This window comes from Canis lupus, chromosome 10 (assembly GCF_048164855.1).
Source record: "Canis lupus baileyi chromosome 10, mCanLup2.hap1, whole genome shotgun sequence".
Taxonomy (NCBI): domain Eukaryota; kingdom Metazoa; phylum Chordata; class Mammalia; order Carnivora; family Canidae; genus Canis; species Canis lupus.
The window spans coordinates 25,532,396-26,583,096 of record NC_132847.1 but is presented as its reverse complement, the minus strand read 5'-3'; the positions used below and the strand labels follow the sequence as shown (position 1 = coordinate 26,583,096).

The 1,050,701-nt window shown below is 43.1% G+C and overlaps 1 protein-coding gene, 3 long non-coding RNA genes and 2 pseudogenes across 6 annotated transcripts; 3 read left to right on the top strand and 3 right to left on the bottom strand.

Annotated features, from left to right (window-relative positions):
• Nucleotides 1-97,999: 97,999 nt before the first annotated feature.
• Nucleotides 98,000-597,878, top strand: SPOCK1 (SPARC (osteonectin), cwcv and kazal like domains proteoglycan 1). 2 transcript variants are annotated; one of them, XM_072841120.1, is made up of 11 exons: nucleotides 98,000-98,151; nucleotides 98,745-98,930; nucleotides 322,847-322,892; nucleotides 438,444-438,558; nucleotides 458,820-458,946; nucleotides 506,549-506,663; nucleotides 577,713-577,829; nucleotides 581,331-581,552; nucleotides 586,451-586,513; nucleotides 593,713-593,850; nucleotides 594,348-597,878. In XM_072841120.1, the coding sequence occupies exons 2-11, from the start codon at nucleotides 98,745-98,747 to the stop codon at nucleotides 594,536-594,538; spliced, it is 1,320 nt and encodes a 439-aa protein (XP_072697221.1). In that variant the 5' UTR covers nucleotides 98,000-98,151; the 3' UTR covers nucleotides 594,539-597,878. The 2 variants fall into 2 exon arrangements, with proteins under 2 accessions (XP_072697221.1, XP_072697222.1); XM_072841121.1 differs by lacking the exons at nucleotides 98,000-98,151; nucleotides 98,745-98,930; nucleotides 322,847-322,892 and adding an exon at nucleotides 419,073-419,103.
• On the bottom strand, nucleotides 102,906-109,158 carry LOC140640896 (uncharacterized). The gene is made up of 5 exons (XR_012037502.1): nucleotides 109,002-109,158; nucleotides 104,846-104,878; nucleotides 104,234-104,370; nucleotides 103,893-104,062; nucleotides 102,906-103,486 (listed from the first exon to the last, which is right to left on the bottom strand). It is a non-coding gene; the product is annotated as an uncharacterized lncRNA (long non-coding RNA).
• On the bottom strand, nucleotides 470,614-471,115 carry LOC140641386 (small ribosomal subunit protein eS24 pseudogene; annotated as a pseudogene).
• A 161,474-nt stretch (nucleotides 597,879-759,352) lies between the features above and the next one.
• LOC140640895 (G2/mitotic-specific cyclin-B1 pseudogene) lies at nucleotides 759,353-761,420 on the bottom strand (annotated as a pseudogene).
• Nucleotides 761,421-952,270: 190,850 nt separating this feature from the next.
• LOC140641384 (uncharacterized) lies at nucleotides 952,271-961,181 on the top strand. Of its 2 annotated transcripts, XR_012037907.1 has the most exons (4): nucleotides 952,277-952,405; nucleotides 956,815-956,985; nucleotides 960,308-960,468; nucleotides 960,825-961,181. It is a non-coding gene; the product is annotated as an uncharacterized lncRNA (long non-coding RNA). The 2 variants fall into 2 exon arrangements; XR_012037906.1 differs by lacking the exon at nucleotides 956,815-956,985 and having other exon boundaries at nucleotides 952,271-952,405.
• Nucleotides 961,182-967,483: 6,302 nt separating this feature from the next.
• LOC140640894 (uncharacterized) lies at nucleotides 967,484-1,006,218 on the top strand. The gene is made up of 5 exons (XR_012037501.1): nucleotides 967,484-967,589; nucleotides 981,451-981,597; nucleotides 984,830-984,960; nucleotides 1,004,820-1,004,922; nucleotides 1,005,193-1,006,218. It is a non-coding gene; the product is annotated as an uncharacterized lncRNA (long non-coding RNA).
• Nucleotides 1,006,219-1,050,701: the final 44,483 nt, after the last annotated feature.

The following is a 1,050,701-nucleotide window of genomic DNA, read 5'->3' as shown; positions in this document are numbered from 1 at the left end:
ATGCAGAGGGGTTAAATAACTTGCATAAGGTAGCAGTGCTGAAGGAGGCTGCTAAATGCAGTGATGCAGAAGGGCCTAGTTTTACCTCACATCCACTGACTTGGCTTCTTTCTCTCTGGCACAACTCTGTTTAAGTCCCTTTTGTTTCCTCCCTCCCTCTGGGTGGGGATGGGGACAGGTCTCCTGAGTTTACAATCTGCTTTAGGAGTAGAGAATCTTCCTAGCTTTGGCTCCACTGACTCCAGAGAACAGGGGATTTAGTAGCATGTGTATAACTGTTTATATTACAAAGGAGTTTCAAGGGATTTTTTTGGTTTGTTTGTTTCTCAGAAAAGTCTAGTGAGGTAGCCAAGGCAGGTGTATTTTGTGCAGTATGTCTCTACCTAGTGTGTACCATGGGCACTTCCTCAGTGGAGGGACTGGTACGTGTGGAACACGCAGAGCAGGTGATTTATTAGAAGTAGTGATTCTTTCTCTCATCATTCCCATTACACAGATGGGGCAATAGACTAGGAGGAGGTGAAGCAACTTGCTCAGAGTCCCAAAATCAGAGCTTGGACTCTATCACCCAAAGTCAGTTGGCTCTATACAACAGAGTGACAGCAGTGGCTTAACCAAAGAGTGGGTTTTTGCTCACATAAACGTGAGTCCAGAGTTAAGCACTCCAGGGCTGACACAGCAGTTCCGTGTTGTTGTTGGGATCCTGGGTCCATCTGTTTTTTTTTTTTTTTTTTTTTTAAATCTTCCATCCTTTCCATGTTACAGGATAGATGCTCCACAGCTATTGCCATATCTGCAAAAAGGGAGGGAAAAAAAGGCAAGGGGCAGTACAAGAAAGAGGGCAGTGCCTGTACAGGAGAGAAAAACCTTTCCAGAAATCCTTAGTAGAATACTAAGCGATTTCTGCTTAGATTTCTCTCAGGGCCCTAGGCTGTGGGGGAGTCAGAGGAGGTGAAGGCTTTCAACTGGGTGCATTGCTGCTCCAGACGAACTCAAGAGTTGCACTGGGGAGAAGGAAGATGAGAATGTACGTTGAGTAGACAAGAGCTGTGTTGGCTACAAAGCTCCTCTTAGCTTCCTGTCTCCAAAAGCCATGCGGTTCCCTCTTTACCAGTCATTTGATCCATCCTTTCACATCTGGCCCTGGAATTACCTTGGCAAAGCACTAACCATATGCAGGGCTCCTTGTCGTTGAGGGCTAATGGTGCTCCCTCTGCCCTTGGCCCCTGCTGAGGGGATTAAATGGGGGCCCTGGTGTAGTTCTCCTGTCAGATCATCACTAGCTGTCTCCCTTGCTATATCGGCATCAGGGTGGATGGCTCTCCTGCAGGATGAATGAGAAATCCCAAGCAAAGTGCACCTTTAGGAGCCTGTCATTGAGGCTTTAGAGGCAGCTCATTTATCAGCTGTGCAAGTTTTCCTGAAGCACTGATTGAGGAGGCCCGTCAGCTGCAAGATCTATGACCTTTATCTCAAGAGTGACCCATGTATGCAGCACCATCAATCTTTCTGAGCCACAAACTGGGAGGCAGAGGTGGGTGAGATTTGGTGTTGGTCTCTTAGAGGCAATTTTCCCAACTCCTTTGTCCTCTTGTCCTCCAGGATGTCCTCACTTTTAATGGTGGCCCACTGGGTGGTGTCCAGGGCTGTGCTGAGCCCAAGGAGGTCAGGAAAATGATGCGCACAGTCTGGCTGCCAAGCAGCTATCCTAGGTCTGTTCTTGCTGGGTAAGGCTGCCGCCCAAGCCCTGGCCACAGAGCAAGAAGGGGGAGTATCTGAGCTCCAGAGGCCCAGGGCTAGGAGGATATGTGGCACCTGGCTAGGAGGATATGTGGCAGCATAGAAGGCGTGGCTAGGAGGATATATGGCAGCATAGGGCTAGGAGGATATGTGGCTAGGAGGATATGCACCTGGCTAGGAGGATATGTGGCAGCATAGAGGGCGTGGAGGGAGAGCCTGGAGACCTGGTCTCAAAGTATCATTCAACAACATAGCATGATGGTTAAGAGCTTTGAGTCTGAGTTAGTGTGCATTTAAATCCCTGTTCACCCATTACCAGGCCCCCTTCCAGACTCTGTGAGGACAGACAGGTCAGTACAGACATCACACAGTAGCCACAAGGGAGCCCACACTGTTGGGGAGGTAGCAGCTCCCTCGAGGGTCTTCCTCTGAATCCAGACCTCACCTCTACGTTTAGACTGAAGCCTGGATCTGAGGTGAGAGGATCAAGGAGGGGAAAGGCTGGGGCTACACAGGGCATCCAAATGTATTTTTTCAGCCTCAGATCCATCATTTTAATGTAACCTGGCCTCCTATTTCAATGATTAACTAAGGAACTGTCTGTCTCGGCGCCTGCGATTTCTGCACAACCCTGATAAGGAAGCCCATAAAAATCATCTTCAGGCACCCAGAGGAGATTTTATGTGTGTCCCAGAAAGGCTGGTTTAATGTCTAGCAGCTTCTAGGAGAAACTTCCTGCCTGGATTTGGGAGGCTGTTAGATGCCAGGATCCTGGGAATGCAGGAGGACCACCCCCAGGTTGACCCAGGAAGGCCCAGGTAGACAGACATGGGTGGGATGAGTATCAGAGCTGGGCTTTGCTATGGTGCTATGTGACCCAGAGGTGCCGAAGTGGGCTCCACACCCTAGAACTGTGTCAATGGAGCAACTCCCACTGTTGGCCTGGGGGGCTCACTGCCTGCTCTTGCTGATTCTGTACTTTGTGTGTATTCAGTATATCTTAACTCATGCAATACATATTTATCCAGCTCTTGAATGTCAGGCTCAGAGCCAGCTCTATAGATATGATACACATGAGAGGGTCCCTCCCCTGGCAGGATTCCTGTAGAGTTGTGCAAAGTAATAAAGAGGGAATCACCATACACTATGGTAAGGGTAAGTGTAAGTAAAGGGGACTGTGGACACATACAGAAAGGTTAGGAAAAGCATTCTGGTGGAAGTGGTGGTAAGCTAAGATCTTACTATAGATAGATGATGGGTGTTGGCCTGGTAAAGGGATAGGTGGAGGTGCTGGGGAGAGAGGAAGAAGGAATAGCTGTGCAGAGGCCCAGAGGCCATAAATGTGGCCTTTTGGAGAAAGCACCAGTACTTCAGAATAGCTGAACCCTGGAGTGTAAGGGGAGAATGGAGAGGAATGAGGCTGGAGTGTTGGGCAGGAGCCATGTCACAAAAGGGCTTGAAACCATGGAGTGGTTCAATTCTCTTTCTGGAGATCACTGGAAAACATCAGAAGTGCCATCAAAGTTGGTCTCCCCAAGGAGCAGACTCTGGGGCTCTGGGACATTCACACCGAATGTTATTGGTGGGGACTCCTAGCAGTGACACTTGGGAGCAGAATGAAGCAGGGGGAGAAGTTATAATGTGCTTGTAACAGAGGCCTCAGCCAGTCCCCTGGGAGCTCTGGAGCTGGGATGGCCTTTCACTGTCGTCCTGAGTTAACACAAGGGGGACAGACTTTTGCATCTCTGCAAAAATCAGTCATTGACCAAAGAAATAAGTAAATTGGACTTCATCAGGATTAACAGCTTCTGTATTTCAAATGATGCTATCAAGAAAGTGAAAAGATGGGAGAGAATACTTGTAATCCACAGATGGGAGAGAATACTTGTAAACCATGAATCTGATGAGTATTTAGTATCCAGAATATATAAAGAATATATATAAGAATATAATTTAATAAGAATATAAGAATATAAGAATATATATATATATATATATATATATATATATATAACTCAGCAATAGGAAGATAACCCAATTTAAAAATGGGCAAAGGATTTGCATAGACAGTTCTTCCAAAAGATATACAAATGGCCAGTAAACACATGAAAAGATGCTTGACATCATTAGCCATCAGGGAAAAGTCAATCAAAACCACAATGAGATACCCTTTCATGCTCATTAGGATGGATACAATAAAAAAACTCATACTCATTGTGGTACATATACATATACATACATATATACTCAATATATATAAACTCAATAACAAGTATGCCAAAGTTGTGGAGAAATTGGAACTCCCATACCTTGCTGGGGGGATCATAAAATGGTACAGCCTCTTTTTGGAAAACAGTCTGGCAATTTCTCAAAAAGTTAAACACGGGTTTACCATATGACCTGGCTAACTCCACTCCTTGGTACACACCCAAGAGGAACGAAAACATACATCTACACAAGAACTTGTACATGAATGTTCATAGTAGCATTATTCCTAGTAGCCAAAGGTGGAACCCAAATAGTCATCAGCTAATGGATGGATAAACATACAAAGAATGAAGTACTGATGCTCCAATACGGATAAACCTCGAAGGTATGTAGTTTTCTTTGGCCTAAGTGGTTTGACACTTCTACTTTGGAATGTCCATGTACATTTATGTTCAATAAAAATTGGAGCTGTAAAAAACAACAACAACAACAACAACAACAAAACACCAAATCTTGAAGGTATTATGCTCAGTGAAAGAAGCCAGAGACTTAAGGCTGCCCGTTGTATGGTTCCATTTATATGAAATATGCAGAATAGGCAGGTCGATAGAGAGGGAAAGTGGATTAACGCTTGCAAGGGCTTGAGGGGAAAGGGAAAAGGAAGTGACTGCTAATAGCACTTTGTGGGGGTGATGAAATGTTCTGGTATTAGTGGTAGTGGTTTTATAATTTTGTGAATATATGAAACTCCCCTGAATTGTACAAGGATGAGTTTTTATGGTGTGTGAATTATAACTCCATAAAAAGGGTCATTTTGTTTGCAGACCCTGAGCCCCCACAGGTCATATAACTTTGAGTGGGGCAGCTCCCTCAGGCCGAGAGCATTGCCTGGGGTAGGGCTCAGCTGTGAGCATTTAGCCCTCCACACTCCACAAGGAGATAGTGCCTCTGGGTTTGAGTCACATCCCACAGTATCCACTACAGAAGGCTTCCAGGGTGGAAGTGACAAAGTTAAAGTTTTCCTTTAGCGTGTAGCCTTCACGACAACTCTAAGAGGCAGGAATTATTCTCTCCCTTTTGAGATGAGCTCAGAAAGGTTAAGCAAGACATGTAGGGTCTCCATAGCTAGTGGAAATTTGAACTGGAGTGTGAATTCATGTCTACCTGGGGCCGAAAGTCAGGTTCTTCACTATGATTCTCTGCTCTTTTGTGTTCAACCATCCACAGATTTGTTGCCACTGAAGAATTAATTCATTTGAAAGCGGGGACTGTGTCTGAATATATCTTCAGTGCCCAGCACAGAGCATAAAAATGTGTGCTAAGCTGAAGTAAGGAGTTCCCTTCCCAACTACTACAGTATCTTGCCACTGCTAATATTCAGCAAAGGTAGTTTTCTCTAAGTCACAGGAAAAAAATAATGGAATGGGCAAATTTTCCTCAGTTTTAATCCTTTCTTGGGGGGATGCAAATGTTTGCTTATACTTAGACAACTTGTTTATACTAAAATCTAGTATCAGAAGGCATCTTATTTATCAAAAAATGTGTAGACTTATCTTCATCAATATTTCAGTTTCCTGTCAGATGCTCCTACACCTAAACACATTTCCTTGAAGATATGAGGAGAGTTATGGATTTCAATAGATTGAAGTCAGGGCTGACTTGAGGTGCAACTTGACTGTTTTCCCCTAGGCTTTCCTGTGTGGCTGCTTCCTTGTGGCTGATGGAGGATCAGGGACATTATCCTCAATGTATATGCCACCAACTCCCCCTGCCAGACCTGTTATTTCCAAGGCCCAAGCTGCTGCCTCTTGGGTACACCCAGGCTAGGGGTGAGGTGGGCATTCATAGGTGCCTCTGGGGGATCCCTGGGTGGCTCAGTGGTTGAGTGTCTGCCTTCAGCTCAGGGCATGATCCTGGAGTCCCGGAATCGAGTCCCACATCGAGCTCCTTACATGGAGGCTGCTTCTCCCTCTGCCTGTGTTTGTGCCTCTCTCTCTGTGTGTGTCTCACATGAATAAATAAATAAAATATTTTTAAAAAAAACCACATAGGTGCATCTGGGTTACCTTTGGTCCGTTTTTCTCCCTATGGGGGGGGGGAGGGTTGGGAGGAGGCATGTGTGTAGGGGTTACTTAGCTGGGAGACAGTACCTGGAAAGGTACTTTTCAGACTGGGTGACTGGGTGGTTCTTGGAACCCAGGGAGGACCACACATGTTTGCTGTCTTTAGATGAAGTTTCAGCCTTAGAACTCAGTCAAAGAGGACCTTGATGCTATTAGAGTGATAACATCCCAGTAGGGATGTTATCAAAGTTGACAGCCTCAGCAGTTGTTCCTATCTGAACGTGAATGCCTAAGCAAATTTGCAAGGAGAGGGTGCAAAGGGCTCAGGGGCCCCGAGGGGGCCAAGAGGAAAAACTGGGGACAGAATAGCATAGTGGTGAAAAATGAGGCTCCCAGGACATGCTGTGTCACTTGACCTCCTGACTCTACTGTTATACACCCTTTCCAGGTTGTTACCTCATTTTTGAAATGGGATAATAATAGTCCTCAATGAGTAGGGCCGTTGGAGGAATAAAATTAGGTAGGACATATATGGCAGACATAAATGGACTTATAGTCACATGAACAGAGAGAAAGCACTATCATTTTCTCTTATAGTCCTCTGGTTTTCCTCATGAGTCTTCCATAAGCTGGCTAGTGTGGAGGGAAAATCCATTTTAATCTACTCTGGTAAACTGAATCTTATTAAAAAATGTGAACAATCCCCATAGGTACTTCTCAGCATCTCATGTGTTTCTGGTTTCCTTTTCTCTTACCCCAGTTGGTGTCCATGAATGCGGAAGGTTAGGTCCTTGTGGCAGTGGAGGAGAACTGGTTCTCATCAGGGTTAGGTTGCAAGAGAGGGGCATACAGCAGGATATTTCATGGCTTGTGAAATTGTTGGGAGAGGTAAAGAAACAGAGTCGAGATTACTGTGGCTCTCCACGTGTGCTGCAGAGCAAGACTGCCAGGGTGGTGCTGCCTCCCTGCTACAGATAGGAAGCTGCAGAATCAGAGACAGTAGATTAAAATGGATTTTTTTTTTTCAGGTAGGCTCCACGCCTGAAATGGGGCTTGAATTCATGACCCTGGGATCAAGAGTCACATGCTCTACTGACTGAGCCAGTCAGGCACCCCCACACACTGTTCCTTTATAACCTAATACAACTTTTCTCTGCAAAAAATTAAAATGTTTTTACCCTTTTCCCCCTAAAAGGGATGACCCAAATTTCATCAGTCCCTGTATCTCTGGGTGACATTATTCCTCTTCTAGTTGAGGGATGATTCTGTCTTTATATCATATAACCTGAAGGCTGTGTACTTAACAACCACAGTGTATGCTAAAGCCTATAAAAATAGAAAAAAAGAGAGGAAAGGGATGACTGGGGCCTGTGTGCTCACGTGCATGTGTATGTGTATGTAATGTGCATGCATCAGTTTTTGCTGCGTAACAAAACTCAGTGGCTTACAACAACCACTATTTATTATTTGTAGCCATTCTGTGGATGGGCTGAGAAGTTCTGACCTGATACGGTTTGGCTGATCTTTGCTGGGGCGACAGGTCATCTAGTGGCTGGAGGATCTAGAACAACCTCACTCAAGTATCTGGTGGTTGGTAGGTTGTTGGAGGGGGTCTCATTTTCCAGCAGGCTGGCTCATGTTTGTTCATGGTGTAGTTCCAGGGTTTCACACGTAGCAAGAGATGGAACTACAAGGGGCAAAACTTCTCCAGTCTTTGCTTATGTCACATCTATTAATGTCTTATTGGCCAAAATAAGCCACACGGCCAACCCCGCATCAAGGGATGGAGACATAGACTCTACCTTTTGTTCATAGGTGAAGAATCTTATGGTCATCTTTGCTATCGCAATATATATGTACACCAAGACAGACCACATGTGGGCCCTGAAACAAGTGTCAGTACATTTAAAAGGATTTAAATTAAACTGGAAACCAGTAACAATAGGGTTTTGGGGGAACCCCCACCCCCAAAATACATAGAAATTAAACCACAGTCCTTATCAGGCTTGGAAGAGGCGGACAGGAATCTGCCTTTGCTTTCCTTCATCCCTTTCTAGACCTAATGTTTCTGCAAGGATAGCAAACATTTGGGAAGTTTGTCCTCTAATGGTTCTTTATGCTCTTGGGCAAAACCTGTTGCCACATTTGCTCATTTTCCCCCCCAGATTTTCTAAGGATCACTACTGTAGTCAAGTGACAATTTGTTAAAATGTGTATTAGGATTCTCCAGAGAAACAGAACCAAAAGAATATATATCATATATATAATATGTGTATAATTTCATAGGAATTGGCTCATGTGTTTATGGAGGCCACATGGTCCCATAATTTGCCATCTGCAAACTGGAGAGCCAGAAAAATGATGGTTTTCAGCTTTCGTCTGAAGGTGTGAGCACAGGGGGCCAATGGTATAAGCCCAGGTCTGAACCTGAAAGTCCACGCAAGTCCAATGGCAGAAGATGGGTGTCTCAGTTCAAGGAAAGAGAGCGGAGTCTGCCTTTCTGTTCTATTCAGGCCTCCAGAGAATTGGAGGACACCTACCCACATCTGTGAATGTCATCTTCTCTCCTCATTCCACCAATTCAAATGCTAATTGCTTCCAGAGACACCCTCACAGACACAGCCAGAAATAATGTTTTACCAGCTATCTGGGCATCCTTTAGCCCAGTCAAGTTGGCGCATAAAATTAACCATCACAGATGCCTCTCATCATGTCCCACTCACCCAAGTTAGTTTCCTCCATTTCTTCCAAAATGGTGCATTTTCATCAAACACTAAGCCTTGGACCATTACTTCTGGCCAGCCATGCCTCTCCTCAGGCTGTCCCTCCCTGCTTTAGCAACTGGTGAACGACATCTGGTTGTTCTAATTGGTCTTCCTAAGTAGCTGGATAATTAGCATAGAATCTGTTGATATCAAAACCCTATTCTGAGAGCCCTAGGTACCCTATTCTGAGCCCAAGCCAGGCATCACTAATCTGTTATGACACAGTCTCACTGGCCTCTGGAAGACCAGACACAGGCAGCCCCTGCCAGTCAACTGAAATTGGCATCAGACATGAACCTGATTTGTTATGGTCAATTTTTAAGTACTTGCCCTTGTGTTCCTTTGCCCCCCATAACCCTAAAATACTGTTCTGATGTTCTGGGTATGGGTGAGAAGGGGCTGAGAGTCACATATCTTAGAAAAATGCTATAATTGTCAGAAGTTAAAATGAAAATTGGCTACACAAAATAGTGAATTAAGTCATGGCTTCCCCCTTGCCCTCTGTAATAGTGTAAAATTTACAGTGTTTTTTAAGTTGTGGAGTTTTTTTAAAAATACCATAAGTTGTGCCATGTGGGAAGTCTTAACATCAAGTTATCTGTGTTCTTCCCCAAGCATTTTTCTCGTGAAGAGCTGTCTTCTGCTCTTATTGCCAGAGATCTTAGAAGCTTTTCCTCTTGTGTATGAAGAGGGTCGATAGATTTTAAAAGTCAGCATGGTCCTATAACTTAAGAAAATACCTTATTTGCACACCAGAGGCCCCTCTTTGATTTAGAAATACAAATAGTGGACCAGCTACCAGCTCTTGAATTTCTTCTGTGTGCCAGGCACTCCCCTCAGTGATCTAGCTCCCTCAGCTCCTTTATTCCTCCCCAATAGTCCTGGGAGCCTAGTACTGGTGTCCTCTTTCTCCTGATGATGAAATAGCCCCGAATTATCAAGTAATTCATCGAAAATTGTACAGCTAGAAAGTGGCAGGGTTAGAATTTGAATCCAGATCTGTGTGGATAACTAATACTCTTCCTCTCTTCTATCTTAGGAGTCATAATACTCTTGCTTTTTGGGGTCTTATAGACTTCTCTGCTTTTTTTTCCTTGCTTTCCCTTTATTTTCTTTAGCTTGCCCTAAGTCAAACTCTTTTATTCTTTTTAAGATTTTATTTATTTATTCATGAGAGACACACAGAGAGAGAGGCAGAGACACAGGCAGAGGGAGAAGCAGGCTCCATGCAGGGAGCCCGATGCTAGACTCAATCCTAGGACCCTGGGATCACTACCTGAGCTGAAGGCAGACGCTCAACCCCTGAGCCTGCCAGGTGCCCAAACACTTTTCAATCTCTCTCTCTCTCCTCTTCCTACCCTCCTTCCCTCCGGTTAGTCTGTGGAGGCTTTGCCTCCAAGATAGGAGCACCTTTCATCCCAGGGACGCTGCTTAAAATGCAGGAATCCCAGGGCTGAGAAAATGGCCTGAGACCTAAGGAAATGCTGGCATTGGGTCCTTTTGGGAGGGCAGGATTTGAGAGAGGCAGGAGGAGGCTCAGTAGGGGAGGGAATGAAGGGGAATGTAGGAGGTGGAACAGCTAAGTCATGTTGCCTTTTTTTTTTTTTTTGTATACTTTTTATTGGAGTTCGATTTGCTAACATATAGCATAACACCCAGTGCTCATCCTATCAAGTTGCTTTTAACCTCACAGACCTTAGGCCTTAGACCACGAGAGTTACTCATTGTTTAACCACTTGCCAAACCCTCCCTTGAGTGCCCATTGTATGGTGAGCTCTGTGCTGTGCTCTGGCCATCCTCAGAAAACTAAGTCCTACCCCAGGAAGTCGGAGGAGGGAGAAGGACAGGTGTGCCTGGAAGCCTGCTGCCATCCCACCGGAGAGGTGCTCTCAGGGTAGGGAGGGTGCGTTGGGGGTGCAGGAAGAAAGAGCCTCTCTTTGGAACTGGATACTTTGGGCACCTGGTCGTACTGCAGCTTCAGGCCACACTCTGCATTTCTCCTCTCTGCTCTCCGGCTAGTTGTGAAGACCAATAAACCTCTCGGAGCCCAGGTCAGTCATTAAATATCATGAAATCGGTATTTTTCTGGAGCTACTCTCACTACCTGGGAAGGAGGTGCTCTATCGCAAACCTGGATCTGCAGGCCAGGCGTCTATGTTGGGGCCTCAGCTTTAGGATCCACTAAACACTCCCATGTGTTTTCTCTGCCTGTAGTATCTATCTACTTTTTTACCTGAGAGGCTGGTCCTTGGATGTCAGTCATTGCATTTCATTTCCAGCTGCTCAGTGCTTCCAAAATGCCTAGTGTGTGTCCCGTGTTTTAAGTCCAGCTGTCTCAAACATACTCTTAAATATTAGAAGGAAAGATGCCCCCAGGCTTTTGGGTGTGCTGTGCTACAACAGGAACTCAACCTTCTTTATGTAGATACATAAAGACATTCTCTGCCCGATGCCTTTCACGCTAGCCGCGGGAGGGGACTTGGGTGGTTTGCTCGATTCCCTGGTCCTGGCAGATCTCGACCCTGGAGGCGCCCTGTGGGCTGCCCCTCCCCTTCCCCTGCGCACCCCAACTCTTGCCTTTCTCTGCTCTCAGCCCGTTGGGGTTCAATCGCACATAGATTTGGCTCTGAGCCCACTCCCAGTTTAGACCCGAAACAAAATGAAAAGCCTCAGCCCTCCAGACTGGACCCAACTGGAGAGACAAAAGCAGTGGCTGCCCTTCTGCCACTGGTGGTTCTGGTTTCCCTGAGACCTGACACACCTTGCTTTTGACATCCCTGGCGTTAGCCATGCTCTCTCTGTTTTCCTGTTTTATGCTCAATAGCTTGGTACTTAATATTAGATCCGGTTCTGTTGCCCCTTGGAGAAAACTGACGGTGTGGCCAGACCAGGTGAGCATCTGCGTTTTCTCAGCCTTGGCCGCTGGTATGAGGCCTGTGGTGACAATTCCAGCACCGGTTTTTGCAGGAGCGCTGTCTTAAAACGGCAGGAGAGAGAGGCAGAGCGCTCCCTGGGTTTCAGCATAATTTGGTTTTATTACAAGGGTTTTCATTTTGATGGCAGCATTATTCTTTTCATGGAAGAAATTATCTTCAAATTATTTAATCTTACTCTTCTATCTCTGGGGATACTCTGGGGTATATTGCTGCAGTCTTTACAGATTGCCAGAAAATAGCGGGCCTCTCATTTTAATCATTTGCACAGATCCACGTTTGGAGGGAGAGAAAGGATCTTGTTATCACAGAGACATTTTGTCCCTGAAATAATTCTAAAATATCTGTGCTTTCCGGAGTAGAAGCACTCAGGGTCTTTCATCACTCCCAAGGAAAGATATTGTATCAGCCTACAAAGAGCTGAAGTTTCCTGTCAAGGAAGGTTCTGGAGGAGATAGACTCAAGGATCTTTCTGGGGTAGCATGTGTTACCATGAATAGCAGATCCTGGGCAAAATATTCATTTTAATTAAAAAAATTTTTTTGGTCTGGAATATCATAAGCATTAAAAAAATTAGTAGTTTTGGATAATAAGAAAGCAGCTGAATGAGCAGGCTCTGGGAAGCCTGGGGAGGACCTTGGAGCTGGGAGCCGAAGGGGCTCCTGGGCGGTGAGTGCTGTGACTCAGCACAGGTGGCGCTGTGGTCCCCAGCTCCTGGCCCAGAAACAACCCCAGAGGAAGGTATGAGTGAGGGTTTCAAGTGCATCTGGGCCTGAGGCTGCCTGGGTCTGGTTGGCTCCTTCTTGCAGTGTCAGCAGCCAAGGATGCCCAGCGTACTGTGGCCTCCTAGATGATGGCACTTGTGGCATATTGTGCCCCTAGGCTGGGGCCTGAGGACAGAGTGGGGGCAGCCACTGGGAACCAACTGGGGGAGTCCTAAGAGAGTGGCCTGAAGCATCACGCACACAGGAAGAGACAGGAACACAGGTGTGGGTGGCCGCCCTGGCCGCAGGCCGTTGAAGCACCTCTCAAATGCCTGGGTCCTGTCACCTTCCCCAGCCCTTCCTGTCTACCTGGCTGGGCTCTGTCCTCCAGGCACACTTTGCTTTTCCACCCTCTGCTCTCCAGCTGGGTTGATTACTCCCTCTTCTGTGTCCCTGAGGGAACTTGGCAGACACTTGAGGCACCCTCCCCTGGAGCTGCAATAATCTGTTTACACCACATTCATGTTTGAGGGCAGAGCCTAGCAGTTTCTGGCCCAGAATATAGCCTCAATAAATAAATGGTAAAACACGTATTGGTATGCTTTAGACAGGAAGGCACAAAGGGAGGGTGTGAAGTAATGCAGCATGCACTTGATCAGGGTTCATTTCTTCCCAGGCCAGTCCTCTCTGGCCGTGTAGCCTTGGCTAAGTCACTTTGCCCCTCTGCCCTCTATTTCCACATCAGTTGGGCAGAGAAGGTGATTGCGAAGGTATCTGGTTCCTGATTGTGAAGGCTGGTGCTCAGCCCTGTTCTCTTGCATGTGGACACGAGCGCACCCACATCCAGAAATTCTCAGCAGGGCTCATAAGGTCAGTGTTGTCCTCGCCAGATGGACAGACCCTCCCTTAGGGTAGAGGGCATGGTGACAGCCGACACAGCCTGTCCCGTGCTACCTTTACCTGCGTCGTCTCATCCAGTTCCTGCAGCAACCCCAGGAGGTGAGTGTTACTACTGTCATTCCCATCTTGCAGATGGGGAAATTCTGGTTCAGGAAGCAGAATTGATTTTTCAAAGTTCCCAAGGTTGGAATCCTTGTGGTCTGACCTCAGGGCTTACTCTCAACCACCACACTTGACTGCTTCTGGGTGCCTGCAGGCACTAGGACAGTCAAGTTGGATCTCCCTACCCAAGGCTCCAGGGGATAATGGAGACAGGTGTGGGGGTGGGCATCATCTTCAGCCTTGGATTTGGGGTTTCAGGTCATCCCTTTCTGAGAGCTGCACTCTAGCAGCCTCAATACCGAGGCCTATTTTGCTCTGAGGTCCCTCTCCTTGTTTCAGCGCAGTAGGCAACAGGGCCTTGCTGTTGGGCTGGGTGCTGAGTAAGGACTGTCATTCTCATTCTCCCTGCAGAACAGGGTGCTGCCAAGCTTTCCTCCACTTCCCTGGCCATAGCTGATTTAGGCAAAGCATTTCAAGGAATGGCCACAGGGGAGGGTTTAGCAAAGTGGTTAAGGGTGGCTCAGATGTCAGGTCTGGGGTTTGGTCCTAGTTAAGTTGCTTACAAGCTGCTTAATCTTTCAGAGTCTCCGATTCATCATCTGTATAACCTGGATGACACTACTTATCTGAATTGCTGTTCTGGCTCCCAGTAGATGCTTCGTAAATTGTAGCTATTGTCATCATTAGCAGGGTTATTACGATGGAACCAGCAGCCCTGGGGTGGGTGTGTGTATGGGGTGAGGGCACAGGGAGTTGTGTGAAATGTTAGTGGGTGGGCTTGTGGAGGGCTCAGGGCTGCCACAAAGGGCTGGTCTGAAAGGCAAGAGCATCCTGGCCCCTGGCTGTTGGCTTCGCCAGGCATGCTGCCTCCCTGGGTGGAGTTGCCATCTCCTCTACATTTTCTGGATTCAGCCATTTGATGAGAGGCAATGTGTCTACTGAAACTCCCTAGAAAAGTTAGTTTGAGGTGAGATAAAGGATAGCATTTAGAAATGATGGTATATATTTCTGATGGTATTGGGATTTTAATTAGAAAGCATTTATTTGGAGTTTGAGTCTCCCTGCCTCTTTTTTTTTTTTTCTTGAGAGAGAACAAGTGGGGGGAAGAGCAGAGGGAGAGGTACAAGCAGACTCTGTCTCGAGATGTGAGGCTCAATCCCACAACCCTGAGATCATGACCTTAGCCAAAACCAAAGATCAGACTCTTAACCAACTGAGCCACCCAGGTGCCCCTCCCTGCCTCTTGATATCTTGTTTCTCCCTCTTGTGGGGCATACTGGCCACAGACTTCCACTCTGTAAAAGGAAGAACTGTACTTTTCAACTGTTTTATTCTCAGGAGTCCTACCTCTCCCTCCACCCCAGGGAGCACTGGTTGGGCATGGCCACATAGCTTTCAGTGGGGAGGGGTCCCACATGAAAGAGAAAGCTAGGGGAGCAGGTACCCAGATCTGCCCTTGGCTTTCTCCAAATGGGGAGAGAGATGTTTAGGAAGATTGAGACATCAGGTAATCCCATTTCTGGTACTCATCCTAGTACCCATAGCTCCTGGAGCTGCTGCAAAGTCTGGGTAGAAGATATTGATGGGGAGCCAGCTCTTCTCAGTCTTTATATTAATGCCCCTATCCTAATCCCTGTCACAAATGCCACCTGACTCAGTGTACATCTCACCACCTCCATCTGCCCGGCCTTCCCCAGGCCACCCTTTGTGCTTACCTGAGTAAAAGCATTAGCCTTATAACTGCTCTCTCTGCTTCCAGCTTCCCTAAGCCCCCACTGATTCTCTGCACAACAGCCAGTGTGATCTTTCCAAAAACAGGAAACTATTCTTGTCTCTTGCCAGCTTAGTAACTTGCCATGGTGCTTGCAACATAATGGGACATCCTAACCACAGCCTGTAGCTCTCTAGGCCCATCTATCTACCACACCAGTGTTTTCTCAGTACCCAGACTGTAAGACTTTGCATATGCTGTTCCCTTATCCTATAATGCTTTTCCTCCTGCTACCCTCCTTTGCCTCAATGAACACCTATTCATCTTTTATGCTTCTGCTTAAATGTCTTCTCTTAGGCCTGCTATGACCTCATCAAACTAAATCAAATTGCCATAAAAAATACCCTCATAATTCACTTTTACTTTTTGAATCTGTGACAGTGGTTAGTGCCATATCTTTTCACATTGCTTTATTCAGGTCTCTCCCCTGGGGTCTCTGTGAGGATAGAGACTGGTGCACAGAATGTTTGCTGAGTGAATTAATGGAAGTATGTTGGGTCTACTGCATCCCTTTCTCCATCAAGACCTTCTCTGGAGATGATTCTACTTTATTTTTTATGAAACTTGTGAATTTTGACTGTGCAGTGAATCAACCCTCAATAAAAAAGTTCATGTAAGTGTAAACACCAGGTACCACTCACCCTACAACTGTATTCACTTCCGGCCTTTGGTGAGGGCTATGGCTCATTTCCCTGGAGTTGTGTGCAAAGGCGTCCCTGCTGTTTTGAGCACTGCTTTTTTGGTAGCATGTTTGTAGGCATGTGTGAGTTTCCTCCCAGAGCTCAGGCACTCTTCCCTTGAAGGGCTCCCTGTCCTTTTACCATATGGACATGCTTGCTTTTCAACATGCACTTGGTGAGCACCAGGCATGGTGCCAGGCCCTGGGGGAGGCTGCAAAGAGTGCAAGCTGTCAGGTCAGAAGACCTACATTTGACTCCCAAACCCGTCCCTTCCTTGTGGTGTCACCGTGGGCTAATTATTTAACCTCTGACCCTCAGTTTCCTCACCTATGAAACAGGGGTAAGCCCAGTGCTCATGTACAGAGTTGTCAAAAGGACTGAATGCTGCGGGCTGTGGAAAGAACTTGGGGCCATGCTTGGCACATGGTAAGGGTGCACAGATGGCAGCAGATGCTGCTGTTATTAATACCAGGAAAGGGAACTCAACCTTGGTTGGGCCAGACACTTGCATTAATCCTCTCCCCAGTGTGGCTTGGTCTCTGGGCTGTGGGTTCTTGCTCCAAGGATGGAGGGCCAAGGCAGGTAGGCTGTGGAGTGGTACACAGAAGGCTGGAGGCTCCATGAGGCTTTCAGGATGTTTGTTCTAGTTGTGTGTATGGGGGCCTCCTGTGTGTATCTGAGCCTGCCTGGCCAGAGCTGCATTTCCTGGCAAAGCCTCAGGCTAGTGCATCTGGGCTGTGTCCTGAGAACCACAGGCATCTTTTACCTGAAGAGAGACAAAAGAAAATTCCACTGGGTTTCTTGCTTCTCAGAGGACAGCTCTTCCTCTTTGGCCTGGGATGTTTTCAAGAGATTGGCCCCTGTACACCAGGGAAAGAGCTAGTGAGTAAGGAAGAAAGACCCACGTGTTCCTCTCCACTGAATGGTAGAACAGCTTCTTTGCTTTTCTTGGAATTACAGATTCTTAGGGATTGGAAGAGACACTTAGAGATCATCAAGTTCAATCTTACAATTTCATAGATGAGAAAACTGAAGCCCCAGCCAGTCATTTTACTTTCCTGTGACCCAGTTTCTTCATTTGTAAAATGAGGACAGTAGCACCTCTTTTGCAGAGCTAAAACGAATGGCTCAGCAGAGTGGTTAGCTTGTATTAGGTATGTAGCAAATTTAACATCCTTCCTGTGTGCATGCTACTCCTATGTTCTGCTAAATTTCTCTTACCGAATTGAGGTTATAGGGGATTTTCTGGCAGTATTTTGAATAGTGTGTGTGTGTGTGTGTGTGTGTGTGTGTGTGATGAAGAGCATTATTACTGGAACCACTAAAACCTGAATTTGAATCCTTGCTTGGTAACTACTGTGGAAAAAAAGAAAACCCTTGACCCAAACTTTGGAAAAGTCATAGAACTTCTTAGAAACCCAATGTTCTCATCTGTAACATGGAAATGTCTGCCTGCTGACCTCACAGAGCTGGTACAAATCTTGAGTAGAATCATGCACACAAATGGGCTTCAAAATGTACATATTGTGCAGGAAGTGGCAGGCACCATCTCTCCCTCTTATCTGTGTAGTAGACTTTTCTCTTAGAAGAATGAGTTTTTAAGGAATGACCGATGAATAGAAATATGAGTTGGAGTTTGATCTGGTCCTTTGAGTGAGTTTTAAGATTATGCAAAGGCCATGAGCTGGTATAATTGAAACCTGCAGGTTTTCTCCCCCTTTCTCTTTCCTCTCCCCTGATTTGTGTGAAAGCTGGGCCTTCTTTCTTATATTTTAGTTCTGGTAATGCTCTATATAACCAGAGTGAGCAGCTTCTGAATTGGCTAGAAATAATTCTAGTCTTATCAGGCAAGAATGTTACAATCTGATTCTGATTCATAAGAGCCAAGGATTGAATTCCATTAAAGAGGAGACAAGTCTCTCGTTTATTTGCAGGAAAAAGGGGCAATTTAATCTGATGTATGTGATGAGGTTCTTTCTGAAAACAGCAATGCTAATTGCATTGTTCTCATGTACACTTAATCACATCTTTTAATATTTTCCCTCTAATGGCTTTCATTCTTTTATCTTCCAGGCATCCTTGGTAAATTCCCCTCTTCTTTCTTATTAACACGTTCATTAATCCTCAAACATTTATTGTGCTTCATTAATCAGGTTAGAGGATTAACAAAAATTGGAATTTTAAGCAATTAAAGATATAAGCATGTCAGAATTCAAAATATAGAATTTCAGTCTGCCAATGGCTTCATTGACCAGCCTGGGTTTTGTGAATAAGGAAGCTGAAAACGAAGGGCAATTTGAGTTCGGTTTTTTTCCCGGGCACTGGGGCTCTCAGCTGAGCCCTTGAGGCATATAGGTACGCAAGGTGCAATTTTGCTGGTTCAGAACATGTTTGTCCTAAGAGACATGTTGCTGAAAGTAATCATTTCAGGGTCCATAACACATTAGGATTTGCAGTTGAAAAGCACTTATTTTAAAATATTTTTCTCATATGCGTGTTGGCCATGTCTGTGTCTTCCTCTGTGAGATTTCTGTTCATGTCTTTTGCCCATTTCATGATTGTATTGTTTGTTTCTTTGGTGTTGAGTTTAATAAGTTCTTTATAGATCTTGGAAACTAGCCCTTTATCTGATATGTCATTTGCAAATATCTTCTCCCATTCTGTAGGTTGTCTTTTAGTTTTGTTGACTGGGTGGTAGAAAAGGAGGAGGGCGGGGGGTGGGGGTGAATGGGTGACGGGCACTGAGGGGGGCACTTGACGGGATGAGCACTGGGTGTTATTCTGTATGTTGGCAAATTGAACACCAATAAAAAATAAATTTATTATTAAAAAAATAAAATAAAATATTTTTCTTTTGTCCAGGCTTTTTGTAGCTCTTGTACTTAGTTTCTTCATATTAAGATGGAAATGTTAATGACACTACTGATAATAATGAGAGTCATCATTTATTAAATACTTACTATGAACCAGACACTATGCTAGGCACTTCACTTGAATTATCTCATTCGATCTTCATATGAACCCAAAAAGAAAGGTTCATATTATGTCCCCTTTCAACAGATAAAAAAATTAGAACACAGAGAAGGTGATTAGCTTACTCATGGACACATAGATAGTGAGTGGTAAAGCCAGAATGACCATAGTGTAATAGAATAGGCACTGAGTTGGAGTCAGAGCCTTGGATTCTAGCCTTGATTATCTCACAAATTCTGTGACCTTGGAAGTCACCCAACGTCTTTGGGTTTCAGAGTTTTATTGTCTGCTTGTAAATGAAAATGATGAAAAATGTGGACTTTATCTAGCCCATTCTATCTCTGACATTCTGGAATACTGAGAAATTATATAGAGTATAAAAAGGGCCACCAAAGTGGACTGATTAGAATTATCTGCCATGCAGAACACTCCAGCTGGCCTTGATTTCTAACTCTGACCCCTCTGTGCTGGTGCCCATGATTACTCTGCAGAGTCCTTACCAGGCTCTGAGCTGTTCTCAGCCATCTCACACTCAAAGCCCCTTGAACATTGCCCTCAATTTTGCAGTTTCTTCTCATGTGCCCCAAAGCCCAGATGACATGTAAACATCCAGACCAAGAACAATAATTCTGCTTCTTGGTATTGAGGAGTGTATCAATTTTCTGTAATTCCTTGTAGCAGAGTGAGCATACATTATAGAGTTCAAGTGCTTTGAAAATAAGCTATGAAGAATTGCTATCTGCTGAAAGAACTGGCAATTTGTCAACTTTCAGTGGCTGAGCAGTTGAGTTGTACTCTATGTGATGTGTCCTATTAATGCTGGTCTCAAAGAGGTATGGGCAACGGAGGAAGAGGATGGAGAGGGGAATGCCCCTCAACCTCTCAGGGAGAAAAGTAATTTAGCTGTTGGAGATGTGATAGGATTTTTACAAAAACTTGAAAGAATCTATGTAAGTTATAACACACGGGTCTCAGTTTACATCAAGATATAAAGGAAAAACAAGGAAAAAATCATAGAAACTTTGGTATAGCTCAATCATATCATCTTTACTACCTGCTCTTCTCATCCAGCCCCAAGAACGCACCAGCAAATGTCAGAATCACTTGGCACCCTTGAAATGTTTTGTACTTTCCCTCAGTAACTTTGTAATTCATATTTCAGTTATTATTGGTTACGGCTTCTTGGTAACTACAATTGTTTGAAAGATAGAATAACAGTCTTCTTTTTCCCTTTGCTAATTAATCTTTCAGGGATATCTGCCTTTGCAATTGTCTTTTGCTCTCCCTCCATTTTGTCCCTCCCCATTTTCTGTCCTTCCTTTCTCCCACACCACTGCTTTCCCTATATTTTTAAAGATTCTTGGAAGAGGTTGCTCAAAGATCTTACGGATCCCAGGTTGGGAAAAGCTGTATCCTTAGCAAGCAAGATCAGAACCATGGACAGCACCACCATAATGTGCATCTGTCTCCAAATTCATTATTCTTTTTAATTAAAATGATCTAACAGTATCATCTTGGGGCACGATTAAAATTTGTAGAAAAAATTACATATTTGTTTAGAAGCTACAGAGCTGAAAGTGGAATACTATGTCTCCTATTGTTCTAGGAAAGAAAATGTTTTATTCCTGACAGCCCCAGCCAAAATCTGTGGCAGCTAGCTTTGAGTAGGGAGGGAGATACGACACCTGGTAAGACTGAAAACGAAGAAAAAAGCCAGAGTTGATTGACCAGAGGTGGTGGGGCTGGAGTTGGGCTGTGTATTCCTTAGTGGGGAGCAGTGCAAGCTTTGTCTAGAGGTCCTGGTCACATGGGCATTGATAGGAGTCATGGGTGAGAAACTGGTGTACATTTTATTCTCATAGGAACAGAGCATCAAATGACATGCAAATTGGCTGCCGCTATTTTGCCGCCATTAGCTCACATAGTTTACAGAATGTCCCAGAGCTAGGAGAGTCATAATGCAAATATAAAAAAAAATATTACCCAGAAGTAAGGGAGAATCTGTTAGGGTAGACAACCTTTTCTAATAGTCCTGATTAGGGGAGGCCCTCTGTTGAAGAGGCAAATACTGAGGTGCCTAGTGGAACTGGTCCTGGGATGGATGGTAAGATAGAGAGAGATGGGAATGTTATGAGGACCATGTGATACCAGAGATTCAAAAACACTTAAATAGGGTCGCCTGGGTGGCTCATTGGTTGAGCATCTGCTTTTGGCTCAGGGGGTGATCCTGGAGTCTGGGGATCGAGTCCCACATCGGGCTCCCTGCATGGAGCCTGCTTCTCCCTCTGCCTTTGTCTCTGCTTCTCTTTCTGTGTCTGTCATGAATTAATAAATAAAATCTTAAAAAATTTAACTATTCATTATATTATATATTTTTTGAATAGATAGTCCATACAGAAGCTGTGATGTTTTCATTGTCTTGCAGGATTATTTAAATTTTGGATATTTGAATTTGTCAGTCTATTCTTTTATGGCATCTGGATTTTGTGTCATATTTTAAAAAGCCTTTGACTTTAAGATCATAAAAATATATACTGCTATATATTTTGTGAAACACTTTAATAGTTCTTTTTTAATGTTATTTTGAACATTTTCAAGCAGGCCTCTGTTTTTCCTGTCTCCCAGCCAACCACTTCTACCCAGAGGCAGTTTACTGCTATCAATTTCTTATGAATCTTTCATAAGATATTCTATGCATATAAAAGTATATACCTAACATTCTCTTTCTTTAAACAGAAGTTAGCTTACTGTACACACTATAATGTACCTTGCTTTTTTTTGGTTAATGAAATGTCTTAGAAGTAGTTCCATATCAGTACCGATCAAGTTGCCTCATTCTTTATAGATTTCATGGGTCTTTAGGAGATGTGATTGTACTTAAGTTTCATATCAGCTCTGTGAGGTTCATGGGCAGACATTCCTGTGATACAGTTGAGGAAATTGAGTTATCAAGAAGTTCTGCGACTTGGGCAAGTTCTGTTTTCCCTAGCAGTAGCAGAACTTTGAATCACATTTAGGTCTTGTGGTTTTAGTCCTAAAGCTCTTCTGTTACGCACAAAAATTATACCAGATATTCCCTAGAAAGTTTTCTCTCTCTTCTTGCAAGATACATCCGCGAAGGCAAAAGAAACAAAAGCAAAAATGAACTATTGGGACTTCATCAAGATAAGAAGCTTTTGCACAGCAAAGGATACAGTCAACAAAACTCAAAGACAACCTACAGAATGGGAGAAGATATTTGCAAATGACATATCAGATAAAGGGCTAGTTTCCAAGATCTATAAAGAACTTATTAAACTCAACACCAAAGAAACAAACAATCCAATCATGAAATGGGCAAAAGACATGAACAGAAATCTCACAGAGGAAGACATAGACATGGCCAACATGCACATGAGAAAATGTTCTGCATCACTTGCCATCAGGGAAATACAAATCAAAACTACAATGAGATACCACCTCACACCAGTGAGAATGGGGAAAATTAACAAGGCAGGAAACAACAAATGTTGGAGAGGATGCGGAGAAAAGGGAACCCTCTTACACTGTTGGTGGGAATGTGAACTGGTGCAGCCACTCTGGAAAACTGTGTGGAGGTTCCTCAAACAGTTAAAAATAGACCTGCCCTACGACCCAGCAATTGCACTGTTGGGGATTTACCCCAAAGATACAAATGCAATGAAACGCCGGGACACCTGCACCCCGATGTTTCTAGCAGCAATGGCCACGATAGCCAAACTGTGGAAGGAGCCTCGATGTCCAACGAAAGATGAATGGATAAAGAAGATGTGGTTTATGTATACAATGGAATATTACTCAGCTATTAGAAATGACAAATACCCACCATTTGCTTCAACGTGGATGGAACTGGAGGGTATTATGCTGAGTGAAGTAAGTCAGTCGGAGAAGGACAAACATTATATGTTCTCATTCATTTGGGGAATATAAATAATAGTGAAAGGGAAAATAAGGGAAGGGAGAAGAAATGTGTGGGAAATATCAGAAAGGGAGACAGAACGCAAAGACTGCTAACTCTGGGAAACGAACTAGGGGTGGTAGAAGGGGAGGAGGGCGGGGGGTGGGAGTGAATGGGTGACGGGCACTGGGTGTTATTCTGTATGTTAGTAAATTGAACACCAATAAAAAATAAATTAAAAAAAAAAGAAAGTTTTCTCTCAGATTATTCTTTTAGAGTTGAATTCTCTCAGTTTTTGTCTTTATATTATACAATTCTAGATTGGTAGTAATTTTATTTTGGTACATTTTACATATAATTCCTCCATCTTCACACTTCCATTATTACTATTGATAAGTCAGCTGTCAGTCTAACTCATTTGTCTTTGTTATTTTCCTCTGAGGACCTTTAGAGGTTTTTTTCCCTTTTTGGTGTTCTGTGGTTTCATGATACTCCATATCAGGTAACTTCTTTCCTTCTTTCTTTCCTTCCTGTCTGTCTGTCTTCTTTTTTCTTTTTACTTATCCTTTTTTTGATTTTTGCATTTCTTGAATCTGTGGATTGGCATCTTTTATATGTTCTGGAAAATCCTCTCCAAATTTTCCCTCTGACCCACTTTCTCTTCTCTCCTGCTTTTGGGACTCTGATTAAATTTGTTAGATCCTTTCATTCTCTCCTCCTTGCCTCTTTGTTTTTACAACTCCTTTGTTGGAATGTAGTTCACATTTTGTAAAATTTACTGACTTAAAGTATATAATTCAATGGTTTCTTAATAGATTTACAGAATTGTGAAACTATCATTCAATACATTTTAGAATTTTTAATCACTGAAAGAAAAAGTCCATGCCCTTTAGCTGTTATCTCCCAATTCCTTACCTCATTAGTTATGGGCTGAATGTTTGTGTCTCCCCCAAATTCATATGTTGAAATCTAATCCTCAGTGTTATGGCTTTTGAAGCAAAATGGTTTTTAATTTTGAGAAAGTTCAGTTTATGTATTTTTTCTTTTTTTGCTTGTGCTTTTTGTGTCATACCTAAGAATCCATTGCTCAATCCAAGGTCATGAAGATTTATTCCTATATTTTCATCTAAGTGTTTTATAGCTTTTACCCTTCCATTTAGGTCTTTACTCCATTCTGTGTTCATTTTTGTATGTGGTCTAAGGTAGGAGTCCAACTCCATTCTTTTGCTTTGGCTATCCAGTTATCCCAGCAGCATTTGTGGAAAGAGTATTCTTAGATCCTTATTGAAAATCAGTTGACCATAATGTACAGATTTACTTTTGGACTCTCAATTCTAATCCATTAATCTATATGTCTATACTTATGCAAGTACTACATGGACTTGATTACTGTACCTTTGTAGTAAGTTTTGTTACTCTTATTCCTAAGTATTTTACTCTTTTTGATGTTGTTATAAATGGAATTGTGTTCATTTCATTTTCAGATTACTCTTTTTGATGTTGTTATAAATGGAATTGTGTTCATTTCATTTTCAGATTGTTTATTCTTAGTGTATAAAAATATACTTGATTTTTTGTATATTGATCTTGAATTCTGCAATATTGCTCAACTTATTTATTAGTTCTAGTAGTTTTTTAGGGGATTCCTTAGGATTTTCTGTATACAGCATAATGTCATCTGTGAATATAGTTTTACTTCTTCTTCCTTTCCAACCTTGATGTCTTTATTTATTTCATCTTCTTGCCTAATTGCCATGGCTAGAATATTTGGTACAATGTTCAGTAAAAGTAGTAGAGTGGACATCCTTATGTTGATTCTGATATTAGGTAGAAAATATCTATTTTTTATCATTTATTATGATGTTAACTATGTTTTTTTTGTAAATATCCTTTTTCTTATTGAATAAATTTCCTTCTATTTCTAGTTTATTGAGGTTTTTACCATGAAATGGTGTTGGATTTTATCAAATGCTTTTTCTGCATCTATTGAGATACTCATGTGGCTTTAGTTATTTATTCTATTGATATAGAATAACATTGATTTTTAGATATGAAGTATCTTCTTTGTCTCTTTTCCACCTTATTATGGCACTTACACTTTATTACAGTCTGTGACTCCCCACTAGAATATGAGCCTGATGAAGGTTGAGACTGCATTGTAAAATAGATTCTTGACTTCATGAGGGAAATCTTTGTGGATCCTAAAGTATGTGAATCCCCTCCCTTCACAATGCCCCTGAAGAAAAAGGAGAGAAAAACTAAGTTGAAGTGTATATTCTGAATAGTAATTGGGGCTCAGGAAGTGTCTTTTTCTTATATACCAGTCTTCAAACAAAAGATTCAGTTTTTAGCCTCAGCAAAACAACAAACCATGGACTTCCAGAATCACTCTTAGATTCAAGGATTTCTCTTGAATAACATAACCATCCAATTCCCTAGAGCCAAAGATCAATAGTGTTCATCCCTATAGTACCTGCCATGTAGTAGGAGGAAAAATAATGTTCATTTTATTAGGATAGTACCCTGAACTAGGTGTTAGATTAGGTGCTAAAATTATAGAAATACATGAAATATGGTCCTTTACCTCAAGGAATTCAGTGTTAATGGAGGTAGAAATTATTAAAATACAGAGCGAAAGTGCTATAGTGGTATAAGAACAGGGGAGGAGAGAGGATGAGGTTTCCTGTAGAAGGTGAGGTCTGAGCTTTGTCACCATTTCCATTGCTGTCTCCTGGTCCACATCATCATCCCTTGTCTCCTAAAATAATGTAGGATCCACCTCTAACTGACCTCTCTGTTTCTAACTTCCTGCACATGCAGTCCATTCTCTAGAGCACCCAGAGGGATCCTTTAAAAGCCTAAGTGTACTTATGTCTCTCTTCTATTCAGAGACCATACTGACTGCCAGTCTTTCCAGAGTTAAAGCCCATGTTGCTGCCATAGTACACAAGTTTCTAACTGATCTGGCCCTCCACTATCTCTCTGATCTCTTCTCCTCCTTTCACTCTTGATAACACAATTGTACACACTCTGATCTCCCTTCAGGTCTTCTAATATATCAAACTCATGATGCTCCCACCTTAAGTCTTTGTATTTGTGGTTTCCTCTTCCTGGAATGCTCTTCCCAGGTATCACTGCCTTATTTTCTTCAGGCTCTGCTCAAAGCCCTTGGTAGCAAGTCTTTCTCTGACTACTGTACTTAAACTGGGAGACTCCATCTTTCCCATTCTCTTTCCACCTGAATCTGCTTTGTTTTTCTCTATATCAGTCATTCATTTATTTGTGTATTGTCTGTCTTCCCCAACTAGAACAGAGCTTCCATTGAGTCATGTATTTTGCCCATTTTGTTTATTGTTGTTACCTCCATTGCCTGACATGCTTCCTGGAATACAATAGATACTCATTAAATAATTGCTAACCCAATTAATGAAGGGTGACTAGGAGTGAATTGGAAGAAGAAATGATCTAGGATATGAGATATATAGAGGGTTTATTGAACTGAATGATTGAATTTCCCCATGTGTGGGGTTTTGGTTTTGGACTAGATGGTTGTTCATGCTCATTTTTATTCAGCCATCTCTGAAGTAGCATAACAAAATGGAAATTTTGAAGCCCAAAGTGGACCATGGTCTGGAGTGAATGATACTGACAGGTGTTTTTGTTGTTGTTGTGTGGTTTTTTTTTTTTTTTTTTTTTTTTTTTTTTTTTTTAGCAATCTGAAGATGGAGGGATGCCTGGGGTTGGTGGCACCAAAGCACATTGCCAGCAATGAATATGGTTCCTGAGATCACAGCTGAATCATGGTGGTTGGAACCCAGCATAGTTTTGGAAGACACCTGGTTCTCTCATCCCAAGAACAGCCTTTGCACCAAACCTCAAAGCTCAAAGTTAATAAGAGGCATCCCTAGCATAATGTATTATTAATAACTAATGTTTATTGAGCACTTTTCTTGTGCCATGCTCAGTGCTGGGAACTTTATAATGTTCTTTCTTATTATCCCCTAAAGTAAGTACTGTTGTCATCTCCACTTTACATATAAAAAACCAGGTGCTCAAAAAAGTTGATAACTTGCCTAAGGCCATGTGTCTGTTAAGTGGCTGAGCCAGTGAATTTTAATGCCAGTCTACTAGAGTCTAAAACCCATGTTCTTGGCCACATTGTATTTCCCTCAGATCAGCCACCTGCAACAAATATTTTACCTCTTAGGGCAAGAACACATCTCTCCAGTTTCTCTACTTTCTGCCGTTGGAAATGAGATTTGAGATGTTTCAAAAGCAGGTGTTTACCCACAGCTCTGACAGGGGTATGCAGGCCCAGACATTGTTTTAACTGTATTAGTTGTGATTTAACATACAATAGTATCATAACTCAATTAGGGAAGTTATTAGCAGTGCAAAGGACAGAGAAGATTAAGAAGATTGCTTCTAAGAATAAACATATTCTTGCTTAGGAAATATATTTTCTATAATAATTTTGGGACTCCAGTTTCCATACACTTTATTGAAAGGTGCCTGATACATATTGGGAAGAGAGTTTGGAGTAGCTCAAGTTCCTTTCAGAAAGGAGCAGGCAGGTGTGTAACGAAGTGTTATGGTGAATTTCTTGTAATCTTCTTGTAAAGAAGTAGGGGGCTAGATAGGAGGGTGTGAGCTTCATAAGAAGAAAAGCAGGTCACAGGTAGTTGTAGCGTTTTCAGAGAATTTTCAGACATTGCTTGCAGTTCAGATAATAATGAATTCTTTCTTTTGGGGACTGATATTTCATTTTATGGGCAGTTGGGGATGGGGGCTCAGACCACAGAGACTGTTCTTGGGATTAAGAAACCAGCTCTTTTCAGAGGAAAATACTGGTGCTGCTTCTGGCTGGATTGTATTATGGGCAATGTTGCAACATCCCCAGATCACATCAAGAGATAGTGTTGTGACACCTCTAGATAATGTCATGGGTGGCACCTCTAGATAATGTCATGGGTGGCACTGTCATTGGTGTGCAGCACAGTAGGAAGCCTTGTGGGGAGTCATGGCATTTGAAGTTAAAGAACTGACAAGAGAGGACCTTACCTTTTAGGCCTGGTGTAAATCCCTCCATATGTGTTATCCCATGATAACATCTGCTTCATGGGGTGGTCCTCAGGGTCTTGGCTGAGACTAGAGGGAAACCCTGGGAATATTGGGAAATCTATAACATTGCTTAGCCTTCTTGGAGTTGCCTATAAGCCTCTTTAAGGCAAGGAAAGTGCTCAGAATTATCATGAGGCAAAAATGAGTTTATGTAGTCTATTAAGTCAGTTGTCAATAAGTTTAACAAGGTGGGGGTTTGTGAAAAGAGGCATGATATTTTGGTTTCTGATTCAGGTTCTTACTCTTCTATCTTGTGTTGGGGCTCTGCTCTGCTGGTTGTGCAAGTTCCAAGGTGAATCTGGCCAGTGCAGGCTCATTAATGTTATTAGGGAATGTGGATGTGCATGCTTATTTAGAAGGCACTTGGAGGGAATCAAGGGCCTTGAGATTCTCTGAGACTGCTGTACTTCCCCTACATGGCATAGGCCCCCAAATAAAGGGAAATCTGTCTTAGTTATGAGATACTCACCCTCACAACCTCCCACCCCATACCCTAGACCTTGCTGTCCACTCTTCAGGTTCATCTCTACCTTTCCCGAAATTTGGGCTTCAAGTTTGGTTCCTCCATTCAATGTCTTAATTGAGTTCCCCCTATGAATGAGTTCCCTAGTCCATTGGAATTTGTTAAGTTAAAAAAATCTATTCATTTGCTTTTATTTATTTTATTTATTTTAATTTTTAATTCCCCCCCCAAATCAATGCACAGCTTTTATTACAACTTTAAAATGTCACAGATAAATTTGAAAAATCATCCAGCATCTTGCTTTTTCTGAAGCTGGCCAACTTAGATCTTCATTAGCCTGCTTAAGTGTTCCTTTTTCAGAAACTTACATACCATCCCAAATTTTCTGATAGATCCTTATTTTTAACCGTTGTGGCTTTACTGAGTCAAAGCAGCTGAGTTTGATACAAGTTAATTGTCATTTTCTTCAAGAATTAACTCATCTTGGGGCACCTGGGTGATGCACTCACTTAAATGTCCAACTCCTGGTTTCAGTTCAGGTAGTGATCTCAGGGTCCTGAGATCAAGTACATGCTGGGCTCTGTGTTCAGCACAGAGTCTGCTTCAAACTTTCCCTCTCCCTCTGCCATTCCCCTCCACTCACTCTCTCTCAAATAAGTAAATAAATCTTTAAAAAAAGAGAATTAACTCATCTTTCTGGGCTTAAGATACTGAAAAAGTGACTCCTGGCCTCATCTGAACTCTGCAAATGTATTTTTCACCCAAGAAATTTCACATTTCATCAATAGAACCATTTGCCTAAATAATGACATTGCTGGGGAAGTGTGCATACACAGATCTCATCTTGTAAGGGAAGCCCTTGTAACGCTCTTGATCATATTCTATATGCAATTACAGATGGTGCAAACAGTTACCAGTTCTTTCCATTTCCCAACTGTTTGTCCAGTTAGTGCCTCTTCTCTCTCTCTCTCTTTTTTTTTTCCATGAAACTGGGTTCTACATTGACATGATTGAAGGCCCTCTGCAGGTTTCTTTGGGGCCCTTCACAACAACAATGCATCCCTTCTGAGGGATGTCAACATTTTCTGGAATGTTGACAGTTTGATTGCTGAGATTAGTCTTCATTCTTGTAGTAGATGCAGCAAAGAGTATTTTTAAAACTTTAATGGAAGTATAGTTGACATAATATTTAATTAGCTTTAGATGTGCAACATCATGATTCAACAATTATGCATACTATGAAATGCTCACTGTGATAAGTGTATTACAATATTATTGACTATGTTCTCTGTGCTGTACTTTTCTTGAAGTAAGATTATCTGACAAACCGTTAATACTGCATAGTGGCTGCTTAATGCACATGTTTGGATAGGGGCTTTCTGGAGACAATGTCTCACTCCATGGAATTACTCTAAAAATGGCTACTATAGTCACTTGGCAGGACAGTGGTCCAGGTCCATGGTCTCCCAAATGTGGACAGAAAGATCTGGTTGGAGGGGCTATGGGAACAGCAGGGAAGAAAGATGGATGTGGGAAGGAGGAAAAACTCCATTCTATTGGGGGAGTCATGGAGATAATGGAGAGAATACTATTGTGCAGGAGTTGTTGGACTCTGTGTATTTATCACAAGTTAATTAGGAGAACAGATTAAACTGTTTTGGTGTCAAAATAGCTGTGGGGAAAACAACCTTAATAGCAGGTTGCAGATGAAAGAAAATGAAATGGGAAAGAAATGAGGAGCATTTAAAAGAAGATAATCAGACTGGAGGGAATGGAGAGAGGAGGGTAGAACAGAGCATCTAAAAAATGAAAGAAGTTGTCATGGGTTAGGATATGCAATTCTGATAAGCAGGACGGGAAGAGAGCCTAATCTCATGTGTCTTCAGTCTCAGTGTTTGTCATGTTCAAGCCCCCAACTTTGGTAGGGAGCAGAAGAGAGGAGACAAGAGGAGAAGGGGGATGGTAAGCAGCTTTTTTAGGGGAGTTACCCAGGAATAACAACTGCAGGTGGCCAGGCTGTGCTCCATCTTTGCTCGGTCTCAGCCATGCTAATCCTGGTGGTTCGGCCCACTCTTCCACTCTTCATTTCTTGAGGTGAGATACCTGGTCCTTCAATTGCTCTCAGGACTTCATTGCCACCCTATAGTGGACGGCTCTCATGCCTGACCCTAGCACACACAGATCTCCTGAATTCTCTAGCTACTTCCTACCCCATCCTGCACTATCTCAGTTGTGTCACATCTCAAAGAGACTTACTCCTCTCCCCTTGCTTCCCTGACATGCTTCTCTTCAGATCTTCCCCATCTCAGCACATGGTGCCACCATCCACCTAGTCACCTGAACCAGAAAAGTAAGTCTCTTTTTGATCCTCTCTCCTGCCAGACATTGCATTCTGTTGCTTCTCCCTTCTACATACAACTCAGATCAGTGTGGCATTTCTCTTCACCTCCCTGCCACTGTCCTGGATGCCACCGACCTGTACAAATGCAGTAAGCCCAATGGTTATTCTCTTCCATTTTCTCCACCTATCAATTCATTCCCTCGTAGAACAACCTGAGTGCTCCTTCCAGAGCAAACCTAATCATGTTACTCTCCTTCCTAAAATCTCTCAATATTTCTTTGCTGTCTGGTTATTTACTGCTGCATAAAAATGCTTCTCCAAAATGTAGTGGCTTAAAACAACAACCATTTTATTATATCTCATGAATTTTCAGTCAGGAATTCCGGCAGGGCTCAGCTGAGGGATTCTTCTGTTCCATGGGACATCATCAGAGGTCACTCAGTGATATTCAGCTAGTAGTAGGTTGGTCTAAAGTCCAAGATGGCTTCATTCACATATGTGGCACTTTGGTTGGGAGGGCCAGAAGGCTGGGCTTAGAGGAGGCTATTGGGAAGCGCACCTACATGGAGCCCTTCCAGCATGGTGGTGGCTCATGGCTCCAAGAGCGAGAATTCCAACGAACAAGGTGGAAGCTGCATATTGTTTCATGGCTTAGCTTCAGAAGTCATATGGCATTATTTCCATGGTACTACAATAGTGGTTACAAGTCTTCCAACTTTCAAGGATGGGGGACAAAGACCCTACTTTTCAGTGGGAGGAATGCAGCCTGTCTTCTGAGGGCAGCTTCTGTAGCATGGCGTGCGTGGTTCTTTATGGGCTGGGTGCCGCTGGCCTCTTCTCTGTTCATCATTTCTTAACTCATTGCATTTTGTGCTCCAAGGCTTCGGCTATCCTTAGAAACTTAGAACTCTTTGAGTAGGCTGGGCTTTCTTCCACTGTTAGATTCTTCCCTATTTAGAATGGCCTTATTCCCCTTCTTCATTTGACAAACTGTTATTTCTCTTCAAGTTTTAGTGTAAGTGCTGTTTCCTGCAGGAGGCCTTCCATGAATCTGTTAGTCTAGGTTAGGTGGCTTCTCACGTGGTCAAATAATGCTCATTACACACTATTATAACTCCTTGTTTAACAGCTGAGTCGTTAGAACACAAGACTACGTCCTGTTCATCTTTTTATCTTTGGGATCTAACACAAGTCCTGTGACATATTTATTGCTCAACAGATGTTTATTGAATCCCTTACTCTCTCTGGGCTTCAGTTTCTGCATTTGTAAGCTGGAACAGTTGGTTAACATCAGAATGGCAAATAGGTTTATCTAATGTGCTGTTGTCTCACTCAATTGCCTCCTTAGCATAGAGTTGAAAAGGATTCTGAATCTACAACTGGGGTCAGTGAGAAAGATGGTAATCCATTGGTAATGTCTGCTCTGGGCACAGTATGGTAGCTTGTATGCAGTGCATTTGACATACCTGGATTAAATCAAATCCAGGGCTTCTCCAACTTTAAAGGACTATCCATAGTACCATCTATATCTTACCTATTTAGAATCCCAGACTGTAGGAGCTAGAATTTTCCCTTGGAATGACTCAGTCCAATATTCTGATTGCACAGATGAGAAAACTAGGACTCAGAGGGAAAATGATTCACTTGGAGTCAGAACCTCAGAGTCAGAGTCCAGGTTCAGATCTAAAATAATGAATTAATTTGCATTCATGGAAGCAGAGCAGGAGTGGAATTCAGTATGTAAGATAGTAAATGCTAACCCCAACTCAATGTTAATATACCCCCTCGTCTACTCTGAGATTTCAAGCAACTTGGCCAAAGAACAATCTGAGTTTGAATCCTGGGCATACTTACTAGCTATGTATTCTTGAAGAAATTATTTGGCTTTTCTGAACTTCAGTTTCCCCTTCTGTACAATGTGGGTAATTGTAATAGCTATCACCTAAATGAAATAATATAGGGAGAACACTTTCAATTGTTTCTGGAACATAGTGAGGGCTCACATGTTAACTATTCATAGTAGTTTTGTTAGTATTCTGACCATCTCTACTATTGTCACAAGGCTTTTACCTGGCTTCTTCCTTGGAACTAGTGCAAAGGCCTGGGCAGTATGGGGTGCAAGGTATGGGACACAGGTTATCTGAATATCTGAATTGTAGGGTTGACTTGAGACTTTGTTAAGGAATATCTGAAGAGTCCCATTTTCCCAAACCAGAAGGCTTTGAAAGTGAACTCAGTGACAAATTGTGGCTTGTGCCAGGGAAATGTCTCCAGACTACTATTGGAGCAGAAACCTTTTGTTTTTTTCTTTTTTTTTTTTTTTGTGGGACTCCACCTTATGACCCTGAGATCAAGAGCCACATGCTCTACTGACTGTACAGCCAGGCACCCCCATTTATTTATATTTTTTAAATTTTAATTCAACTAATTAACATATAATGTATTATTGGTTTCAGAGGCAGAAGTCAGTGATTCACCAGTTTTATATGACACCCAGTGCTCATTACATCATGTACCCTCCTTAATGTTCATCACCCAGTGACCCTCAGTTTGTTTCTATGATTAAGAGTCTCTTATGGTTTGTCTCCCTGATTTTGCTTGTTTATTTTTTCCTTTCTTCCCCTATGATCCTGTTTTGTTTCTTAAATTCCATATATGAGATCATATGATAATTGTCTTTCTCTGATTGATTTGTTTTGCTTAACATAATATCCTCTAGTTCCATCCACTTAATTTTAAATGGAAAGATTTCCATTTTTTGATGGCTGAATAGTATTCCTATATATATATATATATATATATATATATATATATATATATATTCCTATATATATGTATAAACTCTTCTTTATATATAAATAATTATATATATATGTAAATATAAAATCTCCTTTCCCCATTCTTCTGTTGATGGACATGTGGGTTTTTCCATAGTTTGGCTGTTGTGTATGTTGGGAAACAGCAATGTTTTCTTTTCTTTCTAAGATTTTATTTATTCATGAGAGAGAGAGAGAAGAAGAGACACAGGCAGAGGGAGAACCAGGCTCCATGCAAGGAGCCCAATGCAGGACTCAATCCTGGATCCTGGGATCAAGCCCTGAGCCGAAGGCAGATGCTCAACCGCTAAGCTACCCAGGCGTCTCAACAGCAATGTTTTCATTCAGGATTTCTGTAAGGGAGAAAAGGAAGCTCATATAATAGGCCAGATGCTTTATCAGATCTAAATAGTTTTGTCTTTTGAGAAGAAAGGGAAGAAATAGTAAAAGTCCATAGAAAGCACCTGACTTCAGATTTTATACGCACACAAACACACACACATACATATATATACACATATAAACATACACACACACACATATATATTTATGTATTTATACAATTTTTTTAACCTATTAGGACCAGAGTCCTCTAGGTTTGGGAGTTTGTCCCTAAATGTTGAATAATAACGAATTAAGGTAAGCTGATTGTGAAATTTAAAAAATAAATAATTTGGGGAAAAAAATCAATAGAAGGTGGTTATTATGGCACTGTGGTGAGGACCTGGGGAGTGGCAGGGATGGTTAGGTGTTGATTTAATTTCTGGAGGGCTAATGCATGAGGATCTCCAGGCAACGATGACAAATGCACTTCTAATCATCTCCATATTAAATTTATTATCAAGGAGAGGGGCCCTTCTCTCTCTCCAATTTCATAGGAATATGATTAACATAGATATGAAAAAAAGTTGAAGGAAACAGAATTTGATTTGAACTTCAGAGTCTCATTCAGAGTGAAAATTAAGCTGTTTTTGTAAGGTTTTTTCAGGGATAAGTTTTGAGGGACTGTAAATTGCTATTGAACCAATTCCATCTTGTTCTTTGCTTTCCTCCTTTTCCCCTTTCCTGGGGGTTTACATCTGTTGAGAATGGAGCAAAAGGAGGAAAGAGATAAACTAGCAGAGTGCAAGGAGGATGCTATGCTGGGATGGGGAGGAAAACTGCTTTGCCAGCATTGCAGTGTGAAGGATTACAGGATCAGGTAGATAAAAAATGAACCCCTTCGTCGGCAATGAACCCTTTATCAGCCTGAGATTGGGGCTCTTTGAATTTGGGACAAGAGAATTGGACTCAATAAAGCAGGAGGATCTCTAAAAAAATTACAAAGCTGGTGGTCAGCAGTTGGCTTTGGTGCTAACATGTAATCGACCACAATTCCCCAACATTTATCCAGGCTGGGACAACTCTGAATCCTCTTCTTCCTCTGATCCCTCTCCTTCATCTTCCGATTAAAACTCTTAAAAAGACTGAGAACTTGGAGAGCCCTCTATGGACACCTGCATCTAGGACCATCTCCTCTCTCCTAAGATTGTCACCTTCAATTTAATGATACTGGGGAATAGTGAAGAAAAAAGGGGAAGAGAAACGGGGGTCTCTTCTGACTTTGAGAGTGAAGGCACTTAAGGCTTTTCTGTCTTACATCTTAAAAACAGACTGTTCTTTGTAACTCTCATCCAATAGTGTTACAGATTTATTTTTTATAACAGAGGTGATTTAATTGAGTACACTTACAAATTTATCTTCTTCTTTAGGGAAGGGCTTTTTTTGAATATGTTCTACCTTTAGTACGTCATGTAAGAAACAGACCTTTGATTTGGCCATAAACATTAGAAAACAGTGTAATTAAAAGGGTATGTTTAATTGGGAAATTGACCCTAAGCCCAATTTAGCATTATCATCTAGACCAGACAAGGCCAGGCTGACAAAAGCAGCAGTCTGGCTGCTTCAGGAGTTGGGGACAGAGCTTGCTTGATTAAGATGTTTCCCAGGAAATGGAATTACACCTAATGATTTTCAATGGAAGGGACTGCTAATTGGGGAGGCAATACTGCTTAATTGGGACACCTGCAGGTAATTAAAAACTCCTTCCCAATGGCCTTCTCTGTACTTATGACTCTAGGAGGTTAGGACAATGTGGAGAATACAGGTGTTCTCAGCTCCTATGCTGTGTTTCTTCCTTGACTCTCTGCTGGAGGTCATGCAACTAGGTCACCTTTCTACTCCTTGGCAAACAGTGCTTGGAGTGAGGTCTTCCAGGAACCTCAGGAGCTTGAATGAGTATGAGCCAGAGCTGGTGGTAATTGCAGCTTTCACTGTGACCGCGGTCCCATGTTCTCTTCTTTCATACCTAGCAGTTCGGGTAATGGGCATGGTATTCAGGCCTCAATGGATAAGGCCGGGGCCCCTTTCCAATTTTTCTGAAAAGCTCTTCCCAAGGGTTGGGTCACCTTACAGGCTCAGTACGGGCTGTTGGCGCCAATGCAGACGCTCAAGACTAAAGCTATTACCTTCTCTGCCCCATCAAAAAGCATCTTCAGTGTTAAAGTTTTTTGAAGTGTTCAGCTCTGATTCTCTGAAAAGTGCTTCTGTGAAGAGCCTGTGCAGAGTGTGAGTTAATGGGAGTGAGGTAAGCTAGATGGGGGATTTTCTTGCTTTTCTGTGTGAAAAAGCAGATAGATGCTCCCTCCTTCTCTTCACCCTGACAGCTCTAACTCCTGGATCACTCCCTTAGCAGGGAATCCCTTCGAAGGAGATCAAAATATGGGAAAGATATTGCATGGTACATTTTCATGATTCTCATTCCAATGTGAAGTTCACCTCCTTTCAAGTAAGTTGTTTCCTTCTGAAATCCCGAGTCGATCCGAACAGGAGTCTGATAGGAGCTTTTCCTGTTTGGGGACCCACAGGCAGGGTTGACCTGCCTTTTCTCTCCAGCCTCCTGAAGGTGGGGTCTATGTGTTTCCCTTTGGCCTTCATATCCCCAGGGCAGATGGAAGCCCCCAGCAGCTCTTTAGGAAAAGCTTTACCTTTGATCATGTGAGACTGATCTCACTTCTGTTGTAGGAGAGTTAGTTTTATTCCTGTGGTATATACTTGATGGATGAATGAATAAACCTGTTTTACTCTAGGGAAATGTCCCTCCAGAGCAAAAATTAGGGACTGTTCTGTAAAGTGTATGCCCAGGCATCTTCCTCAAAGCAGAGAAGGAGGTATCCTGCATTAGTAACTTCTCACTGTGCTCCAGGTGAAATCCAGCCCTCTCTCTGCAGCCCACCTGGCCTGGCGTAGTCCAGCCTCTGTGGTTCTGTGGCCTCATCTTGTTCTGTGGTCCGTCTTGGTGGCTCTGCCTTAGCTGGCCTAACCACTTCTCCCAGTCTCACCTCAGGGACCCAGCACAGACTGTTCCTCTGGCTGGATTGCTCTTTTCCCCCACATCTACCTAATTTTCACTCATCCTTCACTTGGTGCTAGGGAGGCCTTGTCTGACCTTTTATCTAAATTAGGATCCCTTTCTCCACTTTGTCCTCTGTCCTACTCTCACTTCACAGCCCTTATTAAAACTTTTGGGCCATGTCTACATATGACATTACTGGCTCCATCAGTCTCTCTGTCAAGACTCTAAACTCCTAAGGGCAGGGATCTTATATTTTTTATATTTCACTAAATTCTAGTGCCCATATTTAGGCTTCACTAAATTCCATGTGCCCTGGCACAGAGGAGGTGCTTAATAGTTAACTTTTAAGGAAATAAATGACTGATGTTTCCTTTTAGTCCACTGTCAGCAGCCCATGTGGGCAGAGCTGGGAAGCATTAGCCACAGTGCAGACAGCATAATAATGATGGTCACAAACAGTGTTTCTAGAATTTTCCTATATCTACTCTTATAGGTGCTATCAGAGAGGGGCAAAGAGGCTTATGCCAGGGCTTTGATACTTCTGACTTAGTAGTAGTTCTGCTTCTGCTTTTCCCATCTTCTTTGGGTCCTGAAAGTGACCTTGGTATTTTCTTTTGTTCCTGTAGGGTTGGGTGGTCTGATGGGCTGGGAGTCATGGTAGGGAGGGAGGAAGATGGAAACTGGCCAGAATGGAAGCCTGCAGAGCAGTTTTCATAGCAGGATATCTGTTGATGAAACACCTAGAGCCAGTTGTGAGAGGTTATTAATCTCAATTAAACCTGATTGGGACATGATTGGATTTGGGCTGAGACTGTCCAAGTCAAGCTGGTCCACTTGATAGTCTACTCAGTGGCATGCTTGTATTATATCAGCTGGCAACCACATCAGCACAGAAGGAGAGCCTCTGGTGTCTCTGGGAAGGAGGGCCCAGGTGCCATGAATATTCAGATCCCTAGTCCTAGGGGGCTTCACAGATGGTAGGGACCTAACTGCTACTGGCTTCTCAGAGAGATGTGGCATTCACTACGGGGAGATGATTGTTGTATGTGTGGGATTATTACCTTGAAAAAAGCCACTCTTAACATCTTCCTAATGAGGATGTACTGAAGGAGAACCTGGTGTTCAGTGTTGAGCCAGGGAAGCAAGATGGCACCAGTAGCTCCCTGTCTCCTGCTGAGGAGGCAGGTGGATTCTGAAACAGACAGAAGTAGTAGCTTGGCCGGATGGGATGCTAGGGCTTCCACTATTGAAAATCATGGCTCAGCCCATTATTATTATCACAGCTAACAATGAATGAAGTTGTTAGGGTGTGGCATGGACAGGATGGGCCAACCATGAAATTGTTAGTGAAAGCCTGGACTCAGAACTGCAGATGGAGATCCATTAGCTACTGAGTGGTAGAAGAATGGTAACTGTCAAAACCTTGCTCTTCCACATAATATATGCCTTAAAGTATGGATGAAAATCAGAATCAAATAGGTAGAAATTGTTTTTTTTCTTTTTTAAAAAAATTTTTATTGGAGTTCAATTTGCCAACATAGAGTATAACACCCAGTGCTCATCCCATCAAGTGCCCCCCTCAGTGCCCGTCACCCAGTCACCCCATCCTCCTGCCCACCTCCCTTTCCACTACCCCTTGTTCGTTTCCCAGAGTTAGGAGTCTCTTATGTTCTGTCTCCCTCTGATATTTCCCACTCATTTTCTCTCCTTTCCCCTTAATCCCTTTCATTAATTTTTATATTCCCCGAATGAATGAGACCATATAATGTTTGTCCTTCTCTGATTGACTTATGTCACTCAGCATAATACCCTCCAGTTCCATCCACATTGAAGCAAATGGTGGGTATTTGTTGTTTCTTTTTTTTTTTAATTTATTTTTTATTGGTGTTCAATTTACTAACATACAGAATAACCCCCAGTGCCGTCACCCATTCACTCCCACCCCCCGCCCTCCTCCCCTTCTACCACCCCTAGTTCGTTTCCCAGAGTTAGCAGTCTTTACGTTCTGTCTCCCTTTCTGATATTTCCCACACATTTCTTCTCCCTTCCCTTATATTCCCTTTCACTATTATTTATATTCCCCAAATGAATGAGAACATATAATGTTTGTCCTTCTCCGACTGGCTTACTTCACTCAGCATAATACCCTCCAGTTCCATCCACGTTGAAGCAAATGGTGGGTATTTGTCATTTCTAATAGCTGAGTAATATTCCATTGTATACATAAACCACATCTTCTTTATCCATTCATCTTTCGTTGGACACCGAGGCTCCTTCCACAGTTTGGCTATCGTGGCCATTGCTGCTAGAAACATCGGGGTGCAGGTGTCCCGGCGTTTCATTGCATTTGTATCTTTGGGGTAAATCCCCAACAGTGCAATTGCTGGGTCGTAGGGCAGGTCTATTTTTAACTGTTTGAGGAACCTCCACACAGTTTTCCAGAGTGGCTGCACCAGTTCACATTCCCACCAACAGTGTATGAGGGTTCCCTTTTCTCCGCATCCTCTCCAACATTTGTGGTTTCCTGCCTTGTTAATTTTCCCCATTCTCACTGGTGTGAGGTGGTATCTCATTGTGGTTTTGATTTGTATTTCCCTGATGGCAAGTGATGCAGAGCATTTTCTCATATGCATGTTGGCCATGTCTATGTCTTCCTCTGTGAGATTTCTGTTCATGTCTTTTGCCCATTTCATGATTGGATTGTTTGTTTCTTTGGTGTTGAGTTTAATAAGTTCTTTATAGATCTTGGAAACTAGCCCTTTATCTGATATGTCATTTGCAAATATCTTCTCCCATTCTGTAGGTTGTCTTTGAGTTTTGTTGACTGTATCCTTTGCTGTGCAAAAGCTTCTTATCTTGATGAAGTCCCATAGTTCATTTTTGCTTTTGTTTCTTTTGCCTTCGTGGATGTATCTTGCAAGAAGTTACTGTGGCCGAGTTCAAAAAGGGTGTTGCCTGTGTTCTTCTCTAGTATTTGTCGTTTCTAATGGCTGAGTAATATTCCATTGTACACATATCAAATAGGTAGAAATTGAATGTTAGATTTATGAGTTATAAAGGTGTCTTTGCTTAGAGAACTGAAGTAATAACAAAATCTTTAAAAGCTCTCACCAGGGACCCCTGGATGGTGCAGCAGTTTGGCGCCTGCCTTTGGCCCAGGGCGCGATCTTGGAGACCCGGGATCGAATCCCACATTGGGCTCTCAGTGCATGGAGCCTGCTTCTCCCTCTGCCTATGTCTCTGCCTCTCTCTCTCTCTCTCTCTCTGTGACTATCATAAATAAATAAAAATTTAAAAAAATCATTTAAAAGCTCTCACCATTCAAATATAATCTTAAATAACATGTTAATATTTCATGTGTATTTAAAAAAATAAAATTTATTTTTATCTAAGTGATACATGCTGTCATTAGAAAGCTTACAATAAAAAATAGCAATTAGTTGTCCTTCCCCCAATCCCTTTCCTTTCTGTTCCCCAGAATTAAGTACCTGCAACACCCTTAACAGTTTAATATTTCTTTGGGAATTTACCTCCAAATTTATAAATAATAAACAAATACCACTATTTCTTGATTTACCTGATTTGAACATTATTGAATTCTTTTTTTTAATTTTAATTTATGATAGTCACACAGAGAGAGAGAGAGGGGCAGAGACACAGGCAGAGGGAGAAGCAGGCTCCATGCACCAGGAGCCCGACGTGGGATTCGATCCCGGGTCTCCAGGATCGCGCCCTGGGCCAAAGGCAGGCACTAAACCTCTGTGCCACCCAGGGATCCCACATTATTGAGTTCTTATTACAGTATGGGTAGGTTTAGAATGCTCACACACATCCTCCTACTCACTCTCCATTCCTCACCTCATACCCATTTCTCCATTCATCTTGTATAATTGCAAATTTTATTTTGGTTGAATTAGAAGTCTATGGTTACATTATTATAATTATGTAAGTGTAGTTCAGTGACAAGCCGAGTAGAGTGTTATGGTTGTTTTCTTTCTTTGGAATTTCTACTTTATTTCTCCTAGAGTAAATGCCTTTTTTCTCTCTATTTTTTCCTTGTGGAGTTTTATTTTTTTTATTTTTTTTTAAGATTTTACTTATCCATTCATAAGAGACACACAGAGAGAGGCAGAGACATAGGCAGAGGGAGAAGCAGGCTCCCTGTGGGGAGCCCAATGTGGGACTTGATCTCTGGACCCCACGATCAGGACCTGAGCCAAAGGCAGACACTCAACCAGTGAGCCACCCTGGTGTCCCATTTTTCTGCTTCTGTTTTAGACTGTTTTCTAGACCTGTGGCACAGCATTACCCAGGAATACAACTGCTATTCTACTTCAGATTGCCTGCTTAAGTTTTGAGTTCAAGTCTGAAGATGAATCTGATCATTCTCATATGAATGATAATTTAGCTGGTTATAAAATTTCAGGTTAAAAACTCGCTTGAAAGCATTGCTCCATTATCTTCTGTATCCCATATTTAATTTATCCTTTCTTTGGCCTTTCTTTCTAGGCAAGTGGAAATTTGGGGGTAAATTCTTTGCCTTTCAAATCTTCCATTGGTTTTTAAATTTGGGCTATTTTATTTTTAATTGTGAATTTCTCTCTGGAACTCTGTTCCCTTTAGAAAGATAGACTCTTTGTTTCTTAGATGTAGTATCTTACTTTTAATTAAAAATTTGGCATTCATTTCTCTTTATTAGCTCAGTTTTCCTGGTTCTTTCCTTTTTCTGTTTTATTTTGTCTGCATATCAGGAATTCCTCATATGTTAAATGATCCTTGGTTGACTCTTAATATTTAATAATAGGATTCCAAAATGCTATTTGATGTGTGTGTGTGCATGCACGCGCACGTGCACGTGTGTGTGTGTGTGTGTATGATTGGTTAATCAGTATGCTTTACTGTATTCTGTAGTGATATCAGACAAATTCAGTATCTGGACATCTTCTCCCTCTGTATGAATTCTCTGGTCTCCAATCTCAGAGAAGAATGCCTGGTTTCCAGCTTTCTGGGAATGGGGTGGAAGAATGGGAACTGAAGACTAAATTAATCTACCTTTATTTCTAATATGCATGATGTTTCTGAGTCCAGAGCCTATCTAGATTTATTTTCTCCAGAAAATAAATCTTTGATTTCCTTGGGCTAGGGTGGGTAAAGTTAGTCAACTGGTTTTTGGGGTTGTGGAAGCAATCTTGGAGCACAATACTTCAGTATTCTAACTTTCAATAAATCTCCCATTTTCAGCTTTGTGCCTTCATTCTCTCCACTTTCTGCTTTTCGTGGTACTTAGAATCTTGAGTCCTAAAGCTGTTCTGGGGTTCTGTGTTGGAATGAGAGAGAAGGGATTAGTTTAAATATCATAGATATTTTGTGAGCACATCAATGGCTGCTTTTTTGGCCCTGTTGTGCAAGTTACCATTCCTCCAACCATTTTCTGTTTTCCCAAAATCTGTGGAAATTTTTCATTCACTGATCATTCCTTTGTCATTCTTTTTTCCTTTGGATATTTATCTTTTTAAAAAATGACTATTATTTTAGTGAGTTTTCAGAGGGAGAAAACATAAATGCTTGTACCATTTGGTCATACTTAACTGAAAGTCTTATATACTTTTTTTTTTTTTTCAAAATTAAACACATAGTTGTTGGCTTACATCCACTGAGTACTGTTGGGAATAAAGAAATACTGCTTTGGTTCACCAAATAATTCTCATCTTTTTTCTAATTATACAAAATTTATTTGTATTTTTTCTCTAGCAATAGGCTTCTGGTTTCCCATCTATAATCTAATATTTAAGTATTTTTAAAAATAAGGACCCACATACAAATATAGGAAAGCTTACAAAACCTAATTGTTTGGGGAGCAAGATCATCCAGCAATATCTTGAAGTATTTGCCCAACAATTAGAACAGTCCAAATTGCAAATACAAGGACAGTTTAGAGGTACAGACCTGGACATTGAGGACATGACAGATACAGGAGTTCAAAAACAAGGTTGACATTGTGCTTCTTTCTCACCACCTGTTTTCACTTCCAGCGTGTCTGTGTGATTCCAGCAACCCCACCACCTGAATCTGTTTTCATCTTTTAGCACTCATTGGGAAACCTCCCTTCTCTATCCTGGGCAGGGCCAATCGCTCCTTACATACTTTGCCCTTGCCTTCTATCTTAAGCCTCTTGTGGTGGTTTCCAAATGCTTTTCTGTGAACTTGTGTTGAGCTGTGACAAAATTTCTCCAGTCTAGAAAAATAAGAAAACTAAAGATATGTAACCGTGTGTGTGTGTGTGTGTTTTGTGAGTATACACATGGTATGAAATTCCAACTCTTTTCTTGGTAAGGATAATAATACTCTGTATTCTTATTAAATAGCAATGAAATGATTTTTAAAAAATGGTTATGGTAGTAGATGATGGTCAAACAAATGTGTACTTGGCAAAGTGACAGGTTGGAAACACCAGAAGCTGAGGTCTGAATTAGGAGGCTGTTATGATACACAGGAGCAGTTGTTCCAACAAACTATCAATGGATTTAGCCATATCTTCTCCATTTAGCTTTTGCCTTTCCTAAAGCACATGGCTCTGTCATGAGTTTCTATTCCTGGACTGCTTGTGTAGGGTCCTTAGAAGACAGTATATCCCTGATAATTAATGAATGCCCTGGTCACATTCCATGGCCACTGAGTCAGGCTCAAGGGCTTGCACTCATGAGGTTGATGTTCCTAGTCTGGGACTTAGGTCTTCACATTGATGCCATTGTTGCATGTTCTGTGCTGAGACACTTCTCTGCCCTCCCATTCCACCTGCAGCTTTCATAGGGCAATAAGGTCAAAGGTTGGCAGCCTCACAGGAATCAAAATTCTTCCAACACTTCCTCCTCCTTCCTTCTCAGTATAGTGAGTGTCCTCCCCATGCATCTCCCCCTGAGTTCCTTCAGGTATCCTGTTTGATTCATCACTACATCATTCCTGTCTTCTGGTAACTAGCCCAGTGCCTGGTACATAGTAAGCGCTCAGTGTTTTGTAGAATGGATTGTAAATAAATAACCATGCCTAAAAATTTCATAATGCATATAATTTGCAAGTACCTCGATGCCTTTTCCATGTACTAAAAACAAACAAATGAAGTATCTTGAAAATCGTAAATCTTAAGGAATTCATGGGTGTGTGAATCCATTCACACCTTACGAATGTGTGAATCACTTAAAATTGTATGTAAAATCTTGTGCATGTTTTGTATATATGCATTTTTCTGGATAAGAGTTTTCTTTCTTTTTTTCTTTTTTTTTTTTTACTATTTATTTATTTATTTATTTATTTATTTATTTATTTATTTAGAAAGAGAGCACATGAGCAGGGGGTGGGCGCAGAGAGAGAGGGAGAGAAGCTGAATCCATGCTGAGCTCAGAACCTGAGAAGCTGAATCCATGCTGAGCTCAGAACCTGATGCAGGGGTTGATCTCAAGACCCTCAGATCATGACCTGAGCTGAAATCAAGAGTCAGATGCTTAACCCACTGAGCTACCCAGGTACCCCTCTGGGGAAGAGTTTTCAATGCTATACCTTTAGAAGATTAAGAACCACAAAGAAAATGAGGCTTGGAGTTATGTACAAATACATCTGAATGTACGTTCTAAGATGGGAAATGCTTTATCAGTGCAATTATTATGGTCTATAGGAATATTTTCCTTTGGAATACCCATCCTTCAGGCCTGACCACACTTTTTGTTGCCATCTTTCCGGAAAACTCCATAGGTTTTAAGGTTTTGAACTGAAAATAACTTATGTCTGTGGTTACTTGAAACCAACCTTGGAATTTTATTTTATTTTATTTTATTTTCCCTGGAATTTTAGATCAGAGTCACAGAGCTTGGTGCATGAGTCTGAAGCTCCAGGTGATTCAAAGAGATTTCCAGGTAATAACTAACTGGATTGGATACAGCATTTTGTTTCACAAACATGGTCATAATTGGTTCTTATTTACTTTTAAATTATAAATGATTATTCAGTAGGTTTTTTTCCTCCTTTTTAAACAGGCTCTTGAAAACATTGCTTTAATGAAAAATAAAACTTAAAAGCAGCTGTGGTGTTGGTATGTAATGATTGAGGTATAATTAAGAGTTGTAATTATTCCCAATTAGGCAGTTGGAATGCCAAAGTAGGGACCCCCATCAACTTAACTCAGGCAGGGAGCATGGGGCCTGAGACAGGGTGCAGAGTAGGGGGAATTGACCTGGGGACTCCTGAGCATCCAATTGAAGAGGTGTGGTCATGGAATGGGCACCTAGAAATTGATTCCTTATGTGTGGAAGGTTCCAACCTTTCCTGGATCTGGGAGTAAATAAAGCTCTGTGCAGGGGAAGATATTTCTCAATAATATTTCCCTGAAGACTTCTGAATCTTACCTACTCTAAAACAGATGGACATCCTGGAAAAGCTTCCTTCCCTTATGAAAATATATCTCATTTGAGGGTATAGCAGGGGCCAGTATTCCAATCCCCTGTTAGCTTACTGAAGTCTCATGACCTGGTATGATTTCTAACAACCATCCTCAGTGCCATAATTTTGTGCTGCCTCACCTATACCTATCTTCCCCATGGCTCTGCTAGAAACCTTTACCATCCCCACCTTTTTTCACAGTTATTATTAGCACACCATGGTCCTACTATTTGCTCATAAATGAACCTGAACTGTGACTTGTTGGCGTGGTCCTAGCATGGAGAGCAGTGAGTAATGTCTGGAACATTTGGCTTATTGGGCTGGTCCTCCTGATGGTGTTATTTCCTCTTGAGCCCTCCTTCTGTGATTGAGTGATACTGATGCCTGGGTCAGGGTGGGAGTAGGAGGCATATCTGAGAAATGGCCTGCCTAGCATCTGTTATTTGGGGATGGAGGCACATGTGGTAGAGCCATGGTGAAATGTGGCTGGAAGGGTCCCTTCCTACCAGCTTACAGCAGTGGACACTGACATTTGTTTTATGTACCAGTGTGGGCTAGTATGGACTCATTGGAGGATTCTAGGTAAAGAAGATACCTGGCCACAGTTGGGCTTTGGTCAGGCATCCTATTTGTGGGGGTCGATAGGTGGGGAGAACATGGAAACACAGATGTATGGAGACCACTCCTACAGTCCAGGAGAAAGTGGCAATGAACTGGCAACAAGCTGGCAGCAAGCCAAGGAAGCGGTGGGGTCTTAAGGTGGGGTATGGGGAGTAGCAATACAGGAGACTGGGTGCCCAGTAGGATGGCTTGGAGGAATGAGGAGGGAAGGACCAGTCTCAGAGATGTTGAGGTTGGAGTGTCTTGAATTTAGAAATTAGAAGCATGAAGTGGGGGTGGTGGTGATGCTGGGGGTGAGAGGAAGGAGAGAATGAGTCTGGGGTGAGTCCTATTATTTGAGAGGATGTCCCTTTGGAAGTGTCCAGATGGCATAGGGAATATGAGAGCTGGGTGAGAGAGCAGAGTGGCAATACAAGAAGACCAGGGTCCAAGTGATTTGGGGGGGATGCTGTGTGAACCCAGGGCCAGAAAGGAGCCAGGAGAAAAGTGGTCCTGCTGGGATACCTAGTGGTTTTTCTGGATCCTCATCCTTAGGCCTGGCAACAGCTGTGAGTTGCATCTCCTATCTCTTGGGCTATAAGAGGAGGTTCCTGTGCTGGTTAGGAGGCTCTGACTCTGAAACTGGGCAGATCTGAGTCCTAACCCCACCTCTTGTACTTCTAGCTGTACAACATTGGCTAGTTGACCCAGCCTTCTGAACATCAGTTTCCTTATCTGTGAAATGAACCTTCCTCATAAATTCATACAGCGAATATTTACTTCTGGGTGCTAAGCACTGTGGGTAGGACTCCACCCTGACCAATTAAATCAGAATCTGGGGCAGACCGGTGTGAGAGGGTGCCTAGACATTGGTATATCTTTAAGGCATTCTGTATGATTCTACTGTGTGCTCAAGTTTGAAAACAACTGAATTAGCAGAAGAAAAGGGGAATAGGGAAGAGAAAGAAAAATCCCACCAGAAAGAGATGCGTGTTGGAATCTCAGAGGGACGGGAGGGGAAAGGGATTTGGAAAAACTATAGAAATAGGTTTAGTATATTGTTACACAAACTGTAGTTCATGATTTGCTGGTGGGTCACAAAACCAATTCACTGTGTCATGACCAGCTTTAAAAACAAATAGAATAAGGCAAAATTGGAACCATCAGGGCTCATGGTACGTAATAAGGATCACGGTTTCTTGAAACCTGTTTTCAGAAGCCTGTGTGGGTGTGTGTGCTGGGGCTCCTGCAAGACGCACTTGTTGTGATGAGCACAGGGATAGGTTTCTGAGAAGCACTGGTTCCGCTGCACTGGGTGTAGGGAGTGGGCTGAGGATGGTGGGACTGTAACGGCAGTTGGGCTTTGTCTCTAGGGCAGTGTGGAGTGTGGGAAGGGTTTTCAGCAGAGAGGGCATCTGGGTGACCCCTCCCTGGCAGCGTGGGCCATATGTCCGAGGTGCTGAGGCTGTCCCTATGGGGTCCTTGTGAGAGGCAGTTTGTGGCCCAGGGGAGCAGAGGGGCTGGGAGACATATGGGGGACACCAGGCTGCACTGCTGAGCCTTGACCTCTGACCTCACCATTTCCACTTGCCCCTTCTGGGGCAGGTCCCTGGGTCTCTCGTCAAGGTGCAGACTGTCCCCTCAGGCCCAGTCACAAAGGCCTGATTCAGGACCTCGGTAGTGGTTTCCTCCTGTTTCCATCTAGGAAGCTCAGCATCACTTCAGTGATCCAAGCAGAAGGGAGAGAGGCCTTGCCTTCTTTAAACTGACTCATTGTTTGGGGTCCTGCTCCTCTACCTGCAAAGATATCAGGATGCACGTAACTGATGCTTTGGGAGAAAAATCTCCTTTGAGCTGGTCTCAAACACAAATGTTGGACCTGAAGGGGAAGTTCAGAAAGCTGTGGTTTGGAAAATACTCCATCTTACCTCAGTGAGACTGACTACTTCATGAGCTTCCTCTTCGGGTTTAACCGGGTCTTACTGGTGCTCAAGGCTCAGCTTAGGGGTGGGGGCAGCTCAGGCGAATCTTCCTCCCACGTGTCCCTCTGTGTGAATGGGAGGGGGAGGAAGATGAGTGACAGGCAGCTCTGCTGCCACGGGCCCCTGTGGATAACAGGTGCCAATGCAGGGGAGCCCCTTCTAGTGTGCTCTCCCTTTTTACTTCAGCCACACCAGCCCCTTGCTTTACCTGGGCATCCTCCCTCCCACCCTAGACCTTCCCTGCCTGCTCTTCGCCTGCTGGAAACACTCCCCCTCCGTTCTTCACCAACGTCTCTGCTCAAATGTCACCCTTCCTGCAGGCAACCATTAGAGAGTTTTCCTTCCAACCCTTGTTCATCCTCTACTCCTCTTGCTTTACTCATCAAGCCCCACCTGAAATGATTCATCGGTCAGAGCATGGTGGTCTTCTTCCCCAGCTGGAGTGCAAGCTTGTCGGAGTCCTCTTGGTTCCCTCTGTATCTCCTCTGCCAGAACAGCTGCAGGCCGCTGGGGTATGGTGGCAGCTGGTGCCAAGTGAGCACTTCTTTAGTGAACGAATGGTAGAGGTGGCCCTCGGTGAGATGGATTGACTTCTTCGTTCTTCATCCAACCATGTCCCAGGCTTGCTTCTTGCTGCTGAAGGGGGTTTTGATTCAAGTCCTGAGGCTTTGGTCGGGGACAGCCACCTGCCATGTGACACAGCATGGTTTTTGCATCCCCGCTTCTTCTTCCCCTGGGACCAGAACTCTGCTCAGAGGATGCCCTGCTTCTTTGTGGGCTTCTAGGTGGCCTTTAGTGGGGGACTGACAGCCAGGGTCCACGTATCTACTGAGACCAGTAGGGAAATCATATCCAAATAGCTGCTGTGGTTCCATTAGCAAACCTATTTTACCAGTCTCAGATCTGGGACACATTCCCATTCCGTTCTCTGCTCCTAGAGCCTGTTTTGCAACCTCCTCCCACATGTTCTCAATGCCTCCCTCCTCTGCACGGAGACTGAGAACCTACACTCTGTTCCTTTTTCCCCTGTGTCACTTACTGAGCTAGATTTGAGGCCAATGGAAAAATTTCCCCACAAACTCAGACGTGTAACATGGCTGCGGATTGGAGCCTCTATCCTACCAGGCTGGTGGAAACTGTGTCACAGTCATTGCTGGGCGCTGCCTCTATTCCGGGAAGTATTGGGGTGCCAGGACTCAGGCAAGTGCCAAAGGTGTGGAAACGCCTTGCCCACTGGCCCATCCCTCAGCTACATGGTCCCCAAGGTCCATGTTCCTGCTGCTTCTTTGCTGTGCTTGGAGCTCGAATCTTGTGTCCAGAATGCCTACCGCATAAGGGTGGCTGTTTCTGCAGAGCACCTACTGCATGTGCACTTAGGAAGAGAAATGGGAAACCCAGTCCCACCTGAGGGACCAGCTTGCTTAGCTTCCAGGCCAAGGGTCCACATGTAACAAAGATGAAGCAATAATTGGAGGCAGCAGAGTAAGTGTCACATTGACCAAGAACTCTGGCGGTTGGGAGGAAAGCGTGGGAGGGCTGGAGAGATGGTGGAGGGCTTCCTGGAGGAGACAGTGGTTCACCTGTATCGGGAAGGTGGGCTGCTTTGAGAGTTGGCTTTGGGGAGAGGTTCACCCCCACACCGGTACAGTGCCCAGCTGGCCAGCTCCACGGCCTGTAGAGGGGGAATGTGCTGGAAGAAATAGCCACGGTGAACTCTGGGACTCTTGAGGGTCTTGAGAAAGTTTACTATTTCTGCAGTGGTGTTGTCCCCGTTGCTGCCATCCAGGCCTGACAACGTTGAGTTTGGGATGCAGCAGCCCCTGCATGGAATCGCCTCTTTATCTAACGATGTGTGGCTTCCAAATGTAATATAACAGATTCACTTGTCACAGGCCTGAGCAGCTCCCCAACTGTCACCCCCAGCTCTACGCCTGCTGCCAAGGGGCCACATTAGAGTCCCACTCCGGAACAAGTGAATCTGGAGTCCATTGAGATGGCAGGTGCTTTTTATAGCTTTCAATGGGTTTTGAGTTGTGTACAGAGCTGACAAAAAAAAAAAAAAAAAAAAAAAACCCTCTCAAGGCAACAGCTACACTGGACACTGTTTTGAAAGGAATTCAGTTCCATTTAAATGATGGTATTTTTGAGTATTTTCCACATTCTGTACCCCCTGTCTTCCTTTTTATTTTCTATAGCAAAAGTGCAAATGTGAATTAAAATTGCCTTGGAAAATCCAGGCATAAATATTAAAGTGTTTGGCTGCTGGCTAAAGGGAATTTATGTCTGCATTTTCTCTTTGTTGCAGAAGCCTGTTTTTATTTTTGGTGGAAGTGGTCGTTCCAGTCCTCAGAAAATGTGTTTCCCGGTGCTTTCCCCCTGTTCTCTTAGCGGTCCCTGTGTCTGGCCGCTGTGTGCCTCCCTCCCTGGCTGTGGGTTCGGAAACAAGACCATCATCTGCAAAGTGCAGGGAGGGGAGGGCGGTCACACCCCAGTGCCCACAGGGCCCAGCAGGTAAACCAGTGAGGGGTGTAGGCAGGGGGGATGTGCCTGTTTGGAGAGACAGACTACGGGGCCAGCTCATGGTTGCCACAGACGCAGACCCAAGGTGGCCAGGTCTCCTGAGTTTTCAAGAGAAGCCAGAATCCAGATTGTATTTATTTATTTATTATTATTTTTAACGACTTTTTAACTTTATTTATGAGAGACACAAATGGAGAAGCAGGTTCTCTGCAGGGAGCCCGGTAGGGGACTCGATCCCAGGACCCCGGTATCATGCCCTGAGCCAAAGGCAGACACTCAACCACTGACCCACCCAGGCGCCCCAGATTTTAAAGTGAATTTTCTTGCCTCTTGAGTGTAGACAGCTAAAAACCAACCTGGTCGTGTGGATTGAGTAAAACCCAGGTGTCAGATTCAGCGCGTAGGCTAGCAGTGTACAGCGTCTGCTCTGGATGTCGGGCCCTCCTGGCCCAGGAGAGGCTGGGCTTGCCTCCCCGCTGTGTGAGGGTGCTCTCTCTGCTCGCACACCTGCTTGGGCCTTCAGCTCTCTCTCTCAGAGACAACTTTAGCCTTAAAAGAGGGACCTGATCCAGAAGAGGGAAGAGCCTGGGCTGGAGATGCACAGGACCAGTACTTCTCCCAATCTGCAGTTCTCAGGCTGGGTGACCTTGAGAGCCCATGGGTCTCAGTTTCTCTATTCTTTGAAATAAGAAAAATTGTACCAGGATTACCTGCGAGGTTTCCTGAGAGACAGAAAGGATAACATCGGTGATCACGTGAACAGTGTGAATGCCGACGGCTGCTCCTATTCCGTGTGGCCAGCCTGTGGTGTGAAAAATCATGAACCCGAGGAGGACCTCGTGCTCCGTGCCGGCCCAGGTGACAGCCTGGTTTCTCGTCTGGCATAAGCCCAAGGGCAGCGAGCCTTGGGGGCTTTCTGTGCACATCTATCAGCGAGGTTTCCCGAGCCTGTTAGGGCACAGACCACGGAGGAAGGGCAGGGCGGCGGCAGGCAGGAAGCAGCCTGGGCGCAGCAGACCTCTTCACACACCACCATGCTGCTGTGGCTCTGAACAGTCTTGAAAAGTTGGGGCCTCACTGGTTTGTTTAAAGAGAATGTTTAAAAACAAGAAATATCCAGATAGTGTTGCCAAAACTGATGTCCCAAGACACCCCACCCTCTCTAGGATGTTGAAAGGAAAGAGAAGAGGATCTTAGGCCCACCTGGGTGGCTCAGCATCTGCCTTCAGCTTGGGTCATGATCTCAGGGTCCTGGGATGGAGCCCCGTGTCGGGCTCCCCAGGTCTGTGGGGAGCCTGCTTATTCCTCTTCCTCTGCCTGCCTCTCCCCCTGCTTGTGCTCTGTCAAATAAATAAATAAATAAATAAATAAATAAATAAATAAATAAAATCTTAAAAAGAAAGAAATTCAAATAAATGAATGCTTATATAAAAAAAAAAGGTTGACCTCATATTCAGGGAAACTAGGAAATGTTGGATCACAGATGAGTTTCTTTCTTTGTGGGACTCCTGGGAGCTAAAAAAAAATAATTTGCCAGTGTGTATTGTGAGGTGAGAGTGCACAGTGTTTCTCAGACATTTGTTTATTGAGCGCACGTTAGCAGTTTCTTAAGACACAACTTGGGTAATGCTAACTTGGGTGATGCTGACCTCGGTCAGCTGTTCCTTCTTTACGCCCCTGTAGTTCTTTGCACATCACCTGTGCAGAACGGTGCGCAAGAGCAGACCTAGTCTTGGCCCTGCCTTCGTGATATTGAGTCTCCTGGGGGGACCCTGGCATGAATCAAGTAAGCACAGGCTTGGTATAAACCTGTTGCTAAAGACCGTGTGCACAGGAGAGAAGTGTGCTCCAGGGACGTGCCCCTCTCTGGGGTGACCCAGCAGGAGGGAGGAAGGCTTGAGAGGCGTTAGCCAGCCAGAGAGGCTCTCTGCCAGGGTGTTGGGTGCTTCCTACAAGTGGAGAGCCGAGGTCTGGGGGTGAGGGCTCATGGCATCTGTCGCAGCTGGTAGGGGAAGCCCAAAGCCTCCTTTACAGGAATGCGGCGTAGTCACTGCCTGCCGTGACTTGCGAGCATGCGTGCGTAAGGCCAGCTCGCCCTGCCCTGCCCTGCCCTGCCCTGCCCTGGGCTGCAGGAGGCCTGCAGGGAGGGGCTGCGCCCACGGAATAGGGGGGCTGCCGCCGCCTGGGGTAGTGCTTGGTCTCTTGCGGCTGAGTCCCGTCCTTGACCTGGGGCTGCACCTAGCTTTCCACGCAGACGTGCAAGTCCCCGGGAAGGGTGCCGCTGCCTGCTGGGAAGCTCCAGCGGGGACCCCAGCGGGTGGCTCCGTTCACAGTCGGGGTCTCCTTTTTCCTGTTTGCTCTGGAATCAAGAATTTGTTGATTGTGCCTCCTGGTGGCTAATACTCTCCCAAATTTCCCGCCATGGGGAGTGTCTACGCAGCCGGCGGCATCAACGCCTACCGCGGGGTCAGGATTCACGCAGTAAACGCCTGGGGAGTGTTAGGCTGGGCGTGCAGGTCGGGGGAGGCGGGGGCGGTCCAGTGCGGACGCTGATCTCCAGCCCGGTGCTGATCCAGCGGTGCTCATCACCCCCCAGGCAGGGCGGGGTGGTGCCTGGCGGCAGAGTGGCGGCCCGGCGCAGGACCCGGAGCCAGGGGGGCCGCTCCCCCTCGGCCGCAGGTGCCCTACGCTCCGCCCTCTCCTCGCCTTTCCACAGGAACCCGCAATGCGATTGGCTGACCAGCCTGTCTCTCTCTTTCCAGCCCCTGGAGCTGCAGGGGAGGCCCAGGGCGCCAGTTCCGCAAAACCCGGTGTGGAGAAGGTCAGCGTGGTGGGGCTCCCGCTAGGGATTTTCCCAGAAGGGAGGTATGAACATTCGGCCCCTGCCTTCCTGCCAGCGCTGCCCCACTGGAACCACGAGGTGGGAGATTGCATCAGGGCTGTGGCTCCCCGAGGGCCAAGATTTTATTTTATTTTTATTATTTTTTTTAAAAAAGACTTTATTTATTTATTCATGAAAGACATAGAGAGAGAGGCACAGACCCAGGCAGAGGGAGAAGCAGGCTCCATGCACCGGGAGCCCGACGTGCGATTCGATCCCGGGTCTCCAGGATGACACCCTGGGCCAAAGGCAGGCGCTAAACCGCTGGGCCACCCAGGGTTCCCCCATGATTTTAATTAGAGTAAGGGGGCCAAGTGCCATCACAGTTTCCCTTCCTCCTCTTAGACCTGTTATCTGGAAGGCCGGCAGTGACCCTGGGGGCGTGCTCAGTACTTTCCCTGCTGTGAGCATTGCTTGGGTCTTTTACTGCGACTCACTGCGAGTGTAAATGTTTACGACAATATTAACTAATCTTTGGGGCCACCGTGTGCCAGACCCTGTGCCAGACATTCCGCAGGCATCATCTCATCCGATCCCCTAACAACCTATTGAGGTTTATCATGCCCCTTTCACACAAAGGGAAGCTGATACCCAGAAAGGTCAACCAACACAGCCAGGGCACTCAGCTAGTCCATGCAATGCCAGGACTGGAACTCAGGGACTGTGACTCCAGAGCCATCTTTCTTGCTGCTCCCTTTTCCACTAGAACCTGAGTTCCACACAGGTGGAGACAGCACCTGTCTTGTTCACCTGTCCACCTTAGTTGTTAAAGGAAGCTAAGCACTGGGGGTGGGGCTGGGGTGGGGGGTGGCTCAGTAAATGTTTAAGTAAATAAATGATCTTAAACCCCAAATCTTGCCTGAGTGTGACAGCAGAAAAGGTGGGTCTGAGGCTGAGGGTCAGGGCTGAATGTATTTGCTATGTGTTTTGTAGACATAGTCTGGAGGGTTGGAGTGTAGGAGGGTTTTTTATTTAAATTTTTAATTTAAATTCAATTTAGTTAACATGTATATTATTTTTATTTAAATTCAATTTATTTTTTTGAAGATTTTATTTATTTATTCATCAGAGACACAGAGAGAAAGAGATACAGAGACACAAGCAGACAGAGAAGCAGGTGCCATGCAGGGAGCCCGACGTGGGACTCGATCCCGGGTCTCCAGGATCTCGCCCTGAGCTGATGGCAGGGCTAAACCACTGAGCCACCTGGGCTGCCCTTTAAATTCAATTAGTTAACATGTAGTATATTATTAGAACTTAACAAAACTTAGAGTCACCAGTTGCGGATGACACCAAGTGCTCATAACATCAAGTGCCCTCCATAGTGTCCATCACCCAATTACCCCCCCTCCCCTTCTCCACCAAGAGGATTCATCACTCCTGCAGGATGAAAAGGAAACAGCTGCTCTCACTCAAGGGAAGCTCACTTTTGCAGAACGGAGACATTACTGCCATGGAAGGTAGCGAATGTTGTGGGTCATTTGGTATTGTTTTCTTATTTTCCCAAATCTTTAAACAGTCTAGTCCATAATAGGTAGCTAACCAAAATAGAAGAAAACTTTAGACATAGCCAAAAAAAAGACATAGCCATTCACCTTTCAGGAATCCTTAGAGAACCTTTGCTCGCAGTGAGTGGGGTGTGAGTGTGTGTGTCTGTCGGTCGGTGCGGGCAGTATCTTCATTACTGAACTTTACATGTTGAATTTTCTGCGGTGAGTGCCTTTCATTTTCACCAAAGAAAGTTGTTTCCTCTTGAAAAAATTAAACTGTACAAACAAAACAGAAAAGCATGAGGGATAAAGTAAATCACTTGAGAATGTACCTCCTAGAGCTAACTGGTGTATAATTTGCTGAACAGGATTTCAACATTAGTGTGCGTGTAAAATACAATTTTACAGAGTAAAGTGATGTAAATACTATTTTGCAATCTTCTATTTTCCTTCTATTTACTATACTGTGGAGATCTTTCCATGTCAATGAATATGGTGCTACATTATTCTTTTTAATGGCTATATAGCACTCTATGGTATGGCTGCTTCATGATTAATTTAACCTGTCCCTTATGATGTACATTTATCCACATTCAGATGGCACTGTAATTATCCATGTAATCTGTAATCATCTCTCTCTCCCTGTAGGCTGTGGGCTCATTGAAAACAGGGACATTTCTGAATCCACGTGCATCCAATAGGTGTCCAATAAATTTTGGATGGATGGATGAGTGAGTGAGGAAAGGAAGAGGTTTTGTTTTGTCATTGCTGTGGCTTTTTTTCTGGCTCAACCCATGTTCTGAATGACAGCCTATTAACCTAGGGCTGGTGAGGGCATTTTAGTGATTATAGAGCTCGACGTTGACTGTTCTTTTGGTGTCATGAGTTTAAATCCTGGTGCCGAAAGGAAGTATTTCTGACACCAATCAGATTAAATTCTGATCTTTTTGAAGGATAGTCCTTGGTTTCTTAACCCTGTGGATTACTTTCCATGAAGTTACAGGCTCTTTTCTGCTCTTCCCTTCCAGAGCTACACTGGGTGCCCAGGGAGGCATCTCTTATACATACACAGAAACAGCATTTGGCTTTTCAAGGAGGCTGGGGGAGGGGGGGCAGTGTCAGGTATAATGGTTCTCCCCCATTCCTCTTGTCTTTCCTTACAGTTATGAGCTGGATGCCTTTGCCCCATTCTAGGGGGATAAAATGTGTTGAAAAATAAGGATTAAAAAAAAAACCTCTTCAGGGCCATTAACTAAAAAAAAAAATGTTAAAATTCTAGATGCCTACCTCTGGGGAGAGTGAAAATTTTTGTTAAGGTGGGATTTTTAACCTGGGGTGCACCAACAGGGGACATAAGGATTCCTTCCCTGCGTCTGCTAATCCTTTGGAATAGTGTGCAGGACTTTTCATTATATGCATACATGTAATACATATTATATGTATGCATATATATTATAATTCCATTATAATTTTTAAGCATGTGTCAGATTCTCACAGGGTTTTGATACCTCAAGGAGGTTTGGAACCTCTATTCATGTAAGTACATGAACCTTGTTTTCCTCATCTGTAAAAGGGAGCAATAGCTCCTACCTCAGAGTTGTGTAAAGATTGGCAAAGTGTATGGTATTTAAAGTACCTGGCTCAGGTGTATAGCAAATGGCTGTTCTTACTGATCCTTCCAGGGTAATTTCTCTGATCATGGGTGACTGTCCATCCCAGTCTTGCTCTGTGCATATGGAACGGATTGTGACCAGTGGTGTGTTTTAGCGCCCTTGCTCTTATAAAGTGTGGTCCAATAGACCAGAGAGAGGGGGAGGAGGGCTTACAGGCCATTTAGGGGCTGTCTCACTGTCTGGGTGTGAGGCAGGAAGTGATGGGGCTGGAAGAAGAGAGAAGCAAGCAGGAAAGGGTCATTAGGGCTTGGTGACTGGAAGTGGAGTTGACAGGAGTCAGGAGGACTCTGAGGGTCTGGTTCACTCTGAGGAGAATGACAATTTTGCTAATAGAAAAGGGGTCCAACTGGGGGGTTGGAAGCTGGGTTTGCAGGAAGAGTCAGTTTACCCACTACTGAGTCTGAGGAGACATGGGCCATTTGAGTGGCAATAAGATAGCTGGAAAAATAGGTCTTGGAGATATAATCACTTTGGACCCTCTTAGCTCTTTATTTGCATGAATTGCAATTTATGTGACTTCTGGGATTTTGGCTAAAACAAAGGAACTGACTTCTTGTGGACAGAGCTCCAGGAGCAGTGTGAGAAGGGAAAGACAAGGAGGGTTTAATGCTTTAATGTCTGATCCCAGCCCAGTCTCTAAATTTGTTGGTGACTTTAGGGATGGAAGCTCAAGTTGCTATTTTCACAAAGGATGCCATGAACCAAGGCAGTGCTGAAGGATGCTCTGGTGCCCATGTGACAGGGTGGCATAGGGTCAGGGAGAGGACATTTTCCACATGAGTATGGAAGACAGTGGCTCTGAAAACACTGAGGGCATCAGGAGGGAGTCCTTTGGGCATGAATGTTGGCATGGATCCGTGTGTTTGTGATGGTGCTGTCAGAAGCAACAGGGCTGAAGCTTTCTTATTGCAAGATGAAGGGGAGGAAATTGATAAAGCAGAGGAGAGATGTAGTGGGTCCTGCACACTAGCCACAGATGACAGTCTCAGGGTCTGCTGTTGAACCCCTCTGGTGTATTTTTCTGTTCAGCTATTGTATTCTACAGTTCTGTGCCTTTTGTTTGGTACTTTTCAAAGTTTTCCATCTCTGTTGAAGCTCTCACTGTGTTCATCCATTCTTCTCCCAAGTTCAGTAAGCATCTTTATGACTATTACTTTGAACTCTTTACAGGTACATTACTTATCTCCACTTCATTCAGTTTTATTTCTGGGGTTTGATCTTGTCCTTTCCTTTGGAACATATCCCTCTATTATTTCATCTTACTTTTCTCTGTCTGTCTCTCTCTCTTATTTGGTGATGCAACGATCTCAATTTAGAAAGAGTGGCTTTGTATGGGCAGTGAACTTTATCTTTCAGCCTTGCCCTCATTCTTGTTGGTCTTTTACTCTTGTGATTATCTAAGCAGCCTGACTTATCCCTGATAGGTCTGAGTTGTTGAAGTTGTGCTAAGTCTTGTCTGTTTTGAAGGGAAGTATCTCACTCAGCACGTACTTTCAGGCTGATTTGAAGCCAGACCCTCAGGCAGCAGCTTTTAAAGTATGTAAATTTATATAGTCTTGTGGGACCACAGTTATAAGCCCTGCTGGCCTCTAGACCAGGTGATTTGGAGGTGTCTCCTTGGTGAAAGATGCAAAAATGGGGCTCCAGTCAAGTGTATGAGCTCCCTCTGGGAGGTACTGGTGAGCTGTAGTGAGGCCAAGGCAGGGTGCAAAGCTGGTATTCTCCTGGCCTACATTCCCTGAGAATGCCTGCATAGCCTCTGGATGTGTGGCAAATCTGAAGCCTGTCCCTCAGGCTAAAGCTCTAGGACAAGTAAATAGGCATTTTTCACAGGAAGATGAGTACGTTTCAGTCAGCCTTTTGTTCTGTGGCCTGGGGTTGGTAGCCTACCATGAAATAGCTCTCTGATCGTTTCAGTCCCAGGAGGCCCAGTAATACAGGCCCCATGGCCACAGAGCTAGGCATTCACAGGGTATCGCCTCTGTGGACTGTGTATACCTTCTGCTTTTAGTAGAGCCATGTGGGAGCCTGGGGTTGGGGTGGGCTTGCTGGCTGCTGTGGAACCACCCGAGCATGTGTGGGTAGGGCAAGCCTGCCTTTTCCAGGAGGGCTGTGGAGGAGCCTGGGGGTGGGGAGGGGGCAAGTCACTAGCACTAACAAGGTAGAGGGAAAAATGGCGCACATGGTGACTCCTTCCACAGAGAAAATCCTACCAGGCTCCGGCATCCCTGATAGATGCTTGAAGATTTGCAAACAAGTATCTCTCACATATGGTGTAGGCACTTTTCAAACTGTTGCATTTGTGCTGGATCCTGGTCCATGTACGTGTCCTTTCAGAGTGGACTTTCAGTTCTCCACAGCCTTTTGGGTCTCCTGGATGTAAGTCCTGTTGGTTCCCAGAGCCAGATGTTTTGAGGGCTCTTCTCTCCAGTGTAGGTCCCAAGGATTGGGGTCCTAGTGTGGGGTATGAGCCCCTCACTCCTTGAAGAGAAACCCCATGTTTGTCTACCTTCCAATTATGAGTTGCTGCTCCAAGGTTGGGGTTTTTGGCAAGACTCCATCTCTGCCTCTCTACCCATCTTGATGTGGCTCTTTTATCCTTTGTGGTTGTATAGCTCTTTAGCTAGTGTTCAGGTCTTTTTCAGAAGGCATCATCCCATGTGTAGTTATTGATTTGGCACATCTGTGGGAAGAGATGAGTTCGGGATCTTCCTACATTGCCATCTTGAACCACTCTGTAATGTTTATAGGGCATTTTTGACACATGGGAAGTTTTAAAAGTTTTATGGTGAAATCAATCAGGTATTTCTTTCATGTTTTCCTGCCTTCCCAACATGCCACTTTTAATTCTGGAAAAAATTGATAATCAAGCTTCTTGTGATTTTTTATTAAGCAAGAATCTATGAGCCCATAGGGTGTGTCTGCGAGATTTTTCTGCACAGCACCGTGTGAGTTTGGTGACAACTGTTCCAGCCTTTTAAGGTCATTGCTTTCCAAGCTATTGAAGAACTCTCTTTAAGGTAAAAATCACTGTGAACCTCCACATGATAGTGATTATATTTTTAAGGGTTGTTGAAGGAGAACATAGGACCTAGACCAAAAACTATAAATTCAGTTACTTTTTAATATGAATTTATATTGTATTCATCAGCATAGCACTTACATTAGAGAAATAGTGCACCTGTGTGTGAAGCATGTGTTCTGTCTGCAAGTTTGGTGTGCTGGTGGATGCTCAATTCTCTGTAATAATTTTAAGGTCTCCCAGATTTGGGAATCACCAGTGGGATCCACATCTTAGTAGGTCTCTTGCCTGAGTTGAAACCAGCTCTTCTCTCTGTACTCTCTTTAGCAGGGAATGTGAGGACATGGCTTGGGGCTTCTGGGAAGCCTGCATTTGGGGTAAGTGGAAATATTGCTAGGTTTTACTTATTTTTTAAATTTTTATTTAAAGATTTTATTTATTTATTCATGAGACACACACACACACACACACACACACACACACACACACAGAGGCAGAGACACAGGTAGATGGTGAAGCTGGCTCCATGTGGGGAGCCCGATGTGGGACTCGATCCTAGGTCTCCAGGATCACACCCTGGGCTGAAGGTGGTGCCAAACCGCTGAGCCACATGGGCTGCCCTATTACTAGGCTTTTAAAATATTTTGTCTTCAACCCACCTTTTTTGATTTTGGAGGGGTATCTTATTCAAGTAGGAATGGGTGAAAAAGACATTCATGGTACTCTCTCAGCCAGTTTCTTTCCTTTCCACATGGAAGTGCCTGTGCCCAGAATAACCAACCAATGGCTTTTTCCCAGTCCCTTTGTCATTTTCTCTCCGGGAACTCAGAGCATGCCTGCTTAAGTGAGATAACGCACATGAAGCACCTAGCACAGCGCCTGGCCTACAGTTCATGCTCATCAAATCTTTGTTCTCCTCCTGCCTCCTCTGATAGTAGGTTCCAAGCTCACTTGCAGATGTAGCATTGATCCCATAGCAAATATGTTTTGGCTTAGCAACGAGTCCACTCAAAAGAAGGGAGAGAATTATTTAAATTATTGAAACACCTTAATCCATAAGCTCACGTAAATATTGTTTTGAACTAATAGTTTTATGCTCTTTGGCTTCTGTGCTCCATCTTATTGGTGGTTAATGTCTTTTGCTGTCGCATACTTAAAAATATTCAGGCTTTTGAAATTTTCTTTTGTGTTAAACTTGCAATGGAGTATTGGATTCCTTGGTTCATTTTTTAAAAAGCCTTTTATCAAAATGTTAAGCTTGGTTAATTTGCATAAAATATTTCCTCCGCAATTTACTCTCTATTACTTTTGAAACGCAAATTGCCTCTGCTGCAGTGTGGGGCTGTTGTAATGGCACAGCTAGCTATCAGAGCTTTTGATTCCAGGGATGAACAAGTCTCAGGTTTGAAGCTCAAGGAAATAAATTGGGGATCTTGCCTCCTCCCACTCCCATGGGTGATCTGAGCTCATTCGAAGAAGAAAAGAGAGCAGGGGTTGTGAAGAAAGGGTTCAAAGGCCTGGGTTAGGAAAGTGCAAGTGTGTAGTTGGAAGCTGGCTTGTGGCTGTGTGCTCCGGTGTGCTCATCAAGTGGAGGGAGCAAGGAAAGCCTTGGGGCGTCTCCAGGAAGAGGCTCAGTGACCCCAAATCTAATGGGCATACACAGCCAGGTTCTTCTGCCTGAAACATAGCTCCCATCCTAGCATTTCTACTCCACAGCATTTACTGCCTCCCCACCAACCCAGAATCAACTCCACATTCAAATAGGAAGCTGGCAGACATTGGTGCTGAAGGAAATAAACAGACTTCAGTGCACCGAGCAGGCTTTTGGAAAACCAGAGACCAAAAGACTTTGCTGGCAACAGGGGCCATGAAGGTCCTGTCTTTGCCCAGACTCACCTACCTCCATCCTGGGTGTTGACACCTCCCATGCAGGGCAGCAGTGTGGAGGCTTCTTGCCCTTAGTAACAACCTCCCAGTAAGGTAAAGCTGCTCAGATGGGCAGGCCAGGCTGATGGCAGGCAGCTGCTGGCTCCTTGCACTACCTTTTCTTAGAAAGGGGGAGACTCACAGGAAAGAAGGAGGGCTTCCTTGTTGGGAAGGGGGTCTTCCCTTTGCACATAAGAAGCTCCTTCCCTGACTCTCCCTAGTCTTAGCTCAGTAGGAGCTAATGTTAGTAGGAGCAAATGAATGTATTTGCAATTGAAAGGTGGGATTCGTGTGCAGGGAGATGGGGTTATATTTAGACCCATGTAATTAAAGATCCATTTATGTCTGAGCATCCTTAAACAGACAAATATAAAACTCATGAATACCAAATTCTATTTGGGTAACTGGCTGGAAGCACACACACACTCACACATACATCCTCTGAGCCCTGCCTCTGTCTATGCACGGTAGAAGAGAAAGTCACTGCAGTCTCAACATGGGTCACCACTTAGGGCTGCGATAAAAAACTTTGTATTTTTGTCTCTTTCTGCTCTCTCTAATTTAGAAAGTCTCTTCCCCTGTTGTAGAATGAAACTCTAGATGATTCTAGTTTGGTACTGACCAATATTTCTTCTGAATTGCTTTTCCCTTGGGACCCAAATTGCTCTTCCTTTTCCCTTGTGCTGTTTGAAACTTAAAAAAAGGTCAATGATTTGTACCTGTGATACAATAAAAAATATATTTGATCTTTGTCACTGGTTCTGACACAGAGCTTTGAAAACGCTTGGAATTTCCTGAGTGACAGAAGTATATTTTGTTATTCATAATGAGCTCCTTTCAACCACAGTGTGTTTGTACTAGTCAGGTGACTTCTGGGACTTAGATAGCTTCAGGATGGGGACTGGTAGTCAGAGGAACCAACCATGTGGTTAGAGTGTTGGAACTTTGAGCAAACTCCCTGATCCTTGGGTAGAGAAGAGGGCCTGAAGATTCAGTTCAGTCACCAATGGCCAGTGATTTAATCAATCATGCCTGCTTAATGGAACCTCCATAAATCTCCTGAACAAAAGGATTCAGAGATCTTCTGGGTTGGGGAATGCATCAGGGTGCTGGGAGGATGGTGCACCCAAAGAAGGCATAGAAGCTCTGTGCCCTTCCCTCCATACCTTGCCCTATGCATCTCTTCCATTTGGCTGTTCTGGTGTTGTATTCTTCATAATACACTAGTAATAATAAGTAAAAAGCTTTCCTGAGTTCTGTGAATTGTTGTCGTGAATTATTGAGCCTGAGCAGGAGGTGGTGGGAATCTCCAGTTCATAGCTGGTTGGTTGGAAGTGTGAGGGGTCTGGGACTTGTGATCTGAAGCAGAGGCAGTCTTGTGGGATTGAGCCCTTTAATTTGCAGGATCTGATGCTAAATCCTGGTAGTAAGTGTCAGAATTGAATTGAATTATAGGATGCCCATTTGGTGTTTGGAGAGTGGGAGAATTGGTTGGTGTGAGAAAAACCCTCTACCATTTTGGTGTCAGAAGCACAGCAAGTAAAAACAGCTCAGCACTTATTGAAAAACAATTTGTTTTTCACTTGAAAATACTTCAAAAGGAAGAAAAAAACCCCCAAATTCCCAATCAAAATCCCTGCTAGCTTAGAAACTAGAAAAAGTTTCCATTTTCAATGACTTGGTGGTTGTGAGAGAAAAGCCAATGATAGCCGACTTTCTCTATCCAATATCACATCAGAGATAATCATGTGAAATTACTACAGTCATGTTGTTTCCCAAAAGAGTGGGCGCAAGCACATCTTTGGATTTTAAATGCACTGGAGTTGAACTCCTATGTCCTTTGCTATAGAATCCAGGAGAGGTCCCTTTCTCCTTCTCCCTCCCTCCACTGAGTGCCAGTAACATGGGAAATGTTGCACTCAATTCTCTGCTACCCTGTCTGGTGTTCATACTCCCTGTGATGCAGCATCTGAAGGAGAGAGAAAGCATTCGGGAAATCATGACTCTGGCTGTCATTCTGTACCACAGAGGGGCTGCATGGAAGAGTAGACATGGTGGGGGACAAGTGGCCAAGTCATCCTAGAGATTTCTTGGCAAGAACTTGGATGAAGATAGGATGGGTTTGCTCATCAACTAGGAGGTGACAGCTCATCAACTAGGAGGTGACAGAGATAGGAAGAATGGCCAATATGCTGAGTGGCAGTTTTAGAAATCAGAGAGATCTTGACTGTTTGAAGGGGAAATCTGAAATCCAATGAGGCAATAGCTTAGGGAGTAAAGGTAAGGTCTAAGTTATTAAGGGCACAGACACAGCATGGGGAGGAAGGGCTTGGTCTATGTGGATATAATCTGGTGTTTCAGCCAAGTACGAATGCATTCTCAGTCAGTAATGGGATGTGGGATGCAGGGAAGCATGTGATCCTGGGCAGTGTTCACAGAGGCATGATGGCTACATTGAGGGAGTTGATAGGCTTTCTCTGTTGTGGCCTGGTCACCCCGGAGCCTTCTACTCAGGTTAGGACCTCCACGGACAACTTTACAGACAGATGGAGGGTGTGAGAAGAGGGCCCCCATGGAGGAACTAGTTAGAGGTCATACCAGTGAGAAGGGAAGAAATGAGACTTTTTTTGATCCAGAAAATAGAAAGGTTATTGTATTTATCTTAAAGGATTTGTGGGACTGACCTGTGAAAGAGAATTTGACTAGTTCTGGATCGTCTAATGCAGCTGTTGGCAAACTAGGGTCTGCTGCCTGCTTTTGTAAATAAAACTGTTTCGGACACAGGCATACCCATTCCTTATATATTATCTATGGCTCCTTTTGTGCTCCTTAGCTCCTATAGCAAGGTTAAGTGGTTCCCAAAGAAACTGTGTGTTCTATAGAGCCTACTTACTAGCTGGTCCTTTAAAAAAAATTGTGCTGACCTCTGTCTATATGGGAATAAGTCCTAGTTTGGAGGATTTGATGGTGAACGCTGTAAGAGGCTATTTTTATACAATGGAAGGAAGAAAACTTAAATTTAAGTTATTAATTGAAGGTAAGAATTGAGTTACCTTCTTGGTGGTGTTGATTTGCAGGTGATTCAGCATTAGTGGGTGTTTGGACTTGAGTGGCTCTTGACCCCTTTCCAGTTTTGGAAGTGTTTGATTTACTGCCTTGTGACATAACTTAAAGTACTCTGGGTTTATTTTCTGACATATTTCAAATATGTCTCACCTCTACCCTTTCCCACACCACCTCACCCCCCTTGTGCACAGGACCCACATCTCACTCTGTTCTCCAGCTCCTGGTATGGCTACGGTATGCCCTAAACTCTCCGCAAGTGTTTTTAATGGAAGGGGGCCAAGAGGTCTTCCTCTTAGGAGAGTTTCACTTACAAGGATGTCCAAAGGCAGGCATTTCAAGGGCAGTAGTATAACAAAAATCTAGGGGTGTTGCATGGATTAGAAATAGTAAAGGCCTTGGAGCCAGATACTCTTGGGTTTGAATATCCTTTCTACTATAGTCTTAGAAAAGTTTATTTCCTTCCTTCCTTCCTTCCTTCCTTCCTTCCTTCCTTCCTCCCTCCCTCCCTCCCTCCCTCCCTCCCGAATACCTGATTTGTGCCAGGCCCTACTTAAGGCACTCTCAATATATCAGCTGAACAAAGGAGTAAAAATTTCTGCCACTTTGGCATTTTGTCTTTTGGAGGAAACAGATAATAAACAGTAAACAAGATAAATATGGAAATAATACCATATGTTAGAAGATGATAAGTGGTCGGCCAGAATAAAAAGTAGAGAAGTGTAAGGTGTTGGGAGCTGGAGCTTGCAGTCTTGGTCAGGACAGGCCTCATTAGAAAGTGAAATTTAATTCAACTAGAAGGAGGTGAAGGAATGACCATCCAGGCCTCCAGAGAGGGACAATATCTTATGATGGGAGTGTCCCTGGTGTGCTAGGGAGGGGTGAGGAGGCCAAAGGGCTGGAGAGGAAGGGCAGGAGGGAGAGTGGCGTGGAGGAGATCAGAGAAGTAAAGGGGTGGGGAGGAGGTAGGGGGCAGATTATTTAGGGCCTTTGGAGAGACTTTGGCTTTACTTGGACATGGGAAGCCATTGCAGGAACTTCTCTATTGAACAAAGGGGTGTCTGGAATTGACTTGATTTAAAAGGATCCTCTGGCTGCCAGTTGAGATTAGACTATAGTCATGGATCAGCCTTCTGTGGCTGACCAAGCACATTGCCACACGCTGGGTGCCTTAAAACAAGAATGTATTCTCTGACCGTTCTGGAGGGTAGAAGTCTGAAATCAAGTCTGGAGGGTAGAAGTCTGTTGGTGGGGTTACATTTTCTCCTGGGTTCCAGGAGAATATCTCTTTGCTGCTTCCAGCTCCTGGTGGTTCCAGGCATTCCTTGACTTGTGGCTGCATAACTCTAATCTCTGTGTCTTCACATAGCCTTCTCTCTCCCCCCATCAAATCTCCCTTTCCCTTAATCCTGGAAAAACACCTGCAATTGGATTTACAGCCTACCTAGATAAATCCAGGATGACCCCACGTAGAGATCCTTAACTCATCTGCAAAGACACCTTTTCTCTGGAAGTGTCCATTCACAGGTTCTGGGGATTAGGACATGGATTTTGTGGGAACATCCAATCCACTGCAGGGGCCAAGGACAGAAGCAAGGAGACTGGGTGGGAGACTAGTGTAGTGCTCCATGCAGGGGATGCTAATGGCTTAGGCCAGAGCAGTACCAGGGGAAATGGTGAAAAGCCAGAAAGATTTGATGACAGATTGGATGTTGGTGTGGGAGAGAAGAGTCAGGATGATTTCAGGTTTTTCACATTTGCAAATTTGAAAGAATGGAGTCAGTTTCCACTGGGCTGGGAAAGTCTGGTGGTAGAACAGGTGTTTTTTGTTTTGTTTTGGTTGATTGGTTGATTAGCTGTTTTAATTTTATGGGGGTGCAGATCCAGAGTTGGAGTTTTTGACATATAAGTTTTAAGTGTGTTGGACTTTCATGTGGAGATATTAAGCAGACTGTAGTATTTATAGGTCTGGAACTGAGGGGAGACACCCAGCCTGGGGATATGAATTTGGGAATTGGTATGTGGAAGACATCTAAAACAAAGTGGTGAAGTTTCTTAACCTCAAAGAATAAGGATCCTACTCTGTGAAAAATTGTGTGGAATCAGATTTGTCTGTGAAGGATGATTTCATAGTCCGTGCTATGAGACACTCAAGTCCTATTACTGTTGGACCAGCAGCATCGGCATCACCTAGGAGCATATTAGAAATGTAAACTCTCAAACCTTGACCCCACTGAATCAGAACCTGCATTTTAAAAGATTCCAGGGGATTTGAATGCATGTGAAATCTGAGAAGTGCTGGTCTCATCAGTGTAATAACTGACCTCACTTGGAGTGTTTCTGGCATGGGCTTAATTTAGATTTTCTGGGAACACTCAGCATATGTGCTGGAGTGAAACAAAAAAATCAGGAAATTCTAAAGCAAAGGGCCAACCTTTTGTTCTAGGGGCTTTCGAGCACCTTCATTTTGGAAAGGATCCCCTCCTCCCCACCATGGTCCAGCAAATTGCATCAACTTCAGAAGAAAGCAGGTATGTGGGGACAGACCTGGGAGGTGAGGAGTGATCCTGCTTGTTCACCTACCTCCTTGGTATCAGTGTGTTCAGAGCAAGGATTCCTTATACTAGGGCTTCACTTCTCCACTTCCCCATGCAACAGTTGGAACTTTCTTAGCCCTTAAGGATCTGGGGATCCCTAAGGTAAGCAGAGTAATTTTCTTTTCTTTCTTTTTTTTAAAAAGAATTTTATTTATTTATTTGAGAGAGAGAAAGAGAGCATGAACAACAAGCGGGGAGAGGAGCTGAGGCAGAGGGAGGAGCAAACTCCCTACTGAACAGGGAGCCTGGGATTATGACTTGAGCAGGAGGCAGACGCTCAACCGACTGAGCCACTCAGCTATCCCAAGAGTACTTTTCTTAACAGATAAAATATGATTTCTCTAAAACTCTTAAAACACATATTTTAGAAAGCAAATTTACCTTCCCCCTTCCCCCCTCCCCAGATCAATGAAGTATATGCCAGAATAATCTTTAAATGCTTGTGTGTGTAAATGGACTTGTTTCAAATCCTCTCTTTTGAGAGGCTGGCTCACAGCCTGAGGACAGAGGCACTGAAATAACTCATTTGAACCCATGATTTAAGAAACCCATTTTCAAATATTTGATTTATAGGGATTTTAAAATAGGTATGTCTTCCTTTATGTAGTAGATGCTTTTCAGAAGACTTGTCTTTAGCTTGTAGAAATCAGCCTGTGTTTCCCCCATTAAGCTTTGTGATTATTTCAGAGAAACCTTGCCCTCTTTGCTGAGTAAGGGACAAACAGAACTCATCCTAGCTTGGGAGTAGGGTGACCACCTGTCCCTATTTGCCCGTGACTGAGGGATTTCTTAAGATGAAGGCCCTTTATTATTTTTTTAAATAGATTTTACTTTTTTTAGAGCAGCTTTAATTTCACAGACAGCATAATTCAGTAGAAAGTACAGAGAGTTCCAATATACTTCCTGCCCCCACACCTCCACGGCCTCCCGCACTTTCAACATCCCTCCCCAGAATGGTGCCTTCAATACAACTGACGAACCTCCTCTGACAAATTGTTACTGTCACCGAAGATGGTGAGTTGTGTTAGGGCTCACTCTGGTCTTGTATGTTCTATGGGTTTTGCCGAGTATGACACATACCAAAATTACACTATAACACGGAATAGCTTCAGTGCCCTAAGAAAGTCCTCTTTGCTCCATCTAGTCATCCCTCCTTCCCCTCAACCCTGGCAACACTGATATTTTTACTATCTTCCTAGTGTTGCTTTTTCCAAAATGTCTTAGAGTTGGAATCACACACTGCATAGCCTTTTCATATTGGCTTCTTTCGCTTGGTAATGTGCACTTAAGGTTCCTCTGTGTCTTTTCACGGGCTGATAGCTCAGTTCCTCTTAGTGCTGGATAATACTCTGTGGTCTGGTTGTAACATGGCTTATTTCTCCATTCACCTACTGAAGGACATCTTGGTTGCTTCCATGTTTTGGAAATTATGAATAGAGCTTCCAGCAATGTCCCTATGCCGGCTTCACGTGGATGAAATTTTCAGCTCACTTGAGTAAATCCCTACGAGTGCAATTGCTGGATCATATGCAAAGGGTATGTTTATTCTGTAAGAAACTGCCATCCTGTCTTTCAGAGCAACTCTACCATTTCACGTTCCCACCAGCAACGAATGGGAGTTGTTGTTGCTTCACATCCTCACCAGCATTTGGTGTTGACGGTGCTCCAGACTTTGGACATTCTAGTAGGGGTGTGGTGGTATCTCACTGCATTAACATACAGTTTCCTAACTGGGGAGGGAGCATCTTTTCTTATGTTCAGTTGCTATCTAGATCCCTTCTTCGGTGAGGTATTTGTTCAGGTCTTTGCCTGAACTATTTGTTTGTTCTCTTATTGTTGAGTTTTAAGAGTTCTTTTTATATTTTGGATGGCAGTCCTTTATCATATGTATCTATCACAAACATTTTCTATTTGCCATTGTTGTGTAAAGTGATTATTGATCTAGTTGGGTTAATATCTACCATATTTGTCACTGTTTTCTATTTGTTGCTTTTGTTCTTTATTCCTGTTCCTGCCTACCACTATTTTTTTTCTGCCTGTGGTTTTAATTGAGCATTTATATGATTCCATTTTCTCTCCTTTTTAGCCTGTCAATTATACTTCTCTTTTTTACTATTTTTAGTGGTTATCCTAGCATTTGTAATATATGTGTGTAACTAATCTAAGTCCATTTTCCCATAATACTATGCTACTTGGTAAGTAGTAGTAGTACTCTGTAGTGACTTCTATGTCTTCCTTTCTGTCCCTTGTATTACTGCTGTCACTAATTTCACCTATATATAAAGTTAGAATCATTGAATAATACTCAATATAACTCAGTACTCAATATAACTCAATATAATTCAATAGTTATACTGAATATTATTTTGAATAAGTTATTATCTGTTAGATCTATAAAGAATAAGAAAAATAAAAGTTTTCAATTTTACTTTTGCTTATTTCTTCTCTAATGCTCTTCCTTTCTTTAAGTAGACCCAAATTTTAGGGTGCCTGGCTGGCTTAGTGGTTAAGCATCTACCTTTGGCTCAGAGTCCTGGGATTGAGTCCTGCATTGGGCTCCCTGCTCAGCAGGGAGTCTACTTCTCCCTCTCCCTCTGCCCAACTCCCTCATGCTCTCTCTTTCATAAATAAACTCTTTTTTAAAAAGGAAGTAGATCTACATTTCTGGCCTATATCATCTTCCCTCTTTCTGAAGAGCTTTTAAAATTTCTTGCAAGGATGGTCTGCTAGCGGTAAATTCTCTCGGTTTTTGTTTTGCAGAGCAACTTTTAATTTTTCCTTTACTTTTGAAGGATAGTTTTTGTAGGAAATAGAATTCTAGGTTGGATTTTTTTTTCTCTCAACAGTAATATTTTACCCCATCCTCTTCTTGTTTAAATAGTTTCTGAGGAACAGTCAGATTTAGTTTTTACCTTGGTTCCTCTATTGGTAAGGCATTTTATTTCTTCTGGGTTCTTTCAAGATTTTTTCTTTATCCTTTATATTGTTCAGTTTGAAGATGGTATACCTAGGTATAGTTTTTTGGGCATTTTTCATGCCTGGTGGTCTCTGAGCTTTTTGAATTTGAGGCAAATTCTCAGTCATTGCTTCACATACTCCATCTGTTCCATTCTCTCTTTTCCTTTTGGTATTCCCCATTACATGTATGTTCCACTTTTTGTAGTTGTCCTACAGTTCTTGGCTATTCTGTTCTATTTTTTTTTTCAGTCTTTTTTTTTTTTTTTTTTGCCTTTTCTTTTTTAGTTTTGAAAGTTTCCATTGACATATCCCCAAGCTCAGAGATTCTCTCCTTAGCCATATCCAGTCTAGTAACAAGTCCTTAAAAGGGATTCTTTATTTTTGGTACAGTGTTTTTGATCTCTAGCATTTCGTTTTGATTCTTTCTTAGAATTTCCATTTCTCTGCTTACATTACCCATCTGTTCTTGCATGTCTTTTTCCATTAGAGCCCTTAGCATATAATCATAGTTTAAAAAATTCCCTGATGCGATAATTCCAACATTCCTGCTTGACTCTGGTTCTAATATTTGCTCCATCTCTTCAAACTGTTTTCTGCATTTTATTTATTTATTATTTTTTAAAGATTTCATTTTTATTTATTTATGAGAGACACACAAAGAGAGGCAGAGACACAGGCAGAGGTTGGGAAGCAGGCTCCCTGTGGGGATCCCAATGCAGGACTCCATCCCTGGATCCTGGGATCATGCCCTGAGCCAAAGGCAGACACTCACCCACTGAGCCACCCAGGTGTCCCTGTTTTCTGCATTTTAGTACGCCTTATAATTTTTTTTCTTGACAGCCAGACATGACGCACTAGGTCAAAGAAACTGTGATAAATACCGGTTTAGTGGTTTAGTTGTTAAGTGTAAGAGGAGTCTTACAGTCCTATCTATGATTAGGTCACAATCTTTAATGAGTGTATCCTTGGACTGAACTTTACAGTATTCCTTAGGACTTCCCCCCCATTTCTGTGGGGCAGACTGGCTAGAGATGACTGAGTTGTGTATTTTCCTTCCTCCATGTGGAAGTCTGGAGTAGATTGTTGCTAGATATTTCCCTCCCCCAGTCCAGCTGGGATCCAATAAAACCCCAATAGTTTATGTTCTAGTGAACTAGTTTCTCTTGTGGGCAGGACTTGTTGAAAAGAACAGAGTGCTCTGATGTTTTTCAAACTTTTTTCTTACTTCCTAGCTAGAAGCATGGGAGCATTTTTCTTCCATCTTCGCTGTGAGAACCTGGTCAATCTCCAGGAAATAAAACTCACAAGCATGTGAAGACCTCCTATGATGGGCTCCCTGGAGTTTTTAACTCGCATATGTCCAAGGTGAACCTTCAGTAATGCTTCAGTTACAGTTCAGGTTTTCCTATTCCTGCACTGGTTCCTACAGAGCTTTCTATGTGTAGGCTTCTACCTCAGTAGGTTGTGATTTTCTGTTTTGCCTGGCTGTGTCTCCAATTTGGAGGGTAGTGGTTTGCTCTGTGACCTCACTTCTCTGATGGTTCTAAGAAAAGCTGATGATTTTTTAGCTCGTTCAGCTTTTACTTGTTGTTAGGACAAGTAAAAACTCCTTACATGACAGAACAGCAGGTGGAAGTCGGATGAGGGCCTTATATTAAAATGAGTATGGTTCTGGGCAAACCAGGATGATTGGTCAGCCTAGTTGGAAGTAAAAAGATTTGGGATCTTGTTCCGGCTGTGGTGAATCCCCTTGGGTATGACATTCAATGTTTTGCAGCCTCAGTTTCCTTTCATGTGGAATGAGAGAGGTTGCAGTGTAGGCTTCCTTCCAATTACTTTTTCATTTCACACAATCTGATTTCTTTATGCTGGGTGTTCTTAAGGCAAGGCATTTCTGAACTTAAACTAATGTAGTCTCCTTGCTGGGAGATGAAACCAAAATTCTCTTGTTAACCATCTTTTTTTTTTTTTTTTTTTTGACTCAGGCTAATCTTAGTTTGGAAGACACAGTAACACGTCAGTTTTAAAAAAAGGCCTTCCCTGCTGCTTTCACCCATTATGTTTGTCACACAGCAGGGAATCTTCTCCCTTCAACACCATCTCTTTGAAAAGAGAACATTCAGTCCTTGTTTAGGATGGACTTCGGATCTTCTCTCTCTGTTGGCTGAATTTGCCTGAAAGGGTCCAGAGTAAAAGTAGGAGTGAGGTGGAGGCATGGTGTGAGGGCCTGGCACAGTCTGTGAGCCTAAGATACCATTCTTATAGGATGGCCACTGGCCTCTTTCTTTGCAACACTTTCAGTCCTTGCTTCTTTAGTTATTCCGTGGTCCTTGATTTGCCCAGCGACATAATCAGGAATATTAAGCACATCATCATCTTCCAGAGTCCTCAGCAGAGAAATAACTAAGACAGTTTTTATGAAATTGTAATGTGCCCACTTGAACACAAACCCTAATTTCCTGAAGTCTAGCTCTAGTTTGAAGAATTGCCTGATTTATTTTAAAATTGAATTTTGCTGTCAGAGAAGCTGCCAATACTTGCTGCCAGCGTTGTTATTTTTCTTTACATATTTTAGTCTTAGCTCTTGAGTATAAAAAGCTCTCTCCCTCCTTCCATTCCAAGAGTTGAGTTTCAACTGCGTGACCAGATTGTACAATTTTACATGGGTTTAAGGCTTCATAGGGAAGTGGAAGGTGCTGCTAACTCATTATTTCTTCTTGCAAATGACAGATTTTCTAGTGGCAAATAGACATAGGGAGAGGTTAAACAATTCTAAAAAGTAGAAAGAGCCTTTAAAAGTTCTTTCTCCAACTCTCTACCCATTGGCAAGACTGTATTCAAGCCATTCCAGCAGAAAAGAGGGTGTCACAATGTCCTTTGGGAGCCATTTCATTCTCAAGAGGGTCTTGTAGAAGGTCATTAATTTCAAGGCAATCCAGTCAATGACCATGGAGGACAATATTTATGTAATAGGTATGGTTTCAAGTATTTGGGATACAGCGGTGCAAATGAACAAGCAGGTGAACAGATAAAATCAGGCCACTGAGGAGGGCATGTGATAGGATGAATGCTGGGTGTTATACTATGTTGGCAAATCGAACTTCAATAAAAATAAAGAAAATCAGGGTTATGTACCATAAAGAAGATGAAAGAGGGACATGTGTAGAGTTGGTTAGGGGCTGATACCACTTGAGAAATAATGGGCAAGGAAGGGTTGGTTAGCTAAGTGGTAATAATTTAAGATGAGTTCTTGGTGATGATTATTTAGATTCTATCCTGTAGACACCTGGGGACCAGAAAAACTTCTTCAATTGGGTGACCACAGTACAGTGTGTCAACCACACCTAGATAAGTGTACGTGTGTTATTTTCTTGAAAGAAATTTTGTGAAGTAATTGTCATTTCCATTTTACACATAAGAACACTGAGATTCTGAAGGCCTTATTGTCCTTATGCTTCAGGAGACCTATAGTTTCTTATTCATTTTGATTTCAAACATTGAGATCCTTTTCCCTTTGTTTATTCCTTTCCTGTGTTGAGTGTCATACAGACACTTAAAGGAACTGGCTTTTTCCTACATGTTGGCTGTTTGACCTTGGGTCAGCCATCTTTGGGACCAGTTTCCCATCTGTAGATGGATAAGGTACCATTCAGAGACCTCATAGACTTCAAATATTTTGAGTTTGAAATTTGTGTTTCTGTGCTCCTTTTAGGCTCACCAGAAGCAGGATGTCTAAACGGGGCCTTCTGTCTCAATTTGTGAGTTGTCTTCTCTAGTTGGGTGATGGTAAAATGGGAGGCCATTTCTTCTCCTGTGGGCCTGAAGGGAGAATTGCAGAATGCTCTGAAGTCCTTGCTGAGGTCCTGCTAGCCTAATTTGAAGTGTTTGTCTTTTTGGCAACCACACATTCTATCTGGTCCTTGTAATAAATAGGTACCTACACTTTATGTCTCCCTTTGCTGCCATCATCATTATAGTGGGTTTAACACTGACCTATTAGGTTGTTTATCAAAGGTGATGAGTAAAAAATTCTTTGTTCATTTCTCAAAAAGTAGGTCAAACAGAGAAGAATCTGCTATCGTGTTATTTAATCTTCAGATATTAACTCCCATCTATTTTGCAACCTCCCCTGGGGAGTCTGCAATGAGAAGGGATGTTTTATAGCTTGCAATGTGTGTTTGATGATCTCTGCTTCATTAAATTGGAATAGAATCCATCATTTGTTCTTCTAATAGATGCTTGAACAACACACCTTCTATTAGCACTTTTTGTTACAGTTTCCCTTTGAGATACTTGAGTAGTCAGAGAGAGGCCAAGGCTTCCAAACTCCGTTTTACTCTTTCCCCACTCAAATACCCTGCCGATTTCTGGGCCTGTTTATAATAGGTATGAGAAGACTCACCCTTGTAACAAGGAACAGTGGCTCTGCCTCAAGAGACTAGTAATTTCTCTGCTCCTTTCCTTTTTTGGGGGGTGGTGGTGGTTTGGTGATGACTTAATTTTTTTTATTGTGATAAAATGTGTGTAACATATTTAGCGCGTAACCATTTTTGAGTGTACAGTTTATTGGTATTAAGTACATTCGCATTGTTGTGCAGCCACCATGACCATCCATCTCCAGAATTCTTTTCATCTTGTATATGTGAAACCATACCCATTACACAGTAACTCCCCATTCCCCTTCCCTCCGGCCCCTGGCGGTCATCATTCTACTTTTTGTCTCTACCGAAACTGAACCAAACAAGAATTCATTCACCTGATGCACAGCAAGCCAATAAAAAAATGATACTAAGCTTTTGCAGTGAAGAAAGTTGGGCTATTTATTGTTGTGGGGCCACACAGAAGAATGAAGAACTAATGCTCCAAAGTCCCAAATTCCCCTATGGTTCGCAAGCTAGGGTTTTTAGGGGCAAAATTTGTGGCAGGGGTCTCCTGAGAAGGTGGATATCATTGACTGGAGGCCCAGAGGTCATGTTAGCAGATGTTACTTGATCCTTCCTGGTGCTTCTTTGTATGCTCCCCTGGAGGTCTGTTCCATCTCAAGATACTTGGAATCCAAAAAATATTTTTATTCTTGATGTTAGAGATTTCATTAGTTATATCTGGTGGTTATATCTTTAGGGTAATGTTGATTTACTACTTGTCCTGCAGGTTCCCTTGAGTGATAAGCTAACATTCATATCCCTTGAGCCTAGTCTTACATGGTATTTGGTTGGTCTGGTTAAGTCTGGGGGTGATATGACTTGTAGTGTTTATTATGTCATCTGAACTACAAGGTAGATGCCAGCTTCACTATAATTTTGACTATTCTTGGTACCTCATATACATGAAATCATACAGTATTTGTCTCTTAATGACTGGCTCATTTCACTTAACACAATGTCTTCAAGTTTCATCCATGATGTAGCATATCTCAGAATTTCCTTCCTTCTTAAGGCTAAATAATATTGCATTGTATGTATATACCCCATTTTGTTTATCCATCCATCTACCAATGGACACTTGGTTTGTTTCCACTTTTGGCTTTTGTGAATACTGTCACTCTGAATATGGGTGTATAGGTGTCTGTTTGAGTTCCTGCTTTCAATTTTTCATTTATCCAGAACTGGATCTGCTAGGTCAAATGATACTTGTATTTTTAATTTTGGGGGGAGCCACCATACTGTTTTTCATAGTGGCTGGACTACTTTGCTCAATTTGTATATAATTATTTTTATCATTTCAATTTTAGGGATATGTAATTCATTATATATTCAAACATTTTATAGAAAAGTTTCCTTTACCTTACAATATTCTTTGTAACTTCCCTTTTCATCCTTTTCAGATCTTCCTTTGGATTCATTCCTGACTTGTCTTTTGTTTCCATATCCAACATCCAAATCGTGAAGAAATGGCGTCAATTCTGTCTTCAAAATATTTTCAGAATCCTAATGTACTTCTTACCACTTGTACTCACTTGCTTTGCCAGTCTGTTCTCCCCACAGCAGCCAGAGCAGTCCTTCTAAAATCTAATCAGATCATGTCACTTCTCACTTGAAACTCTTCTAAGGTTTTTCCTATATCATAAAATCTATATGCCTTGCAATGGCCTGCAAAGTCCTCAGGATCCTGCCCATCACATCCTGTCCCTCCCCTAGCTCCTCCTGCAGGCACACTGGGTTTACTGCTATTCTTTGAACATGGTGCACCATTCTTGCATTCCTTAGCATTAAATGGATCTTCTCCTTGGAACAACCCCACTTCGAACACCCACTCGACAGCAGCTGGACAATTTTTTCTTCCTTCTCTGGAGGAACCTTCTCAAAAAGGACTTTCTGGATGACCCTCTTTAAAGATTTAAACTGGCACCCTCCTATTCTCTCCCTGTTCTCTTACTTTGCTTTATTTTCTTCACAGTCTTTATTTCCACTGCACATTTGTCTGTCTTCTACTTCCACCAGAATGTAGGCTCCGTGAGTAATATAACCTTGTCTGTTTTGTTGATTCTGTATCACAGAACCCCACAAAGGGCCTGGCATATATAAGCATTCCTATAGTTGTTTGTAAATGCAGGCTTGTAGCTGCATTTTCACAGTTGTGATAAATGCTTGAAAGATAAGGCTATGAAGTAAAATTTTGCTTTTTCTAAAGCGGGTTCTATTTTAATTACTTTGGGCATTTGACTTAACCAGAGCCTCAGTTTCCTCATTTGAAAAATGAGGATGAATAATATCTACTTTATAGAATTACAGTTGAGTATACAATGAGATAATTCATGTAATATGCTATTCATAGTAAATGATCAAATGAAGTTATTTTGTTATAATTGATGTTATTCTTTTGGTTTCCCCTCCCCCCTTTTTTGCTTGATCTTGTTTTATGTAGAAAATAGTGAATATCATTTTTTAGTGCTACACAATCTCCCTCCTAGTGATCAGTGGCACTTGGCCATTCCCCAGGTGGATTGTTCTAGATTTTTTTCTTCATTATAAATAGTGTTGTGATGAATCCCCTTAATATATGTTGGAAATTCATACTTTTTATTTATCATTATTGCTTGGGATATAGTCTTTTTTTTTTTCTCACTGGGTGAAAGGTTTAGAGGTGGTTGTTGGGTCTTTCCTACATTGCAGACATACCACTCACTGCCAGTGCCTCTCCAGTAATACTAGATCAACACAGGTGTTTCTGCTTGTGGCTCTTCTGGTTAAGCTGGAAGGTAATAAAGGACAAGAGTTTCTGTGGAGGAACATGACACAGAGGAAAGGGAGGGACTTTTTGCCTAGCAGATCTGGGTTCGAATAATGTATCAACATTCCTAGCTGCGGGATCTCAGTCCAGTAGTTGAACCCCTTGGTTTCCTTGTTTCACCAAGGAGACTAAAATAACAGACCTCAAAGCATTTCTGTGGGGATTGGACATACAGAGAGAAGCGCGTCCAGTCATGGCACATAGTAGCTCCACGGAAAGTGTTGGCTGCCAATCTTGCTCTTCCTTGTTTGCAGGTGGGTGGTCTCTGTCCTACAGGTGAATAGAGGAAGGTGAGTAAAATGTTGAGTTTGAGAACATTGTAACTTGACTTGATTAAAACACTATGGCAGAAAAAGCTCCCTTGCTCTTTCAACATAACCCTTCCTTCCGGGCTGAAGTGCTGAAGCCTGTGTCTTTAGGTACCTCTCTCAAGATTGCTGGGCTTGTTGGTGGCTAGCTGCCTCTCCTGCTAGAATAAACTTCCAGAATGATCATGCAAATCTTTCTATTCCCAGCTTCCCCACACACCCCCCTTTCCATTTATTTTAGAGCTGAGAGAAGATTCCAAGTCTGAGTTAAAGAGGTTTTTAAGTGTGTGACACTTGGGGAAGGGGGTAGTTGGGATACTTCATTGCTCTGGGAAGAGGTGAGATTTTGTATGTGCTGTTGAGGTGTGAGATAAGAGGGAACGCCAGGAAAGTGAGAGAGAAGGTAATTAGAAGAATTACAAAGATCGAATTATTTATAGTGGTATAATAACAAATAAATTTAGAGACAGATCTGGGTGTTGAGATTTCAAATAAAATATTTTTTTGGCTTGAGAATCTTTATTTTAAATTGTTTATTACATTAGTAAGTATTATAAGACCAACTAAAATTGGCTTTAGGAAAGAAGGAAGGAAGGAAGGAAAGAAGGAAAGAAAGAAAGAAGGAAGGAAGGAAGGTGTTGTTGACAAATGTACTTGGTTGCTTAGTCTCTATCTCTTAGCTCTGCCCTTCCACCTTTTATTCTCATTAAGGATCTCTTCTGAGATAACAGGAACATGGGCACCCCTGACTCTGAGCTTACCTCATATCATCTATAGTATCATCTATGAAAGACTGAGCCTTTCTCTTTCATAGTAGTTCAAACAAAAGCCCTAGAATGGAGTCTTGTTGGCCAGGCTGGGATCATTTGTCCTCCCTGAACCTTCCTGAACTGTGGCCAGGAGAATTATATGCCATTTGGGCAGGCTGAGATCATGTGACCACCAGGCTGTGGCACCTGCCCTCCTGGATCACATGGGCTGAGAAAAGGGAGGAGGTGGTGTCTCAAGGAAATCAGAGCATATTTACAAAGGAAAGAGAAAAGAATCCTAGGAAAAGCCATAGGCTTCTGCTCCATTTGTTATGTGTTGATGTTTACTCACTTGAACATTTCCTCTGTGCAAATGAAAGGGTGCTCTATGAATGGCTTGTGTCAGGTGAAACACCCAACCTTCATAGGAATATAATTATAATGTATCACCTTTTATAATTTTCCTACAGCCTTTGTGCACACCACAAATAGTGGAATTGTACATGACTATTGAATTTGAGTTCAATAAAGGATTTGTACCACCTGAATTACACCTCTATACACAAGATAGGATACATTAACTTAATTACTGTTGGACTCAATAACATAGGCCGTTGCCCTGGGAATTTATCTTGTGTTGTCCTCAGAGAGAGAAACTGGGCATCATTTCTAAAGGCAGTCAATTTCCAATTATCCATGTTAATGGAAGAACACAGCATGTGGAAACTCTAAATACAGTTTCTGTTTGGTTTAAGGAGTAGACATGATTTTTAATTTTTCTACCTGAGTTACTTGTTTTGCTTGGACTTAGGTAACGCTAGAAAGAGTTTGTATTATATAGGTCTGTACTTCTTTTTTTCTTGGTTTATAAAATGTGAAGTGTATTTTATTTTTTGGATGTTTATTTTTTACCTTTTAATTTTCTTTTTTTTTTAATTTTTATTTATTTATGATAGTCACACAGAGAGAGAGAGAGAGAGGCAGAGACACAGGCAGAGGGAGAAGTAGGCTCCATGCACCAGGAGCCTGACGTGGGTGGGATTCGATCCCGGGTCTCCAGGATCGCGCCCTGGGCCAAAGGCAGGCGCCAAACCGCTGCGCCACCCAGGGATCCCTACCTTTTAATTTTCAACTAATTTTAGACTTACAGGAGAGTTGCAAAAAATAATATGGAGAGATTTCTTATATCTTTTACCTAGCTTACCTTAATGATAACATCAACTAGAACCATGGTATAAAACTGGGATACTAATGTCGGTACAATATTGTGAATCAACTAAAAACTTGTATTTCACCAGTTTTCTACCATTGTCCCTTTTCTACCCTAGAATCCCACATTTGGTTGTTATTTGTCTATAGTCTCCTATAATTTTGAACAGTTCTTGTTCTTCAGTTTTTCTTATTTTTCATGATCTTGTACTTCTGAAGAATACTGATCAATTATTTTGTTGGATATCCTCAGTTTGGGCTTGTCTGGTGTTTTCTCATGTTCAAAATGAGGTTACACATTTTTTTTTTTTTGGCAAGGATACTAAAGGAATTAGTTATGTTCTTCTTGTGCATCATATCATGGTGTTAATATAGTGTCATTACTGGGGCAGCCCTGGTGGCGCAGCGGTTTAGCACCGCCTGCAGCCCAGGGTGTGATCCTGGAGACCCGGAATCGAGTCCCACATCGGGCTCCCTGTGTGGAGCCTGCTTCTCCCTCTGCCTGTGTCTCTTCCTCTCTCTCTCTGCGTGTCTCTCATGAATAAATAAAGTCTTTAAAAGAAATATATTGTCATTACTAGTGATATTGACTTTCATCACTTGCTTAAAGTCGTTTCTGCTGGGTTTCTCCACTGTAGAGTTACTACATTCCTTTTGTAATAAATATCATGAGAGATACTTGGAGACTAATCATGTCCTGTTTCTCTTCCAATTTCAGCCTATTACTTTTACCACCCATTGGTGGATCTTGTCTGCAACAATGATTATTGTGGTGTTTGACTAATAGTGATTTTCTACTTTCCTTTTTCCTTCTACATTTATTAACTGGAATTCTACTGTAAGGAAGAATGGTCTTTTCTCACCATTAATTCATTCATTCTACCAGTATGGACTCCTGGACATCTATATTATTATTCTATGGTTTAAATCCAATACAGCAATGATTTATTCTGGTTCCAAAATTTTTCCAGCTTTGGCCATTATTAGGAGCTTCTCCAGGTTGGATTCTGTTCTTTTGACAAGCTCACATCTTTTTTGAGTACTTTCTTATTTTTTGGCACTACAAAATGTGCCAAGCTCATCTTTTATTTTCCCTGCTGTAGCCAAGCAATCAACCAGTTCTCAAGGAGCCCTGGTTTCTTTTATTAAAGAATAGTATTTAGAAACCAAGATCTGGGTAGTAAGTATGCTCATTGCTACTGGGATGTGGTGGTTCTAGGCTCTTGGAGTAGCTAGGGCTAGAAAACATGTTGTATGTGTACTAATGCATGCACATACATACATCTATATTTCCTGCACAACAGGCTGATGAATAGGTGGTCTTTGTGGCAGAAATGAAGGCTGTTCATAGTTTGAACAACATGGGTTCCCTTTCCCTAAGGGAAAATTAGCTGCTGCTAAGTCAGCTTAGCTACTGCTACAGCTGAATGTTGACCTACCAAAAGCAGAAACTATTGCTGAATCCTTGGATTTCAGATCTCTTCCAACTTGGAATGGGCAATGTTTCATTCTGACTAGGACCGACCGATATTCTGGGTTCAGATTTGCCTTTCCAGCATGTCTTGCCTTAGCCAGCACCACTAGCAGATATAAGGATCAAATCAGTGTTTGATGTACTGACACGTATCATTGCTTTGGATCAGGAAACTATTTTATAGCAAAGGCGGTATGGCAGTGAGCACATAACCATGGTACCCACTGATCCTTTTGTGCATTGCACCATCCTGAAGCTGCTGGCCTGATTAAGGATTGGAACAACCTCTTAAAGCTGTAGCTAAAGTATTAATTTATGGCTGATATCCTGCAAGGATGAGGCAACATTCTTTAGGTTGAGTATACATCTTAAACCAAATGCCATTCTATGGTGCTGTGTCCTCAGCAAACAGGATACATGGGTCTGAGAATCAAGGATGGTAAGAAGGAGCATCCGTGTTCATCATCATCCTCAATGACCCATCTGGAGAACTGGCACACTTCCTGTTTGCAACTAGAGATCCAATGTCCCAGATGGGGGATACTTCCACTATGGTACACAGTAGGTGTTCCACTCAACTTAAACTATGGCTGCTGCCTTGTCAGTGTGGGCTCCCCATCTCACACCAGAAGACCAAGCACAAAATGGACTAATTGATCTTTGTTTATCATGAGGAGGTGGGACTTTGTTATGTGGTGGTGGTAAGGAGAACTACATCTTGTATCAAGTGATCCCTTGAGGTCCCTTGGCACTTCCATGGCTGAGCGTAGCTATAAATGGGCAAGAAAGCAATTACAGCCCAGTAAAGGCATGGTGATCTGGGGCTCAGACTATTGGTGTATGAGGGTCTGCACTGCCCTCCAGGCAAGTCACCTGGGTTAGCAGAAGGGATAGCCAAAGGGAGGGGAAGAACAGTCGCCAGTCATAACTTCAAGACCAAGTGCAGCAGCAACTAAGTAACCTTCCTCTTGTGTGATTTCTCAGAGAGTATAACCTATCAGAATCCTGGAGAAGTTGTGCGTGAATGGGGTGAATTTAACACGAGGAGCGGAAGACTTACTCTTTTTTCTTCTTTTTTCGGTCACTTTTAAAAAAATTTAAATTGAAGTTAGTTAACATACAGTGTAGTATTGGTTTCAGGAGTGGAATTTAGTGATTCATTGGTTAAACATAACACCCAGTGCTCGTTCCAACAAGTGCCCTCCTTAATGCCCATCACTTATTCAATCCACCCTCCCACCCACCTCCCCTTCAGCAACCCTCAGTTTGTTCTCTATATTTAAGAGTCTCTTATGGTTTGCCTACCTCCTTGTTTTTATCTTTTTTTTTTTTTTTTTTTTTTTTTAGAGAGAAATGGAGAGAATCTTAAGCACCACTGATTGGAGGCTTGATCTCATGACCCTGAGATTGTGACCTGAGCTGAAATCAAGAGTCAGATGCTTAACTGACAGAGCCATAAATATACTGTATATAAATATATATATATATATTTAATGTATATATTGTATATATACCATATCTTCTGTATCCATTCATTAGTTGAGGGACATTTGGGCTCTTTCCATAATTTGGATATTGTTGGTCATGCTGCTATAAACATTGGGGTGCAGGTACCCCTTCTAATCATCATTTCATATCCTTTGGATCAATACCTAGTACTGCAATTGGTGGGTCATAGGGTAGTTATAGGGTAGTTAAATTTTTAAGTTTTTGAGGAACTTCCATACTGTTTTCCAGAGTGGCTGTACTAATTTGCATTCCCTCCAAAGTGTAAAAGGGTTCCCTTTTTTTCTGCATCCTTGCCAACATGTGTTGTTTCCTAAGTTGTAATTTTTAGCCATTCTGTCTAGTGTGAGGTGGTATCTCATTGTGGTTTTGATTTGTGTCTCTCTGATGAGTGATGCAGAGCATCTTCTCATGTGTCTGTTAGCTATCTGGATGTCTTCTTGGAAAAGTACCTATTCATGTCTTCTGCCCATTTCTTTTTATTTTTTAATTTTTTAAAGATTTTATTTATTCATTTCTGAGAGACACAGAGAGAGAGAGAGAGACAGAGACAGAGAGAGACACACAGAGAGAGAGAGAGAGACAGACAGAGACAGAGACAGAGAGAGAGAGGCAGAGACACAGGCAGAGGGAGAAGCAGACTCCATGCAGGGAGCCCGACCTGGGACTCAATCCCGGGACTCCAGGATCATGCCCTGGCTGAAGGCAGGCGCCAAACCGCGGAGCCACCCAGGGATCCCCTTCTTCCCATTTCTTAACTGGATTATTTGTTTTTTGGGGGTGTTGAATTTGATAAGTTCTTTATAGGTTTTTATTTGATATGTCATTTGCGAATATCTTCTTTCATTCTATCAGTTGCCTTTCAGTTTTGTTGTTTCCTTTGCTGTGCAGAAGCTTCTTATCTTGATGAGGTCTCAGTAGTTCATTTTTGCTTTTGTTTCCCTTGCTTCTGGAGACCTGTGTCTATTAAGAAGTTGTTATGGTCAAGGTCAAAGAGATTGCTGCCTGCTTTCTCCTCTTGGATTTTGGTTTCCTGTCTTACATTAGGTCTTTCATCCATTCCAAATTTATTTTTGTGTCTCGTGTAAGGGAGTGATCCACTCTTCTGAATGTCAGGAGACTTAACCTTAGCAGAGATGTCTGGAGAGGTTATAAACCCTCAGATCTCACATCTCTGCTAGTCAGCAGTCAATCCCATGGGTAAATGAGAGACCATACTTTCATGGGATACCAACATGGGTGTACAACTCTGTTCCAAAGCTCCCATGGGTCCAGGCTAAAACTCTTCTAAGTAGGGACCACACCTTGCTGGGCTTTCTTCCCCTGCACTCTCCTATTCTGTTTGCTCCCCTCTTTCCCATAGCACCTTCTCGATAAATCACTTTCTCAGGAATCCTTCCCTCAGACTGCTTCTATGGAACCAATCTCAGATAATACTGAGTATTTGTATTGTATTAACGTCCTATGTTTCTGGCTGTTAGATATTCTCAAATAACATAACTTAATGGCTACATATTATTCTTAAAAATTTTTTTAAATTTAAATTCAATTTAGTTAACATATATTATTAGTTTTAGGGGAAGAAGTTAGTGATTCATCAGTTGCATATGACACCCAGTGCTCATTACCTCATTTGCCCTCCTTAGTGTCCATCACCCAGTTACCACATCCCTCTCCCCTTTCCATCAACCCTTAGTTCGTTTCCTTTAGTTAAGAGTCTCTTATGGTTTGCCTCCCTCTCTGTTTTTATCTTATTTTTCCTTCCTTTCCCCTAATGTTCATCTGTTTTGTTTCTTAACTTCCACATATGAATAAAATAATATGGTTTTTGTCTTTCTCTGACTTACTTTGCTTAGCATAATATGCTGTAGTTCCATTTGCTTCATTGCAAATGATAAGATTTCATTTTTAATGGCTGAGTAATATTCCATTGTGTGTGTGTGTACACACATCTTTTTATTTTTATTTTTATTTTTTTAATTTTTTATTGGTGTTCAATTTGCCAACATATAGAATAACACCCAGTGCTCATCCCATCAACTGCCCCCCTCAGTACCCATCACCCAGTCACCCCCACCCCCCACCCACCTCCCTTTCTACTACTACCCCTTGTTCTTTTCCCAGAGTTAGGAGTCTCTCATGTTCTGTCTCCCTTTCTGATATTTCCCACTCATTTTTTCTCCTTTCTCCTTTGTTCCCTTTCACTATTTTTTATATTCCCTAAATGAATGAGACCATATAATGTTTGTCCTTCTCCGATTGACTTCGTTCACTCAGCATAATACCCTCCAGGTCCATCCACGTTGAAGCAAATGGTGGGTATTTGTCGTTTCTAATGGCTGAGTAATATTCCATTGTATACATAGACCACATCTTCTTTATCCATTCATCTTTTGATGGACACCGAGGCTCCTTCCACAGTTTGGCTACTGTGGACATTGCTGCTAGAAACATCGGGGTGCAGGTGTCCCAGCATTTCACTGCATCTGTATCTTTGGGGTAAATCCCCAGCAGTGCAATTGCTGGGTCATAGGGCAGATCTATTTTTAACTCTTGGAGGAACCTCCACACAGTTTTCCAGAGTGGCTGTACCAGTTCACCTTCCCACCAAGAGTGCAAGAGGGTTCCCCTTTCTCCACATCCTCTCCAACATTGGTTGTTTCCTGCCTTGTTAATTTTCCCCATTCTCAGTCACACCACATTTTCCATTCATTTGCCAATGGACATCTGGGCTCTTTCCATAGTTTGGCTATTGTGGACATCACTGCTATAAATATTGGTGTGCAGATGCCCCTTTGAATCACTATTTGTATCCTTTGGATAAAACCTAGTAGTGCAGTTGCTGAGTTATATATAGGGTATTTCTATTAATAAGTTTTTGAGGAACTTCTATACTGTTTTCCAGAGTGGCTACACCAGCTTGCATTCCCACCAACAGTGCAAGAAGTTTCCCCTTTCTGCATCCTTGCCAACATCTGTCATTTCCTGAGTTGTTAATTTTAGCCATTCAGATCGGTGTGAGGTAGTGTCTCATTATGGTTTTGATTTGTAGTTCCCTGATGCCAAATGATGTCAAGCACGAAAACCAGAGCCAGAGGCATCACGGTTCCGGACTTCAAGCTGTACTGCAAAGCTGTAATCATTAAGATAGTATGGTATTGGAACAAAAACAGACACATAGATCAATAGAATGGAATAGAAAAGCCAGAAATGGACCTTCAACTCTATGGTCAGCTGATCTTTGACAAAGCAGGAGAGACTATCCAATGGAAAAAAGATAGTCTCTCTAACAAATGGTGTTGGGAAAATTGGGCATCCACACGCAGAAGAATGAAACTGGATCATTTTCTTATACCATAAACAAAAATAAATTCCAAATGGATGGAAGACCTAAATGTGACACAGAATTCATCAAAATCCTAGAGGAGAATACAGGCAGCAACATCTTTGACCTTGGCCACAGCAACATCTTGCTAGACACTTAGTGTTCTTTCATATAAATGTATTTTATTTAACTAGTCCCATTTCTAGACATTTAGATTGTTTCCAAGTTTTCAGTATTATAAATAATGCCAAGAAGAACATCAGTGTTGATAAATCTAAATTATCTTACTAGGCTAAATTCCTATGGGTGAAGTTGTAAAGTGAAAGGTCACAAATCTTTTTTTGGCTCTTAAAATAAATACCATGAACTTGGCCTCCAGGAGCCTTTTGCTAGTTTCTAAGCCCACAGACAGTGTAGGAAGGAGACTTTTCCCCATATCTGCCAACCAGAAAATAGTGAGTAAAGAAATCTTTGCAATTTTGATAGGTAGTTATTATTTTAACATGCTTTTGTTTTAGTTACTAGGCAGTTGGCTCATAATTTGCCATTTGTATTTCTTTGGTGAATTGTCTGTTCAAAGCCTTTGCCCATTTTCTTATTGCTTCATTCTTTACTGATTTGTTTGAATTTTCTTTGTAATGGATTCAAAGTATACGGACACTTCAACTGTTAATGTCAAAGGCACACCTTATACCTCCTCGGAGTTAAATGCTGGGGTAGAGGTGCTATAGCCCATTTTAGGGGAGGAGAAACAGATTCCTAGGAACATCCAGGAAAATATAGCATTAATTGGGCCTCACAGAGCACCTGGGTGGCTCAGTCAGTTAACCGTCCAACTCTTGGTTTCGGCTCATGTCATGATCTCAGGCTCCTGAGACTGAGCCCCACATTACACTCTGTGCTCAGCATGGAGTCTGCATGAGGTTCTTTCTTCTTCTACTCCCTCCTCTTTGTTCCTCCCTCTACTTGTGCCTTCCCCCTCAAATAACCAAATTCTTTAATTCTTTTCTTTTCTTTTCTTTTCTTTTCTTTCTTTCTTTCTTTCTTTCTTTCTTTCTTTCTTTCTTTCTTTCTTTCTTTCTTTCTTTCTTCTCTCTCTCTCTCTCTCTTTCTCTTTCTCTTTCAAAAAAATTGGGCCTCATAACTCCCAAACTAATTTTCTCTCCACTGCCTTCATTAGCAATGAGGAATGACAAGAATCAGCAGAAAAGCAGCCACTATTGACCAATCTCCAATGATAAAGAGGATTGAAGAGTGAGATTCTCCTTTTTCTTATGAATACTCATTTAAAATTAATTGAGCAGATATGGTTCAAAGTCTTGCATGCATATGCTATTATCTTCCCCAAATCCTGATAGGTATGGGTTGTCATTACTTACATACTACAAATAAGTAAATGGAAGCATGTAGGGAGTGAAAAACTTGTGGAAATCGCAGAGGCGTCAAGTGACAGAGCTGAGATCCAAACCCAGGTCTCTAACTCTAGGGTATATGCTCCTAATATAGGATATACTATTTCTGTTCTACTTCCACATTGAGATATCTTTGGAAGAAGGGAAAGAACACTGCCCACAGTTCTGCCTTAACATAGCCACCGCTAGTCTGGTGTGTTTACTTTTTTTTTTTTTTTTTTTTTTAACCTTGTTTCCTGCTGAAATCCTTCTGGACATCCAGTTCTACAACTAGATTTTTTCTTTTATTACCCTATGTGACTCCATATTGCTTCATGGGTTTTATAGCCATCATTTAAATAACCTGAATGATATGCCTTTGTTGGGCACATGCTAACTTTCCAAATCTAGTGTTATCCCACTGAAGATCTTGGGAGAGCTGGGGACCTCTGCTGTCTCCCCTACAGTTCTCCCTGGTTTGATAACTCCATTGTTACTCCATGCCTTGAGTGAAATGATACAAATTTAACTTGCAAATTCCTTGACGATGTCTTTCATAGTTGTAGGCATCTGTAAATTATAGGCAAATCTGTGTGTAGCCAGGCAAAGTCTTCCCAATACTTTGACTTTTAAGACAAATCTAGTGGAGAGGAGTATGTGATTACAATTTTTTTTTAAAGATTTTATTCATTTATTCATGAGAGACAGGCAGGGACACAAGCAGCGGGAGAAGCAGGCTCCATGCCGGGAGCCCGACGTGGGACTCGATCCCGGGACCCCAGCATCACGCCCTGGGCCAAAGGCAGGCGTCAAATCGCTGAGCCACCGAGGGATCCCCTGATTACAATTTTTTAAAAAGATTTTATTTATTTATTCATGACAGAGACAGACAGGGGAGGGGGTGGCAGAGACACAGGCAGAAGGAGAAGCAGGCGCTATGCAGGGAGCCTGACGTGGGACTCAATCCCAGGTCTCCAGGATCACATCCCGGGCCGAAGGCTGCGCTAAACCACTGAGCCACCGGGGCTGCCCAGTGATTACAATTTTTACTCTGAGCCTATGTTTTTCAGTTTCTAAGGGGGTGAATGTGTCTGTCTGTGTGAGCCTCATATGTGAGATTTTCATAAGAAATCACATGGTAAGTTGCCTCCTCACAGCCCTATAAAGAAGGTACACCATTATTTTCTTCATTTTACAGGCAAACAAAGGAGTCTGGAGGGATTAATCAACTAATCTGAAAGTCCTTAGCTAGTAGGAGGAGGCTGAAGTGGTATTTGAACCAAGGTTCACCAGAACCCCCAGGCTCTGTGTAGTTAGTGCAGTGATGAAGGTTTGTGTCTTCCCACTGATCCATCAAGGCCTTCTGGAACTGTCTTGCCTTGAGATGATGCCTTCGTAGCATTGTTCATTCCTGGGGGCCTAAGCTGGTTCAATTGAGTGTGTAGGTCATTCCTGACTCATCTATATTCCATTTGAGGAATTGGGGTAGGAAATATTTACAGAAAATTTGGTTTTAGTTCAAGCTAGTTGCTAAATAGTCTTAGAAATCCTTTCCTGTTAGTTCATGTTCCAGTAAGATAGTTAACACTTGGGCTCCTCTGAGGGCTCAGCAGACTAGTCTGATTTATTTTATTGTGTTTCTGAGGTCCACTTGGCTCTGTGTGGCTTCTCCAGCTCAAAATTTGCTCTGTCATCTCCATCTCAGCTTGAAAGATTCTTGGAGAGCTTCCTTCATGAGGAACTGAATTTTTGTGCTCAATCTTGGGATCCTTGCTGAGTTGGGACCTCTTTGACCAGGCCTTGCTCTCTGGCGACACCACCAAGCTCTCTGTGGACAAGGCAATCCCTAGCCTCCACCTTGTGAAGCTGCATGATCCCCAAACCAAAACACGTCTGAATGCAGAATTCTAGCATTGTTCCTGAGAGGGAAGAAGGTCCCTGGCAGCCCCCTGTGAATCTTTGTACTCTGTACAAAGGTTGATGCCAACACATGGGTGTTTTTCTCATCTTTAAATGAACACCAAGTTAGTGGAAAAAAGGAGCTTAGATGGCTTTTGTGGGAGGGGAAAAGAAAATTGTCTTCAAGTCTCCAAGGGCTTATTGTTCACTCAACATAGATGAGGTTCTTCCTATTTCCCATCTCAGAGTATAGTATAAGGGGAATGGAGTGAGGCCACTTTACTCCATCTCCACCTCAAGGTGTAGGAGATGGACTTGGGATCCATCTCTGGATGCCTGGGATCAGATCCCTTATAATCCTGAGCAAGTTAATTAAGCTCTCCAGATCCTCTTGATAGTAATATGAGGTAAGCATTACATTGTTTTGTTGATGTATGCTGTTTTAACTTCTCCGAAATGGGATGCATCTGACAACTGACAGTGTCTTACAAACTCCAGGGATTGTTTTAGGCACTGGAGAACTGGGAAAATGTTCTAGGCAGAGGGGTGTCAGATTTTTGGGGACCTACCTGCAAAAACATAGAGGAATCACACAGAGATGATTTTTCTCCAGCTGGCCAAACAAGCTTGCCTCCAGTGCTGCAAATCACCAGTGAGGTCTTCCCTATTAGAATAAGTAAGCCCCTTGAGGGCAGGGGCTCTATCTGTCCCATTCAACTGTTGTGTCCCAAGGGTCATCTAGCCTGGCATAAAGGATCTGTTCCATAGCTGATTGTTGAATGATTAAATGAAGATTCTGAGGTTGCCTTCCCATCCCCAGGGACTTTTCACAGATGCATTTGTCCCTGGAAGTGTCTGTTCCACAATCCTTAGGCACCTGATTAGATTTTCCCCGCAGAGCCACAGAGTTGGGTTAAGATAGTACCTCACCCCATTTCACCAGGTGTCCCGTAAACAGCCATTGCTCTGAGGTGGAGAGGGCCTTAGAGTTCCTGGATGAGGACCAAGCATGTGGCCCTTGGCACTCAAATACTATTTTACACTCCATGCTGATGACGTTACATCCTCATCATGGATCCCTAGTTTTGTTAAGCCCTTCGGTACCATGTTCAAGGAGTCACAGCTGTCACTGCCTTTTTTTCTTAATTAAATTTAATTAATTAACATAATGTATTATTGGTTTCAGAGGTATAAGTCAGTGATTCACCAATTATATATAATACCCAGGGCTCATTACATCATGTGTCCTCCTTAATGCCTGTCATCTAGTTACCTGTGTCCCTACCCACCTCTCCTCCAGCAACCCTGTTTCTTTCCTATGATTAAGAGTCTCTTATGGTTTATCTCCTTCTCTGATTTCGTCTTGTTTTATTTTCCCCCCTTCCCCTATGATCCTCTTTTGTTTCTTAAATTCCACATGAGTGAGATCTTATGGTAATTGTCTTTCTCTCATTGACTTATTTCACTTAGCATAATATCCTCTAGTTCCAACCACGTCATTGAAAATGGCAAGATTTCATTTTTTTGATGACTGAGTAGTAGTCCATCATATATATATCCCACATCTTCTTTAGCCATTCATCTATGGATGGATGTCTGGGCTCTTTCCATAGTTTGGCTATAATGGACAACGCTGGTACAAACATTGGGGTGCAGATGCCCCTTTGGGTCACTACATTTGTATCTTTGGGGTAAATAGTAGTGCAATTGCTGGATCGTAGGGTAGCTCTATTTTCAACTTTCTGAGGAACCTCCATACTATTTTTCAGAGCAGCTGTATCAACTTGCATTCCCACTAACAATGCAAGAGGGTTCCCCTTACTCCACATCCTTGCCAACATCTGTCATTTCCTGACTTGTTAATTTTAGCCATTCAGATTGGTGTGAGGTGGTATCTCATTGCGGTTTTGATTTATATTTCCCTGATGCCTAGTGATGTTGAGCATTTTTCATGTTCTCTGTTGGCCACTTGTATGTCTTTGGAGAAATGTGTGTTCATGTCTTCTGCCCATTTCTTTATTGGATTATTTGTTTTTTGGGTGTTGAGTTTGATAAGTTCTTTATAGATTTTGGATACTATTCTTTATCTGATGTGTCATTTGCAAATATCTCCTCCCATTCTGTAGGTTGCCTTTTGTTTTTGTAGACTATTTCCTTTGGCATGCAAATGCTTTTAATCTTGACAAAGTCCCATTTTTCCCCTTTATTTCTCTTGTCTTTGGAGATGCATTTAGCAAGAAGTTGCTGTGGCTGAGGTCAAAGAGATTGCTGCCTGTGTTCTCCTCCAGGATTTTGATGGATTCCATGTCACATTTAGGTCTTCCGTCCATTTTGAATTTATTTTTGTTTATAATGTGAGGAAATGGTCCAGTTTCAGTCTTCTGCATGTGGCTGTCCAATTTTCCCAATACCATTTGTTGAAGAGACTGTCTTTTTTTCCATTGGATATTCTTTTCTGCTTTGTTGAAGAGTATTAGTTGACTGTAGATTTGAGGGTCCATTTCTGAGTTCTCTATTCTGTTCCATTGATCTGTGTGTCTGTTTCTGTGCCAGTATCACACTGCCTTGGTGATTACAGCTTTGTAATAGAGCTTGAAGTCCAGAATTGTGGTGCCATCAGCTTTGGTTTTCTTTTTCAACATTCCTTTGGCTAATTGGGGTCTTTTCTGGTTCTGTACAAATCTGAGGATTCTTTGTCCCAGCTCTGTGAAAAATGTTGATGGATTTTGATAGGGATGGCATTGAATGTATAGATTGCTCTAGGTAACATAGGGATTTTAACAATATTTGTTCTTCCATTCCATGAGCATGGAATGTTTTTCCATTTCTTTGTATCTTCCTCAATTTCTTTCATGAGTGTTCTATAGTTTTCTGAGTGTCAGTGCCTTCTGAAGTACAGACAGTTAGGATTGTAAATAATTAGCATGATTTCCCATTTTAACGTCTTGCTGACTAGTCTATACATTTCATGGGAATGGGCACTAAACTTCATGAAAACAACAGATATTGTGTATAAATGAATTAGGAACAGCCCATTTACATGAAAAGGTGACTTCACTAGTGTGAGAATTAGTGTGGGAGGTGAGGGAAACGCAGAGGGCAGGGAGGGAGATGGCAGTGGTGGGGTTGAGTGCTCTGTTGGATCATAGGGAACCTTTGACATCAGGTAGTGCCTAGTTCGAATCCTGACTCTTCTATTTATTCTCTGAGGGATCCTGGATGAGTGGTAACACAACTCTGAGACTCAGTGTCTCCATCTGTGAAATGCGGCTTATTTTGGTGCCTATTTCATAGGGGGTTGTTGTGAACAATATATTAGATGACACATAGGATTGCAGGATCTGTAACATGTCCAGTGCATGTCAGCAAGTGGTCCTGATATTGTCACTCTCTCTTTTTTTCTCTCCCTGTGGTCAGAACTTTGGCTCCCTCTTCTTTGTCCCTAGGTAGTTGCTTGGTCATTAGTCTTTACTGATGGTTATTTTCATTTATTTGTAAGGTATTCATTTGCTTAAAATCAATTTCTCCCAAGCTGGGTTAGCCATATACCATGGCTCTGCATGGGGGGAAGAAAGCAAGACGGTATGTGTGTGGGGTGGGAATGGCCATGGGGGATGTAGGAAGATGGAGTGAGCCTGGATTGGTTGTATACATATAATCGATAGTTGAAATCGGCATCTTCATAAAAGTTATAGGCTCTGCTAGGTGACCTCTTTTCAGTGGTGCCAAGAAATGCACCTATTTCATTTTTCCTCTTCTTGGGGCCAGCATGTGTTCAGCCTCAAACCAGCAGAACAGCCTGGGAATGGAGTGGTCATGTCATCCCTTTTTGCTGTCAGCTTCCATCTATGGAGTGTTTAGGGGTTAAGATATCGACATAAATCTGGGAGCTTCTTTGCTTTCAAGAAGGGAAGGAAATAAAGACATTGAACTATAAGCATTCACTGATTCACTCAATATTTACTGTGTACCTACTAGGTACCAGATGCTTTTTTAAGCATTGTATTAGGGTCAACAGCAAACAAGACAGACATGCCCAGACCCCTGTGCCCTGAATGTCTGGTAGGAGATTGACATTATGCAGCTCCGATGAGTGTGGTGAGGATGCTGGGGCCAGGAGAGGCTTTTCTGAGGACTTGGTGTGAAGCTGTAACCTGAAAGGTGAGCAGGGGCTGGCCAGAAGGGCAGCGAGTGAGGAGAGTATCCAGGCTGTAGGGAGCCCCCACAAATAGGCCCTGAGGTCGAGGGGGCAGGGCGCAGGTGATGAGAGGGAACGGAGGAAAGGGATATGTGGGACAAGAGGCCTGGTGGCACCCAGGCTCAGCAGAGTGTAGAGGGAATCATGATTAGGTGCTTGATCTTCATCCTGCCAGCACAGGCAGGTCAGTAAGGAGAGAGAAGGGGTCACGTTTATACTGAGAGAGGACTACTTGCTCTGGTGCCTGCTTGGGGAGTAAATGACATATGTCTACCAGAGAGGCAGAGACCCTTGTAAGAGGCTCCATGCAGTGCAGATGAAAGGTGGTGGGGGCGTGGACTCTAGAGGTGCAGCAGTGGGCAGTGTGGCTGGAGCTGGAAATACTGCAGAGGTAGACTTGACATATTGGTGATTCATAGAAAGTGGGGGCTGAGGAGGAGGTCAGAATGACACTGGCATTTGGGGTGGTGCTGGTTTTCCCGAGATGGGGTCACAGGTGGGGGAGCAGGTTTAGTTAGGAGTCATGGCTCAGGCACTCGGTTTTGGACATCCTGAATTCAAAGTGGCAGTGAAATGGCCAAATGGAGATGCCATGTAGGAGGTATCTAGGAGTCTGTGGCTGAAAATAAATCTGGGTTGATGACAAGGTGAGTTTCTCAGGCACCTCTCTTATCCCATGGAGCCCCATGGGTGGTCATCATTCTAGTCATCATTGCATCGTGGAGTGGGGGCTACCCTTAGAACTTCCCACTACGAGATCCATCTACCTCCTTCTGTGACCTTCAGCAGTGCATCTAACCTTTCTCTGCTCCCCTATCCTCAGCATAAAATGGTGATAGTTATGTCTGCTTTCAGACTCCCCGGGAGCACGTGTATGAGGATCCATTAAACTGAAAATAAAACATGTGGAGCACTTTGGAAATAAGAACTATGTTAAAACAAGGAGTTATTATAGTTGTGCGTAAGCCAATGAAAAGCAGAAATACAGCCCCAAGGCTCAGTATTGATTTTGGTCGCGGGTACTTCCCACAGCCGAATAAATCTGACATTTCTGCCCTCAAGTGCTGGCTGCGCTGATGGCAGGTCTCCAGCTTCCAGCCTCCTTGCCCCTGTTTCAAGGTTATGTCCTTTCACGGCTCTGGCCAGATCCAGCACCCCCACACCTGCCCGTGGTGCTCTGGCTGCCCTTCCCACCCTAGTGGGTGGTTCCAGGGAAGGTTCCAGTTGTGAAGTTGGAGACTGGCCAAGAGCAGATGCCCTCTGATTAAACTGGGGACAGGCCCTGCCAGAAAAACGGAGCTTGGATCTGCAGGACAAGGGATCCAAGGCCTACCAGAAGAAATGCCTCTAGACAGTTTTCAAACTTTTGAATGCATGAAGGGCTATGGGATTTGCATTCATTCATTCATTCATTCATGGATACATGTTTATTGAGATAAAGCCTGGGGATACAGGAGTAAGAAAGATGCTATGTATGTCCTTCTGGAATGAATAATTGGATTGGGAAAGAGAGTGATGGAGGAACCAAATACTCTAATGGGACTGCCAGGTACAAGAATGGAGAGTGGTGATGCAGCTGGGCTAGGGTGGGCCTGTCTTAGATGTGGTGATCAGGGAGGCCTTCCATGAGGTGGTGACACCAAGCTGCAATCTGACTGCCAAGGAAGAGCTCACCTGTGAAGTGCACTTGAGGCAAAGGACCTGGCCAGTGCCAAGTACCTGGGGTGAGAACATGCTTGGCATGTGTGCAAAACCGTGACAAGGAGTGTGGCTAGAATCCAGAGAGTAGGAGGGGGGAAGGGAGGGAGGGGCGGGGGCCAGATGGTGCAGGGCTGGATCAGTCCCAGGAAGGAGTCTGGATTCTTGTTTCAGTGTCACTGTGAGCCATTGAGCGGTTTTTTCAAGGGAGTGATTTCTGTTTGACAGTGATTATCCTGAATGATCATGGATTGGAGGGGAAAGGAAGGAATTAGGGAAACTAACCAAGGAGCCCCAGTCCTCCAGGTGACAGGCAGTGGCTGTGGGGACCTGGGGGCACCATGCTGGAGAACTCAAGTGGATGGGCTGCAGGGGTGCTGGGCTGCAGGGGTGCTGGGCAGTGGGATGGGTCAGCTGGCTGACAGACAGGAGGCAAGGCACCAGGGAGGCCAAGAGACTGAAGGTGCCTCCTAGGGGTCTGGTCTTCGCAGCTGTGAACACAGGGATACACTTACTGCAACAGTATTTCAGAGCACAGGTGCATGGAGGAAAATCTAGACACCTGCTTTCACCTGGAAGTCTGACATCCCATGGGATGGGTGGTGGCAATGGCAAGTACGAAGTTGGACATGTAGCTGGAAGTCATTATACACTTCTGGGCTGGAAATGTACCTGCAGAATCTCGGCGCAGGACTGGATGTCAATACCCAGGGACACGGTGTAGACAGAGCCGAGGGCCCAGACCTGCACCCTGAAACTGACTGGTGGGAGGGACCAGCAGGGAGTGGGAAAGGCAGCAGGGCTGGTGCCACAGGAGCCTCCTGGAACCTCTCAGAGGCCAAGAAGGGGAGGACTGAGGTCTCCCACTCAGTGTGATGACTTGGAGGAGGTTGCTGATGGTGACAAGTCACTTCAGTTAGTCACTGAGGATGAGAAGCACATTCGAGTGGGTGGAAGAAAGAACGAACTGGAGCTGAGGAGGCTGAATGACATTTGGGGACAACTCTTGGGAGAAGTTTTGCTGTCAAATTGGGCAGAGAAATGGGGAAGTGGTGGCTTGGTTGGGTTTCTTTGAAAACTAAGAAACGCTCTCTCCATCATTTCTAAACCTCTCTCACTTGGATGTAGCCAGGACACGAAAAACCTAACCTATTTCCACGATGAAATAAACTGTGGATGACATGCAGTCCCCAATACATAGCGGTGCCTCCACGCCTTTTTCTCCCTTTCAAGAATGCTTCTAGGAATGTAAATCAGTCAGAATAATGTTCGGATAAGCATCTGCTACTTTTTAGGAAAAAATCACAATCCAATTTCTACACATGATACTATATGCGACCAAAATCTTTTGTGGCACACCTTATAACTGACCTTGTCACACAGGTTGGGGAATGTTGGCTAAGTGTGGCTGGGTACCATTCATTCATTCATTCATTCATTCATTCATTCATTCATTCATTCATTCATCAAATATCTTCTGAGCATTCACCCTGTGTCAGGAGTATGGCTCTGGGCAGTGGGAGCAGAGGTGAGCAAGCCAAGCATGGCCTCTGTCTTCCTATCAATGCAGCCCAGTTGGGAGCACGCACACAGAATAAGGGATTTCAGGTGCTGAGAGCTGACAGCTGGAAAAGTGTGTTCTCAAGGAGAGCCTCATTAGGGTGTTGGCCTGGTGCACAGGTCTGGCAAGAGCTACTCTGAAGAGGTCAGGATGTGTAAACTACAAGGGTGAATCAGTGAGGCCCGTGTTGGGGTGGGTGTGGACCGTGGCCAGGCAGGGTGAGCCTCCAGTGCTGGGGGAAGCCTATCCCCACCAGGGTCTGTACCAAGACCCACTTGTCCAAGGAACCAGGGAAGGAGGAAGGCACCGCGGGAGAGGCAGCTGGAGTGGAGACAGATGTGCAGGGTCTTGGGGCATCACTGATCTGGTTTTTATCAGGAAAGCCACATGAAGGGTTTTTCCACGTGTGTGTTGAAGAAAGCGAGGTGAGTGCATCAGACTTGTTTTAAAAGAGCGCTGGGGTGTCTGGGGAATGGGGTGTGGTCGTACAGGGAGAAGGGTGGCAAGTGAGGGTCACCCGTATGCAGATAGAGCACTGCACCAATTCCTCTCCAGCCCATTTTGACCAGGTACTGGAAACCAGAGGGTGAGGGTGGGGGAGGGGGAGGTTAAGTCCAGCCCCCCCCCCCAACCCGCCCATCACCCCTTACTTCCCTCCCCCGATGTGTCCTGTTCCTGAAGCCTGGTCAAGTTTTCCTCTTCCTGCCCTTGAGGAAAATCCAACAGGCTGGTGCCAGGGGCCAGTCCTCAAGGTTGGGGAACAGAAGCAGACTTGGGCTTCTCTGCAGAGGGATGCCGAGGGGATATGCGGATGTGGAAACTGGAGACAAGGAGGCCAGATGGACTGTTTAGAGGGATTGACAGCCATGGGCATGGTGTGGGGCACGGGAGTGCAGGGGCGCAGGTGGCACACGACCAGGACCGGCCAGGGGCGCAGACAGACACACGCCTCGGGGAGTGGGGGGCCCTGAGGAATGCTGCTGCAGCCAGTCTGGGGCCTGAGGCAGGAATGGCATTTTAAGCCCTTTCCTGCCCTCTCCTGCCCCAGGGGGGCCCCGGTGATTCTGAGCGGGGTGGCCCGCCGGCCGGCCTTTCGGGGATGTCTAAACGGGGCGCGTCCTGCCGTTGCGCCCGCAGTGCCCCCGAGGGCCGTGGCGGCTTGAGCTGAAGGCTCCTTTGAGCCCCGCGTGGCGCTGCGTGGATCGCGGCTTCGCGGGCTGCTGGGCCAGGGGCGGGCGGCGGGGCCAGGGCCGGCGGCGGGCGGCGGGCGGCGGGCGGCGGGCGGCGGGCGGCGGGCGGCGGGCGGCCGCCAGGGGTCGCCAGAGGCCTCGGCTCGTGCGCTCGGGCTCCTCCGCCCGCGGTCGCCGCGCCCGAGCCAGCGGAGAGCGAGCGCAGCCAGAGCGCTGCGGGCTCACAAAGCGGCCGGACGCGCGGCGGCGGGCGGAGGAGCCCGGGGATCAGCCGGGCAGCAGCGGGGAGCCAGCCGGGCAGCAGCCGGCGGGCAGCCTCCTCCGCGACCGCGCCGCGCGAGCGCCAGGAACTCGGACGCGGGGACCCGGCCGGCCCCCACGGTACGTGCCCCGCGGAAGCCGGCGCCCCAACTTGGCGTAGTTGGGACCTCCCGCGGCCCCCGGGAGGCTGGCAGGGCCGGAGCCCCGGGGGTGTCTCCGCGCGCCCCCCTCGCCGAGGCGGCAGGGCCGGAGAAGGGGGCCCCCTCGGGTCCTCCTCCCCGCACCCCGCTCGCCCGGAGCCTCGGCTGCGGCCCGGAGCCCTGCCCTCCTGCTCCGCGCCCGGAGCTCCAGGCGCCTCTCTGGGAGTGCGGCTTGCCCATCCAGGGCCCCCGGTTTCTTGGGGGGGTGCTGGGAGCCCTGGTCTCAGAGTGGCGGTCTGCGGGGCGCCCCGAGAATCGGCGACAGGGGTCCTCTGTAGTTTGGTGGCAGCCCCTGATCTGTGACGCAGCCTCTTCGTGGGTAACAGCCCCCTCCCATCGTGAGAGGGGTCCCGGGGCCTCGGCATCCGCGGCAGGCGCCCCAGGGGTGCGGGGTGAGATTCCCGGCCCCCACGGCCGCGCGGGAGGCGGAGGCGCCGAGACCCCGGGGCACCGCGGGGAGGGGACCCCCGGCCCTGCCCTCCCGCCTCACCGCCCCCCGCCCCCTGCCCACAGATGCCCGCGATCGCGGTGCTGGCGGCGGCGGCCGCGGCGTGGTGCTTCCTGCAGGCGGAGAGCCGGCACCTGGACGCGCCGGCGGGGGGCGCGGGCCCCAACAACGGCAATTTCCTAGACAATGACCAGTGGCTGAGCACCGTCTCCCAGTACGACCGGGACAAGTACTGGAACCGCTTTCGAGACGTGAGTACCGCTGCGGCCGGGCCCGGCGGGGGGCGGGGGGGGGCGGGGGCAGGGGCGCGGACCTCCCCCTCCCGCCGCAGCTTGTTGCTGCCTCGCGCCAGGCAGGAACTTTGAAGACAACTTGGAAGCGTGGCGCTCTCCGCCGTGACCCGGGTCCGGGGTGTTCTGGCAGCGCCGGGGTGCCGGGGTGGGGCCGCCGGGACGCTCGCCTGGCGGGGACCCCAGCGTTACCTTCCCCCTTCCCGGGGCCGCCGAGGTTGGGCCGCGTCTAGGCTGCGCCGAGAACCCGCGCTGCGGACCCTAGGTGTGGTGTGGGGCCAAGTCCCGCCGACTGTCAGAGAGACGCGGGCCGCTGCAGCCTGCACGGCGTGGATGGGGGCTGCTGGCCTGGACCTGGCGCTTGGGAGAGGGAGCAGCCACTCAGGGACTTGGCCCCTGTGCTGATGAGCGCCTGGGCGGCCGGGCCCGCTCCCCCGGGGCACGTCCGCTGCCTGTGCCTGCCCCAAGGCTGGCCGCTGCTCCCCAGGTTGGTCCCGGAGGAGGCAGGGCGAGGAGCACCTGGCGCCGCGTTTCCAGCAGATGGCAACCCCTCGGGTGCTCCGGGAGCTGCTGACAGCTCTTTCAAAGGCCCTCCCGGGTGGGGGTGGGGGTGGCGGGGCCCTGCGCGTGGGCGGGGGGGGGGGCACTGGGAGAGAAACTGGTCTGATGCTTAGAGTTAGGAATTCCTGCCCTTGGATCCCTGTACCTGTCATAGGGCTCTTTAGGTGAGAGGCGTGTGGGAGGCACCCAGCCTTTCCTGGATTGGTCTTAGCCCCCATTTCGGGTCTCTCCAAACCCTTGTGGGGGTAGTTTGAGGAGGCCCAGTGAACCCAGTTATTTTCTTGTACTTTGTAAAGAGCACCTCTCCAGGTCCCATCCTGGGCGGCAGGCATGCCTGCAGCCTCAAGTGAGGGCTTATCCCTCTTCTCTCTCTCCCTCTTCCTCCTCTCTCAAGTTGAGTGTGGGCGGCTTCTCCTAGAAAGGTGCTTTCAAACACTTTCAATGAACTTTCAGTTATTTTGAGCTTTACTTAGGCAGCAGACTTCCTCTTTGAGTCCCCCAGCCATGAGATCCCTGGCACACCTCCACACCCCCTCTCTCCCTGACCTGCTCCGTTAACCGGCTTGCATCCTCTTTCTGTTCAGTTTGGAGGAATCCTGTGATGACCTTATTTGCCTGAGGCTGAGAGAGATGACAAACTGCCCCAAAGGTGCCCCCAAAGAAGCATCCATTCATGGACTCAGTAGGGTAGAAATCATTTTGCTTTTTAAAATTTATTACATTTCTGATGGAATGGAGGGACAAAGAAGATGCTTAACCCTGCTAGAAGGTTTGAGCCAGGTAGAGAGAAGGGACACCTTTGTGGATGCCTGGGTTAGAGTGGCAGCTAGGTCGGAGTGAAGTAGTCATGCTGGTTGGCCACCGGGGCGTGGAAAGGTTTCCTGTGCTTTTGTATCTGCTCGAGGGTTTCTAGTCTTGGTATATCACAAGCAAGACATTATTCTTATTTTTTATTAAGCTTTAAATTTTTTAAAGTTGAGCTTTTCTCTTTCATCTTGCTTGCAAATGGTGACTTTTTTTTTTTTTTTTTTTTAAATCCTTGGGTCAGTGTTGTCCTGACACTAACCATGTTGGCCTCACTGATCATGAAGCTTACCTGGGGTGTTTGTTAAATTTTAGCACCCAGACTCCTCTTCTGGAGAGCCTGATTCCATATTTCTGGAGTGACTGCTGGAAAACTATATTTTAAATAAACGTTCTTGGTCATTCTTATTATGTTTAGGGAATACTGCCTTAAATGTTGTAAAAATATCTGAAGCTTAATAAAAAGAGAAATGCTTCTATATTCAGACACACTACTTTTTCGTTTCTGGAGAATTTTAGGTGTTAAATTAGTATTTTTACCAGCATATATGCTTTTAAAAATGATAATTTAGGGGCACCTGGGTGGCTCAGTGGTTGAGCATCTGCCTTTGGCTCCGGTCATGATCCTGGGATCCAGGCTTGAGTCCTGCATCAAGCTCCCTGCAGGGAACCTGCTTCTCCCTCTGCCTATGTCTCTGCCTCTCTCTCTGTGTCTCATGAATAAATAAAATCTTTTTAAAAAATGATAATTTAATCCAGCATACCATTAAAAACATCTAAAAATGTTAAAAATCTCAGTGTTTTATCATGAACCATTTTATATGCTTTATGGGGTCTTGTGATACCAGCCGCGGCCCAGACAGAAGGCTATTAACCTCTTCAAAGTTGTGAAACTCAAACTAAATGCTCTTTTACTCCAGCATCAGGCATCTTCGTTGGGTCATTTATTTGGAGTAACGGCAAAACCTCTGTCCCCTGGGACTAGGCAATAAAAGGTTGCTTGCTCTAAAAACCAGACGTTCAGTTGACAGTGGACACAGCTCCAGCTAATGGGGCAGTTGCTCAGTCAGCCTGATTGTTTGCACTGAGTCAAGTCTTGCTTAAGGTTGACAAAGTTTAGCTTCTCTGCTAGTGTTTTAGTTGTTTTGTTGAAGAGACACAAACTCTTTTTGTGTTTTTGTTGAAGAGACTCTTCAACTCTTTATCTTGGTGACCAGTGGCTGAGCACCGTCTCCCAGTACGACCGGGACAAGTACTGGAACCGCTTGCTCAACTCTTTGTTGAAGAGTCTCATGGACACACTGAGACTGTGTCCTGAGATTACTGTTATGATGCTTGTCAATATTTGAAAGTCATTGTGGAGAAATCTTGCTGCCTTTCTCCTGGCTTGTTACTTTATTGCACTCAGGGAGGAGAGATTTTTTAATTTGTATTTTTTTTAAGATTTATTTATTTTAACAAGTAATAGAGAGAGTGGTAGGGTAGTCAGGGAGGAGAGGGAGAAGGGAGAGAGAGAGAATCCCAAGCAGAGTCTCGTTGAGCACAGAGCCTGAGGGGGGGCTTGATCTCCAACCCCAGGATCATGATCTGAGCTGAAACCAAGAGTTGATCGCTTAACCAACTGAGCCACTTAGGCACTTGGGGGAGAAAGATTTACAAGTGATTTTTGATCTTGTGAAACTAAAAACTAAAGGCTCCTTTTAGAAAGTTGATGATACCCTTTGGTTGTTGTTATTGGGATCACTTTGAAATGGAAATGATGGCTGGCTGTGTGCTCCATGCTCCCCTGCACTGAGTGAGCTGTGACATTGCCAGTGGTGACCTGAGAGCCACTACTTATCACTTTGAGGCAGTCCTATCGCTCTAGGTACACATATAATAACGATCTCCTTTACAGAAACAAAATTTTCAGAACTGCTCCATGGTTTGTTCCCTGGAGTGATGCATCCATGAGAAACAGAACAATGTTGAGATGTTAGGAGATGTTTGCATCTAACTGTATTGGTGGTCTGTTAGTTTGGCCATCATCCTTTTACAAAGATGAGCATTTTTGGTCAGATGGAGATCAAGATTTTTGCACAAATACAGTACTGAGAAGGAGAAGATGAAGAAGGTAGATGTTTGTATTGAGTTGTACAATAATTTCTGGCTTTCTCTTGTCACACATTCAACTTCTCTGTGGTTTGAGATAGAAGGATCCTACAGTCATTCTCTGGATTTTTCCTCAGTGTGACTTTGCTTTCCATAGTCATTCCTCTAATGACATGTTCCTCTGTTCATTCTTACATTCATTTGCACATTCATTCCAACACCTTACTGTCTAGTGTGTGCGAGGCAGTGGGCTATAAGGGTGCACAAGATAAATAATCTCTCTTCTCTCAGTAATCTCTTGTCTACTGGAGGAAATCCTTTAACTTAGGCTTTCGTGCATTTCTTTTTTTTTAATAAGTTTTTTCTTATAATGTTCATACATTCTGGTTATAATTAAAAAATTAAAACATTGCAGAAATAGATAATACCTAAAATTAACCAAGCACATTGTTTAAGGCACTTTACATGTATTATCTCATTTAATGTTCATAACCATCTCAGGAGAGAAGTACTGTTATTATCAACTACATACTGGGAGGTTAAGGCTCTTGCCCCAGGTTACAGAGTTGGGCTGTGGAGGAGACCCAGGCAGTCTGATTCCAGATTCTTGCTGTGCACTGCAGTCAATCAAGAGTGGAGTGGATTTAGGGTATGAGGCTCCTTCGATATGACACTGTTAAGTCTTTCCTACTTGATGTCTGAGGGCAATCAGTGAAGAATCTTAGTTTGAGACAAAGTGGAATGAAAGCCAGGTAGATACAGCTTACTGTAGGGGTCACACCAGGGCTTATCTTCTGCTAATAATGAGCTTCTGATTTGATTAAAATAATATTGTTGCTTACACCAAACATGACATTTTCTTTCTTTTGCACACATGAAACTAGACTTGACATTTAGCTCTGGGATAATTACCTTGAGCAGGCCTGAAGAATCAGAAATGTTGCCTTGGCTGGCATTTATCTTACTCCAGAGTGACCTGAGTTTGTAATTCTAATGAGACCACAAGGACCAGCTTGCATTCTTTTTCCTTTTGGTGTTCACTCTGTGGGATTTGGTGGTCTCTGTAGCAGAACCAGGGTGCCAGTGAGCATCTCATCTGCTTATTTGATCTTAACATCTCAACTGTAATGAGTTTCAAGGGCAAATGGAGCTTATTGATGGAATAGTGGCTGGCTCAGTCGGTAGAGTTGGTGACAAGAGAGGTGGTATGGCTTAGTGGATCAGTCATTAATCTGTCACCACAGAAACTAGGCTTGTAATAAAGAGTAGCAGAAAATCATTTTGATTAAACAAGTTCAAGGAGACTTAAATGAGTTTGTGATCCTGACTCTCTCTAATGAACCCACTATCTTAAATCCCCTGTACTAAATGACCACTGATAGAAATAATTATTTCACAGGAATCATTGTAAAGAGACAGTTGGGGAGTCAGTAGGCCTGAGACAATTCTTGTGTTTTCTGTCCTTACCTCCAATTTATCCTTGCCAGAAAAACCCTAGTTCCTGCTGGCAAGGATAGTAGAGCTTCTTGCCCCAGGTGACCTTCCTAGGCTGAGTTCCCCTTCCTCTCCTGGTCCTCCACCAGTTCTGCCTTCGAGAATGTCTTTTGAGCTGGATTGCTGAGAGGATAAGTTCTGTCCTATATGATGATGATATTATTTTCAAAAGCAAGAAGAGGTTCCCAATGGATCATGGGGCCTGTACTACTCCCCTAGAGGAGTGGGACCTAATCATTGCTCAACTATTTTATCTTTCTTGGAGAAAGAAAGTAATATTAGTAATTAAATATAATAAATCATATCTGGTTTACCTAATATGTGTTTCAGACCAAGCACACCCAGTGTCTGAACTTGAACACCTTTCTTCTGTTGAGGTGATCATAAATGTTCCTCAGGAAATTCCTCAGGCCTAGGATCACAGTGGATCTCACCTCCCCAGAAGAGATAACTACAAACAAAATAATTTCCTGTGAGGGATTAAATAATTTGTCCAAGGTTACAAGTGTTTTCTTACCCTATTTCATCTAATAGAAGATGCCTTTACTTTTAAGATGCACCATTTTTGTGTACTTCTAAGAAAGAAGAGAGTGCCCAGAATGGAGAATTTAACAGACCCTTGGGTAAAGCTGGGACCCCAGAGGACCACCTGTTCACTGTAAAGGTAAACAAGAAATGAACCCACCATGCAGAAAAATGACCATAGTAAGGTGACTTGCATGTGTCTACCTTGGCCTTGGTGGATGGAGGGAAAAAATATGCCCCTGGCATTTGAGCAGGCTGACTCTTGCAGGTTTCTGGTCTGAATGCTTACTACCAGGTGACCTCCCAAAGCCTTAGTTAATTAAAGTTAAGATAATCAGATTGTTTGTCCTCTCTGAATCCCTGATGTTTCATTTGTTAAGTGGGGATAGTAACACACTTACTGGTGAGGACTCCGGAAATCCAGTTCAAACTGGCTGAAATGAGAAAGAAAATTTACTTACTTTGTAACTGAAGATTCTACTGGTGAGCTATAACGTTAGGTAAGGTTGGATCCAGACACTCAGGTTACATCATAGGACTTGGATGTGTATGCTCGTCACTCTTCTCCCCCTGCCTCCCCATCTTTGGGCTTTCTTTCCCCTATGTTGGTTTTGCTCTCAGGCTCATTAATTCCATGTGGTGGGCTCATGGCAAGCACAGATTTATATCATCATAAAGTTTTTATATCTCAGTAGTACCAACAAAATTCCCAGAATTGAGACTTGTCAGATTTACCCATTTTATATACCCATCCCCAGTAAATCACTCTGGACAATTGGGTAGAATATGCTGATTGTCCAGGCCTGGGACCTGGGGCTAAAGTGGTGGTGGGGGCGCCATTGAATCACATGGTGGAAGGGAGGGCTGAGGGGTGGCTCCTTAAGGGGACATGGATTTCCATGGTAACCAGCCTTACAGGGTTGGCATGAGGAGTAAACTGGCTAATGCCTGTGAAGCTCTTAGCAAATGTCTGATGTAATAAATGCTCAACAGGTAGAGGCTATTTTTTAAAATATTAACTATGATACTTTATATATTATTCCTCAATTTATAGTTGTATATATTTATATTTTAGCTTTTTAAATCATTGGATGCTTCCTGAAGTAAGTGCTCGAGTCTTATCATACTTGACACAGAGTAGGTGGTGTGTATTGACTTGAATTTTTTCCTAAGCACACCTCTTGATGTAACCCTGGGAAAGAAAGCCTATAGGAGAATTACAGACATGTGTGCTTTTACAGTTTTTGGTAGGTGGAAATTCTACATCATACGCATACTGCAAAACATTTTTGGTGTGTGTGGGGGTGTCTAATCTCTGTCTCTAAGCTGGAACCTTACAACCTTGTAACCCTTTTCAGGATACACTGTGGTATAGATCCTGGTGTTCCCAGGCCTTTACCATTAAACCCAGCACAGTGATGAATGAATGAATGAATGAATGAATGAATGAATGAATGAATGAGTAAGACAGACATGGTTTTTACCCTCCTGGAGTTTACCATCTAGTATGGCAAACAGATAAACAATAACAAAATAATCATTTAGCTACAGTAGACAAAAGTGCTAGAAGGTAGAGGTACAGAAGCCTTGAGACTGTAAAGGTGAGGGGAAGGGGCTAAATGACTCTTGTGGTCAGGAAATGCCTTCCTGAGAAAGTCATCAGAGCTGATAGATACTGAATGATGGGAGTGAGCTAGGCGAGGAGAAGGAGGTGGTTATGTTCCAGCTAGCAAAGAGCAAGTCTAAAGGTCTTGAAGTGGAAAGGACCCTGAGGTGTGTCCATAACATGTTTGCCCTAAGATTTGGTTAAGCAGCAAGCTCTTTCCTAGTTCATTTAAAAAGCATACTTTGCTCATTTGCAGTTTAACACATATTTGGGGGGCAGGGAAATGAGTCACCTGTGACAAGTGAGGTACGCAGATGGGCCAGATATGTGGAAAGATGGCCTGTTCTTTTGTACCCCCTCCCCTGCTGGTATCAGCAGGTGTCTCTGTTGTGAAATATCATTCCTGGCTTTGTCTCTCCCTTCCAGAAAGTCCTTCCTCCTCCAGAGTCTGTGGCCCATGAGCTCCTTCCCTCTGTAGTCCAGTGTCCTGGGCTGTAGAGCTCCTGCAATTCCCACTGCTCTTTAGAAAGAAAGGTACCATAGAGTTTGTGGATGGAGTGATGACTGGTGAAGTATTTATTTCAAAAATGAGAGTAGTTTAAATGGTCTGCTTCTTGCTCTCCTCCCCATTCCCTTCCCCTGCCATCACTGCTGAGAACCACCTGGGTGCTAGGCTTAGAGACTAAAGATGAGAACCAAGATTACCACCCTCAAGGGGGAGAGATGGATATGCATGCACTTCCTTCAGTGCCATGTTGGAGTGATGAGTAGTGTGGGGCATTTCATAGCCCCTGCGTCTGGGTCCTCCCAGTGTCCCTATCACAGACATGAGGATAACAGTTTCTTTTTCAGAAGGAGGAAAGGTGGATTGAAAAATGAGTGATGTGAGTTACTGGAGATTGTTCTGGAAGGGTTCTGCTAAAGTCCACGGTAACTTGATTGCGCTGCTTTTCTTAGGGTGCTATGTAAGTATGTCCCTCAGGAGACTCTCTCCCTTGATCTTTTGAAATGAAATTTTTTAAAAGTTTGGCATACTGGGGAGAGGAGGAAGGAAGGACGTATTATACAACTATTTGTAATAATTTGCAAACTCTTCTTGTGTGATCTGCAACGTGTTGCACTAAGGAGGGCACCATCAATGTTCCCCTGCATAATTCTGTGCTGGGTGAGCAGGCATTTATGCAAAGTCCGTCAGTGCCCATGATTGGAGCAGGGAAGCAGAACTCAGCACAGGTGTTCCAAGCAGGCTACACACAGATAAAACAGAAAGCAAATATGCAGTGAGTATAAGCCTGCCAGGCCAAGGCAAAAAGAGAAAATGCCCAGAGTGAAGTGCTAGAGCAGTGGTTTTCATACTCATGGCTTCCACATCTTGAAACATCACTAGGGGGCTTGTTTAAACTGTAGATCTCAGAGTCCGGAGTCCAGAATCCTGAGGCTTCAGTAGGTCAAAGGTGACACCCAGGAAGCTGCATTTTAAATAAGCAGTCTTGAAAATCATGATGCAGGTAATTTTCAGACTGTATTTCCAGAAAAATCCTGGAGAATTATTATTCATCCTAAATAGCCAACACAATACGATCCAATGAATAGTAACATTTTAGACAAAATGAGCATTTTATGTAGTAGAAAATTATTATGGGTGCAGTGTCTTCCCCTTTGAGCGGTAGGGCTACCATTGATACCAGTAGAAAGAAAGATCTTGGGATGCGTGGGGGGCTCAGCGGTTGAGCATCTGCCTTTGGCTCAGGGCGTGATCCTGGAGACCCAGGATCAAGTCCCACGTCAGGTTCCCTGCGTGGAGCCTGCTCCTCCCTCTGCCTGTGTCTCTGCCTCTATGTCTTTCGTGAATAAATAAATACAATCTTTAAAAAAAATTAAGAAAGATCTTGATTTCCACTGTGTGTTTCTGCCTAGCCTTAGTGGCAGCCAGTATTTCAAAGTGCTCCTGAGGCAGAATAACATATGACTCTTGACTGGCTTCTAGGGACACTTGTGCACATGAGTGCAGTGAAATTGATGTGGAGCCTTCTATGTGATAAAGTCCTAGGGGGTCATCTCAACACATCTTCATGTCTCTGCAGGGGCCTGAACCCAGCCCACTCTGGGTGACCTTTGCATCTTCTCCAGCAGAATTGATATGTTCTCTGCACAAATGAACTGAAGGAAGTTGACTCTGACATTGGCTTTAGTTTACAGAGAAATGGGTGTTGAAGTGGTGCTAAGAGTGTGTAATAAGGAATTTTTAAGGATCATCGAGACATGGTGGCAGTCCTTGTTCTGAAGCCATTCCCTTTGCCCACTGAACGAAGTCTTAAACTTCGCTTTACCCCATGTTGCTGAATTTCTTCTAATTAATGGTACCTTAAGTTGATAAAACCATTGCCAAGAGGGAGATTATAGTTAATAGATAATAACTGAACATATTTGTGTGGCTGTTTGGAGTCTTTCCATAGCCCAGTTGTTAAGGGATGGTTGGGTAGTTTCCATGTCTTTTTATGCTCATTGGATATGCTAATTGCTTTGTGACTTTGGTGGGCTTGGTAGGCTGGGTGGTGTCCAGAACTTTCATTAGGCTAAGGCATTGTTTCCCATCTGAAACAGCTAGTCTTGCTTTGACTCTGGATCTGGTCTTCAACCTTTGACCAGACTAGTTGAATAAGTGAAGGAGAGCATAAAAGTGTTATCTATAGTAAAGATAATATACTGCCATTTTTGGTAGTGTGAGATAAATTTTGTGATTTTTCTTTATATGATAAGGTAGATGGTTTAAAAATTTCTTTCTACCTCAGAAAGACCTTTGCATATGTTTTTAAAAGTAACTCTGTTTTTGTTTCTTTCCATTTTCATCCTTGGCCTACATCTCACCTTTCTAGTAATCACATCCGGGTACACAGATTCAGTAGTTCCATTTGTTCACATATTCATACATTCCCACCACAGATACTTACTGGCCAGGCTGCTGTGTACCAGGCACAGTGCTGACCATTTAGAGTGTAGCAGGAAGCAAAACAGAGCTGATTCCTGTCCTCTGGAGTCTGTGGACTGCTTGTCTGAGATAAAGTGAAGAAGAAGCGGTGCTCATCAGTTGGGAACCTTTTGAGGGAAGAGCCCTGGTCTACAAAGGACCCAGAGCAGTCCTGACAAACTGGACGTCCAGAGACATTGTGACCTCAGTCATGTCTCTATGGGGAGGAAGCGTAAGCCTTCATCTCTTAATCTGTCTGGGAGTCAGGTCGCTTGAGATTACCTCAACTCTTACAAATATCTGCACATGGGGTGCTTCTGATGTTCTGCATAAGTTTAGGGACCCAGGTGCTACCAACAGAGAGGTGTTGGTCTGTGCAGTCGAGATGGAGCATTTAGATGAGACAGGGCCCGGTGTGTATGAATGCTGAAGCTTGGTATTTAGCTTCGTCTGTCCTTTAGATCAAGGTCTGGATTGGTAAGGAATATGTGTCATTGGAGTATAACATATATAGAGCAAAGGGTGCCAATCATAAATATATTGCCTCTTGGTGTACTTCCCTAAAGTGCACACACCTGTACAACCATCAACTGGATCAAGAGACAGAATCTTATTAGCATCTGAGAAGTCGCTTGCTGTCCCTGCCTGTCCCCATCCCAAGCAAGAACCCTCCTGACTTCTAAGACTGTAGATTAGTTTTGTCTGCTTTTATACTTTTATAACAGAATTGTAAGGATGTCTTTTTTTACCTGGCTTCTTTTGCTGAACATCAAATTTATGATAGATTGTTGTGTGTTGCTGTTCTTTGTTCTTTCTCATTGCTGTGTGAATATTCCACAATTTATTTACCAGTTCTATATTTTGTCTTTATTTTTTTTTAATTCTAATTCCAATATAGTTAACACAGAGTGTCATACTAGCTTTAGGTATACAATATAGTGATTCAACACCTGTATACATTTTACTTGGTACTCCTCAAGGTAAATGTACTCTTCATCCCCATCTCCCCCTCCCACATCCCCTCTAGTCACCATCTTTGTTCTCCTAATTAAGAGTCTGTTTTTGGCCAGCCTGGGGGCTCAGCAGTTTAGCGCCGCCTTCAGCCCAGTGTGTGATCCTGGAGACCTGGGATCGAGTCCCACGTCAGGCTCCCTGCATAGAGCCTGCTTCTCCCTCTGCCTGTGTCTCTGCCTCTCTCTCTGTGTCTCTCATGAATAAATAAATAAAATCTTAAAAAAAGAGTCTGTTTTTGTTTTGTCTCTTTCTTGCTTGTTTGTTTCTTAAATTCCATATATGAATGAAAATCATATTGCGTTTGTCTTTCTCTGGCTGATTTATGTCACTTAGCCTTATACCCTATTGATCCATCCTTGTTGCCGTTGGCAAGATATTTTTCTTTTTTATGCCTGAGTAATATTCCATTGACTTTATGTGCATGTGTGTGTGTATACACTGCATCCTCTTTATTCATTCATCTGCTAATGGACACTTGGTTTTCCTCCATAATTTGGCTATTGTCAATCCTGCAATAAATGTGGATGTGCATATATCTTTTTGAATTAGAGTTTTTGCATTCTTTGGGTAAATAGTAGTGGAATTACTGAATCATATGGTAATTCTATTTTTAATTTTTTGAGGGACATCATACTGTTTCCTACAGTGGCTGCCGGTGTGCATTGCCACTAATTGTGCATGAGGGTTCCTTTTGTCCCCGGATCATCACAACCATTTGTTTCTTGTGTTTCTGATTTTTGCACTTCTGTCCCGTGTGAGGTGATATCTCATTGTGGTTTTGATTTGCATTTCCCTGATGATGAGTGCTGTTGACCATCTTTTCATATGTCTGTTGACCATATATATGACTTCGTTGGAGAGGCGTCAGTTTGTGTCTGCTCATTTTTAAAAATTGGATTATTTGTGTTGAGTTGTTAAAATTCTTTATATTAGATATTGTGTATTTGATATGTCATTTGCAAATATCTTCTCCATTCAGTTGTTTGACTTTTAGTTTTGTTTATTGTTTCTTTGCTGTGTAGAAGCTTTTTATTTTGATGAAATCCCAATAGTTTATTTTTGCTTTTATTTTCCTTGCCTCAGGAGACATATTTAGAAGAATGTTGCTATAGCCAATGTCAGAGAAATTACTGCCTATGTTCTTTTGTAGAATTTTTATGGTTTTAAGTCTCATATTTAGGTTCTTAATCTATTTTGAGTTTATTTTGTGTATGGTGTAAGAAAGTGGTCCAGTGTCATTCTTTTGCATGTAGCTGTCCAGTTTCCCCAGCACCATTTATCGAAGAGCCTTTTCCTCATTGCATATTCTTGCCTCCTTTGTTGAAGATTAATTGGCTATATAATCATGGGTTTATTTCTGGGCTCTTTATTTTGTTTTGTTGATCTCTGTATTTGTTTTTGTGCCAGTACTGTACTGTTTTGATGAGTATAGTTTTGTAGTATGTTTTGAAATCTAGGATTATACTTCTGGCTTTGTTTTTCAAGTTTGCTTTGGCTCTGTGGGGTCTTGTGGTCTTGTATAAATTTTAGATTGTTTTAGTTCTGTTCAAAATGCTATCAGTAGGGACAACTGGGTGGCTCAGCAGTTGAGCATCTGCCTTCCGCTTAGGGCGTGATCCTGGGGTCCTGGGATTGAGTCCCACATCAGGCTCCCTGCGTGGAGCCTGCTTCTCCCTCTGCCTGTGTCTCTGCCTCTCTTTCTGTGTCTCTCATGAATAAATAAATAAAATCTTAAAAAAAGAAAATGCTATCAGTATTTTGATAGGGATTGCATTAAATCTGTAGATTGCTTTTGGTAGTATGGACGTTTTAACAGCATTTGTTCTCCCAAAACAGGATCATGGAATATCTTTCTATTTGTTTGTGTCATCTTCAATTTCTTTCATCAGTGTCCTATAATTTTCAGAGTACAGGTCTTTTACCTCCATGGTTAAGTTTATTTTTAGATATTATTTTTGGTATAGTTGTAAATGGGATTGTTTTCTTAATTTCTCTTTCTGCTACTTTATTGTTAGTGTATAGAAATGCATTGAATTTCTGTATGTTGATTTTGTATCATCTGACCTTAAAGAATTCATTTATCATCTAGTAGCTTTTTGATGGAGCCTCTAGTAGCTTTTGGATGGAGTCTCTAAGTATCCTGTCCTCTGCAAATTGTGGAAGTTTTACTTTTCCCATACCAGTTTGGATGTATTTTATTTTCCTTATCTGATGGTTGTGGCCAGGACTTCCAGTACTGTGTTGAATAAATGTGGTGAGAGTGGATATCTTTATCTTATTCCTGACCTTAGGGGAAAGCTCTCAGTTTTTCCCCCATAGAGTATGACGTTCGCTGTGGGTTTTTCATATGTGGCTGTTATTATGTTGTGTTATGTTCTTTTTAGGCTTACTTTGTTGAGGGATTTTATCATGAGTGGGTTCTATACTTTGTCACATGCTTTTTCTGCATATGCTGAAATGATCATATGGTTTTTTTTATCCTTTCAAGAGAAAGGATCACATTGATGTGATGTATCGTATTGATTGATTTGAGAATATTGAGCCATCCTTGCAACCCAGGAATAAATCCCATGTGATTATGGTAAATGATTTTTTAAAATATATTGTTGAATTCAGTTTTCTAATATTTTGTTGAGGATTTCTATATCTATATTCGTCAGGGATATTGTCCTATAGTTTTCTTCTTTTATAGTTTTTTAACCTCCCTTCCCTTCCCTTCCCTTCCCTTCCCTTCCCTTCCCTTCCCTTCCCTTCCCTTCCCTTCCCTTCCCTTCCCTTCCCTTCCCTTCCCTTCCCTTCCCTTCCCTTCCCTTCCCTTCCCTTCCCTTCCCTTCCTTCAGCTTCATGTGCAATGTGGGGTTAGAACTCATGACCCTAATATTAAGAGTTGCATGCTCTACTGATTGAGCCTGCCAGGCACCCCATTGTGCTGTCTCTTTTCAGGCAGGGACTCAGTCTCCTATCATCCTCCCAGCTCTTCCAGAGCAATCCTGATTTTTAAAGTTCTATGTATTAAGCACAACTTACTGTAAAAGCCTGTGGAATTCAGCCCCTCTGGTTTTCAAAGCCAAATGTTATGGGGATTCCTCCTGCGTGGAGGGGCTGGAGTGTCTATTTCTCTCTCCTCTCCACACTCTCAGTGATCCTCCCTCCCCAGGCAGTCCTGCATGTCCATCAGCTGTGTCTCTGCCCTTCCTACCCTCTTGTATGTGGGCTCTTGTTTACATTCAGCTGTGGGGAGTTTGTTCTGTCAGTCTTTGGGTTGTTTTTGGGGTTATGTCCATTGATGTGTGTATTATCTAGATATGTTTGTAGGACGAGGTGAGCTTAGGGTCCTCCTACTCCACCATCTTCTGCAGAAGTCTCTCCCTATTCTGTTATTGAAGGACCTTTAGGTAGTTTCCAAGTTTTGGCTCTTATGTAATAGCACCTTCTTGGGACTGTCTTTCAGTGAATCTATATATACATTTCTTACAGGTACATATTGAAGTAGAGAATCCGTTAGTAAAAAAATAGGTGAACATTCAACTCTCACATTTTCCCCAGTGGTTATTCCAATTATTCTCTCACCATTACAGTGTGCTTGCTTTACTGGAAGAGGAATTAAAAAAAAAAACAAACTCTACAATCTAACTTGTATGTTTAATTCAACAAAATATATTCAGCATCTGTTATATATTAGGTACTTGTCTACCCTTATGGAGCCTGTATTCCAGGTGGGGATAAAAATAATGCTAAGAATAAGACACAACAATGGGTTGTGAGTGCTACAGACAAAATAATAGAGTTGTTGGCCAAAGGGTACAGATTTCCAGTTATAAGAGGAGTAAGTTCTGGGGATTTAAGGAACAGCATGGTGACTATAGTTTACAGTATTGTATATCTGAAAGTTGCTAAGAAAGTAAATCTTAAATGTCTCACTGTAACAATAACATGGTAATTATGTGAAATGAAGGATATGTTAATCTTATGGTAATCATTTTGCGGTATATACATGTATTAAATCATCAAATCATACACCTTAAACTTAGGCAATGTTACATGTCAATAACATCTCAATAAAACTGGAAAAAAAAGCTAGGGTAAAGGTAATACAGAGAGGATGTATTTGTGTTCTAGGTGTGGGTTTGCCATTATTCTTTTGACTTATTTTATTACTGTTTTTTAAAAGATTTTATTTGGGAAAGAGAGAGTGAGCATGAGCAGATGGAAGGAGCAGAGGCAGAGGGAGAAGCAGACTCCCCACTGAGCAGGGAGCCTGATACAGGGCTGGGTCCCAGGAGCCTGAGATCATGACCTGAACTGAAAGCAGATGCTTAACTGAGCCACCCAGAGACCCTGGTTTACCATTATTCTTTTGACTTTAAGTTGTTTTTTTCCCATTGTAAAGAAATAGATGATTTAAAATTTTTAAAATTTTTATTATTTATTTGACAGAGAGCACAAGCAGGGGGAGCAGCAGAGGGAGAAGGAGAAGCAGGCTCTCCATTAAGCAAGAATCCCTATATGGGGCTCAATCCCGGACTCTGAGGTTATGACCTGAGCTGAAGGCAGACACTTAACTTACTGAGCCACCCAGGTGCCCTGAAATAGATAATTTAAAAAGAGAATTTAGAAGATGCAGAGAGAGAGAGAGAGAGAGAGAGAGAGAGAGAGAGAGAAATAGCTTCCCTCCCATATGCAGTCACTGTTAACACTTTTTTGGGGGGCATGGAGGGTGGTCTGTTTGCTTTCAGAAGAGTTTTTAATGCTAGAATGTTTATTTTCATGGTTGATGTCATGCTGTTGATATGATTTGGTATTCTCTATGTTTTCATTTAATGACACAGCATAAACATTTTAGTATCATATGATGGCATTCTTTGTAAATGACATTTTAATGGTGTATATTAGTCCACTGAATACTGCAATATAACAAACTACAATACCTAACAGCAGACGATTGGTAGTTTCCATTTTTCCTTATTCTCTATGATTATATGATGAATATTTTGGGCCTGTGAGCTTTTTTCCAGTTATAATTCTTTCCTTATGATATATTCCCAGAAGTAGAAATATTTGGTATTACTGGTGTGTGCATTTTAAAGGCCACTGATGTATGTTACTACATTATAGTGGTTATACCCCCAGAATAGAATAGAATGTATTTTTGCTGTACCCTTGCTAGCATTGGCTATTAGTGATTTTTTGGGTAAAGAAGAAGAGTTTGAAAAAAAAAAAAAAAAAGGAAGAAGAGTTTGATAGAAACCTGGCATGCCAAGATACGTGCCTTTACTGAACCAGCATAGGTAAGATGATATATGCAAGAGTCCTGACTGGGAGGACTATTTCTCTGATCCCTCTTGATTTTGTCAGGGGTACAGATGTGAGAGACCAGCAGCCCACCCAGGATTGGGGAGCATAAAGCTGTTGCCATTTCTCACATTTGTACCTGGCATTGTAAATGCTGTGTAGAGCCTATTCTCTGAAGAGCCCCTTGAACTCATTGTGGAGATACTAATGAATCCTAGCCTCATTCATAATTAGGAGCAGGAGCAGGTGCTCCAAGCCAGATTTCAAGTCAAATTGCTGCTTACGGATCCCTTGCTACTGGTACAACGTATAGATGCTTTAATGCCCTTGTGGTGGAGGAGGGTGAGAAGAGATCATTAAAAACCAAGTCCATCCCCACCATGGCAGTAAAGTGGTTTCTCCTGTCGAATACAGACAAGGCCTGAGCCCACATCTCCATCTTCATTTGTGTTCAAGACACCTGCCTGATTTTCATTACCCAGTATTTCCTCCCACTGCTCTCACCGCAGACCTGTGTGGTGCACTCAGCTAGAGCAGGCAGGGAGAGGGTTTCCCCTGGCTGCCTTCTCAGCATCATGAATAAGACAAAAACAAAACAGTTCTCTGGATCTGTCAGCAACTGGGGGGCTCTCTATAGGCCTAGAGGAGTGATTCCTAAGCAGGGAAGATTTTGCCCCCTGGGGACACTTGACAAGGTCTAGAACCATTTCTGGTTGCCACAACTAGGGAGCGTGGGAGAGATGCTATTGGCATCCTGTGAATAGAGGCCAGGGATGCTTCTAAATATCCTACCATGTACAGGACAGCCTCCTCCCTGGAAATGTCTACAGTGCCAAGTGAGAAATGCTGACCTAGAGATGCAGTGGTTCCTTTTTTTTTTTTTTTTTTTTTTTTAAAGATTTATTTATTTGAAAGAGAGAAGGAGCAGGGCAGAGGGGAAGAGGGAAAGAAACTTAAGCAAACTCTATGCTGAACGCAGAGCCTGATAGGGGGGCTTGTTCTCACAACCCTGAGATCATGACCTGAGCCAAAACCAAGAGTTGGATGCTCAACTAGCTGTGCCACCCAGACACCCCACAATTGCTCCTTTATAATGATGTTTTCCCAGTTTTGTCAAGAAACAATCGACATACCATGTTACTATGTGAGATTAAGATATAGTGTGATGGTTTGATTTATATATCTTGTGAAGTGATGACTGCAGTAGATGCGGCTAATACCTATCTTTTCATACAGATACAATGAAAAGAAGAAAGGAAAAAAGGAAAAAAATTCTTGTTATGATGAGAGCTCTTAGGATTTACTCCCTTAACGACTTTTCTATATACCATACAGCCCTGTTAAGTATAGTCACCATGTCATACATTATATCTCTAGTACTTATTTATCTTATAGCTGGACATTTGTACCTTTTGACCACCTTCCTCCATTACTGCCTCCCACCGCAAGCAGTCCCTGCAAGTTTTTTTTTTCCCCCTTTGGATTGGGCTTGTTTTGTTTTGTTCTGGATTCCAAAATAAGCAAGGTCATACTTTCTCTGCCTGACATATCACTTAGCATAATGCCTTCAAAGTCTATCCCTTTTGCCTCAAGTGGTAACATTTATCATTTTTTTCCTGGCCAAATAATATTACATTGTATAGGTAACACAGATTCTTTTTTTTAATAATAAATTTATTTTTTATTGGTGTTCAATTTGCCAACATACAGAATAACACCCGGTGCTCATCCCGTCAAGTGCCCACCTCAGTGCCCGCCACCCATTCACCCCCACCCCCCACCCTCCTACCCTTCCACCACCCCTAGTTCGTTTCCCAGAGTTAGGAGTCTTCCATGTTCTGTCTCCCTTTCTGATATTTCCCACTTATTTTTTCTCCTTTCCTGTTTATTTATTCTCTTTCACTATTATTTATATTCCCCAAATGAATGAGACCATATAATGTTTTTTCCATTAGTGGATACATGGGTTGTTTCCATGTCTTGGCTATTATAAATAATGCTGCAGTGAACATGGGGTACAGATATCTTTTCAAGTTAGTGATTTTGTTTCCTTTGTATTCCCAGAAGTGGAATTGCTGGATCATATGGTAGTTCTATTTTTAATTTTTTGAGGATCACCTTAGTGTTTTCCATAGTGGCCGCACCAATTTGCAGTCCAATCAGTAGTCTAGACAGTTCTCTTTTCTTACATTCATGCTACCATTTATCTCTTGCCTTTTTGATTATGGCCATTCCTAAAGGCATGAGGTGATAATCTTTGCAGTTTTAATGTGAATTTCCCTAATGACTAGTGATGCTAGTGTCTTTTCCATGTACCTGTTGGCCTGTCATGTATCTTTTATGGAGAAATGTCTAGTTAGGTCCTTTGACCAATTTTTAATTGGGGTTTTGTTTTTTTTTTTTTGGCTTTCAGAATGTTTGAGTTCTTTTAGATATTATCCCCTTATCAGATATATGGTTTGTAAATTTTTTTTTCCATTCCATAGGTTGTCTTTTCATTTTGTTGATGGTTTCTTTCACTGTGCAGAAGCTTTTTAGTGTGATGGAGTCCTACTTTCTGTTTTAGATTTTTTTTTTCTGTTTTAGATTTTATTGCTTTAGGTGTCCTTTAGGTGTCCTATCCAACAACAACAACAACAACAGCATAAACAACAAAAAACTCCACAACATTGCCAAGACTGATGTAAATATGTTTTATTTCTTCAAGTTTTATGGTTTCTGGTCTTACATTTAAGTCTAGTCAATTTAAAGTTAATTCTTGTGAGAGGTATAAGATATAGATCCAGTTTCATTCTTTTTCATATTAATATCCAGTTTTCCTAAATTGAAGAAACTTTTATACAATGAGCATTATTGGCTCCCTTGTCAAATATTAGTTGGCTAAAAATGCTCGGGTTCATTTATGGGCTTTCAATTCTGTTCCATTGTTCCTTTTTTTTTTATGCCAGTACTGTACTATTTAATGACTATAGCTTTATAGTGCAACTTGGAATCTGAAAGTGTGGTGCTTTCTGCTTTGTTCTTCTTTCTTAGGAATTCCTTGGTTTAGTCAGGGTCTTTTGCGGTTCTATATAAATTTTAGGAGTGTTTTTTTCCACTTTTTGAAAAATTCCATTGAAATCTTGATAGGGATTACATTGAGCCCTATAGATGGTTTTTGGTAGTATTGGCATTTTAACAATATCAGTTATTCCAATCCATGAACACAGGATATTTTTCTATTTATTTGTGTGTTCTTCAGTTTCTTTTATTAATGTTTTAAGAGTTTTCAGAAGAGAGATTTTTCACTTCCTTAGTTAAGTTTAATCCTAAATATTTTATTGTTTTTGATGCTATTGTAAATGGGATCAATTTTTAAATCAAATTTTAAATTTTACCAGAAAATTCATTTTTAGTATATAAAAGCAGTACTTATTTTTGTATGTTAATTTTGTTTTCTGCAGCTCATTGACTAGGTCTAACAGTTTGTTGGTTGAGACTTTGGGATTTGTATATATAAAATCATGTGATCTGCAAATCAAGACAATTTTAGTTCTTCTTTTCCAATTCTGATGAATTTTATTTCTTTTACTTGCCTGATTGCTTTGCTAGACTTTTGGTACTACTAGGAGTGTCTTGTTCCTGATTTTAGAGGACAAGTTTCCAGCTGTTCACCATGAAGTAGATGTTACTTGTGGGCTTGTCATATATAACTTTTATTATGTTGAGACATGTTCTTTCCCTGCTTAATTTGTTAAGAATTTTTATCATGAATAGATGTTGAATCTTGTCACTTTTCTTTGATATATTGAAACAATTGTATATTGTATGTTGTATATTGTCATATTAATTGATTTGTTTATGTTGAACCATCCTTGCAACCTAGGGATAGGTCTCATTTGATCTTGATGGATGATCCTTTTATTCTGCTGAATTTTGTTTGCTAGCATTTTATTGAGAATTTTCGCATCTTTATTCACCCGAGATATTGGCTTGTAGTTTCGTGTTCTAGTACCATCCTTTTCTTGTTTTGGTGTTAGGGTCATGTTGGCCTTGTAAAATGCATTTGAGGGTGTTCACTCTTTTTAAATTTTTTGGAGTTTGAGAAGGATTAGCATTAATTCTATTTAAATATTTAATTAAATTCACAATTGAAGTATCTGGTCCCGGGCTTTTCTTTGTTGGGAGATTTTGCTTATTGATTCAATCTTCTTACTAGTAATTGGTCTATTCAGATTTTCTGTTGCAAATTATATGTTTCCAATAATTTTTCCATTTTTTGTAGGTTGTCTAGTTTGTTGGCATGTAGTTTTTCATAGTAGCCTGTTATAGTTCTTTAAGTTTCTGTGATATCAGTTGTAATGTCTTATTTTTCATTGATAATTTTGTTGGTTTGGGTCCTTTTTCTTTTTTCCTTGCTGAGTCTAGCTAAGAGTTTATCAATCGTGTTTATCTTTTCAATCTAACAACTTTTCATTTCTTTAATCTTTTGATTTATCTTTTTATTCATTTCTGTTCTGATTATATTCTCTCCTAATTTTGGGCTTAGTTTGTTCTTTTTCTACTTAAAGTATAGAATTAGTTTTATTAGGGTGGGGGAGAGTCTTGTATCTTAATGTAGGCATGTTTGCTATGAACTTCTTATAACTGTTGTTGCTGCATTCCTTAAGTTCTGGTATGTTGTGTTTACATTTTTGTTTTTCTCAAAATTTTATTTCTCCTTTAATTAATTTTTTTGGTCCATTGATTGTTCACAGGAGTATTGTTTAATTTCCATGTGTTCATGAATTTCCCAGTTTTCCTCTTGTTGAATTCTAGTTTAATGCCATTGTGATCAAAGAAGATACTTTGTATGATTTCAGTCTTCTTGAATTTGCTGAGACTTGTTTTGTGACTTAACATATAGACAATCCTAGAAAATGTTCAATGTACATTTGAGAAGAATATGTATCTTGCCATTGTTGGATAAGATGTTCTGTATATGTCTGTTAGGTCCATTTGGTCTGTAGTGTTGTTCACATCTGCTATTCCCCTATTGATTTTCTGTCTAGATGGTCTATCCATTGTTGAGAGTAGGATATTAAAGTTCCTCACTATTATTGTGTTGTTTATTTCTCATTTTAGCTCCATTAGTTTTTGGTTGATATATTTAGGTTCTTTGATGGGCTAAACAATATTTATAGTTGTTATATCTTCTTGATGTATTGACTCCTTTATCACATAATGACCGTCTTTGTCTCTTTTCACCATTTTTAGCTTACATTCTACTTTGCCTAATAAAAGTAAAGCTAACCTTGTGTTTTTTGGTTACCATTTGCTTGAAATGTCTTTTTTTCATCCTTTTGCTCTCAATCTGTATATGTCTTTAAAGTGAATTTCTTGTAGGCATCATATCGTTGGCTGTGTGTGTGTGTGTGTGTGTGTGTGTGCTCGTGTGCGCGCATGCATGTGTTTAATCCATGCTGCCATTCTATTGAGAGAATTTTGTTTGGAGAAACAGCCATTCTATTGGAGAATTATGTTTACATTTAAAGTAGTTATTTATAGGTAAAGAGCTATTGCCATTCTGTTGTTTTGTTTTGTTTTTAAAGATTTTATTTATTCATGAGAGACACAGAGAGAGAGGCAGAGACACAGGCAGAGGGAGAAGCAGGCTCCATGCAGGGAGCCTGATGTGGGACTCAATCCCAGAACTCCAAGATCACGCCCTGAGCCGAAGGCAGACTCTTAACTGCTGAGCCACACAGGTGTCCCTGTTTTCTTTTTATATAAAAAAAAATATTTTATTTATATATTTGAGAGAGATAGAGTTGGTGAGAAAGAAAGAGAGAGCAAGAGTAGTGGGGAGAGAAAGAGCAGGGACCCTGATGAGGGGCTCAATCCTAGGACCCTGGGATCATGACATGAACTGAAGGCAGATTCCCAACTGGCTGAGCCACCCAAGTGCCACCCCTGTTCTTTGTTTTCTGATTGTTACATACATTGATTGTTCATTGTTTCTTATCTTAGTATCTTGTGGTTTGATGTGTTTTGGTATCATTATGCTTTGACTTCTTTTTTTTTTTTCAATTCTTTTGTGTATTTACTGCAATATATTCCTTTGTGGTTACCATGGGGCTTATCTAAAATACCTGAAACATACCACACCCTATTTTATTTTTAAAGATTTTATTTATTTATTAGAGAGCAAGAGCGTATGAGTGGGGACAAGGCATGGTGGGAGAGGGAGAAATAGACTCTACTGAGCAGGAAGCCTGATGTGGGGCTCCATCCCAGGACCCTAGGATCATGACCTGAGCCGAAGGCAGATACTTAACCGACTGAGCCACCCAGATGCTCCAAACCCTATTTTAAAATGATAACAACTTACCTTTAATAATACTTTTATTTCTCCTCCCCCTCATCTTTTAGGTTATTGCTGTCATAATTTACATGTTTTTTAATATTATAAACTAATAACAGATTATTCTAGTTAAGGTTATTTTGCTACTTCTAAGAAAATGTTTAAACTAGAATTGTCAGTGAAGTATGCACCACTATTACCAAACAGCAGAATGTAACTAAGACTATCTACATGCCATTATCAGTGAGATTTATATCATATTTTAGGGTTTTTATGTTAGTGTTCTTTGACTTTCCCTCAAAGAACTCCCTATATATTTCATGTAAGGCAAGTTTAGTGGTAATGAATTCCCTCAGCTTTTATTTCTTCTGGAAGTCTTTTCTTTCTTTCATTTCTAAAGGACAGTTTCACTGGGTATGGAATTCTTGGTTTAGAGTGACTTTCTTTTAATATTTTGAATATGTCACTCCATTGTCTCCTAGCCTGTACAGTTTCTGTTGAGAAATCCATTGATAGTCTTATGGGGATTCCTTTGTGTGTAACTTCTCTGTTTCATCTTAAAAGTCTTTCTTTTGTTTTGACTTTTGACAATTTAATTATCATGTGCCATGGTGTTGGCTTAATCAGATTCATTGTGATTGGGATCCTTTAGGCCTCATGGTTCCTTTTTTTTTTTTTTTTTAAGACTTCATTTAGTTATTCGAGAGAGAGAGAGAGAGAGAGAGAGAGAGGCAGAGGGAGAAGCAGAATCCATGCAGGGATCCCAATGTGGGATCACACCCTGGGCTGAAGGCGGTGCTAAACTGCTGAGCCATCCGGGCTGCCCAGGCCTCATAGTTCTTGATGTCCACTTTTCTCCCCAAGTTTGGAAAGTTTTCAGCCTTTCTTGCTTTAAATATACTTTCTGTACTGTTCTCCTTTACTTTTCTGAAATTCCCATAGTATGAATATTGTTTCTTTTCATTATGTCTCATAATTGCTATAGGCATTCTTGACTCTCTGTCATCATTTTAAAATTTTTCTCCTTTGGGCTGTTTCTAATATTTTTATTTTTCATGTCACTAATTCTCTCTTCTGCATGTTTGATTCTACTTTTGAAGGTCTGTGTTGCATTCTTTGGTTCTTTATTTTTGAACTTTAGGATTTCTATTTGATCTCTATTGTGATTTGCTATTTCCTTGTTGAACTCACTTTGGTCATATGTCGTTTTCATAATTTTGTTTAGTTGTGTGTGTTTTCTTGTAGTTGCCAAACTTCCTTAAGAAGATTATTCTGGATTCTTTGACAGTTAATATGTCTGCATTTCTTTAGAATCAGTTATTGGAGCTTTATTAGTTTCCTTAGGCGGGTCGTGATCCTTGATTCCTTGTATTGGTATCTGTGCATTTGAGTGAGTTCCTTTTCCAGATTTTATAGATTCCTCTTCACCAATCAGCTCAGTTTGGGTTTGCAAGTGTCTGTGCTGGTAATGTCCTTTGGCAGATGGGACCTGATATTATAATCTAGTTTTGGGCAAGGCAACTGTTTGAGCTCTGAGGACAGGGATGGGAGAGGATGCCTCTAAGAACAATTGGATAGGACTGCTGGCTTGATTTCCTGTCTACTGTGAGGCTGTGGTATGGCTCTGTGGTTGCCTGGGTCTCTGGTCAGGCTTATCTGATGATTGCCTGATGATGATGTCTAGGTACAGGTCAGCAGGATGGGGCCCAGGCCTATGTAGCTTGTTGTTTGGGGACCCAAATCAAATTAGAGTGTGCACTGAATGTCCTGGTCAGGTGAGGCCATTAGTTTTGCTCTGCAGATGGGGAAAGCTACAGGCTGTGGTTTCTGTTCAAATGCCATGTAGGGCTGTTAAATGGACTACACAGCTTCTTGTGTGCTCTGGCTTAGGTTCTCTGGTGGGACAGGCTGAAGTCTATATTCATTAATAATCAGGGTTATCAATTAGATTCCCTGCTTGGGTGCAACAGGAGAAGGTGCTCTAAAACCAATACAACTTTTTGTTGTCTTAACTTAAGCTGACCCACACTCCAAGTTTGATAGCTGAACAGGGCCACTGCCTGCCTCTCTCTAGGTTTGAGCACTGCTGGTCCTCACAGCTTGCAGGAGTTATTACTAGCCCTTATAGTCAGATGGGGCTAAAAGACACCCTCTATAGTGGTTGGGGTTTGTATTAGCATCCGTGCCTAGGAAGGGGCACAGGCCACTCCAGGCTACTCTCAGTTTCCCAAATGGGCTCCCTGGTTAGGAGGGCCTGGGAGCTACCTTCAGCCTTAGCTGTGAACTAATCTCCCTACTGGTGCATAGTACAGGAATCTTCTATGCCTTGCACTGGCTTTGCTCTGAAGGCCATCAGCTCTGCCTACCCTCCTCTTGGCTCAAGTGCTGCTGGGCCACGCAGCTTCCTGGAGTCATCTCCAGTCCTTCTGGTCAGATGTAGCTGGAAAATGCTCTCCATGGTAGATGGGGCCATAACTCCACTCCTTGCCTGAGTGTGGGAAAACTGGGCTCTAGGGCTGGCAAAATTCCTCATTTGAGGATCTGATTCAGATATATCTGCACTCTACCATGTTTTCTGGTCAGAGTGTACCCCTAGGATGGTTGTGCAGATGAGTATAACTGCTGGTTGGGATTACTACTTGGATACTGCAAGTGTGAACTTGGTCTTCCAGGATCATTGTACTGGTTTTTGCAAGTCTCTCCCTCCTCCATTATAGTCAGATTCCCAGTCATTGAGCCTTGCAGATTCCCTTGCAACATATACACGGGGAGATCAGAATAGGGGCTCTCACAAAGTGACCCCAGTGCTGCAAGTGCATCCTGAGGTCCCCTATGGGTTCCCTTTTCCCACTGGAGGAACTGGAGGCTCAGAGCAGACTCCTTGCTCGGTGGTGCCCTGGCCTGGGAAAGAGGCAATGTGTTCAGTGTGTTGCCACTTCTCCTACCTTCTAATGTGGTTTGTCTTGGTCTCTGTGGTATAGGTGATTCTTCAGTTTCATCCTCATGCTCTGGGATTCTCTTGGTGGTGTCTCATTCTTGTGTAGTTGTTAGTTGTTTTCATAAGTGGGAGCAAAGTCCGGAATGATTTGTTTTGCCATCTTGGTGACATCACTGCCTAATTATTACTTTTTAATGTTAGGTGTAGTGTAGCTGGACAAAATTGAGTGTGGGGGGCATATGATGAGCCTTTCTTTCATTGTTTTTTTTTTGTTTGTTTGTTTTAAAATTTTCATTTATTTATTCATGATAGACACAGAGAGAGAGGCAGACACAGGCAGAGGGAGAAGCGGGCTCTGTGCAGGGAGCCTGACGCGGGACTCAAGAAATAAATGTACCAGGGACTGTCCTAGGTCTGGGGTATAGCCATAAACAGAATATACAAAATTGTTTGTCCTTGTAGGTTATACATTTTAAGGCATAGACTCCTGTTGTTACAATTATTTGACTTTTTTAGAGCCAAGAGAAGAGGGGATCAATCAAATAAATACATTATAGTTTATATCCTCAGGAAATCTGATGCATCATTGTAGCCAATCAGGTGTAATAAAGATCATATAATTTTTATTATTTTTGCCAGGATAAACAGCCATGGGGAATTTTTGTGTGACATGTATTTACCTGTGAGTCACAGTAAATTGGCTGCACTGTGAATCAGAGAGGCTATTTGATTTTGTTTCCCTGAGGAGTGGGAAAATTCAGTTTAAAAATATTTCTCTTCCCTAAAAGAAGTGGCAATCTCCAGATGGATGGCCTGGTTACTCTCCCTTGGATCTTGTTTCACCACGCATCCCGAGTAGTAGCCATTATTTCCAACAAAATGATCTCTGTTCACAACTCTTTTCTTTTTTGTATACTGTTCAGCAAATTTTAATGATCTGCTCCTCTGAATTCTGTAGCACTGACAGCCAGAGCCACTCCATGGCTCTATACTGGGTTACGCATTCCTCAGGTTGAGTTCTTATTTTGTCTATTAGAGGTGCATCTGGATTGTGAGTTCCTGCCTTCCAGGACCTTAGGCTGATGGATTCTGGTCTTTCCGAGGCTGCCGAATGTGCAGTACATATTTAAGGTTGTACTGGGAGCCTTTTCTCTTACTCTGTGTCATTGTAGCACTCTTACTTGCAAATGGAAAGGGGCACAGCCCAGAAGAAAGTGGTTCAGTCCACTCAGCTTCCTAATGGATATCCTTTGAAGCCTTTGCTTCTGATTTGAGTAGATATGAGTCCACACTGAGTTCATATGTTAGTGGAGATGGGAAGAGTAATGTATCATGACTGTTTGGGTATTTCTCTATCTTCTGTTCATGGATATGAACACTTAGCTCAGGAGTATGGGGTGTACAATGTACCCTATTCCGTGGAAATGTCCTTGGACATTTTTACTGTGTCCCTCTCCCCTGTAAAAACCACTCTTCTTCCCCCCCCCCCCTTTACACTGCATCTATCCTCAAGCCTCACCAATTACTGTCCCTTACATCCAGCATGGGTTGCTGTCTCTGCCCTGTTTGGTCTCATTCCTGGGAAGGTTGGATGTTAGGCATGTGTGGAGGTATGGAGAAAAGGTCTTCTTTTTTGTAGGGTCTGAAAGACCTTTATTACCTGGAGGATTAACTTGCTGCCAACATAACTCCTATGCAATGCTAAGCCAAGCTGCTAAGCTAAGCTAAGACCTTTCTAGCCTTGAGTTAATGTCAAAAGGTCCACTGAGTTCTTGGGCATACTTGAGGAGGCAGGGAGGAAAGAAAAGAAAACCTCTGTGATTACACCTCTGCTCTCCTTTCCATAATTCTGGAAGACCTCTTCCTTTGTGAAGTTTATATAAACCTGTAGCTGACTTTGCTGCTCTGTTTGTATTTGTCTACTACTATTACCCAAACATACCTTCTACAGTGGTTTTTTTCAGGTACTTTTTTCTTCCCTACAGAGTTAGTATTTATTTATTTTTTAAAAAATATTTTATTTATTCATGAGAGACAGAGAGAGACAGAGAGGCAGAGACATAGGCATAGGGAGAAGCAGGCTCCACACAGGGAGCCTGATATGGGACTCAATTCCAAGACCCCAGGACCACGCCCTGAGCCAAAGGCAGATGCCCAACAGCTGAGCCACCCAGGCGTCCCCAGGGTTAGTATTTATGTGAGGTGTTTTCAGAACACATAGAACTGACCTGCAGGGTAGCTGAGCCTCTGCAGAGATAACAGATGTTGGTACATAGGCAAGAAAGTCAGTTGTTATAGGGATAAGGCGAGCAGGTTAAGAATCACTTTTTTCGTGTTATTTTGGTCACGTAAAGTTTGGAGTTTGAGAGAGACTAGATCATCTTAATTATTGAATACTTTTGTGCTAGGCATGGTGCCAGACTAAGGAATGTGGAAATTCAAAACTAAATCTTGGCCCTAAGGAGCTGGTGCTCTACTTGATAAACAGTTAAATAGGAGTTTCTGCAGAATTATTGGTTGCTCAAATAAATCCCAGGGTCCCACACAACCAAAGCTTTGTTTGCATTTCCATTCAGGATGCACAGTCTAGTCCAACATCCAAAGTGTTTCAAAAGGAATTCCAGTTTTCCCTTCTATCTTTCAATGTATGTTAAAGAAGACCTGATTCATAATGCACAACTACAGTTCTCAAAAACGATGGTCTCCTCTTCCTCATTCTTTTGGTCCCTTTGTTACTCAGGAGTCTTTTATATGACAATCCCATAAAACTCTCCTTTTTCTTCCTCTTCTCCCAGCAGTTTATTTTATAGTTTGACCAAGTCTTTCCTGGCTAAAACTTCTGCGGTGTCCTCTGCCTTCTCAGGTACTTTGCTACCCTCCTGACTCCTGGGCTGAGAAAAGACACAATTGTTCTTTAGAGGGTAGGGGGTAGGTAAAACGGAGTGGGAAGTTGGAGAACCTTTACATGTTAACGAATCACCTCCCTGTTGTGCCCATGGTCCACATTTTGGCACTTCACTGTACACCCCTCTCATGGTAATAGTTGAGTCCTAATCTACTTCTCTGAGACACATTATTTTCAGATATCCTAATCTTTTCACTTTCGCTGTAGGGTGTACCTTCTTTGTGCAGAGAAAAACAACTTCATCTCTGCAAGAAGCAGGAAGCCCACATAATAGGATTAACGTACTGTGGTTGATAGGGCTGATGAGGACTGATTGTCTTGGGGCAGTATTGATTGTCTTTTATGAATTATTTCAGTAATATGTGTGTGTGTACACGTGCGCATGTGCCTGTGTGTTTTTTAAGGAGAGCAAATGTGAACAGCTGCAGTTTTCTGAGACCAGTCATAAACACATGTCCTTGTTTATCAAACATGTATGAGCAACCAGCTTATTGAGGAATTTCAGTTTGGGAAATAAACATGAGACAATTTTGTTTATTTTTAATTGCTGCTTTCCCTTACTACCATCTCAGGGGGATTCTATAGTTTGCCATCATTTTTGGTTTTAAAACCAAGTCCAGTGGATGTTGAAACTTCCATCTCATATCCAATTTGGAAAATCTTTTTCTCTTTACTTGCATAGTATAGACTTGTGGCTTAAGGAGCCAGTGTTGTGCTGAATATATAATTGATGACTTAGCCCTCTTCCTCCCAAGGTCAGTGTCAAGGTGGCCTCTTCTGGAGGGCTAGGCAAGGACCTGCCTATTACATGACTCCCTGATGTGATAGTTTGACTCTAGATCCCTCCCTTTTGTTCCTCTCCCCTTTTTATCAGTCAGGATGAGTTAGTTCATGCTGTGGTAACAAATAGTCATGCTTTTTGTCTTAAAATAGTGAATGCTTATTTTTCCCTCATGCTGCACATCTCTCATGGGTTGGTAGTAGCTCTGATCTTGTCCTTAGGACAGCAGGCTGATGAAGACTCCATTTCCATGCTTTCATAACTGTTATGCTGCAGAGCCTGCATTAGCAACTCAAGGCATCTTAGATGAGACACTCTTGTTTTTTTTTTCTTTTTCTTTTTTTTTTTTTTTTTAGCAAGAAAGTCACATGGCCAGACTCCACTTACATGGGAGCATTTTTTAAAATAAATTTATTTTTTATTGGTGTTCAATTTGTCAACATATAGAATAACACCCAGTGCTCATCCCATCAAGTACCCACCTCAGTGCCTATCATCCAGTCAACCCCACCCCCCGCCCACCTCTCCTTCCACCACCCCTAGTTCGTTTCCCAGAGTTAGGAGTCTTTCATGTTCTGTTTCCCTTTCTGATATTTCCCACTTATTTTTTCTCCTTTCCCCTTTATTCCCTTTCACTATTCTTTATATTCCCCAAATGAATGAGACCATATAATGTTTGTCCTTCTCCAATTGACTTATTTCACTCTGCATAATACCCTCCAGTTCCATCCATGTAGCATTTAAGGGTAATCCCGTCATGTACTTGGAAGCAGAAGTCATATATTTGGCCAGTGGCATTGATAACATCCCAAGAGCATGTTCTCATAGACATTTGTATCACACAGCCTTATGCTAATAAAGGTCCTTTTACTTTGTAGGTGGTCCCCATGGATAGATACATACAAATGGTCCTAGAGCTGCTTTCTGTGTTCTTTTGTTCCTTAAACTCTTGTCTCCTTGCTCTATTAAACAGTGGGGACAGATACTTTCATAATGCTACCACTTCTCGATGTTTGGCCAATCCTCTTGAGTTTTCTTTTCCATGTTAACTTAGTCATAAGACAGACTAGCAAACCCTCTGCCTGGGAAGATTTCCATTTGAGGAAACAAATGTTCCTCTCTTGTATTTGCCCCAGTTTTTAAGCTATTTTCCTATAATACCCCCTAAAATTTGCACCAGAGAGTGGAAGTACACCTCGCTGGGGGAACCTGCTGAACATTGTATGTTCCAGAAGGAAAATATACTCCCCACTCTGGTCTTCTCATATGTCCTAGGGAGCAGGTGAGGGCCTGCATTGAGATCAGTTCTGCTGCTTTCTACACTGTCCTAGGTGGAAGTCATTTTTGAACACCTGGAAGCTTATTGCCACCTTCTTTTTCCCCCCAGAATATATAGGAATTTGATACCTAGATCAGTTTAGTCAAATTTTGTGGGGAGCAATGTAAGTCCTGTTGAAACAATACACTCCTGGTACAAGAGGCCTCTGCTTGATGGCTTAGTGGTTCACTGATAAATAGGAGATTTAACTAATATATACTAATTTAAAAATCCTCTAGACTTGCAACTTATCTTCTGTTGATTAACCCTGGGACCTTAGCTGAATGCAAATTTCTTTTCGTCGTTGTTCAAATTAGAAGCTTGAGATAGAGTTTGATTTCCTAAAAAAAAAAAAAAAAAAAAAAAAAGTTATTCAGTTCATGTCCTATTTAAAGTGGAAGTAGTGATTATTTCAAATATAAATGCTCTTGATATATATGGGATTTGGATGTGATTTTTTTTTTAATACAGTAACTTCTTCTCTTTTTGGGATACAAATGCCAATCCCTGCAGACTTTGAGTATAGCCACATGGGGTTGGGTTTCAGGCTGTCATGTTTGGTTTATCTGCTCTGTTGATGGATGACTCTAGCTCAGTAACCTTTGCTCTAGCAATAATAATAGCTAATATCTTTTGAGACTTAGTATGTGCCAGGCACTATCCTACAACAGTTTTGTCATCATTTTGCTGCATCAGCCCTCCTTCTGTGTATGTGTATACCCACATATCTACTAAAACTGCTGTACCAAGCCCTCTACACATAGCTCATTTCCTCTTTAGAGCTCTCCTAGAGATCCCTGGGAGCCTAGGACTTGAAGTGGGCAAGAGACTCGCCAAGTAGAAGCACTAATGGAAAGAGTAAGAGCTTCAAATCTGAGTTGGACTCCAAACCTCCATTCTTAAGCATGCTGGGAGGCTGTTGGAAGTCAGCCTCATCCTGTGTGCTGGCTTGGCAGCTGGCAAGTTGACAGAGACTGGGATTTTCAACGTTGTTGCTTGAAGTCCATGTCCTTCTTTCCAGAGTCACAAGGACGTGCTGACACGTGTGTGTTGCTTCTGTCAGCTTCTTCAGCAGTCATTAGCTTCAGGTACTGCCTGAGCTGACATGTGGAGCGGAGCCAGGGGTGCTCTTTTGAGATGAGGCTGTATTTCCCCCCTCAAGTGTGATCATTCCCTGGGGAGTGAGTGGGGAAGCATCGTCACGGTCCAGTGGATGTTGACCTACTCTTGTGTAGAGCAGCTCTTAGGGGTGGCTGGCAGGCTGACAGGTTTGTTTTGAAATCCTAGCCAGTGAGCTGGTTCCCTGCCCCCTTCCTCCACAAGTTATACTGAGAAATGTTCTAAGAGCTCCCCAAACTCAGAGTAGCCTGCAAGTCTCTTCCTAGCCTTGAGGTTGGTAGAAGAGGTGTCTAGATTGTACCTCTCCAGAAGCTTTCTGCATAGAGCTTTTCCACCTATTTACAAAATAAATTTACTACTTAAAAAAATTACATAGAGCTTTTCCACCTATTTACAAAATAAATTTACTACTTAAAAAAATTACAGCTATAAAATCTCATTTTTTGAAGAAATTAAATAAATAGAAGGAAGACAAAAATAAAGCACATGTAATTTCATAGATAGCGTGTTGGTTTATGCCTTTATCTGTCTCATGTATATAATTTTAAATGATATCATGTAATGGTTGTGCCCTTTTCGTTTTAAAATGCTGAATAAACATCTTTCTTTTTCATGGCATATACTTTGACTGTATCTTCCTAATCTCCTTTGGGTGGATATTCCATAATTTATTTAAATAAGCCTGTATCTGTTTGTTTGCTTTTACATTTGGGCTGTTTTCAGTTTTCCCTAGTGTAACAATGTTGTGATGAACATTTTTGGTGACTAAATATTTGTTTATCTTTACAATTGTTTCCTTCAGATAAATTTTAGAAAAGAATTGCCAAATTGCTAGGAAACAAGAATGTGCAAAATTTTAAGACTTTTGACATGTCCTCTTGAACTATACATGACTCTCCCCACTCTGCATGGGAAGACCATGTTTTGTCATACCCAGGATGTCATTGACACTTCTAGGAAAAGATGAGGGCCTCTCTCAGACAGTCTCTTCATTGACTTGAGACCTTCATAGGTCTCTTCATTGACCTATTCTTTCTACTTTTTAGGTCTTTAGGTTTCTTTTCTAAAGACAATATTCACTTTTTTGTGTGTAGCTAATAGTCATGGTTCCAATATTTTTAAAAAATATTTATTTTAGAGAGAGAGTGAGCGAGCACATGTGCGTGTATGTGTACAAAAGTGGGGGGAGGGGCAGAGGCAGGGAACCTCAAGCAAACTCTCTGCTGAGTACAGAGCTGAGGTGTGACTCAATCCCTGGACTCATGAGATGATGACCTGACCTGAAACCAAGAGTTGAACACTTAACCCACTGAGTCCCCCAGGAGCCCCCCAATATTTAAAAGATACCCATTGAATATGCTTGCTCCCAATTCTGTCCCTCCTGTGCCATTTTGCTCCCTGCTCCTCTTTGCTACCTGCCACAGGTAACTGCTATTAATAATTTCTTGTATATTCTTCCCCAAATTCCATTTGTGTATACAAGCTAATACAACTGTATTGTTTATTCTTTCTCCTACACTCTTTAAACCAAGGTAGGATTCTATCTACATTGTTCTGTATCTTGCCTTCTTTGATGTAAAATATTCTGGAGAGTCTTTAAAAAAATATTAGAACATACTTTTTTTTTTTTTTTTTTAAGGAGAGGGAGGGAGGAAAAAAAAAGGGAGGGAGGGTGGGAGGAAGGGAGGAAGGGCAAAGGGAGAGCAAGAGATAATCCTAAGTAGGCTCCATGCCCACTATGGGACCCAGTGTGGGACTCGATCTCACAACCCTGAGATTATGACTTGGGCTGAAATCAAGAGTCGGACATTTAACCCACTGAACCACACAGGTGCCCCCTTCCTTCTTCACTTTTAAGACACTTTAGCTTTTGTATTTCCTACATTTGAAATAACAAAATTAATTGCCATTAATTAAAAAATGTTATCTAGTCTACATAAAAATGTCTTCTAGAAATATCATGTCACTTTTTAAAAAAATTCCAGGATCTAATCAGTTATTGAATATTAATTTTGGTTGTAATGTCCCTTTTGTCTAGAAAAGAGTACCTCCACCTTTTTTCAAAGGGGAGTAGTCTTTCAGGACATTGATAGATTTGAAGAATTGAGGCTACTTGTTCAATTTAAGGTCCCACAATCTGTTTTTGTCTAATTACTTCTTCATGATCACATTCATATTAGATATTTTGGCACTAAGATCTCATGGGTGATGTTATGGACTTCCTGTTGTATCACATAAGGCACCCAGTGCCAGTCTGTCTCACCCTTGGGGATGGTTAGTTTGATGGCTTAAGATGGTGTTTTTCAGATTGCTAATAATCTCTAATAATTCGCAATAGCAAAAGTACCCTCTACCCTTTGTATTTAATAATCTGTGAGATTAATTTTGAGACCCTGTGAGTATCCTATTCTTAAAAACCTTTTACCCAGTGGTTTTAGCATCCACTAATGGTTCTTGCCAGTATCAGTTACTACACTGGGGATAGCAAAGTAATCATTTTCATTAAATATTCTAAAAAGAATACATTTTTTAGTTAATATTTTTCAGGAAAAAGGAGCTTCATCATTCCCTTGCATTTTTAGTACAGTGGCACTGTGGACATGTGGATTTTTAACAAAATCAGTGTAATACCATTCAGTGTGTTATCATCATTATTCCTCTAGATTCTCAAATTGTCCCAGGTTTGACTGTGAAATACTAAAAGCCTAATTTTATGTCCTTTTGCTTTCTGGCATAATAAATGTTCCAAGGTTATCTCATATTTCTCCCTCCCCAGTCCTGGAATTAGACATTTATTCAAAGAGTTCTGGTTCCTTTTAATGAGAACTGGTATTTAGAAACCCAGATTTGGATGTTGGGTGTGCTTATCAGTACTGGGTCTTGTTACTTTTATACTCTTTAAGTGCATGAAGTTTAGGAATTAAATACATTATGAGCTATTACTGATACTTTCACTGTAAATCTAACAACATATTGCTAGATGACATAAATTTCTATTATTCCCAGAATAAGATCCCTGGTTCCTAATAATCAATACAACTACTTATCTATTTTAACTTTATCCTCCTGTATACACAAAAGAATCTAGGAATTGTAGCACCAGTGCTACTACTCACAACAAACCTATTAAATAAGGTTGAGTATTTCTTTGCAGTTTTTCTTTTGTCCTCAGACTATGTTCCACCACGAGTTTATAGTTAGAGTCATGTGTTCAAAATTACTTGAACAAATGTTTATTTTCTAAATGATTTTGTTACCATTTTAATATGCACTTAGGTTTATTACTGTTCATACTGAACTTCAGGTTTTGGTCTTGTGTCATTTTAAAGTTTATTTGTTGAAAATATAAAATATTTACATGTTTAAAATCAAAACTATATAAGAAGATCTACTTAGGAATCTTGCTTCCTTTTGCCATCCTTCTCTGTGTCATGTACCTTCTATATGTAACTTTTTTCATTAGCTTCAAGTTAATTGTTTCTCTATACAAAAATAAGTGTCTGCTTTTATTTCCTCTTTTCATGTGTGTATATGTGTATATATATCAAACACACTTTTGCACTTTGCTTTTAGCATTTAATAATACAGACTAGAAGGAGTCCATAGTGGTTCATCAAAATCTTTCTTATTCTTTAATAAGGGTGCAGATTTTTTCCCCATTGTATGGATTTATAGTAGTTTGTTCAGCTAGCTTCCTGTGGGTGGCCATTTATATTGTTTCATCATTTTTCTAGCATATTCGTGATGCAAGTGAATAACTTTATGTGTCCATTGTTTCATGTTGGTGGAGTTACATCATTGGGGCAGATTCCTAGAAGTGAGATTGCTGAGTCAGAGTAGAAAAATATGCGTCTGTGTTCGATATTGCCAAATCCCCCTCCATGGGGTTGGAACATTTTGTTCTCCATCCAGTGCCATGGGACAGGTCTGGTTTCCTCATAACCTCACTGACAGACTATGGGGTGAAGCTTTTGAATTTTTGCAACCATGACAGGTAAGAAATGGTATTACACTGTAGTATTCATTTGCATTTTTCTTATAACAAGTGAAGCATTTTTTGTATATTTTGTGTGTCTCTTTCTGTGGACTGTTTATGAATTTTGCCCATTTTTCTCTTGGGTCCTCATTATTTTTTAAGTTGTGTAGTATTTCACTGATTGCATATACTTTATCTACCTGGCCTCCTGTTGGTAGAAAGTAGAAATTGGAGTGTTTTTTTTTTTTTTTTTTTTGGTTTTTTTTTTTTTTTTTTTTTTATGTTTTGCTGTGACAGTGCTACAACGAAAGCTGCTTTGGACACTTCACTCTCCTGCAGCTCTGTGTGCTAAATTTCAGAAGTGGATTTGCTTGGGCAAAGGGTTTATGTGTTAGTAATGTGAATAGGTATTGCCACATTCCATGTCCCTCTTGTGGGTTGCCCCACTTAACACCACCACCAGCAGTGTATGTGAATGCTTCTTTCCTCCCAGCTAGTGAGCAGACTGGGTTGCTTTTTGGATTTTTGTCCTGCTAGTGACACATGCCATCTCAGTGAAGTGTTGATTTGCACTGAGCATTTCTCCTATACTTGAGATATTTGTTTTTCTACATTATGGTCTCCTACAATATTCTTTTAAGGTTTGGGCCCCCCTTTTTTTCCTGGCAGATCTCCCTTCTTCCTGGCCAGGTAATATCATAGGGATGTTCAAAGGGAAGACTGCATGACAGGGCCCCACTGCCTGTCTGACCAGGAATTCTGCTTCTGGGAGTTGGCACACTAAGCCATTCCCAAGGTGGCCCCATTCCTAAGGTCCACTCCAAACGTGCACATGGTCTCCTGGCAGTGCTTGCGCTTAGCCCCCGGATGTCATGTCCTCCCGTGAATTCATGGCACTGGGTCCTTCATCTGCTGCTCTCCAGCTGAATTCCTCAGGGCTGCAGCTAGCAAGTGGAGGGATGTTTTCATCTCTCCTCTGTGCTCATCCCCATCAGTTACTGGCTCCCCCTGTCCTGCCCAATCTACCTGGGCTGACTCACTCTGCCCCATTACTTTCCATGCCCTCAGGGCCTATGGACGTGTGATTACGTGCTGATTGCTCTGCTGCAGAGTTTCCAGCCTGTTGTGTGTCCACTCAGAGGTGGGGAGACTACTGAGGCCCCTCCCTCTCTAAGGAGGTGCCCCTTTACATGCTGCTGCCAACCCTGCCTCAACTCCCTTCCTCTCACGGTTTGCCCTGCCATCAGATCTACTGATCTCCAGCTTTTCAGTGATGGAACAAAGTAGGTGCTATGAACATCTGCATCTTTATAGATGAGGAAGTGGCCCATGCCCTCACAGCTATTAGGTAATGAAGCAAGAAAGTACACATGTGATTTGACTTGGGGGAATATTCTAGTTTGGTGTAGAACACAGCAAAATCTCCAATTCTGATTATGCAAAACATACTTCTCATTTCTTGAGCTTATATTATGTCAATAGATTGGCGTAGGATCACCCTATGTGGCTGTGTGGACCTCAACCTGCGCTGGAGATTTGGGCAGAACTAAGCCTTGCACAAAGCTGAGTGTGGCTAGGGGAGGTAGGGCTTTAGTAACCACAGCAAGTGTTCAGTGAGCATTTACTTTGTACCCAATGTTGGGGTGACCCCTGTGTGCGCTCATCGCATACACTCTCACAGCATTCTAATGGAAAAGGTACTATTTCACTCCAATTTACACACATGAAGAGACTGAAGCTCAGAATATCAACCGAGTTGCCCAAGGAGAGATGGCTCCTCACCATGATGCCATTTTTCAGGCCTGGGTTGTCTGTCTGCAGACACCTGTGCCCTTAGCTATCATGCAGCACCACCTCCCATGAGGCTGGAGAAACTCCACCAGGCATCTGGGTACTTCCTCCAGGCAGATCCTCTCTTTGGTTATTGGTGGGAAAGAAGGCAGGATGTGTTGCTGTTCATGTTGCTGATTGACCAGACCAGTGGCTTTTATAAGGCAGATTTCCTTTCTGCCTCCGGTGAGCCTCATGACCAGGGTGGTCTCCAGATGGTGCAGATGGCATGGCTCTTGGGCAGCGGGAGCTCCCAGACTGGATTTGGGGATGGCTGATTCCCTGTCAGGGCCTGCTGGGGTCTTGTGGGCTCCATACTCAGAAGCTGTACTTCAGAAGGTTTTCCAGATATGCTTGTGGCTTCTTCTGTCTCTTTGGAGTCTGGCCTTCCTACTGACAGCACTGTCACAGCCGGGGGACACCCTCTCTCCCATACTGTGCCCGTAAATAAGACAGACAGCCTAGCCCTTATCTCAGGTAGGCCAGTGTGGGGCTGGCTGACCAAGTTTGGTTGACCTCTTTTGAGAACAATACCTTGCATTTTTCTCTAAATTTTCTTTGGTCAATCAGCAAAAGTTTAAAAGCCCATATCCTTGGTGCCCCAGGGAGATACAGCCTTTGTGGAATGCATTGTTTAGTTGAAGATGTGCCCACAAATCCACAAAGAAATGCCCAAACAGGACAATAGTCATAAAGGGAACCACGAGGAGTGTTGGAAGGCAGTGCCCAGGTAGGTGCCAAGAACATCTTGCAGGCTGTTTGTGCTCAGAGTGGATCAGGGAAAGGTCAGGGTGGTCTGGAATCTTCTTAAAGGAAGTGGGATTTTCAAGAGTGCGGATAACTTGCAGTGAAGCAGCATATGGAGGTGGAGCATTCTAGGTCCTCCCAGCCAGCCTCTGGGTGTCAGGTTGATTGTTATAGTTGTGCTCCTGTGAAAGCCCCCGGCAGTGGCACAGTCAGGTGTGCTGTGTGATTGGGGTGTTCAGTGCTGCCACCATGACATAGCTCGTTGTGCCAAGGGTGGCCCTTGGGGGGCAGGCATTTTCAGCGCAGTAGTTTTCCTCATCAGCGGCCCATGGCAGTGACTCAGCCCCGTGATAAGACAATTCTGAGCCAGTGAGACCATTTACTTGAGGAGAACAGGAAGTGTATAGCATAGTCTTTCCAAAGTACATGGCACAGAACCTTAATCAAGGAGAAAAATGATTTCATGGGGAAGTATATCATATCCTCCCTTTAGATGCTTACAATTCACAAATTTTTCAACCCATTGTTTCCCAAACTTATTGACCTTGAGACCCTCCAACATTTTTCTCTTTGGGCATAATTCTTTTTTAAAAAATGTTATTTACTTGAGAGAGGGAGAGAGAGAGAGAGAGAGAACAAGCAGGGAAGGGGAGTAGGCAGAGAGAGAAGCAGACTCCCCACTGAGCAGGGAGGGCTGACTCAGGGCTCCATCCCAGGACCCCAGGATCATGACCTGAGCAGAAGGCAGACGCTTAAGCAGCTGAGCCACCCAGGTGCCCCTGGCATAATCTTATTAATATCCAGCAGAACCAGAGTTTGTGGGGTTTTTTAAAAAAAATCTTTGGAAATGCTAAGATCATATAATTATGAAAGATTTCCATCTTAAAAGCACTTAGCTATGAAGAGCTCTTGTGCTTAAAATTTTAGCTTCCAGCTCTGCAAGGACTTGGTAACAAGGAGTTTTTCCCAGCAGGTTCTGAAAAACTGAAGTTTTAGTACATACTTGTTTCTAGTCTCGAGTTAAAATGTTAAGCTCCTTGAGGGCAGCATTGGAACTTTAATCTCCTGTGTGTCAACTCCACAGCTAGCTGAACACTGACCACATAGTAGCCACTCAATAATTACTTGCTAATTACTTGATTGAAGATGTTTGCTAAATGCCAAAGAGTTAATTAGTTGAAGCTAGAATACAATACTTTAAATTTCCAGCTAAAGACTTGTTTTGCCAGCCAACAAACTCAAATGTAGGGTCCTCCAGTCTCCTGCTGTTTATGAAAGCTACCTTAAACCTTACTCAACTCTTTCATTACCTTATTTTCTCCTGGTCCATCCTTCTTGACTCTCTTTCTCCACATTATCACAGATGAAGCTGTGATGACATGGGTGACCAGATAACCAGCTGGAGATTGTGTGTGTGTGTGTGTGTGTGTGTGTGTGTATGCGCGCACACACGCGCAACCCTACACTTCATTGCTCCAGGAGAACATGTGATTTTGATCACCTCTACTTTGTTCTATGCCTCTGGACTTTGGGAATTCCATCCAGGTGTTAAGTCTGTGGGGAGTGGGGCTGGAAGCATGCTGTTACCAGGGCTGGCTAACAGTTGGCATTCAACTTTTGAGTGCAATAAACATGTGTCACCTACTCCCAAACCTTAATTACGTTATTATGTATAGATTGACTATGGCAGTGAACGAGGGGTTTTCACAGCATCGATAGGAAAGATGGCCTTTTGTCAATAGGATTACAATGTAGGCTATTTATCATAAGTATCTCAGCCCAGGTTAACATACATACAATGAAGATCTACTAAAGTAATTAGTTTCCTATACAAATGTGTTAGATTTCAGACTTATTGAAATGTGTCCTTTTGTGGCTGTTTGACACTTGAACTTGCAGCTTGCTAATAAGCAAGAGAGGGCATCGAGCAGAATTTGAATGCCTTGGAGGAAAGTCCTTTACTTAAACCCCCACTGGGCTGCATCTGTTTCTGGGTCTGTTCTCTAACCTTGGGAAATCAAGAGAAAAGTATATTTATTTTGAGTGTTTCAGTCCATCTCCTACATGGATCAGCATTTCTGTGTTCTCTTTAACTCCAGGAGTCATTTAGCAGCATTATTTATGGAAAAATTGATTAATGAAATGGAATGAGGAGTCTTCATTGTCCTGAGTGCTTTTTGGTTAGCAAATATTTCATCGGAATGAGATCTGATTTTGGTTAGGGATAGTGTGTCTTACTATGGAAGCCTGTCTTCATGGACAAATTATTAAAATAACCCCAAGCCCCCAGTAACTGCAGGTTTGGAGGTCTGGAGGATTGAGACCTACTTGGGTTTTATTAACTGTTTATGCGATAGGTTGTGGATCTAACTCAAACTAATATATCTGAATTGTGTTTTGTGAATTTAATTTAGTTGAGAATAGGGGTCAGTTAGAGACTTACCTGTTTAATGCTACTTGGACACCATTCTGCCTCCACCACTCCCATTTATTGAAACCCAGCATGTGCAAGATAGATCTGACCTTGCAACCTTCCTATGGTCCATTCCTTTGTGTCTGGACATCTGTTCTCTTGCCTGGCCCTGTCTTTTGCCTGGTTATGTCTTGGCCATCCTTTTTGTCTCAGCCTGGCTCTCTTCCTCGGGGAAGCTCTACATTAGTGGATCACATTCTTCCTGCAATTTTACACAGTGTACTTTCTCTTCGTGGCACTTGTCACAACTTTAATTCAATCATAATTTATTTCTTTAATGTCTGTTTGCCCTGCTAGATTATCAGCTTCATGAGAGCAAAGGCATGTCTCTGTTTTTTAACATATTCTTAGGGCCTTTGTGCAGTGCTTAACATAGAATAAATACTGAAATATTTGTTGAAAGAAGTAAAAAAAAAAAAAGAGTTGCCATCTCATTGTGAAGATTTTGCCTTTTCAGATTGTATTAGATCCTAAAATGGCCTTTAATAATCCCACCTCTTGGTTTTCATGCCCATGTATAATTCCCTACCCTTGAGTGTACGCTAGACCTAGAGACTCATTTTGGACAAATAGAATATTGCAAAGGTATAGGCTGCCACTTCTGAAATAAGGTTGCAAAGAGAATGTAGCTTCTGTCATGTGTGCCCTCTCTTGTTCTGTTTGCTTGCTCTGGTGGAACCCAGCTGCCATGTTAAAAGCTGCCTACTGAGAGGCACAGGCCATGTGGTGAGCAACTGAGGGAGGTTTCTCGTTGCCAGCTGGTGAGGAACAGAGTCCCTCAGTCCAGTTGCCTGTGAGGAACTGGTTCCTGACAACCAACATCTGAGTGATTTGGAAAGGGGATCATTTCTCAGTTGAGCCTTCAGATGAGACACCAGCCAATAACTTGTCTGCAGCCTGTGAGACATCTTGAGGCAGATGTACTGAACTGAACCATGCTTGGATTCCTGACTTACAGAAGCTGTGAGCTCATACATGCTTCTTTTTTTTTTTTTTTTTAGGCACTAAGTTTTGGGGTAATTTGTTATACAGTCATAGATAATGAATGTGTGAATTTTTCTCTATTAGCTTATTAGATAATATTAGTGATAATAATGGGAACTTAATACATGTCAGATCTTGTGCTAAATACTTAACATGTGCACTCTTATCTGCTTCTCACATTAAGTCTGTGGTGTAGGTTCTGTTATTATCTCCAGTTTCCAGATGAGACAAGTGAGGCTAAGAGAGGTTGAGTAACTTGGCAGAAGGTCTTGGCAGAATACAGTGGTACTGTGTAATCCTGGAGCCTGTGCTATAGGTAGAGTACAGCCTGGAGTGGCTTTGGGCTCCTTCCTCACCTAAAGGCCAGGAGTGCGGGCTGTGTGGGTTTCCAGGACTCAGTGCAGTGGGGTATGAGACTGTTTAGTATAAGGACTTGGGCAATGCTTCATCTTGGACCCTGTCTCTTTAAGGAACTGGAATCAAGCCCCTTTAAGAGGGATCCAGCTGTCGCTTTATTTAGGCATGCCCTCTTAATGCCCTGTGAATTAGCATCCTTAGTGTGGAAGCCCACTCCTCTTGTGTCCAAGAATAAAATCCAATCAAGAACATAAAAGATGGTGGCTTTGGAATAAAATGAACAGCGTCCACTGTGATTACAGCTTGTTTTTCAACTTCTGCGAGATGAAATTAAATTGAGTAATTGTTTGCACATTTAACCACATGACTCTGTCTGTGGCAGATTGTGGCATTGTGAATATTTTAACCAGTAATAAAGTCTTTTAAATTATGCTCCATTTTATTTATCTATAGATCTAAAAATACAACAGAACAGAATGCAAGTTGTCTAAAAGAAAAGGCTACTGTTGTATAAGGTAACTATGGATGCAGGCTCTAAAGTTCCAAGGCCTTGTGTTGGGAGCTAATTTTTGAGGGCAGAATGACTCTAAGCCCTGAATTCTGGAGTTTATGTTCTTCCAGAGAAATTTGAAGATTGGGAGTCCATTGTTGTGTGTTTTTTTGGTTCTCTGGTGTGCTTGTGTATCTCCTGCCTCAGGATAGATCTTTGCCAACTTCTTGAGTACTGTGAAGTTGCGTCATAATTACTAAGTCAAAGAGATTCTCTTTGAATGATGCACAAATAACCAGGCATGCACATACTTCAGGTAAGTGTTGGGTATAACACGTAGACTAGGTATGTTACTATTTGAAGTGTTGCTTTGAATAAGACCTTAAATTCTGGAAACATACCTGTTTGTCTTTAAGTAAAAACCTCTGAGAGGTCACAGAACTTTTCCAGATAAACAAGAATCAAGTTTGGGTTTTTATGAAAAGATCATTTTACAATTTGTCAAAAGTATAAACTAGTATGTCCGTCTTCATGTTGTTATGAAAAAGAATTTGGATGGAACTTGGATTTTATATTCCAAGGCTCTGCTTTGCCCGCAGTATTCAGCTGTCATGATTTGAATCTCTTTTCAGCTGTCATGATTTTGGCAGCCTTTTGACGTTGGGATTGCTTTTTGTTCTCAGTGAGATCACAAGTGAATTAAGTAAGTGTATTTAATTGGGTAGTCTCTTCAACTATATAAATTTGGAGAACATGTTTATTTATATTTGTAACTTACATTTTCCTCATGGTAGTATTTTATGAATGTAATCAAATTGATGGTCTGGGTGCTTATTAGTTAAACCTCCTCATTCAGGCATGAATCTTAGATTTTGGTGTTACCTGGTATCTCCCTTTTTCCTCTTTATCTCCCTTTTTCTCTGGAAGCCAAAGCACTGTTCTCTCATGGTTTTCTGACACAGCCTCCCTGATTATCTCTGGCTTTATTTTTTGTCTAGGTCCTGCTCTTCCTCCCAGCTTTTTAATATTGATGATTCCTCAGATTTGTCCTCGGGCTTGTTCTCCATTTGCTGATCTCTTCTGGAAAATTTCATTCACCAGGGAAGGCTTCACAACCACATATACTTCACACTCTGACTATCTGTCTCCAGCCCAGGTCAGAGGTTCAAGACACTGATGATCTCGTTGTATAGTGATGTCTCCACTGGGATAGTCTCTCTCTGATGCAGTTTATTCTCTGTCGGTGTAAAATGGAGCTCCTTTTCCTTCTGCTTCTTGTCATTGTGAGTGGTATTGCTATTCATTCAGCAGCCTATGGGCTGGTTGTATTATTCCTCACCCCATACCTGAGCCTTCCTGTCATTACCTCTTATGCTCTCAAGACATCTTTTCTTCCCTAGTTGACTGTCAGTATCTTAATTTAGCCCCCTATTCCCTAATTTCTTTCCATAAGATCTTTGAACTACCTTCTGTCTTGCTTCTAGCTCCATATTTCTGAAACCTAAATCTGGGTCTTGTCACGTCCCTCCTTAAAATGCTTCAGTGGCTCCATATTGTCCTCAAGATCAAGCCAAGATTCTTGCTGTGGGCCATGAGGCTTCTCCGTGATTTGGGTCTTGCTCACCCCTTTAACGTCATCCTTTGTCATTCCCTGAATCGTATTGCACATCAGAGTTTCCTAGACCTGATGTGCCATTCCTTGCCAGAGTGCCTTGAACTTGCTTTCCCTAGTGAAGTTTAACCTAGTGGTTTTCAGCTTCTTCCCTCCAGGAGACATTTGTTGGTGTCTGAAGTCATTTTTGGTTATCACAACAGGAGGCAGTTGCTACTGGCATCTAGTGGGTGGACACCAGGGATACTGCTAAACTTCCCGCAAAGCATAGACAAGCCCCATAGTGAATTATCTGGCCCCGAATGTCAAGAATGCTGAAGTTGAGAAACATGACCAAACCACTTGATAAACTCTTTCTACTTTGTTCCAGGTCAAGCACAGTCAACCTCTTAAGGCTTTGACTAGCTCTATGACCTTGGGCAAGTGACCTAACTTCTTTCTCACTTTCCTCATCTGTAAAATGCAAGTAATAGTATTTATACCTCATATCTATGTTGTGAGGATTAAGTGGGTGAAGTGTATGTTAGAACAGTGTATGGGACATGATAATTGCTCAATAAATGTTACTTGCTGATATCATCATCATTATTATGTGATCTTTTAAAATTTTTTTATTGTTTTTTACCCACCCAAGCAAAGTTGATCATTTCTTCCTCTGTCACACCTAGAACTATGAGCACCTTGAGGAAATGATCTGTGACTTGTTCATTACTACATCTCAGGGCCTGGCACAAATTAGGATGTGGATGAATGTTTGGTTGAATGAATGAATGATTCCATTTGCATATAATTTTATGTTATAAATTCAGTTCTCCACTGATGCAAGAATCAACAAAATGCTAGCTCTATTAAGCAGAAGCTTCATAAATGTTAGCTATTGCCATTAATATATAATCTTTAATGTAATTTATAATTATATATAACAAAATTATCTGCTGATATTATTTTTAATTTTCAAATGTATTTTTTCCCATTGCAATGTTTTATGTCACCACTTCAATCATATTTGAATATCCTCCCATGAGTCTTTCCATCTCACATGACAGATTTCCCCTGGAGGCTGGAGAGCCCCTGTCCCCTGCTTTGATGAGACTATCAGGTAAGAGAGTTGTTAGTTGCCTGGCTGAACTACTGGAATGCTCGGCTCTAGAAAGATTGAGTGGAGATTCAGAGTTTAAGTAGGGTTTTTACCACACTGTGGAGCTCATATCATGGGAAATCATCTAACTTCAGGCCAGACACACATTTGCCTTCATGGGAAAATCTTTTCTCAACCTGGATAATTCCCACCTATTCTTCATGGCTCAGTTCAGTGTCCAGTTATAGAATCAGCCAATTTTTTATGCATCTGCTCTGTGTTAGGCCCTGTTTTAGGCTCTGGGGAAGCAGTAGTGAACAAAACAGGCCATGCTTTTGGCTACATATAGCTAATATTCTGGCAGAGGAGTAGGCAGTAAGCAAGTAGACACGTCAGATCCTTTCAGAGAATGATGACTACTGACAGGAGAGGGGGGAGGAAGTCTCATTAGGTGGGTGGTCAGGGAAGCCCTTTGAGAAAAGGACATTGGAGCCAGCCATGGGGGGATGTGGGTACAGACCTTGCCAAGCCAAAGGAATAGTGTACACATAGGCCTTGAAGCAGGAACAGACTTTGTGTTCTTAGTGAGGTTTTCTCTCCTTCTTTGGTGAGTTTCTGGCTTCACATTTGGCTCTCAGTCAGCTTGGTTCATCTCTCTGAAATATTATGAAGCACACTGCCTTGTCACTTACACACGGGCATGTTTCCTCCCATCCTCCTCCTTTGCAGACTCTCTTAACTTTCAAGAATCCTGTGTCTGAAGTGAGACCAGTTAATGGCAGCTGCTACCATGTATTAAGCACCTGCTTTACAGTGGTAGACACTGTTGTAAGTACTCTGCAGCATTTGCTCATTTAATACATTAGCCCCATGAGGTCAACACCATGGGAATCCTTATTTTTCAGAGGAGGAAACTGAGTCTCAGCCTAAGTGACTTGCCCTGGGTCATACAGCTGGGAAGTGGCTGAGCTGGGGTTCTGAGCCAGATGTTTGGACCACGGATCTGCCCCTTGACCCTGCAGCATCCCAGTGCTGATGGCTCACAGGAAAGGGTCCGACCTGAGGAGGCCTCTGTCCCCTGAGTGTGAGAGCTACAGGTTTGTCTGCATCCAGCCACAGAGGCCCTGACAGCCTCCCTGGCTGGAGATGCCAGCGTCTGACTGCTACTGGAGCAAGAGGAGGCCCAGTGGATGTAGCTGCTGTCTTCTGGGCCTTTCTGCATCCTGGTTGTTGAGGAGAAGTGAGCCATTGGAAGAAACAACCCCTGGAGGAAGTTTTAAAACAACAAAGTCCACCAGCTAAAAGTAAGGGAAACTAAAGGTGTCTCTGTGAGTGCTCAGGGCTAGTGTAGGTGAGAGGCTCACAGTGCCTCAGGATGGGGGCCAGGGAGGTTGGTACATGCTGAGCATGGGGCCCTATAGGACCTTCCCACATCCTGTCCTCTCATAGCTGCCCCAAGTGAGGAAGAGCTCACCCTGGCAGGGTTTCCTTGTCTCAGTGGGCCAAGGTCTTGCTTCCCATTCTGCCCCCATTTTTCTGAGGCTCAGTTCCTTAGTCCGCAAAATGCTGATGATGCCAACACCGGCCTCATGGGTAGTGTGAGAATCCTGGGAGACAGTAGGATATGAAAGTGCTTTGTGTATGATCAAGTGCCATAGAAATGGTAGTGATTGTTATTATTAGATCACAGACAGGTTTGCCGGAAGATGTTTCTGAATTATCTGAAGGTTTCATTTATTGTCTCTCCACCTTGTTAGTCCCAGTAAGTGAGCCTTGGCTCCATTTTGCTCTTTCCAGGTTAGGATGAAATTTTCTTAAAAGGCAGTTCTGCTTTTCCTAAAGCCTCATTAGAGCCCAGACACCGGGGCAGAACAAAGACGCAGGCCCGCGAGCTTGCTGTGACTTGCATGACTTCAGCCTGGCTTTCTAGGCTCTCTTAACTTCTGTTGCAAGGGTTTGCCTGAGATCTTATCCCTCTCTCGCTTGGCTTTAACTCCACAGTGAGGGGAGTTGTATTACCAGAGAGGTGGTATTTCAAGGGGCTGTCCCCAAAAAGTCACTTTGTTAATGAAGGCATTTCTGGAAGTTTCATTTCTCACTGACTGTGTATTTAGCAAGTTCCCTACTGCTTTTCCCTGTTTGACGTGAATACATACAATGCCCAGCTGCCAACATTTTAGATGCAGATGGTTTAAAAGAAACTAGAAACTGTATGGCTCTAGTCTCTTTAAGATCTGCATCACAGTCTTAAACAGGTTTTCTACTCAGGGAGGTAGAAATTCATGGATCCTCAAGGCATGGATTAATTGGTTATTTATTTTACTTACTTGACAAATATTTATTGTGCACTGTCATGTGCCAGACACTTTTATAGACACGGGAGAGACAGAAATGAGCAAGCCTTGAGAAAGTCCCTGCTTCTCTGTATTTTATTTTATTTTATTTTTTATTTTTTTTTAAGATTTTATTTATTTGTTCATGATAGTCACAGAGAGAGAGAGAGAGGCAGAGACACAGGCAGAGGGAGAAGCAGGCTCCATGCAGGGAGCCCGACGTGGGATTCGATCCCGAGTCTCCAGGATCGCGCCCTGGGCCAAAGGCAGGCGCCAAACCACTGCGCCACCCAGGGATCCCTTCTCTGTATTTTACATCGTCATAGGGACAGAGCACAAAGCAAACACTTAGCTAACTTACGTTTCTGATAGGGCTAAGTGTGAATAAGAAGATGGGGGGCAGTGGAGTGGCAGAGGAGTGACATACGTGAAGTGGATTAAGAGGTGCAAACTCCAGTTATAGGGTAAATAAGTTATGGGAATGAGAAGTACAGCACAGGGAATGTAGTCAATAATATTGTAATAATGACGCATGGGTGACAGATGGCAACTACACTTCCCGTGGCAAGCGTTTCAGGATGTATATTAATGTCAAATCACTGTGTTGTGCACCTGAAACTAATAGAATGTTGGCAACTGCACTTCCATAATAAAAGATGGCATGACAGGGTGATGTGGTAGGTGCGCAGGTGACATGTGCATCTTTTGTGGGCGTAAAACTTTGGTCAGGAAGGTCTTAGTAATAGGGATGAAAGCCGAGTGGAGGCAGCTGAGTTAAAATGTGGGGAAAGGCATGCTTAGGTGGAGGGAGTGGCAAGTGTGGAGGCCCAGAGATGGGAATAAATGTGGCACAGTGGAAGAATGAAAAGACGTATGTCTGGAGTATATTAAGGGGGCAGAAGTGTGGTGAAATTGCCACGCAAGGCTTTGCAGATTGTGTAGGACCTCTTAGCCAGTGTCGGAAATTCATTTTTTAAAAAGATGTTATTTATTTATTCATGAGAGACACAGAGAGAGAGGCAGAGACACAGGCAGAAGGAGAAGCAGGCTCCCCGCAGGGAGCTTGATGCAGGACTCGATCCCGGATCCCGGGATCACACTCTGAGCTGAAGGCGGATGCTCAACACTTCAGGCGTCCCAGGAACTGAATTTTATTAGAACTTAGAGATGACTCTTGCCTCAAGTTCAAGTGGAACAGGTAGAAACCCAGAGTGAATTTGCCTAGAGAGTCTTTATGACCTTGTATTGCCTGCCTCTGTGTTGGACACCATCATTATTGTCCTCCCCACATGTGCAGGATCTGCCTGGACCTTTAGTCAGCTGGCTGAATGGACAAAGTGCCTTTGTTTTCTGTAGTACTGGGGCACTTGGGGGAGGGGCTGGGAGTAGCTTCAGAGATCTATTTTTTTCTGCTCCTCTCTGTCTGCTAAGTGTAGTGGACGGGTTGATCCTTGACTTGTCCTTGACCTGGAAGAGTCTCTCTAGGGGCTTTGTCTCCTAGGGGCTGGCTCCCCTTATAGGAACATCATTAAGCAGATAAGGCAGGAGGTTCATAAGAATCCTAGTCTATAACCTTCTCAGCCTTGCAGATGTAGGAGCCAGGCATCTCGGACTTCAGGAGCCTTCCTCGCCCATTCTCCAGTGTAGGCTTCCTCTACTCCAGACCATCTGGCAGACTCTCCATATTTATCTTCTATATTGTCTTTAAGTGTACCCACTTGGGTGCTTTCAAAGATTGCCCATTGCTGATGAACTAAACCCACACTTCTTAGCTTGACCTTCAAGACCCTTTACAATTTAATCCTACTGACTCATCCTTCTCATGCTCCTATGCAGATTCTCTTCCTTACCAGACTTACTTACGTGCAGTCTCTAAATACTTGTACTTCCTGCCCTCCTGCATTCATGCTTGCCAAGCCCCTCTTGTAGCACACTTTTCTGTTGTCCTAACATCCCAGGTGCACCTTGAACTTCTACTTTCAAACCCACTCCTCCAGGAAGTCTTTCTTGATGGCTTTAATTCCCCAAGGTATTTTGCATACTTATGAATGGTGCAAGTGCTTACAGTTTTACCTTGTAATAACTCTCCAGGTGGTGGTTATTTTTCCTTTGTGTCTTTCCCAGTGTACCATCAGCTCTTGAAGGAAGCAGGTGTTTTATTGTTGATGTTGATAAAACCTTCAGGGATGATAAGAATCTGAATAAGCTGGAAACCACACACTTCAGGTCAGAGTGGAAGTATATTCTAGATGGAATAGTCCAGAAAGAGGGGGCAGCATCATTTAAATTTACAGGCAGTCTTGGTCAGCTCTGTAGAGAGTTTCTAAAAGGAATCCCTTGCTGACATGTCTCCTCAGAACTCTAGCTGTGAGGAATGATGGTTTATTTTACCTATTGCCTTGTATTAGCTTCTATCTCTGTGTTGAGTACAAGGATGTCTTGTCCTTGGGACCACCTCTTCACCAATGAGACCTCCCCTGCCCCCTGCCCAGGGCTTTGGAGTTGGAAGTGCCCCTTTTTTTTTTTTTTTTTAATCTGAGAAGGGAAGTCAGGTCTAGGGATGGTTGGGCCTGGTCACAGGGACAGTCTTGTTGCTTCGGGCATTTATTTGAAAAATGTTGTCTCGGACCTCAAGGAGATTCCCTTGCCCTTGAATTCAGTAATGAGTTTTGTTTAAGCTCCTAGGAAACTGTATGACTCATACATCCACACCCACTACCCTTGAGTAAGAGGTGGGTTGTGCTTGTTCGAAAGGTGGTGGCCAAGAGGCTCATTCAACACAGGGCTTTTGTACACAGAGCTGCTTGCCCACTCTTAACTGTGTGCAACTTCACTGAGAAAACCATGAGGGGATATATACTCTTTCCACTTGTGTGTTTTATGTTTCCCTATGGGTAAATGTCATTTCACATAAGCACAACCAAGATGGTGGTCTACCTTTAGGGTGTCAAAAGATGGTAAAGCCATCCAAATCAGCTTCCTCTCCTACTCATTTTGGCATGTGTTCCTATAGCAGGGGGCTAATTGGTGTATTTTGTTTGGTGGTCAAGTGCTTCCCTTGTATCCACAGGTCACATGTGTTTTCTCCAAGGGACAATATGATGTATTCAAGAATGCTTGATGTTTTCTTGTTTTTATTGATAAAAGCTAAGAATCAAGAAAGGAGATTCTCCTCTCACCCCAGGAGAAATTTAGATGGAAAAAAATAAGATATTTGAAGAACAGAAATGTTTCCTGAATTTCACAACACAAATTCTTACCATAAAAACTTGACTGAAGGCCAAATTCACTGACTTTTTCAAGAATGGCTTATTTTGCAAAGCTAGGGCTTTGAGGGCCAAAGATGTTGCCCCAGGCAATACATAATGTTTTCTGTTTTTTTTTAATGATTTCTCTTGTTACAAAGTAATATATATTTGTTTGGGGAAATTTAGGAAGTACAGACAAATCCCCGCCCCCCCCCCCCGCCCCCCCCACCAAGTCTCTTCCAGACTGATCAGGAGAATGTGATTTGGGAGCCATTTTTGGAAATGGCGACTAAAGATATGGCTTCTTGAGGAATGTTTTGCTGGCCCAGTGCATATGCCTCAAACCTACAGTAAAATATGCCTGTATATATAAGGACTTTGCCAGATATGAGTCACCCATGGCTTGTTCCTTCTGAAATGTACTGCCCTGACCAACAGTGAGCCCTGTCTATCATTGGAATGATGATGTTTGGTCCCCAAAGAAACAATCTCTCCTTAGAAGCCATGTCAGCATTTCTCTGAGTACCTGCCTATATTTCTTAGCAATGTATAGATTGCCACTGTTTTCTTTATTTTCAGTAACCACTGAACAGAAGTGAGTCATTTCTGTGGATTTTCTCATCCTGTGTCTTTTGCTTTAGCCCCCACATGGAGCTCCCACTTGGTTTAGAACTGAAGGAGATTTATGTTGTTTGAGGAACAAATTCCTCCTTTTGTTTCTCCAAGATAATTAGAAAAGCCAACACATTTCTGGTTATTTCTGTTGAAATAAAAGGGATGTGGTAATTCTGAGTGTGTGCTTTTAATTTGCATCTCAGGTTCTTCCACACTATTTAGCACATAGTAGGTACTCACACTCAAAACTTGGCTCATTAAATTTCTGAATTAAATGCTCACACAAAGTTACTGGTTAATTTCCTTGAAATAGGGCTTTCATCACTGCGTAATTCCGGAGACACTTTTCACATGCACCATCCCACTAGAGTGGCTATGGCAACTTTGTCTAGAAGGAATAGTCATTCCAGGATATGAGATTTGAGTAGCATTTTGATTCTTGGTATTTTTTAACAGTCTCTTAATGGTGTTGAGTTGAATGCTGGGAGCTGCTCATACTCTCCCAGCGTCCCGCACTGACATGACTCATTTGTCTCCTTAGAGATGTTGTATTCTGCTTAAGCTCATCCTGCATGGATAGACTTTATCTAAATTCCAATCCATACCAGCACTGTTTCCACTTCATATCATTCTGCTCCAACCCATTCATGTCTATTTTCTCTTTGATCTTCCTCTGAAAAATTCATGAGGACCTCTGCAGGTATCTGCTCATATGTAGGTTTTTGTTCAGAATCAGCCATATGTGAAACTCCTCCTTGATAGTGAAGCCTCATCTTACCTAGTGATTTCCCCGTCGATGAGTTGCTCTCCAATTTCAATTTCCTCTCTCCTGGATATCAAGCTAAACTGAGAAGCCCTAGACCATTAAGTGGGATGAGTACTGGAAGACACTGTGACCAAACTACTTGCAGACTTGTTTCATATTTATTGAATAGTCTCTTGAAACACAGGTTAATATACACTAGAAGATGTGCAGTAGTTGGTAGTGTGTGTTAACGATCAGTTTCTTCTGTAGATGTTAAGCTGTATTATATTGAAGTAACATGTTTGGTATCATTATTATAGTCTCCGTTAAAATTTATATAAATTTCCCATTGTATTTAAATGGCCAGTTATTGTTTGGATCTACCATGGTATCCATTACAGACTTCTGTTTCAGCTCCTATGGATCATCATCTTACTGGTTACAGATTTTTGCTGCCATCATTTATTATTAGCTCCTTGAGGACAAAACAGTCTCTTCATATCACTCCCAGTGGTGATAATTATGCCAGAACATAATTTCTCTTCAGTGAGTGTTTGTTGATTGCATAAGTTTATCAAAAGTCTTAAGCTGATCAGAACATGGGTGGACTGGATATGAAGTTGCTATCTGGGGTCAGGGGTTATTGAGGTTCTTTAGCATTTCATATAGCTGGAGAATCATAGGGAAGGTATAAGGGACACATTGCATCTCAATTTACCAAAAGGGGAGAAGAAATCATTGTTAGTAAATATTGAAAGGTGTGTAAGCAGCTACATAAATTGTGATGCATGAATTATTTGATTATGTTAGTTTTATGCCAGTCCTGTCTCCTGATAAGCGGTAAGAGCATCTGAAGATTAGGGGAAGCAGCTGAGTACCGGGGAGCAGTGATGATCAAGGACCATGCATAGCTACCAAGATATCTCAGGCTCAGCCTCTGATCTCTTGTGTGACCGGTATGGTGTATTAAATCACACTGGAAAAATACATTAGTATCTGAATTCTAAGCTGTGAAGAAAGTTGGCTTTCTGGCTGGCAAAACAATTTTATTATTTATTTATTTACTTATTTATTTTAGAGGGGGGTAGGGAGGGGCAGAAGGAGAGGGAGAGAGAGAAAATCCTAAGCAGGTTTCATGCCAAATATGAAGCCTGAAGTGGGGCTTGTTCTCATGACCATGAGCCTAAATCCAGAGGCACAGGCCTAACTGACTGAGCTACCTGGGATCAGGAATGATCCCATTTTAAGTAAAGATCCTGAAGCTTCTCAGATTTTGAGTCTGCAGGTCCAAGAGACAAGGAGCAACCTGTTGTGGACCACATCAACATACACACCCATGGAAAAATGGTTTCTACCATTCAGAACATCTCAGGACTATGACTTTGGCTGCCATATTTTTAGTACTATCTTTAGGTTCCATAAAGCATCTCTACTTCCCATACACCCCATTAGGTCAGCATGGCCCCTGTCTCCTAGGAGACATGCTGGATATTCTGAGAGCAGCTAGCTTGACTTGATTCAGGCTGCCTCATGTTTGTGGTGCTGCCCTGGAAACAAAACCATCTGTGAAGAAGGATCTTTCCTTCTTGATGAATTACTTTGGGACTCTGGGCAAGTCTCTTCACCTCTTTTAGTATTATAGCCCTCTCATTTGAAGAAAATAACTTCTTCATTGTCCTTAAAGTGATATCTGTCAGTAGACTCAGATCTTTCAAGGAAAGATGCTCTGGAAGATGAAAATGAAGCAGTGTTATGATGTTGAAAAATGGGTACATTCTCTTGTGTAAGATGCAGAGTCCATTGTTAATGCTTCAAGACTTGCCTTCATTGATTCTCAGTTCCTAGTTGAATGAACTCACTGTACAAGGATTTGAGAGTTGAACGTGCATTCAAAGAAGCCCCTTAAGACAATGTATGTCTGGTTTGGTGTTAAATTTAATTTGGAAAAAGGAGTCATTTTCTCATATATTATTTTCTCTGAGTTAAAAAAGAGGAACAGATAGATATCTGCTTTATCTTCAAATGTTCCAAATTATGTGTGACAGCTTTTCAAAAAGCTCGTATCTAAAGGCAAAAAAATACACTCTGCCTATATATGATTTGACAGCATTCTTGGCCTGGGGTTGAGAAGATCTGTCATTTATTGCTATAATTCAGCAACTGTGATTAATTGTCCAAGGGCCTTCATTGTACTTTGCCAAAACAAAATTAAGGGGAAACAGCATTCTCATCATGCAAATCATGTAACTTTCATGTTTATTAATGCTTTCATGGAGGAATCAATATCCACTTTTCATTGAGAGTACTAATCACTGTGAACCCCTCTCAAACATTGCTGGGAGAAATCATTTTGAATTTTTCTAGTGGACTCACTTCATTACCCCAGAAAGTTAAATCTCTCTCCCACTCCCACATCAGCAGGCTTTTGAGGTGCTTGTGTGGATTTATGGGGTTCTGAAATTTTCTTCAGAGTCTGTTGGTCATTCAAAAGAGATGAATTTTTTTTTAACTAAGCTCCATGCCCAATCTGGGGCTTGAACTCATGACCTTGAGATTAAGAGTCATATGCTCTACTGACTGAGCCAGTGAGGCATTCCAGTCATATTAAAGAGATTTTCAACACTCCTTCATGTGATTAGTATTGAACTACATCTAAGCAGCGGCTCAATGATCCTCTGAGTATGTTTTTCCACTCTCTTGGATATTTTGGAGGGTCTTTTCTAATTGACTCAGAATCTATTCTACTGGTGCCAGAGCTAGGCTAGGAACAACTGCCCTCTTAAACCTGGCTTTTTGTCTATTGCTAAATTGTCATCAACACTCATTTAGCCCAAAGTTATGCTTGTCAGATAAGCCCGTCTTAAGTTGTGCAGACTGGACCACACTGATAGAGACAAAATGATCCTATTTTTGTTCTGTGAAGATTTATCTCACCTACTCTTTCCTTGAGTATGGTGGATGGATGCAGAGATTTTTGTTTCTTACATTTTCTGCCCTTTATCCCGGTTAATGTTTTTCTTCTCTTCATGCTTTTGACATCTTCATGCATTATAATATTTATCATTGGGGAGCATGGTATATGTTTGTGTTAATCCATGCACTGACAGCTAAATTTAGTTTGGAAAAGTGAAATCCAGAGGGTAAGAGATGTCACCACAGTCATAATAGATTTCTAAGACCTTGATTTTTTTGTTAACTTTCTGTGGTCTCTCCACCCTTCATCCCACATTGTCTCCCAACACAACAGGGCAAAATAAAACACACAATGACATCTCGATTCCCTCTCTACTCCCCAATTACATCATTGTTGTGATGTAGAGGTTTCTGGTTCAGTAGCAACATTCCTCTGTAAAGCTGCTCTGAACTGTCCATGGTGCTGCTGATAAATGTACTATAATCTTGAGCAAGAACACAGCTTCAAATGGAATGAAACTTTTTGCTTCCTAAGCTTAAAGCTTTAGATTTTGGTGGCTAGGCTTTGTCATACTGAATGAAGTAGAGAATTGAAGATAATTACTTTACTGGTTTGAGTCAAAATAATGGTTTTAGCTTTCAGTACATTGATATTTTGGGCCCAAGTTCTCTTGGTCTTAGATATTGGGAGAGTTTCTCACTTGTGGGCTGTTTTTGGTATATACAGTTCATGTTTTCATTTTTCCTTTCTTGTAGCTACCCCAGAGGATCACAGAGAGCACACAGGGAATTGACAATTATTTTTAATGAGAGGTGTATGTGAAGCAGCCTCTCATTCTGAATTCCCTGCACTGCTTTTTAGTGGAATCAGGGGGCTTGGGGATGTATTTCTGGAGCTGTTTGCATTGACAGTGAATTCTATAATCACTTTCTGGTAGAACCAAACGGGCTCTGGTTTTGAGTTTTATTTCAGAAGCATGCCTTATTTTGCTAAGCAAAACAGCTACTTGTGACATTTGAGGCAAAAAGGGGCCCTTTAATATTTGTCTTTGGTTTGAAAGAAGGTGAAGAACACAGTAAGGTGGAAAGGGACTTAAAAAGTCAAATAACCTCCATCTTCTCTTTTTCTAAAACTCAAATTCATGGGCTTGAAAGTGTCCTGGATTCATAGGCTACTAGTGCCCTAGAAGATTGTCAGAAAACAAGGGAAAGCTTCTTTTTCACTCACATACCGGTAGCACTTTGATAGCAGCACTAGGATAAAAAGTGGTATAAATAATTGAGTATATACCTATATATAATAATTATATATATGACTTATGGCTGGGCCTTCATAGAGCTAACAGCAGTGGAAAAACAGACATAGGATAAATAATTGCCCATGTAGTAAGGATACCATGTAAGCAGAGAGTGATGCTTTGTATTTGCATCTGAAATGCTAGTCATAACAATACAAATGCCACTGCCAGAAGTATATCCAGGGAATTTGTTGTTATTTTTCCACAATGAATTATTATATGAGTATTGAATGGGGCATGCTAGCTATACACATTACAGTAGCAGTTATTAGGATATCTGCTAGATACCAATTAAAAGAGGGGAATTCTTCCAAAATTATTGTTAAAAACCTTGACTCAAATCCATGTTTATTATGTTTTCCAAATGGCAGTACACAATAGCCAACTCTAATGGGAGAAAGGATTACTAAATCACTTGGGATTCAATGAGAACCACCCTTTCAAAATGATGGTTTCATAATAACTTAGCAAAACACACTATTTTTATTTATTTCACTGTGTAACAGTAAGCCTTCAGAATTGATACAAAAATATTTTTTTCTTGGTGAAAAGCTCTTTTAATCAATCACAGTACTATTGTTGTGATAAAAACACAGCACATGATGGTAAGATATGTACTACAAATATAGATTATTAGATCTTGATTTATTTTATAAAACACATTTTTAAGTTCTCTGTTGGTTCATGGTCTAAAATAGACAATTATTACTGTATTTGAAATTATCCTAATCTGTAGAGGTAGAAAACATACATGTGTATTTACTGAGCTAAAACATTACAAGGCTCACTGAAGGAAACTAATATAAATGGATGAAGCAAAAGACTGGATTCTGCTGGCACCATTTCATACAAACCAGAATTAATGTGCTGCGATAGGATTAAGACATCGAATGGAGGCATAAAATGTATGTGCAAGACCAAACACAGTCTGAATGGGCTAAATCCATTTTTTTATTTCTACATAGATCAAGGGAAAGAGGTTTACCAAGATGATGCTTGTTAAATATTCAAATGAGAACCAGATCTCAGCGGGTGTTGGAGGGAAAGCACATTAGCTGGATTAGTAAAGATTTTTCATATTATGCCAAGGTAGATTTCAAGAGTCTGTTTATGCTTAATGAAATTCCTCTGTGTTTATTGTCACTAAAAAAGGAAGGAGAAAAGGAGGTGACAGATGTCCTGCAAAATTGAATATGTTGTAAAAAGTACCATGATAGTGTTGAGTTCGCCCCCATGAAGGCTGTAACATGAGCTTGGGGCAACACTGAAAATGCGCATTATGAGAAGTCACTTAAAAAAATTCCTCCTTGTGCTGGAGTGCTTGGGGTGAGCAGAGCTGGAATGGATCAAGCATGGATTCTGACTGCAGGGAACATGCAGTATAATAAGGATAATACGTAAATCAGGAAGAGGTTGGTGTTTTGTTGTAGAATAAGAGTGAAGGAGGGAGAGGCCCCTGGCCCCTGGCCTGTGGTTTTCCTATAAGATTTAACAGTCCTGGGCAGAGTGAGTCTCTTCCTACACTGGTCCAAGGTGGAGACTTATCAGCAGCTTCAGAGCAACAGAGCTGCTGCATTGGGAGAGAGTGAGGTACTTTGAGGGGCTCCGATTATCCTTGCCTTGGTGGGATTAATTTGGCATGGGCAGGCAGGGTAGATGACTGATAGAAGGGCCTGAAGAAGGGAAGACTAGCTTGCGGGGTGGGGTATTTTATTAGCCCAGGTGTGAGAGAGAGAGGTAGTACAGCCACAGTGGGGATGGAGAGGGAGATATGGATGTAAGATCTAAATAGAACTGAAAGTGCCTGGCACGTTTCAGTTTGAGGGGCTCATGAGCAAGAGGGTCTTTGATTCCAGGCTCAGGTAATAGGGAAGATACTGAGGCCATTATCAGGAACAGGACGAACTGGTTTGGGAGAAAAGCAGGAAGTCAGGAAATGTGGAACTCAGGACTGCATATGTGATTTGCAGTGCCTGGTGAAAAATTAAAACTCCAGGCCTGTTCAAAAATTAAGAAGAATTTAAAGATGGTGACAACAGAGTACGATCCTTCTAAGCCTGGTGCCCTGTATGAATGTACCGGTCACTAACCATGAGGTCTGCCTTGATTGAATCAGAGGTGCGAAAGGGTGTATGCCCCCCACACCCTTCCTGAGTATCTGCCTCCATGCCCGGAAAAGCTTGAAAAAAGGAACAGTGCAGGCCAGCATGCAGTGGTGCAGAATGCCACAGGGTCAGGGCCAAGGCTGAGGGACAAGAACCACAGTAATCTGAGTAGAAATGAATCCTTTCTGTCCCATTGTTAGTGATAATCTCATTTTCAAATGTGATTAATTCCTCAGAATAGGGGAGGAATCTGTGGCCCTCCCATAAGTTTGCCTCAGTTGAAAGAAAGATTTTTAAAGATGTTATTTATTTATTCATGAGAGACACAGAAAGAGAGGGGCAGAGACACAGGCAGAGGGAGAGGCAGGTTTCCTGTGGGTAGCCCTGATATGGGACTCAATCCCAGGACCCCAGGATCATACCCTGGGCCAAAGGCAGATGTTCAACCCCAGAGCTACCCCCTGCCTTAGTTGAAATTTGAATGAAAACTATTGAAGTGGATTTTAGAAGATGCCTAGTGTCTTTGCTCTCATTCCCCCATGAACCTCTTGCTTCCCAGGTGGATGATTGATGATTCCCTGGGCATTCTGACCTGGGAAGCAGATACTAACATTTTTTTTTTTTTTTTTTTGAGAGTCTACTATGCTTCTGTTAGACTCACTGCTTTTAGAGTGTGTACATGAATGCTACCGTATTGGATCCTTTGATATGAGCATTATTACTTCATTTTGCAGGGAGGAAGACTGAGGCATAGAGAGGCAATCCATTAAAACCCCATAGCCAGTGGTCAGCAGAGCCCATTTCTCTGTGTGTTGCTGCCCTTTGTTCTTGGCCATCGAAAAACACAAACTGCTCAAGATTTGTTTAGAAGTTGTGGTGGAACTCAAGTAAAAGCTATCTTCTGAGGGAACTGACTAGTTTTTGGACACAGGGTCAAGAGGAGAGGCTGAGAACTTTCCAAGGTTGAAAAACATGGTCAGGTGTTACCCATCTCTGATGAACTGGCCCAGGGGGGCCTGTGGTCTACTGGAGGAGACAGGCTCTTTTTTTTTTTTTTTTGTCTGACTGGGCACAAGGTTTGAGCCTTTGGGTTGGTTAAGGAGAAATCATCTTTCCACTGTGTGGTTTGTGATCAGTCAGCAGACCGGGGGGGGGGGGGGGGGGGGGGGGTGCGCCTGGTTATCCAGATGTCCTGGGGACCAAAGCCAAGCTTCTCCCTGGCTTCCTGGGTGTGCCGGTGCCCTGGAGCAGGGCCTGAGGGAGGGAGATGATTGGGAGGTTATGGAAGGGAAGTTGGCCCCTGAGGGGAAAGGGCTGTCTCCTCTCCCCGGGCACCCAGCTGCCAAGTCAGTGGAAACAAAGTCTCAGGCCAAGCTCCAGCTGCACATCACACCTCCCTGCCCAGCCCTGCCCAGCCCCTCCAGGCCGCTGCTTTTCTGAATCAGAGCTCTGCTCCATCTGAAGGAGGACCATGAGGTGGGGCTGGCAAGGCAAGCCCCTGCCAAATGCAGGCTGTGTTTCTACAAGGTGTCTGCTAAGCCCATGATGTCAGAACAACAGAGAATCTGCTTGTTTTGGAATCTGAAATCTATCATTGAATTAATTCTAAATTAGTGGTTCACATTGACTGATGGGAAAAATATGCCCTTCAGGATATTGCTGTTTAAACACTGGAAATTCAAACTCTTAGTTGTCAAATTTCAAAACAGGTCTGATTTTTTTTCACTCCCACATGAACTTAGCTCTATTCAAACAACACTTAGTGGCTCTGGCTTATAGGAAGGGGTCTTCTGGTCCTGGCTTCCTGGCCAAGGGCCAAGAGTGGCTCAGTTGATCCCTGTAGGTGTTGGGGAGCTCACGGTTTGCATTTCACAGTAGGATTCTTTTGTCTACTTTTCCTCACCCTGGGGGCATCTGCTGAAACTACCTGGTTTCTAATCACATGATGCTAGGAAAAAGGGGTGAATGCTGCCTGCTTTCAGAGCAACCGCCTCTCTGTAACACTCATGTGAGGTCAAGGGTGGTTCTTTTTCAGGTACTTGTAAACTTGTGCTTGTTTTTTTAAATACCTACGCTTAACGTCTACTTGATATTAGAGACTCAATGTGAATAGTAGGAAAAACCAGGCATCAAGCCCCTGGGCTTTGAGCCTATCCAAATTGTGTCACATACCTTGGAGTTCTTAATGTTGCCGTCGGCTTTACAGAGGTGTGTTAAGTTTATTTAGGACTTTTCTTGCAGGCATAGATAAAATTTTTGTCATTTCTCCCAATTTTTGTCTTGTCATCCAGGTATGGGTGATAGGCCTGAACAGGCGAGTAGGGTTGGCATAGGGAGCCATTCCCACCTCTGGATCTTAGAGCCCTGCATGAGGTGGTGGCTGGGGTGGAGGTGGTATGTGTCATCTATGGGGTGATTTCTGCAATGGTATATACCTGTCAGGCTTTGCTTGTATTATTTATATATATTAGTGGATAGAGTTGATGTAATGAAACACCAATTTATTTTATTTTTATTTATTTTTAAAAATTTTATTTATTTATTCATGAAAGACACGGAGAGAGAGAGAGGCAGAGACACAGGCAGAGGGAGAGGCAGGCTCCCTTCTGGGAACCTGATGCAGGACTACATCCCAGGACCCCAGGATCATGATCTGAGCCAAAGACAGATGCTCAACCACTGAGCCACCCAGGCATCCCAACACCAATTTATTTTAAAACAACTCTGCATTACTAGTAGCTTTTTTGTCACTCTATTCTTTTGTAGATTTTGTTGTTGTTCTTGTTTAAAGAAGTCTCCTTATACAAACAGATACCAGGTGGGGGACTGCTGGTTTAGGGAGGAGCCGTTGCCCCTGCCACTGGGTTGTGGCTGGCCCATGGATGGTAAGTTTCTGGTAGCACCATGACATCCCCTCAGTTCAGACTGTCTTCTTCTTGCTGATGAAGGGTTTTCTCAGATCCTGCCCTCATTTTCTCCACTGTAGATGAGAAGGAGTGATAGTTTATATTAGAAAATAGTAAATGAGTTTTTAAACTGACTTTTTGGTTCAGAACAGTTGATGAGACTCTTACGAGAATCATCACCACACTTAAACACCCATGTTAATGGCAGCATTATTCACAGTTATCAAGAGGTGGAAGTGACCCTGGTGTTTACTGATAAGTGAATGGATTTAAAAAATGTGGCATATACACACAATGGAATATTATTCAGCCTTAGAAAGGAAGGAAATTCTGGTATAGGCTGCAACATGGATGGATGGTGAGGACATTTTGCTAAGAAAAAAAAAAAAATGCCAGTCACAGAAAAGACAAGTACAGTATGATTGTGCTTAAGTGAAGTGTCTCCAAGAGGAGACAAACGCATGGAGACAGGAAGTAGAATAGCAGTTGCCAGGATCTGGGGGTATGAGAAATGGGGACCAGTTGTTTAATAGGTGTAGTTTCAGTTTTGCATTGAAAAGTTTCCAGAAAAAAAAAAAAAAAAAAAAAAAGAAAAGTTTCCAGAGATTGTTGCACAAAAAATTAATGGACTTCATACTAGGGAACTATACGCTTAAAAATGGTGAAGATGGTGATTGTATGTTCTCTCTCTCTCTTTTTTTTTTTTTTTTTTTTACCACAATTATTAAAAAATAACATTTTCAAGTCTCTAAGCCACGTTGACTTGTGTGGATCTTTCATCTTGCCCCTGGTGTGGGCACGGTCCCAATTTTCTCTTCTGTGTGTACCTTGTACCTCCCATACCTTCCTCCTTTGGGGATTCCTCAGAATCCAGGTTAGACTTACTTTGGGATCACTTACCCGTGCATCCTACAGAGGCCAAAGCAGATGCTACCTTCCCTTCTGGGCTCTCCTGAGCTGGTTGCTGCTCTTCCTCGCTGGGTGATCTGTGATCTGTTTCCTTCCCAGCCCAGCTGCCCTCTGGAGATCCAAACATTGTGTTGTTCTCTGCAGCTGCATTGATGAGTTGTATCATTGTTTTGGTTTAATTGCAGTCACTCTGCTGTTAACAAATTTATACAAAGTACAGCAGGAAGAAGGTCTTTGAGTACTTCCGTGTCCCCAACAGATAAAATGTTTTTTTTCCCTGCATCATTTGAATTTTTTTACTGCTAATAAATGCCTGGACTGCTTTTTAGTGTGATATTTAAGTCCAAAGGGATATTGTGAAGCCTGTGTATACATAATTTAATGTAGAACATAGAATTTTAGTGCTGGCAGGGATCTCTGAGAGTTTTTATTTCAGTTTTCTCATTTGATAAAGGAGGAATGTGGGGTCCTTATTAGGGAAACAGTAATGGTGGAGCCAGAACAAGATCTCAGTCCCAGTTTGTATCATCAGCTACTTTTCTTCCTTGGGGCACCCTCTTGGAATTTATAAAACTGTATTTAGGGCCAGGTATCTAAAAGCCACTCATTTCACAGCATATTTCTATTAGCTCGGCATGATTGCGTGCTGAGTCTGTCCGTGATGAGAAATGGTCATTACCATGTCTCATGTCCTGTGTGGGCTGCCCTTCCTCTACCCAAGACAGGTACTTCACATGCCAGGTGCAAAAGTCAGCATTTGAACTTGATCCCCCTAATGGACCAGCTCTTAGACGATGGCTGCATTAAATCATTTTGAAAATAGGAAACTTGCATAACCTGAAAAAATTTGCCCTTGAATTAACCTTTCTCAGGAGATAATGATTGCATTCACCTTTGACCCCTTCTTACCTTTACTTTATACTCCAACATGTATAATGTTGTTCAGGGACCTCGTCAGTCTCTTCTTAGGAGTCGATAAGCTTCCTGAGACTGGGTTGAGGCCTTTAGCTCATGCCCAGCACACAGGAGGGGCCCTTAATGTTTAGTCATAGTAAATTTTAGTAGTTCACAGGGTTGAGGAAAAGTTATGATGATGGATAAAACATAGCTTCCTTAAGCATTGTGAATAGTGTTTTGTAACTAGATAGAATTAACCCTAAAGGGCTTCCTGGATGAGGTGAAGTTTGGTCTGAGTTCTGAAAAATTGGCAGAAAATTGATGAAGATGAATCTAGCACAGGAAAAATGGCATACATAGGGGGATGGGAATATAGAGAAAGGAGGGAAAGGCAAATTAGCCAGGATGGAGATAGGTGGTTGAGTTTCCTTTTGGGATGTTTGTAGAGTTCACAGTGACGCTCTCCCCTCCCCATCACTTACCACTACTTATAGGAGTGGGACTGTCAGGGACTGTTGTCTGGAAGCCTGCTATGTGGTATTTGTAGTTAACTGAGCTAGAGATGAGCCCTGCCTGGACCCAAGCGGTGCCACTCGAGTCACTTTTTTGGGATTTGGACTAGGAACTGGGAAAGGAATTTGTGTCATGGTAGCTGGACAGCTGGTACCTGCCCAGTGGTCAGAGAAAGTGGACGAGAATCATTAGCAGAGGGAGAGAAGAGCCTTGAGAATAAGTAGGATGACTTTCCACTTGCTGGGACCCAGCCCTGTCCTCGGGCCTGGCCACAGCCCTTTGGGCACAGCCCCTTCAGCATTCCTATGCTTGCATTGTAGATAATCCTTTTCTCTTTAGCTCACCTCTGAGCTGGAGTGAGGCTGGCTCTGTTATTTCTAAAAACGGTGTTTAGGAATAGAGCCTCCAGGAGAAGAGCTAGAGTTTTGGGTCTATATCATAAGCTTGTTGGGGAGGTCTGGATTTGATCTCCTTGGAGGCCAGCTCAGTGGCTTGGTCCTTGTGTGCCTGGGTCAGTTCATCATCTCTGCTGTGACTCAGTGCCCTCATCTCATCTGGACTCAGAACCGAGGTAGGAGATCATTGGTTGCATATTTGTTGGGTAGATCTACATGTATCTGCACCAGACATTGCTGTCACACATAGCTAGAGTCTGACAGGAACATGCAGGTAGAGCCCGTGTGATGAGGGCTCAGATAGAGATGTGTGTCAGGCACTGGAGAGGGGATGGGAAGGCCCCAGTGTGCTAGGGGAGCAGGGAGGACATCACAGAGGAGATACCATGGGAGGGGCAGTGCAGGACCTTGTGTAATGGACGGGGGACAGAGGTAACAGGGCATGCCAGGTCAGCGAAAGAATGACTCTTGGGAAGAGATGAGGCAAGTGTATAAAGCCAGAGCAGTGGTGTTTGAGAGAAAATGGGAGGCAAGGTTGTTATCACAGGCAGGAGCTAGATCATGAAGGGCCTTGCAAGCCTAGCCAAGGGTGACTGTCCTCAATTTCCTGGGATAGTCCCAGTTTATGCCTATTAACTTGGTACAATTATGAGCAGTGTCCCCTTTTCACCCCTACAAAGGGTTAGGTTTGTTAATAAGTGACGTGTTGATACATTTATCTTGCTCATAGGTATTGGAACCCACTGTAGGATTCTAAACATCATAGCGACAGGGTGAAATTTTGAGTTGGGTAGATGATTCAGGAGGTGGTAGAGAGGTTGGAAGGCAGGAGTAGTGGTGATAGCCTGCAGTGAGCAGTGGTCATGGAGTCGGGGAAGAGAGCACTAATGGCAAAAGCATCCCCAATGTACAGACCATGGCATTTGGTGAACCAATGGCTTTCTATCGAGGGGGCTAGGGGTAACTGAGTAGAGCAGGCTTAGTGGGGTGTGTTTAGACTTATGGTTTAGGGGCCATGGGGAAGCCAGAAAAGAAGTCAAGTATGGAGCTGGAAATGCTGGGTTGAGGTCCAGAAGAGAAGACTGAGCTGCAGATAGCCATTCGGGAGTCATTAGGCTGTGGGTGATCATCGCCACCATCAGCATGGATGTGACTGTCCAGGAAGAGAGTATGTTGAAGAGGGGAAAAATAAAAAGAAGAGGAAATCAAAGACTACACTTTAGGGCTGCCTGTGTTTAGGGGGAAGGCAAGAAAAAAAAAAAAAAGAAACCCCCCCCAAAACAAAAAACCTCGAGTCTACAAAGAACCAAAGAGCACTAAGAAGGACACACAGGAGAGGTAGGAGGGAATCCAAGGGCATGGCCAGAGCAGCTGTTACCTTTAATTGAAGGTCTAGTATGATTCAGACACCATTCTGGAAGCTTCTCGCATCTCTTTAAACCTGCAACAACAGACCTCTTGGCAGACTTGTCATTTTTCAAAGCCAGTGTTCTTTCCCGCCCCAGAAAAGAACTGGTGGTTGCAGCAGGGATGGAGGCGCCAGAGTCCATAAAACCCTCCTCCTTCAGGTGACCTCAGCAACCCGAGCAGACATCCGGTGTGGGGAACTTGACCATTGCAGGTGCACAGCTAAGGGGGGCTGTTGCCTTTTTCCTAACCTGGCCCCAGAAAGCAGGCCCCTTCAAGGAGACCTGGACAAGGAGGCTGTTTAAAATGGAACATGGGAAACAATGCCAGTGCTTTAATTGCATCATGAATTGTGGCCAGAAAAGGAGCCTAGCAACAAACTCATTTTCTGTTGGGCACAAGACACAGAGGACCTACTATAATTAGTTCTGTTTTTTTTCTCTTGTTGGCAAGTGCCTCTTTATTTATTTTTTATTCCTTGAGTGCACATGATGGATCAGCTTTCATCTAAGGTCCTGGTGTTAGAATTATCTTGCGGCGTTATGAAGTGCGTGTGTGGGTCCGCAGTTTGTATGACTGCGCACACGGCCGCGTCTGACATTCAGTGAGCACATATGGAGTACAAGGTAATGTACTTGAGTGTTGTACATGTATTCTTTTATTTACCTCTTGGCACAGCCCCGTGAGTTAGGTAATTATTACCATCTTCGTTTTTCTGGTGGAAAAGCTATATTGAGGAAAGTGAACAGGTTGCCCAGGATCCCACGGATAGGAAGTGGCAGACTGGGGATTTGAACCCGCCTCACACTGACCTTCTCCAGTTATTCTGTACATCTTTTCCCATTTGTTGTGATCTGGCTACTCATTCATGGGTACTGATTTATGCAGGGAGCCTACTCTCTGGCTCTGCTGGGAGTTCTGCCCCTGCCCAGTGGTGAATAGGTAACTGCTCGTCCCCAGAGATCTGGAGAGAGTGTCCTACTAATAGCCAACGTCTTAACCCTTGGAAACATTTTCTTTGTTTGTGAAGTCCTGTTTATGGATTTTCCTTTGTCACTGGGTGGTTCTGTGCTCTCTTGCTAATGAATTATCCAGGAGTCAATGATCCATGCACAGTGGATTGGTATTTGCCATCGATGCAGCATAAGACACAGCTGCCCATCCTGTGTGACCAGAGCCTGAGGTCAGAGCCTCAGAGGTGATTACAAACTGTACCATTAGCCATTTCCCCATTTCCTTCCTGTACGCGGGTAGTCCTGCAAATACGCATTTGCTCACTGGCCTGTGGTGAGCAGTGGTTTAAGCTCGGCAGGCGGCTAAGATTGCTGATTGGATTTATCTTACTAAGTAGTGTGATTTGATGAAAGTTGGAATTGTAGCCATTGGGAGCTGAAAAGAACCTTGGTCCAATCCCCTTAACTAGCAAGGAGAACACAAAGGCTAGAGAAAGGAGGTTATTTCCTTGGCTGTGTCTTGATATGGAATGCCAAGACAGCCCTCCACCTTGTACCTCTGATTTTTGGGGCTAAGCACTTCAAATATCTCACTGGAAGATGCTTCTAAGGCTGGTCTTGTTGCCTGATAAAATTGGAAAAGAAGAGGATGAAGAGATTGGCGAAACCTCTTGAGTCTTCCTGTGGACGTTGGGTGGGCTCCTTCTTAGATGCTGATGTTGAACATTTGATTTTCTCTCTTACTTCTTTCCAGAACCACATAGATAGTTTGATGACTGCTCGGTCATTTACAGCCCAATGCATGAAGATGAGTTGTCATGTTAGGAAACTCCCTTGCTCTTCAGGTTATTAAAGAACTATTAGTACCTCTGACAGGCATATAATAAATTAAGCCTCCTGAGGCTTGAATAGCAGTAATAAGTGCCTCATTTACACCCAAGGATTCTCCCGCTTGCTCAGCGGGATCTGGGTCAATAGACGTCATTTTCATAAGTCGTTTATCTTTCTTTTTCCATATTAGAGAGTCTTTTTTTTTTTCCTGGAATTTGCTTTTGGGGCAATAGGCTTTTGGAAAAAAATAAAACTGGAAGATTTTAAGAATAAAGCTGGAATCAAATTTAGGTACCAAAAGTAAAATGTAACTTCCAGGAAACCAAAGTGCTGTACCATTTCCATTTATATCAGCACTTTACTGTGATGAGGTTTAGATTCACGATTCAATTCTGAGTTTTGTAAGATGATTGCTCATAAGGAAAGGTGCAGTTAGGCCTTATGGATGGTACTCAGGGAGGGTGGAGTGGGCATTTGAGAAAGATGGTGAACAGCAAGTGGTAGAGGTTAATGTCTGCCATAATCAGAAGATTCTATGTTTCCAAGCCCCCCTTACCTGACCATTCCTATTGATCCTTATTTTGCTTTTTGATGAATATGATTCCAAAGCTGGGTGTACATATTATACCCTATGGTTACATCCTCAGGCCATGTAAACTCATTCCCTTTTTTTCTACACAAACTGAATTGTGTCTCCCCGAAATTTAGATGTTGAGGTATTTAGAGAAAGGCTTTTAGAAGGTGATGAAAGTTATATGAGGCCATAAGGATAGAATACTAATTTAGTAGCATTGATGGTCTTAGAAAAAGAGGAAGACAAATCCCTCTCTTTCTCTTTGCCCCATTAGTGCATAGCAAGAAGGCAGCTATCTGCAAGACAAGAAAAGGGTCTCACCCAAACCTGCCCATACTGGCACCCTAAACTCAGACTTCCAAGCCTTCAGAACCATGAGAAAATAAATTTATATTTCTTTTTTTTCTTTTATAAATTTATTTTTTATTGGTGTTCAATTTGCCAACATATAGAATAACACCCAGTGCTCATCCCGTCAAGTGCCCACCTCAGTGCCCGTCACCCAGTTCGTTTCCCACAGTTAGGAGTCTTTCATGTTCTGTCTGCCTTTCTGATATTTCCCACTCATTTTTTCTCCTTTCCCCTTTATTCCCTTTCACTATTATTTATATTCCCCAAATGAATGAGACCACACATAATGTTTGTCCTTCTCTGATAAATTTATATTTCTTAAGCCATCTAGGCTATTAAAATGTTTTTTAGTATTTTTAAAATATTAAAAAATATTTTTTAAAGTAGGCTCCACACCCAGTGTGGAGCTCAACGTGTGGCTCAGACCTACAACCCTGACATCAAGACCCCAGTTGAAATCAAGAGTTGGATGCTCAAATGACTGAGCCACTCAGGTGCCCCTAAATGTTTTTTTTAAAAAAGTAATCTCTGCTACCAGTGTGGGGCTCAGGCTCATAACACCAAGCTTAAGAGTTGCAGGCTGTACCAGCTGAGCAGCGAGGTGCCTCCAGACTGTTGTACTATGCTGTGACAGCCCAAGCTGACTAATCCTTTTTTCTTCCATTTCTTTTTCCTTATTTCCTTCCTTCTTTCCCTCTTATTTCATGCTGGCAGCTTGAACTTATGTGTATAAGTTTTGTTGTTTGTTTATAGTTGAATGGTTACACAGGCTTGGAGGCATTTGTCCTGGAATTAATGCTTGAAGGCATGGCTGCCTTATAGGTGGCTTACAAAAATCTGTGGAAGCCATAATGCAGCTAAATCACAGGCTATGAGGTGTCACGTGGTAATTCGGCACCATTAAAAAAATGGATAATACATTCACATTGTTGAAAAAGGTCTAAATGAACAGTTTTCTTTTTACCCCATCCCCTATCCATCATTTCCACTGTTGACTTCCCAGGTAACCACTTCTATTAGCTTGTGAATTTACGTATGTGTTTCCATCTTCCCAGAGTTCCCAAGTTGAAGAATGAAAAGCAAAACTTGCTTTGTATCTTTACTGACCCCACTTAAAAAAAAAAAAAGGTTATTATACTGTTTAGTCTGGCTTTTTTTCCACTTCTCAGTGTATCTTGGATTTCCATTTGAACAGATGGAGAACATCATCATTCTTTTTTGTGGTTGCATAGTATCCCATTTTAGGAATACACTATAATTTAACCATGTAGCAAACTGTTTTCCCTTTTCTTTTCTCCATAGTTATTTTTCTCTGTACTAATGATTTATCGCCTTTTGGATTTGCTTGGTTTTATATATGTTTATTACTAATTGAACTTTCTTTGCTTTTCAAGTTACTTTCTCTGGTATTTTTTATTTTTATTTTTTTTTACTTTCTCTGGTATTAATGATTGTATTGCCTTTTGGATTTGCTTGGTTTTATGTATATTTATCACTAATTTAACCTCTGAACTGTTGCAAGTTGCAAATGACCTCTGAAGATATTCATAGGTGCATCTTGATTTCTGTCAGTTCCATTTTCTAGAGCCCTTGGCCTGTTGCCACTCTGGGCTGCTCTCCTTTTGGGCCTGGTGCAGAGCTGTCATCATGACCTCTGGCACCCTCACCTGGGGATTCACTTCACTTGTCTCCTGCTCTGGCTTTCTTGGTTCCTGCAATACATCTTTTTTTCATTTGCCTCTTCTTGTTGGTGGAGAACATCTTCTAGTAGTTGCTTGAGAAAGGGGGTGCACTGAGATCTTGAATGAGTGTAAGCATACCCTTATACTTTATTGGTAGCTTGGTTAGATACACAGTTCTAAGTTGGAAATACCTTTCTTTCAGAATTTTGAAGACAAGTCTCCACTGTCTTCTAGAGTCCACTGTTGCTCCTGAGAAGTCAAGGCCTGATTCCTGCTTTCTATGTTGCTCATTTCCTTTTCCCTTTTTCTATATTTGTAGGATGTTACTTACCCCTAAGTATTTTAAAATTTTGGGCTGCTGTGCTTTAATTTGTGCTAATTTTTATTTATTTATTTTTTTGGGGGGAGTACTTGGAGAGCCCTTTAAATCTGAAAATTCCTATATTTCTCCTCTGGGAAATGTTTTGAGTTTTTTTCTGGAATTGTTTTGGATTATTTTCATTTTCCACTTATTTTATGCAACTCTTAATATAAAATAACTTATATTTCTAATTATGTTATCTTTTATCTTCTGTTTTCTGTCTTTTTGCTCTATTTTCCAGGAGATGTTCTCGAGTTCTTCTTCCAATTATCTGTTTGGTTTTCTTTTTTGTGAGTGCACACACATACAGAAACTTAACTTTCTAACACCTTTGGCTTTTGATTTTTGTTTGTTTTTTTGTTTTTTGTTTTTTGTTTTTGTTTTTTGTTTTTCAGATAGTCTTTTGTTGTACTATACTATTTTTATTTCAGGGTGAGAGTATCCTTACCTATATTTCTGAGGATATTAATGGTAATTATTTTTAAGTTGTTTACCCCACCCTGTAGTCTTTTTTCCTTCAAGTTCATCACTTTTCTTTCCCCTTTTGTTTTGGTCTTTGTCTCTTATATTTATGGTTTTCCTCCAGTGTTTGATGATACTCAGTTGTTGGTTCATCTGTAATAGCGACTACAAAGCTGGAGGCTTTGGGGTGTAGGTGTGGCTCATTGACACTGAGTCTGTGGGGTGATCTGCGTGGCTCTTTGATTAAGTAAACAGGACAAAATCAGAGAGGGAGACAAACCATAAGGGACTCTTAATCATAATAAACAAACTGAGGGTTGCTAGAGGGGAGGGGAGGTAGGGGGATGGGGTAACTGGGTGATGGACATTAAGGAGGGATGTGATGTAATGGGCACTGGGTGTTATATAAGACTGATGAATCACTGAAACCAACAACACATTATATGTTAATTAAATTTAAATAAAATTAAAAATTAATTTTAAAAAAAAGAATTAGTATCAGTATCTTCAGGTGTTCCCTCTTGGGTTGCTCATGCTGTCCAGAGAAGACTCATAGCCTTCTCTGCCTAGAAAGTGAAGATGGGGCCGCGAGTGCTACTAGGAGCCAGTGGGGATGAGAGGGCTGGGTGTCTGTTGGGGTGTTGTCTTGGTATCCCCCTTTGTTTGCTTATCGCCCTTATTTTATGTGAGGCATGCTAGCCTTGGACCTATGCCTGGGGTCCTTCAGTGAAGAAACCCTCTCATTTCCCCCTCCTATGAATAAATCTCCGGTGTTTTGCCATGGTAGAGAAGGTGCGGTATAGAGTGGCAGATAGCATCTGGAGGCCTGATTGCTTCTTGATCAGAATTTCAGCTAATCCTTCTTACTTTAGCCCCCGAGCCCATGTCTCTAGAGGAACCTAATAACAAGTTTTTAAGTATATTTTATTAATCCAAAATATGTCTTGAATTTGTCTACTATTCTCCCCATCACTGCTCTAGGGCAGGCCATCGTCATCTCCTGCTGGGACCAGTGCAAAAGCTTCCCTGCTGCTTGTGTTTGTCCTTCTTGGCTCTTTCTCTCTTTACCTCTCCCTCCCTCCTTCTCTTTCTCTTAAAAGAGCTTATAATGTATTTAGCCTCATAAAGGAAGTACTCCATCTCTTTCTATCTTTCCAAACAGCTTTAGGAGAATAGGTATGATTTCTTCTTTAAACGTTTGATAAAATTCTCCTGGGAAGCCATCTGGCCCTGGACTCTTGTGTCTTGGGAGGTTTTTGATGACTGCTTCAATTTCCTCCCTGGTTATTGGCCTGTTCAGGTTTTCTATTTCTTCCTGTTCCAGTTTTGGTAGTTTGTGGCTTTCCAGGAATGCGTCCATTTCTTCTAGATTGCCTAATTTATTGGCGTATAGCTGTTCATAATATGTTTTTAAAATCGTTTGTATTTCCTTGGTGTTGGTAGTGATCTCTCCTTTCTCATTCATGATTTTATTAATTTGAGTCTTCTCCCTCTTCTTTTTAATAAGGCTGGCTAATGGTTTATCTATCTTATTAATTCTTTCAAAGAACCAACTCCTGGTTCTGTTGATCTGTTCCACAGTTCTTCTGGTCTCGATTTCGTTGAGTTCTGCTCGAATCTTTATTAGCTCCCTTCTTCTCTTGGGTGTAGGATCTATTTGCTGTTTTTTCTCTAGCTCCTTTATGTGTAAGGTTAGCTTTTGTATTTGAGTTCTTTCCAGTTTTTGAATGGATGCTTGTATTGCGATGTATTTCCCCCTTAGGACTGCTTTTGCTGCATCCCAAAGATTTTGAACGGTTGTATCTTCATTCTCATTAGTTTCCATGAATCTTTTTAATTCTTCCTTAATTTCCTGGTTGACCCTTTTATCTTTTAGCAGGATGGTCCTTAACCTCCACGTGTTTGAGGTCCTTCCAAACTTCTTGTTGTGATTTAGTTCTAATTTCAAGGCATTATGGTCCGAGAATATGCAGGGGACAATCCCAATCTTTTGGTATCGGTTCAGACCCGATTTGTGACCCAATATGTGGTCTATTCTGGAGAAAGTTCCATGTGCGCTTGAGAAGAATGTGTATTCAGTTGAGTTTGGATGTAAAGTTCTGTAGATATCTGTGAAATCCATCTGGTCCAGTGTATCATTTAAAGCTCTCGTTTCTTTGGAGATGTTTTGCTTAGAAGACCTATCGAGTATAGAAAGAGCTAGATTGAAGTCACCAAGTATAAGTGTATTATTATCTAAGTATTTCTTCACTTTGGTTAATAATTGATTTATATATTTGGCAGCTCCCACATTCGGAGCATATATATTGAGGATTGTTAAGTCCTCTTGTTGAATAGATCCTTTAAGTATGAGATAGTGTCCCTCTTCATCTCTCACTACAGTCTTTGGGGTAAATTTTAGTTTATCTGATATAAGGATGGCTACCCCTGCTTTCTTTTGAGGACCATTCGAATGGTAAATGGTTCTCCAACCTTTTATTTTCAGGCTGTAGGTGTCCTTCTGTCTAAAATGAGTCTCTTGTAGACAGCAAATAGATGGGTCCTGCTTTTTTATCCAGTCTGAAACCCTGCGCCTTTTGATGGGGTCATTAAGCCCGTTCACATTCAGAGTTACTATTGAGAGATATGAGTTTAGTGTCATCATGATATCTATTCAGTCTTTGTTTTTGTGGACTGTTCCACTGAACTTCTTCTTAAAGGGGAATTTTAAGAGACCCCCTTAAAATTTCTTGCAGAGCTGGTTTGGAGGTCACATATTCTTTTAGTTGCTGCCTGTCTTGGAAGCTCTTTATCTCTCCTTCCATTTTGAATGAGAGCCTTGCTGGATAAAGTATTCTTGGTTGCATGTTCTTCTCATTTAGGACCCTGAATATATCCTGCCAGCCCTTTCTGGCCTGCCAGGTCTCTGTGGAGAGGTCTGCTGTTACCCTAATACTCCTCCCCATAAAAGTCAGGGATTTCTTGTCTCTTGCTGCTTTAAGGATCTTCTCTTTATCTTTGGAATTTGCAAGCTTCACAATTAAATGTCGAGGTGTTGAACGTTTTTTATTGATTTTAGGGGGGGATCTCTCTATTTCCTGGATCTGAATGCCTGTTTCCCTTCCCAGATTAGGAAAGTTTTCAGCTAGAATTTGTTCAAATACATATTCTGGCCCTCTGTCCCTTTCGGCGCCTTCGGGAACCCCAATTAAACGTAGGTTTTTCTTCCTCAGGCTGTCGTTTATTTCCCTTAATCTATCTTCATGGTCTTTTAATTGTCTGTCTCTTTTTTCCTCAGTTTCCCTCTTTGCTATCAACTTGTCTTCTAGGTCACTCACTCGTTCTTCCACCTCGTTAACCCTCGTCGTTAGGACTTCTAGTTTGGATTGCATCTCATTCAATTGATTTTTAATTTCTGCCTGATTAGCTCTAAATTCTGCAGTCATGAAGTCTCTTGAGTCCTTTATACTTTTTTCTAGAGCCACCAGTAGCTGTATAATTGTGCTTCTGAATTGGCTTTCTGACATTGAATTGTAATCCAGATTTTGTAACTCTGTGGGAGAGAGGACTGTTTCTGATTCTTTCTTTTGAGGTGAGGTTTTCCTTCTAGTCATTTTGCTCAGTGCAGAGTGGCCAAAAGCAAGTTGTATTGGGAAAAAGAGAAAAAGAGAGGAGAGAAAGAAGGAAAGAAAAGAGAAAGAGAAAAAAAAGGGAAGAAAAAGAAAAAAAAACGAAAAAAAAAAAAAAAGAAGAAAAAGAGAAAGAAAAAGAAAGGAGAAAAAAAAGGGGGTGGGGGAAGGAAACAAATCAAAAAGCAAAACAAAACAAAAACAAAAACAAACAAACAAAAAAAGAACCACCGGGGAGTATCTTCTGATTCTGTGTACTTTAAGTCCCTTGGCTTCTCCTGGAAGTTGTCAGTCTAGCTGGTGTTCTGGGGGAGGGGCCTGTTGTGCTGATTTTCAGGTGTTAGCACTTGGGGGAGCTGCTGTGCCCCTGCCTGGTGCAGGGCTCAGTGGGGGTTGTTTACCCCGTGAGGCCGCAGGAGGAACAGCCCCAGTGGCGGGGCAGCTCTGGAAACCTGGATTCAGCTCCGGCAGGAACTCCGTCTGCAGGGCCTGGAGGCTCCGGGGCGGGGCCGCTGATCTGCTCAGCTGGGGCAGGAGCGTCCTCGCTGTCCTGGGCCCTCCCGGCCTCTGCCTGTCCCGGGGGAGGCGGGATCCTGGGCTGTGTCCCGGCGCCCTGTGCTCCGGAGCCTGCGCTGGTGGATTCGCGCTCCCGGGCCGCGCAGCCCCCTCCGCGGAGCCGCCGCCCGAGCCCCTCCGACCTGCTCCTGGAACCGCGCAGCCCCCTCCGCACGGAGCCTCCTCCTCTGCCCGAGCCCCTCCGAGCTGCTCCCGGGGCCGCGCAGCCCCCTCCGCGGAGCCGCCGCCCGAGCCCCTCCGAGCTGCTCCGGGTCCCGCCGGGTCCCGCCGTGCGCGCTGCAGCCCTTAGGGAGCTCGGCGCACTCTCCTGGGCGCGCAGTTGCTCTGTTACTGTCCCAGGGAGCCCGAGGGCATCCCCGCCCTCCTGGTTCCTGCTCCAACTCCCCGCGAGCCCCTTTCCCCCGGGAAGGTCGGTGCAGCTCCTGCGTCTCCGGGACGGGGCTCTCCTGTCCTGGGGACACTCGCCCCGGCCTCAGCCCGGCTCCTCGCGGGGCCCCTCCCCCTTGGAGGCCTTTGTTCCTTTATTTCTTTTTCCCCGTCTTCCTACCTTGATAGATGCGCGAACTCTTCTCACTGTAGCATTCCAGCTGGTCTCTCTTTAATTCTCAGGCCGAATTCATAGATTTTCAGGATAATTTGAAGGTTTTCTAGGTAGTTTGGTGGAGACAGGTGATTTGGGGACCCTACTCTTCCGCCATCTTGCTCCTCGCCCCCTAGCCTCATAAAGGAAGGAAATCCTGACACATGCTACAACATGGATAAACCTTGAGGACATTTTGCTAAGTGAAATAAGCCAGTCCCCAAAATGCAAACACTGCGTGATTCCACTTACATGAGATATCTAGGGTAGTCAAATTCATAGAAACAGAAAGTAGAATGGTGGCTTCCAGGGGGTTAAAAAGGGGGTGGGGAATAGGGTGGTGGTGTTCAATGGATACAGAGTTTCAGTTTTGCAAGATGAAAAAGTTCTAGATAGTAGTTGCAGAACAGTGTGAATAAAAGTAGCACTATGAAAATAGTTAAGATGATAAATTTTATGTTAGGTATATTTTACCACAATTTTTAAAAAGCCTAAAATGACTAAAGGATTTTTTTTTTGGGGGGGGGGATGGTGATGGTTACACACCTCTTGATACTACAAACCATAGAATTGTACACTTTAAATGAATCAACTGCACGGTGTATGGATGATATCACAGTAAAATTGTTCTCTCTTTTACTTCAGATCACCTTTTTAATATCCACCAAGGTTAACAACATCCTGACTGAGTTCCAAAGATGGTGACATTCTGTTCAAAACTCAAGTTCCCAAGAAAGACCTTGGCGTGGTTGTGCCCACCCCTTGGGATGGAGTGCAAGATCAGGAATCATGGGAGAATGTACTAGAAGGAACAGAACTGCCAGGGGTAGTTGTATAAATATTTTAAGATGATTTATTTTTCTTTGGAACTCTCAAGTGAGCATCGAGCATGGGAGACCATGACGAGTCTGCTACATAGTGTATGTAGCTCACCCAGTTCTTCTCTGACACCAGGGCTTTTGGATCTGTTTGTCATCCATCCATTCATCCACCCATTCATTCGTTTGTTTGTTCATTCTGTTCGTTTCTTCCTGAAATGCTGAGCCTCTCTGTCAGGCCCTGGAGAGACAAGCATATCTTTCACATTGTGGTGTTGAAATTTAGGCATATCATTTCAGACTCCGCTTGGTGCAGTTTACGGAGTAGAAATATATAAGACATGTAGGAATAACATAACAAGAAATGCTGCAGAATCCATATGAAGAGAATCACAAAAATTTATTGACTGACATAAAAGAAGACTCAAATAAATGGAGGTGCGTGCTGCCAGTTTCTCTCAGTGTGATAAAGATGTCAGTTCTTTCCAAAATAATGTGTCATTTCACCCTATTCCAATCACCGTCTCAGCTGGGGTTTTCTTTCTTCTTTTTTTGGAATGTGTCAAATTATTCTCAAATTCTTAAAGGATAAGCTGGCTGGAATTGCCAGAAAATTTTGAAAATGATGTATAGTCAGAGGAGATTTGCATTTACAGATATAAAATGTACCCAAATATGCTAATGAAGACCATGTACTTAATTAGTGCAGGAACATACTGTTGACTGGAACAGAGTAGTCTAGACACAGAGTCTATTAGGAAAGAGGGTTTAGTGTATGATGAAGTAAAGGATGAATTATTTAACAAATTCTAAATTAACCACTTGGGAAAAAAATAGAATTATAGCCTTTCCTCACACAATATACTAACACAAACTTTAGTTCTGTTAAAGGATTAACTACAAAAGTTGCCATCATAAAAAAATAACACTAGGAAAAATTGTAGTTGACTCTTTTAATACTGGGGGAGTCAGCAAAAGTAAGGTTTCAAAGGAGGCAAATGACTGATAACTATACATAAAATGAACATTTCTAGAAGTCAAAAACCTTGCCCAAGAGAAAAAAATCCTGATAAAATAGCTTGGAAAAACATGCAACAAAGGATTTGGTTAATATATAAATATATAGGAACACTACTAAATCCCTCATAGAAAAATTGACAAAGGATATAAGCTGGCAGTTAACAGAAGAGGAAATGCCAGTTGCTGGTAAACATGAAAAACTTGTGAGCCATTCAATACCTCTCTCTTAAAAGAAATACATTTGAAGGGCACCTGGGTAGTGCAGTAGGTTGAGCATCTGCCTTTGATTCATGATCTTGGGTCCTGGGATCAAGCCCCACATTGGGTTCCCTGTTCAGTGGGGAGTCTGCTTTTCCCTCTGCCCCACCTCTGTTTGTGCTCTCTTGGGCATGCACTCTCTCTCAAGTAAGTAAGTAAGTAAGTAAGTAAATAAATAAATAAGCAAGTAAGTAAATAAAACCTATAAAAGTATATAAAGAAATACATTTGATATGATGGTCTACATGTGCTCATTAAGAGAATCATATTTTAAAAAGAAGCTTAAAGACCCTAATGATAATTGTAATGTTAATGGAAAATGGGACAAATTAGGGATGGGCAAAACAGCATGACTTGTAAAACAAAGAGAAACATATGAAAGAAACTGGCAAGGCATACACTGAAAGTTGAACAACGCATTTGCAAAGAAAAAAAATAGTTCTCAATTTGGGCTATTCATTGACTCCATTGGTGGAAATGTAGATTGGTATAACTTTTAGTTTAAAGCAATTTGGCTGCTCTTATTAGGAACCTTAAAAAGTCAGTGAACAGGGTCCCAAGAGTGAGTTTTGGAGAATCCCTCTTCAGAAATTAGAGATGCAGATGCAGGTTTGCATATGTGGATGTGAGTCAGTTTATTGATAAAAATGTAAAACATGGGAAGAAGCTGTAAATCCAGAAATAACGGATTGTTTAAAGAAATCACATTAAATGTGCCCGAGAGAATGTTTCACAATAAAATGAGATGTAAAGATGATAAAGACAATGTGGCCATGTTGTGATAAAAAATAGATATGCTTAGAAAATACATTGGAAAGAAAGCGACTGAAATGGTTATATGTGGTTGGGATTGTTGGCAGTTTAAATTTTTTTCATACATTTGGGTGTTTTCTCTGTTTTCTTCTTTGAGCGTTTGTCAGTTTTTATAAATCAGAGTCTTCTCTGCAAGGAATACTTAGTATTTAAACAGGCAGTTCATTGATATTTCAGGAGTTGTAGAACTTCTCAATGCTGCTAATATTTGTTAACATTCTTAAAAAATGGAGGAAGGACATCTTTTTCTCAGTCACTTGAGGATTTGTACTTGTTTCCTTGAGACCTGATAGACTTTGGATATAAGACCTGAAAGGTAAGTAGTGGGGGAGTTTCCATTTATCCTGGAGATCTATTGAAGATCATTGGAATGAGGGATGTGTTTTAGGAGTTGAAGTAAATTCTATTGTGAAGGACTGAAGATCAATATAGAAATGTCTCTTTTTTTTTCAAATGACAGTTGAGGGAGAAAGATAGATCATTAGTCACTGCCTATTTGGAGGCTGTTCACGAACTGCTTTTAAAAACCAATGCATGGTTCAGCAACTTTGCCATTTCTTCAGCTGGCCAGTTTCGGTGGATCTATTTAATTAGATTTCAACACGGCATCTGTAGCCCCAGTAAATTCAAATAATTAAGCTTCATGATTTCTTGTGTGTTATAAATGTCACTAAAATTGCTGTTGCAGAACAGATCATTTCTTTCGTAATTGCAATTTCTGTCATGAATTGTTTCATCACTTATAGCGATTAGAACTTTGAAATAATTTCTTAAAATTGGACTCAATTGAATAATTTTTTTTTTACATTGGATCTCCTTATCCATTTTTTCTGCTTTTATTCTTCATTATTTGGGCTAGTTTACTTGCCTTGAATATAGAGAAGGACATGGGCAGATGTACTCAGGAAGCCAGATGCCCAGATTTGGAGTTGAGCTGGGAGGAGGGTGGGCCAGTGTTCCTTCAAGGAGATAGCCCTATTCTATCTGGTGCGGTCCCATCTGAGAGCATGCGTAAGGGATCCTGGGGTGCCAGGAGTGGCCTGCAGTGGCCATCCAGTAACCAAACTCCTTTTGAAGTGTTCGTTGTGGTTCCTCATTGTCTTTGGACGTAGTCCAGGCAATAGTGGTCTACAGGCAGGGGTTGTGGCAGCTGAGTGGGACCTCAGTAAACCATCACTAGTCATTTGGCAGGTTTCTGGAGATGCTGCTGGCCCCTGAATAAGTTAACAATTATTGAGAACTCGGGGTATGCTTAGAATGGTCTTCAGTGGTGTGGGTACAGACACACATCTTTATCACCTGTCCTCCTCTGTGAAACAAAGTTATGACTTTCTTGCTTGGCACTTCAGGCTTCATCTGGCTTTCATTTTTCCTGCTCATCCTCCAACCACATAGGATGCTCTGCCATCTTGGTTCACGTTGCTGTTGCTGCTAGCTGGGAGCATCTTTAAAACCCCTGTTTCTGTGGTAAATGTGCTCATTCCTGAAGTCTAGCTCCCATGCTATCTCTCCTTTGAAACATTCCTCAGATTCCAAAGCCATGAGCAATGACTCTAATCTTGAAGATACTGCATTTTTTTTTTCTTTCACTCTCTGGAACAGGTGTTACATTCTTTCCTTGAGTGTGGTTATTTGTGGAAATCTTTTTCCCTTTCTCAGGGCAGGAAACCATGGACTTCCAATAGAGATAAGAGATTGTGCCTATTGGCTGTGTGGATGAAGTATTTTGTTGATCTGGGACAAATCCACACTGGGCAACTACTACAGGACTTGACCTGGGGATGGTGGTCAGCCCAACAAGCTATGGTGGTCATGTAGTCTAACAAGCTATGAATTCACTAACAATTTTTTTTTCATTTTATTAACTTTCTAAAACTATTTTTATTTTTTTATCTTTTTATTAATTAAAACATTATTTTTAAAAATTATGGTAAAATATATCTAACATAAAAGTACTCTTTTAACTGTTTGTAAGTATGCAGTTCAGTGACACTAACTATGCACATTAAGAGAGACCGTCCACCATCCACCTCTCGAGCTTTTATTCATCCTGCAAAATGGAAGCACTGTTTCTCTCTCCCCTGGCCCCTGACCATTACCATTCGACCTTCTGTCTTGATGAGTTTGACAATGTACCTTGTATGGAAAGAGTCGTATAGTATTTGTCCTTTTGTGATGGTCTCATTTCACTTAGTGTAATGTCTTCAGGTGTGATCCATGTTGTAGCGTGTCGCAGAATTTCTTTACTTTTTTAGGGCTGAGTAATATACCATTGTACATACATCACATTTTGTTTATCCAGTTATCTTTTGGTGGACACTTGGATGGTTCCACGTCTGGCTTTTGTGAGTAATGCTGCCATCAGCACAGATGTACAAGTATTTTCATGAGTCCCTGCTTTAGTTTCTTCTGGTTGTATACCCAAAAGTGATTGCTGTGTCATAAGGTGACCTTGTGTTTAATTTTTTGAGGCACTGCCCCATTGTTTTCCATAGTGCTTCCCCCTTCTGCATTCTTGCCAGCAGGTGTAGTATTTTTTTTTTTTACCAGAAGGTGGAAAATACTGAACTCTGAGGGGTTAAATAATTTCTCCTTAATGGGTAGTAAGCCCAAGTGTGTCTAGTTCCAAGGCATGACTTGGCACATGTCTGAGCTATGTATTCCAGGACTGTGTGGCTGCTGGTAATAGAAAGTCTCTCCTACAATGGTTTAAACACCCAGACCTTGGTTTTTCTTAACGAATGGTCTGAAAGGATATAGCTGCCCATCATGGTTTCAGTGGCTCAGCACTATCAACAAAAGTGACTCTGGTTCTTTCCCTTTAGACTTCTTCAGTTGCCTCCTCTTTGCAAGATGGCTCTCACAGCTGCAAGCATTACATCTCTGTGATGTGAAAACAGTGAGAAGGAATAAGAGCCAAGGCAGCTGGAAATGTCTTTCTTTAAAATCAGAGCAAAGGTTATCCTTCTAAGCCCTGGAACAGATTCCTAGAGACATTGTGTGTTGGGCTGGGCACTAGGTTGTATGGTGACCCCTCACAAGAAGAGAGGCTGGTGCATGTCTTTGTGAGAGGCAGAAAGGAAAAAGGGGCTTTGCAGTGGCTTTTGGGCAGCTACTCAGCAGTCTGCCACATTGTTTGCTAGAGAAATTCAGGATTTGTTCCTCCCACTTAGAATCATCCTAAAGCCAAAATGTAGGTAATTAAGCAATTTGGCCTAATTTTAACTAGAAACAAATTTCGTTAAATTTTTCTCAGACTAAGGAAGGCATATACAATGATAATAAAAATACCAGGAAAGATAGACTAAAGGTTTCAGTAGAAATCACCTAGTAGGTTGTAAAGTGCTTTACAAGTGTAGTTCACTAGACTGTGAGCTTCCTGGAGCAGAGGCTGTGTCTCATCATTGCTGAGTCCCCAGGGCCTCACAAAGGGCCTAACACATCATGGGCAAAAAAATAGGTGATTACAGAATTGGCTGAAACATCATTGCAGTATGCCAATGATGAAAAGCTTCCAGGACATGGACTTTCCTGCATGAGGCCGAAGCTTCTGGGCATTGACTAAGTCTGAGTGAGGCTGATGGTTTGGCTCTTTTGCCCACATTAGAATGGAGCCGTTGGTATATTCAATAATAATGCTTTCAGTACATTTAAATCAAAATTTAAATTCCTCATAAATACATGGCTGGCAGAAATCAGGTAGCTAGCAATGCCATCTTTTTAAGATGGATCACCTGCCACTTGGCTCCATGTGTCTGATGTTGAACACATGTCTGTGTGGTAAGATTGGTGTCCCGTGTTTATCGTCTTCATCAAACACTGTTTGTTGCTGCCTGGAGTGAGGGGACAGTAACTGCTCATCATGAAATGCTTTCCTGCCTTCCTAAGGATATGACCATTGTGGCCTGATCAAGGCTGACGCATGGGAATTGAACAGACTTCCCAAGTTGTCCTCTGAACAGCTATGTCCCTGGAGAGATTATATGTGGCTGAGCCTGTGCCCATCACAGTATCACAGCGCCTTGTTTAATTTCTGCCACGACCTTCTAAGCTTTAAGTGGCATATCCAGGATTTGAACATGAATCTTTGAGTTTTACAGTCTCCCTTGGATAACGGTATGGATTTATCTCTAGGGGGCCAAAGGGATTTAGGTGTCAGTGTGGGCCAGGGATTGAACTGTGAATTAAAAGTCCAGGGTTTATTTTTTTTTTTTATTATTTTTTTCCCTAGGATTCTTTTTATTTATTTTTTATTTTTTAATAATTTATTTTTTATTGGTGTTCAATTTACCAACATACAGAATAACACCCAGTGCTCATCCCGTCAAGTGCCCCCCTCAGTGCCCGTCACCCATTCACCCCCACCCCCTGCCCTCCTCCCCTTCCGTCACCCCTAGTTGAAAGTCCAGGGTTTAAACTGAGGCTCTGACAAAGATGGCAAGACCTTGAGAAGATCCCCTTCCCACCTCTTATGTCGGAAGACTGGATTTATGACACCGCATCCGACTTCCTAAATGCCTGCCGTGTGCTGGGGGTGTTATGGGTACTGAAGATGTGGCACTGAACAAGTGGAGCCCATTCCTGCCTTTCTGGAGTTTACATTCCACAGGAGGACACAGCTGTTAAACAGCTAACTCAAGTACATGTTTAATTATAGTTGTGATGAATGCTACAAAGGAAAAGTACTATGTAATAGGATTATATGTATTTCACATACATATAGTTACATATAGGTACTTCACGTACATATAGTATATTTCACATACATGTGGTTACTTACATTATATACTCTAGTTATGGACATTATATTCAAAGCACAATATAATGTATATTGTATGTAATGAGAAATCTGATATAATGGCATGAAGATTGGGTTAGGCTCAAAGGGCTTAAGTGAGCAAGCTGTGCCTGAAACAAAGATGATGTATACGTAGGAGTGAGGATAGGAAATGAAGTGACATCATTGCAGATGTACTCCCAGAGACAGAGCACCCTGAGAGAGTTAGAATCCTATGGCATTTCAGGAAATGAAAGAAGGAGGCCTATCTGTGGAAACATCAAGGAGAAGAAAAGCAAAAAAGACTCCGAGAAAGGGGGATCCCTGGGTGGCGCAGCGGTTTGGCGCCTGCCTTTGGCCCTGGGCGTGATCCTGGAGACCCGGGATCGAATCCCATATCAGGCTCCCGATGCATGGAGCCTGCTTCTCCCTCTGCCTGTGTCTCTGCCTCTCTCTCTCTCTCTCTCTGACTATCATAAGTAAATAAATAAAAATTAAAAAAAAGAAAAAAAAAAAAAAAAAGACTCCGAGAAAGGTAGGCAGAGAACCAAGATCATTACTGTGTTGTGAATACCCCATGGAGCTTTGTCTTTATTTTAAAAATAAAGGCAGACCACTCAAAGCTTTCCATGATCATATCTAAGTGTTCAAAAGATAATTTTGGTTGCAGTATGGAAACTAGGTTGGAGGGAACAAGAACAGATATGGCACCTCCAGGATTGGGGGGGGGTATTTAGTCCTTCTGAGAAGGTTGCTACTGGCTTGGATTAGGTGGCATCAGTGTAGAAGAATGACAGTTGAAGACCTTGAGACATATTCAGGAAATAGAATCAGTAGGATTTGGGGTTTTAGCCCAAGGTGGAGGGAATTGGGGAGAAAGGTTGTTGACGGCTCTGACAATTCTGATTGGTCATTAATTGGGGATGGATGGTGGTGGGCAAGGGACCACTCAGGAGAACCAGAAGGGGAATCAGAAGGCTGGTAGCAGGACAGTGAAGAGGTGACTTTATCTAACAGGAAGGGATTACTCCTCTGTTAAAGTGCGTTTGAAGAAGGACACAAAACTCCCATTTAGTGAGTGGACAGAGCCTACATATTTTTCATGGAAGGATGCAGAATGAGGACAGATGATGCAGTCAGAGTAAAGGGATCTTAGATCCCATACATCCCAGCAAACCATAAGTATATGCAGGAGTTGCTGAGGCAGTTGCGAGTAAGGACAGTTTGGGGACTGGATGCCACGTGGTCATCTCTCCTGATTGGCTGTGATAGAGTCCCTGCCTTTACATTTTCCCCACATGACTTTCTCCTGAATCACAGATATGATTGTGTCTTAGAATCCTCTTGCTTAACTTCTCTGATGACTCTTTGTTATCTCAAGTTTCACTTATGTCACTACCTCTCCACTTTCTCTCTCATCTGCAGATGCTAACCCATTTGTAAGGTGAATCTGGCCAAGGTAATAAAGAGGTCAGTATGTGTTGCTGTGGTCCTAGGGGGGCAGATTGTGGCAGGTCATGGCATGGCATTTCCATCTCACTGACAGAAATGGAAAACTTCTGGGCTCTGTAGTTAGACACAAGTAGGGGGAGATGGCTCCTGGCACAGCAGTGATTTAGAGCATGGAACCTGAACTTTGCCCAGGATGATATGACTTGCTTAATAGTCCAAGTTTTGCCTTTTATGGTGGTTTAAGTTCCTGGATTCTAAGGTTGTTGGAGGTAGTAGTGAGACCATAGTCCAGAGACCCCTTGTTCTGGTGGATGTCTTACTTCATAGGGGAGTCCATGACCATGAAATTCTGGCCAGACCTTTGTGAGAAAACAAGGGACACAAAGGAGGGCTTGGCTCTCATCTGTATCCTTTGGCTTGTTCCCAACACTGGCACTGCCTATTTGTTTCTTTTAGAGTAAACCAAAGAAGCCACCTGTTTTCATGGGGTCTTTGGCAAGACTTGTGAGCACAGTCCATATTGCTTTGGGGCCCCAGCATCACAGGGTCTTCTACACTGCAGTGGTGAACATAGTATCATAGTTAAGGTGTTGGTGGCTGCTGTAAGAGACAAATCCCCAAATCTCTGCTTCCCAGAGTCATTCAGGGACTCAGAGAGTTTGCTAGTTTTAACATGTATCCACTGGCAAATAGAGAAAGAAACAGCATGGAGAATGCATACCCACTTCTTTTAGCCATTCAAACTGGAAAGGGCGTACATTACTTTTACTTCACTAGTTAGGATTAGTCACATGGTCCTACCTAGATGCAAATGGGGATAGAGAATGAAGTCCATGTTTTGACAACTGCTTAGCAACACTTCTTGTCTAAGAAAGGAGAATATGAATCTGATGGACCACTAACTCTATCACACACAGCAATATTATAGTACACCTTCTGTGTCGTTGGTCTTAAGGGCTCTTAGAGACTGTGCCCTTTGCAGGGATAGCAGTGCTCTCGAGGTATTGCTCAGGTAAAACACATCAAAAAGGAGGAACTATACTGGGAAGGATTATTTATCAACTTATGTATTTTATTTCCGGGAATTCCAAGAAGTAACTGGATGAGAAATCTGGAAGCTTGAGGTCTTATGTCATGTTGGGGTAAGGCTCTGGGGAAAGAAGTATTGATGAGGCTTGAGGAAATTTAGGTGACATGTAATAAGAATTCTCCAGTGTTTTGTCAGGGAAGATTCCCCAAATTATTTAAGTAGAAATATCCCTGGAATATAGGAGAATAACTCATCAGTTTGACATTGTTAGAAACATCCCTTGAAAACATGCTACTGTCTTGGCTGTCATTCTGTCATTGCAAGGCAAACTTCTGATCAGTGGTGGCCTTCTGGGAGTTCCTACTCAGGATGATGGGACCTCCTTGTGTCGATGGCAGGCTCTTAGTCATAGATATTCCTGTTGTGTATGAATATATACCTGGACACTTGCAGGTACAAATTGATCTTCTGTTTGTTAAGAAGGACTGAGTTACTTCTTAAACACATCTGTACTGCATAACCGAAGACCAGAGCTTGCTTTGGGTCACTTTTTGAAGCTCAGCCAGAAAAAGCCCTTATTTCTTTCGTAGATGTCACTTGATACCCAGGGAGTATACCAGTCTCAATAAGGATTCTTGAAAGGCTGAGCATTCAGATTACATGTCCAGAATTCTCATTACTTCCCTCTGCATTTGGGAGTGAATAGTCAATAATCTATTACTGAATGGATTGCTGTAAATTTTAAGATGTTATGCTATGCTATATAGAGATTAAAACAATAATAAAACAACAGCAATGATGATAGGCAGCCAGCATTTACTTATCACTCATTTTGGCCAGGTGATTTAAGTACACAGTACTTTATAAACTATGTATTGTTGTCATCTCTATTTTATAGATGTAAAAACTATGGCAGTTCTTCTGAAGTGGTATCATAGATATATGGTTAAATCAGGGCTAAATCTGTGGTTGTTGGGTCTAGCATGTGACTTCTGCAGAACCCCTGGGTTAGAACCAGTTGGTGGGAGACTGGGAACATGCCAAAATGTGGGTTTTCTGATTCTCATCAGTTTAATGGTTTCAATAATAATTCTGTTTTTTTTTTTTTTGGCAGCCTTTTGTTTTTCTGGAATGTACCCTTAACATAGAAAAGGGATTATGTACCCTAGAGGGTTTGAAGATTTTTGGGGTTTAATCTGAAGCAGCTATAGCAGGTAGGAAATGTCTTCGAAGTGTCTTTTTAAAATCTTAACCAGTCATATGAATATTGCTTTCTCTTCCATAATCAGAATGACTATTTTTAACATAAAAACATTTTATCCTTGCTAAACATCCATATAAAATTGATGCTCCAGAAAATATAGACCATGTTATTTTGTGGCTTAATGTGCTCCCTGGTAAGATGCAGGACACTGCTAGAGGTATGTAGTTTCCAGCTTGAGAAGCTTCAATACATGGTTTGGTAAACTAGAAGTTATAGATGTATCAGCTTTCAGGGACTGGGGTGGGAACATGGCTGCCTGGGCAAGCTTCAGGACCCTGCTGGGCTGTGTTGTATTGTGATTCATCAGCATTAGGAGAATTACTGTTTGCTTCCAAAAATGCAACCCATATTTCTGTTTTTGGAGATGAATTTGGCAGCAGAATACCAGGTCATTCCTCTTTGCAGAGCAGGTTGAAAAGGTTGTTTGCATGGTGACACAGATGGGAAGATACACAGGGGAACAGGAGATTTTAGGCAGTGGAATATATTTGTGTTGAATATTTCTGCCGTGTCTTCAGCAACATAGTCTTTTGCCATACCAATGGTTTTATGGGACTCTGGAAAATAAACAACCAGGAGAGATCAATAAGTACATTAGTAATAAATGTGTCTTTACTTGGTAAGGCCATCCATTGTGCTAAGCCCAATCTTAAGTGTTGGTTTAAAATATTAGCCTTGTGAAAGCATTCTAGAAATAGTCAATAGAAATAAGGGGCAGCCAGCATCTTTATATCTGTTAGTGTGATCTTTCATACTTATGAATGTAAACAGACCCTTCCATAAACTTTTAGAAAAAGAAAGTCCCCACTGATAACAGGGAAGACTGCCTTTTAAAAGTCAATTTTATTGAAGAATAGTTTTCATGCAATACAATTTGCCAATTTAAATTGTACAGTTTCACTTTTAACAAATATATGTACCTATGTAAATACCACCACAGTTAAGACTTAGAACATTTCCATTGCTGGAAGTTTTCTCTGGCATCTTTGCAATCAATTCTCCAGCCCAAGGAGACCTGATCTACTTTCTTGTCACTGTACATGAGTTTCACCATATACATGAAATCATATAGTATTAATCTTTTATGTCTGGCTTCTTAGTATCATCTTTTTAAGATTTCTGTTATTGAGTATATCAGTAATTCATTATTTTTTTATTGCTGATTAGTATTCCATTGTGGGGTATAACATAATCTGTTCATCCATTCACCTGTTGATGGACATTTGGTTTGTTTCCAGCTGAGAACTTGCACTTTTTGAAACAGCTCATTAGGAAGATGTAAAAACAAGTCAGAGGCTGGGAAAATAGATATATCTCTATGTGTGTGCATATGTGTGTGTGCATGTGCATATGTATATATATGACAAAAGACTTGAATATGGAATATATAAAGAAATATTACAACTTTATAATGAGAAGACAACCCAGTTAGGAAATAACCAAAAGATCAGAACAAAACTTCATAAAAGGAGATCTACAGATAGGCAATGAGCATATGGAAAGATCAAAACCATTAGTCATCATGGAAATGCAAATTAAAGCCATAATAATACACTGTTTCACATCCATTATACTGGATAACATTTAAAAGACTGACAGTGTCTGATGTTAGTAAGGATGTGGAATACCTGAAACTCTGATGGCTTGCTGTCAATGGTGTAAAATGGTACAGTGATTTTGGAAAATGTTTGGCAGTTTCTTACTCATGTTATTTTTGATGGCCTTCTGATTTTTTTCAGTGAGTTATGGGTTGCTTCCTCCACTGTATATATTATCTCATTTCCCCCAGTTTTATAGCTCTTTCAGGAGAATAATAGATTTTCTGGAGTCCTGGGTTTTGTTATCTTTGAATAGTGTTATATAAAGCTATTACTTTGCACTTCTACTTAACTCAAGATAGTATCAAAGAAAGCAATACTATACAGGCAAGAGCTAAAAGGTTAAAACATATTTCCAGCAAGATAATTACTGTAAGGAAAGCAATTAATATATATAACAATGTGGATTCTGACAGTGCATGCAGTTACCATTTGCAGAGCTCTTTGTATCTTTGTGTGGATCCATATTTCCATTTGGTGTAGCTTTCCTTTTGCCCAAAGTATCATTTTTAACATTTCTTGTACTTCTTGTCTGCTGCTGAGGAATTTGTATAGCTTTTGTTTTTCCGAAAAATTCTTTATTTCAACTTCATTTTTGAAAGACATTTTTGCCAAGTATAGAATTGTAGGTTGACAGTTTTTCTTTCAGTACTTTAAAGATGTTGCTCCTTTGTGTTTTTGTGTTGTTTCCCTGATGAAATTTATTCTTTTGCTTTTCTCTTGTTCCTCTGTATGTGACATCTTTTTATCCTTTGGTTACTTTTGGGATTTTCTGTTTACCACTGGTTTTGTGCAGTTGGTTATGATATGCCTTCAGTTTTCTTCCTGTTACTTGTGCTTGATGTTCATTCAGGTTCTTGGATCTGTGGATTTATAGTTTTTACCTGCGTAGGTTTTTAAGAGTGAACAAGATGACCTGAGATTTTATAGTATTTAAGAGTATGTGATTTATCAGGGTTGCCAGGTAACACTGAAGTGTGCTAGTTAATGAGCTTTTCATTCATTCAAATTAACAAAGTAAGTGGATGTGGTTCAGCAGAAGTTTTTCTTTTCACAAGGTGAACTTGCTTCCAGACTCTGCATTATAAAAATAAGTGCCTTTACTTTAATTTTTATTCATTTGGGCACTTGACCAGTTAGAGCTTTCCCAATTGTGGCTTTCTGGCTCCATGCTTATTGGGATAGAGCTTCTAGGATATGATGAATGGCTTGTTTGGACCAGGGAATTGTCTCTTTACCCTATTATGGGAATTCAGATAGTACCCACTATTCTTTACAGTGGTGACCCAGCTTCCACCTCAGTTGCATTGAAGGGGCCCTTTCTAATTTTGGTGCATGTCATTCCACCCTGGATCTATGGAGTTCACAACTGTTCCTTCTGCTAGTAGCCTTTAGTAGCCATGTAAACACATAAGTTGGATTTCTCCTACTCTCTCCAAAATCCTATTTTAAAAGCCAGCCTGGGGAGTTATCAGTAGCACTGATTCAGCTTGGAACCATCTGTGTGCTAATAGGAAGGAACTGTCTTTTATCATAGGAATCTCAAATACTGGGGACCTTCTCTGTGACACCTTCTTTCTTAGTCCAGAAATTATTCATAAATCTCTATTTACATGCTAATCCTGAAGTACCTTTTTTCTGTATCTACTTGGAATTTAACTCCCTCCCCCGAAATGGCTCAGATCCTCTAATTAGGACTTAAACATGTCATCCTGTATCTCTTCTTCTGGTTTACTTATAACTGTGCTAGCCCAAATCTGAATGCTTCTCTGGTCCTAATTGAATGCTCATTTGTGGATTCAGGCCAAATTCAGAATCAAGGAGGTCTGTGGTAGAACAGGCTTTGATCAGCAAAGCTACAGCACATGGGGGATAGGATATAAAATCCTCCAGTTGGTGCAAGGGGAAGAAAGACTAGGATCATCTATGACTCTCTTTAGCACCAGAATATGCAGAATTTGAAGCTCTGGACCTTGGAGGGTTAAAATATGAAGTCTTGGAAAATATTTTCTAACACCTCCAGGAACACAGAGTGCTTATTTCAGGAATTACTGAAAATGTAAATCTCTGTTGTTTTCTTTTCCCAGTGATGTAATTGATAGCTAGACACATGGTCACATCCCAATTTAATAAAATTCCTCCAGCAATAAATCATGACCAGAAGGGTATTTTCAATGTTTTGCCACCAGCAAGAGAATGTCTTGCATTTAATATAGGGAAATGTAAACAGAGCAGGCATTGCCGTTTCTTCAGGTTTTAAAATCATTAATAAAGATGTCTTTACTCTCGAAGGAAAGGGTGGTGAGCAGTCACATTTTTATTATTCTACTGAATAAGTGAATTTACCCAGCACATAAATTAGCAAATACATTTTCTCCCTGCAGCACATGTTGACATTTTCTTGCAGATGGCTCAGCAGAAGGGGAAACAAGAAAGGTGGTTAGTGACAAAGGACAGGCATGTTTGGTCACTGTCTCTTGCCACTCAGAGGCACCGGCCTGCTTACCTCTCTCACCTAGCCAATGGGCTTGCTGGGAGCAGGAGGGTCCGAGAGATTGCAGACACTGTTGGGAAGGATGGAGGAGGGATAGGAAAGAAGTCAAATCTACCTGACCCCTTAGAATGGATATTTTCCATTTCTATATTAAATTTGTTTATGTGATTATGAGTTGGAGAAAGGATTTTCTCTATTTTCTTTCCATTTGGAATCACTTCAGGTAGTTTGTGTACTGATGATGTTTTCTAGATCCATTAGTTGGGGATGGGCTGTTTGACCTGCAGGCACTCTCATTTTGGTTTAAGGCAAATTGGAGGCAGGATTTAGGAAGAATAGATGAGTGGAGCAGGGATGATCTCTCTCTCTCAAAAAAAAAAAAAAAAAAAAGACAAGTGAGGGCTGCATTGATTAAATATAGCCTCTCGTCATCCACCCACTTGTTGGACCTTGGTGATTGGCAAGTTGGTTGCTGATGGGAACAGGTAGGGGCTCAGTATGAGCTGTTTGGTATTTCATGATTGTGAAGGGTAAAGGTTTATTTACATGTTTGGGACTCAAGTCTGTTTAGTGTCAGAAGATTTCCATATAGAACCATAGGATCTGGGTATGGTACAACTCCCTCCAAAAGTGGTAGTTTCAGAGAAGCCACAGTGTAGCTCAGGTCCTGGTGGAGGGGCTGTGATTTGTGCTCAGATGGGATGAAGCTTATCCCGGAGCTGGGAATGAATAGTTGTGGTGAAGAAGAGCCTTTAGGAAGGCAGCTAGAGCTCCCAGGTAAGGGAATTAAAATCCCCTCCATCTATCCACTTACCCATTAATTATCAACTTCTTAATATGCTCAGTATCAAAATCACTTTTGAAATAAGAGTAGTGAAATCATGGATTATAGTGTACATGTGTTTGGTTTTTCCCTTATGATTTTTTTTTCACTTGTCACAGTGAAAGAAAATTCCTTTTTGCCTATGCATTTTTTTTTTTTTACAGTTCATGTTCAGATGAAGTGGAATCCTGAGGAAAAAGCTCAGTTTGCAGTAGGAGCACTTACACTGGTTCCTGAGAAGCAGTGTAGTCTGTATTCAGCAGGATTAGCTGAGAAGAGCTTTGAGTTAATGTCCTCAATTCAATTATGAGACAGGTAGACACCTGTCTATCAAAGGGTTCATTGAGATGATTACTGTAATTTCTTGGTAAGCATCCCCCATCCCCCGCAAAAGTGAACTTTAAGATTTCTTAAAAATAGAATCCCACGATGCATGTTGTATTCAAAAGTAACTTCTTACCACTTACCACTAGATTTTAGACAGCTTTGTATGTTAGAACATATGGACTGAGATAGATGATCAGAGGACACTTGGACTCTTTTCCAAATTTTTTGTTGAATGAAATTGAGTTCTCTTGCCCCGGCCTCCCCTCACAGGATGCTGGAGGACATTCTTGCTCATGTATGTTGGTATACCCGCCACACTCTCTTGTAGGGTGACCTCTTCATTTCTTGTACTTGTGGCATGTCAGAAGGCAGCATGCTCTCCCTTACTTGGGCCACAGACTCCGGTGGACACCCTACTGATGTTCCCAGGCTTCCTCTGAGGACCTGGAGCCATTCTGTCCTCTTTTCTGTGTTCAGGGGCTCTCCATGAGTCAGGTTTCTTTCTGTTCACCTGGAAATTCTTCTTTTAGGCAGAGACCTAGTTTCTTCTGTGTTCCTGCTTAAAACAAAATAGACAGCCATGTAGTTGTATGCTAATTCCTTAATGTCAACAGTGGCAATTTTGGTTCAGAAGCCTCTCCCCCACACATACCTGCCTCCCATGAGTCACCGTTTTCAGGCTTGTCGGCTAGAAGTCCAGCTAATTTTCCACTCTGGCTCAACTTCTCTGTGGCTGCTGGATGTTCACTTTGGAGCCAGGCACCTGGCAGGCCAAAATTGGGTGACAGCTTCATCTCTACCCCAGCCACTTCTTAGTGGGGTCATGAGGCACCATGGGCCTTCAGGGTGCACACCTGTGCTCAGATGAATTAGCAGTATTTTCTGAGCTGAGTGGGGCTTGTGGTCCTGGAAAATGAGGTAACTGTTGCATTGGGCTCACACACTTTATCTTCATGACATGTGGTTATTTCCCTCAGCCCTTTGTTGTTGGAGCTAACTGTTTATTTTGGGTCACCTGGAGTCTGAGGGCTCTGCATCACAGCATCCTAGAGTGCCTCTCCTTCACATTCCTCTTTCCTGTGGTGGCTGTATCAGTCACTCAGCCCCTTCTTTATTGTGTGGGTGAGGACTGGAGAGACCAGGGGAAACTCATATTCCAACTTGTTTTCCTTTTTTAGATCTAAATAGATTTTTTTTTTTTAAATCATCCTAGAGGGGATTAAAGCCATGGGATGAAGTGAGACTTTCGTGTTCTGGGGAATTGTCACTATCTGTTGCATTTGTTTAACCTACTGCAGTTCAGGGTGCCCTCATTTATATGGCTAAAGCCATGCCTGTGCGAGGCCCACGGGGCCTGGTACCTGGTAATCGTGACCCACCCTGCAGGCCTCCTGCTCACAGGCCCCAATCTTGGCTAAATCTCTATCTGGGTTAAGTAGCTATTTCAGCTGCTCTTGTGCCACCTGTTTCCATTGGCCTGTGTCCCCCACTGGACTTTGAGGACATGGAACACACTGGATCTTAGTCGGGCCCAGAACCATGCCTGGTCCCTAGGAACATGCTGGGTGAAGGCCTTCCTGCTGGAATCCATGTGGCCCCTGGTCCTGAGGAGCATGGGAATTTGTGACTTGACCTGAGGTTTTATATAAAGCAAGATGCTAGGAAACCTCCTTTCCTGTGATCTCCAAACTTGGGAGTGCTCCTCAGTGAAGCTTATTCTTCCCAAGGTGGCATTTCTGCCTTTCCCTCTACCTGTACCCATCCTTCCCACCTCCAGTGGTATAGCAGCTTCCCTCTCCATCCAGACTTCTAAGGAGAGAAGGCCACTGTCCCGTGTGCATGGGATATCTCTGACTGTTCCCTGGCTGGTGCTGGTCGGAGAGCTGGAGTGGCACCCTCGCCTCCTACCTCAAGCTCTGCCCAGGGCTGTGAACACCGGAGTCAGAAACCGTTCCCATCCTACTTGTCTGCTCTTTGTGTTGTGGCCTAGGCTGCGTGGGACTTAGTCTCTATTTAATACTTGTTGGCACCATTAAAATGCAGTGATGTCTTCTTGGCCAATTATCCAGTGAGCACAAAATGGAACTTGTTGGGAATAATGAAACTAATAACAGATTTTGACAGCAATGATCCATGCAGCCACCAAGATGGTTATCAAAAGGCGGACTTTTCCCTGCTTCCGGCAGCCAGCCTGCTTGTAACATCTTACAAAGGCCCTGTTGTCATGATAAACCTCCCTGGCCATGAGTTTCCAAAGTCTGGGTCTCCTGAACATCTTGATCAGTTCTTAAAATTAATTATCATCATGAACAAGTGAAATGATACCTCAGGAAGAATCTTTTCAAACACCAGCGGGTGCTGTGGTGGAGTTCCCAGATAAGGGGAAATATATCAGCTGGAAGGTATTGTAATAACCTAGCTGAACACCTAGATTAAGTGTCTGTGAACACACAATATCAGGAGCATGATAATAAGGGTATAAAATGGGAAGACTTGAAAGGTAATAAGGTCTTGGTGGAATGATGGGAGATGTGGTGAACCCGAGAAAAGAAATGAAGTTCTCAGTGCTCGGGAGGGCTGGTTGTGTGACGGCCTGAGCAGGTTGTTCATAGTGGTCCATTGCCACACCATTCACAACTGCTTCGTTTTAGCATCCCTTCCAACATGATCCCCCCACCCCACCCCAGTGCTCAACCCTGGTTGTTCCCTGGGCCACAGGCTCCCTAAGGGCCAGACATTTAATGGATGCTAAAGGACGGAGTCTTTGGTATATTTGCATGTATATCCTTTCAACCTAATAGAGGAACCTCAGAAAAGCAAAACAAAACTAACTTTGCCAACCCAGTGACTGCTAATACCACAGCTAGTCTTCCATGAGCACCTGCTGTGTACCTCTTACCCATGTCCTATTTATTGTGTGCTGAGTAGGTATGTGCATTATCTCAACCTTCAAGAACCCTATAAGGTGATTACTATTATTAGGACATTTTACAGAAAGGGACTTGGAGGCTTATACACACAGGACATGGCAGATTGGAGATTTGACTGGCCATGCACTGAATCACCAGGCTACACTGCCTTTTCCTCTGCCTGCAACCCAATCCCATATTGGTTTGGGGAGCCTCAGGGCAGTGAATGAGGTGCAGCTTCCCTCTCCATCTGTGCACTGCTCATGGATTTAGAATTTCCCTAAATCCTAAATAGATTTTGTTCTGTCCTTCTCCCTTGGATTCAAGGCATGTATCACCTGTGAAGGGGTTAAACATACCCATTTGGTACATCAAAAGTACTGTCTCATTCTCTTGAATGAAGAGAGGGAAAATCCTTTTGGACGATGGAGGAAATTGGGGACCATGTCTGGCATTTCTTGGGTGGAGTTGGGCGTGGGTTGTCACAACACTTTGGTGATTGTATGATTACTTGGGGTTCCCTTAGACTTAGAAGTTCCTGCGCCAGAGCCTGGTGAGCTGTGTTCACAGGTGTGTATTTTAGGGAAGGGGTTGGGAAGAAGATGGGACTGGCCTCACACAATGTAAGTTGTGCATCAGCATCAGGTACAGTGTGAGGGCCTGTGCTCCCCTCCACCCAGGGAGGAAGGCACAATTATTCTCCCATTTTTACACTGGAGGAAGCTGAGCCTCAGAGGGGCTCAGAACCATGCTCAAGGCTGCATAGCCAGTAAGTGGTGGGGCTGAGATGTGCCCCTATCTGTCTCATACTGGAATGCATGTTCTTTCCTTGCCATACTGTTTCACTTTCTCAGGGAATCAGCCTGGGAGGCTTGGGGGAGGCTTGTGTCCTCTTCTACAACATCATGCTGTTTTAAAAAATAGTGAGTGGGAGTCCAGAGAGGAGGTCTTCTTTACATGGTAGCCACATCTGATAGCTTAAGGTGTTTCTCTTTCTTTCTTGTACTTTACTTCAAGGATGGATTAGAATTGAAGACAAGCTCCTTATCCCTGAGGAGGAGGGAGAGCACCAATGGGCTGCAAGGTCAGGAATCCTTAGGAGGTATCGTATTCCAGAGCTGGAGCTTATGTGGTGATAATGTCATGGCAAAGGCATGTAGTTTTTCTTGTCTTTTTTTTGTCTTTGCTGTCAGTGGCCTGAGGATCCCAGTGGAGCCATGTGAGAGCAAGACCAGACAGTCATACCTGAGTCTCGGTCTATGTCCCTCTCGTCTTTGCTCATCTCCACTTTCTTCTATCTTGTTGCCAAAGCATTCCATCCTGGTAGACTTGGGGAGGCCTGCACCTTCTGCCTCCTGCAATATATGCTGAGTGCTGGGGACACAGCAGTGAATGACAAAGACAGGCCTCTGTCCTTGTGGGACCTATGGTCTAGGAGGGCAAACAGACAATAAGCCAGGAAACAAATAAATCATGTTTTCAGATGATAGTAAGTGCCAGGAAGGAAATAAATTGGGATTCAGTGAAAATAGCCTTTCAGGGAGATGAAATAGCATTTGCAAAGACTCCAAGGTGGTGAGAGGTTGGCCTGTGGAGGGGTGTGGCAAGGGGCAGAGTGAGTGAGTGAGGGGTGAGGGGCGAGGGGCAAAGTGTGGGAGAAGAGGCAAGCAGGCACAGACCCTACAGAGCCTTGTGGCTTGGCAGCGAGCCTTGGATGTCATTCTCTGCATGGGGGAAGCCACTAATGGGTGTTCAGTTAGGGAGTGATGTGACCTGATGTATGTTCCAAATATTGTTATATTTTTGCTCCATTTTATTCAATGGCGGTGGGTGTACAATGGACTGTTTTTTCTCAGAGCAGAGGGACTTGTGATCCAGTTTTGTGTTGGGAGAATGAGGATCTTTGTCTTAGCCCGAGTGATAGGAATTCTGTGTGTGGTCTAGCCAGGATTTTATTTTGGGGTTTAGACTCATGAAAATAGTGCTCTGTGCTTTCTCTGGTTATCTATTTTCCTCAAGGACCTTGAGGAGAAGAAGATGGGCCCAGGTGGGATTTAAGCACCCCTAGGGCTGAGGCACATGGGTGGCTCAGTCAGTTAAACATCTGACTCTTGGTTTTCAACTCAGGTAATGCACTCAGAGTCATGAGATAGAGCCCCTTGTCAGGCTCCATGCTCAGTGCACAGTCTGCTTGTCCCTTTTCCTCTGCTCCTCTCCCTGCTCTCACTCTCTAAAATAATAATAATAATAATAATAATAATAATAATAATAATAATAATGGCATCCCTAGGTCACCATCTAATGGGTTCATTGAATACTTCCCTAACATTAACAGCACTTGCCTTTCCAGGCGCACCCAGCCAGTTAGACTGCAAGAATCTGGGGTCCTGGGTTCCAGGTGGGTATAATTTGTATGATCACATCATGCTCTTGGGTTCAGCCTGTCATTGCTGCCCTTTCACTGTCTCCTGTCTCTTCCCAGGTTTCTCACCAGTTGTGAAGGATAGCTTAAAGTAAAGCACAGTGTTGTCACCTTTCCCTAGAGGAAAAAAAAAAAAAAAGATCGATTCCCTTAAAATTGAGCATTCTCCTTGGGCAGCAGTTGGTTTACAATGACAGCTATGGGCTTGAATAGATCTTATATCTCTTTTTCCAGACCATGAAATTATGTCCTGTTCCAGTACATATTTCACCGATATAATTAAGCTGTTAATTCTTTCTGAGTTTGTTTCAGCCATTTTAGGTGATATCTCAGGATGCTGTTGATGTTTCAGTGTGGAAGGATGAGACCTTAGCTCAAGACCCAGCTCAGCTACTTACTAGCCCTTTGGCAAATTACTTTATTCTACGAGCTTCCTTGTTCTCAGTGTAAAATTGCTAAGCTAGCAGAAGTTAATGGTACCTAACATGCACACTTAGGCTTTTGAAGCACTGACTTAATTCATTTAATCCTCTTAACAGCCCTACTGGGCCATTACTGTGTTATTTCCATCTTACAGATGCAGACACTGAGGTACAGTTCAGTCGAGGCCATAGTCACTGTGCTGGAAGGTAGGCGAGCTGGGATAGAAAGCCAGGGTCTGTGCTCTGAGCACCTCGCTGAAGCTTCCTGTGGATCCTCCCTTAGAGACTGCAGTGGGAAACGCATGCCTCGTCCTTATCCCAGTGCCACACATGTAGTCTGAGCCCTGCCCGTCTGTCTGCCTATAGTTCTGAAGAGTTGTCCTCTTGGAGGCCTTCTCAGTAGAAAGATAGAAGCTTTGGATCCAAATGGGCTTCCTGCTGATGGCGACAGTTCCTCGGCTCCTTGAGCCCACGACGGATTGTGCACTGAGCGGGTGGGGTTGACAAGGAGGGACTGTCAGGAGCCTGGGGTTCAGCCGTGCCCCTGGGCACACTGGCTGCCTTCAGGATTGTGGTTGAGCGTGCACACTTCCCTGGCCTTCCTGTTCTTGTGGGAGTCTCTGCTCACCGGTGTGCACCTCACCCTCAGGATCAGTGCCTGCCTCCAGATGCCCTCAGCACCCACGGGGTCTGGCGCAGGCATGCGATGCCAGGGCTTTGCACCTTTTTTGGGTGTGGCTGTCTAGTGAGCCTCTGCCTTTGTAGATGCCTGGCTCCTGGGCTGTGGGGTTGTGTCAGCATCTCCTGTGGAGGATGCTGGGCTCCCTGAGTGGGGAGACCACATCTTCTTATTTTAGCCCCTGGAACAATGGGCTTCCTCTCAGTGGGATCAGGACAGGACCCTGCACAGCAGCAGCTTCCTGGGGGTGCCGAACTCAGGATTATGGAGTCTGGCTATCACCTGGCTACAAAGCTTTTGTTTTTCCTCTCTCTGCTCAGTGGCTGGGCCAGATGGGTGAACAGAGCAGAGTCCAGGGCTAGGCCGTTGCAGGAAGCCCATGGGGTGACCCTGTGAGGCTGCACGGTTGATCCACAACACAGCTGTGGGTTCCTTGCTCGCTTTTTCAAGCACGAGTAAAGACAGATCCTGTCAAATTAGGAACTAAAATGTATTTGGCTTACCCGGGAAGGAAATTAGCCAAACTTTCCCCTTGTTTTGGGCTCTGCGATCCGTGTCTTGTCAGCAGGCTTGTTCCTCTTGGTCCTTCTGGCTGGGTAGTGGGGGCGGGGGTGGGCGCTGTGCGGAGCCTCAGAGAAAGAGGGGCATCCCTCTTTGGGCCAGTGGGGGCAGGGCAGCCCCTAGGCTTGTTCATGGCAACAACAGTGGGACTGGGGCAGGCTGTCTGATGGTACTTGTCCCTGTGTGGCTTGGAGAGGACCTTGATCTCTGCCTGGGGGTGGGGGCAGCAGCTTCCATTTTTGCCTTCTGCCTCTTGCCTTGGGCTTCTCGCCCACAAATCACACCTAAAGCTTCTCTCCCTTTTCAGACACTTAATAACTTGTGGTTCAGCTGATTTATGGGGCCAAGATAAGCTCATTATGCGAGATGTCAGTAATTATATGAATTGATGAGGAGATTTCCCTATTTCTTCCCTCGGATGCTTGCAAAATCATTTCAGGTGGATTTTGCATTCTTGACCTAAACGGTGATGAATTTAGACATTAGCTTCCTTCAGCTCAGGATAACTTCTGCGCTGCATCCGCTGCAGGGTGGGGTTTCTGATGAAGTTTGCCTGCACAGTGAGTGACAAAGGCTCCCTGCATCTTTGATGAGTGTGTGTTGTCTCTATTTTCCTAATTATTAATTATTTATTAAGAGCATTACCTGGAGGAGTTCAGCCTGCTGGCTCCTGCTGTAAATGCTCGCTGCATTCACAGATGGGTTCGGAATGAGCAGCGGTGTGTTCTTGAGGATAAGAAATCACAAGGCTCTGCAAACAAACTTTGTGGGTAGCCCCGATGTCATATAACGCATGATAGGTTAGTTGGCTGGCTTTTCAAAGATTAAGCTGCTAGCACGGGTGCATTAGCAGTGATGAACCCAGGGGTTAAATCCAGCTTGCAGATGTGTTTTGTTGGGTCTGAACAGTGTGTTAAAAAAAATCTTTTTTTTGTTAACATTAAGACATTACAAGATGTCCCCCGAAACCCCATATATTTGGATTTCCTCTTCGGTGTGGAAGATGCTCAGGCTCGGCCAGCTGGCTCAGTGCACTCCTTGGAGACGGTTGGCTGGCGTGGGCCGCTTTGCCCCATGTGAACCGGGTGCACCTTGTTCATTCAGCTCATCAGTTTGACTGTGTGTGGCATTTGAGCCTGTGGCTCCCGGAGCCGAGGAGCGGGCGCGGGCCTGCTGGCTTGGTGGACTGTCGCCCGCGGGGCCGCCTCCGGGCTGCAGCACCCTGTGTCCCACAGGCCAGCCCGGCCTGGCTTCCTGCTGCTGAGCCGCTCGGCCTCCTGCTGTCCCCTGGCCCGCCAGCTGTTCCCCGGGCTCGCCTGCCTGGTGGCCGCGTGGCTCGCCCCTCCCTTCCTGCGGTCCCACCGCGGCCCACGCCCGCTCGTTTCCCGGGGCGTCCGTCCACCTGCCGGGCTCCACATTTCCCTTTGGGCGTAGCTCGTACTCCCCTGAGCGCGTTAAATGTGTCTCTGACGGCTGCACCCTTTGCCTCTGCTCGGCTACTGCGCGAAGCCGACAACGACAAGCATCTTTGGTTTGTTCGCCGGTTTATCCCGGGCATCTGGAACAAGGCCTGGCGCTCGGGGACGGTAATAAGTGGTCTGTGGTGGGGTGTAGTGGAGATCACAGAGTGTTTTTTGAAAACCGTCAAGGTGATTGAAATTTAGCAGGCTGGGAGCGGGAGCTGTTTGGCACCTCAGGGCCCAGCACCCAGAGGGGCCGGGCGGCGGGGTGCTGAGCGGCCTGAGGGGCGCCCGGGGGCCCAGGCCCCTGCCCGGAACCCACGCCCCACGCGGCCTCCTGCTGCTTCATCCCTTCGCGGCCGCTGAGGGTTAAGGGGCGGCCTGTGTTTCATGTCAACCGGAGCCCCGAGGCCCGGAGGCGAGCCGGAGAGGGGCGGCGCGGTGGCCAGGCTGCGGAGGGCCTGTTGTTCCAGCCCAGCTGTGGGGGCAGCGCGGCCCCCAGGCCGTCACCACACCGGGCCGCCGCCGCAGCCCATGCTCAGGAGCACCTCTGGGTGAACTTACATGCGCCTTTCACCCTGCACTCCAAGGTTCCGAATGGTTTCCAAAATCTGTTTCAGTGCTGTTAAAAATAGACTTTTCCTTTGTAAACATTTATTTATTTATTAGAGAGTGAGTGAGCACACAAAGCGGGGAGAAGGCCGGAGGGAGAGGGAGAAGCGGACTCCCCGCTGAGAAGGGAGCTCGACATGGGGTTCCATCCCAGGACCCCAGATCATGACCTGAGCTGAAGGCAGACACCTAACTGACCGAGCCACCCAGGTACCCCCAAAATAGATTTTTTCTGATTTTTTTGTATTTCTGTTAGAAATTGCTTTTTGGGCTCAGACTTTTTCCCCTTCACTTAGTGAAGGAGGACAGGATTTCAGAGCGCCTCCTTAGCAGCCACAGCTTTAATGTTGTTGCTGGGGGGACTGGCTGAGATCTGACTTCCTGGGACTGCTTCTAGGAGCCCCCATATTCACACTGTGGGGTCTCATGTAGTTGTTCACATTTTCACCTCCATCCCTACTCACTAATAGAAAATTAATTACAATGAAAGATGAAGTAGTACAGGCCAAACATCACCTCGGCCAAGTGGCATAAAACACACCTCATCCCCACTCCAGATGGTTGTCAATAAAAAGTGACATTTAAAAACGCTGACTAAATTCAAACCTGTGAAATGCTTCCTTCCATAATTTAAATTCATTTTAGGGGAGATGTGCAAGTCTGTTTTGTTATAATGTCTGTAAGCATATTAATCTCACGAGAACTAGCATATCTGCAACGGTCATACATTTTCCTAAAAGCTTTTCGGAGAGAAACCTAACAGCTTTTACGGAAACGAATGAAAACCCCCTCTGACTCAGGGGAACTGGAATAAATGGGCCTATTTTCTCCCGGACACGGCAGGGTTGCACTTGTAACCTGTCTTCCCTGACTTTTCAGTGTTGACTTTGAGGTGAGATCTTCATGGACAGGCGGGACTCCTCGTAGCTTCTTGGGAAGGACAGAGAAATTCCTCTAACATAACAGTCAAAAAGGTGTACACTCCTTCCTGGGGAAACCTGAGGCTCAAGCCTTGAGATATCAGATGGAATGCAAGCCTTTCTGGAGGAAAGGTCCCTTTAGTTTTGTTCTAGAAGAAAGAGGAGCTCAGATCCTGGGATTCATGTGGTGGCAGGAGGCAGGGCCTGCTGTGAGTGTGGAGAGGGGTGTGGGGCATGCGCACACCCATCCATATTTACAGGGGCTCCAGCAAGCAGGCTTTTCCTGGAGGTAGCTCTGTGACCGTGGGCAAGTTACACATCTTCTGTAAGCCCCCATTTCCCAACTCTTGGGTGAGAATGTGAGAAGTACCAGCTGCGAAGCATCATTGTAAGAATCAGATCTGACGATATGGGTAAAGCCAGCACATGGCTGGCACTCAATAAATCTTAGTCTTTATTGGTTATCATCTTTTTTTATTAGCTATCATTTTGCCAAGCTTCCCCAAACCCCTTGCATGCATCTGTTCCTTATGCTTGTTGGAACAATGCAAAGATAGGAACTCTGAGCATTACTGCTTTTTCCTCCAGCTACACTGTTTCTGTGAGTGGGACATGGTCCACACTTCCCCTGAGGTTCTAGTCCACTGGAACCATCAGGGTTAGTCCCTGCTTCCTGGCCCCTGGTTGTGGTATTTGGTGCAAGGATGCCCTGCAGCCTGCATCAGGAGACAGGCCCGCTCTTTGCTCTGCGCCAATACCCATCTGTTGACTCTGGCTCTAGCAAAGCAGGACATTCAGGGGGAGGTTGGGGAGGGATTTCTGGTGGGTGCTCTGCTGCTAAGTGTGTGAGTGTTAGTGGGAACCACCCCTGGTTTGTCTGGAGCTAGACTTTCTTCTCTTTGATCCATCCTTTTCTTTCCTCCTTGCCAGCTGTTCTTAGCACCATCGGGGTTTGGGTGTGTGCCATGTAGCACCCAGCTCCTTGGCTAGGAGCAGGGCTTGTCTTCTTGAGAGCTGTCTGAAGTCCCAAGGGCTGTACGAGGGCCTTACAAGGAGCCCTTGGATGACCACCATGGCGTCACCCTGCCATGCTCTCTGCATGACTCCAGAGACCAGTTATGTTAAAAGCTCTTCCTCTTGACTCCTCAAAATAGGAGTAATGTATTCTAATTCCAAGGACCTTCCCTTGCTAGGAGATGCAGTGTATCTTGCAGATTTGTTCTTCTGGTTAGACAAGGTAGATGAGGAGAAAACAGGCATCTCTTGGGCGCCGGCAAGGTTCAGGAGGACTCTGTGTGGCCTTCTTGCAGGACTCAGTGGTCTCCTTGTCCATCTGTTAATCTTCCTGTCCCGAGCTGGCTTGAGCCTCTTCCCAGTGGAGGCTCTAGCCATAATGAGAGTCTCTCCCGGAGTCATTCATATGTGTCACAGGGAACTGCAAGGTCTGCGTGTGCAGGAGGAGGTTATGGCAGGCTAGCTAGGAGCAGCCTGTGGCTGTGGGGACAGGCAGGGCCCTTACTGGAGCTGCATTTAGCATACTGTTGTCTTTTACCCCATGGCCTGGCAATTATGGCCCTGGCCAGAGGCTGTAGGGTCCTTGGCTGAAGCTTTGGGATGCATGGCTGCCCTCATGGTGATGGCAGGAAGACCATGGTCATCTTAAAGAATGTGAGAGGCAACCAGGCCTCTGAGGATGAGCCAAATTATTTAAGTTCAGTGGTTGAGACTCAGTTCAGGACAGTTTTGAGAGGCTGAAGACTTATGTTATTTTCGGGGAATATTGACCTCCGAGATAGTGAGTCCAGGGCAGAAGTTAAACTCTCCCAGAGTAAGCAAGCCTTGTGGTTTCTTTCGTCTTTATGAACAAAAAATTTTGTCTTGAAAATAAAAATAAAATACATTAATTTTTAAAATAAACTTTGCAAAGACTGACTTTTAGTCCCTATATGAGCCTGTCTTCTTCCTCTTGGTGAGGATGCGGTACAGATGATCTGGTCTGTGCCTGAGGCTCCGTTTGGTTGTGAGCTGTCAAGGTGGGGGACATCTGCGGGGAATAGGTATTTTTTAGTGATGGAGACGGAGTCACAGATTTTTTTTTTTTTTAAATCACAGGGAATTATAACCCAACATTGAAGAACCTGGGCTCTGAATTCTCCCTGGTAGGTATTTTAGAATTAAATGAGCTCTTGTTTGCAAAAATTTGCTCCACACATTGCCTAGCCCTCAAAAAGTATTAGCTATCATGGTTGCTTGATGTCCTGACTCCTGATGGACATCCTATGTGGGCTTCTGCTACTTAGAAAAATAGAACTTTCGGGAAAAATAAAAAGGTTACCAAAATATAAATGGTAAGTGCACATCTCCCAGGGGACATAAATATTCTTGCCTTCCATTGTGCATCATTCAGGATCATGTCATTGGGACAGAGATGGCGCTACTCTACCCAGTTCCTTTGGCTAAAACCCCTGGCCCTCTTTGGGGCTCCCAGCTGCCTACCTTGTCAGGTTGTTGGGAAATCAACTGTCTTGCTGTACAATATAGCTCCTGAGTAGGTCTCTCTGCCCTGTCTGTGAATGCCAGGTCATGGCAGGCTGGTGCATTTGGTATATGTGCTACCGAAGTGAGCACAGGCTGGTGCATTTGGAATCCTTTTTGAAGTCTTTTACTTGCTGGATATTCATTTTCAGGAATAAACAGGTGATATAGTGTTAGATTTTGTCGATCACTTAACTAGGAAGAAATTATGGGAATATTATCCATAAAATTGCAGTAAACCCTTGTTAATCTGCCAAATTCCCAAATTAGTGAATCAATTAGATTTGTTGAGTATTTGTTTAGCTGTGGTTTCCTGGTGACTCCTGCTTTATTTACTCTCATAATTTCCCTAAAGATTTGTTTCTGTCTTCCTGAGAGAAGAATGTGTTCTGCATATCCTATCAGAAGCTGCTAGAAGGGCTAGGGGCAAAGAGATAAATTAAGCAAATATTTCAGATTTGTTACTGTATTTTCGTCAGCGATATAAGTTAATGATCCAAAGCCAGATACATTGCTTAATGCCAGGCACAGCCATGTTAAGTCCTGCTTCTCCTGGGGGTGGAAGGGAGGCAAGGATAGATTGCAGTTCAGGTTTTCTCCGGCCTGGGTCCCGGGGTGTTGGGGATCCGCCTCATGACACTTTATCTTGGACCGAATACAGTCTCTGGGCACCAATTATTTCAAAGGCACGAGTTATTGTCATCCTTCCACCTTGTCCCAACCCATCAGCTAACAAGGCTGCCTTGCTGAGGTATACATGTACCTGGGAATTGCTGGCAGGCAGGCAGGCCTCATTGTAAGTCTTGTCAGCCTGCAGAATAGTCCCATGTGTGGATGATAGAAGCAGTCATCAATACAGTGTGTAATGGTTGGGGGACTCTTTGCTGTCCTGTGCAGGCTCCCTGGGCTCCTGGAGATTGGCCCTACTATTACCATTCCAATAATTCATATTTCTTCTTTTGAGCTTTGAGGATTTTCCTTCATTTGGCAAATTCTTCTTAAACATGCACTTGATAAATATTTATTGAATATTTGCTGGGTAGTGGATGTAGAACTAGGCACCAAGGGTGGGAGGGTAGGTGTGTCCAGGAAGGCTTCCTGGAGGAGATGATGTCTGAACTGAGTCTTGAAGAGTATAGTATATAAGAGATCTATGTGAAATGATTCACACAGATTAACTCAGGTGGGCCTCTCATACCCTGAGTAGTGGGCATTCATGTCATTCCTCTTAGATGGAGGAGGAACTGAATCTCAGAGAGGGTAAGTAAGTTGCCGAAGGTCCAGAATTGGTATGTGAACTTACGAAGTCTGTCTCCAGAGCCCACACTCTCTGTCACTGTAACTTAGTGGTAGACAGGCAGGCAAAACCCCATTCTGAACCAGTGTGAACAAGGAAATTAAAGAAGGCATTTGTGATGACTGAGAAGACAGTGAATAAATCTAACCTCCTTCAGGGCTGGTGTTATGGAGGGAGGGGAGTTGGGGGTGAAGAGAGAAGCTCGATCCCTTTCCTGAAGCAGTATATGATTTAACTAGAAAAGGCCGAGAAAGCTCTAGTTGATAGAAATAGCAACTATGGCTATGCGTACAGCCAGATGTCAATCTCCAGGGGATGACAGTAGGAGTTCATAACTACTGGCATCAACACACTCGCCATGTGAGGGCACCATCCGCTGATAGGGAGAAGGGATGGGCATTCCTCTCCTCAACTCTTGGACCAGCTCTTGCTGAGTGGGATGCCCCTGTAATTCTAGGGGTCATAAGACATCCATGGAGCTCCCTCCATCCCATGCCCTGAAGGAGTTCTTTGGGAGAGCTTTGGTTCTCTGACCTGGCATCCTGAAAGGAGCATGGAGCAGGATTTTGAGCTTCTGGTTTAGCAGTCTAAAAACCTCAGTTCTGATCCTGCCTCTATTGCTCACTTACTGGGTGACCTTGGGCAATTTGCTGAACATCTCTGGACCTGTTTCCTTCATCTGTCAACTGAAAGCAATACTTACCTTAAGGTAAGTAGCTGTTGATGGTTGTGAAAGCATTTAAACATTTCAAAGCATGAAAGTTTAATGTTCTTTGCAGAGAATGCTCTTAATGTTATATTTTCTCATTCTGTTGGGTGGAAGGGAGGTAACTCACCACTGAGATGCCTTCTCTTGGATGGCAGTGAATCCACACAGCCACCTTTGGAGGCCAGATAAGCCACTTCATATGCATGGGATTAGTAAGTGTGACTTTGCATGACTGCTTAACCTCTCTCTTTCTCCCTCCTCAATAAAGTAAGGAGCTCGAGCTCTCCTTTGCAGGATCATTATGGAAAATGTGATGATGCATGAAACACTCCGGAAGCAGTGCTGTTGCTTAGAGAGTGTCAGTAGCACCCCCCTCTCCCCCCATGACCCACCAGGCCCTCCCCCATCACAACCTCGTTGTGCACATGCTCACAGGTAGCTGCAGGTGCAGTGGGAATGGATCTCTCATCTAAGTTCCAATCCCGTGTCTCCCAGACTTTAGGGTGCCCTGTCCTGGTTTTGGCCACATTCCTGAACACCTGAATTTATAAAAAAATTTTTCTTTAAATCACTCTCCCTTTCTGCAATTTCCTTTTAAATAATAGTAGATATGAGACTACAGGTTTAATACATATAACATAAATTACTTAAAACATTTTGTGTACTTCCCCAAATCTCCAGTGGTGTATGAGAAACGCTGTGCTAATTGGATGTATTTGAGATAACTTCATGCCCGCTGGAAGTGTTTTCTCTGATATTTCTCAAGAAATACTGGAGGCATTTTGGAGGTTGGTTGGTGAAGGGAACATTTTTATATGAGGAAGTTTGAGGAATAGAATGAACTGAATTGCAGGTAATATTTTTATCCGAGTGCAATTTGAGGAATAGAGCTGGCTGAATTGAAATTCATTTTGGTATTTATTTGGGTCCTCAGGTTTGGAAGCTCCATCTCTCTCTCTTGATAGTAGAACCCAAAAGCTCGATCCAGGGTAGTCCTTGACAAAGCCACAAAAACTGAGGAGTATTACAGGCTACAAAGAAATGTAACGCCTTTTGGAGAGACTTTGAAAGCTCTGATGGGGCACCACTGGCCTGAAATCACAGCCTTCATGTTGGTGTTGGGGGCCTTAGATCCTTCTGGGAGCAAACTAAGTGAGTAACCTGAGTTTGACATTCTGATTCAGGCTTTTCAGGGGCCACTGCACACCCAGGATAGAATTGCACCCAGGCCAGCAGCATGCTTTGAATTGGCCTCCTCGGCTTACATACTCACCTCTCGGGAGTGTGGCCCCAAGGCTCTGCAGGCTCTTCCAAGCTGCATTGCGGGAATGTGATTTCTGCTCCATTAACCACCTCACCTCATCATGGCCACAGCATCTCCTGCTTTCACTTTGTGCACACAGTGTAACAGCTGCCTGTAATTTGGCTGTAGGTGGGTGATTATAGTAGTTATTAAGTGCCATCAGTTGGGAAGGTGTCACCAGGCATTGATCCCATGTTGGTGGGATGGAGAGAGAGGCGCAGGCCTGGACAGAGTGTCCTGGTGTTCACCACTTTACTTACTGACTGCGACCCGCTCATCCCAGACCAATGAAAATGCATCCTGTTTGTCATGACTGCACTTTCATTCTCTTGTGAAGAGAAATGTGGTTTTAATTCCAGAGATCAGACGGGATGACTTGTGTTCATATGGCTGGTAAATCATTTCAAAGAAAATTACTTTGGCATGCCTGACATTTGTATGGATTGCTTATGAATTAAAGGAATGAATCCTGGTCACGTCAAAAATATTTTACCATTACAAAAAATTGTGGTCTGCGGAAAACAAAATTCAATAAAGCTATAAAGCTGTCTGACCATCTTTCTGAGTGGCAGAAATGCAGCATTCTGGGACCTTGTCATTGACATAAACGTGCCAAAGGGTGAGCATTCTATAAGAAGAGAGGACTCAGGATAGAAATGAGGAGGTCTTGGCTCTGGCCCCAGCTCTGCCCACTGACCACCATTTGCCTTTGGGCAGGAGTCATGTCATCTTACTGGACCTCAGCTTAGCTGGGTTATTGACTCCACTTGAATATCTGATAAAAGCTTTGCCCTTTCCTTAGAAAACATGAACAAACCCAGAGAGTATTTCTCACAGAATTCCCAGGCTTGGTGTTTCTCTTGAAGCTCAGCCACGAGCATCAGTTTAAGGATTTCCATACCCAGTGGGCCGAGCAGTCTCTCCCTGTCCTAAAGACCATCTTAAAACTTACTCGACTTTTTAACACTCTTCTCTAGAGGAGGAAGAGACCAGGAGAACTGGCTTTCGGAGCTAAACTCCTCATTTCTCATGGGCTCTGTTTCCTGGTTCAGTGCAGGGGACATTTATTGAGGCTATTTTGGATGTGAGGCAGTGGGACAGATGAGGTGCAGAGATGAGTGAGGTATAAAGCCAGTCTCTGAAGGGAGGCTGTTCACATGGGCATGTGCGTTGGTGGTGGTGATGGCTGGAATTAGTACTGGCACTGGAGAAAGAATTGGGATTTGAGTCTGATTCTCACCTTGTGGTGAGTTCTCGTTCAGCCTTTTGTGATCCCGGGTGGTCCACCGGGCCTCAGTTTCTTCATATGTATGATAAAGTCAAAGACTCTAGGACTTTCTTTTTTTATTCTTGCATGGTGACATGCAATATTATGTTAGTTTTAAGTGATTTGACATTTGTATATACAGTGAAATGATCTCCGTAATAAGTCTGGTTACCATCTGTCTTCATACAAAGTTAGAAAAAAATTTTCTTGTGATGGAAGCTTTTAAGATTTACTTCCTTAGTGCCTTTCACATTTGCAATACATGTTATTAACTGTAGTCACCATGCTGCACGTTACTTCCCCGTGACTAAGTTATTTCATAACTGAAGGTTTGTACCTCTCTACCCTAAGACTTTCTACTTTTCAGAATTATGAGTGAATATGCTCCTGTATTCATTTTTTAAAAAGATCTTATTTATTAGAGAGAGAGAGAGAGAGAGAGAGCGCACAAGCAAGCAGAGAGGCAGAGGGAGGAGACTCCCAACTGAGTGGGGACCCTAATGTGGGGCTCGATCCCAGGACCCTGAGATCATGACCTGAGCTGAAGGCAGATGCTTAATGGACTGAGCCACCCAGGTGCCCCTCCTGTGTTCATTTGTAAGAGTTTAGCAATCTATTCATGGAAACAAGATCCCTGCCAACAAATAAGCGATACAAATGTAAGAATGGCTGAGAGCACATACTGAGACTGTAGAGAAGGAAAGTATTACTCAAAGTTCTGCTGATGGGGAAAGCCTGTGCCCTGAATCCAGGGACCTTCATTCACCTTGAAGAATTTATTTTAAGCCTTATTATCCTCATGTTAATCATGGAAAAATAGACTATACTCTTTATAAAAACTCCAAAACCTAAAACATATACCATTTATCATCTAAGCAGCTGGAGATGATTTCCTCTGATCATTTTGTATAAAACCTCTAGACCTTTGGATGTGTGCACATCCATGGAAATCCACTCATTTATTAATTTAACAGTACTTATTCAGAGTCTACAAATGTTCCTGGCTTTGAGTTAGGCGCTTAAGTCTATAATGGTAAAGCAGATGTGGTTCCCCAAGGATGTAATCCTTCAGGCTGGAAGGCAATAATATCAATATATATTTCCACCAATATATTTGTGTGTAAGCATGCACACAAATGCACGTATGCACACATACACTCACTTTCAGCTGGTGCTATGCTCTGTTATTGCTTTACTTTTGATCCCCCTGTCATACACTGTAAGCTTTTCTCTGTTGCCCATCAGACAACCACAGAGATCACTGACATACAATAGTAAGTATTCATGTCTGGAGGTAGCAGGGGTAGACTTTTCTTGACTGGTCTTGATAGCATGTCTGTGGGTCCTCTTGGGGTCAGCTGATATAGGATGGCCTCGGTTAGGAGAAGTCAGCATGTAGTGAATAATCCAAGTATGGGCATAGAGGTAGAAGAAAGTGGGAGCAGCTGGACTGAGACAACGGAATTAATCATTTTGGCTTTCATTAGTTATATTCTTACTGTGTGCCACCAGGTACTGGGTCAAATGCTTCATAGACTGGCAAATTGAGGCAGAACAACTAAACTGCTGGTCTAGCCAAGGTCCCACAGCTGCTTTGTGGAAGTACCAGGATGTGAACACATGCAGTCTGTCCCTAGAAACCATACCTTCCATTCTCACTTCTGGGTTCACTCTTGGTAGTAGAGGATCCTGTTGAGAGACATTTGACGAGACTTGGTAACAGTTTATGGAAGAAAAGAGGAAGAGGTTGTGGATGTGAGCTTTCTAGCTATAGGAGGGGGACTCTTGACACAACAGAAAGACTACATGCAAGTCTGTGCATTGGCATTGGGGTTTTAAAATTGCTGAGCTTGAGAGGGAGTCACATGTCTTTGGATGGTGAATGGGAACAGTGGTCAAGGGTGGACTCGTGGCATCCGCCCAACGAAAGGAAAATAGGAAGAGCTGAGAGCCCTAAGAGTAGAGTTTTGAGCAGGTCCCGGAATTGGAAAGAGAAAGAAGAACCTGTGAAGGAGTGAGCTGAAAGAGCTGAGAGCCCTAAGAGTAGAGTTTTGAGCAGGTCCCGGAATTGGAAAGAGAAAGAAGAACTTGTGAAGGAGTGAGCTGAAAGGTGGGTAAAAACTGTGCAGAGAATTTAGTTGTTGGTTGAGACTGAAGGAGGGGGGTTCTCCAGTGGAGGGATGGCCTATGGTCAGGGGTGGGAATCACCACCAGAGGAGGAAAACAGAAGAGGTAAAGGATTTGGCAGTGGGGAGGCCAGGGGCACTGCCAGCAGAGTTATTTTGGAGAAGCAGTGGACATAGAAGGTGGGTGGCTTCCTGAGCAGAGTGACCGAGAAGGACAGGATTGAGGGTCAGCTTTCGAAGTTGTGCTTTGGGCACTTGGTAGCCAAGGCCAGGGCCACTGTGAGTGCAGGACAGGGGCTGTCTGAGGGTGACAGGGTGGCAGGTCACAAGGAGGTGACTGGGGGTGACTGGGGATGCCTGAGAGAGCAGGGCTCATCCAAGGAGCCCACCCCAGGAGGGACACAGGAAGGTGGGGGTCAGGGACAGGCATGGAGGAGGGAGGGCGGAGAAGCCATTGGGGAAGGCACTGAGCACATGTGAGGTTAGGTAGGGCTGGGAGGAAAGGGTGTCCAGTGGCAGGGCAGCATCATTATTGCTGCATCTTCACTTGGCTTCAATTTGCTCACAGTTACCTACTCCCTACACGGCAGCCAGAGGATCTTTTGAAAAGAAAACCATTGACATTCTCTTTTGCCCTCAGCATAAAGCCTGCTCTCCTTAAGGTGGCTTTCATGCTGGTTGCGTTTTGTGTTGGGGCTCCTGCTGGCTCTTCAGCCCCATCCAGCCCCACCCCCTGTACTTCCAGCTCCTCTGTTCCTTTTGCCTGGAGTGCTTGACCCCCCATACCTGTACCCGCTCCTTTGTAAGTCTGGGCCTCGGTCGATGGTTGATCTCTGGCTTCTCCTCTGCATCTCTTCTCTGGAAAGCACCTTGATCTCTGCTGAGTCCCCAGCATCCAACACCATGGCTGGCGCACATTAGGGGCTCAGCAGAACCTTCCTGAAGGAAGTTGACATGGGCGGTGTTGACACATGAGGAGTCCGTGCTGTTTCTCGTGGCTGAGAACATCTCTGCAGGTAGGGGTTTCCCTGGTGCTTCTAAGCCCCTTTGTCATGCTTGCCACAACTCCTGTGTGTTTTTCAAGCCTGACCAACTGCCCTCTGCCCTGCAGTCCTCTTTTTCTTTTTTAAAAATGGAAATAGAACAGGCAAAGCAGACCTCACAAGGACCTTTCTCCTTTAGACAAATAGCTGGCATTCCATTAAAATGGTAATTTCCTTTGTTTAAAAAGGCAGATGTGGTCAAATTAAGCTAATCTAATTTGCAATTTTTCATTAAAAATATATATGAGTTAGGCCGGGAGGCTATTTGGGTCCCTGGGGTCATTGCGTTAGCAGTCACGGGAACAAATGGCCTTTATTTGCTTATAGATATGTAGAGCTTCCAGGCAAGCATCATTTCCTCACATTGACTCCTCCGTGACCTTGTCTCAGGCCACAGGGGATTTCTGTCTGCCAACTTGTCTTGTATTTTGCCCTTTTTTATTAAATAGAAAATCCCTAAGTACCCCCAGGTTGCAGAGTCCCTTGTCGAGAGAACAGGAGAAAGGTTCTCCTCTAACTTAATAGAGAACACAGGACAAAGATGTGGGATTGTGTACAAGAGTAAGGAAGAATGTAAAGTCCTGTGTGGAATTGAGGGGACATGGAGATATGCCCTGGCCCATGTGCATGCCTCTGGGTGGGTGGGATGCCAGAGAGTGGAGGAGGATGAGGCAGTGGTTCCCTGACATTCTCACATTCCAGAATTTGTTGGTACCATTTATAGCTTAAGATTTCTCCCATAAATGCATCATTCATGCTTGGAACCTGTCTGTCCCTATGTGAACCTTAATGAGAGTTCATCTGCTCTTGGCTGTTAGCACAGCACTGCTAAGCTGTGTTGGAACCTGGATGATGTGGTCAACCAAGATGATCTGGTCTTTATTCTATAGCCCAACCCGCAGGGACTTGCATCCAGTCCATTCCTTAGCAGCACTTTTGGCATCTAAGAGGCCTGGATTGGAGCACCAGCCCTGCCTCTTGCAGCATTGTGGCTCCACATGTGAGAAGTGGGGATGCTGCTGTGTGGTGCTCCATACATCCTTGGCTCATAGTAATGGTCATAAGTGGGGCCTCTTTCCATTGCCCCCAGCTTTAGGATTGCTTGTCCAGTGTTGGAACCATGCATGTGACATTAGCAAAGCCAGAGTTTTCTCCAGCTTCTGTTTCATCTCAGCATTGACACCTGGAACCCTGATGAAAGGTGGTTCAGTCGTTCACTGTGCCATCAGAGCTTAAAGCAAGTCCAAGCAGTGTTAGAGAACAGGGATGAAAATGCAGGAACCACGGAGGGAGACAGTGCCTACCAGAGGAGAAGGCCGTAAGCTTCCCAGGGGCAGACAGGACCTGGGCAAAGTGTCCTGGTACTCTGGAAAGCTCTTGGTCCTTCTAGTCCTGGGTGACTGTCGAGCATGTGACAGTTGGAGGTGCTTCTATACTATTTTAAAGATGGCCGAGATCCTTGGATTATCATTTTTAAGACTATGATAAAACCCATCTCTCAGGAAGTGTGCGGCAGTGCGCTTTATTTGTCCCTTTTACATCCTGTCTTGATTGGTCTTTGGAATGAGCCTTAGGTGTTTTGCTGTAGTTGGCCTATTTTCTTGCCTACCTAAATTATGCCAATTTGTGCAGAGATGGTATGTGATGACAAGTGAATGGTCTGCAGCGAGTTCTGTCTTCTGCCGCCCTTTTCTTGTCACTGTCACAGCTGTGAGCATTGGCAAGTCCTCCAGATAGATTTTCCTTTTCTCTTAAATGTTTGTCTAAAATTAATTCTGACTGTTTTGAAGAGGTAGCTGAGCACTCAAGAGGGTTTTGCAGAGCAGCATCACCAGCCCTGGCAGAGGCTCCAGAGGTGTCACGTTTGGTGTTGTGTGTGAGTGTCTCCCAGACATGGAAACCAAGTCCATGTCCGCACAGAGCTGGAAGGGGTGAGTGGCTGACATGCCACTGGGCAGACCTGGAGGGAAATCCATGGGCTTGGAGCCTTAAATGCCATTATACCGTGTGGTCTCCAAGGGTACAAGATGGCCTGAGTCATCATGGGCCTTCAAACCCTGGACAGTTGAAAAAAACAGTCATTTTTAAAAAAGTCATTGAATGACTTTGCCTTTGCTCTTCAGTATCTTATGACATCAACCGCAGCTCCCTCTTTGCCCACAGAGATCAACGAACATAGGAAGAACCTGGCTCAACGTTGGAAGGGATGCCGGTGTTTCATGGGTTTCTGTGTATTTCATGGGTTTGGATGGTTTGTGGTCTTTTCAGTTAGCAGCTAGAACCATGCTTTCACCCAGCAGCTGAAACTCTTGTCTATTAGGTGTGGGCCTGTGAGGGAGCGGGTCTGCTGTGCTTGTGTCATGTGGTTGTGAACAGACTCTTCCTATATGCTGATTGGAATTGATATTATAAATATTTCCTCTATGCTACAGAAAGAGAGTCTTGGCTTAACTGTTCCTGTTTGTCCTCGGTTTTAGGTGCAGTTTTAATTGGTCCTGGGTGGACAAGGTAGGACCTAGTTCAGCCTGAGGGGGGAATGAGAGACTTCTGTTCTTAGCTTGTCCTGTCTTCTCTGTGGGAGTTTTGTCCATCATCACGTGACTACTGAGTCTTACTCATTTGTATATCCTCAGAAGCTGGGGTCTCAGACTATTGCCCAACACCTGGTTTTATAAATCAAGTGGTGCTGGAACATGGCCATGCTGTAATGCAGAGTTGAGTGGTGGCAGTGGGATCCATATGGTCCAGAAAGCCCAAGTTGTTTACTCTCTGGCCCTTTATGGAAAAATGTTTGCTGACCCCTGTTCAAGACCACCAGGAGGTGCTTGGCACATGGTAGATTCATAGCAAGGCATGTGTTCAGTGAATGCCTGAAAAATGGTTGAGTGGAGTAGTTTGTCATTCTGCAGGTGGGGTGTCCATTCCTAGAGGCTGTGGACGAGGGGAGGTTGTGGGTTCAATCTCAGGAATGAGGGCTGGGTGTCATAACTTAGTGTGACCTGGTGCCTCTGTTGGGAGAGGAGTGGCTGGTGCTATCCATTTATCTAGTTATCAGATATTTATTGAGCCAAACAGTTGCTGAGCACCAATAACGTGACAGTAGTTATGGAACACATACTACTTGCTGGCCACACTGGGCTACCTATGTGTTGTCTGAGGTGTTCATAACTTTCCTGCAATACCTCTGCTCCTCAGATGATAACGTGAGACCTAGACATTGCTTCACTTTCCAGCATTATACCCTGAGAAAGTGGCAGAACCATGTTCTAAGCTTGGGTCTGTCTGACATCGGAACCTGTGGTCTCCCTGCTGAGACTGTTCCCCTACACTCAATGGGGGCACTTAGCAAGTGGATGCCAATGAGCCTGGTCCCTGATCTTAAGGGGTTTGTAGTCTAGAGGGGGTCTGAATTGTCTCAAGTCCTTTTTGGAAAAAGGTACCAGGAAGACGATAAGACTTCCTAGACAAGAGAAAGATGGCAGACCAGAGAAAGATAGGAACATGGACTGTTACTGTTGACCACAGGAGTAATACCATTCAGAGCATGCCCCAGGCATTGTTTCTTTCAATCTGAAGAACCCCGTGTGATGGGCACTGCAGACTTGAATTAGGTCCCCCCCAAAAGGTGACTCCAAGTCCTGTATCCTGGTACCTGAGAAAGTGACCCCTGTTGGAAGTTGAGTAGGGGTGCCTGCAGGTGCAGAGTTGGGCAGAGCAGCATGGGTTCTGGGCTGCAAGGGCTTTAAGTTTCAGGTGTGCCTCTGACTCCGTGCTGACCCAATGTCACAATGTGCCCTTCTGAGAAGAGCCTGTGGTGCTGCCCTCTTCGGTTTTAGGCTGTGTTCCGCAGCAGGCAGAGGGGAAGTCGCCCTGACGAGATCACCGTGGGAAGCCAGCCTTCCCCATAGGCTGGCTGACGCTGGCCTGCATCCACCTGGGGGACAGGCTGCCAGGGCTCTCACCCCACCTCCACCATCCAATTTCCCTTTCCAGCCTCTCTCTTCTCTGGGGGAGGCAGGTAGCTAAAGATCAGCCAGCCAAGTAGCTGCTGGTTTTGTCAGATCAATTCATCAGATTAACCTTGGAAACTAAGGGCCTAGTGGCCCACAGGGTGAAAGGAAGAGACACTTTTGGAGTCTACCATGATTTTTTTGCTTGTTTTTATTTTGTGAAAAATCACAGCAGCTTTTGGAGATGGTCTCATATCCCTATTTTATGCCCAGGGAAAGGAGGTTTAAGGCCTTACTTGATGGAGCCGAGGAGTCGCAGAAAGTGGTCATGCTGTGATTTGAACCCAGAGTCTTTCTGACTTCCAAGGTCTTGCTCTCAACAGTTGGTTCTGGAGCAGGAGGTGCTCTCCGGGAGGGGAACGTGAGGTGGGGCCTCCCAGTAGGTGGTCTGCGTGGGGACTGTGGGAGAGGGGTAAAAAGCCAAGGGACTGTCTTGACATGTTTCGCAGTTTGACTTAGTCCTGGCTCAGCAGCTACTCAGACTTCTGAGCCGTATGTCACGCGCCTTCATTTTAAGGTGAGCACGAATAGGCTACTTTCTCCCACTGGGCAATGCTGCCCAGTCTTCCCCCCTGGGGTTCCTCTTCCTAAGCCACAGTGTCTTTAAGGAGCTCACAGTCACATACTAGACACACACGGGCTGTTTCATTACCTGCTTAGGAAGATGTACCCAGAAGCTATTGTCATGATTTCACTGGTATAGCAAATACATTAATGTGTTTTCTGTTGTTACATCCATTTTTTGCTTTGGGTATTGTCTAACCTGCCCCATTACCTCCTCCATGTCCCCCCTTCCCCAGCCCCCACCATCTCTGCCCTCATCATGTCCTTACAGTGGAGGGTAGATATATTATAGTCTAGATGGAGCGTGATTCACGTGCACGACATTTGCTCCACCAAGCTGTCGGTCTGGTGAGTTTATTTGGTGTGGGTCTTAGGGAGTTGTTATATGAATATCTTAGAGGAAGCAAAGGAGAATGATGAATGCTTGGAAAGCTCTTCCCTGACATTCTAATTCTTACTCACTAAGTGTTAAAGTGGCAATATTTAGTCTGATGACTCAGTCTGTGCAGGGGAATTGGTTTTAGTGTTATCACCACTGGGGCTCACGAATTGATCCACCACTAAGGTCTGAATTACCCGAGAGATGAGTTTACTTGGACTCTGGGAAGAGGACAGTCTTCAGCCCCACTCGCCCCACAGCCTCTGTTGTCATGTCAAGTCCTGGTGAGTGACTTGCCTGATAGGGCCACCAGACATGTCTTGGCATATTGAAGGAAAATTTCACATTCAAATCAGATGCTGATTTAATGTATGATTTATGGCTATTAAGCCAAAGAAATGAGTGAAAACTTTAAAATCATTGGCTCATCTTATGTGATTTTTTTAAGCAGCACTGGTAGCCTCCAGTGGGTGAGAGATGCTGCTCAGAAGTATTTGCAGTGTGTTTGGGGAACAGAAAAAGTATTAAGAGACCTTGTCACTTGAACAGTGTCTTTTTGAACATGAAACCCTCCTTTTTTGTTATTTAAAGCCACAGGATGGCACAGAAGGAACACATTCGCATATTACCCAGGATCTCTTTTTCTTTGCAGTGAAGATAAATCTGTATATGTTTGATCTCTCATGTTTGAAGGAAATTAAAATAAATTTATTACGATGAAACTCTTTTCAGATGGTTCATCTGTCTTTGTTGTGAAAGAAAGCCAGAATGAGTTTTCATTCTAGTGGCTCGAAAACATGATCCTGACATTATCAGTACCGGGAGGCGGGTGGTGGGCTGGCACTTCTTACCCAACGCCGCCGCACCTCTGTAGCACTCTGAGCCCGGGGGCCTGCCGTTGAGGTTAGGTGGCCATGGGAGAGTGTTCTGATTGCTTTTAGGCTTTCTCTGCTTCCTGTGGGAGAGCAGGGTGCAGGCCAGAGTGGGGCAGGGAGGGGAGGAGGCTCGGGAAGCAGTCCCAGCTGTGCAAAAGCCAAGCCTGTGGAGAACTGTGAGGTGCCTCGGGGTGCACCAGCCATCTTGCAGATGAGTCTTGGACACCTCAGGATGTAATAAGTGCCTTTCCCTGCCTCTGCTGCTTTTCTTTCCTGCTGATGACTTGCCTCGGGTCTCACATCCTTGCTCCCCAGGAGGGAACTGAGTTAGTAGTGGTGATCATGGGGTGCTGGCTAGACTGTGCAAAACAGCCTTTGCTTTGGGCACTGGGCCCTGGTCTGGGCTGCTGAAGCCAGGGGGAAGGGCTCCTGCTACAGAACATGCTCGCCTATGGTCATGAAACCCCATCTGGCCACTTTGCTCAGAAAGGGGGCCATCAGCTTGTGGTGGTTGGTAGCATCTTCATCTCCTCTCTGGCTCAGGTAGGGACTCTGACCTCATTTGCATGAGGGGCCTTTGGCCACCCGTTTCCAGCTCAGAAACCGTAGCCCTCTGTGCCAGAGACAAACGGCTGCTCTTTAGCTCAACCTTCAGCTTTGGCTTTGATGGTCAGCTAGCTTATCCTCATCTTACGGAGCTGGAGGAGCTGTCCTCTCGCACCTGTACTCCCGGTACCACCTCTTTCTCACTGCTGCCATCCTTACCTCCTCACATCTTCCTGAAGCCTCACGGCCCCAGCCATCCGCCCTGGCTGTCCCTCGGGCGGCAGTTCCCATGCAGGGTTGGAGCTAAGACGTGCAAGGGGCCAGGTGATTGTGTTGCGTTTCTTCCGAGTCTGTCTCCTGATTTTCATTTAGTCTCCTCTGATTTCTTTTAGGCCGGTCTCATTTCTCTGTAGGCCAAAGACTTACTTTCAGGGCTAATATGATTAATTTGTTGACTAGAATCTGTCCTTTGTAGAAAAACATCGAGGAGTTTGCTCTCAACCCATTGGAGGAGAATGCTGAATTCTGCAGCTGGTGGTCATGTGGAAGCAGAAAAAGTAGCCCTCCTCTCACGATTGATCTGTCAGCTTATTTAATTGCTTGTGTCTTGCTTTGTGCCAAAAACTTAATTTATTATTCCACGAGTAATACATGTTCCTTGTAGAAAATAAAAAAAAAAGAGAGAAAAGAAAAAGTAACAGGAACAAATTGTTCCTTGATATTTGGAGAGCGAGACATCACACGTGACATTTTTTACCCTGAAGTTAAATCAACGTAAAGCATAATTTGCTGAGATAGCCTGGGCGGGGCGCCGGGTGTCAAGCCTTCCCCAAGGCCCCTTCCGGAGGCAAAGACTGGGGGGCGGTGGGGGTGGGGGTTGTGGAGCCTTCCCCAAGGCCCCTTCCCGAGGCAAGACTGGGGAGCTCCAGGGGTGGGGGTCGTGGAGCCTTCCCCAAGTCCCCTTCCCGAGGCAAGACTGTGGGGCTCCAGGGGTGGGGGTCGTCGAGACTTCCCCAAAGCCCCTTCCCGAGGCAAGACTGTGGGGCTCCAGGGGTGGGGGTCGTGGAGCCTTCCCCAAGGCCCCTCCCCGAGGCAAGACTGGGGGGCTCCAGGGTTGGGGGTCGTGGAGCCTTCCCCAAGGCCCCTCCCCGAGGCAAGACTGGGGGGCTCCAGGTTTGGGGGTCGTGGAGCCTTCCCCAAGGCCCCTCCCCGAGGCAAGACCGGGGGGCTGCGGGGGCGGCGTGGCCCTGAGCGAGCTCCGCGCGGACACCGCCCTGCCCAGCGCCCGCACTCAGGCCCCGCTTGCAGGGCTCCGCGGGCTCCTCCCTGCCGGGCCGAGTCCCTGTGCGCGCCCATCCTCGGTTCAGGGCTTGAAGCACCAGCTTCCATCTCTTCCTGTTGGGAGACGGGCCCAGCTCTCCTGCGGGGCAGGGCGAGCGGGCTCTGCAGGCTCTGCAGGCCCTGCCGCTCCTCTCCTCCAAGCATCAGCGAAGCCTGCCGCGGCGGGACAAACGCGAACCGAAAGGCCGCAGAGAGCTTCTGAACCGCCGACCGTTTTTGATGGACACGTGCACGAAAACAAGAAAGCGCAGGTTGCGGGTTCCTGTTAGCGGTGCTGTTACCCGGGCTGCCGACACGACACCTTGCAGCGGACCTCCGCCCTCCGCGGCGTCTTTCTGCGGTGTGCAGAGGGCCCGAGGGCTGGGGCGCAGGGCGGCGGGGCGCAGGGCAGGGCGAGGCGGGGGGCAGGGAAGGAAAACAGGGGCCTGGGGATCCCTGGGTGGCGCAGCGGTTTGGCGCCTGCCTTTGGCCCAGGGCGCGATCCTGGAGACCCGGAATCGAATCCCACATCAGGCTCCCGGTGCATGGAGCCTGCTTCTCCCTCTGCCTGTGTCTCTGCCTCTCTCTCTCTCTGTGACTATCATAAATAAATAAAAATTAAAAAAAAAAAAAAAAAAAGAAAAGAAAACAGGGGCCTGGCTGTAGAGTGAATCCAGGGGCTCCGTTGCCCGGAAGGCTTATTTGCTTCTCCCTGGTGCCGGACGCCGGTTTCCGTGAAACAGACTTCTTGCCAAGATGCTTGGGGAAGAGAAGCGAGAGGGTCTGATTTCTTTTTGAAAAGCCCACCCCTTCCCACTTGCCAGGGGAGGTCTGCAGGCAGAGGACCTCGTGCCTGCCGATGTGCAACTCAGACCCGAGTGTGACTGTGGTCAGACCCGGTGACTCTCACTCCCTGGCTTCTTGCGTCAAAACCACTCCCAGTGGTGGCCGCGAAGCCAGCTCTGCACCTGTGGTTACCAGCAGGCCCGCTTCACTTTTGGTAAGCGAGGGTGGGCCGGGGCGACAGGTACTCGCTGGCCTCCAGAGGAGCCGGTGGCTGTGCCGCTCCCTTCCTGGGACCGGAATACCTGGGGCCTGGGTTTCCTGCTGGGGCCATAACTGGGCCGGTCCTGGCTTTTATTCTAAGCTCTGCTTGTTTCCAGACCTGGAAATAATTGGAGGCGAGTGTGCCTGGAGTGGTCTTCTCTGTGTGAGTGCCTGGTGGCTGCTGGTTCCCTTTTGTCACGTGTGCCCATTTTACTCCATGTACTTGGTTGCTGAGATGGCCAGCAACAGTTTTATTGCATTCAGTGCTTTTGAGGTGGCTTTTGAGTTTCTTGTGGTGCCTTCTGAAAAGGCCTGATGCTCCTGAGCGCAGAGGAAAGGAATATTCTTCTAAGCTCCTTTGAAGTGGCCTGGCGGCTTGGGCTTTGTTCTCTGCAGACACGTCTTTGGAGACTCAAACTGTGGATCTCCAAAGTAGGGAGGGCTGGGGGTAGTGGGAGGTCACAGGCAACTGAGCAGACCTGGAGCATGGGCTCCCTGCCCCACTCATCCCACTGCATCGGAGTTTTGGTGGTGTTGTGGCTTAATTTTTTGGTTTTTTTTTTTTTAATCCTTATTTTAGTTTTTGTTTTAACAAGCAAGATAGGCAATTGCCTTCCTTCTTAAAGGAATCTGGGTTCATTTTTACCTAAGTCAGGATCTTGGATTAAGTAATTTATGGAGATATTTCTGAGTTTTTAAATGTTTTTTTTTTTGAGGTATAATATGAGAAAACACACAGATCTTAAGTATACAGCTCAATGATGTTAACCCCTAAACATTCCTTTGTAATCTTATCCCATTAAGATCTAAGAAGCTTTCCAGAACCCCCAAATGCTCCTCATGCCCTTCCCAGCCACTGCTTCCTTAGCAAGGGTAACCACCATTCTTTTATCACCGTTGCTTCATTTTTCCCATTTTCAAACTTGCTATAAAATGAATTCACCCAGGATATATTTTCCTATAACTGTCTTCTTTCACTCATCATGTCTGTGAGATTACCATGTTGCATCTATAAGTAGTTCTGTATCGTTCTGTTGTATTCCATTATAGGAACGTGTTACCGCAATTTATCTATCTGTTCTACTGTTGATGGGCATTTGGTTGTGACATTTTCAAAAGCTTCACATATAAGCCATCTTTTAGTATCGGCCGTCATTCATGTAGGGATTTAAAAAAAAATTAGCAGTGATGTTTTCTTTTTTTCCAAAGGAAATGTCTGGGTTCTGTTCGTAAGAAATAGACGGAACGTGAACTGCTATAATGTCATTGGGGGTTGGTGGCTTTGAGCTCCTGGCCTCTTTGCCTTCCTTTTTCCCTGGGGTGGCCCTGGGGTGAGGCACTCTAGCTCACTGGTTCAGAACCTGGCTGCAGGAGTTGGACCATCTGCCTGCTTTCCCCTTGCTTGTGCATCTTTGGACAGATTACTCAACCCCTGTTTCCTTATCTACAAAATGGATGTAAAAAAAGGAGTGCTTATGTCATAGGGTTATTGGAAACAATAAGAAAGACCGTTCAGGGCAATCATCACAGTGTGGCCATTTCGAGTGTGCTCTGTGAGTGGTGTGGGAGCCCTGCTGTCTTTCTGGGGCATTGTCATCATCATTCCCATCTTGTGGGAGCCTAGGATTCCCTGGGGCACCATCGCAAAATCACAGATTCATGCCAGTGGCAGGATCGCAGTTCTTGCTCTCCCTCCAGCCCTGGGAAGACGTGATAAGCCATAGTTTGTTGGCTGGAGTGTCTCTGAGGCGCTTCTCCCTGCTGGGCAGTGAGTGTTTTTGGAGAAACGCATGGCACTCCTTGTTGGCTCTGGTAGAAAGCTGGTGCTCCACGGGCCAGCGGAACAGTGTGCCCAAGAGCCCTGTTTCCCATACCCACCTTCTGCAGCACACCCGGGCTTGATGGGATGATGAAGTCTGCTAAATGAAGGCTGCATGGGGCTCCATTCTTGTGGCATAAGTCCAGAAAGACCTTAGGGTGGGAAGAATGGAGCGCCTTTCTGGCTTTTATCCTATGCTGGCTTCCAGCCAAATTGGACCTCTGGAGCCAGGCCCAGGCCCAGGTGGAGCTGGAAGGATTAGATATCACTACTATTACTATTCCTAATAACAATAGCTAACATTTATTTAGTGCATGCCATCTGCATTGGATGTGCTAGTTAATTGAATCCTCATAACACCCCGGTGAAGTCGGTACTGTTATTATATGTGTTTATACATGTTGATCTGCCCACTGGGCACCTCCTCTTCGAACTAGAATTAAGTTTCATAGGGAGGGATTTTTTTTTTTCTTTTCTTCACTATTGTATCCCCAGAAGCTAGAATAGTACGTGCTTAAGAGTTATTTGTTAAATGAATGAATGTTTCTGTTATAGAAAAAGAAATTGAGGCCTAGAGCAGTTAACTCAGCCATAGTCACACAGCTAGTAAGAGGCAGAGTCAGATCTGTTTGACGATGAGCTCCTGCTGGTTTCCATCCTCCTGTACAGGACTTGGAGACCCTTCACAAAAGAATGGAGGTTTGGGTTTGGAGTGCGATGGAGAGATGATACCTTGAGCTGAGCCCGGTGTTGGCTTATACCAGTGGCGGTGTACCCAGCATGCTTCAGCAAGGACATGCCACCTGCCCCTCAGGTCATTCAGAGCTCTCACTTGTGCAGGTCCAGGCTTCGGCCGCCTCCAGATGGCCGGGCAGGATGGAGGACTGGTGGTGGGCTTCAGGCTGGCAGGCGCTGGGCATGCATTTCTGTCTGGGACCTTGGACGGTAGGGCTGGAGGGGGTGGTCAGGAGAGAAAACCCATACTTGTCTTATGGGCACAGGGGGATGGTCCTGTGGTTAGTTCAAGACCAAGCAGTTCACATTGGGGGTTTTCACCCCCTTTCTCTTTAAGCTTGGGGTGTTCCCAGTGGCCATCTCTGGGCTGGAAAGTCTGGTGGTCATGCCAGTTTCATGGGAGGCCTTCCAAGCTGTCTTGGTTCTTGGATGCACTTTTCAGTCACAGTACAGTTGGCGGCAAGTAATTACCATTATGCCATTATACCACAAATTATAGCCACAGAGAGCCTCTGTCCTGAATAATTTCCATGTCTTTGAGGCGACAACTCTGAGATGAGATGCAGGTAGTTTGGGGCGGCTCACCGGTAGGTGCCTTCCCCAGCTGTGTAGCCCTGCCCTACTCTGTCTCAGGTTAAATATGCTTTTGCCTGTTTCCTAATCAAGCATGTGCTACCTTCTCTTACTCCATATATTTTGTCTTCGGTATTGTCATTTTCTGGTATTTTACTTTGGAATCCTTACCAAATTGTAGTTAATCTCTGCAACACTCTTTCTTCCCTTTATGGGATTTTCTGACATAAGGTTGGACTTCTTTTTCTTTATCTTCTTCTTTTTTTTTTTTTTTTTTTTTTTTTTGACAGCTTCAAACCAACTTCTGACATCAGCTGGGTGTTGTTTTTAAAGAAGTGCTTGTCTTCTCTTTAGCTGTTCCTCAGCCTGGGGTCATTTTTAGCGGTTTCAGTGATGGTGCCTTCTCAGGATCTTATCTTTAAACATGTATTTGCAGATGTCTCTTGCATTTTCCCTCAGTATGCAGGGAGGGATTTGCTTCCAGGCCTTAGCACGAAGCCAGTTTCTTGGGGCCAGTGGTGGGCTGCAGAATGTGGGGCTTAATGGGCTCAGGAGATGACGGGCGGTTCAATGTACTAGCTAAGAGCATAGCTTGTGTGGGACCCTCTTCGAGCTTCTTTGTATTTTGCTTATTCCTGAGACCTACACGGTCCAGTATGGTGAGCACCAGTCACATGCGGCTGCCAAGCACTTGAAATAAGGCTAGTCTGAATTGAGATAAGCTGTGAGTGTAAGACCCATGCCAGACATTAAAGCCTTAGTGGAGGGGGGACAAAAAGTAAAATAGATCATTTATGTTTTAAAATACTGATGCTAGGTCAGTGTGATAATATTTTGGATGCATGGGGTTAAATAAGGTATGAACATTAATTTCACCCTTTTTAAAATTTTTTCTGCGTCAGCTGGAAAATGAAAGCACCATACATGGCTCACAATTGCATTCTATGTAACATTTCTCTGGAACGGTAGGACTGAGGAGGTGTCATGAGGATGGGCGCATAGATGAGGCTAGTTTGGCACTTGGCATGTGATAAGCGCTCACGGCACTGTAGGCACTGTCATGTCTGTGTCATGTCATCATCAAGGATGGAAATCTAAGCTAGGAGAACATTTGGGGTTGGAGATGTTTAGTTTCCTAGTTCCACATTAAGCTCAAATCCTTCTAAGAGGTTCTATATGGTTTAGGGTTCTCAAGTGTTCTGAGAGTCCCACTGATCTTGACTTCCCGTTTCTACAGTGGAAGGTGGTTTGTACAATTCATAATAAACCTGTTACCTAGAGGGATGACTGCTCATTGTGACCCGCTTTATAGAATCCCCTGAGGCTTCTTTATTTACCTGGCTTCTTTGACTGTTGTATTGGAGTAAAAAATCCATTTTTTAATGAAACCTCTTATATAATAGCTAACCTTTATGAAGCACTTCCCATATGCCTAGCTCTATGCTAAGTGCTTTTCATGGTATTGACCTCCCCAGTTTGTGGTGGAGTAGAACCAGGATTTAGCCCAAGGATGAACCCCAAGTTTCATAGCACATGAGTGAGCTGGGCCTTGAACCCAGGTCTGTCTAATGCTGAAATTATTCTGCCTCCTTAGCACTCAAAGCAAGTTTCTCTTAATCAGGAAACTCAGGGCTGCAGCATATTGGGTATTTCAGGGTATCTGAGGAAGTGGAGAGAGACTGTATGTCTGAAGGCAGAGGAAGCCCAGAAAGTGGTTGAGAATCCTCTGGCCACGGCTGATTCTGGAAGCAGAGTGAAGAGTAAGGTGGCCAGCAACAGGCTGTGGCCCAGTGGTGGGGTGGGGGTGGGGGGCAATACGGCCCTGGCCCTGGGCTGTCCCTTTGTCTCAGTGAGGACGGTTTCACAGGGTTCTTCCATGGTCCTGAAGTCCATTCACCAGAAGCACCTGGAGAGGTAGAGAAAAAAGCTGTCCCAGACACTTGACAAATGCATTAACTTTGGCTGTGCTGCTTCAAGGAGGCATTTGATAGAATGTTTCCAAGGCCACCGTGTTTTCTTGGAGAAATTTCATGACAGCTAAAAGTCTAATGACTGTGTGTGTCAGGAAAGGACCTCATCTTTCACTTAGGCCTGATGTAAATTTGCCGGGACTTGACCACGTTAGCTAAATGCCAGGAAAGCGATGTGTCGCCGAGCTGGGCGTTTCTGTTGCTGCAGGACACTGAACAGCACATTCTTTAACGAACGAGCTTAAAGAGCATTAAAGGCACTGATTGGAGCAGCTGCCTTTCAGGGAAGCCGTTCCTTGTGAATAAAAGATTTCTATGTAATATCCCGATTATTTCCTCTCTGACCCCCTTTCAGTCAAAATATGCAAGGCTTATTCCTCACCTCTTGACATCCAATGCCTGTTAGAACCTTATTAGCATTTGTTCTCATTGATGTTCATTGCATTTTTCTATCCGGCAGGGACTTGATTAAGAGGTGGAAAATCACCGGACTTGGTCCACGTGTGACTGTCAGCTTGTGGCAGGATGACCAGCTCAGCATTTAATCACATCTCTTGTGTTTTCAGTTTCGTTTCATAGCCCTGGAGGGAAAAAGTTCAATTCCAAGTCACGCTCTGGCTTGGAAAGGGGAGGTAGGGGCCAGAAGTGTGCATGTGTGTGTGTGTGTGTGTGTGTGTGTGTTTGTGTGTGTGTGTGTGTGTGTGTGTGTAGAGTATGCAGAAACCTGAGTGCCGTGAACGGTAGGCTGGGGCCTGGATGACAGATTCCACCTGCCTTTTGCATAAGGCAAGTGTCAGTTGCCACAGGGACAGGCAAGCTAGCAGTGACCCACCAGCATAAGGTGTTTCCAAGGACGAGGCTCTGTGTTAACATTGGGTCTTAGTCCCTATACCTGTCCTATGAGGTTGGTAGTTGCTATGGAATGAGTAGTCTCTCTCCAAAATTTCTAACTGCCAATGTGATGATAGTTGTAGGTGGGACCTTGGGGAAGTAATTAGGTTTAGATGAGGTCATCAGGGGGAGGCCCTCATGATGGTGTCAGTGATCTCTAAGCAAAACCACCAGGAGGCTTGCTGCTTCTCCCTCCCTGCTGAGTGGGCACACAGTGCGGAGGTGGCCATCTATTAGCTAGGAAGCAGGACCCCCCAGAAAAATGAATCACATGGCGTCTTGTCCTTGGGCTTCCAGCCTCCAAGACTGTCAGAAATCCCTCCCTGTTCCTTAAGCCACCCAGTCTGTGGTATTTTGTTGCTCAGCTCACCCAGAGCTGAGCAAGACAGTGGTCCTTGTTGGGTCCTTGGGTCCTTGTTGAGTTTTACCAGTGAAAGATGCTTACCCAAGTTCTCTGGGCCGTCTGCCACCCACAGGGCAGTGTGAGGCAGCCGTGTGTGGCCTAGTCTCCCTGGCTCCTCTCTGCCTCTCTGGGGGGAGGAGGTTATGTATTTGTATTCTCCCTGGGCACAGCTCTTCTGGGCCTGCCTTTTGTCTCTGGGTCTGTCGTGGGGCCTGCGTAGAAGAGCAGGTGAGTAGGTATGGGCAGCATGAGTGAGAGCAAGGGAGGAATGAGGGTGGCGCCAGCCTGGGAGGAGAACCACCTAAGGAAAGAGGCAGCTGGAGGGAGCAGCAGGTCACTCACCTTCTCCCTTCACTCATGACCTTTGTCCAAGTCCCCACGAACATAGGTCCCCAGTGACATCTCTGCTGCAGCTGGCTTCCCCAGAGACCCACTCCCATTCAGGGGGCACTGTCATGGCCATCTGGAACAATCTTCAGGCGCTCTGTCCGCTTGGCAGCTCAGCTGACTCCACTCTGTCTGTCCACACCTTTGCTCCTACCTGCACACTGGGCCGGATGGGGAAGGAGGGGTTAATGCCTGCAAGCGGGAGTCTGTTGTACAGAGCAGCATCTAGGTCATTCCTCCAACACACACACAAAAAGAAATATAGCTCACCCAGCTGCCACTTGCTGCATAAACCCCGCTGCTCTGTGCAGAACACCAGGCAGGCACCAGGCCATTTTAATAAGATACAGCAAGATTAATAAAGGACCAGACCACATGCTTTGTGCTTCTCCAGAACATGCCGTCCTGTGCACCATTGTTGTGGGGGGAAGGGGGTGCCCAGGGGGAGAAGCAGAAGCACGCAGGGACAGAGGGTTTTGAGGGAGGCACTGAGGGAGAGAGGAGGCACTGAGGGCACCAGCCCCCAGTGAGGCCAGCCCAATTAGCTTCTTGGGGGGAACCATTGGTTGCATATGGTAGGGATCCCAAACCTGGGTCCAGTCTGGGTTTGTAGCAGTGTGGGGCCACCCTGGAGCTGTGTGGGGTGCTCTCTGGCCTGGCCAGCTTTGTATGGGTTGCTCGGGCCTTTGCATATGTTGTTCTCCCAGCCTGGACCATCCTCTCTTGTCTCTGTCCAGATAGCTTCCACTCCTCCTTCAGGGCACGTCTTCCCAGACCCCCAGGCTAGCTCACAGGGGCCATGCTCCACCCTCAGGGCCCCAAGCTCGCCTCCTTTATGGCACCTTCCATGCCAAGTGTAATGTATCCACCTTCCTCACCCTGCTTTGGCTTGCCTGGTTTATTCTGCTTCACTAGGTAGTAGTTCACAGAAGCTGGATTCGTTTGCCTATTTATTAGCACGTTTGTGCTTGAAGACGGTTCTCCCAGCTGAGTTCAATAGCACCCGCTGAGTTGAAAGCCCCTCATTAGCTGACCCTGGTCCTGTGACTATTAGGTGCAGACAGGTGTCTGAGGGGGAGTTTGGCCCGGTTGTTTTGAGCTCCTGAGTGTGTCTTCTAGGATCAGGCACGTGCTCCAGTTTGAGGAGAGGGCCACGAGGTTGTGAAGTTGCCCTTTGGGGTTGGCGGGGTAGGTAGGTTAGGCAGGGCAGGGAAGCCTGCGGAGGTGGGCATCCGGGCTGATACTCCCACTGGGGGCTCCTATGCTTGCTCATGGCACTTCTGCTGCAGACATAGCAATAGCTTCTCTGCCTCCTGCCCAGACTTTGAGGGCAGGGATATGCTGTCTGTTGGAGCATCCTAAGATCTTGGCACAGTCACCAGCAGGGAGTTGGTACCTAATAGGTGTAGGTTTAAACAATTTAAGAAAGAGAAGATGTACAGGAGATTTCCAGACTTTCTGTGCTGAGAAACTTTGTTGGGATATGTGGTTTGTGCAGGTCAGCATGAGGTACTGTGGGCAGATAAAAAAGCGGAGGCAGGAGCTTGGAGTGGGACAGTGATGATGCTCTTAGATCCCGTGTATTAGCACCTCCTGCAGTCCCCTCGCTGTCTGCCTTTTGTCTATCTATGCTTGTAGATGTCTGTCTAGTGGAGTTACTCATATTTCCTCCATTAAGCTCTACTTAAGCAGAAGTGTCTGCCATGTATCCAGTCAGGGCCACAATCCCTTGGGGCTACTCTAGATGTACCCAGAGACTTGCTTATGTTTGGACTTCTGCTTTATGGAAGATGTGGTATATGTATACAGTGGAATATTACTCAGCCATACAAAGAATGACATCTTGCCATTTGCAATGATATGGATGGAGCCGGAGAGTGTAAAGTTAAGCAAAGTCAGTCAGAGAAAGACACCTACCATATCATTTCACTCACATGTGGAATTAAAGACACAAACAAATAAAGGGGGAAAAAGAGGCAAACCAAGAGGCAGACTCAGCTATAGAGAACAAACAGGTGGTTACTTGAGGGGAGAGGGGTGGGAGATGGGTGAGATAGGTGATAGGGATTACAGAGGGCACTTGTGATGCACACTTGGGCTGTATAGAAGTGTTAGGTTACTATATTGAATACCTGAAACTAATATTAAGCTGTATGTTAACTGGAATTTAAAGAAAAACTTAAAACCCAAACCTACTTTATGCTCCTCCCCACACAGTGCTCACTGGCAGTGCTGCTTCCTGCTGACGGCTGACTGCAGTGGTGGGTCTGACTGAACAGGGATGTTGAGGGCTTCACGGGACTCAGGAGAGGCCAGGGCTCCCTCTCTGCATCGTCCGTGTCCCAGAAGTGGTGGCTATGTGGTACGGGTGCGGGACTCTCTGGAACACAATGAGGGGCGTCGGCTAGAGCAGGCAAAGCCGCAAGTGCAAGCAGAGCCCTCTCCTGTGGAGCAGGGTGGTACCAAGTAAGTGGAACCCAAGGTGTTTCACTTCATCTACTTGAAAAGGTATGAGTAGATGAACAAATGAAACCAACGAGAGCACTCGAAGCACAGAAGCCCATTTGACTCATTTGTCACAGTGTCCCCTCTCTGTCTCTCTCCTCGTCTCTTTGTCTCTGTTGTCTCTGCCTCAGCAGTGGTAGCAGTTTAAGGTCTGGTGTTCAAAATTTGCACCCAGTCATTTAATATTCTCATTTAGTTGGTCTGAAAAAAAAATATTTTTTTAAAGTAGGCTCCACACCCAGCATGGATCTTGAACCCTGAGATAAAGAAGGGTGGCATGCTCTGCCACCTGAGCCAGGTGCGCTAATTGGTTTGATTTCTTGTTTTGCAAAGTTCATCCACATTCAGCTGGAGCATCCTTTTTCCCCCCACTTTTCCTTAGATCATGCTCTCCCCCCTCTGGCTCTTCTTTGGACTTTCCGCATGAAAGCAGTAATGGACTTCTTGCTCAGCTGCTTCCAGTTAAATTCCTACTTAATCACTGATGCCTCTGTATTCCTCAGCAACCTGCCCATTTGAAGAGCTGAACTATCCTGACAGTTGGCTGGTGGTAAATGGCAGTAACCCCTGCATCCTAAGGTGGGGGTGGGAGGGGATTGTAGCCTTGACCTTCTAGGCCAGCTTGGTATTAAGTATTCAGGATGTGGGTGTTGGAAACCAAAAGGTCCCAGCTCCCAGCTTGGCTCTGCTGCTTTTGCTTGGTGGAGTGGCCACGGGCAAGTTTGTTAACATCTGTGTCTTTCTTTTCTTATCTGAAAAACGAAGATGATAGTACTTATCTCACAAGATTGTCCTGAGGATGAAGATCTTAAATCTCCACAGTATTTAGCACAGTACCTGGTAGTGAATGTTCAATAAATGGGGGCTTTTTGTGGCATTATTATCTAGCTTATAGATTTTGATGAGACAGTCTCAAGTTTTCTATTTTGAAAACATCGTTATCATCCCGTTACCCATGTGACATCCTGAATTTTAGTAGGATTGAGAGATGCTATCTTGTCCTTGGAGCACGTGAAGAGTATTCTCAGACCATTCAGTAGTGTTCTTGGTTAAAGTGCAGAGAACCCAAGTCTTTGTTCGCCCACCTACTGAACTTCTGTGCAAAGAGCTCTGTTGTCTTTGCCTCTCGTAGCATCGGTTGGCAGTCTCTGCCATCCTCAGAACCTTTGCTGCTCCGTCTGGGACATTTCACGAGGATTCCCTTTTTCCAAGTGCTGCCAAAAGTTTTAGACTGTACTTTTATATGTCGTTGTGTGTGAGTGGAATTATGGAATATTTAATAAGGTCAACTGTATTACATGTTTGAAAACTGTATAAGTTGAATTAGGGAAACAGCTTTGATTGCATGAGTAATATTTAAAGTGCTTGCTAAAAATACAGTAACTTTTCTGTCAATAATAGAAAACCTTCTGAGCTCTGGAGAGATTTTTAAAGCAAGATCCAGTGGCTGTTGCCCATCCTGGTGAAAGTTTCCATTAAACAGATGACTCACGCTATGAGAGTAGAATGATTAACATGAATTATGGGAAAATTATTCTAAGACTTGAATGGCTGAGTTATGAATGGATTAGCAGGCAGATTGCTCAGCAATTGGCATTTTTAAAGGAAGATTGTAGCTCACCACGTAAGACCCTCAAAAAGAAGGTTTGTCCTAATATTGGTGTTCCTTTTTTAAAGAGATGTCTCACAATCCCTTAAAGAGGGAAAACTTGCTTTCACGGAAGATGGGTTACCCACTTCTGTCCATCCATGAATAGATAGAATTCCTCTCAAACTTGACTCTGTAAGTAAGGTTTGAGAAGGTCAGAACTCAGCCTTGAGGGGTGAGCCTTGAATCCAGGCTTTGAGTAGATGGCTGGGAGGAAACCGAAATCACTTCCGATTGGTCAGAGACCCCTGTGTTGATAAAGAAAAATGCCGAGGCTTCCTAACCCTGCTCCCAGCCCCAGCACTGTCCTCAGGAGGGTCTTAGCGGAGATCCCTGTGCTGAGAACCTCAGCCCGAGGAGAGGTGGCAACTGAGCAGCAGTGGCCATTGCGAGCTGGATATGTATGGATGCTGCCTATAAGCTGGGATGAGTGTCCTCCTCGAAAGCACGACCTGAGCTCCTACTGTGTGCCACGACCTGTGCTGGGTGCTTAAACACAAAGTGCACCCTCACCTGATTCCTGCCTATGAGCAGCTCCCATTCCATGGGGGGAGAGGATGGGGTGTCAGCTGTCATGCTGCAAGCTTGAATGAGTAGGTTGCCTGCAGTCAAGCCACCTCAGCCCACAGCACCTCTTAGAGGGGAGCGCTGGTATTAGTCCTGTTTTACAGACAAGGAGGCATAAGGCCACACAGATGGTGGTAAGCAGTGGAGCCCCTTACTGAACCTAGCTTTGCCTAACTCCAGCTCCAAGCCTTGATTCTCAAATCCTGCCTGGTCCTGTAGGTATAAAGGTGATGGGCACAGTCCCAACTGTACGGGCCCTATTCAGGGAGGGTCCACATTTTGCCCTTATTATGAAATTTCCCTGAGTAAGAGGGTGAATTTACCCCCTTGTCTGACAGTCAGGTATGGCCAGCGCTGTGGGGCTTTGTGTAAAAGCTTCTTATATTCTGCAGCCCTGCGCATATCCACCTCTCACCCAGTACTTTATAAAATCAGTCCATTTTTCCTGATTTTGTGTAGTTTCTTTCATCAGGTCACTTGCATGGAAATGGGGGAAAAAAGTGGCAGCCGCATCTAGAAAGGACATGCACAAGGTTTGGTATGGAAATTGCAGGGTAGGGTTGTGGTTCTGCTATAATCTGAGAAGAGTGATGGATGATTTGTAATCTTGGTTTTTCAGTGTGTGCGTGTATCATTAATGCTTATACTAAACTCAACGATGATGCTGGGACCTCCCAAAATGTGCAGGGAATGTATATGGGTGGTCCTTCGTTCATTCATCAGCTCATCCATCCATTCATTCCTTCATCAGAGTTGAACACCTGTGTGCCAAGCACTGTGGGAAGTACTTGGGTTTAGTAGTGTAAAGTGCAGACATAATGACTGCCTTGCCCGAAGCCCACTGTCCTGGTTGGGAAATAAGCCATAAACCATATCATCCACCTTGCTGTTGGATTACAGTTGTTAGGAGGGAAGAGACTCAGGGTCACAGCAGAGGTGACAGTGATGAGGGTGGAGGGTTAACCTAGGCTCTTGTCATGGATGGTGCCCAGGGTGATGGGGGTGGGGATCTTGCTGAGCAGTGACAACTGAGCTGAGAGCCACAGGCTGAATAGTCAGGTAAAGAGAAGGGGTGTGAACATTCCAGAAAGGGGGCCAGTAGGTTCTTGGAACAGAAAAGAGGCCACGGTGGCTGTGCGTAGTGGGCAACAGGGAAGTGGGGCAAGTGGGCTTGGTAGGTGGGGGGCAGGACCACCCAATGCCTTGGCTGTTGGGTAAAAGTGAGTTGGGGAGCCCTTGGACTCCTGTCTGCGCTCTTGTAAAATGTGAATGCTAACACCCACCTCTCGGGATCTCCATCAAGATAAAATGGCACCATTTGTGTAACTTCCTGGGCTGTGGAACACCATAGGTGCAAAAATATCACTATTTCCCCCCTTCCCTAGCTTCTAGCCTTACGGTTGATGAAGGAGCCCCAAGTGTGCAGATGGTGGTTCTGCATTAGGGATGGCCACTTGCAAAGTTTCACATTTAACCCTTAACCTCCTCAAATTAGGTGGCCCTCCCAGAGAGGCCTGTGGAAGAGGGGTGGGGTGGGGTGCAGCCTGGCTGTTCTCCTCCCTGTTTGCTGGAGGTTAATAAGGTCAGAGTGTATTCTAGGGTCAGAAGCAGGAGATGGGCAGCTTAGGGAGATGCAGGAGCCACAAGGGCCATGCTGGAGGTGGAGCCAAGGTCTGGGAATCTCAGGGTGTTGGTGTTGAGAGGGGATAAACAGAAGCTGTGCTGTACCCTGCCTGCTCACTTTAACTGCCATCCACACCTGCCTCCTGGCAGGGAAGGGCCTCCCTGGCTCCCTGGGAAGGTGGGTTCGTGCATCTCAGGGCTGTTCTCTGGTGCCTGGCCTGCCCAACACTCCCTGAGACAGCTGTCCGTGCTTCCAGTGCTGGATGTCTTTCCTGGGAAGTTGTTCACAAGGTAAATCCTATTTTCCTGCTGACTTAAAATGGAGGTTTTCAGAAATAATTGATCTTTCTACCTTGGTTTTGAACCTACTGTGTGTGCCTGGTATGGCAGATATGACGATGAGCAAAACAAATGCAGCTTCTGCTCCACCCTTGCCCCATGTTGTCTCCTAACAGCTCCAAGACAGTGAGGGATTCCAGACTTTGGTTTACAGGGGAGCTAGCTGATGCTTAGGTTGTTTGCCCAGGATCACACAGAGCTGGGATTCCCATTTCAGGTCTGTCTGACCTCAGTTTGTATACTTTTTTTCTTTTTTTTAAAAGTATTAATTTGAGAGAGAGGGGGAGGGGGAGGAGCAGAGAGAGAAGAAGCAGGCTCCCCACTGAACAGGGAGCCAGATGCGGGGCTCAACCCTGGGACCCTGAGATCATGACCTGAGCCAAAGGCAGATACTTAATTGACTGAGCCACCCAGGTGCCCCTCAGGTCGTATAATCTTAACCATGAAGCTAAACTGTGACTCAGTACAGTGACTTTCTGGTCAGGGCTCCTCATGCTGTGTCTTGTCTGTTGGCTTCTGCACTCAGGACTCAGAGATGTATAAACCAATAATTAAAAGCCCAGTTAAGTTCACTTTCTAGCAATGTCCTTGTGTAGAGGGTGAAAGCCCTTTGTAAGGGAATTAGGTAAACCTGTAGTATGTCTGTGCCCCGGGTGGTGGTGGTCTTAACACCTCTTATTCTGCTGGGCGGGAGTTCTCCATAGGTACCTGTTGGAGCAGATCCCCATCCTCAGTTATAAATTTTGGAAGGCAAGGTTTGGATCTTACTCATCCCTGGATCCCCATCCTCAACATGATGCTGGCAATAAGGATGTTAAAGGGGGTGGGCTCTTTGGAGTCAATTGGACGTGGGGTTGAGTCAAGTCATGCCACTTTTTGACGGCATAACCTGAGCAAGTGATGTCATCTCTTTGAACCCTAGTCTCCCTATTTGAGGGTTGTAGGAATTAAATTAGAGATTTCACAGTGCCTGCTGCGTGAGGTCAGTTGTCAGCAACCTACAGCGCTTGGGCCCACTCTGGCTGCTGTTTCTCAGGTCGGGTTTTATTCCAACACAGTAGTGTTGCACAGCAGCAGCCGAACTGAGTGACAGAGACAACATGGCCTGCAGAGCTAAAAGTGTCCCCTGGCCCTTTAGAGGCAAAGTCTGCCCACTCAGGCTTAGGCCCCGCAGACGGTCGCTTCTGTTGTTAGAGTTGGCGTCATTACCTATGATGTGAGCCCCTCTCCTTCTCAAACAAGTGCCTGTAGAATAATGACCTTCTTCTGTTCTTCGTGCTGTGGGAGCAACTCAGTTGTTTGGCAAACACCTTTGTGATTCCCTTCGTTTTGGTCTTTATGGCTTTCAAGATTTGAGTCAAGTTTTGTTCCTAGCCTTCTTCTCCTGGCCTGATGAGTCCTCATCATTTTTGGGCTGTCCCCAGACCATCTGCACCTCTGCACAGTCCTTGCTTCTAAATGGCTGGGGCCAGAGCGACACCTCGCAGAGATGCCCACTGTGAAAGCATCTGAGCAAGAGGAGAGGTTGTGTGTCGGGATCCTGTGAGCTGTGGGAAACCCAGAGACATGTAAGCTCCCAATCTCTGGGCTCCGAATCTACCCAAGTGTTGACTTTGCCACCCTGAGTCTCTCTGCCCTGATTTTAGAGGAGAAAAATCTCCTAAAACACAGAGGGTTTTTTTTTCCCCCTTCTTGGTAATTTCCTTTTTAAAAATGTAATCTTATTTTGGATCATAAATGTAATACACGCAATTTATGGAAACATGGGGCATGAAAACTGCAACAATCAATCCTAATCTTACCACCCAGAGATAACCATTATTAGCATTTTTAGCATATTTCCTTCCAGATTCCTAATCATGTGTAAATGTTTACATAATTGAAATCACATTGTTTATGTAATTTTACTTCTTGCATTTTTACTTATTATATCATAACCATTTCCTCCAGCAATGAATGTTTTTCAAAACCATAATTTTCATCTCTGCATGTATACGTGCATCCCCTTACCTATCCACCCATTTGTGCAGGCATGCATCCATCCACCTGACACCTATATCCTTCAGTGCCTCTCACATCCCAACCTGTGTGCTAGGTGCCAGGGGTGAACCCCAGGGATGTGCTGGTGTCAGAGAAGAGCACCAAGGATGTGCTAGGTACAGTGGTAAGCACCAAAAGATCCTCTCCTTCCCTTTATGGAGATTGCGCTCTAACAGAGAGGAGAGAGATAATTAATCATCATCACATTGTCTTCATCTAGACTGCAGCAACAAAACCCCATCACCGGGGAGGGGGGGCTTAAATAATAGATGTTTGTTTCTCACAGCTCTGGAGGCTGGAAGTCTGAGACCAGGATGCAGCATGGTAGGGTTCTGGTGAGGGTTCTCTTCCTGACTTACATATGGTCACCTTTCCTCTATGTCCTCAAATGGTGGAGTGAAGGAGGTCTCTTGTCTCTTCCTTTTCTTAGAAGGGTGCTCACCTAGGGGCCCCAGGGTGGCTGAGTCAGTTAACCGTTGGACTCTTGGTTCCGGCTCAGGTCATGATCTCAGAGTCTGGAGATCCAGCCCTGCCTCAAGCTCCGTACTCTCCTTGTCCCTCTCCCACCTTCTTTGGTCCCCCTCAACTCGTGCTCACACTTTCTCTCTCTCTCTCTCTCTCTCATAGATGGATAGATAGATAGATAGATAGATAGATAGATAGATAGATAGATTCTTTAAAAAAGGGCAGTAATCTCATCATGGACACTCCACCCTCATTGCTTCATCTAAACCTGTTTACCTCCCAAAGGTCCTGTCTCCTAACACCATCACGTTGGAGGTTAGGGCTTCAACATAGGAAGTTTGAGGCCACACACCATAGCAAAAATCACATGATAGCCCTTTAATGTGGGGTGAAGGGATAGGTAGGAACACAGGTGGAAGGGTATCATTCCTGAAATGGTGTCAAAAGCCTTTCCAGACCAAGCTAATCCCAGTCTCTGTGGCCATCGGTTTGGAGGAAGCTCAAGGAACCCTGACCTGCAAGTTCTCTTTGGAATCGTTGACAGTCTTCTGAGAAATGCTCACTCGAATGGGATGGGAGGAAAGGAAATTAGTAGTTACAATGAGTGACATAACGGCAAATATTACTGTACTCTGTTATTACCAAGATTGTCTTAAAAAAAAAAAAAAAAGACTGTCTCCCTAGCATGGAGCGCTTCAGAAATCACGGGAGGTACTGCAGAGATAAAAGCTGGCAGATTGCTCTGGAAATGTTGAACTTATTCCTGAAATAGGAGGCAGTGTTCTGCACAGAATCCCTTCCCAGGACTTAAGGACCTGTCCTAGGATGGGTGGTATTTGGAGATGCTCTTGGATTTGAAGGTTCAGCAGCACTAATGAGAAATCATGACTCCTCTCTGGGTGACTTTGAAGATGATTGAGACCCATGTGGGTGCAGGTGGCTGTTGGATGACTAGAGGCAAGGCTGCTTGCCTCATAAGAGGTGGCGTGACACATTGGCAGCCAGGGCAAACGTCAGGCCTGGGCCTGTTCTGAAGTTCTGCGCTCACAAATGCCCACCTCCTGCCTTTTGTCTTGCATGTTGTGTGTGTATGTTTGTTTTTACATGTTTCCCCTGAGGAGTGACAGTGGGCGTGATGCCTGTTGTGACAAACTGATTGCAGTGTGAGTCTGGCACATTGATGATTGGCAGCTGAGCCGGGCCCGAGAGCAGGGTGCGTGCAGCAGGGAGGCGTGGTGCTGATGCTGGTTTTCTTCCATCGTCTCTGAGTGAGGGAAACACAGGTAGCTCACTTTATTCCTTGGACATCCAGGGACCACCTTGTGGGTACTTCCTGGTGTGTTTGACCCCACCAGGGTCTCTGCGGTTGTTGCAGGGTGGGTCTGTGGTTCATAGGTGCCTCCCAGCAGGGACAGGGCAGCCCTATAGGTGTGTGTGTGGCGTGGGGAGAGGGCGCTGCTATGTTACATCCATCAGAGAAGAAGAGAGAGTCCAACTCAGGAACTGAATCTATTTCTTTTTGGTTTTTTATCTTTGTTGGGCAAGCATGTAAAAATGCTGACCATATTTGCTCCTGAGTGTGGAATACAGTGTTTTATTAAAGAAAAAAAAAGAATTTTCATTAATGAAGGCCTGCAAGCAAGGCAGAAAGCAGCAAAATTTGCATTTCCTCACCTTCCCATGTACAGCGTGGGGGTTGCCACTACTCTGTAGGGTTTATTGTTAGGATTCCATTCAAGAGAACATGTCCTTGACCTATTGCCCAGTGTACAGTAGATACTCAGTAAATGGAAGTTGTAATTTCTGTTGATAGAACAGCTAATTTTGAATCATGGTCCAAAATTCTGTATATTCACTCTCTTTGTCGGTTTTATATGCTCTAGGTCACCTGTCTTGGTCTTTAATCAGAGACAGAGGTGTCTGTGAAAATGCACGTCCGTTCGTCGTTCACCTTCCTGGGGGCAGCTTTTGTCCTGATAATGAAATGTCAGAGAAGTATTTTATAATTAAATGAGAGTATTATCCAAATGTGAATTTCTAGTTCAATCCCCAGGTTGCTTCCTGAGATACAGTGATATTACTGTACAGTAACCCTAAGTTTTATTCTTGCCAGGGCATGTGTCCCAGTGAGAGAGAGAGAGTTTGTATTTCCTAAGAACGGAAGACTTACAAGATCTTTCTCATGTAGGTCTTAGGCACTGGCTCTCGAGTGGGCTTGGTTTACTTAGGCTTATTGGAGGCTGGCTGGCTGTGATCGACAATTTTAGCCTTCATCCCAGAAATGATGCCTTAACATGCTGTCTTCCATTCTCCTATGCCGTGGGCTTTGTGATGAGCTCATACTTCAAATACCCTCTGAAAGCACCTATTAAATTGGAGTTCAGGGTATCTGGATTCTTGATTTGATCGTGTAAGTCTTGAAATTTTGTCCAGGAGGCAAAGGAAAACCCTTCACAGTTTTGAGTGTTTAATCTGTTTGAACACGGTCTCAGAAAAGGGTTTAGCCAAAGAATATCAAACTCTTATATACACAGTTTATCAAAAACCAACAGACTATGTGTCTTAAATACACAACCACCACCTGGAGCACCGAAGTTTTGGAGGAAACCACTGAAGAACTGCTGGGCAGATTCCATTTTGTATCATGGCTGATGGAAACTCAAGGCTGCCTAGGGAGATATTATTGGCAGAGAAAGCAGTTTATCCACCCACTTACCTATCTGTCTACCCATCTCTGCATGTGTGTATCTAATTTGTTACATGAAAGTGAGCAGAGCTAAATGTGTCACACAGATGAAGGCAGAAGAGTGATGCCCTAGGTGGGCACGGTGTCCCTTCTGTCTTTTGGACAGTGGTAATGGTCACCTGGGCACAGCTGCATGAGCCAGCATTCTTGGTAGGTTGAAGGAAGGTAAGGAGACATTTGCCTTGGGAACACGACCAGTCTTTATCAGTCATTGCCCTGTGATGTCTCTTATGGACGCACGGCCACAGCCACACCCCCACCCTCCCTTTTCCTGTAAGCAGGCCTCCTTTGGTCCCTCCTTGCTCTCTGACTTGCACATTGAAAAACCTTCAGGATCTGCAGTGACTGCTACAGTCACTGGTACAGGGCTCCGGAAGCCCTTGGCAGAAGGTGAGGTTTCTGTTCTTTTTCTTTTTTCTTTTTTTTTTCCTTTTTTGCATTTTGTATTTCAGGATGAGGTGGATCTGGCAATGATTTCTTGGCTCCCAGGAAGAATCTTGGAAACAGAATGGTACCTTACAGTCCTGATAGTTTCCTCTGTTGGAGGTATTATTAACAGTTAACTATTAATAGAGGGTGAGGAGAGGGGATTACAAGTCTTCTAATTATTCTATTTTGAAAGATTGAAGCAAATCCCACTTCCTTCCAACTTCACAAAGACCCTCTGAGGATTGTGAGTCTCAATGAGGTGGGATAACGCATCGCTAGCCTGTCCGAGCAGCGCACTCAGGGCGCATCATGCCCCTTCCAGCATTTATGAGTGCTAATCCCTTGCAGTCCCTTCATGGGTTCCTGCAGGCACATGACTGGGAGCTTTTGCATGTGTCAGCCCTTCTTCTGAGAATGTTCTTTCCCCTTGTCTCCCTGGAGAGCTCCTACTCATCCCTCAAGACCCAGCTCATGCATCGCTTTCTCTGTGTAGCCTTCCTTGATCCTCTTCCTCCACAGACAGGACTGATGACAGACTCTTCTGCATCCCTGCTGACCTTGGACGTGAAGTTTATGTTACAGTTCTCATCTCCTCAGACTGTACCTAGAGCAAAGTGGGCGTCAGGGCTAATTTGTCGTGTAGTGGTTTGCTTGTATGGGTACTTGGTGTCTCTGGTCAGTGAACTTCCTAATAGCAGAGAATAGCAGAGGATGTCTTCTTTCCACCTCAGTGGAACAGTGCAGTACAGTGTGCCCTCAGTGAACAGTGCAGTACTTGGGTGAAGCCATAGATGTTCAATTCTGATTCATTGGATGGATGGCCTCAGCTCAGGGGCCTCAGCGAGGGACACGTGGACTAGCCTCAGATGCCAGAGTTGATGAATGGCTTGCAGTGTAAGCTCTTACTGCCTTGGGGTGGGGGTGGGGGCACTTCCATCAGCAAGACTGAGCTATGGGTGAGCAGAAAGTTGGTTCTTTGTATCAGCTTGAGGAGAAGAGAGGAAAGAGTCCGCTAATCACCTGGTCAGAAGTAAGGAGCTGTTCTCCTTTGTATCCTTGAGATATACAAAGCTCGCTCCTGGGATAAGTGGGGGCCGTGCAGCTGTCATAAAAGCGTGACATCATGCGGGGCCCCAGAGCAGGGGGAGGCCAGGGACGGGTAGCCCTCCACCCCTGCCCGGCTGCCCCCCCACTCTGGGCTGGTCACCTCACAGCTCTCTGGTGGTTTTAGCAGGAAAGGACTGGAGTCCATCTGCTCAGGTTCCTGGCGACGAAGACAGCAGTGACCACCTAGCCAGCACTCTCTGCTTTCTGACACAGTGCTGGGCAGATGCCTACTTCTCTTGCAAATGTCCCCCCAAGTTCTCACAATGTCCAGATGGCAATTTGTGGGTGAATAATTTATAACAAGATACCTTATGCATTATGCAGGGCTGATCTAAATTATACATTGACCTCGCCTGGTGGTTTACCTTAGTTAATAGGTGGACTTTGTGGTGGGAGGGCTTGAGAAGCTACATGGGGGCCGAGCTGGGATCAGGAAACCGGCAGCTTGGTACCTGGGTGTCCATGAGGTAGAGCAGGTGGGAGGAGGTCCCTAGGAGGGGAGCTTGGGACGCGGGACTTGGCTGAGATGAGACCCGCCGGCCAGGCCCCCTAGTCGAGGTCTCAGCAAGGCACGGCTTCCCTGTCTTCCCCCTGAAGAATGCTGGCAGGAGTCACTGGGGAGGAACTGAACCTCTCTCCAGGCTCAGGGCTTCCCTGGGAGGATGGAAACGCCCCTGCAGGATGCATCTAGTGAAGGGAAGTCCCGGAGCCCAGCCTGTGCTCCTTTTAGCCCGATGTGCTTTGGACTCTCCAAGAGCAAGTGTACAGGACCCCCTCCGGGGCTGGATGAGACCTGAGCTGAGGAGAGAGAGGGAACATGGGCACCGGAGATGCTTCCAGGGAGGAGTGTGCAGGGTGCTGGGGGCACAGTTCCAAGCCTTGGTAGGCATACCGAACAGACTAGATTTTTAAAGCAAACTGAAGGATGAAAAAAGTGTGGTGAGGACATTGGCGGCTCCAGCCCATTCCGATGGTCTTGGCCCGATGATCTCCGCAGACACGCACTGTGCCCAGCTGCACACATCGTGCCCTTGTTCTGAGTTGCTTCGCTGACGCCCTGTGGCAGCTTTCTGAGATGACACTGTGCTGTTCCCCCATTTCACAGAGGAGAGGACGAGGTTGCAGAGTGAGTCACTGAGCCAAGTGACACAGCTAATAGGTGGCAGAGCTGAGACTTGAGAGCAGATCACTCGATTAACAAAATAGTCCCTAAGGGTGTCCTAAGGGCCAGGTCCTGGTCTACATGTTGGGGCACGATGGGGACCAGGCAGATGGGACTCTGTTCTCAGGAAGGCTGGCTTCTGGTGGTGGAGACTCAAAATACAGCTGTCAGCCCAGCATCTGCAGCTGCTGCCCAGGCCCTCGCTCTAGACATTATGCCATATTGATTGATTAGACAGTATGTTCAGCAAATACTGACTGAAAGCCCGTGGTGTGTGAAACTGTGCCATGAGAGGCATGTGCAGAAGGGAGAAGGAGGTGTAGCCCTCCCTCCCTGGAGCTCAGAGTTGGGGGTGGCAGGGGGAAGCAGAGCACACAGCGAGGTGGCACAAGGGAGGCCCCTCCTCCAGGTAGCCCTTGGGGAGTGGAGAGGGGGGCACTCGTGGGGGCAGAGTCCATGTTGGGATTTGGGGTGCTTTGGCTAGAGTGGAGAGTATAAGGAAGCAAGTGTAGGACCAGACAGGTGGAGGTCAGGACCAGGGATTGGTGCTCAGTGTGGTGACAAGTAGGGGACCAATCCCTGGGTTTCCTGTGACAGGAAAGAGGCCCAACTCAGCCTAAGTGTGGGGAGACGTGGGTAAGTGGAGGGTGCTGGAGGCAAGGACATCTGATTTTAGGGCTCTCAGGGGTCCAAACTTGGGCGAAGATGGTGGGAGGGCAAAGAAGGTGGATACAGAAGCTTTTTGTAGGTAGCATCCTTGAGGCTTTTTAAAGAGTGTAGGTGGTTTCAGGGACCCTGACATAGGCCCCTAAAGGCACCTCCATAGATGCTGAGAGGTTAAGCTGGCCATAAGGGTTGGCAGGGAGGACTTGGTGCAGGAGAGGCCAGCAGGTGTCTGCAGAGGCGGGGGGGGGGGGGGGACATCAGCGCCCTGGAAGCAGGTGGGCCTGCCGTGGGGCAGACAGCACAGGAAGGGCTTTGCTGCTGCTCTGCGTCGGGCTCCCCGTGTGGGGCTCCCCGTGTAGGAAGGGGTTTTAGCCTATGAACTCGTGCGTGCTGAGTGTGCTGTGTTCTGGGGACCTTTGATTTGTGCGTTGCTCCTGTCTCTCTCTCGGTGGATCATCAGGTACGTCCTGGGAAGGACCTGGCAGTAGTTGAAGAATCCTAGGGGATTCCGTAACTGGTGTCTGTGAAAGGGGCCACCTTATGTGTTCAGAGATACCCATTTCTCGGGTGTAGAAGGAGCCCCCCGCTGAGGGTGTGTGGTGGCAGATGTGAGGCCAGTGGAAGGCCTGGTGATCCGGCCGCCTTCTGGCTTGCTGGGGAGAAGTGGGTTTGCTTCTCCTGTGCCACTTTTGGGAGAGCATTCTATGTTTCCTGCTTGTGTCCCATCAGCCCGTCTCCTCCTGACTCGACCAGACCTGTAGCGGTGCTCCGTCGCTCCAGAACTGCAAAGCTGTCTGCTGTGCACATGCTGGAAAACACCTCTCAAGGGGGCTTTGTAGGTTTTTCTCAAACACAGAAAGTAACAGGTGTGTGTGGATGAGAGGAGCCAACAGCATACAGAGGCACAGCCTGTGATGGCCCCTATGGCACCCCACACATGAAAAATCATCTGGTCTCCTTTCTCTGTTTTGAACTAGAGAAACAACCTTACTAGGCTTTTCAAGCACTGAGCAGCCGTCCTTGGCCACACCTGTCAGTGTCTCTCAGCATATGACACGGCTCCTTCCTCCAGGGATTTCTGCCTTGCACGTCTTGCCCAACCCCTTCCCCATCCCCGGCCCTTCCCTGCCCCTTCCTTCTTGCTGAGCTCCTGTGCGTGCTGTCCTGGCACTGTCCTAGCTCTGTGCCGATGTAGTCTGGTCCTTCCAGTGGCTTTCCCTTCATGGAAGCCATAGTCCTAGATGTAAAAAGATGAATTACAACTTGATGAAACATTTAGAAAATTCTTTCCATCCCTTGTGTCCAAGAATGGAGTAGTTGTAGCACTCATGACATCATAGCTACCTGGAGGTGAGATGCCACACCTCTGTGGTGTCTTTCTCTTCCACAGTATTTGACTACGTCAGAGGCTCCTTGTGTATTTAACGAGTGATTAATGGAGATGTCTTAGATGGAATTGAGTTCTGTGCCTTGGAGAAAACACCTAGTCTGTTAAAATGCTGGCATGATAATAACTCTAACAGTAGTTGCCACTCGTTGGGGGTCTTCAGTGTATCAGCTCTTCTTACAAATACTCCTGTCACATTCTCTCAAACCTTCTCAGCAACCTGGCAAGGCTGGACTTGACTCATGAGGAAGAGAGAAGGCACAGAGAAGTTAAGAGACTTCAGGTCACACAGCCAATAAGTTCTTCAGATTCCAGAGCCTGAGCCCATCATGTTTCTCTACATGGCCTTGCTGTTAATTGGTCTCCAGCTCTCCTCAGAGCCTCAAACAAGGTTCTCAGATTCTCAGCTGTGCCTTTGAAAGGAAGGTTGTTGAGAGGCTGAGTTAGGGTTAATGTTTCTCTGTGGCTGGCTGTCATATAATTTTGGTTTAAGTTAATTTTGGTTTAGTGGGTCCTACTTATATCAGGGTTATGTGGCTGTTCTGAACCACAGTGTGTGTCCTCTTAGTGTGTTCAGACAAGCTACCTTTTTTTTTTTAAGATTTTATTTATTTATTCATGAGAGACACACACATACAGAGGCAGAGACACAGGCAGAGGGAGAAGCAGGCTCCATGCAGGGAGCCTGACGTGGGACTCGATCCCGGGACTCCAGGATCATGCCCTGGGCCGAAGGCAGACATAAACCACTGAACCATGCAGGGATCCCCAGACCTGCTACTTTAAAGGGTACATGAAGGGGCACCTGGGTCACTCAGTTGGTTGTGCATCCAACTCTTGGTTTCAGCTCAGGTCATGATCTCAGGGTCATGAGATCGAGCCCCCATTGGGCTCTGTGCTCAGCATGGAGTCTGCTTCAGATTTTGTCTTTCCCTCTCCTGCTTTCTCTCCCTCTCTTTCTCTCAGAATAAATAAGTCTATTAAGGAAATGATTATAGGACGGGTGCTGACATTTAGCATGTTGGGACGCATTGTATTTCCATAGGATCATGGTGGTGTATGTAAACTGACTGCTATGCAATGTGATCAGCACTTGAAACTGGCCCTGCATTCACATCCCTGGATGTCAGGCCTTTTTGCAAGAGGCTGGTAGTGGTAAATCAGAACTGGGAGGGCATTGAGGGCAAGATGCAGGAATTTCTTCCTCTCACAGGATGGAGCACATGATAGGTCTCAAAATGGATTCTGGCCCAGCTTATATTCTCCTGTCAGGTGGACAAGGACATCATGGTTTTAAGGAAGACCACTGGAATCAGACACAATGCCTGAGGCGATGACAATACCTTTCATAGAGGATACCGTCCAGAGCCCAGTCTACTGGTGCAACCTCTTTCAGGAGAAGGACGCATCATGTTTGATCAGTGAGGAGACTGAGTGCCTGAGCACCTTGCTCTGGATCCTGGCCCATGAGTGACAGTGTCAGTGGTTAGACTGAGCTCTTTCTGTGGCCTGTCTGCTCTGCTGGGAGGGTGAAACTCCATCCCAGATCTTCTCCCTTTCTTGGCCATCCTGCTGTGTCCCAGCATCCTGTTGCTCTGCTGCTCTCATCTTCACCCAGATGCTTTGGACTCTGGGGTCATCTCAAATGCTGTGGTCTTTAAGGGGTCAGGGTTGTGCTTATACCTGTTTCCTGGGCCACATAGTGGCCACCTGCTGACCCTGCTGCTGAGTCCCAGTTGGAAGTTTGACCACCTGTGCTTAATTGGATCCTGATGGAATCGGCTGTCCTGACCACAGTTGAAATCAGTTCTTCATGGGCAAGTCATGGGGGGTGTGCTCATGTCCCAGCCAAATGGCCTGACAGCCGATCACACTTAACAGTTCTGGGGCAGCGGTACTTTCATGCCCACTTGGATGCCAAGTTTTATGTATTTTTACTCCTGATTTTTAAAAATATTTGACATTTAACAATGTAAAATAGGGTCAACTATATTTAAAGATGAAACATGCAAGTGAGTTGTTTGAATAACATTTTAAACCAATATGTTTAAGTAACATGGATGCTATGAATAACAGTCATGCCCAAGTAACTTAAATGTCTATGTCCAATACACCAGTAGCTCTGTTATTTCTCAGTAAAACCATTTTCATTTTCAGGGAGTATACCATCCTCTTGTTAACTTGGAATTGCAGATTTTCTTTAAGGGTTATCTATCAAATCTTAACCACTCTTTTTTTTTAAGATTTTATTTATTTATTTGAGAGAGAGGGCATAAATGGGGGGTTAGGGTGGGGGACAGAGGGAGAGGGAGAAGCAGACTGGCCGCTTGAGCAGGAACCCAATGTGAGGCTTGATCCCAGGACCTTGGGATCATGACCTGAGCCAAAGGCAGACGCTTAACTGACTGAGCCCCCCAGGTGCTCCAAGTCTTAACCACTTTTAAAACTTTATCATTTTTGAATTTAATCAGACTTACTCTCTTTATGCGTGACCCATTCCTGACGTAAGAATGCTAGTTTATAAAAATAGCTGCCAACGCACCTCTGGGAAGAGGGAAATGGATGTTTATATTGCTTTTCATAATAAGCCTTGTAGAACTGATTAAGTCATAGCTCCCATACGATGGATGATTAGCACTTGCCAGACTCTGGGCTGAGAGTTTTACTTGGATTATTTCATTAAATTTTGTTGCTGTTGTTATTATTGTGGTAAGAACACTTCCTTTTCTATATCTGGTGACACTTGGGCCTGCTTTGTGTGCAAAAAGTCCTACATTATCATTTTGCAGCTGAAGTTGCTTCTGCTGAGACCAGGAGGATAAAAGAATATGAGTCAGAGAAAGCCTGCCCTGCTGCTCTGCCTCTGACACCACGTGCCTGAGTGGGCGCCCCGTCTGACAACTGTAGCTGTGTCTGGTCATCTCCCCTGCCCCACCCTCCAGGTGCCAGACATAGGAAGGAAGCAGTATTGGAATCCCTCTGCACCATCCATCCCCCAGATGAATGCCACCAGGTGACCGTGGTTGATGCCATGTGGTGTAGGAGCATTGCTTGGCTAAGCCCCTCCTGTATTCCTGACCCACGGAACTGTGAGAGATGACAAACGGCAGGTGTTTTTTTTTTTTTTTTTTTTTTTTTTTGGCAGGTGTTTTAAGCTACTAAATTTGGAGTAGTTTGTAATGGAGTGACAGATACTGGGGTCCCTTCATAGAAGCAGTGACCCATCCCTTCCGACTGCTTCCCTTGCATCAGCAATGTTGCCCTCCTCAGTCTTCTCCCACCTGTTTGGCAGCCCTCATGGGATTGCTCTATGAGCCCCCCCTTTCCCTTTTCTGCCTCTGCAGTACTGATGTTCTGAGGTTCTTTTTTCAGTACCCCTTCTCTACAAAGCACTAGACCTTCTCTTGGGGCACTCTCATTCATATCTGTGGCTTCAGCTATGCCCTCCTCACCCAGAAGCTGGGCCTTCAAATATCTCTTCCTGTTTTAGCAGATAAATGTGTTACAGACGTAGAAGCATACATCTCGCAACTCTGGATCTCTTGTGCAAATTTGTCTTCTGATCTCAGGATCCCTGCACGCACAGCTAGCTCCCTCTCATCATGCTGAGACCTGAATTTGACATCTTCCCTTACTTCCCTGTGAGAGGATGCATCATGTCCCTCCCAAAAGATGTGTTGAAGTCCTAACTATTCTACTGAGGAACGGAAGCTTATTTGCAAATAGGATCTTTTTAGAGGTAATTAAGTTAAGTAAGTTAAACTGAGATCCTTGAGGTGGGCCCTTAATCCAATATGACCGGCATCCTTAGGAAAAGGGTAAATTTGGCCAGAGAAATGGACATGCAGAGAGGGGGTATTCTATGAGGACACAGGGAGAATATCATGAAAATTTCCCGATGAGGGTGGGATTGGGGCCATCTGTCTCCAAGCCAAGGAATGCCAAGATTGTGGGCAAATCACAGGAGGCTAGGAGAGAGGCCAGGAGCAGATTTTGCCTCACAGCCGTGGGAAGGACGCGACACTGTCTATACCTTCATCTGGGATTTCTAGCTTCAGAACCATGAGGCGATCTGTTTCTGTGGTTTGGGGTAGTGGGCTACAGCAGCCCTAGGATGCTAACACACTCCCTGACACTGTCCTCTCCACCAACTTGCTCTTCCTCCTAGAGTCCTGGTCCCCGTAAATGGCTCCCCCATCTCTCCACTTGCGCAAGCCAGAAGCCTGAGTTCTTGGCTCCCAAAACTGGGCCAGCTAGAATCAGGCACTCAATACTATAGACTCTCTAAAGAGAGGTTCAGCGATTGTGGAGATAACCCCGAGAATGTGCAGAATTGAAATTAAAAAGAGATACAAACCCCTGAACATCTTTTATCTCTGTCCTGTCCCTGTGTACTGCAGGTTTCCTGAGAGAAACTATTGATGTCTTCTTTGAGCCAAGGGGCAGGCCTATATTGAGAGCCACATGTATGTAAATCAGATCTCAGCAGCATGCCTGCCTCCCTATTCTTCAGTGAAATATTGATTTTTGACTTGGGAGAGTTACCTAAAAGTTCTCTTTTCACCGGTTTCTTCTTCATGGTACACAGCTCGCATCAGTGTGTTGACTCGTACAATATGATCTTTGTAAGGAATCTTGCGAGTTGGACCGAGCTCTTTGGAAGGCTTAGGACGAAGAAGGCTGTTTTAGAGCATTGAATTGATTTGCAGCCGGTTATTGAAGTTGTTGCAAATACTTTGCCTCCATTTTTCCCATTCAGTGATACTGAAATCACTGGTCTGCAGAATTAAGAGTCAGGCTTCCAAAGAGATGTTGTGCTACTTTTCTCATGACGGTGATTTAAACAAGTCCCCGTGCTCCATCCTTTCAGAGCATCCACATTACCCTTGGCAACAGAGGAGCAATATAATTGTTGCAATTTCATTTTATATTGAAACCACTTCAACACATTTCCTATACTTGGCCTATGCAAATTGTTTCTTTCTTTCTTTTTTTTTTCCCTTGGTAAAGAAATTATGGTTGTGTGTGGAAGCCCTAAGCAGGGCACAAAGACATCAAAGTCGGCCATAATCATAAAAAGCACATGCAAATCTTTCACATTAATAATTCACAGTTAAGCACGGGCGCTACGGCCCCCTGTCTGAGATTGCAGCAAGTGGCAATTTGTTTAGCTTTGGTAAAGGGCACAAAATCACCCAAGTTCAGATGTTCTATTTTGGTCTTGCACTTGCTCTGTGGATTGAATTCAGACAAATACCAGCCTTATGAATAGACACTTACCCGTTTATCAGGAAGGTCAAACACTGTAGCGGACAGTGTTAATTTTATGTATCTCCTGAGACCCTAATAGAACTATTATCTGAACCCTGAATTCCTGAGTGTCTACCTTCATCCCTTCTACCCTCCTCATTTATTCATTCTGTAGAAGTTTATTGAACACCCACATAGGCTAGGTTTGGGCTTGGTACCAGTGATATATGGTGACCACAATGAGCATGGCCCAGTGTGGACCCATCATGGTCCACAGCCTGGCAGCATCAGTGTCAGTTGGGAGCCAGTTAGAAAGATGGCACCATGGGCCCCACTCCAGACTGAGTCGGTTTTAACAAGATCACCAGGTAATGCCTATTCCTGTCAAGAAATATCAGTGCAACAAGTAATTTCAATAGGGTGTGAAAATGCTTACTTAGAGGACATTCTAAGGGGGTGGAGCAGGTCATGCCGCTGCTAGAATGAGAGGTGCTCTGGGGAAGGAATTGCTGGTTTCAGCTGAACTCAGAAAGATAAAGAAGCAGAGCACACAGCATGTAGAGAGGGGTGAATGCCTGCATTTTCAGGATCTAGATAGCCACATGTGCTTAACCCCTGAGGGAGGTGATTATAGCCTGCTGGAGGAAGCACAGCCTTTGTGGCTGGAGCTCAGAGCTCTCTGGGAGGCCCAAAGATCAGCTGTCAACTGAAGGAGGGCCCACAAACAAGAACTTTGACCTTTCCTGAGAGATTTACAAGGAGCCATCAAGATATTTAAATAGGATTTGATTTAGAAACATGGTGGATTCTTGCAAAATCACTTTCATACAGTGTGGGGGATGGACTGGTGCAAGGTAGAGCGGAGTGCTATCTAGGCAACAGTTGACACGCTGGCACTGAGGTTGGGCAACGTGGCGGGTATGAGTGGAAGCCTTTGCGACAGGTTGGGAGGCAGAACTGGAAGGATCTGAATGTGGGGAGGGAAGAGCCAGGAGAGCAGCCAGTAGGAGGTGTCACGTGCTGGGGCCCAGCAGAAGGTCTGTATACTGCTTTTGACTCTCCAGTCCTATAGACTGTCCCATTAGGCACATGTCATGCGGCGTTGGGGCATTTCTCTTTTCCCCTTTCTTCCAGATCATCAGCTTTTTGAACACAGGGCCCTGCCTTGCACGTTTTTGCTTTTATTAGAGTGCCTAGCACAGAGCCTGGCACTAAGTGCCACCTGAAGTCCTCTTACTGAGCTGGTATCCAGTTTTTGTAAGAGCTTGCCCTTCTTCAGCTGCAGAAGGTGAGTCTTGGAGGAGAATTGGCTGGAAAAAGCTGTGTTTCTCTGTTTATTTGTCTTTAATGTGAACGATAACTCCTGTCTGTATGGTGCTTTACGGTGCAGGTGGTGCACTCATAACCACTGTCTCATCTGCATTCCTCCCGACAGCCCTCAGCCCTCAGTGCAGCGTTAGAAAGGCTGGTGCGTTCGTGGCTCAGTGTTAATCAAGGGCTGATTATCTCAGTCTCTCTCTCCTCCCTGTTCTGACTTCCTGCCTTTTGACTTGGGAGTTGAAGCTGGAAGCAGGTTGGGGTCAAACAATGCAGAGTTGAATCCTATAAATTCTGTCCATTCATATTAGCCATTTGGGATAAGGACTGTGGAGGGAGAGGCTGGGGGAGGGGGGCAGGGGGTTTCTTCTCCCTCTGTGGCTCATACTCCCAGGAAACTGCATCTGAGGGCAGGAGAAGACCGTGGGGGAAATGCAAGCTCCCAGCCTTCCTGCACCTCTCACTCTTTGGGGTCTCTTGCTATGCTCCTGAGAGAGGAAGCCTAAAAGAATTTCATGGATGAAGGAAAATCCAGGCCTTGATGAAATTGCCCCTTGCCTGTCTAAATGAAGAAAGGGCTTTGCATGGAACAAACTTGAGTTTGAATCCTGGCTCTTCCAACTCTCCAGCCCCATGGCTTTGGGCAGCTCCTTAGCTTCTCCAAGTCTGTTTTCCAAAATAAGTGATAAAATGGCGGTGACAATCCCTTTCACACAGGTTTGTGAGAACCAGATGAGGCAGAGATGAATGCTAACAAGCAAGATGCCCCCAGCGTCTGGTGGAGTGCTTGCAATAATGCTGATACGTTTGTATTTATTCAGCAAACCCCTCACCCTTGTTAAAAATGATGCTCCCATAAGACAGGGAATAGCATCGTGCTCTAAGTTGTTTTCGTATGGAGTCCAAGGGTTCTCAACAATAACATGCAAAAGAATCGTTCATGACGTTGTTAAAACATACATTCCCACCCCAGTAGACATCTAAAATGATCCAGTCTGGAATGACGCCCACTTGATTCTCATGGGGATCCCATTTTGGAAGAGTTTGGAATGGAATTGCAGCTAAAGAACCACCTTGCCTGGTGTCTACTCAAATAGATTCTCAGTTCTGTTCCGCCCTACTATAAAGGGTTCTCCTAGTGTAGGACCTGTGTTTCTGCGTAGGACCAAGTGATTCTCAGGACAAAGCCAAGTGTGTGTAATCCTGGGCTCTAGGATCCAGGTCATGCCCACCTCTGTGGGGCTATTTATTGCAAGAGGCTCAGGTGGCTGGGGATGTGCTTTCGAGGCAGACAGGTTCAGACCTTAAGTGAGAAGAGCTCACCAGGGAAAGAGCTCTGTTCCCTGAAGTGCTGACAGCTAGAGCTGTCAGTGGGCACCACCTGGAAGTAACAAACTCTAGAAACCAGCTCTGTGTCCTTATTGGTTAAAACAGGGCTCGAGGACTGGATGCTTTTAGTCCTAGCTCTGAAGTCACTTGTTTCTGAAAGATTGAGTAGAAGTTAAATTAGGCAGAGGTGATTGTATGTTAGCAGTGTGTCCCCAGTGTATGGTATTTGCATTCCTTTAAAATGTTGCACTATATTATGTGGATTTATTCAGTTTCTGTATTCAGCCCGTGTTGGCACTTAACTGTGGTTATGTTTTTGTGGGGAAATAGAGCACGTGTGGTTGCCTGAGAACTTGGTAGATTTGTTACCCAAGCTAACAGCAGTGCTACCTGCTGGCAGCTCCTGGAATTGCAAGGCTGTGGTTTTGAGGAAATAACATCAAAACCAGCTGGGTAGGCGGAGACGTCTTTGTGTAAAAACAAAACAAAACAAAACAACAAAAACAAAAAGAAAGGAAAGAAAAGAAAAAAAAAAGCAAATTCCTATTCCAGCTGAAACAGTCTCTGGGGTTGGGATGTAGAAACCTATATTCATAGTAAATCCTTCATGTAAACCTTATGCTCAGTGTTTGAAAACCACTGTTCTGCATCAGGGTTTCTTAGCCTTGGGCACGATAGAATGTTTGCACTATGTGGGCAAATGCCTTGTGTGAGGAACCCTCCTGCGCAAGGGAGGATGTTTAGCAGCATCCCTGGCCTCTACCCACTAAATGGCAGTAGCACCTCCCCTCCCACTGTGATGATCAAAATTGTCTCCAGGAAAAAAAAAATGTCTCCAGATATTGCCAGTGTCCCTTGGTAGGCAAAACTGCTCCCACTTCAGCACCTCTGATCTGAAGCATGTCGTGAACATCCAGCCCATTTCAGTGACAAGCGCAGACCACAGGGTCACTAAAAGCTGAGATCGGTCAACCGTCATTACAGGAGGTTACTAATGCAAACGTGCAGTGACTTCTGCCTTGTAGTGGGATAGACATCTGGCCTTGTGACCCTTGTTTGGATTTTCAAATAGTCCTAAAGGAGAATTGTGAAGGGTGGACTGGCGTTAATGACTCCCCACGCTTGAATGGGGGCGTCTGACTGCCCACACGGTGGCCACTTTGTGTGCTGTCTGCAGGTTCCCATGTCAGCTTCATGCTACTGGTGCGTGGGAGACGCAGAGGCGGGGTTGGGGGAAAGCATCATTTCTTTTAGGTTCTTGAAAATAATTACCTTCTGTCAGCTTTTCCAGTTGGGTAAAAGGGCTGTTTATTGTGTGAGATATAATTCTGCGTAGCAAACACATATTCCGAAAGCAAGATGGAGTATGGGGAGGAGAATGTGGTGGGGTACAGTTTGGTTAAATGACTGTTGCTAAGCTTGTTCTGTGAGGTGGAGCTGAATTAATCTCTGGTGTGCACCTGTGAGGTCTGGAGGGGAACACGTGGACTTAATACCTCTGGTGTGAACATGTTAACTGGGGGGAGTACCTCCCTGGTCCTGATAGCTGGGCCTTCTGGTCTCCTTGCCCTGGGACAGAGGGTCTTTGTAGCAAGACAGGAAACCTGTCACAGGATGAATGTGAGAATATTGTAGAAGGCATTGACTTACTCTTCTCTTAAAACAGAGAGTTGGGTTGGGATTGGCCCTTAGGGGGCCCTGTGTGACTATGCTTCCCATGCCACTCACCAGGGCTGAGGGCCTGGAGTCCTCCAGGTGGTGGTGATGGGGACCTGGAGCATAGCAGGTGTGTGGGATGGAAGCAACAAGGTATTTCTGTAAGTCTTTCTCACCAGTCCTCTGAGGGACCCCAGGGGAAGCCCCTGCCCCTTGGACCTCATCTCTCCCCCTGTGAGTGGCAGTGCTGAGCTCAGACTTCTCCAAGGCACTTACAGCTTTCCCGTTGTATGGCTCTTGTGAAGAGAGGGGCTGTGGCCTCAGCATCTCTTCTATTGTGGGCGAGCCTGGACACGAGGGTCCCCAGCAGTGGGAGGGGAGAAGGAGATGCTGTGGAATTTCTGATCCCATTCTGCTCCCCTGCCCCACAACCCCTGTCAATTCCTCCTCTCCTCCTGAAGGACTATGGATGCAGCTAGTCTGTGTCAGCCTGACACCTGAAGTTGGACGTAGGTGAGTTGACATGGATGAGTCCCAGCCTTCCTGCAGCCTCTTCCTCTGGCCCTGTGGGGGTGGGATGGCTTCACGGGAGATGGGGACTTAGCCAGAGGCCCTTGCGTTTAAACATACTCACCCAGCAGCTCTGAGATGGCTAAAAGCCTGTTTCAGGAGTGTGGTTCTTTTGGTTTCCCGCCTGATCTGGCATCAAATCATACATCTAGTGCTAGTTGTTGTGTTTTGGTGTGAGTGCATCTGAGCTCATTTCCAGAGATGAGATTTTGCTGGGAAAGGGGAATATGGATACTGCACTCCCAAGAGGCTCGGGTAAGAATGAAGAATGGAACAAAAACCCAGGAGGGATGAAAACGGCACCTAACTTGGAGACGAGAGCTGATGAAAGAGACTTCTACTGCCCAGTGTTGCCAAGGGGGAGGTCGTCTGGTGGCTTCCTCAGCACAGGTCCTTCTGTGAATAGCTCAGCAACTTCCATTTCATTCTGCTCTTTCTAGTCTGAAACAAGCAGATTTTTTATAAGATTTTATTTATTCATGAGAGACACAGAGAGAAAGGCAGAGACACAGGCAGAAGGAGAAGCAGGCTCCCTGTGGAGAGCCCAATGTGGGACTCAATCCCAGGGCCCCGTGGTCACGACCTGAGCCGAAGGCAGACATTCAACCACTGAGCCACCCGGGTGCACCTGAAATAAGCAGATTTCTTTATTGAAAATAATGTGTGAGGACCCATATTCCCTCCCAGGGGCCTGCCATCTCTGTTTGACACTGTTGTTCCACCCCTCTGCCAGCCCATCTTCACTGGGAATTCACTTTATCTGATCCTGGATGGGTGGGAAGGAGGTCTTGAAAAGGCCTCTTAGATGACAGTTATGACCTCCCTCAGTATGCATGATAGAGATTGGCTGGATCCCTCAAAGAATTTTTTACTCACACTTATATTTATTCATGGTGCCCAACACAAGACACTTCCTAGTGATGTAAGGAACAAAATGGCTTTCAGATTCTAAATTTTCTTTTCTTCTGTGGAAAGAAATGGTTGGTGTGAGAGAAATACAGGAATAAATACAGGCATATCAGGGACATGGGGTATGAGGTGAGAAGGGGACATGGTAATCCTGGCTTTTCCTGTCATCCTAGATCTTTCTCAGCCACCTTCCTTGATGGCAGTGGTTCTGCAGTGCTTTCGGTAGAACATTGGTCCCTCAAATCTTCTACAGAGAAGAGTTGATCACGGGCATATGTACAAACTTGTGCTCACCTTTTAGAACCGACCAAGCACTGTGTACCCTCATGCTGTAGCCTGGTCTCTCTTGGGGTATCTTGCCAATCGCATTTGCAAAGTGAAGGGTGGGAGAAGGCCTGTGATAGAGAATCTGGGGCTCCGGCTTTAAAAACAGTCATTCTCAACTAATTTGGCCACAAACGCTTTTTGTTTTCTTCCCTTGACACCTTATTAGAAGGAACAGGTTTTTAGAGATGTTGCTCCATGCAATGATTTTTTTTCCCAAGATTAGTTGTTACCCATCGTTATAAAAATGTGTTGGTAAACCTGTTTTGAGCCCTTGAAAAGTGCTGGCTTCACTACCAGTGGGAGGGCTGGGCCTGCCTATTCGGGGTTGGGGGGGTGGTTTGTGATCTGAGGGTCTGCCACAGTGCCTGGTGCATAGGAGCTCAATGAGAATTTATGGAACAGATGAATAAAGAAGGCTCATTTAAAAAAATTGATAGCCTTGTAAACCTCTTGTGGTTTGCATAAACGTCCTCTGTGCTAGTGATACAGCCTCAAAATCCAGAGAGTTCTCCATTCCATTTTTCTTTTTTTGGATGATATTTTCTTTTCCCCCAACCCGAGACATGATGATCACATCCCTCAGGCCTAAGCCATCTTCCTTGGCAGCATCCTAATTTCCTTTGTATGGTGATACACTTGTGCAATTGTTGGGACATCTTGACGCTTATGAAGAGTAAAGGCTCTGGGAACAGGTTTGTTTATTCTGAACAGACCTTAAAATGCAACTACATTTATAATGTGCCTGCAGGGCTCCCCAAGCAAACACACATATCTGGAGAAGATAGGACTGTCTTCTCCTCTCTGAGACCTTGTCTCCTGGAACATGGAATTTTTGCAAAGTATGTGTAGAATGTGTCACTTGAAGTTGTTTCCCTTGAGGAGAATGGAGACTTACTGCTGTGGCAATTGCATGAGTAGAGATAGTTCAAGGGGCATTGCAGGTGTGGCTGTGTCCCTGACTGTTAGGCATGGGGTGCCAGAGGGCCAGCTGTGTAGTTATGAAGAAGGGTGACCAGGGCAGGGGCTCTGATGGCAGGCCCGGATGCAAGCCCCCAGTCCCACAGCTATGATGAACTCTGGGACCATGGACAAGTCACTCAACCACCCTGGGCTTGGTTTACACATAGAACAAAGCTAGAACCTCCTACCCACCTACCCACTAAGTTCCTTATCATTCCAGCCTCACAACAGCCTTGTGAGAATGTAGTAGTAATTCACCTTAGTTTATGAATACCACACCCGAAATCTCAGAGAGGTAGAATGACGTGCCATAGGTTATGGTTAGGAGTGCCCTGGGCTACTTTGCCTCCGCAGTGTGGCACTAGCCATTCTCCTGCATTGCCTCTCGGTAAGGATCCTGCTATGGATTTGGGGAGGCTGTGGGCAGCAGCCAGGAGGGATCATCAAGCCTTCATGTGGATGCAATGTCTGAATAATGACCTATTTCAGGTGTGTGGCGGAGGAGAGCATATCATCCCAGTTGTTCCCAAATGCCTTTTTCTTGTGACAATTCAGGACCAAGATCTCCTTCAGCGAAGATGGCTGGAGACTGAGATTCCCTTCACTGTCCAACTTATCCTATGTGTGTTTTAACCAAGAGGTTTTGTTTGTTTTGTTTTCTTAAAGTAGTCAGTAAAGTAGAATTTATGAAGAGCTTCCACACTATGTGCTCCAGAGAACGTGACATTTGTAAATGTCATGGTTCCTCCCACCCGGAAGGATGGCACAGATAGGAGGTCACATGCTGTGCTGGGCCCGGGAACTCTGCATGTCAAACCCAGGCTGGACCCCACGGGCAGACCTCAGGTATGCAGGTGAGAGTGCCATTTTCAGGTTAGGGGCACACATCCCATGGCTTTTGGATTTGCTGTTTGTCAGGTGTGGCCAGTTCTTTAGAGCATCTGTTCTACACACCAAAGTGAATCTGAGCTCAGAAAGCATAATCTGGGCACCTCTGCTCCCTCCCCACCTCTAAGCAGCCCCAAATACTCTTACTCTGCATTAGTTACAACCGACTCAGTGTCATGGGACACAGTTCTGATTTCACATTGATTGAAGGAAAAAAAATAACAAAACTTTAGGACAAAACCAAGAAGAATTCAAGAGTTAGTTCTGGCTTGAGATTTAGCTTGATGTAGAGGATTGTAGAGGTCATTACAGCCTGGATTCCCACTTTCCATTTCTGAGCCGTATTGTCTATGCACTGGGTCTGCTCTCCGGCAGGCAGTATTCTCTGTGGCAGGGAGTGGAGGAGGTGGTGGCAGCAGCAGCCTCACACATTTACATTTAGTAGAAAATGTCTTCCAGCCATCCTGACAAATACTTCATTGCATTGCATTGGCTCTGCATTATGTGTCCATCCACGAACCAGTCATCATGGCCAAGAAGATGTGATGCATTGGTGGGCTTAGGTCTGGGTCACATGCTCCATCCTGGAGCTGGGGTGGAGTCTAGTCTAAAGCAAAGAAGTAAATGTGGGAGAAGAGCTCTTTCCTCAAAGGAACCCCTAGGAAGGGAGATGGATGCTGGTGGTCATGATATAAAGACTATTCACTTCCTGTTATGCTAGGTCTGGTTGCTGGCTCTCTCTGGCAATATGTATGAGGCCAGAGGAGGGTGTGCACCTCTGATCATATTCCAGAAGTAGGTATGTAGCTGTGACCTGGCCACGTGTTTACATGGACCTAACCACATTCACTTAATAAAACCAGAAGTAAAAGTCGTAACTCCTATTTGTGGAGTTCTTAACCATATGGCAGCCACTGCTAGAGACTTTGATGAGTATTCTCTGGCCTAATTTTTCAAATTACACTATAAAGGAGAATTATTAGTCCCAATTTACAGATGGAGAAACAGACTCTGGGAGATGGAATGTCTTGCAGGGTCACATAGTTACTTTAGGTGCAGGTGGAGGAGACACTACAGTGAGAAATTGTTCTAGTCTCTTGGCCACTCCTCCATCACCAAATCTCTTACTCTCTCCTGTAGACATATATGTTTGAAAGCTAATTGGATGTTTGTGAATGTTTCTTGCTAGACAGAAGAAGCAGAAGTGTCTTCATTCAGGAGGGCCAGAATCCAGTGCACTTTTCCTTTCTTTTTCTTTTTCTTTTTCTTTTTCTTTTCTTTTCTTTTCTTTTCTTTTCTTTTCTTTTCTTTTCTTTTCTTTTCTTTTCTTTTTTCTTTTCTTTTCTCTTTTCTTTTCTTTTCTTTTCTTTCTTTTCTTTTTTCTTAAAGATTTTATTTATTTATGAGAGAGAGAGAGAGAGAGAGAGAGAGAGGCAGAGACACAGGCAGAGGGAGAAACAGGCTACATGTAAGGAGCCTGACATGGGACTCGATCCTGGGTCTCCAGGATCAGGCCCTGGGCCCAAGGCAGCACTAAACTGCTGAGCCACCCGGGCTGCTCCCCAGTGCACTTGTCAACTGAGTTCTGGGTGTGTGCATGCACGAGCATATAAGTGCATTTGCATGTGTGTGTGTATCAGCATGCTGTTGTAGAAACGGAGAGGATTGAGTCCTTGGTTTTAGTGTGAACTGATCCTTGTTCTTTGCCTTCAGTTGGATGTTTGTTGGAGCTACTGTGGTATGTCTTGCTTGCTCTGTAACTTGGCGCTGGTGGTCAGAATGTCCAGAGCTGGAGGAGGCTAGGGAGTCTGAGAAGGCAGGGTTAGCATATTTAGGATTTTCACAGTACTGGTACAGAAAGGGACGGTACGACAAAATCTGTGGGTGAGTAGAAATACTTAGAAGGTAAAGTGACACAACAGAGTAGCAAATGGGGGATTAAGAAAGTGCACGGGGAGTGTGGTTTGGTCTACAGATAGGACGTCTGTAGGACTATTTTTTTAGCTTGATACTCAAGAGTTTCTCCCTTGTGCTTGTAATTTATAGCTCTGCAAATATACTTGGTGTTTCCACCAAATGGGGCTTTTTCCAAAGGCTCCTTGGGCAGACCCTGTACTTTTTTACTTCCATGTTGGTATATGGAACTTCTTAAACTTGTGCTTGAAATGGGCTTTTGCAAAAAGTTGATGATAAATATTTAGGTATCCATTAATCTGGTGGGTGCTAGTTGAGCCTTAAGCACTAGACAGTGTCCTAGGTGTATGGGATACAGCAGTGAGCAAGGCAGGCACTGGCCCTGGTCCCTGTCTGTGGGGAGTTCTCCCTTTGAGTGGATCCCTCTGGAGGCTCCATTGGGCTTCCAGCCTAGATACCTGCCACGGGAGCCCCTTTCTTAGGACCTTGGGCTTGAAGTCTCTTGGCCTCTTTTCTGGGAAGGAGAGCATTGTATTCCTCTGCCAACCATTTGCTAATGCCTCTGAGTGCGGAGTCCAGAGAAGTATGCCCTGTTTTTAGAATGGCATGTGTTTTGTAACTTTTTAATCTAAGGCTCCTCTGGATGCGACTCATGAAATCTCAGGCTCAGTTCAAGCCACTAGAAGGAGTAATCAGAAGGTGCAAGGGGTGGTTTATACAACCTGGGAGCTACCCTCACAGGGACTAGTGAACAATTAGGGATCCAGAAGACCACTGTCCATCTCTTCCATCTGTGTTCTCTGTATTATTCTCTGTATTACCCTGCTCTCTCCTGACTTTACCTGGGGAAGTAGCTGTCCCAGAGCTCTGGGACACAGATCTGAATTTCCAAGGACCAGTAGAGAGCAATAGTATGCCTAATTGCAGTTCTCATGTCAGGAGAACGGATACTTGGATCAGTGGTCTGCCCAAAGCTCCAGCAGCTGTGATCCAAGAGGGAGTAGTAGGTTCTGTAGTGCAAACAAGCTGCAGGTCCCATCCCTATGACAGGCAGAGGGCTAGTTCTTGGAAAAATGCTGGCAAGCTAAGGATTCCACCACCAAGATTTCCTGCTGGGCCATATCAAGGAAACATACTGTTAGCCTCATTTCAGTATAATTCAGACTGGCACATTGTAGGACTGGCATCCGCTGACCTTGCCCTCCAGATTACCACCTGTGGTAGAGAAACTCTTGTGTTAGCATGGTACAAAGTATTTATTGTTTTAGAAAATTCTGTATCAGCAAAGTACCTAGAGATTCAGTGCGTGATATTAATTCTGAAGGATGGGAAATCATTAGTTGGGGCTAGTAAATCACTGTTACAGTAAGACTGTGTATTCCAAGAAAATAAAGAGCCTTTCTCATGGGGGAAGAAAGGCATTTGTACAAATAGGCTCTGTTCTGGGTTGGGGATGGGCACCTCAGGGCTTATGCTTGCTAATGTCATTCCAGCTCCTCTCGTCCATGTTTAATTGAATTGAACACATTGAAATTTGTTCCAGTGTATTAACAGGGAGCTGATGAATGCATGTTCAGTGCGTGACAATTAATGTTTGCGTTCCCCGTGCTGACCCCCTTCTGGGAACACCCATGGAGGACCCACCAAGGAGGGCTCACTCCAAATGAGAGGCCTTAACTCTTTGAGGTCTTTGAATTTCAGCAACAGCCAGGGAATTAAGAATCTGCTCAGTCTCTGCAACTGGAAGTGGAATGTTCTCAAATGTTGCTCTGACCTTGTGATGTTATATATAGTTACTTCACAAATGGATTACTGAGTAACAATTTATTTTGTTTTATTTCATTTATTTTATTTTATTTTATTCTAATTTTATTTTATTTTATTCTAATTTTATTTTATTTTAGAGAGAGATCATGGGGAGGGGCAAAGGGAGAGGAAGAGAATCCACACTGAACGTGGAGCCCATTGCAGGGCTCTAGATCATGACCCTGAGACCATGCCCTGAGCTGAAACCAAGAGTCAGCTGTCCAATTGACCGAGCCAGCTAGGTGCCCCAACAGTTTTGTTTCTTAATCTTGAAAGCAGTGCACACTGATGATCGAAATTTGGAAAATACAGTATAAAAAGTATGAAAAAACAATATCACCCACAATATCATTATGTAGAAAATAATGACTATAAATTGGTATGTTTCTTTCTTTTATTGCTCTTAAAGCTGTGTGTGCCCATGAGTATATTTAAAGTAGATTAGGAGCCTATGATTTCATACCTGGTATTCTCTCTTTCTCTCTTTTAACTTGTTTCTCATATCATTAATGAATGAATGTGCTTTTTATAGTTGTACTGAGCTATACTTTAATATCATATCATTAGCCCATTTTAAGTGAGCAGTTCAGGAAGTTGTAGTAAAATTTTGAAGCTGTGCAACCATTGCCTCACTCCAGTTTGGGAATATTTCTGTTTTCCCCTCCCAGGTAACCACTTCCACCCCTGGTCTTTCTCTATGAATGTGCCTTTTAGGAACAGGGCACATAAATAGAATCCCACTGCATGTGGTTGTCTGCTGCAGACTTCTTTGCCCCATTGTCATGATGGTGGGCTCCACCCCTTAGGGGTCTCCATTGGAGGTCCCGCTGACATGCTTGCCTCTTACCAGGGCTGGGGTTAAGTGGGCTCCACTGGGCTGAGTGTGTCAGGCACCCTGCTCTCCTGAGAGCGGCAAGACTGCATCCATGTCTGTCTTCAGCATTGGGTTGGATTCTTGCCTAAGTGCTGAGAGGGCAGCGATTACAAATGTTAACATGATTGTGAAGAGAAAATGAGGTTTCTGTGTCAGCGTCCTGTTGACCTCAACAGGGGACCTCATCTTAGGGCCAGGGCTGTTGCTTTGTTCTGAACCAAGGACTGAGTTATAGCTATTGATTTTTTTCACCATGAAGGTTATCTTTGAAACCAGAAGGGCCGGGAAAGCATTGTCTGCTTTGGAGAGAATGTGGGGTGACAGGGCAAGTGGCGCAGGGACCTGTTTCTGAGACAAAATTCTCCCATGAGCTTGGAATTTAAACATTTTTGCTCTCTCTTTGCAGTCAGCTAATTGGAGAGACCTTTCTCAAACAATTTATTTTCTTACAGAGAGCTTAAAGGACGCCCCCCAAAATCTTCCTGGAATGTGTACAGCCTATCTGCTTCCAGACAAGGAGAGATGATGTAGTTTCTTTGGGCTGGAGCCTTCTTTGTGCATTTCAAAGAGGGAAGCTTTTTAAAAGTCACTTATATTCTATTTATCTCAGCAGAAAAGAAAGTTGTTTGGATGCTTTATATACTTTATCATTCTTGAGTCCAAGGTGTGCACCTACATTGTTCTAAGACAAGTCTATCAGAATCTGTAGATTCTAACAAAGACTGTAAATTTTGCATAACTAAAAATGGGAGAGCCACGTAGACATGGGATGGTGCGGGGGCAAGATGGCTCCCTTGGCAGAGACCCTTGGAGGGTGGGGCTCTGCTGGGCTCCAGCAGGGCTTCTTTTAATCTCCCCAATCAGGAGAGAAACTACTCACTGTGTTTTTAATAATGATGGTTTGGATGCGATGTTTATATATCCTCCCACTCCTGGTTTCTTTCTTTGTTTCTTGAATCATTGGGGCCATTGAGATTCATCTCGCAACAAACAGACATGACTTGTTTAGAAAATATCACACTTACATTTAGCATTCACAGAAATCTCCATGTATTTATAGATGCCATGTGCATGTGCCAGCTTTTCCCCAAAAAAGCAGGTTCTCGGCTTTGACCGGATTACAGTTACTATTTATTTGTTTCCAGGAACTTGGGCGCCTGGCATACCGCGCATCCCTGCCAATACCAGTGTTTGAGCACTTGAATTCTGAAGGATCTCTTACTCTCTTGGCCCACAAATAAGATTTTCTCACTCAGGCCTTGAGATCCTGTGTGTTTCCTTTGTCAGAGCATCCTCAGGCCTGGACTTAGCAGGATGGATAGAGCGTGTGCCTGTGAAGGAGGCAACAGTGTCTTCTCCTTGATGTCTCTGCGTGGTCCTAGCAGTGGCCACCAGGAGAAAGGGGAGGGCTCTGCTGGCCCCATGTCTGCTGGAGGCTTCTTTGGCTTCCTGAGTCTCCCTCTGCTCTCACTTGGAGGTTTTCTTCATCCCTCCTGAGCTGTTTGCCTCAATTTCTGGAATATTGTGCATTTACCAGGGCATCCCTTTACTCCAAAATCTTGTACCTGTAGAATCTGGACCTAGCTCTTGAACCAGACATTCAGAACACCCCCCTCACTCTCCAGCCCTAATGTGTATTTCTGCCTTTTTATCACCTTTATTTTAGAAACTCCCACATTACAGCCCTACAATCACAGTGGGTGCCATCAGGCCTTCTTGGGTGGTGGCCTTATGTTTCACTGGGTGATTACTGAGGATGTGATGAAATGCATAGTTAGCCAGAGCTTAAGCAAGTGGGTTGGGGTGAGGCCCAGGGATCTGTGCTTTTAGCTGGCGTATCAGGTGATCACTGATGCTAGTGAGTAGGGGCTACCCTTGAGCTTCTCTGGCTGTTGGCATCTCTAAGCATGTGCGGCTTGTAGGCCCTGGCTTCCCTGAGATGGCACGCCTGCTTCTCACTGTGCTCATTCTCTCTTGTTTTGGTAGCGTTTGTTCTTCATGATACTGACTTTGTACTTAGCACATTCTGCCTTGGACCATGATTTGACTGTGTCATAGATGTATTTTCACGCCAGCTATATATACCTAAATAAAACCACCTTATATTTGCATGGTGCTTCCTAGTTTGGAAACACTTTTGCACGTGGCAGTGGGCTCCTGTGGAGCAGAGACCTTGCTTTCTACAATGATCCAGTGCCATATCACTCCCTCGTGCGTCCAGCCTGCATTGGCTGAGCAAGACCCATGATGTTGGCTTATCGAGACAGGCAGTACTGTTTTCAGATGTTCAGCAAGTCTTCACTGAGTACTGGCTTGGTACAGGACACTCTGCTGCGTACAGATGGTGGCTGAAGCAAAGCCTCCATTGGGGAGATGATCCATAAACCAAAGTAGACAAATGATGAATTGTGATACCTGACCTGAGGGACCAGATAGGCTGAAATAGTGACTGGCCAGTGGGAAGGCCTCTCAGAGGAGGAGACTCACAGACCAGGTCTGAAGGGCAGGGGAACTTGCCCGTGAGGAGGGAGGGGAGAGGGTTGCACACTGGGAAGAACAAGGACTGAGCACCTTGATTCTGAGGTGCTCAGTCCTAGGCAAGGCCAGGGAGGGAGCATAGGCTCTACTGAGACATTTATGTAGCCAGCCACATTGGTAATGGTACATTACCATTAATGCAGAGGAGTGATGTGCTCAGAGCTGTGTAAGACTCGAACATGTGACGTACACTGTTGTATCAGCAAGGGACTTGAGACAGGGGAGACTTATAAAGAGCACTGAGGGGATTTCTGGGGGCTTATGCCTGACTGCACCCGGGCTAAGGCAGTTGAGTTGGAGCTAGCTCCTCTCTGTTGGGCTGTTTGTCAAGGCCTGGTTGTGGTACCGCGTGCCCTGGGAATGAGCTAGAACCTTGTGTCCACCCTTGGACAGGCCCTCCAGTTGCAGAGATTTGGAAGACCTGGAGGTTAGAAGACGTCCTTTAGATCACTTTATTGACCTTGCACACTTGATAGATGACAAGGCAGATTCCAGAGAGGGGGGAAGCAGCTAGCCTGGGGAGCACAGCTGCAGCCCTGCTGCTCATGTAGCTGCTCCTTCATCTCTGAGGGGTGAACCATCCCCTCACTCAGAGACAAGTGGTAGAAGGTGTTGTAATGGCCGACTAAGGAGCAGGCCTTTTTGGAACCCCTTGAGAATCATATGGGTGCCCGGGGAGATCAGAGCTTTGCCATCACATAGATGGGGAATTTGAATCCTGGCTCTACCACCATTTGCTCCTTATAGACTTTGGGCCAGTTGTGTAATCTCTCTGGCCCTCAGCTGTAAAGTCATCACACTAACACCTGCCTTGTGGAGATGTCGGGTGGATTAAATAATGTGCACAGTACTTATCACAGCGCCTGAAGTAGGTGCTTATGAAATGAATGGCTGGCAAGGCATGTGGCTGGGTAATGCCTGGCACATGGCTCCCTTTGGCGAAATCTGTAATTAGCAGAGTGAATACTTGGTGGAGCAGATCTCTGCAGAGATAAACAGAACCATTTTTGGCACTTGTATAGGCTTTGGTGGAGTCATTTGGTGGATAGTGAGCTTTCCCAGGCCTTACCTCTGTGACTCCGTGGCCCGTGCCTAGTACATGGTGGTTCCTCCACACGTATTTGTTGAAATGTTACATAGGTGAATATTTTCGCTCTCAAGAACTTATAACAAGTGCCATAACCAAATATCAGTCCTGCATTGACGTTCATTTTTATTTGAATGTCTAGCTTTTCATGTGAACATTCACAGTGCATCTGATGATAGATTTGGAGCGAGTTCATGTCTTGAGATCTAAGAGATATGTGGCTTTAAAATAAGTGCTGATGTGTTTAAGGAGTGAATTCAACTGGCTTTCTCCTAATCTAACCACAGAGGCAACGTCAGCTTGTATCTTGGTTGAAGCTGGTGGAGGGAGCTGGGAAGTGGAGGAACATTGTAGAGGTGCAGCCCTCATCTTAAAAGTCACCTATTACTGGGAATTGCATTTATAATTTCCATCCCTACAATATCTGGGGATCTTGGATTCAGCCGGCCAAAGGTACCAAGTAGAGATAGAAGGCAGGGCAGTGGCCGGAACGTTATTATGAATTGCGCCCATAGGTCATCTCTTAGCTCCTGCGCTTTGGGCAGCTCGGCATGATGAAAGAGCTAATTCTCCGGAGCTGTGGCCTAGAGGGAGGTCTAGCAGAGCAGAGGTGAGGTCCCAGCTGTACTGTTGCGTGCAACATAATGGCTGATCTGGCTCCAGCTCAGTGACAGACTAAACCCCACGGAGCCTGGTGTGAGGGCCAGAGGACTCTGTCTCTTCAAGAGGGGAAAGAGACAGGAGCTGCAAAGAGGGTTTTGATTTGAAAATGTCTTGTACTTTCTACCACTGATTCAGATGCTTCCAGATCCAGCTGTAGATTCTGTGAGATTTGGACATGAGGGATAGGCTGAGTGGGCCATGGGGAGGGCTTCTCAGACTTGCATATGAATAGTGTCTGTGCTCAAAGGGATGCGCTCTGTTAGAGGAGCCAACAAAGCAGCAGCGATGTGGAAAGGCACAGCAGGGACACAGGAGCCCACTGTGCTCCGTATCCTCCCTTCTTTTCCCCTCAATCCCTATTTCAAATCCCTACCTGTTTTTTTTTTTTTAATTTTTGTTAAGATTTTATTTATTTATTCATGAGAAAGAGAGAGAGAGAGAGAGAGAGGCAGAGGCAGAGAGAGAAGCAGGCTCCATGCAGGGAGCCTGATATGGGACTTGATCCGGGGTCTCCAGGATCATGCCCTGGGCTGAAGGCAGCGCTAAACCGCTGAGCCACCCAGGCTGCCATACCTGTTTTATGTTTAAGCAGCATTTCTTTGGGTCAGACATTTATCTAGAGTTTAGTTGTAAAAACTGGCTGTTGGATGCTTAATATCTAAACAACCTATAAAAAACTGCTTTGTTAATTAAAGCTTTAGGGACTTCTCTAAGGCATCTGTGTTGGTCAGAATTCTCCAGAGAAACAGGACCAATAGGACAGAGATAAATGTACACAAAATAAGACACTTTCTCCTGCGATTACACAGGCTGGGATGTCCCAGTATCTGCAGTTGGCAAGCTGGAAACCCAGGAGAGCTGATGGTGTAATTCCAGTCTGAGTCTGAAGACCTGAGAACTAATATTGTAACTTGTGGACCAAAATCCAATGGGCTTGTGATCCAAGAAAAGCCAATTTTTGCATTTAAGTACACTAATGAGAAAAGACCGCTGGCTCAGCCCAATTAGGCAGAAGGAATTCCTTCTTATTTAGCTTTTTGTTTTACTTAGATCATCATTTGATTGGATGGAGCCCACCCACATTGTGGGGGCAGGGGGCAATCTGCTTTACTGAATCTGCCTTTCAGTGTTAATCTCATCCAGAAATACCCCCACAGGCACACCCAGAATAATGTTTGTCCATATGTCTGGGCCCTTCATAGCCCAGTCCATTTGGCCTATATGATTAACCATCACCGCATCCAAAAGCTGGCATGGGGGATGTCTACCTGCTTAGGGGCCATTTATGCCTTTGCATGTCATTTCCAATTCCCAAATGACTTAAAAGAAAAACCCCTGTTATGTGGACGTGATACAGTTTGGAGGTAGTGATGTGAAAGGCTCTGACTGGTGTTATATAGCCTTTCCACATACTAATTGTGTGATCCTGGCAGGTCTCCGAGGCTAAACTTCAGTTTTCTCAGCCAGAAAGTGCAAATGATAATAGCACCTGCTCCTTAGCATTGTTATGAGGAGTAAATAAAATAACACATGTAAGATACTTAGCAAAGCTCCTCGGACTGTGGCATGCTGGCTGTTGTTAGAGCTACGTTCTGTGGTGAGTGGGAGGTTAATGCCTAGAGTCAAGATACATGATGTGAAAGTTCTCTGCCCAGTACAGAGTTAGATGCTTTCTCTGCAGGGACTCCCTGGTGGCCTGTCTGCCCCAGAAGTAGATTCACATCTGTTGTCTCCCCTGCAGACCACATGGATTATGTTTGCTTTTCTGGATTTTTTCCTTTATCATTAAATGAGAGGAGACCTAATTCTTTGGAGGAGGAGATATAACATCCTTGGGATGGCCTTGGTCAACTGTCCCCCTTTCCTAGGCCCATCCTCATGCTATTGTCCCTATTCCCAGACTGCACAGGAAGATGAGGAGCTTTGGCAGCAAAGCCTCGATGTTCACATGGCTAGGGATTGAGGACCTGACCTAAGGACTTCAGCATATTTTGCCTTCCAGCTGGGCCCAATTTATAGATTATGTAAAATCACAAGGTTGTCTTTCCAGTGGGTTCCTGGCACATGTTTGTTGGTCGGGCCAATCATGCATGTTTCACGGGTGGTTCTCCAATTACTAGCAAAGAGGAACTCAGCTATCAGTTGGATGTCAGGCAGCAGAAGGGACTGTGATGAACTCCTGTTGTTTACATTTTAAGTGGCATCGCAGGTAGCCATGGACAATGGGTGGTTAATTCCAAGGTCTTAATATCTGAGGGGTCTCTGCAGGAATGATATGTTCATATTCTTTTTTCTTGCCAAGACATTTTCCTTCTGTTCATTCAGCTTGAGAATCTGGACTATTTCCCAAATTATTAAGCCTAGAAAAGGCAGGTGGATGCACATTCCCAGCAGCTCATGTTGGCAAATGCTATGTATGTGTAGCAGGGCGTACCTGACACACTAGTCATTTTATGCATAGCAACTCTAGGAGAGGTGTGTTTCTAATGTACAGATTAGTTATTTGCTTTGCCCCACAGTTTCACAGCTTATATGTAGAGTTACGGCTTATATTTAAAGAATGGACTAGACTTTTTTGGGGGGGAGGAAAGCCCCCAGGCACCATTTGGAGAGCTGTGGCAAGCTGTGCATGTTTCTCTGTCTTTCATTCCTCTTTTCTGGGAGGTTGAGGACAAGTTTCTCAACCATGGATGTCTTAATTTTCCTGATGGCAAATGGGGATCACTGTGTGGGCTTTTGTCAGTGTCACAAGGATATTTAAGACTTAATTATGTTAGAGGTACCTGAGTGGCTGCCTTTGGCTCAGGTCCTGATCTTGGGGCCCTGGGATTGATTAAGCATTGGGGTTCTTGCTCAGTGGGGAGTCTGCTTATCCTTCTGCCCCTCTCCCTGCTTCTGCTCTGTCTCTCAAATAAATAAATACAATCTTTAAAAAAAGACTTCATTATATTTAAGATTTATTTTCTCATTTGTTATTGTGGATTTTTAATTAGATTATGAAAATACACCCATATTATTTTTACTTCAGAAAAATGAAAGATTTTACAATCTTTTAGTAGTATGTTTCAGCTACTATCAGTTTGCATTATTGGGATACACCGAGCAATAAGCATTGCAAATGACACTTACAAATGACACTTATGACGGAGCAGGCAGGTGGTATAAGAGGAGATTAATAGCCAGGGAATCCTTCCCTGTGTGGTAAACATTCCTTTGGTTCCCATTGTACAGCTGGGAAGAAGCTGGAGCTAAGACAGGAAATCAGTCTGATTAAGGATTTTCTGCTCATAAGCAAAGTTCTCTATCATTCTCCACAACAGGAAGCATTACACTTGCGCTTTTTGAAAAGTTCCATTTAAATCAATGATGAATGCAAATAATTATTTTTTAGAGTTTTGGTAAATTATATTCAGGGTGAGCCTTTTTTGGACAATAATTCATCCAAAATAATGAGGTTTAATGCCATATGTATTAAAATGCACCCTATTTGAGAATATCCGGGGGGAAATTACCTGGTTGATTTTTACAGTGGGCACAAACACAATGGAATGATAGACGAGACAAATTCAGGTAATCTTCGGATTAAAATTCTGGACAAAGAGCATCTTTTGGTAAGGATTGGATCTCCAGATAAGCTCCAAATTATATTCCCACCTTATTTAAGAATTTGTGTTGGCAGGTTTAACAAGATCTTGGCACATTCTAATTTGAGATTTATTACAAGATGTGTGCAAGTTTAATAGGGGCTTAATTATTCATATCCACATCTTCCTGACAGTAACTTACTTAAGCTGTAGATAAATTCCTGGTGCATTGGGAAATACTGGCTTCTACTGTTGAAAAAATACAGTGAAAGGAAAATTAAATGCATATGCAAGAGATTACCCAGGACAACCAGCTCCACTCAAGCAGGAACCTGGAGTGAATAGGCCTCCACACTGTTTGAATGGGACTGCAGAGAGGGAGCTGTTCTGTGCCCCTGCACTGGGAGGCAGCCCATGGCTGTGGAAAGAGCCCAGGCTCTGGAGTGAGGCCCATCTGAAATCAATTCCAGTTATAGCTTATGGATTGAGTGCCTGTCTTCAAGTCTTTCCTTAGGTCTGTAGGCTTTAGCTTTTTTAAAGGAAAGGAGGGTAATTAATGTCTCTCTCATAAGGTTGATGTGAGGATGAATGGAAACATCTATAAAGCAAGGAGCATTGTACATGGTATAGGAAGTACAGAATGGATGCTGCCTTCTTTCATTTCCTCTCCTTCCATCCTTTAAATCTATCTATTCAAAGCCCTTGGAGAAAATAGAGTAAATAGGTATAAATGAGCTGCTGATGAAAACGTAGGGCGATAGGTACTCCCAGATGCTGCTGGTGAATGTGAATTGGTGCAGTCCTTTTAGAGTTCAACTTGTTGTTATCTATTCAGAAAAAAAAAAAGACCTCAGGACCTTTGCACTTGCTTTTTCCTTTTGCTGGGCTGCTTTACACACTATTGTTTGTGTAGCTGGCTCACTCTTTATTTCACCTCTTAGCTTAAATGTGACTTTATTATTTTTTTAATAAATTTATTTTTTATTGGTGTTCAATTTGCCAACATATAGAATAACACCCAGTGCTCATCAAATGTGACTTTCTGAGAGAGGTTGTATCTGACTGTTCCATTTAAACTATCACCACTCTTTACTCTCTGTATTATTTTGCCCTACTTTTTTTTCCCATAGCCTCTAACACTCTCTGACATTTTTATTTATCCATGTTTGAATTCGTATGTCTGTATCTCCAACAAGTGTGAGTTCTGGGAAGGCAGAGTCTTTGTTCCATGTTGTGTGTCTAGTGGTGAGAGCAGCACCATGTCTGGCAGAGTGGGTACTTAATTAATGATGGTGGAATCATCTAATTACAAGTTACTGCTTTAAAGTTCTGTTTGGATAAACACTTTACAGAGTTGGGCTATTAGCTCCCGGGAACCACATTGTGCTCTTAGTTTGAGCAAAGATTTGGGTGCTCTAAAAAATATGTACATGCGATCTAGCTCCCTTGATGGCAAGGGTCTAGGGTCATTTGTCCTGGTCTCAGAGAACAAGGGACAATGAACTGAGTGGCCAGAAAACTGAATGGGTTGTCTAGAACAGAAGGATAAAATATCTCAGACCCGAGAAGGAGTACCATGCAAGGGAGGGCTTGTGTCTTTTTACAGATCAGTAAAATATATCGAGAAAAAGAATACCAGAGCCAATTGATAGATACAGTTGACCCTTGAACAACATGAGAGTCAGGGACATCAGCCCCCTGTGCAGCTGAAAATCCATGTATGACTTTTGTCTCCCTCCAAACTCAACTGTTTATAGCCTGCTATTGAAGAGAAGCCTTACTGACACCACAAACAGTGGATTAATACGTATTTTGAATCTTATATGTATTACATACTATATTCTTACACTAAAGTAAGCTAGAGAAAATAAAATGTTAAAATTATAAGGGACAGAGAGTTTATAGTAGTGTACTGTATTTATAAAAAATTCACAAATAACCTATGCAGTTCAGATCTTTGATGTTCAAGGGTCACCTGTAGCTTTTTAACCAAGAAATTTTATTTTCTTGATTTTCAATTTCACAACTAAATCATCAACATTTTCTTTTAAAAGATTCTAATATGACTCATAAGGCTAAAGCGTCTTGACCACTTCTTAGCCATTGGCCTTTGTGTTCTCCCTCTCCCCCCAAGAACGTCAGTGCTGTTAATAGTTGGCCATATATATTTACATACATACTTGTGACCATTCCCACTTGCAGATATCAGACTTAAGGGCTGAGATGGGTTGAAGAGAGTTCAGCTTCCTGATGAGTGCTAACCTCTCATGTTGTTTTCAGGACTGAGTCATGAAATGTGTCTGTATGGTTAATGATGGTGGTAGTTCTCTTTCTCTTGGAAGCTAAATTTTGGGAATGGTGGAAAACTACTTTTGAAATGGTTTGCATCTAGATTTTTCTGAAATTTCCAACCTGGACAAAAAGTATTGTTTCTGTTTTGTTTTTTTAATTTTAATTTTTTTTTGTTTTTGTTTTTTTTTTACTGTGCTAATATATATATATATATAACATGAAAGCTACCTTAAATTTTTAAGTGTACAGTACAGTATCAACTATATGTACATTGCTGTCACAGAGGATCCCTAAAATTTTTTCACTTGCATAATGGACACTATATATCCATTGAACTGCAACTCCTCATTTCCCACCACCACCTGGACACCTTGCCTCATCCTGTCCCTTGGTGACCACTGCTCTTCATGCTTCTAAAATTTGACTATTTTAGATATCTCATACAAGTGGAATCATGCGATATTTGTCCTTCTGTAACTGACTTCACTTAGTGTAATATCCTTACACTTTATCCATGTTGTGGCATATAACACAATTTCTTTCCTGTTAAAGGCTGAATAATAATCCATTGTGTATATTTGTGTATATGCACACATACACATACATATATATACACACCTCATCTTCCTCATAGGAAGAGAGAGGTTGATGAGATAGGTTGTTCTAACTCTGGCCTGTTGTAAGTAAAGCTGCAATGAACATGGGAGTGCAAATATTTCTTATTTGTACCCTCAATTTCTTTGAACACAATTTGTAGTTTTTATTGTGGAAGTCTTTAACCGTCTCAGTTTATTCCTAAATACTATATTCTCTTGAATGATATTGTGAAGGGGATTATTTTGTTTTTGTTGTGCTTTTTCTTTTTTTTTTTTTTTTGTAGTGACATGCTTTGATTCCTAATTCCAGTTTTGTGTATCTTCTCTAGGTATCTCCTTTGTGATTACTATGGAGATTAAATATCACAATCTAAGCGAATAATAACTTAGCTTCAATCACATACATATGCTCTACTCTTTGACTTCTCCCTATTGCATGTTATTGATGCTATAAACAAAATTTTTAAAAATTGTGTATCAATTTATTTTTGATTGTTATTTTTATAATTTTGTTTTCTAAGTCCTATTTGAGAATTCAAAGTTATTTACATAGCACCATTATGATATGTGTGCATGTATTTTTACCAGTGAGCTTTATACTTACAAATGCTTTCCTGTTGCTCTCTACGCATTGTCATTTCAGCTTTCCTGTTGCTCTCTACGCATTGTCATTTCAACTAGAAGTATTCTCTTTAGCATTTCTTGCAAGGCAGCTCTGGTAGTTTTAAACTCCTCCAGCTTTTGTTTGTCTGGGAAAGTCTTTATTTTCTTTCATTTTTGAAGGACAGACAGTTTTGCTGGATATAGTATTCTTGGTTGTTTCCTTTTTTTTTCCTAAGAGCATTTGAATGTATCATCCCACTGCTTTCTGGACTACAAGCTTTCTACTGGTTACCCACTTAAAGTTTCATGGGGATTTATTGTGTATGTGATGAATTACTTTTCTCTTTCTGCTTTCAAAATTCATTCTTTGACTTTTGAGAATTTGATTGTAGTGTATCTTGACGTGTATTTCTTTGGATTCATCTTAGCTGAAATCTGTTTGGCTTCTTGGATCTGGGGCTTCCTCCCCCAGTTGTGGGAAGTTTTCACTCATTAATTTTTTTTTTAGAACAAGCTATGCCCTTTTCTCTCTTTTCTTTTTCTAGGAATCCTATAGTGTGTATATTGATCTTATTAATGGACTACCCTAAGTCCTTTAGGCTTTCTTCACTCTGTCATTCTTTTTTATTCTTGCTCTTCTGACTGGATAGTTTCAAATTACTTGTCTTTGAGGTCTCTGATTCTTTCTTCTGTTTGATCAAGTCTGTTGTTGAACCCTTCTACTGAATATTTCAGTGCAGTTAGGGGATTCTTTAGCTCCAGAATTTGTTTCTTCTTAAACATAGTCTTTCTCTTTGTTGATATTTTAATTTTCCTCATGCATCATTTTCTTGTTTGTTGAGTATCTTCATGATGATTATACTGAATTCTTTGTCAGGTAATTCATATACCTCCCATTTTTGGAGGGCTGGTTTCTGGAGATTTGTTTTGTTCCTTTGATTGGACCCTGTTTGTAACCTTCATGTACTTTGTAACTTTGTGTTGAGATATGCACATTTAAAACAAATAGCCATTTCTCTCAGTGCTTACAGGTTTGGATCAAATGGAAAAACTTCACCAATCAGCTGGGCTAAGATTCTGAGAGCCTCTCAGATCTTTCTGGGGATGTGTAATCTCTGGACATCTGTATGTAATTTCCCAGTTAGAGAGATTTGACACTTTTTTTTTTCAGGAGCTTGTTGTCTCTTAATCTCTCTGGTGTCTGTGGTACTCAAGGTTTTTTGGTCTTGCCACAAGCCACTGAGCTCTCTTTTGTTCCCTGTGGCCTGAAAGTATCTGGTATATCCTGGTTCCATCAGTGTTCTGAGTCATGTGAGACAAATCAGTCCCCCAGGCAGCCTTCTGAAAAGCTGGGTTGTTTGATGCATGTTTCACTCTTCTCTTTTCTAATAAGGGAGAAGCCACAAGCTGCGCTTTTTTCCCCAATTGCGGTGAGCTGTGTCAGTTGCCTTTTGCAGTATTACAAGTTCTCTGGTGTTGCCATAAACTTCTGGGCCCTATTTTTTTTTCCAGCCCCCAGGCATCCAAGGTCTGCTGTTTCCTCATCAGTGCTCTGAATCAGATGAGATAGAAACCACAGCCTTGGGCAGCCCCATGAAAAGCCTGAGCATTGATGCATATTTCATTTTTTCCCTTCCAAGGTTGAAGCCACAAGTTAGGCCTTTCTTTCTGATTGTTAGCAGTGTCAGGTTGAGGGAGGGATGAACATGATTGACAGGAAATTGGTTTTGTTACCTGTCTTAGTGCAGTTATTCTTGGCCTTGAACTTGCCTAGAGTACTGCGACTTCTTAATTGATTTCTGGAGTTCTTACAAAGGATTTTTGGATTGTAGATTGTTGTTGGTGTTTCTGAGGGGAAATGAAATCCAGGGCTGCTTCTTTTTGCAACTTGCTGATATCACTTGAATACAAAGTGTAGTTTTATAGCATTTCCTAAAATTGTAACTCAGTATTACTCTGGTAACAGAGCTAGTTTGATAATTGATGCCTTTCAAGAAATCATTTTACAAGTATTAAGATTTTCTCTTCAATGGTTGTCAATCTATTACTTATAAGGAGCAATAAGCATATTGGGAAAATGTATTGGGTGAAAGAAAGGGATAATGAATTGCTTTATATTAATAGGTATTTCATCCAATGCTAGCCACAGAGTGTTGCTTGCAAATCAATTAAAGGCCAAAGGAAAGGTCAATCATTGAACTCACTATGGGTTTTTACTTTCAGAGAATTTTTCCTCCAGATGCACTTTCTCTGCGAATCCATGAATCCTCAATTCTCTGGGGAGAGGCAGCTTAAAATTCAGCTGGGTAGTTTTCATGATGTTTCAAACAGGCTCCATAATCTTTGTGATATATGGCCTTGGAATTTGCGCGCAACTCCTCTTTTCTCTGAGGCAAAGGTTGGACAAACTTGAGCTGCTGAGTGGAGGAAGTGACTTACTATGCTTTTTAGCTTACAGCAGTATTAGTTTGCAAATTTTAGGGGCTCAAATGTGAATTGTATGTCCTGAGCAGAGTGGTGTCCGCACAACCTCATCTGTGACTGAGCAAGTCTGTAAATGAATGAAGTTTTATTTCCTTCAGTGAAGGAGATGAATTGGTCAACAAATCCACAATATTGAGCCTCTCTGCCCTCAGCTGTATATCTTGGGGTTAGGGAAAATTTTCTTTCTATCAGGTAAAATGTCCCAAATGGGGTCTATTCTGTGCTTTCTTAGGCATACTGTGGTTTTGAGAGTCCCAGCCTCTAAGCACCTTACTTGTAACAGAGGACAAATTCAGAAATAGGCAGTGCTTGTTTCACCTCTGAATTCCATTTTTATAAGAGGGTTTTTTCTTAGTGGCATCCTCGATCTGTTTCTGTTCCCACTGAGGATCCACTTGGCCATCTAAACAATTGTCTGGCTCTACACTCACTAGAAACTTAGTTATAGAAAGAACCACCTTGAGTACTCTTACCTCTTTTTAAGGTATCTGTGATGAGCAAGTGGTCCCTCACTGTTGCTGCCTGGAAATTGGAATTCTGCTTGATATTCTAGACAATAGGACCACATTTTATTATTTAAAGACAGTCTTTTTTTTTTTTTCTTCTCAAGCAGTCGACAGCTAGCAATTTAAATGAGCTGGGTTTATGGATGCCTGCAGAAATCCTCCTCACTCAAACCCAGTATCTATCCATCAGGCATCGTGCAGCACTTTACCGTGGAGGCAGCAGGGGGACAGCTCATCAGAATCACCCCAGTGGAATGTTATGATAGAAAAAGAGAGGAATAGATTACATATTTATGTGGTCTTTGAAAATGCAGTGGGACAGGAAGATTGCTTGTACCATATGCAGTTACATTAAATGACTATTAACCTTCACAGGTTACAGTGAATGTCTGGTGAATATGTTTGTGCCTCTGTATGTTGTGTGGCTTGAAAAATTAATGAAACTTAAAATAATCAAATTAAAAGAATTTGTTACCCTAGGTTTTGGTGAGCTATCAGAACAAAACTTAGTATAACTTACAAAAATAAAATGTCTGCCAAGAAAAAGAAAAATATGCATGGGGTGGTGGTGGTAGAGAATAATAGTTCTGTAGATCTTGGAACCTAGCTTCATCTGATGAAGAAAATGTGTCTATTACAACTTGGCTTCATTTGTAGATGGTTGGTGAATGGTTAGTGAATTATCTCTTTTATTATAAATGTATCACACTCTGGTGGAAGAAGGTGGGCTTTGCAGTAATGTGTATTAATGTGGGTGTCAGATTTTCTTCAATCTGATGACTTTGGAGGGTTAGTTTGCTAGCCGTGGTAAGGAATGGTACCTGCTGAGCTGAGCTTTTACTTGCTGAAATGGTATGTTTTGAAGACACACTTTTGACAAAGATAGTTTGACTGTCTGTAGATTCAACCACACTATGAAACTTCTTCTTTAACACCCCTACCTGACCTTCTTGGGACCACCTTTCATCATTTTTGAAATTCATGCCTTCCTGATACGCCGGAGCCCACATTCTCCCCAGTATCGTGCACTGCACCGAAGCAGCAGCAATGTAGGTAGGTCAGGAACAAAGTTTTGGAGCCCCTGAAGGTCAGGGATGATGAGTTCTCTCTGTCCTCATTCCATGGCCATGAGTTGGGAGGGACCAGGAGGTAAGGGGTTCCAGCAGTTTCACTTTAGGGACTAAGAACAAAGGCCCTTTCTGTTTCCCACTTTAACGCTCCCCGCCCCGCCCCCCCGCCCCCCCAAAGCCCTTTGTGTTTATGTGACTGTAGTAGAATCTGGGGAAGAAGAGCAAGGGTTGGAGATTGGGGACTTGGGACTCTGTCTATAGAACATGAACACTCCGTTCCACCAATAGAGATCCCTCTGATTCAGCCAGACAGTACAGTGAAGAAACAGTTGATACCCAGGGCCCTCTGAAAAAGGCAGGGTGTTTGTTCTTCCTGGCCCAGGGACCATTCCAAGCCCTTATCAGTTTGGAAAAAAGAATAATCCTTAGAAGGATCAAAGTGTCACCCCTTTTAGATGACACAGCACAGTGGGGGCTCTGGCTCTTCAATGGATCTTCTCTAAAGGCAGGTAGACTTGTTCTCTAGGTGCACGCAGCAGGCTTATGCTGAACAGAGAAACCATGTTACTCTAATTGTTAAATGAGTAAAATGACACATTATTCGCTTAGGCTAATTGATCAGCAGAATTTGAGTTTCCTGCAATTTAAGACTCTGTCCTGGGCCTGAATGAAATATTCAGAGAATAGAGAAGCTAGAAATGAAAATTGCAGGGGAAAAATGTAGTGAGAATGAGGTTTGGAATGTACAGTTCTGAATTCCAGGGATTTAAAAGCAGAGGCATCTGCTAACGCGCCTGTGGTGTGGCCGGGTTTTTAGTGAAGAACTGTGAGTCCCGGGCCTGGTGGTTGGCCTGGGAGCCAGCAGAGAGGAGATTAGGCCTCAGCTCTTCAGGACTGAAGCTCTGGTCTGAAGTTTGGGAATCATGAGACCAAGCACCAGGAAGGAGGTCTCATGACATGGCTGAAAGAAAGGACAACACCAGGTGCCCAGGAATGAAAAATGAAAGTTGTTTATTTTGAAAAGAGAATTAGCTCTGGCTATAGGAGCCTCCAGCTACTTGCCTCATCTCTTAAAACGTGACCCCTTTTCCAGCAGCCTTGACATCATCTGGGACCTTACTAGAAATATTGACTCACTCTTCACCCTGGCCCTACTGAACCAGAGGCTGCTTTTTGACCAGATGCCCCGGGGATTGGGAGGAACAGTGAAGTATGGGAGGCTCTGTGGGACAGGTGAGCTCTCTGCCTGCTTGCCCTGGATCTTTATGGGAACCTACCATAGATGCCCTGTTAGTGCTGGACACAGTGAGAGGGGACAGATGCAGTGTCAGGCCTTAGGGACCTCGCCATCTAGAAGAAAGGGCAGTGAATAATCATAGAATGAGATAAACTGATCTCATAGATGTGTCCTTGAGAGCCTCACGTCGTCAATGTGGCCAGAGGCTGCCTGATGTGTCCTGGTGGCATCTCCCTTTGGTGGAATAGTTATCAGATGGGGATGATGAAAGAAAGATGAGAGTAGGATTTTGGAGCAAAGAAACCATTTCTTCTCAGATCCTCAAGACTTTGAACCCCGGTGTCCTGGTATGGAGGCCCCCTTTGCTCCTGGGGGAAAGCGGAGGGGATCCCAGGTAGGAGGGCTCAGCCTCTCTCAGCTTCTGTTGTCTCAGGAAAGGAGGGATACAGAGCGGTGTCTATTGCACAGGGCTAAAATAACTCAGGAAATGTTTGCAGACTGTCTCTACCCTAAACTGTACTTGTGTTTGTGTAGCATGGACCACCACGCACAGCCTCCTCGGGATGACAGAGGGGATGGACAGGATTCAGCCCTGTGGAATACGAACTGGGGAACTGGCCCTGATGATTAGCGTCACGTTCTGTCTGGGGGAATCCAGGAGGGCTTCCTAGTGGACAGAGATGAATTCATAGGAGGGATGATGTAACTTTGCCCCAGCATAGCTCTGGCTCAAGCCGGTGTGATGGTTTGATCCTCTCAGAGCTGCCTTTGGTCCCTTGATAAACCCCCAAGGACACGAGGGACTTGATGAGATTGGCAGGGGTAAGCACACGGACAGGGGCTCTGATTTGAGACGTGACACACTTTCACAAGTTGCCGGGTCTGGTGCATGCTGCGATGTGCCTGCACCAGCCTGAACACGCCTCTTTGCCGGATGCAGAGGCCCAGCCAGTGGGCGGGGTGGGCAGACCGCGTCAGCGCCGCAGACCTCAGCAAAGCTGACTGGAGACGTGAAAGTGTCCCATGGACCTCATGTGTGGGGTGCCCGTGTGGCACTGAGCTGGGGGGGGAGAGAAGGAAATGCGGTCCCTGAACGATGCACGTCGACAGCAGCCGATCACACACGTCCTTTAAATCGAGCTGTGCTGTGACTCAGTGGCCGCAGAGAACCGCAGGCCCGTGACAGATGTTAATACCCCCTTCAGGGAGAGCAGCGTGTGTTTGAGGCATTGGGCTTAGTACTTCATACATGGCAGTTCTCATTTTTTAAAAATCCACAAGGCAGTTATTTATTTATTTAATTTTTTTTAATCATCTCTGCTGTTCAGGTGGGGAAAGTGGGGCTCAGAAAGTTTGGGAAGTGCAGAGCAGAGATCTGAACACGGATTTCTCCTGTGGCAAGTCCTGTCTTCTTTCTCTGGGACCCTCCGTTCATTCTCCACCAAGCTGGAGAAGCTGGTGCAGTTACGGGCATGCCAAGGTGGGGGGTCTTGGGGAGGCGGGGTTTGGAGCTCTCGGAACCGGATCAGGGGAGTTGGGATTATCCCAGTATCCTCTGCGGGCGCAATGCTTCCTTGCTTCTCTTCGGCCCTGAGCAGTGACAGGCCTGGGGCCTCATTTTGTGGGTCTGGCTCAGTGGGCATGACGCGGTCGCCCCTCGTCTGCAGAGGCCCGTGTAGACCCCTCTGCCAGGCTTTGTAGGAGAAAAGCACAAATAGGATGAAAATAATCATGCCCAAGGGCAGGTAAGCCTGAGGGGTGGGGCTCAGAGCCTGGGGCGACGCTGAGTTGAGGTGGTGCGGGGGCCGGACCACCCCTGGGCGGGGGGAGCCACCTGGGCAGGCCAGAAGGGGCCCCACGGCTCCCTGTGGGGCATCGGCCAGCTGTGCTGCTCCCTCCCAGGGGACGCCTTCATGAGGGGGCTCCTTCCCCGGGGAGTGGGGGGGGTTGTGCCCATGGGCCCTGCAGCAAATGGTGGAAACAGCCAGGAAAACTGCTCCTTTTCTTGTCCCCCCAGGGACACAGGCCCTGGTCCAAGCAACTGTGGGAGAGGAGCAGGGTGGGCTCCTGGCCACTGGGGGACCTGTAGCGGCCTGAGGCAGCTTTCGTCCACATCCTGGATGTTCTGGGAGCTCAGGGGGATGGGTCAGGTTCGATCTGAAGGGATGGAAGGGAAGCTGGAGCTGTGGTTCTTCTGAGGTTTTGATGCCTGTTCCGTGGGGTGGGTGAGCCACGTTCCCCATCCTTGCCCTGGTTATTTCCCGGGGCCACCACCTGAGGCAGTCTCCATGGCCGGGGCCCCCTCCCGCCTCATCGTGCTGGCAGAGCCGGCCTCTCTGCTGTGGCCCTACCTCATGCCTGCTTCCAGCTGCACTGCTGTAATGCCTGCAGCGGGCTGACTGAAGGCAGCAGTCTAGCAGGGCCTAGTGTACATGTCACCCTTTCAGTTCTCCAAAAGCATGACGCCTTGTGCTTACTACAACCCCTGCATCCCCACCGAGTTCCTAGGAGAGACTCCCTGTGAGAATTCAGTGCCTGCTGGGAATGGAGAGTGGGGACATGTTTAGGTCCAGGACAGTTAGGCTCCACCCCCTGTCACCTCATGGAGTTGAACTGTGTTCCCCTGCTGGTCCAGCCTTGCTGTTGATCTGGGGTGCTACCAGGGGAGGATGGTAACCCGTGTGCTCTGGGCTGGGCTCTACATCTAACTGATGGTGGAAAACTAGGCCCAGTCCGGTTCACTGTGGTCTGCTGGTAGCCCTGGCTTTCAGATCCACTCAAGAGTGGACATTTCTCTTCCAGGAGTATTTACTCTTCAAAGAAGGCCTCCTAGCACAGATGTATTTTCCTTTGGTGGGATATTTATCAGATGGGGATGATGAAAGAGAGATGGGAGTGGGATTTTGGAGCAAAGAAATCATTTCTTTCCAGATCCTTGAGACTTTGAACCCCAGTGGTCTCTTTGGCTATTCCCTGTACCACATTCCCTGGCTGCCAGAAGCATGGGGCATGTTGCTTCTCAAAGAGCACAGCATCCAGAACCACTCTAGACTCCCGGCAGCTGTGGGTTCCTGCGTTGGCACTTGTTGGTATAGTCTATTTTATAATGTAGTTTCTGAATTTGGATTATGAAAAAGAAAGCAAAAAATTTGGCACCTTCCTCATCAGTGTGGTGATGGAGGGCCTTGAATGTTTACGGCAGGGTTTTCTGGAGGGATTCAGCAATTTTCTGCTTTATTCTCAAATGTTCCTGCAGGAGAGATTCATTGGCCAAAAAGTGACACTCTCCTTTCAGCATTGCCAGGGGTGAAACCAAGTGGACCGTGACTCTCTGAGGTCGTGAGCCTGGGCCAGAGCCTAGTCTCTGTGGTCTGCAAGGCAACCTTTGACCCCACCTCACATCTTGCAAAGGAAGCTGCCCTGATGTAGGTGCTGGGAACTCTTTGAGCACAGTGCTGCTGCTGGAGATTTAAGGGAGCTGAGTTTGAATATGGAGCCATATCCTACAGCCGTTCCAGACATTTTTTTTTTTTTTGAAATGAGAAGTGTCTAGAATCCCTTTGAAAAAGAAGTACCCTAAAGAATTGGCATATTAATGCCAACTACATGCCAAGCCATGAAAGGGTCTCCACATTTTCAGATACCTCAGTACGTGCTTTTTCTGGTTTGGGTATAGAAATGGAAGAGCAACTTCTGTGAGACAGTAACACCTAATTAATGCAGACAAGCTAAGTAAATTAGGGCACAGGCATACACTGCCATAGTAGGCAGCCACTAAAATGATGCTGTAGAATATTTAATAACATGGGGAAAAAGTTCATGCTTTATCAAGTGTAAAAAGCAGGTTACAAAAGAGAGGGTGCAGAACGATTCTATTTTGTTGTAATTTAAAAAAACATAGAAGACTGACATGGAAGACATGGAAATGTCATAGTGGCTCTTCCTAGAGGTCAGTTTGTGGAGGATTATGGTTTCTCTTCTTTTTTATATTTTGTCATTGTTTGTGTACTTGTGATGTTGCTCAGATAATGTGGGAAGGGCACTTAAAATGTGTGAGTGTGTAAAGATTAGACTCTAGAAAAACTGGAAAGGAGTATATGCTTTGAACTTATTGAAAAGTATGTTGGACAAAGGACCTGTGTTTCTAGATGAAGAAGCCAAGATGCAGCAGAGCAGGAGTAACCATATCTGTTCTCCCAGCCTGTTGTAATCATCAAAGGAGAACTTTCTTTGTCAAGAATCGAAGGCGTTCGTATTTTTAATACCCTCCAGATGGTTTTCATATACAGTTAGGATTGAAAACCAACCATCAGTGGGAGGCTCTGGGATAGACTTCAATTTGGAGTCACCCATCTTCTCCCCCCAAATAGTCAAGGATGGTGCTTAGCTATCGTAAGCGCTTAGAACATTGCCATCCTCTTCTGTAATCTTTTACCTCTTCCTATGAGAAAACCATGATATTCTGAAGCTAATGGGGGAAAAAAAGTGACTTTGAATCTATCCCTCATGGATTAGTTATGTTTATTAGACCAGCACCAGAGGCTCTATCTTGCGGCCTGAGAGATTAGTACGCACTTTGAGGCATGTGCTTTTTAAGATGAAAACGGCACAGATTTCTAGACCAGACTGTGGGAAGTAAGTTTGCTCTTTAAAGAGAGGAGGGTTCCCTGAGGCCTGTCCTCTTTTGAGGCGTGTTTGGGAGCAGAGCAGTCCTGTTACCTTCTAACGCATGCCAAACGGATTGTAGGGCTTGGGTCTTACCTGCATCCAGGGGAGGCAGCTTTTGCTCCTGTCCAGCCTTCCAGCCTCTCATTCCCAGGGTCTCTTTTGCAGTATCTCACGGACATAACTCAGTAGAAAATAGCCAGTAAATGTTCGCTGAATTTTTTATTCATTAATAAGCCCATTAAATCCTGGCTGCCCTGCAGTGATTGATGAGGGAGGCCCATCCTCCGTGGGAACTGTGCCTCTTAGGCACCGATTCCCCCACTGTGGAGTGAGGCAGGGCAGACACAGGGGAAATACTGATGAATTGTTGGGTGACACAGCTACAGATTTTTGTGCAAATCCCCATTTTGTTGTTGAAGGCAAGCTCTGTGGAGGCTGGCTCATCAAGTGCATGTTACAATTTTGATCATTAATGATTCCGGTGTGTTGATCCACCCTATTTTCTTCAAAACAATTATTTCAACTCTAATCTCCCCTGGGGAATTGCTCCTTATGGTTAATAAATCAGTAAACGATATAAAATTCCTAAATGACGGTGACACTCATGTGGTCCCACCTGGGTGCCATTATGCTGTGCTGCTGATAATTGTAGTGAGGTTTCCTTTTTTCATGAATTGAGAAAAGAGTTGGTGGCATTTGTATAAATGGGAGTGACAGAGGTGAATCCTCATAGAGTCTTCAATACTGAGACCTGGGTTGAGTACTTCATGTACATTTTTTCACTTAATCCTTAGAAAAATCCTTTTAAGGAAGGTGGTATCATCTCTATTGTACAGAAGTGGCTCAGAGAGGTCAATAACTTGCCTGAGGCACACAGCTTGTGAGGGTCCAACCCGGTTTCAAGACATAGGACCCTGGCTCCAAAGTCGATGCTGTTTCTGTTTCTGCACATCTGGTGTCATTGCACAAAGAGGCAGGCAACTTGACGGGAGTGTTCTTTGATGATGACATGAGTGACATCTGTGTGTAAAAAAGCCCGTGAACAACAGCTCTTGGCAGAATGCCTCTGCTGTGCAAGCGCCTCGAGTGGGGGCTGGACCAGTGAGTCATGTGGCGGTCCCACTATCCGAGGCCCTACGACTTGGCACATGCTACATACTTAAAGTTTTCCCTCTTAATCATCTTTATAATCCTTTGTGATAAGTGTCTGTAGCCTTAACTCACAGCTCAGTGAAGAAAAGTAATCTGCTTGAGGACTCATGGATTTTAAATGGCAAAACTAGGATTTGGACTCATGTTTGAGCTTCTTATAAACAAATACTGACAGCCAGTGGGAGTCACACCACAGCATGCTCACCCATGGCAGAGGATCGCGTGCTGAGCGGACGCTTAGGTTGTGTTGTCTGCCGGTGCCGAGAAGAAAAAGCAAAGGAGCAGGCTCCTTGGGAAAAAGAGCAGCTGGCTGAGGAGAGCAGGAAGGCTTCTGGAGGAGGTGTTTGATTTAGTCCCTAGAAGGGCACTGGAGGAGTGGCAGGGAGGCTGTGGTGTGGACAGTCCTCAGTCAGGACCAACATGGAGCGGCCAGGAGGGCCCCGCAGAGTGGGTACTAGTGCCTGTACCTGTAGGCATTCTGGTGGTTCTGACACCTTTCCTTCTCACCCATGCTGTCTTTCTGTGGGGTCCCTGCATCCCCCCGTCCTCCTGCCAGGAGCAGGCTTGGAAGGCCTTCTCCGTCAGGAGTCTCTGAGTTGTTCAGAAGAAATAGAGAGATGCCAAATACTTGACCCTTCACTTCTTTTTGAAGGTTGATCTCCTTGATTTTCCCTGTCTTGGGGAATTGGCATTTTTAGTGTTCTGATAGAACAGAAATTCCTACTTGAGACAAAAGAATCACACTTTTTAGAAAAACACAAAGAGTTTTTTTTTTTTTTTTTTTTAAATCCATCATCTCACGGCCTGGAGAAAACCAAAGTCAAAATTCCATGTATATGTCTATAGTCACTTTTTAAAATGCACATACGAACCTGTGTCTCATTGTCTTTTTCTGGGTGTAGTGCTGTCTCATGCTCCTCATGTTGTCTTAACCCCAGCCCTCAGCCACGCATCTGTATGTCAGTAGATTTGGGTATGTACCGTCGTTCCTGATGGCTGCTGCGTGCCCTATTGGACGGTTGTGTAAAAACAGAAAACAGAAACCAACTTCAGTGTTTGCACTGAAGAAAATCGAATACAGAGAGTGGTTTACATAATAGATGAAAGAGCTGAGACACACAGGAAATTGTTTCCCTTGAGCCATGGGGGCACAGGGTTGTAGGGAGAGGTGCAGAGGGCAGGAGCCAGGACCCTGGTGAGGGCTGCGGTGCCTGAGCCTGTGTGACAGGGAGGGCTGTCCACAGGAGCCAGGCCACGGAAGAGGCAGTTACTGCCAAGGTGCCCCTGGAAGCATAGGAAGTGGAGGTGGGACACCTGACTTCTCCCTGTTCCCTGCTCTTTCAACATCCACCTCTGCTTCCTGTGGGATGGGGTGATCTTGCTGTAGCCAGAAGTCCAAGGAGTCGAGAAATGTCTTTCCCTCTGATACGGAGCCAAGGAAGAGTTAGGAATTGGTCTGACCTCAAACAGGTAAGTGACTGGCAAGATGGGAATTAGGCACCCATGTCTCAAGGTTGTTTTTCTTTTCTTTTCTTTTTTTTAAGATTTTATTCTTTTATTTGAGAGAGAGAGAGAGCGAGCGAGCGAGAGAGCACTCAAATAGGTAGCAGGAGAGGGAGAAGCAGACTCCCCTGCCAAGCAAGGAGCCGATGTGAGACTTGTTCCCAGGACCCTGGAATCATAACCTGAGCAGGAGGCAGATGCTTAACCATCTGAGCCACCCAGTGTCCCCCTTCCAAGTATTTTGTGTGTGGGGAGAAACACTGGGTAGAATTAACTGGGTGCTGTCTCTTAAGCCGTGTAGTATGCCCTCACTGGCCCAAATATCCCTGGGAGCACAAAGACCGGGAGCCATCCCCCCTGCTCTGCAGTTGTGGGGATAATAACGTTAGCAGCCACTGTTTGTTGAGCGTTTACTAACCACCAGGCACTGGGCTCAGCACTTGCTGTGGTTGGCCATTTAATCCTCATGGCTCATAGAACTGCATTCCATTCTTCTTAACATTTGTCTCATCATGTCATGATAGAAATGCATCTTCCCTGAGTGCAGGATGTGTTCCTGGGGATGAAAGGGCTCACTGAGTCGGCACCCTAGGGCCCCAATACCTCGCTGGGTATAATCTTCAGAGGCTGGTGCTTATGCATCCTTTCAAACTCTCTGAGGTCGTGCGGGCCTCCATCTGCACTGGTTTCACTCCTGTTTCTGATCGGTGGGAGCTATTCCATCCAGACTGCAGCAGTTTTGATGATGTCCTCCCCTAGACCCCCAGGTTGTCATGAATCCCCAAGAGTCAGCTCACCTCTGTTCCCGTAGAGAATGCAGATTTCATCTTCCTCTGCCACATTCTTCCCCTGCTATCCAGTTTTGGGGAACCGTGATGGGTGTCAACCACACAGAGGGAAAGCTGTTGACCAAAACACAAGCTCCTTGGGAGGAAAAGGTCACAGAGTAAACACATGCTGCGGGGTGGAATGGACTCAAGATTGTGTGGCCGAGCACTTGCTGGCTGAGAGGTTCGGCTGGACACTGCTTGTTCTCCCTGGCTGGGAACAGAAGCAGCAACTGGAGAAAAAAAAAAAGATACATATTGAAACTGTGCTGTTGTGGCTTATGTGAGTATCTGTTTTTGGTAGTTAGGAAAAGATTTCACAAGCAGTAGTTAAGTGGATGGGCTCTCCCTTCAACAAAGGCCTAGGTCCTCTCTGATTGCTATGCCACATGATGATAAGGACCTTATGTCCATTTTTTTCTCTTGAGTGTATCTCTAGTTCCTAGCACAGTACTTGGGAAAGTAATTTACTTGGGACTGAGTGTCTAAACTCTCCCCCCTTTACAGCCAAGAAAATTGATGCTCAGAGAGTTAAACAGTCCCCAAGTAAGTTGGATAAAAAATGTAAACCCAGAGATCTAGAGGAGCATAAGCATGGGTGGATCTAGGTTTCGTGGGGGCAACAGCATATACAGTGTAGGCGCTCTCTTTATGACAAACATCCCCAAATTACATGTGTAAAATTAGGAATAAAGTTATTTGTTTAGGTTAAAAAAAACAAATCATCAAAAAATTATAAATGTTAGAAAGCTGATGCATACTACGACCATGACCCAGTCGAGAAAATAGCAGATTTATATTGTAAATTAACTGCCTGACATACCTCTGTAATAAATTTTCCCTAATATGTTTTTGGTTGCATGCTTTTTGGTTATCTCTTTATATGACATTAATTTTATAATATTTTCTATAGAGAGATTAGAAAGATAAGTCAGTCTTTGCCCTAGCATGGCTGATGAAATTTGCTTTTTATTTTTGATGATCGGATGCACAAAGCCCACCATTTCTCACACAGATGGACTCACTGTTTGTAATGTGTTACCCCTCCAGTACAGGGATTCAAATTAATTTTACGTCGTGTGACTCCCACTAGGAAATAAAGGTATGAAGCTTGTGCGTTTGTAATTGTGTATGCTGCATCATCCACTGTCTTCCTTTTGGGAGAGAAATTCTGTTTCAAACAGGAAAGAGGGCAGCCTGGGTGGCTCAGTGGTTTAGCGCCACTTTCGGCCCAGGGCGTGATCCTGGAGACCCGGGATGGAGTCCCACATCAGGCTCCCTGTATGGAGCCTGCTTCTCCCTCTGCCTGTATCTCTGTGTCTCTCATGAATAAATAAATTAATAAATAAATAAAAATAAATGTTCAAACAGGAAAGAAAAAGCAATGTTTTACATGGCTGTTCGCTGGAATATGGTTCAAAGGCCTGGAGTCCGTCTCTGGAGGTTTCAGACCTTGGTTCTGCTTCACTCCTGGTGCTGGGCGCCATAAAATCTCTTCCTCTCTTCTTGACTTGACTTGACTTGACTTCTGGCCCCCTTCTGTGTTATCGTGATAGTGGGTGAATGGCAACATTCCTAAAAGCCATCCCCACACCACAATAGCCAGTAGTAACTTTACCTGGATGTCGGAGTGCTCGCAAACCCCACAGTTCATCCCCCTGAATCCTACCTCCCTGTATCTCCACCTAGGTCCTCTTACCTGGGTTCTGCTAGTTGGAACAAGGTGGAATATGGTGGAGTGAGACATGAGCATGGAAGGGATGGAGATCCTAACAGTGTAGTTGAAAGATCTTGTACGCATTTGATGCAAATACATATCCATGTGAATCATGCTGCCCAAGAGGAAGAGGCTGTAGAGCAACCAAAAGTGTTTATTTAGAATCTTAGGGATTGCAGTCAGGAGACACAGCATCCACCAACATCTCGCAAGTGTACTCCATATTGCAAGCAGGGAGTGCAGGCTTCAAAAGGCGAAACCCACAACGTCACGGACCCTTCTTTGTGGGAATTGTGATTGGCGCCAGCGGAGTTAAACCCACGAATACATGACTGGCTATTTAGCAGGTAGAAGCATTATCTGTCTTTCAGTCCAAAGTAGAAGGATGTGTTCTAGGGGGTGCATTCAGGGCGTTGTAGTTGAAAAAAGTCAGAAGGCCACGGTATTCAAAATCGAAACAGGAGATGTGTATAGGCTTTGGCTTTTCAGTATCCTCCCTGTGCTATTTTGAATGATCTCTTAACAAGGCTTACTTAGAATATTCTTGGACAACATATTGCTAGGCCCATCCTAAAGTAATGGGAGGAACATGTGTGAGGGGGGGCCCTCAGGTGGCTTCCTTACCTTCATGGCATGCCTGCCTTGAGTCTAGGGGACTCTTGAGTGCGTCGATGATGGGAATGGTTGTCCCAAAACCCGTCCGTGTTATTGATGAGTCAGCAGAGCTGCTGACTTACGGAACCCTTCCTGTGGCCAGGTACCATGCAAAGATAGCCAGCCCCTATCTCAGTGGACCTCCTTGTTAGGCATTGAATTGTGGCCTCCAGATGCTATGTTGAAGTCTTAACCCCTCATACGTGTGCATGTGATCTGATTCAGAAACTGTGTTTTTGCACACATAACCCATGTAACATGAGGCCATTAGAGTGGGCTTGTGTCATTATAAAAAGGCACAAAGACATGAGTACACAAAGGAGAATCCTGATGGAAGTAGACATGAAAGTGCTACACCTATGAGCCGAAGAATGCTGTGGGTTTCTGCCTGCTACCAGAAGAGGTGAACAAGGATTCTCCACAGGTTTCAGGGGGAGCACCACCCTGTCAGCACCATGATTTTGGACATCTAGCCTCTGGATCTGCGAGACAATAAGCTTCTTTTGATTGAAGCCACCTGGTTTATGATGTTGTGTGACAGCAGCCCTAGGAAACTAACATACACCCCAACAACGGCATAAGATGGATGAAATCGTAGCCCCCGCTGGCAGTGGGGGGAGCTGAGGCACAGAAAGGTCAAGTCACTTGTTGAGGTCACACATCCAGCCATGGCAGAGCCTGGTCAGCCTCACCCCCTCTCTTCACTGGGAGGAGGCTATCCTGGCAGGCTTCATGCAGCAAATGAATCACTGGCCCAGGGTGGCATGGAGACTTGCTCCTTGGTGGACCCAGGCAATGTGCTTGTTCACCCATCAGATTTGGGGCTGCTTTCATCATCTGCCCTGCCAGTTCCTCATGGCACACATTTCAACTTGGGGCTTTCTGGGGCATGGATGTAATTTCTTATCACTCTAAAAACCCTGTTGCTGCTTGTCCCGCACATTCTGCAGGTCCTGTGCCCCAGCCTTGCACAACTAGGCTTACATCTTACTGGACACACTTAAAATTGCTACACTTGGCAGAGCGTGTGTCTTCCCTTCCAGAGAGCCTCTGGAAGCCTGTGGAAGCTGGCATGCTGGGAAGCCTGAAACAGGGCTTCTATGCTGTTGCTAACAAGGGTTTATTGGCAATGTGCTGCGTGCCAGGGCCTAGGGGAGATAGAGAGAGAAACAGAACGTTATTCCTTTCCTACCTTCAGTGTTGGGTGTGAATTCAAGCCTTTGATCACTAAAACCTAGTTTCTAATGGATAGAAATACTTCAGTAATTTTTTATTATCAGTAATGCTGTCTTTTCTGGTTTTAGTAGGTAAAGGCTTTTTAATGTTTTAAGTTTTGTTCTTTGCTCTCCTTGTTTGAAATTGCTGTTTCCTGATACAATTACAGTATTTTCAAGCACCTGTCTTTGGTAAGCAGCTACTTTGTACCAGTCTCGTACCTGTCCATGGCTCTGAAGACAGTGCTGAAAGTGGCTGGAACATCCTAGGCTTATAATTCCCCATTGTTACACACTAGGATGGGGTGACAGGGTAGGAAATGAGATGCATCATGCAGTTTCTTAACCTTGAGCCATGAACTTCTAATGGATGTGAGAGTCCCTGGACACTTTAGAGGGTGTAACAAACTTCTGAAATTATTTGTAATGCATGTGTATGCATATGTGCTTTTTTTCTTGGGAGAGACCATACAGTTTAATTAGACTTCCAATGGGATCTAAAATGAATTTAAAGGAGCCTCAAAGTTAACTCCTTTTGTAAAATGAAGGGAGTCTTCTATGATATGCATACCCTTCCATAATTTACCAGAACTACATAATCAAACTTGATTTTTCTTCTCTCCTTTACATTCTGATTCAAGAAAGTCCCATTTCCATGAAGTAGGGCTAGGCTGAATTTCTGTTAGTCTGTTTTTAGGTCCTGCAGTATTATGCATTAGTAAGTTTAGGCCATTTATAAGATTCCTCTTCAAGAGCCAATTCAATTTTATAATGGTTGGAAGCATATTGTTCTAGAAATGTCATGACCCTCAGCATTATGGGCCACTTAGCGTGGGCTTGTAGATGTCAGTCAGCATACTTAGAGCCCCTTAACGTCTTCTCAGCATTTAAATTATTCACCTGGGGACGCCTGGGTGGCTCAGCGGTTGAGCGTCTGTCTTTGACTCAGGGAGTGATCCTGAAGTGCCGGGATCGAGTCCCACATTGGGCTCTGGCATGGAGCCTGCTTCTCCTTTGCCCATGTCTCTGCCTCTCTCATTGTGTCTTTCATAAATAAATACAATCTTTAAAAAAATAAATTATTCACCTGTGAGTCGGAAACTGTACTGTTTTGGGAAACTTTATGAATCTGGACTTGTCAAAATACAGACTTGAGATATTGATTTCTTTTATCCTCTAGAATGTCTCTGCTTATAGGAGATGGTGTAAGGCAAAGAATTACCTTACCAAAGTTCAGTTACTGAACTTAAGTTCAGTAAACTGTGTGATTCTTCTTCCTTTTGTGGCCTGAGTAGCCTTGCCAAAAATGAGGACTTAACAAAGATGATGATGAAATGCTTAATGAGTGTGTTTACTGGTAGAGTTCCTAATGGCCTCAACCAGAGTTCATACCCAAGAAAAAGGACACGAGGAGTTATTGTTTTAGTATTTACTGTTGCTCCAGAATAGACCAGGGGGACCGGATGGTGTAAGTGGAAGGACATTCATGTGGGGTTATTCCTTTTTCTGAAGCTGTTCGCCACTGGTGTTGGCAGGGAACATTACTCCAGGTACACTCCTGTTCCAAACAGAGCTTCCTGTGGCTGCCTGGGTATACATAGACAGATTGTCATGGATGCCTCTTAGTTGATAAATTGCCTTTAGTGACAACAGACTCTAGTGGGTCGTGGACAGCCACAAGCAGCATTAGAGAGCTGCTCTTTCATTAAGCATCCACTGGCAGAGCCTGAGAGCATGAGTAGAGAGGAGCCATCATTATGTGTTGAGGAGGGAGATTAATCCCCCTGTGTAGGATCAGGACATCCCAGAGGTGGGGGTTTCAAGGCAGTTAGAAAGTCCAGAGGTGGCATGGTTAAGAGAATAAGAGGATAGTTAAGGAATTGGAAGTTTCTCAAGCATAGGTCTCTTTCTTCCATGTCTTGCTAAGGATGAACATTTTCTTTTATCAAGACCTTATAGCCTTAGACTATTAAAGAAGTCTCTTCTCTCTGAGAAACAAATCAATTGGTTTAGGTGTACCAGAAGAAACTACAAGGAAATTGATTCTTGAAAGAAGAGAATTGCACTTGATAAAAGTTGTATTTATATGGCTTTTTACTTGAGAGTACTCTTCAGTTCTTGGAGCTTGGGGGGGGTGGTTAGCAATCAAGTGAAAACTGTGCTAATAGTGAGTTGGGAAGTTGGGACCAGAATGGGGAATAAAGGAGGAGATTTCAAAGAGGAGGGAAACACAGAATGGGGCTATGAAGATCATTTTTAACTTGGTCCAAATGATTGGCCAACTTCTGAGCTCATGTGAATGGGGGAGACTGCAAGGTTCCCAGCAAAAAGCACTGCTTAAAGGCTAAAGGAATTGACAAGTTTTAGCTGCTACCCTTTGCAGGGGAAGCTGAAATTGGAGTTTAAATCTAGCCAAATTAATTTCTTGCTGGAACATAAAATATTTTCAAAAAAATCAAAGAATTGAAATCATCTATAATATATCCTATGCAATACCAATACAATAAAAATTACTATAAGAAACAGGAATGTGTAAGCCATGGTTAAGAGACAAAGCAATTAAACAAAACTGGCTCTGAGATGATTCAGATGTTGGACTTAGGACAGTTATTTTAAGGCAAATCTCTGTGTGTGTATGTGTGTGTGTGTGCATGTGCACATGTGCCTGTGTGTATGTGTATTTCAAAGACTTAAAGGAGAAAGCAATCTTTTTTTAAGATTTAAAAAAATATTTAAATTTTTATTTATTTTTAAAATTTGTTGAGAGAGAGTCAGAGAGAGCTCACAAGCAGTGGGGAGAGGGGGAAGCAGGCTCCTACTGAGCAGGGAGCCCAACATGGGACTCCATCCCAGGACCCTGGGATCATGACCTGAGCCAAAGGCAGATGCTCAAACACTGAGCCACCCAGGTGCCCCAGGACAAGGGAATCTTAATGAATAAACAGATCAAAGAATCTAAGCAGAGAAGTGAAGATTCAAACTTTGAAATATATCTGGAATGAAAAGTTGATTAGATTGTGTTAACAGAAGATTGTAAATAGCAGAAGAAAGGTCCAGTGAATCTGAAGTTAGATCAATAAAAAAGTTACTCAGTTAAAAAAAATTAACACAGTGTCAGGGACCAGTGAGATAATACAAAGTAGTCTAGTATATTTGTAATTGGAATCTCAGAAGGAGAGAAGAGAGAGAGAGAATGGGGCAGAAAAAAATATTTGGGGAAATAATGGCCTAACATTTCCTAAAATGGGTGAAAAAAAAAATCAACTTACAGGTATAGCAAACTCAGCAAACCCAAAGCAGGATAAATACAAAGAAAGCTGCCCTTAGGCACATTACAGTCAAAGTATTAAAAACCAAAGAGAAATCTTGAAAGCACCTGGAGGAGAGGAAAAGAGACATTATATGGAGTGAGAATAATGATACTAAAAATGAAACTAAAAAACTGGAAATAATGGAGACCAGTTGACAATGGAACATCTAAAATACTAAGAAAAAAAATCCTTTAAAAAGATCTGTCACCTGTTAAATCTCTCTCCAGCAAAAGTTTCCCATGAAAAGTGAAATATATATTTTCAGTTGAGTAAAAGCAGAAAATTTGTCATCAGTGGTACTGCACCACAGGATATGCTAAAGGAAGTTCTTTATTCTAAAGGCAGATGACAACACAGATGATATATTTTTATAGGACTGTCTGTGTATGTTTCTTCTCTTGATTTATTTAAAAGACATATGGTTATTTGAAACAAAGAACTGTGTTTGATTTATAATATGTGTAGACTATAGTATATGTGGCATATATTCATATATATATTCAGTATAGTGTACCTATATTTTTGTATATATGAACATCAACAAAGACCTATGAGGACAAAATGGGGAGGGGGTAAATGGAATTATTTTGTTTCTTCCATTAATTAGTACACTATGAAATAGGCTGTTACAGATTAAGGATACATACTGTAACCACTCAATCAGTCACTAATAAAAGTAAAATGAAATAAATAGCCAGAGGAATTAAAATGGTACACTAAAAAAACTCAATTTAACTCCAAAGAAGAAAGGAAAGGAAAATGAGAACACTAAAGATCAGGTAGACTAGAATACAAATAGGAACGTGTCAGACCTGAGTCCAGCCATGTAAGTGATTACATTAAATGTAAATCAATTAAACATTCATAGGAAAGGCAGAGACTGTCAGGTAGAAAGGGAAGGCTACTAACTGCTGTGTCCAAGGGGCCTACTCTAAGTATAGAGGGACAGATAGGTTTCAAATAAATGAAAGCCTAGAGAGGCAGGTACCATGCAAAAAATAAGCATCAGAAAACTGGAGTGATAAAATTAATATCAGACCATGTAGACCTCAAATAAGGAATATTACATGAGATAAAGAGGGACATATCTTAATAAGAAAGGATCAGTTTACTCAGAAGATCTAACAATCATGAATGTGTGTGTGCCTAAGAACATAGCTTTGACATAGTTGAACGAAAATGGTCAACTAAAGGGAGGAAATGACCGGTTCTTCATTGTAGCAGGAACTCTCACCCCTGATCGCTCAGTAATTGACAGAACAATCGAGTAAGAAATGAGAATACAGCCACTTTGACCAATTTCATTTTCAAAGAACACTCCACCCAATAGAAGAATATACTTATTTTTTAGGTGTACGTGGAATGTTTGTCAAGAAAGGCCATCATGTGTCATCACATAAGGCTTATATTTCAAAGGACTGAGATCTGGGGTCACACTGGAATTGAATTAGTAACAAAATTCCAAGTAAATGTAAACTGAATCATGCCATGTCTGCGGTCCCCACGGGAGCTCTAGGTATGCCCCATTCTGATGTCTGAAGCTCAAGGGCAGCCTCTGCTCAGAGTGGGCTATGGTCAGCCCACTGCAAGGAGAGGAGAAGGCAGTGACACCGACTTAGTCTCATTATACACACAGCACACTGTGTGAAGGAGTGTTTTGTCTACACGAAGGCTTGTAATTTTAAGCAGCTTTCTTTGCTGGAGAACCAACACTTAAGTGACTTTCCCAAAGTTCATAGCTAGGACGTAGGAGAAGTAAGGTTGGGGCCAGGTTGTTTGGCTCCAGAGGCCCTTCTGTGGACCACATTCACATATGGTCTCTTAATCATGCACGTGTATTGCATTTCCTTCCTTGATGAGATTTTGAAACTGTGGTCTTCCCTGATAAAGATTTGTCTATTGTCTATCCTTACAGTTTATAGCTATACTTTTTCCAATTCATGTACTTTCTCTATTTTTATTAAGTATGTACCAAAATCTTTCTTTTGTACCTCAGTTGCAGGCACCTGCTGACCTTCTACTTTAGCTTCTTTTTTTTTAAGATTTTATTTATTTATCCATGAGAGACACAGAGAGAGAGAGAGACAGAGAGAGAAAGAGAGAGAGAGAGAGAGAGGCAGAGACACAGGCAGAGGGAGAAACAGGCTCCATGCAGGGAGCCCGATGCGGGACTCAATCTTGGGTCTCCAGGATCACACCCTGGGCTGAAGGCAGCGCTTAGACCGCTGAGCCACCCGGGCTGCCCGCCCGCTGACTTTCTTAGCTATAATTTCTGACACAGATTTATTTGTGTGTATGTACATATATAGGTATTGATCTGTAGTGTATGTATGTATGCATGTGTAGGCATATATGTATGTGTACATATACATGCCAGACAGGTAAATTACAGGTAAATTACGTTACATATATATACACACACATACACAGTCTTGTGTCTCTCTTTTTGCCTTTTCTTGAAGTTCATTCAAACTAAGATTCTTTAAGTAAATGTGTTAAGATTCATTGGGGTTAGCTATTGCCATGTACCCTCCTGCTGGAGGGCTCAGGTGGCCTCATGTCAGGAATCCTTCTGTGGAGGCCAGTGCTTGCCAGTCCGTGTGCTCCATCAGATCCTGGGTCCCCAGCCCCTGCTGTATGAGCCTGTATCAAGATGGTGCATGGCGTTGACTGCACCTTTTAACCTGTCTCTCTGGGATGATGAATTGTGCTAGTGGAACATCAGGACACCTCCATGAACCCTTCCAGAGGAAGGCCCTAAACTGGGATTTATCTGTGCTTGTCACAGATGAGTGCTATTTACTTATGAGTCCCTGCATTAGTTTCAGGCCAGTGGAAAAGCCTTTCCATCTACCAATTCACTGGGCAGCACTTGTCAAACAATAATGTTCATAGGCAAAGCCAGGAGCACAATTTCACAGCCTGGGTGCTCCTTTAGTTCATATGCAGCCAGCCATGCTGCATTTTGTGGCTGCCCGTCACAGCTTCTCTATTGTCTAGATACCCTTGCTGCTTGACTCCTAACTTTCATAATTAGAGATTATGTCCTTTAACTCAACACAGGCTCTGAGTTTGAATTCTAACTTCACCTCTGTTTACCCACATGACTTGTGACCTTTGAGAAGTCCTCTTGCCTTTCTGTGTTTTAGGAATAGGAATAATAGGAATAATAATAAAACCCACCTTACTGAGTGGTTGGGAAGATTCGGTAAGGTGATATGTAAGAGAAAGACCTTTGTAAAATTAAGTGATTACCATGTGCATTTATTGTTTTATATGTAATGTGAAGTTCACTGATAGTTGATTGATATAAATTGGAACCCACATCCAATAATATCTATTCTTTTCTCCAGTAAAAAATAAATTATTTAAGCATGCCTGGTCAGTGAAGTTGAGCATACTCCCAGCTTCATGATGCCAGCATTGTAAGCAGTGTTTACAGTTGGCCTGTATTGAGGGAACAATGCACAGCTATTTCAGCAAGTACTGGGACTTTGAATTCTTAGTCCCATGTGCAATGGTAAGATTGTTGGAATTAGAGCTTTTAGGTAAAAGGACTTTGGTATGACTCATTAGCAGGCCTCTGTGTTTGAAGTCCTCGGATCTAGCAGGTTTGATGAAATACAGAGTTGACTGTCTCTGTTTCAAGGGACTGTGCTGTTCACAGTGGAGCTCAGTGCAGGAAGCTGTGGAGTGGGGGTAAGTATGAGACTTGATGGAGGGGAGGACTTGAGGCCTACACAATGATGGCCCAGTAGGATCATGTGAAGAATACTTCTTGATTTAATGACTGCAAGGGATGTGGATGTTTGGTGTAGAATATTGGGGAAATGTAGGATGATGGGAAGAACAGATAACACCTCTCTTGCAACCATGTGGGTCAACCTTTGTCATATGTCTATGTTCTTATTCAGAGTATTGATTGAGGCCTTCCATGGGCCAGGTGCTGGGATCTGTCAGTGAACCAGACAGAGTTCCCATCCTCATGAAGCTTTTGTCCTAATGGGAGTGGAGGAAGACAGATAATAAACAAGCCATAAACAATGCAAAGAAGAATTAGAGAGTTGGTGCCATGAGTAGTGGCTTGTGGGGGTGGAAAGGGGACTTAAAAAAATAGTGACTGAAGAACTCATGTATAAACGACAATTGAGCAGAGATCTCAAGAGTGTGCCATGTGGGTATCTGATAAAGGAGCGTGTCAGGTGCAAAAACAGCTGGTGCAAAGGTCCTGAGGTAGGAGTGTGCTTGCTCTGTTGCTCCAGGAGCAGGCCAATGTGACTGGCATGGAGTGAGTAGAGGACATATAGGAAGGTTGGCAGGGGGCACTGAGGGCCAAATTCTGCAGTATGTGGTTGGCCCCTGGGAGCTTCTTTTTTTTTCTGTGTGATACTATGTTTACTTCATAGAACCCTGCATGAAACTACTATTTGGCACACGGAAAATGATGAAAAATGTCAGGAGCTGAGGATAAGGTGACAAATTCCATGACCTCTTCTTTGTGTTTTGAGTTGAGCCCATGTATGTGGACACGACATGTCATAGTGGAAACCGTGTGGTGTTGGAATTGCAGGACTTGTGTTCAAAACTTGACTCTGTCCAGCGCTGTCACTTGGAGCACATCTGTGGCCTCTTTGGGCCTTGGTTTCATTATCTATAACACTTACCTGATGGGATTTGTGACCACAGTAAATACGCAGACCATGCCGTTTTGTTAATGTGTATGGATAGGAAAAAGAAATGGCCAAAAATGTGTTAAAGATGGAAAAGAACATGGTCTCATCCATTTCACCTCCTTTTTTTCCTCCAATGCTGCCCTTTCATCTAGAGCTACATAGTTGAACATACAAGCCAGTAGACACATGTGACCATTTAAGTCCAGGTGAAATAAAGTAAAATGGAACATTGGATGCTTCATTCTTACTGGTTCTGTCTCCAGAGCTCATCAGCCACAAGTGGCTCCTGTATCCTTCGGTAGGTGCAGGGAACAGAACGTGCCCATCATCACAGGGAGTTCTACTGGACACTGCAAACCCCTCCTTCTGCAGAGCTCTCGTCCACATGTGTGATGAGTAATGCTGCTTGGTTGTGACATTTCATAATGCTGTTTTTGGACCTCCATAATCATATTCACTTTGGGGAGCCGCTGGGGTAAGGTTTCTGAGCCCCATGACAGAGTCTCCAATTCAGAATTTCTGAGGGTGAGACTGACGTCTCTTAACCATTTCCTCTGTGATTGCAGTACAGGCTCAAGTTTGCAGTTGGGGGCTCTAAGGGGCGCTGTCAGAATTAATTAAGGCGTGTTGCACGTCCTCTGATGCTCCAATGATGCGAGCTATAGAATTGTAGAAGATTGTTACTAATTGCATTTTGCTTTGGTGAGTCTGTTTGCTTCCTCCTGGTCCACTTGAGATTAGACTAATTTGCTGGGCTCTGTTAACTCCCCTGCAGATAGCATTTCATGTGGTCTCATAAAAGCTGCCTACATGTTATTTGTACTTTCAACATATTCCTGAAATAAATGGTGCTCGGTGTTGGTTTATTAGATTTATTTAAGAAAAATAAGCCCAATACCCAATGGCCTATGGAGTATACAGTGCAAAAAAAAAAAAAAAAATCCACAAACCAACCACGGAATTGAATTAGGCAACAGTGGCCACAGTTTTCTTACAGGAACGTGCCAGATGGGCAGTGGCCACAGGGGATTACTAGACCGAGAAGATAAACAAGATTAAAATGGAATTCTTTCTCATTCCAAATCAGGATTTTCCACTGTGTTTGCAGCACCGACTCTGGGGGAATACAGCCAGTGAACAGAGTTTACTGTCATGGTGCCAGTTCTGTTTGTGCAGTGATAAATCAGTGGATTTATGGATTTAATTTCCTCTTATTGCTGACCCCCTTCCTATCTGAAGGGAGGAATTTAAAAATTAAGGTGTGGATCTACAGGTAGTAAAATACTGTTTTGTTCTTCTTCACTGGATGACTCTCGTGTGGAATTAAAATTGCAGGAAAATCTTGTTAAAGATGTGTCAATTCATTACACCGTAGAGATTCATTCATCGGAGCCAAGTCAGGCTGTGTTCAGCATTACCGGGGAGGGGCTTCGCTCTGACGGCTCTTTGCTCTGAATGACGATGGGTGACTCATCTGTTTTAGATCGCTTCTGCACCACGGTAGCTGCCCTAGTATTTGGATCTAGCACCCCTCTACCTTTCTTTTTCTTTTTTTTCTTTTTCTTGTTTTGCCCTTTTCTCCTCACCAACTACACCAGTGAATGGAGACACTAGAGTTTTCTTATGAATCCATGCTATGTTCCTTTTTCCTTTCCTAGACTAAGGGATTTGGGGGTTCAGTTTAAGATAGGTCCCTTTTAGAACTTTCCTTAGAGGTCCTTCAGGCTGCTCGGCTTACTGCCATCACTGGTTTTAAAAAACGTACCTGGATCTTATCTCATTCAGAGACCTGTGCTGGCTTTATTCGTAGACGTGCTTTTCCCAAGTGACTGGAAGGATGTTCTGGGGAAGTTCTAAGCCATCTCTTCCTAATAGAGTCACACGGAGAGAACCCTCTCTATCTGGCATCCATAGGCAAGCTCAGGGAGGACTCTTACTTATCCGTAGGATCATGTACTAATGCCTGGATGAATCACTGTGGCATGGCCAGGAGGACAAACCTGGCCAAGCCTGAGTCATGGGGCCCTCTATGTGGCTGGTGGATATGGCAAGCCAGGCCTGAGTCATAGATAAAGGGTTCTCTTACAAGAAGAGGGGGACCCTCTGGTATCGATGTCTACTCCACCACTCTAGGTGGGGCATCTTTGGGTCTCACTCCAGCCCTTGATTGTATGGGGAGCCTTATCTATCAGCCAGCCCACCCCTCTCCCAGAGCAGGAGGGCTCCATTCTTGCTGGTCGGTCTGGCTCTGGTTTGGTCCTATAAAGCAACCCCGCAGGTGTGAACTCCTCGTCTGAAAACCCAGTTCAGTGGTGGTGGCTTCCTTGGAGTTGCCGTAGAAACATGGTGCTTTCAGGGCCTATTTTGGCTTGTAGACTTCAGCGACCTTTCAGGTTGGGGGAGTTTGGGGTTTAGACCCTACCTGTGCCCTTCCCCAGCTGTGGGAAGTTATATTTTCCCAGCCTCATTTCCTCCTCCTGTCCAAGAGGGGTGCTAAAGTAGCTGCTTGCTAATATTCTTGTGAGAATCAAATTTGGTTTTGAGGGAGTCCTTGACCTCTCAATACTATATGACTGCCTGGCATATAGTAGGTGCTCTGTAAACGATGGCTTTCCTCCTCTTGGCCCATCTTCCCTCTCCCCATTGCTAGCATGAGTGCCTCTGCTGACGTGGATGGTTGGATCAATTGTTCTTCCTTGGATTATCAGGTAGTTTTGGATGGTGGTGGCCCAGCACCTGCCTAAGCATGGGAATTCGAGGCCAAGAGCACTTGGACTAAATGTACCCGTGCTCTGTCCCTTGCTGATGATGTGACCTTGTGTCAGCCACTTGACTCCTCTGTGCTTATTTGGTAGGAATTGATGAGCATTACATGAGTTAATACATTTGAAGTGTTTAAAAACAATGCCGACGCTTAGGGGACAGTTAATACATTAATTATTGGGTGTGTTGATCCTGGGTTTCCCTTTTGCCTTTCTGGCTTCCCCAGCTGGTGACACCCCCCCCCCCCCAGTGTCACCCCAGCATATGGCTGTCCAGTGGTTTGCCTCGTGTCAGAAAAAAACCTTCTGCCATGTGAATGATTCCCAGAAATTTCTTTTCCTGGCTCATAATATTTCTTGATTTCCAACCCAGCAGTGACCTGCATAGATTGCATACAAACAGTGGAATACGCCACCAATTTTACTCACTCATGATACGTTTTTATTGGGGTCTGATATGCACGGGCCAAGTGTCATAGTGTCATGAATGGAATAGACTTCCCGCCAAGGGAGCAAACCCGTGGTCAAGGGGTCCCGGCACATCTGTCTGCCGCGTCCTCCCCAGGGCCACCCGCTCCTGGCCTCCTGGCCTCACTCCTTTCGGGAGGGGACTGCTGCTCTCCCTTCTCACCATGCATTCGTTTTGCCCCTTCTGAGCTTGATGTGAGCGACATCATGCGATGTGTGCCCTTCCGGCCTTTTCCTGGGGGTCCGATGCCTGCGAGGCGGCCCGGGGTGCGATGTGCTGTGTGCGGGGCCGCTTCACCTGTGTCCGCTGCCCGGTCCCGTGCGAGCGCGTCTCCCCGCGGCTGTGGCTGGACCCCAGCCGTCTCGTTGGCAGTCCCTCTGCGGGCGGCCGCCCCTTCCAGTGCCCTGCTCGTTTCTGTGGGGTGTCCTCCCGGGCGGAGTCCCAGGGTCGTAGGGCTACCTGGGGCCCTCTGCAGTTCATCCTGGCCAGCTGTCTTCTGACACCACGTCAAGGCTGCCCCCCATCTTTTCATATCTGGGGTGTGGTCCTGGTTTGATGTTTTGGCCCTTCCAATGTATTTTGGCCTAGGGGTATCCCACATTGTGAAATGCCTGTTCAGGTTTCTTGCCGGTATTTTTCATGGGGTCGCCTTTCTATTTCTTGTGCATTCGTGTACAGTCTTCATATTCCAGACGCAAGCCATTTGTTGGTTTTAGATGACGCGAATATCTTCTCACTCTGGCTTCTTTAATTCTCCTGGTGTTTCTTGATGAGGAAAATGCTTTATGAGTTTTCTTCTCTGTGTACTGTTTCCTTTACATACTTATTTTTTAAAAGATTTTATTTATTTGAGGGAGAGAACATGAGCAGGGGGAGGGGCAGAAAGAGAGGGTCACCTCCCCGCTGAGCAGGGAGCCAGATGCAGGGCTGAGATCCCTCCCAGCCTGAGATGCAGGGCGAGATCCCTCCAGGAGCTTGAGATCATGAGCTGAGCTGAAGGCAAATGGTTCACTGATGGAGCCACCCAGGCGCCCCTTCCTTACACACCTTAAAGTTGCATCAAGGAAAATGTGCTTTTCTGCTATTATTGAGCATAGTGTACAGCTCTCTGCAGCTTTGTTCTACTTCAACCTGAACACGTCTCCAGCTGGGGGACTTATGGTCTTTCCTCCACAAGAATTGCTTTCTCTTTATGATAAAACAGAATCACCTTTGCTCACTTTTCCTTCTGGTTTACTTGTGAGGTAGAGTTTTTGCTTTCTCCTTTTTGTTTTTTTTTTTTTTTTTGACTCTAAGTCACTGACTTTTGGGACCTGTTTCCAGACCATAGAGCCAGAAAATGTGGTGTTAAAAAAAAAAAAAAAGTAACAGGCCAATCAAACATTCTCTATAAATTGTTTTCCCCTAAAATAGTAATGATGGAAAATCTTTGAAAAAGAGAAATCTAGGATTACAATGAACATAAATGAAGATCATCTATTAAATAATAATTCTGCTTATAGTGGCTACTGATTAACATTCATCAGTCCTTTGGCTATGCACTGTATATGGACTACCTCATTGGACTCTGTAAAGTCTAAGAAGTTGGCCTCATTAATAACCTCACTTTATAGATTGGAATAATGAGGTTCAATACGTCTCCAAAGTCACACAGTCAGTACATGGTGGAGCCAGCATTCAGAGTGGGCTCTGCTGGGCTCCAGAGCTCAGTTCTCTACCCTGCTGCCCTGATGGTGAAGGGGCATCCTTGCTCTTTGCAGTTTGGATCAAGCCAGCGGAACCACATTCCAGGCCTCCTGCTATGAATAGTTCAGTCCTGATGTAAAAATTGGTTAGCAGGGATCCCTGGGTGGCTCAGCGGTTTAGCTCTTGCCTTCAGCCCAGGGTGTGATCCTGGAGGCCCGGGATTGAGTCCCACATCGGGGACTGCATGGAGCCTGCTTCTCCCTCTGCCTGTGTCTCTGCCTCTCTCTCTCTGTGCCTCTCATGAATAAATAAATAAAATATTTTTAAAAAGTTGGTTAGCTCCCCCCTTACTCTTCCCCCTCCCCGTTCTCCCTTTCAGAAATAAATCATTGAAGCTGATTGTCTCCTTAGGGCCTTTTAAAGTGGTTTTATTTCTCCGCATTCTGGAAGGCATCATGTCTTTTTCCCCTCATGCAATAGGAGAACCTTAAAGTTTTGGATAATATGTGCTGGACTTCAATGTTTAGCAACAACCTGGTCTAGAATTGCATATGAAAAAATCATTGTGAATCCAGATTTCCCTTTTAAATGTATCCTGCTGTCCAAGTATAGCATCTAATGACTACCTGGTCTCAGAAACCTAGAAGAGACCAGTGTTTAGAATCTCTAGCTGCTTCCAGATCCTCTCTCTCTCTCTCTCTCTCTCTCTCTCTCAAAGATTTTATTTATTTATTCATGAGAGACACACAGAGAGAGGCAAACACAGAGGCAGAGGAAGAAGCAAGCTCTCTGCAGGGATCCTGATGTGGGACTCAATCCCAGGACTCCAGGATCATGACCTGAGCCATATGTAGACGCTCAACCACTGAGCCACCCAGATGTCCCTCAGATACTCTCTCAATTGGTTGAAGACCCTTAGTTTCCAGCCTCCTAGTCAAGTTCACAACTCTGAGGGTGGAGATGGGCCCTGGTTGAGGAGATAGGGCCCTCTAAGGGGAAGTACTGCATAGGACCGAAGATGCTGTGCCGGACCCTCTATGTTGTGGGCAGCTGATTGGCAAGGGTTGGCACAAAGTTGGTTTTGGGTAGATCCAGGGGTTCCCAAGTCTCTAAGATACTTGGTTAATGGCTGGAGGGGAATAATAGCTGTCACTGTCTGTCAGTAGCAGTGAGCCTTGAGCAGCACAATTCACTACAGTCGACTTAGAAGCTGCCTCTGTGTTGTATAGTGGTGTGCATGGAAGGAGAAAATCCTAGAGGAGCTGGTCTCAGGCCTGGCTTGCCATGCTGGGCGAGGCACCTTTAGTGCTCCAGGGACTATAACAATGGTGCATTCACTCTCTCTGGGATTATTGTAGCTCAGTGACTGGTCATTTGAGGGTGACTCTTGCCATTTGCCTTTTCTCCTTAATGGGGGGAGGGTCTTGTCTTATGGTGCTCCCAACTTGACTATTGATTACCTTTTGCAGAGGGATGTCCCTTCACATTTAACGTGAAAACAGTATTTTCTCAATTTTATGGCTCCTGCCTTCCACCCGCCCGTTGCTTCTCTCCCCACGTATGAACTGCCTCAAGCATAAACAGCTGTTTTCTGGGTAATTTTCCACAGTGCCTTTCGAACATTTAGCAATAGCGAAGGGCTCTGGGAATGATTGCCCTCGCCTGAACCAGCCGTCCGTAGACGCGACTACAATGGCAGCATGAAGATTGGCTGTTTAGGGACTTCAAAGCTTAGTAATTGCAGAGAGCAATTTGCTTTCTCTCCTCACTAGTGTCTGTCTAGAGACAATTGGAGAAACTTTTAGGGGCATCTGAGAAATCTTGTCCTTGGAGTTGGAGATGAGAACAGAACAGGAAATGCAATTTCTTTCCCTGGTTAACTCTTTTCCAACAATTTAAGTTTTTCACCCATGGAGGTCTTGGAAGACAATTATGAGTGTGTTTGTTTTCCAGTTGGGTAGGATGTGGGAGAAAATAAGTCTCATGGGTCCTTAAGGGCTCTTCCCTGGTGCTATCACCCCAGGGAAGTATCCCCCAAGTGCTGAATCAGGAGCAGACCTCTGCATGGCAGGACCTCAGTTTGTTTGTTTATTTGTTTATTTATGTATTTATTAGAGACAGAGTTAGATTTTTTGTATATTTATTAGAGTTCTGTTTGCCAACATACAGCATAACACTCAGTGCTCATCCTGTTAAGTGCCCCCCTCAGTGCCCGTCACCCAGTCACCCCATCCCCTCACCCACCTCCCTTTCCACCACGCCTTGTTCATTTCCCAGACAAGTTTAGACAGAGAATCTGGGCCCAGGAAGTGGAGTGTGTGGCTCAGCACACATGGGTGGTCTGAGGACTGGGGCCTGGCAGTCGTTTGCCAGTGAACTCTTGACAGAAACAGTTGATGCCAGGACAGCTGTGTGGGGCCTTTGTGGGTCCCCCTAATGTGTGGGTAGGGGAGGAGCGACAGCCCTGGGGGCAGTGGTCAGGTGAACTGGGGCGGAGCAGCTCCCACGAGTGCCTGAAAAGTCATCACAAAGAGTCTCCTCCGTTTCACTTTCAGGTTAAGGCATCCATTTTTGTTAGGGATGGAAACTACACCATATAAACCTCAAGATGGTAAGGGAGTTCTCCAGCTATTCCTGGCATCCTTTAATACACTCTGAGACCAAAAGAGTCAATAAATGTCTGTTGAATGGAATAGAATTTGCATAAATCTTCCTTTAAAATACCTAGTTTTTCACATTATCACCTTGAGTGACGGAGTACATGTGTGGTCTACAAAGGCAGACAGTTTTTACTTTCTGGCCTTGGAGAGGAAAGGTTTGGGGGACCCTAATTTCGCGGGATGAGCCCTGCCCTGGCATAAGGTAGCCGCTCAGCACATCTTGTTTCCTTCCCTCTCTCCCATCTCTTGTACCATCTTTCCCCGGTTTTTCCCTGCCTGGGCATTTGGTGCATTGGCTTCCATCACAACATCAGCCACAGAGGCCAGAGCCAGCCTAAAATAGAGATGTGTTCAAAATGGAAATGTGTAGCAGTTCTGTGTTTTATGTATTTTTCCTGCCTTTAAATAAAAACTCACTGAGGACCATGTGTGCTTCTGGTTACCACAGGTGTGAGTAGCTTTCACTACATTCTAATAAATAATCATGTTTAAACCGAGTATTAGTGGAACATTTTTCTGACAGTTTTTAAACTGGTTATTTATTTTTCTTGGAGAAATACAACCCAAAATGGCGTGGTAATGAACTGCCGCTGTTGTTACGGGACTTGTTCACATTACGGTGAGGAAGATTTATGTTCCCGGGTACCTTTAAGTTGCAAAAGATTTAAGAATAATGCCGTCCTCTAAAGAGCAGAGAGACAGTGTTAATAAGCCCAAAAGGTCTGGGTTGCTGTGGTTGTGCATGTGGTCATAATTTATTAAATATTTTTTTCCAATTCTACCATTTGGACGTAATTGTTGTGCGGGAGAGTGCAGGGAGCATCAGGAACACAAGCAGTGACCCATATCGAATTTGCATCTGGTGTTTGTAAGGCAGACCCTGGCTTTGTTAAGGTGTGTGTGTTCACGTGGTGATTGCTCAGGAGCCACCCCCGGCCTGCAGGGCTGTGGGGTCAGGTCCAAGCTTATGCTGCAGCTGGGGTGACACGTGGATCAGACTGCAAACCCATGCACTTAGCAGGGTGGACCCCCTTCCAATGTGAAGGGGCTCTGCCTGGAGCTGCTCCATGCTGTGTGACTCCTATTGGGTCCTCTGGCCTTCAGCTCCATCCAGCAACCATGGGGAGGTCTGACGTGATAGCGTCTTCCGCCCTCCCCCCAAACCCAGCAAGTCTCCTGGGATTTCAGTTCTTCTCCCTTCTCTTCCCACACTCTGGCTTTACCTAGATCTCAGCCTTAAGGGCTCAGCTTCCTGGGGCTTTGTCAAGGGTGGGCATTTGCCTTCGAAAGAACTAAGGCACTGGTTGCTGAAAGAAGTCCTAAGGTTTTCACATATCAGCTCGAGTTCAGCTAGTTGCTGAACTCAGGTGTGAGCTGGGTCCAGCAGAGGCCACCTTTTGGGAGCTAATGGTCTAGAATTTGGTGAGACGCGCAGCTATCTTGGGGCGCCGGGTGATCATGGCAAGTGGAGAGAGCCCAGGGCTCAGCAGTTGGACAGAGCTGGATTTGAAACCCTGCTGTGCTGCTTTCTCCTGTGTGACCTCAAACAAGTTAGCTGACCTCTTTGAGCTGCAACCGTCAAGGGTAGCGGCCGTCTGCATGCTTGCAGAGGCACTGTGACCATCAAGAGGAATAATCAGCGTAAAGTACAGAGCACAGTGCGCAGCTGGCTGTCGATGTTCAATAGACACGTGCTGCTTCCCAGAGTAAGTTGGATATGGGCTTGAGCTGCTGTTTTCTTGAACCACCGCCCTTAGAAAATGACAGCACTGGCACCTCCCTAGGCCCTGGCCCTTCTGCTGTCTGTGGGGTCCACTTTGGATCTGTGGCACAAAGTGTCCTTACATTGCCCGTGCTCATTTTTCAGGTCACTGTATCTTTTCCCTTCATGACTCTTCATAGACTCTTCCATTTTCTTTCCCTCTTCCTGCTCATTCTCCATCCTCTTCACCTTCTACCCTTACCTGGACCGGGCTGACCAGGTATGCCATAAATTCAGGTTTGATGAGTGAGCACAGGGGAGGGGAGACCATGAGGGCACAGAAGCCCTGCTGGGACGTGGGGGCGGGAAGGGCAGAGGCCCTGAGGAGAAGCTTTGTCTCCATCAAAGCCACACATGTTTAGGGAGCTCTGTCCCTGAGACAAGGTGGCAGGGGCAGCAGTGAACCTAGACTTAATGTTGTAGTTGGGGTCTGAAATAGCTTTTCTGGAGGTTCTGTATTTATCCAGAGCATAGATGGTCTAAGGACCTCACATATACCAGCAAGTTTGTGGGCGGTTTTCATCAAATGGAAAACCCTGGGATTTCAGAAACCTTCCTCACAAAGAAGGTAGATTGAGTGTGGCATTGCCTGGCTCCCTCCTTCGGTGCTGGGTCTGGCACTGGACACTGTTAAGTTGCAAGTAGGCCATGTCATGGCATCCGAGGAGTCTCCATCTCTAAGTGACAAGGGCCAGGAGGATTGAGCTAGAAATTTCGTCTGGCCCAATCTATTTTGGGAGCCCCTGTGAGCTGAAGAATTCACCTTTAATGGCTTAGACCCTAGCAGCTCTCCCCCAAGCAAACATGTCTGTTTGTGTTATCACTTTATTATGAAGGCATCACCTCCTTCCTGCTGAGTCTGTGCCCACTGATAGCAGGAGTGGGGGTCCCATCGGGAGCTCATGGAGACGTTCCCAGCCAGGACGCCCGCAGACGGTCAGACGGACTGCAGTGGCAGCCGACAGATAATGAGAAATCCATCACACACACGCGGGCTTGCTTGCAGCTCTGGATCACATGCATTAAGCTGTGAGTAATGTGATTACTTAAGTGGCATTTTATTTACACTTTCACACAGAGCAGTGGCTGCTGCTTTTCCAAAGCAGCCATACCCAGATTTCATTTCTTAAAAATCTCCTCAGAGTCAGGATGGCAGTATCACAAGTATGCTAATCCAGAGGATGCTAGCAGTCTGATTTTAAGACTCCGTTACTGGCTCAGAGCACAGGACACACAGAGGTCAATTAAAAAATACAGTTATCATTTTTTGGTGTGGGCCACGTGCCGGGCATTTGGCATATATGTCTGAAATAACCCTTCCAGCCATCCCTGTGGAGTAAGCACCTTTGCCCTCATTTTACAGGTGAGGAAACCAGTTCGCAAAGGTTGAATTGCTTGCCCAGAGTCTCTTAGGCAGCGGCAGTGGAGACAGAGAAGTTACCAGCGAAGAAACTGCCATAGGCTTTTATGCTTTTGTATGCTTCCAGTTGGGAAGCAGAGCCATTGATTTCAGCCCCAAGCTGGGTTAAGAGCTGAATTTTGTGAAAAGAGAGATGTGAGAAAGGAGCTATGAGGCTTTGATGGGCAACACCAAAATAACCCATGCGGTATTGTTCCCAAATAATTCCAGCAGGCAGCCCTGATGTGGTGCCTCCAATTCTAGCTGGGATTTGTGTGTCCTGCTGGTACATCAGATGAGGTATCTGAGCCTTGGATGCCTTATTAAATCGAGCCACAATTTGGGTTAGTTGCCGGAGCTGTCATCGCCTTGTGGGTGAATGTGTGATTTCTGCTGTGAGCCCTGGGCCCCTCTGCATGTTTCTGCCAGGGGCCATAGGCCGTGCATTGGTGAGGGAGCTGAGGTTCACCCCCTGCTAATCCCAAGTCTTTCATTCTCTGTTGGGGTAGACCAAATGCCAAGACAAAGGAATAATGTCAACCCTATGTGCCAGCCTACAAATGGGCTAATTATAAGGGTTTGTGGTTCCATTCAGCTGCCTGGCAATGCTCCTTGTCATTGTCCTTGGTCATGGCCCAAGGAGCTCTTGACTGTTACTTCCTGTGTCTGGGACATGGGTACACTGCTCAGCCTAAGCTGTTGGTCTACATGGACCTTAGGCTGCGGACTTCGGTGCTGTATGAATTCGTGTCCAAATGATCATACCTCCATGCACTAGAGTTTCCCCACCTGTCATGTTAGAGTGATGCTGTCCTCATATTCCCTGTCCCACAGAACTGTGAATGAATGAATGAGTAAACAGATCCTCGAATAGACAACATACAAATACATGATATAATTCATGTCAGATCTTTCTTTTTTTTTTTTTAATTTTTTATTTATTTATGGTAGTCACACACACACAGAGAGAGAGAGAGAGAGAGGCAGAGACATAGGCAGAGGGAGAAGCAGGCTCCATGTACCGGGAGCCCGACATGGGATTCGATCCCGGGTCTCCAGGATCGCGCCCTGGGCCAAAGGCAGGCACTAAACCGCTGCATCACCCAGGGATCCCCATGTCAGATCTTTCTAATTGAAAAACAATACAGTAGAAGCAATACCATATTCCCCCAACCACTGATAACCATTTTGGTTTTTCTATAGTCCTTTTCTGTTTTTTGTTTGTTTGATTTTTTCCTGCTTACTCTGGGTGGTGGACATGACTTAAGGATATTGAGATCCCTAGAAAAGGTGCCCTGCAGCAGACTGAATGAGAAGGTGATTATAATGGACAGGACCCAGCACCACCCCAGCGTCACCACCTTGTCCTGGCACAGGCGTGTTGGTGCTATGGTTGCCCCTTCTTCCTTCCCAGGCCTCTGAGGAGCAGGGCTCTGGGTCCCGAGACGACATGGTTATGGAGTGGATGAAGTAGCTGCCCTTGCTTCTTTGGCCCTCTTGACTGGTTCTTGGTCTTTTTTGTATTCTTCCCCAGTCCTCATATGTGATTTCTACGAGGAGTCGCCCCCCCCCCCCCACTCCCCATGAGAAGGTAACTGACCCAAAGAATTTGATCTTGGATTTTTTTTTTCCCTCTAGAGATTCTATCTCAGTACCTCTGGGCATCATGTGGAAAAAAAAATCCAGCTGGACTCTTTCTTTAAGGCTCATAAGTCATTTCATAGAAGATTTTAAAGACCTAGGACATAGGTACTCTTTGTGTTCATATTAGGTCCTTCCATTTGTAAGCAAAAATAAAAATAAAAGCAAAAGCAGCTTATTGCTTTGCTCCATCTTGGATTCCTCTAGTGCATTATAGTCCCTGCTACTCCGTGAAAATTGCTCCTACTTTATTTATATAGAGCTTTCAGGCATAGTTGATTATTTGACATATTTAGAATCACAGACTTTTGTGGCTGGAAGGAACTTGCATTATTATCAACATTCCTATCCACCCCCACCCCCCCACCAATAGTAAATGAAAAAAGAGTGTAAAAATTAAGGTATTACGATGGTTTCCACCAGCTAAGTTCCTCCACAAGAAATAAATGCATCTGTTGAATGTGTGTTTTGTTACCGTTTAAATGATCTCACTTGTAATTTTACTCTGGAGCATTCTGCTTTTAAAAGATAGGTACTGGAGAACTCTCCTGGGTCACCCCTCTCCCTTGCCCTGTCCCCTGCAAACTGGAGTGGGACCTCTGAAAGGTGAGTGAGTGCCTTCCTTAACTCTCACCACAGACAGGGGGTTGGGAGGGGGGCCTAGTTCCCAGAGCATAGTCACGGGGCATGGCCCCTGTTCTTGGGGAGCTCACCTCTGAAGGGAAAGATGTTTAACTCCGAGGGAAGACAGAGAAGCTGGCGGTAGGCCCTGCAGGATGGAGAGGGGGCAGACACGCAGACAGCCGCTTTCCGTGGGGCCCCTCCCTAATGACTCTGTCATGTCCTTAACAGGCGGATGGCGACTCTCGGCTGATGAGGTTGAAATGCCAAGGTGTGAGCTGGCTCTCATTCTGGGGGTGGCAGGTGCGGGTCAGCATGGCTTCTCCAGCCATAGTGTCATTGCTCTGCCTTCCAGCTAGAATGGATAGGTGGTAGGGGTGCCAGTAGCCAGCCATGGTAGCTGCATAGCTCCCGAGCCCCGAGGAGGGACAGATTGAGCAGTGTGGTGATGAGGGCTTCGGGAGATCCTCAGCAAAGCTGGCTGATGTCTCTGGTTGTCTTGTCTCTGTGGCTGCTCGTGGGCACAGAGCAGGCACACTTCATTGCCTTTTTCTTGAGCTGGTGGCTATTACAACAAAGACTTGTGCTCTTGCTCATTGCTCGCCGCCCCTGCTGGTTCCTCTGCCTGCAGTGCCCTCATGCATCCCATTGCATGTTCTTTGCCTAGAATGCTGCTCACCTGTCCAGTTCCAGCTCAAGTCCCACTTTCTCAGTAGAGTCTGTTCTGGTTTCTGGGAATAATGAGTGGCTTCCTCTTCTGTGTTACTGTAGCTTTTGTAATAATAATAATAATTATTGAAATCACCACATTACCAGGTACTACTCTGCTTCATCTGCTTGTGTTTCTGGGTCTCTCTCCTCTAGTCAGATGGTGACCTTCCTGAGGGTTAAGGCCTGGGTGTATGTCATATCTGCTTCCTAGCCCATGGGCAGATGTGCAGCAAACGTTGAATAAGTAATGACTGTGAACATGTAGAATGGACTTCTTCACCAGTGTCCTTGGGTGCACTTGGTGCACACACACAATTTGTCCCACACACAGTGAACCCAGCATGCTTTAGAAAATACCGATTTGTTGGGGTCCACCTCTAAGTGAGCCCTCTAATGGCTCCTCGGTGCTTTAAAGTCTGCCTGTCTTTTCAAACACTGAGGTCCTTGAGCCTCTGGCCCCAGCTTCTTTTGCAGCTTCAACTTCACTCTGTCTCTGTGGGTGCTCCAGGCCCTAAATGAGCATGGCCACATTGTAGCAATTTCCCTGGAGAGGAACAAGACAGACATGAGTTCATGGACTTGGACATGGATTCCACAAAAGAAGGGACTGGACCCATTAGGGACCTCAACATACATTGCTTTGGGTATGAGAACAGTTCTCTTGCGATTTCTCTGGGCTCTCCATCTTGTCATCTGACATAAGTACATCATCTCTGGGACCGAGAGGTCCAGTGAGCTGGTTTCCAAGGGCGGGGCCTGGCTGTAGTGCTTTGTGATCCTGTAAGCCTCCCGAGTCTAGCAGACATCTTTTTCATAGTGCTGGGAGTGAGAACCTGCGTTACAACCATCACAGAGTTGTGTAAGTGCTTGTTGACTAAGAAGAAAGGTAGCCTATCTTGTAATCAAGTGTTCATTGAGCCCAGCTACTGTTGGCAGTGTGAGTGCTCCGGGAGTCTTCAGTTTGAGAGGATTGTTCTGGCGAGCCCTGGTTTTAGCAACGAGTGTAATGTCAGAGGGGGCCCCCTGCCCTTCTCCATGGAAGCCATGTAGGTGATTATAGAGGAATACTGTGGTTCAGGCGTGTGTATCCATTTTTGGCAGGCTCGCCTACTCCGGTTACCTCTTACCATGGGGGGATGCCACTTCAGAAGTTGTAACTATCAGATGAGCACTCTCAGATCCTGACATTAACACCAGTGACTTGAAGTGAACAAAAGATGTTGACCAGATTTATTTCTGGGGCTTTATTGCTGGGGAGTATCTGCTGTGTAACTGTCCAGGGGCCAGAGCCTCAGGATGCAGAGGCGGGTGGGCAGAGTGGCTGCTAGGACACTTGGGGACACAGTGAAGGGAGTCTTTACTGCTACGCTTCCCAGATGTTCCCTTGAAGAGAAGAGGCTGAATGGCAGGGCTGGGAGGCAATGTAGCAGGCCTAGCTGTGCAGCTAATGAAAATTTCATGCAAAGTCTGTAGCCGTAGCTTCCCAGAGAGGTGGCTGGTGCCAAAGCCACCACCTCCTCCATGCTGTGCCTTGATGTCGCACTGGATACTTCACTTTGAATTGGGCCCCAGGGAGTGCTGGTGGCAGACAGATGTGAGTGCTGAGTCCAGAGCGCACAAAGACAGAGGACTTCTGAGGCTGCTTTGTCAGGGCTGATGGCCATGGCCATGAAATCCAGGCGGCTCTCTTGGGTGGGGGTGGATCAGGGAGTGAGGATGTCCTCCCTGTTTTCGTGGATCCAGGTGCGTGACAGATGGACTTCTGGTCCCATCTCACAAAGACTATGTGAAACAGGTATTTATATCCTCCATTTCAGGGACGGGAAAGCTGAGGCTTCAGACACACATGGGTCATGGCAGCAGTAGAGAGGGCCTCTTGGGAGGCCTGTGGTCTATATGCTCATCTCCTATCTGTTGGTTTCTCTTGGTGGCATCTTCCCAGGGTAGCCAGCCCTGTGTCCTCTCTCCAAGGTCTCCAGCTTAGATGGACCTGCTACTCCTCCCTTCATATGGTGCCCTTGAGGTGACGTGATGTGATGGTTAGAGTCAGGCCATAGGGGGTTCAAATCCCCCTGTGCTTCTTACTAGCTATGTGATATTGTGTAGTAATTTCCTCTCTCTGAGATTCCATCTCCCCAGTTACATCACAGATGTGCCTCTCTTCACAGCTATTGTGTGAGTTCAGTGGAATAAAACAAAGGGTTTTGCATAGTGCCTGGCACATTGTGGCCGTTCACACATGGTAGCTGCTATTATTACTGTATGATCAATATTAATACTACTCTTACTTTGATTTTTGGGATTTGATTTCAACTTTTTCATGTGAACTTTAATTTGCTACGAGTCCTGATTTCCAGCACAGCTGTGGTGAGCCAACGCAGGAGGGAGGGCTACTTGTTCCTTGGGGTGACTCAGGCATGAGTAGACGTGGAGCGAGGGCATCAGGCAGATCAGGCAGAGCTCCACCTGCAGGTCTCCCATACAGCGTGGTCAACCGCTCCAATACCTTTCAGTATCACCCTACTGCTCCGACATTCCCATTTCTGCCCCCTTGAAATCATTGCCTGGATAGCTAAAGGAAGGAAGAGAGAGGAGTCCATCCTAAGGCCTGGGTTCTTGCATGGGCAACTTGCAGTGTATGGAGCTGGGGATGCCTTGAGGGGTTAGCCTGAGAATGGAAGAGGCAACTCTAGAAAGCTCTGGAAGCTTTTTGGTGGGCTGCACCTGGCTTGCTACCTTTGATGGGTCTGACTGTCCCTGGGTCTCCCCTCATTTCCTGTAATTGAGTTGATGTGTGACTTCCTTTAGCCAATGAGGGCTAACTAAACATTAGAATCATCTGGGTAACTTAAAAAAAAATCACTCTGTGGAGGCCACAGCCTAGACCAGTGAAGCAGCATCTCCTGGCTGAGGCCTCAGTATGTGGAAAGCCCTCCAGTGACCCCAATCATCAGCCAAGGATGACAACCACTGCTTTCCCCAGTCCCTGCTGTCAGCGCCTCCCATGCAGGATGGGTGGGGAGGAAGAAGCAGATGATAGTTAATAGCTCTATCTTACACTCTAAAGGGTAGCATCTGGACATTGGTGGAGGTGGGCCAGCCTAGGAGTGTGGCAAGCGTGGCCTTCACAGAAAGAGGGCAGAACCTATTTAACTTGGAATTTGTGCTCCTTGGACAAGGCTGGGCCTCATGCCAGCGTAATTGGTACGTTCTGTGAAGTAAAGGCTCACATGCTACAAGGTGGCAATGGCCTTGGTTGGTGTGTCGGTGAGACAGTCCTCTTCCAGGTGCCTGTGTCTGTTTTCTGCATATAATGATTACACAGAAATTTTGCGTGTTCAGAGCATGCCCAATTCCCGTATCAGGATATAATTACTCATAATTGAAACTTTAACTTAGTTATGTGTAATACTTAACAGTGGTTCAAAACTCACTGGATGGATATACAAAACAGTTCTGTGGTGTAAGTATTCTCTCTCTCTTTTTTTAAAGACAGGGTCACTAAATCTTAGAGACTATAAGCCTGACCTTTAAACAGAGACATGCCTGGAATTCCACTCTTCAAATTTCACTGAATTTGTATTTTTCTCAGCCACTCTTTGTACGTGACACTAATAAAATCGCATGCATTTAAAATCTTTCATAATTATTGTTCCCAAGTACACTTTAGTCTCCCTGCATTTGGGCCTCATTGGTAAGATTCAAATGTACAAGGAGGCACATTATTGAAATTTTAAACACATTGCATTAACTCTTGAACAACATGGGTTTGACTTGTGCAAGGATTTTTTTCAATAGAAATCCTATAAATGTTTTTTCTCGTCCTTAAGATTTTCCTAACATGTTTTCTCTAGCTTAACTTTATTGTAAAAACATAGTGTACAATGTATGCAACATACAAGATTTGTGTTGACCGGCTGTTTATGAATTCAGTAAGGCTTCTGGTCAACAGTAGGCTATTAACAATTAAGTTTTGGGGAGTCAGATTTTCGACTGCATCGAGGTTCGGCACCCTTTACCCCTCGTGTTATTCAGGAATTGACTGTATTTCCACAAAAGCCTCTTTCTCCCAGTGTTCCTGGGACATCTCAGTACTACAAAGCTCTGGAAGTAGACACCAAAATGTACATCTTCTATTTACTGAGTAATTGTACGTGCCCAACAATCTCCCAGATACTTGGCCACGTTAGCACGCATCACTGTGACCTGTCCTCTAAGGTGGGTGAAGTGGTCTTAATTTACAGCAAGATAAGAGAAAGATCAGGGAGGCTGAGTGGATTGTACAAGGCCACACAGCCAGTGAGTGCCAGAGGCAGAATTGAAACCTCTATTTCCTTCAGAGCCTGCCCAGTGTATCCTGTTGTGTCTCCCTTTGCCTCCATAGTCCCGGCTATGCAGAAGGCAGCTCCTGGTTAGCACAGACATTTCAGTAATATTGGTAATAAGGTCAGGGGTATGGATGGTTTTGAGTCTGGGGAGATAGCTCTTGTGCTTGTCAGAGTACTCATGGAGCCTCCTATACCCATTCATATTCCCAGAACAAAAACCACGTGTAGAGCATACTTTGGGGAAGAAATCTCAGACTCTGTCTTTCTCTCTGAGAAACGAACAAGTCATTGGGTCACTTTCCCCAACCTCAGCTTCGATGGACAGATGGGGAGACCTGCAATGCCCTGAGGATGCGGGAACTCTCCATGCTGATTATAATCTTTTCACTACCTGGAGGTGTCATGACAATCTTACTCATTTAACACTTTTTTAAGACCTGAATTCCCATCTTCCTAGGTTTTAGACCCCTTCAAGCTATGTTGGAGGTATAAGACAAAAGAATTTCTTTGCAGAAATGTAGAAGGTCTGTTACTCATTGTCTCTGATGTCATTTTGGGATTTTACTGAATTTCACCCTTTGGACCAATGTCACAGGGAATTAATCACTTGAAATTCTCATAGTCATCATAACTGGATGTTGGTTGTTAATCGTGATTTTGCTAGCTATTCTGCTGTAGTGACAAGGATCACTAGCGCACTCAGATTGCTCCCTCCTGGTGTTACTTTACCTGATAATCTCATGTTTTTTCCCCACGAACCTAATGAATGATGGGACTTTTCAAGGGTATGATGGTTGGTGACTTGATGGAAAATATCTGCGTATGACCTTTCTAATGTTATGATAAAATGAAAATTTGATGCAATTATCAAAAAATGTTTACATTCCTTCCTATTGTTTGATGTGATTCTTTTATTTTTTTCTCATTTATAATGCTTTCGTACTCAGGAAGTTGAGGTAGGTTTCTGACTTTTCAACTGTATGTAGACATAGTATCCAAATAGTTGCCAAATAAAATGTAAATTTCATTCTTAATCCTAAATCTCAGTGGTAAATATTTGTTTTAGTTCAGTGAACCAGCACTGCACACATTTATTTCTCATTGGTATATCCAGGGGATGCAATTTATCAAATGCATATAAACAGTCCATTTGCTGCTTTATCTTTTCTCATTAGTTATAGTACAAGTATGATTGTCAGTTATTATCTGTATTTTACTGGTGTGTTATTTATTGAAAGAGCAGAGCAACTGACATGGTTATTTTCTAAATCATTTTGTCTAGGGCCTGCAGGACTTTATACCAAATGTCAGACCAATTTATCAAAGAATCGCTCTATTCAGGAAGAAAGTGATTTAGAGTGTCTCTATAAACATACCCACCTGTATTTACACACTTACCAGTAACAGTTTTGGGGATTTTGCAGGAATACAAAGATGTTAAACCTGGAACAGCTTACTTGTATTTTATACAATTTGGGTAGGATTTATTGTGCACTTTTGAGTGGTGCCTTGGGGAAATATGCAGGTGAGTAACATCTTCCTTCCCTGCTCAGAAGTACCTTGGGCTCAGGTGTATATAGGAGTGACATGTTCACAGGGAAATGGATTCCTGCACTCCCACTCACTGATGTAGACGGTTATTGTGAGCGGGGTCTATGGAGGGGAGCCGGGTGGGGCCTTGAGTCATGGCTCAAGTCAGGCCAGTTGTTTGAGCCCCTTCCTTCAGAAGGATCCCCACTGGGTCGGGGTCCTTGTCAGGGATGGGTGGGACAGGCCTGGTAGAGAGGAGACTAGCAGAACGTCGCTTTCCCAGAGGTAAAACCAGAAACAGCTCAGAGATGAGGTGCTTGAATGGGAAGCCAACTTTGTTCCCAGTAAACAAATGGAATGTCTGGTACCTCCCCAGTGGCTGGATCAGTAGAAATTTCTATTGCACACCAATTAAAATTGCAGTCAAATGTTGAATTATATGGCCGATACACTTATACAATGTCATCTGGAAATCTCAGTTTTCCAGTGACTTCTGTTATCTTTTAGTGATGCCCTTTCCACCTGCCAACCAGCCCTCCTTCTATTCTCCCCAGTCAAGTGGTGTGAAAATTAATGAGACTAGTTGGCAGTGAATCCTTTTGAGAGTGCTTTGCTTATAATCCCTTCATGGATCTCTTTGTAAAAGGTTTTGGGTCCTGGGAAGGGGGTTCTCCCCCATCCAGGATCTGTACACCAGACTTTACTCTCCCTTACCTTGCGGGGCAGCACTTTTCCCCTTTGCCTTTACCTGCCGAGGGTTCACAGATGACCCCACAGTGCCCGCCTGCCCTCACTTCACCTGCCTTCCTTCTGTTGTTGTTCCTGTCGCTCACTCTTGCTTGAGACCAATGAGGCTCCCATTTATTTTCTAAGCTGGTTATCTGTATTATCTCCGGTAATCTTCAGATAATACTGGAGGGTTTGAACAACTTAGCTAAAATATGTATGAAGGAGAAATGATCTGTGCCATGTGAGCTAAGTGTGTTTGATCTGTAATATCTGGAGCTGGAAGGTAGATAATGAATTACATCATCATGTTCGGAGCTGAAGGGAAGGCAGTTGAGTTTCAAAACCAGTCTCCATTGTGTTTTGCCTCCTCGTTGCCTCCTCAGAGTCTGCTGTGACTTTCCTTAGAGCTGACATAAGCACCCCCGGAGTAGCAAATCCCTGGGGAAATATTTGAGCTAAATTTGCATTGGCCATTTTGGGCTCTGGGACAGTGAAAGAAAGATTCAGGTGCCCCTTCAAAATGGGCTGGAACCAGAGATATTTTCCAATTGGTTATGATCATCTGTGATGAAGAGACCTAATCGCTCAAATGATAGCATGAGTATTTTTTTTCAATATTTCTTGTTAGGGAGGCTTAAAGACTTTATTGGAAGATGAATTTCAGAGAATAACTGTATACTCATTGTATAATAATATACAATATGTGTTCTGTTTATATGTTTTGAATAGATTTCCTTTCCCATAAATGTCTATCAAAACAGAGTATCTATAAAGTAGTTGAAAACCCAGAGTTCAATTCCTTAGCACTAGCCACTGGGTGCTGGAACTTTTACAGGATCCTTTTCTGTGTTAGTAGGATAGTTAGTGAAATAGTTGGAGAAATATGTCATTTTCTGTATTGATCAGCTACAGAGGATTAAAATAATTAGGGCTGTAATCTTGCCCCCTCACTGATGGTTTCTCTGACACCAGGACCACCACCACCTCTCTCACTCTACACACGTAATGCTGTGTCACTTTTTCACTGTTATTTTTGTGCTGACTTTTCATGCTTCCTTATGGCTTTATCCTGCCTTGAGATATTTCATGATTTTAGACCTAGGTCAGCGTGCTCAAGTTTGATACCGTTTACATTTCTAGGTTCTTCCGATCTCAACAGTCCCTAAAGAGTTGGGTAATTTTCATTTGTGACGAGGTATAGCGGAATGAAATCAGCCTTTCCTTCATCTGGTTAAGATTTGGAGGAAGACTGTTCCCTGCCCTGTCCAGTAGAGGCCTGCCATCATACTGTGCAGTGGAGCCCATAAAATATACATGTGTAGTAACACCGCCATCCTTCATTCCCGAGCATGTATAATGTACTCATAGGAGTTACTGAATTTAATAAATGACTGCATTTAGATATGCATCTTTCTATTTAGGTTTATGTTTTAAAAATTAAGTCTTGCTGGGGCCCTTGCAAGTCATTTTTAAAAGCCTCATCACAAGATGATAAAATTACCGGTTAAGAGGCCAGCTCAGACACCTGCCTACACCTCTCCTGGCACATTGATGCAACCGTCACATCTGGTATGCCTTTCCCCACAGTCTGAATTTCAGCAGGTCACAACTTTATTGGGACAGAAGGCAGGACTCTTAAAGTCCTGCACTGCGCTAGTATGTGAAAGGGATTCTGGGGTCCGTGCAGCAGGAACAGATTGTACAGTGCAGACTTGGGCTGGTGTGGGCACAGGCACAGTACTCCCCGGGGTGGGTATTGTAACTCTGAGAAAACTGGCACAACTGTCCACAGCACAGGAAGTCATGGGTCTGTTGTAGGACAACATAAATAGGATGTAGCTGTATTAATTTAGATTAAAAAATGATATACAAGTTGGGGTGGTATCTCTCCCACCCCGGCCCTCACCTTCAGTCTTGGGGCTTGGAAAAATGAGCAGCCCTGGGATTGACAGGTGTTGGCTCAGTGCCCCAGTCATCCATATGTGCTTTGAGCATCCTGAGAAGTGGAATCCTGGTCTGAGCACATTGTTGGGAGGTGCAGCTCTAAAAAAGGCAGTCTCTCATCTGTGGCTTTTTCCATTTGAGTGTAGGGGCTGCCTGGCCTCGAAATCCCGCAGTTGTGGAAGGGCTCCATGGATACAGCCCTGCGTGCCAGCCAGTCAGGCCTGGCGGCTATAGCATGGCAGGCAGCACTTTGTGCCCGGAGGGTCTCATCCTCTGCTTGGCTGTGGCCATGCCCCTTCCCTGGGGCTCCCTGACCGTCCCCCAGGCAGGTTCTGGCTCTAGCACGCTTCCTACCTGTTCCTGATCTTGGCATCAGATAGGGTCTCTCTCAGCTCTAGCTAGACAGGTGCACTGTTGTATCTGCTCGTGGCTCATTGGTTTTTGCTTAGACCATCCACTTTCCTAAAGCAGAGCAAAAAGCATCCAGGCATAGGGAATCAGTCTCCTCCCGTGCTTGGCCTTGCTGGGCCAGGGGCCGCTTGAAGGACTCACTTTGCATAATGAGCCATCTCTCAAGGTGTGCTTTCACATCTTGGCCGCAATTAGGCAGTATTATTACCTTTGCAATCAGTTTAAAATATTCTAATGCAGACACCTGCTTTTATGACAGAAAGGCTTTGTATTTAAAGCCATGATTTTCCCCCAAGAAATTTGTAGAAATGGCCAGCGTAGTTGACCTGGAAAAGTGACACGGAGTCCAGAAGTATGCCTCACGTGCCATTCAAGTTACACGGTCAGTTGAAATCATGAGGGAATATTCAGTTCTTGAGACTTGCTCAGACCTTTTGTTGACATCAAAGGGAATATAGCACATGAAATTAAAGTCCAGGAACTTGTCTTTGGCTCCAGTCTTTTCTGTCAGACACACATCCTAAGCTTCCAAAGACTTCCATGTATGAAAAAGAGCATGTCCAAGTAGAAAATATTTCACAAGATCCCACATTGTCATCGGATGGGAGGCTGGCCTCTGTATGTGAAGAGGGCACAATTAGAAGGACAGATATTGTTTTTTTTCTCCATTGGTGGGATGGGTTCCACCAGGATTAATTCTTCTCATGACCTTGTGACCAGCAGAATGTGTGGGTAACATGCTTGTGTCTAGGGCTGAGAGCATCTTGTCTATAGAGCTGAGAAACCAGGTGCTCAATTTTTCCTGCCTAGCATCCTGTCCTTAACTTACACTCATTTAACACTGGCTGCTGAGTTTCAAACCACATAGTTCACAAGGTTAGGCTTGCATTAAAATTGTAGGTGGACAGAGATATGGCAAAGGGCTTGTTTTCAACTTTCCAGTGGTATTTTATGGTGCTGCCCTTGGAGACTTCCTGACCAGCTGGGTGAGAAGGTCAGTCACGCCATAACATTAAAGCCAGGGCAAAGTGGGCCAATTCCTCAGAGTTAAGAATAATTTAATGCTGAATCCCCAGGATCCCGAAGAACCTGTTCATGTTTATTCATGCTCTGGAAAATGGAATCACTGCCCAAGAAGCAATATGTTGTGATTTTACTCTAAATCCAGTTTCCTAAAAATCTATTTAAGGGCTTAGGTGAACTCAACAAGGATCTAATAAAGCCAGGTAATTGAACAACACAGAGGCCGATAAAACTCATGAGAGATCATGTCGGAGATAAACTGCAGCAGGAGACAGCGTGGACAATAATTTAAACTAATTGTGCACTTTGATGTAAATGAACTTCTCAGGAAGAGAAATGGAGGCCTCATTGTAGGCAGCTCTCTGAAAACCGTCTGTGGCGTGCAGAGCACCTGCCCAAAACACATACGGCAAACGATTTGGGCTCTGGTGGGGAGCAGATGAACAGAGGAGTTGCATGAGCCGTGAGGTGGTACAGGGCTGACAAACACGGCTGAAGCCTCTTCTCTTTGCAAACCGGTTGCGTGGACAGGGTGGGTGTGCTAGGGGACAGCACGGGTGGGTGAATGCTGAGCTCAGGGTGGGGTGGGGAGGATATGGGGAACAGGAAGGAAGGAAAGGTTATTAAAAGTGGAGGTTAGTGTAACCATGAATAAGTGAGTGGCCTAGACTCTGGGAATCTCAAAGTCATGAGGCGTCTAGGCTCAAAGCAGAAATTGAAACAAGCAGCATGCAAGAAATACATGGTTTTGAATTGACCAGATGGGCCAGCCTCTGTGATGTCATTGTCACACACCCAGAACAAATGGTACAAAGCTACGTGTATGCCTGCCGTTAATTCTAACAGTTGAAGGGCCAGTCTGCTTTTAACTTTGGTGAGTGTTGGGAAACTGGAACTGTACGCCTCTACATGTCTCCACCTGGAAGGAATGTTGACAGTTGAAATTATCAGCTGTTACAAACACAGAGCCTTCATCACAAGTGAGGGCAGCAAGGCATCACCTGGAGTATAATTGATAGCAAATGCACCTTGCACTTAGAAGGTGTCTCAGTTTATCTGTCAAACCAAGAAGAGCAGCGTTGTTTCCGTATTAGGCTGAAATGTTTTTGCTATGCCTGGTGTTTAATCCATACAGTTTGAAAGACAAGAATTTGAAAAGTAAATTTATATTTTTGATTTCAGATGAATGTCTGTTTTGGGGAAAGATTTCTAAGCCATGTGTGCACTTTCCTTTGTGTTTTAGGAGGTGGGGAGAAAAGCAGATTTTTGTGCAGTTATGTGAGAAGCTTTCTGAAATCTGACCTTTGTTTTCTATTTTTTTTTCCTTATATAGGATGATTATTTCAGAAACTGGAATCCCAACAAGCCCTTTGACCAAGGTAAAGGATGCATTATTCCTTGTCGTGTGTATTCTGTGGACAATGCAGTCTCATTTTTCCTTCCTTGCGTGCTGAGTTACTGTTTCTGAGAAGGCCAGAGCTGTCTTATTTAACTGACTTGGAGGCCTGAGATGACTATGGTGATAGAAATTATTTTGTCAGTTTGCTCATTTGTCTGAGATTGTGCAAGACAAAATCCTAAAAATGCAACGAATTGACTATAGTCATTGGATGTTTTGTTTTTGTTTTTCTTAAACACGAACCCAACAAAAGAGTAAAATGCTTGTCACTGTAACCTGGTAAGTTGTCAGGTTGAATCCAGTGATTTCTTTTGTGGAACAGACTGCCTGGAAATGCTGTGCAATTGACATGAGCTATAAAAATGAAACTTTCTTTCTGGAAACAGGTTAGTCCCAGGAGGCTTTCAAGGGCACTAATATTTCATTTGCTAAATAACTTCTTCATGGTTTCTAAATAGAAGCTTGTTTCTGAGTCCGCTCACTGACCACTTGGGTGTAAGCTGGGTCCTCAGAGGGCTCTTTGCGCTCACACCAGCAAGCATGAAGCCTGTCTCCTGATGGCCATCGTAAATCAGTCCCAGTGAGCTCATGTGCGTTATTTAAGACACACTGAGGACCTGCCGTGAATCACGTCCCTGCTCCTATTGTTCCATGTGTGGCTGCTGTTGCTGCAGAACCGGCCTCTGAAAATGACGCTAGATTGTACTTGAAGTACGTGTATGCAGTTAATACTGAAACCTGGACGAAAAAGATGACCGACCACATATCAAAGGTTCACATTTCTGAGGATGAGCTTCAGTACTGTGGCTTAAGTATTTGATGTGATCATGGTGGTCACCCTGACAAAGAGAAATCAAAGAAGGCATTGACATGTAACATGGTAGCAGGGGCCCCCTCCTATTCTGTCCTCTGTTACTTTAATGGGTCCCACTGTCCCTGGAATCTGGGTTTTTTTTAAATAAACAAAACTGGTATTAAAATTTCTACATATGCATTTTAGGTTCTGCCTCCAAGTAGGACATATTTTATTCATTCATCCATGCATTCATTCATTCTCAGATGTTGCATACCCACTGTGTACACAAGCACCAAGCCAGGATCCAGGAATAAAACAAAAAAAGCTGTGGTGCCCACCCTGAAGGAGCTCAGAGTAGAGTGCCAGGACGTAACTCAGTCAGCAGTTTCATTGGGATATGCTGAGGGCTGTGATGCAGGTATATGCAGGGGAAGGTGTTGGATCGATAGGTGGGGAACATACTGTATGTTGCATGTGTCTCAGGAGCAGGTGCCAGGGAAGGCTCTCCTTTGGAGATCGGTCTAGGCTTCTTCATATCTTAGCTGCCTCCAAGAGCCTTTGCAACTTTACCAATGACTGAGCCATCACAATAAACGACATTAAAGCATGAGAGGATGTTTATAATTTAATTTAGAAGTTTTCCATTGAAAATGGTTGAAATTTCTAAACATTTCTTTTGAAAGGGTATGCCTTCATTTCAGAAGAATGCTCAGATACAGAGCAACACATTCTCTGTCCGTGCCTGACAAACGAGCTCTTCTATAAACGTTCCCACCAGGATTTTGCCTACGAAGGCGCTTCAACTGACGGTGGCAGTGAACTCATTGTTTCCAAGCTTGAACCAGAAATAGGTTCTTGTCCTTTGAGGATCAGATGTTATCTAAGTAACTGCCAGATTTATCTTTCCCCCAAGACTTGCAAACAAATACTAAAACTTTACCAGGGGAAGACATTTTCATTTTTACTAATAAACATTGGAAAAGATAATACTTGCAGGTGGGCCTCATTGGCCTCTTGGGGAGGTACCTGATAGCTTCCCTTGATTTGGGGGTTTATACAGATACTTTGAGCATCAAAAAGAGCATGGTATTTACATCTGCTGAACCAGAAAGTCCAAAGAGGGATTTTTCTCTCCTAGGAATGACAACAAGCATATCCAGCAGATTCCCACCCCTGCTGCCTCTCTTTCTAGCTCTGCAGGCTTGAAAACTGGATCTGCTTAGATAAATCTTCCTTCGATAAAACCTCATGACTTTATGGGGCATAATTGAGGACCTTAGCCGAGGAGCCCCACTTTGTAGTTCAGGTGTAGCCGCTGTTGGCTATTTATATACAAAGGCATGGGGAGAGCGGCAGGGCTGAGAATAGCCTTCACTTAAAATATCAGCCCCAGCAGATGTCATCAATTACATCGTGTGCTGCTCAATAAAAATGGGAGGTTACTATATCAGTGCTGACACCGCTTGGTGAAATATAAACCATTGGCATGGAAGATGTAGAGCATTTCATCTTCCAGATAATAGGAGAATTGCTGAACTCCAGTGAAAGTTGTCAGCTGCAGAGAGAAGTCATTTCCCTTCCTGAGCTGAAAAAGAAGCCAACATGGCTCAAGTGGGTTTGTGGTTGGGGAAAACTTTGAGTTTGTAGAAATTGAACGTGTTGAAAAACCTTGCGGGGTTTCACATGACAATTATGCACTGGCACAGGGTGAGGTGGTGGGGGGCGATGGACAGGGGCTTTGTGTTGGCACTGGGGTGAGGTGGCCTTCAAATGTAGAGGGGAAGGGGGAGGGAAGGCAGGCCACAAGGGATTCTGGGAGAGTATAGCCAGAAAGGTGGGTTCGAGGCAGGTCTTCAGACACTTCCTGTGAAGCTTGAACTTTGTTTTCTCAGCAGTGGGGAACTGTAGGAAGGTTTTAAGCAAAGGAGTGACGTGATGAAGGCAGCGTTTTAGAGGACTTAGTTTGGTGACTCAGCATCCGTGAGAGGAACCCAAGGCACATCTGCTAAATGACGTCCGTCCTGCAGGACCGTTGCATGACTCCATTGCACCTTTCAGTGCCTCAGAGCTCTGAGCTTTGGTTGTCACAGATGGTGAGCCTCAGCATTCAGTTCTGGAGCTGGATCTCTGGAATGCCCGTGGAGCTTTGGATTCCCTTAAGTGTTGGCTCGAATAGTTAGGACACTCACAGTATTCTAGAAGTAGTTCCTTGGCTGTAATTGTACTCGCCTTCAGGATATTTACCGAACTTTGGACAACAGGGCCTCATAGGGGAAGCACTTATCGTGTAATTGACTCCAAGGCCTTTAGAAGAAAAGTGCCTCCCTTGGTGGTCTCCTTCCAGGAGATGGAACATGCCTTTAACTTGTTATCTTCAAGCGAATCATTAATGTTTCTGTCAGTGGAGTATAATAGCCATCAACCTCAGGCTTTTCTAAGAATTCTTTGTGGAGATTTGGGTAAAGTAGTATATCCTTTTTTTAGTTGTTATAACAATTTGATGCCACATCTCCTCACAGAAGGGGCAGAGAGGGGTTCAGAATTGAAGAGAATGATTACTCATTCAGGTGAGACATTGCCTTTGTGAAGTTCCACAATGCCCGAAGGCCTGCGGGGAGAGCTGGGCAGGCTGCCCAGTTGGAGAGGCCATGGGCTGTTGCAAATGGTTCTTGTCCTGTGTGGGCAGGGGTGGAGGCCCTGGGGTGGACCTCTGCAAGAGGCCAGCTGAGGTTGCAGGGCTCTGGCACAATCCCAGGTTTTGGGTGGTCTCTGCCCTTTGAGCCTATTCCATCACTCGGCCCCTAACCAACCTGGGAGCCCATAGTGGGTGTTGAGCAGGGAAGGGTTTATGTTTCCAAAAGTGGTATCTGGTCCAGCAAAGTGCTTCTCCAAGAAAACTGTCCCTGGTCCAATAAGTTTAGAGCACATATGAACTCCTGTCTTCTGGAGATTCACAGGGCTCAGTAGCGATTGAAAAGCTCAGAAAAGGCTTTTAGTAAAGAAGCCCATTTAACTCAGAATTTTTCTCAATTTGCTTTTGACCACGTATTTGTTTGTTTTTTCACCCCACACTTAACAGGTGCCTAGAGAAAGTAGAGTGTTCTGTGGGATGCACTTTGGTAAGTGCAGCGTGGGGACTTGGGGTTTGCAGTCAGGTTCTCCACATTTGAAACTTGACTGTGCCAGCTACTACTGAGCAATTCTGGGCAACTTGTTTAACTTCTCTGCTCTGAAGGCTTCCAATCTGGCAATGGTACCGGGAAAGGCACTGGGAGGATTAAATGAGTTAATGTCTGGCATACAGTAAGTGCTCCATAAATGCTGCTTCAGCAAATAATTGATCTTTTTCATTGCCTCTTCTTCCTCTTTGCCTGTCTCTCCCTGTTGCTTCCTTCCTTTTCCACTGAGGTTTTATTTCTTTCTTCATTTCTTCCCTTCTGGAGGCCTTCAGAGTTGCAATGCTCTGAAGCTCTCAGGGCAATTCGGAGTTGGCCTGCTTCATACTAGGTGGGTGGGGCATTGCACTGGTGCACCCCTGATTCTCGTTTTGGGGGCTGAAGAAGTTAAGGCTTTTAGTGTATTCCTTCCTTCCTTTCTCCCGCCTGTCCACAGTTATCAAATGTTCCTCCTTTCAGCCTGCTGTGCTGGTTAACAGGGACCATGTTAAGAAAGGCCTCTCTGTGGGATGCTCCCACTTATCAGCCAGTCATAGCCATCCATCTAAGGTCTGGAGCTTAGAGAGGGTGTAAGGACTGAGAAGGGGATGCTGAGGGCCGACAGCACCAGGAGCTGCTGGTGGGCATGGGTCGGGTGAGGGGTGTTGGTCTGGGAAACTGGGAAATCCATAAGGTGTCAAAGAGATAATTTACTGAACCTTGGTATTGTGTTAAAAGAATAAAAGGTGTTGCTTTGTGTCATGGAATAGAGGATGAACAAGAAGCAAAATGAATTCTGAAAAGTTGTTTCAAAGCTCCTTGACTGGTCTTTTTAGAAAAAGAAATTTGAAGCTTTAATCACAAAGTTTTTGTTGAAGGAAAGGTGTCAGTGCTGCTGTTTTTGCATTGGGACATTGGGAAGGTAATTTATGTGTATAAACAATACCTTACTTTAGAAGAGAATTCCGATTACTTGAAGAAGTCCTAGAGTGATGGAACACTAATTACTTTAGGTTCTCTCCTGTGGCCATGGTCCACTGAGGAAAGAACCCACCGATTTATTTGGGTTATGATGCTCTGCTTGATGAGACAGGCCTTTCTAGGACAAATGGCTGAAGGGAGATGGATCATGGAACTTTTTGAACCAAGTGAGTTCCTTTAATGTGAAATAAATGAATGTTTTAGATGGAGTGTATAGCTGTTGGTTTTAAGGATAATGTTTTTCCTCTGTAGTGAATACTAATCATTCTTCCCGAGCAGCTTGGCTGTGACTAAATCTCCACCAATGCCGGTGATCTTCAGAGCAGAATATGAACTTGTAGGAATTGATCTCCAGATAAAAATAAAGCTCAGAAAGTCAGGGGCTCTCTTCACTCATGCTGTTCACTTGAATTGAAGCAAAGAAGAAAACCCTTGCCCTTTGACTTCCAATCTATTATACTAAGATCCCAACATGCTCAAATTCTGACCAAAGCCTTGAACTGTTTTGAAGCAAAAATTCTAAAACTCAAAAGGAGAGAGTCCTTCCCATGTTCCAGCTGTGTTTCTGGAACCAGAGCCCTGTGGATCATGGCAGCATCCACATTTTGTCCTGGTTCTAAATGGTGCTCTGGAGGAGGCAAGATTGCTTATTTATAAAATGATTCTTCAGAAGGGATTTTTGTTTCCTCTAGATTAATCTGAAGTTTTACATTCTAGGCTTAAAAGAAATCTTGAGTCCCCGCAGCTTTCCTCTTGATGTGGAATTTAACCTCACCCCAAAAAGAGCCTCTGATTTGCATTCATAGGGCCTTGAACATTTCTCAGTGTTTAAGGATCTATTCACCTTATCTGATCGCTTGAGCTGCTGATTTTCAGAGGCAGCTGGCCTGGTTTGTGGGAAGCATCTTAACAATTTTCTCCTGTTTCTCTCATGCCTGGTCTGCTTGGTTTCTGCCTACCTCTGCCTTTCCTCATCGCGTCATGATGACACTTTGGCCTAAGTGGCAGTTCCTCTCACCATTTCCCACCCCAGACCTCCCTGCTCTGCCCCAGCCCCATTAGCTTCTCTCCCTTTGCTGTCCCTTCTTCTCTCTTTCTGGATTATGATGATAAAATAGTTACTGGTTTTAAATTTGTGTAGTATTGATTTTTAAGTGTCCAAAGTCAGTTCTGTCAGAGAAGAAACAGAAAGCTGTTAATTCAAATCTTGGTATGCTCCGTTTTTTTTTACTCAGCCTATCTGCTTTGAAGTTTAGATCAAGTTAAAACTTTCATCTCTGGTTGCCTTCGCCTGTTTGCTTATTTTAAAGAAATCAAAACATCAGATAAGAGATTGAAATCCAATGGGTGCCCCATCTTGGTCCTTTCCTTAAGTGCCACATCATTAAGGGACTTTTCTGTCCAGGTTCTTACACTTTTATGTCACATGGATGTGTCTACAAACAAGATGTTACATGTTGTGCCATAGAAGTAAATGTTTCCTTCTCTAACCTGTTTATTTCTTTTTTTTTTTAAGATTTTATTTATTCATGAGAGACAGAGAGAGAGAGAGAGGAGGGAGAAGCAGGCTCCATGCAGGGAGCCCGATGTGGGATTTGATCCCGGGACTCCAGGATTACTACCTGGGCGGAAGGCAGGCGCCAAACTGCTAAGCCACCCAAGGATTCCCTAACCTGTTTATTTCATTGAAAATTGTTTCTGAGGGTTTTTGGTTCGTAGCTGTAGATCTAGTTAATGTCTTCCTATGGTTACATTGCATCATATTAATATGCTTCCATTTATCCGCTATTCCCCCATTGGTGGGCATTGATGTTGATTCTATTTGTTTTGCCATCGGGCTGCTTTTTCTCAGTATTTTAACACATGCTGCCAACTGATTCTGCCCTGAAGGTGCTTGTCCTAGAGAGCCTGGGATTCCAGGAAGGGGTTGACATGGGTCATGACTCTGCCACTATTTAAATGTGTTAAATTCAGGCAACACACACAGCCTTTCTGAACTTCACTTAGCCTATTTCTTTTTTTTTTTAAGATTTTATTTATTTATTAGAGACACAGAGAAAGAGAGGCAGAGACATAGGCAGAGGGAGAAGCAGGCTCCATGCAGGGAGCCCGATATGGGACTTGATCTCGGGTCTCCAGGATCACACCCTGGGCTGAAGGTGGCGCTAAACCTCCGAGCCACCCAGGCTGCCCCACTTAGCCTATTTCTGAAATACACAGGGGGTTCCCAAAGTCCTCTCTATCCATGATCTTTAAGCTCTCATGGTTTCAGGCAGCATAGAGTCTGTATATGTTTTTCTCATAAAGGAAGGAAAAATGAAAAATCTGAAGCCTGATGCTCTTGTTTCAAAGGTTACAGTTGAACCAATGAGGTATGAATATAGCTGCGATAAAACCAGTGGAATTAAATGGGGCTTTAAACCATCAGGGATGAGGAGAGGGACTCAGAGTAAAAAGAAAAAAGGCCAAAGTGCAAGGTACTTCTTGGTCTTCTCATGAACTCTTGTGGGCCCCAAAAGGAGTGGAGGAAGAGCAGAGTTTCAAGGGTTCCCATGCCAGGCACAGTTCCCCCATTAGCTTGCTGCATGCATTGGAGTAACCTCAGCTGTAAAGTGAGGCCTGCAGGGGCACTTGGGAGGCTCAGTGGTTGGGTGTCTGCCTTTGGTCCAGGGCGTGACCCCGGGGCCCTGGGATCAAGTCCTGTATCAGCTCCCTGTGAGGAGCCTGCTTCTCCCTCTGCCTGTGTCTCTGCCTGTCTCTCTGCATCTTTCATGAATACATAAATAAAGTCTTTAAAAAAAAAAGTGGGGTCAGCGGTACCCATCCCGTGGGGCATTAATGGAAACTAAATGGTATCGTGCTGCAGAGCCATGAGCCACTGAACGGCTTGTGCACACTCACTTCAGTTTGCTGTCAGCTGATGGCATCAGCTGGCACTGTGGGGACCCCACTTCCTGGAGGGGTGCCCATGGCTCTGTCCGTGTTCTGTGCTGGCCTCCCCCTGCCTTTGCTAGGGGCTCCCAAAACCCTGGGTCTCCCGAACTGAGCCATTCTGATGGCATGTGCTCTACCCTCTGGGTGGAACAACAGAGTCATGCAGGGTAGTCACATTCCCCTTGCACTTATGAGGCTCTGCGGCTTCCCGTTACTGTGTTTAAGAGGTTCCTTCAGCACGGACAAATCCATTTTAAAGACATGTTTATTGCTTTTCCCCAAACTCATAAAATGTAGTGTTAGTTTTATAAAAATAGGGAGAAAAAAATCCTTCCTGCTATTCCACCTGCTAGAACAACGGCCCCTGAATTAATTATAGTGTATTTGTTGAGTCCTAATGAAAAAGCCCTGGTTTGGGGAAATTCTCAATAGGGAAAAAATGTCAGCAGAATTTTAAAATCAATCAATAATGCTGTTTAAATTTTCCTCATTTGAGACTGTAGAGTGGATTAGAGCATTTTCATAGCTGGGAGGTGGCTGCTGGGGGGGTGGTGGGGAGTGGGGGGAATGCTGCTGGAATCACCCAGGTCCCCCAGGCCCCGTGCCTGACATGGAGACTTTCTTCCTGTTGCTGAGGTCTTCAGTTGAGTTACGTAGCAGTTCATTGCTGGGTGCCTGTCTGATGTCCATCCTGCCCCAATCGCCGCGCAGGATGAGAGGTGGTGTGCTGTACTGGAAAGGTCCTTATTTCTTGTGGAGTTTGATTCCCAACTCTTGCCTTTAGTCGCTCTGTGTGCTGAGGCAAGTTCTTACATTCTCTGAGCCCGTTTTCCCTTCTCTGTAAAATACAAATTGACGTTTACTGCTCCTAAGAGCCGTCAAAGTCCTGCTATAGGGCCCAGCCCATCTCGCCCCAAGGATCATGATAAAGGCAACAAAGCTGTGGTAAAAGATGCAGGGCCAAGGTTTTCTTCTGGAGTCTCAGATGTGGACGGCTCTTTGAGGTCCTTGGTACGTCTACTTAGCTGATGCAGTGCACTCGTGGTAGATCAGCGAATTGTTGAGTTGAGTGCTTACCTGAGGACCTGGTAGGTGCCTGGTGGGTTCTTCACACAGGAACTGTGAGAGGGAGTGCCAGGGAGGCTCTCCACAGGGCTCTGGAGTCTGTGTGGTCAAGAGCGGAACACATGGGCAATGAAATATGCCTGAGGATGTGTCGGGGGGCACCCTGGGTGCTCTGGTGAGGGCCCAGCGAGTGGTTTCTGGAGGCTCAGGGAAGGGATCTTGGGAGGTGCACCGGGAGCCTCTCGAGGCTGAGCAGATGTCTGGAGAGAAGCACGGGGAGGTGAGCAGCATCTGATGGGAGGAAGTGCTTTCTGAGAGGTGGGCATTCACTTGCTGCAGAAGTGCAGTTTGATGAGATTGCTTCTTTTAAAAAACCCATTTATTAGGAGCGATGAGGAGTATGTAAGCTATTGCTTTATTGGGCTGTTCATTCTTTACCCATTTGTCTCTCCAGATCCCTCTGGTGGGCCCCTTGAAATATCCCCAGAGCCGTGATTGTGAACAGGTAGAGGCCATCTGCGCAGGAACAGGGAGAGAACAGGGCTCGGGTGCGCCAGCACCAACTCCATCTCCAGAGAGCGCCCATGACGCTGACCGGCCCAGCCCGAGGTGCTCAGAGGGCCGGGGACCCAGTGGTGACAGTACTTCTCATTTCTCAAGGGAAGCAGGAGATGAAGAAGTTTTGACCTGTGTGAGACTCAGTTCTTCAGTGTTTGCAAGACTGTTATCAAACAGAAAAACACCTGTGAGAGGGCAGTGTGTCTTTGGGTTTCTTGTCTGAGCTTTTCCCTGTGAGGGAAGCTGGGGGCCTCGTTGTCAGACCTCGTCTTTAGCCTGTGGTATGTATGCTCTGGAGGCTCGTGAGTCCTCGGAGTCCCCCCGACCTGAAGGCAGCGCCCAGCTAAGTGGAAGTCATCCGTGCCCAGGCTGCACTTGGACGCAGTGAGGCCTGAAGCCACATGTAATGAGCGGGGGGCCTGATGGAAGCCCGAGCCCAGGCAGAGTGCTGGCTTATTACTGCTGGTCCTCTGCGGCCTCCTACACCGCCTTTAGATGGATTGTTTTAATCTTGAGAAGAAGGAAACCTGCCCCTGCCCACATGCGAGCACACCGTTCATATAATACAGGTGCCTCGGGGATTCTGAAACCCAAACCACTCCCCAGAGAGCTGTGGGGAAGCCCGTGTGAATCAGGAGGGACTTACTTAGGTGCTGAGGCTCCCTGCTCTGGGGAGGGTGAGGGCAGCGCCGTGGGCCCCGGCAGCCTGGCCTGGAGGAGCCACTGCAGGAGATGGGTGCCGTGTTCAGAAGCTGGCCCTGCACTGCTCCTATTCTTTTGTGGCCACAGAAGAATGCTAGAAAGGGACAGAGAAAGTGGACAACATCAGAGGCATCAGAGGCACTCACTGCCAGGGAAAGAAGATCCCAGTGAGGTAAAGGATTGTCCTTCTGAGCCCATGGATGCCCTGGTCTGGCCCAGGGTCAGTGACATCCATGAGCCTTTGCTCACATTCTAGTCCAGCCCCTTCTCTTCCTAATGACTTCACGACACACATAAGGGTACTTGTTTTCCTGCTGTATTCACTTTGGGTCCATGAATGCTCACTTTCCTTACAAGAGTTTACTGGAAACATCACTCAGCCACCCTCAGATCTATAACCAAAAATAGCATGATACGGTGCATGATAGCGTGCATGATAGCATGATGCTTTGTTTTCTAAAATATTATTTTCCCTGTCCCCCTTCTCAAAATGTAACTTTCAGGAATATATTGGTCTCAGGCAGAAAATGAGTAGATGGGCAATATTTGGATATAAGAAAACATGTAAGTAAATAAAGCTGCAGCAAGGGTGCTGCTCAAAATACATGCATGACACATTTCTGTGCACTTCTAGAGCTGGCCCTAGAGCTTCCTTACAACCAGAGTAAGAGAGGAAACATGGTGCCCATGAGGTGAAAATAAGGCAGCGGTTCAGGACGTACTTAAAGGGTTCCATTAGTGAGGCCAGAGTTGCCTTCCTCCACCCACGTTCTCTAAACGGGAGTGTCAGGGTGGGCGATGCTCTTGGCCGTGTCCGACGGGAGATGCCACAGTCACTTCTTAGGACTGCTCCCTCCTAGGTCTCTCCGGGCACACGGATGGCTGGCTGCCAAAGTGCAGTTCTGTAAGTTCATTCAGTGATAAGCCAGAATAATGCAGGGTACACAGTCTTCTCAAGGTCTGGCTTGACACACGGATAAAGTTGATGACATCAGGAAGAATGGATGCCCTGTGTCTCCATCAGGGAAGACTCTGATTGTTTTGTTTTTGGTAACTGATTAGCATTGGAACTGAAGAGTTCTGGGCTTTTCCTGGCAGGAACAAGAAGTTCAGATGATCTCTGCTGCCAATTAGCAGAAGCAAATGGATCTCTTCTTATCAGCCAAGTGGCAGGTAAAGCCAGTGTCCTTGGCCAGAAATTCAGAATCCAAGAATTCCAGAATTCCAAGCTGGGATTTTGATACCTGAATGGATAGTCACCTTCCTCTATGCCGAGACTTGTAGATCAACTGAAACCCATGGCAGATGGGCGATTATGAACTCCAGTGTTCTTCCCCACACCCCACTGCAAGCCCAGGTGGTTACAAAGGTATCACATGGGAGCTTAACAATGTAATCCGAGTTTGGCATGCGTGGGAAACACTTCCCATGAACGCGTACATGTACGTGTTCATCCCGGCTTCTCAGATGTGTCCAGATGCTGATATGCTTAGTAAAATTCACATTTTATTTGAAGATATTGCCAAATTCATATTAGATGTTGTTAGCAAATTTTGAGCCAGCCGCAGACCTATTAGCATGATGGCTACTTTTTGGGGTGTGAAGGGGAGGGTGCCATTTACAAATGTTTACAACTTTTTAAAAAGATTTTATTTATTTATTTATGAGAGACATAGGAAGAGGGAGAGGCAGAGACACAGAGGGAGAAGCAGGCTCCATGTAGGGAGCCCGATGTGGGACTCGATCCCAGGACCCCAGGATCACGTCCTGGGCTGAAGGCAGATGCTCAACCGCTGAGCTACCCAGGCATTCCAAATGTTTACGACTTAATCCTGAGTTATCTTTTCTTTGGTGATGACAAAATTATACTGTCAGCTTGGGGGGAGGGGAGGACACTCATACCGAGGTATAGATTTCTTCATTCAGAAATGGTTTCAGGTACTTTAGATGTAGTTTAAAAGTAGAGATGAGGTGACATGGCACCGGGGTGTGGGCAGGACTTCACATAAGCCAGCAGTGGGTGGAGTTTTGAACTCCTTTGGATATCATGGCTATCTTCAGATGTTGGTTGGATTCTTGCAGAGAGGAAGCTGAAGATTGTGTGGTACTAAAGGGTAGTCCCAGAAAAAGTGAATGGGAGTTGCAAAGTGATGGATGTGGACTTACTACAAGTATGGCCTTCTCACAGCTCAAGCTGTATAGGGAAGGGATATCTGCCACCAGGGATGAGTCACCACTACTAGCATGTTCACACCTAAGATTGAGCAGCTGCACAGCTGGTTTGCTGTTGGGGGACAGGGGACTTACCATTGACATTCCCTCTGACTTTGAATTTATGTAGTCCTGTGATAAGGGAGGTCTGTTGAGAGGCGATAATTTATTTTATAATAGAAATTATTCCCTGTAGGGTTTTCTCAAACAACCTGCCTAATTGATACATTGGGGGTAGATTCAGTTTAACGGAGTTAGGTCTATGTAGCTTTACCAGAATGCCTAATATGTAAATGCACTTGGTTTTATTCGATTGAAGCCTCATTCTCTGCAAATACAAGGGACTTGAATAAGAAAAATGGCAGGATTATTTGGTGTTCTTGTAAAGGAAAGTGATATATCCAGTCAGTTTAGATCTTTGCTTCCATCCTTTTGAAATGACCCCACTTCTGTGAATGGATTCTGTTGTCTTTGGCAAGAATGGCAGGGGGCTATATGGCCTTGGTGCCATGTGTTATCTTGCCAGAGCTGCAGATGCAGACATAAATTTCCAAATGCATTGAAATTTCTCATTGTAGACTCCTGTAGAGAGATGGCTGTCCTCCATGGAGAAAGAAATGCTTTTGCTCTACGTTCAGGTGCTTGAGGGTGAGGATCGTGCATGAAGGATCTGGGAGGCCACCGTGTTCTTAGAGAAGCCTCTGAGAGCCTGGAGAAATAGATTAGGCTGGCCTCTACCCTCAGAGAAAGCGTGGTCCCTCCGTGTGTCTTGTCTATCTTCAAGTGTTAGGGCCACGTCGATGGATCCCCTGCCACGGCCTCCAAGGGGCCTGCTTTTACAAATTCCTGTCATCCGATAGCTCGTGTTGTTGGAGAAATCGGAAGTATATGCCGGATTAAATGTGGTTTTGTTCGCATATCAAATAATGACTCCCTCGAAGTTTAGAACGTCGTGCTATCTCAGACACCGAAGAAGAGACCCTGGAACTCTCAGATAAAGAAGGATTATCATGTATTTAGAAAGTGTGTGCCTGGCGTTTACATCTGGTCAACACTGAGCGGGTCCGCCCTGGAGGGAAAAGGGGAGGAGGGGCTGTATGTGTCTCCAGGGACACTGAGGCTAAACTGTCAGATCAAGGGGTGGTGGTCTGAAGTGGTGGGCGAATTGTGCTGCAGGAGAGTTTCTGTAGAATATTCTCAGTGGCTGCTGCGTTCGTGACTGTTATGTTTTTCTTCTTTGCTCTGTATGTTTTCCTTTTTTCTCAGGACCCTGATTTCTAGTCTGTTTGATTCTTGCAGTGTGCAAAACGGAAGTTTATCTGGATGGTGTAGTATTCAGCTAGGATTGTAATTGAGAGAGAGTTAACAGTTATTTCATCTTTCAGTGGTGTGACTGTTTCTTTAAGAATTCACTGTAATATTGTGATAATTAGCAAATAGCTTGCATTGGGGCCTTCACACATTCTTCTCTCTGTGCTTGACGTGTTCCTGCCCCTCTTTTACGCTGTGTGACCAGCTCTTTTTTGAGGTCCCAGTTTCTGTGTTGTTTCCTCAAGGGAATCTCCTCTCATTGACCCTAGACTCCATTGGGTCACTTGGCTCCTATGAGCCTATACTTTGCATCATTACACGACTGTGATTTAATGATTTTCTAGAATTATTTCCTGTTTGATTTCCTGTCGGACTGTGATCTCATTGGGAGCAGGCTTACATGTGTCCTGTGTACTTGTGTATCTCTGGGGCCCAATGCAGAACTGGGTGCAGAGTAACTGCTGAGTTAGCAGTTGTTAGGAAGAAGAATAATCACCATTTATTGAGTACCTACTGTATGCAAGTACTGTCTATTCTTTTTTTTTAGTACTGTCTATTCTTAAAAAAAGTGTGTACACATATACAGTCTTGTGTTTTTTTTAAGATTTTATTTATTTATTCATAAGAGACACACAGAGAGAGGCAGAGACATAGGCAGAGGGAGAAGCAGGGTCTGTGCAGGGAGCCCAATATGGGACTCGATCCCGGGACCCCAGGATCATGTCCTGAGCTGAAGGCAGATGCTCAACCACTGAGCCACCAGGTGCTCCTGCACAGTCTTCCTAATACTGATACCTGGATAAAACAAAACAAAACAAAACAAAACACGGTTGCTCCCATTTTGAAACTGGGTAACTGGGTTCAAATCCTGAGAGTAAATACTCAGCAGCCTCTTTTAAGCAGGTTCAGGAAGGGTATATACACAGTCACCTGGAGAAGTATCCTTAGAAGCACAGCAGTGTATCTAACAGGATTCCACTTACAGAAAACCAAGTGTTGATGTTTGTGTGTAGCTGACGGGCCTGTATTTGCGTGCCAACTATCTGAACACCAAATTGTGACCTTTTATCTTGGAGGAATGGGCTGGGAGGAACAAGAGGAATTCTTAGTTTTTACTTTGTAATATTCTATGTACTTTCATTTTAAGAATTTACTGTGAGTCTCTCTTTATAAATAAAAAAGTATAGGAAAGAAAAGGACGTGCCCAAGATCTCCTGGGTGGTGTGGTGGCTGCCTGGGGATTTGAACCCCAGCCCATCTGGCTCTGAAGCCTGGATTCTCCTCCTGACACCCTTGATGTCCATAGTAGTAGTTTCAACTGGTGGGGTTCCTCCCCCTGCCTCCATCCTGAGGACATTTGGCAATTTCTTTACACAGTTTTGTTGTTTTCCAGTGGGGTTGGGGGAGGGTAGTACTGGCAGCTAGTGGGTTGAGGGCAGGGATGCTGCTAACATCCAACCCTGCCCTGGATGTCACCCACAGTTCCCTCACCTAACAGGCAGGTAGTGCTGAAGCTGAGCACCTGTGCTCCAGAGTGGCAGCTGGCCCTGAGTAGACCCTGGAGAATGCAGTGCTCCCCTCAGCCCCAAAGGACCATCAGCCACGTGGTGTGGGATGCCTGGTACCCACCGAAGCGCTGGCACAGAGCCTGCTCTGAGGCCACATTGTTTCAGTGCCCAGTGGAAACAGCAAAAGTTAAATCATTTATCAGCCTTATCCTCAACCGAAGCTTTTAAAAGAGAGACAGACAGAGAGGCTTTTAGTCAAAGAAAGGTCCTGAAGAGGTGCAGAGTTGCAGGGGGAGGGTTGCAGGAGATCTTTGTATCTTAGCACAACCTGAGGGAAAAATAAGAGTTCTTTTAGGATGGATGATGATGTCTGGATTTTCCCCATCATCTCCTCTGATGATTTACAAGTTTATTTACTACCTGAAACCAGGTGTCATGTAGGCATCCAGAACTGATAGGGGCATCCTTCCACTGGTGCCTGGATGATTCTGTCTCCTTCAGTCTGTCCTGGGCATTTCCTTCACTACTGAGGGGACCCCTCGAGGAGCTGCGTGGATTCCCAGTGAGCACCGAGGGTAGGGAGTCTGCTCTGTCAGAATCTGAGCATTGGCTTTGTTGCTCTGCTTGGAGGGCTCTTGAGAATCATCCCATTGCCTTTCTTCCTTCTCAGGGAGGAAACAGGCCAGAGAGGGGAAATCATTTGCTAAAAACTAATTACTGGCTAGTCAGGACTGGCCCACAGGCCCCCAGTCTTATAGTCAGCCCTAAGACTGCAACAGGAAGAAGAGAATGACTATTTTCTTAAAGGCAGAGAGGCAAACAGACAAGAAAATATTCTTTTTGTGTGGATGAGATTGGGTAGGAGCAGGAGGTGGGAAAACTGATGAGGGGGTGAGAGCCTTCCTGTTATAGTGACTTAGTTCTACAGTGGTTCAGTTCTCGGTTCTCAAAGTGTGGCCCTCAGACTTATGGAATGGGGGAGGCTTTGAGTTGGGGACCCAGCAATCGGGGTGATTCTCATGTGCGCTCAAGTTCTAGAGCCACTGGGGAAAAGGATAGAAGATGGACTTTTCTTTCTGGGTCCCCATTCCATCAGCCAGGATCTTGGCTAGATCACATGACATCTGTGGGCCTCAGTTTCATTGTCTGGAGAATGGGGATGGTCCTACTTAACCAGCAGAGTTGTTGGAAGAGTCAGCACAGGGTGCAAGTGGATGTGATCTGTACAGCATTACCCAAATAATCAAGCTTGGGGTTTGCATTTGGTTTGATTCTCCTGGACTGGTAAACACCACTGTCGCTGTTTCTCACGATGTGCCTTTGGAGCTGCTTTTGTTGTTCTTTCTCCGTAGAATAACACAGCCTATTCCTATATGTCAGGGCCATCCCATGTGTCTTCCTGAGGCACTCTCTGGCAGATTCAGCCTCCTAAAGCTGCTCATATGCACACAGAGCAGCTCTAGGGAACCTGGGGAGGATGTGGCCAAGGGAGCGGCCAGGAAGGCTGTGCTGTAAAGCTGACCCAGGGCCTGTGAATGGCCCACACAAAATGACCTGGGAAGACTGGTTCTGGGAAAGAGGATCATCATTACAAAGGGCAGGTGACTACAATCCGTGTAGGATCAGAGCGTGGACACTGACCCTTGAAGGTCATGGTGCTCACATTTACGGCCAAAAGTATTAGGTAACCAGCATGTGACAGGTCTGCCTTCTTTCATCTAATCTCTGACACCATCAGTTGAAAGACATATTGCTCTGAGTAACACACACACACATACACACACACATTAAACTGATACACCATTGGTTATAAAAGAAGAAAATTCTGACTTCAATATTGAAATGTGAAAAACAGTATTTTAAAAAGTGCTCCACACTATTCCCACATCATTACATTCAATCTGCACAACTGCCCTATGAAATTGGGGCTATTACTGCAATTACTTCATAGTTGAGGGAACTGAGGCTCAGTTAAGTCAGTTGTATGGGGCAGAGGCCAGCGACCTTTTTCCATAAAGGGTCACATAGTAAATACTCTAGGCTTTGGGCTCCATATGATTTTTTTTTTCTTTAACTCAGTTTTGCCTAAGCTTCCATGGACGATATGCAAATAAGTGCACCTGGCTGTGTTCCAATAAGACTTTATTTATGGACATTGTTGAATTTCATAAAAATTTCACATGTCCTGAGGTATTACTTACTTTATTTTTTAACTATTTGAATATGTGAAGTTTATTGTCGTAGGACACAAAAACTGGTGGCATGCTAGATTTGGCTCTGGATTTGGTCCCTCAGCTATTGGTTTTTGTTCCCAGTTTAGAGTATCCTAGAATTCAAATCCAGGTCCAAATCCAGATGTGTGTCTACAACCAGGTTTTAATCTCCATTATGGTGTAGATAAGGAGAAGTGGCTGTCAACTTGTTTTTCTACCAAAAAAAAAAACAAAAAACAAAAAAAAAACAAACCCCACCAAAAAACAAAACACAACCCTTTAAAAATCTGTACTAAAGTACTATTTGCCTTAATCATGAAGTTTGTCAAGTTTTTCAAGGAAGGTCTAATTTTAATTTCCTCTGAACTTGTTTCTTTGTAGCTCAATGTTAATTATAATTTGGAGAGGCATCTTGGCTTTTGAACTGACAGCTTGAAAACATCAAGTTTCTTCTTAAATGAGACAAACATGTGCGTAGTATAAAAAAATCATTTCAAAAGTATAGAAAATATGAAGTAAAGTGCTTTACCTGCCTTGTTCCCTTTTTATTCCTTAGTTATTCTTCCCAAAGCTAACCACTATGAGAAGCTTCTTGGGCCACGCTTTTGGAAGTTGGCTTTAGGGCTATAGGAATGTGTGTGCGTGTTCACTGACTTTGATCTGCATCCCTCCTTTTTCATGTCAGCTCTTCGAGGAGGGCTTTTGACTTTATCATTTCGTCCATTGGTACATTATTTTTTTAAAGATTTTATTTATCACGAGAGACACAGAGAGAGGCAGAGACACAGGCAGAGAGAGAAGCAGGCTCCCTACAGGGAGCCTGATGCGGGACTCCATCCCAGGACCCCGGGGTCATGCCCTGAGCCAAAGACAGATGCTCAACCACTGAGCCACCCAGGCATCCTGGTACATTATTCTCAGTGGATATATAGTATTCTGTGTCTGTACCCCTAAAGCGCTGCTGTGTATTTAACCATGTTCCCATTCTTGGATTTGAGTTATTTCCAGTTTTTTCTAGTTATTACAAATATAGTTCATTGACTATTGCTGCAGGTAAATCTGTCATGCTTTTATAAACATTTCTGTAGGATGAGTTCCTGGAAGTGGCTACTGCATCAAAAGAGATGTATTTTTTTTTTTTTTTTTGGTGCGTTAATGTTTTTCTTACATGAAATTTCTAACAGATTATATGCCCCAGCCAACAAACGTCTGCAGAGAGCAGCATTGCTGGGTGTGTGTGTGTGTGTGTGTGTGTGTGTGTGTGTGTGTGTGGAATTGACTTCTGTAACATTTACACTCCTCCATTGTCTTTTGTTTGGTGAGGAAATAGGTCCGTGTTTCATCTTGAAGAGTCGGTAGAAAATTAGTTGGTAAGGAATGGTGACAGGTTTTTTTTTGTTTGTTTTTTGTTTTTGTTTTTTTTGGTGACAGGTTTTGGGTCCTAGATCTCAACATGATCTTTGACTTTTATGTAAAGAAGAGTCCCCTTTTCTCGAAGAACCCAAGCAAGGTGCTGTGGACCTGCCTGGCCAGGATTCTTTGATAGGGAGGCAACAGTGGTGGCTGAAAACTATGGTCGATCCCTATGAATTTTTCTCAGAGCCCAAGGAGCAGTGTTAATAGTTTACGGACATCATGTGACACCTAGTAGTTCTGATTACTGACTGACTCTTCCAGCTTCCGTCCTCAGCCCTGTATAGGAACTGCCTCGTGGAGTGTGTGGTCACAGTAGAACACTGGAATGTACCTCATCTCGGTTCAGGTGAGGAAACAGGTTCACAGAGGCCCAGAGCCGTTGAGCAAGGTAGGGGTGCAGCCAGATTATAAACCCAGTTTTGGCCCTCAAGCTCCCATTCTTGACCACCAAGCATTCTGTTTCCTCAAACTTTTATAAGTTTCCTGTATTTCGTGACAGGGAATAGGTTCATCAGCAGTTACCAGTGAACCTATAAAATTAGATGTTGCTTCTACTTCCTGCTTCATAGATGATCATGGAAACAGGCTTTTCTGCTAGTCTGTGAGTTCCAAGGACAGGATGGTATGTTGCTTAGACCTGTGAGCCTAGCACACAAGGGTGCTTGGCAAATGTCGAATGATTAAATGAATGAAGTAGACAACTGCAAGTAAAATACTTAGAGAACAATCTAAGATTTATTTTATTATTTTTAGGGCTATGTAGTAGGATATATAGATAAAGATGCTATAGGCTTTCATGGGTGACAAGGGTTCAGAAAACGTATACTTCTCTATATTTTCTTCCCTGGAAATGAAACCCCAAAGAATAAATTCTAGTGATATAAACTTAGCTTTGTGGCCAATTCTTAGCCTCCTAATGTGGAGGAAAATAGAGTTAATACAAGGCCTTTTTTTTCTTTTTTCTTTTTTTTAATTTAAATTCAATTTGCCAACATACAGTCCATCATTAGTTTCAGATACAGTTTTCAATAATTCATCAGTTGCATATAACACCCAGTGCTTATCACATCACGGGCCCTCCTTCATGCCTGTCACCCAGTTACCTCATCCCCCCACCTACCTCCCCTCCAGCAACCCAAGACCATTGTTCTAAAAAAGAAATATCCCTTTTTTTTAAGTTCCTTGTGAACTTACATGATGATGAGTAATTGTGTTGATGGGTCCAGAAGAGATGGGTCTGTTAGGTTTTCTGCAGTCTGATGTGTTACTGAGAATCATGCAGAAGGAAGATTGCTAAGGAAACAGGATATTTGCATTCATTCTACAACTGTAGGGTGGTATGTGTGTCCTAGCAAGAGCAAAACCAAGATTTCTACGTGGTTGGTGGCACCTGAACCAAGGGTGAGTCTAGCCTAGATGAATGTGCCTCTGGGCTGCAAAGCACTGGGGTTCCTCCAGGCCTTGGTGTGAGAGCAAGCTGGCTAGATGACAGGTCTTGGGCCAGGCATCCCCTCGCCCGTGTGTCCTGCTCTCAGTGTTTCCCACCCCACTCTTCCACTGTGCCACCTGGCTTCCTATCAGGTCCTAGTTTTTAGCCTTGCCTGTGCTCAGCCACCACCTGCTCTGTTCCCCCTTCCAGGCATGGTTTCTTCTTTGACCTGGCTCAGACCTCTGCATCCTTCAGACTGCCCTTCCTTGTTACTCTTCTTATTTAGACTCTTTTTTTTCCCTTACCATAGACTACATTCTTGAAGAATATCTCAGGTTGTTAAAGCTCCTTAGAAGACATTTTTTAACCAAGGCAGCTGTGAGAGAATTCATGATTGGGCCACGTGACCACAGCTCCCCGGAGGTGGTTCATGTCCCCACGATTTTGACTCCGAGCCATCTGGGTGCCTTTGCCTCTGTGCCTGGGCACCTGCAGACAGAACATGTGTTTTTTCACGTCTGCCAGTTCTTCATCCTTACACTGCTCTCAATTTTGCTTTTATTTTTAAGGAGCGGTATTGAATGTGTAATTAATTCCCTCCTCTGCTTATGTCCTTAACTATTGATTAGAACCAACAATTGGTATAATAATCATTTGGCGTATAATTATTTCTTATAAATGTTATATGAGTTCTGGGAATGGTTCTGTAAAGCTCCAGAAAGTAATGGCAAAGGCATACTTCTGTCCATGTGTTTTTTTTCATTTCTGAAACCAATTATTTTCCTAAAATTGCTTTTCAGATTGGCTATTAAGTTGAAAAGATCATTGATTTTTTTTATACTAGCATCAAGAAGAATCCTAATGAAACATGATGTGTTTACAATTAATTATGTTAGCTCTCACCTGGCCACTTAATGCCAGGAGGGTTTATTTTTGGGTTTGAGTGGGATAGGTGGTCATGTTCACTAATACCTTCTCAACTTTTGCAGAGCTGGGGTAGAGAGAGAATGATTTTTTTTTTCTGGAAATTCTTAGAGGGTTACTTTGTATTACTTCTATCCTTCTTGGGGAGCTGTCTTCTTAGATGCAGATAAAATTTGTCCTGGGTGTTGCAAAATTAGCGTTTAAAAAATAATTTGTCAAAGATTTTTGTTTGGAAGAATCTGACTTCCCTGCCCCTTTGGGGTTTGACTTCAGTTCCCACGTGGGAGGGCACCAGGCCAAGGTGACAGGTGCAGGCATGATGGAGCATCTGGTGAGGCCAGGCCTGCCCAGGTGCCAGTGTTGGCCCGGAACCGTGCCCCGTGGACTCATTTGCCCTCGTAAATATAGGTCCAGCAGTCCTGAATTCTTTCTTCAGGTGTGCACACTGACCATTGAGGCTGGAACAAAACCCTGCTGACCATGTCCATGTGGGACTCTACCTTCTGGCAGGACACTCCTAAATTGAGACCCAGAGACTTGATGTTCTTGCAATTTTTTTTAATTAATTAATTAATTTTAAAGATTTTATTTATTTGAGATAGAGCACAAGCAGGGGGAGGGGCAGGGGCAGGGGCAGAGGGAGAGAGAAGCAGGCACCCCACTGAGCAGAGAGCCAGTTACAGGGCTCCATCCCAGGACCCTGGGATCGTGACCTGAGCCGAAGGCAGACACTTAACTGACTGAGTCACCCAGGTGCCCCTGTTCTCGTGATTTTAAACTTGTGAGACTGCCCACCCCATTTTTTAGGTGTTAGAAATCAGTTTTTCCGTTTTGGTGCCATGGTGTTGGGGAGATCCCTAGAAATGAGTTGTAATTTATGCTGATTCTTTTTTAGTACCTATTTTTTTCCCAAATCCTTCAATGTGTCTTTCTTGCTAATGTGCTTCACTTTATAAATCCCGTAGTAGAAGCTACAAACTCATTATTGCCTGAAGGACATGTGTTCGGCAGTGGGGTCTCTCTCTAAGCCCCAGCCTAAATCTAAATTTTGTGTCCATTGAACTTTGGGAGTTTGTTTTCTGCGGGTCCCTGTGCCCCCAGCAGTCTCTGGAAGCACCTTGCTTTGTGCTCTCATGTACCTGTATTGAATGCAGTGTAGTGTCTTTATAGCAATGTGTTATTTTTATGTGCCTTACTTTATTACACATGAAATGAAATCATCTCTGACACTTTTTATACTCCTTGCGCTTTTATTACAGTTCTATCTTTCATCAATAATAACATAAGCCGCCATACCCTTCCTACCCTTCCCCAGAATATTTTGTGAGATTGTTGCCACTCTCTGGAAAGAGTGCTGTTGCCACCTTCTTAGAAACGGCTTCATCCTCATTGCTTTTATCTCATGAAATAATCCTTTAATCCTCATTCGTTCATTCCTGGCTGTGGAGGCTGCTTCCCCTCGCCAGTGCTGCTGATGTGAGCCCACAGCACAGTGTGGTGGGTGAAGCCGGCCTGCTGGTTTATCAGTGTCGAGTCATTACTGTCATTAATTCTGGTGGCTGCAGTGATTAGGACCAGAGGTCTCATCCCTCAGGCCAGCCCTGTTCATTCATAATAAGGGATTTAGCCGATATTTATGCAAGCAGAAAATTGAATCAGCAGCACCATCAGTGCATTAAGTGATGGCATTTACCTACAGAATTCCTGTAAAAACATCATAGTGGGTTTGGATAGAACCATTTCTCAGGCCTTGAGGGTCTTTTGATAATCCATGGAACTGTGGTGTTTTCCAGTATCGCAGAGGCTTCAAACCAGTTTCTTTCTGGTTGGTCCCCCACTTATGAAGGTGGTAGTCTGTGTTTAGGGACTAACCTTTTTTTCTATAGATTTTGCAAAATCACTTTCTTAATGATGTCTTTGGCCCTTGGAAAATACAAAACAGAGGCTCTAGTGCTGAATTTAAAATACACTACCCTAGCCTGCCTTCGACTTTTGGATGGGTTATTGCTGTAATTTTGAGACATCTAAAATAGCTCCTGATGGTGTGGTGTCCTGCGACCTCTGCGGACTTTTCCCCAGATCCTGGCTGTTGGGGAAAAGAGAAGACCCAGGGGAGCTTCAGGGGCTCAGCTGTAAGAGGGGTGAGGCACCTGCCAGGGCATGTCTGGAGAACAATCTCCTAAAAAAAAAAAAATCATCTCCCAGGAGATTCCATTTCTTCTTTCTTTCTTTGTTTTTTAAATGTGGTTTTTAAGTAGGGGGATGCATTCAGATGGTTCAGGAATGAAAATAAATAGCAAGGAATACAGTAAAAAGTCTCCGTGTGCCCAATTTTCTCATCCAGTAACCACTGTTATTAGTCTCCTGTGTATCCTTCCAGAAATATTTTTAAGCATTTATTACTTAGCTGTGTATGTGTATTCTTTTTCTTCTTTTGTTAAAACATAACAGCATATTATAGGCAATGTTCTGTGCCTTGCCTTTTTTTTTTTTTTGCAAGTGTCAGTATATTTTGGAGATCTTTCCACATCTGTGTGGAGATCATTGTTTCCTCTTTTTTTCTTTTTCTAAAGCTGTGTGGTATTCTAGGGTACAAATGACTTATTGAATCCATCCCTCCTGATGGACATTTAAGTTTCTAGTATTTTAAGCTAGTGCTGCAACAAGTAACCCTGTATATATGACATTTTACACATCATGTGCACATTCTTCAGATGGTAAACTCCAGAAAAGCAATTACTGGATCAGAAGATACAAGCATTTATAATTCTGAAGTCTCCTGTCATATTATTCCTTGACCACCTCCCCCCCCCCGCAATAATGGTAAGTATTTGAGAATAACTGTTTCCAAACAGCTTTGCCAAAGATATGTCTGTTCCAGTCCTTTGCCCATTTTCTAGTAAGTCCAAAGTCTTTTACTTTTAGTTTCCAGAAGCTCTTCATATATGAGAGATATTAGCCCTTAACCTGTTATTTGAAAGCAAATAAAATATTTCCAATGGTGATGTTTACCTTTTGACTTTGCTTATAGTATATTACTAAGTAAAAGTTCAATTTTTTGTGTGTTTGTGTTTATTGGTATTGACTTTTGTGGCTTCTTGGATTAGAAATCAGATTTTTAGGCAAGACTCAAAAGGCTTTTTCTGCTTCGAGGTTAATCAACAATCCCTCCTCCCATTTTTTTCTCCCAACATGTTTTACAGGTTGGGAATTTATTTTAATGTATGTTGTAAGATAGAGAAGTGGTCTTTTTCTTTAGATGCTATTCAGTTGTGTTTATATCAGTAGCCAAATATACATTCCCCCCGCCAACGCGCACACGCACACACAAACACACACACTGGTAGAGATGCTCACCTTTATTGTGTACTGAATTTGGATCGACTTTTGGACTTTGTGTTTTGATCCATTTGTCTTTTTTTTATAGTCAAAACCAGTGCAAGTAACATTATTTTAACATTAAATCTTCATAATATGTTAGACCCTCTGATAGGGCTGCCCTTTGTTACTTCTCTTTCTCAGAGTCTTTTTTTGTCTTTTCTTGATAATCTTACATATTTTTCTAAATATACTTAAGGATAAACTTGTGTAATTGCCTAACTAAAAATGATGTTTTCATTAGGAAAACATTACATTTATAAATTATCTTAAGAAAAAACTGCACATATTTATGAGTTTATTTTCCTGTCTAGGAACATTATATATCTTTCTAACTGTGCAAATCTTTTTTTATGTCCTTTAAAAAGGTTTTAAGGTTTTCTTCCTAAAGTTTTGCACACTTACTGTTTAGTTAATTCCTTGGGATTCTATTTTATTTATTGTGGTATTTTATATTTTATTATAATGTAGTTTTTTTTTTTTTTGAAGTGCATCTTTTGATTGGTGGAGGTTTGTATATAAGGAAGCTGTGGCTATCTACAAGTTAATTTTGTATCTTGCTAGTTTTCTGAATTATCCTTTGTTTTATGATAGTTTTAGTTGATATTCTTTTTTTGGCGTTCCTAGAATATGATAAACTTGTCTTTAAATAGCCCTAGTTTTTTGTGACTCCTTTCCAATTTTTGTACTTCTTCAGGCTTTCTCGGTTTCCCCTCATATGATATAAAATAAACATAATGATAGCACCTTTGTTTTAGTCCTAATTCTTGTTGGCTTGTATCTTAGTGTTACATTCTAGTGATGCTAGGTTTGGGATTGAGATAAATATATGTTATCATGTCAAAGAAGTGTACATTTATTTCTCTTTGAATGATTTCTGTTGTTATTAAGAATGGTTGTTGAATTTTATGCAGTATTTTTTCAATGTGTATAGCATGGTTACATGATTTTATTCTTGAGTTCTTTGATTACAATAAACTAGTATGATGGATTTACTAATATTGAGCAATCTTTGCATTACATGTATAAATTCCATTTGATCATGATGTAATAACCTTTTATTGTGCTACTTGATTCCTTGTGCTGTTTTCTGCATGATATTCATGAATGACAATGCTCTTGGGTTTTCTTTTATGCATAATTGTTATGAGGTTTTGCATTTCAATTAGAAGATTCTGTATGTGAAGGAGGGTTTTTACAATAATTTCAGGTTGAGAACACAATTTTAGGAAACATGTCTAGCTTAAAGGAACATGTAGTTTTAAGGATTGCTTAGGAGTGTATTCATGTATGTGGGTGCAAATTTAAACTGTTGAGGTCTCTTTGGGGAGATAAAGTTTTGAAAATAATTTACTAACATTTTGTTAGCATTAATAAGAAATAACAAGAATAATCACCGGTTAACTAGATTAATGAATTAGCTGAATATGTAGTAGGTGGGTTTTACATTTGTTAGTTCATTTTGGGCCTCCGAATGGCCCTGGGAGGAGTTACTTACAAGTTACAGAAGGGAAATCTGACTTTGAAGAGGTAAAACATGACTTTCCCAAGGTCAGGGATGGAATCACACTTGAAACCTAGATCTCTTTGACCCCAGTATCCGTAATCTCAACCACATGCTGTATTGCTTTTTAAACAAATTTGAGTTGTTAAAGGTAATTAAAAGTAAGAAAAACAGCCTCCAAATGTGGTCCACAGACTAGCAGCATCTGTATCCCCTGAGAACTTGTTAGACATGCAGATTCTTAAGCGCCCCTTTACCCTCTACCCACTACCAAGTTTCCAGAAGCAGAAACTCTGGTGATAAGGCCCAGCTTTGGTGTGATCCTGATGTATATACACTAAGGTTCTAGAACCACTGCCTTAAGAATGACATACTGTTCTTCCCTTCTGCAGTCTGCATATTAGGAGTTGTTAGCTTGTCAGCTGTAAGGGTAAATAGTCTTCCCTTTCTCCATTTGCTCTCCAGAAATAGGGACTAATCATTTGTTTCACACCTTATGGCCTATTCACAAAAGCGCATATTTGCTGAGCCTAGCTCCCTGTGAACTTGGGACAATGAAACATGCTGGCCCCTCTCAGCCTGGGCACAGGTCTTAAGCAAACTAATTAGACTTCATTTCCAAATGTGAGTAGTTTGCAGATTTGCCTGTTTTCTCCATAGACCCTCTGTGTGTGATGTACCTTCCTGAGACTAACTAGAAGTGGGTGCTGGAAGAGCTGGGACCCAGCAGCCTCAGCTCTGCCTCCCAGACAGGCACCCGGAGGCCTTCGTTCTGTTTCCTGGAATGAGCAAATGCCAGGAGGAAGGTGAAAATCACGGTGGGATGCCCACTTGACCTCATTGCCGCACGATGCCACCAAACCGAGGAAATCATGATAATTCACTTAACCTCAAAAGGCTCAAGCCAATTAATGATTTCCATGCACTTGCCAGTTGCCTGGCCTTCCCTTCCAGGCACAGAATTCATTTCACTGGCATCACTGATTTACAAAAGGCAGACTGCTTGCAAGCTAATTGGGTAAAGTCATTATTGAGGGCAGCGTGGCTGTGAGCTGGAGCAGTGCTAAAGTGGTTTTCGATAATGGGCCTCTTGTCCTTGCATTGGTTGTCACCCCCAGAGTAATTAGATCTGAGCGGCATCGGTTTGGGGCTACGAGGATGCTGTGGGTTTACCAGTGACCAAGCATAGTTTGCTGAGAACTAGTTCTTAATTACATTCAGGTACCTTGCCCAGGTCTAGGGGTTTCCAGATTGACATATTTCTGTGGTTAGTAGCCTCTTCCTTCGTGTGTGTGTGGTGGGTTAGGATTGATAGGCTAAGTATATCACTTTCCAGGGACTGCAGTATAGGTGCCTCTGTGAGCTGACTCTGAGTAAAGCCCGTCCACCCCCAATCTAGGTCGGAAATGGCCTTTCTTTGTCTTTATTCCCACTGATGAGCACCTCCGGGCTGGAGACTGGGGTCAGTGGGGCTAGGGATGCTCAGGGGGCTGCAAATACATGGGTATACAGTGGGAGCCTACGGCAAGACTGTAAGTGGAGGCTCATATACTCTAAATAATTAAGTTGTAGTATAATCACATGAACGTGCTGCTAACAGCAACATGTGTTCTATCCCCCTGCCTTGACGAGTGACCTTTTGTCATGACTTGGGACATGGCAGTGTGGCGGGAGTGCCCCTTCACTTCCCACCCTCGCTTCATCCTGCTCTGTGAGGGGCTTTGCGTGTATGCCTGCAGACACCAGGCTTCTTGTCTGAATTCTGATCATAAAACCCTCTCCTCACTGCCAGCTGCTGTCCCTAGAGCCTCTCCTTGGGCACAGGGGGCTCTCACGGGAAGCTCAGGCCACTTTGAAAGACAGATCTAGAGAAAAGGTTCAGAAAGACGGGAGTGGAAGTTGGCTCAGGGCCATTCGGGTAGGAAATTTTGGTTTTAGGGACTAAGGACATGATGTAGATAGAGGAAGTGTGAGCTCTGGATAGACATGCCTCCTAAGCCCCAAACAACCCCACCCCATCTAGGTCAGGGTGAGGGCCCCTCTGTGTGGGTCTAATGATGGTCTTGGCCTCACGAAGTATCAGTAGAGTTTTACTTATCCAGGGCCTGAGTTGAAGGAGAAGCCTTAAACACAGGCTTATATGTGCAGGTGTATGAACCACACAGCCATTAACATTCCTGATGATCATACTCTGAGCCCCCATGTGAGCTTCAGATGGTGCTTGCCCACCCTGCACACTCATACTGACACTCCTGTACTCGTAGTGACAGAGCCACACTACTCTTGAGTAGAAACACACAGAAATTGTCATTTGCCTGCCATTCTGTGGCAACTGTACTCCTGTCCTAAATATTTACACAGGTGCCTTCCCATAGGCCTTGCACATGTAGACACACCCACATATTCTTTGCATGCACACATGCCTTCACACCTAGGCATCTTTTTTGCTCATATTCCTGTTTCAGGCTGCCACACTTAGTTCATCTGGGATGTTCCTCTTATCAGCAGATGTCATCACTGACATGGTCAGGGCTCAGGTCCACATCAGTGGCTTAAATAAAGGCTGTCAGGTTCCAGGCGCCGTTACTTTGTTGAAGGTCTGCCTTTGGCTCATTAGCAGGTAGTGACAGCTGCTCACATCGCAGCTCCTGAGGACTGTAAGGTAATCTGGAACAAACACCCAAGTATCTTCTGTGTTCTTGTGGGGGACACAGTCTTGCTGAAGGCTGATCTATGTCATCTAGCAGGGCACATTGCTTGGCCACAGCTCCCTTGACACAGAGAAACTCATCCAGGAAAGACTGAGTGACCCTGGATCTTCCCTGGGCCTTACCTCCCACTTAGCCATAGATTCAATCCCATATAATCTTCAGATCACTGCCCCCTTGAAGCCAGGAGCAAATAGCCCACTCTTTTGTTTTGTTTTTTAAAGATTTTATTTATTTATTCATGAGACACAGAGAGAGGCAGAGACACAGGCAGAGGGAGAAGCAGGCTCCATGCAGGGAGCCCGATGTGGGACTTGATCCCAGGACCCCAGGATCATGCCCTGGGCTGAAGGCAGACCCCAGAGTAATTAGATCTGAGCGGCATTGGTTTGGGGCTACAAGGATGCTGTGGGATTACCAGTGACCAAGCATAATCAACAACTGAGCCACCCAGGTGACCCAATAGTTCACTCTTTTTATTCACTTCAGTAGCAGTGTTGTCTCTGTGATGGGATGTTAGGTGCTTTGTGGAACACTTCCAGGTGAGCAGTATTTGCCCTAAAGCTCTTTAATGCCAGTGTCTTGTTCACCTGAAGCAGAAGATACTTAAATGTCTGATGAGAAATTTTTTGTTGGAGATAGGTTTGGTATTTGGTAGTAGGATTATTTTTCAATTAATTTTTTAAAAATGAACTTTAATTTTGGAACACTCAATTTATAGAAAAGCTGCACAGGTGCATCTACAGAGGGTTCTGTGTGTCTATCATCGACTTTGACCCATTCATAACATCTTATGTTACTATAGTCCCTTTGTGAGAACTCAAATTAGTATTGGTAAATCACTGTTAACTAAATTCTAGACTTGCATATTTTGTAGAAGTAGTATTTTTCACTCCACTCCTCTGAAAAGCTACCACTTTACCTTTTCCCTACTTGCTTTTTTGAAAAGCAAGTCCTTATGACTAGCCTGCCTTCAAGAGGGGAAAGTCAGGAATTAAGCTCCACCTCCTGGAGGGAACAGTATCTGGGTAATTACTTGGCATTCTTCTGAAAGAAAGGTTTCACTCACTCTCACTTTTAAATACATGGAAAGGTGTTTGGTGCAACCTCCTGTCTAGACAAGATGGCATAGAGTTGCTTTTTCTTGCTCCTCCTAGCTAAGTATGACAGTAAACCCTGGAAATAGCATAAGAGTTAACCAAAGGAAAACTCTGGAAGGTGGTAAGAGAAAGGCAATCTGGTTTAGGATCCCAGGTCTGGAAGAACGTCACAGCAGCAGAGCGTCTGAGTTCCTCCCCACAGGCCTGATGGAAGGTGGCTGAGGCCTGATGTTTCTTGACTTATAACTTAGCATCAGAATGTGGCCTGGGCTCATCCCTCTCTTGACACAGTAGGAGTCCTCACTAACACTACGGAACTCAGCACTTTGGCTTCACTGAGACTGGTAGGCAAGGCAAGTGTTTCTATTCCCTGCTGGCCTGCGATTTCTGCAATATCAGGGTGAGTACAGCAGGGGAACACCAGCAAAAGCCACCCCTCCACAGTAAGTGATCCAGTCTGGGAGGCTTCTTTGTCCCTGTGAGCCCGTGACTCTGTTCTCCTACCTAGAGACACCTGGGTAGCTGGGGGAGGCCCACCTGACACTCTGGGACATCGCTTCATCGCCATGGGTCCAACTGTCCTTAACCAACAGATAGCAGTTGGCCCGGACTGGGGAAAGCCCAACTGGGGAGAGTTGGCTGCATGTCTCGAGGAATGCGGCAAAGAAGTCTGGTCTTACCACTCTTATTTGACAACATTCTAGTCACTGTGGTAAGATGAGAAAAAAAAGAAAAGGCATTGGTAAGAAAGGCCACACTTCACTGTACCAATTTGTAGGTGACATAGTTGTCTATGTAGAAAACCCCTAGGAATTAACAAAAGAAGGGAAAAAAAGTCCGTTGGAACCTATACAAGTACAGTCAGTAAGGTTACAACATAAAATTAGCACAGAGACATCAAACGTACTTCTGTATACTACCAATGAATATGTAAAATCTGAAATTAAAAACAATATCGCTGGAAAGAAAAATACCTAAGTATAACTTTATATCATATATAGGGTATGTTTTTTTGAATATTACAAAACTGATGAAAGAAATCAAACAAGACCTAAATTAACAGACAGATGTATCTTGTTCATTGATTGGAAGACTCAACATAGTAAAGATGTCCCAAATTGATAACATAGTTTGAAAGCAATTCCTATAAAAAATCCAGCAAGGTTTTTTTTATAGGCATCAATAAAGTTATCTTGAAATTTATGTTGAAAGGCATAGGCCCTCATGTAGCTAAAATGATCTTGACAAAGAAAGACAAAACAGCAGGAATAAGTCCACCATGTATTAAGGCTTCCTGGATGGCTACAGTAATCAAGACTGTGTGATATTGGCAGAGGGACAGACACAGGGATCAGTGGCCCAGAATAGAGAGCCTAGAAATAGAACCAGAGAAATAAGCTCCATTGATTTTTGACAAAGGTGCAAAAGCATCTCCATGGAGGAAAGCTAGCCTTTTCAAGAAATGATGCTGGAGCAGTTGGATGTCTAAAGGAAAAAAAAAAAAAAAAAAAAAAAAGGAGACCTCACCCAAAACCTCGTACCTTATATAAAAGTTCCCTCAAAATGGATCATGGACTTCAATGTAAAACTATAACACTTGTAGGGAAAAGAAAATCTTCAGGATCTAGGGTTAGGCCAATAATTCTTGGACTTGACAACAAAAGCATGATGCATAGAAGGAAAATGGGTAAATTGGACTTCATCAAAATGTTAATAACCTGCAGTGTGTGAAAAACCATGTTAAGAAGATGAAAAAAAGAAGCTCTAGACTGGAAATATTTACAGGCTACATTTCTGACACAGGAACAGTATCTGGAATATATAGAGATCTCTAAAAACTCAAGAGTAAGAAAAGAAGCCAACCATATAATGGACAAAAGGCATGGAGAGTCATTTCACCAAGGCAGGTACATAGATGGCAAATACCCACATTTTTAAAATGAGGTTGGGCATCATTAGCCATCAAGGAAATGCAAATTAAAGTAACAGCAAGGTATTACCACACACCTGTCTGAGCAGCTGGAATGAAAAGAGCTTGGGAAGATGTAGAGAAACCAAGTCCTCAGAGTCACTTGTCATAATGCAAAATGGTCTAGGGGCTCTGGGATGCAAGGACCGTGCAACCCAGCAAATGCACTCTTGGGCATTTATCCCAGAAAATAGAAACTTGAGTTCATACAAAAAACCTGTACACAAATTTCTCTTAAACATAGAGGATTGTTTATGTGAATGACTAAGACTGAAATGCATGGGAGATAATCATGTTAAATGAATTTTGTAACCAATGACCTGATGAACATAATCAGATCTACTGTGAAGCTCACACGGAGGAAAAAAATACCCATTTCCAAATGGCAGCCTGAGTTCTACCAAACATTTCTTGTATTCTTTTTTCTTTTTTTTCTCCCAGGCTTATTGAGATATAATTGCCATAAACACTGCACAAGTTTAAGGTGTACACACAAATACTGATAGAAGCTCTATTTATCATAGGTAAAAAAATGGAATCAGGCCAGAATTTCTTCTGTGGGTGAATTTGGTGAAATTGTGGCATATCCACATCGTGGAATAAAATAGGAATCCACTACTGATGGAGTGAGCTGCATGAAGTCTCTAGGGCTTTGCTGAGTGAAAAAGCCAGTCCCAAAAGATCATATGCTGTATATAATTCCGTTTATGTAACACTTTCAAAATGCCAAAATTTTAGAAATGAATGAAAGATGCTTTGTTATCAGTGATTAGCGATGGTAGAGCACTAAGGAGGGTCAGGAGAAAGAAGGGTGTGATTATAAATAGGTGATACTAGGGATCCTCATGATGATGGAGCTGTTTGGTATTTTGATTTTGTATTTGGTAGAACATGAACCTACACATGATGAAATTACTGGGAACTAAACACACACACATACACACACACACACACAGAGAGAACAAGTATATTTGGTGAAATCCAAATTTGATGGATGGATTGTGTCTGTAGGAAGATCTGGTTGTGATGTTGTGTAGTTTTGCAGTAGGTTACCAGTAGGTGAAATTGGATAACAGTATATGGAATATAATCTCTGGAATATTTCTAACTACTTTATGTGAATCTACAATGATTTCCTACAAAAATTTTTCTACAAAAATTTCAGTGTAGAAAGGTATGTGATATGGTGGAATCAGGCTTAATATATTTTGAAAGTGTTAAAAATTGTTAAACCAATCCCACCATGAAATATTCAGAGGAGTATACAGAAAAGGTTGGTGCAGTATGCCATCTAAAAAAAGTCCTGTCCCAAAGTGGATAGCCTACTAGAATTTAATAAATACCTGAATTTTGTTCTGATCTAAGGATACTACAAAAATAATTTATTTTTTTTAAAGATTATTTATTTATTTATTCATAGAGATGCAGAGATAGAGAGAGGCAGAGACACAGGCAGAGGGAGAAGTAGGCTCCATGCAGAGAACCTGACGTGGGATTCGATCCAGGGTCTCCAGATCACGCCCTGGGCTGCAGGCAGCGCTAAACCGCTGCACCACTGGGGCTGCCCTACAAAAATAATTTAAAAAGTAAAGCATCTTTTATTTTTTTCTTGCAAAACTACTGGAGATTCATTGTTGTTGGAATTTCCAAATAATCCCAGAGAATAAAATAGACATTACCTGTGTGTTTGCTTTTCAGTAGATGGCTAAGCCTGCAATGGTTTGGGGTTTTGGTTTTTTTGTTTTTGTTTTTTTTTTGTTTTGTTTTGTTTTGTTTGCTCTCACTGTTTCCTCCTATGGTTTATTTTGCAGATAAGGTTGACCTTTTCTTTCCAAGGAGAATCCCCCATATCTTTGGGGGTGAGGGTCTTTCTCCGCCTGGGCCTCTCTTCAAATGCTCTTGATTTGAGACAAGGCCCTCACACATTTCAGAAGCTAGCTGCTGGTGAGACGTAACCAAACTCGCTTCCTATGTGCCTTCAGCAGCTTGGAGCTGCAATTTGGTGGGAACTGGAGGGATGCCAATAGATATTTGCATATAAAGAAAGGGAGAGCTCAGGGTCCAGATTATCCAATCCTGTCCTTGATGAGTCCTTTTCATTACAGTGCTGCTTCTGTCCTTTTGTAAGAGTGGAACTCTAGGTAGTCCCAGATTGCCTTTCCTTCAGGGGCCAGAGGCTGTCTTCATTGTCTGCCATCCTATAGCAGTGACAAGGCTGCTCTCAGACTGTGTCTCTATCTGAGCTCTCTCTGCTGGACCTCTTATTTTGTCTGTCCAAACAGTAGCCAACTGCTTTTCTAGGAGTTGTGCTTCTCTTCCTCTGTAGCCTTGTGATTCTGATGAGAGTGTTGTCTTCCTGTGCCATATGTCCCTTCACTCTGGTGGTTTTGGGGGCCTGGGAGCTACCAGAGGTTGTGCATTCATAACCTAGTGGTAGAACAGCCCCTGGTACCGGTCATCCCCAAGACTAGGCACCCTTTGAGCTCTTGGTTTATATGAGCTAGTAAGATGTATTCCTTGGCTTGGCTGGTTCGTGTTGGGTTTCCTTTGCATGTGTTCAGGCGTCCTGATTTCATACTCTCCCCAAGACCAATAGCCATTATTTTCTTTCTTTTTTCTCCCCTGTATCTTACTGTTCTTAACTATAGAAGGAGAGACCAAAAAGACTGCATTATTCTTTTTTGTTCTTTCGGTTTCTTGCTGTGTCCTAGACTAGATCAGTTTAAGATTCTCTTTGTGTCTAGTGAGGATCAGGTGCTTCTCCAGGAACAGCTCCAGCCTCATCAAGAATCCTCCACAATCAGAACAGAGTCTGGCGTAGTATAGCCTGGGTGCCTCCCATTGCCTATATTTGTAGCATGTGAGCTCTTCTTGTTGGAGAAGTGGATGTCATCACCCAGGCTGAGTCTTACTGAATTCATGTATCTAGACCTATGAGTGATTGCAGAGGTATATTTAGATTGTTCCTAAATTCTGACATTGCTCCGAGGTAAATCCATTATCTGGGCAAGAACTGCTATGTAGTAATTAAACTGAAAATATTATATTTGTATATGCTTTATGCCCCTTGGCAAAACATATTTAAAATGTTGCTAGAGGTGATTGTTTAAAATTTTGGCACTTTTGTACCACATTTCCACTTGAGCAACATGCAAGTGCTCTTCTGAAGATGACTAGTGTTTCTGCCATGGATTGGGTGGGGTCTTGCCAAAAGGTGCTTTTGTGGTGTGTCCACTCAGAGGTTTTCCAGGATGGCTTGGGAGCTGTGTCTACAGGGAGTGCTCTGCTGCAGCTGCCTCAGTCGTGGATGTTGGCCGGAGCCCTCTCTGCACTTGTACCAGCTGTACCAGCCATGTACCATTTGTGAGTCCCCATGTTTGTTTGAGTCACTCGATGGCTTCCTCAGGTCCTCTGGCAGTGGTGCCATTCCTCTCTGCTAATAACTGAAGAGGGAGAGCGAGAAGATGAAGCTAGGCCAGCTTTGCTCATCATTGCAGTTTGGTTTCATCAGCTCTGTTAAGGGAGTGGGACTTATATTCATTCTGTGTTAGATGCGGGTAGGGAATTGTCTAGAGGACAGAGTTTTGTGGTTTCTGCTCATAGTGTGTCTGCCTCATGGCAGCCCCTGTTCATCATGGAAGCTCCCAGGGGGAGGACAGCAAAGACCCAGAGGATGGCAGGGTCTGAGATACATGATCCTTTGTCACAAATCTGCTTTGGTGGTCTGTACTCAAGAGTTAGTGGTGGTATCGCTGTTCCTTTGTTCCTGTGGGACATTTGATAATTTGGTACCAACAGATATTGAAGAACCCTCGGGATTCACTCAGCCCCTACCCAGGGGCTCCCTCTGCTTGCTTACTTCCCTGCACAGAACCTTCTCTGAATGGTTGTGTCTGTTGGCAAAGTCCATAGGTCTATGGACCTCTTTTTTTTCTAAGAGACTCATTGGGTTTGTGTCATGGCCTGTGTTCTCTGACCCTACAGACACTGCTATGCAAGTTGGTTTTTCACTTAAACCAAAATGGCAGGCGCTCCGGCTCCTGTGTGTGTCTCAACACCTGGCACCGAGTTGGGCAATAGATGACAGATTTCCAGAGGCTCTTATTTTATTCTGATCATTACAGAATCAAAGTGTCACTAGCATTTTGAGACCCTATGAAATGATGTGATATAAACCATAATACAGCAAATAATTCAACTTGCTATCCTTAGAAAGTTCTCCAGAGACAAGGCCAGTGGGACTGGATGAAACCAAAGCTTTAGAAAACAATCATGACATTCAGATTTCATTTTATCTTCTTGGCAAGCAGCGAAATCTATTTCTCTGTCAGATGAAACTTACCTAGAACATAAGCAACTGGTTAGAGCAGAATTTCGAAGGTTTGCCTAGGCCTTGCCTTCAGTAAGGAATTCTGAAACTCTTCCTTGGAGGCCCAGGATTGCAAGGTCCCCGCTTTGAAGGCTGCCACTTTACAAGTCCTTCTGCACTGCCTTAAAATATAAATGGCTCCTAGAGCACAGAAGTGGCCTGCAATAGGGTGATCTGATGCCCTGAATGCTCTGAGCTTCATTTTTTGCAGCTGTTCTGGAGTCCCTGCTATGTCCACTGATTGCAAATTTCACTAGAAGTCCTCAGTCACAATGCCTCATTTTGCAGATGGATAAAGGGAGGCCCTGAAAGAGGCAGAGTTGCTCTCCCTTAGCTAGCTGTTCGTTCATTCATTCATTCACTTATTCATTCATTCATTTGTTCATTGATTTATGTCCTCATTTTTAAATATTTGCTAAACTCTTATACCTATTTATAAAGATTTACTATATTCTGGAGATACTCTGGTCAGTAAGTGTCTCTTGGCCTCACAGAGCTTACAGTCTGGATACATAGAATTCTCAGAACCCTAAATGCTGAAGGGGATATACAGGGATACTACGTTGGTCAGTGTAGGCTACTCTAACAATACTGTAGACTGAGTGGCTTAAACAGCAGACACTTATTTTTCACAGTTCTGGAGGCTAGATGTCTGAGATCAAGGTGTCCATAGGTTGGATTCTTGGTGAGAGCTTTCTTCCTGGTTTACAGGTGGCCACCTTCTTGCTGTGTCCTCACATGGCCGAAATAGAGCCATGGCTCTAGTGGCTCTTCCACTTCTTAAAAGGGCACTTATCCTAGCAGGGGGCCCCACCCTCATGGCCTCATCTGACCCTAATTACCTCTCAAAGACCCCATCTCCAAATGCCTCCGTGTTGGGAGTTAGACCTTCAACATAGGAGGTTTTTTTTTTTTTTTTTTTTGGTGTGGGGTGTGTGTGTGTGTATGTGTGTGTGTTTCCCAGGATGGGAACATAACTTAACTCAAAGCAAGTACTCTTCGGGCACACAGTGGTGATCCTTAGCCTGATAGTAGAAGGATGAATAGGAATTGAACATACAGAGAAGGCAGGAGAGGACAGTCTTTCAGCAGAGGGAACAGCCCATGGAAAGACCCAAAGATGGCAGAGTCTTGAGCCCTTGGGTGCAGGTGCCTCATGCTCAGAGAATCAGAGCTGAGGACACATGAAGCTATGGAAGTAATGAGCCTGACCATACAGCATTCATATGAACTGCTTAAAAGTTTGGACATAACCCCAAGGGAGGTAGGGAGCCCTGGAAAAGGGAAAGCACACCTAAGTAGGAGATGCCTCTCGGTGTTGCTTCCTTACATAGCATTAAGGTCCTCACCTGTATAGGTGGTGCTTCGTGGTCTGGCATCACTTAGAATAAATGTGGATGCTTCGGCAGCATGGCACTTCAGCCCTCAGGGCATGAAGATCAAGCCACATTTTGTGTGGTAAACAGATTAATTTGGTCAATAGTTTAATTCTGGCAGCAGCTGAATGACATTATAAAGAATGCAGTGGCATTTCTACTGGAAATGTCTGCCGTCATTTTCTTCTTGACATGAGGAAAATAAAAGCTTCCTAAAGAAAGAATTAGCATGAAATATACCCATCAATCTCCCCATGAGCAAGCTTCGGGGTGCAGCATTGCGTTAACACATAGAGGAGATGGTGACTGAGCAGGATGGTGGCTGGCCCACTGGTAGTCTCGTTTCCAGAAAACCCATGTCTCTGCGGGGCCCAGCTGTGGTCTGGATGTCCCTGTTGGGCTGTGGTCTTGGGTCAGCTCTGGATGGCTGCCTCCACAGTGGGAGGATGCCTGCCTGCATGCCCCCTGGATTTATCAAGGGCATGACTCCCTTAGGTTCTGAGCTTTCCAACGCTGTTTTTTGTTTTTCATATACCCGTTTCCCTTCTTGAGCTTTTTCATTTCTCACCCCTTTAGCTAGTGATTCTCAAAATGTGGTCCTTGGATGTCTGCACCAGGCCTGCAAATTTTTGAGTCTCAACTCAGATGTACTGAGTGTGCGTTGTTGAGGATGAGGCTCGGAAACCTGCATTTTAACAAGCCTTTCAGGTGGCTCTGGTGCACACTCAAGCTAGGAACCTCTGCTTCAGCTCATGTATATGCTTTGTGCTTGTGCACTCCATGCCTTATCATATAAGCACAGGGAAGACCTCAGTTTGTGTTGGAGCTGGGGTGCATGTGTCTCAACCATTCAGAGAAGGTTCTGTGCAGGGAAGTAAGCAAGGAGAGGGAGCTCCTGGGTAGGGGCTGAGTGAATCCCGAGGGTTCTTCAATATCTGTTGGTACCTAATAGTGATGTTGCTGGTGAGCGCTAACAGCTGTTGAGCAGGTGCAATGTGCTGTCATACTGCCCAGCCTTGTGTGCAGGACCTCATTCTCACGTTTAACCCCGTGAGGTACTTTTCCTATTCCTGTTTTATCACAGTGAGTCTCATAGCAAGTAACTGGATCAAGGTCACCCCCCCAGAAAGTGACCGGGATGGAACCCGAGTCCAGATCTGTGTTATACCCAAAGCCTGTGTTCCTGAAAGCTCCTGTCCACACCCCCTCTCGCTTTCTTGGCATGCAGGCACTTTGGGTGGGGGACAGCGGGGGGAGCAGCAGGGGGACCATTTTAACAGCACATTTCCTGCATATGGCTCTTAGCCTGGCTTGGTTGAACTATTTCAGAATAGAGTCCTGCAGAGGGTTTGAGCATGAAGGGCTTTCATGCTCTTGGATAAGAATGTACTTAATCCCTCCAAGAATACCTTTAGAAGCACAAACAGGAACCAAGAAAATGAAGTGAACTGTTTTACACTTGAAACGCACCATGTGCGAGTGTCTATTAAACTGGGCTGGGCCTGCGCTCCTGGTCTCCTATGATTGGGGCCATTAAAACCTGCAGGGTGAGCTGGTTAACTGTCTTCCTGGGTGTTGCAGCTCTGTGGGAGAGGACGGGGGTCTCCTGCTGTCTGCACATTTCTTCGTGGACTTGCTTCTTGTTATAAATAGGCAGCAGTAATGATTTTATTATATTTAAGGATGGCAGAAAAAAGGAACGTTGGCTGAGTTTTAGAAGACTCCATGAGGGCATGTGTGTGAGATAGCTGTTTCATTAGGCTTAGCAGAGACAATTTCCGAACTTCAGCCTGCCGCTTCCAGGGTGACCGGCCATGCCTTTTCAAGTTTCTTGCTGGCTTTCAAATCTATAGGTAGATGGGTGTCTTGGGACTCAGATTTTTGAATTTAATACCAGCTTCTTTTCCCAGCTAAAATTCTTTAAGGATTTCTGTTTGGCTATTTCCTTCTTATGGGCCATGATTTTGCAGTCTGCACTTTGAAAGCATGTTCCTTATTCCAAGGAAAAAATGTAGCTAAATACAAGGTAAATCACATGTACTCAACATATCCTGCTTGTATTGTCAATAATCCTCTGTCCACTAAGTGTCTCACCATTTTCCAGATTTGTATTGGAGACATCCAGCAGTGGGCTGCATTTCCCTGTGATTTCTCTTCCCCAATTAGCTTGTAGCCAAGTTCCAATAATATATTAAGCTGAGAGCTTTTCTTTTTAATTTCCCCATAGAAAAGAAGTGGCAAAGCTACAGGGAGGCTGAGCTTAGCCTACAAACATTGCTGAGCTGTACTGTTCTTCCTTTCAAATCATCAGTCTCTCCCTTGGAGAATAACTTTGTTTAGCATTGGAAAGATGGAGTACTGCAGGAAGTTGGAAACTTCATGGCGTTATTTGATTAGTTAGGGGAAAAATGCTTCTGGAGTAAACTTCCTGAAGTGACTCTTCAAACTTATTATCCAGGAGGTGAATACAGGAAAATATGCTTGAGATTCAACTTTTGCATAAACAAAGAGAGTCAGTACATTATGAATCGATGCCCATGGATGTCCTTAAGTTTAAAAGTTTTAGATCATGTTCCCTGGTGCACAGACATTCTGCGCTTTGGCGGGAAGGGACTGCTGGCTTTCAGTTCATGTTTTTGGATCATCACCTTTGCTTGTACAACTTGAATGTTAGAGCAATTCTTTAAGCTTGTAGTGCATTTTCCCCCCTGTTCATTATTTCATAAACACATGTGATAAAATGAGAATAATGGCGTTGAAGTTTAGGTCTCAGAAATGTGGAGATAACATCAAGAATTATTAAGCATGCCCCACATGGCAAATCATTAGTCTCAAATGGACAGATATTGGAATGAAGACAGTCAACTGGGTATTCAGTTGTGAGGAAGAAAGGAAATTAAAGGGCATGTATGAGCCTCTGTAAATATGTTATCAAAGATGCTGTTTAAAAATGATGTCATTAAGAATTACATGTTGCTCTTCATTCTTCAGACATAGGCTCTCCCCCCACTCCCACAACATAGAAATCTGTTGTTTGACCATCTCACGTTTAATTTTTCTTTCCATAGTAGAGCACATTACGTACTACTTTATAGTACATAAGTCTCTAGATGCTGCCCTTTTGTTATCAAAATGTCATTTTTTTTCTCACAGTGAAGTCACAAATCTCACTAGCAGCCATGATGGGGAGGAAAATTGATCAGTGGATATGGTGGTTTCTCCTTGTTTCCATCGTCTTCTGTCCTTTCCTGGCCGGACTTGACTTCCTCTCCCTCCTTCATTTTTCTTCATAACACTTAGGCTTAATAAATTATTCATTATACTTAGTATTTGTCATCTTCCTGTTGCAAGTAGAATATTAGCTCCATGAAGCTAAGAATTCATGTCTGTTCCTTTAGCTGTAACTGTGTTTCTCAAGCTTTTTTTTTTTTTTTTTTCCCATTCTCCCTCTCTTAAGGAGACTTCATGGACTCTTTGTTCTTCGTTGCCCCCCTCCATGAAATCTCAGTACCACAAATATACCATGTACCTATGTACTCTGTGTATATCTGTGATTTATATGTTACAAAAGTAAGACTTTTTTTATCCCTGAGAAATCAGTTTAATCTCCTGAAAAGAAACATTGCCCCTTTTGGAATGCACAGGCTAGCTCTAAGCCAACAAGGGTGCCTGGAGCAGGGCTGGTGCTTAGTAACAGTTTCCAAGTATCTCTTTCTAAAATTTCACCCTTCTTTTTTTTTTGTTGTGGTACAAATGTTGGCTGAGCCCTTGACAGATGTGAGAAGGAAGTCCCTCCTACAGTTGTATCAAGTCCTCATTCTTCTTTCAAGAGTCTGTGATCACTCAAGGGAGGGGATACTTTAATGGACAGTTTTATTTAAACCTGTAGATGAGTCTCCTTGATGATGAGTGCATAAACAGAAAGCCAGTGCACACATTTACTAAATGTTCTGGCTTCTGGCATTAGCTCTGTTCTTGCTTAAGCGGTACTAAAACGGTCCTGTTTGGTGACAGAGCCACCAGCAGTATTTTGTGGGGCCCTGGTGGTGGCCTCACCCAGACAGAAGTTCTCCTCAAGTACTCTAGAAGCAGGGGTGGGAGCCAAACAGGCTATTCAGTGCATCTGCTCAGTATGCCCTGGATTTACCCAGGCACCTTGCATGTTTTCAGATCATTTGATAATCTGCAACCTCTCCTGCATCCTTTCCCATAGCCTATGCACGTGGTGTGATAAATTCCAGCAGTTTCTATTGCATTAAATAAAACAGAACTGGAGGCTTCACACTGTCCTGTGTGACTGGACTAGTAACAGAAGCAGGACAGTTGGTGTGTGTCCTTTAAGATGCCAGCAACCAGAAGGACCCTCTCAGACCGGAGTCTCTGGCTTTCCCATCAGACTCAGGCAGAGCCAGTGCCTAAAACCTTGTGCAGGGGTGGATGCTGCTTTCCTTGAAGTGCCTCAGAAGAAATAAATGGTTGTGTGCATTCCCAGCAAGAGAAGCATTCATTCATCCTTTTAGGTAGCTTTTTTTCTCCATAGAAATATTTCAGATGCTAATTTTCTTTGGATAGAAGATTGACATTTGTGCTTTTACTTTTATACCAACAATTATGCAGAAATATGAATATTCATGTAAATAATGTGAATTTAATTATAGTCTGAGAAAATATCATAATGAATGGCTCTGATAGTCTGACCCTCATGGCTCTAATAATAAAGGTAAGTTCTTAAAATTGGGATCTATTCTTACCTCATTGACTGAAAGTGGAAAGACTTTGAGTTTTTTGTTTTAATTCCTTGAAACGAGACCTAAATATGTCGTACCATGCTGCCTTGCAATGATTCCCATTGTAGCAGGGTTAGTGATGTTACAGCTCTGGAGTTTTGTTCCTGCCAGATATACCTATAAGTTTCTGACACCAGCCTGGACTTTTATAATGTGAAGCCATGCACGCTGCTTGTAACTGTACCCGATGGGTCATTTTTTTCCCCTTATGATGGATAGAAGTTAAAAAGATTTGTTTTTTGGAGAATGTTGAAATTAGACATTTAAAACTGAAATTTCCAAGGCAACAGACTATTCGAAGGAAACGTATAGTGAATCCTTTTTATGATTGAGTGCCTCTCCCTTGTATATACTTCTACACAGATATGTGGGATTCATATCCCAGTTTTTCTTTGTTTTTGTTGTTGTTTTTAAAAAGATTTTATTTATTTGAGAGAGAGAGCAAGCATGCAAGTGAGGGGTAAAGGGGAGGGGTAAAGGAGGGGGGAGAGAGACAGGGAGAGAGAGTGAGTCCCAAGTAGACTTCACACTGAGCACAGAGCCTGATGTGGGGCTCCATCTCGTGACCCTGAGATCATGACCTGAGACGAAATCAAGAGTCTGATGCTTACGTGACTGAGCCACCCAGGTGCCCCTGTATCCTCGTTTTTCTTAAAGTGAAGGATATTCATCTGAGCAGATGTGATTTTGCTGTCCACGTTACTGCAGCTATTGTTTTTACTGTAGCAGGTCGTTAATCTAGGTGAGTCATTTTAAAAGAGAACATTTGTGAAAATGCTTTAAAGCATGGATGATAAATCAAACATCTTGAAGATAGACAACAGCGGGAGACTTTTTACTTGACTTTCATTTGGATGTTACTGGTTTCTACTTAGTGACACAGCTGAGGATTCAGCATGGTGGCTGGCAACATTGGCTTATTGGGTCACTCCCTTACTTACTCTCTTATTATCCTCCTGGTAACCATGTGCTAAGTGCCTGCTGTATACTGATCCCTCTACAAGGTGCTGGGGAGGCGGAGAGAACCTGACTCAGTCCTGGCTTTCAGTGTACTCACAGTTGAGAGTAGAGACTGTGACCCAGTCCAGTAATTACAGCTGGAGGCCATGGGGACTCCAGGGGACAGGAGGAGACTAGATTTAGGCATCAGCCCCGCATGACCTTGGCCAAATGACTTCTAGATAACCTTTGTGGTTTGGTTTGTTCATCTGTAAAGGAGGATTAAAAATAGCACCAACTTCCTAGGGTTACTTGAGGATTAACTGATGCTAATCCATGTAGAGTACAGGTCCTGGCACCTGGAGTTTTGTTGCTGCCAGATAATGATGATCCATTCAATAAAAGGAGCATCCATGTGCCACAGAGAATGACTCGCAGTGTATTCAGGGACACACCACATGGCAGGGCAGCTTGAGTGAAGGAGTCACTTGTGTGCCCAGAGGAAAAAGATGGGAGGGGCCTTTTTTTTTTTTTTTTGTCGCAGAACTTAGCAAAATAATGCTTTGGGAGAATGAAGAGTTGTTGGTATGGGATATATAGGATGTGATTTTGAAGTCACCTGATTCTGTTCTGTGCTGCTGTTTTTTTTTAAAAAAAAATTTAATTTAAAAAAATTTTTATTTTTTTGTATATATTTTTTATTGGAGTTCAATTTGCCAAGATATAGCATAACACCCAGTGCTCATCCTGTCAAGTGCTCCCCTCAGTGCCCGTCACCCAGTCACCCCATCACCCTGCCCACTTCCCTGTCCTCTACCCCTTGTTCGTTTCCCAGAGTTAGGAGTATCTCATGTCTGTCACCCTCTCTGATATTTCCCACTCATTTTCTCTCCTTCCCCCTCCCCCCCATTTCTTTGAAAGATTTTATTTATTTATATGAGAGACACGGGGAGAGAGAGAGAGAGAGAGAGAGATTGAGAGAGGCAGAGACATAGGCAGAGGGAGAAGCAGGCTTCATGCATGGAGCCCGAAGTGGGACTCAATTCCGGGTCTCCAGGATCATGCCCTGGGCTGAAGGCGGCGCTAAACCGCTGGGCCACCCAGGCTGCCCTCTCTCCTTTCCCCTTTGTTCCCTTTCACTATTTTCTATATTCCCCAAATGAATGAGACCACATAATGTTTGTCCTTCTCCGATTGACTTACTTCACTCAGCATAATACCCCCTAGTTCCATCCATGTTGAAGCCAATGTTGGAGAGGATGTGGAGAAAGGGGAACCCTCTTGCACTGTTGGTGGGAATGTGAACTGGCACAGCCACTCTGGAAAACTGTGTGGAGGTTCTTCAAAGAGTTAAAAATAGACCTGCCCTATGACCCAGCAATTGCAGTACTGGGGATTTACCCCAAAGATACAGATGCAGTGAAATGGCAGGACAGCTGCTGTGTTTTCATAGCTGTCTCCCTCTTTCCTCCTAAACCACAGCATGTGAGGTGATCTTCAGTGAATCGGACTGGGAGCACATCCAGGGCTGGGACCCTGCCTTTCTGAGCACTTACCACAGGGCCCTGTGCTTGACAGACATTTGTTGAATGAATGAGTGAATGAGTGAATGAGTGAGTGAGTGAATACTTAGATCATGGTGAGGTATAAAATGTTAAATGAAGGCACTGTGCCAGTTATTGTTTCTCCACATCTGTGTGTGTTTCTGGTAAGAAGGCATATTTTTTTCATGGAATTTGACCTGGGATCTTGTTTGGCAGTATTTTGAGCTTCTATTCATTTGGAGAAGAAAAGGCATGATTCTTAATTGGTGTAATTTTACCTTCATGAATTCAGAAATGCAATTTCCAGAATAATGAGTTCTCCTTTTAGAAAGAAACATTTGCAGAAATGCCAGTTCCTGGCTCATTAGGCCTGGCCTAGCTCTGGAGCTACATGACTCTCCCTGGGGCTGCCCCTGTCAAGTTTGGGGATCCTCTAACATTTTCCAGTCCCTGCTGCCCCCAATCAGCTCTACCTCTCGCAAGTAAGAGTTAATATTTAATGAAAGGACCTTGGAGACTTCCACTGCCAGAATCCCGCTTGCTTACCACTCTGCAAATAATTTTGGATGAGTGATTTTTATAATCTTAGCATCATTATTCCTGTTCACACAAAGAACACAGTGTATTTATGTAAACAGGCCAGTGGACAAATTGATGGGGCGATGATAGCATTTTCTGGGTGCAGATTTGTCAGTAGTCATCTATTTGGAGAGTTTCCAGGTGAGCCTGAAGGGAAAGCAGCTTTGAATCAAGCAGGTGTCTTGTTTGCCTCCTTAAGATTCCTCCCACCCAGGGATTGCAAGGAGGAGGTGGTACATGGGAGGCAGCCCTGCATTTTCTGACTGCCCCACTTGGGACCCCCTTGTAGGAGGCCTAAGCACTGCTTTCTTCCTCTCCAGTGATGACCTTTGTTATTTCCATGCCTGCCCCTGCCCGGGCGCCTGACAGCTGATGTCTTGTTCTGGACTTTCAGCAGTGCCACCTGGGCTCCCCCTTCCCTCCTTCTGTGGTGGTGTCAGATGAGGAGCACCTCCTGGGCAGGTCTGGAGCCACCTGTCCAGTGTGTGTCAGAGGTAGACAGAGACGGGCTGGCCCCTCTAGGACTCATCCTGGAAGCTTGCTTCTGCTCTCCCCTGGGACTAAGATTGATGGCTCCTGCCTTTGATGTAGCAGAGTCACATAACTTGTCAGTTTACCCTGCAAGGCTTGAAGAAAATTGAGTCCCTCCCAGGAGGAATTGAGTGAGTGGTATTATTGTTCTTCTGTTTAATTCATGAGTTTCCTGGGATTCCCAGTTCAAATATTTGTTAGCTTGAAAAAAAACCCACTAATTTCTCAGCTTTACGAATTACTCATTTCAGTCAGAGCAAAGCAGAGATGCTGTTGTGTAGTGTTGTGTAGACCAGTAGTCGGATGAATTGTAATATCGAGAATCATGTATTAGGGCTAAACCAGGGACCGTCTCCTCCTGGAACTTGATGGCATGGTTATCTTATACATATCCCTTCTACTGTTGAGCTCTGGTCCGTTAGAAAGGGCCCTGTCCTTTGTGCAGGGAGATCTCACCATCAGCTTGGTGGACTGTCCATTGAGAGACCAAGATTTGTGTTCCAGTTCTCACCAGCAAGCTGTGTTAGCTTAAACAAATCACATCTCTCTGACAGGATTCAGTTTTCCCATGCAAAGAGGAAGATGAAGCTAAGGGATCAGGTTTCATCTTGAACCCTGACTAATTAGAAATGGATCTGTGGTCATAAGTCAGGGGGGAGGGATTCTGTGACTGATTAGCTATGTTTGGCACAGGTAAGGAAAGGGTGAGTAGTGGCATCCCTCAGGAAGGTACTGTCAGAGACCCTGCTATTTGTGATGTTTTCCCCATGTATTGTGACATGGAAGCTGTGAGATAATACACGTGTGATAGGACAACATAGACAGTAGGAGTGGAGTTGGGTCCTCCCGCCTGATGTCTGTCCCAGCTTCACCACTGATCAGCTCTGACACCATAGACAAGTTACTTAACCTCTCTTAGCTGTACTTTCCTCATCAGCAACAGGGAAATACTACAGTCCCTATCTCAGAAGAATGTTATAAGGATTAGGTCATGTATTTTAAGTACTTTGCACAGCAGGTGATCAATAAAAATGTGGTTGAGCTGTTATTACTCCTATAAGAATTGTGGCCAGTGCTTTCTCAAGTAACAGCCCTTGCTTCTGAATCACACAGTATTTGCCCACATCACGGTTATGAATGAGGACTTCAGAGCAGTGCAGAGGGATGTCATGGCCCAACTATGGCCAGAAATGCCATTCTTACGGTCCTGGAACTCACGAGCTAGAAGCCACGAGGTTACAGGGGACATCTGTAAACCCTAGGCCTGGGTGGGGGAGGCTGTTGTGCAAGGTCACTGGGTGAGGTGAGGACAAGGTGGGTTTTGTCCTGAAATTCAGTCATGTCCTTGACCTCTGTCTCTCTCCCATGTGCTTCTAGCTGCCCAGCTTGGGGGCCCTGACCAGGAGAGGAGAAGCCACTCAGTGGGATGGGTGCTCACTTGGGGCTTTTACAGTGTCTGGCTCTGGGGAGCGATTTGAAGGGAAGCCAAGTGCTGCTTTGTAGTCATTGGAAGCATATTTATTTATTCATTATGTTTGAGAAGAGCCTCTAGTACCGGAAAGAAATGCTTCAGTCAACTGAGTTTTATTTTCTTTGTCGGTTTATCTCGATTCCCTGTGGCTTCCCACAGGCTTCCTGTCATTTCTACCTTCCCAGCCTCGCCTTAGCTCCACTCCTGCAGAATGAGACCTTCAGAATCTCGCCTCTCTCCCTCTGGACTCCCTCTCCTTGCCCTCAAGCCTCCATACTCCTGTCTGATGTCTATTTTCAAAATATGCCTCTGACCACAGCATGCCTCTGATAAAAACGTGGCCCCCGTGGCCTCCTGAGTCCCCTGTAACTGCCCTGGGCCCCAGCACAGCACCCCCCTGAGCTGCAGTCCCCAGGCCTTTCTGGAGAAAGGCCTCCTCTCCCCTTGGAGTACCTTCTCCCCTCTCCTTTCCTTATAATTTCCTGTTTATCTGGAAAGACAGTCCAAATGTCACTGCTCTGAAGGCTTCCCCAGAGGTGGCTTCACAACCTCCCCATCCTTGACCCTTGACTCCTCCAGGTTGAATTGGGCTGGGTTTTGGTGTCCTGTACTCCTCCCTCTTCTTACTTCTTTTACTGATGGATTGTACAATCCTTAAAGGAAATGATGTTGTATTGTGCACTTCTTTATTCCTCATCACTAGTGGAGTCCCATTCTGGAGCAAGTGTTTAATACAGGTCTCAATGTCTGAGTGAGCCATAATGTCTGAGTTGTGAATGTTGGGCCATTTATACACGTCTCATTATCTGGAGGTCCTTGTGAGGTCATGTCAGTTAGGGTCTGCATTTGAGAGTTGAGAACACAGATGCCAGAGAAGTTGTCTACAAGGCCTGGCTAGTCAGTGATAGTTAGGATTTGAATATGGACTATGAGATTTCAGATGCCCTGCCTTTTATGCTGGTGAATGAAAGTCACAAATGGTGACCAGTCTTTCCAAGGTGGTCTTTACCTATCAGATGCATTGCCCATTCTCCTCACCCCTCTGAGTTCCTCCTGTCATTTAGGATCTCTCATGTCAGTATCCCATTCCCCTGCCATGCCTGGACTGCTGTGGGATCACCACTGGCTCTAGAGCTCATTTATTAGAGAGCATTTGGCCATAAGACATCTCTTCATTATACATTCCTGTGTGCCACCTGGATCGTCTGCTCCTATAAGACAAGGGCTGTATTTTGAATTTGAACTGAGATTGGGCCTCTGCTCTGCCACTTTTTGATGTCAAGCCAGATGCTGAGCTCTTTAAATCTCAATTTCTTTTTCACCAGAATAGGTATTTTTATGTTTCCAAGAACTCGCAACTAGCTTTGTGTCTGGGGATTCGCTTACAGATGAACTCTCATGTGCCAGATTGGCAATGTGCAGTCACCTCAGAGTTCCTCTGTGGCTTCCATATCTGTGGAGTTTTACTACCTGGAGTCTTAGAGAACTTTCTATCATACCACCCGGTGGAGGAGAAACATGAGCTGCATTGCTAGGAGGTGTGAGGGTGTGGCCTGAAGCAGTCTTCCATAAACCTTAAGTCCCTTTGAAGTCTTAGGTTTCATCTTTAAAAATTCATACACATTTTGAATTCTTAATCTGTCAGTGTTTATCTTGGTATGAAAATATATAAAATGACCGCCCACTGAATTCTGCATTCCAGAATGGAATGCTCCCGTTTTCACCGCATGCTAGTTCTGGTGGTGGCCTAGTTTTCTCTCTTGTTCCCGAGAGCTTGGGTGATGGTAGTCCTCTCCAGGTGAGTGGAAGAAGTTGGATCTTGGGGGGTATACAGAGTATGGTGTCCCTTCTGCTGGCCAGGAGACCAGACGACCTTGATGGAGCATGAGTCCATCAAGGGGATGAGGCTGCTTAGAGAAGACAATTTGCATCTTTATCTCGGGGAAAGCAGATTCTTGACATTAAGTTGGAAGATTTTTGCTTGTTCTTCATAGAGGTTAAAACAGATTCCTCGTGGGTCCTAGATGAGAAAGCCTGTGAAAAGCACGTAGTTAATGGTCAAAGATGTTTTGTCTCATTGAAATTGTAGACCCTACCACTCATCCATCCCAGTCTGCATTTATCTAGTACTTTCTGTGGGCAAGGGTTTATCTTTCATTTGCAAGAGTCAGTGATTGTTCGTGCTTATTAGTACATAGTATTCTTTTGGTCTGCATCTAATTAAAGAATAAATATTTATTTTTCCCTCAGAATGGATATATTGTTTCCTTCTTTAAATTGAGAGTAAGGGGATCCCTGGGTGGCACAGCGGTTTAGCGCCTGCCTTTGGCCCAGGGCGCGATCCTGGAGAGCCGGGATCGAATCCCACGTCGGGCTCCCGGTGCATGGAGCCTGCTTCTCCTTCTGCCTATGTCTCTGCCTCTCTCTCTCTCTCTCTCTCTGACTATCATAAATAAATAAAAATTAAAAAAAAACATTTAAAAAAATTTAAATTGAGAGTAGGACTTGATAAGTAAAATACATATTTTATAGGAATGAAATATTTCTACAACAAAACGATTATGATTTAATGTGATTTAAAAATTAATTTAATGATTTAATTAATATACATCCTGCTTATCATCATCTCTTAATCAGGTACAAACTTCCTTAAAAATTGAGTTTAAGTTCAGTTTCTTGAGCTCCTCAGGTCCCACTAATCTCTCCTTCCACACCCATTAGACCTCATCATTGGTATCCTGGAAATGGCACTTGGTGTGTGAGGCATTGTTTTTGTTTACCTGTTTATGCCTTCATCTTACTATTTGTCCTAATTGGTGTGAAGGTGTGGACCACTGCTATGAGTAAATCCTTCATCAGTCATTGAACTTTTTCTTGTTGTTGAGTGCCAAATGTGCAGAAAGTATGCTGGACTCTGGGGGAATCATGGTGATATAGGTAAACATGATCTCTTCTTTTTATTTTAAAGATTTTATTTATTTATTCATGAGAGACACACACAGAGAGGCAGAGAGACAGACAGAGGGAGAAGCAGACTCCCTGTGGGGTGCTCGATGTGGGACTCAGTCCTGGGACCCTGGGATCACGACCTGAGCCAAAGGCAGATGCTCAACTGCTGAGCAACCAGGTACCCCTGATCTCTTCTTTCTGAATGAAGAATGAAACTAGTGTCACTGTGAGGGCACATTCAGCCCTCTAGAAGTGATGTAAGTGTCTGGTGTTGGAGTGGTTCTGACTGTGCTTGGGTGGCTGTGTTGTAGAGGGGCCTTGGGTGACCTTCACACAGACCTGGGTTGGAATCTTGGCTCCACCACTGACCAGCTCTGTGACCTTGGCCAGCTTCTCTCTGAGCTTGCTTTTTTTTTTTTTTCACTTGTAAAGTAAGGTTAAAATTGATCTTTCTTTCATAGTTGGAAGAGATTAGGATGACACAGTGCCTGGTTCATAGCAGTGAATAATAGTAATTAACTATTTGCTATCATTTAGAAATACTTGTGTTCCTATTATATATAATAGACCCTGTGCTAGGTGATTTGCTAAGTTTTGGGGAATACATGCATATGGTGACAACATTTCTTGCTCTCACCAAAGAGCTTGGGTAGCAGTTTTCTTGGTCTGAGTTTCCTAGTGCTGGTATAAAATAAACGCTGATTGTGAATGAGTGGATTTATATTAAACATGTGGCTTCTTCCCCCCAGAATATTCTCTTGAAACTGTTACTGCTTTGAGATGAGGATGAGTTAAAATGACAGCACCAGGATGAGTTAAAATGAACTCTGCATTCAGAAACAAACCCAGATGAGAGAGAGTCCACCATCATTACAGTAAAAACTACTCCCCACTAAGTGTGTATTGCACCCTTACATGGAAACCTTGCTGGAACTCCCCAAAACAGGCACAGTTGCCCCATTTCACAGATGGGGAACCAGGGCCCAGCAAGGTTACTGACTTAGCTGAGAGCTTGTGGTCACTAGGAGGTGAAGGTGGGACTTGAACCAGGTTTCCTTGTTGCCTCATCTAGTCCTCTCCTGAGCATGGCACCTGGGAACTCAGAATCAGACACTAACCTGACCACCTGCTTATGTGACATGATTTGTGCATCAGCTTCCTCTTCTGCCAAATGAAACATAGGACCTACTTGATAGAGGTTTGGTGGAGATGAAATGAGAGGATGTAATTACTCCCTGCAGAGTGCAGCTCATAGTCTATGAATATGAGCCAGTGGTAGTGCCGGGGTAACTGTAGTCATACCGAGAATCTCTGAGGCTGCTTGAGTGTGAAGTCTGTGTCTGCAACTTGTTACTCATGCTGGCTAAGCCTCAGTGTCCTCATGAGTACAATGATGACGTTGAAGGTGAACACATGCAGCCCGAGCAGCAGCTGGTTGTGAGGGTCAGTTATCACTTTGACTGCGATGCTTGATGATTTTGGACTTTACCTCTCTTCTTTCATCAGAAATGAAACCCACGACTGTGTGCCTCACACTAACACCTTTTATGCTCTTTGACTGTTGCATTAGCTGGTTCTTGTCTTACCCTGAGAGGACTCTCGGTGAGGTGTAGAGGTTGCTGCAGGGCCTTGACATCAGGGTTCATTGCCTGACCTCTCCCTGACCCGGCTCAGTGGTTGCCTCCCAGATGGTGGCAGCGAGAGTCGGGAAGGTCAGAGGCAGAGCCCAGGGCTGTGGATGTCTCCCTCCTCCTGCCCTTTCCTCCTTCAACAGGCAGTATAGCATTCTCGGTCCAACCACCACCTGGAGGTGTTACCCATGTGCCAGACATCAGGCCTCTGACCTTGTCCATTGTGAGGAAGCTCAGCTGCTGGGAAGCAAATCTGACAACACAAAATACGAGTTCAGGAGATGCTGGAAATGTAGTCCTAAAGGGCTACAACTCCTTGCCCCAGGCTCAGGGCTTCTATGTCGGGCATGCATCAGACAATTTACCACATGGTGCCTATACCTGACCACGAGGAGATTGTTAATGAGACACCATGCAAGCCATTCAGGCCAAGGCTGTTGACGGAGCCCTGCCGCCTCGTCCTCATTGCTGACTCCACACGGTGCCCGGCCCAGGGTGTATGTTTAGTGTATCGTTGTGGCACTGAAGAAAATTAATCCTGAAAGGACTGTTGTTTGATGGGATGCTAGGAAATTACATCATCATCATTATGTTCGCTACAGCTTATTATATACTTCATGCCAGGCACCATGCCAGACACTTCCTATGAACAACCACTGATTCTTAGCAGCACCCCTGTGGAGCTGAGGCACCATTAGTCTCCACACTCAAACTTGTGGGTCTCAGGCTCAGATGCTAAGAGACTTGATTAAGGTCACACAGCTGATGGGTAGCTAAGGTGAAACCAGAGATGTGTTTAATTTGGAAGACCTTGCTCTTAACCATTGTGTTGAGATGCAACCCAGGATATTGGGAGCTCAAGTGTGGGATAATGGTCCTTTACTTCTCTGGGCCTCACTTTCCTTATCTTTGACGAAATAGCACAGAGCTAGGGCTCAGAAAGTCCCTGCCAGAGCTGCCATGCTAGGTGTGTCTTCCCTCTGGGCATCTGAAATACCCAGGGCTGGGCTGAGCTCACGTCTCTGCTACTGAGGCTCTCTGGTGTGAAGGGAACTACATTTCCACATCGCTTTGGCTCATTGGTGAGAATCATAGCTCATGGGCTCGTGGAAAGAGTCCTCGGGGAATTAGAATGTAGGACTAAGCCCGTGCTCCTGTCATACCACACAGGCCAAGCTTATTGGCAGTTCTGGGTCTGGATATCTTTGTTTCTTAACTGACCTAAAATGGTACTGGGGGAGTACATTATAAGGTAATGAGGAAATGAGAGCTGTAATGTGGAGCCCCAGGAAAGCCTCCTTCCCCTATCACCCCCAGCTGCTCTTGCACACCTTACCCAGTGGTTGACTCACCTAGAGTAGGAAAGCTCTGGGACTTCCAGTCTTAGCATCTAAAGGCCTACTTTACCTCTCCAGATGCCCCTCATCTTGGACTGGGTGCCCAACCTGTATTATAACTACGTTCTAGATGCCTTGTTCTTTCCTGTATCTCTCTGAGAAACTAAATAGGGCTTCTGGGAGGCTCCAAAGAGGAGAATGACATGACTTGTAAACAAAATCGATCATTTGAAAGCGTTTCAGAAATAAGCACAAATGGCTCAGTGTTAATGCTCTGAAGACTAAGATAGGGTAATGCCACACAAGTCCTCAAGTTAAACTGTGTCCTCAGCTCTAGCCTTGGAAGTAACTGGAGAGCTGGGGACTGTTTCTATAGATGATCCCATTTTCAGTGTTTCTTTGAGATGAAGTAATAGAAAACTTGACTCAGTTGCTTTTTCCTGTGTGTGTGTGTGTGTGTGTGTGTGTGTGTGTGTGTGTATGTGAAAGAAGAAGGGAATTGTATACAACATGGAATGAAATTGCAACTCACTTAATGGATATTATACAACTGACATCTCCCAGCACTTTGCTTAACTGTCCTATGTATAACAGGGTGGAAGTGTCACCCTAAAAATCTATGAAATTGGAAATGTGTGGAGAAAAGCTGGCTACCCTGAATCATAGATTTGGTTCCAAGCTCTTTCCGTTCCTGGCTTTGTAACAAAAAAATCAATATCAAATCTAGTTGGGTTGGCAAATACACAAGTTTGAAAAGGCTACATTGGAACATTGAAATCACTAAAAGTGCTTGAGTCTTAATGCCCAAGAACATAAAATATGGATTTATTGCATTTAGTGTTTGAGAGAGTTTATATTTCCCTGCATTTTTTGTGGTTTTGTATTTGTGTACAAAGTGTATTATATGCATCTTTTAAAACTTGACCTCAGTAATTGTGTGCTCCTTGACTACGTGAATCAATTTTTCACCTTCTAATATAACTTTCCTGGACATTCTCAACCTTTCCATGAAAGGTTGGGTTCTTGTTTTGTATCTCAAGACTGACACTGGGATTGAACTCTCAGGGGGCCCATAATGGAAGCAAAGTACAGTCCAGCAATATGTGGTTAGTCTGATTCAATCAAGCCCGGTGCTTTCTCATCTGTCACGCAAGCCACTCTTGTGGTTCTGGGCTCAGCAGATTATTATGAAAATGGTTTCACATTTTCTGCCAATGGTAATGTTGTCTGCTTCCAACTTTGGGCAGGATATTTACAGTGTTTCTATCAGTTTGAGTCATATCAGAGCAAAATCAAAGTACCTCCGTATCTACTTACTTTTAGAAGCAATTCATTTATAGTGTGTGGGTCATGCAATGCTGGCTGTGATGTGGCCTGGTTATTTAGGGCTTTGGCAGCCTTAATAGCTTTGAATTACCTAATGGAAAATATATTTTGGAAATGGGAAATAGTAAACACTTTTTTCGAGTAATTCTTCCCATGGTGTGGGATTTGATAGCGAACGGGAGAAAAAGTTGCTGCTTCCACATTCGGGAGACAACATATAGATTTTTTTTTTTTTTTAACTGGCTCATCAAGTTGAACGGAGGAAATAGTACGCTCTCTGTATTCGCACAACAACCCTATGAAATAAATATTATCACCCCGGGTGTGTGAATGAGGGAGTGGAGGTGGAATGGGTCAGGAAACTAGTGGACTGACCGTCCTTGTGGCAGGAAGAAGAGAGACTGTGCCTCACACTGTGGCAGAGCTGCCTGCATGTCTTTTGTCCCTTCACTCCTACACCACTGGAATTCTGTGTGGTTTTATTTCATGGACAGAACAGGCATCCTGGAGGGCACAGTTCTGTTGGGGAAGCAGGATGGTCTCTTCCACGTTGAAGTGTGTGGCCTGGAGGTTGTCTGCACTCCTCTTGAGTGTCATCTCTGCATCTTGTGAAAATGGGGACAGTATTCCCAAGTGACAGGATTGTCCATATTAATGATACTGGGATAGGACAAAATTATTAATAGAGCTGTGTCCACAGAGCTCCCTGCTCTCCCAGCTACCGGAGAGCACAATAATTGCTGGTCCCATTTCTCCACCCGCCCCCTCCCCCCATGTAAATAAGGGGGAGATGTTTTCCTGACTGGAAGAGAAGCTGAGCCAGTCGAAATAATTAGGGGCAAAGAAATAGGGACATTTAGATCGGGAGTGAATGGAGGCTTTGGGGGGTGTGCATACAATGAGCATATAATGAGCGGCTCTTCTTGGGGAGAGGAATCAGTGGGAGGGGAAGGGGTGTTGATCAGATTGCTTGGACTGTATATTTAGATCCTTTCAAATGCCATTTGGAGACATTTGTGAATGAAATTCCTTTTTTATTTTATTTTTTTAAAGATTTTATTTATTTATTCATGAGACACACACACACACACACAGAGGCTTAGACACAGGCAGAGGGAGAAGCAGGCTCCATGCAGGGAGTCCGACGTGGGACTCAATCCCAGGTCTCCAGGATCAGGTCCTGGGCTGAAGGCGGCGCTAAACCACTGAGCCACCCGGGCTGCCCGAAATTCCTTTTTTAAAGTTAAATGAATAAACTATGATTTTAAACCATGCAGGACTTCAGATTCACCGAGGATGATAATAGCTAAAAATAATAATGATAGTGGTAACTCAGAGCAAACACAGTCAGCATTTCTGGAGCCTGTGCAGGGCAGGCCTGGGACTGAGCCCTTCAGGTGTGTCCTCTTGTTTAATCTCCAGGCAGCCCCAGGAAGCCTCTAACATAGAGCCCAGCACTGCTCTTTTGCTCAGGAAACATTGATGCCTGGGCTCATGGAAAGAGTCCTCTCCTCTGCCCGGAGTCATGCCCAGGTTAGCCACCGCCTCCCCTTCCCTGCTCCTGCTGCAGGCAGGAGGATGAGGCCTCTCCTGACCATCTCACACTGAGCAGGTAGGAACCCAGGCGACTGGTTCAGCCAGGACAGCCCCAGGGCCAGTCTGCTGCGGTGGAGTGCTGGGCCCAAGCCTGTACCTCTTCCCTGACGGCTAAGAAACGTTCAATTGCAAAGACCACGAAGGAAACATTTGTGCACCTGTGACTCATTCTCTTGCCATCCCTTATTAGGAAATGAAGAGAGTGCTGGAGCACCTGTTGGGCTTCCAGTTTAGAGTGGCGCCCCCTGGGAAGACCCTCTGCTCACTGGCCTGCCCCAGGCCTTCAGGGGCCGTTCATGGGGAGTGTGCGAGGGCAGCCACCCAGGCAGGACAGCTGTGCTGGTGTGTGACATGCAGGGAAGGGGCTCACCAGTGCGCCACTCGGTGCTCTCGAGCTGGACACCAGAGAACCTTGGGCAAGAGGAGATGCAATCTGAGGAGAACTGTGGCACCTGAGACAAGGCCTCTACTGGTGAAGATGCCTGTGTTGAGGGACAACGTGCCATGTTCCCCTGTTGCCAACAGGCTGGTAAGGTGCGGCTCAGCCTGCAGCCTCTGCGGTCCCCTTGCAGGGCTTGAGTCTGGGCTCTGAACCTTACGAGGCATTGTGTCCCTTGGGAAAGTTCTTTAATTTCTTGTTTTCAGTTTCCTCACTTGTAGAATAGGGTTAATTGTCCTATCTTTATGGGGGCGCTTGGGAATTAAATACAACAACCCAAGTATATTGCATGAGACGTTGCCTGGCATGTCGTTGATGCTTAATAAATGTCTGCGATGACGGGATTTATGTGAGGTTCCTCCTGCTTGTATTAATTACACTGGTTGTAACATAGTAAAAGCAATTTTAACCTGTTGGATTATGTTAGCATTTGCTGAATGCGTCTGTTAACCCACAGATCGCCACAGCTCAGGGAGCAGTTGGGGAATACAGGTCCGCAGTGACCCAGAAGGGCAGGTTCCTCGCCTCACGTGCCCCAGCAGGAGGCCTCAGGATTCGATGAGAGCTTCTTGGGCTTCACCTGCTCCCCTGTGTGCCTCCCTGAGATAATCCCCGCGTTGGGCCTCTCCAGGCAGCAGGGACCCTCGCAGGTGCCTTGGTGGTTTGGCAGGCCCGTGCAGGCTCACTGCCAGAAGCTTCGGGGCCGGCCCAGACTCCCCAGGGCATCCGAGGCCTTGTGCTGGCCTTCACGGCGTGCCTTGCTTGCGCCCAGCCTCAGACACGCTCTCACTTACGGCGCCTGAGCTGGCTCCGTGGAATCCACCGTCTGGCATCCTGAAGGCCGGTGAGTGGGTCTCGACCCCCGCGGGCGGCCCCCCCTGAGGAGCACCGGGGGTGCTGCGTTGTGCACTCGGCGTCTCCCGCGGCCGCTGCAGGACAGGGCAGGTCGCTGTTCTCCACGTCCGCCCGGTGGCCCTGACGGCGCCGTCTCCGGGACGAGTGGGGCCTGCCTCAGACACGCACGAGCGCGCCGTTGGGCCTACGCGCCTGTGATTTCGTCCCTCTTATTCCCTGCGTCTCTTCCCAGAGACAAGCGGGCCCCCCTCCCCGGCACGGAGACGGTCCCCACTCGCTGGCCAGGAGCTGGTGAGGACGGATGTTTGGCCTCGAGCGGGGCTGGGCGTGAGGTGCTCTCCTCTCACGCTGAGGTGGGGAAGCTGTGGGCGCGTCCGGCTGCCCCGTCCCGCCCGCCCTGCGCCGGGCGGGTCATCGCTGCCCGGGGCTGAGCTCTTGCGCTTCATGGGGCCCTAGACGTGAAAGGCGCCGCTGGCGTGTGCAGTTCAGTCACCTGTTTCCTGTGGCCCCTTGGCGAGTCCCCGCTTGTGATGCTGTCAGGGATGGGGACCTCACCACTCACGAGGCGGCCGCTCTGCGAGGCAAAGACGCCTTCCTCCCCTGAGATGTGGTGGCTGCCTCCCAGCTCCTCTCACACAGGTTGGTTCTTTTCCCCGCGACCGTGAGGAATAAAGCCCCGACCCCAGGCTGCCCCGTCGCCGCCCTCGGAGAACTCGTGTCGGGCCGTTGGCCCCGTGTGCGAAGCACCGCGCCGGGTGCAGGCAGCCTGGTGGGAGGGAAAGCTGAGCCCCGCTCGTTCTTGGGAACCTGGCGCCACCGGAGACAGACTTAGGTAAAGAAGCCAAAGCGGTATTAAAATGCAGAAAATTGTTCGAAAAAAAAAAGAAACCCAAACACATTGGGTGCTGTGAGGAATAGACCGTTGTCTTCTGAGTCTCGGGACCCCGTCTTCTCGGGAGGGAATGCTGCAGCTCTATCTTGCAGGCGGGGAGGGAGCCGGCCAAGCAGAGGGCAAGGGAGGTGTGTGTCCTCCAGAGGAAGCAAGCTGTGCCCGGGCCTGGGGGTGGACAGAGGTGCTGCTCCAAGAACACAGAATGAGGGACCGTGGCGGCCAATGAGCTTGCGTGGGTTGGCAGAGGCCTGTGTGGGATTTGGGCCTTATTTCCAAGGTGGTAGGGAGCCATTAAAGGGTTTTGTTTTGTTTTGTTTTGTTTTGTTTCTTGTTTTTAAGATTGTATTTATTTACTTGAGAGAGCAAACCAGAGAGTGTATGCCTGTAAGAGAGCTCGGATGGCCAGTGGGTAGAGGGAGAAGCAGACTCTGCACTGAGCAGGGAGCCCAATGTGGGGCTCAATCCCTGGATCCTGGGACCATGACCCCAGCTGAAGGTAGATGCCTAACTGACTGAGATGCCTGGGGACCCCAATCCGTTAAAGGGGATGAAGCAGACTCTGGCTATTGGGTGGAGACTGGGTTTTTGGGGGGGAGCTGGGAGTGACAGAAGGTAAGGAGTGGGGGACTGGCTATGGGACTCATTGCCACATTGCAGGGAAGCAGACAGATGATGGCCCGGGGTGGGGCGCTGGGTGTGCAGGCAGACACAGGAGATTTGGGGTATGATCTAAAGGTCAAATCTGTGGTACAGTGTGATGGGCTGAGAGATGAGAGAAAAGAGGTGAAATCAAGGATGAATCCTAGGTTTCTACCTCAACTACGACTTGGGGGATGGTACCATTTATTGATGACTCTTGGAAACCAATCAATATGTTTCCCTTTGTCAGTCCGCTGCCTTGCTTCCCTGAGAGAGAAGCCATTTCTGGCTTCTGGATAGGGCTTTCTCCCAGACACAGTTTAGGGATGCATGAAGGTCTTTAGGTCTTGTTTGGTCAAGTTCACACAAAAAAATCTCTACTCTTTTCAGAACTGTTATGCCACTGCATGGACATTACTAATATTGGAGATAAAATTAAAAATATTAGCCTGTGATATTTATCAAGCCAGTGCTATAGACTTTGTAGGCGTCTTAGTTGGTGCCTAATCACAAACCAAAAGTTGAGGGTAATGATTTCCATTTTACAGAGGAGCAAACCAAAGCACAGTTTGGTTAATTAATCAGCCAAGACCACCCAGCAAACGCAGAGTATGGGATTGCAATCCAGATCTGTCCACATCCAGAGCCTAGGCTCTTACCCAGTAGGCAGACTTCTTTCCCATATTGCCAGAGCTCCATGTTTTGGAAGAATTCGACATCCCCCCTCCCTTGGGAGGTGCCAGCACATCATTAATCCACATTACTTAAGGGGGATTTTCTGTAATGTCCCTCCAGTCAGCCTGATTAATTTTTGAAGGAGAGACAGCTAAACAAGAATGACATCGCTCCTGATGTGAGTAGCGTCTTGTTTACACATGCACCGTTGGAAAGCACCCTGTAAATCAAAAAGTTGTGAGCCAGGTAGAGTAAATAATGTTTGTTGATGGCTTGGCGAGATACTTTAAATTCATTGAAGCAGCATCATATGCAAAATTCTTAAGGATTAGAGAAGAGAGAATGATTTTCTCATTTAGCTAAAGCATGCATTACCCTTCAGGTAAACATGGTAATGCCATCCTAAGGAAAAAAGGGTAAATAGCAGTAATGATAAGGAAATCATACCCTGAACATCAGCAATTAAAAGCGGCTCTGGGGACTTCCCTGGGGAGGAAGTGAGAAGATGCTCAGGCCTGGGATCCTTTCGTTGCCCTTTTTATTTCAAGAGTATGTTTCCTGCAGTTTGCCTCACCACCTTGAGTTTGGGCGATGTTTCCTCCCTGAAGGGTGGCAATACCAAAGCTGTGATTTACGGCACCAGGCCAGCCACCACTGGCCCCCCATCACGAGGCTGAGCAATGACTTGGGGGCTTACCACTCACCAGATCATTCTTAGGCTGTCAGTTGTCGAAGCCAGGAGAGTGTTCAAAGTCTATCAGCCGTGTCCACAGTGTCAGTTACAAAACTTGGGGGAATAAAAACCAGAATGTCATCAGTTAGTTATTTGTTAAACCAAGGTAAGCATTAGCTGAAATGAAGTTTCATTAAGGGTAATGTACTCATTAGGCATAAAATGGCTCGAAAAAGCTTAACTATCATCATTTCTTAGAATAACTCAAACCTTGGCTAAGATGGTTGACTTTCACCCTTGTGCAACAAGCAATCAGCATTTAATTAGTCAAGCACTTTGATTTGTTGATTAGGGCACATTCAGGACGTGAATATAGATGGCGCTCCTTAAGCAAGATCAGCCGTTGCTTTTTCGAAACTACTTGTCCAGCGACTTCCAAAGGCTCACAATGAATATGGATGTTGGTGATTATTTATAGAATAACTCTTCTGTTCTCATCCTTAGCCTTTACAAAGTTATTTTTGAGTTTACTGTGACCTGATTTTTAATTCAAGGAAGAGAATGCTTTGTTGTTATTTTCCTTTGCTGAATCTGAGCTCCTACATGAAGGAGACGTCTCAGCCTGTGAACATCTAACTTATTTACAAATGGAGGAAATTATTTTTGAACTCAGAGCAAGCCTCTAAGTGTCGTTCAACACAGTTGTTACTAGTTGCTTCTCCTGGACGCATTTGCATATGTTGGGAGCACCAAGAAATGGATATGTCACGTGCATTTGTGTATGTATACTCTCCTCAGCAACTATATCAGGACGCATAAAATCAGGTCTCAAATGGAGCCGAATCCCAGCTTGTCCTGAGCTTGGGTCTGGCTTCTGTGGTTTGTCACATTGCATGATGCCTTCTGGTTTTTCCCTTTTATTCCCAGTTCAAGAACAGCATTGAAAAAGAACTGTCTGGATGCAGTATATTCACATGGCAGTTACTTTGTCCAGATGATGCGCAAATAGACACCAAACCGTCCCTCCCTGCTTCTTTCTTCATTTCACTTTGTCCTCCTCGCTATTCTGTGACTTGCTTCTCCTGGGTAGCTATTGAGAGTCGTGCAGATTTGTTGCTGCTACAAGAGTCTGGGCTGTCATTAGAGGCTGAGTCATAAGAACAGGATCAGGATTATTTGGAAATGCTTGCATCTGGTGACACGCAGCCACATTCTGCTCACATGATTGGCAGCTTATTGTGCCTGGAAGCCTGAAGCACCCTGGGGCAATGGTGTGTTCAGGTGATGCCACAGAAGCAGTGTGTGTGTGGGGGGGGGGAGGCACCCGAGCCCTATCTGGGGCCTTAGCTGGGTTGAGAGATGTGTGGCCTCCTATGGTGCACTTCCCCTGCTGCCCCCCTTTTTTTCCCCCCCGAGAGATAGCGAGTGAGAGAAAGAGAACGGGGTTGGGGGCTGAGGGAGATGGAAAGAGAATCTCAAGCTGATTCTACACCCAGTGCAGCCTGACCTGGGGCTTGTTCTCACAGCCCTAAGACCGTGACCTGAACCAAAATCAGGAGTGGGACACTTAACCAACGAGCCACCAGGCGCTCCTCCTGGGATGCAGTTTCCATCTGTATGAGTCACATGGGTTTTCTCTCTTTGTTTTCTCTTCTGTAGAATGGACCCAGATTTATTTATAACACAGATTCTTTAGAGCTGAGGGAGAGTCAGTGATGGGAAAGATGATGAGAAATAGGAGAGAGACAGAGTGTGTGTACTATTTACTATAGTCTTTATCCAAATTGGGATTAAGTGGCTTTTCTCAAGGGGGTACAGAGTTACTTTTTTTATTTCCTTTCCATTTTTCTAGGGAAAAGCATATATTGCCTTACTTGTTCAAATGAAGTGTGCACATGAGGTATTTTCAAATGTTAACATTGCAATTGGCACCAGGGCCTGGATTACATCCCAAATGTGGCATCTCTGGGACTTAGTTAATAAGGTTCTGTTTATATCAGCAGGGAGAATATTAAAATTCTCCCAAAACAGCTTGAAATGTTACAGTGGCTTTGTTTCTGAGGCATAACAGAAATGAAGCACATTATTAATTTAGAAACAGCTAGGTGGAGCCGCCTTCCGCCCCCCTTAGAATTAAGTGATGAGAATGGGCATTTGTGAAATTGACTGAGTGCTCTTTGGGGGATGCTTATTAAAATCCTAACATCGTTCCAGAGTTTTGTAGCAGATTCATTATCAGCTGTAATCTTATTAGGACTGTTTTGTTTTGTAATCACCACTTCATCCGTGGGGCCCCGACATGTGCACTGTGTTTCTCAGCTGGTCCAGCCATCCTGGTCTCTTTTGTTGTGATGAATTAATACCTTTTCTTTCAGTCAGATCCATCTCTGCTCTCCCACTCACTGTTGGGCATTGTCTTGCTGATGCCTTCCTCCCTTTCTGGGCCAACTCAAGAAGAGGATTGCGTTGGGGTTCACATTGTTTTCCCTTTAGTTTTTTTTTCCCCCTCAAAAAACTACCTTCTAAGAATGTCAGTGGACAGGCAGCATGGTGCCTTGTAAAGCAGAACAGGACTTGCTAAACAGATCCAGTTGCTGTCTATAGAGTGTCACCACCTTAACCCCTGTTCCTTTCCCAGTGTTGTCAACAGAGACCCCCTTATACAGTCAATTCTCAGTTGAAATTCTGACCCAGGGAGGCTTTCTGACTACTCTGATTTCTTGTTGGTAAAAAAGCGATTTGTTGACCCATCCACAGATTCATCCATTCATGCATTGAGTAGCTAAGATTCTCCCGTGTGCCAAACACCGTTCTGGTTCTCTGGATATTAGCGGTAAACAGACAGAAATACCTGGCTTTGTGGAGCCTAGTTTCTGGTGAGGGAGGCAGTCAAGAATCAAGCAAAGTAAGTAAAATGTAGAGTCTGTTTGGTATAAGTGCCAAAGAGAAAAAATAAAGCAAGAAAAGGGCGTATGAAGTGGGGAGTTGTTACTTTTATTTTGAGAGAACTGACATTTCTTTTAGGATCAGGGAAGGCCTCCTGGAGAAGGTGACAATGAGGAAAGTGCTGACAAATAGAGTCATGCACCAGGACCACTGGGGAGGGGGGCAGCAGATACGAAGGCCCAGAGGGTCTTTCCATGTTGTCTGGGGAATCACAGAGGCATCTGGACAAACATGAACAGGGGACAGAATTCAGGAAAGATACAGTTGAATTCTGGCTCTGTTTTGGTGAATTCTGTTGGGAGAAGACCATAGGAGGAGCTGATTTGCTGAGGAAGGTCCGTTCACTATGGGACATGTTAGAAGTCCAACTGCTGATTGTTGGATACATTGATCTGAATGTTTGGGGAAGGGTCCACACTGGAAATGTCATCAGCCTGTCCTTGGTGTTTAAAATCCTGAGATTGGAGGAGATCACCGTGGGAGGGCATATCAGCAGAAGGGCAAAGAGGTCTGATGAGTAGGACAAAGGCCTCAGATCTCCAAAATACAGAAGCTGGGAAAATGAGGAGGACATTCTAAAATACAAAGAGGGAATTTCTAGAAACAAGGTGGAGAACCAAGACAGCTTATTTTCCTGGACCGGGGTAAAGGAAGTGTGAAGGAAGAGAGAGAGCAGCAGTGTTACATGAAGCTGATGGAGCAAGTAAAGCAAGGACTGGGAGCCAATGAGGTTTATGTAGTAGCCACAGATCACTGAGAACTTCCTTGATGCTTCAACTGTTTGTTCAAAAAATTAGCTGGGTGGTGACTCGGGTGCCCCAGCAGGCTCTTTCTGGGCCAGTCTGGACTTCAGAGAGTATACACGGAGAACAACCATACAGTGTGGCTTCGAAGAGAATTCAGGAGGTTAGGGTTCTGGGCCTGAATGGTGTCAATGATATCAAAGACATATGTCACACTGACATTATGTTCTTGGGTAGCACTTGGGTCTTCATGTTAATGCCCAGGCTGGTTCTGTCACAGGTGGTTGTCGTCTGAAGGAAAGTAGCAATACTGATGTCCTTGGGTCACAGTATGATGGAATCCATTGACTTGGGCTCTGAGGAAGATGACTTATTCCTCTTAAGGGCTCAGCTTGAATGGTGTAAAATTCATTGGATATAACATTGGACTAGAATCCATGAGTCAGAAATAAATCCTGGTAGTCAGTGGTAGGTCTTTGGCCTATGGTTACAGCAGCAGCACCAAAAGAATTATTCTACAGAGGGTACTGGGAAATTTTGCAAAATACTTTTAGATAGGTAATTACCTCCTGCCATCCAGTGAAATTCATTTATTCAGGAAGAGTTATGTATAAAAAGTAAAAACACACGAGTTAAGAGAGGTCATGACTGAATCTTCATCCAACCCTAAGAGTAGTAGATCTTAAAACTAAAATCAGAAGGCTTGACTATATGCACTGGGTGTTCTACTATATGTTGGCAAATCAAACTTCAATTAAAAAATATATATATAAAATTAAAATATAATTTGTGTCAAAAATAAAACATAAAAATAGTGTCACAAGTCAGTCATGGAGGTGATAGCTTTAATAGATAAAAAACATTTATAAATTAATAAAAATACTGAAATTTCACTAAAGACGAGTACAAAATTTCATAAAAGAATAATTAATATGAAAAAATAATTAACATTCAATTAACATGAAAAAATGTTCAATGCCATTGGCATTCAAAGAAATGTAAAATAAAAGATAAAATCTTTCTTGTATTTAGTAAGCCTATATATATTTTAAGAGTGCTTACTCTATTTTCTTCCTGTGATAGCTCTTTATCCAGCCCCTCAGCATGTTAAGTTCTGTGGTAGGCACCATATAAATTGTGGAAAGCACTGTGTTACATGTTAAGAATTAAGGAAATCCAAGTGCTCTGTTATATGGCAATTCATCATTTAGAAGTCTGTCCTAAAGAAATAATTAGAAATGAAGGCAAAGTCATATGCAGAAATACGTTTATTGCAGCATTATTTATAAGACCAACATCTGGTAAAAATGATTAGGATGAGATACTTTTAATACTACCATATGATCGAATATTATTGAAACTTTTACATCAGGTTCTTAATAATGATGGCATAAAAAGTGAAAATATCGGAATACAACCAAGTTCATAATGTATGACCTCAATTCTGTAAACGTATTGACTCATTATCAGGAAGAAGAAACAGTAAAATGTTTCTGTACGGGTGGTGGCATTATAAATTACATTTCCCACTTCTGTATGTTTCGGGCTTTAAAAAGTCACTAGTAGTGACAGTGATGATGGTGACAATTGAAATAATGTTTACAGGGTGTCAAGAACCTCATGTAAGTTATCTCATTTAATTTCCACAGGTAGGCTATAAACTGGGAAATGTTACCATCTTCATTTTACAGATGCAGAGCATGGAGGCTGTGGAATGAGGTAGCTTGTCCCAGGCCAAGCAGCTTTTAGGAAGTGGCACTGAATTTGAATCTGTTCAGTGGGTCCTTATCTCCTACGGCCTATTGCTTCTCAGTGAAAATGTATTACTGTGATACTCAGTAAAGAAGAACCTTAATTATTTTTAAAGGAATACAGTGTGTTCCCAAATTTGATTTTTAAGCTTATCTATTTTTATAGAGAAGTAGGATCGGGATTTTTCTCTTGTAACGGAAACTAAAATTTGCAGACTCTGTGCCAGGCAAGCTATACATATTATTTCATTTATCTTTGCAACTGCCTCAGAAGTAGATATTATGATTCTTATCATAACTTTATACATGAAGAAACTGACCTGTAGCCCAGTGATTTGGTGGTGGTCACTAGCTAGTGCCCAGTAGAGCTGAGACTGGAAATAACTCTGCTTCCATTGGAAGCAGGTTCTCTCTTATCTCATTTCGTGGAGTATCATGATCTTTCCATGAGTTTTCTTTTTTTTTTAATTATTTATGATAGAGAGAGAGAGAGAGAGGCAGAGACACAGGCAGAGGGAGAAGCAGGCTCCATGCACCGGGAGCCCGATGTGGGATTCGATCCCGGGTCTCCAGGATCGCGCCCTGGGCCAAAGGCAGGTGCCAAACCGCTGCGCCACCCAGGGATCCCCCTTTCCATGAGTTTTCTGAGTGACATCTCTTCCTTGGTGGAGCAGCATCAAACAGGCATCAGCAGCTTGCTCAGGACAGTCGCTCAATTTGGATGCCCAGGGCTCCCAGAGCTCCTGCATAGGCAGGGTCCAGAGTAGGTTTGGAGTGGGCAGTGGGGAGAGATTCATGCCAAAGTGCATTCTAGATGTTTTGTAAACTCACTAAGCTTCTCACAGTGGTGTCCACAGGGCTTAGGATCCCAATTGTGTTATCAAGGTGAAGGTGGTGGGTATCTTCTCATGAACATCCTGCTCAAAACCTTCTCTTAAGTCACAGCGCAGCTGGAGTCCTCCTCATCACCCAGGGGTTCCTCCAAATACCTTGGGTGGCTATTTTATTTCCATTTCTGGGTGTCCATTTTCCTGAACCTAGATATGAGTCATCATGAGCTAGACTAGCTGTTGCACCACCATGGAGGTCAAGATTCTTTGACTCAACAAATACACACTAAGCTCATAGTGTGTACCTGACACCTTGTGGAGTATTGACCACACAGTGACTGTCCTAGAGCTTATGGTTTATGGAGGATACCTATTAGTCAAGTGATTACATAAGTAAGCATAGGTTATAGACAGTGGTGGGTGCCAAGTAGGCACGCTGTATTCCAAATGCTTATAGAGGGAAGACAACATCGAGATGATTTGGGAAGGCTTTCCTCGGGAAGTTGCATTCCCTCTGAGAATGGAGGGAGCTGAATGGGTTAAGCAGAGAAGGAAGATCATTGAAGCCAGAGGGATCAGGATGTTGACATGCCCTCTTATGGAAAAGTAGTAGAGTAATTAAGAGGGATTGAAAGAAGGGTTATCTTAGTCCCCTTCTCCTATCACTTCAGATGCCAATTGACAGACTTTCTCTAGATGGGGGGCTCCAACAACCCCCACCCTTAGGTTTGATGAATTTGCTATAATGACTCACAGAACTCAGAGAAACATTGTACTGATGAGATTACTAGTTATTATAAAACAATGTAACCAGATCAAAGAGATGTACAAGGCCAGGTGTGGGGAAAGGGTGAAGCTTCCATGTTTTCTCCCAATGTGCCACTCTCCCAAATATCTATGTGTTCACCAACCCGGAAGCTCTCCAAACTTAGTCCTTTAGGATTTTTACAGAGGCTCCATTACATAGGCATGGTTGATTAAATCATTGGCCTTTGATGGTTGAACTCATTCTTCAATGCCCCTCCTCTCCCTGGAGGTCCGGGCATGGGACTGCAAGTTCCAACTATCTAATCACAAGGTTGCTTCTCCAGGTGACCAGCTCCATCCCTAAGGGCTATCCCAAAGGCACTTCATTAATGTAATAAAAGCCACCTTTATCATTCTCACCACTTAAGAAATTCCAGGGGATTTAGGAGTTCTGTGTCATGAACAAGGCTGAAGATAAAATACATATTTCCTCCTATAAATCACAGTATCTCATAGGGGTCCCCATGATTCTGAATCTTAACTGCCACCTAGAGTGCTAGTATCTGCCTTCCTGGCCTAGAGGAGTCTATACCAGCTATCCCTGGAGGGATGTCCCCCCTGGTACTTCCATGGGATGAACCTATAGTCATAACTCTCTTCTCATGTCCAGCTACAGGGGACAGTGAACTTGGCGACCATCTGGGTGAGGACTGATATAAAGTTCACACATCCCCACATCCTGCTGTGCTCACTGGGAGTGAGCTTCCCAAGCTCGAGGCTGACCTGCTGCAGCCTGTGGCCATGTAGGGCAGCTTTCGTCCACGGCCCCACTGTCTCAGCTCCCATATCTTCTCCCTCTTGCCTGGTAGAGGGGATAGTGATGTTAGGGCCAGATCCCAGGTATGACCACCTGTTTGCTGTTAAGAGGTCTTTAACAAAAAAGATCATGTTAGGCAAAACCAGAGCCCTGTATCATGACCTTTCAAAATGTCTGTGAGATGGCAGTAAATTGCTGATCACCTCCATCCAGGCAAACCGACAGAGTGGTACCTGTGTGACGGAGCCTTCTCTGGAATCCAAACCACCTATGTGGGCAGAGAATCATTGAAGTTGGAAAGATAGTTACGACTTGAGGGACGGGAGTCAGAAACCTTGGACGGGTGGTGGGTATGCTCATAGTAGAAGGGAATTAAAAAGAGAAGCCAGATCGCCTTATTTACTTGAGATTTTGCGAGGGTCATTTCACATTGTTAAGAGCACGAGGGAAAGGAAAGCAGTGATGGACGAGCCCTTGGCTGCCTGGTGGCTTTAATCACCAACTGCTGCCAGGCCCTCCTGTCTCTCTAGTTCACATGTTGACCGTGGAGCGAGACCAAATTGCACCAGGGAGAGAGTGGCTGCTCTTAGCATTTTGTTTTCCTTGTGGTGACGGTTAGTGACCCTGTGCAGACGGGAAGGAGTCCCTTGTGCTGCCATATGCTGTCAGTAGGCTGGGTCAGGATACCTTGACCAGAAACGGGGAGTGATCTGTGGATGGCCCAGGTAGGATGTCCCTCCGGACCCAGGAGGGTCATAATCAGCAGGGGCTCTCGGTGGACAGGTGGGAGCTGCATCCTGGAGGGAAATCCAGCAGGGCCTGCTGTCGGGGGCAGGCTTCTCAGGGAAGTGGAGGCTGTGGAGGGTGAAGGAGGAAAGCTTGGCTTTCTTCCTTGAGCTTCTGGAGGGTGGGGCTAGCTGCCTCTCCCTGTCTCCCAGGGCGGGAGGTGTTGGGCCCCTACGTACCCATCCCCTCTCGTCTCCGCACACTGCACCTGCTGCTCTGTGCTTTGACAGAACTGAAGTGCAGTGGATCCAGGGAGCGGGCTCATGATCTCTTACTCCTGCCCCTCTGCACCTGCTGTTCCCCTGCCTGACACACTCTTCTGCTCCCTCACCTCGCCACCTCCCTCTCACCTTTCAGGTCTCAGCTTCCCCTGGGAAGAATTGCCAGCTCTGGAGTGGTCCTCCTAGACATCACCTGTCCCCTGCACTCCCTGTGCCACAAAGCTTCCCGGATGGTTCTCGTGCCCGTCCACTTGTCTGTCCTCTGTGCAGTGGGCACGTGGAGAGCCAGGCACGGTCCCCGTCACAGTCGATAACTTCCTACCTCTTTGTAGACTGAGTGGCGAACCTCCCTATGGCTTCTCTCCTTTTGGTGATGAGAAGGGGGGTTATTGGTTTGCAAGCTCAAAGGAAGAGGATGCTCTGTGGCATCCGTCCCTTTGCCCATCTATCGGTGATTCTGCATGGCGTGGCGGGCTCAGACTCAACCTCTGCCTTCTGGGAATGTTCTGTCTGAAACAGGCTCATGGCCATCCCGCATCAAGCCCCTGAGCAGCCTGTGAGTTGGATGAGCAGTTGCACATTTGCCCACTCCACGGAGAGCAGGTGCGTGCAGGAGAAGACGCATCCACACGGCCTGTGGGAGAGGAGGGGAGCAGACCCCAGGGCTTGTGGGGCTGGGGGGCCTGACGGGTGGCAAATGTGGTGGCGCTGTTCCTTCTCACCCAGCCTCATTTCCACACTGTTCAGTCTGCCTTTCGTAACATATCCTTGAAGGGGAAATAAATCAGCAGCACTCGGTGCCTGTAGCCCCATCATTACCACTCGAGTAACTTCCCAGAGGCGGCCAGGCGCCATTCACTTTTCATAGTCGTCTGTGCCCCCAAAGCCATAGTGAGCCATCAACTATTCATAGGCACCATCTCAACCTCCCATTTTTCTCTGCTTGTTGTACCCAATGGTTTGCAGGCAAAATTAAGTGCAGGCTGCGTTCCTACTCCAGGGCTTCGGCTCCGTCCTTCCCATCCCTTTCTTAATTGGGTTATTTTATCAAAGGTGGGCACCAAACATGACTTATAAAGAGAATTCTCATGATACTCCATGGTGAGGCCTGTGATAGGTCAGGAGAGATGTCTGTGTCCCACTTCATTTGTTAGGGAATGTTTCTGAGGATGGTTGGTTCCGGGTGTCCTTGGGTTGGCCAGTTGGCTCTACTCCATTGCCCTCAGCCTGCTTTGGTGTTTATGCCACCCACTTACTGTGACCAGGAAACAGGACATGAAAATGCCTCCTCCTCATCCATACCACCACCTGCCCCGACATCCCATCAACATCTCAGGCCTCTTGGGTCACCTCCAAGATGCATGGGGAATCTGTCCATGTCTTATTATCTCCAGTGCCACCCCTCTCTCCTCCTCTCTTGTCTGAACTATTGCTGTCACTTCCCAAATGGTCCACCTGTCTCCCTTTGGCCCCCTCCTATCCATCTACCTGCTACACAGCCACCACAGTGATGTCTCTTTCCTCATAAATGACATATTTATAAATATGCCTCTGTATCTGCCCACCAGGTTTTTTAATAAAGATTTATTTATTCATGAGAGAGAGGCAGAGACATAGGCAGAGGGAGAAGCAGGCTCCCCGTGGGAGCCCAAGTGGAGCCCGATGTGGGACTTGATCACAGGACCCTGCGATCACAACCTGAGCCCAAGGCAGACACTCAACCACTGAGCCACCCAGGCACCCTTGCCCACAGTTTTAACACAGCCTTCTAGGCGATGGACTGTTTACTTAAAGAAACAGAGCAACAGAGATTTGTTGGTTGACAAATCTGGATCATACTGGAGATCCAGTATGGCCTTCCTGGATCTCTTTCCCTTCCTTCCTCCCCAGAGGTACTACCATCCTGACTTCCTCATTGCTGTGTGTTTTCACTTTGTGTGTATCTGAAAGTAAATATGTGTGCCATGTTTCACATGTTCTAAACCTCATACAGATGGCTTTTTTTTTTTTCAATCTCAAATATCTAGAAGGTTTATCCATGTTGATTCATGCAGTTCAGCTCATTCACTTTAGTTGCTGGTAGACTTTTGTGAGCATGATTCCTTTGTCCATCCTTGTGTTGATGGATAGTGAGCCATATTTTTAGAGTGTAGCTCAGATTGTGTTTCTCACTTGCTTACATCCCTTCAGTGCAGAAAGAGGAGGCTGTCCCAGGCCGTATGGTTGGCCCCTGCCAGTGACCACCCAGCCCAACACAGACACCAGGAGGGAGGCAGCCTCAGGAGTGGGAGAGATCCTTCTAACCTAGACTAACCATGGGCTTGTCTTTCTTCCAACCCAACTAGATGCTCTTGGTGGGTCACTAACAAGTAACCTTGGGGCCATTGCTGTGGGCTTCATGTCTGTAGAGGTGGGTTTATGCACCATTGCCAGGCTGTCACACCTGCCAGTCTCTGCTACAGGGCTCATTCCCTCTCAGTCCTGGAAAGGACTCTTTCTGAGCTGGTTTTGCATATCACTCTCTTTTTGTTTGCCCCTTTTCTGTATCTCTTCCATAAGGGCAGATGATGCACCTGTTACAGTGCAAATACTGGGAACATTCTGGAGATAAGCACCTCACCTTTAAGACTTGTGGACTTTAGGGACTATTCCCCTCAAATTTATCCACCCCTCTGTGTCTCTAGTGACCTTGTCTAAAGGCAGTGAGATCCAGCTAGTGGAGTGGCTGGCTCTTAGCAAACTCATTTTCCATAAGAAAGAAGTAGCTCAAAGCAATTCTTCCTGAGAGGCCACTGATACTGTGCAGATACTGGAAGGGTATGAGTGACATATTCATACTACAGGTCAGGTTCTACAGTCCTCAAAAAGGAAAATTGTGATTGATGCAAAGGTTTTGAACCACCAGATAAAACCTACCTTATTTTAAACAAAGGTTTCTATGTTCAGAACCCAAGTACTTTGAACTTAACAGCTTAGCCCCCGAATACATGCTATGCTGTGGAGTCCACTGTAGCAGGCTCCTGGCACAGTGCAGGCCTCCTTTGGACACAGGCAGGTATGGGGTGCTGTGGTTTGCTTAGTGAAGCTTGCCACCAGGGGGGATGGAGGGAAGAGAATATAGCGTTAACTGAGGACTTACTCTGTGCTCTGCAGATCACATGTTAAATTATTTTTCATAAAAACCACATGCAATGTTTTGTGTTTCTCATTTAAAGAAGCAGAAACACCCACAGAGTCAAAGAGGTTCAGTAACCGGCTTAAGTTCCCATAGACAGGAAGAGTTGAGATCTTTCTTCTGTGTCTTTTCGGTCCTGGCCCCCTACAGTCTCCATGTGGCAAGATAGGAGAACCAAGAGAGAGGGGGAAAAAAAAACAAAAACCAAAACAAAAAACCCGGCCTAGAACACTCTATTCTCAGATGAAAAGGGCAGGATATAGATAGGAAGCTCTTTCAAAGCTCCCTGCTCTTATCCTGGAAAGGCTTGTTTTTTTAAGGCTCTACAGTAGCTATACCCTACAATGAGTTCTTGATTTGCTCAGGAAGTCTATATGGAGCCATATGCATTGCCAGAAGCTAAAATAAACTCTGAGTACAGAAGCCCTGCTCAGCCCTGTCCTGGATCTCATGGAGGAGGAAGACCACAGACATATCAGAACATGAAAGTTCTGAGGAGGGAAGAGGTTGGTCCAGCTCTCCTGGGCTGTAATATGTGACCTGCAGGATGATAGATAGTGTGGAAAAAGCCTCTCAGGCCTGGAATGACCACGTGAGAAAGATCTCAGAGTCTTGGGAGTATAGTCAGAAAGTGGCACTTAAGTGTGGATGGAGCAAGGTGCATGTTGGAGATAAGTATGAGCCGGGGTAAGGTGGGACTGTGGTCTGAGAACCTTAGCCACTGTCATGAGAGTGTCTGAAAGGCCAGAAGCTTCCATCCTCTGTTCTGTGGTAACTCCCTGATCTGGGATTTCCTGTGGACTTGCCTGGACTCATGATCACCTTGTAAGACAGCAGTTCCTACCCTTCTGTCTGCAAGGAAGTAAGAGGGCTGTTATTACCCCATGGCCTTATATCTGCTCTGATGTGTAGAAAGGTAACGATCTGAAAACAAATGGTCTTGGGCCATTATTCCTGTGCTAATGTATGCTTACTAATTACTTGGGATCCCGCATAATGGATCACACCCTCCTGTGGAGCATGATGCCATCACTGGTAGCTGTATTGAGGGCATCCATTAGGGAGGCCCTGAGGTTGTTGATAGGGAGTGACATGAATGGTGTTATCCATCTCTCTCCTTCAGGCTCCCACAGAACTCGGGTTAGATCCCTGTTTTTAACATACTCAATTTTAACAGTCTGCTTATGTCTTGTCTAGAATTTAGAGCCACTGGGAACATGCCCAGAGCGAGACTAGCTTTTTGTCCGTGCTGCCCAGTGCACAGTGGGTGCTTCGTGCATGGATGGGCTTTAGACAGATGATGATGGGTTGGAAAGTGGATTGCAGGGAGATCTCAGTAAGAAAGCTGTTGCTGTAGATCAGATGGAGAATTGTGATGGGCTGGTGGGAAGGGATTGGGGGAATAGCTATAGGGTAAAGGGAAGAGTGTGAGTCAGGTGAGGGGAAGGGGCCACAGATTACTGTTTCTGGTTGGGATGCCTGGACCCAGCAGGAAGGGGTGGCTTGGGAAGAGGAAGGGTGGAGTAAACATAGAGCCCCAGAGGCTGCCATATGTCCTGTGGGATTGTCCTTGGGATGAGGAGCAGTAGGCTCCTGGACAGGTGGGCCTGCAGATGTGTCTGGGAGCTCTCCCTGTAAAGGAAGTCTTGGAAGCCATGGAATAGGGTGAAGGGTGGCTGGGCCCTTTCTGGGAGAGCACAGTGAGAGAGAATGAGGAAGGAGCCCTAAGGTGCAGCAGCATGGAAGGGATAAGAAGGAGGAGGAGTGTTGACTTTTCAAGGAGGTGTCAGAGGCTGGAAGTTGGCTGGAGTGGGCAGAGACACATGGGGAAGGAGGGCAGGACATGGCCGGGGAGCACAGGGGAATCTGAGAGCAAAGCCAGGACTGGGATGTGGCCCTTGGAGTAGCCTAGAGGCCCTGGGCCTCTTGGTCAGAACAGTTTCTATGGAGTGAAATGACAGAGGACGCACCACATCGGATGCAGACCAGGACCAGGTTTACTGCACCATCCCTCCCTCAGCCGACACTAAGGTCCCTGAGAGATGAATGGGGGTGCAGAGACACTTGAATCACACATGGGAATCTTGTGGGGCCCGTGTGTGTCAGACACACCCTTGTTTCCGCCTGCCCTGAACATGGAGCCTCCATGAAGCTGCAGTAACTGGCATGCCCTCCAAGCCCCCAGTTTTGTCCATTTCCTGTTGTCACCAGTGGGAAGCTTGGCTCAGGGCTTGGAGCCATTTTCCTGGAGTGGAACTGAATCCTTCCAGGATGGTGCTGGTGAGAGTAGGTGCTGTCTAAAACAGAGAGTTGGAACAAGAGCAGCGCTGGCAGTTATGTAGCTTCACTCAGGAGGAGCCTGATGAAAGCATTCTGTTTGACTTATGGAGCCTCGGGACGGTCACTAGCAGTATTGCTGGGCAGTGACCCTAACCTTCATGAGGATCGGTTGTGAAAGGGGAGCAAATGGGAGGTAGCTGGAGGGGGCACAGGGCTGAGGGTCATTCTGCTAACAGTGCGTTGACCCGGTGCTCAGCCACCCCACATGCACATCTGGACTTGGAAGGACCTTCTGCCTGCAAGGACAGGCCTTTGGGGGTCTCCAGACATCCCTTTTGTTCTGGGTAGAGGTCATTTGGGTCTCAGAGGGAACTTGTATTCTAATGTGTGCCCCCTGCAGTCCACCACCTAATACACACCAGTCCCCGCTGTGCTCAGTGTTTTCCTCTAGGAAGATTTCATTTTTCTCTCTGTTGAGGCCCAGGCACCTCCAAGGACCTCGGATCAGAAACGTGATTGCCACCAGACTGTCAGGTACGAGAGTCGTACAGGTGGAGCTAATTTGTCTGCTTCTATTTCCTGACTTAAAAAGAGAAAGTCAACAAATTAAAATAATTGCTAAGACTCCTCCAGTGCTGGAGCCGGTGCCATCTGCTTGCACGATTCCAGGTCCCTGCCGTGGCTCAGGCCCCACAGGCTCCTACCCAGCAACCAGGCCTGGGGGCCAGCCGGGGCCTCACATCTGGGGGCAGGGGCTTCGGAGAAGGTGGCCTCAGCCCCAGAGCAAGTCTGTTGGAAATAGAAGCAGTGGAACTATGTAGTGCCTTTGTGGCCTCCAAGGCATAGACAACAAGGTATAAAAATATCCCTGGCCCCCCAGGAGAGAAGCAAGTCTCTCTTCTGTTCTGTTCCAGCCTCTCTGTCTCCTCTCCCTCTCCCAGCTGAACTTGTTTCCCCCCCTTTGTGCCTCGATTTCACCCCTGCCCCTTCCCTTTGTGTGTCCTTTCAGCCAGTACCCATGTGTCACCACTCTGCTGGCGCTGGATATACGGTGGCCAACAACACTGACCAAAGACCAGACGGGGGGATCACTGCACGGTTCAGTTCTGTGAAGGGAATGCGCGGGTCACAGTGACAAAGAGTGGTAGGGAAGGGTGCTTGGGAGTGAGCTGACTGACTGCGAACATTCAGATGAGGCCTGGGCAGTGAGACAGTCAGGCCTGGGGCGCTCTGAGGGATGGGGCTGTAGAGGAAGCTGCGGCGCCAAAGCCTCTGAGCAGCACAGATACTGGGAACCTCTCAGAATTCAAAGGCCAGGAGGGTGAAGAGGAGGAGGGAGGAGAGGGGGTGGTGGAGGAGGCCAGGAAGAGAGGCCACCCCAATACACTTGCTTCGAGATTCTCATGAGGGAGTCCGTTGTCTCCATGTTGTTTGCTTTCCATACTCCTCTCCTGAGCTGGGAGCTGGGTTTTGATGTGTCTGTCCTCATACTGCCCTGCACTGGGCTGTGGTCTCTTGTTTGACTTCTTCAGCTTATGGATGGGGCCGCTGATTTTTTTGTGAAACTCTGCAGAGCTGCAGTAAGAAGCACAGGGGGGCAGTTCTTTACCTTCTCTCAAACTGACAGGAGTATGAGCCATGTTGTGTAGCAGATGCCAGGGGGTTAAGGTGATGTCCTAGGGCAAGGAAGAGGGCAGAAGGACCTTGTCTGAGTCGGAAGTTACTTGGATGAGGCGCAGACAGAGAAGGGCTTTCTGCAGCTGGCTGCTAGGACCAGTCAAGGAGAATGGCACCAGGCTGGTGCCAGCTTCAGCAGCTTTCTTTGACTCTGGATGTCTGAATTAAATCTACTCATGAGCTTATTTTGTTCATCTCCTAAACACAGCTATGTACCCTTGGGAGAAAGCAAAGCCCCAAGTGCTTGCTGGAGAATATGTACTTTACATGGTAATTAAAGAAAGCAAAGCTATGCTTTAAAAATTGAATAAGGATGGTTCCAATCCTGGGGAACCCTTCCATTGGTGGGCACTGGACTCAATCCTAAGGCCACACTGCCATCCCATGGTAATGATAATGATCATAGTAGTAGATAGGCATCCAGTGAATGTCAGGTGTCAGCTACTGTGCCAAATGTGCGGGATAGATTGTCTCCTCCAAGGTATAGGATATTCATGGCTCGATGTTATAAGTATGGAAAGCTAACACACAGAGAGGGAATAAGGGATTTGCTCAGAGTCACCCAGCTTAATAGTGGAGCTGGGGTTTTCTTCTGGGCATTCTGACTCTCGGCCTTTGTGCCTCATGGCCTAGAAAGGGGAGAAAAGGGTATGAGAAGCTGAAGACCTGCCCCTGTCTATGCAGCGAGCAAGAGCTAGGGACTGGACTTCAGTGCAAGTCTTTTGGCTAGTCTGCAGCACTTCCAGCCTTCTCTCATCTTCCTTGGTGTCCTCTGGTCCCTGGAGTCCTGGAGCAGTAGCTCCCATATCCCATTCCTAGACCGATGCCACACAGAATGCAGAAGAGGCAACTTAAATGTGCAGCATCTTGGGCCTTGCTACCAGGATTCTGATTTCAGGAAATGAAATAGAAGAATCTTTATTTTGTTGTGCAGTTGGGTTTGAGAACATGGACCCAGATACTTGCACTGTGGATAATGGTTTGCAGGCCAAGGTGTCTTCCAGGGCCCTTTTCCTGACTTCGATCTTTGTAGAGTTGATCATTCTTCCTTTGGTAACCCCATACAGATTGCTGTCTCGCCCTATGTAGACTTTCACACCTGCTCACTGCCTTTGCCAGATGCTCACCAAGGGCAGGCACTAGGTTGTGACTCATGTTTATTCACAGTCCCTGCTCGTAGTGAGTTCTCCATACAGATTGATAGGATTAAGGGATATTCAAAAGGATGTATTTACATATAATGAAATATCCTGTGTTTCTCTAGAGGGCTATCTTTTTGTTCCTGGTAGAAACTATGAGGAGCTCACTGGGGTTCTCATGCCATTCACACCAAGAACACAAGTTCTGGGGCCTTGTATCTAACAGATACACGAGGAGTTGTTTCTGCAGTTGTGGGAGTGGCTCTCCACTCAAATGTTCTCATTCCTTCACCACATCTCCATGAACATTGATGACATGGGTCCAGAAGGTGGTTGGCCAGAGTCCAAGGCATGTGGGTCTAGAGAGGGGATCGTCAAGAGTTGAAAAACTCAGCCTGACGGTGCCATGGCCAGCTGCACCAGCCTTCAGCTAAGAGACCTTCATCTCTGGGACTCTTGACAGCCCTTGGAGCAGGTAAGAATCCCTATGCTGGCCCAAGGGAAGGGTTGGGCTGTCTCTATCCTCAGGGACTTCACAGCCTGGTAGGAAAGACAGATCCAGAGGAATGTTGACACAGAGGTTAAGTGTGAACAGGAAGGTCATTCAGACAAGGGCTCTGAAACCCAGGCTGGAGTGTTGGGTGAATCTGGGCTGGGTCTCTGTGCCCTCCGGCATGGTAACCTCTTTGGAATCCCTCCTTGCAAGAGTAGGAATCATAATAGCACTAGACCTATGAATACAGTAAACACTGACAAATATTTGTCACATAACTGAAGTCTGAGACACTGTTCAAAAAAAAGCTTCCCATAGAAGGAGATGTCTGAGTGGTGTTTGGAATAATGACCAAGATTTAGCCAGGAGAAGAGGGGCACTTGGATGGAGAAAACTTGTACCAACAAAGGCATGGAGGTGTGTGTGGTATACAAGAGAAGGTGCTGGCAGTTCATTTATTACAGAGACATGAAGTTTTAGGTCCATGGTCAGGAGCCATGGGTGGTGAAGACTGGAGAGGTGTGCCTTCCCGAGCATTTTAAACTTTGTTTCAGAATTGATGGTAACTATCAGAATATGTTAAGCCAACAAGTGGCACAACTGAGCCCGTGCTTTTCATATGGTCCAAGCTCCCTCAGAGGGAGCTTCTGAACTCTCCAGCTCTGTGGGGGTCTTCCTATGAACCCACCAGTGCAAAATTATTGGCACGTTATTGTCCTCATGTCCCTTTTAGCCAACAATGGAAGGTCGCTGGATGCGTGCCTTAGGGACTAGAATATTGGGAGCATGTCAGCTTCATGACCAGGTCTGGTCTGCCATGTCCCACGGTGTCCCAGAGGATGAAAAGTGATCATCAAGCAAATCCTAATCAGATTTCCCAGGCAGACATCTGCCCAGCCCGATTTAGATTATCATACATTATCCTCAGCTCAGAGAACTGGTGACGGTGGCAAGATTAGCTCACACTTTGCATTTGCCCTGGGAGTTTGCGCAGCAGCAAGCCTGTTTGTCAGCTAATGCTCCAAGTTTGCAGCCTCCATGGGGACCACAGTTCCAGCTCTGTTTAATGTTTTATTCAAATGTAGCAAAAGAGAGGTATAAAGCCGATGGCAAGTTGGAAGCTTCTAGGATTGGGAGACTCTCTGTCTTCTTCATTGCCCAATATAATACTGTTAGCTCCATGGAGTCTTTCCACTTCTGCTAGGTGGTATCCGTGTCTTTCACTCAGTGTTTTTGGACTCAGTTTGAGCCATTGGCTCTCTAAGGTAGAAGATCCTTGAGCTTAGAATCTGGAGGTCACCTGTACTCTCCATCTTCCCCCCCAGTGCCCAGCCCATGATCTCACACGCCTAGGCTTGGATTCTGGATTCTGTTCTAAGCCATCTACTTGATCACATAGTATTTGTCCTTTGTTCTGAGGACCGGGATAGTGAGCAGCTCATTTGTGGCCTTTTCATGTTTTTCCATTCTCCCAGTGCCTGAACTCAGGGACTTTCTGTTTGAATCTGTGCTTATCAGCGTGTGGGAAGGAGGAAAGCTGGAGTGGGGAAATGAGCCCTCACAGCCCTGACCTGAATATTCTGGAGCCCCTGGCTCTCCTGGTTTTCTTTCAGCCCAAGGGTAGCAAGGTAGGAGGTGTCTTGGCCATAGTTGGAGGTGTCTGTTGAGTGGCCAAGGGAATGGTGCCTGGGAATCAGGCCACTCCTTGGAGCAATGACTAAAACCTGAGAGTCTCACAGCAGGGTCTTTGGGAAATAAAGCCCACTGGCTTCAGGCTTAGGAAAGCTGGAGGTTTCTCTGAGTTTGATTTTCTTTCCTATAAAGTGATCATACCGTCTAGCCCAGAGTCTTTGAGGAATAAGATGTGATAATTTGAGTCAGACGCCCGGTGCTTCAGGGAGTCAGATCTCTCTTCTTCTTTCCCACCTCACCTCCTTATTTAAAACTGGTTCAGGTCAGGCTTGCAAACATTATCAGCACAAAAGGTAATCTAAATTAATAGTAGCAGCTTAACGTCAAGTCGTGCTCGCTTGCTTTACAAAGTACATTACACTCAACTCAGTAAGTGCTCGCAGATGCCAGCCGGCTGGTGTTCTGGGCCCACTGTGGGGGGTATGGCATGGGGTGGAGCTGACGCTTCCCCCTCTGCAGGCTCTGGTGCATCTGCAGGTCCTCATCTGGTGGAGAGATCTGCAGGATCTCAGCTCAGCCGCTCAGTGGCTATGTGATCCTGGCCAAGTGATTTAGCCTTTCTGCTGCTCAATTTTTTCCCTTAAATTCATGACACAGATACGCACTTAGTGACATTATTCTGAGGAGGGTTATTGTGAGCTCTTGTGTAGCTCTGGTGCCTGGCATCCAGTGAAGACACAGTGCACATTGGTAAAGGGTCATGTAGAAGGGAAGCAGGAGGGAAGCAGGGCCTTAGGTCCCGAGGAGTGCGTGGCCCAAGGTGCGAGATGGCTTTGTTTATGTTCCCCCCTCACAGAAGGCCAGTGAAGTGGATGGAGCTGTCATGCACACCCCTCCTTCTCAACACTGTTGGGGGCCTGCCCTAAATCTCACAGCTGGCAAGTGAGTGAGTTGGGTCTTGGAGCCGGTCTGCTGCCTCACGCTCTTGCTCCCCGGCCTGGGGATGGAACCTCAGGTTGTCTCTGCTGTGGAAAGAACGGAGCAGGGTGGGCAGTATTAGTGCTCTGCGGTGCTTACATTGCTGTCGGAGGAACTTTTGGCTGTAAAGGTGGTTAGAAAATTAGGTGTCCTGAGATGGTAACCTTCTCTTAAAGACAGGGATGATTTGGAGAGCCTGGGTGGCTCAGTGGTTAAGAATCTGCCTTTGGCTCAGGTCATTCTCCAAGGTCCTGGGATCAAATTCCACATCGGACTCCCTGAAGGGAGCCTGCTTCTCCCTCTGCCTGTGTCTCTGCCTCTCTCTCTATGTCTCATGAATAAATAAATAAAATCTTAAAAAAAAAAAAAAGGCAGGAAGGATCCCCAGGCCTCCAGAATACCCCAATCCTGTGCAGAGGGAGCAGGGTGACCCCTCTAGGTCCGCCAGCCCTGGGAGCCCATAATCTACCCTATGTGACAACTTACATGTGGAAGCTAGCTAACTGGTGGCATTATGCCCTTTTTAGGGGAAGCCAATGGCTGTGCCTTTCCTGAGACAGAATCAAATCTTAGATCAGATGCTCTCACAGGAACTCAGAGCTGGGCCTTTATTTTTAGATCAAATGGGCAAAATAGGGACAGAGAACTTGTTTTTCCACTGGGTACGAATAGAAAACTGGTCCCTGTAACTTTTTTTTTTAACTCCTGTGGGTGTGGTCCTGAGTGGACTGGGGCTGCATTTTGTCTTAGCTGCAAAGTCTTGTGTATGTAATCAAGACCTATTTCCAATACTGGAGAAAAAAAAGAAATCATACCAGAGTTAAAACAGCCTGAATGACCCTAGACGTGCTTCACAGGCCGGCCTGGAGGGGAAGTCACTGGTCACGACCCACCGTGTCATCAGTTTTTGATGCACTTGCTCTTCTAGGCCAGCTGCTGTGCCAGTCTCTGCAGATGTAGGGAAGCATTGAGTCCTTCAGTCAGGTCATCCTGATACCTTGCTGTGCTCCAGGCACCTTCCTCGGCCCAGGGGACACCGTGGCTTCCACAACATAGAAGATCACTGCTCTTGTAGGTGCCCTCTCCTGGGGAGGGAGATGTAAATAGAACCACATAAGTAGATGAACTAGTACTACGTGTTATAGAGAAAGCCAGGACAGCACGACGGAGGCAGCTCCTTTAGAAAGGGTGGCCCAGGGAGGCCCTTTGGAGACAGGCGGGATGTGAGTGACAGGGGCCATGTGGAGACCTGAGGAGGAGCATTCTAGAACAGAACAGGCTCACTAGCTAGAACCAGCTTTCTTGCAAAGGGTCGGAAGAAGGGTGGGCTGTCGTGGCTGGACCAGAAGGTAAGGTGGGTCAGATGTAAGATGTAAGATGTTCAAATTGTGCAGAATGTTATAGCCATGGCCGGGGCTTTCCAAGTCACCAGATTTCCAGCAGGAGAGGGTTGGGATGGGACTCACGGTTCTAATTGACGACTCTGGCCGCCCACAGCAGGGAAATGGGAGGCCCCAGGGAGGAGCGGAGTCCAGCTGGGGGTTGCTGTGGAAGCTGGGGAGGCAGTGAGGATGGAGGGAAGGGGCCACCTGGATGGATGGGCGGTAGGTGGTGACGGGGAGAGACAGCCATGAACGTGGCCTTGGCTGCAGGGCTGAGGGGGTGGTGTGTCCTTTACTGGGATGGAAAGCATGGGAGGAGCACTGGGTTTTCCGGAGTGAAGAGTGTTGCTTTGGAACTTAAGTGTGAGCTACCTGCTGGACAAGTGACGTCCTGGGTGAGGATGCCGGAGAGGTGAGGCCCACAGAATGTGGGCATGGGGTGCCACCTGCCCTCAGGGGGCTCCAGGCCACTCACAGAAGCCCATGGCACCTTCTCTCCCTTTTCTAACCAGGGGAGCTCTAAAATGCTACCCCTTTCTCACAAGCTTCTCTGGGACACTTGGTCCTTCCAGAATTGATCCCTGCATCCCCTGGGGGTGGGAATCCAGAGCCAGAGACCTTGGTCGGCACTGGTCTGAGTCTGAACACATGACACTGCTCGGTCCTGTTCCCTTGTCACTCCGAGGGCAGAGGATGGCAGGAGGGGTGGCTCTAGCCGTGCTGTGTCAGGGGGTGAGCTGGGTGGGCTAGCACGGTGCTGGCTTCGGTTATCCCCAGTCTCTGTAGAGAAGGGACCTCCGGCTTCTGAATTTGACGTGTGCTCCGCTCTTCGGTGATGCAGGAAGTCCAGCCCCTGCCCCCCTGAGCCTCAGGCTCCTTCAGTGCCAGACTCCGTGAGACTGTGACGTAGGGGTACCGTGCAGCCAAGTGCCTGGGGCGTCGAGCCGTGGCAGCCGTGCCGGGTCCTCCCATCGCCCCAACAGGCGGTGCCCGCCGCGCGGCTCCCGTGCCACCAACGTGCGTTTGCCCGTGTGCTAAGCGCAGGGAACTGAGGGGGTAAACAGACAAGCTCCTCTTCTGCGAAGCTCGTGTCCCAGGAGGGACGTCCGCAGGGAACACGCACACAGGTGAGCTGCCCCCGGGCGGGTGTGCCCTGCATGTGCCCGAGACGGCTGCCGGACGCCGGGGGATCAGAGGGCCTCAGAGACCCGCCTCCCCAAACCTGCCGCCCGCTCTCTGCTGCCTTCCCGGCTGAGGAGGTGACCTCCAGAAGGGAGCCACCGAGGTGTCCTGGGTTCTCCGAGGCCCTTCCGCTCCCCTGGCCCGGCGGCCACCCCTCCCGACTGCTGGCTCCCTGCCGGAGAGAGGCCGGGAGGCCCCCGGCTGGCCTGTTGTACCCCGACCTGAAGGCCTCTGCAGGCCTCTCCCCCGTTCCCTCCCACCCTCATCTCCACTGGCTGACACCAAAGACAGTTCTTAACAAGACTCTTCAAAGTGAATGCTTGGGGCTCCCCTTCCTCTTATCTTTGAGTCCGACAGCATTTTTGTGGAAGTTTTTTTTTTTATTTTTTTATTTTTTATGTGCGTTAATGTGAAAGGGAGTTTGAAAGTTTCTTATCTTACAAGCTCTCCATTTTCATTTTTCTCCTTCCTGAAGCCTCTGTTCCTCCCCTCCCTGACCTCCTTAAGCCTCTTTTCCCAGAGTACCTCTGTCTGCCTTTTCCTTATCTTCTCCTCTCTTCCTTGTCCCTCCCTCTGGACTCCCACTTCTCCCCCTTATGCATGTCTCCCTGCTTCCCTCTCAGCTTTATTTTCTTCCCATGCTGGGCGCCCTCAGCTCCTTAACCCAGCTGCTGCCAGGGGCTGTTTCCCAGGGAAACGGCCTCTGGACTCCTTTCTGTGCATTATTTATCCCACCCTGGGACTCCTTTGAAGATGCCTTTGATAGTGTGGATGGCCCGTGGCACACCTGTGCCACAGGACACCTGCTTTGCCTACTGGCTGAAGTTGCCCTGATTTCAAAGAAAGCAAATGTTGTCTTTAACTCCACATGGTGGATTTTCTCTGGAGGAATTTCTGCAGATACCAAGGAAAATGCATACCCAACGTTCAGTAGTCGGGGGGCAGATGCTACTCTAAGAGGCCATCCATTCATCTCCTTTCCCTGAGCACAGGTTATCCAGCCTTATGTTAATGTTAATGGATTAATTCCTCTTGTCTCTGGGGACTTTACTCCTTTCTGTGCATTGCACTTCTAGGCTTTGGTGCTACCAAATCATTTCTAGCAGAGAACACGATCTGAACTTGCAGAACAGGAAAGCAGAGGGAGTTGTGGGTATGCCACTAGGATGCCACCTCATCACCACACCTCAGTCCATGCCTGCCCACCACTGTCTCCACCACCGAGGACGCCTGTTAGGAGAATGTTGTAAGAACCAGACACAGGGTCCCTAGGATTTTGTTCCCACTGCACCAACTGTCATGGTATTTGGTGAACCATACGCTGTTTATTAGCTCCATATATAGGTTATTAGCATCATTTTTCTTTTCTGTCCACACCACCCTTTAGCCCTCCTGTTCCTGTGGCTGATTTCTATTGATGAGAACATCATTTTGGGTTACTGCCTTTTCTGATGGAGTAATCATCTCTCTGAGGACTTAACGGGTGATAGGTTCTTATAGTCAAGCTTAATTACTGATAAGAAAAATATTTATATGTGCACGTACACATATATGTATGTGTGGTGTGTGTACATGCAGACGCGGTGCATTGTGGGGAGAGAGATTTTTGTCCTCCCTGGGAAGGCTCAGGATTCTGAGCTTTTCAATTATAGCATTTGTAGCTCACTCTACCCAAGTCTGAATGTCTGTGGTGACATTCAGGGATCATCCCAGCTTCTAAGGCATGTGCAAATCAGGTCAGCACCTGCTTGTTGCTGTGCCCACTGCCAAGGAGGGAGCAGGTTCTTTCCTCTAGGAAGTAGTTCAGGGCCTCAGGAAAGCCCTCCCCTTGAGCCTGTTCAAGATGACCTTGATGGCAAATGCTGAAGAGAATTGAAGGCACGTTGGCCATTTATGTGATTAAGGGACAGGATCTTCCTCCCTTGAAGACAAGTAAAACATTGTTTTGGGATTTGCTTGGTGCTTCTCATTTTAGGAGCTTATAAAGCAAGATGGGCTGGTGATTTTAATGGTTGTTGCCTCAGATTAATTCAGTCATTAGGAAGATTGGGTAAAAATTTAGTGCCGTTGGCATTCCCCTGGGGTGATGGCCTGGTCCAGAAGCCTCTTTCTGTAGCATTTAAGTGAGCATCAGTGGACAAAGAAAATAGACCTGGGCAGTGAAAACCTCCTGCATTTATATTTTTTCTTCTTTCCTTCCTTCCTCCCTCCCTCCGTCCTTTCCTCCCTCCCTCCCTCCCTCCCTCTCTCTCTCTTTCTCCCTCCCTTCCCTCCCCCTCTTCCCTCCCTTCCCTTACTTTCCATCCCTTCTTTCTTCCTTCCTTTTTGAAGTAGGCTGCATGCTCAGCATGGAGCTCAACACAGGGCTTGAACTCATGATCCTGAGATGAAGGCCTGAACTGAGATCAAGAGTTGGATGCTAAACTGATGGAGCCACCCAGGCACCCCATTCTGCCTTTAATTTTGTTGTAGATGCATTTAAAAAAAATTTTTTTTAAATTATTTATCTGAGAAAGAGAGAGAGAGATAGCAAGAGATAGCAAGAGATAGCATGTGGGAGAGGGAGAGGGAGAGGGAGAGGCAGCCTCCCTGCTGAGCACAGAGCCTGATGTGGGGCTGGATCCCAGGACCTTGGAATCATGACCTAAGCCGAAGGCAGATGCTTAACTGAGCCACCCAAGCTCCCTGTTGTAGTTGCATTTTAATTTAATTGTGAGCTTTGAACAAATTTTACATTTCCCCAAGAGAGTCATTGCTTAATGTTTGTCATAAACAAGTGTGTGTGTGCACACACGTGTGTTGAAGTATATCCATGGACACAGATATAAATCATGCTCATCTCAGTGGATGACCATGGGGGAGGGTACTGGCATGACTGGAAGGGATGGTTTAGGAGCTTTGGGGAACATTCTACATGCCAGATACTCTGCAAAGCACTTTATATGAATTGCTTGCTTTATTATTTGACAACCCTATGACATAGCTGTAATTGTTTTTTTTTTTCCCTTTTCAAAAATAAAGAAATTGAGGTCAAGAAAAGTTAAGTAACTTGTCCAAGATGATATAGCTAATAAATAGTAAGCCTGAGATTAGAACCTGGAGCCTTTGCTTTTAATGTCTGTGCTATACTGACTGACAGTAACCCTTGGTGGAACAGTCCAGCCCCAGGGGTGGGTAGACCAGACCATGACAGCAAGTTTTTATCCTATTCTTCCCAACACAACTGTGCTCTGCCCCTGAGCAGCTTCCATGGAGATTAGAGAGGTTGAATACTTGCACTCATAAAGATGTTTCCAGTTTACTTATGTATCATGTACAGCGCTGGTCATTTCAGGGTTTTACTCAAAGCCCTCAGTTACCCCCTACCCAGGCAAACTCCTGGGGCTTTTATTGTCACCCCTGGACACAGGGTTTCCCGCCCCACAGTTTCCATGTGTCTTGTACTATCACCCACTTTTCAGTGCCCACTCCCATCATCCCCACGTCCCTTGCCCCCTTCATGTCGTGTGTGGGCAGTAATTTCTCTCTCCTCATAACATTCATTCCAATAGTAAGTAATTTGTTACTTTTCCCCCTGTGACACCTGGTGTCTTTTTGTAATCTTATAAGCTCTCTGAGGGCAGAGACCAAGTGAGTCGTAGGCACCTGTAAAAGGAGTAGGATTAGATCTGCATGAGAGTGCATGTGTATGTACACATGGCCATACAGTGTGGTAAGATGATGGTGGCCGCCTTGTCCCTGGCAATGCACTGTTCTTAGGTGATGCCTTCCCCATGGGGCATATCTTACCCTTTTCCTTTCACTCCTTTCTGTGCAAATGTGCCAGACCCGTCTTTTCTGGCCTACTCTGTCATTCCTTAGAGGACACCCAGGGCCAGTGAAGGGCCAGGACTTCCCTGAGGCTAAGTCAGGATGGTATTTCTTCCCTTTCTCCTGCCAACTTCTGGGGGCTTGGACCTGCCCATGAACCAGCTTTGGAATAGAATCTCAGATCAAGGCAAACCCTTTCTTTAGGAATAGGGTCTGTCAGCCACCTTCTGGAAGAGACCTTTTACCCTGCCCCTGTGATACAGGTACCTGAGTCAGGCATAAGAGGATGGACATGACCAGGCGCCAGAGCATGGATGCCCATGTAGCAGGACCACTAACTGCAGAGGACAGCTAGGACACGGTTCAAAGGAGAGCAGCAGATTTGGTTGTGGAGTTGGAAATGAGGGCATGTATGAAAAATAATTAGGAATTGTAGCCTCAGGAAAAAAAGCCTGCAGGGAGACCTCGTAATTGTCTTGAAGCATATGAAAGCCAATTATGCCACGGAGTTAGGTCAGCTTGTCTCTTCCCCATGGAGAGGAGAAGAAGTATGTTTAAACTTGAAGAGGAGCAGTTTCTGCTAAATGTGGGATTGTTATCTGCTAGCATGAGCTGCCATGGAATGCTCACATCAGAGTAGGAGAAGGTGTCCCCCTTTCCAGAGGAAAATTTAGGCAGAAATTGGAGACCAGCTTAGGTACAGCTCAAGTTTCTTTTAGCCACAGGACTCGGTCATTGGAGTTTACTGTGAAAGATACCATAAGATGTGTCTGAGAGTAATCATTATGTGACATAACGTAATGATTGACTTGGTTAGGTCCAGAAGCTTGGTTAGGTCCAGAAGCTCTTGAATCCCTTAGAGTAGGTTCTGATCTTAGCTCTGCCTTTTAGAGTAGGTAGGTAAATTAGAACCAGTTACCTATCTTCTCTGGCCTCTACGTTTTTCACTAAGAAATGCTAATAATAATAATGTGCACTTTGTGTCATTGTTGTATGGATTAAATGGTACCAAGCATACACAGAATTTAGTAGCTACCTAACACATAGGTGGTGCTAGACATGCAGTAGCTAGATACTGATGACCAGAAATGCCCCTCCTTTACCCTGTAGGAGTCAGTATCCTGGTTAAGGAGATGGGATAAATGCAGAGGCGAGTGTTCAGTGAGCAAAGCCAGGCTAGAATTTTTCAGATTCCTAAGCACTGACCTCCCATATGCAATGCAAAATTTAAAAAATGCTAAACTGCAAAATACATGCAGGAAGGACCAATGCAATTCCATTTCCCATGATTCTAGTCCACAGCTTGGTGGCATTTAGCTTTTGTTTTTGAGATATCACAATCTTATACAAATATTTTTAGTAACCCCAGCATAGGCTCAGTCTGCTGGTTGGCTAAGCCAGCTCTGGTGATGAGACCAAGTAGCAATTATTTTCCAGCTCTTCTTTCCTTTTCCCCTCCTTCCCCAACCCTCCTTTCTGTCTGTCTGTCTGTCTCTCTCTCTTCCTTTCTCCCTCTCTCAACAAACAGTTCTTGAACAGGCAGCATCTTGGTTGCAAAAAGCAGAAGCCAAATCTCTTGACTTAAGAAAGCTTAAGGAACAGGTAACTTATTAGAAGGATGGCAGGAGCTCAGAGAACTACTGGGAGTGGGGAGGCTTGGACAGTGAGTAGAAACTGAGGGTCCTGCTAAAGGCTACATGTTGACAATGGTCATGTCTAAGTGCTAGCACCTGGGCTGTGGTGATCTGGATCTTTGGTTTTTCTGAGTCACTCCTTAAAGACTCCCAAACAGACCTCATGCCTGACACCCTTGTATGCCAGGGCTCAGGAAAAATAGGTATTCTGGTCCCTGTCACCACAGGGTGAAAGGCAAGCATCCATGGAAACCTCATTCCCACAAACTCCACACAGAGGAGAGTCTGGTGCCAGAAAGAAGGAGTTAAAGATGGCATGGGAAGAAGGATGTGGACGTGCACAATGCCTTTGCTCTGCTGGACCCTGGGAACCACCAGTGTGGTGGTTTTGTGCTTAGCTGATCTGTGGACTCCAGCGTTTACCTGTTTATTTTCCTATTGTCTCTAAGGAAACCCTTCCAGGTTCCATGAGGACAGGGATCCCGGTTCATATACTTCATCTCCCCTACTGTGGCACTCACTAACCGTCTGGTGATCTGGTGATTGATTGCATCACTGTTTATTGGATTCTGAAGTGAGTTCACTTCTGTCAGCAGGAACAGATGGTGATTGGGTGTCCCTGGGGTAGGGAGTGTGTATTAGATACTGGGAATGTGTAGTTAAGACTAGAAACAGCCCCGTGGCCTCAAAAAACCAGCAAATACATCTCTCTGATTGCCAGCTGAGTTTCAGCACTGTGTACTGGAGGCCTCGGTCTCTGGTTGAAAGGTTGAAAAATAAAATAAACTCATCCCTCAATTGCTTTATTAAATAATGCACAGATGACAGTGCATGAAATATTGATGCACAGAGGGCTCGTCCTCCTGCAGGGGAGAGGGGCCTCTGGATAATTGGTTTTTCTACATGGCAACTGAGATTGCTTGGCAGTACTGTTACCATTCCCCTCACCATATCACGCCCTATCTATTAATGGAGTCTTGTTTTCCAAATCCTCATTATCCTGCCATCACGAGGCATCACAATGAATGGAAGGGCACAGCAAACTATCAGTGGTTTCACATAAATCAGCTTGCAGGATTGGGTACTTTCTATGGGCTACGTTAGAGAGCCAGTCTGACCATGTTTTTGGAAGTTGGTGCAATGCTAGTTTGTTTTTTCTTACCCATTTGGAAAATTTAGAAACATCATGGATCAATGTTGAGGGCTAGGGATGCATTCTGTGGTGGGAAGGGTTTGAGTGCTTCACCACTAAATTCCTTGCAAAAGCTTTTTTTTTTTTTAAGAAGTGAAGTATGAGAACTTACAATTCGAAGGCCAGATGCTCAGGCCACTTGCTGGCCAGGCAGGCAGATTGTCCACGGTGAGTTAATATGTGAGGCACGCACAGTGCCCCAGAACAGCTGCTCGGGTACTCCTAATGGATTTTTAAGTTGCGGTAACCTTTATAATTGGAGGCACACAGATAACATGTGTTTACTAGCAAGGTACGGCGGTTGTCATGTTGTCCTTTCACGTATGAATGGCACTTCAGACTCTAGCATGAGTTTCCCTTTGTTGGAATTGTTAGCCAATGAGTTTAGCAGGCAAGGGAGTGCTGGTGAATGCCTACTATGTGCCAGCATGGGATTTTTCTCTCTCGTCTTCATTTTCTTACTTTGTGTCATTTTTAAGTTTTTATGATGGTGGTTTTGATCCTAGAGTAAGTTGAAGCTGTCTTAACCCAGATCTCTGTCTGTGGCTTAAAACTGATGAGTAGAAGGTCCTTTATTCAGCATGCATTGACCGAGCACCCACTAGGAGCTAGACTTTGAGCCTTCACATCATGTAGCACAGAGTGTCACCCACCCTTCCGCGTGGTGGTCGCAAGGACGTTTCTTCCCAGTTCTGTTCAGCAAGCTTTTCTAGAGTGGCTGGTCTGTCGCAGGCCCAGTGGGAGTTACAGGAAGCAGAGGAACAAGGAAGATCCATTCTCTGCCCTGGAGGAGCTCACGGTCAAGGAGAAAGAGAAGTCAAAATGGTAGATCAATGGCCGTGTGCTGTGTCAGGCTTGTGGAATTGAATGTAAGCCCCATGTGAGGCTGCCCAGAGACAAGAAGGAATTCAGACATGGGCTAGTCCAGGGAAGGAGCAGAGCGTGGGAGCACTGCTGGCTGGTATGCAGATGTTGGGGCCCATGAGGTCTGAGGAAGATTGAGGCCTGCTCCTCTCTGAGTTCCATTGTGGGTTTTCCCTGCTCACTCCAGGGGATGCCCCCATCCCATGGGTCCCTAGAACACAGGCAGTAACATGCCTGCTATGCAGACAGTCTCATGCCTGGGTTCACTGCGCACATGGCGGTCAGTGCTAGAGTCCATGGTGGGGGGGTGCGGGTAGGAAGGGCCTTGTGGCCACACACACGAGAACCCAACTGGAGCTTTCTCCTTTGCGCACTTAGGGGATATGAACAGGCTCTCTGAAGTTTAGTTTTTTTTTTTCTTTTCTTTCTTCCTTTTTAAAAATATTTTATTCATTCATGAGAAACACAGAGAAGCAGAGACACAAGCAGAGGGAGAAGCAGGCTCTGGGAACTCGATGAAGGACTCGATCCCAGGACCCCAGGATCATGACCTGATCCAAAGGCAGACACTCAACCACTGAGCCACCCAGGTGCCCCCAGAACTTTAGTTTCCTTAGTTTCAAAATGCTAATGGTAATAGCACCAGTAGTAGTCAGCTTGGGCTTCCCTAATAAACTCTACCAGGGGCCAGGGGGCTTAGACAACAGAAATTGATTTGACCTCAGTTCTGGAGGCCAGAAGTCAGAGACCAGGATGCCAGCCGTGGTTGGTCCTCTTCATGCCTTGCAGATGCCGCTTTCTCACCCTGTCTTCACGTGGTCTTGCTTCCATGCACACAGAGAGCAAGCAAGTAAGCACTTTCTCTAGTGTTTCTTCTTAAAAGGGTACTAACCTCACTGGGAGGTCCCCACTCTCCTAGCCTCTTGTAACACTACCTCCCAAAGACCTGATCTCCAAACACCATCATACTGTGTTAGGGTTTCAACATATGAATTTGGAGGGGAACACAATTCAGTCCATAGCAACACCTCCTTTATTTGGTTGCTGGTAGCTAATGTTTGCAGAGAATATAGTCCAACACATGGCACGTGGTAAGTCTTCTTTAAATGTGAACTTCTGGAGTTGTACGGGTACATCTCTTTTTCTATAAACTCATGAGCTCCTCGAAGCCAGGGCTGTATTGTATGTATGGCTGCCTCTCTTAAGTGATTGGTATAAGGGGGAAACCAGCGAAAGGAGAGAGAGAACAAGAGCTTGGATTTGGAACAGTAGATTTGAATCTTGGCTGGGCCATGTCCTAAGCTGTGTGCCCCAGGGAGATAATTGAACTTCTCTGAGCTTTACTTTTTTGTGATTAATGAGATGGGAGAAGTAACTCTTACTTCCCAGATTTCTGGTGAGGTTTAAAAAAGACAACTCGTTTGAAAGCACTTACAGTTTCAGAAGTATAGTGGATATTCTCTAAACGTTGGCTGAATGAGATTCTCAAGCATTTATCCACAAAGTGTTCAGAGACTCAGCAGATTTGGTCAGCTTCTTGTCTTCAGTCCTGTGTTGTCCTGACTCTGCTGCTCTGTGTGTGGACCTTCCAACCACAGTGGTTATGTGGCGAGGTGGATAGCCATTTGATGGGATTCTTGGCAGAACTAAAAAAAACCCAAAAAACTCAAACTTAATCTGGTAGAGAACTAATGACTTGGATCCAATATTCACATAGAAAAATGGGTTATTTTAGATGTTCTTAGTCCCATTAACAAAATTTAATCTAGTGGTGAAAATTTATGGGGCAGCAAGCAATCTGTTTTGCCTGATGGTATTCAAAAGTGCAAATGAATACTTCATATAACCTCCCTGCTTTTCAGGGTTTAACAGCATACGAACATTTACATTTCAAACAAGGTGGTCCTCCTGCCAGGGTGGCTTTTTATGTTCTGTGTGAACTGCATGAGTTCGAAATATATGGCCTGCTGACAGTTTAAATTTTCCGAGAAGCCACATTGAACAGAAAGAAATATAATATATATTAATGAAAGTAGTTGATTGTTTGCTATATGACCTTATGAATGAACTGCAGGCATGCCACTTGGGCTGTGGTAGAGGAACAGGAAGTTGAGAGTCACATGGTAGCCATGCTGACTGGCAGGTCTTAGCTCTGAAAGCTTAGGAAGTCTTGATACCCTCCAGCCTAGTCCTTAAGATCTTAGGTCTCAGTGGCTGAGTTCCTCTAGCCCTATGACCTTGGACTAGGTACTTTGCATCATTGAACCCTGGTATCTGCATCTATAAATCGGGGTAATGATACCTACATCCCAGGGTTGTTAGGATTTAATGAGATGATGTGTCTAAGTGCACAATGCAGTATCCTGCACACAAACCCATGCCCAGGAAATATTGGCTGTTAGGATTAGCACTACTATTGCATTACCTAGGAACACATTCCTAGGTAATGAGGAGGTAATGCAATGCGTAGTGACCTATGAAAGGTTTAGAGCCTGAAGCAAAATGTTGCATCATCCTTTTTAAAGGTACTTAGGAAGTTTGCCTTCTTATATAGCTCTTTGAGCCCTGGAGGAGATATTAGGGGACTCGGCTTACTTTTGCTTTGGTCTTAGGTTTGGTCTTAGGTTTTCTCTCCCTTTTCCTGGTGGCTAAGCCTGCCACTCTTGCAATGTATTACCAGAGGTGAAGTCACAGGCACTTTGTCTCTCCCATTCATTGGTGTATTTCCAGCACCTGAACCAATGCCTGGCGTATAGTAGGTCCTAAATGCATATCTGTTGTGGAAGAAATCCCTTGCCTTCAAGTCTCTAGAATGTGCATCTGATTTCTTCATGGATCAGAAAGGTATCTCCCTCCCTCCCATCTCTCTTAGTGAATTTCAAGGCCAGTGGTGCATTTGGAGCCGTATCCCCTTTCCTCCTTTCCATTGGACCAGTGTGTTGGAGCAGATGGATTTCTGGGCTGAGAACATGAGACTGGGGTTCTCATTTCGGCTCTGCAGCTGGCTTGCCCAGGGGCGTTGGACAAGTTGGGTCTCCTCTCTGGACTTCATTTCCTCTACAATATCATGAGGAAATTGGTTTATATGCTTTCTGGAACACCTCCCAATGTTGCCATGGCATAGATGTGCTCTCTGGAGGTTCTCTAGGAGCACAACCTCCGTTCCTGCTTCCTTATTCTTAGGCCTCCAATTCTAGCTAGGCTCACTTCTCATCCTTCATGTAGAAATGAACACACTTTATATATCTAAGTTAGGGTATCTGTACCTTGGAACTATTGACATTTCAGACCAGATAATTCTCTGTTGTGAGGGGCTGTCCTGTGTATTGTAAAATGTTTGACACCATTTCTGACCTCTACCTACTAAAAGCCAATAGTATCATTGCCCCCACCCCTGCTCACCAGTTGTAAGAAGTGCATTTTCTCCAGACATTGCCACATGTCTCCTGAAAAGGGGTGTGTGTGTGCAGATCACCCCTGATCTAAACATAAAAAATTGTTCCTTAGCATTACTTTAGATGACACTGTAAGCAGACAGTAGGTTTTCTTAGGAGACGAAAGCAAGTGGGAATAGTATATTGATCAGAGGTTTCTTTTTCCCTAGGGATAGGAGAAAGAAAAAGAAAACCACTACCTTATCAGCTTGAAAGTGAAAATACAAAGCTAGCCCAAATATTGCACTGGAGACCTGGATTCACACTGAGATAATACCATGTATAATATACCACCAAAGATGCAAATAGGGAATGACAACTCTTAGATCTTACTCAGACTGTGACAGCTATTGGATCTTATTCTTACATCATGGAAATTGGGTAGTGGTGGCTCTGAATACTTGATGAAAAAAGATAGGTTTTTAAAATCTTCCATCTTGCTCACATCTTAGATGTAGGCACATCCTAGAGATTCTTGAATACAAAAGCAGTTTGGAGGGGAAGAAAAAAACATTTTCAGTGGTGCCAGGATATTATAAACAATGTGTTTACTATAAACTTGTTGATAATGTTTTGTCAACAGACGTATGATACTGGATGCTCTGAGAGAAGTAAAAATATAAGACACAGCTCACGATTTGGTAGGCAACACAAGGAAAAGGTGGTAGAAATAGAAATCATAACTAAATTTGTAGATGAAAGCAATAATACTTCTACAGCATAAGTATTAATTGCCATTGGAACCCAAAGAAATATAAGTATGAGCTCAGGCTGACAGGATAGGAGGTCAGCCTTACTTGGAGAGGGAGTTTTGAGGCTCCAGAAGAACACGGGACACTGTGATGCCCTTTGTCTCAAGCATCTGGAGGTTGCTTATGATCCTAATTAGCTGCATTTGGAAATTGGTGAGACAGCATACACTTGACATCAAGTGTCAACTCTGTGGTACTTATTCCAGTGGCTTGGACTCTTCAATACAGAGGTGATCCCATTTGTAAAACCTTTTTTCTCCCCTCATGTAATTCCTAAGGTTGATGTCCTTGGAGGTATCTTCCCAACTCAAAACTACCCATTCTCTAGAAACATTTATCTCTACTCAAAAAAGGAGAAAGTCCTATGGGTATTCTCCTGGTAGCCATGTTTGCTTTCTGAGATGAGAATTTTTACCTCAGGCCCTAGCTGATTGGGTCCAGATGGACACTTGATTCCAGTTGGATCTGATTCTGGGCTGAGAATTTGATCGTAGGACTAAGAGGCACACCAGTCTTTTCATGTGCCTGGAACTCTGCCTATTAATCTGGGAGGTGATAGAGCTACCTTTTCCTCAGGAAGCATGGAGATGCCATAATAAGGTGGTGATTTGCCTCCTCTGACTGAGACCCTGGGGGTACTGGTCACTGATGCCCCTAGACCAGGTTATCCCCTAGCCATCCTGAGAAGGATGAGGTTTGCTTGGGAGTCTTCTCAGAGCCCAAGCTATCCTCTTTCCATTGGCTCTTCCTCATCACAAGGCCCCAAGACTCCTACCCTTCTATGGCACAGCCGACATCCCCTCACCACTGACCTTCACAGGAGTGTTCTGTGTAAATCTCAATACCCACATTTCAGGGCTATGCACAACATTCATGTCCAGGGAGCAGCTTTCTGCAGGCTGTGATGTTGACAATGGTCCCTTGACACCAGTTACTCAGAGCCTTCAGAACAGTGATGGCTCAATGTGTTAATTGGCTTCATTCAGGACTGTTCACTGCCTTCAAGGTTTCCAACCACAGACTCCTGTGATGTTTTCTAGATGCCATGAATTCACTTAAGAGTAATCTGGCAAGAGAACCTGACTCACATACTATGGACAGGCTATGCCGAGGTCCCAGAAGCTTTGAGAGCTGGAGTGGAAATCCTGGCTTGGAACTGGGACTAAGAGAGCCCTAGGCAGCTAGGCAGCAGCAGACACAGGCTAATAATGCCTCTCTTCCCTGGAGCCTCCTCTTCACGATGCGGTCTCAGGAAGGTCAGTGGGATTGAATGCACAAGGGTTGGAAGAGGAGGAGGGATCACTGGGCATCGATCCCCCAGGTCTTTTTAGTGGGAAGTGGCATTCTCAACCCACTGTCCTGCCTAGCCTGTGCACAGTGGGGAGAGAGATTCCATGTAGGGAAATGGGGTACTACTAGCAAAGGGACTGAAGGATTCAAGGTAAACATTCACTCTGGATCCTTGACATCACTAAAAGTGCACATAAAAATTTAGATATAGTTTTAGATCCTCTGAAGTTTATCCACAGAACCCTGGTTAACAACCTTTCATACAAAGGAATTTGCTCATTCCTATGATTTCTGACATGAGTACTCAGGAAATGGAATGTCTGTGGGCTAGGATGTTGAGAAGATGTTGGTTGTAGACCAAGTGATGAGCAGAAACCTCTGCAGATTGGGAAGCTGTGTGGGAGACATCCTCCTGTGCCGCTTTGGCATACATGAGGGAGAAAGTCCAGCTCTGGGGAAAATACTAGGCCGGGGGAGGTCCCTTTGTTGTCCCTCCACCATCCCCATCACAGAGACACCTCTGGGATCTGATCACACTAAGATTGATGTTCAGCATAGACAAGACTCAAAGAAAAAAAGCAGAGTAAAGCCTGTTAAGAGGGGGAAATTCTCCAGGGCAGAGGATCGCTAAGTTAATTATGCAGATGTGAAAATTCAAAGGAAGAATAATTAGACAGGCTGTTAAAGCTAAAAAAAAAAAAAAAATAGTTATCATGTTGTTTTGTTTGCCAAACACTGAAATACTGTGGACTGGGAACTGCTTTTAAACTCAAGAAAACTAACCCTTCTGGAACATTCTATTCTAATTGTCTTGAGAGTATTTGCTAAGTGAAAGAAACAGAGAATATGAATGGTGCAGTTATTTATTTATTTTGTGAAGAAAAGATAAATTCTTGGGAGCTCTATGGGTGGTACACATGCCAGTGCCTTCAGGGCCAGGCAGCCAATGAACATGGGGGAGATGGAGTTAGGAAGAGAGGAAGCAAAGCACAGAGCAGAGAGGGATGCAGAAGATGCTGGGGGAAAAGCAGGTATCCATGTAGGAATGTGAGCCCAGGTGTGGCTACATCTTTCAATTAAAATTAAACCAGAAATGTATGCTGGATCTTTGTATGATTTTTTCTTTCCTTTCCTTTCCTTTCCTTTCCTTTCCTTTCCTTTCCTTTCTTTCTTTCTTTCTTTCTTTCTTTCTTTCTTTCTTTCTTTCTTTCTTTCTTTCTTTCTTTCTTTCTTTCTTTCTTTTTCTTTCTTTCTTTCTTTCATTCTTTCATTCTTTTTTTTTTTTTTTTTTTTTTTTTTTTACTGCTAGCAACTTAAAACTGTAAAAGCCCATCGGCCGGTCAAAGCACACCTGTGGGGTGATTGGGTTATTTTGATCTTAAAATGAGCATGATGGAAACACTTGCCTCATAAGGTTGCCTCTGGATTCCAGGAGATCTAGATGGGGTGGGTACCTGGTGGCTCTCAAGGGCTATCATTGCCAAAGTATAGAGACTGGCTTATTTTATTTAGTACCCACAATGATGACTGCCATGGAGTAGGACTCAGTGAAGGTCTATGCTTAATGAATAGATGAATCATTGGAAATTCATCTACTGTAGAGTCAACCCTGTTCTCTTATGATTTTTTATTATTATTGAAATATAATTGACGTGCAATATTATATTAGTTTCAGGGGTACAACAGAGTGATTCGATGATTCTGTACTCCAAGCTCACCATGACAAGTGTAGTCACCCTTTGTCACCGTACAGTGTCTGCAGTAGTATTGGCTGTATTTCTTGTGCTGGACTTTGATCTCTGTAACTTACCTATTTTCATGTCCATGACCTATTGATTTCCATTTTGAAAGCCACAGGGGAGGGGATTGGTTGCTAAGGAGATGTGTTCCCATAAGGAATTGTTCCCTAGGAGATGTCTGTGCCACCTCTTGGTGGGGACAGGATGGGCTGAGATGATATTCATGACCCTGGAAGCGCATGATAAAGGATGCCCTCGGGCAGCCTGGGTGGTTTAGCGGTTTAGCACTGCCTTCCACCCAGGGGGTGATCCTGGAGACCCTGAATCAAATCCCATGTCAGGCTCCCTGCATGGAGCCTGCCTCTCCCTCTGCCTGTGTCTCTGCCTCTCTCTCTCTCTCTCTCTCTCTCTCTCTCTCATGAATAAATAAATAAAATATTTATTAAAAAATAATAATAAAGGATGCCCTCTGAGCACCTCAGACCACATCCAATGGGTCACTACATTTTTGCAGTAACACGTGTGAGTTGTTCAGCCACAGCCCCTCCCTACGTCTCAGGCTGCAGAGGCACTTCTGCTGCCCCATGATTGGACTCCTGAGGTACCCTACTTTGTAGTCCTGGGAATTTCTATCCTATCTCTGAAGCTTTGTCATATTATATCTGTTCAGGCCATTGCCTGAAACAGTAGTGAACTTAGTCTGAAATGTTGGCAACTTGTAATTTAGAAATGAGTTAAAAATCAATGGGCTCCTTCATCAGTCTGTGTTCTCAATCCTGGGTTTGGTGATGGCCTCCAGTGAAGGGAAGTTTTCAGGAGAAAGGGAAGGGTGGAGGGAGGGAGATGCCCCATGGGTCTGCCTTTGTGCTGGTGGCTTTGAATCAGCATCAAGGGCCTCTTGCCCTTGTTGATTGGAGGGGCCCACAAAGAGACCAGACAGAGTTTCTGTTTGTCAGAGGAAGGAATACACACCAGGGAGATTTGTTGCCCGTTTAAAAAACGGTTGGGCATGAAATGGATAGTGTTTGGATTACACAGAAACACATCCCCTCATTAGCTATTTCAGGATCACAAAAGGCCTGATGGCTGCTCTAGTCCCAGCCAGTGGGGTGATCTGAGGCCAACAATCTCTGTTACACATTTGCATAGGGAAGGAGTACTGGCTGACAAGGGGCCCTCCTTTATTTCATTTTTTTCTTCTTTCACCCTGGTGAAAGGAGGAGAAAAAATTTACAGGGTGCTCGGTATATTGGTTTGCAGCAAAACTTCCCTGAGGGGTTGAGGGTGGGACGGAGCCTCCTGGGTCAGTGAAGCTTTGTGCAGATTCCCTGGAGGGCTTACAGTGGAGGGCAGAGCCATGCCAGCAACAGAGGAGGCTAACTGGAGTCTCTGGGGAAATAGATACTGGAGGCAAGATGGTTTCAAGGTTGTATTTTGCCATAAAGATGACCTGGTAGAGAAATCTGGAGAAGAAAAGAGGTTCAGTTTGGACTAGTGGATCTTTAAGGAATGTTTAACGGGAATCACAGGAGAAAGAGTTGAAACTAACATTGACTGAAGACTTGCCAAGATCAATGTTCAGCATCAGGCATACTGCCTCATCAGTGCTCTCAACCATCGTGTAAGAGAGACATAACTACTCCCCTTTATGGCTCAAAGAGGCGGTATAACTCGCCCAGAATCACACAGCATCCAAGCAGCTGAGCTCATGTGTGAAACTGGATCTGGCTAGAGCACAAAGTTCATGTTTCTTTAATTTTACCATATAATTCATATCATGTATATTGGTCATTGGCTCTTATGAGCAAAGATGGTGTCCAGAAAGCCCTAAATCTCGGTTCTCTCTGGCCTATTCATCTTTAAATGTGTCTTTTTTTTTTAATTTATTTATGATAGTCACACAGAGAGAGAGAGAGGGACAGAGACATAGGTAGAGGGAGAAGCAGGCTCCGCGCACTGGGAGCCCGATGTGGGATTTGATCCCGAGTCTCCAGGATCGCGCCCCGGGCCAAAGGCAGGCGCTAAACCGCTGCACCACCCAGGGATCCCCCTATTCATCTTTAGCTTTGGAACCTGAGTGATGACTTCTCAAGACCCCAGTGTCGAAGTAGAGCCCTGGGCCTGTTTGGGCAAGGCCATAGTGAAAGTGAGTCCAGGTCTGGAGTGAGGCCAGCAGGTGGTTGCCTATGCACCTCTGTTAGGTCTCAACGTGTCTCATATCTTAGGACTCACTGCTCTCAGGATACGTAGCTGAGACTTGGTCTTTCTTAAGTTAAGTCCTGGTCCTATTCTAGCTGTATGTCCTTGAAAAAAAAAGCCATATGACCTCTCAAGACCTGTCTCTTTATCCAGCACTCCAGGATCTCTTGCTACCTTGGGGCCTTTACAGTCCTTTTTCTGTAATGTTCCTCACCTGATCCTCTAAAGTCTGGTTCCTTCTTGTCAGATCATGATTTAATGTCACCTCCTCTGAGAGGTCTTGCCTGATTACTTAATCCAGTGTGGCTACTCAGGAGCTCTCTATTGCATCACTCTTTTAAAATGACCTGCTTAGCATTTCTAAGTATCCATTGTTTCCACCTCTTCTCTCTTCCTTCTTTTTCTTGCTATTCCTTCTCTTTCCCCTTCCCTCCCTTCCTTTACTATTATCCCTCTACTAAAATGTTGGTTCCTTTAAGAGCAAGGACTTGTGTCTTACCCATCTCTGAATAATCAGCTTGACACATAAAAGTCATTTCATAAATGTCTACTGAATTGAGGGGTTAAAGTCTTCCCTATGTTAAATATAAACTTGTGGGTCTTGAGGCAATGTCCAAGGGCTCTTCTGGTTCTGGATCTTTGTGACCTAGAAATTCCAGCCTATAATATTCATCCAAAGATACTCTTCATAGATAGTTTATTCAGCATTAACTGAGCATGTTCCTTATAGCAGACACATGCCAGGGAACTTGGGGTTCCAAAATGATGAGCCAGACTTCATTCTTAGCTTCACAGAGCAAGAGAGAGTTGTGAGTAGGTCCATGGGCTGGGGGCCATTCATGCATGTGCTCAATTTTTATTAAGCCCTATGATATTCCAGATGCCACTTAGGTGAGGGGCATGCAGTAGTCTGGATAGACACTCACTCTGGTCTCCTGAAGCTTCTACTGGATTACAACAGACTTAGAGTCACAGCTCATCTTTGTTATATACTAGTTATATAAAACTAACTTCGGTTAGTTTTAAATTTCTTTCTTATCTGTCAAGTGGAGGTAATATTGGTCTCATAAGGCAGTTACGATACTGGAATGGTTCATGGGGCACCTGGGTGGCTCAGTCAGTTAAGTGTCTGCCTTCAGCTCAGGGCATGATCCCAGGATCCTGAGAGCAAGCCTCAAGTTGGGCTCCCTGCTCAACAGGGAGCCTGCTTCTTCCTCTCCCTCTGCCTCTTCCCCTCACTTGTGCTTGCTCTCTTTCTCTCTCTCTCAAATAAATAAAATCTTAAAAAATATAAAAGAGTGGAATGGTTCATTGTATTGGATACAAAGTCTGGGCTCTGAGTGCATAAAAGCAAAAGAAGAGTTGGTGAGTTGTCCAGTGTAACTGAAGGTGGGGTAAACCTTGGAGGATGAGGAGGATACAGACTGAGAATATGAGCCAACTTCTGGAAGGGAAGTTTGAAGACAGATTATGGAAGACAAAGTCATGAAGCTCTTATTTTACTGAGTTATAACTGACATACAATATTATATTTCAGAATTCAGTATTTTTAGACATTATGAAATGATCACCTCATAGATCTAGTTACCATTTGTCACTACACAAAGTTATTATAGAATTATTGACTACATTCCCTATGCTATACTTTTCATCCTCACAACTTGTTTTATAAATGGAGATTAGTACTCTTCTTAGTTCCCTTCCTATTTTGCTTCTCCTCTCATCTTTCTCCCCTCTGACAACCACCAGTTTGTCCTGTGTATTTATGAGCCTGTTTCTGGTTTGTTCATTTGTTTTGCTTTTTAGATCTCATATATAAGTAAAAAAAATCATGTGGTTGTTGTCTTTTTCTGATTTAATTCACTTAGCCTATACTGTCTGGGCCTATCCATGTTGATGCTAATGGCAAGATTTAATTCCTTTCTGTGGCTGAGTAATATTCCACTGTGTGTGTGTGTGTGTGTGTGTGTGTGTGTGTGTGTGTGTACACCATCTCTTCTTTACCCACGCATCCATAGATGACCACTTAAATTGTTTCCATATTTAGGACCTTGGAGATAATGCTGCAATGAACATAGGGTTGAGTATATCTTTTTAAATTATTTTTTTATTTTGTTTTGATAATTATCCAGAAGTGGAATTGATGGTTCATATAATAGTTCTATTTTTAATTTTTTGAGGAACCGCCATACTGTTTTCCACAGTGAGTGTACCAGTTCATATTACTACCAACAGTACGTGATGGTTTCCTTTTCTCCACTTCCTTGCCAACACTTGTTTGTTTTGATAGTAGCCATTGTGACAGATGTAAGGTAATATCTCATTGTAGTTTTGATTTGCATTTCCCTGAGCCTCTTTTCATATGCTTCTTGGCCATCTCTATATCATCTTCAGAAAAATGTCTATTCAGGTCCTCTGCCTAATTTTTCATGAATTGTATGGTTGTTTTTGTTATTGAGTGATATGAGTTCTTCATATATTTTAGATATCAAGTCCTTATTGGATATAGCATTTGCAAGTGTCTTGTCCCATTTTGTAGGTTGCCTTTAACGGTGTCATCTCAAATTCAGGCAACCTATTGAATGGGAGATAAAATTCTTTTAAAAATATATATAAAATTTAGAATCCATAAATTTAACAAAAACATCATTTTCACTCCTTTAATGAAAGAAACATTGCAACCATTAGAGTATCCAAAGATGATTATCTCCCTGCTCTGTTTTACCTGCTAGGTACTCAGTATTTATTGCTGAAGAATGAAAATGAAAGATTTTACTCCTTGTGTGTATTCCATATTTATTTTAGGAAACCTCATAGGTCCTTTCTCATTATTTATTGTTGGATCTGTCTTCTATGTGCAGTTAAGACCTGATTTATATTTTATATTAGCAGTATAGGCTTTATCTTAGAGTAATGTAAGGGAGGTAATTGGACATCAAGGGGCACATGGGTGAAGAGAAAAGTAGAAAAGAGAGCTGGCTGTGGGCAAGGTTGGAACTGTGAATTGCTTGGCTGATTTGGATGTACATGGAAAAGTATTTTAGCAATGATTCTATAAGGTGGGACACACAAAACAAAGGAACAAGAATACATGAGACTTAAATGATACAGATTTACTGAATCCTACAGTGGGAGATACAACCATTCTTCTCTCAGTTTGAAGTAATTTCTAATAGCTTAGAAGGTGCCCAAAGAAACCTCTGTTCCAATCAGCACTAACTTTGTCATGACTGCTTCAATGTTATCAGTTAAGGAATGGAATTTAATAGCCTTGGGAACCATCCTAAGGAAGCAGAAATGAATCTGCCCTAATTGGAGAAAGAAAGGACTTGGAAATGAGTAGTCTCCAATTACCTGTTTATAAATCTGGGGCCAAGTGTTTCTAAAAAATTAACAGTGGGAGGGATGAAAGTAATAAAAGCTTTAACTTTGATATTCATACCTAGGGAACGACAAATGCTTTGTAACTCATTTGTAAACCTCACCCAATATTTGACACATTGAATGCTCTCAGAAAAGCTTTGGATTATACAGGGTCAATTCTCTGAAAAATCTTGGGGACTTTTACCAGTGGGACTGAGATTCCTGGGAACAGATGGCATGGGGAGTCTGTTCCAGGGGGTGTGGGATGCAGTTTTGATTAACTAGCTTCAAATGGTCCTGGAAGAATGAACAATTTGCTTGAGAAAGTTCTTTGTATGTACTTTTAGTGCTATTGATTTTCCATCCTAGATATCAGTACCCTGGAGAGCTCTCCACTTCATTCTTAAGACCCTTTAAAGTTGGTAAACACTTTCAACACTTCTGAGACTTTTCTACCAGAGAGCCTCTAAGGGCAAGCTAGAACAAACATCTATCTTGAGATTCAGGGGACAGAATCTACTACAAGCACATACATTTTTGGAGTCTCTTTATACAAATTTATATTAATTTTGTATTCTAAAGTAGACCAGTGATTGCCTTATTATTTTAGAAAAGTTTTAAATTATTTACCACCTAGTAAAATAGATGCTACAGGGATATTCACTATAGATTTGCATTCTCCCTCACCCACTATAGTCTGAGAAGTAAGAACTAGGTTAGATTTTGGAAAAGAGGAAAAAGAGACCTGCCTGTGGTAGATACCTCTGTTATGGGACTATTTTGCTTTCTCGTACTGATTTTTGGACTTGATACAGAGGTGGCCAGTGAATGAACATTATGTCACCTCACTAGAGCTCTGGATTGAGGTTCTACTTCTCAGAATGCCACATTATGGAAGCAACTGCCTCATCTGAGGCTCTTAGAGGGCATTTGAACATCCATCCCTTTGTCTAATTTGGGTCAAGATTTCCCTGCAGACTTTATTGTTCTGGTTTCAGTTAACACCTATTCCTGCTAAGCTTTATAAGACAGGGTCGAAGCAGTCAGATGGACAGCCTCTGGCTAAGGATCAGAAAGCACAAGCCTTGTGCACAAAGCCTGCCTTGCTAAACCCTGCTGTCCGTTTGTACCCAGCATACCCCATGTTACCAAGTTCCTTGGACTCGGGCCCTTGTCTGCTTGGATCAACAATGTTTGCCAGATTCTTTCTCCTTAATCAGTGTCCACCCCCCACCCCCAGCATTTTATCAGTGGTGGTTGAATGTAGGCCTTAGGATACCTTAAGATTCAAATTCCATGACTCTCCACTAGAGACTTTTCAAAGCCCAAAATACCTTCTCTCAAAACAAAGACTATGACCTTGTGGGTTTGTTGACAAGGCTTTGTTGTTAGTTCTTAGTGCATGTAATTTAGAGCAAAAAAAAAAGGGTTTCATTCTTCATTCCCAGATCTTATAATCTTTGAGATGAAACAGAGTAGAACACAGTTCTGCTAGAGATACATGAACTCCTTAGTTGTCATATGGTAGATCTGGCAGTGGTAGATCTGGCTAATCAGCAAAAGTTTTCTAGATAAAGTAGACCCTGAGCATGATGCTCAAAGAGAAACATTCAAGTTTGTCCTTGTACAGATGAATCTCTCATTTGAAATTGGAAGGGCTGAACAGCACTGTAGCGCCAGGATATTTTTTAAATTAAATTAAGTTTAATTTAATTTAACTTTATTTATTTATTTTTCATCATGATAAGTGTACTCTTTAATCCCCATTACTGATTTCAACCATCCTGCCTCCTACTTCCCCTCTGGTAACATCAACTTGTTCTCTATAGTTAAGAATAAATTTCTTAGTTTCTCTCTCTCTCTCTTATTTTTTCTTTGTTCCTTTGTTTTGTTTCTTAAATACCACATATGAATGAGATCATATGCTATTTGTCTTTCTCTGGCCTCTGCTGTCTCCTCTCTAGCTTCATCCAGTTGTTGCAAATGGCAGTGCTTTATTCTTTCTTATGGCTGAGTGATGTTTCATTGTATGTGTATACCACATCTTCTTTATCCATTCATCTATCAATGAGTACTTGGGCTGCTTCCATAGTTTGGCTATTAATATTGCCGCAATAAATATAGGGCTGCATGTATCCCTTTGAATTAGCATTTCTGTATTTTAGGGGTAAATATCCAGTAGTCTGATTACTGGATAATAGAGTAGTTCTATTTTTAATTATTTTAAGGAACCTCCATACTGTTTTCCAGAGCTGCTGCACCAGGTTGCATTCCCACCAATAGTGCTAGAGGGTTCCCTTTTCTCCACATCCTCACCAACACTTGTTTCTTGTTCTTATTTTAGCATCTCATAGTTGTGAGGTGAGATCTCATTGTTTTGATTTTAATTTCCCTGATGATGAGTGATGTTAAGCATCTTTTCATGAGTCTTTTAGCCATCTGGATGTCTTCTCCGGAGAAGTGTCTCTTCATGTCTTCTGCCCATTTATTAACTGCCCCAGTATCTTGAGTCTCTGAAATGTCTAGGGTTCCTTGCTCTTTGTGTATATCCATTTTCTGTGTTTGAAGAGCAAGCTAGATGAGTGGCGAGGATGATAATATGTACCAGGCCCTGTGCTGGGAAATTTTCATGCATTATGTCATCAGATCTTCACAATACCAAAGCGAAGTAGATCTCTTTGTCTGCATTTGAATCCTAAAGAGTGAGTAACTCATTTGGACCACATAGGCAGGAAGTGGCATAGTTGTGCCTCTCCTTTTATACCCCTTACCATTTTGATCCATATCCATGGGTGCTGTTCTTCTGGACACACTAATTTTGGTTTGTTTGTTTGTTTGTTTGTTTGTTTTGAAATTTGTAGAGTTTCTGTATTTCCCCATTCTTCAACTACAAGGACTGCTGAATAGTGACAGAGTCATGTTCATTAGCACAAAGGAATTAATTCTTTGTGAAAAGCTGCATGTTTTATAGGAATTTTAATTGTATTAAAATGAAGTATAGGTACAAAACATAGACTTAATGAGCTACAAGATTCTTTTAATAATACCCTTTTCTTGGAAATATTTGATTTTTATTGTGCTTTTTATGTCCTCTTGTTTTCCTTATGGTATTATGTATTTTCAGTAATTCTGTCTCCTTTGTTCATAAATGTCTGAAGAATAATCTCTGCCAGTTACCATGAAGTAGAACCCAAGTGCCTTTATCACTATAGGTTTTTATTAATTATGGCCATTTTGATGGTTGGGAAGGTTAAGACTTCTCTGTGGATGGTGTCTTATCCCTCCACTGAGAATGGAGGTCATCCTCAGGTCCTATTGTTTGTGCTGCTCATCCCGTCCCATGTTACCACCAGGTGTCCTCCATCTCCTCGTCAGTGATGTGGACCAAAGATAGGCTTCAGAGAATATTTCACAAAAGGAACCACAATGCTCACCTAGTCCATATTGTTTTTCAAGTTAAGTTACCTGGGCATGAGCATCATCTTAAAAAAGAAACTTTGACTTTCATATTCATTATAAAAGTAATATAAGCTTACTCAAATGTCCAACAGTCTGACCTTGCCTTCTGATAGTACAGTGTTTTCTTCAAAGTAAGAAGTTCTTTTTAGAGGATCCTATAGGTGACATGATTTTGGGGGGAGAAGAACAAAGGGATTCAACATGCTGCTGCTTGGTACTGTAGTTGTCGCCTTTATCCCCATCATAAGCTGTTTTCATGAGTTGACCTAGTGGCTCTGAGCATCACTTCTGGTGTGAAACTTCTCTAGTTTAAACTTTTCTAGTTTAAGGGCTGTGTGACCACAGGCAAGTTACTTACCATCTCTGTGTCAGTTTCCTCGTTAGTAAAGTAATACTCAACTGATATCTGCATCTGTGTCTTCATTGATTAATTAGAGTAATAATACATTATTCTGTAACTTAGTAGATGTCACTATTGCCATTGTCAGCTCCCTAATTGGATGATGTATTATGTCATAAAATGCTTTCTCTTTCCCTTTGTTTCCACTTAGTTTTCCCACACCCCTCACCTTTATCCACCTTCCCCCCATCCCACTTTTACAGGGAAATTAGTTTTTTGGCAGAAATGTGAAGTGAGGGTCCTGGTCTTTACCATCGCAGACCATCTGGGGAGCAGGGGAAGGTATAGGATGATAGCTTTGGGAAGGCAGGATTGGCTGACCAGGGTTATAGAGTTTTGTGGCTTGTGATTTTATGGAGCATATCTCCACTGCTGCTCTAGTAGCCTTGTCTTAATGCATTCTTTTCTAATGATCAGGACTTGTAAATCAGCATGTTGGACTTAACAGTGGTTGCTTGTAATGTCTTGTTTTGCACATGAGCCAAAAGGCAAAGCCCTTTCTAGCCAGGCACTGGTTGTTCTTCATTTTTACACCTTGGATGCAAATTCCAAATTCTCATAGTCCCGGACACTTGCTCTTGCTCCCAGCAATGGTCGTGACTTCATTGTTGCCCTGCTGCAGGCAAAATTCTCCAAGAAGCAGGAGAGTATTCTTTGCAGGTGATGTTTCTAAACCTGTCAGTGACAGGCAGCAGCAGGGGTGTCGTCCCTGGGGGCATAGGGAGTCTGACTTCATTCACTGGTGATTGCAAGGATAACCCCAGAATGGAGAGGACAGTGGTAAAACTGAAGGTTCTAGTGTGTGAGTGGGTGGAGACTTAGGACTTTGTGGGCAGAGGGACTTCTCAAGGCCAGCAGGATAGCAAAGGGAAAGCGATCTCCTTTATAAGCAGACAGGGGATACCTGGGTGGCTCAGTGGTTGAGCATCTGCCTTTGGCTCAGGGCATGATCCTGGGGTCCTGGGATCGAGTCGCGCATTGGGCTCCCTTGCATGGAGCCTGCTTCTCCCTCTGCCTGTGTCTCTGCCTCTCTCTCTGTCTCTTGTGGATAAATAAATAAAATCTTAAATAAAATAAAATAAAATAAAATAAAATAAAATAAAAAGAAGCAGACAGATCTGGTTTTGAGTACTGGCTTTGCCATTTACTAGTCATGTGGTATTGGGAAATTACTTTGCTATTTTAAATATTTTAACTTGCTTTTTCATTTAATTTGCTATAAACCTGTACCTGTGTTAGTACCTACTGATCTACTTCCTCTTTTATAAGAGCTGGATAGGATTTCATGAAGGGATGTCTTGTAATTAAAGTAACTGTTTCCCTGTAGAGAGTGTTATGGGCTGAATGTTTTATATATTGAAGCCTTAACCTTCAGTGTGGCTGTATTTGGAGGTGGGGCCTCTAAAGAGGTAGTGAAAGTGAAATAAGGTCATCCTGATCCTCTAGGATGGGTATCTTTATAAGAAGAGACATTCCAGAGCTCCCTGGCCTACTCTCTGTGTGCACTGAGGAAAGGCCATATAAGCATATAGTGAGAAGTAGCCCTCCGCAAGCCAGGAGGAGTGCTCTCATAAGACACTGACCGTGGTGGCAACTTGATCTCAGATTTTTCTGCCTCCAGAACTATGAGAGATAAAAGTCACCCAGGCTGGCAGTCTGTTATGGCAGCCCAAGTAGGGTAGAGTAGATAGACATTCTAGCTGTTGATAATTTTCCCTTACCATAGACTGTTAAGATATATATTTTTGCCTAACATATTGACTTGCTGACTAATGGGATATATCTATTTTCTCTCCTTTCCTTTTAATATTAAAATTTACATATATACCAAAAGTTGAGGGAATACTATAATAAACTCCTATATACTCATTCACCTCTACTTAACAATTGTTAGCATTTAGGAACTTGCAGATTCATTGCCCTACTAAAAAGGCTGTTACCAGCTTATACTATCCTGGCCCCTACCACCCTGATGTGGGACTTGATCCTGGATCCTAGGATCATACCCTAAGCCAAAGGCAAACACTTAACCACTGAGCATCCCTGCTTTTAGTTTTAATACAGCGAGATTACTCAGGTGTTTGGTTTGAAGGGGAAAGAAAATATCTCTTTTCAGGAGGGGTACCTTTGGTCAGATGCATCTTTCTATCTTCTGCCTCTTTGTTCTTATCCACCTATGTCCCCACCCACTCCAATTCCCTCATCCTTGGGCATATGTGGTCAGCTGCCTATGCCACTCAACTATCTGTCTGAGTTAGATGCGTGGCCAGTGGACACCTTTGTTCAGCCTCCGATGAGCATGGCCAGTGCCTTTAATGGGAAGACTGAAAATGATGACAGAAGTCTTCCTGACTGCCATTCTTATCTGGTTCCAGCAAAATTCTGTGGGTGGAATCTTCTGTTTTGTATTCTGTGAGGCTCTGTTGTCAGCTAGTAAACAAGCCCCTCCGGAGAGGAGGGGGAAGCAAGATGCGTGCACAGGTTTCCATGGGGACAGACAAGCTGTAATAAGTGTTGGGGATCTTAGCTTGATGAGGTTTTAGCAATTTGGAGTAATTTCTCTGTCATCCATCCATTAAGTTACTCCTAATGAATCACGGGGAGTGTCCACGCTTTGGATGAACCTTGGTTGAGCATGATTCAGGCAGAGAGTGGTCTTGAAAGCAACCAGGAGACAACAAACATTCATTAATTTGTCAACTTTTTGTAAATGAATGGCCTCTTGTTTGTGGAAGTTTCCTGGAGTTAGCAGAGTGGACCACAAGTTCGTATGGCTGCTTTAGACGATGTCTTTGCTTGTTCGACTCACCGGGTGGACTTGTTGCCTCCCAGAATCCTTTGTGTCTTAGGGTCCCTGGAGGTTCCTCACAGGAGGAAACGAGGCTCCAAGAGCTGGCCCCGGGGACCTCCACCTTGATACTCCTCCTTATTTGGAGGGGCTTGTCTGTTCTTATCAAAGTTACACTTTTGCTTAAAAAAAAAAGTAACACCCCTCTGCTAACTTCAGCATGGGCAGGTGTGCCAGCAGTCATCGGGTTCTGACATACGTGTCATCACGGTGGCACTTGGAGGGCCATGGGCCTCTGGAGTCCTCCCTGAGGCTTCAAGGCCCTTCGTGGTAATGTGGCCACGCTCTCCCATTTTGCCATCTACCACCCCAGCTCCAGCCTGTTAGGAGCCCAATGAAACACTTCGGTTCCCCAGACTTGCCTTGATTTCTCTGGGGAGAAAGGTGCTTTTCCTACCTGGAATGTTCTTCATCCCATCAGCTGGCTTAAACCCATTTTCCATAGATGTCTGTCTGTCAGGGAAGTCTGACTCCCTGACAGGCAAGGTGAGGTACCACCCCTTCTCTCCAAACCTGCTGAACTTACCCTCCTGTTGCCTGTCCTCCCTGTTGAGCCGTGAGCCCCCGTGGGCAGGAACACCATCAGCTCCCTCTAGAGGTGGCATTCTCTGTGCTGCACAGAACGGGAGCTCTGCGGGTATTAATAAAATAAATGTGTCAGTGTCCCAGGTCACTCTCAGGGACTCTGTAGCCAACCCACAAAAGGGAACGTCCTCTCCTCATCTCAGCATCTCTGAGGTAGTATCCCCCACTCACATGGGTGTTACGACCCTTTGCCAGCGGGCTTATGGGATGTGCCCACAACAGCAGGCTTATGGGATATGCCCACAACAGCTTGATTCTGGATTTTAGAATCAATGTAGCTAATTAAAAAGTAACTCGAACTGGAAAACAAGTTTAGAAACAATTAAGATAATTAAAATATCACTACCTTAATTGAGATCAAGCAGTGAGCTTAAAAACTAAAATTAATTTAAAAAATTACATGAAGCCTATAATGAACTTGCTTTCAAATTCAGCATTTTCCAGCTTAACACATCTCTCTTTAATTTGTTCTTCTTTTTTTTTTTTTTTTTTTTTGGAAAATTTTGTTTTGTAAAATTTATTAAACGAATTAATTGGACATGGGTTCTGTGCCAGTTGACACTTGATTGGTGTTGGGGAATGGGGGGGATGAAATCTATCTTCCGTGGGTGTGTGCCCTGTGCAGGTAGGTTTTCCTGCTGTGGTCCACAGAGGTCCTGTGGGCATCGCAAGGGACACTGGCAGGGGGTCCAGGGTTCTGCCATTGGGGGAGAGGGGCAGTACTGCATCCTGTCCTCAGGCATGTGGTGGGAGAGAGAGCACAGGCTCCAGAAATCATTAGCCCCTTGAAAAGGAAGCTTATAGGTCTGCTCCCAGTTATCACTGACACTCAGCTCTCCTCCTACCTCCTTACCTGCACAATTTCCCTGCACCTTACCAAAAGGCCTCTCAGATGCCACTTATTATTCTGATCTGTTATCACTCTCTTTAGAAAGTGGAGCCACACAGCCCTGGCCAATGCGGGTGTCTGCTGCACTCCGGTGTCACTGCGAGCCTTGGGGCAGCTTGGAAAAGCACATTTGGGAGATTGCATTTAAAGGGAAAGGACACGCTCCTTGCACTGTCCTCATCCCCTCTCAATCTGAACATTGCCGTTTTTCAGACACAAAATGCACCGTGGTGATTAAATGAATGCTGACAGCTTGATTTATTAGTTTTATTGTTCTGTGAAGTTCATTTACTCAATATAATTTGCATACATGTTTGAAGTATTCAGACCCTGGTAATTAATTTTTAGCAGACTTTATTTCTATATGCAAATTGTTAAGTATGTGTATGGAGTTAAATGATTTTCGTTTACTAGTATTTTTGGTTGGATTTTTTTAAATTATTTTTTTATTTTAAGAAATGCTGGCTTTGAGAATTGGAGGAACAGTGATCTATAGTAGTTAACCTAATGGTAGCCTGACATGTGGCAAGGCTACAGAAAGAAAATGGACTGGACCACTAGTCTGTAGAGTGAGCTGAAAGGTAACTCCAGCAGAGAGAGTGAGCAGAGGGCTTCAAGGTTTTCCAAGGCAGGGCACTTCACCTTCTCTGGAAACCCTGGGGCTATGTGAGGCCCGTGGGGCAGTCCTGCATTTCTGGCCTAAGCAGCACCAGATTTCCTGGCTACCCTATACCTAGACCCCTGGAGTCTCTTTCTGCCCTGAAGGCTTCCCAAGAACGTGGTGCACTTGTGCGCTCTACTTGGTGTGAGGTGGGACCCCACAGCCAGCTCTTCAAAGGAGATCCTACATGATTCTCATGCTGCTGGCCAGCATGGTGAGGAGTTTGCATTCTGGAGTCAACTGACTACGTGTCAGATACCCTCTGCGCCTCTCATCCATGACTCTTGAAATCTTTCATTTGTAAAATGGGCACATTGGCAGCTGCCACCTCTTCAGATGGTTTGGAAAACTAAATACGGTAATCCAGTTATAGGGCGTGCTTCATTGCCTGCATCTCTGAAGAAGTGGATGTTATTTTTGTTATTATGAAGGGTTATTAATCATTCTGGGGACAAAATGTTAAAAAAAATCAGCAAACACCTATGAGGTGTGTCACATACATCAGATCTGTTTTAAGTACTCAAAAATACTAACTCATTTGGTTCTCCTGACAATCTAAGCAATAGCAGATGGTATTACCCACATTATGTGCAAGAGGTAACTGAGGTTTGAGTAAGCAGCAGAGCCAGCATTCAAACTCAGAAAACACTAGGCCTGGGGTTTGCTCTTCTGTGCTATGCAAGTCTCGCTTGGTTACTTTGAGCCAGCATTGTCCATTGAGGACAATCTGGGCTGCAGTGTGGACATGGATGTTTGTGGGGTTGCCTCCAGAAAGAAAGAGAAACTCAAGTTTGGCAGTGAAGCTGGTCATGAGGTCCCCCAGCTTTTGCTGTCCATCACCCCTGTCCATTTCCACCTCAGCAGCACACTCCAATGAAAATCCCTAGGCTTCTGCAACCATGAGCACCTGTCATGGAAATGCCAAAGCTGGAACCTTGGCTGGGGTGGCCTGTGGTTTGGTCCCCAAGTCTCTGGTGATCCATACCATCTTACTTCCATCCCGTGGTGAGGAGAGATGGCGAAGCATTGGCATGGTGGTTGTTTGGGTCATCTGTAGTTATTGTACAGGTTGGCTCAATTTTGCATGAGTCCTGGAAAGCCAGTTAGGGTTGGCTGGGCAGCCTCCCCAGGGTCGGTGGGTGACACTACAGGAAGTCCAGTGGCCTGAGCTTCTCATGGGGACATGCCCAGGACCTGGAGCACTCCACCCGGGGCCAGGAAGTTCCCTCTGTGAGTTTCTGGGAGGCCCAGCCTTGGAGGACTCAGAGAACAGACCCAGGCCCCACTGCCCTTTGCCTCCTGGATGCAGCCCGCAGCTGAAGAGTTCGAAGTGAACACCCTGTCCCTGGGGCTTCCATCAGCCTCTTTTCTCGTCCTGTGGCTTGTTTCCCTATGCTAAGCTTTGGACAGTGGGCAGTCCCTTGGGGAGTAGGCTGTGTCACGTGCTGCCCCTGGGCCTAGGCCCTGAGTCTTGTTGCAGACTTGACTGCCTGATGGTCATCCTGCCTGTGCTTAGGGCGGCTGAAGCTGCTGCAGGAGAGGGAGCCACCCTGAGCTACTCAGGCAGCAGAGCTGCCTCTGGATTCAGTGTGCTCAGGTTCCCTGGGAACTCCCCCACAGCCGCCTGAGACAGGAGGTCTTGAGGTTTGGGGCCTGCAGGGGCTGAGAGGAATCATGACCTCCCGGAGCTCAGGGGTGCCATGGTCCCCGAGAGACCTGGTGGTTGAGGGGATGAGGGCATTTCTCACGGCAATTTTGCCCTCCCTGCTTGGGTTGCCACTTTTTTTAAAAAAGGTTTTATTTATTTATTCATGAGACACAACCCCCCCCCCCCCCCCACACACACACACACACACGGAGGGAGAGAGAGAGAGAGGCAGAGACACAGGCAGAGGGAGAAGCAGGCTCCATTCAGGGAGCCCGATGCGGGACTCGATCCCAGGACCCCGGGATCACGCCCTGAGCCAAAAGCAGATGCTCAACCACTGAGCCCCCTAGGCTCCCCGGGATGCCACTGTGTTTAACCAAATATCTGTGTAGGGAGGACAGGGGGAAATATCACCTCCTCTGGCTGTGGAGAGAAGTTGTGAAAGATTTACTGCCGAATACATTTTGGGCCTGGAGCTGGGAGATGGTGCAATTGCTTTTGTTTTGCAGAGAATCGTTGCGGCCTCTCCTCTGCTCTGAGGAGCCCGTGTGCCTCCGCTTGCAGCGCCCTGACTAGGGAGGGCCCCCTGCCTGGCCCGTTCTGGGAAACACTGCAGTTGGATCTGCAGTTGTGGTAGACCCTTCCTCTGTTGCCTGGGTTGAATCAACATTCCCTCCCTGCCCCCATTATTCCTGCCCACGGGCTGCACTCAGGAATCAGGTGGAACCTCTTGCCATCACCCCGGATGCCTCCCTGCATTGGTGGTGTGTGTGGTCATCATGCCTCAGTGGCCTTTTGTAACTTGTCTTTCCCAAACTCTTCTCCTCCTTCAAGATCCAGCTCACATATTAATGTTTCATGAATCCAGGCCCCAGAAATTGATCTCTGTGTCTCTCGAGCTCTGTTATCATTTTATATGCCCATCATGGCCCTTACCTCCTCCTGCCTCGCACAATAAATATTTATGGGTCAACTTTCCCCCTCCTTATTATATTGGGACTTTGTGTGGCACAAAATGGACTCACGCATCCCGAGGTTCCTCACAAAATGTAAAACAGGCTTATGGATGCACACAGTCCATGTTGATTGAACTGGAGCCAAAAAAGCTTTGTCCTCAAGGACTTTTTACGTTGTAAGGTATAAGTAAAGGTAGGCATGGATGAAGTCGTAAAAAGCAATTGCAGGCAGATAACCAAAGAGGGAAAGGTAGCTCTTGGTCCTTCGAGCATGTAAGATTCTAAAGGATTTTTAAAGTCGTTCCTGCCTGAGGTGGAGAAGCTGAAACTCCCCAAAACACAATGGAATAACTGTCCTGATTGTGAAAAGGAGTAAGTGCCACAGACACAGAATTGCCCCTGGTTTCGGTATCTGATCCAATACCCAACAGCCTCAGAAAATAGCACGGAGTGTGCAAACACAAGGTCTATTTGTTTCCCACTTGTTTATTTGAATAGAAAGAAAAATTAAATATCCCTGGAAGTCCTGACGCCCCTCTTCTTGTTCTCTTTGCCTCAGCCCTGGACCCCTCCAAAGACCCCTGCCTGAAGGTGAAGTGCAGCCCTCACAAAGTATGTGTGACCCAGGACTACCAGACTGCCCTGTGTGTCAGCCGCAAGCACCTGCTCCCCAGGTAAGGCAGCAGGCTGGGAAGCGCCCTCCAGCTGACAGATCTGGTGGTAGCCCATCTCTGACAGAGGGGTGGGGGGGAATGACAGCAAGGAGGTGGAGGCAGGAGGAAAGCATGTGCTTCTGTCACCATTTTATATGGTAGTTGGTGCCTGCAGTCCTTCTGGGTATGAATCTCAATTCTCAAACACAGGTTTGCAAATAATTTCAATATCTGTATTTGCTTTCAATCAACTTTATATGTCTCTGAGCCCTCGTCTGAGCAGAAGAACAAAAATTCCCCTCTTGGTCATGGTGGGGGGCATTCTTCCTTCCAGGATGGCCCCAGAAATCCAGGAAGCTTATAGCCAAAGAGGCGGCCTCTGAGCTTTAGTCTCCTGGTTACCACTCATGTGCCACTATGATCATCCTTGGAGGTTCCTTGTCTGCAGGCTGTCTGCTTTTGTGCCCGCAAAGATGCCTGTGGGCATCTTTGTCAGGCTGGGCGCCCTGGTTTGGGGTCCTCCCTCCTCAGGACCACCACACCACCATTCCTCCTGAGGATGTGTCTTGCTATTTTCTCAGGATGCAGCACCTGATGTCTCATCTTCCCCACCCATGACACAGTAGGTCTCCCCACTGGCCTTCAGGGTCCTTGAAGCCTTTATCTGTTACCCTTACCTTCTCCCAGCCTTATCCATCCAGTGGGCTTAGGCTTCTGTAGATGACAGAAAGTCTTTGAATTTGGGCTACATATGCCGTCAGTCCTATAAAAATACTTGAAAAAAGAACCAGCACATGTGTGAACCCCTGCCCCCCCCCACACACACACATGAGACTTCCTTTAACAGTGGGGTTGGGTTGGTGTGGGTGGGAGAAAGGTGATTTCAGTGCCTGTTCACCCTTCTTCTTGTCCTGCTGTGTGGTGGAGAAGTGTAGCCATGAGCACTGGAATCATCACACTAGTTTGGCATTTGGCAATGCGATCTTCCATCCACCTGTGCAGTGCCAGAACCTCAGGAAAGAAACACAGCCTTTCTGGAACATAGTTCCCACAGAAAGGTGCCTCTTCTAGCTTCTGTTCCTTAGCTCTATTTTGACTCTGGGCCCATACAGGAAGGGTTCTGTCCCTTCCCACTCTTTTTTTTTTTTTTTTTAATATTTTATTTATTTATTTGAGAGAGAGAGTGAGCTTGAGTGGGGCAAGGAGCAGCAGGAAAAGCAGGCTCTGTGATGAGCAGGAAACCCAATGAGAGGCTCCATCCCAGAACCCTAGGATCTTGACCTGAGCCGAAGGCAGACGGTTAATTAACTGAGCCACCCAGGTATCGCCCACCCATTCCTGCACTTAAAAAAAAAAAAAGATTTTATTTATTCATGAGAGACCCAGATAGAGAGGCAGAGACACAGGCAGAGGGAGAAGCAGGCTCCTTGCAGGGAGCCCGATGTGGGACTCGATCCTGAGACTCCAGGGCCAAAGACAGATGCTCAATCACCCAGCCACCCAGGTGTCTCTTCCCACACTTCTTGAAGTATAGGCAATGCTCATCCCTTTGGCTGCTCCTCTTGGGACATGTTCTAATTTCCTTCAGTTTCCTAAATGGTTTCCTCTGAGCCTGCCTGGGAAGCTCCATCATGGTCCAGCAGAAAAATCGTCTGGAGCAGAGCCCTCACCCTGTCTGCATCTGCAAAGCTAGTCCCTGCAGCTCCAGCTCCTGACCCAGCCTCCATGGCCACCTAAAAACAGTTATCCTTGGTCTCTGTAAGACTGAGATGCAGGGTATAGTGTGTTTTGCTCTTTCCCACAGACAGGAATCTTCTCCCTGGAAGTAAAGGTAGATCTCATCCCTGAACCTTGGCATGTGCCAGGCTTTGTACTTAGCACCACATCCTTGAGTTCTTCCAGCCATTTTCTCAGGCTGGTATTTATTTTTGTTTCTACTCTGAAAATGAGAGAAGTGAGATAAGAGAGGCATTAGCAATTGGCTTATACATCTAGTAGGTGGTAGCCAGGATTCAGACCCAGGACTATCCATCTCCAAAGCTTATGTTTCCCGTTACTACCATGTGTTGGCTTCTCCCTTTGTCCTGTCCTCATCTATCCCTTCATTCACTGTCATTTCACAGAAAGGTATCGAGTACCTCCCATGTGCCAGGCTTGCATTACACCCTACAGCTACATACTTCTCTACCCTGGAGGAAAACCAACTTTGCTGTGGAGTGGGATATAAAAACACTTGGTTGTTATTATCACTAGAAAGTGTTCTTAAGGCATACATACTCCGAGAAAGCTATCTTAGGTTCTCTTGCTGTGCGTGATGGGGCCTCTTTTGCCACAAATGCCCAAATGCCCTTTCTGGGATAACCCTCTAGGTTTCAGCCATCTGGTAGTAGATGTGTGTGTGGGTGTGCAACATGGATAGTCTGTTGCCTGTTTCCTCCTGGAACATAGCCCCTCTGTAAGTGCCACCCAGGAGATTTTCAGCATGACACTCAAATCTGTGCAAGGTGGAGGTGGGAACCAGGCACGTTCAGGTGGATGTGGTGTTTGTCTGGGCTTGCTGTGTTTCCCTATGAGAAGTACCACCAGTTGTTTGCTTGCATTGAAAGTGTAATCCTTGTCTCCCACATCTCCTGGTGGCCACAAAATTACAGTGACTAAGAACATGAATTAGGGAATGAGACCAATCTGGGCTCCATTCCCAGGCTGGCTACTTCCTTGCTCGGTGACCTTGGCAGGTTACTTTGCCTTTCTGAATTGGTGCTTTATCATCTGTAGAATGGATTTGATGAAAATACTTACCCATTACTCTTTCCTCTTTGTTGGGAGACATCCTCTAGGAATCCTTAGGCAGAGAGTTTACGGGTAGTAAGTGTGGTTAGTTCTTGCACAGGGTATTTTGTGCATGCTTGTTCTTGTCTGAGAGTTTGATGAGATGCAGGTGCATCACATGATAATGGCTGGTCTTTCAGTTGCTAAACCAATTATGATCATACTTACTGTCACTGTCTCACTCATTCTGAAAGGTCAGCCAGGAAACCCCACAGTTGCATGCTGCTGAAAAGGCAGCCCCTCCAGGTGCCCTGCCTCCTTACCAGTATGACTGTGCCTGCTTTTCCTTCCTTCTGGAGGAAGCTGTGAGGTTTAGCATGAGGATTACGGCATCATTACTTCTGCCTACTTTGTGATTCACAGCAGGTAAGGACTAAGAAGATGACCGCATTTCTCATGATAGGGACCTTTTGTTCATTGGAAAAACAGCCCAAAGAGGAGGCTGTGATTGAGACAGCATGCCCACTCCCTTATCAGAACCTGGGAAGTGGTCTAAGCCAGGGAGACTCAGCAGCGGTGTTGGCTGCGGTGGTGGGGCCCCCTTCCCCACCTCCCTCTTGGAGGCTCAATTACTCGGCCTGCCATATCAGCCAAGCGCACACCTCTTCTTAGGGTCTTGGACACCTTCTCGGATGAAACATCTGTCCTGCTGCATTATGCTTCAAGGGTCCCCTCTGACCAAGGAGATGGTGTTGACAACTCTATTTATTCATCAGTCAGGGAAGTAATCTTTCTCTCCGTGAAACATCTGTAGACAGTCCCATCAGCCAATCTGGCCTCTGCAGCAGCTCAAGAGGTAAATCCCGCCTGCAAGATAGTCAGCAGTGCACACACGTGGAGAGGCGGCTGGGCCAGCCTTCAGCTGATTGTGAGGCTACAGATTTAGGCTGTCTTGTCAAGTGTATTGAGACAGAGGATGGTGAGCGAGCGCATCAGTGAGAGAATTTCATTAGCTTTCCTTGCCCACAGAGATTGAGCCAGGGAAGAAGCTGTTTGACATTCACATCTGTGACCACAGAGTGTCTGGGTGGATGGGCCAGCATTTTGGTGGGGTGCCAAGTGGGGCAAGCAGTCTCTCTCTGCTGGAATTATCCTTTATTAGGGTCGTTTTTGGATATGGGTTTGCATTTGGATTCATCTAGAGGCTTCAGCTAATCTCACATTTTCTTTGGAGAATTCTCCTTGGAAATTCTTTGTTTCATCTCTTCCTACTATCGAGCCACACTGAATGGGCTCAGGAGAGGGTGAATTCTGGGTTGTGTGTTCACCTTTTAGGTTCTCCAGAGAGGCCATTTATGCACCAGGAAGGCTGCCTGGAGTCGGAAAGCCTCTCTGAAATAACTTTTTAAAAATATCTTAATTGATTTTTGATATAACAATCTTTGATGCTTATTGTAGGAAACACTAAAAATACAGAAAAGTAAAAAGAAACAGGAAATAGGCAATGGTCACACAAGCTAAAAACAGTAATTAAACGTTCCAGTACATTCCCTTCCATTGTTTTTTTCTACTTATGGGTTTTATCCATTGGTTTGTTCTTCTTACAACTTGATCATCAAGGGGTGCCTATCCTATATATAAAAATTTGGACTCTCTTCAGTTAATTTTTATAAATGAATGTTTTTATGATATATAACTCTTTGTAGATACAAATTTTAAAGATTATATGACATAGTGTACAGAAGAATAACTTGAAATGGATTATAGACCTAAATATGAGCTAAGAATATAAAACTTCTGGAAGAAAACAGTAGTAGCCTTGGATTTGACAGAGATTACTTAAATAGGTAAAAAGGCATGAACCATAAAAGCAAATAATAATAAATATCATTTCATCAAAATTAAAAAACTTGATCTTCAAGAAACACAGTAATAAAATGATAAGCCATACTAAGAGAAAACATTGTAAAACACAGATCTTACAAAAGGTTTGCATCTGGATCATGCAGCGAAAGCATATGTCCCTACAAAGACTTACTCATGAATATTCACAGCAGCTTTACTTTGTAATAGCCAAGAGCTAGAGGCAACCCAAAGGTCCATCAACAGGTGAGTGGATAAACAAATGGTGGTATATCCATACAGTGGATGACTACTCAGCAATAAAAAGAGATAGGCTATTGATGCATGCAATGTCATGGATAAATTTCATAATAACTACGCTGAGTGAAAGGACATGGACCAAAAAAAAAAAAAAAAAAAGAATATGTACTCTCTAATTTCTATTTCCCTGAAATCCTAGAGAATGCAAACTAATCTGTGGTGATAGAAAGCAGATCATTGGTTGTCTAGGAGAATAGAGCGGTGGGGCGTCTGAGCATTCTTTAAAGCTAGATAATACGAATGGATCTTTGGGGAAATAGTTACACTCTGGTATTAGACGCGAAAAATCCCACCGGCAAAAGAACTCCTTGAGGGATGAAGAGTTTTTAATGCGGCAATGTGTTATTCTTCCTGACTTAGGTTTAGAAATATTGTCATAGGCTGTCTTAAAGAAAATGACCTCTCAGGAAACAAGCATGGACAAAAAGTCATAGAACCCACTGAGGGCTCCACCCTTAGGGATTCACTGCCAGTCAAGATGGCTGCTGCTGATTTATTGCTCTGGCTGGGCAGGAGCTGGAGGTGGGATTCTCCCTACAGAGCAATGAACATTGATTTTACCTCTCTGTTACCATTGATTTTCATTTGGAGAATGGAAAATTGAAGCATTTGTTTTAAGCCTTGCAGACAAGCCGCATTCTCAAATTCGGCAAGTGTATTGTGAACAGGAGGAGAGGGTGTCAGGATGGGACTTAGAATATCTGAGCGTACCCTTGGAAGCCTTCTGGGAGCAGTGGGAACTAATCTGTTTTTAAATAAGGAGCCGACGGCCAGTCTTCCCACTGGGCTAGGCCTCTCCAACGTAATGGCCCTTTATCTCCGCTTCCTAATTATCTGGAATAACAACGAATTCTCTGCACCAGCGAAGAATTCAGATTGAGTCCAGGCTCGTGGTACTGTAGACCAATCTGAGAGCTTTCTGTCTTTTATGTGAACTTGGAAAAAAGAATCAAAGTGTTTGAGGTCAGAGAGAAGTACATGACAGAATGTGCCTCAAATACCAAACTCTCAGAGGATATTTGAAAGGATGGTGGTTATTTCATCTCCGTTTTGTTTTACAACAAAGCACTGCTCCCTGCTACAGGGGCTTTGAACGGGTTGATTATACATACACATGTCTGTCTGGGTTTGGCAGACACATGGCCACATGGCAAGTGGGTGATTCGTAGGTGTCTGCATGGCATTCTGGTACCTCCCACCTCGAGACCTTGCCAGTTACCAAAGTGCGATCATGCTTGTATCCCGCATTACATTTTTATCTTTAGAGAGCTCACACTTCTTCTCCAAGAGGCCTGCGCATTGCCTTGTGTTCTATTTTAACCTCAGGGAGATGTTCCTTTTCCCCCCTTCTCTGGGCCTGGGTAGAGCTCTGATGAGGGCTTGGTGCTGTTTCTAGGCTGTTGGTGGAATTTATGCAGCTGAGTTTTGGGTTTGAGGCCACTTCTGAATCAGCCACCTTATTAAACAGGAAAACCATTACTGTGATCTCTTTACCCATGGTCACTGAGGAAAACAGAGGGAAAGTGGTTGGTTCGAGGGACACTGCTTCTTGGCCACCTACCATGTTAGACACACTTGGCAGAAGGGATAGTGCCAACTTCTCGCAGTAGTTGTATAGGTCTGCATTACAATTGCCATTTTCTTAAAAAAAAAAAAGATATTTATTTATTTATTTATTCACTCATTCATTCATTTATTCATTCATTTGTTCATTCATTCAGAGATAGGACAGAGATAGCTAGAGCACAGGCTGCTGCAGGACAGGGGTAGAAGGAGAAGTAGACTTCCCACTGAGAAGGGAGCCCAACATGGGCCTTGATTCCAGGACCCAAACCAAAGGCAGATGCTTAATTGACTGAACCACCCAGGCACCCCTATGATCCCCATTTCACAGATGGGATTATTGAGGTTCTGTCAGTAACTACGTTACTGGCAAAGGGCCCATAAAGGGCAGATTTGAACCAGAATGGAGGACTATCCCAAGGCCACCTTTGCTGTATAATCATGGGTGTGAGCTCTAACTGGCTTTTTCCATCCGTACTAAAGCCCACCATCAACTAGCCAACCAGCCAGCCTGCTCTTGGCCCTTGAGGTTGTGTGTGTGGACTGGTGACCTGTCCTAATTCCTGCACCTCACAGACCCATGGGTAGGGGCCTGGGAACACCTGATTCCTCCTTTTCTGTGCCCAAAGTGGTAATTCTGGGCTCATTTTTACCCTTTGTGATTTTCCTGTAAGGTGTCATTGAAACCACGTGTCACTTAAACATAAAGAGATATTTATTTACTTTAAACCACAGACTTCTTTTTTTTTTTTTTTAAATGGAAGTATCGTGTGCCTCTGCTTGTAAGGACCTGGCTGCTTCTGGGGACCTCAGTGAGCAAGATTTCATAACTCAAGCAAACCAGTTACTTTCTCTATTCCTTTGTTTTCCTCTTTGAAATTGAGAGTATTGATTACACAGGCTTGACAACAAGAGCAGCAGAGAGAAAAAGCAATTCATAATGGAGATGTGAGTAATTGTGTAGAATTTTTAGTCCCTTGGAACAAAGGGGATGAAGTGAGAGGCAGATCTTATTTTGTAAGGCAGGTCCACTAGGCGAGTTTTATAAACACATTAAAATCATGACTGTCGGTAAAATTTACCAGACCCAAATTTGGCCCTTCCATTGTTTTCCCTTTATTTATTTATGTTTTAAACTTTACTGCCAATGCCACACAGGTTAAACCCGAAGATGAAGAGCAAATGAGGGCAGCTACTATGAGAGTAAGCGAGCTCTCCCAGAGAGTCTGATGGCATCTTGCCTGGCTGGACAGTTGTTTCTGACTGTGACTTTTAGGGACCAGAGCCTCTGCCCTGCCAGAGCCCTCTCCAGCCCCCACCACCCAGGTGCTCATCTCTCCCTCCCCGGTTGCATTGCTCCAGAAGCCCTTTCCAGAGAAGGTAGTTCATATTTCCGGTCGACCCTAAGTGCACTGGATCATTTTCTTTTTTTTTTACTTTTTTTTTTTTTTGCGCCACATTCTCTTTGTAGGAAATTGGAAAGTTTTTATCATTGAATCCCCAGAATGTGCATGTGCCCAGGTACAGAACTTTTGGAAAGCTAGAAAGCCAAGAGTCTGTGGAATTGGGCCAGGGACTGATGTTAACACTGCCCTCCTGACTCCTACCTCTGTGTCTGAGAGAGCCTGAGTGAACCACGCTGTGCTGGGGGTCTCCCCAGGATAACAGGCTGCAGTTGCTCTGTTTATTGATGTCCTGGCCTATTAAGAGATGGACAGAGAGGCATATTTCATGCATCAGATTCAAGTGGATTAGAAAGAGGAGGTTGAGGTGGGGGTGCAGGTTTCAAGGAGGTAATCGCTAGGTGTGATTCCCACCAGGGCTCAGGGCATGCTGCGAAGCACACAGGTGTGAAGCATTACATCAGCATGTCCATCCCTAAACACTAGGAAACAGACAAACTCAAGCCCCCCTGCAGCTCACTGAAGATGTTCTGTGGCTTGTGCCTCTTGGGGACCCTTGATGGTATCCAGAGAGAGGAGTATCAGGGTGGGAGGGGGGACCGAAGCCCATGTGGTCCTTCACAAAACACATCATCTTCTTTTACACAAGGGGTGAGATTGAATTTTCTCACTTACACTAACTTCTGCTTTAATTTTCTGAAATCTCTTTCCTTTACCTTTGTTATTAATAAATCTGCTGTGGACTGCTTGCTTTTCTGCCGAAACTCATCAAGATCTCAACTGGTAGGTTTTCAGTTTAGACATTTTATATCTGATTAATTCAACCAATGAACCATGAAAGACATTCTTTATGGATATCAGGCACCATAGTAGGGCCCATCTGGGGCACTGAGCATGCAGGTTCTGGGGCCAGAAAATGGACTCAGGATGATTTAGATGAGCATCCAAAGCTATCTTTAGAAGTACTTTTGTTTTAAATAGAATGTTCTCAGGCTAATGTCCTGTCTTTAATGTTCCTCATGGAAAGGGTGGGCAGAGGGCAAGACCCTCCATGCACAGAGGGACAGGAGAGATGAAAATTGATTAGTTTGGGGACTTTGGTACCTTTCCAAGGCACTCTCTTAAATGATGTTTTTAATGCGCACACACTGAAACGGATGTGGCTCTATTACTGAGCTGGGAAAGGCCTTCTTTTCAGTCTGTCCATGGTTACCATGGCTGGAGATGCTGGTGTGTCCTGCTTCCTGCTGAACCACAAGTGGCGCTTTTCACTACCTAATGGGGAGAGAGGAAGCCCTGGCTCAAACTTCCCTTGGCTATGAGTAATTCTCTAGTGGAGGGCAAAATGGCAGAGCTCTGGTCCAGCCTGGAATTGGAGTCTTCCTCTTGGTAGATGCCAGGGGAGGCCATCCATGGATATGGTGATGGTGACCAAGGGCTTCAGGACTTGAATCCCTCCTGTCATGATTTTGGCAGGACTAGCCCTCAGGAAACAGCTCACGCACACCAGTGATGGTAGGTTGAATGTCATTAATTCAGAATCCACTAAGTTGGAGTCTGTGATAATTTCTTGATTTAACAAATATTTATGGTGCCTTCCATTTGCCAGACCCTGCTGCGTGTTTGGAATTCTGTGATGAATGGACATAATCTAGCTTTACAGAGAGTAACGTCTACAGGAAAAGAGAGATAAAAAAAGAAATTAAGAATCTAATAAGAGAGGATAAGAGCAGGATGAGGTAGGATAAGAGCAGGATGTTGTAATGGCATCCCTGCAGTTGTGTGGCAGAGGTGTGGGGTCAGGGCAAGGCTGCCCCAAAGCCCATCTTCTCCATAAGGGCTATTCTGCCCTGGAGACACTTTCCTACACTAAATCTCCATTTCCTTATGAAAGGCTGACTTTCAAAGTAGCCTGTGGCATTGTGACAAGGAAACAGAAGGCATGGTGCTGGTGCATAGTAGATGCTCAATTAAAGTTAATCTCCTGTCTGAGTCTTTAGTTCCTCAGATGGAGGAATAGCCCTTGCAGACCTTGCAGAGTTGCTCAGGCCTACTCGAGATCACACAGGCAATGGCTCAGCTGTTGTTAACCTTCTGGATGGTATCAGTTGTCCTGCTTGGACAGACAACTGTCCAATTGGCAGTGTGGGATCTTCCCTGCTGGCAGAATGCACACCCCACTCCTTGTTACACTCACTCCCCTTACTTGCACTGCCCACACTCCCTCTGGAACATAAGCTCAGGTCTTGGCACATGTTGGTGACATATTGAATGGACGAGTGGGTCAGTTCAGCCAAGAAAGAAGCTGGAGATGCAGGACCAGACTGGTGTCTTTAATTAGGAGCTCTGAGAGGTTGGCTAGTCTCTCTCCAGCTCTCACTCACTGTGTGAGGCACCTTCCTTATAGTGGGTTGAGTGGCTTTTCTGTTGGTAACTCCTGCACATTAGTCCAGGGTCTACTGTGGAACAGCACTGGACTTGCACATTTATCACTCCCTGTGCCACCACATTCTGTAGTATCATGTCTGTACGTGGGAACAGCTGGGAACCTGACTGAGGGTATCTCAGAGTGACTTATGATAAAGGGCTGCAGGGTACATCCAAGGGACTTGGAACATAGGACCACACATGCTCAGAAGAAGGCATAGGGTGTCTGAGGGAGCCTCAGAGGGAGGTGGCATGTGAGTGGACACTTGCGAAAGGGAGGGAGGATAATGGTAGGGGAAGGTCAGTGTGAGAGAAGACCCAGGCCAATGGAGTTAGCCTTAGTTCCTGGCCACCTATCCAGAAAATTCTCTGCTGGTGAGGGCCACAGAGCCTTGTCAGGGCTCTGCTTCTTTCATATGACAATGTAAAGAAAGCCTTCAGATCAGGGGCAAAATGATAGTACTGATGGGGCTGCTTTTACCTCCTTCAGAGCTTTAGGGGAATGGCCAGCTATTGATGGTGTGGAGATGGTGTGGGTGATGGTGCTCATCTTCTCAAATGCCACGTGCCTGTCAGCTTCCTGTCTGTCTCTGGGCCTGTCTTGCAAACAGCAGTGTCCCTGATCATGCTGTCTCCCTACTTCTGCTTCATCTTGCTAGCTTGTTCTTCCCAAGGTAGATCATACATATGTGGTGTTCTTTCCCTCATACACAAGCTCATAAGAATTGTCCCCCACCCCCAGGAATGCAAGCAAATATTTTCTAAGATGATAGCAGCAGAGCTGACGGTGGAATTGTGTGCACTTGCACACGCCCTTGTGGGCACACCTGAGCTTTAAAACAACTAGCTGGAAGCTGTGTTAGCAGAACCCTCAGTTCTTTGGGCCCCTTCTGCAAAGAGTCAGGATTCTGAATGCTCGAGGAGGGAAGCCAAATGAAAGTCTCGGCCTTGGGCTTGCTTGTGCATCATTTGATTTTTACCAATTAGCGTGTCCATTGCTAACGATTTCCACTAAGATCTCAGGGCTGGAACAGGACCTCTCTTTATTGGGCCAGCACATGAATAACAGTAAAACAAATCAAACAGGGATGCTGAAGGTCAGCGGGTAATAGTCACAATTTCTTTTCTGCCCCCTTTTAGGGAGAATGGATTCTTAAAACTGAATACACCACTCTCCACTCTCCTATGGGAATAAAGAAGGCTCAACTGTTCACTCACATTTACTTATGTTACGCATGCGGACTGTCATTGCTTGTAGGCCATGTTCATTCCCTGAGCTGAACTCTGAATTAAAACCCTACCATCAGTGCCTCCCAGCGCCCCTTGGTGCCCCTGGCCATGCTCTGTCACTCTCTTAATGGGAGATGACTGCAGACCAGAGTCTCCAACCCATTAGTGGAATTTCCATCATCACATCAACCCGCTAATCTTCCTGATCCGGTCAGGAAACACTCAGAACAGAGTCTAGGCTAAAAGTAGGTTTGATGAGGATCCCTGGACATATATATTAAGTTCCACATATAAGGAAACCTCAACTTCACATAATGTTGAGAAATGTGAGAAAGATGAGAGATCTGCATTTGTCTTCTGGCACATTCCTTTTCTTCCTGCCCTTTTGGCCACACACATGGCTTCTGACCCTCATAAATGTAGAAGGGCTGGGAGGGGTGAGTTTCTGAAACAGATGGCATAATTTCATGGGACGTAGAGATTTTCCTGGATGAGGTAGCAGTCTGTGAGAATCTTTACTGTATCAAGGTATATGAGTAAAGGAGTTCAGGTAACACCTCCCTCACATCAGTGCAGGCATTCAGAGTAATTAAATAGGACCATAGTGGTGACATGGGAAGTGTGTTAGAAGTCTATCAGTTACAACGTTAGCATCATCTTTGAATTCTGGGCCCAATTTCTGGCACATAGCAGGTATTTATTAAGTGTTTATTGAAACAGCAAAGACTGTGTTAGAATTCTAGCTCTGCTTAAACCCTCAAAATAATTTGGGAATTTAGTTCAGATACAGTGATCAGACCCCTTAATCTTCACTGAAATATTTGAGGCTGCATCACCTTTATTTGGGTAAGCTAAGCCCCTTTATTCCCAGCCCTCCTTCCTGCACTGAGGAGAACTTTATTCCATTCCAACCCCCCTAGCTTCTGCAAACATGACCAGAGACCTGGGGGACCCCTCAGGTGTGGGTTTGGCTGCATGCAATTCCTTAGAAATTCTGAAAATGCATTTCATGTTTTAGATTTGGAACAAATGAGACAAAAGCAGCACATTATTGTCATTGAGTTAGACATTAGCCATCCAGAGTCACAAAGCAGAAATTCCCTTTCTCATACCCTCAGGCCTCTCTCACTGACAGAGTGTGCTTTCATCACCACTTTGAGTTCATTTCCATGGTCACGTCCAGTGTTTTTGGAAACTCTCATCTGGCTATCGAATCTTCTCATCTATGAAAAGTAGAGGCATCCCCAGCTGCCTCGGCCATGACACAGCTCAGGTGACAGGCAGGTCAGGGAGACTTGAGTTGACATTGACATACATCTGGAAAGATGTTCCTGCTTTTGGAATTGCCTGCATACCAGGCATATAATTTTTTTGGTGGCCCTGATTCTACTCTAAAACTGTAAAATAGGCACTTTTCCTATGGGTTTGAAGGTGATTGAGAATTCTTTTTGTTGATGGTCTGGAAGCATGCCATGAACCAAGGGCTTTTTCCTCATTCCAGGACGTCTGTCTCTACTGAGGTATTTGAGCCTTGACTTGGAATATGTTATGAGCCTCACTGACCTTACCTGGGTCAAGTCAGATGGAGGAAAGCCACACAGAGATGCTGACTTTCCTGTGGTTGACTTGCCAGCTTGAATCAGTGGATCAGTCGGTGCTTCACTCTGAGGACTGGGACCCACCATGCGAAGTGTGGTCCTTCCTGTCTCTGCAGGTCTGCTCTGCTCCTGAAGCCTCCCCAACTTACTCCCCAGCACAGCTTCCCATGTTCACCATATCTTTTCTCCACCTTGGGGATGTTGGAAGGGGTAAATGAGACACATTACTGCATAAAGGGCTTAAAGCAATACCTGAAACTTAAAGCTTAAAACATGTCAGTTACTGTTGGTGGTAGTAATAGTATCAGGGGGACAGTAAGTCCTCACTAAATGCATAGCTGCTGTTATGTATCTGCCATTTAAATTTCAGGCATCTGTAAGCGTGTCTTTGTACCACATGGGTGCCCAGTGGCACTTGGGACATTCCTAGGCACACGGTAGTTTTAGTCCATGAATACTGAGAACTCTTCCTCTTGTTCTTTGATGGATATCTGTGCATTAGGAAAATTGGACTCTCTTGGGACAGGATCTTGTGTCTGTAATCTTCTTCCTTTGGAAGAGGAAGGAGACTCATGAGCCCATGGATACCAGGATGGAGAGTGTCTGACATGAGAGCCCGTTTCTGTCATCAAAGCAGCTTTTGTAAATGACACAGGCCATTATGCTCGTCCTGTATAATTTTATGACTTTGTATAATGACTCAAATAACCCTAACAACAGAGGAATTATAGCATCATTTTACATGACAGATTATTTCAGTAGTTAACATGTTTTTCATTTCAATTAACATCATTATTTTGTCTCTGGTTCAAAATAGCCACCACGTCAGCTATCTGAGTATCTTCCATCCTTGTTTTAGAAGCAATTAGTTCTGATTTTGCAAACAAATTCAAACTTATTTTTGAATGGGCAGTTTGATATTAACAAGACAATAAAATGCTTGTGATGCTGGCTGCCAGCAAACAAACACTGGGATTACTGGAAAGGGACCCTTCTTGGGTGGGGTTCTCCATGGCTCTGTGCTGACAGGTCTGCTTTAGAGAGCTGATGGGAGAATAAACACAGAACAGAAGGAAAGGTCCTGGGAGTGTGGCTGGCTGTTTCATAAGTCTCATGTTTCTCCCCTTTGTAAAAAGGGGCTAATGATAACATCTACTGTCAGAGGGTCGTGGTGCATGAGGAGTCAGGGAGATGTATTCAGGGCACTTAAACTGGCAGGTGATAGTCACACCAAACTATTAAAGTCCTGCTACTGTGACTTAAGATCTAGAATCGCTTCACTCTTTGACCATCTGTTCACACAGAGTAAAGCAATTTTATTTAAAGTTATGCAAACCTGTGAGAATACCAGGGTATTATACCATGAAGGACCCTTCTTCAATAACCAAGAGAAAAAAAAAGTCAACCATCCTACATATGCTGTTAGCAACCCCCACCCCCAGTATATCCTTGAAAATTTTTGGACACAAACTATTGAATTTCATTGTGCAGGATGGATGTGAGGAAATGTATATTTGCACATCTACCACCTAAAAAATTATTCCAAATGTGTCTGTCCTGCCATTATTTTGCCTTAAGCCTTGGCTATGGTCCTACTCTGGCCATGGCCAAGTGAAATGCTGGATCGCAACTGATGTCATCAAAGATCTCCTCGGTGTCAATTGTGGAGAATTGGCAGGAGATGGGACTTGCCTTGATTGGTGAGGGTAGGGACATCTGAGTGAGGAGCAACAGGATCCAATGGGAAGCAAGAGCAAGAAATTCCTGAACTTGAGGGTTAAGGTTAACTTTTCCAGGAACTAGGACAGAACATGTTGGAAAGAATGGTCACAATCTGGCCAGTCTTGCTTGTAGCTGCTGCCCTCTTGTAAGAGTGTGAGTTGCTCTTGTAAATAATATGAACACTAATAAGTTTATTTATATACACTTAAGAGAAATCCTCTGAGTGGTGTTCCAAAGAATCATTTTGGAAGACATAAGTCTTAAAATTGAAACTATTAACATGTGATTCTGCGTTGTGCTGTTAACTTGCTAGAAAATCCAGAGGTCCCATCATTTGAATACTACTCAATAATGTTTCCTGACAATTTCCATTGTTTGGACTTTCACTTCAGGCTAGATTTCTTTATAAATAATACTAAGCCTAATATTTACTTTTAGTTTAAAAAACATGTAAATATTGTGAAGAATATAGAGAAACTTACTATTTCAGCAGTTCTTGAGGATTCCTGAGAATTGTGATTTCTCATTCCTAAACCTAAAAATTGGTATCTGCTAGGGATTTAGAACTCCCATCAGAGGTCCTTAGCCAGCTTGGGAAGTGGTTCAACCTTTGGAATAGGAGGATCCTTTAGGCCCTGAGATGCAGAGGAGAATTCCCTCCACACTTCTCAGTTGTCTTTAGAAATTTTTGCTAATCGTTGTTTTTTCAAGTTTGACTCAGGATTTTTGGGTCTCTTGAGTTCTTGTTGCTTAAAATCACATGATATGTTATTGTCTGTTTAGTGCTAGTAATTTCCAGAGATAAAGAGAGAAAGTTCTAAAGGTCTAGATTAATAGAGTCACTTTTTTCACTGAACAAACTCATACGTTGAGAGTTGACTATGTTTCCAAGCCCCAGGCGCACAAAAATGGTAAGACCCAAGTCATTTCCCTTGAGGCGTGCACAGTTCATTGAGGAAGATAGACTCAAAAAGGACTGCTTTATGTAACAGTGGATGTCACAGCTGGGTCTGAACAAGGTGTAATGCTGGAACAAATACTGTCATGATCAGTTCTCCTTGAGATCAGGCTCACAGGTTCAGGAGAGGCTTCATGAAAAGCAGTTGATTTGAAGCTTGGATGAGGGACAGACATTTGCCAGTCAGGCAGAAAGTGTTTGCCCAGTCGTAGAGACTTAAATTTGCATGGCACATGCAAGAAACATGTAAGAGGCTCATGTGGCTAGCTGGAGTTGGATCACTAGGACTGAGGGATGGGGAAAAGTGGTGAGGGCAGGAAGAAGAGGTATCCAGGATGAGCTCCAAGGCTCTTAGCCTGAGTATACCCCGTGTCCTGTTGGAATAATCATAGCCACTTAGAATTTGATCAAAGTTGATGCAAGATTCTCATTGGAAAACTAGTCCAGAGCATGACTAGAAGTGATTGCCAGGACCACGATGGCATGGGCAAGCAGCCTGACTGCTTGTGGAGAGGCCGACGGAGGCTTCCTGGAGGAGGAGGGTATTGAACTGGGCCTTGAAGAAAGCCTTCCTTATGAAGCAGAAAAGATGGAGGGGAAAAATGTGAGTGGGAATGAAGATGTGTCAGAATGAGGAAAAGTCCACATGGTGGCACAGGTGCACAAAGATTGTTAGTGGGCTCTGGGAAACAGCAGAAGTTGGCTGGAGCAAAAATACTTGGTGGTTGTGGTCAGTGTATGTGTGTGTCTCGAAGGAGGAACAAAGCAAACACTGATCTGTAAAGGTAGGTCAGTCAGTTTAATACTAAAACTAGTAGGAATTCAGCCTATGGTCTAGGAGGTAGCAAAAAGGTGGAGGTTTTAAGTATGGGAATCACATCATCAGATTTGTGCTGAAGAATCATCACTCTTCTTCAAAAACATAAATGCTGGGAATTTTGGTAAACTTAAAAAAAAAAGACTGAGAATAAGCAGTTAAGCACAAGAGAAAAAGGAAATTCTTGTGGCCTGCCAGTTATCTGTCTTCTCTCCCTAGTGGGGTGCTGCTGGGTTGGGATTTTCTTTGCCGTACTGTCAGCAGGGTAGGAGGTATGATTGCCCATAGCACCAGCCAGGTCAGGGTGGAATTAGGACTTTGTGGCCAACTGAAAGGCTGGCAGGACCTGCTTCCCAGATTAAATTGCTTGTGTCACCCCAGATGATGAATGTCTGGACATTGAGTATAGCAGTTCCATCAAGATACCTTCATAGGATTTCATTCTTGACTTAAAAAGTGAAATACCTTATAGTCAGAAAACTTGGTCCCTTGCCTTGACTGTGTTGGTTAATTTTTAGGGTTTGGACTGAATTGTGGATATTGAAATTTATGTACAGTAGCCAGGGAAGTTATGCCTCCTTGGGTTCACATATATTTGTACATAATTTTATAGAATTTGGTCTCCGGACAGAGACTGTGGGTTTGTGTGCCATGCCCACTAGAGTCCTAGTAAGATAAGGGACATCTGAGTCTGCTCCAATATAACAGGTGTGCTTGTTCTACTGGAAATGTGAAAATTTAGATTGGGTTGGCCTTTTTACCTCTAGTCCTCTAGTCATAGGCATACTATGAGAGGTAAGACATGGTGCTTCCCTTCCACGAGACATGGGGTATATTCAGCTTACCTCTTTGTAGCTGTGGAGCCAGGGACAATGTTTCAGAGGAGCTTTATTTATAAAATTGAGTCCTGATAATGAAAATACAGATGCCAAAATAGGGATTAAAGTGGTCCCAAAGCAGTGTAGCTGTTTCCAGGATAACTTCATTTGGACAAATACATGAGAGGTAGATTTGCTATATTTCTGTGTACCCACTGGCCAACTCCCTTCCCGTTTGTGTCTGATTCATCCTGTATGAAATAGAGCTGTTGGAATGGATTTGTTTTAAGGTATTTTCTTGTTCTGACAGTCTGTGATTTTGTGATGAACCTCTGAGTGCCCATTGCGATGGTCAGCACATAGAAACTCACCACAGGGATCTAGGGAGCCTCCATGATGCACCCGACCTGCTAGTATATACCAGTCAGCCTCATCTCTTTGTGTCCCCATAATAAACTTAGTTTAATAGTCAAGTTCAGGCCCAGGGGCAGGGATGACCTATCCCTAACTAGTAGTTCATAGTGATTTCATTTCTTCCTCAAAGCCATTGGCTTGGGATTCCCTGTTCCTTCCTCTCCCTTTGGTTCATCTCCTTCTCTCCTCTGGTGCATCCTTGAACATGGTTATATCTGCCCCAGCAGAGCTGCCACTCTTTGGACTTTATAGCCCCTTTCTGGGAACTCATAACAAGAATTGCTTCAGCATGGGCCATGCACGCTGGAGACTGACCCAGGAGAGGGGTTGCCAGATCTGCTCCCTGTATTTGTTGATTCATCATCAGTGTCAGGCAGTCTGCTGTGTGAATGATGATAAATGTGCGATGTTCTGCTGAAGGAATCATGGACTCTCAGATTCACCCTGTGCTGACAGCCTGCGTGGAGTCCCATTACCCATCCTTCCTTTTCCTCTAGTCCCAAACAGACTTTGAGTGAGTAAACTATGTTTGGCAAAGAATAATGGAAAGCCTCATGCCTGTGTGATTTAGGAATGCAGATGTTTTTATTCCAGACAGAGAGGCCAGGGTCAGGTGGACAGCTGCTGTGGAAGCAGGGAGTCACTGGAGAGAGAACTATCCCTGACAAACACGTAGATGCCCCCGAAGAAATTTCAAGTTAGTAATGTAGGCGGGGCTGATAGAGGCTGAAGAAGAGAGCTTATCCTTGGCCACTGTGCAGCTGCGTGAATGTCATCATAGGCCTAGCCACCAAGTGTCTTCATGACTTTGGGCAAGGCTCTTAGCCAACTTGGGTTTCACTTCTGGAGTAGGTGATCTTATAGCATCCTTGTAGGACCTCCTTTCTTCAGTTCATTGGTCAGACAGGCCCAGCCCTGTGGCCCTGCCAGCTTGGGCTCCCCTGGTGGCCCCAAGGGTTAGGCTGTGGATACATGGTCAGTCTCAAAGGTAGTTTCCCGAAGAGTCATTCCTCCTTTGACTGCCTCCCCCAAATGATGAGGGAAGGTTTGAGGTAGGATAAGAACCAGATTGTGGGGAGGTGCTCATCCTACATTACTTTCCTTCATTTGGAAGAAAGTGGGTTACCTCAAACTCCAAACCCAAATTCATATGGAGTGGAAATGCTTTCCTTGTGTGGCCACACGAGTTCTTCTGGAGAGTTAAATGCCATTCCAAGTCTTGGGCCTAGGAATGAAGGCACGTTTCTCTGGCAGTGGTAATTTCCTCCTCTCTACCCCAATCTGTTGTTGGGGCAAATAAGAATTCTAGTGACAGCTGATATTTTTATGGCTTTCTGCTTTTTAAGCATTATACCGAGTATGTGCATCAGCTAATTCAGTCTCATGCCACTGACTTGAAGTAGGTCTATTTCTCTCCATTTTACAGATGAGGAAACTGAGGCTTACTTAGAGTTCTGGGGTTATTACATATTCTGCCAATATCACACAGTGACTAAGTGGCAGAGCTGAGATTGGCACTTGTCTTCTGACTCCAGAACCCAGAGGTTAACCTCCAGGTAGCACTGCCAAGAAAAAAACTTGCAGGGCAACTGTGATTACTTGGTGGATGGGCTGTCCAGAGATGCTCGTCCTCCCGCTGCAGCTGGCCATGGGGCCATGAGAATCCCTCCCCGTGCTTTGTGTGGAGAGCATCTGGACCCCAGGAGAAGGGCGCTGTCACTGCAGTGGCTTATGATTCGGGGGTAGGGTTCCTTCCATGGCCGTAAGCCACCCTAACAGCATCATTTATCATGATGACGCAGGTTAGGATGGGAGAAACTGGAGCTGAGCAGAAGAGTAGAGTTCTGATGATTTCAGCCGTTGCAAGTGATGTCACGCCAGGGCCTTTGTAGAATGGCCATTTGGAGGCTAGACCGAAAGGGCTTCAAAATGTATCCAGGGATCGTTTGCCACAGCTGTGATGATGTCAATGGGTTGTTTGGAGATTGCGTTTCTGTCCAGACTGCTTTCTGAGTCTGTGGGGCAGCCCCCTAGGAAGGCTGTGAGCTCAGGCTGCAGCCTGTCCCGGGGGCTTGCGAGCTGATGGAGCCACTCCCTCCTTGTTTCTTTTAATGTGTTGTGAATGTTTTTTCATGTCACCAAGTCACGTTTTTCATTATTTCTAACGGTCATGTTGTCCTTGGCTCACCTGGTGGGTTGGACCAGGGCTTTAGGAACAGATGCGCTTGTCCCCATCAGCTTGTTAGCACAATGGGAACACCCCCAGAGTTCTCCAGGGTGCGCCCGGCTGTGGGACCAGCCTTTTGGTTTATTTATTGGGCTTTTGTCCAGGCAACTTGCAGGGGACACCCTTGGGGACCAGAGCTTCGGCGAACCTAACCTCTCTTTCTCCATCCTCAGGCAAAAGAAGGGGAATGTGGCCTACAAACACTGGGTTGGCCCTTCGAACCTGGTGAAGTGCAAGCCCTGTCCCGCGGCGCAGTCAGCCATGGTCTGCGGCTCTGATGGCCACACCTATACTTCCAAGGTCAGTCATCTCTGTTCTTTTATCTTGTCATTGAGAATATCCCATGGCTTCTTGTTCTGACAAGTCTCTGTACCAAAACTGGGGTCTGTGAATCTTGGTGGGCTCTGGACCTTGACCTTAAGAGACTGCCACATGAATGGATTCTCTAGCCAAAGAGACAGGATAAAAATGTCACTTCCCATGTAACTAGAGGGATCAAGTATTATGAGGAAAGGGTGGTTCTGAGAGTGGCATGTGATCCTGAAGTCAATCCAGGCAGGCTTCCTGGAGAAGGCCAGGTAGCAAGCTGTTCCAAAGATATAAATCATATAGCTCAGCCAGAGGGCGTCTCTGGAGTTTGCTGTAAGATGTGATTGCCTATGTGCTACAGCTCAAGCTGCAGTGCTTTCTCTCTGTCTTCCTGTTGTTTCTGGGAGCCTCATTTGCGGGTAGGTACTGGGGCTAAAGACAGGTGCTGTCAGCAATACCCTGGCCACTTGTGGTCCCCCTACCATGTGGTACTTGGGCTTTTCTACTGGGTACCGTCTTGGTCCCTCCCTCTCTCTGCACCCAGGTGACAGCTTGTGTTCCTGTGAGCCCCTCACCATCCCACCCTTTACACCGTGGAGACCCCACAAGCCTGGGAGAGCCCTCAGCTCAGTACCTGCTGGCCTCAGAGGCTTCTTTGGGTTATTTTGAGACTGTGCCATGCTTTCCCGTAGATCCTCTGTTGCACAGGTGATATATGTTTGTTCACTGGAAGCAGAGTTGTATCCTTCCAAATTTTCACATTTTTCTAACTAAAGGGGATATGTCCAACAAAACAGGGAGGCAAAAAGTATGTCTAGCTTCTACCCAGGCCCATGTAATCTGTGTTATGACATCAGTATCATGATCACTCTTTGACCATTTGTTCTTTCAACACGTATCATCTGAGCCTTTCTTAGGTATCAAACTCTGTGCCAGGTACTGGGGAAACTTAGAATGGAAATAAAAGAATTCACATATCTTCATTAGCTAGAATCAGAAATCCTTACATCCTCAATGTCAGACCTTACCTAGGAATTGCAGCTTCTCTGCCCGGGGTCACAGCCAGTACATCTTGGTTAAATAGCCCAGCTCGGCTCTGCATACCCACCCCTGACCCTTTACCCTACTGTCCCTAGCCCGTGATGGAATCCATTTGAGATAGTTTGTAGTAACAGGGCTTGCTTCTGCCCCCCTGCATGCATCTGGAGCTGTGGATTCTTTGGGGGCACTGATGCATTTGTTCTGTCCCCCATTCCTCAAAGGCAGATGTGGCCAGCATCATCTCCCAATAAAGCCCTACTTCCAGGGATGTGAACAGTCACCTGGAGATTCTGCTAAAATACTCGTTGTGGTATAGCAGGCCTCGCATGGGGCCTGAGATCCTGTATTTCTAACAAGTTCCTGGGTGGCATCCATGCTGCTGCTCAACGGACTACACTAAGTAGTGACGATGTTGGTTTTTATAGACCTCTCCTCATAGATCTCTTCACCTGCCATCTGCCCTTCCTCTGCTCCCAAAGGCCATTTCCACATGACAGAAGAGGTAGGGAGGATTCTGTAATAAAGGTCTGTTTGTGTGTCTCCCCCTGTTAAAATGCCTGGGTGTCTTTCTTCTTCCTGCTAAAACTAAACCCAGGCCTTTTCTCATTACTAAGAGCTTTCCAGAGTCTGTTGCCTTCCTACTCCATTGTCAGTCCTTATATAAAAGCTTCTTCCTTTACTGGGTAGCACATAGTTTTTGAACCCTTCTAGTTTTTCTAGGGCCTGTGCAGAGCATGACAGTGGGGAACAAGACAGACACCATTCCAGTTCACTTGTAGGTTGCAGTGTGGTACGGGAGACAGAAATAAATAACCAAACAAATATATAATTTCAAATTTTGGCAAGTGTTACAATGGGGCTGAGAGAGAGAGAGAGAGAAAGAGAGAGAGAGAATGTTTTTATAGGGGATACTAAGGGAAGGCCTTTCTGAGGAGGTGTTTTTTAAATGGCGATTAGAGGGCAGAATGTTCTAGACAGAGAAAATAGCGTGAGCCAAGGCTCTAAGGCAGGATAGTGTGTGTGAAGAAGAGGATACCCGTGTGGCTGCCACATTGTGAAGTGGGAGGAGAGGGAAGGTGAGAGAACAGTCTAAGAGGAGACCTAAAGCCAAAGCTGGAAGGTGAGCACATCGTCGGGCAATGCTTGGCTTGGGGGACACCTGTTACTATAACTGCCTTCTTTTCTGTGTCTGCCTTAAGGATGGGAGGCCCTAGAGACAGAGGTAGTGCCTGTCACCACCTTCAACAGGCATGAAATGGAGTACATAGTGGGTGTTCTGTGAGTTTCATGGACAAGAGGGGAGCCTCCAAGGACTCTGGCCGAGAGGGAATGAGTAACCCATCTGGGACTGGAGTGAATGGATTGCAGAGAGCGCAGTGATTGAGAAAAATAAGCTGTCCCCAACCTGGGCTGAGTCGCTTAGCTAAACACCCACCTTGGTGGGAGGCAGAGAGTCAGAGGCTCCTTGCAGTGATTCTCTCCTTATGAAGACCCAGTCTGGCTCTTCAAATTATTCCCTCCAGCTCTGGAGCAAATGGTCTGATCCTCAAGCCTGGGATTTAAGACGGGCCATGAAATGCTAGTGGGTGATCAGGGCTGTTGGGGCAAGTGGTGGGTTGCACATCAAACCAGCAATACCTGCCCTCTCGCCTCCACCTCTCATTCGCAGAAAGAGCCTCAAATGCCAGCTCCCCTTGACTTCTGAGCTACAAGGAGTAACCCGTCAGCCATGGCTTGAAGTGCTGTCAGTTGCCCAGGGAATGTCTCAGAAAATGCTTGCTGGGCATGGCCCCCCTGCAGTCTGGGCAAGAAAGTTGGCTTTTTGTTAGAGAAGGTTGCCTGCTCACCAGTACTGATAAATAGCTTGTCTGAAAGGCAGGATCAGGATTTGGAAGAGTCTTTTGCAATGACTCCTGATTCTTCTAAAGAAGTGTGACTTCCAGATACTGCTGTGCCCGCAAAGCCTTCATTGGCCACAACATGTTGTTGCTCTAGTTTCCTTGAATTCCAGCACTAGCTGAAACAGAGTCCTCAGTTTTCCAGATCAGCTCAGCTGTCTTTTCTGAAAGCAAATGAAGAGACCTAAAGCATTCTTATTAGGAGCTGTAGTATCCTTTTCCCCATTCTCCATATGTGGCATACTGAGGTCCATAGAGCCACGGACAGTGATGGAGTTTGAAACCCAAGGTTTCCTGTCTCCATGTCTATAATCAGCTGCTCCCATTTAAAGTTAAAACAAAGGGAAGGAGTCAGGGAGGGGTAGCATTGCAGAGGAAAATGTGGGTATTGGTCTCTGGTAGTAGACCAATAGTTTTCTACCTTGTCTGAACTTCTAGAGTTGGCATTTTCTTTGTCCTAAGGAAATGAATCAAATAATAGTCAATAGCTGTGTGTTGACTGCTTTAAGGCCTCTGAACCTGAGGAAAGTTCTAAGCCCCAGTGGCATTCAGTAAGACTTCCTTCCATGGGGAATACTTCAGTCTGGTCTGGTTTACCACTGGAAGTGTTTGAATTCTTACCCCCAAATACACGGCCACCTTTTTATGGAGGTTTAAGAGGACATTTTAGTCTTACAGACAAAGCTGTTGGGAGAACCATGAGTAGATAGGTGGTCAGTTAATGAGAGTGAATGCGCTATTAATGGACTCCATCCCCTGGAGTTATGGCCACTGGGGTCAGGAAACAAAGGACAGATGAAACCATGAAACATGTTTCACAGGAGGGATTTGATATCATAAGTCAAATTCACAAAAATTAACGTGGGCAAAATATATTGTAGCATAGGTCCCCATCATCATCAGGGAAAACTACACCCCTTAAAAAATGATCACAGTACTGCACGGGAAGTGTTGTGCTTTCATGGTTGGATCTGAAGGCTATAGGGCACACTGTTAGGAATAGGAGGAAGAAAGAGCTTGCACATCAGCTCTGTTCTGGTTCCTGGGTATTTATCTTCAGGTGACATCACATGAACTTTACTTCTGTTTCTACACCCAGAAGTCAGACCATCCTAGAACTGGAGGAATGTGCTTAGGAGCCCCTTTCTGTGGGGTTGGTGTTAGGGTTAGGGTTGGGATTAGAGTTAGGACTGAGATTGGATTTGGGGGGGTTAGGGTTGGAATTGGGGTTATGGGTGGGGTTGGAGTTGGGGTTCGGGTTGGAGTTGGGGTTGGGGTTAGGGTTCAGATTGGGGTTGGGGTTAGGGTTGGGGTTAGGGTTGGAGTTGGAGTTGTGGTTAGGTTTATGGTTTCAGTGTCCTAGCATCAGGGACACCACTCAGAGTTTCATGACTCCTCCAGGATCAGAGATAAAGGAACAAGAATGCACAAAGTCTTGATACGAAGGGATATGTTACATGGCAGTAAATGTTTATTCAGACTCCATACCCATAAAAGAGAAGGAGTTGAAAACCAGCAAGGGGGGTGGATAGATAAATTAAAGGCCAGGCCTACAGCTAATTTTAGGTTCTAAGTAGGCCCTTGGACTTAGGTTGGAGATAGTTAGCATCCCCCTAGTCATTAATGATCCTTGATGTCATGTTCTCCTGGCCAGAAAAACTGAAGTAGTCTGGAAGCTTGGTGAACATTTATTCTTTCTTACCATGTATTATGCATTGTCCTAATTCCTGTGTTGCGGCAAAGGACAAAGCAAGGAAAGCCTTAGTTTTCATGGAACTTACAGGTGGGCAAATTGAAAAGCAATCTGCTTTATTAGAGAAGATGTTCATATAAGGGACATTCTGGGTACTGTAGGACACTGAGCAAGGCCACCTCCACCAATTAGGAGGTGTGAACGGTCTTCAGAGGGAAAATAGTAGTTCTATTGAGACTTAAGGCTGGAAGGAATCAGCCAGAGCAAGAGTGGCATAGAGGGCAGCTCATCCAACAGATGGGAGAGGGTGGTTGAAGAGATAGATAAAAGACAACATGGCCCCTGAAGGAGCTGATGACAGTGTCAGGATGACTGACCACATGAGGACTAGGGACAGGGTTTTAGCTACAGAAATGAGGCTCAAAAGCAATCAGGGGCCATTTCTTCCCAGCCTCGATGGCCATGTGAGGGGCTGGACTTTGCCCTCACAGGGCTGGGGATCCTTTTGAGAGTTTCTGGTTTCAGAGTCACTTACACTGGCTGAAGTGTGGGAATGGTCAGGGGCAGGACTAGAAGCAGAGTAGCTCTGAGGGGCCTTCTGGTAGGCATGAGGTCTCGACATTTGTAATTGGTACAGAGATGGGCAGAAAACATCTTCTCTAGAGGCGTTCAGGAAGTTGGAACTGGTCTTGGTGACTGTGAATTTCAAATAAAGAAAATCATCTCAGCACTGAGCTTAGCAAAAGGACTTCTTCACCATCTTAGTCCTGGTAGGACTTGAAGATCCTCCTCCCAATACCTCTTTGGCCTCAGCCTGGGCCAGCTGGGAACCCCTCATCTGTGAGCTCCATTGCTTCCTCTCCAGTCATCCCATGGAAGGATGAAAGCTTATTGGAGTCCTGGCTGCCAGCTTTTCATTTTGCCTGTGTGCAGAGGGACATAGCCATGGCCGACCACAGTTTGGCAACCTGTGCTTTGAGTAGACAAGCTCAACTTTCTTTCCTTTGGAGGAGAGAGCTTTTTTGGGAGGTGGAGTTGCTCTGGGGTCCCCAGCTTGGAAGGGAGGAGAGCCCCACTGCTCCACATCCTGTTTGGGGTGGAAAGTCCTCTTTCACGAGGACTTCATTGAATCCCCTCAATCTGGACCCACTTGACCAAAGCTCAGATGTCTGTGCTAGGATTGCTCATTTCCTAGTCAGAAGCCACCAGTGCTTGGCCTGACCTCAAGAAGAGGGCTCCCCAAATGAAGCTGGGAGCTCCTGAGTGTCAGCTCCGTTCTCCCGCTGATGTGGCTGTTGGTAATTGGAAAACAAGCAGGCGAACACCCTTCTGCTGTCACCCCTCCTCCCCAGAACGTTTACTTCCTTAATCACTGTTAAACAATTAGCAAATGGCTCATTTATGTCTAGACGCAGAAGAGAGATGCAGAGTTAAGAATTGCTGTGGAGGAAAATGTTTCTCTTCTGTTTTGAGTGTGCACACACGAGGGAGGGGGAGAGAGAGAGCTTGCTTTACAGGGTTGGCATTTCTTTCAACATATTGTCGCCGCAGATTATATTATTTTCAGAGTCATCTTAATAGTTTCCAACAATTGCTACCAAGTAAAGGTCATGTTTGAAGTTCTTGGCAAATGGAGTCTCTCTCTGTTGGCCGGCATTTCCCATGCACAGGCTGTTCTGAGGGTTAGAGCAATCCACACTGTGGATTTTAAGACTTTGCAAGATAGCATTAAACTTGGTGTCTCTTCCCAATCTCCCCCCGTTTTCGTGGCCCTGTTACCATGACAAGCATGGGAACCTTTTAGGTACAGCTCCTCTGCTTTGCAACAGAGCTGAACGTGTCAGTGTTCTGGGGGATATTTTTGGTTAGCCCTGTCTCCATAGAACCTGCTGGTTGAGAACTATCTTCACTTGCAAGTGGCTCATCGCTTCTGGCTAAGCAGAAAGTCAGATGATGGGAAACAAAAGCTGAAGGGTTTGCGTTTGTATATTCTGTGCTTTGGGGGACTGGAACAAAGTGATAGCAATGGCCCAAGGATTAGAGGACCAGTGGCAAATAGGGGAGCCATTAGATATGTCCATCTGGTGGCCCTGGGGAGGGACAAGAAACATTTAAAATCCTGACCCCATCCCCGTGTACTGTCAGGTAGCAGGGGGAGAATGCAGTAGTGTACCTGTGGACTATGTGAACACTAAGGGTCTGATGAGGGGGGTCATGCAGTAGGTTTCATTATTCTGATTTTCTGTTGCTTAGAAAAAGCTGGCAAGAGAGGTTTTATAACATTGGGGAAATAGTGGCTCTAACAAACTCTAAGCAGTTGTGTTTTATATGTTAAACAGTTTGAGATTTGGGGACACATCTCCCATGGCAGATGCCCCAACTTTGCCTTTTCCCCTCAGGTCTTGTTCATTTTCACCCTCCTTTCCTCAGTCAGCAGTAGTCAGGTATCATTTAGAATGAGAGCCAGAATTCAGGGTACGAAAACCCTCGACTCTTAGTTTAAATAGAATTCTTGCTCTAGTTTAGTTATCCTCCCCTTTTCTCCTTCGCAGGGTTTTTTGGAAGAAACAAGTACGAATGGTATATAAAAGAGTGATTGTGTCCTAGTTAGGATATAGGTTCTGGCTGCTGTAACAAAAACCCAGATGAAACAGAGTCTAAAATAGGATGGAGTCTTATTTCTCTCTCATGCAAACATCCTACAGGTCAGCAGCCCAATGCTGGTCATGACTAGGATCCTTTCAGCTTGTTTTGCTTCCAGGCAAATGAAATTGTTGAGCTTCTGCATCTGGGTCCAAGGTGGCTCCTGTGCCCCATCCAGAAAGAAGAAGGAATGGAAGGGGACACAATCTAGAAGTCACCAATGTCACTTCTGCTCACATTCTATTGGACACAATCCTAAGGCTTCAAAGGTTGCAAAGGAGTCTGGGAAATGTAGTTTTTATTCTGAGCAGCTATGTGCCTAGCTAAAATTTGAGAGTTATATAATTGAAGGATAGAGCAGATATTAGGGGTCCCTATCAGTCTCTAGCTTAGTAATATTTTAAATAGTCTTGATAATGACAAGAACAACAAAACAATAGCACTTAATTACTAAATATGTATTAAGAATTGTGACCTGTGCTAAGTGCCATAGTATTTTATTTCCTCTTTTATCCCATCTAATTCCCACAACAAACCTATGAGATAGTACTGTGATTAGTCTCAAATTAAGGATGCGATCATTGAAACAATGGAACTTTACCAAGGGCAGCATAGCTCGGAAGCAGCAGGGCCGACATCCTCGAACACTGGTCCTACTCTCCAATCAGTCTTTACTTCGATGAGTGCAAAGCCATCTGAAAAGTAATGTAAAATACCAGCTGTATCATCAGGATGCTTTTGATTTCAAGTGACATAAACATAACTCACTTTCTCCCTAATCCCCAAATGAAGATTTACTGCCATATAAGGCTAGAAAGTATACTGGGGAAGGCAGACCTCAGAGAAAGAAGAGGAAATTCAGTGTTGACAACACTACGTTTCCTTCTGTCTCTCTGTCTATCTCTGCTTGGCTTCATTCTGCAAAGAGGCTTTCTCCCCTTGGCAGAAAATAGCGATTTTGACAGCCCCAGATTCATTTCCTCCCAGCCTAGGAACTCGAAAGAAATGTACCAGTGTCTGTGCTTCAACAGCAGCGAAGGATTCCACCTGTATCTTTCTGAATCCTATGTCCAACCTTCAGTCGAATACAGTGGCCATCTGACCTTCTTCCTCCCTGCCATTCACTATGATCAAGGGTAATATTTTTTTCTGGAGAAGGAGGGCAAGATTATTCCCTGGATCAGGTAAAATTTCAAAAGCAGTGTACTACATAATCACCTCTTAAAATGTCAAATATAGTAACCTCGTTAACAGCTTCAGCTAAATGACACTGGCTTGAGCCGTAAGAAGTTATTAAGGCATTCTGAGTGTCTATGAATGATAGGCACAGACAGGCATAGAAGCCAAGTCTATACCAGACATGTTAGTTATCCTGTTAAAGAAAGAGTTCATGCAAAATAGAATAGATTCGGCCTTATTTTAATTCAAAATTCTTTTCAACCATTTGGCCTAATGTTGTAATACTTCCTTCTGATCATGTGGCACATCTGTCCTACTTATATTAAGCATTTACTTCTTCTTGGAACATGCCAAGATAACACAGGTTTCTTGGCTCCTGAGGATAAACTTTTAGGTAAAATGGTTATTGTGACATTTTCAGGAAGCACAGATGTTCAAACACCGTCCATGGTGAAAATGCATCCGCAGAATTTATACAGACTACTTCAACATGCAGATTAGTTATGCAGTTACAGCAGAAGGAAGCAATTCAGCTAATTATTTTACTACTTATTTCTATGTTCTCCGCAAACATGCATTTAACCAAGATTAGAAGAATACGTATTCATTTCTTCTTCTCAAATGCCCTGAATAGGATGCCATGTAATTAGTTAGCACTTTTGTTAAAAACACATTAGGAAGAATAACCTTCTTGTTGTCAGTTCTGTTGAATACACAATTAAACTATTTGATAAAGCAATTACCTGAACACAATTATGTTCATCTTCACCCCATCAGGAGATGAAATTAAGGATTAGGTAAAATTGCAAAGCCCAGGAGATCTTGGCAACCCTTACTTTAGGAGATAGAAAGGTCCCTGGCCAGAGTGAATTTGCACAGTGCTGTACATCTAATTAAATCATCATAAAACAATTTTAATTAAGTTCATGATCATATCACTTTTCTTTTTCTTTAAAAGAAACAAACAAAATCTTCCCTGTGGGTATGCTCTCTATCAGGCTTCTTCACAACATATTCCAAGATAACTTGAGCCACAGATATGGGTAATGCTCATAGAAACTGATCTCATTATCTAAGCTTTGGGTTAGTACCCATATATGTCATGTGAGAGAATGTGCTAGGTTAGAGTTTACCATGAATCGATGCCATAACTGCATATTGAGAGAAATGGCTTTGATAATGCTTTTGCTTTTACCCAAGTTAGTTGTTGGATTTTTCCCCTTTCTGAAACAAATGGAGTAGTTTTGCATGTTCACATACGATTGCATGGAACAGAAATGCCTCATCCTCTGGTCAAGGGTGGCTTTCCTGAGATACTGGGTTCTGTCCAGTAAGGTGCTCAGAGCAGCAGCTTTTGGCATCAGGAGAGACCCTGTATCCAAAAGAGAAACTTTCCCAAGTTTTTATCCAGAGGAACTAAGGATTGCTTTGAAACCCACATCTCCCCAAAGGAGATATACCCAAAGGTTGCTATAGTAACCTGGGGACCCCGACCAGATTGATCAGATGGAACACATGATAAGGGTTCATTTGCTTTCTCCTCTCCTAGGAAAGAGATCAAAAGATGAGACTGTGTATCAGCATGGATGAGATGCCCCAAAGGTGGCAGAGAGCACACTCTGCTACACCTCTCATTATGTTCCATATTTCCTGCTGAAATCTCCCTGGACCAGACACCTAGCCCCTCTTGTGAGCACACCAACATACAGCCCAATTCCCTGGCACCAAGCAAAGCAAGATAGAGGTGAAGTAGAAGGGATGCAACTTGGTGTTTGGTTGGTTGGTTGGTTGGTTTTGTTTTATTTTATTGGTTTGCTTTTGTTTCCTTTTTTTCCTTTTAACATACATGAGAAGATGATCTATCTCTGACAAAAAGGAAATAACCATATTCCTGAGATTTCAGCTCTGAGGCTCAGCCTAAGCATCTCCTCAGTGAAGCCTCTGTGAGCCCTTCATGCTAATTTGGCCATTTCTTTCTCCTGAGCTCCATCAGAACCAGGTATATACTTCTTCTGGCACATTTATTACACCACCTTGGCATTGTTCATAGGTAAGTGTATGTACAGCTGCTTGATGAGATAGAGAGTCTTAAAACTATGACACAGAACTCCTCAATATAATATCCTCTTAAATGGCTGAGTTTGTAAGATATAAGGGAAATCCCTGGTTGAGAGGTGGGGAGAAGGAAAACCAGTGTGGACACTGACCACTGCCCTGGGTGCCCTGGGGCATGAGAAGGTGGAACGCAGCTGATCTAATCAAGAATATTTAGGGCAGCCCGGGTGGCTCAGCAGTTTAGCGCTGCCTTCAGCCCAGGGCCTGATCCTGGAGACCCAGGATCAAGTCCCACGTCGGGCTCCCTGCATGGAGCCTGCTTCTCCCTCTGCCTGTGTCTCTGCCTCTCTCTCTCTCTCTCTCTCTCTCCCTCCCTCTCCCTCTCTCTCTCTGTCTCTCTCTCTCTCTCTCATGAATAAATAAGTAAAATCTTCCTTTTTTTAAAAAAAAAATATTTAGAGGGCAACAGCTTACCTGCAGACTGGAGACAAGGCTGTCAGTTCTTACAAGGTGAGAAATTGGAGGTGAAACTTCACACATATATCCCAAAGCTTCAATTGTTTTACCCTGAATTAAAGAATGGGCTTGATTTAAAAAGGAAAAAAAAAAATCTACCCATTGGTAAAGCCAGATAGCAAGAACATGTGAAAATTTCAGCCTGGATTCTGGCTTGGAAAAAGATCACCTGTAAAAACAAAACAAAACAAAACAAAAAAACCCACAAAAAAACTCTTTAAGAAAGAACCTGCATTCATTCCTATAGGGCAAGGGTGGTACACCAGACATTTAATGCCTGGTATGAGACACAAACATGTATCAGTCAGTGAGCAACTGTTGAGCTGTCCTGTGGTGTACCGTGTGAATGGTGACCTGAGTATGTGGTTGCAATTTATTTATTTTTTTTAAAGATTTTATTTATTTATTCATGAGGGACACAGAGAGAAGGAGAGGCAGAGAGACACAGGCAGAGGGAGAAGCAGGCTCCATGCAGGGAGCCTGACGTGGGACTCTATCCCAGGTCTCCAGGATCAGGCCCTGGGCTGAAGGCGGCGCTAAACCGCTGAGCCACCCGGGTTGCCCTGTGGTTGCAATTTATATTCTTGGCATGGTATCGAAAACCTGAATCTGGTTATTTGTTTTTTGTTTTTTTTAACATTCTTAGTTTATTAATCCTCTCATGAAAAATCTGCACAATCACCACAGATAAATCCACTGCAGAATCTTTACTCCTTCTGTTGTCCAATCTCCAGCTCACTTTTTGCCAGCATCAACGTTGGCTTTTGCAGTCCCCCTGACTTTCTTCATTCTGTTTTTGCATTCTTTGCGCTGTTTTCTTGAAGTCTTTTTCTTCTCATACAGGCCATGTCTTGCAAGTCTATGTTTGGGTTCATTTTTCTTTGCATAATCCAAGGAATCATAAATCATGCCAAAGCCTTGCCACCACCAAAATGGATTCTGAATTCAAATACAAATATGACATCTGCTGTGGTCTTGTACATTTTGGCTAGTTTTTCCCGAATTTCTGTCTTAGGCACTGTTGTCTTCCCGGGGTGAAGAACATCAATGACCATCTGTTTCCACTGAAGCAGTTGGTTGGTCATGAACTTCCTGGTCCCGATAGTTACTGTGTCGTTCATGATGGCGGCTGAGCTTCAAGTAGCCGGGGAAGAAAAGACTGAATCTGGTCATTTGACTTAAAGTAGTTTTGTGTGAGAATGCACTGAGGTTCCTGCAGATGTAAATGGTCTCTGGAGGACTAAGCCATCAGCTCAAGCTTCGCGGGATTCCCTCAAAACCCTGTCAAACATGTCTCATAATTCTTTAAAACATAGAGTGAAGTAAGCCACCATGAACAAGAGGCAGCACAGACAATCAACAGTAGAAATTGAAAGGTAGATTTTCATGTAAAATCAGTACAAATGTTTGAAGGGTTTAAATAAAAATATGACTGTAAAACCCAAGCAATGAGTTAGATGCTATCAGAAAGTGCCAACTCTGAAAGGGAGAAATAGAATCATTAAAAGTACATTTTAATGAAGGAAACACATGAAAATTTCTTTACCATGGAAAAGAAACCAAGGCTTTAGCTCCTTATTCTAAATTTTGCAATTAAAAACAAGCAGTTAAACAGATACTATTTCTGTACAAATCATATTTCAGGGTAACCATAAAGCTCTATTCAATAGGGGAAAATTCTTTACAGAAGAAGTATAGTGAATAAATGCAGAAGTAGTAACTGGGAAATCACCATTTTTCAGCCTTTAATGGTACAGCTGATATGGGCAATAGTCAAACCTGGATGAAACCATTAAACAACAGATTGATAATGAACTTGAGGCTATTAACTCCTGAACCTTCAGATAAATCACAGAATCACTGAAATGGACAAGTGGCATTGTTTGTCTTCAGGTGTCCTGTGGTAGGGAGCACACAGCTGGATGTGAAGTATCTTGGCAAAAGAAGTTGAGCTTAAATCTAGTCAAGCCTACAGAGCTACCTTCTGTTGACAGGATGTGCTAGGTGAAGGAGTGTGTTCAGGGAGGCCTCACAGAGGCAGATAGACAAATTCAGAACATGGAGTGTTCAGGGAGCCAGAAAATGGATCCAGTTAGTGCATGAAAAAAGGAGGAGTGGGACACATAGCTGCCAAATGTTTTGTCAACACTGGTTGAACCCAAAGAGAAACAAACCAGCAAAATTGTAAAAGGGAAGGATGTTTGGCGGACTCTTAGGAAAATTGATCGGGAAGTGGGAATGAGATACGGTGGTAGCATTGTAGTTGAATAAGAAAAACCCATAGTTGTACAAGAGATACACTGTGAGGAACATAGAGCATTTGCCATATGGCAATTTATGAGGAAAGAAGGAAGGAAGGGAGGATGGAAGGATGGAGGGATGGACAAGCCAGTGTGACAAAATCGTGAAAATTGTTAAACTGAGGTTGTGGAGATCCACTATATTAATTCCTCTACTTTGGCATATATCAAAAATTTTTCCTAAGTAAAAAAAAAAAGAAAAGAAAAAAAAAAGAAAAAAGCACTCTTTGAGGGGAGAAACTATCTCCTGTTAATCTTACCTCCAGTGTTGAATAAATAAAGTGAATATTAGCAAAAGGAAGGAAGCTGTGTATGTAAGACAGTTTTAGGAAAAACCAAAGTGATAAATTTGTAAAACCATAAAAATATATACCTCATAGGCTTAAAAATAAAAGTTAAAATTATACAACTTGTGTTTTTTTTCTAAGGAAAAAAACAGAAGAATTTCTGTGGCCTTGGATTAGGCAAGTATTTGTTACATACAACACTGGAACAGTGTTGTATAAAATATAAATTGGATAAACATTTTTCATCTCTGCCTTCAGAAGACACCATTAAGAGAGTGAAAAGTGCAACCACAGCCTAGTACAAAACACTTGAAGATTGTGTATCTGGTATAGGACTTGGGTCCAACACATATAAAGAACTCTTTAATTTCAATAATAAGTAAACAGGCAACGTAATAAAAACAGGGGACAGATTTGAGCAGGCATTTCATCAGAGAGGATAATGCAAATAAGCACATGAAATATGCTCGATGTTATTATCACTGAGGAAATGCAAATTTACAACCACAGTGAGATTCCACAATATCTAGAATGTCTAAAATTTTAAAAAAACCAGTCATTTCAAGTGCTGACAAAGATATGGAGGAAACAGTACCCTCCTATATTGCTAGAGGGAATGTAAAATAGTGTAGCCACTGTGAAAAACATTTGGGAAGTTTCTTAAAGTGCCATGTGTATGATCTAGCTGTTCTAATTGTAGATCTCCACCCAAGAGAGTGGACGTACATGCACACAGAATAGTTGTTCACACATGCTCATAACACCTTTATTTGTAACGTCCAAAAACTGCAAGTAACCCAAATATTCATCAAGTGACTAGATGAACAAATGTGATGCATCTACACAATTGAATACTGTGCAGAAATAAAAAGGAATAAACTCCTGATACACATAACTACATGAATACATCTTAAAATAATTATGCTGGGTGGAAGCCAGGCAAAAATAGTATCTACTATTTGTTGGCATTAATATAAAACTTCAGAAAATGCAAGCTAACCCGTGGTTTGGTGTTGAGGGGTTGGGAAGGCAGGATTACAGAGGGGCAGGAAGGACCTTTTGGGGGTGATGGGTATGTTCATCACCCTGATTCCAGCAGAAGTCTCATGTGTATTTATGTTTAGCAAAGCTCTTCAAACGGGATGCCTCAAATATGTGTGGTTTATGGTATGCCAACTGTACCTGAGTAGCACTGTTTAGAAAGTTTGTAAACAGATGGCCAGAGCGGCAGAGGGTGTCCTGAGCATAGCACAGTGGTCCACTTGCCCACGGTGAGCTTGCAGGTCTCTCTTGAGTGGTGCTGGTACCTTCTCCTGCTTTGTGGCCTCATCTGGGCTGGACAATAATGTCGGAAAACAGAGTCAACACCATCCACAGATTTTCCTGGTTTAACACGTAAAGAGAAAAAGACGTACGTTACTGTGAACACTCAGTCACTTTGGGCTCTTCTTTCCTGGAGAGTCCTCTTGTACTTGAGTCGTGTCCTGGCCTGTAGCACTCCCTGAGACACAGAGCCCGGGTTTCAGGTGTTCGTTTGTGGCATCTCCCTTCTGTCCCTCTTTGAGGAGCAAAGATCTCAGGACACTGAGCAGTAGCCAGAAAAACGACTCTGGGAGCGGCTGGCCCAAGGCAGGTCTCCCAGGGTGGCTGGTGACACCTGCAGACCTCATGGCCTCTCAGAGAAAGTGCTTGGGCCAGAGGGATGGTTAGGGTTCACTGTGCGGCAAGAAGAAACTACACCAAGTATATAAATGCCCAAGAGCAAGAACTCATGGTCAGTGCAGGTGAGGGGAAAGATGACATGTTTGACATGGACCCTGTGACAGCCACGACAAAGCCATCAGTCCTAGATGACGGGAACAAGGGAGACAGTGCCTTCGAGGGCTGCACGCTTAGGATGGGCTGCCTCAATCTTCTGCTTCTGCAAGTGTTCATCTCCGTTTGCTGATTCCTGTATCACACCTCCATGTGTGCAGAGTTGGAGAGGACACCAAGTTTTTTGGGGCCAGCCTTGAGACCCTTCTCCAGGGTGACTTCTCCAGGCATCAGTGCTATGTACCAACACCACGGCAGATACTGGTCCTGTCCCCAGGTTGTTTCCTGATTCGGGAAGATAGACTATAGACAGTGAGAGTGTCGTAGGTCAGCCAGGTGAGGGGTATGGTGGAGGTGTGGGCAGGTGAGGCGTGTGTCGGAGCATGGATGGAGGATTCACACATCAGTGTCCTGGTTAAGAGCTTGTCTGATGGGGCTGGACAGTGTCTGCTCAGATCTCAGGTTAGCTTGTTAGCCATGACCTTGAACAACTTCTGAAGCCTCTTGCTGCTCCAGTTTCCCTGTGTACAAAATGGAAATAATTATACCTACCTCACAGACTTTTTGCAAAGGTCAAATTAGTGATTACATAGTCCTATGAATGGTATCTGGCATATAGAAAAGCCATCTATAAATATGATCTGTCCTCTCCCAAAGGAGATCTGAGGACCTGTTCCAGAAAACTTGTCCCCATCTGTCCCCAGTAGCCCACATTTTACATCACACTTGACATTGTCTTCCTGAGGTCTTGAGCAGGTAGGGTTGCTCCACATTCTGAACGATGGAAGCATGGTCTCCTGGCAATGCCCAGCAGGTAGATGCTTGGCCCGTTGGTGTTAAATGGCACTCAGGTGCATCGTAACTCATTCCATGGATGTATAGTGAGCACCAGGCCACAGCAGGGTTGGACATGGCTAATATCCTATTGGTGATGAGAGTGGGCCTAAGTTGAGAACTTATTATCGAGTGGCAGGATGGTGAGGAAGTGGTTGCAAGTGGGAATGGTCTCTGCACACCCACTGTTCTGCTCCACTCACCCTGCTGTCATCTCACCCTTTTCTCTGCTGCTGGTTCATTCATCAGAGGCTTGCTGAGCCCCTGTCATGTCCTCAGTACATGTACAGGTTGCCAATGCAGGCGGACTGAGCCAGCTGCCCTTTCTAGGATTTGGGAGTAGCTTTGTTGGGATTGGTAAGCCAAGGTTTATGTATCTCTGGGACCGTGTCCTGTTGGAGGACAGAGTGGCAGTGACTTTGGCCATATCCTGACCATTTCTGGACTGGAAGGAGACAGAAATGTGGTCCTAGCCGAGTTTGTCAGATGTGCAAGTGGAGCAGCAAACTTGGCCTAGATCTGCTCCTTCCTGGAAAGCTTCCCACCCCCCCACCCATTCTAAGTAACTAAGCAAAAGCAGGCCCTCCAGTCACATGGCCAGGGGCATGTGGGCCACTCCAGAATCCCTCTCCAGGGGCCACCTTCATGTCCCCTGGTCTGGGCACTGTACTCCAGGCCCATGTTTGCACTGCTGACCACCTACAGTGATCCACACCAGTAGCAGTGCTCACACCACACCCAGTGTCAACCATGTGCCGCTCACCATGCTACACACATGACATGACAAGATCATATTTAATTCTTACACTGGTTCTCTCAGCTACACAGTAGTATCAAACCCCTTCTTGAGATAATGAAGAGAGAGAGAGTCTTAACCATTAACACTGCCTTGGTCTCTCAGCTCTAAGTGGAGAAGCCAGGCTTCACCATAAAGTTATTGTGATCACTCGTGAAATCCAGATGGTCTTCATCCCAACACCACTGAAGTCCCAACAGCGTGAATAGAAGTGACTCATTCAGAGTAACCTGGGACGGGTGGAAGTCAATTAGTGACAAGAAAATCAGTTCCTAATGAAAGAAGTTTCTTGTTCCTAAGTTCAAAGAAATACTATGGCTCTAGGCTGAGGATCTGCTAATCCTATGGTGACAATTGAATATAGATAATGGCCTGGGCCAGTTTATGGATTTCTTGAACACAACTGTGCTTTTATTGATTACTGGCTTTTATTTTTTTATTTTTTATTTTTTATAGATTTATTTTTTCATGGGAGACACAGAGAGAGGCAGAGACACAGGCAGAGGGAGGTGCAGGCTCCCTGCAGGGAACCTGGTATGGGACTAGATCCCCAGACCTGGAATTACACGCTGAGCCACCCAGGTGTCCGGATTACTGGTTTTTAAAGTGACACCGAGTGGCCCCTTTTCCTGAATAGTTGAAATGTTCCCCACAGGGAACATGAACTCCTCCCTTTCAGCACTCTTCTTTCCCAAACTGTGATCAGATGACCCAGGCCTGCTCAGAGACCTGATCAGGACATCTGGGTATTGGTGGCATGCAGGGGAGAGCTTGGTCTCTGTAGATGGCAGCCGACCCCACTGGCACTGCCTCCGTGTGGTGCCCTCTCCCAAGTATCCTGCTCTGAAGCTGTCCTCATGGAAACATGTTTTTGTTTTGTCTTGGGCAGCAAGCTGTTGTTTTATTCCAGACACGTGGAAAGAGCGATGTGCCCACTAGCAGAAAATGAGCTCAGCACATCATTGAGCAATTTCAGGGCCACTACAAAGAGTCAGGGGCCGAGGATGAGTCGGGCTTGTTCTCATCACTCCATTATTGTATCACGTAAACACAGTGCTTCTTGCCACATACTTTGGTGCTAATAGCCTCCCCGGTCTAGTCTCCTAAGGGACCCTACCTTCTCAGTGAGAGTGCACCCTCTCCCTCCCATCCACCTCTCCCTCACCCTGCCAGGTTCTTGGGTAGCACTGGGAGCTGGTGCTGTGGGTAGGGAGTGAGGGGTCCTGAGGTTACTTGGTTTTCACAGCTCACAGGTTTTCTTGATTGCATGTTTTGTAGATCCACATTTTTATCCCTGTCGCTATCATTTTTCTTGACCTGCTATTTCAGTCACTCAAAACAGTATTACTGTATTGCATTGGAATTTCTTGGGCTCTTTTCCCCCATGAAGTTTTCATCAACCTAGGGAGAATAATAGCTAACGATAAGAATGGTGAACCACAGTTCCTTGCTGGTGGGCAGGCCCAGCTGTCAGGAACAAGGCCAATCAGCTGGTGCCCGGTGCCATGCCTACACCTGCTGCCACCCTGGGTGCTTGCCTTTCCCCAACCAGTCAGGTCCTCTCAACCCTGGGGTAGATTGGTTTTGGTCTCATTTTCACAGAAGAACCAAGCATCACAAACAGGTTGTTCCTTGCCTGATCCTACAGCCGTAAGTGACAGAGTTGGATCTGAACCTCAGTGGAGCAGAACCTAAACAGTTCCAGTCTCTTTCAGTCATTAAAGTATGGGAACGCTTCAACTTTGCTGGTTTAATGGCAGTGAAAGTTCATAGTGCAGTGTGTTTACTCAATGTCGTTTGAATGGCCTGCTAGAACTATTCACTCAGACGTGGAATTGGTATCGCCTATTCACTGTGGCCCAAACAGGTGATTCTCCCTCTTGAACTCTTCATTTTCTCTCATCCTCTTCAGCCAGTCCATTCTCAAGCCTTGTCCTCTTAAACTCCAAACTGTGTGTGATTGACTACAGCTCATTGCTGGTACTCCCATGATACCAGTGCCACCATTATTTTGCACTTGGGCCCCTGCTGTCCTCCTCACTGGCCTCTTTCCATCTGTGTTTGCTGCCATTGGTTGGTTCCTTATAGAGCAGCTGAGCAAGCAATTAAAACACCTGTGCACTTGCCATCACCTGCAGAATGATATCTAAAATCCTTAGCCTGCTTCACACATATGCCATGATCTGACCTCTGTCGAACCATATTTTGCCATGTCTCTCTGTCCATCTCTCTTTGTGGCCACCTTGATGTGCATATCTCCCCCTGGTGTGTCAAACGTGTCCCACATCAGAGTTTTTGTGCATGCCATTCCCTCTGCCTGAATCCTCTTGCCCCAAAACGTCACATGGATGCTACCTTCTTATCATTCAGGTCTTAGCTAGCAGGTCCTCTCCTCTGAGAAGCCCTCCCTGACCACCATGACACAACGGAGTCAGCTTCACTATCACTTATTTTCTAATGCATTGCTCTGCTTTCTTCCAGCCAATTCCCTGTGTCTCCCATCATCTTATTTTACTTATTTCTCTACACTATATGCTCCATGTAGGCAGGGATCATGTCTGTCTTGTTTCCTGCTTCGTTTCTAGAATAGTGTGTAACATATAGGAGGGACTCAGTAAATATTTGTGAATGAAAGATTTGATGAACAAATAAAGTATAGAGTCCTCAAAATGGGCTGGAGTAGCTTTGGAGTATAGCTCTGGGCTTCTTCCAGTCTAGAATCTCTTGGGGCTCGGGGATGATTATACCCTCCTGCCCACTGATGAGAATGACAGCTTCTCCTGATTGCCCTCTAGGAGTCTGGGGAGATAGGGAGAGCATAAAATCATGATGCTAAAGACAAAGGTGCGTTGACTGCTGTTGACATGTACAGATACATATGCTTGAGAGAGATGGAAGAGCTGGATGAGAATGACCAACACTGCATCCATCCATCTGTTCACTTGTCTCTCCTTCCATTCATCAAGAATATACTGGTTACTTGCTTCTCTCTGGGCTGCGGATTTAAAAATGTATTAGGTAAAGTCCCTGCCCTCATAGACTTCTCATTTCAGAAGGGGAAATGGAAATCCCTGTGGTGTTAAGTGGTTTCATAAAGATGGGCATGTGGGGATGCCTGGGTAGTGCAGTGGTTGAGCATCTGCCTTTGGCTCAGGGCATGATCCCGGGGTCTGGGATTGAGTCCCACATCAGGCTCCTTGTGGGTAGCCTGCTTCTCCCTCTGCCTGTGTCTCTGTCAATCTCTCTCTCTCTCATGAATAAATTAAAAAAAAAAGATGGGCATGTGCAGAGTACACAAGGGCACACAGAAGGGTGTCATATCTCACCTGGGAAGTTAGGGAGGGTCTTCTGAGGAGATGATAGCTGAGCTATGTGGGAGAAGTGTGAAGGATGCTGGCAGACATGGAAGTGAGCCCATCAGGGGCTCTCTCTCCCTTCACACCACTATAGCAAACTCCTGCTCATCCTCCAGATCCTAGCTCTAGGTAAGTCCCTTGTGAATGCCTTCTCCAATGTCCTCGGGATTTTAGGCCCTTTGTTAAACATGTCAACAGTACCAGATACCTTTTATTCTTGGCATTCACCAGAGATAAGGTTTACTTTTGTATTTGTAAGGTTATTTCATTAATAACTCTCTCCCCCAATAAACTATGAGTAACTAAGAATAGGAACTGCATTTATATTTGGCTCACTGCTTCATTCCCAGCAGCTTACACAATGCCTCGCGCAGAGAAGTGACTCAGTAGACACTTGCGTACTGAACACAGGTGGGTTGGGAAGTGGGAAAGATAAGGCCTAAGAGGTGAGCAGGGGCAAACCGTGAAGGATTTGTAGCTTCAAAGGAAGGACTATGTAGCTTCCTAGTGGAATTGACAGGAAAATGATGGAAATGTAAGTTTATTGTTCTGTAAGGACTGACACGAATGAGTACTTTGGGGACTCTTTTTTTGTCATACTAGATAGAATAGCTTTGTGAGCAAATGTAACCTAATGTAAAAATCTCTAAGGACAAATGAACTCCCATTTCTGGGACTCTCAGTCCTGGAGAAAAGACTTCAATTCACCATTTACTGTACCTGTACCTTTATGCCACCCTTTGTGTCTGGCCCTGGAAATGACAGAACGAACAATTCAGGGCTCCTCCCTGGCAGTAATGTACATTTGGAGGGGAGGGATGGTCTGTGATCCTCCAACAATGAGCAAACTTGGAGTGCAGATACAGAGGAAGGTTCAGGGAGCCAGCGGGACCCAGAAGTTAGCGTAACTGTGTCTGTCCAAAGAACTGATATTTTTATTTGTCCTTACCTGTAAACCGAGATTAAATTTAGATGCTGCCAGTGGGCACATGTCCCAGTGGAGATGTGCACAGGCCCTTTCCAAGGACAGTCCAGGGCATGTAGCAGCCTGGTATTGATGCTTTTTATGAAGAAATTGTTTCTTATCCTCACCTACAGCAAGCATTTTGTTATTTCAGTTTAGGATAACCCTTGCAAGTGTCATCCTGTAGTGGCTTGGTGCTGTTTTGCTAGACCGGTTACTTCATATTCCTAACAGCTTCTACAGTGCCTGTAGCTAGTAGGCGCTCAATAAATGCTGGTGGAAGGAAGGGGTGGAGTAAAGAAGAGACAGTCCTTGAAAAGACAGAGCAAATGACTTATAGGTTACCAAGTGTGAAGGATATAGTCCTCAAACTCCTAAAGAAACTGTCAAGTTTGTTAGATACATCTGTGCACCCTGTCTGGCCCACTCCACCAACCCTGTCCATTTGTGTCTCTGCTACATTTTGCCTCTTGGTCACTGAAGATGGAAGGGTGGGAAGAGAACCTGTGGCCTAGTTTTTATTGTTTTGTGTTGCCTTTTCCCCATGACTTGGCTCAGTTCCATGGCTGCATAAACATGTGAGAATATGAGGGAGGAGGTAGACTGGAATCTGAAACCAAGCCAGAGAGAACTGTAGAAAAGAGCTTCATGATGACAGGTGCTTTAGAGTCTCAGGAGAATCAAGTTTCTTCTTGTCAAAGCCCCTTGTTTAAAAGCCCAAGGGAACAAAGGAATTTTCCTTTTACAAAATCTGCCTATTCTATTTGTGCCATGACCCTTTTCCTTTTCCAACTCGGGGACTATGGAGCATTTGAGAGGCATTTCAAGCTTTCAAGATGAAGCTCTCCAAAGCATCTGAACTTGACTGATTCTACTCTTTCATTAACTTTAGGCAGCAAAAATGCTGGCTGTGTTCTGATCCCTGTACTTGGCTGGGCCTTGGGGAGTGTGGAGACAGGATGGACATGGTGCCTGCCCTCTAGGAGTTGGCACTTATAGCTGCCGCTTACTTAGGCTGGCTGCACAGTGAGCAGCACTGAAATGGAAGTTCAGATGTCCTCAGGCAGTCTATATCTGTGTGTCAGAAGCCTGACATCCACACATGGAGAAAGGCCTGGATACAGCCAGAGACAGAGACCAGGGGTTAAGTCCTAGTTCTTTCAGACTAGGACAACAGAGATGTTCTGAGGTGGAGAACAGAGCTGGGATTCTTCTCCTTCTCCCATTGTGCCATGACTCACGAATATGTTTGTTGACTAATTGCTTCTCTTTGAGAAGTTTGGAAATTACACAGCAATTTTATTGACAAAAGGATGAACTTCAAATTGCTGTTTTGCAAAAAATTGTTTTGTTCTTGAGGCAATCTCAACCCTTTTTCATTGAAATAAAATCTTAATACTAGCAGCTTGTCTCATGTGGGATCTGCACATTTTATTAGAGAAAGTATTGCTTCCCTTTCTGTTGTTTTAAATGATGGACCATTTCCAAGTTGATTCCATTTCTCCATGGATTCCCAAGCAAGTCAGTGAACAAAAAATATCTAGCACCCAAGTGTTAGATCCAGTGCTTATATCCCAGGCAATTATTTGGGGAGTAGAATGAGCCAGCCTGCTGGTGGCCTCTATCACATTCCTCAGTCACCTTCTGGGTATATTTTAGAAGGTGTCATTTTTTCCATATTCTAGCTCAAACCATAAAATTTTTACAGTTAAAAAGCTTTCTAGCCCAGGACTTGCCAAGGGGTATTCAAAAACAAGTTTTTAAAAGCTTATTCTCAATTTGTGTACCTATTTTTCCCCTAAAAATTAGTGTAAGTGTGGATATTTTTGTCTCACTATGAGGTGATGCATCTGAGAGGACTTTGGAGTTGCATGGACCTCCAAGTTCAGTGGAGAATGTCGCTTAATGAAAGCCTTGTCTGTTTTGCATGGTTTCTAGAAGTCAGCCCCTGGGTTTCCTGTTGACTGAAATCACAAGCAGTTGTGCTAACGAGATCATTCAGGAGGCACTGGTAGGAAGCAGCATAGCTCTCCAGGTCTTGAATATGAAGATGACCTTGTTGGTGTCCCGTTGCTCTCAGAACATGGACACCAAGGCCTTCTGCTGTCACTTTGTGGCAGGTATGGGAGAAGGAGGAGGGTGGCCATATCCAGGGAATTAATAGGTTGACCACTAGGGTTAGTGTATTCGATCTGAGGTATGGGCTGTCCCTATAGTTTTGACTCTGCAAGCCTGTAGGCATTTCTACTTGCTTTCCCCAGCAGAGCTAACAGAAAATTAGAAGAAGCTGTTGAGGTAGAGTGGCTTTGAAGATTTTTGGTTTTGTGTTCTTCCAGTTTGATTCAGAGGGAGTGTCAAAGACTTTGATGCTTATGAGCAGGGACAAGAAGGGAGATGGGAAGCCTGGAGGGGTGGTGATAAGCTGGCTCTGTCAGGAGCCGACCCTCTCATCCTCTCTCTCTTCTTGCATTTTTGTTCTAGCTCCTCATTTCTGTCCTGTGTAGTTCTTCAGTACCTCCTATCGGCCAAGGTCACAGTGGTTTTCCTGGCCTCTTTTCCAGGTACATAGGCTGTGCTTCTCCTCTGCTTGAGCAAATGCAGTAGTTTCTTGTTGTGCCTCATGACAAAAATGAGCTCTAGTTTGGATTCTAAGCCTCTTTCCTAATCTCTGTGCTCCTGGTCTCCTCCATGCCATGTTGTGTCCAAATCTTCAGAATCTTGCACAAAGTTGCACAGCCACCAGGAAGAGTTGTCCTCACGTGAGTTTGCCATCTTTCAGCTCCCATGGTACTGAGAGTCACCTGCCATGGTCCACAATGTCATTGTGGCCAATCTAGTATAATATGCTAGTTGATCCATTTGTTAATCTACTTGAAAACTCTTTGAGGTCAAGAACTATGACCTTGCTACTACATTGTGAATCTCTCAACATACAGTTTCTGCCAGAACAGAGGTGATTGGCATGAAAAGCTTAGGACAGCCGAGGGGTGGGGTGATGGTGGGTAAGATGAGCAGCAGGAGGATTAGCAAACTTGCTCTACAAGGTTGATAGATTTGACATCCTGATATCACTCTTTTTATCTTTCTTTATAAATGCCTTGGAGCAAGCCAATCAGGTGATTTGTATCCCAAAGTAGAAACAAGCCCATTTGGGAGACAGAGACTGCTCATCTTTCAACTCTGTAAGATACTGCTGAGCAAAGGAGAAATGTACAGGATTAAATTCCCATAGATTAAACCCGGTGGTGGTAGGAAGTTAAATTTACCTAATGAATATGCAGGAGGTGGTCATGTGACTTCCCATTCATGACGCCACTCAGACTGCAGTCACATTTGTGGGTGGCTCTGTGGGAAGAAAAGATGTAGGCTCTCCCTGGACAGGAGACCACATCCGTTCGAGGTAGGATTTTCTTTTGGCTAATGAAGGCACAGTGTATTTGATTTGGAGAGAAGCTTAGAACCTAACTGGTCCAGCCTCCTGGTGCCCACTCCATGACTTCCCTGAGGTTTATAGATGTGAGGACTGAGCCCAGGAGAAGTCAGGTTATTGTCTGAGCAGAGACTAGACCTGAGCCTCCTGATTTCCACACAAGAGCTTTTCATCAAAGGGTGACAGATGTTTGTGGGTACCAGGAAGCTGAGAGAAAACATATAGTGTCAGCAGCACCCAGAAATCCGGGTGGAAAGTTGCAGTTAGGGAGCTACCGTGTGTTTTCCCTGGTTTACATGCTTTTTTTGGTTCACTTTCCCTTCTTTTTTTCTGCCTGCTTCCTGACCTCTTTCTGCGGTCTTTCTCGGTCTCTCTCCCATGAGGCTAGGGAGCCATCTCTGGGCCTCTGAAAGATCCAGCTGATGCTGTACTTCTGACTCCAGCCTTGCCTGCATGTCACAAAACAGTGCTCCCTGGGTCCCTTGCCCCAGCAGCCATGCTGTGCCTTCACTGGGAAAGATGCTGCCAACCACTGTGAGCCCTCCCTGCTGTGCAGAGGCCCAGGGGTATAGGAGTTCTGAGGGTGAGCGATCTTGAGTAGGTAACTCTTTTAGGTGAACCTGAAGATAGGAACAATATTGATAATGGTAATGATAATGGAACAATAAAGATAAAATAGCTACTATTTATCCATGTTGCACCATGCTACAAGCTTTAGCTCTGTTCTCCCACTTAGTACATAGCTCCAAAATGTCAGTGGCAGTTTTCCAGAGGAAGACATGGAAGCTCAGAGAGGTGAGGTAACTTCTCTGAGTTCATGCCTCAGGACCCAGACCTAATCAGGGTCTCTCGGGAAGGGCAGAGGTCTGAGGGGTGGAGACCTCTAGCCTGCAGCCCCTTCGGATACAGCCTATGGTTATGGCCGTCACCGCTAGGGAAGAAAGGAGATCACCCAGTGACTCTTTGCTTCTCTGGTCCTGATGCACTTACTCTGTTGGAAGGGAAAGAAAACCAGGCTTCACACTCTTCCCATCATCCTTCTCTTCAGGAAGCATTGCCTGATGTGTCCCTATTGTATGGATCTAATTCATTTCCACAAACACCTATGAGGACTTCCCTGGCCGCGGGGGGAATGACAGCTTGTTACATAACAGGAGCATTTGATCAGGACTCAGAAGACATTAGTCAAGTTTCAGCTTTCCTCGGTATTATCCTGGTAACCTTGGACAAATCATGTGATTTCTCTGAGTCTCCATTTCTTCATCCATCACACAGAGCTAATGATGACAGAAGCAGCACGGCTGTCCTTGCTCGGTTTCTGCACTGAGGTGGCGGCTGGTTGGGGAGCCTTGACGTCTTGTCACCTTTGGGGTGGCTCATGTTGCCTCTAACCAAGAAAGCTTCTGGTTGGGGCTGAGTGTGAGTTGTAGGGAGAGGTGTCAGAGAGGAGCAGAGGAAAGAGCCAGAGTTCAGGAAATAGTTCTTTGTGTCCTTTGTGGAGCTCAGGTGTCCTCAGCTGTCAGGCAGTAGGTTCACCTAGGGAGTGGGACAGGAAGATGTGGGGCCCTTTATAGGAAAAGGAAGGAGGACCAGATGGGGAGTCCCGGTGCTCAACACTCCAAGAGCATTTTTCATTTCACTTGCCTTAAATATAACAGCACCCGAAGGGAGTGTTGTTATTTTCAGTCTACAGATGGGTGAACCAGACTCCAATTAGTATGTGGTGGCACTGGGATCAAGCCAAGGTCCCTCACATCGTGAAGCCCATGGCCCCCAGCCCTGAACAGCGCCGCCTTGTGGGAGCAGGATGGGGGACGGGTGTTGTGCTGGTGAAACAGTGGTGTGATGCCATTTCCAACCATCCTATTGGCCAATACCTGAAGAACCAAGCAGGCTTGGCAAGTGAGGATCACAGCTCATCAGTGCAATGCCCTACTTTAAGGAGACATCGGCCCCGTAGTTTCTGTCATGGTCATCTGCATCAGTAATGATGGAACCAGGACTGGACTTGGCCATCCTCTTTCACATGGGCGTGCACCTGGGTGTCCATTTCAGCATCCCTTTAGGAAAGGCAAGGTTCCTCCCCACACCACAGGGTGAAAGTGTTCACAGTGCTGGCCAGGGCACAGATCTCTTTCTATAAACCATGTCCTCCCAGCCCTCTCTATTAGTAGCCTCCTCACTCCTTCTGGTGTCAGAAAGCCAGGAGGGGAGGCTGGCCAGCAGCTCTCCACCAGTACAGATGGCGAGTGGGATCATTTCCCTGGAGCTGAGCTTCTGTTTGGGGAAATGTCACTTTCCTGCTCTTGCCTCTCAAATGCTTCTGAGCTGTGGTTTGTCATGGCCTTAAATTTAAACCTTGGTTTTTCCTTTCTAGTAACTTATGGGTCCTTTCTGACAGCTCCCATCAGGTTGCCATCTTTCATCACCTGTTGTGTATGGGTGTGGGGTGGTGGGGTCAGGCGGGGGCTGTTCTGGTTGATCTCACTGGTGCTGCTTAGGGAACCCTCAATCTGTGTCCTCCTTTTATGGTTTGTCACGCTGGATACTGATATTCCCCTCTGTTAGAATTGCATATTTGGTTGTCTTCTAGAAACATAGAGATTTTAGAGTTTTTAAAAATGTTATATTGCTTTGTTCTCATTAAAACTGCAATAAATGCAGAATATTTGTGTGACTGTGGAAAATCATGTGCTATGTATAATCCTTTTGCTTCTGCAGGTGGTGGATTCCTGAAAAGGGACTTTACTTCACTGTAATGATGGGTTTGTGGATCCAAAGGAAAAACTTCCAGAGCCAAGGAAGTGAGGGCTGTCTCTGAGGAAGGGACCCAGTCAGTGGGCAGCTCAAGAGAAATTTTGGAGGAGATGGAAAACCCTAACTGAGGTTTTCTTTTTGATATAACCTCCCCTGTGGTCCCACAATGTCTTTAGCAGAGCATTCATTTTTTCACTAATACTTCTTACAGGGGCCTTTTTGTTGGGGGAATTCAAATGACCACTTCCTCTCTGATAGTGGCTTCTCCCTATCCCCCCAGACTGGTTCTGTTTCAACTCATTTTAAGCCCTCAAGTGTTTTCCATGTCCCAGCAACATCTCAAATGCTGAGAGTGGGATGGGCAGCCTCTGCCTGCCAGGACCTTATAGACGGGAAGGGAGGAGACATTCGTTCCATCACCCCACCATGGCTCCAAGGTTGACAGAGAGTTGTGGGCAATCCCTGGACAACTGTGCAGCTTGGAGCACATCCCACTGCTCAGCACTACCATTATGAAGCAGAAGGGGCAAAGCCACTTTGTGGGGATAGAATTTATGACATCTTCATGGATGGCAAGTGAATTGACTCAGGCACTCTGGGCACAGTCTCTGAAGTAGAATGGAGGCACCATAGCAGCTACAGCTGAGTCGGGGTTGGGGGGTGGTGAGAGTAGGTTTGGCAGAGGAGAATGAGCACTACCCTGTGTCAGGCACCCGGCTGAGCCTCAATCACAATCCTGGCTCATCCTCACAATTCAGAGTCAGGTGCCATTGTCATTTCTATTTTACATATGCAGAAACAGAACATCACAGAGTTAAGTGACTTGCTCTAGGTCAATGAGTGAGTAAACAAGAGTTGATATTTGAGTCTGGGTTTGTCTGTCTCCAAATTCCCCACTCATGACTCCTGTAGGATTCTTACTATGTCATTGTTTACTTCTGTGACACTGGAGGGAAAGAAGCCCGCCGGGATTTCCCAAGATGTAGGCTGAAAGAAAGTCCATTCCTTCCATGGGTGGGCGTGGTGGGGGTGACGGGTATCCTGAATGTATCTGGTGCTTTCCATCTGTCACAGAGGCCATATTCTGTGTCTGGCCTTGTGCTGACCACTTGATATGTATCATTTCATTTCATGTTGATTCTTTCCTAGTATCTGGCTTCCTTTTCTAGAATGTAAACCCCCTTGAGGACAGCAAACCTTCCTGTTTTATTCACTGCTATATGTCTAGCAATTGGAACATTGCCAGGCACATAGTAGGTGCTTAACAAAAAAAATGTCAGTTGAATAAATGGATTATAGAAGGCCACTGAGACTGGTAGAATTATTTCCTCCATTTTAGCAATTAGGAAAGTCAGGAACAGGAAGGTTAACTCACTTTCCCATAGCTAGGAAGTCAAGAGCCAGGGTGGATTTGAATTCAGGGTAACACATTCCAGAGCCTGTGTTCTAACCACTGTGCTTTCTGGGAGGTCACCAGTATGCTTGTGGTGGGCTTAAGTGGCTGATATACTGGCTTTCCTGTGAACTTCGCAAGTGGCATCCTCCCCAAGTAGCAAAGGGAAGGAGATAATTGATGAGCTTAATTATCTGTGGCAGTAACATGATGCGAGTACCACAACATGAGTAGTCATTATTACTTTGCAGCGCAGGATTCCCCCAAACAGGAGGGAGCACACACATTGCAATAGGCACTGTGAGACAGGAGCTGTTCTATTTCATTCATGGGGGTCCCCCCCCCAGAGCTTGGTGTTAGAGTGTTTGAAAAATCACTCGGCTGTATGAAACACAAATTATATTAGATGGAGAGCAGCTAGCTTCCTAGAGATCACAGTTGGCCTTCCTTAATGAATTTTGGCCTGATTAACACAAGTTCTGGATTGACATCAAAATATGCAAGTAGAAACTTGGTAGGGGTGGGAGGAAACTAGTTCGAGCTTGCTGATTTTGAAATCACAGGAAGGAGAGGTTTGTGTGAAGATTGGAGCTGAGGACTGCATGTGTAGTGAGCTCCTAGATCTTTGAAGCAATGTTGCTTTGCTCAGACCTCTGTAGACTGAGGCCCAGCCCAGTCTCTGCAGCCTTCCTGGCCCCCATTCCCTGTCCAAGGGCAGGAGGTCAGGGTGGAAACCTAAGGCTAACTGACCCTGAGGATGTGTACCAACCTCTTCTTGTGTCTCATTTCCTCGGTACCTGGATGACTGGTCATGCACCATCATCTAAATCCACCCTTGCCATCTTCATGGAGACTTCCAGTGACATCTTGTCCCTGAATGCCTGCTTCTTCATAGCTGGGTCTCTATTCCTGTCCCTTCTGTATGGACTCTTGCCAGTTGCTTACCTAACCACCCCCTCCCACCAGACTGAGATCTTGGCATCTCCTCACAAGACTCAGCTTTTTGAAAGTGCTGGGCATGTCTCTGCCCCCCTTTGTCCTCATGACTGACCTTCTGGACTCAGACCTGGATCTTCTTAGACATCATCAGAAGTGAGTCAGATACCTACATTCCAGCCTCAGATGTCTTTACGTCATCCAGCTTTGTGATCTCAGTATCAAGCTATGGCAATCTCAGGGTCACTGGGGCTACAGTTTTAGCCTCACTAGAAAGTACAAAAGGAGAAGAGATCCCCTGTGAATGGTGGGACTTAGACATTTGTGGTCCTGGGATGAACAGTAGGAATCATCAGCTCACACTCACCTCATGGAGCAGAATGGCAACCAGGGTCAGCCTCATGGGACAGCTGGTCTACTTGGCTCACCTTTTGTCATGCTCTGGGAGAAATTAGATGAGATGAGATCTATTTGGGGGGAAAACTACATAATCAGAAGAGGAAAAATGACAGACTGTCTGCCCCTCACCAGTTCCACAGCTCAGCTTCTTTATCAGAGAATGAACTCTTGCAAGGACATTTTATTACTTAAATGTATTTTTCACACAGGTGATGCCAAGCAAAGAAAATCCTCTTTGAGTTATATGACTTTTTTGTTCAGCACTACAGGGTCTTTCATCTCTAAGCAGTAAAATCAGGCAGTAATTCAAAGTTTAAGTTACTGTTTCATTGAAAAAGTATCACCTTCATCTTGTTGCATTTGGTCAAAAGTCTGCTTTGGCATTTTTGGTCACCTTTACCTACAGCTTCATTTTTGTTGGCTCTTAGGAGTGTATGCAGGCTTTATTCAGAAAGGCATCTGGGGTTTATTCTTCTAGAGCAAGTGGAGGCAGAGAGAGGAAGAAATTGTCTAAAGCAGACAGAAAGTAAGGTTGCCTGGCTGGTGATGTTTATCTCATGTCAGGCCACGGTGAGATGTTAATGGCTTTTTCTGACCTTGGGGAGTGTTAGCTTTGGAAAGAATTGGTGGATATGCTTAGTTGGCATCTGTTTTCTCATTCTGCAGAATGATAGGGGTTGCTAGGGATGCGACACATACTCTATCACTCTAGAAATCTGCTACTCTTTCTCTGTCTGCATTTCTTCTTCCTTATCAGTGAGGAAAGAGGCTTTTTATGCAGAGGCTCTAGGAGAGGTCATCAGTTGAGAAACCAGGAGTCATGAGAGTCTGTCTCTACTCTTTGATAGTGATGACAGAGACAGCAGACAACCTGAGGAAGGTGGCTCAGGACTGCTCCTCAGAAAGCAGATCCACAAGGGCGCTTTGGGACAGAAGGAGGCAAAGCCTCCAAAGGAGGATCAGAATGGAGAGGTGCTTCACCATTGTCTAAGTTCCAAAGATTAAGTACTTATGAGCCTGCATCCTAAGAAGTTCACAACCAGGAGAAAGTATGTTTGAAGCCATGAAAGAGGCCTTGGTTGGGTTGCTCTATGGAGGTTATGGATCTGATACAGACTTCTGTTTGCTCTGAATTTTTCATTAGTGACACAGTCATCCTGCCCATACCTGTGGATGGCTGTGAGGTGCTGTCCCACATAGCATTTAGAATGTGTATGATTGGGGCACCTGGGTGGCTCAGTCAGTTAAGCATCCAACTCTTGATCTCAGCTCAGGTTTTGATCTCAGTGTTGTGAGCTCAAGCCCTCATTGGGCTCCACAGTGAGTGTGGAGCCTCCTTAAAACAACAATAACAACAACTGTGATTGTCTTCTTTGAGTTTTCCAAGAAACTGATTTTTAATTTGGCTGTAGTTCTGGTAAGGCTTCAGGTGCTTATTTCCTGTTTCATTCCTTTATTCTTTCCTTGAACACATATGAGCACTTATGGTGTTCTGGGCACTGTTTGAGGTACGTGAGATGTAGCAGTGAATGTCAAGACCAGGATCCCTGTTCTTTTAAGGTCCACGTTCCAGGGGAACCGTGACAAGACCCCTACAGAGACACTTGGGAGAGAGACCTCCTCTCTGCCTTTCCACATGCAGAATGATGTAAGTCAGCACACGCTACCTCGGCGTAGTCCAGGGAGAATTCTGCATGGCATGAAAGACTGGGCTTTCTTTGTAGGAGAGGAGTTCCTATAGGCACCCTGGGCTGACTGGGAGGACCACTGTCAGTACAGCTCTGAGCTTGCTAAATATCTTGACAAGGGACCGTATAATTAACCCCTTAAGAGCACAAGCCTTAGGGTCAGACAGCCTGGGTTTGAATTTGATCTCTGCAGTGTAGAATTGGCTTTCACTGAGCAAAGATTTCTGAGCCCCAGTTTCTTTGTAGGCAAGTTTGTTGCTAGCAGAGTTCTTGTTGTATAGCAGCTGGGGTGGAAATTAAGGGAGTGAGTATAGGAAAAGCTTTTAGCACCACACCTTTTACATGACTAATTGTAGTGACCCTTATGTATATTATGAAGACTTTGAAGCCATTTCTATTGGCACTATGGAGGCTGTAGATAAACCTTGGGTTTATAGCTTGACTCTGAGGGATACACACATATACTACACAGAAGCCAGGCAGTCCAGCAGCTCAGTCACAAATGGGAAGGAAACACTGGGAGCCATAAGAAGCAGGCGTGGGCTTGTGGAGGGCAGGGGCACAGATTGGAAATGTGCTTGGGGTCAGGGATGTCCCAGGGGGAATGTGGCCCAAGTGGGGAAGCTTCACATAGGAGGAGAGAGAGGCTTCCATGTGACAGGAGTATGAGAGTGGAGGGAACCTGGGAGCCACTGTGAAAGAACTAGAGCACAGTTATTGGTGAGGCAAGATCAGGACCGGAGGGGACATACCTCAGAAACAAGAACTAGAATTTAATCCAGGTGAGGAAAATGTCAGCACATGGGGATCTTTGGCCTGACTTCCCAGTAAGTAGGGAGAATCCAACTGGTAGGAGGGACCATGCAGATTTTGTGTCCAATGAACTGTGAGAGCCCGAGTGCTGTCTACAAGGCCGAGCAGGGTCAAAGCCTTGAGTTCTTGGTGAGAGATGACTGACTTCATTTGGGTAACTCGACTACAGCTCATGGCCTCCAAGCTCTGTGATTACTCAGCAGGTAGCGAGATGCCTGTTCATCTGTCCAGGCATCGGCATTTGTTGGCTGCCTCCTCTTTTTCAGATCTTTTTCTAGGCAGTAAAGCCAAACGGGTAATTACAACACTGTATTTGTGGAGCTTATAAGTGAGACAGGCAAGAAAGCAGTCACTGCAGCTCAGGGCAGCAAATGGTGGAGGTGGGCACAGGTGGTGAGTGCTCTCGAGGAAAACCTGCCACAGGATCCCCAGGGGCTGCAGACAAAACAAGACATCAAAGTGGATGGTGGTAAGGGGAGCACAGAGGGTCCGTTTAGGGGATGGTATGCCGGAGCAGAATGAGCATACATTGGGAAGAGAAGCCAAGGGACGAAGTGAGAGGCTGCGTGGGCTGTAGATCATCAGGGTCCTCGTGTGGGCTCACATCTTCACACTCAGCTGAGGATGACAGGGGACAAGGAGTGGGTGTGAACTGGGACAGAGAAGTGCACGCATTAGCATTTTACAGAGATCCTCCAGGTGCGGAGCAGCTATTGGCCAAGTGCAAGGATGGAGGCGGGTTGGCAGGACTGGAGGCATGAACTGAGATTTGCTGCCCACCATGTGTCAGGGGTGTTGCCAGACCCTAGAGGACCCCCATTTCCCCATTTTGTCCTGACAGCTGCAGGAACGGGGGTGGCTTTACCTAGTGATAAGGAAAGGAAGACTTGGGCAGGTTCTGTGAATTGCTCAGACTCTCCTCTCTGGGAGGCAATGGAGCCCCCAAGGGTCACATCCCTTTTAGTCCTGCGGTGACAGGGGCAGACCGAGCGTGGGCAGCGAGCCCCTTCCCATCCATCACCACAGTGGGAGAGGTGAGAGTCCTGATGGAAATTAGGTGGCACCTTCCCCTAGATACCACCTCCTGTGAATCTTGTCTGTGGGGAAATGTGCCCCGGCAGTGGTGTGGGAGTGCAAGTGCAGGTGGCTGGGAGAGGTGGCTTTGCGTGGGCAGGGCACCTCCGAGGAAGCCAGGACAGCCGGAGAGGCAGGCATCCCAAGGGCGTTTATAGCAGCGGAGACATTTTTATTTTAAGCAGGTGCCAGCTAGGAACATTCTCTTCCTTTCTCCTAGAGCTGCCTGAGCCCACACAGCCAGGCTGGCGAGAGACCGCGAGCAAGCCCCTGCTCCCAGCCCGCCTCCTGCACCGCCTGGAGTCTCTCCTGGAGGGTGGCTGCTATTTCCCATACTTGCAGGATCCCCTCCTTTTCTCCTTCTGCTGTACTTCCTCTGCTGGTTTTTCTTTTTCTTCCCCTCTCCCTCATTCTTTGTGTTCCTTCCCTCCTTACCTTCCCGCCCCCCCTCGTCTGTGACATAATATGTACTCCTGAATCCCCCAGAGCTCCTGGCAAGATGACTAATGTCAGCAGGTCCTCCCTACCCACGTCGAGGTGTGGGGCTTATGTGTGGTCCGAGGGCATGTGAGCATGAACAGCACCCTGTTGTCCAGTTTTTGCCCTTGAGGATGCTCCCCAGAAGCTCTCTCCTACAGTGGGAGTCAGGCTCAGAGGCCTGGTCTTGGAGCCCTCCCAGGCTGGGCCACTCCGGACTGCCAGCTCCTGAAGGCACCTTGCCCAGGAGAGCCCCGGGATAGCATTTGACAGCAACTGTTTGCCCAGAGCAGCTGCAGCCCTTGAGCCTCTGAGGCAGGTGAGCCCGGCGCCGTCAGCTTCTAGAGCACACTAGGGAAGGCACCTGGTGGTCTTACTCAGCCCTGCTGGCTAATCTGCTTCAGTTCAGCTAGTTATCATAGCAGATAACTACGATAACTGTCACAGATATTGTGACAGTTTAAACTGACTTTGAACAACATCAGTGACACCAGTGCAGTTAATGAGTGAGGGTGTCAGGTGGTGTTCGTCAGAGGGCAGCGGCCGGCTACCTGCCTCCCCTCGCTGTGGCTCCACACCATGGCAGCTTCCAGCAGCGGACTCCTGTCCTCCCTCACTTCGCTCCCCTCAGTATCCTCTGCCTCTCCATTCAGCCTTCCCGAGATGCCTGGAAAGATTGCACCAGACCCTGCAATGTCAGGAAGCCTGTGAGTCACCACACACAGCAGTGGCCTAAGGAGAAGTTGTAGGATCTGAATTAAAAATGAAGTCTGCCATTTACTGGCCTTGGGACCTTGAGCCGGTCGTTTGCTTTCTCTAGCTTTCGCTTTCTTAATCCGCGAAATGGGCCCACCCGCATCTGCTCTTACACAGTGTCATAGAAAGTATGTCCCATAAGTAAGCATGCCTGTGAAGCACTTGCTGGGTGCTGGGATCTACACAAAGACGCATGTGTTCTTCAGAAGCAGCTGTGTAGACAGATAGGCATGAGCAGTGTGGTGGACCAGGGGCACAGAAGCCCCCTGGAAGCCTGTCTGGAGGGGAGGTAGGAGCCAGGCCAGGAAGAGGGGAGGATCTGAACCTATTCTCACGTTCAGGTGGCTGTGTGCCTCTTCACTTTTAAGGAAATCAGTTTCATTTCTCCTTGGAGCCCTTTTCCTAGAGGGCTAGATGGGAACTTGAACTCCTTTTGGGACTTTGGCCTCTTCCTTGGGGTCCTGTCACTTGTCAGAACTATACTTATAGTCAAACACTGGGGGTAGATTGGAGATGCGATCTGCTGATTACTCACCTGGGCACGTAGGCCATTGCTTTTGTTCACACATTCCTTTACCCCATGTGTCTTTACTGAGTAACTACTATGTGCCAGGTACTGTGCTAGGCACTGTGGATATAGCAGGAACAGAACAGACATCCCTGTCCTCATGGAACTTAAATTTTAGCAAGGAGGAGAGACAGAGACAGGAAACAGCAAATAAAACAAATTCATACAGTGTATTAAAATTATATATACATGTGTATATATATGGTTATATATGTACATTTATATAAATGATTATATGTATATATGGATGTATGTGTGTGTGTGTGTGTATATATATATATTTGTATTTATATAAATGAGAACAGTGTGGGAGGGTCAGGAGTACTGGTTATAATCATACAAGAGTCCTGAGAGAAGGCTTCATTGGGAAGGTGACATCTGAACAAAAGCTTGCGAAAGATGAGGGACACAGAGGGGGACCTTTAACTGTCCCCATGTCCAGGGCTGCTCTGGATGTGGGGTTGTCTTCTGCTCCAGGCCATGCTGGGCCAGGCTGCATGTGGTCCCACTTGTCCTGAGACACACCTTGCAGTTCTGTCTCCATGGGATCTGTGGTCTCCCCAGTGGGCTGGTAGGAAGCAGAGCCTGGGAACTGCAAGTCCTTCTGTATTGGTGCTTCTCCCCCAAATCCTAGATAGAGGGGAAATCCCACAGACATGTGAAATCTCAAAACATCATCCAGCCTGAAGAGGATCCTGGGCAGAGGAGACAGCAGGGCAAAGTCCCCGAAGTGAGAGGCAGAGGAGGTGAGGCATGGAAGCTCCAGGCGTGTGATATTGGGATGTGTAAATCATGGACTGGGGACAGGGGAGGAGTGGTGATGAGCCTGGGAACCTGCAGGGTGGGATAGGCACCCTACTGGATGTCTCTGCTCACCAGAGGTGGCCTCACTGCCAGAGGCATGGCATGAAGGAGAGTGCCGCGAACCAAAGGCTGCAGGAATTAGTTCAGAGTTGGAACTTGTCCCTTAAACCTGCCTCTGGGGAGCTGGCATCTTTTCTTAGGCTCCCACACATGGAGCCTTGCCCTTTCCTTTGGCATTTCACGTGCACAACGTTCCACTGGTCTTCTTACACAAGTTAGAGGAAATTTATGCAGCTTTGCCTCTAAATGCAAACCTGTGACAACGTGTACACAAACTGGCCTAAAACTAGCCTCCTCTTTTGCTGAAAAAGGGTTTGCTGAATTGTTGACAAAGTGAAGAAGGTCAGGAGAAGGTAGGGAAGTTACTTGAGAAAATGACCTCAGACAAAACGTGTGTCCATCTCCAACTTTTGCTCCTCAAAGACAACCAAAGAGGGTCTTTGCAAGATCTAAGATGCTGCCGCCCTGTGCACCTGCATTTACCCTTCCCATTGCAGCCTTGCTGTCCTCTGTCATGGAAGAGTAGTGCTCCAGAAAAACCTCAGTCATTGGTCAAACAAATTCTTGTTGAAGGCCTGCCCTTCCTGCTGAAAGCAGAAGAGAGGATCCCCAATGCCCTCTAAGAGCTCACCCCTGGTGGAGAGCACGGGAGGACACGTCGCTGCAGTAGACACCAGGCCCTTGCAACCATGTGCGGAGCCGTCAGGGGAGCACACAGGTATGGGGAGACCACAGACATGGCATACCATGGTCTGGAAGAATTTTCTCAGCACCGCTGGGCAAAGCAAGTTACATTTATTTTCATTGTTTTGTTTCTGAAATTCTACATACTGGTGCAATTTTCTTTTTCTGGTGCAATTATATGGTATTTGTCTTTCTCTGCTAACTTATTTCACTTAGCATTAGATGCTCTAGGTCCACCCATTTGCAAATGGCAAGATCTCATTCTTTTTACAGCCGAGTAATATTCCTGTGTGCATATATATGTATATATATACACACACATATATAAATACCACCGCATTATGTGTGTGTATATATATGTGTGTGTGTGTGTGTGTGTGTGTATACCACCACATCTTCTTTATCCATTCATCTATCAGTAGACACTTTGGGTTTCTTCCATATCTTTGCTGTTGTAAATAACACTGCAATAAACATAGGGATGCATATATCTTTTCAAATTAGTGTTTTCCCTTACTTTGGGTAAATACCCAATAGTGGATTTACTGCATTACGTGGTAATTCTATCTTTAATTTTTTTGAGGAACCTCCACACTGTTTTCCAGAGTGGCTGCACCAATTTGCATTCCCACCAGCATCTAGATGTGTCTCCTCAGGCAAGGAAAATGAAAGCAAAATTAAACTGGTGGGAATATGCTGAAATAAAAAGTTTTCACACAGCATAGGAAACCATCAACAAAACAACATGGCAATCTACTGAGTGGGAAAAGGTATTTGCAAATGATACATCCAATTAGGAGTTAATATCCAAAATATATAAAGAACTCATACAACTCGATACCAAAAACCAATCCACTTGGTTTGGGCAGAGAACTCCTCCAGATGGGCAACAGACACATGAAAAGGTGCACCACATGACTTATCATCAGGGAGATGCAAATCAAAACCATAGTGAGGTATCACCTCACACCTGTCAGAGAGTTAGAATAAAAAAAAAAAAAGAAAAAAAAAACAAGAAATAACAAGTGTTGGTGAGGATGTGGAGAGATGGGTTTAATAATTATTAAATAGGGATCACTGGGTGATTCAGTGGTTTAGCACCTGCCTTCAGCCCAGGGCGTGATCCTGGAGTCCCGGGATCGAGTCCCACATCGGGCTCCCTGCATGGAGCCTGCTTCTCCCTCTGCCTGTGTCTCTCTCTGTGTCTCTTATGAATAAATAAAATCTTAAAAAAAAAGAGGTTTACCTTCTGGAGGAAGTACAAGTACGGTAGCTTCATGGTCATATAGGGCCTAGGGCCCGGGTTCCTTCTGCCTTTAAAAAAATAATTATTATTATTATTATTATTAAACATATGGAAGAATTTAAAAAAAGAAAGTAAGGAGTACTTACATACCCATTTGGCACTTGCTAATGTTTTGTGAATTCACACCCTCTCTATAACCTACATGCTTTCCCCCTTGAACCATTTGGAAAAAAATTACAGGTGCTAAGATGCCTCACCCCTAGGGAAACAGACATTCTCCTGTATGACCACCTTTGTAGGTATTATTATACCCATGAGAACACTAATCCAGTGATGTCATGTAATAGGCAGTCCTCATTAAAACCACAGCACTTTTTCCTGGAATGTCTCCTACAGCTTTGTGTCATTGTGATTTTTCAAGATTCAGTCAAGCCTCACCCACTGTGTTTGTTCCACATATGTAATTTCTTCTAATCTAGAAGAGTGACCCACTCACCCCAAAGTTTTTTGTGGTGGTTTATTTTTTTTGAAAGTTCAGGCATTTATCTTATAAAATGTCTTTAATTATGTCTTTTTGTTTTTTTAAGATTTATTTGACACAGAGACAGAGTGCACACAAGTAGGGGGATTGGCAGGCAGAGAGTAAAGAAAAAGAGCAGGGAGCCCAATGTGGGGCTCAATCCCAGGACCCTGAGATCATGACCTGAGCTGAAGGCAGACGCTTAACCAACTGAGCCACCCAGGTGCCCCCAAATGTCTTCAATTTTGGACTTGTTCTCTAATGAATAGCTTGAGATGAGGCATTTTTGGCACCCATCTGTTGGAGGCACTATTGTGTAGAGCTTCCTTGTGTAGGAAGTACATCAAGAGTGCCATGCCAGCTGATCCCACTGCTGGTGGTGCTAAATTGGCCCCATCCCTGCATGAAGGGGTGACTGCCATGTATTTTTATTGAAAATGTACATTTTCCTCATTTAGCAATGAGGTGTGTGCTCTGTGGGTGGCACTTTGAAATGGTGTGATTGTCCTGTTCCCCAAATATTTTTACCCACGATTTCTAATAAACATCAAATGATCCTTTTCTGACTCAATTATTACATGGGGGGTTGCCAAATGATTTTCTACTTTTAACATCCCTTCTCAATTTATTTAGCTGGCATTCTTCTGTAAAGATGAGTGTTTCCTTTTTCACATTTTTAACAACTTGGTTTTAAGGTGTAAGGTTGTGCCTTCTTTGGATCTCTTAACTCAGAACAGTGTGTGCACATGTGTGTGTGGGTAGAGGGGGCGGTGGGGGGAGCCTGAGCCCTGAGTCACACACAGGCCTCTGCACATTCAGCCAAGAGTCCCTTCCACTCTCCACCCCACTCACTCCTCTGTACCCACACTTGCTTTTCTGATAATGCTTAGGTGCAGTCAGCATCTTCTACCTCAGGACCTTTGCCTGGAATCCCCTTACCCCAGGGGGCTGCATGGCTCACTTTACTCTTTTTTCTTCCCAGATGTCATCTTCCCAGATGGCCTGATCACCCCATATAATAGACCCTTCCATCTCCATTATTCTTTCTTACTCTCCTCTGTGCTGCTTCACAGTTCTTGTCAGCACCTGCCATATAAACGTCATGGGAACCGTGTTTTTATTTGGAGCCTAGTACGGAGCCTGACCCATAGAGGTACTCAATAAATATCTGGAGGTGAGACGGGACCCTTACATGAATGCATGTTTTGTAAGGCTCTGAATGAATCCAAAGATCCCTATTTCTCTTCACTGCTTCTTCCATACGACGACAGGGACACTCAAGCCCAGAACAGATATGGACAGCTGTTCTTCTGTCTCAGGGGTAACGTGTATTGCTAGCAGCCATTCACTTCCTGCCCACTCATTCAAGCCAGCAGAGCCATGAGATTATCCACCCCTCCTTTCTTTGACATGATTTTTGGGGAATAAAAACAAATCAGAATTCATCAACTGTGAACAAAATTGTCAACTGTGAACTGTCAACAGTCTGGTTTAAAAATAGATGATTGGTTGATGAAATAGAGTTGAGAAAGCAATTTAAATAAAATGTTAAAAATAATACCCAAAGCATGCCAGGCAAAGCAAAGAGTGTGGGGTGGCGGGGAAATGTACTCAGTGGAGACCTTTGTGGGCAGTGAACCAGAGAGAGGTTATTAGTTTTGCTTTACAAATCACAGAAGAGAAAGATTTACTGGCCGTTTGCAGTAATATTCACTCATTCCGACGTGTTGGTGTGTTATGCAAAATGGAAGGAAAGATTGGTTGGGAAATCTGCTAGCACATTTATTTTTAAATAGGTCAACATTTTGAATATTTCTGTCCATTCGCAAAGCCTTCACCTCCCTCTATCTTCTGCGTTTCTGTGAAAACTGGGGAAGACATTTGTCTCCCAGCAGGTTGAGGGGTATAGAAGCTTCAGGAGGTTATGTCTGTGTTTCTGTTTGTGTTTGTATGAATATGGGTTCCAGTACAAAGTTTAAATGTTGTTAATTTCTCACTTTCTGGGCTCTCCTTTATATAGTTAGGGCTGATGATTTATTTCACTACTTGATCATAAAATCAGTATAAAGTCTTGAATTTTTCAAGCGCCTAGGTGGCTCAGTCAGTTCAGCATCTGCCTTTGGCTAAGATCATGATCTCAGGGTCCTGGGATGGAGCTCTGAGTCAGGCTCTCCGCTTGCAGGAAGTGTGCTGCTCCCTCTCCCTCTGCCCCTCCCCCTGTTTGTGGTTTCTGTCAATTGCTCTCTCTCTCTCAAATAAATAAAATCTTAAAAAAAAAAGTCTTGGGGCACCTGGGTGGCTCAGTGGTTGAGCGTCTGCCTTCGGCTCAGGTCGTGACCCCAGGGTCCTGGGATTGAGTCCACATCGGGCTCCCTGCAGGGAGCCTGCTTCTCCCTCTACCTATGTTTCTGCCTCTCTCTGTGTGTCTCTTAGGAAAAATAAATAAATTTTTCAAAGTCTTGACTTTTTCATACTTGCTATTTTTTGCCCATGTGTCACAGCTGATTATTTGGCCAAGTTCTGTATGTCCACTTGCCCAAATCCTAAGGCTGCTATTCCAAGGTTTGTGTGTCTTTCTTTCTTTCTTTCTTTCTTTCTTTCTTTCTTTCTTTCTTTCTTTCTTTCTTTCTTTCTTTCTGTCTTCCTTCCTTCCTTCCTTCCTTTCCTTCCTTTCTTTCTCTTCCTTCCTTCCTTCCTTTCTTCCTTTCTTTCCTTCTTTCCTTTCTTTCCTTTCTTTCCTTCTTTCCTTTCTTTCCTTTCTTTCCTTTCTTTCTTTTCCTGAGTCATCTTGGCACAAAGATCTGTGTTTTATAAACCTAGGACAAGGCATCTCCATTCCTTAGAGACTATCTCTTTTTAAACATCTGCGTGGAAGGTGTATTAGTTTCCCAGGACTGCACTAACAGAGTGCCACAAACTGGGTGCCTCAAATAATAGAAATTACTATCTCACAGCCCTGGAGATAGAAGTTGGAAGCCAAGGTGAGGGCAAGGTTGGTTCTGTCTGAGGCAGTGAGTGAGCATCTGTCTCATGCCTTTCCTTAGCTTCTTGTAGCCTCGGGCATTCTTTGTATTTTTTTTTTAAGATTTTACTTATTTATTCATGATATATATATATATATATATATATAGAGAGAGAGAGAGAGAGAGAGAGAGAGGCAAAGACACAGGCAGAGGGAGAAGCAGGCTCCCTGCAGGGAACCCAATGTGGGACTCCATCCCAGGATTCCGGGATCATGACCTGAGCCAAAGGTAGAAGCTCAACCACTGAGCCACCCAGGTGTCCCTCAGGCATTCTTTTTTGATGGCCATCTTAACCCTGTGTCACTTCACACCTCCATCTTCCCTCTATGAGGGTCTGTCTCTGTGTCCAACTTTCCACTTCATATAAGCATGCCAGTCATATTGGATCAGGACTCATGCTCTTGAGCTCATTTTAAGATGATTATCTGTATAAAGACCTTCTAAGATACGGGAGTTAGGACTCCTAAATATATTTTATGAGGAATATAATTCAATACATAACATAAGGTGCGAAGTTGTCTCTTGTAGAGGGTACGTGGGAGCCAGGGCAGTGGTGATTCCTCTCTGCTTAGACCCATTTCTAATATGGGCCAGGGCTGGAAGGGCTCCTCCCCACAGGAGGCAGTGACCATCTGAGGGGTCTTTACATATATTCAGTGTATCTCTTTCCCCTTTGGTGCAGGAGCCCCAGGACATGCCTACAGCCTTGGCTTCTTGGGAGCTTTGAGTAACTGACTAGCTCTCCACTCTAAATCCAAAACAGTCATTTATACCTCTTTGTTCCTCTTCTCTCCCCACAGTTTTTTCTAAAAAATAATTTTTTTTTTATGAGTGCTCCTTTATTAGTTCCCAAGAATGTCATTTTGTCATTTTTTAAAAAAATTATTGTTTTGTTTTTCACTTTTCTACTTCCAAGCCACAGACTCTAAGGGGTAGACTCCCAGTCTACCCTCTTTAAGTCGGAGCTCCACAGACACTGTTCTGACATGGGTCAACAAAGCCCGGCTGGTGCAGGTGGATTGCCTGCATCCCTGGTACCTCCAGGGCAGATGTAGAGGGGCTGATAAATGCTACCCAAGCAAGTCCTTACTGCAAAAATCACCATCCATGATTTTGCCCATTTGCAGCTCTAGCTCTGAGCACACCGTAAGAAAGAAGGTGTGGTAATTCTGGAAGCTTGTCCTTTGGGAAAGGAGCCAGTGATGTCCCTGTGGTGTGGGGATACACTTATTTCTCCCTCCTCACGTCTCTGTAAGGGAATTTGTACTCCCATGCTCTGCTCCTGCTGCTGCTTTCCCAAGGAAGGCTGCGCATGTCCTGATTGGAGGGAGTCTAGTGTCTCCTGGGTCAGGAGCACAGGATCACTGCATTGGAAAAATAACATGGGTTGCCTCTTTTTTCTCTTGGCTCTGTTCTTTTGGCAGCCTGATACAGAAGGGCTAGCACACCTGCTTTGTGTTTTCAGAATCTGTGTATACACAGCATAGGACACACTTCTACAAAGCCTGGCCAGGTCTGTGCATTTTCTCCACTTGCAATTCCAGATGAATGTCTAGGGCTTTCCCAAGCATCTGTTTCTGGCAGGTTGGGAGAAGGCATTGGAGTCCTCTGCTTGGCATGAAGGTCTGTCAGAGTGTGCAGCCCGGAGTAGCAGGAAGCCCTGTGTTTTGGAAGTTATCTGGCCCCCATGAGTAAAGCTCGTGTAGTGACCACCTTTCAGCCTCTAACTCTTCTTCTCCAGCAAGAACCGGGGAAGTGGGGGTGGGACTTTGGGAAGTGCTGTGGGAAGGGGACATATGTATGGTGCCCTGAGGATGCCTCTGCCCAGGAACAGTCCAGGTCTCAGGTTCAGAGCTGGGTACCCTATCTCCTTGCCCGTGGGTAGCCCGTGTACTCCCACTTATTCCTCCTAGCGACTTTCCCCAGGAGGTGTGGGTAGAGCTTGGTTGTCACTTTGATAGAAGCATGTAAACTTTGTTTTTATATTTTATGATGAAATATTTGATACATAAATGTAAATGTCTTATTTATATAAGTTGCCAACCCCAACAACAAAAGCCTCAGAAGGTTCTATGAAGCTTGGGAAAGAAACCAGTCTCAGGTTTCAGTGTTTTTTTCTGGGTTCCTGTCTGATGCCATCCTCCTGCCTCTGCTCCAGAGGTCGCCCCTATCTTGGTATTTGTCACCCTACCTCCCCTACATATTTATACTCATTTATCTATCTTTAAATAGCATGTGTTGAGCTTTATAAAAAAATGGAATTCTAGTCCTTTGAGCTTCATTTAAATGCCACATACTGTCCTGGAAGATAAAAAAAAGCAGACCTGTGCTCTTGTAACGTGGATATTTTAACTGGTGCAGATAAATCTTGTTTTCTGTGGTGGCACCTCCCTAAGGTCAGGGAAGAGGCCTGGCTGCCTCCACAGATTGTGACAGCGGCTGTCCCCAAGACAAGAAAGCCAAGTTACTCGAATTACAGTCCACAAGGGCTTTCAGGGGAAGCCAGGCCACCCAGGGGAATGAGCGTTCTGGGCATCTGGGGAGCAGATGGACAAGATTCCTACTGCGGTGATGGCCGGGGATGAGCCAGGAGGCTGGAAGGCCATGTACTGGATGTGGAGCTCACAGGGAAGACTCAGGCAGCAGGTGTGGGGCAAGGATGCTTCGCCATGAATGTGTTGAATACCAAGCTCCAGCCCCTGTCTTCCTTGTACAGGTGGAGTGGGTTACTCCTGGTGACTGGGACAGAGGCTTAAAGTGGCACAGTGATCACTTTCTGCCTTTATCATTTTGCATCTGTTAACTGAACACCTACTGTGTGCCCAGGGTAAGACAGTGACTTAAACTTTTTCCAACTATGGTAAGTACCCCATGGTCTACCAGGAAGTCAGTGCTACTGCTACCTTTGGCTACATTATGCTGTCCTGACAAAGGATTCCCAAACCCCAGGGCGTATGGCAAATAACATATGCTAATCCCTTGTTCATATTGCGTGTTAGCTGTGGGTTACCTGCAGCTCTGTTCCTTGCCCTCTGCCCTCTGGGCCCCAGGCCAGAGGAACAGCCCTTAACTGGCTCATGTCCTTTTGAGGGTAGAGGGAAGAGCAAGAGAGGTAATAACCACACAGTGGTTCTTCAAACATCTGCTCACACCTAGTCTGTCTCGCCACCTCACAGTCCACAGGCAGAGCAAGGCTGGCGGGGACCAGTGTCAACAGGGAGGGGAAGCCCATTTTCCCATGGAGCGATGAGAGAAGTATAGACTCCTCCTTCAGGGAGGCCAGAGGATGTTTGGACAGAATATTACAGTCTTTCATAGAGACAAACAGGCAATTCTAGTAACAGCAGGAGAAGGCTTTATAGTATGTAAATGTATTAATCTTTAACTTTATGATCAATTTTCATATATTGTTGCCCCTAAATTAGCTGTGGGGATTCTGTTGAGAAAACAGTTGGAGAACTGCAAGCCTGAAACAGGATTGTTCCAGAGCACCAGGGCAGAGGGACGAGGCGAGACTGCCCATAGCAGCCTTCTCTCCAGCCCTGGGCACGTGCACACAGCCCGCAGTATTTGAGAAGAAGCTTCTTACACGGGCAGCCCACCTGCCCGCTTGCAGCCTTCCTCCTGGTGCATCTTCTATCCATCTGTCAGCAGGCATGTCCTGTCCCTGTGGGTCTTTTTTGTGCCACCTCCCTCTGTACCTGTGACTCCTGCCTCACTCCACGATCCTGGCTACACAGACTTTAGAAGGATGTGTTCTGTTTTGTTTCCTCATTAAGTCTGATGAGGTTGGAGGCCTGGGCCATGGCTGCCCCTCATACAGTCCCCACTGCTCCTACAACCACACGAGGCACATACTGGACACCTAACAGATACATACAAAGGCAGTTGTATCAAGGAGAAGTCATCACCCCGTGGGCTTGTCTGTTGCTCTCTGTCCATAAGCTAGCCGCCATGTGCATGACAGTTGAGGTTGCAGAGTGACCCAGTACACCTAGAGCCAGGTTTGAATCACTCTTGTCCTTGGTTTGTAACTGGTGTGGGGACTGAGCAGCTCAGCCATCACATGAGCCGGTATTCATGTCCTCAGGTGTGTTGCTTTGCACATGCTAGTGGGCTTTTCAGAAGTATGCATTTGTGTTTTCTAAGGACAGGGACTATATATCCTCTTCCCATCCTTTTAAAAGATGCCAGATGGCCTCTGATAAGAACTGCACACAAAGTGGGTGCCTGGTAAATGTTGCCTGTTTCCTCTTCCTTGGAACCTCCATCAGATACACACATGGTTCTAGGCCTCTAAGCCTTTGTAGAAGTCCAATTATACACAGGCCTGGATCCTGGGAATATGAACAAAAAAAAAAAAAAAAAAAAGAATGAACTGTCAGGCAATTGAAATCCAGGCCAGTAGCATCTTGGGGTACTGTATGAAGTGTCTGCTCTTTCACACCCATCCACGTGGCAGGATGTGGGGGATCAGAATCCACCCTGTATGAGCATCATGATCTTTCACGGGTTATTTAACCTGAATCTATTTCTTATCCCTGAATGTCAGGATCCTAAAAATGTTGCTGATTGTTGTGCTCTTTTGCTCTTATAAACAACATCCTTTCTGGCCTGTGTTCTGAATCAGTTGCAACTTGACAATTAAAGTAGAAGAAAGAATTAAACTGGTGGAAAGCGGCCAAAATAATACCAGTGTGGGGATCCCTGAGTGGCTCAGCGGTTTAGCGCCTGCCTTCAGCCCAGGGCCTGATCCTGGAGACCCGGGATCGAGTCCCAAGTCAGGCTCCCTGCATGGAGCCTGCTTCTCCCTCTGCCTGTGTCTCCACCTCTCTCTCTCTCTCTCTCTGTCTGTGTGTGTCTCTCATGAATAAAAGAAAAAAAATACTACCAGTGTGACTGATACAGGGTTGACAAGAAGAGATGCTAGCTTTTGGGCTTCACCATTGAATCTGAGAATTGGATGGGTGCTTGCACCCAGTCCCAGGCCAGAGACCCCCATAGGCGTCCTCTGGAGTAAGGACTGTGTAACACTCAGGTTTGGGACGGTTGAAACAAAAGCTTCTGGTCCTTGCTTGTTCCCGATGGGAGGAGCTGGGTCTCATGTACATCACCCAAGTGTGCTGACGAGGTGGTTACTGTGCCTTGGGGCCCAGGGGGAGCCTGTGAGCAGCTGAGAGGGCCCAGGATCCCTGTGTTGGGGCAAAGGGATAGAGACAGGATTGCGGGGGGTGGCCTTCTGCTAGGTGGGTGAGCCTTTGTGGACTTCCAGGACTCCAAGATATCGTTGCAGGTGAGTACTTGTATTAAGTTACAGTTGCGTTTATCACTGACTACAGTAAGTGCCATGTAAAATCACATGCTCTGCAGTGATTTTAGATGTTTCTCCAGGCATTTGGGAAGACATAAAAGGTCGTTTCTTATTTAGCCTTCTGCCATTTGGACCTTAACTTGAGAGAGACCCCTTCTTTCTCTGCCTTTGCTCCCAGGAGTGTGACTGGTTGGAGAGGCACTGGCTGCTTCCTGAGGAAGCCAGGGAGGAGTCTGCTTGGCTGCATTCTTAACTCCTGTTCTGTTTCCCTTTGCAGTGCAAGTTGGAGTTCCATGCTTGTTCTACTGGCAAAAGCCTCAACATCCTCTGTGATGGGCCCTGTCCGTGTCTCCCGGAGCCTGAGCCATCAAAACACAAGACAGAAAAGAATGGTGAGTGGGATTCCAGGAGAGCCCCTGGAGGGGTGTTGACACAGCCATGCTCTGCCCCCATACCAGGAGCTGGCGCTGGGCAGAGCTGTTGGAGCTCATGTAGGGGAAATGGAGGAGCCTGGTGAGTGCTCCAGCTTGGTAGGAACTTGAAACTGAACTGCCTTCAGCTACCATTAAAGATAAAGAAGAGCTAAGAGTCTTTGAATTCTATTAGACCAGGGCATGTACTGGGTTCTTGGAGAGGTCAAATTGGCTATAGCACGGGAAGGGCAGGGTTTTTTAGCATCTCAGCTGAGGGCCTGCTCTGTGGTACATCCGGGGCTTCCTTGAACTTTAATGTCTAAGCCGTTTGAACTTCTCAAGGCCAAGCTTCAAAACGGAGACTGCAGTGATGTCACAACGGCGGGGAGTCTTCTCCCCAAAAAGGATTTCTTCATTAATATAGCACGCTCAGAATGCAGCATGGAGCCAGAGGATATATAAAAACAAAAATTCTCCAGGGGCAGCTCTTTCTCTTTCATGGCTGAGAGGGGCAGGAAAGGTTGGGCCTTATTTGGATATTTTAGTGATGGAGAAAGGAAGGCTGTCCCTCTGGCCTTGGCCCATTTTTGAGCCCTCCTTAAGACCCAAGATGGAAGTTTGCATTAGCCTTCTGTGGAGCTGGGCTTTCTTGGCTGTAGCTGCTAGTTCCATGGAAAGTGTTGCACATTTCTGTGTGCATGTGCATGTGTGTGTGTGTGTGCATGCGCACGCGCAAGCACACGTTTCTTCTAAAGCATCTTCTGGAGGGGCGGGGATCTATAAAAAAATAAAATAATAAAATAAAGCATCTTCTGTTGGTAATGGGAGAGGGTGATCAGGGTGTATGTGTTTAGGCATTTCCCTCTTTGTGGGTCGTATTGACTTTTTCAGGGCAGATCGGTGAGGTTGCTTGGATGTGCACGTGTTTACAGCGGTGGTCACAGGAATATTATGTTACAATGCTCTTTGGAAGATTTGGCTCAGAACATGGAAGGACTTGTAAGCCGGTAATAGGGTCACAACTAATCCCCATAAATTCCTCTTGGTTCCAAGATGCTGATGGTGCTGTCTTTGGGCCTGATTCATTTAAATAACTGCAGTGACAAATGTTCATTCATGTACACACACCCCCTTGGAGTATGGTCCGAAAACCCAAAGCCCTGGTGTGAAGCAGTGACAATATCCAGAAAATTCACTTCTGTCTGGGGATTTCTTAATAATCCTAGAAATTTCAACAGTCTCTGATATTTGCAGTCTATTGTTTCCCGCTTTGGTTTACTCTCCTATTTTGAGGTGAGGAACCCAAACCAGGAAAGTCACTTCCACCATTTTGCCTGTGATATCTCTCCAAGGGGGTGAATTCACCTCTCCTCAGGGGCTTCCAAATCTATTTAGGCTTCCTATTTGCCATGGTAAGGTAACAGACTGGTTTCCTGGGAAGTCTCCAAATGAAGTACAACACCTCTTCTTCCCTTCCCTTCCCTTCCCTTCCCTTCCCTTCCCTTCCCTTCCCTTCCCTTCCCTTCCCTTCCCTTCCCTTCCCTTCCCTTCCCTTCCCTTCCCTTCCCTTCCCTTCCCTTCCCTTCCCTTCCCTTCCCTTCCCTTCCCTTCCCTTCCCTTCCCTTCCCTTCCCTTCCCTTCCCTTCCCTTCCCTTCCCTTCCCTTCCCTTCCCTTCCCTTCCCTTCCCTTCCCTTCCCTTCCCTTCCCTTCCCTTCCCTTCCCTTCCCTTCCCTTCCCTTCCCTTCCCTTCCCTTCCCTTCCCTTCCCTTCCCTTCCCTTCCCTTCCCTTCCCTTCCCTTCCCTTCCCTTCCCTTCCCTTCCCTTCCCTTCCCTTCCCTTCCCTTCCCTTCCTTTTTTCCTTTTCTTTTCTTTTCTTTTCTTTTCTTTTCTTTTCTTTTCTTTTCTTTTCTTTTCTTTTCTTTTCTTTTCTTTTCTTTCTTTCTTTCTTTCTTTCTTTCTTTCTTTCTTTCTTTCTTTCTTTCTTTCTTTCTTTCTTTCTTTCTAGTAAACTCTATGCCTGACATGGGGCTCAAACCCCTTACTCAGAGATAAAGAGTCATGTGCTCTACTGACTGTGCCAGCCAGACACCCCAAGGCTTATCTCTTAATGGTGGGCTTTGTCACACCTGATTAAATGAGATTCACTCCCAAATAGGACACTCCAGGTATAGCCTTGCCTGTACCATGCATTTGTTTAATCATGTTCTGGTAGAAATTAGAACAGATTCTTACTGAACCTTTGCAAGTTACTGCATTGCCATTAACAGTAAAGAGACTTAGACAAGAGTATTGTCTGCGAATCCTGAAAGGTCAGTGAGAACAAGAATGCCATTTAAAAGTGTTTCATTTGAAAATGTTTGAAAAAGCGTGAACTACAAGATTAATATATAAGAGACAAAGCAGGAAGAATGAGAAGGGACCTCATAAACCTATCAGAAATGATGACAATAAAAAGTAATACCAACAGTTTTCCAAAGCGAATAATCAAAATTATATCCCCTTCATCAGTTCTTTCAGTCCTGTGTAATTATTTTTTGTTCCACTGGCTCCTGGGTCAGCAGTTGGTTTTTATGAAGTCATCTGCCTCTGCACCCAAAGGAGCCCTGGAACTCCATACCGTGTCTCGTATCATCTGGCACTTGTCTAAGAAATATCACCCTGGAAGCTTACAGTGATGAGTCTGTTACTTGAAGTATCGATCAAACTCAGTACAGTTCTTTGTGAGAGGCTCTGAGATTGTCCTCCTTGGTTTAAGACCCACTTTCTGGGCTGTGACTTACTGCAGAGTTTTTGTTGTTGTTGTTGTTGTTTTGTTTTGTTTTTTTAATACCTGCATGAGGGGGAAGCAGAAACCACTTGCTGATAAGACCCAATGGCTACAGTTAATTTATTACATACCCAACAGCCTCCTCACAGAGAACAGTATAATCCCCTATCAGGGTGTAATGCTTAACTATTTAATACAGATTTGATCAGCATTCATCTGGAGGATAAGGATGTACTGTGGGCAGTGAAGGCAGTGATAAGTCCCCAGGGTCATTATCTGAAATGAAACCTCTGACTTGGTTACACTTTACCTGCACAGAGTGGAGGGAAGGCCAACTATTTCCTTTGATTTGGCAGTTCTCTGACGAGGCTTTCACAGGCAGGTAGAATGAAAGGGACAGAGAGGGTGCAAGAGAGAGGTCGGAGGTGAAATGATGAGCAGTGACCTCACAGAGGCTGTGGGCTGTGGGAGGGGAAGCCCGTCCCTTTCTGAGACACGTCGGGGCTCCGTACCATGTCAGGACAGTCCTGCTCCTGTGCCTCTTGCAGAAATGATGTTTGGTGGTCTTGCAGACGCAGGTGTGTCAGGGGTGTGGCAGTTGTGGTTGGCATTGATGACGTTCTATTGTCAGTCTTGTCTCTCTTTTGAACTTTGGTTTCTTGTGACAGTAATGGTGTCACATCTAGATAACTTATGCTAATTCCAGGACGTATCTAATTTCTGGGAAATAAGAGGTTGGCTTCTGAGCTCTGAAATTGCTAGGAAGTGGCTCCTTCTGTTGTCTGTCTTTGGTATCCAACTCCATGAGCTGTCGCCACCTTCACTTAGCTGGCTGGCAGCGTGCGTGCTCACTGCGTCCGTGGAAGATGGCGATTCCATCGTGAACTGTGCTTACCACAACTGGTGGGTCAGACCCAGTGCTCTTTCCTTTATGTCCTGCTCTTCTGGGTTTACTAGTCCTCACACAGCCCTTCTCTGGCCCCCTTCAGGGCCACGGAAAGTTGTAGACATACTTCCATAAACTGGTAGTGTCAAGCAGGACTGGTGAGGTTGCTATGCCAGGCCCTCCGGCCTTGGATCTGCTTGACAGCCACCTCCATGTTAGGCAGAGGACATTTCCATAAAGCTGGCCCTGAATGGGATACCCAGTGGGTGGGAGAGCACAGGTCCTCTTTGTCACCGGGGCTGTGCATCTGTCTGTGGTTTCACAAGTGCCTCTTTCCTGCCTGGAACCCAGAGTTGGGTTGGACATAGGAAGAACAGCGGTGAGCAGAACCTTTCATGGGGGCTCACCTGCCTTGATCTGTTTGTGTCTTTTCTAAAATGTCACTTCTTGTAGCATCAGCTTGGACCACTGCAGGATGTGTCGAAGGTATGTGAGTGCCAGGGGTAATGCTTTGTCCTGTGAATCTCAGAGTGCTCTGCTTCTTCCAGCCTTTGGTCTTTGAATTAGAATATACTCAGTTCTTGCACATCAGAACTCTCTCATCTCAGCTTTAAGTTTTAAGAACATTTCTAGAAAGTCAAAGTGAAGTGGTTGATTATTCTCTTGATTTTTTTTTTTTCATCTCTCCTTTGACGTGGTCCCTGAAGACATTGTAGAAGGTACAGTCATCCTTGGATATCCAGGAATATTTCCTCCCACACCTCTCAATGACCTCATGACCCTGGACAAGTGACTTAATAAAGCTTAAAAAAGCTTTTTAAAATCTCTCATCTCTGTGTTGCCAGCCCCTAGAGTATAAAGAAGCAATTGTCCAAAAAAATAGAAAAAAAGAAAGAAAGAAATTGAAAAGAGGGAGATGAAACTGAAATCTCATGTTAAACCTGGATTTCTGCACTTATTTCTAAGAGTCTTCCCAGAAAGATTCACGTTGAATATCTCTTGGTGTTGTCCAGTCATCAACAGCCAGCCCAGTTAGGAAGTCAGTTCTTACATCTGACATTAACTCTTTAGCTTAGGGGCTATTTCTGCTGCTTTTTCTTCAATCCTTAGTGAAGGAGGTGAGGAAAGTGACGTGTTTGCTTCTGGATTTCTTCATAGTGGTTGAGAATTTGAGGGGAATATAGTCTCTTCCCATGCAAGTCCTTAGGATACATTTTAAAACTCACCAACATTCCCCCGCCTCCCAGCTGAACCTGGCTCCTTCTACCTATCCTCCCTTTTATCCAGAAACAAAACACCCCGTCTCCCCTCAACCTGGGCTTGGCAGCCTTATTCCATCTGAAGGAGGGGTTTGAGGCTCCCCCATCACTGAGGTGGAAATTCTGCCGTTGTAGGATATAGCATCAGGAAAAGATGTCACTTTTCTTCCATGCTGTGTTGAGGGGACCCTTGTGTTCCTAAAGATGCCTTGGGTTTCCCATGAGGACCAAGGGAAGGCCAGAGGGATGGGGCCTCAGACTTCCCCCAGAAATGACTCTGTCTTTATGCTTTACCACATTTCACTGCATCTGTAGGAAAAGAGTTTGACCTCCAGTCATCTTTGTGCTGGTCCCATGTACCAGTGGAGGAGCCTGGAAGGCCCAGTGATAGCGGGAACCTTGCCTGAGGCCAGACTGTTGATGGGCCTGAAGCTCTCTCCTAGCCTGAGCCTCTGGACTCCCAGGCTAGTGGCTCTGTCCAGCTGCCTGTGCACCCTCCAGGGGGTGACGTCACTTGCCCAAATCTTGGAGCATCTCCAGTCAAGCTGAGAATGTCACTGTGTTCTTTCTCCACAAGTAGCAGTGTTTCAAAGGCATTCCACAGAAGCTGTCCCACTTCCCTCTTCCTCTGTCTTTGGAGGAGGAAGCAGCGAGAACATCACTGTCTCTGAGCACAGCTCTTTTGCTTCAGTTGCCATGGATTAGCTTTGGAGAAAGGGAATATGGGTCAGCAGGCAACCTGGCGTGCTGGAGAAGGCTGGGACACTGTCATCCCCTCCCGGGCCTGATGTGTGCGGGGGAAGTAGGGGGAGGGTGGGAGGCGTGAGTAGTTCAGGCCAGGGAGGAAAGGGTACACTGCAATAGATCTTTCTAGCAGGGCGTGCTGAAGAGGGAATAACAGCTTCCCTGCCTCTGAGCTATTTGAAACAGTAGAAAAAATAGTCTACAATGATTTTCTTTTCTCAAATGGTGATTTCAACCCCAGGGCTAGATTCTGGGGGAAAAAAAGTCCTGGGTTGACAGACGGTTGTCTAATTCCATTACTTATCACAAGTGGAGTTGGGAAAAGTGTTTAACCGAGAACAGGAGGTGGTGCCAAAGAGATGGGATAAAGAGTTCTTCCTAGCTGTAATGTCTCAGTGGAAAAACCCTAAAAGAATCCTGCTGCAGAAGCTCCTAGCAAAATGGAGGGTTCTCTTTGTATCCAGGAAAGAATATTTTTCTTTAATGCCTATTGTGTAATGGGGCAGGGGAAGGCCTCGGGCTTGCAAACTTGCAATTTAAAAGCAGTTTGTCTTAACCTTGCCATGCCCATTCAGCTTTGTTCACTTACTCGGTGCTGCACTATAGCCAGAAATTAAACATGTAAAGGAACGTTTAATTTTTAGGGCCTTGTTATTCTCAAGTCATGACCTTAAAAAAAAGAAAAAAGAAAAGAAAATCTTCAGAATTTAAATTGGCAGCTACAAAGAAGAGAAACTTACTAGTCAGGGCCCTTGGAGTCACTGCTGACTCTGGTTTTAAACTCAGGATCTTCCTCTTCTGTGGGTTCAGCCCTGACAAAGTAGTGGTTCTCCCAGTCATTCAAAAGTCTATGGGGCAGCAGCTGATGGGAGAGAGTTGTGGATACAGAGGGAGAGAAGGGTAAACTGAGGCAGAGCATGGCCATGGTCATAAGTGGAGTCCAGAGAAAGGTCTGTGCTGGAAATGACTGGCTTTGAAAGTTCACCTAAATGGCACTCTCCTTTTGCCCAGATTTGTTTTAAATGTATAAATTAATACACGTTCTTCTTTAAAATCTAAATGATTTGGCAAAAGTCTCTTAGATTTCTCTTCTCTTAGCCTTTTGTTGCGTGTGCTCCCAGTTGTTTTCCAATATACATATAGTAACATAATTTTTAAACTGTACTCATCCTAAATTAGGATTACATTGTATGTAATATTTTATACACTGCCACTTTTATATATCATAGATTTGTTTTTCATCTAAGTACACAGATGTGTGGTTAAGGACATCTGTCTTTTCTCCTTCATCCTTCCTTCTAGCCAACCTCTTGAGCTTCGGACTTATATAAGGACATATTAAGCTTAATGTCCAAAATCAAACCGCAGATCTTCATCCCCAAACTGCTGCTTCCTCCTGCAGTATTTACCATCTTAATAATTGGCACCTTCGTCTTTTGATTGGCTGAAGTGAAAAGGAAGTCCTCTTTGTCTCAAATGCTCAATGCTTTCAAAGAGATTTCCAGATATATCCACTTCTTACCGCCTCCACTGCCACTACCCTAGTGGTCCAAGATATCCTCCTCTTTTATTTTAATAGCTTCCTAATTGATCCCTGGGCCCCTACATCCTCTTTTGAATGCAGTAGTTAAACCAGTTCTGTACAATGTAAGTCAAATAGTATAATCCCCTGTTCAAAACACTCTGGTGACTTACCCTCTTGATTAAAAGGAAGAGCTAAGGAACGTCCTTTCAGTGACCTGCAAGGCCCAACGTGCTCAGATCCCCTGCTATATCCCTATGCCCATCTTCTGCTGCTGTACCCTTTGCTTGCTCGGCTCTAGGCAAATAGGCCCATGGGGACTCTCAGGAGAGCTCTTGGTACTCCTGCCTCTGAGCTTTGCAGGAGCCCTCGGCCTGGCCCATCTGCCCAGACACCTCCACAGTGCGTTCCATCCACCACCTCTTCAAATCCCTACACACATGTCACCTTCTCAGGAGGTCTCCTTCGCACCTCTTACCCCCTTTCCTCCTTTGTTTTCTTCTGTATCATTCATCACCTTCTACTAGATCACATGGACCTCTTTTCTGTATTGTCTCATCTCACCCAACTAGAATGGAAGTTATATGAGGGTATTTTGTCTGAATTCCCAACAAGGATATGCCAAATGTTGAATGACTCTGCCTCATTCTAAGAGTTATCCTGTATATAGATGTACCATAATTTACAATGTTTAAAATGACCACAAAATGGTTTATTAGGACAAGAGGTCATCTGTACAAGGTGCTTTATGTGTGTACCAGCTAAGCCTGTGATGTATACATTCAATTCTTCTAACCAAATAATGTCATCTCTGTAGCTGGTGGGAAAATTTGGGATCTGGTACCTTGCCCAAGGCCACACAGCTAATAAATGACAGAGCAGAGATTTGAAGGCTTTTCTGGAGCTCACTCTCTTACACTCATATTAGACTGTGTTCTTAACCTAAATTGAATGTCCAGTGAAAGGGCAGGCTTTTCTTCAGAAAAAGAAAAAATAAATATGCAGACTTAGAGCCACACATTTAAAGTACCCCTCACTGGGTGGTGTGTGCTTTCAGCTCTCAGAGCCTGCCCTCCTTCCCTGAGAGCCCAGCATTCCCTGACAGGCTTTGTCCAAGGTGAGAGAATTAACGTCCTTGCTCATTTTCTTCTCTTCCGTTCTGTAGGCACGCTTAGCTCTCTGAAGTTTATCACAGCACTGGCATGGGCTCATCGCTCACCACCGTATTATGTTTTTCTGATAGCCGCAGGTTTCCAAGCTAGCTCCTTAAAGATAAAAATTCATTTGTAATCTGTCCTGAAGTCGACTATTGTTCCATTGCCTTGCTATCTATCGAAAAGAAAAGACAGCATTACAATAAAAAATAAATTGAAATTATAATCAGAAGAAAGCAAGTGGCTGCCACCCCACAATGCAAGCTGCTTAGTAAAATGTTGGTGGGCCTCTTTCTTTCTGGATCCCAGAGACTTTGTTGGAGCCTTGGCCATGTGAGGAGTTAGGAAAGGGGGGGGGGGGGCGACACCATCCTAACAGGTGTGGTGAGAATGGTTGAGCTCACTTTTAACTGGAAACATAGAGTTCAGAACCTACAGCTGTTGTGTCATTATCATCATTACCTTAATGGAGATGATGGTGATTCTCTGTTTAAAAACTAAAAGTGGTAATTAGACCTGAAGGAAGTAGGAATGTTGCTTTTATGATTTACCTTGAGGAATATATGATGATGGTAGATAAAAGCACAGAATAAGCAGTTGGTTGCATAGATAGTACTAGACATTTATATTGGTTGGATGTGCAGCCAAAACTAAAACAAAACAATCAGCCCGATCTCTTCAGTCTGAAGAGACAGAGGGAAGAGACAGATGGAAATCGTGATGGTGTCAGAAAGTGTGTGTTCCTCTCTTAATCCCAGAAGAGTAGCCCTAAGGGCCCCTCCTGCTTGACAAGAAGGAGTTTTGTAGCAAGAGAAGGCCAACCTCCTTACACAGCAGGGGTTCTGCTGGGGAATCTCATTATTTCAAGACCTGGGATGTGTTCCAAGGAGACAGAACTTCAGAACCACGTAGGTGAAGTTCTGGGAAGCGCAGGTGCCATAATTCTAGGGCGGAAGAGGTGATGAGGATGAGCAGGGGGTTGTAGGACATGAGAATTCTTGCTTTCAGATTTCCCCATGATATAGTAGCAGGTCATGCTGACTAACTTTTGTTGTGTAGAAGGATCATTGTAAAAAACCAATGCAGCCTACTTCTTACCTATTTGCTGAGGTATCCCAGAAAACTGGTTCCATGGGCCTGTTTCCTCCCACCCCAGCTTAGAGACCATCAGTTTATTTTAGTTTCCTTGGCCTGGCTATGCTTTGTCTATGCCTGAGTCTCTTGAAAGGCTCTTTCCAGCAGGTCACATGTGGAGGCGGGGCGGGGCTAGCAATCGACTTGAGTCTTAAGGGTCCCACCCCAGCAAGAGATGTGAGCACAGCCCTGGCTTTAAAAACACCTAGGCAGGGAATACTGATGCTGTGAAACCAGATTTAGAAGTTGGGTGTCAAAGACCAGAGAATTAGGGCAGGCAGGGTTTTGATCAGAATTCTGATCATGTCCCAATGCACGGGGACAAATACTCCTCAAAAATGACTTGCAAAAAATTATTTTTAAGCCAAGTTGAAAAAAAAAAAAAAAAGCCCTTCTTTTTATGAGGCTATTAATCCTCTGGAATTGTTCCCCTGACAGGCATTACTGAGGCTAAAAAGGTCTGGATCCCAGTCCCTACATCTCTCCAGATTTTAGGATTTAGGAGACTCTGTCCTAAAGCAAGCTAATCCCCAGAGATTGTTCAGAGATCCAGGACAGGAGTTGTGTAGCATCTGGTCCTCCTGCTCCATTGGCCTGATTTGTGTTGAGAGCCCAGCCTCCGACCAAGTTCCTTCAGGGTGGGGATTCTGCTGGCTGTGCCCAGGGGCCAGGACCTTCCCCCTACCCCCATACTCCTCCCCAGGCCTTAAAGGGTGGCTACTGTGGGGTGCCTTCACCTGGCAGTCTCCTGTCTGTGATTCTGCATGTGAGGTGCCCAGCACAGTGTATGGGCCAGTGCAAGGCAGAGATGAGGCCGTCTTCCATCATGGTGGAATGAATTAATTGATAAAATGTATAGACTATTACGGTTTTCAAAGCATGTTCCCATACTTGGAAAGGTTGGGTATTGTAAGCGAATTAGGTCCCTAGCCTGAAGAGGCAGGCTCAGTGAGTCCCAGCTACCAGTCCGTGGCCTTCCTTGGGCCAGTCATTCTGGGGCTTGGCCTCAGGTTAGAACCTAACTGCTGTGTGTGTTCCTGGCTCCTCCAGAATGGGAACAGGTGGCGTCCATATCAGCCTCAGGCAGTCTCTCTCCCCATGTCCTGCCTCCGTGGCTTAGGAAAAGGCCTCAAGATGCCTCTGGAAGCAAATATTTTTGCCTTGATGACAGAAGTATTATATCCTTTGAAATAGAACATTCTATTCAGAGTTGACTCAGGCTCTCATAAGAACACAGAGAACATTTCTAGGTGAAGGGGGGAGTATCTGGAGCTAGAAAAATTTTCATTTGGATTGAGAGTTTCTAATACAAGTATCATGCATATCTCTATGTTGTGAAGTAGCTAAATTAAATACTGCTTATCTCTGAATCTAGTAGGAAGTGCCTGTTCGGGAAAGACTTAGTGAACTGAAATAACACCAATCTGTGACTTCACGTACCTTGCTTCTGGAGTCCTCTAAGCCTATTTAAAATAATTCAGGGACACTTGGGTAGCTCAGTTGGTCAAGCATCTGACTCTTGCTTTTGAGAAGGTCATGATCCCAGGTCTTGGGATTGAGCCCCACGTTGGGCTCCCGGCTTAGCTGAGAGCCTGCTTGTCTCCCTCTCTCTCTCTGCCCCTCCCCCTGCTTGTGCTTGCCCCCTCTCTCTCTTTCTCTCTCTCTCTCTCAAATAAATAAATAAATCTTTAAAAAAGTTAAAAAATAAAACTAAAATTTAAAGCTTAAGGTCTCACTCTGACAGCTACTCTGTTTTGTTTTCTGAAGTTGAGGGCAGTGATTGAGTTTGGAGGTAGTGATAATATGTCTTCATCATCTAGCCATCTGTTCATATGTCTTTCCGTTCATCTGTCCACCTGTGTGTCCATCTGTCCATCCATCCATCAGTCACCCACCTGCCATTTATTAAATGCCTATTCTGTGCTCAGGTCCTGTGCTGTCTTCTAACTGGGATGATAAGAACTCTTAACATCAAATATATCAATTATATGTTGTTCATGTGTCTTCATGTGGAGTTCACCTATGTCCCAAGGTGACAATTGTCTAGAGCTGGGATGTTTTTATCTCTTTATGGATTTGGGTTTATATGTCTGATACTCCAAAGGCTTTTTATTGCCTTATGAGTACTTTGTTATACTTTTGACCCACTGCTACCATAGTCTCAGGGGTCAGAAGGACTAGACTTCATATCACATAGTTGAGACAAGGAAACTAACTTAAAAATAGGGGCATACTGTTATATTTTGCAACCTTTGATATACTGCCATTGTATATGAACTTGATTGTGACCTCCTTGGAAGTGGGGATTATGACTAATTTATTCATCATTATATCCCTGGCATAGGGTCTGTTGAAGGAATGAACAAACTAAGTATAAATATAAGTCTATAACATGTCTTATTACACATTTAATATGATCACTATTAAATAAATAAATATCCAGTTTACATCGGGTGCCTCTCTACTTCCTGTCTGAGTTACTGTTCCTTCTACATGTGGCAGAGACAGACTTTCTTCTTGGTTTACTCTGACACTCCTTTTTTTTTTTTTTTTTTTTACTCTGACACTTCTGATTGAGGTTGGCATCTAAAATCTTGGGGTTAAATAAATAAATAAATAAATAAATAAATAAATAAAATAAAATAAAATAAATAAAATAAATAAAATAAATAAAATCTTGGGGTTGTTTTCCCCGATCTTTTTCTGTGATAACCAGAGTTGAATTCTTGGTCCTTTGGAGTCTTGGATTGTTGCCTCCTTGTCCATGAGCAGCAGTTACAGGAGAGATCACAGTCATGGTCGCTCACATACCTACCACCTTCTGTTTCCCATAGAAGGTTGCTTTCCATCAGACCTCCCCTGAGTCTTGAACCATGTATCTTCAAATTTTGATGCAAACTCATTCATCCTTACAATGCTGCATTATTTGCCTATTAGGTACCTATGAGAGAACTTGCTGAAAGGCAAGTTGAATACTTGTTGTGCTAGAGAAAGCATGGGCTGTGAAGTTAGGCAGTTGTGAGATTGAAGAACGGACCCAGGACTTAATATCTGTGTGGATTTGGGCAAGCTACTTAATCTCTCTGAATCTCTTGTTTTCTCATCTGCAAATGTAAAGAGAATAAGGGCTATTTGAGGAGGTTATTAGGAAAGTGAAGTGAATTCTCAGAGATAATTACAAAAGCAGCTGGTTCTCATAGACACTCAATGGCTACCAGGTCTCCGTCTTTCATGAGATAATGCATACATGCACACACACACCCTATGTATGTGAATAACTTGATCTGCTCTTCATGTAGTTTGGTAACGCTCTCCCTTCCCAGAGACCTTGGGGTTCTAGAATCAATCTTGCCAACACATAGCAGATTCTTTCATCTGTCTTTCTTGTACTCACTCAATTCTGGTTTTGTTTGAGGACAGATGTATACAGCTATGTTCCCAATTTTCCAGTCTCTCTTCAGCTGAGGATGTGGCCCTTTGAGTCAGTCCTATGCAATGAAACACATGCAAAGTCCTCTGGAGGTTTTTGAGAAAGCTATTGCTTTCATGCGCAATGGGTGCTATCCTTCCTCCCTGCAGAGGTTTATGTGGAGCTCCAGCAACCACTTTGTGACCAAGGTGAAAAGCCTGTGGATTAAAGTCTACCTATTGAGGATGACAAAGCAGAAACATGGGAAGAATGTGGGTCCCTGCTGAACCAACATCATCACTACCTATCTGCTAACTTCTTATGTCACAGAGTAAAGTTCCATGAACTTATGCCACTGTTAATCAAACTCTCTGTTACTTGCAGCTAAACACACACTTTCTAATCAACATAGAACACATTCTTTTTAAAGACTGCCTTGACTCCCAGGGAGTCAAGGATGATGACATCTTGGTATCTAGGGAAGGAGAGACTCGAGATGGCCTCAGGAACATCACTCAGAGTGCAATGAGATACTCTGAGTGTCTCAAAAGCATGTAGATCCCAGAATGCAGGGGATTGGATTGGTTTGGAGTGGGAACATCTGACCAGTAAGTGAACTATGGTCATATGTCAAGTGTTCCTTATCCTTTGTAAAGACTACTCATAGGGGAGTGGAAAGCATATTCCAGAGGTGCAAACTAGTGAGGCATGTTGGATCAGAACACACTGTCCATGCAGGAAAGCAGAAGGAGCCCCCCAACCCCCACCTGGAGCAGAGCTATGTGGCCAAAGGCAGTAGACACATGCAGATTTTTTAGTTATACTAAAAAAAAAAAAATTGTAGGAGTTATGTATGTTTGTGTTAGTGAAATTCTGAAAAATACTAAGAATAAAGTATTAGAATTACCCAGAGTCTCCCAAACTAAGTATAATCACATACTATGTTAAAATATTCATTATTAGTTTAATACTTGATAGTATCCCCATATCATCAATTATTCTTTTAAAACTTGATTTTTAATGGCTGTGTGGTGTCTGATTCTATAAATGTACTATAATTTTTATAACTAGTCTTCTATTATTAAGCATTTAGCTTCTCTCTAATTTTTCATTATTACAAACACTGCTTTTGTGAACATCATTGTGTATTAATTTTGCACATATCTTAATTATTTTCATAGAATATATTCTGAGCAGTAGAATTTCTGGATACAAGGATATGCAGCTTGTAACTCTTTTGTTACATACTAGCAAAATTTCTCCCAGAAAGCATATACCTTAAGCAGTGTATGAGAATACCTATTCACAGGACCTTATCAGCTTTAGAGACCATGATTTTTTTAAATAATTTTTTCACTGCGTAGATAAAGAAAAAAGGTACTTTAGTTAGAATTTGAGCAGTACATAATCGACACTCTGGTACTCAAATAACAGTGGTTTAAGCAAAAAAAAAAAAAAGAAAGAAAGAAAGAAAAGAAAAAAAGAAAAAAAAGGTTTATTTCCTTTTTGTATAAAATAAATCAAGTAATAAGATGTCCAGGTATGGACCCTTGTATCTCTTGCTCTGACTACCTTAGCATACAACCTCATGGGCCAGCAGCTCTCACCAGCTCCAGCTGTTTTTTCTGTAATCTAGTGAACAGGAAAAAGAAAAGAGCAGGGAACACACTACGTTACTTCTAACAGACCTCTATGAACCTGGATGTAATCCTGCTTCCATCTCTGGCCAGCTCATTCTGAATTTGAGCTGTGTCTAGTCACATGACCTCACCTGGATGCTGAGCAATGTGGACTTTTAAGCTAGAAAAGCAACAAGCCCTCTAAAAATCATTGTTCTTGTTACCAAAGAAAAGCAGAAGAATGGATCTTGGGAGGCAATTACTTGACTCTGTCAAAGTTTGATTTTTTTTTTTTTTTTTACTTCTTTGAGTATAGGGCATATTTAACTTTTATTTTTTATATATATGAAAAAAAATAAAGGCTAATTGTGATTCTTCTTTATGGATTGCCTGATATTCCCTGTGCTTTCCCTTTTAGGATGTGAGTCTTACTCTCAGTAATTTGTAAGGTGATTGTTTTACATATTAAGGATAGGAATCTGTCATATATATTTCACATTTTTTCCTGAATTGTCATTTGCCTTTAATGGTGTTTTGTGATAGACTCAGGTTTTGATGTTTTCACCCAGTCAGGTCTACCATGCCTTTCTTTTGGAGTTTCTGCCTTTGATGTATGTTTAGAAATCTCTCCCCAACTCAGAAGCCAGATAAAAAAGTTCACCTATGTTTTCATTTTGTTCTTTCATGGCTTGAATTTTTCATGTTTGGTGCATTAGGCCAGTGGCATTGGAACAGGAAGAAATAGTCTGTACTGTGAGCCGATATGGTTAGAGCTTTCACCAGGCAGTGCTCACTCTTACTCTGCATAATGGGCACTGTTTCCTCTTCTCTATCATTATACTTCATATTTTAGAAAACTGTGGTTGTAACCCACTCATGGAATGTGACCAAGATTTGAAAAAAATACTGTTTTAATCCATCAAAAGCTTATACTTCGGGGCACAATGAGAAATTGAGCCTTGGGTTCTTTTTTCTCTCTCTCTCTCTCTCTTTTCTAAATAGCTAGTTTTTGTAATGATTTTACTCTGTCATTCATCTTTTCATGTAACAAGTTACTCTTTTTTTTTCAGAATTTTTATGGCTCTTCTTGCCTATTCTCCCAGATAATATTAGAAATCATTTTGAAAACTTTCGGAAGATGAGATTTAGATTGAATTTCAAAGTAATTTGAGACGAACTGATAACTGTACAGTTAAGTTGTTCTATCTGGAAGCAAGGCACATTTCTCCATCCAAATTTCCTCGGGAAATGTCTGCAGTTTCCTTTGATAGAGGCTCCTGTATTTCTCACTATATCTAGAGCTGGAAAGTTGATGTTTATGACTGCTTTTTTTTGTGAATGAAATCTGTTTTCTATTTTCGTTAAAATGATTATTTCTTTTAAATCGGAAGTCTCGATTCTGCTAGTTTTTTATCAGTTTGGATCTTCTCTAGAAGACAGTCTCATCTATAGAGAATGGACGTTTTATCTTCTTCTCGCCAATGTAAACTTTAAAACACAGCTGCCACTTATTGATAACTCACTATTGCTAGACACTGTGTATTATACGTATGTTTGCATTTAACCATTCTGAAAGCTCAGTGATGGGTGGGGCTGTTCTCTCTATTTTAAATGTAAGAGAATGGACCTTTGCTAATTGAAATTGCTCAAGGTCATGCATCTAACAAGTGGCAGAGCCAGAATTTGGACCCAGATCAGTCTGACTCTTGCTTCATTCTATGAAGTATGTGTATGTTAAACTTCTTTTTTGTGTTTCACTGCTTTAGCTAAAGCTTCCAGGATGTGGAATAAAGAATAGTGCTTTACCAAGAAACCCATAGTATGATGGCTTCATGTTTGAGACACAATTGTGGATGGAGGGTTGTGAAGGTCTTTGCCCCATTTGTCCCTCTGTGTTGGGTTTGGAGAACTCCTCATGCATCACTTACAGAAGGGTCTTTCCCTCTTCCTTGGGTGCATTAATTTTTGGTAATTCTTCATGTTTTGATCATTATGCACCATTTTAAAAATATTTTGCATATAGTTGACACACAATGTTACCTTAGTTTCAGGAGTACACAATAGTGATTCCACAAGTTCATACGTTATGCTCGGCTCACCACCAGTGTGACTACCATTTGTCACTGTACAATGCTATTAAAATATCACTGAGAATATTCCTTTTCCTGTGCCCTTTATTCCTATGACTTACTCCATTACTAGTAGCCCATATCTCCCACTCCCCTTCACGCATTTTGCCCATCCTCACACCCACCCCATGCTCCCCGACCTCTGGCAACCATCTGCTTATAGGTCTCATTCTGATTTTTGTTTACTTATTCATCTCACTATTTTAGATTCCAGGTATGAGTTAAATCATATGGTATTTGGCTTTCTCAGTCTCACTGATTTTACTTAGCGTAACACCCTCTAAGTCCATCCATGTTGTCCTAAATGGCAAGATTTCAACCTTTTTAATGGCTCTGTAATATTCCAGGGTGTGTGTGTGTGTGTGTGTGTACACATGTGTGCGCATATGCTTATGTCTGTCTGTTTATATACCACATCTTCTTTATTCATTTATCAATGGACACTTTGATAGGTTGCAGAACCCTTGAATACTTTGGGTGGAAATGTAAACTGGTACAGCCACTACGGAAGACAATATGGAGATTCTTCAAAAAATTAAAAATAGAAATACCATATTATCCATTAATTCTACTCCTGCTAATTTACCCAAAGAAAGGAGGACATTAATTCAAAAAGATATATGCATTCCTATGTTTATTGTGGCAGTACTTATAAGAGCCAAGATAGGAAAGATCACTATGTATCTCTTATTTTCAACGTTTGGTATCCAACAAAATTCTGTTTTCTGAAGTTATTGCTTTAATGCTCTTTTTTTTTTTGCATAAACTTTTTATTTTAGAAAAGTTTTAGATTTACAGAAATAGAGCAGAGATAGTAGAGTTCCCATATACCCTGCACCAATTTTCTCCTTACTGACATCTTTTTTTTTTTTGGTATGGTACATTTGTCACAATTAATGAACCAATATCAATACATTATAATCAGTTAAAGTCCATATTCAGATTTCCTTAGTTTTTCCTAATTTACCTTTCTGTTCCAGACTTTCACCCATGATACTACAGTACATTAGTCATTTTATCTCCTAAGGCTCCTCCTGATTATGACATTTTCTTAGACTCTCTTTGTTTTTGATGACCTTGCAGTTTTGTGGAATACTGGTCAGTTGTTTTTTTTTTCTAGAATGTCCATCATTTGGGGTTTGTTTGATGTTTTTCTCATGATTAGACTGGGGTTATGGATTTTGGAGAGGAAGGCCATAGAGACTGAGTGCTACCATCCCACCATATCAAGGGTTCATATTATCAACACGACTTAACTCTGTTCTTGTGAACATTGCACCTGGCTGAGGTGGTGTTTGTCAGGTTTCTCCACTGTAATGCTACTCTTTCCCTCCCTTTTCATACTGACTCTTTGAGTGGAAGTCACTTGGCACAGCCCACACTTAAGGAGTGGGGAGTTACTGTTCCATCCCGTTGAGGGTGGGGTGCCTATATAAATCATAGGAAATTCTTCTGCACCAGAGATTTGATTCATTCTGATTCATTCATTCATTCATTCATTCATTCATTCATTCAAACATTTACTTATGAACTTGTAAGTATTTATTTTGTACTTGAATCCAGTACTATTGAATTAGTCCACCCCTAAGATTTTATTGTGCAGGTTGTTTCAGCTTTGGACCTTGAGGGCTCTTTCTGTTGGTTCCCACATCCCTTTGATGTACTCTCATTGTGGTTTATTTTATTTACTTTTGAGCACTTCTTTATTGTCTGGCCCTCTACGGAGCCTCAGACTCATCTTATGTATTCTTTACCCCAGCCATAGAATCCTGGCCATTTCTCCAAGAAGCCCTGGTTCCTTTTACTAGAGAAAGGTATTAGAAGCCAAGATTTGGGCATCTAGGTACTAGGGGTGCTCATTACTACTGGAATGTTGCTTTCCTGCCCTCTTAACTGACAGAGCAAGGAAATAGTCGTGTGTATACTAATAAAGTCACACATAATCTTGTAAATCCTATGGGAATCCATCCTTATCTGTATTAAGCTATACATGAGTTCATACTCATGCCTTCAATTCTAATCCATTAGCACATGGATCATCCTAGCCTCCTCCCTTGTCTTTAACTTCCTACCCCAACAGTGAGAAACTTGGCTCCCACATGTGCCACCGCTGTACCTAATTCTTTCATTCCAGTATGTAGAGAGGTGTCAGAATTGTTAATCCCTACGTCTATGGGAAATGACTTTATCAGTTAGAGCACATAACTTATAAATAGTCCTTTTGCCTTTAGTCTCATAGTCTCCAGTCATTTCCAAAGCTACTCAGGTCAGCGCATCTGTCATCTAGTTAGATTGATTTCTCACAATCTTCATTTCATCCTAGGATCTCCCAACTTCCTAAATGATATTCAAATATTTGAATACATTAAGGTTCTCTCTTCATGCTGCTGTGTTCTGTGGGTCATGACAAATTTATAGTGTCATATATCAGCCCTTATAGTGTCATAAAGAATAGGCTCACCACTCTGAAAAACTTCCTTCTGCTTCACTTTTCAACCACTCTCACTTCCCATTTCACATCCCTGGGAATCACTGATCTGTTCACTCTCTCTATGGTTTTGTCTTTTGTAGAATGTCGTATAAATGGAGCCATATATCATGTAGCCTGTTTTATGAGTATTTTTCACTTGGGAATATTCATATAAGATTCAAACATATTTTTGTAGCTTGATAGTCATTCCTTTTAATCACTGAATAGTATTCCATTGTATGGAAATTCTGTGATTTGTTTGTCCATTACCCTAAGAAGGATATCTTGTTTGCTTCCAGTTTGTGCAATGATGAATAAAACTGATACAAACATTGGGGTGTTGCTTTTTTGAGTTTTGCTGTCATATTTCAAATTAATTGGGTAAATACCTTGTAATATTTCAAATTATCATTGGATCACATGTTAAGATTTTTAGATTTATTTATTTTATTTTATTTATTTATTTTAGAGAGAGAGTGAGAGTTTGGGGAAAAGGGGAGGAACAGAAGGAGACAGACAAGCAGACTCCCCACTGAGTGTGGAACCTAATGCAGGGCTCCATCTCACAACCCTGAGATCATGACCTGAGTCAAAATCAAGAGTCAGACATTCAACCAACTGAACCACCTAGGCACCCAGGATGTTTAGATTTAAAAGAAATTGCCAAACTGTTTTCTTGGGTGGGGATACCATCTTGTATTCATGCTAGCAGTAATGAGAGTGTCTGTTGCTTTGCATCCTTGCCAGCAATTGGTGTTGTCAGTTTTTTTATTTAACTTTAAGTCATTCTAATAGGCTTGTGGTGGCATGCCATTGTTTTAATTTGCATTTCCCTAATGACAGCTGGAGTTGAGAATCTTTTCATATGGTTATTTTACATCTTACTCAGTGAGGTATCTCTTAAGATCTTTTGTATATTTTTTTAATTGGGCTGTTTGTTTTCCTGTTGTTGGGTTTTAAGAGTATTTCCTTTTGGATACATGTTCTTTGTCAGATATGTGTTTGCAAATATTTTCTCCCAGGCTTATGTTTTCTTGTGGCAGTATCATTCACAGAGCAGGAGTTTTTAATGTTAATAAAGTCCAACTTATCTTTGTTTTCATGGGTCATGCTTTTGGCATTATTTCTAAAAAATTTATTACCAAACCCAAGGTCGCATAGATGTCCTTCTCTCTTCTAGAAGCTTTATGCTTTTGCAATTTACTTTTTGGCTTATCATCCATTGTAATTATGTGTTAAGGTATAAGGCCCCTGAATAGGTCCATTCTTTTGGCATTTGAACATCTAATTGTTCTAGCACCATTTACTGAAAAGACTATCCTTTCTCCATTGAACTGAATCTGCTACCTTTGCTCCTTTGGCAAATTTAGCTGACTACATTTGTATGGGTCTATGTCTCAGTCCTCTTCTCTGTTCATTGATTTGTTACTTTCTCATCACCACACTGTCTTGATTATTACAGCCTTTGAGTAAATCTTGAAATTTGGTGTTTTGAGCTCTCCTGCTTTTTCTTTGTCAGTATTATAATACTCTCTAAAATGTTTGTAATATAGAATATTTTTTAAAAAGGAAACATGTTTGGTCCCCAGCCTTTTTGCCTGGAACATGTACTTTGCCTGGGTAATCCATGCACGTGGTGGGCCACCCGTTTGTCACTTGTTGATTTCCTGGAACCAGGCCAGTGCAGGGGAACCTCCCTCAGAACCAGCAGGCAGCAAGCAGACAGTCAGGCAAGGCCATCTCAGGGAGCTCTTGTGTCTTAGCATTTCTTACTTGAATTTCCCAGAAGAAAACTCATTCTTAAGGAAGATCATTAATGTGAAGAGCTAGGAAGTAGTTTGTGAAATTGGTGGTTCTTAACCAAAAAGTCAAGATCTGAGATAAATTGGAGCTCAGAACTGAGTGAAAGTAAAAGCACTGACCAGCCCACAGAGAGACAAGAAAAAGCAGGTCATGAGACCGGTTTGGCTAAGGCTCCAGCCAGTGTGAAGACTTTAATGGGTCACAGTTATGCTCTGGTATTGTCTGGTGATTTGGGACTTGGTGACTATCTCAGGAAGTGCATCCATTCTGTATGCATTTGGTGGGTCTACATGCAGAATGCTCTTTCCTGCCTGCCTTCCTTTGCTCCCAGATAGGCTTGGAGGCTGTCTCCAGTATTTGTCTCCTCTCTGCAAGGCATATACATGCTTGGCGATGAATTTTCCAGCCAAAATGCAGTGCTGGGGCGAGGAGACATATGCCCAGTGTGGATTGGCAACAGATGGAGCTCATCAGGATGCATTAGAACAGTTGTCCAAGCCCTTGTGAAGTGCTAGCCTGCTGTTAACACCATCCTTCCTGTCTCTTTGGATGGCTGGGCGGGCCCACTTCAGCTGGAAGCCAGTCAGAACTGACGGCCCTTTTGCTCCAGGCTCAGAGCCCAGCCTCGGTTGGCACCAATGCCCAGCAGGCCCTGGGCCGCTTCCGGACAGAGACAGAGCAGGGAGTCCAATGCAGGAGGAATGACAGAAACCCAGGTAAAAATCTAGCTGTGTGTGACAGCTCCAATTTAACCTTCAGGGAAGCTCTCTGAAAAGCCAGCCCTGGCAGATCCAAGCTAACAGCTGGGTTTATTACTTTTCAAGGCATCTAAGTAATAAGTGGGTTACACGTGGGGGCATTTGGTCCTACCCTAACCTGAGAAAGGCTGGCATGGGCAGGAGGCTGTTGTTTAGATGATGCACCTGCCACCTGTGCACTTGTGGATGTGTAGCATTGTCCTGGGTATATGGGAGGCAGGAGCCAATGTTCCTCTTGAGTGGGCTGCTCTGTTCTTCTCCTGCAGGGCAGCCCAATGTGGTGGCTCAGCAGAAGGTACCAGCAGTAGAGGGTATATAGCCTAAATCATCCCTGGGGCCCTCTGGGCCATGGTTCATAAAGCCCTGCTTTCTGCAGGTATGGGGCCTGTTGACAGGGCCAAGGGCACCTGGTGCAAGCATGCTCAGGGTTTGTAGGGGAGCCAGAAGGATGGTAGATGAGGGTTTGCGATCTGAATTTGCATCATCCAGCTCAAGTCTTCTGCAAAAGGTGGAAAGACATCATGGAGTAGTAACCAAAATCCAGGCATTCCACCGGTCATCATCAGTCTGGATAGGCACTGAGGTCCTCAAGGATCAAGATTCATAATTTCTCTGTCTGTACATGCCTCAGGTTTATCTCTGTCCTGTCAGGGCTCCTGATTTGAGCACAATGTCCCTGTGGCAGAAACCCTGGCATGGCAGTCAGAAAACCAGAGTGGTGTGTCCTGTTTCTATATTCAGACAGATCCACATTCAGTTCAGAAACCTACTCATTGGTTGACTTTTAACAAACACTGGAATCACTTGAATTCATGTCTTCATTGGAGGAATGGGATCCTAGTAATGACATGTCATCATGGATTGTTTTGAGGTTAAATGGAATAATCATTGGAAAGCACTTGGAATGGGACCTGGTGTATAATAGCCTCATAATAAAAATAATTGTTTTAAGAAAACTCTACCCCCACTGTGGGGCTTGAAACCATGACCCCGAAATCAAGAGCCACATGCTCTACCCACTGTGCTGGCCAGGTGCCCTATAATAATGTAATAATAAATGCCATTGTTTCCACCACTGTCATCATCATCATCTTCCTCAGCATTATTGGCAATAGGAAAGTTCATTGAAAAATATCCTTCATGGGATGCCTCGGTGGCTCAGCGGTTGAGCTTCTGCCTTCAGCTCAGGATGTGATCCCAGGGTCCTTGGATCGAGTTCTGCATCAAGCTCCTCACGGGGTGCCTGCTTCTCCCTCTGCCTGTGTCTCTGCCTGTGTGTGTGTGTGTGTGTGTGTGTGTGTGTGTGTTTCTCATGAATAAATGGATAAAATAATAAAATAAAAAAAAATCCTTCCCATTTGCTATCATAAGAGTGTTGCGTTAAGTCAAAATCATAAAACCCTCCTCGATTCCAGTCTGCAAGAATACAGACTTGTATGCACAGAGTTTCTGCTCTCATAAAATGCATACCTTCTAGGAGTGAAAACTTATAAATCTATTAAATCTCAATAATTATAAAAATAAACAATGTTGAGTGTGGTTATTGATTGCTGGAAAGCCAAAATAATGGTACTCATCTGTTTACAAACAGCCCTGACCCACAAGGTCTTCTCTTGGTTCACATCACTGTTGATCTGTGTCACTAAGGCACCATTTCCATGAAAAGTGGGGGCGAGCCAGAGAGGAGAAAGAGCAGAAAATCAGAGCCTCAGCAAATATCACCGATTTTTTATCTTGGCATAAAGTAGATATTCCCTGTCCCCACTATTGCATACTTCCTTCTCTCCTTTCTTGAATCTCCCCTTTTCCACCCTCCTTCCTTCTCTCTAGAACCAACTCACTTGCCAGAAACGTTGGCACTCAGCAGATTTCTGCATGGTGGAAAGGCAGGGGGCAGGATTAAATGTCTGTTGTGATCTTCCTGTTCCTGGGCCTGCTCCTGCACATCTTCTACCCGGTTCCTCCCTGCTGGATGAGCGCATTCTGGATCCAGGGAGTTTCCATGGGGTCTCAGAGGTGCAGATTTCCCCTGGGACAGAATAGTCGGACCTCCAGTGAGATCTTCCACGAGCCCTAGAGTTACATGACCCGAAGAGTAGATCTAGAGTAGCTGCTTCAAGTGTCTAGCCTTCTGTTCAGAAGAGGAGAGAATCAATTCAGTGGCTGTTCTTGCTTCAACACAGTCCTGAGGGTTTCCACCCAGTGTTTGCCGTAATAATCATACCACAAGAGAGATGGCTCCAGCCCCAGGCAAGAGAGCGCTTCTCAGCCAGCTTGCAGGTAGGCAGAAAGGTCTGCTGGTCCCTCACGCCTAGTTTCCCAAAGGCATTTTTCTGTTTTGTGACAAATGTGTCTTGGCCTCTGCCACAAACCCCATTCATATGATCATTAAAATATGTCAGTGGAGCCCCTGGCAGCACTCCCCCAGTGGGAGGGAGCCTAGTACCTCTGGATCACCTCTGCCCGGTGCCCTGTGCCTTGGCCTGCAACTATTGGGTTCAGGGGACTGGAGTTTCTGAAACTTCGTTTGTAGGTTTTATTATTTCCAATGCATGTTTATACATCCGGAATTTTTGTTTTTAGGTTGGGACCTCTGAGTTTAAGGAGCAAACCCCTCCTCAAAGAAATCTGTAAATGAGTCTGAGATACATGCATGACGTTCTTGCACTCCCTTGTCTAAGTTGCTGGGGGTGGTGAATGGTTATATACTTTTTATACCAAACCCCTTAGTGCTGGGGATTATCTGTTGCAGCAGCTGTCATTTCCTTGTCAAGTACAGAAATCAATTCAAAGAATGCTGATTGAGCACCTATAGGAGACAGGCATTGTGCTAAGTGCTAGGACCCTCTCCTAGCTTGGGTTGCCAAAACAGAATGCTACAGACTGGGTGACGTAAGCAATAGACATTTACTTCTCACAGTTCTGGGGGCTGGAAAGTCTAAGATCAGGGGTTCTGTTACTGGTGCAGGCCTTCTTGCTGGTCTGTAGACTGTGCCTTTTGGCTGCATCCTCATATCATGGTGCAGAAAGACTGGATTCTGGTCTCTTCTTATAAGGGCACTGATCCTGTCATGGAAGCTCCACACTCATGACCTCATAACTGAATGACATTCCAGAAGCCCCTTTTTTTTAATACTATCATGCTGGGATTAGTACTTCAGCATATGAATGGGGGTGGGATGGTCACAGACAGTCCACAACAGACCCCAGATAGCAAATTAGCAGGACTGGTTTGTTCTCATGGAGCTAATGCCCCGGGTGGCACACATCCGGCCAGCATACACAGGTGCTCTACCCAGACGCAGGCTGATCACAAGAGGACAAGGGGGTTATATTTTTACACCTGTCCCTGCTATCTATCCTCCTGTATCTGATGTCCTGCCTCTAGTAGGTGTTTGAAGATCTTGTCCATGATGGCTTGACATTGACCAGAAGCGTCTGGCTTTTGAAGGAGAGGTGTGGCCTCTTGTCTTTCCTCCTAAATAGAAGACAAAGATGCCTTGCAGGCAAGTCCTCTGTCTGAAATCAGCTTTATTTTTCATTGTCTCATAGACAAGGGAGATGAAACCTCTAATTGCTGTTCTTGGAGCCAGAGCACCTGCTGGTTCTAGCGGCTCCTCCATTAGCATGTTCCCTTTCTTCCAGGGCTGCCAGCCTGGTAATCTGAAAGGGAAATAAATTCCTGTTGGGGTGGAGGGGGCTCATCGTTGCTAACTGCTCACAGTGTCTATCACTGTCTCACCTCTCCTTCTGAGGAGAGAAATCAATAGTATTTTAAATGTCTTGCTAAGTAAGTGTTTATGAAGCAGATTCCCTGGGGCTTAGCCCAGGGCAGCACTCAGGGCAGGCGAGCTGCCTGGAACAGGAAAAGCTCCTGAGGCTGAAGGGCCTCACTCCCACCCCATTCTTGCCTGTTCTTGGGAGGGGCCTGGACTCCTGCAGCTGGCAACAGGAATGGCATGCTTGCAGGGTAACGAGGAATGGCAGTGGTCAATCCATAATAGTTTCCTGGGAGCTGTGTGGAGTGCTGGGCACCACTTCGGCAGGAGAGATGGACAATAGGTCATGACAGTGTGTGATATGTCTGGTGATGGTGGGTGACAGACAGTGCTAAGGGAACTGAGAGAAGGAGCCTGAGGGCAGGGGAAGCGGGCAGATGAGGGAGTCCGAGAGGGCTTCAGATTTCTTCCCTTTGATTCCTCCTTACTGTTTCTCCCAAACTACTGGTTGTGGCTAAACACATCTGCTCTTGCTCAGGGGCACTCACTGAGTAAGAGTTGCTAGAAAATGAAATGACGTAGACTTTCTGGTGCCCAGGAGGTATGAGGTTCCTTCCCTCCAGAAAACAGGTCCGTGACTCCTCAGCCTCTGCTCCTCAGCCTGTCCCCAGGGCTCACCACCCATGTGCCCTCCCCCTCCCCCCGGTTGACCACCCCTCTCCCCACCTGCCCATTCCTTCTGGAGAAGGAGGTAGCTGCCCCCGGGCCTCCTAAACCAGAGTCTCCTTGGAAACACTTTCCTGGGCGGTGAGAGGATCCTGAGTCTCCCCCGGAGCTTCCCCGGGTCCAGCTGTGGGCTGCAGGCAGGTGGGCCGCAGGCAGCTGGCTGGTCCTGGCACAGCGGGCTCCCCAGGCTGCTCATGTCCTCGCTCTCTGCCTGGGGGTGAAGGGAGGGTCACAGCACAGACTCCAGCAGAACTAGCACCTGGTGGCCTAACTTAGGCTGACGTGCTAACGTGGACGGTGCTCTGTGTGCCAGCCCCGGCTCCGCGAGCTCCTCGTGGTCTCACTCAGAGGGGAGGAGCGCCGGCTGTGGAGGGACCAGGCTCTGGCGAGTCCCCAGTAGCTGAACCTGCCCACCTGCCGTCCGCCAGGTGCCGCCGGGCACCTGGACCCTCTGGACCTCGTGGTCATACCCTCCTGTGCCGATCATCCTCAAGCCTGGTCAGCTGGAGCGCACAGCTGCCCACCATGCATGCCCTTTGTCCATGCCAGGCTGGCCCCGGATGCCAGCCCCGCGGGGCCCTTTCTCAACCAGCAATCTGTTGCCGCCATGGGTTCCTCCGGGGACTGCAGGCTGACTTTTAACTGTAGGCTCCTAGTTAGCTCTGGGCTTCTTCCAACCCGGGTTTCACTCTTCTGTTAGATTCCAGCTTTGTGCCTGAGCAAATCTTTTTCACTTCCTGGAGCCAACCTCACATCTCTCCGCTGGGATATAATGATAATGTGCAGCCCGTGAGAGGTTGACAACCATGAGGTGATGTTCATGTAGGGCCTGGAACCTAGCATATGTCCGTCATGCGTCTGCCACTGGCATTCTTACCGACCGCTGCCTGTTCAGGGCTGACAACCCCTCTGGCTCACTTAGGACTGTTGCAAGGAGTCACATGAGCCATCTCGGGGAAGCACCTTGATCGGTAAGTGTTCCGTAGGTGGCAGAGGATCCCCCCCAAGCTGGACAGTCCCACCATATTCTTCCTGCTGGAGGAGAAAAGCCTCATTTCCATGTGTCTCCCTCCCTAAGCTGGGGTCCCCTTGAAGGCAGGGCCTGTCGTCTCCTCCACCGTCAGGAGCAGGCACTCCACCTGCCAAGAACTCTGTTGTCATAGGTCCCTCTAGCCACAAGGGTCTGAGAGCTCAGGAGCTCTAGCTGTCCTGTTAGCAAACCGGGAACTGGGGCCCCAGTGGGAGTTACTCCCAAGTGCAGCCAGGCAGGCGGCCCATTAGCAAGCAGGACGCAGGGAGAACCTATCGTGTGCCAGGCCCTGAGCGCCCACAGATGCCTGAGACTGTCTTCCCCGACAGAGCCTGCCATGTTGCCAGGGGAGACCAGGCACTGTCCTGGGAGCCCCGGTATCAGAGTAAAACAGAAATGGTCTCCACCCTCGTGGAGCTTGCGTGAGGCATGAGAGAAGACAGTCAGAATGTAGCGCTAAAGCACGTCACGTGATCAGGACTGAGAGAAACATGTGGGAGATGCAGTGAGGGACCAGTAGCCCCTGGCCTTGTTGGGTGTGGCCCAGGAAACGAGGACTTCCAGGAGGAGGTGGCATCTGATGTGAGGTTGGAAGGATTAGAAGGTATTAAGGAGGGCAGCCTGGGTGGCTCAGCGGTTTAGCAGGGCCTTCAGCCCGGGGCATGATCCTGGAGACCTGGGATCGAGTCCCACGTCGGGCTCCCTGCATGGAGTCTGCTTCTCCCTCTGCCTGTGTCTCTCTCTGTGTGTGTATGTCTCTCTCTGTGTCTCTTATGTATGAATAAATAAAGTCTTTAAAAAAAAAGAAGGTATTACGGAGGCCAACGGAAAAGTGTCCCCTGGGGAGCCACCTTAATGCGTTTGCTTGCTGGCTGTCAGCTTGCAAGATAAGCCCCTAGCAGTGATGGAAGAATGGAGTTGGCATGTGGGCGGAGCAGTGAGGGAAGGGCCTCTGCTTTCCTGCTGAGCCCTGCCTCCCGCTGGCCCCATCCCTTTAGCAGCTGCCCTTCCTCCTGCTCTGACCATGCTGAAGACCTAGAGCTGAGCTCTTGGGCTCACCACTCTTGGTGTCCATCTGTCCCTCCATCCTTCATCCTGTTGCCCCTCCCTCTCCACTTGTTCTTCTATCCTTTGTACCCAGGGAGATCATAGCCCCTGTCTTGGTGCCTCATAAGCCTCAAGCTTCTTGGTTTGTCGTGTGGAAGACACTTGATTCATCCCTTCCTGTCAGCTCATCCTCGTGAGCGCTGACCTTTGGTCTTCAGGCCCAAACAGCAATCCTGAGCCCTGGATGCTGGGGTACATCCAGTCTTCTTCCTCCACAGCTTCTCTGTGGAATTGGGGAATGTTGACCCACTTCCTTTTGAAAGTGCTTCTCCCCACCCAACTGTGCTCACTTCCTTGCTTTTCCCACCTGACCCATCACTTTCCCTATGGCACCAGTCCACAACTTAATCCATTTCTGACCTGTCTTCCCCCCTTTTTCCACTGACATCATCCCGGTCCTTGTCACCTCCACCTGCTGCCCTGCACTGCCTGCTGGCAGGGTCTCCTGTTGCATCTTTTCTCCTTTTCAGCCCCTGAACCTCACCTGCAGATGAACCTTTTAAAACCACTACTTGGGGCACAGCTGTATGTCCCTTTTGGTATAATCGGCTTCATAAATTCACTTTCCCCACACCTCATCCTGACTTGTTTTCACTCTGGCTTATGTTGGTCCCAGACCTTGGAATACTCTCTCAGTGTTAACACGCAGAGGCCCTGGGGTTTGGGGCGGAGTGTGTGTGGGGGGGTGTCTTTCTGCCTGGTGTTCACAGCTACCCAGCAAACATGTATCAAACATCCCACATATCAGGCCATCCAGAAATTTCTAGCGTGTTTTGGGAGATGGACAGACATAGAAGAAGCTAGAGAAATGATTTGCCCCCTGGGGAAATGATGATACCTACCAATCACTCTGAGCTCCTTTTTTTTTTTTTAAGATTTTTATTTGTTGATTCATGAGAGACACAGAGACAGAGACATAGATGGAGGGAGAAGAAGCAGGCTCCACGCAGGGAGCCTAATGCAGGACTCGATTCCGGAACTCCGGGATCACGCCCTGAGCTGAAGGCAGACACTCAATGGCTGAGCCACCCAGGCAACCCATCTGAGCTCCTTTTTGATGGTTCCCCCCACAAGCTGGTCTCGTACTCAAGACAGTTGTACGTTGTTCTTAACACTGTCATTTTCAAAATCCTGTTAATTCCTGATCTTATGATGATAAAGAGTTTTTTCTGGAATGAAGCTAACCCCAGGTAGGTACTAATCCTGGGGGATTAGTACCTACCCTTTAAAATTAGAATTCACTAACATGGATGTGGATCTTGTTAACAAAACTTCGTTGTAGCTCCACAGTGGAGTCTGCTAGAGTTCTAAGTGTATTAAAAAGAATGCTTTAAAATGGAATCACCATGAAATGAGACCCAAAGCACAGCCCATCTTCTTGTAATTATACCATGTATAATTTACCAGGAAGAATGTGCTTTCATGATTCTGAGGAAAAACGCTTACAAAACAAAACTCTTCATTACTATACATATTATAATTTTTTAAAAAAATTCTTGGTGAAGAATTAGAGTTAAAAATGTGATAGCAGCTATGTTCTCCCATTGGAGAGTATTTACATCTACACAAATGGCATAATTAAATTTGCCACTTGCAAAGCATTTGGATCATACAAACTCTGAGAAGTTCACCATGAGATCTGATAAATTTTGGAGATTGTCACCAGGTAATTGGCAAACCCAGCATTTGTGTAATGCAAATAATTCTCATGAAGTGAGCGAGCTGAGCTTGAGGCCTCCTCACTCTGAGGTTGAGTTAGGAGGAAGCAGTAGACCTGTCATATCACCTCTTGCCTGGTCAAGGCCGCTGTGGGGTGTAGAGAGAGGGCAAGGCTACAATATGAGATTCCACGGGAACCTCAGAGGTTTTATCAGTTATCCTTGTGAAACTTAAACAATTTTCAAAGTAGAATGATGGAATAATGTGTGTTAATTATTCAACATAGAGAAAAGAAAATACATCTCAAATGTAGAATATGGACTTTGGTGAACAGTGTGATTTTCTGGGTAGTGCTTTGAAACTTTCTTTCTTTCTTTCTTTTCTTTCTTTCTTTCCTTTCTTCTTTTGACTTTGGAATATATTGCAAACTTTCTCCAAATAATTTTTTTCGAGAAACTGATTTTGACAGCTGCATAGCATTCTCTTACACGATGTATTTAACTAGTTTCTCGGTTTAAGATGTTACTGTATTTTTCTTTTTGCTATTACAAATACTTCCCTCAAGAACAACCTTATATGTAAGTTTTTGAACACATCTTTGATAGGGTAAATGGTTATAATGAAATTAATAAGTCAAAGATATAGGTCATTTTAGGTCTTTTCACCCATACTGCCAACTTACCTGCCAAAATAGGCTGTGCCAACTTATACTCTTTCATACCTGCCATTTGCCAACATCCTTTCCAGTACTATTGTTTTATAAGACACCAAGAAATCTTATTTTAATATTGCCCATTTGCTGGACCTCTCTCCTTGTCAGTGTTTTGTTTGTATTATTTTGATTACTAGTGAGATAGAGCACTTTTTTTTTTTAATTTGGCTATGTATAGTTCTTCTTTTGTGAATTGTTTGTGTCCTTTATATTTGGAGGCCATGTCAAACATCTTGGCTCGGGTTGAATTGCTGAGGCATGGTCATTAGTGGTTCATTAAGCTGGGTTGAGTCATCTTGGATCAGACCTTTAAACGGTCACTTGTCCAGCAATAAATGTTTGCAGAATAAATGCTAAATGAATCATAATGCAGTAGTTAGATGGCCATGGGTCAAGAGCTAATGGCTGTTGTTCTCAAGAATGGCAGGACATGGCTTCTGTATTCATCCATTCATCCATCATCACTCTGCCCTATATAGTTTTTAATGCACCGGCTGTGTACTGGGCTTTAGCTCCTGTTCTCAAGAACTTCACTCTAAAGGAGAATTTACCATACAGTGTGATTCATTCACTGTAAAGGAATGCAGGAATTCAAACGAGGAATCCCTTCACCACACAGGTTCATCTTTAAGGGATGCATTTTGACTCCTAGAAAGTGCGCATGATTTCATGAACTGGCGGAAACTTTTTAGCTCACATTATTTTGGTAGATGTGTGCATCTTTATATATATATATATATATATATATATATATATATATATATATATACACACACACACACATACACACACACACACACACATACACTTCCTTTAGGAGGCCAATTTCAGCACTGAACAGGTTAAATTCAGTTGGTAGACAACTAAATAAAACTTTCTCAGGCTCTTGAGTGGTTGGGAAGGTGACAGGTACATACCTCACTTCCCTCTCTATCCCATGACCATCTGTGACTTCCTACCTTAAGCATCAGGATGGGATATGAACCATGCCCCAAGGGATGGCCTCCTCTCCAACATATGCTTTATCTGTTAGTGTCCCCAGGGAGCAGGGGGATCCCTCCAGAACCTCATGCTGCTTTAAGATGCCACTGAACATGTTTTTAAACGCACTATAACCCACCAGAACCATGTTGCCATTCTGGATTTATGAACATTCTCTGCTAGGTCCTGTGCTCTGTCCTTTAGAGTCAGCAAGTGATGATGGTATGAATTATGTTTCCTTCAGGACATAGCATTTTGCCCATCAAATGTATGGTTAAATATTTTCTATTCTCTGTCACAACACCAGAGAATGTGCATCCTCCTGCTGTAATTGGCACTTGTACAGCCCCTCTCCTGTGGTCCTGGGAATGTAGCTTGCCTCCCACAGAGGAGATTCACAATCTGACATGGAGACAAGTCTCCTGTGATGGTTGGAACCTCTAATATGTCAGGCTCACCCTGACTTAAATAAAGGAGCAAGGGAGGTGTGGGTACCCTAAGGCAAAAAAAATCCCCTTCCCTTCAGCCATAGCATTTTGGGGGAAAAAAGTGATAGTTGGCTTCCTCCGTTTTGAAGGAGACAGAAGTTGGAGGGTGGTAAGTTTACCAAAGGGCTTCATAGACACCAACTACTTGTTGTCCATGCTGGGGTCCCTCCCATCATCCTCATACTTCCCTCAGCCAGGGGGTTTTTCAGCTGGGCAATCACAGGGCTCCTTAAGTTTTAGCTCCCTGCCTCCTTGTGAGCAAAGGAGAATAGGTAACACACAGGGGCAGTGGGCATGGGGATGGTGGTTGGGGGGAGATCACAGCCAGCTAGAATGCTTAAAGTCTCATCTGACTGTAATGGGGTTGATGGAAGAGTGTCCCCATGCTGGACAGACTGAGCCTGTTAAAATAGCCTTTTACCTACACCATTCAGTTAGCCTGGAGCTGGGCTTTCAAGTAGGACAGCTACTAGCCACATATGGTTATTTTTTTAAAAGATTTTATTTTTTAAGAGAGAGAGACAGAGATAGCAAGAGAGCACACAAGTGGGGGTGGAGAGGGAGAAGCAGGATCCCCACTGAGCAGGAAGTCTGACACAGGGCTCCATCCCAGGACCCCGAGATCATGACCTGAGCCAAAGGCAGATGCTTAACTAGGCCACCCAGGTGCTCCTAGCCACATATAGTTATTAAAATGAACTAAAATAAAACCCAAAGTTCAATTCCTTGGTCACACTAACCACATTACAAGTGATCCGTAGCCACAGTTGGCTAGTGGCTACTGTGTTGGATACTATGGTATTTCTATTGACACAAGAAGTTCTGTTAGCACCATTCCAGGGAATTCTCATTGGCTCTATGAAAGAATTCACCTTGGGGTTCCTTTAATACTAGAACATTTTTAGAAGTATTGATTTTATATAGAGCAAGCCTTAGAGCTTTTGAAGACTACATTATTTGTGTAAATTGGGGCCTGTTTGTCTCTGAAGGCACTCTCTATATGGCACACACACATTCCCACTAATAAAAGAATCAAGTTCAAAAGATAGAAAGAGCTTAAAGAGAAAAATCTCCAGCTCGCAAAGCAGGGTCCCAGAACCCTATGCCTCTCATTAGGAATTCTTGCTGCTGGTACCCTAGTCTGCACATGATCCTTGCCCTCCAGGTTATCTGAGTGCCAGACCAAGTCATCTGACCTGGGAATCTTCAGAAAATGTAATGATCCTAAAAATAAGTGAGTTTAATTTTTTTAAATATTTTATTTATTCATGAGAGACACAGAGAGAGGGGCAGAGACACAGGCAGAGGGAGAAGCAGGCTCCATGCAGGAGCCGGATGAGGAACTCGATCCCAGGACCCCGGGATCACACCTTGAGCCAAAGGCAGACAATCAACCACTGAGCCACCCAGGTTCCCCAAGTTTAATGTTTTTAGATCAAAGATTTTATTCATTCATTAGGTATCAGACAGAGGCCACCCAGATTCTCTAGCACCTAACACAGGGCAAGGCGCATAGTAGGCATTCATTCAATAAATATCTATGAAATGATTAGATAAACTGCCTATTCTTAAATAAATTGACTAAGTCATTGAGTCTCTTGTTTGTCTTTGCTCCCCACGGTGGAGGGAAGACATCTCTTTGTGGAGATGGTAGGCCCACTACTCAGACCACCAGCTCCACTACTCAGGAGCCAGCTTTGGATTTATCCTGTTCTGGGTGTGGCTTTTCAGTTTTGTATTTTAATGTAGTTGTATTAGTTGAGTCTCCAGATAAACGGTACTAATAGGATGTAGGTGTGTGTAATATGTGTATGTGTGTGTGTATACACACATGTATATATTATGTATATAGAGAGATTGATTGATTGATTTAAGGAATGCAACTATAGAAGCTGACAAATCCAAAATCTACAGGGTAGGCTCGTGGACTGAAGACCAAGAAAAGTTGATGCTGCATTTTGAATCTGAAGACAGTTTGCTGGCATAATTCCTTCTCTCTTTTGGGGGGAAGTCCATCTTTTGTCAGGTCTTCAACTAATAGGATGAGGCTCATCTACCTTATGGAGCATAATCTGTTTTACTCAGAGTCTACTGATTTAAATGTTAAATTATCTAAAAAAAAAAATACCTCCACAGAAATGTCTAGAATAATGTTTGACCAAATACCTGGATGCTATGGCCGAGTCAAGTTGACACATAAAATTAACCATTGTAGTAGTCTTGTTTTACCTCCATGTGGTGAAACTGGGACACTGATCCTCTCCTCATGTCTACACTGTGAGCATAGATGTTCTCCCCATGTGGTTCTCTCTCTCTCTCTCTCTCTCTCTTTTTTTTTTTTTTTTTTTTTTAGAGAAAGAGTGGGTATGCAAGCTAGAGGGAGGGGCAGAAGGAGTGAGAGAGAGAATCAAGCAGGCTCCATCCTCAGTATGGATCCTGACGAGGGCCTCAATCTTATGACCCTGAGATCAACTTGAGCCAAAATCAGGAGTTGGGCACTCAACGGACTGAGCCACCCAAGTGCCCTCCCACTATGATGTGGTTTTTCACCTAGCCAGTCCTATTCCCTCTTCTATCCCACCAGGAGGCTACAGGACTTGGGCATGTGGAAATGTACCCCACAGATAACATTTCTCTGCACTTCTACTTAGCACTAGCTTAAACATTCATCAAGCCTTCTTCTTCACTGCTTGTTTATAGGTTGTGCCTTGAGCCCACACGTCATTGGTGGGGAGGATCATCTCCCCATCTGCCTTCAGTAGTTCTTCCTCCTGCAGATAGAAGGAAGCTTGTGACACAGTGGAAACATTATAGCCTTGAAGACAAACAGATTTGGATGGCAGCCTGGGCCCCACCACCAGCCAGCTCTGACCTCCAAACCTCAGTTCCCTCATCTGTAAAATGGGATAATAGTTGTTTCATGCAACCTCTGCAGTACTTTTGATTCAGTTTTGGAATTTCCTCTTGGCCTGTTTGCCCTTGTCATCTTGGAGGACTGGAACTATATTATATTCACCATCCTGTCAATAGAACAAAGTCCTTAGGATATAATAGATGCTCCTGAAATATTACCTGTGAAATAAAAGTTGAATGAATGTGCTGCAAGTGGGTGGTAGAGGCAGGAGCATCAGTATGCTGCAAACACCATCAGTGTAGGGCTCTTTCCCACTGTTTTTGGCCTTGCTGAGAAGGTCTCTTTTCCAAGCCTGTCTCACCTGTGCTTGCCTCCAGTCTCACCACACCTGCACAGTAGAGGTTACTGATACATCATGGCATCAGGGGCTCTTCAGTCTTTTTCATTTCACCCCTAACTTTCTGAATCTCCTACTGTTCTCACATGCTGGGTGGCCCTCTTCCTGGGAATTGCTCAGTGCTCCTGCAAGAATTTAGTTTTCATCATGCAAGTGTCCAAATTGTAGAGTAATGGTGGTATGGATGGCAGGAAGCAGGACATTCTCTCCCCTGATCTGCATTAATACCTGGTACATTTTTACTGGCCAGAGATTGGTGCGCCTTTTATTCCAAAGACCCAGAGATTTTATTAATGACAGTGAAGTTCCAGGATCCTGCCTTTAAATCAGTGTTGTATTGAACAAGAAGTGAGCAGTCAATTATAACTTTTTTCAGTAAACTGATGCAGTTTAGTGCTTATGGAATTTATCTGTCTGGCAGATCAGCAGCCGAACATAATTTTAATTACACCTGTCACCCTCGGCCGCACTTGCTCATTCTGCGCGAACCTTATCACGGGAGTGGTACCGGTGCTGCTGGATTCGGCTGCTCAGAAGCCAGAGTTGCCTTTCTGCACGACACTGGAATTTCAGAAAGGAGCTACCTTATTAATATGAAGCGACTTAATAGGAAGTACAAGCTGTTAGGTTGCGTGTCTAACGAAATCGTCTGCAGACTTCTTGAAACAGTGAAGGATGCAAGTGTTAAAGTTAGCAGGGAACACTATCCTGACACTTGCTAATTATATCCAACTTTACCACGTCGCCTGCTATGGTTATGTGAGTTTTACTACCTTCAATTGCACTGTGCTACAGGAGTGCTTCCTGCAAATGATACGTGTGTGTTGCGGGGGAAGCCACCTTTTAAAGGAGCCACATGCCCTGCTCTCCATCTCTCTGAGAGCAGAACAGGGGAAGGCACAGGGCATGAGCATCACTTAGGATGGCAAAGGATTGGCAGTTTTCCTCATGTGTTATAATTTGGGTATTGAGCACGTCCGGGTACCACATTGTGGATGAAAGGACGCCTTCCTCCTTATTATGCCTTCTCACCATCAGTGGACCAATTTGATTCTTGTTTTCTAAACTGTTCTTCTAGACACTGTCTAGTATGTGTGTCACGCTTTTCACGTCCATTATTTCAGGGCATGGGTTTTCTGTTGCAGGTTTTTTTTTTTTAATTTATTTTTTATTGGTGTTCAATTTACTAACATACAGAATAACCCCCAGTGCCCGTCACCCATTCACTCCCACCCCCCGCCCTCTTCCACTTCTACCACCTCTAGTTCGTTTCCCAGAGTTACGAGTCTTTACGTTCTGTCTCCCTTTCTGATATTTCCCACACATTTCTTCTCCCTTCCCTTATATTCCCTTTCACTATTATTTATATTCCCCAAATGAATGACAACATATAATGTTTGTCCTTCTCCGACTGACTTACTTCACTCAGCATAATACCCTCCAGTTCCATCCACGTTGAAGCAAATGGTGGGTATTTGTCATTTCTAATAGCTGAGTAATATTCCATTGTATACATAAACCACATCTTCTTTATCCATTCATTTTTCGTTGGACACCGAGGCTCCTTCCACAGTTTGGCTATCGTGGCCATTGCTGCTATAAACATCGGGGTGCAGGTGTCCCGGCGTTTCATTGCATCTGTATCTTTGGGGTAAATCCCCAACAGTGCAATTGCTGGGTCGTAGGGCAGGTCTATTTTTAACTCTTTGAGGAACCTCCACACAATTTTCCAGAGTGGCTGCACCAGTTCACATTCCCACCAACAGTGTAAGAGGGATCCCTTTTCTCCGCATCCTCTCCAACATTTGTTGTTTCCTGCCTTGTTAATTTGCCCCATTCTCACTGGTGTGAGGTGGTATCTCATTGTGGTTTTGATTTGTATTTCCCTGATGGCAAGTGATGCGGAACATTTTCTCATATGCATGTTGGCCATGTCTATGTCTTCCTCTGTGAGGTTTCTGTTCATGTCTTTTGCCCATTTCATGATTGGATTGTTTGTTTCTTTGGTGTTGAGTTTAATAAGTTCTTCATAGATCTTGGAAAATAGCCCTTTATCTGATACATAATTTGCAAATATCTTCTCCCATTCTGTAGGTTGTCTTTTAGTTTTGTTGACTGTATCCTTTGCTGTGCAAAAGCTTCTTATCTTGATGAAGTCCCATAGTTCATTTTTGCTTTTGTTTCTTTTGCCTTCGTGGATGTATCTTGCAAGAAGTTACTGTGGCCGAGTTCAAAAAGGGTGTTGCCTGTGTTCTCCTCTAGGATTTTGATGGAATCTTGTCTCACATTTAGATCTTTCATCCATTTTGAGTTTATCTTTGTGTATGGTGCAAGAGAGTGGTCTAGTTTCATTCTTCTGCATGTGGATGTCCAATTTTCCCAGCACCATTTATTGAAGAGACTGTCTTTCTTCCAATGGATAGTCTTTCCTCCTTTATCGAATATTAGTTGACCATAAAGTTGAGGGTCCACTTCTGGGTTCTCTATTCTGTTCCACTGATCTATGTGTCTGTTTTTGTGCCAGTACCACACTGTCTTGATGACCACAGCTTTGTAGTACAACCTGAAATCTGGCATTGTGATGCCCCCAGATATGGTTTTCTTTTTTAAAATTCCCCTGGCTATTCGGGGTCTTTTCTGATTCCACACAAATCTTAAAATAATTTGTTCTAACTCTCTGAAGAAAGTCCATGGTATTTTGATAGGGATTGCATTAAACGTGTATATTGCCCTGGGTAACATTGACATTTTCACAATATTAATTCTGCCAATCCATGAGCATGGAATATTTTTCCACCTCTTTGTGTCTTCCTCAATTTCTTTCAGAAGTGTTCTATAGTTTTGAGGGTATAGATCCTTTACATCTTTGGTGAGGTTTATTCCTAGGTATCTTATGCTTTTGGGTGCAATTATAAATGGGATTGACTCCTTAATTTCTCTTTCTTCAGTCTCATTGTTAGTGTATAGAAATGCCACTGACTTCTGGGCATTGATTTTGTATCCTGCCACGCTACCGAATTGCTGTATGAGTTCTAGCAATCTTGGGGTGGAGACTTTTGGGTTTTCTATGTAGAGTATCATGTCATCGGCGAAGAGGGAGAGTTTGACTTCTTCTTTGCCAATTTGAATGCCTTTAATGTCTTTTTGTTGTCTGATTGCTGAGGCTAGGACTTCCAGTACTATGTTGAATAGCAGTGGTGAGAGTGGACATCCCTGTCTTGTTCCTGATCTTAGGGGAAAGGCTCCCAGTGCTTCCCCATTGAGAATGATATTTGCTGTGGGCTTTTCATAGATGGCTTTTAAGATGTCGAGGAATGTTCCCTCTATCCCTACACTCTGAAGAGTTTTGATCAGGAATGGATGCTGTATTTTGTCAAATGCTTTCTCTGCATCTAATGAGAGGATCATATGGTTCTTGGTTTTTCTCTTGCTGATATGATGAATCACATTGATTGTTTTACGGGTGTTGAACCAGCCTTGTGTCCCAGGGATAAATCCTACTTGGTCATGGTGAATAATTTTCTTAATGTACTATTGGATCCTATTGGCCAGTATCTTGTTGAGAATTTTTGCATCCATGTTCATCAGGGATATTGGTCTGTAATTCTCCTTTTTGGTGGGGTCTTTGTCTGGTTTTGGAATTAAGGTGATGCTGGCCTCATAGAACGAATTTGGAAATACTCCATCTCTTTCTATCTTTCCAAACAGCTTTAGGAGAATAGGTATGGTTTCTTCTTTAAACATTTGATAAAATTCCCCTGGGAAGCCATCTGGCCCTGGACTCTTATGTCTTGGGAGGTTTTTGATGACTGCTTCAATTTCCTCCCTGGTTATTGGCCTGTTCAGGTTTTCTATTTCTTCCTGTTCCAGTTTTGGTAGTTTGTGGCTTTCCAGGTATGCGTCCTTTTCTTCTAGATTGCCTAATTTATTGGCGTATAGCTGTTCATAATATGTTTTTAAAATCATTTGTATTTCCTTGGTGTTGGTAGTGAGCTCTCCTTTCTCATTCATGATTTTATTAATTTGAGTCTTCTCTCTCTTCTTTTTAATAAGGCTGGCTAATGGTCTATCTATCTTATTAATTCTTTCAAAGAACCAACTCCTGGTTCTGTTGATCTGTTCCACAGTTCTTCTGGTCTCGATTTCGTTGAGTTCTGCTCGAATCTTTATTAACTCCCTTCTTCTCTTGGGTGTAGGATCTATTTGCTGTTTTTTCTCTAGCTCCTTTATGTGTAAGGTTAGCTTTTGTATTTGAGTTCTTTCCAGTTTTTGAATGGATGCTTGTATTGCGATGTATTTCCCCCTTAGGACTGCTTTTGCTGCATCCCAAAGATTTTGAACGGTTGTATCTTCATTCTCATTAGTTTCCATGAATCTTTTTAATTCTTCCTTAATTTCCTGGTTGACCCTTTCATCTTTTAGCAGGATGGTCCTTAACCTCCACGTGTTTGAGGTCCTTCCAAACTTCTTGTTGTGATTTAGTTCTAATTTCAAGGCATTATGGTCTGAGAATATGCAGGGGACGATCCCAATCTTTTGGTATCGGTTCAGACCCGATTTCTGACCCAATATGTGGTCTATTCTGGAGAAAGTTCCATGTGCACTTGAGAAGAATGTGTATTCAGTTGAGTTTGGATGTAAAGTTCTGTAGATATCTGTGAAATCCATCTGGTCCAGTGTATCATTTAAAGCTCTCGTTTCTTTGGAGATGTTGTGCTTAGAAGACCTATCGAGTATAGAAAGAGCTAGATTGAAGTCACCAAGTATAAGTGTATTATTATCTAAGTATTTCTTCACTTTGGTTAATAATTGATTTATATATTTGGCAGCTCCCACATTCGGGGCATATATATTGAGGATTGTTAAGTCCTCTTGTTGGATAGATCCTTTAAGTATGATATAGTGTCCCTCTTCATCTCTCACTACAGTCTTCAGGGTAAATTTTAGTTTATCTGATATAAGGATGACTACCCCTGCTTTCTTTTGAGGACCATTCGAATGGTAAATGGTTCTCCAACCTTTTATTTTCAGGCTGTAGGGGTCCTTCTGTCTAAAATGAGTCTCTTGTAGACAGCAAATAGATGGGTCCTGCTTTTTTATCCAGTCTGAAACCCTGCGCCTTTTGATGGGGTCATTAAGCCCGTTCACATTCAGAGTTACTATTGAAAGGTATGAGTTTAGTGTCATCATGATATCTATTCAGTCCTTGTTTTTGTGGATTGTTCCACTGAACTTCTTCTTAAAGGGGAATTTTAAGAGTCCCCCTTAAAATTTCTTGCAGAGCTGGTTTGGAGGTCACATATTCTTTCAGTTCCTGCCTGTCTTGGAAGCTCTTTATCTCTCCTTGCATTTTGAATGAGAGCCTTGCTGGATAAAGTATTCTTGGTTGCATGTTCTTCTCATTTAGGACCCTGAATATATCCTGCCAGCCCTTTCTGGCCTGCCAGGTCTCTGTGGAGAGGTCTGCTGTTACCCTAATACTCCTCCCCATAAAAGTCAGGGATTTCTTGTCTCTTGCTGCTTTAAGGATCTTCTCTTTATCTTTGGAATTTGCAAGCTTCACTATTAAATGTTGAGGTGTTGAACGGTTTTTATTGATTTTAGGGGGGGATCTCTCTATTTCCTGGATCTGAATGCCTGTTTCCCTTCCCAGATTAGGAAAGTTTTCAGCTAGAATTTGTTCAAATACATATTCTGGCCCTCTGTCCCTTTCGGCGCCCTCGGGAACACCAATTAAACGTAAGTTTTTCTTCCTCAGGCTGTCGTTTATTTCCCTTAATCTATCTTCATGGTCTTTTAATTGTTTGTCTCTTTTTTCCTCAGTTTCCCTCTTTGCCATCAACTTGTCTTCTATGTCACTCACTCGTTCTTCCACCTCGTTAACCCTCGTCATTAGGACTTCCAGTTTGGATTGCATCTCATTCAATTGATTTTTAATTTCTGCCTGATTAGCTCTAAATTCTGCAGTCATGAAGTGTCTTGAGTCCTTTATGCTTTTTTCTAGAGCCGCCAGTAGCTGTATAATAGTGCTTCTGAATTGGCTTTCTGACATTGAATTGTAATCCAGATTTTGTAACTCTGGGGGAGAGAGGACTGTTTCTGATTCTTTCTTTTGAGGTGAGGTTTTCCTTCTAGTCATTTTGCTCAGTGCAGAGTGGCCAAAAGCAAGTTGTATTGGGAAAAGGAGAAAAAGAGAGGAGAGAAAGAAGGAAAGAAAAGAGAAAGAGAAAAAAAAGGAAGAAAAAAACGAAAAAAAAAAAAAAGAAAAAGAGAAAGCAAAAGAAAGAAAGGAGAAAAAAGGGGGTGGGGGAAGGAAACAAATCAAAAAGCAAAACAAAACAAAAAAAAAAAGGACCACGGGGGAGTATCTTCTGATTCTGTGTTCTTTAAGTCCCTTGGCTTCTCCTGGAAGTTGTCCGTCTAGCTGGTCTTCTGGGGGAGGGGCCTGTTGTGCTGATTTTCAGGTGTTAGCAGTTGGGGGAGCTGCTCTGCCCCTGCCTGGTGCAGGGCTCAGTGGGGGTTGTTTACCCCGTGAGTCCCCAGGAGCAACAGCCCTAGTGGCGGGGCCAGCTCTGGAGCCCTGGAGTCAGCCCCGCAGGAACTCCGGAGCTCTCCGTCTGCAGGGCTTGGAGGCTGGGGGAGGGGGGGGCAGTGTTGATCTGCTCAGCTCGGGGCAGGAGCGTCCTTGCTGTCCTGGGCCCTCCCGGCCTCTGCCTGTCCCGGGGGGAGGCCGGATCCTGGGCTCTGTCCCGGCGCCCTGTGCTCCGGGGCCTGCGCTGTTGGATTCACGCTCCCGCCCCGCAGCCCCCTCCGCGGAGCCGCCCCCGAGCCCCTCCGAGCTGCTCCGGGTCCCGCCGTGTGCGCTGCAGCCCTTAGGGAGCTCGGCGCACTCTCCCGGGGCGCAGGTGTCTGTTAGTGTCCCCGGGAGCCCGAGGGCATCCTCGCCCTCCTGGGTCCTGCTCCACCTCCCCGCGAGCCCCTTTCCGCCGGGGAAGGTCGGTGCAGCTCCTGCGTCTCCGGGACGGGGCTCTCCTGTCCTGGGGACACTCGCCCCGGCCTCAGCCCGGCTCCTCGCAGGGCCCCTCCCCCTTGGAGGCCTTTTGTTCCTTTATTTCTTTTTTCCCTTCTTCCTACCTTGATAGAAGCGCGAACTCTTCTCACTGTAGCGTTCCAGCTCTTCTCTCTTTAAATCTCAGGCCGAATTCATAGATTTTCAGGAAAATTTGAAGGTTTTCTAGGTAATTTGGTGGGGACAGGTGATTTGGGGACCCTACTCTTCCGCCATCTTGCCCCTCCCTCTGTTGCAGGTTTTTAAGGTACAGCCAACTGTTAGTGAATTGCATCCTGCCCTCAGCTCTGTCCCTAGTGGCTATCGAGCAATGGCTTTTGGTGCTTCTCCTCAGGATGGCACTGTAGAGCACACAGGCCCCTGGCCAGAGTCCAGTGCCTGCTCCCTGGTGGGAGCTGGTTCATAGGCAAGCCAGCCCTTCTGTTTTTATTGAGTTCTACTCTTTGAGTTACCAAAATAAGTCACTTTCCCCCAAGTTCCTGACTGAGTGCTCTCAATGCTTCTGAAGAACTTGCTCAGTGCCAGTCAAGTTCTCAGCACTGTACATGTTAACTCACTTCATTGAATCCTCATGATACTGCTATGCAGTCATTAATATTATCAATTCCATTCTTCAGATGAAAAACCTGAGGCACAGAGAACGTACAAGATCACAAAGCTCGTGAGAGGGAGAGCTGGGATTTGAGCTGAGGCCGCCAGGCTCCAGAGCCTGTGCCCTTAGCACCACACGCTGCTGCCTCTCTGACTTGCTAGGCTGAGTTGTGGAGGAAGCATGACCACTTCTAACAAATAGGGGAATAGAGAGAACTCGAAGACAGAAGTCAGACCAAATGGTCCCTCACATGAGAGTCACAGACACAGCTGATGCCTCCCCAGCTGGTAAGCGGTGGAGAATTCTAGCTGTAGCTCCTAAGGATAGCAGAGGTCTGGAGGAGAGTGGGAGCCAGCCAAACCCCATGATTTCATCAGCTGGGTTTTATTGATTCCTGTTCACAGCATACAGTATGGTCATATTGAATCCTTTGTTTGAAAAACTTTGAGAGGTATAAGTTGATACGAATCCCTAGTTTTTCACTGAGGAAACTAGAGGTTCCAAAAGTTAACCAGAGATAGCTAGTTAGTGGCAAAGCTGCATTTTATACTTTGGGTTCCTTCCTTCCTTCCAAGACTTTTTATTTATTCATAAGAGACACACAGAGAGAGGCAGAAGCACAGGCAGAGGGGGAAGCAGGCTCCCTGTGGGGAGCTTGATGCAGGACTCAATCCCAGGACCTCAGGATCACACCCTGAGCTGAAGGCAGACACTCGACCACTGAGCCACCCAGGTGTCCCACACTTTGGATTTCTGGTATCCATTTGATGATTATCTTTCCTTTACTTTAAGGGAGCTTAACGTTATAGTTTGTTTCAGTTACCTGTTGCTGCGTAACAAACCACCCCAGTTTCCATGACATAGAATAATGATAAATCACTTCCTATTATTATCTGTCATGGTGCCTGGGGTTGACTGGGCTCATCTGGCTAGTTAGCACTCGGAGTCCCTCTTATGGCTGTCATCAGGTGATGACTGGGGCTGGAGTCATGTTGAACACATTCTTCTGTGTTGGCATCAATGCTGGATATCAGCTAGTACCTCAGCTGGGCTGTTGGCTGGAACACCCATGTGGTCTCTCTTGGGCTTCCTCAGAGGTTAGCAGCTGGATTCTAAGAGCAAGTGTCCAGAAAGAGAGTTAGCTTAGTCACATTTTATGAGCTACACTGAGAAGTCACTAAGCATCACTGTTTCCATATGCTATTGGTTGACAGAAAATTCTAGGTTCAAGGAGAGGGAATTCTAGGTTCAAGAGACACCACTTTCCTAAGTGAGTTCTGTCCAGGTCATATTAAATGGAAGAATATATTATAGCCCTGTCTAGAAAGTACAGTCTGCCACATACCTTTTTCTTATTTTTTTTAAAGATTTTATCTATTCATGAGATACACAGAGAGAAAGGCAGAGACACAGGCAGAGGGGGGAGAAGCTCCCCACAGGGAGCCCAATGTGGAACTTGATCCCAGGATCCCAGGATCATGACCTGAGCCAAAGACAGACACTCACCCGCTGAGCCTCCCAGGCATCCCTACATACCTTTTTCTAAAATATTTCTTCTTCTTCTAAAACTAAAACTCTTTCATCAAGCAAAGATTTCTATCAGCATTGATACTTCTCTTTCAACTCATCATTGATAACAGGTCTTTTCCCAGTGAAACATTTTGGGTATCCAAAAAGAAAAAAAAAATCAGTATACATTTCAAGCAGTATGAATCACCTGAAAATGTTTTCTTCTTCAAGACCAAGCAAAACATAAATAATTTAGACTAATTCAAGGGGTGGTGAATACATCCAGAATAATTTGTGGTATAACCACAGTCCATTTTGGTTTATTCACATTTATTTTCTGGTTCACAGAGGGATGTTCCTTTGTGGTTGCCGTGTTATTGTGAACGGGGTTAGGGTGAGACTTAACACTAATGAATAAACATTTTTTACTAGCATACCTAACTGGTTTTAATTTTTAGAGTTATTTTTATTTAATATAAAGCTGATAGTCATTTTTGTCAATGAAACACATGAAAGGGATAAACAATACAAATATAGCATGGAGTATTATAACAATACCAAGAGCACTAGTGTATGTATCAGCAACAGTAGGAAGTAGATCATTGCCTTAACTTTGAGGTCCCCTTGTGTCATCCACTTTCCTCCCCACTTTGAGGTAACCACCATCTTGACTTCTGTGTTTACTGCTACATTAATTTTCTTTACAGTCTGGCATCTCTTTGCATCCCTTGATGATATTTTGTTTAGTTTTTTTTTTGCTTTAGTAAGACTTTGCTGTTGCCATCATACCATATCTGTTCATTCAGTGCTATATTTTGAGATTTATCTATGCTCCTGCATGTAGCTGGATTTCAATCACGTTCTCAATAGTACAGCATTCAGCATTGTAAACAATAACATATTGTACGGTTTGCACATTTATTTCCTCCATTTTTTTCCATCATAAACAATGCTGATATTAACATTCTTATGTGTGTCTCCAGGAATACACATACAAGCATTTTCCCAGGGCATACACCTAGGAATGAAAATGCTGACATATAACAAATGCTTGCTTTCAACTTTATTAGAAATGTTGTGTCTTGTTTCCCAGTGATTGCTCCATTTCTCTTTATACCCTCAGTATACACACATCCTGGTTACTTCACATTCCCGCTGCTAGCACTTCCTTTCTGTGTTCTTCTAAACATTTTCTGCCAACCCATTGCATATGAAATGGTGTCTTATTGTGGTTTTCTTTGGCATTTACGAACACCTTTCCTGAGATTTATTGGTCATCCTGGCTTTCTCATTTGTTAAGTTCCTGTTCAAGTCTTTTGTCAGTTTTTCCATTGAAGTGTCTCTTTCTTACTTATTTATAGGAGTATTCTTCTGTCCTGGATACTAACTTTTTTTCACAGTTATGTGCTGGAAATATCCTTTCCAGTTTATGGGCTGCTTTTGACTTTCATTGTGGTATCTTTTAATACATAGAAGCTGTTCATTCAGTACTGTCCAGTTTTTCAGGCTTTTCATATTGTCAGCACTTTTGGGGTCTTAGAAATTCATTCCCTACCTTGAGGTCATAAGTATATTCTATTATAGTTGCTTCTGAATGCCTTATATTGTCTTCTTTGGTATTCAAGTATCCAGTATCCCTGGAATGACTTTTGTCTTCTTAACTGCATACATGGTTGGGAAGACTGCTTTCCTGGTCATGTGAGCCTGTCATTATGTTTTGACTCTTTGTTTTCAGTAGTCCTTATGCTTTAAATCTTGATAATTAAGAATCCTGATGTTAAAATTAACATATTTCCCATAGAACAGCCCACCTCCCTCAGCTCTCTTGGTTGGTATCAACCTAGTACACTTTTTCTTTTTCTTTTTTTTAAATCCTTTAGTCTTTGTTGTCTGTTAACAGCAAATACTGTGGTTTTATTTTTAATTCTGGGTTATAATCTTTAAAGCATTCAGCCCATATATTTATGGTAATTCCCCTCTCCTACTAATGTATTCTACTTTTATTTGTTTTGCCTTTCCATGTTGTCTCTCTCCTGTTTTTTCTTTCCTTGGAATATTTTTTTTCCTAATTTAAATTTTTTTGTGTATCCATCACTTTTAAAACTAGAAACTCTATTTCTGTTTTATTAGCAATGAATCCAGAAATTTTGGCATACATACTTTACTTTTTGGAGCCTACCCTTGTTCAGTACCTTTGTCCTCCTCCCAGACAATATAAGGACAAACTTTAGGACACTTTGGCTCTAACTTACCTGCTACTGGTGGTGTATGTTTGAGTTTTACATTCTTGTAACTTCTAAGCTATATTACCATTGTTTTATACAGTTCACGTTGTCTAGCGTTCCCCACATACTCGCCTCTCTTTCTACCTACCATCTCTTGTGACGTCATAAGTCCTGTCTGGAGGTCACTTTCTATCTAAAGTATGTTCTTGGGAAATTGCTGTAATGAGGGTCTGTGTGTGGCAAAGTTTCTCAGGTTTTTGTCTGTCTCACAATATATTTGTTTTCCTCTTATTCTAAGAATAACCTCAGCAAGAAAGCAATTATCAAAGACAAAGAAAATACCGGGTCACAACAATGTTTCCATAGCCTTGTTAACAACACACAGAAATAAAAGAGTAAAATCCTACATGTCCCATAGAAGGGGAGTGGATTGTTACAAGGATACATCCATCTGATATATTATACTGTTACAAATAACATATTTAAAGATATCAAGACAGCACAGGATCATGCTCATACAGTCCTAAGTAAAAAAAAAAAAAAAAAAAAAGCAACATACAAAACTGTATGTACAGGATGGTACATACACAAGGACACCCTCAAAAGAGACTGAGGAAAACATATACAGACAGTTTAAATTATTTGTTTCTCAGTTGTTGCGGTGTGGACCTATTCTGATTTTCATTTTTATGCTTTTTTTCGGTATTTTATAAACTTTCTGCAAAAGCAAGCCCAACATTTATAATTAGAAATCAGTTATTTATTTTTTAAAATTACACATAATCAAAATGATTTTCAAGAAGATTGGATAATTTACACTCACTTTCCACCCCAGCAGTGTGTGAGTAGCAGCTATATTTTTAATGTTTGCCAATTTTATAAGTATACCCTAGTATTTGTTATTTCTATTTCCATTTTTTAAATTAGTATTGAAGTCAAATACTGTGTGTGTGTGTGTGTGTGTGTGTGTGTGTGTGTGTTTACTGACTATTGGTATGTCTTCTTTCTCTGAAACATTTGCTCATACCCTTTGTCAATTTTTCAATTACATTCCTAATGATTTCCCTCTTGATTTGAAAACACTCTTTATATATTAAGAACATTGAGCCTGCCTAACCTAAAAATACCAAAAAAACATGTTTTTAGTAACTTAGGTTGTTTTTAATGTTTCATTTTAAAAATAATTCACAGACACATTTTGAAAAAAAAAGGGAGAGAGGCATAATTGCAGATAAAGGTAAAACATACATTGAATAAATATTCTAATATACATTTAGATAACTAGGAGAGAGTTTCTTTAGAATTTATAACTGACAGGAGTGTGGGGGTGACTTGTCTCCTCTGCTGCCCCTCTGGATGTACAGATCCCTACATTCTATCTGGATATTTAGTAGGCCATCCTCACACCTTTCTACCAGTGTGACTCCTCATGATCCCTGTAAGGTGTGCCAGGGGGAGTAAAGTGAAGGCAGCAGCAAGCTACCACTATAGGCAAGATAAAGCTTTAAATGGGGCTCATGGTAGGGATTAGCCCACTGGTTTTTCCACTTTCCATTGATTGACCCAAGGTTTGGACCTGTGTCTCTCTCTTTCTCTCTTCACCTAGACGATCATCACTGTCAGGGAGGAGTGCTGCAAGGTAACTGCCTTTTCTGGGGCAGAGTTCTTCACCCTGGCATGGTGAATGTTTTGGGTCAGGTCACTCGTTCCAAGGGCTATCCTGGCTGCTGGAGGTAGTGAGTAGCATTCCTGCTGGGAGTTCTGTTGCTCCTGTGACAGCCTAAAGTGTCTCCATGCTATAACATCTGTGCCCTGACAGGGGGCAAGGGGAAGGAGCAATATTGGCCTCCCTTGCAAATTCCTGTTGTAGATGAAGATGACACAAGGCAGGGGAAGTAGGGCTTCCCTTTGGGGCTTTTGAGGCCTTGAAATTAAGTTATAATTTACAGACCTTTCAGGCTCACCTTGTTTTGTTGGAAATTTGATGGGATTGTGTCTGGCTCTCCACAGGTCTCTCTTCTTCCTTCTTCCTATTTATTTATTCATGAGAGAGGCAGAGACATAGGCAGAGGGAGAAGCAGGCTCCCTGCAGGGAGCCCAGTGCAAGACTTGATCCCAGGACCCTGGGATCATGCCCTGAACCAAAGGCAGATGCTCAACCACTGAGCCACCCAGACATCCCACGGGTTTCTCTTCTACAGTGTGGGGCTATGGCAAGTCTTTCAAAGAACATGAACCTTTCATTTTTGTTCCGTTTTATTAATAGTTTGTTGTTTCTTTGATTGCTTTGATATGTGCAGAGTCCTCCTTTATTCATCTTCTCATAATTTGTACTGTTAATTGTTTTTACCTTAAGCCTTTAATCCATGTGAGATTTCCATTGATGTATATTGTCAGGTGAGGCTTTAACTTTTTGCTGTTTCTTTTCTTTGAAAACCAAATGTAATGATGCCATTGATGAATGACTTCATTATGATGTTCCCTAAGGTATTCAGTAAATTATTTTTCAGGGTTATATATTGTTTGTTGGTTCCATTTAAAGATTCCTGCAATATTATCACATATTTTAAAAAATTATTAAAGTGAAGGGCACCTGAGTGGCTCAGTTGGTTAAGTGTCCCAGTGGCTCAGTGGTTAAATCGGTATAAGCTTCTGCCTTCAGCTCAGGTCATGATTTCAGGGTCCAGGGATTGAGCCCCACTTCAGGCTCCCTGCTCAGCCAGGAGTCTGCTTCTCCCCCTCTGTCTGGCCCCTCCACCTGCTCATGCATACAAAAACACTCTCTCAAATAAATAAATAAAATCTTTAAAATATATATATATAGGGGAGAACCAGGAAGCACCTTCATTGTTACACTGGTAGACACTAGTTGGTGGCAGACTGACCTGTCACATCACTCCATACCCTTATAATCTGGGTTCTGCCTTTTGGTATGAATCTGTTCTCCACAAATTTTTAAGTCTGCTTGTTTTGGAAATACCATTTGAATTTGAACTTACATATGCATTTGATGATTCAGCTCCTCACTTCTGAAGTATCCTAAGTAAGCAAGCCAGAGAGTGAGTATTCTCGGGGGGGGGGGGGGGGGGACAACAACCTGTTCACCACCCACCAGGTGTTCATACTTGAGGCACTGCATGCCCAACATTTAGTCTTCACGGTAGAGTGTGAGGTGGGTCTCCACACGAGCGCCCTCTCAGAGCTCACAAGGAAAACACAACAGATAGTGAGTGCAACTCATGTCTTTTAAGGTCCCAGGATGAACCCACGAGTGTCTGTCAGGGGTCTGGTTTTGCAATACATAGTGGCCTTGCTCCAGAGGGGCCCCTACCTCACAGTCCCATAACCCCATCTTCCTTGGCTTTCCTCCCTTTTACAGCAGCAACATTGGCCTTAACTCGAGCCATTTCAGTAAGAATGCCCTTCAAACTCCAAGTCTCAGATCCAGGACGTGGATGCTTTGTCTTCACCTTCCCTCCATACCCCTCACATCTGACTAGAATCCTTTCACTGCCATATGTTGTCAGGTTCAGTGTCATGTCCTCTAGGTCCAGACCTAGTGACATTAAGAAACAGTGCCATACATGTCTCTATTTCCCTTCATGCCTCCGGAGGTGCACAGACATGGTCCAGAATACGTCTGTCCCAGGGGAACATGAGACCCTGTTCCTCTACAGTTGATGACCTTCACATGTGTACAAACACGGAGACAGGCCTGTTGACCCTCCCTGTGGAGATTGGGCCAGGGAACTACAGCGTCAGAGCAGGACCTCATCAAGCCCTGACTGACTGTTCTTTCCAGTAGGGATTCTGACTCCTTCAGCCTTCGTCTTGGGAGAAGAGACTCTTGTGGCAAAAGTGCCCTGAATGGGAATGGGAATGTTGCCAACACTAGCATCTGGATCCTTCCCCAGCTCTTTAAAAGACAGGCTGATTTCATTTCCCAAGACTAATGTGATAACCACGGCACACACTCTCCTCCACAGCTACTTAAGCCCTCTCTTGGTGAGAGTAGAAAAATGAGTCTTTCAGAATTCACTTTTGCCTGAAGAGACTTTTTAAATTTGTCCTGGCCTCATTTCATAGGATCATAATCATGCATCCTAGAGAAGTCCCCTCCAAACACATTTGGCTTTTGGCCCTTTGCCCTGACAGGCTTTCCTGGCAAGACCATTGCTATATACAGAATAACACCCGTCAGAGAAATGGGTGGTTTCTGTTGAAGTTTGTGGGGGTTTCACATGGTTACACAGAATTTAAAAAGGAAATGGAACTAAATGCAGAGGCTGTATTGTGACCCTTTTGGGAATCTGTTCCTGTTGAAACTTTTATATCCCTTGATGTAGAACATTGGATTAATTGAGTTTTAGATATGTACATATTCTATTATGCATGATAAGCTCAGGCATATTGACACAGAAAGTCCCTTTTTCAGATAGAGCTCAGGGACCAAAGAGGGTCTCACCCCTCTCCCTCTGTCTTGGACACTTATAATCTGGACACTGCAGGCTTAAGTAGCTCATAAATTATGTTCGAGGCCATATTTCCAGTAACACCCCAAACCTCAATGCCCTCAGAGAGCCACCATTGGACTAGCAATATGTGTAAACTTGAATGTTTTGAGGCAACACCACCACTAGGAACCACATAGCCAAGTAAAACTGGGTCCAATAGGAACCCACATAACCCAAGCCATCAGTACTGCCCTGCTCCATGCTGTTTAGCATATCAGCCACCACTGTCTTGGCCGCCTGCTGACCTCCTCTGAGAAGTATCCAGGCTTGCTGTTAGGGTGCCAAACAAGTTCTCAAAAAAAAAGTATACCGTTCAATGATAATACTTGTTGGCAGCAGCAGCCCTGAAGGCACCAAATGGTGTTTCGTGTGTCACCAAGGATTCTGACCTGAGATGATGTCCACAGATCCAGGTGGCCCCTGTGTAAAAGGAGGAAGAATATTTATTCTGCCTTTACTTCAACTCTGAAAATATTTGTAAGAGATGCTGAGAGGAAAAACTTCATTAGTGTCACGGATGTTAGAAAAGTGAGTTCCTAGGAGAGAGAGGTTGGCATTTTGACTATGCATGGATGTAAGCAAACACTTCCCAAGGTGGGCTCCACAGAGCTGCAAGACATCATGTCCTACACACACATGCATGTGTTCTGTGGTCATAAAAATTTGGGATCCTTCAGCTTAAGCCAATTTAAATGAACTCTCATTAATGTGAGATTCTGCAGTTCAAGTCACCAAAGAAAGAATGTTTGCCAAATGAATTTCACCATGAAACTGTTTTCTGGAAATACTATGTACTCTGGATTCAAGGAAATGCTCTGGTCTCTGGCAACTTTTTCTGAGCCTCGTTGGACACACTCTCTCTCTTTCTCTCTCTCAAAAAAGATTTTATGTATTTATTTGAGAGAGCGTGAGAGTGTGCAAGAGGAGGCATGAGCTGGGGGGAGGGCCAGAGGAAGAGGGAGAAGCAGGCTCCCCTCTGAACAGGGAGCCTGATGCGGGGCTCCATCCCAGGACCCCAGGATCATGACCTGAGCCGAAGGCAGACGCTCAACCAACTGAGCCACCCAGGCATCCTGACTCTCTTTTTTGTCTTGGTCTCACCTATGTACACATTCTTAGGCCTAAAACACAACTTTTTAAAAATCATATCCTAATGGATGTTCATTATAGACCTTAGGAAACAGCTACAGGTAGAAGAAAAGCAGGAACAAAGTTCCTCTCCTCCACATACCAGACCCACTGTTTACCTTTTATCACATAATTCCACTTCTCTGCCTCGTCTCTACTTCTGTTTCTCTCTCCACATGTCTGCACTCCCCATGTCGTGTAAGATCAAACCATAGACACTTTCATATTCTCTTTTTATTTAACCTTTTATAAGCATTTTTATGTCCTGTGTCAGACTTGTCATGGCATCTCAGACTGCCAATCCATTTGTGAACCATAATTTAATCCCTGTTATTGGACACTGGCTTCCAGGTTTGCTTTCTGTTACTCTGGTTGGTTGGTTGTTTCTTTGCTATCTTTTTTTAGTATTAGAAGTACTGTAGTTGTTTGTAATGGTACAACTATATTTTTGCAGCCTTCCATCCTCACTTGACCTATGTCTTACGTAATATCAACTATAGGGTCATTATTTCAGTGTGTGTTCCTCATCATGAGACAGCACCTTCATTAGAACCAGCTCTTGGACCACCAATACCATGTCTCTAATTATTAGATGGACTGTCACAGGGCCTCCTGGCTAAGAATGGGGCCCACCCAGAGTCAGACAGCCTGGGTGTAAACCCTGAGCCCTAGTTTGCTGATTTCGATTGGTTGACGTAACTTCTCCAAGCTCAGTCTCCATAGCCATAAAATGGGAATAATAATAGTGCCTGCCTCTAAGAGTGGTAAGGATTTACAAGTTTCTCACTTGAAACCATGTATGTGTGTGCATGCCTCTCTGGCTGAGAGGAATTTAGGGAGAGAAAGGGGAAGTACTGGGTCCCAGAGACCAGCATGACTTCTGCAATGCCCAAATTGCTCCTTCCTTGGCTCTTCATCATTTTCTGGCAATGAGGGGCTCTTTTCACATAGTAATAATGTGGGACCCAGCAAGACAGACATGGCTCTGGCTTTGACCTCAATGTGACTCCCAGCTCTAGACCTTCTTCCAGTTCACAGGCTGGACAGTGGATATTAATGAAAGTCTCTGCCTCCCAACCTCATAGGTCTAATGATTCAGTGAGATCCTCCTTGTATGCATAGCACCTGTCGAATAATAAGCACTCAGTGGCAGCTAGAAAAAAAGCTACCGAACCTCTCTATGCTTTATTTTCCACATCAGTAACAGAAATAATAATGACTCTGACAAGTTATCCCCAGAATTAAATGAAAACAATGAAGGCAAAGTGGTTGTTAGCACTAGCAGGTATTTAATATACGGCAGCTCTTGGGACAAATTATTACTCCTGCTGTTACTGTGGATGAGTGGGACCTGCCCTTAGGGGCGACAGCTGGCCATTAGAGCACTGAAGGTCAGTGGCCCATGGAGGCAGTACTTGCAGACACACAAACCACCTCTCCTTCCGTGTATGAACTGGGAACCCTTGAGTCCAGTACTCTAACCCAGTCACCCCAGCCGTCCTCAGGCCCACCATGCTGGCTTGTAAGGTTTCCCTTAGTGGCAGGAGACTCGTGATCACCTCCCTGGTGCTATGTCTTGCTGGAGACGTCTTGGAAGGGTTGAAACAGCAGCCCTAGTGGAGAATGGGACAGATGTGTCACTAATGGCAGGGGTGCTTCAATGGTTGTGGTGCTCTGAGCCTGAGGTCAACCTAGAATTCTCTCTCTAGGCCCAAGAAGAAAAACATATGCTGGGAAATTGTGTGAAGCTGAAGAGTCTCAGTGGAATTGAGTTGGAAATGTGCAGCCTCATCACACCAGTAATACAATCTCAAGGCACGTTGTGGGCTATAATTCTTGAAAGTCCTTAGAGACGCCTTAACACCGCTTAAAATGAAACCTGTTCACATTGGGCTTGTGGCTCCTCACCCCCGCCCCCCATGCTGCACATTGTAAACCATTATTTTCCATTCGTATATGAGTTCAACTGTTCTTACAAACCAATAACTCTGTATTCTTTTCAGAATGACTCTATTGCACTAGAGTTTCTTTGGAAGGTATTTTTGTTTTCTTCAAAGCTCTGAAGTGTGAAGTCTCCATAATTTGCTAAATGCATCGTGTTTACATATGCATAAGCCAGTTACCTCCAAATCACCATCTCCTGCCTGCACTAGTGGCTGGGTGCTTAAAGAAAATGAAGCTTAATTTTCTGTAAGCAGCGTTCCATGGTTTCCAAATAAGCTCACGGAGACACAGATAAACGAAATTACTTAGTGGCAACTATCCAGACAGGAGTGAGAAGCCAGTGGTGAAACCAGCCAGGTGTGTGGGATCGTTTTAGCATCCCCCAGTCACAGTATATAGAGAAACAGAAAAATTAGATGTCAGGGACCCTCGGCTGCTGCAGTCTGAGGTGTTAGTACGTAAGTTAGTGCCAATCTATAAGCCCATGGACCTCATTGCAGCCACAGACCCTTGAACTCAGAGCTGCCAGGCTTCCCCGTAATTCCTTTGCTTGGGCAAGGGCATCGGAGTGAAATCTGTAGTGGAAGAATCAGGCCATTATTCCCATAAGCAAGCCAGTGTGGGTGGAATGAAGAGCATGGCTTGGGTCATTTGGTAAAAGGTTCGAATGCCAGTCATAGGATTTGTGCGTGTGTTGAGGGGAGTGGAGGTGAGAATGGGTGAAGTCTCTCGTGTGTAGGCCTTGGAGTTCTCAACTGTAAAGTAGAGAATACGGTCACCTTCCCAGGCATCCTAAGGCCTCACGGAGACAGTGTGTGTCTCTGTACACAGTCGCCATAATTGAGTTAGGCGTACACTTGGGGCTCCCTGCCTCTTTCCCCCACAAAGTCCCATCTTCTTTTGGCTGGAAGTTATTTGTCCTGGTGGCAGTTATGAGTCTCCCCTGCACCCATCCTCAGTGGCACACAACCAGCCACTTTTTTATTTGACCTGTTCATCATGTGTATGATGTTTTTATGGTGTGGGGGGACAGTATTTTCACATAGTTCCAAGTATTCATATTATTTTCTTGGTGCCTCAGCAAACCTGCATCAGTGCCTTTTTGTAACAAGACACCCTGCCTAGGAAATGGGGATAATTACACTTGGGACTGTTGCAGCATCCTTGCTCTATATTGGCTCTCAGGGTCCAGAAGAGACAAAACTGGTTGTGGTGCAGCATAGAGAAGCAGAACTGGTGGTTTGAGGCCCTGGGGACACTCCAAGAGGGGGCCATCAGATCCTCCTGGAGGGTAAGTGGGAAGATGCCACAGATGACCACACACTTGAACTGAACCTTGGTTCTCCAGGAAAAAGAGTGTTTTGGGGAGAGAAAGCACCTTGGGTCTTCACTGTTAAAATTCTACCTACTCAGTGGAGGGAAAACGTTCTTCTTTTACAAATAAGGAGAGAGGAGACTGAGCACTAGCCAGGGCCTGTATCTTAATCATCTCTATGTCCCCCTGAGTGTCTGACGCAGGGAGGGCTGGAATTAGACTTAGGCCTGTCCAAGGTCACAGGGCAAAATGGAGAATAGCACACAGATTGTATTGATTTAAAAAATCCCAAGCTTATGGATTATTTTTACCCTTTGGGTTAAAAAGCAAAGTGTTAGCAATTGGCATTAGAACTGACTGGGCAGGGGGTGGGGGGCGGCACAAACTGCCCTGAGTTACACGGCTCACAGGACTCCTGTGCTCACAGTTCTGCGGCTTCTTCCTGCCTCAGGGCTCCCACCCCGTGCTGCATCTGTTCCTTCCTTTGCTCATTTGTTCTTCTGGTCAGCAAACCTCACCTAGACACGTGTGGTTTTGGACCTTGAGCTCAGCACCAAGGAGACGCAGGATTTAGTAGGGGGTAGGCAGACTTTAATTTTTCAAAGAGCTCTATAGTCACATCCCAATGCAAGAAATTCAGGAATTGTCCCGTTCCTATCTACTGTCTCCCCAGCTCCCACTCCCCATAAAACAGAGGCCATTCTTACTAGTTTATTGTACATCCTTAAAGGGGTTCTTGACACATCTTGAAGTAAACTCAAGTTCAGGTTCTTATTTTTCCCCATTTAACACAGATAGTAGCATATGATACACTTTGTTTTTTAAACTTAAGGTATCTCAGAAACCCAGGATATCATACACATAACTGTTAAAGAATTTTCCATTGGGTGGATATACTATAATTGATTTAACCATAGACATCTCAATTATTTCCAGGCTTTTGCTATTTCAAATAATGCCATAATGCATAGCTGTATATATGTTACCTCCAATGTGCATATATACATTCTTGTAGATTACAGTCCCAAAGTGGGATTTTGAAGTCAAAACCTATCTAGCAACTAGGGTGCCTGAGTGGCTCAGTAGGTTAAGCATTCGACTGTTGGTTTTGGCTCAGGTCATGATCTCAGGGTTGTGAGATGTAGCCTTGAGTCTGGCTCCACGCTCAGCATGGGGTCTGCTTGTCCCTTTCCCTCTGCTCATCCCCTTACTCATTACTCATGTGTACTCACTCTCTCAAATAAATAAGAACTTAAAAGAAAACATATCTAGGAACCTTTCTGAATTACTTTACCATTGTTACATGTCTCTTGTTATCTGCATGGAGTTGGGTTTTTCTCTGCGACCCAGTCTGAAAATAAAGTCTTACCCTTTTAAGAGGCAGATTTAACCCATTTAGATTTTTTGATGTAAAAAATTATGTTTGGTTCAATCAGCTCAGTTATTTCTGGTTATGTCTTCCTTTATTATTTTTTTCCACTGTGTGTTCTATCTTCTGTCTTGTTACAGGGAGATGACATGTGTATCCTTCTTCTGAAATCAGGGATGTTATCACCTAAATGGTGATACTAATAGGATCCTTCCTTTCTCCTTCCTTCCCCTGTTTTCACTTCACCCCTGTCACTTGATAATAGTTAACATATTTTTCCTCTTAGGGTTTTCCTTTGTTCTATAAAACATATTTACTCTTTTGTTACTTGATTTGTCATTTTTTGGTGCTTTTATCTGATCCCCAAATGAGGCAATCAGCACACTTGCCCTACAATGCAACTTCCCTTCCCCTCCTTTTTTTTCCTTATCTGTCACTCTAATCTCTACCCGTGTTCATTCATAAATAAATGCATTTTCCAAGTCCTCTCCATAGTGGACTACAGTGAGTCCTCCAGTAGCTCCTTTGGAGGGCTCATGGGAACCATCCTCTCCATGTTACTGTATGCTTAAAAGTGGTTTTCTGTAGCATTTATTCTTAGTAGGCGGTTCATGTGGATATAAAAGTTATGGCTCAACATTTCCTTGACTTCCTTCTAGATGCTGTTCTACTAGAGTCTGACTTTGAATTTTGCTGTTTTGAAATCTGAGGACAGCCTTATTGTTTTTTCTCTCATATGGTCCTTGGATATCTTTTCCGCTGCTGTGTCAGTATTTATTTTTAAAATCCGATAACTTCATTAGAATTGATCTTAGCACTGGCCATTCGAGGTTGATTTTTCCCTGGCTGGTGCTGTGCCTTTTCAATATGTAGGTTCTTTTTTTTTTTTGAGAGAGAGAGTGAGAGAGAGAGAGCACATGAGCAGACTCCCCACTTAGTGGGGAGCCCAATGTGGAGCTTGATCCTAGAACCCTGAGATCATGGCCTGATCAAAGGCAGACGCTTAATTGACTGTGCCACCCAGGTGCCCCAAATTATATTTTAAATATATGCCCTGCTCCATTGTTTCCTCTTGTCTCTTTAGAGGCTTCAATTATGTACATGTAGGAATTCCTTTGCCTTTCCTCTGCCACTGTCATTTACTTTGTAATCCTTTGTAATTCCTTCCATCTTTCCTTGTCATATTACAAGGCATCCTTATACTTTCTGGCATCCTTCTCTTTTACTGAGTTTTCTAGTGTCTGCACTCCTTTGTGCTTTTTTCATTGTGCCTTCATTTTTCTGGCACTTGCTTTTCCTTCTTACTCTTTTCCTGGTATCTAAGTGCTCACATGCCATTTCCACTAGTGTGTCTTCATCTCTGAGTTCTTGTATGTTGTTTTATCTTCTTTCTTCATGAAGGTGATTGTTTCACTTTAATTCATGGTGTTATACTTGGGCCACATTTTCACCTTTTCCATTTTTTCTGCCGAGTATTCTATGCTACCTTTTACTGCTCTTTTTTATAGTTTCTTCATATATAATATAAATGAACATGCCAGCATTCTTTAAAAAATATATTGGAATAAGTTAGACTTGATTGGCCTGCCTATTTCAAAGGGAGCCCAGTAGATGGAAGGGAGGAAACCATCTGGCTTTGTAGACTTCACAATTTAAAAGCTTCTGCTTCACTCAGTCACCTGTGAAACAGGACTTCCTGATAAAATGGCTGCTCTATATTTTCTGCCTTTCCTGTTTCTGTGAAACAGCTCTGCTCACCCTTTCTCCAGTTCTCATGCTATAATCACAGCTGAACTTTGGAGTGAGCCTCTTGCCTACAGGAAGAACAATTTTGTGGGCATTTTCTGAGACCTGCTGCCCTAAACCACTTCATTTTTTTTCTGCCTTTTTTTTGTTTTGTTTTGTTTTGTTTTTACTTTTGGTATTTCTTCCCGTGCAGCTTCTGCTTGATTTGTACCCTATCCTTTCCTTTAGATTCCTTCATCCTTACTTAACAGAAAATACTGGTCTGTGACTTCAGGAGGAGCCCTTTGCCTGTCAGAAACATATTTTTTATTTTTTTTTTTATTGGCCCTGGACATTTTGCCTCTCTCTGGCTGGCTTCTGCTATATTGTTGAAAGCTAGGGATTCTTTATCTCTCTTGTAGTGTTACTAAAAATGGAATTTATGATTTTGTTCTGTTTATATTGTTGATTATATGATATTTGGAGAGGAAGAGGCAAATTGCTAGCTATGTCATGCTGCTGCGTTAGATACTAGGTCTCCAAACAGGCAATTTTGATCAAAGATAGTAGTGTTTCTAGCTATAGAAATCACAGTTGCTACTATTTCATCTTTGTGCCAGGAACAAGGTCCTCTCAGAGCCCATAGGAAGTCACATGGAGCTGGGTCGCTCTACTCATTTATGCCCTCAGGCTGCCATTGTGGAGATAAATTTAGAGTTACACGATCTGAAGGGTGAGAAGAACAATGAGTCCAACACTGAACCTGGCAGGATTTGGAATAGCTTAAGATACCCTTGATGGGGTCAGGAGGCAGTTCTTCCTCACATTCTGCTCTATCTATCTGGGTCATCTGGCAGTTTGTCCACCAGAAGCATGAAAGCGAAGATGCCAGGCCATGTTTGCTCCAGGTATTCTCGAGGCCATTCCATTCTGACCTCAATCCCAAATGGGAGTTCTCAATGCCAGCCCCAATCTCCACTCTCTTACCCAAGACTCTGGCAGCCCTGGAGGCACTGCTGGGCCTTTGTCACAAGAAGGGTGTGGTGCCGGTTTCCATCCCATCAGTCCATATAGCCACATCATCATCCTTCTGGTCTAAGAGAGGAAGCAGTGGTGAGGGGATAAACTGAAGCTCGTGTTTCTCTGTATTTGGCCCAAATCTACTCCTGGTCCACCACCTAACTGTGAATGAAAGTATGCTGGTAACCTCCTCTCACCCCCAAACTAAAGAGGCAATCACAGGTTCCATACACATCCTAGACCATCAGGATCAGATCTCCAGTTCCAAGCTTAGCATTCATGATTCTCTACCAGTCTTTTGTGGCTTCTTGACCCATTAAATAACAGTATAAGTTTATTCCATATTTAAGGGTAGAAAACTTACAATGCTTGTATTGATACTTTAGGTGTTGAAAAACATAGAAACTTAAGTTTAATTTAATAATGCCCCAATTTGGATGTTGAATTTGAGTGGGTTAAACTGGGAACAAATCACCAAGTAGGAATGGAGATGCATCTTACTTGTATCTTAAAAATAGTTATTCTGGGGGCACCTGAGTGGCTCAATCAGTTAAGCATCTGACTCTTGATTTCAGGTCAGGTCCTGATCTCAGTATCATGAGATTAAGCCTCATGTCAGGGTCCACATTGGGCGTGGAGCCTGCTTAAGATTTCTCCCTCTCCCTCTGCCCCTCCCAACTCACTCTCTCTCTCTCCCTTACGTATTAATCCTGGTACTTTCAGAGCTACCTGGTTAGAAGAAGGTCCTTAAAATGTATATAAGAATTAATATAATCTCTAGTATATTGGAATATCTTTACACAGAGCATTTTAGGGCAGCCCAGGTGGCTCAGCGGTTTAGCACCACCTTTGGCCCAGGGCCTGATCCTGGGGACCTGGGATCGAGTCCCATGTCCGGCTTCCTGCATGGAGCCTGCTTCTCCCTCTGCCTGTGTCTCTGCCTCTCTCTCTCTCTCTCTCTCTCTCTCTCTCATGAATAAATAAAAATAAAAATCTAAAAAAAACCACAGCATTTTACATTTATATACACACACATTTATAAGTGTTTGGTTTTTATATATGTTTATGATTTAGAATTAGATCTAATCATACTAAAGGAGTGTTTAATCTGAGCAAAGCTAATCTTAAGTATAAATCAGTTTCAAAAATCAAATAGTCACTTCGTTTCAAACTGGCTTCCTCATTATTTTGAGGACTATCTGGACTATCTATCTTCTCCTTTTCTAAGTCCTGCCTGCACTTGACTTCGGCTCAAGTTCTGCCTCCTCTTGGAAGCCTTCCCAGACTGTCACCAGCCACTTAAGCTAATAGATGAACAAAATGCAAAGTGACTGTCAGCTGCCTCTTTTCAGTGGATGGGATTGCCCACTCAGGGACTGGCCATCACCAACCCAACCCCTTTCCCAGGGCTATGCCCACTCCTGCTACATGAAGAAGTTTGGATTAAGCCTGTATCCCTCAGGTTGTCCTAAAGAACTTACCATTGCTGATTTTAGGTAAGAAGAGCAGTTGTCATTTCTCTAATTGTGTCTTTATTAGTCAAAGGCCATGAGGCCCTGCAGTAAAACTGCAGTTTATGGTGCTGTTTTCTACAGTGCTGCTAATCTTTTCTAGATTCCCATGCAGGGAAATGCCTACCCAGTGCCCGGGAAACAGGCAAGGCTAAAGCCCAAGTTGGCATTTCTGACCAATAGTGTGCACATCCACTTTTTTTATTTTTTACCCTGGAGTATGGGGGGGAAAAAAGCTGTGGATTTGATCTGAAGCTTTAAAAGCTTTTTTTCATTTAGCTAACCTCCCTGGTCTAGATTATTCAGTGGGAAAAATAAGTGTTACTCTGCTAATGCACATTTACAAATGTTGTGTAAGTTCTAAATGTATTTCTTTTTCCAGATGAAGAATTATCATTTGAATCAAGGGAAACATTAAAGTCTCCTCCAATCAGGTTACTAAGAATAGTTGTAATGGGGTTAATGGGGAAATTTATCCATCTTTGCTTGTAGGTTCTACCATTAATTAGTTTAACTCATTTTCCTCCAAGTTTCATGTCAGTATTTTAAGCTTTTGCAAAGATAGCTTTTTAAGAAGGACTTTATCAGCAAGCTCCTTAATAATGGGGCCCTCATTCCTTTGCTCAGGCCTGTTTTTGCATTAAATAGTACATTCTCCCAGGCTGGGAGAACATGCATATATAGTGATGTTTTAGAGTTAAAAAGTCAAAACTGGATTTACATATAACAACGCAATTTAATTTAGCAGGTATGACCTGGCTCAGATCTCTGTTAGAAGATCTCCAATTAGAAATGGCAATTCAGGGGTGCCTGGGTGACTCAGCAGTTGAGCATCTACCTTTGGCTTGGAGTGTGATCCTGAGGTGGGGGGATCGATTCCCCGCACCGGGTTCCCTGCAGGGAGCCTGCGTCTCCCTCTGCCTGTATCTCTGCCTCTGTGCCTCTCATGAGTAAATAAATAAAATGTTAAAAAAAAAAAAAAGAAAGAAAGAAAGATGGGATCCCTGGGTGGCTCAGCGGTTTAGCGCCTGCCTTTGGCCCAGGATGTGATCCTGGAGTCCTGGAGTCCCAGGATCCAGTCCCGCATCGGGCTCCCTGCATGGAGCCTGTTTCTCCCTCTGCCTGTGTCTCTGCCTCTCTCTCTCCCTGTATCTCTCATGAATAAATAAATAAAATATTAAAAAAAGAAAGAAATAGGGATTCACCTTATATAACCTTTAGAAATCCCCTTGGGAAGCCTCATTCATGCTTCTGGTCAGTAAACCTGCTTAGGCTGAGAGTTCATTATCTGTTACCTCCCAGAGGTGAGCACTACCTGCTGTGCAAGCTCCTCTGAAGGGAAGGTGGCCATTCTTGCCTGTTGGTTTCTGAAAGCCTAATCCTCGCCCCAAATCCTCACCACAACCTGGTCAGGCTGATACTCTCAGTATCCCCATTGTACCTATAGGTGGGAGGGAGAGGCTTCGAGAAGAACAGGGATTTAGGTAGAGAACAACAGCTCACACACTGGGAGTGGAGATTCAAACCCAGGGCTGTGAGACCCGCGAGCCAGGCTCTGTGCCGCGGGGCCTGCTGTGTGCGGGGAGGGCGCGCGGTCCTGCCCAGGCTCCGGCACTCGGCGCGTGAGATCTTCCTGTGTGGAGGTGGCCCTGGGCCTGCCGTGGGCCTGGGTGGAGGTCCCGCTGAGGCCCCTGGTGTTGTGGCGGGAGAGCCGATCAAGTGCACTGTGAATTCAGAGACCGGAGTTCGAATCTCTGTCTTGCCATGGGCCATTCGCAGGACCTTGGTGATGTCACCTAACCTCTGGAAAACACGGAGGAGAATCGTATCTTACTGGCTAGCTAAGGTGGTCACTGATGTGAAGATGCTCCGCGTGTGACCTTCATGTCCCTACTCCTCCTCTGGTGGGTTCTGGTGCTGCCGGGTGTCCACACACATCAGCAGTAGGTGAGCCCACACAGCTCCCTGGGGCGGGGGTCCCAGTGCGGCCCTCCCACAGGCCCTGGGCTGCCTGCGCTTCACCTGCCCGCACCTGAGGGAGCTGGAGGCTGGAATAGTCACTTGTCTGGTCGCAGCTGGGAGGGCCGAGCAGACCTAGCCCAGCCCCAGCTTTGTCCAGAGCCTCGCCTCGCTCTGCGGCCGCCCGGGACCCCGTGAAACCAGGGCCTGCTGGCTGCCTTCGAAGCTCCTCCGAGCAGAAGCATCCCTCCTCCCTGAGAGGCCCGGTCTGCTGGAGCAGGTGTCCCTGCGGGCGGTGGCCCTGCTCGCCTTCCGCTCCCTCAAGCCCCGGGGAGTGAGCACCGTCCTCGGGGTTCCTGCGCACGCCCCGATCCGGCTACCTGCCGGGTGCTCAGTCTACACCGGCTCGAGGGCCCCAGGCCCAAGGGGTGGGGGTGGGGGGGTAGGGGCAGGAGCCTGCAGGTACCCGAGGGCGACGTGGATCCCGGGCGCGGTGCAGGGAGGCAGCCTCGAGATGCTCCAACCCGGCCCTGCTCGGCCGTGCACCTCTGCCTGAAGGAGGCGCTAACTGCGTGCACCCGGACGTGCCTTGGCCCTGTGTTGCTGTGATTAAGTAATTGCGCCCAACGGCACCCAGGAGGGCCGGGGAAGACCACCTCCAAGGTCTCCATTTCTGAGGCCTGCCTGCCTGCTCCAGGGACAATGCTGGTCTGGCCCAACTGCTTAATTATCTTCAGAGGCACTGAAGTTTAAATTAAATTCTAGCCATTTTCATACTAACCTCTTCTGGAGCCTTGAGCTAAGCATTCGGTGAGGCCTGGTGGCAGAAGGCATTGGGGCCACATGACGGATGAGGTGTTTTCTTCTTTGGCCCTTTAGCTGAAGAACTTCATGAGTTACAAGAGTCCACCAATAACTGGCGCCCTGGCCGAGTTTCCAGGTAGCCTGCGGCACTTGTGTGTCAGGTCTGCCATTTTCACACGTCCCCAGTTGAGTGTTCAAATGGGGCTTTAGTTAGAATTTTAACATACACACATACACACACACACACGCTCACTCACTAGCTGTTACTCTGTTAGACATTAACACTGTAGCTGGGAATACAGAGTCTCTGTCTCCACCTCTACTTTCTATCATTTCCAAGTTTTTTTTTTTTTTTTTTTTTTTAATCTTTCTGGTTGTCTCCTTGCCTCTGGTTTTCTGTCTTTTCCTCCGAGGGGCCTTTTTAGAGTATCCTTCATCCCCCAGAGTCATCAATAAGCCGACACCAGCTTGAAATACCAATTCCCCCCTTTGGAAGCACTGTAGAAGCTTGGATTTCCTGGCTCCTGGCTCCTCCCTTCCAGAAACCATTACTTATCTGAAACTTCCTCACCAGCTCTTTGCCAGCCCTGGGCCTTGTCTGAGGGACACAGGGAAGATGGCACAACGGTGGCCAGGGGCAGGTGGAACACATTAACCGATACTCACTTGAGAAGCAGCCCTCTCTGTGTCCCTCAGGACCTATGGCCTGGGCTCACTGCCCCACAAGCAAATATTAACAGATGAGAACACCCTTCCCTCCTCCCTTAGCACCTCACTAGGGCTGCAACAACCCTGTGACCACTTTTCTGCCCTATAGTATTGGCACCGGTGCCTCTTTCTCATCCATCAGTTGGGTCACTCATGATGTATTCCTACCTTTTGTTTTTAAGATTTTATTATTCATGAGAGACACACAGAAAGAGGCAGAGACATAGGCAGAGGGAGAAGCAGGCTCCCTGCGGGGAGCCCCATGCAGGGCTCAATACCAGGACCCGGGGGATCACACCCTGGGCTGAAGGCATGCGCTCAACCACTGAGCCACCCAGGTGCCCCTCTCCTGTTTTACTTGCTCACTGTCTGCATTCAAATCCAGTCTAGCTCAAAGTCCCTTAAAGCTCTAGGCCTTGGGTGGACCTGGGAGAGGGAGGGTGCTCAGGGGGCAAAAGTGATCACGTTTCCTTCCCTGTGCCGTATACCTTCCATGGAGGCATATGTGCCTTATTTACACTTGCTTATTGCATTTTGTTCATATTTTCCAAACAGACAGGAAAGTCCACTGGGAGAGCACCAAATTACCTGGGCCCTTCTCTGCCTGAGTGCCAGGCTTTCCTGGGGGAGAAAGCTGTCTTTTTGTCCATTTTGGAGTAATGCGCAGTGGCACTATGCTTTTCTCTAATGAAGCCCCAGCGGCTGCACATGTGATCCAGGCCTCAGGGAGCATAACAGGAAGGCAGCAGGCTGCTCGTGCCTTCCACAGGACTGCTGTTCTCACGCCAAAGCTAATGAAGGCAGAGCCTGGCTTCATCCCTCTAACACTCATCCAGCTGCCTCACCTGCTTCATTGGCAAAGCTTCCTTCACATGCCAGGGCCTGATGTTTTGATATTTTTCCAACCCAGAAACTAGACCAAGTCTATTCACTGCCTCAGTTAATACTGGCTTCCCTTGAGCCCAGTCAATGCAAGGAGCCAGTCCAGCACCCAGGAGAAGCCCAGTAAGAACACAGTCTGGATCCAAATCCTGTCGCTGTCACTTGATAACTGTGTGACTTTGGGAACTTGCAACCACTGTGCTCGTTCGTGCATTCCTGTTTTCTTTTAATATATATATTTTGGAAAACTATGTGTCCATCCTTGGTAAGTGCTGAGAATACAGGCACGGGGAAAGTCAGACCAAACCCGCCCATCAGGGAGCTTTTCTCTTTGGGAGAAGGCAGCCATATGCTGCAAGTCGAATCTTGTGACCCACCTACCAAATAAGTAAAGGAGAGATGCTATTTTCTGTAGCACAAGCATCTCCTCAGGCTTAAGCATAAGGATAAAATGGTAACATGTTATGCAGACAGTTGGGATATGGGAAGAGGAACGTAGATTTGTTAAGTCTCTGCTATATACCAGTAGCTGTGAGCTATGTTTTACTGATATTATCCCATTCCATGCAATAATGCTGTGAGCTGAGCTTTATTATGCCATGTTGCAGGTGGATAAATTGAAGTCTACAAAAGGCAACAAGAGGGTTATATTATGCTCAGTTAGTAAGTATGTGTCGAGAGCATTCCTCATGCCAGGAACTGGCTGCCTAAGATGCTGGGTCCCATGAGCTGAGCCAGGCTTGGGGTGTTTTGTGCTGCTACTATGTAGAGGGGAAGAGGGACAGTGAAGAAGTCACAGGTGTGATGAATCCCATCCCAGGAGCAAGACACTGGAAGTCCATAAATGGGCAACTCTTCTCTCCTGAGGGTTAGGGAAGCCCTCTGAGAGATCTGATGGAGAAATTGGCATTAGCACACAAGGAGAGGAGAGTGTTTAGGGTTGGAGCAGCATCTGGAAAGGACAGTGAGGTTGGAGCATGGAGCCCAGAGAGGAGAGGAGGGAGATCAGAGGAGGACAGGGCACTGCCATCAATGCACAGGCCACACTATAGATTTGGACTTGCCTGTGGAGTGATGAGGAGCCTCTGAAGTAGCTGAGCAGGAAAGTGACTTGATCACTTTAGAAAGACTGCTTTGGCTGCTGGATGGAGAAGGAGAACATAGGGTAAAAGACCGGAAACCACTTAGGATCCTGATCCAGCCTTCCTGGTGGGAGGTAAGGGCAGGGATGAGGACTGGAATGAAGGCAGTAGAGCCTGGCAAGAGGCAGAGCACTTTCTATAGGGATCCACGACACTTCCCAGATGTGTGCCCTGAAGATACGAGTGCATGGTAGGGCCATTTCCCCACCAGAGGAGGAGGCAGGGATGCTGCCTACACTCCAGGCAGGCTGGAGTGGACTGAGGTCCCGTAAAAAATGATGAGGTCTAACCTGTGGCCACAAGAAGGCAAGTGTGCAATCCCTGAGGAACAGAATGCTGGCAGAGACACTCGGGAGAATAGGGGCAGTTTAAAGTGAGCCAAAGCCTGGGTGGAAAGCAGGAGGGAAAAGAAAGGCAGGTAGGGAACAAAGAGGACAGGCTGGCCTCCTTTACTCCTAAGGTAACCCAGCAGCAAAGGGGATCCAGTCCTAGCCTGCATGAGTGAATCAAATCCTCTCCCAGGGCAGCACCATCTCTTCCTCTGAGGATTCACATGCAAGGGCCTGATGCCTGTAGCCTGAGTGCTGGCTTCTGTCACTGGAAGGAGAGCTCAGATCCCCCTCTTGAGAAATCCCAAGGATTGGTCTACCTCAGGGCACCAAGTGAAAATGGCAGTTGGCTGTGGTTTTGTAAAGGTTTTCTTCTCCCCAAAAGTTGTTTTTCCCCAGGAAGGAATGGAGCGTGTGGGATTCATTTCCTTTGAATCCCCCCATTTCTGAAAACATCAATCCTCAGTTCATACCTTTATCCAAGGCTATGACAGGAACCTTAAAAGGCAGGCATCCCCCTCCCCTGCCCATTGCTAGTGTGTCTTTTGTGGCTGGAATACCCAGTCTTAACAAATAGTGCTCTGCAGGCTATCATCTTTATTTCTTTCCCTGGGATGTATCTAGCTCCAGGCCAACTGTGCCTGACTTTGTCCCCAAAAGGACCATTGAGTGGAGGACACAGCAAGTGAATAGGACCCACTAATTGAGTGCCTCCTATCTCTGTTCCAGCTTTCTGATCTCTCTCCACCCAAGCCAATGGTGTCTTGCTTGTGCACCTTTCCCTGAGTGACAGATTCACTCTTTTAAGATTCCAGTGCCTGATTCCATCAGCCATCCAGAGCCTGTGTACTTTGGAAAGCCTGTGGGAAATTCAGCAGTCTTCTAAAGATATAGATTACCTGCACATCTGTCAGGGTTTAGTTAAACATGACTGACTAATTTATCCTGCAGTGTGAGACGGGGATTCATTTCCTTTGCAAGTTGACTTGGCAATTTTCTCTGCTCAGAGAACATTTAGAATAGATGGTGTGCATGGCAATTGAGAAGAAATAGATGCTATTAATTTTCGATTTTCAAATGTGAGATTGACTCTAGAGCCCACACCCCACTCCCATCAGGAAAACAGACCACATCCTCTCCCGACATGAGCTGTTTGGCATCTGAAAAGTCATAAAAGTGAGTGCTCTATCCTGAGCTTTGGAGTTGGGGCTGCCAATCAGTGTGTCACCATGGACCTGCTCTTGAGGCAAACCCTTGAGTCACAGTCCCCTTCTGGCTATGTGCATGGCTTAGCATGAGATGCTGGTTCCTGGCTTGAGCAGCTGTGGGATCTTCCTCCACCCAACTGTAAGCACCAAAGGAGGATGGGAGTGCCTGAGTGGTGCAGTTGGTTGAGCAGTTGAGTGTCTGCCTTTTGGTTTCGGCTCAGGTCTTGATCTCAGGGTTATGAGATCTTAATCTCTCTCCCTCTCCCCCGTGCTCATGCTCTCTCTAAAATAAACTCCCAAAATTAAAACACCAAAGGGAAGGAGTATCAGGAGGTATCAGATACATCATATCATGATGAAACTCAAAAAGTAGGAAATCCCAAAGGGATAGCTGACTTCATCCGATGTTAGTTGGCATTGAGGAAACCCTCTATACTTGTGCTATCCCACATGGTATCCCCAGCCATATGTGACTGTGGAGCACTTGGAATGCAGTGGATGTGACCGGAAAACTAGATTTTAACTTTTTTATTTATTTAAATTATTGTTAATGCAAATAGGCACGTCTGGCTCATGGCAGCTATACTGGATAGTGCAGGCATCCATTTTCTCCAGCCTCTTATGTGGCCAACGCCAGTTTGGTTGAGGTTTGTTTGTCTTACTGGCTTTCTGAATAATGTGATGTGTGCTTGGGGCTTATCTATAAACCTCCCATTAAATCATAGCTGGCCCGTGCTGAACAACTGATATGTACCATGTGCTATGTAAGCCCTCTACATACTTGGTCCACTTCATGGCCACGTAATGATACCCTAGGTTTACAGAGGAGGACACTGAGGTCCTGAGAAGTAGTGACTTCTTAGGGTCAGACAGTGAGGAAGTAGTAAAGCTAGGATTCATTACAGGGGCACTGTGAGCACAGAGCTGTTATACTTTGCTGCCTGGAAACGACAGGTCTTAGTCCCATTACCTGGCTGGTGTTTTAGGATACAGTCGTGTCCTGGTTGTTAAAAGCAAGGCTAAGCATCTTGAGGTCCTTAATAACATGAATATGAATAATGCATACCCTCCATGCCTTACAGAGTATAGATCTGGATCCTGGCTGGAATGAGGAGAGCAGTTAGGGGAGCACTAAGATTCTACAGACTCAGCTTGGGCTTGCTGACCACACTTCTCCCCCCCCAATCCCCTAGTCAAATGGAGAGTCAGGAAGAACTTTCCACTTGAGGTCTGGGAAGTTTGGCTGTATTCTCCATCAAGCCCCAAACTCCAGGCTAAGGAAAGATGGGCTTTCTCGAAAGCAGACATGGGTTGTAAAAGTGAGGGAGAAGATCCGTAGGATACTGTTCTCTTCTTTGGGAGGCAGATGGAGGCTGACGACCTCAATTCAGTGAGAGCCTGCATTGATTGAAGGCTGGACTGGAGTTTTGGCAAGACTGTCTACTCATTCCTCTTTGCCCCCATGCCTTTCAGTAGACAGCCTGATGCTGGGGATCTGTCTAGACTGGCAGTCCAGCCTTTATTTACATCCCATCAGCTCCATGAGATATTCAGAACTTGGTTCAGTGCTATAATGGTGTTTTGCTTGGCTTCTGTGCTGCCTGGCTCCTGTAGCTTTAGAATTTGCAAAAAGACAGTTGTGGGGTTCATGTCTTTGTCCCTTTTTTTGTATATTTTTTTTATTGGAGTTCAATTTGCCAACATATAGCATAACATCCAGTGCTCATTCTGTCAAGTGCCCCCCTCAATGCCCCTGTCTTTGTCCCTTCTTATTGGAATTTTGGCTGCTTGGGTCTCCAATTTCTGCCCCTCCAGATGCTAAAGGCGGGTTTTTCCACCCCTTGGCAATAGGCCACTGCCTGGACCCTTCATCAGAATTTTCTATACCCGGCATTTGGGTAATATCTGGAAGAGAGGGTGGATCAGCTCCCTTACCCACATCATTGTTCCTCCTTTGGGGATTTTCCCCTCAAGCCCTACTTCAGCACCCTAGAGACCGTCACAGAGCTTGCACCCTCCTACCCATCCATCCATCTAGGTTTTCTTCCTGTTTTCAAACAGAGTATTCCTTGGCTCCAGTTCCTATGATGAACCCCAAAGAGGAGCCTCATAGTTAGAGATGGGCTGTGTGCAAATAGAAAGGACTCTTGCATGAAGGTGGCATCCAAATGTCTGTAGGGGAAAGTCAAGTCAGTCTACCAGAAGACCAGCAAAATAGACCACATGCACAAATCCCAACCTTGGGATAAAATAAAATTTATAATCTGTTGTTACTGGGATCTTTCAGAGTTCTAGGCAGCCTAGGATGTTCGCTATTCCTGAGTGTTAATCTCTTGGCATGAGCATAGTGGAAAATGTGATCTCTGGCAAACTGCTACAGCAAGTTCTATCGAGTTAGCGTGAGGGATCTGTGACAGTCTTTGGAGGCTGGTGCACAACTGTGAGACCATTAGCATTGATTTTAACAGCTCAGAGGCAGTCCAGATTCAGTTCTGAACAATGTGGTTTACCCCAGGAGTCTCGGTTTTCTTTGGAGCTCCTTACCTGTAATGGCAGCATCTTTGGGCTGTTTTCATGGGGGGAGGAGGGGGCTGCTAAGGGGTTGCATTATGGTTGGAGAGGGAAGTTTGTTTTGAGCGTGGCTTTGTGGATGGCATTGCATGTTGAGGCCAGAGAGTTAATGAGAGGAAAGTCCATGGGAAAAGTCCATGGGAAAGTCACTGTCTCTTCCATTTGTTCTTCTGCAGCCTGCACGGATAAGGAGTTGAGGAACCTCGCTTCCCGGCTGAAAGACTGGTTTGGAGCCCTTCACGAGGATGCCAACAGAGTCATCAAGCCCACCAGCTCTGACGGAGCCCAAGGCAGTAAGACCACCTCACTGTCATGAATTTAGTTCATTTTATGTACCGTGTTTCCTTAGTTACTGGACCCTGTGGATTTAGCAATAGCACTTTCGGGTAATCAAAGAAAGTACATTAAATGTACACACTGACTTAACATATTTTCTTGAATCCAAAGCATTTCCCCTTCTTCCATATAACAACTTACATTTTTTAAAGTTTGGCCGCAAAACTATCCTATGCTTAGTATAGAGATTTTGGAAAATACATTAAGGGTATATAAAAATACAAAAACTATTTAAACTATTTAACAACTGTAAGCATGTTGTGGTATATACTTCCAATTTTTTTTCCTTTCCATACAGGAAAAAAAAAATCATCTGTGTCTTTGTATATACATACAACACACACTTCACAGGCTGTTTTATGACCTTATATCACCTCACAGCATACCTGGACCTTCTATTTTGTTGAGCATTATTATACTTTGTAACAGCTTACATAGAATCCCAAGTTACAGGCATAATTTATTTAATCAGACCTCTGTTTTGGAGTGTTGAAGTCATTCCTGATGTTCAACTTTTATAAGCAACACTGTATATCTTTGATAATTTATCCCCTCCTCCTTGAGTGCATTGTCAGAGCATATATTTGGAGACTCTTCATAAGTTAAAGAGAAACTCAGAGTGGGTCAGCATCTTTGTACCTTGTTGGAGTCTCTCAGTGCCTTGAACTCAAAGACCATTGAGGGTAAGCTTCTCCACAATGTGTTCCATTGGCTCAGACTGTCATACTCAACAACACAGCTGTTCAGTGACCTAGAGTTTTGCAACTGTTGGGATCTAGAGCTTAACCACTTTGGCCAGCATGCAAATGATCGCCTTAATTTTGAGTTATTCTTTGCAGCTTGTAGCTATATTTGCTGGTGGAGAAATTGATCTAGGGGACTAATTCTTTCACTAGTTTGGGTCTTGCTCCTCAGGATCTAAGTATCCAAAGAGTGGTTTCAGGTGGTTGAGTCTGTGGAAAAGAAGATAGTTTCTTCTTCTTCCATTCCTGCCAGAGGCTTCCTTGGGAGTTTGTGAACAATTAATACACAGATGGTCTAGAGGAAGTTTTCCCTGGAATCGTCTAGGAGCAGCCAGGCCCTCAGGCTTTCTGAACAACCTTTCAAGGAAGAGCAGATTGATGTGCAGAGAGCTGCTCCTTGCAGCCTCAAGTCCCAGGAGACTCCTTTGCAGACAGCTGGGGAACTAGCAAAAGACCTGCCCTTGGCTAGAAGCAAATTGAGTCCCCAAAGAGGCTTTTAGGTTTGATGTCCTGAAGCAATTGCAGTGAAGGGAATATAAAGGAACAAGGCTTGGTTAGCCCACAAGGCCATAGGAGGGAGAGATGCTTTTATCAGTTTAGGAGTTATGAAGAAGAAACCACAGATCCTTACAAGTCCCACATGATTGGGGCCAACGAGAAGGGCTATTTTCTTCCCTCTACCTCTAGATAACAGATGCAGATGCTTTTTCTCTAGAACCTTCCAAATGGGCATTGGGGGATGGGGCTTGACCTTTAGACTGACTACTGCCCAACAAACTTGGCACTTCTCTTTGGTGGTTAGTGAGCAGTAAGCTTCTCTTTGCCATGTATTAAAATGTTAATATCCTATAAAATTGATGCATATTACCTAATATATTCTATATAAAACTGTGGAGCCATTTCGTGTCAGAGTAAATCATCTTGCTTTCCTTAGCAGCCCTAAGGACATCCTCATCATAGAGATTGTTCAATCACGACCTTCAAAGAACAGGCCACATTTTGTCCCCGAGTTTTCCTTGAGAAGGGGGAAGTTTTCTAGGCCATGTTCTAAAGTATCAATGGGAATAAAGTTAAAAATTAATTTTAATTTTTAATAAAAATTGATTTTTATGTTAGAAGGGCCAAACTCTGCAGTAGTTGGAGAACTTCTCTTAACAAATGCTTTCACTGAGCACTTCCTATGTGCTTGCACTGGCGGAGGCTACTTGTGGCAGTCTCTGCCCTCAAGGAGCTTAGCATCTAATGAAATGATGAACTGACAGTAAAAGGAAGCAGAGGGTTCTAGGAGAGCTCAGAGGTGGTGGTGCTGCACTAACTTTACTGGTTTCTGGACAGTATAGGCCCTTTTTTTAAAAAAAGGCGGGGGAGGGGCTTTTAAAAGGGTTTATGCACTTTGCTATATGTCCTACATCCTTCAAGCATGGACTGGTAATGCACATAGGTACCCCTCACCACCCACCCCAGCTAAGCAGAGAGTGGGCAGTCAACTGCATTAGGACCTTAGCCATGGCCGCTGTATCACCTGCCTTGCGCTGCCCATCCTCAAGCATGGCCCCCACGCCAGCTGGATGTTCTCAGGGTAGGAGGATCATGTGAGGTAGAGGCAACTCTGGGAGAAGAGGGATTGAGAATGTAGATTCAGGGCAGGGCCACCTTCCTTGGAAGCCCAGCTCACAGGTCAAGCCCAAACCCTGAACAAATAACTTAAGCCTTGAGTTGTTTTTTTTTTTTTTCTTCCCATCTGTAAGGTAGAGGGGATACAGCATTTTCAAGGACTCATAGAAGTTTTCAGTGAGATAATTAAAAATAAGGCACTTAGAGGCATACCTTAAATAACACAGAAGTGAACTTTTATCAAAATTTTCCTGGGAAAATAAAACCACTTCTACAAATCCAACTTATGGAACAACTCAAAATTGCATAGTGCTTCTGATTCTGAAAGAAAGACCAATTTTAGATTTGGGGCAGGCCCTCTCTGGGGGTTGTCTACAGTAGACTCAATATCCTGAGTGTTAAGCAAAGTGTTATTATTCTAGTGCATACGGTTCCCATTGTGGAAACAAATAATTCTTTAAGAAAACTACCCCTCCTCCCCCAGGGAAATAAGAAAGAAATTATTGTCTGAGTCAATTTGGATTCCATATCATGTATCTCTTGAGGGGACTGCAGAAAAGAAGAATGGGGAACAGAGGCAGGTATCTGGCTTGTTTTCCCATTAATGTTCAGACTGCTTGGATTTAACAGTCCTTTGGGACGTAATCAGTGCCGCTGGATTGTGCTATATAGTTTCATTCTACTGCCATCTTTTTTTTTTTTTTTACAATAGTTTTTGTTTTGGTTTTTCAAATATTTTCCCCTAAATATAAAAGTATAGCTTGCAGAATTATAAGTTTTTCCTTTTACTTACCCTGTTTGTACTCTTCCTTTGGGCCATACCCTTGTTTTAAGCAAGTCTGGTAAATGAAAACTCATATTTACATCACAGATGAATTAGTGTTGTGGACTGGTTCCCTTTGGGACATACTTTCCTCAAATGCTGACTTCTGTTTAAGGGCATTTTAAGTGATTTTATTTAAAACCCCCAACCAACAATATCTTCTAGTAGGGTGCCTCTAGCCTCAGGAAAGGATGGGTTGGAGGTGGGCCCTGGGTTTCCTCTTGGGTGGGGCCAGCCCAGGCTTGGTGGCTGCCTGAGATGTACCCTTCTCTCCACAGGATTTGACACCAGCATCCTGCCAATCTGCAAGGACTCCCTAGGCTGGATGTTCAACAAGTTGGACATGAACTATGACCTCCTGCTTGACCACTCAGAGATCAATGCCATCTACTTGGATAAGTATGAGCCCTGCATCAAGCCTCTCTTCAACTCCTGTGATTCCTTCAAGGATGGCAAGCTCTCCAACAATGAGTGGTGCTACTGCTTCCAGAAGCCTGGAGGTAAGGCAGGAGAAGGGGCGTGTCTGGAGCTCAGGGCAGCCACACTGGGCATGGAAGTCCTGCATATCACATACTAGGGAGGCAGGCAGAGGTCAGCAGGCAGAAGGACATTCAGCCAATTGAATGGCAGACCCAGACTCTTTTCTTCTCATTTATTTCTATCGTATATTAGAAAACCCAAGAACATAATGAAAAAGTCCATTTCCTCAGTCTCCCTTTGGGAATATCTCTTAACCATCTTGTGCCTCAGCTATTTCATCTGTAAAATGAGTGTAGAAACTTTTGTTATATAACTCCCCAAATCACCGTGAGATCCTTAATGTTAGAAATACTGTACAAATGTAAAAGTATTGTAATTCCCCTTGTCACATGACTTCCCCACGCTCCCCCTTAGAGAAGGCCTCTTGTCAGCTTCTCTAGGGTAAATATGGATTTACTTCGAATCTCATAGGCAAGCACGTTTTGGTTATAAACTCCAGCTAACTTAGGAAAGAGATAAGATTTGAGGGGAAATACAAAGAATACAGGAGTATCTTATGTCATGGTTTCCCTACAGCCTCTTAGGAATCCAGAGGCAGGAACTCTAAGTCTCCTGGAGGGGCCACATGGTCTGGCCTTTACTTCTTCTGTCTTCACTTCCTAGAGTTATAAACACAGGTGTGGTGATCCACAGCTAAGTGGACTACCCATGAGTAGCTTGTATCTGAATTCCAGTCTCAAGCCCCAATTCTGGCGTAGCAAGCATCAGGTACTATGGATCATCTACTATAAGCATGGCTGTGAGAACCCGCCCCCAGGAATGGAAGGAAGATGGCTATGAATATTACAGTTTTAAAATTAGATGTGTGTGTATGCCCGCATGTGTTCAGAGTCGCTATACACAGAGCAGAAAATGTAGGCATCACAAAAGGGCACTCAGGGTAAAGTACATGTATTTGTTTATAAGACTACAAGATACATTCCTAAAAGCAGAATTACTAGGCAGAGAGCATGTGCATTTTTAATTTAGGTAATAGTTCCAATTGCCCTTCCAAAAAAGACTGTACCATTTTTTATTCTTATCAAGAATACCTAGTTCTCTGTGGTGTCATTTTTGGTGGTGTTAGGAATTTTCTCTAAATGGAGGACATTAGTCCTCTTCTGGTTACATGTATTGCAAATATTTTTCCCCCAACTTTGACTTGGTGCATTTTTGTTAGGAAGAAAATTTTTAAATGGAATAATGAAAAGTTTCTCCACCTTTGATGGAAGGCTTACATTAAGGTTAGAAAGGTATTTTGTACAATGAAATACTAAAGCAATTCTTTTGTGTTTGTGTTTTCCTCAGTATCTTTTGGTTGGTTGGTTGGTTACTGAAATCTTTTATCACTTTAGATTTTTTCAGTGTGTGGTCAAGTAGGGTCCCAGCCGACCCTTCAGTTACCTCTCTAGTTTTGACTAACCCATCTTCCTCCTCTAATGTGAATGCTCCCTTTATTGTATATAAAGCTTCTTTATGTAGATCCCTCTAGTCCTACATCTTGCAGAGCCACCCACTCCTGCCACTCATTTTTCTTTCAGATTTTTCCTGGATATTCTTATGTTATTGTTATGCCTTTTGTATTTGAACTCTTTGAACTTTAGAAGTAAGATGACTCTAGAGAAAATTGATAGCTATGTAATATTTAATCCTTTTATTCTACAACAGCATCTATTAACCAATGGAGTTACATTTTTAAGTTTTATTCTCACTGATACTATACTTCCCTTATATTTATTCTCCTTGTAAATGAAATTGATTTTTTCCTAGTATACGTCCTTGCTGGTGGTTGTTTCAGTATCAATTTTGTTTGCAGTCACCTTACTAAATTCTTCTTTTGTTTGGAGTAATTATCTTGGTTGGTTTCCTTTGATTTTTCAGGTATACAATCGTATCCTTTGCCAAGTGATAATTTATTTTTTTATTTTTCTATTTTTATACCTTATCTCTTTCTGTTTTCTCATGCTATCAGCTAGTATTTCCAAATCAGTGTCAAATGATAGCCATGTTCTTATCTTAATAGAAATACTTGGAGTGATTCAATACTAAGATAGCTTTAGGCTTGAGTCCATAAGACATCATGTGACTTTTGCTTATTTAGGCTAAGCTGAACCCTGGGTAAGTCTCAGGATGCCTAGGTGGCTCAGTGGTTGAGAGTCTACCTTAGGCTTGGGTCCTGATCTTGGGATCCTGAGATGAAGTCCAGCATCAGGCTCCCCACAGGCAGCCTGCTTCTCCGATGAATAAATAAATAATCTTTAAAAAAATAAGCAAAGTCTCAGTGCTAGGGCTTACCTCAGAGGTGTGGCGGCAGGACCCTGAGAGTGAGGTTACTGCCTTTACCAAGAGTCAGAGGTGGTCAATGTGCCATGTGGATGTTCTTGCGTGGGCCACCCTTTGACCAACAGCTGAAGGAGGCCAGACCCCCCTTGCATGGCATATAATGGCATCTAAGTAGAAGTGGAACCAAGTACCATTAAAAAAAAAATTTTTTTTTGTAGTTCCTTTTTTGTTTCTCATTTTGTGCATTTCTCTCTTAAGTAAGGTTCTTTATTTTTTGTTGGGTTCCCACCACCTCCCTCCTTGACCCAGAACCAGCTCTGGCAGTTAGTTCTATTTGTTCCCCACATTTCTTCATATTTACTGTTGATTAATGTATGTTATGTACTCAAAACTAAATTTTTTCTCCAAGGCACTCTTTTAGCCATAGACCATAGGTACTACGTATGTGGTATTTTTATGAGGATAAATGTGTAGCTATTCTACAAGTAAGAAAGACTAAGTGCTTCTTAGGCCCCAGAAAATTTTGAGAGCACACTTTGTTGTTGATATTTTTTTCCTCTAGAATTCTCACTGGAATTATAACCCTTGAAATACCACTTGAATATTTGCTTTAAAAAAATACAGAAACAAAGATGCTAAGGATAAACTTCCTGCAGCCAGAGTTTCTTGTACTGTTATCTTTAAACATGATTCTCCAAGCACTGGGTTTAGCTATAGAATAATGGGAACCCATGCTTATTCTTTTCCCTTTTGAGGACATGAATTTTCTCAGACGTGAATTAGTTTGGCTCAGGCTATAGATCTTTTTCTGGAGACATGTCATGCATTGTAAGCTCTGGAATTAAAATTTTGGTTCCATTTGATTAGTCTTCCCTTAGGAGCATCAGTAACATACATGTTGCGCTGAGTTCTGTGGCTTCAGACACAGCCTTCCTTTAAGTGTTTAATTTTCTTCAATGTCATTTTTGTCCTTGAGTCTTTCTATCTGAATTGAGCTCCAGTATCACATAGTGTCTTTTTAGCATCCTTGACTACTTAGAGAAGTCTTTGGTAACTCTTATCATCTGCTTAGCAGCCATTTTTTTCTATTAGAATTCTTCTGGAGTTCAGTCTTGCTCTTAACTCTTTTCTTGCAGCAGTTTCTAGTAGGTCTCAGTCTGATTCATGTCTCCTTGCTTAAAGAGAAGCAGAATTTTTACATTTACCATGGGACACTTTGAGGAACTGACCTCAATTCCAGAAACCATGTTTCTGTGAATGCAGGTGACTTGTGCTGTCTTCAGGAACAGTCTTCCAAATGCCTATGGTTTCACACAAAGATATGCCTTTCTATTTGCAAAATAGGAATAATAACAGTGCCTACTCTGTAGGATTATTGTTCTAGAACATTTTCTGGTACCTTTGTCCTAGTAAATGCTACCTTTAATCTTCAAAGATAGCATTTGTTTCTCTTTCTTGTTTTCAGTTGTTCTCTTTCTCTGATAGTCAAAGTGAACAAGGTATATTAGCTTTTCTCAAGGAACAAACCAGACTGGGTGGTGATGTGCAATCTACGGGGTAAGAGATGTAAAGAGATGCTCGGGTACTTCCTGCAGGCCCAAAGTTTCTTGAACAGAAATAGTGTAAATGCCCTCAAAATCAGAACAGTCTGGAGGCTCTTGAAGACATAGCAGAGCACCCCCACCCCTACAGCCACAGGATCTGCACAGGCAAGTCATGGTAATGCTCAAGAACTGGTGAGGCCATCTTGCTTTAAGCTTAAAATCGATTTGTAGGAGAACCACACACACTCATATGCCCTACTTGGCCTTGGAGCTCCCCCTACCCATCTTTTACCACAACAGGTATTTTATTTTTTTTGGGGGGGTGACTGGGTGATGGGCACTGAGGGGGGCACTTGGCGGGATGAGCACTGGGTGTTATGCTGAATGTTGGCACATTGAACTCCAATAAAAAAAATTAAAAAAAAAACACAACAGGTATTTTATAATGGAGGAGACTTGCCCAAAGCACTGAGCTATGAGATGGCAGAGCTGAATCAAGGTTTCACTTTTCTATATTCACTGCCTCTCTACATCTCTTGGATAGTTTCATAGTTGTCCCATGAGGCCTGTGTTTTACTCTCCTGGGCATACTGAGCCAGAAAGTCTGAAGTAGCCATTCTCATTCTCTCCTGGAGCAAGACCTGGGGTAGATTAAGTATTTGTCACCCTTCCTCTGGTTAGTGGCTCTGATGTATGCACTCAGGACATTTAACCATGAGGAAGCTTTGATCCTGGTTCTCACCTGATTAAAGTGTCTATTACCAGATCACCTAGTTGGCTCCTAGCATTTCCTTGAGTTGAAGGTGGGCAGAAAAACTATACGATGCAAGTAGCCCCAAAGTACTATTTAAATACTTTGTGGTATAAGATTTTTTTTTAAAAAAATTAGTAACAGTAATGGCCTGATTTTGTTTTGTTCTATAATAACAGCATATGGAGTAATTCCAGTCCCAGGTGTGTCATTGTATATATTTCACGTCAAGAGTGAAGCCAATCATTAGAGATTATGTCCCGCACCATCTGGAAACTGACTTTCATAAATTATTTTTTAGGTCTCCCTTGCCAGAATGAAATGAACAGGATTCAGAAGCTGAGCAAGGGGAAAAGCCTGTTGGGTAAGTACAATTTCTTGTCACTTGTTTAAACAACTAATTAAAACATCCACGTCTCTTGTAATATTGAGCCACTGCAATGGTTATTCAATTAGGTATCAGTGTTTTCTGAAAGAAATGTCTCGCTTCATCCCCAGACAGCTGGCCAGACATAATCTGAGGATTGGGCTGCTAGTTGAGAAATGCTGCCTACCCTGTTAGCTCAGGACTCATGCGCAGGGCTGCAAGGGCTGGGATCCAGCACCATCTCTACTCCTCCCTTGGTCTGTAAATTCCAGAATTATTCCCCAGATCAAGTTGTCCATTTATTTAAGGAGGAAGATGAACTGTACCCTCTTCTGTGTTTATCAGAGAAGGCTCAAAAGACTTGAGTGTACATTTCTTGATTTCAATGTGCATACTAATCTGTGGAGGAAAGCATATTTTTCTTCTGTATCGAATGTTAACTGTGTTTTTGCCCCTGACATGCCAATCTGTGGCAGAGGTAAAGGTTCCAAATGCTGGTTTGTTGAAGTGTTCCCTTGCAGCTGCATGTCCTCTGTCACCAGCACTTGGGCCGGGGGGGGGGGGGGGGGGGGGGGGGGGACGGAAGTCATGGCATTCAGACCAGGCCATTGCAGAGAATGCTAAACCTCATTTGTTTGCTGAAAAAAAGGAGTCTGTGTTGCTTTCCTTGATTTTTAAAAAGAGCTGACAGTGGCAATACAGTAATTCAGAAGTATTCTTGTTAAGCAGTAAGAACCAGGTGCATTCCTTAAGCAGCTTGCTCTTTACTTAAAGAAAATGGGCAAGTTTTCTGCAAATTGTCAAATGTAGGCAGTCTGTGAACCCTGGCAATTTTTGGGTCATCTCAGAGTATCTCAATACTCTTTCTTCCTTCTGCTTTTGAAAGTTACTTTTTTCATTGGTTTGCCTCAGACGTTCCACTTCTGATAACGCCCCCTATTCGACTCAGAAAGAACACCAAAGCTGTTATTTTGACCTGTGTGGACTTAGGTTCTAAAAAGACAAAGGTGTCTTTCTGATGTGAGGCAAACTGGCTGGCTCCTTCCTTCCATAGATCTTTCCAGTGCAAGGGCTTGTGCTCACTTATCTGATTTTTCCATGTAGGAGGTTATTTGGGATTTAAGTGATGTACCTAAGGTAGTTATGAGTAGAAATCTATTTTTAAAATTTTATTTTCATTGGCAATGGATATCTTTTGACTGAGAATGAATGAGACATTTATAAGGTATGTAGTCTGAGATAAAATGCCTCATCTTCCATTTTCCCGAGCTTATCCGAATAAAATGCCTACTTTTGTCCTACCATGAATCCTACCTAGTTTTAAAGTTTATTACATCTCTCTGATGACTCATAAAATTATCGTTGACCTTCTTTCACATTATTTTTTGCATGGGGAAATCTCATAATGTCTTTTCAGGGACATTTGAATTTAAAAAACAAGCAACAACAATCAGTTATAATTAGTGCCTACTTAGAAAAAAAAGGTAATTCTATTACATTATAGATTTAGAGCAACACCTGCTTCTTATCAGCCTGGAGGCTATTTTTTCCATCTACCAAGTGCTGTTGTTTTCCAACTGCAGCACAAGGAGAAGGATCAGTATTTTCCCAGCTTTCTGTTAGTTCTTCTCCTTTGCAGACCTTGATTGAAAATCTGTTCACAAGTCTCTCTGCCTTTTGGTTTTCTTTTCCTTCCTCTTTCTCCCTGCAGACTAGGGGTGCTGTGCACTGGCTGAGATCTTGAGAGTGTGGGCACCACCTTGAATGGTTTTCTGTGATTATCCATTTGATCTCTGACAGCCTGGTCATCTATTCTAAGACTAGTTGCTAGAATCAGCTGGATCTGGGGTTAAATCCAGGTTCAAAATAAATTCCAGAAGCAAGTGGGATTTTACTATTACCTAAAATAAAATGAAGAGTAGAAAGCTAGAGCAGTAAGCAAAGGCCTTTGTCTTCACATCACTACTCCAATTATTCTCCCATAGAAAATAAGCACATAATCATGAAACATACACACCCCCTAAGAAAAACCAAAACTGAAAATCAGAGCATTCAAGTGTGAGGATAGAGGTATTTTCAAACCACAGATTTAGTTTACTAACCCCAGACTTACTATAATATCACCAAAGGATTGACTCTAAAGAAACAATCCCAGAAGGAATTATTTAGATCCATTTGTGGAAAAGAAGACATGCTGCTAAATCTAAATAAAATGTGACCTGTAGAAATATTTTGTAGCAACCAAGAATTAAAATTTCAGACTGTTTGTTTGGGGGAGTGAAAATAAAAGTAACACTTTTTTTTTACCCCAAAAGTGTTTGGGGTAAGTTTCTAGTTTATTCAGCAAGAAAAGAAAATGCAGATTAATTTTAAACCTTATCATTAAATTCCCCACAGAGAAGGAAATAGAATATTTGGTTTTTAAACCAATAGAAGAAAAAGATGGACTTTAAAAACTTGACCATTTCAACAAAAATCAGGAAAGGAGGAAAAAAGACCAAACACATATCTGTAATCATAATAAATGTAAATGGACTAAAGTCCTATAAGACTCCTTTGTTTTGAATTCTAAAAACAGAGTATCATTTTGTTGAAATGTTCCTTTTTATTTTACCATATTATCGTATGCCCATAACTTTAAAACAAAACAGAACTGCAAGGAGGAATTGTCATATCTTCAATTATAATCAGACACATTAACATACCTCTTGAAACTTAGCTTAAGTATATAGGAGAAACAAATAACATGATTCATTAGCATTCACATACATGTATTCCTGTATATAAGCGTGGAATATATAGTCTTTTCAAACACAGAATATTTGCCTTGGATTATGCCACAGAAGAAAACTAAACAATCTCCAAAACCTATCACAGATTAAATTCACTCACTACAACACAAGTAAAAGCTAAAAATGAGATTATTTACCCAAATACCATACTAGGAGGTGGAATATAATTTTAAAAATTAAATAAAAACGTATAGAAGTGAAAGCAACTAAAGTGAAACTTAGCTATAAATGCACTTTAAAAAAAAATCACTAAATTTTCTAATTAAGAGCCTTTATGGAAATAAAGTGAAATTAAGAATAATGTAGAAAACAGTGAAATAGTATTTGAGCCTTTTCTACTGCCAAAGAGTTGTGAATTTAAAAACGGGAGTGTAAGTTCACATATGGGACAACGGTTTCAAATTTCAACATGTTTTAGAATCACTTGGAAGGTTTATTAAAACATAGTTTGCTAGGCCCTGCTTTCAAAGTTTCTGATTCAATAGATCTGGGGTGGGGCCCACATATTTGCTTTTCTAAGATGTTTCCAGGTAATGGTACACCTGCTGGTCCTGAGACCACACTTTGACAACCACTGCTATAACCCAACTTACAGAATTATGAAAATGTAGTTGAACAAGTACTGTGAATTACCACACTTGGATCAGGAAGAAACAGAAGACAACTGTATGAAAATGCATGAAATCTATTTAAATCAAAATGCTAAACTCACTGCCCCACAACCAAAGAAATAGGCACTATATACCCAAAATATTTTTATGAGTGAGTCCTTCAGAGAAGAAATTTTATTCAAAACGTCTGTAGTAGGCAAAGAATAATACCAGAATCATTTCATGCATTAGTCACTTTGTTACAAAAATAGAAGAAATAAAACTACATGCCTGTATCATCTAGTAAATCACTGAGGAACAGTCATCCAAAAGGATCAGCATATTCAGTCAGTAGTATTTATTCCAGAATAGCAACAAATCAATTATTATTAAGGAAATTGTTGGGATATTTTTGATTAGTGGTTCAAAGGAAAGCCCAGGACCAGATGGCTTCACTGGTGAATTTCACTTCCCCCAACACTGGTGAATTTTACCAGACATTTAAAGAATTATCACTACCACACCTTCTCAAACTCTTCTGAAAAAAAAAAAAATCAAAGAAAAGGAAACACTCTCAAACTTGTTTTCAAGGCTAGGATTACCCTGATAGCAAAACCAGAAAGGACATTATAAAAAAACTATAGGCGCAAAATTCCCCAATAAAATACTAGTAGACCAAATTCAGGAGTACATTAAAAGAATTGCTTACCATGATCAAATGGGATTTAAGCCTGGGACGCAAAATACATCACATTACTACAATGTGGTATCTAAATAAATGCAGAAATATGTTTGACAAAATTCAGCATCTATTTATGATTTTTAAAAACTCAGCACAGGGGCACCTGGGTGGCTCAATGGTTGAGCATCTGCCTTTGACTCAGGGCATGATCCTGGGGTCCTGGGATCGAGTCCCGCATTGGGCTCCCCCTCAGGGAGCCTTCTTATCCCTCTGCCTGTGTCTCTGCCTCTTTCTGTCTCTCTCATGAATAAATAAAGTACTAAAAAATTAAAACTCAACATAAATTAGATATAAAAGGAACAAACCTCAATATAGTAAATGCCACACACAACAACTAACATCCTACTCAATGGTGAAAGGTTGAAAGCTTTTCCTCTAAGATCAAGAACAAGACAAAGGTGCCCACTCTTAACACTCCCATTCAGTATAGTACAGTCAGCCCTAGCGAGGACAGTCAGGCAAGGAAAAGAAACAAAAGGGATCCAAGTTAAAATGAAAAAGATTTTCTTTGAGATGATATGTTTTAACCAAGGAAGTGAAAGAGCTATGTATTAAAAACTATATGACACTGATGAAAGAAATCGAAGACCACACAAATAAATTGAAAGGAATCCCATGTTCATGGATTGGAAGCATTCCAAAAATACACAACCACAGAAGACCCCAAATAGCCAAAGCAATCCTGAGAAAGAAGAACAAAGTAGGAGACATCACACTTCCTGATTTTAAAGTTATAGTCATCAAAAGGGCATGGTAGCATAAAAACAGATCAAGGGAACAGAATCAAAAGCCCCAAAATAAATTCATGTATGTAAGGTCAACTAAAATTTGGGGGCCAAGAATTCTCACTAGAGAAAAGACAGTCACTTAAATAAATGGCTCTGGGGAAATCGAATATTCACATGTAAAAAATTGAAGCTAGATGTCTATCTTATACAACTCACAAAAATTAACTGGAAATGGATCAAAGACTTAAATGTAAAACTGGAAACCATAAAACTCTTAGAAGAAAACATAGGAAAAAATATCCTTGACAAGGGTTTTGGCAATGATTTTTTGGATGTGTCACCTGAAGCACAAGCAACAAAAAATTTAAGAAGCTTTTGCACAGCAAAATTATCTACAAAATGAAAAGAACACCTACAGAGAAAAAAAATATTTCAAACCACATATCTGATAAGGGATTAATATCCAAACTGTATAAAGAACTCACCCAATTCAACAACAACAAAAATCTGATTTAAAGATGGGTAGAATATCCGAATAGACTTTTTTTTTAAGATTCATTTATTTATTTGAGAGAGTGGGAGGAGAGGCAGAGGGAGAGAATCTTCAAGCAGACTCCCTGCTGAGCACAGAACCTGGTGTGGACTTGATCTCACCACTCATAATATCATGACCTGAGGTGAAACCAAGAGTTGGATACTGAACCAACTGAGCCACCCAGGCACTCCAGAATAGACACTATTCTAAAGAAAACATACTGATGGCCAACAAGTACATCAAAAGATGTTCTACATCTTTAATCATTAGGAAAATACAAATCAAAACCACAATGAGATACCACTGCACAGCTGTTACAGTGGTGGTCATCAAAATAACAATAGACAACAAATGTTGGTGAGATCACAGAGAAAAGGGAAGCCTTATGTACTGCTGATGGGAATGCAAACTGGTGCAGCCAGTATGGAAAGCATTATGGAGGTTCTTTAAAAAATGTAAAATAAGTCAATAGGAGAAGAACAAACATCATATGGTCTCATTCATTTGGGGAATATAAAAAACAGTGAAAGGGAATAAAGGGGAAAGGAGAAAAAATGAGTGGGAAATATCAGAAAGGGTGACAGAACATGAGAGACTCCTAACTCTGGGAAACGAACAAGAGGTGGTGGAAAGGGAGGTGGGCGGGGGGTGGGGGTGACGGGCACAGAGGGGGGCACTTGATGGGATGAGCACTGGGTGTTATGCTATATGTTGGCAAATTGAACTCTAATTTTAAAAATATGTAAAAAAATAAAATAAAATAAAATAAAAAATGTAAAATAGAACTACCATATAATGCAGCAATTAACACTTCTCAGAATATATCCCATGGAAATAACATTACATCAAAGAGATACCTGTACCCCATTTTCATGGGAACATTATTTACAATAGCCAAGATATGGAAACAACTTAGGTGTCCATCAACAGATCAATAAATAATTGTGTGTGTGTGTGTGTGTGTGCGCGCAATAGAATATTAATATGATGAGCCCTGGGTGTTACAAGCAACTGATAAATTATTGAACACTACTTAGGAAACTAATGATGTACTATCAGTTGGCTAACTGAATTTAAGGAAAAAGAATACTATACACCATAAAAGGTGAAGTCCTACCAATTGTGACAATGTGGAATGACTTTGACAATAAGATGCTAAGTGAAATAAGTCAGATAGCATATGACCTCACCTATCTGGGGAATCTGAAACAACAACTCATAGGAAAAGACATCAGACTGGTGTACCATAGAGAGGGGGAATTGAACAAATGTGGTCAAAAGGTACAAACTTTCAGTTACAAGACAAATAAGTACTAGGAATTTAATGTACAGCATGAGGAGTATAGTCAACAATGCTGTATGGTCCATAACAAAGTTGTTGATAGTAAATCCTAAGCATTCTCATCACAAAGGAAAAACAGTTTTTAAATCTGAGACGATGGATGTTAATTAAACTTACTACGATAATCATTTCACAGCATAAATAAGTCCAATTTGGCTGTACACGTGATATTCCACAGTGCTACATATCCATTCTATCTCCATAAAACTGGGAAAACGTTAAGAAGTTTTTAATAAGAGTAGTACCCATTCATATTATAAAGGGAGCAATAAGAACTCATCAAAGAAAGGATCCTGTCAGACCTTGGGCAAATCCAGGACCCTGGAAATCTTGACTAAGTAATAACCAACCACTCCATTCCCCCTCCTAGCTCTGCAGGATGTGTTAGCCCTCTTCCCTCTCATGGAGGGCATTAACCCTGAGTGTCAGTGCACATCTGACTCAAATTGGACTTTCTATTCCCTCAGGAGCATTCATACCTCGGTGTAACGAGGAGGGCTATTACAAAGCCACGCAATGCCATGGCAGCACAGGGCAGTGCTGGTGTGTGGATAAATATGGCAACGAGCTGGCTGGCTCCAGGAAACAGGGCACCGTGAGTTGTGGTGAGTAAGTACTTTGGCATCAGCCCTATGATGACCTTTGTTGACTTGCAGGTCTTTATGGTATAAAGATCTGGGCAGAAGAATTTTCGAGAGGTATCTGTGGTCTACAGTAAACAAGTTTACAGTGGAAACACAATACCCCCGAAGTCACAGGAGATTATGCACAGCAAGCTTTCTGAGGAGCAGGAACTCACCACAACCAGTGGATTGGATCAGTTTTTGTTTTTGTTTTTGTTTTTGACACAGCATGACTTTGATAGCCCCTCCCCACCCCCCTGCTCAAGGTTCTACCCAGGAAGGTAGCAGCATCTCAAGAATTCAGGGGCTCTCAGAGCTCATGGTCCATGCCATGTAGACTAACCCCATCCAGGTAGAGATGCTCTAATATTCAGAGAGTAAATTGCATGGTTTCTCCCTACAGTTAAGTCACATGAAAAGGAACCACTCCTACGGTCAGGAGGTATAAGCAGCAACTAACCTCCCATCTTTTCTTTCAGAAGAGGAGCAGGAGACCTCAGGGGATTTCGGCAGTGGCGGCTCCGTGGTCCTGCTGGATGATCTAGAGGATGAACGGGAGCTGGGACCAAAGGACAAGTTGGGGAAGCTGAGGGTGCACACCCGGGCAGTGACAGAGGATGATGAGGATGAGGACGACGACAAAGAGGATGAGGTCGGCTACATATGGTAGTCCCCACAAGGAAGAGGACACGAGGTTGGCACAGAATTGCAAATCACTTCCTACTCCTGCATTTGTATCTAAGACTCCACAGCACCAAGGCCTCTTCTCCATTGTTGCTCTCTGTACCTGACCCGAGGTTTGGAAGACCACTCCTTGTCCCCAGAGCATTCTGGTTATGCATACAGTTGTGTGGGAAGAAGGGTGTTGTGTTTTGTGTTTTAGACAGGGGACTGGCTGGCTGAATTAGAGCCTCCTTCCCTCCCGTGAGATTTTTGCTAACGAGCATGTGATGTATGTGGGATTCTGACAGTGCAGGGAGCCCCCACCTTGTAAACGTCGAAGATGCTTTTTGATTACCCACACCAATGGTTATTCCAGCATGGTTCCCGGCCTTACGGTGTCTAAGTGCTTTTCTTGTGTCCTGTAGATGTCGTGGAAAACACACCACACTGTACTTTATAACCCCCCCCCCCCGGTCCCCACCACCCCTCGTGTTAACAATTAAAAGTTAAAGTTTTTCATATCACTATATCTGGCTCCCTATGAACAACAGCCTTAATTCAGTCAAGAGTTCCTTTGGGGAATTGAGTTTATTAAAAATGGTGTCCGGATGCTTCTCTGTATGTGCATAAATATGTATGTACGTACAGAGTAGACTGTATATGTGTACAAGGCACACACACATCTCTCAGAAAAAGTGTTTCAGTATCTTCTAAAAACTCATTTGAAAAACTATTATAAATTTGTCAGCTTGTCCAGACCTGGATCACAATTTCTGGAATAAGAAATTTGTATCAAAGTCCTTTATTGCACTAACAGCACCTGCAGCCTGAGGAGATTCCTTTCCCTATGCATTAGGAGAGTTACTGGAAGCCCTTTGATTTGGATAAGTCTCTGTCCCTGAAATCACTTTTCCTGCAGAAGCCATGAGACTCCCACATGGGCAACTTCACAAGCCATCTTGTTCATCTCAGCTCAAAGGCCCCCACCCCCACCCTGGGGGCCACAGCAATGCTGTCTGCCACAGGTTCTCCCCTTCCCCACCTACACAAGGGCTTTTCCCAAGACATATATAATCCCCTGCCCTCTGAGAAGACAATACCACAGTGTTCCTTAGCACTAGAAAATTCAGGATTCTTAACCTTGTGATTTGCTTTTGCCCCATTGCTATCCGCCAATCCTAACGAGGGCACATAAGCTATACAGATTTTAGACCACTTCATTTCTAAAGAAAAAAATCCCAGATGAAGGCCAAAAAGAACTTCATCATAGCACACAGAAGCTAGGATTGGATTTTTAAGATCTATCTATCTCCCCAACTCCTCCCCCCCCCCGCCCCACCCCACCAATCGCTGCACCTGCACAAGTGTTGAGATACTAATGAAGAAAGCCATCCACCAGTGTTTCTTTACCCTAATTGAGCTCATAATTCCAGTCTGTCTCCAAATTTGGTAGGGTCATTATCACTATCATTTCAAGGATTTCTGTCCCCATCAAGCTGGCTCAGATCTAAGTACCAAAGAATAATCTTCAAAGTGGCCCCCATTTGGTTCAGTTCTTCAGACCCTTAGGTTCCTGCCCTAGCTGGTTTCCAAATACCTGGCTACCCTAGTCAGCAGCCCCCTCAGTGAGGCTCTCTGGCCCACATTTGTTTATCTTCCTTTCCTCCTGAGCTCCAGCCCATCCACCAGGCAAAAAATATACTCAGCCAAACCATGGTCACCATGGCAGCTGACCAATCCCTCCCTCACCTCGAATTGACCAGTTCTTTGTACTTTACCAACCTGCCTCAAACCAGCATTTTCCAATCCTAGCATTGGCCAAGGTGGCATCATTCCTAGAGTTAATCTCAGATGAGAAATGAACATACATGGTATAATAAACTTCTTTGGCCTGACAGACATGGGTACCACCAGGCCCTAGGTATAGAGAGAACAGGGGCGATCTCTGTACTGGGATGTCAACTTCATCACCTCTGTTTCAATTTTTTCCCCCTCACTTGAACAAAACACTGAGATCGTAATTGAAAAACAGGTGCTTAATTGCAGCTAAATCATAATAGAGTATATAAGAGAATCCAGGCATATTAAAAAATTTCAGTTTAGACCATCAAAGACAGCCATCGTTACTGTCTCCTCTGAGCTTGGAAAAGCACACAAGAGAACAAATTAAAATCGACAAATTGATTTCACTTAGAAAAACTTGTAGGAACAGAGAACCACTGATTTTAATTTGCCTAATTATCTTATGACAAGTGTCAAATTAAGATGACACTTAAAGATTCTTAGCATTAACTTAATGATGGAGAAGAGTGGGCTCAGCAGTCAGATCCCAGTAAGGTAACGAGATGCTCATTTTCAAGATATTCCAAGAAGATACTTTGATTCATTAAAATATTAAATGAAAAGCCCTCCTAAGACTGGAACCCCAAATCAACAGAGCAACACTAACACCACTTTTCATGCCTCACTTTGGCGTGACAGCGTTAGCTTTTTAAAGGGCTTTACTACTTTTCCAAAGTACTAAAGATTCGATTTTCTAGTTACCCTAACCTTAGAAGTAGATTTTGTGATTCCCTCTTTTTTGGGCAGGAGTCCTTTTGCTAGCAACTAAGTATGCATAAAAATCTTGACTAAACAAAAATACTGTGATAATGCATTCCCTTTTTTGAGACAGGTATTGAACTGAATCCTTGCTAACTCACTTTTGGAAACTCTCTAGTAAATAGCTTTATTCTTATTCCACAAACAGTTCTTTTATTTAGTACTGTTTCCTCAGCATCCACCTTAAATCTCAGAATTTTCTTCCACCTTGGTTAGCTATCTGGGATATTAATATCTTTTTGTTTCCACAGATATTCAAGGCATGGGTAATACCTTACTGCTCAATCTGAGATTTTATTATCAATTCCCCCTTCTTATGCCCATGGCCCCACACCCAGCAGTGAACAACTATGTATCTGTCCAGGTCTGCCCCTTACTTTTCCCAGAATGCCATTCACATTTGGGTTTTGTTTTTTCACCTTGACCACATTGTACAGTAACATCTAAGAGCCCTTTCTACAGTGGGTGGTTTTGGTCTTTTTATACCTTTTTCTCAAAGTCACTGATGTTTGTCCCTGTTTAATGTGTAGCATTGTAATGAGAGCCCACCAAATCCTGAGTGTCATTTTGTTGTCCCTATGGTAGGTGAAATAGTGATGTAGAAAAATCTAGTAAATTCTGAATGCTTTTCCACGTAGACTTATCTGGAATGTGAACACGACTCTTTGGTTAATAGTAAATGCTTAACTGTAGTCCTTGAGTAGGTGCATTTCTGTCTGTCTCAATAAATTTTGATTTGTCTGCAACATCTAAGTGTTTTTATTTTCTTAGGTTCCATGTCATCTCACCAAGCATGTCTATACTCAGTCTGTGGAAAACAAACAACATGGATAGACAAGGAGGACGGCCAATGCAGACCCCTCCTCCAGGGCTCCCGTATGTGGCAGAGGAGGTGGACCTGCTGGAGGTCCAGCCTGTCCAGGCCCATCTCAGCACACTCAGTGCCCAAACAGTCTAAAACCATATCACCTAACCCCAATGTTTGCTGCGTTCACCTCCTTTAGGCTTCCACTTTGTCACTTAGTTTTTACCTCTCAGATTTCAGTGTTGTCGTCCTGTTCACAACTTTTAAGCTTTTCCAGTTCTGCTTATTCTTTCACACCCATTAGTTATTCTCCAATTCAAGGAAGGAAGGAAGGGGAAAACAAAGAAAGAAGAAAGAGAGAGAAAGAAAGAAGAAAAGGGGGGGGGGGAGAGAAAGCACGAACTTCTCCTTTACAGGGGATTCTGAGTTCTCCTCAGTTCATGGATTAACACACCAGAGGCTTGTCAAACATCAGAAAGCACCCAAATTGGAATGGGAATTATTTCCTTTCCAGCTTTATCCACATTCGGGCCAGTGTGCCTATGACTTAATTATACCCTGAGTGAGTAATTTCACCAAAAACTAAGGTAGATACTATCTTATGAATAATTCCGTTCCTTTACCCCACAGAGTAGATTTTACAGACAATTTGTAGATTGACAGTTCAGGGAAAGGTGCTTCATAAGTCCACAAAATAAGTAATGTCAAGAGAACAATGACCAGTATGAAGCCTCCAGGGTAGTTATAGGATACATTAAAGAAAAGTTGGCATTTGTGGACACTTTCCAAATTCATCTCAAATCAGCACAGTTGTGCAGGTCCAATATCACATTTCTACTCCAGTTATAACTTCACAGATGCCACAGTGGTTCATTTAGAGGTCAGGACCAAACAAAGGACACCTGGAAGCCCGCGTCCCAGCTTTGGTAATACAGTGTAAGCAAAAAGGTCATAGCACCTTCTCACAAGGCTTACTCATTTATAAGATTTTTTTTTCACTTATCAGATTTACTTGGACAAATTGATTCAAGGAAAGAGGAATATTTTTAAATTTATTCACTTTGCAAGGCTTTATATATTTATTAGCAGATTTATAAATGAATATATGTTGGACTGATGAATGCCATGATGGGCAGGCACCACATCAGTTCTAGGAATGTAAATGTGAATAAAACCTGGTTGCTTCTATGTAAAGTTACCTCCTTGGTAACTTCTGTGGCACACTTGTCTTTGACTTTACCTGCTTTCTCTAGACAATATCATGTATACCACTGATTTCAACCATCTCTTCTCTGAGAAGCCCACAATCTATAGCTTGAGTATACATTTTGACTCTCACTCCATTCTGAGGCATCTCCTGCCATTTACATAATTCTACCTGAATTTCCCACTGATAAGTCAATTTCAAACCTTAAAAAATGAAAATGATAAAATGAAACCTAGTATGAATATGCCTATGGCAGCAGGAGTCAGCATGGCTATTCTAAAAAAGATGAGCCATAAAGGAAAGGATTGATAAATTTTTTCCATCACAATTATTAACATCATAAACAAACTGAAAAGATAAACAAGACACCAAAGAAGATATTGGTGACATAAAACAGATGAAGGATTAGGATATAAAATTTTCTAAACTCCTAAATCTGTAAGAGAAAGACAGCCCCACTGACTAATGGGGAAAAGATAAAAAACCAGCAATTCACAGAAGACAGACAAATGGCAAGGAAACCATACCCAGGCTCACTGATGATCAGACAAACACAAATTAAAACAAGGATCTACCATTTTTCACTCAAAAAAAAAAAAAGCCCATGTCAAGTGTTGACGAGAATGTGGTATAAAGAACACTTGCACACTGTACAGTTAGAGCACCCACATGGAGGGCAGTTTGGCAACAGCTATCAAAGTAAGAATGTATACTGTGGGGCCCAGAAATTCTACTTCTCAGTAACTACTACTAGAGGGGGGGATCACATGATTTACAAAGAACATGTAAGAGTATATCCATTGCAACAACATTGATAGAACAGGAAAACCAGGATAAAGCTAAACATCCATCACTGGTCATGCTGGGTGACTACTCTGGAATACTATACAATAGCCAAAAAGAATGATATAACTTCATACGCACTAAATTAGCAAAACTTCTACATTATCAGTTGTGTGAAGAAAAGAATTAGGTGTATATAAAATACAGAATATGTTAGGTATCGAAAAGGCAATATGGGAAGTATGGAGAAGTACTGTGCAAGGCCTGAAAGGACATGCAGTAAGCTGGGAGCGGTGGTGACTTCTAAGAGGAGGACTGGGATTGTGTCTGTAGTCAACAAGGGCATCGGCCTCATCTCCATATTTCACTTTTTTTTAAGTAAAAAAGCAATATATCATTATGTCTTAACTCATCTACAAGTTTAATAGTTTAAAAATAATTCATCAGCTTCCTCTTCACAATTTCTCCCCCTACGTACCTTAACTTCAGGAATGGCACTACCATCTCTGACCTCCTCTCCCAACCTGTATTACATGTCTAGAGTCTGTCTTCATCTTTCTAAATATCTTTTCATCTCTGTCACCACTGCTTTCATGTTTCTGACCACCATCTTTCTCAATTGTACAAGGAAATTTTTAACTAGTGTCTCTGCTTTATCCTTACCAGTGCCAATACATCCAGCATGCTGCTGCCACCAGAGTAGTTCATTCTAAAGGAAAATCTGATCATGTCACTACCCTACTTAATTTTCAAGGTTTCCCCTTACTTTCAAGACCACATATAAACTACTTGGCTTGGTAAAACAAGCTCGTTTGCAATTGATTCTTCTGTATTTCTTTGTCTCCTTGCATTCCTCACATCTCAAATTCTAATTTTTTTCTAAGCACTTCCACCCTTCTCAAGCTTTTGCTTGTGTGCTGATAGTTCCTTTACCTGGAATGCCTAGGGGACTCAACTTGATTTTTACTCTTCTGGTAACCTTACTCTATTGCTCCTGGCAGAATCAGGTATTATTCCTCTTTTCCTCTAGCACGCTGTGTATCTCCAACATAGTGCTTTGTGTCATATCCAATTCTCTTATCAAGTATAATTCTTTAAAGGCAAGAGACAGAACCCTCTTCCACTGTTGGTGGGAATGCAAACTGGTGCAGCCACTCTGGAAAACAGCACGGAGGCTCCTCAAAAAGTTAAAAATAGAACTACCATATGACCCAGCAATTGCACTGTATTTATCCAAAAGATACAAAAATGGTGATTTGAAGGGAGCACATGTACCCCAATGTTTAGAGCAGCAATGTCCACAACAGCCAGAATATGGAAGGAGCCCAGATGTCCATCGACTGATGAATGGATAAAGATGTGGTGTATACACACACACACACACACACACACACACACGAATATTAACCACCAAAAAGAATGAAATCTTAAAATTTGCAAAGATATGGAGGGAACTAGAGGGCATTATGTTAAGTGAAATAAGTCAGAGAAAGACAAATACCAAATTATTTCACTCATATATGGAATTTAAGAAACAAAACAGATGAACCTAGCAGAAGGGAAAGAAAAATTTAAAAAGACAGAAACAGAGAGGGAAGCAAACCATAGGAGGCTCTTAATCATAGGGAGCAAACTGAAGGTTGCTAGAGGGAAGGTGGGTGGAGGGATGGAGTAACTGGGTGATTGATGGGTATTAAGGAGGGCATGTGATGTGATGAGCATTGGGTATTATGTGCAACTGATGGATTATTGAAAACTACATCTGAAACTAATAATGTACTATATGTTGGCAAATTGAATTTAAATTTCAAAAAAACCAGATGAACCTAGGAGAAGGGAAGGAAAAACTAAAAAAGAAACACAGAGGGAGGCAAACCATAGGAAACTTTTAATGATAGGGAACAAACTGAGGGTTGCTGGAAGGGAGGTAAGTGGGGGCATGGGGTAACTGCGTGATGGACATTAAGGAGGGCACATGATGTAATGATCATTGGATGTTATTAGCAAATGATGAATCACCAAATTCTACCCCTGAAACTAGTTATAATCATAAAAAAAGAGAGAGAACAAAATGGCAGAATAAGAAACTCCAAGGCTTCATTCCCTCACAGAAACATTTAAAAACACCCAAAACTAAAATAATAAAATATCTGTAAAAATGTTTAAATTCTGCAACATATAACTGAACATCCAATCAAGAAAAAGCCACATTCAAAATGGTAGGACATTTCATGGTGTTTTGCTTGCCCTAGACTACTCTCTTCACGATGCAGCATGGTCTTAATCTAGAGCAGTTGGCAGCCCAATTCCCAGTTCCATAAATCACAAAGAGAAGAAAAAAAACTTTTTTTTTGCACTATTCTAACCTATCAGGAGGCTATCTGAGGGACTAGTCTCTGTGTTACCTAACTCAAATTTTAGACAAATAGGAATTTATCATGAAAGATTCAGGGGGATTACAGACCCACAAATGCCTAGGACAAGAGATTATGGATAAAGGCATACAATAAACCATCTAAGGCTCTGAAGAAAGCTAAAGTGAGACTCTGGGAAATTGAAATAGTCAAAAGCACCTATGTACATGGGAGAGGGGACAATGTCACACACAGGTCCAGGCTGGATGCACAGTGAGTCAAGATGCATGAGGAAAACCTTACATTTTCATCTTGGGCTGATCCCAAACCTCAGAAATGCCCAATTAGTGAAGAACTGCACTGGCACAAAGCTAGTCTGCAAAAACTAAGAGAGACGGTTGTTTTTCTCAAATGCCCAAATTTTCAAAAATTAAAAAAATCACAAGGTACATAAACCATCAAGAAAGCATGGCGCAGCGGTTTAGCGCCACCTGCAGCCCGGGGTGTGATCCTGGAGACCTGGGATCAAGTCCGACGTCGGGCTCCCTGCATGGAGCCTGCTTTTCCCTCTGCCTGTGTCTCTGCCTGCCTCCCTCAAGAAAGAAGGGAAGGGAAGGGATGGGAGAAGGGAAGGGAGAAGGGAAGGGAGAAGGGAAGGGAGAAGGGAAGGGAGAAGGGAAGGGAGAAGGGAAGGGAGAAGGGAAGGGAGAAGGGAAGGGAGAAGGGAAGGGAGAAGGGAAGGGAGAAGGGAAAGAAAAGAAAGGCCCATTCAAAGGAAGAAAACAAAGTGGCAGAAAGTGTTCCTGGAGAAACAGAGGTTATGGACTTACAAAACAGAAGATTTAAAACAACTTCACAAATATGCTTGAATAGCTACAAGAAAACATGAAAAAAAGACTGAAAATCAGGAAAATGACATTCCGCCCAGGGCCTGATCCTGGAGACCCCAGATCGAGTTCCACGTCAGGCTCCCTGCATGGAGTCTGCTTCTCCCTCTGCCTGTGTCTCTGCCTCTCTCTCTCTCCGTGTCTCTCATGAATAGATAAAATCTTTATTAAAAAAAAAAAAAGAAACAATGGAGCTGAAAAATAAATACAAAAATTTCACTGTAAGAGTTTCAACAGCAGATCTGAGCAGGCAGGGAAAAAAAACCATTGAACTTGAAGATAAAACTTTTGAAATTATCAAGTCTGAGGAAAAGAAAGAAGAAAAGTAAAGAAAGGGAAACAGAACCAATAGGATTTCTGGAACTTTGTAAAGTAGATTAATATACATATTATGGTAGCTTCAGAAGAAGATGGGAGAAAAATATAGAGAGATTATTTGAAGAAATAATGGCTGAAAATGTCTAAATTTGAGGAAAGCACAGGTTTACATATCCAAGAAGCTCAATGAATGGGAAGGTACATCATAATCAAATTTTTCAAAGTCAAAGCCAAAGAGAGAATCTTGAAGAAACAAGAAAAGAGGTTTGTCACATACAAGGGATCTTTAGTAAAATTATCAGCAGATTTTCCAGCAGAAACCTTGGAGGCCAAAAAGCAATGTCATAAAATTATTTAAAGTATTGAAAGAAAGGGGGAGAAAAACTCACCCAGGAATTCCTTAACTGGTAAAAATGTCCTTTAAAAATGAGGAAGAAATTAAGATACTTTCAGATGAAAACTGAGGATTTCATTACCACCACATCTGTCCTACAAGAAATGTTGAATAGAGTCCTTCAGGTTGAAAGAAAAGAACGCTAGACAATAACCTAAAACTGTTATGAAGATGTAAGATTCTCTGGCAAAAGTAAATACATAGGCAAATACTTTTTTAAAGTATTGAAATTCTGGTTTGTAACACTTTCTATTTTCTAAAGGATTTAAAGATATATGCATAAGAAGTCATTATAAAGCTATGTTAATGCATATATAATATATAAAGATATAATCTGTGACATATCATAAAAAGGATGGATGGAGCTATAGTTTTTGTATGCAACTGAAGTTGCTATCAATTTATTTATTTATTTATTTATTTATTTTAGTTGCTATCAATTTAAAACAGATTTTTATAACTTTAGGATGTTAAGTATCATTCCCATGTTGATCACAAAATATTTATAGAATATTCACAAAAGGAACTGAGAGGAGAATCAAGATGTATCATTACAAATCAATAAATACAAAGGAAGACAGTAATGGAATAAATGAAGCACAAAAAACTTTAAGACATGCAAAAAACAAAATTCTAAGAGTAAGTCTTTCTCTGCAATTATGTGAAAGCAATGGATTAAACTCCACAGTCAAAAGGCATAGATTATTAGCAGAATGGATGAAAACCAGCAGTAAAAACAGAACATGATCCAACATCTTGCTATCTTCAAAAGACTCACTGGAGATATGTAGACAAAAATAGTTTGAAATTGATAAAAATGGGAAAAGGTAGTCCATAAAAATATTAACCAAAAGATAACAACGGTGGCTACACAAATATAAGTGACAAAGAATGTCATCAGAGAGTGATGAAAGGGTCAATTCACCAAAACATCCAACAATTATAGACCTATAGATACCAGAAATCAGAGCACCAAAAATATATGAAAAATATTGGTACACTTGAAAGGAGAAATAAATAGCTTTATAATAAATGGAGATATCAGGAGCTTCTTTCAATAATGGATAAAACAGAGCATCTGTTAGAGAGGCCTTGTACAACACTATAAGCCAACTAAACCTAAAAGACACATACAGAATACTTTACCCAACAGCAGCAAAAACACACATTTTCCTTACACATAAACATGCTCCAGGATAGGCCACATATGAGACTGCAAAACAAGTTTCATTGTTTTAAAACTTGAAATTGGATAGATTTTTAAAAGACTGAAATCATACAAAATACCTTTTCTGATCACACAGAATGAAAATGGAAATCAGTAACAAAAAAACAGAAAATTTAAAAATATGTAAAATTAAGCAACACACTCTTAAACAATCAATGAGTCAAATAAAAAAAATTACAAAGGAAATTAGAAAATGCCTTGAGACAAATGAAAATGAAAAGATATCAAAATTTACAGGGTACAATGATAGCAAGACTTAGAGTGCAAATTATAGCTCTAAATGCTGTTATTTTTTTACCAAAAGATCTCAAATCAACAGCCTAACTTTATACCTTCAGAAACTAGAACAACAAAGTAGAAGATGGAAGGAGATAAAAGTTTAGAACAGATATAAATAAGGAATAAAAATACAGACTATCAACACAAACAAAAGTTTTTCAAAAAGATTAACAAAAGTGACTAAAAATTTGGTTAAATTCACTAAGAAAAAGAGAATATTCAAATTACTAACATTAGAAATGGAAGTAGGGGACATTGCTACAGATTTTATAGAAATAATTTATATATTTTATATATTAATATATATATATATATACATATATATATATACATACTAGAATAGAGTGGCCAACAATTGAATAACTTAGATTCAATGGACAAATTCCTAGAAACACACAGCCTTCCAAGACTGAATTGTCAAGAAATAGAAAATCTGAATAAATCTGTAACAAGTAAGAGTATTGAATCAGAAATCAAAAATCTCTCAAAAGAGAAAAGCTCTGGCTCAGACTAGTGTAGTGGTGAATTCTACCAAACATTTAAGGAAAAGTTACCATCTGTCCTTCTCAAATTCTTCCTGAAAAACGAAGAGGAGGGAACACTTCTTAACTCAGTATCTATGAGGCCAGCATTACGCTGAAAGCCAGAAAAAGATGCTGCAAGAAAACTATAGACCAATATCCCTTACAGCTATTTGTGTAAAAATCCTCAACAGAATATAAGCAAATCAAATTCAGAAACACATTAAAGATTTATAAGCCATGACAAAACCATTTATCCCTTAAATTCAAGATGTTCCACCATATAAGAAAAAAATCAACATAATGTACCTCATTAACAGAATGAAGGGGGAAAAGTCACATGACCATTTCAAACGATGCAGGAAAAAATGGATGAAATTTAACACTTTTTAAAAGATAAACACAGGCTATAACTATCTAACTAAGGAAACTATCTCAACATAATCAAGTCCACATATGAAAATCCTACAGCTACCGTCAGATTCAATGATGAAATACAAAGCTTTATCCTTTATGATCATAAACAAGACAAGAACGTCCACTTTTACCACACCTATTCAACAAGTATTGGAAGTACTAACCAGAGTAATTAGGCAAGGACAACTAAATAGGAAAGAAAGAAGTAAAACTCTGTTTGCTGATGACATGATCTTAAATGTAGAAAACCTTAGAGTTTCCACAGGAAAAATGTATAATAAAAAAAAATTCCATGAAAATGCAGAATGCAAAATCAACCCAGAAAAATCAGCTGTGTGTCTATATACTAACAATGAACAATTTGAAAAGGAAATTAAGAAAACAATTTCATCTACAATAGCATCAAAAGGAATAAAATACTTAGGAGTAAATGTATCCAAGGAACAAGGACTTGCACAGTGAAAGCTACAAAACGTTGCCAAAAGATATTAAGGAAGACGTAAGGGGAAAAACATCTAGTGTTCACAGATTGGAAGACTAAATATAGTTAAGACGTCACTATTACACAAAGTGACCTAGAGATTCAAAATAATCCATACCAACATCCCAAAAGTGGTGAGTTGTATTTTTTTCCCTGAAATTTTATCCCAAAATTTATATGGAATCTCAAGAGACTATGAAGAACCAAACAATCTTGAAAAAGAAACAAGCTGGACTTACACTTCCTAATTTAAAAACCTATTACAACACTATGGTAATCAAAACAATGTGACAGATATATAGACAAATGGAACAGAACACAAAGCCCAGAAATAAACCCTTGTAATGTATGATTAAATAATTTTCTCTAAGGATGCCAATACTATTCAATGGGGAAAGAACAGTCTTTAAAAAAAATGGTGATGGGAAAATTGGATATTCACTTGCGAAAGAATCAAATTGGGTCTTTTCTTTATACCATATACAAATACTATCTCAAATAGATCAAAAACCTAAATATAAGAGCTAAAGTCATAAAACTCTTAAAGGAAAACAGAAGAGGAAAGCTTCACAACATTGGATTTGGCAACGATTTCTTGAATATGACACCAAAAAGCACAGACAACAAGAGGAAAAAATAGATAAAAGGGACTTCATTAAAACTGAACACTTTTGGGACACCTGGGTGGCTCAGCGGTTGAGCGTCTAGACGCCTTTGGCTCAGGGTGTGATCCCTGGGTCCTGGGATCAAGTCCCATATCAGGTTCCTTGTGGAGAGCCTGCTTCTCCCTCTGCCTGTGTCTCTGCCTCTCTCTATATATCTTTAATGAACAAATAAATAACATCTTAAAAAAAACTGAACACTTTTGTGCACCATATGACTCTATTGACAGAGTGAAAAGGCAACTCATGGAATGGGAAAAAATATTTGCAACCGTATATCTGATAGGGGATTAATATCCAAAAGATAGAAAGAACACCTACAATTCAACAACAAAATATCAAAGAACCCAATTATAAAAATGGCAAAAGAGTTGAACAGGCATTTTTCCAAAGAAAGTATTCAAATGTCCCATGAGCATTTGGAAACATACTCAACATCACAAATCATTAAGGAAATGCAAGTCAAAACCATGTTGACATATCACTTCAAATCATTAAGGATGGTCATTATAAAAAAAATAATAATACATGTTGGCCAGAAGGTGAAGCCATCGGAAGGAAGGTGAGGATATAAAATGTGGCAGCCACTATGGAAGTTAGTAGTTCCTTAAAAAAAGTAACTACAGCATTACCACACAATCCAATAATTTTTTTTCCAAAGATTTTTAAAATTTATTTATTCATGAGAGACAGACAGAGAGAGGGAGAGACACAGGCAGAGGGAGAAGCAGGCTCCATGCAGGGAGCCCGATGTGGGATCCGATCTCGGGACCCCAGGACCACACCCCAGCCAAAGGCAGGCGCCAAACTGCTGAGCCACCCAGGGACCCCCCGAATCCAACAATTTCACTCCTAGGTATATACCCCAAAAATTGCAACCAGAGATTTGAACAGATCATTGTACAGAGACATTCATAGGATCATTCACAGGACATTCACAATGTCCACCAATGGATGGAAGGATAAAGAAAATGTGAAAATTCTGATATAGGCTACAACTTAGATGGAGTTTGAAAACATTACACTACATGAAATAAACTAAACATGAAAGACATGTTTTATGATTCCACTTATACGAGGTACCTAGAATAGTCAAATTCACAGAGAAAGTAGCTGAGAGGTTACCAGGGACAGAGGCAAGGGATGGAAAGTAAGTGTTTAAAGGATGTAGAGTTTCAGTTTGGGATGATGAAAAAGTTCTGGAGATGGAGGGTGATGATGGTTGCAAAACAATGTGGATCTACTTAATTCCACTGAACTGTACAACTAAAAATGGTTACAACACTGAATTTTATGCTATATGTATTTTTATTTCAGTAAAGAAGAAAAAAAAAAAAACAAGAGTTGTCCTATCTTTCTCTCATTCTTCAGCGCCCAACACATAGTTACCACTTCCTGTCTGTTAGATGTAACGCTGAATACGAGCAAATGGTAATGGGAACCGAAAAAGACTGATGAGTTAATTCTGCCTAGAAAGGTTTTAAATGTAAAGAAAAAAAAAAAAGAAAAACAGAAGAGACCTCACAGAAAGGGTGACATTTGATCAATACCTTCACAAAGGTTGAATTTTTCCATCAATTCATAGCTTGATTTAACAGTTTTATTGAGGTATAATTTACTTAGCATACATTTATCTGTTTTAAGTGTGTCTTTCATTAAATTGATAGAGCTGTCAGCCCCATCATCGCTAATTTCAGGGTATTAACATGAAACCACAGGCCCAGCCATAGTCCCTTCTCCTTTTTCAACCTGAGCCCAAGCAATCACCAGACCACTCTCTGCCTCTAGAAATCTATTTGTCTCTTCTGAACACTTCACATAAATGGAATCCTGTAACACATGGCCTTGTGTGGGACCACTGATCCCAAATCCATCATGTCATTGGGTTCCACTGTTCACAGGTTTGAGGACTAGAAATTCAGATGGCAAATCGGATGCCAAATAATGATCTGCCAATTTTCTCAACCATGGGTCTGGAGACTAAATAGCTACTACCCCATGCTCTCCAAAATCAGAAGACTACCCTCTTTTTCTGACATTCCTGTTGTTTTGACTATTTTACTCACCCTTTCCTTTCCCTCTTTTTAAAAAAGACTTAGGGAACCATAGGATTATATAAGAGTGTTTTTACCTGCTTATTTTTTTTCACAAATCTGAACTCTATTCATATAAAACTAAGATTAATTTTAAAACCTGTAGACCTAATCCCATTCTGGCAAAAGAAACAATGAACCTAATCAAAATCAAGGTGGGCATGCGATGTGAGGAGCACTGGGTATTATCAGTAACTGACAAATTATTGAACACTACATCTGAAACTAATGATGTACTTTATGTTGGCTAATTGACTTTAAATTAAAAAAAAACTAAACAACTTGAAAAAAATAAAATAAAATCTAAGATAGCTCTTAATGAAAATTCTGGTCAGTACCTAGAATAGAGACCTGAACAATACTGTTTCTGTGTCTTTTGGATCCAGGGTTCTCATCAGCTTTCCCTTAGCTGTCACCTGTGCTTATTTTTGGTCATCTGTGCTTAACAGGACATTAACCTAAGTCTCCTCGGTGACTCACGTTCTTTTCCCACCGTGAAGAACACTGACTAGAATCCTCTTGGCAAGTGAGAAAGAGTAGTAATGCTCTCATGCAGAGTTGGAGACACTGTAGGTCTTAAGTGGATGCACTTCAACCTCTGCACGTTGTATCTTGTCACAGGGTGCCTGGTAAGGGAGCCGCTTGCCCACGTCTACAAGATTTCAGACAAGCCTTGCAACAATTCTGTAGGGAGATGTGAAGAATCTTCCTATCTTATAGGGAGGGTAAGCAACTTGTCTGAAGTGACACAGCTAGGAGATGGCAGAGTGAGGATTTGAACTCAAGACGGGCTCACTCCGAAGCCTGAGTTCACAACTGTTAATGCTGTTCAAAAATGAAACGAAGACAGTTAAAATAAAAGGCAACCACACACCCACGCATGAAACAGACACTCTGGACCTTGGGAGAATGTCTGGCAATACGTCAACAGGCAACATTTAACATCTACCAGGTACAAAGCACCGTCTGATGGCGCGATCAGACTTTGTCCTCAAAGTCATGATTTCCATAAGGACAGAGGACAGAGAGAGGGCTTTGGGGCCCGGCTCGGTTTGGAGCGAACAGCGAGTCCGAGTGCAGGCCATTATGAATGGAGACTTTTACTGATTCCCTGTGACTCCTTAGGCAGGCAGGTCTCTTCCTTTCGGGGCCTCATCGGTTGCACCCCGGAAACAAAGGCACTGGGCGGACCGGTCTCAGAGGCCTCTGGGTTCTGTATGCACTGGAGGCTTCCTGTGGACCACATTTCCTGTAAATCAAATCCTCACCTCTGGGGTTTCCGATGTCCTCACCCCGTCCTTAACCCCCCGGCTGTACTGTGGGGCATGGCTTTGTCTTTTACGTGGGGGTAGACGAAGATGAACTTTGCTTGGGGCTGCTCCACACTTTAATCACCCACCGCCCTCCCCTCTCTCGCTTGATCTCGGCCTCCCCGTGGCTGCTCGGAGCCCAGATCTCAACTTGACAGCTTGCGGGCCTCGTTCACCACAAACTGCCATATTTCACTTGTGGCTGAGTGGAGAATTCATTTCATTTCACTGTTCGGTCTCAATAGCGCAAATATATATTCAGGGCTGACATATTTTCATTATGGAAAAGCCAGGCTCTCAAACAGACGCTGCCCATAGGGATTAATGAGGGGAATGGTTATTTATTCCGCCACTTGACATTTTGTGCAGAATAATTCCTGAGTCATTTTATACTTTAACAAATAGTTCCCCAACAAAGGATCTTAGCACTTTGGATGAGCACCAAGCCAGGATTTAGGATCCGACAAATGTTAGCCAACAGCGATGAAGCCACTTTCCAGAATCCCATTTAATGTGATGATAATACATAATGCGGCAGCCGGCCGGCCAAGGGCGCCAGCCCTCCACTCCAGACACAGGACGGGCCCTCCGCACCTGAAACCAGCTGTGCCAATCCACTCTCAGGAGAATTCTAGAGACAACCTGAAATCCTCCTACCCCAACAGGAAATATCTGGCCTGTCTGTGGGTTCAGTCAACCACCTCTGTTAACATGAAAATATCCTGGATCATTTTTGGTCAAAACCTGTGGTTCCCATTTGCTACCTAAATAATACCTGGCCTCCACAACTTCTCTTCAGTGTACTAACATCATCAGCCCTGCTCTCCTTTTCCACATTAACCCTTTGGCCCTCAACCTACTGTACTTGTGCCCTATAGTAGTTTTCTCTGTTTCTGGAATACTCTCATTTCTTCCCATCTCTACATTTGATTACTCCTGAGATCTTCCTGGTGATATTCTATCCATATCTTACAGTTCCTTTAAACCATCAGAAAGGGTCATTTCTCCATTGCCCCCAAACACACAGCCCTGAGCCTTTGGGCTGGTGCATGCTCCAGGAATGAACCAAACACACTGAAAGGTCCTAACAGCAAGTATCAAGTCTATTTTTATGCAGCTTGCACAACACACAATGCAGGAAAGATGCTCAATACAAACTCATCTTGAAAGAACTACAAAACAGAACAATAAGCTGGGCTCAGTCATGGACTAGAACCCCCACTTAAGGTCCCAAGGCTCCAGATCATTGTGAACTCATTTTTCAAAAAATATTTTGTGCTGTATTAGTTGGGCTCCTTCCCCCCGCCCAACTCTGGCATCTATGACATTTAAAACAATTTCCAAACTATGAGGCCATATTTGTGGGTACTATAATTACTTATTCTAGACCCAATATGTTGTTGCCCCCACTTCCATCATTTCTGACCTGCAGCCTATCTTGTTTGTGGTTCTGTGACACATTTGGACCTGCCCCTTTTGAGTCAAGATAGAAAGGAAATGGGGGGCATGGACCCCACAAGCCTACCTCTTACAAGTTGACTACCAGGTTATCTTAAGCCAGGATACTTTGGGGAAGCCAGAGTGAGGATTGGGTTCTTTTGGACAAAACTCCTATGGGTCACTAACGGCATTTGAACCTATCACCCCACCTCCTAAGCCTATGAGGAAATGAATTCTCCAAACTATCCACTGAGTGCTATCATGAGGTGCAGGGAACTCAAGGAGGAAGATAGTGTTAAGAGGAGTAAGAATAAGCAACTCAATTAATTTCAATGTTTGGTGATAAGCTGACAAGGTACCCAGAGAAAGCACCCTTAGTATAATATTTCCCAAAATACTGAATAAAATTAATTTTTCTTTCCTGAGAACTCAGCCATCAATCCACCACTGATTAATTCCTGAACTGGAAGAAAAAAAAAAAAAACTCATAGGGTAAGCTCATACTAGAACTAGCTTCTGCCAATATTTTGATGGTCTCTAGCTGTGGTTTAAAAGTCTATGGGTACAAGAGATAGGAGAGAAAGACTAGACCTCACAAAGATGAAGTTAAGCACAGAAATTCCAGGAAAACCAAGACCCTCAAAACACAATGACTTCAGTGGACGAGTTTGTTAAACACACAAACACTGGAAATTGGGGGTGTAGGATACATACAAGTGTTGGCCTTGGCTCACTATGAAGCAGAATGACAAAGGTGAAGGGGAGGAGGAGGAGAACACAGAAGAAGAAGGGGAGGAGGAATGATGGGAAGGAGGATGAGGGGAAGCACAAGGAGGACAACAGGGATGATGACAGGGAGGAGGAAGAAGATGGGGGAAGAGAAGGAAGATGGGGAAGGAGGAAGAGGATGGGGAGGAGGAGGAGGTGAAGGAGGAGGACAAGGGCTAGGAGGATGAGGACAATGATAAGGATGACAACAAGGAATGGGATGGGGTGGGGGTTGGGGGGAGGAAAAAACACTCCTATGAGAATTTCTTTTTTTTTTTTTTATTTTTTTATTTATTTATTTTTTTTATTGGTGTTCAATTTACTAACATACAGAATAACACCCAGTGCCCGTCACCCATTCACTCCCACCCCCCGCCCTCCTCCCCTTCTACCACCCCTAGTTCGTTTCCCAGAGTTAGCAGTCTTTACGTTCTGTCTCTCTTTCTGATATTTCCCACACATTTCTTCTCCCTTCCCTTATTTTCCTTTTCACTATTATTTATATTCCCCAAATGAATGAGAACATATAATGTTTGTCCTTCTCCGACTGACTTACTTCACTCAGCATAATACCCTCCAGTTCCATCCACGTTGAAGCAAATGGTGGGTATTTGTCATTTCTAATAGCTGAGTAATATTCCATTGTATACATAAACCACATCTTCTTTATCCATTCATCTTTCGTTGGACACCGAGGCTCCTTCCACAGTTTGGCTATCGTGGCCATTGCTGCTAGAAACATCGGGGTGCAGGTGTCCCGGCGTTTCATTGCATTTGTATCTTTGGGGTAAATCCCCAACAGTGCAATTGCTGGGTCGTAGGGCAGGTCTATTTTTAACTGTTTGAGGAACCTCCACACAGTTTTCCAGAGTGGCTGCACCAGTTCACAGTCCCACCAACAGTGTAAGAGGGTTCCCTTTTCTCCGCATCCTCTCCAACATTTGTTGTTTCCTGCCTTGTTAATTTTCCCCATTCTCACTGGTGTGAGGTGGTATCTCATTGTAGTTTTCATTTGTATTTCCCTGATGGCAAGTGATGCAGAGCATTTTCTCATATGCATGTTGGCCATGTCTATGTCTTCCTCTGTGAGATTTCTCTTCATGTCTTTTGCCCATTTCATGATTGGATTGTTTGTTTCTTTGGTGTTGAGTTTAATAAGTTCTTTATAGATCTTGGAAACTAGCCCTTTATCTGATATGTCATTTGCAAATATCTTCTCCCATTCTGTAGGTTGTCTTTGAGTTTTGTTGACTGTATCCTTTGCTGTGCAAAAGCTTCTTATCTTGATGAAGTCCCAATAGTTCATTTTTGCTTTTGTTTCTTTTGCCTTCGTGGATGTATCTTGCAAGAAGTTACTATGGCCGAGTTCAAAAAGGGTGTTGCCTGTCTTCTCCTCTAGGATTTTGATGGAATTTTGTCTCACATTTAGATCTTTCATCCATTTTGAGTTTATCTTTGTGTATGGTGAAAGAGAGTGGTCTAGTTTCATTCTTCTGCATGTGGATGTCCAATTTTCCCAGCACCATTTATTGAAGAGACTGTCTTTCTTCCAATGGGTAGTCTTTCCTCCTTTATCGAATATTAGTTGCCCATAAAGTTCAGGGCCCACTTCTGGATTCTCTATTCTGTTCCACTGATCTATGTGTCTGTTTTTGTGCCAGTACCACACTGTCTTGATGACCACAGCTTTGTAGTACAACCTGAAATCTGGCATTGTGATGCCCCCAGATATGGTTTTCTTTTTTAAAATTCCCCTGGCTATTCGGGGTCTTTTCTGATTCCACACAAATCTTAAAATAATTTGTTCTAACTCTCTGAAGAAAGTCCATGGTATTTTGATAGGGATTGCATTAAACGTGTATATTGCCCTGGGTAACATTGACATTTTCACAATATTAATTCTGCCAATCCATGAGCATGGAATATTTTTCCATCTCTTTGTGTCTTCCTCAATTTCTTTCAGAAGTGTTCTATAGTTTTGAGGGTATAGATCCTTTACATCTTTGGTGAGGTTTATTCCTAGGTATCTTATGCTTTTGAGTGCAATTGTAAATGGGATTGACTCCTTAATTTCTCTTTCTTCAGTCTCATTGTTAGTGTATAGAAATGCCACTGACTTCTGGGCATTGATTTTGTATCCTGCCACGCTACCGAATTGCTGTATGAGTTCTAGCAATCTTGGGGTGGAGACTTTTGGGTTTTCTATGTAGAGTATCATGTCATCGGCGAAGAGGGAGAGTTTGACTTCTTCTTTGCCAATTTGAATGCCTTTAATGTCTTTTTGTTGTCTGATTGCTGAGGCTAGGACTTCCAGTACTATGTTGAACAGCAGTGGTGAGAGTGGACATCCCTGTCTTGTTCCTGATCTTAGGGGAAAGGCTCCTAGTGCTTCCCCATTGAGAATCATATTTGCTGTGGGCTTTTCATAGATGGCTTTTAAGATGTCGAGGAATGTTCCCTCTATCCCTACACTCTGAAGAGTTTTGATCAGGAATGGATGCTGTATTTTGTCAAATGCTTTCTCTGCATCCAATGAGAGGATCATATGGTTCTTGGTTTTTCTCTTGCTGATATGATGAATCACATTGATTGTTTTACGGGTGTTGAACCAGCCTTGTGTCCCAGGGATAAATCCTACTTGGTCATGGTTCCTATGAGAATTTCTAACAAACCGAGTTCATATGGGTTTGAGGGCACAATTAATGTTACCTATGTAGTCCAAAAACCCAAGATGTAAATCACACTTAATGTACCTCTATCAGAAACAAGTACAAATCAACCTTGGGAGATACCTGAAGAAATGACCCCAAATACAAGAAAGGTAACAAAGATACATAAGATATGGGAAAATAGTTAAAAATATGGAGTATAAAGTAGAAGGTCCAGTGGAAGTCTAATTAAAGTTCCAGAAGAACATAATAGAAAAAAATAGAATATAGTATTTCAAGAGATAATGGGCTATAAATTTCTAAGACTAATGGAACTATGAACCCTTAAGTTCAGGAAGCCCAGGAAATCTTAATCAAAACAAATAAAAGTAAATTAATTCCTAGACTCATCATAATCCATAGAATACCAAACACAAAGAAAAGAAACGTTAAAAATAACCAAGCATATAAGATGAATGACATTTCCCCACCAAAGAGTAACAATTAAATCAGTGACTCTAAAATTTACTGTGCATCAGAATCCCATGCAGGACTTTTTAAAAACACCTATTTCTGCGATCCAGCTACCGAGTTTGACCTCAGTAGGTCTGGACTAAGGTTGAAGAAATATATTTCTACTAATCTCCAAAGTGTTACAGATGCTGTTGATCTAGGGGGCACCCTTTTAAAAACCACTGAATTAGATTGACAGTTGCATTATAAAGAGCGACAATTTAAGAGAAAAGAAAATTGAATGATATCTATAAAGCATGCAGAGAAAAATAACAGTCAACCTGGAATTGAAACCCAGGAAAACTATCTTCCAAGAACAAGTGCAAAATACAGATTTGTTGGATGAACAAAAAAAAAAAAAAAAAAAAAGGAATGTTACCCAAAGAGTTCCACTGAAATAACTTCTAAAATATGTGCTTCAGCAAGAAAGAAAATTAACCCATAAGGAAGATCTGATATGGAAAAGGGAATATGCAAGCACAGAAAATGGTAAACATGGATTAATTTAAACCAACATTAATCGTGCAAAAGAAAAACATTGCTCTCTTCTCTGAAGGACTACAGAAGTTAATTTAAAATTAATATTCTAGAATGCTGGGCAACTGGGTGGCTCAGTTGGTTAAGTGTCTTCTTTCAGCTCAAGTCATGATTCCAGGTCCTGGGATCAAGTCCACGTTGGGCTCCCCTGCTTGTGCTTGTTCTCTAATAAATAAAAAATATATTTAAAAAATAAAAATAAAAAAATACTCTAGAATGCAAAGGCATACAGGTCAAGATTGGGATGGGCAGATTTAAAACATTTTAAGTTCTTTGTTTTATGTGAAGAGAATACATATCGATTTAATTACACTTATAGGACAGCCCAGGTGGCTCAGCAGTTTTGCGCTGCCTTCAGCTTAGGGTGTGATCCTGGGGAACCGAGATCGAGTCCCACGTCAGGCCCCCTGCATGGAGCCTGCTTCTCCCTCCACCTATGTCTCTGCCTCTCTCTCCCGGTGTCTCTCATGAATAAATAAATGAAATATTTTTAAAAAACAATAATAATTACACTTATAAAAAATTTAAATTTCCTATACATTTATTACGTGAACAGAACCAGAATATATAACAACCAAATTAGTTTAAGGGAATGTATAGGAGATTGAATATATATATATTCCAATTATATGTATATTATATATATATATATTATATATATATTCCAAAAAATTTACAGAAAGAAAAAAATTAAGTAGCAGAAAATAATCTAAATAAATCAGTAATCACTGTCAGTACACATGAACTAAACTTTCTAATTCAAATATAGACTGTCAGATGTTAAAAATTAAGGTTCAGGCACCCGATGTATATAAGATATATGTAAAACACAAGGGTTTAGAAAAAAAAAATGAAAGGAAAAATGATTTTAAAAATTGTATCAAATAAATACAAACCAAGATTTTGTCATAGCTATGTTATTTTCAGACCAAATAAACTTTACACAGCAGAAATCACTGAGATTTATAGAATCACTATATGTATTGATCAAAAATTCAATTTATTCATGCAAATTTTTTTTACATTCTACTGTGTGCTGACCACTGTTTTAGACACTATAGATACAGCAGTGAACAAAAAGGAAAATTAAAATTTAAAGTTTATATATGCCTAATATCATAATTTAAACCCTACAGAGTAAAAAACTGAATTGAACTACAATATGAAACTGATAAATCCACCATAATAGGAGATTTTTAAAAACACACCTCTCTGATAAATCAAATGCAGGGGAGGAAAGAGTAAGGCTAAGGTCCAAGATCTAAGATGGCAGCGTAAGAAGATCCTAAACTCATCACCTCCCACAGAGACACACTGACTCTGTACTTACATATATAGCAGTTTCTCCTGAAGAAAAACTGAGGGCTAATAGAAGAGCTTCCATGCAACAACAGAGGGACCAAAAAAGAAGAGTAGGGAAGGAGACATTGTAAGGATGGCAACCATACCTCCCAGTGCAGTGACTTAGTTAAGGAGGAATATTACTGAAGAACCTGCAGACAGATGCATCTGTCCTGGGGACACAGAAAAAAATAGAAGTTTAAAAGGCACTAGACTATACACGAAGGAAATCCATTACCTAATCCTAGGGTGTCCACAAAATGCATGAGGAACTGCTTAAAATCTAAGTCAAAGATGCCTGAGACCATCATTTCTTAGTTCCCCATCCACCTTGAAAATGCAGGAAGGAGCAATGACTAGGTAGTCTAGCTGGCCTGCTAGGCCCACTCCAGCAGGTCCCAAGCCCCTAGCCCACACCAGATCTAGCTGTTTTACCAAGGAAGACCAGGTGCAGTGTGTTTCAGGAACTCCACCTACCCAGGCACCTGCCTGCACCCAGCTGAACTATCTCACCAAGAAGACCCTGGCATACCATGCTGTGGGAACCCTCTGGCCTGTATCCAACCAGGCATCCCTGCCAAGGCAGCTCCAGCATATTACACCCAAGAATCCCCCTGGCTCATGCCTGCTCCAGCTCCAGTTCCAGCTATCTTGCCAAGGCAACCTCAGTGCAGCATACCCCAGAAACCCACCCTCCACCTGTGTCCACTGAAGCTTCAACTCCTCCCTCACCAAGAAGACCTTGGTGTATGATGCTCTAGGATCCCTATGGCCTACACCCACTCCATCCCCCACCATTCTGGATGAGCATCACCATGGTGTTCCATGCACCACATGGTGTGGCACACCCCAAGACCCCACAGCCCATTACCACTCCAACCCCAGCTGTCCCACTAGGGTAGCCTTGGTGTAGTACCCCCAGGAACCTCCAGCCCACACCTGCACCAGTTCCAGCAAACATGCCAAAGCTGCCAATGACATACAGTCTACATAGGGAATACTCCTACACAAGGCCACTCAAGACCAGGTGCTGTTCTGCTTGATTTACAGAAACAAACACAGAAAATCAAAATGAGTAGAGACAGAAACATTTTCCAAACAGAAGAATAAGATAAAACCCCAGAGGAAAGAAACTAATGAAATGGAGATAAGTAATTTGCCTGATAAAGAGTTCAAAGTAATGGTCACAAAGATGATTAACAAACTCTGGAGAAGAATGGATCTCAGTGAGAACTTTGACAAAGAGAGAATCTAAGAAGGAACTAATGAGAACTGAAGAATATATGAAGTGAAATGAAAAACACTTAAGGGACTCAACAGCAGACTAGATGGTACAGGAAGATGGGTCAGCGATCTTGAAGACATAGTGGAAATCACCTGATCAGAAGAGCACAAAGAAAAATGAATTTTAAAAAATGAGAACAATTCAAGTCACCTTTGGGGCAACAAGGTAATAATACAAGGGTTGCAGAAAAACAAGAGAGACTGAAGCTTATTTGAAAAAAAAACTTCCTTAACCTGGGAAAGAAAACACATATTTAAGTCCAGGAAGCATAGAGAGCCCCAACAAAGTAACCTCAAAGAGATTCACAGCAATATACATTATAATAAACAAAATTGGTGAACTTCTTGCCAGCCTTATTAAGAAAAAAGGAGAGAAGTCTAAACAAATAAAAGAATCAAAAGAGAATTTACAACTATTACAGAAATGCAAAGGATCAAAAGGGACAACTACAAACAATTGTATACCAACAAATTGGAAAATGGAGAAGAAATGGATAAACTCCTATAAATACAACCTCCTAGTAGGTCACAAAGAATTAGAAAATCTGAGTAGATTGATTTCAAGTAATGAAATTAAATCAGTAATTTTAAAAATCCCCAAAACCAAAGTCCAAGACTAGACAACTTCACAGGTGAATTCCATCAACCATTTAAAGAACACTTAGTACCTATCCTTCTCAATTATTCCCAAAAAAAGAAGAGGAAGGAACACTTCCAAGCTCATCTTAGGAGGCCAGCATTATTCTAATACTAAAAGTAGGCAAGAAGGCCACAAGAAAGGGAAAATTATAGGGCAATATCCCTGATTAAAATAAATGTAATAAAAGGATCTTACACCACACTAAAGTGGGATGTATTCCAGAAATGCAAGAATTATTCAGCATCTGCAAATCAAACATTCTATACCATATTATCCAAAAATGGTAAAAATATTATGATTGTCACCAGAGATGCAGAAAATGCAACATCCATTTATGATAAAAACTCTCAACAAAATAGGTACAGAAGAAATGTACCTAAACATAATATATGCCATATATGACAAGTTCACAGCTAATATTACATACAATGGTGAAAAGCTGTTAATTTTTTTCTCTAATATCAGGAACAAGATAAGGATGCCCACTCTCACCACTTCGATATAGTACTAGAAGTCTTAGACATGCCAATCAGGCAAGAAAAAGAATAAAAGGCATACAAATTGGAAAGGAAGAAACTAAACTGTCACTATTTTCAGATGATATGACATTGTTTATAGGAAACCCTAAAGACTCCACCAAAAATGGTTAGTATCAACAAATCAGTAAAGTTACAAAATATAAAATGAACATAAAAATTAGCTGCATTTCTGTACACTAATAGGGAGCTATCAGAGAAATTAAGCAAGCAGTCTCATTTATAAATGCATTAGGAGGAACAAAATATATAGGAATAAATTTAACCAAAGAGGTAAAAGACCTATACTCTGAAAACTGTAAGACGTCAATGAAAGAAATTGAAGATGAGACAAATATGGAAACATATACCATGCTCATGGATTGGATGAATTAGTATGGCAAAAATGTCCACAGCTATCTACAGATTCAGTGTTATCCCCACCAAAATACCAATGCCGTTTTCCACAGAACTAGAATAAAGAACCTAAAACTTTATCAGACCACAAAGGCCCCAGAGTCAAAAAAAAAAAAAAAAAAAAAATCTTGAGAAAAAAGAACAAAGCTGAAAGCATCATGATCCCTGATTTCAACCCATACTACAAAGTTGCAGTAATCAAGACAGTATGTATAGTACTGACATGAAATCAAGAAAACAACAACAAAAAAACAAAAAAAAAACAAAACAAAAAAAAAGAAAAGAAAAGAAAAGAAAGAAATCAAGATACACAGATCAATTGAACCAAATAGAGAACCTAGAAATAAACCTATACATATATGATCAATTAATTTATGATAAAGGAGGTAAGAATACACAGTCGAGGAAAATGCAGTTTCTCCAATAAATAGTGTTGGGAAATCTGGATAGTTACATGCAAATGAATGAAACTAGGCCACTATCTTACATCACATACAAAAATAAATTCAAAATGGATTAAAGACTTGAATGTAAGACCAGAAACCATAAAAATCCTAGAAGGAAAACCTAGGGAGTAAACTCTTTGACATCACTCTTGGCAGTATTTTTTTGGACCAGTCTCCTGAGGTAAAGGCAACAAAAGATAAAATAAACAAATGGGATTACATCACACTAAAATGTTTTTGCACAGTGAAGGAATCCAACAAGATGAAAAGGCAATCTATAAACTGGAAAAGATAGCTCCAAATCATACATCTGATAAGGGATTTATATCCAAAATATATAAAAACTATACTCAACAGTATCAAAAAACAGAACACCTGATCTAAAAAATGGACAAAAGGGGGTACCCTGGGAAGCTCAGTCCATGAAGTGGCTGCCTTTAGCTCAGGCCATGATCCCAGGGTCCTGAGATCAAGCCTCACATTAGGCTCCTTGCTCAGCAGGGATTCTGCTTCTCCCTCTCCCTGCCGCTCTCCCTCTGCTTGTGCTCACTCTCTCTCTGATAATTAATTAATTAATTAAAATAAAATAAGATCATAGATAGATGGATAGATAAACAGGCAGCCAAAAGTGAGGCACCTGGGTAGCTCAGTTGGTTAAGCAGCTGACTCTTGGTTTTGAATCAGGGTCCTGGGATTGAACCCTACATTGGGCTCCACATTAAGCAGGGAGTCTAGTCCACTTAAGGATTCTCTCTCTCTTCCTCTGCCCTTCCCACCATGCATGCGAACTCTTGAGTACATGCACATGTGACCTCTTTCTCTCACTCTCAAATAAATAAATCTTTTTTAAAAACAGGCAAAGAGCACTGGGTGGCTCAGCTGGTTAAGCATTGACTCTTGATTTTGGCTCAGGTCATGATCTCAGGGTCCTAGGATCAAGCCCTGCTGTCAGGCTCACACTCAGTGGGGAGTCTAATTGTCTCTTCTCCCTCTGCCCCTCCCCCTGATTAGGTGCTCTCGCACTCTCTCTCAAATAAATCTTTTTAAAAAAATAAAGATTAAAATTTAAAAATGGGCAAAAGACTTCAATACACATTTTGCAAATAAGACGTACCAATAAACAATAGGCACATGAAAAGATGCTCAACATCACCTACCATAGGAAAATGTAAATCAAAACTATAATGATATATCACCTCGTAACTATAAAACTGAATATTATCAAAAAGATAAAAAAAAAAAGACACAAGTCTTGGTGAGGAGGTCCAGAAAAGGGAATCTTTATATACTGTTAGTGGGAATATAAATTGGTACAGTCACTGAATAAAACAATATGGAGGTTTCTCAAGAAATTAAAAATAGAACTACCATAGGATCCAACAATTCTACTTCTGATATGTATCTGAAAAAAATTAAAACATTTCAAACATATGCACTCCTATGTTCATTGCCGCATTATTTACAATATCCAAAATATGGAAGCAACCTAAGTGTCCATCCATAGATGAATGGATAAAGAGGATGCAGTACATATATACAATGGAACATTACTCAGGCATAAAAAAAGGAATGAAATCTTGCCATTTGCAACATCATGGATGGACCTACAGGGTATTATGCTAAGTGAAACAAATCAGACAGAGACAGACACAGCATAGGATCCCACTTATATGTAGAATCTAAAAAAATGATCAAACAAAATAGAAACAGAATCACAGTTACAGGAGACAAACTACTGGTCACTAGAGTAAGGAAGGCTTGGGGAGTGAGGGAAATAGGAAAAAAGGATTAATAAGCACAAACTTCCAGTTATAAGATAATTTAGTCATGGAGATGTAGTGTAGTGTACAACATAAGGAATAGAGTCAATAATATCACAGTAACTTTGTATGGTGACATATGGCAATGATACTTACCATGAAGATCATTTCATAAGGTATAAAAATATCAAATCACTATGACGTACACCTGAAAGTAATAGGATATTTATTGTATGTCAATTATACTTCAATAAAACAGACTTAAGGCTATAGCAGAACTGAATGCCATAATTAACAGCTGATTTAACAGACAGGTATAGAACTAATGCTACATGAGAAAACAAATGAATATATCAGGGCATATACAAGAGCTCAATAAACTTCAAGTGATAAATATCACATAGACCTTATACTCTAAGTTCAACATTAAAAAATCAATAGCAAAAAGTAAATAGAAAAACATTCAAAAAAAAAGAAAAACATTCATATGTATGGAATTTAGGAATAACTAATTGGGGAAAAGATACAATAAGAAAGGGGAAAAGAAATATATAACATTAGGAATGAAAATGGAACATAACCACAGATGGAGCAGGGATTTAAAAGCGAATAACAGTGAACTGTAACCCTGAATTCCAGAATATACATTAAATGGAAGACTTCTTGAAAAAAAACATGAACTGTGACAGTTGACTCAAGAAAAAAATCTAAAACTATTAAAAATTAAATAATTAATTAAAAAATAACAACTTTCATTCAAGCATGACTGGGCTCAGATGATTTTATAGAAGCATTCTACAAACCAGTGAACAAATTGATTATAATGTTATACCAACTTTTTCAAGAACAGAAAAGAAAGAATTCTTTCCAAATCTTTTTATGAAGTTAGCATAATCTTCACACCAAAACCAGAGAAGGATATTACAGGAATTTAAAAAAATTACAGACTAGTCTTGCTCATGACCATAGATATGAAAATCATTTTAAAATGATTTTTAAAAAATCATTTAAAAAATTATTTTTAAAAAAAATTTAGCAAACCAAATAGTCCAACCTAAGAGAATATTAAAGGTCAGATTTGCCCCAAGTAAACCAAGGCAGGACCAAGTCATATTTATACCAGTTTATTATTAAAAACCATTAATCCAACTCACCATACTAATTAATTGGATATGGAAAAATCCATATGATCTTATCAGTAGATACGGATAAAAGATATCAAATATTTACTATCCTGTTATTTTTCTGTTTTTTAAATTAGCAAAGATGTAAAAAGAAACTTTCTTAAAATGAGACAAAGATCTCTCCTCATAAAAATAACAAGTACAGAGGTAAGAGAAATATTATAAGTTTTACTTTTAAAATCTGTGACAAGAATACCACTACCACCAATATCACTAATTCTACCCAATGTTACACGAAGGGAAGTAACTTGACCAACTGGACAACAAAAAAAGACACGGGCTAAAAAGAAGAAATTAAACTGTCCTTATTTGCATATGATATGATTGAGCTGCATAGAAGGTCGTCCCAAGATATCTATAATGATTATTAGAATTAATAAGAATTCACCCATTCATTCAAATTATATTTACTGAACACCTACTTAACACTAGAGATAGAGTAAGAGAGACAAAATCATTATGCTTATGTAACTGACATTCTGGTGAAGGAAAACAAATTTAAAATAAGTAAAAAAAAAATTACATAGTATATTGGAAAGTGCTAACTACAGATAAAGATTAATGGAAGAAAAGGATACTAAGGGCAATGGGAGAAAGATAGTAATTTAGCAACCTGATTTTTTATATACTAGCAAATTCTTAGAAAATATAATAAAGACATCATTTACAATAGTAACCAAGTATATGTTACCTATACCAAAGCAACTGTAAGATGTGAAAAATTTTCTTGGAGTAGTATGTTAGCAAGCGCTACCAAACATTTCTGGAAGATCTAATGAAGGAAATGGTACCATATTCATGGGCTGGAAGTCAATAAAGATGTACTTCTCTTTACATAGTTTTAATCCAATTCCAATCATTTGCAATTTTTATGAAATTTGAGAAGCCATCTAAAAATTTTTACATAGAAGGGCCAAGAATAGACAAACACTCCTGGGAAAAAAAATACCAGGCTGGAGTTAGAGGAGACTTATTCATTCAGACATCCTGATTCATTACACAGTTAGAATAATGGAGGCTCTGTATAATTAGCATGTTGACTGATAGCAGAACAAAGAGCCCCGAAGTGGAGCCACACTTAAATGGACACTTGACATATGGCAAAGCAGACACTGCAAATCATTGGGAACAGAATACAGGATGCAGTAAAGCATGCCAGAAAAAAATAGGTATCCATTTGGAGTGACAATGGCTTCCCTCCTCACACCATGCTTTAAAATAAATTCCAAGGGGATTAAGCAGAAACGGTAAGCCCACAAAACGTCTAGATTATAGGAGAATAGACTTGAGAACCTTAACCATGAAAGAAAGCATTGATACATTTAACTTTATTTATATTAATAACTTTTATTTCCAAAAAGATTTCATAGAGGCCACAAAAAACCAAACCACAGATATGAGATGTTTGAAATGTTCATATCTGACAAAATTATAATAATCTGGCTGTAGTATCATAAGGCAGAGGATGAGCAACCCAAGAGAAACATGGACAAGAGAGGTGTACAAGACATCCTTGAAAAAGAAAACTAGGGCAGCCCGGGTGGCTCAGCGGTTTGGCGCCGCTCTCAGCCCAGGGCTGATCCTGGAGACCCGGGATGGAGTCCCACGTGGGGCTCCCTGCATGGAGCCTGCTTCTCCCTCTGCCTGTGCCTGTGCCTCTCCCTTTCCCTCTCCCTCTCTCATGAATAAATAAGATCTTAAAAAAAAAAAAAAAGAAAAAGAAAACTAAATGGCAATTAATTATACAAAAGATGTTTAGGAAGTGTGAGTTCATCCCACGAGACATCACCCTATACTTCCCCAAAATGGAGGAAATGAGAAATGTCAAACGATCAGGGAATAAACAGAGCTCTTATGTACTGAAAAACATGCTATTGTATGCCTCATGGAAAATGACTTCGTATTTTGTGATAAAGGTGAAGATGTGTAGACTCTACAGACCAGCAAATCTACTCCCAGGTGTACACATAGGAGTGTCTTAAGTGTCTACACCAAAATGACATATAAAAATGTTCACAAATGTGAACGGAAAATGGAAAAAAAGTTTGGCAGTTTCCTACACAACTAAATGTGTGCTTACTATGCAACCCAGCCATCACACTCTTGTGCATTTATCCCAGAGAAATAAACACTACCTTCATGCAAAAAACTGCATATGAATGTTCACAGCAGCTTTGTGAACTATGTCAAAACTGGAAACAACCCAAATGTCCTTCACAGAGAATAAATTGAGCACAACTATTCCACGGAATACTACTTGGTAAAAAAAGGAACAAACTATTGGTGCATGCAACAACTTGGATAGATTTCAAAGGAATTATGAGTGGGGGGAAAAGCCATCTCAGAAGGCTACACACTGTGTGATTCCATTTATAGAGCAGGTCTGAAATGACAAAACTATAGGGATGGAGAACAGAGTACCAGGGATCAGGGAAGAAGAAAGGGAGAAGGTGGCTGTGGTATAAAAGAGTAGCATAGGGGATTACTGTGATGGAAATTTTCTGTATCTTGACTGTGTGATGAAATATCATAGAACTGAATACATATGTACACATATACATATACATACACACACACACACACACAAGTGCATGAAAACTGGTGAAATCTGAATAAGGTAAATGGATTTTATCAAGTCAGTTTCCTGGCTGTGATACTACAATGGTTATGCAATATGTTACCACTGGGACAGACTGGGAGAAGAGTGTAGAGATCTCCTTAGAGTATTTCTTACAACTGCATGCAAATATCCAATCATAGCAAAATAAGTTTAATAGAGAAAAACTGTTTTTAAGAGTAAAAAAAATCCTCTATAAAATCTAGATGTTCTTTTAGTGGGACACTGGATTAGTAATCAATGATGTATTTATGAACTGAAGGCATAAACAGGCATATACAGCAGAAAAATGAAAAATGTATACTTCACATATCAATATAGGTAAATCTAGAAGGAGATGGTGGAGAAGGAAAAGAAAACAATAGTGGGAAAAAGAAATTTGCACAAGTCCTATAACATAGTTCTATGCATGGTCATATACAGGCAAGACTTAAGGAAATGTTTTGGTTCGGGATGCCAACATATGTGATAAAATCAAGAAGAGACAAGAAAATGATAAGCACTATATTCAGCAAAGTAGTTACCTCAGGGTGATAGGAGAGGATGTGGGGTCAGAGAGTAGATTTAGAGCACTGATAGATTCTGATGTTTGTGTCTATACAGTCCAGTTTGCTTTTCTTTCTATTCTATACATTTTACTCTTTTGTATGTATTCAATCTTTAGTTTAAAACACACACACACACACACACACACACAAAAGCCTTTTGGGATAGAAAGGTGCTGGGGTAAAACAGAGGTAAAACAAAGACTATGGCATCCATAACAATCCCAAAGACTGTGACTAGAATTATAAGTTCCAAATCCAAAGTCTCAGGTCGGATAGGCAATGATAACATAGCAATAAACAGAACAATCGATCAATCCATTTCTATTCTTTACAAGAGGGATAGAAAAATTTGTGTGTGCATGCACACCCCATATACACATGCCCTATTCCAGTATGGTAACTACTTTGAGTTTCTCTTTAATACAATCAGTAATACAAAAATTACACTTGCAGATAATAGGGAGATGGCTGCAGTACAAAAAAAAAAAAAAAAAAACAACTGCACGGTGGTTCTGTACATCAGCTCTGCAATCACACAACATGGATTGTGAGGTCCCAACATGTGGGTCTTGGTGCCACCATTCCCTAGCTCAGACCCTTGGCAAGGAGTCTTGCACATAAAATGGGACTAACACTACAGTTCTCAAACACTCTGGTTTCAAGATCCCTTTAAATTCTTAAAAATTACTGAGGTTCCTGGGTGGCTCAGCAGTTGAACGTCTGCCTTCAGCTCAAGGTGTGATCCCGGGGCCCTGGGATCGAGTCCTGCATTGGGCTCCCCACAGAGACCCTGCTTCTCCTTCTGCCTGTGTCTCTGCCTCTCTCTCTCTCTCTCTCTCTCATGAATAAATAAAATCTTTAAAAATATATTATTAAAAATTATTAAAGATCTCAAAGATCAATAGTTTATGTGCTTCATTATATTTGTATTAAGTTTATTAATGCAAATAAGGATAAGAAGCCTGTTCCATACTAACATAACATATACTCTATAAAAAATATATTCACGAACAAGAACAAATTAATGAGAAGAGCAGCACTGTTCAGTGTTTAAGCAAACCTCTTTAATGTCTGATTTGATAGAAGACAGCTGAATTCTCACATCTGCTTCAGCACTCTGTCTATTGCACTATGTTGTTTTGGTTGAAGTATATGAAGAAAATCTACCTTTGCACAAATATAAAGTTGACAAAGCAAAGACCCTGTGAATCCCTGAAAAGGTCTCAGGGAACCCCAGGGATTCTTGGGCCTACTTTAGTAACAGCTAGACTAAAAAGTTTTCAATTGCATGATTTCAAACACATGTTGCAATCTTCTGTTTTCCACAACTATTTGGAATAAATTACAGAAAACATGTTAAAATAAAAATGTATGGCTATGCTTAAAAAACTAAGTGTGCATGCATGGCAGGATCGGAGACTCTGTGAAGCAGCATTCTGGCATAAAAAATTGGAAATGGCAACACAGCTGCCCCCTGCATTGAGAAGATGAAAGTTAAAACCTGAATGTCACCAAAAAACAATGAATCAGGTGGTAGCTAAGTTGAGGCACTCCAGGCAGATAAAACCTCCTGCATCATTCCTGCTCTTCCTTAGGGAACAGGTGGCAACAGTGAGGGGTGTCTGTTTGCAGACGGATCTGGGATCAAAGAAGCTAGACAGTATGCCCAGCACCAGGACAAATGGGTGCTTAAGCACAGAATGCCACCTGTTCACCCAACCATTCATCCACCTTGCCAATTCTCACCATACACAGTTCATTCAAAACAGTTACACCTGCTAAGATCCCAAAGCGTAGAGACCATGGATAATATCACAGGAAATTTCAATCACTGAGATAAACACATAATCAAAAATCATCCAATATTGGAGGAAACTCAGGAAAATCATGCAGTATTGAAAGAGCAACAAATCTGACCAATGGCAAAATTTGTATCTGAGAACAAACAATTAATACAGCACTCAGAAGAAGCCTTTTTTTTTTGAAAGATAACATACTGAAAGAGAACCCTTTAAGCTAAACACATTGCTTATTAACCTCCTAAAATGAAAACATGTAAATAATGGGGGTAAAATTCTCAAGAGAGGACTAAAAAGCCAAATAAATACATAGAAAGAGCAAGCTAGAAGGCCGAGTTAATGGGACTGTTTCAACTGCAGCTGAAAGGATAGTAAGAGGAAAAGAAAGAAGGTCAGAAAATGTGAAATACAGATCCAGAAACCAACAGGCTTCTAACAGAAGTTCTGGAGAGGGTGGGGATTGATAATGGAGAGATAGCAATAAGCCAAGAAACAACAGCCAAGAAGTGAAGATGGATACTGATGAATCTTCATTTTGAAAGAGATCACTGAGTGTCTAGCAAGATCGTATTAGGGACACATGTAAATTTCTAAAATCTGAGAAACTCAGAAAAGCTACACATAGAGTAACATCAGTGACATGAAAGACTCAGTAGACAACCAGATTATATGTAGACATAGAAGTCTTACCACAGCCTGCAGCGACAGCCCAGGTGCTTATTACCTACATCAGTCTCTACTCTATCGTCTACACTATCCATCCTAGGAAGCCAGTTGGAAAAGAGCACGGAGAAGACATGGCTGCCCCCTGACTTGTGAGTTGGACTCAGGAGATCAGAGGCTCCTCACCTCCACCCTGTCCTTGGAATGAGGGATCTGCTTGCCTCTCCCACTCTGGGAGGCTGCTCCAAGGACACAGCCTTGAGACAGGTAGATGATACTGAGAACACCTCCATGGAATACATGACTGAACCCAGTTAAGGCCTCTCTATAAACTTCGAAGATTCGGTGAGCAGGTGCAGGGATCCTTGGGGCCACCCAAGACAAGCGTTGTACACAAGTTCCCTTGGTTTATTACAGCCGCCACCTACTGAGTTCCTGGGAAGCTCCAGAAGAGGTTACTAACCAAAAGACGCCAGGCTGCTTTCTAGAAGTTAGACTTGTAAAAAGCCAAACATCAACTTCTGTATAATCATCCCCAAAAGGCCAGGACTTTAATAATTACTGACAGCTTCCCAAGTTTTATCCCTTATTCCAATTTAAGACCAAACAGAGAAAGTAAAGGATGTACTCCCAACCCATCCTATACAATGCCCTGCTTCTATTTAGTCTCCCTACGGCTTCCTTCCAGAAGCTTTCCCATTTCCCTCCCTCCTCTGTCTGCCTCTGAGTCTCCGCCAAGGCAAGTGATGGTAGCTGATTCCCTTGCCGTCAGAAGCTGTGAATAAACAGCCTTTGCTTGCTCTAATTTGCTAGGCCCTTGCATACTTCCAGAGTTACTGTAGAGGCTCCCCTGAGCTTTATCTGCACTGTGCACCACAGGGGCCTGAACTTCAACCAGCTGTGGGACCCACGAGGCTCCCTTGTGCCAGGCACAGCACTGGTTCTGAACTCTACTCTTTCTGTTGAGTTCCTGGGCCATTTCTCCTCAGCTTGGTATATGGATTTTATTATTGGCTTCTATTGGCTCCTTGGTTGAGTCAGAACATTCCTTTTCATCTCCGTTTTGCTTTCTTACTTTCTTTTTTTCCCCCCAGTGCCTAATAGTGTTACAAGAAGGAGGCTCCTAGGGCAGAATGCAGGCGAAGGCCCTAAAAGCCTGGTTTCTGAACTGGCCTCACACCATTTGGTTTTCATTTCTCACCAGACTGACATCCACTGGACAAACTGTTGTAGGTCACCAATGACAGCAAATAAGGTTTTCCTTCATGTTGTGTCCTAAGAGCTTGGCTTTGATCAGAGAAAATGCTGTCTTTGGTTTTCTACCTGCTGAGGGCGAACAATGTCAGGTCTTCATTGAAAAGTGACCAGCAGTCAGGTCAGGAGCCCGAGACACACAGCACATAAGCATTATGTTCCTGCTGACTATCACCAGCTTTCATGGGGTGATCTAAATCTCCTCCACCTGGAAAACCCCTGCTTTTTTTAATTATTTTTTATTTTTATTTTTTATTTTTTTAAAACCCCTGCTTCTTATATGTACTGTGATCACAATCCTAATTCTTGTGTTTATCTTTCCAAATGGCAAAGCTTCACCATGGGTAATCTGGACCTTGTATAGTCAATCTTGGGAACACTTGATTTGAATAAAATTGTTCATTTGAGAGGTGCCTTAGAAAAGGAAAGGAGTAAGATTTCACAAGCCCATTAAGCAGCATTTTTTTTTATTACTATGCAAAGGCCATTAAATGAAATTCTGAATAAGGAATCGCTTCACTAAAAGATTCTTTGGTCAAAGCTAAGGGGCAATGTGACAAATTAAGCAAGAAACAAGGAGACTCACTTGCCTAGTAAATCCTCCCCTCCTCATCCCCTGGTTATCTATGTCCCATATTCCTCTTCCCTGTCCTTCTGATCTCTTTCCTTGCACACTTTCTGGCCATCCTTCTCCTTGTCCAGACCCTCTAGCTTCTCCTAACAACTTTCCTAAAGTTCCCAAATGCCTATGAGGATCCATCCCTCCCATGCACCAAGTGTATAGGGAGCTGAAGAACTTGGACATGGGCTGAATTAAGAGCAGAAATTAAAGATTTCCCTAAACCCAAACAAGATAAGCAAATATTCATAGGAGAATTTAGAATTCTTTGGGTACTTATGACCTAGGATTACCTGACATATATCAACTAGTACTCATGTTGGTCAGAACCTCAGATGCTAAATCCTGGATGGCAAAGCTGATTGGACTGATCTGGAAAGAGACCTACAGGGTCCTTCTTTCCACAATAAACCTGAGAGTCAAGAAAGAAGGGGAGGAGAGGAAAAGAAAGGGAAAGGAAAGAAAAAAAAAAAAACAGCAAAGCCATCTGGTAAGAGGCATACCTGAAGCATTCCCCCGAAACTGTTTGGAGCATAATTTAATCATGCAAACAAAGAAACAAGATGAAGCTATAGAAGATTCTCAGGATTGTCTACAAAATAACTTGTGGCAATACTCAAGAGTTAGGGGTGCCTGGGTGGCTCAGTCAGTTAGACATCTAACTCTTGGTTTCTGCTCAGGTCATCTCAGAGTTGTGAGATTGAGCCCCACATTGGGCTCTGTGCTCAGTGAGGACTCTGGAGATTCTTTTCCTCTGCCCCTCCTCTCTCTCGCTCTCTCTTTCATTCATAAATCAATCAATCAATAAATCTATCTCTAAAAAGAAAAAAAAAGAGTTAAAGGTGCTAACGGATGAGGGGCCTTTCATCTTAATTTGTCAACAGAGTTATACCTGAAATAGAAGACCTAATTCAAAAACAGAATTTAGAACAGGAAAAATCCCATGAGCTCAACTACAACACCCTGCAGAACGTTTTGATAGGACTCTAGAACAAAAATAAGACGGGACCAGACTAAACTCACCCTGCAGACCCAATGCCTAGGTAGCTCACACCACAACCAACCACCTATTGACAGGGTGCCTGTGGATATTGTTAACAGAAGAACACTGAAAACAAATTGTCCCATCTTATAAAAAACCAATACAAAGACAAATCCCTTCACTGGGTGCTCCAAGGAAGGATAAAGTGCCCAGTTTCCTGCCATACTATTGTGATTTCATTAAAATAACACTTGTGAAGTGGAGCCCCAAGGAAGTCAGATGCTGTGCCTCAGTTTGAAAACCCACAATGGAATTGAAGGATTGAAGAAGAGATCCTTATTGGGTCCTGGAGAAATACAAAGCACACCTCCTGGGGCCAGGTAGGGCAAGTGGGGGTGGAGCACAGCAACTGAGGCACATGTCCCTACTGGAGTGCACAGCAGACCATTTTGGGGTTTGTAGGCTAAGGTCAGAATCGTCCATTTGAACCAAAAGAGGGAGGTTTTGTTAAGCTTCTCAGGTTATCTGAGGCTGATCTAAGGCTAATCTAAGAGGTCCACAAGTAGAAGGTCCTGGGAGGCAGGGGAGACTGGTGATCACAGGGGCCGTGGGAGGAGTCATACCAGGAATTTGCCTTAATTTCTGACTCTGTGGGTGGCTTTCTAGGGTATGCACTTGAGGGAGAGGCATCAGTTCAAGGTTCCTTCAGGTCAACTGGCCACACAAAATAGGTGACAGGGTGGCAACACTATGGAGTTTAGCTCAACTCACAACAGATGCACTTAAAGAGAACTAACTATAAACAGTCATCCTCATCAACTCCTGGTGCTAATCACACTCGAAGAGATGTTGTGCTATTCTCTGTGCATTAAACCCAGCCACCTTTGCTCGACCTCTTCCTCTGAATAAACACAGGACGCAGGTGGTATGTGTTTCAATTAACTATCAAATAACAGGTTTTCCCTATCTCTAAGCCCTTAGCCTTCTGCTTGGGTCCTTGACTGAAAAACATTTCTCCCTGCGCAGAGATACTATCTGTGAACATTTAATGAAAGACTTACTTAGCAAATTGAATTGTAAAATCAAATACACAGCAGAGGGGCTATTTCTTCAGGTTCTAAGGGACTGTTCTATTCATAATCAAATCGTGTCTGCTCTGGATATACCTATGCTTCCTTATTTATTTTTTTTAAGATTTATTTGAGAGAGAGTGCATGTGTGGGGAAGAGCATAGGGAAAGAATCTCAAGCAGATTCCCTACTGAATGGGGAGCTCCATGTGGAGCTCAATCTCACGACCCTGAGATGGTGACCTGAGCTGAAACCAAGAGTCAGATGCTCAATGGACTGAACCACTCAGGTGCTCCCTCCATTATGTTTAATGTATATCCTAAATGAGGATCTTGCTACTGTACCTGATACTCTTTGGGCTAAACATTTCACATGTAATAGATATAATAATTGGAAGAAAAGATATAAAAATTCAGATTGATCCTACCATACCACCATGACCTAAACTTCTACAATATTCTTTCAGTCCAGAAGAAAAGAAGAAGGATCAAATTTATTTGGAAGCCTATATCCAAAGGTGGTCATCTCATATTCTATCCCAGTTGGTGTAACATTTCTATCCTGCCAGCAAAGAAACCAATGAATGGGGATAGCCATCTCTTCAACAACTTAGGACCGTCAACAAAATTATTATCCTTTGCTTCCCACAAGTACCTAACCCAAGTAGCAAGCTGTCATCAATTCCTCCTGAAGCCACTGGCTTCACTACAGATCTTAGCTCTGCCTTCTTTTCCTGGTGCCTTTAGACTAGAATAGTACCCTTTTATCTTTACCTGGGGAAGGCAACAGGATATCTGCACAGTCATGCACTAGGGGTTCACTGACATCCCCTCTTTACATGTCCCAGGTCCTCAATCAAGACTCAAAAGACCTAAATTCTCCTTGTGATTCAGTTCTGATACAACATGTAGAGGACCTGTTACTTTGTTCAGAGGACAAGGAAACTTATGTAAAAGGATGCCATTGACTTGCTCTCAGCCTTAAGAGAAAAGGGACATCAAGTTTCAAAAGCTATATTTAGAGAAAAGAAGAGGGGAAAAAAAGGAAAAGAGGAAGGAAAAGGAAAAAAAAAAGCTATATTTAAATTCTGTCAAATAATTTATTATGTAGGGCATGACCTATTTAAAGAGGGAAAAATACTCTCTCCTGATAGAGTGAAGGTGATTGAAATATATCTTAGACTCCTCATAAATGAAAATGGAGAGGACTTAGATTTTAACTGGATATTGCAGACAACGGGTGCCATATTTTTCTGAGATTACAACACCTCTTTATGAATTGGCTAAATCCTCAGTGAAAGACTCTCTGCTTGGAAAGCCCCAACATGAACCTGCTGTCTATCGTCTGGAGGAGACTCTTCAACAGTCTCCTTCCCCAGGCACTCCTAACTACAAGAAACTGTTTCACCTAGACGGGTGACTATTAAAAGGTTGCACCCATGTAGAGAGAGAATATACAAAGTAAAGGAAATGCTCTAACAGAGGATTACACCCAACAAACTTCTTTACCAAGGTTATGATCCTATTTCAAAACTCAAAGGATCCATTTCTGGAGAGATTCTAAGAGGCCATTTATAAAACATGACCGCAGCAAATACCAACAACAACACAATCATGAGCTTTTACAAGCAGCATATCTGAAACAAAATGATAGAGGAAGATTGAAAATAAAGGGATAAAAATACATGGCAAGTAATAACAAGAAAGTTAATTACTGATACATGATGAAGTAGAACAAAAGGGAAAAAGACAAAATAGAACTATTTTATACCAATCAAAGACACACCAGCTAGGAACCTATGAATGCATTTCCATCATGAGTAGGCCTACCTTGCTTCGGAGTGTTTTTCTGTTTCTGCTCCCTGCTTGGCATTCGGTCTTCCCTTTGCCCCACTTCTCAGAGAAAAATTTCTCTTGTGCTTCTCCCACACATATTCCACTATGATTTTTTTTCTTCACACTGGATAGTGTGCTGGTGGGAGATGCGGGAAGGGAGATGTTCTCCAATCTTCTGAGTCTCAGGCATGAGCATTCGCTGTGTACCTGAGCGGGGGTGTGGCCTCACCAGTGGTCTTGCTCCAACTTCAATCCTAGTGGTGGGACACGCTCTATGCCTGCCCTTCCACACACACCCCCTGCACTTCCCCCTTACCCTGCTGCAATGGATTGCCTCCGACTCACTGAGGTTTTGGTTTTTTCTTTTTTTTTTTTTTTTTTTTTTTGGCCCTTCCCCAGAAAGATGAAGGCTTTTGTATTATAGTGGAGATAGATCTGAGTAGAGTTCCTGCAGGGTCTGTCATTGGCCTCTGCCAGCCAGAACTGAGCTGAGCACCTGGTGGGGTTCCTGAGAAAAAGACAGTTTGAGAGTTTGCAAACCTCTCCTATGTCTGGGATTCACACTCTTAAAATAAGCCACACCCAACCTTTAGGAATTCCTTAAAAGTTTCTACCTCTATCTATGAACTTCTATGGCACCTGGTTGATTGTCCTAGGTGAGCAGCTGCAGATTGTTAGAGACTTGCAGACACCTGTCTCTCCAGTGACAATGATGAACTTTACCGGAGTCCTGGGCTCCCTTCACACAGCAACACTTGGAAAATGTTCTTTCCAGGAAGAAAACTTGTGTTCCAGGAAGTGACTTAGCACAGACAACTACCCTTCCCCCTATGACTCAGATCAACTTTTCTGTCTACTCTCTGTCACGACTGGCTAAGACTCAAGATGACTCTTGTGTTTGCCTGTGAGGGGGCCAAACACAGGCCTTTCCCCTTGCCCCTGAACCCTCTGACAAAGCCCTTCCTCTTTCACCTGCAGCCAACTCCCTGTTTTTGTGTGTCATGAGTGAATAGCTTAAGTTAGAATTGTTTATCCTCCACCACTTCAAACCACCTAGAGGCAGAAATGGCTATTTTTAGTATGGCTGTCTGTGACTTCTGATTACAAAACAATCCCACCTGTAAATCCCCCCACTTGTAACCTGTCTTCCACTCCTATAAAGTGTAAGGCAAAACCATCCTGCTGAGACAGACACTCTGAAGCTGGGGTGATGACCCTATTGCAGTATAGTCTGAATAAAATCATCTCCTTAATCGTCCCCTGCATTGTGTCTCTGACTCCAGATTTCAGGTTAGTGATGTGCCCTGTGATGTCATTCTGAAAATTCAAAAAAAATGTATTTATCTCTAGTCCCCCCCCTCTAGTTTTTTCTCCATTTCTGGTTTTTCCTGCTGTGTAGGAACAATGCTGCTCTTCTTTGAGCTCTCCCTCTCTGAGCTGAACAGGAAGTCTTGATTCTTTTCTCTTATGTACCACTTTCAGGTGATCAATCTGAATTTTTTAAAAAAACTACCCTGATAAACCAATCGATTTTAAGACTTTGTTTTCAACCAATTGAAGTTATTCTTTTTACACTTAAATTGCCCCATCTTTGGCCAATGGGAGTACTTTCAAGGTGGCCTCTTAAACCTTTTGATACAACTCAAATAGTCTTTGCTCCATTGCTCTCTGTATAAAAAAATGCTCCAGTCTCATCCTGTGCACCTCCCACCCCAGATCTGTCACATGCCATTTCTCTAGGAAGCCTTGGTTTGTTTTACTGGCAAATGGTACTTGAAGACCATACTCTGGGCTCTATTGCTATTTAAACTCTTTCTATGCAAAACAGATTCATTTATTATTTTACTACATGGCATTACTCATGGTATTGTGGTAATTAAATGTTATAAAAGAAACAATCAATACTTACTAAAGGTTAGCTTTCTCATGTGTTCAAAAAATATTTAATGAACACATGCATTGAGCCAGACACATTCCAGGTACCGAGGACATAGGTAGTAGAGGGGTAAAAGAAAAAAAGACAAAATCCTTTGCCTGTGCTAGGCTTACTTCTAGTGGAGGAAGATAAACAGTAAACAAATAATAAAGCAAATAGTAAATTCAATGATAAGTGCTATGGAAAAAAAGAAAGCAAGGAAGAGGGCTTAAGGGAGTGCTATCGTTATTTTTAGTAATACTATTATATTTATGTGAACAATTCCAAGCAATACACTTGGGCAGGCCAATCTAATTTATGGATGCAAAAGTCTGTTTTCAATGTCCTATCAGGCCTCCTTATTTAAAGAGATTATATATGAATCATTTTGAAAGTCTTTATATCATTATCCTCCTTAACCACATCCAATGAGCAAAAAATAGTCACAAACTGAATTTGCTTAAATAAGGGGACACCTCCATACAGTTGGTGTCTGGAGAGTAGACACTTGAGTGTTCCCTGCAGGTACTCCCTCTCATACTGGCACAGACAGGAGACATAGGGATATGATGATCCTCCTCTGGACAGGTAAGGGTACATCTTAATAAAATTATATTATGTTCCCACCTTCCCAGTAAAAGTAAAGTGGCCATTAGATTGAGCCATCCTTCTAAGAGGTAATAACACCCCCTCCACACTTTACCTCCTCACCCTCACTGATGGGTCTTCAGAGACCCCCCAGCTGCTTGTGAAAATATCCTGAAGTGGGCTATAGCATCTCAGTACAAGGAAGTTTTTATTTTAATGTCTATTGACATATCATCAAAGAACCAAATAAAATCATTTTATTTGGTGATGCTTTCTTAAGGCAGCAACTATTTGTGAAAAACATTTAAGTGCCAGGGATGAATGACAGTCCCAACCACATTTCCAATGTATCCGCATAAGAAATAGGAACATTGCAGCCTGAATGCTATAAAATATTTTTATGGAGCTCTAAATTCTGTTGGTGTATAGTAAACCAGGCACTAGAGACAAATTTCTGAGATTGTGTATATATCAATATAATAGACAGTTCAATCTATTTCTAGGGTAATCGTTGTGTATATCTTAAAGATACATTTTTATTAAAAATGAGATTTATTCTATACGAACAGCATTGCAAAGTTGTTGCCCAATGGTATGGCAGCAACTTTTTTTAGAGTAATCTGCAGAGTTGGTACTGCAGATTAGTGTCTTCAGCAAGCTGTTGTTTCGGGTACTGGGTCACCCTAAAATACCCCAAAGTCTTGGCTATTTGATTATTGGCTCTCTTTTTAAAATCTCTTTAGATATCCTTTAAAATGATAGAGACACATGGAGACCTGCAATCGTGATGTCCCGGGTTTCATCCTCTGCCTTCCCTCCTTGTCATGGCAAAACATGGCTCGTTGACCAAGAAACCGGAATCCACAGGAGATATGTCACCATCTGAAATGTGTGAGGAGTATGCCTGTTATTTCCATCACTTGCTTCTCTGCCCACCAGACTGTGGACTTCTTACAGTCTGAACTACATCTCGTTCCTCTCTTTATCCCCAGTGCCACATTCCAAAACCTGGGACAGCATCATAGGGATCAAGATGTAAATGGAATAGAAGAATGGTGACGATTTTATTAGTGTATGCTCTTATTAAACTTCTTTCTTACAAACTTCTCCCTTTCCAAAGTGTTTTCTGCCTCATTTAGACCAATCACTTGAATCTCCCCTGCACAAGCCCAAGGCCTTTCCCACTGCCTAGCCTTGGTTCATACTGTTAGTGCCACTAGAACGCCCTCTCCTCCAGGGAGTTTTCTTAGGTAGCATCTCTCTTACAGGGCTGTTGAGAGGCTGGAGTCAGGCATAAGGTGAGAACACTCCAGCAGATGCTTGCCACAGTAAACTTCATTTCCCTTCTCACTGCCACAGACCCTAATCACCCTCTAAACTTCTGAAGACTGCATATGGCCCACATAATTTAGGTCTTATGTAAACACTGTGTTATAATGTTCAGAAACTGTCTCTTCTAGGTCTTTCTGGTCCCCTCAGCTAGCCCCTTGGAGGATCACACTTTATTTCCTATGTTCACCTGGGCATCTAGAACACATAAAGATACCTGGTAGGAACTCAACAAAAGCCAACCAGTTACCTTCCTCCTCAGTCTTCGTCTCTTTTTTCTGGGATATATGCTTTTTAGGGAGAGGTCTTTTTGTTTCCATCCCATTTCTGGCTTACTCTGGTCCTGCCTCTCTGGGTCACAGCAGCTTAGACCAAAAATGGAAGGCTCACCAATGCTGGGCCAATCAGGTCCTATATCCTAGGGATAGACACATGGAACTAAAAGATAGCCCAGAAGTCTCTGGACAGCTGAAACAAGAACAAGTAACTTTGTGTGGGGCCCCCATATTCCATCTATAGACTTGAAAAGCAAAGCAACTGGTATATTGAGAGAGAAGGATGAAGACATTAAGAGAGTATTCTCTTCAGAACAAGACAATGGAAAGCATCCAGTCCAGTTTCTAGTTTCCAATTCTGCTAAGGCTTGGGAAGGCTAAGCCACTTTTCTGCTTTTGGGTTCTGTGAGATGTACCATCTTCATTCGTTAAATCCCTCCACATCCCTACCCAAGCTACCTTGCAGCTCAAAGATTCTTACTTGCTATCTTTCTCTTTTGCTTCTCCCCACCCCAAGACATCAAAGAGCAACCTTTGGAGCTCTGAGGGCTTGGAGCACCTGGGATTTCTCTATCTCCTTTATCTAATGGATCCAGGTCTGGGGTGAGAGGAACGGGGAGATGTGGGAGAATAACACTTAATAGTAGCCTCTACTGGGAAATAAACTTGGTCTCTGCATTATTATGCCCATTCTTGGCCAACAGTAGCTCCTGAGATAATTGGCTCTTGAGAGCACCATGATATGGGCACAGAATTGTGCCAAGAGCTCTAGCTTCAAAGCCACACACACTTAAATTCTATCACTTAAGGGAGGTATGACATGGGGCTCTTTCGTTGTGCTTCTCCTACTATTGTGGATATGAGGACGGAAGAGGCAGATCTCAGGTTGTGGCATGGCTCAGTACCTAGCACACAGAAGTACTCACTGATCCTTCTGTGCATCTTCACATGATGAGAGTGAAGGAGAGGAGAAGGGATGCAGAAAAGAGATGGTGGTTCTCCAACAATACTGATGTCCCTATGCCCTTGGTCCCTAGAAGCAAGTTCAAAAGACACAGCCTTCTTCCATGAGTGGGCCATGTGTTGAAAGCAGGAAAGAAAGTTTAGACAGGAGAAATGAGACAAAGCTGGAATATTTTTAAAAAAATTTTATTTGCACCAACAGTGTAAGAGGGTTCCCTTTTCTCCGCATCCTCTCCAACATTTGTTGTTTCCTGCCTTGTTAATTTGCCCCATTCTCACTGGTGTGAGGTGGTATCTCATTGTGGTTTTGATTTGTATTTCTCTGATGGCAAGTGATGCAGAGCATTTTCTCATGTGCATGTTGGCCATGTCTATGTCTTCCTCTGTGAGATTTCTGTTCATGTCTTTGCCCATTTCATGATTGGATTGTTTGTTTCTTTGGTGTTGAGTTTAATAAGTTCTTTATAGATCTTGGAAACTAGCCCTTTATCTGATAGGTCATTTGCAAATATCTTCTCCCATTCTGTAGGTTGTCTTTTAGTTTTGTTGACTGTATCCTTTGCTGTGCAAAAGCTTCTTAGTGTGGAGGTTCCTCAAAGAGTTAAAAATATACCTGCCCTACAACCCAGCAATTGCACTGTTGGGGATTTACCCCAAAGATACAAATGCAATGAAACGCCGGGACACCTGCACCCCGATGGCCACGATAGCCAAACTGTGGAAGGAGCCTCGGTGTCCAATGAAAGATGAATGGATAAAGAAGATGTGGTCTATGTATACAATGGAATATTACTCAGCTATTAGAAATGACAAATACCCATCATTTGCTTCAACGTGGATGGAACTGGAGGGTATTATGCTGAGTGAAGTAAGCCAGTCGGAGAAGGACAAACATTATATGTTCTCATTCATTTGGGGAATATAAATAATAGTGAAAGGGAATATAAGGGAAGGGAGAAGAAATGTGTGGGAAATATCAGAAAGGGAGACAGAACGTAAAGACTGCTAACTCTGGGAAACGAACTAGGGGTGGTAGAAGGGGAGGAGGGCGGGGGGTGGGAGTGAATGGGTGACGGGCACTGGAGGTTATTCTGTATGTTAGTAAATTGAACACCAATAAAAAAATTTAAAAAAATAAATAAATAAAAGATTTTATTTGTTTATTTATTTATTTATTTATTTATTTATTTATTTATTTAAGAGAGAGAGAGAGAGCACAAGTGAGCTTGTGGTGGGGAGAGGCAGGGATAAGCAGATTCCGCACTGAATATAGAGCCTAACACTGGGCTCGATTCACGATCCTGAAATCATGACCTGAGCTGAAACCAAAAGCTGGACAGTTAACTGACTCAGCCACCCAGAAACCCCTGGATTTTTTTTTCTTATACTCCCAGCTATCCTCTTCTCTCCTCACAGAGTGCCTTAGTCTACTCAGGCTGCCATTTCAAAATACCATGGCCTGGGTGACTTAAACAATAGAACTGTATCTTCTCACAGTTCTGGAGGCTGGAATTTAGAAGTCAGGGTACCAGCATGGTCAGATTCTGGTAAGAGCCCTTTTCCTGGCTGGCAGATGGCTACCTTCTCACTGCAAACTCACAGGGCCTTTCCTCAGCATGTGTGCATGGAAGGATCAAGAGACAGACAAGGATTTCTGGCCTCTTCTTAGAAGGCCACCAATGCTATTGGATTAGGACCCCATGACTATGCTCTCCTTGAAATTTAATGACCTCTTAAGAGCCGTACCTCCAAATACAGTCACAGTGGGGTTCAGGGCCTGATCATAAAAATTTTGTGGGGACACAATCCAAATGATAGCACTGGGGATTGGGAGATTGGGCAGGTGGTGGTAAGGGAAGAAGGAAGCGAATGATTCTCTCCTCTTCGCCATAGTCATAAATAAACATTAGAAGGGAAATGGATTCAAATATAGGAAAGAGCAAGATATTATCACTATCCCAGGAGGGAAGAGACTGTTACATTTCAAATTATTAAAGATTCAAACACATGCATGGAATAAATGTATCTCATTTAGGTCTGGAAGTTTCCTGCCTTTATTCTTATTTAATTAGAGCATTTGCTATGTAAAGGCCTCATATTTTTGTGAGAAACATCATCAGCAAATTTAACTCCAGAAGAAAAGTAATTAATTTCAGAAATGGAAGCTGTCAGTCAGTTATATGCTGGCATAAACCATGTCACTAGTGAGCAGCCACAGCCTTTGGGGGTTTATTTCTCTTATTTCTGCCAAAACTGCTGGGCTGAACAGACTTCAAGGATTGGGCAAAAATGGTGCTTATGTTGGTTTGAGGTCTTATGGATAGGATACAGGCTAAAACTAACCTGAGAGATGGCCAGTTTATACTTCTCCACGCACACATCCTTTGGGTTTTTTTGGCTAACCTATAAGGTTTGCTTATTTTAATCTTCATACTTGGTTGCCAAAAGCCTTACAACTTCAGGCAAACTAACCACAGCAATGAATAATAAAGAAAAGCCTTATTCTGAATGTTAAACACAAGGGATTTTCCTACTTACAGATGATGCAGGTATAGTCTTTCTCCTTTGTCCAACTGATAGAATAAATTATTTTAGCAGATTTCTTTGTGCCAAACCACCTTTGGAGTCTGGGAATAAACTTACTTGGTTGTCTTAGATTATCCTATTCAAATGCTGCTGGATTTAATTTGCTAGCATTTTATCTGCAATTTTTAAAAATCTACTGACTTGTAGGTTGGCTGCATGTTCCACATTCACTATAGTTCAGCTAGTTTTGTAAAATATTTCAGGAAATTTGATGAGTACCAGAACGGATAAACAAGGTGTTTGGCCAAGCCTCTTCTGAAACCATGTTGTGGGGCTGGGAACAGGAATAAACCAATGGACCTAGCCAGTCAGCTGTTGTTCATTTGCTACTTCTCTGACTACTCCTCTGTAGAAACCCTTTTCATCATTTCCTCCCAGAGCACAGCTTATTTCCCTATGATACTTATTCCATTTTATAGCTATATATTATTTGGTTTGCCTATTTGTTCTTTTACATCCCACTGAACATCGAGCTCCATGTGAACAAAACCATGCCTGTTTCATTCACCCAAATGTTATCTAGTACCTACCACAGTGCCTGAAGCATATTAGGGGGTCTAGAAATATTTATTGAATAGAATGATAGATGTTAGGCAAGTTTCAATTGGACCCCAGGTAAGCATTATTGCTGAACTAAATGATAAGGAACTTACAATACTAATAGTTATTAATAATTACCATTTATTGAGTATTGGCTATATACTGTATATTATATTGATATACAATATACTGTAAACTAAAAGCACTATATGCTCACCACTTGATATATGCACTCTCATGTGATCTTTTCAAAAATCCTATAGTCTCAATAACAGTAAATAATCTTCTTAAAATCACCCAGTTAACAAAGCTAGGATTTGAACCCAGGTTTTTCTGACTTCAAAGGCTATATTCTTTACAACTATAAGAAATTGCTTTCTACCAAAAACAAGTTAAATCAGAGAGAGAACTGGGCTCAGTAAACTTTCATTGTCATGAGGCCATAGTTTGGTTTGTTTATTCCATATATAAGGTTCTCAGACCAATGTTACATTAACATTTAGAAGAATTCACACATATAATGAAACTATTGTTGAATGTTGAATAAGTATGACCATTTAAATGCTTAAGAAACTTTGTTTAAAATGCAGCATTCATCAGGAGGAACTATTCCTTCTTCTCCCTCCTTTGTTTACAATGATGTGCACACAGAGGGAAAGAGGAAGGGGTGGATTTTTCCTCACATTCCCCTTCCTTAGGTGGGGAGTCTGGCAGGTAGGGGGCTAGAAGCTGTAGAACTGTGTTCTGAGACATGATTGGAAGTCAGGGGAGATGTGAGGGAGGACTCAGGTGCTTCAGCACCTCATGGTTATGAGGGGCAGGGCCTATTCCTTTATTTCTCCCTCCTAACCCCACCCTCCTCACTGTGTATCAGTGATTATCTTGGGCCAATTCACAAGAGGAGTGGTTCTGCGGCAGATATAATGATTATTTTTTTCTACTTTGGGGTTGAAAAGTAGTAGGTCCCAGAGAATGAGGATGGTCTGTTCATGGGGATCCCTGGGTGGCTCAGTGGTTTAGCACCTGCCTTCGGCCCAGGGCGTGATCCTGGAGTCCCCGGATCAAGTCCCACATCAGGCTCCCTGCATGGAGCCTGCTTCTTCCTCTGCCTGTGTCTCTGCCTCTTCTGCCCCCCCCCCCCTGTGTGTGTGTGTGTCTCATGAATAAATAAATACAATCTTTTTTTTTAAAAAAAGGATGGTCTGTTCAAGTAGGTGGGTTGTATGGAGCTGATTCATGCAGCTAATATTTACAGAGCAATTACAGATACTTGAAACTTGGGATACAATCAGAGAAGGAACCTAATGGAGTAGGACTATCCAATGATTTTTTTTTATAAGCACGCTCATATTACATTCTATGATGGAAAAATCAAGGGTGCTCTGGGAAGGAAAGTGAAGGACCTACTACACTTGGGATGAGGATAGGTCTTGCTGAGGGAGTAAACTTGAGAGTAAAGTCTAAAAGAAGAGTAGCATGTGGCCAATATTACTGTCACTTGCAGTACCAGCATTATAGGCAGAAAGGACATCATAGACACATTTTCTAAGGAAGGGAAGATGTAGGCCAAAGTATAGAGAGCAGAGATGGGGCTGGTGTTGCTACAATGGGAAGTAAAAACAGGGTGAGTGGCAGAAGGCACCAGCAGACCCTTCTAGATATTAAAAACTATGGCTATCAGGGGCTGAACAGCCAGTGAAAAGCTTTGAGGAGTGGGGTGACATAGTCAGATACACTATACCCTTCAATCTGATTGCAAGGACAAAAACCAAGTGCCAAGGGCATGGAGACCAGCTGGCACTTCCCAGTAGAGAAAGAGCTGGTGCCTGGTGGTGACAGTAGAGATGAAGAGAAAAGGACAGGTTTGAGATTTATCTCAGAGATGGAACTGTCAGGCCCTCATGTCTGATGGGATGTAGGAAGTGAGAAATGCAGAGATGTAAGCTGGTGATGTTCAGCCTTCTGAGCTGAGCAGTCAAGTGAGTGGGCAGAGATGCTATTGCTGAGACAAGAGGAGACTGTGGGAAGGGGAAATCCGCAAGGTTAAATCAAGATCTTGTTTTGACTGTGTTTTGACTGAAAAGCTTGAGACATCATGGACGTCACTGAATATATTTATCTGGAGCTTAGAAGTAAGTTTGGGGCTGGGAAATTAAATTCAGTTGAATGTAATAAATACTGAACTCTTGCTCCCACTGTAGCAACACCAGCCTCATCTCTGCTGGGATGAATCAGTCTCAAACACAGGACCATATTCTGGAGATGCCGAGAGTGAGAGATACATGCTTACAATGGAAAGGGTCCTAAAGCTCAAAGCTAATTGTACCCATTGTGCCCAGTGGTCAAAAAGAGGATGAGAAAGGAATCTAGGGAAGTTCTGTGGAAGAGGTAAAAGTCAGTCTAAGTCTTAAAGGTTGAGGAGGACTACAATAGGCAGAGAAGTAAAGGCATTCCAGGCAGCCAAAAAGTCCCTAACTAGGGCATTGTGTAGATACAAGGTGTTATGACACTAAAAAGCCTCATCTGGGAAGCACAAAGAAGATAGTAAAGCTGAAAAAATATGCTAGAGCCAGATTGCCCAAGACCTTAAGGTAAGACCAAAGAGTTTGGGTTTCATGACATCCAGTGATTTCCAACTCTTGCAGAACATCAAAATTACTTAGGAAATTATTTAAATTCATAACCTCAGGCTCTCACCATTGACATTTCAATTCTGTAATCTTAGGAAGGAACCGAGAGAACCCTGGAGGTTCTGATAAAGCTAATCTGGAGGTTGGCATGTGGGTACCACTGATGCTCATGATGGGAGATAAAAATCCATGACTGCTCATGCAAGTGAAATTATACAATACCTGTCTTTTCATATCTGACTTATTTATCTTAGCATAATCCTCAAGGTTCAGTTGTGATGTAGTATGTGTCAAAATTCCCTTCTTTTCTTAGGCTGAATACTATTCCATTGTATGGATATACCACATTTGTTCATCCATTTGTCCACTGATGGACACCTGGGGTGCTTCCACCTGCTGGCTCTGATGAATGCTGCTGCTGTGAACACAGGCTCACCTCCAGGGAGTTCTAAGACAACTCAGCATCCACATCACACCTAGACTATCTGAATCCAAATCTCTGGGAATGGAGCCTAGCTATCAGTATTTTTAAAAACTCTCCAGGTGATTCCAATGTACAACCAAGAGAAAAACACCATTTCAAGTAAAAGGGGGTTGTTCACAGTGGAACCAGAAGGAAGGATGCCAACCAAGCCCTTCTTCCTGACAACTGAGGACAGAAAACAATAGCTTGAGGGAAGCCCTGGGACGAGGTAAGTAGCAGTACATGGGATGGCAGATCCTTAAGTTCCTTTGACCCTCAACTGAACTGCATATCAGCCATCTCAAAAGTGTATGTTTGTGGCAATTTTCAAGTGACTGGATTTGCCCAGGTGATTTGGACTAGAAATAACCTTAACGTCCTCCTTGGTTTCCAGCATACTTATGACCCAGGAATGAGCCTCAGTTGGTGATGAGGCAAGTTTCATGGGGGTAGCCCCTGGCCTGTCCTCCTTCAGCAGGCAGGCTGAGGCTTTAGGAGAAAAGAACTGAGAGGGCCAGACTGGGAAGGCAGAAGTGGTTTCTAGAAGAGCTCCCTGGGTGGCCACAGAGTATTCTGAGTGTGGCTTAGTGGGACCAGGGGCAGATGCCTAGATGCAAGAATGACATCAAAGGAAGGGTCTGCAAACAGACCTGCTGAGGAAAGAGGCCAGCATACCTTAGTTATTTTACAGCACGATGGAGCCTTCCTGGATAGAAAGCTGCTGCTGACAGGGCCACCTAACGAGTGAGTGAGTACCACTTGGTAGAAGGCTAGTAATTCACTCTGTCTTTAAATGTTCTAGCCTCTTCCAAGTAAGAGTTCTACATGGGGAGAACTAGCCTTTCCCAGGTAATCTAGAAGAAGTCCAGTTGTGGAGAGTTTAGAAGTCAACTAGTCCTAAGTTATTTTGTTCTCCCATAATTACGCTGAATTAATCTCTCATACAGATTTAAGAAAATAATAAATTTTCCCCAGTTACTTCATTTGTTATCATTACACAGCCTAGTGCCCCAACTCCCATCTTTATACAAAGGTGAGAGAGAAAACAGATCAATATTTATAATTTGCTGTGAACACAGTGGCTTTTTACTAGCAGAAAAGGGAAAAATGCAGAAGGAGAGATCACCCAGGGGCAAACTTGCTGTATCTCAAAACCCTACAGGGAAAAGCAACGAACTGTAGCAACATTCCAGAGAAAATATGTCCTTCCAACGCAGGCACAGAGCTGGGGGCCAAAGGGGCCAGGGAGAAGGGCATAAATCTGATGGGAAGAGAACAGCATACAAATGACCTAATTCACACTCTACATAAAGATGGCATCTTCAGCAATGCAGAGAGGTGGTGGACCAGGGTCCTGGAGCACTCCATACCTGAGGCCCAGGCCTTGCACTGCCACTCCCCAGATCGTGGGGAGGTTGCCCTCTCTCAAGTTCCCTCATCTGTACGATGGAGACCACAGCACCTACCATTTGAGGACTTGTGAATGTGAAGATGATCCAGTGAGGGATGGTGTGCCGCAAATGCCCCTCAGAGGAGGCAGAGGCCTCCTTCTCTGGGGCCAGGTGGGTGCTGGCTACTGACCTTGGTAAGAAGAGGAGATTCTGTTGTGGTTTTTCTGTATACCTCCATGGTCTTCCATTTTAAATATGCTCAACCTCACTCCTAGGAAAAATGCATATCAACCTACCCTGACGTGGCATTTTTCACCCCATAGACTGGCTAACATGTGGAAGCTTGATAACACGCTCTGCTGTAGAGGCTGTGAAGAATCCGGTGCTCTCAGACTGCTGACTCACTTGTCAATTGGCACACCACTAGGAAGGTAATTGGCAATATGTCAGAATTACAAATACACAAACCTTTTGTGTATGTACAAGGTTAGCCATTAAAGGATTTTTTTCCTAACATCGAAAGATTAGAAGTAACCCAAATGTCCACCAATAAGGGACCATTTAATTAAACTATGTTGCATCCATCTGATAGATACCTCGTAGCTAGGTAAAAGTAGTTCTTTTTGAATTGATACAAGAGTTCTCCAAGATATCTTTTACATTTAAGAAAAGACTTCGATCAGCATCTAATATGCTACATTTTGTGCAGTAAAAAGAAGGTAAACAAAAAAATTTATTCACATTTGGCTTGTGTCACCACAAAGAAACTCCAGAAGATGCATAAGAAACTAAAAGTGTACATACCTCCAAGGCAGGTAGAAACTGGCCTGTTGGGGTCCAAGGCAGGGAAGAGACGTCTCACTACCTATTTGTCTATACCTCTTCATTCTTTTAAGGTTTCAAATCAAGAAAATAATCAGGTAGTAATTTTTGAAATTCAATTTTCTAGAACCTAGCCATGTATTCTGTGGTCCATCTTCTGGGCTTGAACCTAGCTCTGTCAGAGTCATCATGGCTCACTCTCAGTTTATTAAGACATTTTTCATATAGTTGCTGTTTTGTGTCCTGGACTCGTTCACTGAGAGAGCTTCAACAAGGCACTGCATTCTTGGGAGGAGGCAAGAGAGTTTACCAGAAGGGCATACAGCACAAACCTTGTTTTTGACTCTACTTCTCCCTCCATAACTGTTTGACCTTGGTTGGACAAGTTGCTTCCTTTACCTGAGCCTCAGTTTACCATTCTGTCAACTAAGAATGTCGCTCTAGAATTTGCTCCTTTTGGTTTTGAAATTTTAAGGCAAATATCAAATAACAAATGCCCACTTAATCCTTCACTTCCTTCCATTTCCTTACCACATCCTTCCTTTTCCAAACATTTCATAAATACCCATCATGTGCCTGGTAGGGTGCTAGGTGCTTTGGGAATAAAAAGATGAAAGACAAATGCCCTGCCACCAAAAAGCTCATGGTTTTGGGAAAGAGAAATGCAAAAGCTATTATAACACAAAGGGAAAGTTCTGTGATCAACTGAATCCTACTAACGAAGCTCTCAGAGACGTGGAACACCAGTAGGACCCAAGGACCACGCAGTCCCTTATATGACTGCAGTCTCTGCAAGTAATAAAGCAAATGCCTATTTTCCCCAAATCCAGATATTCCTCCTGCCTTAACACTTGAATACCTTTGGCTTCTTTCCTCTACTCTCTGGCTCCTTTCTTGGCCAACTATTTTCCTTTTCTTTTCAAAAGCTCTACTGTCCTCATCCTTGTCAAGATCCTCTTCACTTCTTGCCTGCATTTATCCTGGTTTTTCACCACTTCCATTTCTTCTGAATCCTGTTTACCATATGTACACTTGCAAGGCAAATATTCCTGCATTTCATTCCATTTAGACTTCTGAACAATCAATCTCTGAATAGGAAAACAGGAAATGAGCAAAATGCATAGTGAGCTGTGCAATTCAGCATTTGGAAATCAGAGCTCTCTGCTGTGTTGTTATTTCCCCTGGTCTTCCACGTTGTAAGAAATGATGAATGGAAACCCCTCAAGGCATTCTAAGATCCTGAGGTGCTCCCTTCACACCAAAGAAAAATATCTGTGAGATCTTAATTTGATAATATACATTTTATTGTGTTCTGATTCTATATGTGATGATACTTTATTAACCAGTGTATTTGATAAAGCAGAAAAGCCAGTTCTTTGACTTTGCAAGCAGAGTGTATACTAACTACTAATCTTCAAGATTGTGGATTTGTATTAACGGAGAAGCCAAATCGATTCTGATTTTAAAAAATCAGAAGAGACTCATAATAACCTTATAAATAATTTCTATTGTTACCACACCCTCAAAAAAGAAAAAAAAAAACAACGCAACAGAAAAACAACAACTACAAATAACCACCAATAACAAATCCACACAGACTAGAATAAATATTATAATCACCTGTTCAGAAAAGAATGCAGAACAGTTAGGCAAATTGCTTAGGAGATTATACAATGGGTATTTGGGAATTTCGAATGTGTCTCAGAGGAAGCATAAATATTTATCTGTTCTATTTCTTAGTGTAATATGTAGTCAATAAACATTTCCCTCTGATGTGTAAGCTACCGGTAGTACCAGTCACTGGGACTTAATTCATTTGCAAATCCTTTCCCACTCTCTTGGAATGATGTGCTTCCAACCTAATGACTGGGGTCCGGATGTGATCAAAGATATTTTTTCCTTTGATAATTTGGACAGTGTCTGATTTACTGTGTCCCAGTAGGAACTCAATTTTTATTCTACATAGAGGGGGAAAAATGGATATTTTAACCAGAAAGCTCAGGGAATCACAGAATTTGGAGAACAAGGAGGACCATGGCTCTGCCTTCATTTACCAGAACCTCCCTTGATGTGTGTGTGTGTTGGGGGAGGGGATACAAAAATGCCCATTTGAACCCACACTTGAGAAATTAGGCTCCTTTTAGATGCCCAAATTACAAATTATTATTTAGTCCCAGATTCCCTGTGTTAGTCCCTTCTTTATCCCCATCTTTAAGATCAGAATCTCGTTCATTGCCCTTAGTCTTTCAAAACCAATGACTCTGACACTGGTACCTGTTCAGTAGGCCCCTCAGTCCCCAACAGGTTCTATCTCATCCCATGGGGATATAGAGCGATGACAGTCCATTGGAGCTCTGCCCAGGCACAGCTGTGGGAGTCCAGAGAAAGCCTCTTCTCTGTGGCTTCTTATCCTCTCCCTGCTGGAGATAGCTGACACAAAGCCACCAAGAAATGTGAGGGTGGGTACCACCACTATTGCCAGCTGCCACCAGCCCTAGACATCATTGAATTCAGCTGAGCACTGTCAATGGCCCATTTTAAAGAGGAAAAAACAGCCTTCGGAAGGTTATTTACCCAAGGACACACCACAGGCAAGGGACCAGCCAAGGTTAAAACCTTGCCTTATCTGCTGTCAGACTGGTGCTTTTAGACTCTTGAGGGTGGCCCAAGGACTGAAAGGACATGAGCTCAATAGTAGATCTCTAATAAGGCTGTAGTCAAATCTATGCAAGTAGGCTGGGACCAAAGGCACATATCCAGCCCCTTTCCACCTCCTGAGGATGCACACATCTCCTCAGCCCACCTCCTGTGCTTGGCCTGCTTCCTAGGGGCTTCCTGGGGTAATGTGCTCCATAGCTGGTTGCTGGGCTTTTGCTTTCTCTTTTCTTGGGTGAGGTCTTCTTCATGCTACCCCTTATGTCCCAGGTCTCCCATGTTGATTGCTCACCAGTCTCACTCTTCCAGACCTGCACACACTCCTGAAGTACAAGGGATCCACATCTAGTTTACAGTGACCTGCTGGTCTCACCCTGCTCTAGCCAGCATGACCTGGCTGTTCCTGCTTATTTGCTTCACTGTGCCCACAAATGCTGAAAATCTTGTCAGATGTTTCTATAATATTAATACTTTAATAATCTTCACGGGGATTGCTGTACTTGCAACCCACCCACTCATAAACCCAGGCAGATCCGGACAACGGACACACAGACATCTGGGCAACTATCCCCATACATAGTCAGTAGTCCCTTGCATTGGAAAAAGAACCAATCCATGGTCTCTCCGTATTATGAACATCTCTGGTCATATTTACCATTTCCCACAAATATAGCAAAAGAGATGAAACTAACTTGCTCATCCATTTGTCTGAGTCACACCCAGGTCTGAGCTTAACCAGGTGATTTACAGATGTAATACATTTATGCAGGGAAAAATAGCTGCTGATTCAGTGTGGAGGACCACTGAGCCAGGCTAATGTAACTGCTCAAATGTTACTGCATCATCTCTTTCTAGATGCCCAGAATACGTGCTCCAGCTAGATGGGATATATTCATTTCCACAGAATGGCCAGGATTCCTCTCATTTCTGGGCCTTTGTACATGCTGTCTGCCCTCTTTTACTTCCTGTTGAATGTCCCGTGCTTAGCATGACACCTGACATGTACAAGTTGCAAATGAAGATTTTGGAGATAAATGGATGAGGGAATGAATGAATGGTTAAATGTACCATACTGTCGAGTGATTGATGATGATTTACTCAATATCAAGGACAGGTCATACCTATTAGCATTGTTAAAGAAAGATATAAAATATATCAAGTGAAAAAGTTAGCTCTAAAACTGCACAGCTGCTGGGGCACCTGGTAGCTTAGTTTGTTAAGCATCCGACTTCTAATTTTGGCTCAGGTCATGATTTCATGGGTCCCGAGATTGAGCCCCATGACAGGCTCTGCACTCAACAGGGAGTCTACTTGAGATTCTCTCTCCCTCTCCATCTGCCCCTCCCTACTTGTGCTCTCTCTGTTTCTGTCTCTAAAATAATCTTTTTTTAAAAAAGCATGGCTGCTAAAATCCCATTTATAGAAAATTATTTCTCTCAGAGGTAAGAGAGAGAAGGTACACGGTCTTGAAGATGTTTACCAGAATGTTAACATTGGGAGAGAGAAACTGGGGGAGACTATGTTTTTAACTTCGTTAAATGCTTCCATCTTGCTTGAATATCTCATATGAGAACAAGTCAGGTTTATATAAAACCTCCTAAACACTACTAATTTGAAAAGATAAACAAATACGTGTACATATGTTTGTGCTTTGCTCTCCTGAAGCCTGCAGGATACAAGCAGGACTACCTGAGAGAGGGTAGCTCCAGTCACAGCCTACCACAGGTGCTGTGGCCCGTGTGCATATGGGGCACGCAGGAGACAACCTTGACCAGGAACCGCTGAAACGAAACAGGATCTCCACATACCTAGCACTCTCTTCTTAGGGAAGAGTCTATTCTCCTCTCCACAGGAGATTTCTGCTGGTTTCTCATCAAAAACACACAAAACCAAAATGAAAACAACAATCATATGTTTCCTGTGGATCAGTTGTCCTTTTATTCGTTGGCTGAATATGTAATTGATCCCAGAGGTGATAACCTGAGAGCTATCCTTTGTGTTTTCAGCATTTTCCCCTTCCTTTCTCCCTTTCCCTACCACACTTGACCTAAAATGCAGATCATCCCATCTGTCATCTTGTATTAGAACTGAGCTTTTGAAATCTGTGTACCATCTACACTAGGCTTGGTCTGACTTTCGGCATCCTCTTGTTGGTAACAGGGAAGCTATAAAATGCTAAAGTCCTGAAGAATATAGAAATTTATCCATGTGTGTGTAATAGCAAGAGGGAAAGGGGGAGAAAAGGTAACCTAATCCTGCTTTAACATGGAATAGCTAAATAAAGTTTGGTGTTATCTTGTTTGGACAACGAAGCAGGAGTTTAAAAGAAGGGAGCCAGAACTCTCTTATCTCTATGGGGAAACATCCAAGATGTACTGTTGAATGTGAAAAGTAAACTGTAGCATGAAAAATAGTGATGATTCTATTTATAAAACAAACTCCACACTAAATTGCTTCTATAGGAATATACGTAAGTAGGTAGAAAATTCTGGAAGGACACAGAAAGGTTTAAAAGTGGTTACTTTTTGTTAGGACAGCATACTCTTGGATGAGGACAGGGATGGAGATCAAATTAACTTCAGGGTCACCTAACTTATTTAAATTTGTTTGTTTGTATATGATTTTTAAAGCCAAAAATTAATTTTAAGATTATATAGTTTTGTAAAGTGCCCAAGTGTTGCATGACACAAAGTACAATTTCAACAAATGTAGCCGCATTCATTATTTTAAAAAATAAGCAAGCATTGCTGATTTGATTAACCTTAAAGGTGCAAAACATATTGCCAAAAAATTAGTTTATGTGTGTCAAAGGTGTGTGTTGGCAGAGAAATTTCCTTCACCCACTTATGTACTTTTTAATCCATGGGGAAAACTAGAAAGAGAAACAGATTAAAGACTAAGCAGGGTTGCTATCAGAGAAGCAAACTGCCTCAAAGCCTCTCAGAGAATGCCCGTTTTTATTCCAGCCTTCTCAAAGTCCCATTTCACCTTTGTACCCCCCTTAACAGGCCATGGAGACCAGAAGAGTATTTTAAATATTCCATTCACTCCCCAGAGGAGCCAATATGACATTTCCACGGAAAAGAAACTTACACCATATTACCTCTTAGAAGTATATAAGCTCACGACTGTACAATTTGATAATTGAGAAATCCAATTGGTTCTCTGTGAGGCGGGGAAAATGGATTTTAGAGGAGATGGAATCTGGGCAATGACTTTCAGGCAGACCGGTCAATAGTTCTAAGAGGCCAGATTGATTGCAGGCAGGAGGGAGCCTAGGAGGTGGAGAGGGGCCGGGAGCCACTGGGAGAAGCCAGGCTTCTGGTTGGTTGTCTCTTGCTTCTCTGCTGCCAGCACCCAGGAAATGGTCTGATTCAGCTTCTTTCCCGCTGAGTCCCTACATCCAAATACTTCCACTTTCCTTTCCCCAAGTTAACATTCCTTGAGTACTTTCACCTTGAAGTGTGGTGCTACATGACATAGTGGCCCAAGGAATCTGTGATGAATAATGATCGAGATCCTGCAACAGGCAGATGACTTTTTCTTTCTTTTCTTAAATAAATTGAGATTCATGGTTAATTTTTAACAATAGCAGTCTTGCTTATTTGCCTTTCAATTTGCTTTCTTGAATGCATGATAAAGATCCATTGTCTGTCTTATTTATACCATAGCAAAGACAGAGAACCTCAGATCTGGAGAATAGTTCCAAGTTCTCTCCCCTGGCTTGACATCCTACCTGTTCTGAGGCCCAGCAGGTCCTGATTCATACCATGACTCTGCCGCTCCCCAGCTGTGAAATGTTGGGCAGGTGATAATAATTGTCTGAGGTTCAATTTCTCCTCTGTCAAACGGGGCTGTGAGGGGGCCAGGGCAGCTCCAGAGCACAGTGGGCACTCAAAATCCAGTTATCCTCTCCCTGTAGAGTGCATGCCCCAGATAGACCCACTGAGTAGCCCTTTGCCTGCCCATAATTTGCTCTTGACTTTATTTCCCAGATGGCACAGTAAGTCAATACCTAATAAACCCTGGTGCCTTCTATGTTTCTACTTCCTGATGTGAATTTCAGGGTAGGCCTTTCCTGTCTGCCTCCAGCTTCCAGCCTCTCCTGATCAATTCTTCTGTCTCTGATTTCTATGAGACCATATATTCCTTACTCGGGGAAATTGGCGACAAATGTCAGGGAGGGGTCCTCTTCACAGAACATGAGATTCTAATGGCTGGACTTAACTTATGTCCCACTATGTCTGAAGCCCAAGAATTGTCCAAATACAGTCAGTGTGGATGAATGCCCTGGGTCCACTTTGAGACTGCCTGCTCAGAGGCCAGTGTATCTGTTCATTTTGGGTAGGAGGAGAAGCAGTCTGACTCTGTACCCATATTCCAATGTCAGAAACAAGGAAATTTACAGCTGAATTTTTTTTAAAGACTTTATTTATTTATTCATGAGAGATACACATGCACACAGAGGCAGAGACACAGACAGAGGGAGGAGCAGACTGCCTACAGAGCCTGATGCGGGACTCAATACCAGGACCTCAGGATCATGCTCTGAGCTGAAGGCAGATACTCAACCACTGAGCCATTCAGGCATCCCAACAGCTGAAATATTTATATCAAGTGGAGCAATAGGCCAGATTGGAGTCTGACTCACTGCCTTTGAATTTCTCCTCTCCCCGCGATGGAATTCTGAGAGAGAACTTCCACTTCTGGGTATAATAGGCTGAGATATAGCCCCTTTCCCCTACAGAAAATAAATACTAATGCTTGACATAGTAGGAAACCCAACTGCCTGATGGTGCTACAAAATACATAGAAACAAATGGACTGGTGTGGAATGCATGCTAGCTTAGAGGAGGGAGCCAGAGAATTATACCAATAAACTTATACATCCAAGGCTTTGTGCTTGGAGGCTTTTGGGGGCTCAGTTGCATTCAGAGAGGTAGGTGAGGTGGCATGAAAAAAAAACCTTGTACTCAGTCTGGCCTGGAGAACCAGAAAAGTGAAGCTGGGCAATCATGGGTGCTGAAGAGAATGAAGGGCCCTAAAAAGGGAAAGAGCCATATGAGCATCCTCAAACTGTGCTTACTCAGATCTCTCTAAAACCCCTGAATGACTCAGGCATGGGCCAGATTTAGAGAAGCTAAGATAAAGAGAAAAGATCTGTATTAAGACCAATGCTGCTCCTTAAAAATAAAATTTGCAACTCGAGCCCAGCCAAAGAAATTATCTCCTGAAACAAACTAAGCAACTAAAATTGGGCAAAAATGACAAATTCCAAAACTCTAACTTAACATGCATAATGTTCGGAATATAATCTGAAATTAACTGACTTTCAAAAAACCAAGGAAATGGACCATATTCTCAAGAGGAAACAGCCAATGGAGTCCAACCAAACAATGAACATAACATTGAAACTAGCATAAAAGGATCTTAAAGGACTGTCATAACTATTCTCAATGAAGTAATATAACACATCTTTCTGTAAAAGAACGTCTCAGCAGAAAAACAGAAATAATAAAAAAGAAAAAAATGGAAAAATCCTAAACCAAAATATACAATTTCTAAAATTAAACCAAAAAGTCATAGAATGGACTTAATAGACCAATGGACATGACAGAGGAAAGAATAAGCAAACCTGAAGATACATTAATAGAGGCTATGCAAGATGAAGGAGAAAGGGAAAGAAGATTTAAAAAAGAAATGATCAGAATTATATGGATGTTTTAGATGATATCAAACTAACTATACATACATCTGAAATAACATTGAAGAAGGGAGAATCAAGTTGCAAAAAAATTTTGAAGTAACCAATAATGATAAAGTAACCAAGAAAATCTCAGGTATTCAGAAATTAAAGAGCACAATTGTGAATAATCCTTGGTTCAAAAAAGAAATTACATGAGGAATCAAAATATATTTGAACTGGGTAACAAAAACACAAATATACCAATACTCTTAGGATACAGTAAAGCAATTCTTGCAGGGATTTTATAAGTTTAAAAAGCTATATTAGTAAAGACAGGAGTCAAACTGATGATCTAAACTTGAATCTTTGGGATACCTGAGTAGCTCACACAGTTGAGTGTTGGACTCTTGATTTTGACTCAGGTCATGATCTCGGGGTTATGGAATCAGGCCCTGTGAGAGTCTGCTTGAGATTCTCTCTCCTTCTGCCCCTCCTGCTCACTCTCTCTTTCTCTCTCTCAAATAAATAACTCTTAAAAAAACAAAAAAAAAACTTTACAGCTTTTTAAATAAAAACTTTTCATTAACAATTATTTATTAAATTTTTATTTAAAAAAAATTTTAAACATATCTTAAGAAACTAGAAAAAGAACAAATCAAGCACAAAGTAAGTAGACTGAGATAAAGACAAGAGCAGTTAATAAAATACACTCAAGAAGATATAGAAAACTTCAACAGACATGTATTACCTAAGGAACTTTATAGATATATATGTAAAAGACTCAAAATAATCCACAGAGAAATGAAAATTAGAATAATTGAGTTTAGAAAAATTCAAATTGGCAAAGAAGTCAAACCATCCCTCTTTGCAGGGAGATGATATAGAAAACCAAAAAGACTCCACCCCAAGATTACTAGAACTCATATAAAAATTCAGCCGTGTGGCAGGATACAAAATCAATGCCCAGAAATCAGTGGCATTTCTATAAACTAACAATGAGACTGAAGAAAGAGAAATTAAGGTATCAATCCCATTTACAATTGCACCCCCAAACCATGAGACACCTAAGAATAAATCTAACCAAAGAGGTAAAGGATCTATACTCTAAAAGCTACAGAACACTTCTGAAAGAAATTGAGGAAGACACAAAGAGATGGAAAAATATTCTATGCTCATGGATTGGCAGAATTAATATTGTGAAAATGTCTATGCTACCCAGGGCAATTTACACATTCAACGCAATCCCTATCAAAATACCCTGGACTGGGGCAGCCCAGGTGGCTCAGCGGTTTAGTGCCGCCTTCAGCCCAGGGCCTGATCCTGGAGACCCAGGACAAGTCCCACGTCAGGGTCCCTGCATGGAGCCTGCTTCTCCCTCTGCCTGTGTCTCTGCCTGTGTCTCTGCCTCTCTCTCTCTCTCTGTCTCTCATGAATAAATAAATAAAATCTTAAAAAAAAATACCATGGAATTTTTTCACAGGGTTGGAACAAATAATCTTAAGATTTGTGTGGAATCAGAAAAGACCCCAAATAGCCAGGGGAATACTGAAAAAGAAAACCCGAGCCAGGGGCATCACAGTGCCAGATTTCAAGCTGTACTACAAAGCTGTGATCAGGACAGTGTGGTACTGTCACAAAAACAGACACCTAGATCAATGGAACAGAATAGAGAGAATCCAGAAATGGGCCCTAATATTCGACAAATCAGGAAAGACTATCCGCTGGAAAAAAGGACAGTCTCTTCAAAAAATGGTGCTGGGGAAATTGGATAGCTACATGCAGAAGAATGAAACTAGACCATTCTCTTACACCATGCACAAAAATACACTCAAAATGGATGAAAGATCTAAATGTGAGACAAGAATCCATCAAAATCCTAGAGGAGAACACAGACAACACCCTTTTTGAACTCGGCCACAGCAACTTCTCGCAAGATACATCTATGAAGGCAAAGGAAACAAAAGCAGAAATGAACTATTGGGACTTCATTAAGATAAAAAGCTTCTGCACAGCAAAAGAAACAGTCAACAAAGCTAAAAGACAACCTACAGAATGGGAGAAGATATTTGCAAATGACCTATCAGATAAAGGGCTAGTATCCAAGATCTATAAAGAACTTATTAAACTCAACAGCAAAGACACAAACAATCCAATCATGAAATGGGCAAAAGACATGAACAGAAATTTCACCAAGGAAGACATAGACATGGCCAATAGGCACATGAGAAAATGCTCCGCATCACTTGCCATCAGGGAAATACAAATCAAAACCACAATGAGATACCACCTCACACCAGTGAGAATGGGGCAAATTAACAAGACAGGAAACAACAAATGTTGGAGAGGATGTGGAGAAAGGGGAGTCCTCTTGCACTGTTGGTGGGAATGGGAACTGGTGCAGCCACTTGGGAAAACTGGGTGGAAGTTCCTCCAAGAGTTAAAAATAGAGCTAACCTATAACCCAGCAATTGCACTGCTGGGGATTTACCCCAAAGATACAGACGCAGTGAAACGCCAGGACACCTGCACCCCAATGTTTATAGCAGCAATGTCCACAGTGGCCAAACTGTGGAGGGACCCTCAGTGTCCATCGAAAGATGAATGGATAAAGAAGATGTGGTCTCTGTATACAATGGAATATTATTCAACCATCAGAAAGGATGGATACCCACCATTTGCCTCGACATGGATGGAACTGGAGGGTATTATGCTGAGTGAAGTAAGTCAATCAGAGAAGGACAAACATTATATGGTTTCACTCATACGGGGAATATAAGAAATAGTGAAAGTGATTATAGGGGAAAGGAGGGAAAATAAGTGGGGAAAACTAGAGAGAAGACAAACCAGGAGAGACTCCTAACTGTGGGAAACGAACAAAGGGTTGTGGAAAGGGGTGGGTGGGGGGATAGGGTAGCTGGGTGACAGGCACTGAGGAGGGCACTTGATGGGATGAACACTGGTATTATACTATATGTTGGCAAATTGAATTTAAATTAAAAAAAGTGAAAAAAGAAAACTTGTTGCCAGTTAGAAAGTGGAATTTTAAGAGGCACAATTATAATAATGTTAAATGTCAAATATTTAGGAATAACTTAGGATAAGAGCTTCACACAAAGACCTATAAAACATTATTGAGAGAAATTAAAGAAGACCTAACTGAAAGGTAGAATATGTCATGTTCATGGATTGGAAATCTCGGTATTGTATAGATGTCAGTTCTCCTCAAATTTGACCTATAAATTTAATGAAATTCTTGCGTGTGTAATTTGATAACCTTGATCTGAAATTTATATAAAGGGCCAAGTAAAGCCAGGACGCTGTTGAACAAAGTGAAAGGACAGGCTCTGTTTGATATCAAAACGGACTATAAAGCTATCGTCATTTTTATGATGTGGTACTGAATCAGAGAGAGGCAAATCAGTAGAATGAAATGGAGCGCTTAAAAAACAAACCCAACCATATAGGGACCCTGGATTAATGGCGTAGGGAGCACTGCAGAGCAGTGAGGGAAACTGTAGGCTTGCTAATTATAGGTACCGGAACTGCAGGATATCCCATGGGGTGGCGGGAACACTTGAGCTTACATCACACACATAAAAATCAATCCTAGGGAGATCAGAGGTCTAAATAAGAAAGGAAACATAACAAAGCTTCTAGAAAATAACATGGGAGAAACTCTTTATGTCCAGAAAGATTTCCTAACCAGACAGCAAAACCATGAACCATAATGAAAAAGATTGGTAATTGCGCCTAAATTAAAAGCAAGAATGTCTACCGTCATATGACACTTGGACAGGAAGGAAATGGCAAGCCATGGAGTATGAGAAGCAACCTGGAATACACTGGTAACTGACAAACTGCACCCAGAAGACACAAGGGGTTCTTGCAGATAAATAAAACAGATCATGCAAATTTTAAAATGAAAGGGTTGAGCAGGTAATTCCCAAAAGAAGTTATCCAAGTAGCTAAAATCCATATGAAAGGGTGTTTAACTATATTAGTAATGGGGGGGGACCTAATTCCTAGCACAATGAGATACCACTGTGCACTCACCAGGAAAACAGTTTCTCTGCATGACAGAATGGGTTAATCTCAAAAACATAAAGTTGAAGAAAGAAATCAGATGTACAATGATACATACCGTAAAATTCCATTAATAAAACAACTTCAGGACAGACAATACTGAACTGTAGTATATCAAGATAAACTTAATTCATAAAACTATAAGGAAAATAATGAACTGACAACTACAAGAGTCAGGATGGTAGTATTTTGGGGGTTGGGGGTGGAGGGAAAGGGTGATACTAGGTGATACTAGGTGGGAACCTGAAAGAGGGTTTTGAGGTGCTGGTAATGTTCTCTCTCTTGACCTGGATATGGGTTTTATGTTTGTTTGTTCCATGATGATGTGTTGAGGTGTGTGTGTGCACATGTTGCAGGAGGAGGACTACGCAGCACAGATGGAGGAACAAAAATGGGCCCTTGATCATCATAGAGATGTGAAGTCAGCCCTGGATTGCCCACCTCTGAACTCCTTGTACGCTACAAAGAAACCAACTTCAATCTTATGAAGTCACCAGTGAAGGAATTTTGGTTCCCTGCAGCCAAATCTACTCTTAACTTCTTTCTACAAGGTAAGAGTGAGGTTCAATCCAACTCACACACAACAAATTATTATCTCTTAGGTCACGTGCCTGGTTTTGGGGACAGCATGAGGAATAATGAACTTCAGGACTCTGGGGGATCAAGAACAGGTGAGACACACACGAGGCATTAAGAGAGAAGCATTTAGCCCATTACAATTTGATTTGGGTCACAGTTAATTGTCTAGTTCCTGGAAGAATTTAGATCAGCTGTTAATTTTCCAGGGTAGTCACTCTCCTGCAAGCTTCTCTGGTGCTTTAGAAGGCTGGTCTTAGGGTCACTGCAGAAAAGTAAACGTGTTTTTGTTCAAGTCATCTGTAGGCCAACTCTTTGCTTAAAATGGGCTTCTCAGGCCTTTCCCACTCTCCTTGGGTCCGAAGCACAATCAGACAAGGACCGTGAAACGTTTACTTTTCAGAACTGAGCTTCGTTTAGCTTCATGTGTGGGGCCCAGGGTCTCGAGAGCACTGAGCAGAAAACAGGGATAGGTTACACCCATTGCCAGAATCAGATTGAGCCCAGCTTATTTTAAAGTGAGCTATGAAGCAAATCAAAGTTGTTTTTAAATACATGAATCCAATAAGCCAGTTGGACCTGGGACTAAACCTGTATCTTTTCTGGAATTATTCAACCAGAAAATCAAAATATTCCCTAAACTGAATCTGAATTGAATTGCACTGTTATTTCATTTGGTTCAAGTCCCTGGATTGTGGTAGGGAGGGAAGGGCCGCGCTTGTGCGGGAGGAGCTGAAGAGTGGGAGCCTCCGTGGGTGGCACAGCTTCCATGAGCCTGTTGTGTTTGGAATGTAAAACAAAACCCCGTTAGGTATCCGACACGCGGGAGCGCTGGCTGCATGATAGCAATTCAGCCATCAAAGGAGAAGATGACCTATATTTGCCTGTATAGACGGCGCCTTCGCCGTTTAATCAGAGCTGGAGGAATCAGCTGCGGTCCAGGGAAGACAGCGGAGTTTGGACCCCATCCTTAATGCTCCCAGAGATGGGCAGCCTACCTGACAGGTATGATTTATTACGCAGAGAATGCAATGTTTTCTTCTTGAAATCCACTCCTCAGGCACAGCAGAAGAGTGTTGCGCTGTTCCAGGGCTCACAGTAGCTGTGGCGTGTGATCAAGGGAAGGTGGCACCAGCACAGACGCTGGGCTGGGAACGCAGTGCATTGTAATGCAAATGGATTCAGTCCCTCTCCTGGAATGCGGAGCTTTTCAAAGCGGCACAAGAGGAGGAAACAAATGGGTGCTAAAAGTGAAATATAGAAATAAAGCAAAGCAGTGTCACAGCATTTTGTCTCTGGGAACCTCACAGTTTCCCCGACAGCCGAAATAACTGACTCCTGCTGGGCCAGGGCTTTGGGGAAGGAGCCCAATGGGCAGGCAGAAAACAGAGTGAAAAGCTGGCTGGGCCGGGAGTGATGAGCTCCCAGTGATGTCAGCAGAGGGATGGTTCCGAACATCTGCCATTTATGGATGGGTCCATTTTGATCACATCTTACACCGTGTTAGGCACTGGGAAAGTGACTAGAGAAGAAAGAATATGTCCCAAAGTGTGTCCTTTTAGGGGGGATGCCAGACAGGAGCGGTTGCGGATTTGAATGTGCAGCCCCTTGAGTTTTCCCAGCTTTATCCCTGGCTCGGAGACTGCTGAGATTGATTAGCAGACAGACAGGCGCTGAAGGAGAGAATTAGTATGACTCGGGCCAAAAGGCCCTGTTCTCATCACCCTTTGTGGTTCCACAGATAGAACAAGGCAAGGAGGGAGTCATCATATGGCTCCCGGTTAAAACCCCTTGCGTTTGATGCTCTCGGGATCAAGCCTAAACCGCTTAGCCTTGACTTCGAAGGCCGCCCACATCTCCAGCCGGGCCACACTCTGTCTCCTGGCCACAACACCAGCATCCTCCGCTTTTCTCACTTGCCCTGCTCCTGTGTATGCCGGGGTCTCTGTCCATGTTCTTCTCTCTCTCTAGAATTCTGACTTTTGCGTGGCCAAATCTCCCCTGTCCTTAGGACTAGCCTTGACTGTCACTTTGCTGTGAGGTATTTCATGGGTGTTTTCCCCACCTGTTCCTGATCAAGTCTCTGCCCGCGCGGCCCACTGCCCCTTTTACGTTACCTTCTTAGTGCTTACCGACAGTTATAAGAATATTCATCTAATCATTTGCAAACCCTCTCTCCTGCTGGATTGCAATCCTTGTTAGTTGAGAGATTACATCTGTTTTTACTTACGGCCGTATCCTAGCCTCTAGCACAGTGTCTGGCTCATAACTGTGACAGTGGCTCACACCAGGTACATTGGGCTCATATTTCCTGGATACTTTCCACCTTCTGAATGCATTAACTTAATTACTGTTCACAATCACCTATGAAATAAGTGCAATTGATATATTTGCTTTGCAAATGGGAGTTTGGGGAATAGAGAAGTTAAACAACTTGCCCAAGGAGACCCAGCCAGTAAATAAGTATGGGAGCAAGAATTTAAACCCAGATGGTGGAACTCCCAAAGTCTGTGGTCCTAGCAGCTACCCTGCAGTGGCTCAAGAAAGATTTGTGAAACGAATGAGTTTATAATCGTAGGCATGAAACTGGGCTGGCATAATGTTTACAAAAGTAACTGACCAATGCAAGTAAAGGTGTGAGGGGTGTTTTCTCCGCCCTTTACATAAGCTAACACTTATTGAATGCTCAGCACAGGCACATTCCTTTGTCTTGCCCATAAGTAAATCGTGGCTTAGGGAGTTTAACAACAGGTCATATGGCTAAAGGGTAAAAGTTGTGGATTCCAAGCTCTTTTAAACACTGTGTTATGCTGCCTCCCACATCAAGTCGAGAATGACAGATGCTGCGGTAAGAAGAAAGAGGAAGCGCCACGCTTGAGGACCTTGGTCACCTGCACCCAGGCACAGGCAAAGCCCTTCCAAGTGAAAAAGCGAAGTGCTGGGGCTTAATCCTTTCTCCTCTTCCTTGACAGATCCACCCCAAGTCAAGGTGAGACAATGGCCGCTGAAGATGAAGACAGCTGGAATATTGCCCTGGCAGGTAAAGAATCTCATCCTCCACGCGTGGCATCGCAGACCAGGAGACTCCTGGTTAGGATGTATCATCCCCTCCCCTTGCTAGGTCGCACCTCCTTCCCCAAATCCAGACCACACCCCTCTTCTCTCAAGTGTTCATCGGGGCTGCCCTAGCTTCCGGCGCCAATTCCAGCACTCGGATGAAGACATGGAGGAGCAGCAGTCAGCCCCCCGTGGAGGGAGAGGAGCCCCCCTGGTTGGCAGAACTGGTCTCCGCGGGCAGGCGGGTTCTGACTGTGGGCACTGGACGGAGGATTCGTTCGTTCAGCAAATATGAACTGGGCGCCTGTGACATGGCAGGTGTGGCGCAGAGTGCCAGGATGTAACAGTGAACAGCACATTCTGTGCCACCGTGAACACACCCGCTCCCCCGGCAAATAGCAAACTGAAACTAAAGCGATGAATCGCACGGTTGATTCTAGAATTCTGGGACAAGGTAATATGAATTTGTCACCAAGAGATACCTTCTCTGCTCTCTTCGGTTCTCCACTAGCCCAGTCCTCCCTCCGGTGCCCAGTTATGGAAAAGCAAGCTCACAGCTGATAACCAGAGAGATTAAATCCTTCATCTTCTAAATGCAAGGAGATGCACCTTCTGGGACCAGACTTCCAATCTGCACCAAGCAGAAAATGAAGCACAAGTGGCTTAGTGGGTTTTGCCACCATGGCAGATGGTAAAACAGGACTGGGGAAAAAGAGAAGAGGAGCTCTTGGGGAAAGTCAAGAAGGCAGGAGAACTATACCCCTCCAAATGTTTCTGCCTCTCTGGGTGATTTCCAGAGAATATTCTTTACAGTCCAGGGGTGACTGTGAACATGAGATCTGGCACCTGCTTCTCAGCTGGTACTTCCTAAGCAGCAGCTCTGTGGGGAAATGGGCAAAGCAGCAGAGGTGGCAGGGTGGCAAGGGGAGAAAGAAGCATGGCGAAGCTTGGTCCCCAACCTCCTCCTGCAAGCCAGAGCTGGTGTGGCAGATTCACGTGGGCCTGCAGTGGGTGGGGAGGTGATCAGGACATGGGCCAGTGACTCGGGCAGCACTAAGGATGCTCAAGAGGGCAAAGGCCAATACAGAGAGCATAGCAAAGGCTACTGGTAACTTCTATGCCTCCAGTTCCAGGAGAATGGGGAAGGAGTCCCCAGAGAGACAGCCCAACTAGACGCCTCCCCTGTCTCTCTGCTTTGTATGATGTGAGAGCTCTAGAACCTTGCAATCAAGAAGCATGCATACGTGTGTTTGTGGGGAGGGGTATAACCCCTGAATTGGAAATAGTACCTAAGTTTGGGCAGAGTGTAGATCTAACTCAATACCCGGGCAAGACATTTACAAGGGACTGAGATGCTACAGGTTGAATATAGTGCCTTAGGCAAAATTTAATTTTCTCTTTGCCAAACTGAAGCATGAGAGCTTGTCTGAGCCTATCCTTTCCTGCCCTAGAAGCCAGGATCTGCCCCCCCACCAGGGACCAGTTCCCTCCCTCTCTGCTGGCCCTGGCCTGGGCCACTATGTGTCCAGTGTTGGTCACCTGTAGATACCCCCAGTATAGCAAGATGGCCCAAGACTTTGGGTCTCTGGCTTCAAAATCACCACAGTGTCTACATGTGATAGAGGCAGAAGGCACGAGAAGAAGTGAATGAGCTGAACTCTTAGAAGCAGTTGATGCACTGAAGCCTTCAGATCCAAAAATGCTGCTGGTCACAGAATTTGTTGAATTTTTTTTTTTACCATAGATACTCCAGAATGCAGGGGCAGCCCAGGTGGCTCAGTGGTTTAGCGCCACCTTCAGCTCAGGGCCTGATCCTGGAGACCTAGGATCGAGTCCCACGTCGGGCTCCCTGCATGGAGCCTGCTTCTCCCTCTGCCTGGGTCTCTGCCTCTCTTTCTCTCTCTCTCTCTTTCTCTCTCTCTCTCTCTCTCTCTGTGTGTCTCTCATGAAAAAATAAATAAAATCTTTAAAAAAATAAAAAGTAATAAAAAAATTTTAAAAAGATACTCCAGAATGCAATAAGAGCTCTCCTCTGCTTAAGAGAATCTCACATTTCTGATTTTCCTGAGGAGACTAAAGGAATAAAATGACTCTCTCAGGGTGCCCACCAACCCAGCAGAGCACAGCCTGGTAATTAAATTACCTAAGACCTTTGCTTCAGGGTTGCAAAGTACTCTCACAAAATGCCGACAGGCTCCTCAAAGGCCAGATCCAATAAAACGGAGGGATGGAAACAAAGCTTCACTGTCCCTTTGTTTCCAGGTGTATCAGGGCTGAGAGGTACAAGCGTGGTTTGCAAGAGGGAGAAGAGGTGGAGAGGGGTAAAGGGGGGAAGGCAGAGAGGAGACGTGAAGGCATATAAAGGTAGGAAAGAAAAAAAAACAATGCATAATATGAGCCATAATTATGGAATCTGGTTTTCCCAATCCAAGCTGTGGCCCAGTTTTCTGCCTATAATGGAACAATAGCAATAATGACATTATTTATTTATCCTGGAGAAACAAAACTATAAATAGCCTGACTCTCCATCAGTAGGAGGCTGGTTGAGATGATTACAATGGCATTATATTCTGCCCTGATTATATCATTAACAGGCTGTTTAGGAGAACATGTGGCTCTTCAAAAGAGTCAGTTTATTGGTAATATTGACCTAAGAGACATCTGTGAAAGCAGAATGATCCCATTTTTGTGAAACAACATCAACATGTACTCAGGGGTAAATAGAGCCCCTGACATTATGTATGTGTCGGTGAGAGTAGGGAGGAAGGTGAGAGATTACCCACAAAACTTAGCCATGGATACTTCTGGAAGGGTGGAGGAGGTACTAGAAGAGAAGGAGGAGGAAATTGGTAAGGTTTCCTTTGCACAGTGCTATATGTGTGACTCATCACCATGAGCCCACCTTACCGGCATCTGAGGTGAGAAGAGAGATAAGGAGGGTTTGAAACAGGCAACTGCTTGGCATCCGGGCCACAGAATAGTACTACGTGGTACCAGCCACTGTGAGTGTTTCAAATGCTCGTGTGCATCTCACGACGACCCTTTTTTTTTTTTTTTTTTTACAAATGCTTGGTTTATGTATACAATGGAATATTCCTCAGCCATTAGAAATGACAAATACCCACCATTTGCTTCAACGTGGATGGAACTGGAGGGTATTATGCTGAGTGAAGTAAGTCAGTCGGAGAAGGACAAACATTATATGTTCTCACTCATTTGGGGAATATAAATAATAGTGAAAGGGAATATAAGGGAAGGGAGAAGAAATGTGTGGGAAATATCAGAAAGGGAGACAGAACGTAAAGACTGCTAACTCTGGGAAACGAACTAGGGGTGGTGTAAGGGGAGGAGGGCGGGGGTGGGAGTGATTGGATGACGGGCACTGCGGGTTATTCCGTATGTTGGTAAATTGAACACCAATAAAAAAAAAAAGTCAAAAAAAATACAAAAAACAAAACAAAACAAAAAACAAATGCTTGGTAAGTCACACTATTGCAAGGGTGAGGCCGACGGCCGATTTTGCATTTGGGCCTGGCCTTCCAGGGAAGCCCTGGAGAAGGGGTCAGCCGGAGGGAAGAGGCCACAGGCTGCTGAGCAGATGACAAGGACGAGCAATTCCTCTCTGTGCCCAGTGGCGGTGCGGGGAGGGTGGCGGCTGTGAGCCACGTCCAGGCGGAGAAGCGCGCCCCTAGCACATCAGCGTAGCAAACTTTACTACCTCAGTCCTCACGGCAGGGCTCGGCCGAGCGAGCTGCTATTACCCATCAGCTTCTACACAGCATTTCCCCGGGAACGGGCGGTTTGGAACATTTTATGTCTGGAAGCATTTTATCATTGAGAGGCCTTAGGCAAGACGCAGTAAAACTGCGGGCCTCCGTGTCTGTTCCCGCGGGCCCCCAATTAAGGGCACCCCGGTCCAGCCGGCCCTCGGGAGAGGAAGTCAGGTCTTATTAACATGGGCTTTTGCGACCATTTAGCATAAGCCTCGCTCAAGTTTGCCTCTGCAACATCTGTACTTAAAAGGTTTGCCAGGTTTCTTGATGAATAAGGAAAACAGACAAGAGACAATGGGAAACGTTTAACCTACTTGAGGGATTTAAGTGAATTTTTGTTTTACTTACAAAGAACTGAAACAAGGTGTCTGCCTAAAAGTGCCAGCGCCCAAATAGTTATTATTAATGGCAAAAGCAGATTCAGCAAGATTTCTAGGTCATCACTTTTTTAGAAGTAGCTAAGCAACTCTATCCACTTGAAAGCCTGGTCTCTCTCTCCAGCAACGGCATTTCCCGAAACGACTAGAGGCCTCCAAACAGAATTGATGAGGTCTCCACAGAGCATCTCTGACACCGAAACGCTGACTGTAGCAGGTGCACCAATCTATCTTGGCGGTTGATTCACTTCTGTTGGATGTTGGCCCAAAAAGTTGCCAGACAGAAACTTGATTTCCGTCTCCACGGGCTTGAGCAGGGGCCAGCCACGTGCCACCTCGGGAAGAGGATTGTCCCCTCCTCCTCCTCTCCAAGGACACATCTGCTTGTGCTTCCCCTCCTACCACCCTCTGCGTTTTCAAAATGACAAGTGGCCCTGCCTTTCCACTGTTCCTGGCTCCGTTCCTCGTCCCCCAGGTTGTTCCTGTCTCCTCTCAAAGTTCCCGCTCCATCTCGTCCTCTGGAGATGCGCACCCGGAGACAGCCGTCCCGCTCGGCGGCCTCGTGCGCTCAGCCCTACTCACTACTTCCCTGTCTTCTGTCCCCACTGCCTGCTGATCTCCCAAAGGTCACCAGTGACATTCTATCAGCAAACGCAGTGACCTTTTCTCTGTCTTCATCCTGCTTGACCTTTCCGAGTGTCTCACACCACGGCCCATCTTCTGTCTGCCTCTTTGGAAAATCTATTTTTTTTTTTACTTCATGTCTCCTACTCTGTCCCTACTTCTGCTTGTTGCTTTTGTTCTCTTTGCTTCTTTGCTCCTGTCTCTTCGCCCTTATTCCTATATGCAGAAAAGTTTTTCAGATTCTCTTTCTTCGTTGGGTTGGGGACTGTGTCTCACTCTCTCCCATAGAAGTGCATCTCTCTGGGTAGGAGGCGCCTGGGGGGCACAGTTGGTTAAGTGTCTGACCCTTGGTTTCAGCTTAGGTAATGATCTCAGGGTCCTGGGATCAAGCCCCACATTGGGCTCCCTGCTCAGTGCAGAGTCTGCTTGAGATTCTCTCTCCCTCTGCCCCTTCCCACTGCCCACCACCCAAATAAATATTGAAAAGAAATAAATGCATCTTGGTGGGTGACTTCCAAAGCTACATCCAAAATCAAGTCTCGCTTTTCCACCCAAAATCTTAGCCTGCTCTTCTGTCTGGCAACAACACTGCCTTCCTGCTCAGGAAGTGGGATGCCTGCCCATCCCAATAGTAAGGAAAACCCTGTTGGTTGTGACACTGAAATGTCTATGGCAAAGTTGCTTTTGTCATTTTTTCACTAAGTGACTTTGGATCAACTCAATTCTGAGCCTGTCTCTGAATCCTTGCTACGTAGATTATGGCAAACGCACTGCAGCAACCCAAAGCACAGAGACTCTGGTACTCTGGATGCCACCAGCTGTTGCTACAGTTCTCACAGGTGATTCGTGCTCTTCCTGGCAGTGATGCTTTACAAAGACACCAAGTGCAGTGGATTGATAGACATTGGGCCATTGCTTCTTAGGAAAATTCAGGATTAGGTTTCTATGAAGCCCTAATCACATTTTCATCAACTGATCGATACATAACTTTGTGTTATTTTTGTTTCTACCTTAAAACACCTTATTTAGCATACACTGTGGATTCATTAACATTGAACTCCCAGCCAACGGCACTATGACTCATGCCTGAATGAAGCTTATTCTAATGCGTGTATTTTTTCCATTAGGCCCTTGACAGGCTTCTTGTACTAGGAACACCAGAAAGCACTCAACATTACACTTAGGGGCCATTTTAAACAGCAAAGTCACCACAAAAAAGGAAAAGGAGTCACAAAAACGTAGCACTCTTAAGTAGACTGCCAAAAAGACCGGTGCATACAGTCTGAGACCTGAAACAGAACAGAGCACCGTCTTGCTCCACCTCGGCTGGGAACACGGGTGTCAGACAAAAATTTTTCACCGCTCTGTGCACATCTCTGAATATCAGCAAATACACTCTAAGTATTGATTTGGGGGATTACAAATACATTTTAGCAAGCAGGTGAATTTGCAAACACAGAATCTGCCAATGCTAATGCTCCTGAGAGACATTTCTGCCCCGACCTCAGCCTTTCCATGCCCACAATGCACTTGCCATCCCGTGTGCCTGGAGCTTCTGGCTGACAGGAATTCTCTTTACATTTCCCCCTCCCTACCAGCTCCACTCTCTGAATAGGATCCTCCCTGGTTGCCACGGTACAAACATATCATCAGAAACAAACCACTTAATCTCTTCCATGTTCAGTATCTAAAATTCTAAAATGGGCTGATGGTGCTTAACCTACTTGCTTTATAGGATTTTTGTGAAGATCATGGAAGGTAGTAGTTCTCAAATTTTTATGTGCATAAGAATCACTGGAGGAGTAGACCAAAAAAGGGAAGAGAGAGCACTTGTTTAAAAATCCAGGTTTCTGGGACCCAATCTCAAATTTTCTGACTCAGTAGACTGCAGACAACCCTAGGGATTTACTCTTAACAATCTCTGTTTCTTGGATGACCCTTTGAGAAACACTGGTATAAGTCAACAGTTGCGAAGGCACTTCATAAAGCAGAATGCATGCCACCTTTTTCCATCTGCAAACAGCAGCTGGATGCCTGGTATGTGCTGCTCAGTGGCAACTGAGGGAATATAACAGTGAAGGAAACAGAAAAACAAACTCCAATAGGAAGAGAGAAAGGGAGGTTAGTATGTTTTTGTTGTTGATGTTGTTTTTTCCCAAGAACACCACAAAAATAAGCCAAACTTCTATGAAGAAAAACGTAGGCAAGCACAGAGATCCAGAAATAAGTGCACCACCATGCCTCAAAATCAAATTCAACTGCTCTGTCTGCTGTCTGCCTTCTGCCTATTTGTATGCACCTCCTATCTCCTGGCAGGCTGTGCTCTCCTTGACAACAGGAGTCAACAGTTTGTGCCTCCAAAGACCACACTGTGGGTCTTGTACTGTGCATTGTTGGTGGGTATTTGAATGGATAATCTCTTTACACATATGTCAGATGAAAAAAGCCCCATTGGATGCAGTTAAACAAATAGCCAATTAAAAAAAATAGTCCATTACTACTTATTTGTTAACCAATTTATGGGTGGGGAGAGCCACTGACTTCTCTAGGAGGAGGATAGGGAAAGGGAATCAAGAAGGTAAGACACCCATATTAAAGCACCTGCTGCCTGCCAGCCATTGTGCTCTCACTTTTGTAGACAGAAACTCCGTGACCTATCTTTTAGCTTCAAGGCAAGAGGCCTCACGAAGCATCTCAGAGGACCAGAGGTGTCTTCTGCCTGACAGGTGACCAGACCTGTCTGGTCCACAGATTTTGCACCAGGAGAACTCAACCTATCCTGTGCCCCATGGGCTCTTTTGGCATTCTGGTGAAATCTATTGACGCCTTCTCACAATCATGTTTGTTTGTTTGTTTTAAAGATTTTATTTATTCATGGGAGAGAGAGAGAGAGAGAGAGAGAGAGAGAGAATGGCAAAGACACAGGCAGAGGGATAAGCAAGCTCCATGCAGGGAGCCTGACACGGAACTTGATCCCAGGTCTCCAGGATCTCCCTGGGCTGAAGGCGGCGCTAAACGGCTGGGCCACCCAGGCTGCCCAACAATCATGTTTTTAAACATTTAAGATTAACATGCATAGCATTCCCAAGGAAACCATGATATTGAAATATAGTTAGCAAAGTATTTTTAGAAAGCTATATATGAAAAAAACAGAAAGCTATCTATGATATGGCAATATATATGCTTCTGTATTATTGCATTCATTAATAAGACTAAGTAGCAAATCTAGTAATTGTCATAACTTCACAGGAATAAAAACATGAATAATATAAACATCTGTGATATGACATGAAAATATATGGGCTTTCTCTTGGAGCCATAGTTATAGGTACTGCTGAAGTCATAGGTGATTTGTTGCCTACATTTACAATTGGAGAAATTTTAATTCGTAGCTAGACATTAATGAGAATTAAGATGCAGTTTCCTTCTGCTCAAGTTCATGGACTCCCTTAATTGCATTCAGGGACCTGCTGTGCCCTAAGTTTAGAATCTCTGCTCTAGATGGAAGCACTTGAGTAAATGAGCAATTCAGCTTCAGAGAGCCTCCTTTTTGCTCTTTATGAAGCTACGTAGCTCTACAATCTACCTCTGCTGTGTAATTCAATTTTTACTCACTGCTAGTCAAGAAAATCTTTAGAAAGTCAAACTGAAATCTATTTCCCTTGAGCCTTCTTTGTTTTATTGTCCCCTGAGTGCACTGCCCTTGGGTCTTCAATTTTCCACTTGAGATCAAAATTAACAACTATTAACTGACTTAGTTTTATTTCTTTTTAAAGACTTCACGGTGGGGAACAATCTTATATATTAAACAAGTAAAAATGTGTTCAATGTAGAAAAAATAAGCAATCAACAAAAAGAAGAAAATAAATGCCATACACAGTCTCACCCTCTGGACATAAATTCTATTAATATTTTGATTTAGCCTTTGAGACTTACAGAAACATGTTTGTATATAGAGGAAAATATTCAAACACCTCTTTTTTAAACAAAAATGGGATCACATTGTACATACTCTCTTGTAATCTATTTCTCACACTTAATATGTAATAGTCATCTTTAATGGCAAAAATCTTCCACGCCATTATTTTCAGTGTCAACAGGGCTAAATTTATAATTGTTACATAATTTAACAAATCTCTCTCTTAGAATTTTAAGCTGTTTCAATTTTTTCATACTTAAAATAATACTTAATGGGAAGTATTTCATTTGCTAACTATCTACTACTTGAATGATTCTTTCTTTCCTCAAACAAAGAAGAGGACATGTCCCCAGTCTCAGAATTACTGGGAAGATTAAATGAGATAAAGCAGGTAAAGTGCATGGAACGGGGTCACGAACACAGTAAATAGGCAGTAGGCATCAGCTGTAACCTAATTTTTTTTATTAATCCATATGATAAATTCCTAAGTGTAGAATTTCTAGGTAAAAACTGCACCCAAATTTGAAATGAGTTACTAAATCGTGATCCAGAAAGATCGTTTCCCAGCACCAGGGACTAGAAGAGTCTATTTCTCTTAGCATTGTTCCCTTTTAAATCTTTTCTGTTATGCTATATCTTCGGCATTACCACTAGGGGAGTTGAACACTTCATGTGCATTTATTGGACATTCGAATTTCTTTTAAAATTTATTTCCCCTTTATTTTTCTTTTGTCATAGGTTATAAATGTTTTTCCAGATTTTATAATTTTCTTTTTAGTTTTATTTACAGTATCTTTTGTATGGAGAAGATTTAGTAATAATTTATTGTAGCCAGTCCTATCTCCTCCCTCCCCATCTCTTTGGTGAGTTCCTTCTTCAGAATTACATTTGGAAAGACCAGCTCTGTCCTCGGTTTACAATACATTAACTATGCTTTCTTTAAGCACTTTCAGCTCATCTGGAAATTACTTTAATAAGATAATGTAAGGGAGAGAATTAACCTAGAAAAATATAATAGTTATCCTGTTGTATCAAGACAATTACTGAATGTGTGGATCTTTTTCAACAAAGAGATGGTTCAAGAATTTGTGCTAATCCTGTGTAAAGTACATTTCAAAGATGTACATTTGAAGATGTTTTATTCTATTTCTTAGTTCACAGTGGTATAGAGGAGTAATTACATTAAATAGGCTAACATTAATTAATCTTTCCTACAAATCTAGTTGACAATTTCCACCGAACGCCTAAATGTATCTCATCATTTTCCTTCTCTTTTCTCCTAATCACCTTTACATCTCTAGCTCTGTCCTATGATTCCACTGACGTGATCAAGGAGACTGAAGAAAGAATTACATAAAAACTAAAACAGTGAAGCTCACTTGGCCGCTCTCACTAATAACACTGATTTTTTTCATAACACATCAAAATATAGCCCTTATGTGAACTTGTGTAGCGATGATTACCTCCTCAAGAACAGAGCTGTGCCACTGAGTTCTTTTGCATTTTGTATATATTTTCTAATTTGGAGATAAGGAAAGCAATGATACCACCCCCCACTCCACCACCATCACCTCCCTTGCCCCCACCAAGTGTTTGACAGGATTTTACTTTTTGTCCCTGCCACCTGGGGTAATACTCAGTTTAGTCCAACCAGAATTATTTCACACTTGCTATGTATTGCATACCAGCTCAGTTGAGATTGTTTTTTTTTTTTAATTTATTTATTCATAGAGGCACAGAGAGAGAGAGAGGCAGAGACACAGGCAGAGGGAGAAGCAGGCTCCATGCAGGGAGCCCGATGTGGGACTCGATCCCGGGTCTCCAGGATCACACTCCAGGCTGCAGGCGGCACTAAACCACTGTGCCATCGGGGCTGCCCATTGAGATTGTTTTTAAAGATTTACCCACATAGTAGTTCCTGTTGTCCCACATGAAGTCAGACTGCTCTTGGGTGGGAGAATGAATGACAGCAAGGCTGGAACAAAGAGCTTGGTCAAAGAGACCAAGAGTATCTCCTAAAGAAATTTTATTGCCCAAGAAGACATCTAGGATGTCGAAAGATCACAGCAGAAGGTGCCGGGGTGGCTCAGTAGTTGATCGTCTGCCTTTGGCTCAGGTCATGATCCTGGGGTCCTGGGATTAAGTCCTGTGTCAGGCTCCCCTCAGGGAGCCTGCCTCTCCCTCTGCCTGTGTCTCTGCCTTTCTCTCTGTGTCTCTCATGAATAAATAAAATAATATCTTAAGAAAAAAAAAGATCGTAGCAGGAGAAAGTATAGATTCCTACATTCCCAACTGAAATCCACTATCCTCACCATCCCAGAACTGAAGCGAAGGATGAAAGAAATGTCCTGCTGCCCCCAAGGTCTTTTGAAAGGCACCTTGGGAGTGCTCCATCTGCTTCTATTGTATGTACTCTGTTTCTCTGCATTTCATGTGTCTTCTATCCAAAAAGTTCACCTATAAACAACAGGGTCATTTCAACTGAGTTCCTTCCATTACAAACAGAGCTGAGCTCTTTAGAATTCTGTCCATTTATTAGTCATCTATCTGCTCATGACATCTAAGCCATGTATCACAGAGCCGAACTTTCAGGGGAGGAGTGGAGGGCTATTGAGGGAACCTAATGCTTCTCTCTTCCCTGACTCCAGCTGGCTTTCCTATAAATAAGATGAAGAGCAAGAGTAATTCCATGTCACCCCCCCTTCTCATAGAAATAAATTTGTTCTCATTTCTCAGCTATGACTGAACTCAGTATCCAGAATGTACCCAAAGTCTCCAAATCCTATGTTCTACCTTCAACAATTGACCATCTCTCCCACTGCCCTAACCCTCACTAGAGGGTGCCACGTTCAGACAGAAAGGGGCTCTCCAACTCCGGAGGTGTTTATTACTGGGTCCAACCAGGGCCAGAAGGAAACTTCCAAAGCAGTAGATCAATCTACAACACAGGAGGAGCCCGCGACAGCTGGAGAATCAGTGATACACTCTAATATCCCCAGCTCTCTTCTCCTAACTTAGCCTTCTCTCAAGTGTTGGCTCTAAGAGGGGCTCAGGAATGCATCCCGGTTGGAAGTCAGGAGGGGCTAGAGGCACGTTTAAAACTGCCTTTGTTAAAACTAAGAAAATGTGCACTTGTACATATTCCAAACTGGAGAGTGGCAGGGGGGACTCAGTGAGCAGCTCAGCCTTTCCTTGTCTCCCACTCACTGCTTCTCTAAAACACCTCTCCTCCACCCTCCACGGCCCAGATCATCTCTGGTGTGCAAGCAGCCTTCATGGGGTTACTTCTTGGTCTCCTCCCCTCGAGTCAGAGAGGTCTCTGCTCAGTCATCTGAACTGGAATCGACATTATCCTTCTGGAAAAGGAAGAATGCGTTTATGTTCTCAGCTCTCCTCCCTTCTGAGGATTTCCTTGGTCTCCCTTATGCCCAGGTCCTACTTTCACAGGTCCAGCTGTGCCCCCACCTCTTGCAGGAATCATTCTTGGCATGTTGAAATCCTGAAACCCGAGAGCCCCATTACCTGGACTGATTATTCTGGCGCCACATGAGAAGAGACCCCATAACTCCTCAGCCCCATGTTCCCTTGCCCTCTGTCTTGCTATCTGAAGAGTATACATGGTTCCTTGACCTAGCGAAGTCTGCAAAATCTCGAAACCAAACTTAGAATCTCTTCTTTCCCTTGAGACCTCAACTCCAGGGTAGACCAGAAATCAAATAATGTACCACAAAGTCCAGCAAATGCCAACAGTAACCAAGATCCCAGGACCAGCAAACTATTAAATTTTTCTAAACACACGCACACACACACACACACACACACACACACACACACACAATACAGGGCCTGGTCTATTCTTTTCCTCATCCTTCTAGTCCCTAATCCCCAGCTGATCCTCCACTGCTTTTACTGAAAGCCCAGTCTCTACTGATAACTACTTTCCACTTTGTTTTTGCCATTTAAGGCCATGACTTAACACTTCCCCTAGATCATAACAAGACTGCGATGGGCATAGCCCACATCCAGTTCTCCTGGCGCCTCCCCCATGCTCCCTGCCTTGTGAATGGTGTGGACTGGTATGAATGAGCAGATTAATGAATGATTACCAATGACTTTCTTTTGAAAATTGTACCTGCTTTAAAATATGTCTGGCTTAAAACCAGTGCTTGTTTTGTCTCCCACATCTGTGGTCTCGGTGTCCAGAGGACAGGGATTGTCAGAGTAATTGGTTTTGCACCACAGAGCATGCAAAAAGAGGCCTAATTGATGATGACATTTCAGTGGCCAACAACTCTTGAAGTCAGGAAGGGTTTTATTTTTAGCATCATCTTTATGTTTAATGAAACGTTCAATCCTCCTCCTTCAGAGTTTTATTTTCTCATTTCCCCAAACTGCATTTTCAGTTTCAACATGTTGCTTGTCTCATGGTGACAGTTTCAGGCATTTTCCCAAACGCTAATGATACAAAGGATGAATGATAACATGGGTAAATTGCTGTGGAGCCATGCTTTTGAAAAGATAAAAAGAACAAGAAATGGGACTTCTCCAGCTTCTGTTCAATTTCAATGACACATTTCTTATTAGCTGCTTTTGTTTTTACTCTGTGGGTATTTAAATTTTAGCAAACTGAATAGTTTCTCCCAGAGAACTACCAATTGAACATTTTTCAGCAATGGCAAATAGCATTTTTCTCTTATGAAGCAGATTACAATATTGCTCCAGAATAACTGAAAACACCCTTGACTTGTTGACTTGGTTCCCGAAGTGGCTTTTACTTACAGAGGACATGGACAAACAAGAGTGTTTGGAGGGGGCTCCATTCTTAGTCCTAGATGACATTTCCAGTGTCTTTATGCCCACCCCATCCTCCTTTCATCATAGCCCTATCAGAGTACATTTTCTAGGATGCATATCTGATCACATCACTCCCCTCCCAACCCGCTGTAATGGTTCTCCTTTGCCTTCAGTATGAAAGCCAAACATCTAGGTCTGCGGGCTCAACTACAACAAGTACTTTAGGTTCCAGCCATACTAAATTAATTTCTATTATTGTTCCCAAGGTGTTCTGTCTTCTTCCTGGCTGTCAGAACATATATACGTGCTCCCACTGTCTAGAACCTTGAATAAGTTGTCCTCTGTTCCACTGTCCCCAGATGGTGTCACTTAGGCCAAGTCCATAAACTATGACTTAATCTCTAATCCAGCTACAGTTCCACCCGCACCCCGCCCGGGATGTAATTAACCAGCTAACATAGAATTTCCTGGTCAATAGTAGGAAATTTACTAATAGACCCCTTCCACTCCCAACAGGAGGGCAATCTTGCCTCAACAATGTACTTCTTGCAATAGATTCCTTTCTTCATTTTTTTTTTCTTAAATTTTTATTTATTTATGATAGTCACAGAGAGAGAGAGAGAAAGAGAGGCAGAGACACAGGCAGAGGGAGAAGCAGGCTCCATGCACCGGGAGCCCGACGTGGGACTCAATCCCAGGTCTCCAGGATCGCGCCCTGGGCCAAAGGCAGGCGCCAAACTGCTGCGCCACCCAGGGATCCCCTTCATTTTTTTTTTTTTTTTAAATGCCCCATCGCTTGCTGCTGCTGCCTTCACAAAAAAAAAAAAAAAAAAAGCCTTTCTTTTGTTTGGCTCGGCAAAGCTCCTGCTACTTTTTAGCTAGATGGGGTGCTACTTGATTTATGCCTTGTTTAATAAAGCCATTTAGATCTTCAAATTTACTCAGTTGAATCTTTGTATTTTCAACAAGACTATCTATGTGCCTTCCCAGCCCTCACCCAGCTCACCCCAAATTCCCTTAAGGCCTGTTCATTGCTTAAAACTTGACTCTGATGTCCCTTCAACCAGGCCGACTTCTCCCACTCGCTGCTAGGCTAGCGGCACCTCTGTGTGATCCTGCAGTTCCATGTACCTCCCGTACCTCCCGCCCCAGAACACTGTATTGTCATTACCTTTTTTTTTTCCTTTTTCTTTTTCTTTTTCCTTTTTGGGTCATTATCTTTTTGATATCCCTCACAAGACTGCTCAGAGGAAAAGGATGTCTTCTTCAGATCTGTGTTCTGTAGGATGTAGCCTAACTAATGGCTCACATATTTGTTGCAAGATGCTGTGGTGGTTGTATGTTAGGTACAAAAAGTAAGATCTGAGAAATATTCAGATCCTAGGCTCAATGCACTGAAGGTAGACTTTTAGCACATATCTCATTTGTACCTGATGACTTCATGAGGTGTCCCCTCAGCTAGAGCATAAGAAGCCTTCTGCAAATGCCTGCATGCAATAGGTCATCAACACACGCTGTTAGCTCTGGGAATCTTCTCTGTACATTGTTACTTTCTCTCAGTGGTCCACCAAAGATTCATAGAGCTTGAGCATCTAGTTCCTAGTTATTTTTGCAACTAAGGATAAACATGATGCAAAAATAAATCTAAATTATTAAGGAAGATCTTCTGGATTGTGAGGACTGTGCACATTAGGAGAATTTGCAGAGAAAGAGGATAAGACATCGCCCTCAGCTACATTTTTAGCCACGGACCCTGTATGCAAGTACAGTACAAGTACATAGTTCAAGTACATAGTACAAGTACATAGTTCTAAAGCCCGTACATTCTGTCCTTGGCTTCCATGATGAATCACTACCTTGAGACAAGTAAAGGCCATCACTATGGTGACAAGTGGTCACTTAAGTTAAAGTTGTAATCATGTGCAGGACAATATTCCACATTAACTTAAGGACTTATCCAGTAGGTTTCAATGTAGTCTTACTACTTGTAGGATTCTGCTTTGGTGCTCAAGATTTTCCAAGCAGCAGCTGGACCAGAAGGAGCTATTAAGGGTGAGGATCAGATCACAGCAATTATCCACTTAATGTGGCATTTATCTGAAACACTAACTGTGCAAGGTCATTTAGACTAACCACCATTTATTTCTTGAACATTTTCCTGAAACTAGCAATAATCATAAAGATAATAATTTATTGCAAAAATAATCAATTCAAGAAAGATAATTAGCATGAACAATTATTATAGGGAAATATTAGCTGTCCATAAAACATATGCCTAAATCTGTTTCTTGCTCCCTTTGGAAGAGATTAGTTACATATGGTTTATATGGTATGCCTCTTGCAGATGTTGATACTTAAAAAAAATATATGAACTAGCATTATTAATCTTTTTGTGAAGAACAAAAGAATTAATTGAGAGCTTCATTATCATAGATGATTGAGGTTTTAGATGATAATGGCATTTTATTTCAAAAGTTCATCAAACAGAGGATTTTAATTGTGAGGCTTGACTAATCATGACCACTTTGACTCTGCTTAATTATGTATCAAGATGGAAGTTTTTAATGAGTCTTCTTGAAATTAAGGATACATTCTGCCATTGTGCATTTGATACAGAAAAAAATGCTCCAAATTTCAATAATTGAAAATGTCAAAAACCTACTTCTAAGCATACTTGTTCTAAAAATACATTCTAAGAATTTAGATTAGAAGTGGATGAGCTGAGAAACGGGATTTTTAGAGAGGTTTTTAGCCTGTGAGAACCAACAGTCATAGGGCTAACTTAAATAATTAGCTAACAAAAGAAATTAACAAATGCTTTGTTCAAGGAATGACTTTCTATCTCAAAGCAGAGAGGTTAAGGAGCAGGCCTAAGGATTCCAAACACCACCTACTAGTCAGACCCACTAGGAAAACATTCTGTGGCAAGTTTTTCTATTCCTGGAGCTCTCCGTGACAGATGACTTGGAAGAGCGAGTTCATTCTCATTTAGAAACATTAAACAGGTGGCATTCATGATTCCATGACTGGTATCTAACATCTGTGATGGGAGCATACAAATATTCCTGAATGGAAGCTTCTCCTGGGTTTGTGTAACCTTCATAGCTGAAGCCTGATGAGGAGGATATTGACCTTCTTTCAAATTAATGATCTCTCTTTCCACAGTCATCTTCACTTTGGTTCAGATGTAAACATGGTTAGTTGGAAAACTGATCAGCTTTCTTTTACAGGCTGCATTTCTAAAATGGGACTCAAGAAGCAAAGCCATCTCTATTTTACAGAAGAATGACAAACTCAAAACAAGGACAGAGAAGTAGAGAGCCTGAGTCCATCTAAACCTTCTCTAGGGATCCACTGGCTCCCTGAGTACCCTCAGCATTTTATGGTGGGATATAGTCCCTGATCAACCACATTCAACACCAACTATTATCAACTCAGACATCGGAAGAAACCTAGTGCATCTTTAGGAGCCAACAAGGTCAGGGACATATTGCTGGAGACTACTTCTATTTTCCCATAAAACTTTTCCCGGGGATCCCTGGGTAGCGCAGCGGTTTAGCGCCTGCCTTTGGCTCAGGGCGCGATCCTGGAGACCCGGGATCGAATCCCACGTCGGGCTCCCGGTGCATGGAGCCTGCTTCTCCCTCTGCCTGTGTCTCTGCCTCTCTCTGTGTGTGTGTGACTATTATAAATAAATAAAAATTAAAAAAAAAAAAACTTTTCCCCCTCAACTGACAGCTTTTCTGGAACCTTGATTTCTAGAACTACAGGCAGAGAGTAATTTGGTGCCACACAATAGACTACTTCCTTTAAATAGCAGAGATTCCTCTGAGGCAGAACAGAGAATCCAAGATACAAAGTTCCCAGGCTGATGAAAGAGGCTCTGTTAGCTAATACTTGAAGCAAATCCACCCCAGGGCTGAAATAAGAGAACACCAACTGATTACACAAGAGGGAAGAAAACACATAGAGGTTCTAATATCCTTCACCTAAACTATGTCTACATGGGAGTAGAGAAGAGATGATCAAGGATCTGTTTAAAAACACCTGAGTAGGTTCCAGAGCCTCTTGCTCTGCTCTATTATTATCCGTAGCTGCCAGAGGGGACAGAGGTAACAGGATTTGGGTGAAGACTGATCGATATTTTTATTAGGAAAAGGTGGTAAGCTTGAATTAGACAAATATAATAGATACTGAGTAAAGACTTCCAATAGCCTCTACGGTGGTTTTGTGCAAAAACATACATCCAATGCCAGTGAATCCAACTTTGGGAAGCTCAGCAAACATGTGATGTCACTGGCCAGAAAGTATGGTGTATAGTACGTTTAGAAGACAGGGGCTCAGTGTTGAGACCACAAAATCAAAGAAAGTAAACACACACTTGTTTGTCTATGCAGTTACCTACTCTTAGTGGGAAGGACAAATAGGCCCATAGTCTAAAGCCAACAGTTCATACTTGACTCAAGAATGTCATACTTTAAAATTGATTGTGTGGTCTGGTTGGTTCCTATAAATCATATTGCTCACCCATGCATGCGCAAATATACCTTTTCCCAGCCAGGAAAGAAAAGAAATCTGTGTGCTCACTCTTCTACCTTTCCATGCCAGCCTTCACCTACTCACCACTCGCACAGGTGTTGGTCTCAGCAGGATCACTCTGGGATCTCTGTTTCTCCCATTTCTGTTCCCCAACTCTGGCAGATGATTACTACCTGGGGACCTTTGGGTCAACTCCCTGTAGTTTCTTGGCCTTGTCTTCTGGTCCCTTTCTCACTTGCCTTAAAATTTCTTCTCTAACTCTGTCTCTATCTTCTCATTTGCCTTAAAATTTCTGCTCTAGCTCTGACCCCACAGTGCTCCTCTGTCTTAAGTGTATTCTACTCAGACTGATCATGGCTGAGTTGACATTTCATTAATATCCGATTTGGACAAAGAACATAGTCCTAGCCTTGGCATGCATAAAGTAGATGCACAATAAGTATTTGCAGAAATACTGCAAAATGAATTGGGTGACTGAATATTGCCAATGGTCCTTTCTGGCCTGCTGGTTGATCCTACAGGCTTCTGGATTTATCTCATTTATTGAGCCTCAATTAGGGCTTTGTTAATCAATCTATCTTAAAAACATATTAGCTGCATGGTTAAGCCTCTGATGAGGACAATTTATCTACTGGTGAATGAGATATGATTGAATTAGCTAAAGATGATTGGACTAAATTAACTGGGGGAAAAAAAAAAGAGAACCTCAATCACTTGGGATTCGTTTGTCATCCCCTGAACAACTCACTGAATCTTCTAGACCATGATCTTATCAGAGCCACCAATGTGACTGAACACCAAACAGCTACCATTCACTGAAACAGGCAATATGCTCCACGTGCCTTAACAGAGAAACCTCACAGCTGAAAGACAAGCCTTATTTTGCCGACTTTACAGATGAGAAGCTGAGGCAAAGACACAAAGTGACTTGTCCAATGTAACTAGGTTGGTAGATGCTGGAGCCTGAATTTAAATTCAGGTCCAGATAATTCCAAAGACCATATTCTCCCCATATTTCCATTAGGCTTCCCTACTGTGGTCAGGCACAGATAAGGACCCACGTTTCCTAATCACAAAACTCAGAGCTCTAGGTCTCAAGGAAGTCATAGCCACATTTGGAACAGATGGATACATGGGCAGAAAGATAGTCATGAGGTGTGGGGTAGTCCATCGTGGGGAAGAAACCCAAGGATGATCACTGCCCACTCTCTGGTCCCAGTTGGTTTTCCTCTTTCTATTCTGCTGGCCAAAGCCCTGGGATCCCGCAGGACAGCTGCCTGAAGTCCCCCATTGCCTGCTCATGGATTTCCATGTACCTGTGCCTTTGTTTGGCTTTCTGCACCCTGCTGCCCAGCATAGGTGTGCCTGCGATGCCTGACACCCTTCTGAATCCCTCTTCTTCCTGCAAGCCTCACCTGTCCTCACATAACAGCTGCACCACGGTACTGGTACCGATCAGCCCTCACACCTGGACTCCTTGCCCCCCAGGGCCAGCAACGTTCTTAAAACTCCAGATCTCCCATCTGGTTAATTCTCTGTCTGCTTTAGTGCTCCGCCACCAGAGCCATTTTACATTCCTCCATCATTAGTCTGGGAAACTTGCAGTAATCCTGATTCCCCCAGTGGCCCTATGCTGTGGATCTTCCAGTCAACACAAAACTTGGGTTATCGTGGAGGGGACTAGGTAGGGGCAACAGGAAGAGGACGTGCAAGGGGTCAGGCAGGTCCTTGCCCTCAGGGGTGGAAGGGAAGACACCATAAAGCAGCGTGAGAAGGACACAGCCAGAACATGACGAAATGTTAGGATGGTTGGAAAGATTGGAGAATGATCATAATAATTGTTTCTTGAATATTTACTATCTGCCAATTGGATTAATTCCACTTCTCATAGTAACACTGTTTGGTATTTTACTCCCATTCTACAGATGTGAAAACTGAGCCTGAGAGATGCATAAGCCTCAGGAATACCATTCATCTATAGCAAAGCGTTGTTCAAACCTGGGTCCAATAGGACCACGTTCATGTCAGTCCCACTGCGTCATGCTCCAGAAATGAAGGGGAGACAAAGCAGAGCCTGTACATCCAGGTGGGGCTCTGTAAGGGAGGTGAAGGGCAGTGTGAAGCTGGAATGTGCAGCTTTACCCAGGAGGAGAGAGGCAGGGACTGCCGTTGGGGATCAGATCGACCTTCAACCTTGAGTGGCCCTTCTACCCTTCTCCTTTTGCACAGAACACACAGGGCGCCCAAGCCTGAATCCTCCGTCAGGCACATGCCCCGCTGCACAGAGCTCAAGCTGAAGCACGGAAAGGATGAACTGCCTTGGCCCCAAAGGCAGAGCAATGAGTAAAATCCAGCTCTGATTTCCCTCCACTAGAACCCAGACCTAATCAAACGCCCACAACAGTTTTAAAGAGAATGTTAGTTACAATCCAGAGCTAATTAAAACTTTCCATAAAATGACTCTTTAAAATTTAAGTGGCCTTGAATGCTAACAGCCCAGGCTTGTCTCTAACTGCAGAATTATTATTAACACATTAGCACAGCAATGCCAGCCATTGAATTTGCCTGGCAATTTCACAATAATGATGTTTTGAGTGTTTCCAGCTGAAATGAGGTGTCCCTTTCAATTCTGACCCAGCAGGTCATCAACTTCCTCCCTCTACCACTTCCCCAGGATTAACATCCTCCTGCCTCTGAGGCTAACATAGGATTTCTGAGTTTCCTGCAGCTCTGCCAGCATCTTTTCTTAGCTCCTACATTTATCTTGCCTGCATGCCCACTTCTTGGTTTGGGTGTCTGATGTTTATCTTCCTTTGGAAATGCAGAGTGTGTTCATGTGGGGCACAGTGTAAAGTATAGCAAGAGTATGGACATTAGAAACGAACAGAGCTCACTCCAGTCCTAGTGATGTCCCTTGATGACTCTGGGAGTTTAGAACAAGCTATTATGGCATTATTGTTACTAACCATAATAATTGTTAATATTTGTTGAGCACATACTATATGCCAAGTGCAATTTGCACACATTATCTAAATCCCCCCAGCAACCCTATTTGTATGCGTTCAATTTAAGAAATAGCTATAAAATACTGATTGTTGTACTTTATGTACATTACATGCTCATAACAATCTCAGCGAGGCAGGTATTATTTTTATCTCCACTTTACAACTGAGTGATCTCAGATTGAGTAGAGATAATGTAACCAAGATTGTACAGCTAAAAAGCAAAATCTTACCAGAATTCAAAAGCATCGAGTCAGGCTCCAGAATCCAGAATCCATCGAGTCAGGCTCCAGAATCCAGAATCCATCAAGTCAGGCTCCAGAATCCATAACCTCTACACTACTCGTTCTCCAACTCCAGAAGGTTTCAGAATCACCTGGAAGGCTCATTAAACACAAATTGCTAAACCCACTCTCTGCGGGACTAGTTCTGAGATGGAGCCAGAGAATGCATTTCTAAAAAGTTCCCAGATGACACACATGCTGCTGGTACAAGGCTGCGCTAGATTACATTGCCAATTTTCCTATCATTCCCCCCCTTTTTTCAGACGAGAACCCTGGGTCTCAGGCTACTTGAATTACTCAAGATTATACTATGGTAAGGAGCTGAACTAACCATCTGAAAACATGTTGATCCGATAGACATGAAACACCTGAATCTCAGCTTCCCCGTGTATGTGAATTGAATGGCATTGAACCTATTCAATAACTTCCACACAGTGGGACTTTTTTGGTGATACCATTTGGATGCTCCTTGTTTCTCCAAACCTTAGTGACAGCCTTCCCTTTTGTGCCCGAATGTCAATCATCTGAACAGCTCTCTTCCTTTCTGGAGTCCAAGTTCCCAGAGCTGCCATATGCCTTAACTCCTAGGAGACACTATTTAAATCCTATTCCATATGAATAGGTCCCTTGGAGCTGGCAGTAAGGCTACCCTACTGGATGGTTCCAAAGTCTTTGAGGTCTAGAATGGGAATAAAGTTAGTTTCCTCATTACTCCCAGTTTCAGACCTGCCTCTTGATATAGTTCTACAACAGAGAAGTTAGACTTATACATTATTTCATTTAAGAGTTTAACTCTTTTTTGCTTCAGTTTTGACGATTTTGTATAACCAAAACATTTATATCTTTCTCTCCATTTCTCTACAAAACCAAAAAATCTGCTTTCAAAATTGAACCTTAGAGTTCATATCAAGTGAAAAAAACCAAAAAAAAAAAAAAAAAAAAAACACACAGTAAAACCTGGAAAGCCAGCAATCTCACTTCTAGGAATTTACCATAAAGATTTATCCCCAGTAACATCAAAATCAAACACCTAAGCGAGTAAGAAAATTCACAGAGACATTATTTATTAGAGCAAAATACTTGAAAATAAACTAAACACCTATCTTAAAAGTCTGAATATGCATTATGTATGCATCCACATAGTGAAATAGTAGGCATCTGTAAAAATAGACTAAGAAGATACCTATAATGTGATGTGGTGTGATTGTGAATTCTCACAATATGTTCTTTAAGTGAAAAGAAGCCAAGTACAAAAGATTATTCTTACCTTTTATGTAAAAAAAAGCAAGTAATCATAAAATGTGTGCATGATATTATTTTTGCAAAAAGAAGTACTAGGAGGATAAATAACCAGAAATTAATGAAATTAGTTACTTAATTAAAAACCCAGAGATGATGGGTAGAAATAGGGTGCAAGATCTAGGGCAGGAGTTGGGACTGCTCTGACTATATCTTTTTATATAGTTTTAGCTTTGATTCTATATTACTGTTTTACATATTGAAACAATCAAAATAAATTGGAAAAGATGAGGAAAAAGATTAAATATAAACACAGACAGCCGATCTTAATATCAAATGGATATCAACATCACACAAAAGAAAAACAATTTGTTCAAGTAACTTTTGAATACATTGCTCTAGATACCTTCATTGAAATTTATTCTAAAGGCAAAAAGAACAGCAAAGAAATTTTAACCTTGTTTAGGAGATTTGTTGTTGGTATTAGTATTGTTGTAACAACTCTGCAATTCCTGTTATCTGTATTATAGATTTGGGCAAATGAGTATATCGATGCTGGGAACCAGAGTTCTCCCTCTGCCTATTCATACAGTGTTGGTCCTCGCTGGGAGAAGAGAAATACAAATATGGGATGTAGGATGAAGAAGAAGAATTCTGTGGTGTTGGACTGATAGGGACATTAGTAAGAACTCATAATTCATAAACACATTTTGGCTTTGTCCACAGAAAGAATCTAGGAGCAATGAAACCTCAATAGCAATGAGCACATGGAGTGCCTAGATCTTGATTTCTAAATACTGTTTCCCACTAAAAGGAACCTGGGTTCTTTGAGAAATGGCTGACATCAGGTCTTCCACATAGAAAGGACTAGGCAAGAGCAGAACATCTTGTGATGGAAAATAAGAATCTGTTCAAAGACTAACAGGAACACCTCAAAAGGATTCTACAGCCGGATTTCAGGGGTACTTATTGGCCAAACTAGAGTGTATTTGAGTATAAAAATGAAAAACCACAAGAATGGATTATGATAATTTAATAAAAGGAGGCCCATGAATCTATGCTGATAATGTCTGCAGCTGTAGATGCCAGTGGCTTCAAAATTCTATAATGTAAAGTATGTATACATACTCACATATGTATATACATATATATATGGGAGGGTAGGCTGGGAAGATGGCAGAGCAGGAGTACCTTAAGCTCACCCCAACCAGATAACATTCATACAACCAGATAACATTCATGTCAGTATAAACAACTCAGAAAAAAATCCACACCTAAAGCTATAGAAGAGGGCACATGGCAAAGAAGGTTGGAAGGGTGGAGACATAATTTGGGAGTCTACAGTCAAGAGGGAGCTGGTGGCATGCGGCAAGGTAAGAAATAGACTATCACACCAGGGAGGCTGCATGGGAAAGACAACTTCCTCATAAAATTTGGCTTTGAAGGCAAGAAGGGTCAAATTTTGTGAGTCCTTACAATTAGCCGGACTTAAATTCTGGAATTTTAAAAATCAGTGGGCTTGGCTCTTGGAGAGCCTGGAGGGTATTAGGAAGGTGAGTCCCTGCCACGAATGAGATAACATGACCAACAGAGATAAAGCATGTAAGTAGCAGTTTGTAAAATATCTGGGGCACCTGGAGGGATAGTTTTTGTTTGTTTGTTTGTTTTTGTTTTTGTTTTGTTTTTATCTCAGAGCATGTCCTAGGGAGGCAGAATCATAGGGAGAGCCCTCCAGGCACAAAGGAGCTGGCAGGCACCATTTCCCTCTCCCACCAGCTGGCATAAACTCAGCCACCTGCATGAACCAGTGCAGTCCCAACACTCACTACCTAACAGGCTAACACCAAGCCCTGCTTCACCCTGCTCCAGAGGCTCTGCTCTTTCCAGTCATGCTTGCCTCAGTCCTTGTGCTATGGGCCCCCTCCCACAGAAGACCTAAGCAAACCCTGCCAACACCACATTTCTGATTTATGCATTTTGTGGGGCTTCAGTTCCTGTGGCAGCACCAGCAGCTCTCATTTGCAAGCATATCATTGCACACCCTGTTAAAACATGCTCCACCCAGCTAGGGACCACATATTGTCCACAAGAGGTAAAGAAAGCCTCTGAAGATAACTGGACTGAAGGAAAAAGCAGCCAGGACTTGACAGCAACGTACATACAACACACATAGGAGATCCTGCTAGAAGCTCCAGATCCTGGGGAAGAGGGGACACTGCACTGCAGGTCATTAGAGGCCTCGTCTTCACAAGTTTATCCTTTAAGAGCAAGAGAAACAGCTGCCTTTCCTAACACACAGAAACAAGATATAGAGAGGTAGACAAAATGAGGAGACAGAGGAGTATGTCTCAAATCAAAGAACAGGACAAAATCACATTAAGAGACCTAAATGAGGTGGAGATAAATAATATGCCTGATAGAGAATTGAAAGTAATGATCATAAAGATACTAAACTTGAGAAAAGAATGGAGGACATCACTGAGACCCTTATCAAAGAGATAAAAAAGAAAAATCAAAGATGAATTTAAGAAATAGCACAGAGGATCACAGGGTAAGGAAGGAAAAACTGAATAGGAAGTCAGAAGAGAGGGAGGAAAACCATGAGAGACTCTTAACTATAAGAAACAGAGGAAAAAAAAAAAACCCTGAGGATTGCTAGAGGGGAGGTGAGTAGGGGGATGGGGTAATTGGGTGACAGTCATTAGGGAGAGCACATGATGTAATGAGCACTGGGTGTTATACGCAACTAATGATTTATTGAACTCTACATTGGAAACTAAGTATGGGGACACCTGGGTGGCTCAGTGGTTGAGTGTCTGCTTTTAGGTCAGGGCATGATCCTGGGATCTGGAGATCAAGTCCCACATCGAGCTCCCTGTGGGAGAAGCCTGCTTCTCCCTCTCTGTGTGTCTCTGCATCTCAATCTGTGTCTCTCATGAATAAATAAATAAAATCTTTTAAAAAAAAGGAAACTAAGTATGTACTATATGTTGGCTAATTTAATTTAAATAAATAAATAAATAGGGCAGCCCCGGTGGCGCAGCGGTTTGGCGCCGCCTGCAGCCTGGGGTGTGATCCTGGAGACCTGGGATCGAGTCCCACATCTGGCTCCCTGCATGGAGACTGCTTCTCCCTCTGTCTGTGTCTCTGCCCCTCTCTCTCTGTGCCTATGAATAAATAAATAAAATCTTTAAAAAATAATAATAAAATAAATAAATAAATAAATGTTGAAGAACCAATAAATGAAATTAAAAATACACTTAATGGAATAAATAATAATGTAGAGGAAGCAGAGAAGCTAATTAATGACTTGGGAGATTAGAGTAATGGAAAGAATCAAACTAAGAAAGTGAGAGAAAAATATGCAAATTAGAATAGTCTTAAGGACTCAGTGACTCCATCAAGTGTAATAACATTCACATTCTTAGATGAAGAAAAGAGAGAAAAGGAGGCTGACATTTTATTTGAAAAGAATAGTAGCTGACAACTTCTCTAATCTGGGGAAGGAAATAGAGATCCAGATCCAGGAAGCACATAAATCCCCAAAAATCAACCCACGGTGGTCCACACCAAGACATATAGTAATTAAAACGGTAAGAAGTAGTGGTAAAGAAAAGATTTTTAGAGTAACAAGAGAAAAGAAGGCAGTTAAATACAAGGGAAACCCTATAAGGCTATCAGTGGATTTTTCAACAATTTTTCAACATTTTTCTTCCATGCAAGAAGAGAATGGCATGATATATTCAAAGTACTGAAAGGGAAAAATCTGTAGCCAAGAATACTCTATCCAGCAAGGCTAACACTCAGAATAAAAGGAGAGATAGTGTCTCAGACAAACAAAAACTAAAGCAATTCATGGCCATGAAAGCAGCCCTACAAGAAATATTAAAGGGCATTCTTTGAGTGAAAAGGAAAGACCGTAAGTGAGAATATGAAAAGTAGGAATCACAAAAGCAGTAAAAATTAGTATATCTGTAAAATCAGGGAATTCACAAAATAAAAGTTTGTAAAATATAACACTACAAATCTAAAACATGGTGGGGAGAGGAGTAAAGAATGGGTTCCAACTTAAGAAACCATTAACTTAATATAGAGCACTATATGCAGAAATGTTATATATAAGCCTAATGATAACTACAAATCAAAACCAAGTAATAGATATGCAAAGAATAAAAAATGGAATCCAAATATATTACTAAAGAAAGCCAACAAATCATGAAAAAGAGCAAGAAAAGAAAGGATCAGAGAAAAACTACAAAACAACCACAAATCAAGCAACAGAAGGGAAATACAAACATATCTATCAATAATTACTTTGCATATAAATGGACTAAATGCTCCAATCAAAAGAAATAAGGTGACAGAGTGGATAAAAAAAAACAAGATCCATTTAGACCTAAAGACACTTGTAGATTGAAAGTGAGGGGATGGATGTCAAAAGAAAAAGAGGATAGCAACACTTACATTGGACAACATAGAATTTAAAACAAAGATTGTAACAAGAGACAAAGGAGGACATTATATAATCATAAAGGGGACAATCCAACAAGAAGATATAACAATTGTAAATATTTTTGAACCCAACATGTGACTACCAAAATACACAAAACAGTTAATAACAAACATAAAGGATTTAGCTGATAGTATACAATAATAGTAGGGGACTTTAACACTCCACTTGTATTAGTGGACAGATCATCCAAACAGAAAATCAATGAGGAAATGGTGGTTTTGAGTAACATACTGGATGAAATGGATTTAACAGATATATTCAGAACATTCCATTCTAAAACGGCAGAAGATAGACTTTTTTAAAGTGCTCATGGAACATCACTTATTAGAACATAAAACAAGTCTGAACCAATTCAAAACAATCCAAGTCGTATCATACCTCTTTTCTGTTTACAATGCTATGAAACTAGAAATCAACTACGAGACAAAATCTGAAAAGAGTACAAATACATAGGGGTTAAATAACATGCTACTATACGATGAATGGGTCAACCAAGAAATCAAAGAAGGAATAAAACATTACATAGAAACAAACAAAAATGAAAATATAACAGTCCAAATTCTTTGGGATGCAGCAAACGCAGTTCTAAGAGCGGAGTTTATGACAATACAGACCTATCTCAAGAAGCAAGAAAAATCTGAAACTACCTACCTTACATCTAAAGGAACTGGAAAAATAAAATTTAAAAAGCCCAAAACCAGCAAAAGGAAGGAAATAATAAAGATTACAGCAGAAATAAATCATACAGAAACAAAAGAAAGCAATCGAACACATCAATAAAACCAGGAGCTAGTTCTTTGAAAGGGCCAACAAAATTGAAAACCACTAGCCAGATTCAACAGAGAGAGAGAGAGAGAGAGAGAGAACTTAAAAAAAAACAACCAAACAAACAAAAAACAAACCAAAATTTCTAATAAAAGAAAAGGATAACGAACACCACAGAAATACAAACAACTGTAAGAGAATATTATGAAAAATTATATGCCAACAAATTGTACAACCTAGAAGAAATGTATAAATTCCTAGAAACATATAGCCTACCAAAACTAAAGCAGGAAGAAGTAGAAAATTTGAACGGACCAATTACCAGCAATGAAATTGAATCTCTAATAAAAATAACTTCCAAGAAACAAAAGCCCAGGACTAGATGGCTTCACAGGCAATTTCTACCAAACATTTAAAGAATTAATATCTATTCTTCTCAAACTATTTCAAAAGATAGAAAAGGAAGGAAAACATTCAAATTCATTTTATGAAGCCAGCATTAACCTGATACCAAAATCAGATAAAGACACCACAAAAAGAAAAAAAAAAAGAAAAGAAAAGAAAAGAAAACTACAGGCTAATATCTCTGATGAACATAGATGCAAAAGTCTCAAAAAAATACTAGCATACTGAATCCAATAATACATTAAAAAACAATTCACCACAATCAAGTGAGATTTATTCCTGGGATGCAAGGCCATTCAATATTTGCAAATCAATCAGTGTGATAACATTAATTACATTAATAACAGAAAGGATAAGAACCATATGATCATTTCAATAGTTGCAATAAAAGCATTTGACAAAGTACAACATCCATTCATGATAAAAACCCTCAACAAAGTAGGTTTAAAGGCAATACACATTGACATAATAAAGGCTATATATATATATATAAAATCCACAGTGGGGGATCCCTGGGTGGCGCAGCGGTTTGGCGCCTGCCTTTGGCCCAGGGCGCGATCCTGGAGACCCGGGATCGAATCCCACGTCGGGCTCCCGGTGCATGGAGCCTGCTTCTCCCTCTGCCTGTGTCTCTGCCTCTCTCTCTCTCTCTCTCTCTCTCTCCTTCTCTCTCTCTCTCTCTGTGTGACTATCATAAATAAATAAAAAATTAAAAAATTAAATAAAAAATAAAATAAATAAAATAAAATCCACAGTGAACAATATAGTCAGTGGGGAAAACCTGAAAGTTTTTCCTCTGAAGTTAGGAACAAGACAAGGGTATTCACTCTCACTACTTTTATTCAACATAGTACTAGAAGTCCTAGCCACAGCAATCAGACAACAAAAATAAATAAAAGGTATCCAAATTGGTAAGGAAGAAGTAAAACTTTACTATGTGCAGATGACATGATACTATACCCAGAAAACCCTAAAGACTTCACCAAAAAACTACTAGAACCGACAAATAAATTTAGTAAAGTCACAGGATACAAAATCAATGTACAGAAATCTGTTGGATTTCTATACATTAAACACAAAGCAGCATAAAGAGAAATTAAGAAAACAATCTCATTTACAATTGCACCAAATATAATTAAATATATAGGAATAAACTTAACCAAAGAGGTGAAAGACCTGTACTCTGAAAACTCTAAAACACCAATGAAAAAAATTGAAGACAGCACAAAGAAATAGAAACCCACTCCATGTTCAAAGATTACAAGAACAAATATTGTGGGACGCCTGGGTGGCTCAATGGTTGAGCATCTGCCTTTGGCTCAGGTCGTGATCCTGGGATCCAGGATCGAGTCCCACATTGCGCTCCTTACAGGGTTCCTGCTTCTCCCTCTGCCTCTCTCTGTGTATCTCTCATGGATAAATAAAATATTTTTTAAAAAAGAAGAAATATTGCTAAAATATCTATACTACCCAAAGCAATATAGAGATTTAATGTAATCCCTATCAAAATAGCAACAGCATTTTTCACAGAGCTAGAACAAACAATCCTAAAATTTATATGGAACCACAAAAGACCCCAAATAACCAAAGCAATCTTGAAAAAGAAAAATAAAACTGAAGAAATCACAATTCCAGACTTCAAGTTATATTACAAAGCTGTAGTAATCAAAACAATATGGTATTGGCACAAAAACATATAGATCGATAGAACAGAATAGAAAACCTAGAAATAAACCCACAATTATATGATCAATTAATCTTCAACAAAGCAGAAAAGAATATCCCATGGGAAAGAGACAGTCTCTCAACAAATGGTGTTGGGAAAACTGGTCAGCTCCATGCAAAAAAATGAAACTGGGCAACTTTCTTACATCATACACAAGTGGATTAAAAACCTAAATGTGAGAACTGAAGCTGTAAAAACCCTAAGCTCAAGCAGTAATGTCTCAGACATTGGCCATAGCAACATTTTTCTACACATGGCTCCTGAGGCAAGGAAAGGAAAAGCAAAAATAAAGTATTGGGACTAAATCAAAATAAAAAGCTTCTGCACAGTGAAGAAAACAATTGAGAAAATTCAAAGGCAGCCTATGGAATGAGAGAAGATGGGCACCTGGGTGGGCTCAGTGGTTGAGATCAGGTAGTGATCCCAGGGTCCTGGGTTCGAGTCCTGTATCAGGCTCCCTTCAGGGAGCCTGCTTCTCCCTCTGCCTGTGTCAGCCTCTCTCTCTGCGTATCTCTCATGAATAAATAAATAAAATCTTTAAAAAAAAAAAAGAAGTGAGAGAAGATATTTGCAAGTGACATATCCAATAAAAGGTTAGTATCCAAAATACATAAAGAAACTTATACAATTCAATACCCCCAAAAAACAAATAACACAATTAAAAAATGGGCAAAAGACATGAACAGACATTTCTCCAAAGAACACATCAGATGGCCGAATGACACATAGAAAGATGCTTAACATCACTCATCATCAGGGAAAAGCAAATCTAAATCATGAGGTTTACAGGTATCAGCTCACACTCATCAGAATGGCTAAAATCAAAAACACAAGAAACAACAAGCGAGGGCGAGGATGTGGAGAAAAAGGAACCCTCTTGCACTGTTGGTGGAATGCAAACTGGTGCAGCCACTGCAGAATATAGTATGGAGGGTCCTCAAAAAGTTAAAAATAGAATTTCTCTATAGTCTAGTAATTGCACTACTGGGTATTTATCCCCAAAATACAAAAACACTAATTCAAAAAGATACATGCACCCCTATGTTTAGTGCAGTATTACTTACAATAGCCAAATTATGGAAACAGTCCAAGTGTCCATTGATAGATGAATGGATAAAGAAGATGTGATGTAACAATGGAATGCTATTCGGCCATAAAAAAAGAATGAATTATTGAGATTTGCAACAATATGTATGGAAAATAATGGTGAGCAAAATAAATCAGTCAGAGAAAGACCCAATACCGTATGGTATCTGTCATATGTGGAATTTAAGAAACAAGACAAATGAGCAATGAAAAGAGAGAGAGAGAGAAACCAAGAAGCAGACTCTTGACTGTAGATAACAAATGGATGGTTACTAGAGAGGAAGTGGGTAGGGGAATGGGTGAAATAGGTAATGGGGATTAAAGAGTACACTTATCTGGGCAGCCCTGGTGGCCTAGCAGTTTAGTGCCACCTTCAACCCGGGGTGTGATCCTGAAGACCCGGGGTGGAGCCTGCTTCTCCCTCTGCCTGTGTCTCTGCCTTTCTCTCTCTCTCTGTGTGTGTGTCTGTCATGAATAAATGAAATCTTAAAAAAAAAAGAACACACTTATCATGATGAGTGCTGAGCAATGTGGAATCACTGAATCACTCTACTGTACACCTAAAACTAATATAACACTATATGTTAAATATATTGGAATTAAAATTAAAAACTTAATAAATTATCTAAATAGCTATCTCTATCTTTTAAATAAAAGGCTCTATTTTACAGAAAATGCCAAGTCATAAATATAGAAGAAATGATAGAAAAATCACTGCCATTCTGTAGCCCAAGAGTAAAAACTGACTTATGCAGAAAACATCAAAGATACTTATACTATTGAGGGAAAGAATGTTAGGAACTGAAGATTCACAACATCTTAAAGTGGCTCCCCACCAATTACTTATTAACTAAAAATTTGAAAACATTTCTGTATTACAGAAAACACTGGTAGATACCACCTTAAAGAAAGTGACTTAAAGTCACCATTAGAGGGGAAAAAATGACATCCTGTGTCCCCTGAAGTAATTCCTTAAAAGGACACAACATAACTAATGTAATATTCCTGCCTGAGATGCTTAATCTTAACTAAATAATCAGGAAACAATTACACAATTAGGGACACTCTGAGCTCTTAAAAAATGTTAATATCATTGAAAAAAAAACTGAAAAAAGTGGACAACTATTCTAGATTGAAGAACACTAAAGACATATGCCAACTAGATGAAGGTCATTGTGATTGAATAATGGATCAAACATTATAATAGATGACCTTTGGGGGACAAATGGGGAGATTTGAAATGAACTGAATATTATTAGATTATCATATTACATCTAAATTAAATTTTCTGAGTCCAGTACTATATTACAGTTATTCAGGAGAATTCCTATTTTCAGGCAATATATACAGAAGCAATGAGATGGCTGCAACTAAAACCATTTGCAACTCAAATGGTTCAGAAAAAAAAGCACCTGTTTATATATAAAGATAAAGCAAATGATACAAACATTAACAATTAATAAATAAAGTTCTTCTGGCTCAACAAAAGAAAAAACAATGCTAGCAAACGACAACAGTCTGTTTTCCAGCTCTGTGCCATCTGCTAGAGCACATAATAGGACACAGATATCATGAGCAGTTCACTCTCTCCTCTAAGCCACATCTGAGGGAAGCCTACAAAACCTGCCTTCTCTGATGTTTAGTGGCCTCAAATTGGGTGAATAGATGTCTAAACATCTATCTCTGTAGCTAAACATCAACATCTTACGTTACATGCTCACAGCCTACTTCATTCAATAGAAGAAAAGTAGGACACAGCTGAAAATGCTTTCTGAGACTAACAATCAAAATTAGGAATCTGCATCCCCCTTGTGACTCATTTCCTTGTCTCTTCCTCTCAAGGTCTCCTGGTTTCAGCGCCAACATGTAAATACCTTGGAAGGTATCACTTCCATCCTTCCAACAACAACAAAAGCTGAACAAATTGAAAATCAGTGACTTTTCTGGGACTCATCAGGGTACTAAGGTTGCAAGGCAAATCACCATCCTCAAACACAGGGAATCACAGCCAGGATTCTGCAGGAATCCAGGGAATTCTGCTTCCCTAGGATTGAAGCCTCTGGAGCCATATACCTATAGGAATATTTCAATGGAAGTTTTGATGATGAGGCTGAATGTGGGCTAATTTAAGACTGAGAAGACCCCGGGGACTGGATTCTTGGGTGGGCTATACTTTTGTGGGTTTTAATTTCAAGTACCCACAAAGTTCTCATCATGAAGAGCCAAAAAAAAAAAAAAATCACCTCATGGTTCTTTTAGGATGGGAAAAGTAAACACTTTGCAATGTACTTGGAACACTCTCTATAATAATAACCTCTCCGGTGAAAAAGACTTTTTATCATAGAGGCAGGAGGTAGAAGGGCAATTACTCAACTCCAACCCCCTTTGCTTCTCTGGATCATTTAAAGATATGGGGAGTGGGTGGAGCTAAGAAACATTTGTGAGGGTCAGAGCCCAGGGACACAGACCCACTCAAAGACTGAGAGCTAATTATAAGATTACAGAACATTTTCTTTCTTAAAAGATTTTATTTATTTATTCATGAGAGACACACCGATAGAGAGCCCGATGTGGGACTTGACTCTAGAAGCCAATCACAATCCGAGCTGAAGGCAGACACTCAACTACTGAGCCACCAGGGATCCCCAGTACATTTTCTCTCCCCTACTCCTTCCCACCACATCACCAGTGCTCCAGTTGTAAAGCATGACTCGGTTTAAGGAATTCTTAGGAACACCCAAAGACAATGGAGGGTGAGGAGGGAGGAAAGCAAAGATACTAGGGTAATTTGAAGCCCCAGGCATCCACAGTTACACTGTATATTAGACACATTCCAACTCTACCCAGATAAATATAAAGCCCCATATTAAAGGCCTCTTTACCTCAGTTTTTATTACCCAATATATCATGTTCGGCTTTGAAAAGAAATTACAAGTCATGCTAAGAGGCAAGAGAAAACAGTCTGAAGAGAAAAAGCAAACATCAGAATCAAACTCAAATAGGACACAGATTTTGGAATTATCAGACTAGATATTTAAAATAACTATGGGGGCACCTGGGTGGCTCAGCAATGGAGTGTCTGCCTTTAGCTCAGGGTGTGATCCTGGAGTCCTGGGATCAGGTCCCACATGGGGCTCCCTGCATGAAGCCTGCTTCTCCCTCTACCTGTGTCTCTGCCTCTCTCTCTCTCTCTCTCTCTCTCTCTGTGTGTCTCATGAATAAATAAATAAAATCTTTAAAAAATAAATAAAATAAAATAAAATAATAAAATAAAATAACCACGATTAATCTCTTAAGTCCTCTAATGGTAAAGGTAGACAACATTCAAGAACAGATGGTAATGTAAATGGAGAGATGGAAACTTTAAGAAAGAATCAAAAGTAAATGCTAGAAATGAAAGACATAGTAACAGAAATAAAATGCCAATGCTTTTGTGTCTAATAGATTAGACACAGCAGAGGAAAACGTCACTGAATCTAAAGATAAGTCAGTATTAACTTTCAAAGAAAAAAAGAATAAAAATAAATTTTAAAAAATCCAATAACTGTGGGAATTTTTAAAGGTATAACAACATATGCTTAATCGGAATACCAGAAGGAGAAGAATAAACAAAGCAGAGCAAATACAGATGTAATAATGGCATTCCGCAATTAATGACAGACACAAAAACAGAGATCCAGAAAGCTGAGAGAATACCAAACAAAACAAATATAAAAATTCTACACCACAGCATGTCATACTCAAATTGAGAAAACTAAAAACAAAGAAAAATGTTGAAAGAAGCCACAGCAAAAGGAAAAAAATGTAGCAGATTTCTACTAGAGATTTCTAATAAGATTTCTAATTAGATTTCTAATAAGAAACCATATAAGGAATAAAGTGGAGTGAAATGTTTTAAATGTTGCAAGAAAAAAATTTTACTGCTCTAGAATTCTACATTCAGTAAAATCAACAGTCAAAGTAAGGAAAATAAAACTCTTGAACAAATAATAACTGAGGTAATTCATCACCAGCAAGCCAGCCCTGCAAGGAATGTTAAGTTCTTCAGGGATGAGGGATATGAAATAGCTCAGACACTAGGACCTACATAAAGAAGGCAAAGCATCAGAAAATTAATAAATGAAGAAAAATAAATTTTTTCTTATTCTAAATTGATTTAATAGGTAACTGTCCAAGATTATAATAACCATGGACTGTATGATTATATCACATGGAGAAGTAAGATAAGTGACAGCAATTTTATAAAGGGATGAGAAGGAAGAACTAGGAATACTATGTTATCAGGTATGTGCCATCTGAGAAGTGGTATAGGTTTATTTGGAAGTGGACTATGTCTCTAGGGAAACCACCAAAATTGTTTGTGAGAGAAATGTAATTAATATGGTAAGAGATGAGAGGGATATGAAAATATATAAGATGGTCATTTAAAACTAGAAAAGACAAGAAAAAAAGGAAGATAAGAAAAGAAATAGAGGGATGCCTGAGTGACTCAGTGGTTGAGCATCTGCCTTCGGCTCAGGGAGTGATCCTGGAGTCCCGCATCGAGTCCCGCATTGGGCTCCCTACATGGAGCTTGCTTCTCCCTCTGCCTACGTCTCTGCCTCTCTCTCTCTGTCTCTCATGAATAAATAAATGAAATCTTTAAAAAAAGAAAAGAAATAGAGAAGTGCAATATAAACAGTTTACAACCATAGTAAATATTATCCAACCAGATCAATAGTTATCTTCATTGTGAATAGTCCAAATACATCAATTAAAAGGCAAAAATTGTCATAGTAGATTAAAAGCCAACACCTAATTGCATGTTGTCTATAAGAAACCCACTTTAAGCATAGAGGTATCGATAGGTTAAAAGTAAAGGGCTGGAGAAAGATATACTATACTAATATTAATTTTAAAAAGAATATGAATTAGCTATATTAATTTTTGACAAAGCATACTTCAGAGCAAGGAAAATTATCACGGGTAAAGAAGGCCATTATATAATAATAAAGGGCTCAATTCTCTAAAAGTCATAACCCCTACTATATATACATCTGAGAACAGAGGATCAAAATATGCAAGGCAAAAAATTATAGAATTACAAGGAGAAATAAATAAATCTATTATAATCAGAAATTCAATAATCCTTTATCAGTAACCTACTGATTTACCAGGCAAAAATCAGCAGGAAAATAGTTGAAATAAACAGCACCATCAATCAAATGAATCAGATAGACATTTATAGAATACTTCATCCAACATGAGCAGAATACATATTCTAATCAACTTCACACAGAACATTCACCAAGACAGCCCCCATTCTGGGCCGTAAAATGTAACAAATTTAAAAGAATTAAACATGTTTCTAAATAATAAATGGGTCAAATAAGAAGACTCAAAGGAAATTTAAAAATATTTTAAACTATGGGGCATCTGGATGGCTTAATCGGTTAAGCTCTGCCTTTAGCTCAGATCATGACCCCGGGGTCCTGGGATCCAGCCCTGCATTGGACTCTGCTTATTGGGGAGTCTGCTTCTCTCTGCTCCTCACCCCACTTGTGCTCTCTCTCTCTCAAATAAATAAATAAAATCTTTAAAAAATAAAATTAAAATGTTTTAAACTAAATTAAAATGGAAATTAACATCAAAATTTGTGAGATACAGCAAAAGCAGCATTCAGAGGAAAATGTATAGTGCCAAAATGTATATATTAGAAAAGAACAAAGGTCTCAAATTAATAATCTCTCTGAAGCTCCACTTTAAGAAAAAAACATAGGGATCCCTGGGTGGCGCAGCGGTTTGGCGCCTGCCTTTGGCCCAGGGCGCGATCCTGGAGACCCGGGATCAAATCCCACGTCGGGCTCCCGGTGCATGGAGCCTGCTTCTCCCTCTGCCTGTGTCTCTGCCTCTCTCTCTCTCTCTCTCTCTCTGTGACTATCATAAATAAATAAAAATTAAAAAAAACATAAAATATAAGAAATTAAGCAATAAGAAGAAAAATAATAAAAATTGGAGAAGTCAATGAAATTGTGCAGAGAGAAAAGTTGGATTATTTGGCTAACGAAGCAAACAAAACAAAACAAAACAGAAATTACTAATATCAGACATGAAAGAGAGGTTGTCACTATAGATCGCAAAGACAAAAAGAATAATACAAGAATACTATGAACAACTCTATGCCTACAAGTTTGAGAACTTATATGAAATGAACCAATTTAAAAAAAAAAAAAGAAATGGACCGATTCTTTGACAGACACACACTATTAAACCCACTCATGGAGAAAGAGACAATCTAAAAAGGCCTATATCTAATAATAAAATTCAATCAATACCCAATAATATTACAAGAATAAAAGCACCAGGCCCATATGATTCCATTGGCAAATTCTATCAAACATTTAAGAGTGTGATGATATAAATTCTCTACAATCTCTTCCAGAAAACAGAATTGAAGGGCACATCGATGTGATGGCTTAATGGTATGTGTCACATTAGCTAGGCTATAGTGCCCACTTGTTTGGTTAGACACTAGTCTAGATGTTGCTATGAAAGTTATTTATTTTAGATAGGATTAACATCTCATAAGTAGGCTTTGCATGAAGCATATTACCCTCCATAATGTGGGTAGACTTCATGCAATCAGGTGAAGGCCTAAAAAACACACTAAAATTTCCCAAAGAAGGACTTTAACCTCAAGATTGCAATACAGAGGTTCTGCCTGAGTTTCCAGCTTGCTTGCTTTACCCTGGAAATGTTGGACTCAAGACTGTAACATTAACTCTTAGCTGCATTTCTAGCCTACCAGCATCCCCTACAGACTTCAGATTTGCCAGTCCCATGGCACATGCACACACACACACGCACACACACACACACACACACACCAATGCAATCTTTCAACTTCTATGAAGAATTAGAATTTAAAATTTTTTAAAGATTTTATTTATTTATTCATGAGAGAGACACACAGAGAGAGGCAGAGACATAGGCAGAGGGAGAAGCAGGCTCCCTGCAGGGAGCCTAATGTGAAACTTGATACCAAGACCCTAGGATCATGACCTGAGCCAAAGGCCAATGTTCAACCACTGAGCCACCCAGGTGCCCCTAGAATTTAGAATTCTTTAAAAGCACATTACCATTGACAATAGTACAAAAATGAAATATCCAGTAATGAGTTTAACAAAATATGGATAAGGTCTATGTGCAGAAAACTACAAAACTCTGGAGAGAGAAATAAAATAAGATCAAAATAAATGGAGAGACATTCTGTATCTGTTTTCACGGATAGACTCAATATTTGTAGATGTTAATTATTCCCAAGACTTCTTCTGAAGATTCAATACAATATCAATAAAAACCAGGCAAACTGTGTGATAGACATTGACATATTTATTCTAAAGTTTACATGGAAAGGCAAAAGTCCCATGACAGCCAATATGATACTGAAGAAGAACAAACTTAAAGGACTAACACCTCATAACTACAAAAAGTAGTTAAAGCTACATGTATTTAATGTCACCATAATCAAGATGGTGTGATATTGGTGAAAAAAAAAGTCACATAGGTCAACAAACAGAATAGAGCACAGAAGCAGACCCACTCAAAGGTAGTCAACTGATCTATAGATCAAAGACAATTCAATGGAGAAAAGATAATCTTTCCAATACACGGTGCTAGAACAACTGGATATCCAAATGAAGACAAAGAAAAAGCTTTCTGGAACAACCTTGTACCATTAACAAAAATTAACTCAAAATGGATTATAGATCTAAACGTGAAATGCAAAACTATAAAACTTCTAGAAGGATAGTAGAAAATCTAGGTGACTTTGGATTTGATTACGAATTTTTAGATGCAACACAAAAAGCATGATTCATGAAAGAAAAATTGATAAACTGAACTTTAATTAAAACATTCCACTCTGAAAAACACTATTAAAAGAATAAAAAGATAGCCAAAAACTGGGAGACAACATGTGCAAACCTTGTATCAGATAAAAAGCTTGTATTTAAAATGCAAATATTTTTAAAACTCAACAACAGGAAAACTAAGGACACAATTAAAAAATTGGCAGAAGATCTGAACATACACCTCATCAAAAAAGATAAATAGATGGGAAATGACCAATGAAAAGACTATCAATATTGTCATTAAGGAATTTCAAATTAAAACAGTAATGAAATACCACATACATATTAAAATGGCTAAAAACAAAAGAAAAAATGACAAATCCAAATGTTGGCAGGGAAGCAAAGCACTAAGAACTTTCATTCATTGCTGGTGGAAATAAAAAATAGAACTGTCACTTTGGAAGACAGTTTGGCAGGTTTTTTAAAAAAACTAAACCTACTCCTCTTTTAAGATTTTATTTATTTAGAGTGCAAGTTTGGGAAGGGGCAGGGGGAGAGAGAATCTCAAGCAGGCTCTTCACTGAGCACAGAACCTGACCCATGGCTTTATCCCAGGATCCTAAGGCCATAACCTGAGCTGAAATCAAGAGTTGGACACTGTTATGACCAACTGAGCCACCTAGCCACCTCAAACTAGATATACACTTGGTATACAATCCAGGAATCATGCTTCTAGGTATTTACCTAATTTACTTGAAAACATAGTCTACAAAAGAACCTGCAAGTCAATGTTTATAGAAGTTTTACTCATAATCAACACAAGCTGGAAACTAGCTAGAAGTCATCCAGTAGGTGAATGCACAGAGAAACTATGTTGCGTTCGCAATGGAATATTATTCATGGAGAAAAAGAGATGAACTATCAAGCCACAAAGAGAGATGGATGAACCTTACATGGATACTACTAAGCAAAAGAAGCCAGCCCAAAAAAGCTACATGCTGTATGATCCCAATCATATGACATTCTATAAGAGACAAACAATAGACAGGGGCACCCAGGTGGCTCAATCAATTGAGCTTTTGACTCTTGATTTCTGCTCAGGTCATGATGTCATGGGTCTTGGGATCAAGCTCTACATGGGGCTCCTCACTCGGTGGGGGAGTCAGCTTGAAGATTCTCTTCCCCAACTTGCACTCACTTGCATGTGCTCCCTCACTCTCATCTCTAAAATAAATAAATAAATCTTTTTTTTTTTTTTTAGGACAAACATTAGATATGGTGGCCTTGGTTGTGGTGGAAAGGATGGAGGGTTAAACAGGTGAAACACAGCAAATCTTTACGGAGGGCAAGTATTCTCTAAGATCCTGTAATAATGGGTAAATGATTTTAGTTTCAAAGCCCATAGAACTCTACAGTACAAAGGATATGTTTTCACGTAGGCATATTATTGAATTAAGACAGGGATCCCAGTGAAAAATTCAGACTGTGACACGAGAATATAACTGGATCAAAGTGTATGAGGGGCTGGGGCGAGATGGCAGAGGATTGGGGTCCCCGCCTCGCCTGGCCCCACCCACTCACCTAGATACCTTCCAAACCATCCTGAACACCTACGAATCCGACCTGAGACTTAAAGAGAGAACAGCTGGAGCGCTACAGAGGGAAGGGTTTTCGCCTCTAGCAAGGTAGGGAGGTGTGGACACAATGGAATAAGAAAGAATCCAGTGGGGGAGGCCCCGGGAGCCGGCCGAGGCCGGGGTGAAAGCCTCGGCACAGGGAGGCCCCGCCCGGGGCAGCGGGAACTTCACATCCGCCCCGGATTCTTCCCGAGGGAAAGGCGCTGAGCGGGGAGCCCGGGCGGAGCCGCGGAGGGGCCGTGGGGCCTCCAGCCTCCCGGGGTCACTGGCAGGACGTGCGCCCGGGGCAGGGCGCCCCACACCCCGCGGGCCGAGCGCGGGAAAGGGCTGGAGCGCCCGGCGGGGCCTCGGGGAGCAGCCGGGCGGGCGGGTGGGCGGGCGGGGGCTCCGGGCGGAGGGGGCTGCGCCCTGCTGCCTTCGGGAGCCGCGGCCCCGGGAGCGACCCCAGCAGCGCAGGCCCCGGAGCCCAGGGCGCGGGGGACACGGCCGGGACCCTGCGCTCCCCCCGGGACGGGGAGGCGGGGAGGCGGGGAGGCGGGGAGGGCCCGGGACGGCGGGGACGCTCCTGCCGCCGCCGCCGGGCGCCCCCGAGCTGTGCGGGGCCGCGCCCCCCGCCCCGGAGCATCCAGGCCAGTGCGGACGGGGAGCTGCGGTCGGTACCGCGGGAGCTGACGCCGGGGCTGGGGACCCGGCCGCCGCCAGGGGGGTTGTCCCTCCTGGGTCACCCTGCGCCTGGGAGGGGCGGGGCCGCCAGGGGACGGGGGCCTCACGGGGTCAGCAGCAGGGGCGGAGCATCTCCCCAGGTGCACACACCTGAGAACCGGCACAGCAGGCCCCGCCCCAGAAGACCAGCTGGAAGGACGGGGAAGGGCAAGTTCTCCACCCAGCAGCGCTGTGAAGCTCCAGGGAAAGTGCAGGGATTTACAGTGTATAGAACCAGAGGGTACCTCTCCTTTTTTTCTTCCTTTTTCCAGTACAACTCGTTTATATATCAGACTGTAAATATCCATTTTTTCTCTTTTCCCACCTTAACTACAATATTTTACCAGCTCTTCATTTTTAAGTTTCTTCCTTTTTGACTTTCATATTCTATAATTACAGGTCCTAGATATATTTTCCACTTCTAGATTCCCTTCAACATACTCAACTTATTTTGGGGAGAAATACAAGATATGTTTTTTTGTCTTGTGTTTTTTGTTTTCTCTGCCTCATTCTGTTCTACAATGGCAGAATTTAATACCTTCTAAAACATGACCTGCAGGCACCCAGAACCAAGTGGTATACCATGATGGTTCATTCTGTGAATGAGATTCCTCATTCCCATTCTGCCCCCCTCTTTTATCTCATTTATGTTTTGATGGTCAATGGTGGGGCCCTGGTTTATATAAATTAGGGACTGAGTATCTTCTAACATACAGAACTTAATATACTCAGAAACAAGAGGATCACTCTGGAGAACCCTGCAGGTAGACTACATTCTCCCTCCACTACAACTTCATCACCACCACCATCTCTCAGTCCCCCTCCTTTGTTTTTTCTTCTCCTTTTTTTTTTCCTCTTCATCATTGGGATTCTTGGCCTTTTATTTTTTACTACTTTGTTTTAAAATTTGTTTTTCATTTTAGTGGTCCTTTTGTTTTATTTTGTTCTGACCTTTGTTTTCATTTTCTGGTCTCTGACCTTGGCAGAATCATCTAGAGTGAAGTTTACTTAGGTTGTGGTTGATATTCTTGACTCAGCCCACTCATACAGCCACTCTGCACTGATCAAAATGACTAGAAAGAAGAACTCACCACAAAAGAAAGAATCAGAAACGCTACTCTCTACCACAGAGTTACAGAATTTGGATTACAATGCGATGTCAGAAAGCCAATTCAGAAGCACAATTATAAAGCTACTGGTGGCTCTGGAAAAAAATATAAGGAAATAAAGAGACTTCATGATTGCAGAATTTAGATCTAATCAGGACAAAGTTAAAAATCAATTAAATGAGATGCAATCCAAACTGGAGGTCCTAACGAAGAGGGTTAATGAGGTAGAAGAAAGAGTGAGAGACCTAGAAGATAAGTTGATGGCAACTGAATACACATTCTTCTCAAGTGCACATGGAACTTTCTCCAGAATAGACCACATACTGGGTCACAAATCAGGTCTCAACTGATACCAAAAGATTGGGGTTGTCCCCTGCATATTTTCAGACCATAATGCTTTCAAACTTGAACTCAATCACAAGAAGAAATTTGGAAGAAATTCAAACACAAGAGCATCCTGGTAAAAGATGAATGGGTCAACCAGGAAATTAGAGAAGAATTTAAAAGATTCATGGAAACTAATGAGAATGAAGTTACAACCATTTAAAATCTTTGGGATACAGCAAAAGCAGTCCTAAGAGGGAAATACATCGCAATACAAGTATCCCTCAAAAAACTGGAAAAAAAAACCCCTCAAATACACAAGCTAACCTTGCACCTAAAGGAACTGGAGAAAGAACAGCAAATAAAACCTACACCAAGCAGAAGAAGAGAATTAATAAAGATTTGAGGAGAACTCAATGAAATAGAGACCAGAAGAACTGTAGAACAGATCAACAAAACCAGGAGTTGGCTCTTTGAAAGAATAAGATAGATAAACCATTAGCCAGCCTTATTAAAAAGAAAGCAGGAATGACTCAAAATAATAAAATCATGAATGAAAAAGGAGGTATCACAACCAATACCAGGAAACACAAATGATTTTAAAAACATACTATAAGCAGCTATATGCCAATAAATTAGGCAATCTAGAAGAAATAGATGCACTTCTGGAAAACCACAAACTACCAAAACTAGAACAGGAAGAAATAGAAAACCTGAACAGGCCAATAACCAGGGAGGAAATTGAAGCAGTCCAAAACCTCCTAAGACACAAAAGTCCAGGGCCAGATGGGAATTCTATCAACGTTTAAAGAAGACACAATACCTATTCTACTAAAGCTGTTCAGAAAGATAGAAAGGGATGGAATACTTCCAAACTCATTTTATTAGGCCAGCATCACCTTACTTCCAAAACCAGACCTAGACTCCACCAAAAAGGAGAATTATAGACAAATATCCCTGGTGAACATGGATGCAAAAATTATCAGCATACTAGCCAATAGGATCCATCAGTACATTAAGAAGATTATTCACCAGGACCAAGTGGGATTTATCCCTGGGATGCAAGGCTGGTTCAACACTCGTAAGACAATCAATGTGATAGATCATAAGAACAAGAGAAAAAAACAAGAACCATATGATCCTCTCAATAGATGCAGAGAAAGCATTTGACAAAATACAGCGTCCATTCCTGATCAAAACTTTTCAGAGTGTAGGGATAGAGGGAACATTCTTCAGCATCTTAAAAGCCATCTATGAAAAGCCCACAGCAAATATCATTCTCAATAGGGAAACACTGAGAGCCTTTCCCCTAAGATCAGGAACACGACAGGGATGTCCAGTCTCACCACTGTTATTCAACATAGTACTAGAAGTCCTGGCCTCATAAATCAGACAACAAAAAGAAATACAAGGCATTCAAATTGACAAAGAAGAAGTCAAACTCTCCCTCTTCGCAGATGACATGATACTGTACATAGAAAACCCAAAGGACTCCACCCCAAGATTGCTAAAACTCATACAGAAATTCGGCCGTGTGGCAGGATACAAAATCAATGCCCAGAAATCAATGGCATTTCTATAAACTAACAATGAGACTGAAGAAAGAGAAATTAAGGAATCAATCCCATTTACAATTGTACCCAAAAGCATAAGATACCTAGGAATAAACCTAACCAAAGAGGTAAAGGATCTATACCCTAAAAACTATAGAACACTTCTGAAAGAAATTGAGGAAGACACAAAAAGATGGAAAAATATTCTATGCTCATGGATTGGAAGAATTAATATTGTGAAAATGTCTGTGCTACCACGGGCAATTTACACATTCAATGCAATCCCTATCAAAATACCATGAACTTTGTTCACAGAGTTGGAACAAATACTCTTAAGATTTGTGTGGAATCAGAAAAGACCCCAAATATCCAGGGGAATATTGAAAAAGAACACCAGAGCCAGGGGTATCACAGCGCCAGATTTCAAGTTGTACTCCAAAGCTGTGATCATCAAGACAGTGTGGTACTGGCACAAAAACAGACACATAGATCAATGGAAAAGAATAGAGAATCCAGCAATGGATCCTCAACTCTATGGCCAACTAATATTCAACAAAGCAAGACAGAATATCCACTGGAAAAAGGACAGTCTCTTCAAATAATGGTGCTGGGAAAATTGGACAGCCACATGCAGAAGAATGAAACTAGACCATTCTCTTACACCATGCACAAAAATACACTCAAAATGGATGAAAGATCTAAATGTGAGAGAAGAATCCATAAAAATCCTAGAGGAGAACACAGACAACCCCCATTTTAAACTTGGCCACAGCAACTTCTTGCAAGATACATCTATGAAGGCAAAGGAAACAAAAGCAAATATGAACTATTGGGACTTCATCAAGATAAAAAGTATCTGCACAGCAAAAGAAAACAGTCAACAAAGCTAAAGACCACCTACAGAATGGGAGAAGATATTTGCAAATGACCTATCAGATAAAGGGCTAGTATCCCAGATCTATAAAGAACTTATTAAACTCAACAGCAAAGAAACAAATAATCCAATCACGAAATGGGCAAAAGACATGAAGAGAAATCTCACAGAGGAAGACACAGACATGGCCAAAAGCACATGAGAATATGCTCTGCATCACCTGCCATCAGGGAAATACAAATCAAAACCACAATGAGATACCACCTCACACCAGTGACAATGGGGAAAATTAACAAGACGGGAAACAACAAATGTTGGAGAGAATGTGGAGAAAGAACCCTCTTGCATTCTTGGTGGGAATGTGAACTGGTGCAGCCACTCTGGAAAACTGTGTGGAGGTTCCTCAAAGAGTTAAAAATAGAGCTACCCTGCAACTCAGCAATTGCACTTCTGGAGATTTGCCCCAAAGATACGGATGCAGTGAAACGCTGGGACACCTGCATCCCAATGTTTATAGCAGCAATGTCCACAGTAGCCAAACTGTGGAGGGAGCCTCGGTGTTCATCAAAAGATGAATGGATAAAGAAGATGTTGTCCATGTATACAATGAAATATTCCTCAGCCATTAGAAATGACAAATACCCACCATTTGTTTCAGCATGGATGGAACTGGAGGGTGTTATGTTGAGTGAAGCAAGTCAATCAGAGAAGGACAAACATTATATGGTTTCGTTCATTTGGGGAGTATAAAAAACAGTGAAAGGGAATAAAGGGGAAAGGAGATGAAATGAATGGGAAATATCAGTGAGGGAGACAGAACATGAGAGACTCCTAACTCTGGGAAATGAACACAGGGTAGCAGAAAGGGAGGTGGGCAGGGCGATGGGGTGACTGGGTGACGGGCACTGAGGGGGGCAGTTGATGGGATGAGCACTGGGTGTTATACTATATGTTGGCAAATTGAACTCTAATAAAAAAATACAAAAAAAAAGTATATGAAACTACTTCCCTGAAGGGAGGGAGGGGGAAAGATATGTACCTTTGGAGTCTGTAAACACAATATGTAAGACTAAAGGCAAATGGAATGCACATAAGCACTGTACAGTAGTGGACAAAACTGGTTCTTAGGGGGTTTATATGAACAATTCAAATACTGGAATTGAAAAGTTAAGTAAATGGATGGTAGACAGTGGTAGCCAGGTTAAACAATGTTCAATGGGGATTACAAATAAGCAAAGGGCAGGGAGCCTGGACTAACCTTTACGGTAATTAGAGGAGAAGAACTGAGTATTAATACACATTCAGATACTACATAAATAGAGATAAATGTATACACATGGTTTAGTACACCTACATTTATTTCCTTGCTCTGTTGGCCGAGATGGCCAAGAAGTGACAACACCCAGGTCTTGGTCTGCAATACCATTCTCCATGGAAAGATGCCAGGACTCCTTGGAGAAATGACTGATTCTACTATCTGGGCAGTAAATACACAGGGTATTACTGTGTAATATGAGCCGAAGAAGATATGACATTGTGTATTACTTATTATTGCAAGAGCTTGGAGCATCTTGATGTGATAAAAAGTTAGAAAGTGCTCAAAAACTTTTTAAAAAGAAACCACATTACAGTGATGGAGACATTGTCAGAAGGACACAGGATCCAAATGAAAGAGCTCCCTGTGCTCAAAGACAGAACAATTTGAGTAACAAAATAAATAGAATAGTGCAGGATTATAACCCAAGGTTATAAACATCCACCAATGCATGCTGATATAAATAAATGACTGAAAAAAATAAATAATCGATGGAAAAGAGCAAATTTCCCTTGCAGAAGACTTCCAAATGAATTATGTAGACACTGCTCTCAAGAAGGGAGAGCATAAATTCTGACTCTGTAAGTGTGGGCTTCACATAGTGACTTCCCCTCCAAAGAGTACGGCAAGGAAATGGGGGAAGAGAGTGACAAAGGAAAGTGTCAGAGGAAAACTGACAAGCAGTATCCCAGTCAAGTGATTGAGATAAACAATCAATAATTGATAAACTATGTTGATTATATGTACCTTGTTAGGGTGTGTTGAAAGTGGAACTTTATCTTTCTCAAACCCTAATCTTAATCTAACTATTAGGAAAACATCAGATAAATCCTATCTGAGGGCCATCTTGCAAAATACTTGATCACTATTCCTCAAAACTGTCAAGGTCGCCCAAAATAAGGCAAATGAGAAACTCCTACAGCCAAGAGGAGCCGAAGGAGATATGACATGTAAATGTAATCTGGTCTCCTAGATGGGATCCTGGAAAGGCATTAGGCAAAACTAAGAAAATCTAAATCAAGTCTGGACTTCTAGTTAGTTAATACCATTGCACTAATATTAGTTCATTAATTGTAACAAATATACCATGTAAATGATAATAATTATATATTTGTAATTATATATATTTTTATCATCATATATTATTAAATAAATACAATAATAAATTATTATAATCATATATATTATATAAACCATTATATAGTATAATAATAATAGGGTAATGGGGTATATGGGAACCCTGTACTACCTTTTAAATTCTTGGGTACATTTAAACCTGTTCTTAAAAATAAAGTTTATTTATTTTTTTTCTCTTAAAAGCTATCCAGGTTCTGATTCCTTTCATTTAGAGATTTTGAATCATGGTGTAGGACTCAGTATCTCTCTCTTTGATTCAGTTCTCTTTTTTCTTTTCTTGTCCCAGATGGTTATTGCTGCTGGTATGTCTCATCTTGTTCTGCTTCTGCCACTCTTCATTCAAATACTGGGAAGTTCTAATAACTGAAAAATTCTACCATTGTGCTTACTTCTTTATGGCTTCTGCCTTCCTAGAGTACTGCAGAATGAATTTGCTTCCACAAAGTAATTTTCTGTCCTTCAAAGACACTTTTTTGAAACCTTCCTCCCAGGGTTAAAATTAGGCTAACTATCCTCGGTTATTCCCCAAACGATGCAGTTTCTAAATATTTTGCCACCCTGGCCACTTTCCCATGAATATTTATGTTTGTTAAGAAGATCCCAGATCTAAATGCATTTTTCCCATTCTATTCTGATCAGAATTGAGCAGACTATTGTTTCTTGGATAATATTTGCTTTTTATCTACTGCTTAAAACATATAGTATGTCACTCTGGTTTTAGATTTCCATTTCAAGAAAGTGGGCTAAATTTCATGATTGGATTGTTTCTTTGCTGTTGAGTTTAGTAAGTTCTTTATAGATCTTGGAAAGTAGCCCTTTATATGATACGTCATTTGCAAATATCTTCTCCCATTCTGTAGGTTGTCTTTGAGTTTTGTTGACTGTATCCTTTGCTGTGCAAAAGCTTCTTATCTTGATGAAGTCCCAATAGTTCATTTTTGCTTTTGTTTCTTTTGCCTTCGTGGATGTATCTTGCAAGAAGTTACTGTGGCCGAGTTCAAAAAGGGTGTTGCCTGTGTTCTCCTCTAGGATTTTGATGGAATCTTGTCTCACATTTAGATCTTTCATCCATTTTGAGTTTATCTTTGTGTATGGTGAAAGAGAGTGGTCTAGTTTCATTCTTCTGCATGGGCAAAAGACATGAACAGAAATCTCACAGAGGAAGACATAGACACGGCCAACACGCACATGAGAAAATGCTCTGCATCACTTGCCATCAGGGAAATACAAATCAAAACCACAATGAGATATCACCTCACACCAGTGAGAATGGGGAAAATTAACAAGGCAGGAAACCACAAATTTTGGAGAGGATGCAGAGAAAAGGGAACCCTCTTACACTGTTGGTGGGAATGTGAACTGGTGCAGCCACTCTGGAAAACTGTGTGGAGATTCCTCAAAGAGTTAAAAATAGATCTGCCCTAGACCCAGCAATTGCACTGCTGGGGATTTACCCCAAAGATACAGATGCAGTGAAACGCCAGGACACCTGCACCCCGATGTTTCTAGCAGCAATGTCCACAATAGCCAAACTGTGGAAGGAGCCTCGGTGTCCATCGAAAGATGAATGGATAAAGAAGATGTGGTCTATGTATACAATGGAATATTACTCAGTCATTAGAAATGACAAATGCCCACCATTTGCTTCAACGTGGATGGAACAGGAGGGTAATTATGCTTAGTGAAATAAGTCAATCGGAGAAGGACAAACATTATATGTTATCATTCATTTGGGGAATATAAATAATAGTGAAAGGGAATAGAAGGGAAGGGAGAAGAAATGAGTAGGAATTATCAGAAAGGGAGACAAAACATAAAGACTCCTAACTCAAAAAAAAAAAAAAAAAAAAAAAAAGACTCCTAACTCTGGGAAACGAACTAGGGGTGGTGGAAAGGGAGGAAGGCAGGGGGGGTGGTGGTGAATGGGTGACGGGCACTGAGGTGGGCACTTGATGGGATGAGCACTGGGTGTTATTCTGTATGTTGGCAAATTGAACACCAATAAAAAATAAATTTATTATTGAAAAAAATAAAATAAAATAAAATAAAAAATAAAAAAAGAAATAAAAAGAAAGTGAGCTAAATAAAATGAAGGCTCCTTTGTACATATCCCCCTCATTAAAACCATTGCATTGATGAATTTCAAGCAATTCATTTAAATTCTATACTCATCCAGATGTCACTGTTGGAAATTTACAACTATGACCAATTTTCTAAATAAACTGATAGATTATGTCTACATAACCGAATAAGACATCCCTCGCCATGTCCCCCATTCCACAACAATTTGGGATCCATCCACAGACAAAAAGTGTCATTGTGAGAAGTATGGGATTATCCATATGCCAAGTGCCCCAGAAGGAGTGTTGCCCACTCTTGCAACAGGTAATATACACATGGACCTCAGTTCGAGGAGTGAACACCAAAGTGGCTCATGAACTAGCTCCAGCCCTCCTCAGGTACTGTCCAGAAGCCCCTGGAAAACACTGTTTTAGGCAATCACTCACAGACAAGAAAACCTCTAGAGAAGTCCAGGTTTCCATTGGAGAAGTGCAGCACTCCACTGGAGCAAAAGAATATATATAAGCTTGGACACATTAGAGAACTTTTCTACATCACCCCTCTCCCAGAGCAGCACTGCTCAGGGCCAAGTGGGATTTTCTCAAACTATGATTTCCCTCATGGGGGAAAAGGGAGATCATGTGAGCGAGCACCCTGCTGTGCAAGACACTGCCAAAGAGGCCCCTTTCGATCTTGCCCAATCCAAAAACCAAGCGGTAATTATAGAAGGTGATAGAGGGGTTGACCAACTCTATTGTGGTAATTACTCCACAATACATAAGTGTATCAAATCAACACATTGTATACCTTAAAGTCACACAAGGTTATATGTCAATTATATCTCAATAAAGCTAGAAAAAAATAAATGGAAAGGTACTATTTTATTTTTCATTTTTTAATTATTTTTAGTATAATTGATGACAATGTCACATTATTTTCAGGTGTACAACATAGTAATGCAAGTTCTCTGCATGTTTGTTTATTAATATTTTATTTATTTATTCATGAGAGACACAGAGAGAGGCAGAGACACAGGCAGAGGGAGAAGCAGGCTCCATGCCAGGAGCCCGATGTGGGACTTGATCCCAGGATCCCGGGACCACGACTAGAGCCAAAGGCAGACTCTCAACCACTGAGCCACCCAGGTGCCCAAGTTCTCTGTATGTTACGCTGTGTTCACTACAAGCATAGGTACCATATGTCACCACACAATGTGATTACAGTGTCATTGACTATATTCCCTATGCTTGGCCTTTTATTCCTGTGTCTTAATCATTCTGTAACTGGAAACCTGTACTTCCCACTCCCTTTTGCCCATTTTGTCCATTTTTCTTTCCTCTGGCAAACATGAGTCTGTTCTCTGTATTTATAAGTCCGATTCTGCTTTTTGTTTAATCATTTGTGTTGCTTTTTAGATTCCACATATGAATGAAATCATATGGTATTTTTCTTTCTTAGTCTGACTTATCTCACTTAACATAATAATACCCTGTTGCTCCATCCATGTTGTTACAAATGGCAAGATCTTATCCTTTGCATGTCTGTGTAATATTCCAATATGTGTGTGTGAACACATGTGTATGTGTGTATCTCACATCTTTCTTTTCCATTCCATCTATCAGTGGACACTTCAGTTGTTTCCATATCTTGACTACTATAAACAATGCTGCAATAATCATAAGGGTGCATATGTCTTTTTGAATTACTTTTCAGTTTCTTTGGATAAATACCTGGGAGTAGAATTATTGGATCATATGGGAAAACCCAGTCTCTTCAATAGAGGGTGCTGGGAAAACTGGACAGTTACATGCAAAAGAATGAAACTAGACCACTTTCTCGTATCACACACAAAAATAAATTCAAAATGGATGAAAGGCCTAAATGTGAGATCTAAAACCATAAAAATCTTGTAAGATAGCCCAGGCAGCAATTTCTCCAATATTGGCCATAGCAACATTTTTCTGGATATGCCTCCTCTAGCAAGGGATACAAAACAAAAAACAAGAAAACAAAAGAACAATTGGGACTACATCAAAATAGAAAGCTTTTGCGTAGCAAAGGAAATCATCAACAAAATGAAAAGTGAACCAACTGAATGGGAGAAAATATTTGCAAATGATACATCTGATAAGGAGTTAATACCCAAAACATATAAATCACATACACAACTCAACACCAAAACAACAAACAATCTGATCTAAAAATGGGCAGAGGACCTGAATAGACATTTTTACAAAGAAGACATACACATGGCCAACAGGCACATGAAAAAATGTTCAACATTACTTATCATCAGGGAAATGTAAACCAAAACCATGAGGTATCACCTCATACCTGTCAGAATGGCTAGACTCAAAAGATAAGAAATAAAAAGCGTTGACGGGATGTGGAGAAAAAGGAACCCTTATGCCCTGTTGGTAGGAATGTAAACTGGTACAGCTACTATGGAAAACAGCATGAAGGTTCCTCAAAAAATTAAAAATAGAAATACCATATGGAAGTCACTACTTCAATAAGCAAAGAAACAAGCAGACAAATAAATTCACACATTCCTTATTGTGTAAAGAGCCTTACACTCATGCCAAGGATGCACAGTAAACACATTCAGATACATGAATTTTGTTCAGCAATGGGCTTCGTGTATATTAACACAATCATAGCTCTCTCCCACAGAAATATATCTCAATAGTACTTTCCCCAGAGGAGTTAACTCATGTATAAAATACATTGAATCAGCATCATGGAAGCTGGTGGCTCAAAGCTAGGTTTTCATGTTATGCATAAAACTGAACATAGTAATAAAATAACACTACAGTAGAATAACTCCCAGGGGAATATGGAAATTAGAGTGCTCAGATATGAAACCTTGAATGAGTCACCACCTTTTTGTGTTCCAGAGCAAACTTTTCTGAACATAGCAGAGAAAGAAGTTACTTGGGATTTCTTGTACTTGGAAAGTACTGGCTTAAATGATTGTTTTTACAAGATTTGCCAATCTGACCCATCTTCAACTGACTCCTTGAAAAGACTGTTCTAGGTGCCAGGTGCACAGTGTTGGCTAAGAGTTTTCAAACATGTTCAATGAAGCTACTGGATGACTGGCTCAATAGTTCAACTTTTTCTTCTTCTCAGTTCTAAGCATTCATCACAAGGCTCCCCTCTTCCTCTGAGCCTGCAGACTTGGTTAGTAACACTGCACTTACTGCTAAACTATGTTAGGTTCTGTATCATTATGTACTGTGTTGTTACCTATGTCTTGTTAGTTCTTCTGCACACTCCAAATGCTTTTGTTTGGTTGTGTGATGTTATTCCTGTTTATCAGATGTGCCTTTGCTGATGTCACACGGATACATAAAATGTCGTTTAATTATGTGGTGATGATATTTAGGGCTGTAGCTGTGTCCTGAGTTTCTTGCTTGCCCCTCTTACTCAAAGGAAACTCAGAGACAGAGTGCCCAATGGTCTCTGTGACTCTACCAAATGGACACACCTAATGTTAACCTAGAACAAGTTTATTTAACTCTAAAAAAGTGAAGCTGATTGATTCAGACACATAATCAATCTCATTTGATTACAGTCATGCATCTAAGAGTCCAGAAAAATGCTGGTTCTTGAAAGGAATGAGCAAGTACTGGATTTGGCACAGACGGTAGCAAACACAGTTTTGTCATTCACCTCCATACATGTGTTGGAAAAGAGAAAGCTTCATCTGTTCTTTTACGAACAATTGAGGGAAAAACGAAGCTGGCTACTCATGAGGCTGGGAATCTTGCTTGGCGCAGACAGTCAGGATTAATTCTGTGGGGTTTGACAGCTTATCCATCTCTGTCTAAGCTTGTGGTAGCTGAAGTTGTCCAGCTGCTAAATTGTCTTTCTGAACAGCTTCCAGTCATCGTTCTTTGCAGATCCAGAGACAGCTCTGATGATTCAAAAGAACAGATAATTTCTTGGAGAAGTCTCTGCTATTCCTCCCTGAGCTACTGGTGCTTCTGTAGAAGCCAGCTTTCAGAGCTGGTATCTATTCTTCTTTTGACTGGGAAGCCTGCTGTGTAACCACCATGGCCTCCTATGGCCAAGCTCCATGGAGGTGTGATTCCGCTCACCTCCTGGAAAAGTATTCTCAGCAATTAGGCTTGCAAGCCAAATGGATCCTGGGCAAATACCTCTGAATCTCCAGAAATAATGATTGTTACTGAAATTTGTGTTCATGCCTCGCTCAAAGAAACAAGGGGCAAGTTGCTTTAACGTTGTGCGTCTAATCAGATCAATTGGTAAACCCTGGCAAACTGTGTGGGGAGTCTCAGGCCACGTTTAAACTCAGAGCAGAAAGGAGCCTGACCGATTAGAGATGTCTTTCAGAAGCTGGAGCCGGCCCCACCCAGGCACTGTGTCTGAGTGCCTTAGACGTGCCACCATAGAGAGAGATTTCATTATGCCTTGCACTGATTATGGAGTAGACCAAATATCCCGAGCACTGTCTCAGGAGCACAGAGGAGCCCTGTTGTAGTAAAAAATGCAGTTATTGCTCTCAAGGAAAGTGCATGCAGGACAACATAATGACAGGTGCTGCCATTAACCGGATTTCTTTGATGGGATTTATTATCATCCCTCCCTGACACATGCACACATACACACATACTCAATTACACAAGTGTTTCAAGTTGACGTTCCCCATTTGGCAATTTCTGCACTACCTGAAAATGCTCTAAGCCAGTGCTTCTCAAACTTTAATATGCACACCAATTACCTGGGAAACAGATTCTGTTTCAGGACGTGTGGGGTGGGCCTGAGATCCCACCTTTCTGATGTGTTCCCTAGTGATGCCCATGCTGCTGATCCAGAGACCACAGTGTGTAGCAAACTTCTGAACTCACACAGGGCCTCCCATTTCTGTTGGGATAACAACCAACCTTCACGTGGCTAACAAGGTCCTGCACAGTCTTGTTGGCCTCTAACTCAACAGCCTCATCCTCCCTTTGAGACTTGCCTTGTTCTTTCCAAAGCACTGACATTGGGTCTTCTTCAGTCCTTCCTACTAGTCAAGCTCTGCCATCTCAGGGCCTTTGTACATGCTGTACACTCTCTCGCGCATGTTCCTTTCTTCCCTACTTACCTGGATACATTTTATACACCCTTCCGGCCTCTGCTCAAACATCAGTTCTTCATGACAACCTCCCTGGACCTCCCCCAACTAAAAAATTCTCTGTATTATCTGCTTTCATAATACAGAACATTTTCACAATCCCATTGGATGATGAGCAACTGATATGTCTCTCTCCTGTTACAGTATAACCTCCATCACAGCAAGGATCTTGTCTGTTTTTATCCATCTGTATTCTGACCACGTGACATATTGTTTCCTGCTTCAATTCCCAGACTTCGATAATCTTGGTAATGGCAATCCTTATAGTAGATTTTTCAGGAAAATGAAGCCCCTTATCCTTTGAACTACCTTAGTTGGGCACTGGGCTGGGGGCAGGAGGTGAGATATTTGGCGTAGCCACTACTTGGTGAGAAATTCATCCCCTGGTTGCAAGTTAAGGCATGGATTTGTGATGTTTCCCAATGGTATTGATTTTTTTAATCCATCATCCCTTCAACCTTCAAAGGACTGAGGACACAATCCTATTTTGCTTTGCATCAGTTTCCTGTAGGCTTGTATGAATGCCTTCCATTCACTACCCTACTAATGAACTAGAAATTCCTTCTGGGCAGAAATTGGGTCTTCTCTTATTTCTGCTATTGTGAGCCCTGGATACAGTACAAGAAATTTAATAAATATGAGGCCAAATCAAATCTGGGAACATGTAAATGAAACCTCTGGGCCTAAGGGATTGTACAGGCTGTCCCACTTATATCTTCCATAAGTTTGCCTGGATAAAATTGTGATCATTTGCCCTGTGGTTCTGTTAAGGCACACAAAATGTCATGTTTCCCTTTTCGCACTGGGTATCGGGAAACAATGAGTTCTCTGCAAGGCTGTCATGCTTTATTTATGGCAAGAATTTGTTAGGTCTTCTCAATTTCTTTTCAGATTAAGGCAGGATATGAAAATAGATAACAAATACTTAGTGAGATGCCTGTAAGCGGTTGTGATGTCCTAAGTGTTCCACACATGGAAAAGCTAATTTTCTTTATTCAAAAAAGTAAATTATATCACTCTCATTTTAATATGAGGAAATAGAGTTACTGTATAACTTAGCAAATATATAGGTCTAAACTGGCCTAGATAAAGAAACTGAGGACTTAGAGAGGGTAAATAACTAGTTCAAGTTTCCTCAGCTGATGAGTGACTCTATCAGTGGCCTAGGGCTGCCATAACAAATCACCACAAACTGGGTGGCTTAAAACAAGAGGTTTATTCTCTCACAGTTCTTGATACTAGATCTAAAACAAAGTGTGGATAGGGCCATGCTCACTCTGAAAGCTCTAAGAAAGAATCCTTCCTTGACTCTTCCTACCTTCTGGTGGCTCTGGGAAACCCTTGGCATTCCTTGTTTTGAAGTTCTTCATTTCAACCTCTGGCTCTGTCTTCACATGGCCTGTCTTTCTCTATGTCTCTTTGTGCCTCTCCTCTTCTTATAAGGACATGAGTCATCACTCCAACCTGCACAAATCCAATATCACCTCATCTTGACTAATTCTATCTGCAAAAACCCTATTTCCAAATAAAGTCACACTCTGAGATTCTGGGTAGACACAAATTTGGAGGGTACACTGTTTAACCCAGTGTAGTGACTGAGCTAGTACCAAAAGTTACCTCTAAATTGAGGCAATCTTCATACCACCCCAAATTAGCTGCCTCTGGAATTCTTTGCCATGGTGAAATTTCTCATCGTGCTTCACAACTGACTGGTCCTCTCTACAGGGAAGATGACTCCACCAGACTCTTATGCTAATTTGGCAGCTTCTCTTAAAAGTGGTTGGTTGATTTGTAAGGAAGAATTGCTGAACGGTCAATTTAGAAAAGATGTAATTAGTGAATTCAAGGTTTATAAAAGAATTATGTTTTGAGAAGCCAAATATTCAGAGAATAGAGCTGACTAGATAGAGCTCGGTTTAGTCAACATGGAGTTCTGATGCTCACAGCAACAGCCTCTTCATCCATAATCATTTCCGCCTACCCGGCATCCAAACCCCATTGGTAGGAAGAGTGCTTACCTTGCAAAATACCTCCTCACTTGCAAGACCAGAGCAACGCTGCCTCCCAACTGCTTGTTTGATGTTAACATTATTCTGAGAATTACATCTCATCCAACATGATATTTTAATGAGCCTTTGTCTGTTCTAGTTAAGTCATTTGGAGCTGAGCTAATGAAACACAGGAATGGGGAGAGATGGTCCTCAGTGGCATTGGCTGTTTTTGTAATTCCGTGGCTTGCAATGCCAGTTCCCTGAGCCTCTCTGTTCACCCTGGGAGTGAGAAGCTGCAAACTCTGAGACTACCCCTGGGAATGGCCTATTCTAGGTATGATTCCCCCCTACACTTTCTTGTGGTGAGGAAGGAGGAGGAAAGAGGCATGTGTCCACAGAACTCCTTGTCCAGAGTCTGGATAAATCAGTCATGGCAGGTGGGACAGGACATGCATCAGGAATCCAGACCAGCTAAAGAAAGATGGCAAGTAGGGCACAGAAAGAAGATAACCTGGCCATGTCCTGGGCTGGGCAGCACGGGAAAGCCTTAAGAGAAGGAAGAGCATTGCTAGTTGGTAGTTTCAAAGTCCACTGAAGAGTTTCATGTACTCAGTCTACCAACCATCTCTTCTCCAACCCCCTTCTTCGCTGTGATGACATCTCAGCTCTTGTTGGTGACTGACTCCTTCTCTTGGTGACTTAATCTCCACTTTGATCGGGTTTCTTCTGTGGTCTTGGCCTCTTTGTGATATTTCTTTATGGGCCATCCTTGGCACCTCCTTTATGAGACTCATCAACCATTTACACTTTGCTGTAAATGTTAGATCCTGAAAAGAAAGTTCGGATAAGTAAAGAGTGTGAAATTACAAAAAGAGGGAGTATGACCTTTGTCACCCAAACAGGAAACCTCTTGACACAGGGAATCAAATACTGCCTTCAACAATATTGTTTGGGGCCAGGGGGGAGTGTCACTAGGTGTAGAGGAAAAGAGAAAAGGAATGAGAAAAAGAAAGTGAATAAAAGAAAGGGAAAGAGGAGGGGAGAGAAGATGGAGGGAAGAAGTGGCATACTCCAGAGCATCGTATGTGCGGATCAAGTTGGCCTGGAGGCCTGGGCCCTCTGAATTACTCTGGAAGGACCATGGATGTCAAGAGGGTCAGCAAGTTCTTGTAGAGCAAACACAATCCAAGGGGTAATTAATTAGCCCAAGGACTTCAGCTGTAGGTTCTAGGGCCAGAGAGACCTTGGTTTGAATCTAGGCTTTTTTCCTTCATTCCTGTGTATACTGGGAAAGATTTTTAACTTTGCACAGTTCTGCTTCTTCATTTGGAAGACAGGGATGATAACCTTCCTACTAGGCTTTCAGGGAAGAACAAAAGAATGCTTACTTCATGGAAAGAGTGCCCAGGACAACGCGAGGTGAGGAGGTTTAGGGTAATCGCCCCCGCCAACACGAGTAGTACCTGCTTCCCTCAGAAGGATCCAGCACAGGCTCCTTGCTGTGAGGAGGCTTAAAGGCTGGCCCTGTGTTTCCCACATGGCTGATTAAGCTTCCAATTCTGAAGCCTTGCTTTCTTCATCCCAAGGATTTAGAAGCTGAGTTCAGGTAATTCAGTTCCTTCCTCCTGGCCCTTTCAAGCCACCCTCTCGCAGCAGCACACACCTGTGCCTTGGGGAGGACCATGGCAGGGAAATGAGACTTTGTGACGTCCTTGAACTTCTTGCCCGTAGCTCCAGCACTCCTGGCCACTACAGAGTGTCTGTCTCTCTCCCCTGCCTTGCTGGCTTCTCCTCAGCTTGTTATTCTGTTCTTTTGTAGTCTTGCCTTCTGCCTCCAAACAGTGCTGCTCCTTAAATATGACACACTGCTGGTTGGGGATTTGAGATGGCAAGCCAGGTGAAGCTGAGTGGATCATGTTTGTTCAAGCTAATATTGTGCTTGTGGGTCAGAGACCTAGAGGGTGGACAAAGTATGGGTTTGAGGAGTTACAGACTTTCTCTTTTTCTAAAACTACTTGCATTTCTTAAGCCAGGCCTCTGAGGTCCTGGAAACATCCTTCTTTACAGACCCCATCAGTGATTCATGAGAGCATTTGTCCTAGATTTACTTGGCTCTGCAGCTGAAAAATGCAGTGGGCAGAAAGCTAACTTTGGAACAGTCAGAGGGTTTACCCCCTGACACCAGCATACATTTTCTCTTCTAGCTGAGGACCAATTATATAAAGGACCATATGGAAAAACTTCACTGGCAATGAAATAAAGAATGGCTAAGTTTAGATTCAGCCAGGCAAAGGGGCCTGTTGCAGTCTGGGGATGACAGCCCTGGCAGGATACGGAGACTGCCTGAGGAAGGAGTGTCGTGGGGCTTCACACTTCGGGACACCAGAGGTCCAGTCCTAGATCACCTTGTGACCTTGGGAAAGTATGTCCCTTGGCCTTCTTGGGCCTCAGTTTCTTCCTGCATAAAAGAGAGGATTGGACCTAACAGTGTAAGTCTTTTAGAGTATAAATATGCTACCAGGCAAAGGCTAAATGCAACTGGCCAGGGGAAGACTGGTGAGAATGGGATTTGTATTCAAAGTGACCTTGTTTTAGACAGAACATCCCTCAACAAGCCCTACCTGGAGAGCTTCATTTTTACAGAACATCAAAAATGTGACAATTGGGGCCCCCAGGTTGGTTCAGTGGTTGAGCATCTGCCTTCAGCTCAGGGAGTGATCCCGGAGTCCTGGGATCAAGTCCCACATTGGGCTCCCTGCATGGAGCCTGCTTTCTCCTCCCTCTGCCTGTGTCTCTACCTCTCTCTGAGTGTCTCTCATGAATAAATAAATAAAATATATTTTTTTAAATGTGACAATCTGCTCATGGACATGTGTCTTTTCTGATAGAGAACACACAGAAGCCTGAAAAGACTGGCAGCTGAACCCTCAGGGGCAGGAGATGGGCACACATGCACACACTCCCCACACCAAAACAGGGATTATTTCTATCAAACCAAAACTGTCTTAGTCAGAGATGACTGGGAGTGAGGAATAGATGTCCACTGAAATGAGGATCCCTTCAAGGGCATTCATCATAGGGAAGCAATCTCACAGGTGGCCCTTGGCAAGTCACTGCAGATGGCCATGGAGTCTGTGTTTGGATTTCTGGGTTTTTTTTCTTCCCCACTGACTCTCGTCCAGCTCCTCTCCCAACAGCCTGGCTGCCACTACTCCCTGGCCAGGCCTGCGCTTTCAATGGACTCTGCATGCATGGAGGGAATTCCCAGGGAAGAGGATTATGGGCAGAACCACAAAGTTGAAGAAAGCTTACTGAGGAAAAATACAGTAGGCACAACAGAAAAACATGGGGTCGCTTTTCTGCTCCCCTGCCTTCTGGTGTACTTGTTCCCTCCCGAAGGGAAACTGATACACAATAGTCCCCTATGAGTAGAGTAAAAATGAGCCTATGATTCACTTTCTCTTGAGCCTCCAGGCCTCTGGTCTTATTTATCAAGCCGGGCAAAAAAATCACACACCAAATCCCAAAGACCAATTCAGAGATAAAAGAGATAGTCACACTTTTTGTCTTTGTCTCCATCTTCCAAAGTCACTTAATCATTTTCAAATAAAGGACCACCTTCTCATTTCCATGTGGGGGGAAAAAAAGAAAGCATCTGACATTATCAATTCAATACACTTTCTCTGCTTACCACCCCCTGACACTGCCTGGCTCAGGAGAACTAGGCAACTCACAGATTTTCAGGGATGGGCGAGAGACAGGGCACAGAGAGCTCTAGCTCAAGCAGTGGCCCTGCCTCATCCTGCCAGAGGGCTGGCCGGAAACGTGCAAACAGGAGCGGAGGCGGGCGTGAAGATTAAGAGAGAGACAAGGGGGCTCATTTTACCCAGTTTCTCCCACAAGTTCCATCCGCCCCTCCTCCCTCCCAGCACCCACATGTGGCTTTATCCGTCCCTGATCTACCGCAGACCTGTACGTTATAACAAATGTAATTTCACTGGAGTGGATAACCTCTCAGATTCATTCCACCCTGAGATGCTGGGTTTCTCTGGTCATAACGCATTATCTGAGTTTACAGGAGAGCTGCATTACTTCCATCGTTTATCTGTGTTTTGGAACCCAAACTCCATATTATCCTTGCTTGGATTTTTTTTTCTTCTTTTAATAAAAATGGAGGTGCCAATATTCACCTGGATAAACTCTAAAAGAAAACTTCTCCTCCCTCGGGCCCCGCCTTTTCTCCTCTGTGATTCCACATATCAGAGGTACACAAAGACCAGCAGGTGAAGCCTGGGGGCTCACAGAAGAAAGCACAAGAAGAAACCACAATGATGCACACAGTTTCTTGGAGGAGGGCTGCTCATGAGACACCTTGTCACATGCAAATCTCTTCCTCCAGTTAGTCATTTGATATACAGGATGTTAGTATGTTTATGTATTAATTAGCAATGAACTATTAACATATTTCAATGTTGCCTTTTACAAAGGAGTGTCATTCAATGAACACTTATTGAGTGCCTGTTGTGTGCTAAGCACAGTGCTAGGCCTTGGGGCTAGGGTATCACGAGGCCCATGTACAGAGCATGGCATGTAGCGTATTGTGGCTCTCTTCTGGAGGCCAGTGTAGGAAAAAGAGGTTGGATGTACAGTTGTGATTGAGATGAGGGTGGTGGAGGTATAGGGTGCTATGAGAACACAGAGTCAGGAAAGAAGCTTAGAATTGAATTAGGACCTAATTCTGCAAGTGATGCTCACGAGTGCATGTGTGTGAAGGGGTTAGGGAGACATGGCTCAACTGCTAGGTTTGGGGGGGGGGGGGGGAAGAGGGGAGAGAGGGAAAGAGAGAGACAAAAATGAGACTCTGGCCAATGCCCATCTTTCCAGTCATGTTTCTATGCAAACCAAGTATTTTTGTTTTCCCTTCATAAAACGGGAATCGTGTTCTATGAATTGTTTTCTGACTGGCCTTTTTCACTGACAAATAAAAATGCCTTGGAAACACTTCTGATCAATACATATATATTTCTGCATTATTTCTAATGATCATAGTTTATGTATATCAACAGTTTATTTATTCCTTTAAAGATGGGCATTTTTCCCGATGTCTTCACAGGAATCTCAAAGAAAATGTGTCTTTCTTTGGAATACATCTGAGACACAGAATTTCTGGATTAATGAATGTGTACATTTAAGATGTTGATAATACTGCTAAGTTGCTCTCCCAAAAGCTTTGTAATGAGTACTCCAAACAAGAGCTGGTGAGATTGTCTGTTTCCTTACAAAACAGAATATGATCAATATGTTTAATTATTTCCAATCTAATGGATAAGAAATGTTAGCTAATTGTTGATTTTTCATTTCCCTGATTACTAGTCAAATGGAACAACTTTTCATATATTTATACTCTGTTGGCATTTCTTCTTAACTGCTCATCTTTATTCTTTGTCCAATTTCAATATTTGGCTTTTATAGGTGGCTTTTATATATTCTGAACATTAATCCTACCTATAAGTTCCCTCATCTTCTCCTGGTCTGTTGTTTACTGTTTCCAAATTTTATTATGAAAATGTTCAGCAAGTTCAAAGAATGCTGCTTATTTTTTAAACTTCCTTTATGATGCCTTTTGCATACAGCATTTAAATTCATTTTATGTATATAATAGTTTTGTTTGATTGTTTGTTTTTTGTTTAACTTCTGGTCTTTGTATACTATCTAGAATACCTAGCTTACTCTAAGGTTTATCAAAATTTTTTCAGTCATGGGGCACCTGGGTGGTTCAGTTGGTTAAGCATCTGATTTTTGATTTCAGTTCAGGTCACAACCTCAAGGTTGTGGGATTGAGCCCCACGTCAGGCTTATGCTCAGCACAGAATCTGAGATTCTCTCTCTCCCTCTGCCCCTCCTCCTCCTGTTCACATGCTCTCTCTCCCTTTCTTTTAAATAAATAAATTAATTAATTAATTCTTAGAGAGTTTCAGCCATTTTTATCTAATATCATCATTATCTTAAATATACAGTTCTCTAGCACCTATCAGAAATATTTGGAGGCTGGGGTTGGGGAGATGGGGTGGGTCTAGCTATATTAAATCAATGGTGTTGGGACAACTAGCTTTCCATTTGAGGGGGAGCATAGCTCATCCTTTGACTACCTGTATGAAGTTCCATCTTTCCCATAGCTAAACTCTTGCATATACATTTGTTTCCTCTGCTTTATCCCAAGAACTCATTCATTAATGCCTTCTGTTTTAATTACTCCACCTTTGTTGTATATTTTGATACATGGAGATCAAGTACATTTCTTACTCTTCTTTTTCAATAATCCTTTTTTTAAAAAAAGATTTCATTTATTTATTCATGAGAGACAGAGAGAGAGAGAGAGGCAGAGACACAGGCAGAGGGAGAAGCAGGCTCCCTGCAGGGGAGCCTAATGTGGGACTCAATCTCAGAACCCCCGGGTCATGACCTGAGTCAAAGGCAGATACTCAACCACTGAGTTGTGTCCCTATCCTTTATTCTTTTAAAACAGTTTCTCTTCCATATAAACTTTATAATCAGTGTGATGCTTTCTATAAAAAAATCCATGGGAATTTTGGTTTGGAATTCACTGAAATTTTAGAGGAATCAGGGAGTGTTGACATCTTCACAACACTGGCTCTTGCCATCCAGGGACACTGTATATCTTAGTCTTAGCTTTTAATCCCCGAGAAAGAAACAGTGCTGGTTCTCTGTGTCTGCACCTCAGGTGATTGCCTTGTTCCTGAGGGTTCAGCATCCTTCTGCTCTCTGAAGCAGAGGAAGATGAAGTTGTCCTTATGGTGTAGAAATCATCCCCTGCTCTCTGCCCCTGGAAAGAGACAGAATAGATTTACCCCACGAGACCGAAGCTGAGGTATCATGACAGTTTGTGCAGACCTCTGGACACTGTCCAAAGCAACAGGGGCTGCTAGGGACACTGCACTTCAATCTCTCCCTACCCAAGAACTCATGAGGGCGACCACGGCTTCGCAGGGTCACAAAGAAGAGTATTACCTTGTTGATACCTGAAATGCACTCTCTTCCTCATTTGCTAACTTACTCTTGTCCTAGTTCATCTGCCTGTGCCTGCCTGCATCCATCCATCCATCCATCCATCCATCCATCCATCCATCCTTCCATCCAACCATCCATCTACCCAACCATGCACCCATTCAGGCATCCATGCATGCATGCATCCATCCAGAAGTGATATACAGAACTCATGAGAACATGCCCTTTTCTCATAATCTGTTCTCTGGCCCCATCTGAGGTGCTCATATATATTTCTCATCCTTCTACCATATTCTCAGATATTCAACTTTGGAATATATATAACACCCCACCTCTGTCCATATCAATGTAATGCTCTAATAGAACCTGTGATATATGTATGTATGTATATATATATATATATGTATATATATATATATAATTTTTAAATTTCAGAAGAATATGGAGAATAATGTAATGAAGAAACAGAGCTTTATAATTTTTCTACAACAAGGCAGCGCTGCCTAGGTGAACAATTTCAACAATATTAGTCATCCCTATTCAACTATGGGGTAAAATGAAGAAGATAAAATCACCATAGCCAGAGGGAAAGGAATCCTGGTCTCTTGGGCAATACTCCCACCCAGATTCCTCAGGTGGTTGGATTGATTCCTGTAAAAATCTATGCAAAGACTACAGATAAAAGGCCGATTCATTTTAAACAGTTGAACAATTAGTGTGAGTGATCTCCTGACCATCCCAATTGTATTTTAAGGAATGGATAATAGAATCACATAAACCAAGGTAGGGAATCAGACCTCACAGAAAAAGACACGACTTTCCTGAAGCCCCCTAAAATTGAGGGGGAATCAGATTCTGCACAGACCTTAGACTAAAGCAACTTGTGGAACCACAGTTACCTATCATGTCCTCCCAAGGAGAAGCGAGATGAAATGCAATGTAGTAGTGAGGAACAAGGGCCCTGAGATGCTCCGCTGAATTCAAACCCTGGCTCTACCCTTTACCAACCAAGTGACTTTGGGAAAGCTACTTAAACTCCCCTCATCTCAGTTTCCTCATCTGCAAAGTGGAATTCACAACTCTACCTATCCTGCGGAAGTTTTGTGAGGACAATAACACAGAGCATGTAGAATGCTTGGAAAAGTCCCTCAATCACAGCAGGAACTCAAGTTAGGTTAGCAATTACTACTCCATGGTTAATGTTAGCTATTCTTTTTCCATAATTATCACCTCTGGATGGGTTACAAGGCTTGAGTTGGGCTCCCAGAATGTGACGGTACCAATGTGGGCATCCCATGCCTGGCTTTTCTGTTAGGGGTACGCTGTGATCCAGGCAGGTGTGAGGAGCCCATTCAGTGCTCCTGCATAGCAAACACTGCAAATGCAAACAACCCCCTCACAGACCACAGGGGCTGACTGGCTGAGGGCACATGGAGAACTGCTTAAGTCAGAAACAAATGGAGGTTCTCTGCAGATGGGCCCTGCAAACATCACATCCGCACTGGCAGGCTCTGGATGGCAGGGGCCCTGAGATGATGGGGAAAGAGCGCTGTACAATTTCCTAAGGCAGCAGGAGCTTTTAGTTCAGTTGAATTAGGAAATGACTCATTACAGTGTTGCCAGAATCTTCTACAGGCTGGCGGTCTCAGCCAGGGTACTGCTGCTCTCAAAATCCCCTTGTTACAGTTTCCATTCCAATAATGAATTGCTAATTTCTCTGCTCTCCCAGGCTGTAGTCCTGCATAATTCTCTCATTCTCTAATTGCTCTTCCCATTCTGACCTGTAGAATAATGGGAAGGTTGTGCTACCGGAATTTGAAAAGTGAGGCAAGATTCTTCCATTTGTAGAAACCACTCCAGTTCAGCCAGATGGCTGGTAGAGGCTGTTTCAAAGTACAGTCAGGTAAGTAGCAGTATTCCGTGGGCTCCAACAAGGCATGTCTGGGCCACAAAGCTGCTGAGATACTGTCTGCCTCAGGGGAACCTGGCCAGTGGCAAGAGAAGCATGGGGAGACCACCTATGGCCATTAGAATCCCAATGGGTGTACCTTATGTCACCCCCAGGTGTGCTTGTGCTGAGGGTCCCACACAGAGGTCCTCCCCCACCTTCTCATGCCCTCACTCACCCTTTGCTCTTCTCCCCAAATGGGTCTCAAGGAGTGATAAGTCTTGTTGTCTCTTTTTTTCCCATTGCTTTGGCCCAGGGCATGATCCTGGAGTCCCGGAATCGGGTCCCACATCGGGCTCCCTGCATGGAGCCTGCTTCTCCCTCTGCCTGTGTCTCTGCCTCTCTCTCTCTCTGTCTCTCATGAATAAATAAATGAAATCTTAAAAAAAAAAAAAAAAGAAAGAAAGAATTTAATGTGTAAAATATCATTTTTTTCTTTTTCTTTTTTTTTTTTTTAAGTAGGCTCCATGCCTAACATGGAGCCCAATATGGGGCTGAAACTCACGACCCTGAGATCAAGACCTGACCTGAGATCAAGAGTCAGACATAAAACCCACTGAGCCACCCAGGTGCCCCTCAAAGTCATCTTTTATTGATGGGAAAACTATCAAACTCTTATCATCAATATAAAAATATTTTTAAATAAAATGAAATTTTACCCACACAATAAATTGGAAAATTATGAAGCAAGTCAGGGAGAACATTTTAATCCTTGTTCAAATAGTACTATCCAATCCATAGTCAAATACAGAGAAAGAAAATGAGGCAGCTCTGGCATGAATTACACAAAATAAATATCTTCGAGAAAAAAACAGAACCCAAAGTCATTAGCAAGTAACACTTTGCTGCTTCAAATTGGAAATACCTGAGTTTACTGTTTGGGAGTAGAAATAATCCAGAATTTAATGTGGGGGATCCCTGGGTGGCTCAGCAGTTTGGCACCTGCCTTTGGCCCAGGGCGTGATCCTGGAGTCCCAGGATGGAGTCCCACATCGGGCTCCCTACATGGAGCCTGCTTCTCCCTCTGCTTGTGTCTCTGCCTCTCTCTCTCTCTCATGAATAAATAAATAAAATCTTAAAAAAAAAGAATTTAATGTGTAAAATATCATTAAAATCATTTGTTCATCATTGAAGATTTTGTGAAAAGAAAATTTATTTTTTCAGTGTATTTCTGGTACTATTTGCCAACATCTTATTGCAAGGGATAAATACACAAACAGATGGAGAGTAATTTGTTCAGGCATAAAATACAGGAATAAGTGAAACCTTCAAGGAATTCCCAATCTCTATTTAAATTAAGAGATTTTCTTAATCTCCAACTATATATACCTAAAATTCAGGTTAGCATTTTACACAAAATTGATCAATTCTATCCCCAAAGCCATTTGTTGCTTCTTTTGCTAACAAAGAAGAAGAAAAGACAAACACTGAGGGAAAGAATGTGAAAATAGACTAATTGGACAATCAGCCTCTGCAATTGGCCTCTTTAGGGTCTGGAGCCAGTTCACAGCTGGACACACCATTCAAACACCTTGGAATATCCCCACCTTTTCACCGTGGCACAGAGTCAAAACTGTAAGGAAATAATGTCTATGCTCTTAGCATTTTACTCACAAGGGATACCTCCAGCTTATTGAACAACTGAATATATTTCTCCATGACTATAAAAAATTGGACTTTTTTATCTTATTTGCCCAAAATTTTAAATTTCCTTCTCCTTTATTTTTGTTTAGAACCACTTCACTTCTCTGATAACAGACTTCTGGTTGGGTTTTGTTTTTCATAGAAATATCCATCTTCTGCAATTCATCCCATGGCCATTCACTTTCTTTCTCTATGACTGGTGATGAACTAGCCAATAATATCTAAACAGTTATCAGTGCCCCTCCCCTGATTTCCTTCCTAATATCCCAGTTTATCTTTACCTTAGATTTTTCTGTTGTTTTCTGATGATAAAGAGTTTTTAAAAATCATGGGATGCTAAACTGAATTGTCCAACACTGCAACATAGTTGACAATATTTCAACATATTGCTCACTAGTATAAGGCATAAAGACATTTACTAAGACATTTTCTTTTTTTTTTCCTATGAAAGTATACTTGGAAGGTAAGAAGATAGGTATCTTATTTAGCAGCTTATTGGCTTGGATTACTCATATTTATTTATTTATATTCTATTTATTTGAACTAAAAAACAATAATAACAACAACACGGTTTACCAATTTCTTGCACCTTCTACCCACTTCTTGCAACTCCTACCTCTGGCAACCACCAACAGGTTTTCTGTATCTATGAGCTCAGATATGTGTTTTTAAATTCCACATATAAGAGGGATCATATTGTTATCTTATTTGAGGGCTTACTCTAAACACCACATGGAGCTCAATCTCACGACTCTGAGATCATGACCTGAGCTGAAACCAAGAGTTGGACACCCAATCAGCTGAGCCAACCAGGCACCCCAAGAATCCTGCAATGTACTATTACCATCCCCATGTTATATGAGGAAACTGAGCCTTAACAAAATTAACTTGCCCATGATCTCACAGCCAGCAAATGGTGCCAACTTCCCTCAGACCAAGCTGTCTAATGCCAGAACCAAAGCTCTGAGATATTCTTTGCAGTCAAACTCCTATGCTTTGAACCACTGTCCACACTGCAGCTGCATTCTTTTCACACCTGTGCAGACATGTGGCACAGGATGTCTCAGACTGAACAAGTGATCACTTATGTGTGTAACTGAAACCACAGTGATGTGTTTAACCAGCACTTTCATGGGGAAATGGCCCCTTCCACCTGCCTCCTGGCTGATGCCTCAGGGGCCTCCTCATAGAGGCTGGTATCTGAGCACACAGAGCCTCCCATGCCTCTAACCCCTCCTTCCATCACCCTTTGGCTTCAGACAACCTTCTTCCCTCATCCTGTTGGCTTCTCCATGACAGGGGACCTGCCCTTCCTTTAACCACCCACACTAATGCCAGATGAGCCAGACTACATCTTTGAGATTTTATCAAAGTATCAAGAATGATGAGAGAAAAGTATAATATAGAGGAACAATATCCAATCACTGCCCAGGCAAGTCCAATCCTGGGGTCTCTCATCCTGCTACCTCTTTTACTCATAACTGAGCAGCTTCCTTTTGGCTAGGTGAACTCCCCACCCTACCATCCACCCCTTCCACGGCTCAGAATCAGGGTCAGATAGATGCTGGGTGGGAGGAAAGCTTTACCTTCCCCCAATCTACAGCCTGTCTTCCAGATCATGTCTTGCCTTGGATGATGGGTGGTGCTGTTTTTAATCCCTTCAGGGGGAACTCCATCACTAGTTTGACCCTAAGAGCTGAAGTGGAAAACCATACAAGAGACCAGCATCAATACATTCCAGAGCTTGGGTTATTCAGTCTCAAGAAGAATCTGTGAGATCTGTCTGTCAGATGAGATACAGACGGTCTAGCCTGGGCAGGGCCATACACCCAGGTCAGTGCCTTTCCAGCCCCTCATCTTGAGCCTCCTCATGGTCTTCAAAAGTCTCTCAGAGCAGCTCTGAGTCCCTTGAGGGCAGATAGTTCCTGTCTCCAATGCATCTGGCTCAGCTTCTAACACACAGTTCTCTTCAGATGCTGGTTGTGGGAGCTGTACGCCCCTCCTCTCCCTCCTGCCTCTGAGGCACTCTCATCCCTGAGCCCAAGACAAACATTAGCTTTCTGTCACAGAACATCTGTGGATTCAGCAGCCTGGAGCTAGAGAATCAATCCAAACATTTTAAGAGCTGAAGAGAAAAAGTCTTTTCTTCATGTTGCCCTGGGGTAGGTGCCAGCCATACCCTGGGATTCTGGACATGAGGTACAGGACAAGATGTGGAAAAAACAGGGTTGAGAGAACTCAGTTTGAATGTTCTTTCACTGGACTGTGTTGACAAGACAAATACTGGCTCTCAGACAGTATTATCCAGAGATGTGACAGAAGCAGATTTAGAAGCAGACAGGTCCTGGCTGAAGCTCTGAGTTCTCTAATGGTTAGTTCCTTTGAGAATGCTCAGGGACTTGCTGTGCAAAGGGAAGAGACCAGAGTGGTCAACATCCCTGCACTGCATGTAAATTCTTTAGTCAGTTTGGCATCTATAGACACGAGCCAGCAAATAAATCACAAGGGAGCATGGGAAAGGAGTTTGCCCTTGGAAAGAAAATGGTTTGGAATATTAACAATGGAGATGTGGCCACTTTGAGAATCTTCTAGATATAATTATTTTTATGAGCTTCCATTGACTGAAGGTTATAATGGGTTAAACTGTGACCTTCCTTCCCAGATTCATGTTGAAAGCCTAACCCCTAGTACCTGAGAATGTGACCTCTTCTGGAGATACAGTCTTGACAGAGGTAAATGAGGTCAGTAAGGTAAGCTCTAATCCAGCATGACTGAAATTCTCACAAAGGGGAGAATTTAGACACAAAGACACACATACAGGGAAGACAATGTGAAGAGACACAGGGAGGAAGTGGCCATCTACAAGCCAAGGAGAGAGGCCTTGGAAAAGTTCTTCCTTTACAATCCTCAGAAAGAACCAATGCTGCTGACACACTGACTTTGGACTTCTAGCTCCAGATCTGTGAGACAATGTATTTCTGCTCTTTGAGCCACCCAGTCTATAGTACTCTGTCATGGCAGCCCTAGCAAACTAATACAAAGGGGATCTAGGTATTAACAGTTTTGTATCATTTACCTGCTGCCAACCCTGGTGGTAGATGGATGTCCACCAAAGGGCTGATTTTCTTATCACATCACCAGTAACAGACCTCTCCGGCTCCTAGAGCCTGAGGATTGTTTACATCTAGGATATAACTGGAAAAGGCCGGTAAACCATATACATGCATGCTTCATAATTAATCACACCCAGAGATAGGCTGTCTTTTCCAGACCTGTCTTTTGCTCCCTTCTAATAGAAAATTCAACACTACCAGACCTGTTTGGATCGGCCACTCAATTTTGGTGATGCCTTTGCTGATAAACATCATCCTTCACTAGGCTTCTACAGTCTGAGACAGTCAGTTAGTTGAGGCAATGCGCTGTGTGTAGCCCCTGGGGTGAGTGCGGGCATGCTGCTGGTCCAAGGCGACACACTACACTGGCCTCTGACCCTCTGAGAATGGCAAGTCTAGGAAAATGCCCATCACTGCACTTATTTTTGTGAATGGAACAAAAGTAGAATTAGGAAAAGGAGTGACTGAGCATGTTTTCTGACAAAAGGGAAGGATTCCTTGGAGAGAATGAAGCTGCAAAATCAAGAGGGAGTACTGATACAATTAAGGGCACACAAGGAAAGATTGGCCTCTCAAGGATACAAGCTGTTTAGTAAGGTTTCCTTTGTGATAGGCCTCATCCTATGGGCCTTATACCCACCACAAGAGCCTCATAAAAGCCATGTAAAATGTATATTATTTTGCAGATGTGAAAACTGAATGCATATTGATTAAATGGTTTGCTTAAGATCATACAGCAGGTAAGTGAGATTAGACCACAAATGTCTGTTAGTTATACTATGCTACTTCCCTTGGACTAAAACAGTCACTCAGTTCCTTTTCCCTGAGTCAGTAAGAAAGAAAGTAGGACAAGATGGAGAGTATCTTGGACAATCTTATCTTTGCTCCTCCAGACCCATCACCACCTCCCTTCATTACCCTGCCTTTAGGCCAGGAGTTTGGCCTCGGTGTATTGCTTCAATGGGCATCTTTGCCTGCCGGCTTCTGGTTGAGTTAAGCTAGTGGCAGTCAACTACAGGAGGTCAGAAGACAGGAGGAGAGTGATGACGGGGTGTATTTCCTTGATGGCCTGTGGGTTGGCTGTGTCCCTGGACCACAGGCCAGAGTTCTTATCAGATAGCCTCCTCCATAGAGTTCCCACTCCAGGTTCCAGTTAACATTCACTTCTGTACCTAGTCTTAGACTGCACCATCTGTTGATTCTTCTTTAAACCCTGACAAAAAACAAAACAACAACAACAAAAAAACCCCACAAACCCTGACCAACACTTTGTGAAAGTCCCTTTATCACATTTTCCTTAAATTATGCAAGCAACGTATGCCATTTCCCCCTGCTGGGCCCCGACAGGTACAGCAAACACAGCAAGCGTTAGAGAAGAGGACAGGTTATCAGTGAGATAGGCATGTGATCATCCCTGAAAAAGGGGGCTGAAGTGGGCAATAGGGTCCCCTGGCCAGTAGAGAGCATGGGGAGAGGTCCTGTGCAGAGGGATCATTGAGACCAGAATGGGGGTCACACTGAATGGTGCTGCAGACCCTTTTCGGGTGATGTGACAAGGATTTGAAGCAGAACTAATCTTTTAGACTTTGATTCTGGGCAGGCTAAGTCTGAGAAAAGAAATAGAACGCTATGGACCAAGACTCTAGTGAGCATAAAAGGGAAAAGATGAGCTCCTGGAAGCTGAGACCCTGCTAGTCCAACAGAGGAGACATGTGTGAAAGGAAACACAGCAGCCCAGCAAGTGCAGCTTCAGAAGAAAGTTATGCCCACCACCTGGCAGGGGCCTGAATGGCATGTGGCCCAGGTAGGCCTCAAGGCCTGGGTGCCCTCTGTCCCATATGTGGGTCTCCCATCTGCATGGATGGCCTGGGAAGAGACTCTGGACTCTGCCTCAGTCATTCAGGCCCTGTGGTTCTGGGGTGTGGTCCGAGAGGAGGCACATGGCTGTCAAGTTTTATTAGTGTCTCCACTTGGCATTGATGGTGACTTTGAGGTACCACTATGTACTATTTTTGCTAAGGACTTGGGAACTCCTTAATCTTGCCCTGACAATCAACATCCCTCTGTTTATAGCCCCAGAAGGATAGACAAATACAGGGAAATTCCTGACAAAAACAAATAATAATAATATAGCAAATATAACAAAACAATGTCTTGTCCACTGTGATTTTGCCTCCAAGTCCAAAATAGAGAACTGCAGAGAGTTGGTAGCCTTCTTCCTCAGCTAGTTAGGCCTAAAGGGTAGTAGGCCAAAAGTTGGTCCAATATAAACCCACCACTGAGAGGAATGTAATCAGAGAGAAGCGGCAACAGAAGAAAGGGTTTGGGGTCCCAGTACTTAGTGCTGAGTCACCCTGGACCTCAGCTGAGGGAGACGTCCCAGGCCAGCTGTCTAGCAGGAAAAAGAGGAACAACAAGAAAGAAACAGATACCATCTGGGTCAGCTGAAGGAAGCTGACGTGTGGCTGCTTGCCCCTCTGCCACAGGAAGGGAAGCAGCTACAAAGAGAATGGCGCCCATGTACCAATCATTTAATTTGTAGAATCTACCTCAGTATTCTTCCTTCGTGGGAGGACCTGAGAGGGGACTGAGGAAGATAGGACAAGCGGGGCTTGGGAAGAAACCCCACCAAATCCTGTGCCCTTCCTCTGCCCTGTGCCCACCTGACCCCTGCAGATAACGACTAGACTGAACAAAGCACCAAAACGCAACTGTCCACAGGCATCTGAGACTTGAGAGTTTATAAAAATCTGGAAGGGACAGGACACTCAGAACAAAGTGATGACATTGTGGGATGGTGAGACGGGGTTTGGGGCCCAAGGGCAGGCTGAAGCTGCAGTCTGTGGGTGGCTAAAACTTCCATAGAAACCCAATAATCTTCCTGGTGTTAAAAACCAGAGGACTGAGTTTGAGGCAATCATAGCTGCTGGAAGGTGAAGGGGAACCCAGAAAGGACGGAGCTAGAGTGGGAAGAGCCCCAAATTCTGTGTGTAAACTACACGCCAGTCTCTGGCTCAGCCCTGAGCCCTGCACACACACAACAGATTCCAGATAAGCTTTTGCCCAAGAGCCAGGGCTTGCTTGCTAGTTGAGCCCAACCAGGTGTGCTGCGTCCTGGCAAATAAAAACAACAAAATTCTGCCTAGGACATAACACAGTCCTCAGTCTCCCAAACGTGACATTCACCAGGCCCAAGAGACAATTCAAAACTACTCTGTACGTGAAAAACAAACAGTCCCTGACCTTGAGGCCCATACCTCCTTCCCCTAGTCAGATGGTGAGGTGTAGTTCCCAAAGTGAAGGTCCTTAGGACCCCTTCAGCGCCCATGAGGCCACAACTACTTTTATAATGATGCAAAGATGTTATTTGCCTTTTTCCTTCTCATTCTCTTACACTTGTACAGTGGAGCTTTCCAGAAGCTACATGACATGTGATGTCAAGATCTATTGAATGTAAAAGTAAATAGGCAAATCCAGCAATCTTCTATGAAAGCCAAACATTGAAGAGGTTTGTAAAACATGTGAAACAGTACCACTTTTCTTACTAATTTTTTTCTCATTTTGAAAATCTAGGTATTTTTCATGAAAACTACAAGCCTATTTTTGTTATTTTAAATAAACTGATAAAGCAACTTTTAAATCTCTTAGTTTTAATTTCTAGCCTGGTAAATATAGGTAGATATTACACACATTAATATAAATATATTATTTTATTATATTAATAAATATATTAATTTTAATATATATTATAAAATTTTATATAAAATATATATAAATTTTATATAACATATATAAAATTTTAATATAATATATTATAAAATATATTATATTTTATTAATATAAAGCTCTTTGGGGGCCTAGGCAAGTTTTCAGAGGCTGAAATCAGAGTCTGAGAGCTTGGCGGGGTGGGAAGGCGGGGATTCTCAGACTCCAGTCCGCATCACAATCACCTGGGGAGCTTGTTACAACACAGAGCCAGGTGCCTCCATTGGGTTTCCAACTCGGTAGGTCTGTGCTGGGGCCTAAAAAGTGCATTTCTATCAAGCTCCCCAGCTGACACTGGTCCAGGGCCCACTCACTGTAGGGGATGCTGTGGGGGGCAGGCCAGGCCTCCTGCAGAACCAAGGCCTTTATTTGACATCCCTGCTGCCCAGAGTACTGCCTGTGGGAGGGCTCCCAGCTGAGTCTCTCCTCAAGCACCGCCTTGGGTGGAGGCAGCTGTATGTCCAATGTCATGGTTCTCTCCAGGGACAGCTCATGCCCAACAACTGGGCGGTGTGACATACAAAGGCCGGAAGTGCCCTCCCAGTGTTGAAGCTCCTGTGGCTTCAGCTGGGGCCCTCACTGCATCTCCTTAAACACTCACCTTCGTCCTCTGCCCAATCATCCAACTTTCACTCCCTCCCAGGAATCCTCCCTGATAAACACACATCTCTAAGTCAGAGTCCTCCTGCCTCCTCCCCACGAGGGGTGCGAGGAGGCAACCCCAACCTACCACAAACACAGAAAGGATAGGATGAACCGCTCCGGAGACTCAGACCCGGCAGCCTCTGGTCCTTGATGCGCCAGACTTCCTTTGCTTTAGCATCATACACCTGAACAAGTTTGAGGCTCAAGCCTGTAGTCCTGGGTGTGTAGATTCTCCGTGGTGGGTGGAGTCCTGCCGCGGTGGTCTGGGGCAATGATCAGAGTTAATCATTGTAATTACATGTGCTGATTGTAATCATTTTAGGAATTTTCCAAGCTGGCTGTTAAACAAAGCCATGTTAAAAATTAAATCATATATATTTATGATTAAATAAATTATATTAAAAGCAAAGGTAATGTATATTCAAAATTTAGCACTTTCTAATTGCTGTATTTTATTTTCTAGGCTTTTAAGGTTGTTTACATCTGTTGTATTGGTACGGTGTACATTACATAATATTTTCACCTTAGGACACAGTAGAAATAAATAACCTCAAGAACCTAGAAAATTGTAAAATGTAGCAAAATAATTAGGAAAAACGCAAAACTAGGTTTGACAGGAGATCAAAGGGTTATAAAGCTCTGAGGCCAAACAGCCAAGAATAGGTTGGGCTGGTCTCTTCCATGTCAGCCCCAGAAGGTGTCCATTGCACCTCCACTCACCCAAGAGACCCACAGAAGCTCCTCCATCCCTCCTAGGTATACCTTCCCCACTAGTGTGGCTGAAGCTACGATTTCTTATTTATCCACCCAGTCCTATCCATTCACTTCTTATAACTCCAACTCTGTGCTGAGCATTAGAATAGGGAAACAGACATGTCCTTGCCTTTGGGAAGTTCAAGTCATGTACACAAGTCATAAAATGTAGTGACATATGCACATCTAAGTAAAAAGAGAGCCTCATAAATGTTTATTGAACAGAACTGAAAGCATCAAGTGACTGATGGTATATTAGGCAAAACTTCACAAAAGGACATACGAGTGATGTTTCTTCAGAATAGCAGATCTGCCAGATGGGCAGAGGTGCCAATTGGAAAGAACATTATGTACAAAGGTACAGAGATAATTCAGGATGCAGCCTTCGACTGTTGGCCATGGGGACTCTGCAGAGCTACCCATGTTCCCTGCTGGACCCCAAGGACCACATATTGTCCGATCAGCACTAAGTCTGCAGGCCTCAGAGACCAGCTGGTGTATATAACGGCCACAGCCCTGGCTAAGGCCATGCTCACAAGCTAGTGTAATCCCCCAAACTAATTGGATATTATACCTACATTCCTGTGCTCCCACAGCTTTGTCCGATGATTCCGAGGTTTTATGATTAATCTCATATAAGTCCCCTTTCCCCTCCCCGGTGGAACTGACCCCCCTGAAAATCTTCCAAAGACAGGACTTACTTTATTCTTTGTCTGAGATGGTTAAGACAGAGCTTTTGGGCAGAAGGGGTGCAGAGGTCATCAGGTGACCTGTAACCTTTGCTGTCTAGCTCTCAGATCAAATCCATAGGTGGTCCACTGACTCTCGGTTTAGAATAATTGGTTTGGATAGATTAAGATTCTGACAAATTTCTGAGAAGCGCCAGCAGTCTGAGCTAAAAATGCTTCCATTTCCTATGCAGTGAAAGAGGAGATTATTGTGGCACTGAAATCAGAATACAGAATACAGCCCAGGTCTGTCCAGACCTGTGTGCAACCATAGCTTCCAGCTTTCTCTCTGGGACCAAGAGGCTTCGACGGGCAGCCAGGAGCAATGAAGGGACAGCACACTGCAGCCAAATGAGACTCTGTTGTCCTAACTGTCATGTCAGCAGGGAAGACTGACAGGTTCCAAGCTGGCTTGCCAGCTAAGCTTTTCAGATACATCACATCATAATGAACTTGTTTGCATTTCTGCTTTCCTGGTAAGACTGCCAGCTCCTTGGGGGCATGGATTGGGTCTGGTTTATCTCTGGGTCCCCAGTGAGAGTTGGATGGATGGAAGGATGGATGGAGAGATGGTCAATCTTGTTCCACAGAAACTTACAGTGAAAAAATGTAAGTAACTTAGAAAATGTTTATTAAACACTTAAATGTACTCAAGGCACTTTTCTATGTTCTTTCTGGATTACCTTATCTCATCTTCATAAGACTTCTATGTGATACATATTTTTTACAAAGATTCCTTAGAAATCTTCCTTAGAAAAGATTAGCCACTTTCTAGAGATCAAATAGCTCATCAGAGGAAGAGCTGAAATTCAGATCCATCCTGTCTGATTCGAGAGTCTTGATTCTCAAACACAAGGGAGAGAGGGCAAGAACCTTACTCTGTGCTGGGGCAGTGACAGATGCTTCCAGGGGAGATCGGACTGCAATTGAAGTGTAAAGGATGGTTACAATCTGGAGAACTGGAGATGTAAGAATGTTCCAGAAAGAAGGGCAGGGTGAGCAAAACATTGTTGAGACTGTAATAGTCATGCCAGTCAGGGAGAAGATGGGTAGGGTGCCAGACAGGACCCAAACCCAACCTTCCTCCTTTGCCTTTCCTCTAAGATTTGTCCCATAGGCTCAACAGAGATGTCAGTCCTGGGCCTTATCTGACTTAGCCCAAGAGACTGAGTAGTGGATTCCTGCCTGCCCACATGGATGCCAAGCAATATGGGAGTTATTTCCACATGATGTAGCTGCTTGCTGCCCTCTCCCTGCGGTTTAGCCAGCCTTCCTTGAGGTCCCCATGGAGGCTACCATTGGCACTCTGAGAGCCAAAGACACAAGGGTGAATCAGAGGTATATTTGCCAATAAGCACAAAGCTGTGTAGAACCCTTGCCAAGAGGAACCACAGTATTCAGTGTTCAATTAGAAAGGGTCCTGGAAGAGGGCACCTGGAGCATGTCACAGCACAAAAGAAAGACATTCCATTAAGTTTGACCATGGAGCACAGAGTGCTCCCCATTTCAGATCATGAGGTCAGGGTGTCAAGTAGATCATCAGGGTGGATGTTGAAGACCCTGTGAAGGAGTGAAGAGAATCAATACCTATAGTCTGGGTCTACATGCCAGGCATTGTGTCAGGCACTCCATATGTGTCATCTAATTAAATTCTTAGAACATTTCTATTAGGATATAGATTCAGAAAGGTTAATTGACTTACCTAAAATTATCTAGCTTTTAAGTTGTTGAATCATATTTGAAAGCCAAATCTGTCAGGCTCCAAGTGTTTTGCTTGACAAGTCCCCTCCTACAAAAATATTCCACAGACTCTCTTCCTGGGAATAAAGTATGATCCCATGGGACTCATAGTTGGGACACCTGGTTTCCACTGGAGTACATCGTGTCCTTTGCTTTTTTCCTTTGAAACACCAAGTTCTCCCATATTCCTCTAATTAGGATGAATTCTATGCAACAATGAAGAGATCGTCCCGCAGCAATGAGTTGTGGAATAACCATTTTCTCCTACATGTCTGTAATTTACAAAACATAGATATCATCAATTTCTAATACAGTGGGTAGTTGCACTTAATTATTTTTTACATCACTTCCCACTAATGTGTTTAGGGGAAGTGATTATTGGAGATGTAATTGAAGCACTACAAACTCTATTGGGGTGACAGATGATTCCTGTCAACCCAAGAGGTCCATCCATCAAGAGGAAAATGGAGCCATCCACAAGTGGGCCAGCGGATGTGTGAGACCCCATGTTTGTGCATGTGCGTGAGGGGGCTCCCATGTAGTTGTAGAGCCTGCTGGTTATGACTCTCCGTGTGGGTATGGGACCTCTCTGAAGAGTTTCAGGACTCGTTAAAAGTAGAATGTGAAGTGACAAGCTCCACAGATCTCTGGGTGAATAAGTTTCCCTTTAGTGACCTTCTATATTCCAAGAGGCTATGATCATTCAAAACTCATCTGGAAGAATATGGAGAGTTGGTAGAAACTTGGCAATTGTCTTTCCCCAACGTTAATTCCTGCCCCGGGGGGCAGAAATGGAAATTAGAGGAGGAGGAGTAAATGCCTTTCTGTCCTTCCCATTCACTCCTGTCCTCTCCTGCCTCTCCTCGCCTACAGTAGTGCACACCAGCTCCCAAGGTTCCTTGCTTCTTTCTCCATTTTAGTCTTAACTGCATTCTTCTGCCAAATGATCAGAGAAATCCTTTCAGAGAAATTCCATCTCTTTTAGGAAACTTACGCTGGCCTGAGTCCAAATTCTAGTGTCAGGTATCCTCTTTCATAATAATATCAACCAGAAGAAGAAAGGAATGAAAGTAAGCATACATGAACCACATCATCTTAAGTGTGAATTGTAGAATTATACATCATGATAGCTCAGAACTTCAACATTCTCAGAATAGTAAGTAGGGCGCATTGTTAGATGACTGAAGTTCATGCAATGCCTCTAACCAAAATGCAATTAACAACAACAACAACAACAACAACAACAACAACAATATACTGAGGGTCTATTACATGCCAAGCATAAACTTGGATTTGGAGATAAAATGAAGGATGAGATACAGTCTCTTGCCCTTAGAAGCTCTCTGTACAGAGGTACTGATGGACAAACAAAATGAGAAATAACATGACACGAACTTATGATCACCCATGAGAGTACAACAGAGGAGTGACTCCCTGAAGATGTAGAGAAGACAGCAGGGAGAGGTGACTTGTCACCTGTGTTCTGAAGAATGAGCAGAAATTTGGAGGGTAGGTTGAATAAAATGGCGAAGAACTTGGCAGGCAGTGGGGAGAGTAGGTGCAAAGCCTATAGCTTCACCACAGAGCAAAGCATGTTTGGGGGACGCAGGTTAACTGTGGCCAGAGCACGGAGCCAGAGCAGGAGTGGGTGTAGGAAGAGTGGCTAAAACAAGACCAGGAAAGCAGGGGGAGGCCTGGTTTTGAAGCTAGTGTACAATGTGAGAAGGCTTTCATCTTACATATGGTGGGAAACTATTAGGGGCTTTCAGGAGGGTGGTGATGAGACCTAAGTCTTATAGAAAGTTCATTCAGGCTAAGGAGTAGGAGTAGGGAAGTGGGGGTGGGCAGAGGGGCATGGAGATGCTGCAACGGGGGTGGGGGTGGGGGTAAGTGGGGGTGGGGGAAACCAATCAGGAACTGTGGTGGAGGCCCAGGCAAGAAAGGAACTCAGGTCCCAGCAGGGGAGGGATGCCTGTGCCTCCTCGGGAAGCACAAACCTTCCGCGTTCAGCCAGCATTTACAGCACGTCCAAGGAACAACATGTGGAAATGTCGAGAGATTATTTCTGACCTTTCCTGATGCACTCAACTCTATTAAACATTGAAAGGAAATTTTGCGTTTGGCCTCACTTCCCCATTTGCATTTCACTGCTGTCTGTAATAGTAAGAACTATACTGAGAAATCCATGCGATGCTTTCCACTTAAAACAGTTGAACGTGATATTGGGGGCTCCACTTTCATTTTGAAACAACGTGATTCGTTTGTGTGCATAAATCACCTGGACAGAGAACCCCAATGAGTCTCATTGGGAAAAAAGCTCTGTGAGCCAAACAGCAGTTTAATACTCCTTTAGTGAAAGGCCTCCCACAGGCCCAGGGAAACCATTTCAGGGCCGGGCAGCCTTCGGGGAGAGCCTGGCCTTTTCTGCAGCGGACTGTGGTCCAGCCGCGCCCTCTCCTGGCGTCTTGGGGCTACAGCTTGGCATTCCCTTTTCCCGACACTGAAGCCGTCTTTCCTATAGAGAGAAGCCATAGCTAATATTAATTTTACTCAGAAACCTAAATTAAAAAATTATTTGGGGCCATGAGTTGTGGCTGAAATGGGGATCGAGGCGAAGACTCTTTTTCTGCGGGCAGTGTAAGAGAGACAGGCGACAGGTCAAACAAGACAAAGCAAGCAAAATGCTGACATCTGTGGTCCAAAGCTGAGTTCAAGTGTCAGCATTGCCTCCTACCTACCTGCAACTCTGGACAGCTCCTTTCCCCTTTGTCCATCTCACAGGGCCCTTGTGAGCTCTCAATGCATCTAAAAGCATCTGCAGATGGTAACTGTGTCTGATATATGTCATATAAACATCTGAAACTTCCATAAATGGACGTCATGGATATAATTTGGGAAAAAAAGAAACTGCTACGAAACATCAAGGACCTTAAACAAAATTTACAAATCTTTTGACCCAACAGTTACACTTTTAGAATTTATCCCAAGGAAAAATAAGTGTGGAAAAAATTCAATGTACAGAGATGTTCATGGTATGGTGTTATGTATAATCCAAGTTAGAAACCCAAATGTCCAGAAAACTAAGGGTTTGATAAGCTCATTATATCCATACCATGTGTTCATGCTACCATCGAAAATCAAGGTTTACAATATTCATTAGATTAACACACTTATGATGTTAAAAAGAACAGGCGATATATCGTGTTAAATATAATATCAGAGATGTACACAAAAGAAATAGAAAAAAACCCTTTGAAATGAAAAATATTTGATGATATCAAGTACTAGTATGAAGAAGTGGAAAATGGGTCCTTTCATACACTGCTGTTAGAAATGAAAATTTGTAAAATCAATCTGGGCAGCCTTTTAGATCTATCTGTTCAGCAAAAAGTGTCCATACGAATGATTACTCCAGAAAAAAAAAAAACCTGCCTATGAACACAAGAAATGCACATAAGGATATTTGTCAACACAGTTTTTATAACAGTGGAAAACTGAACAGTTTGCATGTCCATCCACGGGGATATGATCAAATGAATTATGATGTGTGTCTATCTGGATAGACCAGGTAGGAGCAGACAGCATTCAAATCTTGATGCCTTAAGAAAACAAAAAAAAAGGCTTCTTTCTCATTCACACTGGATGCCTATCGCACTTTTGCTGTGGATTCAGCTCTGGGGCATCCTGAGATCCAGGCAGAGCCATGTGGTCGCTGCTAGCCACATGTGGTTACTAAGCACTGGCAACTGGCAACGGGGCTGATTGGAGCAGGTATGCACTGTAAGTGTAAACTGGGTTTCAAAGGCTTATTATTAAAAATGTTAAACATCTTAATTATAATCCTGATTTCATGTTGAAATGAGAATAGTTTGGATATACTGGGTAAATAAAATTCATTATCAAGTTACTTTTACCTGTTTTTTAAATGTAGAAATGTGGCTTCTAGAACATTTAAAATTGCAGACCAGCTTTCCTTATATTTTTATTGGACAGAGCTGATCCAAAGCATCCCTCGTACCCCCTGGCAGAGGAAGAGAGATGGTGCAGCTCTCCTTGGCTCTTAAAGCTTTTGCATGGAAGTGATACATATGAATTTGGCTTCAACATCCTTGCTCAACAGAAATTATATTGGCAACCTGAGTTTTAATAGTGGGGAACTACAATGCTGTCATGTCCCAGGAAAGAGCACAGCTGAGATATTGGGAAATGGCCTTCCCCGGGACCATGCCCCGTGGAACACCCTGCAGGGGTTAAAAATATTGTGCTGGGTTACACCAGCTGACGTGCAGAGTCCAAGACATATTGCCGAGTACAAAAGCAGGTTATTGAACAATGCACACTATATCATACCATTTATAAAACACTCACACCCACATGGGCAGAAGGAAATTGCACATTTTATGAGGATATATATTATACAGGTAACTACATGGAAAAATGTCTGGAAGGATCTGTACCAAACTTCAACAAATGGTCACCTCTTCAGAGGCAGGGGTAGCTTTATCTGTCATGTTGGAATATTAGACCTCAGGACTGTGCTGCTATTTGGTATGGATGTCTTCTGGTTGCCCCTCCAGACTGTCCCTCTACCCTTGTCCACCTGTCCCATGCTTAGGGTGGCCAACTGCACTGATGGGCAACCATACTCCCCGGTTTCTTGGCAGGGAGGGCAAAGATCAAGGGGAGGGTGTGTGTTCCCTTCCTATGGTGCCCCTCATGCCCTCTTCCTGTCCAGGGGGCCTCCCCACATGGCTCTCCAGCTCACTGTGTTGGGTCTGACCATTGTTTTGCTCCCTCCTCCCCATTAGACTGTGGGATGGGAACGGGAGCCCCTGGTCTTGAACCCACAGAGCTTCTGGCTTCCTACAACCCATCGGATCCCTTACAAACACTAATTTCACTAAATTCTCTTCAATTTACTCAGTGTAAGTGTATCATATGCTTTTTTTTTAATTTTTACTCTCCTTTCTTTTTTTGCGGGGACTGTAACACAATATGTCACTTATAACATTAAAAATAAGTAAAACTCACAGGAGAGAAAAACCTGGACAGAATTGTGACAAAAACATCGGATTTGCTTGCTGCACCTTCTCTGGCAGTAGGATTATTTGTGAGCTTTTTTTTTTTTTTTTTTTTTCCTGTGCTGTTGCCCTTCTTGGTAGCTACATTCTCTGTAACAAACGTCGCCTTCATAATTCATTTTATAAGGAAAAGTACAAGATGAACAAAACCAGTAAACAGAAAAGGTGACTCTAAAATTGAATTTTATCCAGAACTTGCTGACCTTTGTTTATGAAGCTGTGATGAAGAGGGAGCAGGTCCTGTCTTACCTGGCAGAGAACACCTTGCCTCCTTCATGACACCCAGAAGAAAGAGCACGACTGCATTTACTGAATGCTCACGACAGGTTACTCATCGTCTCCTTCCCCCACTGTGTGTGGCCTTCCCGTGACCCACTGCTAATAGCTCTGCGGTTTTCTCCCGCACAGAGGTGGGCTGACTCTCACGCGCACTCCCCTGCAGAGGCCTGCTGGAGCACCCCCGGTGCGGGAGGCCTCGGGGCCCTGCCCCTAGCCCGAGGAGCACGCTGCCCCAGACACCCCTGCTAAGGCCCGGCCTGTACAGTGCTCGGGACTCCACCGGTAGGCCTCGCAGAGCTACCACCACAAGGATCCGTCCACCTGGGGCCGGTACTCACCCCCACCCCGAATGTCTCGTTTCTTCATCCATTTACATCACTGGATGACGCACTGCCCACGTCTCCAGGCTCCGGGGCCTTCCAGGTGCCGCAGGACAAATGTGGGGCTAGTCTGGAGCAGGAATCGCTCTGTGAAGCCAGGGAGGGTCATCCCCGCGGTCCAGCACCGGCAACGCACCAGCCGGCAGAGGACAAAGACTAACCACCCAGACCTAAGCAGCCCCCCCACCCCGAGGGGTCTTCCTTAGGCAGCAGTTCTCAACCAGGAGCAATGTGCCCATTTGTGCTCCCCCACCCCTCCACTCCGGGAACAAATGGCAATGTCTGGAGAAGCCCCAGGTAAGGACGACAGACAGACTGCTGCCACTGTCCTTGGAGCCCCAGGGGCCTTAGAAGGAGCGGTGGGCAGGCGTCCAGGACAGGGCCCAGCCTCATGCAGCCGCCCCTCCTCGGGGATGGGGGTGGGTAGGGGCCACCGCAGGCTAGACCGTTTGATAACGCTAGCCTTCCTCTTCTGCCCCGCGGGCACCATGATTCCGATTAGCAGAAGATGTGATTGGCCCCCAGAGCATACGGATGTGCTGAGAACTTTGCTGCTACCTTAATTGTGCATGCTTCCAGACAGAACAAGTCAGGAGCTGTTTGGATTGAGGGTGTTTTCCCAGGAAGGAGCTTCTGGAAGCATGGTTTGCTGGGACGGTCACATCTGGGACCTCCGTTCAAGTGCAGACTCTCCCACCGCCTGGCTGTGGGGCCGAGAGGGATGCACCGAAGCTCTCTTCTGTGTAACACGGACACAACGGCTTCCATCCTGGTGGCAGCAGAGCACACACAGCAGTGCCTCAGTCTGCGGGAAGAGGTTATTATTAGTGGTGAGAGGCTGATCAATAATTGATCAGCCACAGCATGTCATCAAGAAATGATTTCCTCATTGGGATCTTGCAGTTCTGTCCCCTTCAGAACGTTTTCTAAGATTCTGCAACAGAGCTTGACTTCTAAGGCTGTTTATTTTTTTAATTAAAAATGTCATTTATTTTTTATGGTAAATATACAGAAAATTTACCACTTTAAGCCATTTTTTAAAGGGAAGGACTCGGCGGCATGGAGTCCATTCACAATGCTGTGCAACTATCACCATGACCAATTTCCAGAATGTTTTCATCATCTCAAACAGAAACACTAAACCCGTGAAAGACCAAGTCCTCCTTCTCCCCTCCCTCAGCCCCCAGTAACCTCTCTTCCGGTTCCTTTTTCTATGTTGACCATTCTAGGTCCCTCATATCCGTGCGCTCATACGGTATGTGCCCTGTTGTGTCTGGGTTATTTCACTGAGCGTTGCACTTTCAAGGTTCATCCACGGTGCAGCGTCCCAGGACGTTGTAAGTCAGGTCCATATAATGAATCGAGGCACGTTTCTCGTGGTGGACGCTACAGGTAAGGCGGTGAAGCTGCCTGACCTGCCCCTGCCCCATGGAGCTCAGGCCCCTCAGGGCCTCAAGGTCGACCATCACAGAGGGGGCAGAGGCGGGACTTGAGCCCGGTTCTGATCCAAATCCAGATTCACTGCGCTCAACCATGCAGCCCGCTAAGTGCCAGACGTTTCACTTGGTACTTTCTATCCTTTTTCACCGCTTTGGGCTTTAGAGTCAGACAGATGTGGGTATGGTTTGAATCTCTTAGCTCAGCCACCTACTGGCTCATCTGCAAATAAATGCATGGAAAGCATTTAGCACAGTGCTTACCAGAACACCATAAGCACTCGTAAATACTAGCTCTGCTTTAATTCGTCCATCAAGCGCCTACCCTCCAGATGTAGCTTTGAAGGCTCCATGAGGGCAGCAGCCATACTTGTCTTCTTACCATGACGCCCCCAAGCACCTGGCAGGCAACATTTACTGAACGAGAGAGCCAGAGTGTGACCCCAGAGTCTGAGCTCTCTCCATGAGGCCCATAGCCTCTCCGGGAGGCTCCAGCCACCCCCTGGGGTGGGGGTGACAAACAGGCCACCAGACAATGGCCACAGAATGTGATGCCAGTCACTCTCTTTTGACGCATGAGTTTAAGATGCTCCTCAGAACTCAGATGAGAGGGAGTTCATAGTGATTGACCTGGGTCCCTGCTCTGACCTGGTGAGCAAGGGCTTATATCTCCAAGCTGCTGGTAACGTGGGTATGGGCTTCAGACAGGAGGGAATTCCATAACGGCGAGGTTGGAGAAAGAGGAGGGCAAGGTAACTCTGAGAGGTCCAGGAAGGGTCCAGACAGGAGGCTGCAGAGAGAAGGTGTTTGCTCATCGCTCCTGAGCTTTGCCTCTGCTGTGGTTCTGCTGTGTAGCCACTGGCTTCCACATTTCAGCATCTCATGCTCCTCACCTATAAAATCAGACGCCAAATTTCTATTCCTGTCATTCTAAGTATGTTTATTTCCATTAAGCTTGAGGGCCATGTCCTAGATTCAAAGGCTGAAGGTTCAAAAGTGTCTGAAACAAGGAATGGTACAGACACGTTAATTTACTTTGCTAAGTATTTAATGATCACCTGTAATATGTCAGACACTGTGCCAGGCACCTGCTGCCTACTAAGGTATTGCCCTGCCCTTAAGGATGCACTGTTCAGCAGTTTTCATTTTAAAATGAAAATACTTAAAAAAAAAGAATAAAAAAGTAATAAAATAAATACAAGTTTTTAAAAATAGAAAACAAATGAAAACACTAACGGCAGAGGTTACTATGTGACTTCAACATCCTCCCCACAAACTACCACGGGGAAAGATAATGAATGTCACTCTGGAGTCACAGCTACAAATTTTAAAGAACCAACTAACCCAGTAAAAAGGTTTGGGATATGCTGTCAGGCAGCTGAACTTTCTTTGCCCTTCCATGAAAAGGATTTTGGTTCCACAGAAAAAGTAACAATGATATAATGGGTGACAATTAGAAGCACTAAGATCTGTCACTTGGAGAGCCACAGTGCCCTGAAAGCGTCAGATGCGCACTTTGCAAAGAGAGCTGGGAGGCCCGAGCAGGAGAGGGTGGCCAGGCAGGGCAGCTTCCTGCAGGCGGGCCCGTGCCCTCCCACTCCACTGCACTCCACGCCACTGGGTGACATGCCCCAGACCGCTCGGGAGGCCACATCAAGTCCAGCCTCTCCATCCACAAAACCTCCCTTTATTGATACGGAATAGGCTACACTAAATTATGAAGACTGGTGAGAGGAGGAGACGAGCCAATAGAAAGAGAACATGAGTTTGGTGTCAGAAAAGATGTGTGTTCTAACATGACCCTGTAACTAGCAGGTGGGTGCCTCTGAGCATGGAACCGTTTATAGTGTTTCCGTAGACCTCGCAGCTTATAAACGGCAGAACTTTAGTGCTCACAGTGCTGGGAGCTGAAAGTCTGAGACCAGAGCACCAGGATGGTTGAGCAGGGGCCCTTTTCTAGGTGACAGACTTCTGGCTGCGTCCTCCCGTGGTGGAGGCTCTCTGGGGCCTCATTTATAAGGACACTAATCCTATTCATGGGGGCTCCACCCTCAGGACCCGTTGCCTCCCAAAGATCCCACCCTCCTAATAATACTGTCATCTTTGGGCCTTAGGATTTCAATGTATCAATTTTGCTAGGACGCAAACATTCAGATCATACCAATAATGTTTATGAAGTCTATCTTTTTTCATCCTTTTATTATTAATCTTTCTTTATCCTTAAATATTAAAGTGTGTCTTTTGTGAGCAGCAGTTTTTGAAAAATTTTTCACGTGGCCTGACAGTCTTTGTCATTTAATTGGGATGTTTATTTCATTTACTCATATTTAACATGATTGTTGATACATTTGGGTTTAAATCTACTATCAGCCATATATTCTATAATTTCATTTTTAAATATTAATTTCTTTTTGAGATACTTATTTTTTATTTTTCTCCTATATTTTCTTGTCAGTTACATATTCTTTTGCTATTTTTTATCATCTAAATATTAAAATATAGTATTTCCTAATTTATAGTGGGATTTTTTTTATACTTCTTAGATATTGCAAAGTACTTAGAACATTTTAACTCCATTTTCACTGCAACACTTTAATTCTCCTGGCTGCTGGGTATTGTTATTGTTTATTTAAATATACATATATTATAATTTTATGTTTTTCTATCATATCTAAAAATAAAATATTTTATCTTAATACATACACATATAGACGTGTGTGTATGTTTGGACATATTTAAATCTCAGAAAACAGAACATTATTATTGGTTAATGCAACTTTTTTTAGATTTAACCACATTAGCTCTCATTTTCCAGTCACTTTTATCTCTCCTACAGTTAACCATTGCTCTGATTTCATTCACTATAAATCCATGCTGATTTCATTTCTTTTGTTTCATGATTTTTATGGACTTAAAATATATGGGTTTTTTTGGTGCCTGCCTTCTTTTACTCAATGTTATGCATAGAGATTAAAAAAAACATTCTTGAAAGTAAATCTAAACTGTTTATCCCTACTGCTATATATTCTCTAGTGAGAATAGTCACTATTTTTCCATGTCCTTTTTTGACACTGTTCCCAGACTCACTGCCTTTAACTTTTTAAACGAGTTTTATGATGATGTACTTAGGTGTGATTTTCTTTGTATTAACTTACTTTGCTTTTTCTTCAAGCTTTTTCTTCAAGCTTCTAGGTGGGATATGTGATTTGGTTTCTTCCATCAGTTCTGGAAAATTTTTCAAATATTGCCTTTGATCCATTCTTTCCTATCTCAATTTCTGGGACTCAAATTATATGGATGTTTCCTGTGCTTTTTTCTGTAATTGGCTCTTCTGCTCTTTTCTATTAAATTGTCTCTCTATTCTTCTATTAATTGCCACCCAGGTGCCTCAGGGGTTGAGCATCTGCCTTCGGCTCAGGTTGTGATCCTGGGGGCTTAGGATCGAGTTCCACATCGGGCTTCCTGCAGGGAAGGAAGCTTCCTGCTTCTCCCTCTGCCTGTGTCTCTGCCTCTCTCTGTGTGTCTCTCATGAATAAATAAATAAAATCTTTTTAAAAAATTGTCTTTCTCTGCTTCAGTCTTGATATGTTCTTCTGATCTATATTTTAGTTCATTGACTCTAGCTTTATCAAATCCTTATTTCAGTTATTTTTTAGCTCTAGAATTTCTATTATATTCTCTATATGTTTTATAGTTATTTAGTCTAAGCCTCTGTTTTTAAACTCTGAATCATGGCCTTGCTAAAGTCCTCATCTGATAACTCCCATATCTCCCATTGGTTTGTTTCTATTGTCTGGCTGATTTTGGGGGGTCATATTTTATATTCTTCTACATCTGGTTAATTTTCACTGTGAGCCTTGTATTTAAACAGCTGTAGAGACCATTTGAGGCTCTAGAGGATGTTGCCTTCCTCCAGAGAGGATTTTGTATTACTTCTGGCAGCCAGCTACGCTGGGGGCAAATCATCTTAATGTAGTCAGGGAATGAATTTCATACTTCATGAAGGAAAGCCTAATCCATTGTGAAATCCTGGGGGGAGAGGTCAAAACACATTCTAGGATACTTAACAGCCACCCCCTAACCCCTGGCAAGCCAATTTTTCCTCAATTGCATGAGACAGATAAATATCTCTGCTCAGGTAAGAACCTTCTCTTCTACTGCTTTCTGCTTATCTTTCAGTCTTCGTCACAGATTTCCAATCTCCAATTGTTTCAGGTTGGGCTGGGGAGCTTTGCAAATACTGGGCTCCCCTCTCTGGGCTTGTCATCTCTTAGAAATCTCGAATCTCCAAGTTTTAATTGTTTCTCTAACTCTCTAACCCCTTCAGACACATTATTCTTCAGGTATTTTCTTTTTTCAGCCTTTCTAATTGTGAGGAAAGGATGTCTGAAATAACCTACTCTGATATTTCCAGAATCAGAAATTCACTGCTATATGCTTTTATCTTTGCCAAATTGATAGGGTGAGTGATCTCTCATCATTATCCTATCCCCACGGCTAGGATTGGCACTAGAACAGCAGAGTCCACCTTTAAGTGATTGGAAAACTAAATCATTGTGTTTAAAAGTGATCACAGGTCATTTGTATATCTGAAATTAACCACAAAAGTCATGAGACCTACCCCAAGATTTAATCAATGTGTGAAGGAAAGAACAACTACCCACTAAGCAGATTGGAAAAGGCAGTAGTTGGGAGAGAGTTGTTTTATGATCAGATCCTGTTAAACTCTGCTCTTTCAAGAAAATGCTTGCATACCTATAGCAATGAGAACAACAAAAACACAATAATTAATATTTCAACAAATTATTCTGCCACTCATTCATTTATTAATTCAACCAATACTGATTTAATACCTAACATGTGCCAAACTCAGCAAAGTACCCGGAACAGAGTCATGGGTGATAAGGACCCGGTCCTTCCTCTCTCCTAAGGGACATAAAAGAGTTTGGGAGCAAAGTCTGAATTAAGAACGCTGGCTCTGGAGTCAGAAAGATGTAACTTTATGGCCTCAGGGAACTCAAAGAAAATTATCTAATTTAAGGAACAAAGACTGTGATTAGTTTTTACCTATATCACGTAGTAAGATAAACATACATGATCACCGAATGAATGATTAGGTCTCCCTGTGTTGTCTCTAACTTTGGCAATTTGCACACATTCTTTCCTCTCTGGTCTTCAGTTCCTCACCCATCCAAAGGGTGATGATGTTCACTAGATCATCTCAAATGTTTTTTCCACTGAGTTCTTATATTTTGTGTTCTGTGACCCCGTAAAATCTATGGCCAGTGGCGGATGAGAAGGCATTTTCAGGTTCGACAAGTTTTTAACACTCTGAGACACTAGAGGGCAGGAAAACCACACTAATAACACACACACACACACACACACACACACACCCTCTTATCCTCTTGTTGGGTGACAGCATAGTGAAGAAAGGCTATCACGAGGCTGTATGCTTCCTTTCTCCTGGGCTGATTCTGCCCTGACCAGCAGGCATGGATTTTCCTCAGCACTTCTGTCTCTGACGTGGGTCAATCTCACAATCATTTTCCTGCTCTCCACTCTCACAACAATGACTATTTTCATGAGGAACATTCAGAATTCCTGACCAGGAAATAAAATTCATGTTTGAAATTGGGACTCTTCTGAGAAATCTCCAACCTGAGGCTGTTTCAGCTAAGAGCCTCCTGTGGCTCATCTCAGGCCCCTTCTAATTCAACTCATTTATGGAGGCAGAGTGGAAAAAAAGCAAACCTGTGTAGTGTGCACCTATACTTGTTTGTCTGAAAGTGACAGAGACGGGGCCCAGAATAAAGGCACCCTGGGGATGACCTGACATCTGCTGTGCTAGCAGCAAGCACCCTGGCGGTCAAGGAGCTGAGGCTGGGAACCTCAGCCTGAGCATGCAGCAAGAATCAGAAACTAGAGGAAGGATGTCTCTGGGTGCTGGAAACAGTGAAAAGCTTTCCTTCTCAGTTAAAAGAACAGGAAGTACAGGAACAGACTTCAAAGACAGCAAGAATGATGTTGATTTAAAACCAAGGGAAATATTCTCTGATTCTGAGATACAAGCTGCCACGGATAAACCTTTGTTACACTATTGATCAACAGGATGCAAAGGGGGGCCTTTTACAGGGAGGGCCCCAACTGCTCAGTGTATAAGGGGTGGATTGGGGCCCAATGAGGGTGGTATTATACAAACCCTCATAACAAGCCTCTGACAAGGTCATGCCTATTATTGCAAGTCTCAGTCCAAGATGATGATTCCTGGACCTGAAAGTCCAGGTGGAAGGAATAAGTGATTGGGGGGTGACCAACTGGTACCCAATTATTTTTGGTGTGGTTCCCAGAATGTATTGAAAGGGATCCACCCAGAGCCGGCCATGATTCTGAGACTTGGAAAATCACCATGCTCCCAGAAAATACTTTCAGACAAGAGTCTCTGCTCAGTTGGTCAGCAACTTTTCTTGGGTATGCCAATCCTTCCATTGCCTAAAAGGTTCAGTGGTCATTGGGAGAGGCTGATGGGCTTCTATAACTACAAATCTAACCCTCTGCTTTACTAAAGGACTAATAACTATTTTATCCAACCTGAAATTCCCACCTTTCATCTCACTCAAGAAAATCTGCTTTGCCCTCTTCTATTAGTCAAGATGAGCTTGTTAATCAGTTAAGATCACTCAGAGGGAAATGGAACTAATGTATATCTTATACTCAGTATGAACCAGATAGTAAGAAATTCTCTCAAAAGCACCCATGGTAGGGGGAGATTGTCATTCTAATTTTACAGATGCAGAAACTGAGGTACAGAACTGTGAAGAAACTGGTCAAGGGTCAAGAAAAGTCTAAGCTGCAAAACCCAAATTCAAAGCATGGTGGGTCTTATTCTAAAACACATTTTTGTCCAAACACAACAAGAGCCTTGAGTAAGTAGGTTAGGTATCAGAATATGGGGCACTTGAAGCAGGGCAAAGAGAACTGGGAAAGAAGGGGTTCCCACGTAGAAAAAGGATTGCTTCAGGCTGGCTGAGGCTGAGCCCAGGTCCTCTGATACAAGCTTAGGTGGACAGGGAACGTGCTTTATAAAGCCGAGGCATGCCCATTTAATAACGCAGGACACTAATGTTGCATGATGCTTTGTGCTTTATGAAGCACTTTTATGTACATTATCTCACTTGTTTCTCACTGCAATTTTGCAAAACAGGAGGAAATAATACTGCTAATGTTAAGCTATGTTTGTATAGATTGTTATATAATTTGATATAGTTTGGTATTTTTTAGAAGGAAGGAAGGCAGGCAGCCTGGATGGCTCAGTGGTTTAGTGCTGCCCTCAGCCCGGGGCAGGATCCTGGGGTACTGGGATCGAGTCCCATGTCAGGCTCCCTGCATGGAGCCTGCTTCTCCCTCCGCCTGTGTCTCTGCCTCTCTGTGTCTCTCATAAATAAATAAATAAAGTCTTAAAAAAAAAGAAGGAAGGAAGGAGGGAAGGAAGGGAGTGGAGGAGGGAGGGAGATGCCAGGCCTGTTGCACAGTCTCCCCATGTTCAAGATGGGAAAATTGGGCTCACGAGGATCAATTTCACTGCTATAGTAGGAGTGAAGACATTGTTGAAAAAGAAGGGATCTTGACCACCAGCCTCAGGGAAGAAAAACCACTTTTTTTTTTTTTTTTGGAAGTAGTCAACAAAAATTTATTCAACTAGCCATCAGAATTATAAATTACAACAGCCAACAAGATAGATAATTTTTTGCCAAATTCACGGAAATTGAGAATCATTACTTTCAGTTCTGGCAAGGACGCAGAGAAATCCAGCGCTTTTGTACATTGCTGAGGACACTGAAAAGTCACCTGGTAGCCAGCCAAAACTTAGAACATACAGAACCTGGAGAACCCAGCATATAGAAAGGAAAGTATGTTATTTAATGAAAAATACTTCTGTCTGTAGGAGCAAAGAGGAAAAGTAATGTGAAGGTCACCAGCAGAATGGTGGAATATGCTGCAGCTTATCCGTATGATGGAATGGAATGCCCAAATCCAGGCAAGGCCTCTACATGTTAAAAGAAATTGCTTTTGTAGAGAATGACCCCATTTCTTAGAAATTCCTCTAACTTTTAGATACTTTTGTATGTTTTGAGGATCCTCTTTTATTTGATCAATAAAATGAAAAAGTAAAGTAGGATTAGAATATAAAGTTCTTATTTTTCCAAGTGAAAAAATTGGTACTAGCTACAACTGATAATTTAAGAAATAGTGGTAGAAGTAAAAACTACCTAAGAGTTATGGCTGCAACCCAGAAGAAACAGAAAATGGGGGGTCTAGAGGTTAAGTGGCAGACTTTTAAGCAGAACGAGGCTGCATATTCTCCAAGATGATTGGGCTTATGAGCAATATGCCCTACAGAAGGGCTTTAAATGCCTTCATGACCGTAGTAATCCATATTAAGAAAGCAAAGCCACCCGGTGCATGGAGCCTGCTTCTCCCCCTATGTGTCTACCTCTCTCTCTCTCTCATTCTCTCTCTCTCTCTGTGACTATCATAAATAAAAAAAAAAAAAAAAAGAAAGCAAAGCCAGATATGTAAAACAACAACCACACAAATAACAATTACGTATGTGAGTTGGGTCCCGATAAACTGAAAAGCACTTCTTGTACTCCGCATCAGACCTTTAACACAACTTTTAGGTTATCCTCAAGTAGAAAAGTAGCCACATTCAAATGAGCTAAGGTATAAGAAGTTAAAAAGGACCACAAGCCTTATTAAAAGTAAGTAAAGGTAACATATAATATATACAGATGGCACATGGTGCCAGTTTTATTTGCAGATATTACAACACCCCAATGCATGTTTACAAGTTACACCTTTGCCACAGCCTTGGCTAAATCTTGAACTACTGCAGAATTTAGCTGTGCCAGAGTGCTGATATTAGCGTGCTTAGAGGTGGCATACTTGTTCTTGATAGTCATGGGCTTTATAAGCCCACAATTCACCATGACTATATTCTTAGCCAGGTGTTGCATAACATTTAGATGGGCTTCTTCGATGTATGACAGATAATGCTGTAGAGTTGGTGTCCATTCACCATTATCGAGAATTTTCAGCGCTAAGCAAAAAGCTCCTGCTGCAGTCTGAGAAGGAGGAAAGTGTACCATATCGTAGTCCAACATAGATTGTTCCATCAGGTATTTGGCCAAAGTATGTTGCTCAACATCAACCTCTCCAATCTTAGACACTCTCCAAAGGAAATGCAGGGGTAGAGGGTGGCCCAGATCAAAATGTAAAGATCTTAGAATCTTCATTTCCATCTGTCTGATTTGGTGTTTAGTGTAAATGTTGTCAGTCACAAAGGCAAAGTCACCAATTTCTGGAGGGTACATTTCCTCATATTTGCTTGCAATAAACATGGCAGTGACACCAACCAGCTGCAGCATCTTCTTGGGCACACAGTTATTCTGCATGAACTAATCAATAATGGAAACAGTCATGTACATGGTCTCCTGCAGTAACCTGAATTTCATTTGAACCTGTACTAGCCAGTCAATTGGGATGACTCTCATGTTTCCAGTGACTTCACGACCCAGTAGGTATTTTGGTTTGACTGCTTGTTCTTCCTCAAGTTGTCTCAGATAAGCATAAATATCTTTCGCATATTCACTACAAAGGTTTGGATCAGCTCCATCTTCTGCATCTACAACATTCAACTGCAAGAATTACATCAGAGAAAGCCTGACACAGATATTCTTCTGCAGGGGCACATCCAGATGTTTCCATCGGGCTTGGAGAGGGAGTATCAACCAACTTTGGCTCAGGCGAAAGTTTTTCTTCTTTAACCGGCTCAGGTTCCAGCTCTGGTTCTGGCACAGGGACAGGGACAGGCTCGGGTGCTTTCTCCAGAGGCTTTGGTATTTTTTTAGCAATGACTTTTCCAGGAACCGCACTTTTTGCTTCCTTTTTCAGAGGCAGTGTGGCCTGTGGTTGTTCACTGACTTTGTTACCAGCGTCTCCCAGAGCAGTTCTTGGCCTCGGGCTGGGCTTGGAGACTGCAGCAGAGGCCAGAGGCACCCGCTTCGCCCCTGCCATACCGATCTTCGCCTCGTTTTCAACATTAACTTTTGTGTTCCTGGTGACCCGGAGCGCCTTGGCCACGTCTTCACGGGGGGAGGGGAGAGCACGGGAGCCGCCGCCGACCTGGAGCCCGGAGCCGAGGCCTGCGGGCCAACAGCCGGTCCTCCGCAGCACACCGAAAAACCACTTTGGACAATGCCCAGAGGTCCCTCTATTTTGCCAGGTGTGTGGGTGACACTGTGTGTAGTACCTGGCATGAAGGCTCTTGCATTTCTCATTCCCGTGCATTTATTCACACATTTATCCATCCGCAAATGGGCAGTGAGCACCTACTAACTGTCTGGCATCGTGCTAAGCTTATAAAGAAAATGGTGAGCAAAATCAGATATTGTCCCTGCCTCTCTGAGCTGGGACTCAACATTTTTGTGCCAATCTGATAAGTGTGTCAGACTGATCTCTGATTGTGGTTTTAATTTTTATTCCCCAGATTACCAATGAGGTTGAGTGTCTTTTCACGTGGGCATCCACTAAAATGCCTTATGGAAGGGGACAAAATGAACAGACCTGTGTTTCTGTTAGGGTTGCTCTGGCTCTGGTACGGAGAATGGACTGGAAGGAACCAGCCAAGAGGCTGGTTGGCAGCTCAGGGCAGGGGCAGAGACAAACCATCAGACTCTCAGGGAAATTCAGGAGATAAAATTGAGAATAGTATTTCCAGATTCCTGAAGCTCTTTAGTATTTGAAAAGAAGAAATTGGAAACCTGGGAATTCTCTGTAATTTCTGAAATCATAGGTTTTTCTTTTGCTTCTTTCTTTCTTTCTTTCTTTCTTTCTTTCTTTCTTTCTTTCTTTCTTTCTTTCTTTTTAAATCAGAGGTTTCTCTTAAAATACTTCCAACATTCTTTATACTCCTTAATCATTCTTACAGTTTTCTGAAAAATTTGTCTGGTATGTAAGAATAAATAAAAAAAAAATAAGAAATTTTAACTGCAATGTCTTTACAAAGAACTGTAGCTTGTAGCAACATTCACTGGGAAAATGCCAGCAAATGTTTTAAGATAGTATTCCAATAATGTAGCATTCAGATCTCCTGGCAAGATTAAAGACACTACAGAGAATCACATGTCAAAATCACCAATTTAAGAACTTCATTTGTTTGCAAAACTCGTTATTTCTTGGAACATCACTCACTGGTTTTGTATAAAGTATACTACGGATATAAGCTTATTAATGTTCATTTTGTTTTCAGGGATGACTCACCATTAGCAGCAGACAAGGCCAGGGACACACAAACACAGCAACAGCGACTAGAGGAGCAGAGTAGATTGTGATCATCCAGGCTCCCAGAAATGTCCTCCTCAACCTTTCTCCTTTTCAGTTTCCGCTTTTGCTTTAAACTTGAAGTCAGCAGATGATTCCTTCCAACCAGTAATGCCTCTGTTACGTATTAAGTTTTAAATCTCAAAGGAGATTTGTAATACTTGTTTCCCATTTTCCTGACTTCTGGATCAATTTTTTTTTTTTTCCTCAAAAGTGGGGATTCAGAAAACTGCAAATTCCCTGAGAAATGCTGTGAAGGAATTCCACTGTGGAAACAAGGGGCTCGAGGTGGGCTGGCATGCTAAACAGTCTAGCTGACGGGGGGTGGGGGGGTGGGGGGGGCTGACAAATCTTGCACCCATTTCTATCTGTGTTCTCTCCATCCTTAAGACTGTCTGGTCATCATGGGGCAGGTCAACAATTAACACAATGACAAAAATAACCAACCCCACCCTATTATCCAAAATTTCCCAACAACAAACTCTTAATCTTCTTTGAAAAAGTAATACACCTTTAGAAAGAGCATGGAACAGGGGCCCCTGGGTGGCTCAGTGATTGAGCGTCTGCCTTTGCTCAGGTCATGGTCCCAGGGTCCAGGGATTGAGTCTTGTACTGGGCCTCCTGCGGGGAGTCTACTTCTCCCTCTGACTATGTCTCTGCCTCTCTCTGTGTCTCTCGTGAATGAATGAATGAATGAATGAATGAACAAATAAATAATCTTTAAAAAAAGAAAAGAAAAAGTAATACACCTTTAGAAAGAGCACAGAATATACCAGAACACAAGTTTCCTCTCAAATCTAGGGCTTTTCCCATGGGACTGTCAAACCCTGGACTTGGGAAGGAGATAAGATGGGTCAGCTAGAGATCTGAGCATGATTCTCAGGATGATGATGATGATGATGATGATGATGATTCTGAGGATAATTTTCTGTTAGACATAATACCAAATTGTTCTTCAGTTTCAGCCCTAAAACAAAATATTTTGCTCAGTCAATGCTACTAAAGATTAGGTGATTGACAGCTTGAAAGCATGGCTAAGTGTGTCATACTGAAGTACACAGGGTTTTAAAGATAGGACCAAGATACAGACATTAATACAGAAATGAGATGAATCAATTTAGATTTTGTTTTATAAAATCTAATTTGATTATCTTCACTGACAATAAACAGAGTCCCTAAATCACCAAATAATCTCAGTCTTTTCCTTGGGGGTCTGGATCCAAACAGGATTTCCCCCAAGATGCATTTAAAGATTCAGGGCAGAGATGAAGGCAGAGACTGGAGAGTAAGTCTGTTGGCTTATGGCCGTGGCCCTTGGCAAAGTTTCTAATAGCAGTGTCTTCTCCAGGTATTTTTCCAGAACTGCGACAAGTATGTTTATCTGGGAATGTGTGGCAGTTCACAGTGCTGAAACCTATACTGGGGCTGGGCAGACACTGGGCCATTTACCACTCATTCATTAAGGAACCAAGCACCCCCTGAGCACCTGGCATGGCCCCTTTTGTTCTAGTGCATTTGTCACAGCTTTCCCCGTGGGGAAATATTTTTCAGACTGTGTAGGAATACGAAAACTGGGAAGAAAATTAACACAGCAGACAGTAGAGGAATACAATGTGCTAGGAGAATCTTAAAGACTCACAGCTATTTATGGATCTTGAAATAAATGGCCTTCCTCTGATTGGAAGAGGCACTTCTAAGAGAACTTAAAAAAAAAAAAATAGGACAAGAGATTGGTGTGAAGAGGGAAAAATTATCTAAGACCTGTCTGTCTGGTATAATTTTTTTTCCTTAGGAAAAAAAATCAGAATTGCCACATTATCACATGTACCCAAAGGAAAAAAAAAAGTTATTTGAAAAGGTGGCAGATTTCTGAAAAAGGTTTCTTTTTCCTTTTTTTCTTTCTTTTTTTGAGGCTAGAGATAAAAATCAAGAAACTGATTGAAAATAGCAAAAGAAATGTTTGGCTTGCTGATGTATTTAAAGGTTGGAGTTTATTTTCCAAGGGCATCTGTGGTTAGAGAAGTCAGACACCGTGTCACTGTATTCTTAGAAGACATCATGTGCTGGGACAACTGGGAAATATTTCCACAATTCTACTCATTCATTTTTTTTTTAAGTATGAATTAATTATTTGAAACCAGTTCATGCTCATTTTAGGAAACCGATGCAATTAAATAAATACAGGGTAACAGAAATAGGCAATCAGAAGAATTTGGAGACAGGTCTTAATTGACTTCATGGCTAGCGGGCATAAAGCGGATTATGAAAATCTGTCAATAATCTAGGAAATTCAAAGTCATTAAGAGTATCCTAGAGCAAGGATTCTCAGTCTTGGCTGCCCACTGACTCACTTAAAGGGTTTTTAAAATTTTTTGACGTGCGGTTCTCCGCAACCTTGATTTAATTGGTCTGGGGTTAAGACTTATAAATGATCCCTAGATAATTCTAATCCTCAACTAAGACTGAGCTGCTATTGATCTAAGTAGCTAATTAGGGCAGTGGACTCCTAGTGTCTTCCTGCCCTTTCACATTCTCCTGTAAACCCAGGAAAGCTGAAATCTGGACTCCTCCCCCGGCCCAGGCTAGGCCAGACAGGGAAGGCTCCCTGTGAATGGCCATGTCTCTCCCTGCTGGGCTCTGACAGCTCTTTTGCTTTCTGTAGACTTAAAGCTGTGTCTCTGCCTTTGTTCACCAGTGTTTCCCCTTCGTCTAGGAGATCAGACATTTTGCATGATCTGAGCAGTTGATGGTACAACTCCATGATGATACATGTAGTTTTTTTGCTTTGTGTTGTTTTGCTTTGTATGTACCTCGATTTAAAAATTTTGTGAATCTTGGACAGACATAAGACAAATGGAACTGTGGCTTTTGCTTCCCAATCTACACAGCTGGCTTCATGTCAGCATGTTTCATATACTAAAAGCCTTTCTTTATTTTTTAAGATTTGTTCTATCTATCATCTATCTATCTATCTATCTATCTATCTATCTATCTATCTATCTATCATCTATCTATCATGCGCAAAAGCCAAGGAGGGGCAAAGGGAAAGAGAGGGGGAGAGAGAATCTCAAGCAGACTCCCTGTTGAGGGCAGAGCGCAACGTGGGGCTCGATTCCACGACCCATGATCATGACCTGAGCTGAAATCAAGAGTCAGACGCTTAACCAACGGAGCCACCCAGGCATCCCTAAAACTGGTTTTTGAAAATCATTTATGTCTTCCGGTTGGATGTTGCTATATGATCACAATGGCTCCAGTTGCCGAGCTTACGCATGACCTTTGGGCAACCCTGGAACTGTACCACATGGCTGCTACACAGCAGTTAATGTTCCACACAGGCTTTTAGACAGAGCTCCTACAATGCCCTGCTTAGAGATCCTGCACTGCTGTTAATGAAGGTCCAAAGTGTGGAATTGTTAGAAAGCATGTGTGCCAGCTGGACAAACCCTCGCACACCCAGTCTATATGCTTTTGCACGGTCTGTCCCCATTAAGAGCCCCGGGTCAGCCTGACCTGAAGCAGAACACAGGAAAGGATGGTTATAGTTCCTGTGGTGAATTTAAACCTCTTGCCACCACCTGCACCTGGACCTTAGCCAGTCCTCACCGGCAGGGCCAGAAGGGGTGCGCTTTCCTGAGCTCCCACGCGGACCACCCCTGGCTACTACCTCGTTCTCCTTCCTCTCCTCGCCTCCCAAGGGTCATCGTCTCCTGTCGGGCTGTGTGTGGGCCAGGGGCGGGGAGGAGGCCGCAGGCCCTCCGGGCACCGGATGCGGCAAGTGTGTCTGCTTCTTGATCCAGAGACAGTGAAATCACGCGTCTGGGGATGCACAGCTCAGATTGTTGTTTGGACACAAAGAGGAGCACTGGGCTGCCCCGGCCGCGCTCATGGCTGGCCGCGTCTCCCCGGCTCGGCCTCCGGCCTTCTCTGCTCTCCGGGCCCCTGGAGCCTGTCGCTCTGGTGCCACCTGCACCTGACAGGTCAGCCCGGGGTCTCCTGTCTGGACTCTTGTAAGGCGCAGTGGTGCAGAGCTTGGGGCAGCTGGCTGCGGCTCCAGGAGCGGGGGCACTGGCCGCCCCCCTCAGCCCAGAGGCCGATGGCGCAGGGAAGGAAAGCAGCGCCTTCCGCCCTGCCCCGGGCTGCTGGCGAGCAAACTACTCATTAGCCTCCTGCCTCTAGAGCCGCGGTTCTCAGAGTTCCCAGGTCACTCGGAAACTTGTTAAAATGCATATTCTCAGGTCCCACCCGGACCTATTGGAAAATTCTGTGCACGGGTGGCTGTGAGAGCGCCTGCCCTGGGTGCGGCGTCACCGTGCTTAGGAACGGAGGGGAGGGGACCACGCTGACGGGCTCGGGAGCCCTGACAACGCCCTAAGCTCCGAGCCTCTGCTGGCCCATCGCGGGGCAGGGCCACGGCAACCCGGTCCTCCCGGCTCCTTGCCGCGCTTGGCAGGTCAGCTCCCAAGAAGCACGGCCCTGGTTCCGATCCTGCGCTGCTCCAGCGGTGGCTTTGTGCTGCTCTTGTGCTCCTGTCGTGTAGTCACCCGGGGGGCCGAGCTCAGGGGCGGATGCCACTGTCGCCCCGTCTCCGGATGCGTGTCCCACTCGACTCGGGCATAGTGTTCCGTCCTGCGGGGCGGTTCTCACGGGCAAGGCCTCCAGACGCCGACAAGAATGCCCTACAGTTTCTAGCTCCAGGGAAGGGGTCCCCAGGGGAAACGGCAGGGGACATTTCCAGCAAGACACGCCCAGGGCTGCTGGTGGCAGTCGCGGGGACATTGGTCTTGAACAGCGCCCCATCCCAGAATCCAGTAATGGGGGTGAGACGCTCAAGGGCAGCAGCAACAACACCCACCCATGTATCGGCCCTGCCTGCTGATGCAGGGTGGGGACTGTCCTTGGAGGGCATGTGCCACCGACTGCCCATGATGGGACAGAGGCTTAGGGATGGGGACAGGGCTCAGGTGACACCCAGCTTGGGTTGGGAGATGGCATGAGAGCTTGCCTAGGAAAAGCTCAGTCCTCAGACTTTAATGGCAGGTGGGGACACAAGATGGAACCTCGTGGCGTCACGGAGGGTCCTGGGTGACCAGCACAACGGTGCGTGAATTTTGAATCTGAGTTCGGCCACCCACTAGGCAACGTCTGAGACATGGGGCACATGTTGTCGTTGAGATGCTCTTTTCTTCTCCATAAAACAGAACGAAACCTCCAGCATTGTGGGGTTCAGGTGGGTATTAAATCACATGAATCGCAGGAGAGCACCACGCAGACCATGAGCACTCGTGCAGGGACAGCCACTATGGAATGGGGGGGGGGCATCAAGTTTTGCTTGGCCACTTGCCAGCTGTATGACCTTATACCTGACCTCTCCAAGCCTCTGCTTTCCCATGTGTGAAGTGGGGACAGTTTATATGCCTCCCACATAAAGTCACAGTGGGACTTAAGTCCGGAGGCCAGGAGACCCCAAGTACAGTCGAGACCCACGCAGACCTCCCCTTCTCCGTGGCTGGGTTACACCAGGGCCCCTTTACGCTTACTACTCCTTGAAGCCTACTGAGTCTACACTACCCACTGCTCAGCTGCTGGGCTCGTCCTGCATCTTGTTTTGAGATCCTGGGATTTAAAGGAGATAGACTGCTTACCTCTGCCTGGTCTTTGCTCTGCCCCCCTCTGCCGGCAGGAAGTCTCCCTGAACTGTCTCTAGGTATGGCAACACAAGGCTATATGGGGTTCCCACGCGAATGGGCCCCCCTGAGCCACAGCTCGGCCCCTGAGCCAAGAAACAGGCAGATTTAGCAGGTGAGTGTCCCAGTCACCTTCAAGCCAGTCCCACACGGCTTGTGTGTGAAACCCACCAGCTAGCTGCTTCAGCTCGGGTGTCCCACTTGGCATGCACAGGGGAAGACAGTACCCCCTCACAGGGTAGACCGACCTCACAGTGCTCTCCTGAGAAGAGCCTCCTGTGGGTCCGGATCCCATGTAACCATGTGTGACTGTTCCATTGCGAGCTGTGGGTCCCGTATCAACCTACACCTGCTCCTCTGCACTGCAGCATTCAAAACCTAAGACGCGGCTCTTAGTGATGCTTTCACAGTTCATTTTAGTAAGGCTTCCTCAGGAAGCTAATGACACTGACTCACAAAATGAGGTCGTTCCTCCACACCATATCCCTGTTTTCATTAGTTTTTTAGTCTTCCTCTGCCACAGTGACAACTTTGTGACCAGGCGTCTCAGAGGTACTTTCTGTTGCCCCTGCATACTTTCCCCCTTTTCTAGGCAGCTTTGAGGCTAGTGACCAAAGGCACCCAGGCCCAGATCTGATCTTGGTTTAGCACCAAGGCCCAATCCAGGGCTTCCTTTTACTTTCATTTTAGCTATTATGAATACCAATAACCAGCAGACAACACTGCTATCCTCTGTGGCGCCTTGGGCAACATGACCTCCGTTAACCTCAAATCTCATTGCTTTGTGGATGGTCTATTTTATATGTGTGTCCCTCGGGTATTTATTCCCCCCCCCCCCCCGCCATACACACACTGGTGGGTCTCTGTGCAGCTTTAATCATGGTTTGAATTCTTTCTCCTTTTTGAGCTCAGAGGAGTTGTCCTTTCCCATATTCAGACTACTAGTCCTGCCAGCGCCTCAGGCCATGTACTTCAGGGCACCTTGGGTTAGGGCGGGAAGGTCCCCTGTGTGTTTAAGACTCAATCTACTGCCTATGGTAAAGAACATCTTTCCCCTCGGAACTCTGGCCCCTTGGAGTGGACTCTTCTGAGCCATTGCAGTCCATTTGTATTCTTGTCCCTGCCACTGTGTCTCATGTCCCCACACGCACCTGACCTCCTGTCCCTCTGCTCCCAGTATCATTTGAATAAACACAGCTATCACCCTCCCCCCCCAAAAAATGTTCCTCGTTATTCTGCATTTCTCTATAGATCCAGTGGCTCACCTACTCTGAAGCTGAATCTCTCTCTAAATTCCATTGGTAACCTTTACCTGTCGTACCTGAGTATGGCACAGCTCATGCTCCAGAGCACAGGGGACCACGCAGCTCTTTACCCCCCGGGACCTTTCATCCTTTCATCCTGTCTCTTCCCAAACCACATTTCCATGACCCAGGGCTGTTCTAGCAAATCACATTTGTGACATGGACAGAAAGGATTCTGGGATCTAATTCTAGTGTGTGTGTGTAGGGGTGTGTGTGTGTGTGTGTGTGTGTGCTCCATTCCATCAAGCAATTCTCAGACACCAGCTGGGTATCCTATAATTCAACTAAACGATGACACTATCCACCCTAAGACAGCATGGGATCCCACAGGTTAAAGGTTCAGTCCCATGAGATCTCAGATGCCAGCCTCAGGCCCAGGCTGGGCCTGGCTACAGATAGAAGGTTCCAACGACTGCTTCTTTGGGTTCAATTAATTTGCTACAGTGGCCCGCAGAACTCATAGAAACATCTTACTTACTGGTTTATTTTACAAGGGTGAACTCAGGAACAGCCGATGGAAGAGAGGCCCAGGGCAAGGTGTGGGGAAAAGGCAGAGCTTCCATGCTCTCTCTGGGTGCACCACTCCCCTCGAGTCTCCATGTGTTCACCACCCTGAAGCTCTCCAAATCCAGTCCTTTTTTTTTTTTTTTTCCAGTTTTTATGGCAGCTTCATTACACAGGCCTGATTGATGAAGTCAATGGCCATTGGTGATTGCTTGCACCTCTAGCCCTTCTCCGTTCCCCAGAGGTCTGGGGGTGGAACTGAGAGTTCCAAACTTCTAGCCACAGCTTGGTTCTCCCGGCAATCAGCCCCTAATCTCAGGAGGTATTCCAAAAGTCACCTCATTAACCTAGCCAAAGACACCATGACCACTCTTGCTACTTAGGAAACTCCCAGGGTTTTAGGTGCTCTATGCCAAGAAGAGTGGACAAAGACCAAATGTATATTTCTTATTACAAATCACAGTATCACTTTCCCTGAAAGTGAATGTTACTCTATTCGGTTTCACTGTCCCCTTGCAGGTATGCCTTCACCTCCTGGCGAGAGTATACCCTTTTTAGGGCAGGTTCCATGTCCCTTAGAGCTCTAGGGAGAGGGCTAGGCATATGGTAGGAATGCGATTTCTATCATGTTTGAGGGAATGAAGGAAAATAGCCAGCTAGGCTGTCAGGGTGCAGTGAGGCAAGACAACCACTGGGGGACAGTGGAGGACCAAGCCGTGACCTTGGCGGGAGCCTCGGGACGGTGCTCCAGAGGGGAATTGAGGCCGCGGTGCCCTCACCGTGCAGCCATGGTGGGGGTGGGGGTGGAGGTGGGGGTGGGTTGACCCCCGGCCCCGGGAGAGGCTCTCCCACAGGGTCTGGGGGAGGGCGAAGCACGAGGAGGGGAATGACCCACAGCCAAGCCCTTCCTATGTTCCCCCACTTGTTCATATGCCACCATCGTCCTTGAAACCCTGGGGCTGACCCGGGGTACCCAGAAATCGGGGGCGGGGGGAGGCTGGCGTTTCTTCACTTGGGCATGTCCCTTTTGTCGTAGACACACCGCTGACTTGCAGTGGGGTCCTGTCCTTCAGCGCAGCACCTTCACCCTGGCACAGAGGCCGGCCTGTCCAAGCCCCCCGGGGCCAGGAAAACACCCCGGGGCAGAGGAGCCCATCGCTCGACCCAGCTTGCTCCGGAACCCGCTGCCAAGCGCACCCAGCGCCAGCAGTCGCCCGCAGCTGTGCCAGACCGCCTGTCTCCCGATGGCACCGCCAGCATCGCCGTCCCGTCCTCCCCGGCCCGGCCCTGCGCACAGGAACCCGACCCAGCCGCCGGCGACGAGGCCCCCCGCGCAGAAGCCTTAGCCCGCGGGGAGGGGCCGGGGAGGGGCCGGGGAGGGGGCGGGGGCCCGGCGGTCGCGGGCGGGGCGCTGACGCGCAGAGAGCGCTCGGTACTCGCCAGCCGCCTGCCCGGGCCCGAGGCCAGTTCGCAGGGGTGCGCGGGGCACCGGCGCTCAAGGTCACGACCTCCCCGCTCGGACGCGGCGAGGGCGGTGGCGGGGATCGAGCCGGGGCTGCGCTGAGGACTCGCCGTGGGCCGGCGGGCCTGGTGGCTCGGCCCAGGGGGCTTCTTTCGTGCCCCGTCCGGGAGGACGTGCTGGGGAGCGACCCTCTGCGTGACGCCGGCACCTGCCGCGCCGCCCCGGCCGCCTGGGGACCGGCCTGCGGTGGCTTTGCCGCGGCCGCTGGAGTTCACGCCCGCCGCTCCCTGTCTCGGTGGAGCGCCGCGCACCCTGCCCCCGCGCGGGGCTCGAGGGGACCCGGCCACACGGCCTGCTCTGCCCACCCGCCCCCCAGCCCCGGGCCAGCTCTGCGCCCCGCCCCCCTGCCCCGGGCCAGCTCTGCGCCCCGAACCCCCACCTGCTCCCGGCCAGCTCTGCCCCTCCCCCGCCCCCCCTCCTGACCCCGCCAGCTCTGCCCACCCGCCTCCCCGCCCCCGGCCAGCTCTGCGCCCCGCACCCCCACCTGCCCCCGGCCAGCTCTGCGCCCCGCACCCCCACCTGCTCCCGGCCAGCTCTGCCCCTCCCCCGCCCCCCCTCCTGACCCGGCCAGCTCTGCCTCCCGCCCCCCACCAGCCCCCACCTGCTCTGCACCCCCCCGCCCCCGCCAGCTCTGTCCCCGCCCCCATCCAACATCCCCCCGCCCCCCGCCAGGTGTGCATGCCCCCACCCCTCCCCCCGCCCCCGCCGCACCTGCGCGGGCCTTCATCCTCTTCCCCCGCCTGCTGCCAGGCGGCGCTGCGCCGGCTCCAGCTCCCGCGCTCTGTCCGGAGCCGCCTCCTCCCGACGCCCTCCGGGCTCCACCCTGTCTCTGAGCCTCGGCCCTCCCCAGACCCTGCTCCTTTGGCCCCGTCTGCGCTCGCTCTTTCCCACGCGTAACTAACACTAGGTGACATCTCCTCTCCCAGGCTGCGAGTCCCTGCAGCATAGGGCGGTCGTTCCTTCTTATTCCATTAACAAATGTCTATTGATCAACCAGCACGTGCCAGGCCCTGAGCTAAGGGCTGAGGAGGGGGAGAGCCATGGTCTGACTCCTGTGGAGCCAAGAGCCTAGCAAATAAACAGCGAACAAACACAAAAGTCATAGATGGGGATAAGTAGTGCCCACAGAGAGCACACCTATGTGGCTGGAAGGGGATGGGAGCTAACTTTCAGCGCATGAACAGGAAGGGACTGTCCCGCGGGAGACCTTGACAGGAGAAAGTGCCTGAGGGTCGGAGCCCGGTCTGTGTGTCACCTGGCAGCTGCCACTGTCCACACACACTGGGGAGGAGCTGGCTGTGGGCGCCACAGGGCAAGGCCTTCCAGTGAACTGATCTTCTAGAAATTGATGGACAACTAGTGTGAGAGCACAGTGAATGAGAGGTAAGAGATGCAGCGGTGAACCTGGCATGTCCAAGAGGAGCTCCTGATTTCCCTACCCACCCTGCCCACCCCACTGTCTCTCCCATCTCAGGAAGGAGAAACGCCATTCCAGTGCTGCCCAGGTCCCAAATCTCGGGGGGATCTCTGACCCTCTCTCATATCCTAGAGCCAACTGCCAGCAAGTCCACGCAGCTCCACAGGACTAGACTCTGGCCACCGTGTCTCACCTCCCCTGCCCCATCCCAGTCCAGCCCGGTAGGAGGATGCCTGCCAGGTCTCAGGCTTCCACTCCCAGCCCTCCCCACCAGAAACATAAGTCAGATATGGTGCTGCTCTGCGCAAACCCTCTCAGAGCTCCCACCTCACTCAGACCACGTTGTGATATACACGCGTGCATTACACAGTGGCGTGATCACCCATGAGACCCTATGTCCTCCTGGCTCTTCCTCCACCCCTTCTCACCCACTGTGCTCCTGCGGCCACCTTGTTTTCCTGAAACATGCTGAACACACCCCCACCTCAGGGCCTTTGCACTTGCCTCTTCCTCTGCTGGAGTACTTCCTGCCCCCACTCCCCACACCAGATATCCACATGGCTCCCTCTCTTAAAGCCCTTTATGTCTCTGCCAAAATGTCAATTTAGTATGAACACTCTGCCTTCTCCTTTGCCCAGCTGCCCCCTCCCTCCACATCTACCTCTGAAACCTCCCTTTTTTTCTTCCAGGATATTTACCATGATCTGACACATTTGTTATTTATTTGCTTGCTTGTTGTCTGTCTCTCCCCACTAGGGTGGAGGCTCACTGGAGGGAAGAACTTTGTTCACTGTTGTATCGCCAGCACATAACACATCTCTTGGTGTATGGCAGACATTCAAAAAAAATATTTGCTGAAATCTGAAACAGAGGCAGGGCCAGTCCATGGAGAACATCCTAGACTATATGAATGGTGTGGATTTTATTTAAAAGCAGTAAGAAGCCACTGGAAAGTTTTAAGCAGTGGGTGCAGTGATCTGCCTCGTATTTTGAGTTACTATGGATGTGGTGGGGAGAGTGACTGGAAGCAGGGGTCAGAGATGGGGCTGGTGGAGAGGCCGGTGAAGGTGCCAGTGGCTTGGACCAGGATGGTGTTAGTGAACATGAAGAGAAGGCTATGAGCAAAGTAACTGGCATGTCAGCTGGGAAGAAGGAAGCACCCGGGACCAGAAGATCTCCTGCTGGGGCCCTAGTCCTGTGTGACTCTCCATCAGCAGCCTGAATGCCAAGGACAGCCCCGCTGTACTGGTGCTGGGGCAGAGGGAGGGGGATTTTGCTCTGAGCTCATCTCCTGCAGAGGGGGAGTCTGAGCTGGGCCACCCACACTTCTCCCCTTGCGCCTGATGGTGAGCATCTTCACAGCCAGGGCTGTGCTGTTCCTGCGTATCTCTCACTTTCAGCCCTCTGCTCACACATGCGTATCCCTGACGGTGTTCGGCACTGTTGTAGGTCGGTGTCTGAGAGCAGGTGCTGAGACAGCTTGGAGTACCGGATATCTGTCGGGGTCAGGACCTGTGAAAGGTAAGGGAATGGTGGCGAACAGCGGGAGAAGTCCATATGATGTACGCCCTACAGAGCCTCAGCCAATGTGGTGGGGATCTGGGAGCCAGAACACCCCACTCCGTGTTGGGCCCAAATGGCCAGGCCTTGCACCACTGAATAGGGGCCGTATGGAATGGGTGCAGCCCCAGGTGAGAGGGCACTCTGCAGCGGAGCTGAGTGATCCTGAATGCCAATAACAAGAGACATCTGCTGCCAGCATGTCCCCAGCTGGACAGCAAGTCCTTTCTTGAAGGATCTGTGTCTGCTGCGGAGAGCATCTAACTGGGCTCTTATGCCAGAACCCATGGTCTGTCCCTCTCCAGTGTGAACTGGCTCTCAGGAAGAGTTTCTACCACAGTTTGGCTCGTTCTAGGCCTCTCGGCCAACTGACCCGATTGAGCTCATGAACAAGCCACTGGTCTTATATCAAAGCATTTCTTCAAACTCCAGGGAGTGCTTCAAGACAGAGGTAGACAACCTGAAATTCATTTTGTGAACCACTGTAGAGTTATTTCAGCATCCGTTATTTGGTGGAAAGATACAGGCTTCATGGTCAGATACTCTAGTGTTCCAATCCCATGTCTGCCACACACTGACCCCACGACCTCAAGCAAGTTAAGAAGCCTTCTGGTAGTGCTTTCTCTCTTTTGTAAAATTTGTAGAATGATGCTCAGAAGACAGGCACTCAGGATGGAGTGCTAGCGTCTTGTAAGCCTTGTCTTCTCATTGGCCTATGGGTGTCCCCTGAATGAATGAGTGTCACTCACTATCAGGTATCTGTGCCCTGTCTTACGCAGGCCACAGCAGCTATCAGCTGCACTGGGGCAAGGGCTACTCTTCACACTTGCAGAGGTGTAACTGGGAGCTACCCTACTTTAGTCTTTCTCTTTCTGCAGGAGGCTCATCCATCTGACTGTCACCTCACCACCCCATGGGCGCTGCCAGTCTCATGGCTGCAAGTGTAGGCCTAGCCCAGAGTCCTGCCCAGAACCAGCACATGCCACATATTGGCCACCATGACTGTAACCTGCGGGATACGATGGGGTACTCAACAGTACCCCAACAGTCAGCTCATGACATCCTCTGGGAATGAGTCTCAATTTTAGCTGACCTCAGCCCATCTTTTTGGGATCTCACTGGAACATCAGGCAGCATGCTGCCCCGGCTCAACTATAAAGTTGTTGAGGAGGGAAGCATTTGCCATAGTTGACTGGGGGCACCGGTGACTTCACCTCTTCCTGGCAAAGCTCTCCTGAGCTCCTTCTTTTAAAAAAAAAAAAAAAAAAAAAAAGATTTTATTTATTTATTCATAAAGACACACAGAGAGAAGAGAGACATAGGCGGAGAGAGAAGTAGGCCCCCCGCCAGGAGCCCAATGCAGGACTCGGTCCTGGATCCCAGGATCATGCCCTGAGCCAAAGGCAGACGCTCAACTGCTGAGCCACCCAGGCGTCCCAACCCTGAGCTCCTTCTTGTCAGTTCTCTTCCACCAGAAGATACTCAGCTTTTCTTTGGGTTGTGAGAGGGAAGACTCCAGTTCCATAGGGGGAACACCACAACTTCCAGTAAGACGGCAAAGATTCTAGGTTCGTTCCTTTCAGCAAACTGCTCCCTGCTTTTTCAGAACAAAGCCCTTCACTTTGCTCCATCAAGTCTGGTGTAGTGGGGAAAGCACCAGCTATGGATCTAGCAAGACCTGAGTGCAAATCCTATGCGGTCTTGAGCAAGTGAGCTCGAGCTCTGATAGTTTCCACTCCTTTCTCGGTACTGCTTATCCCTCAGGTTAGCTGAGGGCTTAGGAAAGTAACTGCCTCAGACACAGCTGTAACCTGCTCCACAGCATACACTTGTCATCGCCTTTTGCCAAGGGAGGAACACCAAGAGGGCTGTGCTGGTGTCTGTCTTACATAATGCTGTGCGATTTGTACTCGATGTGAGGAAATGGAAAGTTCTGGCATCTGGTGTGCTAGATCATGACCAAGCAAGTCAGCAGGAGAGCAGGTGCCTGAAAGGGTAACTAGCTGTAGTGTGGCCCTGGGAGGGACTGTCATACATAGTAGGAGCCTCTGAATGGTGAGGCAAAAGATAGAAGGTTGTGCTTCTCTCCCACCACTGCAATCCATATTTACATTGTGCTCTGGACAGGTTGAACCAGGAAGATGGCCCATACTCCTGCTCTGTCCACTATGTGCAGGTGAGGCTGGCACACACCACAAACACAGAAAAGGATGGATTTCTCCAAGCAAGAAGAAGGAAAGGATTTAGGGCTCATAAACTTATAAATCCAACTGGAAGATTTTAAAGGCAGGAGCCATGATTGTCTGGTGACTATTGAATACTTCTGAATACAATACCTGGCATACAAGGGGTATTTAATATACAGCACATTGCCAAAATGAAGGATAAAAATCATATGATCATCTCAGTGGATGCAGAAAAGGCATTTGACAAAATTCAACATCCATTTATGATAAAAGCTCTCAATAAAGTGGTATAAAAGAAACATACTTCAACATAATAAAGGCCATATATGACAAGCCCACAGCTAACATCATACTGAATAGTGAGAAGCTGAAAGCTTTTCCTCTAAGATCAGGAATGAGATAAAGATGCTGACTCTCACCACTTTTATTCAACTTAATATCAGAAGTCATAGCCGCAGCACTAGGCAAGAAAAAAAATGAAAAACATCCAAAATGGAAAGAAAGAGGTAAAGCTGTCACTATTGCAGACAACATGGTAATATATATATATATATTTTATAAAAAATAAAAATATATTATATATATATATATATATATATATATATATATATATATAACCTGTAAGAATCCACCAAAAAACTGTTAGAACTGATAAATGAATTCAGTAAAGTTGCAGGATGCAAATCAATATCCAGAAATCTATTGTGCTCCTATACACCAATAATGAACAATCAGGAAGAGGAATTAAGAAAACAATCTCATTTAAAATTGGATCAAAAGAACCAAACACATAGGAATACATTTAACCAAGGAGATGAAAGACCTATACACTGAAAATTATGACACTAATGAAAGAAATTGAAGAAGACACAAATAGGGGGAAAGATAAAATGGAACGATAAAATCCATCCTTGTAGATTGGAAGAATTAGTACTGTTAAAATGTCCATACCACCCAAAGCAATGTACAGATTCAGGGCAATCCCTATCAAAATTCCAATGGCATTTTTCATAGAAAGAGAAAAAAACCCCATAAATTTCATATAGAATCACAAAAGACTTGGAACAGCCAAAGCAGTCCTGAGAAAGAGGAACAGAGCTAGAAGGATCATGCTCCCTGATTTCAAACTCTATCACAAAGCTGTAGTAATGAAGAAATTATTGTACTAACGTACAAACAGACACATAGGTCAATGGGATGGAAGTAAACCCATACATAGATGGTCAATTTACGGCAAAGGAACCAAGAATATACAATGGGGAAAGGACAGTCTTTTCATTAAGTGGTGCTGGGAAAGTTGGACAGCCACATGCTAAGGAATGAAAGTAGACCACTATTTTATACCATACACACAAATTAACACAAAATGAATTAAAAGTTTGAAGGGAAGACCTAAAACCATAAAACTCCTAAAAGAAAACACAAGTGGAAGCTTCTTGACAGCAGTCTTGCTGATGATTTTTTTAGATTTGGCACCAAAAGCAAAGGCAACAGAAGGAAAAAATAAAGAAATGGGACTCAAAAAAAAAAAAAAAAAAAAAAAAGAAATGGGACTCCATCACACCAAAGGTAAGCATCAACAAAAGGAAAAGGTAACCAATGGAAAGGGAGAAAATATTTGCAGATCACATATTTCATAACAGGTTAACACCCAAAATATATAAAGAACTCCTACAACTCAATAGCAAAACAACAATCCAATGAAATAATGGGCAGAGGATCTGAATAGACATTTTTCCAAAGAAGACATCCAGATGTAGGACACACTCAGGAAAATATGTTCCACATCACTAAACGTCAGGGAAATGCAAACCAAAACCACGATGAGATACCACCTCACACCTGCCAGAACGGCTATCGTCAAAAAGGTAAGAAATAACAAGTACTGGTGAGGATATGGAGAAATGGAATTTCTCCTGGTGCACTGTAGGTGGGCATGCACATTGGTGTGGCCACTATAAAAAAAGAGTATGAAGATTCCTCAAAATATTAAAAACAAGTCTACCATTGATCTAGCAATTCCACCTCTGGATAATTATCTGAAGAAAATAAAAACACTAGTTTGAAAAGTTACACATACGTTGCATTCATTGAGACATTATTATGTACGATGGCTGAACTATGGAAACAACCTGGATATTCACCAATGGGTAAAGATGATGTGGTGTACACAAACACACACACATGTGCACGCACACACACCAAGGAGTATCATTCAGCCATAAAAAGGGATGAAACATTGCCATTTCCAGCAACATGGGCAGACCTAGAAGTACATTATGCCAAGTGAAGTAAGTCAGACAGAGAAAGACAAATACCATATGATTTCACTTACATAGAGAATCTAAAAAACAAAAAACAAAAAAATAAAAAGCAAGGTCATGGATACAGAGAACAGGTCAGTGGTCGCCAGAGGTGGGGGTGAAGGTGGGCCAAATGGGTGAAGGTGGTCAAAAGGCTCAAACTTCCAATTGTAAAATAAATATGTCATGGGTTTGGAATGTACAGCATGGTGACTAAAGTTAATAATATTGTTCCATATATTTGAAAGTTGCCAAGAGAGTAAATCTTAAAGGTTCACATCACATACACACACACAAATTGAGTAACTATGTACAGTGACAAATGTTAACCGGACTTACTGTGGTAATAATTTCTCAATACAGACAAATATCGAGTAATTATGTTGTCCACTTGAAACTAATAGAATGTTGTATGTCAATTATACCTCCATTAAAAATAAATAAATAAATAAATAGGGATTTCATGGTCTAAGAAATAATAATAAACTAATTAGACATTGGTGGTGAATACCAAGAAAGATGTAAAAAAAGATATTTTAAAAATTGAGAATGTGGAAGCATATATCAGACCACATGTAATTTAGGCTCCTGTTGGGAAGCATTTTAGTTAGACTTTCCTGGGGGAGTACACAGGGGAGAATCAATCACATCAAAGAATAAAAAGTGGAAAATGACTGATTCAAAGGGAATGGCTTTAGAAATGTAATCATTTGAACTACAGAGGGGAAAACTAACGTACGACATCGAAAGAGCCCCTGTGATTTTCTTCCTTTATATAATTTCTATTAAAGTAATATATGTACTTAGTTTTAAAAGACAGTTAAAAAAAATATCATCTCAAGACTTGAGTTAAAAGAGAAACATACTACCTGGTAGGTAGCAGCCACCGCCCCACACCAGGTACCGACCGTGACGCAGGCCGTGGCCGCACACCCGCAGCCGGCAGCTGCCTGGTGCTGTGCGCTCCGCCGCAGGCTGGGAGGCGGTGAAGGCCGCAGAGTCTGGCAGCCCGGGATCTGTCGGGCAGGGCGCTCCTGGGCAGAGGAAACCGGAAAACATCAGGCTAGAAGCTGGGAAAGGGGGCCTCTGGCAAGCTACAGACGACCTTGAACCACACGGGAGGTTAGGAACGCCAACCACCACGCAGTCCCAACCCCCTGTGTAACTCCTGACCCCCCAGATTGAACAAAGGAGAGCTGCTGTCGACCTCACTGATGATGGGAACAATCTACAGCCTGTATTTCCTATGTCGTATATATCATATACTGCGTTCTTGTCATAGAGGCCGAGAAAAGAAAATGTTATTAAGAAAACCATAAGAGAGGGAGGTCTGGGTGGCTCAGTGGTTGAGCGTCTGTCTGTCTGCCTTGGGCCCAGGGCGTGATCCTGGGGTCCCGGGGTTGAGTCCTGCATGGGGCTCCCTGCATGGAGCCTGCTTCTCCCTCCGCCGGTGTCTCTGCCTCTCTCTCTCTCTCTGTGTCTCTCATGAAAAAATAAATACAATATTTTAAAAAATCATAAGAGGAAACACAATGTACTGTAAAAAAAAATCTGCATATAAGTGGACCCATGCAGTTCCAACCTGTATTGTTCAAGGATGAACTGCATATTCTGCTCCTCCTTTGTCGAGGCAGGGTCTTGACCCAATTACAACATCGGTGTTTACCTACCTGCCCACCCACCTGGGAGAGCTGGAGAGGATGGAAGTGGTAGGAGGGGACAAGGCTTGACAAAATTCTACTTCCTATCCTTTCCTCACATGGACCCCGGATGATATTCTCAAAGGGATGATGCCCGCCTATTCTTTGAAATTGTAGTGCAGTACTGCTAAAATGCCATCTTTTATTCAAGCCAGAGATGCCTGGGGCCAGAGAAGGAGCTTCTTTGTGTCTTTTCTGCTTGGTCTTGTGACTTCTGGCCATGTCACGGGTCTGGGCAAGCTGCCTTTTGGGACAATGACCCTTCAAATGTCAACAAGCTGCTCTCCTCAGGGAGACAAGAGGCAGAAAGTCAGTCTGGGCATGACATGTGGAACACTCTTCACCAATACTGTTAAGCTTTTTGAATGCCCTTTATTCTCTGTTAAAATATTCTCAGCCACAAAATTCAACTGTATTTTTTCCTCAAATATCTGCTCTATCAGACACTGTGTTCAGTCTTCCCCCATTCAAGGGAGTGCTTGCTGAGTTTTATGGTGGTGGAAAAACAGTACCCGACTCACAGAATGAGGCAGTATTTCTAGAAATCTGGTAGCTAGGGGTCTGGTCTCTGTGGCTATAATGCTGTATGACCTCTGACACTCTGTGTAACTTTCCTGGCTCATCTTTCTCAAAGGCAAAGCAAGAATAATAATTCAAGGAGGTGCCATTTAGTTTTATTTCAATTTTTAATGCTTCTGTTTATGTAGTGTTTTCAAGCTCCTTCATGTTAGGGGAATAAAAGCATTAAAATGAGAATTGCACAAGTAATGATTCTAAAGCCTTGCTCAGTAACAAATGGCCAAATGGAAGGGTGTAGACCATCCTTGCGGAGCCTTCCTCATTGCTCATTTGGATGCAGCCCACACCGGTTCAGCATGTAATAAGGCCAGGTCTTTAAAAATTCATACTAAGTCTCAGTTTCTGTCCATGTACAAATTCCATGCTGGCTTGGGGTAATTTCTGCAAAGTGATTCTGTCTTTCTCATAATTTATGCCCTCTTTTCACTCTGTGGGGACTGAACACAGATGCCTACAGTAGTGTGAGTTTGATTAAAGCCATTGCAGGCTCTACCTGTATGGGTGGCTCTGCACTGTTCCTGGCCAGGCTAGTGCTTCCAGACCCCACAGGGCAGAAAGGCTAAAGGTGGATGATCCTCAGTCTGGGCACCAAAAAGGATGTGATGGCTCAGCTAGCAACCCCAGTAGTCAAACAAATGAAAGAGTGGTGCTATGTTTCCTCAGCCAGAGCAAGCACTTTGATATTTCTCCAAGGGACACCCTGGATCTATGCAAACCTGAGAAATTCAAAGGCTGATCCCTAGCATCAGTGGAATGGGTCTCAAGGCTGCTGGAGAATTTCCCTTTTCTTTTTTAAGATTTATTTATTTATTTGAGAGAGAGCGAGAGCATGCATACAGAGGGAGAAGCAGACTCCCCCCTAAGCAGAGAGCCCAACATGGGGCTCAATCCCAGGACACTGAGATCATCATGACCTGAGCCAAAAGCAGATGCTTAACCGACTAAGCCACCCAGGTGCTCCTGCTGGAGAACTTCCTGATCTAGGAAGCATGAGGGTGGGATAGATGGAGGTGTGTGCGTGTGTGTATCTGTGTGTGTGCACATGTGCACATGCATACTGGGGAGGTGGGACTAGAAGAGCTTGCCATTGCTAAGAATCCATACTCCTTTTGGAACTGGTTGCTTATACCTGTGATATAATGAAGCATATGTCCCAGAAGGCTTAAGTCAACAACCCCTTCCTGGGAGAACCGGTGTTGCTTAATTCTTTGACTTCCAGACTTTTGGGGGAAGACCTCACCTGGCTTTGGAGGTAAGTCTCTCTGGGTAGCTTATCGCACTATCAAGACACTGCTCTTTTATCTCCAATTCTGGGGCCCCAAAAGGGATGGTCCTCACTGGCCCGCCGTTTTACTCAAGTTACCAAAGGGTACTGAGCACTTACTCTAGTCAGGCATTCTGCAGCAGAAACTGAGGAGTGTTGAACAAGATGGTGGTTCCGATTTCAAGGAACTTACAAAGCAATAATTGCTTCCCTCATGCTAGCCATATCCCAAGCTCTAAGTCCTTGTTATTTGACCCTCACCATAGCTGTACGTAGCAGATGCATTCATTTTAAGCCTGTTTTACTCATAGGAAAACTGAGTCACAAAAAGACCAATTAACTTAAAAGATCCCAGCTAGTCAGTTGCAAAGCCAGGGTTTAAACCTCATCAGTCTGACTCTATAGAGTTGCTGCTTAAACCATGACAGTTTGCTTCATGAGACCATTAAGGGGAGGTCTGCACAAGGCAAATGTGTTAAGTGCTATGTCGTTAAGCAGGGAGGTTGTGAGAGCAGAGGCAATCACATGTGGGAAGATGAGGTGTCCAGACATTACTTCCCAGAGGAGGTGTTGTCTAAGCCAAAAACTAAGGTAGGGCTGCTTGCCAGTCCACCTGGATGGACACAGGGGCCCCAGGCCAGGGAAAAGGAAATGCAAAAGTCTCATGGCAAGAGAGAGCATGGCTTGTTTGTTTATATTTAAAGAATAGGAGGAGTTCACTCTGGCTGAGTCCTAGATTTCACAGCAGGAAACATTCAGAGATGAGGTTGGAGAGGTTTATTCAACCAACAAATATTCATTTAGCACCTGCCGTGGGTTAGGCATTGTGCTAAGACAACAAGAATCCATACAAATAAGGTGATGCCCTCATGGAGCTTATAGTCTCAAAAATGGAATGATACTTCCTCATCTCATCTGGTAAAAAAGTTAACTAAACTTGGAAAGAAGGCAAAAGGTGAGTGGAGTATTCTTTCAGTGTCAGTGGGGAACCGTATGGCAGATTCACACACAGATTGTTTACATGTCTAGAGTACTGTCCTATGCTTGACTTTGCTTTTACCAGTAGTTATGAAATCACTCTTGTGAAGCTAAATGCACCATATAGGTATCCATCAGGTAGAAAAGGGAACTCAAAAGTTACAGTTTTACTGCCTATAGTATGTTAACAAATTTTATCTGTCTTGGTGTGTTGGTTTTCTATCGTTGCCATAGCAAATTACTATTACAACTCAGTGGCTTAGGACAACACAAAATTATTATTTTTCAGAGTTGAAGGTCAGAGGTTCAAAGCGGGTCTCACCAGACAAAAATCGAAATTGTAGGTAGACTGCCTTCCCTTCTGGTAGCTCAAGGGAAGAATCCTTTTCCTGTTCATTCCAGCTGTTGGAAGAATTCAGTTCCTTTCAGGGGTAGAGCAGAGGTCCCCCCTGCGCTTGCTAACTGTAAACCCAGAGCCATTTGCAGCTTGCAGAGGCCTCTGTTTCTTGGCACATGGCCCTCTTGCTCCACATTCAGAGTCAGCAAGAGCAAGTCCTTCTCACATCACATCATTCTGACCTGCATTTCTGCCTTCATCTGCCGCTTTTGAAGACTTGTAATTAAATTGAGCCTTCCCAGGTTATCTAGGATCATCCCCGTATCTCAAGATCCTTAACCTAACTCGCATCTTCAGAATCTCTTTTGCCAGGTCAAATCACATGAATATGGATCCTCAGGATCCGTGTTGACATCTTTGGGGAACTATATTTAGCCTACAACATTATAATGACTATTACTATTTCAAAATGCGCTCCACCCCTTTTTTTGGTAAACTATGTGACCCCAGTTCCTCAAAATGCAATTTTAACTATCCTTACCGATCTTACTGGTTCCCTTATTGAAGAGTCAGTAAATCTTTAACATGTTTATTCTCTATTTGTATGTTTTTAACTTTTTGAAAATTATAGTAACTATACTTGCTCTGGAGGCTTTTCCGAGATTGCCAAGTGGACTAACCCACCAATACCTACTCGACTATGATGCGTGGGAACTGGACCTCATAGGCTGGTCAGCGCAGCATGCTATTTTGGCTCCTGGGGTGGATCGCAAATGAAAATAAAACTTCATCTTCCTTGACTCTCTCTCTTTGATCTAAGGCAATTTTTCTTTTAATTTCTGGTCCTTGACCAACTTTAGCTCTGGTTCTGATATGTACATGATCAGTATGTTGTTTGCCATTGGTGACTACAATGAGTGGGACCTCAGATTTTTGGGCTGATCGTGTGGTGATTTCTACTGGAATGATGATGGCATCTATACTCTGCTGGGGAAGAAACCAGTTTGTTAGTCTCTTCTGTTTGTTGGTCTCTTGGGTCATTTGTGACCTCAAATCAATTAAGAAAATATTTTGTTCTACCTGGAATGAAGGATAGCCCTTTGAGGTCTGGACCAGTGAATTTTTATATTTCTGTCTATTCATGACTGGTGGTGGCATTTCTAGAACTGAAGCTACAGGCTCTCTGAAGATTTGTGTGTAATTAAGAAAAGCCTTTACTTTTCTCTGAGTGTGAAATATGTTCCTTTTCCTGAAGGGTATTAATTAATTAGATTACAATGTCTCATAAATGAAATTAAATAATTGCTTTGTAGAGATTTTAAGCACTTATATAAATTACACATATTCCCAGAATTACCCCGAAAATAAAGAAACTGAACTTCTGATACTTTAAATGGGCTGACTTACAAAAATCCTTTCTTACAGAAAATACTAGCTAAGAAGCATTTCTATAAGAATCAAAATTCAAGTAATCAAGGTGAATCTTTAAGAAAATCTAATTGATTAAGTCATTATGGCTTAGCAGTAGTTATACATATTTTCTCTGGTTTTATTAGCATGAGGTACAATATAAGAATCTTTAAAAGCAAGTTTCAGTATGTTTTTTCATGAAGAAACTAGTCAATCTGAATTTCCTAAACTTTTAAAACTAATTTACTGATTAGATAAGCTGATATTACTCCTGATATTACTCCTAATATTGAGGATTATGAAAAATATAAAAATTTTAACTACATTGAATGATAATTCTAAAAAACATTTTATAGCAACTGCAGCTATGTGTCCGTTTGAACATAATTTCCAACATCCTTAGTTAACTTTAAAATCACAGACTAAGATTAAATTGAGTAAATTAATGAATTATTTTTGGGTATGTAGGTAATTTCTAAATAAAATAGAATCCAGAGGAATGCCTGGGTGGCTCAGTGGTTGAGCATCTGCCTTTGGCTCAGAGTGTGATCCCAGGGACCTGGGATCAAGTCCCGCATCAGGTTCCCCACATGGTGCCTGCTTCTCCCTCTGCCTGTGTCTGTTTCTCTCTGTGTGTCTCTCATGAATAAATAAATAAATAAAATCTCAAAAAAAATAGAATCCAGAAATCGTCCTTACTTAGTAGAGTCTTAATATGTAAATATAACTATTTTTGCTTCTTATTTTCATGGTACAGAGTAGTTATGTCTTTGGGTCCTGTTATAGGATGTGTTCCTTTTGCCACTTTGAGAAGATGTTAAGAGGCATGTGTGTAGACTAGGGGATCACGGTACATGTTCTTGTGAGCTTTCTGATCTACGTAAGTGATGGTGTATGAGTGGGAGTTCTCCATTACCTACCTAGATCTCATTTCTCTAAGATAAAATTTAGTTGCTTTAGTTAAAAGTTTTAATCAACATAAACGGTTAAGACTATCCACTAGGAGTAATGACAAAGAGCTACTACTTTCAGGGCAATGGAACATGTCTCTTAAGGGAAAGGAAGGGTAAGTTTGACCCAAAAGTGTCTGGGTGTTCCCGAATGTGGAAAAGAATAATGAGAGACAAAAACTTGAATTTAGGAAGTTGTAAGAGGTTTATATAAATTAGATTTTTGGCTTAGAATACCTGCAAATGATGAGTCTGAAATAATCAAAGGCGTGTGCTAAAATTTTGGAAGTTTGCTCAGGGCCGATGGGCTTGTTCATAAGATCAGTTTAACAAAGGAGGTAGGAGGAGCTGCAGAATCCTTCCTGCCAGCTCTGATATTAATTTAAAACTAGAATTTTATTTCTGTTAAAATGATAAATTGATCTTAGAGCATGTAGCCTGATTTTACAAGGGAGAGTACACGGTTTTATTCACTACCTTCTGTGTCCTCCGTCTAGATAGCAAGCTTCCAATTCTCACCAGAATAATTTCTGTGCTCTGTGCTTACTTCATCCCTTGGATTCTTAAGGAGCTAAGGTTTCACGAAACTGTGTCACCTCCTTTTATATTTACTTTAAGTATTCCATTGCCACTTAGATCAATAAGTAAACAAGCTATTGTTTCTATCTTATTCAAGCGGCCGAATTTCCTCTCATAATTCTTGATGTTGCCATCCCCAAATCGGACCATAATTTAGGGAAAACACTGCTATATCCTTTCCACCTAAACATCTTTGTGATGTCCCAAAGTTCCCACGGGAACTCACAAAAATTTATTCTTTAATCTTATTTTTAAAAGGATGCTAGAAATAATTAGGATTGTTTTTGCAGGTTTCTTAATCAGCTCAACACAGCTGTAAAAGCTAAACAACAACAAATGATCTGTCAAATCAAAAAATAGTTCTGTAATAGTTAAATGTTATGAATGTTTCACGAAGTGCCCATGTTACAAAAGGGAACAGGAGGTCCCTGATTTGCCAGAGCGCTTGGTATCCATAATATGTTTTTGCCCAAGAAGGAACATTAATTGAACTCTCAGCAAAACAGTTATGTATTACATCCCAACAGAGAATCTACCCCCCCCATTTTGAAATGATTATTCACTACACAAAATGAACATCAGACACACATATGGTCTACAGGTGATTTTCCCTCTCCTCTGACCTTTTCTTGAAAGACTGCAGGCTAGAATCTATGTCCTCAACAACAACAAAAAAACTCACAGTCTCAAGGAAAGGACCATACTGGATACCAATAACTATTGATATAACAAAGACAAGCTCCAGAGTGATAAAGCCGACATTATCAGGACGACTGTCAGAGTGTATCAGGGGACTGACCAGAACTCCTAGAGTTCTTTTTAATTCAGAAGTAGATAATGTCATGAAAGGAGCTGCTGACACAAGATCCAGCGGAATAAATTCAGTTTCATAGGGCTGAATGAACCGATGAGAAACACAGACTTAAAGTTAAATGATGGTTATTTACTTTGGAATATTGTAATTTTTTAATGTTCTAGTTCTGATATGTATAAGAGGAAACCTTTTTTCTTCTACTTTTAATCTATCCCACTTCAGTACGCTATGCTTTAGCAACTGAACTATGACACTTTTAATGATATCTGGTTCTCGACACCTCTGAACTCAGAAAATAATACATTTATTAGTTTCTTTACTTTGCACAACAATATAGTTATTTGCATAGGTTTGGTGAGGACTTGGTCCCCTTTCTACCCAAGATATAATTGGACAAATCAGCTGTGCATCCAAGGCCATGTCAGGAGTCTCATGTTGAAAATTAACCTCACTTAATCAAATATGAACAAGCTCACCGTTACAAAGGTGTATTTAACATGTGGCATCCGTGTTTACAAAGTCCTCCCAGGAAACCCAGCCTAAGATGTATTCTATGGCTTTCAGGCTCCCTGCCTCAAAGGAGCTATGGAAGTCCTTCCTGGCATGCCAGTGATCTTACTACAATCTGGGTGATCTTCAAGAGGAATTCACTGAAATCTATTAATACTGCATATGAGATCTAGTGGGGTTTCTTGGACCTTGGTTTCTAGCCCTAGAAGACAAAACTAATCAAGTCTTTTGAAAAGCCCAATCTGGGGATGCCTGGGTGGCTCAGTGGTTGAGCATCTGCCTTCTGGGCAGATCTCAGGGCGTGATCTCTGATCCAGAATCAAGTCCCACATCAGGCTCCCCTGCAGGAAGCCTTCTCCCTCTGCCTGTTCTCTGCCTCTCTCTCTGTGTCTCTCAAGAATAAATAAATAAAATCTTAATTAAAAATAAATAAAAAACACAATCTGAGATTCTTTAATAAAATTTCCAGACAAAAGTTAATTCTCTGGCCTTACGATGGCTTTAGTATCTCTGGCTCAAGGAGCATCACATGGTTAAGAAACACCTCTTACTTCACCTTTGTAAACAATCAAGCTAAAACATAACAAGACCAGCCTTTTTGATGGTGAATAATTGTCTCTGGGTATTATTTATGATCAAAACAGGAGGATGGTTAGGGAAAATCTTTTAAAATTTCGAAAAAAGGCAGAGGGCAGCTTATCTCTTCCATGTTACACTGGAGAATTGTTTCCCAGGCTTGGAGATTACTTAATTAATTATCCAGGGAAACAGATCTGTATTTGGCTCTGCTATTAAGGCACTAGACCCAGTGGAGTCACACATATCATGCAGATTTCTCTAATGTAAAAAAGACACCCTACACGTTAGGCCTCACTTCTCTGTAAGATATTCCAGATTTATGTCTAACTCAGCAAATTTATTTGAGAACGCCTTTTCTCGTAGATGAGATCATTCCTGTTCTTCAAAATGCTCTTTGAACTACCTTTATCATCTTACTGGCTCCCTCACTGTTTAATTAATAATCTTTGACACATATTCATTCTATATTATAACACAGTCATGCTTTTGTTTGAAAATTATGACTGTACACACATTACCTCATAGGATGGAGACTAGCGGGGAAACAGCCTCTTTTCTCCCCATTTCCCAGAGGTGCCATTGCCCTGGCTTCTGACTGAAGTGACAGCACTTCCACATCTTGCTCTATGTCCTTCTTCCCACCCCAGGAGCTGGGCAGTGACAATGGTCAATCTCTTTCTGAGCCTCCTGTTAACTGCCTCACAGAGTCATAGGCCTGCATGACCATGTATGTCTGATGCCTACCAAGTACATCAGGGGTTGCTCTAAGCTTTTCCAAAGAAAGTCAAAGAGAAGGAAACATTTTTGCCATTTTACCCTCTCCTGACAGGGCTGTTTATTTATCCAATGATTTATTTTTTTTATCCACTGTTGATCTATCCAATGACTTATTCAGTATCCATTCATTCATTAAGATCACAGAAACAGGGGCGCCTGGGTGGCTCAGTGATTGAGCATCTGCCTTTGGTTCAGGTCATGATCTGGGATCCTGGGATCAAGTCCCACATCGGGCTCCCTGCATAGAGTCTGCTTCTCCCTCTGCCTGTGTCTCTGCCTCTTTCTCTTTCTGTCTCTCATGAATAAATAAATAAAATCTTAAAAAAAAACATAGAAACTGGTATCAGAACCACAGTGGATGGTTTACTGATATAATTAAGTGAACCCGTAAAAGCTGTCATTTAGCTGGCTACATGTCATGCAGTAACTGATGATATGAATGCCTTTTTTTTTTTTATGAATGCCTTTTTACTCCATTTTTACTCCAAATGTTCCTCAGTTGAATGCATAAGTTTATTTCTTACTCTTGCAGAGTCTAACCTGTGCCAGGGACATTCATTCTGTAGCCTAGGCTACAGATTCTCTGCCATCTTCAATGTGTGGACATCGGTATTCGGGTGGCTGGTGCTGCAGAGATTTGGGTAAGAGAGGTTTCCATGTGTCTGGTTAGGTAAGGTTTCTTCTACCCACATCTCGTTGGACAGAGGTCAGTGACAGAGTCCCACCAACCTGCAAGGGAGGCTGGGATACAGGTTGGCTGTGTTTCTGGGAGGAGAGAGAAATGGTCGTGGTAAATAGCTATTGAGTCGCTGCCACAGGTCCTAAGACCCGGAATCCCAGAGTCCATTCTGTCCTCCTCAACACTCCCTTTAGAGGTCCCCACAGGGGCAACCTGAGGTCCTGTCCACTGACAACTTCCTTTACTTGATTGAGCCGCTGGCTCAGTAGCAATTGCTATGTTAGGAAGTACAAGGCCTTTCTCTCTTAGCTACAGATCTTGGGGGTGGAGAGAGTCCCTTTCCTTTTTTTATTTCCTGTATCCTCACAGATAGGATTCCATGTTATTCCCAGAACTTTGTTCAGTGGGCACAGGAAAATATCGACGCCTCTGGCCTGGGGTTGACACGATCTGGTAAGGCTTCCTGAAGCTGACTCCAGGCTGCACCTTCCACGCCACCTGCTGAACCTGGCCAATTCAGGTTCGGCACACAACACGTTTCAGCACACAGAATGTTTCAGATGGTCTCTGATTTCTGTGTCCGGCATTCTGAGCTTCAGAGGGTTCAGAGGTTTTCCTGAAACACCAGACTAGTTCACGGTAGCACGTAAACAAAGCCCACACCATCCCGCCAGGCAGCGAGCCTTCCATCCAGTGGCAAATAATTTATCTTTCATTTGAAAGCAAAAAGACAATGCAATATCGAGTCAGCGGACATACGTGTAGACAGAGTATTTTCTAGTTAACTCTATTTCAGCCAGAGAGGCTCTTTACACCAGCCTGTGGGGGCTGAGTAGCCTCCTAGCGCATCCCCGCTGACTTTCCAGCCTTCGCGGGCAGCATTCGGAAGTAGGCACACAGCGTCGCCCGAAGGAGGTTCATAAGGACAATTACTATTCCCAAGCCGGGAAGGGAATGACAACTTCCAGTAACCTAAAGCTCAATCGTAGTGACCTGAATAAATTTCGAGAACCGGTTGTCAGGTACTTTCTCCCCTTAACAACCTTTAAATCTCAGAATTCAACTCACAGTAGGAACTGCTCGCTAAATGTACTAGACGAAGTGTCCCTGAAGCTAAGGGAACCTGGGAAGTGAGTGCGTCGTCACCTCCACCACCCGCACTTAGGGAGGTGGCTCCGATAGGTCTGTCAGAACATGGCAAAAATAACAGGGCTCACTCCGTGCCTTGTTTTTGAGCAAGAGTCATCAAATAAGGGCCAAGCTAATTTTGCTTCCCGTACTCCTATTTCATGATGGCAATATAAAGAAGTTTTAGGTCATGGATCCACTCAGTGACTGAATACGCTGAATAAAGACAAAAGCTTTCCCTTATAGTTACCATCGCTTCTTACTACCTTACATTGCTCTGTTCTAAAAATTATATTATCTTATTGCTATAAAGACTTTAGGCATACTCCCTCCTAACCATGGAGAAACAGAGGCCTGGCAATGCGGTGTGCGGCTCCCCAGGGTCGCACAGAGAACTTGGGGCAGCCCACTTCCGACTCCACCTCAGTGTCGGTCTCTGCACGTGGAAGAAGGATTTGTACAAACTCGTCCATTTTCAACGAAAGCCTTGGAATGTGTCTTCCCTCTTCCCTGAGTGTTTTGACGATAATCATCCCATGGCCATCGAATAAGTACTGGGCTACTCTGCGGGAAGTTCCCCTTCCAAGATGGGAAGGACGCGGAAAAAGAGATCTGCTGCCTGATCTGGGCTACGCAGCTGGGCCTATCACTTCATTTTCACAACACTGTAAGAGATGTCACAGTCTCTACAGCACGGACAAGGAAACAGCAGCCCGGGGTTACAAACTTGCCCCAGATCATGAGATTGGTACATGCCAGACTGGAACCTGGTCTGTCTGGCCACACCTTGGAGGGTGACCCTTCTCTCCCTTTCAGGACACTGGAAGGTCCTGTTTATGTCCCAGTTCCCGTTAGTCCTAGAGGCCAGCCTTCTTACAGAGAGGATCTCTGAAATAGTGACTCTCCCCCACCCTGACCATCAGGCTCCACTGAGACAGAATGCTCCCCAGCGTGCCCCAAATCCTCCTGTTGCCTAAAGACATGATAGTTTTTCAAGCACCCAAGTAGGCAGAGGATGTTCACCCAAACCTGACAGCAGGTGTGTATTTTCAAGAGACTCTGCCCTACAGAGACAAACTAGTAGCCTGGCCATGTGTATTGTCTTCAGATTAGCACTAGCCCTTGGTTCCACTCCTTCTCTTTCAAAAACAGCTCACGTTGTCTCTCATGAATAAATAAATCACATCTTAAAAAAAAAAAACAGCTCATGAAATTGTTTTGCACTCACAGAAAAATACACATCCAGATTTTAATTTTCAAGTTAGCCTCTTGCCATGTTTATTTAAGAGAGAGCCAGAGAGAGAGCGTGAGCAGGTGGGAGGGGCAGAGGGAGAAGCAGACTCTCCCCTGAGCAGGGAGCCTGATGCAGGTCCAGATCCCATGATGCTGGGATCAGGACTTGAGCTGAAGGCAGATGCTTAACTGACTGACCCACCCAGGCACCCCTCAATTTTTCTTTTTTTAAAGGGAAATGTGAATTTGGTGTTTATTCTTTTGTTCGTGTTTTTATACTATCACTATTCTGATACACATCCATCCATGGCCTTGTTTTGTCCTTTAAAAATTCACAAATATAGTTTTTATCTTTTGCAACTTTCTTTTTGTACAGGACATCATTCTCATATTTAGCTCAGGTTCATGCATGTTCACTGCAGCACAGTATCCCACTGTATGGATATATCACAATATATTGATCCATTACCCTTTTGAAAGATATTTATTTTGAATATTTTTGCAATTGTAAACTGTAATGGTTAATTTTATATGTCAACTTGACTAGGTCATGGGGTGCCCAGATATTGGATCAAGCATTATTCTGAGTGTTTACGTGGATGTTTTGGGATGAAATTAACATTTAAATCAGTAGAATGAAGGCAAATGGCCTCCCTAATGCATGTGGGCCTCAGCTGAAGGCCTGCAGAGAACAACAAGGCAGGCCTCCTCTCCCCTAAACAAGAGAGAATTCCTCCTGCCTTTGAACTAGGACATCCACTTTTTGCTGCCTTCAGACTCAAAGTGAAATATTGCCTCTCCCTCAGCCTCGAACCTGTTAATCTTTGGGCTGGAACTACACCACTGGTGTCCTGGGTCTCCAGCCTGCCAGCTCACACTGCCAGGCCTTGGGACTTGGCAGGCTCCACAGTCAGGTGAGCCAATTCCTTCTAATAAATCTCTTTCCATATAAACATGCATCCTGCTGGTTCTATTTCTCTACAGGGCCTAACACATGAAGATGAGCCTTTTTATGCATGGCTTCTGAGCACACAAATCTGAGTTTCTCCAGAGCGTCGACCTAAGAAAGGGTTTCTGGAAACATCTTCCTCCATGATCTCAGGATTGCCTCCTTCCCTCAAGCCCTCATCCCTATAAGCAAGTCAGAATCTCCACTCCTTTGTGATGCTTCACGGCTTCCTCTCCATATCCGTCTGTGCTGGCCTCTCAGTAGCAGCAGTGGCATGTACAACATCCTTCCTCTTCCACCCCAGGTTTCCTCAGGTAAGTGCTCCACACAATCCCGGCACCCCCTCCCTGTGTCGGGCGCTCTCTCTCCATTCCCGCCTCCCACGTCCAGCAGCCCCAGAGACTTCTATGTGGGGGAGACTCAGACAGGCCTTAACATCCCCTGCCCTGCAGCAGCTCTTTGTCCAGGAGTAGTGGTGGTCAGGTAAACAAACCCTTACACTAAGGCAGCACCTGCAGAAAGAGGGCCTCATCAGATGCAGGGGGCAGGCCCTGAGGAGGGAGCCGAGCCAGGCCTGCGGGGAAGGAGAGGGCCACAAGGGGGGCTAGGTCTGAGGGAGGTGTGCCTGTGGCCTGCCACCTGGCTTGTCTGTCATTTATGACACAACTGAATTAGGTTGTGCTATGGGTATGTCCACCTGGATGAGATTTATAAACAACGAGAATAAGACTAAGCTAGAAACCATCTGAGGTTTCTCCTACTTGGGTTTCCAGATTTTCTGTCCTGAAAGCTGGCCCCATTTCTGATAGAACGCAGCAGTGAAATCTGGCAGGGGTTTACTGCATTTGTTTTATGGTGAGGAGGGGCTCCGTTGCCGTCCTGTGACCTGAAAGATAGAAGAGCTTCCACTCAACAGGGAGGGCCTGGGGCCTCACCTCACCATCAGAGACACCACCTTTCTTCTTTTAGATACATGATGAATGGATCCTACTCCCTTGATCAGCGTTGTCTTGAATTAGGAAGGAAAAGGAAATCCATTTTGAGAACTTGTTATTTTATTTGGTTTTCCCAGCACATTCTCCCCCAGGAAGGAGGTTCCCCTGTTTTAATTACATCAGGCTGGGTTTGGGCACCGCTGCCAGGAGCTGAGGGCTGGCCAGTCGCAGCCTCACTTCACAATGCTTCACAATTCCACTGTCACTACAGCGGAGCTCATGTACTGTAGGAGCGTATTTCCACCTGCTGTTAAATCGCCTCCACCCTGCCATGCCAAGTAATCAACTTTGTGGGCTCATGTGTTTTTTTGTTTTTTCCTCGAATACCCTCATCGGGGTGTTTCTCTCAGCAGACAAATGGGGAAGGCAAACAAGAGGTGTCGGTGGGCAGGCCTGAGCTCTCTTTCCCTTTGCACCTGCAATCCTCGGGGGGTCCGCCTGCATCATCCTGTTGGACTGCCCCTGCCCAACCCAGCCTTCAGGAGCAGGGCAAGGACCTTTCTTCGTTTTCTTTTCTCTCTGTACCCAGAGCTCTGAGTTCAAGGTGTGATTTTCAATACGCTACTCATGCTGCCGGATGCTGGTCAGAGACATCTCACCTGGAAACTGAGTTTTGCTAAAGGCAGTTAGTTAAATAATGAACATTTTCTTGACCTTTGGGCATGTTGTACCAGTTATAGAGGAAAGCACAGTGGTTCTTGCTGTCTCCTTGGCTGGGGTGTCCAAACTAGGGTAAGTGAAATGTATCGGAAAAAGTGGATTTACACAAAGCTAAAGGAGCACAATGTGTCTTCAGGGCATTCAGTAATTAAATCAGCAATAACTGCCCATTTTTTGAAGGGCTACCATGTGTCAGGGCACAGTGTACTTTGAGATGCTGGCTCCACATCTAAGCGCTATGGGGTAAGAGGCATGTTTTTCTTAATGATTGCGGTGCTTCTAGGGTTTAGCTCTGTGTTTGATACAGAGAAGTGCTCAGGAAGCTTGTGGAGGAGAGGAGGAAGAAAAGAGGCTGCACATGACCCCGTCTGGTTAATTTTATCCTCAAAGCTACTCTTATGCACATTGGTGGGTCTTCAAATCCAGTTTTATAATAGGGATGTTCTCTTTCTGTCACCTCATTTTATCTTTCCAACAAAGTAGTAGGTTCAGTGATAAGGATCTTGTTTCTAAAGCCCACAGGCCAGTAGTAAGATCTGATTCTGAGTGATTTTGTTGCCAAAGACTATGCTCTTCCTAGTATACCAGCTGCCCTGGATAGAGGAGGGCCACACAAGCAGATCATGGAGGAAAGCAGGGCTGGGTGCCACCTGTGCCTTACTCTCATGCTTCTCCTTGTAGCTGGCAATGGCCCAGGGCTAGGAACTGATATTTCAGAGAGGGGAAATGCTTGTGTAAAATGAAGAGAGTTATTCCCTCCCCCTCCCTTTTTTTTAAGGATTTTTTTTTTTTTATTTGAGAAAGAGAGAGAGAGAGAAACAAAGCACCAGCAGGGGTGAGGGGCAGAGGAAGAGGGAGAGGCAAATTTCCCATGGAGCATGGAGCCCAACACAGGGCTTGATCCCAGGACTCCAGGATCATGACCTGAGTCAAAGGCAGACACTTAACCAACTGAATCACGCAGGTGCCTGAGAGAGTTATTCCTTAACAAACACCCTGGCCAGTTCTAGCATCAGAGATGGGGGATTTCTTTATGATGTCTGATGGTTCCCAGTTTAGGCTTCAAGCACCAAATGATAAGAGAATTCCTTTGCTGATGTTCAAAGTCAAGTAAAGGCATTGCAAGCTGAGGACATTAAAATTAAGAGGATGGGTCAGATCTCTCAGTGTGAAGCTAGACTGGCCACCTCTCTTTCCTGTTGGATCACATATCACTTAAAATGGGAGAATTGTATGAAGTTCTCCTCTAGGAACAAAGAGTTATCATGGAAAGGAAAAAAAAAAACATAAACACTATGCTTATCTGGCATTCCTCTGTCATGAAGATGGTATCTTGACCTTTTGCTGGTTATTTTGACTCTTGAAAATCCCATTTTATGGTACTTTTTTTTTTTTAATCTCAACTTCAAAATTTGTAAAAAAATAGTCAGCCAGCCCTACTGATCCTTGGAGAGTAGAAGACTGGAAAGAGCATGCCGGAGTGTTTGGGAAGCCTGTCTCAGGGTGTCTACCCCACAGAGGAAGGTCATCCTGGCACAGGAAGGTGCTCTGTATATACTCATAAAAGACAGGAGGAAGGGATAACGCTGCACACGGCACCTTCTGTTTATCTGCAAAGCTACCTGCACACTGGTCACACTTGTGGTTTTCAAATTTTGTTGATGATGCCTCAGGATGAACGACTCCCTTCAAATCCATGATAGAAAATTTAAAATGTTTGTTAAATAAAAGGCCCTTGCTAATGCATATCCCTTGGATATAAAGAAGGGCTGTGGTGCTCAATGTGACCCTGAACCACCAGGTAGCGAATGTATTCTTCCCTCTGCTGAGATGTAGAACCCGCCCAGGTTCCCCACCTAATGCTAATGTCTTTGGACAGCATGATTGGGGCCAGCACCTCAATCACACCAGACACTAGTTTTGGATGTCTGTAACTTTAAGACCAGAGGAGGTAGAAATTCTCAGAAGAGGGAGACTGAAGATGGCTTTGGCCTCTGGCCTTCCATCCCCTTGATGTGATTTTTCTCCTCACTGGCGAAAGCTCGCCCTGACTTCCCAACAAGCTCTATTTGCCCTTGAATCTGACCCCAAATTCCAATTTTCTCATGCTGCTTAGATTAGATGTCTCTTGTGGAGCTGACTTAGCCTCAGCCTCCAGACCCCTCCACCCTCCCTGCCCCAGCTCGGCCTCATTTCATACTCCCACGTCTGATATCAGGTCCCACCCCGCCTCCTCTGTACCTGCACTCCATTCCCTGGGCCTGGGCTTCTGATGCTCCAGTGCTGGCAGGGGCTGCGACTGCCTCCAGCTGAACCTCTAAGGAATGGAAGCTCCTGCCCATGCAGTTACCTCTGAGCTCCTGCTTCATCACACACAGAATCCTGGAAGGGAATGTGGGGAAGCCTGTAGCCTCCATGCCCTGCTCTTGGCCTCACCCACAAAGGAGAACAAACCAGTCTTCCCTGCGAGGGCACAAAGCCCCATGGTCCTGTCCATGAGTGGACCCAGAATTCCCCACTCAGGAGGCAACCACATATGCACTTACTTAAGAATTCAAAATGTGTCATCTTATAAGAGTTGTCTGATTTTGCCAAACCCTCCAATTTTTACTTTAAAAAAACTGTGTTCTAGTTCCTTCTTATTTTTCTTCTCACCATCCTGCTCCCTGTACCCCCCACCCCCCACCATCCACCACCTCCTTGCTGGAGATGCTGAAGTGCACGTGACTCTCTATCAGAATGTGAATTCTCCAATAAGTCATGGCTTGGGGTCACTCTCCTCTAAGCAGGACCACTTCTCTGAGCCCTCTCTCCCACAGCTCTGGATGTGTGTCCTTCTCCAAAATCAGAGATAGGAGCAGATGCACATTTCTTAAAATCACTATGGCCTCCGGTACAGGATGGCTCAGAAGAAGGTAAGGCTGGAGAATTAGAGGCTTGTGAAGAGTTAATTTAAGTGTCCTGATAAGGGACATTCAGGACACCCATCATCCCAGAATATGTGCAATGACTTAGTGGAGCCTAAGTAATTTAGACAACAGATGACACAGAGCAGTTTGCCTATTCCTCACCGTCTACTCCCCTAGCACCCAAGCCTTAAATCTTCTTATTATTATGTAAGAAACGTATCTGTCAGCTACAGGGTGGATGGAATCAAAGAGAGAAACTGCCTGTCCACCAGGGTTTGTTTATACTCTTGAGGCTTATCACCTGCTGGAAAATGAGTCCCTAAAAACTGACCAATCAGATTAATACCCCCCTCAGAGTGCAATCAATGGAGTCAGAGGGAAACACTGATTGAATACCATCCTCTAAGGAAGCAAAAATTATTAGTTGACTCTGAGAGTCCATTCACTGGCATTTTCCCCGAACTTCCTTCAAGGGCAATAAATGGAGATTCCGGCCCTAACTGGGAATCCAAGGGGAGCTATGAGTCAAGCAGAAAAAGGAAATTTTCTACTGGAAGCAGAGAGGTTTGAGGCTTTGCTGAGAGGAATGTTATTTAACAGGAGCCTCAGAGACACCATGAGATAGTGGGACATAAAATAACCCTGCAACAGTGGGTGACAACATTTTCAGTTATAAATTAAGAGACACCAGAGTAAGAGATAGCACATGTGGCACATAAGCCTCTGTGGGTTATTAACAATGAGAGTGAAGGTTTAAATTACTCTCTGTGTAACCTTTCTGAGATTTGATTTTTATGGAAACTATTAGCAAATATGAGCTGGTCAGGGAGAGGATAAACAAAAGATAACCCAAGCAGAAGGGCATAACTCAAATCAGAGTGAGGGAAAAACCCAAATGGAAGACCAAGAGAATTCAATGCTCTCTCATCACTTGGTTGGTAGGAGTCAAGAAAAAAGGAAGGAAGGAGAGGAGGTACGTGGCTGAGCTTCAGGAACCCAAATCCAAGTATATGACATTTTCCTTCATAGCATGAAATCTATGGGTACGCAGTCTAGCTTAGAACAGCAGGAAAAGCCAGTGGGAAGCACCCAGACCAGGATAGTACAAAGCAAGTTTCACTCATCCTCTAGGCCAAAACTGGCTAATGGCTTAATCATTATACTAATTTTATGAATTAGAAGTTACTTCTTTACATTTTGTACTTAAAGTCAGAGGCTAGATCTGAGATCAACAGTAGAATACAGCAACTGACTAGTGGCATCTGCACCTGGCCCAGGGCTGGGGAGTGGGTTCAACTAATATGGGAGAAAAGAGTGCTACCCACAGCCCAGTCCAGTTTACTGGCACTCTCTATATTGGAATTCAGAGTCAAAGGCCAAGCTAATACTAAAGTGAAGCCTTTATCTTTGTTCTGTACGTTATTTCTCATGGACATTTATATGGAGAGTGATGTATTATTGGTAAGTGGTATTCTTGGATCCCTTGGCACTGAAAAAATCTAGTAAAATGTACTCTTGATCCCCCAACTTTTATATGTAGGAATATGGGACCTGAAACTTCCCCTTGTAGGGCCAAGTAAGGCTTTCAGAGGTCTTGTTGGTTACCTGGGGAGTGAGTTGGGGATGGGACCTCTGGGTTGAGATCAGTGAGCAAGAATTGTTCCCGGGCTCTTGCCCTCTACCATCCAAGAGAAGTGATGCTCGAATTCCTGTCTTATGGTCCAGGATACCATCAAACCTGGATACCACTTGCCCAGCTCAGCAAAGCCTAGGGGAAATGTAAAGACTTGAGTTGAGATGACTTGATTCACCTTCGCTTAACCCACAAATGGCATGTGGGATGCTGACATTATCTATCTGGATCTAATGATTGCTTTTTCCTCTGACAGCCAGGAACAGATGTTCAGGCATCTATGTGAAAAGCTTCTTGGCATAAAAGTAGATTGAGTATTGATTCTTATTTATGGTTTCAGGGGTCCCTCTTCAGGAAACTGGACAAGGAATCTACATGGTAGACCCAACTGCAAAGACTGACCTTTCTCACAATAACAACTCATATAATATGACCTAAGTGTAAGTACAAATAGAACAGTACCCAACTACCTTTGGGTCAGAGCTCATTTTATATTGTTCATAAGAAAATATAAATAAAAACATTCGTCAAGTGCTAAGTACCAGGTCAATAAGACTGGTTTTATTGTAATGTTTGCACTTTGTCATCAGGAAAATAAAACAACGATCCTCTTCTTTTTCAAGCTAACATCACAAAGTTGAAAGGGTGACTTAACTATTTGTGCCTTTGCAAAGTCTCCTTTCCTATGTAACAAATAGGTTTTGAGGGCATTAAAAAACTCATTGGTATATTTTCTCACATAAGCATAGTAGGTATATTTGATTGAGTTGTTGATTTGAAAAGATCAGTTGCAGTTGAAGAGTGGAGAGACTCCTACACTTGCATGTTTCTTGCTGTATCCCCTCCAATGAAACCTCATAAAAGCTCTTTCCCACAATATGGATAGTATGGCCAAGTGCAAGCTTTAACCTTTCTGAGACTCATCCTTATAAGTAAGATGGGATAAGCACACAAATATTGCTTTATGTCTTTGCTCAATGTTGCTTCCCCTTCTAGGAATGTCTCGACTCTCTCATTTCAAAACCTTGCTCAGGGTCACTTTTTCTTTGAAGCTTTCCTTGACACCTTCGTCTTTCCTGGGGGAAAAGTGACAGCTTCTTCCTTTGGGCTCTGCTAAATCCTATAATCACTTTCATTAAAACACTTAGAACCCTTTGTGACATTAATCTATTTAAAAGTCTATCTTCCTCTGCTATACAGTGGTTTTCCATGGGGTAGGAGCTATGTCTCATTCATTCCTGAACAGCAGAAACTTGATATTTAATTTCTGAATGAATATAGGAATGAGTAACAGAGGACAATAATCGATCAAGTGATGTGACCCACTCCAGGTTTTAGGAAAATCCCCCTGGCATGGTTAAAGTACACAGGCTAGAATTAGATCAAAAGCATCAAGATTTCTTGGGACTCAGACATTGTCTCTGGAATGCTTCTGTTAACTTCAGAAGCAACCCTGTGTCATGCAAGCTATTACCGTCTACCAGTACATGATCTGAACACTGAGTCTGCAGAGCCTAAATCAGAAACCACATGTCATGAGGAGATGCAGAACAACATAGGAAACACTGAACCGTGAAGCCCCTTGGGAACAGACCAGCCTCTGGGGGCGTGAGGGTGTAGATGGGGGCACCACAGGTTGACCAAAGGCTACATGAACCCCTTCATCTACTGTACAGCTCTCCCAGGGCTCTTTGGAAACAGCTTATGCAAGGGTAGGTGGTCAGTCTTCTCTTTGGGTTCTGGGAGCCCTTGCAACCAAGTATGGTGCAAGTGGTTAGCAGTGCCCAAAGCTGACTGGGGAAAAGGAGGAACTAGCTTGGGCTCATGGGGCATGGAGGCCGCATCCAGCCCTACCCTCTGGACCAGGTCACAGAGGTAGATATAAGCCCAGGGCAGTGGGGGATGTGGGGAAGGGTGGCACTTCCTGCTCCCACTATTACCCTGAACAACAAGTGACTTATTCAATTCTAGAATGAGGGCTAACCTTTTATTTACTTTTTTAAAGTCTGTATTAAATCTACAGGATCAAGTTCTGGTTGTCTCTAGCCTGTTCCATTTTTTAAAAAACAATTTTATGAGGTATAGTTTATTTAAATAAACTGCCTTCATTGCAAGTACACAAACTGATGAGTCTGACAGATCTATACGTCCATTGCTACGGACTGAATTGAGTCCACTGCAATTCATATGCTGAAGTCCTAACCCCTAATATGATTGTATTTGAAGACGGAACCTCCAAGGACAGATTTGGGATTATGTAAGGTCACAGAATGGGGTCCCAGTATGATAGGATTAGCAGCCTTATAAGAAGAGTTAAGAGACACCAGAGTTCCCTCACTGGCTCGCACCATGCCCTCTGGTCCTCACCAGCTTCTCTCTCTCTCTCTGTCCCTCCCTCCCCCTGCCTTGTGAGCACACAGTGAGAAGGCGGCTGTCTCTAAGCCAAGAAGAGGCCTCTCAGAAGAACTGAACTATCTGGCACCTCCATTTAGGATTCTGAGGCTCCAGAACCGTGAGACATTAACTTCCAGTGTTGAAGCTCCCTGCTCTATGGCATTTTGTTTTGGGAGCCTGAGCAGACTGATGTACCCGTGAAAACAGTCAAGATCCTAAGAACAATTCCACTACTCCGCTCATTTTTTAACTCCTTTTTTTACAACAGATTAAAAACTTTTTTTTTTATTAAAAACTTCTAACCTTAAAACTAGCAAAGAGATGTCTGCTATAGGAAAATACACAGTCCTTTCCACAATGACTTTTGACAGGTTTTATTGCCTATGATGTTATTATGTCAAATTTTAATGAAGAAAAGAAGCCATTATGCAATTAAGGCAAAGAATTCATGGAAATTCAGTCCCAAGTATCCAATTAAGCTTGGCACAGTTGCTCTCTCTCAACTGGTTCTGGTAACCTGCATAAAATTCCCAGCTGAAGCCTGACAGTTATTCATTAGAGGCAACAGTTTCTCTGAGCAGAGAGGGTTCCAGAATGTTTTGGAAAAGGGAAGCTTTTGATGTTTTCTGGTGCCTTCCTCATTTCCCAGGAGCTAAATTCCCTTTGCCTCCCTCTGGAGATGGTTTCCTAATCCTTGTCACTCCTGCCCTGCCCTCCACCCCAGGGAGGGTCAATGCAGCTTCCAACCCCGGTCAGCAACTTGGGAACAGGTCTCCCTGGACCTAACACACTGTCCAGCAAGCGCTGCTGCCCAGGAAGTGTCTGTGGAATGAATCTGATTAAATGAGATGAAAAGAATTGACCAAAGGCACGACAGCCATTTGAAGTCACAGAGCTTGAGATGGCATGCATGTGAAGGCAGCTCAGAATGCTGTCTGGTGAAGCTGCCTTTCTATTTTCCTGAGATCTCTGGGCAGGCAGGGCCAGCAGAACAGAGAAATAATTCTCCAGGCTACAGAACTGGCCTGACAGTTGGGTCACAGCAGGAAAGGCCCGCCCCTGCCTGGCGGGATCCCCGCTGTGCTCCACCTGCCCCCTGTGCCCTATGCAACCCTAGTCCGGGGTTCCCCAGGCCGCCTAATGCAACTCAGATTTATCGTGTGTGCCTGTCACTGCTTTCGCACACCCGTGGCTCCTTGGAGAACCAAACTAAACCAGAGTCATGAATGTTAGGGACACACCAGAGCTGGCTGTCATGGGTGCAGTAAAGAGGACACAACAACCTTGCCGAAGTTGCAGTTCCCAGCTGTGGTCAGAGAGCAGCAGAGGAGGCCAGACCATCCCGAACACCAAGTGTGTTCCTGCCACCCCTGCACTTCCTCGTTCCCTCGACTCAGCTCCCCGGATCCAAGCACGGAAGAGGACAGGTGGGTAGCCCGGCAGCGGAAATAACCAGACCTGCCGCACTCACCTGGTAAGGTCCCTCAGCCTGAGAGCCACGCGGGCGTCCTGGGGACCGCAGCCCGGACTTTCCGGCTTGCAGGCCGAAGCCCTCGCCTTGGACTCCCCTTCCTGCTTGCTTCCACCGGGTGTGGCGGGTTCCCATTCCTCTCCTGTCTGCCCGCCCACCCTCCCGCTGGGCCTCCTGAGCGGTTCCGGGCCAAGCTCAGCGCCCTTCCCTTGGGGCTTCTCCACCTCGGGGCGCTGCCGCCACCAGCCACCAGCTCGGGCGCCCTCCACCCCGGTGCCCACAGCCTCCAGGTTAAATTCCGGTTCCTCCCCGCGGGGATTCATCCTCCACCGCCGTGTAAGCAGTTAACGCAAGTGAAGCACTTGCAGACGGCACCTGCTCCTCATCTCCTGGCTCCAGGGCCCCGGAAGCTCAGGGCAGCAGGGCCGGTTCCGCGCCCAGAGGTTCACAGGATGGCACTGCAGGTGCGCCTCCTTCCTGGGGCTCAGGGCTTTCAGACGCCTGCTACTGGCACAGCTGAGTCCCTCAAGGTTATGGGAGGGCGGTCCCACTCTGTTGCTGGCTGGCGGCTGGGAATGCTTCCACGTGGCCTCCCCAACTTCGAAGCCAGCAAGGAGGGTCTCCCTCATGTCCAGCTGACCTCGTCCCTCTGACTCCTTACTTTCTCTCTCTGCCTTCTCTGTGCAGATTTTTTTTAATAATAAATTTATTTTTTATTGGTGTTCAATTTGCCAACATACAGAATAACACCCAGTGCTCATCCCGTCAAGTGCACCCCCAGTGCCCGCCACCCAGTCACCCCCACCCCTCACCCTCCTCCCCTTCCACCACCCCTAGTTCGTTTCCCAGAGTTAGGAGTCTTATGTTCTGTCTCCCTTTCTGATATTTCCTACCCATTTCTTCTCCCTTCCCCTCTATTCCCTTTCACTATTATTTATATTCCCCAAATGAATGAGACCATATAATGTGTCCTTCTCCGACTGACTTACTTCACTCAGCATAATACCCTCCAGTTCCAACCACGTCAAAGCAAATGGTGGGTATTTGTCATTTCTAATGGCTGAGGAATATTCCATTGTATACATAAACCACATCTTATTTAAGGGTCCACCTGGGGAGTTACCCTTTCGAGGACCTCGGAGTCAAATGATTATAACCTTCATACCATCTGCACAATTCTTTCTTCATGTAACAAAACCTAATTATGAGAGTGCTGTCCCATCACCTTGAAAGGGAAGGACTTACAGGAGAATGAGGGTCATGGGCAGTCACCCCAGAATTGTACCCACCCGCCTCCATGGGCTACATTACCCCCTATACAGTGTCAGTTTCCTTGGGTGTAAAACAAAGGGAGAAAACCTGCCTCCCAGACTCCTGGTGAAGGTCAAAGACAAAATGTGAAGGAGTCACTCAGTGGCCATAGGTCTCTTTTCTTCCTGTTATTTCCAGACTGCCACCTCATCGTTGTATCCAGAGAACAGACATGAGCTGGCCTGGATGCCCATGAAACGATTCTGTGACATCCTTAGTCACAGAATGACTGCAGATTTAAAGAAACAAACAAAATCCAAATGACTGATAATGTCCAGCAATCTGATTTTTGGTAGGTAGTTATAGCTGAGGTCACCCAGGATTAGTGTGTGACCCAAGTTATGCTAATTTCATAAAGACCGAAGTCTGAACTCTTCAATTAGATTACTTTTATAAAGAAAAGCTTGGACTGTTATTTATCATGATAAAACAAAAACACTTATTCATGGCACTTAAGTTTTAATAAATTAGATGCTTTGAAAAAGAAAACCCATGGCACTGAGTTTTAATTGACTAGAAGCTCTGAGTCCAGAGGCAAGGAAGCTGGCGGCTTCCGGGATACCCCTGGTGTGAGTCAGGCCAGGCCGGGCCTCTCCGGCCCTCCTTCTCAGCCGGTCCTCGGCTGCTGCTGCCCCCAGTCCTGCTGCCAGGGACCATCAGAGTGCTGTGCCACCTGGGGAAGTTCTCCTCCAGACACGGTCTGATTCTCCCCCTCAAACCCTAACCGGCCTGTGCGCTATCCCTTCAGTGCCTATCTGGGGGCCTGCCTAAGTAGGTGCCGGAAGAATAGAGACGACAACCAAGGAGAATGGCTAAATATAATAGCCTTTTCCTGATCCCATCCATACTTTACTGGGGTCTTCCGCCCTCTGCTAGAGCAGAGACTGTTGCTGCCAGAGCTCTGTCAGCGGTCTGGGGGATGCCACTCTACCAGGGACAGGTTCCAGGACTCTGGCCCTCCCTGGAGATGTGAACTTAGCACTTGCGTTCTCCCCAGGGCCCTGCACTTCATTCACACTTCTGAGACAAGATGGAACTGCTGGGTCAGAGGAAGGCAAATAACTTACAGTAAAATGCAATTTTTAAGTATGACTTGGTACCAAAACCATTCTGTACCAGTGGATTTTTAGGTGAGAGAAAAATTGGGTATTATCTTCTAAAACCTGTATTTACAAACACCTGTTTTATTTACATAACAAGGAGGAACAAAACACCAGTATTCTTCTCCTCTCCTCCCTCCCCATTCCTCACCCCCCCCCCCCCCCCCCCCCGGCTTTTCTTTAAGATTGTATTTATTTATTTGAGACAGGGAGAGAGGGAGAGTGAGAGAGAGAGAGAGAGAGAGAGAGCACACGAGCAAGGGCAGAGAGAGAGGAAGAGGGAGAAGCAGACGGCCCTCCTGAGCAGGGAGCCGACTAGGGGCTGGATCCCAAGATCCTGGGATCACGCCCTGAGCCAAAGGCAGTTGCTTAACCAACTGAGCCACCCAGGCACCCCTGGTCTCAAAAATTCAATGAACTGTCATCAGCGGTGTACATGTTTCCCCCTAGCAGTGCTCAGTGACCTGCACCTCCGAAGCTTAGCTGACCAGCAGCAGATTCCATGTGTCACGTGGAGGCCAGCCGGCTTTTCCAGGCCTCAGGGGCTCCGATGGGCCCGGCCGCCAGAGAGGGCTAAGGCTTAGCAATTTGAGCTGTGTAGCTTCGCTGCCTGCTTTGGGGCCTCTGGTTGCAGTCTGCGAGCGGTGAGTGGCAGTCACCCAGGACTCTGCAGTCCTGCGGCAGGAGGTGCCCTACCAGGGATCTTTCCTGATGGCTTACCTTCCCCACAGCCTGGCCTTGGCTTGGACCACCATTTCTCAATTTCTGTCTGCCATTCCACGCTTTCCTCCGTGGCCACAAACACACCCAGCGCACACCTTGACTGTGCCTCCCTCCTCTCCTCATCACCAGGTTTGGTTAAGGCCGTTAAGAACCTGTAGCCCTTCCATTTTGTCTACTTCTTGTCTTGTCGTGATCCTCACTCTCACATCCAAGCACAACCCCAGTGTACTCTTTGGGCCCCACATACAGAATAGCTTGCAGTCCCTCAGGCATGTCCTGTGCTTTCTTACCTGCAGCCCTTTGCACAAGCTGTCCTCTCTGCCAGGAGGGAAGGCTCTCCTTCTCCTCCTCAGGCTTCAACTGGCTATTTCCTGCTTGGTCCTCAGGATTTGACTTAGAGGCTCTAGAAAGCCACTCTACTCTGCAAGTCTACGATTGGTGATTGGTGTGTACCACTGGTTCCCTCAGCCACCATGTATTCATCACGCTGGTAGAGAAATAGCTAGTGAGCTGGCCTGTCCCTGTGACCGGGGGTGGGGGAGTGGGGGAACCTAGTGAATCTCTAGCAGCTTACCTGCCATTTGTTTGACATTCAGAAAACTTTGGGGAAAAGTGAGGAGTGAGGGAAGAGGAAAGAGAAGAAGGGAGGGAGGGAAAAAGGAAGGAAAGGACATTGGAATGACATGGCCTTTGAGGCAGAGCAGTTGGGTGGAGGAGTGACAGGAGATCCTGAGCTCCTGGAACATCCCAAAGCAGCCGTCACAGACAGTCTGAATCAGCATTTCAGTCTAAAATAGGGCAGGCAGCCAGCCCTAGCCAACATGCTCTGCTGCACACTCACTGCAAGATGCCAGATTGAGTCCTTTCCTCTGAGAAAAGTCTCAGCTTCCTCCAGTAAGAATGCATGGTTTAGCTGGATTCTCTGGCTTGTGCCATCTATGAGAAGAAACAGTACCTCTCCAATCCACTGAATCTTGAGTATCTTCTCTGCCCAAAGCCTAGTCCTGAGCTTTCTGCCTGTTACTTAGTCTGAAGGAGCTTGTGACTGGGTCAATGAAGGAGCTTCCCAGACTTGAGATTTCACCAATTAATACCAAAGCTCATGGCAACCCTTCGGATGGCCAAACAAGCCATAGTGCATGAAAACTGACAGGGAACGATCAGAAGTTTTCTAGGTCAAAGTGTTAGTTTCTCCCTTCATCTACTCCTGGAAAGGACATTGGAATGGCATGGCCTTTGAGCACAGGTATGGTACATACCAGTACCAAGATAGGAGAGATACATGTATATAAATAGTAATCACCTTTATTTAAAATATTTTTGAATACAGGAAACCTTATTTTTCACAAGTTTACAACTAACAGAGTCAGAAACAAAGAAAATACTGTGGCCAAGTTAAAAAAGGGTGTTGCCTGGGTTATCCTCTAGGATTTTGATGGAATCTTGTCTCACATTTAGATCTTTCATCCATTTTGAGTTTATCTTTGTGTGTGGTGTAAGAGAGTGGTCTAGTTTCATTCTTCTGCATGTGGATGTCCAATTTTCCCAGCACCATTTATTGAAGAGACTGTCTTTTTTCCAGTCTTTCCTCCTCTGTCGAATATTAGTTGACCATAACGTTGAGGGTCCACTTCTGGATTCTCTATTCTGTTCCATTGATCTATGTGTCTGCTTTTGTGCCAGTACCACACTGTCTTGATGACCACAGCTTTGTAGTACAACCTGAAATCTGCCATTGTGATGCCCCTGTCTATGGTTTTCTTTTTTAATGGTTTTCTTTGTGGCCACAGTAACTTCTTGCAAGATACATCCATGAAGGCAAGAGAAACAAAAGCAAAAATGAACTATTGGGACTTCATTAAGATAAGAAGCTTCTGCACAGTAAAAGAAACAGTCAACAAAATTAAAAGACAACCTACAGAATGGGAGAAGATATTTGCAAATGACCTATCAGATAAAGGGCTAGTATCCAAGATCTATAAAGAACTTATTAAACTCAACAGCAAAGAAACAAACAATCCAATCATGAAATGGGCAAAAGACATGAACAGAAATCTCACAGAGGAAGACATAGACATGGCCAACTCGCACATGAGAAAATGCTCCACGTCACTTGCCATCAGGGAAATACAAATCAAAACCACAATGAGATACCACCTCACACCAGTGAGAAGGGGGAAAATTAACAAGACAGGAAACAACAAATGTTGGAGAGGATGTGGAGAAAGGGGAACCCTCTTGCACGGTTGGTGGGAATGTGAACTGGTACAGCCACTCTGGAAAACTGTATGGAGGTTCCTCAAAGAGTTAAAAATAGATCTGCCCTACGACCCAGCAATTGCACTGCTGGGGATTTACCCCAAAGATACAGATGCAATGAAATGCCGGGACACCTGCACCCTGATGTTTCTAGCAGCAATGTCCACAATAGCCAAACTGTGGAAGGAGCCTCGGTGTCCATCGTAAGATGAATGGATGAAGAAGATGTGGTCTATGTATACAATGGAATATTACTCAGCCATTAGAAACAACAAATACACACCATTTGCTTTGACATGGATGGAACTGGAGGGTATTATGCTGAGTGAAAGAAGTCAATCAGAGAAGGACAAACATTATATGGTCTCATTCATTTGGGGAATATAAAAAATAGTGAAAGGGAACAAAGGGGAAGGGAGAAAAAATGAGTGGAAATATCAGAAAGGGAGACAGAACATGAGAAACTCCTAACTCTGGGAAACGAACAAGGGGTGGTGGAAAGGGAGGTGGGCGGGGGGTTGGGGTGACTGGGTGATGGGCACTGAGGGGGGCACTTGACGGGGTGAGCACTGGGTGTTATGCTATATGTTGACAAATTGAACTCCAATAAAATTTTTTTAAAAAAAAAGAAACAAAGAAAACAAAACCAGAGAAATCCTCTGTAAAAAAATACACAAGAAGTATTTCTATGTGTGAAAAAACAGTAAACAGTCTGAACATCTGAACATCCAAGTCTTAGTCTCAATTCCACCTCTCCTGGTGAACACCACTATCAACCTCGAGAGCTGATTTGTCCTTGTCATTCTTCACTGAGTAGATGAAATATGTTAAGGTGTCTTTCTTATTCACAGAAATAGACCTAAAGTGGCAACCAACTATCTCAACAAGTTGTGCTTTGTTAAGTCCTGGTCTGGTTGATAGTTTGAAGTGTCTTTCATATCTCCACAGTGTATTTACTTGCAACTGGTATAAGTCAAACTCTGGAATATGGAGGCAATGATTCAGTGTTCTCAGGAGAGGAGGCAGAGAGCAATGGAGAGGAGGCAAAGCTGCCTTCGCACAGCAATATCTGCCTCCGTGGGTTGGCCTCACCTGGCACAAATGCTAAAGTAGGGCAGTCCGTGGGCAGCTCGCGAGTTGTCAGGGCTGCTCGCAAGCCAGGAAACAAGGGTAGACAGCCCACCCCCTGCTCTCCCCTCCCTCTGCAAGTGGTTCATTTCATGCAGCCAAATGTTATGCCTAATAAAAGGGAGTGCCATGTTAACATGGGAAAACAAACATGGGAAAAATGTTTATAAGATAATGCTAAGTGAAGGAGCAAGATACACATTTGTATTTATAATGTGGTTATAATTGCACAAACAAAAACAAAAATCCTAGAAACCTATGTGTACATAGGTGTTATCATAAATGATAACATAGAGATGTCCTTGGCTGATCGAGTAATTATCATCGAAAATATCTATTTGCTCTATTTTTCTGATTTTTCTTAAAAATGTCTATGTTTTATGTTGTTACAACACAATTAATTATTTTTAAAAATAGTTCTAGAAGAAAGGGCCCTGAAAGGTCATTCAGCTCAGTGGCTCCCAAAGGGGGTTTGGATGGGTACCCAGCTGGATGCTTCAGCATCTCCACAGAAGCTCACCAAATATGGGCAAAGACCCAGGCCACAGCCAGAGACCCTGACTTAGCAAGCCTGGCATGGGGCCCAGAAATCTGCATTCATTAAGTTAAAAATGTAAAGCTTGCCAGGTGATACTAAAGTGGAGCCAGAGTTGGAGATGTGTGTTCTAGTGCAGCCCAACCTCTCACTTTGTAGAAGGAGGAAACTAAGACCCCATATTGTGTGTGTGTGTTGGCGGGGTGGGGGCGGGGTCACCTGCCAGTATGTAATGGAAACAAGACCACAATTCAAAACTCATTCTGGAGGAAAACAGTGGACTCTGGGTAGTTAGACAAAGAACTTTGAACTTGCCAACTCTTGGCCCCTTCTGTGTTTCTTGTTGTTGTGTGGTGTGGCTTTGCAAAAGCCAACCTTTCCGGAATGGCCTGACCCATGTGACTGTTTAAGAATGCTTATTGGAGTCAACGTGCTCTTCTTGTGACCTTTTATGAACAAAAGCATCCGGCCCTCTGGATTTGAAATGCTAATATGAAGGAACTGGATGAAAGGGCTCTGGTGCTGCACCCCCTCCTTTCCCTAAGGGCTGGCATTATGATGTCTATTTATTTTGGCCTTCAGGGCAGAAAGTGAAGTTGCTCATCCTCCTTTGATGTGCAAGGTTGGTGTGTCTAAACTGGGATGCTGGAAGGGCAGGCTGGCCCCCTGTCTTCTGGCCAGACCTCCCCTGAGTCAGGAGGGCTAACCTTCAGCCCCGGTGATGGAACAGAAAGGGCAGGAGCAAGGGGAGGTGGCCTAGGGGACGTAGCAACAGGGAGAGCTGCTGACTCAGTTCTGTACATGTTCCCAGTAACTTCACCACATGCCATTCAGCCAGGTCCTTCCCAGCAGACACCCTTCAAAGCTGCGTTCTTTCTCAATGCATTTGTCAGTAAAATAGAAGCCATCAGAAATGGTGGGTGTCAAACTCTGTATTTCTCTGCTTCCTATGGAAACGGCTGCACCTGAATGGTGCTTCCCTCTCCTCCTGCAGCATAAGTTGTCTTTGTCCCACTGAGGGAAGGAGATCAGGACAGGGACGGGATTGGACATCAGCTTGTTTTGGCCAGAGGGTCATCAGGTTACTTCAAAAGAAAAATGTGTTTATGTTGGGATACCCAGGATCTGAAGAAGCAACAGAGAGGTCAGAGAAGCAGTCAAGCAGCAGGCAGTTCTAGATGCCAGAAATAACAATGATGGTAACAATAATAATAGCTAGCATGGCAAGACAGTGCTTCCTTTCATCCCTCATATCTTCTTCCCTCCCCTCCTTCTCTTTGGGGAAGAGGGTGTCTGAGCTAAGATAATGTAAACAGATGGCGGCTCTGCTGAAAGCCTGGAGAGGCGGTGAGAAGCAACCACTCCTCCAGGAGTAGGTGCAATCATACAATAATCTTACAAAAGAGCCAAAAGCTGATGGAAAATATTTGCAAAACACATCTGATAAAGGATTTATTCAAAAAGGATGAGCACTGGGTGTTATACTATATGTTAGCAAATTGAATTTAAATTAAAAAACCTGTAAAAAATACACAAAGAACTCTTAAAGTGGTAAAGACACAACAGCTAAAAAATGGGCAAAAGATCTGAACAGACACCTTCCCAAAGAAGAATGTAAATAAGCACGGGAAAAATGCTCAACATTATCTGTTTCCAGGGAATTACAATTGAAAAAAATAATGAGGTACTACTACATACCTATTGGAATGGCTAACACAGAGAAAACTGATGATACCAAATGCTAGCCTGGATCAACAAGAATGCCTTCATTGCTGATAGGAGCACAAATGGCACAGCCACTTTGAAGGACTGCCTGGCAATGTCTTACAAAGCTAAACAAATGATCCAGCCATCTTACTCCGAGATATTTACTAAAGTGGATTCAAGACCTATCTTCACACAAAAACCTGTGCATGAACGTTTATGGAAGCTTTATTCATAGCTATCAAAAACTGGAAACAACCAAGATGTCCTTTATTAGGTGACTGGATAAACAAACTAAGGTGGCATAGGGAGGAGGGAGAGAAGTAGATGAATTTGTGAAATATCCGATACTACAAAAAAGGTCTAAGTTGCATCTGACACCTGTGAGTCTACAGTATCATTGGAGAAGGATGGTCTGTCTGTTAAATTAGAAAGCTGAGTGCAGTCAGCCTAAATCTGGGAAGGATTTAGTCCTGCCGGAAAGCAGCAGGTGCTTACCATGCTCGCTCTTCCACATATTCCAGAAGTCAGAGGGAGGGGCTTGCTGCCTTCCAGAGATGTTGTTTCTAGGCCTTGTCTGTTTCTTGTTCTAGATCTTGTTTTTCCATCTGCAGCAGAACGGTGGAGTAACCAAAGTCGGACTTGAAAAGATGCCATAAAATCTACCCCTCATTTCAGTGCAGCTCACCCAACACTTGTCCACACCTGCTCCATGGCCAAGACCGATCTCAGAGCATCTTCCCTATCAGCCAGAGTCATGCTTCGGATTTTCAGGACCCCAAAAGTGGGCTATAATAAAGTGAACTAAAGGTCCCATCGAACTCAACTTTGTTATTAGGGAGAAGTAAGAGATGAGTAGAAGAACCAAGAAGAATCAAGGTTTAGAGAAGATGGGCTAGACCTATTAGGATTTGGCAGAAGAAAGGTCTAAAGCATAAAGGTGGCATGCACAAAGCTGAGGCTGGATCTAGAAGCAACATGTGAGCTTCACATAAAGAGTGTGGATTTTTTTTTTCTTTCTCTTTCTTTCTTTCTTTCTTTCTTTCTTTCTTTCTTTCTTTCTTCTTTCTTTCTTCTTTCTTTCTTTCTTTCTTTCTTTCTTCTTTCTTTCTTTTTCTTTATTCTTTCTTTTTTAAAATTTTATATATCCATTTGAGAGAGACAGAGGAAGAAAGAAATCAAGGGGAGGGGGAGGGGCAGAGGGAGAGGGAGAAGCAGGTTCCCCACTGAGCATGGAGCCCGATATGGGGCTATATCCTAGGACCCTTAGATCATGACCTGAGCCGAAGGCAGACGCTTAACCGACTGAGCTGCCTGCCAAGCACTCCAACAGTATGGATTTCTAAAGACAAATCTGGCCAGCTCTCTGTCTGCTAATGTGTTACTTGAGTTCTGGAGACTCTGAAAGTGTGTTTATCTTGATAATTTTAAGGGAAAAGCAAGGGGACTTGGTCACAGTTATCAAAGGAATTCACTGTAGGCCTAAGTCAAGGACTCACATGTCTACTCTCCATCTAGGAGCCTTTCATCTAGATGTTGTGACTGTTAACCTCACTCCTTAGAATGAATAGAATGAATGCAATCCCTCAGCTGGCCCTTTTGGGATGTGAAGGAAGTGAGGATGGAGGAATTGAAACCGTCTTGGGGTGAGAAGAAGAAAGAGCAAGAGTGCTAGGAGATAAGAACTTGGTGATAAGAAAATATAACTTGCTGGAGTCTGAGAAACAAAAGACTAGAACTGTGGGGGAAGCAGCAGGTTCATTGGACAGTCTGTGAGCAGTGCCCAAGTGAAGCCTCAAGGAGGCACTGAGAAAACTGGGGGCGAGGGGAAATGCTGGCTTTCATGGCCTCAGGGAGCCCCAGGCTGCCATCGGGGGCGTGAGGTTCCAGTTTGGTCATCGCTGGCTCATTTCCACTGACAGACAACCTGAGGCTTCAGTGAGGTATTTATTATACATCTAGTTAGGGGTTTTTCATTCCATTCTGGCCCAAATGAATTTTATGTTTTTCGGATATAAATCAGGTTGGAGTGCTCTGAGACTCAAATTCTGTCTTCCAACTTCAGTTTTCAACACTCATAATATATTCATTTCTTTGCTACTGATAGATCTAACGTCACTGGCTGAGTATGAATCACCATCAACTTGATAAAACCAATGATTTTCCTTGGAAGAAAAAAGAAGAGCAAGGATTCAAAATATAATTCACAAAGTTGATTCAAATTATAATTCACTATGTTTATACAGTCATATCTACTAGGGCTTTGTATATTTAGATGAATTATAGGATGAAAAGATCGGTGGAAGAAAGGTGGAATGTAGATCTTCACAGAAAAACCTCATTTCTCAATCATGATAACTTAAGAGAGAGCTTGTCTAAATCATTCTAAGTCACTGAGAATATCTCCTAATGAGTCTTACATCCTAAGAAAAAGAGTAGACTCCCAAAAGTGAGGTTAGACTTGATCACAGTGCAGATCAAGTCCATTGGATGGAGGGTGGAGACTTGGCCCCTTGACTCAGACCTATAACAAATGCCTTTGGTAAACCTGAGCATGTGCTCTCCTCTCTCTATACTACATTCCTCTCCTCTCAGCTGAGGTGATGGAGTAATAAATGCAGGGAGGAAAAACAGGTTTCAGCTCTTGTCCCTCCTCCAGTGATCTGAGAGTCTAAGTGAGTGTTTCCAGAGGCTGTAGGAGGGCTGGAAGAGGTACACTGATGCATCAAAGGAAGAAAACGGAAGTGAGCTGAGCTCTGGAGATCAGACAACACGTCATAGAGATGGAGTTGCAGAGCCTTGAGGGGCCAGTTCACGACACATACAGGTGACAGCAGAGGTTAACAGCATGGTGTCTTGCCTTGGTCACAGAGGGGCACCTGAGTCGGGAAGCCAGTGGCAGGACTGGGCCATAGGGTAAACAAGAAGAGGAGGTGATTATTAGTGATCCCCATCATCCCATCCATACCCTCTGTTCCCTCCAGAAGAAGGTAGTTTTACCTAAAGGAAAGGAAGCTCAAGATTTAGGTTCTGATTTAGGTCTTAAGGGCTTAGCTATGTCTTCACATTGTCCTATGTTTTTGTGAAATTGGAAAAAAGTCAGATATGGGAACCACAATCGGTTGAGATCTTGGTCTCTTCCCTCGGCAACTTTCCTTCGGTGGCTTTTCCTCTTGTTTCAGGCAGTGTTAGAGTAGTTGTGAGAACTTTTTTGGGATCTGGCTAAGGAGAAGTTGGCTTCTGAACACAGTTAGTTCGAGTCTAGTGAGATATGTTTACAGACTGTGCCATCCTCTCTGTGCATCGTTACTGCCAGCCATCTGGTGTCTGAATGGTACCCAGGCTCACTGCTGCCATGCCCTCCAACTCACCTGGTCTCACAGCAGCAAAGGTGTGGGCTACCAGCCCAGATACAGGCTTCAGGGGCCTGGCATCAAAAGTGGGGAATAGTGGAGGGGGAACAAGGCTTCCAATGTAGAGGCAGAAGCTGATCCAGAAAAACTTCTCCAACACATGTGCAAAATTCTAAGTGGAGGATTTCACTCCCAGTGACATCTTGTCAAAATGCAAGTTGCCTCCTGTCAGGAATATACCCCGAGTGGAATTATAATTATGCCGGGCATGTTTTGTCCTTTTCTGAATGGAATTGTGTGAAATAAAATTTAAAGGAACACTCACGTTTCTAGGACAGAAGCCTGAAGCAGATCAACGAACAGTGAGGACATCTGAGCGTGAAGCCATGGGTTTCATGCCTTCCAATGATAATCAAGAATATCCTTTGTTTTTGTTTTTGTTTTTAAAAGAACATCCTTTGTGAACCACCTCTGCTCAATGACTGACTTACCCTCTGGGCTTGCTATAAAAAAAACAGCACAACACTGCCAGTACTACGAGGGGGCACAGAGTATACAGACAAAAAATGCAAGAAGATGATTAAAGATGTCATTCTTTAATGACATGTCAGCCAGTTAAAACCGTATCTTTTTTTCTGAATACTTGATATATTCTTCAAGTTTGTGACTTATATGTGTTCCTTTCTGCCTTCTAAATAAACATCCACTTTCAAACCAAATTTTATGCAATTTGTACCTTTTTTTCCTCCTTTTTGTTTAGGAAGTCTCTTCTTACTCTACAAGGTTCAGGTCCCCCACAACCTGGGCTGAACCATGGTCACAGGCTGTCTGCCTTCGGGTTCCCTCACTCCTGATGGCCCCCAACTTCCTCAAAAGAAATTGCTGAGATTCTGTCTCCATAATCCTTTCCCTGTGAGAATCACAATCATAAAAAAAAAAAAAAAAAAAAGTCTGGCTCCTGCCTCCCTGTGTGCTTCAATTTCTCCTTCTCCTTTTCCATGCGATTCCCTAATGTCCCACTCCTTTGCTCTCTGCTTTCCCTTTCTTGGAGGGTTGTTTTCTGCTGTCTATACCTCACACTACAACCTCTCAGCCAGTGGATCAGAAATTGGATATAGGTCTTCAAGCCTTACTTAGCATGCCTCTAAAAGGATTGTACATCTGCTGGGCACCACCTTCTCCACTCTTCAGACTTTCTCCTTCCTTCTAGAGCTCTGTGGCAGACACTCCTCCCTCAGCCATCATTCAGGCTTCCTTACAGACAGAGCTGTAGTTTGTTGGCAGCAGTTGGGCAGCAATCAGCTCACAGCCTGGCATTTTCACATCCTGGGGAGTGGGTGGGAGGGTTTAAGCTGGCCAGGTCATCCCAGGCATCCCCACTGGTGACCGTGCCAGGTGTGGGTGTGTAACCCAGTCTGGCCAGTGGGACTAAGCTGACATCCGCTGAGGGACCCTCTGTTTCATAATAAAAGAAAGCATATCACAGGAGGAATGAGCCTTTTGCCACCCCTGTACTTACCTAAGAAAGTGCAGAGTTTCAGGATCACCTCATCACTCTGATTAAAGGCCAAGCGCATGCAGGGTGTAGACATGGAGCCCTGTCATTGCTAGTCCTCTGAATCAGGCCTGGGATCATTTGTCTCCAGACTCATATCTGTCATAAACAACAAATATCCTTACAGATTTAAGCCACTGTGGCTCTGTTTCATTGTTGGGAGCTGCTGTTGTTACTTGCAGCTCAAGGTAATCCTCACATCTTTGAGTATCTAGCACAGATTTGTAGATTAGACTACAGTCACTCCCCGCATGGCTCAGTCCTCTGTGGTCATCAGTTTGGAGGATCTGTTACTCCATTTAGCAAATGAGTTACTCCAGTGATGTGGTGGGGAAACACTATGCTGCACTGCTATTTATTGTACCTGAGGGCAGAGACAATGTGCTGGGAGAGGCTGGCTCAGCATGGGATGTGGTAGGAAAACACAGCCTGATGGTATGTTTTTAGCCACTTCTTTCAGCCTTCAGCGAGGTCTCACAAGAGCTAAGTTTAAGCTTAACTCTAATAACAGAGAGAGAAGATGAAGCAGCTTTATTCAAAGGAGGCCTTTTCTGCTCAATCCAAGTTGAATACAGGGCCAATAATTTGGACATGGTCAAGGTCAGAAAAGCTGTATTCTCCACTCCAAGCTAAAGTTGGACATGGAAGAAGAAGAAGACTTAGAAATAGGTAACACTGCGGGGAAAGAAAAGCCTGTTGTCACAGGCTTCTTTCTACCACCTTCTTATAAGTACTCCCTTTCCACTGGGAAGCTGTATCTAGAATGAAGCTTGGGTAAGGAGAGGATTATTGTTGCTGCTTTTGCAATTTAAGCCCTTGGTTTGAAATGATTCAAGGTAAGGAGGTTCAACTTTCTGCTAGGGGGGCAAACACAGCACAGCAGCAGAGAAGATACCCAACTCTGGGTATGTGAGTGCCCACTGAATTTCCTAGAAGCAAAGACATGGAACTACTAAGTTTACAAGAGACCTCTATCATCAAAGAGACAGGACACAGCATGGAGGCAGAGGATATTGTCCAAACTGGAGTTTTACTCTCTACACCCAAGCATGGCCCTAATGCTTCAGGGAGGGTCAGTGGGCTATCAGCCCTACTTCTACACGTGTCCAACCCCCAGAAACACCTCATCTCTTCTGGAACACTTTTTAGCATCTGAAGCTGTGCTGGTTAATTTTAATGTGTCACAGTACCCAGATATTGGTCAAACATCAGTCTAAACGTTGCTGTGAAAGTATTTTTAGGTGAGATCAATATTTAAATCAGTAGACTTGGAGTAAAGCAAATTACTCTCTTTAATGTGGGTGAGCCTCACCCAATCATTCAAAGGTCTTAAGAGAAAAAGATGGAAGGTCCCTCAAAGAAGAGGGCTATTTTTCCTCCAGACTGCCTTTGGACTCCAAGCTCCAACATCAACTCTTCCCTGGGTCTCTAGCTGGCCTGCCTGCCCTGTCGGTTTTGGACCTGCCGGCCTCTGTAATCATGTGAGAAAGTTCACTAAAATTAATCTCTTCCTCGATGTATATATACAGGTGCTATCGGTTCTGTTTCTCTGAAGAACCCGGATAATACAAGACCTTACCTTTAACCCAAAGGAGAAGTATCCCATGGAGAGGCTGCTCTGCTCCTTGTTTGAAGGCCAGGATGGTCCAAGATTCCTCACCACCTGCTCATCCCGACCCTGGTTGAGTGTGGTGGGTTGGAAAGACTGGAGGAGCCAAGGACAAGGTTGAACTGGCTGCCGTGGAAGCTGAAATGTGACCTGTGTCCTGTGAGACCAAGGGCTGGAATTCTCCTGTATTTCATCTCGAAGCAGGAAGATTTACCTGTATAAGAAAAAGTGAAGAGTGTTACAATTGTATTACAGATAAGAAGTTGTAAAGGTGAAAGAAATTTTCTAAACTTTCAAACAAAAAAGTAAAGGTGGCATTATCTTTCTATTATCTCTGTAATCATTTGGATCACGAAATCAGTCATATGAAGAGGCAATGAAAAAAACAGAAAAATGTAGGAAAATAATGAGTTAGGCAGTTAATTAGTAAACATGTTCATTATATAATAATGTATTATTTTTTCTATTTTTTTAATATTTGGGGTGTATGACAGCCTTTTAAATTTTATAATCTCTTGTGATTTATTTTCTTATTCTAAGTAAATGGTGCTTTTGTGTACTTAATTTTGTATTTATAATCAGTATTTTTCTTAAATAAGGACTCCCAAATGGTATGAACTCAGCCCACAAAACCCAGATATCTCCTGACTCTCTCTCAACAGATCATTCGGATCTGAAGGGAAAGGCTGCACGTCATGCAGAGATCTTGGAGCTGAGACTGAGGCATGTGAGTGAGTTTTTCATGCATGTGTCAGGCTTGCTGAAGCATATGCATGGAAGACAGGTGGGTCTCCACATTGAGAACCATCAAGATGAGTAGGGGGCAAACACTATGGCTTTTTCACTTAGCAGCTATTTCCTCTTCTTTCCTTCATAACACAATCCCAATTTTGTTCAGTTATTCCTCCTCCCCCATAACATACAGTAAATTAACTGGCTCCTACAAGCCCAGGAGTAAATGATGATTAGTTACCAAAGAAGTACATGGCATGTCCCTGGCAATGGTTATGGCTCAGGAGATTTAGGAAGGGGGCACATGGGTGGACTTTGTCCACTGAAGAGAAGGAAAGGACTAGGATTCCGTAATTCAGTGGATGTGAACAGGGAAGCTTGTGTCTCCAGTTGTCGCTGGCAGGCATCACAGAACCATGAGACACACCAGCCTTAGGATGTCTCTGATACTGTGGATGGCGGTCCCCATGGGTGCAAAAAATATGGCTCCACCATGACATGGTTAAACTCTAGCTTCATCAACCCCAAATCCTGCCTTACCTCCTGGCTTTGTTACACAAGATCAGTATTTTCCTTACTTTAAAAGTCAGTTGGAGTTAATATTTCTTGCATTTAAAATCATCTTAACCAATATAGTGTGTTGCTGACATTCAATATTTTAAGGTTCTTGTTGGCTTGTTTTTCTTCAAACTATATTATTCAGGAGTTTTATAATATTCACACAGTATATTTAGCTAAATTAGACTCTTTATTTCACTGCTATACCATTTGTGCTGATAAGATTGCTTTTGTAACTCATAGCATTGAAAGTACATACATTTCTCTCCAACTTGATACTACACTGGTTCAGTTTTCCACATGCCATCCTTTTTATCTCTGAATAAATAATACACCAATTTTTAATCTTTAATAGTTGTTAGTAGTTAAACTGCTACACACCTTTTTTTTTTTTTTTTTTTAAGTAGGCTCCACACCCAGCGTGGAGCCCTATACGGGCGTTGAACTCATGACCCTGAGATCAAGACTGGAGCTGAGATCAAGAGTCAGATGCTTAACTGAGCCACTCAGTGCCCCTAAACGCTACTCACTTTAAAACTTACTTCAATGGAAACCACTTATTTGTTTTTTGTTTTTTTTAAATACTAGCAACCCTATTTTTAACTGTTTTTTTAAAAATCTGGAGAAAGTAGGCTTCATCATTGTTTCTGTAAGTAGCCAGAGGGTAAGATTGTATTGAGGCAGAAATTGAAGCAATTCACTGGGAATCTAAGGTCAATTTCCCTTAAATTGTTTCTGTAAAATGCAAGCAGCCAAATTCTGCAGGGTGACTGTGCTCCCAGATAATCTGGGACAGAAAGAGGATGCTGAAGACTAGACTGGCCACGAAGGTGATGTGAAGGAGGCATGAAAGCAAATCGCTTTCCCTCCGTAATCATGCTTGAGCCTTTAAGACGTGGATCAGATTCCTCAGGGATGGTGAAATCCAGGCCCCTGACTCACTAAGCCTGCTGCAAACGCAGTGTGTCAGTTTCCCCTTTGAAACTGCCAGGGTCAGAAATCCCTTTTCTCAACAGCATCCAATTCTAGGGCTATACCTCTTGACAGTCAAGAGCCTCTACCTTCTGTCTCCTCAAAGTTTCTTACTTTTTCACTAATATCTATTCTTGTCTTCTTTTGTTCTCAACCCCCACCCACTAATGGGCAAGAAATGATTCCCAAACCCTCCATGTAAAGTGGTACAAGGCAAAGCTGGAAAACTCAGACAAGGCTGTTTTCTTTCTGTGCTCTCATTTATATCATGTAGGGTCACAAAGTTGGCTTCTCCTCTGCATACTTTTATACCCTGCTTTTTATGATTAATATCTTGGTAAATATTTATCCTGCATGACATTAAATATTGTTAATCTGAAAACATTTTTCAGAGCTGTATAAGGATCTGCCATAAGCATGTGTTTATTTAACCATATCTACAAAATTTAGCTATTATAAACAAGTATTTATTTTTTAAAAAAGATTTTATTTATTTATTCATGAGAGAGACACACACACACAGAGAGGCAGAGACACAGGCAGAGGAAGAAGCAGGCTCCATGCAGGGAGCCCGATGTGGGACTTGATCCCGGGACGCCAGGATCACGCTCTGGGCTGAAGGCAGACGCTCAACCACTGAGCCACCCAGGTGTCCCTAAACAAATATTTCAATGCATATATAAGGGCATGAATCTTTTCCTGGATTTCAGCCCAACAGACTCCAGAAAGAGCAATATATTTCACAAGAGGTGGAAATTCTTCTACAGCATGCAGGTTATGGCTGTAAGTTCTGGAGGCAGAGATAGAGACTTAGAAACTCCGCTTTGGCCTTTTTTTTTTTTTTTTTTTTTAACGAATGGCTTTGGACAAGTACCTAAATCCTGCAAGCCTCAGCGTCCTTATCTGAAAACAATCTGTACCTGACAGGATTGTTATTAGAATTAAATGAAATGGGGCACCTGGGTGGCTCCGTGATTGAGCGTCTGCCTTCAGCTCAGGTCGTGATCCCCGGGTCTTGGGATTGAGTCCCTCATCAGGCTCCCCACAGGGAACCTGCCTCTCCCTCTGCCTGTGTCTCTGCCTCTCTTGGTGTGTCTCTCATGAATAAATAAGTAAAATATATTTTTTAAAGAGTTAAATGAAATGATGCGTGTGCTAGTAGAATCTTTGACACATGAGCAGCACTCAGTAAATTATGTAAGAGTTATTGTAGCCGAATAGGAGAATACCAGAACATATACCTTGAGAATTTGAAAAATGGAGAAGAGCAGAAAGAAGAAAAGGTCCATCTTCTCACACGTTGACATTTGCTTCAAATATATTTTTTAATTATTCAAGTAAGATAATATAAACACTCTTCCTTAGGAAAATAACATTGCAGATAAATAGGAAGCCAAGGTACAAACTTCCCAAACATAGCACAGTCGCAAGGTATAGGTATGAGGAGTATCATTGGTAATCAATGCTGTATATAGTTCTAACGAAGGGGCGTGAGGCTCCACCGTGAGGCAGCTGTGGACAGAACTGACCTTCCCAGCTTTATCTGAGGAAGAGCTCACTGGACATCCCTAAAGCTGTATTTGTAGAGAAACTTTTTACTAGGGAAAACATATGAAAAAACTTCCAATTGTGATTTCAAAACACCAGGTTATGATTCTTTCTAAATCACAAGCACATCCTATGCTTAAAATACTAGGGCACAGAGCTTTGTTTGTGTCAACTTTTATACATCCCTAAGAACTTTGACTGTAGCATATGAGTCACTCCTATTAGCTGTTATCATGGAAAAGAGAGATTAGGGTTGGGAAGAGAAAAGAGAGTAGAATGGAAATTTATGGTGAAGACTCGGGAGGGAGGAAAAAAACTAAAGGAAGCCAACCGAAGCCTAGACCTATGGCCTGATGTCTGCTGGGGAGACAGAGCTGAGTACAAATCTCTAAGAGCATACAGATGGGTGTTCTGTGCTTTGGGCTCAGTCACTGGCCCCACAATAAGACCAGGGATATGGGAGTCAAGAAGTCTGAGTCATCTCATCAAAAAAGAGTCAAACAAACAAACAAACAAAAAAAGAGTCAAACATTTGGATTGACAATTAAATAGGGAAAAATGATACGATAGGTGTGACAAAGCATAATGAAATTCCAGGCATTCTTCTGAAGCTCCAAGAAAGGATCATATAAAATCTTTTCCATGACACATAAATTATTGTATGGTACCAATGACTATTAATTTAAAATATATTAAATGCAGTTGATACTCTTTTTCGAGAGTCAGGTTGGATTTATTTTGCACTGATGAATGTGAAAGTTTTATAAGGTGTTCACAGAGTTTCCTGTGACCTTGGTTCTCTTAACTCCATTTTTCTCCTATGGTCTTGAGATTCTCAACCATGCCTTCTTCTTCAACCATGAAACATTTTAGAGAAGGCTGTCTATAGCATGAGCGATACTGGATTACTGTGGCTTACTACTTCCTGGTGTGATTTCATTCCCACAAGTATCAGACTGTTTGAATCCAGTCATTACAACACAAGGGTATGCTTGCATTTCTCTCTTAAAAGCATTAAGGAGCCAATGGATCCACAGTGGCCTGCAGAAAAGACCTCTTGTGTAGATGGTTAGGGACTTCCTCTTGCCTTCTAACCACACGACTTGCTCAGTTTCCTCAGTCCATTACTCATTTGGTTTCATGTTAGTTTTCTAATACCCCTTTCTGCCCCCCCTCCCCCATCCCCCCCGTACCCCCACCATGTCCATAGTCATTCCACAGACAGCTACTTCATAGAGCACCCTGGAACTATTAACCTCTATCTCTCTCTTTTTCCTGCTTCACCCATCCCTGCCCTCATTAGCCTTCCTTCTGAATTACTGAGAAATCCCCACAACAAAGGGACAGGTCCATGTGGCAGAGTGGTTAATTCACGAGCATGAGCATCAAACTGATTACGGCTTCAATTAAAAAATGAGTGTTTGTGAGTTATGTGACCTTAGCCTCCCCGAATTTCAGCTCCTCATCTGTCAAGCAGATATAATAAAAGCACCTACTTAGAAGTTAAGCCAAGTGTTGGGCATACAGTTGGTGATCAATAAATGTCAACTGGCATTACTGCTACCTGATGATGCTGATGAACCAGGTGCTCTGCCAGGCACTGTGTCAATCTTGGCAACAATTCTTTGAAGGTGGTGATGCCTGCATTTTACAGATGAGGCAGACGAGGCTCTCAGGGTAACTGAAAAATGACTATTAAGTAGTGCCACTGGGTCACAACTGTAGGACTCCAAAGCCTGTTTTCTTTCTCCCAACGCACACTGTGCCCTCAGCATATGTTGTAAAAGGAAATAGAAAGTTACTGTCATTTTTTTTCTTTTTAACCACCATTTTCTAAGCTGAATACCAGGGACCGTGCTGCCTGCTTTCCTTGCAGCACCTCATTTATACTCACTACACTTCTCAACTACTAATGCAGTTGTTATTATATATATAACTTCGGGAAACCTATTCATGAGTTCAATGAGAGCCCTAGGCACAAAGGAAGTTTGTCCAACCAGGAGGGATGTTCTAGTGGCCATTGGACCAGGAATCTAAGGATCAATTTCCCTTAAATTGTTCAAGCAACGGGGCGAGTTCTAGTGGCTGTTGGTGCCACATGACTTTTCTGCATGCCTAACAGGTGCTGGTAGCCAGATGCTGCAATTTCTAGGTCCTTTTTTCCCCTGACTCTACCGCCAGCTTATTTTGTGCTGTTTTCCCATCCTCCTCACCTCAAGGCACTTTGAATTACTGCCACACAGATGCCAACATATCAGGGGTAAGACTGCAATTAGAGGAAAATTAACAAGTATGTCAATAGTGACACATAATGGAAGGATTCTTGGGGTTTTCCGGTTAGATACTGCATTTTGTTTCATTGAGGGATTCAAATTAACTTGTAAATATTTGATGGTATATGATAAATATCTCTTCTAAATAGAGATTCTTCATCAGTGCCAAATAGATGAGATTTATTTACTTGCTTGGGAACACCTACACTGGAGCTGTATGCTGTGCTGTGACTAACTCACAGCAAATCCTCAGCAGGGCAGTGAGGCTGCTCTCCTGAGCTCACAGTTGCTCTAATAGAATTCAGGTGGGTGTCTTAGTGGAACACTAAGCTGGGGTACTGAGAGGCAGGGGGACTAAAGGAACTAAATGAGGAACTAAAGATCCTCATGGAAAAACATTCATCCAGAGGGAAAGCAGAGCCAGGCTCCATGAGCTTCACCCAGGTAGCAGGCTGTGTCACCAGAGTGGAGTGCTGCCCTGCCACCTAATGTCCTGAACTTAGCCTCACCACTCATGTGTGGGGTTTAAGGAGAGAAGACACTGTCAGCAAATCATGAAAGCACTATAATGATAAAATAAAACAAACCACGTAGCATTGGCACCTCTTGAGGATGGTGCTGGTGGTCCCACGCAAATTGGTGGAAGTGGCAGCAGTGAGTTATGGGAAATGGCAGTGGTTAGTGGAAAAGCAGAGGCAAACCTGGCAGGAGATGAGAGAGAGGTCTGCACAAGGCAGTAGCATTCACTGGGCTGGTGGTACCCAGTCAGAGGGATAATGGTTCATGTCAGTTCACTACAGTGGCCTGAGTACACAGGTGAGGCCACCCTGGTACTCCTGGGAATAGTGCAGAGACCTTACAGGAAGTTGCAGCAAATCAGAAAGAACCTGCAAAAGTTAGCTTATCACTGTAACCATGACTCCAGATGAGGGCCATCAGTGGAGGCCTGGCTCTCAGGACTCAGGGAACTATAGCATAGAATAGTATGAATTATACAAGTATATGCTACAAAATGTATCAAAAACCTAAATAAAAGAGCTGAAACTATAAAATTCTTAGAAGAAAGCAGAGGGGAAAGCTTCATGGCATTGGATTTGGCAATGATGTCTCGGATATGATACCAAAAGCATAGGCGATAGAAATGAAATTAAAATGGACTAGATCAAAATTTAAAACTTCTGTGCATCAAAAAACACAATTAACAGAGTGAAAAGGCAACCTATGGAATGAGAGAAAATATTTGTAAATCATATAGCTATAAATAAGGGGTTAGTATCTAGAGTATATAAAGAACTCCTATAACACAGCAACAACAACAAAGTAAACCAGTTTTTAAAATGGGCAAAAGATTCAAACAGACATTTCTTCAAAGATATACAGGCCAACCAGCACACGCAAAGATGCTCAACATTACTAATCATCTGGAAAATGTAAATCAAAACCAAATGGGATATCACCTCACACCCATTAGGATGGTTACTGTAAAAAAAAGAAAAAGGAAAAGAAAAAGGAACAAGACAGCAAGTGCTGGCAAGGATGTGGAGACAATGGGATTCTCAGGCACTGCCATTGTGAATGTAAATTGGTACAGCCACTATGGAAAGCAGCACAGCAGGTCCTCAGAAAATTAAAAACAGAATTACCATACGATCCAGCAATTCCACTCCTGGTATAATCTCCAAAGAATTGAAAGCAGAGCATTGTAGACATATGTGCACACTCATGTTCATAGCAGCACTACTGACAATCACCAAAAGGTGGAAGCAACCAAAGTGTCCATGTGTCCATTGATGAATGAATATATAAACAAAGTGTGATATATATGATACACACAGTGGAATTATTCAGCCTTAGGAAGGAAGAAAATCTGGCACAGACTATAATACGGATAAGTCTTGGGGAAATTATGGTAAGTGAAATAAATCACAAAAAGACAAATACAGTGTGATTCCAATTATGTGAGGTACCTAGAATAGTCAAGTTTCTAAAGACAGAACGTAGAATGATGGTTACCAGGGGCTGGGCAGAGGGGGCCCCAGGGAAGATGTATAGTTTCAGTCTGGGCAGATGAAAGTGTTCTGGGAATTGGTTGTACAACAATGTGAATAGATTTAAGAACACTGAACTGTAAACTTAAAAATGGAAAATTATGAGTCATGTGTATTTTAGCACAATTTAAAAAAAATGCGTGCCAACTTGGAGGCAGTATTTAGAAACCAAGCTTTTTTTGATGCCATCTGAGGTCAGGGTGGTGGGCCATCAGCTCCTTTCCTCACCCTACTCAAACTGTTCTTGAATACCTAGCTTAAGAACAGTTCTTCTCAACTGGGGAGACTGACCATGTTCGCAGATGCTTCTGATCCACGACTAGGGTTATACTATTGTCCTCTCCCGGTAAGAGACCAGGGATGGTGCTAAAACACTCGACAATGCCTAGGACTGTCTCCCAGAATGAAGAATTAACTGTCCTTTCTCCCACAAGCTTTCAGACAGATTTTAATGTACCCCCAGGTAGACATCTCCAAAACATCATCTATCTCGTTTTGTCCTCAGTGAATATGCCCCAGATCAGCCATCATCTTCCACTAATCTTCAAAGAGATGAAGCCTGAGAAGAATAAAAGGAAAAAGCTGTTATCTCCCTAGGCATGCGGGGAATCTGTCCTGGCTGTGTGTGACAATCTTATCCACACATCCAGATTGCTTAGTCGCACACTCAGCTTCATGGCACAGATGTGGCCTGCCCTGCTATGAAGTGCTCGCACTAACCTTTCTGTGAGGTGGAGAAAACTGTGGCTCACCTCTGAAAGACTGTCCAGAGGGAAGGGGGGTTCAATTATTTGACTATGTGATTCACAGTGGGAACTATTCATGTCACAAAAACAACTAATTTTGTTTACCCCGGCTAATGTGCAAATTCTCAAGACCAGACAATTAAGTCAGGCAACCAATTAAACTCCTGCTCTTTGGTGGCTCATGTTTAGGTGGATATTAGAGGGCATGGTGGCACTAGAATAAACCATCTCTCAAATAAGTTACAGTGCAAGGATCAGGGCCCAGAAATAAGATGCTCCATTCCTTTCTCCTGTCATAAGGTAATTGTAAGTGCAGTAGTTTGTGCCAATTCTAAAACTACTTATCTTTATTTTTTTAAAGATTTTATTTATTCATTCATTCATGGGAGACACACACACACACAGAGGCAGAGGGAGAAGCAGGCTCCATGCAGGGAGCCTGACGTGGGACTCGATCCCGGGTCTCCAGGATCCTGCCCTGGGCTGAAGGCGGCACTAAACCACTGAGCCACCCGGGCTGCCCTAAAACTACTTGTCTTTAGACTGGTAGGCTGGAAGGGAGAATTGTGGCACCTGCTCCTTTTTATAGACAAAGTGCAGAGGCCCAGAGACGGGAAGTGATTTGCCAAAAGGTAAGGAAGCTAGTAAGTCGGGGAGGGCTTTCTACCCTGAAGGGCATCAGGCCACTGCACCTGCTACACGGGTTCTCACACTGTTCGACTCACTGCCAAAGCCTGGGCAAGCCAGGGTTATATGACAGAGAACAGATACGGTGTGTGACATACAGACGTCACCAGTGTGTGACTTAATGCCATTTCGAATTCCCCTAAGCAAACTGTAAGTTCAGTAAAGTTAGCGGCAATGCCTCCTCCTTTGTAACGTCACACACTGCTGGGCAGGGAAGTGTGTTCCCAACATTTTATGACCGCTGCAAACATACGACGTGTTTTAATTGTTTCTTACTCATTCCGCCTGCGAAGCAGGGATTCCTGGTTTAGGGTGCTAGGGATGGCCTAACCCAAAACACCTGACCCCGGACCGATTAAGGTTTCCAAGTCACACGCACAACCTGGGGAGGAGGCCACACCATGCTGTGCAGGGCCACATGGGGGCTGTGCTTGGGGAAGGAGGGGGAGAAGCAGGGGCCATGGGGGCAGGCTTTGTGGCATCAAGAAGATGGGGTACCCCTTGGCCTCATGGGAGGATACGACTGGCCGAATGACTCTGCAACAGGGAAGGGAAACTCTCTACTTGGGGAGCACAAGGACTGTGTGTGGCCCCCGAGATCAGGAGATTTGGCTAGAGGACCTTATCCACTGGAGTAGAGCGGGGAGGGAAGCTGTGGTAGGGCCACCGGATGCCCTCCTGATTTTAACCGATGTCAGGGTGGCCATGACACGGAGCCTTTTGAGCCTTATACCAACCACACAGCAAAGCTGAAGGAATTTTATAGTGATCACCTAACAACCACCACCTGAATTCTAGCTCTGATGCTCCGCTTCTTGGATCACATATTCACCCAACCACCCATCCCTCTTTCCACTGATCCATCTTACATTTTGTTTCAAAGTAAATTGCAAACAACAGTGTACTTCCTTCTCAATACTCCAGCATGAATGCTGAAGTTTAATACCCACCAAGTTTTTTCTTCTGATGAGAATTTGCGTATGATGACCTGCACAAGCTGTAAATGCGTAGTCCAGGTTTTGGCAAATGCATTCACCAGAGCAGTCAAAGCCCCTATCAAGATACACAACACACCCATCACCCCAGCCCCAGAATGTTCTGTCTCTACCCTTCCCCAGTGATGATCCCTGCCCTTAGCTCCCTCAGAGGGAATTGCAGCTCTGATGTCTTCTATAGTAGGTTAGTTTTGTCTGTTGTAGAATTTCATATGAATTATGTGCAATCAGATAATATGTCCTCTTTGTGTATGACCCCTTTTTCACTCATCCTAAACCTGTGTCTTCCAGGCTCATCCACACCATGCTCCGTGCTGGCTGTGTGTTCCTTCTGTTAACGTGCAGTGACTATTTCACTGTATGAATACAGACAGTATGAATATTCGGTTTGTTCCTGCATCTTCTACTGAAGGACCCTTAGGCTGCTGTGTACATTTGGGTAGAAGCCTCCTTACGGATGTTTTCATTTCTCTCGCGTAAAGGCCTAAGATCATAAGCTAGAAGATATGAAACAGCCTTTTTTGCAAGTGGTGCTTGTATGATGTTAGGTTTCCACCGATGATGTATGAGAACCCCTATTGTTCCAAATCCTTAGTAATATCTGGTGTGGTCAGTCTTTTCATGATTTGTTCTTGAGTTTGGAAACTGACAAGGTGTGTGTGCAGGAGGGCAGGACACGGGGACTGCGCGGCTTTCTGTGCAACATTGCTCCAAGCCTGTCAACTGTCATCAGACATTTCCCTGGTTAAGTCCAGGGTCGCACCCATCCCCTTTTCTTTGACATTTAAGAGCTGTGATGTCCCCAAAACTTGGCAAAGATACTGGAGAAATCAGTGACCAGAAGCTGTCGTGTTGGAAGGCACACCATTCAGAGGCCACAAATATGCTTTGGGACACTTTGTCGGGGGCACTTTCTGCCTGAGCTAACGATGTGCTAAGGCCTCGTGATGTGCCCACTTACACTGGTCCGCACACTTGGGAGCCTGTGGACCTCCGGGGTTCATACACGCAGCCTCTTGGCTCCCTTCAGGGGGGACTGAATCAAAAAGCTGGCTCGCACTACCAATCTGTGGCCCACTAACAAGTAGGACAGGTGAAAATGGAACTGGTCCTTCTCTATCTTCCCTCACTGAGACAGAGACCACTGGAGCTGAGCAGCTGACAGCATGGAGGTGACATTGTAAATACACCAGCAGAAGGAAAAGTCCCTGAGGCCCCACGTTCTGTTAGAAAACACTGGCTGGGGTGACTGGCGCTGCAAGAGACAAAGCAGGGCGAGAAGGAAAGCAGGCATCTAGCTGTAAAGAAGGGGGGTCTCAGCGCTGCTCCACTGCTGACCTGGCAGCGCCCCGTGAGGAAGGGGGGGCACAAAGCTGCAGGTGTGCGTGGCCACGTGCGCTCCGTGTTGCCCGAGCCTGGGGCTAAGACGGGCGGCGGGGTGGGAGGCGGGTAATAAGCTACGCCTCGAGCCCTCACGGAACACACAGGACAGGCGGCGCCGAAGATCAATGCTGCCGCCAGGAGTCAAGAGCAGGAGGAGGACACCCTCATCCCTCACGGGTGGCGGGTGGCGAGCATCACTCAGCTCAGCTTGGACAGCAGGGCCAAATCCAAAGGCAGGCGACGGACAGCAAAGGCCACGGTGCCAGGGCAGAGAGTGGCTCTGTGTGCTCAGCCATCGGGGGGCGGGGGTGGATGAAAAGGCAGAGGCACTCTGGGGACTTGATGCAGATGTTGAGAACTTCAGTTTAATTCACGCTGCCATGATGAGCCATGAAAAGTCAGGGAAGTGGTGTCCTGAAGGCTGTGGCTTGGAGAGCTGAGTCAGCCGTCAAGGTGGGCCCGAGTAGCAGGAGACGTTGAGGTTCTAAAGGCGGTGAGGAGACAGTTAGAAATCCACTGCAGCAAACCAGGTCAGAGAGGGTCGGGGCCTGAACTGAGACGACAGCAGAGGCTGGAAAGAGGAGACAGACAGGAGAGACGGGGAGAGTAAATATGCCCCGGTGTTTGTTCACCACCAAAGGGCACAGACAGGCGGCATGTTCCCAAAGGCAAGAATCCTGCAGGTCAGCGTAGAAGCAAACACCTGCCACTCTGCTGTGTCCCCGAGGCTGGCAGGGATGACGGTGGGCAATAGGGAGGAGCAGCTAACCCCTACCCTGGCCACCTCATTCCTCCAGGCACAGAAAACACAGGTGTGGATGTGCAGGGGACACACTTGCTGCGTCCTCACCCCCAGGATCCAGGCAAGAGAGGGGTGAGGCGGATCAGACGGGTGAGGACACTGTAAGCCATCCTCTCATACCTTCTCTCTGATGACCTCATATCCATTTGTGCTTCTTCAATCCCTCCTCTTCCTAGAAGACCAATGATGGTCAGGCAGCCTCCCCAGCACCCCCAGCACCAGACCCTCACTCAAACTGCCTAAAGCTTCCCATGGGTTTCAGGATAAAATTCCAAATCCCTCTCCTGGTTTGCAAGGCCCTCAGTGATCTGACCCTTTTCCACTTCTACTAGTATCCTTCTTGTCCTTGCTCACTGCCTTTAGTCGTGCCAATTCCTTGAGGAGAGTGCTAAGCATTCCTCCATAACGCCCCCTTTCTGGAATACTCTTCTCTCCCTCCCCCACCTACATCCCACTCACCCCTTGGGCCCAGGGTAGCTGCCCCTCCCCTTACCTGCCATCCAAACTCAACAAGATTCCCTCTATTATTCTCTCTTACAGCACCTCCTCCACCCCGTTTCCAGAATTCATTACAATTTGTAGTTTTATATTTATTTTTCGACATTAAATGTCCATCCTCATGAGCCTGTGAACCCCATAAGACAGAAGCCATGCCTGCCTTGCTCACTGCCAGTCCCGGGGCCTTGTAGAAGCTGGGCAGGTGCTCAGTGGCATGAACAGGTTAGCAGAATAGCTGGGTGAGGGAATCCTGAGCTCTGACTTTCCATGGCTCCCTCTTCACCTGCAGCAGCCCAGGATATATAGCTTGCTGGAACCCATCTGCATTTCAGATTCTTCCCTGGAAAAGCGGCAAGCCTTCCTGGAGGGCACAGATGGTCACTTTACTGGGAGTGGCCAAGGCTTCTCACAAGCCCTTGTGCCCACTGCCCCACTGAGATCTCACCCCTCAGTGTGAAGACCACATGTGCTAAACACTTGCTTGTCCCTGCTAGGTGGGAAAGGCTTCCCAGGAGCACCGGCAGGTATAAAATGGAGATAAGTAAGTGAGGGTGTTTATCTTTACTATAGGTGCACAGGAGCCACATGTATTCCACAATATTAGCACTGACTTTGGAAGATTAAAATGCTATTTTTAGAAGAGCCCTTCATATTATAATGGCATTTACAAAGTGACAGCTTCATCAGCTGTAGGATTAGGATAAATAGTCTGAGACACAGCCCCATGCTATTACACCCACACACACACCCTTCCAGGGTCTGGTGGTGAAAGACATATGAAAATAGGGATCTGGCAACTACTGGCACATGTGTGATGCTGTGTTGGGGAAATGTGACATACCTCATCCTCCCCTTCATGTGGGTGCCTAAGCCAATATATTTCATGTATGTTGGCTTGTGTCGTCAACGTCTGCAAATAAAGTCAGGTTAGATGGAGTGAAACTGTCCTTGCTAGTTGAGTCAGATTATGCTCAGAGTTATCAGAGCAGGGGTTGTCAGCCGTGCTACACATCAGAATTACCTGAGGCACTTGCAGAAATCCTAATACCCAGGACATAGCCAGTAACAATACCCTCGGAATCTTGGGGATGAGACTCAGATATTACTATTCTCTACAGCTCCCCAGGTGATTGCAATGGGAAGCCAAGTTTGAGAATCCCTGGTGTAAGGGTTTTTGAGATTGAGAGAAATGGCCTGAACCAGTCTGGTATTTCATGACTCCAAATATAAATCAGGTCCTCACTGCCAGGGCAGACAGAGTTCATTATATAAAAGGAGAGAATGGGGAACCAATGCTGGTTGAACACTTGCTAGGAGAGGAAGGAAGAAGGTGGTAGCTAAGAGCACTGATGCTAACGAGACTTCTTAACATCAGATTCTGGTTTTCCTCTTACCAGCTGTGTGACCTTTGGGAACTTGCTTAAACCCTCTGCTCTCTATTTTTATCTTGTTTCAAAGCAGATATGCAGCCCACAAGTATTCCTATACCTGCCCCACCTCACGCAGGAAGGAAGGTCAAGAGCTGGGAAGAGGTCTTCCAAGAAGGGCAAAGACCTCTAATGGGCCCGGGTGCATGAGGACAAAAATCAGGGCACATGGATGATGAGTCCAGTCATGTAGTCATGGGAACTACATGAGAAATCAGAGACATGGGGTCTTGTGCCTGAATTAAAATTCTGATTCTAGGACTAGAACTATTGCCTGCACTGAATGTCTTAAATGCATGGGGGCTGAGACAAAACAAAGTAGGTGAAGAAGCTATAAGACAGGATTTCATTTTGAAATTCATCCTATTTGTGACTGCTATATAGACATAAAAGTTTGGCACATACAAGGTTTACATGCTTCCCTCCCTATCTTTCTGAATTGTTCTTTTTACTACAAATATGCTGAGTTCAAATTCTAGAATCTGCATTATTTGAACCAAAACCTTTCCTTCTTTCCCATCTCCTAGCTCAGCAAGGCAGAGATATCACTTGTGACTGCTCCCCGCAAGAACACAGGGCTCTCTTTCCCCCAGCTCCCAGTCAGGGGGTAGAGCAAGGCTTCAGGTATCTGTTGCTATGGCTAAGTCCCAGTTAAATGCAGTTGAGAGGTGGCAGCTACCTTCTTCCACCCAACCCTCATTTGTGAAAAGGAGGCTCTACCTTGAACATATAGAATACTGATCCCTTCATCACTGTTGCCTGGCTCATGAGGTAGTGCTTCCATGTAAGAGGCAGGCCAAGAGGAGCAAAGGCTGCTAAAAGTCCTTACCCCACCCCCCAACACACACACACACAGTGAGTACTCAACTCTTAGAGCAACTGTGTCACTTAGAGGGTAGCTTGTCATCATCCCCATCCCCAGCTCCAGAGCCCTGGCAGAGAGATTTTTGCCTGAGGTGGGAAGTAGACCATAAAACAGAGAGCTCATAATCACTTTGCAGAGGAATTGATTTCATTTTCAAAGGAGAGCTGAGAAGTTCAAAGGTGCCCTCAAGAATAGAGCAGGTTGTAATAAGAGGCAATTGGAGGAGATTGGCGGATTTAGTGAAGACACAGCCTGTACTTTAGGCTCCCTACTTTGGAGTAGAAATCCTTGGAATAAAATCTCTGAGAGGAGCACTTCTGAGGTCAGAACAGAGATCAAATATAGACATCTCCCGTTATCCACAGCTCCTGTTAGTTGCGGCCAACCGTAGTCAAAGAGCAGTGGTCTTCCTTCTGAGGTATCCGCAGAAGATCAATACTAGCCCAATGCCACATCACAATGTCTGCATCATTCCCCTCATTTATCTTGTCACACACAAGGCAGGCATTTAACATCTCATATCATCAAAAGAAGAAGGGTGAACACAGTACAATAGGTTATTGAGAGAGAGAGAAACCACATTCACATAATGTTTATTACAGTATATTGTTAATTGTTCTATTTGTAGTTATTGTTGCTAATCTGTTACTGTGTCTAATTTATATGTTAAACTTCATTGTAGGTATGTATATAGGAAAAAATACAGTATATTTGGGGTTGGGTACTATCCAGTTTCATGTGTCCACGGGGGGTCTTGGAATGTATCCCCTGTGAATAAGTGGGTGGGTGGGTGGGATGACTATGGTACCAACTTCAGAAACCACAATTTGACAGGATTAGTTTGTAATGCAATGTATGCCCAGGGAATTGTTTAAAGCAATAGAGCATTCAATGGAATGTACATTTGGATATGATCAGGAATAGAGAGAAACGGAACCCTACCAATACCTTTGTCACCCCAGGTACATGGGCGAACCAAAGCTGTGTCTTTCTGAGGAGCAACATCAGAGGCTTAATTAACTACATTGTGTGGAAGGGGGGATACATTCCACTACAATAACCCAGCCAGTCACTAAAATATAAACAAGCCAATAATAACAACAAGCTCCAGAGGAGGGAGACTAATGCCCAGAGCTGCCACACTGAAAACATAAAAGAAAAAAGAAAAAAGAAAATCAGGCAACACAAACTGCCTGTGAAAGATCAGATCTCAGATATGGCAGAAAAGGACTTCCCAATAGCCATTTTAACTATGTTACAGACCTAGAGGATGGCAAAACTAAAGAAGTAAAGGAAGATACAATAACAATGTCAGATCAAATAGAAAATATCAATAAAGAGACATAAGTTATATAAAAAAGGGGGGTGAACGAAGTGGAAATTCTGGAGTTGAAAAGTATAGAGGCACCTGGGTGGCTTAGTCGGTTAAGCATCTGCCTTAAGCTCAGGTCATGGCCCTGGGATCTTATGAGTGAGCCCTGCATCAGGCTCCCTGCTCAGCAGGAAGTCTGCTTCTTCCTCTCTCTCTGCCCCTGCCCCTGATCTCTCCCTTACGCTCTCAAATAGACAGTCTTTTTTTTTTTTAAAGGAAGAAAAGTACAATAACTGAAATTTAAAAAATCATTAGAGGATGCAACAGTAAATTTTAACTGGCAGAAAGAAAGAATTAGCAAACTTGAAGACAGATCAGTAGATCTTATGCAAGCCATAAGGTCTTATGCATAAAAAGGAAAGAAAAAAGTGGACAGAGCTCAGAGAAATGTGGGATACCATCAAATGCATTAACTGCATGAAAAGAAAGTACCAAAGGAGAGAGAGGAGTAGATGAAATATTCCAAAAAATTAATAGCAGAAAAGCTCCCAAATTTATTGAGAAACAACCTACACATTTAGGATGCTCAATCAATTCCAGGTATGATAAAAACAAAGAGATCCACAGACTTATCATGGTAAAAAATTCTGAGAAATCAAAGACAAGCAGAAAATCCTGAAAACAAAAAAGGGAAGAATGACATCACTTAAAAGGGAATCCCAACAAGAATATGGCTGACTTACCAGTAGAAACAATGGAGGCCAGAAGATGGTGGGATGGCATTCAAAATTCTCAATTAAAGAAACATCAATAATCCTATCTCCAGCCAAATTATCTTTCAAAACTGGAGGTGATGAGCACTGAATAATGTGCAGAATTGTTGAATCATGATATTGTACACCTGAAACCAATATAACACCGTACATTATTATACTGGAGTTTAAAAAGTTTGTGTTCTTGAAGATATTGGATGCATTTTTTTTTTTGAGACAGAGTGGAGCGGGGGGAGACAGAAGGAGATGAAGAGAGAGAATCTTAAGCAGGCCCCATGCCCAGCACAGAGTCCCCAGACCCTGAGATCATGACCTGAGACAAAATCAAGAGTCGTACACTTAACCAACTGAGCCACCCAGGTGCCCTATAATATGTGTGTGTGTATATATACATACACATATATATATATACACATATACACATATATTTGACATATATACATATATGTTTATATATGTGTGTATATGTATATATGTTTATAACATATATAAACATGTGTGTGTGTATATATATATATATATATATATATATATATATATCAAACTTCTTCAGAAAAAAATGGGAGGTGAAATAAAGACTTTCCAAAATAACAAAATTGAAAGTAATTATTGCTAACAGGCCTGCCTTACAAGAAATACTCAACAACATTCTTCGGGTAGAGGGAAATAACCTCAGACAGTAATGTGAATCCAAATGATAAAAAGCACTGGTAAAGGTAATTATAAAAAATAGTATATATGTACATTTTTCTCCTTCTGATAACTGATTTAAAAAGCAACAGTAAGTTGGTCCGAGGGTTGTATGTTATTGTTAAGCTGTTTAAAAAGCATCAGTATAAAATAATATGTATGTAATGTAATGTTGGCCTCATACCAAAATGTAATACATATATAATATACTTGCTTATAATGGCACCAAACGAGGTAAGTGGGAGCAAAACTGTACTGGGCTCAGGAAATTACTACAGATGGTAAAGCAACAACTATTACAAAATGTTTTTGGGTTTGTAACATTAGTAGATGCACTATGTATAATGCTATACCACAGAAAAGGAGGTACAGGACATACGCTTTATAGCAATGACTTTTCTTTCTTCTATTTTTAAATATTTATTTATTTGAGAGAGAGAGAGCATGAGAGTGAGGGGAGGGGCGGAGGGACAGCATCTCCAGGAGACCCCGTGCTGAGCCTGAGCCTGACACATGGCTGGATCCCGTGATCCATGAGATCATGACCTGAGCCAAAACCAAGAATCAGAGGCTCAACCGACTGAGCCATGCAGGCACCCCAGGAATGATGTTTCTATATAATATTGTAATTAAGCTAATACACATTTGACGCAGACTCTCCTCTAAGTTAACGCAGATAGTAAACCCTAGAGCAACCACCAGAAAACATAACTAAAAAATATATAGGGAAAAGAACATTAAAGAAATCAAAATGACATTTTTAATTTGTAATGTAGGGAATGGTAAGGCCTTGAAAGTTGGAAACAGGTAAGAAATAACTTTGAGTTTTGGGGAATTTGTTTAGACAGGAGGAAGGGACTGGGACTCCTCAGAACATGGCTGAGTTTCTTACAAGAAAGCAGGATTCTGCTTGGTATTTTCAAATTTCCTCCAAACACAACTCTTTTATCTTGTGCTATAAAACAGTCTTAGTTTTATGTAAATAATGCCAAGTGGGAGATTTACTTACAAATATTTTTAAGCAATTTAGTAAAAATGGTAGTATTCATACTATATGATTTGAAGTGAAGTATATAAAAGGGAGTTGTGGCTGAAATCTGGTAATCAATATGATCATCTTAACCTGCCTGACCTCTCAGAGAGTTTAGGTTTATTGGATGGATAGTATCTTTTTTCTCCTTCTCAAATGAGATTGTTTACCACCTTGGCATTAGCAGGAAGTTCGTAACATTAAGGACACCAAAAGATAGCTAAGTGTCTACTCTGATACCTGTCTAATATGCATTAATATTTTCTGAAAGATTGAGAGCTGCATAATTAACTGGCTATATTTAGTACTGAAGTGTTGCTACTGACATCTGTATCATACAATTTTTAAAAAACAGTGATTGTTTCTCTGATAACCATGGAGGCAAATGTACCACTTTTGCAAACATCTAATCATTGGTGGGGGGGGATTAATAGATAGGACCTACATGAAGGAAATTAAAACAAGATACTGGGGGGGTGGGGAATCAAATAAGACTTAAAAGATGTGGCAAGTCACAGCAAATATCATTCTCAATGGGGAAGCACTAGGAGCCTTTCCCCTAAGATCAGGAACAAGACAGGGATGTCCACTCTCACCACTGCTGTTCAACATAGTACTGGAAGTCCTAGCCTCAGCAATCAGACAACAAAAAGACATTAAAGGCATTCAAATTGGCAAAGAAGAAGTCAAACTCTCCCTCTTCGCCGATGACATGATACTCTACATAGAAAACCCAAAAGTCTCCACCCCAAGATTGCTAGAACTCATACAGCAATTCGGTAGCGTGGCAGGATACAAAATCAATGCCCAGAAGTCAGTGGCATTTCTATACACTAACAATGAGACTGAAGAAAGAGAAATTAAGGAGTCAATCCCATTTACAATTGCACCCAAAAGCATAAGATACCTAGGAATAAACCTAACCAAAGATGTAAAGGATCTATACCCTCAAAACTATAGAACACTTTTGAAAGAAATTGAGGAAGACACAAAGAGATGGAAAAATATTCCATGCTCATGGATTGGCAGAATTAATATTGTGAAAATGTCAATGTTACCCAGGGCAATATACACGTTTAATGCAATCCCTATCAAAATACCATGGACTTTCTTCAGAGAGTTAGAACAAATTATTTTAAGATTTGTGTGGAATCAGAAAAGACCCCGAATAGCCAGGGGAATTTTAAAAAAGAAAACCATATCTGGGGGCATCACAATGCCAGATTTCAGGTTGTACTACAAAGCTGTGGTCATCAAGACAGTGTGGTACTGGCACAAAAACAGACACATAGATCAGTGGAACAGAATAGAGAATCCAGAAGTGGACCCTGAACTTTATGGGCAACTAATATTCGATAAAGGAGGAAAGACTATCCATTGGAAGAAAGACAGTCTCTTCAATAAATGGTGCTGGGAAAATTGGACATCCACATGCAGAAGAATGAAACTAGACCACTCTCTTTCACCATACACCAAGATAAACTCAAAATGGATGAAAGATCTAAATGTGAGACAAGATTCCATCAAAATCCTAGAGAAGAACACAGGCAACACCCTTTTTGAACTCGGCCATAGTAACTTCTTGCAAGATACATCCACGAAGGCAAAAGAAACAAAAGCAAAAATGAACTATTGGGACTTCATCAAGATAAGAAGCTTTTGCACAGCAAAGGATACAGTCAACAAAACTCAAAGACAACCTACAGAATGGGAGAAGATATTTGCAAATGACATATCAGATAAAGGGCTAGTTTCCAAGATCTATAAAGAACTTATTAAACTCAACACCAAAGAAACAAACAATCCAATCATGAAATGGGCAAAAGACATGAACAGAAATCTCACAGAGGAAGACATAGACATGGCCAACATGCACATGAGAAAATGTTCTGCATCACTCGCCATCAGGGAAATACAAATCAAAACTACAATGAGATACCACCTCACACCAGTGAGAATGGGGAAAATTAACAAGGCAGGAAACCACAAATGTTGGAGAGGATGCGGAGAAAAGGGAACCCTCTTACACTGTTGGTGGGAATGTGAACTGGTGCAGCCACTCTGGAAAACTGTGTGGAGGTTCCTCAAACAGTTAAAAATATACCTGCCCTACGACCCAGCAATTGCACTGTTGGGGATTTACCCCAAAGATACAAATGCAATGAAACGCCGGGACACCTGCACCCCGATGTTTATAGCAGCAATGGCCACGATAGCCAAACTGTGGAAGGAGCCTCGGTGTCCAATGAAAGATGAATGGATAAAGAAGATGTGGTTTATGTATACAATGGAATATTACTCAGCTATTAGAAATGACAAATACCCACCATTTGCTTCAACGTGGATGGAACTGGAGGGTATTATGCTGAGTGAAGTAAGTCAGTCGGAGAAGGACAAACATTATATGTTCTCATTCATTTGGGGAATATAAATAATAGTGAAAGGGAATATAAGGGAAGGGAGAAGAAATGTGTGGGAAATATCAGAAAGGGAGACAGAACGTAAAGACTGCTAACTCTGGGAAACGAACTAGGGGTGGTAGAAGGGGAGGAGGGCGGGGGGTGGGAGTGAATGGGTGACGGGCACTGGGTGTTATTCTGTATGTTAGTAAATTGAACACCAATAAAAAATAAATTAAAAAAAAAAAAGATGTGGCAAGTGAAATGCAGTCCTGAATAAGAAGTCACTATATTGTAAATAAGTTACTTCTCTTTACATTATTATTTTAATATAATTTTTTTTAAAGGCTAGTAGGGGCACCTGGGTGGCTCAGTAGTTGAGAGTCTACCTTCAGCTCAAGGTCGTGATCCCGGGGTCCTGGGATCAAGTCCCGCATCAGGCTCCCCGCAGGGAACCTGCCTCTCCCTCTGCTTATGCCTCTGCCTCTCTTTCTGTGTCTCTCATGAATAAGTAAATAAAATCTTTTAAAAAGCCTAGTAGAATTTTGAGGGACATTTTAAACATGATTTAAAACATTTAAAGTCAGTGAGAGTATATGAAAAGTGTTTATAAAATTACAGTGAAGCTAGGTTTATAGTGTCTGAAAATTAACTATATTAAAGAGTTACAGTCACTAAAGCACTATGACACTAGTGTAAGAGAACAGATAGGTATCCATGAAAAAAGAACAGAAAATTTCAAAACAGGCCCAGGGATAGTACTGATATAGACAAGGATATCACAAATCAACAGGGGAAGTTTTGTCCTTTCTAAATAAAATAGTGTTAGAATTTGCCTACATTTAAAAAATCTGCATCTTTATTTCATATTATTCACCAAAATGCATGCTAAACAATTAATGGAAAAATTAGATCATGAAAGAACTAGAGCAAAATAAAGATGAGTATCTGTTCTTTGTGTGATAAAACACTACACCTAAAAGCAAATGAAAATGAGAAAAAAATTAATGTTAAATAGAGAAAAATTTTAGGCTTCAACATATTGAAAAATTTGGAAGTAGGAAAAATGTAACATTTACAACAGAGTGTTAATATTTTAAATATAAAGATATTTTTGTAAATCACTATGAAGGGAATGGTCCCATAGAAAAACAAAAACAGACATAAGAGGTAATCTAGCAAAGAAGAAATCTAAGTGACCAAGTTAAAAAAAAAAAAAAAAGAAAGAAAAGAAAAAGTTCAAGTTCACTGTAATCAAGAAAATGAAAAAGAAAACCATTATATATCAGTTTTACTTATGAAGGGTAGGATCTTTTTCATTGCAATTACAGAAAACCTGGTGAAAACGTAGCTCAGAAGATCAGCATATTTATTATCTCACACAGAAGAATTTGGCCTGGAGTCGATCACTGCGAGTTAACCTAGTGACTCACCACGCTGTCCAGGACCCACTTTTTCCATCTCTGTCATTCTTTGCACATGGCCTCTTGTCCTCCATGTGTGATCCTCGTGGTCACATTATGGGTGCAGCACCTATCGTTTCTAGACATCCCCTTCCACTATGAGAACTGGAAAAATGGACTGCTTTTCCTTCTGTGTTTCTTTTCATCAAAGAGTGATCCACTTCCAAGAAGTCCTCAAGGAATCCCTTCAGGTTCAACTGACCAGGATGGGGTCATGTGCCCATGGCCAGCCGAATCACCGGGAAGGGACGTGTAGTTATCACCACTGGCTTAGACTGGCTAACATTTACACTCTCAGCGAGTTAAAGCTCAAATGCTGCTGATGGAGTAGAAGTCGATGCAAACTTCCTAGGCAAAACGTATCAGAAGCTTTTGAACTACATACACACATTAACCCACAATTCTAATTCTTCCTAAAGAAATACTCTTGGATAGGCTCATAAAAGGCTGTTCACTTATTTACAAGAAGTTAAAAATCACAAATAAGCCACATGTACAAAAAATAAGAGGTGAGTTAAATAAGGCTATCATTCCAAGGTAGAATATTTTTAATATGACTATCTTAAATATAACTATTTATTTATATGGACATATATTCATATTCTATTAAAATATTATCCCATCTTTTAAAAACATACATAAAAGTCTGGAAAGATATATACTAATATCTTAATAACGACCTACAAGTGGTATGATTTACCACAATTTAAGTTTTTTACTCTATTTTGGGGGAAGTATTTTCCAATATTTTTTATATAAACGTTACTTTGTAATTATAGTGGAGATAACATTAAAAAGGAAAAATACTCAGCTGTTACTTTTTTTTTTCCCTTTCATAGAGGAGATGAAGGGACCAACAAATAGGTTAGTCTGAGATGTTTGTGCCGGTGAAGACGACGCTGGTTCAGCTGTGTGCCACCGGGTTCCTGGCCCCAGGAGCCAGCAGAAGGACGGGGGCCCAGCAGAGCACACGGCATGCAAGCGCAGGGAGACCCCAGCTCCTCTAAGCCTGGGAGCAACATCCTGACCTCGGTAAACTCTCTCCCTCCTTCAGTTCTTAAAATGTGATAGGTAACCGTCTTTGTGTTCTTTTTCAGGGGAAATTTAAACAGGTGCTTATGTTTGTGTTGAGAATCAGCCAGTAGCAACAGAAGGGAGCTGCGGGACAGAATCTATAGAGATGTCTAGCAATCTTGTGTTATCCATGAATAGTACAAATGCCCGTCCTTCCTTCCCCCCTCCCTCCCGTGTGGCCCTCGGAACCAGTATTCCTCTTAACTGCAGAAGCTATCTGGAAAGTTTCCTAACAACCGTCCTAATGAGAGCTTAAGTCACAGCACACTTACTCTGGGCTGCCTTGCACATTTTATCACATTTAATCCACATGACTACCTTGGGGAGGTGATGCTATTTTTAATGCTCTTTTCCCTGAAAAGGAAACTGGTAACTTTTTTTTCAAACATTTTTTAAGGTCACTTTTAAAGGTCACAGGGCTAGAAAGCGGCAGAAGCCAGCGTGTGTCATTATTGTTCAGCTCTGAAACATAGGCCGCCGTCGTCTTCTGTGTTGCTCCTTAAATCTGGGGTGTAATTACCGCGAATTAACTTTTTTACTCTATTTTTTCTAGAGGGCAGAGCCAGAGAAGGTACAATATCCTGTATCTCCCGGCAAAGTGTGAGTGAGAGTTGGCAGTGAAAGACAGAGAGCTTTTGGAAGGGGAGTGTGTTTATGTGCCCGTGAGTGTGTGTGTGTGTGTGTGTGTGTGTGTGTGTAAGAGCACTGGGCTTGTGGTGCGTGGGTGAGGCAAACAAGTGTTCCACCTGGCACTGGATCTTGGAAAGGAAGTCAATTAAATTGCAGCTACATTCTTCAAATTCTGCGGGACAGTCTTCTCCTTTAAGGCATCTAGGTTTGCAACCCTTGACTCTTGATTCCTCAAGTTATGAGATGGTCACCCTATAATCATAAATTTGTCCATGTATTCCTGGAAACATACAAACACATTCACACAGACTCACACCCCAGGATTTGTCACTTAAAATTTGCTTGGGTCCAGGAGGGGTGAATGTGTAGGCCTGATAAGATGTATACATGGGTGAGCTCTGTAAGATATCCTGGGTATATTACCTTATGGCAGATGCTTCCTTCTGAAGTTTCCATTTTCAATGTGAAGCCTAGGGTCAACGTAGGCATGGAAGTCACCATGACCACCACCTTTTATAGGAGTCTAAATACCTCCTATAAAATAGAAACAGAAATGATGAAAAGATTGACGTTCTTATTAAGTATATGTGTGTCCTCTCATATATTATGTATATAATATATATGATATTTTTATTATTTATTTATTTACTTATTTTTAAATATTTTATTTATTTATCCATGAGAGAGACAGAGAGAGAAAGAGAGAGAGAGAGGCAGAGACACAGGTAGAGGGAGAAGCAGGCTCCTTGCAGGGAATCTGATGTGGGACTTGATCCCGGGTCTCCAGGATCGCGTCCTAGGCTGAAGGCGGCACCAAATCGCTAAGCCACCCAGGCTGCCCATGATATTTCTATATACATCTTATCTCCCAAGTTTCTTTATATGACTCTTAACTTAGGACTCTGTAAGTATGACTTATATAAATGTTTTCCCAGATTCCCGATAAAATTCCAGAAATTGGTGCAGGTAGCATTCACTGGTGGCCTATAATAAACCTTTGTATTTTAGGATGGAAGAGTTATTTGTTGTCTATGGTGGCTATTTAGGGCCTAAGTCCTTAATTATCACCACTTGTTACTACTGGGAGACCCCATTCTCACCACCATCCACTGTCTACAGCACACCTGGCATATCGAGGGCCCGCGGTGTTCTACAGGGCAATGCTTCTGCTGTGAAAAAACAACTGTCTACAGCTACCGTCATGTTTTGCTTACTCTCAGTCCTGAGAGCCAACAAAATATTTTGAAAGGAATTGTATTCCCAACTTCATTCCACAACTCCTTGATTTTTTAATAAAGGAAAAGTTTAGAAAAAGCAGTTCACTAAAGAGAAGCCAATAAATGTGTGAAAATGTTCGAAGACACATAAAGCAAAGTAAGATTGAAGTACCAACTTCATCTTTCGAACGGGCAAGCATTTTTAAATGACTATAGCCTAGCTGGCAATTGTGAGGGGAAACTGGAATTCACCTAGTAGAATAAATATTGGTCTAGGGCAGCCCTGGTGGTGCAGCGGTTTAGCGCCGCCTGCAGCCCAGAGTGTGATCCTGGAGACCCGGGATCGAGTCCCACGTCAGGCTCTCTGTATGGTGCCTGCTTCTCCCTCTACCTGTGTCTCTGCCTCTCTCTCTGTCTCTATGAATAAATAAATAAAATCTTTTAAAAAAAAAAAAAAAAGAATAAATATTGGTCTAGAATTTCTTTTTTTTTTTTTAATTTTTATTTATTTATGATAGTCACAGAGAGAGAGAGAGAGGCAGAGGGAGAAGCAGACTCCATGCACCGGGAGCCCGACGTGGGATTCGATCCCGGGTCTCCAGGATCACGCCCTGGGCCAAAGGCAGGCGCCAAGCCGCTGCGCCACCCAGGGATCCCTGGTCTAGAATTTCTGATGGAAAATTTGGCAAGATGCAACTAAAGCCCTAAAAAAAGTGTACATATTCTATGAACCCACATTTCCGCATTTACAAGTTTTTGTAAGAACATAATAGCAATCAAGTACACATATAAATATTTCAGGATCCTTATCAAAATGTCATTGAGGAAATTTAAAAAGTAGAAATAAACTTCCAACAACTGATGAAGTCAACTTTGACACTGTACAGTATTAATTAGGTAGAACAATCTTTATGGATACGGAAAATACTATCAGCATTTTACTCTGTGAAGAAAAGGGCTCTAAAAGATGATGCATGTTATTATCCATTTGATTTTATGTAATACATTGTGTGCATGTTTGTGAGTATAAATAGAGGGTGGGTATGAGGAAACACGCTGGAAGAACAGGTATCAGAATATCCCCTGTGATGTTCTGTACCTAGTGGTATTAAAAAGGATTTAAGAATTGGATAAGGGAAGATATGAGGCCAAAAATATTACTTTGTGGACACAGTTTCTGTATGAAAATAGCCAATTGTGCTGTGATTTCAGTGATCTAGTCAATGCCTTGTAGAAAGCTGATACTTAATTTCTTGTAACTGTAAATCCAAATATGGGTTCACACAAGTCTTGATGTCAGGGTCTGAGTCAACAATAGCCTATAAGACATTGGCCAGGTGCCTCACTAAATTCCTTCATATTAATAAAAGCTACCTTGTAATGAATACTTAACATACCCTGAACTTAGCAGTAAGTACCTTTTGGTACAAATTCATATCATCCTTTCACTAACCCTATGACCTCCATAAAATCAATTTCTTTATTGTTGCAAACCCCAAGCTTGAGAGAGATTAGGAGGCCTGTCTAAGTCACAAAGCCAGTCAATACCAGACCAAGAATTGAACCCCAGCTCTGTGTGACTCTACACCTTTAGACATAACCTCTGTAACAGTCTCCCACCCACAGGTCTGTTGTCACTGTGCCAGCACCCTTCAGGGCCATGACCTCATAAGCCTTTCAACTCCATCATAGACCCATAGCACACCGGTCTCCTCTGTTTCTTTTTCTGGCTGACTGAAAGACAACTGAATACTTTATTATAGATAATCTAATAGATATCCAATGAGCAAAGAAGAAAAGGAGTATGTTTACCCCAAATTCTTTAGGTATGTTTATAAGAACATACATCTTAGAAATAGGAAAAAGGCCCAAAGAAGCTAATGTGTTTAGCATAAATATCATTATTCTTATAACTTAGAGCAAAGTAAATATTGGCTTACACGTTGCCTAAAGAGTCTTAGGGGGAAATTAGCATGAAAACCATTTGCTTCCTAAATACAAAAGCTTAACTCACAAAATCCAGCTGAAACAAAGATGACACAGTGAAATAAATCTGATAGTAAACATCTCTGAGATGACTCAGGAGAAACAGAGGAAACTGAGTAGAGTCACTGTCGGGTAATCTGGTGGGTGGTACCCTGAGGCCTAATGCTTTGCCTGCAGCAGGATGTTGTTAAACCAGGTAGGGGCAAACAGGAATCTGTGTGGCTGCCTACAAAGCCAATGTATGTCACCAGGAGGAAGCAGGAAACACACTAGACCTAGAAATAGTCTGGCAAGGCCAGAAGGAGAGACCGGAATGCTCATCCATCTTACGGCTGGGCTGTTTGGCATTCACAGAACTCAATCCTGCCCCAGGACCTGTCTGAAATAATACAAGAAGTGGTCTTCTTATCGTCCAGCATGTGCCCCTATAACTGTTCTCTTTCCTGAGGTTGAGTTATGTTGTGCTTGTACCCAAACAGCCAGTCCAGAGCCAAGGAGGCTATGAATCCTACCGCTTCTCTGAATATCCCACAGGTCTGGGTCAGGTATGGTCATGGAGGTGGGAGATGGCCTGGGAATCAAATTGCTTGGCCAAATTCTGTGGGGGAACCGCCACACGTGAAAAACGCCTTTGGCTTCGCATTGCCATGAAACACTCACCCCTTTTCTTTACCTTGTCTTTTTACACTACTGCCTCATGCCTCTAAGGTCTGGCACTCTGATCAGTCAAAGATGAAAGCCATGTAAGATGATATAACAGGATATTCGAGCTCTTGCCCAAATCCATTTTCTACAGGGAGCACATGGAGCCTGCTGATCACAGGGTTGGCAGAGAGATGTAGACTAAGAACTGATGCTCTGCATCCATCTCTAACAACCGTGGGAAGAATTCCCAAACATCATTTATAAAAGAACCAGAAATGACCCTTTCCTGACATAGCCCACAGTTTGTCACAAAATCCGTATGTGTCATTCCAAAGATCGCTTTAATTTTATACATTTTTGTTTTCCTCCTTAATGATGTTGTTTGGGTAATTTCAATTTTAGAAATATGATGAGTGCTTTAAACACTCTAAGATACGTATGTGTCTATGGCTAGTGTTATAAATAATGCTGGGCTGATCTTTGTGGCTTTAAAAACATCTTTACTCCATTATGCTATTGATCAACATGGCCCAATGAAGCAATCTGAATCATACCAAGAAAAACTGGAAAGGAATGTAATGAACTTAGATTCATATTTCCTATGGATTTTGAAGGAGATGTAAAATAGGTATTTCTCAAACCTTTGGTAGAAGGAATTGATTTTCAATTAGTCAGAATAGAAGAAAACAAGAGTGCTCTCCTCAGAATGCAAAGGATCAAACAAGTAAGCCCATCAAGCTCTAATTAACCTTAGCAAAATGTTTAATCTAAGATCTAGTTTCTTTTTTAATCTATAAAAATGAGAAAAACAACTGTTACTGCATGAAGATTATATCTTTAAAAGGGGGCCTCAGCCCATATTAAGCCCCTCTTAAGTGCTCACCATCATCATCGCCATCATCATTGCTGTCATAGCCACTGCCGCTGGAATCATATGCACTTATTGAACGAAGGGAGAAGGGAATGCTGTGCTATGGGAACTTACTTGGCTGCAAGGTTGGGACAATGAGGCAAGAACCTGACTCTTCCTAGGTGGATTGGTGGATCTGATGACCATGTACTGTTGCACATCCAGTCTCAGGGAGGTGTTCTGGAAACACATACCCTCAGTCAAACAAGGGTCTGCCTCTCAAACTTACATCTCTGTACCTGAAAACCTGCCTGTCTTGCAAGTACTGTTTGGACTGTATTGGAAAGTCAAATGAGTGACTGAGCAGACACTCGGGCCACCCATCTGTCCATATCTCTCAATGAAGGAAGTCTAAAATGCCATATTTTCACTAGGTAGAAATGGGTAAAAAGCTTACCTTGGAGGACATAATAAATAGGCATTCAAGTCCCTTGAAACTACCTATTTCTATGCTGTGATTTAAGTCATTTCCCTTTGAGAAGGGAAATCCTCTTCATGTGGATGGATTCTCACAAACTTTTTCATCTGCCATTCATTCATCTACAATTTACTATGTTTTTTTTCTTTATGGGAGGTAGAGAGTTAGGTGTTGGACCTATGGGCTCATAGTGATCAAGGAATAGTGTCAAGGATTCATTTGGTGGAGCAGCGGACACTTCATTACACTATTGCCTCAAAAGGGGTTATGGGGTATCCACTTTCAGAATCATTGGTCCCTCTTCTGCCCATAATGACATGCAGCTCCTTTTGAATACCCTGGGCCTGGATTCCACATCCCTTAATTCTATGAGGTCAAATGAGGGTTGGGTGTTCCTGTAAGGTGGGCTTTTTAATTTCTCAAATGGAAGGCATAGGTGGGTACAGTATCCAATTACTGGGAATCGATAGTTTTTGCAGACAAAGCTTTGAAGGCCTATGGGTTCACACAATGTGACTAATTGGAGTGGTGAAATACAAAAGAGTTGCATATAGCTTCCTGCCTCTGGATATGCGGTGATGTATAGCCCCATACATGGAAACTTCTTAAGAGAGATAGAAGCAGGGTGTTGGTATAAGGACACAGCCTGGCATGATCACTTAGTCAATCATAGTTAATTAATAATGACGGCACCAACAGCTTCATCATCCGTGAATAATGAGACTCTCATGAACATCTTCAGGAAACAAGGACAATGCTTGTCCTCTGCAAGGTTAATTTTTTTGCATAAAAATATTTACCACACAGTCCATAGAGCTGGAGCTATAAAGTCATTATTGAAGGGAACAGAGATTTGTAAAGATGGGAAGTAAAATGTGAAGTTTCTATTCATTTTGACACAGGAGCTCTCTGAAACACCAAATCTTAGTTTGGCAAGAACATACCTGGTGAGTCATCTCATAAAGGTTTTGATTAACACCTTTCAGTTCCAGCAAAATGAGGGATACATGTCACCATGTAAGTTCAGTCATTAAGGACTCATGAAAATCATCCCTCGAAGGGACTAAAGCACTAGGGAGGTCAATCACATAGGCAGATCCATCAGCACCAAAGCTCTACGTGTTTGGTAAAGTCACCTTGCTAGTGTTGTTAGCCACAAATAACTTTTATACGAAACCAGCCTCTTCTTTGCTAAAAGGATAGCCACAGTAACTCAGAAATGGTTTCAGGTAAGAATGAATCTACAGGGCAGCCCCAGTGGCGCAGCGGTTTAGCGCCACCTGCAGCCCGGGGTGTGATCCTGGAGACCTGGGATCGAGTCCCACGTCGGGCTCCCTGCATGGAGCCTGCTTCTCCCTCTGCCTGTGTCTCTGCTTCTCTCTCTCTCTCTCTCTCTCTGAATAAATAAATAAATAAATAAATAAATAAATAAATAAATAAATAAATAAAAATAAATAAATAAATAAATCTTTAAAAAAAAAAAGAATGAATCTGAATAATCACCAGGTAGTACATATAGAGCCCTTATGAGTCTGGAATATAAGCCTCCCCATGAGGGTTCCACCCCATGAGGCTGGAACATAAGCAGGGACTGGTGGTCTTATTATTTATCTTTTATCATTTCCATTCCACATGTGCACCAGTTATGTCAACAGAGCTTCTATGAGTACTATGAGTATATAGGATTAAATAGAATTGTTGTTTATACCAAGGGAAAGTGAAAGTCTTAAAGTGGGTGTTAGAGAGTCAGAGTCTCTAGCGACATCCACCTGATGAACTGGTGAGGGGGGATAAGCTGGAGCTCACAGGGAAATAGGAGAAGCCGTGTGCACCTGGCTATTAGCACGGGACCACAAAGGTGGAGTTCTTGGAGAGGTCTGGGAAACCCTGGCCTCTGGGGAATTGGTCACTCCTTCACAGTTCACACCTGCAGCCTGCAGCCATGCACCTGGTGGTGGGCCTGAGGCTGCTGTCGGTTGGCAGAAACAGACAGAGTGCGTGAGCAACAGGAAGAACGCAGGGGCTGGCACCGTTCGGCATAGTGTCTGTTTTTCCAACGTGAGGACACCTGAGCTTCACTTCCACTTCCCAAATCTCACACGAGGTCCTCTTCTGGCTCTAACCTGGAACCTTAGGCGAAGAAAGTCCTGAGAAATGTCCCCTACCTTAAACAGAAGAAGCAGTGCCAAGTGAAGAGAACATCTATCTTAAGAGTAGTGATGTCACATGTGAGCTCTGGAATCAGACATCTCATTCTGAACAGGGCTCTGCCCCTTACCAGCTCTGGAACCTTGACAAGTTTCTTAAGGTTGAGAAGCTTCAGTTCTCTGGGTGGAAAATGAAGGTAAAACAGAATCAATTTCATACAGCTGGTGGGAGGGTTATATAAACTAAGACATGTCAAAGGCTTTGTTCAGACACAAAACAACAACAAAAACAACAACAACAACAACAGTATTATATATAATTTGCCTTGTAATGGCAGGGGCATTCAATCCAGCATGGCCTTCTCCGCTCAATACCCCAGAAACTGGCCAAGACCATACTGATTAATAGCTAGAGCTGTCTAGCCTGCTCCCAATTGAGTCTTAAGCAAGATGTCATGGTCTGTAGAAGAATACATTTTATTCTATTTTTCTAAGCATGAGCCCTAGCCAGTAAATTACATAAAGAAATGTCCTTGGATGCTAAGAAAATTCTCTGGGTTAGCTGTGTGTTCAGAATGACAAACAAAGGAAGTAGAAATGACTCTCAATATGCTGTTTGACTTGAGAGATGCCACAGAGAAACTGACTCACTGTCAACCTAGACAAACCACATTTAACACTGTGAGTTACTTCTGATGATGCCTAGTTAGTACCATTCTCTTCAAATCCAACAGCCATGTCTGAACACACCTATCCTCTGTGTGTGTGTGTGTGTGTGTGTGTGTTCACTAAATGGAAAGTTTCCATTCATTGAGCACCTACTAAGTGCTCTTTAGGCATTAATTATTTAATTAAATTTAAAATTATTTCTATATAAGGGACAAGTAAAACATAACTCTTGCCCTCAAAAAGCTCACAGTCTCACAGATTAAAACAGAAGGCAGATGCAAAATAAATATGGTGTAGATTATGAGAACAATTTTACAAGTACTAGGAACACACTGCCGTGGGCCCCTGAAGGAGGAAAGAGCGCACATTCAAGTGTCAGCCCACATGTCACCTTCTCAAAAAGGCCTTGCCCAAGTGAAAGCAGCCCATCTCCCTACTTTATTGTTGTCATAGCCATTATTACAATTGGGGAGTAAGAAATTGAGTGATTAAGAAATTGAATTGGTGATTTTTTTTCTTTACTATATCTCCTTCAACTGAGAAATAACTCCACAAGATGAGAGGATCTATCTATTTTGTTTGTTGCTAGTTCTTTAGGGACTAAAACACTGCCTGTCACTTAAGAGATGCTCAATAAATAAACACCTGTTAAATCAATGACTACGTAGCAGATAGGCTCAAAGATGGCTTCACAATGGAAGCGAAGCTATGTGACTTTACATTCACATTCATTCAAAATGTGTCTGAAGAAATGAAGACTTTCAAGTAATGTTTGGAGTCAAAATAGAGCAGTGATTATGGGAGAAAGGAACAGGTGACTAAAAGTCCAGAAGCAGATGGCTCAATTCTCAAGCAAGCAGCAGCATCAGGATACATGCATGTCCTGTATTAATGTATGAATGCATGTGTTAGTTCATATAAAATGTGACCAAAGGGCAGGGGACTGTGATTGAAAGGATAGCTGAGTTTCTGATGTGAACAAACTTCCTTTTTTAAAAAGATTTTATTAATTTATTCATGAGAGACACAGACAGAGAGAGAAGCAGGCTCCATGCAGGGAGCCCGATGTGGGACTCGATCCTGGGTCTCCAGGATCAGGCCCTGGGCTGAAGGTGGTGCTAAACTGCTGAGCCACCCAGGCTGCCCCTGAACAAACTTCTTGAAGTGACATTTTGACAACTGATAATTTGCAGTTGACTTAGTGATAAAAATTCAAAAAACTAAGTAAATAAAAAGAAAAAATAATAATTAAAAAAAAGAGTTGAGTTTGATGTTAGAACTCACTGGCTCTGTAGACAGATTCATTTTCCTTAGGGCACTCATGCAGGTGACCCCCAGGGCACCAAGCTGCTACAGAAGGTGTAAGAGCTCTCTCATGGGAATAAACTCTTCCAACTAGGAGGCAACAATTCACTTACTGCTGGTGGCACAGGCTTTTAATCTTCTCCAAATATCCAGTTACTAAGCATCTTTTGGCAGGTCACATTAGTAATTCTTGAATCTAAGGGATCTGTTTCTTCTAGCCCTAGGTCATTAAGAATGGGAGCACTTTCTCCTTGGTCCTTCTCTCTGTCATCTATTCAAAGAATCAGAATCAAAAGATTCCAAGATGGTGGAATGGCAGGATGGAAGACCCTGCACCACTGAGTCACCGCTTGGAGAAGAGTCACTTGGGAACATCCTCAATGCATATCAAACTGTTAGAGGTAAGGAACAAAACTTGGTTGTTGTAAGCCAAAGACTTGGGAAATCTATTTTACTGCAGCATAGCTCAGTCATTGTAATACACTTTAAAAAATTACTTTTATCCTTTTTTTCTTTTTGGTGGAGGGAGCAGTGGGAGCTTGGCTTTGTTTAAATCTTCATATATACAATCATCATAATAGGCAATCACTTAAACAATTCAGCCAATCAGGCTAATGACCTTACTTTAAACCTCCTGTTCCCATTCAAACTTGGCACATCACAATATAATATTAATAATATACAGTATTGAATTGATCACCATTTTCCATAATTGTAGAGTCAGTACACTCCTATTTAGGAAATGAGGTTTAAAACACTTCTTATTTTAGGGATTACAGAAACTGATTTAGGTAAGTTCTCTCTGATTTCCCTACATTTTTGACCACCTCTTCTTCCTCTTATGATTTCATTCTTATAAAATATGAGCAATGCAACCCAACTAGCTAATATGAAAAACACAACCCAACTGAATACTGGTTTGATAGGAAGAGAGATGTGAAGAGTCAAGCACAGCAGGAATTTGGGTAAAATTCAGGGCCCCTGATCCCCACAAGAACGTTATGTAAAAAATGCTTTCTGCAAGGTAAAAAAAAAAAAATTATTTCTTTGGATGCCTAACAACCCACATTTTTGCTGACATGGCTAACATGATGGGTAAAATGTATTTTAATTTTCTTTTTTTAATTCAGTGAAGTTTAATTTAGATTCCATCTTCATAAGTTTGGTTTCTAGCCTTATCCATTTTCAATTCATTACCTTCTTAATTTCTAATTTTAGCCATGTGCTGTTATTAGATTACTCTTTTTTTTTGTTAACGAACAGCCTTTTCTTCTTCCATCATTATAACATCCCATGGAATCTCACTGAAGATCTAAAACAGTTTTTAGAGGTTTCAGACCTTGGTGGCTCAGTGATTGAGCATCTACCTTTGGCTCAGGTGGTGATCCTGGGGTCCTGGGATCAAGTTTTGCATCGGGCTCCCTGCAGGGTGCCTGCTTCTCCCTCTGCCTATGTCTCTGCCTCTCTCTCTCTGTGTCTCTCATGAATAAACAAATAACATCTTTTTAAAAAATTAAAAATTAAAAAAAAATGCTTTCTGCAGAGCGATTCCTGAGATGCCAACTTTCACTGAGCGCTCCAGGGTGCGCTGTACACCCAGAACACTGCCTCTCATAGTGATACAGTTTAGTGGCAGTGTGAGAAATGCAGCAGCAATCCAAAATGCAGAGTGAATTATAAATGCTAACACCCTCAAATATAGATAGATCAAATTAGGCCACGATCTTTGAGTAAAATAAGCATTACTTTAGAAAAAAGACAGAGGCTGATTAGTGCATAAACTTGGAATATCTTCTGAAAATGGAGTAACAAATGACCTCAGAGCCTCTGGCTCACTTCAGACATGTGCCCTTGTAGTCACAGTTAACATGATTTCCATATAATTGGTGAAATTACTCAAGATACTGGTTTAATAATTGCATAAACATTCAAGCTTGAATTGAGAGAGAAAATCAAATGAATATAAAAACTTGTATTCACTTAAGCCTCAATTATTCTATTTAAGTAAGCAAAGCTTGAACTCTAAGATTTTAAAATTCTCTCTGATATGAATTTCTCATTGAGTACGTGTGTGTAATCCATGTTTGTTAATGAAAACTCAGACAAAATAGGACAGAAAAAATGAGAAAGAAAAGTTACTTGGGATTTGCTTCCCAAAACTACCTACTGAACATAGTTCTGTATGTTTTATAGAATCAAAATCATATTTAAAAATATTAGTATTATAATGTGAATAAAATTTGTAAGTTGCATTTTATTTTCACAGTATGTACTGTGCTTTCCTCAAAATCATTAAAAATACTTTTTTAACATATAATGGAAAATATTATTCAGTTATAAAAAAGGAATGAGGTCTTGTCATTTGTGACATGTTTGGACCTAGAGGGTATTATGCTAAGTGAAATAAGTCAGCCAAAGAAAGACAAATACCATATGATTTCACTTGTAAATAGAATCTAAAAAACAAAACAAACAACGCAAAAGAAAAAAAACCAGACTCTCAAATACAGAAAACAAACTGGTGGTTGCCAGAGAGAAGGTAGATGGAGGGGCAGGTGAAATAGATGAATAGATGAAGAGGTATAAGCTTCTGGTTAAAAAAAATAAGTCACAGAGAAGAAAAGTAGGAAATATGGTCAATAATACTGTGCTAATGTTGCATGGTGATAGACAGTGAGGAGACTTACCATGGTGACCCATTAATGGACAGAATTACTGAAACAATATGTTACATACAGGAAACCAGTATAACATCCCACATTAATTATACTTCGACTTAAAAAATAAAACATTAAAACATTTAAAAAAATTTTTTTCGTTTTTAAAAATGTTTTTAAAAGCTATGCTATATTCTATCTACAAGTGTATCAACATGTAATCCCATAGCTCTTTATTACTGAATATTTAGATTATTTTTAAAAGCATAGCTCATTTACAAATAATTGGTTTGTTATACATCATCATATTTATGCATAAATATACTCTGTGTCTTAAATTATGAACCTAGGATGTATTCCTACAAGCGAACACTAGGTCAGAGGAGATAGCTCTTTCTTGAAATATATTTTTGGCCATACCAATATGTTTTTGAATATAAAATAATTGTAGAAAACTATAATGATCCATGCTTTATCTACCAGGAAGTAATTACCACTAGTTGTGTTTGCCTTTTCTGTTGTTATACATATTTCTTTTCAAGTACAAATATAAATTCAAAGATAAATGGCACTATGACTAAGTGGTTACCTTTTATTTAGTATTTTTAAAGATTTGTTTATTTATTTGAGAAAGAGAAAGAGAAAGAGAGAGAGAGAGGAGAGCACATGCAAGTTTGGGGAGGGGCAGATGGAGAGGGGGAGAAAGAATCTTAAGCAGACTCCCCTGCCTGGTGCAGAGCCTGAGGCGGGGCTCAATCTCAGGACCCTGAGATCAGGACCTGAGCCGAAGCCAAGAGTTGGATGCTTAACTCACTGTGCCACCTGGGCTCCCCTAAGTGATTATCTTTTATATTAAAATGTTCTGATGCCCCTCTATCCTAGCCAGGTTGGGGCAGGTGAGGGGAAACTGATGTCCAGTCCCAAGGACAGGACCAGCTTGGCCCACAAAGGGAAGATGGGAGCATATGTGGACAATGCTGGCTGTGCCTAAAGCAATCAGCCTGCTCCTCCATCCTCCATGCTCTTCTCTCAGAGCCTCATTAGAAACAGTCTGTCACTTCTCTCCCAAATGCATTCTGCCCAGCAGGGCTGGCTCCCCTCCAGATACCATCAACTTCACAGAAATCAATGTGGTGGTGGTTGCCCATTCCAAGAATAATCACTTTAAAGACTCCTTGAATATATAAAATCAATAACAGAGCAAGTCATTGCAATCCATATAATTAAATCACTCCCAAATACACTCATTTTTTTCTCCAAACAATCGTGATAAGAGTCTGACCTGACAGCATCTCTACGGGTTGCCTCATCTGAGCTCCAGAAGGGCCAGGCCTCAATTCAGATTTCTCTTGTTCCCGAGATGCTCAGGACTTCTGACCTCAAACAACAGAGCCAGAGCGCCAGATCAACAAGGAGAGAGGCCGGGTAGAAAAACAAATGTCCCTATTCTTGTGACGGTGACTGACTATGTGTTTGGTGGGATGACCAGTCACTAAAGTCAGTCACTGGCCATCATCTGTACCAGCAGACACTGGTTGGTGCTCGCTCCAGGGATGTGACTGGTGGCAGGCTAACCTGTCGGTCCAGTGTTGGAACACATCCCTGGCATCCCCCCTCTACATCATGTGCTGAGGTGAGGCACAGATGACTTAAAACACACTGTCTTTGGTGGAGCAGAATGGGGAGGGAGCAACAGGAAAGGAGCAGGAGCATACTCCCTACACCAAAAAGCCACTGATAGAGCTTTCTTCTCTACAGATTTTCCTATTTGGGACATTTCATATAAATGGTGTCATGATACTGGTCTTTTGTGAATGTCTTCTCTGATTCGGCATGTTTTCAAAGTTCATCCATATTGTAGCACATGTCAATACTTCATTCCTTTTCATGGCTGAGTAATAGTTCATTGTATGTATGTACCAATTTTTGTTTATCCGACCATCAGTTGATGAACATTTGGGTTATTTCCACTTTGGGGCTACTGGGAATCATGCTGCTATAAATATTTGTGAACAAGAAGAAAAAAGAAGCAGGAGCATGACTTTTGTTAGAAATATAGGAGTCAACTGAGCTGTAGGGCAATAGATGGGATATGTTGAGGGATGACAACAGATGGGGATAATTAGGGAAGGTTTAATGGAAAAGTAAGTCTTCAGTATTCAAAAATAAAGAGGAAGAGAAGTTCTGCTCCTGATAATGGGAGATTAAATATTTCAGACCAACATTACCACTGAGAACAACCAGAAAGGGTAGTGTTGTGTGTATGTGTCTCACACACATGTTCTTCTAGTATCCTAGAATATCACCATATGTTTAAAAATTAAGAGACATGGTTCTATACAGACCATGGACCAGAACAATAGAAATCTGAAAAATTTGAAACAAGTAATAAAAAAGGTAAACAATGGAATTGTGATATGAAGCTAAAATGTGCTTGGAGGGACAGTTATAACCTGAAATACAAATTTTTTTAAAAAAGACATAAAATCAGCAATTTAGGCATTAACAAAAGCCATTCTCAAAAAACTAAAAAGAATAGTAAATCAATACATAGTAAAAGGAAACAAACAATAAAGATAGGATCAGAAATCACTGAAAGAGAGAGAAAAAGATGATTTCTAAAAAGACTAGTAAGAGTCAACACAAATAACATGAGGAATGAAAAAAAGAAGCACCACAAGATAAGGATATTATAAACAAATGTATGCAAATACATTTGAAAGTTTAGATGAAATAGTCAAATTCCTATAAAAACAATTTCAACATTGACAGAAGAAATAGAAATAGAAATGCCACTATAAATGTTAATGAAATAACATAAATAAGTCATAATTTAAAACTTGCCCCCAAATGTAGACTCAGGAGGCTCCTGAGGTAAGTTTTACTAAACATTTAAGGAGGAAAGAAAACAATTTTTAGAACACTTCCTGATGATAAAAAAAAAAAGAAAATGAAAACACTTCCCACCTGACTTAATGAAGCTATGATTCAGGAATACAGCTGCAAAAGCTCCAAACAAAATAGTGGCCACTCAAATACAGCAACACACAAAGAGGATAATATATCCTGATCATACTCCAGGAAGGCAAGGTTGATTTAACTCTAGAATTGATTGGTATATTTTACCACCTTCACAAAATGAAATAAAAACCATATGATCATTTTTAGAGATGTGGTAGAAGATTTACTAAAATACAACATCTATTCACAAGAAAAACTCTCAAAAATATAGAAGAGAACTTTATAAATATCACACAGGGTATTTATATAATTATTGGTACAATGTTGAAAACTCTAAGGTTAAAATGAGAAAATGATATTGAGTGTAGCAACATCTACTTCACATTGTACTGAAAGAGTCTGTGTAATAAAAAAAAAAGAGTCTGTGTAATAAGGCAGGAAAATACATAAATGTGTAAGCACTGGAGAGGAAGAAGTAAAGTCGTCATTTTTCACAATAGATGTGATTTCATGCATAGAAATTTTAGAACAACCCATAGAAAGTTTACTATGATTAGTAAGTGAAATAGTAAGGTCATTAGATGCAAGGTCACTTGAAAAATATCAACCATATTTTTAAATACCAACAAAAATTGCTCAAAACACAATTTTAGAAGATATCATTTATGGAGCTTTTTCTTAATTTCTGCTAACTTAGTGACTCCTATCTAGATGAGAGAAACAGGGAAAACAGTGGAGAGCTCTGGCAAATACCACTTCAACCAAGTGACAAAGCTTAACGTTGCCAGTGTTGCCATGTGGATGTCACGGGTCCCCTGATGCGACATGACTTTGTCTCTGTGTATTTTTCAAAAACCCCATAACCCCAGTCTAATAATGCAAAACACATGAGAAAAACTCAGGCTGAGAATTTCCGTCAAGTACCTGGCCAGCAATCCTTAAGACTGTCAAGGTTATGAGAAAAGAAAGACTAAGAAACTGCTATAGACCTCAGGAGACTCGGGAGGCATAATGACCAACGGCACTGTGTTCCTTGGATTTGATCCTGTAACAGAGGATATTAACAGAAAAAGAAATGAAATCCAAATAGAGCCTGGAATTTAGTCAATGGGAATGCAAACAGAACCTGCACTTCCAGTCAGGAGTCTTGAAGAAGGGAGTATGACCTTCATCAAAGTCAACCCTTCATCTAGATTGATCTCCTTGACGTCGTGACTAAGAAGTCACCTGACCTCAACCTGCCTTCCGACAGTGACAGAGCCACTGCATGTATATGGCTTGTCATTAGAAGTTCTTCCCTAAGTCTTCCTCATCAAGGGCTCTTGGTCTGCCCTCTGGGTGTGGATGGGCATGTAGGGGTGGGTGCTGAGAGGAAAGCACCAGGTCCTTGCAACCTCCCAGAGAGGTACCCTCCCACAGTCTGCCTGAATCTCAGTTATTTCCAAAGCTGACAGCTTACTAGCCATCGGGTCTCCAATGTAAAATGGTCCAGAGTGAGCGTAGAATGCAGCCTTTATGAGAACAGCTGCCAGGGTCACTCAAGCGATTCACACCATGTCGAAGAGTGCATATGTAATTTGGGCTGTTTTCTCTTTATCCTGAAATCTCGTAAGCACCTTTTGATGCTGTCAGACAGGAAATACAGACTCATTTTCAACAACAATCTGAACAGAACACAATTTGGAAAGAAAGCCAGATTTGAGGATTATGGATACTTGGATTTTGTCTGTAGGTTTTTCTTTACTTCTAATGTCTTTAAAGGAATTTTTAGAAGTAGCTATAGTATATGTCTTACAGGAAAATGATTTGGTTATGCTGGAATTAACATATGTCATGAGCAGCAGTCTTAAAATTAATATATATATATATATATATATATATGACTATATTTCTAAATGACTGAATGAAGACTTCACTGAAATAAGCATTCTACTGGGGTGAGGTAGTGTGGCCACTCTCGGTGAGCTTGAAATTATCAGAGGAGCAACTGCAGGGGTCCTTGGAGACAACCCAATCCAATCAACTCTTTTTATAGATGTGAGTATTAGCATCCAGAAAATGGAAGGGATTTGCCTAGGATCACGCTATGAGTTACTATCATCTGGACCAGAACACATTTCCTGCTTTTTGAAGTCCAGGGCCCATTGTGAATGGCCTCTAGATACAGTAGAAAGTACTAGCTTCCAATTATCTATAAATAACTGGCCACTGCCAAGGGGTAAAAAACTTCCTCCCATCCTAATGTTTTTTCTTTACCTCTTGGGATTGCTTCCTTTTGTCCACAGATTTTTTTTCTAGATCTCGTAAGTCACACAAACAAAACCGAAAAACAAACTAAAAACTAAAAAACAGAACTGTAGGCAATATTAAAGCAGCTACCATTTAATAAGTGCCTTCCATAGGCCATGGTAACCAATTTTACATGATCCTAACAAATCAACGAGGTAGAAAGAATTTCATCCCTCTTGTATGGACACCCATGTTTTAAGAACACGGGTGTCCAAAGTCAGATCATCCCAGATCTGAATTCCTGTTTATGCAAGTTACTTGCTAATGTCAGCCTTGGTTTCTTGTCTGTACAAAAGAGATGATACCTACTCTGTGATGTATATAAAGTACACAGCACAACTCCTGGCACAGAGTAATTAATGGCAATTATTATTTATGTGACCTATAAAGACAGGGAAATTCCAAAGAAAAGTGGACGAGGTTGTTTAAAGTCATACAGAGTTGGGATTTGAAACCAAGCTTGTCTGACACATGAATACACGTGGACACCCACACACACTAAAATGGAGACATTTCCTCAGGTCAAATAAGCCCAGAGGTGATATTCTAGACAGCTCCGATGGCTCTCCGATGCCTGTGATGGCCCAGCCTCCTTCTACTTTTCTGTCTTGCCTCCGTGGCTCTTGGCCCCAACCTCGGGGTATCTCCTGGTCAAAAAAATGGTTATTGTACCATCACCATGTTAAGAAAAGACAAAAAGGGGAAGGAGCAGAGGGGAAGAAAAAGAGAGGTCTCTTAGGTGGCTTCTTAATATTTGGGTTCAAATATACCACCTATCACTATTCATTATGCCAGGTCTGAGACACTACAAGTCCCCAAAGTAAAAGTTTGTTAGGGAAGCCTTCCTCATTCAGGACATTTTCCCTGGCATGTGGTATTAAGTTAGAGTGGAGAGTAGAAACAGAGAGTTGAGAATGTGATTTCTTAGATTAAACCAACCCCTTGAGTAGGCCAGTCTTTCTCCCATATCTCAGATTCCCTGCCAGGGAAATGAGGATGGAGAGCGAGACAATCTCTCTAAGCCCTGTTCTGTACATTTCTCTCTGCCGATATTCCATGGCATTCTCAGGAGGAAAAAGATGGAGCATTCCTGTCATCCAGGTGGCCAGCAGGGGCACAGAACAAATCATCACTGCCAGTCACACATCTGGTCACTGGTGCTCACCGTGCCTTGCCAGCCCATGTCTTGCTCTGAGCAATGGTGTCAGGAAGCCAAAGTGTGACGTGGAGCCCTTCCAGATTCTTCTCTGCACTTCTTTGTTTCTCACGTCCCCACGCCCCCACGCTTTATTGCTTGTAAAGCCAGTGATGTGAGCCTGCAACCTCTACACTCCACATATTTCTGAGTATTCCAGGATTTTCTATTCCCCATTGTCCCCTGCTCCTAGCTCTCTAACAGGACTAATCTAGTGAGTTACTCATCCTGCAGTGTTAATAGCGGACTGTGGCCCACAATGAGCAGGGGAGGCAAAATGACATTTTAAAATACTAAGTGCCTATGATTACACTATTACTACCTTCCCACACAATCCTCATGTGAGGTTTGTGGCAATATCCCCACTTTATGCATGAAGAAACAGGCTTAAAAGGAGTATATAAGGTCACAGGGCTAGTGTGATGCCCAAGGCAGTCAACAAACACAAGTCCATCTGATTCCCAAGTTCATGAAGTATTCGCAATTTCATTTCAGCAAATATTCACATTTTATTAAGCACCTCCAGGGGTAGACCCAGTGGTGGGGTGTCTAGCTCCCCTTTAAGCTTGAAGCGTGAAACATTTTGTGCACAAGATGATCTTCTTGTGCCCTAAGGTCATCCTTTTCCTGCTCCACACTCTTTACCCTGGCATTTCATGGCAACGGATGAGCCCCATTTATTCTGGAGAGTGACCCTGAGTTTGGCAGCACTGTGCTTCTTTTCTTGCTCTTCTTACCTGCTGGTGCCAATCAGGGAATGCCCAGGACTCTCTGCCAGCTGGCATGGCCTCATTGTCACTTCTGAATGCTAAATAGGACATCTGCGGTCACCATGCAGGTACAGATGCCTCGGGCTGCTCCAGGAAAATACTGTCAAGGCTCCACACTGTGATGCCTGCCACATAACTCACCTGAGTTCATGGCCCCTTGAAAAGCATCTTTTTCACCCCTCTGCAAAAAGAGAGAGTGAAAAGTAGTTTGCTAACAAAGAGACATGAACAAATGTGCCAAGAAAGAAGTCCAAAGAGAGAGAAGAAATCAATAGCATTGAAGAAAAACAGGATGAATGTGACACCTGGTAAGACGTTTTTCACCAGTGGTATTGTCATTATAGTCTAAAGAATAACCCCATGAAAGATTCCTGCCTCCAGCTGCCAAAAAGAGCTAATTACACAGAAATATTAGCTTAGTTCAGGTCTCTGAAATGTGTTCAGCAGAACACTAATTTAAAAAGATGATTAAAAGGTCTTCTACAGGGGAAAATAGTGTGCAGTCAAAATGATCTGGGAAAACCTAGGATAAACAAAATTAAACGGACTTCTTTCCTTCTTTACTGATGCTTCCTCATTCTTTAATATGTTAATGAGTATTATGAATTTCCAAGAGAACTATAGAATGAAGAATTTTCTAGCCTTCACAACCTTCCTTGACCTCCATCAAGTATGTCTCACCTGTTAATACCATCAAACCATGTTCATTTCTTCCCCAGATTGTATGACAATTTGTAATGATAGATTTATTTCTTGGGTTCCTGGCTTGTGGGTCCTCCTCACTGGACTCTGTGGCCTCCATGGTGGCTGGGACTGGATTGATTTCACTTACAATAGTATCCCCAGCAGCCAGGGCTAGGATAACACACAGAAGATGCTGCATAAACATTAGTTTATACCTTTTTTTCCTTTTTATGTTTAACATTTACTGAATGTCTTATATATGCTTTTCATGGATTATCTCATTGAGTTTTCAGAGTAACCCATTTCTATTCCCTTTTTACATATAAGGAGATCGAGTCTCAGAAAGTTCAAGCAACTCATTCTGGATCACACAGGCCGTCAGTAATGGAGACAGAGTTTGAACTCAAGTATTGTGGTACCAAAGCCGGCAATATTATATCAAATGAATATATCAGGTTGCTGTCCAATCCTAGGAGAGAGGCAAAAGTGAATGGTTACAGTAAGTCTTGTCTCAGAGGCCAGCCGGGGTCCTCTGAATTAAGAGGGGGGTGGTCTGGTAGGTTCTCACTGAACCCTTACTTTGTGGCAGACACAGTTTCACATCGTGTTTACTCATTTTATCATCTGTGACGCACTTCAAGGATCAGGTAATATCATATCCTTCCACAGACAACCCAGACCAAGGCTCAGAGAAGCTAAGGGACCTATCCAAGGTCACTAGGCCAGGAAGCAGCAGGATAGAGGTCTGCCTCATTCCAAAACTCCTGGTCAGGGTTGAGCCATGCAGGAGAGGTGGCCCAGCTAGAGCTGAAGGAGGTTGGAGGCTTGAAGGGACTTCTTAGAGCAAAAGCTGTCATTCCCAGATTCCTCTATTTTTTATTGCCTGTCATGACCCCATTCCACAAAGACTAGTGGCATTGATACCTCAGCCCTGACGCTGCACAGATTCTGACCAAGGGACAGATAAGCCAGACTCTTGACTCTCACATTGTTACCTGACTGATCTTGCCTTTCTGATCCGGTGAATCATGTGGACTCCGGAGTCTGAATTCACACCCAGTCCTACCACCTACTAATTCTGCAACCTGCACGCCCTTGATATCTTTGAGCCTCACACGTAGGAATAGGTCCTACTTCACTAGATTGCTGGGATGATTAATTAAAATAACACTTTTAAGTCAAGTACTTTAGCTCATTGCCAGGGACACTTTACGTATTTATTAAGTAAATATTATTAATGAAATGGTTAATAATTCCTTGTAACCCAGGCTGGTGATGCAGGCTACATACCTCAGTGGCTCCTGCCCTCAGTTGGGGGCATGAGGGTATATGGGTAAGTATAGCCCCCAGAAGGTGCTCAATACACGTTGTTGAATTGACTTGGCGTCCTCCCCAGAATCAGCAAAAATGAAAAGGTAGGAGGGGATGGATGTCATTGCAAATGCTCAGACCAGCTCCGAACAGGGACTCTCTGCTTTGTTGTGCTAATCTCAAGGGCTCTGGTGGACAGGCAGGCTCTGTCCGGTGGGTCTGAGTGGCAGCTTTCAGAGTTCTTCTTCAGGAAAGCTCTGCTCTCTCAAGCAACAGGTGTTTATTTGGCTCTTCCAAGGGAGATACATAAGGTTGAAAGCTTCTCAGGCAGTGAATCAGCTCATTTAGTTTCTTCACCTTTGTGGGTTCTGCCCCGGTTATGACATGAAGCAACCTTCCCTTGTAGTAACATTTGAGACCCATTTTTCACACAAATGCTGCACTAGGGCCAGATTCTGTGCTCTTCTCCAAAGGTGAGCTAATATGCAGTCCATGTATCCAGCACTTGCTGTGCGCCTGGCTGCCTGCTAAGCCCTCCCATGTCTTACCTCATCTAATCCTTACGATATTCCATGAGGCAGGTGACAGCACCTCCACTTTACAGTAAAGAAGATAAAGCCCAGAGAGATTAGGTGATTTACTTGGTCATGGCATTCCTGAGGGGTAGAGCCTTCTGACACCAAAACCTGCCCCTGAGACATTATGCAACTCTACTTCCTTACCAAAAATTCCATTTCTCCCCCAGAGATGAAGCATCTGGCTGGCTGTTAGGAGTTATGGGTTCTAGTCCTAACACAGTCTCTAGTTTGTGCAACCATGATAAACTATTTAACTTCTTTAAGTTTCCATTGCCCTGTCAGCAAGTTAAAAGTGATAGTTATAATGCTAACAATGTATTAAGCCATTATCAAGCATAGCACAGAATGTCTTACATGGGTCACCTCAGGTGATGCTCACAACTGTGCTTTGAGGCAGAGTCAGAAATTCCCTGATTTTAAGGCAAGGAAAGGAGGCCCATCAAGAGCAAGTGAATGCATAATACCCTCCAGTTCCATCCACGTTGAAGCAAATGGTGGGTATTTGTCATTTCTAATAGCTGAGTAATATTCCATTGTATACATAAACCACATCTTCTTTATCCATTCATCTTTCGTTGGACACCGAGGCTCCTTCCACAGTTTGGCTATCGTGGCCATTGCTGCTATAAACATCGGGGTGCAGGTGTCCCGGCGTTTCATTGCATCTGTATCTTTGGGGTAAATCCCCAGCAGTGCAATTGCTGGGTCGTAGGGCAGGTCTATTTTTAACTCTTTGAGGAACCTCCACACAGTTTTCCAGAGTGGCTGCACCAGTTCACATTCCCACCAACAGTGTATGAGGGTTCCCTTTTCTCCACATCCTCTCCAACATTTGTTGTTTCCTGCCTTGTTAATTTTCCCCATTCTCACTGGTGTGAGGTGGTATCTCATTGTGGTTTTGATTTGTATTTCCCTGATGGCAAGTGATGCAGAGCATTTTCTCATGTGCATGTTGGCCATGTCTATGTCTTCCTCTGTGAGATTTCTGTTCATGTCTTTTGCCCATTTCATGATTGGATTGTTTGTTTCTTTGGTGTTGAGTTTGATAAGTTCTTTATAGATCTTGGAAACTAGCCCTTTATCTGATATGTCATTTGCAAATATCTTCTCCCATTCTGTAGTTGTCTTTGAGTTTTGTTGACTGTATCCTTTGCTGTGCAAAAGCTTCTTATCTTGATGAAGTCCCAATAGTTCATTTTTGCTTTTGTTTCTTTTGCCTTCGTGGATGTATCTTGCAAGAAGTTACTATGGCCGAGTTCAAAAAGGGTGTTGCCTGTGTTCTCTAGGATTTTTGAAGTAAGTCAGTCGGAGAAGGACAAACATTATATGTTCTCATTCATTTGGGGAATATAAATAATAGTGAAAGGGAATATAAGGGAAGGGAGAAGAAATGTGTGGGAAATATCAGAAAGGGAGACAGAACGTAAAGACTCCTAACTCTGGGAAACGAACTAGGGGTGGTAGAAGGGGAGGAGGGCGGGGGGTGGGAGTGAATGGGTGACGGGCACTGGGGGTTATTCTGTATGTTAGTAAATTGAACACCAATAAAAAATAAATTAAAAAAAAAAAGAGCAAGTGAATGCTCAGTTTTGCAGCCTGTAAGTGGTTGTCCCAGGAGCCATTGTGGAGACTGGGATCTCGAGCATTGTAAATTCAGCCTCTGTCCCCAGGGTAGGAGGGGTGGCTCTACACTTTGGCTCCTTTCAGGTCAATCTCTGAGATTCTAAAGAAGGTCCTGAGACAGTGCCCGGGGTGGCGTGAGGATGCACAGCCCATACCTTGTCTCAGCCTGTCCTCCTGGTGTCCAGCCTCTGTGCTTTTGCTCACTCTCTGCCCTTGCCTGCTTCACCTTGCACTTCTTTACATTCCCTGAGCTTCTATTCTTCAAGCTGGCAATCAATCTCACCTCCCACACCAGTGATTCTTGGTGGCAGCTCTGCTCTTTTCACTTTCTTGACACACACTTAGGTGACTGTGAATCGCTACTTAACAGTAAGCTCCAGAGCTTGGACACGGCAGGGGCACAGTGAGCCAGAGGATGACGACTTCACACGCACGTTCTGCGCATGTGCCTGCAGCCTGCATGGACCTACATGTCCTCCGCACACAGGCAGTAGCGTAGTAAACAGCTTAACACCACCTTTTCAAACAAATGTCGATTTATGATTTCCAAACCCACTTTCTTTTTGTGCCTTTTGTCATCCTGCACCCTTCTAGTGCCTTTCAAGGAACTGAAGTCTCTGTGGTCATATGAAACCAGAGTGGCAAATGGCCCTGGCAAGAGCTGAACAAGGAAGCAATGCAAACTGAGATTTTCCAGTCTAGGTTCTCAAACTCAGGGCAAGGGTAATCAGAAAAGCTTCCATGTGGCACAGCTAATAAGGATGCCCTCTCATTCCCTCTTTACTAGTGCCCTGTCAGCCTCTTCTAAAGAAGCCACACACCAGTGGACACATGGAGAGGAGGGTGAGTGACTGAATGGAGGGGTCTGGGGTTCACTGCCATGCCAGCACCTCTACTCTCCAGGGACATGTGCTCATCTGAACAACCCTTGAGAAATATTTTGCAGCTCCAGCTTTGCAGTGAGGCCACTGAGGAACCATGTCACACAGGGTAGACTCTCATGTGTGTCCTTAATGCTAGCCAGAAGTTCCCCCTCCTGCCTAGGCCAGACCTGTCCTCTGGGACATCAGCAGGGGACTATAGGCACCTAACAGATGGTGGAATCCAAGCGCAGAGGGGCCTTGTCAAAGGAATGTTGGGAATGCCAGGACAGGTGTCATGTCCTGGGTAGGGAATGGTCCTGAGTCTTTGTCACCTACTGGAGTTCAAGGCTGAATGGGCAGGGTGCAGACCCCACCCTCTACCCCGGGCACCATGTAAACCTTCTGCAAAATCAGTAGTGAACACACCAAGGGTATCGAGAAGGGCTTCTCGGTGTTAATGATTTATTAGGTCTGGAGAACTGGGCTAGATAGGGAGTCCCATAACAAACAAGGAACTAATGGGCTTGATCAATTCAATTCAGTTCAACAACCAATACGCAGGGAGTCCCCATGCCAGGGAGTGGGGATAGAGTGCTACAAGACAGTGCTGTCACATCAAGGGTCCCCTAATTTCCTGATGGACCATGGAGAGTGTGGGAAATGCAGATTTTAAAAAAGATGTAGGGAGGTCAAACCTGTTCTTGCACCATTACACTGGGTAGGGATTCCTTTGGAGCTAGAACTGGATCCCAAAACCATCTGTGGAGCCTCTCTAAACAGTGTAAAACAGTTCTCAGACATCATAGAAAAACATGTATTTTATTTTTTCATTGAACATTAAGGGATATCCATGAGGCACCTCTCCCGGTCCATGCTTCCTGCTGCCAGAGGCTGCCTTGGCCAGGGGCATATAATTTTGGGGAGACGTGACCAACTTGCTCAACAGGTGCCGATAGCCTCTTGAGCAGTCCTGAGCCTCATATGAGGATGGTGGCAATGCCCTCTCCTCTCCTGTGGCTTTGCCCATCTCAACAGTCCCTGTTCTTGGAGGTGCTGCCCTTTCCCTGACTTTTACCTCTGTTTCATGGACACAAAATTTCACGTCAAGGTGGTTCCACAATGAACAGAAATGAGAGATTTCCTCCACAGTAATTTCTCACTGGTGGAGGGCCCCTTCACTCTGGATCTGCTTTTTTTTTTTTTTTTTTTTTTTTTTTTTTTTTTTATCCTTTATAGTCTCAGGGAAGAAGGCCTACCATCCTGTTTTCACCTATCCAAAGGTTGACCCCATGAAAAAAACGGGCCTGTACACAACAGGATCCCCTTCTCACAACAGGGTCAAAGCTTCAGTGTGCACCCCACGTGGCACCCAGGTTTCACACAAGGCATATTATACTCAGGAACGAGGGTGGCATGATGCCATCTTATCTGCTGTCCAAACACCCGAATCAATAGCCTGCACAAAGACTCTTCTCTGAAATGTCAAGCCAGGAAGACTTTATGGAGAAACCCTGAGCCACGTGCACACCGGATCACTAAGTATCCACAGATGCTTCCCCCTTTAGGACTTAGTGTCCATCCTTTGAAAACAAGAAAGCCAGCCCAGGCATGGGAGGAAACCTGGGTTGCACCACTGATTGCCGACTGCTTGTCCCTAGGAAAGTAGCCTAACCTCTTTCAGCCTCTGTCTATTCATCCACAGGATGCACATGATAATAAGAGTTATCTTGTAGGGTTGCTATCAAGGTCCAATCTGATCACGTATAAGAAGTGCTGGGAGTCCCATCTGCCGATGCCCAATACACGGTATCTGTTATTTTTTTTAAAAAGATTTTATTTATTTATGAGAGAGAGAGAGAGGCAGAGACACAGGCAGAGGGAGAAGCAGGCTCCATGCAGGGAGCCTGACGTGGGACTCGACCCTGGGTCTCCAGGATCACACCCTGGGCTGAAGGCGGCGCTAAACCGCTAAGCCACCCGGGCTGCCCCACGGTAGCTGTTATATGTAAAGTTATGAAGATGAGTGACTCACAGAAAGGGCTAGTCATTGCTGTCACCTCTCTCTAACTCCAAAGAAAACTGTATTACCGCACGCTCAAATTCTCCTTTTCGCCTCCTACTAAACCAAGGAGGGGTCTGGGAGATGGGAACACCTGTGTTGGAAGGCGGCTCCACAGAGAAGAGTGATATCACTGGATAATGGTGAAAAGACCATTGGAGAAGCCTGAACACAGGCCAGGTCTTTCAACATGCCAGGCTGGAGCTCAGAGCTGCTCCTTAGGGGAGCCGAGCGGCTCCGTGTTTCTGATCTGGCAGGTGCCGGTGGGCAGTGGAGCCAGGGGGCTGGAGGAGAGCTTCCCAAAGCATAAAAACCTTCCTGGCCGGCTTGCTGGTCCAGGCTGCTCCCTCAGTTCTCTAAACGATGCCCTTGGGGCACCAGGCTGGTTCTGCACCTGGCTGAGAGGGGCACAGGAGGTGCTCACGCATTCTTAATGAAAAAGGTGCTTTTTCTTTTTTTATTTTCTGACTCTTCAAAGAGATTGGAGGGGCTCTCAGATGGGCAAGATTCCTTCTATTTTTGACTGATGTGCACCACTTTCCCCTGGTGTTTTTGTTTTGTTACATATTTTTTTTCTTCCTGTGGTCTGCTTAGTCTATTTGTCTTGCTGACTGAAAGAATAGAAAAAGAAATCTTTGGAGAGAGATTCTCTGCTCACAGAAAGAAATGGCAGAAAGAATTTAGATAACAGGATTTTAAAAAATATGCCACAAATCTAAAGAAAAATTTTATTTACATACATACATATGTATGTATAGTGGGGCAGTGTTTCAACTTTATCTATAAACATAATATATTTCCCTGCCATGTTTAACAAACAAGATCAGAAGGAAAGTAGAAAGGGAGAAAAAATCTGATAAATGCCTATTATGTGCCAGGCATAGGCCAATGGTTTTCATATATTATTATCATTCCGACAACCCCATAAAATAGGCATCGTTACTACTCCCACTTTACAAATGGGGAGATTGAGACTACCCCCAAATCATGTAGTTTGCAAGTGGGTGAGTCTGGATTTGTATCATCTGAGAGTCCGTGGTCTTGACCACTATTCAGTCTCTAGAATCGAAGAGAATGGGGTAGAAGAAATTTTGCATTTCTCCAGTAAAAAAAAAAAAAAAAAAAAAATTAAAGGAAATACTGGCACTCACACATAGTCTTGCTGTTGATTTTGTTGGTTTTGACTGTCTACAAATTTAACATTTTAGAATTTGTTTACAATGATTATACTCTTGAGTTACAAAGAAAATGAATTGGGACAAGTAAAAGTTAATAAAAACAAGCACCTAAAAATTATTACTTTTATTATGTATTCTTAGTAACAGCTACTCCATTATTATCTGCCCAGGTGTACAGAAACTGGACAGAGGAAACTATGTGGGGTGGACAAGGCTTTAAAACTGAATGAACCTGAGTTCACACAGCTCTTCTACTTTACTCATCAGCAGTGTCATCTTAAGGCAAACTGCCTATTTTTTGACTCTGAAATTTGTTTTTTTGTTAACCCAAGAAAAGTGTATCTCCCTAGAAGGGTTCTTGTGAGGAAAGGAGTCATTTAAAGTATGTAAAGCTCTTAAGAAGCAAGTATACATGACATATGATAGCCTCTAAGAATGAAACTGTGGTCGACATTTTGATTATTCATTTGCAAATATACACTGCATCTTACACATGGAGACTTTGCCACATGGCAGGTTTATTTTTCAGAAGATCAGCCATTCATAGACAGCTGCCCTACATCTGGCCAACTATTAAAGAGTGGGTATATCTCCACTATAGCAAAGAGTTCTCAGAACTATCCCACTGGGAGAGATTCGCAAATATCACCTTCACTGCGAAAGTGAGCACCTTTTCTCCATGGATGGCTATGTTTAGTTTTCTTTATATATATATATATATATATATATATATATATATATATATAATACATATATACACATATATATTATTATATATTTAGTTTTCTAAGTATTTATACCTATTATTACATATTACTTTTCTTCATACACACACACACTTCAAATTTCCCAGTCCTTCATACTCACTAAATCTTTAAGAGAAAAATAATCCCTATGATATATTTCAAAAGCATACTTGGAGAAGAGATTTGGAGCTGTTTGGAAGAATTCCTCATCCCGCCTCTCTTTTCAATCTCAAAGTCATGAAGCACTTTGACTCTTGCTAAGATATTGCCAAACTGATTTTCCAATCTTTTGGTCTTATTCGTCCCAGACTGAGTGCTCCTGTTCAGAGCTGCTTAATTCATCTGGGCCTGAATGACTGTTTGTTTGTTTGTTTGTTTTAAGATTTATTCATTTATTTTGGTGGGGGGAGGAAGCAGGGGAAGAGGGAGAGGGAGAGAGAGAGAGAGAGAGAGAGAGAGAGAGATTCTTTTTTTTTTTTTTTTGGAGTTCAATTTGTCAAGATACAGCATAGCACCCAGTGCTCACCCCGTCAAGTGCCCCCCTCAGTGCCCATCACCCAGTCACCCCAACCCCCCGCCCACCTCCCTTTCCACTACCCCTTGTTCATTTCCCAGAGTTAGGAGTCTCTCATGTTCTGTCTCCCTCACTGATATTTCCCACTCATTTTCTCTCTTTTCCCCTTTATTCCCTTTCATTATTTTTTATATTCCCCAAATGAATGAGACCATATAATGTTTGTCCTTCTCTGATTGACTTACTTCACTCAGCATAATACTCTCCAGTTCCATCCACGTTGAAGCAAATGGTGGGTATTTGTCGTTTCTACAAAACGACAGCTAAATTATTAGCTGAGTAATATTCCATTGTATACATAGACCACATCTTCTTTATCCACTCATCTTTCGATGGACACCGAGGCTCCTTCCACAGTTTGGCTATTGTGGACATTGCTGCTAGAAACATCGGGGTGCAGGTGTCCCTGCGTTTCATTGCATCTGTATCTTTGGGGTAAATCCCCAACAGTGCAATTGCTGGGTCGTAGGGCAGATCTATTTTTAACTCTTTGAGGAACCTCCACACAGTTTTCCAGAGTGGCTGCACCAGTTCACATTCCCACCAACAGTGCAAGAGGGTTCCCCTTTCTCCACATCCTCTCCAACATTTGTTGTTTCCTGTCTTGTTAATGTTCCCCATTCTCACTGGTGTGAGGTGGTATCTCATTGTGGTTTTGATTTGTATTTCCCTGATGGCAAGTGATGCGGAGCATTTTCTCATGTGCGTGTTGGCCATGTCTATGTCTTCCTCTGTGAAATTTCTGTTCATGTCTTATGCCCATTTCATGATTGGATTGTTGTATCTTTGCTGTTGAGTTTAATAAGTTCTTTATAGAGAGAATCTTAAACAGACTCCCCACGGAGGGCAGAGCCTGACCCAGGGCTGGATCTCATGACCCTGAGATCATGACCTGAGTTGAAACCAAGAGTCAGATATTTAACAGAATAAGCCACCTAGGGGCTCCCCTACCTTTTTTATTTTTTTTTTATTTTTTTATTTTTTTATTTTTTTTTTACGATTTGTTTATTTATTTTAGAGAGAGTGTGAGAGCCAAATGACTATTTAAGTTTCCTGTTCAAATTAATGGAGTATTCAAAGTAAAATTTAAGAGGCAGAGGCAGACATGGGAAGCTGCTTTTTCCCCAGGGTCTGGAGTGTTATTTGCTTTTTTTCTTCTTTTGCTTCAGACCTAGGAACTCCTTCCTAAACCCTGATTAGCCATCTCCTACTAGAAAGGGACTTCTCATTTTGCCAACTAATTAATAATAGTCTTTCTGAGGGAAAGACCAAAGGCCTCTGCCCAAAGCATTTTGATCACTTGTTCTTAATGAAATAAAACAAGTCAATAACTATCAGGCAGAGAAGGCACTAAGACATTAATTGAGGCTGTTTCGTAAGAAAAGGGGCATTAAATGAATTCTCATGTTTTCCTTTCCTATGCTTATAATATTCTGACATATTTGTAATTTGCCAGGGTGGGAAATATTTGGAAGGTTAGGGAGTGGGGAATTAGCCAAAAGGAAACAGGGCTGGCTGATTTAATTATTTATCTTTGGGCAGAATAATATCCTGTGTAGTAAAGAACTGTAGTATATTAGCCTGTATAAATGATGTTAGTTTTCCTACCCAGTAGGAAAGGAGGACTCTGCCTAGAGGGACAGCATCATGGGAATGCAGTTAATGGGATTTATTAAATGCATTTTTAGTTTCTGGGCAAAGAAAAAAGATCTTTGAATAAAGGACATTATTGTTTTTATATTCTTAATCTGAACCTAATTTCACCTTTATGCATTTCTTTATTATGGGATAATATGGATAATAATCCATAATTCCAAATCCATTAATTTGGGGAGATTAACTCTTTTTACATTCATGCTTTGAAATCTTAAAGCATGAGCAGGCCCACATCTAATATTAGTGATCACTCATTATAAATGTTCTAAACTGTAAAACCTTCTAAAACATGCATATTCAGCTTGTCCATGCTCACTCCCAATTTGTACTGCATTTATGGTCAGAGGATCTGCTGGACTCTGGGGTATCTGAGGACATGCCTCAGGTGATTCTGCTGGTCATCCACGTTTGGGAACTAGAATCTTGAACTAGAATCTTCTCAACTGCAGTGTGCATCACAATTTCAGCAGCATGCTGAAATGGCTGAGCCCCATCCCTAGAGCTTCAGGTTCAGCAGTTCTGGGAGAGAGCCTGAGAATTTGCTTTTCTACCAACTTCCCAGGTGATACACTGTGGATCCTGGAGTCACACTTTGAGAAACTGATCCAAGATAGGAGTTAGCAACTAGATGATCTGTGGGCCAACTCCAGCTTACCTGCTGTTTTTTGTAAATAAAGTTTTATTAGAACACAGCGATGCTCATTCATTTACATATTCTCTATAGTTGTCATCAAAATATAATGGCAGTTGAGTAATTATAACTGCATGGCCCATAAAGCCTAGAAAAATTACTATGTGGGCCTTTAGAGAAAAAGTTTGCCAACCACTGATCTAGGAGAAAACGGTCATGATCTTGGGCTTTTCCTGAGGATAGGGTTGTCAGATAAAATACAAGGTGCCAAGTAAAATTTAAACATCATATAAATAATTTTTTAGTATAAATATGTCCTAAATATTGCCTGCATAAAACCACTTTGGAAAACAGTCTGGCAGTTACTTACAAAGCTTACTATACATATAGTGTATGATGCATTCCTTACTCCTATGTATTTACCAAGATAAATGAAAGAGGTGTCCATATGAAGACTTGTAAACAAATGTTGATAGCAGCTTTATTTTTAATTGCCAAAAACACAACCAACTCAAATGTCCAGGTGAATGAATAAACAAACTGTTGTATACAATGAAATATGACTCATCGATAAAAACAAATGAGCTGCTGGCTCATGAAACATGAGTGAATCTCAAAATAATTACGCTAAGTGAAAAAAGTCTGACTAGAGTGTATACTGTTCGATTCCATTTAATAAAATTCTAGGAAATGCAAACTAGGACACAGTGACAGAGAGCTGATCAGTGGTTGCCTGGGGACTGGGGTAGCAGGGAGGGATGGATGGGAAATTTTGCAGAGGGGCTCAAGAAAACTTCTGGCAGTGATGGATATTTTCATTATCTTGTGTGTAGTGTTAATTTCAGAGGCATACACACAGGATAAAACATACCAAACTGTGCATTTTAAGTATGTGCAATTTATCATATGTCAATTACCTGTCCATGATGCTGGGGAAAAAATGAGTCCGGCACTTGGCCTTCCGGTTCCAGTCACTCTACTACTCTGAGCTCTGATCTGAGACTGCAGGCAGGAGCAGGTGCTGACTCACTCTGGCAGTGACTGCATTTATCTGAACTCTTTGTAGCTGGGAGCCTAATGTCTCCTATTAGATTATAAGGTCCTGGAAGGTGAATCCTCATACTTAGATGGCCCTGGGCCTGCACCTGCTGGCTTCCTGCTCCCTGGTCTGCCACCTTCCTGGCAACTTCAATCTGTATTGTGTGTCTTGAGTCTGTGCTGTTGTAATAAGAAACCAGCTTGGCCCCACCTTGGCAATTGGTAGTAGCCCTATCAAAAAAATGCCTGCTGACTGCCCAGAATCCCAAATTCTCTTTTCTGACCAGAGCCGACCTCAGGCCATGTCATTGATAGAGACACATGCCTCTTGCCAGTATGTATTTGCATCTCTCTAGGCTTCTGTTAGCTATGTCCCAGAGAATAGGTTGAGAGTAACTTTGATCTAATTTGTCTGGGGCTAAGGTCTAAAGGTTAAAAATTGAAGCTGTTGTCACTGAATCAACCATTCCCCTCTGTTATCTGCCCTGATGGGCTGGCAGGATCTGATGAGAGGAGAGCACAGATAAGCAGAGAGGTATCTCAGTCCAGCTGCTGCCCCAGAGGAAGGCTGCCTGCGGGCCTGATAGACAGGGGGCCCACTTTCCAGCAGCAACTGAGTCAGGGAATTCCAAGGGGAGAATACACTAGATGGGAACAGCATTTCCCTGGCTATCTTTTGAAACACCAGTAATTTTCCCTCAAAATTGATCTCTGGATGAGTCTCATCAAGATTCTCAATATTAAATAAATCCATATAAAATGGAATGGCAGATGCAGAAGTCCTCATATATGTGAAATGTGGTAGCTTCCTTGTGCTGGATCAATATTAATCAGTATGAAGGTCTAATTAATTTTTTAAAAATGCCCAATCCAAACAGCCACACTTTTCTGTTCCACAGCTTGCTCAGTTGCTGGCAGCTCTCTGAGAAACTAAAGAGGATTTCACCCCGTTCAGATAAGGGACTTGACAAAGTGCAAGAGATCTGGGTGGTCTTCACCAGGGGTCTGGCTCAGAAAGCAGAACACTACAGGTCAGCACACACTTGTTCTTGGTGGGGATCAAGACCCCTTAAGAAGCACAGCAGAGGGGCTCCTGGGTGGCTCAGCGATTGAGTGTCTGCCTTCGGTTCAGGTCATGACCCCGGGGTCCTGGGATGGAGTCCCACATCAGGCTCCCCGCAGGGAACCTGCTTTTCTCTCTGCCTATGATTCTGCCTATCTCTGTGTCTCTCACGAATAAATAAATAAAATCTTTTAAAAAGAAGAAGAAGAAGAAGAAGAAGAAGAAGAAGAAGCAGCAGAAGCTGAGCAGAGACCACAGGCCCTACTCAAAGTTGGGCCACCATGACACTCTGTCTTCCCCATTCACCCTCTCCCCACTGTAGGGCTGCTAAGCCTGCTCTGCTTCACTGCCCAGGGCTCACTAGGGTAGAGTCCAGACCCCTTAACGTGGGCCACTGCATGTAAGAGGACTCTTGTCTTCTCCAGGGCAGAAGCAGATGACAATGTCTCCATCCAACACCGTGAGGACGTTTCCTTATTCATACTTCTTAACAGCCCTGTAAATCAGCAGTTACTATTCCCATTTCACAGCAGAGGAAGTTGAGGATTAAGGAGACCACCAATGTTTCTCAAACTTTAATGTTCATTAGAATCCCCTAAAGAATCTTGTTAAATGCGGATTCTGGAAAAAAAAAAAAAATGCGGATTCTGGTTTGGGGTGGGACCTGGGACTCTGCATTTCTAACCTGTGTAGGTGAGTAGCCAAAGGCTGAGTGAGTTCTGTCCAACTTCAATTTGACAGTCAGTTGTGTGGGGCATGCAACAGGGGCTGTCTTAATGCTAGCAACAGATTCCTGCCGTGGGGGTGGAGGGGGGATGAGCCACAGATAAAGGTGGAGCATGTGCTTTGCCTGGGAAGCAGGGGTCAGGGAGGAACTCACAAAACTGAGCCTTTAAGGGAAAGCAGAAGTGGGTCCCAGAGGAAGAGAGAGTTGGCATCAGGGGAGATTTCAGTCTGAGATGAGAGGGCACGGGCATAAGGCCCGAAGCTGTGACAGGGAGTGCTGTGTTCCGGAACGGTGAGGATTCTAGTGTGGCTGGAGTGTGTCCTCCGCTCACCATCTGTACGATGTTTGGCTTTGTTAATAATTTCTGCTGACTTCCAGCTCTGAGTCCCTCACACTGCAGGCTCTGAGTAAGTAGGTCAGGGGAGGTGCTGAGGGCTGCAGCCAGGTGCGGGACGGGCCCTGCTTCTGCCTGGTCCTGGCCACCTGCTCAGGTCCCTTCCCTTGCCCTCCTGCTCCCTGGCCACCCTGGGGCTGATGAGACAGAGGAAGGAGGCCACCCTCCACCCTGGCCGATCCCCAGGTAGTGAGTTTGGGAGCTCCAAGGAGCAGAGGGAGGGAGCTCACTCTCCAAGGGTTCCAGACCCTGGCTGCACAGTAGAGTTATCTGGGGAACTCTGAAATAGAAGAAGGCCCAGACCCCACCCCAGAGCTTTGGCTTTAGCAGGATTGGGGGTGAGGCCTTAGCCTCAGATCTGAAAAACTCCCAAAAGATTCAAATGTGGAGCCCAGGGTGAGAAGCCCTAACCTGCACAAACTCAGCAGAGCTTAAAACGGAGGGAAACAGCACGGTGCCTGGGCAGGGGGCGGTGGGGGGTAGGGTAGTAAATGTTTTAGACATTGGCACAGACAAAAGAAAACAAACTAGGCTGCTTTTATAATATAAAGAACCGAAACACGAGAGGGAAGAGGATGGAGCCTAAACTGTATGCCGTTTGTCAAGATTTTCTAAGATTAAACTCTGTTTTTAATGACATTTACGGGGTTCATCTGATTATATTAGAAATAAATAAAAAAAAAAGAAATATTCTGTTGCTGCAGAATATTTGAACAATTTTTTTTTAAAAGTGTAAAGGAGAAAATAAAAATCTGACCCCCAGATATAACCACCCCTCTGGGTATATGTCTTCCTAGTCTTTTTCTTCTGCACGTTGGTTGTAAGCACATATCCAGGTAGCACACACGCAGACCACATGGCCCACACAGCTCTCACCCCCAATACTGTATTTCATGGTTCATTGTTCCCCCAGCATCATCCCAAAAGAAGTCTCTACAGCAGGAACTTTGTTTTCCTCTACTCTGCACCCCCAGTGTCTAGTGGATCTGGCCGCAGCAGGTGCTCTGTAACTACTGGTTGAACAGAGAGCATCTGGATTCGTTTAAGGTCAGGGCTGTTGAAATAAGACCTGCACCTGACCCCAGCTCTGTTGCTTACTTCAGCAAATGGCCCAAATCTGCTAACCTTCTGTTTCTCTCATCTGTACAATGGGCCTAAGAAGAAAACCAGTCTGACATAGCACCTATAAAACTGCTCAGGGGGCACCTGGTGGCTCAGTGGTTGAGTGTCTGCCTTTGGCTCAGGGCATGATCCTGGAGTCCTAGGATGAGTCTGCATCCGGCTCCCCACAGGGAGCCTGCTTCTCCCTCTGCCTGTGTCTCTGCCTCTCTCTCTGTGTTGCTCATGAATAAATAAATACAATCTTAAAAAAATAATTTTAAAAACCTGTTCAGTACAGGGTCTGCTACATTCTAAGTCCTAAGTGACTATTATGTGATCTATTAGGTCACATATTTCAGATTAGACAAATCCTTTCGGAAGTTGATGGGCCACAAAGTCTGCTGGTGTGGAGGGAGGATTTGTGTATCTTAAAGACAGTCAGACCTGAGAGAAAGAGGCAGTGGATTTCAACAGCCTGGTACTGTCTTAGAAGTCCCCCAAAAAGGCATATTTAGAGAATGCTCTTTCCTTAGACCCAAGTTGCTTTCTTTAAGACACAGAAAAAGATGAGAAGCTTCCTGAGATAACAAGCTCAATAAAAGCTGAGTACTATACAATAACAGTTATTGTATAGTGCTCAGCCTTTCAGAAGGCAGAAACATGCCCTGGCAGTGACTTGGTGACACCACTTATCTGACGTGGGAGGGGCTCCTTGGCAGGTCCACACTCCCGAATGAGCTCAGCTGGTTCACAGCATGGGCCTCTCCCATCCCCACAGGACCCCGGCCTTGAAGAGGAAGAAGGTTTGTACCTGGCTCTGGGTAAAGTGCATTTGGAGCCCATCTCACCTTTTGGTCATCATTAGTTATCTTTGGTAACTTTTTATGATCTCAGAACCATACCAGAAAGTTAAGGGGGGGGGGGGAGTCTCCAGCATCTGGCACAGAGCCTTCCATAAAATAAACTAAATACTCAATAAATATTTCTTGAATAAAGACCAAAATCACTCACACTAATTTGATGTAACCGAGTTTCTTCTTACTAGATGCTACCTATTTGATCTACATGGAACACAAATGATTGGCCTTATCTGAGGGTTTACTCTACATCACACTGAATGTGACACGCTTACTCTCACGTATCTTTTCCTACCTTTAAAGCACTCAAGCTCTGTGGCAACCACCAGATATCCGTGAGAGTCGTTTTTTCTTGTTTCTTAAATTCCAACTGCAAATTGGTGTAGAAGCATGGAAAACAGTTTGGTGGGGGGTCCTCAAAAAATTAAATACCGCTTGAGAGGAGGACGGGGCAAGACGGCAGAGGATTGGGGTCCCCGCCTCGCCTGGCCCCACCAACTCACCTAGATACCTTCCAAACCATCCTGAACACCTACGAATCCGACCTGAGACTTAAAGAGAGAACAGCTGGAGCGCTACAGAGGGAAGGGTTTTCGCCTCTAGCAAGGTAGGGAGGTGTGGACACAATGGAATAAGAAAGAATCCAGTGGGGGAGGCCCCGGGGAGCCGGCCGAGGCCGGGGTGAAAGCCTCGGCACAGGGAGGCCCCGCCCGGGGCAGCGGGAACTTCACATCCGCCCCGGATTCTTCCCGAGGGAAAGGCGCTGAGCGGGGAGCCCGGGCGGAGCCGCGGAGGGGCCGTGGGGCCTCCAGCCTCCCGGGGTCACTGGCAGGACGTGCGCCCGGGGCAGGGCGCCCCACACCCCGCGGGCCGAGCGCGGGAAAGGGCTGGAGCGCCCGGCGGGGCCTCGGGGAGCAGCCGGGCGGGCGGGCGGGCGGGGGCTCCGGGCGGAGGGGGCTGCGCCCTGCTGCCTTCGGGAGCCGCGGCCCCGGGAGCGACCCCAGCAGCGCAGGCCCCGGAGCCCAGGGCGCGGGGGACACGGCCGGGACCCTGCGCTCCCCCCGGGACGGGGAGGCGGGGAGGCGGGGAGGCGGGGAGGGCCCGGGACGGCGGGGACGCTCCTGCCGCCGCCGCCGGGCGCCCCCGAGCTGTGCGGGGCCGCGCCCCCCGCCCCGGAGCATCCAGGCCAGTGCGGACGGGGAGCTGCGGTCGGTACCGCGGGAGCTGACGCCGGGGCTGGGGACCCGGCCGCCGCCAGCGGGGTTGTCCCTCCTGGGTCACCCTGCGCCTGGGAGGGGCGGGGCCGCCAGGGGACGGGGGCCTCACGGGGTCAGCAGCAGGGGCGGAGCATCTCCCCAGGTGCACACACCTGAGAACCGGCACAGCAGGCCCCGCCCCAGAAGACCAGCTGGAAGGACGGGGAAGGGCAAGTTCTTGACCCAGCAGCGCTGTGAAGCTCCAGGGGAAGTCCAGGGACTTACAGTATATAGGACCAGAGGGTACCTCTCTTTTTTTCTTCCTTTTTCCAGTACAACTCGTTTATATATCAGACTGTAAATATCCATTTTTTCTCTTTTCCCACCTTAACTACAATATTTTACCAGCTCTTCATTTTTAAGTTTCTTCCTTTTTGATTTTCATATTTCTACAATTACAGGTCTTAGATATATTTTTCACTTCTAGATTCCCTTCAACATACTCAACTTAATTATGGGAGATATAAAAGATATGGGTTTTTTTGTTTTATGCTTTTTGTTTTCTCTGCCTCATTTTCTTCTACAATGGTGGAAGTTAATATCTTCTAAAACATGACCTGCATGCACCCAGAACCAAGTGATATACCATGCCTGTTCCTTCTGTGAGATTCCTCATTCCCATTCTTCCCCCCTCTTTTATCTCATTTATGTTTTGGTGGTCAATGGTGGGGCCTTCCAACAGTATTTCTGGTTTATATAAATTTGGGATTGAATATCTTCTAACATACAAACCTAATATACTCAGAACCAAGAGGATCACCCTCTAGGACCCCTCAGGTACACTACATTCTCCCTCCACTACAACTTCATCACCACCACCATCTCCCAGTCCCCCCCCCCCCCATGCCTTGTTTTCTTCTCCCTTTTCTTTTCTTTTTTCTCTTCTTCTTTGGGATACCTGGCCTTTTAGTTTTTACTACTTTGTTTTAAAATTTGTTTTTCACTTTAGTGGTCCTTTTGTTTTATTTCATTCTGATCTTTGTCTTCAATTTCTGGTCTCTGACCTTGGAGGCATCATCTAGGGTGATATTTACTCAGGCAGTGGTTGATATTCTTAACTCATCCTGCTTATACAGCCACTCTGCACTGAGCAAAATGATTACAAGGAAGAACTCACCACAAAAGAAAAAAATCAGAAACACTACTCTCTGCCACAGAGTTACAGAATTTGGATTACAATGCGATGTCAGAAAGCCAATTCAGAAGCACAATTATAGGCTACTTGTAGCTCTGGAAAAAAGCATAAAGAAATCAAGAGACTTCATGACTGCAGAATTTAGATCTAATCAGGACAAAGTCAAAAATCAATTAAATGAGATGCAATCCAAACTGGAGGTCCTAACGATGAGGGTTAGTGAGGTAGAAGAAAGAGTGAGTGACAAAGAAAACAAGTTAATGGCAAGGAAGGAAGCCGAGGAAAAAAGAGAAAATTAAAAGACCAGGAGGAAAGGTTAAGGGAAATAAAAGATAGCCTCAGAAGGAAAAATCTATGTATAATTGAGGTTCCAGAGAGTGCTGAGAGGGCCAGAAGGCCAGAAAGCATATTTGAATAAGTCATAGCTGAGAAATTCCCTAATTTGAGGAGGGAAACAGGCATTGAGTTCCAGAACATAGGGAGGTTCCCCCCCCCAACATCAATAAACACCATTCAACACCTTGACATTTAATAGTGAAACTTGCAAATTCCAAAGATAAAGAGAAAATCCTTAAAGCAGCAAGAGACAAGAGATCCCTAACTTCTATAGGGAGAAATATTAGATTAACAGCAAACCTCTCCACAGAGACCTGGCAGGCCAGAAAGGGCTGGCAAGATATACTCAGGATCCTAAATGAGAAGAACATGCAACCAAGAATACTTTATCCAGCAAGGTTCTCATTCAGAATAGAAGGAGAGATAAAGAGCTTCCAAGATAGGCAGAAACTGAAAGAATATGTGACCACCAAACCAGCTCTGCAAGAAACATTAAGGTGGACCCTGTAAAAGAAAGAGGAAGCCCAAAGAAATAATCTACAAAAATGGACCGAATAGGTATTACAATAACACTAAATTCATATCTTTCAATAGTAACTCAACTCGAATGGGCTAATGATCCCATCAAAAACACAGGGGTTCAGATTGGATAAAAAAGCAAGACCCATCTATTTGCTGTCTACAAGAGACTCATTTTAGACCCAAGGACACCTTTAGCCTGAAAATAAAAGGTTGGAGAACCATTTACCATTCAAATGGTCCTCAAAAGAAAGGTAGGGTAGCAATCGTCATATCAGATAAATTAAAATTTATCCCAAAGACTGTAGTAAGAGATGAAGAGGGACACTATATCATACTTAAAGGGTCTATCCAACAAGAGGACCTAACAATCATGAATATTTATGCCCTTAGTCTGGGAGCTGCAAAGCATATCAATCAATTAATAACCAAAGTAAAGACATACTTAGATAATAATACACTAATAATAGAGACTTCAACATGACACTTTCTGCAAATGACAGATATAATAAGCACAACATCTCCAAAGAAACAAGAGCTTTAAATGATACACTGGACAAGATGGATTTCACAGATATATACAGAACTTTGCATCCAAGTGCAACCAAATACACATTCTTCTCAAGTGCACATGGAACTTTCTCCAGAAGAGACCATATTCTGGGTCACAAATCAGGTCTTAACAGATACCAAAAGATTGGGATTGTCCCCTGTATATATTCAGACCACAGTGCTTTGAAACTAGAACTCAATCACAAGAAGAAATTTGGAAGAAACTCAAAAATGTGGAGGTTAAAGAGCATCCTGGTAAAAGATGAATGGGTCAACCAGGAAATTTGAGAAGAATTAAAAAGATTCGTGGAAACTAATGAGAATGAAGATACAACCATTCAAAATCTTTGGGATACAGCAAAAGCAGTCCTAAGAGGGAAATACATCACAATACAAGCATCCCTCAAAAAATTGGAGAAAACCCAAATAAACAAGGTAACTCGCACCTAAAGGAACTGGAGAAAGAACAGCAAATAAAACTTACACCAAGCAGAAGAGAGTTAATAAAGATTCGAGCAAAACTCAATGAAATAAAGACTAGAAGAACTGTAGAACAGATCGGCAAAACCAGGAATTGGTTCTTTGAAAGAATTAATAAGATAGATAAACCATTAGCCAGCCTTATTAAAAAGAAAAGAGGAAAGACTAAAAATAATAAAATCACAAATGAAAAAGGAGAGATCACAACCAACACCAAGGAAACACAAACAATTTTAAAAACATATTATGAGCAGCTATATGCCAATAAATTAGGCAATCTAGAAGAAATGGATACATTTCTGGAAAACCACAAACTACCAAAGCTGGAACAGGAAGAAATAGAAAACCTGAACAGGCCAATAACCAGGAATGAAATTGAAGCAGTCACCCAAAACCTCCCAAGACACAAAAGTCCAGGGCTAGATGGCTTCCCAGGGGAATTCTACTAAACCTTTAAAGAAGAAACAATACCTATTCTACTAAAGCTGCATCTCAATAGATGCAGAGAAAGCATTTGACAAAATACAGCAGCCATTTCTGATCAAAACTCTTCAGAGTGTAGGGATGGAGGGAACATTCCTCAGTATCTTAAAAGCCATCTATGAAAAGCCCACAGCAAATATCATTCTCAATGGGGAAAAATTGAGAGCCTTTTCACTAAGATCATGAACACAACAGGGATGTCCAGTCTCACCACTGTTATTACATAGTACTAGAAGTCCTAGCCTCAGCAATCAGACAACAAAAAGAAATACAAAACATTCAAATTGGCAAAGAAGTCAAACTCTCCCTCTTTGCAGATGACATGATACTGGACATAGAAAAGCCAAAGGACTCCACCCAAGATTGCTAGAACTCACACAGCAATTTGGCAGTGTGGCAGGATATAAAATCAATGCCCAGAAATCAGTGACATTGCTATACACTAGCAATGAGACTGAAGAAAGAGAAATTAAGAATCAACCCCATTTACAATTGCACCCAAAAGCATAAGATACCGATGAATAAACCTAACCAAAGAGGTAAAAGCTTTATACCCTAAAAACTACAGAACACTTCTGAAAGAAATTGAGGAAGACAACAAAGAGATGGCGAAACATTCCATGTTCATGGATTGTAAGAATTAATATTGTGAAAATGTCTATGCCATCCAGGGCAATTTACACATTCAATGCAATCCCTATCAAAATACCATGGACTGGGCACCCTGGGTGGCTCAGTGGTTTAGCGCCACCTTCAGCCCAGGGCGTGATCCTGGAAACCTGAGATCGAATCCCACATCAGGTTCCCTGCATGGAGCCTGCTTCTCCCTCTGCCTGTGTCTCTGCCTCTCTTTCTCTGTGTCTCTCATGCATAAATAAATAAAATCTTTTAAAAAAATACCGTGGACTTTCGTCACAGAGTTGGAACAAATACTCTTAATATTTGTGTGGAATCAGAAAAGACCCCAAATAGCCAGGGCAATATTGAAAAAGAAAACCAGAGCCAGGGGCATCAGAAGGCCGGATTTCAAGCTGTACTACAAAGCTGTGATCATCAAGACAGTGTGGTATTGGCACAAAAACAGACACCTAGATCAATGGAACAGAATAGAGAACCCAGAAATGGGCCCTCAACTCTACAATCAACTAATATTCAACAAAGCAGGAATGACTATCCACTGGAAAAAGGAGTCTCTTCAATAAATGGTGCTGGGGAAATTGGATAGCCACATGCAGAAGAATGAAATTAGACCAGTCTCTTACACCATGTACAAATATAAACTCAAAATCGATGAAAGATCTAAATGTGAGACAAGAATCCATCAAAATCCTAGAGGAGAACACAGGCAAGACTCTTTTTGAAGTTGGACACTGCAACTTCTTGCAAGATACATTTATGAAGGCAAGGGAAACAAAAGCAAAAATGAACTATTGGGCCTTAATCAGAATAAAAAGTTTCTGCACAGCAAAAGACATAGTCAACAAAACTAAAAGACAACCTACAGAATGGGAGAAGATATTTGCAAATGACATATCAGATAAAGGGCTAGTATCCTAGATCTATAAAAACTTATTAAACTCAACAGCAAAGAAACAAACAATCCAATCATGAAATGGGCAAAAGATATGAACATAAATTTCACCAAAGAAGACATACACATGGCCAAAAGCACATGACAAAATGCTCCGCATCATTTGCTATCAGGTGAAAACAAATCAAAACCACCTTCACACCAGTGAGAATGATGAAAATTAACAAGACAGGAAACAACAAATGTTGGAGAGGATGTGGAGAAAGAGTAACCGTCTTGCACTGTTGGTGGGAATGTGAACTGGTGCAGCCACTCTGGAAAACTGTGTGGAGGTTCCTCAAAGACTTAAAAATAGAGCTGCCCTACGACCCAGCAATTGCACTGCTGGGGATTTACCCCAAAGATACAGATGCAGTGAAATGCCGGGACACCTGCACCCCGATGTTTATAGCAGCAATGTCCACAGTAGCCACGTAGTCCTTCCACTGTGGAGGGAGCCTCGGTGTCCATCCAAAGATGAATGGATAAAGAAGATGTGGTCTATGTATACAATGGAATATTACTCAGCCATTAGAAACAACAAATACCCACCATTTGCTTCAACGTGGATAGAACTGGAGGGTATTATGCTGAGTGAAGCAACTCAATTGAAAAAGGACAAACATTATATGGTTTCACTCATACGGGGAATATAAGAAATAGTGAAAGGGATTATAGAGGAAAGGAGAGAAAATGAGTGGGAAAAATCAGAGAGGGTGACAAAACATGAGAGACTCCTAACTCTGGAAAACGAACAAGAGATGGTGGAAGGGGAGGTGGGTGGGGGGGATGGGGTGACTGGGGGATGGGCACTGAGGGAGGCACTTAACGGGATGAGCACTGAGTGTAATATGTTGGAAAATCGAACTCCAATAAAAAAATATGCAAAATAAAATACCACTTGATCCCCTAATTAGGCTACTAGGTGTTTACACAGAGAAAATAAAGACCTTAATTGGAAAAGACAAAAAATAATAATAAAGCACTCAAATCTGTAAATAGAAAGCAGAGAAAAACTACATTTTCCCCTTGATTCATGTCTCTACTGTACCTGGCAAGCATTGTTGATATATATAGCTCTTCCCTTCGGCCAGGACTGTCCAAAAAGAGAGCTGGAATTTTTTATTGTTTCCTCATTGTCAGCTGATCATTATGGAAGCTAAGTGGAGCCCAGAATAACAGAGACAATCTTGGCCTGGAGGGGAAAACACTCCTCCACCCCCGAGGCTGCACACAGGGACATGGCCTCTCCCAACAGCAGCCAGAGCCCCTCTGTAGTTCTCCACCTCTGCTTCGAGTTTCATTTTCACTAAACCCCAAGGTTTTGGGAAAAGGAGGAGAAGAAAGCCCTGTATAACATTTCATCTAAGGGGAAATTAGGTTCCTGGGATAAAACCAGTAAAACAAGCTGGTTTTCTTTTTTTCATTACAGATTAAATACTTTGCAAATTCAAATGTAGAATAAATTTAGATCATAACACTCAATAGCTAAATAGCTATACAGCTAACTAAAGTGAATAAAAAGTCTAACATCACGGCACCTCTGATGAATGCAGTCTTTATGCAGGCCGCTTTTTATCATCTGCATGCTCATTTCTTTCAGGGTAGAACTGCCTTCAGGTTGAGTCTTGAATCACTTTTCCTCCCATACATGCATATTTTTAAAGCAAAGCTTGGGGTCAGAACAAGATGCAGATGGAGAAGTTGTTTGCATGGTGGAGGCTGCTGATGGACCTGGGTAGAGCCCAGCCAAACAGAATTCTCTCTCAAAAATGGACTCACATTTACTAAGTGGCCAGAGGCCAGAATGCCAACCAACCACTTTCTAGTAAAAATTAGAAATTCTGAGAGGATTGCACATGTGTTACTTTCAACTCACTTCCTTCTCCCTGTCCACACTCTCTTCATGTGAAGGCCAATGATAATCAGAAAGTGGCCACCTAAACAGGGGGTCACAGCGATGAAGTCATTCAACAACCATTTACTAAACAGCAGCTCCAAGGGTGGCTCCGCATGAGGTCCTCTGAATGATGAACAAGTCATACCTCACCTTTTTTTTTTTAAGATTTTATTTGTTTATTCATGAGAGACACAGAGAGAGAGGCAGAAACACAGGCAGAGAAGCAGGCTCCCTGTGAGGAGCCCAATGTGGGACTTGATCTCAGGACCCCTGGATCATGACCTGAGCCAAAGGCAGATGGTCAACCACTGAGCCACCCAGGTGTATCACCCCATTTTAAAAGATTTTATTTATTTATTCATCAGAGACACACAGAGAGAGAGGTAGAGACAAACGCAGAGGGAGAAGCAGGTATACCTCATTCTTGCCAGCATCTAATTCAGCACATATTAAAGGATATAATCAGGCATATAAGTAACTGTGAAATGATGTGGAACTGGTATAATGTAGTGTGGGAGGTGTATGATGCTGTGGGGGCCCCAGGAAGAGGCATCCATCCAAGAATGAGGGACTGGAGTGGAGGATAGGTGAGGTGGGCAAAGCATGGAGGCAGTGCTCCTGGAGCTAATACTTAAAAGAGTGATGACAGGGTAGGAGACGAGGAGAAGCCTGGTAAGAGGTGGAAGGGAGAGGACACAAATGCCTTATTCTCTGCAGGGATGCTTGAAGTTGGATATTATTTCCTCAAAGTCCATACACCAGCTATCCTGGGGCACCTTTTTCTCTGGATATTGCTAGGAAGGCTAACATCAGGGTCTCCTTTGGTGAGCATCACACTGAGGAGCATCCTTTCATTGAAAAATCAAACCAACCTTGCTGGCCTAGAATATTTTCTATCCTTGACTTCATGTACATCTATCTTGATCTCTTATGTTTTGGTGTGCTCCTCATTCTTCAGAGAGCAATTAAGTGTTGGTTACGCCCAAGTCTTTGTCCAGGGAACATATCTCTTGATGTAATACCTATGTATTACCTATATGATAAGTTTTGAAAATGGTACAGAGGATTCCCCCAGATTTGAGGATGGGTGAAATGCAGTAGGCTTCTCTGGACAATTATTGTTTCCTCACTTGCTGGATAAGTTCATCATCTGAGTGTCCTGTCCCACAGAGCAGAGATAAAGGATTGAGCAAAAAAGTAGACAGAGTTGTGGCCCAAATGGAGTCCACAGTGAAAGGGATGACACTCAAGTGGCCAAGGACCTAACTGTGAAATTACAACTGTGCTAACATCATATATAAGTAAAAGTCTGTAGAATAATGGTGGCAAGAAAGAGAGGAGAAGCCAACATACAACGAGTGTAGAAAGTCACCACACTACGGAAAGGGGTTAGTTTCAGTCTAGGCAGGACAAATCAGGTACAATTGTGAACAAGGTCACAGCTTTCTGAGAACGAGGAAGGGAAGCAGAGCCTGACTATAAAATAGGGGCTCATCTTCTCAATCTCAGGCTCAGCTAGATTTATCCTGCACCTGCAGCCAAATCTACCAGTACCCCATGTCTTAGGCCAGTGACCTCAGCTGACCAGAGATGGCACATCTGCTCTCCCTATTCCACCCTGGGAAGTCTGGAAATAAGCCTAGAGTTGATAAAATAGGTAAAACACACCCAAAGAATTAACACTTTTGCATGTGGTTTTGAAAGGTTTTATTATCATAAGAACTTGTGTGTGTTTGTTATTCATGGCAGTGCTTCCCAACTTTAACCATGGGATAAACAATATTTCAAAGGAATACTGAGATTGCTAACTGACGGGATTTGGAACTCTGTATGAGGTTGCTCTGGGCAGGATGCAATCAGACCATGGACTCTGGCCACCTTAAGGCTCACCTGCCTGCCCCACAGATTGAGGGCATCAATTCTTGAGATACATTGGGCAGACTGGTAGGTAAATGCCAATTTAAGGTATATGAAATGGGTAAGCTCATTAACCACTGGACTTGCTATTTTGATTTTAAACAGCTATGGGTACTAGTGATTTTATTTTGAAATGATTACAATAATCTGATTATATTTGTAAATGATGTTTATTTGATAATCTGACCCATTACATTTGAAAGTTGAGATTTATTAGTTTTGAAAGCAACATTTAAGTGGCTAAGAAAATTGTGTTCAACTTGTAGGTCTGCCTACAGCTGTGTTCTGGAAGAATCAGATCCAAAATATTTGTGACTGCCATCTAAAATATCTAGGGAGGTTTGATTAATTAAGGAAGGCAGGTTAAATTTTATAACTTAAAATTAATCTGTTAAATTTATAATTAACATTCCCATTAATCAAATTACATGAATCAAATAATAAATTAAATATTTTTAATTTTATACAGAAATTAACTAGATTCACAAATTTAAAAACATAATTCATCATTGAGAGTAAAGGTTAAGAAGACCCAGTTTTCAAAAATTTCAATTGTAGTAATTTTAGTGTTAATTAAAATACAAGTAAATAGTAAATATTTCATTGAATGTGGAAAGTCCACACACATAGAACACAAGAATAAACTGACAATATGAAGACAAGAACACGATCAATAGGAATACATAATAACAGAGTTTGATTTGGGTTGGAGGACAAGAAAGGTTTTCTCTAAAGAAGTAAGTTTAGCCTAGAGCTAAAGATTAAGAAACAAGTAGGTCCAGTGAAGGGAAAAGAGACAAACATTTTCAAGTATTAAAAAAGAGAAGGGCAGCCCAGGTGGCTCAGCAGTTTAACGCCGCCTTCAGCCCAGGGCCTGATCCTGGAGACCCAGGATCAAGTCCCACGTTGGGCTCCCTGCATGGAGCCTGCTTCTCCCTCTGCCTGTGTCTCTGCCTGTTTCTCTCTCTCTCTCTCTCTCTCTCTGTCTTTCATGAATAAATAAATAAATAAATTTTTAAAAAGGAGGAGAATAATGAAAAGGAGGAAAAAGCAGGGAAAGAAAGAAGAGGAGAAGGAAGAACTGGGGGCATGTGTAAAGGCCCTGGGGTAGCCTTAGGAGTTGGGGAATTAAAAGAAAAAACAAACAAACAAACAATTCCAACCTAGAGCATAGAGAACAAGGGAGGGCAGACAGCAAGAGCCTCACATATGCCCTCACCTCCTTTTGTGTTCTTCATTGAGCCCTCTCCTTAGAGAGGCTTCTTCCGCCTCCTTCTAAAAATACTCCTAGCTGTTTACTCCTTAACTCCTTATACTATTATACTAATATTTCTTCATAGTACTTACCATCTCCTGAAAATAAGCCTCTATTTTTTATACTTTTTAATTGTTGATCTTCCCCACAAAAGAAAGAAATATTCTTTTCACGGCTCGACGAGGACAGGAATTGCTTGTTTTGTTCACCACTGTTTCCATGGTGCTCTCAACAGTGTGTGCATTCAAGATATATAGGCATATCTTGTTTTATTGCACTTTGCTTTATTGAGCTTCACAGACACCACATTTTTATGAAATGTGGCAACCTTGCCTTCAGCAAGTATATGGATGCCTTTTTCCAAGAGCATTTTTCTCATTTTGTGTCTCTGTGTCAAATTTTGGTAATTCTTGAAATATTCCAAACTTTTTCATTATGATTATGTTTGTTATGATGTTCTGTGATCAGTGATCTCTGGTATTACTGCTGTAATTGTTCTGAGGTACCCAGAGCTGAGCCCATGTGAGATGGTGAACAAAACTGATGAATGTTATGTGTGTTCTAAGTGCTCTACTGCCCAGCCATTGCCCCATCTCCCTACTTCCCCTCCTCCCTATCTCCTAAGACACAACAATACTGAAATTAGGCCATTTAGTTACCCTACAATGGCTTCAATGTGTTCAAGTGAAAGGAGGAGTCACACATCTCTCATGTTAAATCACAAGCTAGAAATGATTAAGCTCAGGGAGGACAGCAAGTTGAAAGCTCAGGGAAGCAGAAAGCTAGGCTTTTGCACCAGTTAGCCAAACTGCGAATGCAGAGAAAGAGTTCCTGAAGGAAATTAAAAGTGCTACTCCAGTGAACACACAAATGATAAGAAAGTGAAACATCCTTCTTGCTGACATGGAGAAAGTTTTAGTGGTCTGCATAGAAGATCAAACCAGCCACAACACTCGCTTAAACCAAAGCCTAGTCCAGAGCAAGGCCCTCACTTCTTCAATTCTGTGGAGGCTGAGGGAAGTGAGGAAGCTGCAGAAGAAAGTCTGAAGCTAGCAGAGGTTGGTTTGTGAGGTTTAAGGAAAGATGCCATTTCCAGAACATAAAAGTGCAAGTGAGACAGCAAGTGCTGAAGGAGAAGCTGCAGCAAAATATCCAAAGGTTCTAGCTACAATAATTCATGAAGGTGGTTACATCAAACACAGATTTTCATTGTAGACAAAACAGCCTTCTATCAGAAGAAGATGCTATCTAGGACTTTCATAGCTAGAGAAGACAAGTTAAGGCTTGGCCCCAAAGCCCCAAAAGACAAGTTGACTCTCTTTTGGGGGATAATGCAGCTAGTGATTTTAAATGGAGGTCAATCCTCATCTACCTACCACTCAGAAAAACCTAGAGCCCTAAAGAATGATGCTAAATGTACTCTGCCTCTGCTCTGTGAACAGAACAACAAAGCCTGGATGACAGCACATCTGTTTACATGGTTTACAATATTTTAAGCCTCTTGTTGAGATCTACTGCCCAAAAAAAAAAAAAAAATCGCTAAGTACTATTATTCATTGAAAATGAACCCGGTTGCCCAAGAGTTCTGATGGGGATATACAATGTGATTACTGTTGTTTTCATGCCTGCTAACACACATCCATTCTGTAGCCCATGGGTCATGGAATCATCTTGACTTTTGAGTCTTATTCGTTAAGAAACATATTTCCTAAGGTTACAGCTGCCATAGACAGTGATTCCTCTAATGGGTTTGTGCAAAGTAAGCTAAAAACTTTCTGGAAAGGATTTGCCTTTCTTTATGCCCTCAAGAACATCAGTGATTCACAGGGAGAAGTCAAACCATCAGTGTGCACAGGAGTCTGGGAATTGTGGATTCCACCCCTCATGAATGTGAGGGATTTGAGACTTGAGTGGAGGAAGCCCCTGCAGATGTGGTGGAAACAGCAAGAGAACTAGGAGCCTGAACATGTGACTGAATTGCAATCTCATGATAACACTTGAATGGATAAGGAGCTGCTTTTTATGGATGAACAAAGAAAGTGATTTCTTAAGATTGAATCTACTCCTGTGAAGATGCTGTGAAGATTTTTGAAATTATAACAAAGGATTTAGAATATTACATCAACTCAATCGACAAAGCAGTAACAAGGTTGGGGAGGAATGACTCCAATTTTAAAACAGTTCTATTAGGCTATTAAGTAAGCATTACATGCTACAGAGAAATAATTTGTGAGAGGAAGAATCTGTCAATGCAGCAAATTTCACTGTTGTCCTATTTTTTTAAAAAGTGCCACAGCCCCCTCAACCTTCAGCAACCATCACCCTGATCAGTCAGGAACCATTTGCTTCGAGGCAAGAGTCTCCACCAGCAAATAGATGTTAACTTGCTGAAAGCTCACATGATGCGTAGCATTTTGTAGCAATAAATCATTTTTAAATTAAAATGTGTACATTGCGGTAATTTTGGACATAATGCTATTGGACACTTACTAGACTACAGTGTAGTGTAAATATAACTTTTATATGCATTGGGCAACCAAAATATTTATTTAACTTATTTATTTGCAATACTTGCTTTCTTGCAGTGATCTTGAATGGAACTCACAATATCTTCAAGGTATGCTGTATTTCTTAAAAGAATGAACTAAGCAATGCATGAATAAACAAAAGAAGGGCCTTGAAGACCATGTTAAAAATTACGGTCTTCAAGCTGAGGGTAGGCATGAGGCCTGGTCAGTGTGCATTTTGAAAAATATTTGGCTAACTGCATAGTCAAGATGAGTGAGAAATGATGATCACTTTGACTAAGAGTCTGGTAGTGGCAAGAGACATGCATAGATTTAGAAGTTGAAAGAGCTTGTTGGTAGATTAGATTTGCAGAGGTGAGGGAGAAGGAAGTTAAGTTTGGCTTCTACAAGTTTGGCTTATGATACTAGATGGATGGGGATCTAGTCACTGAGACAGAGGACATTAGAAAGGGACTACACTTGATATTTTGGATATGTTGAGATCAAGGTACTTAGAAGCATTCAAGTATAGATGTCATGCAGGCAGTTAGATATATGTGTTGGAAACTGGGCTGAAGATTTAAATTAATGGGTCATCTGTGCAGAAGTAATAACTAAATCTGTGAACATCAATAGGACAACTTAGGAATAAAGTATAGTATAGAGTCAAAAGTACAGAGTGAAATATACAGGAGCCCTATGATTAAAACTTGACTAGTTCTAATAAACAATGACCTAAAGAGAGATTGAACAGAGATGCTAGGGGTACACCAAGTAGATGTTATGTCACAAAAGCCAAAGAGAGAGTGTAGTTCAAGAGAGAATGGAGTAGTCAATTTATACCAAGAAATGCTACAGAGAAGTTAAATCATGGAGAGCTGAATGACAGTCACTGAATTTAGAAGTGTGGTTACTGGTTATCGCACTATCCTGCTGACTCAGTGTGATCAGAAGTCATCGGGAAGTGGGTTAAGAGGTAAGAGGTGAGGAACTGGAGACAGGAGTAAAGGCAATTCTCACAGAATGATAGGCTGCAAAGGGAAGGTAGGTGGAGGGGGACATGGTACCAGGAGGATTTCCTCAGGAAGGTTTTGTTTATTTGCTTTACTACAGAGGAACTTAAGCATGTTATAGACACTGGTAGGAAGGACCTGGTTTCAAGAAGATTAAAGGGAGAAAGAGAAAGACTCTGTAGTCCATAGAAGCCTCATATAAGAAGAGCAGAGTGGAAATGAGGAGAGAGGGTGGGACCAGGTGGAAAAGCAGTCTATAGAGTTCTGGTTGGGTAGCTGAGAGCATTTCTTATATGAGGGCTTCAGTTTTCCTTATGAAGCAAGAGTTGGGGTCAACTACTGAGAGAGCAAGGGAACAAAGACTGGATGGTGGAGGCCCAATGATCAAAGACAGGGGAGGAGGTCTGAAATAACAGAGTTATTAGTCAGCAGCTATGCATAGCAGGGTTATGAGAATGTTGAAAGTCTACCTCACTTTATGATACCTGTTCTTAGTGGAATGCCTCGTCCTACTGTGTGACTTTCCCAGCCCTACACAATGGCTCAGTGCAGGCAGAGGGAAAAGACATAATGTAGTTCCTTCCAAATCAAGGTTCTGCTAGATGACTATTTTGAGAAGAAAGAGGTGCAAAAATGTTTGAGAAGGCATGGACAGAGTTGTTGGAACATCAGCTGGGCAGAGAGAAATGTCAAGGAGGGAAAGAATGTTTCAGTGTGGCTGAAGAAGAAACCAGGTGACAGCTGGGGGACAGGGAAGATGGCAGAGAAGTGATGGTGGCAGAGATGGGGAATGCTTGAACTTTAGATTCTTGAAAGACAGCTGTCTGAGATGATGATAAGGATCAGACTGGAAGTCTTGGGTAGAATGGTCATGACAAGAAAGATAAGGAGGTCAGGGAGCTGAGAGGCCAGGTGGCTAGATGGGTTGTCCATGTAGCCACTAAAGTCCCCCAGGACAATAGCCGAGCAGAAGGTGGAAAGAAAGATAGAAAGACAGGGACCACCCTTCTGATACCTGGGAAGAATCCGAAAAGCAAAAAGCGGGGGGAGTCTAGACGGCACAGGACCCAAGAGAAAAGATGTTTTTTGTTTGATATTCATTTGCCAGTTGGATGGGAGGAAATGGTTCAGAAGTGACAGGGTAGGCTACAAAGGTCACACACTCCACCAGCTGACCCTCGAGTCCTGGGTAGAGAGACAGAGTGAGCTAATGAGCTTTTGGCAGCGCTGCAGGAAAACCAGGTCCTGAGAAAGGGGATTTAAAGAAAGGAAATGGTTTTGTTTATCCACTTATATTTTCTCTACTTACTTTACCCAGTCTTACAGATGAGAAAATTGAGGCTCTGGACACAGGGGTTAAAACACACCCCTGTGGTATTTTCTTTTAAATACCATTCACCTACTGTCTCTATATGTAGCATTCAAAGGTAAAGCACATGCCACATTGCCACGTATTTGTATGGACTGTCCTAACGGTGCGCATCACGTCTCCTAATCAAAAGACAAACCAACATGATGTACATCCAGCACTAAATGCAACAAATAAATAATCTCATAAGAAATTTAGGATTTTGCAAGGGTGGGGGCATATATTTGACATTCTTGAATTTTTTAATTTATTTATTCATGAGAGACACAGAGAGAGGCAGAGATACAGGCAGAGAGAAAAGCAGGCTCCCTGCAAGGAGCTGGATGTGGGATTTGATCCCAGGACCCCAGGACCTCAACCTGAGCCAAAGGCAGATGCTTACTGAGGTACCCAGGCATCCTGACATTCTTGAATTTCTGTGACAAGTATCACTTTTTTTTTTTAAGATTTTATTTATCTATTCGTGGGAGACGCAAAGAGAGAGGCAGAGAGATAGGTAGAGGGAGAACCAGGCTCCATGCAGGGAACCTGATCCCTGACTTGATCCCAGGACTGCGGGATCACACCACGAGCCAAAGGCAGACGCTCAACCACTGAGCCATCCAGGTGCTCTAAGTATCACCTTTCTTTAAAGAATATTTTTGGAGTAATAGTGAAATGTAGAACTTAAATTTTAAAAAAATGATTTCTTAGCAACATTAAAACAAAATAGACCCCCATCAGGTTTTTCTTTCAAACAGAAACGTAAAATGAAGCAGACCTCTTTTTTTTTAATTTTTATTTATTTATGATAGTCACACACACAGAGAGAGAGAGAGAGAGAGAGGCAGAGACACAGGCAGAGAGAGAAGCAGGCACCATGCACCGGGAGCCCGATGTGGGATTCGATCCCAGGTCTCCAGGATCACGCCCTGGGCCAAAGGCAGGCGCCAAACCGCTGCGCCACCCAGGGATCCCCAGACCTCTTTTCTACCTAGGTGACGGAGAAGATTCCCAAGGACCAAGACACTGAGATTACACCTTTAAATTCTGTTTCTCTAAAAGCAGGGAGATTCACAAATATTTGTAATGCCAACATCGCAACCACTTTGATTCTCACTAGAGAACATCTTTTAAAGTGCAGAAGCCCCTTTCCTGTTCTCATACATCCTCTTCTCAAAGGCGACGGAATCCTGAGCTCTATATTTAATGTTCCTTTTTCAGAAACATAGCAGCACTGAGAAGAGGAGCTTTTACAAGTGTGGTATAAACTTCGAACAGAATGCAAGAATTCTTTGGTACCATTATATCACACAGACCTCAACAGAGTTTATGATTCGTATTCGGGTCATGAATATTTTGTAAATGTTTATCATCAAGCCCCTGTGTATCAAAAATCCAAAGGGAACATAGTCTAGTGAATGTGTTACATTCAAAGCTTCCTTGAGTATTTCTTAACCTATCTTTCTTTCAAAATATGCTCTTAAACATCAGCCACCCTGCCTCTATGCATTGAGTTCAGGTTTTGTAATCAGCATCACAGTACAGGTCACAGATGTGGGAGGATGGACTCTCCATCCTTGCGCTGACCTTTAGGTAACCTGCAGCAAGTTCTTTGAATTCAAAAGCCTCTTTTCCTCATCCTTAGAAGAACACAACAGTAACACCTCCCTCAAGGAGCTGCTGGGAAAGTAGATAAGGTGCTGTGAAAAGTCTTCCGCAAAGAGTATGATACAGAGAAGGTCCTTGAGAACCAGTTAATGAAAGCTAATAATATCATTAATTATAGATAATCATAAATAATTATTGGCCCTACTTCTCTCAAGATCTGGCTCATGTTCCACTATTTTTTTTAATTTTTATTTATTTATGATAGAGAGAGAGAGAGAGAGGCAGAGACACAGGCAGAGGGAGAAGCAGGCTCCATGCACCAGGAGCCCGACGTGGGATTCGATCCCGGGTCTCCAGGATCGCGGCCTGGGCCAAAGGCAGGCGCCAAACCGCTGCGCCACCCAGGGATCCCTCATGTTCCACTCTTTTAATCAAAACTCATATCCCACCAAGCGTTCATGACCTTCCTTCCAGTTTCTGAATTCGTATGGGATATGCCATCTGAACTACACGATCCAGTTCTTGATCACATAGTATCATGCATTATTCTCGAGGTGATGTTATACACATATTTCCTGATGGTCATGGATTAGTCCCCTGTAATGTTATATGAATAATTCTTACCACTTCCTCTAAGAAGTCCTCCATGATTGCTGTAATATTTCCTTCAAGCTTAACCAGGTGAGCTCCTGTGCTCCTCTGGAATTCTGTGCCTTTCTTTTTACTATATCAAGTAATACTGAATCATAAATTTTAATTTACATGTAAACACATTCCCTATTATACTGTATCTTCCTGTGCCGTACTCCTCTCTCCATGCCCAGGACTGTTACAGAATGGGTGCAAGTAAACTGAACTGACTCATACTCATATCACAAATTCCGAGCGTATGGATACTGCTTTTTTGTCTTATAACCATACTGTCTCCAGTAGTTTGAGTGCCTAGTTGATAATGTTTTCGGTTTAATGATCCCTCTTCTACTAGCTAGCCTACTTATGTGATAACCATTGGAACACAAGCAAGGTGTGAGCTTAGTACTTAGGACAGGAAAAAAAATCCATACCAAAATAAGATTGGGGAATTGTTAATAAAATGGGTATTGCAGGACTTTTCCAGAATCTTTCATATGGTAATATCAATTATGACTCTCCACAAAGGGGAGTATAATTGAAACTTGGTGCTCTTTCTTTTGTGGGAGTGGGGAGTAGGGAGTTGTTTCCACATTACACAGTCTTTTAGGAACACTGCAGAAACCAACGTGGCCATGAACTATCAATGAAATAACTCAGACCTGCTGGGTTGAAGTTTAAAGGCCTCTGATCTTTAAAAATCATGCCCAGGAGTAAAGCACAAACATGTACCAGAGCTGTGAGATATATAAATGCCATGGTTTCCATACATATGTCCTGTCCCTTGTTTCCTTCAGAGTTATCCTTCCTTCCTCCCTTTTTCCTTCCTTCTTTTTCCTTCCTTCCCTTGTACCTTCCCTGCGCTCTGTTTTCCTTCCTTCTCTCTCTCTTTCTCTTTTGCCCTGTCTCTCTTTCCTGCTCTCTCTCTCTCTCTTTTCTCCCTCCTTCTTTCTTCTTGCTAATTCACCTATTGGGGCTCTTCTCCAACATATTCATACGTATCATGACAGAAGGACATTTACCCTTTTCCTGCCAAATCCCAGGGCCTACAACATCACCCACTATAAACTAAGCCCTTGAAAAATAAATATTTAGGAATGAAAGAAGTGTCCTTTGATTGTGCAAAATTTCAATAAATGATGACCAGACATTACGTCTAAGAGATCTGTTTGCTAAACTGACCGGTATATGACCTTTTTAAAGCAAATCACTGGATTGTCTAGCATACAGTGTACTAGAGAGTAAATCTATTGAAACACCAAATCAGTTCCTAGACAAATGATATTTGGCACAAAAGGGAAACCCCCGAAGCCATGCCTGGGGGTAAAACACAAACTCCGTGAAGTCAGGGTCTTGGGAGATGAGCCTTCTGCTCATATTGTACAGAGAAAGAGGTACCTCTTCATGGAGACAGAAAGCTCTGGGCGATGGGCCCAGAAGTACCCTGGGGAATTTCAATTTTGCTTGAATTTTTTTTTCCAGTTTCAAATTGCATTGTGGGCTTTTTATAAGATGACTGATTGTAAATTCCTATTCCTCTTGTTAGTAAGTCACGGATTATATGTATTGTCATTATCACTCAGGAGTAAACACCTACTCAGTCAGTGGATGAAAACACAGTATGTGATAGTGTTCATATTCCATCATGCTGCAATGAAACAGATTAAGTTTCACAGGGAGATTCTCTTGCCCCTTCAAGAGATTTCTCCTAATCTGTGGTTATAAATGCTAGCACCTATCCCAACATCTCAGGAAATCAGCCAGAGTAATTTCTTTTTGTGTCTCTGGCTGCAATAGCTTGAATGGTCAGATAGGGAAACACATACAACTTAGCTGAAAGGGAAAGGCATCACTGTGCCACAGTATCAGGGAAGCAATTCTCGCAAACAAGACATGTACTAGAAAATGCCTAGTTTAGAATTCATCTTGGCAGAAAAAAATGAAGTAAGACCTTCTGCCAGAATCCCATCCCTTTCTTAGTATCACAGAGGGAGAGGAAGCTTCTAGAGATCCCCCAAAAGCATATTTCTAAACCACATTTCTAGGAAATTTGTTTCTTCACCTATTAATGTACACATTTCCCCTTTGACCCTCTTAAAGTCTCTTAACTTTTCTGAATTCTTTAATTCTGTCTGGTGAAATTTCTATTGTCAAGACTTAATTCATGGTGATGGCAGGGGCATTATATGAAGAAAGCCAGCAAGGGCCACCATGGCCAGTCCCTATAGGACAGAAAATGGGTTCTTTGTTACTTTGTTTTGTTTTTTAAAGATTATTTATTTACTTATTATAGACATAGAAAGAGAGAAGCAGAGACACAGGCAGAGGGAGAAGCAGGCTCCATGCCAGGAGCCCAACACAGGACTTGATCCTGGGTCTACCAGGATCACACCCTGGGCCAAAGGCAGGCGCCAAACCGCTGAGCCACCCAGGGATCCCTGGTCTTGTTACTTTGATTTGAAGTTTAACACCCAGAGAGGAATCTTGTTTCCTTATTCCTCAGTTATCTGGAGAGCAGAAAAAGTTCTACCTTGTAAAATTTGGTATATTCAAAATGCATGTGTTCTAAGTTATTTCCAAGTTTATATTTAACAGATCACAAAAAGGGTGGGAGGGGGAAGCAATTCAGCCATTTTAAGTTGAGGGCTCTGAAGGGTAGGAAAGCTCTGAAATCCAGGTAATACACACATCACTGATCAGAAGCATAAGGTCTATTGGGTGCTGATTTTCATTAGAAAGTTTAAACAAGTATGGTACCCCCTATACTCCCACAATGCCTAGTTATATCGAAAGTGATCACATATGTTTTTTAATTTTGCTCATATGAGTAAGTAAGTGCGTGAGAGAGGGGAGGAATGAATAAATGAGGCAGCAAGATAGAAAGGGAGGTGCCTTCAAGCTAAAGGTTGGCTATTTCTATAGCCAACACCTGCTGATAATGAGGCATCATGGGACTGGGAAAAACGTGTATGTTATCTATTCGCTGAGGGGATTTTCAGCTACATTACGGGGGCCAGTTCCATGCAAGTTATTTGTTTTGCTCACCATAGTATTCTACAAGCTGTTACATGATATTTTTAAATCAATTAATGGTTTTTCTTTGTCAGATTCTATGATAAAATATTACTCATTCTTCAATATTTCCTACCAATCCTGTACTTCTGAAAATGAACTGACACTCATTCTGAAGGCAATCTACTTTCAGGCCTCTTGTTTGAATTGTCGGCCTTACTTTGAAGGAAGCGATATGTATGCCATGTCCAGCACGAGCAGCAGGCTCTTAAGGAAGGATGGCCTTCTAAAATCTTTTTTATTTAAGATTTTATTTATTTATTTGAGAGAGAGAAAGATTGAACACAAGTGGCAGGGAGAGGGAGAGGAAGAGGGAGAAGCAGATTCCCCACTGAGCAAGGAGCTCAATGCAGGGCTCTATCCAGGACCCATGAACTGAGCTGAAGGCAGACGCTTAACTGACTGAGCCACCCAGGCATCCCGGCCTTCTAAAATCCAGCATGGGCTTCACTGGAAAGGGGGGCTAGATAAAACTGTATAGAGTTTTAAGATGAATTTAGGCTGTCAATATTTTGACAAACTTTACACATTCATACCAAATTTTGGCCTCTAGCAAAGCAAGCAAGCCTTGGCAGCAAACATGTCCACCCAGAAACTGATGAACAGTGAGAACCTAACATAAAAGCAACCATGCACATAAAATAAGAGGCTTCATGCCTGTACGCCCCAAGCTTAATTCCACCTGATGAGAGAAGATTATCATTCAGGCACACAGGGAATAAAGTGAAAACAATCACAGGGCAGGGTATACACAGTCATGCAGTGCTGTCTTAAACTATTTTTATTACAATGAAACAATGCATAAGCAATGTAAATGTTTTGAAGAGAATGAAAAATAAATGATAATGCCATGAATCACAATTTTAAAGTATTGATATTTTTATATGTTTCCCTAGTATTTTTTATGCCCACCTGCATGTGTGCATAAGGACAGGAATTAGAATCATATTCATGCTTAATTTTGTAACCTATTTTTTTTTTCACTGAGCATAATCACATGAACACTACTCTACATAATTTATTCTGACCTGGTATAACATGCTATGGCTGGGAAGTGATGTGTGGCTGATGGCAGTTTCACTGTAGTGATCCCACTCAAATGCTTTCTCAAAGCAGTTTTTTGCCTGCTTGCAAGGCCACTAGTGACATGAAAACCTGGTAGAAGGTCAAACAGAGTTCATCTAGGGATGCAGATCCAAAATAGTATGGTAAAATGTAAAGACCACAGCTCTTTACTCTGGCCCACTAAGTCTTCAGGGAGTGTGTTCCTCATATCTATAACTTGGCAAGAACTGAGCATGCTTCCACTGTCACTCCTCCTTCTTAATTATCCTATCCACTGTCACTCCTCCTTCTTAATTATCCTAGGGAGGTCATCTAGCCTTCTCTCTGTTGTTCTTGTTACAGAAACATTTATGAAGAATGTCTAAAGTAGTTTCTTTGTTCAGAAGTTGTCCTATACTTCATTAATTACATTTGAACATAGGTTATGGAAGATCCTTTTTCATGTTGAGTTATGCCACAACTATACCACTCAGTATATGTGCCAGATCCTTTAAATGGCTGTAATCTTGGTAGAGTTCTGGAGAGCAGAGAAAAAAGGAAGGAGGTACAACAGTGCTAATAGTATAATCATAAAACTTAGCTTTTCAACTCAATGCTTTAATTAGTTTGATGTAGACTCTTTTTTACAATAAAGGTGCATTATCATTCATTATCTCATAAACTTCCTTTAGCATAATAAAGAATTTGTCTGGTCTTTGTCCCTTGTTCCTGATACAGAGCTTCTAAAACCACTGAAATTCCTTGAGTGATGGGGTGTCTCTTATGCTATTAAAGGGATTCATGGTGGAGACCCTAGATGGCTTCCATTGTGCTAGCTGGGCTGGTCATCACCAGCCCAACCTCTGGGAGAGGAAGAAGGTAGAGAGTGAGTTCCAGCACATGGCCATTGATCTCATGAATCATACCTACATAACTGATTGCCAATAAAATCTCTGGACACCAAAGCTCAGTGGAGTTAGGTTGTTGATAAATATACTGATATGCTGGGAGGGTAATGAACCCTGGCTCTATGGGGAAAGGGCAGAGAAGCTCTGTGCTGCCTCCCAGACCTTGTCCTATGGGTATCCTTAATAATAAAATTGTGATATGCATTGTTTTCCTGAGTTATTTGAATAGCTCTAGCCAATTATCAAACCTGAGGGGCACTCTAGGAACCTCATGAGTTGGTAGCCTGAAGTGCTGGTGGCCCGGGGACACACAATGGTTAGTGTCAGGGGCAGACTTGTTATAGACCTAGTTCTTAAACCTGTGGAGTCTGGTGCTAACTCCAGCTGGTTAACAGCAGAATTCAAGAGTGGCGCAGTGTGTTCAGCTGGGATGGAGGCAAGAATACTTCCCAACTTTCTGAGATAAGAATTAGATTTCTACTTTTATGGGAGAAACAGCAGCTAATACGGGTAGTAAGTGGTAGGCCTAGAATTTAAACCCAGATCTATGTGACCCAAGGTCTGTGATCTTTCTGCTTCATGACAAACTGCTTCAACACTCACAAAGGTCAGATACAACAAATGCTTACCTGAAGGCCATTATCAGCGATGCTGCTGAAAACAGAACTGCTAACAGAAACCATTTCTGATCCTCGCTCTTTAGTCTCCTTAGTGTAAGACACGTTCAGAGCAATGTAATTTTGCAGAATAAACTTGCAAGCATGCAGACAAAGGAGACTGTCCTGAGATGTGGCCTAAATAAACAGCTTTCCCATGTGGCACAAAGGTTTCCCAATTTTCTCTAAGGAATGAGTATTCTGAAGACTAGAGTTATAATCAATAATTACTGAACTCCTGATGTTCCAAACCACTATGGTAGATTCCAGGGATACAGAAAGTAGAAGCTGAGGCCCCTGCCCTTGAGCAGATAGCAACCCAGTTGGGAAGACAGATCAAAGTAGAGCAGGAGAAAATACTCAAACAAAAATATCCCAGGCAGATACTCCTGAGAGTGATTATAGAAAGCCCCCTGGATGAAGAAGACCTAAAGCCAGGCCTTGAAACATGTGTGGCTTTAAAAAGGAATGATTTCCAGTAGTGGAAGAGAGCAGGATGCAATGTGCCTAGTACAGTGTCTGCAAAGAACATGATGAGGATGAGGATGATGAGGATGTAATTCAAGCAATTCTTCAGTGTAGATACACACTCCATTGTTGGAGTACCCAGGAATAAAAGAGCTAAGTGTATGTTTTGAAATGAAACATACAGTATTTAATTTTGTTCCTAGAGGCCTTTGAATTAGTGGTACTTTAATAGCCTGAAGGTAAACTGGCCCTTAAAAGAAGGAGAGAGCCCTGTTAAGGGTGAAATGAGCCTACGTATGTCCTGAATGGAAGCAATAGTTATGTAATAACAAAAATTCCAAAGCCTGGGGTTCAGAAAACAAGGGAAGGATTGAATATGATTTTAAGCTCCTTAGGTCACCACCCCCACACACCATTAGCAAGATGCTAACACAGTGGCAGACCAGTATCCCCAGACCATGGTGGGGAGCCATCCCTCCCCTGCTCCTTCTGACACTATGTGGTTCATGCAGGGTTGACCCACCCTATGTTCCATGGCCAGGTCTTGATTGCTTTAAGCCAGGCATGGTTTCTTCTTTGCACCATAATTGATTCAAAATGGATACAAGAACAAATCTGAGCCATTAAGAGAAGGGGTATCTAAGGATCGGTGCAAAACCAACCAGAGGGTAGGGCGCCTGGGTGGTTCAGTTGGTTAATCGGCTGCCTTCAGTTCAGGTCATGATCCCAGGGTCCTGGGATGGAGCCCTGCATCGGGCTTCCTGCTCAGTGGGGAGCCTGCTTCTCCCTCTCTCTCTGCCCCTTCCCCCACTCTTGCACTTGCATGTGTACAATCTCTCTCTCTCTCTCTCTGTCAAATAAATAAATTAAAAGAAAAGAACAGAGCGGATCCCTCTTCTTCCCTTAGGCAAGGTCATTCAAGGACATCCATGAGGTCACAGTTAGCAGCATTCATTTGTGAAAAAGAAAAAATTGCTCAGAATGAGGACAGGTGCAATGTGTGGAGTCTGAAGATGAAGCCAACACTACGGGTCAGAGTGAAACAGAAAAATCAGGATCTGGTTATAACATAGGTGTTCCCAGATCAAGCAATGCCTGATCCCAGAAATATTTCTGAACCTGTGAGTCAAGAACTACCCTCCCCATTCCCATTTTCTGCTTAATTTCATTTGAGTTCTTTTTTCTCTGCTTTTACAACCAAGATATTCCTAACCAGTAACAATAGACAAGCAGGCTCTGAGATTATTTAATTTGCTTCAATTTATTGCATGAGAATGTTCACTCCAAGTATTAACTGTTTGTGGAAAACAAATACCTAGCAATATTTTCAAAGCAGAGTTCCTTATGGATATTTGCAGTAACCTATATTTGGAAATAGGACATGTGAGTATCTGTCAAATCTATCAGATCATAACGATTACCACATAATGGCCTTTTCTAATGAGGTTTTATATTCAAAATTCAAGTTCATCAGTTAAGATAATTACATTTGGAATATCACAGGTTGATAAAACATTCATATGTGGTGAATTTTAAAGCATTATGTACATGAAATAATTCAGGTAAAACACTTACCATATCTTATTCTCATTTTGAATTTAGTGACTTGCTTCTCATTCCGGCAGTTGGACCCTGCCTGATACTAGGGCCTTTAGGGTCTCCTCAGTCTCTCAGTTTGAAATGAGAGCAGCCACTGCCAAGGTTGACAGCCAGGGGTATGGGAAGTCAAGAAAGAGGCATGCTTGCACAGCACCGCCCTTGCTAGCTCCCAGATGCCCACTCTTAGCACGCTGCATCTTGACTCATTTCTGCCATCAAGGCCCTAAGGCTATGTGATACGAAGAATGAAGGGCTGCTTGGGGGACAGAGAGGACCAATGAAACCACTCCATTCTCACTGGTAGCTCCACAATTACACACCAAAACATTTGCAACCTCTCCAAATCCCAGGATTGTCACCAGTAGAGAGTCACCCCTGGAAACCACATCACTCCTACCTTAAGAAGGTACCTCTTCTGGGACACCTGGGTGGCTTAGTGGTTGAGCATCTGCTTTCGGCTCAGGTCGTGATCCCAGGGTCCTGGGATCGAGTCCCACATTGGCCTCCCTGAGAGGAGCCTGCTTCTCTCTCTGCCTGTATCTCTGCCTCTCCCTCTGTGTTTCTCTCATGAATAAATAAACAAAATATTAAAAAAAAAAAGAAGGCACCTTTTCTCTGTTTGCCTCTGCTCTTTCCCATCAACCTTGCAAAGGGTAACAGATGGGGTATGAAGAGTCCAACGGTGATTTCGTATACAGATTCACTGGATGCTATAACCTGGGAGGTTTATCTCTCTTCAGGTATGCCAAAGCCCTGACAAAGAGCTTCCTGGGGCTATGGTAGAGGAGGATTCCTATGTCTGCAGCATTCCTATGTCTGCACTTCTACATCCAGGTGGGAGTGGTAGTTTATAAGCTCAATGTTACATGGAAGACTGAGATTTATCCTTCTTTGGGACTTTGCCTTTGTGCAGAGCATTTACCTCTCTGGTGATAATAGCAATAGAAATTGCTGTTTTCATGGAGGCCAGAGCCAACAGAACAGCATGCTTAACCTGCGGGTGAATATAAAAGGTCATCTATATTATTATTATATATTATTATATTTTATTTAATATACATTAAATAAATTAAATATAATATATGAATATATATTATATAATTATAATTATAATATAACATTTATATATCCTATATAAATATAATATTATTATAAAATATTAATATAATCATATGTAATTGATTGTATTAATTATAAATAATTAATAATGTATATAAATAAATGTTTGTGTATCTTTATATTTCTTTAGAATACCATACAACTTTTTATTATCTCTTATATATATATAACTGCTTAAAGACTACCAACTTTTTATTATTCTCACATTTCTTTCAAAGATAATTATTTAAGGTAAGATTAGTAGCAATAAATATATTGTGGGGTTCATAACAGATGTCAAAGTCAGTATAAAACAAATAGAACAGAAAGGTCAGGGTGAGGTCAACAGAAGGGCCGCGCGAAAACCCTGAAGGTGGCTATAAGAGGTTGAAGCCACCGATGATGGCACTCTCTAGGATGGCCAACGAAAAAAATAACCCCAAGAGGTAGAGCTACAAAGTCAAGGAAAAGTGTAAGATAAAAATCTGTAAACATATGTGATTCATCTAAAAGGTGGGAAAGGAGGAATGAAGGACTAAGAAGCTATGGGACACTGTTATTGGCCCAACTGTGTCCCCTCAAAATTTGTGCATTGAAGTCCTGAGCCCAAATACCTCAGAATGTGAGTGTATTTGGAGAGAGGGTCTTTGAAGAAGTAATTAGGTTAAAATGAGGTCATTAATGGTGGGTCCTAATCCCATCTGACCTGTATCCTTAGAAGAAGAGGAAGTGTGGACAAAAAAAGGCACAAGGGGGAAGTAGATGTGAAGACACACAGAGAAGACGGCCATCTCCAAGCCAAGGAGAAAGACCCAGGACATCCCTTCCCTCCCCATGCTCATAAGGAGCTAACTATGTTGACACCTATGTCTCAGACGTCCAGCCTCTGGAGCAATGAAAAAATAAACTTCTGATTTTTATGCAGCTTGTGGTACTTTGCTATGGCAGGCCCAGTAAACTAATAGAGACAGAAAGAAAACAAATATTAAGAAGCCGAACATAAAATCCAACAATATCAATACTTAGCAGTACATGTAAAATGCAGGCATTGTCAGAAAAGATAAAAAAGCAAGACTGTTTATATGAAACATACTTTAGGGACACCTAGGTGGCTCAGTGGGTGAGCATCTGCCTTTCACTCAGGTTGTGATCCCAGAGTCTGGGATTGAGTCCCACATCAGGCTCCCTGCAGGGAGCCTGCTTCTCCCTCTGCCTATGTCTCTGCCTCTGTCTCTCTCTGTGTCTCTCATGAATAAATAAATGAAATCTTTAAAAAAAAATATTTTAAACATAAAGACACAGACAGGTTGAAGACAGAATAACTGGGAAAGATAAACCCTGTATACACAAAACATAAGGAAGCTGGCATAGCCATATTATATCAGACAAAGTAGACTTTGGAACACAGAAAATTACCAGAGGAAAAATAAGGACACTTCATAATTATTAAAAGGGCAATTCACTGACAAGATGTAACTATTATAATACATATGCAACATACATGGATCGATTGTATTTGTACTATTCTGATAATAAACAGTTGAGGGGATCCCTGGGTGGCGCAGCGGTTTGGCGCCTGCCTTTGGCCCAGGGCGCGATCCTGGAGACCTGGGATCGAGTCCCACGTCGGGCTCCCGGTGCATGGAGCCTGCCTGTGTCTCTGCCTCTCTCTCTCTCTCTCTCTTTCTCTCTCTCTGTGACTATCATAAATTAAAAAAAAAAAAACAGTTGGCACATACAATTAAATTTATAATAGCAACCAAAATATTAAGCATCTTAGGATAAACCTAATGGAAGATATGCAAGTCCTCTGCCCTGAAAATTACAAGACGTCCTTAGAGAAATTAAATAAAATCTAAATAAAAGGAAAGGTATACAATTGTCATGGATCAGAAACCTCCGAATTGTTAAGGTGTCTATTGGCTCCAAATTGATTTGTGGATTTAATATGGTCCTAAGCCAAATCCCGTAGGAATGTGGAAGAAAATGACAGACTAATCTTCCTATATGGAAACTCAAAGGGTCTAGAATAAGAAAAACAATCTTCAACAACAACAACAAAAAAAAACAAATTGGAGAATTTATATTCTATGATTTTGAAATCCAGTTATAGTAATCACAACAGTATCATATGGGTATAAGATATATCAGTGGGTCAGCAGGAAAGAATGGGGACTCCAGACAGAGACACACACATACATCCATAGCTGAATTTCAAGGCACAAAGACGATGGAGAAAGGAATGCTATTTAACAAATGGAGGTGGAATAACCAGATGTTTGTATGGAATAAAAAGAAATGTCAGCCACTATTTCATTCCATATGCAAAAAAAATGGATTCAAGTTAGATCATATACCTAAACAGAAAGCTTAGGGGAATAGAGCTTCATGAAGAAAACATAGGAAAGAATATCTTCTTGACTTATAGGCAGAAGATTTCTTATACAGAACACACACACACACACACACACATATACACACAAAAACACCCCCTTGTGACAATGGGAGAAACAAAAGGTAAATCCAACTTTATCAAATTTAAATTTTCTGGTCATCAAAAGAACCCATGCAGTAAATAAGTAGGCAAGCTGTAGACTAGGAGAGAATATTTCCCATATGTATACATGAGTTAAAAAAATGGACAAAAGACTGCAAGTGATTCTTGAAATAAGAAGATGAACACAAGGTCAATAAGCTTCTTAACATCACTGCTCACTATGAAATGCAAATTAAAACCACTATTTCACACATACACAAGAATAGCCAATATAAAGACAGAAATATCAGAGGTGGGCAAAAATGAATATCGGGACCTTTCTACATTGCTGGTAGAGCTTAACATGATACAACAATTTCAGATAAGCATTTGGCAGTTCCTCATTAAAGTCAAACACTTATGTGCCCCAAGACCCAGGGACTGCACTTCCAAGAGAAATAAAAACATTGATCCACAAGGAGACTAATACGAGGATGGTCATAGCAACCTTATTCATGATAAGTAAAACTGGGGAGGGATGAAAATCCATTACCAAGAGAACAAATAAACACATTTCATAAAATAAAATACTACTCAGCAATGTTCATGAAAATATGTACTATGTTATTCCATTTAACTTAAGTACAAGAATATAGAAGATTGGTATATGATAATCAGAAAATCACTGCCTTTGATATCTGTACCAGAGGGGGTGGGTAAAAACAAACTGGAAGGCTCCACGAGGGAGTTTTTCAGAATGACAGAAATATTCCACATCATGATTTGACTGGTAGTTACAACTCTCAAAACTTATCAAACTGAACACTTATAATTGGTACATTTCATTGTTTTAAAATTATACCTCAATTTAAAAAAAACTGCTGTTCTATGACAAAATGGTCAGAGAAAAGCTTCATAGAGCTTTGCAATTTACTTATTTCACAATTCTGCCTTCAGCTATAATAAGCCCAAAAGAAATGTGACAAAGAATGATGTAAAGTCTTTACCATCAATGAGTTAAAATCCAGCAGAGAAGAGACCTAGTATGTGGACACTAGATCTCAAGTACAACAAGATACAAAGCACAACAGTGGCAATGCAGGTATACCGCTGAGATTCAAAAGAGGGAGCTGTAAGGGTATGCTGGCTAGCCATTTATTTTCACGGCTGATGTGAAATAATCTCCAAAGATGTATGCTAAGATGAGGGGCATCTGGGTGGCTCTGTTGGTTAAACTCTTGGTTTCAGGTCAAGTCATGATCTCAGTGTCTTAGGATCAAGTGCTGCGTTGGGCTCTGTGGGGAGTCTGCTTGAGATTCTCTCTCTCCCTCTGCCTCTCTACCCCCTCTCAGTCTCTCAAATAAATAGATAAATCTTTCTTAAAAAAAAAAGATATATTCTAAGATGAAGAAGGAAGGAGGCAGAACAGTGCGCAGAGGGAACTTCTATTTTCTGGTATAGACAACCATCTTTGGAGACATTCAAGAAGCTAAAAACAGGAAGACTGAGGCTTGGGCCATGGGGAAATATATTTTCATTGTATGCCTTCCTAAATACTTAGTTTTAATTTTTTTTTACCCACTACATCTTTTAAACTTAAAGCAAACAACAACAATCAGCAAACAGAAATAAATGTAGCTATTACCTCTGCTTCAGGGAGATGAGAATTCGAAGGGTTCAGGATTGGCTTTATGAAAGAGTGGGAATTTGAGCTTGGGTCTTAAACAATGAGTGGGGAGTGGGGTTCAGACACCAGGAAAAGAAAGGAAAGGTAAGTGCTAAATTTCCACACCTTGAGTACCAGCAAATAGTGCACCATATTTGTCTCTGTACCACATATTCCAACAGACTCCTCCCTGTGTCATCCGAAGGCTAAAAAACTAATGCATACCCCAATCCTTGGAACAGGCTCTTTTTTAGGAACAGTTGATATTTTGAATGAATTGCATGTTCTGATTTAAACATTTGCTGTAGGTAATGTTTTGTTACCTTCTTGATGTTCATAGAAGGAGAGAAAAAATAACTCTACCCAGATGTTCCTAAAGTGCCTCTCAATATGCAGTCCACCTCTCCAAGGCTTTTTGTCTGATGGGACCTCTGCCTGCTGGGCTGACTCTGCTGTTGACTGATCCCCGATGCAGGAGGGACCCAGGAGGAGACCTCTCTGTCCTGCAGTCTTTGCCATCCCCTTCCCATTAAACCTATTCCATTCTGGGTACTACAGAAGAAATTCCTGCAACTTTCTGACATAGGTATGGCACACTCTCTGGTTTCCTTTATAGATGCAGGTTTTCTTCCTCCTATTTTTGGATTCTTTTGGTCTTTTTGGTCACTTTATGGAAGGGGAGGGAAGGATTGGATTTCTAAACCTTAAGTCACTATCTTTCCTAGATACCATCCTGAGCAATCAACTTCATGGTACTCGACAATACTAGGAACCTATCATACCCTGCCCTGGTGCTACTACATTTTAGAGAATCTTATTGTGTCATATGGGAATGAAAAGAGTAGATGTTTGAGTTGCAGAGACAGAGTTCAGATCCCAGCTCCTTCACAGTCTCAGGTAGTGAATGAACCATTTTTTAAAGATTTATTTATTTATTTGAGAGAGAGAGAAAGAGAAACCAGGGGGAAGGGTAGAGGGAGAGGGAGAGGGAGAGAGGGAGAGAGAGAATCTCAAGCAGACTCCACACCCAGTGCAGAGCCTGACACTGGGCTGTATCTCATGACTCTGAGATCATGACCTGAGCCAAAATCAAGAGTAGGATACTCATTCAACTGAGCCACCCAGGTGTCCATGAATGGACCATTTTTTAGCCTAATTTTTCTCACCTGCAAAATGGAGACGTTAACAGCATCTACTAGAGAGAAAAGTTATGAGGGTAAAATGAGGCAGTGCTTCTAAAGCTTCAGCACAGTGCCTGGCACACAACAATCCCTTACTAAATATTTAAAAGAATTTTCCCACTTTTCCCTCAGCGTTAGATGTGGTGACTAAACTCAAATGCTCCTACCTAGATTCAGATTTTTACACTTGAATTTTTTCAAGAATAGGTTTTTTAGAAACAATAGTTCACTGTCAGGTTGAATTTGATCTAATCTTAAAATCAGTGTGAGAAAACCTGGAAAGATGCATCTTAGCTGTCTAGACAGGGCTCTTTGGAGTCCCAAGGTCTCTCACTTTCCCCATCTGGAAAGCAAAGTTTCATTTTCATCAAAATTTCACAAAGATGCATTTGGCCGCACTCCTGTACAGATGAAACTACATTCTCAGGTTATGGTTCTGTGGGTTTTTCTTCATAAATAAGGGGATTTGTGCTCTCTCAAGCTTGATATGTAGAGAAGGAGCCGAGGATTAAAAGGGTGACACGATGAGGATTTAAGGGGATTTACTGCAAATCATTATTGGAGTGCATGAGTTACAGGCTCCAGATTAAGGGGAGTCTCTCTCTCTCTCTCTCTCTCTCTCCCCAGAACGTTTTCTTCAGTAGTAATAGGCAGGCAAAGCCTTTTTATTTTTAAATCATTCTCTAATGAGAAACAGTTTAAGCTGGGGAACTTCTCTGCACAGTAAATTGGACAGATCCAGGGTTACACTGAAAGATGATTCAGGAACAGAACTACAGCTCTTCTGTCCAGAAGAACCACATCAGCTAGAATTAGAATGAGATGCTCAAGACAACTGACCACCAGCCTGCTGAAATACTTGCCCAGGATCAACCTGAGACAGGTGCACATTAAGTCCTCCCCACAACATCTCCCCACTGGCACCCCTCTGAACACGTTCAAAACCCCTGCATGGCTTCATATTTCTCTCTTGAGAGAAAATAGCAGATCCTCAGCATGCCCTGCAACCTCCAGCCTGGTCCAGACCCTGCTTACATTCTGCCCTCACTCACTGCATGCCAGCTACACTGTCTTCAACTGGGACATACTTCCACTGCCATGGGGCCTTTGCGAATGCTGTCTTCTCTACTTGGAATACCTCCCTTGGCTCCTCTTCACCCTTTAGAGCATAGCTCAAGTGTTTACGGTACTACTGGGCATCTTCATAACTCTTAAAAGTTGCAATCGATAATTAATTACATAATTAACATATTACTATTATCTGCTTAAATTCCCCATTAGAATAGAAATTCCCTGAGGACAGGTACTGTGTATACTGTATTGATAATTCTGTTCCCAATGTTTGCACGAGGCAAGCAAGCATTCAGTAAATAATCACTGACTAAGTGAATGAATGGGTTCTCATCCTCTATCAGAATGAGAAGCTTGGACTATAAATCTCAAAGCACAACAAATCTTTGAACTGAAACTTATGAGTCACTTGGCTCCCTGAGCCCTAGCTGATGAAGACTTACATAATATCTGTGCTATGCTGTGTGGATGGATGGATGGATAGCAAATGATCTATGTTCTCACCATTCTCTCTGTTCTCTCTCCCTGGGTTGCATTTGTGTTCCTAGGTTTCCTGCCGTATAGCCCTTTGTCTCTTCGCTTCCTCCATCCTGTGCCTATTACTAGTTATTTCTCATTTTCTCAATTCCCTCCCAAGGGCCAGGGACTTCCTGTGCTTTGGCAGCTTCACTGGCATTCATCATACTTGCCTCCCAGGCTCCTGATTTGATGGCTCTCTTACTTCCAAAGTCTGCCTACTTCCCTGCCAACATACTTAGGAAGTGTTACTCCCAGAAAAATATTGAGAAGATACATTTTCTCTTCTTCCTTTAGTTCATGGGGGTACTTGGCTTCAGGGTCATTAACTTCAAGGCAAGATGATTTTTTCCAACCTGGGGATGAGTTGCAGGAGCACCACGGCTCATTTTCCACTGAATATGTCATGGATCTTCTTAGCAATCCTTTTAAAAACAATAATGACACAGCTAATTCTTCAAGAGGATGAAAACTGTCTGACTAAGACTTTGGGAAAAAAACAAAGCTGTTTGGAAAAAAAATTGAAACTAACGTAATATTACTGGATCTGAGAAACTGTTATACTTGGCATTTATTCATTTATGTGTTCATACAATTTAATGAGCATTTCCTGGAACTCTGATATGAACCAGGCACTGTATTTATATCTAGTTGGTGATACAGTGGTGTACAAGGCAGATGGGAGGTCAGCCTGCATGAGCCATACACTCATGTTGCAAGAAATAGCAAACAATAAAATACACATCTGGAAAGTATAACAAACCAGGATAACATGAGTTAGTTATAGGTCCTGAAACTCTGCGTTCTCTTCCACAGCAAGTTTTCTTTGCTTTTCTTTCATTGCTATTCTTCCTTGGCTGTGCTATTTGCACTTTCCAGTTACTGTAGTGTTTCTCAAACTGTGATTGCAGATCCCCTGGTAGGTCATGAAATTAAATTTTTAAAGCATTTTTCATTAATAAAACAGAACAGAAAACATCAGGGATTATCTCACATATTAAAGGTAAGTACTGATTACTGTTTCGGATTTAAATGTATGGATACACTGGTTCTGATGTAGGATATGTCTTATGGTAGGATCCTCATCAAAAAATGCGAAAGCATAGCTTCTTGAGCCAGAACTTCAGCACTTTTTCACCCCTTGTGAGGTTACTAAGGGACCATTTACAGTGATGGCAAGACAGGTAGCCAGTTCCTTTTGTGGGACAAGAAACTCAGCCCCAACTTATAGGACGTTCATTTCTTCAAATTATCAACTAGAAAATATTATTATTTGAACACAGGCTCAGGGAGAACTGAAAATACGTTATCATTCAGCACAGGCAATTTTTAAAATGACACTCTGGGGTGGGAAGCAGTGGTAGGCTTTCCTAATTATAGATATGCCACAGGATTACTAAATTACTCAATTCATTCAGTAAGTCTCTATTGCGTATCTATCATGTCCCAGGCAATGTTTTGAATAAATCTTGCATGGTTCTTACTTTCATTCTGTTTATAATCTTACTCTTCACTTTCTAAATTAGGGACCCTCAACCTGGCAGCAAAATACAATCATCATGGAAGCTTTAAAAAAAAAAATCTGATTTTCATTCCCAGAGGTTCTGGTTTAATTAATCTGGAGTAGAGACGCAGAATGAATATTTTTTAAACTGCCCAGGTGATCCTAATATGCAGGCAGTATTGAGAAGCAATGGTCTGCAATAGACAATAAGAATCTTGTTGATTTGTATATTATTTAACTTTGCCTAAGATACCTAGGATATTTTCTGTCTCAGGGTGGTAAAATAAATTCTTACTCAAGTACGGACTTGAAAATTCCTCTAAAAATGTCAGCATAGCTAAAATCCTTGAGTTTAATATTATTATTCATTGGTTGAATAGTAGTTAACAACCAGTTTTTCATTGTTCTTAAATTTTAACTTTCTTCCTTTCAATATTAGCTTTGAATCCCATTTATGAAAGCATTTCAATTCCCTGTTATTAAACATTCCTCTGAAGTGATTTAAGGACAGAAATTATCCTTGAATTTCTATTTTTAGTGTCAACGGTCAAATTAAAGTTCCATGTGTATATATTTCTAGATGAAACTGTCAAACTGATCATCATTTGGATATCTGTCTCATTTCTGTAGCCTTGTGTCCCATTAGTATTCCAACTGCTCTCTCATCTTCGCTTTTCAATAATGAATCTCCATATAGTGAACGTTTATCATAAACTTGAAAAAAAATCTCTGCTTGATTCAAGCCCTCATTTCCCTCAACATCCTTTGTGTTTCACCTTTTCAAGAATTTTTAACAGATCTTAAAAAAAAAGAAAAGAAAAGAAAAGCTGCTCTCATCTCTAACACCATGTTTTGCCTTCCCTGAAGGATTAAGGTATCTGTTTGAAGAACTTTTTTCTTTATTTCCTTTTCATATAAAACTAAGCAAACCAGCTGAAATATCTGGGAGCTTTCTCAGTTTCCCAGCAACTTAGGCTCACTGCCTACTCATGACATTCCTCTTTCTTCTCTTCTTTGGAGACATCTAGAGATAACTTTCATTTTCTTTCATTTCTTGATTTGATCCTATGTGAGCTATTGAAACAGTCACTTTGACTTAGGAGCTCCCCGCTATTGTGATCCTGGCCTTGCCACACTGATTCTCTGAGTCTTAATTTCCATATTGGCAAAATGAACAGAGAGATAAGGTAGTTTAAGTGTTAGATAAAATGACTATGAACTACTCGGCACAATGCCTCCACCTTTTAGGATACAACAAATGGTAGACAGGGTTGATACCAAAGTAGTCAGCCTCCCACATTTAATAGCAATCCATTACCTTGGTATAGGGCATGTGGCATTCTTTCCCATAAATAACATCAGTCCATCTCTCATTAGAGAAAGGGGGCTTAAACACTGGAGAATTGGTTCCCCAGGAGCACATCTGTCACGGGAACATTTGTTCTTTCATTTGACAAATATTAATCAGGTATTCTCTGTGCCAGGCTCTGGGCTGGAAGCCAGAGTTCCAGCAGGGATCTGGGACATGCAGTAGGTTCCTTAGAAGCCACAGTCCTACTAGGGAGACTGAAATTCTCGGGAGTGTGCTGCAGTGCGGTGCATAAAATTGCCTTGATGGACCCCAGGGTTCCGTGGCGGATGAGCCCATCTCTGACAAGCATAAAAACCACAATGCCGATTGTGGTGCTGGTGACGATGATGGCAACAATAATCTGCATCTTTTATTTGAAAAGGTAAGGGCATTTCCCAGTGTCCTTCCTTTTATAAGGAATGTTAAGATTCCTTTCCACACTTATTGCCAGAGTATTTGGACCAAGAAATACGTTTTATAGACATGGTCCAGAGTGAACATAAAACCTCAAGTGTGCCGAGTGCTACCTGACGACTTTGCTGGGGAGTGTCATTCTCACAGGCCAATTCAAGAACAGTGCTCCCACACTGGTGTGCACCGGTCTGCATTGCTGCACTTGCTCCCAGTGTTCTCATTCTTCACATGTATATCCATTTTGAACACCCATTTGCTTTTTTCCTTAAAAACAACACCACCACCACTCGGGCATATGGTTCAAGCACTGATGCTTATTACATTTTTTCAAAGGCATTTTTCAATTTATGGCATGTTGTTTAGCTTTTTCCTTTATGTTTAGAGATTATATGCCCTTCCTCTTTAACTACTTTATATGATACTACATTACCACACTATAAACCTTTATATATAATTTTTTATCATGTCACTAATTATTCCTTAGATTTGGTATCTACAAGATACATGAAAAAGAGCTCTACAGCTTTCAAGCTTCTTAAACTTTATTACCAAATCTTTTTATAGAAAAATATACTGATGTATTATTTTTGTACTGATATTTTCATTAGCAGGGTATGAGTACTGGATCCATTATGCTTTCAATTATTCTAAATACACACACACACACACACACACACACACATTTAAAAGCTATCAAAATTATTGGAGGCAGGGGATCCCTGGGTGGCTCAGTGGTTAAGCACCTGCCTTCGGCCCACGGCGTGATCCTGAAGTCCCGGGATTGAGTCCCGCGTCAGGCTCCCTGCATGCAGCCTGCTTCTCCCTCTGCCTGTGTCTCTGCCCCTCTCTCTCTGTGTGTCTCTCATGAATAAATAAATAAAATCTTAAAAAAATATCATTGGAGGCACACAATATCTGATGTAGCTCTCATTTTAGGATGTTAGCAGCCTTTAATGTTGCATGCCTAGAAACATTTTTTTTAATTGGGGGGTTATGAATGGCAATATTCTATGCTTATATTTTCATTTTTGTTTATGGTGAGATCATTCTGAAAGATAGGATGGATCCCCATTGAAAACTGGCTTGGAGGTGGGCGGGGGGTGGGGGTGACTAGGTGACGGGCACTGAAGGGGGCACTTGACGGGATGAGCACCGGGTGTTATTCTATATGTTGGCAAATTGAACACCAATAAAAAATAAATTTATAAAAAAAAAAACAGTACAGACTCTAAAAGTGAAAAAAAAAGAAAACTGGCTTGGATGTCAAGACTGATAAACACACACCATACACACACACATGAAGGGGGAATGAAAGGGTGTATTACTTTTCATATGGGGCTTTTGGAGGAGCATGGCTGGCTTTCTATGGTGGCCCAGGAATGACTTGGAAAAGCAGGTAAAGGAGATTGGCATGTGTGTGGTTTCTTTTAAGATTTTTAATATTTATTTATTTACTTACTTATTTATTTATTTATTTATTTATTTATTTATTTATTTATTTCAGAGAGAGGAGAAAGAGAGAGAGCAAGCAAGAAAGAGCACACAGAGGGAGAGGAAGAAGCAGACTCACTTGACGGGATGAGCACTGGGTGTTATTCTGTATGTTGGTAAATTGAACACCAATAAAACATAAATTTATTATAAAAAAATTAAAAATTAAAAAGAATTAAAAATAAAAAAGCAGACTCCGTGCTGAGCAGAGAACCTAACATGGGGCTCAATCCCAGGACCCTAAGATCATGACCTGAGCTGAAGGCAGATGCCTAACCAACTGAGTCATCTAGGAGCCCCTTGGTGTGTAGTTTTTATAGCAATTAGAAGGAGGGGCTAAGGTGAGGGTTTCCATGTACAGATGGAGCTGGGATGGTTTGAACCATCTCCAAGTGCTAAAGGAAAAAGTGTCAGGCTTTTCTGGCTTGCCCAGATATGGGACAAAAGGCAAAAAGAGGGAGGATGAGGCTTAAATGTTGTCAGCAGTCAAAGATCAGAACATGGAGTGAGACATTTTATGACTTTATTTGTTGGACTATTTGATAAAGAGGTACTTGTCTTCTTTCACTCTTGGATTACTCATGCATGGTACAGTTCATAAAGATAGGAAAATACTTGACCCTTTTCATTTACTCACTGTTTTTAAGATAAAGTAGTAGTTTCCTGTCATTTTCTGAAGGTAATTAATTTTTAATGCTATAAACTCATGGATTTAAATATATCTTATCAGTTTCAACCTATTATAATTATTACCACTATTGAAATGCAATTTGTCCCACCCTTTAGCTAGTGGGAGACTCTTTAAGTCATCTCTGGAGTCCTTCTGTCATAATGCAAGTAGGATTTGGTAGGCTCCTGGCAATTCCCTCTATAGATGTGAGCCAAGATGATCCATTCTTATCATGGCTTTTCTGCCCTAGACGTGAAATAAGCTATTTCTTTAGGAAGCCCAGGTTTCTTTCAGTGACGAATTTTATTACAAGACCACAATCTGGCAACTAACTCATTACTACTATGCTGGTCATTATCTCTAGGCATTTTCAGTAGTATACAGAGCTAAGAAATACACACACACACACCCACACACACAAGCACACACATGCAAACACACACACACACAGAAGACCTCATGAGTTCATTTTGCTCTTATAATTCAAATTTAAGCCTGAGGAACATTTATTTAGCCTTTTCTCTATTATATATGCACCTCCTTTCTTTCACACTGATAATCTTGGCTTTCAAGGACAGCAGGAGTGACCAAAGGAGCATATTCCAGAATTACTCTTTTCTTTTTATGTACTATATATACATGACAGTATTGTAGTAACAACACTGATACTAATAGTGATGGTGGTGACAATATGATTACTGAAAATATGAAAATTATTTTGGCACATGCTGTACCCATTCCCTTACCCCACCCCAACATTTACTAGAGTTCTACTATATCTACATTGTCAGAATATATAGTGATGATAAACTAAGACCTGTCCTTAGCCCTCACTGAATTTTGGTTTTACAAGTATCTCTAAGACTCTAAGACCATAAACAAAAGTTCACCAAGTTCACCCTGTACCACCTGGGCCTACCCTATGGTTGAAGGGATTCTGAGGAATGCTCCAGTAAACTGCTGTAAGTTATTCCCTCAAATGGCCAAGAGGAAACTGAAACTAAAATTAATGGTAAACGTTGCCAAATTCTGATAGATATTAGCACTACACTCCCTAATTGAAGCCTCACTCACTTTAGAGCCTGCAAAGAGGGACCTGGGGAAACTGATAGAAGCCAGCAAAACGTGAGAATCCTTAACCAGAGTCAGTTTTCCTGGATCTCTGTACTGTCCAGTAGATAGAAGGGGGTAAAATTTCAGGGTGTCCCCTTCCTTTCCAAATCTGGACTCTATGAATTTAGTTTTGGGGTGCCTGTTGGTTGCTGATGTTTTCTCTACCAGGGGAGGCTATGTCCTTGTTTGTCTTGTTTTGTGTCCTAAGAACCTGGCTTGGCTTTCTGCCTGGCTGAGACATGCAGGTTGCCAGTTCAGATGTATACAGACAGTTCTGCCATCAGGGTGGGAGCCCCAAATTATGGCTGGACAGAAATTTGGGTTACATTTCATTTGCAGCAAGGGTCCTACGAATTGTTGCCAGCTCTCAGGTAAATTATCTAAGTCTTTCTTTCTTTGGGCTACTTTTGGTAGTGGCACTGAATCTTCAAAGGTAGTATTCTTTGTACCCTCTTGGGGGACACCTCTGGGGTCCAAGGCCTTTGTTCAATATTGCCAAGAATATTTACTGTTTGTCCTGGCTGAAATCTGACAAGATACTTGAAATGATTTTTTTTTAAGTAGCTCTTTGGCCAGAAATTGCCCCAAATTAAAGCAAATATTCAGAGCCTAACAGAAACTCTTTTTAGGCTTCTTCCCTGAGCTAAATGAAACTATGTACCCAGAGGGAAAGAAAACCATTCCAAAGACAAACAGCTCTAAATCTAAAAGACAGGAGTCACCAAGCAAATGGTTTCCCTAAGACGGAAAAGGCACGATGAGAATAATTGACTTAGAGAAAGTGAACCCTACATACATCATGACCTGTGAACAGCTCACAGACATTCAGCAAAAAAGTGTAAGAACTCCAGAGCAGTAGCTGGGAGGAGCTGGTAAGCTACTGCCTTAATTTTTTAAAAAAAAACATCTCTTAGGCTGAGAGTCTAATAAGAAAGGGGGGTTGCTGACAACAAGACAACAGGCCCCAACTGGAGTCCCTCACGATAAGCCCCACATCACCAATGCGAGACTTAACTCGAATTTGGGCTCTCCTGGGAATGGAATTGCGCAGGAATTGCCTGAAGATGTCTGCCTTCCCTAAAGGAAAGTAACTTTACAACAACCAACTTGCTTTCCTGCCTAGTAGAATGACCTTGTTCCCGCTCTCTTCTGCCTGTAAAGGTTTTTCACTTTGTACAGTTCTTTGGAGCTCCCTTCTATTGGCTATCTTGGATGCTCCTTGATACATGAATTGTTGAATAAAGCCAATAAAATACATAAAATATACTCAGATGAATTTTGCTTTTTAACAGTAAACAAGGGAGGACACCTTTAAAACACAAAAGCAATGGAAATAGTCACAAAGGAAAGTATGATTGAGCCATCCATGTGAAATTTAAGATCCCTCCTAGATATTCAGTTATCTTTTAGCCACAGCATTCAGCAATAACTTACAGAGAAAGCAGAACTTTTCTGATACTCAGAACAAAGTGACTTGAAGATGTCTTCTGTTGGATATAGTGTTAAAACTGTCTTAGATTCACCCTCAAACTGGCCAAGATTGACCTCTTTATTTTACACCACAAGGTTAAAACCAAAGGATTTGAATCTTGTTATCCAGATTGATGGAGATGCCCTTGTTTGGCAAGATGCTAACTCAAGAACTATAGGATGAAAGAATCCATTTCTCCAGGTAGTTAAAGTAGGCCCTCAATCAATTCAGCCCTGAGAATCCAGGATCAGTCGGGTACTGTATACACTATAATACAGTGTATAGCCTTGACTTAGAGTGTATGCAGGGTGGGTAGGCAATAAATTGATGGTCACTCTTACTTTGTTTAGCCATTTGGTTGGTCTGTGTGGCAGTGTATTAGAGGAATCCAAACTGACCACAGGTGGACTCAGCTTGTAGAAAACCAAAACGTGAAAACAAACTTGTAAAACAGGTAAGTTCAGGGGGTGATCATTAACACCCAAAGATTATTTTTCTTTTATCAATGCATTTAATGTCAACTTCCTGCAGTGCTTTTAAAGTTATCTGCATGAAGCAATAGGGAAAATAGGAGGTTAAGGTAGTTGCAGTCATTGCCAGTAGAAGATCCAAAGAAACAGATGAAGCTTCTCAATATTTGTGAATAATATTTAGAAATACATTTACTGGATAAATATTGATCCAGTTGCTTATTTGCAAATGGGGCTGGGGCAGGGACGACAGTGAGGTACTCGGAGAGCAAAAATGTAAGGAATCACTCAAGGTTGACCCAACACTTGTGTGGACACCCCCCACCTCGAGTGAGCACCTGCTTAAATTGTGGCCTCAGACACCTTCCTCACTTCAACCCTCTACTGGCCTTGCCGAGGCTGTCTGTTGGGCCACAGTAGCAGAGGAACTCTGATCTCCAGCTGTGCCCTTAGACTTTTGTGCATATTAACATGGAATAGCCCCTCCAGACCCAGACTGAGAAAGCTAGTTATGTGCTAGCCTAATGAGAAATTTCACTCAGCCAGAGAGGGTGACTGTGGGCTCTATCTAGTTCCTGAAGAACATCTTTTTCTAAATCTATCCTCATCTCACACGTGAAGAGCTGTTCATAGGAACAGTAAAAACCACAAAGAGAAAAAAATAATCCTGTTCAGGAATGTGCCTTGATTTATAAGACCTGAAACTCATTGGGCAAGAGACATTCTGCATCAGGTTACATCAAAAGGTCCCACCTTTTAACCGTTCTTAGTCTTCAAAACCAAACCCTCTGTGGGGTGGGGGTGGAGTTTGTAAGCAGGGGACATAGTCTGCAGATTCCTCTTGCTGTCCTGGAGGAGATGAACAGACTTTATGAACGAAGATAATTGTGCATGATTTCTTTCCTATTTCCTCTCTCCAAACACTTGTGGGCACATGGGGCTCACATACGGAGTGCTTTCTTTTGCTCTATTTTCCATTAATTAGGCCGCTTTCGTGTTGTCTGGGGTTCCTCGCCATCTGGGGGAAGGCGTGTCAAAGCAGTGCACACTGGCTGTCTGGCAGCTTGCAGATCAGGGTGGAAGAGAACATCCCAACCTTTCCAGCAATGGTTCAGTGAGAAGCATTTCAGGGAAAAGGAGAGGAATTCACTGAGCTGAGGATACAGAGCACAAGTACATGTTGGCTCTGCCTCTGAGCCCCAGATGGATATGCAGCCGTCTGGGAACTGATGTTGCACTTGCACCCTCCACACCCTCCCAGACCACCTTTATCATCACCCATCTCGGCCTTTCTTTCCTGGTTACACTGAGAGGAGAAAACAGATTTTCTCTCCTTCCACAGTTCTTTCTTTAAGGAATTATTATCATCTTACTCTGCCTACTCACTACCTCTCTCCTCATTATTCTCAGCAGGTTAAACATCAAAACCTGGCTGAATTTATCTTGAGAACTCATTCTTTTCCTGGAGAGTATGGTTTCACATGTACTGTTCTGCTGCTGCACCAAGCTTTGGGACACATTTCTCATTGAAAATCGCAGCCCTAAATTTAGTTTCAAGGCCATAATCTGCATCATCTCCCCAAGCAGGTCTAATTCTAATACTACAAGAATTACGATTTCCTGTGTGTGTACATCAAGTCTCATACACTGGCATTGTTTGCATCCAGCCTCCCACAACTTGGCCCCATCCCTCTCTCCAGCCTGCATCTCCTGGTCTCCTTTTCTACAGCCAATTGCTCCCTATTTTCCCAAACACCCATATACTTATTTCCTTGAAGCTCTTCCCCATGTTATGCTCTCCCACTCTTGTACCCCTACCTGGAGTGTCTTAGGCCCCCAGATCTACCTTTCCCATGGATGGACTGTACCCTGAAATCTTAATCATTCTCATAGACCTGGTCAGGATGTGCCTTCCTCATGAAGACTTCCCTAAACTCCCACTACACCATGCATACATACAGTTCTGACTTTGTGCCCAATGTCCTTTCCAAATTTATGTCAAAAGACCCCAACTTACAATTTGGCAAGACCAGGATGAGAAAAGGAGTCCCACTGTTCTTTGGTGCTAGCCATGATAAAATATACTTCATCACTGGACATTGGGAAATTGAAGGTTTTTACACAGGATGTGATGAGGTGGCCCCTAGTGTGCAGGTAGTATCTAATATACACACAGAACTTAACAGACCATGCCCATCTCAGTCTGTTGTAGACAGAAGGGAAGCATTGCCTGCAACTCAACGAACACTTAATGAGTGTCCTCCCCCCAGGTTCTGTAGCAAGTACTGGGGATACAAGGCAGATGACTACACTAGAAGGTTGATAAACAGACTAAGCAATTTGAGTTTGTTTTCCCCTCTTGTGATGAGTTCATGCAGTGATTCTCAAACCTGGGGGTGTAGCATAATCACCTAGGGAACATGACTTATGTATTTGTTTATTTACGCATTAGTTTCGAATTTCATGTTACAGAAATAAATAATACATTCACAGGATATAGAGCCAAAAGCCTGAAACAGGCACACAGTGAAAAGTATCTCTTGCACTACCATTCCAGTTGTGTAGTTTGCCTAGATACCTTGCCAGTTTATTTGATATCACTGGAGAATACTTTAACTCCACCTGTCTCTCTGGCCATAGTAGGGTTATTTAAATAGGATGGAAATTTGGAAGGGCACCTGAGCAGGCTGCCAAAGCCAAACACAAATTAGGAAACCAGGCTGCAGAAAAAGAGGTCATGTCTGTGCCACAGGATCTGGGCAAGACCAGGAAATGATCTCCTAAAGGTATCTGGAGTCAGGAGATCCTGTTGCTGGTCATCTGAAGTAGCCAGTTCCCCATGAGGTCTTCAAGACCCATCCCCACTAAGCCCCTCAGAAACTAGTGCCACACGTTCCTCCATCCTTCTCAGACTCCGGAGTGTCAGCACTTCTGTATCTGTCACTGACTATTCTGCACTAGGGTGTGAGCATTGAACATAATAGAAGAGCTTTGCAAATCAGAGCCAATATTTGTTTTCTGCATTTTATTTAATAATACAATATATTTTTTCCTATGTGTACAGATTAGAGCATGCAATATCTTATTTAGTCCTCACAGTGTCCCTGGGACATAGATAATCTAATTATACTGAGGAAATATAGAATAGAGGTTAAAAGTGTGGTATGTAGAGACAGGCTGCTAGATACAAGTTCCTGCTCTTCTACTAGAACTGATAAATGAATTCAGGAAAGTCACAGGATACAAAATCAATGTATAGAAATCATTGGATTTCTAGATACTAATAATAAATCAGGAGAAAGAGAAATTAAGAAAACAATCCCATTTATAATTGCATCAAAAATAATAAAATACCTAGGAATAAACTTAGCCCAAAAGGTGAAAGACCTGTACTCTAAAAACAAGAGAACACTGATGAAAGAAGTTAAAGATGACACAAACAAATGGAAAGACATTCCATCCTCATGGATTGGAAGAACAAATATGGTTAAAATGACTACTACCCAAAGCAATCTAGAAATTTAATGTGATCCCTATTAAAATACCAATAGTATGTTTCACAGAATTAGAACAAACAATACTAAGATTTATATGGAACACAAAAGACTTCAAATAGCCAAAGCAATCTTGAAAAGAAAAATAAAACTAGAGGTATTACAATTCTAGACTTTCTTATACTACAAGGCTGAAATAATCAAAATAGTATGCTGCTGGCATAAAAACAGATACAGAGATCAATGGAAAAGAACAGAAAACCCAGAAATAAATCTACTATTATATGGTCAGTTAACATTTGCCAAAGGGGGTAATAATATGCAATGTAAAAAAGACAGTCTCTTTGACAAGTGGTGTTGGGAAAATCAGACAGCTAGCTATATGCAAAAAATGAAAGTAGGCTACTTTCTTATACCATACACAAAAGTAAAATAAAAATGAATGAATGACCTAAATGGGAGACCTGAAGCCAAAAAATCCTAGAAGAGAGCACAGGCAGCAATTTCTCTGACATTGGCCATAGCACATTTTTCTAGATACGTCTCCTGAGCCAAGGGAAATAAAAGCAAAAATAAACCATTGGGACTACATCCAAATAAAAAGCTTCTGTATAATGAAGGAAACAATAAAAACTAAAAGGTAACTTATGAAATTGGAGAAAAAAATGCAAATGACATATTCAATAAAAGGTTGGTATCCAAAATATATAAAGAACTGATATAACACAACACCCAAAAAACAAATAAATCAATTAAAAATCGGCAGAAGACATGAACAGATTTCTCCAAGTAAGACACCCAGATAGCAAACAGACACATGAAAAGATACCTAACATTACTCATTACCAGGGTAATGAGAATCAAAACCACAGTAGGATATCACCTCTCACCTGTCAGAATAGCTAAAATAAAAAACACAAGAAATGACAAATGCTGGTGAGGATGCAGAATAAAAGGAACCTTTGTGCACTGTTGGTGGGAAATGCAAACTAATGCAGCCACCCTGGAAGACAATATGGAGGTTCCTCAAAAAGATAAAAATAGAACTACCCTATGATCTAGTAATTGCACTACTGTGTATTTACCAAAAAATACAAAAATACTAATTCAAAGGGATACATGCACCTCTATGTTTATAGCAGCATTATTTACAATAGTTACATTATGGAAACAGCCCAAGTGTTCACTGGTAGATGAGTGGATAAGGAAGATGCAGTATACACAAATATACAGTATATTTTGTGGCTCAATAATAGTCCATTGTGTATGTATATATATAGACTATTATTGGGCCACAAAAAAGAATGAAATCTTGTCATTTGCAATTACATGGATGGAACTGGAGAGTATAATGTTAAGCAAAATGAGTCAGCTAGAGAAAGACAGGTACCATATGATTGCAGTCATATGTGGAATTTAAGAAACAAAACAAAGAAGCAAGGGGGAGAAAAGAGAGAGGGGAGTCAAACCAAGAAACAGATTCTTAAATCTAGAAAACAAACTAATGGTTGCCAGAGGAGAGGTGGGGTGGTGAGGGCAGGGGTGGGGGGCAGGTTTAAACAGGTGAAGGGGATTAAGAGCACACTTATCTTGATGAGCACTAAGCAATATATAGAATTACTGAATCATTATATTGTATACCTGAAACTAATATAACACTGTATGTTAACAGTACTGGAATTAAAATTTAAAACTTAATAAAGAAAGAAAAAAAGATGTTGGATAAAGAGCAAAGAAAAAAAAAAATTCTTTAGAGCCACAAAAGATTCCAAATGGTCAAAGCAGTCTTGAGAAAGAAGAACAAAGTTGGAGATATCACATTTTTAAATTTCAAACTGTATTATGAAGCTATAGTAATCAAAACGCTATGTTACTGACATAAAAACAGAAACAGAAGTCAACTGAACAGAAAGCCCAGAAAAACACGCACTCATAATACAGTGAACTAATCCTGGACATGGGTGACAAGAATATATAATAGAGAAAGGATAGTCTCTTTGACAAATGGCATCAAGAAAACTGGATATTCACATGCAAAAGAATGAAACTGTACTCCTATCTTACCCTTCTTATAAAATTAATTTTAAATGCATTAAAGATTTAAATATAAGACCTGAAATTAAAAACTCTTATAAGAAAACATAGGGAAATCTTGTCTCACATTTAGATCTTTCATCCATTTTGAGTATATCTTTGTGTATGGTGAAAGAGAGTGGTCTAGTTTCATTCTTCTGCATGTGGATGTCCAATTTTCCCAGCGCCATTTATTGAAGAGACTGTCTTTCTTCCAGGGGATAGTCTTTCCTCCTTTATCGAATATTAGTTGACCATAAAGTTGAGGGTCCACTTCTGGATTCTCTATTCTGTTCCACTGATCTATGTGTCTGTTTTTGTGCCAGTACCACACTGTCTTGATGACCACAGCTTTGTAGTACAACCTGAAATCTGGCATTGTGATGCCCCCAGTTACGGTTTTCTTTTTTAAAATTCCCCTGGCTATTCGGGGTCTTTTCTGATTCCACACAAATCTTAAAATAATTTGTTCTCTCTGAAGAAAGTCCATGGTATTTTGATAGGGATTGCATTAAACGTGTAAATTGCCCTGGGTAACATTGACATTTTCATAATATTAATTCGGCCCATCCATGAGCATGGAATATTTTTCCATCTCTTTGTGTCTTCCTCAATTTCTTTCAGAAGTGTTCTATAGTTTTTAGGGTATAGATCCTTTACCTCTTTGGTTAGGTTTATTCTTAGGTATCTTATGAGGAAAATTAACAAGGCAGGAAACCACAAATGTTGGAGAGGATGCGGAGAAAAGAGAACCCTCTTGCACTGTTGGTGGGAATGTGAACTGGTGCAGCCACTCTGGAAATCTGTGTGGAGGTTCCTCAAAGAGTTAAAAATAGACCTGCCCTACGACCCAGCAATTGCACTGCTGGGGATTTACCCCAAAGATACAGATGCAATTAAACGCTGGGACACCTGCACCCTGATGTTTCTAGCAGCAATGGCCACTATAGCCAAACTGTGGAAGGAGCCTCGGTGTCCAACGAAAGATGAATGGATAAAGAAGATGTGGTTTATGTATACAAGGGAATATTACTCAGCCATTAGAAATGACAAATACCCACCATTTGCTTCAACGTGGATGGAACTGGAGGGTATTATGCTGAGTGAAATAAGTCAATCGAAGGACAAACATATGTTCTCATTCATTTGGGGAATATAAATAATAGTGAAAGGGAATAGAAGGGAAGGGAGAAGAAATGGGTAGGAAATATCAGAAAGGGAGACAGAATATGAAGACTCCTAACTCTGGGAAACGAACTAGGGGTGGTGGAAGGGGAGGAGGGCGGAGGGTGGGGGTGACTGGGTTGCGGGCACTGAGGGGGGCACTTGATGGGATGAGCACTGGGTGTTATTCTGTATGTTGGCAAATTGAACACCAATAAAAAATAAATTTATTATTAAAAACAAAACAAAACAAACAAACAAAAAACAACAACAAAGAAAACATAGGGAAAAAGCTCCTTGAACTTTAATCTTGGTAATGACTTTTTGGATATGACACCAAAAAGCACAGGCAACAAAAAGAAAAATGAATGGGACTACATCAAACTAAAAAGCTTATGAACAGCAAAGGAAATAATCAACAAAATGAAAAGGCAAACTATGGGTTAGGAGAAAATATCTGTAAGCCATGTATTTAATGATGGGTTAATATGCAAAATACATAACAAATCTATATAACTCAACAGCAACAAAAACAAAACAAAACAAATAATCCAATTAAAAATGGGCAAACACAGCTGAGAAGCTGAGATGACCACAGGGGAACCAGCCAGTCTTGACCAAACTCACCAAGGAATTGGAGCACGCAAGGACCCAGCCTGGGGGTACTGGGCAGAAGAGGAGCCCTAGCCTCAGCTCCACCCCAAGGAATCGGGTCTTGGTGATTCCTGACCCACTGGGCACTCAGCTGCTCCCGACAGCTGCTTCAGGCCCCAGGGAGACGCTCCACAGATCTGGGACACCCTTGGGGAATAATAAGGACATAAGGCAGGTCAGGTATGCCCAGCCCGGGGCTCCAGGGGCGGGGACTGTGGGAAGGCTTCAGGGGAAGGAGGTGGGGCCCAGGACTTGACCACAGCAGGGCAGTTGGCAGATGTCACTCTGAGGGAGCTCCCTAGGAGTAACAGCCATGGGCTCTGGAGAGGGCTGGGCACTGGGTGCAGGGACCAGAGAAGGCCCAGGCAGAGGACTGTGGGACTCAGGAAATTTAACAAAAATCCCCTACCCCTGGACAAGCAGAGCAGGACTAAACTCCATTTTGTGCTGCACCAGCCACCTCCTGTATCGCCTCCACATAACCTGCTTATTGCTTAAGGCGCTGCCCCACACTAGTCAAGCCACTGGGCACACCCTGATCGGAAATCGGCTCAGTGATAGGCCAGTTCAAATGGATACTATAGGGTAAAATGTAATTCAATCAGCCACCTGCGTGTGGACCGACATGACTGTGCAACTTTCTGCATATCCCATTGGCCACTGGCCCCTATAAAGCTGCTACGCCTCTTAGCCTCGGGGTCCAAGTCCCTGCTCCGCTCTATCGGGTACACTTGGACCCAAGCTCAAGCTTGTAATAAACCCTCGTGTGTTTGCATCAGTGTTGGCTCCTTGGTGGTTTCTCGGATTCGCAATCTTGGGCACAACAAGGACAGGGCCATCTGGACCAGGCACACTGGGAAGCCGCTGCCAACAAGAGGCACTGGGCCTCTCCAGGAAGTTCAAGCCAAGCTTCCACCCTGAGGGCATAAGATGCCCAAGGCAGGCCTGGTGGGCTGTGAGGCCCCTGTTGGAGCAGAGCCCCTACTGAAGCTGAGCCTGGCCATGAGTGCCCATGGCCCCCTGTCCCCAACGCAGCACCACCGAGCAGAGCCCTAGCAGGAAGGAGGCGCATGTCCAGCTTTCGAAGCCTATGAGACAGGTCAGCCCAAGTCCTCCCCCTTGGTTACACTCTTCCCGCCCTCCTCTGAGGAGCTCGGCACCAACAAGGCCACCCTGGTGTGCGTCATCAGCGACTTCTACCCCAGCAGCCTGATGGTGGCCTGGAAGGCAGACGGCAGCACCATCGCCTGGGGCGTGGAGACCACCAAGCCCTCCAAGTAGAGCAACAACAAGTACTCGGCCAGCAGCTACCTGAGCCTGACACCTGACAAGTGGAAATTTCACAGCAGCTTCAGCTGCCTGGTCATGCATGAGGGGAGCACCATGGAGAAGAAGGTGGCCCCCACAGAGTGCTCTTAGGTCCCTGAGACTTCCTGGGATGGAGCCTTCCTCACCCAAACACCCCTTCCCCAGTTCACCTTGTGCCCCTGAAAACCCACCCTGGACCAGCTCAGACCAGGCAGGTCACTCATCCTCCCTGTTTCTACTTGTGCTCAATAAAGGCCTTATCATTTATCACTGAAAAAAAAGGTGGGGGGCAAACGGGGGCAGCTGGGTGGCTCAGTGGTTGAGCATCTCCCTTTGGCTCAGGGTGTGATCCCAGGGTCCTGGGATCGAGTCCCGCATCAGGCTCCCTGCAGGGAGCCTGCTTCTCCCTCTACCTATGTCTCTACCTCTCTCTCTGTCTCTCATGAATAAATAAATAAAATCTTAAAAAATAAAATAAAATAAAATAAATAAATAAATAAAATAAAATAAAATAAAATAAAATAAAATAAAATAAAATAAATAAAATAAAATAAAATAAATGGGCAAATGACTGAGTAGACATTTTTCCAAAGAAGACATACAAATGACCAACAGGTACATGAAAAGGTGACCAACATCACTCATCTTCAAGGAAATGTAAATCAAAACCACCGTGAGAGGGATCCCTGGGTGGCGCAGCGGTTTGGCGCCTGCCTTTGGCCCAGGGCGCGATCCTGGAGACCTGGGATCGAATCCCACGTCGGGCTCCCGGTGCATGGAGCCTGCTTCTCCCTCTGCCTGTGTCTCTGCGCCTCTCTCTCTCTGTGACTATCATAAATAAATAAAAATTAAAAAAAAAAAAAAGGTTTAAAAAACCACCGTGAGTTATCACCTCACACTGGTTAGGATGGATTTTATGGAAAAGAGGTCAATGCTTGCAAGGATGTGGAGAAAAGGGAAACCTTTTGCGGTGTTGATGTGAAATGTACATTGATTCAGCCTTTATGGAAAACAATATGGAGCTTCCTCAGAAAATTAAAAATAGAACTACCATTTGATCCAGCAATCCTACTTCTGGGTATATTTCAGAAGAAACTGAAAACAGTGTCTCAAAGAGACATTTGTACTGCAACATTATTCACAATAGTGATGTTCTGAAAACAATCTTAAGTGTCTATAGATGGATGAAGGGATAAAGAAGACATGACAAGTATTATTCTTCGGCTGAATAATATTCCATCGTGTGTGTGTGTGTGTATAATATATATGTAAATACATACATAAATAATATATGATAGATGTTATTTATATATAGATATGATAGATATATATGATATGATATATATAGATATGATAGATATTATTTAGCCATGATAAAGAAGGAGATCTTGCCATTTGCAACAAACTGGATGAAACTAGAGGACATAATGCCAAGTGAAATAAGCCAGACAGAAAAAAACAAATATTGTATGATCTCATTTATATGTGTAAAGTAACAAGAAAAAATGCCAAATTCACAGAGAGTAGAGAATGATGATAAACAGGGGCTGGATGTTGGGGGAAATGCGGAGATGCTGACCACAGGGTACAACCTTCAGTTATAAGATGAGTAAGTTCTGGGAATCTAATATACAGCACGGTGACTATAGTTATAGAATACCATAATCTGCTAAGAGAGGAGATCTCAAGTGTTTTCACCACAAAAAAAAAAAAAAAGGTAACTATGTGAGACAACGGATGCAATGATAAACCTGACTGTAGTAATCATTTCACAAACTATATGTGTATCTAACCATCACACTGTACACTTTAAATATATATATTTTTATTTCTCCATTACACTTCACTTGAGCTGGGAGGAGCTGGAATATAAGAATGTTTGTCAAAGTGTCATGAGTTTTATTGAATTCTTCCCAAATAATCACCGTGTCCATTTATCCCCCAGGGTCCTGGGATTATAAAGATTCAATGTGTTGAATATACAGCATCACAGACCCAGGAGGAACTTCAGCGATGTCTGTCAGTCCAGAACCTCTGTCTTCCAGGAGAGAACACTAACTTCCAGAAATTGGGGAGATACTTAACCAGGTCAAACAGAAGAGTGTCAGCAGCCACATCCAGCCACATCCTCCACCTTTCCAGTCCACAAACAGAGCTCCTGCACATCTGAGGGGCAACACATCCCCAACCCTGTATTAGCTGCTAGGACTGCCACAATTAAATACCAGCACTTGGGTCGCTTAAGCAGCAGTAACATATGGTCTCAAGTTCCAGAAGCTAGATGCCCAAAATTCCAAGATCAAGGTGTCAGCAGAGCTGGTTTCCTTTTAGGCCTCTCTCCTTGGCTTGCAAGGAAGCAGCTGTCTTCTGGCTGTGTTCTCACATTGTCTCTCCTCTGCACACATGCATGCCTGTTATCTTTCTGTGCATCCCAATTTCCTCTCTTATAAGATACCAGTCTGATGAAATCAGTACTCACTACACCTCCTGTAGAGGCCCTATGTCCAAATACAGTCATATTCTGAGCTACTGGGGGCTTAGGGCTTCAATATATGAATCTGAGGGGTACACAGTTCAGTCCCTAACACCTCCTTGTATCAGGGATGCTTTTCCCATTCACTTACCTAAACCCTAACCATCTTCTGCCTCCCAACTTAAACATCACTTCCTTAAAAACATCGCCCATCAGGGATCCCTGGGTGGCTCAGTGGGTTTGGCCCAAGGCGTGATCCTGGAGTCCCGGGATCGAGTTCCACGTCAGGCTCCCTGGATGGAGCCTGCTTCTCCCTCTGCCTGTGTCTGCCTCTCTCTCTCTCTCTCTCTCTCTCTCTCTCTCATGAATAAATAAATAAAATCTTTAAAAAAAACAAACAAACATCGCCCATCCCAACTGCCTCTCACTCTCCAGAGAAAAGTTCAGACTTCTTTTTAGGCACCCTTTTACTTCTATTTATCATGATTGTCACCAAATAAATCACTGTCAGTAGACGGTTGGCCTCTGTCTCCCTCTATGAGACTTTCATTTTCCATAGCACAACGAGATGGCCAGTGTGGCTCACTGCTGCATCCTCAGAGCCTAGCCAGGGCCTGGCCCAGCTAGCAACCCAGCCAATGTTTGCTGAATAAACAAGTAAATGAATAAGGCTTTAAGGAAGTAATTAAAATCACCAAACCCTCTTTGGAGTTATTGCTTTCAAACTATTCCTATGTTTTCTCCCTTTTGCTTATGATGCCTGATTTAAAAAAAAAATACTCTCCTCATGTCTCAAAGTTCACCTTAGACAGCCTCTTCATTCTTTCTCTTTACCCAAAGCACAATTGATTCTTTCTTCCTCATTCATCCTGTAGCACATTATTCATGCAGTTGGTTTCATGCTTGATTGATAGAGGGGTAGCTTGTTAACATGTTTATCCCTCACACACACCTCACTCACCTAAGTTATGATCTCCTTAAAGATAAGAACAGACTTTCACTATAAATCCCTGGCACACAGCATAATGCCTGCAGAATAATGAGTTGGTGCTTTTGAGGAGGCAGGGCATGGCTGTAGCCCAACATACATGGATAGAGCCAGTTGGTCGTACAGTTCTTCTTAATGATTCTAGAATCACTAAAGGGGCTCTTCACTGCTCTGCCCATCCAGAGGCTTCAGAAGAGCTGGACAAGCTGCTGCTCACTCATTTCTCAGAAACAGCTACAGATAGTGAAAAGGACTATCAGGGAAAGGAGGGAATCTGAGTGAGGAAAAATTAGAAAGGAACACAAACCAGAAGAGACTCCTAACTCTGGGAAACAAAGAGTTGTTACTGGGTCATGGGTACTAAGGAGGGCACTTGATAGACTGAGCACTGGGTGTTATACTATATGTTGGCAAATTGAATTTAAATAAAAATTTAAAAAGAAAGAAAAAACAAGCAAGCAAGTGAGCTACCTGGCTCTAGGAAAGACTCTAATGACTGAATATATAATTTTTTCCTTAAAAAAAGAAGGGAGGAAGCCAAGAAAAAGAAGAAATAAAGAAATCCTGTGAACCCTTTGGAATTTTATTTAAATTCAGACAAGAATTGGCCCTGGAGAAAAAAAAAAAAAGAATTGGCCCTGGTCTTTGGTCTACGGTTATACAGACTGAAGCACAAACAGCTGAGCCACTCTGGAGGGACAGGGAAGGACCAGGGAGCCAGCCAGTCTGGATTCCATGAGTGTCCTGTGGCTCAAGTTCCTCATCTGTGAAAAGGAAGTAATTTTGTCTGCTCCATACTTTACAGCAGTATGGTAAGATGCAGACAAGACATTTCAAGAAAGACAGCTCTTGGAAGATTCATGAGCTTTTCTAGTTGTAGAAATCTTTGCTTAGCTTTAGAGTGGTTGGCAAATAAACATGAGAAAATCAAGGTTCCCCAGAAAGACATATCCAGGTTTGGCTGGCAGCGATATACCCCAAGTATAGAGCTACCCAATGCACTGGATGGAGCATTCTGAGGTCTGCAGAGAACCTGGTTTGTTTGTTTTGTTGTTGTTGTTGTTGTTGTAGATTTTATTTATTTATTCCAGAGAGAGAGAGAGAGAGAGAGAGAGAGAGAGAGGCAGAGACACAGGCAGAGGGAGAAGCAGGCTCCATGCAGGGAGCCCGACGTGGGACACGATCCCGGGACTCCAGGATCATGCCCTGAGCCAAAGGTGGTGCTAAACCACTGGGCCACCGGGGCTGCCCAGAGAACCTGGCTTTTATACAAGCTGAGGAACTGTCCCTTCGTTTCTGCATCTCTGAACAAGCAGCTAACCCTGCCTTTGACCATCTTCACCTCCTAGTAAAAATTACTCTTTTACCTCCTCTCTTGTCTCAACCCAGAGATAGAGGTGAGGGACAGCATGCCAGCTGGTTAAAATCATGGCTTCTAGGGTCACTTGGGTCAGAGTTAAAATCCCAGGCCTGCTACTCATCAGCTCTGTGATCTAGAAAAAGTATCTGATCTGCAATCTGCAATAAAATTAACAGTAGCTGCCCCAAGGGATGGTCAGGAAGCTTAACTCAGATAATGCATGCTTGGGAGTAGCACAGGGTCTGATATACAGTAAGTGTTCAACAGATGGGAGCCATGTTGTAATATTGTAACCCCAACTAGTGTCAAATACTTTCCTTCCAGATTTGTTCCTTTGGTCCATTTTCTCCATTCTCTCCTCCTCAGACATTTTTTCTTGAGTATAATAAACCTAATCCAGCTTCAGAATTACACCTCTTAGTGGGCACTAAGCAACTCCCATAATAGGTAAAAGTTTCTTAGACCATCTGGAGCTAAAGGTTGGAGAAAACCAAATTCCCCTCCTGTAATAGGGGGTTGCTAATAGTGAAGGGGCTTCATTACAGATATCCCAAAGTTTAGGCAAATGCCTCCTTTTCTCTTCTCTCCGTACTTAAGCAAACCCTTCTTTGTTCCTTCATAAACCATGCCCAGAAATGCATAGTCAGGATATAGGAGCTCTGAGTTCCTAGTTCTCAGAGTTCTCAACTCGATTCATTTTTTTTTCTGTAAGCAAGCACCATAGTTATTAGTTGTGGGATATGTAAAGGGCACAGAGAGTTACTCAAGCATTGAGTCAAAAAGTACAAATGTCAAAGGCAAAAAGAAAACTATAAATATAGTCACAGACTTGGAGGTATAGGCAGCATACTTTCACCTCCTTTTTTACTATTATATCAAATGCCCCTCTGCTTCTAGTTATTATGACTATTTGGATATTGGCTCAAGCCATGACAATGCCCTAAGGTCTGGACTTTCATCCACTTTAGGCTGAATTGACCCCTGAATGTCTCAGCACCCTCTGCAAGATCATAAAACAGCCTTGAACATTCAGAGGTGATCTATGCTCCTGTTTCTTGATTCATTTCCACCCTCCTGTAAGTGTGATATGTGTTAGCCTCACAGTACTATTGTATTTCTATATAAAATCACCCTTAGTCTCAGGTTTTCTTCCACTGAAGCTCCTGGCCCATCTCACTTTGCTCTGCTTGTTCCTGTCTGTCGTGAGCAAGTCCTTGTAGAGCCTCTTTCTTCATGGTCCTTATACACTCCATGTAGCTCTCTATACTGAGCCTGTGACTCAGGCTGCAGTGCTGACAAGGCTTGTCCCAAGTGTATTGCCCCTAGTAACTGCCTCCTATTGAAACTGTCAGTGAGGTTTAAATGACTAAATAGGACTTACTGATTAGGAATCAAACAAGTAGTATTTTCCTCCACACTTATGAACAATACCCTCTTCTCAGGAATCCCTGAAGGTTGCAAGTGACTGGAGAGGCAGCTGTTTGTGAGTGAAATTGCCTGGACCCAAAAAAAGGTCTGACTGTCTGCCTACTTGAGATGAACATTTCTGGATAGATGATGGCAGTTCTCTCTCTCTCTCTCTCTCTCTCTCTCTCTCTCTCTCTCTCTTTAGGAGGAAATTAGATCATAGGATATTTTTTAATGCAATTTATCTTCCTCTGGCAGTGATAGATAGGTTCTTTGATTACCACATTAAGTGAATTTATGTTTGTCATCTTGGTTATGATTCTTTTTTTTTCTTTAGAGAGGGAGAGTGAGGGAGGGGCATAGGGAGAGGAAGAGAATCTTAAGCAGGCTCCACACCCAATTCCACACCCTGAAATCATGACCTGAGGCCGAAATTAAGAATCAGACACTTAACCAACTGAGCACTCAGGTGCCACTTACTTATGCTTCTTAAAAGAAAATGTGGTAGGATGGGATAGTACACAGAATGGAAAAGAATGAACTACTACATGCAACAAGGATGAATCTCAGAGAAATAATGTTGAACAAAAGAAATCAGAAACAACAGAGTATATATTACATGATTCCATGATTACAAAGCTCAAGTACATGCAAAATAAGTGTCTAGTAACAGACATTAGGATATGGGGATATCTGAGGAGACTATTGGCTAAAAATGGACACAAGGAAGCTTTCAAGGGGTGCTGGAAATGTTCTACACCTTGATCTGGATGGTGTTTACACAGATGTATTCATATGGAAGTATTCATTGAATTGCCCACTGAAGATTTATACACCTAATTATATATGCAGCTCATGCCTCTATTAAGAAGTTAAAAGCAGAACTTTGCAACACAGACACTTGACAATTAGATTGTACAGCATCACAAAATGACGGCTCATCAAGATAAAATCCAGAATTTAGCTTGCAAGTTTGCCTTTCAGGTGGAAAGGGCACTTACTTCAGATGACCATCATACACTACAGCTAAAATCAAAGTATTGACTGTCCCTTAGAGAACGAACCCTGGAGAGATTGCTAGGTATTATAAAGTAGCTCCTTTCCTTACTCAACAGTATCACAGTGCATTGCTGACAACATCCCTGGGGAAAACTCCATCAGAGAAAAATGACATTAAAAACATCTTAATTCACATCTCCACTCACAGAATAGTCTTTCTAAAACTTTGTTCATTTCAAACCCAAAGAAATGTGTTTTTCTAATAACAAAACTTATATTTCTGCTAATGTCAACCAATTCGCAAAAATAATCTGTCTGGAAAAACAGTATTAGCTGTGAAAATGACATTTCAATATTCGGAGTGCAGCTGGCTTAAGAGGAAGATTCCCTCTGTGGCCACATGTAGGCTGCATATTTTTCAAATAGTTCAGCCTTTCAGATCTTCTGAAATCCATTTAGTCGGGAAATTACTAGGGTCTAGTTCAATCAAAAAAATAAGCTTGGGTTTCTAAAGGGTACAAGAGCCATCCCGGGGGGAAAAAAAAATCAATTTTGGAAGGCCTTACATAGCTCTCAGCATTGAGATCGGAAAGCTTGTTGTTCATGAAAGGCAGCAGCTGCTGTAAAAGGACATTCCGAGGCATCCTTCTTGGACAGCTGTGCCTACCTGGACAGCTGTCTTCAGAGGTCATTTAGGTTAGCACATTGGGACATGGATTTGTTAGTATGTTGTCTTCACATAATATTCTCTCCAAAGGCAAGTGAGGCTTTACTTTACTGCTCTACCATGGCGTGGTGGGAGTAGTATTGCAGGCTTCAGGTCAAAACTCATCTCTAATGTACATTGCTAGGTGTGTCTTACACACCTCAACTTTTCATTTCCTTATACATAAAAGGGCTGATAACTCATATCTTTTTGAGAATTACTTTGAATATCAGTGTGCAGTCTGGCACTTAGAAAGTATACAATAATTTCTAGCCATTGTCATTATTACTCAAAGAGCCATAGCTGAGTGTAGGCACCTCTAAGTGTTGTTGATAGAAGTATGGTATGCAGAGAGTACTAACTGTTCAGTCACATGGGCCATGTTCAACAAATGTCATTGGGTACTACCTACAAAGCACTGCAGAGACCACAAAGGCCATTTACTCAAACTCCTTCCCATAAGGAACCAATGGTCAAGGAGATGAGACAGACATTCTGTAAGCTATACCTAGTACAGTGACTGGCACATAAAGACACTTCACTAGCTTTATTGAGTGACTTATTGTAGTGTTTTTCTATTTGCCATTTAATTCGTTTCTGTTCCAATCTCCATTACTGTCATACTTGTTGCTTTGGGTCATTTGCTGTTCATTTTCTAGTTTCTTAAGATGAAAGGTTAGATTATAATTTGACATCTTTACTTTTTTATTTAATATAGTCATTGACAGCTACAAATTCCCCCTTAAACACTGCTTTAGCTGCATCCTGTTAAGTTTTGGTGTGCTGTGTTTTCCTTTGCATTTATCTCGGAGTATTTTCTAATTTCATTTCTTCTTTGACCCAGTGGTTATTTAGGAGTATGTTGCTTAATTTACACATAGTTGTGATTCCTCCTTATTTTATTTATCTCCTTATTTTATTGATTTCTAGTTTAGTTCCTTCATGGTACTGGCACAAAAGCTGTGATTTCAATTGTTTTAAATTTGTTGAGGCTGGTTTTAGGGGCCTAATATGTGATCAGTCTGGAGAAGGTACCATGGGCACTCCATCAGAATGTGTTTTCTGCTATCATTGGGTAGAGTGCTCTACAGATACCTATGAGGTCAACTTGGTTTATAGCTTTGTTCAAATCATCCATTTCCTTGTTGACCTTCTGTCTAGTTTATCAATTATTAAAAATGAACTATTGAAGTCTTTCAAATGTGATTGCTCGGTTGTCTATTTCTCCCTTCAATTCTGACTACTTCTGCTTCATGGGGCTCTTCTGTTACATGCATATATACTCATAAAGATTACATCTTCTTGATGCACTGATTCTTTTTTCATTGTGAAGTGCCCTCCTTTGTCTCTATTAAGAATTTTTGTATAAAAAAAGAAGAATTTTTGTATGAAAGTATTTTTTCTGATACTAGTATAGCTATTTCCAGTTCTATTGTGGTAAAAATTTTCATCTTTTTTCCATCCTTTTACTTTCAACCTATTTGTACTTAAGAACGGGAAGTGTGTCTCTTGTAGACAGCATATGGTTGTATCGTTTTTTATTTTATAGATTCTGCCACAGGTCTCTTTAGGCTTTGCTTATTTTTTGTCATTCTTTTTTCTTTCTGTTCCTCAGGCTGAATAATTTAATTGACCTATAGTCATTTTAAATATGTGATATTGTGGCCTCACCATAATTACTACTTAATTCAGGAGATTTTCAAAGAGTGTAGATAACTTATCTCTGCAGTGTTCTCCACCTCAAGTTTTTCAAGTTATTTTCTTGGCAGCATTTTGTTTTTCAGCCACATCTTTCAAGGCACTTACCTAGACTTCAGCTTTATCAAGACTAACACATTACCCAGTAGTTGCAAAGAAGAGAGTTTCTGCAAGTTTGCAGGAAGATATTTACCAACTCTCATCTCTATTTTCCTTGTTCTTTCTCCTGCTAGAAAGATCCGTGTCTCTGCACATCTCAATCATTTTATTACTGCCTTAGCAAATGCGCTCAGAGAGAAGCTGAATGGTTCCCACCAGGCCTTAATTCAGTAGGCTGTTTACTTCCTCTTAGTTCTTAGTAATCAGATTGCCAAACAAGACTTGGCCTTACCCTGTGCACTATAGCCTCCTTCCCTGAAACCTTCTTTCATTTCAACATCAATCAAATGCTGCTTCTGTGAGTTTTGTATTTTATTATTCTCATTTACTCGCTGATTTGAGGACCATGAGACATTGGCCACTTTCACCCAACATCCTTTGAATTAATTTGTAAAAAGTTTCCAGATGACTGTATTCACATCTGTCTGATAATAAATATCTCCAGCAGAGATGATCTGGAGGGGTCCTGTTTTTGTACCATCCCATTGTGTGAAGCACTCAAGCACTGTGCTTGCAATTATTGAACAGTTACAACATATAATTGCAGAGTTATTTTGTCCTGCAAATTCTATGGGAGGATAGTAATCAGAGAAAATAAAAGAAAGGAAGAGGCAGGGTATGAGTTGGGAGAAAAATCAAAAGAAGTATTCAAAGAATTGTATAAGAAACACAAAAACCAAATTTTCCCTTGAAAATGTAGTTTATAAGAACTGAAAACAAAATTGTCTTTGTCCTTCAGGAAAAATACATGCACAATTATACTAACCAGACACTAACCAAATTTTAAAGGAATCCTCCCACAATTAATACAACAAACCTAAGGAGAAAAAAAAGTTTAATATGTTGTTAAAGATTACAAAAAATAAATATAATATAAAAATAAATTGATGAAATATATAATGCTTTTAAAGAAGGATCAAAAGATGATCTCTAGCTCTGATCCTAATATTGACAAGGCCTCGTCTCCATTTTTTGCAATAATTATTTCCCTCCCTAGGGAAGAGAGCCTAACTATCACTGACATCTTGAAAGTTCTCTTCTAAAAAAAAAAAGAAAAAGAAAAAAAGAAAGTTCTCTTCTCTCAGCTCTCTAAACCATCAGCACATACCCTGGCTTTTGTAGGTCCTAGGCAACATTCTGACCAGAGCCTAGGAACAGTCATTTCCATCATAAATTTAGAAGTTTCTGCTGGGGGGGGAAAATAAAGCACGAGAAGATATTTTCCTCCAGGATATTTATAAATAGGTCTGAATGGTGTGTTCCCATCTTACAATGCCAGCAAAGGCAGACCATGACTACAAAGGGTATCACATCTTCTAAAGAACCACCCTTTACTCCCTACAAAATATGGCTCTTAAATATTCCATTCAAATTTGATAACCTCTATATGTCTCAGAAACTGCGCATCTGGGTTTTCTCAAGCCCATCATTTAGAAAAGGAGCGTGCAGACACACACAGCTATTTCACGATTCTTAATTCTTCATGGAGTGGAGATTCTGCCAGCAGCCACATGAAACAGTCTGGGGTTTGTCTCATACTTTAACTCCAAGAACAAAACAGGGTTTCAAGCCAATTTGGCTGGATTGAACATTACTCCTATTTTTTAAATTAAACTTCATTTTCAGGTAATTGTAGATTCACATGGCTTCTGAGAAATAATACAGAGAGATTCTGTGCACATTTTACCCACTCTACTCATATCTTGCCAAACCAGGATATCAACACAAATACAGTCCAACTAGGGAACATTTCCATCCCAGTAGGGATCCCTCATATTGTTCTTTTATAGCCACACTCACCTGCCTCCCTGCTACCTTTCCCTGTCCCCTGACTTCTTCCATTTTGGTACTTACAGAGTGCTATGTTCATTCATTCCTTCCCTCATTCATTTATTAATCAAACAAATATGTATCGAATCTCTATATGACAAGCACTGAAGATACAAAAATGTGCAAAAATCAGATGTGACTGAACTTCACAATCTAGTAGATGAGGCAGACACTAATCAATTCAAATAAAGATAAAGTTGCAAATGTGATAAATACCACCACTAAGCATGAGGTACTCTTGAAGCCATAACAGTGAGAGTTAGAGGAAAGAGGTCAAAGAACACTTCCCAGAGGAAGCCAAAACTGAACTGACATTTGAAGGGCAACTTGGAGTATGTAGATTAAGGCTGTTCTGAGTATTATTAAGGGCCTGGTTTCCGGGCAGAAGGAAATGATGCAAAGGAAGGGAGGTACTGGATTAGACACCAGCTTTCCCTCCTTCATTGTTTCCTCCTGCTTCCCCTTTGTACTCTCATAATGGTGAATTTTGAAGAATTGATAATGTAATCTTAGAACAGGGACACAGAGACCAGAAGATAGCAAAGTCCATTAAGGAAATTACTAACTATCTCTACGGAGGGTCTAATTGGTGAAACAAAATTGCTATCCACTGAATATGCTCCAGTCTCTCCTAAAAGAATTTCCAGTAGAAAGAACCCTGTTGCTTAGTACTGAGATGTTCTTTTACAGTCTGATTTCACTCCAATTTGATGGAGAGATTTAATATTTAAGAAATGTCAAGTGCCTTAACCATCATGATGGCTTTGATCCTGTAGCCCCATAGGAATATGTCCTACAGAAAAACTCATAAATGTAAGAGAAGACTTATACATTAACTTTTTCACTGGTATTTATTATAGTAAAATAAGGAATTATTCATATGTCAAATAATAGGGCATTGATTAAATAATTAATGGACTATGCATATGACATAATATCACTGCAGCACCTTAATGTTATATTTTCAAAGAGTTTACAATAGTATGGAAAAATGCTCTTTTGATCTAAGTTTAAGCAAAATGAACCAAACAACAAAAACCAAGGGTAAAAATCTATATACACATATAATTCCAGTAATATTAAAGACAAAGAAAATAGAGCCAACTGATTCCAGAAGCTGGGCAAGTAGTCATTTCTGGGTGCAGGGCTCTTAAATAATTTTTATTTTCTTGTTTAGACTTTTGGGTTATAAGTGCATTCATTTTATATTCATGAAAAAGATCGATAAACTATTATATACATTTAAAAGCCAGCAATACCATAAGTGGAAGGGGTCATAATATGGGGTTTTAGATTCACCTCTGATTTGATCAGATTTATGACTTTAAATAACCATTAAACTTCTAGTCTGGATCCCTCACTCATACATTCAGGAGATAGATGGCCCTGGATCTCTCACAGACCTGTGTATGAAGAAAGAGACCACAATAAGAATGCAACATACAATAAAAATCTTCAAAAGCAGCACCAATGACAATACACTGCTAAGTACCATATGGTACAAAAATTAGTGGGTTTTCTAAGAACCCATCTTAGATGCCCTCTGATCCCTTGGCATCTAAGATGAAACACTACAGAAAAGACAAACACGCAGTAGGTAAATAAATAACATATTAGAGTCCTCATTTGATGCTGGAACTCATCCTCCCTGAGACATGTCACTCTATTCACAGCCCAAACCCTCTTCCCTCTTGCTTTACACTTAGTTTTAACCAGCTTGATTTTCTGGTTTCTAAGCCAACAGGAAATTAGAGGACACACAGAGTGTGCAGACACACATTTAATGGTTAGAAATGAGAGATGACTCTCCAAAACTGAGGAAGCAGGGTGGGGGCAGAACACTTAACAGCCCATAGGCACTCAGCACAGGAATTAGCACAAAATCAAAAGTGCCACGTGTGTCAAGAAGTGGGCAGTAAGGGTGCATTATAGCTTGATGCAGAAATTTCTTTTTTTTTTTTCCAGAAATTTCAAACATATCAGTAAGTGTTAGAAAAGGCGTTCAAACAAAGAACATAAACTTCGGTTGGATGCTTAGCTTAGCGGGCCTTCAGTGAGCCTGTCAGCTCAGCCTACACGCGCCCGCAAGGGTCTGGCTAGCCTGAGCTGCTTCAGAGCTTGAGCAGCCCCAGGCTGGCTTCTGCATCTGGCTCCCACACTCATTTGCTCATGGGAGTTTTCTGTTTCCTTCTACTTCTGGGGAGTGCTCCCTTATACCCAAAAGCTTTCTGGGGAAAGAGGACTAGAAGTAATGGAAGTGGTATTTGCAGAAAGGCCAACATTAAAAGTCTTGTTTCTTTATTAAAAGCCATAGAAACCTACTCTGGCATACTCCACCTGAAAAAGAATTTCCTGGAAGGCTATGTATGGGCAGGCCTGCAATAACAAAGTGAAGGCTAATGGGTTTGGCTTGGAATATTCAACCACAGAATGGGAGAGCACATGCTCTGGGTTAGTACCACATCATGACTGCACACCATGGAGCATGTTAATTCCCCCAGAAAAACCTGCTGTGCTTTCAGGAATAGATGAGCAGAGGGAAAATCCAGCAAAGGCCATCCACACTCAGGACAGCATTTCTGAGTCCCCACTGTGTCCAGCTTAGGATTTTGAGGAGTTCCTGGCAGTGCCCACCTCCTTCCAGGCTGGAGATGGCAGACCCTCTCTGCTCCATCTATGATTCTGTAGGATTTAAACTGCAACTGCTGTGTGCCTAGAAGCTCTGTCATGAGTGCATTTTCCTTTGAATCTGATAACTTGGATTAAAGGTAATTTTTCTGTTCGGGTCCCTGTTCTGCCTCTGCCTCAGCTTCCCAGCTGCCTCCCCCCCAGGCACTGCCAACGGTGATTTGATCAGACACTGAAGGGCTGTGGCAGAGGTCAGTCACACGTCCAATTCCAGTGACAGGAAGGCTTTTATCTCCTCTGCTGCCTTGGCTCACTTAACACCCGGGGGAGCAGTGTTGGGATGAAGGGAAATACCTGGAACACCAGCAGGATTGACAGCAAAGCATCGCAAAAGGTCAAGGGGTTGGCTGAATTACAAAATACAATTATGCACACTCAGAGTTTTCGAGAGCTCACGGCAAATCCCCTGTTATTGACCTAGTATTCAGAGTCGAGCAGACTTTACTGAACAAAGCTTCTCGCTACCTCTGCCAAGTGGTCCTGCTCTCATACTCCAGACTGATTTATTTCTCATTCATTCACTTTTTTAAATATTTTATTTGAGAGAGAGCATATGTGCATGTGCACACACACACACAAACAAATTGGGAGAGGGACCGAGGGACAGGGAGAAGCAGGCTCCCCACTGAAAGAGCCCTAGTGGGGTTCGATCTCATGACCCTGGAGTCATGACTGGAGCCAAAGGCAGATGCTTAACCAACTGAGCCACCCAGATGCCCCTTCATTCATTCTTTATATTGCTATTACTCAGTAACACTAATGGATGTAGACTTTCCCAGATTCTATGTACGTTGAACTATTCAAATAAATGCATATATTCCCTTGTGACCCTTGTATATTTAAAAAAAAATACCATATATGTGAACCCAATCTTTTTACTTAGGCTATCTATACCTTCCCACTCTTGCATTTCAGGGACCTTTACTCCAAAAAGCATGGTTGGCAAAATGTCAGAATATAAAGGTTTAAGAATTTCACCTGACAAACATTCATTGCATCCATGGTGCGTGAAAGTATGAAAAGCATCATGTAGGATTTGAACAAGGAGTCACATACATTTCTTCAACTGGGAAGCTCATGGTATAATGTACAAAATAATAAAAACAATGCAAACAATACCAAATACTTGTAGACCACTCACTGTCCCCCAGGCACTATGCTAAATGGTTTCCAGTGAGGTGCTAAAAACCACCTCATGAAGGAGGTCATTTTAGTTCCTAGCTTTACAGATGAGGACACCGAGCTTATAATGAAGCCACATTTGCAAATTCAAGAGGCAGGATTTGGATGTGGGCCTGGACTCCTGACCATGATGCTGTGCAGTTTCCCTGAAAATCAGCATGATGAACAGAGGAGCTGGAGTATGAGGGAAGCAACAAACAGAAAGGCATCAGAGGAGGACAGGAACACTTCCTGCTGGAACCATCAAAGCAGTCTTCAAGAAAGCAGCAGCAACTGGCCTTGTCCACGGAAGGTGAGTAAGATTTCAAAAGATGGAGATGGGGAGGAGTAATTCAGTGGGGAGACACAAGCACAGAGATGGCTGCACGGGCGTGTAACAAAACAACAGGACCTCGGGGGTGGTACAGCAAGGGCAGGCGAGGCTATAAAGGGAAGGTGAAAGGAGATTCCAAGGACATCTAGGCATTGGCTGGCAAGCTAGGACTCTCCTGAATGCAACACAGATTCCTCAAACGTGGAGGAGCATGATCTGAGTGGCAGTGAGGGGAGATGGGCCTGGCAGCGGGTGAGAGATGACCAGACTGGGATGAGCAATGAGGGGGACAGCTGTGGGGGCCCTGCTGACCAGGGCAGACACTGGGGAGACAGAGAGTAGAGAGTACCAGCAACATGTCAGAGCAGTCGGTTGCCTGGAGAGGTGGAATTCTCAGGGGGCTAAACCCTGGGAAGCCACTGACGGGGGGGGGGGGGGGGGGGGGAGCGGGGGCGGGGGGGGGGCAGGGAGCAGGAGGAGCAGGTCCGGTGGGGAAGGCCTACAGTGCCAGCAGGAGATGACAGAAAGTGTCCCTTCTGCTGCTGGGTGTGAGTGAGTGAGCCCCCCTGGAAGCACTGAACAGGGATCCCCTGTAGCAGGGAGGCAGTGGGAGCCCAGGAGAGGACTGGATGCCCAGGGAAACCATTGTATTAAGCTCTACAGCTCTTCACCACACTTTTGAAATTCAGGGAGTTCTGAAAGCCAGCTTGTTTATTTGCTTACTTATTTGGAGTATCAGGGAAAAATCACGTGGCCACAAACCCAACACAAAGTTCTCGTATCATCCCCACTTATGCCCTGAGAATAAAAAGTCATGCATTTTGCTACAGAAATATTCCTGCATAGATGATGGTGTGCTGCCCCAGCCTCCCCCGCCCCCCCGAGAAACATACATCACAGCACTTGTTCAGTAGAAATACCCTGGTGCCTTTCTAAAATCTCCCAGATTCTGAATTCCAGAGCACACCTGGCTGCTAGAATTCTAGGTAAGAGATGCTGGAACTACATTTACTTTCTGAAAACAGCAAGTTGAGCAAAAACCATAAAAAGCTAATGATTACTGAGGGCTTCCTCAATGCCCAGCACACTTTTAAGTACTTTATTTTACTTTTCACAACCTCCGAAGTGGGAACTATGATTACCTCTATTTTAAAGATCACAGATTCGAGGGCCGGGCAGGTTAGCAGCCACAGGTAGGGTTGATATTTACCCCAAGCAGGATGACTCCTGGCACCGTGCCCTTTACCACAATAGCATACTGCCTCCAAATTAATTTGTAAAACTACTTAGAAAAGATATATTCAATTCTTGTATTGGGGCACAGCAAGGAACAAATACCTTTACCTACATTTCCACAAATGACGCAAGGCCCTGGTCCACCCAGGTTGCTCTCTTGTTTACATCTGGCAAAGCAGTGGGAGCAATATTAAATGACATCCCAGAGAAGGTGCTTCTGTGTGGGCTCTACAGTCCATACGCAAGAGTTTTCTTTGCCAGGTAAATAAGCTGGTGATTGAGGCAGTAAAGCAGATCTGATAAGAACATGAACTCCAGGGCAGCCCCGGTGGCCCAGCGGTTTGGCGCCGCCTTTGGCCCGGGGTGTGATCCTGGACACCCAGGATTGAGTCCCACATCAGGCTCCCTGCATGGAGACTGCTTCTCTCCCTGTGTCTCTGCCTCTCTTTCTCTCTCTGTCATGAATAAATAAATAAAATCTTAAAAAAAAAAAAAAACATGAACTCTGGAGTCTTATTTCTTTGGTTCTTTGGTTCTCCCATCTCCTAGCTTATGGCCCTGGTCAAGTTACTTAACCTGTGTCTCAGTTTTCCCTTTTGTAAAATGGGCTTCATTTCAATCTATATCACAGAGTTTGGATGGTCTGAAATGATGCATAACATTTTTGGAGATTTGCCAAACTGGTAGTGAATCCTCAGACATTCAAAGCTTTGGCAAGGCTCCCACAGGGCTAGAATGCCTGGTGGGGATTTCTGACAATGAGTAAGTTTTGTATATTTCTCTGATGGTAGTTACTCTTTGCCAAATGTAAATCCTACCTCGCTTTTGCAGGTTCTTGCACATCAATCCAATTTAAGGATGCTTTCTCATTGCACAGTCAAAAGACAGATTAATTTAGGTCTATCTGTGAATATACAGCCATGACTTGGAAGCATGGCTTTTTACTTGGTTTTCTCCACAGTGTTTTCTCTGGCTGTGTAGTCCATTGGACACATGTCTGAATTTGTGTTGTATTTTTGGATTCATCCCTCAGAGTGTGCCCAAGTGAGCCTGCCTGGAGCATTAAGACTAAGCCTGATGTGTGTTACCTCATTCCAAATGGATTCCTGCATAGTGTCTGGACATGGGAATGGAATTGTATTTCTGCTCCATCTTATTCCTAAATTAGATTTTGAATTGGAAAGGTTGGTTTGGTTAATTTTTTTCATTAATGATGGAAGTTCATCACATGCTTTACACATAGAGGCATTCATTAAGTGTCATAGGGCACAGGCTGTGACCAATGACCACAAAATGGGACTGATCCAGAAGTTTTGTGCTCTGTAGCCCTGAGTTGCCATGGTAATACATTCCATGGAGAGTGGTTTGTCAAATGTTAAGTGATGCTCATCTTCCTTGATCAGAATAGGTTGTTCTAGTTTAGGGAAAATTTGTTGTCTTTGAGTCTATTTTCCTTGTTTGGCTCTTATCTTCCTATCAGCAGTGCAGCGACTTGGCTTGCCTTTATTCTGACATAAAGAAGGAAAATGGAAGAATCCAGCAAATACTTAATGGGATGCTTGACAAAGTAAAACTAGGGCTTATTCATACAGCAGAGTAGCTGATAATTGCCTTTATTATTCTAGGCTAGATTGAGGTCATTGTCTGATAAAATTAGACAATTTAGGAAATGAGGAAAAATGAACACAACATTTAAGTTTATTTAGACACAACTTGTACATTTTATTTTAATTTCTTATCAACTTTTGGCGTTTAATAAGATTCAACAGAGAAAATGGAGAGGAGAAGAGAGAGGGTCTGGCAAACAAGGAGCTTTATATTAAGGAAAAGAGTCTCTGAAACATTATTTCTTCCACTTAAAATGGAAGGGATGGAAGAGTAGATAAATATAAATAATTTTGCATCAGGAAAAATATGGGGATTTTATTTTACTCCTGGAATATAACACAGGGATGACTTTCTGACACTGTCATTCCACTGTCACATGTTGCACTTCTAATCCCAGCCTCTCCAACTTCATGAATATTTACTCTGGTATTAAAGACTGAAAGGGGGCAGCCCTGGTGGCCCAGTGGTTCAGCACCACCTTCAGCCCGGGGTGTGATCCTGGAGACCCGGGATCGAGTCCCGCGTCAGGTTCCCTGCATGGAGCCTGCTTCTCCCTCTGCCTGTGTATCTACCTCTTCTCTCTCTCTCTCTCTCTCTCTCTCTCTCTCTCTCTCTCTCATAAATAAAATCTTAAAAAAAAAAGAGAGTGAAAGGTAGGGGAGAGGGAGGGGAAGGATGGCAGGGGCCACAACTCTTCCTCAGGAGTAAACCTCAGTTAACTGAATTATGTTCATCAGCTTCTCTTCTCTTCACCTTAATCAATTATTTTGGCTAAAGTCATTATTGATTCCATCATCCCTTTCCTCTCCTCCATTCCATCACACTTGAATTGTATCAATTCTACCTCAAGTAACAACCTACAGAATGGGAGAAGATATTTGCAAATGACATAGCAGATAAAGGGCTAGTATCCAAGATCTATAAAGAACTTATTAAACTCAACAGCAAAGACACAAACAATCCAACCATGAAATGGGCAAAAGACATGAACAGAAATTTCACAGAGGAAGACATAGACATGGCCAACAAACACATGAGAAAATGCTCCGCATCACTGGACATCAGGGAAATACAAATCAAACCACAATGAGATACCACCTCACACCAGTGAGAATGGGGAAAATTAAGAAGACAGGAAACAACAAATGTTGAAGAGGATGTGGAGAAAGAGGAACCCTCTTGCACTGTTGGTGGGAATGTGAACTGGTGCAGCCACTCTGGAAATCTGTGTGGAGGTTCCTCAGAGTTAAAAATAGAACTGCCCTATGAGACCCAGCAATTGCATTGCTGGGGATTTACCCCAAAGATACAGATGCAGTGAAACGCCTGGACACCTACACCCCAATGTTCATAGCAGCAATGTCCACAATAGTCAAACTGTGGAAGGAGCCTCGGTGTCCATCGAAAGATGAGTGGATAAAGAAGATGTGGTCTATGTATACAATGGAATATTACTCAGCCATTAGAAACAACAAATACCCACCATTTGCTTCGACATGGATAGAATTGGATGGTATTATGCTGAGTGACATAAGTCAATCAGAGAAGGACAAACATTATATGGTTTCATTCATTTGGGGAATATAAAAAATAGTGAAAGAGAATAAAGGCGAAAGGAGAGAAAATGAGTGAAAATATCAGTGAGGGTGACAAAACACAAGAGACACCTAACTCTGGGAAATGAACAAGAGGTAGTGGAAAGGGAGGTGGGTGGGGGGTTGAGGTGACTGGGTGACAGGCACTGAGGGAGGCACTTGGTGGGATGAGCACTGGGTGTTATGCTATATATGGGCAAATTGAACTCCAATAAAAAAAAAAATTCTACCTCAAGTATACAAAGTCGAAGAAAAATCTTGGACAGCAGCTCCCCAAGGCCAGAGTTGCTGACTGACTCACTCGTCTCTGTATCTTTCACAGCACAGCACGGAGTCCATCTCACCTCACCAGCAATCAATACCAATATCATTTACTGCATATTTTTTGAGGTTATTATACATGCAGCCCCTTCTGTGCATTTGGAGAGGTGTGTCCTCTGTATTTCCCAGCATCTGTGTGACCCTGGGTTAGTCTTGGCTCCTCTCTGGCCCTCAGGGTGGACTTCTACAGTACTCAGGAATATTTAGACCCTTCTCAACTGCTGCTGGTGGCCAAGAAGCCCTGTTATCTGGGTTCTGGGCTCTTCAGATATCTATGTTGTCATCAAAACTCTGTCAAAAGCAAAGGCCAGAACCCAAGTAAAACATTCTTAAGAGGGAGAAAAAGGAAATTATTTGCTCAGGTAATTGAAAAGCCTGAAGAATGGTGATAAGGAAGGCATAACCTCAGGCTTGTCTGATTTCAAGTACTAAAGCCATGCCACTGAAGTCATTCTCCCTCTCTTTCTCTTTGTTTCTGTCTCTTTCCACCTCTGTGTGTCTTTTCCCTCATTTTCTACCAGTGACTTATCTCCAAGTAGAAGCCAAGACCAGGCTGGAGTAACTCTTCTGGGAAAAAAGTCTCCTTCCCCCAATTTCACCCAAGGCCTCAGACCTGAATGTCATTAACTGAGAAAAGTCACGTGTTTATTGTTTAACCAGTCACTGGAAGATGGAAGCACCCAGTCATGGGTTGAGGAAAGGGTTAGCCTAGGGCTGAGGAAAGGGCTGGCCTCATGGACACACACAGATTTAAAATGGAGATGAGGTGATTCCTGAAGCAAAAAGGGGCACACTGGCACAGGACACTAAAAATTGTCTTCTACAAGGCCCTCTGTGACATCACTGGCTATTGCACAATGACCTGTTGGGCTCCCTTTGGCCACAGCCTCTGTTCTTCCCCCCCCAGCCCCACCTCCAGTGTTCTGAAGCTGAAGACAGACCTGTGACATTCACCTTCCCCAACTAGTCCTAGAAAAAGAGGCAAAACTCCCTGGAAAGGTACACTTTTCCCAGAAGGGAACTGACTTTGGGCAAATGGAGCTACCTCCCATCAGGTTAAGCCACCATGTGGGTAGACCTAGATTCAGTGATACAGAGCTCTGGCCTTCTCACCTCAACTCTGAACACTCAGAAACATCCACTCCACCACCACTCTGGTTCCAACTCACATTGACATCAACTGAGAACTCTGTCACAGCTCTTTTGCTATTCACCTTCTCCCTCTGCCCACTCTGCTTCCCTGCCCCTGCCCTGTACTCACAGGGGCTGTGCCCAAGAGCACTGCCCAGCAATCCTCCTGCATGCAAATCTCCCAAGTCTCAGAGTCCCTTTCTGGGGAACCAACCTAAGAAAGTTTATGTAGCATCTGCAAACTTAAAGTCCTAGGATTTATCTACCACTGAAGCAGGCTAATTTAGTAAAAACTCAAGCTTTGAAATGAGACAAATCTAGTTTCAAATTTTCCATTTATGAGCTGTGGGAGTCTATACATAAGTTTCCACTTATGAGCTGTGGTGAAGTTACTTCACCAATCGCCCTTCCTTTCTTTTTTATTTATTGATTTTAGGGAGAAGAGGGAGAGAGAGAATCCCAAGCAGGCTCCATATCCAACACAGAGCCCAACATGGGGCTCCATGTCACAACACTGGTATCATGAACTGAGCCCAAATCAAGAGTTGGAGACTTAATCAACTGAGCCACCCAGATCCATAATTCTTCTTATCTTTAAAACATACAGATATTAAGAACATCATCTCCAAAGATGGTTGGGAATTTTAAGAGAGATATTTCTGTGTATAATGCTCAGCATAGGATCTGGCCTTAGGAAGGGCCCAGTGTATAGCTGTTAATATTTTATAATCCTGCACTATGCCTAAATGACTATGATTTCGATACAATCATGAAAATGTACCAATGGGCAATACCCACTGTAGTGACAGTAACTATTCACACTGCTCCCAAGATTGAAACTCAAGTTGGGTTCTCTCTCTGGAGGGTAATTAGATAATACATATTAGAAGCCCCTAAAATGCTCAGGACGCAGAGAGTTCAATTAGAAGCATTTTCTCTTAAGGAAATCATTGTTGTTGTGACCTCAAACTAATAAACTTTTCTCTTAAGGAAATCATTGTTGTTGTGACCTCAAACTAATAAACTGATATTTAAAATATCAGCATTTTTTAAAAGACTTTACTTATTTATTCATGAGAAACACACAGAGAGAGGAAGAGACATAGGCAGAGGGAGAAGCAGGCTCCATGCAGGGAGCCCAATGTGGGACTCGATCCCAGGACTCCAGTATCATGCCTAGAGCCAAAGGCAGACACTCAACCGCTGAACCACCCAGGCGTCCCAAAAATATCAGTATTTCTTTTAAACAAAAATCTGGGAATTACCTAATGTCAAATAACAGAAAATCATTTCAATCAATTATAGTATTACTATATGAAAAAATAAAATGTGGCTATTAAAAATACACTGTAGAAACAAAGCTAACGATGTGGAAATAAAATCACAACAATTCGGGCAGCCCTGGTGGCGCAGTGGTTTAGTGCTGCCTGCAGCCCGGGGTGTGATCCTGGAGACCTGGGATCGAGTCTCACGTCGGGTTCCCTGCATGGAGCCTGTGTCTCTGCCTCTCTTTCGCTCTCTCTGAATAAATAAATAAATAAATCTTTAAAAAAAAAATCACAGCAATTCTAAGTGAAAAAACAGCCCACAGAATAGTAGTATATAAGTTGTGAGCCCAGCTTTTATAGCTGTGGAAGAAGTATGCACAGACACACAGACACACACATATACACACACTACTCAGTCACACACCATGTGGAGAAAAGGCTAGATGGTCACAAATAAAAATCCAAAATGTGAGCAGTTATTATTCCTGAGTAGACTATTGAATACTGAGTTTTTTCCTTTATGCTTTTCTGTATGTTGAAAATGTTCTACAATGAACATTTACTCATTCTCTAATTTTAAAAAAGTGTTATTCCTTAAATGCCATCTACCGGATTAAAATTAGAACCAAAAGTGCCAGTGGCTAAATAACATTGTCCTCTCCTCCTAGAGGTCTGACTTCTAAAACTTTAAAAGCATTTTAGAAATGTAAACTAAATAAGGCTCACACACACAGTCCCTGAGAAAAACAAAATATGAATACAGCACAAGTTAGTTCCAAGAAATCCCTGCCAACTATAATTAATTCAGAGAAGCAATCACCAGAGCTAATATTGTCTATTGTAAGATACATAACTCATTCACTCTGAATAACAGGTTCCCTTCAATATGCTCATGGGGGCCAGAAGTTGATTGTCAAATATGTCTGCAGGGTCCATGTTACTTGTAGGGCATTTATTTTCATTTTATTTTCCTTCCAATAGCCATTTTCCTGAACCTAAATTTAAGATCCACAGTATGACAACAAGAACAGTGATTTGAAATGGAAAATTTCCCAGAAAATCCAGGGCACAGGTCCTCATGGCCATTCAATTTAGGACACCAGACATGTCAAGGCTGTAGCTGTGGACATCAATGAATGTCCCTTCCTTGCCCTTCTCTATAATATGAATCCTTTGTTCCTTTTTCTCCCTGATTATTCTTATTTCCATGGCCTTCTGTTTTCTCTGTATTTCTCTTCCTCTCCTAGCACACAGCTGCTTCTGGGCATGGATTTTCTCCATCAGGGGCTTCTGAGGTGGTGGAAAGGCCTTTACTAAATTTGTGCGGTAGCTCAGAGAGGCTGCCTTGAATTCAGTTAGCAACCAGATCAAGTCCATACTCCTTTCCTCAGAGCAACCACAAAGCTCCATCACGTACAGTCTTTCCTTCCTCATCAGCACTAGAAAAACAGATCATAAGCAATACTGATGCATGGTTATCCCTAAACCACTCTGATGCATGCTGCAGTTGGACCCTGATAACGCTCTTCATATGGTACTCTATATCAATCTCGACATCTCTGCTAAGCCATCCATGAGCATCCATGAATATCAAATCCACCAGCCACCTCTGCTTCTCCCTTGGCTCAGGAGCATCCTTGGTTGCAGAATGGGGAGCAATGATGGGGCACTATGAGAGAGGCAGGAAAACAATCTGACTCTAAAGTTTAGCCACAAAAACAGCCTTGAAGTTGGCTTAGAATTGGACTAAGCCAGAATATATTGGAAAGCAGAGAAGCCATAAGGCTTAAAGATTTTAGTGTCTCCAACAGACCAGAACCAAGGCAACAGCAAACTAATGCTTAGTAAAACAACATGGGGCTGGAATGAATAGGGGAGGAAGGGGGTATTTATTCACAAGGATGTTTAAATCAAGCTGTGAGTCTTTAATCCTGCTGTCACTTTTACTGTGATTAAAATCTCAATGGGCTACATCACATGCAGTTTTTATTTTCCAAGGCAGAACAAAATATCTTAATAAAAACAGATAAGTATGCATGTTGACTATGGAAAAAGGTCAAGATTAAATCAATGGAGGATAAAGTCTGTAAAGTCCAGGAGTATTATTTTAAAAGATTTTATTTATTTATTTGAGATAGAGAGTGAGAGAGTACATGAGCAAGGGGAGGTGCAGAGGGAGAGGAAGAAGCAGACTCCCTCCTGAGCAGGGAGCCCTCTAGACACCAGGGCTCAATCCCAGGACCCTGAGATCATGACCTGAGCTGAAGTCAGATGCTTAACTGACTGATCCTCCAGGTGCCCCAGGACCAGGAATGTTTAATTTAATGTGAAAATGACATAAAAAAAATCACATCCATGTAGGTCCAAGAACCAAACAAGCTTGGATGTGTATTGGACTCAACAGGCAGGGAGAAGATGGGAATATGGGAAAGACTGAACAGCTCAGTAAATAGATTAGTCATTTTGTAATTAGGGCGGGATACGAAGTAGAGGCCAAAGTGCCTTTTATCCAGGTGTGTTGGGATTGATCAAAAAAATGTAAATTGTACATTTTTGAGAAGTAACTTTTTCAGTAAGACTCCACACTGTCATTCTGCATTTAACTTTCTTACATATCTTTTTTTTTAAACTTTCTTACATATCTTATTTGCAAATGTGGCTGCAGCTATGGGATATTAACACAACTGTGCAAGCAATTTGTACTACAACAGCAAACTTTCCACTTGGCTTTCCACAAGTTTCTCTGATAGCATTCGGGACTGTTTGAGATGAAAAAATGCAATCTTCTCTTCCATGCTGTAGGACCTTCCATCCTGGGGGGGTGGGGGGTGGGGGAAGAACACAGCCTCATTTCTGACAAACTAGTCCAGCCGAACCCTTTTACTCTTTTACCTTCCTAGAGATTAAAGTACTTAAACACTCAATTCCCCCCGCCCCCCAACTGCCACTCATTACTGGAAAACTTCTCTCTCCTTATTTCTTTCTGCATCAACTTGGACTCTTCGCCAGTCTTCCACAGCTGTTTTACCTAGGTCCATCACATCAGCCAGCCTGACCCCCCACCATCTTATAGAGTGCATTCTTCTCTCTGGCCAACTGGTCTTCTCCCGGTCTCCCACATACACCTCTGCTCCTGCTACTGCTCCCTGCTGGAAAGAGTCCTTGCCTCCACCTATCGCAGTAAGTGGCCATCTACCACAAAGGCTGTGCACTTTCCATGTTTTATCTCACTTCATCTTTGCAACAGCCTGTCACATAAGATTATTATTTCTATTTTATAGATGAGGAAATTGAGGCTCAGAAAGATTTAGGAACCTGCTAAACCTCACAAGATGTGGAATGAGGATTTGAACCTTTTTCAAATGCCACAGCCTCTCCTTCCCTCTCTCTGACCCTGGTGTAATTAACAGAGTCTGGCTCAGGCCTGACTCTTCTTGGAAGTTCAGGCTGGTGAGCCTGGCCCACACTATTCCCAAATGTCCTACTGGTCAGAACAACGGAGACGGGCACAGAATTGTTATCTTATTTCTATGTATGTGTTTGATCTCCCAATTCAATTTTCATCTCCTCAAAGGAAGAGACTGCCTCCCATAAACCCCTTACACACACACATACACACACAGGTCTGAGCTGACTGATGCATATCTCAGTAAGGATCTAAGTATATTCCCTGAGGAGAGAAAGTCTATCTGCCCCTCCCTATTCTCCTCTTCACTTCACCTGAGAAGAGGAAATAGTAATTGGATTGGATTGGTTTCCAAGACTCTGAGCCATGTTCACTAGACAGTGGGGTCAGTGTGAATTTCCAGGTTGCCCTCTTTTCTTCCTCCTCTTCTAGTGGCTTATGTGGTGAAGTAAGCAGAGTCCATGCTCATGTGGGAGGTGACTTGGCCATTTTGCTCTCTCTTTTCTTCAAACACATGGGCTTAGTTACTCTTGCTTCCTTGTCTGCTGCCCGCCCCATGGGTCTGGCTGGAGGGGAGACAGATTCTGGAAATCTGGAGGCCCATAGGCTAGGTTGGATGCTTAAGCCTAGTGCAACCTAGCCTACTATATAGCTCTTTACTGAGTTTGAACCAGCCAATAATAAACATAATAAATATTAAAGTGGCACATAATTACCTACTTGTTTCCTGTATGTATTCTTCTCTCAAGGATCTCGAGAGATAGATGTCACACTCCCTGATTCCCTAACCAAATACCACTTAATAGTATACCAAACCTCATGATTTCTCAGACATACCCCTTCACAAGTTCTTGGTTACTCAGTTCCTTCTCTTAATTCATAGGAGTTTTAATGATTTACTAGAATTGACTTTCATGGAAACGCATGGTATGCATATTTTTTGTTAGGTGGATAGTCAATAAGCTAATATGAAGCAAGAGCTTTCATGTCAGTCTGGGTCTTCCAAGAAGATGCCAAGAGGCACGTGCAGAGTCTTAGGAAAAGGGACAGGAGGAAACCAGGATAAGCTGGGAGATCCAACAGATGGTGATGTGAGTCAGACACAGGTGAGAGAGAGGAGAGAAAGTCAGGTAGCAGTGTCTGCAACTGCCACAAAGTCAAAGGAAAGCCCAGCAAACCCACCAGGGAGTTGCCACAGGTGGCTGTCAGAAGCAGGCAGCTGCTCAGGGGAAGTGTGGCCTTGGTGCAAAACCAAGCCCATGTCCAAAGAGTAGCACTGGGGCCTCAATTATGCTCTGTGAAGTACAAGAGTGGTAAGATGCATTCTCAGGCCACCACAGCCTCCATCTGTGTCAACAACTGCTGCCTGCCTTGAGTTTTCTTTGCAAACCTGTTATCATTTCTTCCTCACATTTCTATTTCCCAGCAGCAAAAGGAAATACACCTTTGAGACAAAAGTACTTTGAAAGAAAACAGAAGCACAGTTTGTTCAGGAAAGCTTCAAACTGGGCACATGCAGTCTGTCTGTCCAGAACCTATTATCTTGGGAGTTTTTAGGAAAATGCCAGAGACATTACTCCTTCTGTTTCATACTCTGAAAATCATTGGGGTTCTCGTAACGTTCAGGCCCATCCCTGAAACCTAACAACTTCTATTGTTGGAAAAGTGTTACCCAGGCCACAGACTCAAGGGCTGTATCACCTGTGAGGCCAGCTTCTCCAAAGTGGAAGCTGCCTGAAGATTTTGCCCCTGTGTTCTGGGAGCCACAAACAGGATGCCATGGTCTCTAGAGCATTCTCACCATAAACAGACATGATGGCTCTGCCTAGTGGGCACAGTGCCTTGCTAGAGGAGGTATAATCTGTTAATTTGGTTAACTGTGTGGCTGCCATTTACAGAGTTAGAACTGTGTGGAGAAAGCTGGTGGTCACCAAAATCCACGAGCTCTTTACTTCCTTGGCCTAACAAATGGCAAAAAGCAAATCAGGTCCTACGATGAAGTTCTGGCCAGTAGAAAGTGAGTGGAAGGGACCTGGGCCACTTTCAGCCTAGAATCTCCTTCCAACATGTTCCTCTCTCGTCTTCTTCATTGACTGGTGTGCTGGGAGGAGCTTCTAGAACCCAGCATGAGTAGTGTCTCGGTTCCTAAATGATCCCACATTCACTTCCTTTAAGAGCCTTGACCTGCTCTGGTCAGACTTTTCTATGTGTCAACTACATACAGAACAAGCTAAATGTAAAAATTCTCTGGTTTATAAAGAGCAATCGTGCATATTTCAAAAACTGTTTCTGTGCAAACAGAATCCTAAATGGTATTTCTTTTTCAAAAACAGCTTTATTGAGGTAACAGTGTTATACAAAACCTTTTTGAGCTTATATAATGCATACAATTTGATGAGTTCAGAGCTTTGTATTCACTCATGAAACTGTCACCACAGTCAAGGTAATAAACATCACCAACTGTCCCCCTTGTTTTTGTTTTGCAGTAAGAACACTTAACGTGAGAACTACCCTCTAAGTGGATAAGTACACAGCACAGTGTTGTTAACTATAAGCATGGTATCACACAGCAGGTTCATCCGGCACAAGTGACAGCTGAACAATATCCCATTTCCCTTAACTCCAGCCCCTGAAAACCTGATCACTTTATTCTCAGTTTCTATGAGTTTGACCATTATAAGTACTCATCATGCTGTATTTGTCCTCTGTGGCTGGCTTTTTTTCCCACGAGCATAACTCCAGGTTCATCCACAGTATCACATTTAGCAGAATTTCCTTCGTTTTTAATGCCACATATTATCCATTATATGTAGACACCATATTTTCTTTACCCATTCATCTGTTGATGGACACAAAGGTTGTTTCCACACCATGGTTATGTTAAAAAATGTGATATATGGGGTTTCTTTAAATATTCTATTCTCTAGGAATGCTAAACTCATTCAAAGCCAGCACATTATTTCTGGAGCTGAAAAAGACGATACATTTTGCTCACGTGTGCCTTACTCAATTTTTCATCTTCTTCCTCACCAGCACCTTCTAAATGAATGAAGCTTATGGCTTGCCCCAAGCATGCATATTTTCATTATTTTGCAGAGGCTGATTGATTGGGAAAGAGTGCCATGCTGTGAGTGAGGAGATTTGATTTGTAACCCATGTTCAAAACCTTTCTATCTGAAAGTCCAAGAACTTCAGGACAAGATAGAAGTTGTGCTGGTGTGCACCTACCTTTCCATAGAGCTTGCCAGAGCACAGTGGTCAGTAGATTTAACTTTCAATGTAACCATTTAAATACTAGCCATCACTAGTACTCATAGGTTCAAAATGGGTTCACCTTGACATTGTAAAGGTTTGATTGTTAACCACTGCTAATAGGTCTAAGGCAAGAGAAAAACCAAGAGCAAAATCCTAACTCTAATGTTATATTTCATTTGCTAAATGAATAACAGATTCTAGAAATGAAATTTCCATGCAGTGGTGTAAAGAAAGAACCATAGAGCAAATCAGGTCCTACGACGAAGTTCTGGCCAGTAGAAAGTGAGTGGAAGGGACCTGGGTCACTTTCAGCCTAGAATCTCCTTCCAAAATGTGTTCCTCTCTCTTCTTCTTCCAGAGTCCCAACTTCTGGATTGTTACACTTGATGCAAATGGATTACAAGTTCCTGAGATACTGATTCCTCAACTCTGTAGAGCTGATGCTGCCAAAGGTTCCAGGGCCCCTTGCCTCTGATTATGAGTAATATTATCCATTTATGGCAGTATGTTACAATTACTGCCATTTTTCTACTATGGCCAATAAAACACAAAAATTGAGGAAGCGTGGATCCACCTTAGCAATCTGTATCATAGATGGTGAATAATCCATCAGCATGCTCTGGAAACAAGCGGCAGAGGCACCAACACAAACTGGCTTGACCAGTAAGGAAATACATTAAAAGTCCAATTAGAACCAATTAAATGTTTAAGAGACCTCTCTTCTCTCGATCTTTGTCCTCAGTGGAGCCTGACTTTGACCTCAGGCTGCCTTCCCTTAAGGTACCCACACACCTATGGTAGTTTCAATCTTCTCTGCAGCCTCTCCCTCCTCAGTCAGAGAGAGAGGGGAGGCTGCCATTTCTGTTGGCCGGCTCTTTGGACTGAAGAAACTGCTCTCAAAGTCCCTGACAGACCTCTCCTCACTGGACTGAATTGAACCCCGTGCCCCTTCCTGGACCAGTCTGGCCAAGGATATCCAACTACCCCCTTTATATCATGGTAATATGAGCCACCCGTGACTGTACAGTCTGGAGACCCTGCAGCAGAATTGCTCTAGTCCATCCTGGAAAACGTGTCCAGAAAGTTGTGGATGTGATGTGATAATTGTTTTATTCCCTGATACATATGTATTAAAACTGTACCTAGTTAATTTTTTAAAAGTTTGATCTCCCACCTAATTGTGTGACACTAGAGATACACATACCACACTTAGGCAATACTGAGCTTGACAGGAAAGGGAAAGTGAGTGAATTGTATTGGGGAGTTAGCCATGGAAGAACAGAGGGTATAGCTGGTTACAGGGACAGTGACTCCCCCTGATTTGACTATGACAGATAATTCATTGAGAAATAGTGGGAAATGGGGACAAAAATTCATGGACTCTACAGGACCTTAGGTTGCAGGCTGAGGAATGTTGCATAGGTCAATGGGAACCTTTTTTAAAAGAGTTCCATCATGAAATGATAAAAGTATTGTTTTAATAACATTAAACTGACAAATCTATGAAGGACTGATTGAAGTGGGAGATCTTTGCAATAAGAAAGGAATAAAGATAGGATTTAAAGTAAGAAGAAGGTGAAATACAGTAGAAGCACATTTCAAAGAGACAAGTGACAAAAAGTGGAAAAACCTGATACACAGCATGAAAAGAATGAGTAGCCTTGAATGACTCCAAGATTTACTAGAATAGGATCTCGGATACAAGACCCTATTTAGTTTCTTCAGTGTCACTGAGTGTGTGCACGTATGTGTGTATGCATGCATGCACATGCCTATACATGTGTTTGTATTCTCATTCAGGTTTTCGGCTGACTTAGACTCAAGTTCCCTATCCAGCAGGCTCTTGGAGTCCTTCCTAGGACATCTCTACTCTAAAACAAGGAAGTCAGAAAAAAAAATGAATAAATAAAAATAAAACAAATAAGTCAGGAATGGGAGCTTGACCTCAGAAGGGTAATGATGTCATTGAGTAAGTGGATCAATTTAATCAGATCCCCAAAGTCAGACCCCGTAATCTACCTCGAATTTCCTCCCCCCATCAAGATCATGACTGGACATCTCCTTTCAGACCAAGAACCTGACTCACTTCTGACCTTGCCCCTTAGTGGTGTCACATTCATCCTTCTTTGAGGAGCTCCAATCTGGGCCCCATACCACAGAACTGGGATGAGTCTTCCACGCAGAGGACTGTCAAAGCCCTGTGAATATGCCATCTCCCTGATGCCTACTGGGCATCTTCACAGAAGGGTGGACAAAGGAGCCGGTGCTGCAGAGAAGCTGCTGTGGGATCATTCAACCTGAGCACAGAATAACACTGGCGGCCTTCCTGTTCACTCACTGTAGGATATTTTATGATCATTTCTACCCTCTGTCCTGGATTCTATGACTCTTGTTTCTCAGTGTTTCTGGCTGCCAGCCAGCACAGTGCTCTGGGAGCAGCTCCTGGCAGCTGCATCCCAGAGTGGCAGAGAACGCAGGCCCAACTGGATGTGGCTGCCACGCTGCTCCCGCAGCTGTGGTCTCAGAAGTCGGGAGCACACCAGGTGGCTGTGCTTGGCATGAGAGCACCAGAGCACTCAAGCTCCCTGGCCAGATACTGGAGAGTTCAAGGTTCCAACTACTCTGTCTTTGAGGTGTGAAGAGATGTGGAATGGTCAGGGTAACCTGGGAGGTCCTCTCTTGACAAACGTCTACTCACCCAGCTGATGCCACTTAAACAAAACTAAGCCCCGCCTTATAAATATCTCAACTCTCCTTTTCTGAGACTGTTCCCTGAGGGTGGACATTATTGGACTATGTACAAATACAGATGGTTGAGTCTAACTTTCTGCTTCCTAATGTTTCTCACTACTCTGTGGTCAGGAGGAAATCCTGAGTGCAAGCAGTAGTGCAGTAATAATGTAATATAATAATAACTGTTATATTCAGGTTTTCTATATGCCAGACAAAATGCTAGGCACTTTAAATATATTACCTCATTAAATCAACACAATCCTGCAAACTACATACCATTTTCATCCATTTAACAGGTAAGAAACTGGCATTTAAAATGTTAAATGCCTTGCCTAATGTAACACAGCAAATAAATGGCAGAGCCAAGATTTGAACTCAGGTTTGTCACAGTCCAGAGCAAGAGCACTTACTGAGCACAGCATTCAGACCATCTGTAGGAACTTAGTCTCCCCCTGAAATTCACTCTGTTTCTGCACTGGTCAAATGTATGGATTTCATGTAGATAAGTACATTTTAGCATACTGAAAAGCCTTCTTTCCTCTCTTAAAAGTAAAGAAGAAAACTGTCAAATACTGTTGGTGAAAGTGTAAATTAGGACAAACACTTTGGAAAACTGTTGGCATTGTTTACTGAAATTGAAGATTTGCATATTCTGTGATCCAGCAATTCTACTCCTGGGTATTGAGCCAAGAAATATGTGTGCACATGTGCATCAGAAGAAACGCACAAGAATACTCACAGCAGCATGATTTGTATTAATCCTAAACTGCAAATAATCCAAAAGTCTATCAACAGATGTAGGGAATACATAATTGGGATACATACACACAATGGAGTGCCATACAGCAATGTAAAGAAATGAACACAGTTACACACAACAAGAGTGAAAGCTGTGCTCAGGAAGCCAGACATAAAGAACACATATCATGTGATTCAACTTATTTTAATTTTGAACACAGAAATGAGCTAGAGTGCTGAGAGATTTATACTTAGGGAATAAAATTTTGATAGTAAAGGAAGGAATTGATTACTATAAAAGTCACAAAAGTGGAGATGGGAATGGGTGGAGGCTGTCAGAAGCTTCTGGGGTGCTGCAAAGTTCTGGGGTGTTTTCTAGAGAAGCTACATGTGGCTTATTTTATATTAATTTTCTTTATAATGTTCTACAGCAGAAATGGCTTAAAACAGGCTTAAGGGAGGTAAAGGCAATAAAAAAAAAGCAATGCAACTCTTGCTTTCAAATTGAGGCTACAATTCTTTGATAAGAAGCCCATTTTGAGACATTTTCTTGACAGAACCTGTCACCTATGAAGTCCTTTCCACTCTCTTCACTGATCAGAACACACCCCCCACAAACACTCCTTTTAATTATTATTTTTTCTTGTTAAAGAAACGTTTCCTTGTTCACATTATAGGTGACTGCACTCAAGTATATTTCTCTCAGAAGGAACTGATTTTTCTGGGCTGCTCTTGTAGAAGTAATTGTGAGCTTTTTGAGTCACCCTTGACTCAAAAATGTTTCTGCAACAGGAAAATGGGAACAGCAAGGTTTATTGTTTTAATTCACACATCTGAATGAAAGCTGGTCAGAAAGAGAAACATGGGCAGCCATGAGACTCAGAAGGATACGTGGATACAGCTAGGGATGACGGATGACACCGGAGGAGGGACTGGAGACAGTCCTGACAAATGACCCACTCAGGTTTCTCAGGTCAGAGTATGCAGGGAGCTGGAGCCCAGCTACTCTCCTATGGTTCAAAAGCTTAAGAAGCCAGCACATCAAGATATTCAGTTGGGATGAGCCTAAAGTCTAAATTCGAAAAGACATGGTTTAATACCCTCCAATGGGTCGGGGCATGGGGCAAATGGGTGGGCACAGGATGTGATGAGCACTGAGTGTTATACGCAACTGACCAATTACTGAAAACTGCATGTGAAACAAATGCTGGACTGTATGTTGGTAAATTGAATTTAAATAAAAATATAAATAAATAAAGAATGAATGAATGACACTGCTTTTAAGCTAAGAGAATTCAGGACAAGTTGAAGAATATTTGAGTTCCAAGCTCATCAAGAGAAAGAAGTAAGTGGTAGTAAAACACCCTGCCACAGGTTCTGGGAAATGGCTGGATACTCTGACTGTGATTTCCACCCTGTTCATCTGGTAGCAATCCCCTCCACATCCACATGCCTCATCAAACTGAATGTCACAGTTCTCCTCAGTGCAAACAAGAATGACCAAAACTTCTGCAAAGCCTCATGTAACCCTATACACTTCACGCTGCATATCAGAGGTACAGGTAGTAAACACTGAATGAACTTTTGCTGTCTTTAGCTCCTTATTCTAAACAATGGAGATAGAGAATTTGACTTTCTCTTCATAATAACCCCATGAAGCTGGTTCTACTTTTGTTATCTCATTTTACCAAGGAGAAAACTAAGTAAGGCACAGAAGGCTTGGCAGTTGATCTTATAAGCCACACTACAATTCTTCTGGTAAGAATGTAGCTCGCAAATTGAAGTTAATCTCAATTTTTCTTTCTTCCCTTTACTTCTCTAAATCTCACCCTCCTTTCAAGATCCACCTAAAATTCTACTTTCTTCATGAAACATTTATTAATATTTACTCTCCTCTGAATTACATAATATCTTTGCAAACTACACATCCTCATATTGTTGTGATCCCATCCAAGTTTTATGTCCCAAAATAGCCTATAAGCTGGCAGAAGACAAAAGCCATTTCACACACACCTGTATGATGTCCTCTGCCTCTCCTCTTCCCAGCTTGCCTTAACTTCCCAAATGATGATGCTTGACTTAAATGTTAAATTAAATTGAGTCATCTAATCAAAGTCTATTTTTGTTTTTCTCTGAAGTATCAAGAGGCATATTATACACATACATACAAATTTTGTATGTGAAGACTCAAAAAGAAATATTAAATTTTACTCCATGTACTTAGATTATTACAGCATTAGTTTTACTTAAAAAAAAAAAAACCTCAAAATTATTTTTAACCCTGAGTTCAAAGTTTCTGGCAGGAAGAGAGAGACACTGAGTTGGAAGAGCATGAATTGGAAATAGAAATGTTGATTCCCAATGTTGGTTCGACCTTAGATAAGCATTAAAGCTTTCCTGGGCTGAAGAGAAAGGACTAAGCAGAAAGATTCTAAAGTCCTGCCCCTGCTTCTTGACTTTAAGCCTATAAATATATCCAGTTCTCAAAATTTCATTATTCAACCATACATATTTTAGGTGACATAATCCTAGAACCTAATATATTTTCAACTTTTCATATTTATTGTTAACGTCATTTGCTATGAGTGTGTGTGTGTTTGTGTGTACATGTTTCCTTACACAGGCTTAGGAAAAAATAAAATTTGTCAGGATCTGACAGTAAACTGAAATTTAGGTGCCAAAATTTTACTCTGAGCTTTTTCAGAGTTAAAACCAAAATGTAGCTATATTAAACCATCATGGTTTAGAATTGTTATTTCCATTTGAAGGGGATTAACATACAGCATTTGCTTTCCAACAAAGGAAATGGGTTCTATAGGATGTGCAATCTTTCCAGGATGATCTTTGAATGTTTAAAGGTGGGAGCCTTGGGGCACCTGGTGGCTCAGAGGTTGAGCATCTGCCTTTGGCTCAGATCATGATCCCAGGGTCCCAGGATCGAGTGCCGCATCCGGCTTCCTGCAGGGATCCTGTTTCTCCCTCTGCCTATGTCTCTGCCTCTCTCTCTCTGAGTCTCCCATGAATAAATAAATGAATAAATAAAATAAATAGAGAAATAATAAAATAAAGTGGGAGCCTTGATTATTAGCTACTTTCCAACTCAGGTCCTAGTTTATAACATGCATTAGTATAAGGGAAACTAGAGCCAATTCAGGAATTTTGAAATTGCTAAAGATTGATATCCACATAGAATTTCTATTTGTATTTTTTCCATGGAAGGTCATTCAACAACTGATAAAGAGAAAATGTGAATGTATGTAGACAATTATTTCAGAATCAATATGCTTTTTCTATTAGCTTTTAAAATCTGTTTGCATAAAAGTTTCTTTTCAACCTAGCTCTTCTGAAGGTTTTGGAGGGCTGAAGTGACTAGGGACATGATCTTTGCAATATTTCATTTCGTTATCTCTTATTATTACATGGTGGCCCAGAGCATGGAATGAATAAAGATGTCTTGTCATCAAAATGCATTCATTCATTTAACAAGTTCCTGAAAATAATGGAACAGTTGCTAAGCAATGGAGAAATTATACATTCTCAGGGATCCGTGCAGATTCTAAAAGCAAAAGTAGTTCTGGGAATTGGTATTAGTGTCTCTTGAACTCAACTAAATAAAACTAAGAAAGTGGCATGCATACCTAATAGTCAAGAGGTAAGATCTTTCATCCCTCTGACCCAGGATTTCAAAGTAATAATATAGATAGCAAATTTCCTATCAAACAGTAACCTGTGTCCATTTATGGATTACAAATAGCTGGCAAGTTTATAACACTTTTATTTTTAAAAAATTATGGTACAAAAGAATGTATTCTTTGAATTAGGAAGTAAAATTATCTTAGATATATTCATCATACTTTAATTGAATATTAAAGTTTATATCACATTTATATATGGAGTATTATCCATAATCCAACTCCTCCCCCAAATAGCCATTATTAATATTTTGGGATATGTTTGTCACTTTTACAGACATATGTAAAGTTACTACCTATTATTATTTAACATACTACATACACACTATCCACACCCAAATGCTTGTTCTAAATGCTACAGATATATCATTCTTTTCAAAATAATTTTTAAACATTTAATTGTTCCCAATTGATCACTAGTATAAATAACTCTTAATTATGCTGTACAAACATTTTCAAAAGTACATTTCCACTGCAAAAGTAATACATGGAGAGAAGTACCTCTGGAATGGCAATTAATACCCTGGGGATAGGACTCCCCAGCAAACTCTGAGTCAAATCAAAGATAAATGCTGGGACAGGAGATTGACAGGAGCTGCTAGATGGGTCAAATAATGATAATCTTAGGAGATGGGGCTTTGGGGTAGCTCCAAATCATTTTGCCCCCTCCAGTGGCTGCTAGCCTGCTGGCTTTACCAGCATCATTAATTGTGATACTGCTGGCCCTCAAGGTTATGAGGAGAGAGGGATGAGAACAGTGCTAGGTAAAACTCCACAAAACTGGCTGTTCTTAACAAGATTCAGCCATTTTGTTTAAACAGAACTTCACTGTATTGTTCCAAGTCTTTGGTTAATTTCCAGAATTCTCCAGAGAAATAGAACAATTGAATATATATAGACATATGTGAAGAGATTTATTATAGGAATTGATTCACATGATTATGGAGGCCTAGAAGTCCTACAATCTGCCATCTGCAAGAGGGAGAACCAGGAAAGATGGTGACATAATTGTCTGAGTATAAAGGCCTGAGACCAGGGAAGCCAATGGTTTAAGCACTAGTCCAAAGACCCAAGAGTTGAGGGGGCCAATGATGTAAATCCCAGTCTGAGTCTGAAGGCCAAAGAACCAGCAGCACCTGTATACAAAGGTAGGAGAAGACAGATGTCCTAGCTCAAGCAAAGAAAGCAAATTCACCTCTCCTACACCTTTTTATTTTATTCATCTCCTTAACAGATTGGATGATGCCCACCTTCATTAAGGATAGCAATCTTCTTTACTCAGTCTACTTTTTCAAATCCTAATCTCTTCCAGAAACACAATCATAGACACACTCAAAAATAATGTTTTACTTACCTCGTCTGCACATCCCTTAGTCCAGTCAAGTTAACATATAAAATTAACAATCATAGCTTAACATTCAAAAATCATATGAACAGAATAAAGGACAAAAACCCCATGATCAGATCAATAGAGACAGAAAATGCATTTGACAAAGTCTCACACCCTTTTATGATAAAAACCCTCAGAAAACTAAGAATGTAAGGGAACTTACTCAAGCTGATAATGGACATCTACAAATAACCACAGCTAACATCATTGTCAATAATGAAAGACTAAATGCTCTTCTACTAAGATCAGAAACAAGCCAAGGTAAGGTGCCTGGATGACTCAGTCAGTTAAGTGTCTGCCTTTGGCTCAGGTCATGAGCCCCTTGGTCATGGGATCAAGCCCACATCAGGCTCCCAGCTCATCAGGCAGCCTGCTTCTCCCTCTCCCTCTGCAGCTTTCCCTGCTTGTGCTCTCTTGAGTTCTCTCTCAAATAAAGAAATAAAATCCTTAAAAAAAAGAAAACATTCAAATGACAACTTCAGTTTATATACAAAAAAAAAAGAGAGAGCACCAAACAAGCCAAAAATGTCTATGTCAGCTCTTATCATTTCTATTCAATATTATATAATGACCTTTGAGCAATACAGGGGTTGTGGCATAGATCCCTGCACAGTTGAAAATCTAATTTTGACTCCCCCAAAACAACTACTAATAGTCTGTTGTTGACTGGAAACCTAAACAATAACATAAACAGTCAATTAACACATATTGTGTATATTATATGTGTTATATGTGTATATATATTATATATGTTATACGTGTACATGTGTTATATATACAATAAAGCTAGCTAGAGAAAAAATTATTAAGAAAATCATAAAGAAGAGAAAATACATTTATAATACTGTAGTCTATTTAACAAAAAAAAATCCACGTATAAGTGGACCCATGCTGTTCTAACCCATGTTGTTCAAGGGTCAACTATAGTAGAGGTTCTACCTAGGGTAATTAGGCAAGAAAGGGAAACAAAATGGCTCCAGATTGAAAAGGAAGAAGTAAAACTCTCCTTCAAGAAGACATGATCCTGTAGATAGAAAATTCTAAGCAATCCATACCAAAAAAATCTATTAGAGCAAATAAACAAGTTCAGCAAAGTTGCATGATACAAGACCAATATACAAAAATCAACTGTCTTTACCTATACAAGCAATAAACACTGCAAAATTGAAATAATGAAAATAATGTCACTTCCAATAATATCAAAAAAGAAAATTTTTAGAAATAAATTTAACAAAAGTGTAAACTGAAAAGTATAAAACATTGGTAAAGTATGTTAAGAAGATATAAGTAAATGGAAAGAGACACCATGATCATGGACTAGAAAATTTAATATTGTTAAGATGGCAATACTCCCAAAAATGCTTTTCAGATTCATTGCAATTCCTATCAAAATCTCAGCTGGCATCTTTGCTGAAACTGACAACATTATCCTAAAATTCACAGGGAAACACAAGTGACACCAAATAGCTAACAGTTTTTTAAAAACTGAAGTTGGAGAACTCACACTTTCCTATTCCTAACTAGCTTACAATAATCAAGACAGTGTGATATTGTCATAAGGATACACATATAAATGAATGGAATAGAATTAAGAGTCCAGCATAAATGTTTATGATTTATGGTTATTTATGATTAATTGATTTTGACAAGGTTGTCCTAATAATTGAATGGGGGAAAGAACAGTATTTCAACAAATGGTATGAGAATACCTGGAAATACATACACCAATATAACAATGGATCACTTCTTCACACTATGTACAAAAATTAATTCAAAATAGGATGATAAGAGGGACGCCTGGGTGGCTCAGCAGTTGAGCATCTGCCTTTGGCTCAGGGTGTGATCCCAGAGTTCCGGGATCCAGTCCTGCATCGGGCTCCCCACAGGGAGCCTGCTTCTCCCTCTTCTGCTTGTGTCTCTGCCTCTCTGTGTCTCTCTTGAATAAATAAATAGATAAATAAATAAATAAATAAATAAATAAATGAAATCTTAAAAAAAAAAAAAAAGGATGATAGACCTAAGTATAAAACTTAAAATCTCAGGAGAAAATATACTAGCAGATCTTTGTAACCTTGCGTTAGGTCAAGTCTTTTAGATAGAACATCGACATCACAAGTAACAAAAGGAAAAAACAGATAAACTGGACTAAACATTGAAATTAAAAACTTTACTCTTCAAAGGACATTATCAGAAAGTGAAAATATAACCCATATGATAGTAGAAAATATTTTCAAATCATATATCTGATAAGAGACCATATTTTTAAAAGATCTCATTTATTTGGGCACCCCGGGTGGCTCAGTGGTTTAGCGCCGCCTTCAGCCCAGGGCCTGATCCTGGAGACCTGGGATCGAGTCCCATGTCACACTCCCCTGCATGGAGCCTGCTTCTCCCTCTGCCTGTGTCTCTGCCGCTCCCTCTGTGTGTGTGTGTGTGTGTGTGTGTGTGTGTGTGTCGTGAATTAATAAATAAAATATTTTTAAAAAAAAGATTTCATTTATTTATTTGACAGAGAGAGAGCACAATTAGGGGTAGCGACAGGCAGAGAGAGAGGGAGGAGCAGACTCCCTGCTGGGAAGGCAGCCAGAGGTGGGGCTTGATACCAGGACCCTGAGATCATGAGCTGAGTCAAAGGCAGATGCTTAACCAACTGAGCCACCCAGAAGACCCTGCTCATGCTCTCTCTCTCAAATCAATAAATAAATAATCTTTATAAAAAAGTAATTCAAAAATGGGCAAAAAGATCTAAACAAGTGTTTTACCAAAGAAAATATACAAATGCTCAAAAAGTACATGAAAGATGCCCAACATCATTAGCTACCAGGGAAATGCAAATCAAAACCATAGTAAGGTACCACTTCACACCCACTAATATGGCTGTATCAAAAAAGCCAGATAATACCAAATGTTGGGAAGGATTTGGAGAAATTAGAATTCTCATATTCTTCTGATAGGAATGTAAAGTGGTACAGCCATTCTGGAAAATAGCCTGGAAGTTTGTCAAACATTAAACAGTTACCTTATCAACCAGCAATTTCACTCCTTAGTTACATATCCAAGATAAATAAAAACATGTCCACACAAAAAAAATGTACATCAATGTTCACAGCAGTGTTATACATTATAACCAAAAAGGAGAAACAACCCAAATAAATATACATCAACCTGATGAATAGATACATAAAATGTGGCATATCCATACAATGTAATATTATGCAGGCAAGACAAGGAATGAAATACTGACACATGCTACACCTGGATAAACCTTGAAAACAGGCTAAGCAACAGAATCCAGGCCACATGTTGTACGGTTCCATTTATATAAAATGTCCAGAAAAGGCAAATCCATAGAGACTGAAAATGTATTAAATGTCTGCAGCCAGGTGAAGTTTTAAGGCTGTAAACCTAAACCTACAAGGTGTAAAATACAGAATATGAGGTTTCTTTTTACTATGATGCAAATACTCTAAATTTAGATAATGGTGATGGTCTCTTTGAATATACTAAAACCTACTGAATTATAGAATTTCAAAGATTGAGCTTATGATATGTCCATTATATTTCGACAAAGCTGTCATAAAGAAAAGTAACACATACACTGATTTTAAAAATCAGATTATAAGGAATTTTTTTCTAAATTGGTTTCTTGAGGCAAGGGAAACTAAAGCAAAAATAAGCTAAAGGGATTACATCAAAATAAAATCTGCACAGTGAAGGAAACAAAACTAAAAGACAACTTATAGAAAGGGAGGAGATATTTGCAAATGACATATCCAATAAAGGGTTAGTACTCAAAATATAGAAAAAGCTTATACAGCTCAACACCCAAAAAACAAACAATCCAATTTAAAAATGAGCAGCAGACATGAACAGACATGTCTCCAAAGAAGACATCCAGATAGCCAACAGACACATGAAAAGATGCTTGGCATCACACATCATCAGGGAAATGCAAATCAAAACCACAATGACAATGACCTATCACCTTACACCTGTCAGAATGGGTAAAATCAAAAACACAAGATACAGGTGCTGGTAAGGATATGGAGAAAAAGGAACACTCCTGCATTGTTGGTGGGAAAGCCAACTTGTGCAGCCACTCTGGAAAACAGTATGGAGGTATGAAAGTTCAAAAGAGAACCATCCTGGGGGATTCCTGGGTGACTCAGTGGTTTAGCGCCTGCCTTTGGCCTAGGGTGTGATCCTAAAGTCCTGGGATCAAGTTCCGCATCAGGCTTCCTGCGTGGAGCCTGCTTCTCCCTCTGCCTCTCTCTCTCTCCCTGTGTCTCTCATGAATAAATAAATAAAATCTTTTTAAAAAAGCAAAAAAAGAGAGAAGCATCCTACAATCCAGCAATCACATGACTGGGTATTTACCCAAAAAATACAAAAACACTAATTCAAAGGGATACATGCACCTTGATGTTTAGTGCATTATTATTTATAATAACCAAGATATGGAAGTAGCCCAAGCATTCATCGATAGACAAAGATATGTGGTATAAAATATAGTAAAAATAACATATAATTATATATTATATTATATTTATAATTATATAACATAATTAATAATATATATTATATAACAGAATATTATTCAGCCATAAAAATAATGGTATCTTGCCATTTGCAAAGACATGGATGGAGCTAGAGAATATAACACTAAGCAAAATAAATCAGTCAGTATGAAATCATACTATATGATTTCATTCATATGTGGAATTTAAGAAATAAAGCAAATGAGCAAAAAGAATAAGAAGAGAGAGATAAACCAAGATAGAGACTTTTTTTAGAGACTTAATTATAGAGAACAAACTGATGGTTAGCAGAGAAGCGGGTGGGGCAATGAGTGAAATAGATGATGGAGATTAAGGGGTTCACTTATCATGACAAGTGATATAAGAATTGCTGAATCACTATATTGTACACATGAAACTAATATAACACTGCATGTTAACTAACTGGAGTTAAATAAAAACTTTTAAAAATCAGAGTATATAAAAAATATATAATGGATTTCCCTATATCACTTCAAACTTGTATTGCCCATCCCCTTTCTCAGAGGGACATTCACCACTTTTTTGGTGTGTCATTCAATACATATTTTCTGCATTACCAAATATAAATAATGGCATGGATATATTTCTATGTTCTTGTTATAAATTTCTAAAAGAAAAATTGTTAGATGAACATAATTGCACATTTTAATTTATCTACATACCTATTTATCATTAATATATAACTAAATTACCTTACAGAAATACTGTATTAACTTCCCTTAATTTTAGCTGTGTTGAGAAATCATACTTCCTTATACCTTCTATAGTTTTTTTCTATGATTTTTTATTTATATATTCATGAGAGACACAGAGAGAAAGAGAGGGGCAGAAACACAGGCAGAGGGAGAAGCAGGCTCCATGCAGGGAGCCCGATGTGGGACTGGATCCCGGGACTCGCGGATCATGCCCTGGACTGAAGGCAGCCACTAAATCGCTGAGCAACCCAGGGACCCTACCTTTTATAGTTCTATCATTCATTTTAATCTTTGGCAGTCTTGTATGTGAAATACTTACATCTTTTAATTTGCATTACTTTATACAACGTTAGGAATTTCATTTTTTTCATACACAGTGTAATTTTACTTGTTTCATAGTTTCAATTTTTTATTTAAATTCCAGTTAGCTAACATATACTGTAATATCGGTTTTAGGAGTATAATTTAGTGATTCATTGCTTACATGTAACACCCAGGATTCATCATAACAAGTGCCCTCCTTAATATCGGTCACCCACTTAGCCCATCCTCCACCTACCTCCTTCCATCAACCCTCATTTTCTTCTCTATAGTTATGAGTCTGTTTTATGGCTTGCCTCTTTTTTCTCCTATGTTCATCCATTTCATTTCTTAAATTTCCCATACGAGTGCAACATTTCCTGTTCATGTTCTTTGCCCATTTTTCTTTTGGGGTGATTGTTGCTTTTATATTGATTGATTATTCCATTATTCCATTCCATTATTGTTACTACTTTTAAAATACAGAATGCAAAGGATAATAAATTTCCGTGTACTTACCACTCAGAGAAACAAACGCTAATATTTTTATCATATTTCCTCATATTTCTTAAAGAAAACTAAGAATAAAGGTGATGTCTCCTCTGTTCTCCACCATACTACATTCTTATCTCCTCTCCTTGGAGGTTACCTCTATCATAAATTTAAAATATATCTACACCATTGTATACTTTTAACTATGTATACATGCTTTAGTTAGCAAAATATATTATTTCCACATAAAATATATTATATTAGGGACCCCTGGGTGGCTCAGTAGTTGAGCATCTGCCTTCAGCCCAGGGCGTGATCCCGGGGTCCTGCGATGGAGTCCGGCATCGGGCTCCCTGCAGGGAGGCTGTTTCTCCCTCTGCCTATGTCTCTGCCTCTCTCTGTGTGTCTCTCATGAATAAGTGAATAAAATCTTTATTAAAAAAATATTGTACTATACATAGCATTGGCAATTTGCTTTTTAACCCAATACTGTTTTCAAAAGATCTACCTTTGTTGATCACACTGATCTTTTTTAAACTATATCTATTACTATAGATGTTTTTTACTGCATAATAGTATCTCATTTTATGAATATAAAGCGGTTAATTTCTCCTTTCCTTTACTGAAGGACAACTGGATTATTATGAGATTTTTTTTTTTTTTTCCTGAAACAACCCTGTAATGAACCGATCTTCATTTAGGTTTCTTGGAACTTATGCACAAGAATTATGTGGTATTACATTCTCAGAATGAAACAGCTGGTTTATAGGCTTTACTTCTCTTTAATTTTAGTAGCTATTGCCAAATTGCTTGTACTAATTCACACTCTCATTTGTACAAGCAAAGCCCTCACCTCATTGTGCTCTGGTATATGTCTGGAGGAGGATGGGAGATTATAGAGTCCTATCTCTTTGCATCTGATTCCCCCCACCCCGGCATTATCTGACTTTTTAAGCATCTCATTATTGTTTTAGTTCATTTTCTTCTGGTTATTACTAAGACTGGAGGTCTCTTCATATATTTACCAGTTAATTTTATTAATTTTAAAACGTAACTCCCATTTTAAAACATTTGCTTTATTACTTGGCACCATTGTAAATGAGCCAGATGCATGGATCTAACTATAAAAAAGCATTTTTTAATATGCATATGAGGCAGTCTGACGTTATAAACCAAGAGTGAGAGTTTTGGGACATCTGGCCTTTTGAAACAGTAATAACTCATAAAAAAATAAAGAACCAAAGTTTCTGATTAAAAAGATAATTTAGGAAATTAATTTTAAAAGAGAGTGGCTAAGACTTTTGGCTCCTTTTTGATTGAGACAATTTTTTTTAATCAAAGATATCAGTCTATTCGATTCTGAAAATGTCATTCCACAGTACATTTTCCCTTGAAAATGCCTGAATTATTCAGAATTGGGTAGCACTGGTAGGAGTGGCGTGGGTGTAGTCAGGGATTCATAGTCTACAGTCCAGGAGACAGAAGCAGGACTGGGTGTGCCCCAGGCCCTCACCTCTCCAGAACAGAGAGACAGGAAAAGAGTTTTCAGATAAAATCTCTCAGACCCCAACTTCAGCTTGGAAAGCAATTCCTTAATTTGAACACTGGACGGAATTCTGCCCAAGGCCATTTACCTAGCCTTCAGAGAAGATCTTTAATTTCAATCGATTTCAAATAAATGGGATAATAAATTAGGGGGACTCAACACATAGCCCAGGATGCTAGTCATGTCTTATCAGTTGTGACTAAGTCATGATTTATTAGAATTTTTCATAACAATATTAAATTGATGGATTATAACAATTATAAAGCAGCGATCAGAAAACATAGCAGTGTGCTTTTAAGAGAATCTTTGAAGGATTCTTTGGGAGTTAACATGTTTCTGGGGTAAATCTTAGCCAATGACTGGCTATTCTAAGAGGATGAAAGTTCAGCTCCTCTGAAGGGGGAAGACTCTCCTCCTGATCCCTTTGGGGGATTGGGCAAGGTTGGAAATTAATCTGGAACTGCTCTCTTGTTTGACAAGAGGGACAAGATAGAGGTCAGTGAGGAAAGGAGGGTCTGATCACAGAAAAAATCATAGACCACACGGATAATCCTTTAGATTATATTCAAAATGTGATAGAAATCCACTAAAAGGTTTTAAGGAAGGGAGTGGTATGATTTGTGTTTTGGAATGCTTTCAGACACCTGGGTGGAAAGTGGTTTGTAGCTAGTGACTTGGAAGCAGAGGGCCCAATAAGAGCTTACCCGTGGTGACGTTACCTGTCTTGAGATGGATACTTTTGAATACATGAGCCTAACAGTAAGATCCTACAAGCAGGCCATAACACAAAGAGCATTGCTATGGGGGTGGAGGTGGGGTTTAAGGAAAGTAAGTTGCCAGATAAAATATAGGATGCCCAGTTAAGTTTGAATTTCAGATGCACAGCAAATAGTCCTTTGGTCTAAGTAGGCCCCAAATATTACATAGAGAAAAATGGTATGGAAGATCCTTATATTAAAAAATCATTCATTGGGGGATCCCTGGGTGGCACAGCGGTTTGGCGCCTGCCTTTGGCCCAGGGCGCGATCCTGGAGACCTGGGATCGAGTCCCACGTTGGGCTCCCGGTGCATGGAGCCTGCTTATTCTCCCTCTGCCTATGTCTCTGCCTCTCTCTCTCTCTCTCTGTATGACTATCATAAATCAATAAAAAAAAATCATTCATTGGTTATCTGAAATTCAAATTTCTATGGCCATCTTGGTGTTGTTGCTGCTATTTTCCATCAGGAGCCCTACTGAGGGCTTCTAAATGAAGAAGCTGAGTTAGCCAACAGGAGAAGAGTTGCAATCTGCACAAGTCTCTTAAATCTCAGTTTTGTTTGTGATTTTGGTCTGGGTCTGTAGGAGAAAGTCAAAATGAAAGCATCCTTGTCACTAAATGCAGAATTTATAATTATGTACATGCTGTGCTCATGTGCTAATAAGTGTATAGGACTTAGGCCACTAAATGAAAAAAAAAATCTCTGATGATCCAGATTCTGTGTCATCAAATATATCTCTACCTTGACTTTCTGCCCAACAGAGAGGTTTTTTTTTTTTCATGTTTTCCTTCTCCTACAAAACTGTAGTAAGCTGGAAAAAAATAAGGGGGAGTAGTCCTTTAAAGGCACCTTGTACACATTTGTAATTCAGGAGAATGTTGAGTCACACACTGCCTGTGTGTGACTGTCAGTCAGTGTGCATGCACCTCAAATTGTGTCCAAGAATGCCCAAGGGTCCTGAGAACAATTTCTGACCCTGCCACAGCCTACCCTATGCCTCTTCTCAGGTATAATTACAGATCTTGAGCTCTGAAGTCTGCTAGACTTGGCTCTGAATCCCATTTTGGCCACTGAGAATCTATGTGAACATAAACAAATTTAGCTTAGTTTTCTTGCCTCGAGAAAAAAAAAAAAAAACAGAGATACCACATATGGAGATCAGATGAGAAATTAATTTCATGAGAAAGCACTTATCAAAGTGTTAAATTCATAGTAATGTCTCAAAAATGCCAATTACCGTAGTTATTATTCGCCATTAGAGTTCACAATATGAACTGACCTTCACTGCCACATTCCTTGAAGTTCTAAATATTGACATATGTGCCTTAGGGGACATATCCCAGAAGCAGAACCAATAACAAGCATTTTGTGAAAGTTATTTTGCAGTAAATGTTCTCAAGGAAAGTGGGAGAGGGCAAGTGGGAACTGGGAAGGAAAGAGATCACGCTGGGGTGTGAAAGGAAGCAAAATCCAGTGGAGGGTGGCTTTGGCTCAGTCTCACATGGGAGCTCAAAGATGGGATGTCACACCTCAGTCCTGGCCCTCTTGGGGGACAAGGAGGCGGTACAGCCATGGCCACTGGTTATGGAATGTCCCTAGGCAATGTGTTCAAAGGGCCCTGATGGGAAAGTGAGTTAAGACAGCAAGAGGGCAGCACTTCCACTAAGAAATGGAGGTGGTGGATGTTTATAGTGAAATGCACTGGGAACTAGTGAGCATAAAAAAGGGAAGCAGATCTAAAGGGACACAGAAATGCAGATAGATTGAAGCAAAAATCCTATGTAAGAGAAAAATATTTATTTCACTCATTTACTATGCTATACCACTAAAAAATGATAAAGAGGCCAGGTATTTTCTGAGATGGTAAGCAGTGGAGAATTATTTTAAACTGTGCTTAATAAACAACAGGTATTACAATCCAACTATTAATATAAACATCTTTAGTGTTGGGCTCTGGGTGAGTTCAGGATGGTTGGCTCCTTTACCTCAACTACTAACAAATATTACATAAAAACCATCTTGTTATGGAAATCCCCAAAATGATTACTTCAATAAGAGAAAATTATACACATTGATAGAATAGACAAAGAATATGAATAAGCAATTTAAAAAGAAAAAGTGAAAATGGACATTAAACATAAAAACATTACTGAAACTCACTAGTAACCAAAGAAATTTAACTTAAGACCATAAATTACTAGTTTTCACCTCTCAGAATTGGTAGTGATTTTTAAATTAATAATACTTGAAATTGCCAGCAATGTAGAGAAAATGAGTACCTTCATATAATGTTATTGTGAAAAGAAGCTGGTATAACTTTCCTAGAAGACAATTTAACAATATTTATCAAAATACACAAAAATGCAGGCCTTTTGACAAAGCATTAAACTTTAAGCAATTTTTACTTAGGAAATAATTAATAAGTGTAAAAAAATTGATGTCAATAACATTTACTATGATGTAACATATAATAGCTAAAAATTGGAAATACTACACATTTACCAAAGGAGGGTTCAATTAAATGGATAGGAGTATATAAAGTGCCACAACTAACTATGGAGCCATTTTTAAATGTTGTGAAATAGATTTATCAACAGAGGAAGTTTTTAATCAAATGTTATTAACCCAAAGAAAAACAGAATTTAAAACACAAACAGTGTGGTCCAATCTAAGCACACAAACAAATCTGAGATGATGTATATCAAAATGTTAATACTAGTTATCTTTAGGTATTGAGGGTAAGTGACTTTTATTTCTTCTTTCCGCTTATCTTTATTTTTCTACAGTAAACATGTATTGCTTGAGTAATTAAACAATGTTATAAAATAACAAGGTATCACCTTTCTGTACTTAGTTGAAATTGAAGTACTCTCAGAGACTGGGTAGCAATACATATTTTTCCATTGTGTTAATTTCCCGTTCCATTAAGCATATGTAATGAACAGTCTGCCTTGACTCCCACTGGCTGGAGAAGATCCAAATGCTACACAACAAACAAGGAAATGGAAACCATTCATCCTCAGCAAACCATGGCCTTGGGACTGAATCCATAAGGTTTCACGTTTAGAAAAAAGGATTTCAGTCATGCTAAGGATTTATGTGAGCTAAAGTTGTCCCTGGAAAGACATCCCTTCCTAGAAAGCAGCTGGTTCCTCACTGAATTCAGAATGGTGTCACCAACTTCACAATTGGGAAAAGCTAGGAAAATGCCCTTATGTGGTAGATGCTCAAGAAATGTTTGGACTGCAACTTAATAACCCTCATTTTAGGAGTGACAGAACCAAATCTGAAAAGCTAGGATGATAAAATATTTTGTATGCAACTGCAACACTAGGAAGGTGTTAAGTAGTCATATAGTAATGGTTTGCTTTTTTGAAAATTCAAAAATTATAAGGTAATTTTGACCGACAAACTCCTGTCCATTGTACTCCTGCCCAACTCACTGTTGCTTATTTCAAACAACAGAAAAATCAACAATATCTTGGTGCTTTAGAAAAGCTGGAGCCTGAGAAGCAGAAGAAGAAACAAGACCATGGAAATCTTGAACAACTATAAGCATAACCCAGTGGCAGAATGTGAATGGATCCATGTGATCACCTCCTTGTCCAAAGCACACATCTTCTCATCCCCACCCATAGAGATAGGACACTTACCCATATGAGAATCTTCTCTATTAATTTTCTCTTTTTTAAAAAAGGTGACCCTTCATCAATTCCCTGGCCAGGCTCTTTATAAATTTTATATCTAGAATGAATTGAAGCTGTATTTGATCAAATGTTCTAAGCAGTAGATTTCAAGAACAATTTCATCTCCAACCTATGTGTAAATTCATAAATTTCTTTGAAAAAATGTTTTGTTTACCTAGCAAACCAGAATGAAACCCATCAGAGAAAATCTGTATTCCTCCATAGTGGCTTAACTAATAAATTCCATCAGAGAAATATTTCTGCCAATGATGCACTGCATTTTAGCTCCCCTTTTCCATTCCAATAACCTGCAGGAGTGAAACATTCTATTAGCATGTTGTCTATAGGTGGGTGGCTAAGAATGAATTTTGAGATTTTAGTGATTCATTTCCAGATGGAAAAACAAACAGAGGTACACTGTATCACCACCTGCGATACAATCCAACTGTGACCCTGTGCTGGAAATCTAGGCTGGAAGCTTGAAGCGACAATTGGGACACATACGCAGAATTAAATAATGGGATGTTCTATCTCCTAAAATGTGAGTAAGGAAATGTAGATGACTCAGGGACCCACCACCAAACCATTACATGAGAAAATACTTGGAAGTACGTCCAAAAATGTAGAGGATTTTTTTAAAAGTGCATGGATACTAGGTAACATAGTCATAGAAATGAACACTAGTCACTGGAGGAAAACTTAATCCATGGCGGTGCCATAGTGTCCTCCTTTCTTTTCCACCACCTCTTCTTCCCTTACATGCTTCAAGATGCCTGAGGGAGTATGAGAAGGAGTCAGAGGAGCCCAGGGAAGGAAGCATGCAGACATGCTTTGGAGGCAGAGACAAGCACACATCTGCCCCCTCCAACCTCGCTCATGCTTGTCCTCGATCCACCACTGCCACTGCATCCAGTTCCTGAATTTGGTTCTCACATTCTCCTGTCTAAAGGCATTTTCTTCTTTAGGGAATCACAGGCATTTGTAAAGTCTGAATATCTGCAATGAATGTTTTACCCTCCAGGGCGGGGTTGGGTTCTCCTGCTTTTAATAGGGTTCTAAGTTAAGGTCTAACATTCCCTAATACATCCTGTTAGCACACTAAACAGTATCCTGGAATTTGGAAAACTCAGTAAACAGCAATCCCTTTAAATTAAAACAGTCCCTAACCTCTCAATGATTGTGCATCAGCCCTCCTCACCTGGTATGATCAGAAGTCAACCGGGTTGTCTGTACTGAGGCCCTAAATCACTCACTCCAAGTCAGTTCCCTCACAACTCTCTAGAGACAAGTGCAGAGGCTACTCTCACTGTATTCCCACCGGGAAGCCCAGTACAGCCGTTGCTCAGGTGAGCCTCTGCGATAGAGGAGTTCAACTAACACTACAATTCTCCCAAAAAACCTCCCTCTCTGCCACATACCGCGGAGTCACTGCCCCACGTGCTATTTATTTTATTTATGTTGCCATCCAGAAACTTCAGCTCCCTGGAGAAAGGGAACAGAGTCTATATAGACAGTGGTGGGCCTTTTTTTTTTTTTCTGATTATCATATAATTAGTCCTCTTGTTCTGGGAAGAACTCTTATTTTTTGCTAGAAGTATTTGGCTTATTTCAAGTTCCTTGTATCCAGGATTTGTTTTTTCAATGATAGAGACAAATGAATGCCACATTTAAGAAACAGATTAATTAAGGAAACAATTCATTCATACATGTCAATTTGGGGGACCGCAGAAAAATGTGATGGCACTAACTAGCAATATAAGATTATGATTCCTTACACTGCATTAGTCTTAACACATTTTGTTAGAGTTATACATAAATATTGCAGATTTTCTGTGCTTTTATAAATGGTAGTGTATTTTTCTAAATCTTCAGTTGTCCACTTAGTATATATACAATTCATTTTTTAAAAACTGACCTTGTATTCTGTAAACTTTTTTTTGAGATTTTATTTATTCATTAGAAATACAGAGAGAGAGGCAGAGACATAGGCAGAGGGAGAAGCAGGCTCCCTGTGGGAAGCCCAATGCGGGACTTGATCCCAGGCCCCAGTATTATGCCCTGAACTGCAGGCAGACCTGCTGAGCCACACAGGCATCCCGTATTCTGTAAACTTAAGAAATTCACAAATTAGTTCTAAGAGTGTTTTATAGATTCCTTAGGATTATATATGTATATGTGTGTGTGTGTACGTGTATGTATATATACATACCCCACCAGATGATGTCATATTTTAAATTTTAGATAAATAAATTTATTAAATTATTAATGGTAATACTTTTATTATTTTTAATACTATTTTAATAATATTTTATTTACCAGATATTTACCATTTCTGTTCCTATCCTCTCATTTCTGAAGTTCTAAGCCTCCCTCTGGTCTCAATGTTCTTATATGCTTTTTATAGAGCAAAGGTGCTGGCAACAAATTCGTTCATTTTTCCTCCATATTATAATGCCTTTACTTTGGATTTATTCCTTATGGATATTTTTATTATTTTGAGAATACTAGGCCTACAGTTCTACTCTTTCAATATTTTAAAGAAATTGTCCCACTGTCTTCTTGCCTCTGCAGCTTCTCATGAGAAATATACAGTCAGTCAAATGGCTGTTTTAATTGTGATGGAGTACAACTAGTGTTTTTGTCTTACATCTACCTGTGCTTTGGGTATCACATCTAAGATGGCTTTGCCTACCCTAAAACCAACAAAGATTTACTCTTATATTTCCTTCTAATTGTTTTATCATTTTAGCATCTGCTTTTAGGTCCACAATCCATTTTGAGTTTATTTTATAGAGGCTGTGATGAAGGGGTCCAACTTAGTTCTTCTGTCTTAGGATATTCAGGTGTTCCAGAGCTATTTGTCAAACAGACTATTCTCTCCCCACTGAAATCTCTAGATGCTCTTGTCAAAAATCAACTGACCATGAATGTGGAGGCACAGCAAACTTTTAATAATGACACTCTAAGTTTACCTCCCTAGGCAATGAAACTAGAAGTGGCATAGGCCATGGGAAGAAAAAAATTAATTGTACACGTTTGTATCATTTTAAATGTTTACAATGATCTTAAAGGACTTTACAATTTAAAATTTTAGGTTTTACAAATACCACATTTGATGCACCTTTTCTGATGAATAAAACCTATTTCCCAAATAGATATTGTGCCTCAGAGAGGTACATTTTCTAAGGAGAATTTTCTATGATGCTTTAAAAATATTTTAAGATTAGTTTTATATATTCAAATCTGGAGACGCCTGGGTGGCTCAATCGTTGAGCATCTGCCTTCCCTCAGGGCATGACCCCGGGGTCCTGGGATCGAGTCCCACATTGGGCTTCCCACAGGGAATCTGCTTCTCCCTCTGCCTATGTCTCTGCCTCTCTCTCTCTCTCTCTCTGTCTCCCATGAATAAATATTTTTTTATTTTTTTTTAAATATTTTTTTAAAAAAGAAATATACCCACAAAAAATGTACCAAGGTATCTAAGAGACATGTACTCCAAAATACCAACAATGTGCTACTCCTTGCACACACTGTGAGAAAATTTCTTTCCACTGCACATTGGTTCTTGTTGTTTCTTCTATCCAACTCAGGGAACTCTTTCTTATCCATCAAATCCTTCTATTTGAGAAGTCTATGCCACTGTTTTAAGCCAGGCCTCCTAGATATATGCTATCATAGAAACAGGCCTCTTGCATTCAGAGACTGTATATTAGTATGAATTCACAGAATGAACAATGTAGTTATGTGAATACTGTCCATGTCTCTCTTCACAGTCACACTCCCAGGTGCAAAGAAAGGGAAACATACCCATCTGTGCCCTTCCCATCTCTGCATCTCTAGCACAAGCACCCAGATCGCCAGAGGTGCCAGATGCATTCTTGTTAAGTGGATGGATGGCCGCAAGGTACTTCCTTTCTCATATACCCTTTACTAAATTTACTAAATTTCTCACCAACCAATGTCAAACTTTAGGTAATAAAGGAAGAAAAAAAGACAGGTAAAGTATTTATTTTATGTTCTCAGGGTCTCTTGACGATGCTTACGTCTCAGTGAACATCAGTTGCTATGCCCTGACCCTCCACACCTTAAACCCTTTCAGTATCCATTATTGAAAGATCTGTCTAGATTCTCCAAGTCATCACTGAATGGATGGAATGAAATATTCCAGAGATCTAAAGGAAAATTTAGGATATATCTTCCTTTTTGTCATTGGGCTCTTTTGATATGCTAATTTGTTCTGTGCCAAGTCAGAGGTTTTGTTTTAGACTGACCACTAAAGATCCAAATGAGGATCCAAGCTCTGTATCCCATTAATTCAAGATTCACAATGAGTCAATTTTATGTAGTATATGGACTCTGTTAACTAATATCTCAAGTTCAGATAGATTAAAATCTAGGAGAGTGGAGATAATGGATACACTCTTCTCAGGGGAATTCTGCTTCCTGTGTCTGCCAACTAATAAAACCCATCCACCAATAAATTTTACATTTTATTGACAAGAGATTTCCAGTTCTAAGCAGGGGGAAAACATCTGGAATATTGAGAGAGACTGTGTAAAAAAGTATAGGTTAAGGAATATTTAGTTATAGACTCAGGGTCACCCTGAGAATGATTCCTCCAGCACTATATTAACATTATGTGTTTGTTGTTTTAGAATTGACAAGAGTCTCAGAAAGGTTCCAGTCTAATGCTTTTATTCTATAGATGAGAAAACCTGAATGTAGCTATAACTCAATCTCTGAGACACTCCATAAAACAGTGTCTTTTCAAAGAGTGTTCTTGGAGCCTAAGTTTTATGAGATGTTAATATTTGTTTCATGAAAGGGGAATAAAGAATGTCATTGAACTTGGGAAGTGTTGACTTAAGCAAAGTATCTACTATAGGGATTCGCAGAGCCTTTAATTTGTTAGAAGATGAGGAAAGCCCCCAAAGGGAGAATACAATAAGCAGTTTCACCAAACCATTTTCATGACTCTTTGTCAGGATAGTGACTCGTAGAGAAGCAATGGGCAACACGTGCTGCTGTGGCCCATATTTCAAGGGATTGCCTTGGGAGAGCTGGAAATTGGCCCAGGGAAAGACAGTCAAATTAATTGAGCCTCTGAACAGACTGGCCAGGAAAACAAGGTATAAGCTAAGAGAAAATTTCACAAGGAGAGTCCCAACAGCCGAACAGAGAAACCCAACCATTTTGGCGAGAACACCTGGTAATGAGATCACCGCTCTTTGGTTCATGGAGGCGCGCTGTGCCCTGGGGTCAGGTAGACAGTTTTCCCATGTAGGGACGTACACCACCTGCTCTGTTATCTTCCTAAAAGACTCAGGATGGGACCAAATACAGAGGTGGGTAATAACTGGACTCCTCCTTAATGTCTGTTCACATGGGAAGTAAAATGGAGATCAGGAGTGTCTGAGGTAATTGCATTCTACCTAAATCAATTCTGGCTTTGGTTACAATTGGATAATCCTGCCTTAAATTGTTGTCTAATGTATCTGTGGGTTGTTAAACAGCAAGTGCCTTTCATTTCACAGGAAGTGGTTTTTGACTGTATAAAACAATATTTGGGGGAGTTTGTATTTCTCGTTATGCTTGTGAAGTGCTTTGGGACAGAGGTCAGTATAAAATCCAGATTTATTACTACTATTAGTAAAAATGTTATGAAGCCATTAATCCTGCCTTTGATATTGATAGCTGAAAAAAGCTGATTCTCCTACATGGAATGGGAGCTGAGCTTCAAATTATAAACATCCATCTTCTTCGTGGGCGCCAGCTCCCAGCTGCCGGTAGACAGGGGCTGGGTGGCGGTTTTAGCAACAGAGTTCTCGGGCATGGGCTTTCTGCAGTTGAAAGCCAAACCTTCCTACTTAGGTAGAGCTTTGGAATACATGTGCAGAAAGAGTATCAGAATGTGCCCGTTTGTCTCAAACTATCAGAAGCAGTTTTGTTCAGGTGCCTGGTTTTGTCTATTGTTGTTTTTGGTCCTTGTTTATTTATTTGTCCTTATGAACATGATTCTAATGAAATTGGGTATAGGTTTTTAACGCAATCCAGAGTAGAGGGACAAGGAATGATTTTTCTGGCCCACTGGAAATTAGATTTTAAAAATTCTGTTCCTCTGATCTTTCAAGTCCCAGCCAGCCATCAACCATACACTCACACACTGGCTTTTTTTTTTTTTTATGCATTCCTCCCCTTATGTTCTTACCCTTTCCCCATGATCAAGTGAATATTTTGCACTGAAACATGTGCCACTGAGGAAAAATGGAGAAAGATATGCCTTGCACCAAGGTCGATTTCTAGCAGCCTTTAATTATTTAATTTGTTAAGCTTGCTGATTTTGGTTACAGGAATAGAAGCGTTGTTTCAGTAAATATCAGCAAACAAACACCTTCTGTACAGCTGGTTACCAATTTCCAGCAGTATTCAGGGTCAGGAATATTCAGACGAGGAACATCAACTTGGCAGAGGCATTACAGTAAAACTAAATGAAATGCAAAGGAGGGGGACCCTCAGTCCCTGAAGTCTTAATAGTTCTTCACAAGAGTTATTAAGACTGAAAAACACATGTTTCCCTCAAGATCCGCTTTGCATTAGCCATCTTAACAAAATCACTGCCAAAATGAAATCTGGCATTGTCGTAAAGCAGAGAAAGTGTAATGAGGCTGGAGGAGTGTTCAGGAAGAGTTGTGTCTGATACCGGAGAAACCAGAACTTGTTAAGTGTGGCCAAGAAGATCACAATGATGAAATGGAGAATGCCAATAATTGGGAGCAGTCGGTTCCTGAAAAGATAGAAGAGAGAGAATCCAGAGTACTGTGGAGTTGAGAGGAGGAAGGCAGAGAGGCTTGCTGAGAGGGCCACAGGAACTCCTCTCCCATGTCTTCTGCCTCCTCTTCAACAGATAATCTGCTCTGATGAAGGACAGAGAAGGAAATTTAGACCTCTTCTGCAGATACAGGAACAGAATGAGCCAAAAGAAGTCCACACCGAAGGCCTGGCTGAAGCTGAGGCCATGAACATACAATGGAACCAACCTGCCAGATGGCATAATTTTCTCCAGCAGTCCTTAGCCAACCAGGTACGCTGGTTACCAATTTCCAGCAGTATTCAGGGTCAGGAATGTTCAGACAAGGAACATCAACTTGGCAGAGGCATTACAGTGAAACTAAATGAAATGCAAAGGAGGGGAACCCTTAGCTGCCTTGAACTTGAGGGTCTGCCTCACCCCACCCTGAGAGGGAGGCAAAACCTCATAGATTTTTCTCCCTGTTCTGCAGCTATACCTCCTTCCTGGCTGGGATATAAGGGGAAAAAATGACTACAGCTTAGCACATAGTAAGCACTCAAAAAATGATGACTGAACGATTAACGAGCCTGGGATGGCCTTTTTTAAAAAGCAGCAGTGGGAACACAGATTTGTTTTATTTATTATTTAGTCTAAACAAAGGATTGTTTGTACAGCTGCATTTTACCTTTGCTATAATGCTTCCCTAAATAATCAAGCTTCGCCTCTTCTACTGGTAAAAATAAAAGGAAGAAAGACTAGAAGAACCCAAGGAAGGAAACAGGAAGGGGAATAGAAGGGGGAAAAGAAAGAGAGGAAAATAAAAGAAAGACCATTTCCATATGTTTTAAAATACACCTAAGTAAGTGACTAATAAAATGGTTAAATGAATTCCTAAGTATTTCCAAGAACGCAAACTGTCACCATTTATTATGGGTTTAAATTCATTTTAAAGTCCTATAAAGCTCTTCCTTGGCTTTATTACTTCTCTTTATGTACTCCATTTGTTCTGATAAAACAGCTTTTTTTCCACACAGTAGCTCGTATTGCATATTAGCTTTGTTTTACAAGGATTTTAAAGACTGAGAGCCATTGGAACTTTGGTGGGCAGAGGATGGTCCAAAAACTGACGTGCATGAGATCATGTCAAGGAAATTCATATTTATAAATTATGTTTTAATGTATTAGCACATGAACAGTTTTGTACTGCCAGAGCAGCATCTTCCCCTGGCCCAGTATTAGGTGTGGAACATAACAGACAATCAGATAGTAAAGCACTTAACCATGATTCAGTACAGTGTGTAACTTTAAAATATACTTGTGAGTATTTTTATTCTCCTGATTGTCAGGGCATTTTTTCTTTGGCATGCCTTCCTTAGGAATGATTTTGAGTTATACTGATAAGTAAATCAAGGAAAGCATTTTAAGACACAGGATGCCCATTTTAAATGGGTTATAATTGCAGGAAAAAGAGCTGGCTGCACTTGATGTGTTTTTCTTTTCCTTCATCACTAGAGCTTTGTCTAGATTCCTCTGACATAAAAAAAAAAAACCCTTAAAGGTTACAATGATTTTTATTTCTTTTCAATTATTCATTTCAAATCTAAAGACAGCTATGCCACAGCCATGCATTTCTGCACTTATTACTTTTTAAAGTAGGGTAAGAAGATGGCCATATAAGAGCTACTGCAGTTTTACAGTTTTTCCTAGAGATCTGAGTTTGTTCTAGCTACATAGAATGCCTTGGTGTTTCAGTGGTGAGTTTCAGTGGTTCCAAGTATCACTTTCATTTTTTTTCTGGTTATAAAAGCAATAACACTTGTTGCGTTTTTACCCTTTCACCCACAATAATTATATCTGCTTTGTAGAGAGAAAGTAGTCATAGTAACTGAGAGCAAAAACTCTGGAGTCAGGCAGAAACTTGGCTCACATCCTGACCCTGTCATTTATTAGAGGGGTCACTTTGACAACTTTACCTCCCTAAAGTTCAGTTTCTTCATCTGCAAAAGTGGGCTAAAATTACCTATCTCTTGAAATTACTGTGAAGCCTCAGGTAAAAATGCTTAGAAATATTCCTAGGACCTGATGGATGATCCATCAATGTGCTTACTATCTTAGCAGGAATGGAGAAGATCCTGGAGGAACTCAATATCCACCCATAACTGAGTTGTTTAAGTAGAACTTGGCAGGTTCTCCCTTCTTGGCTTCTCTAAGAATCCTGGATTCTTAAACGAAATAGCAAGATGTGTCTATCTCCTCAGTTCTACAGCTTAAACTTGATGGACTCTAGACATTAAGTTATCTCTTAGACATGAAGAAACTCTAACTTATTTTCCTACTGGTTATTATTAAATGAGCAAAATAGAATTAGCTTCGACTGGGCTGGGCCTGCTTTCCAATGCTGTGCTGTGGATTTCCATATTAGTTCAATATACGATCTCAGAGGTTCCCAGGGTCATGAGAAAAAAGCCCTTTCCCAGCCCACATCTTGACAAGACCCCAATATCTTGATATGAAAAGTTTTTTTTTTCAGTGTTAAAAGTTTTTTTGAGTTATTTTATCATAGCAGTCTGGGAGGCAATGGAGATGGCTATTCATCAAAACCATGCTAGCCATGAGATAGCTAAATTCTAGAATTAAAGTGACTAGCTCAGGATCCCAAAGCTAATGAGTAGCAGAATCAAGACCCAATCTCAAGCTCTCCAGAGATAAGATCTTTAACTTCTTATTCACTGCCTCTCTGCTCTTACACTTAAGTCTTAGGTAAACATCTTGCTCAGCAGTTACCAGGTTTGGGTTAGTACAACAATCATCTGAGGAGTCTGTGAAAATGCAGAAACATAAACCCCTCTCAAGATATTCAGATCTGCCTGCCGATGCAGAGATGAGGCCTGTGAATTTGCAGGTTTCACCAGCTCCTAGGCAATTCTGATGTGGAATCACATTTGTAGAAGCTTGGAATTCCTAGAACTCTGTTGTTCTCTAGGTCACAATACCACTCCTCTCAGAACATCCTCTCAGAAGACCAGACCATTTTCTCAATATCCTCTACAGATGTAGAGAAAATTTCATCAGCTTAGGTTAAGCTGTGCAGCAGGAATAAAAGATTTCCAACATCAGTGGCTTATAAAAGCAAAGGTTAATTCACTGGGCTCACATTTATGCCCCTACAATTTGGATATGAATATACTACATGTCCTTCTCATTTGGGGACCTGGGCTGAAGAACAGTCCCTATCTGGGACATCTGACGTCACAGTAGAGGGCAAAGAGAAATGGCAGATTCTCATGAGGGCTCTTAAAGTTTTTGCTAGGAAGCATCGCATCCCATTTCCACTTATATTTCACTGACAAAAGAAAATCATATTCCTCAGCTTGCTGTCAAGGAGTCAGGAAATCGACTCCTCCCTTAGAAATGAGCTGGGAGCTAGTTTTAGTCATTATTTTCACAGTAACATAATGAACCATAGGGACCACGTAGGCATAGGTGGGTCTGATTGTCCATTTTTCCTGAACTAATCAAGATTTCTTCTCCTAATGAATTATTTGCTGGCTAACGTAATATTTTGCCACCATAATCTCCTCCTTTTCTTTATTTAACTATTCTTTATAGTTATTATGTTCTCTACCTCGTTTGGTCTTACACCTAAATACTTTTGATTATTTAAAGATCTAAGCATAAAGACTCCTAACTCTGGGAAAAGAACTAGGGGTGGTGGAAGGGGAGGAGGGTGGGGGGTGGGGATGAATGGGTGACGGGCACTGATGGGGGCACTTGACGGGATGAGCACTGGGTGTTATTCTATATGTTGGCAAATTGAATACCAATAAAAAACAAATTTATTTAAAAAATTAAAAAAAGAAAAAAAGATCTAAGCATCTAAGTTCCAAATTCTAAAATTTTATATTGTTATTAACATTGTTCTAGGTTAAGAAATGTGCTTTAATATATTTAAAGAGAACTCTGGGTCAAACAGTGATCTGGGTCAAACTATCTTATAATGTCTATTTCTGCTTTTGGAGCATGCCAGTGGCTACTGGCCACATGCTTCAATCAAAGGCAATTTTCCTTTCTCTGTTTAGCTCTGGTTCCCAACCAGCAGAGAGAATAACTTTGAAGCTTTCCCATTTTTGTAATAAACAGGCACTTCAAATGCCAGTGTCCTATTCATCATTAAAATTCATCTTATAGTTTGACCCTTCCCTGCACCTGCCCATGTAGATGATGGTTAGGTGATGGTGGAGCTGAACTGTCTGTTTGGTCTCTGGGTCCACAAAGAATAAACACAACAAGAATAACCTTTCTTATTTTCTCTGCTGAGTAAGTGGTTGTTGGGTAATGTATGAATCCAATATATTTAAAGACAGAAGAATTAAAAAAAAAAGACAAGAGAATATCATTAGACTAACAAGATATAAGATCAAACACATTCCCCCACTTTAGAGTGACCAGGACTGCATGCATGCATGCATACATACATACATATATACATAAATAGAAAGTGGCTTACAGGGAGTCAGTATGAGTTTGCACAATAAGCTGTATTATTTATTTGCAATTTGATTTTCTGTTCTTGGGGATTGCAAATTTTATTTGAAATTTTACCTTTAACCTAATAAACTACACGTAATCTCTGTAAGACCAATGGGAAACAGGAGTGAGCTCTAATATATCAATACTTACTCATTCTCTCTCTTGTTCTTTCCTTCTTCTTTCCCCTTGCCTTCCCTTCCCCTTTAAAAATCTAGTAATAATAAAAAAAAATCTAGTAATATTCCCAATCATTTTATTAATGAGTTCTCATCCACCCAATGCATAAAGGTATAATGAAAGGCTATTATGGGTCAGGCCCTCATCAGGGCACTGGAGACAGTGCTCATGAACAAAACTTAGTTCCTGCGCCCATGGACACTACATTCTAATGAGCACATATGGCATCTTGTGTTTTCTATTCATAATATGCACTTATTTATAACACACTTAACTGAATTTTGCTGAACACTTACTATGTGCCAGGCATAGCTTCAAACGCTAGGGATAGAATAGTGAATAAAACCAACAGAAGTCCCTACATTCATGGACCTTACATTTAGCAAGGGGAAGTCGATAATGAACACAAATGTAAGACAAAATGTATATCAGAGTGTATAAAGTGCCGATGGAGGGAAGTAAATTGGGAAAAGAAAAACAGGAGAGCTTGGGGTTGTGACTAAGATAGGATGTCTGAAGTTAATGAGGAAGGAAGTAATGTTCAGGGCATCAGAGATAAAAGAAGGTGCAAGGGCCCTGAGGCATAAAAGTGCCGACATTTTCAAGGGGCAGGAAGACAGTCCTAATGAAGGTAATAACATACATATATAATGATGGCATGTCTAAGCCAGCTTCTATTTGAGGAATAATAAACACTGAATCATTAACTGGAGTAATACTGGAGTGGGCAGAGAGCACAGGATTATAGCGAAAGACTTTTGTAATTATTCTTAACACCTAAAATAGATTCACCATGATGAAAATGAGCCTACTAGAAATGACAGCAGGAAAGGTCTTCACAACCTGTCTTTGCCTGCACAGAACCTCATAAAAAAAAAAAATGCATCCAGATGTTGACTGCAAGATAATTAAAAAGCTTTATCCATTTTTTTTTTGGATATTTTTTGTTGGAGTTCCATTTGCCAACTTATAGTATAACACCCAGTGCTCATCCCACCAAATGCTCCACTCAGTGCCCGTCCCCCAGTCCCCAACCCCCCACCCACCTCCCCTTCCACCACCCTTTGTTCGTTTCCCAGAGTTAGGAGTCTCTCATGTTCTGTCTCCCTCACTGATATTTCCCACTCATTTTCTCTCCTTTCCCCTTTATTCCCTTTCACTATTTTTTATATTCCCCAAATGAATGAAACCATATAATGTTTGTCCTTCTCCGATTGACTTACTTGACTCAGCTTTACACTTTTAATCCAGATGTTGAAACTATGCAGCTAAAGAAAAACAAGTACTTTCTTTCTGGAAACAACCAACTTGTGTGTTCAGTAGTGAATAAAATACAATGACTTGAGTCTATTTTTTTCCCTTTTTCCATGAGCTGTAATTCTCAAGACGCTCTGTAATTTCCCAGGCAGCTTATTCCTAAACTCTTCCTGTTTTTCTCCATCCTCTGCAAAATGGTAGAAACAGTTCTCTGCACCAAAGCCCTGAAATTGACCTGATTTTACACCAAATGCTTAAAAAATCATAATTTTATCTATTATAAAATCATAAGCAATTATAATTAGTAGCCCTAACTGACTACATGACTACACATGATTATTTTCAATGCTTTGTACTGGCTTATACAAAACGTACACTTTTCAGGTGCCATTATTAGTGGTAGTGGTGGCAGCAGGAATTCAAGTCTTATGTTAAATAAGCTCCTTTGGACTGTCTTTTCAAAATGCCCATCATTAGGGGGTCCCTAGGTGGCTCAGTGGTTTAGCACCTGCCTTCACCCAGGGCATGTTCCTGGAGTCCCGGGATCAAGTCCCACATCGGGCTCCCTGCATGGAGCCTGCTTCTCCCTCTGCCTTTGCCCCTGCCTCTCTCTCTCTGTGTGTCTCTCATGAATGAATGAATGAATGAATGAATGAATAAATAAATAAATAAATAAATAAATAAATAAATAAAATATTTTTTTAAAAAAGCCCATCACTATCAGGCCTTTGAAGACTGATTGTTAGAGGTGGAAGTCCTATAATTTTATCAAGGAAACTAATAAAAATATCAAGAGACCGTGACAGCATTGTCAAAAACCCTCAATTGCTTTGAGGATGGACTAGAATTTGGATGCTGACAATGATATTTAGAAGCTGTTTAACAACTTGACAGCTATATAACCCCTCGGGCCCTGAGTAAAATCATTATGCCTGCCCCACAGAGCTCTATACAGGAAAAGGTAATATCACCTATGAGATGCTTTGCAAAATCTCTGCACACAATGCATGTTAGCTAATATTATGAATAAATAACATGTAGTTATCTGCTCATTTACACAAGGATCTGGCCAAAAGCCATATATGAGGGATATTATATTATTATTATTATTATTATTATTATTATTATATGAGGGATATATATCTTTCTCTGGGTCTTACTTGTTTTCAGGGAGGGGTGGAAGGAGGGGGTCAGAGGGCAAGGAAAGTCTGGTTTCAGGAACAGGACATTGAGCACTACATTACTTCTACCTTGAGCTGTCAATCACCTGAATCACACTTTCCCAGACTGTCTTCTGGTTTTGTCCTCCAGTAGGAACATATCGCCACTTGGTGAAAATGAGATTTGCCCTTTGTTAATAAAATTCTACCTTATCTCAAATCAGAATTCTAAAGTGTATTAGTTTTAAAATGGTTAAATCATTTCTTCAGTGGTTTAACTTCTTTTATGCAGAGAGCATCCAAGAGGAGAATCGTTATTAAACACTCAAAAGAAAAAAAAAGTCTCTCAAAGCAGGACTGGCTGTTTAATAAATAATCCATTGAATTCTTGCAGCCCTTTCTTTCAGATAAAAAGCAACAGCGAGGCCCGTTAAAGAAACCCATCACGGCAAAACCCACACCCAACAGAAAGTGTCTAATAGATTGAGATGACGGTACAAAGGGCTAAAAGAAGCTTGTCTTTGTAGGGAGAACAAAGATGTCTCTGGCAATTAGAAGCATGTTCTCTGTTTTAGCTGCGCTCAAGGGGAGTCTGGGGAAACCATAGTGCTTGGGATGCTGTCAGGATGCCCTTCCTCCAAAGCAGGTGGCAGAAGCGCGTTAGTGGGGGAGAAAACAAGGATCAAATCAGTCTGTTTGGCATGGTACTATTTTAAATGCATTATATTATCATTGTAGTCTCATGTTTTTTTATGGTCCAGCTGTTCTAATGTTTTATTTTTGTCTAGTATATGGATGTATATTTGCATGCTGATAGGAAGATAAGCCACAATAGAAAGCAAAGTCTAAAACAAGTTCATCCCCTGGGGACCTGTGGTAACCTGGCAGGCAAGGCCCTTTAGATCTGGGACTGTTCTCCCATTTGAGAGCCTCCTGTCTCTACCTTCATATCTGTACCCAATGCTCTGGCTACACCAACGAATTTTTGGTCTCCAAGTAAGATGTCCTCCAAGAATTTTAGCAGCCCTTTTATCTCCTGGCTTGTCCTACTCACAACCCACAGGCATGCTGTCCTGCTGGGTGCACTTTTCCCACCAGGAAGCCCTGGCTCACTTTTACCCACAGAGTTCTTTCTTCCCTGGCTTCTCTTCAGGGTGCCCAATGCCACACTTTCTTCAAGTTCAGAACCCTGTATGCCCTGTAACTATATACTCATAGGTCTCCCCAATGAGGCCAGAAATAGTCATCACCTTAGACCAAGTTCCAGTTCTCTAAACACAGAGAGGGACTCACTGAATATTAAAATGAATGAATAAATCACTGAATGTAAATTCATGAATAAAGCCTATCACCAGAGAATAATAGGGTACTTTTTGTTTGTCTTCAGCTTTCCTTAAACTGGCATCCACCCTAGAGCTTCCCAGAGGTGAAGATGTTCTAGGCTGTTCAGTTTGGGCAATTAAGGATTTACCACTCCACTCTTTTACTTCTTGACAAGCAGCCAGACCAGTCTTGTGTCTGGATAGAACTGAAAAAACTAATTTATAAAACAGGAGAAAATTCAGTCTAGAGTTGCTGAGTAATCCCATTTTCTTCATTGAAAAGAAAAAGATGTCTAAAACTGATCAAGTGATATAAATTATCAAATATACAAAATAACAGGATTTCATATGTAGGACTGTTAAAATGAATGACTTCAGGTCAAGAAAAAAGAAGGGTTTAAAAAAAAAAATTCATGAGAGACAGAGAGAGAGTCAGAGATAGGCAGAAGAAGCAGGCTCCCTGTGGAGAGCCCGATGTGAACTCGATCCCAGAATCTTGGGATCACATCCTGAGCCAAAGGCAGATGCTCAACCACTGAGCCACCCAGGTGCCTCAAGAATAAAAATCTTGAAAAATGAAGAATAAAGGCATTCACCTGTGGCCCTATCTGACTTGGGGAGCTCTCAAGGCTCTGCCTCTGAGAGCACATGGTGACTGGTGAACAGATGCTGGGCACAGAGATTAGAGGCCCATTCAAATACACCCCAACAAAAGACCCTGAAGCTGAGAAAGCCACAGACTACTGTGGTAATGTAAAGGGACATCCCCAACACAATCCTGCTTCACTCCAGACAGAAGTATTATAAAAGGAGACAAGCTTTAAAATGCTAGTTCCCTGTCCTTAAGTTTGCCCAAGAAACTAATGGTCTTGGTATTTCACATTAAAAATATTCATTCAATATCTGCTCATATCCAGGCTCTGTAATGCCATCACACACATGGTTGTCCTGTGCCCTGGAAAGGTTGCAAGTCTAATAAGGGGAGACAGACAAGTAAATCAAGTTAATGTAATAATTTGCTCTAAAATCCATTATAGAGTGGGTTTAGACTTCTGTGGGGACATTAAGAAAAACCCAGATACTCCACTGCTATGGCTGAGAAGTTCAGGAAATGGTTCAAAGAGGAGGCAGCTCCAGAACAGAGGTATAAGAGGTGATTATGTGGCTCTGGAGCACAGTTCTTATGGATGTATAGTGGATGAGGGGAAGGCATGCTCTCTAGGGGTGTGTATTTGAGGGACTTCCAGCAGTTGATGGGACTAGATGATGGTGTGTGTGGGGAGTGCTGAGGAATTGGGGCAGGTAGGAGGTTGGTCAGGTAGACAGAGCTGATTATTAATGCATTGATGTACCAGACTGGGGAAGTAGGGACTCTAGCCTATAGGTGATAGAGCCCTTCTTTAACGGATCAGAAAGGGTAAGAGGGACCAGAAATAAGGCAATTCCTTTACTCTTTAATTTACATATATTATCTTTTGGCCCGCAGACTCACTTTTGTAATAAGAATTTGAGGTACCAAGCATTCATGCTGGGCATCAAAATCTTTCAATACCTGTAACTCACTTCCCTACCCTTGGGCCTGTGCTATCTAATCTACTTGAGACCTGCAGGCTTTTAATTGTCTGAGATATTTAATTGGCTCAGAACCAAAGCTACACCTTCTTGCATGATGGTGTGTTCCCCCATTAGCTCATGGAACATGGATATTTATTTCCCTTCTTTTGTCCGAACTTGACTCACCAAATCACACAACTTACGGTCTACTATGCTAAAAATCTTGGTATGATTTCCAAACCCTCACACCTCACCAAACACGAGTCCATACTTCTCCATAATATATCCAAAGCCAGGCGCCAGGCATGTCATCTCTACATGCACCTGCATCAGGACTATCTGGATCTACCCCAGACCTCCTAGATGAAGACAAATGGAGAGTAAGGCCTGGGACTCTGCATTACAGCAAGGTCTCCAGGAGGTTTTTAATCTCACTGATGTGTGCAACAGACTGGTCTAATTCTAGATAAACTCATGGAAAAATATAGCCTCATGCGTATTTTGAAAGTAAATGGCTCCAATTTAAGTTAAAATTGATTTGGGCATTTCAGGGAAATAGACGTTTAGAGTTCTCCAAAATATAATGTTCCTAAGCAGGAAAACACATAATAGTAATTGTTATATAAGCTTTTGTGTTACTCTGCCAAATCAAATGATCCTTTGGTGGCTCATTTCTCCCTACCTCACTATCTTCACTTCTGATGTTGAGGTTACTGACTTCACACCTCTTCTTTCCAATGTCAGTTTCTTTTGCCCAAAGCCTTACTTGAAAGTGTTGGAGAAATGTGTTAGTCCCTATTCTCTCAGCACAAGTCACCTTTCTAGAGGCTGTCATTAGCTCAATCCCACACTTTTGGCTTAGCTAGCCATTAAATAAGCATGGTGGGCAGTAAGGGGTGTTTAAGAGCTGTGGGAGACACTGAAAGAGTATGAAGGACATAGATCCGAGTGAGAAGGGCTGTAGTTCACCAAGAATGAGGAATGTGGGAGGGCCCTGGGAGGACCCTAGTACAGTGGAGGCACCCTGGCCAGCAAAGAACTGGCAGTAATGACCTTAAGACAGAATGTGGCATAATGGGAGTTAAGAGCAAATTTAATATTGTTCAGTGTTCAAAGGAGCCTTTTTCTTTGTGGAGTAAAAATGAAGCTATTTCACTGCATATAAAAAATGGCAATATTTCTGACTGTCCCAGTGTATTTTTAGCTGTTGAGATGAGATGACTATCTTATAACCATAGTTAATGCATGATTTTCAATGGTTCAGATTGTCCATGTTGCAGATTTGGGTATGACATTTTGGGATCTCTTTGTGTTAAGGAAAGATAGATGTCTTTCTTTGTTAATGATTTAGAATAATTTTTATCTGAGCTCAAACAGATTTTGTGCTTTTTGAGGACCCTTTTCTCTCTTTAAAATGACAACGGGAGGGGACAAAAATAGGTCTGGAAGGCATTTCAAAGCCATCTAATCCAGTCCCCTTGCCCCATGTGGGAAGGTGTTTCCATTTGAGCCATTCTGGACACTAATTTGTTTGGACACAAATACCATGACATTCAAACAGAACATCCAAGACTTGGTTGCACCAAACACCCAGACCCAGAGGTGCTAAAATGAGGAACACATAAGGTTTTAGGCATAAAACATGTCAAGTCAAGACATAAAAACATTAGTTTATCAATTTTAATGAGTCTATGCTCACTTCTAAGAACTAAAAGGTCATTTTCTGACCAGCCATCCCAACGCATTGATGCAATTCGGTCATGCATCTTCACATAGGACAATTTTGGAACAGTGGACAAGTTTTTATTTTGCAATTCAACAAATGTACATGAAACACTTTAAAGGCATTTTGGAAGAAGCCAATTCATATTTTATGAAAGACACTCCTATATTTGGCTTGCAGAAAGATAAACTGGACAACTTCATGAGATGATAAGCTTTGTGAGGATGGGGACTCTGTACCTCATTCACATGATTTTATTCTCTAGGTCTATTACTGTATGAAAGTAAGAAGTGTTTAAAAATAGTTGCTAAATAAATACATGAATTAATGGGAATCTGGTTGTATGTGGGGATCCACCTTTTTGCCTTTAGAAATTCAGCCTAAAGAAATCAGCATGAAAGAGATAAAATATTTGGCTACATAGATTCTCATATAAATGTAAAGATGTAAAGAATGGGAGGGTGGTGTAGGTCATGTGCTTCTGGTTATGGAATGAATAAGTCACAAAGATGAAAGGTATAATGCAGGGAATTTATTTTAAAAATTTTAAATTGAGATTTATTAAGTTATAGTACTGCATATAATGGAGCACTATGAAGTTATTAAGATGGTGTTATGTAATTGGAATAAAATAAATTGAGCTACAGAGAAAAAATGATGTAATATAAAAGTTGATTACCTAGGTTGATGAACTAGGTTGACAAATATAAAAGTAGATTACCAGTCTTTAATAACTATCAAAATGACTATGAAACTTATCAGAGGATCTTGGGATTACAAAGAATATTATTTCCTTATTTTTGTTTATTCTCTACTTTTTATCATGAATATGTATTACCTATTACATTTGAAGCAATATAATATTAAAAATATAGCACAATTAAAAGATTTTCCTCTCTCAACCTTTCACCTGAAAACTATCCAGTGAAAACTGAAATTGATACCTCCATTGATTAAGCTGTATCAAAGGTCATCAGTAAATTTCTTAGCTATTATTAGTTTCTGTTTAGATTAGACAGAAATTCATTTTTTAAAGATTTTATTTATTTTATTTATTTGACAGAGAGAGAGCACAACTAGGGGAAGAAGGAGAAGCAGGTTGCAGGGCTCCAGCAGGGAGCCCAATATGGGGCTCCATCCCAGGATCCTGGAATTATGATCTGAGTGGAAGCAGATGCTTAACCAACTGAGCCACCCAGGCACCCCAAGATTAGATAGAAATTCAAAGAAAAACTCAGTGTCAAAAAGATACAAGAGGCAAAAATGTTAACTCATATTAAGAAATGGCATTTCGGAAGTTAATCAGCATTTTTGGTGCCAATGGAAAATATAATAATTAACCACAATTTAATCAAAAAGAGAAGGTTAGGGGCACTTGAGTGGCTCAGTCAGTTAAGTGTCCGACTCTTGATTTCAGCTAAGGTCATGATCTCAGGGTTGTGAGATCAAGCCCCACATCAGGCTCTATGCTGCGCATGGAGCCTGCTTGGGAGTCTCTCCCTCTCTCTTTTCCCACACCCTCTCCTCCCCACCCCACCCCCAAAAAAATAAAAAATAAAGAAGGTTTGACTATAATTCAGAGCTCTGCAGGAGGAAAGACTGTTTTATATGGCCTGTTCTAGGAGCACCTGTTGTGGTGGGCCAGATTTGAAGTTCCACCTTTGTAATGTGCCTGTGAAGGAGAGACATGGCTGTGAAAACTCCTGTTAAGATGCCAAGTTACTATCGGGAGGAGGCACTGTCCTCAAACCAATGAAATGGATGGATCAGCACCAATGGTCATCTTACCTCACCAGGTGGCATCAAATTTACCTCTTAGTCTGCTCTGCCTGCTATTAAAAAAGTACCATAGACTGGATGGCTTAAACAACAAACACTTCCTTCTCACAGTCTGAAGGCTGAGAAATCCAAGATCAAGGCAGCAGCAGGTTCTGTTGTTAGTGAGGACCCTCTTCCTAGCTTGTAGACAGTCACCTTCTCACTGTATGCTCACATGCTCTTTCCTCATTGCATGAAAGTGAGAAAGTGCTAGTGTCTTCCTGCTCCATAAGAACACTGATCCCATGAGAGGGATTTCTTCCTACCTTAATTCTTCTCAAAAGTTTCACCTCATGATTTCAATGATTTCTTCCTACCTTAATTACTTCTCAAAGGTTCTGCCACCTAACACCATCACATTGGGGGTTGGGAGTCAAGAAATGAATTTTGCAGGAATGCTAACATTCATCCACTCACCCTTCTTTCTGCTAGTTTCTAGCCAGTTGTAGCTGAAAATACAACTCTGGGAAAAGGATGAATAAATTTTGTGCTTTGAGCACAGAACAAATTCCTGGGTGTGGAACTGCCTGGTGCAGAGTAAAAAGTAAGGTCATGTGTTGTGAAGGAAGTCAGTCAGGGTAAAATAGGAGGTAGCATTTACTGAGGACTTCCCAGGGACCAAGCATGGCTTTATCCACTATTCATTTTGAGCCTTTCATGAATTTCTATGAGCTAGAATTATAGTCTACATTTTACCCATGAGGAAAGTAAGGCTTAGGCAGGTAAGGTCACATGGCTAAGAAATGGTGGGACTAACTTCAGAATGCAGAAATGGTTGACTCCAAAGCTGGTGCCCTTTCCACTTACTAATGTAAACTAATAGAATTTAATTTCTATGATAACAAGGATCTTTGCCTGTCTTGTTCACAAATGCTTATTCCAAGCATACAAAACAATCCACATAGTGGGCGTTCAGAAAGTGTTTGTTGAATGAATGAGCAAATGAATTGATCAAGATAAAACTATAACCAACAGGGAAAGATAAAAAATTCTACATTTTTCTTCTTGAGCTGAATCTTCATAGACATTGCAGACTGAACTCATTAAAAATGGGTAGCTGTGTCTTGGTCTGCAAATGTTCAGAGTGACAAAGCACACATATCTCAATAATATTCACAATTACAATTAATTGCTAAAAGATGACATCAGTAGAAAAATATTCATTCTGGTTGGAGGAATGATTCCCATCTGACAGTAATAACATGCCACCCAGCAGGCTCTTTCTCTCCTGAGGCTGCCCATTGAAGCTCTCCTCACTGCAGCTGCCCAGTGGGACAGGAGAGCTGCCAAGCAGAGCTGAGACCAGGGAGAGCTGCCATCAGCTGATGCAGCCAATCTGATGTCTTCTTCCTCTGCAGCTGGCTTTACACTTTTTATTTCAGCTGTCCTCGAATACAGCCCAAACACAGTGCCTTAACATTTTAGTCAGTCCTCTGTTCAGCACATTCCCAATCTAATTTAAATGATGCCAAACAGCATTTGCAGTCATCTTGCATAGGCGGTTCCTCCAAGAAGCTTCATTTGAAATCTACCCCCATGCAATTCACACCCCAAGGACTGTGTGAAAGACCAGAATCTACTGAATTGTGATAGATTATTATTCGTGTGCATCTAGGACAAGGCTAGACCTCTGGACCTGTGTACATCAACTTTGCCTTGAAGGTGTCAAATTACAACACAACTCTGAAAAAGTATGTGAACTCTACAAGCTTCAGTTCTCTCTTTTATAAATTGGGGCCAACATAACCTTTCAAAACACTTGTGAGTATTAAATGAAATAATGCAGGGCCTGTAGTTCTCTCATTCCACGAACAGTCATCATGACCCTGAGAGGACGCACGGCTTCCTTTAGTCAAACAGCTAGTAGGTGGCACTCTGGAATTAGTACTCAAGTTCCCAACTCTGCATTCACTTGTCCTCCTGTCAAATGGCCCAACTTCAGACAGGAATTAGAGCACATTTTGTATCATAACCTGGCAACTGTCAGTCTAAAAAGCCAATCTAGTATTTTTTAAAAGGAAGAACAATATAAAAATTATATTTTAATCTAGTGCTTTGTTCTCAATATGCTGAGATACTTCACTCCCTACTTGCATCATTTTGTTAGTCATAATATGAGCCTGGAGGATAATAATTATTTATATTATTCATGGAAGAGTAACTCATCCTGAATTCAAGAAGTAGGTGTAAGGAAAATGTTTTATCTTCCTATGGGGAAAAAAAAGAAAAGAAAGAAAGAAAAACAAAAAAAGCTGTGATTTTTTTTAATTTAAATAAATGATTCTCAAACCTGATCCTAGGATAAATTTGTACTGCCAGATATTTTAGTAAGTATTTAGGTTCAATCAAAATATTACTCCAATAGGTTCACAAGAAATGCCTAATGGTTAATAATTTTTAAAATCCCAGTGTGAGCTGTTCCATTTTGTCGATGGCCAACTTTATTTCAGAATTTACAAATGAAGTGTCAAGTTACTTGGCATATGAAATAATCAAGAAAAATTTTAAAAACACAGAAACAGGATCAACATGAGGGTGGCTGTTGAGGTTGAACACTGTGGAACTCTCAATACTGCCCTGGACCTTGCAGCTAATATAGGAGCCCTTGTGTCTGAAAGGTAGTCTGTTAACACAGTCAGCAAGTTAGTAAGTCTTTTAGGGTTAGACAGGCCTGGATTCAAATTCTGGCTGTGCCACTTATAAGCCCTGTGACATTGAGTAAATAAACATTTAAATATCAGCTCAGCACTTGTAATAGGGATGATAATTGTAGTCTTACAGGGTTACTATGAAAACTGGATGAGATAATTTGAAAAAAAAAAGTAGGGAACTACTTAGCATGTGGCAAGCACTCAAGAAATGTCATGTTTATTTACTTATCTCACTCCATAGTATAGTACTCATTACCACCTCCTTATACCACCTCCCCTGGTTCCTTAACAATACAAGTCACAGTTCAATTCAGTTCACTAAGCATTTCACTGGTTCCCTAAATTGTGTCCTATAAGAAATTTCTTCATCCTGAGACCAATACCAATCTTTGGATCAGGGGAGTATGTGCTCTTGAACTGCTTTCAAAATCAGTGCTAGCACTAGGATATAACCACCAACCTGTGCGCATGCACACACACGCAGTACAAGGACTATGGACAGGCTAACCTCATTAAAAATCGGTACATGCAAGAGGCAAATGCAATTATTTACAGGAGCTCTGAAAATCAGTTAAGTTTCCCCTAAAAATCCTTCAGGATTTAGAAAAAATAACAAGTTGCAGGATAATGAAAAGGTAAGATCTTCTGACTACTGGGGGAATGGGAAGGGTTTACACCACATGAAAGATGTTCCTGTGTTCTTAGACTGCTTCAATTTGGAGCCCAGCAGCATCTGTTTTGACCAGGGGAATTTTCTCCCTCTCCTTATCCACACTGGCAGGAAGAAGATGAAGCTCTTTGGGAAATACTGTGCTGAGATTTTCTTGATACATCAGGCTAAACTGTCTTATTGAATCTTACAACCCCATAAAACCTGCATTAACGTGAGTAATACAGTAGTCTGTCCCTTATCTGCAAGGACCCAAGTAGATGCCTGAAACCATGGATATACATATACACAAACCGTACATAGCCTATGTTTTTTCCTGTACATACATAACATACCTCTGATAAAATTATAGTTATAAATTAGGTACAGTAAGGGACAAAAACCAGTAACTCATAATATAACTATTATAACAATATATTATGATAGAAGTTATGTGAATGTGATCTCTCTCTTAAAATATCTTATTGTTCTGTGTTCACCCTAGTTCCTTTATGATAGGAGATGATAAAATGCCTATGTGATAAAAAGAAATGAGGGAAATAACATAGGCACTGTGATGTACCTTTGAGCTACTGCTGACCATCTGATGATACATTAGAACAAGGGCCATCTGCTTCCAGACTGCTTCTAGAATGGCCAGAGGGAACTGGAAATGCAGAAAGCAAAAATCACAGATATAGTGGGACTACTGTACCTACTCACTACCTGATTCATCTTTCTGGAGAAGCACAACATTCCTCCTGGTCATTTCAACAGTCTGCTGTTTTGCTCAAAATATAATTTGGAAGCAGTGATTGCAAACAGTCAGTAAGAATTGGGCCATTATTGTTTTGGATCCAGCCACATAGCCCTAACTCGCTCTGGCAGCTCTGCATCCATCAAATGGAATATTGTGGAAGGAAGGCCCCTAATCCCCACAGGACTTCCTTTTCCATAAATTTTCACTGCTGACACTACTGCCTTGGCTCAGGATATAGGTATGCAGCCAGCTGGAAGGATGAGACAAATCACTGCAGGGTAAGTACACACTATGGATGTTGGTAAAATATCATTCCCCATTAAGGTGGAGTGGAGTATCACCAAACAGAAGATGGAAATTTTATGTAATTCAAAAATATCCCCTGATTACCTACTGGCTCCACCTGGCTACCTATTAGATATATGAGCACCTGGAAAAGTTACTCAATTTTTTCAAACCTCGATTTTCTCACCTATAAAATGAAGACAGTTATAGAGCTCTACATAAAGTTATTGTGTGGCTTAAATGAGATATTTGATGTATGTAAAGTAATATTTTTAAGGGCTCAGAGTAATTGTTGGCACATGGTAAATGACATTTAGATGATTGTTCATTACATAAAATGTCTTGTCTAGCTCCTGGCAGATATGTATCACTGTCATCAACAACAGTGAGTCAGGCACTGTGCTCAACATAATGACGGGAAACAAATATTAAAAACATACAATACAGAGGGCGGGGCGAGATGGCAGAGGATTGGGGTCCCCGCCTCGCCTGGCCCCACCCACTCACCTAGATACCTTCCAAACCATCCTGAACACCTACGAATCCGACCTGAGACTTAAAGAGAGAACAGCTGGAGCGCTACAGAGGGAAGGGTTTTCGCCTCTAGCAAGGTAGGGAGGTGTGGACACAATGAAATAAGAAAGAATCCAGTGGGGGAGGCCCCGGGAGCCGGCCGAGGCCGGGGTGAAAGCCTCGGCACAGGGAGGCCCCGCCCGGGGCAGCGGGAACTTCACATCCGCCCCGGATTCTTCCCGAGGGAAAGGCGCTGAGCGGGGAGCCCGGGCGGAGCCGCGGAGGGGCCGTGGGGCCTCCAGCCTCCCGGGGTCACTGGCAGGACGTGCGCCCGGGGCAGGGCGCCCCACACCCCGCGGGCCGAGCGCGGGAAAGGGCTGGAGCGCCCGGCGGGGCCTCGGGGAGCAGCCGGGCGGGCGGGCGGGCGGGGGCTCCGGGCGGAGGGGGCTGCGCCCTGCTGCCTTCAGGAGCCGCGGCCCCGGGAGCGACCCCAGCAGCGCAGGCCCCGGAGCCCAGGGCGCGGGGGACACGGCCGGGACCCTGCGCTCCCCCCGGGACGGGGAGGCGGGGAGGCGGGGAGGGCCCGGGACGGCGGGGACGCTCCTGCCGCCGCCGCCGGGCGCCCCCGAGCTGTGCGGGGCCGCGCCCCCCGCCCCGGAGCATCCAGGCCAGTGCGGACGGGGAGCTGCGGTCGGTACCGCGGGAGCTGACGCCGGGGCTGGGGACCCGGCCGCCGCCAGCGGGGTTGTCCCTCCTGGGTCACCCTGCGCCTGGGAGGGGCGGGGCCGCCAGGGGACGGGGGCCTCACGGGGTCAGCAGCAGGGGCGGAGCATCTCCCCAGGTGCACACACCTGAGAACCGGCACAGCAGGCCCCGCCCCAGAAGACCAGCTGGAAGGACGGGGAAGAGCAAGTTCTCCACCCAGCAGCGCTGGAAAGCTCCAGGGGAAGTCCAGGGATTTACAGTGTATAGGACCAGAGGGTACCCCTCCTATTTTTTTTCTTCCTTTTTCCAGTACAACACATTTTTATATAAGACTGTAAATTTCCAATTTTTTTCCTCTTTTTCCATCTTAACTACAATATTTTACCACCTCTTCATTTTTAAGATTCTTCCTTTTTGACTTTCATATTCTATAATTACAGAACCTACATATATTTTCCACTTCTAGATTCCCTTCAAAATACTCAACTTAATTTTCAGAGATATACAAGATATGTTTTGTTTTGTTTTGTGTTTTTTGTTTTCTCTGCCTCATTTTGTTCTACAATGGCAGAAGTTAATGCCTTCTAAAACATGACCTGCATGCACCCAGAATGAAGTGGTATACCATGCCTATTCCTTCTGTGAGATTCCTCATTCCCATTCTGCCCCCCTCCTTTACCTCATTTGTTTTGGTGGTCAATGGTGGGGCCTTCTAACAGGATTTATGGTTTATATAAATTTGGGACTGAGCATCTTCTAACATACAAACCTAATATACTCAGAACCAAGAAAATCACCCTCTAGGACCCCTCAGGTAGACTACATTTTACCTCCACTACAACTTCATCACCACCACCATCTCCCAGTCCCCTCCCTTTTTTTTCTTCTCCTTTTTTTTTCTTTTTTCTCTTTTTTTTTTTCTCTTCTTTGAGATTCTTGGCCTTTTATTTTTTTACTACTTTGTTTTAAATTTTTTTCACCTTTTTTTTATAAATTTATTTTTTGTTGGTGTTCAATTTGCCAACATATAGAATAACACCCAGTGCTCATCCCCTCAAGTGCCCCCCTCAGTGCCCGCCACCCAGTCATCTCCACCCCCTGCCCACCTCCCCTTCCACCACCCCTAGTTCGTTTCCCAGAGTTAGGAGTCTCTCATGTTCTGTCTCCCTTTCTGATATTTCCCACTCATTTTTTCTCCTTTCCCCTTTATTCCCTTTCACTATTTTTTATATTCCCCAAATGAATGAGACCATATAATGTTTGTACTTCTCCGATTGACTTATTTCACTCAGCATAATACCCTCCAGTTCCATCCACGTCAAAGCAAATGGTGGGTATTTGTCGTTTCTAATGGCTGAGTAATATTCCATTGTATACATACACTTTAGTGGTCCTTTTGTTTTATTTCATTCTATTCTTTGTTTTCAATTTCTGGTCTCTGACCTTGGAGACATCATCTAGGGTGATATTTACTCAGGTAGTGGTTGATATTCTTAACTCATCCCCTTATACAGACACTCTGCACTTAGCAAAATGACTAGAAGAAAGAACTCACCACAAAAGAAAGAATCAGATACTCTCTGCCACAGAGTTACAGAATTTGGATTATAATTTGCTGTCAGAAAGCCAATTCAGAAGCACAATTAAAAGCTACTGGTGGCTCTGGAAAAAAAGCATAGGGAAATCGTGAGACTTCATGACTGCAGAATTTAGATCTAATCAGGGTGAATTTAAAAATCAATTAAATGAGATACAATCCAAACTGGAGGTCCAAATGATGAGGTTTAATGAGGTAGAAGAAAGACTGACTGACATAGAACACAGGTTGATGGCAAGGAAGGAAGCTGAAGAAAAAAGAGAAAAGCAACTAAAAGACCATGAGGAAAGGTTAAGGGAAATAAAGAATAGCCTCAGAAGGAAAAATCTATGTATAGTTGGGTATCCAGAGAGTACAGAGAAACAGAGGACCAAAAAACATATTTGAACAAATCATAGCTGAGAACTTCCCTATTTGGGAGAGGAAGACAGGCATTGAGTTCCAGGAGATAGAGAGGTTCCCCACTAATTCAATAAAAACCGTTCAACACCTTGACATTTAATAGTGAAACTTGCAAATTCCAAAGATAAAGAGAAAATCCTTAAAGCAGCAAGAGACAAGAGATACCTAACTTATATGGGGAGAAATATTAGATTAACAGAAGACCTCTCCACAGAGATCTGTCAGGCCACAAAGGGCTGGCAGGATATATTCAGGATCCTAAATGAGAAGAACATGCAGCCAAGAATACTTTATCCAGCAAGGCTCTCATTCAGAATAGAAGGAGAGATAAAGAGCTTCCAAGATAGGCAGAAACTGAAAGAATATGTGACCACCAAAACAGCTCTGCAAGAAACATTAAGGTGGACCCTGTAAAAGAAAGAGGAAGCCCAAAGAAATAATCCACAAAAAAAAGGGACTGAATAGGTATTATGATGACATTCAATTCATATCTTTCTTTTTTTCTTTTTTTTTAAACATTTAATTTTTTTTTAATTTATGATAGTCGCACAGAGAGAGAGAGAGAGAGGCAGAGACACAGGCAGAGGGAGAAGCAGGCTCCATGCACCGGGAGCCCGACGTGGGATTCGATCCTGGGTCTCCAGGATCGCACCCTGGGCCAAAGGCAGGCGCCAAACCGCTGCGCCACCCTGGGATCCCCAATTCATATCTTTCAATAGTAACTCCGAACATGAATGGGCTAAATGATCCCATCAAAAGATGCAGGGTTTCAGACTGGATAAAAATGCAAGACCCATCTATTTGCTGTCTACAAGAGACTCATTTTAGACCTAAGGACACCTTCAGCCTGAAAATAAAAGGTTAGAGAACCATTTACCATTCAAATGGTCCTCAAAAGAAGCTGGGGTAGCAATCCTCACATCAGATAAATTAAAGTTTATCCCAAAGACTGTAGTAAGAGATGAAGAGGGACACTATATCATACTTAAAGGGTTTATCTAACAAGAGGACCTAACAATCATGAATATTTATGCCCCTAGTCTGGGAGCTGCCAAGTATATCAATCAATTAATAACCAAAGTAAAGACATACTTGGATAATAATACACTAATAGTAGGAGACTTCAACATGGAACTTTCTGCAAATGAAAGATATTCAAAGCACAACATCTCCAAAGAAACAAAACCTTTAAATAATACACTGGACCAGATTGATTTCACAGATATATACAGAACTTTCCATCTGAATGCTACTGAATACACATTCTTCTCAAGTGCACATGGAACTTTCTCCAGAATAGACCACATGCTGGGTCACAAATCAGGTCTCAACCAATACCAAAAGATTGGTATTGTCCCCTGCATATAGTCAGACCAAAATGCTTTGAAACTAGAACTCAATCATAAGAAGAGATTTGGAAGAAATTCAAACACGTGGAGATTAAAGAGCATCCTGCTAAAAGATGAATGGGTCAACCAGGAAATTTGAGAAGAATTAAAATATTCATGGAAACTAATGAGAATGAAGATACAACTGTTCAAAATCTTAAGGATACAGCAAAAGCAGTCCTAAGAGGGAAAAACATCACAATACAAGATCGCTCAAAAAAATGGAAAAAACTCAAATACAAAAGCTAACTTTGCACCTAAAGGAACTGGAGAAAGAACAGCAAATAAAACCACCAAGCAAGAGAAGAGAGTTAATAAAGATTCGATCAGAACTCAATGAAATAGAGACCAGAAGAACTGTAGCACAGATCATCAAAACCAGGAGTTGGTTCTTTGAAAGAATTAATAAGATAGATAATCCATTAGCCAGCCTTATTAAAAACAAAAAAGAAAAGACTCAAAATAATAAAATCATGAATGAAGAGGAGAGATCACAATCAATACCAAGGAAATACAAAAGATTTTAAAAACATATTATGAGCAGCTCTACACCAATAAATTAGGCAATCCAGAAGAAATGGATGCATTTCTGGAAAACCACAAACTACCAAAACTGGAACAGGAAGAAATAGAAAACCTGAACAGGCCAATAACCAGGGAGGAAACTGAAGCAGTCATCCAAAACCTCTAAGACACAAAGTTCAAGGCCAGATGGCTTCCCAGGAGAATTCTATTAAACGTTTAAAGAAGAAACCATACCTATTCTACTAACACTGTTCCGAAAGATAGAAAGGGACAGAATACGTCAAAACTCATTTTGAGGCCAGCGTCACCTTAATTCCAAAACCAGACAAAGACCTCACCAAAAAGGAGAATTATAGACCAATATACCTGATGAACACAGATGCAAAAACTGTCAACAACGTACAATCCAATAGGATCCAACAATACATTAAGAAGAATATTCACCATGACCAAGTGGAATTTATCCCCAGGATGCAAGACTGGTTCAATGCTCATAAAACAATCAACGTGAAAAAAAAACAAAACAATCAATGTGATAGATCACATGAACAAGAGAAAAAACCAGAACCATATGATCCTCTCAATAGATGCATAGAAAGCTTTTGAGAAAATACAGCATCCACTCGTGATCAAAACTTTTCAGAGTGTAGGAAAAGAGCAAACATTCCTCAGCATCTTAAAAGCCATCTATGAAAAGCCCACAGCAAACATCATTCTCAATGGGGAAACACTGGGAGCCTTTCCCCTAAGATCTCACCACTGCTATTCAACATAGTACTAGAAGTCCTAGCCTCAGCAATCAGACAACAAAAAGAAATAAAAGGCATTCAAATTGGCAAAGAAGAAGTCAAACTCTCCCTCTTCGCAGATGACATGATACTGTACATAGAAAACCCAAAGGACTCCACCCCAAGATTGCTAGAACTCATATAGCAACTTGGCAGTGTGGCAGAGTACAAAATCAATGCCCAGAAATCAGTGGCATTTATACACTAACAATGAGACTGAAGAAAAAGAAATTAAGGAATCAATCCCATTTACAATTGCATCCGTTATCCTAAGATACTTAAGAATAAAACTAGCCATAGAGGTAAAGGATCTATACCCTAAAAACTATAGAACACTTCTGAAAGAAATTGAGGAAGACACAAAGAGATGGAAAAATATTCCATGCTCATGGGTTGGAAGAATTAATATTCTGAAAATGTCTATGCTCTCCAGGGCAATTTACATGTTCAATGCAATCCCTATCAAAATACCATGGGCTTTCTTCAGAGAGTTGGAACAAATAATCTTAAGATTTGTGTGGAATCAGAAAAGACCCCAAATAGCCAGGGGAATTTTGAAAAAGAAAACCAGAGTCAGGGGCATCACAGTGCCAGATTTGAAGCTGTCCTACAAAGATGTAATCATCAAGACAGTGTGGTACTGGCCCAAAAACAGACACATAGATCAATGGAACAGAATAGAGAACCCAGAAATCGCCCTCAACTCTACAGTCAACTGATGTTCGACAAAGAAGGAAAGACTATCCACTGGAAAAAGGACAGTCTCTTCAATAAATGGTGCTGGGGAAATTGGACAGCCACATGCAGAAGAATGAAACTAGACCAGTCTCTTACACCATGCACAAATATACACTCAAAATGGATGAAACATCTAAATGTGAGACAAGAATCCATCAAAATCCTGGAGGAGAACACAGGCAAGACCCTTTTTGGCCACAGTAATTTCTTGCAAGATACATCTATGAAGGCAAAGGAAACAAAAGCAAAATGAACTACTGGGACTTAATCAGGATAAAAAGCTTCTGCACAGCAAAAGAAACAGTCAACAAAACTAAAGGGCAACCAGAATGGGAGAAGATATTTTCAAATGACATAGCAGATAAAGGTCTAGTATCCACGATTTATAAAGAACTCATTAAACTCAACACCCAAGAATAAAATCCAATCATGAAATGGGCAGAAGACATGAACAGAAATTCCACCAAAGAAGACATAGACATGGCCAACAAATACATGAGAAAATGCTCCGCATCCCTTGCCATCAGGGAAATACAAATCAAAATCACAATGAGATACCTCCTCACACCAGTGAGAATGGTGAAAATTAACAAGACAGGAAACAACAGATGTTGGAGAGGATGTGGAGAAAGGGGAACCCTCTTGCACTATTGGTGGGAATGTGAACTGATTCAGTCACTCTGGAAAACTGTGTGGAGGTTCCTCAAAGAGTTAAAAATAGAACTACCCTACAACCCAGCAATTGCACTGCTGGGGATTTACTCCAAAGATACAGATGCAGTGAAAGACCGAGACACCGCACCCCAGTGTTTATAGCAGCAATGTCTACAATAGCCAAACTGTGGAAGGAGCCTCAGTGTCCATCGAAAGATGAATTGATAAAGAAGATGTGGTCTATGCATACAATGGAATATTACTCAGCCCTTAGAAACAAGAATACCTACCATTTGCCTCAACATGGATAGAACTGGAGGGTATTATGCTGAGTGAAGTAAGTCAATCGAAGAATGACAAACATATGGTTTTATTCATTCAGGGAATATGAAATGTAGTGAAGGGATTATAGGGGAAAGGAGAGAAAAATAGTGGGGAATATCAGAGGGTGACAGAACATGAGAGACTCCTAACTCTGGGAAATGAACAAGGGGTGGTGGTGGGGGGTTGGGGTGACTGGGTGACAGGCACTGAGGGGGGGCACTTGACGGAATGAGTACTGGGTGTTACACTATATGTTGGCAAATTGAACTCCAATAAAAAAAAATACAAAAAAAAAAAAAAAAAAACACCATACAATCCTTCCTGTTGAGGAGCTACCCTCTAGTGGGGGAGAAAAACGTGCAGCATGTGGGAATGCATCCTACTGGTCACTGATCTTGAATAGAATCAGAAACTCTGACAGACCCTCCCCAGTCCTGTTATCCTAGAGTCCAGTCATTAGCTGTAATACAATGATGGCATTCCTCAAATAAGCAGATCTCAGAGTAGATACTTCTTTCATGCTTCATAGTGATCAGAAAGTGCAAAAGACAATGGACATGAAAAGGAGAGTCATTCTCCCTGGCATTATTATGAGATACTTCAAGAAAGAAGTAGTATTTAAGAGGGTCTTTGAAAGACAAGAAAAATTTTAAAACACTGTTGTATTGCGACTTCTTTTTCTAGCTATAAAAGAGTTATTGGCCCTAGATTTCAGGGGCCTTCCCACTGGAAACAAATATAAAACTAGAAAAAAATATTGAGGCAATTGTTTTTCAACCTTGGCCAGCAAGCAGTGAAAATGCATGATGCCTATGAAAAGGAGATGTCTGAAGTGAGGCCTACAATGCCCTGCTCTGCACCCCCCATCAGCTGCTGAGGAACAAGTTCTTGACCAGTGCACAGTGAGCCAGAAACTGCACCTAGCAAGGCATTCCCATGGTGCCAAGGAGAATGAGATCACAGTTTGGGCACCTGGAGTAACTAACATCTGAAGAGTGGTGTCCCAACTACATGGCACTTGGCAAAAGTATCCTCCACAGCCTACTTGGGAGTTTCCCACAAGGCTTTGGCTAGAAACTGGGCTGTGATTATACACAGTAGACAATGTTAGATCTACTGGCTGCTTCATAGTTGAGATCAGAACAAAGAAAACAGCAGTCAAGCAATGCTATGGAATGTGGGAGGTCAAATCTAGCCTGAGAGGGTAAAACTCATTAGTATCTCATTGACATCCCAGATGTAGAGCTGAGACACCAGAAAAGCTAAGTCAAAGGAGTAAAGACTGCATCCTAAAATAAGGCATACTCTACACCTATCCTAAAAAGCCTAATGATAAGACCTATAAGGGGAGAGAAATTTGGAGGCTGAGTCCCACCAAGTTTGAGCAGCTGAGGGAACACCTCAGGTTTTTCACTGATCCACTCTAAATAAAGCATAAAACCAAGTCTACATAGGTTGAAAACAATCAACCAGTAAGTGAATTGCTAAGACAATAAAAATTAATACTCTTCTGAGGAAGATGATAGACTCAACAATTTCTTAAATGTATTCTTACCAACATCCAGCACAAAATCAAAAATTACTGGAGAGACATAAAGTGAAAGAAACAGAGACAGAAACAGAAAATAAAAATGAAAATGTGTGACCTATATTCAAGAAAGAGGCTATCACTAAAAACTGACTTGAGATGTTGGATTTAGCACACTAAGGTATTAAAATACATAGGAATGTTCAAAGAAATAACTGGGAAAAAAAGAAATAACTGAAAATGTTTGATGAATTAAAGAAATATTATCTTAACAATATTAACTCTCATCAGAAAATAAAATCCTTTCTTGGGTGCCTGGGTAGCTCAGTCAATTAAGCATTTGACTCTTGATTTCAGCTAAGGTCATGATCTCAAGGTTGTGAGATTGAGCCCCACGTTGGGCTCCATGCTGGCATGGAGTCTGCTTAAGATTCTCTCCTTCTCTCCTTCTGTAAAAATAATAATAATAATAAAAGGAAAGAAAGAAAAGAAAATCCTTTCTTATAGTTGACATCAAGCACTGTTAAGAGAACCAAAAGAGTAGCCACAACTTGGAAGAAAATATTTTCCAAAACATCTATCTGATATAGGACTTGTAACCCAAACATACAAAAGACTCTTAAAACTCAACAGTAAGAGGGATCCCTGGGTGGCTCGGTGGTTCAACACCTGCCTTTGGCTCAGGGCGTGATCCTGGAGTCCCGGGATCAAGTCCCACCTTGGGCTCCCAGCATGGAGCCTGCTTCTTCCTCTGCCTGTGTCTCTGCCTCTCTCTCTCTCTCTCTCTCACTCTCTCTCTCTCTCTTTCTTTCTGTGTGTGTGTGTGTATCATGAATAAATAAGATCTTTAAAAAAAACCTCAACAGTAAGAAAAAAATCAAAGAGTAGGAAAATATTAGAACAAAATTCTCACTAAAGATAAACAGATGACAAATAAGAATAAGAAAAGATGTTTGACGTCATATTATCATTAGGAAACTGCAAAGTAGAACAATATTGAGATACCACAACACACCTGTTAGGGTGACACAAATAAAAATAAACCTGACAATATCAATCGCTACTAAGAACATAGAATGACTAGTGAGAAATGAAAATGGTACAGTACTTTTTTTACAGGTCAGTTTGGCAGTTTCTTACAAAGCTAACCATAGTTTTACCATACAATTCAGCAATCAGACGTCTAGGTACTTACCAAACTGATCAGAAATTTACATTCACACAAAATCCGCACACCCATTTATATGATAGCTTTACTTATAATCACCCCAAACTGGAAGCAGCCAAAATGTCTTTCAATAGACAAATGGATAGACAAACTGGCACATGCATATAATGGAATATTGCTCGACAATAAGAAGAAATGAGGATAGCTCCCAGCCCCTTCCAACCAGAGAGCCTGTTTGGGAAACTGAGAGTTGCCTAGAGTGACCCTCATCTCCTTCCTGGCCAGGCAAGGGAGCTGGAACATAGCCCCACCTGCTGTGGCCTCCAGTCCCATCTGACCAGAAAGATTAATGAGAACACCTAGAAGCTGTGCTGCCTAAAAGGAGTAGAGCCATGTGGAGGGCAGGCTGCACAGAATTCACAAAGTCAATGTAACTGTGCATTAAAAAACTTGGGGTGTGGGTCAGCTTCAGTTAAGAAAACAAAGAGCTTTCCTGGCTTCATAGTTGCTTCTCCCACTGTGCCAGGACAGGGAGTCCAATTCATAGCCCTACTCATTGCTCAACACAGCCCTCAGCCTGCCCAACCAGAGAACCTAACCAGAGCACACAGGAAGCTGTGTAGCCTGTCCAACAGCCCTGTTCATAGTGACACTTGAACAGAGAGTCCAACCCACGGCTTTTCCCATCTGCAGGAGAAGACCAGGGGCCTCACCTGACCAGAAAATTCAGTGCACACTCTCTCCTAATTCAGATCCCCAATAATAAGCCATGTAGGCCCTGGAAAAACAAAGAAGCTAATTCCTAGATCCAAATACTACTAAGTATAGTACTCAGTCCCAACCACCTGGTCAACTTGACCAAAGAATCCAGGCAATTGCAAATGCCATCCTACTGCCTCACATGGGTAGAAAATCAATCCAACAGTCCTACCCAGTGTCACATTCTCCCCACCATCTCTGTCCTCAGAGCTGAAACAGCTGCCCTGTCTCTAAAATGGCAGTAAGAGCAACTCCACCTGCCCAAGAACATTATCAGCAGACACTTAAATGACCTAACTGGTGAAGAACCATCTCTACCAATGCAAACATGTAAAGGCTGGAGGAAAAAAATCAAATAACTCAAATACGCAGATACCAGTTTAATGAATTAAGGAACACCTAAACAAAACAAAACAAAAACAAAACAAAAAAGCCATAAAAAAGAATAAATTACAAGTGCTAGAAAAAAAAACAAACAAACAGGTAAATGTGAACCTTCAAAGGAAACTAACAGATGGGATCCCTGGGTGGCTCAGCGGTTTAGCACCTGCCTTTGGCCCGGGGCGTGATCCTAGAGTCCTGGGATCAAGTCCCATATTGGGCTTCTTGCATGGGGCCTGCTTCTCCCTCTTCCTGTGTCTTTGCCTCTCTCTCTCTCTCTCTCTCTCTCTCTCTCTCTCTCATGAATAAATAAATAAAATCTTAAAAAAAAGAAACTAACAGAGCTCTAATATCTGATCTTAAAGAAATGGAAATCTACACACTATCAGACAAAGAATTCAGAATAATCCTCTTAAAGAAGTTTAATGAACTATAGGAACATACAGAAAGACAACTAAATGAAATTAGAAAAACAACACATGAACAAAATGAGAAGTCTGATGAAGCAATAGAAACCACTCCAAACACACAACAAAAACCCCATAAAACAGATATCCTAGAGTTGAAAAATACAATAACTAAAGTGAAGTCAATAGATAGTTTCAAAACCAGACTTGAACATGTAGAAGAATCAATGACCTGCAAGATACGACATTAAAATTTATTCTGTCAGAGGAGCAAAATAAAAGAAGAATAATTTAAAAAAATCAAGAGAGCCTATGGGAATTATAGGACACAACGAAAGGAAACAATATTTGTATTATGGAAATCACACTAAGAGAAGAGAAAGGGATGTGAAGTATATTCAAACCAATAAAGGCTGTAAACTTCCCAAACCTGCGAAAGAGAAATAGACATCCAGATCCATGAGGCTCAGAAAACCCCTAAAGTTAAACCTGAAGAAGGTTCTATATACTAAGACACATTAACCTTCCCAAAGTCAAAGACAAAGAAAGAAAGTTAAACTTAGAAGAAAAAAGAGAGAAGTGGCATGCAAGGGAACACTGTTAGACTCTTGGTGATTTTTCAACAGAAACATTTCATCCAGAAGGGAATAAGATGACATATTCAAATTTTTTTCTAAAAAAAAAATAGCAAACTCAAAATTCTAGACCCAGTGAAGCTGTCCTTCAAATATGAAAGAGGGATACAGACATTCCTGAAAAAACAACACGTGAGGGATTTATCAGTAGTAGACCTGCCTTTCAAGAAACACCAAAGGAAGTTCTTTGTGTGGAAGCAAAACAAATTCTTTTTTTTTTTATTTATGATAGTCACACAGAGAGAGTGAGAGAGAGAGAGAGAGAGAGAGAGGCAGAGGCAGAGACACAGGCAGAGGGAGAAGCAGGCTCCATGCACCGGGAGCCTGACGTGGGATTCGATCCCAGGTCTCCAGGACCGCGCCCTGGGCCAAAGGCAGGCGCTAAACGGCTGCACTACCCAGGGATCCCAGCAAAACAAATTCTAATTAACATCATAAAACCATAAAAAGACCGTGTAAAACTCACTGGCAATGGTAAATACAGTTGTTAGATTCTGTAATTTGGTAATGGTGATGCATAATTCACTTGCAATTCCAGTTTATAAATTTAAAAAATGAACAAAGTAGTAAATGACTTTTTTAATGTATGGTTGGATTAGATTTGCTAATATTTTATTGAAACTTTTTGCACCCATGACCAAGAATATTGGTCAGCAGTTCTCTTTTTTGGTAGAATCTTCATCTCGTTTTGATATCAAAGTAATGCTGGCCTCATAGAATGAATTCAGAAGTTTTCCTCCCTTTTCTATTTTTTGGAATAGTTTCAAAAGAATAGGGTATTAATTCTTCTTTAATGTTTGGTAGAATTCACCTGTGAAACCTATATAGGTCCTGCACTTTTGTTTCTTAGGAGCTTTTTTTTTATTACTGATTCAGCTTCTTTGCTGACTACTGGTCTGAGTTTTCTACTTCATCTTGATTCAGTTTTGATAGTTTGTATGTTTCTAGGAATTTACCTATTTCTTCTCAGTTGTCCAATTTGTTGCCATATAGTTTTTAACATTATTCTTTTATAATTCTTTGTATTTCTGTGGTGTTGATGGATAGTTCTCCTCTCTCATTTGTAATTTTATCTCTTCGGGTCCTTTTTCTGTTCTTTTTGATCAATCTGGCCAGAGGTTTATCAATTTTATTAATTTTTTCAAAGAACCAGCCTCTGATTTCATTGATCTGTTCTATTGGTTACTTTTAGTTTCTATATCATATATTTCTGCTCTTGTCTTTTTCATTTCTTTCCTTCTGCTAGCTTTAGGTTTCCTTTGTTGTTCCTTTTCTAGCTCCTTTAGGTGAAAGGTTAGGTTGTCTATTTGAGATTTTTCTTGCTTCTTGAGGTAGACCTGTATTACTCTATAATTCCCTCTTTTTTTTAAAGATTTATTTATTTGTGATAGACAGAGAGAGAGAGAGAGAGAGCCAGAGACATAGGAGGAGGGAGAAGCAGGCTCCATGCTGGGAGCCTGACGTGGGACTCGATCCCGGGACTCCAGGATCGCGCCCTGGGCCAAAGACAGGCGCTAAACCGCTGAGCCACCCAGGGATCCCTATAATTCCCTCTTAAGACTACTTTAGCTGCATTCCAAATTTGGGACATAGTGTTTTCACTTTATTTTTTATTTCTTCTTTGATATTCTGATTTACCCATTTATTGTTTACTAGCATGTTGTTTAACCTCCATGTATTTGTGCTCTTTCCAGATTTTTTCTTGTGGTTGACTTCTAGTTCATAGTATTGTGGTCAGAAAAGGCTAATGGTATGACTTCAATCTTCTTGTATTTGTTGAGGCCTGTTTTGTATACTAATATGTGATCTATCCTGGAGAATGTTCCAAATGCACTTGAAAAGAAACTGTATTCTGCTGTTTAAGAATAGAATGTTTTTAATATATCTGTTAAATCCATCGAGTCCAGTGTGTCACCCAAAGTCATCATGTCCTTGTTTATTTTCTGTTTAGATGATCCATCCATTGATATTCATATAGCAGCATTATCAACTATACCTAAGTTGTGGAAACAGCCCAAGTGTTCATTAACTGGAAATGGATAAAGAAGATGTGGTGTTCATGTGTGTGTGTGTATACAATGGAGCATTATTCAGCCATAAAAAATAATGAAATCTTACCATTTGCAATATATGGAGCTAGAGAATATTATGCTAAGTGAAATAAGTCAATCAGAGAAAGGCAAATACAATATGATTTCACTTATATGTGGAATTTAAGAAACAAAATAAATGATCAAAGGGGGAAAAAGAGGCAAACCAAGAAACAGATTCTTTTTTTAAATAACTTCTTTTTTAAAGATTTTTAGTTTATTTATTAGAGAGTGAGCACAAGTGGGGATGTGGGGAGAAACAGAGGGAAAGAGAGAGAAGCAGACTCTGCAAAGCAGGGAGCCTGACTCAGGGCTTGATCCCTGGACTCTGAGATCATGACATGAGCCAAAGGTAGACGCTTAACCTACTGAACCACCCAGGCACTTCAAGAAACAGACTCTTAACTACAGAGAATTAACTGATGGTTACCAGAGGGTAGAAGGGTGGGGCAATGGGTGAAATAGGTGATGGAGATTAAGGAATGCACTGGTTATAATGAGCACCAGGTGATGTACAGAAATGTTGAATCTCTGTATTATATACCTTAAACTAATATTACACTGTATGTCAACTAACCAGAAGTTAATTAAAGTATTAAAAAGTAAACTAAAAAAAATTAAAAAAATAAAAATAAAAAAATAAAAAGTAAACTAAGTAAAAATAACTGTAACTATGATAACCTACTAGTTATACAATATAAAAAATATGTAAATTCTAACAATAATGTAAAATGTGAGAGAGAAGTAAAATTATAAAGTTTAAGAATTCTACTAAAGTTGTTATTAGCTTAAAATAGGGTGTTATAATTTTAAGATATTTTATAAAAGCTTCACAGTAGCTACAAGGGAAAGTCCTGTAGCAATAACACAAAATAACTTGATAAAGAAATCAAAATATATTGATAACAAAAGACACCAAAAGACAAAAGGATAAAAAGTAAATTGATCTATGAAACAACTAGGAAATATTTTTTTTAAGATTTTATTTATTTATTCATGAGAGACAGTGAGAGAGAGAGACAGAGAGAGAGAGAGGCAGAGACACAGGCAGAGGGAGAAGCAGGCTCCATGCAGGGAGCCTGATGTGGGACTCGATCCTGGGTCTCCAGGATTATGCCCTAGGCCAAAGGCGCTAAACCTCTGAGCCACCCAGGGATCCCAGAACTAGGAAATATTTAACAAAATGGCATTAGTAAGTCCTGGTGTATCAATAATTACTTTAAATGCAAATGTATTGAATTTTCCAATAGAAGACATAGAAGAGCTAAATGGATGAAAAAACAAATCCAACAATATGCTGCCTACAAGAGACTCATTTGGAAGACAAAGACACACATAGACTAACAGTAGGGGATAGAAAAAGTCATTTCAACAAATGGTAACACAACAAAAATCAGATGTGCTGTACTTGTATCACAGAGAACAGACTTTAGAAATGATAAAAGAGAAAAAGAAGTCAGTACAAAATGATAAAGGGATCAATTCATCAAGAAGGTAAAACAATTGTAAACATTTATGTGCCAATGAACAGAGCACCTAAATTTATACTTCAAAACTTAAGAGAGCTAGGGGAGCCTGGGTGGCTGAGTTAGTTAGGAGTCCAACTCTTGATTTGGGCTCCAGTTATGATTTCAGGGTCATGATATCAAGCCCTGCATCAGGTTCTGCCCTCAGCATAAAATCTGCTTGGGATTCTCTCTCTCCTTCTCCCTATACCTCTCCCCACCACACCCCTACTCGCTCTTTCTCTGTCCCTCTTTCTCTCTAAAAATAAATAAATAAGTCTTAAAAAATTAAAAGAGCTAAAAGGAGAAAATAAACAGTAATACAAAAATAATTAGAGAATTGAACATCCTGTTCTCAACAATGGATAGATATCCAAACAGAATTAGTAAGAGTGGATTTGAACAACACAATGGACCAACTGGACCTAACAGAAACACACAAAGCATTCTATTCAACAAGGGCAGAGAACATCTTCTCAAGCACACTTGGAATATTTTTTAGGATAAACTACATGTGAGGCCACAAACTAAGTTTAGCAAATTCAAGAAGACTGAAGTCACATGAAATGTTTTCTCTGGCCACAATAACATAAAACTAGAATCAACACGAGGAAAACTGGAAAAATTCATGAACACACAGAAATTAAACAGCACTCTCCTGAACAACCAATGGATCAAAGAAGAAATTAAAGGGAAAACAAAAATGTCTATTGAGAAAAATGAAAATGGAAACACAACATACCAGAACTTATAGGATCTAGAAAAAACAGTTCTAAGAGGAAAGTTCATAGCAATAAACATCTACATTAAAAAGCAAAGAAGATCCCAAATAAACAATCTAACTCTATGCCTTAAAGAACTAGAAGAAGAATAAACTGAGCCCAAATTGAGCAGAAGAAAGAAAATACTAAAAATAGTAGAAATAAATAAAATGGAGAAAAGAAACACATCAGAAAAAATTGTTCTAGCCAAAATAAAAGTTGATTCTCTAGAAAGATAAACAAAACTGACAAACCCTTAGCTAGACTAAGCAGGGGAAAAAGAGAGAGGACCCCAAGCCAACAAAATGATAAATGAAAAAGGAGACATTACATGTATTTTGACATTATAACCAGAACACAAAGAACCACAAGAGGCTACGAACAGTTATATGCCAACAAATCAGACATCATGGAAGAAATAAATAAGTTCTCAAAAATACTCAATTTACAAGACTGAATCAAGAAGAAAAAGAAAATCTAACGGATCAATTACCAGTAAGGAGATTGAGTCAATAATCAAAAATCTCCTAAAGAAAAGCCCAGGACCAGATGGTTCACTGGTAAATTTTGTCAAACATTCAAAGAATTAATAGCAATCCTTCTCAAATTCTTCCAAAAAAAAAAAAAAAGGAAATTAAGGGAGAGAATATTCCCAAAGTCATTTAATGAGGTCAGCATTATCAGATTTAAAAACTATAAAAAAAAAAAACACTGCTAGGAAGAAAACTATGAGCCAATATCCCTCATAAATATAGATGCAGAAATTCTCAATAAAATACTAGCAAGCCAAATTGAGTGGCACACTAAAAAGATCATTCACCATGATCAAGTGGGATTTATTCCTGAAATTCAAGTACAGTTCAATATACCTAAGTTAATTTAATACATTACACTAGTAGAATGAAAGAAAAAAGTCATATAATCTCAAAAGATGCAGAAAAAATATTTGACAAAATCCAAACCATTCATGATTTAAAAAAAAAAAAAAAAAAGCTCTTAAAAAATTAGGTATAGAAGGAAAACATCTCCGGTGCCTCGGTGGTTCAGTATGTTGAGTGTCTGCCTTCGGCTCAGGTCATGATCTCAGGGTCCTGGACTTGAGCCCCAAGTTGGGCTTCCTGCTCAGTGGGGAGCCTACTTATAACCTCCCCTTTGCCCCTCCCCCCGGTTTGTGCTTGCTCTTTCTCTCTCTTTCAAATAAATATTTTTAAAAAAAGGAACACATGTCAACATAATGAAAGTCATATATGACATGCCCACAGCTAACATATTAAATGGTGAAAGGCTGAAACTTTTTCCTCTAATATCAAGAACAAGAAAAGAGTACCCATTCTCACCACCCCTATTCAACATAGTACTGAAAGTTGTAGATAGAAAAATCAGGCAAGAAAAAGAAATAGAAGGTATCAAAATTGGAAAGGAAGAGGTAAAATTGTCTTTATTTGCAGATGACATGATTTTATAATTGGAAAATCCTAAAGATCTACCCAATAAACTGTTAGAGCTCATCAATGAATTCAGTAAAGGTGCAGGATGCAAAAATCAGTACAGTTTTTACAGTAACAACACTTTTCCTGGAAAAAAATCAATTCCATTTACAACAGCATCAAAAACAATAAAATACTTACTTAATAAATTTAACCAAGGAGGTATAAAAAATCCCTACTCTGAAAACACTAAGACATTACTGAAATAAATCAAAGGAGACAGATGTAAATGGAAAAGTATCTCATGTTTGTGGGCTAGAAAAATTAATATTGTTAGACTTCACTACCAAAGCCATTTTAGAGTCAACGCAATCCCTATCAAGATTCTGTTTTTTATAGAAGTAGATAAAACACTCTTAGGGGTGCCGGGGTGGCTCAGTCAGTTAAGAGTCTACCTTCTGGCTCAAGTAGTAATCCCAGGGTCCTGGATTGAGTCTGGTATCAGACTCCCTGCTCTGTGGGGAGCCTGCTTTTCCTTCTCTCTCTCTCTCTCTCTCTCTCTCTCTCTCTCTCTCTCATAAATAAATTAAATCTTTTTTTAGAAAACACTCCTAAAATTTATATGGAACTACAAAGGACCCTGAATATCAAAGAAATCTTGGTGGAAAAAGAACAAAGCAGGAAGCATTACACCTCCTGATTTCAAGGTATATTACAAAGCTACAGTCGTCAAAACAATATAAACTGGCATAGAACAGACATATAGACCAAATTAGCATAATTTGAAGTCCAAAAATGAACCCAAGCATGTACAGCTAACATTTGCCAAGGGAGCCCAAAATACTGAGGGGATAAAAAAGACAGTCTCTTCAATAAGTGCAGCTAAAATAATTAGATATTCATCATGTAAAAAAATAAAACTGGACCCCTGTGTTACGGAACTCACAAAAATGAACTCAAATGGATTTAACTGTATACTTGAAACCATGAAATCTATAGAAGAAAACATAGGAATTAAGCTCACTGACATGGGTACTGGTTAAATGATTGGTAATGATTGGACAGGTAATGACTGGACACCTAAAACACAAGCAACAAAACCAAAACACAGGTGATACTACATCCAATTAAAAATTTTCTGCACAGCAAAACAAGCCATCAACAACAAAGTGAAAAGACTACCTACAGAATGGAAAAATAAATTTGCAAACTGTGCATCTAATAAGGAGTGAATATCCAAAATATATAAAGAACACATACAATAACAAAACAGCACAAAAATCCAAATAACTCAATTTTAAAATAGGCAAAAAGAACCCAATAGATATTTTTTAGAAAGAAGCTATATGAAAGGACAAAAGGTACATGAAAAGATGATCAACATCACTAGTCATTAGGGAAATGCAAATCAAAACCATAGTGATATATTACCTCACGACTATTACAATGGCTATCAACAAAAAGATAAGATATTAACAGATTCTAGAGTGGATGTGGAGAAAAAGGAACACTACAATGCTGGGTAGGATTGTAAATTGTTAGAGCTACTGTGGAAAACAGCATGAAGGATCCTCAAAAACTTGAAAGTAGAACTCCATATGACCCAGCAATTCCACATCTGGGAATATATCCAAAGGACAGAAAACCAGTAACTCAAAAAGGTATCCACACCCTCATGTTCATGGCAGCATTATTTATAATAGCCAAGACATGAAAACAAAATATCCATGGAGGATGGATGGATAAAGAATTTGCAATACACAGACACACACACAGAGAAATGTTGGCATAAAAAAATGAAGAAACCCTACCACTCACAACACATATAAACCTTGAAGGCATTATGCTAAGCGAAATAAATCAGAGAAAGGTGAATACTGTATGATCCCACATATAGAATCTCAAACAAAACAAAAATACCAAAAACTAAAACTCACGGAAAAAGGGATCAGGAGGCGGGGCGAGATGGCGGAGGAGTAGGGTCCTCACCTCACCTGGCCCCACCAACTCACCTAGATAACTTTCAAAACATCCTGGTCACTTACGAATCCGACCTGAGATTTAAAGAGATAACAGCTGGAACGCTACAGAGCGAAAAGTTTTCACTTTTAACAAGGTAGGACGGCAGGAAAAAAATAAATAAAAAAGAGTCAAGCGAGGAGCTGGGCTGCAGCGGAGCGGAGAGCCTCCGGGACAGGAAAGCCCAGCCCTGGTGAAGCGGGAACTTTAAAAATCCACAAGGACAAGCATTATATGGTCTCATTCATTTGGGGAATATAAATAATCGTGAAAGGGAATAGAGGGGAAGGGAGGAGAAATGGGTAGGAAATATCAGAAAGGGAGACAGAACATGAAGACTCCTAACTCTGGGAAACGAACTAGGGGTGGTGGAAGGGGAGGAGGGCGGGGGTGGGGGTGACTGGGGGACGGGCACTGGGGGGGGGCACTTGACGGGATGAGCACTGGGTGTTGTTCTGTATGTTGGCAATTTGAACACCAATAAAAAATAAATTTATTACTACAAAAAAAAAATCCACGCAGGAGTTTTCCCGGAGGGAAAAGTGCTCAGCAGGGAAATCCGGCAGAACCACAGGAGGGGCAGGGGAGCCTCCAGATTCCCGGAGTCACTAGTAGGGGAGCGGTGCTCGGGGAGAGCTCACAACGAACATCCACCCGAGCGGATGTCGATAAAGGGCTGGAGTGTGCAGCCCACAGGGCTCGGGGAGATGCAGGTGGGTCAGGCGGGGGCTCCAGACGGAGGTGGCTGGGCCCCATCCCTTCTGGAGAGGCGGCCCGGGAGTGCGATTCCAGCAGCACAGGGCCCGGATCCCAGGACGCCCGAGCAGACACGGCGGGGATTCTGCGCTCCCTGGGGACGGGCGAAGTGCGGAGGCCACGGGACAGTGAGGACTCTCCTGCTGCTGGGCGCCCCAAAGCTGTGCGGATCAGCACCCCTGTGCCGGCGCCAGGAGCATCTAGGCCAGTGCAGACGGGGAGACTGAGGTGTTGCTCATGGGGACCTGAGTCCACAGCGGGAGACCTGACACTGGCCGCTGTGGTTGTTCCTCCTCGCTTCAGCGTGCCCAGGAGGGGCAGGGCCTCCGAGGAACAGGGGCCTCACGGGGTCAACAGCCCCACTGAGCCCAGCACCCGGCAGGGGGTGGGGCAGCTCCCCCAGGTGCACACACCTGAGAACCAGCACAGCAGGCCCCTCCCCCAGAAGACCAGCTGGAAGGACGGGGAAGAGCAAGTTCTTGACCAAGCAGCACTGGAAAGATCCAGAACCAAGGGAATATCGAGGGGATATAGTATATAGAACTAGGGGTTCCCCCCTCTTTTTAAATTTTTTTTCCTTTTTCCATTACAACTCTTTTTATATCAGACTAAAATTTCCAATATTTTTCTCTTCTCCCACCTTAACTACAATATATTAGCTCTTCATTTTTTATTTTTTTCATTTTTTGACTTTCATATTTCTACAATTACATGTCTTAGATATATTTTTTCACTTCTGGATTCCCTTCAACATACTCAATTCAATTTTGGGAGATACACAAGATATGGGTTTTTGTTTTGTGTTTTTTGTTTTCTCTGCCTTGTTTTGTTCTACAATGGCAGAAGTTAATACCTCATAAAACATGACCAGTATGCACCCAGGATCAAGTGGAATACTGTGCTGGTTCATTCTGTGAGATTATATTCTCTCTTCATTCCCAATCTGCCCCCCCTCTTTTATCTCGTTTATGTTTTGGTGGTCAATGTTGGGGCTTTCTGTAAGTATTGCTGGTTTATATAAACTGGGACTGAGCGTCTTTCAACATACGGAACAAAATACACTAAGAACCAAGAGGATCACCCTCTAGGACCCCTCAGGTAGATTACATTCTCTCTCCACTACCACCTCTTCACCACCACCATCTCCCAGTCCCCCCCTTTTATTTTTATCTCTTTTTCCCTTTTATTTTTTTATTGTTTTTCTTTTTTGTTCTTCATAGTTGTTGGCCTTTTATTCTTACTACTTTGTTTTAAAATTATTCACTTTAGTAGTCCTTTTGTTTTATTTTGTTCTGATCTTCTTTTCATTTCTTTCTGACCTCGTTGGAATCATCTAGGGTGGAATTTACTTAGGTCGTGGTTGATAATTTTAGCTCAGCCCACTCATACAGCCACAGTGCACTGAACAAGAGAACCAGAAGGAAGAATTCACTACAAAAGAAAGAATCAGAAACAGTACTCTCCACAGAGTTACAAAATACAGATTACAATTTGCTGTCAGAAAGCCAATTCAGAAGCACAATTATAGGCTACTGGTGGCTCTGGAAAAAAGCATAAAGGACTCTAGAGACTTCATTACTGAAGAATTTAGATCTAATCAGGACAAAATGAAAAATAAATTAAATGAGATCCAATCCAAACTGGAGGTCCTAACAACAAGGGTACATGAGGCGGGAGAAAGACTGAGCAACATAGAAGACAAATTGATGGCAAGGAAGGGAGCTGAGGAAAAAAAGAGAAAAACAAGAGACCATGAGGAAAAGTTAATGGAAATAAAGAATAGCCTCAGAAGGAAGAATCTATGTATAATTGGGATTCCAGAAGACGCCGAGAGGGAGAGATGGCCACAAAGTATATTTGAACAAATCATAGCTGAGAACTTCCCTAATTTGGGGAGGGTAACAGGCATTCAGATCCAGGAGATAGAGAGGTTCCCCCCAAAAAAATCAATAAAAACCATTCAACACCTCAACATTTAATAGTGAAACTTGCAAATTCCAAAGATAAAGAGAAAATCCTTAAAGCAGCAAGAGACAAGAGATTCCTAATTTATGTGGGGAAAAATATCAGAATTTCTTTTTACCTCTCCAAAGAGACCTGGCAGGCCAGAAAGGGCTGGCAGGATATATTCAGGATATTAAATGAGAAGAACATGCAGCCAAGAATACTTTATCCAGCAAGGCTCTCATTCAGAATAGGAGAGATAAAGAGCTTCCAAGATAGGCAGAAACTGACAGAATATATGACCACCAAACCAGTTCTGCAAGAAATATTAAGGGGGACCCTGTAAAAGAAAGAGGAAGCCCAAAGAAATAATCCACAAAAATCGACCAAATAGATATTACAATGACACTAAATTCATATTTTCAATAGTTACTATGAACATGAATGGGCTAAATGATCCCATCAAAGACGCAGGATTTTGGACTAGAAAAAAAGCAAGACCCATCATTTGCTGTCTACAAGAGACTCATTTTAGACTTAAGGACACCTACAGCCTGAAAATGAAAGGTTGGAGAACCATTTACCATTCAAATGGTGCTCAAAAGAAACTGGGGTAGCAATCCTCATATCAGGTAAATTAGAGTTTATCCCAAAGACTGTAGGAAGAGATGAAGAGGGATGCTACTGAATACACATTCTTCTCAAGTGCACATGGAACTTTCTCCAGAATAGACCACATGCTGGGTTACAAATCAGGTCTCAACCAATACCAAAAGATTGGGATTGTCCCCTGCATAGAGACAGACCACAATGCTTTGAAACTAGAAATCAATCACAAGAAGAAATTTAGAAGAAACTCAAGCACATGGTGGTTAAAGACCATTTTACTAAAAGATGAATGGGTCAAACCAGGAAATTTAAGCAGAATTTAAAAATTCATGGAAATTAATGAGAATGAAGATACAACCATTCAAAATCTTTGGGATACAGCAAAAGCAGTCCTCAGAGGAAAATACATTGTAATACAAGCCTCCCTCAAAAAACTGGAAAAAATTCGAATACATAAGCTAACCTCACACCTAGAGGAACTGCAGAAAGATCAGCAAGTAAAACCTACACCAGGCAGAAGAAGGGAAATAATAAAGATTCAAGCAGAACTCAATGAAATAGAGACCAGAAGACCTGTAGAACAGATCAACAAAACCAGAGGTTGGTTCTTTGAAAGAATGAATAAGATAGATAAACCATTAGCCAGCCTTATTAAAAACAAAAGAGAAAAGACTCAAAATAATAAAATCGTGAATGAAGAGGAGAGATCACAACCAACACCAAGGAAATACAAAAGATTTTAAAAACATATTATGAGCAGCTCTACACCAATAAATTAGGCAATATAGAAGAAATGGATGCATTTCTGGAAAACCACAAACTACCAAATCTGGAACAGGAAGAAATAGAAAACCTGAACAGGGCAATACCAGGAAGGAAACTGAAGCAGTCATCAAACTGCCCAAGACGCAAAATTGGACACAAAATCTTCTTTATGCATTCATCTGTCAAAGGACATCGGGACTCCCTCCACAGCTTGGCTGTTGTGCACATTGCTGCTGTAAATATTGGGGTGCAGGTGTCCCACCATTTCACTGAATCTATGTCTTTGGGGTAAATCCCCAGCAGTGCAATTGCTGGGTTGTAGGGTAGCACTATTTTTAACTCTTTGAGGAACCTCCACACAGTTTTCCAGAGCGACTGTACCAGTTCACATTCCCACCAACAGTACAAGAGTGTTCCCCCTTCTCCACATTGCATTTGGATGCAAAGTTCTGTATATATCTGTGAAATCCATCTCGTCCAGTGTATCATTTAAAGCTCTTGTTTCTTTGGAGCTGTTGTGCTTAGAAAATCTGTCATTTGCAGGAAGTGTTGTGTTGAAGTCTCTACTATTAGTGTATTATTATCTAAGTATGTCTTTACTTTGGTTATTAATTGATTGATATGCTTGGCAGCTCCTAGACTAGGGGCATAAATATTCATGATTGTTAGGTCCTCTTATTAGATAGACCCTTTAAGTATAATATAGTGTCCCTCTTCATCTCCACCTGTACCAGGGAGAAAATTGAAGCAGTCATCCAAAACCTCCCAGGAAACAAAAGTCCAGGGCCAAATGGCTTCCCAGGGGAATTGTATTAAACATTTAAAGAAGAAACAATACCTATTCTACTAAAGCTGTCCTGAAAGATAGAAAGGGACAGATACTTCCAAACTTGTTTTATGAGTCCAGCGTTACCTTAATTCCAAAACCAGACAAAGACCTCACCAAAAAGGAGAATTATAGACCAATATCCCTGATGTACACAAATGCAAAAATTCTCAACAAGATACTAGCCAATAGGGCAGCCCCAGTGGCTCAGCGATTTAGTGCCACCTTCGGCCCAGGGTGGGATCCTGGAGACCGGGGATTGAGTCCCATGTCGGGCTTCCTGCATGGAGCCTGTTTCTCCCTCTGCCTGTGTCTCGGCCTCTCTCTCTCTCTCTCTCTCTCTCTCTCATGAATAAATAAATAAAATCTTTTTTTAAAAAAGATACTAGCCAATAGGATCCAATAGTACATTAAGAAGATTATTTATGATGACCAAGTGGGATTTATCCTCAGGATGCAGGTTGGTTCAAAACTCGTAAAACAACGTGATAGATCACATGAACGAGAGAAAAAACAAGAACCATATGATCCTCTCAATAGATGCAAAGAAAGCATTTGAGAAAATATAGCATCCACTTGTGATCAAAACTCTTCAGAGTGTAGGAAAAGAGCAAATATTCCTCAGCATCTTAAAAGCCATCTACGAAAAGCCCACAGCAAATATCATTCTCAATGGGGAAACACTGGGAGCCTTTCCCCTAAGATCATGAACACGACAGGGATGTTTACTCTCACCACTGTTATTCAACATAGTACTAGAAGTCCTAGCCTCAGCAATCAGACAACAAAAAGAAATAAAAGGCATTCAAATTGGCAAAGAAGAAGTCAAACTCTCCCTCTTCGCAGATGACATGATACTGTACATAAAAAACCCAAAGGACTCCACCCCAAGATTGCTAGAACTCATATAGCAACTTGGCAGTGTGGCAAGGTACAAAATCAATGCCCAGAAGTCAGTGGCATTTATACACTAACAATGAGACTGAAGAAAGAGAAATTAAGGAATCAATCCCATTTACAATTGTACCCATAATCTTAAGATACCTAGGAATAAACCTAACCAAAGAGGTAAAGAATCTATACCCTAAAAACTACAGAACACTTCTGAAAGAAATTGAGGAAGACACAAAGAGATGGAAAAATATTCCATGCTCATGGGTTGGAAGAATTAATATTCTGAAAATGTCTGTGCTGCAATTTACACGTTCAATGCAATCCCCATCAAAATACCATGGGCTTTCTTCAGAGAGTTGGAACAAATAATCTTAAGATTTGTGTGAAATCAGAAAAGACCCCAAATAGCCAAAGGAATTTTGAAAAAGAAAACCAGAGCCAGGGGCATCACAGTACCAGATTTCAAGCTGTCCTACAAAGATGTAATCATCAAGACAGTGTGGTACTGGCCCAAAAACAGACACATAGATCAATGGAACAGAATAGAGAACCCAGAAATCGCCCTCAACTCTACAGTCAACTGATGTTCGATAAAGAAGAAAAGACTATCCACTGGAAAAAGGACAGTCTCTTCAATAAATGGTGCTGGGGAAATTGGACAGCCACAAGCAGAAAAATGAAACTAGACCATTCTCTTACACCATACACAAAGATAAACTCAAAATGGATGAAACATCTAAATGTGAGACAAGAATCCATCAAAATCCTGGAGGAGAACACAGCCAAGACCCTTTTTCAACTTGGCCACAGTAATTTCTTGCAAGATACATCAATGAAGGCAAAGGTAACAAAAGCAAAAATGAACTACTGGGACTTAATCAGGATAAAAAGCTTCTGCATAGCAAAGGAAACAATCAACAAAACTAAAGGGCAACTACAGAATGGGAGAAGTTATTTTCAAATGACATAGCAGATAAAGGGCTAGTATCCACGATTTATAAAGAACTCATTAAACTCAACATCCAAGAATAAAATCCAATCATGAAATGGGCAGAAGACATGAACAGAAATTCCACCAAAGAAGACATAGACATGGCCAACAAATACATGAGAAAATGCTCCGCATCCCTTGCCATCAGGGAAATACAAATCAAAATCACAATGAGATACCTCCTCACACCAGTGAGAATGGTGAAAATTAACAAGACAGGAAACAACAGATGTTGGAGAGGATGTGGAGAAAGGGGAACCCTCTTGCACTATTGGTGGTAATGTGAACTGATTCAGTCACTCTGGAAAACTGTGTGGAGGTTCCTCAAAGAGTTAAAAATAGAACTACCCTACAACCCAGCAATTGCACTGCTGGGGATTTACTCCAAAGATACAGATGCAGTGAAAGACCGAGACACCGCACCCCAATGTTTATAGCAGCAATGTCCACAATAGCCAAACTGTGGAAGGAGCCTCAGTGTCCATCGAAAGATGAATTGATAAAGAAGATGTGGTCTACGCATACAATGGAATATTACTCAGCCCTTAGAAACAAGAATACCTACCATTTGCCTCAACATGGATAGAACTGGAGGGTATTATGCTGAGTGAAATAAGTCAATCGAAGAATGACAAACATATGGTTTTATTCATTCAGGGAATATGAAATTTAGTGAAGGGATTATAGGGGAAAGGAGAGAAAAATAGTGGGGAATATCAGAGGGTGACAGAACATGAGAGACTCCTAACTCTGGGAAATGAACAAGGGGTGGTGGTGGGGGGTTGGGGTGACTGGGTGACAGGCACTGAGGGGGGGCACTTGACGGAATGAGTACTGGGTGTTACACTATATGTTGGCAAATTGAACTCCAATAAAAAAAAAAATACAAAAAAAAAAAACAAAAAACACCATACAATCCTTAAAAATAGATCTGCCCTATGACCCAGTAATTGCACTGCTGGGGATTTACCCCAAAGATATAGATTCAATGAAAGGCGGGAACATCCGCACCTCAATGTTTATAGCAGCAATGTACACAATAGCCAAACTGTGGAGGGAGCCCCAATGTCCTTCGACAGATGAATAGATAAAGAAGATGTAGTCTATATATACAATGGAATATTACTCAGCCATCAGAAAGGACGGACCCCCACCATTTACTTCTACCTGGATGGAACCAGAGGGTATCATGCTGAGTGAAGTAGGTCAATTGGAGGATAATCATCATATGCTTTCACTCATACATGGAATATAAGAAATAGTGAAAGGGACTATCAGGGAAAGGAGGGAAAATGAGTGGGATAATTAGAGAGGAAGACAGAACATGAGAGACCCCTAACTCTGGGAAACGAATAAAGGGTAGTGGAAAAGGAGGTGGTCGGTAGGATGGGGTGACTAGTTGACATGCACTTAGGAGGGCACCTGATGGGATGAGCATGGAGTGTTATAGTATTGTTGGCAAATAGAAATTCAATAAAAAGAAAGAAAGAAAGAAAGAAAGAAAGAAAGAAAGAAAGAAAGAAAGAAAGAAAGAAAGAAAGAAAGAAAGAAAGAAAGAAAGAAAGAAAGAATATAAGTAAAAAATAATAATTTTTAAACCAATCAATCAATAAAAATAAAAGGGCTGTCTGGTATACAGGAAACATGTGAAGAGAAAGAGTACATCCTACGAGTTCTCATCAAAAGGAGAACAATTTTTCTTCTTTTCTTTTTATTGTATCTGTATGAAATTACGGATGTTAGCTGAAACTATTATAGTAAACATTTCACCATACATGTAAATCAAACCATCATGCTGCATGTCTTAAATTTATACAGTGATGTGTCAATTATTTCTCAATAAATTTGAAGGGAAAAAAATGAGTTAACAAATTTTGAACAAATATGGATGAACCTTAAATGGATATTGCTAAGTGAAAGGAGCCAATCTGAAAAGTATTATAATTATATGATAAAACAACACTGCATATATAGTAAACATATCAATGGTTGCAGGGGTCTGAGATGAGGAAAGAGTGTGAAACAAGTAAAGCACAGAGGATTTTGAGGGTGGTAAGATCATTATGTATGATACTAGTGAAAACAGTGAATGTATAACATTACACATTTGTCAAAACTCACAGAACATGTTTTTATGGTAACAGATGGTAGCTGCTTGTGGTGAGCATGACATAAGATATAACAGACTTGTCAAATCACTCTGTTGTACATTTAAAACTAATATAACATGGTGTGTTTGCTAAACTGCAATCTTAAAAAAAAGAAAAAAACATAGAAGCGTGCTCTGTGGATCAGTTGACTAAACAGCTGCCTTCAGATCAGGTCATGATCTCGGAGTCCTGTGACGCACCTTGGCTTCCTGCTCAGCAAGGAGTCTGCTTCTCCCTCTCCCTCTGCACCCTCCCCAACCACTCCTACTCGCTCTCTCTCTCAAATAAGCAAAATCTTTAAAACAAAAAAATAAATAAATAAAACATAAAACATCAAATTTTAAAAATCACTTAGGAAATTAATTGGGAGAGTCCCAAGATGAAATACAGAAATGACAAAACAATTAACTATATATAAAACAACCTCAGGGGACTGGTACAAGGTACTGACCTATGTAACTTTGAAATGAGTGAAATCTGTAAGACTAAAGGCAAAAGAAACTCTATATAAGCCTTGGGCTCCAGGTGATAGAGTTCCCCATGCGAGTGAGTACTGGTTAATAATCCTGATGCTGTTTACACACATATACCAGAAGTGAACAATTTGGTAAATGGTAAATTGTCGGAATGAGAAGTTACAGATATGCAAAGTCAAGAGGCTAGAGGCTAGTACCATGTGGTACTGACTCAGAGCTGCAGACATCAGTATGAACTCACATTTACCTAAATATAAACACAGACGGCTACATACAGAAACAGTGATAGATATGTGTATATACATATTAATATATTATTTTCTTGGTCTGTCTGCTGAGAAAGAGAACCTAGAAATAACAGCATCAAACAGCAATGAGCACATATAGTATGCCAATCTCAGTTGAGTTTTTTTTTAAGATTTTATTTATTTATTCATGAGAGACACAGAGAGAGAGGCACAGACACAGGCAGAGGGAGAAGCAGGCTCCATGTAGGGAGCCCAATGTGGGACTCGATCCCAGGACTCCAGGATCACACCCTGGGCCAAAGGCAGGCGCCAAACCACTGAGCCACCCACGGATCCCTTCTCAGTTGAGTTTTTAATATCATTCTCCATTAATACCATTGAAAGGAACCACTGTTCTTTGGAGAAATATATTATTCTAGGTTGGAAGCAGGAAATATATAAAATGAGCCTTGATCATCCTGTAGTACCAGAAAGTAAAGAAGAACTTAAAAAAAAAAAAAGTGGGACTAAAGGGTATCATGCTAAGTAAAGTAAGTCAGAGAAAGACAAATACCATATGGTATCGCTCATAAGTGGAATTTAAGAAACAAAATAGAGCACAGGAAAGAAACATAAAATAAGATGAAAAAAGAGAGGGAGGCAAATCATAAGATACTCTTAACCATAGGAAATAAACTGAGGATTGCTGGAGGGGAACTGGGTGGGGGGATAGGGTGATTGGGTGAAGGGCCTTAAGGAGGGCAGGTGATGTAATGAGCCCTGCGTATTATACACAACTAATGAATCACTAAATTCTACCCCTAAAACTAATAATTTTTAAAAAGGTATAAAATGATGGAGGGACAGAAGATCAAAGGGACAGAAGAGCAAATGAAAGAGCTCCCAGTATCCAAGTCTGAAAAAAATTTGAGCAACAAAATGTAGTACTGGATTATAAACCAAAGTTTAAGATAAATATATTTAAGTCCATACTTAAATAAATAAATGATTAAATTGATAAACAGATGTGACAAGAGACAAATCTCCTGTGCAGTAAAATTCCAAATAATACATATAGATACCTCCTCACCCTCAAGAAAGAGGAAGCATAGACACCCACTCCTTACGTCAGGGCTACAGATAGCAATTTCATTCCAAAGAGTGCAGTATGGAAGGAGAAAGAGAATAACTTTATAGTAATGAAACTTGGCACACACTACACACACTACCTCAGCCAGGTGGTCAAAGTCAACATGAACTGTGGTAAGTATATTAATTGTAGGTACACTTGATACGATATGATGAACATGGCAATTTACTTCTGTTGTCTTGTCTTCCTTTCAAAATATATAACCCCAAACGAACCATGTGTAAAACATCAGAAAAATTTCAACTGTGGAATCAACTTCCACAAATCATCAAAATTATCAAAGTCATTAAAAACAACGTAAGTCTGAGAAACTGTTACAGGCAAGAGTAGTTAAGGAGACATGACTTCTAAATGTACTGTGATATCCCTAATGGGATCCTGCAACAGAAAGAAGATATTAGGTAAAACTAATCTGAATGAAGTACGGACTTCAGTTAAAAATAACAGATTTGTTTTGTTAATTATGACTAATGTAAGATGTTAATAATAGCAGACACCGGATGCGTGGTAAAAGGGAAGTTTTTGTACTATCTGCTATATTTCTATAAATACAAAACTGTTCTAAAACAGAACATTTATTTTTCAAAATACAATAAAATTTACAATAGCATCAAAACCATAAAATTCTTTGAAATAAGTTCAACAAAAGAGGTGCTAAGACTTCTACTCAAAAAACTAAAACTCATTTCTCACAAAAACTGACTCATAGAATCAATATAATACCAACAAAAATCTTAGAAGCCTTTCAACAAATGAAATTATCAAGTTGATTCTAAAATTTAAAGAACCTAGGATTCCAGAAAATTTTGAAAATGCAGAACAAAATTAGAGGACTTCTATTATCACATTTAAAGATGAATTATAAAGCTATAATAATTAGGAAAATAATGAGACTGGTGTACAGATAGACTGTACATCAGTGGAACCAAGTAGTAATCCAGAAAAAGACCCACATATATACAATACATTGCCCTTTTTTTGACACACGGGCCAAGGCAATTCAATAGTTAAAGGACAGCCTTTTTGTAAAGAGACAGGGAGCAATTGAACATTCATATAAAAATTGAATTTCACTCCCCACTTAGCACCATTCACAAAAACTAAATCAAAATGAATCATACACTTAACCTTAGAAGCTAAAAACATAAAGCATCTACAAGAAAATAAAGGGAAAATATCCACAACCCTAGGGCAGTCCAAATACTTTATACAGGATACACAACATTAGTAAAAGGACAAACAAGCCAATAAAATATGGATAGGTGACTTGAAGAGGACACAACAAGAAAGTGGACACACACATGGAGGAGGCACACATGAAATGATATTAAATATGGAAACAAGCAAACTACAATCAAGATAATCTACAACCCCGCACCCACGGAAATTATTGCAATTAAGATGATAGCAGTACTGGCGAAGTGAGAGCAACAACAACTTTTGTATGTTGCCAGTGGAAACATAAAATGAAATAATCACCTCAGGCAATTATTTCTCCAGTTCTTAGAAAGTTAAATTAAATACATACTAACCCTGTGACCCAGCGAATTTACTCCTAGATGTTTTACCTAAGAAGTATGAAAATATATATCCACAAGAAGACTTGTATGACAATATTGGTAGAAATTTTATTCATAATGGCTTCAAACTGGAAACAACGCAAATGTCAATCAACAGATGAACGGATTAACAAACTACAGCATATTCACACAATGTAATGCTATTTAGCAACAAAAAGGAACAAAGTACTAACTCACATACCCCAGGTGAATCACACAAACATGCCAATTACAGAAAGACACAAAAGGATATATACTGTATGATTCCATTTACATGAAGTTTTAGTACTGGCAAGAGTACTCCTATATACACAACAGATCAGTGTTAGACCAATAAGATGAGTAACGAGTTGGCTGCAAAGGGATCTAAGGAAACTTTCAGAGTGATTAAAATGTTCTGTATCTTAACTGGAGTGGTGAGTTACATGGTTGCATATGCTTATCAAAACACATAGACTAAAGATATATACATTTGATTATATGTATGTAAATCAATCTAAAATGTTGACAACTGAGTGTCTAAAGATCCGTGTGGTGTGAGGAGAGGGACTGCAATGATCAACCAGCAGGGGGTGGGAAATATGTAGAGACAGCAGCACGTAGCCTCTTGCTATGTCCCATGTATTCTGCTGATGTCTGAGAATCCTGCGACAGGGAATCAAACACAGTTGCCACCTTCATCGACAGCACTGAGTAGTAAAGTAAGCAAACAAATACCATGAGAAAAACATTCTGATAGGACTTGTCTAGGTGTTCTGGGAACACTGGAGGGGATGACTGATAGGCAGGAAGAGGGTTTCTCAGGGGAGGCGATAAAATTTTAAGGGAAAACACTCAGATATGCTCAGGGAACGAGAAAGGTATGGTGGTGTTGAGAAAGAAAATTACTAGCAGAGGCAAAGGAGCAGAACACATAGCTTGCTTGGGGGCTAGAGGAGAGATCAAGAGAGATGAAGGAAGAGGGAGATAGAGAAGGAGAAAGTAGACGAGGACCATGTGGGGTCAGGCACCATACGAGGGATTCCAATTTTACTCTGCAGATGACTAGGAGGCATTCACCTGGGAAGAATGTGGTCAGGTTTTGTGCATGCTAGCATGGATTAGGGAAGGAAGAGGGAGAGGAACCAGGGGCCAGAGGAGACTGGGACAGTAAGTGAGACAAGGGATAAGAATCTGAAACATGGGTTGGCAAGGAGGAGGTGCATGAAAGAGAGGCAGAGTGCATCACCTGCTAAAATGCCCGAAGCGGGTCACAACTTCAAGTCCATTATGCCTCCAGGAGGAAATCTGTCCTAACATCTCACCTATGATAAGATCTTTCAGCTACTGGAACTAATTCAGTGCACCAAGTCATAGAGCCATAAGCAGAGACAGAGGCTCACCATGGCTGGAAAGGAAGGGATATGGCTCTGAGCATTGGCTCATTCAAATTCCCCTCTACTGCCAATATGCCTGGCAGGGGTTTCAAAGTGATCATTCCCATGTTCTTGGGAGTGATAGCCTTTCTACAACATACTGGATTATTTTTCACCATGCTGCTTGGTCTTGGTCGATTGCAATTCCTATGCACTTAATCTTGCCATTTACCTGTCTCCCACATCCCTTGGACCAGACCAGCCCTCTTACTGCTAATAAGATCTGACTGCAGAATGAGCCACTCTATTTCATGTCTGGTTGCAGTTTGGACAAGAGGCTATCCCCTCGGATCCCTGGGTGGCGCAGCGGTTTGGCGCCTGCCTTTGGCCCAGGGCGCGATCCTGGAGACCCGGGATCGAATCCCACATCAGGCTCCCGGTGCATGGAGCCTGCTTCTCCCTCTGCCTATGTCTCTGCCTCTCTCTCTCTGTCTCTCTGTGACTATCATAAATAAATAAAAATTAAAAAAAAATTAAAAAAAAAAAAGAGGCTATCCCCTCATGTCATGGCATGATTACTGACCCAGAGGAAAACAGGAACAACTCACTGTCTGAACATGAAGTGGGGATGGAAATGTTCCAAATCACTCTTCTACTGAGTGTCCGGAGAATGAAGACATAATCCAGGGTTATTTTTGAGGAGGAGTGTGGTAATGAAAAATCACTTCCAAAACTTAGTATTTATGCATTCAATAAATAATTATGAAGCCCTGCAATGTGCTAGGCCCTGGACTGTGTACTGGGGAGGTCAGCAGAAGGCAGTTGACATGCTCCCCTCACAGCTCTGTGTTGGCATACGAATGCTCCCTAGCTTTCCTGGAATGTGATACCTGAAACTGTGGGGAGAAGCGTGCCTTTTCCCTCACCTAGGCTTCTTCACCTGCAGGGGCACCCCTCTTTCTTCCTAGAAAGCTTTCTCTCTCTTCTCTGCTTCTTAATCCACGCACACTCAACTCATACGCTACCTCCTCCATAAAGCCTTTCTGAATGAGCTAAGGCAAAGTTGGGGTGATTTGTCCTCTGTATTCACACAATTTCACTATGTCATGGAGATGAGAGCACCATAGATGGGCTTTAAGGGTGGGCAGGATTCTGGGAAAATTATATCTACAAAGTATAATACAGAGGCCAGTCACGGTGTGACGTGTCGGAGGACTGAATGCAGTCACTCACTCACTCATCCATCCACTTGCTATCTATTAAGTGAACTCTGACTAGGTGCCGGGCTCAAAGCTCAGTCCTGGGAATTCAGTCAGAGGCCTGAGAGATGTGGCTGTGACCCACACAGATAGGCGGGCTAGTGAACAAGTACTGGTAGTTCTCCCATGAACACACCTGCTTTCAGAAAACAATGATCTGCAGGGTTGACAACTGCTTCACCTGTGTCATCCTGACCTGCAGATTCAACGTCAGGAAAAGTTGAGATTTTGGAGATGAACAGAAAAAGGCATACTGCAGAGACAATCACAGTGTCTTCCCCCCTCCCCCACGATCTCTATTTTGATATACAAATATGGCTTTTTCTCTTCTGTTCTTACTCTAGGCTAGAAAAGAATCTCCTTAGAAATTTTCTATCTCTGGGGATCCCTGGGTGGCGCAGCGGTTTAGCGCCTGCCTTTGGCCCAGGGCGCGATCCTGGAGACCCGGGATCGAATCCCACGTCGGGCTCTCGGTGCATGGAGCCTGCTTCTCCCTCTGCCTATGTCTCTGCCTCTCTCTCTCTCTCTCTTTCTGTGTGTGTGACTATCATAAATAAATAAAAATTAAAAAAAAAGAAATTTTCTATCTCTGGATTGAATAGCATGATGTATTTTTCTGAATTTTCTTCCATGTACTTATCCCATAGAAAGAAATGTTTGTTTCTAAAAAAAAAAAAAAAAAAAAAAAAAGAGCATCTCCTGATAAGTTATGCATCCCCTAGAAATACTGATAGGCTGACCTACTCTGATAGAGTCTAACACTACGATATTTATCACAGTCAAAGAAAAGATGGTTTGGATGCAGTTTTTCTTCAAGAACTATTTAGAAGACTCAGAAAAAGGATTTTCAGAGATTCACGTCATTTCTGAGGGCTGGCCACAATGCACAATCCCAATGCATCTGACCTCAGTGGGATTTTCTTAAAGCTGTTGCCAGCCTCCTGCTCAATGAGTTTTCTGGCTTATTAATAATCTGCAATAATGTAGTTTTCTTTGGGAGGAAAGTATAGTGTTTTCTTGAATAATGGGGTAGCGGGGGTTCCCCTAGAAAGACAGAGAATGGTCAGAGGCTGTGGGTACATGAACTCCGAAGGACCTTACCACGAACACTGTGGGAGCCAGGAGTAGGCCCAGAGGAGGGCGGGAGGTGAGAGCTCACCAGAGCCAGGCTCAGGTTGAAGGGGAACCACCAGGAGACTCTCACCCTTTACTCACCCAACAATACATTACAAGAGGTCCTGAAGGTCCCTGGCCCACTGGGAGCAACCAAGCAGCCCACCTCATGCAGGAGATCTCCCCCTGTCAGGCCCATGAGAGGAACATGCTCCAGGGATGGGAGAGGGGCCGTGAACGAGGGGAGGAAGGGACGAACTCTGAACCACCCTCAAAGGGCAAGTGGCGCGAGCAGGCAAGCAGGGCTCCGGATACTTGAGGGAGGGGAGGTAGCACCTGTAAAGCCACAGACATGAAGGGATGGTCCCTCCGCCTGCCAGAGTGCGGCAGCCTGAAGCCCTATACTGACCAGAGGCCTCATGCTGCTGCTGCCTGTTAAACACAGTTTTAAAAATGAGTGGGAAATATCAGTAAGGGAGACAGAACATGAGAGACTCCTAACTCTGGGAAACGAGCAAGGAGTAGTGGGAAGGGAGGGGGGCAGGGGGTTGGGGTGACTGGGTGACGGGCAGTGAAGGGGGCACTTGACGGGATGAGCACTGGGTGTTATGCTATATGTTGGCAAGTCGAACTCCAATAAAAAAACATACAAAAAATAATCCTTTTCGTGGAGAAACCAGCAGTCCATTCTAGAGTCCTTCTCAGTGAGCTTGGGCAAGTGACTTCCCCTCCCTGAGCCTCGGCTCCCTCCTCTGTAAAGGGAGGGTAACAGTAGGACCTGCCTCACAGAGGTACATGGAGCCAGTCCTCGTGGTTGTCCCTGTAGACTTTCCATCCTGGGAAGGAACTCGTTCAGCACCCTCGACCCAACCACTGGCACAGCGAAGTCCTTAAAATATGCTATCTGCCCTCTCTCTTTTTTCAAAAGAACCTTTGTCACTATCGTTATTGTTACCCTCAGGCTTTTCTCAAGAGAGAATGTTCTTTCTACCAATCTGCATTTTCTGGGGGCTCAAAAAATAAATAATCCTGTGTAAAAGCCAATCCAATTTTTCTAGCTTTCCTAATTCGTACTTCAATGTGAAGGTACTACCTTACATGCCTATTCAGTGATAATTAGAAAACACATTTATTTACCTTTTAATTGGTAGACTAAAGATATCCCATGGGGAGAGACATGAACAATACAAAGAGTAAAACTATTTATACAAGGAAATCAACCCCTATAAATTAACAAGGAAATTAAATGAACTAGAAAGAACTTCCTATGTTCCTCTGAGTTTTAAGGAAATAGTCCGTCCATCTGATGCTAACCAAAGTCATAAATAAGATATTAGCAAATTGAATCCAGCATTAAGTTTAAAGAATGAGAACGGATGTGAGTGCCAGAATGTTTCCATATTAGGAAATGCAGTAATATAATTAATGACATCAATATATGGAGAGGTAAGGGGAAATGACGGTTCTGGTAACGCAGGGGGCAGTCCCCCAAAGCGGTGGAGCCAAGAGTTGGGACTGAGAGGCTTCGCCAGGGAGTCAGAGGAAGAAGAGAAGATAGCAACTGTAGGGAGTCTTTCCAGGATCCCTATGAATGTGCACAGGGAAGAGGGATGGGATGATAACTAGAGACAAGGGCATTGTGGCACAAGCATTTTGTGCCTAAAAGATAGTGTGTGTGTGTGTGTGTGTGTGTGTGTGTATCTTTTAGGGCGGCAAATATTAGAACACATTGATAGCGTGCAAGAAAGGAGCCGCTGTAGAGGGAATATGTATGTAAATATGATGAAAAGAAAAGGAAAAGATGTGAACTCTATCAATGCAGAGCAGAGGTGATAAGTGGTTGGCTGCATAAGTGGTTAAGAGTAGACTCTGAAGCCAGACTGATGGGTTTGGATCCTGTCTCCATCATTTACTAGCTGTGTGACCTACAGCAGCCTGCCTAAGCTTTCTATACCTTATATCCTCACCCATATAATGAAAACAATAGAGATGCCCACCTCCTTAAGGTGAAATGAATTAATATTTCTAAAATGCTTAGAATAGTTCCTGGTAGGGTGTTAAATAGGCCAAAGTCACTGTCTTCAACCAAATACAGACCACTTAGTAGGACCTCAGATAATACTTGATCCTACCAAGTACAGAACAGATATTACATATCTATATTATATTACACACTACATATTATTTCTTTCTGACTGGGTACACAGAAGCGTGGGATCAATTAACTGAGAGGCTGTCAGACAATGAAAAGAAGAACGGTGATGAGAGCTGCTGATGTCACTTACCATCACGAGCAAAGAGCGGGTTCCATAGAATTCTGAGGCTGTCAGACCAGCCAGAAATCCCAAAGTTCCATTTTGCCCCAGAATGACCCTGGCCAATGTAACAAGAAAGAAGGAAAGAAGAATGGAGGAAGGAGGCACAGCCCATTAGAGTTGGGCCCAGATGAGGAGACAGTCCACGAGAACAGGGTTCAAAATAGACCTTCATGCTATGTTCTATATATTTCAATATTATCTGAACCTATGATGATGAAAATGTATTAATATAGTATTTATTTTCTTAAAAATAATAATAAACCATAAAATGTTGCCCTCAGGGGAAAATGATTAAAGGGTATGTGGGATATCCCTGCATTATTTCTTATAACTGCATGTGAATCCACACATACCTCAAAAGAAATTTCAATTAAATAAAAAATAATAACAAAGAAGAGCGTGCATGAAAGAAGACCCTACATTGTCTTCCTCACTCTGATTCTAGCCACCACTGCAGAGATGGCCAGATGACCATATATTTTAGGGAGAAATTAAAATCACAACAGAAGGCACATTTCTCTCTGTATGTACAATGATGCACAGGGGAAAAGGCTGGCAGACTGTCCCTCACGGGTCTGTCAGAATAGCCTTTCTTTGTTGTGGTCTCTTTGCCATGGTCCATGGTCTTTCTTCAGTTCAGCAGCTCAGAACCCTGGTGTTGTAGAGGTCAGAGGTAAACACACGGGAGCCAAATTTACAACATTTGCCAAAGATCCCACAATGCCAGGACAGTCAGGTAGCCAAGAACACAGGTTTTGTTAAAAAGCAATGTTGGGTTCAAATCTCTCTGCTGTCACTTACTGTGTGCCTTTGGGCAATCTTCTTAACCCTTCGGCCCCTGTTTCCTCATGTGGAATAATGAAATTCTCACAGCTCCACTGTATTTGGAAGATGAACTGTCATAGCCACTTCAAGGTAAACATAAAGGATGGAATAAGTACATCGAGGTCTGAAACATTACTAAACTTACTAAAATAATAGTTAAGGAATAAACAAAAATACAGTATGCAAGAACAAAGAGAAGAGAGAGTAGACAAAAGGGAAGATAAATTCTAATATTTTAATATATAGAACCTTATAGAAGGAAAGTTAACAAATCAGATTGAGCGGAAGGAAGTGGAAGCCTAAAAGCAGCTAGCTGGCCTTCCTTGCAAAACCAAAGTATAAAAGAATGAAAAGGGATTTGAAGAATTCAAAGTTCTCTTTTAAAATGTGTAACTAAAACCTAAAGGAGGACAGCAACTTATCCAAAGAGACACAGCAACTAGTGTCAGAGTTGGGACTAGACTTGCTTCCTGACTTGAATCCTAGTGCTTTGACATCAGGCACTTCTCCCTTCCTTGACTTGATATCTAAGCGACAATTCCCAGTATGCTCACCCAAGACAAGACTTTCCTTTTTCCTGAGTGTGTGGCTTTAGGGACCTGAAGGAGGAAATGAGGGCCACTGAGACGGGAAGGAAGGGGAGTTTGGGAACCAGGAGGGACACTGGGGTACCTTCGACAGCCAAACAGAATTCTGCATTCTATTGATTTGCTGTTTGATTTTTCCAGAAAGCATCTGCACAAGCAGAGAACCAGTACAAAATACAGCCACATGAAGGAGGTTGCTCTTGATGTTTTGAAACTAGTGGAGGCTCAGAATTAATTTGCTGCTTCTCTGGTCCCAGGTGACAGCGCTGCTGGAAGCCTGAATGAAGTTCAGCAAATTAATCTTGCATATTTTATGGATCCTGAATGCTGTATACACAGTATTCTTGATGTTGATTACTGTCTCAGTCAGTGCAGGGGGGATTTGTTTTATAATGATTTCAATTACAGATAACTGTTATACAGAATCACATATCAGCTGCTTGTAAACTGGAATGTGATAGGAACACTGGCTGCCAAAAGCCAAGAGCTGCTCAGGACACACTTTTAACTTAAGGCTCACAATAAAATTACTGTGTTTCTACAGAAAAAAGTTTTGTACCTCCCAGGTTTGTGTTCTTTCCCATTGGTCCTGTCCGTGCTTGGGATTTGGAATCTGCAGAAATGGCAGCACTGCTGCTTTATGCTCCTTTCTGCTTTTCTATTGGGAATAACCAGGATTTGAAAATTGCCATTTTGGATGCAAAGTTGGGCTGAGGGAAATGACCCAGCAATCCTTACACCCTCAAGATGAATTCCCAGCATTACATAATAGGTTCTTGGCTTCTTGCAAGTGAGCTGGATGCCTCAATATGATGCCCAGAAACACCAGGGGACACTGCAGGGAGACAAGGGACCATCAGGCATCCAGGCTGCCCCAGTTACAGGCCTTTTCAGTTTGTCACACTCAGGCACTTGTAAGCCAGCCTTCCTCTACTTAAGCCATCATCAGATTGTGTGTAGTCTAGGGCAGCACTCAAAGCCTCTCATTTTGAGAAAGACCAGGCATCCAGAAAGTGATAGCCCCATTGTAGAGGCTATCACAGCTGGAAAGGAATGGGCACTAGCTAAGATTGACATCTCATTCCACTGGAGGGAAACTGAGGTCCAGAGTGAGGCAAGGCACTCCTCCAAGTCACAGAGAATTGGAGTCTCTCCTCAAACTAGAATCACACAACAATGCTCTAAGTTCAGTGGTAAGTTTAGAAACCCATTATTTCTATTCTCTTACTGGCTTCTCACATCAGAGTCTCTGGAAGGCAAGTTTGTGAACTTGTTTCTATAATGACACCTCCTTCCAGCTCTTATATTTTCCACAAATGTTGCATTCTCTATTCTCTTTTTTAAACTCGGAGGCCAGCACTGTAACTATCCCCCTCCACGAATCCTGGTTTGCAGGAAAGCAGTGAAGCAGAGAAGCAGGCAACCAGCCCACATCCTCCAGAATGAGTAATTTTACAGAACAAATTTGTTTACCCTCATCTACACTCGCATAGGTGTGACCATGTGCCCATTTGTCCTAACCCCTTGGCCTCTGTCTTTCTGGTCCTGCCTACTCCCTGTGTTCTCCACTCTTGAGCCTTGGCATGAATCCCACATGCCTATATAAACTTAATTTTGAGTTTAAAAAGAGAAACAACATTTTGTTGACATTTGTGGGGATCCCCATAGAAAGGACCAGGTTTACATTACCACCAGTCTGTGACTACAAAACAAAGTTACCATTTTTTTACACTCAAATTATTGCGGCCTAAGTCCCACTTATATAAATTCCTCTGTCAAATCCCCAGCATCTTCTCTAAGCACTTCCTCGGGAACCTACTGTTCTGACCAGACACAGATGCCTTCTCCTGCTCTCTGCTGGTGATTAACACAGCTTCTAAACTTCTGGGAAAGGGCCCTGGGCTTCCTAACTCCCCACAGTGTACTGTGATGGTAACAAGATAGCACAGGTTCAGATGAGCCTAACTTGTTTCTAAAAAAGTAACTACACAGACCTGGAACTGTGCTAAAGGCTCTTGGGCTCTACCCCACTCAGCAGCTGGCCCCAGCCTATCTCTTAGCCTGTACCAGATGGTGGGGCGCAACTCACTGCTTTCAGTAGGATGCTCCCAGCACCTTCATGCCTCTGACCTCCGCCACACCCCCTTCCCTCTTGGCTCCAAATTAAGGAAGAGGTCTTTCCACAACTCCATTCATGAACACTGTGCCCTTCTGACTCTAGGATTAACTTCTCAGATTGACCATGGAAACCCCAGTTGCTTCAGGAAAAACCCACAACCACACCCTGGAAAAGACAGTCATAATGGTCAGTCATAAGAAAATTTAGCAACACTGGCCTCTTCCTAGATGAAGTGACAGCATGAGATATACCAAGGGTCCCACCTGCACTCTCCAAGCCTGGTCCCAGCCCCCTTCATCATCTCACTTCACTGGGAAGAGATGAGTTGAGGCCTGTGCCCCACCCTCTCTTGTCTTCCTTGAGCTACCTTGTACCATGAGCAGATGCTGGGGTGAGAAGACTCATGGGTCTTCTAAGAATAGGCATGGGCAGGCAAAATCCAGAGGCAGCAGCAAAACAAAAGAAAACAGGTCCGTATCTCTGCAGGGACAAGACACACTGTCAGCCCTGCCAGCCACCTTTTCACATGAAAACACTGAAAATCTCAGCCTGCAGCATTTCCATTTTGTCCTTTGGTACACATGGGGGCTTTCCCAAGACAATGAGGTGGTTGTTAATTGCTCCAGTCTATGACTGAAGGGCCCTTCCAGGAGATGGTCCTCCAAGAATTTGAGGAGGTTCCATTCCAAAGACAAATGGCAGCGTTCATCCAGAAATGTTGAAGCTGTCTTCAACTCCACAAATGGCAGGATTTCTAGCTTCTAAAAAAAGTTTCGTGTCTGTCAGACTTCCTGCTGCATTCAGATGACACTCTCAGTGCTGTCACACAGAGATCCCAACATGGATGGTTTCTAGGCTCTTTAATCCACAAGAGACTGCTGGAGATACAGCTATGTGTTAGGGAAAAAAAATTAAACCCAAAACTTAAAAATGAGGTCACAAGATGGCAGAAACACAGCAGGACCAAGTATGAAAGTGCAGTTTTGGTAAATTGGAGCCTTTAAGAACCAGCAGTATAATAAACTTGATGGCCCAATTTGGCAAATAAGTTCCTTGAAAATGCGTCATTTTTTTTCCAAATAAAAAAGTAGATTTCCAAAGCTAAATTAGGAGGCAATAAGGACCAAGTATTCCACATTTATGTGGACAGCCAAAAAGAGAAAGCAGGATTCACCGATGTTACAAATGTTAGGAAGACACAGTGGGCCCCACTTCCTCACCCAGACCCTGCTGCCATTTCTCAGTGGATGCTGCCTTTGATGTGGTCCCTGGGGTACTCAAAATGGCACAGGGGTTATAAAGTCACCAAGGTTTCAGTTGCTCTCAGAGGGATCCAGAAATAATGCTCTTAGTCACCTCCTTTAGAACCTTCCCCAGCCCCCCGCTCACCACAGGACTTAGTCATACATCAAACAGAGGCCTAAGCCAAGAAACAAGGGAGAAACCTTTTGGGCCTACCCTGTTTTACTGCACTTTACTTCACTACACTTCACAGATATTGTGTTTTTTTACAAATTGAAGGTTTGTGGCAACCCTGCATCAAGCAAGTCTATCAGTGCCACTTTTCCAATGAGCAAATGCTTTTCCAATAGCATCTGCTCACTTCATGGCTCTATGTCACCTTTTGGTAATTCTTGCAGTACTTCAAACTTCTTTATTATTATTATTGTATTTGTTATGGTGAGCTGTGATCAGTGATTTTTGATGTAACTACTATAATTGTCTGAGGGCACCAAGAACCCACACTCAAATAAGACCCTGAATTTAACTGTTAAACATATGTGTTCTGACTGCTCCATCCACTGGTTCCTCCCCCATCTCTCTCCTTCTAGAGTTTTCCTATTCCCTGAGGTACAACAATATTAAAATTAGGCCAATTAATAACCCTACAAGGGCCTTGAATTGTTCAAGGGAAAGGAAGAGTCGCACATTTCACTTTAAATCAGAAGCTAAAAATGATTAAGCTTAGTGAGGAAGGGATGTCAAAAGTCAGGCAAGGCTGAAAGCTAAGCCTCCTGCACCAAACAGCAAGTTGTGAATGCAAAAGAAGAGTTTCTGAAGGAAATTAAAAGTGCTACTCTGGTGAACACACAAATGATAAGAAGAAAAACAGCCTTACTGCTGATGTGAAATAAGTTTTCATGGTCTGGATAGAAGAGCAAACCGGCCACAACATTCCCTTAAGCCAAAGTAGATTCCAGAGCAAGGTCCTCATTCTCTTCAATTCTAAGAAGGCTGGGAGGGGTGAAGAAGGTGCAGGAGACAAGTTTCAAGCTAGCAGAGGTTGGTTCATGAGGTTTAAGGAAAGAATCCATCTCCATAACATAAAAGTACAAGTTGAAGCAGCAAGTGCTGATGGAGAAGCTTCAGCAAGTCATCCAAGGGTTAGCTAAGATCATTCATGAAGATGGTACACCAAACAACAGATTTTCAAAGTAGACAAAATAGCCTTCTGTTGGAAAAAAAGAGGCCATTTAATTTACAATTAAAGAGGACTCAGGACATGACATATGCTAGCTGAATGGGTTATTGTTTAAGGAAAAAATTCAGAGCTGAATACCCAGGACAGCTAAAATAGGGATTGCTGGCTCCTGAGATGTCCCTTCTGCCAGCAATGGAGATGGCCTTCCTCAGGATCCTTCAGAGATGAGGGCTGGGGGAAGAGATCACTCTTTCCTTCCTCTTTCCTCTGATTCTTTATGGGTCACCGCTTACACCAGTGGCTGGCTGCC

Coding starts and splice junctions, on each gene's coding strand:
- SPOCK1 (XM_072841120.1), top strand. CDS start 98,745: ATGCCCGCGATCGCGGTGCTGGCGGCGGCGGCCGCGGCGTGGTGCTTC. Junction 322,893..438,443: donor CAACAAGCCCTTTGACCAAG/GTAAAGGATGCA, acceptor TCTTTGCCTCAG/CCCTGGACCCCTCCAAAGAC. Junction 593,851..594,347: donor ACAGGGCACCGTGAGTTGTG/GTGAGTAAGTAC, acceptor CTTTTCTTTCAG/AAGAGGAGCAGGAGACCTCA.